Raw genomic sequence first — 1,129,840 nt, forward strand, 5'->3', positions numbered from 1 at the left:
GTGCACACAAGCAGAATTATAAAGATAGCCTGAGAAAAGGAAGCTACCTTCAATGCTGGAAGGCTTAAACCTCCACTGTTACAGTCCTCTAATGCAAGGGTGGGCAAAGTTTTTGGCCTGAGGGCCACATAGAGTTTCCAAAATTGTATGGAGGGCTGGTTAGGGGAGGCTGTGTGTGGCTCCCGCCTCCGAAGCTCCCATTGGCCGTGGTTCCCCCCTCCCCCCCCCACGGGGCCCCAGGGACGTGGTGCTGGCGGCACCATGGGGGGCAATCCTGCGGGATCCAAATCCCTGAGGGGCCGGGTCTGGCCCACGGACCATAGTTTGCCCATCCCTGGTTTAGCTCAAGGCAGAGTCTCTGCATTTCACAAGAGTTCAACTTAGTGACCAGGTATGGGTTTAGTCATACTAGCTGCCAGCAATCATGTGTGGCACAGTTAAATATATAAGTGAGAAGATCCTGCCTCTATTTGAAACCAGCTCTGTGGGGCATCCTTCTATTAACCTCTTTTTGATGTTGGAAAATTTAAAATACAAGTTTATTCCAAAAAAGTATAATGGACATGTTCACTGTCAGTACAGTATGAATGAGTAGCAACAAGCATGAAGCATCTTTGATAGCATGAACGTGATCTGAAACACTTCCTCCTTACTTTCCTAGCTCATGAATATGAAAATCTGTGTCTCGCTCCTCTAGATGCTTTGAAAGAGAACTCCACATGAGATTGACTGTATTTTATTTACATAAATTTTGACAAGCTGAGCTCAGGTGTTCCGCTGCCATTCTACTAAAGTCCCCAATAACACAGGTATAGCTGAATCTCAGCCTTTCCCTAATTGCCCATGCTTCCTTAAGTGGGGATCTGTGTAACATGTTATGGTTATATAGTTGTGAATAAACCAAAAAAAATGCAACCCTTCATTTTATAGAAACAGCTGCCTGTTATTGTTATTAAAAGGCCTCTGTTTCTCTGGAAGGCTGCCCTGCACTCAATGCCCTTTCCTTCTCACTACTTTAAATAATGCCTTGATTCACCCTGCAGCATGATATAAGTGGCCTTGAATCACCCGTGGTGAAGCTAGAAGGTCCAGCTCCTCAAAGGTATTTAGGTGCCGAACTCCCATTGAAATCAATTAGAGTTAGGTGCCTAAATAACTTTGAGGATCTAGGCCGAAGTCTCTGTGGTGTCTGTGTTTCCAAGCCCAGATTATCCTTCCTAGCAGAGAGGTCTCCTCTTTTTCCCCCTCCAACAGCCAGCATCCCCAAGGTGAATACAAAGCGGAAAAGGAGGATGCTGTCAGCTGCCTCTTTGTCAACACTGGGGAAGTGGTTGTGTTGGGGGCAGGGGTGGAGAGGTGCACATCTTTCTTTCCTTCCTTCCTTGTGCAGTTTCCTAGCAGAAAATGATAGAGCCTTGGCCTGAGTTCATTTCTCCAAGCCAGGGATTCCCCCTTTTAAGGCAGGTCTGGGAGCATGTTTTGTAGTGTGAAGATTCCATCGCATACTTCCCTTCCTTCCCAGATGTTCCAGTGGGGGAAAAGGCAACAGGTTTCTTACCTAGAAACCATGCTCATTCCTGCACATTCATAGGAGCATTGGTCCAGAGGCTCTGATTTGTTCTGATGAGGCAATCAAAAGCCTGGGACATTGCTGTGGCAACTGAAGATTGGAGAAGTCTGTCAATTACCTGCAAAACAAAGTACTCCTATGGCTCTGCTAGGAGCCCCCCTAAAACACCTCCCAATGCACACATGATCTCCCTCCCCTCCTTGAGGACTTTCCTAACAAAAAATGATAGTTTTGGGCTGAGTTCATTCCTCCAGGCCAGGGATTTCCCTTTGAAAGAGTCCTTGGCTGGGTGACTCCATTGGAATGCACTGCTGTGGAGACCACAAGGTCTCTGCATGGATGTGCTTGTGGATTTGTAGGGATGTGCATGGTCCCTGGCTTGGAGCTGTGGTCTGTTCCCCCTGATGGAATGTCTGGGGAGGAAGTTTACGATGGAATCCTCATAAATCTCCTCCCTCTTTGCCCCATCATGTGAGTGCCTCCCTCCCATGGTAAAAATCTGCCTCAGAACATTTAACCTGGTTTATATCCCCAGGAGGGACTTTGATAAGAATACCAGTTGCATCAAGGAGATGAGTTTGTATTCCTCCCCATCCCACTGAAAAATGCTGCATTGTTCTGATCTACTAGCTCAAAAAATAAAATTGGCCCACTGTCTTGTATACCTTAAGGCCCAGGAGCCAACAGTACCCCACATCCTCTCCAGGCACTGTGGGGATACCAGATCTCTCTGACTGAAATGTTTTTTTGCAGTTTATTCATGCAAAAAGAGAAGTAACATTAAAGCTCTGGTGAGAAAATCATTGTAATCATTTTAAGTGGCTCAGCTTGATTCTAACCCACTAAAGACTGCAAATACACTACAGCTTTTCTGCCTGGGAAGAAATGTGTTTGATCTTCCAAATGCTTGTGCTGAGCAGCCTGGGAGGCTGAAATAAGTTCCAGTAATATGATGCAAATGACTTTCCTGAGAGCCTTAGGGGAGAAATTCCAAAAAGCAACTGCTTCTCTTCTGAACTGAAGTCCGCTTTTCACTAACCTCAGCCTGCTCCTTCCTCTCCTCTGCTTCCCCTCACTGCTGTTATGCCTCAGACCATCGCCATATTTGGGGTCGGGAAGGAATTTTCCTCCAGGGCAGATTGGAAGAGGCCCTGAAGGTTTTTCGCCTTCCTCTGTAGCATGGGGCATGGGACACGGGTCACTTGCTGGAGGATTCTCTGCTCCTTGGAGTCTTTAAACCACGATTTGAGGACTTCAATAGCTCAGACATAGGTGAGGTTTTTCGGAGGAGTGGGTGGGTGAAATTGTGTGGCCTGTGTTGTGCAGGAGGTCAAACTAGATGATCATAATGGTCCCTTCTGACCTTAGTATCTATGAATTCCCTTTTCTGTAGGGAGGGGCGAATCCCTTCCTTCAGTATCTCAATCAGAAAGTCCCAGCTCCCCTGCAGTGACATCACATGCCATGGAAAAAAGAGGGAGAAACACACTGCATTCTGGAAGAGGGTTAGTGGGAAACAGAAATGAAAGTGCCTTCTCATGACTGGCTTTGTACACAGTAGGTTCAGGAGTGTGCAGTTGGAGATTGAGCAGCTGTCTCCTCACCCTGCCAGCATCTGGCACTGGTCACAGGCTGCAGTCATTTCTCATTTTTCCCTCCTCCTGCCAGATTCAATATGTATTCGAAAGTAAAACAGAGAGGGCTAGGACAGTGTGAGAAAAAGCTAGATAGATATATGCTATCATAGGGTTTTGACTTCTTTACGGAACCAGGGACAGAGGCTTGTCATCAGCAAAGTGTTGTGGAGTAAGTTGGCTTGTCCTAGTCTGGTCTTTCTCCCATTTCTCTCTGGTCAGAGTGTTAATCTGGGATCAGGAGCCCAAACAAGTTGAGAAAGAATTAACTGGAATCAGAGGCTGATCACAGCTCAAAATTATCCCTTAAAAGAAAGTCCCAAGAGAGAAGTCTCATCAGATTGTGCAAGTAGAACAGTGTTCTGTTGTTTACAACTGTCAACACCTTTCCAGATCCAGACATTCTGGTCTGTTCTGTGGGACTCCACCGCGGTGACCTTGGGCAAATTCGTTTGCCATCTTAAAACAGGGTGCATTAGTCTAAACAAGGCTGATTATAAACAACTGTGTTGCTCATTTATACTCTTTGTTTTTACCATCAGTCTCACTACAGCATGTTTATTGGTCAAAACAACCTCTTGTTACCACTGTCATAACATAAGACTTGCCATAGGCGATCAGATTGCTTGTCCATCTAGTCTGGTATCCTGTTTCCAACAATGACCCAAGACAGGTACCTCGGGAAGAATTATCAATTCTTAAAAATCTGGAACTAGACTCTCATGCCACACTATCATTGAGAACTCAGGTTCATGTTCCATCCAGGTCAATTTCCAATTGTTTGCGTTTCCCTTCCAGCCGCCTACACGCTCAGAGTCGGTTTGGCTTCACCCTTCTCTTCTCGGTACACCTGAAATGTAGTGTTTCCCAACCTGGCCCCCTTCACTTCAGGGTGGGCAAGGCTAGAGAAGAACATGGATGGAAATAAAATGAGAGCAGCAAGGGTGCTAAGGCCTAGGAGAAGGATGATATGGAGGATGGGGGACCCGCATTCACCAGTCCATCACAAGGGGAGAAGGAGGGCAAATGAATATAGGTTGGGAATCACTTGAGTTCAGCTGAGATAAAGCTGGACTGAGTCTCATCTCTGTCTAGACCCCTGAAGAGCTCTTCCTGGGTTTCCTTTGATCCCGTGGGACCAGCCCCTTGGAATCTGTCTCAACTGGGGCTCCAATCCTGTGCCTATTGAAGTCAATAGGAGTTTGTTCATTGATGCCAGTGAGAGCAGGATCAGGCTGCAAGTGAGCAGCTTGCTTCAGCTGACATAGCTGCACTTGATGTTTCTGCATGTTCTCCCTCACTCCCTGCTCTCTGTGCCCATCTTTCCCATTTCTACCTCTTCTTTTTAGTTCATGTCCAGCCCTGACCCAGTTAACATTTCTGTTCCCTCTAGAGTCCTGTCTGAGAGCAGGTCCTGGCCATGCCCACTCGTAGTGCACTGAGTTCCAGCGCGTTACCTCAGTGCCAAAGCAGCAACCATGAGCAAGTCCATCAGGCTTTAAAATGCTAGTCTTTAATGTTGTCTCTGCTGTGTTGCCTGTGTTCCAAGGGGTTTTTGATGTAAACGCTCCCCCCTACCCTCTCCCACACAAATACACACTGCTTTTAAACAGCCTGTGGAAGGATGAGGGCTGGATCTCGCCCAAAGTGTCATCCTGACTTCACACAGCATCATTGTTGTCAGTTAAACGGTACATGGAAGTCAGAACTGTGTGATCACAAAGCTTGTTAATGGTCCATAGTATTCAGGCTTTTATGTTCTTTGGGGGCTTCCAGCCACTAGAGGGCTAGATATAATCACAAACACCTGAGCTGCCCTGACTCCATTTTGCAGAAGGGCAAGTGCACTCATAGATTCATAGATACTGAGGTCAGAAGGGACCATTATGGTCATCTAGTCTGACTTCCTGCACAACGCAGACCACAGAATTTCACCTATTAGGCCTATTTACCACGAATATTTAATTACCAAAACCATGTTATCCCATCATACCATCTCCTCCATAAACTTATCGAGTTTAATCTTAAAGCCAGATAGATCTTTTGCCCCCACTGCTTCCCTTGGAAGGCTATTCCAAAACTTCACTCCTCTGATGGTTAGAAACCGTCGTCTAATTTCAAGTCTAAACTTCCTGGTGGCCAGCTTATATCCATTTGTTCTTGTGTCCACATTGGTACTGAGCTTAAATAATTCCTCTCCCTCTCCGGTATTTATCCCTCTGATATATTTATAGAAAGCAATCATATCTCCCAGCCTTGGTTGTCTGATGCCTGAAACATACAGTCCTTTATGGGCAGCAGGATTTTCAAAGGCCTCTCTGCTGTGGCTTTTCCTCTCATGACTAGAGACTGAACTCCATAAGAGCTCTGTGTTGACACTACAGGAATTAATGTAAGGCTGTCCTTTTCTCTGCAGATAGAGCTGTTTGAGTTTAAGGGAGAGGATCTCACAGAGGATGAAGATGGCGGAATAATCCGAAGAATCCGTACGAAGGGCGAAGGCTACTCCAAGCCCAACGAGGGAGCCTTTGTAGAGAGTAAATCTCTTTCAGGGGGCAAATGCAGGACTATTAAAGGAGGTTGCCTTGTGCGTGGGTAGCAGGAGCGATGGCTGGCCACTAGGTAGCAAAGGAGCCATTCCAAAACCACCTCTCATTCTGCTGCTGGACAGCTTTTATCCTTCTACCAGAAACCTGACTTGGGGACTCAGGAGGCTTTGTAGGGCTGCCCAGGTGCCCACCCTCCTTGACAAGAAGAGCCAGACATTTTTCAGGAAGATAGAGAGCATGGGGAAGGTTCTGACATTTGTTCAGTGTTGCACAAAGAAGAAAACCCAGATGTGCAAGTGAAAGGGTTTATTGGGTTTAGCACCAGATGTTACATTTGCTGCCCAGACAGTCTTTTTAAGGGGAAGAAGTTGCTTAGTACAAGGAAGCCTGGCATTCTCCTGGTTCCCTCTGCTAGCTTCTCTCTTGCTGCTCTAGATACCCTCTAACCTGCCTGTGGGATTTTTTTGTATCTCAGTACAGCTAGAAGGTCGACATGGAGATCGAGTGTTTGACGAGCGGGAGTTGCGGTTTGAGATTGGAGAAGGAGAAAATTATGACCTTCCTCCTGGCCTGGAACAAGCAATTCAGAGAATGGAGAAGTCAGAGGAATCTGTGGTGTATCTCAAACCCAGGTAAGCATCTGCTGAACTCCAGTAGTTTCACTAGACCAGTGGTTCTTAACCTGGGGTGCATGCACCCCCTGGGGGGTGCAAGATGCCCTTTCTGGGGGTGCGAGACATGCCAGATTTTCTTAGAAGGTAAATCATCGAAAACACAAATTAAGCACAGGCACATAAGTATAACTCCTTTGTTTCATCAAACCTATGTGTTTGATAACATTATACATTTTTTTAACGATTACTGTAATATACAAACAAAAAATATATCTAGGTTTAAAGAACTGACCTACTTCAACGATTTTTGATAAAGCGTGCAAGAACATATTTTGATTTTTATAAGGAGTGCGAGAACATATTTTGAGAACCAAAGGGATGCATGCAGGCTGAAGTAAAGGTTAAGAACCACTGCACTAGACTATGACTGTGGCCCCAGTACTTCTGTCTTTTGATTATTCTGGGCGTGTTTGTAGCTCAACGGAGTGGGTGTGTTTTTCTGATTAGTTTAGTTCTGCCCCCTCACCCCCCAAAATACCCTGGTCAAAATTTGGATGGCCCCAGAAACCTGATACCTGGGAAGTATCTAGCTAGCTGAAACTCCGGTTGAAGAAGCAGCCAAACTGGAATGTGGGTGGACATGGACTGCATTCCGCACTGTTGGGGTGGAAAAGTAGCATTGGCTAAAGAGTTCATGTAGGAACATAGGGGTTGCTGTACCAGAACAGAGCGATAGTCTAGCCATCTTCAGGGGCTAGGGAGAGGTGTAAAAACCACATGCTGCTCCTAACTATTCAGCACAAAACTGTGGTGGTCAGTGCCTTCCTGCCCCCCCCGAGAGTTATTATGCTCTGAAGCGCTTGGATTCACAGCCATTGTCATTTTCATCCCAGCCCTTGGGACTTCACATGCTGTTCCTATTTGTATAAATGTGCATGCCCTTTATTGACTCTTAATAAGCTGTTTACCTCAGTAATACTCAGCATACAGTGATGCATGTGAATGAGCTGGGGGTAGAGGATGGCCGTTCTTGAGATCAGCCTTTTGGCCAGTCTGATGTGAGAAAATAGCCAGCTCACAGATGCTCAGGTTAGGAGAGAGGCTGTTAGAAAATCCCTTTGCTGATAGAACAGCTATGAACATTTTGTGAGGCCTTTGGGGAGAAGAAAGAATCTCTCTGCTTTCTCCGAAACAAGACCAGTTTCTGTCCAAACCCTGCATCCACCATGGGAGCTGTTTCGAAGATACACATTCTTGTGTGAGCTGAGAATGGCTGGGCCTGGAATATGGAGAGCCAGCTACTGCAGCTTTTTTGATGGTCCTGCATGTAAGTAGTAGTTCCCCTTTCCAAGGAAATAAGACAGATTCTCTGTGGAAAGGGGGAGATGCAGGCTTCATAGCAGGATTGCAAGCAAGAGAAAAGTTTGTCCTCCGTTTCCTGCAAGCCCTGGCTTGTTTTAGGTTTTGAAATATTTTAATGAATCTAGTGCTAGTGAATGGTGCAGGTTAAACAGCAGTTGGGACCAGAGTCCTCTGTTTATTCTCAGAATGGATAGAGAACAGGCAGCAGCTAGACATGCTCATCCAATCCGACATGCTGGCACCTGAGCTTGAGGGACTACCTTCAGATGGGAGGAGATAGCTCAGTGTCCAAACTCATTAAATTCTTGGCCTCACAACAAGAGAGGCATCTTGTGCCAGTTACCAGTAGTTTTATGGTGTGGTCACATCCACTAGGAACTTAACTGAGACCAGCAAACTCATTTCATAGAGGCCATCTAACAGCCATGAGATGGTAACGACTTCGGGTGGCTGCTGACCCAAAATCGATACAAACTGGTAACCTATAGATGAAAGACTTTGCATTCCAATCCCACACAGTCACCCCGGCCGCACCCCTGCTGTTTTTAGGCAAAAACTGCTTGTGCCCTTGTGTATTTGGTAACACTGAGCAAAATGCGAATTTGGTGCATCTATATAGGCATGTTCTCTTGGCTTCTGCTTCCCTAACAGAGAACAGGTCTAGCTGGATTCTTTAGAAGCCACTTATTTCTCTTACAGCTACGGTTTTGGGAGTGCTGGGAAGGAGAAGTTTCAGATCCCTCCAAATGCAGATCTGCAATATGAAGTGAAACTGAAAAGCTTTGAAAAGGTAGGAACAAAGGGATGAAGTCCTGTTGGGATGGGGAAAGGGGTGTGTGTGGATACAGGCTCTGCCTGAGAGAGCAGGAGGAAGAGGTGAACTTTGATCAGCTGAGGATGGGAAAAATAATAAACCTATGGAAGGTGAAGTGGGAATAGGAATCCTTGGACGAAATCCCCTATATTCTCAGTGGACCCACATCTGCTTTGAGCAGCATCTCTCCTGCTGTAATCCAGTTCCCTCATGCTCAGTGGCAATACCTCCACCCATTCTTCCATGCCTTCCTTCCTCTCCTTACCCCATAAAAAGATGCAGCACATACTGATTGATTTCTGTAATGCTGCCTGCAGTGACTCAAGAGCCTGAGTACCAACCTCAGGGCAGACTGTTAGGAAGAAGGGCACAAACCCCAGACTGGTTGTGAGTTTATATTTAGATTTCCCTAACCAATTATCAAGTGTAAACTCCTCAGGCACTATAACAGCCCTAAGCATGGCGTCACAGACAGTCCCCTTGGGTACTCCAATCCATTTCACCACCCAGGTGAGCGTACTTTTGTGGTAGATCGTCCCTTATACCAAGAATCACAGCAATATTCAGGTCACTCCCAATCCCAAAAGACCAGTCACTTTACCCCATATCAGTTGTACCTTAGATCTCACACCAAAGACAATACCTGTAAGCAATTCTATAATAAACTATCTAAAGATTTATTAAGTAGGAAGAGGAAACAAGAGTTATTTACAAGGTTAAAGCAGGTAAAGAGATACACAAATGAGTTAAAATCTTAAGTTTTGAAAAGTAATAGAAGTTTCTATAATAAGCAAGCTCTACACGACCTTTAGAGCTAACCCAGGTTAAGCACTGGGGATCTCTCACTTACGCCTAGTAAACCTTGCCCCCCACAGTTCAAGCAGCATAGATTTCCTTCTGTTTGGGGTTTGATTCCTCTTATCCTTTGTGCTCTGAGGTGCAAGCTCAGCATCTTCACAGGGAGAGAGGGGTGAAGAGGCAAAATAACAAACATCCGTTGTCCTCTTTATCATCCCACAATAGTATGTCTGGTGTCAATGGACCTTTCCCATTGGGTAGGATGTAACCTCTTCTGTTGGAGATCAGCACTTTACACTAGTTAATGTCTTTCTCGTGTCTGGTGATTTACACAGTCACAGAGGCTCACAATACAAGTGTTCAAATATTATCTTACAGTACGAGATACAGATGTTTTAAGTGAGATTAACGTCTACAACAACTCACAAGCATTTAGTAAAGTGTAAACACTGAACACAATCTTACAATTCTCATACCTGTTTTAACAATACTAACACACAGTTGAGCCAGACTGATTCCAGCTCTGTATTTGTCAGTGTTGAGTTGAGACATGGATACCTTGGCATGAACTGGCACCTGGTCTGCCAGCATCACAGTTTCTTCCAGTATCTGATGGATGACTGAACTGTTTCTGTCTGGACAGGCTAAGGAATCTTGGGAGATGAATACAGAAGAGAAGCTGGAACAAAGCTCCATTGTGAAGGAGAGAGGCACCCAATATTTCAAGGTAAGTTAGAGTCCTCCCTGCGTGTGGTCAGCATTGCCCAGTCCCTGCTACAGGTCAGTATTGGTGCTGGAGAAGACCCTGTTGCAGGGCTGTCTCACACATTGATGGCATGTTGCATGCAATGTGCTGCTGAAGATAGGGGTACTTATCTTAGTTTTTTCTCGGATGCTGGAGGATGGGCCTTGGAGGTTTTTTTGTCCTGTTAGGGAGCTCTCCTTAGTGTCTATTCTGCACTTTCCCTGGGGACAAAGAGCTGGAGGTGGAGCCTTGCAAGGTATACCCACTTGGTATTTTTCTCTCTTATATGTCTGGGGCTAGTGACCCTGGGGCTTTTGCAGCTCTACAGGGAGTTCTCCTCTGTGCAGGAACAATGTGGCAAAGCTACAATGCTTGAATTTGCTGCTATGAGACAGTGCTGCACATGGGCAAGGTTCTGCCCACCGAGGGGGGCCTGAAGCAGCCATGTTACAGCTGGGGTCGCCAGGAGGAGTTTTAGCTGTCATGGCTGCTTTCTTCTTGGGGCCTTTCATGGCACACATGCCAGAGTGGTAGCTGCACTACGCTCAGAGAGTACAGCATGCTCCCTGCTCTCTGCATCTAACCAGTTGCGGCAGTGGGGGGACAGTGGTGTCCTGTCTTTCCCTGCTCTGTTTCAGACATCTGGCACTCATGGGGGACTGTGCTCCCCAGTGGGATTCTGGCCTGTTCCTGTGATTTGTGCACAACCACCCAGAAGCATATTAGTATGTGATTTTGTCTTCACGTACAGCACTTGTGTGGAGTTTGGCCACAGAAAATTTTCTCTGTTCACCTTAAGGTAGCTGTTCCTGGGTTGAAAAAGGGAGTAGGGAGTGTTGTGAAGAGGAGGGTGGAGCTGGACTAACTCCAACTTTATTGACTACAGGAAGGGAAGTACAAACAGGCAACATTACAATACAAGAAGATTGCATCCTGGCTGGAGCACGAAACAGGCTTCTCTGAAGAGGATGATGCAAAGGCCAAGAGCCTGAGGCTTGCTGCCCTCCTTAACCTGGCCATGTGCCATCTGAAGCTGAAGGAGTACTCACTGGCCTTGGAAAACTGCAGCAAGGTAACAAGGTTTTATACACCCTAGTGAGCAAAGTAGGCAGAGCATCTGGATCTTGCTGTAACTAGCTGGGCAACAGAAATCACTGTGGTGGGTTTGTGCCTCTCTTACCCTGCGTCCACCCCTGGGAAGGGCCAATATATCAAATTCCTCAATGGAAATTATTATTCTTTTCCATCTTCGTTCCCTGGGGGGGATTTTTTAATAGCTTCTTGTTTGAGAATCTCTAGGCACTTTAGAAAGGAAGGTAAGCTACACTTTACAAATAGGGAAACGGAGGTACAGAGAAGTTAGATGACTTACCCAAGGTCACACAGGAAGCCAGTGACCCAGCCAGGACTAGAACCCACATCTCCTGACTCCCTGTCAGATGCCCTAGTTGCTAAACCACACTGCCTCCCTTTGTCTTACCAAGCCCAGAATTCCTGGAGTGTTTACCCTGTAAAATAAGCAAGCTCATCCCTTAAGTGTCTCCTGCTGATTGTCTGGCTGTATTTCCTGAAACCAAACTACAGCCTGCTGCTCCCTTCCTATCCAGGCGCTTGAGTTGGACAGCAGCAACGAGAAAGGCCTTTTCCGGCGTGGCGAGGCCCATCTAGCTGTCAATGACTTTGAATTGGCCCGGGCAGATTTCCAGAAGGTGCTACAACTTTACCCTAGCAACAAAGCAGCCAAAGTGCAGCTACTAGCCTGTCAGCAAAAGATCCGGGAGCAGCATGAGAGAGAGAAGAAGATGTATGCCAACATGTTCCAGAGGCTTGCAGACAAGGGTGCCAAGGTAAGTGGTAGCACACCGCAAAACTCTGGGAGAACTGAATGGATACATGCGGGAAAAGAGGCAACAGGGATTGGGGCATTCTGCTTGCCATCTTCAGTGCTGCCAGTGGTACAAAGGGAGGACTCCCCAGCACCGCATCTGCAGAGAATGGAAGCAGCCCTCTGGTACCATGTTTGGCCACGTTGTCAGAGCCAAGCAGCACAGGGAGTTGTGTAGATTGGAAATGTTCTTTTACAAATCCTCGTCATTCAGAGCCAAAATAGAGTCGGAAGCATGTGCATGTTGTTGCTCCCTGCATGACCCGGGCCTTGTTTAGGAAGCACTGCAAGAAGCACCTCTTTGCCCAGGCCTCCCTAACTGCACTTGTTTTCCTAGCTGACTGATAAAACTTTAGGGAAGCAGGGTGCATGGTCTCTGCATGAGAGAGCCTGAGTCTCAGCTGAGCCCCTTAGGGAGCCCAGATATCCTGCTGATGAGCACCAAATTAATCTCTGTTATAGTGATAAGCTGCTGGAATGGGGAAGGGGTAAACGTTTCGTTCAGTTTTTTCATTGTCTCCCATGTAGCCTGAAGCTGATACCCTCCAGACCAGTGGCAGCTGTAAAGATGACACAACCATGAAAGAAGACAAACAGAACGGAGCCGAAGATAAATCACAAGTTGATGCAGAAGCATAAAAACAAACCCAATTCCATTAGTTTTGTAAACTGAAGAATTTCCAGTGAATTAGACCTTTATTTTTCTATCTGGTTGGATGGTGGCTTCAGGGGAGCAGAGGCTGGGGCCACGACACCGCAGTCATTTACAGCTTCATGTGTATGTCTATGTAGGAAACTCGGTGGTGGCCCAGATCTGGTGTAATCCTAGGGACTTTATTTATTCATTCTAGCCCTCTGTTGTTGTCGGGAGGTCTGTCAGGATTCCTTCTGCTCAGTTTCATTTCACTCTGCCATTGGTGTGTCTCTTGTTTTGTGGTCCCAGCTCATTCTAATCCCAGTCCTGCTTCCTAAACCCATTTGATTTTTTCTTTTAAAGCAATCTGCCTTTCCCGAGAGAGTCCTCACCTGAGAGACTTATGAACAAATCACTGCACCGAATTTTTCCGCCTCCACCTTGCTCCTTGCTGTTGCCTCTGTTAAAGCAGAGACCCCCTCCCATGAGTAAGTGTTGTAACCCTCCTTCTATGCCTGTTCTTTGCACATTGCTGAAGGTGAAGACTGTGAAGTCAAAGCTTGAGCAATAAAGCAGAAAAACTCCCAAAGGTCAAATTTGTGTTTTTAAGCAGGATGTGCACAGCTCTACGAAAGAACTTGATTCTCCCAGCGTCCCCAAACTATACCAAGCCTTCCCAGTCATGCAGCTGCATCTTAGCCATGGTAGTTTTAATGAATGCCTGTATTATACAGTGTTCACTACATTCACTATTATAAAAGATTTGCTCTCTCCAGCCACTAATTGCAAGGGGAAGAAATGCATTTCTCACTGTATCTAGAAATACTGGGAGTCCGGTTTGAAAGCAGTACCCTCAGCTTCTGCACATGGCATCTCTATTCATGGGAGCATTGTCAACAAACTCAGTTTCTGAAGCACCTAGCTGGGCCTGCATAAATACCCTTCACTGATGCATAGGTTTTAAAGGGACAGCAGCAGTGGTTAAAGTTAGACCATTAGAAATATGCAGGATTTTTAAATCTTAAGCATAAGCTGTTGAGAAGAAAGTAGCAAAATGACTCCTGTTAACTGCTCCACAGGGAAGCCCTTATGTGTAGTACCCCCCTCCCAACTGTGAAGTGTGCTTCCTGGCTGCAGGCATGGAATGTAGCACGGTTCTAAATTTATCTGCTGTTGGTTGTCCTGCTACCCTGAGTGAAACCAAGGGGAAGCACTTTCCTTTTGTAGCTACACAGTAGGGGGAGAGGAGTAGGCGGGTTCACTCTGAGGGCAGAGTTCTTGCAAAACCACAAATTGGATGTCTTAAGTGGAATGTCCACTTAGGCAGGACAGAATATTGGAGCAGACATCCTTCATTTAGATACAGGATGGGGATCTTTGCCTTGAGGGGAGAAGGTAGGTATAAATGCCCCTTTGTCCTTGCATTGGAGAAAGGGTGAGAGGGGGAGGAGTAGAATGAGGTGGAGAAAGGAACAGCCCAGGATGAATTTCAATGAGGAAAGGAAAAAAATCTCACACACTCAGTTAAACCAATATATACATTATGACTTTTATTGAAATGCATGTACAGTAGAATGTCAGAGTTACGAACACCTTTGGAATAGAGGATGTTTGTAACTGAAATGTTCATAACTGAACAAAATGTTGTTCCTTCAAAAGTTTACAACTGAACATTGATTTATTACAGCTTTGAAACTTTACTATGCAGAAGAAAAATGCTGCTTTAATCATCTTAATTTAAATGAAACAAGCACAGAAAGTTTCTGTACCTTGTCAAAATAAAATGTTAAACGTTTCCTTTATTTTTTTAGTCGTTTACATTTAACACAGTGCTGTACAGTATTTATTTATTTTGGTCTCTGCTGTTTGATTGCATACTTCCGGTTCCAAATGAGGTGTGGTGTTGACTGGTCAGTTCGTAATTCTGGTGTTCGTAACTCTAAGGTTCTACTGTAACTGCCTTTCCTCCTGAATTGGACCCACTTTACAGACGTCGGGCCTGATTCTGATCTCACTTATACCCTGTAACACCACTGATTTAAATGTAATTACTCCTGATTTACTCTAGTGTAAATCGGAGAAGAATCAGACTGTATGTGCACAAGACCCATTTCCTTTTGTACTGCAGTGCAGCCGCCTCTTGAGTGGAACGTTAGAAACACTATATGACAGTTTAGGACAAGCTATGAAGAACAGTCTCCCAACTGAAGTTATGAGGGGGAATTTCAAGGAAGTAGAATATAATGGGAGTTGGAATTTGGCTAAGAAACCAGAACAAACATCCCTGCTCTGATGGAAAAAATAATTGGGTCTTATAGTGTCTGTTCCGGTTAAGATGTATTCTGTTTTCCTGAGACAGCCACAAGATGTCAGGAAGAATAAAACCAGAAAATGAAGATACTGAAGAGGGATTTTTTTTTTATTATTTTTTGTTTTTAAGAACAGAGTTTGCATAGTCCATCAGAAGAGCACCCTCTTTGCTGCCTGGTGCCCATTGGAGATATATGACAGTCTTCTCCTCCCACTTACTATTCTGTAATTCCATTGACTTCAGTGACGCTAACTCCTCCTTGCTTGCAGCAGTGGGAGTAAGAGAACTGGGCCCACAGTGTCCCTACCCCTTGGAAGGTTTTGAATATTGACACATTTAATGGTTGAATGAGTGGTTTGAGGGAAGAATTGCTCTGTTGGCCTTGTGTGATGTGCCACAAGCATAAAGACAGCTCAGAAAAGAGAATTTCTGGTTGTATGTCATTCGCCTTCCTCACCAAAGACACCTATAGGTATCGTCAATTTAAAGGTGGGGAGACAGGTCAAGGCCATCCAGCCAGTCAATGGTCTTGGGCCTCAGGGTTTGTTTCCCCACCTGTAAAATATGAACACTGCCTGGATTAGACTCAGAGTTTCTGGACCTGCATGCACCTCCACAGAGCTGATTATGTAACAAATTCAGCATGAGAAGTTTTACACAGGATCCATAGCCCAAAACAGGAACAGAGTTCTACCATCTTTTATAATAGCACTTGTATATTGCTTTTCGTTTGTACCACTACACCTGCTCAGAGAAGTTGCTTCCACCACAGGACAATGCAGATGGAGATTTCAGTCATCTGCACTGTAGTGACTGCAGCACAGCTCATAAGCATCTTAATGGTAGACCTCAATGTGCTTTAAAAAGGAATGTAAGTATCCGTCCCATTTTATAGTTGGGGATGAGACTTGTGATTTGCCCCTGGTCATGCCGCAAATTAGAGAGCTGGGAATTTTAATTTCCTGCTTTCTAGTCCAGTGTTCCAACATATAATGCTTTCTGTGAGTAGCCTTATGGAGCACTACATGCCAGAAGCTGGAGTCACCAGGGTCTCATCTTTATATTGAACTGAAGCTGGGCGCCGACAAGTGTCAAAAATGGCATCACGGGGCTCCATGATTTGTGGGTCTCGGTGACTCCAGAGCCAATGTGCTCAGTTTACAAGTAACAAGAGACGTATTTTTAACTGCGAGCCTGTCAGATTCAGCCTGGGATCTGAGAGTTTGAGCTAGGCTCTTCCCTTCTCATCCCCCCTTCCCCTGCATTGTTGATGTCCTCAGCGAGTCCCTAAACCCTGGTATCACTAAGCCCTGCTCTTCAAAACTTACGAGTCGAGCCCCCACAAGCTGAGACTGGCTCTCAAATCATGAGATTTTTTAAACCTTAACAGCTAGTGGGGTCGCTGCACCCTGGCTTCTGCACCACCAATGGTGAGGCGTCAAGCTCCTCTCCACAGCCAGCACTGGTTTTCCAGGGAGAGCCGGGAGCTGCCCTGGATCTCCTGACTCCAGGCGCTGGGGCTTTACGCAGACCCCTGTGACAGCCAGGCTCAGGCTGTAGGCCCCACCCCTGCGCGCAAAGGGCAGGTGGGGCTGGAGAGGTGACCCCCACCCCTTGGCCTGGGGGCGGGGGGGAAGGGAGGACAGCTCGGCCCCCGCCCTCCCCTGGCTGCGGGACTCCAAGAGCCCGGCTCTGCTGCCCCCGCCCGACCACAGGCTGGAACCGAGTCTTTCAGGGACCGGCCCGTCACGTGATTACGCCTCGCTTTCTCCCCCACCCTCGGTGCGCTTTTTGAGCCCGTGGAGCCTCCGTAGCACCCCCATGGTCATAGAGAGCCGGAGCGTCGGCCCGCCCAAGAGAGAGAGAGAGACCATCTCTATGGTCGCCGGGGAGATGCGGTCGGTCAGTTATGTGCAGCGGGTGGCGCTCGAGTTCAGCGGGAGCCTCTTCCCCCACGCCATATGCCTGGGAGACGCCGATAACGATACGGTACCCAGAGGCGTCGGGGCTTGGAGTCTAAGGCGGAGAGGGTGATGTACAGGGCGCATGCGCGGGAGGGTCGGGCGAGCGCGCGAACAGCTGTGGGAATCGGTCGGAGGAGTGGGCGGGGTCTGGCTCGGTATTTGCATAAGGGGTTCTGCCCGCGGGGGCCGCGTGGTGCGCCCCCTGGTGCTGCCCTGCGCTGGGCACCCTCCCTGCGCTGCGCTGCTCGGTGCTGCCTTCCCTCTGCTGCCCTCCCCCGGCGCCCTCCTTGCGCTGCCTTCCCCTGGGTGCTTGGTGCTGGCTTCCCCCTGGCACCCTCTCTGCACTGCCCTCCCCCTGGCACCTGCTGACTGTGAGAGCTGACACCCTCTTGGCATGAGTGGGGCTGCACTGGTTTACACAGTTCACATTTGGACCATTATTTCCACACCTTTAAGGGTTAGAGACGAGTTCTGGAGTACGAGGTGGCAGCCTCAACACAAATCCTGTGCCGCCCCAGTTTGACCGGGGTCAGACCGCAGCAGTGCAAACCCTTGGTCTGGTCACAGGAACGCCGTTCAAACACTCCTGTTCCTCTCATCTAATATGGAGCAAACAAACCCTACTGCAGTGGGGTACTTTGGTCAGCTGCCACCATGAGGCTCCCTGAGTGAAATTTGTGACCACCAGCCTTGATTATTACAACTCCTATTCAGGAACAAAGCCACTGACCCTGAAAACACTCACTTCGTACAAAATGCAGGAGCTTATCCACTTAGCAACACAGGTCATCGTGAACATGTAATTTGTTTCCCTACTTAAACACAAACTATCTGTTCTAATCAAAACTATAGAAGGCAGTGGCTTCATTTGGCAACTAATGGTCACCGCCCTCTGTGACGGGTTGGATCACAGAAACCCCCTTGGGAGTGCCACCTGATGTGCCAAGACTACATCTGCTCCTGTTTTCCTGTCCTGTCAGCTTAGGACTTCAGTGCCCTGCCTGGTTTGAGCCAGACCCGCTAGCCTGCTGCAAACCCAGACCCAGGTCTGAACCAAATCCCCTAACAGCTGTAGGCTTAACTGAAAGCAATTTGAGAAGTGTTCTTGCCTTTAACACTCAGGTGCCCAACTCCCAATGGGGTCCAAACCCCAAATACATCTGTTTTACCCTGTATAAAGCTTATACAGGGTAAACTCATAAATTGTTTTCCCTCTATAACACTGATAGAGAGGTATGCACAGCTATTTGCCCCCCCTCCAGGTATTAATACATACTCTGGGTTAATTAATAAGTAAAAAGTGATTTTATTAAATACAGAAAGTAGGATTTAAGTGGTTCCAAGTAATAACAGACAGAACAAAGTGAATTACCAAGCAAAATAAAATAAAACACACAAGTATATGTCTAATCAAACTGAATACAGATAAAACCTCACCAGTTCCAGTAAGCTCTCTTTTACAGACTAGTCTCCTTCTAGTCTGGGTCCAGCAATCACTCACACCCCCTGTAGTTACTGTCCTTTGTTCCAGTTTCTTTCAGGTATCCTTGGGGGTGGAGAGGCTCTCTCTCTAGCCAGCTGAAGACAAAATGGAGGGGTCTCCCAGGGGTTTAAATAGACTTTATCTTGTGGGTAGAGACCCCCTCCTCTCTCCTATGCAAAATGGAGTTTTGGAGTCACCTGGGCAAGTCACATGTCCATGCGTGACTGAGTTCCTTACCAGCCAAGCCACATTCCTGGGAAAGCCCAGATGTGGATTGGCGTCTCCAAGTTCATTGTTGGCTTAAGGGCTTCTTGACTGGACACTTACTGAGAATAGTCTTTTCTCAGGAAGCTGACCAACTGCTTCACTAAAACCTACTCAGAATCAAACAAGTACACAGGCAAAATTCATAACTTCGAATACAAAAATGATACATGCATACAAATAGGATTAATAGATTCAGTAGATCATAACCTTTACAGAGATATGTTACATGGCATATGTAGCATAAAACTCATTCTAGTTATGTCATATATACATTCATAAGTATATTTTCATAAAACCTTATGGGGGGCACCGTCACACCCTTTCTAAGCAATAGTTATATTTTGCTCGTGGAAATTATACTGAGCAAATTCCTAGCATAATGCAATACACATAACTGGACGGGGCCAGGAGAGCTTGTAGGGAATGGCCAGCCCCAGGAGATATTTTTGAAATCCCTGCCACTTGGTGTATTCTAGTCCATTCCAAAGGCATAAGTATTATTTGTTTATATTACAGTAGTGCTGATAGGCCCCAACTGAGATCAGAGCTCCTTGGTGCTGAGTGTTGTACATGAGAAAGAGACAGTTCCTGTCTCAAAGAGCTTACACTCTAAACAGAGAGCGGGAGGGGAAACTGAGGCACAAAGCAACAAAGTGACTTGCACAAGGTCACACAGTACATCAGTTGTAGAATCCCGCTCTTCTGAGTCCCACTCCAATACACTGGACAAATGTTTTATAAAGCATTTTTAACAGCTCCAAGGATGTAATCTCTGATGGGGCTTGTCAGGGTTCCCTCCCCACTCTGAACTCTGGGGTACCGATGTGAGGACCAGCATGAAAGACCCCCTAAACTTATTTCTACCAGCTTAAGTTAAAACTCCCCCAAGGCACAAATCCCTTATTGTCCTTGGACGGTATTCGCTGCCACCACCAAGTGAGTTAGACAAAGATTCAAGGAAAAGAACCACCTGGAGTTCCTGTTCCCCAGAGTATTCCCCTGAAGCCCCTTCACCCCCTTTCCTGGGGAGGCTTGAGAATAATATCCTCACCAGTTGGTACAGGTGAGCACAGACCAAATCTCTGGGTTTTTAGGACTCTAAAACCAATCAGATTCTTTAAAAAAAAAACCAGACCTTTATTATAAAGAAAAAAAGTAAAAGAAGCACCTCTGTAAAATCAGGATGGAAGGTATTTTACAGGGTAATCAGATTCAAAACACAGAGGATTCCCCTCTAGGCAAAACTTTAAAGTTACGAAAAACAGGGATAAACTGCCCTCTAAGCATAGGGAAAATTCACAAGCTAAAACAAAAGATACTCTAACACATTTCCTTGCTATTACTTACTATTCCTGTAATTTAGATGTATCATTCAGTAGGAGCTGGATTACTTGCTTGGTCTCTCTCTTTGTCTCCCAAGAGAACACACACAGAGCACAAAAACAAAGCTCCCCCCTTCCCCTCCCCCCCAGATTTGAAAGTATCTTCTTTCCCCATTGGTCCTTCTGGTCAGGTGCCAACTAGGTTAATTGAACTGATTAACCCCTTACAGGTAAGGGGATTCTGCACCTCTGGCCAAGAGGGATTTTATATTACTGCATACATAAAGGTTGTTACCCTTCCCTTTATATTTATGACAGGGCTGATTTAACAATGTCCAGGGAGGGACAGGGAAATCTTCCCTGATAGTTGAATTTGAATAAGGGGCTCCAGGGAACCCCCTTAACCACTACACTATCCGTTGGAATAGAATGTTGTCTTTTATCTTATGTCTCTACTGCTGCTGCTCTTCCCTCCTTCTCCTGTTATCTCTGATCTCCCCTTTTCTCTCTTCTTTTCCATTTTCTGCTTCCTGTTTTGCAGCTTTACATCTGAATTCTGGTTTCTTTTTCCCTCCTGGGGATGATGAGGGTGGGTGTGAATTTCCCATCATTAACATTCTTCCCTTTTCTCCAGCTGAACGAGCTAGTGGTGGGGAACACCAACGGGAAACTCTGCGTGTACAAGAATGACGATAGCAAGCCCTGGGCCGTGCGCTCCTGCCAAGGAATGGTCTGTTGGGGCAGAGTTTGCCACTCCTCTGCGTTCTTTGGAGCCTGTGCTGTTTGTTTGCCTGGAATGCCATGTGGGAATGGAAAGCCTTCAGAGAAGAAGGCATCAGGGCTGGTCCTGAGGCCCTGCACAATTGCATCAGAGACCCTGCTCCCCGCCCCAATCCTGGGCTCTCACACTCTGGGCAAGCAGTACTGTCCAAAGTGCTGAACAGCCACTCAAGAGAAAGTTCTTGTTCCCTCCTCCATCCTCATCCTTTCCCCCGTGTGCAGAGGGTTTTGCCCCCAAGCTCTGCGTGGGAAGGCCAGGTTCTGCCATTGGGCCTGGCCTCACTCCTTTGCCTGAAGGAGTGAGGTTAGACAGGTCCTCAGCCAGAGGGATGCTGACTTTGAGGACGATCCTGAGGGCTGAAGGATCACTAGTGCAGGCTTAGCCCAAAGTATTGATGTATGTTTTCTTTGCTCCTTCTTGGTTTCTGAAGTCCCTCTCTTTTCTTGCAGCTCACCTGCGTTGGCGTTGGGGACGTGTGCAATAGAGGAAAGGTGAGGGCATTTGGCTCCCCCGCAGCAATACTCACACTGGAGGAGGGAGATTGACCTTTGACATGTGCAGTTGTTTGGGGTTGCAGCACGTTTTAAGTGGGGAGGAGAGTCCCCCAGGTTCTTTTGCCGTACAGCTCTTCCCGGGTTCTGAGAGAGCTAGCACTGCTACTGGTTTAAACATTGTCCCTCAATTAATGTCCTGTATGAGCCACAGACCGGCCTGATGAGTAAGCAAACCAACACCTTACTAGGGAAGTGACCTGCCAATGACTAGTGCATCTAACCTGTATGGGCATGTTTGACCCTGGAGTGTCCCACCCGATCCTCATGTGTACTACTTGACTGTGCTGGGCCCTGTGGTGCAGCTGTTGCCTGCCTGCCATTCACTTGTGTGCACTTAAACTGGCCCTTGCAAAGACTGAGATGCAGAGCAGCCCAAGCGCCATTGCAGACTCCAGTCCGTGTAATAAGACAGCTCTTGCTGGGCCATTATCTGGGAGAATTAAACCTGGACCTCTGGATCCCATCATCTAAACTCACGTTCTATGGCTTAAGTGCTATAGCAGCCTCATGAACCATTATACACTAGAGAGAGAGAGTGTCACACTATGTGAGTGTGATGAATAGGAAGGGACTGTGACAGTTGAAGACTTAGGCCTGGTCTGCACTAAAAAGTTAGGTCGACCCAGCTGTGTTGCTTACGGGTGTGAAAAATTCAACCCCCTGAGCGATGTTGTTAAGTTGACCTAAATCTTGGGGAGGTAGATTACCTACACCAATGGGAGAAGCCCTCCTGCCAGCTTAGGTAGCATACACTAGATGCTCTTGTTATACCAATAAAATAAAAACCAGCAAGATCTTATTGAAGGGAAAAAGACAAAATACCACATTTATTGTGAATACAGAAAGAATCATAGTAAGCAGTTAATCATAGCTATAACATTCCATTCAATCTCATATTTATTCACACATTCATTCATACAAACACACACACAGGTTCTGCAAAGTTGTTATCATAGTTACCAGCCTTAGAGTTGCTCATGCCAAGCCACTGGCCAGGTGGCCTGGACATGAGGAGGGAGCAGGGCCTTGTCAGTTGCTCATCTGATGCTCCTGGAAGTTGGTTTGCAGAATCAGACCCCAAAGTTCTCACTTTTTAGAGTCTGTTTTTATAGGAATTTCTTCCTATGCCAGTCTATGGGAATTGCTTCATCATGCTGTTGCTGAATCAATCAGCAGAGAGCACATTCCTGACGGCTCCGTGCTGCTAGATGTTATCTTGTTCTTTGGTTCTCCCATTCTTGAGGCTGTTGGGTGGATTCTAGTCTGCTGTCCGGGGATCCTTTGGTTATTTCCACTTGACGCCTTCTTCAGCCGATGGACACTGGATTCTTAGGCTGGCACCTCCCTGATCATTCGGTTATTATCCACACCAAGGATCCTTCCACATACATCCTCTCTCTCTATTTTAATCACAATTGTTAATACAACAAAAGGGCGGGGATGCTGGGTTGTTACAGAGTATTGCTTTGAGTCTCTCTCTGTGAATTGCTTCGAGAACAGACTCTGTCTTAGAATGTACTAACGCAATTAGCAACTTGCAAGTTTCACACAGAGAGGGAGCGAAACAGTACCAAAAACCAAGAGACCTCTTAATTAGTAATACCCTGGAATTTAAACTATGGGGAATCAAACTCATTTGTGATTTTAATACAGAACTTCTGTAATATGATCCACCACTCTAGCGGTGCCACTGCTCTAGCGTTTCAAGTGCAGGCAAGCCCTTGGTCTGGCAAAGGTGACCAAGACGGTTGGATGCTTTGGCTCTGCTGCACTGCTCTGTTCTTTCCAGACATCTCTCTGTGAGTGCGAGCTGGCTCTGGCGCAGTAGCCCTGCACTGACCACACCTAGCCAAACACTAACAATTGGCCCTGCAGACAGAGCTCGCAGTGTAGTCACAGTTCATCTTGATGGCCCTGCCCTTGCCCCCATGGGGGACTGTTGCAGGCAATCTCACCACCTCTTCTATTGATTCAAGGACTCCCCTCTCCTCTCAGAATCTGGTGGTTGCCGTGAGTGCCGAGGGCTGGTTTCATCTGTTTGACCTGACTCCTCCACCCTCAAAGCATCCAGATGCGTCTGGCCACCATGAACCCCCACTGGCAGATGAGCAGAAGCCGGTGTTCAAGCAGCACATTCCTGCCAACACCAAGGTCATGCTGATCAACGACATTGGTGAGTATGTGGGATAGAAGGGGGCAGAGCAGGAGCTCAAGCACATGGCGATGGTAAGAGTAGAACAGGTGCAAGGGGCTCAGCAGGGCAGTGCATGTACCAGGACATGAGGGAAGCAGGAACCCAACCCATCTTAGCCCTAGAAGAGAGGAGAGAAGATCTTGGGGCTTTTGGGGTGCTGCAGTTCATGAGCTGTTGGGGAGCTAGGAGGTCTGAGATTTTTCTAAGGTGCCCTTCACTGTGGTATCTGAGCCCGAAGGATCTTTGGGATCATGGTACAGCGGACGCTTGTGTGACTCTGTGCTAAGTGTGCCTGCAGGCAGTGGGACTGTGATGCCTTGATGGAAGCCATTGTTGTCTCCCTGTGTCCCCTGCAGATGGAGATGGGAAGTTCGAGCTGGTGGTGGGTTACACGGACCGTGTGGTGCGAGCCTTCCGCTGGGAGGACCTGTCTGAGAGCTCCGACCACATCACCGGCCAGCTGGTGCTGCTGAAGAAGTGGCTGCTGGAGGGGCAGGTAGGAAGCAGGGTGCCCTAGATGGAGGTATGTTGAGTATGGACTTCAGGAGCTAGGTCTCCCAAAGAGCAGAGCCCTCCAAAGGAAGAGGAGCCAAGCCCCAGTCTTCTGAACAAAAGATCAGCAATGGGTGCGTCAGGAGTGAATTTCCCCCCCAGGGTTTGTGCGGTGTGTGCAGGGCAGCTGACAAGTGCAGGTGATTGGGTGTCCAGTCAGCTGCTTTAACCTTGCTCTGCTCTCCCTGAATCTAAGGTTGCCAACCCTCCAGGATTGTCCTGGAGTCTTTAATTAAAGATTATGTCATGTGATGAAACCTCCAGGAATACAGCCAACCAAAACTGGCAACCCACTATAGTGTTTCCATTCTCTTTTGGGGAAAAAGGATTGTGTCTCCCAACATGGGACTGGACATGTCATCTCCTTTGTTGAACTCAGTTCAATGCCTGTCGACTTTCTGGCAGAAACCTGCTTTTCCAGAGAGCCTGTTGCCTTGGGGGTGATTGGGGACACACTCTCTCTCTCACACTCACGCAAACACACACACTCTCTCCCTCTCTCCCTCCCTTTGGGAAGTGTACAGTCCTTCCACTCACAATCCTGCTTACTGTTCCTGGGCTGGTGCAGGTGGACAGCCTCTCTGTGAACCCGGGCCCTGATGGTGCCCCCGAGATGATGGTGTCCCAGCCGGGCTGTGGGTACGCTATCCTGCTCTGCACCTGGAAGCCGGACCAGCAGCCCCTAGCAGAGGGAGGAGACAGCTCTGCAACCAGCAGGTGGGCGTTAGGATCCAATGGGACAGACAGAGGTGCAGTTTTACAGACCTGCCACAAGGAGGCATGGTTGCACCACATTCTGATTGATGATTACACTCCATCTGCCCCCTTTACTTTGCATCCTCCTTCACTGCCTGCCCTCCTACTCCTACCCCTGTTCTGGGAGCATCCACGTGCTGTAAGCCCATCTATCTTCACCCCCAAAACCCTGGTGCTTGAGTGCTCCCTGCTTTGCTCTGCTATGGACTGAACGCTCTGGCTCTGCTCCCTGCATCATGCGTTTGCGTGCCGGGCAAGGAGGTTCCACTGGGGTGTGGAGGAAATGGCTTGCAAGATCCAAAAGTAGTTGGGGAAGCTTGGGTGCTGAGTTGACGGAAGTGGATGGAAGCCAAGTGAATGCCAAGATAAGGGGAGGGAGGCTCATTGGGGGCCTGATCAGTGGGAGGGGGAGCCAGTAGGAAGCCCAGTCAGCCCTCTGAATCTACAGCCCCAAGGTGGGACTTTTCTCTTGTGGTTTTTATTGTTGTTGTCCATGCTCCCAGAGGTGTCAAAAGGAAGCTTTATAAATTGAATCCTGGGAGTTAAACAGAAAAGCCCCATTCGTTCATCCAGTCTGTCTCCTTGGGACCAGGGCAGGCTTGTTCCCTCCAGAACCTTCTTGTGTCCTACCTAGCCAATTTCCCAAGTGAATAAAAGGCCGCCTTATAATATAATCATTTCTCTGCTGTTCTGGGCCTCAGGCCTAGTCCCTGCCAGTGGCACACAATAGTCTAGTCTCCTGACGGCTGAAAGACTTTGGCCTCATTTCGATTGTTAGGTTTAGAGTGCAGATGCTGGGTGGTGTTGGTGACCCGGGATACACAAGAGGTCAGACGAGATGAACTGGTGGTCTCTTCTGGCCTTAAACTCTCTGACTCTATAGCGAGGGTGACTCTCAGGATCTTTCCTTTCCTTGTCTGAAAACTGGTATTCCCTTGGCTTTTCTGCTGTCTCTCAGCACCTTCTCAGGTGTCTAATTTTTTCCGCCAATATCATAGAATCATAGAAGATTAGGGTTGGAAGAGACCTCAGGAGGTCATCTAGTCCCACCCCCTGCTCAAAGCAGGACCAATCCCCAACTAAATCATCCCAGCCAGGGCTTTGTCAAGACGGGCCTTAAAAACTTCTAAGGATGGAGATTCCGCCACCTCCCGAGGTAACCCGTTCCAGTGCTTTCCTAATATCCAACCTAGACCTCCCCCACTGCAACTTGAGACCATTGCTCCTGGTTCTGTCATCTGCCACCACTGAGAACAGCCGAGCTCCATCCTCTTTGGAACCCCCCTTCAGGTAGTTGAAGGCTGCTATCAAATCCCCCCTCACTCTTTTCTTCTGCAGACTAAATAACCCTAGTTCCGTCAGCCTCTCCTCGTAAGTCATGTACCCCAGCCCCCTAATCATTTTCATTGCCTTCCGCTGAACTCTCTCCAGTTTGTCCAATATAACTGTGAGTGGTTCAGAAAGGCTCTTAGTTAATTCCTTCCCTCCCCATGATGCACGTATGCACTCAGATTTGTCACATAGGCCCTTCCCAGGTATTTATCAGCAAATAAATACAGTCAGGTAGTTGAAAACCCTGTGCTTTCTTAGTGACTGAAACATCCCCTCAATGGACTGATCTCCCCTGCCCATCTGCCCTGCTGGGACAGGAGGCAGTCTCCAGAAATCAGTGTGTGTAAAAATTCCTGCCCTGGGATTCAAGGTCAGTGACTAGGGAGCCGCTCCGGGATTCTCTCTGGCTGGAATCCCTAACCCTTTCCCCTCTTATCTCTCCCTTCTTTCTAGGGAGGCCCCAGTTCGGGATGTTATCCTTCACCAGACGTCTGGCAGGATTCATAACAAGAACGTTTCCACTCATCTAATTGGCAGCATTGGCCGAGGTAAGAGGCAGAGCCTGCAGCAGTGCACAGGGCTGAGACCATAGACTTCCAGCTATTGATTCTGTTGGATTCTGTTAGAGGATGGGGATGTCACATAACTAAATAAATAAATCCAGGAGCAAATCAGATTCCTGGAAGTGAATACCTAGCAGGTGGCCACAAAATTGGAGGGAAGCCTGGTCCACACTAGCCAGCTCCCAAATTACAGACTGGCCCCAGGACGTTACGATAGCTGAACAGTTTGCATTAGACCAGGGGTGGGCAAACTATGGCCGTGGGCTGGATCCGACCCGCCAGCTGTTTTAATCTGGTCCTTGAGCTCCCACTGGGGAGCGGGGTCTGGGGCTTGCTCTGCTTCGGCGCTCCAGATGGGGAGCAGGGTTGGAGGCCATTCCACGTGGCTCCTAGAAGCGGCGGCATGGCCCCGCTTTGGCTCCTACGCATAGGGGCAGCCAGGGGGCTCCACTCTGCATGCTGCCCCTGCCCCAAGTGCCACCCCCGCAGCTCCCATTAGCCAGGAACCACAGCCAATGGGAGCTACAGGGGTGGTGCCTGTGAACAGGGCAGTGTGCAGAGCCACCTGGCTGCATCTCCTCATAGGAGCCAGAGAAGGGACATGCCACTGCTTCCAGGAGCCGCCTGAGGTAAGTACCGCTTGGAGCCTGCACCCCTGAGCCCCTCCCCACGCCTGAACCCCCTGCCCCAGCCCTGATCCCCCTCTTGCCCTCTGAACCCCTCGATCCCAGCCCGGCACACCCGCCTACACCCCAAACTCCTAATTCACAGCCCCACCCTAGAGCCCACACCCCCAGCCAGAGCCCTCAGCCCCCCCTGCACCCCACTCCCCAGCCTGGAGCCCCCTCCTGCACCCTGAACTCCTCATTTCTTGTCCCACCCCAGAGCTCACATCCCCATCCAGAGCCCTCACCCCCTCCCGAACCGCAACCCCAATTTTGTGAGCATTTGTGGCCCGCCGTACAATTTCTATTCCCAGATGTGGCCCTTGGGGCAAAAAGTTTGCCCACCCCTGCATTAGACTCTTCTGTAGCCCCCATGCCCTGCCCTTTGCAGCTTCCTCCACTGGAGCCGCTCCCATCTCCCACCCAGTATAGCTTACTCCCATGCTAACATCGTCCTTGATCCCTGCTTTTGTGCAGCTGTCGCTCGTGCTCCCTGCTGCTCAGCCTGTGCCACCCTCGTGCCTTCACGTCAGCAGCTTCAATCCTGTCCACTGAGTCTGTTCATCTGCCACCCTCATTCTGCCGCACACATTCCCTCCTAGCAGCCCCTGTCCTACACCTCTGCCCAACTGTAGCCCACTTTTCCCTTACCCTGCGCAGCCCCAGTCCCATCCTGGGCAGTGTCCATGCTCCAGTCCTTGCGCAGTTGCACCTCCCATTTTGGTCTGTGTAGCCACCGTGTCCAACCTCTGGACAGCTGCAGGCTCCTCTTACCCCCTTCTGTGTAACCATCCCTCACACACAGCCACCGGCTCTCCTCTAGCTGCACGCACCTTCCTGCGTGCTCTGTGGGTTGGTCCTTGGCTCCCTCTCCTAGACTCCAGCCTAGCAGAGCTGCTGTAGACTCCCTCCTTCATGGGGGCCGTGCTCAAGGAGGCATGAATTGTCAGGGCAAGTCACATTCTCTTTTTCTCTACTGCTGCGCTTGCCCTGTGCGGGAGGGAGAGGGTTAACCCCAACCATGCTGTCTGAGGAAGGTGTGGGGTGCTTTGCGGAGCTGGAGCAGTGAGGGGTGCCTGCATCCTCAGCATCAAATCCTCCCTGATCTCAGCACGCAGGGCTCCCCTTCGGCCTGTCACGTTTTCAGCATCTCAAACACTGCTCCAAGTACTGGGAGCACCAGGACGTGAAATCAGTTATTTCACTGCATGCAAAGCCCCGGACCTTGTACTGATTGGTGGAGCCTGCTGGCAAAGGGAGACGTGCAGAACAAGGGGAGACAAGGATCCCTGGTGTCAGAGCAGTGCCAACTGCTAGGGGCTAAGGACCTACATTTTGTAAAGGGGCTTCAGGAAGTGGTTTCTGTCAGTACACATCTCGGCGTCCAGCCCTACCTGGCTTTCAGTATCACTTTACAAACCCTGATGTGACTGTACATGAGAATGTTGCTTATTTGACATGAGCTGTTACCCAAAAGAGAGTCTTGTCTCCCTGCTGGGGTGTGTGTAGTTAGCTAACACCCCCCTGCCCCCAGGCTGGCCAGCAAAGGTGCTGCAGTTCAGTGTCCCAGTCTCCCACAGTGAAGTTGTGTTCCTGCATAGTTACCTGGTGGCTGAGAGAAGGGGGAGCTACATATCAGCACTGGCTGGCTCTCGGGAAGCTACATATCAGCATGTAATCTGTGCAGTCCCCCAGTCAACTGGACCCTGCTTATCCTGTCACTGTCTTTTCAATGACAACTTGGTTTTTGGATATAAGTACTAGACACCCAGACAAAACAGCGTTGTGCCAGGCTGGGAGAACCACAAAGCAACGCTGTCTAGAAGCAGAGAGCTGGGTGCACCAAAGTTGCTCCTTGTGTCAGTAGCGGCTTCTCTGTAAAGTGGGTGTTAAACCTCAATCACTAGGCAATTGCGCACCCTTCTAGGGTGATTCTCCCCATGCGCACAGTAGGTGGCTTAGCAGTTACACCGGTTGGATCTGTAAGACAAGATGTGAGCTGCAGAAGGAAAGTGGCTGAGTCAAAATGGGCATCCTTAGCAAACTGCCCCGCACTTCCTCTCCAGCTGGGTGGCTGGGTAAAGATAGTGTAAGTGGCTGGTGTGATCCCAACAGCAGAGCTGGTCTCCAAGGGAACATCTACATAGCAAAAAAACCCCACGGGAGCGCGGCTTAGAGCCCAGGTCAGCTGACTCGGGCTAACGCTATGGCGTAAAAATAGATGGTTTCAGAGCCAGGCTCCATCCCGAGACCGAACATCTACACATCTATTTGTAGCCCCGTAGTGCAAACCCTGCAAGCCCGAGTCCGTTGATCCAGGCTCTGAGACTTGCTCCTGCAGATCTTTTTTCGCTGAGTAGATGTATCCCAAGGGACCCCACTCAGTTACAGTATTTAACAGTGCCAGTCTCCATGGTTAGATTCCCTGGAGAGACATATGCCCCTTTCATGCCACCCTCCTGGCATTGCCTTTTAAAAATAAAAGCATTGCCCAGCCTGCGGACGATGGGAATGGTGCTGTGTTTGCCTTTGTGTATCATGGCACTCAGTTACATGGGCACAGTATGTGAAAGTCACTGAGTAGCTGTGTCCAACCAGCCAATCAGCTGGTAAAGTGGGGCTCCCAAGCATCCAGCCAGTGCTTGTCAGGAGGGAGCAAGGCTGCTTTGCAGAGTGTTGCCCTACTGCAGACTTGGGGGGAACTTGGCAGTGGCGTGGGACTGAGAGCTTTTCCGGAGAGACAGCGTTCCTCTGCAGATTTGCTCAACGTTTGCCTTTGGGAGTGCTTTGTGCTCACTTTCCCATACAGCCAGCTGATCCTGTTCCACCTTGTGGCCTTCCCCACATGCCCCCAGCCGCAGCACCAGGCTGCATTCAAGGGCAAGGACAGGGGGGAGGGGACGTATATTTGCAAGGCCTCTCCTGCTCCCCAGCGGAGCTGCTGCCTGCACTTGTGCATTTCTGGAGAAACAAGGGAGTGTAAAAGAGGCGATTAAACCACAGGCACCCATGGACCTGTAGCTGCAGCTCACATTACATGGGGAATCCTAGGATCAGTGAGCAAAACCAGCCAGTCCCACTCCCACTTACATGTAAACTAGCTGTTTAAAATTCATTGCTTTGTAATAGCCAGGGATGCCCTACAAGGGAAGGAAAGAGATAAAGAAAATAGGATAGTAACAAGATGGTGAAAGTGTGGTAAATAACCATTATGCAAAGTTTGAAGGCTGGGCAGAAATGTCTCCTAACATCTCAGGCTAGATACCTTCAGGCCCTCCTGCAACACCAGTGCTATTCCACCTCCCAGTCTCTGTCCAAAGTCTGCCACATGTGTGGGTTGGCGATGGTATTGTGGAGCAACATTCAATAGTCCTTATTTACACAACGTCAGTGAGAGCAGAGTCAGACTCACTGTTGTTAGCTTGATGCAGGCCCTTTAACTAAGGGGCAATCTCCAGCTCAAGTTGTTAAGTCACAATTCTGGGGAGAAGTGGGGAGACAGTCAAGCGGGGCTCTTTGGGCGCTGACCACCCTCAGCCTCCCCTCTGTGGGCTTTGGGTAGCAACTCCAGCTGAAGGGGGTGGACCATGTTAAAGGTTCCTCTTGAAACTGCCGCTGTCACAGAGCCCTTGAGAGGGAGACAGGCCAGGAGGGAAGGTCTCCCTCCTTGGCGGGGGGGGGGGGTAGGGGGAGAAGAGATGCCAATCCAGGCTTCTCTGGGCCTTGTGATCAGTGGCTAGGAGTGGGCAGGACTGTGTGTAATAGCAGATCAAAATACTGGCCAAGCCCAGGGAGAGGAATCAGAAAGGGGGGATGCAAAAGGCCAGAAACTGCAACAAGGACCCTCAGCTTGGGAGGGTAGATTCACTGAACCCCTTCCTTTCCCCTTCACCCTCTGTGGTGTTTTCAGCTGGTCCTCCCCCTCCAAAGAGTCAGAGGAGATTGTACCACAGTGACCCATCCCTCCAGGAGAGCAGGGGAAGCAGATTCCTCTAGCTTGTCACACCCTGCCTGACCACAGCCCTGGTGCTCCATATAGAGGGGGAGAAGGCGATCGGGATGGTGGGCCGACGGTGAGAGATTAGGGAGGCTACAGCCAAATGTTGCTGCTGAGATCTGGGCTAGACAGCGGCATGAATGACATGTGCTTCTGTTCTGTGTCTGCAGGCTGCACTAAAGCGGATGCTGGCTCGGGCCTCTTTGCCCTCTGCACTCTGGACGGTAAGCCCCACTGCTGCCCTTGGATCAAGGGAAGAGGAAAGAAGGGATTGCCAGGGTGTAGCAGAGGCCAGGGCTGCCCGGGGGGTAAAGTAGGGCAATTTGCCCCGGGCCCTGAGCCCCGCAGACGGCGGGGGCAATTTCGGCGGCAATTTGGCGGCAGATCTTTCAGTCCCTCTCTTCCTCGTTGGGGGCACTTCAGCAGCAGCTCAATTGCTCTGCTTCAGTCTTCTGTGGCAATTCGGCAGCTGGTCCTCCTGCCCTCTTCTTTTTTGGGTTTTTCTTTTTTTATTTTCCTTCGCCGCTTGGGGCAGTAAAACTAGCTTTTTTTTGTGGAAGGGGCCCTGGAAATTGCTTTGCCCCAGCCCCCCTGAATCCTCTGGGCAGCACTGGCTGAGGCCTGTTACCACTCCAGAGCAGAAGCATGGGGGTAGTTCTAAGGGCACACCGGAGGCTCAGTGCTACTGGATTTGGGATGGGATGGAATCAGGCCTCTGAAGTACCCTTAGAGCAGTGATATTCAGACTGAGCCTCGGGAGCCGCAAGTGGCTCATGTGTCTCCTGTATGATTTAATTATTAACCAATCAGGATGCTTTTATGATGTTATTAACCAATTAAGTTATCAACTTGCGCAAAGTTATTGACTTATTTGCTGTGAGAATAATATACGCTAAATATTTCCCCGTCATACTGTTCAAATATGAAAAGTCCTATAGTAAGTGATACAATGAATTCACACTACTCTGGCTGTTTTGGGTAATATTGATCACTACTTTGGCTCGTGAACCACTGAGGTCTGAGTAGCACTGCCTTCGAGACATGCAGGAGGATTTGGCCGTCGAGGCTGTTGCGCTGGCATTATTCCTTGTCCTCATCTCAAATACATGCTTTCATGTGAGTATGTTATGGGGAGAGGGCTAAAGGTCCCCACCCCTCCCTGCACAGGCCTTTGCTCTTGTGCCCACAGGAGCTGAGAGAAGAGGCATCACCAGAGAGCCAAGCTCTGATTCAGCCAGGTGTGTGAGCACAAGGCCAACTCTAAGCACGTGAGCAGTCCCATTGAAGCTAGGCATGTGCTCCAGTTTCTTGCTGAATCAAGGCCTTGCTCCAGGGGTTTGTTCTCTACAGGGAAACGGAAATGTTTTTTCTCAATGAATTATTCCTAGCAGTCGTCTGCACTTCGCTAGTGGGCACCTTGCGTCCATGGGTTTCAAAGCACCTTATAAAGATTAATTGCTGAAGCCACGCAAAGCTGCCGAGGGAGGGAAGTATTAAATCCACTTCACAAATAGACAAACTGCGCTCTGGAGAGGGCAGGTGACTTGCCTAAAATCAAACAGCAGGTTCTTAGGAGAGGTGAGACTAAGAACCCAGATATCCCCTGACTCCCAATCCACTGCTCTAACACTCCCTGTGTGAGACGCCAACATTAACAGAATTTAATGGTCAGGATCACCAATGTTGTTAGATGTTCGGCTGCATGTGTGTGTTTTCCCTGTGTGCTGTCCCAGCCCTGCACAGACAGCTGGCGCAGCAGATCTCAAGCGAACTGCTCAATGACCACAAGATCCATTAAGGTACGAAGGCACCCAGCCAGGTTTATTGTCGACGAAGCAAAGTAATAGTACCTGGCAGACTCTATGAGGATACTAAAACACGTATGCCCATGACAATGGACGCAGCTCAGTCAGTGGCGGGACTTTCCACTGCCCCCTAGGCTGGCCAAAGACACTCCTTTTGAGACACCATTTTATATATCCGTATAAACAAGTTACATATTGCCCCTTTAACATAGTTAGTTGATACCCTCTGACGTAGCCAGTTACCAACCATCACCTTATACATTTCTATTTATTACACTGTTATCCTGACCTTATATTTAGGAGGGGTCAATGTGTTCCTGTTATTTTTGGGGAATGTTTTTGTACCATCATTGATATTGGGATGTTCTGGTACCACTTTTTTGGACTGCGTTTCATGAGCACTCTGTGCCTAGCACTGTTTAGGAATGTTTTTGCAATAGCCGCCCTGTTCTGGCCAGGTTATGTGAGCTTGCAAGCAGGCAGCGCCTGTCATTTGCTGACAGCCTGACTTCTGCTAACTTTGCTTTATATCAGCAAAGCTTGCCCGCTACTTTAGCTCAGGCCTCATACCAGGCCTCTCATACACGGGCTTATATTTTAGGCTCTCTTCTACTACATTGGCATACTTCCAAGTCCATTTGCGCACTAAGCTGAAATGCCATACAAATAATGCCATCTCTGAAAGCCTCTGGAAAAGAGCAGGGAGGCATGTTCCTGACACTCTTTGCAGTGGTTGGGTTGCTGCCAAAAGCAGCAAGGTAAATGAAGTCGTGGCAGAGGCAGTGGTGTGTAGTGGACTGAGCATGGGCCTGGGAGCCAGGTTTCCCTTGTCATGTCCCCTGTGATAAAGAAGAGACAGGATTCAGGTGTGATAAATAGAAAGGGAGGGGATTCTGTATTGAAGCTTTTGGATACAGACAGGATCCTGTGATTCTCGCTGGCTCTTTAGGCAGTTCACCAGTCTGGGAGCTAAAGTCACTGTGCAGGGTCTCCCTAAATCCTGGCCGAGCCCAGCAGTCATGGAAGAGACGTGCTGACTATGCTATGGTCCTGAGTTCTAATCCTGGCTTTACTACTGACTTGTGTGGCCTTGGGCAACTCCCTTAACCTCCCTCAGACTCAGTGTCCCCCTCTGTAAAGTGGGGCTAATGATACTTACTGACTCCACAGGGTGTTGTGAGAATTAATTAGTGTTTATTCCGTGCTTTGTCTCACAGACACACCTCCTCTGTGAGTCACAATCTCCTAGCAACATCCCTGTGCCAGCTACAGCAATTGCTGACATGGGAGAGAAATGTTAGGAAAGTATCAAGTGTGTTTTAGCTTCTCTTAATGTAATTTGGCAGCTGGGAACATAAAGGAGAGGCAGCTCCATGTGATCAGCCAGCTCTCTGCAGTCCCCAGCTAGAGCTCCCCAGATCCCCAGGGATCCATGGGTCACAGCTGGAGAACCTCTGGCATAAGCAGTGTCTGATTTGAGATGTTAGGGCTCATTGTGTGTCTGTATCTTATTCTGAGAAAGCATTTCAGTCCATTTCCCAGCTGTCTCAGAATTCAATCCAATTATCAGAGCTGCTGCCATTTTTCCTCTGAATCTCCAGCTACTGCTGACAAGCTAATGGGTCATCATCGTTTCCGGAGATGAGAGACAGCACTTTGTGTGTCAACCATAGCCTGCCCTACAGGGCTGCCTGTCCCTGGGAATTTGCAGATGGAAGCCTCTGGATGGGGCCCAGCACGTTGCTGGGGGACACTACGGTTCCCAGTGATATTCTCACAGGGTTAGGCTCTGCTGCATATCATAGGGATAGGGGATGTTGGCACGTCACCTTGCTTTGCTCTGAAGTCTGCTCAGCTATAAACAGAGTAAGCCTGTAATTCTTGAGGTGGCCTGGGCATATTCAAATGTCCTCCTCCCCAGGGTCAGAGCATGTTTGATTCAAATACTGAAAAGTACCCCTGGCAGCACAGCCCCCTCACTGCCCCCTCCCGCCCATTCCCTGCAGATCCAAGGCGCTAAATCCATGGTACGCCCACATCTTGAATACTGCGTACAGATGTGGTCTTCTCATCTCAAAAAAGATATATTGGCATTAGAAAAGGTTCAGAAAAGGGCAACTAAAATGATTAGGGGTTTGGAATGAGTCCCATATGAGGAGAGATTAAAGAGGCTAGGACTTTTCAGCTTGGAAAAGAGGAGACTAAGGGGGGATATGATAGCGGCATATAAAATCATGAGTGGTGTGGAGAAAGCGAATAAGGAAAAGTTATTTACTTGTTCCCATAATATAAGAACTAGGGGCCACCAAATGAAATTAGTGGGCAGCAGGTTTAAAACACATAAAAGGAAATTCTTCTTCACACAGTGCAAGTCAACCTGTGAAACTCCTTCCCTTTGGAAGTTTTGAGGCTAGAACTGTAACAGGGTTTAAAAGAGAACTGGATAAATTCATGGAGGTTAAGTCCATTAATGGCTATTAGCCAGGATGGGTAAAGAATGGTGTCCCTAGCCTCTGTTTGTCAGAGCGTGAAGATGGATGGCAGGAGAGAGATCACTTGATCATTACCTGTTAGGTTCACTCCATCTGTGGCACCTGGCATTGGCCACTGTCGGCAGACAGGATACTGGGCTGGATGGACCTTTGATCTGACCCAGTATGACCATTCTTATGTTCTTATGTGGTTAGATGTTGTCTAAGCGTCTCCTTCTCCCCTTCAGGAACATTGAAGCTCATGGAGGGGGCGGATAAGCTGCTGTGGTCTGTGCAGGTCGATCACCAGCTCTTTGCTCTGGAAAAACTGGATGTTACCGTGAGTGTAAATGTGAACAGAGCAAAGACCAGAGCTGAGAGAGGGTGACTGGGGGTGGAGACACTGAAAAGCCTCTTTGCCACCTCCCGCACAGAAGAGAGAGCAGGGCATCCTGGGATTGTCCCATGTTCACATAGAAAGCCCAAGAAAATGGAGCCTGTACCACATGCACTGTAGTCACTCAGCTAAGGAGCTGGGCTCTGACCCAGAGGGCCCAGTATTACACTGTATAGTCTTTCCTCTTCCTTCCTTGCTGCCTGTCCTGTTCTCTGAGTTGAATGATTTTGCTCCTTCTTGTTAGGCAGAATAAGGAATGGGATGGAGAATAATATTATAATGCCAGTGTATCAATCAGTGGTGTAGTCTGCTGTGGATATTGTGTGCAATACTTTTCACCCCATCTCCAGGAGGAGGGTGCAGAACTAGAGGGGGTTCAGAGAAAGGTGATGAGAGCAATCAAGGGCCTGGGGAAACTCTCCTGTGAAGACAGGTTTAAAAGATTGAGATTGTTACCTTGGCAGATAAGAGGGGACATGCTGAAAGTATGTAAAATAATGAATGGCCTAGAGAACGTAGATCTGTTGTGTCTGTCTCATAACACAACAGGGGGGACATTCTATTAAATTAAAATATGGGAAATTCCAAACTGAGAAAAGGAAGCACTTTTTTCACACCATGAGTAATTAGACGGTGGAACTCACTGGCACATGAAGTTGTTCAAGCCAAGAACTTAACAGAATTCCAAAAGCAATTGGACATTTATGTGGCTCTCAAGAGCATCCAGAGTTATAATTAATGATGCCACACATTTGGAAGGAATATTAAACCTTGTGCCTCAGGGCTTAAAGTGTTAGACACCAGAATAAGACCTGTATGGGGCAGGTTTCCTCCAGCATTCTTGCACCTTCTCCTGCAGCACCTGGTGCTAGCTATTGTTAGAGTCGGGACACTGGGCTAGATGGATCTTGGGTCTGATGCAGTATAGTAATTCCTATGTTCCTGTTCTTTGGAAACCCTCAAAAGCCTGACTCTTCCTCCACAGCAGGAGGTTCAGACTGAGATGCTTGTAGGCGAATAAGGCAGCTGGGAAGTGTTTGAAGCTCTTGTGGGGGAAGGAGGAGGAAGCAGTCACTAGTAGGGGGTCAGGATGCTTGTCAAGGATTGCGGTGGGGAGAATGAGGGGTTGAGAGCACACAGGACGGGGGAGGAAGTGACTGGTGCCATCTATAGTTTATATTGTAGGGTAGACTGAACCTAGAGAGGCCACTGGTGCCAGGAGAGCCCAGATGCCTTTTCCCTAAGAACAGATTATCGGTATCCCTTATCAGGAGGCTATCCAGCTGTGTGCTGGGATGCTGCATTAAACACAGGTTATATCAGAGGGGAGGAATGGATGCTGCTTGCTGTGGGTTGCTGGGATTCCTGTGTATCTCTCTAGATGGCTGACGCTTGTGCTAATCAAAGCTCTCCCCACTCCCCCTACCTGTCCGACTCCGGCAGGGCAACGGGCACGAGGAGGTGGTTGCCTGCGCCTGGGATGGCCAGACGTACATCATCGACCACAATCGGACTGTGGCCAGATTCCAAGTGGACGAGAATGTTAGCGCGTTCTGTGCCGGTGAGTGGCCTGCTGGCGCCTGCATCTGAGACGCGCAGGCCTGGCTGTGACCTGAGCTGCTGACTGCGCTCCATGAACTATGTCACTGCTGCGCTGGGAGAGGCAGAAGCCCCTTGATTCTGTATCCTGCCCTGCTGGGTGGGTGACTGTGTGGGGAGCCCAGCTGATCTCTTCTTCATATTGCTCCGGGGAAGAGGCCTGGTGAGAGGGAGGGATGCTAGGAGATCCATCCCTGAAGAAGCACAGGTTTCCTGCCGCCCTGTGCCACTTTTACCTCTTGCTGACCCCCCATGGGTGCTGTGCCCCTGCAGTCTACTGGTGAGGCCCTGTCCCATTAGGGTTTTTTCATTGGTTTTCTCTGTTCTCCCCCAAAAGGCACGTCTGCCCACAGCTGAATTGCTCAGGCACTTGCTGCACAGCCAGCCTCCTCCTGCCACCATGTGACTAAGGGTCCATCAGGGAAATTCTGCACACCAGAGTCCATGTCTCTCAGTGCAGTGCAGCTCACCACTGCACTAGCTGGTAGCCAGAGACTTTCTACCCCATCTTAGATCAGTAGCACAGTTGGGCACAGAGGAGAGAGTTAGGCTACTCCATTGTGTTTGCCTTACCCCATCCTGTGCCTTCTGATCTCCCATGGCCTCCCCCTTACTTGTCTGCCCAAGTTACCTCTTCATTTCCTCTGCTCTTCACTAACTGCTGGTGGCTCCCTCCCTGGCTTTTCCCAGGCCTCTATGCATGCAAAGGAGGCCACAACAGCCCCTGCCTGGTTTACGTCAGTTTCAACCAGAAGATCTACATCTACTGGGATGTGCAGCTGGAGAGAATGGAATCCACCAACCTGCTGAAGATACTAGAGACCAACCCAGAATACAGGGACCTTCTGCAGCAGCTGGGCGTGGGTGAGCATTGCACAGTCTACAGACGTGCAGCGAGAAGGGGGATGGGACGATGGGATAATGGGAGGATCTGTACGTGGTGGTAATAGCTGGGGCTCCTAGGTACCTTACTGGGGCTAAAACGCTTCTCACTGGTGGTAATACTGCTCTTTCTCTGCCTCACTCACAGAGGGAGATGATGTCTCAGCTGTCAAAGATCTGATTCACAAGACCCTGTACTTCCCAGAAAAGCAGCCACAGAACAGCCCTTGCCAACATCGGGGCCCTGCTGGAGCAGACTCCTCCAGTCACCCTACCAGTGCCCAAGACTTGTGTACGTAATAGCACCTCTTCTCACAGTAGTGACCCTTCTTTAGGTGTTGGCTACAGTCAGTCATTCATGTTGCACCAAGCTCAGTCTGTATCCGGGATCAATGAGATCCTTCCCTCCTTGTCAGTCTAGGCTTCCAGCAAGCTAGCAGCAGCAGACAAGCCACTGTGTTAGAATTAGCCTTCAGGTCAGGGCTGAGGTAAGGTGAGCGCTCGGATGCTGGTTTTATCATTGAGGGGTGGTGAGTTCGTTGCCCCTTTAGTTGAAGCAATGAGGGTCCAGTTCCTTCTGTTCTCTGGGGTGCCACCATTAGAATTAAACTCTCAGCAGCCATGTTCTCTGCTGGTCAAAGAGTTGTGCTTGTGAAGGGAAAACAGAGAGCAGCAAACTTGAGTCTAGTCTTGGTACGTTATTTGTGCAGTCCCTGTGGAGCTGATCCCCTGAGTTCCTAGCAGCTTATGAATGGGGGATTCGCTGGGGGTAGAGAGGGCTTTTTGATTGTTCTGGATTTTTTATCACATGTCCATATGCCTGAATCACTAAATAGACCTGCAGCATTACCCCTGCTTCAGTTCTGACACTCCCCTTGATCCTAGGCCTCCTCTCACAGCAGCAGCTTCCATTCACACGCACAGCTGATTTGTTTCCCATGGTACTAATAACAGGGAGGTGTGCGGCTGATGCCTGAGGAAAACTAGGCAGCTCCAGCAACAGTGCTGGCAAAAGGAACCCAAACTGCTAGGAATGCAATCAGGAGAAAGTTGAACCCTCATTCTGGTTGGTCACATAAAGACTGTGGGCCAAGCTCATCCCTGGGATGACTGTTTATACAGAGCAGTCAAGAACTGGACAATAAATCAAATCCATTCTTTGTTCTCTGAGGATGACCAGCCTTGCAACCAGCCACTGCGCCTTGCACATCTTTAGCAGCTGCAATAGTACTACTCAGCCTTCCACCACTGGCCCCCTGGGACAGCTAGAAAGAGCATCGTTTTGCTTTCCAGCCCTGCACATGTGTAATAGCTAGGAGGAGCAGGCTCTCCACTTTCTGCCACGGCAAAGCTTGGGGGCATGCCACTCCAGGTCCAGCACTGCACATGGGGAAAGGTGGCACTGCAACTTCTGCAGGCGCTGCTCTGCTCTCTCCAGCCCTTGTACATCTCTAACTGCTTTGCCTCCTTCCGTCCTGCGCCAGTCTCAACTCATTAAGACGAGACCAGCAGGCAAACCTGCTGCTCTGCATCCATTATCATCTCTCATCCATGCAATGTTTTATTTAACATGCATAATGGATGGAGCTTTCCTCCCACGCCCCACCACAGAGAGATTTGGATCTGACTCAGAGCAAATATAATTAATTCAATGATAGCCCTCAGGAAATGATAACATGTAAGGATCCCACAAGCTGTTGGGTTCCTGCTGTGCCATGTTCTGAAGAACACCCTTGAGTACCTCAGCAGGGAGACTGAATTCCCCACTCATTTCAGGAGAGTGGAAATGCCTACCTGCTGGGGTAGAAGCCTAGGGTTGGAACAGACAGACTTGGGTGGGGGTGCGGTGTGGAGCATCTGATTATTAGACAATAAACCTTAGCTCCTATGAGTACGTTCTGTCCATAGACCTCAAAGTGTTTTAGAAAGGAAGGTTCTCCTCATTTCTCAGATATGGAAATTGAGGCACATAGGGGTAAAGTCTCCTGCCCCGGGCCACACCAAGGAGTCGGTGACAGAACTGGGAACAGAAGTAAGTTTTCCTAATTCCCAAATCTTGTGCCTTCTCCACCAGACTCTGCTACATGGCTACAGAGAAAAAGGGTTTTCTCTCCCCCATGTAACCGGTACAGGGGACAGCATTATGGGTATAATTTTCAAAAGTGCTTAAGGCCCAGAAATCAGTGGGGGTTATGTCCCTGAATACCTTGTAAGGGTCTGGGCCTAAGTGACTTAAGAACTCAAGTCCCATTGATTTTTGAAAATATTGCAGTCTATAGACAGGGAAGGTTTGGGGTTTTGCGGCACAAACTGAAATCAGGGCTGTAGGGCTTAGAATCATCTGTTGGGAAGAATCAACTGGTCTATGGGAGGCATCTGGTAAGGGGCTGAAGCCTTGGGGATTGTTATCCAAGGGTATGTCTTCACTAGAACATGCCCTAGAACGCAATACTGAGCAGGACTTTGCAGGTGCTGTAAACAGGGACCGGCCATGTTTCACACCATGCCAGCTGGTGATGGCGTAGTGGGAACCACTCCTCAGGGCTGTGTTTTTAACTTTCTGTCAGTTTCTAGCGGATATGAGACCCCACAAGGTTATAAAACATGCCATAGTTTAGCACCCTCATGCTACCTCCAGGTTCCCAGCCTGTTATGGTCTCCAGCCCCAGCACAGTCAGGCCTTGCAGAAGACTCAATGATCATTATTTCCAGCACAGCCAAAACTCGGCACTCCCAGCATGGCTTCTGAGGCTGAGCATTGAACAGTAGTATAATTTCATCTCTGTAAAAGTGGTGGAGAAAGCTCCTGCCACAGATGTTGGTCTGATCTAGGGTTGCCAACTGTCTAATCACACAAACCCAAACACGCTTGCCCTGCCCCTTCCCCAAGGCTCCGCCCCTGCCCTGCCCTTTCGAGGCGCTATCCTGCTCACTCCATCCCCCCTCCCTCCATTGCTCACTCTCCCCCACTCTCACTCACTTTCGCCGGGCTGGGGTGGGGGGGAGGGGGTGTGGGCTCTGGGCTGGGGCCGAGGGGTTCAGCGTGTGGGAGGGGGCTCTGGGCTGAGCCTGGGGTAGGGGGTTGGAGTGCAGATGGGGGGTGCAGGGAAGCAGGCTCTGGGAGGGAGTTTGGGTGCAGGAGGGGGCTCTGGGCTGCGGTAGAGGGCTGGGGTGCAGGAGGGGGTGTGAGGTGCAGGCTCCACCCAGGAGGCGCTTACCTCTGGCAACTCCTGGTCGGTGGGGCTAAGGCAGGTTCCCTGCCTGCCCTGGCCCCGTGCCACTCGCAGGGCAGGCAGGGAGTCTGCTTTAGCCCTGCTGCGCCACTGGACTTTCAGCCCCTAAAATGTCCCGGTGTGGCTTCAATAGCCTCTGGGAGATAGGGCGTGATTCCGGGAGACTCCTGCTGAAACCGGGAGGATTGGCAACCCTAGTCTGATCCCAGGGAACGTTCACCCAAGTCCCTGGAGTTGAATAAAGTGGCAAAAATAGCTACATTCCCCACAAGCAGCCAGAGGAGCTCTGAAGGAGCCTATGCTGTTACAGAGGGGGAGGAAGGTTCTGCTGTATGTGTCAGATATTTTCTCCCTAGCTGTGCCTGTATGGTTTCAATTTGTTGTATTTTCAAACCAGTGAAAGTGGCATTGAGAGAGACTCCAATGGAGCTGGGCTCTGCTAAGCAGATTTTCTACATAGGCTTCCTCAGTGCATCTCTGCCAATGCACCTCTTTCCTGACTTGTGGCACCCCCTGCTATGTTACTCCAGAGTATGGAAGGCCAATCCTACAGGACTCTGATGATTTTGTGATGTGGGCACATAGCCACTTGTGACAGAAATGAGCCCCCTCCCTGCATTTGGCATGCAATTACACACAGAAATATACATACTTCCAGTTCCACACATGCTCTTTTGCAGGGGCATCCTTACCCATATGCAAACTATGCAGCTGTGTAGGGCACCAGGAAATTTGGGGCACCAAATTGTGCCAAATTTCCTCGTGCCCTATGCAGCTGCGTGCTGCTCCAGCAGCCAGCCCGATCCCCCAGCCGGCTGAGCTGGACAGGAAAGCTGCTCCCGCCCCGTGTCCACTCCACCCCTTCCCCATAGCCCCTGCCCTTGCCCCGCCTCTTCCTGCCCCTGCTCCACCCCACCCCCACTCCACCCCTTCCCCTGAGCTATGCCCCAGGGGACTGCAGCAGGGGTTGGGAGCACCTTGCACTCAACGGGCAGCGGGAAGTGGAGCAACCCGGACCCAACCCTCTCCACTGGCTCGTGCTGAGGGGTGGTTTTCCCCCTGCCCCCCAAGCCTGCTCCTGTCCCCCACAGATCTTGAGCACAGCCTGCCCCCCACCCCCACCCCCCACCAGAGGCCTGGGGCTAGCCCCGCCGCAGGGGGCTGCATAGGTCACCACAATGTCTAGGGATGGCCCTGCTCTTGTGCTCATGTAACGCTTCTTGTGTGGGTGCGTTCTCACACACGCACCCCCCCAACATAGAGCAGTCATGAAAAGACTGTTCTACACAGATATAGCCCTGTTTCTGCATGGCCACAGCTTGGTGCCGCTTATCAAGCTCTGGTCCCTGCATATCCCACTTTGGTGGGCAGGAGTTGCTAGCAGAAACATGTCCCAGCTCTGATTACATCTCATTCTCCTGATGGGGCCCCAGTCACCAAAGGGTTCCCACAGCTGGCTACCAGGAACACTCCATTTGCCAACGCCAGGGTCAGGCTGGCAGAGCTTCCAACTGCTCTGAGCCCAGGCTGTGGTAGGGCGGTCAGCGGGCTATTGTAAAGCATTCCCAGCCACCTGCCTGCAGAGCAGCTGTTTGCAGAGCCGGGTCAATAACAACAGAGAATGACTTGGTTCTGGCTGCCCGCTTGAAGCAGAAATCTTTATTATCAACAGAGGAGACAAGGGAGCACAAATGACTGCATTGATACCATGGATGCAGCATGTTCATACAAAACACAGCCACTGCCACACAGGTCAAACTGTTGCCAAGGAAGAGAGCCAAGTGTAGCTGCTGTGGGACAGGAAACTGAGTAAGGCAGGGAGAGGCTCATGCAGAGAGATGACCCTTTGATGGGGACCTGCTTCCAAGCAGACTGGGCAACATGTACCCAAATGAATGCCGTGATGGGCAAGTGCGAGCCATTCAGCATGACGCTCTGACCTGGGACCCCCCCTCTCCCCCTGATGAGCTTGGTCGAGAGGTCACATGGGTACAAGCACTTGAGCACCTGCTGCGGAGGACTGCATTGTCCAAAAGACAGGGAGGGCCTCATTTACAAACACAGTGCTGTAAAGCTGGTGGTCTACTTCTTAAGCAAAAAGAGTTTTCATCCAAAAATGGTCCCAATCTAAAATTTTCATGCAAAATTGTCCATTTCACAGTTTATCTATCTGTTTTCCATTTCTTTTGATGTTTTTATCATTTTTTCCCTTTTACCCTCTCTCATTGTCTTTTCAGTCATTTTCAAAAATCAATCCCCCCCCCAAAAAAAAGTGGGGGGAGAAAGAGATATGCAGGGGGAAGGAAAAACTTAAAAACTGAAGAACAAAAATATCAAAAAATTTTGGAGGGTGAAATTGTTTTTCCATTTTTTCAACCAACTCTAGATTGTTCCTGGCACTCAAAGCCTGTGGACGCTCCTGTTTACTCCCTTCTTTCCCCTGTTCCCATTACAGGCACAGGAGGATAGGCAAGGATAAGAACTCCTTGTACAAAACAGGAGCATTGTCTCCTGCTGAGAGAACCAGGGCAGTCTTATATTGCCTTTGTACCAAGAGACACCTTCTCCCTCTCTTCATGTCCCAACCCAGCAATTGATGGTGGCAGCCCCACATGAGTCTAACTGCCATAACTTCCACTAAAGTGGGGCTCTACGATGAAAAGTGACTGACCATGGCCCCTTCTTCCCAGGGTACATTCAAGTCATGGTTGCTGCTCGGACCCCTTTTTGGCCCCTGTTCGCCCTGCAGAGCGAACATAGCTGAGAGAGGGAGTGGGATTCTATTCCGGCCTTGCTAAGTTATGATCAGTGACATCTGTGCAAATCCACTGGTGGCACTCGGACTCCACTGTGTCACCGAGGGCAGAATCTTTATCACAGGTGATGACAGAGGAGAAAGAACGAGCCGAGCTTGACTTAGATCCCAGGGCAGTTTGCAGGGCTGACCCAGATCCCTGAAGGAATATAGGCTCCTAACTTACACTGAAATCAACAGAAGTTAGGATCTGGACCTTACCGACCCCAGTTCATGGTGCTCAGTTTACAAACAAAAAGATATTTTGTTCCTGAGAGATGATAAACATGGATGCCCATGACGCTGCTTTTAACAATTTTCAGAGCCCAAATGACCTTTAATACTTCTAGATGCTTCCCAGCTGAACACCATCGAGGCTGCAAGTCTGTACCAGCAACTGAGAGCCCACTAGCTCCTTGAGCAACGGGGGGTTAAACAGCACCCCCGTGGTACGTGTGTGCGTAACCAAATGTCTGGCATTTAGAGATGCTGTAGCCTTCTGAGTGCTGGCTGGGATCGGTGGCTGGCTTGATTTCCAATACTTTCAGAGCCCTGTGGGGCACAACCCAGGACCGTGATGAGCAGCGTTTAGGCTGGGTGCATGAAAGCACTTTCTAGGAACAGATTTTGGCTCCCGTTCAGAATGATACATTTCTGTGTATAAGAGTCGCATCTGCAGTGACACTGACTTGGCTCCGTTTAGCCCCCGTACTTCAGGGCATGATCTGATCACTAATGGAGGTCAGGAAAGACGCTCCCCCGGTGGTATAATAGTGCACAATTGTGTGCAGTAGGGGGATGTCGTGCCTTATTCTGAAGCATTATTTCGGAGCCCGTGTTGGAGGCAGGAGACCACACTAGATGGCCAATGCTCTGGTCAGGTAATCATAGAGTTTAAGGCCAGAAGAGACCACTAGATCACCTAGTCAATAAGTGGACCGTGGGCCAAATCCAGACTGCCAGGTGCTTTTGAACAGACCGCAAAATCTTTTTATTATTATTTATTGTTATTATTTTCTCTGGATCTTGACTATATTTTGACCAAGAAATTTGGACCTTGACAAAAAATAATTGACTGCCCCCCAAGTCTAGTCTGACTTGCTGTACCTCACAGACCACCAGCACCCACACACTAAACCCACCAACTGAAATGAGACCAAAATATTACAGCCCACAGGAGACTAGACTATAATGTGCCAGAGGCAGAGAAAAGAAGGGACCAAGTGCACCAGTGCCCAAGCCTCCTGCAATGGCAGGGAAATGAGTAAGTGAGATATACCCTGATAATCTTGGCAAGCAACCTGCACCCACACATTGCAGAGGAAGGCAAATCCCCCTGTCCCATAAGCTACCTGCCAATCTGACCTGGGGGGATTGGTTAGACCCTGAGCATGTGAGCAAGACCCAGCCAGCCAAGCCCCTGAGAGAGAGAATGCTCGGTGCCACTTCAGAGCCCCTGGCCCACCCTGCCAAGGGTCCCATCTCCAGCCGTGGCCATCCCTCATGTTTCAGAGGAAAGAGATAAAAAAACCTCCCAGAATACACTGGGGGGAAAAGATTGCTTCCTGACCCCTTTAGGTGATCGGCTGAAGCCCTGAAGCATGCGCTTTAGGAACACAGGACATAAACCAGAAGTGAGCTGTGGGGCTGCTTAGCTGTGCCCACCGCCCCAAAACAAGCACCCCCACCATACAATCGCACTCATAAATTCATCTTGCTCTCTCTTGAAACTAATGCATTTGTCCCCCCCACCCCCACACAACTCCAATTGGGAGGCTGTTCCAGAACCTCACCCCTCTGATGGGTAGAAACCTTCTTCTCATTTCCAGCCTGAATTTGTTCATGGCCAGTTTATAGCCATTTGTTCTTGTGCTAGCATTGTCCTTTAGCTTAGCGCTTCACCCTCCCTAGTAGTGACCCCCTTAATGTATTTATAGTTCATAGTAAAATCCTGCTTCAAATATTAATTCTTGATTGGTTTTCCTGTCCAGTGGAAGAGGCCTTTAGTCTTTGGTGCCTTTCAGGAAAACATGGATGACTAAGCACTGGCAATGGCTTGAAGAGAAAAAAACATTTGTGAATGCACGTGAGCCTTTTCCAGAGTTAAACTAGTATTAAGCCATCATCAGCGTTGCCAACCCTAAGCGCTCCAACATCATACGTCAGGCCCCGGAAAATCATGGGATTGGCTTGAAACGCATGAGATTTGACCAGGAATCTCTTTGGGCTTCTTTTTATTTGTCACCTGGTTTTTGAAACTTTAGTTTTTGAGTTACTGCACCATGAAACTGACTTTTTTTAAAAAAAAATCAAGCTGAGGTTCTCATGTAATCAAATGATTCCAGGAGCTGGGGCTTGAAGAAGAACACCAAACCTTATGGTGAAATGGTGAAAGTTGGCAACGCTGCCTCGTTTGATGCTGTCATGGGAGGGCGGAGTCCAGCAGGGGAGAAGGGCAGAGGTTCCATTTCTGATGCAAAGGAAAGGAGGCATTGAGAGCTCGGGTCACACCATGATTCAGTTCCCAATGAAGTGGGGGAGCAAAGGAAGGGGCAGAAGGGATCCCAACCCATTGTATTCAGGCCTGCAGCTCTCGCTGCTTGTATTGCTGCTGCCCTTTCTGAGTTGGGGCTGGGTCAGGGTTTGGCAATCTAGACTGTGCTGGGGGGAAATGCTGCAGTAGTTATCTACAGAAAGGTCCACAATGTTCAGGGAGAAGGTAAATGCCAGAGGGCACAGTACTGAGTGACCTAGAGGAAATACCAGACATTTACCTGACACAGTAGGGAGGAGAGTGGAAGAGCATGTCTGCTGCCATGATGCTGATTACAAATTGGGGATTAGAGTCCCCCACGCACTGATGTAGGAATCAAGCAGAAACACCCTCAACACAATTGGCATGGAGGCCGCATGCAAGCACGTGAACATGTATGATTACTAAGGGAGGAGGAGAGGAGAGGCCAGAAAGGCAAAGGCACAAAATCAGGGAATACTAGCAAAGGAAACAAGAAACCATCATTATAATATTTATGTGGGAAGCAAGAAGATGGCAGAAAAGGGCAGGTCTGCTGCTTACCGATGTGGGGGAGAACAAACAAGCCAAAGGCAGCAGTTGAAATGGTTCATTATGGAAAGGAAGGGATTACAGAACAGCAAGATAACCTAAATGTATTCACAGCCATAGGGCCTGGTGAAATTCACCCCACCGAGCAATCGGAATTAGCAGAAGTATCAGAACTGAAGAAATGTGAAGCCAGTGGAAGGGCAGAGAAGGAGCAAAGGATGCTTTGAAGGAGAGCAAAGGAGGGGGATTCCCAGGACTTACAGATGAGTAAATTTATCTGCAATACTTGGTATATTGCTCAAACAGCTAACAGAGCATCCAACTATTGAACACCTCCACAAAAATAAGTAATAAATAATAGGCAAAGTAAATTTGTCAAAGAAAAATCATGCCAATTTACCATGGGACCCAATCCTACTGCCATTAAAATCAGTGCAAAGCTTCCCATTGACTTCAGTCTGAGCTAGAGAGAGCTCTTAGGTTTTGTTAGTTTCATGAAATAAACTTAATGGATAAAGGAAATGCAGTGGACATAATAGCTATTGATTTCAACAGCTTATTTGATACATTTCCACAAGCCATCCTCTGAGTGAAACCTGAGAGTTGTGGACTAGATGAGTTGTTACAGAATGGGATTTAAAAATGAATAACACATTTAACAAATTGTATTCATTCAAGAGTCAATGTCAAATTTGAAGGAGGTTCCAATACCAGTCAGTATTGTCATTAAAGATTCAGATGCACAAACAATACAGATCCAGGAGGGACTGCAGAGGGATAGGATCATAATACAGGACAATCATGACACATATGAGACAAGGCCTTTAAATCATTGGTATTACTCAAGAAAGACATGTAAAGTGCTTCACATAGGAAGGAATCATCAGATGCACAATTGTAAAAACAATGAACTAGGCAGCCATGCCACAGAAAAAGAGAGAAGGATATAATGGGTGATGAACTGAATAAGAGTCAACAGTACAACACTGCCATTAAGAGGAGCACAAGCCATTCTGAGTCGCATTGACAGGAGTATTATATGTAAAATTAGCAGGGTAATTATTCCACTCTTCTTAGCACTGGTTAAGCCTCAGAGTCCTGCATCCAGTTTAGGGCAACCCTTTTACCAAAAAAAAGACAGATAAATAAATTGGAGTGCTCAAATGAGCACAGGAGAAACAATAAAATGTTTGACAAGTGAGACCCACAAAGAGACCCAATTAGGTCCAGGGAAAAGATGGCAGAGAGGGGACGTCAGAACCATCTACAAGTGGATGAAGGGATGTTATGAAGAGGGCTGGCATCAATTATTCTCATTAGTCGCTGAGGAGGCAAGATGTAACTGGGCACAAATTGTAGAACAGAAAATTTTAGTTAAAGATTAGAAACAAAAATTAACCAATACATCCATTTGGGAAAGGTGTGAGCTGCCCAGAATGGTGGCGGTGTGTCTGTCTCTTGAGACTACATAGTCATCTATCAGCGATGCTTTTAGGGTAATGAAATCAGGCCCACATGTATGGAGAAGAAATGACTAAGTGACCCACCAAAGGTCCTGTCCATCCCAGATGAGTTCGTAACTCTGTGACCTGAGCTGATACTGGGAATGGGTCAGGTTCTTTGCTTTCATGCAGGAGATGTAGAGTCAATGGGGTATGGAAGTCCAGTGGTTGAAGTTGATGGTGTCTCTGTGTCAAATCGCCAGGGTCCAGGCTGGAGGAGGAGAGTGGATGGCAGGTGTAGGCCTGGAGTTCATGTGGTATCTAAGTTGAATCCCTGGAGCTCAGAGTGAAGAAGCAGAGTTGATGGGTGTGTAAATCTGGTGACTGGAGCTCATGGCTGGTGGGGTGTCAGCCCAGTTACTACAGTTAACGGGGAGAAACTAGCACTTGAGCTCATACAATACGGAGTCTAGTAGCTAAGGCTGGCCTGGCCAGGCCTGGCGCCTATGTATGCTCAAACACTGCCAGAGTGTTTCAGCTCAGCATTTCCTAGAAGTCTTCCTGCTTTGAATGAAAACTCTCAAAATGCAGTGACTGCAATTTAAGCTGCTTCCAGTAAAATCCTTCCAATCTGCTCGGAGCCAGTGCAGGGTAATGAAATCCAGCTCTCCAGAGGACAGGGAGGATTGGCCACAGGGCCCTTCCCATTCAGCAGGGGATTGAGAGGCCCCTCCTGTCCAGGGAGATCTGTGGCCAAAAGGGAAGGGAAACTTTTAAAACAATCTTCAGAGGCTTTAGAAGAAGCCATCATCTCTCTGCAGGTGGAACCCCTGGAGACTGCTCGCAGTGACACTACCTATGTTATCAATACATGGCAGTGTAAAAAGAAGTCACTAAAAGGGCAGAAGCAGAAACCAGCGAGAGAACGGGGACACAGAGAGAAATGAGAACAAATATCCACTCAGCACATGGGGACAAGCAGGAGGGTCCATTGCAGGGAGGAAGAACTCTCCATACAAGAGGCCAGCTTGCATCAACAACAGCGGGACAGCACCTGGCTCCTGTTTACCTCCTCACTCCCCCATGGACGCCTCAGCGCAGGACTCAGCAAGGTCCAGGTGTGTCAGCCCCAGCTGCTGGTTTCCCTGGTAAGCCACAGAGTCTCCTCCCTGTGGATGTGGGGAGCCGGCCCATCACTGCCCATGCTCATCAGAGGCATGTAAGAAAGGCAGCTCTTCACTCAGGGCTTTCAGCCTCAGGACTCCTTCCTCCAAGTCAATGCAGCACTAATGGGGGCAGACAAGAGCAGGTTACCCATAGTACGTATCAGTCACAAGGTATCAGCAGGGTACGTGGGCTGCATGGCGTCTATTACCATGGAGAAGCTGGAGCGCATCTAGTAATCAGCACCCCCCTCTTCCCTCCCTCTCGCGAAGCCAGATTTTGGACAGCACCCTCCCATCAAATTCACAGCTGCTCTTCCTAAAGAAGCTCCCTACCCTCGGCCTTCTCTTCCTTCCATCCCCCTAACACATCTGCACCTCTTCTTCTGAATATACCTCCATTGTTCCTTCCCATCCCTCGCTGTCGCTCCCTCCCACTCCCCAGCAAGGCCCTGCTCAGGTGGTTGTCTCTCACCTTGTTCAGCACAGCCGCCTTATTCGCACATTGTATACATGGCCCTTCTTAGGGTGGCCAAGGGCATCATGCCCTCCTCTATCACCTTCCATTGGTTTTGAATCCAACTCCAACCTGGCTGCCTAACTTCCAAATCACCCTCCGCTCCCAGCCCCCTGCCTTCATTCCCTCTGCTCTGCCACTGGGTTCCTCTCCCATCCCTCCACATGGCCACCAGGGTACACTGACTGTTTTACCTCCACCTACCCACCCTGTGCACCTGGTTCTGTCTCTTCCCCTCCCTCCAGTTCATGGAGTCATTCAGCTCTCAGCCTAACACCAGCCCACTCATTGAGTGACACTCAGTGCCCTTCCCCATTGCTTTCCCTTCCCTCATTGCTCCCTGCTTCCTTCCTCCATTTTCCCACTTACCTTTCTACGCTCCCATTCCTGCCTCTTCCCAGCCCCATCTTTTCCCCCCAATGGAATGGTCACCCCCATTTACCTGCCTCCTCCATCTTTGCTGCCTCCTCCTTGCCAATTTACAAGGCCTTCGCAGGCCTTCTTAGCATGGTTATCATTTGGGTTTCTTTCTGCTTGCCCCCACCCTGGCCTCTCCTTCGGTAGTTCTCCCTGTTCTGCCTGCAGGACAGGGGCTCTTCCAGCCCCAGAAAGCATTCTTTCTCCTCTGGAGCATTTCTCTGATGTTTTCAGTAAGGGGGGCTGTGTATGTAGGTGTTTAATGGTTCCTTGCTGAAGAGAGCTCGCCAGCAAAGCGAGACAGGGGGCTTTCTCTTCAAGCTGTGCCAGGATCTAAATTGCAGGCTGTGTTTCTGGGTCATTTAGTGATCAGCACCCACCGGAAGGGAACGGCCGGCATAGATGCTCTTTGTTCCTGGGTTCTGGTCCCTACTCTGGGGGGAGACAAAACCCCTGAGAGAGATTTCCCAGCTGAGCCCCCCTCCACAGAACAATTCCAAGTCTATGCACTCCGTGCATGGACAGGCCCATCCTCCTGCATGATGGAGACTGGAGGGGCTCTTCAAGATCCAGCAAAGACACTCTGAGGAAGGGGTTACTTCTGAGAGATGAAATCTCTTCTCCCCATTTCCGCTAGCAGAGTGTTTCCCCTGCTCCCTGGAAAGACACATCAGGAGTGGGAGATACTGTAGGTCTCCCAATAGGGCTGCACAGGCCTCTAGCCACTGCCTCATCCAATAAGGTTTCCAAATGACTGGAAAGGGGTTCAATTCTCATGAGACTCATACCAGCTAAGAGCGTGCTGTAGTCAGAGATCAGGAGGCGGGTTTGGCCATCAGCATCGCATGCTTCCTGTAGCCCCAGCTTGGGGTCTCGTCGAGACGTCCCACCACACCTACATTACGTTCAGATGCAAGGAGAGGGAACCCATTCCTTACCTTGAGAGACAGCAGAGTCTGGAGGCCGAGACAGAACTCCACCATGTCATCATCTGGGGAAACAGAGAGGAAGTGGGTCAGGCTCAGGCACAGGTGTTTTCTGACTGTCTCCCTTATGCAGCACTTGAGTGACTGCCTTGTACCCATGGCTGGAACTTGCTATAAGTTATCGAAACTCTGGCACATATGGGGTCAGCATGCTAGGCACAGCAGAGTGTGGCCACTCCATCTTCCCAGATGCCTAAACGCTGTCCTTTCCACAGCTGCAGCCTGCAGGGGTTAAGTGCTACTCTAACTGCCTGTGCTCCTACAGACAACCAGCCATCAGAGAGGCCAGAGGAGCAGTCCGACTCTCCCACACGGAGAGGAGACAGAACCAAGGGTGAGGAGAACTAGAGAGGAGAAGGGGACGAGAATAAAGTGAGCTGGGGTCAGGAGAGGGAGAGAAACCAGAAAAGAGGGAAGAATGGGTGTGGCAGGGGTATAGTGAGGCGAGCAAGAGACAACAGAGGAGCATGAACAGGAAGGGGACTGGGAGTAAATCAGCGGGCTGAGGAGAAGAGAACAGAGAGAGGCAACGGGAGAAATCAGGGATGGATGAGAAGACAAATAAAATGGGGGAGAAGGGACGGAAAGAAGAATCAATCTGTTATTTTTGTTGTATGCAGAGGTTCACATACCTGGAAAAAATGCAGCCTCCCTTCCACCCCCTCCAATGCCTATTAAATGGGCTTCATTCCCTACAGCTCCTCCCAACAAGATCCTGCCTCTGGACACTGGCGGGGGCTCCCAGACTCCTCTACAATACATTTCTGCAGCCGGGGACAATGATACAGAGACATCCATGGTCCCTAGAAGGAATGGATCTCCAGGTTTCAGCTGGCCAGACTCATTCCATCCAGTTGGGGGCAGTAACACACATGCTTTCTTTTAGTCCCCCCTGCCCCCTGGGAATTGGACACGGAGCAGGACAAACTAATCAATCTGGGCACTTTTAGGAGACAAAGCGAAATGGCCCACGATGGGGCTGCGGCCTGACAGGACATCATCTCCACTGCCCTTCAGCCAGTGCCCCCATTTGCCAGAGCCTCCTTGTGGAGGGGGATACAGCAAGATCAAAGTCTCTGCATTGTACACGGGACTGTGCCTTGGCCCAGCCCCGTGGGTCATGTGACCTTCCCCCCAACCCCTGCTCCTAGATGATCCATTTAGGTGTGCTCAGCAAGGAAGGAAGGAAGGAAGAAGAGATCTGGAAAGGGGGAGGAAGCTCTGCTGTGCTCACCCACGACCAGCGCTGAGCACGCCACTCTCTCCTGGCCAAGCTGCACCTCCACACACTCCACCTGGCCAACGACACTAGGGACAGGAAGGGAGAGATCCCCATTGCCAGCATCGGACACTTCCTCCAGCCTGTGAGACACAAGGGATGTTACTGCCTGAAATGAGCATGAGGGGAAGAACAATGGGAGCTCCAACTAGTTACGGGCACTTCACAGTCTCTTTGGAACTGGCCTGCAAGAGAGGGGATCTCACTCGTATAATGGGGATGTCAGAAGCCAGATTCTCCAGGGGTAACCCACAGGCACTATGGGGCTGGGTTCCACTGAGCAGGTGCAAAGCATCAGCTGGTCATCTTGGGATATGCAGTATCCACAGCCAAATTGTTACCCCTCTGCCAATGCCCCTAAGTCCTGCCCCGCAGCCCCCTTGCTATTCCAGTCCTGGGCTCCCCACACTCTAAGCAGTTGGGTGTGAATGCAGGGGTTCCCGATGTGAATGGGATTTGGGGTATGAACTGCAAGTGGTAATTTCAGATTCAGAGTGAGCACAGGTTTTAATGCCCAATTCCTTGTTTTCTATGCCACTCCCCATCTCTTCTGCACCAGGCTCTTACCCCAGCCGTTTCAGACAGCTCATGGAAATGAGGTTTTGCTGGCAGCCAGTGTTAACAGCAGCTCTCAATACCTGACCTTGGCACTAGAAGAAACATAAAGGCAGGTTAATTAATACAGGCTTAAACTGACACAAACCTTACAAAAACCCCTGGCAATAGTGTGAAAATCCCTAAAAATTAGTGACAAAAGAACATCAGAAGGTTTGGGGTTCAGATAAGCATCCACAAGTTGGGGTGCTCCTGGGAACCCATGGAGGCCCCAGCAAGACTCTGTGAACCCCATTCCACCAGCATCTTCCTCTATTTGTCTTCTTATGAGAAGCCCAGTAACCTGCCACCCCCTTCCCTTCTGGCATCTTTAGGGAAGGATGGGTCTGCTTCCATCTCACTATAGCATCATCCCTTGTTTCACTCTCCCTTCTGCCTACCCACTGAGCCCCTGCCACATTGTCTTGCATTCTCTTGCCACAAACTGTACTCTTGTTTGCTATCCCCCTGGAGTGAATTCTCTCTCTTCCCTCCAGCTAAAGTTCCTGCGAGTACTGGGAGAGGGTCACGGGGAAGAGACAGACTACCCTACCCTGGAACCACTGCAGCATTCAGGAATTAGAAGGGGACAGACTCTTTCCCTGCTGTACCTCCTCTCCCTTTCGCACTCAGCCAGGGAGCACAGGGGAGCAATCACCATTTGCCTCCTGCTCACTCCTCCCCACAGCCCATGGTAGCATTGCTTTCTAACCTTGCGGCAGTAGCAGTTCTCAGTACTTGGGAGGGGATTGTAAAACCCAGGGTTGCCAGGAGCTGTGTGAATTGACACTGGAATCAATAGGAAACATGATCAGAGAAAAATGGGACAGAATTACAGAACATGGTGAAGGAAAAGTCATATTAGCTCCATCCAGTCCATCCATCTTGCCCCCAGCCAGTGCAGGCCTGTTTCAAGAGCCTACTCTCCAAGGCCTTGTCCAGGACTCATTTTAAATGAGCCAAGTGATGAAATTTCCCCCCTTTCCCTTAGGAAGACTCTTCTATAGACCAACACATCTTGCTGTCATGAAAATTTCCCATATATTTTGCCTGTGTGTTAATTTTCTTCATTTCACTGTGTGAGCTAGTGCTGTGGGCTAGCTGGAGGCAACAGCAATCCTCCCAGAGCTCCCCTTAGGGACAGCTCTGTACTACCTCCAGTGCAGGATTGCCTAGTCTAACCCTGAGTACGACACTGGTAGCGATCTACTGCTCTGTGCCAAGGGAGCTAATGGAGAGAAAAGGGTTAATGAAAGGGGGAGTTCATAATTTCTCGATTTCTAAAGATCAGAGGGGTAGCCGTGTTAGTCTGTATCCACAAAAACAACGAGGAGTCTGGTGGCCCCTTAAAGACTAACAGATTTATTATAAATCTTATAAGAAGTGGTTTTTTTACCCATGAAAGCTTATGCCCAAATAAATCTGTTAATCTTTAAGGTGCCTCCCGATTTCTAAACCAACTCTTTCCAAGCTTGTTATAGAGATTAATCCTCCCGGAGGGCTAACTCAAATATGAGATTTCATTTTGAAAACAAATGGCCGGTGAGTTGTGAGAGAGAGAGAGAGGAGAAAATAGGCTGTGAGGGAAAAATACAAGCAGCTAAAATGGGGTCATAAAATAAACAGCAGTCCGAGACTTAAAAGTATTAGTGATGAACTCGAAACAATGTGTGCACAGAGAAGACCAGAACTACTGAAACTGGAAACCTCCAGCCTATCTCAATGAGTAGCTCCCCTTCTAAACATCCAGGTATGTTTGAAGTAAATCAGTCCAGGGAGTTTCACAGTTACAAAGGCTTAAATCTGGCACATTCTCCACTATAATCCCCAGTTTCAATAATAAACACACGCAGTCCTTACAGAGCACTTTTCACCTTCAGAATGATTTACAAACATTAGCTAATTAATCATAACACTCAGCACTTCATAAATATGAACTATTTCTCACAATGCCCCGGGGAGGCAGACAATTTAAGTGACTGGACCCAGGTCATAGAGGGTGTCAGTGCCAAGATAGATTTCAGGGAATCCTGACTCCCAGCATGATGCTTACCCTACCAAACGGTGCATCCCTCCCGTTGTGCTAAGCAGTCATTTGGATGCTAGTCAGGAAAACACGGGTGTCCTGCGAGGGAATGGGGTTGGAAGGTGCTGAATGGAGAACATGAACCTCTATATTCCAAGCCCAGCAGCAACATGCCTGGAATGTAAAACAAGGCAGAGAAACCAGCCCCAGAAGAGGCCCAAAGCACTGAGTCTATCAACCAGTACACGCTAGCACAGAAGTATCCCTCCCATTCCAGCTCCGTGGCAAATGAACAGTCCTATCTCATGCTGCTGAGCAGCCGGGCCTGTTCTCTTCTTGTGATGAATTTTTGCATGAAAGGACTGAGAGACCCAGCCAAGCTGCTGCCTATTCAGAGCACAAACCTACTCAGCTGTACTCCATTCATGCTCACCTCCTGCCTCTTTGTACACAATGGACATGGGCACATGGAGTAGGATGTTAAAGCCTCACAGAATGAAGCTAAAAGCCCTCCTGAGGCTGACAGGGCTGCTTCCCTGGAAGCTACTGCTGCCAATTACTTCATACAGGTCCCAGACCTTCCAACCCTCTGAGGTTAAGCACCAGAATGTGCCCAGTAGAGGAGCCCACTCTCCAGTGTGCTCATTCCCTCTCCCATGGCCCCCCTCGGATCGTGGCAGCATCTGCCTATGGCAAAAACTAGTGCCCTAAACTTAAGGCAGCTGGAAAGAGAACAGGTGCCACAAGGACTCCTCATTGTTTTTACTGAAATGGAAAGAGCCAACCATCTGTCCCTGCTGTGAACGCTCACAGAACTGGACTGTACCCAGAAGGCCAAGTTCTGACCCAACCGCATCCAAATTTCTCTCTTTTTTCCTTTAGAATGCTGAAAAGCTGTCTCGGCCACAGAATGCTCACTGAATGGGGTGTTCATGAAACACTGACACACACACCCCAGGACCGGGGGGACGTTATGTTAGGGAAAGAAATGGGATAAAGCATGAAGTGAAAGGGTGTGTTCCAAAGGCATCTGCCTTCACATATATTATACCAAACTGTAGCACAGGGGAGGTGCTGAATCCTGCCTCCTGACTGGCTAGTAGGGTGCAGTGCTATCTTTATGATGTGTCATGTATACTACAATAGAGACCAATGACTGTGAAGATTGCAATGGGCTGGCAGCATTTGGCTGAAACATTCCATCCCATTAATAGGTGTTGATGCTGCTGGGAAAGGCTTAAATAGGTTCTGCTGACTAACTGAGGCAGGTAGCTCATTGCTCCATCCAGATAAAAGGGAAATGGGTGTGGCTCTCTAGGAACAGAGGATCTAGGGTGTGGGCTGAGCCATCCTGAAAGAGGAACCCTAGGAGCAGCCAAACCTCAGAAGGAGGCTTGAGCTGCACTTTGTGTAATGTTATGATTAATTGCTTTATTAATAAAACCAAACTCCAGGAAGGGGTGAGCTTTTGCCATTACACACGGGATGGACTTTGTTTTAGAGTGTGGTGGAAAGGCAGTTTCTTAGAAAGTTAACTATTCACTAATATCCACCAGATCAGTGATGTTTTGAAGGACTGGACTGTTTCCTAACTGTCTCATGAACTCATTATAAGCCAGAGGATAATTCCTGCCCTAGAGGAACCCCTAATGATAACACAGTCTGGGTGAAAGAGCAGATGAAGACTACGAGCAGACCCGGGTTTCAGGCCTTCCTCATAGTCATTCAGAACACCCGGTTGAAAAGAGACCCTGGCAGCTCCAATCAGCACTGTTGAGTGGGCCATTAAAAGTCCAGTTGATGCAGGCTGGAAGGCTCCCTACCTGGCTCCATGTAGCTCCCGGGAAGCAGCTGGCATGTCTCTACGGCTCCTAGGCTAACGGATGGCCATGGGGACTCCACAGGCTGCCCCACCCCGAGCGCAGGCTCCGCAGCTCCCATCGACTGGGAACTGCAGACAATGGGAGCTGCGAGGGCGGTGCCTGCCGGTGGAGGCAATGCACAAAGCCCCCTGGCCCCTCCACCCAGGAGCTGGAGGGACATGCCAACCATTTCCGGGAGCCACCTGAGATAAGTGCCGCCTGGAGCCCGCACTCCAATCCCCTGCCCCAGCCCTGAGCCCCCTCCCTCACCCACTCCCTCCCAGAGTCCGCACCCCCTCCTACACCCCAGCCCCCTGCCCCAGCCCGGAGCCCCCTCCTGGACCCCAAACTCCTCATCCAGCCCCACCCCAGAGCTCGCACCCCCAGCCGGAGCCCTCACCCCCTCCTGCAATCTGAACCCCTCAGCCCCAGCCCGGAGACCCCTCCTGCACCCCAAACCCCTCAGCCCCAGCTCCACCCCTCAGCCCCAGCTCCACCCCGCAGCTTGCACCCCCAGCCGGAGCCCTTACCCTTTCCCGCACCCACCCCCTTCCCCAAGCCTGGTAAAATGAGTGAGTGAGGGTGGAGGAGAGCGAGCGATGGAAGGAGGGGGGGATGGAGTGAGTGGGGGTGGGGCCTCAGCGCACTGGGCGAGGCAAGGGTGTTCGGTTTTCTGCAATTACAAAGTTGGCAACCCTATTCAGAATTACTATAAAACTTTAAATCTGCAGCTATCAGATGCCATTATTGTTTATTCAGTGTTTATTAACCAAATTTCCAGGAAAGAAAGGAGGGGAAGGACTTTTTAAGAATCAATCATTTACAAACAGCTATTTTTGCAGAAATCATGTCAGTTTCAAAGCCAGCCAGCTGCTTCCATCAACTGAGCTCTGTCTTGTGGCTGCAGCCCAAGCTCAGCACAGAGGAAAAACAGCCTCACACTGTGGGCTCCTTCAGTGTCTGTTTCCAAATGAACAATACACAAAAATAACGTCTTGCTTTTGGTGTGCAGATGTCAGTCACGTGACTGACTTTCCAAAATGCCTTGTAAAAACTGCAGCTGGCAAACCGTGTGATGAAAAAGGGGCACTTTGCTATTGAACTGTCTGAAGAACTCGCATAAATCAAATAAACAGACGCCACAATGACTCTGCAGCAGAAACTATGTTTATTGGACACTGTCTGTGATCTCGGGAACCAACCAAGGCCCTAAAAGCAATTCAACTGTGTAGTTGCCTGAGAGTGAAAATAATGGTAGACTGAGGATCCTCACATAATAATTACCATTGACTATCTGCAGTCAGCTTTATTTCCAAGTATATGCCAAGTACTGCAGCCAAGGGACATTATGAGGACACACGTCACCCCACATAATATTCTGTTTGCTTGCTTGGCTCTAATCTAGAAAGAGTAGCTCTGAGCTGAGGAATGAGTTTCACACAGATTCTGGCACATATAACAGGCTTTCCTGGGGATGTGCTCAGTCTCTCTTAAGAACAACATCACAGCTAGGGTGACCAGATGTCCCGATTTTATAGGGACAGTCCCAATTTTTGGGTCTTTTTCTCATATAGGCCCTATTACCCTCCACCCCCTGTCCCATTTTTTCACATTTCCTGTCTGGTCACCCTAATCACAGCTGGCAATAAATATTTCTCCCAGACCTAACTACTTACACAGAACCTGCAACCTTCCGGTGACTCCCTCAAAAGCTACAACAACTGTTTCCATGCACGTGTTTTTATCCCTGAAGTGAGTTAGAAAAGTTACAGGACCAAAGGAAATGTGTACATTTCCTCTAGAGGAGTTTCTGTCTTAAGGTGGAAACACCAGAAAGCTCTGTGAATAACACTTTGACTACCACTAAGCAGAACAAAACAGGCCTGACTACAACAGTCTTCAGCGCTTCAGAATCACTGATGTGAAGGGGTTACACATTCTCTGGGGTTTTCATGGAAATTCAGACTACCCCTCACAGGATGGGCTGGCCCTTAAAGGGCTCAGCCTCATCTTTGCCTTAGCAGATGCCTCCCCCCAGGTGTTGGGCTTTAAGGCAAATACAAGGGAGTTGAGAGGGAAAAGGAGACCTGCAAGGAAGCGGTGCCCATGCCCAGGATTAGGGATAGGGTTTTGGGAAAGCACTGTTGAGCCCAACAAGTGGCTGAAGAAACTGTGGAGCTGGGACAGACTCCATTTAAACCAAAGTGATGCTGGTGTAATAATCCAGAGCCCAAGAAAGGGTGTTATTTAACTTGCATGAGAGCCTGGGTGCAGCTCTTGGGAAGCCCAAAAAGGGAAACTGAGGCAATGGCAGGGTCTGACGCCAAGGTTGGTAAAAGACTCCATTACGTGTTGCTATGGCTGGATTTCCCTTCCCGACACATGTCCAGCATAAGACCAAAAAATTCCACTCTCATTCTCCATTTATGGAAATACATAGACTCTCTGATGTTAAAATAATCAAACCCCTTTATTCACCAAATTGAGGCCTTGACTACCTTGGGGCTTGAGCAAGCAGTTTAGTTACCCATATATAGTCCAACAACTCAAGCCATGACTTTACACCAGTGCAAGTCCCAGTTTGCTCTATTGCAGTTATGGCAGCATAGCTACTCCAGGGGCTAAAACTCAGCGTAGATAAGGCTGAGTATCTCTAACAGCAAGAGTCTGAAAACAAAACAGACAAATAATTAGTTATGTGGGCCTGAGATACTTGGGTTTAAACTTTCCAGAAGATGGTGTGTACATTTGTATACAACTGTGGTACCTGAGTGTGCTAACTGGAAGTGCAAAGACGTATATTTTACTGAAAGTCTTGTCTTTGAATACAAGTATACTAAGGGATTTAAAGCTAGCCCCTGAAACTTAAATGTAGCTTTAAAATGTATTTTCATAATCTAGTCACCTAAAATTTACCAAAAACTGGATCTATCCAATGTGTTATCCAATAACTTTAATCACACAGCATTTGACATACTTAAATGGTGGCTCAGACATACGTGGGCACCCTCTGGACTTGCTTCAGAGCTTGCAAGGGGATGCTGGGGGTGCTATCTTCACGATGACCTTCTTATATGGAACAATTTAAGAAGAAAGGCACTACAGAAGCTAAAGTAACACCACCTCCGTGGAGCTGTTTAATGTTTGTGGGTTCAACTGAATGAAGAAATCTTTTGAATCCTTACTAATTGCTCACATACAGTCAAAATGCAGCACTAGGTGAGCTCCCTGCTCCATGGGAGAAACCAAAATAAAGTAGATTCAAATTCAAGCAGGGAACACATAGCTGTTCTGATGAGCATAAGAAAGAAAGAAAGAAATCTGGCCACTGTCAGAGAGGAGATCCTGGACTGGATGGACTCTGGTCTGATCCAGTTTGGCAATCGCTATGAGACAGACACAGAAAAAGGGATGAGGAATAGCAGGACAGGAGGGAGAACAGAAAGGTAGCACCTCCACTGCTTGGGTCATTTGAAATGAGACTGGACAAAAAGCACGAGAGAACAGCCTGTACTTAACATTCTGGCACTGGTTCCCTGGGAGTGGAGCAGGTGGGATCCAGTGAGTATTTTCTCTCACTAATATAAGTGAGTGTATAAAAGTGGCACTGTGTACTTGCAGAGGTCCTTACCTTGCAGTGTACGAGCAGGGACACAGTCTCTCTCCTTCTGTCGTTCTCTTTCTTTTCTGCCCTGTCATCCTTGTCCTTCACCAGTGGGGATTGAACCCATGTGGTATATTCCCTGCTCTCCCCCCGCAGCTTGTTCAGATTCCCCTCCAGGAGGCGCCGTTGTACCACACTGTGGGGCTGCTGTCTCCACCACAAAGAAAAAGGACACTCTCAGCAAGGTATTGGGCTAGGAGCCAGAAAATCACCACTACTGCCAGCAGCTCTATTAGCCCAGGGAAGCAGTCTGCAAACGCTCTTTGGGCCTGGATGATCCACATACTCTCAGGGGCAACACAGAGCATGGGTGTCCGAAGTGTCCTGCTCAGTCTCCATCCCAGCCCCATTGCCTCTTCCATACAGTAGCATCTCCCTGTGGTTTGTCTACTTCAAGTGCATCTCAGACAGCAGCCCCTGCTTTAACATTAAATGCAGTTGACTGGTTGTCTCTGCCATGTCCTCCCCCTCGTGGCCTTGTCTCTGGAGAGCTCAGTGCAGTCACGACAGGAGAAGAGCCTCCTGACACACCATCTCCAAATACACATCCAGTCCCACAGTGAGTCAGTCTCACACGCCTCACACCCATTTACCTCCACACGTACCCTACCAGACATGCACATGCAGACACACAGAACCCAGCCCTATCACACTCTGTGAGGGGGCAGGTACCCACACAGGTAATGCAAGAGTTAACTGGAGATAGAGAGCACTTAGAGTACCTGGCTGCACCTGGAGGGTGGGCCAGGCCTAACTGAAGATGAAGCCCAGCTGGGGGAAGAACTGGGTGGTACTCATAAAGGAAGAAAGCCCGGAGGTAAAGGGGCCTGTAGGGTGAGAAGGGAAGAGCTGGTCAGCTTGTGCCTATGGTGTGGTGGAAGGGCTGGAAGAGAGGCAGCTATACAGTAAGCCTAGGGAGGGGACAGGGCTGTGGGAAAGGGTCTGAAGGAAGAGCAGTGTAGGAAGAAGTCCAGGGAGGAGTGTGAGGCAGCAGACCTTTGCTGCTTGCTATGGGGTCCCTGGACTGCAACCCAGAGGAGAGGGAGGGCCTGGGCTCCATCCACCACTGTTCCACTGGAAAAGGTGGTGTGGTAACACCGTGAGACAAGGGGGAGAAAGGCTGTTGAATTGGAGCTGGGAGGCACTGCTCTGCAGGTGAGTGGGAGGACAGGCCTGTAGAGGCCAGGAAGGGGTGAAGAGTCTGGCAGAGTATCCCTGGGTAGGGGTGAAGAGTGATATTTGAGTTCATTGGACTCTTTGCCCGCCCTGGGGGAGGGGTGAGATGAAGCATAACTTGGCTGGAAGGAAGACCACTGCAGGGCCAGAGGGGCTGTTGGCAGGGGTGCTAGAAAAGGAGAGCCTGCTAGGTCAGGCCCAAAACAGGTGTGCTAGGGGTAAGTCCGCTCTTCCAAACCCTCCCACAGAGTGACGACCCCCCCCGCCACGCATAGCCTGGTGCGGCAGCACAAAGGACACAGTAGGATACAATATGTGCCTCAGAGTGATGTGTGGGTGCAGGGCTGTAACTGGGGCAAGCGGGGCACAAAGTGTAGGGTGGAAAAGTGGGGATTGGAAGAAAAAAGGGGGGGGAAATGTAGCTGCTTGCTTCCCACTGATATGTAACTGTTGATTGGGGGGCACAATTTAGAGATTTTGGGGGGGTATGTGACTGCCCCACTGAGATCTTCAAACTGTGGGGTGTGCTCTGGGGGGGGAGCAGTAACACTGGGGGATGTGCAGCAATACCAGATGGGGTTTGGGGAGGGAGTGCCACCTGCATCCCCTCACTCATTTCAGTGGGCCACCCAGCCTGTCAGGGTTGGGGTGGGTGCAACCAAAAACATAGAGGGGGCCATGTGACACTGTTCCCCCTCCCTCCCTCACCCACCCACCATGTCTGCTCATCCTGGGTGCTAAAAATGCCTAGTTATAGCTCTGGGGGGGTGTCTTCCTCCACAGGCTTACTAGAAACAGAGTTTCTAGGGTATTTTAAGGCCTGCCTGGCAAAAGAGATGCTTCTCCCTCCCAGCAGTGGCAGGATGTCTCACCTCCTGCAAGGGGTAATGGCAGGAGGGCTGCTGGAAGGCCATATTCACTCCTTAAGGGGAGCAGCTGCAGCAAAATCAATGGCCAAGTACTTCTCCTTATCCCCCTTCTCCGCAGGATAGTAGCAACTTCTGCTCTTCCACTCTGCCTAGGCAGAGGAGGGGGTGGGGAAGAGCTACTTGTCAGACAACATTGAATACCTTGGTAGGAGGGGGTGACTGCTGCTTCCAAAGGGAGCTCACTTCACCATCAGGCAGCTACTGAAGTCCTCATCTAGTGTTTACTCGGTCCCTAAGTAAGGGCTGAGTAAAATCCAGTAATCAGGGCAGCTAATCTGTGGTCCTGCCTGCTTTCCATGTGGTGGGGACCATAACCCTTCCACCTGGGATCTGATGATTCTGACCTGATCAGGGAGATCTCAGTAATAGCTGCATAGGAAGAGAGGAGGACTACTGGATCTGGCCAGGCTGCCTCTCCCTAATGACTGGCTGCTTCCACCTTCCTCTGAAATATCCAGCTCTCTGATTGTGGATGTTTAGGCCTGAGGGTGTTTTTTACCACCATGCAGTGTGAATATCTGAGAGGGAAAAGGCCTACTGAGTCTATCTACCAACAAGTGCAAGATACACTGTAATATCCTTATAGAGAACATATCCCTCTGCATCCCATTAGTTGTCAATTTGATCTTGACCATAAGGCTACGTGAGCCTTTAGATTAAACCTTAAATGGAGCCCACTGTAGTTCTAATTTAGCAGCTTCCCCAGTGATGAAAGCAGGTCTCTCGCTCTATAGTCTCGACTCTGCCAACAATGCACTGCGTGGTCTGGGGCAAGACATTCAACCCCCCTCCGCCTCAGTTTCCCTATCCATAAAATGGGAAGGATAATAGCTTTGTAAAGTGCTTTGGGATTTTTAAAAAAAACACCATCTAAGGTTAAAGAATGAAAGTAATTACACCCTGCATCCCAGTCTACAAGCTAAAAGGGAGGTCTGCTATTTCATTTTATTCTCTAAATATTCCAGCTCGGTGTAATGAGGCTTTAGATTATAACCCAATACCAGTCAGGCTGCCAGCTAAGACTGGGGCCATGGGAAAAGGGCAAGGGACTCCATATTCCCATCCTCTCTTCCCCTTATACTCTCGCACAGTCTGGCATCCAACGGGCTTTTCTCTCCCTCTCAGGGAACTTTCCCACAGGAAGCGCAAGCCCTCTCCAGCTGCTACCTCTGTCACTCAGGCCAGGAGAGGGTCAAGCATTGATATGGGGAGCTAAGCTTTGGGACAGCAAGGGCATCTGTTCTGAGCGCAGAGAACATCTCTGTCTCTTGCATCACTAAGGAGAGCTGGGAATGAAGAGGAGACAGGACAAGAAATGCACCGTGAGAGAAAAGATGAACTGGACAGATGGTGAGTTGGGAGGTGAGGGGAGGAAGAAGGCCCAGCCAGGGATGGTGGGCAGTGTTCCCTGTGGAACCCGTCAGTGCTGCTCCTTAGCCAGCAGAAGTTGAAACTAGTTCAGTGAACCACAGCACACCCATTTTCCCTTGCACCTCCTGAACTGAGAGTCCCACCTTGGCAGGGCCCAAGCTCCCAGAATCCCAAGTGTGGGGACTAGCAGCACTGCCCTGCCAAGCAAATACACCTTTGCTAGCAATCAGAATTCCCAGCTATGATGTAAAACAATTACACGTGGCCGAGTTTCACAGTTTTATTGCTCGTCTTATTTTTCAGCTGTTGGAGTCATGTGATTACTTGAGAATCTCAGCTTTCTTTTCTCTGTTTTAAAATAAGTTTCTAGCCCTCATGTTTGCAGAGAGAAGCTGAAAAACATGAAGCAAGTGTACCGTAAAGGCAGAGATAAACATTCCAACCTTTATTATTTAAAGAAATCTCAGGATTTTTAAGCCAGACTTGATTTTTAAGTGCTTAGGATCGGTAATACTGAAACATACATAAGAATGTCCGTTCTGGGTCAGACCAATGGTCCATCTACCCAGTATCCTGTCCTCCAACAGTGGCTGATGCCAGATACTTCACATATAGAGAACAGAGCAGGGCAATTATTGAGGGATCCATCCCCTGTCGTCCAGCCCCAGCTTCCGACATCCAGAGTGTGGGGTTGCTTCCCTGACCATCTTGGCTAATAGCCATTGATGGACCTATCCTCCAGGAACTTATCTCGTTCTTTTTTGAACCCTGTTATACTTTTGGCTATCATTACAACCCCGGCAATGAGTTCCACAAGTTGACAATGCATTGTGTAAAGAAGTACTTTTTGTTTGTTTTTAAACCTGCTGCCTATTGATTTCATTGGGTGACCCCTGGTTCGTATGTTATGTGAAGGGGTAAATAACACTTCCTATAGGCACTGACTTTTATTTTTCCCCTGGGGTGCTCCACCTCCACTCTGCCCCGAGGCCCCATCCCCACTCTACCCCTTTCCCTGAGACCCACCCCCCTCTCGATCTGTCTCTTCCTGCCCCTGCTCTGCCTCCTCCCTGAGGCCCCACCCCTGCTCGACTTCTTCCTGCCCCCGCTCCACCTCTTCACACCACTGCTCCAGCCCCTTGCCCAAGGCCCCTGCTTACTGCTCTCCGCCCTCCCCCAGCTGCCGAACAGCTGTGGCTGGTGGGTGCTGAGCACCCACTATTTTCTTCCCGTGGGTGCTTGAGCCTAGGAGCACCCTTAGAATCTGCGCCTATGGCACGTATTCACTTTCTCCACCATCACTCACAACTTTATAGACCTCTAGCATATCCCCCCCCCCCCCCCAATCATTTTTTCCAAGTTGAACAGTCCCAGTCTCTTTAATCTCTCAGATGGAAACTGTTCCACACCCTTAATCGTTTTTGTTGCCTTTCTCTGTACTCTTTTCCAATTTTAATATACCCTTTTTGAGACGGGCTGACCAGAACTGCACACAGTATTCAAGAGGTGAGTGAACCATGAATTTATATAGAGGCAATATATTTCTGTCTTATCTGTCCCTTTCCTAATGGTTCCTAATATTCTGTTCGCTTTTGTAACTATTACACATTGGGTGGATGTTTTTCAGAGAACTATCCACAATGACTCCAAGATCTCTTTCTTGAGTGGTAACAGCTAATTTAGACCCCATCATTTTATATGTATAGTTGGGATGATGTTTTCCAATGTGCATTAGTTCACATTTATCAACACTGAATTTCATCTTCCATTTTCTTGCCCAATCACCCAGTTGTGTGAGATCCCTTTGTAATACTTTGCAGTCTACTTTGGACTTACCTGTCTTGAGTAGTTTTGTATCATCTGCAGACTCTGCCAGCTCAATGTTTACCCCTTTTCCAGATCATTTATGCATATATTGAGCAGCACTGGTCTCAGTATAGGTTCTTGGGGGACCCTATTAACTTCTCTCCACTGTGAAAACGGACCATTTACTCCAACTGTTTGTTTCCTATCTTTTGACCAGTTATGGATCTGTGAGTAGGACCTTCCCTCTTATTCCATGCTCTTATTCCTTATTTTCCTCAAGAGCCTTTGGTGAGGGACCTTGTCAAAGGCTTTCTGAAAAGCAAAGTACACTATATCCACTGGATCACCCTTGTCTACATATTTGTTGACCCCTTCAAAGAATTCTAATAGCTTGGTGATGCATGAGTTCCCTTTACAAAAGCTGTGTTGACTCTTCCCCAACATATCATGTTTCATCTATGTGTCTGATGATTCTGTTCTTTACTATAGTTTCAAACAATTTGCCTGGTACTGAAGTTAGGCTTTCCGGCCTGTAATTGTTGGGATCGCCTCTGGAGCCTTTTAAAAAAATCGCAGTCACATTTAGCAATCCTCCAGTTATCTGGTACAGAGGCTGATTTAAGTAATAGGTTACATACCACAGTTTGTAGTCATGCAATTTCATATCTGAGTTCCTTCAGAACTCATGGATGAATATCATCTAGTCCTGGTGACCTTTACTGCTTAATTTATCAATTTGTTCTAAAACCTCCTCTACTCGCACCTCAATCTGGGACAGTTCCTCAGATTTGTCACTTAAGAATGGCTCAAGTCTGGCTCAGTGAAGACTGATGCAAAGAATTCATTTAGCTTCCCTGCAATGGCCTTGTTTTCCTTGAGTGCTCCTTTAGTATCTCTTATCATCCAGTGGCCCCACTGATTGTTTGGCAGGCTTCCTGCTTCTGGTGTACTTAAAGTTTTTGCTGTTAGTTTTTGTGTCTCTTGCAAGTTGCTCTTAATTCTTTTTGGCCTGCCTAATTATTCTTGACTTGCCAGAGTTTTTCTATTTTCCTTAGTAGGATTTGACTTCCAATTTTTAAAGGATACCTTTTTGTCTCTAACCACCTCTTTTTGTTGTTTAGCCATGATGGTTTATATAGTTTGTCCCTATTATGGTGTGTTTAAAGCATTTCCATGCAGGTTGCAGGCATTTCACTCTTTTGACTGTTCCTTTTAACTTCTGTTTAACTAGCTTCCTCATTTAACTTTTTGAAGTTAAATGCTCCTGTGGTGGGCTTCTTTGGTATTTTGCCCCCTACAAGGATATTAAATTTAATTACATTATGGTTGCTATTACTGAGTGGTTCAGCTATAGTCACCTCTTGTTCACAGGATCTGTTCCCTGTTAGGACTAAATCAGTAATTGCCTCTTCCCTTGTTGTTCCAGGACTAGCTGCTCCAAGAAGCAGTCATTAGTGGCGTCTAGAAATTTTCTCTCTGCATCCCCCCCTGAGGTAACATGTACCCAGTCAATATGTGGATAGTTGAAATCCCCCATTATTACTGGGTTTTCTGTTTTTGTCACCTCTCTAATCTCCCTGAGCATTTCACAAGCACCATCACCATCCTGGTCAGGTGGTCAGTAGTATATTCCTACTGCTATACTCTTATTATTCAAGCATGGATTCTATGGTACTATTGGATTCATTTAGGATATACTGATCCCTGGTACTTGAGGTGTCTGTGGGGAGGAGTATTTTGGGGTGCTGGCAAAGTAACACCCCACTCTGAACTTCTGTGACATCAAGATCTCTCAAACTCTGCAGGGGAGAATCTGCCCCATGGCACTTATTCACCTCCCATGATCCAGGAGAGAGTCAGAAAGCAGATCAGGAATGAGACAGAGGTGCATGTGTAACCCACACACCTGCTGGGTGTGGTGTTCTGTCCCATCTAGTGGCACCAAGACCACTTATAAAGAGAGCCTTAGCTAAGGGCCATATGGCTTTTATCTCATGCAGTAGAGGCTCCTGCACTGAGCTCCAGAGGGCCCAGGTTCAATCCCGCCCGACGACGACCGGAGTCTGTCAGTGTTACACATGGGGCTATGGTGTTACACATGTGGATAGACCCCCAGGCTCAGAACCCAGGTCGCCTGACTCCATTCCCAGCTTGGCCATTGGCCGGCTGTGTGCCCTCGGGCAAGTCACAGCTCCGTGCCTCGGTTTCCTCATCTGTAAAATGGGGCTAATGATGCTGACCTCCTTTGTAAAGCGCTTTGAGATTAAAAAAGCTATATATGAACTAGGTATTATATTATCATTTCTCTGCCTGTGGTACCATGATCTACAGAGTTCACAGTGGGTGATGATTTGCAGCCAAAAATACATCTTCCCACAGGCACATGAAGTACCCAGGGCTGCTGTATGTTTCATGTCACTCCAGAAGATTTGCTTTTCCTCTCGCCCCAGTATAAATCAGGAGTGTCTCTACTGAAGTTAGTGCAGTCACACCAGTGTAAAACCAGAGTGAGTGGAGAATCAGGCCCTAGAGCTGGCTGACTAGTACAGGAAGAGATTCACAAATATTTTCACACAAACAGTGAGTTCACCACGGCAGTTACTGGTGGGGTCATAGTGTTCATTGTTCAAGTATTCATACAACTGCTTTTGTTTGTGAGAATGGTCACAAATCCTAAAAGTTTCATGATTTTATCACAAATCCCAACCTTCATGTCTGAAAGTTTGTCATAATTTACTCACTATTCACCTGTTTAAAAATTTCAGTCAGCCAATGGTGGATCAGATACAATAACATGTGACTTAAGTGACCAATCAGGGTCAGTTCATGAACAATTTTCAAGCAGAAAAAAGGCCTACATTTGTCTGGTGAACTCTCCATGAAAAGGAGTCAAACCACTCTACAATGCACAACCAGTCAGAATGGGTCCCATAGCTAGGCAGTGCTACAAGTTCCTAAACATGAAACTACATTAGGCCAGGGGTTCTCAAACTGGGGGTCAGGAGGTTATTACATGGGGGGGTCAAGAGCTGTCAGCCTCAGCCTCCGCCTCCACCCCCAACCCCATTTTGCCTCCAGCATTTTTAATGGTGTTAAATATATAAAAAAGTGGTTTTAATTTATAAGGGGGGTCGTACTCAGAGGCTTGCTATGTGAAAGGGGTCACCAGTACAAAAGTTTAAGAACCACTGCCTTAGGCTGTAGGTTCTTCAGAGCAGCGACTGTATCTTCCTATGTGTGTATTCGAGGCTGCATTGTGCTGCATGATGATCTCCCTCTGGATGCTACCACAATAAATCATGTCTTGGATATGGTCTGATGGATGGTGCAGGGGGAAGGTGAGACATGTTTCCCTATAGTTTCTACCCTCTGCTGACTCAGTAAGAAGCTGCCCTGAGTAGGCCAAGAGTGAACTCTCCCCATCCTCAGTTAGAGGCTGTAGAAATATAGGAACAATAAGGAAAAAGGTGGGGTAGGTGATAACTAGATATTGCTCCCTGAGCTTAGGCTGTCAGCTGATCCCCCTGTATCACATAGAGAGTTAGAGCTTGTACATTGCCCTGCGGGGTGAGTGTGACAGATATTGCAACCCCAGGCAGTCTCTTTGGGGACCATTGTATTAAATGTATGACTGTTTTCTGAATGATTGTGTTCTGCTCCATGGGAGGGGGTTGCCACAGCTCCTCCAGGAACTAAAAACAGTGGGGTGGGCTGATTACCCCAGGATTGTAAATGGCTCTAGAGAAGCACGACTCCATAGGGTGTCGTCATGTACTGGTTCAAAATGAGTTTTCCAGAGACTCAAAGAAAAGGTTTTTGATGTAAAAAGCTGAGCTTGAATGAACATAGGCCCTTCATTTTGCTTCAGCAAATGGACAGGACCCTCTGACCAAAGGGGCAACCAGCACTTGCAGAAGGATTGGAAGGGGATGTTGGGTCCCATAAGGAAGATGGGCTATTCCTGGCATGTTTGTTATAAGGGCATAGGAACTTTTATTTTCTTTGTTTTCTGTGATACTTTTGTCCTTAAAATGTAGTCTGCTGAGAGAACTGGGTGGTAACTCGTAATGGCTGGCACTGCACTGTTCATAGCCCTCTGGGAGAAAGCATAGCACAGGGGCTGGCCTGTAGGCAGACTGGTTTGCTGGGGATATCAATGTAAGGCAGGGGGCTGTGCAGCCTTAATACCCACAGACAGAAGGGAGTGGGACAAGGGTCCCTGTCAGAGACAGGTGATGGCTGGAGGCCGGAGACCTGACTGGGCACCATAGGCGCCAACTCTGTGGGCACTCCAGGGCTAGAGCGTCCATGGGGAAAAATTAGTGGGTGCTCTGTACCCACTGGCACCCAAGCTCCCCTCCCCCACACCCAGTCTCCTCCTCCACCTCCTCGCCTGAGTGCACTGTCCCCACTCCTCCACCTACCTCCCCAGCACGTGCTGCCACCAAACAGCTGTTTGGTGGTGCTTAGGACTTTCCAGGAGGGATGGGGGAGGAGCAGGGATGCGGCGTGGCATGGTCAGGGGAGGAGGTGGAGAAGAGGCAGGATAGGAGTGGGGACTTGGGGGAAGGGGGTGGAAATAGGGGTACGGACTTTGGGGAGGGGGTGGAATGGGGGCAGGGGTGGGGTCGAGCGCCCACTGGGAATGGTGGAAGTCGGTGCACATGCTAGGCACTCCTAGAGTGGACCATGGATAGGAAATACAGGTGCATGTAGGGGTATGTTTATGACAGATTGTGATATGGAGACACTCCCTCATAAGGGACTGTGTTGTGTGGGAATCTGGAGATGTGCCCTGGAGGGGGAGGGTGGGTCTTGGGAACCCAAGACTCTGCAGCAGTTCACTAGAGACACACTTTTTGGTGTGTTTTATTAAAGTTTTATTCTCTTCTCATTCTTTGGTTTATTATCTAATGAACCCCAAGATTGTTACAGCGCAATTCCCTGAAATACTGACCGAGATCTCTAGGTTTCAAGGAGAGTCAGTGATGGTCCCTCTAGCCTGCTCCCCTGGGGGCTGGGGCTGTCAGGAGATGCCCCTGTTGAAGGGTCACCGACTCTCAGCTGTAACTCCCTCCGTCCCAGCGACAGAGATGGTCCGTCCCCATCTTGCCTGTGCAGCCAGCTCTCCGTGAGCTACTTGCCAGGGTTGGGAGAGCACAAATCCGGGGGCTCAAAGAGCCAGGCCTGCTGATGCCCAGCAATGGAATTTCATGTGTTCGTAACCAAGTTGTAGGGCTGGGATGGCTTGCTTACATACATGGGTGATGACCGCGTTTTGTGAGCAGGGAGGGGTTTCCCATACCAGAGCCGGTAGCAGAGTGGACACCGAGGCTGATGTGGTCTGAATGTGTGCTCTAGGGAGAGCTGCGCAACGGACTCGGCCTGCGTGTGAAGCTGGTGAGGGATGGTCCCAAAGCAGAGACACAGTTGAGTCTGACATGGTGCTGATCCCCAGCCAGCATGTGGTGGGATGGTTGAGCCCAAGAGAATCAGAAATCAATATTAACCTGTGAGATTCATTTCCGTGCAGCCTGGAACGCCTAGGAACTGGATTCCCCCTAATGCCCCGGCTCCCAGGCAAGACAGCACTATCACTAGTAGCAGTGAGGCCTAAAAAGAGAGCAGGAAACTTAGAGGAAAATGCCCCGCAGCAGAGAGCGTTGACCCAGTGCCCCGTACTTGCCAGGCCAAGGGGCTGCCCCACCTCACTAGCAATCAGATCACCTCAGAGCCCTTGATTTCTTTGGGTCTGGTCAGTGACTCCAGGAGCCCTTATCAGTTTGGCAAAACAACCTGGAGCTTGCAGGGGAAAGGGGCTGGAAGCAAAGCCATGCGCTCCACCGGGAAACAGGATTTCAACCCAAATCCTGGATCAACTTGTGGTACACTATGAAGAACAGTGGGTAGTGGGGAAAACTGACAGAGTGCAATGGGAGGGGGAAGATGTACTTAATCAGGGGGGTATCCCAGAGGAAATTATACCCTGTCCTTGTTATACATACCCAGGGGAAATCATCCTGGTCTCCAACTTCTCCCCAAACTGCTGGGGCACATCCCCTCATCCCCTGGGGAAATGTGTCAAAGCAAATCCAAAACTGGGGAACTGCACAGAAAACTGAAAAGTTTCAACACAAGACCCCAAAGTTTCGGGATTGGTGAGTGGGTTTATTACAGAATATGAGAGGGACCACTTCCATATTAGATCATGCAGGAGTCAATGTAGTGGTTCACGTCAGTCCAGCATGTAAACAGACATGTAAAACATACACAGAATCCCCATACAAGTTGCATGTATTTTTGTACTGTGGACTGGGAGCTGGATCTGAGAGCTAGGGGGAATCCCCTACCTTCTACTTTCTCCTGGCTATGGAGGGAGTTAGACCTCATGAGGATGACTGGGGAGAAAGATGCAGAGAGTGGGGGACATCTCCTTTCCCTTCACCCACCTCAGCCCTATAATGACTCTGATGGGCTGTTTGTTGTGCCTGGACCTGTGATTCTTTTCCCAAATTAGGGGGATGCCCTGGTATCACTAGGAGGAGAGGAGCATCCCGTTCCAAACTGGGTCCCACTTGACTCACCAGATCCTTGGAGGTGCCCAACCTCTTTAAGCCATCCAGGGGCAGCAGGTCAGCAGAATCCTTGTGCACAAACTGGGTGGCCTGTTTCAGGCGCCTCTTCTGTTGCAGGATGGCTTTATCCTGCAGCTCCACCTCGCGCGGCCTTCTGTCCGGATCCTGAGCGTCTTTGCTCTGCTTTTCCTCCCCATCCTCTGGCCCCACTTCCTGGGCACAGGTCTCCCTCGTGCTCATGGTTAAGAGTCCAGCTGGGCAGGTCTGTCTTGGGATGGCAGAGCGCTCTCTGGGCTTGTCTGCCCTCCTATGACTCACTCGGGATCTCTGCTCTCCCTTGCTCCTTCTCTCATCTGTCTCAGTTATAACTGCCCCATCGCTGTAGTACCTACGCACCCTTCTCTCTCTCTGGCTTTCCCCCTGTGCCCAGCTCCTTTCCTCCCTCCCTTCTCCTGCCCTGACTGCAGCTCTGCCTCCTCCACCCGGTGGGTCCCTGCTGTAGCAGAAAAAGCCCCACGTCAGAAATCAATTTCCATAAATTGCAGCAGAGAGACGGTAAGATGCTTTGGCTGGAAAAATCCAGCAGCAGAAGGATGGCCCTGCTGCTGGGGGTTGGACTCACCTTCCTCCTGCTTTGTCTGTGTGCGTGCACACACGCTGTCCTGTTCTCCACTGATACGCCAGAGAGATTGTAAATCTTTCTGTGGCAGGCAGGCTGTGCTGCTCAGTGTCTCTGCCGGGGTTTTTGACGCATCTCAGTAAGTCTATTAATACTGGAGAGAACATACTTTGCTCTAGGAGATGATGCATTGCCTCTGTAAATGGGGGAGAGCTTTAACCTCCAGGGTTCTGGCAGGCATGCCCAGTCTCTCTCCTTTGGATGGAGAGTCACACGATTGGGACAGTTTTTAAACCTGGCGCTGGAGGATTTTACTGTGCGTTTCCAGTGAGACACAGAAGACTTGCTTTTTCACTCACACTGGCGTGACTGCATTGGGCTGGATTCTGATCTCACTGGAGTAACTCCACTGAAGTTAGTGCAGTTGTATACATGTAAAATCAGAGTGAGACCAGAAGCAGGCCCACTGATGTCAGTGCAGCTACTCCTGATTTACACCAGCATGAGATCTGAATATTTTTTTTTTAATTTCACCTGCTAAAATTGTTGCCGTTTGAGAGCCATGCTCCAGGCCCTGGTACAAGGGGCGGGGGACACTGCAAGTTTTACCCCTTCCTCTGTCCTTCCATCTCTGCTTTGAATTGTCAGCTGAAGTCTGGTCTCTTTTGATCCCACTGTATTGGCAAATGTAATGCGCCGAGAGTCACTGAGTGCATGATTCTAATTTCACATGCACAGGAGCAAATCGGGAAGTTGAAGTCGACAGCGTTACGTCAGTGTAAAACTGGTGTGAATGAGAGTAGAATTGGGCTCTAGACATTTAATTCTATATGGTCAAATGCTGAAGTCCTTATTCAGGCAAACTCCTATTGATTGCAATGGGGTGACTCTTCATTTACACTGCTATAGATATTCCTACCCAACTCTGAGGAGGCATTGGAGTGAGATGCCTACAGAGGATAAAAGCTCTACTGCTAACAGCTAAAGAAGATTCCCCTTTAGCTCAAGTGTCAGAGGCCTGTGGTTTTTGAGCTAAAGTTTATGGCTGCTTACCCAGAAGCCACAGCTCTACCTCTGCATATGCAGCTATGGACTTATGCCATGCTCAGCACCTGAGAGGCGCTGAGGAATTCTTAATCAATTCTTTTGTTTGTGAGTAAAATCCATGGGAAGCTGCCAGGTGGGAATTCATTTCACCAACACATCTAGCCAAGAAACAGGAGAGGGAAAACATTGGCGCCATCTCTCCCAGCAGCATGAGCCGGGATAGCTGAAGAGTGAAAGTCCCTTCACTGGAGTTCCCCTCTTCCAGAAGATGAAAGTGCGGGAGACAAAGTGAATAGGATTCTCCCTCCACCCCACTCTGAGATGTGGAGTTCAGGCAGCTGAACTTTGAGAGGCCAGAAGAAAAAAAGCTGAGAACTTCAGTGTTGGAGAGTCCCCCTGCATTGTGCCTTGCAGTGGGGACTGCCAACAAATATTGTGCCTGATAGTCATAGATATTGGCGATGAGAGACCCATTTAATCATTCTGCCCATCTCCCAGGGGCCAATGAAGCACTGTTCCCAATAGAACATGGTCTAGTGCTTTGCCCAGACTATTTTAAAAGTCTCAAGACATGAGGTTTCCACCACTTACTGCCTGTGGGAGACTCTTTTACAGCATCTCACTGCTTGGAAGGGTTTATCTAGCCTAACCTTCTTAACTCCGCCCCCAATTCTTTTACCACCTTAAAGAATTCCTCTCCATCTTTGGGGTTATTTTTTTTACCCAATTCAAATATCTGTAGACTATTAATTTGTCTTCTCTTAGGACCAGCACAGTCCAGGGGGAAGTTGGGTCAAAGGAAGCTTAAAAACATCTTTGCACTATTCTACCTCTGAGTTGCTACAGGGGTCAAAGCAACGCCCAACGTAATTTAGGCAGTCCAGGGGCCATCTTTACGTTATACCAGACCAGCCTCCCACAAGGCACAATGGTCATACCAACATGTGCTGTAGCCCCATTCCCAGCATACCCCCCATTCCCAGGTTCTCGTGTAGGGTGAAGGGTTGCTTGTGTTGGCCCAACAGTGTGACAGACATGGCCACCACAAGCAATATATTTGGGGACCATATTGTATTACGTGTATGAAGGGTTTATGTACCATTGTGGGCCAGGAATTGTATGCAACTCTGGTGTGTGGGGGGGTTTCTTTTAGCTCTGCCAGGAACTAAGAACAATGGGGGGTGATTAAGATGAATTGCTCAGGTTGTAAACCCCTCCCGAGAGGTACCATCTCCTGAAGAGGTGATATGTGCTGTTTCAAACTGGATTTTACAGAGACCAACATGCAAAGAAAGGACTTTTGGCGTAAAAAGGCTGTGTTTAAACTGACTCAGGGCCTTCTGTCTGACCAGCAAACAGACAGGACAGGGCACCAGAAGACTCATGGGTGACTTCTGGTGAGCTGTTAGCATGTCTATAGGAACATTTATTGGGTTTTTTTGTTTTCTCTGTGATGATTTTACCTTGAGAATAAAGTTGCTTGCTTAGAAAGAGCAGGATGGTAACTTGTAATTGCTGGCAATACACTGCTTGTAGCCCTCAGAGAGGAAGCAAAGCACAAGCAGACCGGCTTGTTGGGGGGTATCACTGCAAAGGCTGGGGACTCTGCAGCCTTAAAACCCCTGGTCAGAAGGGAGTGGGACCAGAATCCCTGACCAGAGACAGGTGATGGCTGGAGATCTGAGACCTGACTGGGAGCTCCTGGAGTGGACCATGAGGGGGACAATACAGGCCCAGTTACTCTGAAACTGTGACACGCAGTGTATGTGCCAAGGGCATTCTCCCCCAACCCGCTTGAGATGCTGTTAACAGCCCCTGTATACCACCAGGGCAGAGCTAAGGTAGGGAGAGAGAATCTTACTTAGACAAGCTACACCCATTTCCTTCTTTTAATCAACTCAGCCCTCTGCTCTTCTTCCCCACTCTCCTCCCCTTTGCTTTGAATTCCCTCCGATTTGTCAAATTGGATAATAAAATACCTTCCTCCCTACTGCTCTGCAAGTGATGAGCAGGCTACAGTATTTATATCCATGGTCATGTTTGGCATGTTTCCTTGAAACATCTTCCCAGAGGTACATAACAATATAACTTAGCTAGTAAACCAGTGGTTTTCAACCTTTTTTTCATTTGTGGCCCCCCCATGTTAAGTGCCTGCTCCAAAGCCTGGAGGCGATAGAGCTTTCCAACCCCCCATAAGAATTTTTTAATCATATTTTTTCCTCATCTCGTTCTCATCAATGACGGAACCATTTTAGCTGAAACTTTCCAAAAACATTCAGCCTGCAGCACGCACCCAGCATGAAAAACTTAAGTTTGAAAGGTGAAAGTTTGGCAAAATTATAAGCAACTGAACACAAGCCCTTATGGAATTGTCGGGCAACTTTGACTACGGGGGCACTATCAATTCCACCTAGAACAATACGGCACTTGTTCTGCATTCTGTGGTGAACTGATTGGGTCACCGGCCAGGGGGCTATGATCATTGTATTGCCAATCCTACCCGGGCAAAAATCATAAGTCAGGCTCCAAAAAAACAAAAAGCTTAAAATCATTTTATTTTAAATAATAAATTGGGGGTTGTTTTTCTTTGTCTTCTGGTTTCTGAGGCTCTAGGTCCTACTTGGTTCACATTTTTCAGCTTTTCTTTGCAACCATGAGGGTCAGAAATGGACTTTTTTAAAAACGAAAGCTGAAGATTCTCGTGTAATTGTTTGCCTGTGGGAGCTGGGACTTTAATAAACACACCAAATATTGTGAGACTTGTGATAAGATCGTAAAAGTTGGCAATAATGGATCAAAACCACGCCACAGTAGACACCCCTCCCAGCACAACAAAGACAGATAGACATCTTAAGTGCTGATCTCCCACAGAGCTGGGGGCAGTGGTAGTAGATTGTAACTGCTGGATGCTGCCAACTAGTGGCAGGGTGGTGCTTCTGGGAGCCAGCCATCTTCTGTCTGATCACTGGTCTGGGATGAGTTCTTAGAAAAGTGTAATGATCCTCATTTGCAGTGGTCTCACCAGTCACAAAACACTGGCCCTTAAGGCATTGGTGCCACCTCATTTGAAGATGTTATTTTGTTCACCTTTGTTGTTGAATGCTAAATATATAAAGTTTTGGAAAACTAACAAAGTTTTAAAGACAAAGTTACTGTCGGAAGGCATGAGGACTGGTAAAGGTTGCTCTGTAACTTTATCAGCAAGATGAGCCCAGGTGGAGGACAGACTGCCAAGCAATGACATTTACAGACTGTCAGGAAAGAGCTGCTGAGCCGGAGGGCACCCATGAGGCCTTTGAAGCAGGAGGAAGAGAAAAGCGACTAATAAGGGCACAAAGTGAGAACCGGGGCAAGGGAAGGGATGGGGGGGAGCTACAAAGGGTGCAGCCTTACATACACCAACATATCAAGCAGGAAAGAGAGCGAGGAGTTGGGATCAAGGAGGGCAGGCACTAAAGAAATACCTGCTCCACTGTGAGATTGTCCTAGACAGAATGTAAAAGTCCAAGTCAAAAGGCAGGTGGGAGGACTGAGGGCAAGAAACTGGCAGCACCACACCTGCTCCTAGCAGCCCAGTGTGAGTCTTGAATATATCCCACTCCAGGAGAGACCACTTCCTTGGCAGAGAGTCCAGAGAGTAATGGAGTGCCAGCTGGAGAACCTGCGAACAAGGCTATAAGAGAAGGAGTACTTGTGGCACCTTAGAGACTAACAAATTTATTTGAGCATAAGCTTTTGTGAGCAACAGCTCACTTCATCTAAGGTGCCACAAGTCCTCCTTTTCTTTTTGCAGATACTAACATGGCTGCTACTCTGAAAGGCTATAAGAGTGTGGCTAAGGGGAGAGATGGCGCGAGCACAGAGAGACAACAACCAATAGGAGGTGGAGAACGGAGAAAAGAAGAAAATGCTCAGGAGAGGAGTTAGAAAGGGGAACGTGGCTGAAGAGAAATGGAGAGAAGCATTGTCTGGTGTGTCATGTCTGCTTCCAGCCAACAGGTGACAATGCTAAGAAGATAGATTCCTGCTCCAGCAAAGCATTAGTATTAAAGTACCAGGCCTCAGGATGGGTACTGTCAAACTCTCCCAGCCACAAAGAATTCTCCCTCTAATTATTTTGTTCTGCATGTGGAATGATCATAGAATCATAGAACTGGAAAGGACTTTGAGAGGTCATCTAGTCCAGTCCCCTGCACTACATGATAGACTTACTGAGCATAAATTTAGTTTGCCCAGATAAAACCATGTTAAAATGGAGTTAAGGTTGAAAGTACATATCAGTAATTGAGGGTATAATACACTACAGGGATTTTGTAATTACCCCTAAACCAAGTGTTTTAGGGCTTGTCTATAAGGGGAAATTAACTGGAATATGCTATTCCAGAACAGCTGTTGCACTTTAAAATTCACACTTTACCTTAATCTGAAAGAATTTTCAAGTGCAGAAAAGCCCCAAAACCCAGGAAATTCAGAGTTAAAGAAATCTAAACATGTTAAGCTATGGAAAAGCACATTTAAGCCCCTAAAGAACCTTAACTCTCATCTGTAATGACCCCATTTAAGAGCCATGTTTATTCATTTAGATTTATACAAAAATTAAAATGGAGTCTTATGATTAAAGTATTTTAGTGTTTGTGGCCCTAGATTAGACTAAACTAATTTTTAAAAATATTAGATTTTTTTTTCTCCCTCATGATGGCACTACGTATTATTCTCTTCAGGTTCTTTTACCACATCCATCACTGTGGTAACCAATAGCCTGATGTTAAAGTGTGGCATATGTAGCAATGTACAATGTAAGGCTGCTTTGTATGTATTGCACCTTTACTTGCACAGTGTGTCTTTGTGTGAGACAATTCAGGACGGCAGCTGTTACGGAGAATGTCACTCTCTGACGTACACATGGAGACTTAATATTGGTTCTTTCTCTCTTTGTTTGCTTTTATGCCAGATAAGTCAGCAAGACTGAACATATATTTGCTCTTTGCAGAAGGTTGCATACAGAGCAGGTCAAAAATTCCAGGTATGATTCACAGCATTTCAAAAGATTTTTGTTTTTTAAAGTGTCCTTTTTTTTTTTTTACCAGCCCCCTTTCCCCACAAATGACCAAAAAACAAATTAGCTCTGAAAGAAAACTCTCCCCCGCCCCCAGTTTTGGCATCCCCCATCCCTTTTGCCTTTTTCCTTTTTGCAAGTGGAAAAAAGGAGACAAAAGGGACAGGAAAGAGCTTCAAAATAAATTTTCTCCCAGTTCTATTTGTGACCTTTTTAGAACATATATTATTACTATTTGTTTATTTAACGGGTTCACAAATCATAGCCTTGTAAATAGCAGAATCAAATCAATCATACAATAGTGAGCTTTTGTTTAAGGAGACTATAGAGGAACCTTTTTAACAGGATGTTACTGTATTACAGAGTGAGCATCATTACAACACCCCTGACATGTCATTTTTATTGATTTTTATTAAACAGAGTGACCTCTCTGATTACACATTTCACAAACCAGGCATGTCTATCAAATGTTAATATTTTAAAAAATGAACAGGTGTGCTAGTTTTTTTGCAGGTGAATGTACTCTGAGTACTGTGTAAAAGATAACCAAATATCTAAGTGTCATATGTGGACTTTATTTTTTTTTTTGTTAGGAAAGTTGTCTGCAAAGATTGATACACATTCATTATAATTTTTTGTTTCCTAATTGACCAGATGCCATCACTTCTATTAAAGTGAACTTTCTGTACAAAACAGATTCTCTAGCAAGTTGAGAGATATAATGCCTGACTTGAAAGTGTTGCCACCATAGAAGAGTGGGACAGTTAAAGTTAGCTTTGATCTCCAAATAAATTAGAAAAGTTTCTTTTCTGAATGGTTGGATCTTGCTATCTTTGAAGCTCCCCAGTTTGCGATTTGGGTTAAGATCTGGATTATTTGCAATGGGTATTGTTGGCTAGGGGGAAAAATGATCCTGTCTCTAGTTTTAACCCAGACACATAGAGTAGCCTTTGCTAAAGGATTGGTATCCATTTTTAAAATTAATTAATCCATGGTAGCCTAGCAATGTTTCCACTGTCACAACTTTCTTGTTCACCAAAGACCTAGTATTTGGCTGAGTTTACAGCAGCCCCAAATCACTGTTGCTTTGAGCTGACTGGTTTCGTAGTACCATAGAATATTTGGAACAGATAGTTTAATAGGTCTGCACAAAGTATCTGTACCCATTCTTGGTCTTTTCTTATTCCATATAAATTCTAAGAACATCCTCTGTATTCCTGCTAGGAAATATCTGGGGTGATTATATGAAGATTTTGAAACAAGACAGACAGTCCAGATCTTTTTTCATTTACTGAAGTAGTGATTTGACATTTAAGTCATAAAGCTCTTCTAGGCTGTTTGAGATTTGAGTTTCCAGGTGTCTTATAGAGTTTGTTGCTCATTTGTACCCATGTGTTTTCCTGAGGAATGACTTTACAGAATCTAGCTAATTTATAGCTAGCACTTCAGATTTGGCAGAATTTACTTTAACTGCAGCTGCTTTCCCAAAGTCCTGGATTTCTTTAGAAACTAATTTTAGGGCAATATTTGGTTTAGATAAAAATAATACTACATCAGATGCATATATAAAGCTATTTTCTGATGTGTTCCTTATCCTCTGTGCAAAAGGCTCCATGGCCCGTGCAAAAAGTAAAGGAGACAAGGGACATCCCTGCCTGGTCTCTCTGTGTAATTCAAACAGGAGCTGTAATCCCATTAACTCGCACAGCTGCTTTGGGGCTGGTGTAAAGAGCAGATATCCATTTAAGGAAAGTGCATTTGCACAGGACTTGAAACAGGCAGTTCCTATCAAAGGCTTTCTCTGCGTCAAGAGATAACAAGAGAAATGGATCTTTTTTAGATCTGGCATTCTGGATGGTTCCAAGTACTCTCTGAATGTTGTCTGACATTTGTCTATACTTAATGAATCCAGTCTGATCAGGATTTATATAATCTGAGAGCATGCACCACAATTGGCTAGCTAGTATTTTTGCTAAAATCCTTATGCCATGATTCAACAGTGCTATGCGTCTACAGGAGCTACATAAAGTAGGGTCTTTTCCAGCTTTAGGGAGAAGCACTACAGTGGCTTCTTTCATAGGTTGTAGAAGTTCCTCCCTTAACAGAATGTCACTGAAGGTACCTTTCAAGGCACCCACTAATACCTCCTTAAATACCTTGCAAAAAGGTAAGGTGGAAAGCCCTCAGGTCCTGGAGTTTTACCACTTTTCACACTTGCTGTTGCATCTACAATTTCTTCATCTGTTATTTCTTCCTCTAAAATTTCTTTATCAGTTTTGCTCATCTTTGGCAAGCTGTTACTTCCAGATAACGGTGAATAGCTTCAGAGCTTGGAGTATCTAACGTTTTTAGTCTATGTTTTTTATCATAATAACACTTGTTTTGTTAAGGTGTGTAACTATCTTTTGCTGATTGTTTTTAATTGGTGGAATAATATGTTGCTTTTAAATCTCTTTAAGCTTTCCAGCCAACAGCCTAGCAACTTTTATTTCCTTTTTCATAAAACATCTGTTTTGAATATCTAAGGGCTTTTTCAGTGGCATCTGTCTTCAACATACATGTGCTGGAAGAAAGGACACGGCCCCAGCAACTGGGCCACCTTTAGAAGAGGGAGCTTTTGCAAAACCGTCTGTGAGCTGGGGGAGGAAATTGGGACATTTTCCCTATCAGGAAAACTCAAGCAATACACTAGTATAAGATAACAGGAAATACCCTGATATGGGGTCCTTTGGAAGTGTGGGAGGTGATTTATTTATTATCATATATGTTTGTGCAGTCTGCTGGAATCCATACTAGTTGGTGTGTTCCAGCTGGCTAGGAATGTCTCAGAGCATTCTAAAGAGGTTTCATTGTTGCAATGAATGTTCTAGTATGCACCTAAGTTGAATTCAACTTGTCATAGCGCTGTGCAGGAGAGCAGTGGATAGAAGAATGCTGACAACTAAACTGGTTAGATTGGTGTTTTGACCTCATTCTTTGGGATTTTTGTTTAAATATTTAACTCTTAAGAAACTGAATTAGTTTCTGCAATTCTTCAGGACACACAATATACCCTGCTGTCAGCTGACAGGGACAGTTCTAACTATATTGTACTGCCATGAGGAGTAGAAAAAACAGAGCTACAGCTTTCCTAAGACAGATGTTTCCACAGGGATTTCAGCAAGTAAAGTAGATCCTCTTGGTTCTGTTTATGTTGGAGTCCCCGCTGCTGGGTGCTGGAGCCCTGACAGCTGCTTTCACCTTGGAGGGGTGATTGCTCTTTAGTATAATGAAGTCTTTCCCTTCCTTAAGGAGCAAACTCCTATTTTTGCTCCATCTGCCAAGATGCAGGAAGCAATTGTTATGAATTAACTTTACTTCCCTAACACAGTGAGTGCCAAGGCCCTTCCCATCAGTCCAGTATACTGTAGGAGGAATCCCACTTAGGGTGGGCAAGAGAAAGAAGTCGCTTGACTGGAGACCACTGGTCAGTTGCTCTCCCTTGGTGTGTGTTGTGCTTTTTTTTTTTTTTCCCCAGTCTTAGGGCTGGATTTTCAGAGGCGCTAAACACCTGCAGCTCTGACTGACTTCACTTGGACTTGTGGGTGCTCAGCTCCTTTGCAAATCAGGCCCTTAAAAAGATCTCCTTCCCCTAAAGATAAGTCACAGCATACAGGGCTACCTCGAATCTCTCCTAAATGGTGGTCTCAGAATTCTAACATGTAGCATCTCTGTGGAAAGTGCTCGGCCGTAAGAGCAGGGGAATGTTACACAACTGAATCATTCGGTGTGATGTGGTCTGAAGTATTTGCCTAGCCTGTGAGAGGAGGCGGAAGAGGGGAGTTACCACCAGTATGCCAGCTCTTCCTGAGGCAGGAAAATAAAATACTGACTCTGAAGATGGAAAGTTTGATTGATGCAAACCCTGCCCACATATAGAAAGCTGCGCAGCAGGTGGAATGAGCCTGCCTCGTGGTTGCATTCCACCCCTCAGGCAAATATGCCTCATGAATCCTCTGCCTAGGTACAACCTTCCCATATCAGGCAAACTCTCTGTCCCATTGGACCCCATGCTAACTTGTCCCTTTGCCCTGATACCCACCTCACACATATACCCTAAGCTCTCCTCCTGCTACAGAATCCCTTCCCTCAATGCCAGCCAGGCCTTGCACCCAGTTACTGACCCTTCCACTCCCCCATGCCAACCAAGCCACGCACCTTCCCCCTACCATTGACCGAAAGACCAAGCGCCACACACTGACCAAGCTTTCGTCCCAGTAACAGGCCACTCCCACTCATTGTGACCAAGCACTGCACACTACCTTGTTACAGTTCCCATCCACCACAAATCAAACTGAAAGATTCAACCCACCTGCTCAGCATTTTATACAAGAATCAAGGGCCTGATCTCTGATGTGGGCAACCTTGAGAAGGGGCAACAGGACTTCCTGGTTGCAGCTGGGGATACCTATAAGCTCAGCACCTACCTGGTTCACAGATTGAAAGAGAAGGAGATCTTCTTGGGCAGGTGCCAGAGACCCTAGGGCTATTGGAATGGAGGTCTGCTCAACAGTAAGCATCCAAAATCCAAGACGCAAAGGGAAATACGGGCAATCAACATGACTTCATACTACCTAAGTGCTGCAGGTGTGCCTCAGTGCTGGGGACTCCCAAGCGCCATGCTGTTTTAAATCCAAGCTGTTACATTAGTATTTTTGTGGCGGAGGTTCCTGGATGATGATCTTTGATATCAAGTAGCAGAGGTATCTTGCCGTTTTGGGGGTGCCTGATCGCTGGCAGATCCTGCCTGCATCACCAGTGCACACTCAGTATTTGGGGTGCTGGTTGCTGTCCTCTGACATAATGGCTTGTGCAATCCCACATAGTTGGGTCCCCTGCCGATAGTCCCCAACAGCCCCCTTGAGCCTTCGAGTTATCCCCTCTAATGTTGTGGGTTCTGTTTGCTGGGAGTGTTATGGTACACTGTTTGTCTCCCAGACACGGCCAACTCCTGGTATTTCTGCAGCAACTCTTCATAGACTGGACTGCTATTCCTCAAGGCAAGTCTCAGTGCTGTCTCTTGGTAATGGGGTTGGAGACTGGGGCAAGGCCAGTCCCAACAGTCTCTAGTTGCAGGTCTAACTGGCTGCAGCTGGACACAGAGAGATTGCAGGCCTCTTCCTGCAGTCAGGTGTCTGTATCTGTCCAAAAGGAAGGGAGGATCAATGTGTTAGTTTCCAAACAGAAAGGTACCTTGCTGTTTTATCCCTGACTTAGCTAGCTCCCAAAGGATTGGAGGGATGGTAGATTATTAGGGCCCCAACTGTAAATATTAATTCTCTCTGTAGAAAGGGGTAATATACTTAGTTACCATGCTGCGCTGGGTAAAGGTCTCCCTGTCTGCTGGAGAACATTCTTCAAGACTGATCCCAGTCACAGGGATGGAGCACCTGCTCCTAGAAGTACAGATCTACTAGCCATTAGCATGATCCCCTGATCAATACTAGGGAGGAGTGGTGTCCTGTCCTACAGCCAGGCTTGGCCTGAACCTCCTTGTCTGAAAGGAACAGGCATCTTCCAGGGGCTCCAGCAGGCACAGCAATATGTGCAGGCGTGCAAAGGGGGGAGAGAACAACAAGAGAATTAAGGATCTATAGTACTTAGAAAAGTTGGCTTTGAGTAATGTTTGCCAGTCACTTAAATACCACTGAGACCATGCAATTGTTACAGCTGCTTCACAGAAGTATAATGAGGAATAATGGTATGAAACTCAGGAACTAACGTTTAGGCCAAATATCGGGGAGGGAGAAACTTCTTCGTGGAGAGATGCATTATGGCGGCTGTAAAATAGTCTCCCAACGGAAGTAGTGGAAGCTTCATCCCTTGGGATTTCTAAGCTAGGCTAGACACAGCACTAGGAAATCTACTGTACTTGAAACAACTCTAGCTGCAGAGATGAGCTAATATGTTTCATCCTTAATTTCTATGATGTGAGTGCTCTCTAGTGGTCATTCTATGTACAGGTTTCAGAGTGGCAGCCGTGTTCGTCTGTATCCACAAAAAGAAAAGGAGGACTTGTAGCATCTTAGAGACTAACACATTTATTTGAGCATAAGCTTTCGTGGGCTACAGCCCACTTCATCGGATGCATAGAATGGAACGTATAGTAAGAAGATAGATATACATACAGAGAACATGAAAAGGTGGAAGTTGCCACATCAGCTTTAAGAGGCTAATTAATTAAGATGAGCTATTATCAGCAGGAGAAAAAAAACTTTTGTAGTACAGGAAATAGTTGTTGGAACTATTGTGTTCAGCATGAATCCTTAACAGGAAGTGGGGGGTGTCTGAGCCAGGCTTCCACAGCAGGAAGAAGTTGCTTGTTGGTGGGGTGGGGCTTCTCTCCTGGAGTTAGGATTTTCCAAACTCTCCCACCCCTTGCTTTGGGGTGGAGAACACTCCTTCAGCCTTTGGAGAGGTGGGAATATACCCAGGAGTCACTCCAACACCATTGTCAACAAACAAACAGTCCAAATGGCTCAGCAACATTGGTGCTATAGTCACAGATCGTGGCACCTTCTTTCCCATGGGCTTGGAGGGGATTCTTGCATGCAGTCAATTGTAATGGGCTGGGGGAGTGCTGAGGTAATATGTATAACTACTACACTCTCCTTTTTCCTGCACTGCAGCTTACTGCTCTGCAGAAGCACAAATCAGAAAAGTATAAAGAAAAAATATACACAGAGTTAAATCTCAGACCTATGAACATAAGAATGGCCCTACTGGGTCAGACCAAAGGTCCATCTAGCCCCGTATCCTGTCCTCTGACAGTGGCCAAAGTCAGGTGCCCCAGAGAGAATGAACAGAACAGGTAATCATCATCTGATCCATCCTCTGTCATTCATTCCCAGCTTCTGGCAAACAGAGGTTAGGGACACCATCCCTGCCCATCCTGGCTAATAGCCATTGATGGACCTATCCTCCATGAATTTATCTAGTTCTTTTTTGAACCCAGTTATGGTCTTGGCCTTCACAACATTATCTGGCGAGGACTTCCACAGGTTGACTGTGTGTTGTGTGAATACTTCCTTTTATTTATTTTAAACCTTCCTTTTTTTTGTTATGGTGTGCAAAGTCCCTGGATGTCGGTGTTAACAACATTTGCCAATCCACCTGAGAGAGAGTGCCATACAACTTCTTAGTGAACAACCATTTAATATGTACACAAATGTTTGCAAACAGTATTTTTGAATAATTTCTTAAACAAAACTATTAGAGGGTCAAGCTAGTGATGTTACTTATCCAGGCTTCCCCATATCAACTTTTATACTTTGGTACACACATGCAGATACAAGCTGTAGCTCACGAAAGCTCATGCTCAAATAAATTGGTTAGTCTCTAAGGTGCCACAAGTACTCCTTTTCTTTTCACAAAATGTAGGTGTCACCTAGATTCTCCAGAGCACAAGGAAAACGGCAGCCTCTCAGTACCCTGCCAAACACCTCAGAATCTCCTCAGCAAAAGTGTCAGAAGCTCCATGTAGCCAGCAGCAATTCCAGTCCCATAGCCAACAGTCTCCACAGTTTCTAGAGCTACAGTTTCTGTCCAAAGCTGCACAGGTATTAGGACACAGCCTCCACAGCAGACACATCTCTTGGTCCTGCATTGATCAGTCACTAAGTCCGGCAGGCTGTCTGCAACTCCCATATTTATAATCCTTTCCTCCTGAACTCTGATTGCTCTGCTCTCAGAGGATGAATGTGTGGTACCTGCAAGACTGCCTGCCCTTAATGGAAACTTTCAGTACAGCTTTAGAAATAGCTCCTAAGTACATTCAGTAACTACCACACTTCTCTTCTAAATATCTGTGTGGTCTTCTAAGGTGCCCTGCTCTCTGCAGTTGGTGGTTACACAAGCTCCTAGGGTATGACTACGCAGCCCACAGCACTGGGCCTTCCAGCCCAGGTCAACAGACTCAGGCTAGCAGGGCTTGCTCCAGCACTCCAAAACCAGCTGGGTAGACAGCTCTTTGAAGGTGTGGTTGGAACTCAGGCTCTAAAGCCTACTCCCCTCCCTAGGCTTCAGAGCCCAAGCTCCAGCCTGAGTCATAACTTCAAAGTGCTGTCTATTTTCAGAATGCCAGCGCAAGCCCCCACTACCTTGAGTCTGTCAGTGTAGGCGGGGAGACTTGCTGATGTGGGCTGTGTAGACGTGCCATGGTGGCCACACACCCGGGCTGCTTCCTGTACCTGCTGCACATGTCCTCTCCTGTAGCCCTCTCCCTGAAAGGCATCCTCATTCTCAAGTAGGAAGAGACCTTGTCAGCAGAGGTGTGGTCTTCTGCCAGGTCTTGGGCCAAATAATGTTGTGCTGGGGTGGGGATGGAGAGACCATCCCCTAGCCAGCCAGGGCTCCAAGGGCAGGGATGGTGTTTGCAGCTCAGCTGCTGACATGCGGAATGTTGGCTCCACATTGGGAATGGCGTTCCTTGCCAAGGATTAAAGCATGACACGAGTGAGTGCTCAGGGAACTCAAGCCCAGGGTGCTCGGCTCTGTAGGGACTAAGCTTTCTCCTCAGTGTTAAGGTTAAGCCTTTTGGAGAGAACTAGGCTGTCCTTGGCAGAGACAGATTAAGATTTATTGGGACCCTGGGCACAAAGAACATTTGCCCCCCACCCCACTCCTCACCATGGGGCACTGCCCCCTGCTCCTTTTCCCCCCACGACCCTAGTCATGCTGGAATCCTGAGCCAGACCAAGGTAAAAGCCGCCCAGGGAACCCGGACTGCTGTGGGGAGCCCTGGAGAGGACGTGGACCAGGGACTGCTTTTGGGCCCCCCACCCAGGGCTCCCCACAGCAGCCCAGGCTCCCTGGCTGGCTCTTACCGTGGCCTGGCTCCAGCTTCCAGCCTGCCAGGGGGTGGGTCCTGGGGGGGGGGGGGAGATGAGAAGCAGGGGGCAGGGCTATAGTTCTGGCAACAGTGGCCCCCCCACTTCTACACAGGTTCTGGTACACCTGCAGGAACCCCTAAATTGGCAGGGGGCCACTACGCATGGACTGCATGGGTCCATGCATTAATCCACCATTGGTCCTTGGAGAACTGAAGACAGCATCAGGTTGGGTAGCAGGGAGTACTGAGAATTGTAGTGCTAGGCAGGGGAAGGGGCTATTGGTCACTATTAACACAGGGTTGCATGTGGGAAAGCTACATGAATTCCCGGCCATAACAGGCTCCATGCTTCCTGTTCTCTGCCAGTGATACAGAAAAGTGTTGTCTCCTGAGGGATAGCCTACTTTGGTCTAATTCTGATTGTTGGGCTTGATGCGGGGATGGCTGGGTGGTGTTGGTGACCTGTGATACACAGAAGGTCCAACTAGATGACAGAATCATAGAAATGTAGGGCTGGAAAGGACCTTGAGAGGTCATCAAGCCCAACCCCCTGCGATGAGGCAGGACCAAGTAAACCTGGACCATCACTGACAGGTGTTTGTCTAACCTATTCTTAAAAACTGCAGTGAGGGGGCCTTAACTACCCTCATAGTTAGAAAGATTTTCCTAATATCTAACATAGCTGATAGTCCCTTCTGGTGTTAGAATCTATGACTCCATTATCCCTGAGGCACAGAGCACTGATGACTGTTGCCCAAGATCACACAAATGACTCGGAAACAAGCACTGTTCTAGCACTGTGCACAGTCCATTGGACCTCAGCTGCTCCTGTGGAGGGGAGACACCAGAAGTGTTATCACCACAACGTAACCCAGGAATTATAAAATCAGAGTCTATAAAATCTGCCCAGCTATCCAATGCCAGACAATGGGCAATGCTGGATGCTTCATATGCAGTTAGAAAAGGAGGACTTGTGGCACCTTATAGACTAACCAATTTATTTGAGCATAAGCTTTCGTGAGCTACAGCTCACTTCATCGGATGCATACTGTGGAAAGTGTAGAAGATCTTTTATACACACAAAGCATGAAAAAATACCTCCCCCCACCCCACTCTCCTGCTGCCAATAGCTTATCTAAAGTGATCGCTCTCCTTACAATGTGTATGATAATCAAGTTGGGCCATTTCCAGCACAAATCCAGGTTTTCTCACCCCCCCCCTCCCCGCCCACACACACACAAACCCACTCTCCTGCTGGTTTTGTGTGTGTGTGGGGGGGGGGGCGGGTGAGAAAACCTGGATTTGTGCTGGAAATGGCCCAACTTGATTTTTTCACCCCCCCCCGACACACACACAAAACCAGCAGGAGAGTGGGTTTGTGGGGGGGGGGGGTGAGAAAATCAAGTTGGGCCATTTCCAGCACAAATCCAGGTTTTCTCACCCCCCCCCCCCCACAAACCCACTCTCCTGCTGGTTTTGTGTGTGTGTCGGGGGGTGGGGGGGGTGAAAAAATCAAGTTGGGCCATTTCCAGCACAAATCCAGGTTTTCTCACCCCCCCCCCCACAAACCCACTCTCCTGCTGGTTTTGTGCGTGTGTCGGGGGGGGGGGGTGAAAAAATCAAGTTGGGCCATTTCCAGCACAAATCCAGGTTTTCTCACCCCCCCACACACAAAACCAGCAGGAGAGTGGGTTTGTGGGGGGGGGGGTGAGAAAACCTGGATTTGTGCTGGAAATGGCCCAACTTGATTATCATACACATTGTAAGGAGAGTGATCACTTTAGATAAGCTATTGGCAGCAGGAGAGTGGGGTGGGGGGAGGTATTTTTTCATGCTTTTTGTGTATAAAAGATCTTCTACACTTTCCACAGTATGCATCCGATGAAGTGAGCTGTAGCTCACGAAAGCTTATGCTCAAATAAATTGGTTAGTCTCTAAGGTGCCACAAGTACTCCTTTTCTTTTTGCGAATACAGACTAACACTGCTGTTACTCTGAAACCTGTCATATGCAGTTGGAAGCCCACCTACCACCAATCCCTTGTGAGCTAGTGGTTAGGATTCCATGCCCTGCGATGTGCTCCACAGCAACTGATGGGGCACGGCGAAGTCAGCACTCCTTACCGTTTGAAGTCCTGAGGAGGCAAAATATTTCCCTGGCTGTTTAGGGGAGGAGCTCGGCACTCGCTCATTGTCTTCAGTCGCTTGCATTCTTGGAGCTCTTTCTGTATTTGGGCCATAGCTCTTTCCTTATGTTTCTGGTTGAAAAACAGAGCTCCCTGTGTGATAAACTTGAGGTAAGTGTTCCTATCCATCTCTGAGGGAGGCGGGACAGGTGGCTGGGGCATGCAGTATGCCCTGGGAGCAGTAATCCATCGCCACACATTGCTGTCATAAGGTATGTCTGGCCTCAAAGGGAAGAGTGGTGGCAACCTCCCTACATCCAGCCAGGTGTGATATCCCCAGATGTGCCAGCGGCTAGTGTCTTCCCAGGGGCAGCGCAGTTTCTGACGAACTTTGATCTTGCTGTCTGTGCATGGTGGTCTTGCAACTGCCAGTTTATGATAAGCTCTTGGGGAAAACCCTGGCCATGCGGTATGCCTCTCTTTACACAAGAACTCACGCTCTGCCCAAGTGGTCATTTGCAAAGAGATCCCAGATGAGGCCTAGCTGGGAAAAAGCAGGGAGAAAACATCTGATAAAGCCAGCCCTCAGTAAAGATCTCTAGCATCCCAGTATTCTTGTCACAGCTTGCAGCTCCTGAATACAGTAGGCAAAGTCAGGAACAATTTGCAGTGTTCAGCTGTAAACTTTCCCCACCCAGCTCTGCCAATGCCTCAGTCCTGCCCTGCAGCCCCCTGCTATTCCAGTGCTGGGCTCCCCACAAGAGAGAAACAAAACATTTCCGACTGCTATAAACGGAGAGTAATGCAAGGCTTAAAATACTCTCCACCTCACCCACTGTCCCAGTAACTAGCAGGCTGTACCGCCAGAAACTTACAGAGTCTCCATGGGGACAATCTCACTAAACAGCACAATCCAGAGATACCTGTTTTCCTCCAAGGGAGGGGGGAGGAGAGTCAGTTCACATCTATCTAAGAGGGTATCTGACATTAGAGGGAGCATCCATACCTTCAGTTTACTTAATATGAAGGTATGTACCTTCTTGAGGGACCAAATGACCAGGATGCTGTCATTATACAGTTTTCTGCAGTTTGCACTCTCTTCCCTGTGCTGACTGGCTGTTTGTTCCATCCCTTCCCTCTCCTCTGTAACCCCTTCCACCCGCTTCCTCACTGTCTCTACCTCTCCATCCCCCTCTTGTCCTTTGTCTTGCCAGCTAGCTAATCCTCTCCTAACACTGAAAGGGCTGAAATAATAAAACAGATTTAAAAAATGGTGCCATCTCATCATTCACTCTGCTTTGCTCTATCCCTCTCCCCTGCCCTTTGTCTACCTTCTCTATTCAGGTTGTAGGCTTCTTGGGGGCAGGGGCTATTGTTCAGTTTGTACAGTGCCTGGCACAAGGGGGCACTGTTCTTAGTTAGCCCCAGGGCACTACCATAAGAAATGAGAAATGTTTAAAAGTCACCAGCATTGCTGTAAACAGCACAAATTACAGAAGATTCATTGCAATGGGGCATGCAAGCACAGGGCTCCCACGCCCACTCTGCAATGATGTGTCCTGCACAGCATCTTACCTAGCACTGCATGCTCTCTGCGGGTATTGTGCACTGCCACTCTGGGGAGAAAGGAAACCAATTCCCGCTCTAGGCATCTATTCAGTTCCTAGTTTGAAATGAACCCTTCAGGAAATATGATCTATCATGGACGAGGGATGATACACATAGGGTTCTAGAAAAATTGGGCTTAAGCCTCTGGAGTGCAAAAGAAAATGAGATCTTCTCTGTCTATGTGGAATTCAATACAGAATTAAGTCCCCGGCCATGGAAAGGCCATTCTCTCAGATCAATAGGTCTCTTCCATAAAGGAAGAACTTCAGGAACAAAAGTAATATTTGCTGACTGTAAAGAGACTGTCTTGCCATAAGCATCCTTCCAGACACTTGGAGAAGTCACTGTTTCTTTTCATGGAACATTTTCCCCAGACAAACTGGGCACAAAGATCTCATCTTCTTGGGCATCCCAAAGGGCTTTGAGGTGACTCTCTTCTCACAGACACAGCCCATTTCCCATTTAAGGAAGTCCGCAGAGCTCGAGCTCTGTGTGGCATTTGTGTATCTACTTGTTGTTATAGCAACTATAGTACAGTCATACTTACCCACCGATTTTCTATAAAGCTGATGGCAATAGAGCACAGTTCAGACTTTCCCCACAGATGTTTACCTTCTGGGATTTGCAGACAGATAATGATGCCTAGGTCATAATTTTGAGAGACATTCTAAAGTCCTCCTTCAGGCAAATTACCAGCCCAGCTCCAGAACTGCAGATGGTGGGGTTTCATTTAAACAAAAACAAAATGCTGCAAAGTCTGAAAGAATGACAAAGGCTAAAAAATATTCAAAAGAGAAAAACAATGAGTGGCTGCTCAACACCTCTGCAGGCCTCACTCCTGGTCTCTCTCTCTTCCTTCCATGCCTTGCTCCCCCCCTGCAGACCTAGGATTTAGCTTCATGCTCTCTTGTTTTCCCATCTACCTCTGGGCCTTTGATCTCCTCCTACCGGAGAGCTGCGTTGCACAGATCAATTTCCACAGCAGCCACTTGTGATGTCATGTACAGAGAACTATGACTTCAGCTGGGGCTGAAGCAGGAGCATTTGAACTAAGGAATCTTGAAAGGACATTTGTAGGTAAACTAAAAGGAAGAGAGCCCCGTTGGCCCACTGAATGTTTTTCAGTTTCAGAGTAACAATACCTAGCAGTTAAGTAGCACTTTCATCACCTCAAAGCACTCTAGAGAAAAGTTTATCTCCTCCTTAGAGATGAGGAAACTTGAGGTTCCCCCAGAAGTTATGGACTTGAAGCAGGAACTATTTGGTTAGATTCTCTGGACTATGAAATACAGGTAAAACTAGATAATCATAAGGGTCCCGTCTGGCTTTAAAATCTCTGAGGCACAGACAGGTGAAAATAAGTGGGAATAGAACTCAAGTCTGCTGCCTCTCAGCCACATGCTCAGTCCATTAGAACACAGCTCTCTGACAGGCTTCCTATATGCTTAGCTCTTTTAAGTCTCAAGTGGAGGAGGGATATCCAAAACTTGTGTAGAATTAGTTTTCTAAAGACAGGGGAGATATACTTAACTAGCAGGCTGGTGGACCCCAAACATCTTAGCAGGGAAAATGCCCTAACCATGTGAACTATTTACCTTCCACTAATCTTCCTAATGGAAATGATGGAAGCCACATGGTTGGAGACAAGATCAACTAGACTACAGAAAGCACAACTGAGGAAACAGTCCTGCATTGGCCCCAAGGACATGGACAACCTGGAACCTAATATCTTTCATATTTACTTTCTATAATTTTCCCTTGTGAAAGAAAAACCCTACAGTTCATAAATCATTAGTACACTAATTAAAATGGGTAGGACTGGGTCACACTCAGCACTCTATTCTCTGAAGCCATAGACAAAATTCTGAGAATGGTATCTGATGGAGCTGCAAGGGTTTTGTCTCCTTTCCAATAAAACAAAGGGATGAGGGGGAAATGGTGTTATGAAGGTGGAATCATGCTAGGGAAAGCTTAGACTGGACCCTAAAGTCCCACTGGCTAGCACCAGCCTTTGTGGTTGGAGGGCTACTACCAAGTATTGTTAGAAATTCCTGAGATTTGTGTCCCTCTAAATGCAAAGGCTGGTGCTAACCAGTGGGGCTTTATGGTCTAATCTAAGATTTCCCTAGTATGATTCCACCTTAATAAAAATACTAGTCTCCCATCCTCCCGTTGTTTTATTGGTAAGGCTACAGAGCCCTTGCAGCTCTATCTCCCAAAATTAGATTTCAGGAATAAAGGGGGAGGTGGGGGAAGGTTATCAAACGCTATATAAAACAGAAAAAAAAAATTGCAAGACGTTATCCGCCCCCCCCCCCGCTGTGTTAATCTCTGGAACTCAGTGACATAGGATGTCATTGAAGCCAACAGCTTAGCAGGATTCAGAAAAAAGATTAGACATTCATATGGATAACATCTAATTGTATAAGAGTGCTTCTCCTATGGGCATATTATTTTTTAATTGTCCAGTGTGGTGTTTCTTGCACTTTACTCTAAAGCATCTGCTACTAACCTCTCAGAGACAATACACTGAAGCAAGGCTCAGATCCAGTATTAACATTTTCTATTAAACATGCTTTGGTTAGAATTCCAAACAGTGGCTTGGTGCTAGCCAGGTGTCTCCTAGTCTTTTACTGGCGCTCCTACATGTGATACACTGGTGGATCGTCTCCCTGCTCCATGGGTGGACACAGTTGCCACCGTCTCCCTTCTTTCCTGGCTATTTGCTGCTTTCCTTTCATCCCTTGCTTGTTCCTTTTTTTCCACCTCACCCTTCTATTTTTGAAAAATTTATGTTTTTGCTCCCCCTGGCCCCTAAAGCTAAGCTGCATTTAAGATGGGGAGAAGCGGGAATGGTGACCGTATGAAATCATGATCCTGGAGTTCTCAAAGCTGAGGAAGAAAAAAGCTAAGAGCAGCAGCTTATTGTCTGGGTCTTCAGCTCTGGACAGCTACCAGAACAGATCCTAGGAATCTCCCACAATTGTGGGATTTCCCCAAACGTTGGCAGGATGGAACCCGACTCATCCTTCTTTCCCCTTCCGCTCACAGTTCTTTTCCACCCCATATACCTCCTGAATTAGTCTAGGGCTTGCTTTCAGAACTGAATCACAGTGCTAGAGCATGAATATTAGGCAATGGAAATTAACTCCTCATTGCATTGTCTACCTTGAGTGAATTGTTAAAATGCACTCGCACCAAGAAAGAAAGTTAGAATAGCGGTGCTGGCTCTGACTCTTGAAAGCAGCAACGGCAGCACGTGGCCCAGCGATCCCACCCCCAGTTTATACACAGTAAATGGAAACGGTTTGGTTGAGGTATGTCTGTGTCTTATTTTGTTTTTGAACAGAGGCCCTATCTAAAGTCCTTCCAGGGCACATTCCTTCTTATTACATAAACTCCGGAGGACTGACACCAGCTGCCCTATTACACACTGCAGTGGAAAATACACAAGTGAGTTTCAAGAGACCGCATATTTTTAAGTGAAGATTTTAACATCCATCTTACAATTCCTCTCCACCACTTCAATTGGAATAGACACACACTTGCGGAGGGGTGATCTTTCAACCTCTGCCCCTGCCAACACTCAGAGTGTCCTATGCCAATGTGTTTCTGAAGTGAAAAAAGACCAAAAATGGCATCTTAGGCATTCAACCTGGTTCAGGGAGAAGAGACAGGGACAATGCTTCAAATCAAGCCTTTTACCACCCATTTCTATGCCCATAAAAGTTCTAAAAGAATAAAGTGACATTTATAATTAAAAGCTAATTTAAGGAATGTACAATATTTACAGAGTCATGACAGGCAAGGCATCTCAGAAAAGTGGAGCAGAGTGAAAGGAAGGGAATTGTCCGAGGGAGTTGTTGAGGACAGAGCCAGGAAAGGCTTGGGACTTTCCTCCCTCCAGTAGGTGTACTTTGGAGGGGCCTATCCTCATCGCCTCCAACCCCTTGGATGGCAGGGTGATTCAGCACCCACCTGGAAACCTTCCCTGACACCTTTTCACAAGGGACTCTGTTTCTCCACTTACTCAGGCCTGAGGCAAGACCAGCCAATAAGCCCCAGCCTGTCCCAGACCAATATTTATTGCAGCTCATAAATGAGCTCATAGCAGCCAATGGGCCTGTCTGTTTTCCAGCCAAGCAGATCTCAGCACAGCCCAGTATTCCCAATGGGAATAAGTCAAAACCACATTATGGGCCCCTGCATATCCCATCTAAGCAAGTCTTAGTAGAGCCCAGTGTCCATTACAGCTTGGGAATAAGCCAAACACAGCCTATCTCAGTTCAGGAATAAACTGAGACCAGCTCATCTCTTGCCCCAGGATGTCATCCTCTAGGCCAGAAAAGCTGATATCCAGCAGGATTTTGCTCAGGCTGTTGTTCATGGTGTCCAGAACCAGGCCCTCCATGAGAGACTGGTTCTCAGGAAGTCCAGAGGCTGGCAATTCCGGGGATGATTGCTTGGTGGATTCAGGATTGGAAGCAGGAGAGCTTGTGAGGGGCCCGGAAACCATGTCATTGGACTCTGTTTGGAGAAGCTGTTGAGGGGAGTCAAACAAGGAGTTTTTAAGGGGAGTGCTGTTGAAGCCCAGCAAGTCCAAGTTCTCTTGGAGGGATGTGAATGGCACCTGAAGGGTTCTCACGGGGCTGAAATCCAGCTCACTGCTTTCCTTAGCAATGGGTGCAAGTCTCCAGGAGTCAGGGCCCCCCGTTGGTGGCGTAGCAGTTAGGACTTTGCTCGGGGTGGAGGAAACTGGCAGCTTGCAGAACATCTCCTTGACTGGTGTTTTAAAGGGGCCGCCACCCTCCTGGGAGCAGCTGAGCTCCAGAGACTGGGTTTCCTGCAGGAAAGGAAAGTCCAATGTCAACCTGAAGGAGTCAGAGCCACTGCTCTCTGGCAGAACCAGGACTGGCTCTTCTGAGCAAGGTAGCACTAGGTGCTGTTTCCTTCTGGACCTGCCCATCTTCCGCCTCTTTATAATCACTGTGTCAGATACGCCGCGGGGCGGGGACTTCAGCACAGGGAAGTGTTTCTCCCTCTTCACACATGGTACTGGGAGCAACAGGCCTGGCTCTTCATCAGACTGCATTGGTTCCTCCTTTATAGACAAGACTGGGGGGAATGAGGGCAGCCATTTGTCAGGACAGCAGTCCTCCTTCTCCTCCTTTATACACAGGGCTGCAGGGAAAGAGGCTGGTGCTTCACCAGGCTGGGAGTTGTTCTCCTTTACAGATTGGGTTGGGGCAAATGGGGACGGCCTTTCATCACAGTGACTCTTCTCCTTCACAGGCCCCGTGGGCAAGAATGAGGATGGCTCTTCAGTCGATGGCAACACCTACACGGGAAGCACAGAAGTGAGGAATGACACACTACAGTGAGTAAGCAGGGGTCTAGAGAAAAAAAAAAATCACAAGGCAGGAAATGCAGCAGGAAGAAGAGGGGCAGTAGAGCTTTGGGATCAGGCGGAGGGGGAAAGGAAGGCACATTGCTGAAGTCAGTAGCAATAATGTGATTAGATAGAGAGGAGCCAGCAAAGCGCACGGAGTGGATCTTGGCACAGCACCAACAGATGGTGTCCCTAGAGAGCAGTATTTCTGGGGAGGCGCTGTGAACCCAAGGAGTGTTGTGGTTGGGGGATGCAGGTAGTGAGGAGGGCTGGGCGCTTCTGAAAGAGGCAAAAACCACACTCTTCAAAATGTAAAGGGAGACCAGAATGGGTCAAGAGAACAATGCAGTTCCATTAGGAACTGAATGAAGGCTTGAAAAAAGGAGAGAATCCATGTTGCTCCTGTCTCTGGTTATTTGTAGCTGGACAATAGAGGAGTCATTCGTTCATACTCAGAGGAGAATGCCTGTGTGAAGTAAAAAGCAGCCTACCCATGACAAGACAACTAGAGGAGAACAGTCACCTTAGGAATGGGGGATGGAAGGCAGGTGCAGCCAAGCGCCAGCCAGCACCAGTCCCACCAATGCAAGCATGGACGTTTGACAGCAGTAGCGAGAGTGGGCAAAAAAACCCTGTGGAGAGCAGGGGAGACTGGCACCACAGAAGCCCAAGGCTAGCAGAATCACTAACCTTTGGAGCAATGCGTACACGCTTGCTGCTCCGGATAGACTCTGAGCCACTGAGGGAGGCTCCCTGGGCCATGGGCTGAGGCACCTTCAGGGAGGACTGCAGGATGAGAGGTTGGCTCACAGGAAACTGGATTGGAACCAGGTAGGAGCTGATGCGAGGAAGCAAAGGCTTCATCTTTCGGCCTGGAAGGGAAGAGACTAGATCAGCTAGCGTCTTGCTCTGGGGAGCCTCTTCATCTCCCCCCACCACAGGCCAGGCACTAGACAGTTATTTTCTGGGAATGAGGATGGTTCAAGCTCCCCATCTCTTGACTAACTAATTCCAGGGAGGGGCTCACCCCGCCCCTGCCTTTTCTGCATAGTTATGGGGATGCAAGTCCTGAGCCGAAACCCAGCAGAACCCAGGAGCTCCGAACAACCACCCCCAACTCAAGGTGTCTTGGGTTGGGATACTGCTCCCCACAGAGCTCAGCTCCTACTCCCTTTGAGCACCAGCCTCTGTATCAGGCCTCCCCCCCACCCCCAGACGTCTTCTCTCAGTGCAGTAGCCCTGCCCTCAGCTCCAAACCTGTCAGACAGGAGCGGCCGTGGCAAGCCTGCAAGCAGGCAATGCTGGACAGCAATTTCCATTTCTTTTCCTACAGGCTGGGAATGGCAGTTCGGGATCAAGCGCCCATCACCCTGGTTAGGGGACTGGCTGTCTTTCTGTCCAAGACAGATGCACACACTCACGTGCATTCTGCGGCTCAGTTTTGTTGCTGCTGTTGCCCCCTGTGTTCTTCTGGAGTTCTGGAATGTGTCGTTTTTGCTGCTATGGTCATTGGGGGATAAGAAAGAGGAGAAAAGAGAGTTAAAGAGAAGAACCCATCTCTGTTCGACTGCCTCACTTAGGAATGTGGATCCAGAGGCCTGTGCTGAGCTAGTGCTGAGAGAGCAACCATTACCACCCTGAGACCGTGTGCCACCTGCCATTGCATGCCCATGACATCCCTCTGCCAGCTGCCACACAAAAGCCTTGTGGAGGTTGAGCTGGCATGATGGAGCTTCTCCAGCTGTGGTCTCTGCTGCAGGAGAAATGACCTGATTTTGGTGTCCTCTCCGCCTGAGGAAAGGTGAACAATACAGCTTTACAGCATGTAGTGTCTTTCATACAAACCATAGCCCAAAATGCTCAAGTGGAACAGCAGAGCGAAAGAGGAATTGAAGAGGGATGCGGTTGGAAAGGAAATGGAGACAAGTCTGGCTAGCTGCTTGCACATCTGTTATCGCTATACTGCTGGAGGTGAAGGAGGCAGCACCAACTTCCATCTGGCCAAGAGTCACGGTGCTTCCAGGGAGAAGAAAGGAGTGCACAGAGATTTTGCCCTTCCTGAAGCCACAGCCCAGAAAGGAGAGGAGCTGCTGCCAGGGAGGGTTGTACCTGAAACTTCTGGCTGGGTTTGTTCTCTGGAGACACATTTCATGCCAATAAAATATTGCAAATATCCATCCATCATTATCGGGACTTCACCAGCTAGTGCATTTTCTGCAGCAGTTAGAAACTTGGCCCTCCATTATATCAGGCATGCTTCCTTCCCCAAAAAGGTGTGCAAGGAGCTATTGGACTGGCAGCTGCGGTGACTCATTCCCCCTCCCCAAGCATCCTGTCCTTTCCTGCAATCACTGGCAAAAGGAAAAGCAGCCCAAGCCCCGAGCCAGAGGGAAAGTCTTACTGATTCAGAGTACTCAGGCGATGTTGGTGACCCCGCATCCAGCGGCTGGTGGCAGCAAGGCATCAGGAGGGAGAAAAATAAGAGGAAGTTACCAACCAAAGGGGGAAAAAGTATGGGACATTAACCCTTGCACAAAGTTCCCAAGTAGGAACATCCAGCTGCCCACCCACCAAGGAGAAAATACAGGAAGCGTTCACCCTGCCTGCTCTGAAAATCATTGTAGCAAGAGAAGGTCTCCATTCCTTTCACAAAGGGACCCCTTCCACAGCCCCCAGGTGACACAAGGCAATTCTGCCTGCATGGCTGGTCAAACACAACTATGCAGTGCATTAAAGGCCCAACCCAACTCTCATTTAAGTCAATGGGAGTCTTTCCATTAGCTACTATGTGAGTTTGCATCAGTCCTTTGGAAAGCAGCTGGCTGAAAGCTTATTCTACCTCTTTCACTATTCACATTGCTACACTGCGCCTGGAGAGCCCTGTTGCATCAAAGGTGCTCCAGCCCATCCAGGCTACCTCCCATTTCAAAACAGGGAACTCGCTACTTGTAAAGTTAATAGTGACTTTGTTCTCTAGAAGTTGGACTGAGGCCACATGCCAAGAGGGCTTCACCTCCCTGTTGAAATCAGATGCAATCAGATGTCCTGGCATTCCGGAATTGGGAAGGCTACCTGTTTTCCTTCCCAGGAGCCACTCACCTTGAACACTTGGTCCAGCGTCAGATAGCGATTGGCATCAGGGTGGATCGTCCAGAAGGAGATTTTACCATTGGCAGACGTCTCCCGGACAAACATATCGTGAAGTGATAGATTGTGTCGAATGGAGTTCTAGGTGGAGAGGAAAGATCTTAATGTTTTTGGTAACCAAGCATAGGTAGGACCCTAAGACACTACAACCCAGGCAGGGGAATGCCCCCCTGGCAGACCACGGCCCTTCATGCTCACCTGGTACCCAGTTATATCCCCATCACTAAAGTCCCTTAGAGCCCCCGTCAAAGATATTCCAGCTTCCTGCCCAGTAACCAGCCAGCCCTCTCCCCTGCCTGAGAGGAGTTGAGAGAGGATGCTAGGGTATTTGAGATGGAAAACGGACCATCAGAAATTGAAGAGGGCCCTTAGTTTGAAACTATTTTCCATCCTGTTTCATGGGCTGCTTGTTCCTTTGGATGAAAAAGGAAAAAAAAAAAAAAAAAAGCAATTCTCCAAGCAAGCAGCCCCCTCGTGTGAGGGCTGGTCTATACTAACGCTGTAAATCAACTTAAGTTATGCTATGTAACTATGTTCGACCTATAGCAGTGTCTACTGCTGACTTCACCTCCCCAAGAGGTGGGAAGGTGAGTACAAATCTCAACGGGAGAGCACTCTGCCATCAACTTCACCAGACCTGCTAAATCAATACCGCTACATAGATTGCAGCAGTGCTGATTTAGCTGGAAGTATAGACAAGCCCTAAAACTCTGTTGCCCACACCTAGGGGTGGAGTCAGATGCATCCTCAACAGAACATGTTACCTTCCAGCCCGGCTTGGCCACATATTTGAAATAAGGGAAATGGTCCTCAATCCAGGTATAGATATCCTTCAGGGTCATGCGCTTCTTCTCAGTGCTGTTGATGGCAAACTGGATCATGGCCATGTAGGAGTAGGGGGGCCGTTCTGATACCGGGTCCTGCCACAAGGAGGAGGAGGTAGCAGTAGCAGCAATGGAGTCTTCTTCAGTCTGGAAGAAAAAAGGAGGAAACAGTGTGAAAGTTGCAGGGGCCCAGGAAAGTTCCAAGGAAGTTCCTCTTAGCCGGAGGACTCTGCTGCACAGATCAACTTGGCGGAGGCTCAGGTTACCCAGATTTTGTCATGTCTGCTCCCTTTGAGTGTTCTCACCCACATTCCTGTCTTCAGTTTCCAGAGGTTTACTCTATTATGTACCCCACCATCTCCCTCCCTTACCTTGATCCTCTCCTGCACAGGTGTCTGGTTCTCCTTCTCCATCTCTTGTTTCACAGTACAGGGGCCCAGCCCATCAGAGCTCATCTTCCCTAGCCATTGGATGTTAGTCAGACTGTTATCCAACCCGCTGCTGGTTGCCTCTCCACTGCCTGCAGGGAAACAAACGAAGAGCCCTGCTCATTCACCTGCTGCCATCCCAGATACCTAAAGAGAGGCCCAAGCCAGGTCTCCCAAAATGGGCCCAAGTTTCCCATCTCAAGCTAGAGGCACAAGATGGAGCTCTGAGGCTAAAGCATCTTGTGGATCTAGCCAGAGCTCCTGATTTAGCTGTGGATCAGCCCAATTGCTGGAAAGGCTCCAAACCTAAAAATCCCAAATTGGATCTGAGCCTCCATCTGCCCTGGCTCAGAGCGAGTGCTGAGCGCAGTGCTTAAAAAATGTCCCCAGATATTTACTAGCCAACAAACTAAATATCTTTGTCCCAGGCAGCAAAACCCTTTGCTCCTGTAGTTCTGACCCCCCTCACCTCCCATTCTGTCAGTGTACCAAAGTCTTGACCTGTAACACACCCTGCAAACTCTATGGGAAACACCATGCCCTAAGATCACTGATTTTGACTTGGATTCAGTATCTGAACCCCTGTCACCATATGTAGAAGGCTAATATACTAACCAGTTGGGCTGCTTAAAATTTCACATTTTTCACCACTGAACTCTTCCATGTTGAGCAAGGCACAGGCCTCCCACACCCACCCACCTCTCGTTGCACTTAAGAGGCCAACAAAAGGGAACAGCCTACGTACTGTTTCCTTCCTGTTCTTGTCCTCCCATGGAATTGGCTTGTGGAGGCCACAGTACTGCCCTTTCCAGAGTTTTGTCAGGGTTTTGTTCGATGTTCTTCTCTCCACCCTGACAATCTGCTGGTCTGGTCCCCTTTGTCGCTGTGCTCATCTCATCCTTTGATTGGAGCTTCTGCTGAGTTGCTGCTGAGCCTGTGGGGCGAGAGCTGCCCCCACTGCTGATAAGAATGAACTTGTTGGGCCCATTGCTGCCACATTCTTTCCCCTTGGCTGTCAGAGCCTCAATGATACTCTGGATGTCAGCATTGGGAGGGATGATCACCACCTGGGTGTTGGGCATGGTTGGGTGATTAATGATCTTTATTCCTGCTGGGAATTTCTGGGTGACACACTCCACTCTGTCCCTGGGTTTGTCCCCTCTGCTATGCTCCTGCTTGGGGGCTCCTTTACTCTCCCCATCCGGTTCATCTCTTGCTGGAGAGTTGGATGCATTGCCATCCGGGAGGGACAGTTTTCGTCTCTTGAGAATCAGGGGCCTGCGAGGGCTGGTCCTCATCATTGGTCTGTACAGTCGCTCTCCATTGAAGACTACAAGAACAGACCCTGCAAAACATAAGACAGAGCATGAAAGAGGAGCTGTGGGCCTGGAACATATAGGAAAGGAATCAATTGTCTCTCATGCCAGGTACGCAATCAGCTGGTGTATGAGGGGCTTTCCACTCCATAGAGTCGTAGTCCCAAGGGTGGAAGATTCCTCACCACCTGTCTTGTGACTAGGGGACAGTCCCTATGCCCATAAAATTGCATACTACATCCATGCCAGGGAAAAGAAGAACAGATCAGAACAGACTGTTGGAAAAACAGCCAGCATTTTCTTCCCGCCTTATTTATCGACACACACCGTCATGAAAACCCCACACAAATGACCAGCACCAAGTAAATAATTTGCATGATAACTGAGGCTCTCAAACCACACCCGTGAGGTTAGTGTTATCATACCTGTTTAATAGATGGTCAACTGCTTAAAACACCATAAATTAGGGGGGTTTTAACCCATGGAAGCTTGAAATAGATGTATTAGAAGCCAGGCACTTCCCTTAGCACTGTGCAGAACTAAATTAATCATCCTCAAATGGCACAATAAACTGCCTAATCTGGACTTTATGGATGGTAAATAATTTTAAAATTTAGAACTGGGGGGATAAATGGCCAGACCAGAAATAGTGATTTGGAGAAAAGATAATTGGTTGCCCTTATATGAACACCGGTTGCAGATATGGGAGTTGTGGTGAGTGGAGCTTAGCTCTTGCACAGGAAATCTTCTGTGGAACGACAATGCTTGCACTATGCATATTGCGTATGGTAGATTAAGCATTAACCAAAATGGAGAGGATTTCACATCAGTGGAGCCGATCCAGCCTGTTAGTGTCACAAAATTCTCAGAGAGGGTCATTTGTATTGTCATAAAAGGGCAAAACCAAAACAGACAGAAAAATAAACTAGTCCCCTTCCTACATGATAGAGGCCAGCGACACATCCAACCCCGGCCTCTTTCTAGCAGTTAGAGATGCTCAGAGAGGCTCGCCAACAGGTGTCCTCCACATGCTACAGAGGTTAGGACGACTGTCCTACCTGTCACTTAGAGACCCCTCTGTGAGGTTACGGCAATGCCCGCGGTGTCACGCAGAGAGTGCCAGGGTCAGAACCATCCCTCTCAGAGAGCGCAAGAGAGTGATGACAACCCCGCAGGTTGCCCAGAGAGCTCTGTGGAAGGAAGCAGCTTCCTAGAGCGCCCTGGACACCACTGACAAAGGCCTTGCAGCCTCCTGGCTGCCTGCGGGGCGGGAAGGAACAGGCCAGGGCCATGCCTACAATGGGAATTCTCACCCGTCCCTTCCCCCGCCCTGCCCTGCCCTAACCCCAAACCTAGCCCATCCCGTTCCCCAGTCCCTGCTCCCCCACCCGTGTTCCCCGGATGCCTGCATCCACCGGTCCCCGCTTCCTCTCCAGCCTCCAGCCCAGGTTTTACACCCTCTTCACCCTGTCTCCCCCCCGCACCACCTACCTTGCCACCACAAACCCCACTGATCCCCTTTTCCTTCCCTGACCCCAATAAATCCCCTCCCAGCCCCCACAGCGAAGCCCCTTCCTCCTGCCTGATCCCCGCCCCGCGGCCTGGCCCTTCGGCCCCTCCCAGCCCCACTCTCACCCCGGTGTCCGGGGGGGGGAGGGGGTCGCGCGCCCCGCTGCCTCCCCGCAGGGACCCGGCGCCGCCGGGCTCCGCTGCTGCGCTCGGCCCACGGAGGCCGTTCGTTTCGTTTCGCGGTTTGAATTTGGCGCCCGGCGGCCCGTTGGCGTCACGTGCGGGGACGGGGCCAATGGAGGTCGGGCCGGGGGGCAGAGCGTTCCATCCGGGGCCGCAACTGGCCAATGAGCGGCCGCGCCCGGGGGCGCCGACACACTGGTGACCCCGGCAGGAGCCGGGGCCGGACGGGACGCGAGGCGAGGCCGGTTCTCTCCCTCTCCGCGCGGCGCAGCGGCCTTCCTGAGGTGCCCGGGCGGGGCGGGCGCCGCTGGTCTCGGGGCTGAGCCCGGCCCACGTCCCCTCCTCTGCGCGGGGGGGCTCCAGCTCTGCCCCCCCCTTCCCCGCGGGCTGGGTCGTGCCTCTCGCCTGGCCCCCGCGCGCCTTTGCCCGCCTCACGCCGCCCCCTCTCCCGCTGGAGCGGCTCTGTGACCCCGGTGCCTGCGCTGCCCTCCCCCCCCCAGCCAGGCCGAGGACCCGTCCAACGAGCGATGGCGGCTGGGTAACCTCTGCCTGCGTGCCGCCCGCTGCTGAGCCTCTGGGCTGCGTGTCGGGTGTCGTCAGCTGCCCGCTGGGTTGGTGTGTGAGAAAAGCCCGCTCGGGCGGGGCGGGGCCGGGGTGGGCAAACTACTGGCCTCGGGGCCACGTCCGGCCCTGAAGCTCCCGCCGGGGAGCGGGGTCCGGGGCTTGTCCCACTCTGTGCGTGCCCTGGCTCCGGGTGGCTCCCGGAAGCAGCGGCGTGTCCCGCTTCTGGCTCCCAGGCGTAGGGGCAACCAAGGGGATCCGCACACTGCCCCTGCCCCAACCAGTGCCCCTGCAGCTCCCATTGGCCATGGTTCCCGGCCAATGGGAACTGCAGGGGTAACACCTGCGGACAGGGCAGCGCACAGAGCCACCTGGCTGCGCCTCCACCTAGGAGCCAGAGAAGGGACATGTTGCTGCTTCCATGAGCTGCTTGAGATAAGCTGTCTGGAGCCTCCAGCCCTGACCCACGCCCCAGCCCTGATCCCCCTCCTGCCCTCTGAATCCCTTGGTCCCAGCTCGGAGCACCCTCCTGCACCCACAATCCCTTATCCCCAGCCCCACCCCAGACCCCACTCCCCCAGCCAGAGCCCTCACCCCTCCCACACCCCAACCCCCAATTTTGTGAGCATTCATGGCCTGCCATACAATTTCCATACCCACACGTGGCCCTTGGGCCAAAAAGTTTGCCCACCCCTGACATGGGGGGAGAGAGAGCACTGGCTTGTGTGTGTATGTAGAACAGTGGTCTCCAAACTTTGCAGGGTTGCACTCCCGCCTCTTGCCCCGTCCACTCCTGAGCCGGTGGGGCTGTGGCTCGGCAGGAGTGCAGACAAGGGTAAGGGGGCCGGGGCTGCAACTGTGGGTGGCGGAGCAGAGCTATGGCTGGGAGCAGAGCTGGGGCTTGGGTTGGAGCGGAGCTGGGTGGCAATCCCTCCTCACCAGCTTGTGTGTATGTGTGTGTCTAGCTAGTACTGGGGGGTGGGGGGAGTATAAAGTAGCTGGCTATATAAGTATATACACACACCCCAGCAAGGGTCATCAAAGGCAATAAGAAGTGTATCTTTAAATACAGTAAGAGAAAGACAAAGGAAAGTGTAGGTTTTTTACTTAGGAGGGAAGGAGAACTAATAACTGAACGTTAAGAAAGTTGATGGGTGTATTGCTCAGTTTGCGTCAGTCTTCACCAGATACCCAATATAATTAATATTAAAGACAAGGGGGAAGGAATGCAAGCCAAAATAAGAAAAGAACAGGTTAAAGAATATTTAGATAAGCTAGATGTATTCAGGTTGGCAGGTTGTATTCATTTTATGGTATTTAAGGCATTAGCTGAACCAATCTCCGAATGGTTAGTAATTATCTTTGAGAATTCCTGGAGGCCAGGGAAAGTCCCAGAGGATTGGAAAAGGGCAAACATAATACCTATTTTTTTAAAAAAGAGGACTTGGGGAATTATAAACCCATAAGTCTAATTTCAATACCTGGAAAGATATTAGAACAAACTTATTAAGCAATCAATTTGTAAGCATGTGGTGGATAATAGGGTTATAAGGACTAGCTAGCATGGATTTGCCAAGAACCAATCATGCCAAACCAACTTCACTTTTTTCTTTGACAGGGTTACTGGTGTAGTGGATAGGGAGGAAGCTATAGATGTGATATATCTTCATTTTAGTTCCATGTGACATTCTGATAAGCAAACTAGGGAAATGTGGTCTAGATGAGATGATTATAAGATAGAGTGCATAAATGAGTGCAGCCTTGCAACCAAAGAATAGTTATCCATGGTTTGCTGTCAAGCTGGGAAGGTGTCTCTAGGGGGTCCCATGGGATTAGAACTGAGTCTAGTGCTATTGAATATTTTCATTAATGACTTGGCTAATGGAGTTGAGAGTAGGCTTGTAAAACTGCCAGATGACCCCATGCTGGGAGGGGTTGCTAGCACTCTGGAGGACATGATTAGAATTTAAAACAATCTTGACTAATTGTAGAATTGGTCTGAATTCTCCAAGATGAAATACAATTAAGACAAGTGTGAAATATTTCGCTTAGAAAGGAAAAATCAAATGTACCACTACAAAATGGGGAATAACTGGCTAGGTGGTATTACTGCTGAAAAGGAGCTGAAGGTTACAGTGGATCACAAATTGAATATGAGTCTACAATGTGATGCAGCTGTGGAAAAAGGCTAATATTCTGGGGACTCTCAACAAGAGTGTCATATGCAAGTCATGGGGAGGTAATTGTCCCACTTTGCTCAGCGTTGGTGAGGCCTCAGCTTGAGTAGTTTGTCCAGTTCTAGACACCACACTTTAGGAAAGTTGTGAACAAATTGGAGAGAGTCCAGAAGAGAGGAACAATAATGATAAAACATTTAGAAAACCTGACCTATGAGGAAAGATTTTAAAAGGAGGGGGGGAGGGGGGAGGAGGCATGTTTAGTTCTTGAAAAAAGAAGACTTGATGGGGGAACCTGATAAGTCTTCAAATATGTTAACGGTTCTATAAAGAGGATGGTGATTGATTGTTCTCTAGCCTGCACCCAAACTCCCTCCCAGAGTCCCTACCCCAGCCTGGTGAAAGTGAGTGAGGTGGGGGAGAGCAAGTGACAGGGGGAGGGGGATGGAGTGAGTGGGGCAGGGCCTTGGGGAAGGGGTGGGTTAGATTGCCCTTAAATTCAAAAAGTGATCTTGGGTGTAAAAAGTTTGGAGACCACTGAACTAGGGTTTACTTGGCCCTGCTTCATCATCTGGTTGGAGTTGATAACTTCTTGAGGTCCCTTCTAGCCCTACATTTCTTTGATTCTGTGACTCTCTGATATAGCTGGCTTCATGTATCACTTGCTGGTTCTAATTCATATATTTTTAAAGAAATGTATAACAATTCTTTAAAAATAGCTGACTTGGAACCATCATGTGAGGAATAGAATCATAGAATATCAGGGTTGGAAGGGACCTCAGGAGATCATCTAGTCCAACCCCCTGCTCACAGCAGGACCAATCCCCAACTAAATCATCCCAGCCAGGGCTTTGTCAAGCTTGACCTTGAAAACCTCGGAGAAAGGAGATTCCACCACTTCCCTAGGTAACGCATTCCAGTGCTTCACCACCCTCTTAGTGAAAAAGTTTTTCCTAATCCAACCTAAACCTCCCCCACTGCAACTTGAGACCATTACTCCTTGTTCTGTCATCTGCTACCACTGAGAACAGTCTAGAGCCATCCTCTTTGGAACCCCCTCTCAGGTAGTTGAAAGCAGCTATCAAATCCCCGCTCATTCTTCTCTTCCGCAGACTAAACAATCCCAGTTCCCTCAGCCTCTCCTCATAAGTCATGTGCTCCAGTCCCCTAATAATTTTTGTTGCCCTCCGCTGGACGCTTTCCAATTTTTTCACATCCTTCTTGTAGTGTGGGGCCCAAAACTGGACACAGTACTCCAGATGAGGCCTCACCAATGTCAAATAGAGGGGAATGATCACGTCCCTCGATCTGCTGGCAATGCCCCTACTTATACATCCCAAAATGCCATTGGCCTTCTTGGCAACAACGGCACACTGTTGACTCGTATCCAGCTTCTCATCCACTGTAACCCCTAGGTCCTTTTCTGCAGAACTGCTGCCGAGCCATTTGGTCCCTAGTCTGTAGCGGTGCATGGGATTCTTCCGTCCTAAGTGCAGAACTCTGCACTTGTCCTTGCTGAACCTCATCAGATTTCTTTTGGCCCAATCCTCTAATTTGTCTAGGGCCCTCTGTATCCTATCCCTACCCGCCAGTGTATCTACCTCTCCTCCCAGTTTAGTGTCATCTGCAAACTTGCTGAGGGTGCAATCCACACCATCCTCCAGATCATTTATGAAGATATTGAACAAAACCGGCCCCAGGACCGACCCTTAGGGCACTCTGCTTGATACCGGCTGCCAACTAGACGTGGAGCCATTGATCACTACCCGTTGAGCCCAACGATCTAGCCCACTTTCTATCCATCTTATAGTCCATTCGTCCAGCCCATACTTCTTTAACTTGCTGGCAAGAATACTGTGGGAGACTGTGTCAAAAGCTTTGCTAAAGTCAAGGAATAACACGTCCACTGCTTTCCCCTCATCCACAGAGCCAGTTATTTCGTCATAGAAGGCAATTAGAATATAGCCAGTTTATTTAAACACTCATTCTTATTACAGTTGCCTTCATTCTCCCTCCTATTAATTTTGAAAAGCTTACTTGCGTCTTGACTTAAACTAGATTGTAAACTCTTTAGGGGGCAAGGACTGTCTTCCTATGAGCTTGTACAGTATCCAGCACATGAAGCTCCAGTTCTGTCTGAGGTTTTCAGGAGCAACCCACATTACAAGTTATAATTAAAATATGGATGTGTTTGGTGTTCCAGTGAAAAATGTTGCCTTGAAAAGTCCACTTGCCACTGGGGGTCAGGATGATTTCCCTGACAACAGTGGGGGGCCTAAGACATGTTTCAACTACATTTAAACTTTAGTTTAAAGAAGTCTTTTACTTCTTATGGTTGCAAAGTAAATCAACTAAATGTGAACAAAGTGCAAATGTAACCAAATGCAGTGCCATCTTCTGGAGTTTGTAGATACAGCTACAGCACCTCTACTGTTGCTCAGACCTTTGCAATCAGTAAACTAACAAGATTCTGTTCAGTTTAATTCACTATACAGATCTCCTTGCAGCAGTGAATTTGGCAGGAATTGTGTCAGTTCCATGCTGCTGATGTTGTTTAGTGAAGCTCTTCCCAACAGCAAGGTGGCGCTGGATATATTCACAGTGCGGAGGATGCCCCAGTAAAACAAGTCTATGTGGAGAGGTGCGCACTACAGACTGTATCTTGTATAGCAGCCAGAAAGCTCTAATGATTGTGTCCTCAGTGGGAGTATGGCTTTGTGTGTGTGTATATACTATAAAACATGTATATTTCCAAATTGTATTACAATTTTTTTTCTGAGAATTTTGAGACTGATCAGAAGTGTGTTCCCTTTAAAAAAAAAAACAAAAATGTTGCCAGTTTGTATGATGGTTTCACATCCCCGTTTGCTTTCTGCAGATTTGGGTGCAGTTTGTCATCTCTTTCCTCTTCCCCTAACTGGCTCCACCAGGCATCATGAGGTTTCTTAGTGACTTTCTCACACCTTTTGATGCCTCCAAAGAAGAAATGCATCCGCCAGGCTCACAAGGCACAACTGCAGTTCCTTGAAACCCCAAGAGAGGGGCCTATGCATCACTATGGATCTCCACTGCCTTTGGCTGAGAACCCAAGACATGTTTCTACCAAACCTCTAGACCAGAATGCCTCCATCTCATGGGTAGGTGCAGGTTTCCTTCCCTTTAGTTTCTTACAGCAATTGTTCTCAGCATTCTTCTGCATATCTTAACAAAGAGCTGTTTGGACTGGATCTTGGGCATGCATAGCAAACACCCCCTTATTCATTTTTGTGTTCTCTAGCTGGTTATGGTGTTTGGGTTGCTTGAAATCCCAGTCTGGCAGTCACAAGCAGGCCAAGTTGAATTGCAGATTGGAGTGCTCGCATCTGAATGGGATATGGTGGCTGCCAGCTGATAAAACAGAGTTCCCTGTCTTGTAAACTAGCATGGTGGCATGAAAAGGTTGGGATCCATATATGAGGGAGATTCTTTTTGGTTTTTACGGTAACTGAAAACCTTGGAAATGGAAAGTAGAATACTTACTTTTTAGTTTTATTCTGTATTGGATTTGATACTTAAAATACAGCAACTATTTCAAATTCAACTATTTCAAATTCATAATCTCAACCCTCCAGCAACTAAATGTGACACCTTCCTGCTCAACTATGATACAAAATAGAGCCTGCATCTTAACTGTGGTTCTCATATTTAATATGCATTTTTTAATAATCTCAGTTTTGATAGCTTGCATTTCTGTGGTCGCATTTACACAAATAAACAGAGAATCTCCGGTCTCTGTGGGATTGAGTTAAATGTTGGGTTAAAATGGATGTTATACTTTGTAATGTATATGGTTGAAAGGCAGAGTACTTGATGTAAGGTGATGAGGCCTACTTCCAGAAATGCAGAGTGGTAAGGAGCAGGGGGTTGCTTCTTACATTAGCCAGCCACTTGGTGAGAAATGCAGTCTTCTCCAAAGGCCAGTGTATTGCTTGGAAACAAACTAGTACGTGCCTGGGGTCAGTGTGAATCTGTTTGAAGATCAAGCCTTGTGCGAAAGTGGGGAGAGGATGTGTTTGTTTTCAAAGGCTTTAGCAGTGTTACATAGACTACAAACAAGAGTGAACAACAAGAGACGCAGCTGATTAGAAAAATTATCTTATCAAGTTGAGACACCAATAACCCCCTCTCCAACATGATAAAGGGGCACTACCAAGATAATTGTATTTACTAATCATGTTCACTTTTCACTGCTCATGCATTTTGTTGATGTCTTGCATTTCACTCGATTGGACAACTCTGCTCAGCTTTACTGTTATGCTTCATTTAAGTCAATGCTCTTTTTCTGGGTTGTCAACACCACAATGAACTCTTTAAAAAAAAAAAAAACGAACAGGTTTTTGATAATAACAAAATTAAAATTTCCGTTTTTCTGTTAAATTTTGTTAACGTGATATTACTTGGTTTCAATCAAAAGAAAATGTTGAGCCTGAAGTAAGCTGGCAAATAGATTCCCTGTACTAGAAATTCAAGGCAGGGTGATAAAGCAGGCTTCAGGCAGATACTGTGGTAAGAGCATAGTGCAAATATCTAGATAGCATATTTTTGAAGCAGTAATCTATGTACCTTAATCCTGCCCTCCTTTCCATTTTCATGTGTGTTTAATCCTCTGCTTTTCCCCACACAGTTCTTCCAACATACCCAAATATTGTTGAGGGGGCAATTAGGTTTCTGGTCAATCAGTCCGAGGATACTTTTATCATGACATAACATTTTTTAAGCAAACGTGCAGTTGTTCAGTGGGAGCTGCCTGTCCTTGCAGAAGCCATCACCTCAGGCAGCTCTGCTAAATAACAACACTTAAGTCTCAAAGCTTTTTAACAAAGCAACCCCAAGGAGCAAGGATTCAAACTTGAATGAAACACTCCACCAGCCCCAGAGACCTGGAGTTATCTCTGTTAGATTTTAAATTTCTTTTCGTTGATTTTTTTTTTTAAAGCAGAGCATTTTAAACATGCTTCAGGCAGTCAGCTCTATGGGTTCTAAAACAGTGAGTAAAACGGTTGCTGAGAGGAGGTAGAATCTGTGTGTATCTGGAACAATGGAAAATTTCCAAATGTACAATGGACTTATTTGGATACGTCTGAGGAGTATTTACTTAATAAGTAGTGTCACAGTTACTGGGCTAATGGCACCCCTGGGCCCTCCTGGTCTCTTTTGAGTGCACTGCTCCTTAGTTCTCAGACCTTGAGACATCACCTCTCTTGGAACGGACTCACACAATTTTCTCACTCTTAGACTGGGCCCTGAGTAGCCATCCCCTGTGTATCAACTGTGATTTCCTCACCACGTCTGCCTTATATTCAGTACTTGCAGTTTCCTCCCTCTGGGACCAAACAGCCTTTTAAAATTATTTATTTTGAACAAAAGTATTTCAGAGAAAATAGATCTTAAAATAATAAACAGACTGTGTGGACATCCAGGTGTCTTTCACATGGGAATCTTGGTAAATTTAACTTCTTAAAGACTCCTAAGCGGAGTCTTTCTTTGTCAGCTTGTCTCCTTGGACAACCCTCTGGCAACCGACAACCTCTTCCCCCTCATAGGGCTTTTAACTGTTTGGTATCCTTGTGATCTCCAGGCTCCCAGCCTGACAAAACAAGGCTTGCAGCTTCGCTGGAGACAGGATAGGATCCTCAAAGTCAATAGCTTTCCCTGTTTCAAATGTATGCCAGGATGTTCTTATTTGGGGAGCCATTATGTTGGCTTCCTGTTCAGTCCCCACTGAATTTAAACAGTATAAATATATGATATAAAGTCTCTCAATAACTCGGTTACTTATCAGTATTCTTTGATTACACAGCAACTCCACAACAATCACAACTAGTACCCAGGTTTCTGGGCTCCCCTCAGTGCTAGGAGAAAGTGAGATATATTAGGAAACGGAAAGTTTCAATCAGAATCCTGTAATGAAAGGGAGCTAATAGGAAAGATTGTGGGACTCATTTTTGAGAATAAATAAATTCTATCTATCATAATACTTTATTAAACAGTGGAACTGGGATCTGCCATTTTTTTCTGTTTGACTTAGGAAATGTTCAGGATCTGAATGCATGACAGAGACTGGAGACTTAAAGTTGTTGTTTACCTTTTATAATATAATCTTAGAGTTCAGTAGCTTGCTGCGCACTAACATCCCATGTGGACACTGCTACAGTGCAGTGAAAGTCCTGGAGTGCCACAGATATAAATATGCAAATCGGATCACTTTATCAGTAAGACTTGTGTGTGTGTGTGTGACACTGACAGTCTTGCAACCTCAATCTGGGATCCAAGAATCTAGATGGTTCTCTACTACTTATGCATCATCATCTGTATTAGAGGTCCTGCAAATCAAATTCTGCCCTTAGAGAAACCAGTACAGCCTCCGTGGAACTCACTGAAATTTTGTAAACAATTTTGTTGATGCACAGGAAGGAACAGAATCACTCTTTGAACTGTGATTCTGCGGGGATAAGAGATTGACATAGCAGTTGATTTAGTTTATCACTGAAATAAGCAAACAAGACTTTGAATATATCTAGGGAAGGAGGTGCATTTATATATAGTCACTTTTCAGAGTAGATTTGTACTTTTAAGGCATATGTGAGCTTTCTGTTTTTCTCACTCATTTGGATAGTGTGATTTTCCTTTCCAGTCATTACACTGGACTTCCTGCCAAGAAAGTAATAAAATGGCAGCTCTCAAACCAAGAAAGACATGCAGCAGGGGTGGGGAGTAGGGTAGATAGTGGTTGCCTTGTGAAGGAAGTAGGGGGTATGATGAGTCACCCTCTCTGAAGGAAAAGAGTTTTTCATCATCTCTGTTTGGCCCCTCAGGTGTCTCCACAGTTTGAAAGCACTGTGTCAGCAGGCTCCAAGAGATGTCAGAAGCAGCACCATGTTGCCCGCAGCTTCCAGAGCTGGGATGATAGTCGTGGTTTCCTCAATGTGGGAGGTGTGTGTCGGAAACACACAGTCTGCAAATTTCCTCCTTTAATGTTTGAGGTTTCACAGGCACACTCCTATGCTGGAGCAATAGGGTACTCAGACTCTTGTGGTAACCCAGGGAATTGTGCAAAGACGTGCCATATCCAGCCAAAGAGGGGCACTGCAGCAAAGCCCAGTACCTCAGTGGGCAAGCCTAGGAGCTGTGGAAAAGGGGCCTCTCAGTTTCCTAACCAGGATGCTGAGCCAGATGTTTTCAGTCCACCAGATCTACGGACTCCAGAGCTGCCCTCTGTGAGAAGCTATGGATGCAATGGTACTTTACCACAGATGAACACCCTCTCTCCAAATCCACACAGTGGCCTTGATCTCTGTGCTGATACCACTGAGAGCCTTGAGCCAACATCTGTACTGGTCAAGGATACCCCAGAGCATGAGTATGGAGTGAAGGTAACATGGAGAAAACGGTCTCACCTGATGAGATACCTGAGGGAGAAGGGGATGCTGAGCCCAAGTGACATCCTAGTTAAGACTGTAACTGCTGATCCCAGTCAGTGCTGATCCCTTTGGAATAGGACGGGCTGCCTTTGACTTGAGGGGCACAATAACTGAAATCCCTTTTTGCTGGCTCCAAAAGCAACGGGCATTGCTAAACCTAGCTGGGAGATCAGTGCCAGGATAAAGAGAAGAACCAGGACTTATACTGTAGGCTAAGACTGCTTGGTGCTGCAGAGAGAGGCTCTCTCCCCGCCAGCCCGCCTGAAGATCAGTCTGCACTGGATCGTGATGGGTGGGGGCGTGGCTGAGAGGTTCCTAGTCTCCAAGAGACTTTCTATACCCAGCCCCGGACGTTTCCTTCCTCCCTGCTCCTCGTCTTGGGTTTCCAGACCCTCCCTACGCCCGCCTGGGCCCTGCTCTCTTGGTAGGGGTGGGATGCGCTTTTCGCACCCTGCTCCACCCGGGGTGAGTAAGCCCACGCTGGCGTCTCTGGGTCCAGCCCTGTTTGCCCCGCCCCGCGCGGCCATTGAGCTACCCCCACAGCTCCGCCTCGTCGGAGCCTCGGCTGCACAGCAGCCACCGGAGTGCCGGGCACGAGCCAAGAGGGGGTGGTCCTACCACCACCCTGCAATAGGCATGCGCGGATTTACCCCACCCCTTCCAGGCACCAGCCAATGAACGCTCCTGGTGTTGCGTCTTCGGCCAATGGCGCCGCGCCTCAGTGTCGGGTGCGGTTGCTAAGGGCAGCGGCGACGGCCGGGGCTAAGCGCGAGTGGCCAGGATCCCATAGCAACGGCGGGGGTGAGGATGGAGAGCGCGGGGGACCGGGCCGGGCCCCGCGGGGGCAGGTGAGACCCGGGGAGGGAGGTGCGCGGGCGGAGTGGCTCGGGGGGCGGGGTCACGGGGGTTTCGCGGGGCTGGTGTCTGGGCTCTTGCTCCCCGTTGGTATCGAGTGAAGCGCCCCGGGCTCATCCGTCGTGGATGCCGCTGACGGTCCCGGCCAGCAGCACCGGGACACCCCCCCGCTCACCCCGCCCCAGCAGACGCTACCATCGCATCCCCGTTAAATGTTTTCCTGCCCCTCCCCCCTCCTTTGTGTGGAAAACCTCCCCAGTCAAGCTCGGCAATGGCCTCTCCCGACGGGCAGGGCCACTGGCTGTACAGAGCGCGGTGCAGGGCAGCAAATAAACTCATTGCACTCGGGAATGGCTTGGCTTGGTTTAGTTCATTACGGTATTTTAATCTCGGGTGTTAATTGTAGCCCTAGGGTATAAAAGCAGTAGACTGATGGCTTGACGTTGGCGATGTCCCTGGCGATGATGTACAATTTTTCAATATCGCAGTGTGTGCAGCTCAGCCCCTCACGTACAAAGAGAGCACTTACAGGGGAGGGGTTAAAATAGACCAGATGTATTGAAAAATTCTCAACACTTTAAGGTCCCTGTCCCCCCCCCAATATCCCCTTCTTTTCCTGAAATTTGTCACAACAGGTCTAGATGATGTGGATAAATATCTCTGTCAGGCAGCCAGACTACGCTCATGTTCCAGTAGTTAGTTGCTGCAGTGGTGGAGAATTTTAAGAAAAGGCTTGTGTCTCTACATACAGGTTGTTCCATTTTAATTTTATCAGTTTAATTAAATTAGTACAAGGGGTGCAATATACTGCACTCCTGAGGGAATTCTATGCCAAAAAATAAAAATTCTGTGCACAATATTTTATTTGTGGATAATTTTTAATGTGGAGGCTCCTGCATGGCAGTGAGGACTGAGGAGCACAGGCTGCTGCCTGCACAGAGGTGGAAGATCACCCTGCAGCCCCCCCACGACCCAGGAACTCAGTGGTGAGGCTGCACCCAATCCTGACATAGCACAAGGGCCGGGACAGACCTGCCCCAGAAACAACCCAGGGCCTTCCCCTTCTGTGCCAGGTGTACCAGTTGTGGGCAGGCCACCTCAGCCCAGCATGAGCCAAGTGTAGAGGGGCTTGGTGTGGGGTGAGAAGGTTCTATGTGGACCAAACTGGGTGCGGGGGGGATCTGGATGGACAGGCTTGTTGTGGGGTTCTAGGTGCAGGGGCAATGGGACTCTGCAGGGGGGTCCAGGGTGGTTGGGGCTCAGCTGCGGGGGGGGGGAGTCTGGATGTAGAAGGATGGGACTCAGCTGGGGGGGGGCGTTACGTGCAAGGTCTGGGTGCTGGGGGAGTAGGGCTTGGTGGGGTGGGTGTTCAATGGGTCTGCTTAACGGGGGAGCTTCAGCTGCTGCTGAGGGGATGCTGCATGCCAGGCTCCTGATTCTCCCTCCAATCCCTTTCTGTTTCCCATCTCCTCCCCCTTCCTCTCACCACTGTCCCCTGACCCTATCCACCTCCCCTCACTCCCACATTCTCCTCCCCCTGCCCTATCCCACCCCCTTCCTTCCTCACTGCCTCTTCATCCCATCCTCTTCTCCCATTTCCTCTGCCCCCTTGCCCACGTTCCCTCCCCTTGTCCAGAAAACTGGATGGTTCCCAGCACACACAGAAGGGGAGCATGGCCAGCACTAGGATGCAGGAGGTGACATCAAGCTGTAGAGTCAGTGGAGCTGAGCGGCACCCTGCTTCACCCAGGCAGCTTTGGATAGCAGAAATGGGGGGCGGGGCACCCCGTATGCCCCCCCATCCCTCACCTCTGGGGGGCAATGCCCCCTGCCCCCCCCAAACTATGACCATAGGTGTCCCCTGCCTTTCCCCTCCCCCCAGTGCAGCTTCCCTTTTCTTCCCTGTCATTTTTTTGCTGGGAATTAAATCTGTGGGGAGAACATAAGAATGGCCTTACTGGGTCAGACCGATGGTCCATCTAGCCCAGTATCCTGTCCTCCGACAGTGGCCAGTGTCAGGTGCCCCTGAGGGGATGAACAGAATAGGTAATCATCACCTGTTGCTCATTCCCAGCTTCTGGCAAACAGAGGCTAGGGACACCATTCCTACCCACCCTGGCTAATAGCCATTGATGGACCGATCCTCCATGAATTTATCTAGTTCTTTTTGAACCCTGTTATGGTCTTGGCCTTCACAACATGCTCTGGCAAGGAGTTGACTGCGTTGTGTGAAGAAATACTTCCTTTTATTTGTTTTCAACCTGCTGCCTATTAATTTCATTTGGTGACCCCTAGTTCTTGTGTTATGAGAAGTAGTAAACAACACTTCCTTTTCTACTTTCTCTACACCAGCCATGATTTTATAGACTTCAATCATATCTCCCCTTAGCTGTCTCTTTTCCAAGATAAAAAGTCCCAGCCTTATTAATCTCTCCTAATACGGAAGCCTAATCCCTAATCATTTTTGGTGCCCTCTTCTGAACCTTTTCCAAATCCAATATATCTTTTTTTGAGATGGAGCGACCACATGTGCACAGAGTATTCAAGATGTGGGTGTACCATTGATTTATATAGAGGCAACATGATATTTTCTGTCCTATTATCTATCCCTTCCTTAATTATTCCCAGCATTGTGTTTGCTTTTTTGACTGCCGCAGCACATTGAGTGGATGTTTTCAGAGAACTATCCACAATGACTCCTAGATCTCTTTCTTGAGTGGTAACCGCTAATTTAGACCCCATCATTGTATATGTATAGTTGGGATTATGCTTTCCAATGTGCATTACTTTGCATTTATCAACATTAAATTTCATCTGCCATTTTGTTGCCCAGTCACCCAGTTTTGAAAGATCCTTTTGTAGCTCTTCGCAATCTGCCTGGGTCTTAACTATCTTTAGTAATTTTGTATCATCTGCAAATTTTGCCACCTCACTATTTACCCCTTTTTCCAGATCATTTATGAATATGTTGAATAGGACTGGTGCCAGAATAGACCCCTGGGGGACACCACTATATACCTCTCTCCCTTTTGAAAACTGACCATTTATGCCGACCCTTTGTTTCCTATCTTTTAACCAGTTATCAGTCCATGAGAGCACCTTCCCTCTTATCCTGTGGCAGCTTACTTTGCGTAAGAGCCTTTGGTGAGGGACCTTGTTAAAGGCTTTCTGAAAATCTAAATACATTATATCCACTGGATCCCCTTGGTGCACATGCTTGTTGACCCCCTCAAAGAATTCTAGCAGATTGGTAAGGCATGATTTCCCTTTACTAAAACCATGTTGACTCTTCCTCAACAAATTATGTTTGTTTGACAATATTGTTCTTTATTATAGTTTCAACCAGTTTGGCCAGTACTGAAGTCAGGTTTACAGGCCTGTAATTGCCGGGATCACCTTTGGAGACCTTTTTAAAAATTGGCGTCACATTAGCTATCCTCCAGTCATCTGGTACGGAAGCTGATTTAAATGATAGGTTACAGGCTACAGTTAGTAGTTCTGCATATTTGAAGTCCTTCAGAACTCTTGAGTGAATACCATCTGGTCCTGGTGACTTATTGCTGTTTAATTTATCAATTTGTTCCAAAACCTCCTCTAATGACGCCTCAATCTGGGACAGTTCCTCAGATCTGTCACCTAAAAAGAATGGCTCAGGTTTGGGAATCTCGCTCACATCCTCAGCCGTGATGTCTGATGCAAAGAATTCATTTAGTTTCTCCGCAATGGCCTTATCATCCTTGAGTTCTCCTTTTGCAGCTTGATCGTCCAGTGGCCCCACTGATTGTTTAGCAGGCTTCCTGCTTCTGATGTACTTAAAAAAAAAAAAATTTGCTATTACTTTTTGAGTCTTTGGCTAACTGTTCCTCAAATTCTCTTTTGGCCTTCCTAATTGTATTTTTACACTTCATTTTCCAGTGTTTATGCTCCTTTCTATTTTCCTCACTAGGATTTAACTTCCACTTTTTAAAGGATGCCTTTTTGCCTCTCACTGCTTCTTTTACTTTGTTGTTTAGCCACAGTGGCTCTTTTCTTTTCTTTTTTTTTTTTTCTTACTATGTTTTTTAATTTGGGGTATATATTTAAGTTGATCCACTATTATGGTGTCTTTAAAAAATTTCCACGTAACTTGTAGAGATTTCACTTTTGGGACTGTACCCTTTAATTTCTGTTTAACTAACCTCCTCATTTTTGTGTAGTTCCCCTTTCTGAAACTAAATGCTACAGTGTTGGGCCGCTGTGGTGTTTTTCCTGTCACAGAGATATTAAATTTAATTATATTATGGTCACTATTACCGAGTGGTCCAGCTATATTCACCTCTTGGACCAGATCCTGTGCTCCACTTAGGACTAAATCAAGAATTGCCTCTTCTCTGGTGGATTCCAGGACCAGCTGCTCCAAGAAGCAGTCATTTAAGGTGTCAAGGAACTTTCTCTGCATCCCGTCCTGAGGTGAGATGTACCCAGTCAATATGGGGATAAATGAAATCCCCCATTATTATTATTGAGTTTATTTTAATAGCTTCTCTATTTCCCTGAGCATTTCACAGTCACTCTCACCATCCTTGTCAGACATGAATCGTGACGCAGAATTCCCCCAGGAGTATTAATTAAATGTACTTACACTGGTATAGCTTACTGCCATATCGGATGGGGAATAAGCATAAAGATACTGGAACAAATTATTAAACAATTAACTTGTTTAAACCTAGGGGATAAAAAGGTGCTAAGTAATAGCCAACATGGATTTGTCAAGAACAAACCATGCCAAAGCAATTTAACTTCTTTCTTTGGGAGTACTGGCCTAGTGACTATGGGGAAGCAGCAGATGTGATATATCTGGATTTTAGTAAGGCTTTTGGCACAGACCAACATGACATTTTTCTAAGCAAATTAGGGAAATTTGGTCTAAACTAAATTACTATAGCCAATAATTAAAGAGTATTTATCAGTTATTTGTTGTTAAATTAAGGACATACAAAGTGTGATCTTGCATGGGTGTATCCTGGATCCAGTACTAGTCAATATTTTCATTAATGACTTGGATAATAGAGTGGAAAGTATGCTTATAAAATTTGTGGATGACACCAAGCTGGGAGAAGATGGCAAGTACTTTGAAGAACTGGATTAGAATTCAAAATGATCTTGATAAATTGGAAAATTGGTCTGAAATCAATAAAATGAAATTTAATAAAGACAAGTGCAAAGTACTGCATTTATGAATGAAAACTCAGATGCATACAAAATTGGGAATAATTGTCTAGGCAGCACTGCTGCAGGCAAGAAGGTTCTAGTGGATCACACTGAATATGAGTCAAGGGTGTGATGCTGTTGCGAAAAAGGCAGATATCATCCTGGATGTGTTAACAGGAATGTCGTATATGAGACACAGAAGTAATTGTTGTATTTCTACTCAGCACTAGTGAGGCCTTAGCTGGAGTTCAGCTTTAGGTATCACACTTTTAATAAACATGTGAACAAACTGGTGAGAGTCCAGAAGAGGACAACAAAAAGAAATTTTTTATTTTTTTTTAAATGACCTTGGAATAGTTGAAAAAACTGGGTAGAGTTAGTCTAGCAAAGAGAAGGCTGTGCGGGAACATAAGTAAATCTTCAAATATGTAAGAGTTTGTTAAAAACACAATGGTAATCAATTGTTCGCCATGTCCACTGAGGGTAGGACAAGAAGTAATTGCCTTAGTTTGCAGCAAAGGAGATATAAGTAGGATGTTAGGAAAAACTTTCTAACTATAAGGATAGTAAGCACTGGAGCAACTTACCTAGGGAGATTGTGTGGTCCTCGTCCTTGGAGGTTTTTAAGAAAAGATTAGACAAACCCTTGTCAGGAATAGTATAGGTCAGGGGTAGTCCATTATTTTTTGGCAAGGTCCAGATTTCTTGGTCAATGTAAAGTCAAGGTCCAGTCTCCATAGAAACATTTTTCACACTACAGTAACAATTATATTAAGTAAATTAAAAGATTCATGGTCCATTCAAAAGTGTCTAGTGATCTGGATTTGGCCCACAGTCCACCTACTGACTACCCCTGGTCTAGGTATACTTAATCCTGCCTCAGTGCTGGGAGATGGACTAGATAATCTCTTGAGGTTCCTTCCAGCTCTAAATTTCTATGATTTTCATGGTAAACATATATACCAGTATAACTACATACACACCGGTACTAGTGTAACTATATTGGTTAAAAAAAACCCAGACCCCTAATTGACAGTTATACTAGTACAAAAATTATGTGTAGACCAGGCCTTAGTATATGCAAAGCCTTATATTGGTGAGCTGTATGTGTATCCTCTAACTGTGTATGTGTGTAGGAGTGCAGTGTTTCAGCACTTCTGAAATACTTTAAGGAGGCAGTTGTAGGTAAGTAAAGTTGGCTAAGGACTGGTCCACACTACATAGTTAGGTCAGCTTAACTATATCGCTCCAAACTGTAAAGAATTTCATGCCCTATGTGATGTATTTAAGCCAGTGGTCCCCAAACTTTTTACGGTCACATTGTCCCTTACCCCTGTCCATGTCCCCCCTTCCTCTCTCTTCCCCCCCCCTCGGAGCCAAGGCTTGGGGTGGGGGGGAGATGCAGACAGGGGTAAGGGGGCAGAGGTTGGGGCCGGCAGCCAGGGCCCCAGGCCAGGGGCCAGCAGCTGGGGCCCTGGGTGGAAGGCCAGCAGCTGGCGCCACGAGCAGAGCAGGGTGGTGCTCCCTCCCTGCCCCCCGTGGGGCGCTCCCTCGCCCCAGCCATGCCCCTCTTCGCCCTTCCCCCCGAACGTTCCTCCGCACCTCCCTAGGGGTGTGCGCCCTGCAGTTTGGGGACCTCTGATGTAAGCCAACCTAAACTCTGGTGTAGACACTTCTAGCTGGATGAAAGAACCCCTTCTATCACTGTAGTAAGTGTCTTACACTACAGCAGCACAGCTGCTCCTAGTGTAGACATACTCTAAGACTGTGAAACTACAGTTTTGCAACCTTAGCCAACTTGGAGATTCATTTTACTTATTGGCACAAAAAGGCACAGCATGAACATCATCATGTCAAGCTTCCCACATATTACTTTCTGCTAAATGTGCTGGAGTTCTGACCTGGAGATACTATATCTATGAAATCAAAGTCTCCATGCCTCTGCAAATCTTTGGCATCACTCTTGAGACTACAAACAAGATGTAAATAAGATGTGTTTACTGTAATGTAGACACTTCTCCATTAGCAACTAGGTTGAGCCCACTAATTTCAGATTGACTATCCAGCTAACAATTCCTCCTCTGTGTGAGTGCAGGACCTAGCACACTGAGGGCCCTAATCTTTAATAAGATCTATGTCTGCTACTGTAAATGAAAGAAGTAAATAAAAGAATAAAAAATAATCGGTGTTATTAATAACTCCTAATTTTGATTTAATTAGAACCAGTGGCTAAAAATTAGAGTTCTAGATCTCCTTAAAGTGTGGTTTTGCTTCAAAATGTGACTCTTAACATCTTTATGGGTTTCCATATTTGTCCATTAGTAGTTCCATATTACTTTTTCTCAGTTTATAAATTGTTTTATTGTAATTCCCAGCCATGTAAACTCACCCTGAGATCTGAATCAAACTGAGTGTGTGTCTCTTGTTCCCCCTCTCCCTCAGATTGAACTTTATCAACAACAACCCTGTCCCAGCTGAGGTGCAGTATAAGTGTAGTAAAAGTGCAATTGAGGTACTTACCTAAGCATATCTCACCTCAGGGAAAATATTCTGCAAGTGGAATCTAGTTAACAATCTTGTTGCTAGTGTGTAAGCCAAGAAGGAATTCAGCTCCCCTCCAAAGGGGTGTGAACATTGCACAGTGGCCAAAGAAGTAAAAGGTAGTGAATATGTCACTGAAATAAATAGCTATGACCTGGGATGCATTCTAGATCCATTGAATAAAAAAAGCCCTTTTTGTAGTCCCTTTTTTCAAAGTCAGAACTGCACCTGAATAGTCCCTTCAGTTCCCCATAATTCTTTTCTAAATTTAGAATATTGACAGTGCACTTTAAAGTAGACACGTCACAACTTTCTCTGTCCCCCTAACTCATTAAAAAAAAATAATCTAAGCTTTCATTTTCACTATAATTGCAACTGAGACAAGGGACATGGTTACAACAGTTAAGATTTGTAGTCAACTTGCAAACTATGTTCCTGCAACCACGCCAAACCTTTGGGTTGCTCAAGGCTCTTGCATCTTTATTGGGATGTGATTGGGTCCTGTCCACACGACAAACTTTAACCGTGTTGTATCTGGGATAAGGTATTTGTAACTAGGTCGGCTGATGTGATTAAAGTTGTAGTCTTTGGATATTGAGAAAATTATTTGCCCTTCCTGAGAGAGGACAATTCCACTCTTTAAAACCTCAGTTCCTGAGTTGGGCCATACGTTAACAACTAAAAGTGCTAGACTTGTAGAAGCCTATGCATGCAACACATGTTAAACTTCCACACTCCTTGCTTGCAGTGTTCTTATTCAGGTAAGATAAAGAAATGGACAAGGATCTAAGTCTCATGTCCCGGAGATCCTAACAGACTTAGCAGTTTTACTTACTACTTGTTGAGCCACCTAGCCTGGGTTAGAATTTTAATTTTGTTCATCCCTTCTTGATAACTTTTTGATTCTTTCATTTAAGAAATTAGATTTTGTATGTGGCTGTAAAACTTCTGACCTGTCAACTCTGAGTATCCTCTTTGGTGAGGAACCTGTGTGCTCCTCATGAATGTGGACACCCACAATTGTGTTTAATGTGAAGGGGCATAAAGTAAGGGTAGTGTGGAGGGTGAGGTGTCTATGCAGTTCTTAGGTTTTGAGGGAGTGGATGAGTAAAGGAACTGGCATTCTGACGGGAAGGCTGCTTAAATTTAGGTTTTTGGAGAGAATGTAATACTTGCTTCAAGCATTGTGTGGAAAGCATCCTTGCTTGAGCTTGTAGCTTCTGCACTAAACAAACCACAATAATTTTTAAAATAAATAGATTTCAAAACAGCCATAAGAGTGGGACTATGAGTCATGTTTAGTCTGGGCTAGGTACTGTATAGTTCAGACAGTTTAACTGCTGACTTCATTGCTAGGAGAGAATGGTATTTGCTTTACTTTTCATTGGTTCCATGCTGTAATGGGGTACAGCGTCAACAAAAGTGACAGACTAGGTTTAATAATTCACGAAGGGGAGGTCATACTGGTCAGGATCCCAGGTTCCTGCATCCGATGAAGTGAGCTGTAGCTCACGAAAGCTTATGCTCAAATAAATTTGTTGGTCTCTAAGGTGCCACAGGTACTCCTTTTCTTTTTGCGAATACAGGCTAACACGGCTGCTGCTCTGAAACCTGAGAACTTACTGTTCACCTTCTCTCCCTGTCTTACTTTTAAATATATTTGTTTTGCCTGAGGCAGAGCAGCTCCAAAAACAAACCGAAGAAACAAAAAGGAATTTTTAATGGAAATTTGAGGGCTATCTCAGTGAAAGGACTTGAATAGTTGAGAGTGTAGCTGGTGCTCTCCTGCTGTTGAGTAGAGATTCCTTTATCTGGGTGAAGCCTGAGGAAGTCTAGAGATAAACCTAAATGAGCTTGCTATTGAAAGCAGAGCATAGATATTTCCTTCACAATCCCCCAGCAGCAGCAGTGGTGGTGGAGAGCTAAAGGATGCCCTACCCTGAGTTATGTTGTGATTTAATGCTTTTCCTATAAATTCCAGGATACCCGGCAGCTGGGATTTCTCTCAAGTTTTTGAAATTTTCCAGCATCTGCATTTAGACTATGAAAGTGCATTGGCCGGGAATCAAATCCAAGTCTCCCACATGGGAGGCAAGAATTTTACTACTGAACCACCAGTGCTCTCTCCAATGAATGTATCTGGCAGGAAATTCCTGTTTTTTGTGCCCAAATATGGATTTTTTTTAAAAAAAGTGCTTGCTGGGAATGTCTGTATCTCAGCATTATGCAGAGTTTGGTACCTGGAATGTCTGCCCCTTCTTCAAATATGAAGCCAGCTAGAATGTGAGAATAAGAAAATACTAGCTCTTTTGTCATTCCTTTACTCCTCTGCCCTTGCACTCCAGACAGGTTTGCTATTTGATAGCTGGCCTGTGTCCGTTTTGGGCTCTGTGGTATTCCTTTTAGGAGGACAGTGCGCCTTTCCTTGTATCTCTGCTTCATTGAAGAACTTAATAAAACTTATTAGAAGGAAAGGGTTCTTGTAGGTCACATAACAGAAGAATGAAGTCTCCCTCCAAGCATCAGTGCAGCAGCTTTATAGAGAATATTGCATATTCTTCTTTCCACTCCCTTCTGAACTGTATTTCAGACATGGGCTCCAGTAGTGGCTTTTCAAAAGCTGCTGTTCTATTTCCACTGGCTCCATTATCTTTGGTATCTAGTGGGTCAGTGTCAAGGGCACTTGGATTACTAATTGACACATCATCTAAACAGCTGTGAATTCATGACCGTTAAATCCTTTTATGCTTTTGTTGGCACTCATCATGTGTTACATGCACCAATTTCAGCATGTACTCTCGGACTAGCACCTTTTCTCAGACCTGTGCTCTGAACATACTCTCCATTTACCTGTTAGCCTTCAGAACCTAGACAGACTGTTTCCTATCAGAACTAGAAATGCATTCTTATGTACGATAGGGGGAAGTCTGTTTTAACCTCTTGCTGTATGATTTAGGGACTGTTGTAAAGTGAGATGGACCCTGCATTCTTCAGTGTTGTTTTAATGAGGTTAATTGTCTACCCTGGCAATTGAATGACAAAACTTTTGTCTTTCAGAGGAGTTAAACCCCTCACCCCTGAAAGACAAAGGTTTTGCCGTGGCAAGTGCCACTGTGAACAGCACGTTGTTGGCAGGAGCGCTTTCCTGCCGACAACGCGAACACCGCTCGTTTGGCATAGAAGATTTTTGTTAACAGGAGAGCCGACAAACCGCACCTACACTGCACGACTTTTAGCAGCATGTCGCTAAAAGCTGTGTCGTGTAGATATAGCTTTAGAAAGAGGTTTGATATAACCTCCAACTGCGCTAGACATAAGACTCCATGATACAGGAAGCATTAGATATGTATATAACAAAATGCTGTAGGCATTGTATGTGATGAAACACAGTTACACAAGATACGTGACTTCACTGGAGTTATACCAGGGATTTTCCATATCTTCCTTTTTTAAGCTTGGTCTGAAGGCTAGAGGCAGTGGCCGATTAACCCAGGGGTCCCGGCCAGTTTGGGGGCTCCCCAGGAACATGTAACTCTGGCCCTGCTCCTCCTATGCCTTGGGGCTCTGCCACCCTGCTCCTTCTCTCCCCCCTGAGACCTTGCCTCCTGGCCAAGTCAGAAGCCAGAGTCTGGCTGTGATAGGGCAACCATTACCCCCCCCACCCGCTTCCCTCCACAGGGACCTGGCCTGAGCCCCTCCTCCCCATGCAGAGTTGTCCCTCCCCCCATGCGGAGCTGGCCTGAGTCCCTCTTCCTCCCTCCTTTCCCCCCCGGAGAGCTGACCCAAGCCCCTCAGCCGAGCCCCTCTCCCCCACACCTCTGCGCAGAGCTGACCCAAGCTCCTCTCCTCCACCCCCACGTGCAGCTGACCCGAGGCTCTCCCTTTCCCCTTTCCATGAAGAGCTGGCCTTAGCCACTCACCCAAGCCCCCTTCCTCCCCTGCGGATGGCCGGAGCCCCAACACTCAACTCCCCCCCCCCCCCCATCCCTTTTTGGCAAAACTGGGAATTTGTCCCATTTGCTCTTTCTAACTAGTGATCAGTTGCCAAGAGAAAATGGGACAAATGTCCAGATTTGCCAAAAAAATCAGGACATGCAGGGTCAAAACGGGACGTATGGTCACCCTACGCAAGGGGTCCCCAAACTCTTTTGGTCATGCCCTGCCACTTACCTGGTCTGCACTGGGTGGGGGCCAGGAGCAGGGCTGCAGCTGGGAGCAGCGCTGGGGCTGTGTCTGGAGCCGCGGCCAGGAGCAGAGCCACGGCTGGGACTGGGGTGGAGCCAGAGCAGGGCTGTGTGGGAAACCTCTTCCTCCCTGCCCCAGGGGGGCTCACCTGGGTTCCCCCCCCCTCCGCCATGCCCCTCCGAAGGGGGTGGATTTATTATAGTGAAAGAAAAACCCATTTAATCACTGTAGTAAATGTGTATACTATAGTGGCATAGCTGCAGTGCAATAGTTCTTGTAGTGTAGACATGCCCATAGCATGGAATTCCTGCTGACCTAAGTTTTCGTTGTCCCTATTTTACCACACTGGCAAATCCCCTGATTGGATTATTGAAGTCTTGGGTTCTAGTCTTACAGCATCACCTCCACATCCAGACCCCCACACAACTGACTCCCAACTAACTGCACCCAGACCCCCCTGCTGAGACTCCCACACCCAGAACCGTCCACTGAACCCCAACCACCTTCACCCCTGCAGAGTCCCATTGCCCCTGCACCTGGAACACTTCCCCCCCGCCCCCACGAGCCTCTTTGCATCCAGATCCTCCCACACCTAGACCCCATATTGAGCTGCCTGCACCCAGATTGTCACACACAGAATCCTCTCACTCAACACATGGATCCCCCTAAAACTGAGCCCCTCCACACTTGGATCCTGCCTGGTTGAGCCTGCCTTCCCCACACCTGGTGTACCTGACACAGAGGGCAGGGCCCCAGGGTGTTTCTGGGGCAGGTCCAGGCCTTGTGCTGTGTCAGGGTTGGGTGCAGCCTCACCGCTGAGTCCGTGTCCTGGGGGTTGGGGGAGCTGCAGGATGATCTCCCACCTTCCTGCAGCCAGTGGCCTGTGCTCCCCACTGCCATACTGGAGCCCCTCAAATAAAACTTGCAGAATTTTAAAATATTGTGCACATAATTTTTAATTTTTTGGCGCAGAATGCCCTCAGGAGTAAACTCCTAGATCAGTTGCTGAAGTGAGCAGATTCCTCTTTTGGCTTCTGACACTTCTCCTGCATGGTGATGGATATGTTTTTACTAGGTGTGGGCATGTACTGCTAAATATGCTGTTTGACGGTAGGTGTCAAACTGCTCCCCCCAATACTAGTAACTCCTGGAGTTGAAGAGTTCCACTTGTATTGACAGCATTTTAGGTATTTTGCTACTGCAAGTGTTAAAGGCAGTGGACCTCTTTAATATCAACACAACCTATTTTCATCAGTGTTAGGGGGTGCTGGGCGCAGCCATGTTTGACACCTAATTGCCAGATATCACTCATTTTCAGCATGGATGCTTATCTGGAAGACACAGGCTAGTTTTGAACTGAACTGGGGCCCATTAAAATGACACACAATGAAGTCTGGAGGTTTGGTTACAAAATGGTTGTCCCTTTTCCCAACAACATAATTAAAGAAGACCCTGCCATGATTACTATTAGGGTTAAAGCTGTTTACAGCTGAGTCAGAGTCTGTTGACTTGCTTGCTTTTGTAATGTAGCTGCACTCTTACAGCTTGTCTTCATGTCTTCAAGCTGCAGCGGCTGTGGTGTTTTAGTGAAGATGCTACTATGCTGATGGGCGTACGTAATCCACCTCCCCGAGAGGCGGTAGCTATGTTGATGGGAGAGCGTCTCCCCCGTCTGCACTGGGGGTTAGGTCGTTACAACTACATGCCGGGGTGTGGATGTAGTTATACTGATATAAGTTTGTAGTGCAGACCTGGCCTTAGGGTATTTCTGCACTGCAATTAGACACCCATGGCTGGCCTGTGCAAGCTGATTTGGGCTCATGGGGCTTGTACTATGGGGCTGTTTAAGTGCGGTGTAGATTTTGGGGCTCTGACTGCAGCCTGAGCTCTAGGACCCTTCCATCTACACTGCACTTAAACAGTTCCTTAGCACCAGCCAGAGTCAGCTGGCAAGGGCCAGCCACAGGGTTTTAATTGTGGTGTAGGCATAGCCTTAGTGTACTGTACTTTATTGACTATAAAATGTTATTGTTTTATTTACTGTTTCTAATAGCTAAGGTTTTTATAAATGTGAGAAAATACCATTGTTTTGACTTCACAATTTTTTTTCATTCTGTTGAAAGAACATCTCAGAAAAGTACCCCCTAGGCAAATTACACTGTACAAATAGCATTGTAACAGCTTGATCCAAAGTCCATTGAAGTAAATGGAAAGGCTCCCATTGACTTCAGTGGGTTTAGGATGAGGCCCTAAGAGCATAATAACAGTGCTAAGCAATGAAACAGCCAAGTAAACAAATAAGAGAACTCACCTTGCCATTGCACCTGTGGTGTAACGGTGGACAAAATCGCAAAGAAAGAAATGCACAGATAAGGCTAATCCTTTATGTGCTAAAAGCACATATGGCATTGTTAACCATGCTTTCATAAATATAAACGGAAGGCTAACCACCTTTAAATCCCTCCTGGCCAGAGGAAAAAACCCTTTCACCTGTAAAGGGTTAAGAAGCTAAAGATAACCTCGCTGGCACCTGACCAAAATGACCAATGAGGAGACAAGATACTTTCAAAGCTGGAGGGGAGCTGTCTGTGTGTTGCTTTTGCCAGGACCAGAGCAGGAATGCAGGTCAGAACTCCTGTAAAGGGCTAATAGTCAATCTAGTTAGATATGCATTAGATTCTGTTTTGTTTAAAAAGAAAAGGAGTACTTGTGGCACCTTAGAGACTAACCAATTTATTTGAGCATGAGCTTTCGTGAGCTACAGCATCCGACTAACACGGCTGTTACTCTGAAACCTGTTTTGTTTAAATGGCTGATAAAATAAGTTGTGCTGAATGGAATGTATATTCCGTTTTTTGTATCTTTTTGTAACTTAAGGTTTTGCCTAGAGGGATCCTCTATGTTTTGAATCTGGTTACCCTGTAAGGTTTCAGAGTAGCAGCCGTGTTAGTCTGTATTCACAAAAAGAAAAGGAGTACTTGTGGCACCTTAGAAACTAACCAATTTATTTGAGCATAAGCTTTCGTGAGCTACAACTCACTTCATCGGATGCATAAAGTGGAAAGTACAGTGAGGAGATTTTATATACACACAGACCATGAAAAAATATACATTGTAAGGAGAGTGATCACTTAAGATGAGCTATTACCAGCAGGAGAGTGGGGTGGGAGGAGAGAAAACCTTTTGAAGTGATAATCAAGGTGGGCCATTTCCAGGAGTTAACAAGAATGTCTGAGGAACAGGTGGGGGGGGGGGAGAATAAACAAGGGGAAATAGCTTCACTTAGTATAATGACTCAACCACCCCCAGTCTCTATTCAAGCCTAAGTTAATTGTATCCAATTTGCAAATTAATTCCAATTCAGCAGTCACAAGGACAAAGTCACAAAGTTCAGCCACCAGGTTTGCTGTGACGTAATCGGGGATACTGTTCCTCACGGTTTGTAGTCCATCTTTGTGTGGAGTGTTGGTGTAGAGGGCTTCTACATCCATAGTGGCCAGGATGGTGTTTTCAGGAAGATCACCGATGGATTGTAGTTTCCTCAGGAAGTCAGTGGTGTCTCGAAGATAGCTGGGAGTGCTGGTAGCATAGGGCCTGAGGAGGGAGTCTACATAGCCAGACAGTCCTGCTGTCAGGGTGCGAATGCCTGAGATGATGTGGCGCCCAGGATTTCCAGGTTTATGGATCTTGGGTAGCAGACAGAATACCCCAGGTCGGGGTTCCAGGGGTGTGTCTGTGCGGATTTGTTCTTGTGCTGTTTCAGGGAGTTTCTTGAGCAAATGCTGTAGTTTCTTTTGGTAACCCTCAGTGGGATCGGAGGGTAATGACTTGTAGAAAGTGGTGTTGGAGAGCTGCCGAGCAGCCTCTTATTCATATTCCGACCTATTCATGATGACAACAGCACCTCCTTTGTCAGCCTTTTTGATTATGATGTCAGAGTTGTTTCTGAGGCTGTGGATGGCATTGTGTTCTGCACGGCTGAGGTTATGGGGCAAGTGATGCTGCTTTTCCACAATTTCAGCCTGTGCACGTTGGCGGAAGCACTCTATGTAGAAGTCCAGTCTGCTGTTTCATCCTTCAGGAGGAGTCCACCTAGAATCCTTCTTTCTGTAGTGTTGGTAGGAGGGTCACTGTGGATTAGTATGTTGTTCAGAGGTGTGTTGGAAATATTCCTTGAGTTGGAGACGTCGAAAATAGGATTCTAGGTCACCACAGAACTGTATCATGTTTGTGGGGGTGAAGGGGCAGAAGGAGAGGCCCCGAGATAGGACAGATTCTTCTGCTGGGTTAAGAGTATAGTTGGATAGATTAACAATATTGCTGGGTGGGTTAAGGGAACCATTGTTGTGGCCCCTTGTGGCATGTAGAAGTTTAGATAATTTAGTGTCCTTTTTCTTTTGTAGAGAAGCAAAGTGTGTTGTAAATGGCTTGTCTAGTTTTTGTAAAGTCCAGCCACGAGGAAGTTTGTGTCAAAGGCTGGTTTTTTATGAGAGTATCCAGTTTTGAGAGCTGATTCTTAATCTTTCCCTGTTTGCTGTAGAGGATGTTGATCAGGTGGTTCTGCAGTTTCTTTGAGCGCATGTGACACAAGCTGTCAGCATAGTCTGTGTGGTATGTAGATCAGAGGCTCGTTCACCTGCACATCTACCAATGTGATATATGCCGCCATGTGCCAGCAATGCCCCTCTGCCATGTACATTGGGCAAACTGGACAGTCTCTATGTAAAAGAATAAATGGACACAAATCAGATGTCAAGAATTATAACATTCATAAACCAGCCGGAGAACACTTCAGTCTCTCTGGTCACTCGATTTCTGACCTCAAAGTGACTATCCTTCAACAAAAAAACTTCGAAAACAGACTCCAACTAGAGACTGCTGAATTGGAATTAATTTGCAAATTGGATACAATTAACTTAGGCTTGAATAGAGACTGGGAGTGGTTGAGTCATTATACTAAGTGAAACTATTTCCCCTTGTTTATTCCTCCCCCTCCCCCCATCACTGTTCCTCAGACGTTCTTGTTAACTCCTGGAAATGGCCCACCTTGATTATCACTTCAAAAGGTTTTCTCTCCGCCCACCCCACTTTCCTGCTGGTAATAGCTCATCTTAAGTGATCACTCTCCTTACAAAGTATATTTTTTCATGGTCTGTGTGTATATAAAATCTCCTCACTGTACTTTCCACTTTATGCATCCGATGAAGTGAGCTGTAGCTCTCGAAAACTTATGCTCAAATAAATTGGTTAGTCTGTAAGGTGCCACAAGTACTCCTTTTCTTGTTACCCTGTAAGGTATTTACCATCCTGATTTTACAGAGGTGATTCTTTTACTTAAATTAAAATTCTTCTTTTAAGAACCTGATTGCTTTTTCATTGTTCTTAATATCCAAGGGTTTGGGTCTGTGTTCACCTATGCAAATTGGTGAGGATTTTTATCAAGCCTTCCTCAGGAAAGGGGGTGTAGGGTTTGGGAGGATTTTGTGGGGAAAGACATTTCCAAGCGGGCTCTTTCCTTGTTATATATTTGTTAGACTCTTGGTGGTGGCAGCAATAAAGTCCAGGGGCAAAAGGTAAAATAGTTTGTACTTTGGGGAAGTTTTAACCTAAGCTGATAAAAATAAGCTTAGGGGGTTTTTCATGCAGGTCCCCACATCTGTACCCTAGAGTTCAGAGTGGGGAAGGAACCTTGAAACATGCACATTTTTCATATTTTGTTTACTGTTATCCTATTACAGTATTGTATTCTGCCTCCTTAATCAGAGGTTTGATGGAGGTAGTAGTTGCTGGTGGCCATTTTGGTCTTTGTTTTAGAAAAGTTCAAGAGTTTAACTGAATAGATTTTTAAACTGATTTTGGTAAGCTACTGCACTCTGCATAGGTAAGGCGTAGCTTCTAGCCTTTGCGGCTCCTGAGAAACTAACTTAATGTGACAGCATGGTGTAGTATTCTTACTGAATCTGCAGATAGATGGGAAGAGAAGCAGCTATAAGAGCCTAATCATGACAACTCTGTCAGTGTTGTTACCTGTTTCATTAACGATCATCATAGCAGAAACATGCAGCCACTTTGAGATTTTGGGTGAAGCATAAGTAGAATATCACACCTTTTCCCCCAGTCTGATCCCTGATTTTAAGATTTTCTATGTTTGTTTTTCTCATGGGGGAAAAAAAACTTTAATATTTTAACTAGTTCTGTTAGGTGTGACCTGAGGTATGCCTGGAACACAACCAAACACTAAAACATTGCCAAGAACTGTTTTACAATAGCCTGGTACCTTTGGAATTGTGTTTTTAAAATTAAATCCAGTCAGAGTTTGTTCCCTGTCCCCCTAATATGTTAAGTAGCTAAGTCTCCAGTACAAAATGATGGCCTGAAATATTTCTGTTTTAAAATAAAGGAAAAAAAAAAGATTTATTGTAGCCAAAAATCTTTTGTAATTGTAATTTGTAACAGTTCTGATGGCTCAAATAACCAAACAAATTTTGCAAAATCTTTGTAAAAGGGTCTTCTACCAGCTCTAGATTCTGGACCTGCTCCCACAAGAGTTTATGGCAAAACCCCCATTGATTTAATTGGGGAAAGGTTCTGGTCTCTGTAAAATCCAAGCCCCAGGCTGAAATTTGTTCTTGATGTATAACTGCTTGAAAGCAAAGATCTTTAATTGAAATGCTGGTTCAACCTCAGTTTACAGTGTTTAAAAATAGGTGTGCAGTTCTATAATCTGGGTCCGTACAGAACTGATTATGTAGAATGCTTTGTGGCAATCCATCTAAATATGATCGTGCTGAGAATATCCGGTATCTGCCAATGAGAGAGTTGTTTTAGTTCTGGGAGAAGATCTGACACTTCTCACTCTTGTTGCGAGCGCTGCACATCTTCCCAAGAGTGAATTAGTAAAATTACATCAATCATATTGTAAACTAATAGGCTTTACAGTTTGAGATACCGCCTTGCTGAGATTAGTCATGGGTATTGTGAAGAAACATTTGTAAAACACTTTTATGATTAAAAGTATTGTTTATTTTTGTTAAAACTTTGTTCAAATATCTCTACAGATTCAATTGTCTTACGCTGGTATCAAATAAGTAGAGTAAGTCACAAATAAGATCATATTATTAAATATGTAACATCATGGAGAGTTGAGGTAATAGGACTGATGACCTATTCCTGTTAGTTAACTCAGCTCTTTATTTATTGGAGTTGCTTTTGTTTGTGCTTCTATGCTGACTAAAAGTAAACTCTAATAGACAACCCACATCCAGCTTATTACTCTTATTCTCTGATTCCCTTTGAATGCTGTGTTTATTGCTCAAGGAGGTGTAACTGCTGGTGCCACATTAATATGACCTCTGATTTGATGCCCTGGAAAGTGATAAGGAGTGCTGTGGTAACACTTGCTTTGAGATTCCTGAAGTGACAGTGCTTTTATGACAGGAATGTGCCATGGGATCCTAGGAACTTTAACTTCCCGTGCAGAGAAAAGTGGAACTATGTTAAGGTGCCCTGGGATTTCTGTAAAACAAATAGCGCTCACAGTGGAGACCAATAAAAGAGTTTACCAGTCAACAGCCCAGTTCACATTCCCATCAAAATTGAAGGATGTGCCAGGACAGACAAGAATTTACGTGACAGACTGATCCAGTTTGTTGAATTAATTAATACGTAACAGGACACAGTCAATTTTGAAATCTAGTCACTTTTCAACTCAAAATCTAGTTGGTTTTAAAATGCATTAAGTGACACCTCACCTGAATTCCCGTTTCTGATTATACAGAGGAAACAGTGAAAATATACATGAGTGCTATCAAGTGCACAAAATAAATAAGCTAAAAAAACTAAGGGAAACCATTATTATTATTTGACCTCTCATTTAATAAATTCATAGATTTTTTAAGGCCAGGGGAGGGGGGCATTATAATTATCTAGCTAGTCTGATCTTCTGCATAACACAGGCCATACAGCCTTACTCAGTAATTTCTGCAGCAAACCTATAACTTCTGTTTGAATTATACCAGACATTATAGAACTAGTGTTGCCATTTTGGCCCAAGTGGTTAGCCGGTATTTGGACTGTGTTTTTTCAGTTAAGAGAAATCCTAATTGCAATCCTGTTTATTTGCAAGGAATAAATGCAAAGTCCTGTTTTAGGGCCACTCTCACAACTGCTTCTCTCAGTTTCTGCTGGCTTTCTGCCTTACATAGCTATATTAAATCAATCCCCTAGTCCCTGTATTTGTAATCAGTCCCAGGGAAAACTCTGAGCCCACACAGTTTAGCTCTGCTTAGCTTGTCATGCAGCCCACTGCCTTGGGTGGTAGCCTCATACTGTTTCAGATATCACTACACAAAGGGATATTTAATTGTTCTTTCTGTTTAGTTTAGCAAACCCAGCAGCTTTAATCAGGTATGTAATTGTTTATAGATCAAAGACTTGCTTGATGGCAGCTATTAACACCTTTCAGCATAAAAATACTTGGTTTTGATTTAAAGACTTCAAGAGACAGAGAATCTACCACATCCTTAATTAAGGTATTCCAGTAGCCATTAATCCTCACAGTTAAATTTTTTTAACCTCATTGCTAGTCTGAATTTGTCTAGCTTCCGCTTCCAGCTATTGGATCTTGTTATGCCTTTGCTCTGTTAGATTAAAGAGCTATTCAAAATCTCTTGCCCACATAAATACTTGTAGAACAGGATTAAGCCAACTCTTTAATTTTCTCTTGAATAAACTAGAATGAGCTTCTTAAGTATCTTGCTATGAGGCATGCTTTCTAAATTATATATCATTCTTGTATTTCTTTTCTGAACCCTGTTCAGTTTTTCCACAATCCCTTTTGAAGTGGACATAATGTTTCAGTAATGATCTCACTAACTGCATATTCAGTGGTAATACCATCAACCTATTCCTGCTTGATATTCTGCTGCTTATATATCCAGGATTGCATTAGACTGTTAGCTACAGAATGCTATTGGGAATTCTTGTTTAATTGGATATTCTTTATAACTCCTAAATCCTTTTCAGTATTGCTACATTCCAGGATACAGTCCCCCATCTTCTAGGTGTAACCTGCATTCTTTGTCCCTTATGACGTGTTTTCATACAGCTAAATACAAATGTTGTTCATAAGAGCCCATCTTACTAAGCAATTTAGATAGGTTTGTATAACTAACCTGTCCCAATAATTATTTACCATTTCACCAATTTTTGTTCTCTGCTCATTTTACCAGCAATGATTTCATATTTTCTTCCAGATCATTGATAAATATATTGAATAATATTGGGCCAGAAAAAGATTCCTGCAGAACTCCACTAGGAACACCTCCATTGAATGTGATTACCCAGATACAATTAGTTTTTGTGATCTATCACTGAACCAGTTTTTAATGCATTTATTATGTTCTACATTGATTTGATATAGTACTAATTTATAAAAAAAATTATAGTCTTTATGTGCCATAGTGAAAATAGATCAAGATAGGAGAGAGACGCTCAAGAGATTTAGTTGCTCTCTTCACTAGTATCAACCGCATATGATGTGGCATCACATCATCTTATCAGCATATAAGATTAGTGTTGAAAGAGACCTCAGGAGGTCATCTAGTCCCACCCCCTGCTCAAAGCAGGACCAACCCCAACTAAATCATCCCAGCCAGGGCTTTGTCAAGATGGGCCTTAAAAACCTCTAAGGATGGAGATTCCGTCACCTCCCTAGGTAACCCATTCCAGTGCTTCACCACCCTCCTAGTGAAATAGTTTTTCCTAATATCCAATCTAGACCTCCCGCACTGCAACTTGAGACCATTGCTCCTTGTTCTGTCATCTGCCACCACTGAGAACAGCCTAGCTCCATCCTCTTCAGAACCCCCCTTCAGGTAGTTGAAGGCTGCTATCAAATCCCCCCTCACTCTTCTCTTCTGCAGACTAAATAAGCCCAGTTCCCTCAGCCTCTTCTCATAAATCATGTACTCCAGCCCCCTAATAATTTTCATTGCCCTCCACTGGACTTTGTCATTTGTCCACATCCTTTCTGTACTGGGGCCCCTGAAACTGGATGCAATACTCCAGATGTGCCTCACCAGTGCCGAATAATCACTTCCCTCAGTCTGCTGGCAGTGTTCTTACTAATACAGCCCAGTTTGCCGTTTGCCTTCTTGGCAACAAGAGCACACTGTTGACTCATATCCAGCTTCTCATCCACTGTAACCTCCAGGTCCTTTTCTGCAGAAGTGCCGCTTAACCAGTCAGTCTCCAGCATATAGCAGTGCGTTACTCTGCACTTGTCCTTGTTGAACCTCATCAGATTTCTTTTGGCCCAGTCCTCCAATTTGTCTAGGTCACTCTGGACCCTATCCCTACCTTCCAGTGTATCTACCTCTCCCCCCAGTTTAGTGTCATCCACGAACTTGCTGAGGGTGCAATCCATCTCATCATCCAGATTGTTAATGAAGATGTTGAACAAAACCTGTCCCAGGACTGACCCCTGGTGCACTCTGCTTGATACCAGCTGGCAACTAGACATCGAGCCGTTGATCACTATCCATTGAGCCAAACGATCTAGCCAGCTTTCTATCCACCTTATAGTCCATTCATCCAATCCATAATTCTTTAACTTGCTGGCAAGAATACTGTGGGAGACCGTATCAAAAGCTTTGCTAAAGTCAACGTATATCACGTCCACTGCTTTCCCAGTACCCAGAGACCAGTTATCTCATCATAGAAAGCAATCAGGTTGGACAGGCATGACTTTCCCTTAGTGAATCCATGTTGTCTATTCCTGATCACCTTCCTCTCCTCCAAGTGCTTAAAAATGGATTCCTTGAGAACCTGCTCCATGATTTTTCCAGGGACTGAGGTGAGGCTGATGGGTCTTTGTTCCCCAGATTCTCCTTCTTCCCTTTTTTAAAGATGGGCACTATATTTGCCTTTTTCCAATCGTCCGGGACTTTCCCCAGTTGCCACGAGTTTTCAGAGATAATGGCCAATGGCTTTGCAATCACATCAGCCAACTCCCTCAGCACCTTTTGGATGCATTAGATCTGGCCCCATGGACTTGTGCATGTCCAGCTTTTCTAAATCGTCATTAACCTGTTCTTTCACCACTGAGGGCTGCTCACCTCCTCCCCATGCTGTGTTGCCCAGTGCAGCAGTCTGCAAACTGACCTTGTCTGTGAAGACCGGGGCAAAAAAACCATTGAGTACGTCAGCTTTTTCCATATAATCCGTCACTAGGTTGCCTCTCCCATTCAGTAAGGGTCCCACACTTTCCCTGACCATCTTCTTGTTGCTAACATACCTGTAGAAACCCTTCTTGTTACCCTTCACATCCATTGCTAGCTGCAACTCCAGTTGGGTTTTGACCTTCCTGATTATACCCCTGCATGCTTGAGCAATGTTTTTATACTCCTCTCTAGTCACCTGTCCAAGTTTCCACTACTTGTAAGCTTCTTTTTTGTGTTTAAGATCACTGAAGATTTCTCTGTTAAGCAAAGCTCGTCGCCTGCCATATTTGCTGCTATTTCTGCACATCGGAATGGTTTGTTCCTACGCCCTCAATAAGGCTTCTTTAATATACAGCCAGCTCTCCTGGACTCCTTTCCTCCTCATATTAGCCTCCCAGGGGATCCTGCCCATCCATTCTCCGAGAGAGTCAAAGTCTGCTTTTCTGAAGTCCAGGGTCTGTATTCTGCTGCTCTCCTTTCTTCCTTTTGTCAGGATCCTGAACTTGACCATCTCATGATCACTGCTTCCCAGGTGGCCATCACTTCTGCGTCCCCTACCAATTCTTCCCTGTTTGTGAGCAGCAGGTCAAGAGAATCATGGCCCCTCTTTGGTTCCTCCAGCACTTGCACCAGGAAGTTGTCCCCAACACTCTCCAAAAACTTCCTGGATTGTCTCTGCACTACTGTATTGCTCTCCCAGCAGATGTCAGGGTGATTGAAGTCCCCCATGAGAACCAGGGCCTGTGATCTGGAAACTTCTGTTGGTTGTCCGAAGAAAGCCTCATCTACCTCATCCCCCTGGTCTGGTGGTCTATAGCAGACGCCCACCACGTCACCATCACGCCCATCACATCACCCTTGTTGATTTTGCCTCTAAACTTAACCCAAAGACTCTCGAGGCTTTTTTCCAGTTTCCTACTGGAGCTCTGAGCAATCATACTGCTCTCTTATATACAGTGCAAATCCTCCACCTTTTCTCTCCCGCCTGTCCTTCCTGAACAGTTTATACCCATCCATTACAGTGCTCCAGTCATGTGAGTTACCCCACCAAATCTTTGTTATTCCAATCACATCATAGTTCCTTGACTGTGCCAGACTTCCAATTCTTTCTGTTTGCTTCCCACGCTTCTTGTGTTCATGTACAGGCACCTAAGATAACTAGCCAATTGCCCTACTTTCTCAGTATGAATCAGGAGGCCTCCCCTGTTGCACCCGCCTCCTTGTGTTTCCTCCCGGTATCCCACTTCCCCACTTACCTCAGGGCTTAGGTCTCCATCCGCAGGTGAACCTAGTTTAAAGCCCTCCTCACTAGGTTAGCAAGCCTGCCTGCGAAGATGCTCTTCCCTCTCTTCATTAGGTGGACCCCATCTCTTCCTAGCAATCTTTCTTCCTGGAACAACATTCCATGGTCGAAGAATCCAAAGCCCTCTCTTGGACACTACCTGCGCAACCATGCATTTACTTCCACAAATCGATGGTTCCCTACCTCAGCCTTTTTCTTCAACAGGGAGGATGGACGAGAACACGACTTGTGCTTCAAACTCCTTTATCCTTCTTCCCGGAGCCACATAGTCTGCAGTGACTCGCTCAAGATCATTCTTGACAGTATCATTGGTGCCCATGTGGAGAAGTAGGAAGGGCTAGTGGTACGAGGTCTTGATCAGTCTCGGCAGACACTCCGTCACATCCTGAATTCTAGCTCCAGGCAAGCAACACACTTCTCGAGTTTCCTGGTCTGGATGGCAGATGGATGACTCCGTCCCCTTAGGAGGGAGACCCTGACCATCACCACCCGTCGTCTCCTCTTGGGAGAAGTGGTCGTGGAACCCCCATCCCTAGGACAGTGCATCCCATGCCTTCCGGTCGATGGGGTCTCCTTCTGATCCCTTCCCTCAGATGACTCTTCCAAACCATTCTTAGCCGTAATACCTATACAGAGAGCCTGAAAACGGTTTCTTACTTCTATCTGCTTTGGGGATACATGGGTTCTCCTCTTTCTTCTGGAGGTCACATGCTACCAATTTTCTTGGTCTCTAGTCCTTTAACCTTCTCTTCCAATATAGAGACCAGCTTGCACTTCATACAGATGAAGTCACTTCTATCCTGTGGGAGAAAGAGAAACATGGTACATACTGTGCAGGTCACAACAGCTGATTGTTCACTATCCATATTGTCTTCCTTCTAAGAGCCTCTTCAGATGTTGTATTTATTGCTCACAGAAACCTGAAAGGCAAAAAACTCTGTGGGAACTCCCCCCAGGCAAAATCCCTCTGTTTGTGTCTCGTCTGTTCGCAGCTCTCTCAGTTCACAACCATGGTGATGGAACATGGCTAAAGGGAGAGAAAGAGAACTGATTTTTTATCTTCTTGGGGTTTGTCTGCACGCAGTTTCTGTACAGGTTTGATTAAATCAGGTTTTTTGCACTGATTTTCTGTGCGTAAAACAGGCTTTATACTCTACCTGTCACTAAGGTGTCCAAGCACCTAAAGGGACAAGAGAAGAAATGTGTGGTGTTCCTGTCCTCAAGGAGCTCAGCAGCCAGACAAACAAAAGTGTGGGCAGATGAAGGTGATTAGGAGAATATTCCTAGTGCATCCCACCCCAATTCCAATAAATACATCCATAATACATGCATGCATAAATTCATTCATTTAGATGTGACCAGGATGAAAAATCTGTATTGGTATTGATTCAAAAACAGAAGGTCTGGGGGTCCTTTGTTAGAAAACTTCAAAATTCTTGTTGCCATTTACTGCATTTTATAAGATTTCAGAGTAACAGCTGTGTTAGTCTGTATTCGCAAAAAGAAAAGGAGTACTTGTGGCATCTTAGAGACTAACCAATTTATTTGAGCATAAGCTTTCGTGAGCTGCATCCGATGAAGTGAGCTGTAGCTCACGAAAGCTTATGCTCAGATAAATTGGTTAGTCTCTAAGGTGCCACAAGTCCTCCTTTTTTTTTTTTGCATTTTAAAAGAGTTTAAGATTATTCTGAAGCTAGATTTTATGCAGTCTCTCACTTATGTATTGGTCTTTCCCCCAAAGGGAAGGGGAAGCCAGCAGAGTAATTTAGACCTTTTTGCAGAGATGAGTAAAGAGCTGTGAACAGGCTCCCCCTTCAGCTCCTGGAAACCCTAGCGGATAGGCTCTCTATGAATTACGCAGCACACACAGTCCACCAGGGTACTGCCATCAGATGTTGTTATTGCTGTTTATGTTCCAGGTACATCGCAACACAGCAGCAGTTGTGTGGAGCCCCCTTCTTCCTCCCTGGCTCAGCCTTTTATACTGCTTGCTTTTTCTTGGAGCTATCCAGCTGGTGAGCTAATTACCTCATAAACTCATCTGGCTCCCTACAGTTGCAAATGATCCCTTCTTCCCTTCCAAACCCAAACTACCTAAGCCCTTCCTACTCTAACTACACGCAGTGCTCTGGGTGTTTTAAGTGACCAGGGTGCTGGCTTCAAAAGGGCACAATTATAGATCTAACCGCACCCTGTCACAGGCTTCTGCCTGGGACATGACTCCTATCAGGAATTGCTTTGCCTACCTCTTGGCCCCAGGAAGTACTGGATGATTTAAAAAGTCAGTTACCATTCTAACTATGAAGATGTTTCATGATTCTGCTTAGACCGAAATCACTGAGGTGTTAAACATGATCCCAAATATCCACTGTAAAATTACTCTGCATCAAGGAATGTCTATACCCCATTGTTTTGTGAAGATTATTTTATTCATAGAATCGTAGCAATTAAAGGTAGAAAATAAACATCATCATTCAGTCCATCTCTTTGGTTGAAGGTAAGTGCCCTAGAGAGTTGTGAATAAATTTTCAAATTCAAGATAAGTGTATTTGAAATGTCTTGTATCAGTATATAGTATAAAGCCCTTACTAGAACGTGTGTAAGTTTTGTGTAGCGGCTTTTGGGGCCAAATTACGTTTCCTATCTAAAAGATGGCATGTTATTACTAAATTTTGCAAATTTTATTCCTTCTGAGCAAAGCAAGAGGGTAATTCTTTATTTATTTTTCTGTTTATAAAACTGCATCACCCAACTCTCTCAGGGAGCTGTGTGCAGTATAAAAGTGCTTGTGTTGAACAGTATCCATGCACAACCATCTTCCCACCTTCGATGAACTTACCCTCAATCAGGCAAAACTCAAGGACTTTATGCTCTACACATAGACTTGGGGGACCAAAGTGAGAAGTGAATTCCAGTTGAAAATCCTCCACCAAGATCAGTCTCCAGGCCCCACAAGTTATTGGGCTTGCTGCTGGAAACCTTGGGTGAAATTCTATGGCATGTGTTATGCAGGACATTGGACTAATTGATCATAATTGTCTTCTGGCCTTTAAAATCTATAAATCTTAATGAAATCAAATATTCAGTGACAATCTTAACTGAGTAGCATAGCAAAATATATAAAGAATGTTTATTGTATGGAAGGTTGCGTTGATATTCCAGTTTGTATTGTATATTGTACAATTTGATAAATAGTATGTAATTCCATTAAATAGCCCCTACATTTAGAGACTATTTTATTGCATGGTCAACTACTCAGAAGTCAACAAATTTCAAAGTTCAAATTGAATGTGGAATGTTAACTCTGCCTTTTCTTGCATATGTATAACACAGGCTCTAATTACATAATCACATACTGTTTTCAAAATAATACACTATTTCCCTTTTTAAAAAAAAACAGCTGGGAACATGTGCATGTTGTAATACTTCTTTAATTTTAGAATACTACTTGGTTATGTATAACTGACCTCTTACCTAATGGATGCTGAATCTGGGAGTTATGTATGTTACAGGTAACTATGTATACCAAGAATAGTTATGAAAGAGGCAATTGATTTCATATTATACTTCATCCATTATCAACAAATTTATCATCCAAATTCTTATTGCAAAATTTCTGTTTCTGGTAATGATGTAAAAAGCAGGCTGGGCTCTGATTTCAGCTGGAGTTTTTGACATTGGCAGTTAAAAAGAAAAACTTCTTACTTATCATTGGAGCATGTTTGACCTGGAAGGCAGTGAGGAAGACAACATGGAATCCCACCATTTTGCTGTTTTTCTCATTTTTAATGTCCAACCACACTTTAATATGCCTTTTAGTAAACGTGCATTCTGCATTCTTCTCCATCCCTACTTGGTATCCATGGTTATTCTTGGTCTCCACTTCCATTCTACACCTTTGATTATTGCCCACCTTCTCCAGAGCCAGAGGCATCATTCAGCTCATAGGGCAGTTAGAGGGGGTTCCTTGAATTTAGTGAAACTGAAGAAAGGAGTCATTGGGGGCAGTTTCTTTGTAAGTGATTGGGACACACCAGTGACCACAGTACCGTGGAGAGATTTGGAGTGAATATAGCATGTGCTCTGTTGCAGAGGGTTAGGGAGAAAAAGGGGAGGGGAAGTTACTCTGAATACTGACACGTCACAAGTACCATGGGCTAAGCTAGGAATTGCTTTCTAGACCATACTCCTGTATTCAGGGCAGATTTGTTGTTTTCCTCATTTCCGATAGACGTTTAATTGCTCTTACTGCAGACAGGAGTGTTATGTGCAATAGGGTATGATGTGTGCAATGCAGTACTTGTGCACTGATACGTCAGCGGAGCATTTGAATATGTTGTTTCTATGGATTTGGTTGGAAGGATTCCCTTTTGAAGCTGGTTGAGTCAGGGGCTGAATTAGTGCACTGCTCGCATTCCTCACTGATATGTGGGAGTGCCTCCACATAGTCTTTTTCTGTTAGATTAGTATCAGCAGTTTATCCATTTGAGCTACTAAGAGAAAAAGTTAGTGTAGGAAAGGAACAAGGAAGTTCTGTTTTCCTGGCTGTTGGGTTGGACTTTCCAGACAACCAGGGAGTGGGAAGGAGTCAAGGGATGGGCTAAATAAAAAGTGAGACTTTTTTTATATTTACCATATAGATGCTCTGATACCCCCTGCCCTCTTCTACGATTCACGTGGATTCCTCTATTCTGTGATGGGAAAGGATTGCTGGGCTCCTTCACTGCAAGTCCTTTTCACAGAAGTGCTCTTAATCTGTTAAAGGTGACCTGAAAAGGAGACAAAATTGTTCCTGTACTCTATGATGCAAAAAGATGACTTGTGAAAGTTTTTCTTTTTGTTTCTTCCTTCCTTACCAGGGGTGGGGGGATGTTGGAATAACCACCCACCCACCTCCATCACACTTGGTTTTTTGCATGCCTTCTACATTAGGAAAATCAGATCCTGACTTTCTTCTTGTTATTGAAGGACTTGAATCATCATTGGAGGACCAGAATGGAGACATCACAATAGATTGATCCTGACTGTTATCACTTCCAACCCTTAATTAAGTAATGAGGAGTGTTGAATGTGAGGGCTAGTCTATTCTGCAGTAGTGGTGCTGTTCCAGTCTTCAAACATAGCTATAAAGTTTTCACTTGACATAGGTTTTGTTCGAAAGTAGACACGAACAACATAATTAAAAATGATTTTGATCCCCATTGAAAATTGGGGTAATTGCAGCTCAGAGAGGTCATTCCCTATTCTTCACTGGCAGCATTATCCAGCTAAAAATAAATGTTGGGATCTTATATGTCTAACATAAAAAACAAACAAAAATCTTTTGAGGTTTCATTTTTCCATCACAAAGAAGCAGTGAAGAGTGCAAACATAATGTTAGTTTGTGTCCACACTGCTATTTTTTAAATAAAAATAATTACTTAAGACAATGTCCAAAAAGAAAAGGGGTGGGTGTGGGTGTGTGAGTGAGAGAGAGAGAGAGAGAAATGGAAAAGTGACCTTTATCTAATACCATGGTTCTCAACTAGGGATACACATACCCCTGGGGGTAAGCAGAGGTCTTCCAGGGAGTACATTAACTCATCTAGATAGTTGCCTAGTTTTACAATAGGCTACATAAAAAGCACTAGTGAAGTCAGTACACACTAAAATTTCATACAGACAAAATAAGAAAGTAAGCAATATTTCAATAATAGTGTGCTGTGATGCTTTTGTATTTTTATTAGGGCTGTCAAGCAATTAAAAAAATTGTGATTAATCGCACAATTAAAAAAATCACGTGATTAATCGCACTGTTAAACAATAATAAAATACTATTTAAATATGTTTGGATGTTTTCTACATTTTCAAATATATTGATTTCAGTCAAAACATAGAATACAAAGTGTACAGTGCTCACTTTATATTTATTTTTTTATTACAAATATTTGTGCTGTAAAAAACAAAAGAAATAGTATTTTTCAGTTCACCTCATACAAGTACTGTAATGCAATCTCTTTATCATGAAAGTTGAACTAACAAATGTAGAATTATGTACAAAAGAAACCTGCATTCAAAAATAAAACAATGTAAAACTTTAGCTCTGACAAGTCCACTCAGTCCTATTTTACAGCTTCTAACCAGTGTGTGTTTTGTCCATGCCAAAGGTAACCTTTTCTATCACTAGTGTGTTCTGTATGTGAGCATGCCAAGTCTTCATCACCCACCGGATTTCCACATGGCAGCTACTGCATATCTTGCTGTATTCAGCAAATGTGTTACAAAAATATCAATTGTTTAAATTGTGTGCATCCTTCAACAGAGAGCCTAAATCTGTTACTATAACCATAGCAAGTATCCTTCAGGTCATTTGTCCCTCTCTATGCCTATAATGTCCCTGACTGGCTCTTTTATGCTACTTTTCTGGATAGTCATCACGATCTTCTCCATGCCCTCAATTTTGTACTCAAGATGCTACCTATTCCTGGCTCTGCAGCTACTGAGCTCAGGATTCACTTTCTATCTGAGGCTATTATCAGTCCAAAGTCATTGACCTAAGTGAGGATTTCTCAAATGTTTTATGGCTAAATTACAGAAATAGGAAGTGTGACAAAATAAAAAGCAGTTAAACACAGATAACCCTCAGACTAAGTTCATTAAAATATGATTAGATGACACTCTTCCAATTTGTCCACATCCTTTCTGTAGTGGGGGGCCCAAAACTGGATGCAATACTCCAGGTGTGGCCTCACCAGTGCCGAATAGAGCGGAATAATCACTTCCCTCAATCTGCTGGCAATGCTCCTACTAATGCAGCCCAATATGCCCGTAGCCTTCTTGGCAACACGGGCACACTGTTGACTCATATCCAGCTTCTCTTCCACTGTAATCCCCAGGTCCTTTTTTGCAGAACTGCTGCTTAGCCAGTCAGTCCCCAGCCTGTAGCAGTGCATGGGATTCTTCCATCTGCATTTGTCCTTGTTGAACCTCATCAGATTTCTTTTAGCCCAATCCTCCAATTTGTCTAGGTCACTCTGGACCCTACCCCTATCCTCCAGCTTATCTATCTCTCCCCCCCAAGTTTAGTGTCATCCGCAAACTTCCTGAGGGTGCAATCCATCCCATCATCCAGATCATTAATGAAGATGTTGAACAAAACGGGCCCCAGGACTGACCCCTGGGGCACTCTGCTTGATACTGGCTGCCAACTAGACACTGAGCCATTGATCACTACCAGAAATTTTTTGTGTGTTTCACTTAAGCTCAGAGCAGATTCTGGCACAATAGAAGAACTTTCAAATTCCTTCTTAGCAGGCAAGCTACTATTCTCAGCAGAAAAAGGCTAGGATTTCCCTCCCCTTTCACAGCCTTCCTCACTGGCTACAGACAAAGCAGGTGTATTAGACCCATACTTTCCCTAGGACCTGCCTATAACATTAACATGCTTAGACATGGCTACAATGTTATTGCCTATTAAAATATCAGTGAGTAGCAAATTCCTAACGCCAACCACAACCTCACCTAACGATAGAACATTTCAGTACTGAAATCATCAATTTTTATACATCAGGTCAAATTCATATCAAAACTGGGTAAATACAGTCTTTTGCGTATCATGATTAGTGATCCTGGGCAATCCACAAAGAGGAAAGAGCTGGATTGAGGAGCCAGCGAGTGCAGAACTCTGAGATGTAGATATTTGTGGGAGAACCAGGACCACAGTGAATTACTTTGAAGTGTTAAGCATTGAAGCAGCAAACTGGCTCATGACTCAGCCAATTTGCATCCGATGAAGTGAGCTGTAGCCCACGAAAGCTCATGCTCAAATAAATTGGTTAGTCTCTAAGGTGCCACAAGTCCTCCTTTTCTTTTTGCGGATACAGACTAACATGGCTGCTACTCTGAAACCTGTCAGTATTGAAAGTTGCTTCAGTATTGCTTCAAGAACGTGGTTAATACATAGCTTAGTCTTGTCTAAACTGCACTATAAAAGTGAGTTTTTAAACATCTCAAAGGGCTGTTGTAACTGGGTCTCACAGTATGGTAAAAAGTATATTGTGGGATGGCAGTTAGTTTATAAACTTGTTTGTTCTGGAACCGTGTCTTGCTCTGTAGAGCACCACATACACTTACAGTGCTATGTAAATGATTTTTCCTAGCAATAATAGGGTTTTTTTCTCTTTCCTTTTCACAGTATTTTTGAAGATGAAAGTGTGAAATTGCGACAGCTGAAACTAGAGAACCAGGTAAGTGGATCGGCAGTGCAGAGGCTGACAAGTGTCACTATAAGAGAATGGGCAAAACATCAGTCTCCAGGAATTTACAACCACATTTTACATTGAGTCTGAGTTTGCTGCTGCTTTATTCTGATAGAGAAGGAGAGGCAAATGTTTGCACTTCTTCCTTCCCCACATTGTGCTTCTTGGATGCACCTGATTCACTGCTGTGCTTTATATAGTCTTTACACCAGTGAAAAGTGGGTGTAAAACACCAGCATTTTACACCCACTTTGCACTGGTGTAAACAACTGCAAAAGGTGCAGAGCATCTCCCATTGCACGTGAGACCATGTGTGGAGTAAAACAAAGACAGGGTGATGCATGTGATATAAATGCTTGGAATGATGGATAGAGACAGATTAGAATTAATCGCTACCATTTGCCTTCAGGGATTTTCTGGTTATCATTAGTTTAGGGGTCAAGCTTGCCGTAGGTTTTGTTTTGATTTCCTTGATATTTTGTGTCTCCTGCAAGTGTTGTTTTATTCATTTAATTAGGATTCATTCATCACAAGACTGAGTGGATCAAAAGAGAGGAGGAGAATTAATCTCTGCAGGGAATTATCCAGTTTAAACATCAAAGCAGAAAGAAAAATACTCTCTAAACAGTAGAAAGAGCGACTGCCAGCAACTTCCTTTCTTTTTCTAAATACAACCCATTTTTGGCTTAGCATTTGATTTGGCAGAAGAGCAGGAATTGTATCTCTTTCCAAACAGCTGATTGATATGCAACTTGCTGAATGCCCAGACCACCATACCCTTTAGGGCACTTAGATAAACATATTCATACTTACTCTTCTGCCCTGTGAAATTTAAGATGAGTATAGGTTCATACAGAGGCGGATTAAGGTTTGGTGGGGCCCTCAGCCAGAGCACGTAGTGGGGCTGCTCCCCACCCCTTCCGCCTACAGCCCCACCCATGGCCACATTCCGTTCCACCCCTTCCCCCCGCGCCCCCACCCTTGTTCCACCCCATTCCACTCCCCCACCCATTTGCTTCTTTCTGCCCCCCACAAAGACTGGAGAAGCTCTGTCCTCCCCGTCACGGCCCTGGGTGGGCAAGGAGTGAGAGCTCCTCCAACCCTTAGGCCACGGCAGGGAGTGAGAGCGCCTCCAATCCCAGGCCGCAGCTGGGTCTGGGCGCTGGGACTTTGCCTGGCGCTTCTGCCAAGGAGCAGGGGCGGGGTGGGGGGACTTTCCTTACCCACATGGCGCTTCTGCTAGGGAGCTGGGTCAGAATGTGGGGGCTTTCCCCGCTCCACCCGGCATTGCTACAGGGGTCAGGGCATTGGGGCTTCCCCTGCCCCACCCAGCGCTGCTTCTGGGGCTCTGGGCTTCCGCCATCTGGTGGCGGATTTTTTCGGGGGCTCCCCCAATTGGCCAGGGCCCCTGGGCATGGGTCCCATAAGCCAAGTGGCTAATCCGCCACTGGGTTTATATATTTTTGAGGTCAGAAATCCATTTTGATAATCTAATCTCACTTCCTAACACAAGGCTTAGCGCATCACCCAATAATTCTTGTACAGAATGCAATAACTCATGGATGCACTAGAAGCATATATTATAAAAAGGCATCCAGTCTTGATTTAAAAACTCCTAAGGGATGAAGAATCTGCCACAATCTTTGGTGAGCTGTTCCAGTGGTTAACTGCCCTCACTTAGATATTTGTGCCTTATTTCTAGTCTGAATTTGTCTTGCTTCAGCTTCCAGCCATTGAAGTGTGTTCTACCCTTTGTCTCTAGTATCAGATATGTTGTTTCTGTGTAGGTATGCATGGCCTTATCTAAAGGTATGTCTAGACTGGCAGAGTTACAGCACCGGCAGTTACATTGTCACTCAGAGAGCACTGAAGGGAAACCAGTGTTGTATGTTCACACTGTCAGCTGCCTGCACAGTAGCATATTCACACGTGCAGCACTTGCATCGGTATTCAGAGCTGTGCGCTCTGAGCAGCTATCCCACAGAGCATCCCTTCCTCTTCTGCCGTTAAGAGTTGTGGGAAGGCGGAGGGGGTCACGGGGCATCCTGGGTTCTGTCCCAATGCTCTGTGATGCATTGGTTTGCATCCAGCAGTCCATGTGCTTCCATCCGCATTTGGCGCCATCTTTCAACAGTTTGTGTACTGCGTGCTCTGCCTCTTCGGTCTGCAGGAATGCATCTCGCACTGTTGACCAATATGCTGCTCGCTCTTACTAACATGTCACAAGTGGCAGTGGAGTTATTCCATAAACTACAAAGGCAAGAGGAGTTTGACATTGATCTCGCCACCTGTAGTAGCTCCGACACGAGATTGCTTGTGGCATTCATGGAGGTGCTGACCACAGTGGAATACCGCTTTTGGGCTTGGGAAACAAGCACTGAGTGGTGGGGTCAGATCGTCGTGCACGTCTGGGATGATGAGCAGTGGCTGCAGAACTTTTGGATGAGGAAAGCCACATTCATGGGACTGTGTGATGAGCTTGCCCCAGGTCTGCGGTGCAAGGATACGAGAATGAGAGCTGTCCTGCCGTCGGAGAAGCGCGTGGCGATTGCACTGTGGAAACTGGCTATTCCAGACTGCTACTGATCGGTCGCTAACCAGTTTGGAGTGGGAAAGTCGACCGTTGGACTTGTGTTGATGGAAGTGTGCAGGGCCATTAATCGCATCCTGATCCGAAATACCATGTCTATGGACAACATGCGTGACATTGTGGATGGGTTTGCACAAATGGGCTTCCCTAACTGCGGAGGGGCGATAGATGGCACGCCATTCCAATTCTGGCACCAGACCACCTAGCCATGGAGTACATTAATCGCAAGGGGTATTTCTCAATGGTTCTTCAGGCACTTGTGGATCACCGTGGATGTTTCACGGACATTAAAGCGGGCTGGTCCGGAAAGGTGCCTGATGCACGCATCTTTTGGAACACTGGCCTGTTCAGGAAGCTGCAAGCAGAGAGTTTCTACCCAGACCAGAAGATCACTGTAGGGGAAATGGAAATGCCCATTGTGATCCTGGGAGACCCCACCTACCCCTTAATGCCATGATTTATGAAGCCATGCACGGGGCACCTTGACAGCAGCAAGGAGCGGTTCAACAACATGCTGAGCAAGTGGAGAATGACTGTTGAGTGTGGTTTTGGCAGTGTAAAGACCCACTGGTGCTGCCTATATGGGAGGCTGGACCTGGCTGATGACAACATTCCTATGCTTATAGCCGCGTGGTGTATGCTCCATAATATTTGTGAAGGGAAGGGTGAAAGCTTCACTTAGGGCTGGACTGCTGAGGCTTAGTGCCTGGAGGCTGAATTTGAACAACCAGAGACCAGGGCTTTTAGAGGGGTGCAGCACGGGGCCATAAGGATCAGGGGTACCTTGAGGCAGCAATTTGAATCTGAAAGCCACTAATATTTGTTGCTGTGCTCGGGAGTGCAGTGTTTGTTATGCTAGGAGGTGATTGTGATTGGTGCAGACGATGCACTGTGAAGGTTTAAGAAAATTGCTTGTTGCTTTGCAGGGTTCTGTTTACTTTCAATTACTGGAATAACAATGGCTTTTAAACCAAAACAATTCTTTGATAAAAGACAACAAGCGGAGGAGAGAGACAAACAAAAAACACATCAGCACTGTGAGGGATGGGGGATGGGAGGGTCCTAGGACGAGGTGGGGTCTCGGGACGGTTAAAGATTTGTGTATATCCAGGTATCATATGCAGCTTTGTCCTTTGGAGTACAGTGCCAGCCTGCAGAGGGACGGGTGTTGAGTGCAGTGGGTACTGGGAGTCGGCAGGGCTGGCCTGTGATGGGGGAGGCGTGGAATGCTGCGGGTACAGACTGGAGCCAGGAGGTTTATAAGAGCGTGTTGGCGGGGTCTGGGGGGCGCATGGGAAAGAGTTTTGCGACAGCGGCTGCAGGGGAGGGCGGGCGCAGAGCTGCTTGGTTTGCTGCACTAGTAGCGCCTGGAGCATGTCTGCTTGGCGCTCCGTAACATTTAAGAGCCGCTCCATGGCTGCGTTCTGGTGTGCCACGTTGTCCTTTTGGTCCCTCTTCTCACTGTCCTTCAGTGCTTGTTTTTCGGCCGCACAGCACATCGTGATATCACGCAGAAAGTCCTCTTTAGTTTTTTGTGGCTGCTTTCTAATTCTGTGCAGCCGTTCAGCTGGTGATAACAAAGGGAGGCTGGGCTCCCAAGGTCATCTCTGTGAAACCAAAATGCAACATTTTACAGAAGCAGTATTGTTTGCAACACCCAGACCACTGATTCAGTGATTTAAAACACAGCCACTAGTCACATACCTGACAGGTTTCAGAGTAGCAGCTGTGTTAGTCTACTCCTTTTCTATTCACATACATGTCACTAATTGGCTGACTCCAGGCAAGCACACATGAGTCACAAGACCCCCAAAATGATGAGTAACCAGAGGGGAAATCGATGTTCCAGGACGATATCACCTAGGGAGGTGGTAGAATCTCCTTCCTTAGAGGTATTTAAGGTCAGGCTTGACAAAGCCCTGGCTGGGATGATTTAACTGGGAATTGGGCCTGCTTTGAGCAGGGGGTTGGACTAGATGACCTTCTGGGGTCCCTTCCAACCCTGATATTCTATGATTCTATGATAGTGCACGTGGCTCTTGGGGAGAGCCAGCACTGTAGGGGGGCCTTATAATCATTACTGTCCCCACATTTTCCACAGGCTGTGTTCATTATGGAAGATATCTCGCTGCTGAGGGTGAGTAGGGAATCGAGGGAGGGTCTTCTCCAAGACTGCGGCTTCCATCCTGGGCTTTATGCGGCTCGCCTGTGTGCAACAATGCCCCCCCTCCCCCACACACACAGAGTGGCACAGGAAAGTTACCCTTAACGGGGCAAGAAACAAAGCAGCTCTGCCAAAGAACCTGTGACAGCAGCTTGCCCAGTATCACCATGAGAGTTTTATGGAGATCTCTGAAACAGATTCCTGTGAAGTGAGGGAGTCAATCAACACCCTGTTCTTCCATTCAGACTAGGCATATGGCGGTACACGCATCATACAGACACAAGCCTGCTTTCTGCAACCCTGCTGCCCCCAACAACTTGCTTCAGCGATTCCCAAAAATCAAAGCCACTTACCAGGGGTCTCCTCTCCTGTTTGCACTTCGCCAAGCTCTGACTGCTGTGACTGGCTAGCCCTCTCTGAGGTAGAGAAGGGCTCCTGGCTGCATGCATCTCTGACCTCTGAGTCGTACTCTGCTTCTGGGTCCCCTTCCCCCTCCACATCCTCGTCTAAGATTTCCTCCTCCTGACTCTGCCCACTCTCAAATGGCACGTGAGCCACGGAAGTCTTTGCAGTGGAGGTGGGATCGCCACCGAGTATCATGTCCAGCTCTTTGTAGGACTGGCAGCTCGTGGGCGCAGCACCGACAAGGCAGTTTGCCTCCTGCGCCTTGTGGTAGGTGTTCCGCAGCTCCTTCGCTTTGACCCTGCACTGCAGTGTGTCCTGGTCATGGCCTCTTTCTGTCATGCATTGTGAAATCTGTCCATAGGTATCGTAATTCCTATGGCTGGAGCGCAGCTGGGACTGCACAGCCTCCTCTCCCCAAATGCTGATGAGGGCCAGCAGCTCGGCATTGCTCCAAGCCGGGATCGCCTGGTGCGTGGAGCAGGCATGGCCGCCTGGAGAGATGCGCTGAGACCACTGCACGCATCGCCGAGCAAACAGGAAGGGGACTTTCAAAATTCCCAAGGAATGTATGGCGTGGGGTTCATGGTTGGTCACCTAAGGGCCGGGCAGTAGAGTTCAAACTGATGACCAGAGAGGTGAGAAGAGGCATTGTGGGACACCTCCCGGAGGCCAGTCACAGCGCTGTATCGACCAGGGTGTCTACAGTGGCACCGCAGCGCTGTACCCCCGGCACAGAAAGCTCTACGCCTCTCGTCGGGGCGGGTTTTTTACAGCGCGGCAACTGCGCAGTTTCTGTGCACTAAATGGCTTGGCAGTGTGTGCACCGCGGGAGTTATAACACAGAAAGCTGCACTGCTGGGCAGAAACTTGCCAGGGTAGACAAGGCCTAAAGAAGTCCGTGGAAGAGTTTACGTCTTTGGTTGTACCACTCAGACCAAACAGGATTTCTCCCTCTATAGGTTCTACAAATAATGTATGATTAACCAACAACACCGGATAGAGTACTTACTTTGGATCTTTCTTCTAAAATAAAAGAGAGTACAAATTTAATAAATTTATTAGAGGTAATGTTGAAATAAGGAACGGTACAGAGTTCAAGCATGTCATTTGACTTTGTTAGGCAATGGGGCTAACCTAAGTAGATGAATGGGAGTAGTTCACACCTCTCTGAGGTTCTGTTTTAGGCTCTTTGCAGACACATTTAAAGAGAACTGTATTGGTTTGCATTCAGAAAGTTCTCTGCAAAATTATAGTGGCTAGAGACTTGCGACAAATTTTGAAACTTCAGTCTGTTAGAGCTGTGGGTGCCCAGCAGTGCTGGTAATTAGGCCTCTTATTTAGGTATGTACATGTAGATTCAAATTTTTACCTTCAAATGCTTCTGAAAATTTTAGTCTATTTTTTTTAATAAATGGAAGCTTAAATTCTGCAGAAAGAAAGAGGCAAGCAGCAGGTTGCAAGGGGCACTGTGACAGGCCACATGCTGGTCATACACCTCTATCCCGATATAACGCGACCCGATAGAACACGAATTCGGATATAATGCGGTAAAGCAGCGCTCTGCGGGGCGGGGCTGCGTGCTCCAGCGGATCAGTGCGTCGGCGTGTCTGGCTCTGACATACGGCTCTGAGCGGTGTGTTAAGGGTGCCGGGCCAGGGCCGAGGGGTTGGATAAGGGGCAGAGAGTCTCGGGGGTTGGTCAGGGGACAGGGAGCAGGGGGGGTTGGATGGTTCGGAGGTTCTGGGGGTGGGGCGGTCAGGGGACGGGGAATGGGGGCGTTGGATAGGGCATGGGAGTCCCGGGGGGCCTGTCAGGGGGTGTGGCTAGGGGGCGGGGCAGTCAGGGGACAGGGAGTTGGGGGGGAGGGGAGGGTTGGGTGGGTCGGGGATTTTGAGGGGTCAGTCAGGGGGTGGGAAGTGACTATTAATAATGGAAAAGCTCGTGGCCAAAGCAAGTTCGATATCTCACGGTTTCACCTATAACGCGGTAAGATTTTTTGGCTCCCTAGGACCGCGTTCTGTCGGGGTAGAGGTGTATATTGTGCACCACACACTAAACAGGCTTTTTTCATCTCTAATTTCTATAAATAGCTGGGATAAGCATTGCAAGATCTATTAAGCCACGTCGTTCATGGCTTAAACCGGCAACCAGATGATGCTCAGGAAGCAACTTTTTGCACAGCAGGGAGCTGCCTTTTATAGGCTTCCTGTGATGTGCCCAGCACACTTGTTGACACAATACCAACGATGACAATTATTAATAAATAAATGGTGTAGTATTGCACCCTCAACTGCTTTATTAGGGGTTTTATGTCTTCCCCTAAGGCACAGAAAACCAAACTGGATGGCCCATTGGTCTGCTATGTTATTCTAGATCTGATGGCGCTAACTCCCTGGGCAGCTTGCTGGAAATATGCTAGACTCAGTGTTGTTGTTTTGTTTCCTGTGTTCACGGTGTTCTGAATTTCCAGGACTCCTGTGTAGCCTGAAAGTAAAATGTCATGGAAAGTTTTTAATGTGTAATGTTCCCAAAGTGTCAAATGCATCATAATAACCAGTATCCTTTCATTATCTTATAGGGCACAAATGGAGCATAGTGCTCAAGTGTCTTTTCCCTGAAGTATATTAATCTCCATTATAATACAGGGGTGGAAGAAAGAGTTGGATATTAGCCAAAAGTAAACAAAATCCAATTCTATTATTTGGACATCACATCAGTGTAAGCAAATTTTTAAAAGAACACTTAGCAATGTTGATTATAAAGTTGTTATGCCATCTCATTCAAACAAAGTGAACTGCACTCTAGCAGCCTTAAATGGCTGGTTTTAGATTAAATCTAAATTTTTTTAATAAATGGAAGCTTAAATTCTGCAGAAAGAAAGAGGCAAGCAGCAGGTTGCAAGGGGCACTGTGACAGGCCACATGCTGGTCATACACCTCTACCCCGATATAACGCGACCCGATAGAACACGAATTCGGATATAATGCGGTAAAGCAGCGCATTAGAATTAGATTTTTATTGGTAAATACTGTTTTTACCATACACACTCAAACTGATGAAAAAATATTTCTATCTATAATCATCTACATTTACAGATAGGCAAAGGAAGAGAAATGCTGCTTGAGAACTTACTGCAGTCTCCACCTTAATGTGTATAAAATGTGGTGTTAAGCTAGCATTTAGTGCAGCTGGAGCAGAGGCACCATTTAGGTAGCTTTAATGTTCGAAATCTTAACATTTACTGTCATTAAATAATTATTGTCTGAGATCTCCTCCCCCATAATTCCACAACTGTGAAAATTTAAAGAGACACAAAATCTAAAACAATGCTTAAAAATAAATATTGATACTCTCTATCAAAATTATTAAACACAAAGAATTATGCTAAGCCTACTTAAATAATACATTTTCCATGCCTTAATCAAACACAGAAATAGAGAGAAACCCTTTTAAAACAAATGACTTTAGTATCCCATTTTTTCTACCTTCTGGTTAACCAAAAGTTTCTGTTAAATGAAGGTGTGCATGATGAAATACTGTCCCATGTATCCAAACCCTGTTTTCTTGAAGTTTTGGTGTGTCCCATAAACTCTTTGTTAAAACAGAATTGTACTGTACTCAGGCCGTGTCTACACTACGGGTGCTACAACAGCATGACTACGGTGCCATAATTATGCCACTGTAGCACCATCATATAGCCGCACACTGCAGCAATGGAAGGGGTTTTCCCATCACTGCAGTAACTCCACCTCCACAAGCGGTGGTAGCTGGGTCAGTGGAAGCTTTCTTCTGTCAACCTAACCATGTCTACACTGAGAGGTTTGGATTTTTCACAACTCTGAGCACTGTTCCTGTGTTGACCTAAATTTTAAGTATAGACTAGGCCTAAGATGGAAATAAACTTCTAGGCCAGCAAACACTAAAATGCTTTAAAAAACCTGGCCTAGTAGAAGAATCAGTCAGGTTGCTCTTAGAGAGTTAGTTTACTGGTATCAGATACTGACCCCCAGATTCAGTCTCCAACGCCTATAGTAACTGGGTATATTCTTACTGCATGTATAATGTCTCTCTTGCTTCCCTTCTCCTCTTCTGTCTGTCAGATAAGGGAAATGTCAATGACAGATTCTCTCTCATATTTATTTTGAGGATAATGTGTTGTTGACTCTTGCTGTCTTGCTCCCTGACATTTCCTTCCTTCATATTTCCTTCCCTCCTGCTCTTGGATGATTATGGAATATATTTTGGATTTTTTAGTCCTGTAACAATATGCTGGTATGTTCTGTGATCTGAGCCTGGTTATATATTTTGTACAACTGCAGAACCAGCAGACCTGAATTTCTGGTAAAGGGTCCGACTACCAATCAGAAGGGTAAATTTGACCTTCAATTTGTATTTTCAAAGTTTCTCTAATTCTTATGTATGTTGTTTCTTCTTCCAAACCAATATTTTAATACTTATAAAATATATTTTTAATGTTCAGGCTATCCTTTGTGTGTAATGTTACATAACAAACTAACTTGGACAGCACAGGTCTCAGAAGTAACCCAGTAACAAACCAGCCTAGAGAACATGACTCTCACAAATAATATTAGAATAACTGTAACCCATGTAGCCCATCTCTCAGGAATGCCAACTACGACAGCAAATCAGCTCATGTGCGGTAGCGCTCATGAAGAGTGCTAGGATAATGAACCAGCACATGCAATCTAGCCTTCGTATGTTATCATGCAATTAAAGAAACAGTGTGCACACTCCAGACCTTCTGAGGAAAGTTGCCGAAAGAGATAAAAAAGAGCAAAGGGCCAAGAACTGAGCTTTGCAATTGAGGATACACGCAGGGAAAGAGCCATCACTAGAAACAAAAAGAGAGAGGGTAGTTTCATAGGTTCGGAGGGGAATGATGATAGAAGGACACCTGCCTCCAGGTGTCCACTTTCTTTAAGGAGAATGTGGAGACTGAGAACTGGGGGCTATCATCAATGAGAACAACCTTCAGATTGCTGTTAGGGTTACTAATGAGCACACAGGGATGATCTGTCTTTAGTGCAAGTGACTTGTACACATGTAGAACATCCCATTTGGCTCAGTGATGAGCTACAGTGTACTAAAATCTGATTCTCCACTTTCCTTCACAGACCTTGTAACTCTCCGTACCAAGCGTAGTTCTCGTCACAGTTACACGCATGCGTCCAGCAGCATCTTACCCTAATTCTTTAAGTTAGAACTTGTTTCCTTTATCACTTGTTATGACATCACAAGTGACATGGTTATATATGTTGACTCTCAGGGCATGGCTACACTTGCAGGTGTAGAGCTCTGGGAGTTAAATCAGCCTTCGGAGACCGCAGCAGGGAAAACGCTGTCATGTGTTTACACTGTCAGCTGCAAGCGCACTGGTGTGGCCACATTAGCAGCACTTGCAACACCACAGAGAGCAGTGCAGTGTGATAGCTATCCCAGTGTGCAAGTGGCTGCAGCATGCTTTTCAAATGGTGGGGGTGGAGTGTGACAGGGAGTGTGTTGTGTGTATGTGGAGGGAGAGAGAGTGGGTTTTTGTGGGGGAGAGAGTGTGTCAGCATGCTGTCTTGTAAGTTCAGACAGCAGCGGACCCACCCACCCCCCTGCCTCTCTCTCTCTCACATGCTCACAGCAGCAGCATTCCACAGTGATGGTTGCTTTGTTCCGGAGCAGATAAGCAGCCGGCTGTCAGAAACTGAGCTTTGAAAGGGTATATCTGCATGCCTGCAGCCGAGTTCAAAACAATGACAAGAGTGGCCACTTGACTTCAGGGGATTATGGGACATTTCCGGAGACCAATCACAGCGTAGTAATGCAACACCTCATTCAGACTGATGCCTGGGCGTTTCAGCCGGGGTGCAGCAAGCTTTATGCTTTTCGTGGAGGTGGATTACCAGGAGTGCTCCAGCTGCAGAGTCCAGGTGCTCTACGTGCCTTGCCAGTGTGGACACCTTGGGAGTTAGGGCGCCCGGGACTGATTTAATGCGCTCTAACTTGCAAGTGAAGCCAAGCCCTAAGATTAGGATTCATAGTTCATTTGACTCTGGCTAAGTTTGTCATTCAGCTTTGTATCACAAGGAATGAGTTCACTCGGTATATCCAGATCTCTGTCATTCAGTTAACTCAACATGAATGATTGAAACACCCTTGACTTCCCCTGTAACTCCTACTCCTTCTTGTTCTATCCATGGCCCCCAGTGTCTGGGAGCTGTCAGTTGTGAGTTCTCCTCTGGGGATGCCTGCTCCTAACAGAAAGTCCATTTCCTGTGCAAGTCCTGACCTGTTTTGCTGAATCACAATAATATCACTGAGTGCAATAGTAATGTCAGTTGGAAGAGTGAGTTCAGGTCAAGGATTTGAGAAATAGGATGTGGCAGTGTGTAGTGGGGTGGCTGCCCCACTCCAGGAGAGCAGGGGTTAAAAGCAGCCCTTGGAGAGGGTTGTGGCTGGGACCCAATTAGAAAAGAGGATAAGAGCAGGCATAGCTGTGGCCACATCCAATCAGGCCAACCTAAGCTGGACCTGATACAAGGGCTAACGGAAGAGCTGGGTCAGTCTCACTCCATCCTTGGAGTGGGAAGGACCTAGCTGCCTGGGAACATGGGGTACCTGAAGCAGAACAGTGCCAGTGGGCAGAACCCCAAGGTAAAGGGCACTGGGGTCCGGGAGAGACACGAGGCCTGAGGCAGGAGAGACACCGGCCAGCAGGGGGTGCTCTGAGGCTGAGGAGCTAATTCCTGAGGCAACCAGTAGGAGGTGCTGTGGCGGTGAGTGCTCAACCTGTTACACAGTGTAATTGAAGACTCTTATCACATTGTAATGCATAGGCACAAGGGAGCAGGGAAAGAGGTGTGGTCTCAAGCTTAACTTTGGCATTTTGTGATTTTTTTGTGGTGGTGGTGGTGGTGTTTTGAAATTTTACTAAGACACAGTTGCAATAACATGTTAACATACTACATAACTTGTTCCGATGTAGCATCAGGTTAATATTCGAGAACCTGGCTAAAGATTCTGGCTTGCTGACTGAAGAGTTCTCCTCCTCTGAGTATGTCAAAAAGGATGACCACATTTCTAAACACCCATTCTTTTTTTGGCACTTCTCTTGTGTACATACTTGCTGTGATAGCTTTCCCATTACAAGGACAGTCCATATTTTGCTATACCTCAGTTCCATAGGAGGAGCAGTTACATTTTTCTGGTAATGTGCAATGCAAAACTTAGCTGCTAACAATAAAAAAGAAATTAATTTGTCATTCTGTTTAAAATGTAGATCCTTTAATAGGGTATTAAGTAAGCGGGTCAGGGGATATGTAGGAAGCTGGCATTTTGTCATAAGAGGAATTTCTTTAATAATTCCCTTTCCCGTAGAGCAGTGGTTCCCAAACTGGGGTTCTCAAAATGTTACAGGGGGTTCTTGGGGAATTCCCTAATGGTGGACAGAACTGTCCTTAGGAACCCTGGGCAGCGTGGGGCCAGTAGCCTCCAGTGAAGCCCCTGGACTTCCAAGAGCTAAGCAGATCAAAGCAAGGATATCTGTCACACATCTTTACTCTTCAGGACTCCTTATAAGAAATGGAAAGGGAGGTGGATATTTTTTGCTGTTTTTAAAATTAAATAGGCAGCTAGTTTTGTTTTTAAAATTATTCTGAAGAACAAGTTTTAAGCTTTGTTGTAACGTGTGTTGTTTGCCTGGACTGCTCAAGACCTGAATGCTTGTGTAGGAGGAACTCTTTGAGTTGGCTTCTTAAATATCTTCATGCTGGTTCACATCTGATGCTCCTTGATGAAACATAGGAACCTTGGCTTATAACAGGCTTATTCAAAGTGATACAAGCTACAAAATTGAGATCTTGGAAGAGTGTTGCTGTTTTCATAATGTAATAATACTGTAATGATTATTATTGATGTTTAATATGCATGGCATAAAAAACCATTTTATTTCCAAGATCACTGCTTTTATAATTTATACTCAGGTAAAGGAGAAAATCCCTGGAAATATTCATTTTTAGGAGGGGGTTCATGAGACTTGACATTTTAGTGAAAGGGGTTCACTGGTTGTTAAACTTTGGGAACCACTGCCATAGAGAGTCCCACCCATCCAGATCAATTTTTGTCCAAATCCCTCTCCCTTCTTTTTATCTTTTTCAGTCAAAATTGTACATTCTTAGAAACCTTTTGTTCCTACTTGCTCCTGGGTCAAGTCCTCAAATATGGTTAAAAGTCTAGATAGAGCAACCTTATGTTAAGATTTCACTATAAAATATTTGAATTGTTATCCATGCAGAAGTAATACTACACAAATGTACTTCTTGGCATTTAATATGAAATTAGCTTATCTGTACTATTACACATTTGACATACCAAATTTAGTAACTGAAGATGTTTTTCAAAAAGACAGAATGTTTAGTCATAGAATCAGAGATGCTGGAGCAGGAGTGGGCAAACTTTTTGAACCGAGGGCCACATCTGGATTGGGAAACTGTATGCAGGGCAAGGGGTTGGGGTGTGGGAGGGAGTGCGGGGTGTGAGGGGGTGCGGTGTGCAGGAGCGGGCTCAGGGCACAGGGTTGGTATGCACAGGAGTGCAGGGTGCGGCAGGGGGCTCAGGGCAGGGAGTTGCGGGGTGTGGCTGGGGGCTCAGGGCAGGGAGTTGGGGTGCGAGGTGCAGGCAGGGGGCTTAGGGTAGGGAGTTGGGGGACAGGGGTGCAGGAGAGGTTTGGGCTCTGGCCTGGCACTGCTTACCTAAAGCGGCTCCGGGGTGGCAGCAGCGCGCACTGGGGCCAGGGCAGGCTCCCTGCCTGCCTGCCCTGGCCCCACGCCACGCCACGCAACGCCACTCCGAGAAGCAGCCAGCACCACAACCCTGCGTGGCCTCTGGGGGAGGTGAGGGGCACAGGGCTCCATGAAGCTCCCATTGGCCGCGGTTCCCCATTTCCGGCCAATGGGAGCTGCGGGGGGTGGTACCTGGAGGCAAGGGCAATGCACCGAGCCCTCTGCCCCCCTTGGGGCTCAGCACCGAGCCCTCTGCACCCCTCTGCCGGCCGCTTCTGAGAGCGGCGCAGGGCCTACGGCACCACGGGGGGCAGTCCCGTGGGCCGGATCCAAAGCCCTGAGGGGCCGGATCCGGCCCGCAGGCCGTAGTTTGCCCACCCCTGTGCTGGAGGGTCCTGATGGGTCATCATTTCTATCCTATCCATCAGTTTTAAATAGGTAAGTTATGGACAGTGATTAATGAAACCACCAGACAAGTTTTGTATCGCTAATTCTAGTTTGTGAAATGCTTCATAGTGAATTTTGAGTAAACCTGCTAAATTTAACTCAGTGTGAATTAAAGAGTTGTGGCAGTTTATATTGGATACAAAGACAAAAGATTGCTGATGGCCAAGGATTAGGTCGCAGTCTAAGGTGGTGCCTTGACCCCTGGCTGCCAGCAATGGAATCTGAGAGTCCAAGTGAGTGCCTCAGTCCAGAGTCTTCAGAATGATTCCAGGATGCAGACTTCACCGAAGCTTGAAACCCTTATCAGAGCGCACCAGAGCTTTTCAGACTTCACAGTGGTTCCAATATAAAATACTTTGCCAATGGCCAGGGAGGGACCATGCATTGCCGCCTCCTCTCTAGTGTGTGTGGCTATTCATCCTTCCTTCGTATGCTTTGTTTCTCTTACAGAGAGCTCTTCTGGAGAAGAAGCAGAGGAAGAAACGTCTTGAGCCCTTGATGGTGCAGCCAAATCCAGAAGCAAAGCTGCGTAGATCAAAGCCCAAAGGGTGTGAGGAGCAGACTCCCTTAGTAGAGACCCACACCCCTTTTCACAGCGATGTTGTCCTGCATGGTGCGTAGTCCTCCTGATCAACAGACATTCTTACTAATGCTAATTTGTTTTTACCTTGGGGTGATCACATTTACATTCCCCAGGGGAATGGGTGGCCGAGAAACTAAAGGGATTGATTTTGTTGGGTACAAAAGAAGAGCAGCATTCATTTGTTCCTTGTCACTCATCTGGTGCTAAGCAACACTGCGCTGTAAAAAAACTATCAACCTGACCTGGACTCCAGTGTCAGATTAAATAATTAGGTTGGGAAAATCCATCCACCTCTGAATGATCTCTCCTTAGAGTTAGACCAAAGCCATCTGGCTCAACAGAATTAGGTGTGGAATTGTTTAGTTTCCTCACCTCCTGGGTACTTTAGTAGTGTTCCCAGAAATGTAGGGAGCTATACATCTGGAGCAGGAGAGATTCATTGGATTTTTCTGAAGCAGTAAGAGAAAAGGAGGACAGGGAATAAATGAATAGCAGCAACATGCACTATCATGACAGAGTTCTCAAAATTGTTGTGACAGGCTGATTGGGAAGGGGAAGGCAGTACAGGGGTTGATGAATATTGAATTTAGCTTTCTTAGTTTCTCCTGTCTTCACTGACGTTCCTTATACACGCTGGGTTTCAGCCACAGCCCAATTCCTTCTGAAACTCTGAAGGAGTAAACCCCCCTCTGCTGGTGGCAGGGATTTTTGCATTCTCTTTCATCTCAGTCCTGGAATTCCTCTCCACTATCCTGTTAACTCACTCTAATCTCAAATTACAAATCCAAGTGTCGGGTGAGAGGAGTTTTTCAGAGTCTTGTCCATGTGACATGCAAACAGGATCCATTAGATTTCTTGCCATATGGTAAGGAGGTAAATTTTGGGATCAGTGGGCCCTGCATATGGCAGGGAGGTGACAGCAACATAGCAGCAAAGTGTTGGTAGTAAGGAAAGCTATAGGCACTGAGAAAGCAAGGAGCCAATGGCAAGAGCTCAGTAGTCTCACAGCATGACAGTGAAATAGTGGCAAGAACCATTGGGAACAGTGACCTAGCAAGAGAGTGTGATGAGCTCACAGGCCAGGGAGCCCCACACATGATGGGGCATAGGAGGTGACAGGGAAAACCCCACAATCCTGGGAAAGTATCGGAAAAGTACCACGAGAGCCAGGATTCTGGCAAACTATCAGGGAGGTAGCAGGGTGTGTCTTGGGGTTTTGTGATACACATTAAAGGGATACCATGAGCTAAAAAGGATAAAAATGAACTTAGTGGTTGCTCCTAGAAATATATTGTCTCCTAGCAGCCCATCTCTTTAAATCTCTTTCCTGTTCTGTGGATCAGTGGCTGCAGATTGGGAGAGGAGTGAGAGGAGACTTCAGCTGTAGCATTTGCTGGACTGATAGCCTGCTTAGAATTAACTGGGAGAAAGCAGATTGTGAGAAACTTTCTGGTTGGAGAGCGTGCTTCTGAAATGAGACAGGAGAGAATAAAAACACCCCTGAATCAGGAAGCTAGATACTACAGAAGTCAGAGGGATGAAAATTGGAAAGCTTCCCTGACCTTGAAGCTGCTTGTATACTTTCAGACCAAGAATCTTTAAAATGGAGTGAAGATTGTAAATGTGTCAGTAACCCAAAGGTAAAACATCTGAGTAAACCACTGTAGTTTTAAAATACAAAAAACAGCAGAAAACCAAGAAATCCAAACCGAAGACTGCACTTAAAACAAATTCTAGATGGTTTGGAAATGCAGAGTTAAGGTACCCCAAACAACCTTCACTCTCCCATATCCCAGGCACATAGTGCACCCTCTGTGTAAAGTGTCTGTGACAAGAACTGCAGTATCACAGCTGCTTTATATGGTTAACCTTGTGTACGTTGGTTCCACCAGAAACCCACGTGGCAGCTACATATACTTTGGTATCTTGTCTACAGCTGTGAACACCCCCTAGTTTACTGTGACTTACGTAGCAGAGTATTCTTAGCCTTGGTCTACACTAGGAGTTGAGGTCGAATTTAGCAGCATTAAATCGATTTAACCCTGCACCCGTCCACACGACGAAGCCCTTTTTTTTTGACTTAAAGGGATCTTAAAATCAATTTCCTTACTCCACCCCCGACAAGGGGATTAGCACTGAAATCGGCCTTGCCGGGTCGAATTTGGGGTACTGTGGACACAATTCAACGGTATTGGCCTTCAGGAGCTATCCCAGAATGCTCCACTGTGACCACCCTGGACAGCACTCTCAACTCAGATGCACTGGCCACATAGACAGGAAAAGGCTCGCGAACTTTTGAATTTAATTTCCTGTTTGGCCAGCGTGGCAAACTGCAGGTGACCATGCAGAGCTCATCAGCAGAGGTGACCGTGATGGAGTTCCAGAATCGCAAAAGAGCTCCAGTATGGACCGAACGGGAGGTACGGGATCTGATCGCTGTATGGGGAGAGGAATCTGTGCTATCAGAACTACGTTCCAGTTTTCGAAATGCCAAAACATTTGTCAAAATCTCCCAGGGCATGAAGGACAAAGGGCATAATAGGGACCAGAAGCAGTGCCGTGTGAAACTTAAGGAGCTGAGGCAAGCCTACCAGAAAACCAGAGAGGCAAACGGCCGCTCCAGGTCAGAGCCCAAAACATGCCGCTTCTATGATGAGCTGCATGCCATTTTAGGGGGTTCAGCCACCACTACCCCAACCATGTTGTTTGACTCCTTCAATGGAGATGGAGGCAACACATAAGCAGGTTTTGGGGACAAGGAAGATGATGATGATGATGAGGTGGTAGATGGCTCACAGCAAGCAAGCGGAGAAACTGGTTTTCATGACAGCCAGGAACTGTTTCTCACCCTGGACCTGGAGCCAGTACCCCCCGAACCCACCCAAGGCTGCCTCCCGGACCCGCCAGGCGGAGAAGGGACCTCTGGTGAGTGTACCTTTTAAAATACTATACATGGTTTAAAAGCAAGCATGTTTAATGATTAATTTGCCCTGGCATTCACGGCTCTCCTGGATGTACTCCTAAAGCCTTTGCAAAAAGTTTCTGGGGAGAGGGAAGCCTTATTCCGTCCACCATGGTAGGACACTTTACCACTCCAGGCCAGTAGCATGTACTCGGAAATCATTGTAGAACAAAGCATTGCAGTTTATGTTTGCTGGCATTCAAACAACATCCGTTCTTTCTCTCTCTGTGTTATCCTCAGGAGAGTGAGATATCATTCATGGTCACCTGGTTGAAAGAGGGTGCTTTTCTTAAGGAGACATTCAGAGGTGCCCGTTCCTGCTGGGCTGTTTGCCTGTAGCTGAACAGAAATGTTCCCCGCTGTTAGCCACGGGGAGGTGGGAGGGATGAGGAGCTAGCCACACAGTGCGGGGAGGCAAAATGCGACCTTGGAACGAAAGCACATGTGCTATGTATGTAATGTTAACAGCAAGGTTTACCGTGAAAGAGTGTAGCCATTGTTCTAGAAAATGTGTCTTTTTAAATACCACTGTCCCTTTTTCTTTCCTCCATTAGCTGCATGTGTTTCAAGGATCACAGGATCTTCTCCTTCCCAGAGACTAGCGAAGATTAGAAGGTGAAAAAAACGCACTCGCGATGAAATGTTCTCTGAGCTCATGCTGTCCTCCCACACTGAGAGAGCACAGACGATTGCATGGAGGCAGACAATGTCAGAGTGCAGGAAAGCACAGAATGACCGGGAGGTGAGGTGGGGGGCTGAAGAGAGGGCTGAAGCTGAAAGCTGGCGGCAGCGTGATGAGAGGAGGCAGGATTCAATGCTGAGGCTTCTGGAGGATCAAACCAATATACTCCAGCATATGGTTGAGCTGCAGGAAAGGCAGCTGGAGCACAGAGCGCCGCTACAGCCCCTGTGTAACCAACCGCCCTCCTCCCAAGTTCCATAGCCTCCTCACCCAGACACCCAAGAACGCGGTGGGGAGGCCTCCGGCCACCTAGCCACTCCACCCCAGAGGATTGCCCAAGCAACAGAAGGCTGGCATTCAATAAGTTTTAAACTTTTAAAGTGCTGTGTGGTCTTGTCCTTCCCTCCTCTACCACCCCTCCTGGTGCTTCTCTCCTCCACCATCCCTCCTGGGCTACTGTGGTAGTTATCCCCCTATTTGTGTGATAAATTAATAAATGCAAATAAATAAATTCATGCATTTCATGAATGTGAAGCAACAATGATTTTATTGCCTCTGCAAGCAGTGATCGACACTTGATATCAGCAGATCTTTGATTGCGTTGGCTACTTGTATCACAGCAGCCCCCACAGTAGATTTGCCCACTCCAAATTGATTCCCAACTGACCGGTAGCTGTCTGGCGTTGCAAGCTTCCACAGGGCTATCGCCACTCGCTTTTCAGCTGTGATGGCTGCTCTCATCTTGGTATTCATGTGCCTCAGAGCAGGGGAAAGCAAGTCAAAGTTCCATGAAAGTGCCCTTACGCATGCAAAAGTTTTGCAGCCACTGGGAATTGTCCCAGACCCGCAACACTATGCGGTCCCACCAGTCTGTGCTTGTTTCCCAGGCCCAGAATCGGCGTTCCACAGCACGAACCTGCCCCATTAGCACCATGATGCCTGCATTGCCAGGGCCCATGCTTTGAGAGAAGCCTGTGTCAGTGTCCTCATCACACTCGTCACCGCGCTGACATCGCCTACTCGCCCGGTTTCGCTTTGCCAGGTTCTGATGCTGCATATACTGCTGGATAATGCGTGTGGTGTTTAATGTGCTCCTGATTGCCAAAGTGATCTGAGCGGGCTCCATGCTTGCTGTGGTATGGCGTCTGCACAGAAAAAAGGCGCGGAACGATTGTCTGCCATTGCTCTGACGGAGGGAGGGGCGACTGACAACATGGCTTACAGGGTTGGCTTACAGGGAATTAAAATCAACAAAGGGGGTGGCTTTGTGAGAAACAGAATGGCCCCCTCAAGGATAGAACTCAAAACTGGGCTTAGCAGGCCGTTGATTTCACAGGGGGAGGGAGGAGAAAATGAGTACAAAACAAATCTGGTCTATTTCTTGTTTTGATCCACTTCATCTATCTTTATATATCTTGCTGGCAGCAGACTGTGCAGTACGACCACTAGCCATCGTCATCTCCTGGGTGCTCGGCAGAAGACGGTGCAGTATGACGACTAGCCATCATCTTCTGCTGCCTGGAGGTTAAAAGACAGTGCACTGCCCGTAGGACTGAATCGCCATGAAATGAAACTTAAAAGGGGAATGACTTGGCTGAGTCACTCCCATGTTTGCCCAGGCACCCCTGACCTCATCGAGGTCTGTTAAAAGAGGACCCAGGACTACGTCGACACCGGCTACCAGTCATACTGCACTGTCTGCTGCCAAAAGGCAATAAACTGCTGCTGTGTAGCAATGCAGTACCGCGTCTGCCAGCACCCAGGAGACATACAGTGATGGTTAGCTGAGTGGGCTCCATGCTTGCCGTGATATGGCGTCTGCACAGGTAACTCAAGAAAAAAGGCGCAAAATGATTGTCTGCCCTTGCTTTCACGGAGGGAGGGAGGGAAGGGGGGCCTGACAATATGTACCCAGAACCACCCGTGACAATGTTTTAGCCCCATCAGGTACTGGGATTTCTACCCAGAATTCAAATGGGCAGCGGAGACTGCAGGAACTCTCTTCACTTAACGTCATCCCTGTTAATGTTATTATCATAGAATATCAGGGTTGGAAGGGACCTCAGGAGGTCATCTAGTCCAAACCCCTGCTCAAAGCAGGACCAATCCCCAATTATTGCCCTGATCCTTAAATGGCCCCCTCAAGGATTGAACTCACAACCCTGGGTTTAGCAGGCCAAAGCTCAAGCCACTGAGCTATCCCTCCCCTGTTGGATAGCTACCCACAGTGCAGTGCTCCGGAAGTCGATGGTTGCCTTGGTACTGTGGACACACTCCACCGACTACATGCACTTAGAGCATTTGTGTGGGGACACACACAATCAACTGTATAAAAACACTTTCTACAAAACCGACTGCTATAAATTTGACCTAATTTCATAGTGTAGACATACCCATAGACTAACATCAAGGTGATTAACAAAGAAGATGACTACTGTGGACAGTAAAGGCTTAAAATGGTTGCCCATAAAAAAAATAAAATCTAGGAGTTTCAATGTGCTTTACAAACATCAATTAATTTAAACTCATAACCCCTTGTGACAACAGAAGTATCATCATCCCCATTTAGGGATGGGGAAACTGAGGCTTGGAGAGGTTAATGTGACTTTCCCAAGGTAACACGGGAAGTCTGTCAGAGCCAGATTTAGAATGTAGGTCTCCTGACTCAGAATCCTGTAAAGTGCTTCTTTGGGAAGACGGCCTTTTTTCCTCCCCTTGTGGAAAATGTCTGGGCACTCAGCTGCATCAGTGTTCTAAAAGGGTGTTTGAGTGGGGAGAGGTGAAATTAGGTGCCTTCTTGTGATGCTTAACACAGTCAGCCAGTTACAAAAACTGTGAGATTTCTCCATTCTGTTTCACTTTTGCTTGCAGGCATTGATGGCCCAGCTGCCTTCCTGAAGCCAGAAGTTCAAGACTTAGGGACCAAACTCCAAATCCTCTCTGTAGGATCTTCCACAACAGAAGATGATGCAGATCAGGACAATGATGAAGAGACTCTCATAGATAGAGCTGCCAAGCCGGATCTGCAAGAAATCCTACAGAAACGAGGTGAGAGTTGGCTATATGCAGGGTTTGAACAGGGGTCTGTCAGGAATCATCTCACAATACAAGTGTGCATGTGAGCTTCCATACACAAAGGCAGCCAGCAATTTCTAGAACATACATTGACGGATGAGTAACTGTCATTCCCTTGTCTAAAATGCTAATAGTAACTGGCATACCTATCATGTTTTAAGAGATTACAGAAATTCCATATAATTTCTGGTCTTTCCAAAGGAAGTAATCACAAATTGCCTCTCTTGGTTTTGCCAGAGTCCAGGACATTTTTATTCCATGTACCTATCTGTTAATATTATAACAACACAATATAGTTCTTAAGTATTAGAAACCTCCACTGCCAGCCAACAATGCAGTAATTACTTAACTGCTCAGGAGACCTGCAGGAAAGGTGCTCTTCCTGATTCAGAGGATATCCCAAACAGCTGTTACAGAAAATATGCATAAAGGTTTATTGTCAAATACTGTGTCCCGTTGAGCAGTTTCTCATCAGAGCGTCCACTGTTGCCAATTGTATCACATCCCTGCCAGTACTGCAGGAAGTCTGTTAGTTGCATGCTGTCTAAACATTTTGCAGTGAAATAAAAATGAATACTGTGTTGTTTGATGCACAGTTTACATTACCTTGTGGTACCTGTCATCTAAAAGGTTCCCAAAGGATTTAACCTTTGAGTTATGTAGTAATTTGTAAGGATCGTGTCATCCACCACTCAGAAGCAACTGTTGTTTATCCATGAACAGCAACATTACACAAGAGTTAGGACAGGAAGTGCAAGAGAATAACTGATTGAAATTACACGGGAAATTTAGGAAGGCAGAATGTAAGTACACAGATTAGAATTTGGCCAGAACACCGGGGTTAACGCCTTTCCTCTTTCAAAATGTGCCTTGGGATGTTTATTGACAAGTAGTCAGGAACTTAGCTTTAGATCTCATCCAAAACGCAGCACCTCCAGCAATGCTTTGTATGTGCAATACCATACTGGGACATTAGTGTAATATTGAGTCATAGGGAAGAATGCAATTTACAGGATCAACAAAACTAGGTACTTCAGCACTTTCTGCACTTTCCCACTCCTAACCCTGCTTACCACAAGAAATCAGGTAGGATCACAAAATAAAGTGGTGTGACTCCAAGTATAAATCCCAGGAAGCTTACAGAAGTTCCCTCTCAGTTCTTATTTGAGTATATGCCCTTTGGGTGCTGTGCACTGTTGACCGGAGACAGTAAAGCAGCATTTGCAGGCCTGAGCCTGCACAGAATAACTCCTCATGCTCCCATATAAGGTCATGTAGGGAGGTGCGGACCCACTGCCACTCATTTATCTCTAAACCCATCTGTGGCTTGAGATGGAGCAAAACTTGGGTGATGTCCACACTACTGTGGTAAATTGACCTAAATTATGCAACTCCAGCTACATGAATAACGTAGCTGGAGTTGACGGAGCTTAGGTCGGCTTTCTGTGGTGTCTGCACAGCACTGGGTTGATGGGAGAGTGTCTCCCGTCGACTTACCTTACTCTTCTCATTCAGGGTGGAGTACCAGGGTCGACCTGAGAGTGATTTAGCGAGTCATTAGACCCGCTAAATTGACCCCCCCCCAGTGCATTGATTGCCGGAGTGTTGATCCGGTGGTAGTGTAGAGATAGCCTTAGTGTCTACTGTTCTACAGCTTCCCACCTTTCTCACTTTCTGTGAATTTTTCATTTAGTTATTTACTTAGTTTGTTGTTTATTTAATTTCAGAACAGTTGTGGTTTCAAAGGGAGGTCTCTTCCCTCCCCCCTCCAGGACTTCTAGTTTAGTACCTTGGCACCAGATTATGCCAAAGACACTGTGGTTTAAGCCCTGCCCATGCAACAGTAATTCTAGTTGTCTCTGGTGTCTCAGAGACTCACTTCCCATCAAAGGGCAAGGTCTGCTCAGGGTTTAAAGGCAGGTGTAGAAATGGAACACTCCTTAGCTTCTGAGGGGTCTGCTTCCCCACTTGCACATCAGCCTCAGCAGCTCAGGTGACTGCTGGAACCTTGGCAGCACCCCAGAGATAGTGATTTCTAAGAAAAGAAGACTCTTTCCCTTACCAGGGAAACGAAGAGTGGTAGGTCACCCCATAAATCTCAGTCCTGGGACACCTTGAGTCCCCTAAGGGGTTACCTTCCCCTCTTCTTATGTAGTACCGACACCTTGGTACCAGTTTCACTTGGCGTCTCAGACTGAAATCAGTACCAAAGCATTCGTACCTGTGACGGGTTGCACACTCACCACCATGGTGCCTCCTACTGGTTGCTCCGGGAATTAGTTCTGTCCAGCTGTGGAGCACCCTCTGCAGGTGGTGTCTCACCTGTTCTGCTCGGCAGTGCTGTCTGGGACCCGCATTGCTCCCTGGCTTGCGTCATCCTCTTCTGGACACAGCCCTCCAGCTGTGCCCCACTCGGTTCTCTCCCCTTCCGGGGGTATCCACAGTCCTCAGTCTGGAGCTGCAGTTGGCCATGAAGGCAGGTGCAAAGTCTAGCCTCTTGCCTCGGGCAAGCCACAGTCTGTATCAGGCCATGCTCCTCTATGGCCAGGTGTAGTGGAAGGGGGAAGGAGGAGGACCCAGGTCCGTCCACTACTCTGGGTCCTGGCCCGGGGACTCTCTGGCGGTAGCCATGTGCTGACCTCCTTCTCTCCCCTCCACTGCTCATGCTCCCTGGGCCACTTCCCTTTGGCTCTTGCACCTTCTCGGCCTTTTTTAGCAGGGGCCGCAGCCTGGAAGGTATCAGGCTGGAGCTTTCCCTCTGCTCCCCTGAGTCTGCCCAGCGCTGCTCTATCTAAGGTGCTAGCCCTGGGAGCCAGTACTCCTCCCTTGCTTGTCAGGGAGAGACTCCTGTCTCTTCTGCTTTGCAGCCTTCATATAGGGCCCAGCCTGGCCCTGATTGGCTGCTTCTAAGCCTTCTATGATTGGCTGCGTTCTGCGCATCCGCTCCAAGGGCTGCTATTAACCCTTTGTCTGCCAAAGTGGGGCAACTGCCCCACTACAGTACCACATAAGACGTTGTGTGCAGAAAAGTCTTCCATGCACAGAGTGGCTCCTACATCAGTACCATCCAGCACCTCTCAGCCCCTTGATGTACACAGGGCTTCTACCTGCACTCCGGTACCATCATGTCTTACAGCTCCAGTGTCAAAGAAGCTGTTCTGTCAACTTTGCCAGTACTGCATGCACCAATTCCTCCTTGGCACCGATCCACATCCCAGTTCCAGCACCATTGGCTATCATAGCTCTTGACCACGCTCGAGATTCTTTTCTCTGGAGGATCTTCTCATTTTGGATAAACCAGGGTCTCCCTTACTAAGGAGCTGTCATAAATATAAAGGGAAGGGTAACCACCTTTCTGCATACAGTGCTATAAAATCCTTCCTGGCCAGAGGCAAAACCCTTTCACCTGTAAAGGGTTAAGAAGCTAAGGTAATCTCGCTGGCACCTGACCCAAAATGACCAATGAGGGGACAAGATACTTTCAAATCTGGAGGGGGGCGGGAACAAAGGGTTTGGTCTGTCTGTGTGGTGTTTTTGCCGGGAACAGATCAGGAATGCAGCCTTCCAACTCCTGTTAAGTTAGTAAGTAATCTAGCTAGAAAATGTGTTAGGTTTTTTTGTTCAATGGCTGGTAAAATAATCTGTGCTGGAGGGAATGGATATTCCTGCTTTTGTGTCTTTTCGTAACTTAAGGTTTTGCCTAGAGGGATTCTCTATGTTTTGAATCTGATTACTCTGTAAGGTATTTACCATCCTGATTTTACAGAGGTGATTCTTTTACTTTTTCTTTAATTAAAATTCTTCTTTTAAGAACCTGATTGATTTTTCATTGTTAAGATCCAAGGGTTTGGGTCTGTGTTCACCTGTACCAATTGGTGAGGATTGTTATTAAGTTGGTGAGGATTGTTATTAAGCTTTCTCCAGGAAAGGGGGTGTAGGGCTTGGGGGGATTTGGGGGGAAGACGTCTCCAAGTGGTCTCCTTCCCTGTTCTTTGTTTAAGATGCATGGTGGTGGCAGCATACTGTTCAAGAACAAGGCAAAGTTTGTACCTTGGGGAAGTTTTTAACCTAAGCTGGTAAGAATAAGCTTAGGGGGTCTTTCATGCAGGTCCCCACATCTGTACGCTAGAGTTCAGAGTGGGGAAGGAATCTTAACAGGAGCTGTACTAGATCTCTCTCTTGGGTACTGCACTGACAGCTGCAGCTTGACTTCCAACACTTGGTACCATCACCAATGCCCGGGCCCTTTTATTCCAGAGGATATTTCTGACTCTGAGGTCTCTGTACAGGGCTCTACCTTGGAACTGTTACACTCTTCTTGAGTTCATTTACTGAAGGGGACCTTGTGGAGCCCACCGGGTACCCTAGACCTTTGGGATATGAACATCCTTGGAGACGCCTCACCTATCCCCCTCCTGCGTGGGCTTACTGGAACCCATGGGAGCACTTTGTGGAACAGTTTTAGAGGGTACCAGCTAGAAAGAAACCCCAACACCCACCAGTACCACATCATTCACAGGCACTGACAGACCATCCTTCGGTGCCGTATGCCCCCTCGGTACAAGAGGAGCAATAGCCACAGATGGAGGAAAGCTCACCCTTATCAGCCAAGTCCTCCTCCTCCTCCCCAGATGATGTTGTAATGCCACCATTGCCCTCTTCTGCTAATGACTTTAGAGCTTTCCAGGAGCTAATGAAACACGGGATGGAATCCCTCCAGATCCTGCTAGAAGAGGCCCAGGAGTCTCAACATTCCCCGATGGACATTTTAAATATCATTCCCGCAGGGAAAAATTGCCCTACCAATTAATGAGGCACTGTTATTGCCTTCATGTACTTTATTGCAAACACCTGCCACTATTCCACCCAAGCGGGGAAATAAAATATGTTGTATTACAGCTAAGGGAATGGAGTACTTCTCCCATCCCATCACTAATTCCCTGGTGGTGGATGTGGCTAATGAAGGAAACTATCAAGCTTGCTCCAGACCCTCTGCTTTGGACAAAGAGGCCAAACAAATAGACCTGCTGGGCAGAAAGAGCTATTCATCATCAGCTCTTCTATTTTGTGTTGCAAACTACCAGGCTTTGACAGTGAAATATTATTTAAGTTATTCCAAGTTCACAACACTTTATTGAATGCCTGCCACAAGACTAAAAAGACCAATTTCAGTCCTTTGTCTCTGAGGGTCAGTTAATCATGAAAGCGTCCTTGCAGGCTACTCTCGATGCCGCTGACACAGCTTCTAGATCCCTGGCTACTACTGTGTATATGCAAAGAGTATCTTGGCTCCAGCCTTCTGAACTCCTGAAAGAGGTGCAGAATACCACTGAAGACCTTACCTTTGAAGGGCTCAAGCTCTTCAGTGCAGACACACACTCCTCACTCCACACCCTTAAAGGTTCAAGGGCAGTGCTATGGTCACTGGGAATTTATATGCCTTCAACAAAAAGACACTTTAGCAGGTCTCAATTTGCACAGGGTTCAGACCATTCAAGTAGCACCCACACCAGGCTTTCTTAGAGCTTTGGAGCCTTTGAGGAGGAGATCCAAACCTCACAAAAGAGGATCACTCCCCTGCCCCCTCTGCTGTACAATTCTACCATTCCACCCACTTCCAGTGATTGAATATTCCACTTCCTGCCTGCCTGGAAGCACATTGCCTCAGACAAATGGATATTAGAGGTGGGTGACATGGAATATTGCAACACAACCACCACCCACCTCCCTTCCCTGTCTTTTTTCAGGGACCCCTCTCACGAGGAGCTCTTAAAGCAGGAGGTCCAATCTTTCCTGCTCTTGGGGGCAATCAAGCCAGTTTCCCATGAGTTTGTCAGAAGAGGGTTCTAGTCCAGCTATTTCATAGTCCCCAAAAGGTTCATTGCCCTCGACCTCCAGGAAACCTGTTTTCATGCAGGTATCCACTCCTCCCACAAGCGTTTCCTATGTTTTGTAATAGGCCCTGAATGTCTTTACAAAGGTCCATTCAGCTATAGCGGCCCATGTATGTCAGTGGGGTGTCACAATATTTCCACAGTTGGATGACTGGCTTCTCAGAGGTCACTCAGCAACCTCCAAGGCACTTAGAAGCCCTCAATGGGTCTAAGAACTAGGTCTCAGTTTTTGCCCATCCTATCATGGCTGGATTACTTAAAGGCTTACATAGCTTGTTTTCCCCTATGCAGAACCCCACTCCTCCATGGGACCTTAATTTTCTCGATGCCTTTAAACCAATGTCTACCTGTTCTCTCCTCTACCTCTCCCAGGCTATCACTTGGGATAGATGAATAGGAGAACTCAATGTGCTCATAGTAGACTCACCATTCACTGCCTTCTGTATAGAAATGGTCACACTACATTCCAATCCTTGTTTTCTTCCTAAGGTCTTTTCAGAATACCATATTAATCAGGAAATCTATTTACAAGAGTTCTATCCATACCTTCTATTCAAATGAAAATTCTGCGAGCAGCTTCTATTACACATGGGCATATTTAACTGAATGAAAGTATAAACTAAGCAGTATGGTATATCATGTTTTAATAAAAGCTAGACAGCTTTTTATTCATTTCACTAAAGTCACTAGTAATATGGATATCAAGACTCAGAAAGCAATATCCCACAAGAGGAACATAAGGATTAAATTCTTCATAACATAATGTTTGTGAGATGCTCAGTCTCACAAACTACAGCAAGCAGCCAACACACACTAAACATCAGAAGGGCTCTCACCTTCTACTTAGACAGAACCAAGACCTTTAGGACCTCTCCCATACTCTTTGTATCCTTTGTTGAAAGGGTGAAGAGACAGGCCATTTCCACACAAAGACTGTCAAAGTGGGTCTCGGGTTACATCTTGACATGCTATGATACTGTCTCAATCACAGAGGGAGAGCACGCTCCACTAGGGCTCAGTCCACATCTTTTACGCTCCTGAAAGATGTTCCCATAGCAAAAATCTACAGGACCTCAAATTGGTCCTCTGTCCAGACATTTGCCATGCATTACCCTATCTTACCTGCTTCCAGAGCTGACATGTTTGGTGACGCAGTCCTCCAATATGCCCTGGATTTTCCTCCTGCCTCCTCAGCACCAATCTCCACATTGTGTTACTGCTTGGGAGTCTCGTATGGTGGTACACCCATAGGGACATATCTCAAAGGAGAAGACTTTACTTACCTGTGCAGTAACTTGAGTTCTTTGAGATGTTTTGTCCCTATGGGTAATCCACCTCCTGTTCTCCTTACTCTCTGCTGCAAATTCTCTGGCTTCTCAATTGAGAAGGAACTGAGTGATGGTAGGTCCGTACCTTCCTGTATGCCCGAGTATGAGGAATTGCTCTGTGCAGGTGTGGGCCCATGGCCACTGCTTTACAGTCTCCGGTCAAGAGTGCACAGGCATCCTATGGTGGCCCATAGGGACAAAACATCTCAAACTCATGTTACTGTACAGTTACTGTATATATTACTGTAATCTCTATTCTTCACCCAGAATTCTCTTGGACACACCTCCATCATCTTCTATACATAGCTGTGGTGTGGTTGCTTGGATAAAGATGAAACATTAAGAACAGGGACCTGTAGTCTACTTAGGCTACACCTCCATATTAAAGATGAGGGTGTTTGTAGAATTGATTTGATGTGTTAGATTGCATTGATGCTGTAGGAATTGGAGAGAATTGGTGGTTGAAACAGTCTGTACTCAGTTATGAAGTATCTGTAAAATTGAAGAGTATAGTGAAGGATGGGTTAAATGTAAACTAGTAAGCATCACACTTACTGGGTTGGATAAACCACGTTAGGCTGGATTGCTTTTTCCTGTTCTTAAAATATCTGTTCTTGTCTGCATGGAAGTTAACTGAGATTCAGGGAGATACAACTGTAAGTGGAAAAAATAGATGTGAAACAATTGTAAAGGAAGCAGTGTGTTAGAGAGGAAGACAAAAGCCACTGAAGGCAAGTGGAATAGGGATAAAACCAAAATGAACAACTACACATAGATTTGCTTTTATGCTGGTGTGCAAATACACATGTACTGTATGCTCTGTTTAAAACTGTTTTGTCACCAGGCAAAAGTGGCTGGTGCTACAATGTTATCTGCTCAGTCATAATTTTCAAATGAAAATTGTGCGAGCAGCTTCTGTTACACATGGGCATATTTAACTGAATGAAAGTATAAACTAAGCAGTATGGTATATCATGTGTATGTATTAATAAAAGCCAGACAGCTTCTTATTCATTTCACTAAAGTGTCACTAGTGATATGATCTCAAGGCTCAGAAAGCAATGCCCCACACGAGGAAAACTCACACTAGGAATATAAGGATTAATTCATAATAACATAATGTTGGTGAGATACTCAGTCTCACAAACTACAGCAAGGAGCATAAGAGAAATATGTAAAAATAAATTCATATAACATAAGTACCTAAAATTAGGCTACTGAGTTCCTATTTTGGTACCTAAATAAATGGTCTGATTTTCAGAGATGTGGAAATATGGATTTAGGTGCCTAGCTTTCGGTCACCCTGTTTGAACATTTTATCTTTATTGCACAAAAGACAGTTAAAAGGCATCATTACTACCCTAATATTACTTTTCCATATAAACAGTCATTGCAGGTATGTTGTGGGTTAAAGTTAGGATAGGAGCAGGGAAGGTAACTGAGGGGTATGTGAATTGGTGATGCCCTGCATTTGTAACACCTTCCATTAGAGGTTACCTAGTCCTGAATTCTGACAGGGATCTCAGGCAGTTTGAATTTCGATGAGGACACAGAAGAGGAGGAAGAAGCTGGAAAGAGGTCAAGATCTCATTCACCATATTCTGAATCTGAGAGGCCTAGTTCCGCAACCAGCCAGAAATCTGCTACAGTAAGTGTCTTGAAAACACTGTTCTCAATGAGACTCAGACCCATGCTTTCTAGTGCCCATGTGTAAGGTGCTGACTTGTGTCCAGCCCACAAAGGACTCACTCCCACAACCAAGTCTCTTCCCAAGGGACTTTTCCTCTTTTGCCTCTCTGTCACTTCCGCTTCAGGACTTACTGCAGGATTCTTCCTTGCTCTTTTGGCTAAGCACTGTCTCCAGGACTTCTCCCTGGCGCCCTGTTTTTTCCCCCGGCAGCTTCTCTCAGCCTCCCCGATTAGGGGACTCTGGCAGCCTCTTCCAGGGAACTCCTTGATGCTTCTGCTCCCCTACTTCTCCTTCCTTACTGACAGCCTGGCTGTAGGGAACACGTGATTCCCCTCCTCAGCTGCACCTGATTAATGAATAGAGCTGGCTGGCCCCAAACTCTGACCATTAGAGCGGCTGACCACCTGTTACAGCACCTCAGTGTTAAAACATGCTAGTTCTAGCCCCTAGCCTGTAGCCAGTGTGCTCAGACCTGAAACCAGAGGGAAGCCAAGGTGTTGGCTTCCGTACCTTATATCCAGTCCTCCACTAGCTTCCACCGCCATCTGTGTCCCATTTTGATATTCTGCATCTTGACTGTTGTCACTGTTCCTCTAGTGCTCACTCCTGCTATGGGGAGAGTTATTTCCACTCTAGATACAGTCTGAGCAAGCATAGACACACTTATGGTTTTAGCCATACCATCATACTGTGGTTTTCCGCAGCCTGTCCCACTCCAGGATCAAGGCTGACCAGAAAGTGCTATTCCTCATACTGTCTTTTTTTACAATACATTTCAAGCTTAGCGATTAAATGCTATGCTAAAAGGGACATTTCTCCCTTTGACTATAACAGCTTTTCACCCTGCGTCCCCTCCCTAGCAAGCCATTCTACCCTCTGGTTACTGGGGACTCTAGCCCAGCTTTTCCTTCCTTAAAGGGGTATTCTTCTCCCAGGGTAGGAGAAACTTCTGTCCTGATTTCTTCTTCTCAATGGAACATTCCTTCCTTGAAACACAGAGATCTCTGATCCAGCATCCCTTCCCCAACAGAGCTTTTTCCTCTTCAAATGGGGGCCTTCTACCCAACAGGCCATTCTTCTCTTGGGTTACTAGGTCCTCTGACCTGATTTCATTTTGCTGATGGGATAGGTCTTCCCACAGGACACAGGTGCTTCCTGCACTGCATCCCCAGAGTCAGATGCACAGCTGGGAGAAGTGGAGAACTTGGAGGAGTTTGCATTACGCCCTGCTCCCCGTGGCATTACAGTGAAGTGTCGAATCACTAGAGATAAGAAAGGAATGGACCGAGGCCTCTTCCCCACCTACTATATGCACCTGGAAAGGGACGACAACAGAAAGGTATTGGGACTAGCACACAGTCTCTAGCCCTGGGCTTCTGAACTTCTAGTACAAAACCTTTGGGTGTGTGGTGGAGCAGTGCTTAAATGGGGAAGGAACCTGGAGCTGAAAGGAGAAAGCTTGTGAAAAGAAGGAGAGGTTCACGTCTGTATCTGGGCGCAGGGTATGAAGGCAGCAATTGGGAGGTGTGGAAGCAATAGTATAAAGAAGGTGCACTAAAGCTGGAGTAAAAGAAGAGCAGAGGGATGAGTATCTGGTTAAAAATTAGGAAGGAAAGGTGCTTAAAATCTGAGCCATTGGGTGGGCTAAAGAGAGCTGAGATTTGGGGCTGTTTGCTCATGGGCTGAAGAGAAAGGTCAGTGGTATGGAAGTGGCAAGAAGGAGTCTGCCAAAGCAGGTGGGAGCTAATGGGCAGGGGAATGGTGATAGGGACAGTGGGATGGAGGCCAAAAGTAGTGTTGTGCCTCTGGGCTCTTCCAGAGCTTCCTGTCATGACCAAAGTTTTGTGTTTCCAGACGTTCCTTCTTGCAGGGAGAAAACGGAAAAAGAGCAAAACATCCAATTATCTCATTTCAATTGACCCAACAGATTTATCCCGGGAAGGGGAAAGTTTCATTGGAAAACTGAGGTGAGAGCCGCAAATAAAAGCCATCAACAGGTGCACGTTTCTGTGTTCATGTACTGCAAGAGAGGTTGGAGTTCTTCTCTTGCTGAGTCAGAGCCAAGGGCAGCAATCTAGTCCCATGCCAGGCAGAGCGTGACCTCACCCTCTCTTGGTTCACCCCTGGCTGTCCCTTTGGTACCAGTATCTCTTTCAGAGCGATGACTGTGGCCACTTATGTGAGGAGTCCTGGCTTGATGTTTTTCCAGGTCAGGTTATGGGCTCAGTGTAACAGATACTTTCACTAGAGCTGTTTATTGAGCTGCTGATGGGAAACCCCAGATGGGAATGTCAGGAGAGGCTGACCCAGTCTAATTATGTCACATAGTCTCACATAGAACATCTCACTGACTCTCCGTTTCCTGATTCTAGGTCCAACCTTATGGGAACAAAATTTACTGTCTATGATCATGGAGTTAGCCCAGTCAAGGCACAAGGGCTAGTAGAAAAGGCCCATACCAGACAGGAGCTCGCAGCCATTTGTTATGTAAGTTCCTTTTATTTTTTCCCCCTACCCCAGCTTCTGAATCACTTAAACCCAGGTATTAGGGATGGGAGGCATCCTGCAGTTACAGCCACTTTGGCTGTCGTCTTGTCAGGACTTTCAAGCCAAGTATTTGGATTGGAGGCCTGCAGGGAAAACTCAGAGTGCTTCCGGATGTTAGTGATTCCGCAGCAAGTTTTCTTAATTCTGCATCAGTACTGTATCAGTGCAACAGGATAACTATAATGTGCATTGGACTGCTGGAGGACTTTCATATGAGTCATAAAAGCAAGGTCTTGATTGCTTGTGGTTCTTTGAGATCTCAGTGGCACATTAACAAGAGACTAGATGTGTGAACTCCAGTTCTGTCCAGTTTCTACTCTGATAATCCTAGTGCATCCTGGAGTTTCCATTGGATACAGTATTCTTCATTTCCCATCCTAAAATACTTTGTAGTGTTTCTGTGAGCTGTTAAAACAAGTATAATATATCCCTAAAAGGTGGCTGTCTGTTAATAGTGATGAAGTGATTTCTGTGTATGTACAATCAGCTATTCAAGTTTGTAACATGTTTGCTATATACATGTAAAATCATTATCCTGTTTCTCAGGTCTCTTCTCAGCAAGACCTGAGATGGAATAAGACAGGTTCCAGCTCCAAGGACCTACAGCAGAGGTCCCCAATCTGTGGAGCACGCCCCTCTAGGGGGGTGTGGATGAATGTTTGGGGGGCACGGCAGGGAGGGAGCACCACCCAGCTCTGCTCCTGGCCCCAGCTGTCAGACCTGCACTCAGGGTCCTGGCTGCTGGACCCGTCCCCTGAGCTCTGCTTCTAGCTGCGGCTGCTGGCCCAGGGATCCAGCTGTTGGTCTCCACCCACAGCTGAGGCTCCACTTCTGCCCTTGCCCCTAGCCTTGGCCCCCTACTCCTCTCCGCTCCCAACCCCCAGAGCTGTGGCCCCACTCCTCGCCCCAGCTCTGGGGGGAAGGAGTGGGCACGGTCAAGGGTAAGGGCGGGGTGAAAGGTAAAAAGTTTGGGGACCACTTACCTACAGTCTATATCAGTAAAACGTACTAGTATGTTAGGGGAAGCTATATAACTAATATTAATGTTATACCTGATTTTTATCATATATGTGTTAGGAACTCTAAGGAGCCATCTTGCTGGAATAAAATTGAAATAGCCTTTGAGATAGATTTTTGGTTGAAGGCATTAAACAGTTGGTGACTAGAGGACCAAGAAAGTCTGTTTCGTCTTCAAGTAATGGTCCCTATTGTATTCCACTGTGGGTTACACATGTGCACCATGCTCCCAGAGTCAGAGAATTTGAAAGCAGTGTCTGCTGGTCCGCGCATGTGCCTCAGTTCACCTCGTGCTCCCAACCTCAGGGCAGACCAACTGCCTCATCAGTTGCTTCTCATTGCTGCGTGGTCCAGGTCAGAAACTTCGTGTCTTCAGTTCTGATGTCGTTTCTGAAAAACAGTAGTGTTAGCTGTAAATAGTTTGTAGTTTTAGAAGTTTTAATAGATTTAGTAGTTTTGATCATTTTAATAGTTTTAGAATTAGATTAGGCTATAGGGGTCCCCTCCATTCTCCCCCATGCCCTATTTGGGTACCTGACTGTGCCCAGAACTCCAGGCTTAAAACTCTGCACCTCCTGCCCGCAATCCTTTTCCATCAGTGACGACCCCCAACACTGCCTCTACTGCTTGGGACAGGCGCTCATGTTGCAGATTGGTGCAGTATTTGTCAGTCCTTCCCCAGCTGCATCCGAGAAGGACAGGCTTTTCACCTCCGTAAGTACCTCATGGAAATGGCTATGAGGCTTCAATCAGATCCAGGCTGGGGAATCCCCCCTTTACATCATCCTGAATCAGCAAGAAGTATGCCTCCTGCTGCAAAGTCTGACTCCGGTGCCGGAGGATCCACCCCCACAAACCCCATGGTGGGGCCTAGTCAGGAGATCAGAAAGCACTCCTATAAACATTGCGCTAAGTCTTCCTCTAAGTCCATTCCAAAGATACTGGATATGCCTACAAGCAAACCCACTGACTCAGCCCAGGAGTATGTCATACGTCCCCAGTCCCATAGACATAATAAGAGAGGCATGAAACATAGGGCTTCACCATCTCCACACCACGCTTCATCAGTACCATCATTCCCAGCTCTTCATAAGACACCAAGACCTTCTGGCACTGGTGAATGGAGACCATACAATATTCATCACCAGCACCTGTGGCCCAAACAGAAAGGTCCCTATTAAACCAGGGAGGTCCTGATCCTTGGCCACACCACAGGACATTTTCACTCCCCCAGATCCTGAATCCCCTCCCGCATTGGGACTCTCCATTTCCAGAGAGTGTAGTTGCCTTTCAGAAATCTGCTGGCAGGATGGAGCTTATCACCTCCACCATACATAACGTGCATCTTCCTATCAGCACCAGTGTTACGGCCATTAGAACCTGAGTCTGCCCTTTCCTCCTCAAGAGACTCGGAACCATGACAGGAACCACACCCAGGAGACCCACAAAACCCTGGAACCAACCAATGCTTCACCTGGCTCAGAGTCATTGGTACCCCATGCCATGGGGACCCCTGCCACGAGCTGTTGACCCCACCTATTGGCCATATTGGGGACCCTGGCACCAGTGCCCACCATGGGAATGTATCTGACCCACTAGGGAGTCACCACCTGACTCCACCCAGAGAATTCCCAAATGGATTTTGGAATATACTCTACTCTGCTATAAGCTCTCGAACCTACCCCCAAAGCAGGGGGGATCAAAGCACTCCACGAGAGCCCAAGCCACGACTGTAGCATCTCTTCAGGACATACCAAGGAGGCCACATAGAGCTCCATCCACATGTTTGCAAGACATTGTTCCCTGGTATAAGACTTGGCTACTGATGCCTCATTGGGGATAGCTGTTCACCACTCATCCCTGCCATCCTCATCCTTACACCCTCCTCCTGCTTAAGTACTGCTTGTCTGTCCCCCGCAGTGGAATACGAAGGACCGTCACTCAAAGAAGAAGAGGAGGTTACTTACCTGTAAGTGGAGGTTCTTTGAGATGTGTGGTATCTCTGGGTATTCCACTACCCACTGTCCTTCCCCTTTGATTTGGATCTTGTCTGATTCATGGTGGAGAAGGAATTGAAGAGGCAGTCAGTCCTCCCAACCCTTTATCATCTTGGTCAGGAGCACAAGGTGAACCGGGGCACATGCACAGACCAATGGACACTACTTCCAATTCTCTGACTCCAGGTGCATGGTGCGCATGCATAACCCACAGTGGAATACATATAGGGACCACACATCTGGAAGAACCTCCAGTTACAGGTAAGTAACTTCCTCTTATCTTCACTGCCGTACAGGTGGAGTATGTGGAATTCCCTGCTGCACTTTGGAGTAGACTTGTTTGTTTCAGGATGAAAGCTAAGCCATACGCTGACTCCAAATCCCCCAGGGGTTTCTTTTATCTTGTCTACAAGGTCACAGTTTGGGAGAAACTATGAAGTATAGCCTTAAAAATAAAACAAAAGCTAAGCAGAATTAAATAGATTGTCCATTTAGACTATAAGGTCCCTGGAGAGTTGACAAAGTACAGAAGCAGTCAGAGTCATGCTGTCTATAATTGTGTTTATACCTTTGTTGCTAGCAGGGATTTACCACATTTCCCCTCAACAATATGAACCACATTTATTGTCCGAGAATGACACTAGCCAAATTGTATAATAAAACCGTACTTTAGGTTATATTTGGAAGATTATCTATAGTACTGTTTGGTTAATGTGGTTTTGGAGGAGAAAAAGAATTATATCACTAATAGTCAAGGAAACAATGTTGATTGCAACCGTGTTTAAATACAGATGTAGCTGGCATGTTTCTGATTCCAGGGTAGATAGGGTATTAAAGGTCAATCTCATTATCCTCTCTCCCGGATAAGACAGTGCTTTAGTTCCTGAAAAGAACTTAATTCCTTGTCTTTTAGGAAACCAATGTCCTAGGATTCAAGGGCCCCAGGAAGATGTCCGTGATCATTCCAGGGATGAACATGAAACACAAGCGGATTCCAATCAGACCACGAAATGTAAGTTTGGAACTGGGTCAGATTCCAGTAGTGCAAGGAAGAAAGTTTTAACCTCTTAGAGATCCAAATGCTAATTATTGGCAATCAGAGAAATTAGAGGAAAAAGACCTGTTGGGTTCCAGCTATCCCATCTTCTGGAAGTTAGGGTGGGATTCTTCACTACACTGTGCTTTTCCAGGCCACTTTGAAATTATTCCCATAATAGGATTCTACCATTGCCCTTGGGAGACTGATTGATCTGATAGGTCTCATGATTGGTAAACTTTTCTTGATATTCAGCTTAAAATGTCATTTTCTTAATTTCAGCTTATTTCTTGCTTGTAGCCCTTATGCAACCCTTTAAACTTTGCCTCTTTCCTTACTTGTCATTTAGCCATGTGGACCATATCTAGCTCTTTTCTTTTTTACTGTAGTGCATAGGAGCCCTAGTCATGACTGGACTCCATTGTGCTAGGTGCTTTACAAACACCAAAAAAAAGATGGTCCCTGGCCCAAAGACTTTACATTCTAAGTATAAATCAAGAGATAACAGGTGGATGCAGACAGAGAGAGAAGCATAAGAAAACAATGAGGTGATATTGGTCAGCAGGATGGGCAGTGGTCTCAGCACACCAGCAGCCTAGCCATTGTCCAGTTTTTCAGGAATCCTAGAAGAGTTTTAAGGAAGGATTCAAACAAGGATAATTAGATCGCTTTGCAGATCTCTACAGGGAGGTCCTCCCACGCATGAGGGTCAATGTGAAGAAAGCATGATGGTGCTGTTGGAAAATTTTAATAAGTGGGTGATGGAGGCTGACATCATGGGCCAATCAAAAATGGGGGTTAACATTTAGATAGCAAATGAGAGCTAAATAGAGTGGGTATAGGCTATAAAGGGCCCTGAAAGTGAGGACAAGTAAGAATCTTATGTTTGATATGATAGAGAAGTGGAGGGATACAAAGAGAGGAATGACCAAATGTTAGAGATGTTTTGCAGAAAGAATCTGCAGGACTTAGACATATCCAGGGGGCAAGAGGAGAGGATTTGACTCAGAGCTGGTGAACAGGAGGCTGGGATTGCAGGCATGGGGTTCAATTAAGTTGGAGAAGTAGTTATTTCTCTAGGAAGATGGCAGAACTAAAGGAGGAGAGAACAAACCTGTAGTGGAGGAAGCAAGCCTGGTCACAGGATTTCTGCCAGACACTCCACAGCGCAAGAGCCCAAGCAGGCGCAGAGGAAGTGGATGTTGGGGGTGAGCCAAGGCTGGGTGCTGGCAGAGCAGACCTTGCGATGAGAGAGAGTGAGGCATGGAGAGAAACAAGCATATCAGTGGAAGAGGGGGCATAAGTCCATTTATCTAACCCTCACTTTTTTTTCCCCCACTTTGCTAAACTCATTCCAATTTGTCAGTAGTCTTCTAGTAATTAAATGCCCTGAGCTGAATACAGTATTCCAGATGTGGTCTCACTAGAAATATATAGGACCAGATGTGCCAAAGCACAGCCCTTACTAGGGGGCGATATAAAGCCAAACAACCCAGTGTGGGCTACCGGAGTCATTGTGTCTCAGGACACTATGCCTGATTGAGCTCTTGGAAATCACAGTTGATTCATCATCCCTTAGGAGAATGCAATATGCATCCACTTGATAGTGCAGTTGGGGGGATTCAGTCTATTGTCCTGTCTCTTTCCCCTATCCATTTTATTGGCCTTAAAATCTGAGTCTAAGAGAGGCCCACAATGCTCAGGAGAGCATAGGGACTGCAATCAAGGGTGGCCCCTTTCCTGGGATACAGGGTTTAGGGGTGGCTCTCTGTGGTTTTGCTCAAATACCAGCCACAATTTAGCCCATATAGATTCATCATCATCTACCTGGTCTGTGACATGATGTCTCTGAATAAGCAGTGACTGCTCTTCTCTAAAAGATTGCCCCACTGCCATTTCTAAATGTAATTTGTTGATGCCCATTACCAAAGTCCTATGGGCATCCTTACAGAAACAAATAAAATCAGAGATCCAATTAAATAGTAAATCTATTTAAAAAACAAACAAACCCAAGAAGCAACAGACAGTTCACTACATCCTACTCAGAATTTTACCACAAATAAATCTATTACTCAAACCTCCCCAAACAACTGCTTACCAAGCATCTCCCTCCATGGAATAACTTCAGTTTGGATAGTTTTTATCAATTTTAATAGCTTTTATTTTTTAAGGTTGAAGTTCATTTTGTCACGTTATATTTCCTTGCCACTTTGTCCTCACTGCTGTTTTCAGCTCCTCCCAATTTCCTGTTCTTCTCAGATGTAGTGAACATGCTGTTTTACCCACCTTCACATTTCCATGTGTTTGTGTACCTATGCCTAAACCTGGTAGAATCATAGAATATCAGAGTTGGAAGGGACCTCAGGAGATCATCTTGTCCAACCCCCTGCTCAGAGCAGGACCAAGCCTCAATTTTTGCCCCAGATCCCTAAATGGCCCCCTCAAGGATTGAATTCTCAACCCTGGGTTTAGCAGGCCAATGCTCAAACCACTGAGCTATCCCTCCCCCCTCCCTATGGGGGGAAAGCACTTTAATCCATACATACTTGTAGCCCACTGCAGCCTTTGAATTTCCCACTACAACATCCCAACTTCTTGCATTAGGGAGTTAAAGATATCTGGGTTATTCCTCTTTGCTTTGAAGGTTACAAGGTGGGGAATTGGAGGTTTGTACTGGAGGAAAAGGCTCCCAGGGGTTAGAAATAGACTCCTGCCAGTACATTGAGAGTGGGTGCAGAAGATGCTCTCACTTTGTCTCCTGGTTAGGATTGAGATGCAGTGGGCCCAGCAGGAGAGAGAACCTCAGGACTGGGAAAGTATGGAAATATCTCCATGGTACCTGCAGGATCTATTTCAGCAGGGTTGAGTTCACTGTTCACTAGACCAGGGGGACTCATGGTTGTAGAGTAAACACAACTTGAGAGAAGCAGTGACTAAAAGCAGACCCTCCCAAGTATAATTTTTCTCTTGAGCAGGAACATGAAAGTTTGCTGTCAAAATGGCAAAATAAAAACCTGGAGAACCTGATTGAGCTGCACAACAAGGCTCCTGTCTGGAATGATGACACTCAGTCGTACGTCTTGAATTTCCATGGGAGAGTCACTCAGGCCTCGGTGAAGAACTTCCAGATTGTCCATGAGAATGACCGTAAGAGCTAAGGGTTGTGCTATGGTGGGGTGAGGTGGGGTATGTGGGGCTGCCACTCCAGTGAGGAAAAGAGCATTGTTCCATTAGGTGGGGAAATATGGGAACATTGCTCTTACACGAGGGATATGGGATGGGCAAGAACGGGATGGGGGATATAGTCCAGAGGATCTTGGGACTTTTGGAATGATATGGGACCTCCCCTTCACTCTAGAGGTGGAGGGGATGACAGGATAGCTGCATCAGAGGAGAGGCGAATGCAGGCCTTCTGCTGAAGATGGAAAGGAGAGTAATATGGGATTGCTGTCCCAGCCAAAGCATAGGTATGGGATTTCTCTGTAAAAGAAGTCAGCAGGACTATTGTAGAAAAGCAGATTCTGAGCCACTCTGGCAATAGTGAATAGAGAGACTGATATTCTTTCCAGTCAGGTGTATTTGGAACTGTTTCCCTCTTTCTCCTCTTACCTCTCTCTCTTTGAAGTAGTTGGTCTCTGACCCCCTCTTTCTGTCTCCCTAGCTGACTACATAGTGATGCAGTTTGGTCGTGTAGCAGAAGACGTGTTCACTCTGGACTATAATTACCCCCTGTGTGCCCTCCAGGCCTTTGCCATTGGACTCTCTAGCTTTGACAGCAAATTGGCATGTGAATGATGGAGACAGCGGACTTGGATGTGGAATCATGAGAAGTATCCTGGGGACAGAAGGGGAACAGGAGACGAGAGATCTGTGGCCTTAACAAGAAGCAAATAGTAGATTTGGGGGCTTTACAGTAGCTGATAGGGACCATGACCCTTTTGGAAGGGAGATATCTGCATGTGCACTGGGGGAAGGCAAGGATAACGTGTGATGTCTTTGTTATCAGTATTAATGCTGCATAGAGACTCTTGATGGGAGATGATGTGTGAGAGCTAATCCTGCTTCTTAGCAGCTAAGCATCACTGTGACTAGGAACTCCTGCAGTGGGGATCAGATTAATAGTGCTTTAGTGCCCAGGTGCCTTGGATCTCACAGCGCCCCTGTGCTCATGCAGCATATATTAAGATTAATTCAGAGAAGGAAGGACAGGTACAGTCTATGCCATCTCTTACCCCGCAGAGTAACACTCCTGTCTAAGGAAAAGTTCAGAGAAAGAAGAGAGGGTATAAGCCTGATGCCCCTGTGCAACTGTAAGCAATGTTCAGTGAACAAAGAGTAGGAACAAGCCCCATGCTTCTAAAGCCACCCTTTTACTCTGCAGGATAATTCTCGTTCAAGGCTGATGGATCCCAGTTCCTGTTAATTGTTCTGCTGCTCATTACCCTATGACTACCCGTTTACCAAATAAAAATCCCCCATCATTAGGGATGTGAGAAAAGCTCCTATGGTCACTTCTAAGTGAGCAATATTTATATTATGACCATCACTGTTTCTTTTATTCCTAACAGCTCTAAAAGTGAAATTGAATAGATCATTGGACCTGACAGAAACTGGCTGAGAAGGGCATGCCATTGACTATTCCTGAAATGCAGCATTCTGATTGCCTTAAATACTAGATTCTATAGGTCAGTCAATCAGAAACATTTTTTTCAAATTTCTTTTATGAATAAAGTTTCCTGCATTTTAGGAATAAACTGATGTCTGAAGCTTTTCTTTGTTTTGTTTAACTTTTTTCTCAGCAAATAAGAGACTCTCCTGCAGTAGTCTGAATGGCTGATTCCAATTGCATGTGGTATAATAACCATAGATATCTCAAATCATGACCAGTTCAGCCAGTTTTATATAATCATTTAATCTGAATATGAGAAGATTAACCAAAAAATAAGATTATAGGCATTTTCCAAGGCACAAGGAAAGAATATTGCAACAAGAGTGGCCGAAGTGCTGCTCATCGAGCTCCATAATGTGTCCTGCAGCAGCCCTCATCTTTAATTCTGGGTTGCAGTCAGTGGAGACCACAAGTCCCAGCATGCAATCCTCCTTGATCCACCAGCCTCAACTTGCATCAAATTGGAGCACGGCATATTGAGACCTATAGGTTACATGGGTTGCACATCTGCTGTATACTAAAAAAGAGGGCAACTACCATCCTGTCCATTTCATGTTCTTTCTGTACAGCTGTCAGGATCTTTTCTTTCACATTCATTATGTACAGTTAATTGCTCATGTGTCCCTCTGTTAAGCAAACTGTGGGTGTCCCCTTTTTTGCATGTACTGATCTTTTTTTTAAAGTTCATTGTCAGCCCACAAGTCCTATCTGGATGCTCTCAGCAACCGGGCTTTCATCATTATGAAAGTCTTTGCATTATATGTCACGTAAGTCTCTATACTGGTGATATTATCTTGCTGTTTAATTTTCCAAAACATCAAACTTTGTGTAGACATTTTCTGATGCCAGAAAAAACACTTCAATCATAATTACATGTAATCTCTGTATTTAATTGTAAATGGTGAATTGTTGCTGACAGGTCCAGTTCTAGAAAATGCTTATCTCACTAGTGCCCAAGCTACAGTGAGTGAGGTGCCATTGCATTCAAAGCAATCTCATCAGCATAGCACTCAGCAAAGAGAGTTTGCGCCAGGTACCTCTTTTGTGCCTTCATGCACTTCCCGCATGCATCTCCCACTTGTGCTCTCTTGTGCTCCCAACTGACTGCTCTGCATTCCCTGTATCTACCCAGAAAAGCCAAGAAACCAGTTCATAATGCCTCTGTCACAATTACTTTATAACTAGGACCAGATGTAGAAAATTAGTTTATGTTCGCCTGGGGTTATTTGTAGGCAGTGCATTAATTGCTAGTCCAGAAAAAGTTTCTTTGTGCTTAGCAAGCCGCCCTGCAACTGCCTGGTTCATCTCTCCAACTGGGCCAGTCAGCAAGGGCTCTCTCAAATTAATTCAAGGTGGTAAACCCATGGGTGAGCTTAATTGACTACGGCTAAGTCAGTGCCTGTGATTCTTTAGGTTTCCTCATCAAGTTGTACAGACAGATGACCGAATTTCTTGTCTTTTCTGAGGTGCTTTCTATACTGTGGGCATGTGACCCTTCACTTACCTTCTAGTATTGAAACTCTTTCGTCTGTCTCAGTTTTTGAGGTGGTTGTTTTTTGTTTTTTTTTAAAGGGACTGTACACAATGAGCTTGCTCACACTAGCATTAAAGTGTGTTAGCCACAACTGTGTTTAAACACAGGTTATTGCTAGCAGGTCTGAGCATGGTTTCTCTGATAACCTCCAGCAGGGAATTTTTCTAAAAAGGGTGATATTGTTGTGCTAGGAAACAGTCCTATCAGCTGTCTGTGGGGTCAAACTAAAAGCCTTATTTTCAGACAGAAATCCCAGTGCACGCTGCTCAGGGAAATGGTACGCTCTATCACATTTAAATCTGACTCTGGGTATCTTGGTGTCAACCCTAATGTGGACAGAAGCATGGGTCTGTTTCTTTTGCTGTTTGAAGAGGCAATAGCAATGCAGGAGGTGGGCATTTACCTCTTCTCAGCTGCTTTCAGACATTTTATATATTGGAGGCTTCAGTGCCCTGCCCCATTCTGTTTGGGTTCTTCACTCACTCTGTTGCTGCTCTGTGTGCCTAAGGTCCACCTACATGACTGAGAGGCTGGCTTTGTGTGCTGCCTGCTGCTTCCAAGCTTTTTTTTTGCTCTGCAGAAACATCCAGTGCTTTTTGGTCAAACATTGTTCTACATGAATTGTATTTATAACTTTTGTACTCTAATGAAAATAAAGTAATTTATAAAAAACAAAACCCTAAACTCTGAATTGTTCTTATCTTATACTATAGGATTTTTGCTGCATATGGTAGTTCCTGTCAGCTCTGATATCTCTCTCTCTCTCTCCTCCTTTGGCTACCTCTCTTTTTCTCCCTGTCTCCCTCCACTCCATCTCTCTTCTTTCTGTATCATTCTCTCCTCACTTGTCCCCCACACTTCTCCTCAATGCTGGTTTTACAAATATTTAGACGTGTGAGAATCACCTTGGAAACACAAGTACTACCAATTTCCCTTGTGCACCATTCCGCGCTGCTTGCTATTTGTTCACTCTCTTCCCCTTGATTCTCCTGCCCCACACACCCCTTCTCTCTCAAGTGTTATGGCTGCTGTTTCCAGCTTCAGACCTGGGCTCCTGAGGGGGTGCATTGGAAATATTTACCCAGCCCTGGTCGCTTGCTCCAAGCCCCTCCTGTTGTCCAAGTGTCACATGGTGCAATTCTGGAACAGGATTGAAATAGTGTGAGGTAAAGAGGGGCAGTACTGAGCTGAGGGTATTTTTACTGGGGTGATATGAAGAGAAGTAAGTGTCTGCCTCACAGAGGGGAAACGTCCTTGTTCCAGTGACTTAAAACTTGACATAGGGGAGATCTAACTTTGCAGGCCCCGGTTCTGAATGCAGGTTGAACAATCATGCCCATTTCTCTCCAGCTCCGCCAGAATGGATACACGGTGCAGGCACTTTCTGCTCTGTGTCTGTCTCACAGATCAGCAGCAGGCAGTTGCTATCTCTAAAGCACTGTGTTGACTGCTGTAATATCACGCTCTCACTCCCACATCAAACACAACACCCAGAAAACTCCAAGAACAGGCTGGGTACAGGAAGCAAATGTTACTGTGCAGTGTGAATCCTCATAGCAGGACTCAGAATGCAGCAGCTCCAAGGTGCTGTGAGGTCTCCAGCTGACACACATCAAAGGCAGGAGTATTAATTTCTTGCTCTTTTATGGCTCAATCCTGCTTGCATTGAAGTGTTGATATCAATAGGACTCAGACTCTATTATTTAAAAGTATAACATGATGACAAAGCACACCCACACAACATGCTCTTCTACTGACTGGTATTAATAACTCTGTGCACTTCACAGCTATTGTTATTGAAAAAGAGTAACAAAGGCGGCAAACAACTATTCCCCCACCCCACCCTTTTCACAGATGGAGAGCTGGGAGTTCGCAGGAGGTCACTGCAGTCAGAGCTGGGGATAGAGCCCTGTCTAAAACAGCATACCCAAGTCTCATCCACACTGCTTTTCTGAAGGAATGTGTCAAATCTATGGGTTTGAGTGCTGTCTGTAACCATTATATCCCACCCCTTCCAGAGCTAGAAATAGAACTGGGCATGGGTGTGGGCTACTGATGAAGTATTTGTTGTATCCCCCCCTAGTGGCTGGTTGACATGGAGGATAATAGCCTACTACAACTATCAATTACTTATTTAGCTCAAGTAATAGAGGTCAGCCTTACCATAAAGGTGAGAACAGGCTAAAAGTCAGAGGCTTCTCAGGAGTTCTTGTTCTTGTGTCTTCCACCATGTTCAGTCTACGGTCCCTGTCTCCCCGTTCTGTTCTCTTGTCCTGTTCTCCAGGGAGTTCTTGTTCCCCTGCTGGGACTCAGAAGTCATTTTCCTGTTTCAGTTTGGATAAATCTTTCCACACCTAGATAAGCTCTGTGATCCTTTTCACTAAAATGTGTCAAGGTAAAAACTATTCCGATTGTACATAGGTGTTTTAACATATAATTGGCAGTTGATATATATGAATGAATGTTGTTTCCACTAGATTTGAAGGTGGGATCTGATCTCATTTGCTTTGATAAAAGGAAAGTGATGGTTTAAAAAGAGAACCACTGAACTATGCTACAATAAAACAGGGAGCTTAAAATACAAAGGTGAACAAAGAATGATTTTCTTAACTTGAATTGAGAGCCGCATTTATAAAAGAGAACTTAGAACTACCCTTAGAGTGCAGTTTTTCTCTGAAAAGCAATTCCTAAAAATGGCATGATGGATTCTGATCTGGAATCTGATGAGGTTCAATAAGGATAAGTGCAGGGTCCTGCACTTAGGACGGAAGAACCCAATGCACAGCTACAGACTAGGGACCGAATGGCTAGGCAGCAGTTCTGCGGAAAAGGACCTAGGGGTGACAGTGGACGAGAAGCTGGATATGAGTCAGCAGTGTGCCCTTGTTGCCAAGAAGGCCAATGGCATTTTGGGATGTATAAGTAGGGGCATAGCGAGCAGATCGGGGGACGTGATCATTCCCCTCTATTCGACATTGGTGAGGCCTCATCTGGAGTACTGTGTCCAGTTTTGGGCCCCACACTTCAAGAAGAATGTGGATAAATTGGAGAGAGTCCAGCGAAGGGCAACAAAAATGATTAGGGGTCTGGAACACCTGAGTTATGAGGAGAGGCTGAGGGAGCTGGGATTGTTTAGCCTGCAGAAGAGAAGAATGAGGGGGGATTTGATAGCTGCTTTCAACTACCTGAAAGGGGGTTCCAAAGAGGATGGCTCTAGACTGTTCTCAATGGTAGCAGATGACAGAACGAGGAGTAATGGTCTCAAGTTGCAGTGGGGGAGGTTTAGATTGGATATTAGGAAAAACTTTTTCACTAAGAGGGTGGTGAAACACTGGAATGCGTTACCTAGGGAGGTGGTAGAATCTCCTTCCTTAGAGGTTTTTAAGGTCAGGCTTGACAAAGCCCTGGCTGGGATGATTTAACTGGGAATTGGTCCTGCTTCGAGCAGGGGGTTGGACTAGATGACCTTCTGGGGTCCCTTCCAACCCTGATATTCTATGATTCTATGATTCCATATTTGTCTGTCAATAGCTGTATATCAAACCTGTTCAGTTAACAGGAAAAAAGATTCCACTACTTCTGACCACCCCAATCAAACTCCATTTGCGTGCTCTGTCGAGTTCTTTCCTTGCACATCATCTCCACTACTAAAGATTCTACAGGCCAAATTCTACCCTTAGTGACACAGGTGAAAGCCCATTCATTTCAGTGGGTTTCTGCAACTGTAAGTGACTGGAATTTGGTGAACAATTCTGTTGTTGATTCACAGGAAGGAATAAAATTCAGCTCCCTTTCTGAGCTGTGTTGACTCTGCAGGGCGAACAGGAGAAAAAATGTACGTTAGCCACAAAGTCACCAGATCTGACCTTCAATACACATAGGGAGCAGATGTAATAAGTAATAACATGCCATTTTTACAAAGTAATTTTTCACAGTAGTACTGCACTTTAAACATCCGTTTTTAATCTTCACATGGTTTAGCAGAGACCCACAGTGGCTAAATGGGCTCATTACAGGTATACATTTAAAGGAAAACTGCAACACACACTTGAGTTTACTGTGTAGAATAACACCACACAGAATACATGGTTTATTTTAAATTACCAGTCATATCTTTATGTACATGGATATTACCTAACATTGTATGACTTAGAAAATGTGTGTGGCGTCTCTGCATTCGAAGAGAAAATAAAAATAAAAATTCTAATTGTATCTAATTACAAAGCAAAGTAATGTATATGTATATTGCACGTAGGGACATTTTCAAGCTCATCTCCACAACCACAAGGGCTAGGAGCTTACTTTGAAAGAAAGGAGGAAAGCTGAGATACTCACATAGTCATGTGCCCCCACAAGGTGGGACTTAATCACTGGAGTCCGCAATGCTGCTGAGAAATTTTAACTCTCTGTCTCAGGTCTTAGCTACACTAGTTGGTATTGTTATTCCGGTATAGCTACACTGGCAAACCCCTTTAGTGTAGCTGTAGTTATACTGGTATAAAATACTCTGGTTTGGGGAACCTGAGGGCTAAAATGCTTTAGTTTAAATGAAGTCATCAGGCTCAGCGTAGGGGCATTTGGGTTAAATGTACAGCCTGTGTTATGCAGGAGGTCAAACTAGAGGATCTAATGGTCCCTTCTGGCCTTAAACTCTACGAAATCTATACTCTATGAAACCAGCATAAGCGATACCAGTGTAAGCACAGTTATATTGTATAACTGTCTGCAGTAGGGCTTTTACTGGCATAGCTATATTGGTTTTTAAAAAAAAAAATCACCCCCCAAATGACATAGTAACACTTGTAAAATTTTTAAGTATAGGCCAGGATTCAATTTCCCCAGTTGTAAAATGGAGAAAAGTGCCATCTTGGCACATAAGAATATCTCCCACTGTTCTTAAGTTCAAAGGGTCAGTAAAGTTGTTCTGCCCTGCATTTGCCTTCCTCGTCAAACTAACCTACTTTGTAGGGTCTTCTGAGAGGGTTAGGTAGATGTTTGTCAAGTGCTTTGAATATGAAAATGTGCACAAGGGTGAAGTGTTTTTATGTAAAATGAAAGTGAAAGAATTGGCTGTGTTGCAGGGAATGGTGTGGGTGACTCAGCAGAGAGGGGCTCTTTCTTCTGAGTCAGTACTGACCCCAATGTCTCCCTGCATAGCACTACAGCAGGGGTGGCCAACCTGTGGCTCCGGAGACACATGCGGCTCTTCAGAAATTAGTAGGCGTCTCCTTGTACAGGCACTGACTCCGGGGCTGGAGCTACAGGTGCCAACTTTCCAATGGGCCGGGGGTGCTCACTGCTTAACCCCTGGCTTTGCCACACGCCCTGCCCCCACTCCACCCCTTTCCCCCCTCCCGCCCCCCAGCCTCCTGCATGCCAGGAAACAGCTGATCAGGAGGTGCGGGGAGGGAGGGGGAGGCTCTGATTGGCAGGGCTGCTGGTGGGTCGGAGTGGGGGCAGGGGGAGCAACTGATGGGGGTGCTGACGTATTACTGTGGCTCTTTGGCAATGTACATTGGTAAATTCTGGCTCCTTCTCAGGCTCAGGCTGGCCACCCCTGCATTGCAGGGTTCTGTGTTTCAGGGAGTGGGGTGGATAACTTGAGAAGAGGTGCTGTATTCCTTCTGACTCTGTGCTGACCCCAGTGTCCCAGCATGGGGTAGTGCAGTGGTTTTCAAAGTTTGGGTTGCGACCCAGTACTGGGTCACAAAATGCAAGGCACTGGGTCGCCTTGCTCAGCACTCAGGGAACTGGCCAATGGGAGTTGGGGGGGGGCGGTGCCTAAGGGTGACCATGGAGCCACTCGTGTGCCTCTGCCAAGGAGTCGGACCTGCTGGCTGCTTCTGGAGCGCAGCGGAGTCCGGCAGCGGAGTCCGCTGTGCCTGGACAGGTTGGAAGCCTGCCTCTGCACCCCAGCTGCGCTGCTGACCGGGAGCCGCCAGAGGTAAGCCTGCACCCCAACTCCCCCCCAAACCTGGAGCCCCTTCCTGCACCCCAACCCCCTCATCCCCAGCCCCACCACAGAGCCTGTACCCCCAGCCCAGAGCCCTGACCCCTTCCCACACCCCGACCCCCTGGCCCAGCCTAGAGCCCCCTCCCACACCTGGAATCCCTCATTCCCAGCCCCACTCCACAGCCCACAGCCCTCACCCTTGCACCCCAACCCTCTGCCCAGCCCTGATCCCCTCCCACACCCCAAACCCCTGATCCCCAGCTCCGTTGGGTCACTGGCATCAACAATTTTCTTCAACTGGGTCACCAGAAAAAAAGTTAGAAAACTACTTGGGTAGTGGATGCCGTGTTGCTTGGAAGTGCCATCTCTGGGGCCAGTAAAGTTTTTTTTAGCCTTTGTCCCCTGTTGCAGGACATTGGGCCCCTACTTATGCACCTCAGGGACAGAGAGTTTAGAAAGCATCGGAAAAACCAAATGCTTATGGAAAGGGAATGTTTTAGTGGCCTTTCTGTCTCCACTCCCCCATGGGAATGAGGCCTACTAAAAAAGAGTGCTCAGCAGGGGGATGTGGGAGCTGCTCCTGCCTGCACTGGAGGTGGTGCTTGAGGCGGGGAGGGAATGGATCATAACCCTCCTTCTCACACCCGTGAGGCTACTTGCAATGCGTGTTAATATTTATTACAAAATAATCACAGCCAGGTTTTAGCTCATGAAACTATTTACACCTCTTTCCTGTCACTGTTGTTCAGTGAGTGACACACCAGAACTCCCTGAGGCCAGGTTTTTAAATGTTCACTCCCTGGCCTTTGCGAGCCCTCCCCACGGAACAAGCCCGCTTCCAAAGTCCATCCCGAGGGGAGGCCAGGGGCTCCCAGCGCGGGTCACAAACCCGCCCAGCCCCATGTGCGGCTGGCTCTGCCAGCCCCGCCCTGCTCGCCTGCGGCCCACCACGGGCCAGCGAGGACAGTCGCCCCAGGGTCGCCAGTTTCGGTGGGACAGTTTCCTGGAGCTTTCCTCCCATGGCGGTAGGGTGACCAGACAGCGAGTGCGAAAAAAATCAGGGCGGGGGCTAATAGGAGCCCATGTATGAAAAAGCCCCGAAACACAGGAACTGTCCCTACAAAATCGGGACGCCTGCTCACCCTACATGACGGACTCCTTAATTACAGAATCACCTTGACTGCCTGGAGACTCCAGGACAATCCTGGAGGGTTGGCCACCCCCTCGCTGCCGTGATTTCTGCCGCCTCCGCTTTGCCCCTGCGGCTCTTCCATGCCCAGCCCTAGCTCCGGCCGCGGGAGCGAACTCCGGGCCCCTGCGGCTGCCGGGAGTTTCCTCTCGCCCCCGCCCGCCCCCAGTCTCCTCCTCCTCCCCCCCGGCCCTGGCCAGAGGCGAGCCCTGGTCAGTTTTGTTCCCAACTCCGCCCCGCCCGCCGGCCCCCTCCCCCGCCTGCGTGCATTTCATACCAGCCTCATTCCTCGCATTCCTGCCTTGCTCCTGCCACACGCCGCCCGGGGGGTGGGAGCGGCCCGGCCCCCTCCCGGAGCCTCCAGCGCCCCCCTCCGCTCGCCAGGTGGGTGCCCTCCCCTCGGCCCGCCGGCTCCGGCCGCTTCCCTCCCTCTCGCCCAGCCGCGGCTCCCCAGTCTCTGCCCTCCCCCCCCCGCCCCGATCCCAACTTCCCGCTGCTGCTCGGGGAGCTGGGAAGCGAGCCCAGCAAGCGCGGGGCGGAGCCGCTCCGAGGAGTTTGTGCCGGACGCGGCGCGCTCGCCAGGTCCGGTCCTGCGGCGGGCGGACAGCGGCTGCTCCTGCCCCTCCGCCCCCGGGCCCCGACTCCCACCGCCGAGAAGAGGGGGTGGGGAGCGAGCTCGAGCCACACCGCGGCAGTAACCCTCCTCCTTGCCTTTGGCAGCAAGTCCCGGAGCTGAAGGCGGAAAAGGGGAAGCGGATTTGAAGCCGGTTCCTCCGCATGTAGGGAACAAGCGCCGGTCTCGACTCTCCAGGTCAGGAAATGCGATTTCACACCCCCAGCGGCCAAGGGGGTGGGGGTGCGTGGGGGGAGAGGAGGGTGAAGGGGGCCTTGGGGAAGGGCGGAAGGAGAAAGGCACAAATGTACAAAGAAAGAGATCGGGAAACTGATGGAGGCTGCTGGCCGTCTCCCCCCTTTCGCTTCCCAAACTGGAGGAACTTGCTGCTCTGGAAGAAAATAGTTAGCAGTGCTTATGGAAAAGTCCCTTAGAATTCAATAGAGTGAGCACCTTTTAGTGAGCGGTTTTCATTGTGTTACTATTCTGTGCACCAGGAATGCAATTCTCTGGTTACATTTACCTTCTATAGGGTGGGCCACAAACCTACAGGAAAGTTATGAATTCCTGTGGGACTTTTCCATAAGGGTGAGAGAATGTTCTTTGGGCATCCATTATTCAAAAATGGAGCAGGATGAGCGGAGTTGGGGGGTTTACTCACCGTTTCTCATGTGTGGAAGGTTCTACTTAAAAACCCCTCCTGTGTTTCACCCCGGAGGTTAAGTACATTGCAGCCAGGAGTGAAGGGGTCCCTGTCTGTATTTAAAGTGGTGAAGTCCTGTGGGTGTTTTGGGGGTGAAAGGATTCTATAAATATAAGGTGGGATTGGGGTTTTTTTTACGGAAACTTGGCCTCGAGTGATTGTTAGTCTTTAAAAGCTGAAATCGGTGTCACTCCTCCGCAAATAAACCACACCAAATCCTTTTTAAACATAGCGTGGAAGGAGCCTGGTTTTGTTTCTGTTTCCTGCCGCTTGGAAAAGATCGGCTGCCACCAGACTTGATCTTGCTGTCTGTACGCAACATTGCAGGAACCATGTATCCACCTGTCTGTCTGTCCATCTGTCGGTGGAGATGTCAGAGGGTTCATTGTCTCTGCTCCTAGGGAGGGAAACAGACAGCAGGACAGGGCGTTGGGTAATGGGGAGGAGTGAGAAGCACAGAAGAAGGGGTAGAGAGGCTGAACAATAAGGACTGGGACCTGATTAGAAGGGCTGCTGCTCTGCTGTAAGCGTTCTATCTTGGTAGTTTTTCTCACGGTAGAGAAGAGACTGGACTCGGCTGTAAGGGGATTCTTTATTGAGGGTGCTGGACACAGACAGACTTTGTGGTTCTCACTGGCTCTCTAGCGCCTAGACTTACAAAGGCAGCCTGCTGCCTGTTGCTACATAATGTCACCTTACAGGGTTTCCCTAAATTCTGGCCTGGACTTTCCACTCACTCACTGGACTACAGGGTATATACTTGTCTAAGACCACTGGGCAAAAAGGGACTTTAAGTGGAAATTGCCAGCTGATCATATCAAATATATTTGCTTGGTTGTTTTTTCCCAGAGAAATTCAGAGTTCAACCAGAATACAATAAATTAGAAAGTGTGAGATTTCCTGTTGATATTAGATGATAGGAATCTCTTCCACACCTTCTCACTTTCTTGCATTTTGTATTTTGAAGTCTTTTTATTTTTAAAAAAAACTATTAAAATAATATATGAAAATAAAAACAACTAGTTTAGAACTTTAATGGAAACCAATATCACAGCAGCACTGACAGTTTCTGGAGGGTTTCCATCAGCCAGTGACTGTTCTTGTGTGTCACATTATGGAGAAGAGGATCAGAGACAGCAAAAGGTTTAGAACAAAGAATTGTAAGAATATGCTCTGGGATTTTCTGTCTAAGTCACTTGACTTCAGTGTGAAGAACGCTATACAGAGGACTGGGGTGGCTGTTGAACAGTAAAGTGTTCACAGTAACTTATGCGCAAGACACATTGTTCTGAGTGATTGTTACAGTCGTCTTCCCAGCTTTTGTCCCCTATTATGTGTAAGTTTTTACATCTAAAATTCAGGTGTGCCATTGATAAGGCCGTGTCTTTGAATTCTTGGTTCTGTAGCAACTGAGCTTAGTTAGCCCTGAGGGAGTTCAGAAAGTTAACTCTCTCTGACCAGACCATTAGGATATTTCAGAGGGAAGCAGCAATTCAGCCTTATCTGTTCATAGAAATTAAAGACCAATTACATCCTCCAACCCATCATCCATCTCTTGGGAGGTGGGATGCAATGCAGAATTGTTCCCTAAACCCCATTTGATCATGTTTTGTCCAATCTGGTTTTTAACATGCCACGTGATAGAACTTCCACCACTTCCCATGAGAGGCTTTTCCATACCCTAATATGTGTCACAGGCAGGAACGTTCTCCCAATATTCAGACTAATTTTCTTTTTCTTAACATTCCATTACTTCTGTTTATGCCTCATGTACCGCATTAGGTAATCCATTGTTTTCTCTCCATGGTGTTTACACCCTTTAAGTACTTGTGAACTGTTATCACGTCCCTCTCAGCCCTTTTGTAACCAACCTATACTTTTAACCTCTCCTCATAAATCATTTCTTCCAAGCTTCTGATCGTTTGTGCTACTCTTCTCTGAACTCTCTCCAATTTGTCATCACCCTTATGGTGACATGGGTTCCAGGATGAAATACACTATTTCAGACATAGTCATGCCAGGCAGGCCTAAAGAGAGGAAAAGCGTCTCTTTGAGTGAAGTGATGTCTGACAAAATGACATTGATAATTTACGCAGCCATACTGCCTTCCAAACTCATATCTGATTTGTTCTGTATGCCCATTTTAGGGTGTCTTTAACCAGTGCTGCTTGCAAGGTTCCCCCCCACATTGTATATCATGCCATTTCCCCCTAATTGTACTGGCTTTAATTTTTTCACCTAAAATCTTGTTCTACTTTTTTCTGTTCTTGTTTGTTTCTAAGCTCCGTCGGCCCCTTTAAATAATCTCTTCACTGGTGTTTGTAACTTTGATTTGGCATCATCTGCAAATTATGTTAATGTGACATTTATTCAGTCTTCCAAATCATTAATTAAGATGTTAAATAAAACTGGACTAACACCGATCCCTGCAACTCCTCAACAAACACCGCAGCCTCCTTGATGCATTGTTATTTATAATTCCCCTTTACAACCTTTATGCCAATTTCCCATTCACGTGAGTGTTGCTATACGAGTCAATCTGAATTAATTTTTCAGTTATGATTTCCCGGAAGAGAAGCAAATGATTTCCTAAATCTAAACTTATTACATCATCTACAACCTTTCTTTCATTTGCTAACTTTGCAATTCTGTCCCCACTCAAAAAGCAATCGAGTTTGTCAAGATTTACAGTGGACTTTATAATCTCATATTGCTTTGTTCATGGTTCACTGCTATCGATCTAAGCATCTATCAGTCTAGGCATCGATGTTGTGCTTATAACCATGGTAAATGAGCACCTAGTATGTTACCAGTTAGAGCCCTGATCCAGCAAAGAGGTTACAAAAGCCCAGGATTCTGCCTGCATGGAGCTACTTGCAGGATCTTGAACAAGATAAGTAGTTAATCTCCCCCTCCTTATTTTTGTTTCCACCCCTTGTAGTCTCCTCGTTCTGGAGAGTGTTCAATCACTCCCAATTGTTTTTGACACCAGACAAAGTAGGTATCTTCCTGCTAGAGAAGGGCAGTTTTTCTATCTAAAGGCACCACAGATGGAGGCATGGGTCCTGTTCTTGGGCTGTTTTGTAAGCTTTTAGTTCCACTGTTCATATCTAATTTTTGATACCAATACCACTAGCCTGGTGTTGTATTCCAGCCGCTGGGCTTCAGTGAACGCGGTGGAAGTGGTCATGTGGAGCTGGGCATGTGTCTTTGGTGTGTCTGCTGTGCTGTTGTCATAGAGAAAATAAATTAGCGTAGTCCTCACAATGTTTCCCTTCAAACAGTATGGTAACCATTAATGAGGGATGTCCAATCAAAGTCTAATCCCCAGTAGCCAATGGCTGCAGGGCAATAAGGAAGGGAGGAAAGATCAAGAGAGCACTGAGCACCTGTAGAGTGAGACGTGAGCGTTTGAGACAGCACAGCTATGGGATGGTGCAGAAATAGGGATGATGTAATGGTTTGTGTCAGCCCATCTGGGCTGAAAATATCCCGCCTGAGTTAGTCCCTGGATAGAAAACACAAATATTGTACCGAGTGCAGGGAATGTACCTGGGACTAGTGGGATTTAAAGGGACACCCTCAACTTGAAATCTAGTCTGTTTAAAAATTGGAGTTAAAGTAGTTTGAGGTCCCATGTCTGCCTCTGAATCCCTCTGCCAATGTTTGTCCATTTAGAATATCATTTTCCTAACTTTTAAAAAAACTTTTTCCCCCTCTCTCTCCCCTGTTGCTGTGTGAAGGACCCACACAGACAACAGGGGGAACTGACTATACAGAGGAAACAATGAAAATGGCCAGATCACATCCACCAAGTAAGATAACTGGAAAAATAAAGACAAATAATAGTTTGTCTCTAATATCTCTCAGTCACAGATGTTACATGTAGCCATAGGTAAAAGAAATTCAGACAAAAATGTAGATCAGACAGTGTCCCTTTAAGAACCTAGTTTTGCTTGGCAGGGGGCCCCTCTTGCCCTGCAGATTAACCCAGTAGAAGGTCTATAACCTGCTGACCTTCCCTGGGAAAGGGGGCTGGGAGATCAGAGAGACAAACTAGAGGGCCTGCAGGAGATACTTTCCCATAATATGTGAGGGAAATTTAACCTGTGTGGCCTTTTTCTTTCACTTGCAATTGGTGCTACAGTTTGACCTCTAAGAAAGAGGCACCTGGTTTGGGATTGTAGATAGAGGTCCTTGTGTCTGGTGATGTGTTCTTTTTTCTTTCTGTGAAAGGCCTAATAATCCAGCATCCTAGAAAATGGGGAGACTTTGTTACCACAGCCCAGCGGGCCCAATTCTGATCTCAGTTACACTGGTGTAAATAAGGAGTAGCTCCACTGAAGTTAGTGGAGTGACACTTGTATCAGACTGGGGTGAGCCCAGAATCAGGGCCAGAAGGTGCTGTATCTGCTTGTACGCACCCTGTTACAAATGAATTAATCTGATAATCTTTCATGAATACTGATTGTACTACAATCCAGTTGTTTATGAGTAACAAGCTGTAAACATTCAGCGGCCAGTAGTTTCAAAGTGCATACCCCAAAAATGGGGCACGGGGACATTGGCAAAGCACTACAAATTACTTATTGTTTTATTACAGTAACTTTGCTCTAGAGAGACCTAAGCTTTATATTAAGCATTTTAAATAGTGACTCTGCAAGCTTGTCTATGCTTGAATGAACCATTGTGTTTTAACAAACCCATGTAAACTAACACGGTTGATAATTCCAGTGTGGATGAGGACACAATTATTTCAGCTGACTCTGGTTAGCTCTCTCACTTCTTTTATGTTGGTATAGATCCTTCCACTTCAGTATCACCGATCCCAATTTCCTCTGGCCTAAATGAGAGCAGAATCAAGCCCTGAGTTCATGCATCCTCTTTTGAGTTCTGTGTTCTGTTCTCCCATCATCACGAATGGCATTTATTGGATCGTGCCAAAGGCCACACACGCAGTCTTATCTCATTGCATCCTGTTTGACTACGTAATCAGGGGCTGCACTGATGGAAATTCTCATCCCTTCTTGTTTTGATTTCTGTCACTGTGCTGGACACTGCATCCTCTCTCTGGTTCAGACCAGGCTGAACTACTGCAGTCATTTAAGACTCTTGTTTTGCTTTACTCAGGAAGTCAGGTGTCATGCGTGCAGCAGCTGCTGCAGGGAGATTCAATGTACCAAGCAAACTGAGTGCATGCTTGGGCTTGTATTAAGCACTCGGTGAGAACCCAGGCTTCCGTGTGATACGATCTCAGAGTAGCAGTGCTACAAAAGACCTTTCCTTTACAAAACAGACTTGTCCGGTAGGGAGACAGACACAGCAACTGCACTGTGCGGTCTGGAGGAGCAGTGACTCTATCAGTTTGTCTGACATACATAACAGCAATCTCAGTTCTCCTTCTCTCCCTGCCGATCCTTGTGCTGCTGCTCACCGTTCCCCACAACCCAGTAGGGTTCATACTTCACCTGTTACTTGCATTTGAAGCTTTTTGCAAATCCAGATATTCCCAAATATCATTCAGATGACTAGGCTTCTGAATCGCTCTCAAATTTCAGCATCAGCATAATTACCCTTCCCTATGTTGAAGCCTGTCTTGGGTCAAGATTTGTGCTAACATCCTTCCTATCAAGAACACAGGGATCAAGAACTCCCTCTGCAATTACACCTATTGAGTGCTGATAGTACAGTGCTGTACAGGACACAGATAGCTATCAAGACTGCCCCTGCTTCAAAGAGTTTATAATCCAAAGAAGTCAGACACAGCGTAGATTGGACGCACTGGGAATGACTAGGATGTAGAAATACATACTGTTGAATTCCTGTGGACATCAGGGAAGAATGTAGTCTTCAGGAGGAATTTGAATGAGGAGAGGATGGAGGCTGAATGGAGGGAGTTGCATGGAAGAAAGCCCAGATGTGAGAGAAATGGATCAATGGGGCATCAGGCCTCGTGTCATTGGGGGAGCAGAATGGTCAGGGAAGAGACTAGGTTAAGATGAAGGCCAGGGCAAATTTCTGTAAGGACTTGGAAACGAGGAAAAGTCTATAAACTCAGGTTCTGATCCAGCTCTCACTAAAGTTAATAGAAAAATTCCGAGGGTGAAATTGAAGTCAATGGCAACACCCCCATTGATTTCAGATAGTCCCTGCTCTGAAGAGCTTGACTCATACTGATGTTTGCTGCTCTTCTCTTTTTGCCCTGCAAACTTTAGCTAACCCTACATATTCTTGTATATCTGCCTTATTCTCCATTTCCAGTCATTTTTATTTTAATTTGTGGGCATCCCTTCCTGAAGACACGCTTATTTACTGCATGCATTCTTTTTTTCAGAGGAACTGAGCTATAATTAGAGTGTCCCTTAGGATTTCTGAGCATCCTTCCACTCTGGTGAGTTTCAATGCTATTTCCCATTGCACCTTACTAGCTAGATTTCTTAATTCGCCAACATATGCCTTCCTCAGATCAAAAGCTCTTGTACTGCTGCATTGTGTGAACACATCCCTTGCCGTGCTGATTTCAAGTAACTGGTTGTTACTGGTTCCTATTATTCTCAGACAGTGCCTCTCTCTGAGTAAGAAGCAGCTGTAGTGTGCCTTCCTCTCTGGCTGGAATCTTTACTCTGTGGGTTGTTAGTTGGCATCTATGCTATCTTAAGAAGTTTTTTGCAGATGTCTGGATGGTATTTGTTACCCAGTAGACACCTAGATACAATAGTTAAAATCCTGTACAAGAACAGTGTTTCATGACTCAGCATACCCTGAGAGGTTTCAGAGTAACAGCCGTGTTAGTCTGTATTCGCAAAAAGAAAAGGAGTACTTGTGGCACCTTAGAGACTAACCAATTTATTTGAGCATGAGCTTTCGTGAGCTACAGCTCACTTCATCGGATGCATACCGTGGAAACTGCAGCAGACTTTATATACACACAGAGAATATGAAACAATACCTCCTCCCACCCCACTGTCCTGCTGGTAATAGCTTATCTAAAGTGATCATCAGGTTGGGCCATTTCCCGCACAAATCCAGGTTTTCTCACCCTCCACCCCCCCACACAAATTCACTCTCTGGGTGGAGGGTGAGAAAACCTGGATTTGTGCTGGAAATGGCCCAACCTGATGATCACTTTAGATAAGCTATTACCAGCAGGACAGTGGGGTGGGAGGAGGTATTGTTTCATATTCTCTGTGTGTATATAAAGTCTGCTGCAGTTTCCACGGTATGCATCCGATGAAGTGAGCTGTAGCTCACGAAAGCTCATGCTCAAATAAATTGGTTAGTCTCTAAGGTGCCACAAGTACTCCTTTTCTTTTTGCATACCCTGAGAGTTAGCCCAAGGATTTTTCATTATTTGTATTACAGTGATGCCTAGGGGTCCAACCAAGATTAGGGTATCATTGTACTAGGCACTGTACAGACACATAGCAAGTGATAGTCCCTGCCATGAAGTGTTTACAGTCCAAATACATAAGACAGACAAAGGGTGAGATGGGAAACAGAGGCACAGAGACTTGCTGATGGCACACAGTACATCAGGGCCAGAACCATGACTAGAATCTTTGTCACCTGACTTCCAGCCCAGTGCCCTATCCACTAGAGCACACTGCCTCTCGTTCCCACGCTGGTGTCCAGGAGGTGTGTAGCAGGGGATCTGTGCCTAGCATATTGTGCCTGATACTGACTCACTAGCAGGGAGAGGACTTACACACAGCAGCTCTAAGAAAGCTGAACAACTGTAGACAGCTGGCTGCAATACTCCACAACCCCAGGAAAGTATGATTTTTGTGTTGAGTGGAGCAGCTGTCGCAAACACTGCAGAGGAAGCTGCTACCAACAGTAATAACTTGGAGGATAGATATTAGGAAGCAGATGTGTCAGCTTATGGAGTCTGTGTTAAGGATGCCTCCCTGTCAATGAGGCCTCTGCTGAAGAACCCTTGGCAGCTGTCTGTCCCTGCAGGAACTCTGAATCTCAATGAGATACCATGTGTGAGAGGGAAGGGAGCAAGCACTGAAATTACCAGTGCTGGGGAGAAAAATTGAACTGAAGCTGCTGGAGCTGTAAGGGTTTTGCTTGTGTTCGTTTTCCAGTGCCCACAGAGCTGGTATATTAAAACGAAGCAGTAGGGACAGGTCATGACACAGAGAAACACAGGCACCAAGAATGAAGGGGGAAAAATAGGAACTGAGTAGAAGGAAGTGTAGCAGCAGTGAATGTAGTGATGCTATGAAGTGCCAGCCAGTTTGATCTCTGCAAACGTGGGTGTGGCCCCCCCAAAAACAGAAGTAGCCACCTCCCTACAAAAAATAAGGAGGGGAAGGGCTTCAGAAACAAAGATCAACTTGTGATGGGGTGAGAGAATGAAAAAACAGGGAAAAGGATTAAAGATCACCAGCTCAAAATGAGGCACCCAAAAGGGACATTGAGAAGAGAATTCCAGACAACACCCACTTCTCTGAATCAGTGGACAGTGCCCAAAGGAACTTTGTCTGGATATGTGAGTTCAGAGTGAAAGGAAATAGGTGGAGGTGGATAGAAAACAGAATTTACATTGTGTGGGAAATTCTGACATTTCAAAATTTTGTTTTGTTCCAAATCGGCAAGTCCATGTTTCAAAATTTTTCTGCAAAAAGGAAAGTGTAAAAAATATTTGATTTGGAAACACTGAAATGTTTTGTTTTAGATAACATCTAAATATCTTGTTTCCATGTCAAATTGTTTCATTTTGATAATGTCAAAGCATGATATTATAAAATATTTTGTATATATTACATTTCTTATGAAATATAGTATATGTTAAATATATGTAACATTTCTAATATACTATATAAATAAAACAATAATGTAATATGAAAATCAAAATGTATTGAAATGATGAAGTTGAAATGGAACATTTTTACCTTATCTAAATGAAACATTTTGACACAATCCAAAGGAAACAAGAAAGTCAAAACAATTCATTTAGACTTTTTCCTGTCAAAACTTACAGTTAAATCAACACATTCCTGAAAAATGTTTTGATTGCAACAAAACCACGTTTTCTTGTTCTGTTGAAATTTTTTTGACTAGCTCTAGAGGTAGACTGGGCTATCACAGAGAAGACTCCTCCTCCCTCAGCCCTCTAATCCAGCTTTCTCCTCTTGGTTTGATAAATGGCTGTTTTGGCCAAGTGTAAAGGGCAAGATGGACAGTCCTGTAAACTGAAGTCTCAGGCAAAAGAGAGCAGGTACAATGCACAAAGCAGCAGTTCCAGCTTCCATATCACTATAGCTCAGCCCTGATCTGTACTGAGAGATGGTCAAATGTTCTGGCCAAACTCAGACCCACTTGTCTGAATTCTCCTTTCATGCTAGTATACATCAGGAGTAGCTTTGGTGAGTGCATCAGTCAAAGGAGAATCCGGCCCAATGGGTGAGAAAGCTGGAGTCAAATGCTCTTGGGCTTCTGATCTGCTTAGAGTGTGAAAAAGGTGGCAGAGAGAGGGAAAAAATCAGGAGGAAGAAGTAAGGTGAGAGAACTTCTAATGAGAAATAAATAAATGTGGTGTCTGTATACAGCACGTCTGTCTAGTTTGGAGAGCTCATCTATCCCTATGATAAACCACAGGTTCCCCTTTAGCTGCAGGGATGCTGGAACAATTTGTATAGTGGGGAGGCTGAGAGCCATTGAACCAAACTGTAAATCATATGTTGGAAACCACTTCAAGCCAGGGGGTGCAGCAGCACCCCTAGTTTCAGCATCTGTGTTTGGCTGGACAAACATTAAAAACAAAGGTTGAATGTGACTTGGGGATGGGCCAAGGGGTTCAAATGACAGTTTGCTAACAAACCCGAAAAAACCAAGAAATAATGGGTAGGCTTCACAGCACTTGGGCTCTGCAGACTTTGCCTGATCCTAATGCAGACGTGTGCCCCCCAGCACAGCGCTGTGGCTATGCCAGCGCAGTGCCCATAGTGTAGACCCATCCCTGCAGTGAGTACCGGCCTCGGCTGGGTTAGAATGAACAGTGGTGACCTAGAGGTGCAAGATGAGAAGCATTTGTTAAAAAATTGGGCAGCTTCAAGATTGCCAGTGTCTGAACATGGGTCTCCTCTCTCCCTACGTACGCCAGCGTATCCCCACTGATTTGGGCCAGTCTGAGAGAGACTCGGGACTGCTGCCTCTTTGCTCCCAAGGGCCCCTTCATGCTCCCCACACACCTCCAGAGCCTGTAAGGGCTTGCCGAAGCAAACAGTCAGTGCCCAGCAAGCGAGAGTGTAAATCTACCTTGTGCTAGGGTGCTGCCCACTGTCTGTGTTGACCCTGCAGCCACGTACTAAAAGTTCCCTCATGAGCTTTGAGCTACTCCCACATCAAAGTGGGGCAGATCACAGTGCACTGGGAACTTTTTTTGTGCGGTAGCAGCATCCACGTGGACAGCTGGTGCTTGACAGGCTGGGGTTCTCGGGACACATTTTTTGGTGGCCTCATTGCAGCCACTGACTCTTGCTGGTGGCTGCTCTCACGTTTTTACCTAAAATACTTAATTAACTTGAGAAAACCAAATAAATATGCACAGATACATGTCCAAGTCAATGTAATTTATTTATTGCTAGCTAGTAAGTCTCTTGGGAAAAGTGACATTAACAAACGTACAAGTATCACTTTTCACAGCAGACTTACTCAGCCCTGGCAAATCTGGGGACAAATTAAGCCCTGGCTGGAGAGTCGGGGGAGGCAGTGGGGGCCAGGGGAGATGGGGGTGGGAGGCTGGGGGAGGCAGCAGGAGGCTGGAGCTTGAAGCCCCATGGCCAGAGCTTGAAGCCCCATGCCAGAGGATGGGGCCCAGGGACAGAGCCCGAAGCCCTGTGGCTGGAGTCCGGGGCCTGCCGCTGCACAGCCAGACCCTGGAGCTGGAGCCCAAAGCCCCACAGTCAGAGCCTGCTGCCCTACCACCCCTGGGAAGGAGGGACACTCACCGGCTGCCAGCTCCTACAACAGTGGTTCTCAAACTATTGTACTGGCAACCCCTTTCACACAGCAAGCCTCTGAGTGCAACCCCCCCCCCCATATAAATTAAAACCACTTTTTAATATATTTAACACCATTATAAATGCTGGAGGCAAAGCGGGGTTTGGAGTGGAGCTCGCGCCCCCCATGTAATAACCTCCCGACCCCCAGTTTGAGAACCCCTGTCCTACAGCATTTGCAAAAAGAAAAGGAGTACTTGTGGCACCTTAGAGACTATCACAAAGTTCAGCCACCAGGTTAGCCGTGACATTATCGGGGATAGTGTTCTTGACGGCTTGTAGTCCATCTTTGTGTGGAGTGTTGGTGTAGAGGGCTTCTACATCCATAGTGGCCAGGATGGTGTTATCAGGAAGATCACCGATGGATTGTAGTTTCCTCAGGAAGTCAGTGGTGTCTCGAAGGTAGCTGGGAGTGCTGGTAGCGTAGGGACTGAGGAGGGAGTCTGGCACCCTGACAGCAGGATTGTCTGGCCATGTAAAGTACTCCTTTTCTTTTTGCAAATACAGACTAACATGGCTGTTACTCTGAAACCTGTCCTACAGCATTGTGTCCCAAGTGACTTCAGATCGGGGCAGGGCCCAACCCCTGCTGGTGGCCCCAGCAACCAAACACCAAGGTGGTGCATCCAGGAGAAAGGGGTGTGTGCTACTTTGCCCTCCCTCCCTCCCCCGCCCCTCCCCATCACAGCCCAGGAGCTGTGGCTGCAAGAAAAGCCCCTGGTGGCCGCATTTGAGAAATGCTGCGTGGGAGGTAGATTAATACCCCAGCTTGCCACACACCCAGGGCACGCCTTTACGGGCAGCGTAACAACGCTGCGTGCTTTAATTTGGCTTGTGTAGTCGCAGCGCAACGCTGAGAGAGAGCTCTCCCAGCGCTCTAAAAATACCACCTCCACGAGAGGAATAGCTTCCAGCGCTGGGGCACTGTCTACACCGGCACTTTACAGCGCTGAAACTTGCTGCACTCGGGGGTGTTTTTTCACACCCCTGAGCGAGAAAGTTGCAGCGCTGTAACATGCCAGTGTCGACAAGCCCTAACTGTTTGTTTAGAGAAGCCCTAAGAGACTTCATCTGAAGTCAGTGTATCCTGTGGCTGGAGAGCAGGGTCCCAGGAGTTGACTGACTCTCTGGCACCAGCCTGCATGTTTTCTCCACGGTCTCTTCCCCGCCCTGGCCTCAAGCCCTTTTGAGCCAGAATTCATGGGCTCCGCTTCCCATCACCCTGAGGTTTGTTGGCACAGATTTGTCCCACAGTTCAGTTAAGCGATCTGCCCGTGACCACAGGATTTGGAACAGGGGGACCTGGAGGCCATGGCACTCCCACTTTTTACTAGCCGTAAGGGCAAATGACAGGGGAGGGGGCAGAGAGGAATGAGCAGGAGTGGGGGCTCAGGGGAAGAGGCGGTGCAGGAGCGGACGCCTGTGGCCTCCCCCCACTTTCAGAGTGCTTCCTCCACTCCTGCCCATGACTCGTAGGGCTTCTCTACACAGCAAAATGTATGTGTTTCAATTGAATTCACTCCATTTCCTTGCTACAGCATGGCCAGCTCAAACAGTCTTAAAGGTGTTAAACTGAAAACAAGGCCTTAAGGGGAGGCTGTAACTGAGTTCACACCCCTTGAGTTCACACTAAAGGCCCTACCTTCTCTAGGCTGTAGCCATGGCTACATTAGGATAAAAGATGTGTTTTAACACGTTAGCTAACGCATGTTACAATCCAATCAGCATGAGGCAAGTTGTAGTTTTAAGGTGTTAATTGGCCAGGGTCAATCTTTAGGGCTGAACATGTGTTAAAACTACAGTTTACTTTGTGCCCCCTTGGATTTTAACATAAAAACTCACCTTTTACCCTAGTGTAGACAGGGTCATAGTCAGGGCCCCAGGGAGCAAAAGTGTTTTTAAGCATGAGAAAAGAGGTGCTAAGACATGTGGCTTTTTCCTTTTTCTATTCCTGAGCCTCCCCTGAGGAGACCTGACTCAAAGGTCTGTCTCTCATTCCACAGTAGCCGAATCTCTTGGATGTCTGCATAACCTTGTGCAGGGCACCTGTCAGTGGAGTCGGCTGTTGGTGATTGACATCTGGCACTGGGGCAACTATTAGGTACTCATTTTACGCTCTCTTAAAGGCATGGTGCCTGTTTCGGTTCAGTTCTCACTACAGTTTACGTGTCATATGGCTAAGGGCTGAATGTCAGTCACCCCGATGCCTTTATCTTCCTTTCCCATGTCTTCTGTGGGGAGCACACGGCAATGGGACCTAGCGTCCAGTTCCTTGGATTTCAGTGGGAAACAAAGCAGTCCCCCCTGAATGGAGTTCTAATTTAGGGTACATCTACACTGCCCACGTTGCAGTGCGGCTGCGGCAGCGCCGTGACGTGGGCAGTGTAGACACGCTTTATTGCTGGGGGAGAGCTCTCCCGGTGATTAAAAAAAAAAAACCCCACCCCAGACAAGCAGTGGTAGCTTTATCGCTGGAAGCGCGGCTCCCGGCGATAAAGCGCTGTCTATACTGGAACTTTTCAGTGCTAAAACTTTTGTCGTTCCGGGAGGTGCTTTTTCACACCCCTGAACGACTAATGTTTAGTGCTGAAAGCGGCAGTGTAAACATGGCCTTAGATTGAATCTGTGTCCTCCACTCTGCAGCATGGTATCTTACAGTCTCCAGGCAACCAGCTGATTAGTCACTTTGTGTATGTTATTCTTATTATTATTCTCGTTTATTTATTTATTAGAACATTATGCTTTTTTCCCCCCAAAGCTTTTGTGTGGGCTTTGGTGAATATTTAAGATGTAAAATGAGTGTGGATGTCGCAAAATCTTGTGAAAACCACTGTTGTCAGCTCTCGTGATTTTATCGTGAATCTTGCATTATTTGGTGTTTTTCTTAAAGCTCCAGTTCCTGGAATCATGTGAATTCATGAGAATCTCAGGTTTCTTTCTTTTTTTTTTTTTTTAAGTAAGATTCTACCCCTCATGGGGGTGGAGAAGAGCATGAAAACGTGAATTCAAAAGACTCCGAAACCAAAAAAGCAAATAAAAAGAGCCTGATGTTTATTACTTTTAAGCCAATCTCGTGATTTTTTTTTTTTTTTTTTAAAGCTAATCCCATGACTTTGGGGGCCTCACTCCTGATTTTTAATGCTTGGGGTTGGCAAAACTGGGAAACCTCCTCCTTCCCAGCACAGGTCTCACAAACAGAACAGCATCTCCAAGTCCGTTGGAGTGTGGTGATTGCTCGTTAGGAGCCCAACCCTACTCTGGGAACAGAAGGAGAGCAGTCTGCACTTTCTGTTTCATTTCTCTTGCCCCGCTAATCCCTTCAGTTCTGCTTTTCCTCTTCATATCTTCCCCCTCTCTGCCTCATATTTTCTTCCTTCCTTTTTACTCTTCTTCTTCCCAGTCTCCTTTTCCTTGGAGATCACATTCTTCTCATTCAGTCTGTATTTCTTCCTTTCTCTCTTTCTCCCTCTGTTACTGGTTAGCTTTTGTATTCTGGTGGCACCTACTTGCCCCAACTGTGACAAGGGCCGCATTGTTCTAGGCCCCTCTCTAGACAAGTCACAGCTCAGAGACAGCCTCTGCCCCAGAGTGTGTGCAGCCTGTGTCAGACAAGACACAGCTTACACGTCTGTTTATAGTTCTTGTCTGTGTTTGTCTCTCTCCCTGTTCTTTCGCCTTTCCTTCCTTCTTACTTCTGGTTATCTTTCTCTCTCCTTGCTTCCTCGGCTCAATCTTCGTGTCTCTATCCTTTTTCTGGTTTTTCCCTCCGTCCCTTTCCCCTCCTCCCACTCTGCTTCCAGCTGTAGACTCCTTACTCTATGTTTACTCCCTAGTCACTGCCACTCTGTCTCTCTGCTCTGGGCTATCCCTCTCCTCACCTTGTCTGAGCCCTCTCCTCTTCCCTGCCTATGTGGGCGGAGGCTTGACGTGTTTTCCCCACTGCTTGGCTCAGGGGAGTGGTAAAGTGGGATTTTTCAGCTCTTTTGTTCTCTTTCACTATGGCTTGAGAACCACCAGTCTGCCCTGGTGGCTCATAGAGTGAAACATTTGGAGAACTAAGCAGCAGGGGATCGAGGTACTACAAGTGGGTCTATAGGAGAGATTCATTCTATGGACCAGCCAGCAGGGCTCCACGGACCATAAATTGGAGTACCTCTGGCTAGCAATCTGTCTTCTCTGTTACAAGGATTTATAAAGTATCTATTACTAGTAGTAGTATTGTAGTGCCCTGAGCTGCACAAACACACAGTGAGAGACAAGTCCCTGCCCCAAAGCACCTTAAAATCTAAATAGACAAGACAGATAGGAAACTGAAGCACAGAGAGGTGAAGTGACTTGCCGAAGGTCACCCAGCAGATCAGTGGCAGAGCCAAGTACAGAACCTCAGGCTCGTGACTCACAGTCCAGTGACTTATCTACTAGCCCATGCTGCCTCACCTCCTCTCAGGCTGGGGCTGTTCCATTAGACTGCCTGTCTTTGAGGCATTGCTTTTAAAAATTGCAGCTGATCCCAGGGAAGCAGAAATGTCAATGTTAAAAATGACACCGATCGCCAACTGCAGGCCCGTGAAACTGTATCTAAGACAATTCTTTAGGCCAGAGTAATGACTAGATAATTCATCAGAGCTTTATTTTGTGTCGTGTTTTTCACACAGACTGAATCCCTCCATACTTTGGAAAGTTAAATAATACAGTTAGAGAGATAATGACAGCCAAGGGAGAGGAAAATTAAGAGGCAAAGGAGAGAAGACGTGTTTTCAGATAAGAATTGAAAAAAAATGGAGAGTTAATGAACCAAAGAGATAGAGGGAGGCAGTCCAGGCAGAAGTGCCTGCAGAGGAGAAGGCTCTCCCTTGCAGCAGTAATAAGATTGTGTGACGGGATAGCGACTGCTAAGACTGAGGAAATCTCCTCTGTGGTTCTGCATAGTTTATTGCATTGACTGTAAACTGTCTTGACAAACTGATCTTGTGAAAGCCAGGGGCCTGCACTCAGCCAAGGACCCAGCGTGGGATAGGCCCTGACCTGGTTTTTACTTTCCCATAGTCTTTATGCTAGGAGGCATCAGTAACTGAGACAGTGTGTTTGTCATTGAAGGTTTTGTGGCTGCTTCTCCAATTGGCGCCTTGGAGTTTCTAGCTGGCACCATTACCTCCAACGAGTGGAGTTCTCCCACCTCCCCTGAGGGGAGCAACGACTCAGGGGGCAGTGAGGCCTTGGACAAGCCCATCGACAATGATGCCGAGGGTGTGTGGAGTCCGGACATTGAGCAGAGCTTCCAGGAAGCGCTAGCCATCTACCCGCCATGCGGACGGCGGAAGATCATCCTGTCGGACGAAGGCAAGATGTACGGTAAGGAGAATGGAGGGAGCTTCCCACCACCAGAAGGAGTGAGATCTGTGCAAGCCCATCTGTTCTGCAATGTAGGATGGTCTGAATGAGATCTTGAGATGGCCAAGAACAATGCAGCAGCTCAGATTCGATACATTTTTTAAAAGCAACCAGAATTACAGAAAGAAGTGTGGGAGGGTCAAAATTGGGTTTAAAAGAGGCCTTTTCGGGGAAACCAGTTAAGGGGTAAGCCAGAACCGGGCATATTGCTGATACAGGTTTTGGATAAGTGTAATACAGTGGCTTAATGAATGTGAGCGTATGGCATCCCCCACAACCATCATTATGTTCCCCTGAACTTTAAGTGGGAGAGGCCTGTGATTTGGTGCTGAAGGTCCCAGGTTCAATCCCCACTGATGGCCAGGGTGTCTGTGTGCAGAGTTACTGACTTTGAGAGTTCCTGGGGGGTGCTCAGTCCCCCCTCAGGCCCTGCCTCTTTCTGTCTCATTCCGCCCCCAAGCGCACCCCACCCCTCGCTCCACCCCCAGCACCTCCTGCATGATGCTGAACAGCTGATCCTGATGGGTAGGAGGTGCTGGGGGAGAAGTGGGAGGCACTGGGGAGGGGGGGAGGAGCTAGCTGCGAGTGGATGCTGAGCACCCACCATTCTTTTTCTGTGGGTGCTCCAGCCCCAGAGCACCCACAGAGTCAGCACCTATGTTTGTGTGTATGTGTCCAGGGGTTGTTACACAGCCTCATTATATGGCCTTTGAATGGGAAATCTTTGAGCACAAGCTGCATATGAATTCTGCTCTCTGTGCTTCCTGGTGACAATATTTTGTCTACTTCCAGCCCTGGTATGAATATTTTTCGCCTTTGGGCTGTTCTCAGCTGGCTAGGACAGTGGCCCTTTTTTCTCTAAGGACAGAATGATAGAGACAGTAGCTTCCTACAGTCAGGAATAAAGAGAGGCATCCGCCTGCAGCAGAGGGGGGGAAAGTATCTGTCTGGGACTGTGGAAAAGCAGATAAGGGTATGTTCTATAGGTGGAGTGGCTCACCCAGGGTTGTTATACAGTAAAGGTGGTCACTATCTTGAGTTAACTGGCAATCAACTCATGCAAGAGGGGGAAAAAGGACAAAGCGCAGGAGTTAAGAGGAAAAATTCTAGTGCTTCTGTGGCAAGACCAAATGAGAGGCTGAGATGGCACAATCTGTGGTTAAAAGTCCCCAGAAAAACAATGTGTCATTCCGCTAGTAAGAGTCTCTTCTGAGGTCTCTTTTCCCCTTCCCAACCAGGTTTCTTTTCTGGATTGCACACCTCCACCGTGGTAGTTTGGTTCCCTGCTCCCAGGCTTCAAGCACAGCAGTTCACAGGTTGTTCTGATTAGCTTCTGATGGACCCATCCAGATAGATCAGGCCTTCAGTTTGGCATGGGTGAAGTTTTTCTAAGTCCTTCTCTACAAAGGAAGATTTTACCAGTTACACTTGTATAGTGTTATACCTATAGCAGTGGTGCTCAACCTGTGGTCAGGGGTCCACGGATATATCTGAGGGGTCCGCAAAAGACTTAGATGGAACAGAATTCAATTACACATGCAGACAATAGATTTCCAAAAGGGTCTGCAGCTCCCTTTACATTTTTGTAGGGGTCCACAAATAAAAAAGGGTTGAGAATCACTGACCTGTAGGGTATCTTTTCACTGCAGAGTTCACCCGGGCTCTACCCTGGGGGTTGCTCCGAACCTCCCTCCCATAAAACCCTCTGAACTGAGTCTAATGGTGCTCTAAACCCGGACAGCCGGGCACAGCTGGGGCTATAGGCTGGAGTTCGTAACCCGGCCACTTCACAATGAGGATGCAGGCTAACCCACTTGACTGCTGATAGTCCTCCAGTGCTCAGAAGGACAGACAAGTTCTCCCACAATTCACTGGGAAAGAATCACAGAGAATCACAAAGAAGTTGGGGAATGTGTGTGCCCCCAGAAGTCCTAACAACCATAGGCGCCAGGTTTCTAATCTGCCGGGGGGTGCTCCCTTTCCCTGGCTCTGACCAGGCCCCGCCCCACTCCACCCCTTCCCCCAAGGCCCTTCCCCTTCCCCGCCCAGTTCTGCCCCCTCCCCTGAGCACACTGCGTCCTTGCTCCTCCCCCCTCCCTCCCCAGCGCCTCCTGATGCCACGAAACAGCTGATCCATGGTAGGCAATGATCGGCGGGGTCTGCTGGCAGGCACGAGGGACTGGCGGGGAGCTGATGGGGTTTGCCGGTGCATGCTCTGCATCCACCGTTTTTTTTTTCCCCATGGGTGCTCCAACCCTGGAGCACCCATGGAGTCGGTGCCTATGCTAGTAACACACCTGGGCAAGTGCAGCACCAATGAGCACACAGTAATGTAGCTAAGACTTTGCAGTGTGGCTGACCTAGGTCCTCACACCCGGGTACTGAACATCTGGTTAGCTCTGCAGTGAAGACGTAGTCATCAATTATACTGGTATTATTGCGTCTATTATTAGTGGAATGAGATGTAATAAAGGTACAACTATAGTGGTTTAAAGTCACATCTTAATTTACAACTCAAAAGCTTTCCTGTGTAGGCAAGGCCTTAATTTAACATCCACCTTGCTCATCTTCCTTGGTTATAAAATGTAGATTATCAACACGCTTAATACCACCTGTCACAACTTCCATTAACGTAAAAAATTCCCAGTAAAAGCAGGTAGTTTTTGTTTGGTTGGGTTTGTTTCTTTTTAAGCATTCTGTGCAGTATTTGCAACCAAAACATGGCAGCAATGTGATAGGCTGGGCGTGAAACTCAGGAAGGGGAACTGACAGGATGTAGAATTGAGATTCAATTCAAGAGTAGAATTGACTAGGAACAAAACTAGAACAGAAGTGAAATTGACAAGAAACAGAAGGGATTTACCTAGGGGCCTGATCTAAAGCCCATTGAAGTCAATGGAAGTACTCCAATTAATTTCACTGGGCTTTAGAGCAGGCCCTAGATGAGCAAAGTGCAAAAAGTAAATAATGCACCCTCATGGTGAAAAGTGTAGACCAGACTTATGGGGCAAAGAAGTGTAATGAACTCACTACCCGTGCTGGGATGGTACAATGTCCCTGCTTGTCCTCAGTGCACCTGTTTCCAATGTGAACGGTTAGTTCAAGGCACCCCTGGCAGGCCCCCAGCCACTGATTTTATACCCTCCTTTGCTTACTAATTTCTGGGGTCCATGCCAAGGAAGAGGGGCCCAGTGTGTGATCTGTAGAAAGATCTGACCAGACAGAGATGTAAATATAGTCCTGAGATCATCTTCACAGTTTATAAGCCAGTTTGTGGAACAGGACAAACTCTGTGTGGAGCAGGCCCAGCCTGCAAGGGAAAGTTATGCAGCTGTCTCTGTTTGATGTGCACAGAATTCACTTATCCTGAGGCAGAGGTGCTAGAGAAAGTACATGCCCCTCTCCCCTGACTGAGAACTCTTCCTCCATCTCTAACCAGGAGGCAGCCAACACAAATGGACTGTTTCTGGTATAATAGCCCAGTTCACAAGGTGTCCTACCTTTAGAATGAAACTGCTTTCACCTTTGTGGATAACCCATAATCAGTTTGGAAGTGGTTATATTGGTTTAATTTGTGCCTGTAAACGTATTGATATAAACCAGGCACGGTGGACAACCTGTGGCTTGCACTAGTTTAATTGGTTTAAAATAGCTAAACCAGTACAAGTTTGTGCGTAGACCAGGCCTCAGACTTACCTCCATCACAAATCACCTCTGAGTTTGGCCCATTGTCCATGCTCCCCCTGGCTGAGGCTCCCTTGTGGGTAGCTGGAGTCCACTGAGGGGAAATGGCTCCTACGCCAACTGAAAATGAACCATACTCTTCTCTTCAGAGCGTGCCTTTGCCTCATGTACTGTTTTTGATGCTGGAGGTGTTCCACTGATCTTGTAGAAGTCTGGCTGGCTCCGGCAGGTGCCACCACACTCCTGAAGGAGAAGCCCAGCTTACTTCTCTGACAGCCTAGCAGTCTCCACTTACTTTGGACTCACTGCATGGAAAGCTCTGCTAGGATACCTCCCTGTTTGCTCACGGATATAGGACCCAGCCATTCCTTAAAGGAAATCAAAGGCCAGTCTCCCATTCACTTCTCTGAGCGCAGGATCAACCAGGATTTCTTATGTGATGAGGAAGGTAGCTTTTGATTGCAGCTAAGGTGCAGCAGGAATTGCGTTGTAGGGATGCTTGTGATTGCTGCTGTAATATCAGTGAGGTTTAGACAAGCAACAGCTTTGTTTTTCACCTTTTCAGACAATATTGGGCCATCATTAGGGGAATGATATAAATGACAGTGTACCTGCTTGGGAGCCAGGTCCGGTATTCTTTAACATTGTCCTTAATAATCTGGAAAGGGGGTTCACAGCACATCAGTGCCGCTTCCAGGTGACTGTGACAACAGAGGAATTGTACATGCCAGGGAGGAGAGAGAAATAACAAACAGGGAGACAGAGAGATTAGAAATGTAGCAAAAAGCCAGCCAATGAGATTCTGCTTGAAAGAATGCAGCTAAGCTACCTGAGAGAGTGCCAATCCAAAATACAGATATTCAATCAGAAGGAGACACAGAGAAAGCAGTGATGCAGAAAGAGACCTCCAGGGGAGAATGGCCAGCCCAGGCTTGAGTTTGCAGTGTGATGGGGCTCTAGGAAAAGGCTAGTGTGATTTTTTTTTGGGCTGAGTGGTGAAAGCTGGCACATCACAGACAGTCGCTCTCTCTGAGGTTCGGCTGTGAGTGCCCTGGGGGTGTTGTATTAATTTCTGGGGGACTATGTTACCACACAGGATTGGTGTGGTTTTCCCCAATCCAAAAAACTCAACTGGGAAAAAACTGAAAAACAAACACATCCGCATCGGTGTAATGAAATGAAACACAAAACACATCCTGGGCGATTCACTTCATAAGCACACGTGTGCCCCAAGCAGGAAAAGGCACATGCTGTCCAATGGGAAAGCTTCAGTCATGTTCCCAGTCTACTAACCAGCTAAACTTCTCACTCTCGTATCTGCCCTTGGTAGCTAACCTGTTGCAGTTTCAACTAACCCAGCTGGATTGTGCCAAAAAGACACACACAGTAAGTAGTTGATGCTGAGCTAACTGGCCAGGCATTCATGTTTTTAGAAAATTGACAAAACCCTGAAAGCTGCTGTGTCTTGCTGCTTTTGTTATGATGATCCAAAGAATTCTGGCACAGCCTCCTGCACATACATGGATTTGGGATCAGAATTTGGATCTCTAATTTTCAGTGCTAGCAGAGAAAGAAGAAACTTAGGGCTAGTCTACACTGGCAACGCTAGTGACTTGTGTGGTCACAACGCAGCGCTGGGAGAGAGCTCTCCCAGCACTCTAAAAAAAAAAAAAAAAAACCCACCTCCACAAGGGCCATAGCTCCCAGTGCTGGGGCACTGTGTACACTGGCGCTTTACAGCGCTGAAACTTGCAGCGTTCAGGAGGGTGTTTTTTCACAACCCTGAGCAAGAAAGTTGCAGCCCTCAGGTTGATGTTCCATCAACCACTTTTCTGTCTCTTCTTCCTGTTCTGGGTGGAACCTCTGACCTGTGCAGTTGAGAGCAGTAACAGCTAATGAAAAGGTTCCATTGCGTTGCTGAATCAATTTTCAATTTTGCCTTTGTGTGGTTCCAGTTCTTTGTTGTTAATTAGATCAGGCCAGATTTCTGCTGAGACTGCAGCAGTAATGTCATTAGCATGTAGTTTTTCAAGTTTCTCCCTCAGTTGCTTTGTAAGTTCATTGTCTCTCTGAAGAGTCCCTTGTTGTGTGAAAATGCATGTTATGTATTCATCAAAGTCCAATCCACCGAATATGTTCTTTTTTTGCATTGGTTTTGTTGTTTAAGCAAATGGCAAGACATCCATGTTGTACTTACTCTGCATTTTCAGCAACTTGGCACCCTACTCTGGGATTTTCTATTCAGACGTAGAATGAAGAGCATCATGTAGGGGTGGGGTGAGGTGTGGGGGGAGATTGTTACGGAGTTGTGGAGCCTCCCCCATGCAAACCCTGGCTGACCCCAAGCCTCTCCCGTTCAGTCAGGCACATCTGCCCCTGTCCCTGTGTGTCCCTGCAACCCCCATCCTCATGTGGCCCTGCACCCCCATTCCCATTCAGCCCCTGGCTCAATGCTGCCATCCCACCAGCTCCTGAGCCCATGCCCCAGTCTGTCCCCGCTGATCCAGCTTGCCATTTTGAACCCCAGTCTGTGGACCACCAACGGCCCCGTGTGCCCCACTCTGTCTGTCCTAACTTGGCTGCTGTGATGAACACAGCTGGCTGCTGGCTCTTCTAGTGCCACAGCGGTCTCTGGTGGGTGAAAGGCAGAACTGCAGCACTTAGTGGGCAGAATGTATTTTCGGGGGGGAATTCTGCACCGGACATGAATTCTGCGTGTGCACAGTGGCACAGAATTCCCCCAGGAGTAGCATATGCAGCTCTCTATCTTATGTGGGCTGCATCCACACAATATATATACACTACCTGTACATCTACAAAAAAGGTTTAATATTTGTTATATGACAGCAATATGATTCAAATCGATATAGTACCTTTAATTTCAACACTGGCAAATGTCTGCTAAGAGCATTTTAAATTAGCGAAATAAGTTAAAACATTAACTCTTAAAATTAATTAATTTACTGTACGGGTGGCATGCCATGGTGTATTGCCACCCACACTTGCACGCTGCTGCTGGTGGCACCCCTGGGCGGAGCACCCAGAGAGCCCAGCTGTGGACCCTGCCTGCAGAGAAGGGCAGCCCTGCCCGATGAGGGGTGGCCTCCCAGCCAGGACTGTCCCCCATTACCCAACCCACCCTGGGACTGTCCTCCCAACATCCAGACCCCCCCTCCCAAATATGGGCTGGCACATGTGCCTGCCCTACAGAGATAGGGTGTCCTGTCCAGGGCTGAATGGCCCCACCCAGTGACAGCCCCCTCCAGCATTCAGTCCCTCTCCCAGGGACTGCCCCCCATGCACCCATCCCTCCACCTAGGGACTGTCCCACAGAACCCTCCAGCAACAGCCCTCAGCCCCCCCAAGGAGTGTTCCCCAGCACTCAACCCCCCAATCCAGAGACTGCCACCAGTCCCCCTACATAGAGTCTGTCCCCCATGCGCCGGCTGCACTCCCTTCCCTGTGGCCCCAGCCCACTGCACCTTCCTCCCCGCGGTCCTAGTCCCCTGAACCCTCCTCCCCATACCCACTTGTCTCCTACCTTGGCTGCACATAGCTCAGCTGTCCATCTCGCCCTTCCTACCTACTGCTGCAGTCCTCATGCCAGGGAACCTGCTCCAGTTGGGGTCATTGGACCCACAAGCCTGTGGGGTGGAGGAATGCTGAGCACCCTGGCCTCCTGCTGATGCTACAGGGGGAGGCTGGGGTGGTGGTGGATGATGCCGGGCCTAATCCTGCACTACCTCATCTTTGCGTACCCCTTCCACCTCTCCCCCCTGCCCCCCCCGCCAGCTCTGCGTCCGGGGCAGGTGCCCTTCCCACCCCACCCTAGTTACGGCCCTGAGGATGTCACATGAGCTGCAGCTGTGTGCTGATTGGGCCGCAAGTGGCCCACGAGTTGAGAACCACTGATCCAGGGAAAAGTGCATATATAATTTCTTTAAATTGACCCACCTACCTTCCAGAAGTTTCTGGCTTCCAGCAAAACAAGCTTCCTTAATACTTCACTGCTCCATCAACTCTCCTCATTTCAACATTCTACTCACAAGCCATTGCCTTCTCTCCAATCCCTGTTCTCCTCCCACCCTATGTGTTTGGATTGTTCTATCATTTTCTTATTGTTTTACAAAGGCTAAAACAAAAACCTTGATGCTCTCCTTGCTTCCCTTTCAAATTTTTAGAACAGTGATAGCCTTCATTCACAATTGGAGTCTAAAGTTTCATTTAGTTTCTTTTTTTCCCTCCTCTCTTTTCACTGTTTGTTTATTTGGGAAGTTTTACCAGGTTTACAAATCCTTGCCATGTAAATATCAGAAACAAAACTAATAATTACAACAGTGAGCTTTTGTTTAAAGAGACATTATACAGGACTATAGACATCAGATCTGTATTTAAGAAGTTGTGACCATATTAAAGAGTGAGCATCATTACATCCATAACATGTCATTTCTAGTGATTTTATAAAATTGAGTGAAATCTCTGATTACACATTTAACAGACAGGGCATGTCTATCAAATGTTAATATTCAAAAAAATTGGACAGGTGTGTGGGGTTTTTTTTTTGTTTTTTTGGTGAATGTACTTTGAGTATTGAATAAAATATCTAAGTATCTCTTTGCCATCTGTCTATTTTGATGGGTATGTAACAACCTCCTGTAGAACTGAAGCCTAATATTTCTAGTGTCAACCTGCTCTCAAATATACATTACTTTCATCTAACAACTTCAGCATGACCAGAGAAGTTCAAAAACTGTGAAACAAAAGAAAAGAAAATGGATTAAATCCACGGAGTCAGGATTTTTTCTGGAGAAAAACCAAACCAACAAAAAGCTTAGTTTTTCACAAGCCTGTTATCAAAAAGATCTTGAAAAAGTGGAATGAGTTTTGAGAAGATGGACAAAGATACCAAACCTAACACTGATCAGGGGTCTGAAGGGACCGATTTAGGACAAAAGATAAAAGTAGCTAAATATATATACTGTGACTAAATGATGGCCGAGAGGTGTGGGGGGAGGGCATATACATTATTTTTTCATTGTTAATTGCAAACATTTGAGAAGTAGTTTGTAATACTTTTGACATACCTGTATTTCTGTGAAGCAGGTGGTGCAAAGTTATAGTAGGGTGTGAGAGGGGCGGATTGGTTTATTTGTGGCTCTTCTCTTCGAAATGCCTGATTTTCACAGGTTTAGTTGTTATTTTAAACTACAATATTCCAAGAAGATACTTGTTTGTTTCTTAATAAAGTTTTCTGTGGGGGAATTTCCTTTTTATTTGCTCTAATTTTGCCATTAATTTCACTTTGTGATATCAACTTCTCATGGCAGGGCAATGTAAAAACAAGGATCTAATCAGTTTTAACTATATTGAGCATCATCTGAAACACTGCAGTCATCTACAGAACTAAATGAGATTTAAAAACTGCTTTTGCAGGTGATTAGAAACTGAAGCTAAGATTCCAGCGCTACAAAATAAAAGTGCGTATTTATGATTCTTGTTCTCAGAAGGTAGCGTTTTCACAAGCATTCAGTGCTGGGTTAACTCTGCTCCCATTGAAGTCAACAGTCAAACTCCTATGGAGTGCAGTAGGAGCAAAGTTAGGCTGATGCTGAGCAATTCTGGGATTCCCACCCTGAATGTATGAGTTACGATAGATCAGCGTTCCTGGGTCTGTGCTCCCTAGTGTCTGTCTAGGAGAAATTTACACAGATACACACCAGCATTGGGCAGCTTTCCCCTCTGTTAGAGAGAGAAAGTAAGTCCATTGCCTCTGACCATTAGCTCCTTGTCCTGCCCATAGATAGAACTCACACCCTTGCTGCTCCTACTCTGTGGCGAATGTGCATAATGATGTATTATAACTCGTACATTACTGAAACAAACATTGCAGATACACAGGTTTCTTTTCTCTAAAGGTACTAATCTCCATTCTTAGAAACTACAAAACTCCAAGGCTAAATTCTCTAAATATTCTGTTTGCACTGGACATGCTGCAGCCTAGGGCTACAGGAACTGATCAGGACTTTTCCTACAATTGTTCCTCCTCGTACCGCGGACTTCTGTGGCTCTGGGCAGAGGAACTGTGAGCAGGGACATTGTCTCTCCTGTGATCTCAGTGCTAGAGCCCAGGCAATGAGGAGGAGGAAGACACCTGATTCAAATACAGAGGGGATAAGAACAAAACCTGGGGGATGGCAGCAGAGGAGATAAACAGGGACAAGGAGCCTGGGTGTGGAGGGGTGGAGACCAGTACTGGTTGGGCATGGATGTTGGGGGGGATTTGCAGTCAGTAGGGGTGTGGGTACAGATGGAATGAGGAGCTGGGGTGAGGGTTGATTAAAATGCGTGTTTTGGGTTTTTTAATTGATTTTTTTTATTTAAATCAGGTGGCTTTGATTTAAATTAAGTACTGGTTTATTTTTAAAAATAAAATTAAATTAAATTTGAATTTGACAATCTAGGTTAAGGCCTAAATTTATAATCTATTAAAATCATTTCAATTAAATACAAAAAATAATATTTGGCAGCACTTATTTGCTGCTAAGATTTAAAGAAAGTCAAGCCACAAAACTGATAAAGTCACTGGCTAAGTGCCTGGAGCAGTAGCTACTCTACATGTGCAAAGAGAACACTTTCTTCATTTCAGTTTATTTAGCTAGTTCAATTCAATGATTAGTTCATTCAAAATTAAGAAACTAATTGGGAGCAAAAAAAGCAGGAATGCTCATTTTCCTCTTTCCATCTATGCAGTGGGACAAGACACCAACAACAATCTATGAGTAAAAACATTGGCCTGCTAAACCCAGGGTTGTGAGTTCAATCCTTGAGGGGGCCATTTAGGGATCTGGGGCAAAAATTGGGGATTGGTCCTGCTTTGAGCAGGGGGTTGGACTAGATGATCTCCTGAGGTCCCTTCCAACCCTGATATTCTATGATTCTAACTAGGTGTGAGAGGCTGAGATCGACTAGTCTTAAAATCTCAAAGGATATAAACACCAGAAATAATCAGTTCAATTCACTAAGCAGTAGGGCTGTCAAACGATTAAAAAAGTTAATCGCGATTAATTGCATGATTAATTGCACTGTTAAACAATAATAGAATACCATTTATTTAAATATTTTTGGATGTTTCCTACATTTTCAAATATATTGATTTCAATTACAACACAGAATACAAAGTGTACAGTGCTCACTTTATATTTATTTTTGATTACAAATATTTGCTCTATAAAAACGAAAATAAACAGTGTTTTTCAATTCACCTAATATAAATACTGTAGTGCAATCTCTTTATCATGAAAGTTGAACTTACAAACATAGAATTATGTACAAAAGAAACCTGCATTCAAAAATAGAACCATGCCAATCAGTCCTACTTCTTGTTCAGCCAATTGCTCAGACAAACAAGTTTGTTGACATTTGCAGGATATAATGCTGCCCTCTTCTTGTTTACAGTGTCACCTGAAGTAAGAACAGGCATTTGCATGGCACTATTGTAGCCGGCATCACAAGATATTTACATGCCAGATGTGCTAAAGATTCATATGTCCCTTCATGATACATCCACCATTCTAGAGGACATGTGTCCATGCTGATGGCGGGTTCCGCTCAATAACAATCCAAAGCAGTGCGGGCCGACGCATGTTCATTTTCATCATCTGAGTCAGATGCCACCAGCAGAAGGTTGATTTTCTTTTTTTGGTTCAGGTTCTGTAGTTTTTGCATCGGAGTGTTGCTCTTTGAAGACTTCTGAAAGCATGCTCCACACCTCATCCGTCTCAGATTTTGGAAGGCACTTCAGATTCTTAAATCTTGGGTTGAGTGCTGTAGCTACCTTTAGAAATTTCACATTGGTATCTTCTTTGCATTTTGTCAAATTCACAGTGAAAGCGTTCTTAAAACGAACAACATGTGCTGGATCATCATCCGAGACTGCTATAACATGAAATATATGGCAGAATGTGGGTAAAACAGAGCAGGAGGCATACTTCCCCAAGGAGTTCAGTCACAAATTTAATTAATGCATTCTTTTTTTAACGAGCATCGTCAGCATGGAAGCATGTCCTCTGGAACGATGGCCAAAGCATGAAGGGGCATATGAATCTTTAGCACCTCTGGCACATAAATATCTTGCTACGCCAGCTACAACAGTGCCATGCGAATGCCTGTTCTCACTTTCAGGTGACGTTGTAATTAAGAAGTGGGCAGCATTATCTCCCATAAATGGAAACAAACTTGTTTCTCTTTGCAATTGTCTGAACAAGAAGTAGGACTGAGTGGACTTGTATGATCTAAAGTTTTACATTGTTTTGTTTTTGAGTGCAGTTATGTAACAAAAAAACCTACATTTGTAAGTTACACTTTCATGATAAAGAAATTGCACTCCAGTACCTGTATGTGGTGAACTGAAAAATTCTATTTCTTTTGGTTTTTACAGTGCAAATATTTGTAATAAAAATAATATAAAGTGAGCACTGTACACTTTGTATTCTGTGTTGTAATTGAAATGGATATATTTGAAAATGTAGAAAAACATCCAAAAATATTTAATACATTTCAATTGGTATTCTATTGTTTAACAGTGTGATTAATCGTGATTAATTGTTTTAAGCATGATTAATTTTTGAGTTAATCGCATGGGTTAACTGCAATTAATCAGTTTGTTTTAAATGTACAGCATATTTTGATAAACTTTTTTCTTATGTTTCCAGTTCATTTAATGTAGTTTTATTCTTTTTTAAATGCTTGTTTGTGTATTTAATTGAATTTTGAATTTCCATCCAAACAGATCTTGACAGAAATGGTATAAAAAATTAATCATCTAGTAAATAAGAAATGCATCATCTGCCATTTTCTAAAATAAAAGAAATGTAAAAATGAAGAATCTGAATAAATGTAAGTTGAGCTATCTAATTGCTTAAATTAATGTGTCTAGCTATAGTTAGATATACTTTATCCTTTTGCTTAGCAAAAAGAAGCACCACATTGTATAATTATGTAATCATTGCAAATAAACTTTTTAATGGTTACCAATAAGAATCAACATTTCTGTAGGAAAATAACTAAAAAGTGCAAATGTAAAACACTATTAACATGGATTAATTAAACTAAGGTTTCCTGTGTGCTGATTTAAATCATCATTAAAACAGGTGATTTAAACCACTTTGATTTAAATCAATCCACCCTGGATAAGGTGGGGAGTGGAGAACCAGAACTGGCTGGGCCAGGTAGATTTGGGACAAGAAAGCAGGGGCAGTGAGGGAGGAGATTTAGCACTGGGTTGAGTTGCCCAGGATGGAGACTGGGACTGGGATGAGGAACCTAAGGAGTGGAGACTGGCTCGGTGAGGAGCTGGGGGTGTGGCGGGAAGGAAGACTAGGATGAGGGGATGGGGAAGACAGGGGAGGCTGGAGGGGATGTGAGAGAAGAGGTCAGGCTTGGGGAAATGAGGCAGTAAGGTCTGTGACCACGAGAGAACATTCCCCTCTAGAACTGGAATAGAACCCAGGATTCCTGAGTCTCAACATTCCTCTGCTATCAGAAAATAGCTGTGAAGTCCAATGGCAAAGTATATGTCTCATCCTTCTCTAGTGCTGTTCCACCTAGAGAATGTCAGCCTTCTACTGATAGCAGTCACTCCGCTAAGGCAAGTGGCAGAGGTCTGCGTGATGGATCTGTGCTCAGGCAGCCTGAATTCTGGCATTTCCTAACTTTTGCGTGCTTGACGTTGCACTCTTAATCATGTTCTTCTAACGTATTTGTGTGTGTCTGAAAGAAAGTAAATATTGGCCAGAGGCTGAAACAAAAAAACAAACAAACAAAAAAAGTCCAAGTGAATATTTCTGATTACAAAGAGATGAGCAAATACTACTGTCTCTAGAGGAAAGCAGTATCAAAATGACTCAAGCAAAACCGAGTAATTAAAGCGATGTCTTACAAGCCAGGAGGTCCCTAGGGGAATCATGCAGTCCCTTTTCAGGACACACGTTGAGGATCTCAGAAGGTGAACCTAGATTCAGCATTCTTATCGGTCAAAGCCACAGTGGAAAGGTGACTTTAGCCAGGTGTTCTTTGGAAAATACAAAGTGGTGAGATAAGTAGGATCGTGTCATGTTGAACGATCAGGAGTCTGTCAGTGGGCAAAGAGCATATAGACATGATCCTCCGGAGCTAGGAGCTTTTGTAATTCCACACTGTGGTCAGGCTGTTCTGGGGAGGGGGAATGGCCTGTTGTATGAAAGAGGTCTTGATATTTATTTAATGTGTACTGAAGGATGCAGAACATTAACTTCACAAAACCTTAATGGCATATTTAAATAGCAACATAGCTGTATGTTGTAACACAACCACAGGGTAAGATAATATACCCTACCAACATTTCACCATCAACAGGGATATTTAAATTCTAATAAAGAAAGAAACCAATTAGTTAAAAAAGAGAGAATGTAATAAATTATTATATAAAAGAGAGAGAGAGAGAGTGTGTGTGTGTATAAATATATATATATATAAAAAAACAGAAAGAGTGACAAAATCCTCTCTCCAATACAGTACTGAGAATCTCAGTGTGGTAAAACTACAACCATTTAGTAGTTCTAAGCAGTTGCTTGTTCGCTGCTCTGTAACAAGCTCTGTATTGTCTCTGTGTGGTGAGGATCTATGGAACGAAACCAGGAAGGCTCCGTGCAATTTGTGCTCAGACAGATGGTCTCCCAAGGCTGTTGGTCACTGGCAGAACTGGCTAAACCTCTGGGGCCCTCCTGCACCTGCTGCTGAAGGGTGTGCAGCTAGCAGCTGTTCCTTTGTAACTGTCACCTTGAACTTCTGACCTGTTTTCTGGGTAGTCCTCCAAATCCTCCCTTGCTGATTGCACACACTTGTCCATGATATGTCCTGCCTCCAGAAGGGGTAGGGGACTCTGATCTGGAAACTGATGATGATCGGTTGAAACTACTCTACCTGGAATGACTTTCTTGAGCATTCATCTTTCATTCCCCTGCAGTTCAGATTATATCACAATCTCAATCAACATCCCTTCTCTTCTCAGGAGTCAGACTTGAGCCCTTAGATAGAAACACAGTGAAGGTGGCCTGCGCTTGATGAGAGCCTCCTACCAAATGGGAACGGTATCAGCTTGGTTAGTTATTAGTGTTCTTTACATAGCCCCATTGCTGTGCATGGCAATTTACAAAAAGAAAAATAAAGAACAAGCGAAGCATCGGCCCTGAAGACTGGCAATCTAAAATCACAGCCAGCTGCAGCACAGTTAACAGAGAAAGGGCCGGATTGTGTCTACAGTTTCACTCCACTGACTTATTGCTCCTCATATCTCAGGGGAGAGTTTCTCCAAAGAGTGTTGTGTAGACATGATCATTTGTTGTTCACAGAACAAGTGGCTTTTCAGAAGCAATGCGAAGGAAGTGGATTGAGGTGGGACTGTACTAGTCAGGAGACTGATCTGAACGTAAAGTGCGGCTTGAAAGAAGGGGCAGGAAGCAAGAAGTAGGAGAAAAAGGTTGTAGGAGAGAAGCTTGGCTGGAGAGCAGGAGGAAATGAGGAGAGAATAAGATCATACTGTCATTTATGTACAGTACTTAGCACAATGGAGCCCTAACCCTTGATTGGGGCCTCTAGGGCTACTGTAGTACAGATAATACATTATCATAGAATCATAGACTAGCAGGGTTGGAAGGGACCTCAGGAGGTCATCTAGTCCAACCCCCTGCTCAAAGCAGGACTGATCCCCAACTAAATCATCCCAGCCAGGGCTTTGTCAAGCCTGACCTTAAAAACTTCTAAGGAAGGAGATTCCACCACCTCCCTAGGTAATGCATTCCAGTTTTTCACCACCCTCCTAGTGAAAAAGTTTTTCCTAATATCCAACCGAAACCTTCCCCACTGCAACTTGAGACCATTACTCCTCATTCTGTCATCTGCTACCACTGAGAACAGTCTAGATCCATCCTCTTTGGAACCCCCTTTCAGGTAGTTGAAAGCAGCTATCAAATCCCCCCTCATTCTTCTCTTCTGCAGACTAAACAATCCCAGTTCCCTCAGCCTCTCCTCATAACTCATGTGTTCCAGTCCCCTAATCATTTTTGTTGCCCTCCACTGGATGTTTTCCAATTTTTCCCCCTCCTTCTTGTAGTGTGAGGCCCAAAACTGGACACAGTACTCCAGATGAGGCCTCACCAATGTCGAATAGAGGGGAATGATCACGTCCCCCGATCTTCTGTCAATGCCCCTACTTATACATCCCAAAATGCCATCGGCCTTCTTAGCAACAAGGGCACACTGTTGACTCATATCCAGTTTCTTGTCCACTGTAACCCCTAGGTCCTTTTCTGCAGAACTCCTGCCAAGCCATTTGGTCCCTAGTCTGTAGCGGTGCATGGGACTCTTCCATCCTAAGTGCAGGACTCTGCACTTGTCCTTGTTGAACCTCATCAGATTTCTTTTGGCCCAATCCTCTAATTTGTCTAGGTCCCTCTGTATCCTATCCCTACCCTCCAGCGTATCTACCTCTCCTCCCAGTTTAGTGTCATCTGCAAACTTGCTGAGGGTGCAATCCACACCATCGTCCAGATCATTAATGAAGATATTGAACAAAACCGGTCCCAGGACCGACCCTTGGGGCACTCCACTTGATACCGGCTGCCAACTAGACATGGAGCCATTGATCGCTACCCGTTGAGCCTGACAATCTAGCCAGCTTTCTATCCACCTTATCGTCCATTCATCCAGCCCATACTCCTTTAACTTACTGGCAAGAATACTGTGGGAGACTGTGTCAAAAGCTTTGCTAAAGTCAAGGAACAACATGTCCACTGCTTTCTCCTCATCCACAGAGCCAGTTATCTCATCATAGAAGGCAATTACATTAGTCAGGCATGACTTGCCCTTGGTGAATCCATGCTGACTGTTCCTGATCGCTTTCCTCTCCTCTAAATGCTTCAGAATTGATTCCTTGAAGACCTGCTCCATGATTTTTCCAGGAACTGAGGTGAGGCTGACTGGCCTGTAGTTCCCAGGATCCTCCTCCTTCCCTTTTTTAAAGATGGGCACTACATTTGCCTTTTCCCAGTTGTCCGGGACCTCCCCCAATCACTATGAGTTTTCAAAGATAATGGCCAATGGCTCTGCAATCACATCCGCCAACTTCTTTAGCACTCTGGGATGCAGTGCATCCGGCCCCATGGACTTGTGCTCGTCCAGCTTTTCTAAATAGTCCCGAACCACTTGTTTCTTCACAGAGGGCTGGTAACCTCCTCCCCATGCTGTGCTGCCCAGTGCAGCAGTCTGGGAGCTGACCTTGTTCGTGAAGACAGAGGCAAAAAAAGCATTGAGTACATTAGCTTTTTCCACATCCTCTGTCACCAGGTTGCCTCCCTCATTCAGTAAGGGGCCCACACTTTCCTTGACTTTCTTCTTGTTGCTAACATACCTGAAGAAACCCTTCTTGTTACTCTTAACATCTCTTGCTAGCTGCAATTCCAGGTGTGATTTGGCCTTCCTGATTTCAGTCCTGCATGCCCGAGCAATATTTTTATACTCTTCCCTGGTCATTTGTCCAATCTTCCACTTCTTGTAAGCTTCTTTTTTGTGTTTAAGATCAGCAAGGATTTCACTGTTAACCCAACCTGGTCACCTGCCATATTTACTATTCTTTCTACAAAGGTAGAAGGATAGGTAGAAGGATAGGTAAGGATAATGATCTTACATTACAGATGTAGCATCTCCCAGCTAGAAAGAACGCATACATAATCTGAGATCCTTCTAGCTGAGAGATACTAACTAAATCCACTAACAGTTCCCAACCGGTTTGTCCCAGTGTGACTTTAGGAGATCTCAGAACAATCTTTGCGCTGCCCTGCAGTTTCAGAATGCTCTGGCTACAGATTTCCATGTGAGTTTGTTTGAGTGCTTTGTTGGGTGGGTTTATCTTGCAGTACTATGGTCTGAGGTATAGGGACAGTATGCAGCAGATATGGGCATCCCACTCATTCGCTGAAGATGAGATTGCACTTGGTGGGAAGGGTGGTGTAGAGCCATATTGCCTGGAGCTCCCCAGTGAATGGAGGAATAAGTAGACTTCTATAGTCCTTTAAAGAGTGCATCATGGTCCTGTGTGTAGGGGGTAGAGCAATGGTCCTGCCCCCAGTCCATCTTCCCTGTAATACATACTGTACCGTGGAGGAATAATTAGGGAGTAGTAGATGCAGTCCAGTTCTGCCTAGCCTTTAGGTGAGCTGTGCAAGCAGAGGAAGATCCTAACTCACTCCCCTCCCACTGTGCATCTCTGTGAGGGCTAGTCAGAGTCTAAACCTTAGGATCAGCTCTAAGCCAGCATCATGCACTGCCTGGGGTTAGTGAGAAACTCCCGCTATTTGCAGGTTATTCCAACCCTGTCCATTAGGGGGTTTCTTGCACCTTCCTCTGAAGCATTTGGTGCTGGCCACCATCTGAGACCAGTGGTCTGATCTAGTATGGCACTTCCTGGATTACTAGCAATGTGTCTCAGGTTGATGTGGAAGAAGGAGGGGAATAAATATAGACCTTTCTAAGAGTAGCCCTTTTACAGAGGCAAGTGTGGCCCATTGTATAGATCATTAGACTGAGACTTGGGAGACCTGAGTTCTATCTCCCACCCTATCGCTGACTTGTCCTGTGACCTCAGGCAAGTCACTTTAACCACCCTTAGCCTCAGTTTCCCAAATGGGGATAAGTTATACTTATCCTCCTTTGTAAAGCAGTTTGAGATCTGCAGATTAAAAGTGCTGTGTAAGTGCTAAGTATTCTTTCTGAAGATATGTGTCAAAACCTCTCTCTAGTGAGATGGCCTTGGCCCAGTATAACTTGAATGTCCTGCCTCATGAATATCACCTACTCTTCTATGCCATTTCAGAGAAGTAAGGAGCACAGATCAGAGCCACAGACTTTGCACGAGCAAGAGATGAAAGCAAGTTGGTAGCGATAGTACTGAAGGTGCAGGTGACACTGATCTCCCATTTGCTGAGTTACATACCCTACAGCAAAACCAGTGGGTCAGAGAATTTTTAAAGAAGTACCTGAGCAGCTTGCTGTGTTGATTGTTGGCTTCAAAACATTATTGCTAGGATTGAATGAACATAGGGACTCAGATCTTCTCTTATCCCAGGAGTGGTGAGCCCTTCCTGAGGAGGGTTAGAGCTCATTAGAGCCATGCAAGGGAGCAACCCAGGAGTGAATGATCACAAAGATGGAATTCTGTTCTCAGAGCCGAATATAAAATTCCTGGTGGTCCAGTACATGTGTTTATGCCAAAGGGGCTTATCCCCAATTAGTTAGTGCTGTGCTGGTGGCATTCTTTGATGCCCTGCAGGGATCAGAGTGAGGTTTCTGGGACTGATTTGGCCAGGGGCCAAGTATTTACAGTAAGGCCCAATAAAATGCAATGTGTTTTTCTATGGTGTGTCTCATACACAATGATCCCAGGATGGTGATCATAATGGTGATTTAATTAATAAGCAAGGACAATGTGCTTGTCACTGTAGGTGGCACAAAATAAAAACAGTCTTTTCCTCTGCAGAGCTCAATTTAATAGCAGTATACCACGTAGTTTTCTTGACTTGCACATACAAGTAGTTTGTGTGTACAGTAGTGCAGTAAGTTGTATCCTAGGTGACTGGGATTTCCTTGAATTAAATCATTAAGACTTGAGATTGGTGTATAGAACCATCATATATATTGAATACCTTTGCACTTCATAGTTCTCCGCATAGTACTGACTAAATTCCTAGATGATGTCCCACTATGTATTGGGCTCAGTGTGAAACCATGTGTGGATTCCAACTTCTCTTTGATTGTTCCACGGCTTTGTTACGGGGGGGATCCCCCTGGGACACCATAAATGCCTGCATAGCATGGAGTAGGCCATGGAGGATATTGGGGAACTAAAGCCAAATTTCAGGGTTGACGATTGAGGCTGGGAAAAGTGGGATGCTAAAGCTGTGGTGTTTATTTCTTTTATCGGCGAGAGGAGGAGGAGACACGGGCCAGGGAGGAGAAATAGTTCCTGAGATGAGACTCGGGGAAAGCTGAGGAACCAGTTTGGCATAAAGAGACAAGGAAACTTTGCCACATCACGGTAAGGGCATCATGTGGGAAGGATCTAACAGCATAGAGAAGGGGTTGGTGAAGAGAAAGAGTGGAGCCCAAACTAAGAAGTAATGGCAATGGGAGGGGAGATAACGTGAGGGACCTTGGAGACTAGGAAGTAGATTTTGTGCTAGATGCTGAAATGAGCAGCAAAGACCTCTGAGGACAGGAGTGCTATGTTCCTGCTTTTGGGTGGGAGAAGGAGCCAAGGAGGTGCATTTTGAACAGTCAAGTTTGCATACAGGGCTGGGGGAAACCATGGAGGAAGGAACTACTCTAGCCAAGACAGTAGACTTAGGGATGAATAAGTGCTTTAGCAGAAGAGCTGCCACAGACACAATCTTGACAGAGACCGAAGTTGGAAGGGATGGGTAGATTTATGGAACTGGGCTGTGTAGAAAGCAAAGTGGCAATCTGGGGTTCGGTCAGAGTAATGAACCCTACTGTACAATGGCAGCTCTGAGCAACTATAAAGCTGTCCCCCACTTGTGGTTGGAAGAGAGACTACAGGGCTGTCTATGTATAGGTAGGTTTCAGAGTAGCAGCCGTGTTAGTCTGTATTCGCAAAAAGAACAGGAGGACTAGTGGCACCTTAGAGAGTAACCAATTTATTTGAGCATAAGTTTTCGTGAGCTACAGCTCACTTCATCGGATGCATCGATGAAGTGAGCTGTAGCTCACAAAAGCTTATGCTCAAATAAATTGGTTAGTCTCTAAGGTGCCACTAGTCCTCCTTTTCTTTTTATGTATATGTAGCCAAGTCATGTGGCGCCTGAGGGCCAAGGCATGTACAGTAAAAGAAACACCAAGCTGTACTGAGGTGAGGACATACAGTAGCTATGTAATTAAGTTTCACCTCCTCCTAAGGGAGTGTGTGGCTGTGAATTTAGCACTGAAGGGAGGAACAATACAGATTTTTGTGAAGTCTGAAAGAAGCTGGATGTGTGTGAATTTTGACCTCATTAATTTAGTGTTTAGAGACTCAGACTCTGCTGGAGAAAAGCCAATTAGGAGACCTGAGGGTGTGACTACTGCAATTAGACATCTGCGACTGGCCCATACCAGCTGATGAGGGGCTTGTACAGCTCAGGCTAAAGGGCTGTTTAATTGCGATGTAAACATTGAGGCTCAGGCTGCAGCCCAAGCTCTGGGACCCTCCCACCACGCAGGGTGCTAGAGCCCAGGCTCCCGCTGGAGCCCAAACGTCTACACTGCAGTTAAACAGTCCAGTAGCTGGAGCCCTGCGCACCCGAGTCAGCTGGCATGGGCCAGCCTCGGGTGTCTAATTGCAGTGTAGACGTGCCCTGAGCGTGGGGAAATGTTAGAGCTGAATCAAGGCAGAGGTATCTGTAACAGGGTTTTGGTAGGAGTGGGACATGTCTGTGGTGGAATTTTCACTGAGGCTGAGGGTGCTCTTAGTGAGGACATCAGTGCTGTGCGTGTTGAGCTGATGGAAGTTCTGTAAAAAGTAGGAGCTAGTGGGGTGAAATAGGCAGAAAGGCTGACTCAGGGAAGGGGTTAGAGAGCCATCTGTATAGGAAAGTGATATGCAAGGTTAAATTCGGAATGGGGGAAGGCCAGTGGGGAATAGCTAGAGGAGAAGAGAGATGAGGCCAAGGGCTAAAACTTTAGTGGAGAAGTTCCAACCAGACAAAGGGGAGTTATGGGGTGAAAACAGAAAAGCAAGGATGCACTGGATCTTGGTGGGTAATATCAAGCAGTCAGGAGGGCGGGAGCCAGGGCCAGAGGAGAGAGCAAGACCACTGACTATTCAGAAAGGGCAGTTTCAGTAGTCTGGAAGGAGAAGAAGCTGGACTGGAAGCAGTAAAGGAGACTGTGCTGGGAGATAAGAGGAGGAGAAGACTTTTCCCAGGACTTTGGTAGGAAATGGAAGGTGGGACAGTAGCCAATGAGCGGGAGAGAGCCTAAGGATGATGGCAGTGAACTTAGTATCAGGGAAGATATCAGCGAGTGGTTAATTGTTGCAGTGATCTTGCTGGGGAGGAAGGACTATGCGGTAGATAGACAAGGTGAGTTGGTCTAGGATTGGCATATGAGGCACTGTTTTTAAAAAGATGATGCCCAAGAAGGCATCTACTATAATGGGAAGGAAAGAGGAAAGGAATGAGTGGGATGAAAAAAGAGGAAGGCAGGGAAGCAGACCTGAGGCAGTAGCTTTGACAGTGATGATTTAGCTTCCCCATGTTCGAATTTTATCTAGGCCATGGCCTGACAGAACCTGGGACTAACTCAGTATTTAGTTTTGTTTCGCGCTTATAGCGCATTGAAAGGCGCAGGTGTTGTACTGCATGTCTGTAACTTCCTAGTGGCTTGATTTATTTGTGGCAGTCAGTTTCCAGTGTGTGCAATTCTTGGAGGAGATGTTTCTGTGTTTTGTAATCAACAGTTAAGTAAATAAATATGAAGTCCAGAAAACTGTGACATCCCATTAACCATTCATTAAAATTATACCACCAGATTGAAAAGATGGGGCAGATAATTTCCCTACGTCTGATTTACTTAACCCCTTTTGGGATACTGCTAGATCATCACTGTCAGAGATGGCTTACCCATGCTGCTCATCAAAGTAAGTCCCAATGCAAATATTCTTTTCTTGCCTTTGGAATGGACCAGATTGCACCAAGTAGCAGGTATTTTTACCATTTCACAGTAGTGACTATCTGCAGAGACCACTGTTCACTCCTACCCAGTACAGAATAGACTCTCTGGTCCCCCATTTTCTCCTTTCTGTGAGCACGTGCTCTCTGATACACAGGATTTATCCCGGGCTAGTGGAGAAAATTTCTATGAGAGTGCCTTGTACAAGCAATATTTTGTCACTGGAAGACAGCAAAGAATAGCTGAGAAATTGGATTGGGACATATTTCTCATGGCTTAGGGGCCTCCTTTGACTTCTTCTGCAATGATGACTTCTTCATCTGTGAAATGAGCACAGTTAGGAATGGGGAATTACAGATGCTTTGTGCTTCTCTTAGGAAAACCTTGGTGGAATTTACTGAATCCAAGTAGCTGCAATCTGGAGTGAGATGGGAGGAGAGACAGATCTAATGCTGCTACAGGGATAGAGGTCTAATACAAAAGCAGAAGGCAAACCTGCTTCAGATGCACAGGGCTGTAAAGAGAACAACAAGCAGAGCAAGAACCTGAGAGAGACTCTTTCTTGCACTCTCTGTTTTTTCATCCCATGCCTCCAAGGGGAAGGCTTCAGGGAGGATAAAGGGCTTTCTGGCAGTGGGCTGCAGTTGGTATGTTGGCTAGAGCTTCATGAAATCCAATGCGCAGTTCAGACAGAGGAGACACAACTGTTGGTAGGTTCCCGTGACTGTGGCAGGCCTCAACGGGAGTTATTCTAAGAACACAACATGCGATCAGATTACTGAGCTCTAAAAAATGAGCCATCTGACAGTGTGCGACAGCTCCCTGCCCATTCCAGCCAAGTGAAGACAGGGCATGAGGCTTTGAATATCCTGCAGCCAGGTTTGTAATGGAAACAAACCGCCCTTCCTAGACAGTGAACCCACAAACTTCTAGAAATCCCTCACATGCGCACCTCTGGCTTTTAACAGGGGAAACAACAAATCTTTAGAATTGGCTTCTCCTGGGGTTATGACCTTGTGTTCTTTTAATATGTTCCCATTAGGGATGTTCTCAGGTTTAGCACCCTCCATAATTCTGTCTGTCCCTAGGTTGCTAATATCTTTGCAGGGTTACCTGCATTTGCTGCTGGAGCCTTTAGCAAGTAATGCACCCTGCTGCCTTTCTGTCTCCTGGCTTCAGAAAGAGGAAGGTGCAATGGGGTAATGAGAGATGAGAAATGGAAAGCAAAGCATGGAAGCTGGAAAAGAGGGTGACTGTGATTGGATACAAAAGAGCTAAATCCTGCACCTGCGACTTGACTGACTGTAATGGAATTGCATAGGGTCTACATCAGTGCAGAGTTTGCCCTGGTTTGTCAGTGGTGGTCTCGGTGATATCTGTGAGGGGATTGGGCTCACTTTATGTAACCCACGGACTTGAATGGAGTCACACCATAGATACATTTGCCCCATAAAGTTTATTTTCATTAGTCTGTGATTGTCTGAAATTCTACTTGTAAAATTCTCACTGGGTCAGTTCTCCCTTCCTCTCTCTTTCACACCCCATTCCTCCTCCTCTGCAGCCCACCCCCTCTGTGGACATACACATTCCCTCACACTTCATTAGAGACAAACAGGTTCTGGGGAGCTCACTTTGTTCTGTCTAGCTTCCATTGTTCACCATTGTCAGATTGTCTTTCTCCAGCTCTGGGCCACGCCAGCATTCTGGAAGTAGCACCCCCTACCCTGGCATTGCTCGGTAAATGCCAGTCTGCGAGGCTACCGGCCTGAGTCAGCCAGATGGAGGCTTTGAAAAGCCATAAATATTGTTCTTGGCACTAGAGAAAGGTCGGTTATCAGGCTGATGTTGACCTCTCACTAGCAATTGGTCTCAGCTTCGCAGAAATGGCTATGCTGGTTGAAAAACAGCCAGGTGGTAGGTAGTCTGACAGCATCTGCTCCCATCTAACCCTCTCCTGGGCCTGTCACTGCACTAGCTGGCACTGTGAGAATCGGAGAAGTCAGCAGCACTATACTGGGCATCAAATAATTCCATCTTTGTGCGTAGCAGAGCAGGGAAAACTGGAAAATCCATGTGGCTAAGAGCCTGCTCCTGCTCCCAGTGAGAACAAGGGGAGCCTCTCTAACAATATGAGCAGGGAACGGATTGAGACTTAGGTGGACAGAGTGCTGGAGACAGCCATGTCTGTGCTTCGTTACATTTCATGAACATAACGTAAACCATCCTGTGGCTGCAGCTCCCTCTGTCAACATCAACTAAAAGTGACATGGAAGAGACACCAAAAAAGGTGTTTGTGCCCTTTGTTGTGGCTTTAGAATTTATAAAGTTTGGATTTTTAAAAAATTTTATTATTAAAAAAAAATTCTTCATGTTTTTACTTTAGAAATGTCAAGATTAAGTGTGGTCCTCCCATGGTTCTGCTGGAGGTCTCCTTGAAGGACTCAGGGACCTAGAGTGAGAGCTTTCTCAACCCTTCATGGAAGGGCCCGGGTATTGAATTTCTGAGAGAGATAGAGCTTTTCTCCAAATTGAAAAGGAGGACTTGTGGCACCTTAGAGACTAACCAATTTATTTGAGCATGAGCTTTCGTGAGCTACAGCTCACTTCATCGGATGCATACTGTGGAAACTGCAGCAGACTTTATATACACACTTGTTTTATGATCTCTCTGTGTGTATATAAAGTCTGCTGCAGTTTCCACGGTATGCATCCGATGAAGTGAGCTGTAGCTCACGAAAGCTCATGCTCAAATAAATTGGTTAGTCTCTAAGGTGCCACAAGTACTCCTTTTCTTTTTGTGAATACAGACTAACACGGCTGTTACTCTTTCTCCAAATTGTTTATCCACATGTTTGAGTTAAGCAGGTGTTTAAAAAAACCCAAACCAAATAACCCCTCTCTCCAGAGAGCTTTAAACCACCCAAATAAAATATCTCTTCCCCTCTCAATGATCATTGTTTTGATATTTGTGATGTTCTAATCCCACTTTTCCAAGCATTCATGCAGCCTTCCATGGAAAACAAGGCAGACAGGACCTGAATTTTTAAGGTTCAATAAAAAAAAGAGCAAGAAGAAAACCCCTCAGAACTTTATTGGTCACAACCAGCCATTAAAAGGACACAAACCTGGAACTTTTAGAGATCATTGTAAATTGCACACAGGCAATATGGGGAATAGAATTTTCAGTCCAGACTTCTTCTCTTTTAACACTGGCCTCTGCAACATGAACTAAATGAGAACATTCCTGACCTAGGGGTTAGCATTAGGGCTTATCGCCTCCCTGCAGGCCGCTATAGATAGAAACGTCCAGGCTACATCTTCTTGCTGAGATCATGTCTCTCTAAACTTTGGTTTGAATTATTTCCTTGTTCCAGGCCGAAATGAGCTGATTGCCCGCTATATTAAACTGAGAACAGGGAAAACGCGCACAAGGAAACAGGTAGGTGTGAAGTTGACTGTGTGACACTGGCTGCTCTGTTTGTGTCCCGAGGGATGGAGAGGGCTTGTGTGAACTAATGGCCTCTCTGCTGGCTGCAGTTAGTCTCTGCCTTTTGGAAAGAGATCATCACCGTCTGCTGGGTAATGAGAGCTGTGAGTTCAGTCAGTCTGAGTGTCTTCAGATGGGACTGTAGCATTACCACACAGGGACACAGGAAATTTCCTGCAGTGGCGCGTTCGGAGAGAGATTAATTGTTACGCTCTCGGGTTAGTGAGAAAGGTGAGGCCGGGGTAGTCAGTAGGCAGACCCCGGGCCAAATCTGGACCACCAGAAGCTTTTTAACAGTCTGTGGAATCTTTTTATTTGCTTATTATTATTATAGTTATTTTTGTATGATTTTCCTCTGGAGTTTGGGCCTCCAAGAAATGCCTTGACCAAGACATTTGGACCTTGACAAAAAATAATTGATTACCCCTGGTCTTGGTGTATGGTGCCTTCTCCCGCTCCTTGTCAGTTAATGGAAGTTGTTACCATCTGATGGGTTACATGTATGAATGAGTTCGCAGTCTCAGTCCCGTTCTCTGTAGACAAGAGTCCCATCACCGTAATTGGTCCTCTTTTGGGCCATCTCACTCGAAAGGCCAAAGAATGCGTAGCCCTAGGAACAGAACTCCTACAGATGGTCCTTCCAGGTCAGGGATTAAAACACAGGGGTTTGGGCTGTTCAGAATAATGTGCCATTGCTGGAGACACACATAGGACTTCAGGTCTCCAGACCTTTCGGTCGAGAACCTTTCAGGCACACACGAGTTCAGAGTTAGCATTAGCTTCTCTCTTAACCCCACTGCTTGATAAAGAAGCTGGGCAGAGTCTCAGCCCTCATTTCTCTCAGCTTTATGGTGATGGTCGTGTGCCTGTTATCGGTATTTACTGATTTTTCCCAGAACCATTCCCAGGTTTTTGAAAAAGCCAGTTTTGTGGTTTTATTGACTTTTCACCCAAAATTTGGCTGTTTTGGGACCCGGGGATTTTTTTGCAGGGGAAGAAGACAAGGCCATGCTGAAGGGCTGGGGTCAGCAGAAGGCTCTCCCTGGCAGAGGAGATCAGTATTCATAGCTTGCAGTCTGCCAGTCCTCTCCTGATCCCAGCCTTTAGCACAGCCCCAGTGCATAGAGCCCCATCAGCTGCCTCTGCTAGACAGAGCCCCCTGCTGACCCTGGCCCTTCAGTGCATTCCCATCAGCTTCCTCTGCACAGTGGGGCAGCGAGACAGGCAGGGAGCCAGGTCCCAGCAGCGAGACTGCCCTACTGCTGCTGGGAGTGGAAGGCTTCTGCAATTTCTACATGGTGAGTGTCCCTGCCCCCCATCCCCTCTGAGTACTGGGCACCCCTCCTGCCCTCCGCCTACTGCCCCTTGTTTATGGTTTTCACTGGTTTTTAAATAAAGCCCAATGATCCCAGGAAATAAAAATAAAAATGGCAAATGAAGGGCCTTCGGCATAGCCCAAGGTGGGAGGAGGGAAAGTCAGGTGAGTCAAAGGAATTTATAAAGGCTGGAGAGGAGGGATTTAGGTAAGAACTCACTTTGGGAAGTGTCCCGTCTACCTGGACGAGGCCATAATGTGGTACCATAAAGAGAGAGGTCTGTGACATGTAAGCAGCCTCCTTAAGCCCTTTAGGAGAAGGGCTGTGATTTCACAGGGCCCTTTGGGTCAGTGGAGACCTCTGATTTGACACCTATTCTTAGCCCCTGCAGCCTGATCAGATTGGGCTTGTTTGCGCTTGGAAGAAAGTCTTTCTTACTGCAACCTCTCTTTAAAAAATATAAAAGAAAAGAAGAAACTAAAAGGATCACTAATTCCCCATCGCACAGACGTCATGGGCTTCTGTTCAGTACTGCTGGCAACTCCCAAGATGTCCCCTTGAATGAGGATGGCAATTGTTTTTCAATGCAGGTGTCCAGTCACATCCAGGTGCTGGCGCGTCGGAAAGCCCGGGAGATCCAAGCCAAGCTAAAGGTATGCTGGGCATCCTTAACCATAACGCACACACACCAGCCAATCCCTCCTAATAGCCTTGTTGGGGGGAGATCAGCAGCTAAACTGTTGTAAGCCAGGGAGGAAGAGGCACTTCCCAGGAAGTGCTGAGCTAACACTTGCATTGTTATGGCTCTGTGGTGCTGGAAGCGATTTCTATTTAAAGAATGAAGAAACAATGACTTTCATTTCTGTGGGGCCGATTTACCTCTGGTGTATGCTGCCATAGTGCACATCACTGGGTTCACAGTGGCAGAACATATATGGGGGTGGGATAGAGGTTGTGGTGGTATAAAGTGGCCACAACCTCCCTTCCTTGTGCTGCCAGGGTTTGTAGTAGGGTTAGAACAAGCCGTGGGAATGTGGTGACTCACCGCTTCTCCTGGTGGCAATCCCGTGGAGCTGCCTGGACAAACTAAAGCTACCCTCTGCTGGCATAACCGTGAGGGGACTATGGTGATGGCAACCAGTACCTCCTCCGGGGATGCGCTTCTGCTGGGGAGGGACGTCCCTTGCAAATTGTGACTCCCTGTACCAGCTGAGGTGACTCTGAACCTGTGTCTAACACAGGTCTGGGGTGAAGAGTGTAATTTAGGACTAAGCTGTTTAGAAGCTGTAGGTGACTTCTGGGCTGTATTAACAGAACTGTTGTATGTCAGACCCAGGAGGTACTTGTCCCACTGTACTCGGCACTGGTGAGGCCTCAGCTGAAGTGCTGTGCCCAGTTCTGGCACCGCACTGTAGGAAAGATGTGGACAAACTAGAGAGAGTCCAGAGGAAAGCAATAAAAATTATAAAAGATTTAGAAAACATGACCAGTGAGTAGGCTTGGAAGGATTACATTTTTATCAGTAAATGGTGGTAAACATCCGTTTCACTGTATGCACGCAAATCGACAAAAACTATTTTGATCAGTAATAACTGAAAGGTACATCTAGGCAAAGGAAGAGAAATGCTGCTTGAGAAGGTATCAGAGTTTGATTTAAGGATATTTACCTTGTATATTTTGATGTGATGTTGACAATTTGTGTTTTAATGGTTATAAAGCTTGAACTTTTTCATTCTGAATGTCTACTGTAATTAAATAATTATTGCCTCGCCCCACTATAGAATTTCCCACAACTTTGAAAATTTAACTAAATAAAAATAAAAAACCCTTAAAACCCCATAATTTTTGCAACTGAGAAAATTTAAATACGTAAAAGTAAAAAATGCTTAAAAATAAACATTAATATTATCTATCAACATTATAAAAAAAATCAAATTCTACCAAGCTTGCCTAAAAGGAAAGGTTAAAAAAACCTGGGTATGTTTAGTCTTGAGAGGAAGACTGTGGGGGGGGACCCGATAACACTTTTCAAATATGTTAAGGGCTGTTATAAAGAGGATGGTGATCAATTTTTCTCCATGTCCACTGAAGGTAGGGCAAGTAGTAATGGGCTTAATCTGCAGCAAGGGAGAGTTGGGCTAGATATTAGGAAAAGGCTTGTTACCGTAAAGATATTAAACATTGGGAGAGGTTATTAAGGGAGGTTGTGGAATCCCCGTCATAGGAGGTTTTTAATTATAGGTTAGACAAACACTTGTCAGGGATGGTCTAGCTATCCTTGGTCCTGCCTCAGTGGAGGAGGCTGGAGTCGATGACTTCTCGAGGTCCCTTTCAGCCTTCCATTTCTATGACTCCTCAGTGTTCATCGTCAGGAGCTGACTCTCTGTAAATGAACCAGCTGGACTCAGTCCCGATCAGTGCTGAACTGCATGTGTCTGCGTTTTGATCCCCAGCTACCACACTTTCCACCCCTCCCTCAGTTTCTTTGTACAACTCTGTGATAGTTCCGTGATTAGCCAGTCCTGTTTCCAGCTGCTTTGAGAAGGGAAAGAAGTTACAAATTACAGCTGCCCAATTCAAAGCAGCTAGGTATGGCTGTCTGGGCTGGAAGCCTGTGGTGCCAGTAAGTGATCTATTCAGGTGGAGACTGGCTTGAGAGAGGAAGTGCGAGTAGGAAACAACTGCCCACCATGTGAAAAGATTTACTGCTGCTTGTATCTGTAACCTTGATTCTGTTCCTGGCGTGTCACAGCCCTGGGATTTGGCGTGATTGGAAATGAGCCAGCTGAGCCTGCTTCCACTTAATGCCTGGGGGCAAGGAGACTTCATTCTCAGGGAATGAAGGTGTCTTGGGGAGCTCCATTTCTAGCTTCCTTTTACATTGCTTTGGGCCATGCTGTGAGCTCTGCTCACATGCCTGCAGTGAACCATTTCCCAGCACCAGTCAGTTCCTTTCTGACCTGCAGAGGCAAGTCTGCCACGCTCTCGTTCAACTTACTTACTTCCTTCACTTCCCCCACTCATCTTTGTAGAGCTAGGAGATGCAATCAGAGAGGTTACTGCCCTTCTCCCAAGTTCCTGCTGGCAGCTGTGTGCTCTCCTGCTGCTGGTTCCCCTTCCATATCAAATACACATTTCATGTTTATACCCTGGAGAGCAGACCTGCCACGTTCTGATTTATTGGGCAATTAGTATAGTGCTATTTCCACAGCACACACAAGAGTGTATTCTGCAGCTGTCCACTGTGCCCGTAACAGGCTTTTGCACCATGTTCAAGATGAATTTAACAAAAATGGGATAAAGCTTGAGGAAAAATACTTCCCCAGGAGACAGCAATTTTCTATGTCCTAATTGGCTAAAATATCTGTCACCTGCACTAAGGCCAGACTGAAAAATGATCTGCAACGAAAAACTAACCTATTATTGTGTCCTTATTTCTTTCATTACAAAGTATAAGAAGGGCTTGGGGGGCTGGGGGAGGGGAGTGGAGGACATTTTTGTTCTTGCTTTAGCGATATGAGGAATATCAAGTCTGCTTTCCCCTATTTTTGCTGGAAGTCTAGAGAAATTGATTCCGAGCTTTCTCGTCCCTTAGCTGAAGGGGAAGGGATCAGTGTTGATTCGTTAACAAAGACAAGTTTGCTCCCAACTCTTTGTCAGGCATTTGAATTAACAAAATTCAAACGGGGAAAAAAGTTTTAAATTGAAACTCCCTTCTGCTCTCAGTTGCCCACATTTCACTTCTTAAATGATGGTGTGTTATTATTCCACAAGTTCGCTGTCTTTCCTTTATATCTTCCACATAAAGCGGAGTAGATTACAGTTGAATTTCAAATGTAAAAAGCAAACAGAAAAAAAAGCCTCAGCGGCAATTTGGAAAGTCTTTTTACATCATCAAGAAGCAAAAATGGATATAACCCTTTTCTTTAAAATTTAGCAGGTCATCTTTAAAATATTTTCCTAAAGCCTTATTTAAATAGGACTCTGCAGAAGCTTCCCCTGGCTTTTGAACATTTGTAGGCTTTCTCAGCAGTTAAAAATATTTCCCTTCCACATACTGAGTGATACCAACACAGAGATACCAGCTGGTTCTGCTGAGGCTCCATGGAAAACACTATAGCTGGAGACCATTCCCTCTGTAGAGGCTCATTTATTTTCAGTTTTTTTACTTCCTCTGATTTTTTTAATTATTAGCATTCAGGGAGTTTTGAGGGAAGAGGAGGTTGGGAAAAGGAATGGAGACCCTAGGGAGAGTATTTATTTTAGGTACTAAAGCCAGCTGCTCTGACTCTGAATACACACAAGGAGCAGAGCTGCTGAGGAAGGAGGTGCCACTTTTCTTCACTTGTAAGAGGTCACCTATTCCGGTTGCTTATGAAAATCATCATCCCACCGATGATGTCACAATTATGATGTCACAGACAGAAGAGAGTCTGAAAGGTAGAGACTGGCTCTGGCTGTAGAAGCGAACGGGGGTGAGGGCGGGGATCGTGGCCCTGCCTGCTGCCGATGCTCCCTAGCTGGGAAGAGGACTGCTTTTAGGAAGAGCCTTGAGGTCCCTGCTCCACATATTAAACCTCCTAGTGACTTCATAGTGTCGTTACCCACAAGCATAAATGCCCAACTAAGGCCTTGTTTGCGCTTGTGGTGGCATGTAGGGAATGTGCCGCGTGACAGGGTCAGGCCAGATGGCTACAGGAGAGCAATAGAAGGCAGATATATTAGCCCCAGGTTAAGTAGGTCCCTTTTCCCTGGGTAAGGTAACAGAGAAGGTTCCAGAACAATCAGGAACTTTCTGGAAACAATTAAGGCAGACAGGCTGATTAGAACACCTGCAGCCAATCAAGAAGCTGCTAAAATCAATTAAGGCAGGCTAATCTGGGCACCTGGGTTTTAAAAAGGAGCTCACTTCAGTTTGTGGTGTGCGTGTGAGGAGCTGGGAGGAAGAGGTGCAAGAAGCTGAGAATGAGAAGGCGTACTACTGGAAGACTGAGAAATACAAGCATTATCAGACATCAGGAGGAAGGTCCTGTGGTGAGAATAAAGAAAGTTTAGGGAGGAGGCCATGGGGAAGTAGCCCAGGGAGTTGTAGCTGTCACGCAGCTGTTACAGGAGCTACTGTAGACAACTGCAATCTACAAGGCCCTGGGCTGGAACCCGGAGTAGAGGGCGGGCCCAGGTTCCCCCCATCCCTCCAACTCCCTACTTGGTACTGGAGGAGTTGACCCGGACTGTGGGTTCCACCAGAGGGGAAGGTCTCTGGCCTGTTCCCCGATCCACTAGGTGGATAAGCAGAGACTGCGGGGTTTGTTCTTCTTCCTTTTCCCCTTGCTGGCCAGTGATGAGGCTAACTGAGTGAACGGCAGATTTGAGCCACGAAAGTAGCCAAACTGAGGGCTGCCGTGAACCCTCTGAGGCGAGCAAATCCGCCAATAAGCACAGGACCCACCAAGGCAGAGGAGGAACTTTGTCACAGTAGCTATATGCCACAGTGAAAAGCTCTGGCAGGGAAGAGGCAGTGTAGACCAGGGAGGCGCTGTTTGGGTGTGCAGGGTATATACCCTGGGGTTCATCCATGTGGGGCACTCTCCTCTGCTTGTCTAAACTGTGCCTCACCATCTATGCTGCTACTTATAGCCATGCTAGCTGGGCATACGGTGTCTGTACTCTACATACCACCACAAGTGTTGCCATCCCATAGAAGGAAGGCAGGGCTGTCCTGCTGAACATACCTGAGGGTGATTTTCTTGTTGCTTACAAGTTATTTCCCCCCTGAAAAAATGGATCGTAACAAAGCGACCGATCTTCACTTAGACCAGCCCAAGTGCCGGGTTGGAGGGGATTGTTTTGTGGTGAGGAGCTGTTTTTGTGTTACCCCTGAGTCAGAGTATAGATTTTTATTCATGGAAAAGTATCTGTCCCATTCCAGCTCCTTGCCAGTAATTCAGAAATGGCTGGCAGGATCTGACTCACACTTCTAGTAACAAAACCTCACAGCCGTAGAGCTGAGACTGAGTGTGAAAAGCTTCAGACCAAAAGGAGAAATGTTGGGAAAGTGCTGAGCAAGTGATTACTGGATTTTATAATGGAAGTTAAGTTGCAGTCTTAACTAGGGTGAGCTCTGTGCATTAGAAAGTCACTTGTGGTCCTGTTGAATGGCTTTACTGGCCTGATTTTTCAGAGGTGCTGAGCACCCATTTCCCTGATCGAAGTCCATGGGAGTTCTGGGTGCCCAGCACGACATATTGATTATTATAATCACCATGTCTTCTTTTCCCTTCCTCTCCCCCCTAGGATCAGGCAGCTAAAGATAAAGCCATGCAGAGTATGGCTACAATGTCATCTGCCCAGATCATCTCTGCAACCGCCTTCCACAGTAAAATGGTATTGCCTGGCCTCCCGCGACCAGCCTACCCTGCTGTGTCTGGGGTGAGTGAAGTGTCTCGATGGAAATGGGGCAGGAGAGTCAGCTAGAGATAAGAGTTAGGAACTGTGATAGACACACACCCCAGAAACAGACCACAGGGGACAAGTTCAAAGTGCACCTTATTAACATGAAGGGCAAAATTGCTATGTAACTGCAACATTTAGGGCCTGATTCACCTCTCAAGCTGGTGTAAATCAGGAGTAACTCCAGTGAAGTCAGTGGAGACACACTAAAACCGATGTAGACGAGAGGAGCATTTGTGATGTTAATCACCAGTGATGTTATAGGATGTCTGTGCTGTCTTTTTTGGCACATGGTTCTTTTGTATTGAGCAAATCCATTCTTGCCGTCTGTCCCCAGCCCCCTCTTGGGCACGTACAGTCACAAGTGCTTGTATACCATGGTGACAGGTGACCTCATATAGAAGCCTAAAGAGATGAGGCCTGATCCAAAGCCCACTGATGTCAATGGGGAAGACTTCCATTGACCACAGAGCCCTTTGAACCAAGCCATGGAACTTTAAGATTCTCTGTACCCTGCAGGATGAATCCCACTGAGATCCTGAGGGAAGGGATGCTCCTTCTGTCCAGGGCTCTGGGACTGTATAGTTCAGGGACTGTGCTAAGAGGGTGATGGAGGGTCAGATACATAATGCAGCCAGCATTAGATCAGTCACCTGAATGCCACGGCTGCTGCTTGCAGTAACAGGAAATCCCTCCATGTTGAGAAGTTCAGATTGCTCTTTTTTCCTTTTTCTTTTTGTAATGCAGCCATGTAAAGATCAGGAATTAACCTGATAAATAAAGAGGAGACACGATATCTGGACTCCGCACGCTGAACAAAATGCAAGGGTTACCTGTGTTCCTTCCTCACCCCTCCAGTTGCTGTCACCTCCCTGTCCTCACTTGGCCATTGTTACTGCACCACATGTCAGCACCCAGGCTGTCTCTTTGTCTCACTGTCTCTCCTTCCCCTCTTCTCCACCCTGTGACAGGTCAGGAGAGTCAGAGTTTGGGATGGGGTCAGTATCCAGGTTTTGAAGTTCGACTGGTGGATGCTGATGGATCCAGGTTTTTTGAGCCATGGAGCAAGAAAACTTGTAACAGGCATGGTTTTGCAAGGCTTCCCCCAGCCTGCTTTCTAGATGCACATAACCAATGCAGAATGCCTTTGTGCAGCACAAAAGAAAGCTTTTCCTGCTCCATCTCTGAAGAAAGGTCTGTTTCCTGGTGCTAGCCCGCCCTACGGTGCCTCCCAGCTCATCTCAGTGTAACATGCGGAGTTAATCGCATGCAGCCAAGTTTTCAAAAGTGACTGTGGACTTTGGGGTCCCTGAAGTTGGACACCCAAAAATGGAGCCACTCTTACCCAGTGTCTACCGCTGGAAAAATTGTCCTTAATTACTTATCACATCTGGCTTAACCCTTCCAAATCCCATCAGTGCCGCTGCAGGGGAATACAGGCTCACTTAGCCCTTCTCACAGTCTTGTTATGTGCCATCACTAGCCTCTGACAGGAGTAAGGTCTGGTTTTCTTTAGCCTCAGGATGGTGACTGTGTCTGTACTTTGGTTTTGCAGTTTTGGCAAGGAGCTTTGCCAGGCCAAGCTGGATCCTCTCACGAGTGAGTACTCCCACACCTAAGCATACACATGGCTGCTTCCCGTGCTGTGGTGGAAGTTCCCCTGAGCTGGGCAGTACCTTCAATTAGCTCGAGGTTAAGAAACCATAAGGCCATATGCTGCTGTTTCTCGGAAAGGCAGACACTCCCCAAGCTATCGATGGAAGCAGGCATGGATTTGAGGCAAAAGGCCTAGGGCTAAATTCAAAGATGAGTCTAAATGAGTTCAGAGGGAGTCTTAAACTGGTGAATCTTGCCCCTTCTTCTGACCCCTCCAAAATGTACATTACACTCATTCAAACTGCCTCTGGATTCACTTAAGCTCACTTAGGGTCTGATCCAATGCCTATCAAAGACAACAGAAAAGCTGGCTTCAAAGGGAACTGAGTGGGGGCCTTAACTCACCCTTTACACCCTCCTTTTATACTTCATCTTGGAATTTGCCCCACTGTGTCTATGGGTATCGGAGGGATTCACATTGGGCCTGATCTGGCCTACAGTGAGAATCCAGAAGAAAAGAGTGTAGCAAAAAAGGCAGTAACAGGAAGTTGTAAGAACAGTGTACATGAAAGTTGGCCACCTCTCCTCCTTCAACTCACACGTCTTGGCTTCTCAGCATGTAAGTCACACCCGTTTAGATGCCCTTGCACATCAGTAAGTGGGTATGAGTAGGTCCAAGGGACCCTAAAGCTATCTAGCACATATCAGCTTACATGTGGCCTCTGAATTAGACCTCTAGTTTGCAAGTGAACTGGGGAGGGATCCCTCAGGGATCTTGACTAAGGGCCAGATTTTCCAGAGCGTAGCACTCACCACCTCCCACTGAGAACAGGGGGCGCTGCCAGGTGCTGAACACTTCTGAAAATCTGGCCTAACTGGGAGTGGAACTCTGTTGATAATCCAGTCCCAATTGAGGGTGTTGAGCACTTCTGAAAAGCTGTCCCCACATGGCCCATCACCAGGAAAGGAGCTCGCAGAGCCCAACACAGAGAGGCTGAGTTGCCATTTACTGACATTTCCCACACTTAAGTCCATCTCTGGACAAAAGGCTGTATAAATACATGGGCATTAGGGTCTAGGTGGCCAGGCCATGTAGGGAATCAAGTCAGAAGCCCTGCAATCTCCATACAGCCAATCGTTGAGGTGAGCTTGAAGGATGCCCCTGAGTGGGTCTGTGCTATTGGATACGTAGGTAAGAATGCAGTGTGCTGTGTGGGTCCCTTTTTATACATGGGGTGCTCTATTGAAGTTATGCTCTTAGAGGCCCCTTTTGTATAGGGACTGTTAGGGTCCCCTTTCTGGGCCCTCCTTGCCTCTCGTGGAGTTACTTTCTCTCCCCCCCGGAAAGTCCTTCACCTAATTTACCCAGAGAACTGAACAAAATGCTTTGATTTTTCTTTAACTAACTCTCATGTATATTCCTACAGCGTGAAACCTTTTTCTCAACAAACCTATGCTGTTCAATCTCCACTCCCGTTACCAGGTAGGTAGGGAAACACAGTTTCTTGCACAGCACATACACATCATGTTGCCATGTAAGAAAATCATAGTTCTTTAGTCATAACTATAAAGGAGACTTACATGCTTCCTGCCACTAAAGGGGAAATAGCAAATTCGAATATTCCGCAAGGACCTGAGAAACCACAAGAATGAGAACAACCCACATCTAGTCCCAGACTTGTTCTGTCCAGCCACAGGTTTATCTGATATAGCCAACCAATGCATGTCCCATCCAGCTCCACTCACTCAATCTAACCTCACCATACCTGATCCTGTGTTTTTAATTTCTCTGGTTACCACAAAGAGCAATATTTACTTGCAGTCTGAATGACTCCATTTAAAATTAAGGGAAGCCACAAACATGGAAGAAGAACAGTAAAGTTTCTGAGAGAGCACAGTGTGTGTGTCTCCTCTTACACCAGGCTGCAGCAACTCCAAAACCAAAGTGGCTGCTGTCTCTGCACACAGGCAGAGTTATTAGAAACATAGGCTGAGATTCTGAAAGCTGCCTAGGGGGATTTAGATGCCAAGTTCCCACTAGTTGAAGCAGAGCAAGGCTAAATGGCATGCTCAAGATTACGTAATAGGTCAATGGCAGAGGCGGAATTAGAAGTCACGAGATCCCAGCACCATGCTCCAGCCAGAAGATCGCTCTGTTTTCACCACAATAAGGGGGTTGTATTTCCAATGTGACTCTCCTCAGATGCCTTGTTCTAGTAGAGCAGAAGGTGGTTTTTCCTTCCCAATCTCAACATTTCCTCATTCATGGTGACTGCTCTGAGATATCCAAGCAGATTGTCTTGCTATTCATTTAAGGCCCAGTCCAGCTCCCACTGAAGTCAGTGGGAATCTTTCTTTTGACTTCAGTGGCAGTTAGATTGATCCATTACTTAGCAGCATATCCTGGGTTACTTCCTCAGGGAAGAACAGTTGAGAAACTGATCGGGGAGGGACAGACTGTGACAAGTGTTTTATATGAGGGTTGAAGTCCAAAAAAGATTCTCACTAGGCTGTGACATTAGATCAGAGGTGGGCAAACTACGGCCCGCAGGTCACATCCGGCCCGCGGGACCCTCCTGCCCGGCCCCTGAGCTCCTGGCCCGGGAGGCTTGCCACCGGCCCCTCCCCCGCTGTCTCCCATCCTCCGCAGCCTCAGATCACTGTGCCGCTGGTGTGATGCTCTGGGCGGCCGGGCAGCGCAGCTGCAGAGCCGCGGCCTGACCCAGTGCTCTGGGAGGCGCAGCTGTAGTGTTGCCAGCCACCGGTGCTCCAGGCAGCGCGGTAAAGGGGCAGGGGGGTTGGATAGAGGGCAGGGGGGTTGGGGGTGGTGGTTAGGGGGCGGGGGTGTGGATAGGGGGCGGGGTGGTCAGAGGGCGGGAAACGGGGGTTGGATGGGGCAGGGGTCCGGGGGGGGGGACAGTCAGGAAGGAGGCATGTGGTTGGATGGGGTGGCGGGAGCAGTCAGGGGCAGGGGTTCAGGGTGCGGTCCAGGGACAGGGAGAAGGGGTGGTTGGATGGGGCAGGAGTCCTGGGGGCAAGTCAGGAATGAGAGGGGAGGTTGGATGAGGTGGCAGGGAGCAGTCAGGGGTGGGGGGTCTGGGGATTATCAAGGGGCCAGGGTGGTGGATGGGGCAGGAGTCCTGTGGAGGCCGTCAGGGGGCAGGGAACAGGGGGATTGGATGGGGCAGGAGTCCTGGGGGAGCCTTCAGGAGGCTAGAAGCGGGGCGGGTCGGATAGGAGGCTGGGGCCAGGCCATGCCTGGCTGTTTGGGGAGACACAACCTCCCCTAACCGGCTCTCCATACAATTTTGGAAACCCGATGTGGCCCAGGCCAAAAAGTTTGCCCACCCCTGCATTAGATGCTGAAAATGACAGTTGTTGCTGACTTGGCTCTTTTTCATCTCATTTTTTCATCCCCTTGCATTTAGGGTTTGAGTCTCCTGCTGGCCTCTCACCTTCCCCATCGGCTCCACCTTGGCAGGGGCGAAGGGTTGCCAGCTCCAAACTTTGGATGTTAGAATTCTCTGCATTCTTGGAACAACAACAAGACCAAGATACAGTAAGATATAAACCTCACTCCCACTTCCCATGTATTTTTTGCCACTGGATAGCTTTAATTTACACTAGGTGTGCTGTTCAGTATGTATCTAGCTATTTAACTATGTACTGAAGCGCCCGGTCCACTGAATTGCTCTGCATTGGCAGGGACAAATTTAGAAGCCAAGCTTGGGGAATTTAGGATCTGGTAAAAACAGATTCTCCTCCATTAAAATGTCCTAAGGCCCAAAAGACAGAATGACATGAAGCCAGTGTAGCCGCTTCTACACCATCGACTTCTGATCTCCCCTCCGAGTGTAGTGGGCATTCTGGGTATGTTCCAGGGTGGGAGGATGTGGCCAGAGCAAACTGCGCTCTGGTGATCATGAGATAGTGGTAGAATCCCTGCAGAGCCATTTCAGCAGGCAAGGGGCCAGACAGCACTTCCTGCAGTGTTTTCCTAAGAGGCCTCCTGCACATGTACCGTTCATGCCTGTTGTGAGGTAAATGATTTTTGGGTCCTAAGGCCCAAATGGGCTCCCTGGTTTGTCTCTGTCCAACAGCTCCCCTGAACTCTATGGTTAGATGGTCCCAGCCAGTACATTCTGTTCCCATCTTTTCTGCTGTGAAGAGCACTGGGTGATAACTCTGAACCGAGGCCCATCCTGTGTCACCCTAATGTCTCACACCTGTCTCCCTGCAGTATAACAAGCACCTGTTTGTTCACATTGGCCAGTCAAGCCCCAGCTACAGTGACCCCTACCTCGAGGCGGTGGACATCCGGCAGATCTATGACAAGTTCCCTGAGAAGAAAGGGGGCCTGAAGGAGCTCTTTGAAAAGGGGCCACCCAATGCCTTCTTCCTTGTCAAGTTCTGGGTAAGAGAAGGAAGCTCCCAGACTGCCCAGCTGCTCCTGCTCCTTTTGCTATTTTGTGGGAAGTACCAGATACTCAGTGTTGAGTGTGCAGCTAATTCACCCACTGCTCGCATCTGGGACTCCCCCTGAAGAGCAAAACGCCTTATTGTGACATTCTGGCTGGAGCAAGGCAAATATTTGGTGTTGCCTTCTGCAAAGTTGTAACTGACTAAACTCTTGGGAGTTTGTTTAGTTGCAGTTCAGACCAGTGGTTTAATGATTGATGTGTAAGGGAAATCCTTCTCCTCTGCAACCTTGAAGCTATCTGTTCCCTGAATCTAAATATTCAATAACTTCCCAGCGTGCACTCTATTTCCCCCTTCCTGCCCTATTTCGCTATTTCTGTGGGTTTGCATTATCTATGTACAAGTGATTTACACTAGGCACAAGGCCGACCACAAAATAGGAAACATGCACCAATGAAAGTGGATTATACAGCAAATGTGTTCTTGAAAACTGACCGAGAGGTTCTGGTAAATTGGCAGAAAACTTAAGGTTGAATCAGCCTGGCAAAATTCTACCCTCTCAGTTGCTTGGATTGAATTTTTGATGCGCAAGCTCAGGTTTTGCAAAAGCTGTAGCATTGTGCCATTGCATCTTGTGTGTGCTGCAGGGCACAGAGGAAATAATTTGGAGACGGATGTTATTGTAGGTATTATAAGATTACAAATAATAGCAGCTTGGGGCAGTGGCAGGGCTGGATGGCTGGGGGAATCTGTAATGAGTAATGAGATATGGAGCCTTTCACTTTAACATTACCACTTGCAACTCAATGCTGGATCATTTCTCATAGCGAGACTATGAGAAATGAGCTGATGGTCTTAGTCCCGTTCCTAGTGGACGCTTATCCTTCTCTCAGACTCATCATGTTAATTGTCACTAACTGACCACTTTATTGGCAGGCTCAGCAGAGACAGCAGGGAGTTCAGCAAGGAGGGTGAATGGCTTGTTTCTGAACACCTTTGTTGTGTTTCGAACTTTTTTTTTTTTTTTTACCCCAGATGGGTAAACAAGGAGTTGATGCCACTGAAGTCTGAATTAAGCCTTTATTTTGAAGGATTTCAGTGGCATGAAGGCCATCTGCACAGGGGGGAATCTCACCTAAGGTGACTACATGTTGTCTCTGTGCTGGGCATGGGTGAGGCATCTCCTGATTGCAGGGCATGGACTGACATGTCCTGGTGTCTGGGGCATTCCAAATCCTGGTCTTGAATGATTTGGCATGTTGCGGAATTTGGAATGCATCGGAGAGCGCGCAGTCAGTGATACCATATGGCATTTTGGTTTCCTGGTTCCTTTTTGATACCGTGGGGGCACTGTATTTTGTTGAATCACAGAGGGAGCTTTATATGTCTGGTGATGAGTTGTGGTGGTGGCCTTTCTGTGCACCTAAAAGCAGGCGCATTAATGGCCTTCAGGCATAAACGTTGTGCTGTGATCCTGTCTCTGCTTATCATAAGCTAAGCAAGATCGGGCAGGGTCAGTAATTGGATTGGAAACCTCCAAGGAATACTTACCATATATACTCGATCGTAAGCCAGTTCGTTTATAAGCTGACCCCCCCCCCAAGATGGATACGTAAAAATGGAAAATTTTTATGACTCATTCATAAGCCGACCCTATAATTCAGGGGTCAGCAAACTTTGGCTCCCGGGCCATCAGGATAAGCCGCTGGCGAGCCAAGATGGTTTGTTTACCTCGAGCGTCCGCAGGCATGGAGGTAAACCTAAGTAAACAAAGTGTCCCGGCGCACCAGCTGCTTACCCTGACAGGCTGGGACAGCAACTGGTGGGGAAATTTTTTTGGGGGGAGAGAAGTTGGGGGTCAGGGGAGTAACCCCTGTGACCACCCCCTACATGACCCCACCCCTAGCCTGGGACCCCCACACTCTCCCCATCCCATCTCTTCCCACCTTATCTGGGTAGGGCTAGGGGAGGATGTCTCTGGGCTGGCTGCAGCCTGCTCCGGCAGGCCAGACAGGGCGGCGTGGCCAGAATCAGAGAGCCTCTGGCCCCACCTCTTCCCTTCTGGCTCTGCTGGCTGTGCTACCTCTCCTTGACCCCAATGTGGTGGGGAGGGGCTGTGTCCCACCTCTTCCTCTCTATACCCATTCATAAGCCGACCCCCTTCTCTGGTGCTTCCTTTTTTTACTAAAAAAATTCAGCTTATGAACGAGTATATACAGTACTCTCTAGGATCTGCAAACAGCAGTATTTATGATTTACTGAATGTCAGTTTTGAACCAGTGTCTCAGCATGACACTATTGGGTACAGAGCTGCTGAAGAAGCTGTCTTGTGGATCAGATGTAAAATAGAGGTCTTGAGCACTTGTGAACATTTAAGAATCAGTGGCATTTTCACAAGAGTGTCAGTGTTAACCTTGTAAAATTTCAGCTTGGTGTGGGGTAATACATCTAAGGGAGTGTAATTTCTAAAGTGCACTAACATGTTATGCATTATTTCGTCCTTGTAGACCTTGCTGGTACACTTTAACATAGCACTGTTTGAAACAGTGCTGTGTTAAAGCACACTAAAGATTAGCACGCACCAGCGGGATCTACACAGACCAGTTAAAGCTTAGCACACTGGTGTGCTTTAGAAATCACACGTCTATAGAGCGCATTACCCCACGGTGTAGACAAGCCCTTTGATTATTACATTCTCCGTGGCTGAACATTAGAGCTAGTTGGGAAATTGATGGTGAGGGAAGAGGGTAGACTCTCTAGTGAAAAACTGAAAACAGAAATTTTCAGCCAACAACATTCATTTGGAAATTCTGCCGCAGTACCTCATGGCAGTTGTAGTTCGGGTGCCTCATACCCTCATTCTGCTCTATGTGCCAGGCTCTCTGGCCAGACTACATCTCCCCTGGTGCACTAGGGTCTTTTCTTTTGTTGAGCAACCACAGTACATCAGAGGAGATGTAGTTTGACTGGGAAACCCAGCCCATAGCAGAGAAAGGGGGCATGAGGGAGCAGAACTACAAGTTCTGTGAGGGCCTGTGGCGGCAGTTCCAAATAACTTTTTAGGGAGAGCGGGAAGGTGGCCAAAATTGTTCAGGTTTTGGCAGAAAACTGAAAACTTTTTGGTTTTGGAAGTTCTTTTTTTGACAAAAAGTCAAAATGTTCAGCAGAATCCAGACACCTCTTACAAAAAAAATCATTGAGTCAAAACCACTTTTTTTTTTTTTCTGAAAAACCAATTCAGTGGAAAATTTTCAACCAATTCTGCTATGTAGCCCTGCATTTTCAACTGCATGAACAATGCAACTTCATTTCTTGTCTTAGTTGCTGTGCACTGCAAAGAAACTACCTTATTCCTCCACAGAGGAGGCAGCTTTTCAGTGGTGGGTAAAGCAATACCTACATTATACAGTTGGTAAAGTCCTTTTGGATGAAAAGTATTCTATAAAAACAAGATACTGGCCAGAATTTTCAAACTTGCATGCCTAAAATTAGACACTTAAATCCATATTTAGATACATGTATGAGTGGATTGGTTTTCAGAGGTTCTGAGCTCCTGTTAGTTTCAATGGCAGTTGCTTATGGTCAGTGCCTCTCAAAATCAAGCTACTGATTTATTAAATTCTTATTTATTCATGTAATTCTATTGCTGTAGCACCCAGAAACCCCAGTGATAGACCAGTGTGCTAGGTACTGTCCAAACACAGAAGAAAACAACAGTTCCTGCCCCAAAGAGCTTGCAAGGATTCGATGCCTAACTTAAAACACCCAAGTTTGGGGATTTTGGCCATTACCAGCAATGGCTGGCTCTAGTGAGACAGATCTGTGCCCATATTCATTCATTAGTTTTTTAGTTTTCAGATGTCAAACATATAATTTGTTTAAAACTTGAGCGCTCCCAGCACACACACCCCTTTGATGAATTTGGCCTTTGGAGCCCGAGGGACAATGAACTGACCCTTGGCCTTGGATCGACAGCTTGTGAAGAGCTGCTCCGTGACATTTCTCCATGCTCTGAGCGCATTCCAGCACAGGACAATGAATATGAGACATTACCCTCCTAACACATGGGCAGCGGCAGCCCTGCTCTTTTCCAGCGTAACGTTATCTCTCGCACCTGTTACTTGGCTCTCCCCCTGAACATCCTGCTACAGGCATGTGTATTAATAGCATGGGGGGTGGGGGAGTTCTTATGTCTTCACACGCCATGGGAATGGAGCACTCGCAGTGTAAAACTTTCAGGGGATGGCGTATGAGTCCAGGGGCCACACAGGGAGGGAGATGGAATGCAGATGAGAGACCAGGGGTTCCAGGTGGGCAGTCGGAGTCCAGAGCTGTCCAAAGCACCTGTCTGCAGAGGTAAACCACCTGCTGCCACTCAAGGGTTAATTTAAAGTTCACAGAGCATTCTGATTCAGAACTAGGTGCATCTGAGGAATTGCCCAAAGGGCTGATAGGAGACTTTTCCTAAACGGATGATAAATAAGCATAATAATCTCTTCACCTCAGCAATAGGAAAGCCTAGAAACCAATCAAATTGTTTGGTTCTTTCTTTTCATGAAGTGAATGAAATACTCATAGAAGGGGCTGGAGGGGAGGACTGGAGACTGAAATAATCTGCTTTCCCACAGAACAAAGCAGCAGCACTGCACGCTTCCCCACGCACGGTGCCCAGCCCGCCAGTGTGCCTTAAATCTGGACCTGGCAGGTACTGCCTGGAGGGATGAGAGGGCAATTCAGTTTCTAAGTCCATTCTGTCCTTGGCCTCTCTAATTGCCATTGCAGACAGCAAACAAGGCAGCAATTAGTGATGAAGATTTTTATGATGTTTGCACCTTTCACTGAGGATGGGACTGAGAACCCCCGTTAATTTCACCTGGGCTAAGGAATCCTAGCAAGACTGCACTGACTTTTAATAGCTGTTCTATTCTAACAAGGGGCTTTGTAAAAATGCACTTCTTCCAGCCAATTTGCTTGCCATGTGCGTTCAGAAGCGTAGGAATTGTGTGTTGGCAGAGGGAGCTGTGTCGAAGAGCAGGGGCAGCTGTCCTCCAGTTGTCAAAGTGTCATGGAGTCTTGCAGTCTTGTTGAACTCTTCTCTGCTCCTGGATTCCCAGATCTCGCTAGTGGCTGGAAATGCGTTCTGTTATCTTTGGTTAGCCAAAATCCTCCCCCTTTCCTCTCAGATATGGATCTAGCCACCAAGACCCAAGTTCTACCTTCTCCAAGCCAGACTATTGTTTTGCATGGGACCTACCATGGCGACCATCTGGAAGCTGCAGCTGATGCAGGATTCCATAGGCCTGCCTTCTAAGAGGGAAATATGTAATGAGTAGGGCCCTGCCAAATTCATGGTCCATTTTGGTCAATTTCATGGTCATAGGATTTTTAAAATCGTCAAATAGTCAGAGCTGGGCGCTGAAGGCAGCAGCCGCGGAGCTTCCTGCAGCTGGGTGAGGTACCCGAGAGCAGCTGTGCTGGGGATAGGGTTGCCAACTTTCTAACTGCACAAAACCGAACACCCTTGCCCAGCCCCCCGCCCTTTCTCCAAGGCCCTGCCCCCTGCTAACTCCATCCCTCTCCTCTGTCACTCCCCCGCTCTCACTCAATTTCACCAGGCTGGGGCAGGGGGTTGGGGTACAGGAGGGGGTGAGGGCTCTGGCTGGGGGTGTGGGCTCTGAGGTGGAGCTGGTGATGAGGGGTTTGGGATGTGGGAAGGGGCTCCAAGATGGGGCAGGAGGTTGGGCTTCGGGACGGGGTTTGGGCTCTCGCTGGATGTATGAACTCTAAGGTGGGGCCAGAGATGAGGGGGTTGGGGTGCAGGAGGGGGCTCCAGGCTGGGGCCGAGGGGTTCAGAGTGAGGGAAGCGGGTGTTGGATGCAGGCTCTGGGAGCAGCAAGCACTTTAAATACAAGCATAGAGCCAACGCTCATAACTTCAGATATAAAAATGATACATGCGTATGAATAGGATTAATATATGCAGTAGAACATAACCTTTGCAAAGACATGTTACATGGCATATCTAGCATAAAACATATTCCAGTTACGTCATATTGACACTTATAAGCATAGTTCTATAAAGCATTATGGAGTGCAACGTCACAGCGCCTACCCCGTGGCCCCAGCCCCGGAGCTGCCACGGCAGGGAGAGGCACCTCTCCTCCCCAGCCCAGGTGTTGCTGTGGGGAGAGAAAGCTGGGTGGAGTCCTCTCTCCCCGCCGTAGCCCCAGAGCACCGTCCTGCACCCCAAACTCCTCATCCTGAGCCCCACCCCAGTGCCCGCACCCCCAGCCGGAGCCCTCACACATCTGCACCCCAACCCTCTGCCCCAGCCCTAAACCTCTCATCTCTGGCCCCACCCCAGAGCCCTCCCCCCTGCACGCAACCCTCTGCCCCAGCCCTGAGCCTCCTCCCACACTCCGAACCTCTCGGCCCCACCCCTGACACATCACCTTCATAGTGGTGCACATAACAAAATTCATTCCGCACGTGGGTGGGAAAAATTAGAGGGAACACTGGCCGGGAGGTTCAAAGGTGACTAACATAGATAGGTGCCCAACTCCTATTGATTTTCAATGGGAGTTGGGTGCTTAACTGCCAAACGCCTCTATGAAAAATCCCAGCTGTAATATGCAACGTGCTTGGGATTGAAAGGCGCTGAATAAACATAAAATATCACTGGATTATAGGTGGTTACTTCATTGGGACATGGCATATCAGGATGGTTCCCAGGAAACGGGTTTGGATGAGGCCTGGTCTGCATTTAAAATGTAGTTTGACATAGCTACGGAGCTCAGAGGTGTGAAAAACCCATAGCTATGCCAACCAAGTTCTGGTGCAGATGCAGCTAGGTCAGTGGAAGGATGCTTCTGTTGACCTAGCCACCATCCCTCAGAGAGGTGGTTTTCTACAGCAGTGGAAAAATGCTGTCGGCTGCATTTATACTACAGGGTTATGCTGGCATAGCTACAGCATTGGGGCTATGCTACTAATAGTGTAGACATGGGCTTAATGTTACTGAATGGTAATGCTCCCTGCTTTATTGGAACAGCATTAACATAAATTTACCTAGTGCCAAATAGTTTAATGTGGATTAACTAGGTGTTAAACAGGTGTTTAAGCCCTGACCTTTTCATAGGTGAGTTGCCAACTATGGAGGCACCTGCAGTGACTTCTTAGTTAAGGTTGTGTGGAGCTTTTTATTTAAAGTGGGACTGCAATCCTTCTGTTTCACCTCTCAGTGACTGACTTTGTTTCCCAAAAATTCTACCACAATTACTGGTCAAGAAATAATTCAGTTTCTCTGAGGTTTTCTGGATAAAATGCTTGCTAATTTTTCTAGAGAAAACATTGTAAAATCTGATTTTGAAACAACCCCACATCTTTTTTTGATCACCTATGCTACATAGCCACAAAGTCCAGAATGCACACAGTTAAGCCCGGATCCTTTACTCCTCTTGCTCAATGGGACTACTCAGGTGTGAAAATTACTCACATGTGTCAGTGTTTGCAGGATCAGGGCCAAGACAGCCTCATATGTTAAAGAAACAGCAGGTGAGCTAATACACTGATAAAACACCGTGCAGAATTGTATCAACTGCCACAGGAAAACCAAAGTATCCTGTTGAAAGCGTAGAACATAGGTACTGACAACGTTATTAAGACATTAGGGACAGATCCATAGCTGGTGTAAGTTGGAGTAGTTCCTTTGGCTTCAGTGAAGCTATGCTGATTTACATTAGCTGAAGATCTGCCCAATCCTTTAGAGAGAAGAGACTGTAGCTTATAAAACATTGGAGTCTCTCAAAATAAGACAGACCATTCTGACAATGAAATGAGTTACATAACATATAGAAGAATAAAGAAGCATTTAAAGATGCTATGTCTCTTTAAGGCTTTGGTAATAACTGTATGCAGTTATGTTGTATAATTTGAGGACTGGTCGGCGGCTGTAGCTAAAGGCTGTATTGCAAAGCACACTTAAATGGGGCAGAGCAATGGTTGCATATTCTTAACTCTGACATTTCTTGACTCTTGAGTGCCCAACTATGCAACCTTCCTGTTCTACTAATATAGATTTTTTTTCACTGAATTGATCTTTGTCCACCTGGGATTGTGGCTGGAGACTACAGCTGCTAGGCTAGAATTCAGACCTGTAGCCACTGTACTTACTTCATCAAAGCCTGCCATAAACCCATCTGTTATTTGGTCCTGAGTATGTGCTGTGACAGATGGATAATATCCTGAATAAACCTTATGGAATTAAGATAAACTTTATTGCAGGGGTGGCCAAACTTACTGATCCTCTGAGCTGCATATGATAATCTTCAGAAGTTTGAGAGCCGGACACGTCTGCCAGAGCTCGTGGCTTCAGCCCTGCGGGCCATGCCTGCTGGGGCTCGGGGCGTCAGTCCCGTTGCCCCAGCAGGCACCTCCTAAGAGGCTGAAGCCCTGAGACCCACCACCCCGCCACAGGGCAGAAGCCCTGAGCTCTACCTGCCCCAGTCTGGTAGGTGGAGAATGTGTGTGGCGAGGGGGGAGGGGAGCAGGCTCCATGAGCCACACTTTAACTGTAAAAGAGCCGCATGCAGCTCGCGAGCCATGGTTTGGTCACCCCTGCTTTACTGAGTTAAGGTAGACCTCACGGACGTAGGGTTAATACCTTTAGGGTCCATTGTATTAAAAATGCAGTGGTGTAGGTGTTGTTGTGAAATTATATGTATTTCCATGGGACGGATAAAGCAGGGGGTGATTAGGCAAATTCCCCCAGGTTGTGACATCTCCAGCGAAGCCATCTCCCTGGAAAGATGCGCATATGCTAGTTCAAACTGGATTCTCCAGGGATTGACAGACAAAGGAAGGGTTTGGGTAAATAGCCTGGTTTTAAACTGGCTCAGGGCCTTTTTCCTGATCCAGCAAATGGACAGGACCCCGGTCCATGGAGGGCCCCAATCCTTAGGGCAGTGGTTTGGTCCGCGGAGCTATGTCTGAGGGGTCCGCAAAAGACTTAGACTGAAAATTGACTGAACAGAATTCAACCATATGTACTGACAATAGATTTCCAAAGGGGTCTGTACCTCCATTTGACATTTTTTAGGGGGTCTGAGAACCACTGCTTATGGGTTGGGTTGGAAGGACCTGGCCTACTAAGGTCCCATAAGCTTGTTTTATGCTGAAGCTGTGATGAACTTGTAACCACAAAGAAACCCCTGGGGTGGGGCTTTGAAGGACTGCTCCTGCCATAATCTATGTTAGAGTTGGGGTTAACTCTGGTAAGCTTATTAGCATGTGTAGGGGTTCTTTTGTTCTTTCTGATATGTTTTCTTAATATGCTTTTTACCTTAAGAATAAAGTAAGCTTGTTTAAGAAGTGCTGACTGTGGTACCTTATAACCGTAGCAATTACACCTGTTAACCGTCTCTGAGGAGAAAGCGAGGAGGTGTCCTTGGGCAGCCTATCTGTGCTGGGAATCACACAGTGCAGGCAGGGAGCTGTGCAGCCTGGACATACTCTGGTCAGGAGGGAGAGAGACGGGAGTCTCCATCCAGAAAGGCGTCGGCCGGGGAGCTGGAAGCCTGTGCATGGGTGCCTTTGCTGGACCACTAAGGGGAAATACAGGGGCAGTTGCTCTGAACTTGCGACATGTGCTCTGGGAAAATGAGTGGTGATTGGATTTCAGTGGCTTGCTGGCTCAGCTTTCAATGGCATCATGTATCTACCTGAGCCCAACAGGTTTCCTGAAGGCGCCCATTTCCTCCAGGTACCCATTGCACGCAGCACGTTGCAGCCTGTGCAGATGCAGAGGGAGGCAGCAGGGATGGGACAATGGAGCTGACGTGCTAAGTGGGAAATGGAAATTGGACTTGGTGAAATAAATGGTAGGGTTGATTGCATTTCCTCCTTCTCCTTGCCCTCCATGTGCCTGCAGCAGCACGTTAACCGGCAGGGGAATTAGATTGGATTGAAATGCTGTACGTTTCTACATGGCTTCCTGCTAATGTTGTTAGTGTCACCACTGGCAAAGCGATGAATTCATCTGTGGCGTTGGCTCCAGCGTTTGGTGGGGATCAACACCTGCTGGTCACTTGTGTAGCGCAGAGTCCTTGTCGGCCCCGGCCAGCTTGTGCTCCCAGGCTTCCGATTCTGGAGCTAAAACTGTAACTTCCTGGAAATGATAATAAAGTGGTACCACTATCTCTTGCGGGGGGCCCCAGAGAAAGATTCACGTAACACCTCTCCTGGTCGAGGAGAGATGGGACCTGTGATGAACAGGACAAGGATTCTTTATTGTGCTTGCCGTACATGCAGACAGACCAGGTTCTTGGCTCTCTAACTCCTAGCCTGACTAACACAGCCAGTGCAGAGTCTCCCTATATCTGGGCTTGGCCACAGCAGTCATGGAAGAACCTGCTGACTTTGTTCCAATACTAAGGGTCTGTCAGCGCTGTGATCCCACCTTCGCTCTAGCTCTGTTTAAACATGGTGTAAGGAGGACGGTGATCAATTGTTCTCCATGTCCACCAGCACCAAGGGTAGGACAAGAAATAATCAGCTGAGTTTGCAGCAAAGGAGATTTAGGTTGGATGTTAGGAAAAACTTTCCAACTGTAAAAGTAGTTAAGCACTGGAGAGGCTGTGGGATCCCAATCCTTGGATAGCAAGAAGAGGTTAGGCATACACCTCTCAGGGACGGTCTAGGTATTTTAATCCTACCTCAGCATGGGGAGATGCACTAGCTGACCTCATGAGGTCCCTTCCTGCCCTATATTTCTGGGATTATTTGGATTTTCTTAACAGGATCTAGCAGGTTTCTCTGACCAATGTGGACATGAAGTTTTTTCTGAGAATCCCACTAGCTGCGCTGCACAGTGGGCTCTCCCAGTGTCTAGTGTAGAGCATGGTTCCATAACCAGGTTCTTGGATAAAAGTCTCTGCTGGCAGTCAGGAAAACCATGCTAGAACTGTGTTCCTAGTATGCTGGTTCTTGTCGCACTGTCAACAGGGCCATAGAGTCCACTGTCCCAGAAGCAGAAAGAGATTTTCTTCCCTATTTCCCTTAACCTTGCAGGGGGGTAGTACAGATTGAACCAGCCCATAGGAATCGAAGGAAAGGTAATATAGTAAATTAGCACCTGGTCACATCAGGCACTGAGGAATTTGGGGCTCTCTGTTCTCTTATTTCATGAAGTTGAATAAACTAAATGCCTTTTTCTGTTGCTTTGTTTTTTGCAAGGCACCTGTAAACTTTTCTTTTCCTTGTTCAGGATAGAATATCAGGCTAGTGTGACCCCTGGTGGTAGTGGTGTAGCACCACATCTTCAAACTTAGCCCTAACGATAGCTTGTGCACCTAACTTAAGCCCACAAATACCTATTTCAAGACCCTAAATAGGGATTTAAATGTCAAAATTAGAATTTAGATGCGTAACTTTAGGCACCCAAATTTGAAAAGGTGTCCCATGCCCAGATTTCCTCCACTTCTTGGGCACACATGTTGATCTGCTTTGGCAGCGTGATTTCCCCTCTCCCTGACCCCCAAAAACAAAAGCCCAAGGCCAGAGGAGAACTCTTTCCTTGAGTGGTGTGTGTGATGCCAGTGACCCAAAACTAATGAGCTACTTGGGAATTGCCTACTATCCTTGTCTTTTTTCCTGCAGGCTGATTTGAACACCAACATTGAAGATGAATCCAGATCTTTCTATGGTGTTTCCAGCCAATACGAAAGCCCAGAAAACATGATCATTACTTGCTCCACTAAGGTGTGCTCCTTCGGAAAGCAGGTGGTGGAGAAAGTGGAGGTAGGAAGAGAAGGCAGCAGAGCCCTGAGTGCAGAGTACTCTGGGGTGCAATTCAGCCCTTGCATGTCCTTACAAACCCCACCCGTGCCTCTGAGGGCAGAAAGTATCCCCTTGTCAGGGAGGTGGCTTGGAAAAGGATTGAAAATCAGGAAGCATCGGTCTAGTGCAGTGTGTCAGACATGCAGGGATGGGCCTGATCCTGCCTGTAGTGTTGCCCCCTCACACAATTTTATCACATGTCTTGCAATATTTGGTGTTTTTCTTAAAGTGCCAGCTCCTGGAGTCCAGTGATTGAGAGAGACTCAGCTTTCATTGTTTTAAACAATGAAGTTCCCAGCCCTCATAGTTGAGGAGAAAAGCTTGAAAATGTGACCTCTTGGGGCTTACAAACTAGAAGGCAAATAGAAAGATCCCCACATTTATTATTATTTTTATAGACTCATGATTTTTAAGCCAGTCTTTTGTGATTTTTATGGGGCTTGAGTCGGGATTTTTAAACACATGGCTCTTGCCTGCTCAGTGTGTTCAGCTGGCCTGCAGGATGATTCTCAACAAAGATAGAATATATAGACAAAGGAAGTTTCTAACCCATATGTTTACAAAGATAAACCTTTACTGACAGATAATGCCACCCACCCAGGGTGAGTGTCTAGGCCAATCCCTTCTGCTCCTCATATAACCGCAAGCTCTGACAGGAATAGGTGCTACACTTTTTTTAAAAGTGCAGCAAGAACGGCTGCTCTTCACCGTGTCTGCTGAAATCAAAAGCAAATCTCTGGCTAGGGGCCATCCCACTGCTCGGGGCTCAGCAGAGATTGGGAGCCTCATGGCAATCTCAAAAGAGGGGAGAAGAAGCAGCACCTCCTCCTCCTCTGAATTACTGTTGCGATGGGGGTGCCGGCACTTGGGGGAGGAGATAGGATTCTAATGGGAAAACAAGATGAAGGCATATGGGGAATGCAGAGGGTTGCTAAGAAGTGATAAACTCCCATGTCACTTCAGTTTGGGGGAAGTTTACATGTACATGTTAGGGGGGAGGGATAGCTCAGGGGGTTTGAGCATTGGCCTGCTAAACCCAGGGTTGTGAGTTCAATCCTTGAGGGGGCCATTTAGGGATCTGGGGCAAAAATTGGGGATTGGTCCTGCTGTGAGCAGGGGGTTGGACTAGATGACCTCCTGAGGTCCCTTCCAACCCTGATATTCTATGATTCTATACTGGAGCTAAAATGTGATAGTAATGAAAGAGTTCCACAAATGTTTAATCCCCATTTGCTAATCTGGGCAGCATGGTCTGGTAGGTAGAGAATTGGACTGGGACTCAGGGTGTATATTCCTAGATGTGCCGTTGCCTTCCTGTGTGATCTCAGACAAGTCACAACCTCTGGGTGCCTCAGTTTCTCCATCAGTGAAACAGGAATAATGCTACTGAGCTATCTCACAGAGGCATTGGGAAGCTTAAATCATTAATAGCAGCAGAGCACCCTGAGGTCCTTAGCTCGAAGGTGCTATAATAGTGCAAACTGTTATTACCACAGTAGATATTACCACAGTAGATATGTTCCTTTGCTTTTCTTTAAATAATCAAAGCAGGAGAAATTTGAGAGCTCAAGGAAAGTTACTTCAGAGTGGATGATTGTAAGGAATGATGAATGAACTAATGTTAGTAAAGCGATGTGAAAATGCATGCGGTTATTATTATTTTAACTATCAGTAACATTAATAAAAACAGTGGTGACCCTGTGTGCACCTTTTCTCTTTTACACTATAGACGGAGTATGCTCACTATGAAAATGGACACTATTCCTATCGCATCCACCGCTCCCCTCTATGTGAATACATGATTAATTTCATCCATAAACTCAAACATCTCCCAGAGAAATACATGATGAACAGCGTGCTGGAGAACTTTACTATTTTACAGGTGGGGGCACTGAATTGTTTTTATTGTTGCCTTGAAATATTTAAGCCATATCCAAGAGTCCCCAGCTGCGAGTCAAAGTTTTCCACATACAGCTCAATAGTTAATTTTATTTAGTGTCAGTTGCGTCTCAGCACCCCTTACAGAGCTACGCAGAGTGCAGTTATTCAGATAAATAGGATCAGGAACCCAGGGAGAAGAATGAGAGGCACGGGCAATGGAGAGAAAGGAGAGATGAAGAAGGTTTGAAAAGGGAGAGTAGATGACGCCAAAAAGTTGTGCCAGATGTGAAGGCAGAAGTTGCAATAAAGAAGACTCCAGTACCAACAATAGACAGAGGGTGAAATAATTGTCCCTGCTCTGGCCCCTTTACTCTGGGTTGATTTATCGCGGCTAGTCTAGACGTGATAAATCAACCCCCGAGCGCTCTCCCGTCAACTCCTGTACACCAGCTCGGCGAGAGGTGCAGCAGAGTCGATGGGGGAGCAGCAGCAGTCAACTCACCGTAGTGAAGACGCCGCGGTGAGTAGGTCTAAGTACGTCGACTTCAGCTACGTTATTCACGTAGCTGAAGTTGCGTAACTTAGATCGATTCCCCCCCACACAGTGTAGACCAGGGCTATGATTCTATGATCTGCCAGCGTGAGGATTTAGCTTCTGACCCTCCTGGCTCCTCACAGAGGACAGAACGGGGCAAAGGTCTGCTGTAGAACACAGCCACTAAGGGAGCTGTGCTGGGAACTCCAGTACCAACAATAGACAGAGGGTGAAATAATTGTCCCTGCTCTGGCCCCTTTACACCATTTAAGAGGGCCAGCGCATCATAAAAAAACCCTAAAAGCCCTGGTTGTGAAGATTACTCCAGTTCATGCACTGCTGAAGACAGCCATAAAGCTGCCTTCCCAGGACCCATCCCAAATCCTGGCATAAACAGCGGGACAGGAAGGGGCCTGTTGCTGCAGAGATTCCATGCAGCACTGCAGCCCATAAGGCAAGCCCTGGGTTGGGAGGTTGCCAGAGCTTAGGCTCCCAGAGCTGTCCAAATTACACTTGGGCCCTTTCCAGCCCCTGGCGCAGCCAAGAATTAGGAGGATGCAAGGGTGGTTTAAAGCCACTCTGGACTGTGAGCTCTGTGCTGTGCCTCTTTAAGGCACAGCATGGATTCTCACTCACTACATCTGTGAAGGATGCTCCTGTGGCTAATGCCCAAGATTGTGAATCTGGAGGCCTGGATTTTGTTCCTGGCTTTGCCCTGGAAATCCTGTGACCTTGGTCAAGTCACATCACCCCTCCGTAGCTTATTTTCCTTATCTGTAGGACAGGGTTAATGCCATTTCTCTACCTCACAGGGCCTTGTGAAGCTTTAGTCCTTCACAGTTGTATCGAGCTTTTAGATCCTTGGAGGAAAGGTGCTTGCTGAGTAAATGCCAAGTTTTGTTATAGATGAAAATGAGCAGAGAAGGGAGGTGGGGCAGTGGAGAGGGACGAGGTCTGTGCGCCATAGTTCATGCTGACGAGCACTTGTAAATGCTTTCCAGCGCACCTCCTTCCATCGCCTTCTCCAGTGTCCCTGTACATCTACAGATGCACTTGCCCTCCTTCCCATGGGGTTTTACAGTCTGAATAATCGTAGGTACTCCCCCACCTCCCACCACAGACAGCTATATCTCACGTAGGCCAGCAAAGCCTTTCACATCCTGCACTGGTAATCCTACAGCCTTGGCTCCTAGCGTACAGTCTGAGAATTTTCTACCCTCCCCACCTTCTTCCACTTGGGTGTGAGGGGTCTCTCGTGGTACAAGGTGTTTTAACCCTTTGGCTCCCGGGGCCAAATAGAGACAAGTCTCAATAAATTCTTCCAGCCCCCTCCTGTGGTTTTCACCAGCTTAGAGTCCCTCTAGACGTAGTCTCTTACGTACCATCATGTAATGCATGCTCTGCCTTATGCAACACTTCTGAATGTGGGTCTCTGAGGCTACGGGAGTCTAGCTGGCTGCTACCTCCCTGGAGCACTTGGATGCCCGCTTCCAGACTTGGGCCTGGCCAGTTCCCATCTCTGAATCCCGGACAGAGGGCAATGGTTAGTTCAGCCACAAAGGTAAGCATAAGGCATGAAAATAAAATAGAACACAACAAAATCAGCTAAAAAATTCACAAATTAACAAATGAGCTCCTTCCCTCCTGGAGCATTGTCTCCAAGGGTGGCCATGCTCCTCGTAAGGTACAGGCCCACAATTGGTCTGATAGCAGATCAGCCTGGAGTACTGTGACATCCTTGACAGATCAAGGAGTAACGGTCTCAAGTTACAGTGGGGAAGGTTTAGGTTGGATATTAGGAAAAACTTTTTCACTAGGAGGGTGGTGAAGCACTGGAATGGGTTACCTAGGGAGGTGGTGGAATCTCCTTCCTCAGAGGTTTTTAAGGTCAGGCTTGACAAAGCCCTGGCTGGGATGATTTAATTGGGGATTGGTCCTGCTTTGAGCAGGGGGTTGGACTAGATGACCTCCTGAGGTCCCTTCCAACCCTGATATTCTATGGGTATGTCTACACTGCCCGCTGGATCGGCGGGCAGCAATTGATCCAGCGGGGAGGTTGATTTATCGCGGCTAGTCTAGACGTGATAAATCGACCCCCGAGCGCTCTCCCGTCAACTCCTGTACACCAGCTCGGCGAGAGGCGCAGCAGAGTCGATGGGGGAGCAGCAGCAGTCAACTCACCGTAGTGAAGACGCCGCGGTGAGTAGGTCTAAGTACGTCGACTTCAGCTATGTTATTCACGTAGCTGAAGTTGCGTAACTTAGATCGATTCCCCCCCCCCCCCCTCCCAGTGTAGACCAGGGCTATGATTCTATGATCTGCCAGTGTGAGGATTTAGCTTCTGCCCCTCCTGGCTCCTCACGCAGGACAGAACGGGGCAAAGGTCTGCTGTAGAACACAGCCAGTAAGGGAGCTGTGCTGGGAACTGTGGGATGCATACAACAATCGCTGTCAGCGATCAGTCACGCAGGCTGCAGGAGAGTGATTTTGCAGCGTAGCGGAGATTATTGAGGGGCTGGGATGGGGGAGGGGTCGATGTAGTAAGAAAAGTAACAAGCAGGAGGCTGTACGAATGTGTAAATTCAAGTAGGCAACTCACAGGCACCTTTTGCTTACATCTTCTTGGTGTGTAAGTTAAACCCATTCCGCATTGCTTACCCCCATTCATCCACCAGTAAGTGAGCATTGGGAGGTATAAGGGAGTCGATCTTACATCCAGGGGTGGCAAGTTGTATGGGCCCATGGTGCCCAGGCTCCAACAATATTCAGGGCCCGGGGGCCCGGCTCCACCAATGTTTGGGGCCGGGTCTCTCCCCAGGATCTGCCTGCTGACCACCATCCCCACCCCCCGCACCCCTCTCGAGTGTCCCCCGGCCCCCACGTGCTGCCCCCACGTGCTGCCCCCACGCACCTCCCCTGGCTCCAAGAGCGTCCCTGACTCTCCCCTGCAGCTCCATGCTGCCTCCACTCTGCTGGCTTCTGGCATCAACTGCCGCCGCAGGGTCCTAGTGTCCGACATCCGCTAATGCCAGGGCAGGGTGCCCTGACCCTGCCCTTCTGCCTCGGACCCTTCCCTTTTCCATTGGGACCCTCTAGCAAACAGAGGGTCCCCCGCCCACAGTCACCGCTCCTGCCCTACGCTGGGCAAGGGGCAGCTCCATCCCCCACCCCCAGTGAGGCTACAGTGAGGGGCAGCAACAGGGGAGGAGGCGCACATGTGATGGAAGCTGCCCCCTCCCCCCCCGGCACCCACCAAAGGGGAGACAAGGGGGCTTCCTGGATCTGAGATGGGGCCCTAGGATCACATGCTGTGACAGTGGTACGGGGTGAGTGTGCTGCCAGAGGGGAGAGGGGGGCCCCTCCCCCAGAGCTACTGCTGCCGGCGGGGAGAGGGCTGAGGGGCGTCCTCCTCTCTGGCCCCAGCCCCGGGGCAGCCTGCCTGCACCCAAAACTCATCCCCAGCCCTGCCCCACCCCCGAGCCCACACCCCCAGCCGGAGCCCTCACCCCCTGCACCCCAACCTTCTGCCCCAGCCCTGAGCCCCCTCCTGCATCATGAACCCCTCATCCCCAGCCCCACCCCACAGCCATCACCCCTGCACCCCCTCCCACCCTCAAACTGCCTCCCAAAGCCTGCACCCCCTCCCTTCGCACCCCCTCCCATCTCCAAACTCCATCTCAGAGCCTGCACCCCTCACCCCCTCCTGCACACCCATCCCCTGCCCCAGCCTGGAGCCTGCACCCAGCACCCAAACTCTGTCCCAGAGCCTGCACTCCTCACCCCCTCTTGCACCCCCACCTGCTGCCTCAGCCCAGAGCCTGCACCCAGCACCCAAACTCCCTCCCAGAGCCTGCACCCTCCACGCTTCCTGCACACCAATCCCCAGCCCAAGGCCTGCACCCCAGACCTCCCCCCCCACACCCAAACTCCCTCCCAGAGCCTTAGGCAGGTGGGGGGGCGGAGTTGGGGGGGGGGGTTCTGGGCACCACCAAAATTTCTACAAACCTGCCACCTTGCTTACATCTCAACTGTGAATTAGGCTCCAAGTCTTGATGTCCCCTCCTACCGCACTCCTCAAGCTACTAAGAGCCCTCTTTCACTGGCATCAGCAGACCTTTCCCTTCAACACCCTCTCAGTGCTGGGGAATTCTCAGTGTAATTCACCCTTCGTCACCCCTGGGAACAGTGACATCTGCTGGCTCCAAGGACACACGGCTGCTCACTGCTCCCAGTCCCGACAAGACTTTCCCCCCCTTGCTTGGTGAGTGCTTATTATTCACTGGCCACATATTTCCATTCTTTATGGTCCTGAGGAGGCTTCTCCTCCTGTGCTTTCACTGCATCTCAGTCCTCACGTTGTGAGAAAGCGCCCCCTGTTGGTACCAAGCAGATGTTTCATTACTGGTGTTTGGAGACAGCCCCAGTTTGGGGTGTCATTGCTGAACTGTGTATCTTTCCTGTTGTTCATTCTGTGGATTATGTTTAACACTGGATACGTTCAAAGGTGTTAGAATATTTACAAGTTGAGACAGAAAAAATAGCACTTGCTTTCTTTTCTCATCTGTCTAGGTTGTGACGAACAGGGACACTCAAGAGACCTTGCTGTGCATAGCGTATGTTTTTGAGGTGTCAGCTAGTGAACATGGTGCCCAGCATCACATCTACCGGCTGGTGAAGGACTAGAGATTCTCTGCCCAGGAACTGCCTCCATGAATGTATATCTGAGGGAAACGCCCGTGCCTAACCCCAATACCAATCCAAAAAATAAACTGCAGACATGGTGTATTTTCAGAAAAAAATCTTCGAGCTAGTTTGTGATTGCAAGTGTAAAATAGTGCAGCGTCATGGGCTTGTGTAATTGGGGAAAAGGCTTGAAACAAAGACATTGAAAACACAACATCACACCACACCACCAATCTCTGTTAACTGCCCCTTTGGGTTCCATGTTATTTGGGGCAACCAAGCCGCCGAGCAGCTCAAGGATAATAGGATGCAGATGCACATCATACACACGCTCATGTGCACAGACATACAGTCACAGATGTACACCTGCATGCTTGCACACAGTCTCATGCACTGGGTCACAAGTACAAGTTGAGTCCGATGTATGCACATGCCTGGTCATGTACACATACACACAGTCATGTATGTATTCCCAGGTCCACGTGTGCACTCCAGGCCAGCACACTTGCCCAGAGACACATTTGCACAGTTAAATGGATGCAAGAATAGAGATGTGCACAATAGACGTGCCCAGGCAAAAGCATGCACACAGCAATGCATGTGTGCAAGCAGACACATACACACATAATCACATATGCAAGTGGACTCATTTGCACACGCACAGTCACACATTTCTTCTAATTAGGCTTGTCTGAGCACCAAGCTTGCTCAGGTCTTCTATACAGTACTAAGGGAAGTAAAGCTACCCTACCAAGCTGGGGTTGTGTGAATGACACTTTCTTCTTTCTGAGATGTTTTCTTTCCTTTGAAGTGCAGCTCTGCTCAGAAAAGTGAATGTGTAAAACCCCGTCTTTGTACTCAGTAGATCTGCTCCCCGTGTGCGTTCAGAGTCACATCTGCTGGCTGTTCGGACTGAGATAAGATCTTTCTTCTTTTCACTCCTGTTTGCCCTGCACAGCCAGTACAGCTCAAGGAGCAGGAGTCTGACCCTTCTCGTGCACCAGCAAAACTATGGTTACTAAGCCCCAATCAGTTACCCTTGTTTCATTCCAGGCAGTGGGGTTGCACACAGGTCACTGAGGGCACAATTTGTCCAGCCAGCTCCTTATTATTGGTGATGATGCTTGAGAAGAATTAAAACCCAGCTGGGCTTTCAGAGACCCAGCTGAGTTTGCGGAGCAGGCAGCTGGAGAAATCTCTTCTCCCCTTGTAAACTGCCATGTGCCCTGGCTTCAGTGAGCGATGATAAACATGGAGCCCCACGATACCATTGTGATGGAGTCCCTTGTCGGAGAAGAATCAGCGAGACAGGTCTAGCTGTGAGGTATTGGAAGAGACGTTTGCGCTGCTGTTGGGGAGTGGGGTATCAGATGTCCAGGCAAAGTGCCTCAGAACACATTTTACAGGTGCTATTAACATCAACTCTTTCTTGAAAAATAACAAAAGACCGTAGTATCTTACACATTTGTTTCATACACTTCCATCCATCAGACTCTTGGCATATGGAAAACTACTGTGTTCTAGCCAACAGGAGCACATGGGAAACCAAAGTGACCTGACCCAGGGTCTGCACGGCATCAGTGTTGCTTGGGCAGCAGCTGCTGAGCACTACAGAGGTAGGGCACTGCCCTAGCTATATCCGGAGCAGTGACACAAGGGCTTTCTGTGGCATTTCCAGCCTGTGTTTTAAGGGAGTCTGCACCACGTTCTGGAATATTGCAAAATCTAGCCTATTCCACCAGGCCCTGTGACATTCACAAAAGTTTCTTTCTAGATTGCCTTTCACTAATTGCCAGCTGACACTGCCTGAGGGTGAATGAGCTCAACTGAAGAACAACAGCCAATGGCACTGTGTGCGTAAATAGAAGCTTTCTCCTTCGTTTGACTCATTCAGCTGGTCTATGAACACCACACACCTGCATTTCTGAATGGATCAGGAGGCAGCTGATACTCAAGCACAAAGTCCTTAAGGCTGTGTCTGCACTAACATTGGCCTCAAAATCTCCCATTGGTGCAGCAGTAATGGGAGAACGTTCTCTGGTGTTTTAACCATCACGTCACCTAGGGACGTGATCGTTAAAACCTTAGAGCAGGTCCCCACTAAATTGTAAATTAAAATGTCCACAGCCAACTAGGAGGGTGGTGAAGCACTGGAATGGGTTACCTAGGGAGGTGGTAGAATCTCCATCCTTAGAGGTTTTTAAGGTCAGGCTTGACACAGCCCTGGCTGGGATGATTTAGTTGGTGTTGGTCCTGCTTTGAACAGGGGGTTGGACTGAATGACCTCCTGAGGTCCCTTCCAACCCTAATATTTTATTATTCTATTCTATGATTCTGTAATGTCCATACCATCACTCTCCCTGTTGTTGGCACCAGTGGGGCTGAATGTGTGCTAGGAACAGTAGAAAATCTTCTGGAAGATGCTGGCATCTACAAGTTCGTATTTGCACACAGGATTCTGAGGGGCAGGGATGTGAGAAGAAGTTCAGAAGAAAGGACAGTGGAGTTTGCTTTGAAAAAGAAACTGTTGAGCTGCTAAGCAAAGCCAGGGTTACTGACACTTTATCATCACTACAAATTTGTATTACAGTAGGTCTATGGGCCCCAGCTGAGACTGGAACCCCACTGTGGTAGGTGCTGTACAAATACCTAAGAGCTTACAGTCTGAGCAGACAAGACAGACAAAAAGTGGGAGGGGAAACAGCAGCACTAAGGGGTCACGCCTTAAAATTCAAAATGTACGATGGGCATAGAGGAGTTGTCATTAAACTCTTCTACTTACTGGGGTGGGCCTGTGCTATTGTGAAGCTCTCAGAGTGCTTTAAAAGCAGTAACCAGCTAAATCTAACCTAGTGAAGTAGGTAAATATTATAATCCCCATATTATAGGTAAAGAAACTGAGGCCTAGTCTACACAACCTTGTAGTTGTTTAAGTAAAGATGTGTTTTAAACTGATTTAATTACATTGGCACAAGTTTGGGTGTAGATGCTCTTATGTTTTAAAAAAACAGATTAAGCTAAGCTGCAATAAAAGCATCTGCACCCAAACTCAAACCAGTTTAACTAAATCAGGTTAAAAACACCACTTTAATTAAACTGCAGTAAGTTTGTGTTGCATGTCTTATCTACTTACTTAAGGGACTTTCCAACGATCCCACAGCAAGTCAGCAGCAAAGATGGGAAAACTTAAGGCAGACCTTAAGCATTTAGAAACATACAGTAACATCAGTGGAAGTTTAAAAGCACACAATTGTTGCAAACATGGCCAGCTGCCAGTATGAAAAACCTAGAATTGTTTTCCACCCTGTCCTTAGCCCTCAGAAAAATAGTAATTCAATAGTTTCTAAATAGCTACTACTTTCTTTATAACTTGCTTGATTACTACTACTAGTGACCTCTACTATGGTTTTGCGCTCACCTTTCCCAGCAAGCCCATGTGGGAGCTAGTTCTTTAAATCTGTGGGAGATAAGCAGCTGCAGCCCTAAAGTAGCCATTTTAGTAACTGAATTTTGTAGGCTGTTTTTTCCCCCCTCTTAGCTAACAGGTGTTTTTAGCTGCAATCTTGTTTTTCATTGATTTGCCTTTTCTCTCATTCTTGAGCAAGTAGCTTCAAGCCCTAGTAGGTTAACAATAATCATGGAGAGAAAGTCTCAAAGTATCCAAAGAACAAAGCAATGAGGAGAAATAAGCAGCAAGAATCAATTGCTCAAATCAAATAAATCAGTCAAAGCTGATCAGGTTTTTTTAACCAAATTACTCAAATAGTGGGCAAAAAGAATGCAGTAGCTCTAATGTACCTTGATTGTAGTAAAGTTTTGCTACCAGACCTCACAAAATGTGATGTGAAAGATCAATTCAAATTTGCTTGGATATTAGAAGTTATCTGAAAAACTTGCTGAAGACCCGTAATTAAGGGGCATGATAAATGGCAATATATTAACCATGGGAAGGGTGGGTACTGAGGAGATCAATGTTAGGTCTACTCTCATGTAACAGCATGATTAATGAGCTGGAAGAGGGAGCAAACAGCATGGTAATTAAATCTGCAGATGGTACTAAAGGAGGTATCCCCAACAGTGCAGATATAGGGACACCAATGCTTCTGAGCTATGAATAGTGACTTTAACCCCATTGAAGCACTAGACTGGAACCTGGAGAATAGATTGAAAGGTTAGATTTGAAATATGATTTTAAAATGTCCTTAAAAAACAAGGACAGATGGCAGCTGAACGGTACATTAGCAGTTTATCAGGACGGCACACAATGCGAAAGCCAGTGTATGGAGGAAGGAGGTATTTTCTATATGTTTAGGGGCGCACACACACACACAAAATGACTAAACTGCAGTTCCCTCCAGACCCCAATATGCAATATGGTAACAGTAGAGTAAGTTAATACACCTTGCAGTGTGACCAGCTCAATAGATGTGTTGTACTGCTGAGGATGAAGAACCCACCCTCTGCAAAAGACCTCAAACCAGACCTCAAAGCACAGGAGCATGTTACTGATCCCAGGGATTGTCATCTTATTTGGGCCCTCCTACTTAGGGCTGGATTGTGGCTAGTTCCTGCATGGCATGCAAGGGGAAAAGAACCCTTTCCCCCTTTTTGTGTCCCCTGTTGCAGGTGCTGCTCACAGTCCCAGTCCCTGAGCTCAGATAAGCACAAGGTTTATGCAGGGCTGGTGCTGCTAGCCACCTTGGCAGTGGGCAGAACTGGTTGGCTGTGGAGTGGAGCATATGTTGCACCCCTGGGCCTATGTAAGAACAAGCAAAAGACAGAACTAGAACACACAGCCTAGTTTTAAATTCCTAAAATTCCAGCATTCCATATGTGCAGTGTTCAGCTACAGCTCCATTATTGTCCATTAGGTGTCACCGCTACCTAGTCTAAATTTCAAAATACAAATTGAGGGGAGGGGAAGTAGTTTTCAGTGAATCTCAATTGTAGTAACACTTCAGTGGACAATAAGTGAATTGTCTGTGGAGAAGCCTACCTATTTTTAATCCTATGAGATCCTAAATCCTCACCCATAAACCACAGCAAGTAGCAAAACAACCATGCTCAGCTAATGGCAGATAAAGATTAAACCCTGAGAGATTATTTTTCCTGTTCAGTAAAGCATGGATTTATAAATATGAACTTCCAGCATTCCTGAAATATTTGCTCAACTTCCCCTGCCACTTCCTAAATCCTTCCTGCCAGCCTGCACTGAAAGCTTAAATTCAATTTATTTTAATGTCCTTGTTAACATTTTTTTAATTATGTTTTTTGTTGGAGGCAAAAGGAGGGGGTGGGGTCAGTCTGATAGCCCTGGAGACAGTTTGATATTTTCTGCATGCACAGAAAAAAAAAAACCCCACTGACAGCAGCCGTGCAAGATTCCCTCTCCACTAGGTACCTCAACGCCCTTCTGTTAGGTGCACCTACACTGGGTGACAGGCCCAGGTTTACAGTGGTGCCAGGCCCATGCTCAGAAGGGGCCTTGGCCTGCTCTGCTTGCACTGCGCCCCAAGACCCCGCCAGCCCGCTGGCTCCCCACTGCCCACCACTTGCTCCTCTTGGCCTGCCCATTGGCCGGCCGAGGGCTCCTCTCTGCCCCCTGGCCCCACCCCCCGGCTCCCTCAGTGCGCATCCAGCTCCAGGCAGTCTCTGCTTCCCACCACCTGTGGGGCCCTGCCTGTCTCCCTGGAGCTGAGCCGCCTGGGACTGGTGCAGAAGCCTGGCCAGTCTTGGCCAGTTTGGGGGTGGGGGGGGCAGTGTCTGGGGCTTGGCTGGGCCCCTCTAGGCAAGTGTGTCTTAGGGAGCCCAGCTGGGGCAGGTCCTGGCCTGACTGATTGTGCCACTCCCGAGGGTCTGGAGTGATTCCCCGCCCCGGGACCAGCCCTGGCTGCGCTGCCAGCTCAGCCTGACAGACATAGTCACCTCCCAGCAGGGCCCCGGTGAGTGTGGCTGGGGGGCAGGGCGTGGGAGAGTGGGCCTCTAGGGAGCCTGGGGGGTGCTGAGCTGTGAGGGGGGTGGGGAAGATGTGTGTGTTGGGGCACTAGGCAGTGGGGGTGGGCCACTGTGCGTCTGCAACTGCCCCATTGCCCCGGCTGGCCCCTTGATCTGGGGACTGACCTCCCTGCGCCATGCTCCATTGCCTCCATGGAGGCCCACAAATATGTTTGGAGCTGGCCCAAAAAAGGTTAATCCGGCCCTGCTGGGCGAGTGTGCTAGTGTAGCTAAACGGGTAAGAATCCCTACAAACCTTAAAAGTTCACATTGCAAAACACCAAACAACAGCATAAAATACAACCCGACTGGTGGTCATGGTGCAATAGGATGACATTAAAATCCAAGCGTGTGGAAGCATGCTGAGGAACTCTACTAGACATCAGGCTAGATTGTACGGTCCACATATGGAAGGTGCCATCCATGCAGACGGCCCTCTCCCACGGTGGGGTTTGTAAGCCATCTTTGTGGCACCATCCCCTTACCCTAGCCCATAGACCCCTAATGCCTTGGGGTCAATGATCTGGGTCCAGGAAGACATGCGTTACCCCTGCCCCCAAATCCAGTGGAAAAACCAACAGCAAGTTCATGCTGCCTGAGGCTGCAATAAATTTTCCATCTCACAGTTCTGGGGAAACTCACCCTTACGGATGGGCTCCAGGGGCGGTGCTCTAACAGAGCTGTGCTGTTGGGGAACCGGGAAGTGGCCTGGGGTGGGAGGGGCTTAGGCTGGACTAGAAGAACTGTGTCCTCTTGCAGATCTGGTGAGATCGATGCAGAACCACTTCGGGGGCTGGGCCCCCTTCTGGGGTGGAATGATCTCTGCCCCCATAGCCTCTTCTCGCAGGTATTAAGCCCAGCTTAATTAAGGCAGAGCAAGCTACAATTCCACTGAGTACAAAACAAAACCCTCTAAGAAATAATCACTGGGGCTTCAAAAAGAACTACACAACGGTAAAGGTATGGAGAGAAAACAAAGCGGCTTTGCTGGAAATGATTTATTATCCTTTACTTGAATTACAGTAGAGCCTAGAGGCCCCATGCTGCTAGGTGTTGTATTTACACATGGAAAGAGGCAGGCTCTCCCTGGAAGAACTTATTGCATAAATAGAGAAAGACAAAGGGCAGGAGAAAGATGATTATTATCCCATTTCACAGGTGTGACACTGCGGCATAGAGAGAATAAGTGATTTGCCCCCAGGTTACAAAAGGAAGCTACAGCAAAGCTGGGAATTGAACCTAGATCTCCTTCGTACCAGTCCAATGCCTTAATCATAGATCACCCTTCACTTGAAATTGAGTTGGGTAAAGACTAGCAAAGGAAGTAGAGAAGCAGATTATATTAATGCTATAGTTAATGGGCATGAGACACGTCAGAGGGGCTGTTACATATACATCAGGACAAAAAGAAACATGAGAGAATCACTATGCAAAAATCCACCTAGTGGATAATGAATACTTGTGGCACCTTAGAGACTAACCAATTTATTTGGTTAGTCTCTAAGGTGCCACAAGTACTCCTTTTCTTTTTGCGAATACAGACTAACACGGCTGTTACTCTGAAACTAGTGGATAATGGCTCCATTAGCAATAACCAGCAGGGAGTAATAAAGGAGAAATCATTCCAAACAATATTTGATCCCCCAAACGTATGGGCATAGCTTTTCCAGAGCGTAGACAATGGCGTAACATTCCTTTTCGCTGATTGACCAGTGGCTTTCCCTCTCAGACAGCTTCTTGCTGAGAAACACGACAGGATGGAACTCTAGATTCGGTCTTTCCTGCATTAAGACTGCTCCCACACCACGCTCAGATGCATCTGTGGTTTCTAGGAAAGGTTTGTCAAAGTCTGGGGCCCTTAGCACAGGGTCAGACATGAGTGTCGCTTTAAGCTGGTTAAAGGCCTTCTGACACTCTTCAGTCCACTGAACTGCATTTGGCTGTTTCTTTTTGGTTAGGTCTGTCAGTGGGGCAGCGATTTGGCTGTATTGCGGTACAAATCACCTGTAATATCCGGCCAAACCTAAGAAGGATTGGACCTGTTTCTTTGACTTTGGGACAGGCCACTTTTGGATAGCATCCACTTTTGCCTGTAGGGGTTTGATATTTCCTTGACCCACCTGGCGTCCAAGGTAAGTCACTCTGTTTAGGCCTATTTGACACTTCTTAGCCTTAACTGTTAGTCCTGCCTCCCTTATGTGCTCAAAGACTTTTTGTAGATGTTCTAGGTGTTCTGCCCAGGAATCCGAAAATATGGCCACAATGTCAAGGTAGGTGACTGCATATTCTCCCAATCCTGCTAGGAGACCATCTACAAGTTTTTGGAAGGTGGCGGGTGCATTCCGCAGCCCGAAAGGGAGCACATTAAAATCATACGGCCCGACATGTGTGATGAGGGCTGACCTTTCCTTGGCAGATTCATCTAGCAGTACCTGCCAGAACCCCTTGGTTAAGTCCAAGGTAGAGATGAACTGGGCCTGTCCCAGTTTCTCCAATAGTTCATCTGTGCATGGCATTGGATAATTGTCTGGGCGAGTTACAGCATTTAGCTTATGGTAGTCCAGGCAAAAACGCATCTCCCCATCTGGTTTGGGAACTAGAACCACTAGAGATGCCCATGCACTGCGGGAGGGGTGGATTACACCCATCTGTAGCATATCCTGGATCTCCCGTTCTATAGCAGTTTTAGCTTGAGGAGACACCCAGTAAGATTCGGCTCTGACTGGGTGAGCATTACCTGTGTCAATAGAGTGGTATATTCTGCTGAGGCCTTGCCTTCTCCATCTCCAGTGCATGCTTCCTCTGCCTCCACCCTGGCTTTTTCTGCCTCCACAGCTCTCTTGTGGGCAGCTTCCTCTGCCTCCACCCTGGCTTTTTCTGCTTCCATCTCCAAGCGCCTTAAGGCCATCTGTCTATCATGCTCTTTTAGTTTCTCTTCAGCTTTAAAATCTGCCAGCTCTAGTTTATTAGCTGCTTCGCTGGTAGTCATTTTCCTGCTTTCTTGTGCTTAACTCTAGCTAAACCCAAGAGTTAGGGGGGGGAAAAAAAACAACTTGTGAATTTCCCTGCAGGAGGTTAACTACCTTGCCTTTAGGTAGAGAAAACTCCAGCTCAAAAAAGAAAAATCCTTTTGTAAAAAAACTAACACCTCTGTCTCCAGGCAAATAGACAGAAAACCCTCTAGCTGCTCCCAGCTTAAAAAAAACACCTCTTCAGATCTGTGCTTTTGGTTCAAAATGATCTCTGGTTCAAAATTAAGCACAAGAAAGTAGGAAAATGAATACCAGTAAAGCAGCTAATAAACTAGAGCTGGCCAGATTCGAAGCTGAAGAGAAACAAAGAGCACAAACAAAAACCTTCCCCTTCCCCTTCCCCTTCCCCTTCCCCTGCCAAGATTTGAAAGTATCTTGTCACCTTATCGGTCCTTTGGGTCAGGTGCCAGCCAGGTTAGTTGAGCTTCTTAACCCTTTACAGGTAACAGGATTTTGCTTCTGGCCAGGAGGCGGCACCCCCCTCACAGATCCAGCGGAGATGTGCGGGAGGGCCAGGGCCTTCTACGCAGGCCTGTTTTCCCCAGATCCGACTGATCCTAACGCTTGCAGAGTGCTCTGGGACAAACTCCCGATGGTCAGCGCAGGCGACCGAGACCAGCTAGAGCTGCCTCTCACTCTGGCCAAGTTCTCGGAAGCCCTCCGCCGCATGCCCACCAATAAATCTCCGGGCATGGATGGGCTGACCGTGGAGTTCTACCGCATCTTCTGGGACATCCTCGGCCCAGACCTAGTGACCGTCTGTGCCAAGTATTTTCAGAGCAGGGTCCTCCCTCTTTTGTGCAGAGAAGGGGGACCTCCACGATTTACGAAATTGGCATCCCGTCTCGCTCCTCAGCACAGACTACAAGGTCGTAGCGAAAGCCATCTCGCTGCAGCTAGGGTCCGTGCTGGCGGACGTGATCCACCCAGACCAGACCTACACCGTCCCAGGCCGCACCATCTTCGACAACCTGTATCTGGTCCGGGACCTCTTGGAACTCGAGTGTAGGGATGGTCTGTCGTTCGCCCTCCTGTCCTGGATCAGGAGAAGGCATTCGACAGGGTGGATCACGGGTATCTCCTGAGCACTCTGCGAGCATTTGGCTTCAGACCCCGGTTTGTGGGTTTTCTCCAGGTGCTGTACGCCTCCGCAGAGTGTTTGGTCAGGCTCAACTGGACCCTGACCGAACCAGTCAGCTTCAGGCGAGAAGTACGGCAGGGGTGTCCCCTCTCGGGCCAGCTGTACGCTCTGGCGATCGAGCCCTTCCTCTGTCTCCTCTGCAGGAGGTTGACGGGGTTGGCGCTGCGGGAGCCGAAGCTGCAGCTGGTCCTGTCGGCGTATGCCGACGATGTGCTCCTCGTGGTCCAGGACCCGGGAGACTTGGCACGGGTGGAGGCTTGCCAGGCTGTTTATTCGGCAGCCTCCTCCGCCCGGGTCAACTGGGTCAAGAGCTCTGGCTTGGCGATAGAGGACTGGCAGCAGGCGAGCTCCCTCCCACCCGTGCTTCAGGCCATCCGGTGGAGCGCGGGTCCGCTGCTCTATCTGGGCATTTACCTTTCTGCCACGCATCCATCTCCGCCGGAGAACTAGCATGGTTTAGAGGGCAGGGTGGTAGAGCGGCTCCGGAGATGGACAGGACTATGCCGGTGTCTCTCCCTTCAAGGGCGGGCACTGGTGCTTAATCAACTAGTCCTGTCCATGCTCTGGTACCAGCTCAACACCCTGGTCCCGGCCCCGGATTTCCTGGCCAACCTCCGGACGTCGATTCTGGAGTTCTTCTGGTCAGGACTGCACTGGGTCTCTGCAGGGGTTCTCCATCTACCTCTGGAGGAGAGATGGCAGGGCCTGAAGTGTCTCCGCACTCAGGTCCATGTCTTCTGCCTCCAGGTCCTGCGGAGGCTCCTTTATGGTGCAGGTAGTCCGGCGTGGAGCATACTAGCGCACGCCTTCTGCACCACTTCCGAGGGCTCTGATATGACCCGCAGCTCCTTTACCTCCATCCGAGAGGTCTTCTGCGAGACCTCTCCGGGCTGCCGGTCTTCTACCAGGACCTCCTCCGGACCTGGAAACTGTTCACAGCGACCAGGTCCGTGGCGGCCTCCAGGGGGGAAGATCTCCTTGCGGAGCCCATGCTACACAACCCCCAGCTCCGTGTGCAGGTGGCGGAGTCCCCCTCGGTGTGCCAGAGGTTGATCCTGGTAGAAGTTACCAGAGTCGGAGACCTCCTGGACTACGACCGAGGAGACTGGCTGGATCCCCTGATGCTCGCTCAGTGCATGGGGCTCTCCAGATCTCGTACTCCCCTGTGCGTACTTCAGGAGCTGAGGGCTGCTTTGCCGCCCGCTGCTTGGGTTTACCTCGACAGGGTCCTAAGAGAGGGCATGCCCTGCCCACCCTCCACCCCTCCGGACCTTTTCATCGGGCCCCTGCCCCGTGGACCCAACAGACCCCACCCCACCCCTTCACCGTGAGCCGGCTAAGCGAGCTGCAGCTGGTCCGGTTCCAGACCGCGCCAAAGAAACGCTTGTGCTCCACACCCTTCACGTCCTCACCCTCGCGTCCCGCCCTGACACAAAGTGGCGGGACTTCCTGCCACCTCTAGAGGGTGCAGAGCCCCGGTGGGCCAGCCTATACTCCACCTTAGTCCCAAGGCCCGCCGGGGATATCAGTTGGCGGCTCCTTCATGGGGCCGTGAGCACGGGCATGTACTTGGCGCGGTTCACCCCAATCCTGGACACCTGCCCCTTTTGCGGCGTGAGGGAAACCCTACCTGGAGTGCGCCAGGCTGCAGCCCCTATTCCGGCTCCTCACGAATATTTTGTTAAGATTTTGGTTGCACTTTTCCCCTCACCTCCTTATCTATGCACTCCTTGTCCGTGGCCCCACTAAGTCACAGGACCTCCTGGTCAACCTCCTCCTGGCTCTGGGCTAAAGTGGCCATCTATAAAACCAGGGTGAGGAGGTTGGCCGATGGAGTCTCCTGTGACTGTGGGGCCTATTTCCGATCCTCTGTCCGTTCACGCCTCCGGGCAGAGTTCCTGTGGGCAGCGTCCACTGACTCCCTTGACGCCTTTGAGGAGCAGTGGGCGCTGTCCGGGGTTCTCTGCTCGGTGTCCCCGTCAGGTTCCCTTCGTTTGACCCTTTGACCGCACTCCTGTCCCTGTTGTTCATTAGTTGTCCCCCGTAATTATTTGGTTTTCCAGGTCCTGTGGACCCCCCCCTTAGGCTGGGGGGGGATCCTTTAGCAGTGGGCGGGCTTTACCTGCCCACTTCCTGGATCCCAATAAGGCCAGGAGGGATTTTATAGCACTGTATACAGAAAGGTGGTTACCCTTCCCTTTATATTTATGACAGGGCGTACCATGGATTTATATACCGGCATTATATTTACTGTCTTATTATCTGTCCCTTTCCTAACAGTTCCTAGCATGCCGTTAGCTTTTTTAACTGCTGCTGCACAGTGAATGGATGTTTTCAGAGAACTATCCACGACTCCAAGATCTCTTTCTTGAGTGGTAACAGCTAATATAAATCCCATAATTTTGTATGTATAGTTGGGATTATGTTTTCCAATGTGCATTACTTTGCATTTATCAGCATCAAACAAACCACTCCACTGTGCACACTTTCCCCCCTGAGGAAAGAATGAGAGAACAAACATGTGACAGACATTAGTCATGTTGTTTAATCACTAATGGGAAGTGCTTAGATTCTATGGTAATGAGCATGGTGAGGCCTGGCTTCACATGTCAGTCTTTATTACTGAAGATCTGGAAGATGAGGTGATAAAAAGCAAATTAATTGTGCAGGTGCTACTGATTTGGGAGTGGCAAAGGCCATGGGGGACAGAGAAATACACAGGGGAGCTACCTTGGTGAAACAGGGAATAATTACCTCCTCCTGCAGAAATACCAAGAGGGTGAGACTCTGGAGGGAGGGGAACTCAGAGATTTTCCTTGCACTTTGTGGTGCTGGGATTTGTTTGTTCCAGCCTGTGGAATGGGTAGTGGGTCCACCTATGGAATCATGCAGATCTCCTAGCATTACATGGGTTTCTGCCAGAGCTCTGGGGATGTCCCCCTGCCCCATTTCTCCACTCCAGTTTCCTGCCAAGGTTTCCCCTAGATGCCATGGTTGCAGTGGGGATCACAGAACAGCTAATGCAGCATCAGGCTATATGAAGTTTTTGCTGCTTTTCCACTAGCATCCAGGCTGGATGAATCTAACTCCATGGAGAGCTCTCTATTGGGCCTAAGGCATCCAAGAGAGGTAGTTGTCTCCCTGATACACAGAAGCAAGGAGATATAGTTAGAGGCTCCCCTCTGGCTTAGAATAAAAAAATATTACAGGGTCTGTCAGCAGGAATAGCAAGAGAGACTGGAAGTGACAGCAGCCAACAGGTTAGCAAGGAGTTTGCCATGTGATATGGCAGCGTAAATGCCAGTGCAGAGGAGGGCCATACCCATCAGGCCTGCTGATTTCATGTAGTAGGCAGGCAATTGCCATTCTAATTTAGCACTGGGGAGCTTGCATCCTTAATGCTGGGTTCAGTTCTGGGCTCCTCAGGACCAGGGAGCTAATGGGGGCTGGAGGGATATTTTTGTGAGGAGACATTACAAGACTGCCCAGTTGAGCTAAGCAGTAACTGGGGGTGGGGGTCGGGTTCCCTGTCTCCAATACCCGGAGTGTGTTAATACCCAGGAGCCAGAGGGGTTATTAAATCATAGGACTAAGGGACCTCGAGAGGTCATCTAGTCCTGTCCCCTGCACTCATGGCAGGACTAAGTATTATAGACTATCCCTGACAGGTGTTTGTCTAACCTGCTCTTAAAAATCTCCAATGATGGAGATTCCACAACGCCCCTAGGCAATTTATTCCAGTGCTTAACTACCCTGGCAGTTAGGAATTTTTTCTAAATTTTTTCTAAACCGCCCTTGCTGCAATTTAAGGCCATTTGCTTCTTGTCCTATCCTCAGAGGTTAAAGAGGACAATTTTTCTCCCTCCTCCTCCTAAAAACCTTTTATGTACTTGAAAACTGTTATGTCCCTTCTCAGTCTTCTCTTTTCCAGACTAAACAAACCCACTTTTTAAAATCTTTTCTAATAGGTCATGTTTTCTAGACCTTTCATAATTTTTGTTGCTCTTCACTGGACCTTCTCCAATTTGTCCACGTTTCCTGAAATGTGGCGCCCAGAATTGGACACAATCCTCCAGTTGAGGCCTAATCAGAGCGGAAGAATTACTTCTCGTGTCTTGCTTACAACACTCCTGCTAATACATCCCAGAATGATGTTTGCTTTTTTTGCAACAGTGTTACACTGTTGACTGAGATTTAGCTTGTGTTCCACTATGACCCCCAGATCCCTTTCTGCAGTACTCCTTCTTAGGCAGTCATGTGTGCAAGTGATTGTTCCTTCCTAAGTTCAGTACTTTGCATTTGTCCTTACTGAATGTCATCCTGTTTACTTCAGACCATTTTGAATTTCAGTCCTATCCTCCAAAGCACTTGCAACCCACCCAGCTTGGTGCTGTCCACAAACTTTGTAAATGCACTCTCTATACCATTATCTAAATAACTGATAAAGATATTGAACAGAAGTAGCCCAGAACTGATCCCTGTGGGACCCCACTTGTTATGCCCTTCCAGCGTGACTGAGAAGCATGGATAACTATTCACTGGGAATAGTTTTCCAACCAGTTCTGCACCCACCTTATAGTAGCTCCATCTAGGTTGTATTTCCCTACTTTGTTTATGAGAAGGTCATGCGAGACCATATCAAAAGCTTTATGAAAGTCAAGATATACCATGTCTACCACTTCCCCCCATCCACAGGGCTTGTGTTACCCTGTCAAAGAAAGCTATCAGGTTGGTTTGACGTAATTTGTTCTTGACAAATCCATGCTGACTGTTACTTAACACCTTAGTGTCTTCTAGATGTTTACAAATTGACTGCTTAATTATTTGCTCTATTATCTTTCCCAGTACAGAAGTTAAGCTGGATTGGTCTGTAATTTCTCTGGTTGTCCTTATTTACCTTTTTATAGCTTGGCACTATATTTGCCCTTTCCCAGTCTTCTGGAATCTCTCCTGTCTTCCATGACTTTTCAAAAATGATTGCTAATGGCTCAGGTATCTCTGCAGTCAGCTCCTTGAGTATTCTAGGATGTATTTTATCAGGCCCTGGTGACTTGAAGACATCTAACTTGTCTAAGTAATTTTTAACTTGTTCTTTCCCTATTTTAGCCTCTGATCCTACCTTATTTTCACTGACATTCACTAAATTGGGGTTGGACTTGATGACCTTCTGGGGTCCCTTCCAACCCTGATATTCTATGATACATTAGACATCCAATCACCACCAACCTTTTGGGTGAAAACTGAAACAAAGAAGTCATTAAGCGCCTCTGCCATTTCCACATTTTCTGTTATTGTTTTTCCCCCATCATTGAATAACAGGCCTACCCTGTCCTTTGTCTTCCTCTTGCTTCTAACATATTTGTAGAATGTTTTCTTGTTACCCTTTATGTCTCTAGCTAGTTTGATCTCGTTTTTGTGCCTTGGCCTTTCTAATTTCGTCCCTACATACTTGTTATTTGTTTATATTCATCCTTTGTAATTTGACCTAGTTTCCACTTTTGTAGGACTCTTCTTTTATTTTTAGATCAATGAAGATCTCCTGGTTAAGCCAGGGTGGTCTTTTGCCATACTTCCTGCCTTTCCTACACAGTGGGTTAGTTTGGTCTTGTGCCCTTAATGATGTCTCTTTGAAAAACTGCCAACTGTCTTCAGTTGTTTTTCCCCTTAGACTGCTTCCCATGGGATCTTACCTCAGCTCCCTGAGTTTGCTAAAGTCTGCCTTCTTGACATCCATTGTCTTTATTTTGCTGTTCTCCCGCCTACGATTCCTTAGAATCATGAACTCTACCATTTCATCACTTTCACCCAAGCTGCCTTCAAATTCTCAACCAGTTCCTCCTTATTTGTCAAATCAAATCTCTCCCACAGTAGGTTTCTCCACCTTCTGAAATAAAAAATGGTCTCCAATACATTCCAAGAACTTGGATAATTTGTGCCCTGCTGTGTTATTTTCCCAACAGATGACTGAGTAGTTGAAGTCCCCCATCACCAAGTCCGTGCTTTGGATGATTTTTTTAGGTTATTTAAAACAAAGCCTCATCCACCTCTTCTTCCTGGTTAGGAGGGCTGTAATATTACAGCACCCTTGTTTTTTACGCCTTTTATCCTTACCCAGAGACTTTCAAAAGTCTCTCCTATTTCTGTCTCAACCTCTGCCCCCACGTATACATTTTTAATATATAAGGCGACACCTCCTCCCTTTTTGTCCTGCCAGTCTTCCTGAGCAAGCTGTACCCTTCTATACCAAAAAGAAAAGGAAGACTTGTGGCACCTTAGAGACTAACCAATACAGACTAACAGGGCTGCTACTCTGAAACCTTCGATACCGATATTCCAATCATGCGCATTACCCCAGGAGGTCTCTGTGATGCAAGAAATAGAGCAGCCTGAGGGCTGCCCCTGTGCTATGGGTGTGAAGGAGGCTCCAGCTGGCGGGAAACCTTTCCCCAGTGAGTGAGCGCTGGGGGGAAGATGGCCAGCCCAAAGCCCTGCAGCAGAGGCAAGGGAAGGAAGCGGCTGAGGGGCCTTGGCAGGCTCCAGTCCCTTTCTGGCGGCTAAGGGGGCGGCGCCGAGCCTGGGACAGGCGACATGGGTCGGAGCCCGCTGCCCGGCTCCAGACTCAGGCCGGCCCCGGCGTCAGGCAGCAGCGAGCCCGGCCCCGCAGGGTTAAGCACACCCATGCCCGGGGCCGGCGCTCGCAGCTGCCTGCCCGTCCGCAGCCGCGGGGAACGCCCGGCCCGCCGAGACCCCCCCCCTCCGCCCGCCCCCGGGAGGGGCAGGGGTCACGCCGCTGGCCCCCCTTCTCCCCGCCCCCCGGGGCCAGAGCGCGGCGTCCCTCTTCGCGGGGCCGCAGCCGGCGCCTGCTCCCGAGCAGCAGCAGCAGCAGCAGCGCCCCCCAGCTCCTCCCCGCTCCGCAACCCCGGCCCCTCCCCCTGCTTCCGCTGGCAGCAGCCGGAGCCCAGAGCCGCGTCCCGCGGTGCGATCCCAGCTCCCCCAGGACCCGGCCCAGCTCCCCGCCGGGACCCGGTGAGTCCGGCGCCGGCGCTGCAGGGTCGGGAGCGGCTGGGAAAGTTGCACTTTCTGGCCTGAAAAGTTGGGAAGGGGAAAGCAAGGGGGAGACCCAGAGCGGGGGGGGGGCAAGGGGGAGGGGGGGGTTCAGTGGGCAAGTTGGGGTAGGGTTAAGCAAGGGGTGCGGGGCAGAGGACAGGGTGGTGCAAGGGGGATACAAGGGACGTGGATGGCAGGGAAGGTGCTGGGAGATCCCGGGAGCGCGGGGTGCAATAGGGGAGAGCCTAGGGGTGTTGTGCAGGGGGATAAGGGCTGCGTTGTGGGGCGAGGTGGGTAGTGGCTGATTGCCCCTCTGTACCATGTGGACAGAACAGCCTCTTATTTTTCCCATGCTGGTGTGTGTCTGATTCCCCCAGAGATGGAGAAGTTGGTGGCAAAAAGAGAAGAGACCAGCCCAACAATGGCTGTGTGTACTGGGGCCCCTGTGGGCCAGGGGCTGAAGTGCTTGGGCTGTTCTATAAACTCTCATGGTGATAATTTTATCCATTTTAAATTCCCCTTCCCCTGAAAATAATCCTGTTCGAAGGGAAACCCCTTACTACGTATGCACTCGGCCTCTGTGGAGGGGGTCTGCTCTCTCTCCCCACAATGCTCCGATATTACTGCTGCACAAGGAGAGATGAGGAACTTCTGTGATGCTCAAGCACAGATCTGATCTTGGGAGCAGAGCGCTGGGGGGGATGGGGAAAGCAGGGACAGGTTAGATTCAGGAGATGGCACACAGTGAGTTAGAATCAGGCGTTCCCCTATAATGCAGTAGCTCCTGTGGGAAATAATGTGCAGCTGGAAAGAGAACACTGCAGAAGAGGGCTGGCCTGACCATCATACTTACTGTTCTTGGCTTTCTTCTCGGTTTATTTAATGTTTGCTCCCATTTTCCCCTCACACTCAGAGGCAATGTTAAGAAACATTTCTTGCTGAATTTGGGGAAACTTGCTTTTAACTCAGCTCCTGCTGAGGCATGGGAGCTGTTGGAAGGCAGTTAGCTCCTAAGGGAGTCAGATGTATTGGGGATACAGTACAGAAGAGGAGTTGTGTATAGAAAATGGGGTATGGTGGGATAAGGATGGCACGTGGTGGGGGAGGAGGTGTATTTGTCGGCTAAAATTGCAATTGGGTTACTTAGCACCTTTATTAATGCTGTTGTGTATTGTCATAAGAAGGTATTTCTGTGAACTTATGATTAAAGCTCAGGACTGGGAGTCAGAACATCTGAATTCTTGCCCTAACTTTTCCCTGGACTTCCTGTGTTTGACTGTAGGTCAATCACTTATGGCTTGATTTGGAAAGATACTGAGTGCTCACAGCTGCCACTGACTTCAACAAAAAATCAGGCCCTTCTCTCTGCCTCTGCCTACACCTAATCCTTACCTTTACCATTACTGTTGGTAAACCCTTCTTTGATGGAAGGTTTTATGTAAATGCAAGCTGTTGTTGTTTTTGTATGTTTAGTTGCTATATTGAACCTTTTGAGGCCCTTCTCTGCAATTATACTGGGTAATTACTGCCAAAGAGGAGGATACAAACAAGCTCTTTAGATATGGATCACAAGGACAAATTTACAACTCTCAAGACTTTAATTTATTTTAAAAGTGATGCATGTCAACTTAAAAATCATGTTTTAAACAGATATTTCATTACCTGTGCTGCTAATAGCCCCACAGATTATTAAAAGAGAGAGAATTTTAAAAATGTAATGTACTTGTCATGGGTTTATGCTTCTTGTTTCCTTTTTGCATATTTCTTAGCTTGATAATGCAAAATAATTGCCATGTTAGCTTCTTCTTATAGATGCTTTCACTTTTGCAGTCTTAGTCCTGCAGTGAGTGTTTAGGTTGCAACAGTATAGGCAGAGTTTGTGGCGAGGGACTAGGATATTCACAGCAAATTCACCTTTTGCTGCAGATTGATGCTCCAGTAGCCAAGCTTCCTTTTAAACAAACTATTTCTAGCCCTTATGGTTGCAAAGACAACCTTGTAAACATCCCACAGTATTTTTGCCAGCAAGTTAAAGAAGTATGGGCTGGATGAATGGACTATAAAGATGGATAGAAAGCTGGCTAGATTGTCGGGCTCAACAGGTAGTAATCAATGGCTCCATGTCTAGTTGGCAGCCGGTATCAAGTGGAGTGCCCCAAGGGTCGGTCCTGGGACCGGTTTTGTTCAATATCTTCATAAATGATCTGGAGGATGGTGTGGATTGCACCCTCAGCAAGTTCGCAGATGACACTAAACTGGGAGGAGAGGCAGGTACGCTGGAGGGTAGGGACAGGATACAGAGGGCCCTAGACAAATTAGAGGATCGGGCCAAAAGAAATCTGATGAGGTTCAACAAGGACAAGTGCAGAGTCCTGCACTTAGGACGGAAGAATCCAATGCACCGCTACAGACTAGGGACCGAATGGCTCGGCAGCAGTTCTGCAGAAAAGGACCTAGGGGTTACAGTGGATGAGAAGCTGGATATGAGTCAACAGTGTGCCGTTGTTGCCAAGAAGGCCAATGGCATTTTGGGATGTATAAGTAGGGGCATTGCCAGCAGATCGAGGGACGTGATCGTTCCCCTCTATTCGACACTGGTGAGGCCTCATCTGGAGTACTGTGTACAGTTTTGGGCCCCACACTACAAGAAGGATGTGGAAAAATTGGAAAGAGTCCAGCAGAGGGCAACAAAAATGATTAGGGGACTGGAACACATGAGTTATGAGGAGAGGCTGAGGGAACTGGGATTGTTTAGTCTACGGAAGAGAAGAATGAGGGGGGATTTGATAGCTGCTTTCAACTACCTGAAAGGGGGTTCCAAAGAGGATGGCTCTAGACTGTTCTCAGTGGTAGCAGATGACAGAACAAGGAGTAATGGTCTCAAGTTGCAGTGGGGGAGGTTTCGGTTGGATATTAGGAAAAACTTTTTCACTAGGAGGGTGGTGAAACACTGGAATGTGTTACCTAGGGAGGCGGTGGAATCTCCTTCCTTAGAAGTTTTTAAGGTCAGGCTTGACAAAGCCCTGGCTGGGATGATTTAATTGGGGATTGGTCCTGCTTTGAGCAGGGAGTTGGACTAGATGACCTCCTGAGGTCCCTTCCAACCCTGATGTTCTATGATTCTATGAACAGAATGTAAGCAGCACAACAGCATTTGCCTGATTCAGACAACTTGAAACAATAGCTCAGAAGTGTGAAATGTCCCATTCATCTTAGTGAGGTGTTAACTCTGAAACCTACAGTCAACATCAACATATCAATATTAACTTAGTTCACTGTTGATTATTGTAGCAGAAATACCTAGCGAGTGTGTTTATCCCACAAGTTCCTACACTGTCCCCCTGAGTGCCAGAAGTAAAGTTCTCTCTGCCTAGTTTCCAAATCCTTCGGTCTCCCCATGACAGCTGTGATACAGTTATGCATTATCAATTTTAAAAAATAAATCGGCAGCACATTTGAAAAAAGGAAGTGTGGGAACAGCACAGCTCATAAGGAATTATTCTGGGGAAGTTCTATGGCCTGTGTTACATGGGAGGTCAGACTACATGATTGCATTGGTCCCTTTTGGCCTCGGAATCTGTTGTCAAAGTTTGACTCAGACTCTCAATTTATCAGACCACTCTGTTTTATTAGCAAAGCTGCTCTGCTAATATATTTAGAAGTGAGCCCCCCGAGTGGGGCTTGTGTCTCTTAATTTATACAGTTTTTTGGAGAACAAGTTACAGAGAAGTTACAGACAAAAGAAGAAAAAGATTTTAGTCACCACCCTTCGAAATTCCTGAGACCAGTCACGTATCTTCAATTACCTGCCACCCTTAACAATCTCCTTTAACAGCTTCCAGTTAACTTAACTAATTGCCCTTCACACCTTCCATTCTGATGCCTGCTTCTTAGACGTGCTGGCTCTATCTTAATTGCTTCTCCATTCAAAAGCTAACTGTCCCTACGTGTGCTCCCTCAGATACTTTGTAACATGTTTTGGCATGCCCTCTCATATACAATGTATCCAGCATGTCCCCTTATACAACGTTGTACTTATACAATGTTATACTTCCACACTGTGAATCTATGAAAACAGCACTGAAACTGCTGCACTGATTGTATGATTCAATTTCATATGTGATTCAGTAAAAACCTCCATTTAAAATGGACTGCAAGGGATTGCTTGTATAAAAACAATTGTAGAAACCTTTCTGTCTCACTTGGGTTTTACAAAATCTCGTATTTATGTAGTTTCACAGTTGGGCTAGTTTAAGTTAAGTTTCCCATTAATTTTCTGTATTGCAAGAATATCCTCAGATTTATTGTTCTGTGAAAAGAACAGAGGTACTTGTCAGATCAACCAAAACCAAGTGCGAGGTGAGTGATAGTGGTTTTGAGTGTTATAACTAAGACACAAGGGCTGGCACTTCAGTTTATTGATATGGTGCTAATGTTGTTAATAAGAGGGTTTCACAAAAATCCTCCACTTCACCTGTGATAAAACCTGAGTTAGCAGAGTGCAGATGCTGGCTGAGAGAGGTGAGAGATGAAGGAATCTATTCATTTGGTTTTGCATTTGCACAAACTGACGTTTTAGCCAGATCCAATGTAGGAAGCAGCAACACTGGGCAAGGAAACTTAGCTTAAGTGCCTTTTCTGGAGGTGTTTATACTGTGTTCCTCAACACTTCAGTACAGAGCATATAGACAGTACAATATGGTGTTTCGTTCTTGAAGTGGGTGGTGGTAGAGGTGAAGACCTTGGTGCTGGGGGGAATATATGCTGTATCTTTAATACGTGTCATTATGAGCAACCTAGTCCATTCCAAAGGTGAAAGTTTACCTCATCAGAACAATTTTTACGAGCCTTCAGAACAAGTAATCTCAGGAAGGACTGGTTTAGCAGCATCCAGAAGGATGACCCCATCAGAGAAGGGGAAATTGTCCCATCCTTTCTTCAGCACATCCTAGCTTTCTCCCTAGAACCCTCTGTAAGGAGTGTTCCAACTTTTGTTTCATAAGAGCTACAATAGGCAGTTGGAAGAAATACAGACTTGTTCCTTTGTTTGAAATGTTTCTCTTCAAACACTACGGAAAGAAAAAGTACAGGTATGTGTTCTTGGTGCAGGAAAAGGCAGTCAACTCCTCACTCTCATTTGCACTCCCCAGCAGACTGTGTGCTGAAACCTTCTGTCCAAGTCCCTCTCTGGCTGTCCCACTAGATTTTCCTGTTCTCTCAGAATAAATTTTTTGTGCTATTTTACAGTCAGTTCAGTGTTCCTTAGTGGAGGACCATCGTACCAGGAGAAACTTTAAAACTGCACTTGGTCATCTTGCTATACTTCCGAGACTCATTTTCTGCAGTGTGTGTGCAATAAGGCAGGGGACTCTGGTCTCTGTTGAGGAGAGGGTTAATTTTAGCTCATCATCTCCTTCTCCTGGTACAGGTGTTTATGGGACGGTCATAGAACAGGGGTAATCAATTATTTTTTGTCCAGGTCCGAATTTCTTGGTCAAGATATAGCTAAGGTCCAGACTTCAGAGAAAATAACAAAAAAAATAAGTAAATACAAAGATTTTGGGGGCCGTTCAAAAGCATCTGGTGGTCCAGATTTGGTCCACAGTCCACCTATTGACTACTCCTGTCAAAGAGTGTCTGTCTGGGTGCTACTTTGGAAGATTTGGCTCTGCATCTGGTAGGAATTGGTCTGAAAGCAACCTTAAGTTTATTGAATACTTGTGTGATCAGGGTTCCAGGTGAGTCACACTGTGGTTATTCAGTTAGGGCAAACTGCAAAGAATGGGACAGACAATCCCCAAAGCTGGTGGATATTTCAATACTTAGATTTACCAAGCCAGTGCAAAACAGCTTCTACTCTACCTTACTGGTTGCCCAGAAGCCAAAAGACAGTTTCCTTATAGTAACCCAGCCTTGGGCTTCCACCCAGACACCTAAGTCAAATATGATGATTACTGAAAATCTTATTCATCATATAAGAAAGTTCTACCAATCCTAAAAGATCAGACACATTACCTCCCAAGTTAATGAATATTCTAAGATTTTACCTAAATACACGCTTACAGCCAATTCTTATTAACTAAACTGAAATTTATTAAAAAAAGACAAGAGAAAGTGTATTGGCTAAAAGATCAGTATACATACAGACATAAGTACAGTTCTGAGCTCAGTTTCATAGTAGAGATGTTTCAGAGTAGCAGCCGTGTTAGTCTGTATTCACAAAAAGAAAAGGCGTACTTGTGGCACCTTAGAGACTAACTAATTTATTTGAGCATAACCTTTCGTGAGCTTTTCTTTATAGTAGAGATGGTGAGCTTTGTAGTTGCAAAGAGTTCTTTCAGAATTAGTGCATAGGTTATAGTCCAATGTTCATGTCCAGGGTGACCCAGGTGGGACTGGAGATCTCAGTCTTACGACTCAAGCTTCCCCTGTATAACGCATCAGGCTGATCTGAGATCAGCACCCAAGAGACTTTTGTACAGTTCCAAGTCTTTTCTTGACAGCACAGAGTCCTTAGGTGAACAACAGGCAATTGTCCTTTGAAGTAGAGCTATTTCCTAAACATCAGCGGTAATTAGCTACACAGATTAGCATAAGGCAATTGCCTGTTTTCCACCATTCACGGGTGATTTTCTATACATTTCAAAGAGAGATCAATACAGTGATAGCACTATATTTACAAAAAGAAAAGGAGTACTTGTGGCACCTTAGAGACTAACAAATTTGTTTGAGCAAAAGCTTTCATGAGCTACAGTAGATGATCTTGTCAACTGCTGGAAATGGCCCACCTTGATTATCACTACAAAAGGTTTTTTCTAGAAATGCATCCGATGAAGTGAGCTGTAGCTCACGAAAGCTTATGTTCAAATAAATGTGTTAGTCTCTAAGGTGCCACAAGTACTCCTTTTTTTTTTTTTTGCGGATACAGACTAACATGGCTGCTACTCTGAAACCTGTAACTATATTTACAGTTCATTTAAATTTTAAGATCTCCTTTTGATCTCTGAATTAGCAGAATACAGCATAGACAGGAACTGTTTCATTACATTGTTAACCTCTAACAATATATATGTAAACACACAAAACCACAAACGTTATCTACCGGTATGTCCCTAAAGGTTGTATTTGGGTCACTTATCCTGCAGAATGCTTAACCCTTTCTGGCCATGTGTCACAACTTGTTTTGGGGCTATGTTAAACAAATTTTGCTGATGTTCCAAACACTTGGGCCCATCAATAAAGAATCTTGAGGGATAGATCTTGCTGTCTTAGTGAGACTCTGGTCCCTGAAGTAAGATGCACATAGGCAGACACTTGAACCTGGGCAGAAATCCCCTATCTATAAACAAACTGAAACTGATTCCACTCTCTTTTTCTCTAAACTGAAAGAAATGCAGAAAGCAAACATTGGGCATAGATGGTGACAAGTGAACTGGATTTTTAAAATTCTGTTACATCTAAGGTGCTGTGTTCAATATCTGAAATATTTGTTTGACAACATGTAAACTTTTAGTTACATTGTGCTGAGGCGTAATACTTTTGCCTTAAGTCCCCTAAATGTGAATCTAAATTGAAGAAACTGTCTTTGCAACAGTAGCAATGGAAAGATCCCTCTTTGTTGGATGAAGTATGTGAAGGGTGTAAACAGGAGGCAGGGGAAATATTTAGCGAGATACATAGGTTTTATAACTAAGATCAAGAAGAAGATATTAAGAAAAGGGAAAGTTTAGCCTGAACATCAGAAAAAACTTCCTGACAGTGAGATGTAGTAGGCTGTCATCCGGTCTCCCAAGGGAAGGTTAGGAGCCCCATTGTTCAGGACTCTGAAAGCTAGATAGAGAAACACTAAAACATATACTAGAACTATCCTGCATTGGCCCCAAAGAGGTGGAATTGACTAAATCATCTTGTTCATCTCTAACGCCTATGATTCTTTAAAAGGAAAAAAAGGCATTAAGCTTAGTATTTCTGTTCATTTATGATATATCTTATGATAAAATTGCAGCAATAGTGTCAGTTAAAAGGACTGTCAAGTTGTTTTTAAGAAGCACAATAGGAATGTTTGATTGATATATTTTAAATTCCTTTGAAAGGAGTTTTTCCTTTGGATGTAAAGGGTATCACTGAAGCATTTGTAACTCAAACGTTACAGCACTGGATTCATGTCTGGTAATTCTGAAGGTGGAAGTGACTAATAGCTGGGGAGTCCGCTTTCATTGTCCGTGCTGAGAAAAATACAAAAAGGAATCTAAGAGCATTAAATATTGAAAAGTAAATTACATTTCTAAGGCCTGCCCACACAGTTTTTTGTACCAATTTAACTGTGTCCGTTGGGGTGTGTGTGTGTTTTATACTGATATTGTTAAAGCAGCAGTACCCTGGTGTGGGTGCAGATTTATCACTATAAAGGTCCTTATGCTGATCTAGTTTATTCCCCTGTTGAGCTATATTCAGCAGAAGCACCTTTATACAGGTATAACTGCATCCACCCTAGAGAGTTGTACTACTTTTAACAATATGTTTCTAATCTAAACCAATATATTTAAAGTGGTATACAAAGTGTGTGTAGACCATCCTTAAAATTCTCTGACTTCTAATAACCCAAGCACCTGGTCCTTTGAAATTTAATACTGAACATTGTCTCTTCCATGGGACTATTCATGGCAATGAACACTATTTGTAGTATTGTTTGCAAGATCACCCTGAATTGGTGTTAAACACAGGCAGAGAGGTTTTTTTGGGATGACTTTTTTTTAAACCTTTAAAAATGGAGAGCATAATGGAGAATGCCCTTTGAAACTCCTGTTTTGTTTATAACTCTCACCATTTTCATCAGAAAAGAAAAGGAGTACTTGTGGCACCTTAGAGACTAACCAATTTATTAGAGCATAAGCTTTCGTGAGCTACAGCTCACTTCATCAGATGCATATCGTGGAAACTGCAGCAGACTTTATATATACACAGAGAATATGAAACAATACCTCCTCCCACCCCACTGTCCTGCTGGTAATAGCTTATCTAAAGTGATCATCAGGTGGGCCATTTCCAGCACAAATCCAGGTTTTCTCACCCTCCACCCCCCCACACAAATTCACTCTCCTGCTGGTGATAGCCCATCCAAAGTGACAACTCTTTACACAATGTGCATGACAATCAAGTTGGGCTATTTCCTGCACAAATCCAGGTTTTCTCACATCCCCCCCACCCCCATACACACACAAACTCACTCTCCTGCTGGTAATAGCTCATCCAAACTGACCACTCTTCAAGTTTAAATCCAAGTTAAACCAGAACATCTGGGGGGGGGGGGGGAAACAAGAGGAAACAGGCTACCTTGCATAATGACTTAGCCACTCCCAGTCTCTATTTAAGCCTAAATTAATAGTATCCAATTTGCAAATGAATTCCAATTCAGCAGTTTCTCGCTGGAGTCTGGATTTGAAGTTTTTTTGTTTTAAGATAGCGACCTTCATGTCTGTGATTGTGTGACCAGAGAGATTGAAGTGTTCTCTGACTGGTTTATGAATGTTATAATTCTTGACATCTGATTTGTGTCCATTTATTCTTTTACGTAGAGACTGTCCAGTTTGACCAATGTACATGGCAGAGGGGCATTGCTGGCACATGATGGCATATATCACATTGGTGGATGTGCAGGTGAACGAGCCTCTGATAGTGTGGCTGATGTTATTAGGCCCTGTGATGGTGTCCCCTGAATAGATATGTGGGCACAATTGGCAACGGGCTTTGTTGCAAGGATAAGTTCCTGGGTTAGTGGTTTTTCATCAGAAGTTTTTCATACTTTAATTTGGAGCAAGGATGGCTGTGTTTAAAATGTAAAATGAGTCAAACAATTGTACGCTTTTCTTGGCATTCACTTATCTCAAAGCCAGCTTCATTCCGTTCTTCATACTGAAAATGTAACTCCGTGTGAGCGAGGAACAATTGTTTTGCCCTGTTTGAAGAAACTGGGATTTGATATGCTGTAACTGAAGTTATGAAGGCTTGGAAACTGTGTGCTAATAATATCTAGCATGTTCATTTCCTTATTGAGTCAAGGACAACATGCAGGGTATTATTTATATGTACTGTATTTGAGAGCACTTTGGAAAAATTCTGTCAGGCAGCTGGGATACTTCTCTTCATGAGTGAGGGGAACTTCACCAGCAAAGTATTCAGAATAAGCTTGCATTTAAAATAAAACCAAGTTTCTAGCCTGTAGGATAGTGTCAAAGTTTGACTCAGACTCACAATTTATCAGACCACTCTGTTTTATTAGCAAAGCTGCTCTGCTAATATATTTAGAAGTAAGCCCCCTGAGTGGGGCTTGTGTCTTTTAATTTATACAGTTTTTTGGAGAACAAGTTACAGGGAAGTTACAGACAAAAGAAGAAAAAGATTTTAGTCACCACCCTTCGAAATTCCTGAGACCAGTCACGTATCTTCAATTACCTGCCACCCTTAACAATCTCCTTTAACAGCTTCCAGTTAACTTAACTAATTGCCCTTCACACCTTCCATTCTGATGCCTGCTTCTTAGACGTGCTGGCTCTATCTTAATTGCTTCTCCATTCAAAAGCTAACTGTCCCTACGTGTGCTCCCTCAGATACTTTGTAACATGTTTTGGCATGCCCTCTCATATACAATGTATCCAGCATGTCCCCTTATACAATGTTATACTTCCACAATAGCAAAGACAACCTTCCAAATATGAATAGTTTAAACTGAGGCAGTATCTTATTGATAAGTCTGCCCGCATGCAGCTCCTATGCCTACAGTGCCTCCCCAAGCTTTGCCAAGCAGCCGTGGTCTGGAATTAAGAAAACCGGGGGACTGTTACCGGAAGGGACATAGACTCAGGCTTTAAGATCAGAAGGGACCATCGTGGTCATCTAGTCTGATCTTCTGCACATTTCAGGCCACAGAACCTTGCCCACTCACTCCTGCAATAGACCTCTAACCTCTGGCTGAGTCACTGAAGTCCTAAAATCATGGCTTAAAGCAGTGGTTCACAACCTATTTACCACTGAAGGCTTCATATGCAGGACTCTATGTGTTAAGTCGGCCACATCCACACAATATACATAGTACTTGTATGGCCCTGAGGAATGTCACATGGGCCGCAGCTGTGTGCTGATTGGGTCTGTCATAACCATACAGCTAAGGGTAGCCTTGAATTCCTCCTTACCTGTAAGGGGTTAAGAAGCTCAAATAGCCTGGTTGACACCATCTGAGATTTGGGGTGCATGTCATAACCATACAGCTAAGGGTAGTCTAGAATTCTTCCTTACGTGTAAGGGGTTAAGAAGTTCAAATAACCTGGTTGGCACCTGACCAAAAGGACCAATGGGGAAAGAATATACTTTCAAATCTTGGGTGGGGGGAAGGTTTTGTTTGGTGTGTTCTCTTGGGAAGCAGAGAAGCACCAGGTCAGAAAACTCCTTCTCCTATAAACCATTCTAAAAGTCTCTCATATTACAAAAATAGTAAGTAAAAGCCAGGCAAGGCGTGTTAGGTTAGATTGTTTTGCTTGTGAATTTTTCCTTTGCTGGAGGGAGGTTTATTCCTGTTTTTTGTAACTTTGAAACTAAGCCTAGAGGAAGTTCTGCTGTGTTTTTGAATCTTTTGTTACCCTGTAAAGTTATTTTCCATCCTGATTTTACAGAGGTGATTTTTACCTTTTTTTAAAATAAAATCCTTCTTTTAAGAACCTGACTGATTTCTCTATTGTCCTAAGACCCAGGGGTTTGGGTCTGTGATCGCTTTGTAACCAATTGGTTAGGATATTATTCTCAAGCCTCCCCAGGAAAGGGGGTGTAAGGGCTTGGGGGGATATTTGGGGGGAATAGGAACTCCAAATGGTCCTTTCCCTGATTCTTTGTTAAATCACTTGGTGGTGGCAGCATACCCTCCAAGGGCAAAGAATTTGTGCCTTGGGGAAGTTTTAACCTAAGCTGGTAGAAATAAGCTTAGGGTGTCTTTCATGCCGGTCCCCACATCTGTTCCCTAGAGTTCAGAGTGGGGAGGGAACCCTGACAGGGTCACAGGTTGAGAACCACTGGTTTAAAGACTTTCAAGTTACATAAAATCCACGCTCATTTAAACCTGCAAGTGACTGTGCTGCAGAGGAAGACGAAAATCCCCCAGGGTCTCTGCCAATCTGACCCGGATGAAAATTCCTTCCCGACCTCAAATATGGTGATCAGTTAGATCCTGAGCATGTGGACATGACCCACCAGCCAGACATCTGGGAAAGAATTCTCTGTAGTAACTCAGAGCCCTTCTCCTCTAGTGTCCTGTCTCCAGCTGTTGGGGATTTTTGCTGCTGGCAGTCGCCGATGGGCCACATGCCATCATAGGCAGTCCTGTCATATCATCCCCTCCGTAAACTTATCAAACTTATCAGGTCTTAAAGCCAGTTTGGATTTTTGTCCCCACTGCTCCTCTTGGAAGGCTGTTCCAGAACTTCACTCTTCTGATGGTTAGAAACCTTTAATTTTGAGCCTAAACTTGTTGATGGCCAGTGTATTCCATTTGTTCTTGTGTCAATACTGTCCTTAATTTAAATAATTTCTCTCTCTCTCTCCCTGGTATTTATCCCTCTGATGAATTTATAAAGAACAATCATATCTCCCTTCAGACTTCTTTTGGTTATGCTAAACAAGTTAAACTCTTTGAGTCTCCTCTCATAAGGTAGGTTTTCCATTTCTTAGATCATCCTAGTAGTCCTTCTCTGCACTTGTTCCAGTTTGAACTTGTCTTTCTCAAACATGGAAGACCAGAATTACACACATTATTCCAGATGAGGTCTCACCAGTACCCTTGTATAATGGCACTTCCCTGTCTCTACTGGAAATACCTTTCCTGATGCATCCTAGGACTGCATTAGTCTTTTTCACAGCCACATCACTTTGACTTCTCATAGTCATTTTGTGATCAACTAATACACCGCAGTCTTTTTCCTGCTGTCGCTTCCAACTGGTAAGTATCCAGCTTAGAGCAAAAATTCTTCTTGTTAATCCCGAAATGCATGACTTTGCACTATTAAATTTCATCTAATTTCTATTACGCCAGTTTACAAGATCATCCAGATCTTTTAGTATGATATTCCAGTCCTCCTCTGTATTGGGAGTATCTCCCAACTTTGTGTCATCTACAAATTTTATTAGCGCACACCCACTTTTTGCACCAAAGTCAGTAATAAAAATGTTAAATGAGATTGGTCCCAAGACTGGTCCCTGACAAACTCTACTAGTAACCTCCCTCCAGCCTGACAGTTCACCTTTCAGTATGACCCATTGTAGTCTCCCCTTTAATCAGTTCCTTATCCACCTTTCAGTTCTCATATGAATATCCATTTTCTCCAATTTAACTAATAATTTCTCATGTGGAACTGTATCAAATGCCTTACTGAAATCCATTGTCTAAATGATCAGTTATCTTCTCAAAGAAGGAGATCAGGTTGCTCTGGCACCTTTTGTAAAACCATGTTCTGTTTTATCCCAATTACTGTTCACCGCTATGCCAATAACTACTTTCTCCTTCAAAATTTGTCCCAAGCCCTTGCATACAACTGAGGTCAAACTAACAGGCTTTTAGTTTCCCAGATCACTTTTTTTCCCCTTTCTTAAAAATAAAGGACTTATATTAGCAATTCTCCAGTCATAGGGTACAACCCCCAAGTTTATAGATTCATTAAAAATTCTTGCTATTGGGCTTGCAATTTCCTATGCCAGTTTCATTAATATTCTAGGATGGAGATTATCTGGGCCTGCTGATTTAGTCTCACCAAGCTGTTTGAGTTTGACTTCCACCTCAGATGTGGTAATTTTTACCTCTGTATCCTCATTCCCATTAGCCACACTGCCACTACACCTAAGCTCTTCATTAGCCTCATTAAAAACTGAGGCAAAGTATTTGTGTAGGTGTTGGGCCATGCCTAGATGATCTTTAATCTTCACCCCATCCTCCATGTTTAGTGGTCCCCTTTCTTTCCTTGTCTTCTTTTTATTTACATGGTGAAAGAATCTTTGTAAAGGGAATTGAAACGAATAGTAAAAGTCCAATTCTGACTTTTGACAGTTGTCACTTTATCTCTACACTTTCTGACCTCTAAGAGGATGCTTTTCTTGCAGATCCATCCCATCTTTTAATCCTTATAGGCTTTCTGCTTTCTCTTAATCACATGTTTGAGATGCTTGTTCATCCAGGTTGGTCTGCAACCCTTCCCTACGAATTTTCCCCACTCTTGCTTGGGATGCAGTCTTCAGATAATTTCTGCAACTTTGACTTAAAGTAATTCCAAGTTTCCTCCACATTCAGATCCTTGAGTTCTTCAGTCCAGTACACTTCCCTAACTAATTCCCTTAATTTTTTAAAGTTAGCTCTTTTGAAGTCAAGCAGTGGAACTGTCAAGAATCATGTCAGTTTCATAGTAGTGGTGCTGCTATTGCTTGGAAAAGCTCTAAGTAGCAGTAGAAGTAGGCACTGGAGTTACTCATATGGAGCAAAGAGAACCGAAAAAAACAAGCTGGAGGAGGGATGGATTAATAGACACCCTCTTTGCCCCCCCCCCCCAGCGTCTTCTTTTCAACAGCTAGGAAGTTCTGGGGGATGGGGTGGAAAAGAGTCTGAGTTCCTTTTCTCTTCCAGCCGCTAGAGCAGTGTAGAATGTGGAACTTCAAATGTATAAGACACCTACTCACCAGCCCCAGTGGCTCATGGGAAAGATGGAGCCCTCACGCGGGCAGGGTAAAGGAACAGCACTCTGATAGAAATCCCAGCACCTTGCCCCCTAGCCAGCAGTTGACAATGACAGAGAGGCTGAGTTTCTCACCAGGGTGGTGTTCCCATTTTACAAAATCCCTTTCCTTAAGAAACTCTGCGGTGGGGAAGACACAGGACAGCAGTTCAGGTGAAGGAGGGTGTGAAGAGATTATGTGGGTAGGAAATCATGGTTAGAATGGGATTTTTGACGGCATGCTGGACATAAACTCGTTGTCTTAGAACAGTGCGTCTCAGTCTTTTCCATACCACATCATCCCTCCTCAGGGCCGCCTTCCCATTTAACAATATGGAAAGGGCAGGATGAAAACCCCTCACCTAGAATGCAGCAGTAAATATCTAACCCTACTTCAGTATGCTGGGTGGCACTTTACGCTACTTGTGCAGAGGGGTCAGATGTGTGACATGACATAAAGGGGTTACTGAAACTGAACGTTGCTATGCACGATTATTTGACAAATTAAAGTCTCTAAATGAAAGGGACACTATCAGTTGATTGATACTGAGCATTTAAAAGCAGATGCCCCTCCCTGTGACACTACTAGTATCTTTAATTATGAGAACAGAGAGAGAGAGAGAGAGTTTAGTGAAATTGTTACCTCGCTGTAAAGTGTAAGGAGTGAAAATAGAACAGTGTACTTTCACTTTCCGCTTCTGCAGTAGCACAATGCAGCAAGGTTTGAATTACAGACGTTGCTGGGGGAATGTTTAAAGATATGCATTCACATAAGAATGACCATACTGGGTCAGACCAAAGGTCCATCCAGCCCAGTATCCTGTCTACCGACCGTGGCCAATGCCAGGTGCCACAGAGGGAGTGAACCTAACAGGTAATCATCAAGTGATCTCTTTCCTGCCATCCATCTCTGCCCTCTGACAAACAGAGGCTAGGGACACCATTCCTTACACATCTTGGCTAATACCCATTAATGGACTTAACCTCCATGAATTTATCCAGTTCTCTTTTAAACCCTGTTATAGTCCTAGCCTTCACAACCTCCTCAGGCAAGGAGTTCCACAGGTTGACTGTGCGCTGCGTGAAGAAGAACTTCCTTTTATTTGTTTTAAATCTGCTGCCCATTAATTTCATTTGGTGGCCCCTAGTTCTTATATTATGGGAACAAGTAAATAATTTTTCCTTATTCACTTTCTCCACACCACTCATGATTTTATAGACCTCTATCCTATCCCCCTTAGTCTCCTCTTTTCCAAGATGAAAAGTCCTAGCTTCTTTTATCTCTCCTCATATGGGACCCGTTCCCTAATCATTTTAGTTGCGCTTTTCTGAACCTTTTCTAATGCCAGTATATCTTTTTTTGAGATGAGAAGACCACATCTGTACGCAGTATTCAAGATGTGGGCATACCATGGATTTATATAAGGGCAATAAGGTATTCTCCGTCTTATTCTCTATGCCTTTTTAAATGATTCCTAACATCCTGTTTGCTTTTTTGACTGCCACTGCACACTGCGTGGATGTCTTCAGAGAACTATCCATGATGAGTCCTAAGATCACTCTCCTGATTAGTTGTAGCTAAATTAGCCCCCATCATATTGTATGTCTAGTTGGGGTTATTTTTTCCAATGTGTATTACTTTACATTTATCCACATTACATTTCATTTGCCATTTTGTTGCCCAGTCACTTAGTTTCATGAGATCTTTTTGAAGTTCTTCACAGTCTGCTTTGGTCTTAACTATCTTGAGCAGTTTAGTATCATTTGCAACTATGCCACCTCACTGTTTACCCCTTTCTCCAGATCATTTATGAATAGGTTGAATAGGATTGGTCCTAGGACTGGCCCTTGGGGAACACCACTAGTTACCTCACTCCATTCTGAAAATTTACTGTTTATTCCTACCCTTTGTTCCCTGTCTTTTAACCAGTTCTCAATCCAGGAAAGGATCTTCCCTCTTATCCCATGACAACTTAATTTACATAAGAGCCTTTGGTGAGGGACGTTGTCAAAGGCTTTCTGGAAATCTAAGTACACTATGTCCACTGGATCCCCCTTGTCCACATGTTTGTTGACCCTTGCAAAGAACTCTAATAGATTAGTAAGACATGATCTCCCTTTACAGAAACCATGTTGACTTTTGTGCAACAATTTATGTTCTTATGTGTCTGACAATTTTATTCTTTACTATTGTTTCAACTAATTTGCCCGTTACTGACGTTAGACTTACCAGTCTGTAATTGCCAGGATTACCTCTAGAGCCCTTCTTAAATCTTGGCGTTACATTAGCTCTTTTCCAGTCATTGGGTACAGTAGCTGATTTAAAGGACAGGTTACAAACCATAGTTAATAGTTCCGCAATTTCACATTTGAGTTCTTTCAGAACTCTTGGGTGAATGCCATCTGGTCACGGTGACTTGTTATTGTTAAGTTTCTCAATTAATTCCAAAACCACCTCTAATGACACTTCAATCTGTGACAATCCCTCAGTTTTGTCACTTGCAAAAGACGGCTCAGGTCTGGGAATCTCCTTAACATTCTCAGCCGTGAAGACTGAAGCAAAGAATTCATTTAGTTTCTCTGTGATGACTTTATTGTCTTTAAGTGCTCCTTTTGTATCTCGATCGTCCAGGGGCCCCACTGGTTGTTTAGCAGGCTTCCTGCTTCTGATGTACTTAAAAAACATGTTATTACCTTTTGAGGTTTTGGCTAGCTGTTCTTCAGACTCCTTTTTGGCCTTTCGTATTACATTTTTACATTTAATTTGGTAGTGTTTATGTGCCTTTCTATTTACCTCACTAGGATTTGACTTCCACTTTTTAAAAGATGCCTTTTTATCTCTCACTGCTTCTTTTACATAGTTGTTAAGCCACAGTGGCTCTTTTTTAGTTCTTTTACTGTGTTTTTTAATTTGGGGTATATATTTCAGTTGAGCCTCTATTATAGTGTCTTTGAAAAGTGTCCATACAGGTTCCAGGGATTTCACGCTAGTCACTTTTAATTTGTGTTTAACTAACCTCCTCATTTTTGCATAGTTTCCCTTTCTGAAATTAAATGCCACAGTGCTGGGCTGTTGAGGTGTTCTTCCCACCACAGGAATGTTAAATGTTTATTATGGTCACTATTTCCAAGCGGTCCTGTTCAGGGCCGGATTAAGACCTTTAGAGGCCCTAAACACTGAAAAGATTATCGTCCCCCCCCATATGTAATTCAAAATAAAAACAATACTATACCGTAAAATAAAATTTTATTTTTCAAAATGACACAAAACTTACATGTATGCTGAAATTAAAATAGCTTCTTTCTAGATTTTCTGATTGCAAGATTATGGATAAGTTCATCAAAGCTGACTCGACGAAGCATGTCCGCTTCCATACACAATAGGGAAAGTGAATCAAGTCTGTCCTGACACATTGTTGTTCTCTGAGGGTTTTTTATTCTTTTCAGCTGAGAAAAAGAGCCTTCTGCGGTGCAGTTAGTAATCATCAGTGTTAGAAAAATACGTAGTGCGATCTCTACATTTGGAAATACACATTGTATTCCGTCTTTCAACATTGTGTCATGAAAATCAATGTGACTGAATTTCATTTTTCCTGTTTCATTAAACTTTGCGCGCATATAACAGTGGAACTGCCGAACTTCTCCACAAAGCCCTGGCTGGGATGATTTAGTTGGGGATCGGTCCTGCTTTGAGCAGGGGGTTGGACTAGATGACCTCCTGAGGATCCTTCCAACCCTGATATTCTATGATTCTATGAAGGATTCATGTTCAAGTCAACAGGGTATGAGTCAACTAGCTTTTGGGAACCTTGTGAATATTGTTCGTCAGTTGAGTCCATAAAGTTTAGAAAAGAAAATCTGTTTGATACTTCTTTGTACACTTCATCTCTCCTCTTCATATGAGCTTCAAGTGTATCAACTATAGCATAGTAAGTAGATACGCAAAATTTGTCTCTAGGATTCAGTGCTGTTTCTGTTGCACTGCTATCATTTGCTTGTTTTTTTCCTGATTTGCTTGCGGGACTGGGCTTCTTTGTAGTTAGTATCAGGCAAGATATCTTTTGATATGTCTTCAGATCTTTCAAAATCATTCCTCAAAGTGTGTAAGTGGTCTGCCAATGATTGACAGAGGTCTGCACATGTTTTCAAATCCAATTCTTTTTCTTAGAGAGCTTGACTTGTGTGGTAAAAGTGTTGTAAAATTTCATTCCACATGGTCTACATGAATACAAACTCTAATTCTTGTCTCTTGTTTGCAGTGTTTTCTGTCTCTCATATAGTTTCTCCCTTTTGTGATTGGTCTTCAGCTATGCTTTCTAATGCATCCACAGTCTTTGAGTAGGACTCCAGAATTGCACTTGTTGCCACTGCATGTGCCTCCCAGTCCCAGCGAGTATTAGAAAGATATTTCAACACACGATCATTGCTCAAATATGTCTTAAGAACTGCCCATCGGTGTGCTGAGGCAGAGAAAAATGTATAAAGTAACTGGACTGTTGAGAAAAAACTTACTGCCACCGGACAACAATCAACAGCACTGCGGCCAACAATATTGAGAGAGTGTTCAGCACATGGTATGAACATGGCATATTTGTTCTGTTCTAAAAGCTTCTTCTGCATTCCTTGATAACACCCTGACATGTTGGTAGCATTGTCATAAGACTGACTCTGCACTTTGAGAAATCTATTTTGCAAACTTGGCCCAGATCATGCAGTACTTGGTTTGCCATTTCTTCACCAGTGTGGAATGTTTTTCAAATTGAGGAATGTTATAAATCGTTCATCTGGTTTTCCATCTGTGGGAAACACATATCTTAGTACAATACTCAATTGATCAATATGGGAAAGATCAGGTGTAGAGTTGACAGATAAACTGAAGTACCCAGCAGTACTTATTTCATCCTCAATAGCTGAACGAACTTTGTCACCCATTAGACCAATGAGTTCATCACATATTGTCTTGGATAAGTATGATGGGTTACCTTTGCCAGCATTCCCACGTTTTGAGATATGGCCTGCTAAAAATGGGTCAAACTGAGCCACAGGCTCCAACAATCCCAAGAAATTTCCATTCTGCAATGATCCAAATGTGTCATTTGATCCCCGGAAAGGCAGACCACATTCAGCTAATGTTTGAATAACAGCTATAACACGCTGTAAGGCATGTTGTCAGTATTCACGCTCCCCTTTAATTTGTTCTTCCAATTTTTGTGTTGATTGAAAGCCCTGTCTTCGATTTAAATATGTCAACATTGAATCTCTGTGAGTAGTGCTATTTTCATGTTGTTCAATTAAAACAGTATTCCGCCAGTCACTAAATCCATCTGCAGCAAACCGGGATGTTGAAGGTTTATATTCAAAACGTTTGCAAACAAAGCAGTACACAGACCCTATTGATGGTGAATACAGTAGCCATTCTCAAGTGTATTTCTCACCATTCACTTTCATGCCAAAAAATATTTTTTGTGGACAGTATCTTGTTTGTTTGCCATTGGTCAAAGTCTGACGTGATTTCTCAAATGGCCCAGTATGGTGTTGACAGTCATTTGGTCCACGATCTATCCAGTAAGCTACATCATCGGTACTGAAATCAACCCACATACCAGGATCTTTTCTCCTATTATTTACAGCATGAGCAGGCTTAGTCTCTGACACATTCACACCTTTTAGAACAACATCTGTTTTACCACCAGGAGTAGGTTGATCAGTTACTGTCTCTGACATATCCACATGTTCTGGAATGGTGTTTGTTTCACCAATGGAAGAAAAGTCAGTCTCTGAAACACCTACAGGTTTTGGAACGATGTCTGTGCTACTGAGAGAAGATGTTGCTGCTGATGGATTTGCTTTGAAAAATGATGTCTGCTTTGGAAGATTTTGGAAAATTTCACTAGTTTTTTGTTTCTTTTCTTCCGCAAGTTTACGTTTCTGTGCTCCACTCGGTTACATTTCATCCTGTGCCTTATCTCAGTTGTCTGAACTTTAAAAAAAAACCCAACAAATTACACAACATACACTATTTTTAGGTGTGTGTGTGTGTGTGTGTGTGTATAGAGAGAGAGTATAAGGAAAAAAACGAATCAAGTACGTATAACTGAGAAGAATATATCAATAATAAAACATAAATTTATTGCAATACATGATAGGATCTCATTTCCTCGCATTATTTTGATCTACGTTAGTACGATGCCCCCCTGGTTTAGGTGGGGCTAAGTAATAAAAAGATAACAGAAAAACAGGGGAAGAGTGTGTAGTGGAGTGTAAGGAAGTCTAACAAAGTTCTAATTTTTCCCATGATGACTGCTTTTTTTGAAATATCAAATATCAAATTTTTAAAAAAAAATCTTTTTTTTTTTTTTTGATGCCCCCTACTTTGCTGGTGCCCTAAGCATGTGCTTAGTCTGCCTATTGGGTAATCCAGCCCTGGTCCTCTTGGACCAGATCCTGCGCTCCACTGAAGACTAAATCGAGAGTTGCCTCTCCCTTTGTGGGTTCCTGTACCAGCTGTTCCAAGAAGTAGTCATTTAAAGTATCAAGAAATTTTGTCTCTGCATTTCATCCTGAGGTGACATGTACCCAGTCAATATGGGGATAACTGAAATCCCCCACTATTACTGAGTTCTTTATTTTGATAGCCTCTCTAATCTCCCTTAGCATTTCATCATCATTATCACTGTCCTGGTCAGGTGGTTGAGAATAGATTCCTACTGTTATATTCTTAAAAAGAAAAGGAGTACTTGTGGCACATTAGAGACTAACAAATTTATTTGAGCATAAGCTTTTGTGAGCTACAGCTCTCTTCATTGGATCCGATGAAGTGAGCTGTAGTTCATGAAAGCTTATGCTCAAATAAATTTGTTAGTCTCTAAGGTGCCACTAGTACTCCTTTTCTTTTTGCGGATACGGACTAACATGGCTGCTACTCTGAAACGTGTTATATTCTTCTTAGGGCATGGAATTACTATCCATAGAGATTCTATGGAAGATGTGGATTCATTTAAGATTTTTATTTAATTTGATTCTACATTCACAGAGGACTTGTCTTTACTAGGAAATATGTTTAAACGTGGGTGGGAGGAGTTCTTAGTGAATTTGATGCTGACTCTGAGTGTCTGATCCTTGTAGATAAGATCAAGTGTCACAATGATCATTCTGTCATCTAACTTCGCTCTTCCCAACCCACTGCAAAATTTGAGTTGTATTTGAAATAGTTTAAAAATTCACCACTCTGTTTCTAAAAATTTAACGTTGAAACACGTCTCTCTGCTGTCAAATAAAAACCCCTTCTGTCTGAAAATCAACTAAAACTAGAACTGAAAGAGAATAGGGGAAACAGATCATTTTCCTCAATTTGCTTTGTGCTTTTTGAAAGCACTTTGTATATAATCAGTTTCGCCTGTTGTGTGTTTTTTTTCTCAACAAACTGGGAGAGAAATTCCTTAAAAAAAAAAAAAAAAGTGATTCTAAAACCAGAAAAAACTTGCAGTGAGACACAGAGGTGAATATAGTACTGACACTATTCATAATACACTTTGGAGTTGCCTGTTTTTTAAGATGAAACTGTCTCTTTAAAAGATAGCCCCCCCCCCAACTTTTTGTTGCTGAATGTTCACAAGAAAACCTCATCCTTCTCCTGTCAGTTCAACAGCAGAAACCTAACAATATTCCCAGTACTGGGTAAGATCCTGTCGACTTCCGTTATGTTTCGTACACTGGGAAAAAACGAATGATTTGTCAACTAGAAAATAAAATTGGTAGAGAGAACTCTTTTCCAGGTTTGCTCTGTACTGAAGAATAGAAATACAATAAAATAAAGGGATCGGGGAGGAGGGTTAATGGGGAAATCCAAAAGCACTTTGTTTCTATTTAATAAACAAACCTTTCTTGTGCGGTTTCCACGGAGAGCAGGGAAATATTCTGACACAAAGGAATAATCATTCTTAAACATCATCCTGTGCCTGATTTTTACTGGAGGAAGCACCTGAAATCCTCATTAATTGTGTAAAGTGAGCATCACGGAGTTGGTTTACCTCTGTTTGGGCCATGGCTCAGTCTCCCCTTCTCTAGCAGTGGTTTGGGTTTAATGACACTCTGGAATTTCCAGACCACCTCAGCATGGTTTAATAAGTCTCAAACAGCACCATCCTTCCTGGGGGCAGGTTTAATAATACCACAAAATCTCTCCCAACAGTCATATAAGAGACCCACCCATCCTGTTTCCCTTATGGCTCCTTCTAACCAGATTATTCTAATCCTGAAAGCTCTCAGCCTTCCCCATAAACTTGGTTCAGCTGCCACCCTCCCTAAAAAGGGTGGTGCCTCCTGCTGAGCTCCAACAGCCAGTTTCCTCTGTGGAGAGACCCACAAGTATCACCTACCTCATGCAGGTGGCTCTTAGACTGAGCAACAGGCCCTGCCTTGCTCTCATCTTAGTCCTGTTACCCTTCCCTCCCCCCACCAGACTACATCATCCCCCCCCCCCCCCAGTCCCTTTTTAAAGAGCTGAGGATCTGTGTTGGAAGAGCTGGACCATCCCTAAGCTTAAAGGGCCGGACCCCTTTTACAGTAAAGCTACTGTTTGCCAGTTTTGGTATTTTCTTCAGCACTTTCACATTCAACCACAAAAGGAAAACCAGACTAGCTAGTTCATTTATAATAAATACAATTGGTTTTAAAAACAATACTAAAAATACTAATTTGCACTTACATTTTTGATGCAAGGCTCTCAGAGTCCTTTTCCAACATCAGCACATAGCAAAAGATATTTTACTCCTATTGTCTGAGTATTTGAAGCCACTAATTAAGTGATGTGTCATCACCCTCATTTTAATGTTAGGAAACGGAGGCACAAAGGGGTTAAGTGACTTACCCAGCATCCCACAGAAGTTAGCTGGGGAAGTTGGCTGCCAGTTCCCTCTGCTTGAACTACTAGACCACATTCTCTTTTCTCTTTGAAGGCCTGTATGTTGAAAGGGATGCAGGATTTATTTATTTTTACTAATAAAATGCACTCATTCCGTGCTTCATGCCTAAAATACCGCAGCAATAGTCTGCTGCCCTTTAGTCAGGGTTTAAGTAGCTGCTTGATTGGCCCTGTTGGCGTTAGTCCAAGGCATCCATTTAAAACCAAACAAAAACAACTCCATTTGCTCTTGGGACATGATCTGAGTAGCGGGAAGAAGCATATGCCTTTTTGTACATGTCGAAGTATGGTGATGTGCCCTCTGGCTTTCAGGAGAAAGGTGTTATCAAGAATTGGGCCCCATGTAAGAGAAAAGATCCACACCTTCTAGGTTCTGCAAGTCCTCTACTGTTATGGATCATGGTTTACCACGTAATCCCGTGCTCCAGCTCTCTTTCCCTTCCCTAGCTCTTCAGCTCCATCTGCTGGTATGAATGACCTCCCTTCCTCCTCATTGTGCACATGACCAGAAGGTTCATGTTTTCTTGAAACCCATGGTTGTGTAGCAAGCAGTCACTCCGCTCAAGAGCAGGAATAACTTTCCAGCATGACTGTTGAGGTTTTGGGCAGGTCAGTTTTGCAACCTAGCCACTGATGGATGTTTTACTTAACAAAAACAACTACTTGTATTGCTGGGAATGAAGGGGATTCCACTAATGGTTTTTCTTTTTTCACCAACTGTTTGGGGCTGATATGTCTGTTCTCCAGGTCAGACAAGGAGAGCTGTGTATACCAGCCAATGGCTATTGCTCTGATATTTATTGGATGTTGGACTGCTGTCCATAGCACAACTCTGGAGTGGGCCTCTTGGCTGGGAGAGATTTCAGCACCCTCTTAAATGTGCTGAATAATGTCAGATCCTCTGGGATCAGTCAGAAACTAAAGCTAGAAAAGACGTATTGGATCATACTCCCATACACTATTGGATCATACACTGGAGTCAGTGTTGGATTGTTCTCTGCAGAGAGACATATTCTCTGCAGCAGATTCTCCAATCTCTTGTCTAGTTTTGAAAATTCCAAGAGATGAGGCTTCCACTACTCCCCTTGGGAGATTATTCCACAGCCTAATACATATCATTCTCAGGAAGCCTAAACTTTTCCCTTCTTAATTTCATCCAAGGGTCCTCCTAGCTGTACTGCTGTGAGTAAATCAAAGAGCCTGTGATTTAAACAAACAGCCCTGCTTTGGTAGTCGGTTGTCAGCTATCAGTTTAGCTGCACTTGCTGAACATGGGTTGGCTGTAAGCATAGTGTCAAACTGTTTGGCATCAGCTCAACTAACAGTGGTTAAGCACTGCTTGCTGAATTAATGCAGAACATGGTTTGTGCTTGTCTGCGCTTGCATCTAAGCCATGTTCAGCTCTGGTCTAGCTGAGCCAGTCACTGAAATGATGTAACCTTCTATGTTTCTAGGGAATTTCCTGACATCAGGAACACGAGCCTAGTTGTTGCATGGTATTTAGGCCAGACTGGAGCAGGGACTCTGTTCTGGGGAAGGGGGAGGGAGGACAACATTCAAGTCCTGTTGAAGAGAGCAGATATACAAAGGTGAATGGCAAGTAGGCTGTGGAGCCTGGAGGGCCACGGCATTTCTGTGAGCAACAGGCACAAAATGCTGGATTAAATCCCTAACATTGAATGTGAATAGATTTAGAGTTGAAGCCACTCAATTAGCTCCTGGATTGCTGTATTTATTGAAAAGATCACATTCAGGTTAGGAAACACAGTTCTCTAAATCAGATTTTCTTATCTCTTTTTTTTACAAATTACATCTTAGATTAGGAGTCTGAAAGCATTTAAAAAATCTAATTTACTTCTCATGGAACTGCTTGTTTACGCTTTATGCTCATCCCAATTTAGACCATAAAAATAGACTTTCAGGTTGTCATGCACTGGCATCGTGCTGCAAAGTGTGGATGCAAATATACAAGGGATATATTAATTTTTTAAAAAAACCTTCCTGTTGACTAATGGAAACATTTCTATTGGGTAGATTTTGTAAAGGCTGGTTGAACAAAGCCTATATTTTCTAGAGATCTTACCCACAGCTAGTCATTTTGATGAGGCTTTCAGTACAGATTGAGATGTCTTTTCTGTGGCCCCTCTTCACCCTGCAGGAGAGAATCCACTTCTGCCATTGCTGCTGTCTTCATAGCACTTCCCCAGCATCAGAATGGAACTGACATCTTATCTTGTCCATTTGTTGTGTGAGGGGTAATAGCAGAGGCTGCCACATGATTGGTGCTGCTAGAGGAAGTGGTAGAGGTACACATGAACTACTGCATGTTACTTTCCAGTAGGGCAGTGGTCTTCCTGTACTAGAAGCAGAAATGGGACCAGCAAGGTTAGTGTTTCTAGCATTTGAATACACCCACTGGAGAGTGTGCTGATGCAGGAGAATTCAATAAATAAAATAACAGGCCTGCTTAATTTCCATTCTGGGTGTTATAAAAGGTGCTCAGATACCTCTCTGATGGGCACAGTATAAGAACCTAGATTGGAAAGGAAGCACTGGATTTTTTTCCTGGTGCCTGTTGTATTAATTTAGATGGACTGTATGGGGTCAAAGGCATTATGACCCACATGACTCTGTCACTGTGCACCATTAAACAGTTTTAAACAATGTCTGGGGTTTGATATACAGACACGTCAACCTGCTTAGTACCATGGCGCAAACACCATTAATTTTTGTCAAGTGTCGGGGGGGGGTAGCCGTTTTAGTCTGTATCCACAAAAACAACAAGGAGTCCGGTGGCACCTTAAAGACTAACAGATTTATTTGGGCATCAACTTTCATGGGTAAAAAACCCACTTCTTCAGATCCTTACCATTAATTTTTGTAACCTTTTATTAAAGATACAGAAAAGAAGAAAACACAGTAAAAGCATTTGACATGTAAAGTATTAAATGAGGCTTTCATTTTAACAACCTCCCTTGTTCCCTTTCACTTTTGCTGGAGAGAGTCTTTAGAAGGAAAAAGCCCCTCTTGTTTGACATTCTCTTAAATGGTATCAAAGATAGTAATAACTTTTTTGAGGGGATGGGGAAGAGGAGAGAAGTAGTTAGCTGAGATGGGCTTAAGTTATTGTTGCAGTTGTTGTTAAAGTCTGATCCTGTTTCCTGAAACACAAAACAAGACAGACACACACAAAAGGGAAGAGGAAAGAATAGCACGGATAGAAAATGCAGCTTTTTGTGTCTGATGTTGACTTTCACTTGCATCCTTGCTGCTGAAGACACTCAGGCACAGCACAAGGTCTTATTAGCCACTCTGAGACCTGACCAGCATCTGGCTGTTTAGGTCATAGCTTTTATTTGCCATCTTTTGGTCACAGGCTTACAGCAGTATGGCAAAATATGCAGTCTTGGATGGCTAAGCCAGCCTCTTATTTGACAGAAGGAAAAAGGAGAGAGAAGAAACAAGCTGGGGAAGGCAAAGGACACATGGGTGAGAGGGAGACAAAGTCTCACATCCCAGGTGGTGGTTTGGCTTCAGCTGGAGATGGTGGCAATGTCATTTGACCTCCCTCTCTTGGGATCTGGTCAGGACATCTCTCAGGATCAGGATGACAAAGATCCGGAGTCTCAGGTGGTGGTAGGGTGGCAGCCATGATGGTGAAGTTTGCTCCAGTAGTTGTTTTTTTCTCCTCAGAGTCTCTTTAAGGACCTGAAAAGGGAGTGATGGGTGGAATAGCCCATCCCTTCGTTATTTTGTTTACCAATTAGACCTAATTTTAACACATGAATATTGGTTCATCAATTTCTGGTCATTTACTCCTCTTGTTTACCAGTAATAATTTTAATACAGTTCTTGAATTATATCAGTTGACCTTTTTGTTGGTACTAGTTCTGTTTTTCTGTCTTGCTTTTGCACTCTTTCCCACCAGTATTTGTTGTTATAGGTTATTGTGACATTTCATGAATTTTCACTTCTTACCGTTGAGCTGTCAATTAGGGTAAATTTGTAGGTCTAATTATTACAACATACATCTGTGTTAATATATATTATTTCCATTATGAGGTCATCCCACTTTTATGATTAGACTAACTTGCCAAATAAAGGGCTGCTTTTGTCCATTAATACTTTATTTCTCCTAATCTAATCTATGTTTTTTAGTAGCTTGCCCATCGCTATTGTATTGGAGTGCCTTACAAAACTAAATCTGTGCATGTTTCACATAAAGACCGGGCTTTTTTTGCTTCTCTCCCTCTGTTCAGACGCAGGTGGGATATGTGAGAATTCTTTATATCTTGACCTTTCCTCCACATCCTGATAGGAGAAGAGCGTGTGTGTATGTGGGAAAGCTGTGTCAAAGAGGTGAGTCCTGAAGATGATCAGGTTCGTGGTCACTGTAATTTCTTCCCTCTCCTCTCCCCTTTTGGATTTCCTTAGACGATTGCTTTTTGACCTATATCTGTGTGCCACTAGTAAGTGGGATTTTGGGGTGGGGTTTCAGGCACACAGAGCATTGACCTAACACTGCTCCCAATGATGTTAGCAGCAAACCTTCCATTGACATCAGTGGGAGCAGAGTCAGAGTAAGATGGAGCACTTTTGAAAGTCCTCACTCTTAATGTTTGATCCTCCACATCACAAGTCTTATCTCCTGCAAAAAATACCAAGGGATCCCATGGTAATTCTGGTGTCTCTTTTACTGTTGCTTTGAAGTAACTGTGTGTGTATGCAGTGAGATATTACACAGAATGATTTTAGTTTCATCCAGTATATACAAACGTTGGTCCACCTCTGTGTTCTTAATAATTAAACATTGTACAGTATCTGTCTCTGAAGGGGAGGGGAGGGGAGGGGAGAAGATCCTTTGAGGGGCAGTACGATAGTCACTACTGATACTGAATATATTCCACACCCTTATCTGGCCACAGCAACCCTCCTTAATTTAATCCACTGACATAAATGTATATTTATCAACAGGGTTTGAAAGCTGCATCAGATGCTGCTGTCTATGGCTGATATCCACCCATCCCTACCCTCACATCTTTGGTGCCCTACTCTGATTGGGAGTGGGGCTAAGATGCTGGCCTTTGTACTAAGATGCTGCCCTTGGACTTCCTAAGGGGATCTCCTAAGGATATTGGCCTTTGCTAATAAGTGTCTGGAAAACGAGAAACTCTTTCCTTGCTGTTCTGACAATGTAGAGAGATCCACTTCCTTTCTTCTTGGCTGCTGGGAAAAGGAAGGGAAAGCTTGTCTTTTATAGCTATCTGTTCTGCCAAAAGTTGTGAGTTGTGCAGGTCGCAGGATCTGGCAATGGGAGGAACAGGGTGTCAGCAGCCTGCTTACCCACTTGATTTGCTGTGTGGCGGTGCACTGGGTGTAAAATTTGTAAAGCAAACTCCAGACAAAAAGCAGCTGCACCAGCGTATTTTGGGATGAATGAGCTGTGAGTCACAGCAATCTGCAATAGCTGAGGTTGCTGGAGTTCAGGCTGGAGGAAGGATGTGAGGGTTGTAGCTCAAGGCTTGGGAGAGGATGGGATGTGGTTCGTTTGTCATAACAGTCAGCTCAATGGGACAAAAATTGTACTGTGATCTAAAAAAAGCAAACAAAATGTTAGGCTGTGTTAAGGAAGGGCTAGAAGTGAATCCTGAAAACATGCTCATGCTGGTGTGAAAATAAACTGCAGGCGCTCATCTTGAATATTATTTTCATATCTGCTCACCTCATCTCAATAAAGAGAGAGCAAAGATAGAAGGGGGTAAAAAGACTTGTCCGTGTGAGGAGAAGTGAGAAAGATTAGGAGGGAGATTTTCAAAGGCTCAGATGCCAGATAGGCATCTAAGTGCCATCTGAGCCTTTGAAAATCTCCCTGTTGGACTGTGTGTTTTTGAGAGGCAGAGAATAAGAAGAAAACGTAAGAGGCATATAAAGTAACGAACAGTATAGAGAAAATAAATTGTTCAGTCCTGTTTTCCCTCTGCCTTAGTGCAAGAACAAGGGGACACCCAATTCAACTAAATTAAAAGGCAAGACGTGTCACATGGATGAAAGGGAATTCTTTTTTACATGGTGCATAATTAACGGGTGGAACTCACTGTTGCAAGATATTGAGGAAAGAGTTTATCAGCGAATGTTAGACATACAGAGAAAATTCACAGTTACAGAAGATAGGTAGAGTAAATTATAAGGCATAGAAAGCCTCATGTTTCACGGTATAAACCAACCACTAATTGCCTGGAGTTAGGTGAGAAACTTCCCTGTGGGTTGCTGCATATTTGCATGTTATAGGTTTTTTTGTAGCCTTCCTCTGAAGCATCTTGCAGTGGGTGCTATCAGTGACAGGATAGTGGACTAGAAGGACCACTGGTCTGGTCTGGTGTTTCCTGTGGTCTCAATCAATGGAGAGTCTCCTTTTAGTTGATGGGAGGCGTATGTGAAAAGATGAATAGTTGGGGAAGCTAGAAATGGGCTATTGCTACACAAGGGTGTTCTCTCTTTCTCTCCATGTCTCAGTTGAAATGACTGTGTGTTGTGATCTCTTTAAAATTTGATACTACAAAAGTTAATATAAGATTAAGTATAATGTTTAACCCCAGAAATAGTAGAAAAGTGAGAATTCCTCTGGCAGCCTTAACTCTGCCCCCTTAGGGGAATATGCACTATGAGAATGTCTTAAGTTACATGATCGCATAACACTGGGCACTGGGATGTACTATTTGGCAAATGTTTATGTTACAAATCTGGATTAAATTGGTGGCAATGTAGAAATATGTCTTACACTAATTTAAGCTAAATGATCTCATATCACTAATAAATGGACATGGGTTTGATTCCCAGAATGCTGGTCTATGCACACAGGTGTCAAAAAGACCATAGATTTCAAACATTTCTCACATACGCTGTAATACACAATTCCTCCCCCCTGCCCTTCCTTTTATGATGCTGAAGTAAGTTTCACAGCAGGTTGAGAACTTGGTCTCTACTCTAACATTGGTGCAACAAATCACATCGCTTTTTTAGCATGCTGGCTGCTGTCAGAAGTGGGAGTTCAGAAACCTTATTGTAATTCACGGCTTTTATTTTCAAATTCATCTGGTTTTGCTGAGAAGGTGGGACTGTGCCATGCTGAGCAGAGGGACTTTCCTGGACTTTCTACCAAAAAATAACTATATGTTTAAAAGTAAAAAATGAATCTGGCTTCTAACATTTGCACATTAAATAAGTTAATAAGCTCAGATACTACAGCAAAGTACTACAGATACTACCATAAATAGTGAAATAGGCTCACCAGGCTGTTTGAAAATTAAATAGAATATAGTGTGAAACCTGTCTTAAGCAACTGCCCAAGGGAATGGTACAAATGGTAAATGATCGCTTAGTAAAGAGGGTCTTCAGTTATATGTTCAAATAGAAATGGTCCACCAGAGGCCTGATTTGTTAACCTTCAGTACGCACTGTGAGGCCCATCTTTTTGTTTCTGTGCAGTGGAAAAGAAGTGGGCTAAGGAATTTAAGGGGTAATTGAGGGGTTTCATTATTATATATGTCTGGTGAGCAGTCATTAGAATGGGCTGGGCAGCTTATGATAGCATAGAATGCTTTTAATTGTGTGCTGAAAGTCTTCAGGAAGGCCCGAGTAGAGGCCAGAGGAGAAGAATAGTCCTTTGCCATAATCGCAAGACTGGGATTTGGGCGATCTAGGTTCAATCCCCAGCTCTGCCACAGGGTCCCTGTATGATTTTGGAATTGTCATTTAATCTCTGTCGCTTAGTTTTCCACTTGAACAACTGAGATAATGGTACTTTTTTTCTCCCACCCTTAGTCTGTCCAGTCAGTTAAAACAAGGACTGTCCCTTCCAATGTGTTTGTACAACAGGGTGCTGATACTGGTCAGATAGAGCCTGAAGATAATTATATGAGGGCACCATTGTGATGGGTGCTCTACAAACGCCATGGAAGATAAAGTCCCAAAGAGTTTATAATTTAATCTGAAACAAGCTGCAGCAAATGAGGAAGGAAGTGGAAAGAAAAACTAACCATAATACAATCATGTGGCAACATAGATTAGCGACACGCACAACTTGATGGTCCCCAGTTACGTGAGAGTTTGTTCTAAACCTTAAAATGAACATCGTTTATTTCTGACTGTTGCACAACCCAGCTAACGTCTGATTATGTCTATTATATTTGATTATCCCTAACATGGGTGATTTCTTGACACAGTAACTTTAGTTCACATAGGTATTATTTGCCACATGAAGATGCGGCTTTTATTTTTCCATAGGGCTAAATTAATGTTGGTCGGGAATATTATGATTATGATTACAGAGGCACCCTGTAAAATTCTTCCATTAGGCCAATAGAAAAGGAAAATTCCAAAGTGAAACAATGTTGGGCGTGGTTATTTGTTAGGTCAAGGTAATTTCAGTTGCAGAGGTCCCTGTTTTAGAATGGAGTTGAAGGCCTTTAGCCAAAACTGTAAATGATCCTGTCCTTTAAGTTACTGGGATATAGCTAAAGTTTAAGGTACCATAAACTTAGACATTAGTAGGTGCAAGCATCCTGCAGGCAAAAGGATTAGTTAGTTACAGAGTGGGGAGAATGTTTTGTCCTGGAGATATCGTAGGGGTTAGCTATTGTCCCTTCTCAGGTTGTTGAAGCCTGGACTCTTTTTCATTATTTTATCTGAGAAGTTCTTTGGTGCCACAAAAAACCCACTTGTTTCTAATCTGAGTCTCGTGGGATGTAAGACTCCTCCCCAACTAGGATTTAGATTTATTTATTTTTTTAATCAGAAGAAACTGTTTTCCCTCCTAATCTATATAGTCAGTCTTAAATCAGGAAAAAATAAATCTGTTGCCTTTAAATGATAGGTCAGACCATCCCTCTCGCTGCTTTAGAAATCGTGTTCCTCTTCCTATTATCTTTCACATGACAAATGAGTCTCCTCTTCTGGTCTCCCTCTGCTTGCTGCTTCCTCATTGCTGTTCTCAAAGCTTGTTCAACAGATCTAGGTTCGTTGGCTATATTGCACTTCTGCAGTTCATGAGCTCAGCACTCTCCGAAGGTCCTTCCTTTCTGTAGAGTCTGCTTGGACACTAAGTATGCATTTGTTGTGCTCACTGTATTTTCAGCCACTTTCAAATGAATGTCTCCTGGTCCTTAGGAGGCAACTGGTTCAAGTACTTAGGCTAGATTTCAGAGAAGTGTAAATCAAAGCTGTCCAATTCTTTAAAGGATTGGTTCTGACTTATGTATTCGAAACCTTATTTTCCCACTTTATCTACCAGTATCTATATTCCTGACCCAATTGTTTCCATGTTAACATCTTGTCCAACTTAGATCTTTCTGTGCTCTAGTAAAGGCTGTATCAGGGAAGGTGCAGTTTTTTCAGGAACTGAGAGTAAGACTATCACATCAGGTGTTCAGGACTCAAACTCTCCTCCTTGGAGAAGTCATCAGTGGAGCACCTGGTGTGCTCACTGCACAGAATGATGCCAGGACATGTGGTCTGGGTTTTAACCAGACTGCAACTTGATTAGTCAAATTACATCCAAGGTTTGCATCGTGAGACAGCCCAGCACACTCACTCGCATCCCATTGATCCTTTGCCAATTCTTGGGGTCTCCCGTGGGGGGGGGGGGGAGCCAATCATCACACTAGGTGGGTCTCTGAGTGCTGCCGCTTGCCCACAATCATCCCTCCCCTTTTTGGGGGTTGAAGCAGAAGGAAACCTCAACTCCCAGTCAGCGTCACTGTCAAGTGCATTGTTGGGACAGTTCCCCTGGGGTAGTGCCCTGGCCTATGGTTCATATTTGCCCCCAGGGGATTAGATATGCTCCCCCTGTCTTGTAGGGAGCTGTTCTCAGGGTGACTGCTATGTTACCTTTTTGGATCTGGAACCTAAATCAGCGAGTTCCACCAGAATAGGGAAGAACTGCAGGAATGTAATGTCTTCAAACTCTAGTTCCCATCACTCCTGGAGCCAGTCATGGGAACAGCAAAGCCCCCTAAAATACAAGCCAAAACCTATCTTCCTTGTTGCAGCTGAGTGGACTTGCAGGTCAACCTCTAGCACATAAACATCCCTCCATATGGACACGCCATTATAGTGAGTGAGGAAACAGTACCAGGTCTTTCTTCATCCTTGTAGAGAACCTTATAAAGTGGAGCGGGGCCCGTACCCTATAAGTAGCAGTATAGGGGGTCCCTAGTATACATTTTTCCCGTTATCCATTGTTTCGGATATCTGTTGCTCATCAGTAGAGGAACGTGTTCTGATTCACGTTGATCCTGATCCACATATCTGTCGTTTGCACATATTGGAACCAACGTGAATTGGAACACGTTTCCCTAATGTACAGTACAGTACTGTACTTGCATCTGCTGGTCACGTTTAAGGCTTATTACCTACGGAGGACATTCTCCATGCTGATTAAGGAGATGGCGGGTGAAGGAAAGCCCAGTGTAAAGGAGTTTTGGAAGTCCTACAACATCTTGAATGGGGTGGAAAACATTGACGCATTGTGGGAAGAGGTCACTTTGCAATGTATGAACTGTGTTTGGTGCCATGCGCGGCCAGATGCTGTCCAAAGCTTTGTGGGTTTTGATGCCATTTCCGCTCTTGACCAAGAAAATTGTCAAGTTGGTGAAGGATGTCAGTTTCAAGGAGGTGGAGGAGGATGATGTACAGGAGTTTTTGGAGTCTCACACTGAGCAACTGACAAATGAGGAACTGATTGAGCTGGAACAACAAGGGATAGCCAAAGAAAGCAAGGACAATGATGACGATGACGTAGGGCAGGAAGCCAGGAGTCTGATGACAAAGAATCTCTCCTGTTTCTTTGGATTGCTAGATGAGATGATGGAAATCATACAGATCCTTTTCATGAACCATCTGCTAGAGTCTGCAGGGCTCTCAATGATGCAGTGGCTTGCTACAGGGAGATCTATTGTTCAAAGATTCATGCAGGAGAGTAGACATCGACAAAATCCTTTTTTAAGACTTCTGCAACCAAAAAGCCAGCCACGGAAACGCCAGCCCAAGAAAACCCAGCTGCCACCCTACTTAAGCTTAGTGTAATTGACACTGTTTTATACTGTTACTGTACTGTATTTACTGTATTAAAATGTTCTATGCGTTTGAATGGTGTTAGTAGGGTTCTACATTATTTTATTCAATGTTTTATGTGTCAAATGTGTACTGTATAGCCTGTCATTCTAAAAAAGGTACACTGTTTAGGTGAAAAGAGCATTGTCCTAGGCAAGTGTGGTGAAATTGTGAATGCATCCCCCCTTATTTCATTAGCCCACCCTTATTTCATTATTTCTTATGGGGAAAAATTCCCCAGTATATGTCGTTTCGGTATCCATCGCTCTTTTCAAGAATGCAATCCCAGTGTATTCAGGGAAGCTCCTGTAGTGAACCACACACAGAAGGCATGCCTGGGAGCTATGACTTTGGATGCAAAGTTCAGATGGCCCAAACAGAGATTGGAGATCCCCAGACAAACCTTTTTGGCTCTGCTGACAGTAACAACCATCTCTTTTAGAATTGTGAACTTGTCCAAAGGAAGGTGATTGAGGTCATGGCTTAGATACATCAACTTGGTTGCAGGTCCCTCATGTTTTTCATCAGCTAGGGGAACATCCAGTTCTCCCATTACCTCCTGATAAACCCGAAGCAGCCCATCACACTTGCCTGTCCTGGCCCTGCCTGCAGACAGACAATTGTCCAGGAACTATGTCCTCCTGACCACCCTGTCCAGCACTGTTACTGAATTTTTCAAAGGCCACACACTGAATAGCACAGCTTATGGGCATTGCTTTGTTCACATAAAACTGACTGTTGAAGGAAAAACCAAGGAAGTCACAGTCCAGAGGAGGCAGAAGGCTGACTTGATGTCCCTCTTTACAAGCAAGGCAGCAGGGTCATATGAGCATACTGTGTGCATCATTGTGTCAAGTGATGCATAACAAATGGTGTACAACTTGGGGTTGGTCGTGTTATGGACCAGGATGTAAGCGGTCTGGCCTAGTAGTCAAAGCAGGAGTCACATCTAGTGGGTGGAGCAGCCATCCAGGTTGGGGAACGAAGCCTAGGTTTGGCACCAGAGTCAACTGCCGCTTACCAGAGTCAGGGGTCAAGCTAGAGTCAGAACCAGGAATCAAAGCTGAGGGTTGGTGCTGAGGTCAGATACCAAATGCCAGCGCCCAGATTCAAGCCAGAGTGAGGGTCAGCAGTCAGAGGCCAGAGTTGGAACCAGGTGTGGTAACTGATGATGGGAGGTGAGACATAAGGGCAGGAACTGGACGAGAGGCAAGGATCAAGCACAGAGCAGGAGCTTGGTGGGAACAGGGGGGAGGCAGGAGCAAGGAGCGGAGCGGGAATCAGGAGCAGGGTTGGATACAAGAGGCAGGCACAAGCAGGGTCCAATGCATCCACAACAGGAAATCACCTTGTTGCTCAGACAAACTTCCTGTGCCTCCTTCTGGCTTAAAGAGCGTGGTTGGATCAATCGGTGGAGCTGAGTGATTTTCCAATCAGGGCTCCCGAGGTGGTGCCTTAGTTGAACCTATAGTCATACTAGCTTCTCGGTCCACCAGGGTTTTGGCAGACATAGGCTGCAGGCCAGGGTGCGGCAGCTGTCTGGGAACTCCCAGAATTAGGTTCAAGACCCAGGACATCATAAGTTGCATCATCTACCAATCCCCTGTTTGGATATGAGAGATGCTGAATGAGATGATACTCGCCAGGCACTTTCCTAGGCCACGGGGAAGATGCAGAGATTAGGCAATGGCATTTTCAGGATAAGGCCCAAACGAACCTTCTTTTGGGTCTGTGCCTGGCTTTGCTCTCCATGCCTTTAACTGATCTGAAGTTATTTGCTATTATGTGTATCCTCTCCCTTTCATACGGAATCCTGAAACCCTGAACTGAATCCTCCACGTTGGGGTAATCCCTTAAAAGGAGGGCTAAGACACCCAACTTAATTGGAGACATCTTTTTCAGCCATGTTGTCCCTGCCCTTGCTCTGTGTGGTTTTGGGCTGCTGATCATGCCCCAGGGGAAGGTGCGCTTAAAACGTGGACAGCCTGAAGACGTGACTATCTCCACAATGCCCACGTTTGTGACTAAACCCACGGCATGTACAAAAACATTTGCCTTCTCTTGTACTCCTGGCATGCAAACCTTGGCTGATCAGGCATTGGCACCTCAAGTCTACCCCTGTCCCCACTTTCACACCTTGACTTTACCAGTATGTGGCCGCTACCGGCGTTGGGGCCAGTTAACGGGTTCCCCTGAGCCATGCACTCCAGCCATCGTTCCTGATCGGTTTTATCCCAGCACTGGGTGGGGCTGCCCTCATTCTAAAGTACTCATCATACAAGAGCCAAGTGGTGCCTGAAGAAAATGTATTATATGCCCTAGGTATAATAGCCAAATACTTCAGCATGGGCCCGTACATTGCTGGGTATAGCTGTCCCATCACACCCATGTAGATGATGTTGGCCGCAAGCCATTTGTCCCAGTTCCTATCTATCTTGGGATGCTTTGTCCTATCTTTTTCTCTCCTCTCTGCCTTATGCCTTTCCTCCAATGTAGGTTACCTGAACTGCAGGGAAAATATGTCCATATACTCAGCTTGACATATCTTCTCACATGTTAACGGGAAAAGATGGGCCCCAAACTGATCAGCGGCAGCTGCATATGAGACTATGTTAAAACCCACATTAATAGACCCATTGGGTTGCTGCAATAAAGGCTGTGGGGCAGGGAGAGGGGGAGCTGTGGGGCTAGGGGCTGTGATGCTGGAATCTGTAAGGCCACTCTCTGAGGAGCTGGAAGGCTGGTAGCGTGGGGTAGGGAGCTTGGGTGTTGGGGGCCCCCCACCCCGAACATGCAGACAAGTGGCATGTTCTATAACCCTCCTGACCCTGAAGCCATCCGGAGCCTAACCTATTGCTCTCGCCAGAACTGCCTGCCTGAGGTCATGAGGTCACACTTGGGGGGCTGTGCTGAACCCCAGATATGCCCACTGAGGAGGCCGAACCATTGGGGCCTGCCCCTGCTTTCCCAGTGGGCCCTGACTGTGAACTGACCCTACTGCAGGGACCAAGATGTCCTATGCTGTGCCTGACCATTGTTTTCCAGGGCTCTGGTCTGAAATGGACCGCATCATCTCCATGAGTCTCCCTATCCCTGGCCACTTAGGACGCGGTTCCCCTTCTGGCCTCTTTCCTCTCTCCTTCCTGATCTTCCTGGTTCCTTCCTGCTCTGGGGTAGGCAACACATGGCCCTGCATGCAGCAAGTGGCTGCAATGGGTCTGTTAGTCCTACTGTGCCCCCGAGTCTCGGTCCCAGCCCTGCAGCCAGCCAGCCATATGTCCTGCATAATCAAGTAGATTATTGCCAGACTGTTGTTTATGATCCTTGTGCTCTGTTCCTCTGACTGCTGGAAACCAGCAAACTGGAAGTGGCTCTGAGCACATAGCTCTTATCCTGGCTTCGAGTCTCATGCCAAATCCTGTGAGACATCAAGCCTACCCCAGGTATCCTGTGGTGGGCTGGAAGTCTTGTGGGACCCAGCCCATCCTGTCCCTTGGTCCTCTCTCATCATGGGAGCCACCAAAACACACCCTTTGCTAGGCTTGGGGCCCTCTTAGCTTTCTTTCTGGAGCATTTTTCTGCTTGAATTTATTACTTCAGTATGCTCTGAACTGTTTATCTTTGACATAAAAGAAAAATCAGGTCTCATATCCATGTCTCCAGACTGGCAATGGGTAGAAATCTCAGGAGCTGCTCTTCTCTTTCCTGGTGGTTTCTCTCCTTCCTCTATCACCTTTCAAAGAACTCTGTCTCTCCAGTGGAAGCATTTGTGGAATCACAGAGGGTAGAGATGGAAAAAACCTGTTATACCACTGTCAAGGTTCCTTCCCCACTCTGAACTCTAGGGTACAGATGTGGGGACCTGCATGAAAGACCCCCTAACCTTTTTTCTTACCAACTTAGTTTAAAAACATCCCCAAGGTACAAACTTTGCCTTGTCCTTGAACAGTATGCTGCCACCACCAAGCGTCTTAAAGAACAGGGAAAGAGACCACTTGGAGACGTCTTCCCCCCAAGCCCTACACCCCCTTTCCTGGCTTGATAGTAATCCTCACCAATTGGTACAGGTGAACACAGACCCAAACCCTTGGATCTTTAGAACAATGAAAAATCAATCAGGTTCTTAAAAGAAGAATTTTAATTAAAGAAAAGGTAAAAGAATAACCTCTGTAAAATCAGGATGGTAAATACCTTACAGGGTAATCAGATTCAAAACATAGAGAATCCCTCTAGGCAAAACCTTAAGTTGCAAAAAGACACAAAAACAGGAATATCCATTCCCTCCAGCACAGATTATTTTACCAGCCATTAAACAAAAGAAAATCTAACGCATTTTCTAGCTAGATTACTTACTAACTTAATAGGAGTTGGAAGGCTGCATTTCTGATCTGTTCCTGGCAAAAGCATCACACAGACAGACAGAACCCTTTGTTCCCCTCATTGGTCATTTTGGGTCAGGTGCCAGCGAGGTTACCTTAGCTTTTTAACCCTTTAGAGGTGAAAGGGTTTTGTCTCTGCCCAGGAGGGATTTTATGGCACTGTATACAGAAAGGTGGTTACCCTTCCCTTTATATTTGTAACAACCACCCAGGCCTTCTTGCTTCCAGTGTTGGATTGTTCCCTATAGTACACTTTGTCCGGTTTAGTTTTTAAAATTTCCAGGCATTCAGGCTTCCTCTAGAGCTGAATACACTGAAGCTTTTCCTGGTACGCAGCGTAAATGTTCCTATTCTTCATTTTGTGCTATTACCCCTAGTTGTATCCCTATGGATCACACTAAATAATTCCTCTCCATTCTTTGTGTTCATGCCCTTGAAATATTGGTAGACCATTACCTCTCCCCATTCCTTTGATGTTTCTAGGTCAAGCTATACTATTTAGTTCTTTTTAATCTGTCCTCATTTGTAATTTCTTCACTACTTGCTAGATATTGCTGCAGTGTGGTTGGCAGGGGGATTAGATGACAGTAATACTGTAGAACTTTTCCTTCTCTAATTTCTATGGTTAATTGTTTTTTAAACATATTTCAAGACCTTTTAAAATCCTCTCAAGTAACTTACTCTAAGTAACTGTAGCAATTAAAATGTCGTCTGTCTGTCATCTGAGGAACCTTTAAGAAGGTTAAAGGTAAGAATTAGGAAATTAATGAACAGTTAGCTATCCTTTTGCGTGAAAGGTTTGATGACTTAAAAGATCATTTCTGACCATTGGGAGGGAAAGTGTTGAATAAGTGCAGTGTGGCAGTATAGAATCATAGAGACTAGAAGTAGAAAACCTATTATATTCCATTTAATTCACCCCCACTATCCTTTCCCAGAGGCCAGTAGAGGAGTGTGTCCAACAATCACTTGAACGGGAAGCTCCCACTTATTACTAATGGGTTATGCCAAGCAAATCTTGAATCCTTCTCTGATGTAATTACTGGTTGGGTTGATGGTCATTATGGCGGCTAATAGCATATCTGGATTTTAGTCAGGCATTTCGACAGAGTGCCAAACAGTAGACTTAAAATGAAATTGGGACAAACACCAACCTGATAAAACATGCCATTGTGTTGATCAGAAAGAGTTTGAACAGCAAACAGTGTAAGTAATATCAATTGGGGCATCACAAGGGGAAGTATTTGTTGGACTCAAAGTTGTTATTTTTACTCTATCTAGAGGAAGATGTAGAATCAACTTTGATTAAATTTACCAATGGTGCCAAAAGTGAGGGGAGCAGCAAACATACAGTGCAAAGTGACCTGGAGAGAATGAGTCATGGGTATATGAAATGCGGTGCGCTTCAGTACTGATGAATCTAGAGTGGAAATAGCACAGGTACAGATTGCCGGGTGGCAGTCACAGAAGCAATGATTTTGAGGAAGACCTAGGGATGCTACTGGATACCAAATGAAATAAAGAGCTCTCATAATGTGATGCTACTGAAAATAATTAACACATTGATACCAATTATTGAACAAAATACACACATCACAACATGCAGCCTTAACTTCCATTTTGTCCTGTTAGTTTCTATATTCATTGAAGCATATAATATTGTTTAAAAATTACAATTTTTCTGATGTATTTGGTTTTTAAAAATGTATGTTTTATAAATGTCAATTGCAGCCATTATTTTATTTCATAAATGTCTCCATGAATTCTTTTCAGTCAACATTGTGTTAATGTTTATGGATTTTAAAATTACAATTTAAAAACAATTCTATATGCTTCTTTTAAACCTGTACAGGTTTCTCCTCTTGTTATATATTGCTTAGACATATTACAGTCTATAAAAATTAGCAGGACAAAGTCAGAGTCAAGGCTGTATGTTGTCATGTTGTATTTTGTTCAATAATTGGCATTAATGAATTAATGTACATGATGTGGTATAAATTTAACAACACGTGAACTGTGTTTAAATCTAATATTAAACATATTTCCTGTGTGTTTTGTGGTTATGCGTTCTGTTTGTTTGCTGAAAGTTTAATGTTGCTTTCAAAGTGGGTTTTTTTTTTTTTTTGGCCTTTCCCTCTCTGCCTTGGTAGAGAGAGATCTCATGCATAACTAGGGAGGTGGTCATGCTGCTCCTGTGTGTTTCTCATGCAGCCACATCTGGAATACTGCATGCAAATCTGGTCTTCACAGGACAGTGAAAGGAGACCACAATGGTGGTCATAATATTGATGTTCCATGATGCTCAGTGGGAAAATGTGTCGGCAATCAAAACTTCATGGTAACTTTCCAGTAAATTAATGAATTTACATCTGCCAACTGAATTTAAAAGGAGAGGGAAATTTGTAGAGAAATAATGTACGTGACTCCGTGTATGTGTTTATAATACTGTTACTTCCAAAAGGGAAGATTCCTAGCTCCATGTATTACCTTTTGCAATCAGTGACATTTGTAACCGACGACCTCTTAAAATAAAAATAAAATAAAATCCTGGGGGCAACAATGACCTGCAAGATTTGTCACAAATCATAAGCAGTTGATGCTCCAGTTTTTATTTTCTTTTTAAAACAGTAGACCATGCATCTTCTACTTATTGGTACGATTCACCAATTATGAGGACTCCAGCAGGCAAAGGGTCAGTCCCAAAAGCATCCATTTATGCTATGTTTCCTGCTTTTATATTTTTGTATGAGTGTTTCCTTTGATAGCAACCCAGAACAATGCATAGACTAAACTCTTTAAGTTATTTTAACAATAGTTATTTGTACAGGGACAGTGGTTTAGAGTTCGTTAGTACCAGCCATTTACAGCCAGTGGATCTGAGGTCGAGTTTTGGGGAATCCAGCCAAAGTAAAACAAACTCTTGTTTGTTGGAGCAGCTAAAGTGACCCAACTTGAAATGTATCAAAGTAGGCTGATGAACCATTAGATGAATGAGAGGGTAGTAGCAGGATACACAGAAAGATAAATATGGATATGCAAATTCTTTATGGTTTTTTTTCTAATTTTTATGGGTTGCAATATTAAAAATAGCCATATGACTTTAAGATCTTTTTATTGCATATTTATTTTGGTCTTAGTCAGAAGCACTGAACTGGGACTCAGGAGACATGGGTTCTATTCCCATCTCTGTCACTGGCCTGCAGGGTGACTTTGTGCAAGTCACTTCCCCTCTCTGTGCCTTAGTTTCCCCATCTGTAAAACTGGGATAATGATACTGTCCTTTGGAAAATACCTTGAAATTTACTGATGAAAAGTGCTATATAAGAGGTAGATGATATTATTTATTTTGTTATGCATTCACTTATATGCAGATGTAGGCGTTGAATATTTTATACACTCCAATTTCAAAACAGCTTTGGTCTGGCATATAACTTATCTTACTACAGTTTTTCGCCTACAGCATCATTGACTTGCTAAAGATTCTAGCATGAGAACTTTTCTTTAAAATTTGACTTAAATACTTGGAATTATTAAAAATGTATAGTAAGTTCATGTGACTCTTACCTTTCAACTCTAATTATTTTCAATTACAGAAAAGGAGAGCTGTTCTCTGTGTCTCAGAATACAAGAAAAAGGGGACATTGAATGAAATTGACCGGTGGAAAATTGCAAACTGATAAAAGGATATGGGTTCTCACACAATGGGTAATTAGCTTTGGAACTCATTGTCACAGTGTTGTTGAGGCCAAGAATTAGCAAGATTCAGTGAGGGATTAAACATTTATGGATATCAAGAATACTGAGATTTAATGCTAAAAAGTTTGGAAGGAATATTAAACCTCATGTTTCAGGTTTTAAGCCAATGTCTTTCTTTTAGGGAGTAAGATGAGACCATTCTGAGCATCAGATTGTGCTCCATCTGCCTACTATGGGGTTCTTACATCTTCTGCGGCATCTAGTGCTGGCCACTGTCAGAGACACGATGTTGGAGTAGGTGGACCATGAATCTGATGTAGCATGGCAATGCCTATGTACATAAGAATGGATATACTGGGTCAAGCCAATGCTCCACCTAGACAAGTGTCCTGTCTTCTGACATTGGCCTGTGCCAGGTGCTTTAGAGGGAATGAACAGAATAGGGCAATTTTGAGTGATACATCTCCTGTCAACCAGTCCCAGGTTCTGGCAGTTGGAGATTTAGGGATATCCGTAGCATGGGCTTGTGTCCCTGTCTGTCTTCTTTAATAGCTGTTGGTGGACCTATCCTCTATCTTCATTTTCGAACCCAGTTATACTTTTGGCCTTCGCAACATCCCCTGACAACAAGTTCCACAGGTTGACTGTGAAGAAGTATTGAGTGTGAAGAAGTACTTTCTTATGTTTGTTTTAAATCATCGGCCTGTTTAATCAGTTGCCATCTAGTTCTTGTGTTATGATAAGGGGTAAATAACACTTCCCGATTAACTTTCTCCATATTATTCATGATTTTATATATCTCTATTATATTCTGCCCCCCTCCCCCAGCCTTACTCGTCTCTTTTCTAAGATCAGCAGTCCCAGTTTTTTAATCTCTCCTCACATGGAAGCTTTTCCATATCCCTGATCTTATTTGTTGCCCTTCCCTGTACTTTTCCCAATTCTGATTTATCTTTTTTGAGATGGGCAGCCAGAACAGAACACAGTGTTCAAGGTCTGGACGTTCCGTACATTTAGCGGGATTATGATATTTTCCTTTTCCGAATGGTTCCTAACATTCTGTTAGCTTTTCTGACTGCCGCTGCATATTTTTCAGAGAACTAGCTGTGGTGACTCCAAAATCTTTCTTGAGAGGTAACAGCTAATTTAGACCCCATGATTCTGTATATATAGTTGGTACTATTTTTTACAATGGGCATTGTTTTGCACTTACCAACACTGATTTTAATCTGCCATTTTGTTGCCCAGTCTCCCAGTTTAGTGAGATCTCTTTGTAATTCTTTGCAGTTAATTTTGGACTTAACTGTCTTGAGTAGTTTTGTATCATCTGCAAATTTTGCCACCTCACTGTTCACCCCCTTTTCCAGATCACTTATGAATATGCTGTACAGCACAGGTCCCAGTTTAAATCCTTTGAGGACCCTGATAAATCCATGGGGAACATCCAAGGGGACCCAGTCATGTGCATCAATCAGTCACTTCCCCTTTTGCAAACTGTATTTTATCTTTTATTTTAGTAAATATTTAGATGTGCCTTTAAGGCTCTGAGCTATTTACTCTGGGGTTTGTGCTATTGTCAATAATGGTGTGAACAGAAGTTGCCTTGATTTTAATTCGACAGATTTCACAGATAATTTCACATAACTATTGAACAAAAGTAGCTGTATAACATGTGCAACTGTTTTGTATGTGTAATTGAGAGTCATGGGCATGACTTGAAGCCAAGTCCTATCTCAGAGTTGCTGTGTTCCAAGCAACAGTTTGGACTGGTCCAACTGCGTTACTGCTACTCTTCAGTGTTTGATATTAGCAAATCTGCTCATGGTTGACATATTGTATTTAATCTGGGTTAGACTTTAAGTGTGGGTCCTAGTACTGAGCCCTGTGGTAGGCCACTTGATACTGTTCTCCACTTGGCAGTCTTACCAATAATGATATTCTCAAAGAGCAGGTACAGTGCAGGTAGTGGCATTGCAAATGTAATAGACTGAGGGGCCATCTACACCAAGGAAATGATCTAAAAGCTTGTTTCCATACTGATATAAACTTATTTCCATAATGGAAATACTTTTATACAGCTACTGGTGACAGACCCGCAGCTTTGCTGCTCTAATTTATGGTTTCATGGTGAATATGAGCTGAGGGTATGCAGTTGTATATATTGTGCTGAGAGAGTTGTGTTGATTTGATGATGGCGAATGAGAGGTCTGTGCTGCCATGAGGGGCTGCGTGTGTTTGGGATTATCATGTATGCTGGGTGTGCTGTTGTGTGTGGGTTATGTTGTGCTAGAAGAACTGTGTTGATTTGTGGGGATAGTGAATGAGGGGTATGTGCTGGTTATGTTGCTGTGTTTGGGTTCTGTTGTGCTGGGAGGGTTGTGTTGATTTATGGGAGTGGCAAATGAGGGGTGTATGATGTGATAAAGGGCTGTATATGTTTATTGTGTGTGCTAGTTGTGTTGAATTGTGTCTAGGACGGGTTCTCAAAATGTGGGATGTGTTTTAATGGGCTTGCCGGAGCTGGCGTTAGACTTGCTGGCACCCAAGGCTGATGCTGAAGCCTGAGCCCCACTGCCTGGGCTCCTGGGGTCATGTAGTAATTTTTGTTGTTAGAAAGGGGTCGCAGTGCAATGAAGTTTGAAATCTGCTGGTCTAGGGCAATTGTGCTTGGAGAGGTATGTTGATTGGTGTGGCTGGGAGTTGTGTACATGGATGTGGCATTTGGGCCACCTGCTGTGCGGTCTCTCCCATGAAGCCCATGAAATTCTTGCATGCAAATTAGCTGTGGAGTAAGGGTGATGATTGGCTGGGTTACCTCTAATATCACAATGGTCTCGGCTCTCGGCATGGCACAGATACATACTTTGGTGTAGCTGCACACCACGCAGGTGTAATTCATAGTGTCAAAATGACGGAGAGCTTAAAAATTGGATGGTAACAGAGTGCAAATCCCAGTGATGACTGAACCTGGTGATATTCTGAACAAAAAGTGTTCGGTCTTTTAGCTGTTTCCATTGTGTCACACTGACTGTACAGACATTTTAGGTTTCAGCGTGACGTTCCAGGAATGTTGTTATATAGATAATTGCATCCATACTGGGAGATAAGGAAGTCCCAATTTAAGCTGTAGCTCACGAAAGCTCATGCTCAAATAAATTGGTTAGTCTCTAAGGTGCCACAAGTCCTCCTTTTCTTTTTGCGAATACAGACTAACACGGCTGTTCCTCTGAAACCTGTTTCTAAACTGATGTAGTTAAATGAATACAAAAACTGTGTAGAACAGCTCTAAAAATTCCCCACCAGTGCTAACACCATTTCAGCTCCATTGTATTACCGGTGCTGGAAGCCATAGCGTAGATAGGTTGCTGGCTTCCGCCATCATTTCAAGCACTGTCTTGTAACATTGTATAGAGCAGATTTAAATGACATTGCTTAAAATGGTGTCAACACCTGGAGGGCAGTTTACTCCAGGGTTCACAGTGTTACTACCACAAATAGAGCTGAACCGATGTTAGCACAAAACTTCCCCTTACTGTGTGATCATGTCTTTTGCTATGGCTGGCCCAATGACTAGAATAGCTTGATACCTGCACATAGTTAAGGGTTTTCCTTCAGTTCAAGTGGGAGAGGCACCTACTTTGTGACACTGAAGTTCACAGGTTCGATTCCCTACAGATGCCTGTGGTGTCTGCAATCCAGTTTGTTGTATAAGCTTTTGTCTGCCCAGCCCCACCTATAAGATCCCGTTCTGCCCTGGAGAGAAACCATCTCTAGGGGCAAGAAGGTCATTCCCACTGAATCTTGGCTCCCCCCTCTGCTGAGGTTGCTCACCAGCTTTTTTGACATGACCAAACCAGCTGGTAGTGATAGCAATTTTCGACCCTCATCCTGCAGAGATTTAAGCTTTTGCTTAATTTTATACACTACGAGTAGTTCCATTGACCTCAGTGGGACGATGCACAGTGCGTAATGTAAAATATGTGTCTAAGTCTTTGCAGGATTGGAGCCCTAGTCAGTAGCAACCATGGCTGCATTTGAATTAGTGATTCAGAGGTGAAAGTTTATTCTCCGAATCAGCAAAGGGCAGGTCTACACTTAAAACGCTGCTGCCCTGCTGTAGCGCTTCAGTGAAGACGTTCCTGTGCTGAGGGGAGAGCTTCCCAAGAGGTGCTAACTTTGTCAGTTGGAGAAGCTCTACATTGACATAGCACTGTCTACATGGGGGGGTTAGGTCAGTATAACTGCGTGGATTTTTCACACCCCTGAACAACATAGTTATACTGATATGGGTCTGTAGTGTAGACCTGGCCTAACTCTCTGTCTTCCTGTCTGTCCTTTTGATGGCATATCCTGTTCTTCAGCTCTTGCAGTTTTTGCCTTCCTTTCTCCCTGTTTGTTGTCTTTATTGAGTGACCTTACGTTTTAGCACTCTCTTTGCTCAGTCATTGTGCACTGCTTGTGCGCAGCTTTCATTCTGTTTGTTGGTGAGGGATTTAAAGCTCTTCAAAGGCTTCCTTCAGAGCTTCCCTCATTGTGCATGCTAGTTGAAAGGAACCTTTAACACTGGTTAAAATTCATACCTAGGTAGGATGACAAATTTCAGACTTATGTTTATATATAACTGCTTAGGTCATTCAAAGTGAATTTTAAAAATCCAGTTTATTTTGCTAATATTTATGCATTTGTGTTAATGTTTGCTTTTCTTTCAGCTTCAGTTATGAAAATAGACAAGCGCTTTCATTTTTGTTTCTAGTCAGTCTCACTTCCCTGTTCTCATTCAGTAGCTTGATGCTGCAGGGTTTGAGGTGCAAAAGTATTCTTGTTTATTAGAAAATCCTATAACTGAAATAAAAAAAAAATTGAACCTTTTACTTTGTTCTTAAATTTTCTGAAGGTTTATTTTTACAAAACCTAAATTATGGGCCAAAGCTGACCAGACATCTTTTCTTGAATGTGCTCTTTGTTTTAACTTTGTGTTCAGTCCTCGTGGCATGCAATTCATGTATTAGTTAGCTCATTTAAAAAAACCCAAAAGTCTTTGTCTGCATAATAGGCTATATGTTTGTTTCACCACTAGATGGTGCTTAAAACACTTCAGTTTCTAGTGAAGTCATTTTTGGAATGGGACGGTTATTTTAATTACAGGACTACTGGTCCCCAATTCATTGCTTATAATACAACTTTCCTTTCCAGTAATTATTTTTTTCTCACTATGCTTATTTTTTACAATGCTTTTTAAAATAAAAATTTAGATTATAAAGTACCTTCACTTTCTACTGTTTAAAATCGCACTATTCTATATTTAAATTAGTCAGAAGTCAAGGAGTCAAGGAGTCAAGACTTACCTTTTTAGTGATTATTAAGATTTGCTTTATCTGTTTCCTGTAAACTTAAATTTGAAGTTTGAACCAATTTATTTAAGAAGCCAAAGTCAGTAAACTCCATGATCAAATGTAAGGTCAAGGTGCTGCATGGAAAACTTTAGTTTGGGAACAGGTTTGTTGGATTTTATAGCATGCTGCACATGGGATATATTTATTCTCTGGTATTCATTTTTTTGAGAGTCGTATATTTTATACAAATTATGACTTGTTTTAAAGTTGTAAATTTCAGTTTTTTGAAATTTTTTTTTTGAAGTTTTTTGAAAAGAAAAATGGCCTCAAGAGTTTTTATTGGGTTAAACTAGAAACACTATGTATTTTTGTTGAAGAAGGTGTGTGGTGGGGAAGTATGTAGGCAAACATGTTCCCTTTGCTGACTGCTTTAAAAATATATTGTCAGAGTTGGGATTTATCTACCGTTGTGACCGGAAGCAAGGAACCTGTAATCTTGACTGTTGTAATGGTTGCTGGTGTACCTTTCCTTTCTCTCACTCTCTTTTCTTGAATCGTCTAGGATTATTTGGAGTTCTGATAAGCAAAGATCTGCAGCTGAATAGTAACACACAGATTTATATTTGAGGAATAGTACATACTATTTGCAGAAGAGAAAATCTTGTAGGCCTTGAAAAGAGAAGCTTTTCATCCATTATCCACCTTGGCATAAGGGATCAACATGATGTTCCTTCACCTGGTGCAAAAAAACTTGTTGGCATCTTTATCAGTTACAGAACGTCTTAGGAGCATATCCAACTCTAGCAATTTTATCGTGAGTGTCATGATATGTAATGCTTTTCTTTAAAGCCTCAGATCTGGACAGCATACAATTGAGAGCATCTCAGCTTTTGTTTAAAAACAAGTTTCTAGCCCTCATGGATGCAAAGGAAAGCATGATATCATGACCCCTAAAGACATAGCATTTATTATTTTAAAAATGTGTAGCTTAAAAATCATATAACATTTTGTGGTCTGACTCATGATCTTTGAGTGCTTTGGAGTTGGCAAAACATTGTAGGCTGCAGCTCTCTGAGGTTTATAAATGGAACTGCCTCACTGGGGGGAGGCTGATTCTGAAGCAGCTCTGTGTCCTCTGCCCCTGCTTCCCATGTCCTGTTATGGCCTCTTGATAAATGATACATTTTGTCCTTTTCGCATCTGAGACCTGTAGGGCTTCTGCTTCTGAGCCCTCTTCCCCTTTACGCTGTTGGGGGGATATCTGACAACAGATCCTGCAGAATGCCCAAAAACGTTAATATTCCACAGTCATTTCCCAGAAGACAACTGAGGGAATTCCAGAGAGCAATACAAGCCTCAGTCCATGAATAATACACCACGGCTCTCAGTGAGATGTGACAAGAACTCAGCTTAGTAGGGAAAAAAATTTCCCCCATTAAAACTGGAAGATACTTCTGTCAGGCTGAGTATAAAATAGAAATAAAACTGTTCCCAAAGGAAGTACTGAAGCCAGCTGGGCTAGTTTCTCTCAGACATGGCATGCAGGGGAGGGAGGTGTTCTTTTCTTTCTGGATTTTTCCAGTTGGATCGGAGAGCTCAACTGTCAGGGTAAGCTCTGTCCTTGAGAAACCAGCTGAAAAGGACTTCATCTTCTGCAGAGCTTGGTGACCCTCCCCCCGCCCTCCCTCCCATGGGTTAGGCTTATTCAATCAGAGACACAGGAGAGAGGCCATATGACTCGCCCCATATCCAGGGCTGCAAATATGTCTTTCATCTCCCATCTCCATTACGCCTGCCTCTGGTCCCTCTGCTCCCCTTGCTGGCACGAGGCCAGTGTGGTGCCCCAGGGAGGAGGAGGATGTGGCAGCTGCAAATAAGGAGGTGGGGGGAACAGAAAGGAGGGAAATAGGGATCTGACAGAGAGGCTGAAAGGATTACCCCACTAACCCCCTCCTCCCCAGCACACACACACCTCCCTGGACTCTAATCCTTCTCAGGCTGTGCTAGGCTCTCCCATCTCCTCAAAAGCCCTCCAGTCTCCCCCCGTCCAGCTAATCCTTCTTTCAGAGCCTCCCCACAGCAGCACCCCCCAGCTGATTGGCCTTGTCTCCTCCACTTAATACTCTGTCCCTGTTAGCTCTTCCCCCAACCACTCCTGTCTGCCCTCCATCCCCTCCCCTTTTTTAGGTGTGTGGGGATTAGACTCCTGTCTCCCCCACACCTGCTCCTGTTGCTTGGAGGAGACCCCGAAGGGGAAATTGGTGATTAATTCTCTCTGTCTAAAAATGTCTCACATGGAGCTGCCCAGTGCTTGGCAGCTGTGCATGTCGCCTGGTCTGTTCCAGCAGAGCTCATACCCTAAAACCACCCACTGTGACTTTCGGAGGTTCTGATTCCCACAACTCCCATTGGGCGCCTGGTAATTGCAGGTGTTTCAGCACCTCAGAAAAATCAGGCCAACTGTAAACAGCTGCTTTGAAATGGGCACAGATATCAACAGAGAATCTCCCCCCCACACACTTTCCCCAGCCACCCCCACATTCACTTTCGCTCTCACGTATACACACACAAGCAAACCACAGTGCTACGAATAATTTTGGGCACAGAAATGTTCTAACCAAGCACTGCTGGTTCATAGACTCAATTTGAACGAGGGTTGACTTTGGAATACTTTTGTAAAAATGCCATGATAGTCCTTTATATTGGTCTCTTGATTACCAAAGGTTAATATCAACTGACAAGGAAAATGGTATTTTATGGTTTAGGTCTTTTTTTTCCTCTTTAAACTGCCAGCTCTGCAAATTCAAGTGAATTTGTGTACAAGCGAATTTGGGTCTTCAAATGACATCTGTACAACTGCGTTGTGTTTGAATTATGCCCTGAATAACACCTGTGCCATGTCCTTGTCATCAGTGGATATATACAGATGTAACTGATTTTGAATTTAGTAAATGCTTTCCTTGGTGATGCACAGGAAGGAGTAGATTGCTGCTCCCCTTATGTGCACTGCATTGATTCTGCAGGGCAAACAGGAATAAGAACCAGCAGGTCAGTAGATAGGACTCTGAATATATGTGGGGAGCAGGCCTGGAGGAAAGATGATGGTGTTGTTATGGTCACGTTTTAGAGCAGAACTGCATTTGAACATGCCTCTTTAACAGGCCAATGCATGTCTAATGGGGCTGTTGTAACGCATCATCTTTAAGAGGCTGATCTGCCCAATAGACACGTTTTTATTTAAAAAAAAACAAAAACTCCTCTAAGATAATGGAGATATTTTGCTTTAGTGTATTTTTCCTCTTGTTTGTCTTTCATGTTGTAACTTCTAAGATTTGAGGAATGGTGAAGCTTTATATCTGTTATAGTGATGTGCTTAATTTTTCACTCTGTTATGTAACATCTTGATAGCTCCTGTATAATGCTATCAGCAGAAGAGTTCACGCACGTGTGTAGACTTTCTTGCTCCAGGATCAGGGGGTAGTCGTGTTAGTCTGTATCCACAAAAACAACAAGGAGTCCGGTGGCACCTTAAAGACTAACAGATTTATTTGGGCATAAGCTTTCGTGGGCAAAAACCACATCTTCAGATGCATATATGTAGACTTTCTTGCTCCTGGACATCTTTCTCTGGTGGTAGTCTGTGGGTGTTTCTAGAGGGAAATAGTTTATCTGAAAAATATATCTTCTGGTTTATTTTGGTATTGTTGGCACAGAAAATAGATCAGATCTCATTACTATTCACCTCAAATTCCGTCCTTTTATTTTGATCTTATTTGAACTCAATTCATAACTAACATCTTTATCATGTGGAAGAAAGGCCAGGCCAGTCAAGAGAGATAAAGTAGTCTGTCTAGTGCATAGATCCTGCTGACTCCAGGGCTTGATCTGTGTGAGGGAAACTGGCTATCTTTTATTATCTGCTGTCTTTGGTGGGGCAGATGAGATATGCCACCATCCTGGTCTTGTTCCCTATTGTGTCCCCGCTGTGCTTGTTATGAGAGGAGCCACTGTCTTTTTCCTTATCCTCCACGGGAATCTATGTGTTTGTCTGCATAAATTGGAAAAGGTCGTGCCCCCTCTCCACCATAATATTATACCTCTTGCACATACAAGTGCATGAGTGGAATCTCTAGACTTCCACTCCTAATCCTACTTTCCTTGTAAGAACAGGAGTCAACCCGAGGCCTCCCAACGGAAGATCTCTGCAGCAGCTTGCTAGTGCTTGCCACCTCCTGTGTATCTTGCTATTTAAGATGGGTTAGACTATTATCAGTAATGGCACCACTGCTCTGGTTTGGCTGGTGAACAGAATATTTTAAATTCTGGTGTAAGTCAGTTAAGTCCACAAGGAACTAACATAATAGTCTCTTCCTCCCAAAGTGTGTCAAACTCCTGAGAACAAACATGGAAACAGTAAAAATAACAAAAGCCTCCTCTGTGTTTCTCAGCCTCTTTGAGCCCGTAGGGGAAAGCATCTGGTATAGCCTTTAGTTTCTTTTATGGACAATAAATCCTGCTCCATTGGCAAGTGGCATAATATTATGTTACATTTTTATAGTGTTTTTTCAGGAGGAGGGTGCACAATGGGTTTATTTGTTGTACAGTAACGTCATTCACTAAAAATGAAGAAAGAAATCTACAACGATCTTGTATTCAATCAGCTTGAGTTACGATTATATACAATTCTACAGCCAGGCTTGTCATTTTTAATATTTTTATATTGGATTGTGTACAATGATTGTAACCTATAGTAAGAAAGCTAACAAGAATAACTGCATTTGTAAGCGGATGTTTTTGGCTCAATTCATATAATACATATAGCATACACACATTTTCCCCTCTCCCCACAAACTTAGGGCTTGTTGACACTGGCAACAGCGCTGCAACTTTCTTGCTCAGGGGTGTGAAAAAACACCCCCCTGAGTGCTGACAGTTACAGCGCTGTAACATGCCAATATAGACAGTGCACCTGCGCTGGGAGCCATGCTCCTCGTGGAGGTGGTTTTTTTAGAGCGCTGGGAGAGCTCTCTCCCAGCGCTCTGCCATCACTACACAAGCCACGTTAAAGCGCTGCCAGGTTGCCAATGTATACTGGCCCTTAGTTAAGGTTGCTTAAGAGCATTTCCTATTAACACCATCACTAACAATCTAGAAAATCGCTAGTTAACACAACATTAGCATCTAAATCACCCACATTACCTATCTTTATGAGCACAGAGAACATCAACATTCCTGCCCTATACACTGCCACAGCACATTCCTTACCCCTTCTGAAACAAATCTAAAGCCACCCCCTTCTAATGCAAACCTATTCATAACCCTCCCATCCAATTATTCAGACTCAAACAACCAACCTAAAATCTGACCTTAGAGCAGTGGTTCTCAAAGCCGGTCCGCTGCTTGTGCAGGGAAAGCCCCTGCTGGGCCGGACCAGTTTGTTTACCTGCTGCGTCTGCAGCTTCGGCCGATGGTGGCTCCCACTCGCCGCGGTTCACCGCTCTAGGTCAATGGGGGCTGCGGGAAGGGTGGCCAGCACGTCCCTTGGCCCGTGCTGCTTCCTGCAGCCCTCATTGGCTTGGAGTGGTGAACCACGGCCAGTGGGAGCCGCGATCGGCTGAACCTGGGGATGCAGCAGGTAAACAAACCGGTCCAGCCCAGCAGGGGCTTTCCCTGCACAAGTGGTGGACCGGCTTTGAGAACCACTGCCTTAGAGTACTCTAATTTCAAGAAATATATTTAACCTTGAGGAATGTCTATTTTAAACCACACATAACCGAGAAGAGAGAGAGAGAAATATTGGGGAATGTTTTGAATAAGAAATAAACTCTTTTTCTACCAAAAAAAAAATAAAGTTGATGTTTGTTTATAGAGAATATGTTAAAAGATACGTAGTGTGGTAAACACTTTGTGTTGAAGATTGAAGAAGATGAAGATATTTCAGAGATGGAGATTGTATTTTGATAATGTGTGAGTATTGTAGGCTTTTAAAGGAAAAAAGCTATGGTTGGAGATTGTGCCTTTTGAATTTGAATAACTGGATATGTGGATTGTGTTTTGTGTTGGAAGGGAATATGTTGGGCTGGCATATAGGATAGGAATGTGGATATTGATTGTTGTGTGGTTGTGCAGATTGATAGTGAGAGAGTCATTTGGATGTTACTGTTTCCTTAGCTAGTGAGTGCCTTGATTCCTGGTGATTGTATTGGTGGGAAAGAAGCCTATAAAACAAGATTGGATGTCTTTCTAAAAGATATGCTCTAACTCTGGAAGAAGTTGTGGACTTAATTCAGGGATAACTCGGTGAAATTCTATGGCATGTGTTATGCAGGACTTCAGACTAGATGATCATAATGGATCTCTCTGGCCTTAAAATCTATTAATCTATCTGTACTAACTGCACAAAGCTTTTTTGTATGTTTGGGAATGTCCCTGTTTCTTAATTGGCAGTATCATTTTAACTATTGGAATTTATAAATATGTTTATAGGTGTGCATCCTAAGCTCTGGTTTCCTTTCCCATAAATTTAAATACAGCAATAATACCAAAGGACTGCCCATAAATCTGATCATCTCCAGTCTTCAGCCACTCCCCGTCTCAACCTAAGAAAAGAGAGAAAGTAGTGGCTTTGTTGCCTGCCCATAAGGCTAATGGATCTAGACTGTGGGAGGAGGTATTGTTTCATGATTTCTGTGTGTATATAAAGTCTGCTGCAGTTTCCACGGTAAACATCTGATGAAGTGAGCTGTAGCTCACGAAAGCTCATGCTCAAATAAATTGGTTAGTCTCTAAGGTGCCACAAGTACTCCTTTTCTTTTTACCAAGGGTGCAGTGAGTCAGTCAAGTCAAGAACCCTTCACAGAGAATGCTCTGCCCTCAATTCCCTCTCATTTGTCAGAGGCAGGGGATCTCCACTATGGTAAAATGTCATGGAGAGGGAGGCAGCCTCTCAGATCAGTCCTAGAACAATTTGGGACTTTGTAGATTAAAACCAGAACCTTGAGTTCCGTAGCTTAGTGGAAGCACAGGTCTAATGTGCACCTCCACCTAATAATTGAGCCCCTCATTATTCAATGCTAGCTTCAGTTTCTGAATGGGTTATAGCACCATGTAGAGTACATTACAGTAGTCTAATCTCAAGGTGACAAGAGTGTATATAATTGTGGCAAAGTCTGCACTGGAGAGCAGTTTGTGCACTCATTACCAGGTGCAGATGGAAAATAATACTCTTAGCCACAGCCAATAACCAACATATATGGTTGCCAACAGTCCTGTATTACAAAGGACATCCCTTGTTTAAATAGAAAATTGCCTGCCCTATACTAAATCAGTAAGGGTTACCTTTTATCCCATATTTCAACAGCAGGGGGCCAATACTCACAGAAGCATCTTTCTACTCTCCTTCCAACCTAGGCCCTTCAGTGCTGCACAGGAAAAGCACATGGGGCCATGCTCAAGGGCCAGGGTTGGGAGAGGAGTGGGAAGATGCACCCTTGAGTATTGGCCCCTGGCTGGACAGAGCCCCCTGCTGACTTCAGCCCTTGAGAGTGGCCCCGTCTGCTTTCCCAGTGCAGGCTCTGTCTGGCAGGGTATGAGGACAGGGCTGTGTGCCCTGGAGCTGTGCTGAAGGGCCAGGGTCAGGAAGGGGCTCTGTCTGGCAAGGGGATCAGTACTTCAGGGTGTAACCAACCCTGCTCGTAGAGTCTCTGCTACTAGGAGAGAGGCTGGGGTGTGTTGCTGTCTGGGGTCTGGGTGGGAGAGGGACTGGGGCTGTGATGGGTCACAGGGACAAGTTCACCCAGTACTGTGGGGCTAGGGTGTTCACACATATGGGCCAGGATGATCAATACCCATTTTTCTGGGCCCATCACCTACCCCATCCCCTGTCATGCTATGAGGCTGCGGCCTGGGATCAGGCTCTTGCACACCGTTTGGTGACTCGCCTCCTGCAGCCAGTGCTGGCCGGGACCCCACCGTGTGTCCCCAGTGGAGATGGCAGGAGCCCCCTCTCAGACACCCAAACAAAGGTGCCCCCTCCGCTGCCGGTTCTGGCTCCTCCCCCATGTGACCTGGGGCTGCCGGGCAGGGATGAGGAACCGAGTCAGCCAGGCCACAGTGTGGTGGCAGCAGTGGGAGGAGGTGGAGCAGCTCAGTGCAGCTCGGACCTGCTGCCTCTCTGCTCAGCTGTCGGCTGGCTCCCCACATTCGCCCATGCTGGTATGATGCTGGCGCTGCTCCCTGGCCTGCCACTTCAGATGAATCCCAACAGGCAGGGGACGGAGCTGGCTGCTGGGGAGCCGGTCTGTGGGACACAGCCGTCGACTGCCCCTGTGTGGGAGCTGCATACTGAGCCCTGCTGCTGGCAGGCAGAGAGGGTGGCAGACATTGGGTCGGGATCCTAGGGGGAATGGAAGGAACTTGCTCCCAGAGGTTCAAGTCAAGATTGGGGACATTTGAGGTCTGTCCCATATTTTTTAAATACAGTGTTGGCAACCCTACCAATACACATCCCTGACAAATTTCTATAGGTTCATTTCTGCGTAAGCTTTCTTCAGAGTTTGGGTTGAATGCCATTTATAGTATGCAATGGATGATCTGAAAATGATCTTGGAGCTAGTAGTTCATGAGAATATTGGTTAATGCTGTGGTGGGGATTTAAAACAGGGCGTAGTGCTGGTTTTGTGCCATACAAATTACAAGTAGCCTGGGACCTCACATTTCAGAAGCCTTAGAACAAATTTGCCAGATGTCTTTTTAAAGTGGATTAACATACTCTATTCTCCTGATAGAAACTTCTGGAATTAAGCAGTGCTGAGATTAGGTAATTTCTTTTGCAAGTGCCTGTTTGCGTGCACATGTGATTTTTGTGTGTTGTGAGTGTAAACATTGTGGCTGCTCTTTAGTCTGTTAGCAGATAGGCCATACTCAAAGCTGGTCATTTTCTTTCTGAATTTTAGTTAACCTTCACCAGTGCAACAGGTGCTATTTTGTGTTTCCTCATTACATAGAATTGACCATCTGCTTTAACAATAAAGATGTAAAACTATTCTGTATGATCCATGTTACTGGTCTTACTGAGTGCTCTCAGAAGAAAACACATTGCTGCATTTTCATTGCCAAGTTATCGTCATTACAATTTTTTTTTTAAATTGAGAGTAAGCTGAGTAAATGATTGATTTAGATATATGTAAATTATTACGAGTTCAAACTGTTCTCATGGTCTCAGTTGACTCTGCCTTGGTTAGGAAAATGTGCAGTTCTTCTCAAATTGAGATTTTTTTAAAAAAGCAGCAATATTAGCTAAATTGTGCAGGACTCTGTAATTTGTTTATATGCTCTTGCCCATGATAGTGTTTCTCATGGCTTCTGCTGCAGTTTTGTAATACTGCGCAGATTTGGGCTTTAAAAAAAGTCACATATGGCTGCTGGGCACTGTTACGCCTAGGGGCTTGTGACATGTGGAATCCCATCACATTAGGCACGTATGAGCTTATGTGCCTTTTGGACTCAGAGCGGCAGTGAGGAGATGGGAGAAGAGCCTTTTTGTTTGGATGATGATCAAGATTTGTACCACGTTTCAACACATCTTGTACATGATGGATTTCCTTTGGCATCACAGCCATTTAGGAAAATCTGTTTTTTTACAACAAAACATGTTTTTGCTTTGAACCAAGAAATTCAGTGTTGATAAGTACAAAGTAATGCACATTAGAAAAAATAATCCCAGCTGTACATACAGAATGATGAGGTCTAAATTAGCTGTTACCACTCAAGAAAGAGATCTTGGAATCATCATAGAATCATCAAAGTGTAGAACTGGAAGGGACCTCGAGAGGTCATCAAGTGCAGTCCCCTGCACTCAAGGCAGGACTACCTAATAGACTGTTCCTGACAAGTGTTTGTCTGACCTGTTCTTAATAACCTTCAATGACAAGAGATTCCGCAACCTCCCTAGGAAATTTGTTCCGGTGCTTAGCTACCCTGACAGGAAATTTTTTTCCTGATGTCCAACCTAAACCTCCCTTGCTGCAATCTAAGCCCATTGCTTCTTGTCCTATCTGCAGAGGTTAATGAGAACAATTTTTCTCCTTCCTCCTTGTAACAATCTTTTATGTACTTGAAAACTGTTATCATGTCCCCCTCAGTCGTCTCTTCTCCAGACTAAACAAACCCGTTTTTGTTTTTTCAATCTTATCCTAATAGGTCATGTTTTCTAGACCTTTAATAATTTTTGTTGCTCCTCTTTGGACTTTCTCCAATTTGTCCACATCATTCCTGAAATATGGCACCCAGAACTTGACACATTACTCCAGTTGAGGCTTTATCAGTGTGGAGTAGAGTTTGACAGCCATAATTAGAATTGAAGAAGTTACAGAGGAGGGCAACAAAAATTATTAGGGGTATGTAACAGCTTCCACGTAAGGAGAGACTAAAAAGACTGGGACTGTTGATCTTAGAAAAGAGACGGCTAAAGGGGGATAGAGGTCTATAAAGTTGTGAATGGTATAGAGAAAGTTAATAGGGAAGTGTTATTTATTTCTTTGCATAACACAAGAACAAGGGATCAACTGATTTTAAATTATTAGGCAGCAGGTTTAAAACAAACCTGAGGCAATACTTCGCACAACACACAGTCAACCTATGGAACTCATTGCCAGGTGATGTTCTGAAGGCCAAAAGTATAACTGGGTTAAAAAAAAGAATTAGGTAAGTTCGCGGGGGATAGATCCATCAATGGCTATTAGCCAAGATGGCCAGAGATGCAAGCCTGTGTTCCAGGTGTCCCTAAACCTCCAATTACCAGAAGCTGGGACTTGATGGCAGGGGATGGATCACTCAAAATTGCCCTGTTCTGTTCATTCCCTCGGAAGCATTGGCCACTGTCGGAAGACAGAATACTGGGCTAGATGGACCATTGGTCTGATCCAGTGTGGCCGTTTTTATAAAGTGTGTGTGTGAGAAACAAAGTGAAATCACCATCTGTTCCTGAGTTTCTACATGGCAGAACTAGCCTGGGCCTTGGTCAGAATTACTCTGGGCCTTGGTCTCAGCTCTGTTAAGATCCTGCAGTTAGCTACTGCAGCTAATTTGAACTCTGCAAGACAGAAAAGTTAACCATTCACTCTCATGTGAAGTGGTATTACTGAAAGACAATTAAGCTTTCCAAACCTCTGTAAAAGAAATGTCCACCATGGCAACTTAATTCTGGTTAGCACTCTGACATTTCCTACATCCCCATCAATTCATTCTCATTTTATTTCCCCCCATCAATCTATCAAGTCCCTTTTCTAATTGCCATAACCCCAGCAAGGAGGATCTGAATGGGAAAACTTGTTAGCGGAACATCAGTGTAGCATAATGCGCAAAGACAGGGTCATGATGATATTTATTCCTCCTGTGTTTATCCCAAAGATAAATACAGAATTACATTGGAAATGAGTACTTTCTACCTTTGATCCTAATCTGGTTTGCAAGAAAGGGTTGTTATGACATAAATTGGATGTCAGGAGGGCAATAATAGCTTGTCAAAGGAAGACAAGGCAATTCTGAACATCTTCAGCCTTTTCCACCCCGATATAGTGCAAAAAGGGTGGGGTGGGGAAAGAAGCTGCTAAGTAAATAATACATCCTTGCATCTTAGCATGCTACAAGGTGAGGTGCCTAAGCCTTCTTTTACGGAGCAAGGAAAGTGGCCACTGTGGATGAAGAGAACCTGAGTATCTGTTGAGAAAATTTGGAAAGTCAGTATCTCTTGGTTTTATTCAGCACTACTAGCTAGATTTTCTCTGTTTCCTCAGATACTTCCCGAGGAAGGAGAATTTTGCAGTTTGTAAGTCTAAATAATAATTAATAATAAAACCTAAGTCTTTAACTGGGCATTTAGCTTGCTCAGTCCATATGAAAAATCCTAGCAAATGTCTTTTCTGTACAGTATTTAAGTCAACCCATAGGATTCTGTAGCCAGGATATCCTCTCTGTTAAACTCTTGAGGTTTTTAGAGTCATTTCTATAGAACCGCATTACATCTCTATTAGTTAGTCTCTATTGAATTCTATAGGAGTTTTCCTATAGTTATCTCAGTCCTCCTAGGTATTTAGTGAGAATGAGCTTTAGCCTGAGGGGAAGATTTGTCTTGCCTATTTGTCTTTTCCTACATAAAGACTTTTCACCAATACAATCCACGTGATTGACCATTTAGGATGGATTTTAAAGTGATCACGTAGTTCACATGGTAGGTTTTTATATTAAGTGCTCATTAGTGTTTTGGAATATATATATCTGGTGGGCAGCATGAAGCGGTGATTACTCTATGGGGCTGCCCTGACAGCTTTTTTACAGCCATCCCTGGTACTGTGAGTAAAGACACAAACATTTGTGTGAGGCTTGATGAGGGGAGGACAGAAATTAACAGGTGAGCTATTGTCCCTTTAAACAGCAGGGGCTTTCTTGTTCTGTTGCAGGGTCTGAGTGACTGAAGGCAGGGAGAATAGAGCCCCAAAAGGTTTTCAAAGTACAAGGAACAGGCAGTTTTCTGGATTTCTTTTATATTTAACGTTTTTTCTTTTTAAACTAGGCTGTCTTTAAAATCTCAATTATTTATTAGGTTTTGAATTTGGATAATTGCCTCTACTTCCCATTCCCCACGGTATCCTACAGGATCTAATTTACTGTAATAATTCATGAGGAAAAGACCTCTTTGACTATGGTAATCTGATAGCTACTGTCTTACTTGTCTTCTGATCCTGACTATGCAATATTAATGGCAATTATAGCTAATAATCTAAAACAAGCAGTAGCCAAGGGTAGCCCATAACGAACCAGGTGGGTTGGAAGATGGGACAGTTAGCACAGATGATACTTGCAGGTTCCTGCATATCCCTGGGGAAAGCAGACTCTGGGATGGCTTTTAGTCTTGTTAGCTAGCAACTTGAAAAGATCTCTGATACACTTGAAAAACATATTTCCTGTTCCCAGATCTGCTAATTGCCACGTATCCTGCACTATGCTGTCTGTTTTGCTAGTGGCTTTGTTTGTGGGTGTTTTTAAACTGACTGGACACCACCAATGTATCCAAATTGTTTTATAATGTTTGGTTAAAATGTCCCTTGATGCTTAAATGCTGAGGATATGACTGTACCATTTACCAGAGGTGAGGGAAAGCACCAAGGTCATCAACCATTTTGGGTGAGGGTTTCCTGTCTAGTAAAGGGAAACCTAACTGAACAGGAAGGTGGAGCTAGTAATGCCCTTGCTTAGGTTCTGTACATGTAGGCATTAAACTATAGCCATGGATCAGATTGGGAAAAAAATTTTTTTTTAAAATTAAAAAATAAAAATAATCCAAACTGTGCCTACAGATATCACAGAAAAGAGATGCTTCTCAGAGTGTATTGTTTGGATTGTCTTCACAGTACGATCACATTTTTGCCAAACATAAGTATTCAAGAATTAGGAGATTTTAAAAATAATACACTTTTTGGTACTTTTTCCTCGACCTCTTGGTTTTGACCTGTAGGGTTCATATTTCCAAGCTTTTCTCTGCAACCAGAAGGGCTAGAAACTTTTAAAAATGAAAGCGGAGATTTTTGGAGAATAATTTGATTCTTACAGTTGGGGCTTTAAGAAAACCCTTGAATATCACAATATGGGCCATAAAATCATGGGAGTTGGCAATACTATAAAATTCCTCTTATTTCTTACAAAATTGCAATCAAAACAGTATGAGTCAGTACTTCATGATGCACTCTGCCCGCTTAATTACCAGAGATTCAGCTCTTTGGTGTTGATTCAGCCTATGGCTGCTAGCGTAGTGTCAGCTGTAGGCTTGTCAGGACAGTGCAAATAAAGAAAATAATACTAAAACATGAGCAGGATGGGCATTTGCAGAGTGTGTTGCTGATGTAAGAGGTTGAGGGATTCTAATTTCAAGTTTTATAAGGGGACTTGAGAGGAATACATGTCAAAAGTAGAACCTCTCTGAACATCTTAAATGTGGAAGATGAGATTTGTGTGATAACAGAACTTGATATTTTGTGTTCTGTGTGAAACAACAAATCGTATACCCAGGAAAATATATAATTCAGTAGGGATGTCAATTTATAAGTAACTTTAATGTAACAGTATAAACAAAGGAAATTAATCCATTTCAGAAGATGGTGGTAGGCAAAGAAGCAATAGCTTTACAGTTTAGGAAAAGTAGCTGTTAAATAATGTGGAAACAAAACCAAGGAGATAAAAATGCATAGCCTAAGAGTTGAATGAAATAAAGAGTGATCTGATAAATACATCACGAACAAAAGGAAACCCAGACACAGGGTAGAACCAGTATTCGATAAGGAAGGAATTGAAATGCTGATTCTGAGGTGGCCATGACACTGTTTATAACTGCTTTATACTGAACTGTAATGAGAAAAGAAAACAGGGTTGGAGTGCGTTTTTAGAGGGATTGGAGATATGGGTAATTTATGGAGTGGGGGCAGAATGAATAAAAGAAATAATAAGGCTTGTACTGAAATGGAATTGTCTCAGGCAGTCAAAGCATCAGGATTCTGTTGAGTTACTGATTCATAACAGTACAGCTTTTTCCTCCCTCATGCAAATCCCTGCCCTCTGGCTGAAAGGCCCCAATTTACATAATCGCTGTGTGGCTGGTTCTGAGCCATATAGGGAACGTGCACATATCTGTGCTCTGATTGGCTCCTCTAATCCTCTGGTTCTGATTGGCTTAGAATTTTCAAGCTGTTTGTCAGCAACAAAGGTGCTGCTTCAGCTTCTTACTCCCTACAGCTGAAGCAGAAAACTGCCAACATTGACTTGAAAGGAGGGGAAGCAATGAAACTATGACAGTCAAACAGTTGAGAACGAAAGAGGTTTTTAAAGTAATGTTGATTCATTTTCACTGCTGCCTCTCTTCCCTTTCTCTCCTCTGTCTGCTGGCTCGCAGAACTCTTAATCCCAGCCTCTCAAGGGACAAGAGCTTTGCTGGCATATAGGTCCATAGATCTCAAAGCACTTTACAAAGATGACAGGTTTCAGAGTAACAGCCGTGTTAGTCTGTATTCGCAAAAAGAAAAGGAGTACTTGTGGCACCTTAGAGACTAACCAATTTATTTGAGCATGAGCTTTCGTGAGCTACAGCTCACTTCATCGGATGCATACCGTGGAAACTGCAGCAGACTTTATATACACACAGAGAATATGAAACAATACCTCCTCCCACCCCACTGTCCTGCTGGTAATAGCTTATCTAAAGTGATCATCAAGTTGGGCCATTTCCAGCACAAATCCAGGTTCTCTCACCCCCTCACCCCCCTCCAAAAAACACACACACAAACTCACTATCCTGCTGTCCAAAAAACACACACACAAACTCACTATCCTGCTGGTAATAGTATTACCAGCAGGATAGTGAGTTTGTGTGTGTGTTTTTTGGAGGGGGGTGAGGGGGTGAGAGAACCTGGATTTGTGCAGGAAATGGCCCAACTTGATGATCACTTTAGATAAGCTATTACCAGCAGGACAGTGGGGTGGGAGGAGGTATTGTTTCATATTCTCTGTGTGTATATAAAGTCTGCTGCAGTTTCCACGGTATGCATCCGATGAAGTGAGCTGTAGCTCACGAAAGCTCATGCTCAAATAAATTGGTTAGTCTCTAAGGTGCCACAAGTACTCCTTTTCTTTTTACAAAGATGGATATTTATAGTCACCTCTAACTTGAAAGAGAGAGGCACAGTGACCTGCCTCTGCCTCCTTGGTGTAGCCAGGAAGAGAACCTTTGTTTCCCAATTTCATGCTCTAACCATTAGATCACGTACCTTTCATCAAGGGGATATCGAGATACAAACCTATTCATTGCTTGACCTCCTTGCTTTTATATAACCTAATGTTCTTCTTAATAAAATATTCACAAGACACAGACTATAAACAGCTTCTGCAAAGTGCTACAGAACCCTGCTAATGCACGTGTGCTAAACAGTGACCCTTCTATTCCGTATGGAAAAGTGCGGCAGTGAGCAGCTTAGATGTAAGTATTTTTTTGCAAAACGGTACATTGCACATACTAGTATGCTGCGGAGTATTGTCAAATATTTCGTAACTCAGGGTCACACAGATCTAAATGGAGCATTGCATGCTGGGACCTGTAGTATATGTGAACTGTATCTCCATATTAAGACTGTAGAATAACGCTCTGTCTTGTTACAAGTGGAGGGTCACTGATAAAGATGGAGCATTGATACTGGCCCTTGTATCTCTGGGTTCTTCTCCTCTGTATGAAAGATGAGGGCTGCTGCAATCTGATACATTTTAAGCAAAGTAGTTCCACCCCTCCAGAGCCTGGCAGGTTGCCAGTGAACCACCTCAGTTGGGTAAAGTTTCAGAATACACTTGTCATCACGAATTGCAAGTTTCTGATGCATCTTTAAAATGAAGTGTCGTTACAGCTGTGTGTTTTTAGCCCATGGACATCAAGTGTTACAGGAGTGCGCCAGAAGAGCTTGCTGATTGCCTTAAGAAAATTGGTTAGCCCAGTCTCTATCTTGAGTATTTCTAAGGCACCTATTGCTGTAATATCTTAATGTTGATATTGTCAGAAAGCTAACGGTGTGGGGGAGATGACAGAGTGTAATCTTCAAAGGCAATTTTAACAGAAGCTTAGTGTTTTGGGAGGAGAGAGATGTTCTCTGATACGGAATGCGTAGGTTACATAAGGCAGCATGATCCAGTGAATGGGACTGTATTAAGACTCAGGAAACCCAATTACTTTTCCTGGCTCTGTCACTGCTATGTAACCTTGGACATGTCACGTCACCACCTCATGCCTCAGTTTCCCCAGGTATGAATTGGGACGATAATTGCTAGCCGCCTTTGAGATCTGTGGCTGAAACTGATTAGATAGCCACTACACAGTAGTATTTTGTATTTAAAATTTTATATAACAATCAGGTTAGCAGATTTAGAGTTAAGAGGATGTTCAGTGAAGAAGGACAAAATAAAAAATCTGTCACTTCTGACAGCACTGACTAAATGCTAGCAGAAATCCTTTGACAGATGTTAGCATCTTCCTGTTCCCACTAATAAGCTGCTGGCATAGTTGTGTTAACTACCCCTCATTAGCCCCAAATTCTCAGACTCCTGTAACAGGGCCTTGCTCCAGCCTGTTCATGAACCTTCTTTCTGTACTCCATTCTCTGCTCCCCGGGCAATCTAGCACTGGCCTCCTCTTAGGCCCTTAGCATAATCTCACTACTGCCAGCGTAAGAGCCTTCTCTTCTGCACTCCTGCTACCCGGAATGGCTTCTCTGCCTCATTGAATGTCCATCTCATTTCACATCTCAGCTGAAAGCTGCCTTTCCTCCGTCGTCTGTGCCTCTTGTTGTCTCTCCCATTATCTAACTCTGTGAAGTGTTTTGGGATGCAGTTTGTATAAGATACTAAACAAAAGGAAATTATACTGTGTGAGCTAGTGGCCTGGTTGGGGCCTTATTTTGTGATCTTTAGACTGGAAAAATTTCACACTGTGCACCTTCATGACTCATTAAACTCATTCTTTCTCTGGGCGAGAACGGCTCTCTTCCCCACCAACCCATTATTTAGGACAGGAACGTATAATTGTCCAAACAAAAGGGATGTTATGTCTGTTCAGTTAGCATAAAAATATGTATTTATGGCAGGATGGCATCATTTGGAAACGTATTTAATTTAAAAAAGGGTGATGGTAGAAAATATGCACTGTACTCCCCAAACTCCCAGACCAAACAAGAAACAGGGCATCATCACTGGAGTGGTTTATATACATTGTTCCTCAAGGAGCTATCATGCTTTGCATAAACATGCATAAGGGAACTCTTAACAGTAAATAAAGGTAAAACCACTTAAATGCATATTTTTAAAAATTGCTATTATGGGTGACATCCAGAACACATTGGGTATGTTTACACCGCAGTAAAGCGCCCGTGGTTGGCCCATGTCAGCTGGCTCGGGCTGGTGGGGTTTGGGCTACGGGGCTATAAAAGTGCAGTGTAGATGTTTGGGCTTGCGCTGGAGCCCAGGCTCTGGGACACTCCCGCCTTTTAGGACACACATTTCATAGTCCTTTGTTCCAGAACTCTCCTGCAGTTTAATCTCCCTGCACTCTTACACACCTGGTAGCAGTCCACTTTCTCCCGTTGTTCCAAACAAGGGTGTCTGATCTGAATTTGACATTGAGTGACAGCTCATAATCCTTGCAACCTGTGAGATGTGTTTAAAAAAAAACAACAAAAAATATTATATTACCCTTGAGCTTGCTCAAATGGATTTCCCTTAGTGCCTATGCAGTAATGCCAACCTCAAGTGCTCAAAAACTGTGAGTCAGTCCCCCCTACCCCAAATTGTGAGCTTTTGGGTTCTTTTTATTTGCCCTCTGGCTTTTGAACCTTTTGGGTTCTCACATCCAAGCTTTTCTTCACAATTGTGAGGGCTAGAAACTTTTATTTAAATGAAAGTTGTGACTCTCACAGCTCCAGGACTTGGGGCTTTAAGAAAAATACCCAGTATTACAAGACTTGGGATAAAATCACAAGAGTTACCAGCATGGTCCATGCCTTAACCTTGCTCTGGTCCCTGGAATATTTTGTCCAAGCATCAATGTTACTGATCCTCATGGAATTTGAGGGTGAAGTGAATATTTGATTTGGCTCCTAGTTGTGATCTAAAAGAAACTGAGTAAGCAGACGCTGGCCATCAGCTACTAATCACCTCTGTACAGGATGGAGTGATTTTAAATGCTGCTGAAGAGTGTAGGTATGTGGTTGGTGGGTTTTTTCCTTTAGTTTTTATTTGAATTTTGTTCATTGTTTTTGGGGAGCTGCAAAATCTTCTGGTGCAGATGTCTCTGACTGATGTCATTGATTTATATTTGTGTTTATTAGCCTTCTCTGCGTTTAACTGTCTGTAGTGAGGTTTTCTATGGTGCACATCTCCATAATGTTGAAGATTGTACATGGAGGATTTGTGATCTAATGGATGATGAGTTGTCTGGGTGGATGAGAAAAAATTTAGGCTGTTCTATTTTTACCTTTTATTCTTTTTGTCTGTAAGTTAAAATTTAAATTGGAGGAAAAAGGGGAGTTGGGGTTGTGGGGAGAAGAGGTGTATGAGAACTTCCAAGATATCCCTCCTCTTGGGCTGTTCCTTAGGTCCAGCTGTTAGGATGGCTCCAGCGTTTCATTCTTCTTTTTTTTTCCCCCCTGCAACAGCTGTTGCAATTTCATCAACTCTCCAAATACCACATTTCCCATTAGCATCAGAGACCTCTCTGTTTTAAGGAGAATTTCATTTGTGTGTATTTCATGTGTGTTATTGCTAGGTGACCTCCAGCAAAAAAAAGAGTGCTTACATCTCTGAATTCCAGAGGGCTGGATTTCTTGGCATGAGACAGAAATGCGGATGGTGAGATTTGCAGACTTGCTGGCAGCAAGTGGTTAAGTTTTTATTGTCTCATGCTGTCCTTTTCAAATGTCACTGCACTGTCACTGGCCTTATCAGTGTCTGATTTAACACTACATGCCAGCTTATTTATTTCTTTTGGCAGTTTTAGTACCATGTCACTCATTGACTGTCACTGTTGTGCCAGTTATTAGGTGTCTGATTCCAAAAGTGTTTCCAAATAAGTTATCTCTGCCTATTCAGTGTTTTTCAACTTTAATTTAGATTTTTCTTAAATGATTGATTTATGTTTGTGTGGGTGTGTTTAAAAACCTAGTTTAGTGCAAGCTTCAGAAGCATGGAATTCTGCCCATGTCCTCAGTCTTGCACTGTAGCCCCCCTGCTATTCCAGTCCTGGACTCCCCTCTTGGCTGTGACAGTGGGTTGTACTCCAGACCTGCAGGATCCCCTGCTATTCCAAGATGGAACTCTTATACAGCTATTCTTCAAGCCTGCCCTCCTTTTGCAGTTTTGAGTAATTTCTGAGCAAAGATTGCCAGTCATGCCAGATTCTGTATGAGTGTGGGTGCTACTTTAACATATGCAATCCATATAGAATCATGGAAGAGACCTTGAGAGAGTCTTTAGTCTATCCTGCACAATGGACAGGATTGAGTTGGTTATCCTTAAACCGTCTCTGGTAGAAGAGTGTCTAATTCCCACCTTGAATATCTCCAGTAAGGGTTATTCCACAGTCTCCTAGACTTTTAAGGCCAGAAAGGACCATCATCGTCATCTAGTCTATCCCTTCATCCACTTCTAGAATATACAGAGCAAAGGTCAGCTCTACCTCATATAACTGAGCAGCATCAACTCAAAAAGATCTCTTATCAGGCCTCTCCTCCTGCATCATGTGCACCAGAGATGGACTGCTGGGACTGGCTAGACCCCTCCAGAGCAGAGAAGAGTTTCTGACTTGCTGAGCCACCAGACGACCCTGCCACGTACTTCCCATTGTCTTCCAACTCAGCCTTCTCATCCATGACTTTGTCCTCAGGGTTGACTCCACTGTCTGCCGTCTCCAGTCCCACCAAAGTATCTGTGGGGCTCTTGGTAGTGGAGGTGGGGTCACCGCTAAGGATGATGTCCAGCTCCTTATAGAAGCCGCAGGTCTTTGGTGCAGCACCAGAGTGACGGTTTGTTTCCTTTGCCTTCTGGACCTTCAAATGGGGAGGGAAGGATGCCTGTGTACCTGGGTTCAGGGCAGTGATTTTCAAACTGCTGACCAGAGAGGTCAGGATGGACATTGTGGGACACCTCCTGGAGGCCATTTACCATGACATAACCAAGCACAGTGTCTACCCAGATACTTTGTCGATCTAACTTTGCTGCAAAAAGCTCTATGCGTCTCGTGGTTTTATTTTGTCAGCAAAGCAGGAGAATTTTATTGGCGAAAGGAGCATTGCAGTGTGTACATTTCCACTGTTCTGTTGACGAAATGTGACTGTGTGTAGTGTCCTCTCATAAGGGAGGGTCTCCAGTCCTCTGATCATATTGGTAGCCCTTCTCTGGACCTGTTTCAATTTGAATTAATCTTCCTTAAAAATGGGAGACTAGAATTGTACACAGTATTCCAGATGAGATCTCCCCGGTCACTTGTATAAGGGTAATAACACTTCCCTATCTCTACTAGAAAAACCTTGCCTGATGCATCCTGGGATTGCATTAGCCTTCTAAATGGCTGTGGTGCTCTCAGTAATCCTGTGATCAGCCAGTACACCCAGGTCTTTCTCTTCCTCTGTCACTTTCAACTGATATGTACCCAGTTTATAGTAAAAAATCTTGTTGTTAGTCCCTAAGTGTATGACTTTGCAGTATTAAATTTCATCCTATTTCTGTTACTACGCTTTTCAAGGTCATTCACATCTTCTAGTATGATATTTTGGTCCTCCTCTGTATTGGCAGTACCTCCTACTTTGTGTCATCTGCAGATTTTATCAGCGCACTCCCACTTTTTGTGCCAAGATCAATACTGAAAGTGTTAAATAAGACTGTCCCTAAAACTGATCCCTGAGGAACTCCACTAGTAGCCTCTCTCTTTCCTTATTGTTCACCTTTTAGTATGACCCATGTACTCTCCCCCTTAACCAGTTCCTTACCCACCTTTCAATTATTCTGTTAATCCTCATCTTCTCCAATTTAACTAATAATTTTCCTTGTCAAACTGTATCAAATGCCCTACTAAAATCCAGGTAGATTAGCTCTACTGAATTTCCTTTGTCTAGAAAATCAGTTATCTTCTCAAAAAAAGAGATCAGATTGTTCCGGACCAATCTACCTTTTCTAAAACCATGTTGTATTTTATCCCAATTATCATTTACCTCTTTGTCCGTAGCTACTTTCTCTTTCGGAATTTCTTCCAAGACCTTGCATACAATTGAGGTCAAACTAACAGGCCTGTAGTTTCCTGGATCCCTTTTTTCCCTGCTTTCTTAAAAATAGGAACTATATTAGCAATTCTCCAGTGATAGGGTACAACCACTGAGTTTATGAATTCATTAAAAATTCTTGCTATTGGTTTTGCAATTTCCTGTGCCAGTTCCTATAATATCTTTGGATGAAGGTTATCCAGGCCCCCTGATTTCGTCCCATTAAGCTGAATTTGATTTCCACCTCTGAAGTGGCAATTCACATTTCCATATTCTTGTTACCACCAGCCACTCCCACTAAGCTCCTCATTACCCATATTAAAAATGGAGGCAAAGTATTTATTTAGGTGTTGGGCCATGCCTAGATTATCTTTACTAGGATACTGAAGGAGGTCAGGTGCTGTTGGAGACAGCACATTACCAACTTCTCAGTCACTTTGCCTAGAAAAGGAACTATAGAGAGAATGGTAGCTGACCGTGTCACTTACACTGAGCGCTATTTTCTTGAAGGTGAGCTAGGCCCTTAGCAAGTCTCCTTCCATTCTAGGATGCTGGGGATTCCCCCATTATAAGACCTCTATGTGTTTCCCCTTAATGGTAATACCTGGGGTGGGTGCCCTCCATTATAGGGCATAGAGGCGGTACCCCCCTCTATAAGGGCCCTAAGTTGACCATTTCGATTATAGTGGCCTGGGGGTCCCCCCATCATAAAACCCTAGGGGGTGGGGAGTCCACCCATATAAGGCTCTGGGTGATCCCTGTGTTATAAGGGATCTAGATGGTACCCCCCATTATGGACCCCAAGCAGTGGTGGTGGTGGTGGTGGGGGCTTGAAATAAAAGGCCCTATTGACTCTTCCAGCATGACTGGGAGGCAGCGTTCTGTGAAGGAATGGTGATTGATCTCTTTCTCTAATGGACCTTGTTGTTTCTTATTGGCTTTCAGTAGACATGAGGGGCAGGGGTCTGATTCAGAAGTGAGTGGCAGGTATTTCTTCAGTGCTGGCTGCATGATTTGCCCACATTTGGTTAAAGATGATACTGATTTATTTCCCAGCATTGGATTCTGGGGGTCTGAAGCTGTAGCTGGTATGATTGATCATTCCCACAAAGTAAGCTGAAAACTTCTTGCATCTGTGAAGACAGTCTTGAAACAAGTGGCACCTAAACTAACTCATCACTGCAACTGACATCTAATTTAGTGCTGTCGAGAGAGGAATAATTACCTGGCTTGCTTTGCACATTGGTACTTCTGTTGCTACAGTTCAGTATGACAAATGCCCTTTTTTTGGAAGTCTCATTGTTGATTCCTGTTGACTGACTGTTTTAGTCCTGTCAAACCAATATTCTTCAATAACTATTAATCCCAAATCCTACTGTTCAGTTGTCTTTTTTTTTTCTTTTTCAGTTTCAGCCCATTTTTCTCCAGTTTGTCTTATAGTTACTTTATATTTAAGCCTTTCTCTGGCTGAACTCTGTGGCAGCTTCTGGGTGGTGTGCTGCGTCTGGCAGCATTGATATTACAGTGGAACATCAGCACTACAGAGTGACATACCTGATGTACTGGGAAGTAACGGAAGAGCTTTTCTGTGCCTGCACGTAGCTAGTATGCTAAGCAGCAGGGAAAGGGTTAACCCTGTCCTCCCAAGGACTGGCAGTCCCTCCCAACTTTGTATCAACCCCTGATCTTTCTTATATATTCCCCATTCCATTCTCTCAGATGACAATTACATCATTGACTATTCACGGGACTGGAAATGGATCCCCTGTTGTACCTCCTTAGATACTTCCTCTTAGTTGACACTGAACCATTAATAGCTTCTCTGTTTTTTTAATTGTATACCCATTTTATAGTAGTTCTGTTGCATACACATTTCTCTAGTTACCCCATGAGAACACTCTGCAGAACCATATCAAATGCCATACAAAAGGCAAGCTATACTGTGTCATTACTGCATTTGAACCCAGATCTCCAGAAATAGGTCTAGAGAATTAACCCAAAATGTCACTTTAGGCCATTTTTATTTAATTTTTAATCTTTATTGTTCTGTTTAATGGTGTGCATGTATTTAAACTTCTGTCAACATTTTTATTGATGAATTGCACACATGAATTGCGGCACCGTTCACACAAAAAGGTAAGGAAACACAGATTTTGTTCATGTCATTTCTTTGTAAATAGGTCCCTGCAGGGTAATAAAAGGATTTAGTATCTCTGGCTTTATTTCAGCTAGCTTTTCAGTATTTCATTGGCTGTAGTCATAGACCTCACATATGCAGTATAAGCGCTCTCTTGTTTCTAATGCCTGTGGAAGTAGGGTACCTTTAAGGAGGGTTCTCTATTATGTTACATGTTTCTAGCTGCTGGTTCAAATTTCTAAAGCAGGATTTTTCTGATTACATGCTAAAGTTTGGATTTCTACTCCCCCCATCCCCCTTCACCAAATCTACTGACTATAATGCACAGACCGGTATTCTAGTGGATTTGTTAATGGTCCCAGCTACATTCTTTCCATTCTTTTCTCACAGGAAAATATCTGTAAATAACTCTCCGTCTAAAATTTCTTACTCTGCTAGGTTTTCTGTCACCCTCATGAACATTAGTGCCCCCTTTTATTTTCAGCATTAGAAAACCTCCAAGAATAATCAACCCCTAGAATGTGATGATGGATTCGTCTCATTTGGATCGACAAGAGGAGTGTGTGTTAAATGTGCCTTTCCCCCTACCCCTTTTTTAAAGCGGTGCCTTGTCACTTAATCACAGTGTGTGTTATAATTAAAATGGTTTCCCCCACTAATCTTTTATATTAAACTAAGTTTGATCACTGGATCCCTAGTTTTTTCTGGCTTTCCTTTCTGTTTAATGTTTGAGTCCTATAATGTTTGGTTTTAATGAATTCAAGCACATGTAGTGTGGTTTGAAATCTTATGTTTTTCAGGGTGAAATCCCTGACTTTGTTGAAGTCAGTGGCAAAAATCCCATTCACTTCAGTGGAGCCAGCATTTCACCTTTAATTTTTACAGTGCTATATCTCTCTTCTTCTTTTTTTTTAAAGAGCTGTCCACTTGAGTTTGAGTATGAAATATTTGCAGTGCTAGTAGTAAACATTAAAGCCAGAGGTGTGATCAGAAGCAGTTCTCCCTCCCCCCCGCGCCAGTTTTCTGTGATAAAAATTCATATTATTCAGTACAGTTTTCTCTCATATTCCTAGATAGCTGGAATGTGGTTCAGATAGCTGGAATGTGGAATTATATCAACTGATCTGCAAATGAAGCCAACATTTTTGAACATTTGTGCCTAAAGTTTGGCACCTGAATCCATATTTACGCATCTTTTGGGAGACGATTTCAGTGACAGTTGTGAATACTTCGCACCTTTAGAAATCAAGCTTAAATATGGACTTTTGTGCCTAGCTTTAAGCAAACAAGTTAATTTTGGCCTTTAATAACCATAGTTGTGTCAATAACAATTTCTGACCTTTACCGTTCTTTGTATAAGATGTTTTGGTTTTTAACACTTTTTTAAGGTGAAATATTGATAATGTCTGCATGTGATTACCAGTTGCACAATTAATATTGTATATTGTGCTAGTTAGTTTTCTAAAAATACTTTAACTGAGCTTTCATAAATGTGTGAAAAAATTTACAATATAAATAATCCCAGTGTCTGTTGGAGAGTAATCCAATTTGTATCCATAATGTCTATTCTTTAAACTGCTTAATAACTTGTAGGACAAAGTTCTCAAAGTACGTTATTGAAGGTAATATGCTTCCCACTCCAAATCAGAGCTTGTATGTGTATACGAATCCCGTGATGGGACAGACCAAGAGAACTCTAGAACACTTGTTGTAAAAGTGGCAGCCATCTGCCACTATCTTCATTAAAAAGAAAAGGAATACTTGTGGCACCTTAGAGACTAACCAATTTATTTGAGCATAAGCTTTCGTGAGCTACAGCTCACTTCATCGGTTTCCACAGTATGCATCCGATGAAGTGAGCTGTAGCTCACGAAAGCTTATGCTCAAATAAATTGGTTAGTCTCTAAGGTGCCACAAGTACTCTTTTTCTTTTCGCAAATACAGACTAACACGGCTGTTACTCTGAAACCTATCTTCATTAAAATACCTTTGAAGTTTTACTTCTTCCACAAGGCCAGCACATGCTAATTTGTGTCAGTAAAACTCACATGCTTAAAGCTTGACTCCTCAGGAAGTCTATGCAAGTTTTTTCCATTGAAATCAAGGGGGGCCAGGATTTAGTTCCCAAACTCCTAGCTAGCACCATCCTCTAAGATTCCAAGTGTTGTCTATTGAGTTAGACGGCAAGCTTGTCAATGCAGAAACTGTCTTGTACAGAGTGCTGTACCGCCCACCCCGGATCAGTTGGCACCTGTTAGAAAAATATGTGCTGATTGAGGTCTGGTTCGCTTGAGGGCTAGAAACTTTTATTTTTAAATTAAAGCTGAGATTGTATCACATAGATTCCAGGAGCCGAGGCTTTAAGACAAAGCCAGACATTGTGAGGCTCATGGTAAAATTGCAAGAGTTGGCAGCACTAGTTACCTTTGTGCAGATCCTCATTTTCTGGTTGGTAGCCCGTTTGGGCTAGCAGGATCTTATTTTTGATTGTAATGTTTTGTATTGATTTTATTCACACAGTGCCAGCCAACTGGGGTGTTATAAATGTGCTAAATAAATCTCCAACCATTTAGTCTGCAGTACAGGCTAGGATCAAGAATCGGTAGTTTTCTAAGTCACATTATCATGCAGAATATCCAGCACTGTGTGATTTATGCCCAACATGCTGTAACTTAGAATAAATTGAAGACTTTTATTTTGAACTGCCACATCCCATATATTAAAATGATTATAGGGTGCTGACTAGGCAGCACAATTTAATAAAATGAACGAGTGAATATTAGTTGAGCCTTTTGTTCAGGGTACAGCTATGTTATTTAAAAAAAACTGCACAAGAAGATGAGGTGCTGTCAAGTGATGGATCACAACAGAGGATTTGGGAGCAGTTGTCAGTAGTGCTCTCAGCGGTTTCTCCTTCTTCTAATAATGTATCCCTACGTGATGAAATAACCAAAAGGAAAATCGAGATTGCATAAAATTCCTGTTGCTTCTGCCTTTTTGTACTTTCCAATCTGAGACACTGAACACTTATCCAGCCTGAAATGATAGACAACACAATTGACTATTGTTTGTTATGCTTAGTGTTAGTATTTTTTTTGGTGGGGAATAAAACATTTATTTATAGCATAGTAGCGCCTAAACGCACCAACAAAGATCATTGGCCCCCAGTACTAGGCACTGTACACACATAGTAAGGGTGTGTCTTCACTGTAGATGATCACAGGGGATCAGCACTTGGGTGTGAGTGGCCACACTGCAGAGCCAGACTCTAGTACGTCCACTGAACTGTGTCCACACTGGTGCGCCACTCACTTGTGTTTGTTGTTAGGACCCCTGGGGCACATCCCAGGGTTCTTTGTGGGGCAGTAGACTGAGCCGCTCTGATTATTTCCCAGTGAATTGTAGGAGAACTTGTCTGTCCTTTTGGGTACACGGAGCGGGGGAATTGTGGGAAGGTACTGGAGGACTGTTGGCCCTTGAGTGGTTTAGCCTGAGTCCTCACTGTAAAATGGGCGGTTATCAGCCCGCCTGTAAGCAGCAATCGGACTTTAGCCTATAGATCCAGGATGGGCCAGCTAGCCTGGGTGTAAAGCACCACCAAACTCGGGTCAGAGGCTTTTCTGTGTGCATGAGAGCCAGATGAAGGGCAGTGCACCCAAGTAAGAGCCCGAGTTAACTTTGCAGTGAAGACAAGTCATCCAAGAGAGTCCTTGTCCCAAAATGCTTACAGACTAAATAGACAAGGCAGACAAAAGGTGGAGCAAAGGAGGTATCATTATCCCTGTTTTACAGGCGAGGAAACAAGGCACAGAGGGATTAAGTGACTTGCATCAGGTCACAGTAAATGAGGAGTACACCCTGGATCTCATGAGTTCTAGTCCAGTTCAGTAGCCACAAGAACTTTCTCTCAAATCACTCCTGCAGAACAGGAATTTTTTTTAATGGAGCTCAGAGGGTGCCCAAATGTTGCTCAGTCAAGATCCACATTGGTGATCGATCAGAAGCCTTGTGTCTGTACATCATACACATAAGGTGGAGTGAGGTGCAGCTGGGGGAATTCCCTGGCAACTCCAGTGAAGATCAAACACTACATTCAAGGCCTGTTGGTTCCCTGGGCAGCACCTCCATATTAAAGGTCAGGGTAGCCCTGAGTGCAAGTAGTGTGCCAAGCAAAAAGCATGAGAGGAAATTGCCCCCTTCCACACTGTCCCACTCACCTACCAATATGAGCGTTGGAGTGGACTTTCTTTGTACCTTTCCTTTAAAGCATTAAAGAAGGGCAAAAGGCTCTGAGCACCATTTTTGGGTTTACCAGACCTCTAACAGTAATGCTTTTCAGATTGGTATTACATTGACCAGAGGAATACCTAGTTGTAGAAGATAACTGTGGCATTTGATAGGGTTTGGTAGCAAACTTTCCAGTTAAAGTTGCAAGCAGTTTATCATAACCCCTGCCTAACGTTCTCTCATACTAATCCCCAGATTTTTTCTCATTTACTGCATTCAGTAAACTCTGACCTTTTGTTTAGGAAAAATAAATGTTTATCTTTTTCAGTTGTGAGATAAACAGATGTGCTGCTGCCCTGTTACCCCAGCCTTGCAAACTATTTCCAGTCAACAGTAGCTGTGGTGAAAGGTAGGACTCCATCCCTCTCCAACCCCATTCATTTCAATGAGCTGTGTAAGCTTGAAAGCTTTATTGGAACTATGTTGAATTCTTCATAGACAATTTTGTTCTCTTTTTCTTGAAAACAAGCAAGCAATAGAATTTACAAGCTATGTCAATGCTATGTTAAAGGGGACCTGCAAAGGGGAGGAAAATCATGTTTGTGTACATTTTTTCCTGGTTTATAATGTATAAAGAAGTCTTGAAAGCCTTTAGATTTTTTTTCTCCCTGATTTTTTACGTTAGAAATTCAGTTCTTTTCTACCTTGCAAGAATCTTTTGATCAGTAGAGAACGGGTAGCGTACCAAAGAAGTTGAAATTTAGTTAAATTAGAAAGAGGGTTTTTTTTTAATTCAGGCTGTTTAAAAAGCTGTACACTCTGTTTTTAATACCTATGTAATGCAAACACTTTAAAACATTGGGAGAAAATAAATTTTTGTTAAATTAAAGGGAGTCATGCAAGAAAGGCTTCCAGCAAAACAGGGAATATCAGACTTTTTCTTCCTGCTATTTTGAAAGTATTAAGAAAGTAAAACATTAAAAAATCAAAACCCAGAAGACCAAGCTTGTCTTATTTACATCATAAAGAAGCAAAAACAGGCATAACACACTTTTAAAAAAAATTGCAGATAACCTGTAAGATTGTGTACTTTAACTTGCACAATTCCTGATTCATATTGTGTTGCTCTAGAACCTTAACTTCTCTACTTTCTATCTTTAAAATGAAAAACAAAACCAAAAAACCCTGTTCAGTCTTACTGCTGCATTGTCGGTTTTTTTTTTTTGTTTTTTTTTTGCATTTAATAGATTAACAGGAACCTGCTGTAGTGTCTGAAGTAGCAGAAAGAATTAATTTCTGGAACCCCAAATATACAGATGCTAAAACACACTCCTTAGCCATTATTTTAGACCTACCTAGCTACCATTTTCCCACCAGCGACTTCAAACTAGAATGATGAGGACACATGTGGCAGCAGCCTCTGCATTCCTGTGTTCCAACAGAATCCCATAAAGTGAGGTATCCATCTGTAATTCAAAACGTTAAGAGGGATCCAGCTGAAGCAGTGGAAGGTCCCACTTCTGGCATTTGTGCAGCAGCTGCCTGGGCATTATGCCATACATCAGAGGCATTTTACAGTCCCTCTCCGTCCAGCCCAAAGCCTTGACTCCCTTCCCCCTTGCTATATCAGATGCTTCAATAGAATGACCAAGCTGAGCCGTGTGAACTTTCCAGAGTGGGGATAGTGGTGTCGTTTTGGAAACGTCCCAGCTTTATTTTTCTGAGTTCAGGGCCCCCAGGATGCCGGTGACCCTTTTTCTTCTCTCTGTCCATCCAAAACCCTTGGTCACTGACTAGACATTAGACTTAAATGTTAATTTAAAAAACCTTTTCTAGCTCATCTTACTCAACCTCCTTTTACTTGGAGCTGTATTATCCGTAATCAGATTATATTCAGTCCCCTTCCAAATGAAAACCATAGAAAGATTCGTAGTCCTGATCTGTCTACATTACCAATAACTCCTCAAAGTAGTGGTGAGATCCAGGCCTTGGAGTCAGTGCCTCCTTATCAAAGCTTTTTTCCACCAACAAATATCTTCTCTGAACTTGGGCTTAATTTAAATAACTTTTCACTTGGAGATGTTTTAAATGGTGGTTTGGATGGTTTTATTAGCTGCTCCCTTAATTTTCTGAGAAGTTATAACCAGAAGCTTATGTACCATCGGTCTGTCTTTTCAGAAAAACTTAAAGAAAAATAAAAATCTTGTTAGCAGAACCCTTAAGAACTTCTGTACCAGAGAGTAGCTGTTAGTGAGCATATCTGATGAGGATCTTGCCATCAGGGAAAGATTGTCTCTTATTTTCTAATAAAATCATCATATTGCCTTACTTGCGTGAATACTGTAAGGAAGACCAGGAGGATTTAGGATTTGATGTATAATGCTACTTTTTATATTAATGCACATTGATATGACGCCACTGCTGAGAATTTTTTTTTGGTTATGTTCAAAGTGTGCTTCAGATATCGCCGCTATTTATCTGAGTTACTATACACTGAAGTGAAAAACTACTGTGGTAAAATGGACATGACAGTAATGGTGTTCAAGAATATCATAAATCTAAAGGATGGAAGAAACTTTCCGGGGCACCTAGTCCAGACCCCGGCATGAAATGGGATTTCATTTACAAAAGCTGTCTAACAGCCTCTGAAACTTTTCAGGTGATAGAGCATCATGGATGATTCCAATGCCTAAACTCCCAGTAGCCATGCTGCCTTAGATCTCTCCCCAGATGGATAATTTTTCTGTCTTAACTTTGAGGGGGAAAATCTAAGAGGGCTAGACAGTTCATGTGATCAATAATGGGCAATAATAGAGTTCCCGTATCTAAGTCACTTGTTTGCATCCAGCCTAGGCTGGTAGTGTCTGAAAGATAGGGCCCTCTGATGGGTTTTTGGTGGTCTGAGAGAAATGGGTTTCAGTCCAGACCATAGTGGACGGGGACTGCAATTCAAAAAACCACTCACTTGCTGCTTTTACACCCTTACTGGCGGTTTCGCAGAGATGGCCTGAGTGGGCCATGGAGACTGAGCTCTCTCTGTCTAATGTTCCCTCTAATTTGTTTCCTCTGTGCACAACAAATGACTGCCATGGCTCCAGGTTAAAATCGAAGGGCTGGTCTGCACGCAGTTTTTGTACCACTGTAACTATGTTGGTGTTATAGTTAAACTAATGTTATAGTTAGTGTTACAACCCCTAGTGTGGATACAGATATATTGGTATTATGGGAAGACGCTGTACCACTCTGTTACACCAAAAAACGATATGAAAAATAACATTCTTACGGTTGCCAAGGCAAGCACTCAAAAGTTGGGAAATGCTAGAATTAAGGCTGCTTGTGCAACCTTTATTCAGCCTCCTTGTACAGATGCAGTAAAATACATTCTTTAATTAAGTGACCACATACTATTGTTTCCCCAGGACCACCTCATTCAGTGCACAGGATGGACAGTGCTCACTTAGTGTGCAGCTGACTATGAATTTGTTTTTGCCCCACTGCTCAATGGATTGCCACAAGCCTTATTTACTGCACACTATCCAACCCCTGCTCTGAATACAGTATTAGTTTCCTAACAGGCTTTTCTGTGGGGCTCATTAATATTTATGAAGCACTCAGACACTAATAGTAAAGAATTTATTTTGATAGCACCCGAGGAGATGAGTATGTATTGTCCCCATTTTAGAGATGGGAAGCTAAGGCACAGGAAAATTAAGGACAAAAGTATCTACTAATATAGGGTGCCTAATCTGGGATGCCCAGGACCTGATTTTTCAGAGTTCTGCACATTAGGTAGCACTTTATATGCTCAAAGCACAGATCCCATTGACTTCAGTTGCAGCTGTGGGTGCTCAGCACTTTTGCAAATCAGACCTCATGATCTCAGGTCAGGCACGCAGAAAATGAGGAATACACAATTAGTGACCACATGTGAAAAGTTTGGTTGAAGCAACTTGCGGAACATCACAGAGGAACTCTGTGGCAGAGACAGGATAGAATCCAGTTCTTCTGGGCAGCATTCAGCTGCTTTTACTATGAGATCATCCTTTCTGTTTCTGCAATCCCCTGCCTCATTCACTGAACATCTTCCAACTTCTGCAACAGATGAGGCAGGTGTTCGATAAACCAGAGTTTTTCAAACTGTGGGTCACGACCCAGTATTGGATCACGGCATGTAAGGCACTTGGTCACCTTGCTCTGGTCAGCACTGCCGACTGGGCCGTTAAAAGTCCCTTTGGCAGTGCTGCCCAGATAAGGCAGGCTAGTATCTACCTTTTCCGACACTGCACTATGCCCCGGAAGTGGCCATCAGCGGGTCCGGCTTCTAGGCAGGGGGGCCAGGGGGCTCTGCTCGTTGCCCCAGCCCCGAGCACTGGCTTTGCACTCCCATTGGCCAATTTCCGGCCAATGGGAGCTGCAGGATAGGGGAAGTGCCTGTGGGTGAGAGTCGCGTGAAGCTGTTTGCACGCCTCCGCTTAGAAGCCAGACCTGTTGCTGGCTGCTTCCAGGGCACAGCGCGGTCCACGGTGCCAGGACAGGCGGGAAGCCTGTCTCTGCACTTCGGCTGCGCTGCTGACCAGGAGCCGCCGAAAGTAAGTCCACGCCCCAACCCTGTGCCCCAATCCCCTGCCCCAGCCCTGAGCCTTCCCCCCCCCAACCTGGAACCCCTTACTGTGCCCCAATCCCCTGCCCCAGCCCTGAGTCTTCCCCCCCCCCAACCTGGAACCCCTTACTGCACCCCAAACCCCTCATCCCCAGTCCCACGCCAGAGCCTGCACCCCCAGCCCAGAACCCTGACTCCCCTCCCACACCCCAATCCCCCGCCCCAGCCCAGAGCCCCCTCCCACACCCTGAACCTCTCATTCCTGGCCTCACCCCTGCACCCCAACCCTCTGCCCAGCCCTGAGCCCCTCCCACATCCCAAACCCCTCATCCCCAGCTCCGTTGGGTCGCAGGCATCAACAATTTTCTTCAACGGGGTGCCCAGAAAAAAAGTTTGAAGACCACTGCAAAAGTCAACAGCCTCCTTCACTACACAAACCTATTTCATCCCCATCCTGTACACTGAACAAAGCAGAGATCCTGTGGAAAAAATAGTGTATGAACATGTAATTAAAGAATGTATCTTAATGCATACACATAAGGGGCCCCCATTAAGGTTGCACAGGCAGCCTTAACTTTGGTATTTCCAAAATGTTGAGTACTTGGTTTTGCAACGTTTATTTTCTTTTAGTATACTTTCTTTTTGGGTGTAATTTTCTAGGATTTTTAAAAAACAAACTGAAAAAAAAATCACTCCTCTGGCATCATATTGACACCCACATGGTTCATCAGCATGGGAGCATTTAGATTCACCGCACAGATCTCTGCCTCTTGAGCTAACAGAGTAACTGATAGCAGTAGTGCGTTGTCATCTTCTGTGAGAATCTGTGTGGACCAGCACTAGAGGGGGATGAGATACACTCTTTGGCAGGGGATTTCACAGATATTTGCTGACAGCAGAGGAAAGTTGAGACTTAGACATCTTGGGTTCCATTCCAGGCCCTGTGGGAGTGTGCACTTGTGGTTACACTCTTCTGTCCATTCCCCCTGAGCTTGTCATCTTCTGCCCCATTCCCTCCAACCTGTCTCTGTCTCAGTCCTGTCTCTTCCCCACCCCGGGCTCCTTTTTCCAAACCCACTTGTCTTACCTAGCCAGTCCCAGTCTCTGCTCTTTAGGCTTGTCATCGTCCAGCAAGTACTAGTGTCCACTCCCCATCCTAGCCCCTTTCACTTTCTCTTTCCCTCTCTGCATACCCCGCCACCCCCACTTTCACTGTGTGTGTGTGAGAGAGAGAGGGTCCTTGAAGTCCTTCTCTGCTCCCCCATCTATCACCTCTGCAGTGGCGTTAACAAGAGCAGCTGGGACAAGGGCTGTGTTTGCAATCTGATGAATTTTAAGTCTGCAATAGCATCTGACAGACTAACACTACAAACCTAGGTCAACTTACAGTTACTGCGATGGTGCATGTCCGCACTACCCTCCTTGGGTCGGTAGTGTGTGTCCTCACCAGGAGCTTTCCACCAAACTAAGAGGGGCTTTGTGGGGAGCTGAGAGTCCAGTCTGGTTGACCCACAGCTCCCGGGCTCCCGGCAGGCTGCCCCCTCCTCCCCGCTCCCTGCTCCCTCAGAGGGAGTAGGGGAAGCCTCCCAGGGCTTTTCCCCTACCTGTTTCCCGCTGAGAGTGGGGGGAAGACACCTGGGGCTTCTTGCCCCACCATTCCCTGCTGGAAGAGGAGGAAATCACCTGGGGCTTCTCCCCCCACCATTCCCTGCTGGAAGAGGAGGAAATCACCTGGGGCTTCTCCCTAACCGTTCCCCCTGGGCATAGGGGGAAGCTGCCCGCCTGGGGCTTCTCTTCTACCCGTTCCCTGTCAGGAGTGGGGGGAAGCTGCCCGCCCGGGATTTCTCGCCCCCCTGTTCTGAGCTGGGTAAGCCGCCCAGGCTTCTCCCCGCTGGGGAGTGGGGTCCAGCTGCACTGGCTTCTGGCCTCTCTCACCCCGCCTGTTCCCTGCTGGGAGCTGGGTAGCCTTGTCGATTTCACGGCTCACCAAGTTGTGAAATTGACAAGGCTGCCCAGCTCCCAGCAGGGAGCAGGTGGGGGGGGGCACTCAGCTCACAGCTGGGAGCAGGGTCTGAAGCTACGCCTGCTTCTCACCCCGGCTCCCAGCTGGGAGCAAGGTTCAAAGCCGCCTGGTCTTTGGCTCCCAGCTGGAAGTGGGGGAAAGCCCCCCAGGCTTCTCACCCCGGCTCCCAGTCAGGAGCAGGGTCCAGCTGCCCAGCACTCCAGTTTATGGGGGGGGGGGGGAGCTGGGTTCTAGACAGCCAATGTAAGGGGGACAGTGTCTATACAGACACTGCGTCACCCTAACTACACTGACATAAGCCGTATGCCTCTTGTGAAGGTGGAGTGATTATGTTGGTGTAGTAGGGCACTTACATTGATGGGAGGAAGGCTGTAGTGTAGACACTCACATAATTAGATCGACATAAGCTGCCTTATGTCGACCTAACTGTTTAGTGTAGACCGGCCCTTAGTTGTCACAGTCCGTCTGTGAGGTAGGTAAGTGCTGTTATCAAAGTTTTACAGATGGAGAAACTAATGCATTGCAAATGAGGTCAACATTTTCAAATATGGCTGTACTCCATAAAGATAATTAAAAACAAGCTAGGGAGTGCTTCAGTGAAACACCTACCAAAAGAAACCTTAACAGGAGGGAGATGCCCAGTGAAGGGTTTCTCCTTACTACCCATGTGTTGTGTTAACCACTGATGTACTCCACTCCCCCAAAAATAAGTCTCATGCACCTCTTCCATGTAAAAAAACAACATGTTACACACACTCCCATTATAAAACAAAACAGCACTTGGCTTCAACTCCTACTACAGCAAAAGGCTGGGATTTGCCCAAAGATTTTTTTTTCCCATATGTTCCTTCATCCTCTTTAAATATAAAATGCATCAGTAAAGTGTTAGGATTAGTTTGTTAACTTGCCCCCAAACCCTCTGTCTGGCCCTGTACATAGTAGTGTGATCATGCATTGAAAAGTCAGTTGCATTTAGGGTAACACAAAAAATTGTTTCATAGGCCTTCTTGGCTCAGAGCTCCAACTACCCAAAAACACTGTGGAAAGTACAGATATAGGAATCTGTAGCCCTGTTATGCAGCCACCTCTGGGAAGGCATTAATTTTACAAAGCCATGCTGTCATTTTAATTAATATTGATGTTGCACTAACCAACTGACAGTTTCCTGGGATTCCCTTATTAAGGATGGTACTAAGATTGCTTTTCTACAGCAAACACCTCTCCAGTTTCCTCTGCTGGCTTCTCGTGAACATTTGGCTGAATGTTATCTGTGCTGCTGGCTGAAAAGTAGTTTTTTGGTTTTATTTTTTAAAATCTAGGTGTTCTTTCACCAGGCCCTTTATCATTTTGAGGTGGGTCACCCAAATCAACAACTAATGTTCCATTCTGCTCTTTATCTTCTTCCCAGAGGCTGTGATATAGCTACTGTGTATTTTTGCCAGAATAATTTCTTGATCCCTCTTATTCAACAGTTGCCTTGATTTTCTTCCTAAATGCATTGAACAAACCTATAATTGTGACATATTTGCCTAATTCTGTGTACTTCTGTGTTCTGCTGTTCACCTAGACCCATTCACCAGTGCCTCTGCTGTAAAGAACCCATGTCTGCCGAAAGACAAAAATCCCTATGTAAATCACACACTATGGAAGCTCAGATTAGCACCCCACAGGCCTCTAACTCTTGAACTATAGAGGAACTCTGTCAGTCAGCAATAACAACAGATCCCTTATCCTCTCTGTGGGTTTAGGCAGTAACAGAACAATGTCGTTCGCTCATATACATATAAATACAGAGACCCAACATTACAACATATAATGGTAGAGGATTTAGAATTTAGGTTGCAATTTAACCTGGATTTCCCTGGCTCGTCTGTGATTTGACTCTAATTTAACAGTGCATTAATTTAGTATTTCATGGGTTTTTTTGTAGTAACATTTTGGGGAAGATTTTCAAAAGGACCCATCTCCTATTTAGTCTTTTAAATGAAATGGCCAGATATTCCAAAATTCTTAGTACCCAGCAGCTCCTTTTGAGAACATGGAGTCATTTGAGCACAGGGGAGGTAAGTTCTGATCACTGCATTTAGGTGCCTAAAGGGAGCAGTTGGGTACTGAGCTCTTTTGAAAATCTGACCCTTTAAGGGAGACCTTTCTCAAATGCAGATTGGGGGTGTCTGCCATGGCTTTTCTGATCCTTCTCTATAACGTGAATGGTTCTTTGATGATTTATATATGCTGAGCCTTCCTGTCTAAGGCTACAAACCACTTTCCAGCCTCCCTTATAAAACTGCTGTGTCTGTCTGACCATCTCCTTTCTTCTTTTAGACCTAAGTGCTCTCTTGTTCTCACTCTGGATTCCCTTTGGTATCTAAGGATGGAGTGTCCTGTGCTCTCTAATATGCTTGGGCTTATGCTTTCTATTTGAGCCAAATTCCCTGCCATGTGATAGTTGCATTCTGCATTCTTACATTGGTAACAGATGCTTTCTGCATAACCCGCATCTCTTCCCCTCCCCCCCCCACTCCTTCAGAGTCTAAAGCCTCCAGTAAAAGACAGTCTTACTTGCCATAGATGGAGTAGCGGAAGGATCATCAAATGTTGGAAGCTCTGGAGAGTGACTGTGGAGATGGTAAGAGTTTGCTAAGTTCTTGGAAGATAGAGGATCAGAGGATCTGTTGGTTGTGAAATGTAACTTCAACAAATTCTTGGTTTTTAGTTAAGCGAAAAGAGAAGTTTTTTTGTTGTTGTTGGTAAAATGGAGAAAGAGGGAAAAAAATACACAAAGGCCTTTCAATGAGACATAAAAATTTGACAGGTTTCAGAGTAACAGCCGTGTTAGTCTGTATTCGCAAAAAGAAAAGGAGTACTTGTGGCACCTTAGAGACTAACCAATTTATTTGAGCATAAGCTTTCGTGAGCTACAGCTCACTACATCCGATGAAGTGAGCTGTAGCTCACGAAAGCTTATGCTCAAATAAATTGGTTAGTCTCTAAGGTGCCACAAGTACTCCTTTTCTTTTTATAAAAATTTGAGTCGATACATGCTTGTCCATCTCTTCTTAGTTCTCTTTTGTGATCTTGCTAGGAAATAATTTAATATGTGCTTCTTTAGGCGTAACCAGAATTTCTGATATTCACTCAGGTTAGTGAGGATTCCCTTAGCTCCTCTTTCCCGCCCTTGTACTTGCTTCTCAGGAATACAAGGACATATTCTGTAGAATGGCAAAGCAGCACAACCAGAGTTTTGCTCAAAACTAATCATGTATTCAGCTGTGTGTTTGTGTCTGTCTTCAGTAGTTGATCATTAGACTTTTTCCAGAAAAAAAGAATTTTTGGATTTTTACACAGTAATTTACAATTATTTTGAGTCCCAGAATCCTAGAGGACGAGGATCAGTAAGGAAGGATGGTCCTGTGCTAAGGCACTGGACTGAGACCTAAGAGATATGGATTCATTTCCTGCCTCTGTCATAGGCAAGTCACTGCATCTCTCTGGACATCTGTTTCTCATCTCTAAAATGGAGATACCAGTAAAACTTTTCTTCTCCTGGCCTTTGTCTATCTTGTCTAGTTAGACTGTAAACTCAACACAGGGAAACATCTGTATGCGTACATAGACAGGAAGCAAAGTCCAGTGGTTTGGGTTGAGTGTTAGCCTGGGACTCCAAAGGCCTGGGTTCAACTGCCTGCTCCACCACAGAATTCCTGTGTGACCTTGGATGAGTCTCTGAGGGTTTATCTATGCCTGAAATTTGTTATGGGTTAAATGGAGTTGTTTTACATTAAAGGGCCTTGCTTTATATCATGCATAACTTTTTTTTGTTATGAATCGTTGGGCATTTTAACGCTTGTTATTAAACCCATTTTGGAAGTGGGTTCATGGAGAGATGAGATGAGTTTACTTGCAACACCTTAGTAGCTGAGGATGAAGCCCCATCCTGAAACAACTGTTGCACATCCGCCAAGCCCAGTATTGCATGCTGCTTTGTCAGCTACCTGGGTCATCCTGGGTGCTCTATACTGTCCCAGGGTTATCCTGACTGGACGTTACCTCCCTTTTTAAATGCTGCTATGCAGTCAGGTGCTGTCCTTTGCAACTCTAGCTTGTGGGAAGTTCATAAACCTGTGTGATATTGCTGATCAGCCATGCCTTGTACTTCAGCATGGTCTCATTTTGAGGTTCCTGACTTCATTGCTCTGTGGAGAGAGGAGTGTACCCCATCTGAATTCTAGTCACTGCTGTGCACAAACATACAAGCAGCTATTTGAACAAATGAATGAGAGGAAGTTCCACCAGGACTCAAACCAGTACCAGATGAAGGGAAAGGAGCTCCAGCTGGGTTGCAAAAGTGTGAAGGACAATAATAGGACCTCTTGGAGAGCTCACAGGGTTTGCAACTACTGTGAAGCTCTCGACCATGTATTTTGGAGCGATCCTGCCACTAAACCATTCTATTTTGTGGACTCCACCAACTAAACCCCCAGGATGCAAACCAGGAGACGACTGATTCCAAAATCCAGGATCTTGTTGACTTGGTGAACCAATAGGCAAATGCAGTCCTGGGGCCCCCTGAATCATAGGTGGAGGAACCACATGGATCACACTGGAGATCCAAACGGTGGAGGGGACCACTTCTGGTAAGTACTGTGCTATATAATACAGCTGTATTGGGGGATTAAAACAACTTTCTTCTGGGTACTGTCAGGGTGCTACTATGTTGGTCTCTCCGCTACCTGGGCTTTTATCCTCTCCACACGTGTTGCTCAAATGGCAGCCACTCCAGAGAGTGTACAAACTCTCCATCCACCCCGCCCCCTCCCCCCCAGATATGCAAACACACAACCACTGCTTAAGCTTGCTGTGTCATCCCCCACCCCCCGTACCGTGGTGTGTGTTTGTTCTCTCTCCCACCTGGGCATCACCTCTATTGACTCCCCTCACCCCAGCCAGGATGGTGGCACTGGGTTGGTTAACAAGGAGATGGTTTGAAGGAAAGGCACTTTTGTTGTAGTGGCAGAGGATAACGTTCAACAAAGTAAGGACCGCCTATGGAAGTGCACATGGAATTACTAGCCTCAGTCTGCTGGCCTCCTCACCCACCTACTCCCATCCCAACGTCAGTCTGCAGAGGTACATGCTGTCTCTGCTGCACCCTTTACATAGTCCCTGCCACCCCAACACCCACAGCCCACTTGGCATTTATTACTCCCCCAAGTTACCACAACAACCACCAGGGGCCTGCCTCCTCCCACCACAGGCCCAGGGATCCTACAAAAACGGGGAAGATTGTGGAAATGTCTTACCGTCTCCAAGCTTACCGAAGATAGAGAAGAGCCTCTGGGAATGGAATTCCAAAACTGTGGTAAAAGCAACATTTTCTCACAGTTGGCAAGGATACTAAAATTTGGACAACAATTTGTTGTTTTTTTTTCTCTCTTCATAGCAGCTGACGCCTTGTGGCGACCAAGGACAAGTAGTGCTAACATTGAGTGAATGTCTGTTCAGTCAATGTAGGAGGACAAGGATCTCAAGCAATGACGTGTTCAAAGAACTCTCTTTCACATCCCAAGAGATGGATGAAAAGATGGATGAACAGCGGGAAGGGTTCCTGAAGCATGGCAAAGGAGAGAGAGAACAGGACAGGGAAAGGGGTAGGTCTTCACAGATGCAGCTTCTGGAGATGATGGAGAGGTAAACAACCCTCCTGGAGAACATGGTGACTCTGGTCAGGGACTGTGCCAAGCCTATGCATCTGTGGCAGATACAGTGTGTTCCAGAGCACGGAGGTAACAATGCCCAGAAACAGGGCCTTTTCTAGGCATTCCATGCTACAGGACAAAAAATTGTGGATAATGGGTGATCCTCTTAGCTCCCTCACCCACATGGGAGATGCCCTTCTGTCAACATCCCATGCCCCAAGATGCAGAGAACATTTTTGAGCTCCCTACATACAGTAATTTGTGACTTTTAAAGCACAAACTTTTCTGCACAGTTCACTTTGTTTTAATGTTTTTAATTAGCTTTATCGTTGCACATTGTTATGCATATACAATAATGTTTTTACTGTTTCCTATGTTTAAATTGGTGCATTCACTGTTATTTATTAAAAATTAATTGAAAATGGCTTTGCATTAATGGTTCTGTATTTTAATTCTTTAAAATGCCCTTGCTGTCATAAAACCCACATATGCGCTAAAATATAATCCGCACATACTCTGTACTAAAATCTCCACATGAAACATGATAAAAGCTTTGCAACATTGCACATACACATTAATACACGTGCAGTAGTCCTGAATAAAATCTTATGCAAAAGTTTATATGTTGTTCACAAGTGGCCCCGCTCCTGAGAGAATGAGCACAATGCATCCCTGACTCTGTATCCGTAAGTAGTTGTAGCATTACAGAGAGCCCTCTCTCTAGCTATTCAAAGTGTTCAGCAGGTCTGCCAGCCTCCTCCTCCGATCCATCCACAAGGCTCTCTCCTCTGCTCTGACGAAGGTTGTGCAAAACACAGCAAGCAGCTATCATAAGAGTCAGGTATTTCTCATCAGCTTCCAGCCTCAAAATTAGGCTCCTCCATCCACCTTTCATTCTTTCAAATTCTTTTCTTTTCATTCTTTCCACTGTCGTTCGGCAGTATATTCAGACAGGGTATAGCCAAATGGGTCCTTTCCCTATCCCAGTGTCCAGTAAAAAGCTGCATAGCAGAGAGTAAAGTGCGTGTCCCAGAGTGACTGGAGGAATGGCAACTCCATCAATATCCGTAGAAAACATGGGAGCAAATATTTCATTCCTCAGTGGAGAAAACAGTCCAGAGTTTCTAAAGATTGTGGTGTCACGGACATTTCCAGACAACTTCACATTAATATTGATAAATCTTCCATGGTGATGGACCAGGCCTTGCAGCACCGTGGAGAAATACCCTTTTCTGTCGATGAAGTCTGAGGCTTTGGGGCGGGAGCAGAGAATAGGCACGTGGCCGCAATACAATTTTTGGTAATCCGAATCATGCAAATCCATCAGGAACCTCCTATGCATTGCCCAGCCCTGCTGGTTAATCTACCAACAGCACACGGATTGACTACTGACCAGTAGCAGTTGGGGGTGGCAAGCTTCTGGATAGCCACAGCTGTGCTCTTCTTAGTGCTTCAGGGAGCTCTCAAGTGGGCATTCTGTTGCTGCAGCTCTAGAGCGAGTTCTGCAAAGATTCCTAGGAAAGCAGCTGTTGACCTACTGAAGTTCTGCCGTCTGTGCCGGTCATCCCAGGTCTGCAGCACTATCCTATTCCACCAGTCAGTGCTAGTTGGCTAAGCCCCAAAGTGGCACTCCATATATTGAAGCTACTCCAGGAGAAGATACAGCAGAAGTGTCGGTGTCAGCCTCCTCCAGCTCTGGTTCCCGTATTACGCAGGCTCTGAAGTTATTGCATTGAATTTAGACCTGCTTGCAGTAACCTGTTTATATTCAGCTCCGTAAGAGTGGCAGCACTCGCAGGCATTTCCTCCGTGTTGCCTGAGAGTGCTTTGAGAATGGCTCTGTCTCGCAAAAGCCATATAGATGATGGGGAGAAACAAGAGGAATCATGGGCATTATGTAGTTTGACCTAATGCTCCATAATTCCTTTGCCGTCCAATAGGTATTCTGCAGTGTGAAAAATCCCAGAATGCATACAGCATAGTGCGGAGCTATGCACCATGGGACGTCTGACCAGAATTCTTAGTGCCTATTTCAGGGTGTCACTGTGGCCTCAAAGATATGAGGAGACAATAGCATAATTGTACACACTGCTCGTGCAACCGTTGTGGGTCACTTAATGGGGATACACAAAACTCACAACAAGTTTCAATGCAGACATGCATTTTTAGTTGCTTTGTCCCTCAACATCTGTTCTATAAAATAGGGATAATAGCACTTATATACCTCACAGGGGAATACTGAGGGGAAGTACATTTAAGATTGTGAAGTGATCAGATACTACAGTAGTGGGGGGCCAGATAGGTGCCTAAAATATGTTGATATGCTCAGAATCTAGCACAATGAGGCACTTGTCTCAGTTGTGATCCTATGTGTTCCTGTAATACAAATAATAATGACCCCTAATCTTTCCCCTCCATCCCACCCAGGGGCTACTGTAGAATTACTTATTAAAATATACATTTTAGAGCTTTATCCATTGTAGCTTTAAATGTCTCAAGGAATGCAGATATCCTCCACTCCTATTTCACAATCGACTAGATCTCACTGTTTCTGGGTATTGAGTTTACTTTTCCCTCATGAGTTTCCTCCCATTTCTTAGCTGTGTACCCCCTAGCCAGTTGACTCTAGACATTTATATTGTGCCCACTGCCATGGTTTCTAAGCAGCTACAACCCTCCAGAACAGCCTTTCCTTGTCTGGGTTTACTTTTTTGTTGAAAAATCCCCACAATCTTTATGATGTAAATGTTCTTTCTTTGCAAGAATCTGTTATCTGTTTTCTCCCTGTCTGTTAGAATAATTGAAAATCAAACCAGCATTTTTGAAGGCCGAAAATGACATATTTGGTTTGACTTGGTCTCCAAGACACGAGGCAAGTTTTTTTTATTGTGAAACTCTACATTTTGGTAACTCTGAGTAGGATGAGTAATAAACAAATGTGGGACTTAACTGAAGAATAAATATTGCTGCAGGACATCTCATGAGAAGCAAATCACTGGGAAAAATATCTCTGGGGCTTTTAATTTCTTTATGCCTAGTGTTCCTGCTGGCAGCAGGCAGTAAAATACTGTAAATCCATCACTGTATGTACACTTATACTATACCCTGAATGTGGTGAGAATGTACAAGTGTGTGGGGACACATTCTAAATTTTAAATTAATCCAGAGCAAATAGCACTGGACCAGGGTTATTTTCTTTAACTTCTGAAATGTTTGTGGCAGACTTTGCTGACTTGTGCGTTGAATTTTTTCTCCCCTCCTAGAATAAATTGTGTAGGGAGAGTACCTGCTTATATTTTCTCAGCTGCAGTTTTGGCTTCCAGTTTAAGGGAAAAGATTCTGGGCTCTGAATGGGATGTTTAAGGTCAAAATCATTTAAAAAGAAATTGGTACCTGTGTGTAAATGAGTGGTGTCCCCACCCCACTCCTCACCAGCACACACAAAGGATATTGTTCAAATCCTTTTCTTGGTTTTCCTTGATTATAAATTACAATAAGCAAACCCTAAGACAGAACTCTAGTTGCAAATATGAGTCCCTAAACTTCCTCCTGTGCAGTGTAATTTGGGTTTTTCCAGAAGAGTCTCCTGTCCCTCCCTCCAGCTCCTTTTTGCCTCAGAAGTCTTGCTGTTGATAACACCTGCAGCCCTTTCTACATTAGGGCTTCTAATGTCGCTAGTACCAGTGTTATCACCAATGAGAATTTTTTGCAAACTTTCTCTAGCGTAGCAAAGGCTAGAGAGGTTCTGGATGTTATTCTTGAGTGGATCTAATGAGACTCCCGTAATCATGCTGCTGCCATAGTGAGCTGGCAGAATAGCTCTGCATCTCTATAAAGGGTTATGTAGCCTGACATCCAGTTACACAGCTACTAAACACTTACAAGCATTAAAACATATTTTAAAAAATCAAAATCACTGTTCACCAATTTTGTGCTGCCCATTTATACTTTGCACTCCACTGCTGTGAAATGCTTGGACAGTGGAACAAATCAGCAGGGTTTTTTTTTTTTTCATTCTAACACATTAAACATGGTGCTGTTGTGTTTGGGTTTCCAACAGTGAGGGCTGTAAACAAGTAGCTTCCTCCCGGTTACCCCCTTGTGGCCGTAGGGCAGCCCGGCAAGTGGCCCCTTGCCTTAGTTTCTCTCTTGGGTCCCCAAGAACTCCATATGAGTTTATCTTCTAGTCCAGTGTGTCTCAACCCTTTTGATATCAGGGACCGGCTTGCTGCCTTCCTAAACTGTGTCAGGGAGATCTCAGGGACCAGCAAGGAGGCTGTCACGGACTGGCGCTGGTCCACGGACTGATCGTTGAGCAACACTGCTCTAGCCCATCAATGTAATTTATCAAACATAGTGCAAATAGTCCATAACCAAACATCCCAAAACATAGTCCATATCATCCCCAATGCATGTGGTCTTTAAAACCTGGCTTTGTTCTCACCATACCCGTGTCTTCTGCCACACCTTCATCTCTCAGCCAGGACAGCTGCCCCAGCCTTTCTGTCTGGGATGCAGCCCCGCTCTTCCCAGCGGGAACTCCCCACGTCTCTCTGCTGGGAGCATCCTTGCCAGGAAGCCTCCCTCTCTCCCCCAGGTCCTCTCACTGTTCCTCGGGGTCCAGCTATCCAGCAAGGAGACATCAGCGGGTAAGCCTCTCTGCGGCTCCCTCTTCCTTCAGCTCCTTCTGGCCCTTGGCTTCGGCTCTCTGGTGTAGGGCCAGCAGGCATCTTCCTCTGCTGCTCCTCTTGCCTTCAGCCCTCTCCCAGGATCCACCTTCTGGATCTGGTAGCTATCCTCTCATGCCATTCTTCTGACTGACGTTTTATAGACCCCCCAGGATCTGCCCTGCCCAGCTCTCTTAAATCACCCACCTGGGAGCCCCTAGTTTGGAACAGGAGCACTGAGCCCAGTTTCATTTATTGGGGCAGCTACCCTGTTACACGGCGCATGTGTAAATGTCATTGTTTTTATTCCATTTTCATGAAATCATTTACATTCATTTGGGGCTTTCATGCCTTTTCAAACAAAGCCGAAGCATTGGGCCTTCATTTTCCCTTTTAAGAAATACAAAGCAAGGAAAACAACAGGTACAGAAGCATGTGAAGGCTAAGAAACGTGCACCGAACTTGTATGCATAAAAGCTATTAATTGTATACCCAAATGAACATAGGTCCATTTCCAATATTTTATATTCTAACTAGGAGAGATTTATGTAATGTTTGCTGATAGCTACTGTAATGAGTCCTTTAGCCCTTTTCATCTTCAAAGCAAGTGAGAAATATTTATTAAGGATGGGGAAACCAAGACACCACTAGATTATGCCTTTTGCTGTTCTTACAGGGCTAGCTTTTACCTGTCTTCCCTTCCTGGTCTCTCTGAGTACATCTCCTCAGGTGTCAGGCCTCATGCCTTTACCTATCCTGCAGTGGAAATTCACAGTTACCCCATTCTGAGTCCGGGACCTGGGCTGCAGTACTCTGTGTATTAACTGTCCTTACATAGCAGGTTGTCACCCAGGGAGTCTGTGACCAGTGATGGAGAGAGTGACCAGGCAGACTTCTTAAAGCAAACGCTGGTTTATTTATCACAGTAGGAACAAAGCATAAGAGAAGATGGATTTTAAAACAACACTTCACGCAGCTCTATCTTACCTGAAGGCTTATAATCCCCTGATGGTAACCTAGGCAGTCTTAACTTCTTCAGACACCCCTGCAGGGCGCTGTGTTTCAGGGTGGTTCCCCCTGAACAAATCTTTCCCCTCTTTTGAGAGAGTCCACTTTTAAACTATTATATTCCCTTTGATCTCTGTGTGTGCAGGTCTTCCCCTGTCCTTGCATTGTTTCTTAACAGCACTCAAGTGTTCACAGAGAAGTGGCTTATCTTGAGCTAATTTGTTTCTTTCCTGCTTGTTTTTCCTTATTAAACTAAACCAATATGTTCATCCAGCAAACATTCCAATAATCAGGTCAACATACAGTATTCATAAATTATTACAGACCTGCTCCAATTCCGTCACAACATTCTGTTAGATTGCTGCTAATAGAACATTTAAATTGGGGCCTAAAGAACATGTAGGAAAATTCAATAACAGTGAATTGTCTATTGTACGATTCTTCACATGCATTCCCTATCCCCCTTGGAGTCCCTACCCAGCCTGCATTCTCTGTCACCGCTGCCGTCCCTGGCCCCTCTGCTCGGCACCAGCTGTGCATGACACAACTGGAACTTCCTCAGACATTCTTTCCCCATTCTCCACGCAGCCTGCTCTTTGTCTTTCATTTTATTAACTCCTGCCAACTTTAATCCTTTGCTTTCAACTTACTCTGCCTGTGGTTCCACTGCCTTATTCATTGCAGATAGTTTAACTATTAATTGCCACATTGATTACTTGGCATCATTGCTGTACTGCTGCTTGCCATTCGCTGCCTTATTGATTTCTCACCTGACCATGCTTCGTGCTCTCTACCTTTGCTGTGTCTCTTTTCTCTCCCTCCCTCTACCACCACTACATCGTCTTTCCTCTCTTCCCTCCTCTGCTGCCTTCTCTGCTCCCCCTACACCTGCTGCTCTCCCCCTACAAATCCTCCCCACGCCTTAGTCTTCTCTCTCTCCTCACGGCTTGCAACATGTACCCCAGACCTGACCACATCATCTTTCCCCCCACCCTATTCCATGAAGCACGGCTTGTCTTCTGAGCTGCCTCCCTCCCATTGCTATAGTAATACACATAATAAATAGAAATGTCTAGAGGTCTCAGTCAGATTGGGGCCTCACTGTGCTAGGCACTGTACAAACATGTAGGAAATGTCTTCCCTCTTCCTGCTCTCCCCCTTTCTCTCCCCTTGCCTGGCTTACTGAAAAGTCTCCCCCAGTGACCTAGCCTCTGTCTCTGCCCTCTCCCGTCACAGCCTTTCCTTCTCTCTTCCTGAGATGTGGCAGCAGTGTTTGTTTGCTTCTCACTCCCTTGCTCTTTTCACTTTAGCCTGTGTCTCCCTGTCACTCTTTTTCTCTAGGCATTTATTGCCATCTGTCTCTTCCTTCCCCTGTTCTGTGGTATTATCCTCTCTTTATCTCCCTGCTCCCCACAATCTTCCATCTCCACTTTCAAGAGTTGGTTGCATGCTTTCCTCTTGCTCCTGTCCAGCACTCACCTTTTGAGTCTTCACTTATGTTCGTAAGCCCTTTATCTCTTCGCCCTTTATCTCTTCTGCCTCTCTCTAACATCCTCATTCACACTACAGGTGTGGATCCACTCGCTTCCCTTGGTCTTCATTAGACTTTGCTGCTCCTCACTCATAGGGAGGAAGTGACTAAAAATTTACATGTGATATGAAAGCTTGGAAACAGTGACCACGAGCTCCTTGAGTTCAGCCGTGTAAGGCAGATACATAGAACATACCAGTGCAAAGGAGTTAGATTTCAGGGATGTTAGAAATCTAGTATGTAAGGTGCAGTTGGGTGTAAGTCTTAAAATCCACCAGCATGGAGAAAGCTGAAAAATTCTAGAATACATTGATTTAAGAGGCTGTAGACAGCACTTACTCTGGAAAAGAAAAATGCAACAAATAAGAAGCAGTCCTTCTGGTTACATGAGGGGCTGCTCAAAGATCTGAAATAATACAACCCAACCCCCACTCCCCCCCACCCCCCCCACCCCGGCCAATCATCCTGTAGTGGAAGTGGAGAAGGAGGCAGACAATCAAGCGGGACTAGTTAAGTAAGGAATGCAGGAAAAAGGTCAGGGCTCTAAGAGAGAAATGAATGTATAGTAGCCCAGGGGGGTTAAGTAGGCTTTTACAAACCTATCAGATGAAAAACTAGTGTGAGGGTGAAAGAAGGTCCATTAATACCCGAGGACATTAAACAGAGTGAGAAGCAGTGGAGTTACTAAACACTCTTTCTTCTTGTAGTTTTAAAAAAATAAAAAAGTGTGACCGATTAGTGAGGAAACCAGACTGTTGTTGTTACTGTTAATAACAGACAGGTAAGGGAGTACATGGAAAAAGTGGGCGTGGTAGCTAAGCTGCCCCAGATGCCACATACCCCAAAAGGTACTCTGGAATTTAGCTAACGTTTTTACTGTACCACTGTTGCTGGAAAAAACCGTGGACAATGGGAGAGGAATTGAAAGGCTGAATGATAGCAAATACGGTGCTGACCTTTAAAGGGAGAGCAGAGTGAGCCTAGCAATTACTGTGCTGAAAGTATAACTATTAGTAAAATAATGGGCCAAATAATAAAAATGTAGGGGGGAGGAAGAGGGAACTGTAAGGAAGCTGTAGGGCAACAGACCCATAAGCAATAGCAATGTGCGTTCATCAAAAATAAATCTCACCAGAAAACGTTATTGCTCTTTTGATAGAATTACAAAATTAAGGGATGTAAGCAATGGAGAGGAAAGTAGATGCATATTTGGAGTCTAACCTGAACATTAATTGAAATTGGCTTGGGTCGGAATAGTATCAGGTGGATTGAAAACGGGATAAAAGACAGTAAACAAACGTTAATGACGAGCAGCAATGTATCAGAGTGTTGGATGGAACCAGGGGGCTCAATAGTTGGACTGGTCTTATTTAACATCTTCATTAATGATCTGAAAGAGGGAGTAAACAACACACTCATGACATTTGAAGATAAATTGGGAGTTGTGAACCTCAGGGAGAGAAGAGTAATAATACAAAGGGACCTAGCAGGATTAGAAACTGGGGAAAGAAATACAATTAGAATCAGCAGGAAAACTAATACATCTGGGACAAAGTAATCCAAAGTGCATTTACTAAATGGGAGAGAGAAATGTGGGAATCTGCTGAAAGAGGCCTATCAAATCTAACTGCTGTGGTGCTGAAAATGGCATTAGGTGCTGAAGAACTGCCTCTGTATGGCTACTCCCAACCTTGTTAACCCCATTGGAGTTTGAACCAATGTTAGCCACAGTGGGACTTGTTTACAGAAATTCTCTAGCATAGACAATGCTTTGTCATGCTTTCTAAAAGTTTTGTCTTACCCACCTCAGCAGCTAAACTATTTAACAGCATTTCAGAGGCAGTGGCAGGACGCCAGTATTGAACCCAGGCCCGCTAGATCCATAGATAGCAACTCTACTTGCTACACTGCAGTGGTGCACTAAACCAGTACCCCATACTGGCCTATGGCAGCTGTGTCCTAGGCCCCTGATTGGTTGGACAGGCAGCATTCTCATTGGGTACCTCGACTACCGCAATAATAAGAGGAAGTTGTGTGAGCAACAGGCCATGCCCACTTGTTGCTGCCTGATTTGACCCTGCCTTGGTGCCTTGCCTGACCTTGCTTACCTATGTCATCAACCCGCCTGCTTGGATTGGATCTCCTGGCTACTGACCCCCTCCTCCCCACGAGAACTCCAGCCATTGCCCTGGAATGGCTCTAATACCGAATGACCTCTTGGCTGCCAGACCACTCACATGTCACTTCACTGCGGCACTGGACTGCCCCGAGCCCACTTTAGTCACTGGGCATTACAGGCAGCTAGCAGGACCTGTTGTTGACAGTGACTGTCAGCAAGGGTCAATCTTGAAGTATACCTGTAAGGTTTGGTCTACACTAGGGGTTCTCAACTTGAGGGTCATGAAGAGGTCCTTGGGGTTGTGAACACTCTCTTTCCCATATTGATAAATGGGAGGAGTGGTCTCAGGATGGTCCCGGTGCAGAGAAGGTGGCACAGTATGGAAAAGAGTGGGAAACCCTGATTTCCTCTAGGGAACTGAACCATTGCTGAAAATGGGTTTCTGTAATGGCATCATTGGCCCCAGTATTGAAAATAGCAGAGTAGATTGATACAAAGTTGTTGTACTACAGATTGGAAAACATGTTCTCCCTTCCACTTCTGAAAGCACGACTGAAAGGTAGTGGACCCTCCACAAACTGTACTAATGCTTGGGTCTTCACTAGCAAGTACCATCTAAAATTTCCCTTTGTTGTTACTGGCTCAACTCCACAGGTAAGTGCAATGGTGGGTGCCCTGGTGCAGACAAGGCACCGGCATTCTAAACACCATGAGGAAAATCTTGGCCCCACTGAAGTCAATGGGAGTTCTGTAGACCTGCTCTGAGCAGGATTAGACAACATGGAACATAAACTATATGATTATTTGAATTGTGGCATTGCCTAGGAGCCCCAGTTAAGCACCAGGATCCCATTGTGCTAGGGACTGTACAAACACAAAACAAAAAGACAGCCCCTGCTCCAAAGAGCTTACAATCTGAGTAAACATAGGTGTCTGCCTGGAGCTTTGTCTACACTGGCACTCCCAAAGTCGCACCCCCCAACGGAGCCAAACAGTTAGTAGCTAGAGTCGGAAATTTGTGGCCCAAAAGCGCAAAGTAAGTGTCCCAAGGTTGTGCTTGGTAAGGAAAACGGTTTTGTCTGGTATGTGCTAATGCTTAAACCAGGGGTCTCAAACTCAGTTTACCTTAGGGCCAGGGCCAGTCCTCAAATCCTCCAAGTGGGCCAATAATGTCACTGAAGATGGTGTTCAGAAAAGAAAACGTTTATATTGTATTTTTTATTTTGAATTTCTTAGAAATAATAAAATTGTCATACAACTTTATACAATTCTTCACCTGCCAGAGAGTTTTTAGTAATGCGTCAGTTCCGTCAGTTTGTTGATGTTTGGCCTCAGTGACTGAGCAGTTGAAAACTTCAGGATTGCAGCAAGGTGGGCATCAGATAGTTGTGTTCGGTATTTTGACTTGTTTATATTCATTGTGGAAAACGTGACTCTTTCTCCATGGCTGACTCTGCCTGGCAACTAATGATGCTACCTCAATGGCTGACTCTGCTCGGTGACTAGTGATGGTATCTCTGTTCCTCTCCCCCAGCCATTGGGAGTTGCGGGGGGGTGGGGAGGAGAGGGTGGCGCCTGCAGCAGACATTGCTGGCAGCGTGTCTGCGTGTGTGTCTCCTCCATGGGCAGCAGTGGGGAGGTTCTCGGGCTGCAGATGGCCCACGGGCCGGGACTTTGAGACCCCTGGTGTAAACTGTTTTCAGTACTAGATTCATAGGGTAAATAAGACTCTGATGGTGTTTCAGCTGTTTAGTTTTGTTTTCCAATTTCATGTTTCTTTGTATGTTGTTTGGAAGTATGTTTAAAATAAAAAGAGCCTGCTCCATGTGTTGTTTGCAGCTATGTGCAGTAGCAATTTCAGGGGAAGTGCAGGCCAGTGCAGGCCATCTTCACCTGCCCACACCTCCCGTAGCGTCCTATTTGCACTAAGGCTATGGGTACACAGGAGAGTTTTCAGTGGTGCAGCTGCGCCAGGGTACCACTGCTAGTGCAGATGCTCTAAGCCGATGGGAGAGAGGTCTCCCATCAACTTAATTACTCCAGCCCCCGCGAGTGGCAGGAGCTATGTCGGCAAGAAGCTCTCCCGCCAACGTAGCGCTGTCCACACTGGCACTTAAGTTGGCATAATTATGTCGCTCAGTGGGGTGGCCTGTTCACACCCCTGAGCAACATAGCTTACTTATGTCAACTTAAGCCACTTTGGCTCCCAACTTAGTGCAATTCTCTCCAAAGCCATTTAACGCAGCTCTCTGCCTAGGCTGCAAAGAGCTTGCTCTGAATTCCTTTCCTGCTTCACCTCCCAGACCCTGCGGAGCTCCCATCTTGGCATGCAAATCAGGGTGCTCCACATGGAAGCCCATGGGATGCAAATCAGGGTGCTCCACATGGAAGCCCATTCCAATCACAGGAATATTTTCCTACCATGCCAGAAAAGTAACTAAAAATATTTGTTCTTGCTGTGTGTGAAAACAAAAATAACAAAAATTCAGGCTAACAAACTGGGTTCTAGTCCCTCAGCCCTTCAAATAAGTTTAAAAAGACCTGGCTTCTTTATAGTCGTAACCCCGCAAATTTCCCTCCGGATTGGGACAGTTGCTTTCATCTGGACTTCTAGAGCTGTGGTAGCTGGAGGCATTTTTTGTTCGTGCATGCTGTCAGTAATTAAGCCATCACAACCTCACTTTTTATTAGGGTTACATGCTGTTTGCTCCTGGAGTTGCACATGCAGGCTGCTGTGCATAACACTTTCAAAACTGGATGCACCTAATATGCAGGAGAACAACTGAAATTGTGTTCTGCACAGCTCAAAAGAAACAAAAACAAGGCATGGGATTTGGGGAGGTGGAATGGCTGGAGGGAAGTGCAAATGTCACTGCACCCGTGTAACATTGTCAGAGGGAATTGCAAAGGTAGGTTCTGTTCCGTCTGGGCAACTTTTAGAGGAATGGAAATCTCGGTGTTGAATTAGATTTCAATAAAGTGTATAAATCACAGCAGGGCATCCTCTAATCACTCATACAAATTGCTGAAGTGTATTTACGGAGCTGGATTAAGAGGGAGGACATGGCACAAATGGACATACAGAAAAATAGAAGCTATTCCTCTTTAAGCTCTGAAGAGGAATAACATTCTAGAGAAATCTGTAACCCCTTAGGGTTCTCAGCTTGGTTAAAAATCCTGAAAAACCAAATACCTCTAAATGGCTGTAAATGTCTCTTTCTTTTTAAGATCTTAAAGAGGAACCAGACCTATTTTTCTGCATGTCTGTTTATCCTTGATCCTTGTAGCCTTTTTAGCAACAGGTTTAGCTACATAGAGATGCCATGTAAAGGAGAATTTAAAATCCTGATCCCACTTGAAGTACAAGAGCTGCTTATTATTATTTGTTATTGGAAGCGTAGGGAAATTTTGCCATGGATTTTTTTCATTGGCACTAACACTTAGTCTCATATGTTGTTTTCCCTTTGGGTAACAGCAAGCAATGGATGATTTTAATAAAACATGCTGCCTTGCTATCAGGAGAAGCTCCAGAATGAACTTGCCTGGCTCCCAGTCTTAGCCTTTAAATGATAAACCATGTCAGGGCATGAGAATCCATTTAATTCCTTAAGAATGAGAGCAACAGGAGGTGCTCTGAATGTGTATCAGCAGGATTCTTGTGCGTGGACGTTAAAATAAACCGTATTGTGTAGTTCTGTGAGATCCAGTGGAAGGCAGATAAGTTGAAAAGATTTTAATTGTAACATTCTCAGGGAAAGTTTCTAGCATTTCAGGCATCTGGGTGACTTGTTTGATACAGGTATGTTTCTGTTTGTTTCATACAATGTTCATTGCAAAGTAATTCGGTGCAGTAAACGCAGACAACAGAGCACTACAGAAGAGATGTTTCCATATGCTAATAACTTCTCTGAAAGGAGTGCATGACAAAGAGGTTAGAGGCAGTGTGAAGAATAATCTTTTACAATCCCAAGGAAAATAGTGCACAATGTATGGCTGCAGCAGAACTAAACATGTGGACAAGCTCGTGCAAGTGACCATTCATAACTCTTACAGTCTTTAACAATAAGGCAATTATTTGGGGATGTTCACAGCCGTGTTGTGTTCATAGTGCTTGGACAAAGTGAATTGCCCTGGATTTTCCTTTGAAAGTCTAGCCCTGAACGTAGTCTTTTTATGAAAGGCTTTACTGATTAGACCAATATACATTATTCATATTCCTGAACTGAGATTCTTTCTAGCACTTAAAGGGACGCTGTCTACTTTAATCACACTTCTGTCCAAAAAGTTTTGCCCCCTCTTGCTACACTGACACTGAAGATAACTGGAACGGAAAGGATTTTTCTCTGTTTTTTTCAGTTTGTTTACTTTGTGCATTTGACAGCACTCTGACTAGTCAGTTTCTCTGATTTTCTGCTGTCTGTGAGGGTCTTTTACAGGGCAAGAGGGAAGAGAAAAATATTTAAAGGAACAGAATAAGATGATGGTAAAACTACAAAAATTGGCAGGGGGACTCAAAATATGTGTCGTACCTGAATCTACTTTTATCTTATTTTTTTTGTTTTAAATCGTGATCTTTCGTATTGATGGTGTCCCTTTGAGAATAGAGAGGCCAGAGTTTGATTCTGCTTCATAAACTGCAGTTCCTCAGCAGTTTCCCCAAACCACCTCCTTATCTGCAACAGCAAAAAGGAATTCCAGTATCTCTGTATTTAAGGATCAGGATTTCCTCTCCTATATAAATAACTTTAATTTGGGATCTTAAAGAAATTTACTATTGAGGAGATTAATCCAGCCCTTCATCTGTGCAGCTGGTAAATCTCCAGGGCCAGATGGATTTCCTGCAGAAGTTAATAAAGCCTTTAAATAATTACTAATGCCTGTTTTTGCAAATATGTTAGATTTCTCCCTTTCTTGATAAAGTCCTGCATTCTGCCTAATTCACTCCTCCACCGAAGTCACCTTGCAGTAGAACAGGAAAGATCTATGAGATCGAGGGTTGTTTGTTTTTGCATTTGTTGTGCCTGTTCCTTTTATTAAATGTGGATTTTAAAACCCTGGCCAAGACATTAGTTAACAGATTAGAAAGGATAATTACCAAATTAATTCACACAGATCAGACAGGCTTTATGCTTTGTAGATACTCAGTTGATAGGATGAGGAAGTTGCTAATTTGCCAATTCTAGCTACTAATAAGAAATGCATTTTTTTTCTTTCTGCTCTGAAAATGCTCTTGCTTAGTTTACATATCACTGTATTGTATATCTTAAATTTGACAATGTTTCAATGCTTGCAGCTGTCATTATACAGCAGGCAAGTCAGCCATCTCCATTATCCATCTAAAGCTCTGTATCGATGGAACCTGATCTCTGCCTTTTAAGCTTTAAAATGGGGGTGGGTTGGGGCGGGTTATCAGACATTTAGTCCCTCCCACCCCCAGTTTTAGGGACTGTTGCTATTAAATTTTTGATTGCTGTTGTTGGTCTGAAAATACAGAGGACATTTCAGGTGATAGTCAGAACATCTGGTCCCAGTCCTCATCTCATTGTACTTAAATTAAATTAAAACATAAGGCTTTTATGAACTTTAAATACAAAATTAAAAGTACACTCAACATATTGAGGCCCATGAAATTTATATTCAGTGTACTATGCAGCATCCCTGGAAGATGTCTTACCTGGTTTTCCCCGAAAATATTAATGTTATATATATTAATATAAAACGTTTTTCCAAAATGTTGTTGTTTTTAGTAGTAGCCAATTCTGTTGCACTCACCACTGCTTTGAGAAATGTGCATAACTAACATTTATGTAGCTTTTTCATCCTGAAGGGTCCCAAAATGCTTTACAGATCTAACAAGTTGATTTACAAATTGTGTGCAGAGATCACTTCTCCTGCCAATTAAATCTGTGGAAACACATGGCAGCTATCCAACACTGCTTCACAGTGGTACCCAATAGCTTAGAGCAAGAAGTGTGTAAAGTTACAAGGTTTTTCCTGCCTCTTGTGAGAGTGTGAGATACAGCATAGGAGCATTTTTGTGATCCTTAGATTTCTTGTTATTTGAATGATTTAGAAAAGCTAATTAAATTTTAAATACAAGATAGACTTATAAAGCAGTGAACTGGGATAATCTTGAGGCAGACATTTGAAAGCTAAAATGCACATGAACAACTCATTAATGAGCATCCTGTTCTCTCTCTCCCCCCCCCATAGCTAGGGTATTGATGTAGTCTAAAAGATCCAATTAGAGCCCATTGATGTTTGTGAGAGCCTATATAAACACAGCACACATATTAGCTAAGGGCAAAAATTAGGCATGTGTACAGTGTGACTTGGAAGTTTGGATATTGAGCAGTAATAGGTATTGTCCGAGAGGCACTGACCTGGAAAACTGGCAGCACAAAGTATTTTGAAAAGATGAAGACGCTTTCTCAGCTCTGTTTGCACCACAGTTAACAAGTAAGCTCAGATTCAAATTATAGAACAGGTATCAAATGCCGTTCTCTTCTGAAAAGCGACTGTTCAAAAAAGGGAAAATGGCACCTTCAAACTCAACTGATCTGGTCTCTTTGAGTATTCAGAGAGCCATAGCTGCTGACTTGACTGATTTAAAATAAGCTTTATTACTGTATATTCCTGTTAACTGTACAGAGCCCCAACAGTGTGGCTCTGGGGGAGAGAGAGCTGGATTCTGTTCCGGCTCATCAAAATCAATTGTATTATGAACTAAGGTTCAATTGCAGTATCTCTGCTTATTGCATGGGGCAGAAAAAATTCAGGTCGAGTTTGAAAAAGCACCTTGTAAACAGTGCTGATTTGATCTGGAAATGAGTGACATACAGTGAACATGGGATGCCAAAATGCAATGTTTACAGTTTACACTTTTCAGATTGGAATTACCCTTTAATATTGCACATTTGAGTACAACATATTTTTAAAAAAAGAAAAATGACCGGAAGACACCTTCTTATCTTGATTTTAAGGGAGGATGAGTGGGCTAAGTTTTCTTTCAGTTTGCAGCGGAAGGGAATGGCCACATTAGTAATAAAGTTTTGTATCCTATCTTCCATACCAGTGTTCTAGAAATAATAAATAATGTACTCAAGAGTTCTGTAATAAAGTCAGAGAAGTAGAGGGGAAAAGAAATTGAGAGGTAGCTAGTGGGGAGGAGGAAATGTTGGGTTTCAGATAGGGTTGCAAAAAGAGATGATGAATTCATAATGCAGAGTGATATAGAAAGGCTGTTCCAGATGGTACGAGAAGATTCTTGTGTCGTTCTTGGCTGGATTGTTTGACAGGACAGGAAGGAGGCCAGTACCAGCGGATGGATGGGGCATGAAGGCCTATGAAGTAGGTTGGATAAAATCCATGGAGCAGTTTTGAACAAAGCTCTTTCCTTTCGCTTCAGAGGCAGTGATATCAGTGCTTAACGGTGGGTCTGCTTGATAGTAACTGAGACTGGGGATAAAAACTTACCTGGCAGTTCATATACCCTTCCTGAAAAGCTACTGGTTACCTGTCTTACTTTTAAAACTCTGAAAGACCTTTTTAGTGAAGGTGAGCTGGGCATAGATGTCAGCAGTGCTATTGGAAATAGCTGTTATCCACAGTTGCTTTTTGGTGGCACCATAATCTGGCTCTTTAGGGGCAGTATTTTACCAAATCCCCAGCATTTGCTTTCATGGGATTGTTGCTTTTTACATTTTGCTTCCAAAGCCTTTAATTTAGTTTGCCTTTTAAAAATCCACCCCGACAAAAGGCATGCAACTTTGTAAGCATTTATTAACATGTTTGATAGATTCCTCTCTATCTAAGATGAATGTGTAGTACATAGGATGAAGCAACATGTCAGTTGCTTCTGAAACAAAATGCCAGCGTCCCAATTAATTTGCAAATGGAAAATATCTTCCTTTGATGAATGTACAAAGTGCTGCTGCTAAAGGCCAATCGATATTTCATACCATAACTGCTGCATACTTGTTACATGCCTAAATGGATCAGAGAAGGTTGAATGACATAGCTTATTCCAAAATATCTATTTTTTTTCTTTTAAGCACTGCTATGAAGAATTTTAGGGAGGTTCTCAATCACTGGGCACTGACCAAACGTAATTTGGTCCTCTTGCCCCCTAGCCTCTCTGATGGTGCCATTGGCATTTTCAAAATTGAAGTGAATGTGGGCTGGGCTCTTGGAAGGCAGTCAAATGCCTGCTTCCATTCTTTACACCCTATGTTAGGCTCTGAATGCCTGGTATTGCAGCTAGCGCCTGGCATTCTCGCCAAGTGTAAATGAGTCCTCCTCAATGCAGATAAGGTCATAAAACTGTAGATTAGATATTGTAGTAATACTTCTCCATTTGAAATGGCTCATTAATTAATACACGATAAAAGTTAGATGGCTTATAGCGTGGACTAGGTGGTTCAGCTGCTACATAATTTCTATAGATTGATAGACTGCACCTTATAGAATTTTGACCTGATTTTTCCCCCTTTCCTTCTTTGTCATTTTTAAACTCTCACACCATAGTAATAAGAGTTGACAGGGTGATCATGAAGCTCCTGACTAGCAGCACTGTTATATAAACCTGCTGGATTACACTAAGAGGTTTACCTTGGTTTCATTTTTACACCATTCCTCATACCAAATAGATGAGAACCATTTAGTCTGCAGTCTTGTGAGGTGAGTAAAATGGATACAGTATCTGCCTCCTCTGGGATTCAAATTTGACTTTTCTTTGCCAAAAAGGGGAAAAAAAAAAAAAAGATTTAATAGCAAGGCTGTTGCTGTACTGTCACATCCTCTGGTTAATGTCTAAGCTGACAATATCCCATGGTAATGCCGCAGAACAAGCAGGAAGATGCAAATGCCCCAATGAGATCCATTCAATAAATCTAAATAAATAAATAAAATTAAAATAAATACAGATGAGCTGGAGACAGGAAGGAAATCTGAGAGCTTGCCTCAGAGAAATGTTGCAAAACTAGGCTAAAGCTGTGGAATAGGGTTCAGTCAATCTAGCAGGATGAATGTTGGTCCCAGTGCAATGGCTTGTTTGAAGTCATTCTACATAGGGGTGCTTCAAATGTACTATTATGAGTGAAGCCTCCTTTTATGGTTCTCATCTTTTATTGTCCCCAGTCTTTACCCTGTACTTAATTTGAGTTATTCCAAAATATTCTTTGTGGCTGCAGGAACTTCTCCCTTGAAAGGAAAAGGGGAAAAAACAGTATAGCAACATAACCCATTATCACAATTGGTAGTCTCAAGAGGAAAGCCAAGGATTAACTGGGCCATGGAGACTGAATTAGCCTCATGTCTATAAAGGTTTCTGCTCCACAGCCCTGCCACAGCCATGCCTGCTACATGGACTTAGCCTATTTTGCTGAGGGCTCCTGTCTTCATGGTTGTGGTCCTGCACCTTTCACAAACGCTAAATTCACTGGATAGGTTTGGAATCTGCTGTGTACTTTGGACAACTGTGGCATGCTCCTTAAACTGAGCATATAGCCTGGAGTGAGTTTTGGCTCAAAATCGTGTCCTCACAAACCACATTTTATAAACAGTCTCTTGATTTCCATTAGTTATGCCCATCTATCTCGGATGCCATTCTCCACTCAAAAGCCAGTCAGCCTCCTCTTAAGCTGGAGGCTCTGGGCAGTGGTGGGTTAATGAGAAAGGGAGCCTCTGCTAATGCTGAAAGCGTGCTCTCCATTGCAGACGTCTCTGTTGTCTCTGTGCCAGCCCTGACGTATTGGTATTAAATGCCTCCGTTCATGGGATCACACCTGCTTACGCTTAAGTGCCAAAAAATGAATATTTGAGCAGTGAAGGAATGGAGGTTATGAAAGGAATGTGCCGGGAATTGTGTCTTTATCACAGTGCAGCTAAGCAGCTTCGAGAGAGGTGTGTTGCCTTGTAAAATTGGTTACTTGCTTGTGAAGTTATTTGTTATCGTCTTGGATCTTTCCTCCTGTGAAGACCTATTTGGTGGATTTTTTTTTTAAAAAAATTGTAATTTATATTGTAACAGTACTTAGAGGCCAACCAGGTTGGAACCCCATTGTGCTAGGCACTGTACAGACCTATAGAAAATTACAGACCCTGCCCCAAGGAGCTAACACTCTGTTTTTTCCCCAGAGAACTTGTAGGACTGGCAGAACATAGGTAGGAGAGTTCCCTTGTTAACAAACTCATATTGTGCAGGTCAGGAGAAAAGAATAATCTCATACCAATCTTGCCAACTCTCTCAGTTATGGCATGAGTTTCCTGATACTTGATTTGTTTTTTAAAGCCCCAGCTCTTGGAGTCATGGGGCTACACGAGAATTTCAGCTTACATTGAAGGAAAGAAAAAAAAAAGTTAATCCCTCAAGGTTGTGGAGAAAAGTTTGAAAACATGACACCTAAAGGCTCAAAAACCAGAAGGTGAATAAAAAGAGCCAAAATATATTATTTTTTAAAATCTCAAGATTTTTAAGCCAATCTCTTGATTTTTGAGGACCTGACTTGTGATGTTGGAACACTTGGGGTTGGCAATGCTGTGGTCCACCCACCGTTATCTGTATATTCCATCTTCTGCACTGTGCACAGCTTCACCTCCTCTAATCTCTGTTTGTATGTACAGTTATAAATCATTTCTCTGCATGTACCTCTTGGTGTTGTGGAAAGGAGACAATAACTGGTGCTACATATGTATTTGCATCACTCTGCCTGCCGAGGTTTGGTTTAGCTGATGTCAGCTAGTTTACAGCAAAGCCTTGTCTTGACAACAGGGCCGCTTGCCATTTTACAATGAACACCTTTACAAGTTCACAATTAAAAGTACTGTAGCAAGTAAAAAATGCTACACATAGGGTGTAGAACTGAGACTACCAGGGTATTCCCTTGTAGGCCCCAAATTTAAGTAGCTTGTCTTTTTAAAAAAAAAAACAAACAACCTAATATTTATTGAAAGAGTACAAACTGTGAAAAGGTATTTATCAAATCTAATTAACTTCACTTGTACTAATGTAGGGTGTAGTTAGAAACATAGCTGATTAAATTAAAGTATGATTTTTAAACCTATGTCCTTTTAAAAAGGGTCTAATCTTCAATATATCAGAAAAGATTACTTTACTAATTTCAGAAGAACATACAGCAGAGATAGAAGGGGGCCTGAGATGGGTGACTGAAATGATTAGAGACATGGAGATACTTCCATATTAGGAAAGACTGAAAAGATTAGAATTGTTTAGATTAATGGAGAGATTAATAAAAGGGGATGTAATAGAGGCTTACAAAATAATGAATAATACACATTGAAAGCAGATAAAAGGAAGCACTTTTTTACATAATGCATAGTAAACCTATGGAACTCACTGCCAGAAGATAGTGAGGCCAAGATCTTGGTAGAATTTGAAAAGGATTAGCTATTTATGTGGATATGAAAACATATTCCCAGTTATGCAAGATGAGAGAAAAACAATTAGAAGGGATACAAATTCTCTTGCTTCAGGGCATAGATTAACTATTCTTCTGAAGCATCTGGTACTTTCCACTGTCAAACAGCATACCAGACTAGATGGACTAATGGTCTGATCTGTGATGGCAGCTACATCTTCCTATAGATATTACTTTCTTAAAAGCTGCTGGTGAGATAATTGATCTGGTTGCTTTAGGAATGTCATTCTAACTTTTCAATGCAATTGTTTTCTCATGCTCCCTATTGTTTCTTGTTGATTGTAACTCTTTGAGGGAGGGGCCATCTTTTTGTTCTGTGTTGTACAGTGTTTAGCACAATGCCCCTCCTCCCCCCGGCCCCACAAAACAAATAATAACGAATGAAAAGAATAGACTTTCCAGTCTATAGTTCCTGGAGGGAAATGTTGTGATGGTGAATTACATTCTAAAATCTATCTTTGAAGGGTCATTTTGGGTCTAATTTGGTTCAAAATGAGGTTTTGTTTAATTTTTTAAAAACAATTTTATACCAATAGAAATCTGTCTATGAACTGAAAATATGCAGGGTTTTTTTTTTTTTTACAAATAAAGTTCCCTGTAGTTTGCAAGGCAAACAGTGTAGCTTTCTGCTAGTGTGTGAGACTTTCAGTGTAATTGACTAGACAAGACTATAATCAAAACTGCAGCTGAGTAGTAGTCTGTTTTCATCATCCAAGTTGAGAGAACTGCGAAATGTAAACAAACAGCATAATAAGGTAAAAATAAATTGAATTTTAAAAATATGGAGTTTATTTATAATCTCAAGGCATTGCTTATGACTGAGATAAGGAAATTTGCTGATTCAATATGTAATTTTTTAAAAATTTTTTTGCACAGAGAGTAATGTAGCATTTAAGCCTGTGAAGATGATCTGAAAAATATAATGATTGGCTTAACATGAAGCACAGGGTGGTTAGTGGAAGTTTTCTCTCCTATGCTAAAGTCTGGATTGGACAGTCATAAAATGCTGGCCAGATTAGTTCAAAACAGTGTTTGATGTTTTGCCAGAAAGAGCAAGAGATTTTCAAGCATGCATATCTCTGTCCTCTGTGGAGCATTTAGAAATCTTGGATTTGCTTGGTCAGTAAATTTTCACTGATGCATAGTAATAAACCACAGTATTCATCACATTTCACTTGATTTGTGCCTACTAGAATTATCTTTCACTCGCTGCCTCAGCCTGAACACACTGATAAGTGTTTATTTGCTAATATTTTATCTGAGTATCATGGAGTGCAGCTCTGGCTGTTAGAATGTATCGGGCCATTTATTAGGTGGTGGATTATTACAACTGGTACTGAATTGAGGAAACTGGCATGCAGCTCTGCAAAATATCCTCTATTTTTAGGTTCAGACCCCTAGTCTGATCTTTGACATTCATACCCCATATATGCTCTGCATTAGCATGTCATTTCATCAGCAGCATCTGATCGCAGCAGAATAGCATCTCATGACGTTGATTGCAGATATTTCATTATCTGACTTTGAGACATGGCGACACCTCGTCTCTTATGCTGTATGTGGAGTCTGGAGTGTGAAATCAAATCCAGAACCCTAGCGTATGCTATTGGCAGCCAGTCTTCTCGAACAGAACACTGCTGACCAAATGCCATTGGATGTTTGGCACAGTGGACTATTTTCTTGTTCATGTATGGATGTTGGTGTACGTAGTGGGGACTCCATTTTAAGAGGTAAAATTGTATGTTTTGTCAATGTGAATTGTATAAATATAGTTTGTTATACAGACAAATTAGACTCCTGTACCATGAGTGGAAGGGATGAATTATGTCTGTGAGTCTGAGACACTGCAATGTTTATTTCTGGGTCTTTGTGTTATGGAAACAAATCAATTAATTCTCTCTCCAATAATCATAATAGCCATAATTTTTTAAAATGCAGTTTTCAAGTGAAGACAGCACTGATTGGAGGTGTTGGAGGCAGATAGTTATGGCACAGATCCTGGCAATGGAGTCTTCAAACTTGGAAAAAACACCTCCAGGATGAGACAGGGATTCCATGTCCATGGCTAATCAAATGCGTACAGCTTTTACTGAGACTGTCCATGAGAGGGTCAATTGTAATGGTGGCTTTTGGGATATGGACACTTGTCCATTGGGGACTGGCATGAAACCCATTGACTGTGACCCACCGAGTTTCACAGAAGCCACCAAACAGCTAGCATGACTTGGGCCAGATAATATCCAACGGAGTAGAGGTGAAGTCTCTCTTGCTGTACCCGAGCCATGTGGTCCCCATGTTGAGAAATATATTGTGGAAAACTCCAAAAGGAATTCTCTTGTTAAACAGTGGGGGAAAATTTTCTAGCAGTGGTTTTATTATGCCACATGCAGTTCTTATAACTCAGTCTGATTGTTTGTCTGTAAAATCTTTAGTTATGTTTAATATAGTTAGCAGTGTAATTTAATCTAGATGAGCTCCTGGGAGCAAGGACCTTTGCTTGTAAAGTGTCCCACACAGACTCTAGCTCTTGGTGAGTTCCAAGTAAACACTCACACACTTTGTGAAGTAAGAGGACTCTTTACAAAGGCTGGGAGGAAAGAAAGAATACAGTTATGCTAGGCACAATTGCTTTGAGGTTAGTTACAAAAGGAAAATAGAGAATTCCAAATTATGTCCCAAGGAGTCATTCGAAAAGAAAGAACAAAGCCACTCCCTCAGGGTTCCTTTGGTTTAGTATTCGAATTGCCTCTAAGCTTACTCTTGTCTGGGAGGGACATAGTCTCATAGTTCTCCCATGTCAGATCTTGCTCTTCCTCTGGTATTCTGGGCACTGCCCACTGTTCATATTGGGGACCTCTTTGTGTTGTTACCTTGTTATGCTGCTGGTCCACATCCTCTGCTGGGCTTCAGTAAGTGACAGCCTATGTGATCCTCAGAGTGAGTCTTTTCCCACCCTTAGCTCCTTGCTTGCCCTCAGCTCCTGCTGTTCCCCCAGCATTTGTGCTGCTGATTACACAACCTGCTCCTCAGTGGCTCCCCTGGGCTTTTACTCTTAGCTGTCTGGTTTATGCTACTCGGTTAGCTAGTTTACTAAACTGCCTTACATCAACCTAGCTGTGGAAGTGTCTTCACTTAAATTTGGTGCCTGCCTCTCTACACCGATTTAGTTACACCACCTCCCTGAGCACTGTAGACAAGTGGTGGGCAACCTGCGGCCCGTCAGAGTAATCTGCTGGCGGGCCGCAAGACAGTATGTTTACGTTGACCATCCGCAGGCACGGCCACGCACAGCTCCCAGTGGCTGCGGTCCGCTGTTTCCAGCCAATGGGAGCTGCGGGAAGTGGCGCAGGCCGCAGGGACGTGCTGGCCGCTGCTTCCCGCAGCTCCTATTGGCCGGGAACTGCAAACCGTGGCCACTGGGAGCTGTGGGCAGATGTGCCTGCGGATGGTCAAGGGTGGCAATTTTGCAACAGAAAAGCTTCAAAAACAGACTCCAACGAGAAACTGCTGAGCTTGAATTAATACGCAAACTAGATACCATTAACTTGGGTTTGAATAGAGACAGGGAGTGACTGGGTCATTACACATATTGAATCTGTTTCCCTATGTTAAGTATCCTCACACCTTCTTGTTAACTGTCTAAATGGGCCATCTTGATTATCTCTGCAAAAGTTTTTTCTCCTGCTGATAATAGCGCATCTTAATTAATTAGCCTCTTACTGTCTGTATGGCAACTTCCACCTTCTCTATATGTATATATCTATCTTCTTACTATATGTTCCATTCTATGCATCCGATGAAGTGGGCTGTAGCCCACGAAAGCTTATGCTCTAGTAAATGTGTAGTCTCTAAGGTGCCACAAGTACTCCTGTTCTTTTTACATTAAAGATTGTGAGATGCTCAGGTGCTACAGTGATTAGGTTCTTTTTTTTTTTTCCTTTTGGTTTTTGAGCCTTTTGGGGGTCGTTGTCTGCAATCATGAGGGCTGGAAACTTCCTTCCTTTAGTTCTGATTCTTGTACAATCACATGACTTCAGGAACTGGGGCTTTGAGAAGAACACCAAATAACTTTCAGAGGAACAGCCGTGTTAGTCTGTATTCGCAAAAAGAAAAGGAGTACTTGTGGCACCTTAGAGACTAACCAATTTATTTGAGCATGAGCTTTCGTGAGCTACAGCTCACTTCATCAGATGTTGATGAATAACCAAATAACTTGAAGCTTGCAATAAAATTGCAGGAGCTGGCAATTACTGGGTGTGCATCAGCCTGGAATTGTGGACTACTGCATTAGAAAGAGCTATATCGGAGCAATCTAAGTAAGTGACAGAACAAATTTCAGTTGCTCTTTAACTTACCAACACTGAGCCCCCACTCCTCCACCTCCTCTAGATTTCCTTCAGATATGCAGCACTCTTTGCTATGTATCCATACACAGACTAGTGTCCTAAATGCTCATCTTTGTGATAGGCTGGGCCTTCATTTTGAGAGCCGTGGACTGGAGTCTTAAATCTGTTTGTTCCTTTACTGTCTTCGTGCTAGACACTTGAATGTGAGTATGAAATGGATGTTTCGGTAGAAAATTTCATGATTCAGTACAATTTGTATCAGATTAATGAAACACGTAAGAGGATTCTGAATGTTTTCCATGCTGTAATTATTCAAAAGAAGGGCATCTGAGATGGTGTAGGAGAGGAGAGTGCATTTTACTGTGAGGTCACACTAACATGCAGAGGCAGCCTTAGGTGCTGCTAAATGGCCTTACTGCAGTATTTGCCAGTCAAGTCTCATTTACATGCACAATGAAGGCAAATGGCCAGTGAACACACAGTATGTTTTTAAGAAGCCACCTGATGTAACAGAGGGATGATTTTGTCAGGATAAGCAAACAGTTTGGTATAATTTATTAATCGAGCCATGCAAATGCCGAGTTGGTGTTCCAGCAGGAATAAACCAGATGTAATCTCCAGCGCTGCTGCCTGGCCTCCGATTCAAGTGGCAAAAAGACTCAAATGAACTGGAGCTTGTAAATTAATTGAGTGCTGCTAGGGCCTGATTCTGTGAGATACTGTTAGCCTTCTCCTCAGTGGGAGGAGAGACCATTCAGAAGCTCAGAGTGTTGGTGCCTTAGGCCAAAATTTTCAAATGTGGTTGCTTAAAGTTAGGCATTTACTTAAGTGGCCTAGCTTTCAGAGGTGCTGAGCTTTAGCAGTTCTCATTGGTTTCACTCAGAAATTTTGGGTGCTTAGCTCCCCTGAAAACTAAGTCAGTTATTTAGGTGCTTAAATATAGAATCAGGTGGCTAACGATTGGGGCGCAAGTGTGAGACTATTGGCTTTAGTAATAAACAGAAGAATAAAATGCTTTTGGGTTTGCTGCAAATCACAAATGCGTAAACATCTCACCATGCTTGCTGCTTTTTTATACCTGCCACAAATTATTCCCAGCCATCAGAGCCTTCCGATGAGATGTCAAAGGTGTTCTATAAAGATGTGAACAAAACATGAACTAAATATATTTCTCTGTGTTGATTGCCCTAAATAACAAGAGGTATAAAGTAAACAATCAACTTAATGTTTACTTAAATCCAGTTTCCCCTTGTTTCTTTCCAAGTTGTGTTGGACAGTTCCATTCTTCTGACCATCCCAACCCCTGTCCTTCTGTGATGTCACCACAGGCCCTTCAGTCGTGGGGGAAAATGGGAGCTAGCCTAAAGTGGGATCAGAAAAAAGTTTTTAAAATATATATCTTTATAGCATGGCTTAATTCCATATGGTATACAATAATATTATCAAAACCTCCACTTATCTGTCTAGGCCAGCTGCACAGTCCAGCAAGGCTGAGTGCTACTAGGTTAGCTGTGACAGCACAGAACTGTGCATTGTGACACATGCAGCAAAGCAAAACTCACCAGTCTCCATTTCAAGGGGGACTCCAGGATTTATATTAAACAAAAAACACCTCCTATATTGTTTATTATTAAGGCTGCAAGTCTGTCATGGAAGTAGAAGATTCCATGACTTTCCGTGACCTCCGTGATTTCTGCAGTGTCTGGTGGTGGCTCAGGGGCTGCCCGACCTGGTGTGGGAGGGGAAGGGGATTGGGAGGTGCCAGGGGGCGCTTACCTCAGGATGGGGGGGCTCCCTGGCTCCAACTGGCATTGCCCTGCAGTTCCTCCTAGGTGGAGGAGCCAGGGGGCTCCACGCTCTGCCTGCAGGCCCCACCCCCACAGCTCCCATTGTCTGTGGTTCCCGGCCAATGGGAGCTGTGCAGCTGGTGCTTGTGGCGGGATTAGCATGTGAAGCCCCCTGGCCCCTCTGCCGCCTAGGAGCTGCAAGGACACGCGGAGCTGGGTAGGGAGCCTCTGTTAGCCCTGCAAACCTCCACCCCACAGCACCAATGGGAGTCCCGGGCCACCTCCCCCAGCACCCGTGCCACTCCCAGACCCACCGCCCCGCCGAGCATCCACGGCACCCCGCCCACATTTTAGTTAGGGGTATATAGTAAAACTAATGGATGGGTCATGGGCCGTGAATTTTTGTTTACTGTCCATGACCTGTCCATGATTTTAGTAAAAATAGCTGTGACTAAAACGTAGCCTTATTTGTAATTGGTATGGTGCTGAATACCTCATCTAACTCTTAGCATTTATAATATAATATAATATAGAGAACTTCTCATGAGTAGATCTCAAAGTTTTACAAAGGAGGTCAGTATCATTATTCCCCATTGTACAGATGGGAAAACGGAGGCACAGAGTAGTGAAAAAAATTGCCCAAAGTCAACCAGTGGGCCTGTGTGAGAGCTGGGAGTAGATCCCAGATCTCCTGACTACCAGTCTAGTGCCATATCCATTAGATCACACTTCAGTACACAAAATTATATTTGCTTAGCCTGTGATCAGATCTGCAAGGATGACCCTTTGCATTGATGCCAATCATTACTGACTTCAGTGGGGTTCTGTGCAGGTCCAGGGCTTTGCAAAGAGAGTTGCAAGATTGGGGAATTAATATGCGTTTATGGTGACAAGGTCAAATTTAAGTTACTTTTAAATAATATACTTTGAAGTCTCGTAATATTTGGTGTTTTTCTTAAAGCCCCAGATCATGGAGTCATGGGATCATGAGAGAATCTGAGCTTTCATTAAAAAAAAAAGGTAAATTTCTAGTCATTGTTGAGAAAACCTTTAAAACATGAACCATGAAAAACTTAAAAATCAGAAGACAAATTAAAAAAACCCATCCAAATATAGTATTTTTAAAAAGCTTATGATTTTTAACCCAATTTCATGATTTTTGTATACTTGGGACTGGCAATACTCCTGCATGAATGTATGACGTTTAAAGGTAGGGTAAATGATACAAGGATGGAAACAATTCCACATGAGGAAAGTACTGGAGGTCGCAAGGGGAAAGCCTTCCTGTACCCTTGTTAAAACATATACTGATTTATATTTTCCATCGTGTTGTGTAGTGTAGGAGCAAGGCACAAGGCCACTCAGAGCAGGCAGCAGGGGACAGGTAAATATAATGTTATTACTTGACTGAGACATTAATAAGAGTACCTTGCAGGAGATACAACATTACAAAGACAGTCAGGCAAGCAATAATTGTTCATTCTATTGTAAGTTCAACGGAACAGAATGTTTAAGCAGAACCTGTGATGCAAATCAGCCATTGCTATCTTCTAACAAGCGATGAGTTTCGGTGAAATGAAATGGAAATGTTCATGCAAATCCCTTTTAATAAGAAAACAAGTCTTTCATAATACTTTGTCAACTCAGCTATGGCCTGATATTGAAAAGTTGTAAAAACAAGCTTTTAAAAAACTTAAGCCCAATAAAAATGTTTCCATACTTAAAAAATTAAAAAATCCAATGAACGGAGTCAATTTAAAACAAATAAACAACCCATTCAGTGTTTGAACCTCAGGTGGGTAAATAAATAATTATCACCACTTTCAGATGGAGAAACTGAGGCAGAGAGCTTTAGGTTACCAAAGGTGTGAGTTTTCACATATATAATTTGCAATTATATAATGTAAAATTTGTGCTAAAGATACAATCATTAAGGCTACGATTTTGTCATGGAAATTTTTAGTAAAAGTCACGGACAGGTCACGGCTTTTTGAATTTTTGTTAATTGCCTGTGACCTGTCCTGGACTTTTACTAAAAATTTCCATGACAAAATAGGGAGGGAGGAGGGTGCAAGCACCGTGCCCTACTGTGGCTCGGAGCTGGGAGGGACCCCCACCTGTGGTGGCTGGGGAGCTGTGGGGGATTCCTCCCCGCTGCCCCAGCGGCTGGGGAGCTGCAGGGGGATTCCCCCCAGCCACCCGTTGTGGCAGGAGGTACCCTGCAACTCCCGGCCACCACAGGAGGTGGGAATAGCCTGCAGCTCCCTGCAGCTGTGGGCTGAAGTCACGGAGATCTGCGGAAGTTACGGACTCCGCGACCTCTGTAACCAAATCGTAACCTTAATTATCAGTTGTGCTTCTTTAGTACACCTCAGTGTAAATGTTATTGCTGTTTAATACAATTAAGTATTTGTCAGTTAGGAGCATGCCTACATTTATATGTCAGCTTACGGGAAAAAATGTTCAGCTTAACTTGGGAGTTTAGAAATATATTAACTTTCAGATCTGAGTGACACCAGGGGAAATTCTGTACAATAAACTCTCACTAAAATGGAGAAAAAACAGTTTTAAAGATCTTAAAGCAACTATCTGTAATTCAGCATGAAAACATTAGAACAACATTTTGAAGACACCATGGCCAACATTTTCTAAAATAGTTGGGCTTCTAAAATCATATGTAGATACCCTACCAATTTTCAAAATTGCTGATCATCCAGCAGCTCCCAAGTTTCTCAGACAGGTGCGTACATTTGAATTTAGGAGCTTACCTTTAGGCTCCTATTTTTGAAAATCTTGGTCCCTGAGCATAGCTCATGAGAGAGGCAAATACAGTTCCCATCATCGTGACAAAAAATAAAATAAATATTAGGATATTCACTCTTTAATACAATTTTGTTAAGGTATTTGTCTGTGAAACCATTTCTCACCTAGTGCTTAAACACACTGGGATGTTATCTTGCAAACACATACACACCTTAATAACTTCACTCATGTGAGTTGTGATGGGACTACTTAAGTGAATAAAGTTATTCATGTGCTTGATTACTGGATTGGAGCCTGTCAGTATTGGAGCTGTGCTCAGAGAAGAGAGACAAATCAGTGTTATGTATAGTGCATATTTCATGGCAAGGTAATTAAAATACTTTACAGAAAGCAGAACTTGTAGAACTTGTCTGTCACTGCAGATACATCATATCTTTATAAAATCATAGAAATGTAGGGCCGGAAGGGACCTTGAGAAGTCATCTAGTCCAGCCCTCTGCTCTAAGGCAGGACCAAGTAAACTTAGACCATCCTTGACAGATGTTTGTCTAACGTATTCTTAAAACCCTCCAAGAATGGGGATTCCACAGCTTTCCTTGAAAGCCTATTCCAGTGCTTAATTATCCTTATAATTAGAAAGTTTTTCCTACTATGCAACCTAAATCTCCCTTACTGCAGATTAAGCCAATTACTTCTTGTCCTACATTCAGTGGACATGGAGAACAATTGATTACTGTCCTCTTTATAACAGCCCTTAATATATTTGAACAGTGTTATCAGGTCCCCCATCCGTCGTCTTTTCACAAGACTAAACATGCCCAGTTTTTTTTTAACTTTTCCTTATAGGTCAAATTTGCTAAATCTTTTACCATTTGTGTTGCTCTCTCCAATTTGTCCACATCTTTTCTAAGTGTGGTGCCCAGAAATGGACATAGTACTCCAGCTGAGGCTCACCAGTGCCGAGTAGAGTGGACAAGTACGTCCCGTGTCTTACATATGATGCTTATGTTAATACATCCCAGAATATTAGCTTTTTTTGCAGCTGTATCACATTGTTGACTTGTATTCAATTCGTGATCCACTATAACCCCCAGATCCTTTTCAGCAGTACTACTGCCTAACCAGTTGTTGCTCATTTTGTAGTTGTGCATTTGATGATGATCTGATCATAAATTTAGTATTAGTATATAAGGATGACAACATATTACAAGGTGCTGCTGGGCATATAGATCTAAGCTTGAAGAAAAAATGGATTATTATTTTCTAGGGTTGTCAAGCGATTTAAAATTTTTTTATCATGATTAATCGTGCAATTAAAACAATTAATCACACTGTTAAACAATAATTGAATACCATTTATTTAAATATTTTTGGATGTTTTCTATATTTTCAAATATATTGATTTCAATTACAACACACAATAGAAAGTGTACAATGCTCACTTTATATTTATTTTTGATTACAAGTACTTGCACTGTGAAAAAACAAACAAAAGAAATAGTATTTCTCAATTCACCTAATACAAGTACTGTGGTGCAATCTCTTTATCATAAAAGTTGAACTTACAAATGTAGAATTATGTACAAAAAATAACTGCATTCAAAAATAAAACAATGTAAAGCTTTATAGCCTGCAAGTCTACTCAGTCTTACTTCTTGTTCAGCCAATTGCTCAGACAAACAAGTTTGTTTACATTTGCAGGAGATAATGCTGCCCGCTTCTTGTTTACAATGTCACTTGAAAATGAGAACAGGCATTCTCATGGCACTGTTCTAGCTGGCACCGCAAGATATTTATGTGCCAGATGTGCTAAAGATTCATATGTCCCTTCATGCTTCAACCACCGTTCCGGGGGACATGCGTCCATGTTGATGACGGGTTCTGCTCGATAACAATCCCAAAGCAGTGCGGACCAACGCATGTTCATTTTCATTACTTGAGTCAGATGCCACCAGCAGAAAGCTGATTTTCTTTTTTGGTGGTTTGGGTTCTGTAGTTTTCTTATCGGAGTGTTCCTCTTTTAAGAGTTTTGAAAGCATGCTCCACACCTCATCCTTCTCAGATTTTGGAAGGCACTTCAGATGCTTAAACCTTGGGTCAAGCGCTGTAGCTATCTTTAGAAATTTCACATTGGTATCTTCTTTCATTGCAAATCTGACAAAATGCCAGGTGTTCTTAAAACAAACCAACATGCTGGGTCATCATCTGAGACTGCTATAATATGAAATACATGGCAGAATGTGGGTAAAACAGAGCAGGAGACATACTGTTCTCCCCCAAGGAGTTCAATCACACATTTAATTTACGCATTATTTTTTTAACGAGCGTCATCAGCATGGAGGCATGTCCTCTGCAATGGTGGCTGAAACATGAAGGAGCATACGAATGTTTAGCATATCTGGCACATAAATACCTTGCAATGCCAGCTACAAAAGTGCCAAGCAAACACCTGTTTTCACTTTCAGGTGACATTGTAAATAGGAAGAGGGCAGCATTATCTCCTGTAAATGTAAACCAACTTGTTTGTCTTAGCGATTGGCTGAAGAAGAAGTAGGACTGAGTGGACTTGCAGGCTCTGACGTTTTACATTGTTTTGTTTTTGAGTGCAGTTACGTAACAAAAAAAATCTATATTTGTAAGTTGCATTTTCATCACATTTTCATCACTACAGTACTTGTATGAGGTGAATTAAAAAATACTTTATTTTGTTTCTTTTACAGTGCAAATATTTGTAATCAAGAATAATATACACTTTGATTTCAGTTACAACACAGAATACAATATATATGAAAATGTAGAAAAACATCCAAAATATTTAATAAATTTCAATTGATATTCTATTGTTTAACAGTGTGATTAAAATTACGATTTAATCGCGATTAATTTTTTTGAGTTAATCGCATGAGTTAACTGTGATTAATAGACAGCCCTATTATTTTCTTAATATATGCGGGTACATAATTAAAGGCTGTGTTGTAGTGTGTATACATGAGAGGTCAGAGCTAAGGTTGTGCACGATTTTTGCATTTCCTGGCTTGAGTGCTTCATTATGCAAACTTAATGATCTGTTAATGATGGGTTTTTTTGCATGGATTTTGTATCTTTTGTGTGGACAGTTCCTTTACACAATGATTTGTGCTCTTCTTATGCCAGTTTATGAACATGCATAGCTAATATGAAACCAGTTTTAAAACAACAAGCAAACCCAGAAAACCCCACATACTCCAGGTGAATCTGCTTAGTGTAGGTTTTACAGATAACATGGGAAAGCTAACACTGTATCTGTGTTATAGGAAGTCTTGGTATCATTATCCCACTTGTGTTGTAGAGTCATGCCATGAGGCATTGCACTGCCTAGAATTGTTGCTGTCTAGAAAGGAATAGAGCATTCAGGTCAGAGTTTCTAGTTCACAGACATTATTTATAATGAAAGAAGTCTGAGAGAATACTGTATGCTCAATGGTTCTCAACCAGGGGTACGTGTATCCCTGGAGGCATGCAGAGGTCTTCCAGGGAGTATATCAACTCATCTAGTTATTTGCCTAATTTTACAAAAGGTTACATAAAAAGCAGCAGTGAAGTTAGTACAAACTAAAATTTAACACAGTGTCTTGTTTATACTGCTGTATATACTATACACTGAAATGTAAGTACAATATTTATATTCCAATTGGTTTATTTTATAATAAGGTGGTAAAAATGAGAAAGTAAGCAATTTTTCAGTAATAGTGTGCTGTGACACTTTTATATTTTTGTCTGATTTTGTAAGCAAGTAGTTTTTAAGCGAGGTGAAACTTGGGGTTATGCAAGACAAGTCAGACTCCAGAAAGGGGTACAGAAGTCCGGAAAGGTTGAGAGCCTCTGTGCAAGAGTAATCTCTGTCATACCAGTTAAATAGTGGGTTAATAGCTGCAGGCTCAGATACTGTAACATTCAGGAGATTTAGGATTGATTGATTACCCTGTAAAAAGACAGCAGCTCTGTGTTTCATGTTATGGTTAATTATATCACAGTTGATGACGTCATACTATGTGCGTGTATAACTGAGAAATGTGCCTATTAGACGAACACTAAGTGCTAGCCGGTTCCAGTTGCTTGTCCATGCCATTCATTTAAGCTGCAAAAAATGTAAAAGTATATAGTCACTCTTAATTTCATTGGGGGTTTGTTAGCTTCTGTATATCTAATCCTTACTTTTACAGACTTTTATTACATTAAAGGAGTATCATTACCTCATGATTCTTGCCCATAAACAGCACTTGACATTTAAAGAGATTTTCTGTTGTGCACTTGTATAGTCAAAGAGTAATACTAATCCTATTAAAGGTATTATGTCATGGAGGCATGCCTTGGGGGAAGGCTTGTTCTAATTGGCTAGATGTAAAGTAGAGGGGAGGGGCTATCAAGAGAGTGGATGTATTACTTGATAGTTAGGTCAGGGATTTCTGTGGGAAATGCCCAGTGGTTGCAGTTGCTGATGATTTCACATCAACAGCAGTGCAACACTGAGAGTGAGCTCCAATAGCTGATTACTGAATGAGATACTGCAAACGGGTAAAAAAAAAAAAAAACAGCAGCATGTGAGAAACAGTCAGAGTGAGGCAGAGAAGAGAGCTGAGAGAGCAAGAAAAGTGCTCAGGCTGGAGAAAGTCTTCCAGATGTACTGGACAACCCTTTTGGAAATGGATATAAGGACCATCTGCTGTCTATAGATCAGAGGACTGGGGACTAAGAGTGGGAAGAAAGAGTTTATGGCTGTTTTAAATAAAAAGCTAAGTTATTCATAACCAGTTCGTCAAGACGTCATGAGATTGTTCCTGCATGGGATGCTGGTGCATAAATCAAAGCTGCAGATACCTATTGTACAGCTTACTTGGGTATAAAAAAGAAAGAGGAAAAAAAGCAGCAATGCAGGGAATATTGCAATAAATTCTACAATGGTTATGTGATTTGTTTATTAAGATAAAGAAAAATCATCCTTGTATGACTGTGGAGTTCACAAGGTACTGCGTTTAATGCTGAGAGATGCTAGTCATTAAATCTGACAACTGTGAAAAGAGAGATCATGGAGAAGTCAAGTAGTGAGGATTCTTCAATTCACCGTAGTCCATCTTTGGATAGCAAGGACTCGGACTTTGCTAAACCTTCTACCTCAGGCAGGCAGTTTGGTCGAGGTTTTACTGCTGGAGCTTTTTACGGCACTGCTGGATCACGCACACAGAGCCACACCAGGGCTGGAACAGGGACTGGCATTGGAACTGGGACTGGCATAAAAAGTGACAAATACAATGCACCCAAAGGCAGCAAATATGTGGTGTTTTACCTGGATCTATCCTTTGTTTTCCTTTTAGAATTTAAGAAGTGCAACATGGCAAGAGGCTGCCTGTGTTGTTTGAAATACATGATGTTCCTTTTCAATTTAATGTTTTGGGTGAGTACTGCCTTTTTTCATTTGCCTTCATTTGTTAGAGTTCTCTGTACTACTGCATTATGTGCATAGTGCATCTTTTCAGCACTATCGTAAGCTTTTTTTTCTTCCCCTCTCTTGTACCTGCATGGAATATTTACAGTGCTAAATCTGTGCCCTATGGGAAAATGTACATGTTTCCTACAAATTTTACCTTCCTATTACTGTACTTTGATTACAGATCATTAAAACTGGAGTCTTTTAATTCATGTCTTTTGACCAGGATAAATTAAAGAAGGGCAGGACCTATTTACCATTTAAAATGATCCAAATCAATTGAGTGAAATTTTTTATATTCTTTTATAATGCCTTGTACTGCTTTAAATTGCAGGTTAATAAACCCGCATTACGTTTTTGTTGTCCCCATCAATCTTCCCTACTTTTCTAATGTAATTGACAAACTGCTTTTCAGAGTGAATGAAGTTTAGTCTCTTTTTTTTCCACCTTTTAAAAATATACTTATAATCTAGTCCTTAAGATGTCAGCACAAATGTAAAATGACTGGAATGACAAATGACTCCTGATTCAGTTTCAGTCACAATTGTCCAAATTGGTGTGTTAAGTTGGAGACTAGCTCTTGCTTTTGAGGGATCAAAATTGATTTTCCTCTATCAGCCAGGGAGCATGAGGAGTTGTTACAATGCTTCAGCAAGCAGATTCAAAGTATAACGACTATTTTGAGCAAACTAATGTCACGTACACTTGGAAAACAAGAGTGGGAAGTCAGCTAGCTACTAGGCATCCCCGTTTGAACAATATTAGGGGGGGAAATGCAAGCAAATTGAAATGTCAAGTAGGTTTCAATAGAGCACAGTACAAAATTGTTTTATCAGAATTAAAGGTCAACAGTTTTCTGATGATTAGGAAAAGCAATTATAATATTAATGTCTTTCGATTCAAGGTTATAATTCAGAAATAAAAAAACGCATCTCAGAGGTAAATGAAAATGTAGTTTTGTTGGTTTATTTTTAAGGCAGAAGGATATTAAAAGTCCAATTTGGATAGATATTTCTGCTGTGGAGAAGTCAACATTGAAGTTAAGAGCCATGTCTCTGACTTAGCCACCGGCTTTTCTGTTTAGCTGACCCACTTACTGAAATAACTTTTAGCAGCCGAAGGGAATGGGAGACCTCATAGGGCACTGGACGACTCATGCACCAGTGAGCTTCAGTAGTAATGTACTGAAACATTTCCATCATGGAAGGTGTGGGAATCTGTCAGAGAATCTTCTGAGCAGGTTTAACAGAAGGTTGGGGCTGAAAGGGGTCACTCAAGAATATCACTCGTGATTTTTCACTACATGAATCCTGCCTCACTTCTTTCTGGAATCCCTGTTAAGAAATAAACTTGTTACCAGACTGGGCCATTCATGCCAGTGCTGCATTACTCTGACTCCTTAGAAATATTTTCCTGTGCTAAATATTGCCATTAGTTTTTAGTAAATGGGACACTAGATGGGGAGGGTTTTGAGTTACTACAGAGAGTTCTTTCCCAGGTGCCTGGCTGGTGGGTCTTGCCCACATGCTCTGGATCTAACTGATCACCATATTTGGAGTTGGGAAAGAATTTTCCCCCAGGTCAGATTGGCAGAGACCCTGATGGGTTTTTGCCTTCCTCTGCAATCTGTGACATGGGTCACTTGCAGGTTTAAACTAGTGTAAATCATGGAGACTCTGTAACGTGAAGTCTTTAAATCATGATTTGAGGACTTCAGTAACTCAGCCAGAGGTTAGGGGTCTGTTACAGGACTGGGTGAATGAGGTTCTGTGGCCTGCAATGTGCAGGAGGTCACACTAGATGATCATGATGGTCCCTTCTGACCTTAAAGTCTATGAGTACATTACTCCTGGTCTTATTGCTCTTGTTCTGTGTGATCAGTCCTTAGGTATCCCTCCAAACTTCATGCAGTATAATGGTATTAAATCTCTATTTCATCTCCTTCCCAAGTAACATTTTTCTAGGTTGTCCATAGTTAGGTCTTAAATCTCTGTTGTTGTATCTTTTTAGTTGCTATCCTTGCTATTTTTTCCCCAACTTTCCAGTGACCCTTCTTGTGTGGTGAACTTCATGAACTCACTCCATCCTGTTGCAGACCTTCTCTCTCTGCTCAACTTTCTGATTCCTTTTCTCATCCACCACTGGACTCTTTTCTGTCTCTCCATATAGTGTCATTATTGCTGGGGCCAAGACTTGGTCTGCAGTTCCTACTACCTGGGACAGCCTTCCTGTATTACTGTACCTCATCGACTCTCCCTCTCACCTGAACTCTTGCCTGAAAATCTTTCTTTTCTTCCTTGGTTTATACCATTTTTTCTTTTTCTTTTCTTATTAATCTTTGTCTCTGTATTCATCATGGTAACTCTGTTCTGAGATGCTCTTTGTCTGAGCCTGACTACACAGAATGTAAACATTGGTGTAGAATGATGAATCTGTGGGATTTTAGAGAAGTGCTGAATATAAACTAGCAGGTTTTCAAAGTTGTTTGCAACAGGAGTTGGCTCCATTTGCATTGTAGAAACTGTTCAAAAGTTCCCCCCTTTTACAGAAACATCTGTTGTGTTAAACTGAAGCTCTGAGACTCTTGCGTGTCCATATACTATTTTCAGTGGGCTGCAGTACCACTGAATGCTGCTGTTGAGTGCTGATTATTTTTAACCAGAACATTTCATCCTTTTGTGTTTTGCTGCACTCAGATGAAAGTTGTGTATATCTTCTAAAATTCTGGGTCAATTAGATAAAGTATCTGCCCAATTTTGATGCTGCACATTGGTCTTGATCTGACCTACCATGTTATGTTTCTTGGGTGCCATCCCAGCTTTGCCAATGTTCCTTAACACTGATCTTCAGCAACCACTGCTATTCCAGTCCTGCCACACAGCTCTGCCAATGCCCTTCAGTCCCGCCCGGCAGCCCGCTTGCTGTTTCAAGCTTCTCCTACCAGATCTATCAATGCACCTCCGTCCTGCCCTACAACACACCCTGCTACTACAGTTCAAAACTCTTGTCCCCCCCATCTATGCCAGTACATTTACTTTTGGAACTATAACAGCCCCTGCTGCTGCAGTTATATGTCCCCACACAGCTCTGCCAATATACCTCAGTCTAAACCCATGAAGTTCTGAGCTTCTCATGAGCAGTGGGTGCCAACTTGTTCAAGACTGTTGTGGTGGCTTTGTGAAGTGGAGTGTTTTCCTCAAAGGGCTCATTTTAGACCACGAAACCAGTCTGATCCTGTAACTTAACCTAAAATGTGAATCCAAGTCTCCAGAAATGGAAGGTGAACGCCTTAAATCAATATCTTCTCTTCTAGCAAATGGAAGAGACAATATTTCATGAGTTTATTTGGATAAGTCTAAATTGAAACTGACAAATTATGTTTCAGGAAGCCTGCAATCATGTGGCAGTCTCCCCGCTGTCTGTTGAATTATCCTATTAATGAGTACTACAACATATAAATTTGTATGGCCTGCTGTTGTGGTTCTGCTGTGCAGAAAACCTGTTTGATTTTACTGTGTACTAAATGTTATCAACAAAATGCAGTAGAAAGGGGTTATTTAGAAGTCAGTGATACTTCATCCCTGTGTGTTTCGCAAGTGATATCTTTTGGAGGCTCTCATCCTACACACCATCTTCAAATGCTGGGTCCTTCTAGCTAGGGAGCGCTGGGTATTGTTCTGTTTTAAGTCCCATGAGTCCTGCTCTTAAACAGTCACCCAGAAAATGAGGACAGTGGTTCCTCTTTCGCCATTCACAGCCTGGCAATGAGGTGCCAAGCCTGAGACCTAGTTAATCTGAGATCACCCATCTGGCAGCCAGGTGTGCTGCCCCTAAACCACTGGCCTGGCTCAAAGGGTATCCATCTGAAGATGCTACAGATGCAATGGTTAGAATACAGTTTGCATTATCACATACCTAAATGCACCATCTCTGTGTTGGCCTTGGTGAACAGGTGGTACATTGTTTCTGCAGATGATCATTTCAGTTGCCACATCAAGAATTGTGTTAAATGTATAGCATCTTAGTCATCTCTACCCTTGACAAGAAAATGCACTTCTTAATTTAGTACCAGGTGGACTAACTAGCCTATAATGTGGGATGCATCCTGCTCTATATGGGCATATCAGTAACTTGAAACCGAAGGTATTTTTCACTGTATTGCTAAGAACTTCAGGTATTTTCCGTAGCCCTATGTGGTTCTTAGCATTTGTTCTCGGCCATCTGGCTTTGCTTTCTTTTGGAGATTAGAAAAGTCTGAGCTGAGGGTTAAGGAAGCTTATAGTATTTAATTGTGTGGCTAGGATGGTGATTTATACTGAATTCATCTTAAGTGCATAATATGTTTGACTAAAGGTCTGTGTACGTACGTATATTAGTTGATTCAATTTGCCTTCCAGAGCATTTATGTGCAAATGAATCAAGTTCGCAAAGTGGCCAATACAGGCTCATAGAAGAAATCAAATATTGATTTTTGTTTATACAGTTAGCAGCTTAATTAAGAAGAAAGAAAACTGCTAAATATAAAGATCGGATATGGGTTAACACAAAATATTTCACTTCAGTGCATTACCCAGAAAGAGAGTGTTAATACAACTGTTTATAGAACATACTGCAAAGTCTTTAGTAAGTTATTATGAATAGAACAGTAGACTTTCAAAAATTTTGACTTTTTTGACTTGAATTCAAAAATTTCACTCTTCTTATTTAAGCAAGGGAAATTTTGAAATGATAAGAATATTTGATCAGAGTTACAGTAGACAACTTTGCATATGCGGTTTGGTGCCTGGATAAATGTTAGGTTGCCCTATTAATTTAAGTAAGGGCAATTAGTCCCAAATGGTCCATATATTTTGGAATGTTCATAGTATAAATTTTGATAGATTTTAGCATAGCTTATTTGTTTAAATTTGCTAATGTGATGCATTTGTACTCTATGAACTTTTGGTGAGATAGAAAATCATACTGAGATTGAATGTCATTATGGGTGAGAAAACTAAGAATAGACAGTAAGGTACTTAATGTGATTCTTTTGTTAAATTAAGCCTGCCTGTATATTTCTTTGACAAAAAACATAAAGCCCTCTGTTAGGAAATTAAACAGTATTTATAGATATGTTGTCACTTAAAGTTATGATTAATTACGTTAATCTTATTCAAAAGTAGATGAAATTAGTGAAGGTCAAAGTCAGATTAAGTTATAGACACTTTTGCAAATTCAAATGTTGGATATTCAGTTTTCAAGAAGACTTTTTGGGCATTTTGTTAAAATGTAAGGCAGCAACAAAAAACAAGCTGAAAAAGTTAACTTGGAAATGGCAGTGCAGACGATTTCAAATCTAGCAAACAAGAATAACTATTTGATTCTGTTTATAAATACATTTTAATAAAATAAGGGACAAAGGCTATCCTTGAAAAGATTTTCTATTCCAGTAAGTAATTTTATCTAACAGGAAAGCAAGTGGTTCATAATTTCCCTTATTGACAAAAATGACTCTGGATATTTAGTGGTGGAGCAAACTTAACAGAGTATCTAAAGCCAGTAAAGCATACATCAAGGTATATCTACTCTATAGTCTGGATTCTGGGATCAGATGCAGAGAGAGAGAGAGAGAGAAACATGTCCATTCGTTTGGTGGGTGAGACTGCTATCACAGGTATTGGTACTGTAATGCAGCTAAGACTCCTAGAGCTGTTTATATAGGGTAATCCATACTTAGAGGCATTTTTTCGGACTGGAATATATACTGTAACAACACACTGTTTAGTTTGAATTACAAAGCTTTAATGCTTATCTGAACCTGTTGGACAAATATAAATCTTGTGAGCAGGCTTTGTCCCTCTGCCTATCTGTAAGTTAATCTTCTGGGTTAAATGACACATGTGGGGTCTCTGAAATAAGAACAGAATTGCAAACTATAGACAACGTGTACACATTCAGATTCACCTTATTTTTCTGACCTGGTCCTGACTGCATGATTTTGTAATCATGTTTCTCTGTGTAGCACGTAACCCTTTTCTGACACAGAGAATAAAGATAAGGAGAGATGTTAAAGGACATAGGGAACTTTGTCTCGTGACAAGATATCAATATTTTCTTCTATAATTTTCTGGCAGGAGTGAATCCAGAGCCACTTGAGAACATCTTAGCTGGCAAGTGACAGAATGCATATACAGTACAAAAATCGTACTGGCACAAGGCACCAGTGTGGTGGCATTTAAAATACCACCCAGGTAAAATGAGGCCACCTGAAAGTTCAGATTCCTTATTTGTTCTTAGAGTGCTACATACTGAACTGTGAAAGAAAAAGATTTTAATTTTGCTAAAATGCTGTTTCTGTTTTCATTCTTGTCTATATGAAAAAGTCTATTTTTAATGGGGATTTCAAAGGGTAAATAATTTCCCAGCATGCTAATTCAGATTCATTTCTAAATGTGCACTTGTGTGTGCTAGGGTTGCTAACTTTCTAACCGCAGAAAACCAAACATCCTTGCCCTGCCCCTTCCCTGAGGCCCTTCCCCCACTCACTCCATCCGCTTCCCTCTGTCGCTCGCACTCCCACACCTTCACTCACTTATTTTCACCAGGCTGGGGTAAGGGGTTGGGGTGCAGGATGGGGGGACAGCTCCGGCTTGGGGTGTGGGCTTTGGGTTGAGGCCGAGGATGAGGAGTTTGGGGTGCAGGAGGGGGCTCCAGGCTGGAGCCAAGGGGTTCAGAGTGTGGGAGGGGGCTCCGGGCTGAGGCTGAGGGGTACGGAGTGTTGGAGGGGTTACAGGCTCTGGGCTGGGTGTGCAGGCTCTGGGGTAGGGCCAGGGATGAGGAGTTTGGGGTGCAGGAAGGGGCTCTGGGCTGGGACACAGGTTTGGGGTGCGGGAGGTGGTGTGGGCTCTGGGAGGAAGTTTGGGTGCAGGAAGGGGCTCAGTGTTGGGATGCGGGAGGGGGTTAGGGATGTGGCTGGGGGTGCAGGTTCTGGGGTGGGGCCAGGGATAAAGGGTTTGGGGTGCAGGAGGGGAGGCTCCAGGCTGGAGGGTGGAGCTGACTGTTTCAGAGTGTGGGAGGGGACTCCAGGCTGAGGCAGGGGGTTGGGGTATGGGAAGGGGCTTGGGGTGCAGGCTCCAGGGTGGGGCCAGAAATGAGGGGTTCAGGAAGTGGGAGTGGGCTCTGGGCTGGAGCAGGGGATTAGGGTGTGGATGTGAGGCCTCTGTCTGGGGGTGTGGGCTCTGGGGTGGGGCTGGGAATGAGGGACTTGAGGTGCAGGAGGGGGCTCGGCTGGGGCAGGTGGTGGGGCGCAGGAGGGGGTTTGGGATGCAGGCTTCTGGCATGGCGCTTACCTCAGGCAGCTCCCAGAAGAGGGGACATGTTCCTCGGCTCCTAGGCTAAGGCATGGCCAGGCGTCTCTGCGTGATTTCTCCACCTGCAGGCACCACCCCCGCAGCTCCCATTGGCTGCGATTTCCCGCCAAGAGGAGATGCAGTGCCAGTGCTTGGGACGGGGGCAGTGCGTGGAGCCCCCCGGCCGTCCTTCCACCTAGTAGCCGAGGGACATGTTGCTGCACGGAGATGGGCAGGGAGACTGCCAGCCCCGCACCAAGCAGACTTTTAACAGCCCGGTCAGCAGTGCTGACCAGCGCCACCAGGGTCCCTTTTCAACTGGGTTGAAAACCAGACACTTGGCAACCCTAGTATGTGCAAGGCCCAATTTGGGCTTGTGATCAGAACAGTGCATACATACATAGGAGTGCAATTACATGCATGTTTTTGTGCATGGATCTTTTAGCCTCTGGTTTTAAAATTTGGTACACAAAAGTTCTGATTTCCCTATGTGTCCCACTGGTTGAATATGCCATGAATAAAGCACTGTCCTTTTTACAACTTCCGTACTAGGCTAAGGATGGTGAAACGGCTTAAAACTATTTAACATTGTTTGCATCCATCCAGCATTTTATAACCATTTTAAACAGTGTTGAAGAACAATGGTACCCTGGGAGGGTGCATACTTTCAGATGTGCTTCTGTTGAATCTGGTTTAGCTTAAACTGGTTTAGTTACAGAGCAGATGGGGCTTGCTCCAGAACTGTTTGGTTGGTTCCCCTAGGTGGCAGGGATTCAGGAACATTTTTAAAGGCATGATTTACGTTTGATATAGGAAACCTTCTGTTGTGCATTCTGTATAGCATTCCTTTCACATACTGCTGTTCGCTAACATTTATGTGCTAATCTTGTCCTCTTCGGAGGAGGTGATGAGAATAATTTTGAAGGTTTGTCTTTGGAAATATTGTTGCTGTTGCTGTCCGGCCGCTCAGGAGCCATTTATTGTTTGTTAGATTGGATAAATGGTGTATTGATTTATGATTCAAAAGTGGATTTCTCTGATACATTTGTTATAACATGGCTTGCTGGGCACGGTTGTTTGGTCATCTTTATGCGAGGCTAGCTGAACACATTGAATGTGAGAAGCACAATAACAATTTAGAAATTAAAAACAAACGAACGGTAGCTATGTTCCTGATTATAAATATGAACTTGGTGTAGTGACTTGGGCCACATGGCATCGAGTGGCCTAGCAATTCGTAAATGAGCTTGCCAAACCCATTTCAAGTGGGCTCCTAGATAAGCTATCCTTGTCACACTCTGCCTTCACCCACAGCAGCATGGTCACCTCTTCTCTCTCCTGAACAGTCAGTCACCCATTCTACTTCCCTCTTATTATGACCCGGCTTCTTGAAGTGACTCATTTTATGGCCATGGTTAAAAGCTTTGACTGATTTACCGCTACACCCCTGTAATACTTCTCTTCCAGCATTTCTCTGGTCCTGTCTTTATTTCAGTGCATGCTGCAGTATCTTCTGCATCTCCTAGATATCCGGGTGAGAGGGACTTGCAGCACCTTCATTACCTGGAGAAATTGGCAGCAGCAGGGGCTCCACAGATGAGCCTGGTCTCTCCCCACCATCCACCATAAATCACTAGATATTTAAGGGATGTGTTTGTTCTAGTGCAGCTGCGATAGCCAGCCAGTTGTTTGATGGACTTCCTATGTGAATTCATGCTGCTTCCCACCTCGCCTGTTCTAAAAGCCATGTAAGGGAAGACTGGAGATGATGACACAACTAAGAGGAGCATTGAGAGAAAAAAACAGAGAGCCCAGTAGAGTGCTGGGGGACAAGTGGTTATTATAGAGGGAAAGAGAGACCACAGCTTCTTTCTTCACCCTGCCTATAAACCCTCTTAGTGCAACTCTTCATCTCTTTTATTCCAGAATCCTCAAGTGCTGTGAGGATATAATTTGTGCTGGTAAAGGTCTCAGACAAGACAGATGGATTCGAAATTCAGGTTGAGCCACTTAAACCAGATCAAGTTCAGCAAATATGACAGCTGTGAAAGGGTAAATCAGCTAGCAAAAAATCCAGTGGATATTGATGTCCTGCTCCCACAATCATTGGTTAGCCAATGAATTGTTCAGAAGACGTAACTATGCTGGCTTGTGATAAGATATCCTGTTGTGCCTGGAGGGTTTCTTGATGCCTACAGGGGAGACTGTTTTGATCATGTGGGGTGAGGGCAGTGTGGTCCAGTGGCTTGGTCAATGGCCTGGGAAACTTTGGCTCTATTCCTGGTTCTACCACTGACTCCCTGAGTGACCTTGGGAAAGTCTCTTCACCCTCTGTGACTCAGTTCCATCTGTAAAATGGGGATCATGATAGTTATCTACCTTTGCAAAAGAAATCTGTGGATGCAAGTGCTGCATTTAATAAATTCATTTAGTCTAATATTCCTTACTTGCCTCTGGATTAATAGATAAAACATAAAACTTGGGTAGGTTGCTTGGTTTGGGTTTTGTTAGGGCAATACAGATTGCTCCAAAGGTGCAGTTCAGCTCAGCCAATTGTAATAGGACGAACATGTAACTACAACTGGGACCCTGACTATCTCCATGTGAGAAGGAAGTTAGATTTGTTTGCATGAAAAGGGGGAAGCCATTGCCTCTGAACATAAGACCAACTAAGACTTCTGTACAGAAAGACCACGGGAGATAGCCCAACTTGTGGTAAGTACAGTTCAGTTAATTGGGGTTCTGCTGTTTGTGCAAATTAAAATATGCCCTATGCGATACTGAGCTACCATTGAATGACACATTAATTTTATGTAACTGTACCTGGTAATTTCTCTTCACTCATCCTGTGCCCTTGTCTCAGTAACTTAACCTTCCAGCATCTCAGTCATTTTACGTCTAACATGGAATCAAAGGAGGAATCCTGCTGGTAATCACATGCTGTGCCTGGACTATTCTGAAGATACAGATGACCTCACTGTTACCACCACTACCTAGTCAAAAAATAAAGAATCCTGACATGGCTGGAGGTGTGATATTAAGTGGTGAATATACACTGAACCTTTTGGGGAGTTCATGTAAGACTTAATCATTTTAATGTCATCTCACAGAAATGACTGCAGGCGTTGAACTCAAAGCAATTTCACAGCCTTCCGAAACAAATTAGCTTTAAATCAATTCAGATAGTCATCTCCATTCAGTACAGTCCCTTGCTGCTTAAGAGTAAATTAAATTGCTGTATGTATCAGATAGAGATAATTGAACCTCCAAATGTTTGGAGGTTCAACTTGGATAATTCCTCTGCCTTTCTCCCTCTTCCCTTGCCCTGGGTCAAAGTTCGAACTGCCATCCCAACCTCTTTGGTCTAATTAGTACATGGGTTAAAACGAGCAAAATTGGTTTTCCATAAGGAATCTGCATGGCTAATCATTTACTGTGGTTGTCCCTGATTAAAACCACAGGTAATTCAACCCATGATCTCACTAGTTTAGCATCTTAGTTGCATCATTTGGCCCTACATGTGCCAGTGTAACCAGGGGTGAATTGTAAGTGTTCGCAGCTACAACTATCATGCACGGAGCATCATTCTTAAGTGTTTGGGAAGAGCCTAACTAACACGTATTGGATGCTAGCTCAGATAACTAATAAATATTATCAATTGGAAACTGGCCTTTCTATTCTTTTGTCATTTACAGATTTATCAATTTGTTAGCTCTGGTGACTTTTGAGCTATTTCACTGAAAACTCTGTAATTGTTCCGTTGGCAAATAAACAAAAAACAAGTATAAGAAGAATCGTGCTTTCTTTCTTTCTTGCTTTCTCTCTCTCTCTTTCTCCCCCAACCAGGGCAGGTTGTTGAAAATATTTCTTTTAGATGGTGGGTAAAATTTTGCCTGTGTGCATGCATATGTTCATGTTGATGTACCGTGGTACATAATATGACTACTGCTGCCTCATCCTCCACTTCATCCTTTCCAAAGCATTGCATTTTATTACTGATCTAAAATCCAAATCCTCCAGAGTTCCATAAAACTACATTACGGGGGAGCATAATGGGCCTGATCCAAAGCCCATTGAAGTCAATGGCAAGACTCTCATTGGCAATGTCTAATGTGTATGTAGGTGTGCATATCATTCGACCTACCTAGTATATGTTGTAAATATATGCAACGTGTATGAGTGAGCATTACATAAAATTCACGTGGTCTACAAAGTTAGAGAGCTGAAATTTACACATTAATATTTAGACTAACATAAATAGTATTTTGCTGTGATCGTCTCATGTGAATACTGTGGGTCAGATTTATTCATTGTAATTTGTATGTATCTCTTGTGCCCTGAGCACACATTTTGACTGGGATCTTTTCTTCTTATTTAATTCTTCTGGCACTAGATCTCTTAGCACATTTTTGGAGGATTTTTTTAAAAAGGTATGTTCCCATGTTTTATAAAGTTTGTTACTGCCAGCGATACTTCTTAATCAGATGTCCTTTTTATTTTTTTTAGTTCTTGGTCTAGTTATTAAACACTCTTGATTTTCAATATTGGTGCTGTGCAGGTGTTACTTACATTTCGGTAGCAGCTGTGTTACTGTTGGCCAGATTGACTTCTTTACAAGACTGATTTCTTCTTCAGGGTAGCCTTGGACAGCTTCCAACCAATTATGGTCTTAAGCCAGGTAAGAGAGCTGCTTGTCATTGGATTGTCATTCAAAAATTAATTTTTTGATGAACAGCTGTTTCAATCTAAATCACAGTTTGAGAATCTTAGCATCTTAGGGTATTTCTACATTGCAGAGTAAGCCCAGGGGAGGAACTCAGGCTCAAGTCTAACCCTCCTTCCATCTACACACAAATTGCATTAACCCAGGGCTCAGACCCAGGGTCCCAGGACCCCCCGATGTGGAGGGTCTAAGCCTGAGTCAAGCTGGGACCCAGGGTTCAAGCCCTATTGCTTTGCAGAGTAGAGGCAGCCTCACTGGACTCATGGTGTAGGAGTCCACCAAAAGTATTCCACAGTCCCATGGGACAACTTTCTTTGTCCTGTGAACAATCAAGTTTTCCCACGCTGCTCCCTGAACAAAGGGCTAGAGCAGGCATATTTTGGGATGGCGCTAGGATGTCTGGGATAGGGGTGGTTAGATTTGGGCCCACATAATGCAGTGTAGATGCTGGAACCCCAGGTTGGGACCCATGGTTCAACAATTCCTAACCTGGGGTTACAAATGAGTGTAGATGCTCAAGCCCTAGGTTAACAAAGCAAGGACAAAACTCAAGTTCCACGGCCCTTAGGATATGTCTACACTGCAATGTAAGCCCAGGGTTAGTGGAACTTGAGTCTGCAAACTCTCTGATTGGGAGCCTAGGGCACCTTTGGAAGAACTTCTCTTGCTTGCGCTTTCACTCCTATTTCAGGAAATGGAAAGAGCTTCCGTGAGGGGCTAGTGGACATTTTTTGGCAGTGTTTACTGACCCACCGAAGGCACTTGTTGGAGCTAATGATGGAAGAGGATAACACAAACATGGAAGAATTGCACAGGCTGATGCCTCTTGTGATTCTAGGTCTAGCTGCACTTCTGGAGCAGGGCCACAAGCACCGACTGGTGGGACCACATTGTTATGTAGACCGGGGATGACCAGCAGTGAGTATAGAACTTTCGCATGAAGAAAGCTACATTTCTGGAGCTTTGTGAGCAGCTTGCCCCCAAACTCCAGTATCAGGATACATTAATGAAGGCAGCCATACTGGCCCAGAAGCGGGTGGCTATAACCATCGGAAAGCTGGCTACTCCTGTATCTGAAAGGTCTTGTTGCCAACCAGTTTGGTGTTGGAAAGTTGACTGTGGATAAAGTGGTGGTGGAAGTTTCTGAGGCAATCAGGAGCATGCTTTACCCCAAGATATTCCTGCTGGCTTTGAGAGAATGGGGTTTCCAAACTGTGCCAGGGCCGTCAATGAGACTGTCATGCTCAGAGTTTGTCCTCCTCAAGGAGCATAGGCGTACATAAACCGCAAAGGGTGCTACTTCATAGTTATGCAGGCCCTTGTGAACCAGAAGCTGATTTATGAATGTCAATGTTGGCTGCACTGGAAAAGTTTGTGATTCTGCTGCTTGGGAGTCTACCTTCATGGATAGACTAGGAGATTATTCCTACCAAAGGTGGTTGTCATGAATGGAGTTGTAGTTCCCACTGTTATTCTGTGGGGATCCCATGTATCCGCTTTTGCCTTGGCTTATGAAACCAGATCCTGACCTCAGAGGCCCCAGCAAAAGAAGGTTTAATTACATTCTCAGCAAGTTTAAAGTGGTGGTTTAATGTGTGTTTGGCAGACTGAAATCTTGCTGGCACTGTCTACAGACCAGTTTGGATACATATGAATGCCCATGCTGGGACAGACCATGGTCCGTTTAGCTCAGTACCCTATTTTCCAGCATTTCAGAGTAGCAGCCGTGTTAGTCTGTATTCGCAAAAAGAAAAGGAGTACTTGTGGCACCTTAGAGACTAACCAATTTATTTGAGCATAAGCTTTCGTGAGCTACAGCTCACTTCATTCGTGAGCTGTAGCTCACGAAAGCTTATGCTCAAATAAATTGGTTAGTCTCTAAGGTGCCACAAGTACTCCTTTTCTTTTTTTTGCTTTCCAGCAGTGGTCAGTGCCAGATGCTTCAGAAGGAATGAACAGAACAGGACAGTTACTGAGTGATCCATCCCATTGTCCAGTCCCCACCCCTAGCAGTGGAGTTTAGGGACACCCAGAACATCTTGGCTAATGGCCATTGATGGGCCTATCTTCCATGAACTTATCTAATGCTTTTTTTAATCCAGTCATACTTTTGGCCTTCATAACATCCTTGGCGATGAGTTCCACAGGTTGACTGTGCGTTGTGTGAAGAAATTCTTCCTTTTGTTTTAAACCTGCCTGTTAATTTCATTGAGTGATCCCTAGTTCTTGTATTATGTAAAGAGCTAAATAACACTTCCTTATTCACTTTCTCCACACCATTCATAATTCTATACATCTCTATCATATCCCCCCCTTTGTCTTTTCATTTCTAAGCTGAACAGTCCCAGTCTTTTTAATTTCTCCTCATGAGGAAGCTGTTTCATACCTGCAGTCATTTTTTTTTCCCGCTCCTCTGCACTTTTTGCAGTTCTAATGTATCTTTTTTTAGATGGGATAACCAGAACTGCATGCAGTGTGATGTTACTCTCCATGTTCTTTATGGAAGTATGCTTATAATATGGATATGACATAACTGAGATATACTTTATGCAAGATGGGTCTTGTAAGGTATCATTGGAAAAGTTTTATTTACTGAATGTGATTATCCAATTTGTATGCATGTATCATTTCTGTATCTAACATTAAGCATATGGACTGTGTAACAATTAGAACTGGGTGTGTATTGGGACAACACCCACCAGACGACAGGCCATCAGAAAGAAACAATAAGACCATGAAGATACTAATCTCTCTCCCTCCTGGGAGGCATCTGGGGAGTAACTGTGACACTACTAGGTCAGGTTTCAGAGTAGCAACCGTGTTAGTCTGTATTCGCAAAAAGAAAAGGAGTACTAGTGGCACCTTAGAGACTAACCAATTTATTTGAGCATAAGCTTTTGTGAGCTACAGATCACGCATCCGATGAAGTGAGCTGTAGCTCACGAAAGCTTATGCTCAAATAAATTGGTTAGTCTCTAAGGTGCCACTAGTACTCCTTTTCTTCTTACTACTAGGTCAGGTGGTCTTGTCACCTGATACTAAACATTATCTGGGAGTTCTTGTAACTTTCCACTGAAAGGGAAGGGGGGATCAAGTTTAGGAAACAAAGGACTCCCGCCATATGTAAATCTTATTTAAGGGTGGGAAGGAAGGCAAACGGGACTTCTCCTCTCCATGGCCTATCTGCCCAAGAAGAAAGACTGCAAAAGACATCTGAAGGGAAGGCAAGGAGGGAGTCCAGACTGAGACGGGTCCAGTCTGAAAAGAAATATAACTGGAACTCTGAACCACAGAAATTTGCAACCTGCCTAAAATAACATTTAGTGTAAGAAATTACATTTTGTAACTTGCTTCTTAAGTATATTGAGCTTAGCTTGTGTGTTTTGTTTTATTTGCTTAGTAATCCGCTTTGTTCTGTCTTTTATCTCTTATATTCACTTAAAATTCACCTTTTGTAGTTAATAAATTATTTCTTGTTTCTAATATAACCCAATTTGTGCAATTCATAATTGGGGAGAATAAGAGGCTGTGCATACCTTCCTCCACATTGAAGGAGGAAGCGGATTTCATAATATACCTTTGAGTCTGCACTCCAAGGGATGTGGACACCTGAGTGCTGAGGTACATCCCTTAAGCTGAGTCTTCCCAGAACTGATCTCAGTGTCTGTTTCATTCTGCCGTTGGGTGTGGCCAAGCCTGTGTGGAGGAGGCTTAATAGCCTGGCTCAGGAAGACAGGTTTAAAGGGTGCCCAGGCTGGCATAACAGGTGGGCTCAGTGGTATCTCAGCACACCAGGTGGCATCCTAAGGGGGGCAACCAGTCACACATTTTTTTTAGGTGGGACAACCAGAACTGTATGCAATATTTGATGTGATGATAAAATCACCATCGATTTTATATAGTGGCGTTATAATATTTTCCGTTTTATCTGTCCATCCCTTTCGTAATGGTTCCTAACATTCTGTTAGATTCCAGTGTCATCAATGCCATCTGCATTACTGTGGCTTGCTGTGGTATTCACAAGCTTTGTGAAGCTAGAGGTGAGCCATTTTCCTATGAATGAATCTATGACAGTGATGGACTGCTGAACCGGTACACTCAGCCAGAAAGTGCACTGACCACAGCTGAGCCAGGATGCACCTGGGCAACAGAAATCAGGGATGCTCTGTGCTCCTGCATTATGAGCTTGCATGGGCCATGGAAGAGGGAGAATAGTACCTGTTTATGAATGTGCTTGTACAATGCTTACAATACCTTGGCTACTGTTACACCATGCAATGAAATGTGTGTGGGGGGGGATTGATTGTTGTGCATTCTACTTATGAATCACACCGTTTATGAACTAGCAGGGGGTATGACAGCCACAAGTGCTGTGGATTGACAGTATGGATTGATTTAGATAACTGTATTGAGAAATAGCATTGGCATGCAACTTCCCAGTTGTCCCTCATCATGTGTTTCCCTTTATTGTGTGAAACTTACATTAGATGATGTGATGCAGTGATGGCAATAAACTTTCTTAATAAAACAAAAATCTTTATTTTTTTAACATTTATTAGAGGAGTACAATATTGACCCATTGCCTAGCAGTCCAGCTTCCATTAGCAAATCAAAAGACCGGCAACACCAAAACCTTTAACAAAACAAAAACTAAGAGCATGAACAGTGCAAACAGTGAAACCATTTCCAAGACAGAAACCCCCTACGGTTGCGTGTCCTCTGCCTCCCCATTATCCTTTCGCTTCCTTCCAAATATACTGTGCACTTGGTGCTGGGGCAGTGAGGTGGAGGGGTTCAGCATGGAGGATTGCATGGGCCCGATTGCATGGGCCAACCAGCCATGGAGTTGTCCAGATGTTCCTGGTCTGCAGCACATGGTACCATGGTACGGGTGCAGAAGGAGCCTGCACTCTTGCAGCCATTAGAGAAAGCAGCCACTCAAAATGGCATATTTCTGGACTATTTCATATCCCCCTGCCTGTATTGGGACAAATGATTGTGTCACCCATGGAGTACATGTACTACATTTAACTAAAATTGACCACATTTGTAAATGGACTCCATTTCGACTCTCCTGCCAGTTCACTATTTTCAGGTAGCTTGTTACATCCTTGGATTGGTGTGGCCTGGCGTACTTACAGGGAAGGCAATAACAAAGCATGTGGTAGCAGAAGTGTGTGCTTTTCTAATACAACTTGACTTTTAGATGCTTTGTTTCACTGTTTGTCCTTCCCGTGGTGGTGGTGGTGGGGGGGATGGACACCGAGGTGCAGGTGTGCAATCCACCATTAGCAGGTACACACTGGTATCTGAGGCTTGTAATAACTTTTGCATTGCTTCATGAAATAGAATTCCCTCCCATTACTGTATTAATAAACACAAAAATAGAGCCAGGAGCTTACCATGCGCTAGGGCGATTTCTGCCTCTTCCATTTCTGCTCCCGGTTCTGTGGCAGGCCGCTCCTCTGTGGGGGCATCTAAAAGCTCCTCCAAATACTACCCTAGGATGCGCTGCAGCTGCTTCTGTGGCAAAGCCTCCTCAGGGACAGGTTTCAGCACCAGAGTCACATCAGTGGCCCCCTCTAGGGGTGCTGGCGTCTATCTGTTCCCATGCTTAAGTCTGGGGTCAGTAAGTCACCATCCTGGCTGACTAGGTCATTGTGCCGCACTGTTGGGTCTGTGCTCAGTGCAGTATTCAGCACCCTGTCAAACTCCTCGTAAGATGTGCACAATGACTGCAGGTTCTCAGAGGTGCGGTTCTGGTCCCTGGCTTTCTGGTAGTTGGTCTCGAGCTGTTTAGTCTGCTCCCTGCAGTGGTCTCTGCTGTTTGTGCTGCCAGTGTTTTTGCTGTTTGCCGGTAGGCGTAGTCATTCCTGGTACTCATGCCAAAATTCAACGTTTTACTGGCCTCGCACTAGTGATATACCAGTGTCTGGCTGTGGTCCTGCGACCAAGAAGCAGCACATTTGGCAATGGGCTTCTTGTGCTTCGTTGGTGGCCATTACAGATTCACTGTAGTTTGCAGTTCAGCAGACAGAACAAAATGGAAGGGTTAAACACGGAGGAGCTGTACTTGAACAAAGGGGGTTGCCTCTATTTCCTGAGTGTCAATTGGTGACTCGTGGGCTAGAAAGAACAAAGAACACCTGCCCAGAGGATTGTGGGATAGCATTGGTGGACTCTCAGGGCCTGAGTCCGAGGAGGCTTAGGTCCTGGGTCGCAGCATGACTTGGGATTGAACCCACCCCCTAGTGGGGTCCTGGGGCCCAGGCAAGTCCGGCCAATTTGTGTGTTTAGCGGAAGTGGGGGTTGCACTTGAGCCTGAGCCTGTGCAGTGTGGACACGTCCTATTTGCTCTCCCTATTTCGTCTTCCTTTTCATCCCAGGCCCCCCGAGTACATCCCTTCTGCCATATCCACAAGAAATAAACCAAAAGCACCTTTTAAAATGTTTGTGAAAACATACTCCAGGTTATTCCTTCCCTGGGGATTCCCTGCATGCCTTCTCGTCTCTGTTTGTGTCTGTCTAAAATATTTATATATGGCCTCCATTGCTGTAGTATCGGAACGCCTCGCAATCTTTAATTCATTTACCCTCACAACACCGCTCTGCGTGAGGGCCGTGCTATCATCGCCATTTCACTGAAGGGGAACTGAGGCACAGAGAGACTAAGTGACTTGCCCAGGAGTATACAGGAAGTCTGTGATGGAGCAGAGTCTTGAATCCAGGTCTCCCAAGTCCTAAGCTAGTGACTTAACCACTGAACCATCCTCCTTCATCTGTTAGGGCCAATGCAGGCAACTCTCCCACTGAGGTCAACTGGGCTCTGTGCAGGCAGAGGGGCCACAGGCATAGAGCTCCTTGCAGGTTTAGGGTCTTAGATCGTAAGCTTCTTAGGGCAGGGACTGTTTCCATTTCGTGTATTGTAGGTGGTTAAAGAATAATAAAAAAAAGTGAGTGTAATATTTTTTATGATTGGCACTAGTTATGTTAATTAGTGCATTGACTGTAGCAGGTCTCTGGTAGCACCTCTAGTAGTAAGGGTGCATCAGGATTTACAGTATAATCCCTTGTAATAAATGTGGCGCATGAGTATTGGTAAGAAAACGGAACTTCTTTTTCTGGGGCCGTCATCTGACTGACTTGGGTCAAGGTTACCAAGACTGATATTTCATCTCATGATGTGGTAGGGTTGCCAACTCTGACTGAAGCTATTCTGGGAGATTTTTCCCCCCAACATGTTGTAATGTCATTTTCTGAAAATATCCTATTAAAATCTCCTGGATTGCTTTAGATAGTCACTGGGAGATGGATGCCAGTTCCAAGAGACTCCAGACCAATCCTGGAGGCTTGGCAACCCTATGATGTGGGGATAATGCCATTCCCTCCAGTGGCTAATCTTACGTCTTCCCGTTTAAAAAAAAAAAAGCATCATACCAGCCCAAAACGACTACTGACTAATAGAGCCAGTTAACAGAAACCTATAAATAAAACCCTTCGGGGTGGGGGTCAGGGTAGATGACCTGAACCCTTTGACAGATGAGGATTATTTTGCTTCTTATCAGATATCTCAGTAACTACTATCTCTACACCTCAGTGGCTCTCAGATCACATGGCTTTCTTATTCTCAGAACTGTTTCTGCCTTTTCAGATGCTTAGGGCAGTAGATGTGCCACCTAGAGCCCGTATTTGCTCTTTGTGTGTTTCATTGTTGGTGACTGAGCACTGTGTTACTTCTGTCAATGCAGAAGCACAAGCCTCAGATAGCCAGTGTTGTCTTTGGTTTTGTTTTTTAGATGTTTTCTGATCCTCACATAGCACTGACCTGCAGAGGTGGTTAGGGCGTATGATCTTGGTGCAATTGAGCTATCTGTTACTTTGACAGGTTGGTGGCTACTTTCTCTCTGGGATCTAACATTTTCTCCACTAAAAATGAAAGGTAACTGGCTGGCATTCGTCTTACGGTATTTCTCCTGTTCTGTTTTTGTGGTATGCAGTCCTTTTGTAACTTCATCAGGATTAATTGTTGTTGGCTCAGGTAGCTTATTAGATATTGTTACTGAAGTTTTTGTCCTTCTGCCCACCTGTCTGGACTGGTGATCTTAATAAAGTATTGTGGGGTTTATAAACTTCTCAAACCTAATACCTTTGGATTTTCAAAGTCTCCTCTCCCCTCCCCCCCCCCCCCCAGGCGTGGAGAGGAGAAAATCAGAGAAATTAAAATCCGAAAATTAGGTTACTGCAAAATGAAGATTATAAATATAAGTATTCAACAATAAGTTAATTGTAATTTTAAGATTCTTAGAGTAATGATTCCTCGGTCATGCTGCGCGTTCTATTTTCTGCTTCTGTGTTGCTTTTAAAATAGCTAGTCACGCACATTGAGCTGTACACCATACAGCATATGGTACAATGTGATGAGTACATTTTTACTGTGAGAACTAGAACGTTTTCATTCCCAGACTTTTGTGTTCTTAAATTCATGACCTTAATGTTGCAGTAATATAATTTTTGTACTTAATTTTATTATTCCTGTAACTGTTGGGATTACTTTTTCCTTATACTACAAAACCTTTCCTGAAATGCACTTATTTCAGCTAAAACACTTAAGCTCCTTTGATCCATGCTGTACTTTTTGTAGCCCGTCATGCAATTTTGTTGGTACGAGTCATATTTAGGTTTAAACTCCCTCTAGTCTGAAAGTGCAGTTGGCTCAAATGCTGACAAGAACAAAAACATTGATCTTATTATTTGTCTTTCCAAGCAGCTGAAGCATATAGATTGTGTTTTCTAGTATAATATATTGATTTATATATTTATATAGATTGCTGTAGGTGTCCTACTGTTTCATGGTATTTATCCGAACTGCCAACTGCACATTTGTGTCCATAGCGCTTGCATTTCTGGCCGTATCATGGTTCATACAATTCAGAAGGTGCTTATTTTCCATTTTGTGTTTAGTCCCATGACCAGTGCTCTCTGATTTCAGAATCTGTAGTAATTTTACTGTGTTGCGTGTGTTTTTTAAAACCTCATTAAATAACATGTTGTATTTTATTTTTTTTAACAAATGCTCTTTAACAGATTTATTATGAGTTACACAACGGAGAAAAATAACCCTGTCTCGTGTAACTCCCTGAAAATTGGTATGAAAATGAAAATTAGGTTGAATTTAAAAAAAAATCATTTTATTTAATTAAATAAAGTGTAGGCTCCATGGTGACTCCATGTTTCCCAGTGATGCAGCTGTCTTGACATGTGTCCTAGTTTCAGTCCCTTTACAGGAGTTAGCTGAATATGTTTTGCTCCAAGTGCTAAATTAAAGCCAAACTACGGTTTCTTTCAGGAAACTTCTCTCTCCTTTTTCTCCATAGAAAATAAAGTAGAACAACCACTTTTCCAAAGCATACATCGTTCTGTAAGGTATGAGAATGCACATTTGTCACTAAGAAGCTTTCTCTGCTGTATGTGAGCAGTAGTAAATGGTAGACACAGGCCTCTGGGGACAAGTTTAAATGGCTGAACTGTTCCCTATTTCAGCAGTCCTGGGGATTTTTCCTCGCCAGTCGGATGCTATATCATGAGGCTGACCCGATCCTTAGTGACAGCTTGTCGGGCTGATTAATGCAGACTCCAGAGAATAGCTCTTTGCTGTCTGATTGATTCATTTTGCCAATCTAATTCACATTCCTGTGGTGTGAATAATAAACGAGTGATTTAATGAGTTCCCCCCAAACCCATTCTAAATCGCACATCCTGATTGGAGCAAGGCATGCTTTCAGAAAGCTTAAATATGTGGAGTGTACTGCATGTTGAAAACCCACTAAATTATATATTTCTACCATAAATCCAAATTAGAAACTTCAGCATGAATTTCCTTGTTTGTTCTACAAATAGAAGTATCTCCAGAGAACTGATTTGCGGATGATACTAAACTGGGAGGAGTGGTAGATACGCTGGATGGGAGGGATAGGATACAGAAGGACCTAGACAAATTGGAGGATTGGGCCAAAAGAAATCTGATGAGGTTCAATAAGGATAAGTGCAGGGTCCTGCACTTAGGATGGAAGAATCCAATGCACAGCTACAGACTAGGGACCGAATGGTTAGGCAGCAGTTCTGCGGAAAAGAACCTAGGGGTGACAGTGGACGAGAAGCTGGATATGAGACAGCAGTGTGCCCTTGTTGCCAAGAAGGCCAATGGCATTTTGGGATGTATAAGTAGGGGCATAGTGAGCAGATCGAGGGACGTGATCGTTCCCCTCTATTCGACATTGGTGAGGCCTCATCTGGAGTACTGTGTCCAGTTTTGGGCCCCACACTTCAAGAAGGATGTGGATAAATTGGAGAGAGTCCAGCGAAGGGCAACAAAAATGATTAGGGGTCTAGAACACATGACTTATGAGGAGAGGCTGAGGGAGCTGGGATTGTTTAGCCTGCAGAAGAGAAGAATGAGGGGGGATTTGATAGCTGCTTTCAACTACCTGAAAGGGGGTTCCAAAGAGGATGGCTCTAGACTGTTCTCAATGGTAGCAGATGACAGAACGAGGAGTAATGGTCTCAAGTTGCAGTGGGGGAGGTTTAGATTGGATATTCGGAAAAACTTTTTCACTAAGAGGGTGGTGAAACACTGGAATGCGTTACCTAGGGAGGTGGTAGAATCTCCTTCCTTAGAGGTTTTTAAGGTCAGGCTTGACAAAGCCCTGGCTGGGATGATTTAACTGGGAATTGGTCCTGCTTCGAGCAGGGGGTTGGACTAGATGACCTTCTGGGGTCCCTTCCAACCCTGATATTCTATGATTCTATGATGGTATTTTAATTATTTCTTGTTCCTAATCTTGTCTGTTCTCAACCATTAGTATGTGTCCCTCTACTAGGACATTACAGGTTCTCAAGAGCCCCGTTCTCAGCGTTAAAGGTGACCTGCAAAGAAAGAAAAAAGGGGCTTGTGGAAGGGGATTTTTGTTTCTTTATCATGTAAAGAGAAGCCATGAAAAGGTCACCCGTGTCTTCTACATTCCCCTTTTTATTTATTTCTTTATTTTGCTGCATGTCCTTTACATTAGCAATTTAAATCTCATCTGTCCTGTCTTTCCTGGGAGACATTCTGGGTGACTAGTGAACTGGTATTATTGCAAAGTCACACGTGTTGAGGAATTGCAACCAGAACAGCTGAAAGGAGAAGAGACCTTCTGTTCTCATCTCTGTTTTCTTGTTCCTTTTTCTTAACTCCTGTGTAACTCTAATGCCTGGACAAACAGTTGGGTGGAATGTTTTCTTTGTTGAAGTTTCAAACGTCTTCACCCCTTCCATTAAAGTCTTAGCCCCCATTCTCGTAGTGTGGATCTCCAAGGAGCCCTCCAGTAATAGGGGCAAGAAGGCCTGGTATTTGTAAAGTAAACACAAATATAAGGAGGGAAATAACTATCTTAACCCTAACCCCCTACATTTACACAAATCCTGAACTTTAGACATAATGAAAAAAAGGGGGGTGGGGGTGGGCACAGACCAATTTTTTTTCCCTTCAAGTCACTTTTAACCATGATCCTTTGTCTGTGTCCACGTGGACTGCTGCTTCCCATGTATCATTTGTCCGTGTGCATAATCTCCTGTTGCTCTAACTCCTGAGTCCTGTTGCAAGCGTGCCCTGCTGTGTCTTAAAGCATGCACAACTGACAGGGAGGCAGTGGTCTTAGACCGATCATCTGGTATCGTAGGCTGAGAAGAATGGCAACTGCTTGCTTATTTATTTTCTTTCCCAGTCCCCATTTAACAAAGCTCAGAAGGTGGATTTGCACACCTGTGAGGCATTCCTTTTGTAAATCTATTACTACATCGCCTGAAAATACACAGCTCCCCAGATTTGACTTCACATTTTTGAGTGGATAATAGGTAGGCGGCCACATTCATTAGGTTTTCTCAGTTGTTCAAAGAGGCTCAGCACCTTTAAAACATCCTTCTTTGTGTCTTCAATTTAAATGCCAGCTAAAAGGGTTTAGAAGGTATAATTATGATCATGTTAAAATGCCAACATCTAGAATACTTTTTTGCCATTTTTCATCATTCACAGGTTTACTACTTCTCTTTGGCTTTCTGCTCCACAGTGTCTCCTACGTTTGTCTGACCTTTTGAGGCTGCTGCCTTGGTGTGACATTCACTTTAGCAATGGCTCTTCTTGCTGCAGTATCAGCACAGATTCATTGTTGGTCACTCATGCAACATATTCATTGGCTACTCATCTCAAGGTTATTGTTGTTACTGGGCCCAGCAAAGAAAGTGCTTAACCTGGACAGCTTGAAGGGGAAAAACAGGTGTTCAGCAATAAGCTGTATGGTAGTTCAGGATTATATAGAATTGGGATCTGTTTTTAGCCTGGGATGCGCAAAGCAACACTGAAATGGAAGGCAGTATACAGGGCTTGCAAAATTTCATTGAAAGGAGAATCACATGAACATAGGATTCACCACACTGCATCAGATCTTTAATCCCCACCTAGTTTGGTATCCTTCCTCTGGAAGTCACAGAAACAGCTGCTCCAGAAAATAGACCTCGTTGCCCATAATGAAACCAGCCAGTGGTGTGATGCTGATGTTGAATGTGTCTGTTATATAGAAGCTACAACCCGTTCAGCACATTTATAAAGTAACAAAGGGAGAAAGGGGTGGCAAGATCTCATGAGTGACCGACAACCTCTGCAAACTCCCAGCTCATTTCTGGATCAAATTCTGTGGTGGGACACTGGCTAGAACAACATCTTACCAGAGGCAATGAGTCCTACAGAGCTTGTTATCCAACAGAACCAGAAGTTGACCATGTTCAGCTCTAATTGCAAAGCTCACTTCTGTGAGGCTCAGTAAAGGTACTGTCCCTCATGGAGATCCAAAACAGGGGGAAGGAAAGAGAAGAAAAAACCCAACAAAACCCAGTGCTACACCTGTCTGGAACATAGAGAGTTGTGCCCTCTTTGGCCATGAATATGCTAACTTTCATTATTTTTTGGCACTTAGATACAGTAGCGGTTAGGCCCTATAGAAATACCCAAAATAAATAGTGTCCGGGGGGGGGGGGCGGGGGCGGGCAGGCGGATTCCTTCGTGACACCTATAATTATTCTCTAAACATGAGATTTAATTGTTCTTTCATGATAGAGAGTCACAAATGTTATTGGTCATAATATTATGTAGTTCCCCTAATAATGCAACGACAGTATTTAATTTAATGGATTTCCTGCAGCCATGAATTCCACAGCGTGTGTGAATAAGTATTTTTCCTTTCATGCGTTTTAAATAATGTACCTGCCATTAATTTGAAATGATGCCTTGAGATCTTATTCTGAGAAAGTCTTATAAGGAGGGGAATGGTCATTCTTTGCTCTCTGCTTTTTTATAATCATATATTGTGAGCTTAAGTCAACTGTTTCTTTACATCAGTTTTTTAACAGGGTTGATTGTCTTCAGTAGAGTTGCTACCAGTTTAAACTGATATAAGTGACTGGAGAATCAGGCCCTGTTCTCTACCTCGCCTCTTTCAAAAATCAGCAGATCAGCCACCAGTTGTAAAAGCTGGAGAAATCTGATCAAAGAAAGTCCTAAACTAGGTCATCAAAAATTATAGGTAGGATTTTTAGAAGCACTCACCCTTGGCCAAACTCAGCTCCTATTGAAGTTGATGTCCCTAACCTCTGTTTGCCAGAAGCTAGGAATGGGTGACCTGGGATGCATCACTTGATGATTACCTGTCCTGTTCATTCCCTCTGAAGAACCTGGCATTGGCTGCTGTTGGAGGACAGGATACTGTGCTAGATGGACTTTTGATCTCATCCAGTATGGCTGTTCTTTATTCTCTTCAAAGGGAGCAGAAATAGCTAAGCATTTTTGGAAGTCCTACCTCAACAATTTGCCTAGTTAAAATTTTTTGGAACATACAGACATATTGCATTTTGTTAAAACAACTCATAAAAGTTTGAGGAAAAAATGTTTGAAAGCCTAATTAGATTTTACACTCCAAAGTATCTAAGTATGTTTTTCTGCTTGCAGGGCTGGATATAAGCGACCAGTGGCAAGGATGTTTAAATTTACAGACTCTCTTTTGGCACACTAAATTCTTTGTGTTAGGGTTTAATTTGAAAAAAATTTTTAGATGACTAGGCCTGGCTCTCTTTATATAGGAGGCTTGTAATTTAAAGTGTCTTCTCTTTTGAACAATAACATTCAGCTATTTTTAGTTGCCACTAATGATATATTGAACACCACTGGGCTCTGTTAGGTCTTGTTTTAAGGTCTTAATTAGGAAAGGTCTTTTACATTCAGTTTTCAGAGCTTGATCATTCAAGTATAATAATAATAAGGATGGCAAATAGTTTCAGATGATAAATGACATTAAATTTATTTTTTGAGCATTCCTTGTTCAAGGTTACTGAGTTGGAAAGAGCAGTTTAAATTAAACCATTTTTCTGTCTCCAGAATGGCAAGGTTTAGTAAAAGAGATTTCCATTCATTCAACGAGGTGCTTCTGTGATCTAGTGGTTAAAGCATCCCCTACTGAATGGGTCTCAGTCCAGATCCTACTGGACTGGTGATTACAGCACACAAACTGTTGCCACAGCTGATAGGTACTAAATAGCACCCTTGGTGGTAATACCAGCAGAGAGGCCAAAGCTTGAATAGATGTGCCTCTGAACTAACTTCTAGTGTTCCCCCCAGAACAGGTTTGAGGCACATCAATGGGGCATAATGGGAGAATTTTGCATTGTTGTTGCATGTGCTTCCTTGTGCTGTGGATAAAAAGGGTTTGTAGTTTCCAGGGCAGGCAATCTCCTACCTTTCACGACCAAAACTTTGGGGGTTGGGAGGCAAAATAGTTCTGGGAGCTGGGAGGATCTGATATGAGTTATTACAGAGGTTCTCAAACTAGGGGGCATGTAACGTGTACGGGTAGGAGGGGTGTGAGCACAGGCGCTGACTTTTCAAAGTGTCGGGGGGTGCTTGACCCCCGGCTCTGCCCAGGGCTGCCCCCACTCCACCCCTTTCCCTAAGGCTGCCCCCCAATGCCACCTCTTCCCGCTCCTGCTCCACCCCTGCCCTGCCTCTTCCCGCCAAGTTCTACCCCCTCCCCCAAGCGCACGGCATCTTCACTCCTCCCAGCCTCCTGCATGCCGCAAAACAGCTTATTGTGGTGGGCAGGAGGCACAGGAAGGGAGGAGGCGGTGCTGATCTACAGGGCCCACTTGTGGGCGGGAGGCGCTGGGAGGGGTGGGGGGAGCTGAGAGGGGAGCTGCTGGTGGGTGCTCAGCACCCACCATTTTTTCCCCATGGGTTTTCCAGCCCCGGAGCACCCATGGAGTTGGTGTCTATGTGCGTGAGAAGCTTTAGGGAAAAAAAAACGTACTGCATACATTTTACCCACAGCAATGAATAACTAGCATAGCTGATTCTCCAGACCCGTGTTTCTTAACCTGTGGTCCTTGGTCTCTTGCAGCCCAGTTAGCACAGTGCTGTGACCCATGTGCATCAGCAGGGCCATGCAGGTAAATAGGTTGAGAATCACTGCTCCAGACATATCAGGTCTTCAGATGGTGCTGTGCATTTGACTCTAGGTGACACTGTGCATTTTGACGGATTTCTGTTAAGCTTGCCTAGCATTATACAGAGGTGTTGCCATCTGTACGTTAATTCGTTTGCTGGGACGCGGTGTGCACATTTAATTATAAGCATGGACCACAATCGCAGTTTTGCTTTTGCTTTTATTACCATGGATTGTTGGCTCATTGGTGCAACAGAGAAAAAGCAACTCAAGTGAAAAACAAAGAAGCCGAAACTGAGACAAGTGAAGCACCGCCACTGCACGTCGGTATATGTACTTGTGTGGCAGGAGAGGCAGGGTGCGTAAGCCACTACAGACACGAAGAAGGGGGCATGAGCAAATACGTTTGGGAACCACTGAGTTATTGTAACACTTCGAGGTTGTGTACATCTTGTTCTCCAGCCAGTAATACCCTACCCCAAGAACATGGGGAATAAAGTAGGTAAAACCACACAGGAGACCTAATTCTTTGCCCAAATTAATCCTTCTGGTAATAAAAACAAAAAAACAGAAAAGACTTCTCTTGATGGATTGAGGAAAAGGAATGATAGCAACCCTTTTCATCCTCAGATCTCAAAGGAGGGTGGTCATCATTATACACATTTTACAGGTACACAATTGAGGCACAGAGAGGTTGAGGGGTAGGCTCAAGCTCATATAAATGGGAGAACTGGGATTAGAACCCAGGGCTTCTCATTCCTAGTTAAGCACCCTATCCAATACCATGATGGTTGTATTGCCTTTTCTCCCCTTTATCTTTTGCTCTAGTCATAATCACCCATGGCACAATGGGGGCTGGGAGATGTTGACAAAGTGAAGTTGTTGTTCATACTGTTTATGGTAAACAAGAATCCATGAACTTTATGAAACAGGTCCATGTAGCAATTTGCTAAGAGTCTGTGGAATAACCTTTATGTAAAATGGGAGTGACTCCATCCTTTCTCATCTTTACTATGGAGGCACAACCCAGTAATTTAAGACTTGAGGGTGGCAATTTTGCAGCAGAAAAGCTTCAAGAACAGACTCCAATGAGAAACTGCTGAGCTTGAATTAATATGCAAACTAGATACCATTAACTTGGGTTTGAATAGAGACAGGGAGTGGCTGGGTCATTACACATATTGACTCTATTTCCCTATGCTAAGTATCCTCACATCTTCTGTTAACTGTCTAAATGGGCCATCTTGATTATCACTGCAAAAGTTTTTTCTACTGCTGATAATAGCTCATCTTAATTAATTAGCCTCTTACCCTTTGTATGGCAGCTTCCACCTTCTCTGTATGTATATATCTATCTTCTTACTATATGTTCCATTCTGTGCATCTGATGAAGTGGGCTGTAGCCCACGAAAGCTTATGCTCTAATAAATGTGTAGTCTCTAAGGTGCCACAAGTACTCCTGTTCTTTTTGCGAATACAGATTAACACGGCTGCTACTCTGAAACCAGTGATTTAAAGTGCCATCCTGATCAGAGTAGTTTCATACCTATGTATTATGTTTTGTGACTTTTGTGATAAATTTAAACCTTTCTATGGTTTTGACAGTGCTTCTGGAGCACAGGAATTCTTTGATTATAGAAATCCAGCTGGGGGCAGCTTCTGCTTTCCCCTGTCAGCCAGCAAGCTTCCTCTTCTGGCTAGCTAGCATATACACTGCCCAAGTTCCTTTCTACCAGATGTCTGACAGCCTAATCTTCCTGCTTCCCCTTCTCTGCGAGTTGCTGCTTGTTCTTACCTCTGTGTTCTTGCTCCTGCAGCTCCTCTCCTAAATCATCCTACTTCCGATTGCTGCTACTGTCCCCACCATCTTCTCTCTCTTCACTACACCCGTCCCTTCCACAGTGGCTCCCCATTTGTACTCTTTCTCCTGAAGTTTTGTGAACTCTGTGAGCTGTACTTTGGCTATCCAAAGGGTAGTGCAAAGAATTATTCTCTCCAGGATGATGATGCTCCCAGTTAGAACAAGCTGGTTGCATGGGCAAGGCCAAAGGAACATGTAGAATGATTTGGTAATGCTGTAGCTTTGGGTTTCTTGCAAATGGGAATGATTGGGCCATTACTCTGCCTGTAAAATGTGCTGTAAATGGAAAAGACTTCCCTCTTCCAGTAGTATGGGTGCAGTGAGCTTCTAGAAGAGCAGAAGGAAGAAATGGTGGGTGTTTGGTAGCTTATCGATGTATCTCTTCTTTTCTTGGACTGCAATATCTAATAAGAGTACCATTGTGCCTGTGTCTTCTATAAAATGTGGTTCTGCTGTGAAATGTGACTGTGTAAAAGGAACACTATCTTATTCAACCAATCTTCTCCCTGAGTGCATTCAGCCATATCTATTGACTTCAGTGACTAAAATAAGTTCTACTTTTCACTCCTGTTCACCCTGCAGAGCCGTACGGCTCAAATAGAGTCAGCTGGATTCTTGTACATCATCCACTGAATCCGCTATCAATTCCAGTCTGTGATAGCCTGTACAGATCCAGTGAAGGCAATGGGATTGCACAGGTGTCACTGGCAGCAGAATTTGGTTGGCAAAACCTTTATTACTAGCGAGACTATGAGAGAAGAAAAGAGCCCATCTTGGCAATCAGATCCAAGGCTGATGTTGAGGGTTGACACAACCCCCCCCCAATCTTCTATAATTGTAAACTTAGCAAATTGAATGCGACAAATATTGACAGATAATATAACAAGGAACCCTCGGTGCCTTTTCCCATCACTCTTTAGGGGAGGACCAAGCCTAGTCAAAAGCATTGGGGTATATAAGAGGTTAAATTTCTAGATGGCTAGGATGGAAAATACAGTTTTTTGGAGAGAGATTCTATATCATCAGTGCCACATCAAACAAACTTATATTGGTAATTGTAATTGTCTATTTAGGAATTAGACCAGATAGTAGAAGGGAAGTAGTTATACACTGACCTAGGTATTGTGTCAGAGTCTCCAAGTCTAGAATGGTTTGGGGCAGTAATCTTCAGGAGATGAAATCTCAAGAATGGAACTTTCATAGCAGCAGAACAGGATTTTAATCAGTATGAGATTTATTCAGTTTTGCTTTGCATTCTGGCTTATTAGCCTATAGGGAATATTAAAAGGAAATTAAAAAGAATATCAAAGATAAAATGCAATATTTTCCCCATGCAAACACCACTCTCTAAAGCAGCTTTGCTGTCACTGATGTGTGCCACCACTTCTCCGGTTTAAAATAGACAGTACAGTCCATATTGTTTGAAAACTGGAAAAGAGGTGTCTTTTGTCTTTATGTCTCAGTACAAGTTTGAGAATTCATAATTATCCTGCTCCTTTTTGTTTATTTAGCTCTGGATAGAACAACCTAGTTCCTGCCAATAGTCTGTTTTTAATTTTTTTTATAACTTCTTTGTTTCACTAAGTCATGTTGATGCTAAGCCCAGTGGAAGTGGAACTAGAACCAAATTCAGTATTGAAAGGTGAATGGAAAGATAAACACAAAACTGAGTTAAGTTCTTATATGTGCTGATGTCCATAAACTAGAGAGTTCAACAGAGATGGAAGCTTTAACCTTCTCTTTTCTAAATTACTTTATCCATTCATGAAACTCAGCTGCTTTTCTGGGGACAGTAGTGACAACCCACATTGCAGCACGGTGAGGTCTCGATTATAATTATGGTTTGTATGCAGTACCATTTAGAAGCTCCAATCAATGATTGTGGTAGGGGCTGTGTATGCACATAGCAAGAGACAGTCCCTGCACCAAAGAGCTTTGAATTTAAATAGACAAGACAGACAAAGGGTGGGAGGAAGGGACTATTTAATACCTACCCTTTACAGACGGGGAACTGGAGCACAGAGCAATTGAGTGACTTGCCCAAAATCTGAGTCTATGATAGAGCTGGGAGTTGATCCCAGATTTACAGAGGCCCAATCCAGTGCTTCATCCACAAAACCATTTTCCCTCTCTTCCAGGCGTCTAGATGCTACCACAGGAGTGGTGGTGATGGTGATCATTCTGGGATGTTACAGATACCTGGAGAACCAGCAGTTTTCTGGAGACTTCTGGTGTCTGTAATGCCTCTATTCTGAGGCATTATTATTGAACATAGAACTGTCTGTGGATTTTGCTGGAGCTAAATTAATTTAGAAAGAGGTGATTTATGTCTGTGCTGCCCCATGGCCTTTGTGCGTGTGTGTGGGAGGTATTATGAACGTAAATCTGTCCTGCTTTCAATTTTGAGTCTTGCTAATCTCCAACTGGTCTGATTATATGATTGTCCTGTTCCAAAAATGATGGTTGAGCAGCTGATCATAAATTCAGGGAGAGCTGATGAAACGAGAGAGACGGTGAAAGTTGAATCACATGAAATGCGCTGTGTGAATCCTCCCTAAAGGCTGAACTTCATATATTGATTACTCGTGTCTGACTGAAAATCCCCACAGCTGCCCTAAGCACAGGGAAGCTCTGCTTGTCTGTTTTTGGCTCCTGTGGACCTGCAGTCTCAGAGCTGATTTGAGTGAGTTACAAATCCTGGCGCTTGTGAAGAAAGGTGCGAGTGTTTAGGCCTGCCTCATTGCACTGGTTTAGAGGTTATTGTGTCTTCTCTTCTCTTTCCTCGGTTGTTATTTACTGCATTGCAGTGAATCACTAAGAAACTAAGCAGGTGTCCACTGAGAGTAAAGAATGAGCAAGAGGAAGTCTCCATTTGATTGCCTTTACTGATACTCAAAAAGAAAAGGAGGACTTGTGGCACCTTAGAGACGAACAAATTCATTTGAGCATAAGCTTTCGTGAGCATAAAAGCTCACGAAAGCTTATGCTCAAATGAATTTGTTCGTCTCTAAGGTGCCACAAGTCCTCCTTTTCTTTTTGCGGATACAGACTAACACAGCTGCTACTCTGAAACCTCTTTCCTGATACTGGCTCTCCTAGCCAACCACAGCTACTACTCATGACTGGCATTTGGTTGAAAACACATGTATCCTTCCAGCTTCATTAAATTAAACAAAACAAATCAAAAGTTTAAGGTTCTTAAGCTGGGCGTAAAGACTTTATCCTGCTCTATGGAAGTCGGCCGGAGTTTTGCTCTTGACTTCAATGGGTGGAAGGATTGGCCCATAAAGAGTACTCTTCCATGGTGGAAAGTGACATATGGCAGTGGTTCTCAACCAGAGGCCCGGGGCCCTCTGGGGGGCCACGAGCAGGTTTCAGGGAGTCCGCCAAGCATGGCTGGCATTAGACTCTCTAGGGCCCAGGGCAGAAAGCCGAAGTCCTGCCACGTGGGACCACAGGCCCGCGTTCTGCCACCTGGGGCTGAAGCCGAAGCCTGAGCAACTTAGCTTCGTGTTGCCCCCTATGGTGTGGGGCCCCAGGCAATTGCCCTCTTTGATACCCCCTAACACCAGCCCTGGCTTTTATATGCAGAAAACAGTTGTTGTGGCGCAGCTGGGCCATGGAATTTTTATAGCATGGTGAGGGGAGCCCCAGAAAGAAAAAGGTTGAGAACCCCTGACATATGGTATTTTGTTTCTAAAGTTTATTGATGTTTGTGCAATGAACTTTAAAAATAACTTAATCGTAATATAATCTTGTACAAATGTATGTGGGCCACAAAAGACAAGTGTGATGCTGGGTTGTGTTAGATCACATGATGAAAGAGAGAAAGAAATGAAAGCTGTTCTTGGCTAAGAAGAAATCCAACAAAGTAAATAACCAGAGGTTTAACTTAATCTTCAGGAGGTTGATTGTTTGCATTTTCTAAAGCAAAACAAAAAGAATCTGATTCCAAACCATTTTACAAGGGCTGCAGGAAACTAAACCAGAAGCAGGCAGGTTCAGCAATATAGAGATGTGATAGCTAGAAAATGATCATGCTAGGAAATGGTTAGTCATTAAAAAGTCAAGTTCTCCCTAGCGTAGCATGGCTGTGGGGCAAGACCCACCTTTATTGCTGCCTGTTGTACCTGTCTACTGAAGCATTCCATTTAGAGGGTTGGTACTTCAAATTGCCTAGTGCCATGCTGTAAAGGAACTGTTGTGCTGTTTGCCAACAAAGTGGTTGATCAGCTCACAAAGCTAACCCGATCCCTCTTCCTAAACCATAATGTTCCCTTGTGGGTTTATGACCCCCAGTCCTGAAGACACGAGTGATGGTGAGTGAAGCTCACCCATTTATAGACCTGTTTAACTGGATCATTTAAATGGCTGATTACCTTCTAACATGGTTGTTTTCTGTTAAAATCTTGTCTTTGTCTGAGATCTTTTTTTTTAAACTTAGCTATTTTATTCATGCAGAATCTTTTTGATCAGATTAATAATACCAGAGCAATTTCAAAATATCACAAGGCATTTGACAGATAAGAACATGTATTTGCCAAATCTAATCAGATCACTGGTCCATCAAGTCCCTTATTCTGCCTCTGGCAATAGCCAATATCTGATGTGTCTGAAGAAGATGAAAAAACCCATAATGCACCTGAACAATTGTGCAGTTACGTTCCTGGGGGAAAATGTTTCTTCTTGACCCCTGAGGTGATCATGTGCACTGAAGTGTGATATTCGATTACCCCCCATCTTAGTAAGCCAAGTTGCAGTTTTCTGTGTTTTAATTGACCACCAAAAAATCAGCTTTTGACTTCTTTGCTTTTCATAATCATTCTAGACTATCTCAGATTTCTGAAACTAATATTAAATGTTTGTGACAGGGGACCAGTCTGGTTTTGTGATTAAGAAGAATCAGGATATCCTTAAATTATGAAAGCACTGTGGTGAAATTAGGTCATAGTATCCTTTAATGCAGAGTAGTCAGTTATTTTTTGTCAAGATCCAGATTTCTTGGTCATGATATAGTAAAGACTCCTGAGAAAATAATACAAATATAACAGCAATATTGATAATAAGTAAATAAAAAGGTTTCATGGTTTGTTCAAAGATGCCTGGCAGTTTGGCTTTGGCCTGCAGTCTGCCTATTGACTACTCCTGGTTTAATTTCTCCCCATAGCTGACTGGAAGACCTCTAGAAAAAACCTCGAGGGTACAGAATGTAGTTTTGGTAATTGAATAGGAGATGCTCTGTTTTCTGAGCTCATACTGCTCCCCTTACCCAATGTGGTTAAGGGGATACTGTGCTGCAGGGAGTGATTTAAGTGATCCAGCAGAAGTATTATGCCCTGAGTCAGTGAAGAATTGATGCCCTGTTATGGTGTCTGGGGGTCTTCTAACAAATGTGGGTTCTGTTTCTTTTTGATGAGAGGCAAAACAGAGTTCCTGAGCACTTTTCACAAGAGTGGCAGTGCTAACCCTGGTGTCCTGGCCAATTCCAGCTTGGGTAGTTACATCCTGCCTCCAAAAATTCTTTCCACAGTTTCCGTGAGTACAGTCTTCCTCAATTTATATTCCAGACAGTTGCTTAGCATCATCATGTGCAATTAAACGGTAGCCTCGTTGTACTGCAGTGTTGGGGAACTGATGATTATTACAGTCGTGCATAGAGACCAACAGAGAATGGGGCCTCATTGTGGATAGTCCCTGCCCTAAAGAGCTTACAATCTAAATAGACAAGAGGGCTGAAGGGGTGTAGTAGGCAAGTGGAGTGAACAGTGCCATGACGTTATTGTTTAAACGGGGGGTGGGATTTTGTTGGGAGGGGATTAGCTCAACGAAAATACAAAGGAAGGGAGAGGTAATGTAGAAGGGAGGTGATTAGAAGTGGAGGGGGGCAGGGCAGAGGAGAGGGGAGGGCAGGTAGAGTGAGGCTGAGGTGAAGAGACTCTGAAGGTGAGAGCTGGAGCAAACAGCCAATCAGTGCAGGGGAGAGACTGTCCAATGAAAACTGTAGGAAACACTGTGATGACATCAGAATCCGTTGTCCCTGCTGTAGAACCTGCTAGGTTTCTTCTGTGTCTTCTCCTGACACCTTCACTTTCAGGGTTGTGTCCTCCCTGGAATTTTCTTTCCTCCCCAAACCTGCATGGGTTTTGGTATTTTGGGTGGTGTTGGGGAGGTTGGAAGGGATTTTGTATGTGTCCTAGTGTCCCTGGGGGCCATGTCTCTCCTTGAGTTCTGGTCCTGGGATGGACTGGGGGGAAGGGGTGATCCCAGTTCGGCCCCATTTGTCCCTCTCCCCACAATGCTGCATGTTGCTCATAAAGCACTTCGGAGGTTCTTTGGGATGTAAAGTGCCATATAAATGTAAAGGGCTGCTACTCTGTCTCTGGTATCAGAGTGTCTGTGGCTACTTACATAGTCATGCTCCTGCTCAGGCCCTACTCTCTGAAGCCAAGGAAAAGGCTCTAGAGCAGCCACTCATCTCGGAAAAGACTCCTCTCTGGGTTCTGTACTCTGCTTTCCAGATTGCCTGCCTTCAACATGCCTGTGCTTCAGCCTGCAATGGGGACTAGCAGATGTCTGTATTTTATAGGGACAGTCCCAATATTTGGAGCTTTCTCTTATATAGATGCCTATTACCCCCCACCCTCTGTCCTGATTTTTCACACTTGCTATCTGGTCACTCTAGCCTACAATGAACTCACCCCTTTTTTCCATGAGATTGAGAAACATTTACCATAAACATGTCCACTATTTCAGACAGTAACCAAAAGTGCAGCCACAGTTTATAATTAATTTATGTAAAAATCAGCCACATGGGGTTTCTGGGGGAAAAATGATTTCCATCCAAGAAAACTCTTTTCAGAACCTATTGGCTGAGTGTGTTTTTGCAGCAGTAGAAAACTAATGAAAGGCAAAGCAGTTTGGAGATTCCATTCACACAAGCCACAAGTCAACTGCATGTAGTTCTAGCCAGTCTGTGGATGAACAGTGAAGGATGCAAGGCAGATCTCTTCCTATTTACCAGGCATGGCCCTCCTACCTGTGAGGGTGAGTGGCATTTAAAATACCGCGATCAAAAGAAGCGACTAAATCATTGCTTGTTGCAGTGCTTGTGCTGAACTGGGAAAACGTTTTCTGCTTTCCTTCACTAGAGGAGAGTGCGCTATAGTGAGCCTGCACTGTTTTTACTGGTGAAAAGTACCTTCTGACAAAGTGCACTTGCCTCCCTTGATTTTTGTAGTGGTGAGCAGCAGTAGGCTGTATGCTCTCTCTACTGAGTTCCCCTTATTGCTGCTGCTGCTGGGGTTTGCAGTTGCTCTCAATGTCTTTTCCTCCCCCTTTGTGGTCCTTTCTTATGCTTCCTTAGTAGCTCTGTTCTGAAATAATGGAATATGACCACCCAGAGAACAACTTTTCCCTCTTCTCCATGTGTTTTACTTGCTGCAAAAATTCAGACTGAAAATTTGATCTGGACATATTCTCTTGTAGTATATCTTGTCTTTGACGGACGGAAGGAGTGAGAGAGATTGGGAGGGGAGGGGATGCATGGAATGGAAAAGAGGAAGCAAAGAAAATGGATTTGAGACACTCTCTTCTCCCTAGAACAACCTTTCTTACACTGTTTCAGCTTCTGGTCTCTAACCAAGCACTGCAGAGGCTCCCAACTGTAAGTTATGAAAAAATTGTATTAAACCTCTCAAATGGTATGTACAGTTTGAGCTGTTGGTTTTGTTAGTGTTCATCTGATCCATTTTGCTACTGTATGTTCCAGATGCAAATAAAATTCCTTTTTTATTTAAGTGTTTTGTAGCCTGTTTTTGTTGTGCAATGTTTGTTTAGCCTCTTATGAGTACATGCAGTGAAGGTCCTAGTACTGACGATCTTACAGACCAATGTGATTGATGGGAAGATATTACAAGCAAATTATAATGAGGTTTCAGCAGAGACATTAGCACTGGGACGATTCCAGTGTTGCTAACTCATCATTTTATTCAGTGTCATATTGTTTGGCATTTCCTCTAAAGTCCCAGATCCTGGAGTCGTATGATTATGTGAGAGTCTCAGTTTTCATTTAAAAAATAAACATTTCTAGCCCTCATGGTTGCAGAGAAAAGCTTGAAAACATGAACCCTAAAAACACAGAAACCAGAAGGCAAGTAACACCTTACCCATTACTAATTTTTTAGCTTTTAAAATCTCAGGATTTTAAAATCTCATGATTTTGGGGCCAGATTATTAATTTTTTTTAATTAGTAGTACAAGTTAGCAAAAGAAATGAGTTTTAAGGAGGAGAGGGAGGGTGCTTAGCAGGCAGGAAGTTGTTCCAGATGAAAGGGGTGGCATTCAGTTGAGAGTGGGAGGAGACAAAGGACCTGATCCTTCAAGACGTTGAGATGCAGAACCGCAGAGGTATGGATTTCAGTGGGAGTTCGGCACCAGAATACCTTTGAGGATCTGGGCCTGAGTGCTTTTGACTTCCATTACCTTCAGTGGGATTGAGGTGACTCAGCAACTTGCAGTATGAGGCCCAAAGGGAGCCATTGGTGGAGAGGATTAGGAAGGGCATGTGGAAACAGCAGGGTTAGTAGGAAGAAATGAGATAGGGGTTGAAGGGAACAGTGAAACTGTTCAGAGCCCTGATGTGAGGGTCAGTAGCATGTACCTGATGTGCCAAAACAGTCAGTGAAGCAAAATATTCCAGAACACTGGTGTCAAGTGAGTGACGCTATCAGGGAAACATTGAGTCAGATCCTAAATGCTTCTCCCAAAATATACTTCATAATGCTTATTATGGCTGCAGTGAATAAAATTCAAATACCAGTGTGTTCATGCAAAGCTCTTCAGGTCAAGGGAAATGCCTTCTTTTGAGTTTGTTCAGCACCTTGCACATGGTGGGCGCTGCTTAAAACATTACGTATAGCAGTTTCAAAGCAGAATTAGCTTTTCCTCCCTAAAAATTACTTTGAATTTGAATGTGGGCTGTTTGCTTCTTTTACATCAAAAACTGATGATTAGTTTAGAAAGCTGTTTCACAAAATCATCAAATGCTGAATCAGAGTTTTGTGTACGGCTGGAGATTACCAAATCTTAACAGTTGTCTGTCAATTGCATTTCAGCAACATCTTGAAATGAAATCTCTAAACAGAGATGAAATTTTGAATGCACTTGTGCATATTTTTATGGGATTTTATGCCTGGATGTTTCAATGTCCCATAAACTGGTTTAACAGCTATCTTTGATTGTGTGCACCTTTGGAGATAGCTGAATAACAGACCAACAAAGGTTTTTATTTTATGAAATAAGATGCGCTTATTGCACTCCTTGGAAGAGTTTGTATTGGTGGTGTTAGACTAGGAAACGTTCTAAATTTTGGAGTTTCTTAAGTCTATACTATAGTGCAGTGATCAATGGTACATAAATTTCTTAAGTAAATAATTAGGGTGAAGAGAGAGGAGGAGAAGAAAAGAAATTAACTTTCTCTGTTAGTTCTGAGAACGGAATCCTGCAGAAATTCTCCTTATATTCCTTTCTGTGTGACAGCATCGGTATGTGACCAGAGAGGGGGGTTTTCTGTGAGACGTGCCCTTTGTTATATGAGCAGTTGTGATAACCCCTCTTGCATTTGATGTATGCAAGAGAGAAAATCAAAACCATTTTTGAGTTGGAATTTGGATCTGTGGGTCAGGGTTCTTCAGCCAACATTTCATAAGCCTAATGTAATGTGTCCTGACATTTGAACTACTTTAGAAGAGGAATGGATGAACTGGTTCAGTTAAAATAAGAACTGATCTGAATTGTTCCTCTGACTGAACCAGGTGCTACATTAAAGCTGAAAATGTTTGGTTAAGGAGGGGCTGCCTGGGAAAGAGAAGATGGAGCTTGTTTCCTGCATCCCCCTGCTCCCCTCCCCCAGCTGTGACCATGGCAATTTCCTCCCTTTTTGCAATCTAAGAGAAATGCAGCACTAGAGATAAATACCTGTTTGACAGCCCTGGTATATAAAGTAATTTATCTATAGAATGGCTACAACATGGGTAGTGGCAATGTAAGCTTCGCACCCCCCTAGTTCCTCTCCATGTGCCTTGACCTCTTCTAGGGAGGGGTAATTGTCTCCATCTGCGTTCATCCCTTGATCTCCCTCTCTCTGATGAGATTGCCAATTTTCTTGTGGGCAGCTATCCACTAGAACAGGGCTGAGAAGCACCTCCTTTCCCATAGAACACTAAACAGTCATCAGGCAGTAACAGCTTTTTGGGCTTGATAGAGCCAGTGTCCATCTCTGTGACCTAGATAGAGGGGAAAGGTTGAATATTCCATTGACCCCCTTCCCATCCCTATCCCCCTGCCCAGAGTCATCTGGTCCCTCCTTTTCCAGCATTTTTAGTTTTAAACATTAGAAGACTGGGTAGTGATATAATTTTATGGTTGAATGTACTAAATTGTAGCTAAACCACAGAACGTTTTACTAAGTGACTTTTTTTCCCCTTAAGAAGCTCATCTAACCTTCCATGAAACATGTCACCTCTGATTACGATGGACTTGCTGACATCCTTAGAATACATTATTCTTTTAAAGGAAGATTAAAGGTTATTTATGAGCAAGTTCATGGATATGTAAGAACTCAACCATTCCAACTAAAGTACTGTAGAGCACATTAACAGTGTCCTATAATAGCCACATGGCTCAAGTTAAAGATGTGTAAGCATTTTCGTTTGTAATGCATTGGCTCCTCCTGAGTTCGTAACTTTGCAGCAACCATTTCAGAGTGAGACTTGTCAAATAAAATTTCCTATCAGGAACCAATTATTTTTAGAAAATCACCAGAGGGCTAGAGCTATAAAAATGCTTACAAAATAAAAATTGTTTGGATACTTTTTTTTTGTGTGTGTGTTAATAATAAGACCAGAAAAAACTGCTGTAATTAAGGTTGCATAATAGTTTCCATTTGAAGACCCATTTTCAGCTCATAACTCTTTGAAAGATTTACTATTATTATTTTATTATGGTATGACCCAGAGGCCCCAGTCAGGGCCTCATTATATTAGACATTGTACAAATGAGTAAAACAAAGACAGTCTCTGCCCCAGAAATCTAGCAATCTAATTAGTATACAACAAGACATAACAGTTGCATAAACACAAATGATGGGGTGGGAGACAAGTAATAGTACAGATGGGTACTGCGATGGGTTCCCCCATGGGGTGCCACCTGGAACTGAGGTACCACCAGCCTGGGTTCCCTCTCACACTGTACTGCTGTGACAAGCTGCAAAACCCTTTGGGCTTCACTTTTACCACATACATAGAGGTAGGGACACACCCAGCTGACCAGCTCATGCATAGGGTTGCTACAGCTAAGGCAACTCCTAGCTCCTCAGGCACACACTCCCTCTGGAGTATAAACCCCAAATTATACCATCTTGCACTGCACAGGAAACTGTACAAAGTAAGCTCATATGCAACAGCCTTTGCCCCTGAGTTATTATTCACTCCAACTCACTGGTTTAGATAAAGCAAAAACAAGTATATTAACTACAAATGATAGATTTTAAGTGATTATAAGTGATAGCAAACAGATCAAAGCAGATCACCTGGCAAATAAACCAAAAATGCAAACTAAGCTTAATATATTAGATAGATTGGATATGAATTTGCAGATTCTCACCCTAAGAGATGATACAAGCAGGCTGCAGATTCTTAAGGGGCAAGCTGCACTTGCTTTGCAGCTTGGAATCCCCAGGTGTTTCATTCACAGGCTAAAAATCCCTTTAGCTTGGGTCCAGCTCTTCACTCAGTTCAGTCTTTGTTCCTCAGGTATTTCGAGGAATCTTCTTGTGTGGGGAGTGAAGAATATCAGATGATGTCACTCCCTGCTTTATATAGCTTTTGCATATGGCGGGAACCCTTTGTTCCCAAAGCTTGGTTCCCAGGCCAGTCTGTGGAGAATTACTGACATCCCAAGATGGAGTCTAGATACATGTGGTATCATCACAAGTCCTTGTAGAGTCATAGCAGCCATTAGTTGGAAGACTGTCTGTAGCGCTCACAGGAAGGCTCCCCATGTGGGAGATAAGCTTCTCCTAAGGCCTATTGTTTTTTCATAGTGGCCCGTTGCCCTGAATTGGCCCTTCCCTACCCACTATCTAGACTGAAAGCATCTTGTCTAGTGGGCATTACCCAGGTGTAACTACATTTGAAGAACAGATACACAGTCAATATTTATAACTTCAAATACAAAAATGATACATACATACAAATAGGATAATCATATTCAGCAAATCATAACTTTGCCAATGACACCTTACATGACTTATCTTGCATAAAATACATCATAATTAGGTCATAATCATATAATATCACTATGAAGAATATTGGGTGCAGTGTCATAGGTACGTTGGCATGAATTAGTAATCTTGGTAGTTAAAGTAGTCACAGGTGACCACCAGCTTAACTGGTGCCTGTGGACTGTGATTTGTCAGCATCATCTTAGAGGTAGCTTTTTAAAGGAGGGATTTAAGAGGATCAAGCTGGTGGCTTTACAGATTTTGGTGAGGAGTTGATGCCATGCGCTGGGACCAGCACAGGAGAAAGGATAAAGGAGCTTGTGAGAAAAGCAGACAAGTGGGCTATGAAGCCTGGGATCATTAGTGATTAATTATAATCATCAAGATTAGTTCAAAGCTTAGCCAAGGGGTTGTTTGAGGGAGGGAGCTAGGATTGGTTTTATTTAGTGGGGCTGAGTCACTGGAGGGACACAGCCCAAAGACAATTACAGGTACATAGAGAGAGCGGTCACCTCAAAATGTCATTCAAAACCATGGATTCTAGATGTTTGTCAGAAATGTGCTGTTGGATAGCAACTTTGGAATCTTCTTTCAGAAGTAATTCTTCCCGGAGAGAGACTATCCCTGGTCCAGTACAGAGTGATGGAAGCTAGTTTGTTGCTCTTATCTACAGTATTGTTTCATCTGTCTGTGTCTGAAATAAATCAATTGCTTTTATGTTTGCAGTGAAGGATTAAATTAATAGGAACATTAAGTGCCTTGCTGTCATTCTCTGATAAGATGCTGCTGCATTCTCGTTCTGATATTAAAATGACAAAGGTGGAGGATGTTTTCTCTACATCAGGAGTAGGAATCTCAGCCCCTTCAGTATTTCACCTGCTGTCAGTCAGTCAAGGACACTCCCCAACCCCATGGGGCACTAGCTTCCCTCTTCTGTTCCCATACTGCAACTCAAACTCCCCTTTTGAGAGCCAAGGAACAGCAGCTCAGTGAATTCTCCCCCATGCACAGGTATCCTGACTAAGTCACACATCTGTGACTGGGCACCATACCCTCAGAACACAAGCATAAGGATTTACCCCCGTATCTCCTCTCTGTGAGTCTCTTATAGCTATGTGCCTTACAGTCTGAAACAACTTTTAACTCCCTTTGAGTCTGCGGAGCCAAGGCAGACATGGAGGGCAACCTGGATTCCATTCACGAATTGCCGGCTGAGTTCCCAGTGTGGAATCTTTAGTGCTGATGATGCAAGAGACCTGGAGAATTCAGCTCAACTCTCAGGTCCCAGTAGATGTTTATGGCGTTGGCAGATAGAAAAACCATCACCTGACTTTAGCACACTTGTGCTGGTATCAGAGAGAGAATAACAGAACCCCATTTTAATAGTCACTTTTCTGACTTCCCCATCTAAATTTTCATAGGGGTGTATGTTACCATAAATGCTACAGTGACTATTCCTTTCTATCAAAACACCTGCTTGATTAATCTGTAGAGTGAACATAACTCTAAATGTTAACTGTAGTATATTACTTTAGTCCCAGAGTGCATCAAAGACTTAATCTTTGCTGTCATACAGTGCTTGATTATATTATACTGAGAGATTCATCTAATCAAGTCTGCCATCAAATAATGATCAGGGGCTCATTCTACATCCTGCTCTCTTCTTCTGTTGCATTTTCATGACGGTGGTTATAGGTTTTAATAGCATTTCCACTTTAAACCCTGATTTCCAAAGGCTTATAATTTTCAACTAACACTTGTGTTCTGTACATTTTAATCTTGCTGAGAGAAATCTCCCAGTATTCTGTGTATTGACATACAGTGAGGGACAAGGGAAATGGTTTAATTAAAGTTATCATCCAGGCTCAGGTATTCTTTTTCAATTCTGAATGAATGACTTGGAAGTACAGTACTGTGTGTGAAAGTCCATAGGTTTAATATACATGAATCTAAAGACCGATCTCCATGCCTGTTCTTCATTAACTCGCCTTTAGCATTTGGCTAAACCATTGACTTTAACAGTTTGATTTATATCGTTGCTGTTTTGCTTTCAAATTGGAGGCGTTATTGTGCTAAGTCTGCTTTTAAAATCAATGCAGAGTAATTGCAGTATGCTCGTAGTTTAAAGACATTAACAAGAGAATCGTGTCGTAGTAATGTTTGGAATAAACACAAGCAATTACAGCTAAATTCAGTATTTTTTACCAGTCTAATTTAAACTCATTTTTATGGTGTAGGTTCCTAGACTCTTAAACTTGCTTTTCATAGCTTTTGCCCTACTAGGTATTAACCTATCAGGCCAGGCTGTCTAGTACAACCCTTTGCAACAATGTCATATTTAAAGCAAATTTTTAGTTTATTTACTATCACTCCTAGTCTCTATTGGACTATGTTTTTCAGATATCTGTCTCCCAATGTGTGTCATGCTATTTCCTTTCACGTATGACTTGATTCATATAGAGTGTTATCTGGTTGCATGATCCCCTTTTTTCAGTTACTTTGCAGTTTGGTCCTGCCTTTCGTATATTAGCCACCTAGTCTGATTTTAGTGTGGAGAGATGTAATCGACTGTATTTGGTATACCTCCATAACCATATTCCTAAAGCTCTTCCAACCAATCAATCATATAAGCTCCTAAGGAGACAGTTTCTCAGTCTAGTGGAGAGCATCCAATCCATACGGCCCCCTCTCAATATAGCAAGAGGATCACTGCTGTGTTAAATAAAGAAAATAAATGCATTTGATTCATTTTAGTGACTGTTAGCAGTGATTGGGTTAATGCTGACATTAATAGGGCACCATCAACTTAAATCACACTTCTTGCCCAAACATTTTACTTACTCTTATTATCAGTGATACCTAAGGTGACTAAAAATGGAAGAGATTAAGGGGAAACATTTTTCTGTATTTTTTTTGCTGCATTACTTTGAACATTTGACAACATTTTTGTGTATAGTCAGTTCTACTGTTTTTCCTAATGTTTTTATGTGTCTTTCACAGAGAGCAAGAACATATCAACAAATAGAAAGTGTTACTGTAAACCCACAGAAACTGGCAGAGGGACTCAGTAGCAGGCGTTGTGCTACTTGAAACTGCCTTTAACTCACTTTTAAAAAAACTGGCTAGATTTAAACTTGACCATGCCTCTTTAAGCATTTGTGTTGCTGTATTGTTGCTTTTGTTGTATTTAACATATGAAAGAATAGGAGAGGGGAAGACACCATTGGACTCTCACTCATAATTTCCTGCCAGATATCAATTAAAGGTGTAAAAATATGCATAAAAGATGTACGAAAAATACTGAAACTTGATTGTAGTTCAAACAAAAGGCTGTGTTTTCTTAGCTGGTGCCACATGATGGTGTGACGTTCTGTGATGCATGACATACAAGGAATGACAGCTGTCATATAGAATTTAATTTTAGATTTGGCCCCATTCCAAAATCAAATTGCACAGCTATGCTCTCTGTATACTGCTAAGCTGTGGTTTTCAGTAAGTACATTTGTTGCTATATTTTTCAAATTTGAAGTTATTTTTAAACTCCAAAATTTAACCAGCCAGTGTACTTTTATAGACATAGATCAACTAGTGTAATCTCACGCTGGAATTTTGCAGTACGCAATATCAAATTATTTTGTTAAAAAGTAAAGGAAATGAATGCTGACCCAGTTCTGTGTAGATGGAGGAAAAGTTAGGAAGCTATAAAAGTTTCTCTTTGTAAAAGGGATTAGTTTAGAGTTAAATCTAGATGTCAGCGTTTTATTTTTTTTACTACTGGACTCATCTCTTCCCTTCAGCCTACTACAAACTGGGGGGAAAAGCCCTTTCTGTTGCCTGCTGATGTTGATTGATGCTGGAAGCTACTATGAGTTGACTCTTATCTGTGACTTCTTAAAATCAGGAATAAAAATAACATTCAGGGCTTTGACTTCATCCGAGAGAAGAATTCCAATATCACTCTTGCACCATCTGTATATCAACTAGTTTTCCTGCAGAACTGTTCTTCAGCTCCAAGATCTTCACTTGGAGAGAAGAATAGCTCTGAAGATTACGTGATGTAATATGCAGTTCATAAGGACATCAGTAACAATACTGTATGCTTCTCTAGAGTCTTTCATCCAAGGATCTCAGCACACTTAATAGAAGAATACTTGGCATTTAGAGTGTGTAGCTCCTTTGATCTGAGGATCACAAGTGCTTCACTCAGGGAAAACTGAGGCATGGAGAGAAGAAGTGACTTGCTCAAGGTTTCACATCAATTCACTGGCCCTTGGGAATGGACATCAGAGTCAGAAATAGATGTTACAAATCAGTGGCAGACTCAGGAATAAAAGCCAGAGCTGAGGATAGAAGTCTTGACTTCTAGTCCTCTGCTCTAAGCCTCACAGCATCTTGGTGAAGTTGGTATGTATTTATCCACATTTTACAAGTGGGAGAGCTCTGAGGCTCAGAGAGGGAAAATGACTTTCCCAAGATCACACAGTAAGTGTGATCCCAGTTCTATTGACTCCTAGGTGTATACTTTAGCTATGAGCCTAGGTTCCTACTCTCATTAGTCAACATAGATATTTGCTGGTTTTAATTGACCATTTGGTCTCTCTTTTAGCACATGTTAATATGGGTGGGTAAGATTCTGGAGGTAAACAGGTGGGAGAATTTGCAGACCATTGGTGTATCACCTATGTTGAGGAAGAAGCTGTATAGTTTGAGTGGCTTCCAGCTGAACATCAGTTCTGGCTGATGGGCTTGCAGGGTTAGTGGAGAGTGTTTTAAACTATAGAAATAGCTGGAGTCGGTGACCGCCCATAGGAGGAGTATGGAGTATCCTGAAATTAAAGTGCACCAAAGAATTGTTTATTTAGAGAAAGAAAGCAACAAACTAGCTTGTGATCCTACAGAGTCAGACAATTTGATGTGTGAGAGAGGAGGTATAGAAGGGATATGAGGAAATAGGGGGCTCCCTTAGCTGCTTCAGCTCTAGTGGTGCCCAAACTTAGTGAGCTCACCAGTATTAAACCCCACACCCCTTTGCTGTTTGTGACCATTGTCCACAACTGGGAGTTAGAGGGACTTGATGGCTGCAAGCTGCACTGGACCCTTGAGGTGCACTTTGCACAGCTCTGCTGCACACAGATGCCAGGAGCAGGGTAGTAGACAGGAATTAATGATAGTGGTGGAAAATTCTCAACGGTACTGTTATTTGAGATGGGGACAGAGGGGCAGTTTGCACAACTAGGATGGTAGGCATCGTATGGAAATGAGTGAGTGGGGAGATGCAGGATACGCACATAGAGACAAATGACCTTGACTGGGCTTGTGATGAGGCTATTGTAAATGAAATGCTCTGCACAGAAAACGGTGAGAGGAAGGTAACAGAGAATCCTTTATGGATGGTGTGTGTTCTAGATGCCTAATGAAAGGGAAGCTGAGGGCTAATTGTTGCTAGGGGAAATGGGGACAGATGGTTGAAACAAATGACTTGGGGACTCTTGAGTACTTAAACAACCCGGAGATCTATTGGGAAAAATATGCAGTGAAGCAAATGCCCTCAATAAGTTTTTCACATTTTCATGGAAGATAATTTCCTGTCACAAATGGTAGCGGAATCTGACAGTCCTGCAACCATACTACCTTGGGCTAAGCTGGCATCAGATCTCTGAAGCAACGCAGAGTTGAGCCTGGTCGAATGGGAGAGCTTGAAAGAAAACCCAGGCTGCTGCAAGAAGTGGTGTTGGGGATTAAGTAGGAGTCACTCCGTGCTCTGATTCAGAAGAAAATAATTGCTCTGTGGCATGGTAAGATACAGGCCTGGTCTATGCTTAAAAATCACACCCCTAACTGACAAAGTTATGATGACAAAAGCCCTACTTATATCAGAGAAAAAGTCCTTTTGCTGATATTGCTTATTTGGGGAAACTGGTATTAGCTATACCAGCTATTAATAGATTCATAGATTCCAAGGCTGGAAGGGACCTGTGATCATTTAGTCTGACTTCCTGTATAACACAGGCCATAGAACTTCCCCAAAATAAAAGCACTCTTGTGTGCCTCTGCTAGGAGGATTTTCCAGTGTAATTATACCAGTATAGCCAAACCGGCAAGCCCTTTGTAGTAGAGACAAGGCTGCAGTGTTATCTGATAGAATAGATTGAGCATGGGACTAGGGGATGGATTCACAAAGTCACTAGGCACCTAACCTCCAGATTTAGATGCTTAAATCAAATTTTAGGCACCATTGCAGTTCACAAAACTCCTGCTCAGCTGATGCTTAACCCTCTAGGTGTCTGAACTCACTCAGCATCTAAGTTTTTGCACTAAAAGTTCCCTACATGCCTCTGTTTCTGCCTTTGGACATGCATATTGCTGCCTCCCTGTCTAAGCCCTAGAGTGATTCACAAACTGGGCTATAGAATAGTTGGATGTTGTACTCCTGCACTCTCTCTAGGGGATAGACCGGAGAATATCACCATCACCAGGAAAAGGCAGGTCTACTGAGAAGAATGGACAGGCCTGTAACCACAGCTGATCCAGAGAACAGAAGGGTGTGCTGTCTACCAGGTGCTAAGATACGGGATGTGGACCTGAGGTAGAAGAGGATCCTAAAGGGAGCAGGAAAGAATCCATTGATTGCCCTTCATGTGGGAATAAATTATACCAATAGATTCTCGCTGGAACGTATCAAGGGAGACGATGCCAGGCTGGGAAAGACGCTTAAGGAAATTGAGGCTCAGGTGATCTTCAGTGGGATTCTCCTGTTCCTAGAGAAGGGCAACAAAGGTGTGACAAGATTATGATGCTCAATAGATGGCTCAGGTAGTGGTGCTACAAGGAGGACTTTGGGGTGTATGGCCACTGGGAGGCGTTCATGGACAGAGGACTGTTCTCTCGGGATGGACTTCATCTGAGTAGGGAAGGAAATAGACTTCTGGGATGGAGGCTGGCACAACTGATTAAGAGAGCTTTAAACTAGGAATTTGGGGGAGATAATTGGGAGATGTCCAGGTAATCTCCATGCCAGATTTTAACATTGAGAGGGAAGAAAATGATGTAAGAAAGGATACAGCCGTGGGTAGGAGAATGGACATAAGGAGGAAGGGCAGTGGGGATACCAGTCTAATAGGTCATACTGGCGGTAGAATGTACGTGCCTAATCGGGTGAAGAAAGTGAGTGAGGCCAAAAAGCAAAAATTAAGATGTTTGTACACCAATGCGAGGAGCCGAGGTAACAAAATGGAGGAAGTAGAGCTACTGGTGCAGGAAGTGAAACCAGATATTATAGGGATAACAGAAACATGGTGGAATAGTCGTCATGACTGGACTACAGGTACTGACGGGTATGTGCTGTTTAGGAAAGACAGAAATAAAGGCAAAGGTGGTGGAGTAGCATTGTATATCAATGATGAGGTAGATTGTAAAGAAATAAGAAGCGATGGAATGGATAAGACAGAGTCCGTCTGAGCAAAAATCACATTGGGGAAGAAAGCTACTAGAGCCTCCCCTGGATAGTGCTTGGGGTGTGTTATAGGCCGCTAGGATCTAATTTGGATATAGATAGAGACCTCTTTAATGTTTTTAATGAAGTAAATACTAATGGGAATTGTGTGATCATGGGAGACTTTAACTACCCAGATATAGACTGGAGGACAAGTGCTAGTAATAATAATAGGGCTCAGATTTTCCTAGGTGCGACAGCTGATGGATTCTTTCATCAAGTAGTTGCTGAACCAACAAGATTTTAGATTTGGTTTTGGTGAGTAGTGAGGACCTCATAGAAGAAATGGTTGTAGGGGACAACGTTGGCTCGAGTGATCATGAGTTAATTCAGTTCAAACTGAATGGAAGGATAAACAAAAATAAATCTGAGACTAAGGTTTTTGATTTCAAAAGGGCTAACTTTAAAAAATTAAGGAAATTGGTTAGGGAAGTGGATTGGACTGAAGCATTTATGGATCTAAAGGCGGAGGAGGTCTGGGATTACTTTAAGTCAAAGCTGCAGAAGCTATCGGAAGCCTGCATCCCAAGAAAGGGGAAAAAATTCATAGGCAGGAATTGTAGACCAAGCTGGATGAGCAAGCATCTCAGAGAGGTGATTGCAAGTCAGATTAATACCTATTGCCAGAATATCAAGGAGTTTACTGCACAGAACCTGGGCAAACTCTTCATGGTGCAGGTTCTTCAAGAGTACAATAACTAAAGAGAAAAATCTGGTATTTGATATAATCTCCAACAAAAGGAGATGGCATGACTCTCAGTTTATACTTCTGACAACACTTTTAAAAACATTGTTTGTGTATTGGAAAAATATCTTGTGAAACCCAGACACACAGGTTTGCCAAGAATTCTCTTCTAAAGAAAAATAAAAAGCAAATTTTAACAAAAAAAAATACAAGGAGTGGAAGATGGGAGGTATCAGCAAGGAAAGCTACTTTATTGAGGTCAGAACATGTAGAAATAAAGTGAGAAAGTCTAAAAGTCATGTAGAGTTGAACCTTGCAAAGGGAATTAAAACCAATAGTAAACGGTTCTATAGCCATATAAATAAAAAGAAAAAAAGGAAAGAAGAGGTGGTACCGCTAAACACTGAGGATGGAGTGGAGGTTAAAGATAATCTAGGCATGGCCCAACATCTAAACAAATACTTTGCCTCAGTCTTTAATGAGGCTAACGTGGAGTTTAGGGATAATGGTAGCATGACAAATGGGAATGAGGATATGGAGGTAGATATTACTTATCTGAGGTAGAAGCCAAACTCGACTAAATTGGGGGGCCCAGATAATCTTCATCTGAGAATATTAAAGGAACTGGCACAAGAAATTGCAGGCCCATTAGCAAGAATTTTTAATGAATCTGTAAACTCAGGGTTGCACCATATGACTGGAGAATTGCTATTTTTAAGAAAGGGGAAAAAAAGTGATCGGGGTAACTATAGGCCTGTTTGTTTGACATCTGCAGTATGCAAGGTCTTGGAAAAATTTTTGAAGGAGAAAGTAGTTAAGGACATTGAGGTCAATGGTAAATGGGACAAAATACAACATGGCTTTACAAAAGGTAGACCAACCTGATCTCCTTCTTTGAGAAGGTAACAGATTTTTTAGACAAAGGAAACACAGTGGATCGAATTTACCTCGATTTTAGTAAGGCATTTGATATGGTGCCACATGGGGAATTATTAGTTAAATTGGAAAAGATGGGATCAATATGAAAATTGAAAGGTGGATAAGGAACTGGTTAAACGGGAGACTACAGCGGGTCATCCTGAAAGGTGAACTATCAGGCTGGAGGGAGGTTACCAGCGGAGTTCCTCAGGGATCGGTTTTGAGACCAATCTTATTTAATCTTTTTATTACTGACCTCGGCACAAAAAGTGGGAGTGTGCTAATAAAGTTTGTGGATGACACAAAGCTAGGAGGTATTGCCAATTTAAAGAAGAACCGGGATATCATGCAGGAAGATCTGGATGACCTTATAAACTGGAGTAATAGCAATAGGATGAAATTTAATAGTGAGAAGTGTAAGAGATTTACATTTAGGGATTAATAACAAGAATTTTAGTTATAAATTGGGGACCACAGGATGACTATGAGCCACCAATGTGATATGGCCGTGAAAAAAGCTAACGCGGTCTTGGGATGCATCAAGCGAGATATTTCCAGTAAAGATAAGGAGGTGTTAGTACCGTTATACAAGGCACTTATGAGACCTCACCTGGAATACTGTGTGAAGTTCTTGTCTCCCATGTTTAAGAAGGATGAATTCAAACTGGAACAGGTACAGAGAAGGGCTACTAGGATGATCCGAGGAATGGAAAACTGTCTTATGAAAGGAGACTCAAGGAGCTTGGCTTGTTTAGCCTAACCAAAAGAAGGCTGAGGGGAGATATGATTGCTCTCTATAAATATATCAGAGAAATCGATATCAGGGAGGGAGAGGAATTATTTAAGCTCAGTACCAGTGTGGACACAAGAACAAATGCATATAAACTGGCCATCAGGAAGTTTCGACTTGAAATTAGACGAAGGTTTCTAACCATCAGAGGAGTGAAGTTCTGGAACAGCCTTCCAAGGGAAGCAGTGGGGGCAAAAGACCTATCTGGCTTCAAGATTAAGCTCGATAAGTTTGTGGAGGAGATGGTATGATGGGATAACGTGATTTTGGCAATTAATTGATCTTTCACTATTACTGGTAAATAGACCCAGTGGCCTGTGATGGGATGTTAGATGGGGTGGGATCTGAGTTACTACAGAGTAGTAGTCACTTGCTGAAGGATTCTCTGCGCCTTGAAGTCTTTAAACCGTGATTTGAGGACTGCAGTAGCTCAGACATAGGTGAGAGGTTTATTGCAGGAGTGGGTGGCTGAGTTTCTGTGGCCTGCGTTGTGCAGGAGGTCAGACTAGATGATCATAATGGTCCCTTCTCACCTTAAAATCTATGAGTCTATTGAGTCTATTGAAGTTATTCCACTGTAATTAAATAATTAAATGTTAATTGGGCCAGAGAGAAAGAGAGAGATTGACTCTATAGCCCTGTAATTAGAGCACTCATCTGAGAGATGTGAGACCCCTGGTAGATTCCTTCTCAGCAGGCAGAGTGGAGACTTGAACTAGGGGTTTCATGCATCCCAGGTAAGTGCTTGAGCCACTGGGCTAAAGGTTGTAAGTAGGGCCCTATCTAATTCGTGGCCATGAAAAACACATTTTGGACCGTGAAACCTGGTCTCCCCTGTAAAAGTATATAAAAATATATACTATGGGGTAAAAGTATACAAAAATACACAGCGTTTCTCAAACTGGGTGTCCTGACCCAAAAGGGGGTTGCAAGCCTATTGTTGGGAGGTCATGCACTTACTCCTACACTGCCTTCAGAGCTAGGAGTCCGGCGAGCGGTGGCTGTTGGCCAGGCGCCCATCTCTGAAGGCAGCACCGCTGCCAGCAGCTGTGGAGAAGTGAGGGTAGCAATACCATATCATGCCCTTACTTCTGCCCGGCTGCTGGCTGCGGTGCTGGCTTCAGAGCTGGGCAGTGGAAGAGCGACGGCTGTTGCGAATCACAGTGTTGTTCTTGTGATTTTCTAGGCCCCTAAAAGTTAGGCCTTGTGATGCTTAGCATCCCCATGGCTAGGTACCTTTGTGAAGCTTGGTCATGGTCTAATCCTGTCTCTGCCACTAACCATGTGAGTGTCATCTCTATATAATGGGGATGAGAATACTTTACCTCATGGGTGTGTTAGGAGGGCTCATCGGTTATTTTACATAATGCTTTGAAAAATGTAAACTCTATGGGAGGGCTAAATATTTATTATGTTGGGGGGCTTCTGCTGCGCTAGATGTCCCCTTTTGTTTAAGGTGCAAACTGGAAGTCCTGACCACTCATTGTCATCAAAGATCCTATAGCACTTTTCTGGGAGTAGAACTGTTAACCCTGCTGATCTGGCCAGGGAGAGAGCTTTAGCTATGAATTAAATCTTCTTGTCCTTTTTTGGGGGTGGGGGCCTAAGCACTAAAACACTGTTTCAGACATGTTAACCTGCATCTTAACAAGCATGAAAAGGGCTTTTCGATCCTATTAAGCTAATTTGATTGAGATAACACAATTGAAAAACACTGTTTTTTACCAATCAAGATGGTGCCTTTCTTCCCATAGAAAGCTTAAAGGTGATAGAGCTTTTGTTCGTGTTCTGATCTGTTCTCCTTCACAGCTGCATTACACACACATTTGCTGCTGTCACTGATTTCCTGCCAGAAGTCCAATCTGTACCAGACTGAGTTTAAGGGTCTTTTCGGGTCTGTTGGCATAATCTGTGAAAGGATGTTTCTTATGCACTGTGCTCAGCTTTTGTGTGTGTGGGTTTTTTTTTTAATACAAAAGGAATTGTAAAAAAACACTCTAACCTTAATGGGGCAGAATTCAGGCCTGGCTTACGCAGGTGCAGCTGGACTGACTTTAGTGCTGTTTGCACCTGCTTGCATCAGGTTGGAACTCGATCCAATGTAAGGGGTGATGGAATGCAGCCATATTTACAGGTGTTTGAGTGTCAGATTACCAGAAGTATGTCAACTCTGCTGCGCTCTTAGCTATGGCATGGGCAGCTAAAGCTCCTTGCAGCAGGATAGTGAAGAACTAAAAATAAATGCTCTTGTTCTCTTGTGGTCAATCTACGTTTTAAATTTAATAGAAAGAACAGGTAGAGGTTAACTATACAGGGCAGGAGTAATGCTACTGAACTGTTTGAGACAGGGTGTTCCTAATCTGGTCAGCACTTTTTCTTTAGAGACAAAACTAAGATGAAATGGTAGAAAAGGCAGTTTGATTTAAGAAATGCACTCCCAACTTGGATTTTAAATAGATGAACATGGATAAACGAGCCAGGAGAGGGGTTCTGAAGAGCTCTTCCAGCAGGTGGGGTAAGGACGTAGATTCACCACATTATCCTAAACTGTTGCAGAGACGGCTGCATTTCAGTGATGAGTAATACGCAATTTTTAGTGCACTTTAGAATAAACAAATACATATGAAGGGACTTGTTGCCAGATGCATGAGATTTCTTACTATCTTCTGCAGAACAAAGACTGCATGAAAGGAGGGGTGGCCTTGTAGGTGAAGGAGTTGATTTGGGACTCAGGCAATCTGGGTTTAAATTCTGATTCTTCCACAGATTTCCAATGTGATTTTATGCAAATCACTCAGTCTCTCTCTGCCTCCATTTCTTACCTGTAATATGGGGATAATCAGACTTATTTCACAGGGCTAAATTGTGAGAACAAATTCATTCCTGTTTGTGAATGCTTGAATAGTATAGCGATGGGAGCCATGTAAGTACCTAGATAAATAATTAGATGCAAATGAAACCACCCACAGGTCTAGTTAACAGCATGCTCAAAACATTAGTCAGCAGGCATCTCATTGTAGCATCTCCTTTGCAAAGTCTCAGTATGCACAGGTGTCGGTGCCAAGCAAGATGTAAGATACCAGATCATTCTGTGTGTATCTTTTGATGCTATGCTAAGGATCAAGTGTCTTATAATTAGTTATATCAGGGATTCATCCAGCAAAGAAGGAAATTATGTGTTTGGGGCTGGACAGCAGGAGCGATTCTCATTTAGAGATTATTAACACGGTCTGAAGTTCTACATTGAACCTTTTCTTTTCCGTGTTTTTTTGGTCTCTTCCATCATCATTTTGGCATTGTTGCTACCACCTCCAGTGGTTTTTGGAGGTGATTGTATAAAGTGACTCTGATTAGGAAATATTTAGAGCTGTATAACCGAGGGGACGTATTACTCGATTTCTAACTACTTACAATATGAATAGGATCAGACTGGCCCAAACTTGGTTGATATTAAGAGACACCTCTGAATGTAATTTAACAATGAGCAAAAGGAAGCCTGTCAGGAGAACACCTCGAAAGCTTTGGAAAATGTAGGAAGCCTTTGCATCACTTTAATGTTCTGTGAAGCAGAGCTGGTGAGCTGAATTTTTTTGCTAATAGCCACAAAGAAGTTTGTTAGAAGACCCAGCACTTTTAAATTTTAGAATAATTGTGTTTCTCGATGCATTCTTATCACAAAAAATACAGTGGTATATGCAAATGCAAGTTCAAAAACAGCATTGATAATGGACATACTGGGATACCACAGATTACAAATTAAATGTTATCAAAAATGGCTGGTGTCTGATGTTAGGGCCCTTAATACATATTTTGTTTCCTAAATAAGTTGCCTGATTTTCAGAGGTGCTGAGAGCCCAGAGTTCCCGTTGACTTCAGTGGAAGCTGTTGGGTGCTGACAACTTGTGGATTTAGGAGCCTAACGTCAAGCATCTTTTTGAAAATCTTGGCCCCTCCTCCCAATAAATAAATGAATAGACCTACACACAAATCTGTGAGTTCCTCAACATGTTAAAACAGTTCAAAAGGGCTAAAACGGAAATTAGTTCAGTTTATTTAGTTCATTTATATCAGGGTCATCTTCTGCTCAGTGAATTGATACCCAGGTGGATATGTAACTGATGTACAAATCATTCATCGAGTTCATCATCTTTACTGTGGCTAACATGTCCCTCACTTTAATACTTCTAGTCAAGAAAGATCATGTCATTTGGTTGCACTGGCCAATCAAGTTGCACACTAAAGATGGTGTAATAAATGACAGCATATGGGGCTTTTAAAAAAGTTAATTCTTCCTATATTTTCCATCTCATATTTTTACATGGCACTCAGTATTTTGTGCTTGTGACTTCTCAAACTCAGTGCTAGGGGAGTACTTACCATTTTTCAAGGAGAAACATTAACACATTTCAGCACAAACAAATAGGTGAGCTATGATTTCTGGCATTATCAGCTGTATTCGTGCTCTTTGAATGAAGTGAAATGTGATTCTTGCGGAGTCTTGCAAGAGGAGTTTCCATTTTTTCTTGGTTTCATAAATTAGTGGTAATATTTATAAACGTTTTCACTTGCTTAAGACTCCTATGTATTTCTGCTCTTCTCTATATCAGTAAGGAGTCTGCCAATTAATACAGAGAATTCAAATGAATCACATTTGGTTCTAAAATTACAGCCCTTGTTAAGATTGAATATTATCGTAAATACTACATCAAAACATTTGAGGCGGCTATTAAGCACTTTTGGAGGAGAAAAATGTCTATTTCAAAAAAGCTGGTATTTCTTAAGAAATGAAAGCTTGGTGCAGAGTGATGTCAGTTATATGCCTGAGATTTTTACATGCAGCCTTAATTATACAAGCCCTTATCAGTTCTATATAGAAGACAGTCAGTCAGTGGGTAGAGTAATATAGCAAGTCCTCTGACAGATATCACTGTATTAAATTGCATGCAGTGATGGCATTCTGCCAGCCAAATGAGACTGTTAAAATGAAAGAGTAGGATTATTTTAAAATGTTAAATCCATCCTTCTAAACCCATTACTGCTTCATCTCCCCAGGTTTGTAGTTTGATAGCATGGCTTTTCATAGAATATCAGGGTTGGAAGGGACCTCAGGAGTCATCTAGTCCAACCCCCTGCTCAAAGCAGGACCAATCCCCAACTAAATCATCCCAGCCCAGGCTTTGTCAAGCCGGGCCTTAAAACCTTTTGAAGGTACAGAAGGCGGGCTTTGGATCCCAGAACAGCAGTGGCAATATTGCTCTAATGTTTTAGAACATGGCATTCTCTTGATATCTTGTGCATGCTTGTTAATGAGATTGTTGCACTGTCAGCCTTTGAGATGACGTTAAAGAGCCACTGGTGCCTCATAGGAAAACTTTGGAAGACATCCTATTTATGGACAGTTCTGTTGATTTGCTGTGTTTTCTGTGCCAATATACTACATACTCTCTTTTCAGTACTTGGAGTCTTTGCATGAAAAGGCATCTCTTCCTTAGGAATTCCATCTGCTTCTGCCCATTAGACAGAAAACATAATTGTTTCTTTGTTTGTGACATCACAATTAGTTGTGGTATCTTAAAGAGAATTATGACTTCAGATGGAGAATTAAGGGATGGCAGCAGCCATCATTAGTTAAGTTTGCAACTTGGTTTCCATTATGAAACTGATTTTGCACCCTTTCCTAAATCAACAAAAAATAATGTATGGGCCTCAAAAGTAACATGTGAAGTCTTTGGCTGGAATTGAAATTTTCTATCAAGTTTGAATCAAATTGGATGAGGAGTTCTTGATTCATGACACCTTAAAAAATAGGTGAAGAATAATTAAGACTCTCTTCCAACCCTAATCATCTATAATTCTATGATTCCTGGGTTGAGTTATATTTTTGATGTTGCCACAGACTTTCTGTGTGGCCTTGCATGCATCATTTCATTTCTCTCTCGCTCTCTCTCATTTCCCTATCTGTAAAATCAGGAAAATAGTACTTTTTTTTCCTCTGTCCTTCTTATCTATCTAAATTGTAAATCTTTGGGGGCAGCGATTGTTTCTTGCCAAGCACAGTGGACTCCCAGTCTTGACTGAGACCTCTGTGGGCTACTGTGTAATACAATTAAAAAAATAAGTCATTCAGCAAAGTCCAGGAAAATCTCTGTGTGGTTTCATAGCAAACTAAAATGAAAAAATTAACAAACGGGAGAGAGAGAGAGAAAATAATTTACTGGTTCATATCTGGTGAAGATCAATTGCCAAGGAACAAAGATTAGTTTTCAGAGTTTAATTTTAAAAGTTATTAACATCTTTAAATAAATAGGTTCTTTAAAATATCAGACTGGGAAATTGGCCGTAATGCTGATTTTGGTTGTTAGTTGTGTCTCTGGCTAATTGACAGTACAATGTTGATCTGAGGATTTTTATCCTTCAGTTACTCAACCTTAATGTTACTGTAACAAAGTTTTTAGACACAGAATAGGCAGTAGAAGATGGTAATCTTCTATTTTTCATATAGTTGGCCGTAGTCATTTAAAAATTAAAAAACAAATTAAAATGAGTACGGGGTAAGGAATGCCTGGAGAAATGATCTGTAGACAGAGTTGTTTCAAAATAGACCATGTTTGGCGGAGAAAGGAGTGATTCATCTGTGAATAAGCAAAGTGATCTGTGTTTTTACGTGTGACTTTATTCAAAAAGAAATAACATTAGAAGAAAATAATTGAAAGAGGAAACTCAGTGGCAACTCCTGTTTTACTCATGAGTTCAGTAATGCCATTGGGTGCCCAAACTTGTTTTGAAGATGCTTGCCTCCCCAGTGCACTGATGACTGGCTGACCCATTAACCCTCCACCCACCATGTGTCTCCCCTCTTGCTATGTGCAGATACAGTTGGCACCATCTCTGCTTTTATCTCAGCACAGTTTCTCTCTCCTCTACATTTTCATCTTAGTTTTTCCTGTCCCCACTTTTCCCTTCCTGAGCTCCGAGCCATCCCTGGCCTGGTCCCATAGCCACCTCAGGAGGCCATGTTGGGAAATACTAAACTTAATGTAAGAGTGATACCTACTTTAGAGGGGAGCTGAGGATCAAAAAATTCTTTGACAGTAGATCATATTTACGTGTAGCTTCTGAATTCAAGCAGGTGTTGAACCCAATAATATAGAAAATACAGACCCACATTTTACAATCTTATTACACTGACTCTCTCTACAATGCACAGTATCTCAGAGATTTTTCCCTTATTATCCATTATTTATTTAAAAAGCCAACTCAAAGCCTGTGTTCCCCTTTAAAAATAGAAACAAAACATTGGGTGTTGGAGACAATCATTGTTTTGGAGTCCATTATCGCCTGTCTGTTTAGCCACAGAGCCCCGCTTCTGCTAAAGTCCCAAGTCCTGGTAGGTGTGCCCCACAGGGCTGAAGTCCCGAGACCCCCTCCCCACTGGGTGGAAGCCCCTACCTCACCACCCAGCTGTAAGGTAGAGGTCCTGAGCGCACTTCCCCCCCCACCGGTCTGGTAGGTGGGGGGTGTGGTGGGCTCCACGAGCCACACTTTAACTGTAAAAGAGCCCCACACGGTTCACAAGCCACAATTTGGCCACCCCTGATCTAGCTCATCATCTTGACTCCCAAAATATCATTAAGGGTTACCCTCTTCTAGCCCTTTCTTACCAGAAACATACCCTGCTCCCCATGGACCTGATATACTGTATGTATGTCTTCTGTTGACTTCAGCAGTTAAGGGCCACAATCCTTCCAGCCCCGGTGTAGAGGAATCCTACTTGATCTAGCACACTGCTTCCCTCCCTGTTTGAAAGGACATTGTATTACTGTATCGTAACATGCTTTAAAACTGTGTTTTATCCACTGTCTATTTATAAAGTGCCTTTCACCCACTGACATTTCTTCTGAATGTTTGGAAGCTCTCAAAGCCGTTTCCTTTCGAATCTCTCTCTCAGTGGAACACGTCGCTTAGATGCTTTTTGCTTGAGCTTCTGTCAAGTGATGAGCTGACTCATGTATTTCTGCAAGGTTCTTAAGGAGAGATTTTCAAAGGCCCAAATGAGAGTGAGACCCCCATAACTCTCATTGAGTTTCAGTGGGAGCTGGGTGCTTTACTCCCCTTTCTACCTTTGAAAATATTCCAATGTTGGACATGGTATAAATGCCTAGAAAGCTACATTGGATACAGTGGACAGTGAACTCTATTGGTTAGAACAGGAGACTGAGATTTGGGACTTGTGGGTTCTGTTCGTAGTGTTTCCGTATGGACCTTCTGTATGACATTGGGGCAAGTCATTTAAAGTCTTGACTCAGTTTCCCAATCTTTACCGTAGGTATAGTAGTACCTACTTCGCAGGGATGTTGAGACTTACTTGTTTGTTAAGCACTTTGAAATCCTCTGATTAAAGGTACTATATAACTGCCAAATTGATGATGATAAAATGACTGCTGTTTGTACACTGCCTAGTGTGTGTGTATGAAAGCAAAATGTAAAAGGCTTAACTTTTAAATGGTTAAGAACTGATAAAGCAGAGCCAGGAAATTAGATTCAGAGTCACTTGTGGTTTAGAGAGGCTATGTGCCCATGTCCTAAGCTGTGCTCATTCCTGTATTTTTCATTACTGCAATATGTGTTACCTTTATTTTTTTAAAGTTATATATGGTAATGCTGATGGATAGTTGGTTTTTTCAAAGGCAGAGGGGAGAAGGAGGGCTATTAGGTTAAGGCAGATGAAATTGTACGTTATTAATTACTGGGCCTTAAAAATCTTGGAAGTGTTCCTTACAGTTCATGGTGATTTTAAATTAGGAACCATCTCAAATTGCTTATTGGCGTCAATGTGTTTCTTTCGTTTCAGGATCTGACATGTCTCCAAGATTCTCTCTTGGTCTCTGTTTTTCAGAGCTCTAAACGCCAAGCCTGAATAATTGTTTCTTGAAGCTCATACGCACAAAACTGAGTCATTTTAATTGCTTTCTGCTGCAAAAATATTCTTCCTAAAATATAGTGACCGGAATAGCACACAAATATTCCAAGTGTGGTTCTACTAATGCCTTTTAGAGTGCCTCAATAAGTTCTGTTAATTTTTGCTCAGCATAGACACTTCAAGACCTTATTTAACTGTTTCTGCTACTGGCAAAAACTCTTTGATATTTCAGTTTATTACCATGGTCACGATTAGCCTGTTTATGGGCAACATATGTCTGTGTGCCTTAACATACTTGCTTAAATTTTTTGCCCTTCATGCTTGTATTTATATATCTGCTATGAGTCTCTAGTTTTTTTTCTTTAGAAAGATACTGTATACGGCTGTAGGAACTTGTTTTTTTAATGAGGTAAGTCTTTCATAGGAAAAATCACTTCGATGAAGTAATGGAAAAAATATTATCAGTTGTAAAATCACGGACACGCCGTTATTAATTAAACACAAACTAGTAGAGAAGAAAAAATTGATGTTTTCATAGCAATGCTATGAGTTTGGACAAGAACGTGTGTGGCATAGCTTATACTTATTTCAACCCATTTTATTTAGCATGTAATTTTCACTGCATGTTATGTCTGCAGTCATCTATTTGGAATGGCAATATTAACTGACACATTTTGTGGCATATATTATATTTAATTTATATATTTGATATGTTGGCTTGCTCTCTTGTTCTGAAGCATCACTGGGGATATGGGAAAGGAGTCATGGTCTGCTTGTTAAATTTGGTGTGTGACCTTGTGAAAAACGCTTAATTCTTGGTGTCTGTTTCCTCATCAGTAAAACAGAAAGTGATATCTCAAAGGAGTGTCAGGAGTCGTAGGCCCTGATTCAGCAAAGCTTGTAAGTTTTCATTGACGTCAGTGGGACTTAAACATGTACTTAAAGTTAAGCATGTGATTTACGTGATTTACTGTACTTGGCAGTCTTATTTGTTGGGGGTTATATCAAAGCTCTGAGGCACACTCATTGAAAGGAGCTATGTGGAGCTGCCTTACCTCAGGAAAACAGTAGGAGGCAGTATTCCTCCTGGACCTCATTGTGCAGTAGCATCACACCGGCTACTATACCCCTTTGTGGGGGTGCAGTTTACTTCTCCCATTCCGCAGCCCCACTCCAAGGTCTGGGGTAGAGGTGAGATGGAACACCGACTACAATTCTGCCTGGTCCTGATGTGGGCAACTCAAGAAGAGAATGGCTCCTTGAACCCTCTCTTGCCCCACAAATGCACACTTGCATAAGTGACCAGAAAGAATCTGGCCCTCAGTGTTTGTACAGCACTTGGAGATCCTTGGGTGGCAGCAGCAACAGAAGTACAAAGTGACAGTACTATTTAGTGCAGGGGTCAGCAACCTATGGCACATGTGCCAGAGATGGCACGCGTGCCGATTTTTAGTGGCACGCTGCTGCCTGCCGGGTCCCAGCCGCCGGCCCTGCTCAGCCCGCTGCCAAACCCAGGCTGGCAGCAGGCTGAGCGGGGCCAGGAGCTGGGACCCCGGCAGGCAGCAGCGTGCCATTAAAAATCCTGCCCGCCCCGGCTTGCTCTTCTCCACCTGCTCCCCACCCCCCGGCGGGGTCAGGGTGAAGAAGCTTGGTCCTGCCAGCTGCTGCTGCAGGGCAGGCAAGTTCCCCTCTCCCCCTCCTCTTCCCCCAGCATGTTCGGTTCGTGTCCCTCCTCCTCTCCCTCCCTGCCGCCGATCAGCTGATGGCCCTTGTGTGGGAGGGGGAGAAGGGGAGCCGCAGAGCGCTCGCTGCTCCGGGGAGGAGGCAGAGAAGAGATGGGAAGGGAGGTGGAATCATAGAATCATAGAATAGAATCATAGAATATCAGGGTTGGAAGGGACCCCTGAAGGTCATCTAGTCCAACCCCCTGCTCGAAGCAGGACCAATTCCCAGTTAAATCATCCCAGCCAGGGCTTTGTCAAGCCTGACCTTAAAAACCTCTAAGGAAGGAGATTCTACCACCTCCCTAGGTAACGCATTCCAGTGTTTCACCACCCTCTTAGTGAAAAAGTTTTTCCGAATATCCAATCTAAACCTCCCCCACTGCAACTTGAGACCATTACTCCTCGTTCTGTCATCTGCTACCATTGAGAACAGTCTAGAGCCATCCTCTTTGGAACCCCCTTTCAGGTAGTTGAAAGCAGCTATCAAATCCCCCCTCATTCTTCTCTTCTGCAGGCTAAACAATCCCAGCTCCCTCAGCCTCTCCTCATAAGTCATGTGTTCTAGACCCCTAATCATTTTTGTTGCCCTTCGCTGGACTCTCTCCAATTTATCCACAACCTTCTTGTAGTGTGGGGCCCAAAACTGGACACACTACTCCAGATGAGGCCTCACCAATGTCGAATAGAGGGGAATGATCACGTCCCCCGATCTGCTGTCAATGCCCCTACTTATACATCCCAAAATGCCATTGGCCTTCTTGGCAACAAGGGCACACTGCTGACTCATATCCAGCTTCTCGTCCACTGTCACCCCTAGGTCCTTTTCCGCAGAACTGCTGCCTAGCCATTCGGTTCCTAGTCTGTAGCTGTGCATTGGATTCTTCCATCCTAAGTGCAGGACCCTGCACTTATCCTTATTGAACCTCATCAGATTTCTTTTGGCCCAATCCTCCAATTTGTCTAGGTCCTTCTGTATCCTATCCCTCCCCTCCAGCGTATCTACCACTCCTCCCAGTTTAGTATCATCCGCAAATTTGCTGAGAGTGCAATCCACACCATCCTCCAGATCATTTATGAAGATATTGAACAAAACCGGCCCCAGGACCGACCCTTGGGGCACTCCACTTGATACCGGCTGCCAACTAGACATGGAGCCATTGATCACTACCCGTTGAGCCCGACAATCTAGCCAGCTTTCTACCCACCTTATAGTGCATTCATCCAGCCCATACTTCCTTAACTTGCTGACAAGAATACTGTGGGAGACCGTGTCAAAAGCTTTGCTAAAGTCAAGAAACAATACATCCACTGCTTTCCCTTCATCCACAGAACCAGTAATCTCATCATAAAAGGCGATTAGATTAGTCAGGCATGACCTTCCCTTGGTGAATCCATGCTGGCTGTTCCTGATCACCTTCCTCTCATGCAAGTGCTTCAGGATTGATTCTTTGAGGACCTGCTCCAAGATTTTTCCAGGGACTGAGGTGAGGCTGACTGGCCTGTAGTTCCCAGGATCCTCCTTCTTCCCTTTTTTAAAGATTGGCACTACATTAGCCTTTTTCCAGTCATCCGGGACTTCCCCGGTTCGCCACAAGTTTTCAAAGATAATGTCCAATGGCTCTGCAATCACAGCCGCCAATTCCTTCAGCACTCTCGGATGCAACTCGTCCGGCCCCATGGACTTGTGCACATCCAGCTTTTCTAAATAGTCCCTAACCACCTCTATCTCCACAGAGGGCTGGCCATCTCTTCCCCATTTTGTGATGCCCAGCGCAGCAGTCTGGGAGCTGACCTTGTTAGTGAGGGCATAATCAGTTAGTAATCAGGGCATATCCCCTCCAGCCCCCTGCCGTGAGCCGCTCTGGGCAGGGGGCTGGGAGCACCCCCACGACCCTAGCCCACACCCCCAGCCCTCTACCCTGACCACTACACCCCCCCACACACCCCAGCCTCCTGTCTTGACCCCTGCACCCCCCCATGACCCCAGCCCTGACTCCAACACCCCCCACACATACCCAGCCCCCCAACACCCCATGCTCTGACTCCTGCACCCCCTTCACATGCCCCGAGCCTCTGCCCTGACTCCTGCACCCTCCTCACACACCCCCTGCCCTGACTCCTGCACCCCCCACACATACCCAGCCCCCCCATGCCCTGACTCTTACACACTCCACATTCCCACCCCCCAGCCTGAGCACCAAACAGGAGCTCCCCCCACATTCCCACCTGCACCCCTCGCACCAAATGGGAGCTGCCCAGGTAAGCACTCCACACCCAAACCTCCTGCCCCAACCCTGAGCCCCCTCCCTCATTCTAGCTCCTGGCCAGACCCTACACCCCAACCTCCAACCTATTCCTTCACCCCCAGCCCTGTGCTTAGTGCATTCCCACCCTCAGCTCAGTGCAGAGAGAGAGAGAGGAAGAGAATGGGCTAGAACCAGGAAGAAGGTAGGTACCCACTCTATGTGGGCAGGGCCAGGATCCGAGACCGGCAGTGGGCTGAGCGGGGCCCTGTCTGTCAGGAGCCGGCGGACGGAACCCCAGACCGGCAGCAGGCTGAGTGGCAGCGGGCTGAGACGCTCAGCCCACTGCCGGTCTGGGGTCCCGGCTGCTGGCTCCGCTCAGCCCACTGCCGGCCCCTTGCCAGCCAGGGTCCCGGCCACAGGCCCTGCTCAGCCTGCTGCCGGCCTAGGTGAACGGAACCCCAGGCTGGCAGCGGGCTGAGCGGGCCGGTGGCGTAAGATCAGCATTTTAATTTAATTTTAAATGAAGATTCTTAAACATTTGGAAAACCGTGTTTAGTTTACATACAACAATAGTTTAGTTATATAATATATAGACATAGAGAGAGACCTTCTAATAAACGTTAAAATGTATTACTGGCACGTGAAATCTTAAATTAAAGTGAATAAATGAAGACTTGGCACACTGCTTCTGAAAGGTTGCCGACCCCTGATTTAGCGCCTGTGAAACCTTTGTTATACCAATAAAATAAAAACCAGCAGGATCTTATTAAAGGGAAAAAGGCAAAATACCACATTTATTGTGAATACAGAAAGAATCATAGTAAGCAGTTAGTTATAGCTATAACATTCCATTCAATCTCATATTTATTCACACATTCATTCATACAAACACACACACACACACACACATACACACCCACACACACAGGTTCTGCAAGGTTGTTATCATAGTTACCAGCCTTAGAGTTGCTCATGCCAAGCCACTGGCCAGGTGGCCTGGACATGAGGAGGGAGCAGGGCCTTGTCAGATGCTCATCTGATGCTCCTGGAAGTTGGTTTGCAGAATCAGACCCCAAAGTTCTCACTTTTTAGAGTCTATTTTTATAGGAATTTCTTCCTATGCCAGTCTATGGGAATTGCTTCATCATGCTGTTGCTGAATCAATCAGCAGATAGGACATTCCTGACGGCTCCAAGATGTTATCTTGTTCTTTGGTTCTCCCATTCTTGAGGCTGTTGGGTGGATTCCAGTCTGCCCTCCGGGTGGGGTCCTCTGGTTATTTCCACTTGACGCCTTCTTCAGCCGATGGACACTGGATTCTTAGGCTGGCACCTCCCTGATCATTCAGTTATTATCCACACCAAGCATCCATCCACATACATCCTCTCTCTCTATTTTAATCACAATTGTTAATACAACAAAAGGGCGGGGAGTCTCTGGGTGCTGTTTCTGTTGTTAGAGTATTGCTTTGAGTCTCTTTCTGTGTGAATTGCTTTGAGAACAGACTCTGTCTTAGAATGTACTAACACAATTAGCAGCTTGCAAGTTTCATACATAGAGGGAGAGAAACAGTACCAAAAACCAAGAGACCTCTTAATTAGTAATACCCTGGAATTTAAACTCTGGGGAATCAAACTCATTTGTGATTTTAATACAGAACTTCTTTAATATGATCCAACACCTTTAAATAAAGGTCGGGTAGTAATGATCAAAATGCTCTTTGCGTTAGAAAGACAATTCAAGTGGTTTAGTTAAAATACCTTCTTTTGTTTCACTGCTGTAGGTAGTTTAGTGGTGGTGTTTGCTTTGTTATTTGCCTGAACTGCTGGCCATGTGGTGAGTGACAGATTGTATTGTCTTCCCTTCAGAAAATCTTCCCATTAATTTCAGCTTTTCAGATATTTTTTTTTAAAAAAGAACAATTGCTGCAAAAGCAATATACATTTCAAGATGAAGCTAAATAGACTCTAAACTGTACATAGAAGCTGTAAAATAAGAAATATTTGTTTAATATCACCCTTGTTCAGTTTAGAATCAAAATGCCAGTGCCTAGCACCATATGTCAAGTGTATTTCACTCTTTACCTGCTGTCTCACCATAAAGTAGGAACGGGTGACCTGGTCCTAATAGTGACACCCAACTACAAAGCATGATTTAGGTCCAGTGCAGTCTGTTCTGCCATGGTGCAGGGAATGGAGATGAACTAATCTCCCCTGTGAAATCCCTTTCAAACCAAAGGATTCTTGGATTCAACCTTTGTAAAAGTAATCTGCATTCAGAGCAAGGCAGACGTGTAATTACTCATCTGTTTTTAAAAGGGGGAGTAAATATTCACTTAAAATCCAATTACTAATTTTTGTCGAGGTAATGACACCCAGAGTTAATATGCAGTATGTCCTTGGCTATTACAAAAATCTCAGTCTACCCAAGGGGACAGTAGTTCTACACTTCACATATAGTTCTTTTGGTATCTGTTTGCTACAGTATGTGAGAATATGCATGGATCCTACAAATAGGGCCAATTCTTGCAAACCTTTCCTCACCCAAGAATTTTTGACCCTCTTAAGTACTCCCATTGAAGCCAGTCAGGCTGTTAGCATGAGTGAGGATTTGTAGGGTTGGGGTGCTCAGTTTTAGTCTTTGGAGTATGCACATATTTTTTGCTTTTGAGAAATTCTCTTTCAAATGTCACTGAATGGCATTTTTGAATTATTTGGGAATTTGGAGGCTTCTGTGCCGAATGCATATTTTCTAACTACTCTATTGGTCTCACTCTTGAATAGTTTCATCATGGTAAAGTTCATACTCACATACATTACATGTGACTGGCCAGTGCCAGAGGCTGGCTATTGAACTTGATGGCCCGATGGTCTAATATGTTATGACAAATCCTATGTACAGTATATTTCAAAATGAAGGTTACACTGTATGTCAGCCAGACACCTGATTCAAAAGCGATTATATTCTCCATGAACAGTTGCCCAATAAACTTGCACAGACAATTTAAACTGAAATTAGATTAATTCAATATTTAGAAAAGAGTAAAGAGAAGTCAAGAATCAGTGGAATACAGCAATGAATTCTTCATCGCCTGTATGTTTATTTCACAATACAGAATACTTATATTGGATATTATTATATGGGATGTGATTTGTTATGTGGTATGTTTATTATTTAATTTCATGGGGTCTGTGCTTTTGTTAGGTGTCATGTTCATTTTGTTTGTCAAAAGTAAAGAAGTAAAAACCTTGGAAGTCCCAAAATGAGTGCACAAATTGAATTTGTATTGGAAATAAACATTTTAGTCTGATTTATTTAAGATGTATGGATATGATCTAAATAAAAAGTTACATTTATTAAAAAAAAAAATTGAACTAGTAGGTCTTTGCCACTCTTGCTTAGTATTTCTGAGCACAGTATACTTAATTCTGATTGATCTTTCTCCTAAAATCATAACTGGATGGTAACATGCCCAGCAGAAAGCAAGAATCCCTATAGGCTTTGTACAGCCAAATCAATATTTTTGAGATGGTAGCTGAAAGCGCTGTAGAAAGTGGTTCTTGAATTAGTGTAGGGTTTTATTTTGTTCTGATTTATTTTTCCTCTACATCTTTTTGATTCTGAGAGTTAGAAGAAGTGGGGATAGAATGGTTCTCCTTAGTTTTCCCCAATTGCTTGGCATGAAAGTGGATTCCATCCAGCTGCTGTTAGTTCAAACAGCCAGCTGTTGCAGTTGTGTTGAAGAGTATAACTACTTCCATCTGCAACTAATTCCACCATTCTGAATTTTGCAAACCTTTTTAATTGTGTTTATGAACTATAAACGTGTTCATTGCAAATTGGAATTCCAAAGCTGAAAAAAGAAGTTGTCCATAAAAATAGCTAATTCCATTGAACCTCGTGTTCCTTTTTATATCTTTCGCTCCATTCTCATATTGGGCTTTTTGTTTGGTTGGGTTTTTTAACAACTTTTGGCATCTGAGACTGCTGATGGTAAAGACCGCAGTATATCGAATTGATTTATATACCAGTTTAGTTTTGATATTTGTGACAGGCATTGCATAACTGATGCACAACAATTTTCAGTAGTTTTTTAGGGACTTTAATTCATTTCTCCCATGGGTTATGGAAATTTTGGTTCAGCAGTTTTTGTAATCGACAGTATTTTTAATGCAGTACATATAGAGAATATTTCAGGTTATCACAAGGTAGACTGTCTTTTTATCTTGTTTTAATTTATCACCCTCCTCAAAAAAAGTTAATAGAGAGATACTAAAGTAAAAAATATTCTGTCCCTTCAAGAGTGGCTTCTACTGGGTATTTGCATATTCAATTAAAATATTGAGTTTCCTACATAGTAATACAGTGGACCATGGTGAAACATATTTAAATTAGATTTTACACTGAGAAAATCAAATAGAAACTATATTTCCGTTTAAATTATTTGTATGATTGGAATTATATTATGAGCTCTCTGTGGCACAGAACTGGAGTAAAACAAAAGTAAACAAAAGTAAACTTTCTCAAAAGTCCAATTTTCAAAAGAGATTTAGGTGCTTTTGGGGGTCTAAGCCCCATTGATTTTCTTTGAAACTTATGAGCCTAAGCACCTAAGTCACTTTAAAAAGTGGGACATAGGTATCTAAGTAACTTAGGAGCTTTAAAAAATGTTATCCCTATTCTTTTCAGTTGTACTGGTAAGTATAGCACACTTGTGGGTGCTGTAAAAGTAATTAACATCATACACTATAACCCAAATTTGACTGTAAATTATTAATATAAAAGGTATCCTTAGTTTCGATGACCAATTGCATTTAAGATGATGATGGAGAAATAAATACTGCTTTTCTGGTTATTCTTAAATAGCCTTTATATATTTTTTTAAAATGGCAGGCCTATTTGGTTATTCTTTTAAAATGATGATTTGCAGACTTTATAGAGATGAACTGTTTCATAATTTAAAACTACAAACCTCTTGAAGGTATGGTAACCCAGAGAACTTTCCAAACTCTGCAAAGATGGATAGAAGGTTCTGACCAATGGAAAGACAAAGCATAGCGACCAAGATTAAAAGAGAAAATAAATGATAAATAATGAAATAGTTCAGTTGGGTGTGACTGACTTAGCTGTTTTTACAAATGTCGGTTTTGGAATGACTTCATTAATTTAGGATCATAGCAAAGTTGTGGGAGTGGGTGGGTGAGGTTTTGTGGCCTGCAACATGCATGAGGTCAGACTAAATGATCACGATGGTCCCTTCTGACCTTAAAGTCTATGAGTAAAGTATAGAAATTTTAAGACAAAACCAGACCAATAATATCCACCCTAGTATTCGATGGATAAAACGAGAGAAAACAATTCTTGTCATTCAGTGCATTGCTAGAATCCCACTTGAGGGTGGGCATTTATATGGGAGTGATTCCTTTATGGCCCCCTCTGCTCTACAGGTACCACTGGTGTGACACCTTCGTCTAACTCCATTACAGCAAACATGGCCAAGACGTGTCCACGCAGCTGTGTTTTTCACAACATAACCATCTGTCAGTTGTACCAAATTGGTTCAGTACTTCTTGAAAGGAGCTCTAGGTCTGTAATGAGGTGCTTCTACCGCTGCTTTAGATACTCTTTCTAATGCCTCTCGTAAGGATAACATCCCTTTGCAGCCAGTGCAGAATAATCCATTTCCTGATATTATCTGGAGTCTTGTCATTTTAGGTGTTTATCCCATTGCCCAGACTTTAATGATCACCTATTTGCATAGAAAAGAGGGCTATGACTTTGGTGTAGTAGAATACATATGTAAAATTTCACTACATGAAGTATAGGGTTGTGTGAATCTGTACATGTTTATACATGAGAATGTGTATAAACATAGCTCATATTACACACAAAAAACTCTGCACATGGCTATAATTGAAAACTGCAGTTATGCCTGTCTGCATTTTCCTGCTGGCAAGCCAGTAGGCTGTAATAGCAAATCCCTGCTGCAATGACTCTGCACTTCTTGGTGATATCTTGAGTGTGTAATGTAATGGTTGGATATGCGCCTAAACATCGGAGAACAGAATCAACAGGCCAGCGTTTATTAGGAAGCCCCTGGGTCCCTGTCCCTTGTAGCATGTCCTTGTGATTCACATCACAGGAGGATGGTGGGGACCAGGGTATTTTATATTTACTTGTCTCTTTCACTACTCACCATGAATGAACTGTGATGCATATTTTATAATCAAATTTAACACTACAATTGGCATTTCTGAAGCCCCAGTTCTCTCAGGCAGCTGTTACACTTTAAAAAAAAAAAAGTCTTACTCTTTGACATTGACAGTGTGGGAGACACTAAAGCCATTGTCCATCCAGCTGTGAGAATAGTTTAACAAAGTCATTAATGTTGACAGCTCCAGTGCTTGGGGGCCCGCTAGCGAGGGCTCTCAAGACAAGTGTGATGCAGGCTGTGTTAGATCAGTGGTACCATGACCCTAGTGGGAAACGGCAGGTGAAGAAGTGCTTCTCTGAGTGTTCTGCTGCACTCCCTACCAGACCCCAACTGACTGTTGAATGGGGATTGTGAGAGGCCTGCTTCCAGATCAACAGATGAGGCAGAAAGAGAATTGAGGCTTCTGGATCAGCTGGTAGCCCTTTTGCATGACAGTGCAGCTCAAAGGCCAGTAAAATGCCAACACTCACTTTAAGGCCATCAGGAATGAGCTGTGGGATGTGAAAGAGAATTCTGTGGTGAAGGTGAAAGGAAGAGCTTGTATGGGATGTTTGTAGGGAGCCTGAAAGCTGTTTATGTTCCTATTCGGTTAGCAGTGGCTGCCATGTTGAGATGAGGGAGCTGTTAGTTAAGGGAGAGGAGAATGGTTCTCTACAGAGTCCTCTTCCAGCACCTCTGCCACGGTCTCTCCCCCATAGACAGGGTGCATGGTATGGGGAGATGAAGAGTTGCATGCTGGCTGTCAAAAAGAAGTATGGGGTAAAGACTTGGTGCTAGGTGGAGGGAGTAACATCAAAACCAACCTAGGGCAGAGGTGCTCCGAGGGAGTCTTTGCAGGATCAAAAAGATCCCAGTGCTGCTGGTGCTTTTGTAGCCCTCTTTTCACACTGTGGGCTGGGGCCTTGGCTGCTTGGCTAGTGTTTACCAAGTGTACCATCCATTCAAACCACCATTGCCAGTAATGCAATTGCAAGGGAAAATAAATGTCTTACCTGCTTCCTCCCTCTGCATTGTGGCAGCACACAGTCAGTCACCCTAAACCCACCCCTGCTTGTTAGTTGTGGTTTAGAATGTCTCCAGCAATAGTTGTTCACAGCCTCCTCTGGTAGCTTGTTCCTTTGTTGAAATGTTCTTAATGTTTCCTTACTTAGTTAAAAAAAAAATTCCTAATATCATTTAACTTAGAGAGACCAGGCGGGTGAGGTGATGTCTTTTATTGGACCAACTTCTGTCAGTGAGAGAGACAACCTTTCGAGCTACAGAGAGCTCTTCTTCAGATCTGGGCCTGGTCTGAGCTGTGTGTGGCTCGAAAGCTTCTCTCTCTCATCAACAGAAGTTGGTCCAATAACAGGTATTACCTCATGCAGAACCTTGTCTCTCTAATATCCTGGGACCAATGTGGCTACAACTACTGTATATAAAATGTAACTTAACATTTTCCCTGCTGCAGCTTTAAACCCATCAGATTTCTTGTTTTGTTGACATTGACTAACAGGAAAATTGGATCTCTGTCCACTTTCTAGCATTCCTGTATGAATTTTAGGCACAACTTTTCTCCAGGCTGAACAGGCATAATTCTCTTACCCTTTCCTTCAGTGTCTTAATTTCTAGTTGTGTTGCTTGTATTAATGCAACCCTATATGGCATTTGTCTTCTTCATGGTAAGGAGGTACTGTTGACTCTGTTTAAAAATCTATAGATTTTGTAGGAAGAAGACAAAAATATACATAAATATAAACACAGTTTCTTATTACAAGAGCATCTGGTAAATTCCATTACTAAAGACAGAGTTAGTATGCAAAATATCCAAATTAAAAGAAAAACAAAAGTAACTAGATAGGAAGGAGAATATGAGGAAAAGTGAGGTGTAGAATCATACAATGAGCAGGATTATGTTTAGTTGTCCTTTTGTATTTGTTTTCTTACTTTAAAAGCAATGAGCAATGAAATGTTGGCCCATTTTTTTCAAACCTGGGTGCCTAATAAAGAAATTAATGAAAAGTTGTCTGTTTTTCAAATGTCCCAAGCCCCTGCGGCTCCCATTGATTTTAAACTTCTGAGAAAGACGACACTTTAGATGCCTAAATACGGATTTAGGAACCTCACTTGAGGCCCCCAGGTTTGCATATGTTGGCCATAAATTTTAATGTCATTGTCACCTGATAGCTTTTAGTCATTGTTTTAAAAAAGTTGAAGATATATATCCTCAAATGCTAAAAACTTATGATTTCTAAGATAGACTATCCCTCCTAAGCAACTGTACATCATTCACTGAGATCGCTTTACCAGACTGCCATTTTCGGAGGATTATTATCTTGGCATACAAATTCAATATTTATCATCCAGTAGAACCCACCAGATCTTTCCATGCCTAGCCAGTTAACCACCTTTCTCTATTTGTGCATTAGAAAGGAATAATCAATGTCAATTGCTTCCCCATTTGTCTTTATTGAATTTCAAGTTTAATTCATTTCAGTACACTCCTCCAATTTGTAAATTTTATTACTAGCTTAAATGTTATGTGTAAGCTACTTGGCAGTATCCCCCTTCTAAAGCTATATTTTTATGAACTATCTGTAATTTTTTCCCCAAATGATGTGTGTGGGGGGGAGAGGGGGAGGGACAATAAAACCCTGTCATTTTTGGAAAGAACAGTATTTCTACTCTGAGATTTATTTCAGTGGATGCACACTGTTCTCTGAGAGAGCTCTGTCTTATCCTTTCTCTCTCTCTCTCTCATATATTCTGGTTTAGCAGTTAGAAAGAAACTTGAATTTTGAAAAGTTAGTAACTCAGACATGTAGACTCTTCAGTCAGCAGTGTGCACTGTGTTGGCACACAACAGTATTTTTGGATCATGACATTTTAAAATATGCATTCCAACAGAGCACTATTCCTAAGTCTGATCAGCTTAGCCTTTTCATAGTTTCGGTGGGTATAATTTATGTATATTTCACTTCAATTATTAATGAAGCTACTTCTAGCCTTTCAATATGAGAGGCAGGGCTCAAGACACAGTGAGGAATGCTTGTTCAGCATGCATTTGCCTGTGGTGTGGAACAGGTTTCATTTTGATGGAATTTTACCTCTGGCCTTATACAGGGCGCACTGAGGGAGAGAGAGAGTCAAAGCATCCAGCGTCCATTGCTCCGGTTTATGTCACCCACTTAATTTAGAACAGAATTCTGCCAACCTGCATAGAGCCTTGTGTGAAAATAGAGGTGATACTCCGCACTCACTCAGCTTGGCGGCTGCTTTGAGATATTGGCTTCAGCAGGCTGGCGATCACATGACCCTGACATAGAAATGTCCAGTTTCTCAGAAAAGATCCCTGCTTATTTCAGTAGCAGCAGCAGAGAGTTCGATTATGGTGTCAGCAAGTGACACTGAGAAGCTTTACTGCATGAAAAGATCAAGGAGCAAACTAGAATACACTTTAATAGGGATCAACAGTGCTGGAAATAGTTGCTCCTTATTTTATTTTTCTTAACTGTAGATCTTACTTAAAAGAACTGGTAGTGATGGCACTCCTACTTTAGAAACAAAGATAATTGTTAGGGGGCTTATTCCTTCACCCACTTACTTCCCTGGTCCTTCTCGCATGAACAGAGAGCAACAATACCCGAAGTCCAAAGGTGCAAACAATTCAATGTTTATTGGGGTGAACTTCCAGCAAGCATGATTCCAGTTTCCTTCCTTAGTATCCTCCTTCCCAGCTCTGACACCACAGAGCCTTACACCTGTGTCCCTGTTCCCATTCCTGCCCTTAGCCAAACATGATTCCAATTTCCCCAGCCCCATTCCCTGTTCCCATTTCCCCTTTTAGCAAAACATGATTCCAATTTCCTTACCCCCATTCCCTGTTCCCATTTCCCTTACCCCCATGCCCACCCCCACCCCCCTACTTCCTGATTGACTGCAGACTATATAGTAAAACTTGAGTTCTGCTTTGCTATACCTTAACCAATCATGTTCCTGAAATTTAACTAACCAATCCTAACATATTGTAACATGATTATGTAACCAGTTATATCCCACCACCTTAATTAGTTTACACCCAGCAAAATTAATTATACAGCAGACAGGAACAATCACAGAACCAGAGAGATTATACAGATAAACTATAGCAAAGTGGGAACTATAATGACAAAACAATACAGAAGTGAGGATTTCACATCCCAGCTATTGATAAGTGAGTTCTTGCCAGACAGGATGTTATCAAACTAAGTTTTCTTTTACATTTTCTTGGCACTTCCCTTTCTCTGGCGGTGATAGGCCCTATCAGGACAGGATTGTATTCCTAACAGCCGAATAGCACCTTATTTCAGTGTGACTAGTTTGGAATGTGAGGATGTGACCGTTCGCTTCCCAGCTTATGGCTGCCTCTGCTGCTTAGCCAAAGGCCTGAGCCTAAGCACAGGGCCACAAACTGTCATAGTAAGAGAAGGCCCTTACACCGGCAGACAGTGATTTTGATTCTTTCTTTTGTACTTCTATAACTAGCCAAGTGATAAGAATACACCTAAATTCTTAGAATATAGGCCTTTACAGACAGGCCTGAATATCTATATCCTAACACTTTACATTTAACTAATTTAGCACAGTGTCCTACGTAGGCCATTAGGTAGATCTGAAGGCCAAATTCTAATTGCTGATGAGTGATTGGGAGCATATGCCATTGGGAGATGAATGATCCATGCGCCATTGTGAAAGGGCACATCTACAGTGTATCTTTGTGCGGCACTCCACTTTCCATTTCAGGCATATCCTTACCAGCGGGGAAAAGGGTTTATAAAATGATTTACGTTCTGCGGAGGAGAGCTATAATGTTACTTTATATATTCTTCTGACATTTCAGTGACACTGTACAGGTTTTCTTCATGTTCTTTTAACCATTATCAGCGAAGAGTATTTAGGGGCATGGAAAAACTCTCATATGAAGACAGACTGAAAAGATTGGGATTGTGCACCTTGGAAAGGAGATGAATAAGGGGGAACATGAAAAAAGAATGCAGAATAAGGAAGGGTTTAGAGAAGATGGATCAGGAGCTTCATTTCTCCCTGTCTTGCGGTATGAGAGGGTATGCAGTTAAATTGAAAGGTGGGAAGTTTTCAATATACTTTTTCCACACAATGCATAATTTGACCGTGGAACTCATTGCCATGTTATGTGGTTGAGTACAAGACTTTGGTAAGATTCATAGAGGGACTGGACATTTATATGGAAAACAACAATATCTAGAATTATAATTTTTAATGCTTAAAAATATTGGAAGGGAGATAAAACCTCAAGCGTCAGAGTTTAAACCAACCTTGAGGGGGTTAGTTCTAATTTTAATCAGGGCAGATTATGATACCGTGCTACTGTGGGGTTCTTGCATCTTCCTCAGAAGCACCTAGGGCCAGCCTCTGTCAGAGACAGGACACGGGACTAAATGGAATTTAGGTCTGATCCAGTGCTGCACTTCCTATGTTCCTGTTCTCACAACAGAAATGCACCTGAGAAAAAGGTAGCATGTTAAGGTCTCAGTTGTATCATCAAGCCACAGCCCTGGGTAAGGTGTGATGCTGAGCCACATTGCTGCAGGAGAAAATCCAAGAGGGACTGATTGCCTCTCAAGAAGCACAATCAGTTTGCCCGTGCATCCCCAGGGATTAGGTGAAGTACACATGGTGCTCGCCCTATAGCCCCGAACCTTCCCTTCCCCTTTTGTAATGTCTTGACTCAGGACTGGAACACCTGGTTGAAAAGGGACCCTCCCCAGCGCCGTGAAAATGAAGCAATTGAGTGAGGGTGAGGGAGCGCGAGTGATGGAGGGAGGGGAGATGGAGTGAGCAGGTTGGGGCCTCGGAGAAAGGGCGGGGTAAGGGTGTTTGGTTTTGTGCAATTAGAAAGTTGGCAACCCAAGTGTTGAGCCCCTGGGGGTGCTAGGAGTGTGCGCTGCTCCAAGCCCTGGGATTGTGATCATGCCTGGCCCTTGTACTCAAGGCACTGGGGGGAAGGGAAGGAAGGTCCTTTTGTCCCCCATGTGCCTAAGCCAGGATCAGGCACAATCTGGGTTTAACCCATGTCCTTAACCCATCTCACAAGTAGCTATTCTGCAGTTAGAGCGACATATGCATAGTTAACACAGCAATAGTTTAATGACTTTGCTGTCATGCTGCAACATTGCTATTCCTGTAACTTCTGGGGGGTGAAGGTTGGAACAGAGTCCTCCCACGAATCATGAAGTGGTGCTTTCCCAGTGTGACATACGCACCCCAGCATGTTACAGACTAGTCCTGTGCAAATATTCTGATATAATGTACATTAAACTGTATCTGCATTTCCAAAAGGGTTTTGAGAGAGAGCATTAGGGGATGTCATTTGAATTCCTTTGTGAGAGAATGTGGCCCAGGAGAGTTTCCTTAGTTAACTGTAATGAAACTGCAATAGCTAGGAGGGTCTGTCTGTCTGTCTGTCTGTCTCTCTCTCTCTTTCTCTCTGTTAGCTTTTTCTCTATCTTCCCTCAGTTGTTTTTCATTTTTAATATTGTTACTTAAAAGTTTCAGTTCTTTTAACAATAAGCATCAGATAATTACAGTCAACCAAGTTTATTAACCCATGAATGTTAGTCAAAGATCAATCAGCACAAATGCAGAAAAATAAAAATTAAACACTTTACCACTCCATCAGTCTGGGGATACAACCAGCATCATGAACTGTTCCAGAAATATAATACACTGCTGAGGTGTGTATATTCCTTTAGGCTCTTACCATGGGCACAAAACTCCTCAAAATTAGGTTGCATCATTCTTACCCTAACATTTTCATTCCCTTGCTAGCCAAGGTTGTTGGAAATTTGTACCTAGTTTCTAGCAACAGTTATATCAATTGCTTATTATTTTCACAAACCTCTGCAAAATGCTCCTTTATCTTTGTGTGCCCCGAGAACAAAGTTTATACACAGTTCTTAGTACATTTCAGTACAGAGGATGCTGGGGAAATTGTTCACTTTAGCATAAATATGGATGGTCTTAAAATACATAATGTTGGTTAAATCATTTTGGTAACAGTATATTGCATTCTTCTTTTCCTACTTCTACTCATTCTTTTCTGCCCTGTTTATCCTTGATTGTCTTCTGCCTTTATTTTTGGCCTTATTTGGATGTTTGTGTCCACTCCCTCCGTGACTTGAGAATTGGTTGGTAGGAAGGGTGCAACTTATTGGAAAATGGATACAATTTTCAAATCCCATTTTCAAGAGTATCTTAGGCCTTGGAAGCCTAAATCCGATTGACTTTCAGTGAGGCTTAAGACTCTAAGAGCCTAAATCACTTTTGAAATGGGACTTAGGGTCCTAAATCACTTAGATGTTTTTGAAAATGTTATCCAATGAAAATATAGAGAAAAGTATCTCTTAAATCTCAGTGCTGGGACTAATCCTATTAGGTGTAGTCACAAGTGATTGAGAAATAGAACTAACAGCATACTGTAAAAATATGCAGAGGATACATAGTTAAGAAGGATGCTAAACAGATTATATGATATACTCGGATTACAAGAAGATTTAGGTACATTAGAGGACTGGGCAATTGACCATTTTATAAAAGTAAGAATGCACTTCAGGTAATCCCAAATAACTACACTTGTCAATTATCTCACTGGCGCCTTTAGTCTGATAATTTCTCAAAGGTCTATAGGGATCAGGTAGAGTCCCACACCATGTGTTTTATTATTGAGTATATGTAAGGTATAGTGAGAGCAGCAGTGACTGCTAAAGTTAAATGCGACTTACAAAGGAAAAACAATATTTTTGTCCCTTTTTGCTGCTTATAATATAAAAAGAGAACCTAAAAGGCACCCCTCTTTTCCTCCCCCCTTCCCAAATAAAACCTTGCGTGTTTTTTACTTTCACAAAATCAGTATGAACTCTGGTGTTCCCTGATGTTGCTAGAGATCCCGTGGTGACCCAGAGAACGTTCTTAGACCTTCATTGAATGAGGGAGGGGTGCTGAACTTTAAGCAAAGGTGACTTTCCTTCTGACTGTTTATAAGGCATTTCATTTAAACAGGCATTAGCACAAACATTGCATATTGACAGACTCTTCCCTTCTGAATTGCTGAAGGTTTTGCTTTCTTGATAATTTGTAATGTCGGTGCTACTAATTCTCCAGTCGTCCATAGAATCTGCCAGGAAAAAGAGGATAAGTCAGATCTCAATTTTTAATACATTGGTTGGTGGTGTGGTTGGTTTTCATTTATTGTTTGTTTGATAGTGGGGGGGTTTTAACAGAAACATTACAATTTACTGTGTCTGTTGCAAAAATCTGTTTTCCCCCTCCCTTTTATATTTCAATTTTCTGGTTACAATATATTGTTTCCATTGTAACTCTCTGAAACTTCTACACTTTAGGTGAAAATGTGTCATGCTTTATCTTTTCCTAATGGTAACCTTGAAGGAAAAGTCTGCACATATACAGTTCAGCCATCTTTGAGCATGGAGAGTGAATAAAATACTTTCCCCATTATAAAACACATTCTCATACCCATTATAGAACAAGCCTGATGGTTGAAATAATGAGTTGAATGTTGTCTTGAGAATAGCTTTCTGGTAGTTGTGGTACTTGGTTTTGCTCAAGACCTAATTTCTTTTTAACTGACTGAGTTACGCTTGCTTAAAAATCATATACTAAGCATGCTTTGTTTAAGTGTGCACCTAAGAATCAATAGGTGAGACAGCAGTGTTAAGTGCGCCCAGGCATGCCTAAGATTTATTAGAGTTTAAACAGGTTCACTCCTACGGTCATCAGTGTGAGCCAGTTTAAACTATGATGGTTCTCCACTGTAACACTGACAGACCCCAGTCATCAGCGGGTGGGATCGAACCTGGTACCTCAGTGCATGAGCCTCTACTGCATGAGTTAAAAGCCACATGACCCTTAGCTAAGGGTGTAGCAGCAGACTCATTAATCTCTAAGTGGTCTTGGTGTAACTAGAGGGGGTTTGTGGGTTACACTGGCACCTCCCAGCTTGCCTACTACAGCAGCACTCCAGCAGACCTCCCAAATTGCGCAGAAGGAATACTATAGTGTACTATAGGAGCTACTCAGGTGTTGAGGAGAGAGCCTTGGTCCCAGGGAATAAAGGAGTCGAGAACATCAATATATTCTAAGGTTGTTGTTTTTTCTCACGGTAACATAAAGCGCAAAACAGTAATAAACAGATGTGGCAGCTTGTTTGCCCTTCTACTATTTAAAGACTTAAAGAATAAAAGTATCCACTTACTACTTAGTTGTAGATTTTTCTTTAATCTGATCTCATTATGCAGACATATATTGTCCATTACCCATTCATGTCTTGGCCAGATGGTGTCTCCAGAGCATTCCCTTGAAGAGGGCCATCTGGCCGAGATTGTGGTAGTATATGTCTACGTAATGAGATAAGATTAAGGAAACATAAATACTGCGACAAAGGTTTTGTTATTCTTTGAGATCTGAAATACAGAATTAAGGGAACAACTGAATGGCTTGTGGGATTGTGAGACAAAGCGTCTCGCACTTTACAGTGGGTCAGTTTCTAATTCAGCCGAGATAGTTATTCTAAAAGATGTTGCCAGCTGACGTCTTTCTGTCCTATGTATAATGATTTGGTGGGGACAGAATCCAATGCCCAGGGAAAAGTAACAGTTTGGCTGCATTGCTTTTCATTGTATAGCACAGCTAAGCAGGGTCAAGACTGGTCAGTATGTGGATGGGAGACCTTAAAGGAAAACTCAGGCACTGCAGGAAGTAATGATGATGATTCAGTAAGTAGCTAGTTTTCCTTTTAGTACTGAGTCAATGTGGCAGTATGTTGTTGAGCTGCTAGAGGGACTCTTTTTATGATGAGCTTTAAAACCAAAGCTCTGACCGTGTCTGATGATTAAACAGCCAGGACACTCATTACCCTGGAACAAATTCCTGTTTGGCCTGATTTTCAGAGGGGCTTAATACCTGCAGCTCCCATTGACCTTAATTGAAGTTCTGAGTGCTCAATACTTCTGAAAATTAAACCATCTTATCTAAATACCTGCCGCCCACACTTTCAGTTGGATATGGAAGTCATTGTTTCCCCTACGAAACTGTTGTGTTGTACTGCTAGGCACTGTTTAACAACTGTTGTGTTTCACCTCAGAGGCAGCTGCAATTTAGAGGCAAGTGCAGTTATTTCTATTTTTATGACTAATAAAGTACTTTGATCCTTCAGGATGAAAGACTGTAAGCCCTTCAGAGTAAGGGTGATGTCTGCCTCTTAGTATTGTCTAGCACCACAAGGCCTTGGTTCTGATTGGGGCCTGACCAGAAGCCAATATTAAGTAAGATATGTGAAGGCTGTATTCTGTGCACTACTGACCAACAGATAAGCTGCTTTAGACTTAACTATAAAACGTAGCTGAACACTTTAGAAATCTACTGACAATTATTTCACACTTGCCCCCAAAGGAAACAGCCAGTTAGCTACTAGCTTACTAATGTTACTCTCTTATTTCTACTCCCTGTTAACCTACTGAACTGCTACCCACTGATAATTGCCACTGTAGTCTCTCATTTTGACTTTGCTCTTGCCATTTTTTAAAGTAGAATGATGAGTAGGCTTTCAAAGTGGGGAAAGAACCTGGGCTGACTCTCACAGTGCTGGGCAGGAGAACATGTATGCACCAAACACACCACTGAGGGAGGTGTACGGACAGGAAAGGGGAAGGGACAAGGGTCCCAATCCTTCTCCTCCTTTTCCTCAGCATCCTCCATTCTAGGCGCTGGGATGGGCTGGCTTGAGAACACCAGCAGAAGAGGAGAATTGACTGAGAAGTTTCATTGGGCAGGAATGATGTCCGTAGCCTCTGTTTGCCAGAAGCTGGGAATGGGCAACAGAGGATGGATCACTTGATGATTACCTGTTCTGTTCATTACCTCTGGCTACCTTGCATTGGCCACTGTCAGAAGACAGGATACTGGACCAGATGGACCTTTGGTCTGACCCAGTATGACCATTCTTATGTGGGAAGGGCAGAGTGGTGACATCCCTAAGGTGCATATGTGCTCTGTTGTCCTGCTGTTAATTTCGCCAGCCAGGATGTCCATTGGCTCGTTCAGGTGCCCATATTCTCTGGGGTTTACAGAAACAGTGGCAAAACACTGTTTCTTGTAAAAGCAACAAGGATGCTGGAACAGGCCCTGAAAACTGGGACATACCTGGTTTCAGAGACGTATGGTCGCCCTGCATTTGCAAGCACCTTGTGGTGGAATTATAGAGAGTAAACAAGTGTGGATTACAGGCTGTGATTCCATCTCAGGGTGTTGGTAATATAGTAAACCCTGAGAGTGAAGCTTGAGATACAAGCACTCAGACGTTGTTCCTTCTCTTTTTTTATTACATACATGAATCACCCAATAATAAGCAACTGAAGAATTTTAATGGAGAAGAAAGTTAATTTAATTCAGCAAAACGTGATCAATAATATTTATAATGTGAATGAGAAGCAGTTATTACTCTTTCTGTGTATCTCTTAATTGACCGAGCCTCAGCATAGATATTGCATTGTTGCTGAAAATGCAGTTGGGGCCAGAAGCAATCCTGGAAATTTTGCAGATGGCTCAGTAGAATGTGTTCATTCCCCTTACTAGTTGGTGGAAAAAGAGAGCTCTCTTCTCAAGTCTGGTAAGGCCTTTTGGCCTCACTCCACCAGTGCAAATCAGCTATAAAACTGGCAGATCTGGCCACGTGGGAATACAGCCCACGTAGGGGTAATCCCCAGGTGTTGTACAGCCAGCACGTAGAGCAGGATCAGAGAATCCTAGCAGTTCTGGGTGCTGGAACAACACTTTCAGGCTAAACCATTCTCCTAGCCAGCCCTGGAATTGAGGAGCTACAAAGATGGCATAAAATCCCCTTTGCCTGCCCCCTGGAGTCTTGTGCCAGTCCAAGCTCAGCTGGACTTGACGTTCATTGCCAGAAAGTCCAAAATGGTGATTTGAGTAGCCATTCTGATTTCATTTTCTCTGTATGCTGCTGAAGAAAAGTGGAATGGGAGGTGTGAAAGACAGAGCTCATGAAAATATCTGGGGAAGAAAATGGGGAGGCCTGCGGTAGTAGTTCGAGAAAGGGATGGTGACAGAGGATCAAAACTCCTGAGTTGCATTCCCATCTTAGCACTGAACAGCTGTGTAACCTAAAGCAAGTCATTTATAGAGCCAAATTTTGCCCTCAGAGACTCTCATACCCCTCAGTAAAATCAATGAAAGCTGTATAAGAATATCTGATGGTAGATTTGGTCTATAAACTCTCTTTACATGTATAAAGAGCAAGTACTGACTGCTGTTGGTTTCCAGGAATACCTTTATTGCTGCAATAGTGGGGAAAACATTTTCTTTTTCTTTTCCCCGCCTCCTGTAATGGACTTATTGGCTATCTTGGCAGCAGCTGAAACCTTTCAACCTAAAACGTTGTCTGGCCAGGTGAATAATTGCATTGGCTATGACATGCTTTCCTGCCTTGCGTTCGGTTAGATCAGTCCCCTTGGGTGGAGTTTCCCTTTTCCCTTCATCTTAATACAATATTTAAAATTTTCAGTTGTGGGGCCCTGGCTCACTGGGATTGGGAAATTGTTCCACGCACAGGGGGCAACATGTTGTTGCTCATCTGCTTACCCTTAACTCAAAATGGCCCTGCCACAGAGCTCTGCTCTTTTATTGTTTTGGTTTGTTTTAATTTGATTTCTTTTATTATTTATTTATTATTTAGTCAGCCTGTGTAAATTATTTACAAGTTATTACAGTGCATTTGTTCCTATGGGCTGGCAGGGCGATAACAGCACTTTGCCTGTCTGTGACAAAGAGAAAGGGAGAATGCACTGTCTTGTTTGTAAGAGTTTGGCCCTGGCCTCTTTCATTGTCCTTGTTACCTACTGCACAGGTTTCTGCATGACCTAGAGCACCCTTTGATTCTACTCTAAGGAAGTCCCAGAAGAAGCAAAGCCGGGTCAGTTCAAAGATGTATTCTTCTGTTTTCCATTACACTTTCAAAAAACCAACAGCTGGTGCCCTCTTCTATCAAGTCTCTTGGCTCTGGGGATGAGATTAGTTTTTTCTACATTCTTGTTACATAGCCATATGGCATTGACTATACGGTCATTTTCTGTTATGTTTTACTGGGAGATATACTTATCTGACAACATATTTAACACTGCAGAGGTAGTATCTGGCAAAGTTTCGTACTCTAAAAATGCTTGAAATTGCTTCAGTGTGCCAGTAAACACCCATGTTATTTCAAAACTGCATTACATGGGTGAGTGATCCCACATCTTTTGGCACTGACAGTGTATTTGAAGAGCCTATTTTTAGCTGCTTTCATTTTTTCTGAGTTTGTAGTTGTTGCACTAAAAAGGTATTGTATAGCTTTGATTTTGGTCTACATCATTATCATGCTAAATGGTGATTAGATTATGATTCTGTTCCTGATCTTTTTGTCAAAATGATGCAAGGGGCAAGTCACTTTGGTCAGGTCACCAACTTTTAAAATTTGAAAGAAAACAGCCAAAATTTTACAACGGTGGTGCCTAAAATTAGGCTCCAAAATCCGTATTTTAAGTTCTCCTACATAAAAGAAAAGGGCTGATTTTTTCAAAGGTGGCAAGCACCAGCTACTCCCATTGAATTATTGTTCTTATTTTTAAAATATATTTTCTGTTTCAATAATTAAAAATTACTTGTCAGTTTATATTACATATTGTATTAACTGGAATGTCATATAAAACACATAAAGTAAGATGCAGTTCAATACATATGACTGTCACACTTGATTATTTTTTTAAGTCTCAGTCAGATCTATAGAAGAAAAACTAGTTTTCATTTATATAACATACAGTGTGCAAGGCTCTTAAGTTTTAAGGTTATGAACATTTAAATTAGAAAGATCCAGAGTTTGGGATGGTCCTGAGTTCAAACTTCAGAGGAATCCCTGAAAATAATATTTAGCCAAGGAGCTAGGTGATCATTTTCAGCATTTTTGCCCATTTCTTTAGGAGTTGGTGTGATAACCAGAGAACCTTAAATCTAATCATTTGATCATATTCACTTGCAGCGCTGGTTGCGTAATGCAAACATTTATGCATGTCAGTAACTTTACTCATGTGAATTGTCCCATTAATTTAAGGTTTCAGAGTTACAGCCATGTTAGTCTGTATTCGCAAAAAGAAAAGGAGTACTTGTGGCACCTTAGAGAGTAACCAATTTATTTGAGCATAAGCTTTCGTGAGCTACAGCTCACTTCATCGGATGCATACTGTGGAAAGTGTAGAAGATCTTTTATACACACAAAGCGTGAAAAAATACCTCCCCCCACCCCACTCTCCTGCTGGCAATAGCTTATCTAAAGTGATCACTCTCCTTACAATGTGTATGATAATCAAGGTGGGCCATTTCCAGCACAAATCCAGGGTTTAACAAGAACGTCTGGGGGGTGAGTTAGGAGAAACCAAGGGGAAATAGGTTACCTTGCATAATGACTTAGCCACTCCCAGTCTCTATTCAAGCCTAAGTTAATTGTATCCAATTTGCAAATGAATTCCAATTCAACAGTTTCTCGCTGGAGTCTGGATTTGAAGTTTTTTTGTTGAAGAATTGCAACTTTCATGTCTGTAATCGCGTGACCAGAGAGATTGAAGTGTTCTTTGACTGGTTTATGAATGTTAAACCCTGGATTTGTGCTGGAAATGGCCCACCTTGATTATCATACACATTGTAAGGAGAGTGATCACTTTGGATAAACTATTGCCAGCAGGAGAGTGGGGTGGGGGGAAGTATTTTTTCATGCTTTGTGTGTATAAAAGATCTTCTACACTTTCCACAGTATGCATCCGATGAAGTAGCTCACGAAAGCTTATGCTCAAATAAATTGGTTACTCTCTAAGGTGCCACAAGTACTCCTTTTTGCCCATTAATTTAAATAACTCTCCAACACGAGTATCGTTACACATGGGGCTAACTGCATGCAGCTTTAGACCCTGAGAATAAAACCTCCTGGATGAAATCGTATTCTCACTTAAATGTAAGTTTTGCCATTAACTTCACTGGGGCCAGGGTTTCATCCTTTATGTTTAGGAACTCAGTTTATGGTCAGACTCTCCTTTGCCTTTAACCCTTCTTTTGCCTTTTTCTAAAGATTTCCATGGAGAGGAACATTTATGAGTTTCTACCCAATTTTTTTTTTTGGAATTCTCTCTTATCCATAGTTAGTGTCAAAGGCTCAACAGCTAATTAAATGGTGTTGATGAGACCAAGGGTCAGCTTCCCTTCCAGTCCTCATTCTTTGAGAGGATATAAAGATAGATATGGACAGCAACTGCTGTAGGATTTCTGTCATTTGTATAACTTATTCTTCTGATCAAGAAATGTGCCAGATGCATAGGTAGCTGGTCTTTGCAACCAAATGCATCTCTGTAGTGATGAGATCATAAAGGGTGACTCAGAAATATATTTAGGATAATGGATTTAAACATAGTACCTTCCTAAAATGTTCTGATACAAGCCTCCCTCTGTGCAAAACCCATCTGATCTCTTTGGATTAGTTGAGCCAAACCTTAATTTAATCTGAAAGATAATACCTTTTGGAAAGTGATTTACAATCTGTATTTATTGAAGACACCGGTCTGTTCCTAACAAGAGCATTACTGAAGGCTTTTAACCTTTTTCAGAATCAGTGAAATTACTGCATTATAGTTAGATAGGAGCCATTGACACTTTTATCAAAGGAATACTTAGGCTTCCTCTAATACTGGGGCTGCTTCTTCCAAAGAGTGTTAGAAAATCAACTTATTTTCTGCTCCGGAGACTCCTTCTGATTTAATGAGCAAATAGCCTCTGTAAATTTCTGCTGCAGTGATGGAATCCCCATTTACTGCTTGTCACTGAGGAAGAATTCAGTTGTCCAGAAATTAATCCTGAGCTGCCTTCTCATAAATGTACTTGGACAGATCCAATCCTTGTAAAAAACAAAACAATAAAATGTTACTATCCACCTCCTAGCATATTTCATTTTCCTAGATAGCTCTTGTAATATTTATCTATTTCTAGGTTCCATGCTCCTTTGAAGTTTTACATGATATTAACTGTTCTAACTGAAGTTTGATTTTGATAGATTATTTTTAGTTCCTTTTTTTTCCCCAGTAATCACAAGGCAAATAGTAGAAACTACATTAGGTGGGTCAGTTAAAACTGAATTAGAGAAAGCACTGGAAAATATCCTCTATAAAAATACTTCACTGGTTGAGGAGAAGGGAAGGTGGAGTGATCAAAGTATACTTTTCTGACTCGGATTCTGAGAGGCTGTAGCAGAAGGCATCTGATTTAAAGTGGACATGAAGAGCACAAGTTATTACTGCACCAAAATGGGGATTTGTTTTGATCAAATTATGCTATTTGATTTTTTCAGCAATAGACCATCAGTTGTACCACACTTGTTCAGACAGCACATGGTAAGATATCTCTGTTTCTTTCCCAGGTTTTGGAAAAAAATCAATGATTTAATCATCTTCAATGTACTGTTTGTTCCCCCCGAGTACAGGCTGCTACACATGTACATATTCACAACTCTGCCATGCAGCTAGATTAATTCGTGGTCTCATAGACCTCTTACCAAAGGCTTATGAGGCCGAGAATGAATCTAGCTGGTTGGTATAGTGATTAATAAAATCCTTTGTACTTTATGATTATACCTTTTCACCCCAGGGTCTGAGTGGTTAACAAACATCAGGCACTTCACTCCCTGTGAAGTAGGCAAGTAATAGTATATCCAGGTAACTGAGAGGGTGACTTGACTAGCCCTGTGTCACATAGTGAGTCAGTAGATGAATTAGGCATCAAGTCCAGGAATCTAAAATCCCATAGCTCTTCTTTCTTAAGATGATGCTTACCTCCAGATTTGTGCTACATTCCCTAGCAGCAGTAATATATAAATTAGATTCTTAATTTTAGGTAAAGTGAAATGGGCTAAGAAGCTGACAGCAGAACTGTAAGCTCTTTGGGACAGAGCCAGCCCTTTTGGTATGCAAGTGTCTATCACAGCAGGCACCAATCTTGATTGAGGCCTTTGTGTTGTGAATAGTTAATAATAATAAGGTTTATTTGGTCATACATAAGACACGATGCTCTGTGTCTGAAAAGGACGGTTTATTCAATGAAAAGACTAAGAAGAAATACAGAAAATAGAAGAAAAAGGGTAATCTCGTTGAATGCAATTTCAGTGAAAACCAGCAGGTTGTGCTAATTCCTAGCTGAGGCAGGACAACCCTGTTGTTCTCCCTTAAGTATGAACAGAGAGATGAATTCTGCAAAATGAAGCATGTGGTTTTTACTCTGTATTCAGAGGATTTGTCTGTGTATAATTAAAGGAACATCTTACAATATTCCTTAAGAATCCTTTGAACAAACTCAGAGCCCTGTTTTGTAAAGTATTTCTTCTCTCCAGAGGATTTAAACAAGGAGAACTGCATTCTTACAGTGTACAGGCAGCAGTACTTAAATTTATGTGGGTTTATGTGGGTGCCCTGTTTCTATGTAGCAAGTGTAGCTCTACCGTGGCATCTTCACTTCTTAAACAATTTAAGTTAGTGTTCAGAGGAAAGCTGTGAGGACTGATGTTGTCTTGTTTCTCCTCCAGACTGCTAGAATCAGGATTCCTTAAGGCTTGTTGCTAAACTTCACGAGGGAAAACAATGCATTACTGGACTGAAGACTAAATGGATTCTTCCTGGGCATAGTTTTAGTAATAAATAGGAGTTTTCAAGGCAGAAAAGATTCCGTGCTTCCTCTACTCCAGTTTCCCAAGGAGAAAATGGGTCAGTCGTAGAATCATAGAATATCAGGGTTGGAAGGGACCTCAGGAGGTCATCTAGTCCAACCCCCTGCTCAAAGCAGGACCGATCCCCAATTAAATCATCCCAGCCAGGGCTTTGTCAAGCCTGACCTTAAAAACTTCTAAGGAAGGAGATTCCACCACTTCCCTAGGTAACACATTCCAGTGTTTCACCACCCTCCTAGTGAAAAAGTTTTTCCTAATATCCAACCGAAACCTCCCCCACTGCAACTTGAGACCATTACTCCTTGTTCTGTCATCTGCTGCCACTGAGAACAGTCTAGAGCCATCCTCTTTGGAACCCCCTTTCAGGTAGTTGAAAGCAGCTATCAAATCCCCCCTCATTCTTCTCTTCTGTAGACTAAACATTCCCAGTTCCCTCAGCCTCTCCTCATAACTCATGTGTTCCAGTCCCCTAATCATTTTTGTTGCCCTCCGCTGGACTCTTTCTAATTTTTTCACATCCTTCTTGTAGTGTGGGGCCCAAAACTGGACACAGTACTCCAGATGAGGCCTCACCAGTGTCGAATAGAGGGGAACGATCACGTCCCTCGATCTGCTGGCAATGCCCTTACTTATACATCCCAAAATGCCATTGGCCGCCTTGGCAACAAGGGCACACTGTTGACTCATATCCAGCTTCTCGTCCACTGTAACCCCTAGGTCCTTTTCTGCAGGACTGCTGCCGAGCCATTCGGTCCCTAGTCTGTAGCGGTGCATTGGATTCTCCCGTCCTAAGTGCAGGACTCTGCACTTGTCCTTGTTGAACCTCATCAGATTTCTTTTGGCCCCATCCTCCAATTTGTCTAGGTCCCTCTGTATCCTATCCCTACCCTCCAGCGTATCTACCTCTCCTCCCAGTTTAGTGTCATCTGCAAATTTGCTGAGGGTGCAATCCACACCATCCTCCAGATCATTTATGAAGATATTGAAGAAAACCGGCCCGAGGACCGACCCTTGGGGCACTCCACTCGATACCGGCTGCCAACTAGACATAGAGCCATTGATCACTACCCTTTGAGCCCGACAATCTAGCCAGCTTTCTATCCACCTTTATAGTCCATTCATCCAGCCCATACTTCTTTAACTTGCTGGCAAGAATACTGTGGGAGACAGTGTCAAAAGCTTTGCTAAAGTCAAGGAATAACACGTCCACTGCTTTTCCTTCATCCACAGAACCAGTTATCTCATCATAGAAGGCAATTAGATTAGTCAGGCATGACTTGCGCTTGGTGAATCCATGCTGAGTGTTCCTGATCACTTTCCTCTCCTCTAAGTGCTTCAGAATTGCTTTCTTGAGGACGTGCTCCAGGACCTGCTTTCATCTTGCAAGTCAAATAAACTGCAAGACACAGATATGAGCAATAATAACATATTTAGCAGTTACATAGTGCGTTTCACCTGTAGGTCTCAAAGCCCTTTACAAAGGTGGATGAAGATTATTATGCCTGTTTAACAGACAAGGAATTTGAAGCATAGAGAGGTGAACTGGATGGTCAGAAAATAGGCAGAAATAAAGCCTGTGTCCACTGACTCCTGGTCCAATGCTTTTCCCATTGGATCATGCTGTCTTCAATAGTTAAACAATGGAAGCAGCTGATGACAAAATCTTACATCTTTTTGGTGGTCTGGCAGCATAACCCATTGTAACACAGATAGCCAAGGCTGTGCTGGGCTATCCAGAAGAGTCTATGCTAGTTTAGAAAAGCTATGATTAGGCATTAAAGGGGTCTCTTAATTCAGCATGTGTTACATTAGGGAATATCCAGTCTCCTAACTACTGTTTTTCATTTCTGAAAGACTCCTTCCCGGAAATTAGTAGTTTAACAGCTTCCATCTGACTTGACCCATTAGTCATGCTTATGACATTACAGTAGGGAAATTTCAGGCCCAGAATTGAGGGGGTATTGTGGCAGTCTCCATAAAGCATACACTTAAGTTCCTTTAGAGCTCTCATTTACCCCATCCAGCATTGTGATTCATGCATATGACAAGATTTACAACATGAGAAGAAATCTCTATACAGGATCGATACAAAACCAAGCCAACAGTTGCCAAACTAGATTTACATTCTTTCAGCTATCACTTGCTTCATATAAGCAGCCTTTCTGCCTCCATCCCCAAGGAAGGTGGTGGGTGGTCATTCCTTGTGGAGGGATTTTGCATTTTTGAAGGAATAGCAAATGTCTCACCACTCCCAACAGCCTGGATGCACTGCGTCCTGGCTATTGTGCTCTGCTCTGATCCAGTTTTCCATTTGATATTAATTCCTGTTGCAGCTTTAATTTTAATCATTATAATGAAGAAGTTAAGCCTGTTACACACAATGGTACTTGAACTATCCTGCAAAACATGAGGAACAGCCAGTGTGTCAGTTCGAACACAGTGTCATGTTACCGCAGAGTATTTGAATGTAATTCTAAATACAAGTATCAGAGGGTTAGCCGTGTTTGTCTGGATCTGTAAAAGTGGCAGAGTCCTGTGGCACCTTAGAGACTAACAGACGTATTGGAGCATAAGCTTTCGTGGGTGAATACCCACTTCGTCGGATGCATGTAGTGGAAATTTCCAGAGGCAGGTATAAATATGCAAGCAAGAATCAGGCTAGGGATAATGGAGGTCCCTAGCCTGATTCTTGCTTGCATATTTATACCTGCCTCTGGAAATTTCCACTACATGCATCCGACGAAGTGGGTATTCACCCACGAAAGCTTATGCTCCAATACGTCTGTTAGTCTCTAAGATGCCACAGGACTCTTTGCCAATTCTAAATACAAAAATCTTCATGAATTGCGCAGGATAAAGTTACAGAATGAGATGAAACAGGATGGTCCCATTGCAACAGTCTCTGCTTTTGCAACCCCAGTGATGAACATTAAAACAAGTGCAATCTGTAGTTCTGGCAATAGATAATATTGACTATACTCCATTGGTTAGTGTAGAAACTGCTGGGACAATGCATAGGAATTTTCTCCACACCAGGATGTCCAAATAAGATCATTATGGGCCTGATCCAAAGCCAAATGAAGTCTACAAGAGTCTTTCCATTGACTTCAGTGGGATCAAGTCGATGTAACGTTGTCCCAACTCTATTGTTTAAGGGGTTGTTTTGTTTTACTAAGCTTATCTGAGAATTAAATGGGGTTGTAGAATTATTACAGCAACTAACAGTGAGTGACATGTAATTGTTAATGCTGGAACTCACCAGGATAGGTAGTCTTCTGGAAAAGAATCAAAGCATGGTTGTGTGATGGGGGGACCCCACACATCGAACAAGGCCACCCCTGTTGGCCCAGTGCGGGGTTGGTACATCCTGTCACACAGTCCTCTGTGTGGTATCAGGTAATTACCACAAGGAGGGCTTGGGACCCCTGGCAGGGCCAAGCAAACAAACAGTCCATGGTCACTGAGCCTCCTGGCTGGGGCAGAGCAAACAAGCAGTAGCCACACTTAGTGGCAAATGTGGGTGGGGAGTAGGGAACCCAGGCCAAACATACTCCACCAGGTTCCGACCCAGTGCCCTGTGAAGCCAGGAAATTCCCCATTAAGGGTTTAAGCATCGGCTTCTACCACATTCCCTGGTTCACTTTCTACCACAAAGTGCATGTCGGGCATTTCCTTGGCTGGCAGCAGGCTGGCATCCCCATCAGTCTCTGTGGTCAGCAGGTCGTTGGCAGCGAAGTCTGGGTCAGCGGTTCCAACAGCTTGGAGAGTCACAGGTGCCTCAGCAGGAGCCTGCAGCACATGTCCCTCCTCCTCCTCTGAGCTGGGCTACCTGCTTTTATGTGTCCCTTCAACCTGGAGCATGTGCAGCAGGGGCGAGGGGGTGTGGCCTCCTGGGCCCCCAGTGATTGATCTGACCCTGTTGGCCCACTGCAGGGTTGGTACACCTTGTTACAAGGCATAAATCCCACCTTGGCTGCACAGCACTGTTCACAAGCCCACAAATGTAGAGAGTCCTGCAGGAGCTTCTACAGCCTGAGAGGAAGCATCATCTGAGCTGCCTTTCACCCTGTATCTACTTGTCTGGCTGAGGACTAGCTGGGTAGATCCAACAAATCCCTGCTGATCCTTTAAGGAGCTGGGTAGAACATTAGGAATTGGGCAGTGGAGTTGGGGGGGAGGGCGCGACGAAGGGTAGAACTGTGCGGGACAGGAATAGTGAGTTGAAGTGTATGGATTAATGTGGCCATTTTGGAAAGGGGAACATATCAGTGTTCTGTCAAGGATTTCATCTTGCAAACCCTTTACTCCTGTGGGTAGTTCCATTCATCTCATGTGAGTAAAGTTAGCCATCTGTGTAAGTGACTGCAGAATCGGGCCACAAATTAGTAAGCATTAAAGGTATACTTTCTCAGTGTTTGCATTTCCTGACTTGTGTGCTTAACGACGTAAGACTTATTTAGCCACCCGTGTATCTCTTGGTACTGAACATATACATTTTCAAATGTATATGTAGATTTACAGTACTTCAGCTGACTGATTAAAACAACATTTTTACTAGAAATTGTCCAAAGCAAAGACATTTCAGCCTGCAGCTAATTTTATGCAACTTATTGGTTATAGTCTGGATCCAACTATGTCAGTAGGCCCAAAGGACTATTTCGTGGTGGTGGTCTCAAAAAGCCGGGAAGAATGTTGAGCATGGTCTTGATTCGAACGCTGATGAGGTAGATAGAACATGATGCCTCCTGATTGCTAAACTCTCTGCAAGGAGCTACTATATAAGGGCGAATCAGCTGAAAGCTTGGCTGGACTCAAGCTGACCTTTTCGGTAGGCATGGGGCAGATACATTACGTACTGTATGATCAGTTTAACAGGCCTGCATGAACTACTTAATGAAAGGGATATTGCAACGGCTCAATTATGGTGCTCAGTTGGCAAGAAAGTTAGAATTAATAATGTCATTGCAGTAAAAGTCAGCTGTTCTCTAGTCACACTCCCTGCCAACCGTTACGAGATGCAGATCCAGAAATATTTCCCCCATCTGCCAATAGTTTCAAATCATCTTGGCAAGTTTCATATTTCTATTTTAAACTCTGTTAAGGGAAATTGCTCCTTCGCTCTCTGGGCTGAGAACTCTGAGACTGAGAGCCATGAAGAATGTTCCCTGACTAGCCTACCTGCATTTGGTGAAGTGGGCCTAGTGCAACAAAAATTCGTAAAGGCCATCACAAAGCGTTAATTTAGTTTCTGAGACATGGTGAACACCTGTTACAAACCCTGACTTAATGGGTATTGTCTGGATGGTCAGCACCTTTCAGGATCAAGCCATTTGTGTCTTGATTCCAGCAAAACATTCCAGAACATATTTTAAAGTAGAATTGTCATTTTAAATTCATAAATTATAGAACTACTGTTTTATTTCTTCCACTAACACTGTTTAAGTGAAGCAGATTAGTATAATGTTAAATACTTCCTGGCTACTTTGTTTAACAAATGTTGAAGTTATGTTTATTTTCACAGCTTGCTGTTCTTTTGATCTGACATGAACAGAACACTCTCTTCTCAAACTACCACCACCAGCCAGTGGATTCTGCAGAGTGTTCTATTTGTGAATAGGTGTATAAAGGGATTTTCAATTAGATTCTAAAACACCTGCTCCCCCCTCCTGTCCCGTTCCACAGCTAAGCTTCATCATAGCTTTTATGCTGGGACCAGCTATTTAAAAGCAGCAGCATATATGATACCAACCGAGAGGCCTTAGATAGTAAATTATAAGTGTAATATTAGTAATTTATATCCAAGTACACTCAGTTTTTACATTTGTAGAATTCCTGTATTATCACATTTTAATTTTGTCCTCGCTGTAATATGTAAGCTATAAAGCCTCACATGAGTTGTCCTCCCTACACACAGGAGTAAGAGTTTGGAGAATAAGGCCCTATGTGCTCAAAATTAGACATTATTTGTTGAGAGTGAAGCAACACTAAATTATTTTATATCAGCCTTATCATTTGTGTATGGCCACAGATCAACTGTTTTGAGGGAGAGGCATCAAGAGTGAAACTTAGGTTTGGGCCAGAGAAAGGAAGATCTTCCCCTGTTACTCAAGTGAATGAACTGAAGTACTGGAAAGTTTCCTAGTGGCTCCCAACCATCAGTTGTTTACTTTTGAGTGGACAGACAGAGACAAGTAGAGGCAGCTTCATCACAAGCAGATCCAAAATGAAATTAGCATGAACGAGTTGGAAGATCCTAATGATCTGTCAGTGTTGATTTAACTTTGCAGTTGGGCTGTGGGGCTTGGGAGGGCAGGGATACTGATTCATCTCCATAATCAAGTGTATTTTGACTTTGATACTTTGGCAAAGGCTTTTTATGGAAATATCCTTCCTTGTTCTTTGTAGGTGAATGAATCTGCATGTGATATTCATCTGACACTGCTATTCTGACTGTGGCATGAAGCGAGATTGTTCCATTCCTATCTAGTTTGAATCTGACTAGCAGCTGGCATGGGGTTCCCTGTCCTTCCAGCACAAATAAGGCTACAGCAGGGGATTTAAAAAATATATACATTTCATTATAAAGAGGGAGAAGGATTGGGAAGACTGAAAGACAAAATGAGGGAAAGAGGAACACAGAGGGGATAGAAAGTCAGAGTGGCATAACTGAGCAAAGAGAAGAGAGAAGTCTGACAAGGGGGAGAGATGGAAGCTAAGCATAGTAGTTGACCAGAATAGAGAAGAGAAGCTTGTGGAAGGGGAAACAAGCCATTAAAGAAAGCCAGTATTAGAAAGTGAATTTTCCTGGAGGACAGATGAATAAACTTGGAGGAAACAAGCTAGATGCTTTGCATTTATTTGTAAGTAATAAACATGGGAAAATTAGGCAGTGGCAAAGAGATACAGAAAAGATAACCAAGAGGGAAAATGAGTGGAGAAGCCAAAAAGAATTAAGACAAGGGAAACATAAATTACATGGATTTTAAACGAGCATATCATGTAAAATTTGCTAAAAACCTGGCCCAGTTTGGTGACAGCTTACAAATGATGGCACCCCTCTTTCCTCCATAGACCTCCTGTGTAGTCTAACTACTAGAGATTTGGCCTACTGTCCCTCCCACCCTACACTAAGTAGGGGCAGCAGCAGACTGCTGGAGACAGGAGGAGAGGTGGTTCTGGCTTCTCTTGCACCTTCTAAACAGCAAGGGCATCTCACTTTCTGAGGGCTTGAGGAAGCAATTCGGGGTGGGGGCAGAGAAAAAGGGAACCTCTCCTCCTATCACCTTCAACAGCAGAAGCAGGTCTGCCCAATTCCTTGCCCTGTAATGCTGAACCGTCATTCGTTCTTCCCACACAAATACAGATATCACCTCATACACTTCACTAGTGTTCAGATGTCTATAGTACATACATGTTAACATTGTGAAGGTCAGCATTTAGTTTTGGCATTACAGTGCGAGTTCAGGATATTTGGTATGTGTTTTGTTTGACTTTTACTATGTTGGAGGTGTTTGGGAGTTAACTGGTGGAGGGTTAGAGTTAGTCACCATGAACTGGCAATGTGATGTGTGAGTGCTAGGACATGTTTAAGGATCTTTTAACTGGATATTGCCTGGTTTTTAAGGGCTTGTAGGGATGGACTTCACACTTGGCTTAACTGGCTGTTAATAAAGCTTCTCCCTCCCCCCACCCTCCCTTAAAGGAGGCAGTGGAGGGAATAGAATTATATTGAATCATGGATTGACACAGGCTCCATTTTGTGGTGCTAGTACAGAGGTGGGCAAACTACGGCCTGCGGGCCACATCTGGCCCATGGGACCGTCCTGCCCGGCCCCTGAGCTCCGGGCCCAGGAGGCTAGCCCCCGGCCCCTCCCCTGCACCCACGCCCCTGCGCAGTGCAGTGCTGTGGGCAGTGTGGATGCAGAGCCCGGCCTGACCTGGTGCTCTGTGCTGTGCGGTGCGGCTGCCTGTTCTGGTTCAGCCACGCTGCCAGCCACCGGTGCTCCAGGCAGCCTGGTAAGGAGGCAGGGAGCAAGGGGGGTTGGATAGAGGGCAGGGGAGTTCAGGGGGTGGTCAGGAGTATGGATTGGGTCGGGGCGGTCAGAGGGTGGGGAACGGGGGCTGAATGGGGCAGGGATCCTGGGGGGGCAGTCAGGAAGGAGAGGGGGGTTGAATGGGGGTGGGGGGGCAGTTAGGGGCAACTGGTCCGGGGGCAGTCAGGGAGAAGGGGTGGTTGGATGAGGCAGGGGTCCCGGGGGGATAGTCAGGAAGGAGAGGGGGGGTTGGATGAGGCAGTGGGGGGCAGTTAGGGGCGGGAGGTCCAGGAGCGGTCAGGGGACCCAGAGCAGAGGGGGCTGGATGGGGCAGGGGTCCCTGGGGGGCTATCAGGGAATGGGGCGGTTGGATGGGGCAGGAGTCCTGGGGGGGCCATCAGGGGGAGAGAAGCTGGGGCGGGGCGGGGGCCGTGACATGCCTGGCTATTTGGGGAGGCACAGCCTCCCCTAACCTGTCCTCCATACAATTTCAGAAACCCGATGCAGCCCTCAGGCCAAAAAGTTTGCCCGCCCCTGTGCTAGATTTAAGTCGGGTAATGTACCTGTGTGGCCACAAACAGACAGATGAGCCTGGGACTTCTTTAATGTGAGGAGGTGGGGGGTGGGAGATGTTTGGTCTGGGTGGAGGCTAGAGTGGCTGAGGAGAGGCTCTGAACATCTACTTCTGCGACAGTCAGTGAGGCTTACATGGCATATTTTACCTGTCACAGCTTATTTAAGAACAAATCATGTCAAACCAACCTCAAAGATACGAACACCAGAGTTATGAACTGACCGGTCAACCGGACACCATGTGAAACCGGAAGTAACCAAACAGGCAGCAGAGAGAGAGGGGAAAAAGAGAAGCAGCAGCAAATACTGTACTGTGCCTGTATTGCATCTTAAAGGTAGACACATCTGGGCTGCCTGTCCCCCCTTCCCCAGCCAAGGCAGCCGGAGCCAGCAGAGTAACAGCCCTGGGGTCTGCACTGCTTTCACCCCTCCCCCCACTGGGAGGGGGATGCACTGTTTACACACACACACAAACATCCCCCTGCCCCCGGCTTGGAGTGTCAGCTGCTGGATCTGGAGTCTGAATTGTGCTTTCTTCAGAGTTATGGACAACCTCAATTCCTGAGGTGTCCGTAACTCTGAGGTTCTACTGTACTATCCTTCTTTGACAGGGTAACAAGCCTTGTGAAAGGGGGTGGGGGAGTGGGAGCATCAGATGTGATAAATCTTCTTTAGTAAGGCTTTTGATACCATCTCACATGATCTTGTCATAAGCAATCTAGGGAAATACAGCCTAAGTGAACCTGCTATAATGTGGATGCACAAGTTGGTGGAGAACTGTACTCAGAGAGTAGTTATCAATGGTTCACAGTCAAGCTGGAAGGGTATATGGAGTGGAATCCCACAGGGATCTGTCCTGGGTCCAGTTCTCTTCGATATCTTCATAAATGATTTGGATAATGGCATAGAGAGTACACTTATAAAGTTAGTGGACAATACCAAACTGGGAGGGGTTGTAAGCGCTTTCAAGCACAGTATTAGAATTCAAAATGATCTTGACAAACTGGAGAAATGGTCTGAAATAGATAGGATTAAATTCAATAAGGACAAATGCAAAGTACTACACTTACAAAGGAATAATCAATTGCACGCACACAAATTTGGACATAACCGCCTAGAAAGGAGTACTGTAGAAAAGGATCTGGGGGTTACAGTGGATCACAAACAAAATATGGGTCAGTAATGTAACACGGTTGCACAAAAAGCAGTCATTCTAGGATGTATCAGCAGGAGTGTTGTGAGCAAGACAAGAGAAGTAGTTCTTCCACTCTACTCTGCGCTAAGATCTCAGCTGAAGTACTGTGTCTAGTTCTGGGTATCACACTTTGGGAAGGATGTGGACAAATTGGAGAAAGGCCAAAGAAGAGCAACACAAATGACTAAAGGTCTAAAATACATGCCCTGTGAAGGAAGATTGAAAAAATTGGATTTGTTTTCTCTGGAGAAGAGAAGATGAGGGAGAATATAAAAGTCATCAAGTACGTTGATGGTTCTAAAGAGCAGAGTGATAAATTGTTCTCCTTATCCACTGAGGACAGACAAGAAGCAATGGGCTTAAATTGCAGCAAGGGAGATATAGGTTGCACATTAGGAAAAACTTCCTAAGCAGATTACCTAGGGAGGTTGTAGACTCTTCATCAGTAGAGGATTTAAGAACAGGTTAGACAAACACCTGTCAGGGATGGTCTAGATAATACGTAATCTTGCCACAGTGCAGGACACTGGCCTAGGTGACCTGCTGAAGTCCCTTTCAATCTTACACTTCTGTGATTTTAGCTGTCGTGTTCTAAATTAATGTATGCTAGGATTTGAAGCACACGTACTGCAACTGTGATTTTATTTGTACCTTCCAGATACATTTGTCCCCATGCGTGCATGTGTGGGGGGAGAGTCGCTCCTGAGATGCTGTGTGGGAAGGAGTCGCTTGATATGATTTTATCATGACAAGCAGTTTTGTGTAAAAAGGTTACACTGTACAGATTAAATCCAGCAATTGAAGCTTTTGTTTGAAATCCATTAAAATCAATCAAGGAAATTAAAGCATAATGTCTGCATAAGGTATCCTGCTACTACATGGGATTGGTTAGGATGAGTGATAGGTCCTTCTGGTACTTATGAGGTTGATGTGTCTTAGAGTGGTGGGTAGCATCACTGAGGGTAATGACACTGTCAGGTTTTCACAATCTAAACTCCTCTTTTAGTGGGTGTATGACTGTGCTGCCATTCTAAAAGATTTTGAGGATGGATCTGGATTTTGTTTAGGCTCTCAGGGATGGATGCTGGCTGCTCTTATGCTTCCTCTGCCTTCTCTGAGGTTGTCTGATTATTAACTCTTCAAGGCAGAGATTGTCTTTGTCTTTTATGTCTTGTACAGGGCCAGGCACATTGTCTGGGCTTAGTAATATCAGCATTTTATACCGTAAACAAGCAGCCTAAACACAACCACCAATGTCCACCATTGCACTGCCACAAACGTGCACAAACTGCCCTCAGCAGTCAGAATAGAGATGTGTTGTCTTCATAGCAGTAAACAGTGCATACCTCAGGTGAAAGGTTGGCAAAATTGCCATATTTGGAGACAACGTACAGCTGTGCATCACTACTAACTTGAAAATAGAAGGTGGTTGTTCTTATTAAGAAAACACAGTAAAAGAAAAATAGTTCAGGGTGTCAGGATGAGAGTTACAGAGCAAGATTAGCCAGAATTGATCAAGTGTTTTTCCAAAGAGAAACTAAGACCATTTAAGAACTGCCACTCTGAAACCTGCTCAATCCTTGGCACTTTTGAAAATTGGGAAGGTGTCTAAATATAGATTTAGGGTTCTAGCCTAAGGTTCCTATTTTTGAAAGTCTTGGCCACATATTGTGGGGGAAATAAGTCAGTATAAAAAGATTTAGGTTATAATGATTTTTTTTTAATTCCCAGGTTTTTCCAAGGCAATGTCATAAAGCACATATGCTATGGCAATATTTCTAACAGTAGTAGTAATCATTAGTATTTATATAGCACTCTGCCATGTCTGATATTCTCCCCAAACAGCACACTGCAGTGATATAATTTCCAGTGTGCTCCTACTCCTGGGCAGCATGCACTCATGCTTTTAGCATTTATAATTCATGAGAGGTTCAGCCTGGCTGAGCTTTAAATATGGTGGGTCTGATGTTCCTCTCACTTTCACAAGTGTCAATCAGCTGTAGCTCCACTGAAGTCAACAGTGTTAGATTCCATCCCCGCCTTGACATGCTACCGGCTGTGGAGGTTGTGTGTGTGTGTAAAATGAGCTATGTCAGCTTTATAGCAACGAGAAATCTCCCTGTGTCAGGAGGAGCCCAAGGGAGGCAGTGCTGAACAATATAATAATCTGTGACAAAATGGACCAAAATATAGAAACACAAGACAGGATTGAAAAGAAAATACCACAGCAAAATGAGAGGGTAGGGACCACTGGGTGTGACATATTATCAGTGTGGTATAGCTCCTTAAGTCTGGATTCCCCTTTTTGTGATGCTGCTTGAAAGGTAGATAATTATATCTGAAGTGGGAGAGAGAGAGAAAAGGACAGGAGAGATGAATGTGAGGAATAGTAGGAGATCATTCAGACCGTGGATATGGTATTAGGACAGGACAGGGGAAAGACAAGAGCACCTGGTGATGATTTTCCTCCCCGTTTAAGGAAAATCTCCAAAAGTGTCTGTCAATTTTGGGTGCCATACTTTTTGGCCACTGGATTTGAACCACCTGGCACTGGTTTTCAGAGGTGTGCAGCCCCCACAACTTCAGCCCTCTGTACAACTGGATGGTGGGTGAAAATCAGGACTTCAGTGTCTCAAATTGAACACCTAACATTTAGAAGCCATTTCTGAAAATGTAGGCCTCAATTAGCAGGAGCAACCAAATTAATAAACGTTGCCATGTTGGGTTCAATCTGAAGCAGTCTTTCCCTGTTCCTTAAGAACACTCTTGTGTTCTTATCTAAAGATTTATCTAGGCAAAATTTCTTAGCTAATGTATTCATTATCTCTGAAGAAACACTGAGTTCTCTGGGTCTGTACAGGATTATTTATCACCACCATGTTGCTGTTAGTATAGATTGTGTGATGAGATTTGTGATGCGATTAGTACAGTATCTTCATGGTGAAACATGTCTTTAATGTGAAGATCACTGTAAGCAATAATAATGACATGCTGTAAGTCAGAGAAGGAGCTAATCAGTATGGTATTTGAGGGCTGGTGTAACGAACTCTTCCTGTTTTATGTGCATAGTCTGGGGCAGTGAGATCTGAGAGAGAAATGCATACTTGTTAGAGCAGATGCCTGGGGGTCCTGAGTATTGGGGTAACTTCCTAGCTCTGCCACTGATTTCTTGAGGGAAATTGGACAACTCATTTAACCACTTGATGCCTCAGTTTACCTTCAGTGGTTACCATTAAAAGTGATCATTTGTCTACAGTTGTTTCTCATTCTAAATGTAGGGAAACACTCATATCTCAGTTACCTCTGTATAATAACTGTTAGCAAATGCTTTCTCTTTAACAGCAACTACTGTATCTGGAAATATATATGCTATAGATCACAAGGGGCGATGAGCTAGAATGATGTAGAGCAGTGCCATATAAATACAGAAATCCCAAGCACTGCACACAAAAGGGTGAATATGTGGGCTTCCAGAGACAGATGGACTATTCTTATCTCATTCTAACTTTACACAGAGGCAGCTCCATTTTGTTCAATGGAGTTACCCCTGATTTACTCTGGTACTGTACATATTTCACCTCTCTCTTTGTGAATGAAAGTATCTCAGGGAGGTAGGGAAGTATTACTACCCCACCTGACAGATGAGGAACTGGAATTTTAGAACCAGTACAAGGATTGGGACTCCCATAGGAACTATAGCCGTTGTTTGTTTTTTTTTTGGGGGGGGGGGTAGGGAACATCACTATTGTACTGTGTACACATCATTCAGATTGATGGGAAATCCTAAAGGATTGCCAGGGAATCCAAATGCTAGAAGTACTTGTAGGTTTTGTACAGACTCATATCATAAAAGCATACTATTAACAGCTGCAAAGTATTATCTAAAGATAGGGCTTGATCCTCTTCTCCATTACACCAGTTTAACTCCAGTGTGACTCCTTTTACTTCAGTGGAATCAAGCTGGCACAAAACTGGCATAGCAAAATGGAGAAATGGCCTCGCAGTCTCTCCATTGTAATGGTAGTAACTAAATTTCCTTTATAAGTTATTCTGACCACTGCCTCCCAACACACTGTTCCAGACCATTCCAATCCAAGTGATGTTTGTCTCTTGTTTTGTGGTCTCTTGCCACCAGATTATTTTTTTGTTTTTTGGTCAAAGTAGAGATTAACTAGATAGAAAGTTTATGGGAGTTTTGGATAGTAGAGAGGTTTCACATTTTAATTTTTGCAAGGTTATTTTTTAATGTGGGACATTGTATCTCAAAATCAGCTTGAGCCAGAAAATCTAAGTGCATGTGATTCTTCATTAGCCCTTTGAAGTACTTTCTTTCTCTGTTTCTAGGAAGGCTACATGTTTAATTTTGGAGGCATTTGAGATTGCTTTTGAAACTCATGCTTGTCTGTGAACTCCGTAAGGGACCATTTTCAAAGCCCATGTCTTTGTACACTTTTGTAATCAGCAAGCATTGTTCAAATAGTTGCGTCACTCCAAGAGAGAGAATACAGAGAGCGGCCAAGCAATTTGTACAGAAGCTACATGGTCTAGTGGACTGAGCAAAGGGCTGAGTGCCAGACATATCTGAATTTTAATTCTAGCTCCACCTCTACAAAACTGTGTGGCCTTTAATAACGTAGCTTTGCTATTTTATACTGTGCCTTCCATCCACAGACAAAAAAAACTTGACGAATATAAATTGTCGCTGTCCTTTCATGTGTGGTAAGCAGAGTACTATTAAGAAAGCATTAAGGCTAAGGGATTTGCCCAGATTTGCACAGAGCTGGGATTAGATTTTGGGTCTCCTGACTCCCAGTCCCAGGCCAAATCTTCCAGATTACAGTGCCTCCTTTAGAAATCACCAAAGCTGTCTGTGCCACTATTGGAAATTTAAAGAAGTTTTTGCTTGGAAACAACTACAAAGTGTGTACATTTTCATTCCTCTTTATCATCAGTATAATTTTTTACAACAAAAAGTGGAGTAAACTCCATCTGATTCTCATTATGTAGGTAAGAAAATGTGTAGTCGCATTTTTGTATGCCATTGACAAGTACGTTTCTGTTCCATTCACTAAATACAGCACACAGGCTTTCCCTCAGCTAGATCATTTTTAACATGAACTTTTTTTCCATGCATTTCTCTTCCTTGTGAAAATTTCTTTTTATAGCTTGACAGATAAGGCAGCTGACTTGGGTACAGATTGAAGTGGGTTCATATGATGTTGGAATTTTGCTCACAGATTTAAAATGCTTTATTTGACATTCTCTCATTAAATTCTTATCACTTAATTATTTCTCCAAACAAAATGGAAATAGAGTTAAACAAGACACAGAGAAATATTGTAAACCCTTCCTCTGGAGTTCTTAAATTCATGATGGAAAGGAAGAGTGGTGCAATATAATGCCACCTGTGACCATAACTGGCTTATTTGCTGTGAATGGCTATGTCTTCTCTAGCTCTTTTTTAGATACAGTGAAATGCATAAGCATGGCCATACTGGGTCAGACCAATGGTCCATCTAGCCCAGTATCCTGTATTCCGACAGTGGCCAATGCCAGGTGCTTCAAAGGGAATGAACAGAACAGGTAATCAAGTGATCCATCCCCTATAATCCACTGCCAGCTTCTGGCAACAGAGCGTAGCGACACTCGGCGCATGTTTGGCCTGCTAAACCCAGGGTTGTGAGTTCAATCCTTGAGGGGGCCATTTAGGGATTTGGGGCAAAAATTGGGGATTGGTCCTGCTTTGAGCAGGGGGTTGGACTAGATGACCTCCTGAGGTCCCTTCCAATCCTGATATTCTATGATTCTATGACCTATTCTCTGTGAATGTGGCTAGTCCATTTTTGAACCCTGTTGTAGTTTTGGCCTTCACAACATTCCCTGACAATAAGTTCCACGTGTTGATTGTGTATTGTCTGAAGAAGTACTTCCTTGTGTTTGTTTTAAACCTGCTGCCTATTAATTTCATTGGATGACCCCCTAGTTCTTGTGTTATATGAAGGAGTAAACAACATTTCCTTATTCACTTTCTCCACACCAGTCAAGATTTTATAGACCTTATGCAATAAAAATGTGCAATAAAGAGCTCATTCTCCTCCGTGACAGAGCATCCTGTCAAAATTGATAACTTTAAAGTATCCTCATCTACTTTCCAGTATAATTTTTTTTTGACTAGTGAACAACTGAGGTGTTAGGTTGTTTTCTTGAGAGGTTGCTTAAAGGTGTCATGAAGAGAGATGGAAATATTGATTTGTGGCCTTTTTCCCAACTGTTAATTTAAGATGCACAAAGAGTCAGAGATGTGGATTAGGGGCTTTCTCAGCTCTTAGTTGAAGGAGTCGAGTATTGAATCTTTAACAGAAGTCTGGTCTTCCATCTGTTTATTAGGTTTTTGAGTTGGATGTGAGTTAAAAAATAATGTAAGTTTTAAACGGTCAAAATAAAAATCACTTTACCTCTTATTTAATCAAATATCATTTCTTTGGTATCTGTTGTCTTAAACCTGCTAGTCTTCCAGCGGTCCATAGTTTTCCAAGGAAAACAGTAAACAAGACCTGCACTTTTAAGGGTGTAAAAACAATCATGAACCTTGCCCCATCATACATCACAAAATAGCAAAAAGTGGGAGGAAATTGTTTTTCTTTCGCAGGTGACCTTTAAAACTGATTTCATTGTATAATATCTTTGTTTATGGCTAAACCTGTTGGGTTCTGTTTTGGCTACCTACATGGTGTGGTTATGAAAATCCCTTAACAATTGTGGGGTTTTGTCTTTTGTGTATCACAATTTAAGCTTCTGTGAGCTCTGCAAGGATAGCTGAAAAACCTGGAAGGCCAATAATAGCGCACGTTACAGTGGAGAGTTACACACATTGTATTCTCTCTTGGAGTCTTTAATTTTGTTCTTTGGTATTGTATTGTTTTATTTAAGCTAACATAAGCCATTCAGGATCAAAGTATAGGTTTGCTTTTTGGTCTAGAAAGCCTCACACATGGGAAATGTTATTTTGATCTGATAGTGATATGGAACATTTTAGCCCTAGACCATCTTGCTATCTTTGCATTTTGCCCAGACTTGTATTCAAGCAGTACAGATTTTTCTTTCTTTTAGAATACACATACTGCTTTTCTCTCACTGTGTCTTTATGTAGTAGGTAATCTAGAGACTAGACAGTGAGTTTCTCCTATTATGACACTTGCTGCCTTTAGTAATAGAAGGCATTTAACCAGTCACTGAGCCTTGGTTACATTAGGAAGTGCCAGTTATGTAGGACTTGGCATTTGGCAACTCTCAAGTGGTTGGCATTTTGAAACTGTTTCATTTTGACTGGCAGAGCAAAGAGATGGGATTGGGGACTCTTCTGTTTAATGTGCTGTCCTAAAACTTGTCTGTCTTATGCTGGCATGTTTTAATAATCCTTGTTTTCATTAGCTTCATCTATTGATGAAAAGACATTTTTGGTTAAAATCAGATTAAGAAACTGCTTTTAGCTAAAATTACAAAGTATACCAAAATCAATCCAAGTGCAGAAGAGATATGAGGGGAGGGGATATTTCCCTTGATTTAGTTAATAATTAATTATTTCACTTTACTGGCTAGATGAGAACATTCAGAAAGCAAGAACAGATTGTTACCAACATAGGCTGTGGGAAATTCTTATAGCATTCAGCCACCACCTTTTGCATTATCGTTGGATTTTTCAGCTTTACATTAGAGGGACACCATCCATTTGAAGTCTAGTCAATTTAAAAACGGTATAGCTATTTCTCCTTGAGGAATGAATGTAAAATGCTTGCAAAAGTGTGAATGAACAGAGAATTTGGATATGGTAGCATAGAACACGCACTAAGCACTTGCACAGGGGTAAATGACTACACGGGGCAAAGCAGTTGAATCAGTTCCCCTTGTTTTTCACATATGGTGCCTGTAAATGATCAGGTTGGTGTACCTTAAAATTTGCACCAAAGGGAGTCTTCACAGGTTGCCTTATAAACTTATGATAGACATTTTCTCAAGCCAAGGGTGGAGGAGTTTTACAGTCTGTACCAGGAAAAACAAAATAAAACAAATTATATTTTGATTTCCTGACAGGAAACATGTAATAATCACAGCAGAATTGATGTTGGCATTTAGGTCTTGCTTTCTCAGTTCAGGACTGAAGGGATGGGTTAGAACCATGATCTGGAAAGACACAGGGGAAGGATAAGCAGGCTTCTCTCTGGCGTGTCCTTTGTTATCTTTGCCAGTATTTTCTGAAGCACTGGCAGAGCCACAGGGTTGAGAATGCTTAGGGAACCTGTGGAAACATTTCAGAGATCTGTGATTCTGAGTGTTGCAGAAGGATCGAGATCTGGAATTCCCCGCTGGTGGCACAGTTTGAGGAAGAAACTTCTGGGTTAGGGAAGCTTCTTCCCGACAGGCCTTTGTTCAGGGGAAGGCATCACCTTTCATGTTTTCCTGGGAATGTTTATGTCAGTTTGTCTTGATATCTGATTCATTTGTGTCCAGGAAGTCTAGAAAAGAGTTGGACTCTATTAGGAGGAGGTTTCCTCTCCTTAACACTAGACCCAGCCTTGTATCTCAAGGTAGCCACACAAATAGTTTCCAACTGAATTATTTTTATCCCATAAGAGCTTCAGAATATCCATGTAATAGAGTGAGCCAGGAGGCTGTCCTGCCAGCGGCGCCAGCAGAATTGCTGTTCACCTCTGGGGGGTGGAGGCAGCATGCAACACCGCGTAATGTCTGTTAGTGATGGATTGTCTTTTAACGAAGGATCAGTTTTGGCGTTAGAGGTAAAGCATCTATTGTGTATCCCAGGCAGACTAAATTGAGAGAGGGGGCTCAGAAAGATTTTTCTACACTGACTCAATTCCTACTAGCCTGTGAGAAGAAAGCTGTGCTCCTGAAAAGTCACACACATGCACTACCCACCACAGGCTATATTCACTTGCACCTCCCCCCAATAACCTCCTCTTTGCTATCCCCATCTAGAAAAATCTCGTGGCTTACTCTGCCCCTCCCCTGCCTTACTCTCTTCCAGTTTCCTACTCCCCCTCCCTCCATTCCTCTTGAGGCTCTGCTCCTCACTTGTCTGCTGTCTGTTCATGCCTCCAAAATTCCCACTCCCCAGAGCAAGTGGGTTTTCCCTGACCTGTGGCTATAAATATACATGCATCTTGCGTGCATGTAAGTAATAACTGCTGGAGTTGTAATCATTGCTGAGATTGTGATACTAAATTTCTCAGAGTTCTTCTGCCTCCATCTCTTCTAATACCGAAAAGTTTTCAGATCCCATGATAACATCTCCTCTCTTCTCTCTTATCCAGCAATAGCAACTTCTTGTTTAGCTGATAACCTTTCTGGCATCAAGAATGTTTTTTCACAGTATATGCAAAACAAAATAACATTTGAAGAACAAACACGACAGTGATTGAAACCTCCCCCTCATTTTATGATGTGCTATTCTTGGCTTCAGCTCTTTCTATTTCAGTTTAAGTTGACATTGGAATTGGGAGAAGCCCCATGACACAGTTCTCTTCTACAAGCATTTTCCTAAATCCTTTAAGATCATCCCTTGCTGATCGTTCCCTATGCAGTCCTTTGAATACAAGCATTAAGTAGTACTTTCATAGAGCCCAAAACTGTGAGGTGCAAGACAATGGGAGTAAGAAGGGTGCTCAACACCCAGCAGGATCAGTTCTATATTAAATACTCTACTGCATAGTTGGTCTATTGTGTGTTTGTCTGATTTTTGTGGGTATGTTCTACCTTGATTCAGCTAGTCTGCTGAATATTCAGATCATGACCAGTCAGAAAATTCTGATCTAGAATCAGAATGTTTGCTTTATTTAAACTATATCTATAAAACTCTAAATATTCCTGACATGCATACATGAATACAGTATTTCGTGTTTATGGACACGTCTTTCTGGATCCCAAATAGACCTTGCATATCCAGGAAAACTGCTTCTGATGAAAGCCATACTTTTGTCTAAAGATTAGGAAAACAGCTTGATGTGTACAGTATTTCAATGTACAGACTACATCTGCTTAAGAAAATAACATATTCTGATACACAGAGTTATTTGAAATAATACCAGCAATGAACTGCAAACTCTGAGGACCTGCTTCTGTACAAGTCAGTAGAAATTTTGCAACTGACTTATTGGGAGTAGGGCTCAAAGATAACTTGCATCAAAACCATCCATATTTTGTTAAGCATTCTTGTGTCAATTTGATGCAACCGATTTTTTGTGGTGGCCGGGGGGAGGAACGGGAGGCTAGCCTGACTTAAATGTCCATCCACCCATGGACAATTCTGCCGAATTTTCTTTCTTATTTTATATTTGGGGCAACATAACTCCATTTTTCTCAGCTTCCAACTGAAGATTATTGGACAGGAATGGAGGGACAAGATTTGATGTGCTCAGAGGAGTTCAGCCCTACTGTCCTCTGTATCTCGTCTTATTCCTATAGCACCAATCATTGTAGTGAATAGGTGCTGTCCTGGACTCTTCCATTCTTCTGGCGCATGTGTAATAACGGCTGTCCTCATTGGTTGCCCCTTTGAAGGAATGTGGTCTCTGCACTGCAGCATTTCCAGTGGAGTGGAGACAGAGGGTTTCATCTGTCTTAGCAAAAAGAAAAGGAGTACTTGTGGCACCTTAGAGACAAACCAATTTATCTGAGCATAAGCTTTCGTCAGCTACAGCTCACTTCATCCGATGAAGTGAGCTGTAGCTCACGAAAGCTTATGCTCAGATAAATTGGTTAGTCTCTAAGGTGCCACAAGTACTCCTTTTCTTTTTGCGAATACAGACTAACACGGCTGTTACTCTGAAATCTGCCTTAGGTTGTTCAACTATTCACAGGCAGCAAGAGGTAGAGGGTCCACTTTCAATGGGGGGAGGATTTAATAACCTCCTTACCTAAGAGCCTTTGCCAGAGAATCTATGAAAAATGGGAAGCACTCCAGCTCTTCAGGAGATGAACTTTCCCAAGCAGTAAGTCTAGAACACTACAAAGTACCACAGAGCGTCAGTAGAGTTTTGGATGTCACAACAGGAAAACCTGGGTCGGGGTTAGCCAGTGAATTGTAATGCTATCGTTTCTCTGCAGGATTTAATATGGGAGTTGTGTACCGTTACTGATTTTTGCTTTAAACATTGATCATAGCCCCAAAACATTTTGCCTTATTTTACAAAAAGTTGTACTTCAATATGTAATACAGCTGATAGGGCTGAGGACAAACTACGTGGGTTCTTTTCCTGACTTTGTACGTCATGCCTCTGTTCATCTTTTAATATTTTAATATTGAAACTTTTAGTTGTATCTAATGCTACCTACTTTGTGTGTATGGAATAACAGGAAGGTGTAGATAATACAAAGTCTTTTCTGGTCTCTGGACCAGATTCTGATTTCACTTAGAGTAAAACTAGAAGTCAGTGGAGTCACACTATGTGAAACCGGTGGAAGTCAGAGGAGAATCAGGCCCTTTCTTTTGTTCAATTCACATGTGGAATATCAAAGTGCCTACATTGTTTGGATAGCCCTCTGAGGCTAGATAACAGAGAAGCCTGATACAAATAGCTGACATAAACAGTCTCTCTACATAACTTGTTGTCAGTTTCTTACACATACAGTGGTTGGTTTATAAGCAGCCTTTGCAGAGGGATTTTTCTCACTCTAAAGCCCTGAATCTTGACTCAGAGATGCCTCCAAATGGCTGAGGGCAAAGAGGGAAGTCAGTGGTTTGTAGAATTTAGTTTAAGCCACTGCTAATTTCTTTTGAGTCTATGGAAAGTGCTGATTGCTTGGGATACTCAACTGCATTCTTGGGAATGCACCACAGTATACCTTCAATAGAGTATCTTAAACCATGGGAGACTGGTAATGTCTTTTCTGCCATAAAGTTTCTTTCTCAAGTTTGTAGACTGGTCTGGGATTAGAAATGTAGGCTGGTGTCTCATCTGACACACATATATAATTTTAAAAAATACAGAAGCATTAAGCAGCTGTGATGAATAGAAACAAAAAGGATAAAGAGGCATCAGGAGGATTGGCTTGGGAAGAAAGAGACAAATTAATAACACATGACTAATGGAGGTGCCTAGATTTGGTGAAGGTATAACTGTGAAGGCTGAATTGTTTAGCACATATGACAATGGACAATAAACTTACCTCAGTTAATATAGTAGAATGTGCACATCAGTAAGGAAGAGGAAACATACTTTATAAGCAGTAATGATTCAGACACAAGCACCAATGTTGAATGGAATACATAAATATACAACTTGGAAAAAGCAACAAAAGATGTTGTGTGCCCAGATGTATTTGCACGGTGGCACTACGTGGTTCTAGTTTCAAAGGCCTTTAATAATAAACACTGTCATAATGCAACTGTTGTAAAATTCAAATTCTGGAGAACTGAATGTGATTTTTGTGTGTGTTAATGACAGGACATAAGATTTCCCATCTTGTCTGATAAATTGCTAAACTCTCCTAGGGCACTGAACCTTTGGTAGGGTGACCAGATGTCCCGATTTTATAGGGACAGTCCCGATATTTGGGGCTTTTTCTTATATAGGCTTCTATTACCCCCCACCCCCATCCTGATTTTTCACACTTGATGTCTGGTCACCCTAACCTTTGGGAGTTTGCATTTGATACAGATGTGCTGTTTGCCCTTAAATTGCATTTCTGCTTTGAAAAGTGACACTAAAAATGTCTGTCTCTTAATTTCTATATAAAATGTGCTTAGTTTACAACTGACAGTATTTCCCCCTAACTTCCAAACCCTCAGGTTCACCCTGGGCTCTTTCCTTCTCACACATCATTACCTATAATTAAAGACTCTCAAGTTAGTGACACCTGTACAAACCTACTGCCTTCAGTGGGCTTGGCTTGCACAGGTGTAAATGTTTGGCACTGCAGTTGCAATGCAGTAAAAAAAAATTCTGTTAATGATTCAAAGAACTGAAGGAATAGAATCCAACTCTCTCTGTCTTAAAATCAGTAGAAGGGACCACAAGGGTCATCTAGTCTAACCCCTTGCCAAGTTGCAGGATTTGTTGTGTCTAAACCATCGAGGACAGATGGCTATCCAGCCTCCTTTTGACAATCCCCAATGAAGACGCTTCCACAACCTCCCTAAGCAGTCTGTTCTATTGTCTTACTGTTCTTACAGTTAGGAAGTTTTTCCTGAGATTTAATCTAAATCTGCTGTGCTGTAGTTTGAACCCACTGCCTCTTGTCCTGCGCTCTGTGGCAAAAGAGAACAGCTTTTCTCTCTCTTTTTTGTGGCAGCCTTTCAAGTATTTGGAGACAGCTATCGCATCCCTCTTTAATCTCCTCTTTCCCAAACTAAACATACCCGGTTCCTTCAACCTTTGTTCGAATGGTTTGCATTCCATCCCTTTGATCATCTTCATTGCTTGCCACTAGATCCTTTTCAGTTTCTTCACATCCTGTTTTTACATTGGTCACCATAATTGGACACAGTCCTCCAGCTGAGGCCTAACCAGCGCCATGTAGAGTGGTACTGTCACTCCAATGACTTGCATGCTATGCCTCTGCTAATGCAACCTAAAATTGCAACATTGGACCCAGAACAGATCCCTGTGGAACCCCACTTGAAACCTCCCTCCAATCCAACATCATTCCATTAATAGTTACTTTTTGTTTGTGTTTTTTTAACCAATTATGTATCCACTCAATGGTAGTTCTGTCGAGCCTGCATTTCTTCATCTTACTTATCAGAATGTCATGTGGGACTGTGTCAAAAGTCTTGCTGAAGTCCAAGTATAATATGTCTACTGCATTCCCCCTATCCACGAAATCAGTTACCCTGTCAAAGAAAGAAAAGGAGTACTTGTGGCACCTTAGAGACTAACCAATTTATTAGAGCATAAGCTTTCGTGAGCTACAGCTCACTTCATCAGATGCATCACGAAAGCTTATGCTCTAATAAATTGGTTAGTCTCTAAGGTGCCACAAGTACTCCTTTTCTTTTTGCGAATACAGACTAACACGGCTGTTACTCTGAAACCTGTCAAAGAAGGAAATCAAGCTGGTTTGGCATGATTTGTTCTTGGTAAATCCATGCTGGCTGCTTGTGATTATCCCTTCATCCTCCAGGCATTTGCAAATTGAATGTTTTATACATTGCTCTAGTAGCTTCCCAGATATCAAAGTCAGATGACTGGTCTATAGTTTCCTTCTTTAGTTCTCTGTTGGTTGGTTCTGCAGGGCTAACAGGAGTAAACAGCAGTTAACTCTTGCTTTAGCTACCAAAGTCAGCAGATCTGATTCTGAATACATCCAGGAAGCAGATCCATTCTGAAAGAAGGTGCCATTTCTACACAGTCACTTTTCAAAGTAGATCCACATTTCAAGTGAAATCAATTGCAGGGTAATATTTAGGACAATAATTAGGAAAATCTCTAAGCTGATGGCTTTAAAGTAACTTTCTAAAAAATGTACAGCCAGAGAGAGCTTTGCAGTTTACATTCTTGAGTAGAGTTTAAAATTTGTGTATGGAGATAGCTCATATACAAGAATTAAATACAAAACCGAACTTAATCCCCAAGCTTTACGTTCCAGACTTGTCCTTAGACTTGTATGTCTTAAGGAAATAGGGCTTACTGCTGAGACCTGTTTTGTTAGCTTGAGGTCTTGGATATTCATTCATTAGGATGCACTGCTTAGAGATTCTGATGACATCCTATTTCCTGGCAGTGAGAAAAATGGTTTTGATAGGAAGGATGTGCTGTAAAGCTTAATTACTCTATTTAAACACCTAAATAGAACTGTTGTTGTCAGTAGTATTATCAAATTGAGCATAATTGCACATTCTAATAAATGCACCAAGATAATATTTCTGTGAGAACCTTGACTTTTGAATTTCCTGACTTCTGTATGTGTACAATTCCGAACCTTAATTAATGTTGTCTTTTCAATCAATTCCTCTGTATGGGGAGGAGAGAATCCATAATGGCTTCTTCTCTGGATCATGCATTTGTTCCCTGTGTAATTTAGAAATCTCTTTGGTCTATGTTTCGCTGTATTTAGTCATTCAACAGATGTTTGAGAGTCCTGTAAGACCTTCTGGTTTCAATCACCTCTGTATTTTTCCCACTTGAATCTAATTTTCTTATTTCCTCGCTGTGCTACTAATCTCTCTAGGCCCCTTTGAATTATATCTGAGTTCTCACTTGTGTTTTTAAATACTTCCAATTTGTCATATATGAATTTCATTAACATGATGTTTACAGTCTGTTCTAGATCGTTAATGACAATATGAAATAAGACCAGTCCTAACGCTAATCGATATTTTACCCTATGAGACCCCTCAACAAAAATTGATCCATTGCCATTTATCATCCTTTGTTTAGTCATTAAGCAGTTTTCATCTTACCTGAATGCTCTTATGGAATTGTTCAATTGTCAATGCAGATTTTGTGAGACACAGTATCAGATGTTTTACTAAATCCAAATACAATATATTACATCCACTGAGTTTTCCTTCTTCACTTTAAGTCCCAGTCCTGCAAAGTATTCTCCATTACAGGACTTCACTTATCTCAGAGCTTTTCTTGTATTCTGCTTTTTTATAAGAGCTCTATACAGATTATATCTACGTATATCAGTGGTGGGCAACCTGTCTGTTTACATTTGCACAGCTGCCTGCAGTTCCCAGCCAATGGGAGCTATGGGAAGCTGTGGCAGGAGTCATTATAATTCCTATCCATTAAAGTAAACTTCCATATAGCTTCCAATCAGATGAGTTTATGAAGTTGTCAGGTGAGACCAGTATTGTACTTTTAATTCAGACACGTAGTACTCACAGCAGTCATAGCATTCATTACCAAAGTTAAGTCAGGAAATATTTTTTTGTCAGGCATCCAAGTCCATTCTGTAGGAGCACTGGCATACTCAGGACAGAGAACTCATGTCTTCTGCATTGGGGTCTGTTGAAGGCAGCCCCATGGCTATCAATACATAAATTCATTCCATTTTACTTATTGTCATTCAGCTTTAGCCATTGCCATTTTTCGGCAAAAGTATTCTCCATGTTTCAGGGCCCCGAGAAGATAGAGGATATATGATTGACCTCATTTTGCCTCTCTGTATTTAAATGACGATTCTGCTTTCTACCCTGGAGGCACACTATGAAAATTCCCATTGTAACGGATATGTGGACCTTACCATGAGAAAGAATAGGAAAATGTTATATGTGATAACCTGAAAATTTCTTTTTGATGCGTAATAAGGTCCACAGATCCAGCTCACCATGGAGACAAATGATCATCCAGAACAGAAATGGAAACTGACATCTAAAGCTTCTGGTGTATTTCATTAGGGGAGATTATCCCTATCGTCTGCAGAGGCAGAAACTGTTGTGCTTTTTTTTAAAAAAAAAAAAGTATCGTTAACACAATGTATAATGTAGGAAAGTAGAATGGAATTATGCTGGTTGAGAAGCTGACAGAACTAAAGGGAACCTCAAGAGGGGGGACATTCCCTTGCTGCCAAATGCAGTAGGAAGAGAGCCAGAGATATAAGCCCGTGTATCAGAGGCCTGAGCTAAAGTAGTGGGCAAGCTTTGCTGATATACAGCAAAGTTAGCAGAAGTCAGGCTGTGAGCAAATGACAGGCTCTGCCTGTTTGCAAGCTCACAGAACCTGGCTGGAACAGGGCGGCTATTGCAGAAACACACATTCCTAAAAAGTGCTAGACACAGAGTGCTCATGCAAACGCAGTCCAGAAGAGTGGTACCAGAATACCCCGATATCAAGGATGGTACAAAAACATTTCCCAAGGAGAACAGGAACACACTGATCCCTCCTAAAAGATAAGGTCAGGATGACAGTGTAATGAATAAATGTGTTTTAATCGAACCAACATATACAAGGAAATGCGTAATAACTAACCATGTCAGGGGACAGTAACTGTGTCAGAGGGGCAGTACGTAATTCGTTTGTATCAGGGTATAAAGAGGTATCTCTGAGAGAGTGTCTTGGTCCAGCTGAGGCGGGAATAGAAAGTTCCACCATTCACTGAGCTGCGTCCACTGTTATGGGCATACATGTCTTAGTAACCTCTTTAGAGTCTGACAGGTGTTACTACCGTGCTGTGTCAACAATAAACCTGGCCTGGCGCCTTCATACCTTAATGGATCTTGTGGTCATTGGGCGGTTTGCTCGAGGTCTGCTGTGCCAGCTATCTGCGCCGAGCTGGGGCAACACACAGGGAGAACACACACACGTAGCCAAGCATCTAACCACACCAGTGACAGGCAGGTCTGGTTCTGCCTCCAAGCTGCTGTGAACTTTATTACTTAAAGAAAGGAAATTTTCAGGTAAACATAAATAAATTCCCACAACCTGCATCCTTAATTACCACCTGTAGCTCACCTTCTTTATTTCCTATATTTCTTGCCTCTGTATGTGGACACTTAGGATACCGGTACATTAATTCTTATGCTTTTTTTGCACAATAGCCTCTATTATGCTCTCAACAAAGCAGTGATTATGTAAAGACCCCTTCTTCTGGTGGTGGACTTTCCAGTTGGGAAAACCAGTACTTTCACAATAAAGGTAGTATTGAACTAATATTACACACATCATCCCTGTTAAAACAGAACATAGAACAATACTTTTTTATTAAAGGCATCCAGTACTGCCTTGAATTAATTTTCATGTGAGTTTCATTCCCTCCAGAGCACACTGAAGTCAATGGGACTCTTCCCATTGACATAAATGAGTTTTGGATCAGGCCCCAAACTGATGTAGAGAAAATATCCATCTTATTTTGTAGGAGACCAGTTAAGAAGTCTCTGGATGGTGGAAAAGAGCAATATTTGGCATTACCTCTCTAGCCTTACTATCCATGATCCTATCTCCACAAAAAAATTGCAAGCTAGTTAAGTGATCAAAATGGGAAAAGATGAGAGAAAAGAGGATAGATAAAAAGACGGACCATGGTAACTGTACTGGGACAATAGCACAAGGGGTCACAATGTTGGTGGGTTACCCAGGCACCAATCCACTCAGAAGCGTGGAGAGGCTCCACAAAAAAAAAGATGGGAAATTCACTGTATTATCTTTTGACAGAGGAGTGGTCTATAAGTATACCACATTTGTTGAGTGACAAGGTGGGTGAGGTAATATCTACTACTGGACTAACTTCTTTTCCACAGAGCTGTTCTTCAGGTCTAGGAAAGGTAATCAGACTGCCACAGCTAAACACAAGGTAGAACAGATTGCTAAGCAATTTGGAGTTATCCCATGTTGCAAGAAATCATTCAAAATAGTGGGCAGTTATCTACACTACAGAGTTTTGTCGACACAAGTTACGCTGACGTAGAGCCACCACTAATTAAACTGCTGTTGCATATCCACACTGCTCCTTGTGTCGGTGGAGCACATCCACACTAGTAGCTCTTGCATTGACAGAGAGCAGGACACACACCCGTACTCCACGCAGGAGTGTGTTTACTGCCAGGAGCCAGCATGCTCAGCTGGACAGTACTTATGTGAGCTTTCCACACTGAGCAGTTTCAAAACTTCCTGGGGCTTTGAAAGGGGCGGAGTGCATGTTTTTGTAGCTGTATGCAGGGCAGTGGAGTTCAAAACAATGAGCGGTCATAGTGGGCATTGTGTGATATCTCCTGGAGGCCAGTTACGGCGACATAACATGCAGTGTCTACACTGACACTTCATCAATCTAACTTTGACACAAAAAGCTCTATGCCTCTCGTCAAGGTGGTTTTATTTTGTTGGCAAAGCAGGAGAGTTTTGTTGGCGGTGGGAACGTTGTAGTGTGTACACCTCCACTGTTTTCAACAAAAGCTGCCTTGTGCCAACAAAACTGTAGTGTAGACAAAGCCTCAGACTTTTTGAGCTAAGAGAAAGTTCCCCTTGTGCTAATGTTCTGGCTTGTTTAAAGACCTTCTAACAAGCCCAGCCAATTGAGAAACCAGGAGTTTGGTATGCCATCTGCTTCAGTGGAGTGGAGGGTCATCAAATCCAAAAGGTCTCTCCTTATCACTGAAGGTCTCCTGAGTAGATTACCTGCATTGACCTCCATTTCTGCTTTTCTGTCTGTCAGTTCATTCTTGATTTTGCCTCATCTCCCTTCACCTGGGTCCTTCCCAGGTGGACTATAAGTGGGGAGTTCCTGTCATTTTTCAGAATATCATCTGTATTACCCGTAAATCTGTTCCAGAAAATGGAGTGTTCTCTGTATCTGAACCAGGACATGTTCTTCAATGTGAAATTACAAATCAAGATCACTTGTCTCTCTTCTTTGTCTCTAGTGGCTTTCTCTCGGTATTTGCTTGCTGTACTTGGATGTTCTTACATCTGTCCTAAGCCTTCGCTTAGTCCCTGTATTTCTTCAGTGGTAAACTATCTGATGTCAAGAGTAAATTTCTTTCTGTCTTTCTTTCTTTCTTGTTGCAACATTTTTCCATGTTCACTGTTTCTGCATATCTGTTCATTATGTGGTTTCAGCCTTTTCCTCCAGGCATTGCCTACCTTTGTTAGATTCAGATACCCTAATATGTCTCGGTGACTTCAGATGCTTCTGGAATCTCACTGGCTCAAGTTCAGGAAAAGAAATCAGCTGTATTTTGTGCATATATGTCCTCTTTTGTTCTTCATGTAGCAAATTAAATATGAAGTAGCTTCTGCTTCAGGCAACCTTGGTTCCTTTGGTTGTCACTCATTGTTCCAGCTGTTGTTTCTTCTAATGACAGCTTATTCTGCTAGTAAAATTTACCAGGTCTTACCTTCCTACTTTCCCTTCCTCATCATTTGTTTGCTGCTCAGTAGCTTTGCCTGACCCTGGGTGGGTTATCTTGCTCCAGGAAGTATGAAACATCATTATCTTTATTTTAGCCTGCAAAACAACAAATGCCATTAGTGGTAATGTAATTATCCAGCCACTTTTGTAAATTATAGCCACAGTATTTTACTTTGATAATCTTCTGTGGCAAAGAGTTCCTCAAATTACCTATATGCTGCATGAAGCAAAATATACTGTGCATTAATTGTCAAGTGTCCACTTATTTTCATTGTGGGATAAGGTGAAAATAGAGGGGCCGATCAATTTTCACTCTGACCTTCATAGTTCTGAATACTTCATTCATATCCTCTTTAATAATGCCTTCTAGGCTAGATAATCCTGTATACAATCTCCCTTCATATAGTATGTCAGTTTTGGAATACCTCTGACCATCTGTGTTGTCCTTCTCTTGGCTTTTCAATCTTTACCATATCTTGTTTAAAATAAGATGACTAAATATGGACACAGTGCTCCATTGTTGAATATCATACTTATATTATTTTCTATATTTTCTTTCCCTTGTTTAATGCAACCAAATAACCTGTTTGCTGCTTTGAATGATGCTTCCACTTAGAAGGCCTCTTCTTTGAGTTCACACATAAGGGTTCTTGTGTTTTCTAAGACACCACAAGATCAGAGCCCATTTTCTTACATATGACTCTAGTAAGACTTCCTGTAGAATACTGTATTTCTTTCAGGTCACCACAATATCAGATGTATGTTGACTTTTTGGAGAGAGAACATGATTTTGGTAATTAATTGATCTTTAAATATTCATGGTAAATAGGCCTAATGGCCTGTGATGGGGTGTTAGATGGGGTGGGATCTGAGTTACCCAGGAAAGAATTTTCTGTAGTATCTGGCTGGTGAATCTTGCCCTTATGCTCAGGGTTTAGCTGATTGCCATATTTGGGGTCGGGAAGGAATTTTCCTCCAGGGCAGATTGGAAGAGGCTCTGGAGGTTTTTCGCCTTCCTCTGTAGCATGGGGCACGGGTCACTTGCTTGAGGATTCTCTGCTCCTTGAAGTCTTTAAACCATGATTTGAGGACTTCAATAGCTCAGACATAGGTGAGGTTTTTTGCAGGAGTGGGTGGGTGAGATTCTGTGGCCTGTGTTGTGCAGGAGGTCAGACTAGATGATCATAATGGTCCCTTCTGACCTTAGTATCTATGAATCTATGAATTCATGAGAAAGATAGCAAAATGATTCTGAGTCTGGAGAGTGACTTCTGAGGAAAGATCTTTCAAGAAGCCCTAAATATGTTTAGTGTAGCTTGAGCACATGATAACTAAAGTATAAGTTTATGAATGTGTAAAATAATACTTTTATAAAGGTATTTGTAGAATATAAACCCCAAGGAGAGAGAGAAGTTTTTTAGGGTGATGTAAGGAGTTATAATTTGGAATAATAAGAGGGAATTCAGCAGAAGTGCTTTTTAGATTAATATCGGGGGTGGGGGGAAATCCAGTGAGATTTCTTAGACGATAGAATAATATCCCTGGGCAAAATGGTGGAAGCACCATCACTTGAGTAACTTAAGGCTGAGCAAAAGTATAGGAGAATATGGTGAACAATCCTACAGCCACAGAGGGATGGCGAAGATGACTCAGTACGTATTTTCTATTTCTAAAAGTGTATGGCTGGAAGGGACCTCGAGAGGTCAACTAGTTCAGTCCCCTGCACTCAAGGCAGAACTAACTAATAACTAGACCATTCCTGACAGGTGTTTGTCTAACCTGTTCTGAAAAACCTCCAGTGATGGAGATTCAACAACCTCCCTAGGCAATTTGTTCCTGTGCTTAACCACCCTGACAGTTGGGAAGTTTTTCCTGATGTCCAACCTGAATTTCCCTTGCTGTAATTTAAACCCATTTGCTTCTTGTCCTACCCTCAGAGGTTCAGGAGAACAATTTTTCACACTCCTCCTTATAACAACATTTTATGTACTTGAAAACAGTTATCATGTCCCCCCTCAGGCTTCTCTTCTCCATATCAAACAAATTATTATTTTTTTAAATCTTTCCTCATAGGTAAGGCTGCGATTTAGTCACAGAGGTCACAGAAGTCATGGAATCTGTGACTTCCAAAGACCTCCATGACTTCAGCCAGCACTGGCTGGGAGCTGCAGGGTCCCCTGCCACCTGCGGAGGCATGGAGCTCTGGGGTACCCCCGCTACTCTGGGTGGCAGGAGTCCCCGCAGCTCCCAGCCACAGCAGGTGGCAAGGGGCACCCCCACCACTTCTCTATGCTGTGGGTGGCATGGGGGACCCCGGCAGCTTCCTGCGTCCCCGGGTGGCAGGGGGGACTCTCGGAGCTCCCTGCTACTCCTGGCTATCGCAGGCATCACAGGGCACCCCTGCCGCTCCCCTCCGCTGTGAGCATCGGGGGGACTCTTGAAGCTGGCCGCCGTGGGTGGCAGGGGGAACAGCCGCCGCTTCCGGCCAGTGTGGACAGCAGGAGGGACCCTCAGAGCTCCCGGGCAGCAGGGGGGTACCCCCGCTGCTCCCAGTCACCCCTGCGTGGCAGGGGAGAACCCCAGAGCTGCTGGCGGCTGCTGGTGACAGGAGGAACCCCACAGCTCTGGGCTGTCAGGAGAGGTGCGGGGAGCCACGCAACTCAGGGCCACCAGCGGAGGGGGCCCCTGGAGCTCCCAGCCACCCGCAGCAGCCCAGGCTCCCCATTTTGTCAGGGATATTTTTAGTAAAAGTCAAGAACAGGTCATGGGCTTTCATATATTTTTCATTATTGCCCATGACCGGTCCATGACTTTTACTAAAAATATCCCTGACACAATGTTAGCCTTACTCATAGGTCATATTTTCCAGACCTTTAATCGTTTTTGTTGCTCTTCCCTGGGATTTCTCCAGTTTGACCTTATCTTTCCTGAAATGTGGCATCCAGAACTGGACACAGTACTCCAGTTGAGGCCTTATCAGCGCAGAGTAGAGCAAAGAATTACCAGTTATGCACCCACCTTATAGTAGCTCCATCTAGATTGTATTTCCCTAGTTTGTTTATGAGAAGGTCATGTGAGATAGTATCAGAAGGCTTACTAAAGTCAAGATGTACCACATCTGCTGTTTCCCCCCATCCAAAGTCTTGTTACCCTGTCAAAGAAAGCCATTAGGTTGGTTTGATGTGATTTGTTCTTGACAAATCCATGCTGACTATTACTTAAAACCTTATTATCTTCTAGGTGAATATTTGCGCCATTATCTTTCTGTGTACTGAAGTTAGACTGTCTGGTCTGTAATGCCCCGGTTGGTCCTTTTTCCCCTTTTTATAGATTGGCACTGTATTTGCTCTCTTCCATGTCCTCTTGAATCTTTTCCGTCTTCCATGAGTTTTCGAAGATAATCGCTAAAGGCTCAGATATCTCCTCACTCAGCTCCTCCTTCTGTAATTCTGTTGTGGAAAAGGAAAGAGGACAAGATCCTCAACAATAAATAGAAATAAACGCATAATCTTTCCTCTTTTCCATTTTCTCTCTCTCTCTCTGTGTAATTAAAAGGTTAAAGTTTTGAAGGAAGCTGTCTTATTCTCAAAATATGTAGTTTCAGGCTGGATTCTGCTCTCACTTACACTGGTTTAAATCTGAAGTCAGTTGGGTTTTTAGAGATTTACACCAGTGCATGGAGAGTAGAATTTGGCCCAGGGTCTAAGGCTAGAACATAAATCTTCAGCATGAAGAATATGAATTTTCAGCAGGATAATTAAGGATAGGAAAATTGAAAAGGTAGCACAAAATCTGAGCCGTTCTGTAGAGAGAAAAATAAGGTGTAGTTTGCTTAAAAGTAAACCTAGGCACTTGTAATCAGTACAGAATGCCACCTTGTGGAAGTTGTGGTATGTGTCATTTCTTTCATCCTAAAATGTCTGGCCTTTCTTTTTACTTTCTCCCCTTTTAGTCAAGCCAGATACTTATATTAAAGTGTAGGTTTGCACTGGGTTTGAAATATTACTCCTGTCATCTGATGTTCTTGTGTATTTTACAACTTCATTTTTTGGGTATTGAGTGTATAACAACATACTGAAGCACAATACATGAAGGAAAATAAAAAGTCTATGAAATAACAAGCTAAAGGACATTATCCTTTACATACTGGCTAGTCAACCTGTGAAATCAACCACAGCTGGTCATCAGGACAACTACGTGGTTGATTTAGAAATGCTGGCTAATTTTAACATGCTACTAACATTTACAGCTGTAAAGCTACAAAGAGAGGAACTCATAATCAGATCACAAACTTTGGTGTGTAACATGATCACTGGCATGATCAGGAAGGAATTATCCACACTTATGAATTGCACAACTGGCCAGTTGGCTTTTCTTTCTCTGAGGCATCAGGTATTGGCCATTGCTGGAGGAGGGGATACCAGGCTTAGATGGAGCAGTTGTTTAGGCTAATATCACAACTCTTGTATTTCCCACTATGAAGGAATCCTCTCCCGGATGCTTCCATAATCTTTCCATTCAGCATTTGAGTCAAATTTCATTTCCATAGTGTATTCTGTTGCCCTGTCTTGGAATGGGATCGATATTTCACTAGTTTCTGGGGTCTTTGTTTCAAACACTAAATTTCAAATATCATATGTTTCTTTTTGGCCATAGTAATGTGCCGAATGGGAGCACAGATAGCTCATACTAGGGTTGTGGGTGACCCTTTCTTGTTCCTGTAAGCAGGTGACTTACAGAAGTTCAGCATTCATTACTGTGAATGACTGTCTCTCGTGGAAGTGAATGCACGGTCCTCCCGATTGGAAGATCGTATCTCTCTGTCCACCGCTCTGCGCCTCAGCCTTGGTTCTCTTGCTCCTCTCAGAGCTATCTCCATTTTTGTACCCATCCTGTGGAATGCTTTTGGAGACAGTCTTGTGACTTTGCGGACAGCCTGCACTTTAAGTTAGTTCTCTCTCTTCTCAGCTCTGTTGTCTTCCTTTCTAAACTATGATTTTATCTTGCCATATTGATTTGCTTGTCTCCAAACCCCATCTCCACAAATGTACGGTTTATCTTTGAATCTTTCCTGGAACACTCTTTCTAGCTGCAGGGCTGAATTAACTCTTCTGTGGGCCCCAGGCTATTAGATTTTGTGGGGCCCCTGTACACAACAAAATGATTACAATTATGGCATTGAGGCTATTAACGCTAGCCTTTTAATTAACATAAAGCCACTCTGGGGTTACATTTCAGTCTTAAAACATGTAGAATATAGTTAAGTTTATTCAAAGTAGCCTACTTCTTACGTTAGAACAGCTGTTATAATAGCTGTTTCTTTCTGGGAGGGAGTTTGATAGCAGGAGGGGGCTCCAGACTGGGGCAGAGAGTTTGGGTGCAGGAGAGCATGAGGGGCGCGGGCTCTGGGAGGGAGTTTGGTGCAAGGGGGATTCTGACCTGGGGCAGGGGTTTAGGGTGCAGGAGGGGGTGTGAGGTGCAGGCTCCAGCTGTGAGGCTTTTACCATAGGCAGCTCCTGGCTGGCGGCACAGCAGGGCTCAGGCAGGCTCCATGTGCCTCCCTTCCCCGCCCGGGACCGCAGAGACGTGCCAGCAGCTGGCCACTTCCGGGAGAGGCGTGGGGCCATGGCATGCAGGCAGCCTGCCTGAGCCCTGCTGTGCCGGGGCCCCCCTTAGCCCAGGGCCCTGGACTGCAGCCCCTAAAGCCCCTGCGTTAATCTGGCCCTGCCTAGCTGTCCCCCTCTTCTGAACTCACCTCTGCCCAAGATCTTAGTCAGTTTTTTCAAAAATAAAAATGATGCTGGCAGGAGTGTCATTCCTCCTTCCCTCTGCGCTCCATCGTTCTCTTCTTCTACTCTCGTGTCTGATTCTGAGGTCTTCCTTTATCATCTACTGTTTACCTAGTCCCTCATCTCATGCCCTCCTGCTAGCTATCCTCCCTCAGTATGTCTGATGCCCCGTCATTTCCCCTTTCTTTCCACTTGCTCCTTTCCATTCATCTACAAGGACACTTTATATCCCAGATTTGAAACAAACCTTTCCTCACCCCATGTGACTCTTCAGCTACTATCCTGTATTATCTCCCTCCTCTCCTTCATCTTACGGTCTGTGAGTGTGCTTTCACTTCCATTGCCTAGATTTCCTCTCCTCTGACTCCTTCCTATGTGCTTGTGGTTTCCATGACTCTGTGCTCTCCTTGTTCTCTTCCTGCCACTGCTGCCATCTCCTCTGAAGGCTGCTTATTCTCCCTTCTACTCCAATCTGTTAGCTTCCGTTAAGGTTTTGTCCTAGATCCCATTCTCCTCTCTTCTCCAGTCCACCGAGGCAGTCGTATCCGTTTCCATGGATTTAGCGATCTTCTCTGTGCTAAAGACTCCTAAATTTACGGCCAGTCTCTGAAGTATATTTAAATGTTTAATGACGATGACTATTTCTGAGCCTAGTGCTGAATATGGCCATGTAGACACTGGCAGTCGGAGAGCCCTGCAGTGGTGACCGCAAACAAATGTTGCACTTGCTTTTCATGTTGATTTCAACCCCTGAAGAAAAGCTTCAGTGTTTACTATTTAAGAATTAAATATTTGGTCCTTTTCTGTAATATATAATTGACAGTCCTTTCCATTGGGTCCCATGTTGCTATTGTTTTAAACTAATATTAAACTAATATTGGTTTCAGCAACATGGGCCCCCCAAAGCTTGGAAATGCCAATTGTAATTAAAAACTTAAATGCCTTTTGCATGGTGAGAGCTGCTCTTCACCCTGTGAACTTTCAAACTCCCGTCCTGAACAAGTGGTTGCAGTTCTCATCTAACAATCGGAGCAGCTGCGCCATGGAACAGATTCCTGAGAGAGGTGGTTGAGGCACCATAACTGCACAGATTCAAGGACAAAATAGAGGAGACCTTTACTGGAAGGGAGTTAGTGATTTTTATCGGTCCTACCTCAGTACTGGAGAGGGAAATTTGTGCCTCACTTTACCCCCTTCTCTCTCATACTCTAAGCTTGCATTTCCCAGGCTGCCGTGCCGGGAAAGGGGAGTGATAAAGCATTTTCAAAACTATTTTTTAGGAAACAGTTATCATGAAGGTTTATACAATGAGTCCACATCACAACAGAATGCAAAAGCCAGCAGCACACTTGACAAAGTCAGCGCATGCCTAGTGTAAGGAGTTTAAAATGTTTTCAGATCTCTGAAAGGGACACTCATTTAAATAAGCTACATTTTTCTGATATAGCACCCTTTAAAACAGTATGTCCTCAAATATTTTTAATTTGAAGTGATTTTTTTCCCCTGCTCCCCTGCTGATGTTTAAAAGGGCCCTAAAGGGGTGGGGGACAGCAGCAACACCACCAAACTAGCTTGGGCCCATCCTTCCTCCCATTCCCTTCCTTTCTGTGCACACAACGGTCAACTGACTCTTCATCACTGGTTTGTTTAATATTTGCTGCTGGTGTTACTGACAGGCCCCGTGTATGCAGAGTTGGGAGAAGAGTATGTGTTAGAATACGCTCCATCCCCCACAGCAGTGTATGAGAGGGATGATATTGTTGCTCGTGCAACTGATCATCAGCAAAACATAGGTGAATGGAACCTGACTACATATGAAGTGTTGTCAAACACAAACAGAAAACAAAATGGGAAAAATAGGGGAAAATACCAATAAATATAGTAATAATAAATTAAATAATCTATTTTTCTCTCATCTCTTTAAGTTATAGCCATCTTAAGGATACACTAATAGGTTTAAAAAATCAGTTGGCTAGATGGGATTCAATATTTAATCTAATTTACTTTGTCTAGTGTGTTTAGTGTGTTTACATTAATCACTAAGATATTTGAGCACCAGCAATTTTGTGGGTTCAGATTGCAAATGTAGCTTTAGCTTGAATTAAGTGATTTTCCTCATGAACTTGTGTTTAAATGTGAAACATGTGCAAAATAGATAAAAGGGGAGAGCATGCTGAGATCTGAGGACCTTTCTAAATAGTCCCCTGCAGACCCTCAGCATGTCTTGAATCAGTTGTTCCAGCTAAGCAAAAGGTTCTCTCTCTCTGGCTTGTGTTCTGCTCCTCCCTATGAACGGCATTTTCTCTGATCAGAAGAGGTCAAAACAGGGCTTCTCTGAAACCCTGAACATTTATTATTTCAGGAGTTATTTTCCTGCAGTCAGGAAGGTGGCAGATGCACAAAGAGCAACTTCTAGCTGAGCCTAGGCTTCTCATCCAGCAAAAGCACTTACACACATGCTTAACTTTGAGCAGATGTCTAATGCCATTGAAATCAATGGGACTGTTCACATGTCAGCATGTTCTTTTCCATTGTGCTGGATCAGGGCCGGAATGCTCAGTACCTTGCAGGACTGAGCCCGAGCTTAGTATAGCTACTAACTGCTCAGCTGGAGAGTCCCAGTCTGAGTGCCAGCTGTTGCCTAGTGCAGGATGCACATGGGCAACGAGGCCGGACACCGGATGAGGCAGAACTTGGCTAATTGCTGAGAAGTGCTGTGGCGATTTGCTGAAGCTGACAGACAAACAGCAGCAAGTGCTAGTGCGTCACTGCAATGAATGCTTTGTGGCTTTCTCCTTCCTACAATTGTCATGGTTTGATGACTGCATAGTGCTTCTAGTTTAGGGTTCTCTTCAATCCTGCGCCCATTGAAGTCAATGGGAATTTCACCTTTAATGTCAGTCAGAGCTAGCTGCATGAAGTACTGCAGAAAGCTGCCTACAAATACTTCCCAGCTTTCAATCACAGTGTTACCACTTTGTTTGGGCATCCCACATGTTCACAGGTAGACATTTGGCACCAGGATGCAGGGGCAGCCATTTTGAATCTGTACTAAAATAACTTGGTTTATTATAGCCACAGTAAAACGAGTTGACACTATCAGCTTCCTGAACATTTGGAGTTGGCTGCTGTCTCCCGACACACACAGTGCAGGTGGAGAGAAACATTTCCTGAACCTGCAAAATTGTTAAGAATGAAAACCAAAGGCTTATTAATTTTGTATTTATTTATTAATAACCTTGTATTTTCCTTGGCAATAGCCAGAGTCCTTCACTGCAACAGATTACTAGGATTTTGCATAGGTCATCCACTTAGGAATCTGATCTTTGCCTCATAAAACACAATGGGGCAGCAATGAGGTCACACGGGCCAAATCCTAGATCCAGCCTGAATAGTATGACCAAGCCCTGGGGCAGAAGGGTAGGGAAGAAATCCTTCCCTCAGGGCACAGAGTGATGATAATTGCAATTGCCTCTGAGACCTTCCCTCCCCAGTCCATGTGGTGTGGATGCATGGACTTGTGTGCTGCCATGCAGAAGCCCCCATGGAATGGGGCTCCATACCTGAGCAGAGGGTATATGCATCCTTCTATCATTCCCTCAAATTCTGTTCTTCCCCTTGTGCATCAAAACTACACCTTCTTCCACTGTCTGGAGCCCCACTGCAGGGGCAATAGTGGGATTTGCTCATTAATTCTTAAAAAGAGAGAGAGAGAACCCTGCCATATCTTTGCTTTGAATGGTAACCTAAGGTAAGACAGTTCTGCAGGTAAGAAATTGAATTTCACATTCTTTTAGCACCAAGCAATGAAGTGTTACGGCTGATCACTTAACTAGTTTAAACCCCACAAACTACTTTTCTGTTTGGAAACTGAAATATGCCCCTTTTTTAATGTTGGCTTTTACCTTTCTCTCTTTGCAGTTATGCGGCTGTGGACTGTTGGGCGTGGGAATATGGCTATCAGTGTCACAAGGAAACTTTGCCACATTTTCTCCCAGCTTTCCATCATTTTCAGCTGCCAATCTTGTCATTGCCATTGGTACAATCATCATGGTGACTGGCTTTTTGGGTTGTCTGGGTGCTATCAAGGAAAACAAGTGCCTCCTTCTAAGTGTAAGTAACCTGTACTGGAAATAAGGTATCAGTTTTTAAGTTGGTTATAAACCGTTGGAACAATTCACCAAGAGTTTTGGTGCATTCTCCATCACTGGCAGTTTTTAAATTCTAAAATATATGCTCTAGATCAAACAGAAATGTTTCTGAGGAAAGTCTATGGCCTGTGTTATACCGAAGGTCAGGCTAGATGATCACAGTGGTCCCTTCTGGCCCTGGAATCTATGACTCTGTGACTCTATGAATGACTCTGTGACTCTATGACCATGGATACAGACCCCTACTTCACTGCTTACTTTAAAAGTGACCTGTATGGGAAAGAACGTATTAGGGAATAATGTTTCTATTGACTTTCAAAACCAATGTATGTAATTCTGTAGCAGGTATTCTCAATTAAACTCGATAGGGTAACTTAAAAATCCTCCTCCTCTGGAATTGTGTAGTGAGAGTTATATAGTGGAATGATACCACTGCTTGGTTTTATTCAAATATGTCACTATATTTGTTTATTTTTATAAACATTTCCCCCTGTCTAGGTACTACCATAAATTAAACATGAAATACAAACCAGGAACAATCCTCACTGTACAGTTAAGCACAAAACAGCTGCCAGGCAAGCAATTCATCCAGAAATTTCAACATTAGAAGAATTGTCCTGAAAGCATTAATGATAACTACTCCAATAATCCACCATCAGTCTTTACTCTGCCCCTTATCAAAGGCCCAGGAAAATCACTGTGCCCCAAAAGTTAACATAAGAATGGCTCTACTGGATCAGATCAGAGGTTCATCTAGCCCAGTATTCTGTCTTCCGATGGTGGCCAGTGCCAGGTGCCCCAGAGGGAATGCACAGAACAGGTAATCATCAAATGATCCATCCCCTGTCACTCATTCCCAGCTTCTGGCAAATAGAGGCTAGGGACACCATTCCTGCCCATCCTGGCTAATAGCAATTGGTGGACCGATCCTCCATGAATTTATCTAGTTCTTTTTTGAATCCTGTTATGGTTAATACTTCTGATCTCCACTGGGCCATGCAGGTTAATAATTCTGGACTCTTGGTGGGCCTAAAATTGCGAGTGAATTCTAGACTCTGCCAGCAGCCCCTTCCTGTTTAAAATCATAGAACTCCAGCTTAGTCACCTCTGCTGGTTGGAAGTGCAGCGTCTTCATGTGAGGAGAAAGCCAGGTTCCTAAGTCCGGGGGTTACTAAGTCCGGGGGGCAGTGATGTTATCATATAAACGTGGATTTTTTTATAAAAAAATGATGAATGTCACTTCAGGTTATTAAAGTTGCGGGAAATGTGCAGATATAATTTGCTCTTCTCTATTTATGCTGTTTCTTTATTTTTTGTGTTTCATTCAGCTTGGCCAGTGAAAACAGACTAGTTAATTTTACTCTCTAAGTCTCAAACAGTTAGCTGCAATGCTGCTGGTTGTGTTTCCAATGGTGTTGAGAAATGTTTCCTTTTTAAACAAATCCTCTCTATTGAAATTTAAAAAAAAATCATGAAAATATTTCTCTTCATATTAGAATTCATTTGTAAAACGCAAAATCTAAATGTATTGCTAAAAAGTATTTGCCATTGTCTCTTTATATTTTGAAATTGCCTCAGAAGGTAATAACAAAGGGGTTAAGGGCTTGTCTACACTGCTCTGCATGAATAGCCATGTGCACCAAAGAGCTACGGTATAACTACTCTGTGTAGATGCTGCGGGCACAAACTAAAATGTTCCTACTTCACATTAGTGCAGTCTTGTTTGAAGAAGACTGTGTTAATGCAAACTAGGAACCTCTTAGTTCACACCCACAGCATCTGTACAGGGGTGCTGTCACACCCCTGTAGTCCGAACTGCCCTTAAAACCCTGGATGTGTCTGGTCTGCTGGTGCATTTGAGACCTCTGTTGGTCATTAAAAGCAGTAACAAATACTGGAGCTCACACTTTGGGAGGCAACCAGAGTGGGTAAGTGTGTTCCCATGACTGAGCATGTTTAGATGCACCATAGGGTATGTCTGCACTTCCATTGGAGGTGTGACTGCAGCCCATAGTAGACATACCTGAGCTAGCTTTGATCTAGCTAGCTCCAATAAGAATATCAGTGACGCCGGAGCAGCATAGGCTAGCTGCTGGGGAACATACCAAGGGCTCGTGCTGCAGTGGCTTTGCTGCTATTATTATTCAAGTAGCTAAATTAAAGCTAACTCAGGTGTGTCTACACATGCTGCAATCACACTGATTGCAGTGTAGACATACCGTAGTGATTTGCTGCAAACTAATACTAAGATTTGAAAAGTGCTTTGAGATCCTTATTTGAAAGGTGCTATAAAAGTGCAAAGTAATAACATAATTTTTGCACAAAAAATAGTCAAATGCAGTTAAAGCTTATCTGCTGGGAATTTGTTCCTTCACCAGGGGAAATTTTATCTTTGTGGCAGCAGGTTTTGTGTCTGGGTTCAATTTGCTGAACATACTGAGGAATATGCTGGAATTGTCTGCTTTCTCTGTCTATGCTCCAGTGAACTGCACAGTCAAGAGATGAAACTAGAGTGACATAAACATTGCTTAAAGACAGGTTTACACTTAAGGCTTGTCTATACTTTTGGCTAAATCGGCACTGCCGCGATCAATGCAGCAGTGACAATTTATTGGGTCTGGTGAAGACAAGCTAAGTCGATGGCAGAGCGTTCTCCCATCGACATCTGTACTCCGCCTCCCGGAGAGGCAGAAGGTAAATCAGTGGGAGAGCACCTCCCATCAACACAGTGTGGTGTAGACAGTAGACCTAAGTTACGTCGACTTCATTACGTAACTTTCGTAACTGAAATAGCATAATTTAGGTCAATTTACAGCTTTAGTGTAGATCAGCCCTTACACTTGGAAGTGGGAGAACAGCAGCTAGGCTAGAACCCCAGTCTAGTGAAAACTTAGGCTGGGAAAAAGAAAATACAATAGTGCAGAAGTTATGGAGAATAATAATAACAACATTAATATACTTTTGTAATTTGAAATCTAATCTGTAAATTTTGCTGCAGGTTGGTAAGAGGTAGGGGAGTAAAGGGGGATATGTTCCTGGGATTTGAATTGCAAACTATCCCAGACTATAAAATATATGTATATATGTATATATATGTACTGAATATCATTTGCCTACTAAGTAATGTTTAAAATGCTCATGAAGTTCTGTGAAATGATGAGTTTTGTGGGTACCAAATGGATAACAGATGGATGGCTAGATTATGGAAGGGATAATTTATCAGTGGAAAAATGATGTGAAATATATGCTGCATAAAAAAGTTCTGTGTAGGGAAAATAGCTGAGAGCAGTCCTCTCAACCATCGTGATTTTCACATGAAATATTTGGGATTCTCATGCGTTTCCTGTAACACCTCCTGTCTCTATTGCACTGGAGAAATTATGTTTTAAAGCTGGTTTGTCAAGGCCACTGGCCCTTGTCTAGCGTGCTTGAACTTGTTCTTTATTCAGGAAGTGTGTATACATGTTTTGTTTCTCTTTGTTCTAGTTTTTCATCATTTTGCTGATAATTCTCCTGGCAGAGCTGATATTACTCATTTTGTTCTTTGTTTATATGGACAAGGTAAGCAAATATACCCCGTAGATTAGTTTATCAGTTCTGGCAGCTAAGCTGGTTTTTGTTTACTTTTGCTAAACAAAGATACTTAGATTCTTCTTACTCTTCTCAATGGAAATTGTTTTAACCTTGTGATCTTCATTTTTATGTGTGCCCCTCCGCATGTTGGCTGAGAGTAATGAGTGGTTAAGGTGGAAGGATTCTCTGTGTGGGTTGACGCAGAACGGTTGAGTTTTGCAGTTTCCAACTGAAACCAAAAGCTGGGACCTCCATTTTTCCCCTCCCTCATAGGCCTGCAGTCTCCACAGTTGACTGCAGGTGAGAGATCTGTCAAAATGTGCACCCCAGGGTGGCAAAGGCAGTGTATGTTTACAAGTCTACATGTGGGATACTGCCCTTTAACCAGTGCTGCTTGTGTTTTGTTTTTTGATGGGAAATAGGTCAATGAGAATGCAAAGAAGGATTTGAAAGAAGGTCTTAAGCTTTACAATACAGAAAATAACGTGGGGCTGAAGAACGCATGGAATATCATTCAGGCAGAGGTAACCCATTTTCTTTATTTATTCTCTGTCTCATCCCATTACTGGCAAGTACGTGGCTTGAGTCACAGTCAAATATTTGTGTATCACTTTACATTCATAAAGTGCCTTGGCCATTCTTTGGGATGAAAGGTGCTGTGCAAAAGTAAGATGCTCCTCATGAGATCCATTGGGACTAGCTGTGTGACAGAAATACTGCTAGAGGTTATGATCTGTATCGAAAGATAAGGGAAGAAAAGGAGTTGATGTGTTAGGGTTACAATCACAACCCTGAAAGGCCACCTGGGATCTGAAAGTAGCAAAGACTCTGGGTTTAAGTGAAAGTGGTTGCAGATGAGGTTTTGGTTGGCAGAGTGTTTTCTAGTGGTTAGAGCAGGGATTTTAGAGTTCAGGACTTCTGGCTTCCATTCCCAGGTACACCATTGGCTTAGTGGTCACAGGTTCCAGTGTCTTGGTTTGTGTGTCTCCAAATGGATATAATAAAACTTATTTTCCACACAGGGCTATTTGTGAGATGCATTAAATGTTTGCGGATACTTTTTGTGATCTCCAGGTGAGAGGTGGTATTGAAGGGCAAAATATGAGGTGTATATGTGAAGAAACCAACAGCGGGTTTAGAGAAGTTACACTTCTTAAAAAGTTTGTTGGTGAAGACTGTTTATGATCCTTTTTCTACTTTGCCTGTAGATGCATTGCTGTGGGGTTACTGATTATACTGATTGGTTCTCTGTCCTGGGGGAAGACATCGTCCCAGACCGATGCTGTATGGAAAATTCCCAAGATTGTGGAAAGAATTCTACTGATTTAGTGTGGAAAACGGTAATGCTTGCTCAGTTTAACTTGTTTGGTTTTTTTAAGTGCACACATGAAATAGGCAAGACTTAGAGTTTTTTTTCTCTTTCAGGGTTGTTACGAGAAAGTTAAAATGTGGTTTGAGGATAATAAGCACGTTCTCGGGACAGTTGGGATGTGTATCCTCATAATGCAGGTATTGATGATACTATACTCTTACATATAGCCCCAACTTACTACTATTATAGTTATCTTTATCATGCCAAAAGGTGTTGCTTGGCTACTTATACCAAGTAGCCAGGGTCCCTGTTTGAATTTGAGAGCTTAGAACAGAGGATGGGGAACGGGGGGCAGTTGGATAGGTGTGGAAGTCCCGGGGGCCCTGTCAGGGGGTGGGGGTGTGGATAGGGGTCAGGGCAGTCAGGGGATAGGGAGTGGGGGGGTTGGATAGGGGGTGGGGTCCCGGAGGGGCAGTTAGGGGCGGGGGGTCCTGGGAGAGGGTGGTCAGGGGACAAAGAGCATGGGGGGGTTGATGGGTCGGGGGTTTTGAGGGGGGCAGTCAGGGGGTGGGAAGTGGGAGGGGGAAGATAGGGGGCGGGGGCCAGGCTGTTTGGGGAGGCACAGCCTTCCCTACCTGGCCCTCCATACAGTTTTGGAACCTTGATGTGGCCCTCGGGCCAAAAAGTTTGCCCACCCCTGACTTAGAATCTGGAACTTAGCTTACAGTTTTGCTGGACCCTGGAGTTTCAGTGGATTTATCCTTCCTGTTAGATGAAATCAGGAACTATTCCCTAATTCTTCATTTTGTTGAATCAAATGATATATTTGATTTTGGGGAATAGTGAGAACTGGCATTTTTCATCCTTTCATGTACTCTGCCATTAAGGGCATGAATAGCTATAATTGTTCTTCTGGCAGAACTCATGCTTTCAGATGCAAAATAATTATTATAGCACCACTGTTAGTGCTGTTAAAATGACACTGCATGATTAACTCTGATTTCCAACCCTCCTAATTTTGACCCAGTTGGCACTCAGACACCATAAAAAGACCTAGATGGCGGGATAGCTGGATACTACCCATATTTGGTCTTAAACTGGGACAAAATATTTTTCCTACGTTTTGAGGACAAAATTGGTCCAGCTGCTTCTAAGTGACCTAATTTTGTTAGCAATTCAGGTTTCTTTTTCAAGCTTTAAGCCAAACGGGGCTGTTTATCTGCCTCTAAATGAGGACAGGTTACTTTGTCTCTGTTTTGAAAATGATGATGTCCAGTGACAATCTAGTTATGTGCACGTTGACATTCAAGGCTCACTTATAAGTGGCAGTGAAGAACACTGAATTCAAAATGGTGGCCATCCATAGAGATTCACTCATATCTGCCAGTTGTGAAATTAGCATACTTTAAAAATGTTTATTTTACTTAAACACATAGGGGAAAAGTCCTGTAGAATTTAATTAGAGAATTAATCTGCTTTTTATAGCCATAAAACCATGTTATAGAACATAAAACGAAATTATGGTGATTGAATTCTACAGGTTAGTTTTTAAAAGACCTACAAAAAAGAGCTAACTCTCCATTAACTTCAGTAGGTTTTTAGGGTAACTTCTGTGCTTTGGAAAAAAAGCAACAACCTGCCTGCTCTGCCCTATTGTCTAGTAACTGAAGAATGAGAGATGTGCTTTTAAAAGGACAGCAGTTTTGTGCCTTCATGGCACCTTGTGTGACAAAGAAGATTCTGGAAACGATTTCAGTTTCTTTCATGACTCTTACAATGGTTAGGTGTTGTCAGAGCTATCGAAGACTTTGAGCACCTTGCTAGAGATCCAAGGAGTGTCGCAATATTTTGTGACTTAAGGTGGGAAATACTTAGAGTAACCTCAGATATCAAGGAACAAAGCCTCACAACCCCATCAGATAGGCCAGCTTTCCTAGTCTTCGCAAATAAGAACAGGTAGAGAACAACTCTCCTGATGAGTTGGAGTATTCAACTGAAAGTTCAGTGTTTTGTTGCATTATCACTACTGCAGTGGTTGACACTTAAATCAAACCAGCTATTACCCTGATTTTAACCACAGCATGCTCTCTGAGATGGCATAATTTTTCCCTTACACTTTATAGCATATAACTTTAGGCCAAATTTGATCATAAGCTACCCTGTGTGCAAACCCATTGTACGCTGTGCAGAACTTGGCCCTTTGGTAACTCTGTAATCTGTTGCAATTATGGATTTTTTATGACAACCCCTGTACTTGTCAGTCATATGGATCAAGAATAATTCAGAAGTGACCAAACAGGCTCCAATAAAAAAAATGAGCCAGGCCTGATGGTTTTTTTTTGCATCTTCAAAAAGAGAATAGGCCTAATACTGTTTCTCTCTCACTGTTCAGTTGTGTTTGTTGTATGTTGGAGCTCTGATGATTTTCTTGCTGTTCTTTTGATTTTCTGATGCTAACCTGCAATGTGGCACACCTATAGGACAAGATGTTCAAAAGTGACTAGTGATTTATGGAAACCCAGCTTGAGGCACCTTAAAGGGGGATATATTTTCAGCAAATTCTGATCACCTGCCCTCTGAATGCCAGGCCCCTTTAAAGGTCTGATGTTGGGCACCCAAAATCACTAATCACTGCTGAAAATCTTGGCTGGAGGAATTTTATTAGTGTTGGGTGTCAAAAAAATTCAGGCACCCTCAGATAAAATACCATCAATGTAGTTTTGAAGGTGTTACTATAGTTAGCCCATAATATTTGCTTTCTTTCAGATACTTGGCATGGCCTTCTCCATGACACTCTTCCACCAGATTCATAGGACTGGTAAAAAATATGATGCCTAAATCTTCAAAATGTTAACTGCATCTACACTTCTGTCTTGCCATTAAAAAAAGGCAAAACAACGGAAAAGAAAAATCAAGCTTTGCTCTGCTGAGGGCATTCATCCCAACGATCAATCTACGTCATCATTACTTGACTGATTACTAGCACAACTTGCTACTTGACTTACTTTTTTGGTTCTGTTTTGCATTTGCCATTTATTTGCCAAAGAAGAAAAGGAAAAATAATAAAAGCAAATCAGTTTTCTACGCTAATTCATAGATCTGCTATTAAACTTTTCCCTAACTTTATTTAAGAAAATGCTTTGCTCTACTAATTGGTGTTAGACATGCAAGGATAACATGACAGATGTGTGTTTAACTTCTAGAGAGACTTCTTTGAAGTCTTCTGATAAGTCTCAAACTGCTCATGTCTGACATACTGGAAGACTTGGGAAAGCCACTCAGACTGAGAACCCTAGGAATCAGAGCTGCTCACTTGCAGCTTTTTGTACCTTATGGTGTATACTTTTTTATTATGGAGATACCTTAGAATTTAGTCGCCTGATTTGTAACTTCTTACTGTTTTGTTTTGCATCTGTCACATTTTAATCCAGGAACCACTGTGCTATCTTTGAAGGACACAATTTTATCATTAGTTTAAAAGGTGGAAATAAAGACACGACTGTTCTAAAGTCCCTAGGGAGGCTACATTTAACTGCATCTTCTGAGCTACCGTGGGTTTGTACCCTTACCATATTGATGACAGGCCTTTCAATGAGGTGGCTCATTTCTTTAGGGCCAGATTGGGTTGCCCTTACTCTCACTAGGCTAAATGGTGAACCCCTTACTCTCAATGGGCTAGATTGTGATGCCTTTATCCACAATGAGTAGCACCTTATGCCTCAGGTAGGCCCATTAAATGGGACTACTTTTAGCATGATACTATTCAGTGTGAGTAAGTGTATCACCAGTGCCAGGAAGGGGCTCACTCTCTGGCCCATTGAGTAGTAGTTTACTCTATAAGTAGTCCCATTGATTTCAGTGGGATGGCTTATTGCACATGGTGCTGTACAACATAAGGGGAGCACAGTCAGCTCATTGTCAGCTTTCCTGACAGGAGTTTACTTGACAATGGTTGCAGTTTTGGCAGGCTGGCGAGGTAGCTTTGGAACAACCACAGAGGTATAAAGCTGGTTAAAGGCAAGTGGGGGAATGGTGTGCCGTATGTCCCAGGAGAGCGGGAAAGGCGTGATTTACGTTTTCACTCTGAAATCAGTTTCCAAATAGGTGCTCAGAACCTGTTTGTATCTTTGCACATACAGTGTTGACTTTTGTCTTCTGTTTTCCAAGTCAGACGTACTACATGATAGTTCAGAACTCATTACAACACACATTTCTACCGACATTCCTGCTAGAAAACTTGAACATATTCCTCTCTAGTTTGAATGCTGCTTCTTTCATAGTGGCCCCTGCTTGACATTTTTTGTTATATTTTTTTGGCAGAGGTCTTTCTTACATTTTGCTGCTTCACAAAGGAAAGTATGAATGAAAATGAAACTTCAGTCATTTTGTGGACACTCTGGTGTTATTTGAGTCAGAAGTTTACTATAAAACTTAGTGGTAATTTTAAAATATATTTCAAAGCTAGTTTATTACCCGCTGGGCCCAGATAGCTGTCGAAGTGGACAGATGTTTATCATCTGCTATCAAAGTAGTGCAGTGATGCTTACAAATTTGAGGTCCTTAGTCTCATTTACCCAAAGCACCTTTACACCTCTCCGGCCGTGTAAAGGGGCCTTGAAGTGAGTGTAAATGTACTTTATGCCAACGTTAAGGACCCTTTACAGAGAGTGATGTAAAGGGGTGTTAATGTAAGTGAGAATCAGGCCCTGAGAATCTAGTCCACCATTTTCAAACTTGGATGCCTACCAAAAGGCATCTAAATTGATATTTAGGCAGGTCACTTATTTAGCTAACTTTCAGAGTGGTTGAGCACCTACCTACGGTTTGCATAGAAGTCAGTGGCACTGCAGGGGCTCAGCCTCTTTGAAAATCAGGCCACATATTTACATGCCTAGAATATAGAATTAGGCTCCTAACTTTAGACACTCAAGGTTGAAAAAGTTGGGTCTAACGCACATATTATTGGTGCAGGATAATACAATCCGTTCTTCCTAAATAGCTGTTTGGTTGCATATACCCTTTAGTTATTCTTCCACTGGCCATATTGGTGACTGATGCGACATTCATATTTCCTTTTAAAGACTTGAGGAACGAGGAGGGGGAAAATAAAGACAAAAACTGGTTGACTTTAATTGTAACGAAAATTGGGACCATGTGTGTCTGAGCTCCATTTGAGACATTCTGTGTCAAGAATGGGAGCTCTGGCACTGAGCATATTTGCTGCTATGTGTAAGATAGTCTCCAAAGTTTCCAAAAAAATGACAAGTTTTGAATTTTTGCATTTTAAAAAATGTATATCTTTAATCCACCGTTCTACTTCTTTATCTTTTATGGTAGGGTTATTTTGCTTTCTCTTCTAAAATACCAATGTTTTCTCTCTCAGACATAAATACAGAAGGGTGGAAAAATAAGCAAGACCAGGATGCTAGATCCTTCTAAAGTCGCACAGTGGTACCTGCTGAAATCTTAAATTTTAATCTGTGATTGGTTTTTGTAAAAAAAAAAAAAAAAAAAAAGAAAGGAAAAAAAAAAGAAATCAAAATGCATTTATACAAGTAACCATGAAGGCAGAATACATAGTGGAAAACTAAAGCTATTTTGCCTTCCCTTAAAACTTATTTTTTGTAGACTGCTCAGTTATGTTTTATGACCTGATAGCAAGATAGGTATTGAAAATTCTTTTTTCATGAATTCTTTTAGCATTTTAAGTACAGTATTAACAGAAATAATTACACAAACAGTATTGTCAAGTCTCGCTTTAGCTGACTATGGGAAGGGAATTAAGCAAATTAAGTAAACAATTAGCATTATAGTACAGTAGCTGAATATCAAACCATATAACAGGAAAACCTGTGTTTTGAAAACAAAGAAAAAGCAATACTGTTCTTAAGGTGACAAAAGCCAGCCATAAAAAATATCTTTAGATTGTATTTGTTGGTATATATCAGAGAAGATGCTAATTGTCCTTTAACTGTTCAGTGAAAGGGATAGCAATCTTGTTTAAAAATGCACTTTTTTGCTTGCATTGGTGGATGGCTGTCTGTGCATTTTTCCAAAACATTGCTTTGATTATTTAACTACACATTTTTAGCATGTTTTTAAATAAAAACTGATACTGAGTAAAAGTATTTTAAGTGTATACAAATGTTGATTTGTATTTATATATGCACATATATATATATATATCATTGAAGCTCAGTTCAACTGTATCAAAGTTTTGTTTCTTTTTAAAGTGTCATTTTAGAATTTTGCATACATGATATTTTGTTGTGCTTTTTGCACCCAAGTTTTTATAAATAAGCTTAAACTGTAGAGGAGCTTAATCTGATTGATACATTTTTGGATTTCAGAGAGGCAGGTAAGACTTATAGCAGTAGAGAGTGTCCATATTTAATTTGGTAGCAGTGTCAGAACTGTCAAGAGGGAAAAGGGCTTTTTCTTTACGACAGGTAACTGCTTACACTTCCAAGCATGTGGCTTTCAAATCCTGGGTGCATAATGTCCAGAAACCAGGGCTGTTTTCCTCAGTCTGGCCATTTATGTTTACCTGTATTCCTAATTAAAAAAACAAGGCCAGAGTGCATTTTATTTCCACAATTAGTTACAGTGGCTACTTCAGAAAACCGGGGAAATAGGGAGCTCACAAGACTGAGGGTAGGTGGCTAAGGTTCAGAGATTCAGCTACAGGTCTGATTTTGCAGGGTGCTAAGTTGTGAGATGCTACGCGTTCTTAGTTTCATTGACTTCAAGGGTAGTTGACGGTGCCCGGTACCTCAGACTCCAAGTGTCAGAAGAATGAAACAAAATACTTCCAAAAGTTAAGTCAGACAGTTTTCTGGCATGGCATTGCCAAATCTTTAACTTTTGACTGTAGCAGAGTAAGTGCCCTGAAATTACATGTTTAAAGCAACTGCTACAGGAGCTCTCAAAGCAGCTGTTAGGAGCAAATTTAAAGAAAGTGACCAGAGAGCCCTGCCATTGATGAGATTTCTGATCGCTTCATGTTTCACTTGACAAGAAATGGTTCCAAATTGTGTACATTAAGGCACTCGGGAGAGGTTAAAAATAAGTGACCCGCCAAAGGGTATGTTTGGGGGAGAAAGGGAATTTGGGCTTGGACTCCCTTTTGCTTTTATAAAGAAGGGCCAAATACTTTTTGATGTTCTTTTTCTGGACATGGGGGATGTTCCCCTGTTTTGCCCCCTGCTTTTTACTTTGCAAGTATCAGGAAATTAAATTCCATATTTTTCTGGAGGTCTTGTTGGGGGTCTTGGGTAATCTTTCTCCAGAATTTTACTTAGTGATTGGAGTTACATACAAAAGAATGTTTTAAGAAGGCTCACTAAATATCCCTTCCCCTCTCAACTGCTCAGCCTTTACTCCTTTGGCTCTTGTGATGTCCTTCAGTTACTGGAGAGTCTTCCAGCTGAGACCAGACCTGAATTTCTAATGGTTTTTATGTTTCATTCAAAACCTTTCAGTCCTCCTTTATATCTCATAAAAAATCAAGAAAGGGGACAAGATCGTTGGTTCGTTTGTTTTTGCAGTGGTCACCCTAAAGCAGGGACGCACTGGCCGCTGCTACCTGCAGCTCTGATTGGCCAGGAATGGCGAACCGCGGCCACCGGGAGCTGCGGGGGGGGGGCTGTGCCTGCGGATGGTCAACGTAAACAAAATGTCTCGCGGCCCACCAGGGGATTACCCTGATGGGCCATGTGCCAAAGGTTGCCAACCCCTGCCCTAAAGTATCCATGTGCAGGGATGCCCATTTGGCCCAATATACATCGTCTGTGAGGACAGTCTCCTGGAAACAGTAAGAATTCATTGTTAAAAGGTTGGCTTAACATACAAACCAGAGGTGCTTAAAGGCGTTTAGTCCACTCTGCTGTAGTTGACATCACTGTAAGAGAATTAAAAAATAACTCACTCCCCAATAATTTCTTATGTAGTCAAGGAAATGTATTTCGGTGCCATACTCTCAGGAGCCTGTGTGCACTTTTGTTTGCTAGTGTACATGCACAATTGGCCAGGTTTACTTCTCTATGTCCGCACGCACTGAATTCTGATCTTTGCTTTATTGCTGATCTCTGCTTGTACCCGTAGCGACTTAACCAGTTCCACTTTTAGAAATGCCAGTTTTTTAAGGCTTGTGGGGTTACTAACGGTATGTCTACACAGCAACTAGACACCTGCTCCTGGCCCGGGCCAGCCAACTCGGGATTGCCTGGCTCGGGCTACAGGGCTCTTTCAGTGCAATGTAGCTCAGGCTGGAGCCCAAGCTCTGGGACCCTCCCACCTCGCAGGGTCCTAGAGCGCAGATTCCAGTCCGAGCCCCCCAGAAGTGTACACTGTAATGAAGCAGCCCCGCTGCCCAAGAACCACAAACCTGAGTCACCTGGCACAGGCCAGCTATGGGTTTTTCACTGTAGTGTAAACACCCTCAGGGGACTGTAGTGCTAGGAGGCTGTGCAGAGTTTCTGGTACAGTGGAAGCAGGAACAGGTTGAGACTATTGTCTGGAACAAGTACCCCAGCACAAGATTCCCACTTGATTTGCTTCCCCAATGCCAGTTGTTTTGACTGTCAAACTGGGAAGGAAGGGTTGTCCTGGAATGAATTCTGTCAGAATAAGAGTTTGAACCTTCACGGAGTTAGAGAGAAATGGGGACACTGGGAGGGACAGAGGCAGGGAATTGGCTGCCGGGAGGGTGTTTTCCAGGGCTAGGGCAAAACTGTGGGAGGCTTAGGGAAATATTTGTAATAGGGTCTTGGCTAAGGAGGGAGAGGGGAGGATCAGTACTTCACAGTTAGGGCCTGCCCATAAACCACGGAACTCATTTGGGGTGGATGAGTCCTTAATTTTGAGTGTTTGTCTCAGCGTTACAAAGTGTTGCAAGGGTAGGTGGGTCTTGGAAATCACTGAAAAATTAGTTGCCTAAGTGATGGACAGCTCCCTAGTTGTGGCTGTGGTAAAGGGGAGAGAGGAGGGGGCTGAGGAACTGATGATGATACACCAAATAGAAATGCAGGTGCCTTTAGCACCTAAAACCAAATATCAGTTTGATAACATTTGGTGACATTGCCCAACGCTGATAGCTGTGATACTGGCGGTGGAAATAAAGTGCACTCTTTGTCCATTGGTAGGCTGAATAGTCGGTATTAACATCAAGTCACAATTATACACAAGTGAACTTCCATTGCCTTTGGGGTTTTATCTTGTGCATGTTGCATTGAGTGACTCGAGTTCCGACATTGTATCTGTAGGAGAATAATATACCAAAAAGCGCATTTGAAAGTCACAAGTGGAGTGTAATGTAACTCATCCACCCAGTATTTTTGATACCACACCTTTAGACAAACTAAGCATATCATTTGTATTGCATCCAAGATGCAGTGGTTTATTGGAATAAAGATAGCAAGGAGAAAAAGGACATTTTCCCAACAAATATATTTCTGGCAATGTGGTCTGTGTGTAAAAGGGAATTGGGGGGAAGCAGAATGCAATAAGGCACAATTAGTGTCCTGAAATAATTTCCTTTTAAACTTAATTTGTTGGCTTCGTCACTTAGCTCTTGTTTAAAACATGGAGATATTTTTATACCAGAAATACACTTGCAGACCCAGAACATTTGTATGCGTGGTAGCTGTTAGAACCTAATGTGCCATTCCATCCAGGTTACGTTCACACCGGTGTTCCTTCTATGCAATACCTACTTTAGCCTTTGTACAAATTATTTTGTATTAGTATTACATATGAAAATAAAGGACATAAGAAAAGGGATGTATGTTTGACCTTTATTCCCCTCACCTGCCCCCCCCCCCCACCAAAAAAAATTAGCAGCTCCAGTTGTTAAAAGTAAGCCAAGAGACATGTCTGTATTTTAACAGATGGGGTCACTGAGATTCCCTGATGTATCAATGCTCTATTTCCTACAAACGCTCTGTTATAACAAATGAACAGAGAAGAGGAGCGGTGAAGAGAGAAGGTGACAGTATTACTCCACAGGGAGTGATCTGAACAAGAGTACAAATAATGCTGGGTTTAAAAGGGTAATTGAAAATAAAAGAGAGTTCCTAGGATTGTGTGCCAGCAGTACCTACATTCTGTGGTGTTACTTGTAAAGCCGTGGTAATGTGGTTGGGGCTACACAAGGTGCAGAAGGAAGGTAGTCCCTGCCTCAGAAAGCTTTACTGTCTAATAGAAACTGAGAATTGAGGACACACTGCAAGTCAGAAGGTTTTTCCCTGCGTGGTTTGGCTCTCCTCTTTTTGGGCATTACTGAAGAAGTGAGTCTTTGAGGGGGGACTTCAGTGAGAGGCGGGTGGTCACTTGGCTTATTGAGATGCCATGGGTATTCCTCACATAGGCCTGGAGATGGGCACTGAAGCAGGAGATGAATAGGGCATCAAAGCCAGCATCATTGGCAGAGGGGCTGAGAACGTATGGTTCTTTGGAAAATGTGTGGCGTTTGGCTGTATAGGTTTGGGGCAGTTGAGGCAATGTTGATACTGGGCAGTGGAGCTGAGATACACAAGAAGCCATTATGGCACCTTAGAGACTAACAAATTTATTTGGGCATACATTTGTTAGTCTCTAAGGTGCCACAAGGACTCCTCCTTATTTTTGCTGATACAGACTAACACGGCTACTGCTCTGAAACCTGACAAGCAGCCGTTGTGAGCAGCTAATATACGAGTGTGAGGGATTTCCTGAGAATGTTGCAGTGGTGCGCAGGGATTGATTCCTACAAGTGAAGACTCTCCCTTGAAGATATAACCCTTGTAAGAGTGAAAGACGGTCAATTTATGAATTTGCCAAGGTGCCACTTAGATTTTATAGCTCCAGGCATTGGTTGCCCTGGGGATTCTGCAGCTTCTTGTGTTAGGTTCAGTCAACTCTCCCGAGCATATGGTGACTCTGGTTTCAGGGCTTGTAGGAGGGGGCAACCCTCTTATTCCCACTGTACACATGCCAAGTGAGTGCTTAGGTTTTAGCTTTCCGTTTCTTTGCTCCTTTCACTGGTATCCACTAGATGGCGTTGGTGTAAAACAAACGTCTTCAATCCATTTCTTATCGGAGGCTTTTTAAGTTGGATTCATTTCAAGGATTGTGTTTCATGATTAGCCCCGATTATCAGTTAGGATCCCCTCTTTTAAGCAATTTCTCTTACTTAGCCCAGATTTATACTCTGGTTTATATCTTTTAACATTTCTCCTTCCTTATACCACACAATTTCCATTACTTCTAGAGCGCAACAATTATTTGTGATAAAAACAAACAAACAAAAAATCCTTATACCCTTCTAAATTTGATGGACATATTCCATACGCTCTTTGATTGTACACATGCATTTTGCCTTATTTAGGACTTACAATAGGACAAGAGAGACAAGGTGGGGGAGGTAATATCTTTTATTGCAAGGGTTCTCAATCTTTTTCTCTCTGAGGCCGCCCTCGACATGCTATAGAAACTCCAGGGCCCAGCAGGGGTGGGGGGTTTGGGGCATGGCCCTCAAGCATAGGCGTAGTTTGACTTCTATTTTCAGGGGGGCAGGGGCCAGTGGGGCTTGAACCACATATGCATGGTAGGGACCAGGGAGGGAGTGCCACCTCCACCCCTTGACTCACCTCAGCAGGCCACCCAGCCTGTCTGGGTTGGGGGGGGCAACCAAAAATGATAACTCAAAGGTCAGGGACTTAGCTCAAAAAGCTTGAAAACAGCTCATAGAGTGCAGGGAGGGGGTAGCTGGGGCTGTGAGCACACAGGGGGTGGCTGTGGGTGCAGGGAGGGGGTGGCTAGGAGCTGTGTGTGGGCAGGGGGTAGCTCAGGGTCCAGGGAGGGCGTAGCTAGTGGCTGTATGCAGGGAGGGGGTAGCTCAGGGTGCAGGGTGGGTGTAGCTAGGGGCTGTGTGCAGACAGGGTAGCTCAGGGTCCAGGGAGGGCGTAGCTAGTGGCTGTATGCAGGGAGGGGGTAGCTCAGGGTGCAGGGTGGGTGTAGTTAGGGGCTGTGTGCATGGAGGGGGTAGCTCAGGGTGCAGGGAGGGGGTAGCTGGGGCTGTGTGTGGGCAGAGGGTAGCTCAGGGTGCAGGGAGGACATAGCTAGGGGCTGTGTGCAGGGAGGGTGTAGCCTCAGGGTGTAGGAAGAGGGGTATTAGGGGCTGTGTGCTGGGAAGGCACCCCTGTGGTCCCTGTTCCTGGAGTGGTCTGCCAGCCATGGAGCTCTCCCCACCTGGGGGGCTCTTATTGGCTGCCTCTGTGGGAGCAAAGGGGACTGGGAGCTGAGGAGCAGCTTCAACCCAGGGCACCAGCAGGAGATGAGGGAACGCAAGGCACCAGCCAGAGCAGCAGCTGCCCTGCACTGCTTGGCTCTGGCTTCCCACCTCCGACCTGGGTGGGGAGGGGGTGGGGAGGAAAGTGCGGAGCTGACTCCCGGGACTGCCGTGCTCTTGTGCTGCAGTTTGGGTTGGGGGCAATGCCCTCCATGACCCCAATTCTGCCGACGGGCTCAGGGCTTCTGCCCCACAGGGAACACCAGGGCTTGGGGCTCCAGGACTCAGCCCTGTGGGGGGTGCTAGGGCTCGGGCTCTGGGTTTCAGCTGCAGCGCTCCGCGGCCCCCTTGAAAGGGCTCGGGGGGCCGGGAGCCCCGGTGGAGAACCACTGTTTTATTGGACTCACTTCTGTTGGTGAGAGAGACAAGCTTTCGAGCCCACAGATCACACAGAGGTCTACAGGAGACCTGAAGAAGAGTGCTGGTTGACTTGAAAGCTTGTCTCTCTCACCAGCAGAAGTTGGGCCAATAATAGCTATTACCTCACCCACCCTGTCTCTCTAATATCCCAGGGCTGACACGGCTACAACTACACTGCACACAGCAGTAGGACAAGAGGCATTTTTCACATGCAGAAGGACGTAGATTTGACTCACAAGACAAATAAATGTACAGAGTCTAATTGTAGGTGAAAGAGATTGTTTTCCTTATAAATCAAACATACAGTGAATAATGTATAGTTTATACTTTGGGGTGAAACACTGCACAGGAAAGCAGGGTGTGACCCTTGCTTGGTAACTTGGAGCTCTTTTTAGCTAGGTTGGAGGGGAAAAAGAGGTTTTATGCATATGTAAATTTGGAGAGATTCTTGCCTAGGTGATTAACAATACTCTCATTAGCCATTTTAGTTTCTATTCTTGAGGAGAGGAATTCCCGACCTTGGCTGATCTGTGAGTCCTTAGACAAAGTGTCTCACCTGATGTGAACCATTTTCTTATTTCAGAGTAGCAGCCGTGTTAGTCTGTATTCGCAAAAAGAAAAGGAGGACTTGTGGCACCTTAGAGACTAATAAATTTATTTGAGCATGAGCTTTCGTGAGCTACAGCTCACTTCATCAGATGCATTCAGTGACTGAATGCATCTGATGAAGTGAGCTGTAGCTCACGAAAGCTCATGCTCAAATAAATTTGTTAGTCTCTAAGGTGCCACAAGTACTTCTTTTCTTATTGTCTTTTCTTAGATGGATAATATTTTGGGATAAAGGTGGATAGTTTTTTCTAATTTTATTGAGAACCAACAGGAATCCATAATTATTAATCATTCAAGGCATATCTGTTCTTTATATCCCTTAAACCAGGATAGAGAATGGATACTGACGGAATAATGGTAACAGGGTAAACGGTCATTAACCTGAATGAGGGCTACATTTGCATCCAATTTACAAGCTGGTTAATGGAGCAGTGTGACACAGAGGTCCATTTGTACCATATGGCAGAGGGTTCACTGTTCTGTAACAGTACCTCCTAACAGGCCTGACAAACTCACTCACACATCCCTGGTGTAGTATTTATCCATAAATGATGTCATGTGAGGTCTCTAATCATTGTGAGATGTCTGCATGGATGATATTTAAGGAGATGTGTCTATGTACTGAAAATATGTTTTAAAATCTGTGTCCAAGGCAGAGTTGACAAACGAGTTTTGACAAAGGATGTCAGCCTGGTAGATTAAGCATTGTATCCCAACACAATGGAAGCCCCATTTACATAGGGAGTCAACAGGAAAGGAGCACAGAGGCAAAAGCAAGCCATGGGGGTTAGCCTGACCATGCACAAAGACTGTGAACTCCGGGGATTTAAGAAGAAGGCAAGGAGACATCACTTTATCCTGCACCCGAGGAAGTAAATGGACAATGAGTTTACATTCATGAAAACAGGATCTCAGTTAGGCTTGGTTGAAATGCTGCAAAAGACATTTGAGGTGAGGTAACCTTCTGTAGATAAACTGTCAGCCTGCTAAATGAAGTTTAATCTCTAGAAAGCATGTTATGATTTTATTTTATATATAACTTTGCGGTTTCCACTATCCTTAAATCTTAATCTTTGATAAGAAATGTATGGTTGTCCTGGAGGAAGCTGGTGCTTTTGTGATGAGTGTTTTGATGATGGTTTCTATGAATATCAGGACTCATAGAAATCATCATCAAAACCATTCACCACACAAGGGGTCAGCTTCCTCTAGGACACAACCTACTTCCTCCAGAAACTTTGCAACACTAACAACCTTCCTCAGAGCACCATCCTTATCATGATGGATGTTGTCACCTGCCTCTACACCAACATCCCTCACAATGATGGCACTGCTTGCGTACTTCAAATATCCACCCCAAACACATCACCAAACTCATCCATTTCATCCTCACCCATAACAATTTCACATTCAACAACAAACACGTTGTCCAAACCATAGGAACAGCCATAGGTACTTGGATGCCTCCCCAATATGCCAACCTCTTCACGAGCGACCTTGAGGAAGAATTTCTGGCCAAGTGCACCATAAAACCAGTGGTATGCCTGAGATACATTGATGATGATTTCATCCTCTGGATGGACGACCTAAACTCGCTCATAGAATATCACCACAACTTCAACCACCATCACCCATCCATCAAATTCTCTGTAGAACATTCCAACACCATCAACTTCCTGGACACCATAATCAGCTTCAATAATGGAACCCTACAAACAGCTACGTACAAGAAACCCATGGATCTCCACGCTTACCTTCACAGATCCAGCAACCGCCCCAAACACACCAAGAAATCTGTTGCCTACAGCCAGGCACTCAGATGCCACAGCATATGCTCCAAGGAGAAAGTCCAGGATATACACTTTAAAACTTCAGCTTCACCTTTACTAAATAAGGACACTGCACCAGAAAAGTAGATTGCATCATGGAATGGGTCACCCAAATACCTCGAGAGAATCTACTTCAATACAGGAAAAAAAATACCCTCTAACTATACATCCTAGTTGTCACCAACCACGTCACTCTGGAACCCATACAGGGTATCATTAAACAATGACAACACATACTTGATGGGGACCACATCCTGAAAGAAATCTTTCCTGAACCCCCTCTTCTGGCCTTCAAACCCCCCCCCCCCCAAACTCATCATCAAAAGCAAGCTCACCACAGACCAGGACACACCAACTGAATGTAGCACCAGACCCTGCCATAACAACAGATGCAAAACCTATAGACATACCGCCACTGCTGTGATGATCAATGCCCCCCGCATCAGCAACATACCTTTCAAGATCCATGAGTCCTATACATGCCTATCACAACATGTGGTGTACCTCATCCAGTCCAGTAAATGCCCCAGTAACAAGTATGTGGGTGAAACGAGATAATCACTACGCTCTTGAATAAACTCAACCAGAAAAATCATAAAAGACAGAAATACCATATCACCGATGGTGAATGCTTTTCACAAAGTGATCACTCTATATCTGACCTCAAAGTCCTCATCCTCAAAGGAAACCTGCAGAACACTTTCAATAGATGAGCCTGGGAGCTTAAATTCATAACTTTTCTAGACACTAAAAATCATGGACTGGGTAGACACACTGGATTTATGGCTTATTACAACAATCTGTAACCCACTATCCCCCTCTTTTTTGTCCTAGGACTACAGAGGTATAATCGGCCACTTCACCTTGAATGGGCTCTTAGAAAGAATATGTGTTAACTGCTTATGCTAAACCATCTGTTCCACCTTATATTTAGCTGTGACACACAGAGTAACATTCCCAGACCTGAAGAAGAGCTCTGTGAAAGCTTGTCTGTCTCACCACCCACCTTGTCTCTCTAATAATAATAATAATAATAAAAAGCAAAACACAAACATCTACAGCCCCTTTCCCTGACATCATCTTAAAAGGCAAGATGAACATCCAAAGGGTAGACAAATGTGGATTTGTTGCCCAATTTATAAAGCATGTTAGTGATGTCAACAAATCTGACAAAATACCCAGTGTTCTGAGAGTGCCAAACAATAGGATCTGGAAAGGCATATCGGCAACTTGCCAGGAACTTGAGGCTGTGACTTCTCTTTGGTGGATGCAAAGAAGCTACTTTTTCCCCCCACTTGTAGTTAAACCCTACCGTTGCTCAACTTTCTTCTTGTCCGCAAGAGTATGTCTCTGGGCTTGGCCGATTGACTGAACTTTGGGGCCTGCTGAGGAAGAAGATGGTTTTGTATGCCTGTTCTAGAGCTATATTCTCTTGTTGTAATATTATGGACATTTATAATCACATTTGGTTCAATCAGGTTAGTGGCATGATTTCAAGACAATTGTTTTGTTCATTCGTCTTTGGTGGGTTTTTTCATTGTTCCAGAAACGTCTGGTTTTGATGGTTAACCAAAGGGCTTTGAAAACAAATATGCTTTACTCTGTGCCCTACAACGCACCATGTTTCAGTTAACCAGTTGCCGCCTTTAAAAAAACAAAACTATAGTATTTTTTCCTTCTTTTCCACCCTGGCACGTAGGCCTGTATCTCACTGCTACATTCATGTGTGAGGATCACAAGGGAAATCATTGACACTTCCCGCTCATACTGTTTTCTGTAACATTGACCTCGCTGTGTGATGGGCTTCCAAATTTGCCACTGTTCCCAGTTTTAGAACCTAATTGATGTGTTCACCCCATAATATAATTAGTCCAGGATATGGGACTCTATAGTGGGTTTTACTCTGAAAAGTGACTCTGTAAAGATGTCACTGGTTTGTCACTGTGTATTTGTGCACAGTTTACTAGAAAAGAAAAAAAGATGTTTATCTAGCTGCCAGCCCTGCAATGTTCAACAGGAATCTGAGACTCAAGTTGGGCACACATCACCTGCACTACAGCATCGGCATCTGGAACTTACTTAATAATTCTGTTGATGATGTGTGAGCTGGAACAGGTTCTGGTAATGATCTCATGGCTCTGCAGCTCTTATAAAGTAATTGTGTTAAGTCAGGAAGCAAACACAACTGTCAATACTGGAGGCTGCTGCCAAGGAGGTGGTGTGTGAGAAGGTGCCATTTTTACATATCCCATTTCCTAGAAGGATCATACTTTAAGCATGTGACCTTGGAACAAGAGGTGAGATTCTAGGCTGTGTCTCTAGAAGTGCAGCACAGAACTCACAGCCAAGGTGTGCGGGTGGTGCTAAGGTGGCTTTAAGCCATCTCTCCATGCTTCTGATTTTGGGCTGCCCCAGGGGCTGTCCCCCATGTAACTTACACAACAGCCTTCTTGGGTTATGGGCTGCAGCACTGCTCAGAATCACCACAGCGCTGTGTGTTGTATCCCTACCTCTGGCATGTCCTTCAGCATGCTCCCTATGTTAAGGATTGTGAGGGGGTCTTTGGAAGGCAGACCTTAAGGCAGTGTCTGTGCCCAGGGAATCCTTCCCCAGCTGCAGCTGGGGGTTTTAGGACCCCTTCATGCTGCTCCATTCCTTTTCCTCAGCGTAAAGGGTCTGAAGCAATGTTGAAGAGCTCAACCTAGGTGTCTTACTCCTCCAGTTGTCAGTCACAAAAATTGACTGTGTGTTGTTTACTGAATGTCCATACATTATTCCCCTGATCGGGTGTAACACAGACGAACATAGTTGCAGTGAAAATCTTGCACAATGCTGATTTGGAGCATCATCGAAGGAAACAGTAGCTTGCTCATAATGGATCTCAAAATGGGCGACTATCATGGAGATCCTCTCTATGTCCCATTGTCCTGTCCACCGGCACCTGCAGTTCCAGGTCCAGAAAGATAGAAGACACAGGTAAACATAAACATGATTCTACTTAGCTATCTATTCCCCCCTCATCACAGCACTTGCATCTTCACTGTACCCCTCCAAGAGAAGGTTCCTTCTTGGACTGTCAAATGGACCACATTTTCATAATGCAGCGAAAACAATCAGGAATTTTTGTTTAAATTCCACCTGTCATCTTCTCCAATACCAAACACTATATACAGTATTCCGTAAGGTGAACAGGAGTAGACACATGCTAGGTGCTTTGTGTGAAATCAATTAAAAATGCATTTAAGTGTTCCATAAAAGCAATAGCTATGTTAAAAAATCAACAACCCTGTACAGTACTGTGTAGTTTAGAATATACTTTATTTATATAGATAGATATACTTTTGCTAATAAAAATCATCTGGAGATAGCTGCATGATTAAAAATGTATGATACAATGGGTGCTAGAATGATGTTACATTAATATTACAAAGAAAATCTACAGGAATGCAACATTAAGGGCTCTAAATCTAGGAAATTCAGCTGCTAAAGTTTCATATACAATTTTAATTTTATTTGTGCGTACGTGTTTTGATACTCTCCTTATGGGTCACATACTCTTTCTCAGTTAAAAGAATAGAAAACATTGCCATTTTTCCTGTACAGATGTGTATAATAATACAAATATAATAATTTTGATGATTTACTTAGGAACCTGGGTATTTTAGATCATTTATTGTGACAAAACATGACACTTAATAAAATCTGCTTTGTCCCGGTATATGTAGCACACATATTTAAAAAGAGATCATTTCCTTTGGCCACAGGTGCATTGAGGGAGAGTCCTTCATTACCTGTATGGAGTTAAGTTAACATACTGTAATAGCTCTGGAACAGGATCATATGTTGATAAAATTAACAAATTTATATTTCCAATGAGACACCATCTCAAACTGTCATAAAAATTGTTACTTCCACAGTGTGTTAGCTGGGCTTTCTATAAAACATTGTAAAACTTCCCTTATGATCCTTTGGCTATTTGCTGTGGGTCAAATTTGTTCTTGAAGAGAAGAGATTTGAAAGATAAAACAATATTTCCAACAGAAATCCAACAGAACTCCTGTGGTCATTATCCAAGTGGACATCCTTAGCACAGCTCCTCAGCAGGCAAACCACTGGGGAGAGTCCAAGGAGAAACACCAGGAAGGCTGCAAGACATCAAGGGTTGAGAGCATTCAGCATCCACCAATCAACAGTTTGTTGGGGTGTGCTTATACCGGACTCTGAAAGGTACAATGCCAAGTGTTCATCGAGGTTGGAGCATTCAGTAATATTTTTAGGATGAAGGGCTGCTATTGGGATGGTCAGAATGAATCTGGTTAAGGTCCCCCCTACCAGTGAGCAGTCTTACACAACCACTTAGTCCATCATCTGGGCCACTTGTGCCTAAGGGGAAGAGAAGGCTTTGCTAACATCAGTTTACCCTGACACCCTAGTAACAGGATAGCAAAATATCCTGTAGTATTTGGGTTAACAGTTGGTAACCTTTCTCCCCATCTTCTTGCCATTCATGGTCATGTGCTGGTATATGAAATGTAACTTCAGAGGCCCCAGCTAAGAAATGGGGCAACACATGAATAAGGATATTGTGGCTACCCGAACTGTAAGACTCACATAACACTGCCCATGAGGATTGGGTTGGTCTTTATGGCATTATGATGTGTGCACTCAGAAATATCTGGGTACCCCTCAGAGCACTGGTCCAGCCCATCTGATGTCCTGACTCCAGCTGTGGACAACCCAGAATACGTCTTCTGACCAGCTGTGCATCAGGGGAAAACATATTTTCCTATCCCCTGCATGTGACTTGCTGAAGTCATGAAGCATGAGATTTGATTACAGTGATTGTTGTTTCCGTGGAGAGGTGAAAGTGTTCTGAGCATGCTGAGGGCAATGCAGGCAGACCTGTTCCCCCCATGGCCCATGAAGGAAGTGAATGAACCGGGGGATTCACAGATGCTAAGGCCAGAAGGGAGCTTAGGTGCTATTCGTAATACAAATAACGCAATGTTTGTTTACAGCATAGGCCAGATCCTTGACTGGTGTAAACCAGAGCAGCTCCATTGACTTCAGATGAGCTATGCTGATTTACGTGTTCTGAGCTGTGCTGAGGAGCTGGCAGTGCCCCTATAATGATTGTAAAAAGAAAAGGAGGACTTGTGGCACCTTAGAGACTAACCAATTTATTTGAGCATAAGCTTTCGTGAGCTACAGCTCACTTCATTGGATGTATATCGTGGAAACTGCAGCAGACTTTATATATACACAGAGAATATGAAACAATACAGTGGAAATGGCCCACCTGATGATCACTTTAGATAAGCTATTACCAACAGGACAGTGGGGTGGGAGGAGGTATTGTTTCATATTCTCTGTGTATATATAAAGTCTGCTGCAGTTTCCACGATATATATCTGATGAAGTGAGCTGTAGCTCACGAAAGCTTATGCTCAAATAAATTGGTTAGTCTCTAAGGTGCCACAAGTACTCCTTTTCTTTTTGCGAATACAGACTAACACGGCTGTTACTCTGAAACCTATAATGATTGTATCATCCCAACCACAGGGAGTTAGGCAGAAACTTCCCCTATGGGCAGGGTTATCATGACTGGCCACTCTGAGATTTCACGCACTCACTGTGGTGCTCTGTCGCCCTCTAGTGGTGAGTGAGTCACAAAATGTTGATGAGGCTGCTGGAGGCTAGGCTAACAGAGAAGGATCTTTTAGCTCAGGCACCAGAGGCGACTGCTTTCAGGTCCGAAGTTCACTCCTCACTGCTGGTGACTCACCCAGGGCTGTGAAAGCTGCAGGGTGGTGTCTCTTTAAGGGCGCAGCAAACTTAATAACTGTTCATTGAGAGGGCTGGACACGACTGGGCAGATGGTTTTGGAGGCAATCTGGGACTAGGAGGGTGTTGGGGGTCATTCTGAAAAGGGAACATGGTGGTGGAAGCCAGGGTGTGACCTGCATGTGCGTCTGCTGGCTGCGGGTGCCACGGCTGTGAGCCACAGTGGCATAGCATTTAAGGCACACAGAGTTGCAGGGCAACATAGTGACACAGCCCCTTAATGGCCTGAGCTGAGCCCCAACGCATCATAGTGCCTGGACATTGCTCTGAAGCATCTGAGCACTGTCTGAGACAGGAAACTGCACTAGATCGACTGCTGGGCTGGTCTGGTCGGGTAATTCCTATGTAAAAGACTATAAAGTAAGTTTGTCTAACTTTTATTATTAAGCCTCTATCTTTCCTCTGAAAGATGCTCTACAAGTGCTATCACCTGTTACACTGCAATTGTAGGCAGGTGTCCATACCAGGGGTTCTGCCATTATATCTTCCAGTGCCTGCATACCCCACCACCATGCTGCCACCGGTATCTGTGTGGCCTGTTGCTATAACCATACAACGGGGTCTATGCTGCAAAGGCAGTTTGATATGGATGAAGCCCCAGTGCTGCCAGCTGCACTGTGGAGGCAGACCGCGTGTACCCCCAGAGTGCCACACCCCCCCACACACGGATCAGGATGTTCTGCGTTCCCATCTGCGTCTGATCCACCGGGGATGTGACTCTGCTACAGCTCTGCCTGGCGAGCCTGGCTCTTGAGCGCAAGCTATAGACACTTACACTTTTAGCTGTCCAGGGCCGCGTCTCAATCCTTGGTTTTGGCCAAGAGAGAGGTCATCACATGACCAGGATCAGGGCCTGGATGGTAGGTGTTTCCATTTGCTTGCTAACACTTTATCCTCTCTAAACAGCAGCAGCTTTGCCGGCAGGTAATGATGAGTGGCTGTTGCTACGTGCTAACTGGCAAAATAGTAATGATCCCGTATTACTTTTTAAAGAAACAGATGAATTTTTACACCTGGCTACAGATCAACCCCAGCAGCAGGTCATGTGTTTGTCTGAGTGCCCCCGCCGACGCACCTCAGCGCAAGGTAAGCTTCAAAAGGGAGAGAGAGCAAGCCGAGACGTTTTTGTCCGTATAAATCCAGGTTGTGTTTTTGTCTCTGGGGATAGAGGGGTTAGTGACTCACTCTGCTCCACTTTTCCAGCCACAGTTAATTGTTTGGTTTGGCTGCCTTGGAGGCTCGGCATTTTCATAACTTAAAATTGAAACCTGGGGGAAAAACTTGTTTTAAAAAAACACCTACCCCCCCCCCCCCACTGCTCAACTATCTGCTGTAGCAGCAGTGGTGAGCTGGAGCCGGTTCGCACCAGTTCGCTGGAACCGGTTGTTAAATTTAGAAGCCCCTTTAGAACCGGTTGTCCCTCGTGGAACAACCAGTTCTAAAAGGGCTTCTAAATTTAACCAGCCAAAAGTGGCGCCTTAGGTAGAATGAGCTGTTCGCGCGGGAAGCTGGGGGGGGGGGGGCTGAGAAACAAGTGGCGGGTTCGCGCTCAGACCCAGGGAGGCGGAGGTGAGCTGGAGAGGGGGGGCGCGAGGAGGGCCGCCCGCGCTGCAGTAGGTAACCTGGGGGGCACGCATGGGAACTGCTCCCCACCCCAGCTTGCTGCTGCCGCCTGCTTCTCAGCCCTCCCAGGCTTCCTGCGCGAACAGCTGATTCGCGGGAAGCGGGGGGGGGGAACGCGCGGAGAAGCAGAGCGGGGCAGTGGGTTCAGGGGAGGAGGCGGAGGTGAGGTGAGCTGGGGCCAGGGATGGGGTGGGGAGCTGCCGGTGGATGCTCTGCACCCACCAAATTTTCCCCGTGGGTGCTCCAGCCCTGGAGCACCCACGGAGTCAGTGCCTAAGGTGCCACTTTTGATGTGATCAGTGGGGGAGTGGCCGCTCCCCCTGATCCCCACCTAGCTATGCTCCCCCGCCCCTAGGAGCCAGAGGGACCTGCCGGATGCTTCCTGGGAGCCGCCCCAGGTAAGCACCGCCGGGACTCCCCACCTCGCCCCCCAGCAGGTCCCTCTGGCTCTTAGGGGCGGGGTGGGGTGGGAACCCACTACGGTGGCCCACGAGACCCTCCTGCCCGGTTCTGGGGGTAGTCAGGGGACAGGAGAGGGGGTGGATGGGGCAGGGGTCCGGGGGGAGGGGGGCTGTCAAGGAACGTGGGGCATTGGACGGGGCAGGAGTCTTGGGAGGCGGGGATGGGCAACGACCCCCTCGTGGGGTGAGGAGGGAAGAGGTTGTTAAGTTTTTGGCAGCTCATCACTGTGTAGCAGCCTTACTGAAAGTCACAGGCGAAATGCCATCCAACATGGTCTCACAGTGACTCAAAATTTCTGCAGTGCGGCCTCAGGGATGTCAGTTATTTTTGGTGCTATCAGACTATATTTGCTAATTATTTATATAGTGCATGTGGTGGTTTGGTAAATAAAAAAAATATGGTCCTCGCCCTGAAAAGCTGAGCATGGAAATGAAATCAAGCACATAGGAAAGCTACCAGAGCACAGTGGTCAGAAGTTGGGACATGGGGCTTGGAAAATAGACACTATGAACTTTTGGGGGTTATTTCCCCACAAACAGCAGGTTATGTGCATCTTCTGTGCTGTAGGCTTCTGACAGTCATAGTTGGAATAATTTCTCACTCTGAACTATGGGTGTGTAGGATTAAGATCTCCTGGGGTGCTGGGCCAGAGCAAGTGGTGGGAGGGCCCGCCCCACCTCTTCTGCCTGTGGTCCTGCCTCCCCCTCCACTGCAGCCCCATAATCTGTTTGCTCCTTTCTGCCGCCCCCCACCGCGGCCCCAAGACCGGAGAAGCTCTGTTCCTCCCCATGGCCCAGGGGCCGCAGCTGGGAGTGAGAGCTCCTCCAACCCTGAGGCTGCAACAGGGAGCGAGAGCGCCTCCTGTCCCGAGGCCGCAACTGAAGCCTGGGTGCTGGGGCTTCCCACGCCGCTCTGCGCTTCTGCTGGGGACCAGTGTCTGAGCACTCGGGCTTCCCTACCCTGCCTGGGGCTTCTGCTGGAACCGGGATTGGGGCACTGGGGCTTCCCCTGCTTGCCCCACGGCTTCTGCAAGAGCTCTGGGCTTCCGCTGCCCCATGACTTATTACTGTTGGGGCAGCCATTTTTCTGGGGCCTCCCAGTTGGCTGGGCCCCAGGGCACAGGCCCTGTGAGCCCATTGTATAATCCACCACTGTGTGTAACCAGCAGGGGAACAGCTATAAACAACCCTAAGACTGATAGGATGGATAGATGATCTTTTACCTTTTGCCTCTGGGATGGGAGAAAAACAGAGGGAAGAGAGAGAGAAAAAAAGGAAAAAGACACCCCACCTCCCCACCAAAAAACCCTAAAAAAAAAACCAGAAAATTTTTGTTTTCAGTTTCAAAAACTGTTCCGTTTTCCATTTTTTTGTCAAAAAATTGGCAAAGTTTGTGCACATTTTTGAAAACCCACATTATTACCAATTTTTTTTTGAGAATCATACTTACGTTTTAACCAACTCTAGGGAAGACTGATTTTTTTTAATTTTAAGAGATGATGTTGAAAATGCTGAGACAAAGATATTTTTTTCTCCCCTTCTTTCTTATTCTGTCAACTTCCCTATAGTTACTCTTGATTTACACCATTGTAATTGAGACCTAGGTCTGGCCTGATGGGTTTAAAATGTCAAAGCTAAACAACATTCTGCGGCTGTAAACCTGGGCTCTGTCACTTGAACAATGTGTGGGGAGGGGAAAGCCAGTACCAACCATCTTTGTCTCAGTCCCTCCTTAAACCTTTCCTTTGCTGTGATACCTATCAAAACACTTGACAACAGTTGAGGTTGCTGGTGAGCAAAAACCACTGCCTGTCATGGTGACCAATCTTGTCTCATTGTTTCCTTGTACTCCCACATTGATCTGTAGTCACCTATTTGTCTTACATTTAGATTATTAGCTCTTTGGGGCACGGGCTGCTTTTTGGTCTGTGTTTGTACAAAGGGATGCTGCTCCGGAGCTAGGACTTCGAGGCATTATGGTAGTAATAATAACAACAATAATGGTGAATTTCATGCTTTGTGGAGGTCTGTTGACAGCAGCTAACATCTGGCTAGCGAATCCACAAAGAGAAAATAAATCTCTTCAGATTTGACAGAGAACGGGAGAACTAGAGACAATAACTGTCCTCCGAAGGGAGGTAACAGAGAGTAATGTAAAACAGGAGGTTAACAGTGCTTAGATACTACAACCGCAGCTTTAGAAATAGAGTGCATGAAAGAAACTGAACTTAACATGGTGTCTAATTTGTAAGAACTTGCCAGTGGATAATTTAAAGGGTGATGAAAGTAACTGATTCCTAGATTTAAACACCCTGAAAGCAACGTGTATGAAGATTAAGGCTGCCATGATCCTAAAGAATGCAAAGCTATATCATGCCATCAATTCTTAAGCAGAATGCCCTATTGATTTCAATAGGGAGCATGTTTTAAAAATCAGTGGCATGATACTGCCTACAATCAATCTTGAGTCCCAGCAGAAACTGTGGGAAATCACAGGCTGCAAATTTCTCTTGACCAGCAGATGACTCCACACACTGCACTGCTAAGAAAATGGCCTTGGTTTTGATAGTGGAAAGACACAGAACAGATGTTACCATTTTAGATCATTTAGAAGAAAGGAAAGGAAAAATGGGGACTTGCTATGTTTACAAAGTGTTTTGCTGAGGACTCATGGAATATTGTGTAATGCTGGGGTTAGGAACAAATAGAACCACTGCAACAGCTGGCATCAGAAATTCCAAGATTTAAAGGAGAGCAACAAAACCTTGTTCAACATTCATTGCCTTGGTTGCATTGCACCATTATGTGCTGCTGATCAGGGTGCCGGAACAATTTTTATAGTGGGGGAGCTGAAAGCCACTTAACTAAACTGTATACTCTATATACAATGGAAACCACTTCAAGCCAGGGGGTGGGGCTACACTCCCCACCCCCAGTTCCAGCACCTATGTTGCTGATGTATATTTGGCTTGACCATAAACTGTAGAGCAGCTATGCAGTGATTTTCACCACCATTTTTAAAATAGCTATAAGAAGATATGACTTTCTGAATTCAAAGCATTTGTAGAAGCCAACCCTCTGGTGGTTAAGTTTGCAAGACTGTGTGTGACAGGGTAGTAAACCAATACAATGCATTTCTCAGCTAGAGCCACACGCATCGGAAGAAGCTGTTGATTTGTCTGATAACTGTTGAAAGAAACAATTGTAGAATCCTTCTGGCACACACACACACAAAGTCATTTCAGTTTCTGAAAGCCACTCATCCTCCTTTAATACATTTCAAAGTGGTTCTCCGGTGCACCGTTGCAATCTGCCTGTATTGCAAACTGGAATGGGAATGCTAGAGAAATCTCTGGTGGCTCCTGTTATATTTCTCTGTACACAAGAGCAAAAGATACCATGAATCTAAATAACTTTCATTTAGATTAAAGGAACAGCAAATCAAAAAAGAACAAACCAAGAAAAACTCCCCTTGAGAGAGACAGAGCATCCGCAACGTGTTTGTCTCTCTCAGATCGTTAGCAGTCTGAACAGAACTGAACACAAAATGGTTGCCAGCAACAGCATAACCCTTAGAGATTGCAGTATCACCAAGTACAGTACAAGCTTTCAGAAATCATGCATCAGGCCCCCAAATCATGAGATTGGCTTAAAATCATGATTTTTTTTTTTTTTAAATAAAGGTTGGGTTGTTTTCCTTTGCCTTCTGGTTTCTGAGCCTTTAGGGTGTACTTATTGCATATTTCCAAGCTTTTCTCTGCACCCCGGAGTGCTGAGAATAAAAAAATAAAGCTGAAATTCTCACGAAATCTCATCCCAGCAGTCTGGGCTTTTATAAAACCCCTAAACATCATGGCTATTAGTCAAGATGATCCGGGGTGCAACGCCATGCTCTGGGTGTCCCTAAGACTTTGACTGCCAGAAGCTGGGACTGGATGACGGGATGAATCACTTGATATTTACCCTGTTCCGTTCATTCTCTCTGAAGCATCTGGCACCAGCCACTGGTGGAACACCGGATACTGGGCTAGATGGATCATTGGTTTGATCCAGTTTGGCCATTCTTATGTTCTTGTGAGAATCATGATAAAAGCATGGAACTTGACTTCTTCGAGACATTTTGTCCCTCTGGGTGCTCCGCCGTAGGATGTGCACACGCCTATGGGATCTTGATGAGAGATTTGAATCAGCAACCTCATGTCCCAGAGTGAGGGTATATAGGGAGAAGTGGATTTAGCCACTCCAGCTTCTTCTCAAATACAGAGCCAAAAGACTCCACAGCAGAGGGGAAGAAGGCCGGGAGGTGGAGCACCTATAGGGACTAAACACCTCGAAAACCTCACGTTACTGAAAGGTAAATAACCTCTCCTCCTTCTTTGAATATAGGTCCCTATGGGTGGTCCACTACAGAAGCCTATCAATCAATAACTCAGTGTGGAGGTAGGTGCTGTGGAGGGAGATCGACGAATGTTTGGGGGACGGCATTGCGAAAGATCATGTCTGCAGGTAGGATAGCATAATGGAAGCAGGTAGGATAGCATAATGCTTGGAAAAAGTCTGAGGACCAGGTTGCAACCCTGCACATTTCTGCCATCAGAACGTCCTTAAGAAGGGCTATAAAAGTGGATGGAACCATGATGGAGTTGGCTGTCACCCTGGGGATGGGGGGAGCACTCCAGCTGCCCCGTAGTAAACTATAATGCAACATGAAACCCACTTCAATAGTCTCGGTGTGGAAATCCACTTTCCATTCATTATTTCAGAGGAGACAAGCAGCCTGGGGGAAATCCTAAAGGTTCTTGTCTTGTCCAGATAGAAGGCAAACGCCCTCAGAACACCTAAGGTGTGGAGGCTGGCTGCTTCTCTCGAGGAGTGAGGTTTGGGGAAAACACTGGAAAACGGATATCTTGATTGATATGAAAATCTGATGACATCTTTGGTAGAAACTAAGAATGGGGGTGCAGCATGATTTTTTCATGGTAGAAGGTACTATATGGCAAGTAAGCCATGGGCACCCCAAGGTCTCTCACCCTTCTGGTTGAGGTGCTGGTTTCCTGGAATGAAGTCTTAAGGGAGAGAGAAAGGAACAAACAGGTGATCCTAAGCTTGAACAGGGGGTTCCTTAAGGTGTTGAGGACCAAACTGAGGACCCAAGGAGGTGTGGGGTTTTGGATATGAGGAAACAAATTAGATAAACCCTTATGGAATCTGACTGTGGTATGATGGGTGAAGACTAAAAGGCCCTCAATAGATGAATGGAAGGTTGTAATGACTGCCAGGTGCTCTTTAACAGAGCTCACTGTTAGTCCCCGTGTTTTCAATTCCAACAGGTAATGGAGGATTCTCAAGAGAGGAGCTCCAGAAGCGTGCACAGAGTAACAGGAACATCAGGAAAGGCAGCGTTTCCACTTTTGCAAGTAAGTTTTTTCGTATGGTAGGCTTCCTACTATTTAGAAGTACAAACAGAATCTCAGCCGAGCAGTCAAATTATAAATTCAAGAAACATCGAGGAGCCAGAACTTGAGATTCAGAGATATGATGACTGGGGAGGTTCATGGTGCCTGAGTTTTGTGTCAGAAGGTCCAAGCTAAGTGGGAGGCATCAAGGCAATGTTACAGAAAGGTGAAGAAGATCTGAGTACCAGATTTGTCTGGGCCAAGAAGGTGCTATTAAGATGAAACTGTTCCTGCTCAAAGAAGAAAAGGAGTACTTCTGGCACCTTAGAGACTAACCAATTTATTAGAGCATAAGCTTTCGTGAGCTACAGCTCACTTCCTCAGATGCATATCGTGGAAACTGCAGCAGGCTTTATATATACACAGAGAATATGAAACAATACCTCCTCCCACCCCACTGTCCTGCTGGTAATAGCTTATCTAAAGTGATCATCAGGTGGGCCATTTCCAGCACAAATCCAGGTTTTCTCACCCTCCACCCCCCCACACCCCCCCTTCCCCGTAATGTTTTGGAGATGAGCAGGGTTGGAAGATAGGCACAGAGGAGAGCACAGGAGCAGGGAACTTGGGTAGGTGCCTCCTAAAGAACTGCAGCCTCATCTCCCCCGGGAACAGAAGATTTGGCATTTTGTATTGTTTGGGCTTGCAAACAGATTTACTATGGTGAGGCTCCATGCTTTGCAGATGCTGTGAAAGATCAGGTTGTTGACCTCCCAGTCATGGTCCTAATAGAAGTTTCTGCCACGGTGTTCTGGAGGCCTGGCATGTAAACCATGAAGATCTCTGTGTGGTGGGCAATGTACCAGTTCCTGTTGTTTTAGGGACTCTGTGCATAAAGACTAGGATCTTGCTCTCCCTTTTCGATTTATACAGCACATCACTGCCCTGTGACCTATCATTACTCTGACATGATGGTCCTGAATGTCATGGAGAAAGTGCTGGCACCCGTAACGAACTGCTCTTAGTTCTGAGATGTTGATATGAAGCAACGTTTCCTGTTGGGATCACTTGCACTGTGCAGTTGAACTTCGTAGGTGAGGCCCCTAGCCTAGAGGAGAGGAATCTGTTGTGATGATGCGTGTTGGCGGTGGGTCTGAGAATGGGACTCCCACACAGACCGTCAGGGGGTCTCTCCACCAGCTGCGAGAGTCTAGTACCCATAGGAGTATGGAAACTCATTTGGCAAGGCTGTGTCTGTTCGGCACGTACATGGTTTTGAGACAGACTTGAAGACATCAGAGATGTAATCTCATGTGTGGTGTAACAAATGTCAAGGCCAACATGTGACCTAGGAGCTGGAGGCCGGTTCTTACTGTTGTCTGAAGACTCTGCTGTGAAAGAATGTAGGTGTTCAGATTCCTGAGGTTTAAAATTGACTTCCAGCCTCCATTTCTTTTGGGAAACAGGAAATATTTGAAATAAAACTCTCTTCCCAAAAATTCTAGGGGAAACCAGTTCTATTGCCTCCTGATGCAGGAGGGATTGAACCTCTTGCTTTAAAAATCCTCATGAGAGGGGTCCCTGAAGAGGCAGGGAGGTTGAAGTATTTGTGTTCAGAGTCTGGGGCATCTTCTGGGTACACCACAAGCAGCGTAAAATGTTCTAGGGAAGGCCCTTGTACTGAAATCTCAGAGTCTGAGGTGTCATCCCTGGAGTCCAAAGGCAGGGCTCTCGGTATTGGTGCCAGGATCAGTTCTGGGGAGCCAAGAAGGTGCCAGAGGAAGCAGAGGATGGGTGAATACTGGGAGCCTGGCTCCTGCTGTCAGATGGAAGGAGTTGGTAAGTGGGGGACATAACAGTACCAATGGGGAGCTTCTCATGGTGCCCCTTTAGAGGGGAGACTCCGATTCCTCTCAGATGAGCAGATCCTCCTGCGAGAAGAACCTGGAGGGTGCCAGAGGCCTAAAGTAATAGGCAGTCGGGATCAGGGGTGGTACCGGAGCTTTAGCTGCGGATGGGAAGCAAGTTGGAGTTCACAACGCTGCTGAAGTGGCAGCAGAAATGGTATCTCTGTGCTCCAAGTGAATGCAACCCAAGGATGATGGTACCAGAGAGATCAGAGGCTTGAAAGGATTCCATGTTATTCTGAGAGGGTGTCTGTACCAATGCCTTAGACCTTCTTGAGTCTTTAGATTCAAATGAGCCTTGATGCCTGGATGGTGCCTCTCAGCACTGTTTGCTGGCAGGTTGATCTTGGGATGTCTGCTTAGGCAGCATTGATGCCTTGGTCCCGATGTCCGTTGGAGCCTCGGAGGAGTTTCAAGGACTTTCTTTTAAACCCAGTGCACTTGGACGGGATGTGAGAGTGTCCAAGCCACCTGAGACAGTCGAATGCCTGTCACTCCAGGGGAAAAATCTACTGCAGGTCTGCCAAGGAATCAGTCCTGGAGAATGGGAAAGGTAAAAGTGAGGAACCCCCCTTGAGCAGAAACTTGTGCAAAATTAGAAGACGACGACGACAATCAAATACTGAAGGAGAATACAGTAAATAAAACAACATGAAAAAAGCTTATAAGAGGCAGTCTGTTTCAAGGTGCAGGTGGTTGACATGGATTCGGAATGGAGGGTCTGCTCCTTTACATTCCCTGGTTCTGGAGCACGAGGTTGTGCAGTGCACCGGCATGGACCACAGATGCTGCTGATTCAAATCTCCCGTCAGAAGCACAGGGATGCGCACAAATCCCACGGTGGAGCACCCATAGGGACATATACTCGAAGAAGTGCATAACATTAAAACGTGAATAAGTTACAGAGCTGTTGTACAGTACATCAGAAGCCTTACAGTCCAGGTAGTAGCTCACATATTGGAAGAAGAGCTTTGACCATAATAAGAATCAGTGTTTCAATGCATCTGATGACATTTACTGTGGCTTTAGCTTGAGGTGGTAGAAGATTCAGTAACGCAAAAAAAAAACAACCCCAAAAAACCCCCCAACCTACCCCTTCTTGAGAATGTAAATTGTCTGTTATGTTAATGCGGTTGGTGCCATTACAAAGAGAGTGCCAATAATCCTTCAGCATATAGCAAGCAAACGTGCAGTGCTCCCAGCTCATTAAGCTAGCAAGGCATCTCTCTCTCGGCTAGCCCTGCATTCGCAGTCAGGTGACTCTGAGGCAGAGTTTATGTAATAGCCAAGGCTAGCACTAGATGGTTTGGGGTGCCCTGCTGCTGCCTGGCAGAGTTGAGGTCATGCCCTTAAAGGGGTAGAACACATAAAGCTGTCTCGACTGGTTAGGAGTGGGCAGCTCGGCCAGATATGCTGTTCCACCCCAAACCACACAGTGTTCAGCCATGGGAGCTGCTGGTGTAGGGCGAGGATGCCCTGAAACAGATAGATTCCCTGAAGCTGTCCTTGATTGTGGGGCATGTCTGGGCTGGAGCCACTTTGGTGCAGTAGCTTTCAGAAGCAGATCTGACCCATCACTGATAGAAGTGTGCACTATATCTTTGGGAGGGGTGACACAGCTTTCACACCACAACAACAGGTGGCTCTGGTAGGCACTACAGAGGGCAGTCATTAATTACCACAATCTGGCCCTCTGGTTTGTTTGTGCTAAATCATTTTTCAGCATGTGTCTCGGTAAAGTCCGTTAGTATCCATTCACATGCTGCATACCTGGTCTCCAGTTGCCTTACCTAGCTCTCTTTGCTTGTCCACAACTGCTTCCTTCCTTAATATTGTAACTTCAAAGGTATCCCATGAAGAAGGTGAGACCTTTTACAATATTAATCCACATCTTTCCCATACTTTGAGCTCATCTATCCATAGATTATAAAGCCAGAAGGTACCACTGTGATCATCTAGTCTGACCTTCTTCGCAATCCAGGCCATAGTTGTTCTCTGAATTAATTCCTGTTTGAACTAGAGCATGTCTTTTAGAAACCCATCCAATTTGATTTAAAAATTGCCAGCGACGGAGAATCCATTGCAGCCCTTGGTAAATTGTGCCAATGATTAAAAATGCACACTGTATTTTTAATCTGAATTGGTTTAATTTCAATTTCCAGCCACTGGATCTTGTTATACTTTTGTCTGCTAGATTGAAGAGCCCATTATCACATTTTTGTTCTGTATGTAGGTGCTTATAAACGGTGTTCAAATCACTCCTTTAACCTCTTTGATAAGCTAAATAGGTTGAGCTCCTTGAGTCCATCACTATAAGGCATGTTTCCAATTCTTTAATCATTCTTGTGGATCTTCTCTGAACCCTCTTCAATTTATCAACATTTTTCTTGAACTGTGGACACCAGAACTAGACACAGCATTCCAGCAGTGGTTACACCAGTGCCACATACAGGAGTTACATAACCTCCCTACCGCTACTGGATATTTCCTTGTTTATACATCCAAGATCATATTTGCTCTTTTGGCCACAATGTCAGTTATCCACCATGACCCCTCCCCCAAGTCTTTTTCAGAGTCACTGCTTCCCAAGATTGATTTCCCATTGTGTTGTTCCAAGGTGTATGACTTTACATTTGGCCACATTAAAATGCATATGGTTTGATTGCGCCCACCACTTTTGCCTGTACCCCAAGTGTATTTATGACAGTGTGAATACCCTGCCTCTCTACTGGGAGGCTCACACCTGGCCACATGAACTGTCAGGTGTATTGTCCCCACCAGCTCTCTGAAGCTGGATCTCTCCTTGCTTGCAGGAAATGGGTGAAGGGTCTCCCCCACACTGCATAGTCCCTCTCCTGGGGACACTGTGAATGTCCTGCTGCTGGAGGTTCCTGGCTCAGTGCTGTTTTGGGGGTGGGTGGAAAGGGCTAGAGCAGGGTACCACTGACCCCTAGGAAGGAGGAGGAGGGGGATTGTTTTGCTAGACAGAGGGACAGGGCCATGATGGTGGCTCTGGTCTCTGTACTCAACAATATCTTCAGGGCTGAGAGGCCTCTCTTCCTATGAACACCGCAGTGATCCAAACACCTTTCCATGGAGAGGATGGTTTGTAGCTGAACCATGCTGTGATGGGGTATTAAAATCTCACATTGGGCCCAAAGGGTTAAAAGGCTATACCCCCGCCCCCTCCAGACCTGCCAGGAATGCTCCAGCGGGAGGACTGGGTCAAAAGAAGCTCAGAAGCCAGGCAAAGGGTGGTGGATAGGCTGCAGAAGAGAGGAAGCCAGATGAACGGTTGAGCCTGCGAGGGGACCACAGAGCAGGTAAGACCCACAGGCAGAGCCTTCTCCTACCACCACCCCCTTTGAGAACCATCAGGTCCTTCAGGGCTCTGATCCTTTGGACTCATTTGGTTGTAAGGTGGTTGATTGTTTGGACTATAGGGGATACACCCTGAAGTGCAGGGATCTATAGGTAGGAAGTAACCCAGGGAAGCAACTTGGACTCCCAGGGCAGACCGTGCTACTGATGCCCACAGGGCCCTGGGCTGTGACTTGGTGGAGTGAGTGGCTCTCGGTCCCCCTACCACACCGCCTCAAGGGCCTAGACCCAGATGTGGGTGGAAAGCTGAAGATCCCCAGTTTAAGGTCAGGAACAGGTACTTCTATCACCTGATCAGAGAGGCCTGGGGCCAGAAGTTGGGTCCTCTAACCACAGGCCACCCGACCCTCTGAGCTCCCTATCACAGATGCAGTTTCTCTGCCCACCCGTCCTGGGGGATTATTACATCCAGGCCTTTAGAGCTCAGGAGCTGGCTTCCACTGCTGGTCACATGAAGACCATCCAGCAGCACATTTGTTCTGCAAAGGGGGCAGAGCTGTGCTCTGTGGTATCATCGGAGGCTGTTACTCTGATTGTCACGTGCTGCCTCTACCACCCATTCCATAAAGAATTTAAACTGATGTGTTAACTGTAAAGAAGATAGGACTCTGGAGAAAATCAGTTTCTCTGTGAAAAGGCTCTGATAGTCCTTACGTGGCTGAAGATTATAAATGCCTCCAGGTGCTCAGGCAAAGTTTTAGCACTTTCACCCCTCCCCATAAGGCGAGGAAAGTTTCCATGGCCAAAGGGATAAGACTGCATGTAATATGACAACTGGAGTGCACGTTTACTCCAAGAAAACTCATACACTTTGGAATGCATGGATAATTTTTGTACTTTAGTCTGGCTTAGTGCCTTTAAGCAAATGCCAGCCATGCAAATAAAAGTACAGTTGATGGACAAACCCTGTACTCCACTCCAGAAACGCGTAATAGCATGTAACAATTTTTTGAACTGACTGCAGTTTCTATGCGAACCAGACTGTCCTGTAGCAGAAATACGTTGAGCACAACTGAGGTAAGGAAGGGAAACATTTTTTAAAAATTGACCTTTTCTTGAAATCATAGAAATCTGTGCTTACGGTGAAAGATGTAAATAGGCTCTAGTGCCCCCTGGCACACCCTACACACGGGTGTGTAAGGAAGGCATTCACAGTGGGCTTATCTTGGAACCTTAGTGGGTAATACTAGAAGCACAAGCTCTGGCCTGATGAGGAGCACGTGATTGCATATAATATCATTACGAGTTGCCTGGGAGATGCCAGGAGGTGTTTGAGCAAAAATGAGACACAGTGGACACTGAAGCTGCGCAGCACTGCTTAGCTGCTACAGAGCACTTTTCATCCCTCGATTTCAAAGCATTATGTAAAGGTGGGTAAATGTCATTAGCCCCATTTTATAGAAGGAAAAACTGACACGCAGCCGAGGTAAGGTCCCAGTCTTCTAATCCTGGGTGCCTCCGGTTCTGGGTGTCCAACTTCAGACACCGAGGATGAACCCCGGCCTTACTGAAGTCAACAGGAATTTTGCTTCAGTGGGCTCAGGATTTCATCCTGAGAGCCTGGTTCTTCAAAGTTGCAGAGCAACAAACAATTCCAACGGTTGCTCAGAGCAGCCAGTGTTGGGCACTTCTGAAAATTAGAGTCTGAGAAGGAGTGAGTTGAAAACTCATGAATTTCAAATATGGGGGAGGGGGGGGAGGGAATACATGTTTCATGAACATCTGCTCGAAAATGTCCCTACTTATTTTAACCATATCTAGTAAAAAAAAAAACCCCTCACACCCATGTAAATCAAGAGTAAGTCCACTGATTACAGTGGTGCTCCCATTAGACTTTAGCAGTGTAAGTGAGAAGAGACCCAGGTTCCATATGTCAGAAAGTTGCACAGATGTAAAACTGGTGTAAGTGTGAGACTCTAGTCCAACAGGCACCTAAAGAACTTTATGTTCACCTGCTCTAGTGCCTAAGTGGAAGGTAGGTGCAGAAATGACTTTCAAAAGTGGGAATGGTGTGATAAGCATCTGCAGGACCTCTATGAAACTAGCATTAGCTGCACCCAAATTCTGAGCATTGTGGGTGGGTCCAAGGGACAAAGTGAGACTTTCAGTATGGATGGGGGCGCGTGGCAGAGCAGCGCTTGGCTAGACCTGGGCACCCTGAATTTTGGCATGATCAGGAGATGCCTAATGCATAAGGGCACAACTGGAGGTGAGCCCAGCATGCAGCACAGGAACAAAAGAGGAGCAGCTGGGACAGGAAGACCTCCAGGCACCCAGAGAGAGACTGGAGGGGGTGGGAGGAGGAAGCTTAATGATAGGCAATGTGCGTCAGGCACCCAGTGGGTTGGGGAGACAGAGAAGGGACACAGGCAGGGTTTGGATGGAGGAAGGAAGGAGAGTTGTTTTAGGGCCAAAGGGAGATTGGGGAGTTTTACAGCCCTGAGGCAGCTGTGAGAGAGGCGCATGCTCTTCACCTTCTACCAGTGCATAGCAGTTATGGTTGTGTTTCCTGGGGCTCACCAAGCTGGAGGCCAGGCATAGAAGCACAGACTCCACTAGCATGGCATCCAAACCCTCTGTGGTGAGCTCAAGGACAACCTGGAGACCAGAAGCCAGTGGAACCCATAAACTATCCATGGCTGAGAATGACACCATGGTCCTGGGCATCACGGCAACTGGTCTCTTTGCAGTTAACAATTGACCAGACTATGGCCATCAGCCAGTTTGTGCTCTCTAATAGTAACAAGCTGCTCCAATCACCATCATAAGCTGATGCTCACTTTCCTGTCTCATATGAATGTTTTTGTTTCACGTCACAGCTAAACCCCATTTATCTCCTTTATTCTTCTTGTGTTGTTGGAGGAGACAGTTTCCACTCCTGCTAACACACTGAGCTGCCAGTCACCATGCAGCCACTAATATTTCCTTATCCCAAAGCCATTAGCCATGTCTTGATAAATTACCCAGTGTATTTTGGATAAGCCTTGTTTTTTAAATAGACGCAGCTGGTAAAAAAATACTATGGACTTAACTGGGCAGAAAATTGGGGTGTTGAGAGAAATGATTTGCAGCTGTAGTACCAAAAAGATGAAATGACAAAAGTTTCGGCAGTAAGGCTCTTAAGCTGCAGTCCATTAGGATTGGAACTTTCTTGAAAAATCACTATGAACACAATGTAGGCCCCTTTGGTAAGACAAAGATTATCTGGGGAAAATCTGATCACTGAACCCAACGAGGGAGAGCTTAAATTCTGCTTTGATTGACAGCTCTGCCTTCCCCTCACTGCCAGGCTATTCCTGCCTTAAACTCAAAGTCAGTGCAAAGGGACCCTGGCTGATTTTATTCTACTAGGTTTCAGCATTGCAAGTGGTTCCCACTGAAGAGCCGGGCATCCCAGATGAATAAATGAAAGGGGCAGCACAAAAGAAAAGGGGACTTGAAGGACATCCCTCAGGGAAGGGAACAGGCAGGACTAGAATTGGTTAGTTAAGACCAACCAATTGTCCCCATGTAACCATGACCAATATTTTTCAAATTTAGGTGCCCCAAATCACAAACCTAAATTCCATATACAGTGTCACCTAAGTAAGAAGCCTATTTTTAAAGGTTTTTGGAACATCTGGAAATCAAGTCACTTTTAATAGATATTTAAAAATATATTTACGAGCCTAATGTTAGGAGGAACCTACATGTGAATATTTTGACCTACATGTTTTGAATGAAAGACTGGAAATGCAAAAATATATATTAAAAACACAAACAAACAAAGAAGCATAAAAATCAAAGTGTGTAGTGATTTCTTTTGCCCACACATCTGTCAAAGTGATATGTCTCCATGGACCTGTCTTAGCGTCTCCATCCCCATGTCAAATAGCAGATTGCTTCTAAGGCAAGGAAACAAAATGAGACTGCACTGGAACAGATGTGCCATAAATCTATTTAGGGCTGGTAGTGTCCCCACAAAATGAGAAAGTGCTTAGGCAGAGAAATGAGGAATAACATTTGTTACTACATCAGACACCTTGCCTGCAACTAGTATAGGAGCACACTTTTGCTTTACTTACAGTACAATCAGCACAGAAAAATATCTATTTGTTGTTAATATTGAGCTGCTTTTTATTGATAGTTTTCAAAATACTGTACTCTGGTGAGTAATTAGCATTATCCCCATTTCCCAGAGAGGGGACACTGAGGCACAGAGCTGTGACATACTCAACACTGCACAGTGAATTGGTGGCAAACCTGAGATTTTCCCATCTGCCAGTCCAATGCCCAATCCACCAGACCATGCTCTCAACCCTTAAAGTCCTTTCAAATTTAACGGCGATGAAACCATTAGAACTCTTTAGAAACTGCTGTACTAACCTACTGATTTTAATAGAGTGAAGAGCCATACTATAGCAGGGCTATAATGTCTATTCAATACAATTCCATAGGGTTTTTGATAAGGGAAATTTTTACCATCCAGGGACTAAAAAAACAATTTCTATTTCACTGAAATGAAATAAAATGTACTTATGGGACTTAGTTCTGATTTAAATTCTATGCCTTTATTTACTGAAAGATTATAGTACCACAGAGAACAGCATAACAATCAGTCAAATATGGCAAGAAATAGGCACAGTAAGATACACTGGGGTTTTTTGACAAGGCAAAAGTTGGCGTAACAGCTGTTATACTGGAGTTCTGGCCTCTGCTATTAACGTAATGCAGCATTTTTACATTACTCTAACTGATGGACTGTTTACATTACAATTTCAAACAAGGTGATAATGTGTATTTTATAAAAGTATAATACGGCAAAAGTGCTTTTCCTCCACTGAATTTTATGTCTGACTGGAGGGCCTATTTGTGTCCACTGCTTTAGACGGTATACAAGTTTGAGGCTTAGTTCTTTATATTGTTTAATATCCTCTCCAGCTGTACTTTTGATTGTGCAGCCCCTTTTTGAGAGCTAGCGAGACTTTATCTAACACGAAATGAAAGCCACTGTGCAAAGTGACACTTTCCACTTTGAATTTTTTTTAAAGCAGTCAGTTAATATCCTGATGAATTCTACACCACCTTTACGCAAAAGCTACTTTTATTAACAGAAAAGCTACTTGCTGTCTGTAAGGAGGTGATGATCACAATTTGGCCTGGACAGAATACACTCACATTTTATAAAGTACAAATTTAGGCCTCAATCCTACAATTGACAGTCTGCCCACATGATGTCAGTTCCCAGATGTGAGTCTTACCTCCTTCCTGGAATGTAACTTTAAGGGTAACAAATATCAGTGAAAAACAAACTTCAATCTATGCTGCTTTCATCCCCAAATTGGCTGTTCATGGGGTTTGCCCTGCAGATCTCGTCTGTCCCAGCCACTCGTTCCTTCTCTGTCAGGGAGAGGCTCCAACTCATCTTATACTTCTTGAATGGAGCTAACTGGACCTCTTGTAACCTCAGAATGACTCAGTAAAAACACCTTGTCAGATATATGTACGGTCCAAGCATCTGACTCAAGATAATGCAGCAGAAAAGCCCTGGAATCTGTCACCCTGTTATACCTCCTTTCATTAGCCCTTCATTTGCAGCTGTCACATTATTTAGCATGGATAACATGGACAGTAGCCTACGACATAGAGGAAGGCTGCTTGAGTATCTGTTTGCACTGCCATAAAAGAAAACGAACAGGTTCTACTTACCACTGCAACAAACATACGCTTCTCAGCCTAGCCCTTCCTATCATTTCTCATTCAGTATCAAGATGTTGACTCCCACTGCCATTCAGCCCAGGATACCAGCCTCAATTGCCCACTTGTTAAATTTTCGAACAAGCACCTTTGTGTGTTCTCCCATGCTGCTCCTCATGTTTGGAGGCGCTCCCCATAAACATCCACAGAGCTACCTCCTCCTCCTCCTTCAAAACCCTCCTTAAACCTCTCCTTTGCTGGGATGACTATAAGAAACTTTACAACAGTTTAGGCTGCAGGTATGCTGAGATCACTTCCTCTCATGCTGACCAGCACTGTCTCACTGTGTCCTTGTACTCCCCCATTGGTCTGTCTTTACCTGTTATCTCTTGTCTAATACTGACATTGTAAGCTCTTTGGGGCAGAGATAGGAGTTTTTTGGTTCTGCATTTGTATTGTGCCTAGCATAATGGGGTTCTGGTCCATGATTAGAGTGTCTAGACCTCATGGTAATACAAATAATACAAAAATAGTAAGTTCAGGTAAAGTAATGGGTTGTATCAATAGAGTTTTATCTCAAGCAGGTTAAAAATAAAAGTAATAGGGATTATTCAGCTGGTTGTTGATGGAGGTGCACACACAGGATCACCAAATATGTCATAAATGACCCTTTACCTCAAATGCATGCATTGCCTCCCGCCTTTCCCTAACCTACGCTGTTTGGCAGTCCTAGCCTCAAACAGAAGTTTACTGGTGGTAATCTGTAAAACAAGGAGGTGGTAACTAGCAAACAATTGCTGGTAAAAACCTGGCAGCTGAGTTAAAGAGACAGCCTCTGATTTAAAAGATGCCAAACATAACTTGGGCTATGCCTACACTACGTCATTTACAGGGGCGCAGCTGCACCAATGCCGCTGTAGCGCTTCTGGTGAAGACGCTCTAAGCCGATAGGAGAGAGCTCTCCCATCAGCTCAATAACTCGTGCCTCATCGAGAGGTGGTAGCTATGTCGACGGGAGAAGCTCTCCTGTCGACATAGCGCTGTCTACACCAGCACTTAAGTCGGTGTGACTTATGTTGCTCAGGGGTTGTGGCTTATTCACACCCCTGAGCGATGTAAGTTATACTGAAGTAATTTGTAGTGTAGACATAGCCTCAGTGAAGTAGCAGGTCCATAGAATATAGCTAGCTGGAATGACTGTGTTACAGAGGCATATAAGGCTATGAGAATCTGAAAATCATTAATATTACACACAAAACAACATATATAAAGTTGTCCTTAAATAAAGTATCTTTTCTTACAGTTTATCTTAAAACAAGTCTCAGAGGTATCGCTGGCAATAGAAAAATGACTATTCTTACACATATTTAAGTAATAGTAATCAAGTGTCAAGTAACACACCCAAGTGTAATTTGTGAAACTGCATCTACTTTGGGTTCACTTGTATTTTGCAAAACTGTCGAATCTCTCATAAAATTACAAGTGTATTTTTTAAATCATATATAAAGAAGTGGGTGTTTTCTTCTATTTTGCAACTGCGTAATCAAGAACTAACTATGTGGCAGCAGAATAATTTTTTACTGAAAGAATTTCACTGTCCTGAAAGAGAGAATCGGAAAGAAAATTGATTATACCTCTAGTCATCTGTTCCATCTAGGCACCCATTCCAGCTATCTAATCATGTACCCATCCTGTGCTCATCAAAGTGGTTTCTGAGCAATTTGGCAATCACAGCAAAGTGACAGCAATTCAGCTTTGTTTTTAACGCTATTTCTTTTTATTTATTCTTCGTAACTATAAGGTTCGTTAGCAAAATAACCCTTATACCTAAGTGGAGTTAATATAATGCATCTTATTCTGATGACAGACAACAGTTGAATGATGTAGTGTAGTATTTCAGAATCTTTGGAAAAAGAGATTTTTCTCCTCTGAATCAGGCTCTCTAAGCTGTGCACAAAATCTCCTCTTCTATCAGTTAGGTTTGTGCTGGTAGTCTGCAATAAAGCAGTAAAGCTAAAAGTTGTAATGGAGGCACTTCGGATAAATATGGAACAGCAACAAGAGGCAATGCAAAAGCGGATACGCTCCCACTGTTGCCTCCTACTCAAAATCTTCCCAGAGGCCCTACATTATAATTGAACATACTTCTAAATCAGGGGTTCTCAAATTTCATTGCACCACGACCCCCTTCTGATAACAACAATTACTATAGGACCCCAGGTAGGGGGGGCTGAAGCCTGAGCCCAAGCCCCATCACCCCGGGCGGGAGGCCAAAGCCCAAGGGCTTCAGCCCCAGGCAGGGGGCCTCTATCCCAGGGGTCTCAAACTCAAATGACCACGAGGACCACATGAGGACTAGTACATTGGCCCGAGGGCCGCATCACTGACACCCCCACCCCCGCTGCCCCTGCCCCAACTCCACCCCTTCCATGAGGCCCCGCCCCTGCCCCGCCTCTTCCCACCCCTTCCCTACCCCCATTCCAACCCTTTCCCTGAAGTCCCCACCCCAACTCTGCCCCCTCTCTGCCCCCAGGGGGTGCAGGAGGGGTGCGGGGTATGGTGGGGGCTCAGGGCAGGGAGTTGAGGTGCAGGGTGCAGCAGGGGGCTCAGGGCAGGGGGTTGGGGTGCAGGAGGGAGTGCGGGGTATGGTAGAGGGTTGGGGTGCGGGCAGGGGGTTGGGGTGCAGGCAGGGGGCTCAGGGCAGGGACTTGGGGTTACCTAGAGCGGCTCCGGGATGGCAGCTCCCTGCCTGCCAGCTCCGCTCAGCAGCCAGAACCATGTCCCTGCGGCCCAGGGGAGGGAGGGGGGTGGGTGGGGGCACAGGGCTCCGTGCGCTGCTTTTGTTGCTCCTCCAGGTACCTCCCCCGAAGCTCCCATTGGCTGCGGTTCCCCGTTCTTGGCCAATGGGAGCTGCGTGGGGCGGTGCCTGGAAGCCAGGGCAACACACGGAGCCCTCTGCCCCTCCCCCCTGGGCCGCAGGGACGTTGTGCCGGCCACTTCAAGGAGCGGCGGGGGGCAAGCCCGCCGGTTGGATTCGGCCCGCAGGCTGTAGTTTGCTCACCCCTGGCCTGGAGGTGGGCCGGGGGGCGGGGGGGGAGCACAGGCTGCAGGAAATGTGGCCCGCGTGTTTGAGACCTCTGCTCTAACCTGAGCCCCTCCACCCAGGGCTGAAGCCCTCAAGCTTCAGCCCTGGGAGCTGGGGCTCGGGCTTTGGCCCCAAGCCCCAGAAAGTCTACGCCATCCCTGGCGCCCCCACTTTGGGGTCCCGACCCACAGTCTGAGAACCATTATTCTAAATCAAATCTAGCTGAAATGCAGCCAGTCTACTCATCTAGTACCCTCTGCTGGGCTATTCCTGGTGCAGCTCCGGCAGCAGGGCCAGTCTATTAACCCCTGTCTGACACAAAAGGTGCTGTGACTGCAATGCAGCTTCAGTTGGACCTGGAGGGAGGGGGAGACAGACACAGACTGGAAAAAAAAACAAAACTAAAAAGCAAAAAGTTGACATTGTTATGAAATATCAAAAAATCCCTCCATTTCCAAAAATAAAGCTAGTTGCTCAAGTTACATTATCCTACAGTCATGAAGATATTTCTGTTAAACTAAGAATATCTGGGATAACTATGTAGAGGATAACCTGTTACTGCATGATGCAGATTGTGGAGCTACAAAAGAATGTCTTTATGCAGTATAGTTTGTAAAAGTAGTAACGCTTTAAAATAAAAAATCGTGTCCAAAAAACAATAGAAAATATTTTTTTCTCTTCTCAGTTAAGAATTATTTCAAGGTAGATTGCAAAGTGTTCCAGGCAGTGACCTTGCTAAAATTCATCTCAATTTAAGGCATATCAACATGAACAGAGAAGGCGGCTATAAATATGGCCCCTTAAGCATGCACAGGTAATACTGATACATGTTGAAATGTTGCTTCTCTAGATTGTGCATTAAGGCAAAGAGAGCGGAGACTTTTAGTCTTCAGTAGGAGTTCATTTTAATTCTTCTGTGTAGACAGCAGGTAAAAATCATCCCACAGCTCTGTGTTTAAAACAAAACAAAAATAAATTATTGCACCACGTCAGTAGTGGATGGGAAATACTAATGCATTTTAGAAGATCTAATCCAATTTCATTGAACCAAAAGAAAATTTTTAAAAGGCCTTTTTATTTGCATAGTAATCAAATTTCCATTCAGTCAGATATGGATTTTGTTTTTCCATTAATACCTTATTGACAAACAGAACTCTAAAATGTCAGCAACAACGATTCCTTATACAGAACAAAACGAGCTCTTATGATGCTTGATTTCTATGTCCGCCACAGGGGTGGACTTTAGGCCGAAGCTCACTGCACATCCAGGGGCCCTTCTTCCTGCTGCCAGACAATTGATGGCTCTGGTAAGGTACTGCTTGTTGACCTGCACCCCTGCGAGGTGCCAAGCACGTCCTGGGAGGCTCTGAAAGCTACCACTCCCACTTAAGTCAATGCATCTCATCCTGCTGCCACTGTGAAGTCAGTGTGAATGTCCACATTGATTTTAGTGTGGGCAGCATTAGGGCTAACAGCTCAGCATCTCAGACCAGATTCATTGACCACCTGCTGTCCCAGCACTCTTAGACCCCTGTTCCCTGCTCAGCTTCTTCCCATTCATCTGCACTCAGGACTGACACACACTGTGCTGGAAACCAGCTCTTCCCCCTATACTTTGCTCTCTGCACTCTGCATTGGATCAGCCTTTGCCGTTGCTTGGCAGCTGGGGGATATTGTTGGTGTACGGAGGTCAGGAGTCTAGTCACAGGTAAGATGAGGCTGGATGGTATCCTGCCTGTCCTACTTTGCCCAAAACACAGGTGCTGTCCTGCCCCCAACACATCTGCATGTCAGCTATTTCCTTTCAAAGTGGGACAAGAGAAGCACCAACCACCTAATCCTCGTTCCTCAACGTATGATTTCCGTTGGTGTTGGGAGCGTGGCGGAGGCTTATGGGATCAGGCCCTGTCAAGGAGAGCCAGGTCAACAGATTTCTCAAAGACAGCACCTGTGTCCTGACTGGAGTCCTTGGCATTCATCTCCTCCGCTGTTTTTTTTCTTACCTTTGTCTTGTTTGTTACAGTAGGTTAATTTCTGGCAGCTATTTTTCCATGCTCCAGAATGTTAACATCACCATTCTATTTATAGTTCCTGTGCTGACACTTGGTAATGAAAATATATTTTCACGACTTGTATGCGGTTCTCTGGCTTTCTCCTTTTCACCCCCCTTGACCCTATTGCTTATTTCTTGGATGAACGAGACTTTTCATGCTGCCAGGCAAAATTAGATGAGGAGTATTTCCAAGTTGAAAATGATTTAACCACCCCCCAAACCAGTCTCATTTAAATTTATGAGACCAATCTGATTGTTCCTTGAGCACTGACCATATTATCAGAACTCTGGATATCTCCAGAGATGTAGATTAATAAAGAACTGCAGAGATTAGGCAAAAAAAAATCCCGTTTCAAATCCAGATCTTGCCTGTGCTTAGACAGAACATATAGAGAAGCCTAACCATAGCGAGGTTAGGCAGCTGGAACGTCATTCAGAGGAAAGTAGACACAGAATCTTGGTCTTGGGGCTTAGCAAACAGGCAAAGGTGCAAATGATATTTTACGCTTTAGTGCATTTCTGAGCTGTAAATCAGCCCAATGCAGAGGACCCAGGCCAGGCCACACCCACCACTTAAACCCAAGTGGCCAAATCCTGATCCTGCTGACATTGATGACAAATTTTCATTGACTTTGAGAATGGGATTTGGTGCTAAAGCACAAATCTGGGTCCCCGCACCTTTTCTCTGTAGCTAGGCCAGGCCTAGGACAGATGTGGGGGAGACGGGTGAGGAGTATTCTTCCCCAGACTATGGGGCAGTTGAGGAGATGCTCCACAAAAGTGACTTCGGTCTGATGGTCATGGTAGCCACCGTTGGGCCTTATGCAGTCCTCTGTGGGGCAAAGGACCAGAGGACCTAAACTGGATGGGACTCTCTGGCAGCCCATGCAGCGATGAGCACTGTGCTGAGCATGAAGTCTGCTCCTCTGGCATGGCTCACCCTCCCAGTCCCCCCCTTCGCAACAGGACTCCATTACTCCCACTGCGTGTGGCCCAGATCTCTACCCTATCATGCAGCACTTCAGTGATGTGGGGGCCCTGAAGTGGCTGCCTCTGCTCTGGGGAAAATTTCATCTTGAATGCTAGAGAATCTCAGCGAGTTTGCTCATTTGCTAAAGCAGGGCATTCACCCTTTGAATGTGCATGCAGTGCATGTGGATCTGCTGTCATGTCCATTTTCTGCCTCAGCTGCTGTTACTAATAAGGCTTTGATGCACTGGGTCACATCTTGATGTAATTGCAGTCAGACTTTCTTGGCAGGTCATTTAAACAGAACATCGCCATGAAGCTGAAGCAGGTGCTTGTTTTCCAGGTCCATGACAAGGGGCGGGGGGGGAGGAGGGAGCTGTCAACTGAGCAAGGGAGGGAGCTGCAAAACCTCTACAACCAACTCACAGACAAGACAGCTTATTACTAGTTTGACAGTGCACAGTAAACACATAGGGCCTGATTCTCATTTATACCAAAGCCACTTTATACAGCTCTAGGAGTGGAAAGGGGCCTTAGAGTGAGTGTAAATGTCATTTACTCCCCCTTTAAGGTCTCTCTGCACTGTAGAGCAGCCTTTGTGTATATGAAAATCCGGCCCACAAACCCTGAAAGCGCTGCTGGACTGCACGCAGAGGCTCGGCTCTAAACAGAAATAACAAAAAGACCTTTTTGTTGCAGGAGAGAGTTCAGACTGAGGTCCAGGCCTGGCAATCAGAGATGGCTCCACGCACCACTGAGTTGAAAAAAAGCACACAACTGATTACTGCTGGTGCCCTGGCTTCGTTATTATTTGTATGGCAGTGGCATCTACGTGCTCCAGTGAAGGAGCAGCGGCCCATTGGGCTAGGCCCAGTACACACACATATAAGAGCTCACAATCTACGTCTATGATGAGAAACGACAGGTGGATACAGCAAAGAGATGGGGAACACAAGTTAACAGTCAGATGGCCACAATCTGATCCAAAGACCGTTGAAGTCAATGGAAAGACTCCAATTTACTTCAGTGGGCTTAGGATCCGTCCCCTCATGCACAGAAATCATATTGGCATCTTTGGGTGGGGAATGACCCTTTTTTAGTTTTGCTTCCTCTCAAGGTCACTTCTAGGCCTATGATTCTGTGATGCGTGTTACCATCATGTATTACACATGCCCTGTGCCAAAGGCATCTGTGATACCTGCTAGGGATCCGACCACCTTGTCTGCTGCCTGACTCATTTTAAAACAACACCTTTATTGGCTCATTTTAAGTTCTGTAATTATCTGTGTGCAGGTCAGATTCCATGATGCTTTGGGGACTAGCCAGGGTCTGACTCTCATGCTGCCTGACTTTAATGGGTTATTACACTTTAATGAGCTCCTCCATGCTGCTCTGTGGGCTGCTGAGCAAACAGGAACCGGGTGAGGGTGTACTGCTTTCGAGATCAGCAATTTTTGCAGCTCAAAAAGGCAAAACCCGAAATTGTTCTCAAAAGCTCGTCTGCTTGAAATTCGAAGTCCAGCTACCTCATGTGCCATCAACAATAGTCAAAAGCACATTTGACATGTGGCACTTTTTATACTTGCCAGCAAAGAGGAAAGTTAATGCCAGAGGTGGTTGAGCAATTATTATGTCACGTTTTCTTATACTAGGTAATGGTGCCCAATACGCTCCATAAGATGCTACAGCCATCAGATGCATTTTTGGGGAGGAAGTACCGTCTAACTGTTAGAGCAAGGATGATGAAGGGGAAGTCAAGCTAGAGGGAGAGAAGGCAGGCTGGTAGGAAGTTCTGAAGTGGTGGCGGTGGCAATAACAGCAGTGGTTGTGCAGTGGGAGTGGGACTGTGCAAACCACAACATCAGTTCAGGTTTGTTAACCACTTGTGAACCTTGGCTAATGTTCATGAACATGTTAGAACTGAACATAAGAACAGCCATACTGGATCAGACCAATGGTTCATCTAGCCCAGTATCCTGTCTTCTGACAGTGGCCAATGCCAGGTGCCCCAGAGGGAATGAACAGAACAGGTAATCATCAGGTGATCCATCTCCTGTTGCCCATTCCCAGCTTCTGGAAAACAGAGGCTAGGGACACCATCCCTGCCCATCCTGGCTCATAGCCATTGATGGACCTATCCTCCAGGAACTTTAGTTCTTTTTTGAACCCTGTTATCGTCTTGGCCTTCACAACATCCTCTGGCAAGGAGTTCCACAGGTTGACTGTGCGTTATGTGAAGAAATATTTCCTTTTGTTTGTTTTAAACCTGCTGCCTATTAAGCCTGGATTCCACCTGCTTTTGAAGGGGGTCACTGGGAGTCTTTCCATTAACTTCAATATCCTATGTGAGCGTTTTGCTCTGTCCTATGGAGAATGCATTGTGCCGATAAAAGTTTGTGTCATTTGGAACAGGATAACTTTGATTCCTCTGGGCTTCCACTGGCTGAACTCCTTCTCCAGTCATATAAAATTCATCTTTAATATGTAGTCTTACCCTTTGCAGGTGGATTTAAGGTTCCCAATTCAGAAGACTCCCATCCCCACACAAGAGTTTCAGTACAAATTCTTCTTTAAATACCTCACTTTTTTCCTTTCCTCCTCTGAGTTTTATGTATGATTCCTAACCACATTTCTAGTATCCCTGCCCAACTGATCAAGATCAATCAGTAGGATACAACACTTAAAATTATCTGAAAAATATCAAGACATTATATTTATATTACTACTGACATTTCCAACTGGACCATGTCACTAAGGATGATTACAGGCCTTATTATTATTATTTACTCCCACTTTAAGGCGCCTTTACCCAGGCCAGAGGGGTGTGAAGGGGCCTTAGTGTTAATAAGAATCAAGCCTTATGGCAATTGCATGTAAAAGAAAAATTAAACTCATAGTAAAAGTTAGACAATTCCAGAAAATCTATTCCAGTTCTAATGACATCAAAAACATCATCAAATTAGTTCTGCTGGTAATTGAAGAGATTTTATCTTTGTTTAGGGCTTGATCCTGCAATGAGGAATCCTTACTTAAAAGAGTACAGTGGCCTTAAACGTTTATAGGAACATAAAGTTGTATCCAGACCCCACTGAAGTTAATGTGTGCTTTGATGCTGACTTCAATGGGATCAGGATTTCTCCCATATGAACTGACATACAAAATAAGCCCAATATTCTGTTGCTGACAGTAATTCCAAGGAAGATACAAGAAACTGTGAAATGGACAATTAAGGAATAACCAGCCCATAGGGAAAATTTCTAAGCGTGAAGGTTTATATCCCTTGTAATTTATTTTATCCTGTCTAATGTGACTGTGGTTCTTCTCATTATCTGTATAAACATCCAATCCTTTTTTTGGAATCCTGCTAAGCTCTTGGCGTTTGCAATTAGGTAACGTTACGGCCGGAATCCCGATAGCAAAAGGAATACTTGGAGAATTCTACTAACATTGCTGTACTGTTAGTTAGCTACAAAAGCCATTCAAAAGTAAAAGGGAGCCACTGTAGACCCATTGACTTCAGTGGAATTGCTCCTGTAAGGGTTGGTCTTGGAAGGGTAGGTTTGCAACATTAGGCCCTATGTTATGTTTTACAAACATTTAATAATCCTTAGTGCTTATTTGCTCTTACACAACTCCACAAAGGCAGGCAAATCACATGCAAAGCCATTGCAAGCTCGCCTTTCAGTTATAGGTTGTGCAGTGCAGAAAGAGCCAATGCCTTTTACCAAGCATCCAAGAAAACCAAAAAGAATCATGCAAGATGGTCACAAGCCACAAGAGCATTCCCAGGCATGCATTTAAAAGAATAGCACACGCACCATACCATAGTAGGGGTAAAGAAGGCTAACCAGTCACATTACAGAATAAGCATCTTCTTCCTCTTCCATATAGAGAATATAGATAAAACAGGTGGTCAGGCCTGCACCAAGCAGCTAGTACACCATAAACAAAAACAGTCAGGAAAACAAGTTAGATTGGATTGGGCAGATTAGCTCAGTACAATAATGTCAAAGGATTGAACTAGCTGCCCCCTATGCATTCCAAATTAGCACATGACACAATCTCTAATTTCCTCGCGACAAGGATTGGAGCTGACCACAGGAAAGTAGCAATTTGGGCTTTTCCTACACATAGCTGCGTGTTTGGAAACAGAGAGATCGTCAAAAGTTTTCACCCTTTGATGATAAAATAAGGAAATTAAAATAGCAAGCAGCTGTTTCGATAGTTTAAATCATTCAGTCTTCAAAATGAATACAAATTCATTTACAGTTCAGCAGAATCACACAAAGGTTCCCATCCAGCAAAGCACTTGAACGCGTACTTAACTTTAAGCACACGAATCATTGAATTGACTTCAATGGGACTGCTTGAGCAGCAAGCTGCTACTCAATGTGAGTAATTTGCACAAGTCAGTTATTCACAACAGTGCAGTCGTTAGCACAAATGAACAAGACTCTACTGTAACTGGGTTTTTGAAACTGTACAATATTACTTTCTTAAATCCTATTGCTTTCTCTGTAGATAAACTACTCCTCAGAGAGAACCGTGGGAACCTAAACTACCTGGGAGTTTTCTCTCACCTGACTATCCAAGATACAACCTTTGGCTTCTTTCTGCCATTTGAAAAATAAAAATTAAACATTGATTACCTTTTATTTAACATCAGGAAAATAACTGCCTACTTGAGCGGAAGCTAGATAATGTTGAGATTCATGAAATCAAGTACTATCTTTCTTGCAAGTTGTCTGGATAGACCCCATTTCTCCACCCCTCATCTGGCCTATTTAGTGCCACTCATGGCTGCAATGCCTGCTATAGGTGAGGTAGGTACATAGGCCTCATTTGAAGCCCATCATAGTTGATGGAAGGACTCCCATTATGGACTATACTGAGGGACCATAGTGAATGCGCCATTAAAGCAGCAACTGGCCTTGGAAAAGAGAGCTATGGTTGATTCATAAAAAACTCCATGCAAGTGCATTCACATTCAGCTTTGGCATCAAATGGGCATACAGCTTGTTTCTACCACACAAAACAACTCTTCAAGATTAATAGACTAGCGTGAATTTAGGCAGCTGGAAAGCAAAGCATGAGAAAACATCATCTGCTGCAAAACAAGTGTTTTGTGGGGACAAAGTGTAACCTTATAAAATGAATATTAAAACTTCATGAGAATTAAAACAGCATGGAATGCACCATCCTCCTAAATGATTGTTAGACATACAGAATAAAAGAAACATGCATATCGGTGATAGGAGGAGGCAGTTCCTCTTACAATTTACACCACTGATTTTGGATGTGAGCTTGAACTTTGAGAGGTCAACAACAGAAAGGCAGAAGCAGAGTGACGCTGTATTATACAAGGCATTAAGTCTTTATTTAGACTTTGGTGGGGGTGAAACTAAGGGATAAATGTCCTGTGGAGCTTGACTGTGCTTTGTGTGCTTCCTTGTCTGTTGTTCATTCCTATCAGTTTGAGCACTTGTTTGTTGATTGGATTAGAAAAGCCATGGGTGGGCAGAGTGCACCGTAGCAGATATCAAGCTGTGAAAGACCTTATCCGTGATGCGTGACAAATCAGAAGAGCTCCTGAAAACTCCCAGGTTTGCTGACCATTGCCATTTCTGGATGATAAGCCACTGGAGGGCAAGAGTGAGGTGGCTGAACTGAATTAGAATAAGCGCTAGATTATGACTTTCCTGTATAATTAGAGGTGTGCAAAATATTTGAAACCAGAAATGAGAAACATTAGCAATTTACAGGGTTTTTGTTTTTTTTTCAAAAAAAGAACTTGCTAGAAGTAGAGTGAGACTTATTTAATGGAGAAAAAGACTGTTTTTACCGTTCACAATGAAGCAGTGGGAAATGGTGGCCAACCCTAACAACCAGTGTGTATATGGAGAACTTAAGCTATGCATCTCACCCCAGTATGTAAGTAGAGCATATGTTCAGTGCAGCGTATAACTGAGCACACGGGACACATTCAGTAATACTTTGCCTGCACATTTTCAACACTGAAAAGTGAGCTTGGTTGCAAATCGGATCAGAAGGTCTATAACTTTGCCACCACCTGAATTTATTATTTTGTTTTAGTCACACCCCTCACTGTGCATGAGTCGGGCCTAAGACATGAGAACATTATTGCATCCTGGTAAGGAACAGGCCAGATTTGCTGCTGTTGCTGCTGCAGATGCTCTTCTGTATGTGCAATTGTGAATATACTTCTGCATCTAAACGCTGACTGCTCTTTTACTCCGCCTGCTCCTGAGGTAAGCTCACCTCTTCTGATCTAGTCCCTGCTTGGCATAAACTCCACTGTAAACACTTCATGGCCCTCTTGCTTAATGAAAAGTTGGTAAAAAAAAAAAAATGATGGCACTTGATTTATTGCTGTTCTCAATGGACACACAACACAACTTGCTAAGGCTCAACATGGCTATGCAAGCAAGTAAGGCGGGGTGCATTTGTGTGGACTACCCATAGCACTAATTGAAGCAAGAGCGGGGAATCAAACTTCACAGAATGGCTACCTCTCCCCTGCACAGGTGGGTAAGAGGGGCTGGGGAGAATACAGAGCTTTGGCTCTAATGCTAATGTGCTTGCCTGTGTAGCCTGCCAACATACCAAGTATAGGCCTGATGCAATTTCTTTCTTCCTGGAAACAGAGGGGAGTCTGGGAGAGAGATTGTGACTCTTTCAGTCACACTTTTCCCCAGGTTGCTTGTGGGGCAGCAGAACAATATGCTGCAGGTCATGACATGATAATCTAGCTCTAAATCTCAACAGGCATGTGGCCCAGGGGTCAAACCACTGGCTACTTATGGATGAGCATCGCTGGGTCAGCTTTGACCGAAGAAACTTGGGGGCAGGGAGATGGGAGAGTCAGCAGTAGTCGCGTCATATATTTCACCCTGTCTTTCCTGCCCTCTTTCCTCACTTACAATGTACAAAAGAAAAAAATCAGACAGCTAATATTCCATGGCTGCTGAAATTTCTGAGTGTGCAAACCAGACGCTCAATATTTTGCAGAGAAATGAATTTTCAGTGACACGAAACTTCCTGAAATGAAAATGGTGAAATTTTTAAACTAAAGCACCCCACCCCCACCTCTACTTTGGCACAGTTCTAGTTATCACCTAGGAAAGTAGAAGAAAATGAAGTTTGCCTTAGTATAAGGAAGTAAGCTTTGCCTTAGTATAAGGAAGTAAGTGTGCCCTTGTTGCCAAGAAGGCCAATGGCATTTTGGGATGTATAAGTAGGGGCATAGCGAGCAGATCAAGGGATGTGATTGTTCCCCTCTATTCGACATTGGTGAGGCCTCCTCTGGAGTACTGTGTCCAGTTTTGGGCCCCACACTACAAGAAGGATGTGGATAAATTGGAGAGAGTCCAGCGAAGGGCAACAAAAATGATTGGGGTCTGGAACACATGACTTATGAGGAGAGGCTGAGGGAACTGGGATTGTTTAGTCTGCAGAAGTGAAGAATGAGGGGGGATTTGATAGCTGTTTTCAACTACTTGAGAGGTGGTTCCAGAGAGGATGGTTCTAGACTATTCTCAGTGGTAGAAGAGGACAGGACAAGGAGTAATGGTCTCAAGTTGCAGTGGGGGAGGTTTCGGTTGGATATTAGGAAAAACTTTTTCACTAGGAGGGTGGTGAAACACTGGAATGCGTTACCTAGGGAGGTGGTAGAATCTCCTTCCTTAGAAGTTTTTAAGGTCAGGCTTGACAAAGCCCTGGCTGGGATGATTTAATTGGGGATTGGTCCTGCTTTGAGCAGGGGGTTGGACTAGATGACCTCCTGAGGTCCCTTCTAACCCTGATATTCTATGATTCTAAGCAGGTGAATGGCACTGATTTTTTTGCCTCCAGTGCATAACAGGAAGGGAAGCGCTCCTTAAAGCTGAAAATGAGTGGATGAGTTACATAGCGATAAAGAGGAAAAAACGAACACACAGATGGTCATACCGGAACACAGGAGCATTAGTAGAGTGCTGTATTGACAGGAAACAATACCCAAAAGTGCAGCAAAAACATGTTCAGTCCAGCTAATACCTGATGAGCCCAAAGAGACCATAAAGAAGGTACGTATACAAGCTAAAGGTCTCAAAAGCGCCTAAGTCAAAGTTCCATTTTTAAAAGTGACCTAGGGTATGTGTCTATTGCAATTAAACACCTGTGGCTGGCAAATGCCAGCTGACTTCAGCTCGGGGGGCTCAGGCTAAGGGGCTGTTTAATTGTGGGGTAGACATTTGGGCTTGGGCTGGAGACCAAGCTCTAGGACCCTGCAGGGTTAACCAGACACTTTGCCTGTGAGCCCGAGTCAGCTGGCACAGGCCAGCTGCGGGTTTTTAATTGCAGCACAGTCATACCCTTAGGGACTTGAGTCTAAGTCCCATTAAGTTTCAATGAGAATTAGCCTCCTAAGTACCTACGGTCAAGATTTTCAGGAGTAACTATTGATTTTGGGTGCTGCCCACCCATCATCTAATCTAACCCCTTTAAGGTTTGAGCACCCAAATACTGAAGCTTGCAAAATCACTAGTCACTTCTGATCGTGTTGGTCTATGCCCAGAGGTAGATATTTGTAGGATTCGGCTGTAAAATGGTACCTTCTTGCGCCTCCTTTGTCTATGGTTCACACTGGCTTCTATACTGACAGACATTTTTAGTACCTTGAGTCCTGCAGAGCCTACTCTCCCTCAGCAGCATGATTAGCAGCTGAATTCTGATTGCAAGGATCTTTATTACCGGAGATGGCTTCACAGCCAGAACCACAAAGCTTGATTTTCAGATCAGGGAAACAAATCATGTACATTTTAAATTGAGCAAATACTCTCCAAATCGTAAATATGTGAGCCCTGAGAGACTAATGATAGTAGTTAATAATGACATGTATGGACCGGGCGCAACATGTGCGATAACATGCTTAAGAACACACGGGCGTACGAGACTCAGCTAAAAGGGAATATTACCACTACTACTTTTCACTTGCACATATGAAAGGCACAGTGTATCCCAAAGTAATTAATTGTGCTTCGAAGGCTGAGCCAAAGTCCACTGAAGTAATGACTCTAATGGACCCTAAGACCCCAGTGGGAGCGATTATCCCCATTTTACTGAGCTAAACAGAGGCACAGAGATGTTACGTGACTTGCCCAAAGTCACACAAACACAATCGTGGCAGAGGCAGGAACAGAATCCTGGAGTTCCACTTCCTGCTTCTTTGCTCTAGCTGCCTATTAGCATGATGCTGTATCTCAGGCAGACAAAAAATACTTGTGCAGAATGGACAGGACAGCAGACAGTGGAGAGGCATAAATAAGAAAAGGAAACAAAGACGGAGTGAAAGGTTCATAGAATCATAGAATATCAGGGTTGGAAGGGACCCCAGAAGGTCATCTAGTCCAACCCCCTGCTCAAAGCAGGACCGATCCCCAGTTAAATCATCCCAGCCAGGGCTTTGTCAAGCCTGACCTTAAAAACTTCTAAGGAAGGAGATTCCACCACCTCCCTAGGTAACGCATTCCAGTGTTTCACCACCCTCCTAGTGAAAAAGTTTTTCCTAATATCCAACCGAAACCTCCCCCACTGCAACTTGAGACCATTACTCCTTGTTCTGTCATCAGCTACCACTGAGAACAGTCTAGATCTATCCTCTTTGGAACCCCCTCTCAGGTAGTTGAAAGCAGCTATCAAATCCCCCCTCATTCTTCTCTTCTGCAGACTAAACAATCTCAGTTCCCTCAGCCTCTCCTCGTAACTCATGTGTTCCAGTCCCCTAATAATTTTTGTTGCCCTCTGCTGGACTCTTTCTGATTTTTCCACATCCTTCTTGTAGTGTGAGGCCCAGAACTGGACACAGTACTCCAGATGAAGCCTCACCAGTGTCGAATAGAGGGGAACGATCACATCCCTCAATCTGCTGGCAGTGCCCCTACTTATATATCCCAAAATGCCATTGGCCTTCTTCAACAAGGGCACGCTGTTGACTCATATCCAGCTTCTCGTCCACTGTAACCCCTAGGTCCTTTTCTGCAGAACTGCTGCCGAGCCATTCGGTCCCTAGTCTGTAGCGGTGCATGGGATTCTTCCGTCCTAAGTGCAGGACTCTGCACTTGTCCTTGTTGAATCTCGTCAGATTTCTTTTGGCCCAATCCTCCAATTTGTCTAGGTCCTTCTGTATCCTATCCCTACCCTCCAGTGTATCTACCTCTCCTCCCAGTTTAGTGTCATCTGCAAACTTTCTGAGGGCGCAATCTACACCATCCTCCAGATCATTTATGAAGATATTGAACAAAACCGGCCCCAGGACCGACCCTTGGGGCACTCCACTTGATACCGGCTGCCAACTAGACATGGAGCCATTGATCACTACCCGTTGAGCCCGACAATCTAGCCAGCTTTCTATCCACCTTATAGTCCAAGGTTAAGTGGAATGATCAGTATTTTACATTATGTGACTGGAAATCCCTCCAAGCTGCACACCCGATGAATTAAAAAGACTGAAGGCACTTTCTATGTGCTGGGCAGCTTGTGGTTAGACTGAGAGTGTGCAGAAGACTCTTACATCCCTGTGTTTTAGTGTCTCCTCCCATTTGTCCCAGTGGCCTGTCTACCATCACCAAGAAGACACTGATGAAGCTCTGTGTGCAGTGCTGAAGTTCAGAGCAAGCTCCTGGGGGAATTTCACTGCCTAACTGTGGCTGAAACCTAACTGTTTCAAAAGAAGAAAAACTAAAATTCGTTAATGGAGCAAGAAAAAGATTAAGAACCACAATCTCCATCATGCTGCTCTCTTCCACCTGCACGTGGGAGAAGGATGCCTCAGATCACACATTCAGCTGCTCCAACCAGGTTCAAGCTAGGGAAAGTAAGGAGACTTGTGGGTAAGACCCTGGAGTGGGACTCAGGAAAAAGGCTGTCTGGAAAACAACAATTCTGTTTCATGAATGGTTTTGAGGTTTTGAAATTTGGTTTCTTTCTGCAGCAGAATGAGACTGTTTGAAATTTGTCATGGAAAAAAAAAAGGGTGAGACACTCTTCAGCCCAGAATAGCAGGGTGGGCAGGGACCTAACTTAGGATGTAGAGAACTCAGGTTGAAGCCCCTGTTCCAAATCAGGCAGAGCAGGGAATAAAACCTGGGTCTCCCACATCCCAGGTGAAGGCCATGAGTTCAGGTCCCTGCTCTGCCTGACTTGAACCTGGGCCTCCCCACATCCCAAGTGAGTGCCCTACCTATAGGTCAGAGGTTCCAAAACTTTTCTTATTGTGTACCCCCTTCCAGATCTACCAGCTGCATGCATACTCCTACTCTTCTCGTCACGATACTTTGGGTGTTCTTCTTAACACTACCTGCTTTTAGTCATCCATCCATATTTCACTGTTACATACAGATATAGTTACAGTGCGACGTATAAAACTGAACACAGTTCAGAAAACTCCCCCCCCTCCCCCCCGCTTGCTAAGTTCTGAGCTCAGTTAGACTGAACACTTGCTGGGCAACTGAACCCATTCTGCATGGAGACTGGAGGTGAGGGCTCTCTATGTCAGCATCTCTGTGTATCTGTGTTCTCACTGGTACATCTTGAAGTAAATTAACTACCATTTTTTAAATAATAAATTCCCACAGAGTTTTAAAGCTTCATCTGAGTAACCTATTATGAAAATGCAATAAATAAAATAATCAATAAAATCCACCATTACACAATTGCGCCTGCGTACCCCCAGAGATGTCACATGTACTACAGTGTGGGAACCCCTGTTACGCTCTTCAGGAGTCTCTTTCCATCTCTCTCCTCCTCCATTCTCTCCGTCTTTCTCCCTCCTTCTGCAGTCTGGAATTGAGACAGTTCCCAATGAAGTTTTCATCAAAACTTGTTTCCATGAAACATTTTTGTTTAGACAAATTGGCATTTTTTTTTGACAGAAAAAAGTTTTGCTGGACATTTTTCAACCAGCTCTACTCAAAAGAACAGGACTCCGGTCCAGTCAAACTTGCAGCTGGGTGACCTTGGGCAAGTCATGTAACCTGTCCATGCTTCAGTTCCCCTTCTGTAAAAGGAGGCGCGTGATGCTTCCCTTCCTCACAGAGGTGCTGTGGGGATAAATCCATTGTCTGTGACGGGCTCCAAAACTGAACTGATGGGGCCATATAAACAAGTACATCGTAAGGAGAACTAGATCAAACACACAGCCTCAGAGGGGCATAAGCAGCATTTTATTTAATAATGATTGATTCTTATTAGAAGGCCTCTGTAGTTAACGCACTGGAGTGTAAGGAGGTGCTGTGAGACATGGCTCATGGAAATGGAATTGAAATAAGATCACATAATTTACGTTCCTCTTAATCATCACCCCTAATGGCCTACACCTGATAATGCTTCCTTGGCACAATACCATAGGCCCTGTCTGACTGAGTTAACGTGTTTGGCAGCTGTAGGACTATGCAGAGTATAGCACAGCATGTCACAGGCCCGCAGGCAGAGTCAGGGTTTATGTTATTTTATTTTAATCTGGGGTTAAAAGAAACCTGGGGAAATAATAAAGTAGCAATTTCAGCTTAAAGCCTTCATTTTCATTTTAAGAAGTAAGCCTGGCAGTTAGCTACCACAATCCCATTGAAAGTCCTTTAGAAATCCCCAGGGAGTTAGGCACCCAACTCTCACTGAATTTCAGTGGGATTTGGGCACCTCACTCATTTTGGTTCCTTTGAAAATCGCAGCCTCTGTATTCTGGGGTTTATGTGTAAACTGCTCAATACAAATAATCCAGTAAATGCGTAGCTCCAAGGCCCATTGCATCATCAAAGCACGTTTCTTCATGCAGGGCCACTACCATCCGTGATAACATTTATGTTCCAACCAGGGATGAGAGTGCTCCAGCTGCCCCTCCCTGTGAGCTCACATAGCAGGAGCTCACATAGCGCCAATGCTGGCTGTTTATTGCAAGCTAGCTGAGAGCCAGCCTTGAAATTTAAGCATCTGGCCTCCTGGTTAGCAGTGATGCACCACCACTGACCAACAGCGTGGCCAGCTTTCCAAAATGACAATATGGCACGTGTGTCATGGTGAGCACACGGAAAGTATGAGTGGGGTCGTGGCGTTAGGCACAAGAAGGGCTTGGCAGCCAGGGAGTAAGGGAAAGGGGAAAAAAATGCGCCCATTCCTCCTTCACCTTACCCTGTGTATTTGATTCTGGGGGTGGGATTTTAAAAAGCGCTCAGCTTTGGTGTAACTCTTGCTCAATGGTAATCGATGACTTCAGTGGGAGCAGAGTTAGGCCAACACTGAGTGCTTTAGAAAATCCCATACTAAGTGTATCGGGGGGGACTTACTTGAGAGCTTGTATAGAGTAGCTGACTGGGAGGCGTCATGGCAGGTGGGAATGGGAAGTCACCAACGCGTGACAGAGTTGGGGTGGAGGCTTCAAGCCACATATGTGGAGAAGCCAGTCTATCATCACTTTCACCAGATCCCCTGGCTGGAGAGAGGGTGGCGGAATGGGGCTCCTGGTGCAGTATAAACATGTTGGCATTTTCTGAACATTAATAATGAATCCTCACCGTTGTGTGTTAATGATCTCAGTGCTGTACAAGACACACAAATAAAGACAGGCTTGGCCCTACAGAGCATAGAGTCTAAGAGACCTGCCCAAGGTTACAAAGAAGGTGAGCATCAGGGCCAGGTTAGAGCTCCTGACTCACAGGTCTTTAACCAGTCCACCAGGCAATGCTTAACACGTAGTTTGCAAAACTCAGGAGCAGAAAAGCTGGCATTTCTTGTGGTCTCTTGTGGCAAACAGGCTGATTGTTGGGATGCTCCACACTGCAAAACTGGGCTACAAGATGCTGGGCTTCAGGGACCATTTGTGATTCAGGGAGAAATTTCTGCTGAGGTGATTTGCCACGTGATTCTGGATCCCCGGCAAGTGATCGGCCACAAGGGCAATGTTTTTTGCCAGTGCAAAACTGCCAGAACTTGATTGCCTCCTGACACAGCACATTGAAATGTGCTCCCCACATTTGTTCACATAATACATCATATTGTCAGTAAGGATATGCACCTCCGAGTCCCTGATGTGATCTCAAAGGGCCTGACCGGCATTGTAGATGACATGAAGTTCCAGGACCACTGATATGCAGAGAAGCTTCCAGTTCCAACCACAGGCCTTGAGTCCACTTCCCAACCTATTAAGGAGGCACTGGTGACAATCAATCCAGGTTGGTAGGGACTGCAGAAAGGGAACACCCTGGCACACATTGTCCTGAACTATCTATCTACATAAAAGAGTCCAGGATCAGCAGAGGAAGTCAGATGATACTGTCCAAGGGATGATGATGCAGATGATAGATTCTGGCTGTGGCATCCGCCATGGCCAGAGCTAACGGCAATGAGGTTTTGGCCACTGTACAGTCTTCTGCACTAAATGCCTAGAGAGTTCTGGCAACAGGTCCACGAACTTAGACGTGGATGCCCAATTGACAGTCATATTTAGAGAGCAATACCAGCTGGTTTGCGATGCACATTTGCAGGAAAGAGAAGGTATAAATCTTCCTCTCCATTAAATCCATCCTCTTAGATTCTTTGTTCTTAGGGGTGGACTAATACCTTCCCTGCTGTGCCCTGTCATTTGCTGCAGTCACCACCAGAGAGTTAGGGGCAGGGTGGGAGAAGTAACCCTCAAAACCCTGTATGGGAATGAAGTGCCACTTCTCCAAATGTTTCACTGTGGGAGGCAATGCAGCCGGAGAATTCCACAGGGCCTTTGCAGGTCCCAAAAGAGCCTCATTTATTGGGAGGGCTATTCTCCCAGGAGCTCATGATTGGAGAATATCCAGTATCTTATGTGTATTCTCCTGCAGGGATTGTGCCTTTGGATACCCAAAGTAGTGACCCTATACCTCAGGAGGGCCGGGTATGCCTTGAAGTCCTCAGGCACAGAGGGATAAGACAATTCCTGCATGGTAGAGTCAACTAGGGAGGAGGAGGAGGAGGTTTTCTGAGCAAGCTATGGGTCCTATTCAGGACTTAAATACTCATTGAGTATTTCCTAGAGCTCCCCATACTCCCCCTCCCATTTGGGGCTCTCGTTTCAGCTGCGGGTAGAGGGTCTCAGGGCTTCAGCCTTGCGGAGCCCTGTGGACCCCCTGCATCTGGCTCATGGCCCTCCAGAGGGCTGAGGACCTCTGGTTGAAAACCAACAGCAACAGGCTGGAGTCAAGGGAAAATATTTAACGGAGTGTTGCCCTGAACAGCTCTGGCTGAATTTAAGCCATGGTCCTATTCTTGCACTACACTACAGGATCTGGTCTGAATACCCTTGGAGGTCCAGGAGGAATGGGCTCAGGGGTTGCTTGCAGCTGAGATGGTTTGGGAGAGGAAGTCACTGTCAGATCTGGTGATCTCGCTCTGGAGCGGATCAAGAAGCGAGACTGCAGGGACTGAGGAGCATCCTAAGCGGGCCACTGGGCATATGGATAAGGCATTGGTAGCCAGCTGGCACTGGGCCAGGAGTTCCTGTCCTGAATGCAGGACAGATGCCATTCTCAATACCGATGGTACTGGGCCTCGTGCAAGCCTCGACTCCCCAGTCTGAGGCCTGGGTGGTGCGAGCTGCAGGGCACAACAGAGGATGAGGTGGTAGAAGTCATGGCACCAGTGAACTCTTGAACCAGTGGAGAGTCTGGGACTGAGAGGCAAAGCGGGTCTGATGCCTCCTGATATGCTGCCAGCATGGAAACAGTTGGCATCGGTGTTAACGTCATCAGTACCAGACTCAACGGATGCCCCAGGGCCGGAACCGGAGTCGATGGTACGGGTTCTTGCTGCTCTCAGTGCAGTACTGGGGGGTGGGTGGGGACAGACCTGTTCCTTCCCACGTGCCAAAGGGACAACGGTACTGGTCAGCACTCCTCTTAGAAGATGAGAAATCTCCCCCAGCCTCGGAATGGTCCCGATTCATTTTATGGGACTTCTTAATTCCTGTACCAGAGGAAGGAGAATGACTCCTGAGCATGGGTGACTGCCGATCAGACGTGGACTTCTTGGACTGTTCCAGCAGGTCTGCTTCAGCCACAAGTCTCTTGCCACCTGAGCCCTCTTGGTGAGCGACTTGCATATGGAGCACTGCTTTTTAATGCGTTCTTCACTGAGACACAACAAGCACCTTGTGTGGGGATCGCTGTTTGGGATGCCCCCCCCCCCACACCAGACAATGCCTGACCCCTGGTGAAAGCATCGCACCGGGCAGCCAACTACTATTGCTATTACTAACACAACACTTAAACTACGGTACTACTAACTACTGTCTCAGACCGAAAGCATGAGGAGGAAACCGCCACACGGAGCTCTGACTCGAGCCGTGGGCAGGGAGAGGGAATGGGGAGGATTGCAGTGGCCCCACCCTTATAGAGCCGGAGGAGGGGTTAGGGTTGCAGGGCATGAGCATTGCCCCTCGGGTATTGCTAGGCAAAGTACTCTGGCTCTATTGTGCTGGGTGTGCGCACACCTAAGTAGAGTACACGGCGGCATCTACTCAGTGAATAATAAATACGAATATTTTGGAAAACCCCGGCAAACAAACTTGCCTGATGGCCTTACAGCTGGCTCTCTGCCCCAGTAAAGTTCTGTGGTAGCTATGCCATCAGAACAACAGAATTGCGCTGGAGTGGAACCGGGACAGCAGTATGGAGTATGGACCTAAAAAAAGCAAGCCAAGTGAGCTTCTCGGTAATGTACTGAATGCCACCTTCATCCCAGCTATTGGGAATATTCAGCACACTTTGGAAATTTAACTTGAGATTCTGAAAGTGACCTAAGGGATTTGGATGTCCAATTCCCATTAAAATGAATGGGAAGTAGGTTTCCTAATCCTCTCATCTGAGATTTTCAAAGCTGCCTTTCTGTAATAAGGCATTTCACATTTGCTGGTGATCTTCAAAGATTTCAGCAATGGCTATAAAGAAAACCCTGTTAGGCGTAGGTTTAAAAGGGAACAGTTATTTCCACCGTGGTCTGCATCTCCTTACTGAGACCTTTGTCATTTATTACATGATATAGCCTAGGTTACTCCCAACTTTTTGAGACCAGAGACTCCATGCAAGGAATGAGGATTGGTTTGAATGGGTTATCCCAAGGCAAAATGAGTGTGGATTGAACTGCTTGGCTGTTGTGCTTGAAACCAGGCACAAAATCTCTCTCTCTCTCTCTCTCTCTCCTTTCATTCTATTCTCTCTGTCTCTCTCTCCCACACAGACCCCCAAACAGAAGTGTTTTTGAATGCTGTTTGTGGAAGCCACACCTTGCATGTTATCCCTCCATTGCAGAAAGGCAGCAAAGTCTATGGGCTGTGTACAGGACTGTGCTTCCGGCACTTTTGTGTTTTAATGCCAGCTCTTCACTTGCCTCACTGTATAGTCTTGCAAAAAGTCACATATGACCAGTGACTGGGCTTCCATGGCTGTGCAGGGAGGGGCAGACAGAGCCTCCTGCATGCCCTGTACAAAGGCCAGTCAAAACAGAAGTCCCGGCACTTGAAGGAGAGCAGAGACTGTTCCTTGTGAGCATGCCTGGAGAGTGCACATCACTAATGTAGGATGTGTGGACTTGTGGGGATGCTTCACATACAGACTGCAAACTTCTCCTATACACCAGGAAGCAGGGGTTAAATTGTGCCTCCCTGAGCTTTCCCCTGGAGCAGTGTGCCTCTGCACTGCTCAAGGCTGAACCCTAACAGCTCCTGACCTTGGAGTGACTGTACCTGAAAGGCACAATTTAGCCCTTGACCTCTCTGGGCCTGATTTTCAAAAGTGCTGCGTACCCACAACTCCAAAGGAAGTCAGTGGGAGCCATTGGTGTTCAGTATCTATGAAATCCAGGCCTTATGTATCTGTTCCCCTGTCTTTAAAATGGGGATAGGACTTACTTGCCTATAGATTTGTGTTAGGCTCCAAGAGCTATGTTTGGCCAGAGCTTTGAAGATGTAAAGTGCTAAATATTACAATAATTAAGTTTAATGGTGTCCCAAGAAAAGATAACGCCTGTTCCGAACTACAGGATACCATACCTCATTTTGCCTGTCTGTGTTACACTTCGTTTTTCCTAATTTTAAAATAAAAAAAGAAAACAATAGGGAAGTGAAAATGTACGTCCAACCAAAAAACTGTGAGGCATGAGAAACTGACGTAAGGTCATTGTGGCTGGCCAGGAGCTTGAAAATTCTGAGTATGGGGCCACCCAGAGCAGAGGGATTATAGTAGCTAATCAAGAGATTTTCATGTTCACACTATGGGAGAGACATCTCCATAGTATAATATGCGTCAGCCAATCAGAGTGAAGGAATCTGCATACTGTAAAATGATGGAAATATAATTGTAAATGATTATGCAAAAACAGACACATATACCAATGAGAGTAAAGGAAACTGCATAACTGAGAAAAACAACAGCTGTGCGTCCATAAATGTGAAAAAACCCTGAACTCTGATGGACTGAGTCAATCCCATGTCAGTACTGTTTTCCATAATACATTTTTATGAAGAGAGAGTAATATGAGAGCGCTATGTAAATAAATGATAAAAAAGAGATACAAAGGAACGGTAAGTCTCAGTCTGAGAGTAACCACAACTGTAGTATAAAAAGTAATGGCATGTAGATAGAAAGGAACAAGTTTCACTTACTGAGAAAGAAAAGCTCTCTGAAAAAGCAATTTGACAGTGGAACAGCTGCCATGAGAGGGCATTGAGGCTCCATCAGTGGAAATATTGAAAAACTGAACTCACTCTAGGCAACAGTGATACTAAAAAAGGGAGAGCTACATAAAATAGACTATATTGGTGAGTAAAATCAAATGTCATAAGGGAAGCCAGTTATGTTGTTGAAAGGAGGTAGTGCCCTGCAGTGCCTAGATGGTGCAACAACTAGCAGCGGGAAGAGACAGTCTGCCTCTGTCTGTCTGTCTAAAGGCTTGTCTACATATAGAGTTATTCAGGAAGAGCGTAGACAAGTCCTAAGAAAGACTCTGTTGTCCAGCCTCTAGCATATAGATAAGGACTAGATGATGACCTGAGGTCCCTTCCAAGCCTGATATTCTATGATTCTATGATTGTCAGATATAGAGAGATCTGACATTAAGGGGCAGCAAAACCCATCTGTCAGTCTTCTACGTTGTCTTACAGCTATTTATTATTATGAGATTTTTCTGCTTTGGGACCTGAAAACCTGTGGAACGGGACTCATGTGGATTCAGTGTAGTAGAAAAATTCCCAGCCCTTGTGTTGAAAGCCCTGTTGCGAAGCCGACATGCAAGAAGAAAGAATTAAAGTTGTTTTGAGAATCCAGCCTCCTGACTTTAATACAACTAAATCCTCACCTTCTGTGGTGCAGTAACACAATATTGTCTACAGTGACATTCCCTAAAAGGAAAATGGGGATTTGCATGAAACCACTTCATAATAAGCTGAGTGTCACTGTATCATCCCACCTGCTGCCTCTCAACTCTCGCAAGCCAGAGGAGCAGCTCCACCATCTTTTCTCCACAGCCCCGACCCTTCAGAAGCACCAGCGGCTCTGTCCTCCCCTTCACTCCTGTGCTTTACCCTTCCTTCAGTGACTAGAGGAAGGTGGAAAGTGTCCTGCCAACGTCCCTAAATGCTGTGAAAGCCACAAGGTTGACTTTTACAAGATGTCCCTCCTTAACAACTCCACTTGCACATCTTGAAAATGTTCATTCTCTTAGATGGAAGCAGCAGCTGGCTAGATCGCCTCTCTCCACTGATTACAACTGTGATTACATCCATCCTTCCCAATTGTGAGAAGCAAATGGCCAGTGGACTGTGCGAAGGATTAGTTGGGGTAGATAACTTCTGATAAAGCACTCATAACCTACCTGATAAGTGCTGAACTTAACAATGTAACCCACTTACATGGCAAGCGGAGGAAAACTTCACTCTGGGCCAAAATAATCGTGCAGTTTTTAGTTAGGGAAAATGCCCATAAAAGTCAAGTTTCAGAGTAACAGCCGTGTTAGTCTGTATTCGCAAAAAGAAAAGGAGTACTTGTGGCACCTTAGAGACTAACCAATTTATTAGAGCATAAGCTTTCGTGAGTCAAGTCCTACTCATTATTCCCTTTGCACTTTTAGCAATGGAAGGATTTTAGATCCCAGTATCCTGGCCAAATTCCAGCATGGGTAATTGCGTTCTGCCTACTGAAAATTCCCAATAGTTGCTTTTTCTTGGTAATATAATCTTTGTTTCTTACCTTAAAGCTTAGTTTATTTTGTTGGGAATGCTCGCTCCTGGTTGCAGAATTCCACCCCAGAGGAATCTGCAATTTGGTGGTGGGTGAAGCAATGGCTACCTGCATATACAGATGGTTGCAATCCTGTAAAGTGCTTTGAAGCTTGTGACTCTTATAATAATAACAGTAATATTCAGACATGGATCAGCTTAGGGGAAAACATGCCCTTCTTTTGATTTTAGGGAGGAGGGGAAAATCTCAACTAGCCAATATTATTAGTAAGCAACCTATTTATGCTAGGCAATGCTACCTGAGTCTCTGGAACCCACTTGCTTCCTCAGCTTGTACTTGTAAAAATACCCTCAGATAACCTGGTGCACAGTTCTGCCTATTTTTTGGGCAAGTCTCCAGAATTGACATATTTTGCATTATTAATTCATAAACTAAGAATTGAAATACTGAGCACTTTCATCCAACTGTCTCAAAGTGCTTTATAAACACCAGTTGAGTCAAGCCCAGTGAGGGTAGTATTTACTTTACAGATTTGTAAACCAAGGGACTGAGAGGCTAAGAGACTTGCCCAAGCCCATACAGTAAGATAGTGGCACAGCACATGCTAGAATCCACGATTAAGATATCCAGAAATAGTTAGCTAGAGTTGGGCTCCTAAATCCTTTTCTCAGTGCCTAAATATCTTGCCTGATTATCAAAGGGGTTGAGCACCCAGCAGCTCCCACAAAATTCATGGAGGAGCTGCTGGGTGTTCAGCACCTTTGAAAAATCAGGCATGATATCTAGGTAGCGAAAAATGGATGCTAGGAGCCTAACTGGGGGCATTTCTTAAAGTCTTGCCCAGGAGTCTTGCCTCAAGGTTTCCTTCTTTAACCACTGGACAACATTCCCTCTTTTCATACATCTCTTCTGTGTTTACTGCATCATGAGTCAGAAAGAACTCCTTTAAAGGAGCAATGACAAATCAATTCAATTTAGATGTAGGGGAAGATTATAAAGTAGCAATAGACTCCAATACAAGAAAAGCCATTTCACACAGTTTGTTACCAAACTTACGGTTTCAGATCTATTTTTACAAGCAGAGAGTGGGATGACTTGAGAGAGCAAGTTAAAAATATCACATGGGGGAAAGAAGATCACATGGAGTGAGGAGATAAAGTGAAAATAAAACGCTGCTGCTTTCTTTCTTTCTTTCTTTCTTTCTTTCTTTCTTTCTTTTCTTTCTTTTTAGCATCTGTGTGAAGTGTTTGTCTTTCACTGAGTTACATGTTTACATAATTATATTGACATCTCCTGTCCTCCAAAATTGAATTTCAGGTTTAAATCTGTGAACCATTCCCTCTATCACACAGCAAATCAGTGTCTGAAAAGTGTCTGTGAAGCACTTAGAAAATACAAGATGTGCAACTTTCTGATAATTTGTATTATAATACACCTTGCTCTATAAGGTCTCATGCCCTAGCATGACCGGATTTGACCTCAGAAAAAAACAACTAAATAGAAGAGTGAATTCAATAAACCACATGAATGGAACATTACATTATAGATTTCAAACTCACAGGAGTCAGGCAATTGAGATTTAAGGTTCCTATGGCAACCCAAACTCCCCTCTGTGCATGTGCCGTACGCACTATGCTTGTCTTTTCTTACAAGACTGACCGATACGGGGCAATGGGACATACTACTGGGCAAACGTGTTAATAATGGAAAACCGGTAACTGTTGTTCTTTGAGATGTGTTGCTCAGGGCCATTCCATTCTAAGTGTGCATGCACCCACGTGCGTGGCCATCAGAGATTTTTGCCTTGGCGGTACCCGTAGGGCCGGCTGTGGCGCCCTCTGGAGTGCTGCACTGATTCTGTGCTATGTCAGCCCTATGCCCTCTCAGTTCCTTCTTGCCGACAACTCCGACAGAGGGGCAGGTAATGGGAATGGACATGAACAACACATTTCGAAGAACAGCAGTTATGAAAGGTAGGTAACAGTTTTTTTCTTCTTCGAGTGCTTGTTCATGTCACTTCCATTCTAGGTGACTCACAAGCAGAATCAATGGAGGTGGGCTGAGAGTTCACAGTCTTGCCGCACTGCTCTGCTGAAGTCAGCATTGTCTCAAGCCTGCTGGGTCAGCACGTAGTATGACATGAACGTGTCGACGGACAACCAGGTTGCAGCCCGACAGATCTCTTGGATCGGCGCCTGCGCCAGGAAGGCAGCTGATGATGCCTGCACTCTAGTTGAATGAGCCATCATGATCGCTGGTGAGGGCACCCTTGCCAGCTCGTATCAGTAGCGGATGCAGGCCGTGATCCAAGATGAGATTCTCTGGGCTGACACTGGGTAACTTTTCATCCTGTCATCTACAGCAACGAACAACTGTGCTGACTGACAGAAAGGCTTTGTTCTATCAATGTAGAAGGCCAGCACCCATCTGACGTCCAAGGTATGCGGGTATGTGCCTCTGTGCCAGGCACACTAGGTGTGGGGCAGGCAGAATCCAAGTGTGGAGGGGCTCAGTTTGGGGGGATCCAGGTGTGAGGTGAGAGGATTCTGTGTGGGACAATCTGGGTGCAGGCAGCTCAGTGGGGGAATCTAGGTGTGGTGGGATCTGGATGCACAGAGGCTCGTTGAGGGTGTGGTTCCAGGTACAGGGGCAATGGGACGCTGTAGGGGCTTCCAGGTGAAGGTAGTTGGGGCTCAGTAGAGGGTGTGGGGGGTCTCAGCTGGGGAGTCTGGGGGAGTGGGCCTTGGTGGAGTGGAGGGTCTGAGTGCAGCTAGTTGGGGGTCAGTAGTGTGGGTGTCTGGATGTGGGGCTCATCAGGGTGGAGGTTTGAGTGCAGGGAGGCTCCAGATGCAGGGGTTGAGGTTCAGTAGGGTGGGGTTTGGGTATGGAGGGCTAGGGGGGTTCTGGGTCTAGGGGGTGAGGCTTGGCAGGGGTGTTGGAGTATGAGAGGTCTGGATGCACGGGGGTTGGGAGGATGGGGGAGCAGCTCCTGTACAGTGACCCCTCCCCCCACAGCTGAGGAGTGATGTGGGGCAAGAAGCAGGGGAGGATGCTGAGCTTCCTGTAGCTGGGGTGGGGTCTGACACAGCCACAGCCACTCCTTGCATGGGAAGAGGAAGTCGCATCCTCTCCTGCTTCCAGCCCAGCCGACTAGCAGCTGATCCTGGCTCAGGGTAGGAGCCACTGGCTGAGGTGTCTCTAGTCCCATTGTGATTTACCTCTCCACCGGCTGCTCCAGATGCCTGAAACAATATACCTGCGCTGCTAGGGAGTGTTGTGTGACTGCTCTTGCAGCTTCCTTTTGCTTCCCTGTCAGAAAGTCATTTTTCTGCGGGGAAGCAAAGAAATCTGTGGGGGACATAGCATCATACCATCCCCTCCATAACCTTGTCAAGCTCAGTCTTGAAACAAGTTAGGTATTTTTCCCCCCACTACTCTCCTTGCAAGGCTGTTCCAGAACTTCACTCCTCTGATGGTTAAAAGCCTTCATCTAACTTCAAGCCTAAACTAATTGATGACCAGTTTATATCCATTTGTTCTTGTGCCCACACTGGCCTGTAACTTTAAATAACTTCTCTCCCTCCCTGATGTTTATCCCTCTGATGTATTTGTAGAAAGCAATCCTATCTCCCTCCTTTGTTTCATTAGGCTAAACAAGCCAAGCTCTTTAATTCTCTTCTCATAAGGCAGATTTTCCATTCCTCTGATCATCCTAGTAGCCCTTCTCTGCACCTGTTCAATTTATTAAACATGGGAGACAAGAATGCTCACAGTATTCCAGATTTCCAGCTAGGGTCTGCCTCAAAGCCTACTGAAGTCATTAAGAGTCTTTCTATTCACTTCAGTGGGCTTTGTATCAGGCGAAAACTGAGGTTAGCGAAGAGTTACAGAATACAGTCCAGTGACGCAGCGTGTGATTGTGTACTGAAAGGTCCTATTTCATCACATCTATGCCAGGGGTAGAGTTAAACTTGCCATAACAAGACGAACTCTGAATTTATTGGTTTATAAAGATTTAAATTATCAGGTTTAACACTGAATTAATGTGTGTGTGTTGAGTTGGTGTTAAGGGAATATTACTGCTTTGCAATTGTTTTTCATAATCTTCTTTTCTCCGACCCTACCAAGCAACAGCAATGACTGACAGCAGGATGACCCCATCTACACCACAAAGAAAGCAGGAGGCAAAAGAACTGAATCAGAGCTAATATGGAAGTGTCAGCCTCCCCACTTCAGCGTGAGATATTCAAAGCTGTATTACAATGGCAAGGTAGTGCACTCCCCAAGGTGAAGGAGTATGTTTGGATGTAGAAAGGTACTAGAGAAAACCACAGCAGACAGAAATACTGGTAAGCAGTTTTCCTTTGTCATCAGTCATTCCCTTCCTATTCTGCCTAGCAACATCAATGAATGACATATGTATTAAGCAGAGACTCATGGGGAGTGTGTTTGTGAGGTGAGAGCGTTGTGTGTTAAAAAGCTGCTTGAATCACTTTCTGACCTACAGTAGCAGTCAGGTCCAATGGGTTGCGCCAAACAGAAGGTGTGGAGGTGACCAAGTGGGAACAACAGGAAGAAAATATGGCCCAAAGATGGAACATAAGAAAACTCAAATGTTAGCTGGCATTGAGGAAGCCTAAGGGGTTGTAGTTGCCCGTGCCTGAAATTAATGAACATTCTCTTTTCCCCTATAGGTAGCTGACCTCTCTTTCCCCTGTAGGTAAACCAGACAAAGTGAGTGGAGATAGCTCTCCACCCAGAAGAGGCTCGAACAGGTGCTCACTTGTCTGTTCAGAGCTCTGCTCTCTAGTCTGGTAAGAAAACGATGGTTCTGAAGCAGAGGTCCCCAAGCTGGCTGGGCGAGGCGAATTGCTTGGAGTTCCAGGAGGCTGACGCTGAGATTGTGTTCCCAAGAGGAGTGGAAACCCTGAATGGGAAGATGACCATCCCAAGATACTAGCAATAATCAGGACACACAGATTGGGTTGCAGGGAGGAAAAAGCTGCAACAGCTGTTGCAACATGGGGTGAATGGCACCACTATGCAAGAGGCGCTCAATACCAAGAGAAGGAATATTTGGCAGAAGAGAGGGAATTTTCTGGAGAGGATAGAGAGGTGTTGAAAGAGGACCCTGACTGGGACAGAGGAAGAAAAATGAGACATAGCAAGTGATCCCTGAGTCTCCTAGCAGGGACGAATATGGGATTTCTACCATATGATTATACCAGATACTGTAGTCCTTGTCCACTCACCACAAGCATTTTAGCAGGGAGGCCTGAGGAAGAGAAGGCAGGTCCCAGCCTAGGATGAGAAGAGTCAGATGCAGAGAGGGAAATGAGGTGCAGGCCTGAGGAAAAGGGGCCACAGATTTCCAAATGCGGCCTAGATAAAGCCCTGTAAATCCTGTCTAAGAAGACTGGTCCCCAGAAGGGATGAAAGAGGAAGGCAGACCCATTTCCCCTGAGAAAGTTACAGCAATGGAGAAGGCAGAAGTTTTCCCTTTGTGTGCAGAGGGGAATGATGCAAGCCATACTGACTGAGGCAGCACCAGCGGAAACACCACCAGAGGGAAAGGAGCTGCTTAAAGCATTCTGGAGAAGGGGCTGAGGCTGAGAAAGCCAGAGGACGTCTACAGAAAGAGATGTGCCCATTATAGCAGGGCTTCCCTGACTCACTGGGAGCCAGGAAGCATCAAGGAACTGCAGCATCATCTTCTTTCTTGCCACTATTTGGGGTCAGTGACTTCTATAACCTTCTTCCAAAACTCATGATCATATGACAGGCTGCCATATAGATTGGTCTCTCTGAGGTCCACTGATATCCGGTCTGTGTACCGAGTCTTCGGTCTTCCTCTTGGTCATCTTCTGTCCACAGTCATCGCAAGTGCCATCCGACTGATGTAGCTCTCTGGTCTCCACTGGATATTGGCCATACCCACATAGCCTAGACTCACTCGACTTGTCTTCAGTTGGAGCAACCTGCATTAGGCCCCTTAGAACCTCATTTTGTTTCCTATCATGGAGAGTCCAACCATTTGACCATCTCAGCATCTTCATTTCTGTGGTGGAGAGCAGCCTGATTTCCTTTATTGTGGTTGGCATGTTTGTTCTGTACATTAAGATGGGTCAAATGACAATTTTATGCACTCTACCTTTTACCTGTATTGGCATCTTTTTATCAGAGAACTGGGTTCAGCTTCCACATTTGCTCCACACAGCTTTAATACGATGCTGGGCATCACTCAGAAGGGCACTGATCTAAGGTATTTAAATTTTTTCACTCTTCTAAGTTCTCTGACTGTGATAACCTTTTATGGTAAGTCCTCCTCCCTCAGTTATCCTAGCCTCATCTTACTCATGTTCACTCTTGGCCCAACCCACTCAAAACTATTTTGCCACTGCTCCAAGTTGGCTGGCAGGGTTTCACAGTCTTCCACTGATGACTTACTGCTAAGTGCGAACAGCATGTTCTGAGGCAACTCCCTTTGTGTATTCTCACGTATCACATCCATGACAACTGTAAGCAAAAAGGGGCTGAACACTGACCCCTGATGCAGGCCAGTGTGCACTGGAAATTCTCTCTTGTAGCTCCATTTAGTTTGGGCTACGGTAGTCATTCTGTCATATGTACCCCGGATAGGACAGACATATCCTTCTGGCGCTCCTCTCTCATAAATTGCACTAAACTAGTTCTGTTGGTACATGCCCATTCAGCTTTTTCAGGTCCACAAAAACCACGCAGTTGCCACCTCTTTTTTCTCTGAACTTCTCTATGAGGATTCATAGCGCAAATATGGCATCAAATGTGCTCCTTCCTGGCATGAATCCATACTGACCGTTCCAAATGTCAACCATTCTGTGCAGATGCTTTTCAATAAACTTCTCCCACACTTTCAGACATAAGCCATCAGCTTAACTGGGTAATAATTAGCACACAGTGAACTAGCTCCTTTATGTTTAAAAATAGGCACCACAAAGCTTTACGCCATTCACATGGCATTTTTTTCTTAAGACTATAACTGGACTTATAAGACATGTAATGCCTTCCCTTCCCAATGACTTCAGAGCACCCACTGGTACTTCATCGGGCCCAAGTGCTTTTCTCCTTTTTCATTTTCCTAAGTGCCTCTGGAACCCTTGTCTTGTGTATGTAATCTGTCATGCTCTGGTTTGGTTTACATGTTCTTAATTCCTCCCTTGGATTCTTCTGATTCATCACTCTTTCAAAATAATCACACCGAACTTTGCTGATTGAGTCAACATTCATTTGCAATATACCACATTCATTTGTAATATAAGCAAACACATTCACATCCTTTGTCATTTTCTCTCTTGCCTTGGCAACTCTATCGATGGTATTCTCTCCTTCATGTCCTCCCCTACTTGATTATAGAGGAGGCCATATTTTTAGCTGTTGCAACACTTCCTTTGGACTCCTTTTTTGCCTCTGTATGTGCCATCTTATCACAGCTCAAACCAATAGCCTGCCATTTTTGGAAAATTATCTTTTTTCCCCTTCAACGGATTCTTGAACTTGAGGATTCCACCACCAAGTTTCCCTTCTTATCCTTTTTGGCACTGGTTTCATCGCTCCTCAGACTTCATGTACTGTTTCCAGAAAAGAGGACTTGAGTTTGGACCAACTGTCCTCCACACCTCCCTATGTGTCGTCAAGAAATCTACACATTATTCCTGGTTTGAAGTGTTTTTAATTCCTGTCTTTACATTTCCTCAACCTAGTCCTTTCTGGTGCCCAGAGGTTCCGGAGCTTCCAAGGTCTCTGCATTCTGAAGGCAGAAAGGCAAGGTCTGTGCTGTCTCCCAATGCACTCATAGGGTGTTACCTTACAATAGATTATTCATGATCGGTCTTTTCTTATTAAAGGGAAATAGATTTCAGTCTTGTTTCCTCTAATTTTTCCCACGCATGTGTGGAATGAATTTTGTTATGCGAGCCAACATGGAGGTGATGTGTCACACATCACCTCCATATCGTTGCACATAACAAAATTCAAGTGCTGGGGGTAGGGCTGGGGGTTTTGGAGTGTGGGAGGCGGGATCAGGATTGGGATGTGGTGGGGGGTGCGGACTCTGGGGTGGGACTGGGGATGAGAGGTTTGGGGTGCAGGCTTCCCAGGGGCTAAGGCAGGGAGAGAGGACTCCCCACAGCAGCACCTGGTCTGGGTGGGGGAAGAGGCGCCTTTCCCCTGGCTGCGGCAGGTCCGTGTTGGGGCTGGCAGGGAGAGGTGCCTCTCCCTGGCGTGGCAGGTTTGGGGCTAGGGGAGAGGAATCTCTCCCCGCTGCAGCCCTGAGCCCCTGCGCGGAGCTTAATAAGCGGTCGCACAGCTTAGAGGGAACTTAGAGGTCTTGTGTCCTTTATTGGCATAAGTTATGATATGGATTTCCCTCTTCTGAAAGTGTGTGTTTATGATCACTAAGCCAAGTGCCAGACAAGTCTGTAGGGCCATTTCTCCGCCCACCCCCCCACCACTCCCCATGAGTTTCTGGTTCCAATGTCATGGTCTCCGTGGACTATTTCATATCCAGCCTTTGCAGTTATTTTAGATCTGTTCTGATAATTATCTTCTCATTGGATGGTATATTTCCAATAAGGCACAACAACTCACCAAAAAACCTCCTCTTTCAAACCTCTCATACCTGTGATGCATAGTCACTCACTATATGGATCTTACCTCTTCCCAGCACATTTTAACACATCATTTGGCCCAAACTTCGGGTAACCTCTATCACATGACTCTGCAAGGTTTCATCCAGAATAACTCCAACACTGTTTGGGGGAAGGGGGAGCGGTGTTGGAATTCCCTGAGTAGTAGATTTTGTAATCCTCCTCCAGCACCTTGGCATTTCAACCTTTCCATTTGGTCTCTTGTACACATTTACTCTTCTTCTCTTTAGGATCTCAGACAGCTCCTCCTTCTTCCAGTCAGTGTGTATGTCTGCCTCCACATCTGAGCTTACTCCAATTACTCACTTGCTTCTTTACCTTCAGCGGCCCTTGCCCAGTTACAACAGTCAGGCAAGCGTGTTATACATTGTTTGCGGGGAACGCCCTATCCCTCTGGGATAGTTGTGACGTGGCCACCAGTTCACAGGAGTATTATCTGTTGGATGGGCTTTACAGGTCAGCTGTTCAAATTGGATTTTCCCCTCTCCTGAGTGAGCTGCCTGCCAAAGCTGACAAGCCCCAGCAAGACTTATTTTTAGACATTCTTTCTTTGGCTTGACATCCGCATCATAGGGCCTAAGTGGTCTTTTATAGTGGTATCTGCACCACCAACTACTTCATCCCACCTTACTGAGAGATGCTAACAGTTGGTCTGCAACTGCTTTATTGAATATTCGCAGCTGTCCAGCATATCTGCAGGAAGTTCCCCTATCCACCACCCAGGGATGTGCCTTATTGGAGTTGGTCACTTCTACACAAAGAGCTGCAAGTCTAATATAAATGCCTCAGACAGTGAGGGGCTGGAGGTATTTGAATAGGAGACCCAGCTGTCTGAGTGTAAGGGAGACAGGTCTCAATCTCAGAAACAGAACCCACTCTCCAAGCTAAAAAAGGTTTGATGTCTGGTTCCATCTGAGAAACAGAGGTGGATGGAGGAGATATGCGATTAGATCCCTGGGTGATCCCTGCAGCGCTGGATTCTTCACCCCCAGATGCAGGTTCTTCCCCTGCCTTTTAATTCTCTTCTCACCAAGTCCTTCATTTTTCCTCTTCTGAGAGCTGACATTTCCAGGAGGCAGAGGTAAAGAGGAAGGCCCAGACCCTTTAAGGCATTTAGGCACCTAACTCCCATTGATTAGGAGGTAGGTGCCTAAATACCTTTGAGGATCTGGGCCAAAATGGGCAAGCTGAGGTTTATGTACCAGCACTGACTAAAGTTGGCATGCCTCCTTTTTTCCTGGTTGGTGGAGCTATAACTGCACCACTGCTGTTGGTCATTGCTGTTGCCAGTAAGAAAGCAATATATATATATATTTGACCTAGCAATGCGGTGGATGCATTTGTCTGCACCCACACATCATTGCTAGCACGGTATGTTATAAAACAATGGCCTGGGGAATATCGTCATGTCTCCTGCGATTGCCTGGATCTGATGACTATAACAGCTTATTAATTTTCCCCGGCACAGTTCTCCATGGGTGGTGGGTCTAAAAGGCCAGGCGATGCTAAGCCGCCGCCTTTGGAGGGTGCCCCGGTCGTGACCCCATTCGTGCTCCGCCCCGAGGTCCTGCTCCCACTTGTCCTCTTCCTCCCCAAGGCCCCTTCTACCCTCTGCCTCTTCCCATCCCTGCTCTGCCTGCATGGGGCCCTCGGGGGAGGGGGTGAAGAGGCATGTGCGAGTGGTGAGTGGCCGGAGGGTGGGGGCAAGCAGGGTCAGGGTTGGAGCGTGGGCAGGGCTTTGGGCAAGGAGGCTGAGTGGGGATGAGCCTTGGGGCAGGGCTATGGTCTGGGCGTGCCCAGCCTCCCCAAATGGAGGATTCGCATGCCACCCAGGCAGTTCTCCTTGAGACACATGAGGTTTTAGTGCTGAAGATTCCTGGTTTGATCTGAGCTGAAGACCACAGTATTCCTACGTAATATACGCTACCAAGGTTCATTATGGGTGGGATTTTCAAAAGCACACACCACGGGCCTGCTGCTGCTCCAGTGAAAATCAATGGGGGTTTCAATGCTGATTTTAGGGCTAGGACAGCACTGAGTGCTTTGAAGAATCCCGCCCCAGCTATACATATGTCCAGAGCTAATATGTTCTTTTTTTCAAACTGATGCTCTTAACTTTCTCACACTAGAGGTTTTTATTCCCCCCAGTTTTTAAACCTATCTAAATTTCACTTGACCTACAGGAAAAGGAAGACAGAACTTTCAAGAATAAAGGATGTGACGGTATCTTTCAAGAGGTTTTGCTTTAAACAAAAAACTCTATTCATTAAAAAAGAAGCTGCTAGTCAGTGTCTGGGACAGGAGTAGACCGCCTTCAAATAGGCCTGGAGTGTATTCTGCTCATGCTGGTGACCCCGAATATCTGTGTTGCCTTCACAGCATGTCTAGTTAGTGTTGCAGCTTGCTCTTAGGTGAAGGGGCTAAAAGGAACATTGCTGGAGATGTATGTGCACTCGAATGAAGAAAATTCATCTCCAGGTTTTGCAGACTAAAGTTACTGGTACAGAAGTTACAAAATTTGCAGTCTTAAGGAAGGATCATGGAAATGTTGGGCTGAAAGGGCCTCGAAAGGTCACCTAGTCCATTTGCGCATGCAGATGCAGGGCTAAGTATACCTAGGCCATCCCCGACAGGTGTTTTTCTAGACTATTGTAAAAAACCTCCAATGCCAGAGATTCCACAACCTCCTTAGGTAACCTGTTCTAGTGCTTAACTATCCTGATAGTTAAAAAGATTTTCCTAATATGAAATCTAAATCTCCTTTGCTGCAAACTAAATTGATTACTTCCTGTCCTACCCTCAGTGAACATGGACAAAAAATGGTCCATAACTGTTGTCCTTCGAGATGTGTTGCTCATTTCCTTTCCACGTTAGGTATGTGCGTGCTGCACATTTTTCCCTTGTGCCAGTATACAGGGCACTACAGCCCCTACACCCTCTGTTCCTTCTTGCTGGCTAACTTCAACAGGTGGGTCATGGAATGGACATGAGCAACATATCTTGAAGAACAACAGTTACGGAAATGTTAGTAACCGTTTTTTCTTATTCAAGTGCTTGCTTATGTCCATTCCACATAAGGGGACTCAGAAACAGTACATCAGGAGGTGGGCTCAGAGTTCATGGACATGCAGATTGCAACAGTGCTCTCCCAAACCTGGTGTCATCTCGAGCCGGTTGGGTGACAGCATAGTGGGAGAAGAAGGTATGCACTGATGACCAAGTTGTGGCTCTGCAGATGTCTTGGATCAGGACCTGGGTCAGAAACAGTGCTGAAGAGGCCTGAGCTCTCGTGGACTGAGGAGTCAAGACAGCAGGAGGTGGAACATTCACCTGTTCATAGCATCCTGGGTTATCCAGGATAAGGTTATCTGGGCTGAAACCGGTAGGCCTTTCATCCTCTCTGCTACTGCCACAGAGTTGCCTGGATGCTGTTTGGCTTGACCAATGCCCTTGAAACATTTAGTAAATGACATGTTCAAGGATATCCTGGACCAATACACGATTATCTACCACAATTACATGCTGGAATTTTCTGAGAATCCAGAGCAGCACTACCATCATGTTGGGTGTGTCCTGGGGAGGCTACGGAAGCATGGGTTGTATGCCAAACTGAAAAAGTACACCTTTGAACAGGCCACCATTGAATTGTTGGGGACATCATCTCCCCAGAGGGAATCCAGATGGATCCACAGAAGGTGGAAGCCATCCATAACTGGACAACACCCTGGACTCTCTGGGAACTTCAGTGGCTCCTGGGCTTTGTGAATTTTTACAGGAGCTTCATTGCCAACATCTCCTGATGAATAACTCCTCTGACCTCCCTCCTCTGCAAAGCCATGTAATTCACTTGGTCACCTGAAGCCCAGCTCGCTTTTGACTAGCTAAAGGTTACCTTCATTTTAAGGAACTGTTCGCCATAAAAAAAGACCTTTGCAGAATGGTGTCACCACTTGGATAGGGCTCGGCCCTCAGTACGGGTCTTCACCAACCATAAGAACCTCAAGTACCTCCGCAAAGCCTGAGTGTTGAACCATAGGCAGCTAAGGTGTGTCTTGTTTTTTTCTTGGTTTGAGTTCACAATTACCTACCACGCAGGAAAGCAAAATGGGAAAGCCAATGCTCTATCACGGAATCGAAAATATTACTGGGGAAGTGAAGAACTGACTTCTGAACACCCCTACCTCTTCAAGCCTGGTAACTTTGCCAGAGCCACGATCCTGCGAGACCTGCTTTCTCTCATCTGGTCCTCCCCGAAGAAAGACCCGCTGGCCCAAGGGGCACTGCTCCTGCCATTGGGAGCTAAGAGGTACCATTCCATGACAGATGGGGGGTAATGTACTTCAACAAACACATATATGTGCTCCATGGTGCCCCTGACTGGAGGTGCTACAGCAGTGCCATGATGCTCCATTGGTGGGTCACCTTGGCCACTGGAAGATCTCTCACATGGTTGCCCATTTTTTCTGGCAGCCCCACATGCTGGTCAAGGCCCAAGAATATGTAGATTCCTGCAAGTGCTGTGCATGTACCAAGACACTCTGAACCCGACCTAAGCCAGACTCTGTATAGGTCCTTCCCACCTGTATAGGATATGTTAGACACATCTAATTTTCCTGGAGAGAAAACGTTTGGGTTTTTTTTTTTTTTTTGCTGGACTCTAAAAATCTATTGTCATTTTACTGTAATTTCTTTTTTCTGGAAACCACTCGCGTCAATATTCAGTGTGAAATACTTTCATTCTTGGTTCCAAATGAAGAGAATCATGCTGATTTATGGTGCAATTCCTTGTCACTTATGGAATCTGGAGGATTTCCAGGACAAGCTGTAATAACCTGGATTCTTCCTTTCTCTTTTTCATTCATTACAGTGCCCATATTGGAAAGGGACTGTGCAGTTGTTTGGCTGGCATTAGGAATACATCCTCCCATCTCTGCCAATAAGGAGTAATCAGAAATACTTCCCTTAACACGGCTGCTAAAATGACTAGAGATGGGGCAGGACCACACACCATTTCCTGGGGTGTATTGCGGTACCTATTAGTAACCACTGAAGGAGGGAAACAAACAAGCCTATTTCCCATTGTGACAAAGTCATAATGAGTGGACAAGAGATGTCCACACCCAAAATCATTTCTACATCACACATGCTGGGATCAGCTCCATAAATTCTGGGAAGACTCCTGCATATTTAACACCACAGGATCAGTAATATCTTGTGTTGAACAAAGAACTGAAGGAAAAAAATTTTCCCCAGGTGTCCCTGCTTAGTAGCCACAGGCCTCTATATAGCAACATATACTAAATTAGCTGTTCCAGGGGGTCACATGGAATTTCTGATATTTCCCCTGACCCCTAAAAAATCTCAGATCTAAGGTAGACCTAAAACTTCCTGTCTTTTTTTTTTCTCTGCTGAGTCTCCAGCTTGTGAAACATAAAAGGGAAGCTATAGTAGACCACCTTTGAGCAGAAAAATACATGTAGTTCTGCTATAAGAACCTGAGAGAAATGGAGTCTAACACCAATGTTTCAGAAGGGAGAAAACATTTTCAAAGGGAGCAGCATTGTCCAGTGGTTAAAACACAAGACAGAGAGACAGAAAAACCATGCCTTATAGTGATTGATGCAAGGAGCTCGATCTAGTTCGCTTAAGAGTATTAAGGGGTGACCTGATCACAGTCTACAATTACCTACATAGAAAACACATATTTGATAATGGGCTTCTCAATTTAACAGACAGAGGTATAATATGACCCAGTAGCTTGAAGTTGAACCTAGACACATTCAGACTGAAAGTAAGGCGTAGATTTTTAACAGGGAGGGTCATTAACCACTGGAACAATTTATAGAGGGTTTTGGTAGATCTTCATCACTGGAAATTTGAAAATCTAGATTGGATTGATTTTATTTTTAATGATATGCTCCAGTTCAAAAGGAATTCTTCTAGGGAAGTTCTATGGCCTATGTTTTACAGGAGGTCAGACTAGAGGATCACAATGGTCCCTTTCTGGCCTTGAAATATATGCATCCATGAAAAAGCAGAAGTCTGGGTTCTTTTGTCTGTGAGTCAGTGATTTACTGTGTAACCCTGGGGCAAGTTGTGAGGAAAAAGGTAAATTAAGAGGATAAAAGAATATTGCGGCCTCGTTTCCACTATAGCTGATCCCTGACAGCTTTCTTATTTTTTAAGATAATACAGCTACTTGACACTTGAATAGTGTAAACTGCTGCTATCCCTGGACGCCTGAAACGATCTGTTATTCTCTCTTTGTTTCACTTAATTGTTCCGTTCACAGAGGGGGCTGGGGGAGCTTGTTTTCCAAACAAACTTTCCCCTCCAGAGACAGGAAACATGTTGACCAAGGAATCTCCCATCCACAAAAATGATATTTTGTTCAAGACTGCCATCCATCCATCCAAATACATAAAGACTGAAGGAACTGTCTGTCATAATGACCTGATCTCTGCTAGTCACCCATACATGCTGTTTTCATAGAGAAATCTCTGCTACTATATCTGCTCACTCTTTAAAAAAAACCCAAAACCTGAAAGTGGTTTAAGCTGGCCTCAAAAGCCACTCAGTCAGAAAAATTCTGTTCTAAGGTCACTGCCTGATTTATTATTTAATAAAACAAAAACCAAGAAAAACCAGGCAAATGCTGTTAGAAGAAACTATGGGCCAGATCAGCATCAGAAGAAGCCTATGCTGCATCAGCCAGAAGTCCCAAATTTGAAACCCTTGTATCTCCTATTTATGCCAAGCACAGCTGTAGATATCTGCTATTAGACGAAGATCACACTGTTTAAAAAAGTGAGCTTTACATGTAAATCCAGATGATCTTGTATGTAAGTGAAACCACAGCACTGGTTCCAAGGAACAAATGACAGAAAAGCACAGTCAGGCCTTGTATACACTAGACTTATTTTCCTCAAATTTCCTGCCGTGGCTGCCGCCAGCAGTTCAGCTTTGCCAGTGGTAACGCGAAGTGCAGACAATATGCTGGTGCTGCTGGGGTTCCAATCAACTGTGTCAAAGACCTGCTTTGACCATGGAAGATGGCACATTGGTTAAACCACTGGCTGGTCTACACTAGTGCTTCCCCAGGGGCCACCGCTAGTTCAGCTATAGAGATGGTAGGGAATTTTAGTTAAGAAGGTACCCCTTAGGCTGGAGGGTCTAGTGAGTTGGAAAAATAACCCAGCATTTGATGTGCTCGTGGGACTTACCTGAAGGCAAGCTACTCCTATGCCAACAGCTCCCATTATCAAAAGGTGATCTGCCAGGAACTGTTCCAGTTTTGTAATGCATCCTCCCTGCAAACAAAATCATTGTGTTTACTGAGGGATAATTCAACAATGTTGACAAGATTTAATCCCCATTTCCTCCCTCTCACACACAGCTTTTATAGTTGTCACAGACAGGAAATAAAAGCTCTTTAGTGTGTATAGAGTTACAGCCTATAGCCTTAAAATCAAGAGGAATGATGATGGGGGGAAAATTCTACATTGACAGTAAAGCCAGGGAGGGTCAGTTCTGTTTGTTGTGAGGTTTTTAACTCTGCAAATGATCAACAGCACGCCCAAACTTGAATCCCTTTTGTAAGTCTTGGTCTTGGGATTTGCAGATTACTAGCTGCCTAGTGGTCACAGCACCCTGGTGACTCAACGTGTGCTTTATAGGGAGTTTATTATTTTGTATGGCACTATGTGTGTTTTGTGCTGTTAAAGAATAATCACATGCTAGGCTCTAAGCAAAGCATCTGTGTGTATTACAGGTTTGACACTTACCAGGCAGAGGTGGATTTACAGTAAAACACAGGGTGCCCTGGCACAGGGCCCCCCAATGACAGGGGGCCCCAGGTCCGGGCAGCTGCAGGGGCAGAAGCCTGGTCCTGCTGGCTCCTGGGGCTCCTGCTGCAGGCTCCACACCCACCGGCAGCCAAGCTCCCCGCTCCCCAGCCTCTTCCCCGCCTCCTCCCCCGAGCGTGCCACATTCCCGCCCCCCCCGTCCCTCCCAGCGCTTTCCCCACTGCCAAACAGCTGTTTGCCGGCACTCAGGTCACTCCAGGAGGAGCAGGGCCGCAGCATGCTTGCGGGAGAAGGTGGGGAAGAGGCGGGGGTTGGGGGCGGGGCAGGGCAGAGCAAAGGCAGGGCCCTCGCATTCCCCTTAAACATACACTGCCCCCCAACCCCCTGCTGTGAGCCGCTCCGAACAGGAGGCTGGGGTGGGGCAGGGAGCTGGGAGCACCCCCACAACCCCAGCCCACACCCCCAGCCCCCTGCCCTGACTCCTGCACCCCCTTCACACACCCCCAGCCATCCCTGACTCCTGCACCTCCGACACATACCCAGCCCCCCCACACCCTCTCACGTTCCCTCCTGCACCCCTTGCACCAAACTGGAGCTGCCCCAGGTAAGCGCTCCACACCCCAAACCCCTGGCCCAGTCCTGAGCCCCCTCCCGCACCCTAACTCCTGGCCAGACCCTGCACGCCAACCCCCAGCCTGCTCCTGCACCCTAACTCCCTCCCAGACGCTGCACCCCCAGCCCTGAGCCTCCTACCACAGCCTAACTCCTGGCCAGACCCTGCACTCCAACCCTCAGCCTGCTCCTGCACCCTAACTCCCTCCCAGACGCTGCACCCCCAGCCCTGAGCCTCTTCCTGCAACCTAACTCCTAGCCAGACCCTGCACTCCAACCCTCAGCCTGCTCCTGCACCCTAACTCCCTCCCAGACCCGGCACCCCCAACCCTGAGCCTCCTCCCGCACCCTAAGTCCTGGCCAGTCCCCACACCCCAACTTTTTTACCTTTTTTTTTTTTTAATATAAAGAACTTATCTTTCTTATCCAAAGAACTTTACAATAGTTAGCCAACAGTACAAACAATATTTGGAAAGATCATAATTAAGATCAGCAATTTTCAAGTGGTCTGTGGAAAAATAAGTTAGACTACAAAAACAATCAAGGTACCTCACTTTATTTTCATTTACTTCCTATTATTTATAGGAAGAGGGTGAAGAAAAAAAGAATGAAAAACGGGGGCAGGGAGGAGATAAGAGAGAATGTCCTTTTTCTTGGCTGGGTCCCAAGGAGGGGCCCCAAAAATGAAGCTGAACACAAAGCCCAACTAACTCTAAATCCACCACTGTTACCAGGGGCATCCTGAGGGAGTTAAATGGCTCACGTCTTTGTGGGTGTCTAGGAGAGGGTGTGCTTAAGCTATGGGAGAGTCTGAAGGGTCATTACTGAGTCCAGCAGGGCGGCAGCTGGACAGCGGTTTCCAGCTTTCAGGAAGGGGTCCTAGACAGAAGGTCTTCACCCTGAAAATGTGCCTAGGGATCTCAAGAGTGGGGCAGTGGCTGGGCTCTGTTCAGGCTCCAGATTTAAAACGCTTGGGGACCCAGCAGTTGAGGTCCCTACAGCAGTCTCAGGGTGGGGGGCTCAACTGAGATTTTTGACAGATTGAGACAGATACTAGAAAAAGGGTAGGTAGTCCATGGAAGCACAGGTATCTGTTTGAGGTGACAACAGCCTGGACCGAATGTGTGGAAAACCCCTCCCATGAGCTTCACCAGAGAACTAAGCACTGACAAGAATCTCTGGGGAGGCATAATGCTACAGAAAGAAGGATGCAAAACCCCAGTGAAGCCATTTTTTCCTTGTTTACAGGTCATAGGCTTTTTGCTGCCTTTCCACCAGGGATGGGCAAAATATTGTCAAATACTCTATCAGCAACGTGTCACAAATCTGCTCACTTTTCCCTACAACATCTCTGCATGATTACTGAATACAAATATTGCAGGCATAATATGCATGTCATGAACTTGTTCCAAATACTGTAACTAGGGCAAACATATTTTCTTTCCACACTGGATGTCATTTTCACTATTTAAAATGGTCAGAATGGACAGCTTCTTGCTATATCTAAGATGCTAGCAGTTGCCAGATAGAGCCACCAACTGGCTGGAACGCTCCCTGCTCTGGAGATTACGCACTTTCTTGTTAGTGAAGTTCCAGTAAGCTTATTTGGAACATCTACTGCAAGCAAAGATGTGGAATTCTATGCTCGTAACAACAGAACAAAGGCTGAAAGCTGAATGTTCCTGAGCAACTGTGCGATAATAAAAACTGGAATGGCAGAGCTCATTTACAGCATATATGCTGGAGAGAAAAAGAGAAAAATGACTGCGTAAAAATGGCACTTTCCGAATTAACTGATCTCCTCTCTGTGTATATTTAGAATAATTTTTCACTCAAGGCAGCAGATGTTAGGAATTTACTGCAGTTTTATTTGCATTAGTTATGCACAGCCAGCACAGCTTGGAGAGAAGGAGCTGGAGTCTATTGTTTCCCAGCAACTCAATTCCAATCAGTGACACCCATGTAACCCCGCTGAAGCTAATGGATTTGCACTGGTGTCGCTGAGGGCATGCTTTGACCTGCAGAACCTTTATTTATTATTTGTATTGAGATAGCACCTACGTGACCCAGGCATGGCCCAGGACTCCACTGTGCTAGGCATTGTACAAAGTCCCTGCCCTGAGGTGCTTATAATCTTCGTCTTCGCATAATAGACTTGATGCGTCTCTCACTTTCAATAGTGTAAATCAGGAGTAACTCCACTGAACTCAGTGGAGTTGTAAGAGGAGCAGGAGAGTCAAGCATAGCACACAGGCAGTGGCATGGAAGCATTCCACACTTCTGCCTACCAGTGTGCCTCAGTCCCCTCACCATCCAGTCCCCCTGGCTTTCTGTTTTACCTGTGGTTATTTAATTCAACAGCATTGTGTAAATCACAATGATGTCGATGCTGTTACAAGGTTAGAGTAATCTCTAATACTTTTGGAATGTTCGTGTTACACAGAAACTCTCTTTTTTAGACTGCATGAAATTAAACTAGTAACTAGTCACAAATCACAGAATATTTGGGGTTCAAGTGGATTTTTAATAGGTCCTCTGTCTACCCCCCCTGCACTGTGGCAGGGTTGATTTTATTTTCCCTACCACATTCTTATTAGAAAAATCTCAATGGCACACATGCAAAGAACAGAGAATAATCTGTACACTTCAAAGTACAGTTTCACTCTGAAAAGTGACTCTAATAATGGCATTGGGGGCAGGAGGGAGGTTTCAATATTATTGCCGGTCAGACTCCTGCTTAGTCATGCTTTGTCTGCAAGTAAAAAGCTGTCATCCTTTCAAACTCCACCTGGGCTCTGAGAGGCAAGCTGGACACTTTCATTCACACTAACAGCAACTGTAACAGAGTCAATCCAACCCTTTTCACTAGCATTATATTCACTGTAAAGGTGACCTGCAAAGGAAAAGAAGGTTGGTCTGTTGCCTTTTTGGCTTCGTTATAATGCAGAGAGAAGGCCTGAAAGGCTTTAGATGTGTTTGTTGTTTAAATGAGTAATGAAGGTCTTGTCTATCAAATTTATCCTAGAAGATGCTGCAAATGCCTGAAGACCAAGTAGAATTAAGGCATTAAGGAAATCTAAGCGCTTCAGCAGAGAAGTAATTTTTTACTCAAGCTGTTTTATATTCTGTGTTTTGTTCACTTTAAATTCATTTAACTCATATGCCTGAAAAATGGTTGAGAGAAAAGTTCTCTTTGGTAAAGATTTAATATACCCACAATATACCCACCCTATTGATTAAAGGCTGAGATAGCTCCCAACCTACCAAGCCAATTCTCTGATTCCTTGAAGAAGCCCTCCAGCAAGAAACAGGGAAGAGCAGATTTGATGTTCCTGATATTTCTGAGACAAAATATTAGCAGAAATATTCCCTTTCTATTTATATGTTTTTGTAAAAACTCATGCGTCCTTCTTTATACATCACAGTGAACTGAAACACAGGCACATGTAATGTGAATGACTGACAACTGCTGTGATACCAAATCTAGAACTGACTCCATCTCTATGATTGGGTGGGACAGTCTTAAAGCAGCTTCTGGACAGAGGGTGGTATAAACTAATAAGAACTGAATTTTGATTGGCCAACTCCCCCCCCCACCCAGAGAAGCACATCCATTATGGTAACTTTTTAAAGTGCTTATCTGTCAGTGTCAACCAGTAAGCCTTCTAAGGACTTCCATTTTTTCTCCTCCAATATTTGGAAATGGGTTTTCAGCCGTTAGTTCTGGAAGCAATAAACTGAATGTGTATTAAAAGGAATGTTTATAAAGTGACACAGTACTTTGTAGAATGCACAGTATTGTATTTTTCTGTTGCCACTTGTAATGCAAAACCAATATAAAATATTTATACACAAGAAGACAAAATATATGATCAGTGCAATACACTGAAGCAGAAAAAATCTTAGGAAGAATGATGCCTTCAGAGTTTTAAAGGGCTTCTGAGCAAAGAATCAAGTTTTAAAATTAGTTTCTGCTGTTGGATGTAACACACACTGTGCCAGAGAAACCAGCCGTTTGAAACAGAGAGTGCTTCTGGTGTTAAAAGAGAGAAACCCTACCCCAGGAGGTAGTTATGTAATTTTCGTTGCTTCCGTCAATGCAAAGTACAGCAGGGACTTTAAAAAAAACAAACCCCAAAGCAGCCTAGACTTTAATACTTTCAAGTCCCTTTATTGCCTCTCTCATGTTTATCATTAAACAACTGCAAATATTGGCACTGAATTTAAGATCAGTTGAATTTCAAGCCTGCAAGCAAAGACTGAAGTATGAATATCTCTGAAGCATCTGGCCAACATTCATAAAAAGACTTCTAAGGAGATACTTTAAAAAGATCTGTAGCTAGGTTTCTTTAATATCACTTCAAGAAGCCTGAGTCTGATCCACAAGGAGGTTTCTTAGTACTTGGTAGTCAGTGCTGTTTAGCTGGGGAGGGTGTGTGGACTAGTGGGCAGAGCGCAGGACTAGGAGTGAGACCTTTTTCCCAGAATTTTCAAACCCATGTGCCTAAAGTTAGACTCTTAAATGCGTGCTTAGAATCCTAAATATAAAGTGGCCTTATTTTTACAATTGCTGATTAAGGTAATGGGAGATGTAAGTGCTAAGCATCCCTGAAAATCAGGACATTTTTATTTGGGAGCCTAAATATGGATTTTGGAATCCAACATTATGCACTATCCCTGCCTCCTCAACTGACACACTGAGTGGCACTGGGGAAGCCACTGATCCTGACCATGCCATCTATTCTCCATCTCTAAACAGTGTTGAATCATGCCTGGAAAAATCTTCCAGCTAGTGTAAGAAGCTTTCTCTGGGAAGTAGGGAGGAGGTAGGCCATCAATTGCTGCTGGATTTGGGCTTTTATTAAGAAAATAGGTTTCTAACCCTTACAGTTTTGACGGTAACCTATAACCTAATGCAGTGTGGTCTTCATTGGTTCATAGACAGATAGTGGTGAGCAACAGGAGAGACACTGGGGCTGAGTGAAAGGAACATGATGGGTCAGGTTCACAGCAGCTGTTCGAGACTCCTGTGGGCAGAACTAACAAAAAGCATGACCATTTCACGCTGCTGCTTGGCTAAGCTACAGGCAGCAACAGAGGCAGGGACTGGAGTTACACCTGAGGCAAGTTGAAAGGGGGAAAAAAAGATTATATGCTGAGAGCAGGGAGGGGAGAGCAGTATAGACCCAACTCAGCAGTGAGGAGGTTCTGAGGACAGGACAACAGAAGAAGAGGCACAGAGAACTGCATCTCTCTCCTTGCAGATAGGAGCTCCAAATTTAGCAGACATCTACTAGGTAGAGGCTGATGGAGCCCTGTAGAAGATTCCACAACCTGCTAGCAGGAATCCAAGCACCTTCCCCTTATCTAGCAACTGCAGGGATGAGCGTCTCACCAGGAGGTCATCCCTGGACTTTGTTAGTGGCGTCTCTCCCATACCCAGCTTTCGGAACAAAGGAACCACACGTTGGTAGGGAGATACATAAACTCAAGAGACTCACTGAGATAGGAACAGGAAGCTTTGGGCAAAAGAGAGAAGAGATGGGCAGGCTTTTGTAGAGGGGGTGGGATAGGAAGACCTTATCTACACTGCTGACCAGCAAAGGTCAAGAGACAAAGCTTCGGTAAAGAAAGCTCCATGTCTTTGAAGAGAGGACACACAGCTGCAGGCAAAGGATCCTGGGCATCCCAAGGACTTTGACCAAGCCCAAAGAACTCTCCAAAGTGGCAAGGAACTGAGACAGGGAATTGTGTACAGGAGCACATATTATTTTGTCTAGATATGTGTATTCCCCATGTTGTTAAGTAAAGAGCCATGGTGTTTTAGAATCCTGTGCAAAGTCTGTCTGTGCACCCCTGAAGAAGTAAACTGTACAACCAGAGCACCCCCATGTCTGGAGCTCTGGAAGAGGTCTATTTAAGCTACAAGAGAGTTTGAGGGGGTCAACACTGGTCTCAAGGGTTAGGCAGGTGGACCACAGGGTCTCAGCTCTCAGAAGGGGGTGCTAGGCAGAGGATCTGCACCCTACGAGTATGCCTAGAGATTCCAAGTCTTGGACAATGCCTGGAGTCTGTTCAGACTATGAAGGCTTAAAGCAGATGGGTTCCAGTGAGGGGCATCACCTCACAGCAGGACGGTGAGTGTCCAAGAGGGAAGCTCAACTAGATATATGACACTTTTAAAAGAAAATATTAAAATATCAAAATCAAGATTGCAAAGATAGGAAATAAAATTCTCAACAATCCATAGGTCAGGACTAAGACTGTGATAAATGCATATTGTCAGTGTTAAGAATAATGTGTTTATTACGTGGGCAATGTAAGATTTATGAGGCCCTTAGCTATGCTTTTAGGTGCTCTGGTTTTGTAAGTGGTGTGGCAGGTATGTACTACACATTGTTGACAGTCAGCAACATTAGCTCATTTAAAACCCATTCTTATTGTTTTAGAATAATAATTTATTTAGAGATGCTCCAAGATTCCATTAATTGCTGTTTGCAATTCAATTTGAGATCTTCAAATGGAAGTTGTGGTAAGCTTTAAGGGCTGAGCTTCCCAAGATGGAGCGTGGGTGAGGTGCTGTGAAGCTCTTGTGTTATGCACAGCCAGATGGAACCGGTCACAGAATAAAGCAGATCTTTTGCAAATACCTGAAGCACTGAACATAACAGGGTACCAGAAGTATATAAGGACTAAGAAATACCCCGTGTAGAAGAATGGAGCACTTAAAAGCCCCATCAGAGTGAAACTCCTTCAAAATGTGGGAAACAACTGGAAAAGGTTTACACAATGCTTCCCTCTGAATCTGCAAAGCAATGGATGCTAGCAAAAGAGAAAACAGTCAGAAAGTAGCTATTGTCAGAAATGAGGGTGTCTCTCAAGCACTTTGTGTTTAATGGTTTTCAGTTAACACAGACAGAGGAGGTTAATTATGAAATTGTATCACAGAAATGTGTGGAGTACTGCACTCCACTGAAAAATGAATCACATGAGAGAGAGGTTTTTATGCAGTGTTGTAGCTTTGTTGGTCCCAGGATATAAGAGAGACAAGGTGGGTGAGATAATATCTTTTATTGGACCAACTTCTGTTGGTGAGAGAGACACATATTCCAGAAGAAGAGCTCTGTGTAAGCTTAAAAGCTTGACTGTCTCATCAACAGAAACTAGTCCAATAAAAGATATTACCTCACTCACCTTGTCTCTCAAGAGATGTTTTTAAACAGTAGTGTAGAACAAAGGTAAAACCATAGAAGACTTTGTAACCGATCTAAGGCTGAAGAGCCAATCTTCCAATTTCTTGAGGGGTGGAGGGTGGAGTCTGAGCCCCTGATTAAAAAAAATAAAAACCAACAGATCGCGATTGGGATCCAGAACAAAACAAAAAAAAAAAAAACTCAGAGAGACACTATTGGGAAATCCAGAATTAACCCTTGACAAAACAATTAGAATTGACCAAGCAACAGAAGTCACCCAAACTGGAATGAAGAGCGTGGATGTAGAGCGTGGACGTAGAGCTTTGACACTACAGACATGATAGAGAATCCAAAATACCGCAAGAAAAGTGACCTGAGGCAGAAAGGCACATGGCGCACAAGTCAGAATCAAGCAAAAATAGCACATGGAGCTGCACATTCTGTGACATTTACCACAAGTCAGGACAATGCCTGACATATAGGAAAAGATGCAAGAAACGTAACGCATTACATCACTTTGCAAGAACCAGCAGTGTGTGCACCCATTAGTTCATGTGAATTCGTCATTAGAGTGATGGATAACACTGCAGCAGCCGAAGACTGGACTGCCAGCCTGCAAGCAAACGGGATGTATATTAATCTTAAGTTGGACACTGGTGCACAAGCCAAAGCATTTCCAGAAACAGTGATATTAACACTATACAAAAGCTACTGGTATTGGAGAGTCAATGGATAAAACTCAGGGATTATAGTGGTGAGTTTATCCCCACTAAAGGCATGTGAACTAGATGTATGGGTAAATAAATTCAGAAAGTTACAATTTGTAATAATACCAGGGAAAAGAGCGCCTGTTACTGAGTTAAAAGCATGTCAAATGCTTGGTCTCTTCAAGAGGAAGGACTCAGAGATAGAGAAACAAAACAACTGAGGAAGAGTTTGAGGAGGTCTTCCAGAGGACAGAGAAGCTTTCAGCAGAGTACAGAATAAACCTGAAAAAGCCCAACTATCCAACAATTCACATCCCTAGGAAAGTTTCCCTTGCCTCAGGGCAGAGGTTAAAATAGGAGCTGGATTGGTTCGTTGCTCTGGGAATCATAGAACAAGTAGAGGAACCAACAGGGGTATGCTCATTGGTCACTGAAGAAAAAACAACAAACCTTCACTTATGTACAAACCCAAAAGCATTAAATAATTACATGAAAAGGGAATTTTCCTCTCTACCTACAAGGGGAGAATTTTTGGAGGAGACGGCTGGTGCCAAATATTTTTCATTGCTTGACATATTCTGGCAAGTGACCTTAGAAAAACAGCACATTTGTGCACTACCAGCACCTGGTTGGGGAGACATTGTTTCTACAGACTGCTATTTGGGTTGTGTTCAGCATCCAAAGTGTTTCACTGGAAAATATAGCACGGTTTTGATGGTCTAGAGGTTTACATAGATAATATTTTGATCTGGGGAGAAACAGCAGAAGAACATGACTAGAGGCCCTCAGCAGTTTTGGAAAGAACCAGAGCGGCTGGCCTAAAGCTAAACGAACAAAAAAACAGTTACCTACCTTTTGTAACTGTTGTTCTTTTGAGATGTGTTGCTCACGTCCATTCCATTGTAGGTGTCTGTGCCCCCATGTGCGCAGTCATCGGAGACTTTTGCCTTAGGGAGTGCCGCAGTCATGGCGTGGTATGTCTGATGCCGCCGTCCCGGCGTCCTCTCAGTTCCTTCTTGCCGACAACTCCAACAAAGGGGCAGGAGGGCAGGTAATGGAATGGAAATGAGCAACACATCTCGGAGAACAACAGTTATGAAAGGTAGGCAACCATTTTTTCTTCTTCCAGTGCTTGCTCATGTCACTTCCATTCTAGGTGACTCACAAGCAGAATCCTCTGAGGTGGGCTCGGAGTACACAGCTTTGCAGATTGGAGCACTGCTCTGCCGAAACCAGCATCATCTCAAGCCTGCTGGGTCCGCGCATAATGTGACGCGAACGTGTGGACAGACGACCAGGTCACAGTCCGACAAATTTCTTGGATCAGCACTTGAGTGCGGAAGGCTGCCAAGGAAGGTTGCACCCTAGTTGAGTAAGCCGTCATGACTGCTGGCGGGGGCACTTTTGCCAGCTCGTAGCAGTAGTGGATGCAGGCTGTGATCCAGGACGGGAGTCTCTGGGCTGACACCGTGCAACCTTTCATCCTATCAGCAACAGCCATGAACAACTGTGTTGACTTATAGAACAGCTTTGTTCTATCAATGTAGAAGGCCAGTGCCTGCCTGACATCCAGGGTATGCAGCCTGCGCTCCTTATCCATTGCATGAGGTTTCAGACATAGGACTGGTAAGTAAATATCTTGGCCCATGTGGAATTGGGAAACGACCTTGGGCAGAAAGGCCGGGTGAGGATTCAGTTGGACCTTGTCCTTATAGAAGACCGTATAAGGGGGCTCTGACCCGAGCATCTTGATCTCAGACACCCGACGGGCCAAAGTTATAGTGACCAAGAAGGCACCCTTCCAGGAGCAAAGCAAAAGGGAGCAGGATGCCAAGCCTCAAAGGGAGGACCCATAAGCTTTGACAGCATGAGATTGAGGTCCCAAGGTGTGACCGGGTCCCTGACATGCGGGTAAAGGTGCTTCAGCCCTTTCAGGAACCGTGCCGTCATGGGATGGGCGCAGACCGACCTGCCTTGAAATAGAGGGTGGAACGTGGAAATGGCTGCCAGGTGAACTTTGACCAAAAACAACAGCAAGTCCTGGAGCTTGAGGTGGAGCAGATAGTCCAGGACGTCCTGCAGCGAGGCCTCCTCTGTATAAATGAGCTGATCCGAGGCCCAACATGTGAAGCATTTCCACTTCGCCACATAGGTAGCCCTGTGGAGAGTTTTCTCATGCGCAGCAGAACTCACTGGGCACCAGGAGCACTACTGCTTCTCCCCGCTCAGCCACGCAGCAGCCAGGCTGTCAAGTGCAGTGCCGTGAGGTTTGGGTGCAGCAGGATGCCGTGGTTCTGGGACAGCAGACCCGGTCGAAGAGGCAGCTGCAGTGGGGTGGCTGCGGACAGGCTCAGCAGCATGCCAAACCAGGGTTGCCAAGGCCACTCTGAGGCAACGAGGATGATCATCACATTGTCTTGCTTCACCTTGAGCAGGACCCTGTAGATTAACGGCACCAGCAGAACGGTGTACATCAACGCTCCCAACCACGGAATCAAGAAGGCGCCTGCTCAGTTGAGAGCAGAACATGTGGCACTTCCTGTTCTTCCAAGACGTGAACAGGTCCGCCTAGGGAGTCCCCCACTGGCGGAAGATTAGAGTGGCCACTTCTGGACCACTCGTGGCGAGACGAGAAGGACCTGCTGAGGCGATCTGCCAGGACGTTCCTAGTTCCAGGCAGAAGGGCCGCTACCAGGAAGATGATGTGCTGTACAAAGAAGTCCCAGAAGCTGAGAGCATCCTGACAAAGGGCCGAGGACCCGGCACCGCCCTGCCTGTTGATGTAATACATTGCGGCCGTATTGTCCGTCAGGACCTGCACCACCTTGTCCTTCAGATGGGGTAAGAAAGCCTGGCAAGCCAGGTGAACCTCTCTGAGTTCCCTGACTTGATGTGCAGGGCTAGGTCATGTTGCAGCCAAGGCCTTTGGGTGTTGAGCTCACCCAGGTGGGCCCTCCACCCTATATCCAATGCTTCCGAGACCAGGGTGAGCGAAGGGGACGGGGTCACAAAGGGAACCTCTCGCAGCATCAGTTCGAGGTCCTGCCTCCAGTCCGAAGACTGTAGGACATGGCTCGGCACCGTGACCACTCGGTCCAGGGGGTGCCTGCTGGGAATGTAAACTGAGGCCAGCCATGTTGCAGGGGCCTCATATGGAGTGGGGCATGGCTGATCATAGCTGTACATGCAGCCATCTGGCCCAGTCACAGGCATGTATGGGCCGTGGTGGGCCCTTATGTGGGAGATTAAGTCTGCCCTGGCCTGAAACCGTGCTTCTGGAAGGAAAGCCTTAGCTTGCATAGAGTTGAGAACTATCCCTATAAACTCTATGTGTTGCACTGGTGTTAACGTGGACTTCTCCACGTTTATCAACAGGCACAGGCTGAGAAAGGTGGAGCAAACCAGACTGAAGTTTCTTTGCACCCACTCCGGAGACCTGACTTTCATGAGCCAGTCGTCGAGATACGGGAACAGGTGGACCCCACACCGCCTAAGATAAGCTGCTACTGGCACCATGCACTTGGTGAACACCCTTGGGGCTGACGATAGGCCAAAAGGGAGCACCGTGAACTGGAAATGCCGTCCTACCACTATAAAACGGAGGAAATGCCTGTGTCCTGGGAATATGGAAACATGGAAATATGCGTCCTTCAGGTCGAGAGCAGCGTACCAGTCTCCCAGATCCAGGGAAGGGATGATGGAAGCCAGGGAAACCATGCAGAGCCTCATCTTCTTGAGAGACTTGTTGAGGCGACACAGGTTCAGAATGGGTCTGACCCCCAGGGTGTTTAGAGGGCCCAGGCTGTGCAGGTGAATGGTCAGAATAGGGGTGATGCTGGCTGAAGCTACTGTCCCTTCTTACAGAACCTTGGCGGGGCTGCCAAGGTCTTGGCGGTGAGGGCGGCCAGAAGGGCTTCCAAGCAGGCTGCGGCGTATGTATGCCCAGCGAACGAAAGGTGGTGTGGTGTCTGTCTGCTCAGAGAAGAGACCAACCCTGAGGTCTTGGACTGAAGTCTGCAGCTCCTGCGAGAGGCCTGCCATTTGTAGCCACGAGCTACACCTCATCACCACCGCCTACGCGACTACCCGAGCCGTGGAGTCAGCCGCATCTCAGGCCATTTGCAGGGAGCACCTGGCTGCCGCTGTGCCGACCTCAACCAGGGTGCCAAACTCCTGGGCCTTTTGGGAGGGACTCCTGGAACTTGCGGAGGGTATCCCACAAATTAAAGTTGTACCTTCCCAGGAGAGCACTGGTTTGCCACCTGGAACTGTAGGCTGGCAGTTGAATACATCTTTCTCCCAAAGAGATCCAGGCTTTTGGCCTCTTTATTCTTGGGAGTGGAGGAGGTATAGAGCTGTTTTGTCCTTTTCATTGGCTGCGGAGATGACCAACGAGGCTAGGGGTGGGTGTTTAAAAGCTTGAACCCTTTAGCCGGGACAAAGTATTTTTTCCTCCACCCTTTTGGAAGTGTGAGGGATGGACGAAGGGGTTTGCCAAAGGGCCTTGGCAATCTTTAAAACCCCTTTGTGGACTGGCAAGGCGAGGCGGGCCAGGGTGGAAGCGGAGAGAACATTGAACAATGAGTCTGTCTGCTCGGCCACCTCCTCTACCTCTTAGCCCAGATTGTCCGCCACTCTCCGGAGCAGAGTCTAATGCTTCTTAAAGTCATCAGGAGGGCTAGCCCTCGAAGTCCTGCCACTGCCTCGTCTGGAGATGAAGAGGATGCTAGGGTTACTGGATGGGGATCCATGGCATCTTCCCCCCAAGGGGAGGGAGGTTTCGGGGTGGGTACTGCTTCCTCCACCCCAGCCTTCAAGCGATCGGCATGCACCAAGCCCAGTGCCATTGGGATCACCAGTGCCGCCCACGCTGCTGGCACCGTGTGGGACGCTGGTGCCATCTGTTGTTTCACCAAGGCAGCTGCTGATGATCGCTGGGAAGGGGGCATAGCCATCGCTGGCAATCCCCACAAGCTCCAATAAGGCCACTGGGCTGGCCACTGTCCCTGGTGCCACGTCTGCCATGTTGGGACTGATGCAACGTTGGGACCCCAGTCATGCCGGTGGGATCTAGGTGAGGGGCTAAACCAAGCCTCTAAGCCAGAGAAATCCCCTTCTGGCGACCATGGAGGAGCCATTGACACCTGGGTGCGTCTGCTGACAGTTGTTGTCGAGGACCGGGGACCGGAGTGAGACAATCGGTGATGGTACCGATGCGAACAGTAGCGACGTGTAGGAGACTGGGGCCTGGATGGGATCGTTCTCACGTGGCAGGCGATAGGGAACGGTGATACAATGTAGGAAGATGAGCGGTGGTACTACGGAGACCGAAGCCGGTCTCTAGGCGAACCTCGTCGAGGTAGCAGTGACCATGATTACAGCAGCTCCGGGGATTTGAGCCGCAGGGGAGAGAAGCTGTTTCGCCTCATAGGATCGACTGCACTCTGCAACTCCCCCCGAGACCGCAGCAGCTGGCTTGCCATCCTGGGGAGTCTTTGCCGCTTCCTGTTGCCCCAGCTGCGTAGCCAATACCAGTGGAGGTTTCTGCTCCCTTCAAGCCAGGGAGGCCTGGGAAGGCGCCGGTGCCGATGTGGGCTTGGGTCCCAAACTGCTTGAGTCAGTGATGGAATTTTCAAGGGGCTCAGAGTTTCCGCCGGAAAGGAGTGCCCTCATGGCTCCAGGAAGGCCAGGCGGCCGAACCAGGTCCCTTGCCCGAAGGCCCTTGGGCCTTTTTGCCTCGTACCGGTGAGCCGTACTTCCGGGCCTCCTTCTTAGGCACCAGGAAATTCGAATGGTGCCGGGCGGAGTCTGTTGCCGGGGGTGCACTACACACCAATGCCGAGGTACTCGCTGACTCCTGGCGGGAGGGCTCGGATGCCAGGCAAAGGGCTGACTCCATTAGAAGAGCTTGGAGTTTAATATCCTGTTTCTTTCTGAGCTTGTGGCCGAAAGTTCTTAGAAATACGACACTTCTCCTTGATGTGCGATTCACCCGAGCACTTGAGACAGCCACGGTGGGGATCACTAACAGGCATAGGCCTGCTATAGTCCGTGCAAGGTTTGAACCCAGGGGACTGGGGCATCATCCGCCTGGGGCAAAGTCCCACTAGGGGACAGGGGTGGGCAAACTACGGCCCTTGGGCCACATCTGGCCCATCAGAGCATTTAATCCGACCCTCAGCTCCCGCTGAGGAGCGGGATTGGGGGCTTGACTTGCTCCACGAGGCTCCCAGGAAGCAGCCGGCATGACCCCCCCTCCAGCTCCTACGTAGTACCCGGTTCCCTGCCAATGGGAGCTGCAGGGGCGGTACCTCCGGACTGGGCGGTGCACAGAGCTGCCTGGCCGCACCTCGCAGCTGGAGGGTGGACATGCTTCTGGGAGCTGCCTGTGGTAAGCGCTGCCTGGAGCCTACACCCCGAGCCCACCCCACCCCGTGCCCCAACCCTCTGCCCCCAGCCCTGATCCCTCTCCCCCCTCTGAACCCCTCAGTTTCAGCCTGGAGCCCCCTCCTGCACCCCAAACCCCTCACCCCAGAGCCCTCACACCTCCACATCACAACCCGAAGCCCCCTCCTGCACCCTGAACTCCTCATTTCTGGCCCCACCCCAGAGCCTGTACCACGAGCCGGAGCCCTCACCCCCTGCTGCACTCCTACCCCCAATTTTGTGAGCATTCATGGCACGCCATACAATTTCCATACCCCGACGTGGCCCTCAGGCCAAAAAGTTTGCCCACCCCTGCACGAGGAACTCTAACTATCAACAAACTACAAAGAAACAATTAAAACTATTTCATAGAATCATAGAATATCAGGGTTGGACAGGACCTCAGGAGATCATCTAGTCCAACCCCCTGCTGAAAGCAGGACCAATCCTCAACTAAACATCCCAGCAGGGCTTTGTCAAGCCTGACCTTAAAAACCTCTAAGGAAGGAGATTCCACCACCTCCCTAGGTAACCCATTCCAGTGCTTAACCATCCTCCTAGTGAAAATGTTTTTCCTAATATCCAACCTAAATCTCCCCCACTGCAATTTGAGACCATTACTCCTTGTTCTGTCATCTGCTGCCACTGAGAACAATCTAGATCCATCCTCTGCGGAACCCGCTTTCCGGTAGTTGAAAGCAGCTATCAAATGCCCCCTCATTCTTCTCTTCTGCGGACTAAATAATCCCAGTCCCCTCAGCCTCTCCTCATAAGTCATGTGTTCCAGTCCCCTAATCATTTTTGTTGCTCTTTGCTGGACTCTTTCCAATTTGTCCACATCCTTCTTGTAGTGTGGGGCCCAAAACTGGACACAGTACTCCAGATGAGGCCTCACCAATGTCGAATAGAGGGGAACGATCACGTCCCTCGATCTGCTGGCAATGCTCCTACCTATACAGCCTAAAATGCTGTTAGCCTTCTTGGCAACAAGGGCATACTGTTGACTCATATCCAGCTTCTCGCCCACTGTAACCCTTAGGTCCTTTTCTGCAGAACTGCTGCCTAGCCAGTGGTCCCTAGTCTGTAGCAGTGCATGGAATTCTTCCATCCTAAGTGCAGGACTCTGCACTTGTTCTTGTTGAACCTCATCAGATTTCTTTTGGCCCAATCCTCTAATTTGTCTAGGTCCCTCTGTATCCTATCCCTACCCTCCAGCGTATCTACCTCTCCTCCCAGTTTAGTGTCATCTGCAAACTTGCTGAGGGTGCAATCCACACCATCCTCCAGATCATTTATGAAGATATTGAACAAAACCGGCCCCAGGACTGACCCTTGGGGCACCCCACTTGATACCGGCTGCCAACTAGACATGGAGCCATTAATCACTACCCTTTGATCCCAATGGTCTAGCCAGCTTTCTACCCACCTTATAGTCCATTCATCCAGCCCACACTTCTTTAACTTGCTGGCAAGAATACTGTGGGAGACGGTATCAAAAGCTTTGCTAAAGTCAAGGAATAACACGTCCACTGCTTTCCCCTCATCCACAGAGCCAGTTATCTCGTCATAGAAGGCAATTACATTAGTCAGGCATGACTTGCCCTTGGTGAATCTATGCTGACTCTTCCTGATCACTTTCCTCTCCTCTAAGTGCTTCAGAATTGATTCCTTGAGGACCTGCTCCATGATTTTTCCAGGGACTGAGGTGAGGCTGACTGGCCTGTACTTCCCAGGATCCTCCTTCTTCCCTTTTTTAAAGATGGGCACTACATTAGCCTTCTTCCAGTCATCCGGGACCTCCCCCAATTGTCATGAGTTTTCAAAGATAATGGCCAATAGCTCTGCAATCGCATCCACCTTTAGCACCCTTGTATGCAGTGCATCTGGCCCCATGGACTTGTGCTTGTCCAGTTTTTCTAAATAGTCCCGAACCACTTCTTTCTCCATAGAGAGCTGGTCCCCTCCTCCCCATGCTGTGCTGCCCAGTGCAGTAGTCTGGGAGCTGACCTTGTTTGTGAAGACAGAGGCAAAAAAAGCATTGAGTACATTAGCTTTTTCCACATCCTCTGTCACTAGGTTGCCTCTCCCATTCAGTAAGGGGCCCACACTTTCCTTGACCTTCTTGTTGCTAACATACCTGAAGAAACCCTTCTTGTTACTCTTAACATCCCTTGCTAGCTGCAACTCCAAGTGTGATTTGGCCTTCGTGATTTCACTCCTGCATGCTTGAGCAATATTTTTATACTCCTCCCTGGTCATTTGTCCAATCTTCCACTTCTTGTAAGCTTCTTTTTTGTGTTTAAGATCAGCAAGGACTTCACTGTTAAGCCAAGCTGGTCGCCTGCCATATTTACTATTCTTTCTACACATCAGGACGGTCTGTTCCTGCAACCTCAATAAGGATTCTTTGAAATACAGCCAGCTCTCCTGGACTCCTTTTCCCCTCATGTTATTCTCCCAGGGGATCCTGCCCATCAGTTCCCTGAGGGAGTCAAAGTCTGCTTTTCTGAAGTCCAGCGTCCGTATTCTTTATTTATATTTACAAAACCCTAAGGCTGAAGAACTCTTAACGAGGTGAGACCAACCGCTAAGCACTTGTGAAGCAAGGGAGAGAGATGCTCCGACTAACCACCATGGATGGTAAGAAAGAACTGAGGGCGCGACACTCCAGGGGGCTCCATGGCCATCCCTACGGATATCACTAAGGTAAAAGTCTCTGACTACCGTGCATGTGGGCACACGCACACCTGCAATGGAATCAACATGAGCAAGCACTCGAAGAAGAAATATAAATTCCATGTAACATAAATAACATACTTGGGAGAGAAGTTAACACAGCAAGGTGTACAGGCAGAGGCCATCATCACCTACATGCCTGCCCCAGCAGAAAAGGAAGGGCTACAAAGATTCCTTGGACTGGTGAACTGTGTAGAGAAATATATGCCTAATCTAGTTGTGCAAGACAGCAACCTAGGAGAGGAACTGTCCAAAGGACATGGGATTCAACTCTTAATGAAGAATTTGAGAAACTGAAGGCATTAATTAAAGAGGCCCCAGTCCTGAGTAAGAGTAAGCGCAAAAGTGAGCTGTCCACAGACACCTCCAAGGGGGGTATTGTTATGGTTGTCTTACAACAGTATGATCAAAACTGAAGACAAGTGGCATAAGCATCACAGGCGTTACCAAAAACAGAGTGTCAAGATGCCCAAATAGAGGAGGCGGCTTAGGCCTTAGTCCATAGCTGTAAAAAGTTTCATGGCTTTATTTATGGGAAACTAATGTTAGCTGAAACTGACCATAAACCACTTATAGCCTTTACCAAGAGGGGCCTGGCAAACACTTCCCCAGAGAATAGAGATTTTTTTTCAGCTATAAAGGTAGTATTTGCAAATTGAATGGGAGAGATTTGCTGGTTGCAGACACTCCCTACAGCTTTCAGAGTAGCAGCCGTGTTAGTCTATATCTGCAAAAAGAAAAGGAGTACTTGTGGCACCTTAGAGACTAACAAATTTATTTGAGCATAAGCTCAGCTGTAGCTCACAAAAAGCTTATGCTCAAATAAATTTGTTAGTCTCTAAGATGCCACAAGTACTCCCTACAGCATTTGACAAAAGTTCAGTGGAGCTAAGTAGGCACAGACTTGTTTACGTTGGCTGCAGAAAAGCTATGTACTTGTCCTAGACTATTATTCTCAGTTCCCTGAGATGGCTTTACTAGAAAATACTACAGCTAAATAGGTGATTAGATTTGACATGCACATTTATGCTAGACATGGTACACCTGATAAAGGGCCACAGTATAGTGGGCATGAGTTTAAGCTGTGAAGTACAGATTTAGACATGTAACGATTAGTCCCCATTAACCCCCATCTAATGAGTTGGTGAAAAATGGTGTCACAATAATGAAGTGCTTTACTGAAAAATGATGAAGAGTCAGACTTTGTTAAGCACTGTTAAATTACAGAATGACACCAAGCGTCCAACTAAAACAAGAATGCCTGCACTGTTAGAAACTGATGTCTGAGTCACTGGGGACTTGCAGATATATAAAAGAGACCAATAAGGCAAAACAACAACAACAAAAAACCAATATGATTTGGGGTACCCGGAGCTGACACTTCATGAAAATGATGCTGTGAATATCTATGACGGAAACAAGAGTCCCACACAACAGTGGTGTCTTGAGAGGTAGCCCCATGGTTGTATGAGGTCATCACCCCATTCGAACACATCCTACGGAGGAATAAGTGATGCCTTCTTCAAATCCCAGAAGGGAGGGAGATAAGAGGCACAGAGCCTGACATTTGAATCAAGAGGGTCTCAGACAGGCAACAACCCCAGCAGGTTGAGACCACAGAGTCCCAGGACTTGGAACAACCTGCCACCTTCTGACAGCAGTAGTGCTGATGTTATAGGGGAGCTGTGTAGGTTCAAGTGACTGTGCCGAGCACCTCAAAATCTAACTGAGCATGTTTAGCAGTTTAGCTCTTAGGTTGGTTAAAAGTATTTGTGTGTTGTGTTAATGTTGCTTTTTAAGTGTTCTAGTTATTAAGTTTTGGTTTGGAAGGGGAAAATGTACCATTGAGGACTGTGCCTTTAAGGGCTGGGTTCAACACAGTCTGGGCTGGGCACTGGGAAGGTCTTATGGTTACACACAGGCCATCGGAACCAGACATAAAATACAGCAGAACTCTTGCAGGCACCTTAAGGACTGAGCCCTTGAGGAATTCCACCATGATTTCAACAATTTCCATCCCACCACCAACCTCAGCCTGGTCCAGTCCACACAAGAGATCCACTTCCTGGACACTACAGTGCTAATAAACAATAGTCACATAGACACCACCCTATACCGGAAACCTACTGACCGCTATTCCTACCTGCATGCCTCCAGCTTTCACCCTGACCACACCACACGATCCATCATCTATAGCCAAGCTCTGCGATACAACCGCATTTGCTCCAACCCCTCAGACAGAGACAAACACCTACAAGATCTCTGTCAAGCTTTCTTACAACTACAATACCCACCTGCGGAAGTGAAGAAACAGATTGATAGAGCCAGAAGAGTTCCCAGAAGTCACCTACTACAGGACAGGCCTAACAAAGAAAATAACAGAACACCACTAGCCGTCACCTTCAGCCCCCAACTAAAACCCCTCCAACGCATTATTAAGGATCTACAACCTATCCTAAAGGATGACCCAACACTCTCACAAATCTTGGGAGACAGGCCAGTCCTTGCCTACAGACAGCCCCGCAACCTGAAGCAAATACTCACCAACAACCACATACCACACAACAGAACCACTAACCCAGGAACTTATCCTTGCAACAAAGCCCGTTGCCAATTGTGCCCACATATCTATTCAGGGGACACCATCACAGGGCCTAATAACATCAGCCACACTATCAGAGGCTCGTTCACCTGCACATCCACCAATGTGATATATGCCATCATGTGCCAGCAATGCCCCTCTGCCATGTACATTGGTCAAACTGGACAGTCTCTACGTAAAAGAATAAATGGACACAAATCAGATGTCAAGAATTATAACATTCATAAACCAGTCGGAGAACACTTCAATCTCTCTGGTCACGCAATCACAGACATGAAGGTTGCTATCTTAAAACAAAAAAACTTCAAATCCAGACTCCAGCGAGAAACTGCTGAATTGGAATTCATTTGCAAATTGGATACTATTAATTTAGGCTTAAATAGAGACTGGGAGTGGCTAAGTCATTATGCAAGGTAGCCTATTTCCTCTTGTTTTTTCCTACCCCCCCCCCAGATGTTCTGGTTTAACTTGGATTTAAACTTGGAGAGTGGTCAGTTTGGATGAGCTATTACCAGCAGGAGAGTGAGTTTGTGTGTGTATGGGGGTGGGGGGGATGTGAGAAAACCTGGATTTGTGCTGGAAATGGCCCACCTTAATTATGCACATTGTAGGGAGAATGGTCACTTTGGATGAGCTATTACCAGCAGGATAGTGAGTTTGTGTGTGTGGTTTTTGGGAGGGGGGTGAGGGGGTGAGAGAACCTGGATTTGTGCAGGAAATGGCCCAACTTTATTATCATGCACATTGTGTAAAGAGTTGTCACTTTGGATGGGCTATCACCAGCAGGAGAGTGAATTTGTGTGGGGGGGTGGAGGGTGAGAAAACCTGGATTTGTGCTGGAAATGGCCCACCTGATGATCACTTTAGATAAGCTATTACCAGCAGGACAGTGGGGTGGGAGGAGGTATTTTTTCATATTCTCTGTGTATAAATAAAGTCTGCTGCAGTTTCCACGGCATGCATCCGATGAAGTGAGCTGTAGCTCACGAAAGCTCATGCTCAAATAAATTGGTTAGTCTCTAAGGTGCCACAAGTACTCCTTTTCTTCTTAAGGACTGAGTGATCACAGACCACTACACGTCATCATAAAAGTGCAATTATTACTGATACTTCCGTCCGTTTCCATCCCTTCATTTTTCTGCAAGATAAGTTTATTTATTCTTTGTTCAACAAACAGTAGGAAAAAACCCAGACTGACAAAATGACATTTTACCTCCACCTTGTAAATGTTAGATGGATGATCCCTCTTCCCACATTTGAAGGTGACTGTTTTACAGCAGCTATCTGGTACCACTCGGCCACTGGACTCTACGGACAGGATATAGATACTGTGCTGCCAATCATCAGAGCTATTGCTGCCACAGCACTTGAACTGCAATGGAAAGGAAATGCCAACATTCAGTGGATGGCATGACATTATCCTCATGAGAAGACAACTAAGTAACGTTGAGCCACTTATCAATTAAAACGTACATCCCTTATCAGTTTGTAGATACGCCAAGGGGATGGATGTGTTAGCCACTCAGTATCGTCTCTGGCCATGTCAGTGATCACTCTCTGGGGGCACACACTCAATCGTGGGGCCCGATTCTGATCTCACACTGGTTTTACAATAGTTAAACTCCACTGGCTCCAGCAGTTACTCCTTATTGATACCAGTGTAAATGAAATCAGAATCAGGCCCAGCGACCGTAACTGTTGCAAAACCAATTCAGTCAAATTTACAGACGTAATCACTGATTTGGAGTCGCCTCTGTTTTTGCATCTCCACTTTGAGAACAGTAGGGGTAGCTATCTGAAGACTCAGACTTTCAGATAAGCTTCTTTCAGAGGTTTGCCTGAACTTCTGTGGTCTGGGAATTAGAACCAAGCTCAGGCCATCTCATGAGATTTCCAGCTCAGCCCATCTCATGAGATTTCCAGCAACTAGTAATATTAAATGGAACATGAGCTGGGACAAACAGCTAGGCAGCAGCAATGTGAGCAACAGAAGGTTTCCTTACGTCTTGCTGCAGGCGATCGACGGAATGTGTGATGTGTGTTTTCCCAGGAAGAGCATAATTCTCAGTCAGGGTCCGGGTCAGGTGCTGTTTCAGCACCTGGCTTAGCTGTACACCAATGAGAAAAGTCATAATGAATACATTCTAGAAGGAAATGTGCATATTTGCTTTAGGTTTTAGATCCCTCCAAGGCATGATTCAGATCTTTCTTATTTCAGTGTAAATCAGGAATAAGTCCCCAGTGTCAGTAAAACTGGTGTGAAGCTGGAATCAGGCGATATATATATATATCCTAAATTGGTGAAAACTTCTTTTAAAATGTGCTTAAAGTGACATACGCCCTAAACAAACAGGACATTCAAAGGCCCAGATGGCCCAAGATTCTAAGTGTCCATAAATAGAAAACAAAACAAAAAAAAACAAGAAAGGTCAGACACCAAACCTTCTGTTCCCTGAACTATTGTTCTGTATCTTATCTTGTGTTTGCTTGTTTCGTTAGGTTGCATAAGCTCTTCAGAGAAGAGATCACATATTAATCTAGATTTGCAAAATGCAGTGTTAAATTACAGAGCTATGTAAAATGATAATAATATAATAAACAGGAAATGAAAAATATAATTGATATTAAGACCAGATCATTAACTGCAATCTAAATTATTAAAATAAATTAAAGGTATGGGGGATGAGCAACATTATGAGGCTGGTAATAACTTCATAGAGTATTAATCAGATTGATGGAACTCTGGGTTCATACTACAGGCCTTTGAAAGTCAGTGTGAGCTGGCTCCTTATCTACGATTAGACTACTGGGATTTAAAATGTGAATAAAATAAAGTGTTCCAGAAAAGACAATGAGCCTGATTCTGATCTCAGGAACGCTGATTTAAAATAAGAGGTAACTCCTTTGAAGTCAGTGAAGTTACACTGGTGTGAAATCAGAATCAGGCCCGAGATTTCCAGGAGAGAAAAAATACACAGAGCGCATGGAGAGATTCTGCAGGATGGAACAGCAAAAGAACCCAAAATAATCTTTCAAAGCAGAAAAAGAATAGTTTCACTGTTGTATAACATGTGCAACACTGGCCAAAATATAATACTCCCTTCATGGTTTATGTGGGAGTATTGCTGGTGAGCGAATGGTGTTTTTTGGAAAGGCATCCACAATTAAAGTCAGCAAGTAAAACATTGTCTAATTCTACAAAATTAAACCCAATTCCCATTCATACAAATTCACTTTTTTTTTTAACTGATCAAATATACCAGCTAGTGGGAGGGAGAACAGCAGATTAGGGCTTGGGAACTGGTCCCACACAATATGTGCCCCAGTCTAATGTTGCCTCTGTTCTAAACCAGGGTAAGGCTGTTGGCTTCAGAGATATTCCAGGATAAATGAGATTAGAATCTTTACCTTTCTGAGGGCTTGTCTACATTTACAGCACTGCAGCGCTTAGTGAAGATGCCACCTGTGCCGAACAAGAGAAAGCTTCTCCTGTCACCATAGCACTGTCTACATTGGGGGCTGGGTCATTGTGGATTTGTAGTAGTGATGAGACCATGGAAAGGCCTCCCATGTTTTGCCACTACCAGTTTTTGGGGATGTAGGTTTCTCAACTGCCTGCTAGGTGCCATGCAGTTCAGAGAGCTGGAGAAACTATCCCAATGGGAGAGGGACAGAGGAGCTTGAACCCAGCCTTTGAGCTAGGTTTGTTTTGTTTTAAATGCAGGTCCCCAGGGCTAGCAGTGGAAATGGGGAGCTCAACTAGATTGCTGAAACTGTGCTACGGGGCATCCCTCTCCAGTTGGAACAGGGCTTCTAGGGGAGGAGGGAGCTTTCCTTTGTGTTGGAAGAGATGAGAGGTTTTCTACCCAGCAGTAACATTCTGTATGTGTTGGTGGGACTCAGACTGTCATAGGCAGGACACTGGACTAGATGAACCAATGTTCCGAACCGGCTTATTTTCCAATTTATGCTATGAATGTGTCGGAACAACAAGTTACAAACTTACCCAGTCTCAAGCACATTCCTTTGCACTGTTATTGTCTGCAGCGTTCTCAAGGGGTTCCCCCTTTTGTAAGACGAGGGCTGAAACCCAGCAGAAATGCCCAGAGGAGTCAGGCAGCAGCAACATCGAAAGGGCCGCCACACACCCCTTTTTGCTGAGCTCTGCCTCAGCGCCTCATCTGTAAAATGGGAAGAACAGAGCTTCTCTACCTCTTGGGGTGCTGAGAGCTGCTTAGATACTATAGTAATGGGGGCCACTTAAGTAGCTAACACAGGGTCACATGGCGGGAAGACAAAATGGCAGATCAAAGTGTACACTGTACAAGTTGGCTTGCCTCAGAACTTGGGGAGAGGAAGAACCAGGGGTTCTATCTGCTGCTCTTCTCCCATATCCTATGGGGGAGGCAGAGCTAAATTAGATGGGACTGGGATTTGTGTTCCTCAGCCCAGCAATGTTTTCCTGTGGTTTAGAGCCTTATTATGTGGCCTTGCTTTGTGCAACAGTATTTGGCCCTATGGATTTAAGAAAATACTTTGGATAACTTTTACAAAACACTAATATTTTCAATGAATTTCTATTGAGCTCTTATAAGAAGGGACTTTCTTAACCCAGCCTTGCCGACAGATATTTATTGCTGTAACGTCAAAAATATAGATAAAACAAACCTTCCAGCTTACCCTTTGATAGTAAACATAGGCAAGAACTCCAGCAACCAGCTCAATAAGGAAGATCAAAAGGAGCATGGAGAAATACTGCAAGGGGAAAACAAAAAATAACCCCAGTTGTATCTGATTAGAAAAACTGGACAACATAGCTTCCCAAAGGAAGTGAAAACATGTTCCTACAAAGTCAGGAACTCTGACACTCTTATGTTTGAGAGATGGTAATCTCCTGAAGGTCTGAAGTAACTTTTCCACAAAGAAGCAAGTAGAGTAAGACGGTTCAAGGGCTAGGGGGGTAGCCTAGGACTTGGGAGATTTGGGTTCAATTCCTTATTCAGCCACCGTCTTCACATGTGACCTTGGTCTCCCAGTGCCTCATCTGTAAAATGGGGAGAATAGTGCTTCTCTACCTCTTGAGGTGCTCAGAGCTGTTACATACTATAGTAATGGGGGCCACTTAAGTAGCTAACACAGATTGACAGAAACGTGCTGAGCAGGAAATGAAGGAGTTTGGAACCAAAGAGAAGACTACCAAAGGAAGAGCAAGTGGGGATAAAAGGAAAAGATGGGAAGGCCATGGCCAATGGGAAGAACAAGGAGGAGGATGCTAATGAGTTCCTTTATCAGAGACACTGGCTTTAACAAACATTTGTCTCCCTTGTTAAGAAATCATGGCCGGTTTGCAGCAATTCATATTACTAGGAAGATCCTCTAGGAAGGTACCTAGCTGAGCATGCTTGTCTAGTGCATCTAAGGGTAACACCATAGTTTAGAACCTGCTTCAGCAAAGCACATAAACATGGGCTTACAACCATACTTACTTAGCAAAGCAATTATGCACATACCTAGTAGCCAATGTGCTCAAGTGCTTTGCTGAACTGGGGCCTTAAACATTAACGGCTTTTCACACTAAGCATGGCCCAAAGCAGATTTTATAAGTTCATAAGCCTATTTTGCAGCCATTTAAAAACAAAACCATAACAACAAAAGCAACCTAGCAAAGCAAATGTACACTGAGTAATCTGCACTTGGAAAACTTCAAGTTCAAGGCTTTGGCTGGTTTCACGCTCGCTCTCTCCTACACCCTATTCATGGGCGGCGGGGGGAGAGAAGGTTTTCTTAACAGTGGGAAAACTGCACTGTGTGCCTCATCCCTTTCACAAATTAAAAGCAGTGATTTCTAGAAATATTCATGTCAGCATAGGCCAATCACATGAAATTTCACCCCAAAGATGACAAAAATCGCTAAAAATTATGAGCATCTACAAATTGGGATTAGAATGTAAACTGTTTTACAACCTTAATTAATGTATAATGATCAACATCTGTGCCCACTGTAAAGAACCCAATCCTGGTCATTTATTGAAGTTTAATTTCTCAGTTTATTCCATTGCCTCTTTTTGACCTGTAAATAATAATTCTGAGAGAGGCATTTTCCCATTACCCAGTACAGAATATAGTAATTAGAGGGTCTCAGAACCTGGGCTCCAGCCTGAGCAGGAACACCTACCCTGTTATTTTTAGCTCTGGAGTGAGAGCCCTGCAAGGACGAGTCCTGTAAGTGTCAACGATGCTACTCATAGGCATAAAATTAAGCATGCCTATAAGTGTTTGCAGGATCAGGACCCAATGTCTCGGCTTTGAGAATCAAGCTGGGTTCTCTCCTTGCACATCAACTGCAATGGGGATTCTGCAGGCCGAAGTATGTGCTCAGAGACACATGCATAAACATCATTGTCTTCAGTAAGTTTGCAAAAGTGCAACTAATTGGCCCTGTAACTGGAACCTAAAACAGTTCTGTTGATGCTCAAGAAGGAATACAATCCAGCTCCCTCTCTGTGAGCTTTTCTGGTTTTGCAGGGCTAACATGCTGACCACCTGCTTGGCTCATCAGCAGGCTCTGAACCTGGGATCTTCAGCATGAGGCTCAATAGCTTGAGCAAAAGGAGAAACTCCTCTAGCTGGCCGCCATAATAGAGTCTTATCCTCTTATGAGGACCAGCCCCTAGGGCTGGGGTAGTCAGCAAACGAACTGCAATCTGGACTGCCAGGTGCTTCTGAACAGACCCCAAAATCTTTTTATTTACTTATTATCATTATTGGGTTTTTTTAACTTTCTCTGGAGTCTGGACCTTTACTATACCTTGACCAAGAAATTTGGACCTTGACAAAAAATAAATTGACTACCTCTGCCCTAGGGGGGACAAAAACAACCATTGTACAAGTCAGGGTTACACTGACAAGAGTAAAAAGAAAAAAGAAATAATTTGGCACTAAGATTATGGCTCTGAATATACGTAGGCAGCAGATTTACAAAGGGTCGTTTTCAAGGTAGAACCAGAGTACAAAGAATTAATTGCTTTTATACCTTTGAATATTTGTTCTTCAAATTTATCTCCTTCTATACAAGTGCATGTGCTGTTCTATTACCGGCCGCAAGGCTAGATACCCACTTTTGAAAGGATGGTAGTTAGGGCCAAATGAACGTTTGTACCTTACCCTCTACCATACTGGGGTCTTCCCCTCCATCCCGGGGTATGCAGTCTAGCCATGACACTAATATAGTATCCTTAGGAGTAGTATTATTCACTTTAGGTTGTTGCTAACAAGGTGACCTCCTGTGTTTTTCTTGCATATCTCCCATTCAAGTATTGGCCAAACACAACTCTGCTTAACATACAAGGAGGAAAAAGAGCTCAACCAGAAACGTGACCACTGCAGACTAAGGCAAACCTGACTGTATGACTGCCATCAGTGGCAGACTTGGAAACAGGGGAAACTTGTGTAAATTGACTTCAGTGGAGCTATGCTGAGTTACACCATCAAAGCATCTGGCCCTCCAACTGCAATTAAAGACTTACACCAGAGTAAGAGGGAAATCAGGGCCTAACTCCATTGACTTCAGTGGAGAGAATTCTGATTTACTCTAGTGTAAAACAGAGGAGAATGGGGACTTTGTTTTCAAAACATCACCCTGTTCATTTCTATTGAGAACTACTGCTCACCTTCTTCACTTGCAGAGGGCTGAGATGAGCAAAACTGGATACACTTTGCTCTTAATGATACTATATGAAAGGAACCCCCTGCAGTTTTTTTCACAGCTATTGAAATAACTCTCAGAGTCAGAGCCATGTCAATATCAGCATTTTACCATGACTGCATTCTTTTTCTTAGTACATAGAATCCCAGTCAGAGAACACAGTCAGCTTGATTCTCTTCACCTGTACGCTGGTGTAAACTGGGAGTAACTCTGTTGAAGTCAATAGAGTAATATCAGGGGAAAATCAGAATCAGGCAATCTAAATGCTCACAAGGACCCATTATTAACGGAATGATACAGTACACAAAGCACCACTGAAATGGTCTTTTTGTATAGCATCTATAGGAGGTCCATATCCATGGTATGACATTATGCATATTAAAAATTCTGGCTCAATGTAAATATTGTACATGCACTTAAATTGACTGTATTAGTGCTTTCTAGAACATAAAAGGACCAGTACTACATTATAAACCCATAGAGAGAAAATTTTCATTTTACTGTAATACTCCTGTATGTTTATGCCGCACCTGTCAACCCAGAGAAATCCCAGAGTGCTTTACCAACTACCTACCACTGAAACACACGTGCTTCTGGGGAGAAACACAGCAGCTGTTTTAACAGAACAAAGCACAGAACACACAGAGTCTGAGGGATGCCAAGCGAAGTGTATCATATCCAGTTAAAACTGCAGGGACATCAAGAAGGCAGAATGTAATTAACAGAACTGAAACGAATCCAAGGTGAGAAAGGTTAACAAATAATCCTACTTACGTTAAGGTTACCATTCAGGACGTTGGTGTTATGACTCATTAAGCTCTCTGGAGCTGGGACCATCTCATTGTTATATGTCTGTATCATACCTAGCACAATGGGGCCCTGGCCTCTAGCTACTACTATAATTAAAATAAAATAAAATAAATAATAATAAATAAATATGTTGGCTAGAGAAATGCCAAGGAAGCCTGGAACCTTTCAATTGCTTTCTTTTGGAATTGGACAGCAACAAGGAAGCCAGGGATTCTGTAAGTTTTGGGGTGTCACTCCTGACCGCATCTGCGGAAGTAAGGATGAAAGGGCAGAATCCAACCTCCCCAACCCTATAGAAGTATAAGAAAGAAACTCCTCAAGTTAAAACTCATGGAGTTTCCTCTCCCCTCTGTGGGTTATTCCAGCACACAATGGACCCCTATAGTAACAAAAGTTAAAATAGTGAAACTAAATATAACCATGGCATTAAAGAGCTGTTCCTCTTTAGAAAGCACATGGAAAAAGTGCTGGGATGCTTTGTTTTAATACAGCTATTTTACCCTTCAGAATACAAAGCAACTTGCCAAAATCTGAGAAAATGTTAAAAATTATTCCTTTCCATTAATCTTTTTTTTTTTTTTTTGAGCTCTGGAGGTGGATCATTATGCTGGTAATTTTACAGTTGATGCATTTGTTACATGGGAATCTAAGAACAGTGATTAGAATGCTTGCCTCATTAACTTGTCACTTCTCCTGCTAATCTCCTCCACACCTGCGTGTCTTACATATTGAAAAATAGTAAGGTTCTGAGAGTATTGTGAGAAATTAACATCCAATAACATCTAGGTCAAATGATGAGAATTCAATTTTCAGGCTAGATTTTTTTGGAAAACCACAAGCTTACCAAAACCCATCTAGTTTCTGTGTTTCAGTCCGAAATTCATTTCTGACACCACCTGGGACACCAAATGCATATTGAAAAGTAGTACTTGTGGCACCTTAGAGACTAACAAATTTATTTGAGCAAAAGCTTTCGTGAGCTACAGCTCACTTCATTGGATGTATGCAGTGGAAAATACAGTGGGGAGATTTTATATGAACAAAGAACATGAAACAATGGGTGTTACCATACACACTGCAACGAGAATGATCAGGTGAGGTGAGCTATTATCAGCAGGAGAGAAAAAAACCCTTTTGTAGTGATAATCAAGGTGGGCCATTTCCAGCAGTTGACAAGAACGTGTGAGGAATAGTGGGGGGTGGGGGGGAGGGAATAAACATGGGGAAATAGTTTTACTTTATGTAATGGCACATCCACTCCCAGTCTTTATTCAAGCCTAATGTAATGGTCTCCAGTTTGCAAATTAATTCCAATTCAGCAGTCTCTCATTGGAGTCTGTTTTTGAAGTTTTTTTGCTGAAGAATTGCAACTTTTAGGTCTGTAATCGAGTGACCAGAGAGACTGAAGTGTTCTCCGACTGGTTTTTGAATGTTATAATTCCTGACGTCTGATTTGTGTCCATTTATTCTTTTACGTAGAGACTGTCCAGTTTGGCCAAGGTACATGGCAGAGGGGCATTGCTGGCACATGATGGCGTATATAACATTGGTAGATGTGCAGGTGAATGAGCCTCTGATAGTGTGGCTGATGTGTTTAGGCCCTATGATGGTGTCCCCTGAATAGATATGTAGACACAGTTGGCAACGGGCTTTGTTGCAAGGATAGGTTCCTGAGTTAGTGTTTTTGTTGTGTGGTGTGTGGTTGCTGGTGAGTACTTGGAATTATAACATTCAAAAACCAGTCGGAGAACACTTCAGTCTCTCTGGTCACTTGATTACAAACCCAAAAGTTGCAATTCTTCAACAAAAAAAACTTCAAAAACAGACTCCAACAAGAGACTGCTGAATTAGAATTAATTTGCAAACTGAACACCATTACATTAGGCTTGAATAAAGACTGGGAGTGGATGTGTCATTACACAAAGTAAAACTATTTCCCCATGTTTATTTTCACCTCCTCCTTCCCCCCCCCAGCCCCATTCCTCACACTTTCTTGTCAACTGCTGGAAATGGCCCACCTTGATTATCACTATCAAAAGGGTTTTTTTTTTTTTTTTCTCTCTCTCTCTCCTGCTGGTAATAGCTCACCTTACCTGATCACTCTAGTTGCAGTGTGTATGGTAACACCCATTGTTTCATGTTCTCTATGCATATAAATCTCCCCACTGTATTTTCCACTGAATGGATCCGATGAAGTGAGCTGTAGCTCACGAAAGCTTATGCTCAAATAAATTTGTTAGTCTCTAAGGTGCCACAAGTCCTCCTTTTCTTTTTCGGATACAGACTAACATGGCTGCCACTCTGAAACCTGTCAAATGCATATTGCTTTTTTTTTTTTTTTTTTTTTTTAAGGGGAATGTTAACAAAAGGATGGCTTCATTTTGTCAGCACCAATTCATGTGTCACTGAAACAGCATTACAAATACAACTCCAGGGTTCTCCTAAAAGAATATAATTGCTATGGTTGCTATTGAAGAGAAAAATTATACCTTCTTTTAATGGCAGTCTAAATTACTACATGCCATCACCTCACAGGGATTTTTTAAAAATCAAGTTATCTATTAATACTTAGTCAAGTCATCAGAAATCTTTCTAGAAATGTAAAGAGTAAAAGAAATATCAGACAAAAGTGTCTTTTAAACGCCTCTTTCTTTCCTAGTAAATAAATGTGCCGAGGAAGCTAGTGGCATGCTCAGAATAAATACACTTGCCTCATGAGAAACGCTGTTTGTTTGGTGGTAAAAATAAAGCCAGTCTATTTTTTTTCCAGCAGCTCTTGAAGATTCTTTCCCCATCAACACAGAGTTCTGATTCATTAGTTAAATGAGGATGGCAATTATGGCTCAAACCCCAAGCCCAGCATCCCGTCTGATTAGTTTGGCTAGACTCTGGGTAGATATGCAGGGAGCTGGGGAAAGAAGATTCTGCTACAGAGCTGCTCACTAGACCTACTTCACCACTACAGAGGCCAACCTGGAGGCCTGCTGAAGCCCTCTCTTGCCTGAGAGTGAAGAAAAGGTGATAGTTGTGGGAAAGGATCATTACAGCAGCCCCTCTCACAAGCCTTGCACCTGACTCATGCCCGTGCATGCTGCCACAAAGGGGCCTCACGCAGAGTGGGGTCGTGAATAGCACAGGTTCCATTGCAAAAGGACACTCTGTCTATGGAGGAAGGGACTGGATTGAATCCAACTGATAAAGTATAAGAAAAGCCAGTGCTGAACCAAGGCCTGATCTGCACACAGCCTTGTATCAACCTAGTTGCACATATACCTACACTTAAACGGGTCTCCCACTGACATAAGTGACCTGTTACAGAGACACAGTAACACCACTTCCCCAAGTGGTGTCGAGCCATGATCAACGTACTGAGATCAATGCAGCATGAGTGTAGACACTACGTTACCGACGTTGACCCTTACAGTCCTCCAGCAGCTGTCCCACAATGCCTGATGCTGACTGTTCTGGTCACAATTGTGAAATCTACTGCCCAGGGGGTCACGGAGACCAGAAAGCCTCCCTCTCCTTTAAAGCCCTGTGAAATGTCTTTTCCTGACTGTCCATCTTGGCAAGCACACCTAGCAGCTCTTCACTGTTGCAAAGAACTGCCCATTTGTACTACATGCTCCAGACTACCTCTGGCTTGTGACAGGAGATGTTGAATCTCCCGGGCCTGGGGGGAGAAGAGGCTGTGCAGGCACAGTTACGGACCAGCCACAGAAATGTGGACAACTACGAGCAGATTGCACGGGGGATTCAGGAGAAGGGGGCACGACAGGGACCAAGAGCAGCGCGGCATGAAAGTGAAGGAACTGCGGTAGGCCACCCTGGCCTTCCGATATGCCTGACAGTCAATCCAGAGCCAAGCCATGGATCTGTCATTTTTACAAGGAGCTGTGCTGTGAGCCGGGATCCATTTGAGACTCTATCGCGGTCCAGTCAGTCCCAGCAGTTGAGCATGGGTGAGCTCGATGCAAACGAAGGATCCTTGGGTAAGCGTGTGAATTTATTTCCTATTACAGTGATGGCACCCCCAACTTAACAAGCCACAGCTATTGACTTTGCATTAATTTACTCGTACTAGAGGCGGCAGTGGTACAACAAAGAGAGGTAGCACTGTTTGCTTTTCATTCCCCTGTCGAGTCAGCCAAGGGGGCGCCATGCAGAGCAGTTTGTTCATGTACACAGGGATGTTTCTTAAATCCTCCTGAGAGATCTGGATGACACTTTTATGGAGGCACTGTGCAATCCTCTCCCAAAAGCTTCCAGAGATGGCAACCTTATTTCTTTCTCTGCAGGAGGACACTTTCCCACACGAGTCAGTTATAACTTCAGCGGGCACCATTGCAGTACAGAGACTAGCAGCATATGGGCCTGGGCTGCTTCAGGACGCCAGCTGCAGCTATGTTCTCTCTGCTTTTGTTACCCTCACAAATGAGGTATCAGCTAAAATAACCACCACTTGTGGAAAACGGTGCCAGTATTCAGGGCCATTGCCTAAAACACTCATAGCTTCATGCAACTGAGCAATTCCCTCTTCATTTCCGTCATCCCTGGTGGGCCAGGCTCAGCATGGTTGGTGCTGTGAGTGGCACTGTGCACAAAACTCCAAAGCAGAAGTGTCAATAAGCAGGTCTTGTGCAAAACTTTAGGGTAGCAAGGGAGGGAGTTCTGAACCTTAACATTTGATTTCTGTTGCAACTATACTGACAATGGTACCTCTGTGCGTTTTATCTGCAGCTGCAGCAGCCTTGAGGGTTCCCCCTACACACCCATGGAATGCCAGAGCCAGATAAGGCGGAGAAAGAAGAGGACTTGGGAATGACATGTTCAATGAGATCCCGCAAGCCAGTGCTGCATCAGACTGTGAACAGAGTCAGAGGGCCTGGAGTGTGAACACTGAGCACAGCCTGGAGAAGGAAAGAGCAGACTGGAGCAAGGCCCAGGACTCCCAGCAGGGAAAGGAGACGGAGCTGCACAAGGACATAATGGGGCTTCTCCGGCAGCAAACACAGATGCTGCAGACTCTTGTGGACCTACAGGTTCAACAATCATGGGCTCATCTCTTTTTGCAATCCATGCAGCACCTCCCTACACCATTCCATGTCGAACCGGGGATCACAGACGTACCCCTACCACTTCCCACCAGGGGACATTAAGGACAACTACAGCTTCACATACATGACATGTGAAAACTAAGGTTGCTGTATGTGTAACTAAACTGGATATGAGTGTTCTTTCCCCGGTCAAATTGTATTCCATTAATATATTAAGTTTTTAATGTATTTGCTTTTAAATTGCACATAATTTTTTTTTACATTTATTTTATTACTGAATAATTTGGAACATAATTCACCTTGATTAGTTCACACGTGCTGTAGAGTGTCCAGCAGTTCTGAAAGCACCTGTTTACTTATTACTGTACAGTGTGACACAACTCACAGGATCAGTGACAAACAGTTTAATCATCACAAATGTACAGGCGCTGCACAATTCCTAACAGGTCCCAAAACAGCAGGGTCAGACAGAACACGGTACACTACAATGCATTACTATGGCTGATGGTAAAAATGCTCTTTCAAAGCCTCCCTGAGCAGCTTAGCTCTACATTGAGCTAGGGCAGAGGTGTGTAAACTGCAGCCCGCGGGCCACATCTGGCCCGCAGGACCATCCTGCCTGGCCCCTGAGCTCCCAGCCAGGGAGGCTAGCCCCCGGCCCCTCCCCTGCTGTTCCCTGCCCCCCACAGCCTCAGCTCGCCATGCTGCCAGCGCTCTGGCCCACCGCTCCTGCTGGGCAGTGCAGCAGTGCGGCTGGCTCTGGCATGGTAAGGGGGCGGGGAGCGGCGGTTCCTGGGGGGCAGTCGGGGACAGGGGGAGGTTGGATGGGTCGGGAGTTCTGGGGGAGGGGGGAGGTCAGGGAACAGGGGGATAGATAGGTGTGGGAGTCCCAGGGGTGGCCTGTCAGGGGGTGGGAGTGTGGATAGGGGTCGGGGCAGTTGGATAGGTATGGGAGTCCCAGGGGGCAGGTAGAAGGGGGAGTTAGATAGGGGGTGGGGTCCTGGTGGGGTGGTTGGGGACAAGGAGTGGGAGGGTTGGATGGGTCGGGAGTTCTGAGGGGGGCAGGAAGTGGGAGAGGGAGGATGGGGGTGGGGGCCGGGCTGTTTGGGGAGGCACAGCCTTCCCTACCTGGCCCTCCATATAGTTTTGCAACCCTGATGTGGCCCCCGGGCCAAAAAGTTTGCCCACCCCTGAGCTAGGGTGACCAGATGTCCCGTTTTTAAAGGCCCGTTTTTTGGGACTTTTTCTTATATAGGCGCCTATTACCCTCCACCCCCTGTCCTGTTTTTTCACAGTTGCTATCTGGTCACCCTACGTTGAGCTCTTCTCGTAGCCCTTGTGTCTGATTGTTCAAACTAAGCAAACAGCCACCCCACTCTGCCCTAGCGGCAGCTTCTTCCCTTTGGTTCACAAATATTATGCAGGACATAAGAGGCAGTTAGAACCACTGGGATATTTTTTTTCACTGCGATCCAGTTTGGTGAGTAAGCAACGCCATTATCCTTTCAATCTACCAAACACACTTTCAATTGTCATTCTGCACCTGCTGAGCCACAGTTGAATTCTTCCATGGCACTGCCCAGCTGGCCGACATACAGCTTCATGAGGCAGAGGAGCAAGAAATAGGCTGTGTTCCCCATGATTACTACTGGCTTTTATGCATTGCCACTGATAAACCACCATTTGGGAAAGAAATGCCCTGTTTATAGCTTTCTGAATGGTCCTTTGTTCTTAAAGACGTAAGCATCATTCATGTTCCCTGGCCAGCCCACGCTGATGTCAGTGAAGTGTTACCAGTGATCCAGCAATGCTTGCACAGTGATAGAAAAGTAGTCCTTTCCATTGATGTACTCTGTGGCAAGATGGTCTGGTATCAAAATAGGTATGTGTGCTGTCTATTGCTCCATCACAGTTCAGGAACCCTACTGCCGAAAATCCATCCACTATGTCCTGCACCTTGTGCAGAGTCAGTCTTGCTTAGCAGAAGAGGATTAATGGCCCTGCACACTTGCATGACAACAGCCCCCACAATGAATTTTCCACTGACTCAGCAATCCAGCACTGCAAGTTTCCACAAATGTGATCGCCGCTCGCTTCTCCACGATCAGTGCAGCTCTCACTCTGGTGTCCCTTGCGCTGGGGCGAGCTCGGCACACAGATCCAGGAATGTAGCCTTGTGCATCTGAAAGTTCTGCAGCCCCTGCTTGTCATCCCAAACCTGCGTTATGATGTGAACCCACCAGTCAGTGCTCATTTCTTGGGCCCATAAGCAGCACTGCATGATTTGCAGCTGCTTTATGAATGCCACCGCATGTCCCACAGTGATCTGTCCTCCGTGAAACCATCATGTTCCACGCTAATTCGGTTCTTCTTATGGCAATGCAGATACTAGAATATTCTGCATTCGGTGCTTGCAAAGCTCAAGACAATTGTGCAGAGCTGTGCAGGCCCCATGCTTCTGTCAGAGATGGCAGACAGTGATGAGGGCCACGCAAGTTAGTGAGTTTTTTTTTTTTAAAGTGCAAAAATTATGGGCTATAGATGACATTATGGGATGGAGACAGCTGCACACTGGGAAGTTAATTCCTTGCTCCCAGTCCCCCATTTGCGACTCATTTCTGCCCCATCAGGCATTGCCAAAACTTCCCAAAAGACAGTGCACTGGATGGTGGTGGGTGGCCCACTGCGCTGTCCATCAACACAAGCACTCCTGAGGATGCACAAGTGACATATTAATTGCATGGCCAAATTATGGGGGCCAAAGTCTGTAGTGCAGACATGGCCTCAGACTACTCACAAACACACGGAAGAGTTAAGAACAGCAGGTCAAATGCTGTTCAATTTACTTCAACTGAAGCTAATGAGGTTCCTCACATGAGTAAAGTGAGAAGCAATGTAGAAGAGGATTGTGGCATACAATTAAAGCCTGGGTTAAAAAACAGTCCAAGGCACTGATCCCGCAAGCAGTTCCACCAAGGCTGACCACACTGGGATCAGGACGCTTGCTCTAGGGTTGCCACTGGTCCCAGTTTTCCCAGGATCAGCCCTTTTTTTAAAAAGGTAGCTGTCCTGGGAAATCTGTAAGTCTTCCTAGGACACAAAGTCCCATTTTTGTTGGTCTTGCCCCATCTTGTTCCCCCAACCTCTAGTGACTGCAAAGTGTGCATGGAGAAGAATGGGGCAGTCAGGACCTGCGCAGACGGATCTCTAGCTCTCGAGGGTCTGGGAGCTGAGACATTGGGGTGATTCAGGAACAGTGGGTGGGACAGAGGGAGCACGGCACCAGCAGCACCCAATCACCACCACACAGATACCAGCGGTGGGTGTCACTGCCAGGTGGGAGTGGGATAGATCTGGCTGGCACCAGGTTTTGCTTGGAGAAGTTGGTCACTGGGGCAGCCCCATGAGCAGGAACCCACAGGGGCTGCTCCCCTCTACTGAGAGTGGGGTGGGTGGATGTCTCAATATTCAAGAGGTGGCAAGCTCCGCAGAATGGGTGATGAGGAGGCTCAGGTGGGAGCAGGGAGAGGAGGTGATGGTGAAGGGACTCACTTAAGGAAGCACCCAGAGGTGCTTGGGGTTGAGCAACAATGATCCCCTCCCAGCTGCCACTGCCCACTACAACATCAGGTTAGCTCCCCAACCTCCGTTCCCTTATGTGTCCAAGTGCAGCACACACCACCATGCCCGGGTCAGGTCTGAGGGCATGGCTGCGCTTGCTGTCCTCCGTGGGGAAAAAGGCGGAGCTCGTTCCAGTGACAGGCCAGGAATGCCCACACTGGGAATGGAAGGAAGCTTTCCTGAAGGGCAGGCCAAGGCTACAGCCCAACTTTCCAGCCAGGCTGTAACCTCAAGCACTGAAGCATGGAAGAGTAAACGGAGAACTGAAGGGCTGGTTCACTTTTTGACTTCCTTTAAAAAACACACAATGCCTCCTAACTCCCCCCCCCCCCCCCCCCCAAAAAAAACATGTTTGTTTTGTTTGTTGAATGTTTGTTAGTTAAGTTAGTTCTGATTCTCTGTTCCTTCCCTGGGGACTACATCTTCTCATGGTGGGAAGGCTTGTGTCTCCCAATGACCCTGGGAACTGTTGTTGTTGGAATTTTGTCTCCTGGTAGGGCCTCCCACGCTGGACATGTCAAAGGGTAGGGACCAGACGAAAAGCTATCCGCTAGTCCTCCAAGTTGGGGGTTGAGCACTAGTCCAACAGCCTATCCTTGTGAAAACATTAAGTTATAGAACATAACAAGGATTCAGATGTTTTTCTGTTATTTCGTTGCTGCTCCACATTGTGTGTGTGGGAGTTAAATTAGTCTCTCTCTTCCTCACACAATTCCTCCCGAATTACCTCCTCCCCAGTTCTAGCAAATTAAACACATCACAGACAGCAGCAATATTAGTGATGTCAGCATGCGCACACTGAGTAAACCAAATGTGATGCAAAATCACTTGCTATTCCACATTATTTGGAATAAAAGTTAAAGAGGCGAGGTGTGGTTCTTTAGACAACTCCTCCCAACTCCCTCCCCCAACATCAACTTTGTTCTGTGACTGCAGTACCACACACAGAAAAGTAAAAAAACCTAAGATTATTATCAGGGGCTGTTAGCAAGGCGACTACTTGCTGCCCTTTCCACCTTATTTGGAAGAATGTAAGTTAAAGGTCAGGAGAGAAGGTATATTCCTTCCGAAGCTACCTCTGCCTCCCACAGCACACCAACAATATATGTTCTGTGAACAGTCAGCACCACCCATAATAGTAAACAAAGCCATTAAAGTGTAAAATCACTTGCTCTTTATGCAGTATTTGGAATTCAACAAAGCTAAACGTGTGTGTGTGTGTGAGAGGTGTGTTTCCTCACACAACGCCTTCCAAATCCTTCCCCACGCCTAAGGGGACCTAATACATGAACATCCCCTCAACAGTGTCCTCCTCCTTCCCCTTTCCAGCCATGTCCTCAGGGTCTTCCCGTAGGCTGCAAGCTGGTGCCCTGTGTTACACTAAGGTTGTGTTCTAGGGGAAGACAGTGTCTATTTGTTTGGATGAATGAAAGCCTCTCCACATTCCCTGTGGAGTGAGATGTGTGCCTGTTGGAGACAAAAGCATCCACTGCACTAAAGAGGTGCTCCAAATAGATGCTTGATGGTGGGCAGGAGAGGTTGGTGACAACCACCCAATGCATGTTGGCCACACATCCTTCATCAGCTGCCAATAACAAAGAGTGTCTGAGTTAGTGGGTACCAGCATCACATCTTGAAAATATCCCTCCACCTTCCTCTCAGCAGCAGAGCATTCCTCCTCCTCAGGATTGGACCAGGCAATGTGGACCCCTCCAAAGTTCTCCAGTCTGTGCCAAAGGGAGGAGGATTTTTTGCTCTCTGCCTCAGCAACACCCATGGTGGTACTCTCCTCCTGCTGCAGCATCTGCTATGGTGTTAGGTCTTGGTGGTGAAGGTATCTTCAATGACTACAGGCAACAGCTTCAAGCCACAATGTCTGTCAGTGTCTTTTTCACCTGGATTGTTCTTGCCTCACTGTACCCTGCCTCATTTTTCCCAAGAAGGAAATGATGGTGCTTTTGAATCAGGTCTAGATATGTTGCCACCCAGTACTGCTCCTGCTCCTTGATGCCTTGGAGATGGCAATTTTCCAGACAGCATGACTCCCACCAGGGATTCCCCAGTGAAGTCACTGTTACTGGAAGTGGGTCTGTATGCATCTCAGTTCTCTCTCCAGCAGGCACTGCAAGAGAATTACTTGGCTGACCCCGGCATCGTCCTCACTGACTGGCTGTGTGACTTCACAGTCCTGTAGGAGATTAACTTCTTCATAACCAGCCAATGGGCAGGTACAATTTGGAGGCTGGTGTGGAGCCATGGAGATAGAATGCTGCTACGGAGTCCCTGCACATAAAGACATGCCAGTGTGTGAAAGGTGGAGTTCACCTGGTCACCACCGCCTGCATCACCTGGTGGTGAGGCAGTTTGTATGAGTCCTGCAGTTGTCTAAGTGTGCAGCACATTGCACTGGACCGGCTGAAGACGCTGCAGAGCTTCCTGGCCATTGTCAGTAGTGTCTGCACCAGCGCATCATGATCTAGAAATTTCTTGCTTACTGCCTCAGTCTGTCAAGGCAAGGGACATGCTGGAAACCACTATCCTGCTTTATTTTGTGATTTTGCTCCAACATCCACTGGCAAAACCCAGCAGAGATGGTGTGGAGCCCAGGCCCCCCCTCTGTGAGAGCACACATTTTGTCCAAGATGTCACTAGAGGTGTGCTCTTTTTCACTCCCACACATGGAGAGTGATGTGACGTTGAATGAGGGTGTACATGTTGCCAATGCTGTTGCTAACCCAGTGGTTCTGTAACAGACAGAGACCACGTGTCAGTGGTCAGGTACACATTCCCGCCTTCACACTACCCAGCCCACGCTGTACTGCGCTTCTCACACCAGCACACAGATCTGGTGCTGCCTTTTTAGCAAAATAGGAGAAGCTGCCTAGGGATCTGCCACCTGGCGCAGCTGCAGCCTCAAAGCATCTGAACCCTTCACCTTCCACCGGGGAGAAAGGAAGCATGTCCACGGCCAGCATCCTCACACGTTCTGTAGCCAGTTTCACTGCCATAAGGGCCTTGCAATGATATTTTTGCCTGCTTCTGAAAAGACTCCACTGTGGTCCGTGGAGTGATCCTGCCTGATTTAGCAGATGAGATCATGGAAAGTGTTGGTGGTGTCAGCCTCTCTGACTCAGTAGACCCAGTGCTTGTTTGCTTTCCTCCTGAGCTAACCTTTTGTGGCACGTTTGTGTTCCATTAGTTTTAGCAGGCCCAGTGTCACCAGTCTTTTGGTGTCATGGACCAGATTGACTCTATGTCGGTACAGGTGGCCAATGGCAGAGGCACTGTCCCCATCATCAGGCTGGGAATGGTTCCAAACCCAGAAACTTGCCTGTTTGCCTTTGGCAGGAAGGGACTGGGGTCTTATAGCTGGTGATGGTTGCTGCTGAGTTAAATGCCGTGTGGAAGCATTGCCTTCTTCCCCCTAAACAATGTCCAGCCGAGGTGGAGGTGGTGACCTGCTCCCCACCTATGGGCTGTGACTAACAGTCACAACCTTTCCAGAACTGATTGAGCTGATGGCCTCTGGACTGATTGAGCCTGCTGCTGCTATGCTGGCTCCAGAAAAAGAAACCTCGTGTAGTGCCAGACTAACCTCTTTTTCCTTCTCACCATTAGCATCACCATCACCTGCACCTGGAGAGGTCCATTTTGCCCCAGGATCCTCTTCAGAGGAGCCTCATGCCTCTGGGACAGTCAGATCCACTGGTTCCCCTGCCTTCGCTTCCTGGAGTTCACACTGCAGCGCCAACCCAACAGCTTCTCCACTGAGCAAGACTCCAGAAGCAAAGGTCTTCCTTCCTCCTCCCCCTTCTGAAGCACTGCACAAAAGAATCCTGCTTGTGCGAAGCCTCAAGCTACGGTCTCCTGGATCAACTAACGCAGCTCTCGGACTGTGGCCGTACGAGCAATGAGGAGACATTGCCGCTTGAACCGGCAGCGCTGTCAGAGCCCGATCTTTTTCTTTGAGAAGACTGAAATAACTGCTGCTTTACGGTCCCTGTTTTCCTCTTGCAAAAAAGTGTGTGTGTGGGGGGGGGAAGGCAGGCTTCATGGAAGTGAGGTGAAATCAAGGAACAGTTGCTGCTACCCACAGCAGTAGAATCATCAGCCAGCGCAGGTATAGGGTCAGAAAACGAACACCTTACTGTCCCACTGCTGGGAGAATCTTCTCCAAAAGCTACGGCTTCCTATATTTCTTTCCCCAAAGATGCAGTCTATTCGGCTGTGGAGCTCCAAACAAACTTCAGGAAGCTACACTGAACCGACTGGGGATAAATGTGCTCTCATTCTATGAAAACATACCCACGGCAACACGTGACAGACGACGCAGAATTGGCATTTCCAACATCAGCTCGAAACGAAATGGGAAACTCGGAACAAAAAGCTAAAGTCAAAATGAAACAGAAACTCAAAACAGAATGATAAAGCTGGAACGAAACAAACGAAAAATTCAGAATGAAATTCTAAAGTTGGAACAAAACAAAATGGTAACATCAAAACAAAATAAGACAGTTTACAAATTTCTCCAATTGCTCTGAAAATCTCTTGTTGAAAGTTTTGTTGAGGCCAATTCAAGTTTGCAAAAATATTCCTTTGATGAATTGGTATCTTCTGATGTAAAAGCGTTCATCAGAAAATTCTCAACCAGCTCTCCACAGTACCTATGTGGAGCCTCACAGAAGTCAATGGGACTCTGCATCAAGGCAGGAATCCGAGGGCATGGAGCAGTTTCTAAGATAAGGGCCTAAAACATGACGATGTGTATGAAAGAAAACTAGTAAAAGAAAATGGAACTCTATCCTATATTTAATAATAATGGCCACAGGTCAGGTTTTTCCTGGCCATCAATAACAAGCTGGAGGAGTTGAGACTAGAGGCAGGGCAGGTCTTGCTATCTTTTTCCTGTGGATTATGGCACGTAAAACAGGAGTTGCTGGTTGTTAAACAAACTACTATTACCCTGTTCATTAAAAAATAAATAAAAAGAAGACCGTTCCTCTCCAAAACTCTCCAACTGTAAATTCCTGCTGCAAGAATGATGAAATGCCAGATCTTAAAATAAATAAAGCCAAGAAGTCACGGTTTCTTTTGGCAGACCAGAGATGAAGTAATGGGAAGGTCTAAAGAGACAAAGATCAGTTAAATGTGACCCCAGATGTAAATTCTGTTTAAATAAATAAATAAATAATTTAGCTGTAATAAACTCGAGGAAAACTGCATCAATGTTTCCATGACATTAAACAACAAAAAAGGAAACAGTTTAAAAAGAAAATAGACATCTCCCTCCAGCATTTGCAATGCAATTATCGCAACATAATGCAAGTGAATAACAACCTGAAAACGTAAAGGTCAGGACTGTTTTTGGTGAACAGGTAGAGAGAAAGAGAGAAATGATCAAATAAAGAGAATCTCATCAGTGAAAACTAAATTACTTTTTAAAAAGTAGTTCCGTTTTAACTTCCAAAGGCGATGGCAGTAAAATAGAGAGGGAAACTTTTAAAAAAATATATAATACTTAACTAAAAAGAAAAAGTCACACTTGCAGCATAATAATCCTCTGCATTTACACAACACCTTTCATTGGAAAAAAAATAAAATTAAAAAAAATCACAAAGCACACGTCACCCTCATTCTGATGCCCTATCTTGCTGTGTGCTGTACAGACACCTAATGAGAGACAGTCCTTGCCCTAAAGCATTTACAATATAAATAGACAGGACAGACAAAGGGTGGGAGAGGAAACAGAGCCACAGAGAAACGAGGTGACCTGCCCAACGTGATACATGGCCAGGAACAGAACTCAAGCCTCCCGACTCCTAAAGCAATGTTCTATGCACTACATGTGCTACCTCTCAGATTAACTGATTCAGCCCCATGGCATTCCTGAGATATAGAATAAGTATTTATTATACACATTTTACAGAGGAGGCACCTGAAACAGATGTTAGAATATGCGTTCAAGGTCACACCGTGTGGCAGTGGCAGAACTGGGAACAGAATCCAGATGTTTTGGGTTTCAGTCATCTGTTGCAGTTACGAGATACACTGCTCTCAAGTAAAAGAATTTACTGGGAATATTCTTCAGCGTAACATCTGTGCTGGCAAAGCGAGGAGCTAAGTGGGGAGCAGCGCCTTTCCACAGGACCCATCAGAAAGGTCTGAACCCAATGCACAGCATGGAAAATTCACTACCTTCGTTAGAGACCACCAGCATTGCACACACACAAAAAGGGAACTTGCTACAGTGGTGGAGACGAAAATTCAACCAATAACTATTACCAATAAGTTTCAAAATGTCACATCACTCATTTCCCAACACAAACTTCCTGCTACCCCATTCTTTTCTGTAGCCAACAGAAAAACCCCATCAAACCTTTCTCTTCAACAAAAAATGAAAAGTCATTTCCTTTTTCTTCTGTAGTGAAACAATGCTTAAGAAAACTCTGAACTCTGTTCCACCTAGCTAATTTGCAGGCCTCTATAGACACAAGCTTGTTCTTGGTCCAGAATTTTGCCACTCCTTTGGCTGACATCAAAACAGAGCTGGAGAATGGGAATCCAGATGTTTGGCTTCACAGATTTCTGTAATTCAGCACTTAACCCACAAGGTCAGAACTCTTCATGAGCTGGAAGCTACATTTCTGAGGTAGCAAGATAAATAAATTAATCCAGGTTATAGAATCTCTCCTGTTTCTTAAAATCCTATGGTTAAAGACTCCGGGCCTGAGTCTCATTTACAGTAAGACTCTGGCAGTGTAAAGGAGTGTTAAAATGGCAATAACCTATCTTTACACTGTGACATACCACCTCCTTTGCCTGTTGTGCTCAGTGTTCCCCCCCTCTGGTGGTGGTGGGGACCTGGAGTAAATCAGTCCCACTCTGGAGAGCTTTTATTCCTCGCTTGGGTTTATTTTTCAGTATTAACAAGATGGGCCTCAAGATGGGCCTCAGGAATACTCTTCAGCAAAACCAAAGAAACAAATTCATAACACACAAAAAAAGGAATATCTTTCTCTGTCCCCTTTCTGGGGTGTTGTCTTGTTATGCATGCCCCGAGGTGCCTGTACTTCCCCAAACAGGCAGTTATCTTAGTTGCTTCCCCTATAAGGGGGAGAGCAGCCTTCCACCTCTCAGAAACCTTTTCTCCCTGCTGCCTCTAGTCCTACTACAGCTTGTCTCTCCTCTTCCTCTCTTACCAGAGAGGTGGTTTTAAAGGTCACGGGCAGCCCTTAACTGGACTGAGGTGTCCCTCATTGACTGAGGTAACCCCTTTCCAGCTCATGGGGAAAGGGCCTTTATCATTCTAGGGCTGACGTACCTGCCTCCCACCACTCTCTTAGAGCTGTCAGGCCAGACTTTGTTACAACACCCACTTTAATGTTTTTGTTCCCAGCCCAGCCACTGAACTAATAGTGATGAACAAGTCATGTAATCTCAGGTTCCTCATAGATTTATAGATACTAAGGTCAGAAGGGACCATTATGATCACCTAGTCTGACCTCCTGCACAATGCAGGCCACAGAATTTCACCCACCACTCCTGCAAAAAACGTCACACCTATATCTGTGTGATTGAAGTCCTCAAATCATAGTTTAAAGACTTCAAGGAGCAGAGAATCCTCCAGCAAGTGACCCGTGACCCATGCTACAGAGGAAGGCGAAAAACCTCCAGGGCCTCTTCCAATCTGCCCTGGAGTAAAATTCCTTCCCGACCCCAAACATGGCAATCAGCTAAACCCTGAGCATATGGGCAAGATTCATCAGCCAGATACTACAGAAAATTCTTTCCTGGGTAACTCGGATCCCACCCCACCTAATATCCCAGCACAGGCCATTGGGCCTATTTACATGAATATTTAATTACCAAAACCATGTTATCCCATCATACCATCTCCTCCATAAACTTATCGAGTTTAATCTTAAAGCCAGATAGATCTTTTGCCCTCATCTGTAACTTAGGTACAATAAGGCCAGAACAGTGTAATGGGCCCTTAGTACAAATGAGGATCACACAGTGTGGGTCTGATTCTCATGTCGGGTCATCTTACTATACTGGTAAAAGTGCCACTTTGCCAGTACAGCTGCGTCACACTACAGCGCTCTAGTACAGGGCTATTCTTATACCAGCAAATATGCTCCTAGTGCAGACACGGTCTTATGGACACATGAAAAGGATGAAAGGGCTTGTAGAGCTAAGCAGAGATGTGCAAGGATCTCAGGGCAGGAATTGAGGCAATTTCAGGATTCGGCCTATTGCAAAATTGGGACTCATCTAAATCACCTTTGATTCACCTTTCTGTCCCTCACGGCAGCATAATAAAGAACAAGAAGAGAGTCTGGTGTCTTAGACAGGTTCCTAGGGCTACATACAGACCGTATTCCAAAATGTTACACATTTTAGGATCATTTGAGACTTTACTTGAATTCCTAATCACTGAAGAATTCAGGCTTTGCCCTAATGAGAGTCAGTCAACCCTCACAAAAATATTTCTGGGGGACATTTTGTAACAGAATGTGTCACTGGTTTCTTTAGCACTTGCCCAGATCTACTGTCAGCATGGGTAGTTTAAGCCCTGGTCTACACTAGGACTTTAGGTCGAATTTAGCAGCATTAAATCGATGTAAACCTGCACCCGTCCACATGATGAAGCCCTTTATTTCGACTTAAAGGGCTCTTAAAATCGATTTCCTTACTCCACCCCTGACAAGTGGATTAGCGCTTAAATCGGCCTTGCCGGCTCGAATTTGGGGTACTGTGGACACAATTCGACGGTATTGGCCTCCGGGAGCTATCCCAGAGTGCTCCATTTTGACTGCTCTGGACAGCACTCTCAACTCAGATGCACTGGCCAGGTAGACAGGAAAAGAACCGCGAACTTTTGAATCTCATTTCCTGTTTGGCCAGCGTGGCAAGCTGCAGGTGACCATGCAGAGCTCATCAGCAGAGGTGACCATGATGGAGTCCCAGAATCGCAAAAGAGCTCCAGCATGGACTGAACGGGAGGTACGGGATCTGATCGCTGTATGGGGAGAGGAATCCGTGCTATCAGAACTCCGTTCCAGTTTTCGAAATGCCAAAACCTTTGTCAAAATCTCCCAGGGCATGAAGGACAGAGGCCATAACAGGGACCCGAAGCAGTGCCGCGTGAAACTGAAGGAGCTGAGGCAAGCCTACCAGAAAACCAGAGAGGCGAACGGCCGCTCCGGGTCAGAGCCCCAAACATGCCGCTTCTATGATGAGCTGCATGCCATTTTAGGGGGTTCAGCCACCACTACCCCAGCCATGTTGTTTGACTCCTTCAATGGAGATGGAGGCAATACGGAAGCAGGTTTTGGGGACGAAGAAAGAGAAGGAGAAGGAGAAGATGATGATGAGGTTGTAGATAGCTCACAGCAAGCAAGCGGAGAAACCGGTTTTCCTGACAGCCAGGAACTGTTTCTCACCATGGACCTGGAGCCAGTACCCCCCGAACCCACCCAAGGCTGTCTCCTGGACCCAGCAGGCGGAGAAGGGACCTCCGGTGAGTGTACCTTTTAAAATACTATACATGGTTTAAAAGCAAGCATGTGAAAGGATTACTTTGCCCTGGCATTCGCGGCTCTCCTGGATATACTCCCAAAGCCTTTGCAAAAGGTTTCTGGGGAGGGCAGCCTTATTGCGTCCTTCATGGTAGGACACTTTACCACTCCAGGCCAGTAACAGGTACTCGGGAATCATTGTACAACAAAGCATTGCAGTGTATGTTTGCTGGCGTTCAAACAACATCCGTTCTTTATCTCTCTGTGTTATCCTCAGGAGAGTGAGATATAATTCATGGTCACCTGGTTGAAATAGAGTGCTTTTCTTCAGGGGACACTCAGAGGAGCCCATTCCTGCTGGGCTGTTTGCCTGTGGCTAAACAGAAATGTTCCCCGCTGTTAGCCACAAGAAGGGGGGAGGGTTGAGGGGGTAGCCACGCGGTGGGGGGAGGCAAAATGCGACCTTGTAACGAAAGCACATGTGCTATGTATGTAATGTTAACAGCAAGGTTTACCCTGAAAGAGTGTAGCCACTGTTTTATAAAATGTGTCTTTTAAAATAACGTTGTCCCTTTTTTTCTCTCCACCAGCTGCATGTGTTTCAATGATCACAGGATCTTCTCCTTCCCAGAGGCTAGTGAAGCTTAGAAAGAAAAAAAAATGCACTCGAGATGAAATGTTCTCTGAGCTCCTGCTGTCCTCCCACACTGACAGAGCACAGACGAATGCGTGGAGGCAAATAATGTCAGAGTGCAGGAAAGCACAAAATGACCGGGAGGAGAGGTGGTGGGCTGAAGAGAGTAAGTGGCGGGCTGAAGACAGGGCTGAAGCTCAAATGTGGCGGCAGCGTGATGAGAGGAGGCAGGATTCAATGCTGAGGCTGCTGGAGGACCAAACCAGTATGCTCCAGTGTATGGTTGAGCTGCACCAAAGGCAGCTGGAGCACAGACTGCCACTGCAGCCCCTGTGTAACCAACTGCCCTCCTCCCCAAGTTCCACAGCCTCCACACCCAGACGCCCAAGAACGCGGTGGGGGGGGCCACCGGCCAACCAGCCACTCCGCCACAGAGGATTGCCCAAAAAAAAGAAGGCTGGCATTCAATAAATTTTAAAGTTGTAAACTTTTAAAGTGCTGTGTGGCATTTTCCTTCCCTCCTCCACCACCCCTCCTGGGCTACCTTGGTAGTCATCCCCCTATTTGTGTGATGAATAAATAAAGAATGCATGAATGTGAAGCAACAATGACTTTATTGCCTCTGCAAGCAGTGATCGAAGGGAGGAGGGGAGGGGATTAGCTTACAAGGAAGTAGAGTGAACCAAGGGGCGGGGGGTTTCATCAAGGAGAAACAAACAGAACTTTCACACCGTAGCCTGGCCAGTCATGAAACTGGTTTTCAAAGCTTCTCTGATGCGTACCGCGCCCTCCTGTGCTCTTCTAACCGCCCTGGTGTCTGGCTGCGCGTAACCAGCAGCCAGGCGATTTGCCTCAACCTCCCACCCCGCCATAAACGTCTCCCCCTTACTCTCACAGATATTGTGGAGCACACAGCAAGCAGTAATAACAGTGGGAATATTGGTTTCGCTGAGGTCTAAGCGAGTCAGTAAACTGCACCAGCGCGCCTTTAAACGTCCAAATGCACATTCTACCACCATTCTGCACTTGCTCAGCCTGTAGTTGAACAGCTCCTGATTACTGTCCAGGCTGCCTGTGTACGGCTTCATGAGCCATGGCATTAAGGGGCAGGCTGGGTCCCCAAGGATACATATAGGCATTTCAACATCCCCAACAGTTATTTTCTGGTCTGGGAATAAAGTCCCTTCCTGCAGCTTTTGAAACAGACCAGAGTTCCTGAAGATGCGAGCGTCATGTACCTTTCCCGGCCATCCCACGTTGATGTTGGTGAAACGTCCCTTGTGATCCACCAGAGCTTGCAGCACTATCGAAAAGTACCCCTTGCGGTTTATGTACTCGGCGGCTTGGTGCTCCAGTGCCAAGATAGGGATATGGGTTCCGTCTATGGCCGCACCACAGTTAGAGAATCCCATTGCAGCAAAGCCATCCACTATGACCTGCACATTTCCAAGGTCACTACCCTTGATATCAGCAGATCTTTGATTGCGTGGGCTACTTGCATCACAGCAGCCCCAACAGTAGATTTGCCCACTCCAAATTGATTCCCAACTGACCGGTAGCTGTCTGGCGTTGCAAGCTTCCACAGGGCTATCGCCACTCGCTTCTCGACTGTGAGGGCTGCTCTCATCTTGGTATTCATGCGCTTCAGGGCAGGGGAAAGCAAGTCACAAAGTTCCATGAAAGTGCCCTTACGCATGCGAAAGTTTCGCAGCCACTGGGAATCGTCCCAGACCTGCAACACTATGCGGTCCCACCAGTCTGTGCTTGTTTCCCGAGCCCAGAATCGGCGTTCCACAGCATGAACCTGCCCCATTAGGACCATGATGCATGCATTGGCAGGGCCCATGCTTTCAGAGAAATCTGTGTCCATGTCCTGATCACTCACGTGACCGCGCTGATGTCGCCTCCTCGTCCGGTATCGCTTTGCCAGGTTCCGGTGCTGCATATACTGCTGGATAATGCGTGTGGTGTTTAATGTGCTCCTAATTGCCAAAGTGAGCTGAGCGGCCTCCATGCATGCCTTGGTATGGCGTCCGCACAGAAAAAAGGCGCGGAACAATTGTCTGCTGTTGCTCTGCCGGAGGGAAGGGCGACTGATGACACGACTTACAGGGTTGGCTTCAGGGAGCTAAAATCAACAAAGGGGGTGGCTTTACATCAAGGAGTATTTCAGGCAGGACTTCACGGAGGGTTCCAATAAGAAATGGTGCACCTAAATTATTGTTCTTATTGGAACAAGGAGCTTAGCCTGGCCTCTGATTGATACATGGCTAGATTTACCTCGCTGCACCTTCTCTGTGAGTGACTGCAGTGTGACCTAGAGGAATGAGTCCCCTAGACAGGGGGGGGCGGGAAGCAAATGAATACAAAACAAATCTGGTCTATTTCTTGTTTTGATCCACTCCATCTATCTTTTACATCTTTGGCTGGCAGCAGACGGTGCAGAAGGACTGCATGCCATCCACATCTCATGGCTGCTCGGCAGAAGATGGTACAGTACGACTGCTAGCCATCCTCATCTCTTGCCTGCCCGGCAGAAGATGGTACAGTACGACTGCTAGCAATCCGTATTGCCTGCCTGCTCACCATAGATTCAATAGGACTGACTGCAGGACTAAAGAGAATGACCTGGTCAAGTCACTCCAAATTTAGTCCCTGCGCCCATGTCTGCCCAGGCGCTCCCAGCCGACGTGGCCAGGAGCACCTCGGACATGACGATGACGGCTACCAGTCGTATTGTACCATCTGCTGCCAGAAGGCAATGGGTTGCTGCTACTGTGTAGCAATGCCGTACCGCGTCTGCCAGCACCCAGGAGACATACGGTGACGGTTACCTGAGCGGGCTCCATGCTTGCCGTGGTATGGCATCTGCACAGGTAACTCAGGAAAAAAGGTGCGAAACGATTGTCTGCCCTTGCTTTCACGGAGGGAGGGAACGGGGGCCTGGCGATATGTACCCAGAACCACCCGCGACAATGTTTTAGCCCCATCAGGCATTGGGATCTCAACCCAGAATTCCAATGGGGAGCGGAGACTGCGGGAACTGTGGGATAGCCACCCACAGTGCAACGCTCCGGAAGTCGACTCTAGCCTCGGTACTGTGGAAGCACTCCGCCGAGTTAATGCACTTAATGCACTTAGAGCATTTTCTGTGGGGACACACACACTTGAATATATAAAAACGATTTCTAAAAAACCAACTTCTATAAATTCGACCTTATTCCGTAGTGTAGACATACCCTAAGAACAGCACTCCGGCAATTCTGCCTAATCTCACCAGTCTAGTTTGCCTAGTCTTAAGTGTCTTGGCAAGCATGTGGAAGCATTTAAGGAGACACTTCTACTGGGAAAATACCCCCAAATAAATACTTTCATGAGAGTCGAACTGACTTTTGCAAGGGCACATCCCAAGATCCCTTGGGAACAATTTCAATGTTACAGAGACACCTGGGAATTTGATCAAAGGACACAATCTTTGGGTCCATAAATGATCCTCGTAATAAGGGAACCTTACTGAACTAGAGATTGCTTTCTAATCCAGAAGGCAAATCCTGAATCCAGAAGTTAATGGAAGTTTGGCTGTATAAGAATCTTTTGCAACACATGAGCCATTTAAAGGGCTTATAAGAGAAACTACACCCAGTCTCTTTTGGAACACAAATAGGGCCTGATTCTATTCTCACAATAGTTCTAAATCCAAGCAACTTTTATATCAGTATAAGTGAGAAGGACAATCAAACCCATCGATTGTAGAAAATAGCATATGCTGGAAAATTATATTAGGTACACACCAATACCCGGGCTAGCCCATATATTAAAAAAAAATTCCCACATTTCTTGCTATTTTCATCACAAATATGACTTTTTCTAAAAACTTTTAAAAAATCACAGCCCTGATTATCTTACATTTTATCTAGATACGAGAGCAATTAATCAAGGTCTAATAATAAGAACTTTAATTTTGCTTAACAGAATGAGATCCGGAAAGCTGACATCCAAGGAAGTGATACTCTACTAAAAATATAACCCTATCTCATCACACTCTTACAAACAAGAGAGTCATCATGCTTCAATTCTGTCAGTTTGCATTATCAATTTTTCCTTACGTGCTCTCAGTAGAAAGTTCTTCCTTTAATAATTTACATTTCATTCTCTCTTTCTACTTGTATATTTCATAAGTTGATAGTGGTGTCAGCACTGGCTGAGATATATCATTATTGTCTAATCATTTTTAAATGCACATCATTATTTTTCAAAACCTATATTCATTGTCAAATATTTTATTTTTGGAATATAGCCCATAAAACTCTTGTAGATGAGAAGATGGTCGGATAAAATTATTTCCCAGAGAATGGTCTCTTAAGTACAGCTTTCTCTGTATTTCCCTCTGAATTAAAGTGAAGTTGGACTCAAAGTTCTTATCTTTCATCATGTTTACTTCCTCTACTGGATTCCTGTTTTTGCTGGACTTATTTTAACACATTGTGGGATGTATTTTCGATAGTCTCTTACAATTCCCTCAAGTTTTGATACTGAGGAAAGGAAGAGTTTAAGAATAATTAAGATAGTACTTCAGAGTCAAAAATCTAATATGATTGTAATGGTTGCTTAAACAAAATCTACCATGCAAATTTACAATCACTCTGGGCCAGGTGTTCAAAGGAGATCAGTAACCACAAGTGGGGCCAGATTTTCAAAGGCCTCAGCTCTCAGTGAGGCACAAAAATAAATGGCACATTTTCAGAAGAGCTCAGCCTGTTGCATACTGAGCATGTTTTCAAATGTGACCCTTATTTAGATGCCTCAAAGGGAGCTCAGCTCTTTGGAAAGTATGGCCCTAAGCCTGTCAGCTCACTAGCTATACAACGGTCAAGCTTGCCTAGTACTTCACTAGGAGATCTAACAGGAAAATTCAGGATGCTGCAAGAAGTACTGTTTGCTATTTAAAAAGAGGGACTCTTCATTTTGAGTCAATACAGGCACAACACCCCAGCACAGTATTAGGGGACATTATGCATCCTTGGTCATTAAACATTTCAGGGCACATTTGCTGAGAGCAAGAGTGTCAGCCAGCGCATCCTAGACAAATTCCAATTTGGGTTACTACATTCTGCGTGCCTACATTACCCCTGCAGAATTCTAAATTAACCATACTAACTTGGACAGAGAGGACAAATAAATAATACCAACGGGTGTAGAGTGATTAGAAATGTGAAAAGTTTCTCAGGTGATCTTGAGGCTAAAGCACAGGACTTGGGAGTCAAGAGGTCATGGTTCTATTCCACAGATGCATTGTGTGAGCCTTGGTAAATTAATCCCTTCTGTCTGTGCCTAAGTTTCCTTATCTCTGAAATAAGTAGAATGCTTCAGGAAGGTGGTGGAATCTCCATCCTTAGAGGTTTTTAAGGCCTGGCTTGACAAAGCCCTGGCTGGGATGATTTAGTTGGGGATTGGTCCTGCTTTGAGCAGGGGGGTGGACTACATGACCTCCTGAGATCTCTTCCAATGCTAATCATCTATGATAACAAAATGAGATTCGTCTTGGAAAAATGCAAGGTAAAGCATATGGGGGGAAATAATCTGAAACTGGGACACCAAGAATGATAAGGAGGGACCTGGGGTGGGGGCAGTCGATGCAAATTGAAATATGCAAAAAAAGGCCAATGCAATGTTGACCAGCATACACAGAAGCATTATGCTATAGAGATGAGAGTTATGGGAAGACAATAGCAGGAACAATGTGTTCCCTGCTGGGCACCTGAATATTAGAAAGGTATTGAGAAATTTGAAAGAACAGCCATAAAAAATGATCAGAGGGCTGGAGGGACTGATCCATGAAGAAAGATTAAGGCCTGATCCTGCACTTTCCACCACACAGCCAGGCCCATGATGTGTCCTGCTGTGGTGTGTCTAAGTCACTGTAGGTCACCAAGGGAGCAGGAGTTTGCCCCCACATGACTTTTAATGCAGATTTCAAGGCCTAAAAGAGCTGAATATGTTCACTACAGCTTGGCTAAGGGAAGAAAATTAGGATCTACAATTATATTAAGGATCTAAATGCTGGATTGTAACCCTCCAATCCAGACCAAGCAAAGGGCACTACATAGTTGGGCTTTCCCAGGAGCAGGAAAAGAACCAGATGGTGACTCAGTCACAATATGGGGTGAAATCATAGCCCAAATGAAATCAATGGCAAAACTTCTATTGACTACAGTGAGGACAGTATTTCACTCCTGGTTCGTGGTCCCCCCGGCTCCAGTGGTGAAATAAGCTACACAAAAGGTACAGAGTTAATTCCCTTTCTGCAGTGGCTCTGATTCACTGGCTTGTGCCCTGGAGGCAGAACACTGATTTGCCTTCTCCCCACCGCTGCCTGTCCACTCCCTGCTCTCCCGCACAGGAAGTGGAGTAGCCAGCAGCTGCTCTAACCCTTCCCCTGCCAGGTTCCAGTACCATGGATAGCCCACAGAGCAGTAAAAGGGGACGTCTTACAGCCCATTTTTCTCCCCCATGGGCACACCGGAAGGCTCACGATTGTGCCCTAAACAGGGAGAAGAATTATTTAGTGCAGTAGAGCTGTGTATAACACTGAGCAATAGGATGAGATGAAGAAAGGAAATGTTTAAATTGAGTATCAGAAAGAAGTTCCCAACTGAAATTCAAGGCAACAGGGGAAACACCAGCATTTGGGCTTTCCAAAGTACACTGGCAAAAACATTAGAAAATGCATAGGAAACACATTGCCCTGGATCCAGGCAAAGGGCAAGGTGACCCACTATGTCTTTTCTATCTCTAACCCCTAGGACTGAACGAGAAGGACACTCTGCAGAAGCCTAGCAATGACAGAAATTCCTTTCTCTGCAACAGACCCTTCCCCAGTTACTCAATCAAAGGCCCAGTTATGGAACACTAATCCATGCCAAAGCTGTATCAACACAATTCAGAACTAATACATTTAACTTGAAGCATATGCTTCAATCTCTGTGACTTGATGTGCTTAAGAATCCTTCCTGAACAGGGCTTTTTTGAACTGGAGCTTATAAACGTCCTGCGCTAGTGCATATGTATCAGACATTGGGCCTGATTCTCCTCTGATCCACACTAGTGTAAATCCAGAGAAACTCCATTACAGTCATTGGAATAACACTGGAATAAAACCAGTGTGAGCAGAGCATCAGAGCCCCTGACTAGATATATATGTGAAATAGATTAGTTCCACTGTCCATCACGAAAGCAGCGCAGAATGTAAGCGAGCAGCATAGACAGTGGAAAGTAAATTATATTTCTTAAAACTGTTTCACTATTCTAAAATATTATTCATAAACAGCAGGAAGGATGTTTGTTAAACTATGATTAAGTGTCCGGTTAACTACACCTGATCTTCATTTGGGTTTGGGGAGGTGAGTGCTTTAAAATTTTGCTTAATTCAGAAGACATCAGTTTCAAAGGTTTCCAAAGAAAAAGCCCAGAGACAGAGGAAAGAGAGTGTGTAATGTACCACTAGTCTTGCCCTTTTGATGTAGGAGGTAAATTTTCTCTTCCAAGTTGCAACTGATGATCCAGATGATGCAGTCCTAAAGCTTCATATTTGCTTTAGTGAAGCACATTGTATGGCCAATGCATGTTAAGTGACTTGGTAACGTAGCTATCTATTCTCTTCATGGAAAAAATACCAGAATCACTGTGACTGGGTTAAATCAAAGAAATGCTGACAGGTCACTTTCCACAATAATAAGATAACATCATATTCCAAGAAGCAGTGGAAAAATGCTCCCCTAGTGAGCCCACACATGCTGCAACATGGCCAAATTTTATGTTTAATTACTGAAGTTTATACACAGTTTGTCTGGAATTAACTATTTCCATGGTTGTACATATGGACCCTGATTCTCTGGTCCCTGTGTCTTATGCTGCCTCTCATCAAAACTAAACTGGGAGGAGTGGTAGATACGCTGGAGGGGAGGGATAGGATACAGAAAGACCTAGACAAATTGGAGGATTGGGCCAAAAGAAATCTGATGAGGTTCAATAAGGATAAGTGCAGGGTCCTGCACTTAGGACGGAAGAACCAATGCACAGCTACAGACTAGGGACCGAATGGCTAGGCAGCAGTTCTGTGGAAAAGGACCTAGGGGTGACAGTGGACGAGAAGCTGGATATGAGTCAGCAGTGTGCCCTTGTTGCCAAGAAGGCCAATGGCATTTTGGGATGTATAAGTAGGGGCATAGCGAGCAGATCGAGGGACGTGATCGTTCCCCTCTATTCGACATTGGTGAGGCCTCATCTGGAGTACTGTGTCCAGTTTTGGGCCCCACACTTCAAGAAGGATGTGGATAAATTGGAGAGAGTCCAGCAAAGGGCAACAAAAATTATTAGGGGACTGGAACACATGAGTTATGAGGAGAGGCTGAGGGAGCTGGGATTGTTTAGCCTGCAGAAGAGAAGAATGAGGGGGGATTTGATAGCTGCTTTCAACTACCTGAAAGGGGGTTCCAAAGAGGATGGCTCTAGACTGTTCTCAATGGTAGCAGATGACAGAACGAGGAGTAATGGTCTCAAGTTGCAGTGGGGGAGGTTTAGATTGGATATTAGGAAAAACTTTTTCACTAAGAGGGTGGTGAAACACTGGAATGCATTACCTAGGGAGGTGGTAGAATCTCCTTCCTTAGAGGTTTTTAAGGTCAGGCTTGACAAAGCCCTGGCTGGGATAATTTAACTGGGAATTGGTCCTGCTTTGAGCAGGGGGTTGGACTAGATGACCTTCTGGGGTCCCTTCCAACCCTGATATTCTATGATTCTATGATCAGGAAGCTACCCCCCCTGACCCCCAGGGAGGGACAACTGCAGAGTAGTGAGCTCGCTACAGATGCTGAGTCCAGAGCAGTAGGCTTCCCTCCACCAAACAGAGTGACAAAGGGGCAAGGGTTCAAGGGGTAGGAGCAAATGCCTATGGCTTCCAAATAGTCGGTGTGGCCCTGTACAAAGTGAGATATTAGTCAGTTATGGGAGTCAGGAAGCTTGTCTGATATTGGAGATAAAAGAGTCTCCACTTGTTTTAAAATGATTAATGTATTTTTGCTTTTTTTGGACCAATATTATTTGTACACTGCAGGGAATCTATCCATCTAATCTGTTTATTAAGTGCCCAATCATGGTAGCATCTAGGCTAGGGAATACAGACTGACTGATGTTACCATTAGAGATATTAGATCTCTGTGCTTCCAGTTATTAATGGTTTTTAATTCAGGGTGGGTTTTTTTTCTATTCCCATAACTGTGTAAAGACGTTTACGTGAGAGAACTAATGATGAATTTAAGACTTGTTTACTTACACACAGTAGACTGTTATCCTGTCTCCCCTCAGCCCCTTCCCCGCCCCTCCTTTCCACTTAGTGTTTGTTTAGCCAAGGTAGACATATTTATAAGCACTCTTTTATAATCTTATTTTTATAATTATAAATAATTATAAAATTATTATTATTTTAGAAAATTAATTCCTCCAGCCCTGTAATAATTGTTGCTGTTTTTGTCAAAATGCTTTTTGGATGACAACATCTGCCTTGCAGTGAGGCCAGAAAACAATACTCCAGGTATATTTTTACCAGAACCATAGCCTCCCTGCTATGGCATGTGACGCTTCTGTTTACATAAGCCCACATGGCGGTGGCCCTTTCTGCTGCCATCCTGCACTGCAAATTTGTCTGCTTTGTCACTTCTTAGCCTCTTTCACCATTACTGAGAATTGATACAGCTTCCCAAGTGTCTCCCAAAGTGTCTGGCTTTCAGATCATTTTCCCCCTCAAATTGCATTTCTCTGTTCCTATTCCTAACTTCTCACGGTCCCTTTGTATTATTTTTCTGTCTCCATGGCATTTGCAGCAACTCATAATTTATATTAACCTGTGAATTTAACAGAGGTTCTGTTCACCCTCTTTTCAGAGATCAGAGCTCAAGAAAGGAAAGAGCTTGGATTCTGGGGTTCTGAGCCACTCCTAGCTATACTATATTTTGGAGTTCTTGTTTTAGTGCCTAATTGTGACGGGGTGTCTATTCCCTTTAAATGAAGCAGGTCCAACTTACCTGTGCTAGAACTGGTGCTCTCAGTCCGGCCAATTAAGTGGGCAAGCAGTACCTGGGGCTATAAAGAGCCAGGCCCTCAAGTAAGGAAGGGGAAGCAGGAGGTTCCCTGGGAGAGGTCTCCAGAGTCCCCGGGGGAGGGGAGGAGGCAAAGCAGTGGAAATCTGCAGCAGAAAAGGGGCCTCCTGGGAGAAAGTCCAGGTAGCTGGTGCTCAGTTAAAAGAGCATAGAAGAATCCTGCAGTTGGCCCTGAATCAGGAAGGACTGAGAGAGGCAAAGGGGAAAATCTCCTGGGAGCCGTAGCCCAGGGTGGGCTGAAGAACGGTTTTGTGTTTTGCTTATGTTTAGGAAATAAAATTGTATAGACGCTCCCCGGGTTACGCAAACCCGATTTACACAAATCCGCACTTACAGAAAAAGTTCCGTAAGCTAGAAATAGGGGTTTTGTTTTTGCGTAATGGTCGGAGATACGTTTCTGACTTACGCAAAATTCGAATTACGCAAGATGTTCTGGAACGGAACGCTTGTGTAAGTCGAGGAACGTCTGTACCTGGAAAGAGAACCTGGGTGTGGCAGTGGGGACCTTTCTGGGTTGGGGACAACCCAGTACCTTACACCCCTGTATTTTCTTCCCATATTGGGAGGCAAGGCCAGTTCTAGGGCAAGCAGGCTGGTTACTCTGGGCACTGTACTTCTTGGGAAGGGGGGTTTGGGGGGAGATACTTTGCACTCTGGTTGGTCGGCTTTTTTTTCGTTCAGACACTGGGAGTGGAGTTGAGGGTGCTGAAAATTGTTTCCATGCTCGCCGGCAAAGACTAGAGCTGCTTCTGTTGGCAAGGTGTTCCCTAACCCACTGGTTCTGGTACGTTTACCCCTGGGGGTACGCAGAGGTCTTCCAGGGGTTACATCAAATTCTCTAGGTATTTGCCTAGTTTTACAAGAGGCTACATAAAAAGCACTAGTGAAGTCAGTACAAACTAAAATTTCATACAGACAATGACTTGTTTATACTGCTCTATATACTATACACTGCTATGTAAGTACAATATTTATATTCCAATCGATTTATAATTGTGGCAAAAATGAGAAAGTGAGCAATTTTTCGGTAATGTGGTGTGACGCTTTTGTATTTTTATGTCTGATTTTGTAAGCAAGTAGTTTTTAAATGAAGTGAAACTTGGGGGTTCGCAAGACAAATCAGACTCCTGAAAGGGGTACAGTAGTTTGGCAAGGTTGAGAACCACTCCCCTAACCTATCTTACAGGCTGTTTTGATAAATGAATAGGGCTAAGAAAACTGAGGAAAAGTCTGCCACCACCTGGAGAGCCTAGGCCTTTTGCTCAAGGAAAATGGTTTCCTCTGTCAGCCCTGGGTTCTACTGTTAGGGATATATTTGCAGCCCCAACTGTGATTTGGCTGGATAACGAGGTGTGAGCACAGCTTCCATCTCTGACTATGGTTTTACAAGAGTCACATGATGTATTTGTGGCTGCTGTTTCCAAGTTACTGAACCTCATGATTTATGAGTCTGACTTTCCTTATGACCTCATAGGAGGTCATTTTACCAACAGACTTCACTCTGAGCTATGAAATGAAAAGAATACTTACTCCCCAGGCTTTAAACACTTGCAATGCAGCTAGCTTGGTATCTGCTTGTGTGCTTTTGTTGAGCACCAAGTAATTTCTCCTGTACAGAATGCCCAGGTGTGTCTAACCTCTCTCACAGTTTAAGCACATACTATAAAAATCTACTCTCCCACCCTTACCATGACAATGGAAAGAAAATCATTTTGCTTATATGTCAAAAAACATTACTCATCCCAGGTGCGTGGGTGAATAGGAATTTTTAAGGCTGTATTAAAGTATGCTTCTGCTCTGAAAATTGTTATATAAAAATAGCACTTTAGTGCTCAACATCTGCTTCCCGAGTATGTTGAGAGTAACACTTATTCACTTTAGAGACCCTAATAAATTTTCAGTCCGGATAGCCCTTCAGAGACAACACAGCTCAGAGAGATGGAGTTGGATTTTATTCTGGCCTCACAAACAGATTTGGAAACCAAATTCCAATTCTAGTGCCAAATTCTGCCCTCATTTACACCCGCAAAATCCTATTAAAGATAATGGGGGTGACATAGGTATAACTGAAGACAGAATTTGAAGATAACTAAGATTGTAAAGTGACTCCAGCATCTGGTCTGCAGAATCTTTTATTAATAGTGATGATGCATGAGTCAGAAAGAACCCAGGCTTGACTTTCAGGGCTCAGGCTTGGGTTTCGGTTCTGGCTGCTTTGCACTGTACCCAGAAAGCTGCCCTAAAGAGGGCAATGGAGATTTCCTCCTGTCATCTTGGCATAGAAGGCTTATCTGGGATGGGAAGGAATAGGGACAGGTGTGCCCATGTCGGGACAGGCAGGGTAAGCACACAGCAAGCTGCCAGATCCTCAGTCCCTGCAGTCTCTGGAGCAGGCAGCATAATTTACAGCAGCCCTGGAGCTGCTCTAAGTCAAGGTTTCTCAACCCATGGGTCAGGAGCCAAAATCAGATTGCGAGAATGTTTCAAAGAGGTGCGTGGCAGCTCCTGTCCTATGACTGGGCTCACCTCCCTACTCTAGGCACTGGAACCTGTGGGGTCCCAGTGCCACTTAGGTTTGGCCCAGCTCTCGTGATGACAGGAGCCCAGATAAGCCAAATTTGAGTGAGTGGCTCTGCCACCCCATGAGCCAGATTACCACTCCACTCACGCAAATTTGGTCCACTCAGGGAGGCGGAGCCAAACCTGAGCAGCACTGCAACCCTGGAGGTTGCAACACCTGAAGTGGAGAGCCAAGCCTAGCCAGCCCCCCAGCACAGCAGCTGCAGGAGCTGCCACTGTGGGGTGAATGCTGAGCAGGACCCCTGGGGATCAGGGCCCAAGCAGAACCACCTCAGGGCATCCACCCCCGAACTATTTACTGGTTCACAACAGGCCATAAACATTTATAAATGGGCCCTGATCCCCAAAAGGTTGCGAACCACTGGTCTAAATTACATGAGGGCCATTTTGGTCCCCAGCTGCCCCTCTTTGCCAGTGTAAACTCAACATAGTGGAGGACTGAGCCCTCAAATTTCAAGCAGAGAATGCTGGGTCTTGGAAAAAAGTATTTGTGTTTTTAATCTGAGCAAATCTGATGAGGAATTCGTGAGACACAAAATGCTCAGAACTGCACAAAGCCATTTCCCACAACACAGCCACCCTTTTGGGGCCTGCCCAGAGACGGCTATACAATTAGTTTGTGTGTACAGCTAGCTGATGGGCATTGATGAAATAGCTTTCCGCATCCAGCGATGAAACACAGTCTTCCTTGTGAGAGTGCAACTCATTAAAGCCATTGTCAAGTGTGCAAAAATCAAACAGATTACCCCATAACAGAAGCACATCATGCCAAACAAAGAGCAATTTCCTTACCCATTTCAAACAAACTAATCAAATTAGACAATTTGACACATAGGCTTTCCGATGACATTTTCACACTCCTGGGGGATTAATTCATCTTTAAAGCCCCAAAACTACTGTGCACATCCATTACTGGAAAAAACATGTCACTTACTCCTAATTTGATTAGCACGACCAATAAGCTAATTTCACATTGCTTCCAAATGGTTAGAGATGCACAAACTATTTTATCATACAAAAATAAGTGATGGAACAATCTTTGGGACTGAGAGATAGTATAGCCGCTAGCTTTGGTAGTCACTGATCATGGGTTTGTTTTAAACATTGAGTATGTCATATAATTAATAAACTACACACAAAGCATTAACTGGAGGAAATGGGGAACCAGTTTAAGCCACAACAGACACTAAGGGAGTGATTTTTAAAGGCACCTAAAGATGCAGAGATGTGTCTAATGGGATTTTTAAAAGGAGCCAAGCATGTAACCCCCCATTGAAATCAATAGGGTCTTAGGCACTTTTGAAAATCCCACTAAGCACTTCCATGCATCTAAAATGAACATAAGAACAGCCACACTGGGTCAGACCAATGATCTAATCTAGCCCAGTATCCTATCTTCTGACAGTGGCCAATGCCAGATGCTTCAAGGGGAATGAACTGACCAGGGTAATTACCAAGTGATCCATCCCCTGTCATCCAGTCCCAGTATCTGGCAGTCAGAGGCTTAGGGACATCCAGAGCATGGGGTTGCATCCCTGACCATCTTGGCTAATAGCCATTGATGGACCTATTCTCCACGAACTTATCTAATGCTTTTTTGAAACCAGTTATACTTTTGGCCTTTACTAAAACCCCTGGCAGTGAGTTCCACAGGTTGACTGTGCACTGTGTGAATAAGTACCTTCTTTTGTTTGTTTTAAAGCTGCCGCCTATCAATTTCATTGGGTGACCTCAGGTTCTTGTGTTATGAGAAGGAGTAAATAACACTTCCTTGTTCACTTTCTCCACGCCAGTCATGATTTTATAGACCTCTATCATATTCCCTCTTAGTCATCTCTTTCCCAGTCTTTTTAATCTCTCCTCATACGGAAGCTGTTCCATACCCCCAATAATTTCTGTTGCCCTTTTCTGAACCGTTTACAATTCCAGTATATCTTTTTTGAGATGGGGCAACCACATCTGCACACAGTATTCAAGCTGTGGGTGTACCATGGATTTATATAGAGGCAATATGATATTTCCTGTCTTATTATCCATCTCTTTCTTAATGATTCCCAACATTCTGTTTACTCATATGGAAGCTGTTCCATACCCTTAATCATTTTTGTTGCTCATCTCTGTACCTTTTCCATTTCTAATATCTTTTTTGGGATGGGGTAACAGGAACTGCATGTGGTATTCAAGGTGTGGGTGTACATAGATTTATATAGCGGCATTATGATATTTACTTCCTTATTATCTATCCCTTTCCTAATGGTTCCTAACACTGTTAGCTTTTTTGACCACTGCTGCACATTGAGTGGATGTTTTCAGAGAACTATCCACAATGACTCCAAGATCTCTTTTTTGAGCGGTAACAGCTAATTTAGACCATATCATTTTGTATATCTAGTTGGGATTATGTTTTCCAATGTGCATTACTTCACATTGATCAACATTGAATTTCATCTGCCATTTTGTTGCCCAGTCACCCAGTTTTGTGAGATCCCTTTGTAACTCTTCGCAGTTTGCTTTGGACTTAATTATCTTGAGTAATTTTGTACCATCTGCAATCTTTGCCACCTCAGTGTTTACCCCTTTTTCCAGATCATTTATGAATAATTCTGAACAACACTGGTGTCAATATAGATCCCTGGAGAAAACCACTGTTTACCACTCTCCATTCTGAAAACAAACTTACCCTTTGTTTTCTGTCTTTTAACCAGTTAGTGATATGAGAGGACTTTCCCTCTTATCCCATAATAACTTACTTTGTTTTAAAATACCTTTTGGTGAGGGACCTTGTCAAAGGCTTTCTGAAAATCCAAGTACACTATATCCATTGGATCACCCTTGTCCACGTTTGTTGACCCCCTCAAAAAATTCTAATAGATTGGTGAAGCACGATTTCCCTTGCCTAAATATCTTTAAAATCTGGCCACTATTACCCACAGAGAAGGGTGTTCAAAATCCTAAAGACATTTCATGTTAAAACCTCCAGCCAAAGAACCAGAATGTGCAGAAACAAGCTTGTGGAGTTTTGTTTTGTAGGATAGACACCCTCTGCTACCTTACATAGGCAGCAAGCACTCCATGACTCATCCTGTCCATCTCTACAAGCACACTGCCACAAATAAATGAATAAAAAACAAAACAGTGAAGACTCAAAAAGAAACCAATCTAAGGGAAACCTTTCCGAAACTTCAACATGAATTGGTGAAAGAAACGTTATTAAGACACTGCCAAGCAATGAGATTTAAACTCCTAATAGTGGGATATAACTAGATTAAAAATTCATAATATTTGTTACTGGACTGTTTTAAGATAGAAGAAGCCACTTAAGGAGCTAAATAACTAATTTACGTATCTTCTTCAATTTCATGGGATTTTGTTAAGATTACTTACTTTGCTCAAATTGTTTAGATTATTTCTGACTAGACAGGTTTCACTTGCCCTTAAACAAATTATTTTGCCCATCCCTAAACACTTAAGTATCTAATAAATAAGGCTAAGATTTTGTCAGATATTTTTAGAAAAATATCTGTGACAAAACGGAGAGCTGCCCCCACACCACCCGCAGCGGCTGGGCAGCTGTGAGGGCCCTGGCTCAGAGCTCCAGGGGCCTCCATCTCCCGCAGCGGATGGGAGCTGTGGGGTCCCCCGCAGCTCAGGGCAGCTGAGAGCTCGGGGCCCCACTGTGGGTGGCAGGGGTACCCTGCAGCTCCCAGTCACTGCAGCCTGAAGTCACTGAGGTCTCTGGAAGTCACGGATTCCGTGACTCCTGTGACCTCCGTGACAAAATTGTAGCCTTACTAATAAGATATTAAAAATGAACTCACAATAATTCTGGAAAACAACATACTTTTGGTTTTATCTTACCAAGAAAAAAAATGTCCCCGAGAGGTGTTCCACTCTCAAATGTGTAATCTCTGTAAAAGGTCTCCACATAAAGGCATACAAAAGAAACTGTAATATAAGGAAACAGTTTATCATTTGAATTTGGTTGTGTGTTGTTTTGTCTAATATTTTATTTTCCTTTCTTTAATAAAATAGCCATGGTTAATAATTGTGCTCCTTTTGCTCTGTCTTAACTACGGTGTTCCCTGTAACTAAATCGTGAGAGCCACACCTCTGAGTTGGCAGTAAGAGGAACAAATAGTAGAGCTGCCTGCCATTTCTTATGTCTCTGAACATTTTAAAAACAAAATTACTTGGCGACCAACAATTTAAAACTAGCTTTTTCCACCTCACAGATTTCATCTCAGATATTACAATGCTCTGCTAATTTCCAAAAAGGGTGGACTCCCATTCGTGTCTGCATTTTGTCCTAGTAACATCTGACCCTCATACAAAACTGAGTACTTACACCTCTTCACAACAGGATTGTTGGTGCACTAGAGGCACTGCATATGCTTCCATTTGTCCTCCAAATGAATTGCAAGTGCAAATATGAAGGTACTAATTAGGACTGGTAAAAATTTTCAGTGGGAAAATTGTGTTTTTGACAAAATGAGTTTTGAAAGTTGCTACTTGCCTTAAAAAAAAAAAAAGAACCTTAAATGGAAACATTTTTGCCAGCCCTTAATTAGTACCTTCATGTTTGCACCTGCAATTCATTTGTAGGCAAACAGGCTAGTACTTCACACGAGCCCTAAACTCAGTAACAACAGTTAGATGATGTTGGTGTAGCCATCCTCTTGTTTGACCCGCCAGAAGATTTGAGTCAGTGTTGCATAGCTTAAAGGTGCAATATATCTATTGGAAAAAGCTATTTTTTTGACAATCATTATGTGATGTTTGTTCGCTAGAGAAAATCCAGTGGAGGCAATTTGCTTTTATGTTCATTATGACTTTCATTTTAATAGTTATTCAGTGTAGTCCTGCAACAGGCTGAAATATAATTTGGCTCATTTAAGGCGAGTACTCATCTCTCTCTCTGTTATAACAAATGCATAGGGATAATGAATGGCTCCATATGGCAGCCTTCTTGTACAATGCATTACTCATATTAGTTATAGATTTTATCTTGGCTCAGAGCACGGCTGTGCAGCCAAGGTTTGTTCATCAGTTCATTTGCCTTCATAATATGCAGAGTGTCAGTAGTATGTCAATGCTCAAATTTGAAACAAGAGTGAAGGAAAAGAAAATGAAATAAAAGATGATGACTTTTCTATGGCAGGATTTTTTGTGTTTTTTTAGGGCTGGGGAAATAGAACCAGCAATCAATTACTATTTAACTAAATAACTGTTACATACTGTGAAATACCTCTGCTCTTGTTTTTACATTTGAGAGAGTCACGTACACATACATTTTTGGTTTTGCAACTGATATAGTTCCTGATTGTTCCAGGGGTTTCAATACCTGTAAATAACACTTTAAATATCTTTCTGGGGTGGAGAGAAATCTCAGTTTAGTCACTAGTAAAATAGGGCACAGGATTAGGAGTCAAAAAACTTGGGATCTATTCCCAGCTCTGACACTGACTTGCTGTGAAATCTTAGGAAAGTCAGTTCACTGTTCTGTGCCTCAGTTGCTCCACCTTAAAAATGGGGATAATATACTCTGCTCCCCCCACCCCACACACCCTTTGTGATGCACTTGGAGTTCTATGAATGCAAATTGCTAAATAAAGTACTAATGAATAAACTTTTATAAATAAAATAGTCTGCTGAAAATCCAGTTTGAGTGCAATTAGGTAAAAAGCATAATCTAAATCTTCCCTTAAGCACTTTCACCATTTTAGCAGACAAAATGTTTCAGATTTAGATTCAACTGTGTATCCGTAAGCAGTGACTGTACAAATTCTTGGGCCGCTGCTGCTATACAATCCTTCTTATTAAGATAACCATATGTAATCAAGCATGACTAATAGCCTTACAGTTAAAATAGTCACAGTATGACATATTTGGCTTGCACCATGCTTATTTTCAAGCTGTTATAGTGGGGCCCCCTGTATCTAACTGAAGCCATTTCATGGGCGTAAGCACAGGTCATGATCCTGAGAGTTTCTGAGCACTTTCAAACCCCAGTTCTTGTCAACTGCTGGAAATGGCCCACCTTGATTATCACTTCAAAGGTCCCCCTGCCCCCACTCTCCTGCTGGTAATAGCTCACCTTACCTGATCACTCTCCTTACAGTGTGTATGGTAACACCCATTGTTTCATGTTCTCTGTGTATATAAATCTCCCCACTGTATTTTCCACTGAATGCATCTGATGAAGTGAGCTGTAGCTCACAAAAGCTTATGCTCAAATAAACTTGTTAGTCTCTAAGGTGCCACAAGTCCTTTTCTTTTTACTGAAATCAGAGAATCTAAACTAGAAGTCCTTAATCAGAACTTAATCACTCAAAGCTAGAGCTGGTCAACCTTTTTCAAACAAGAGTTAACAGCCACAGAAAGTATAGCTTATCGCTGTAGAGAGCAGTTATATGAATCTGAAAAAAATTGAACCCCATTTCTAGATACATCTGGATGAAAAAAGTGGAAAGATAGCTCAAATAATGTGATACCCTCCATTCCCTCTAACGCCTCCCCTGTCCCCGCTCCTAGTTCCCTTCTTTCCTCTTCTACTTATTCATGTGTCTTCTTCTATTTTATTACTGTTACCACCACTTCACACATTGTATCTGTATAGTGTTGTCTGGTTTTGTGTTGTCTGGTCTTGTAGATTTGGTAAGCCGTAAAACTGCATAATTGCATGGATATTCTGTGAAATGTGCAGTATTTGGAAACATTTACAAGCTGTAAGTTATTAACCTTTTCGTACTTTTTCACTATCTGTTTTATAAGAAAAATCAATAAAACAATTCATCAGAGAAAAATGGCTTTTTCTCAAAAATGATTTCCTCCAAATTTACATAGTTGACATTTTCCCATGAACCATTTCTCTCCTCTTTCCCCACCAATTTTCCCCCTACAAATTCGTTCAAACACCACTATGAAGATTATTGGCATTTTTCATTGTAGCAAAACTTTTTTTTTTAGTATACAAAAATATCAATACTCATTTCAATATTATTTCTGATAATGTTTTCAATAACATTTTGGAGGAAAATGTCTTAAAAAGTCATGACAAAAATTGCGGGTGGGGTGGGGGAGGGAATGAAAAATTGGTCAAGTACAAACAACTTTGAAATTTCAAATTTTTTCACAAAAATAGCCTTTGGTGTTTCATGGAGTTTTATTTGAATAGGCATTTATGGATTTGGCCCTAAATAAATAAATAATGCAATAAAATTCAGAACAAAGTGTTAAAAAGCCCATGTGAATGGGAGACACTGGCACATTATAAGAGAGCCATTAACATCTTGTGGATAACTGAAGTTCATTCTGTTTATATGAGATCAAAGCAAAATTGTTCCTAATTTGCTGCACAGGTGAACCCACATTTTCAAGACGTCCCATGAGACATAAAATAAGAAGTTGAATAATTAGAGTTATGGATGAATTAGATCAGTTCCTGTTCATTTCTGACTCCGGAATTATATCCCAATTTTGGGGAGCTAGAATTAATATAACCACATTTTACTTGTATTTCCCTCCCATTTGTGATTATTTATATCTTGTAGAAGGGGCACCATGGTCTCCAGAGTATCCCCTTGCAGTGGAGTGTGGCTCTAGTAGGGGCTAATCAACCCTGGGTCTCCTGGGTTGAAAGTTTCTTCTCCAACAGTCTCTGGCTGGGGTAGGTAGGGGAACCCAGAACCAAGCCTTCACTCGGTTCTAGCTCAGGCCCTTGTTTGGAACACCCAGAACCAATCCTTCTCAGTCCCTTGCGGTTTTCTGAGCTACTTCCTACCTCTTATCTTCCCCAGCCTCCTGCCCTGTTTCTCCCTCTTTACAGAGTCAGGGTATGTCTACACTTAAGGACTACAGTGGCCCAGCTGCAGTAACACCGTCTATCCTGGGGTTAGGTCGGCCTAACTACATGTCTCCGGGCTGTAGATTTTTCACACCCACCAGAGAGACCAGTATGCTGATGTAAGTTCCCGTGTAGACCAGTTCTGAGTTTGCCTGGAACAGTCTCACCCATCTGTGGCAGAGTCCTCTCTCTACAATCCCTTGTCTCTCCATCAACCACCTGTCTCCTCAGAAGCTTTTCCTCTAACTGACGTCCTTACCTTTTTATCATTGCCAGGTGCTTCCTTGCCTAATTAACAGCCTCCCAGTTACTCAGTGAGTTAACTACTCCCAGGTGAACCTGAGCTGCCTCATTCTCCCTTCTGGAGTCCTGTCAGAGGTAGCTGGGCCCTGCCCAGATTCCTTCAGTGGGCCGCTACCCTCTGACATAGCTAATGAAAAGTCCCATATTCATTTCTTAACATTTTATTTGCTTCTGCTACTTGTTGCCTCCCTGAAGTCACAACACTCTTTGTTATAACACAAGTGGTTACTCTGGAAATAAGAAATTTGTCCCCCAAGCCTGTAAATGTCTCCTCTGGAGATAATGGATCCGATTCTCATTTACACTAAGGCCCCTTTACACTGTTTTAGCAGTGAAAAGGGGTTGTGAAGCAAATGTAAGCATAAAGGGGCCTTAGTGGAAATGAGAAGGAGATCCAACATGTCTGGCAGCCCTGGGATGTGGGAGTGAGAAGAGGGAAACTGAAAAGGAAGGATGGTGGGGGGAAGAGAAAGACTTCACTACAATCCCAAGAAACTTCAGAAAATGGCAGAATGCTTAGGGAAAAGCCCTCTCAGCCACTATAGAGGCAGCACTTTTGATGGTCTTCCAGCAGACAGGGCCTTAAGAGAGGAGAGAGCTCTGTGCTGGATTAATCTCTGAATGTACATATGCAATATCTTGACTTTAGTCAGGCTTTTGACAGTGTTTCGCATAACCATTTCATAAACAAACTAGGGAATACAACCTAGATTGAGCTACTATAAGGTGGATGCATAAAAATCCTCCCCGGAGAGCAGTTATCAGTGGTTCACAGTCAAACTGGAAGGGCATATCAAGTGGGGACCTGCAGGGATCAGTTCTGGGTCTGGTTCAGTTCAATATCTCATCAATGATTTAAATAATGGCATAGAGAGTACATTTACAAAATCTGTGGATTATACCAAGGTGGGAGGGGTTGCAAGTGCTTTGGAGGATACGATTAAAATTCAAAATGATCAGGACTAATTGGAGAAATGGTCTGAAGTAAATAGGATGAAATTCAATAACAACACATATAAAGTACTCCACTTAGAAAGGAACAATCAGCTGCACACATACAAAATGGGAAGTGACTGCCTAGGAAGGAGTATTGCAGAAAGGGATCTGGGGGTTACAGTGGATCACAAGCTAAATATGAGTCAACAGTGTAACCCTGTTGAAAAAAAAAAAGTGAACATCATTCTGGGATTTATTGGCAGGAATGTTGTAAGCAAGACACAAGAAGTAATTCCGCTCTACTCTGCACTGATAAGGCCTCAGCAGGAGCATTGTGTCCGGTTCTGGGCACCACATTTCAGGAAAGATGTGAACAAATTGGAGAAACTCCAGAGAAGAGCAACAAAATGATTAAAGGTCTAGAAAACATGACCTATGAGAAAAGATTGACAAAACTGTGTTTGTTTAGTCTGGAGAAGAGAATATCAAGGAGGGAGGAACACGATAACAAGTTTCAAGTACATACAAGGTTGTTACAAGGAGGAGGGAGAAAAACTATTCTTGTCAGCCTCTGAGGATAGGACAAGAAGCAAATGGGCTTAAATTGCAGCAAGGAACATTTAGGCTGGACATTAAGAAAAACTTCCTGTCAGGGTAGTTAAGTACTGGAACAAATTGCCTAGGGAGGTTGTGGAATCTGTGTCATTGGAGGTTTTTAAGAACAGGTTAGACAAACACCTGTCAGGAATGGTCTAGTTATTACTTAGTCCTGCCATAAGTGCAGGGGACTGCACTAAATGGCCTCTCAAGGTCCTTTCCAGTCCTACACTTCTATGATACTACTTCGCAAACTGAATGGAGACTGCTGGACAAACTGCTACCAAAGAATTTTTCTTCTAGGTTGACATTCACCGTTGTGCTTACAGCAAGCCCAAGGCCTATGAACCACTCAAGTCTGACTTGGTGTTTAATCACTTATACAAACTGCTAATTTCCTTTTATACTCCTCCACCAGGAACATCAGCTCTTAAGCGATGGTTTATCTCTAAAAACGGACACTGTGACAATACCATTGCAGGATGCCACGTTTCTGGTCTTTCAGTGACTCCAGGCAAATGTGCTCAGTTTGCAAGTAAAAAGTAGTTTTTCTAACTACCAGCCCTGCAAACTCAGCCTGGGGTCTGACAATCAAGCTGGGATTTTTGTTTCTTGCACACCATCAGTAATAAAGATTCTGGTGGCCCAATTATGACTTCAATCAGGGGTGGCAGAACTGGGGGATGAGGGGGCAGCAAGCACTAGCCCGCCATCAATGGAAATATCATGGGGACTGATCTATGTTTCCTGACCCCCGTGAGTTGTTTTGCTACACATTCTGGGAAACAGTGCTCCCTGTAAATTGCATATGTGTGAGGCAATCTTCCATACACTGCACATGCTCAGGCTGCTCAGGCAGGGTAGGGCTTTGCAGCTTCTTGGAGTGGAGACAAGACCAGGATCCCGAGGGGCTGGATTGGCCACTGCAGTGTCTGGGATCAGGCCAGGTAGAAATTGTGGTGATGTGACTGGGCCGGGAGCAGCTAGCTACCCCTGGCAAGAGGGACATGAAACACCGGGAACTCCCTTCCCAGCCTGGAGCTGGCCGATCTCCCTCTGTCAAGTCTCAGGAGCTTCCCTTGCTTAGCATGCAGAGCGCCAACACTTCCTTCCCCTCTCTGCCCCAATTCTCCCCACTGCCTATGATTAGTACAGTGCTTTGTTTGTTTAGGTTTCATTATGCACCTCCGTCCCCCACTCAAAGAGAGCTCCCGCTGCCTCTGACATCAGTGCACATGTGCAACTCATTGTCTTCAGACCATGCCCTCAGTGAAACCTGTGCAGTTCCTCTAATGCCAGTGGGTTTGCCCAGCTGTAACTGAATGGACATTTAATTGGCATTTAGTAAATAATTCTGTCAATAATGAACAAGCCAGAATAGATTCCCACTTCCTCCCTCTGAACTACATTGACTCTGCAGGGTGAACCGAAGTAAAAAGCAAAACAAACATTTTTGTTATGGAAGTTTTGGATAGAAATAGGGAGCAAAACAGATGAAAAAAGAGTTGCAATTTTTCTGTGGTCATTTAACACGGAGTTTGGATGTGGCAGTCAGCACTTTGCACTTTTGTGTCCATTTTCACCAGTAACTTTAGAGCTTTTCTGAAACCAACCTGGATTGGATAAAACTGCTAAAAGTTGCTTTAGATGGTTTTATTTTATGGGTATCCAGTAATAGTTTCTCAGTTGCATCACAAATACAAAAGAAAACGCTTGGCATAGTGGGAAGCCGCCCTCAAAAGATGTTGCTTTTTTGGTAAAGGATACACTTCCTCATGCCATATTCCACCTCCAGGCCAAGTAAAGGCACTAACAGAATGTTGTACCTGTCCTTCTTTCTTCAACAGAGGGATTATTAGATCCTTATTAGTAAGAGTCTGCTTCCATTAAAGATAAAATCCAGTTACTTACTGCGGAAAGACAGCTCCTTTGTTCCCTGATGATTGCACAGAATCCCAGAAAACCTGTAATCATCACAAGACCTCCTGCAAAGATCAGGATGCATGCAGACACGGCAAATGTACTAGATGCCAGGATATTCAGATAGTCGCTTTTTTCAACTAGGGTCCATATGCCAACAGCCATCACTGCAGCACCACCCACCTGTGGCACACAAGGAGAAGGAAATGTACATGGTGAAGCCACACTTTGAAATATTTTAAGCTGGCATTTAGAACTTGTATCTTGCTTAATCTCTTTTTCAGCTAACTGGGCAGCTCTAATAAATAATTAGGAGTCATCAGGCGGTGCTGTTACACATCTTCCAAGTTCTTAATGTGCAAGCACGTTTTGACACTTAGGAAGACATGTGTTGCTGTTACTTTTCAGATGTACAATGTTTTGTGCAGAGGCAATTTTGGGAGAGAGGGAGCTGTATGAGTAACAGGAGAGTTCGCCCTCTGCCCTGGGTTGCAATCAGAGATAATTCTTGAGGCATCCGATGAAGTGAGCTGTAGCTCACGGAAGCTTATGCTCAAATAAATTTGTTAGTCTCTAAGGTGCCACAAGTACTTCTTTTCTTCTTGAGGCAGAGTTGATCCCTGGGAATTGGCCACTGGTGTTATGCTAAAATTCCTGGAAGAGAGGATTGGTTGGCACACTGTTTGACTATATCATTTCAGGGAAGGTGTACGTGTGTAAATAAAGTAAGTTAAGTGTAATATATAACCAGATTCCACGCCACTGATTTCTTCACCACCACAAAGCTGACCTGCAAGGTCCTGGATTTCTGCTACTGACTAGCACAAGGGTGACACTTTCAGAATGGGACACTGATGTCAAAAAATGGCAACAACATCAAAAACACCACGACCAGATTAGAAGCCAGTCCATTATTTCAATTCCTGCGTTGTTGGTAACAGCAACACAGGAACGGACATAATGGCCCAGCACCTAATGTTATATTTATTATTAGAGCTGGTCAAATAATTAAAAAGATTAATTAACAGACTTATTCTAATAATCTAATCTTGTTTTTAAATCCTGAATCCATATTGTGGTATCACAGCATGTATCTACAGTTATATAGATAGCTATGTATAGTATATATACATATGTATATATAGTATATATATAGTATATAGGTATAGTTATGTATAGATAGTATAGGTATAGTTATGAATAAACAAACTGTCTTCACTATACTGCTGTTCTTTGGGTCATATAATAATATTCAAAGGACAACCAGCTCAGTATAAGAGTCGTTAACTGACCCATCCTCACTTTGCTATAGAACCTCATTTTCCCCCCAGTACAATACCCCCTAGCCCAAATATGTGCTTCCTCGCCAAGTTCAAGAAACTGGTTAGTCCCACTGATTTTTACTTACTAATCCACTAAAAGTTAAGAAGTTTGTTTTCCAAGCCACTTAAAACTATACAGTGCAGGTTTGACAACTGAGTGATTAAAATAATTAGAAGAGCGTTTACCACGAAATAGTACTTAGGGTGTCATGAGAAAGAAAACCTAACAACTGGGGAAACTATTCCATGAAACCCTGCACTGCAGAACAGACTGAAGTTCCACAAGACAAGCGTGTCTTACACACGCAGCTCTAGGAAGCACAGTGCTGACTAAAACTCATAACCAACAACACAGTATATTTTGTTTTAATAATGCCAACGATCCACTCTCCCCACTGCAAATGTATTGTCTTTGCTAGTGTATCTTAGCATTTTGCTGTCTGACAATGCATCTATTCAATCCCAGACAGAGAACAAGGTGCTAAAACAAATATCCTCGTTACCCTCAACCCTCCACAGTTCCAATCAACTCTACCTGCTCCTCTTCCCCTCTCCATCCCCCGCTCCCCCATTCTCCCAGCAGCAGAAATCCAGGTCCCACACCCTCCTCAGTTTCCTTCTTCTCAAGTCTGGTGACATTTGCTCTATTCCTGCCTCTCCCCACCCTCTCCTCCTCCTACACCCATCCTTGCCACCACCTCCAGTCGTTTCATGGGACCATTCCTAACCTCACAACTATTCCCCCCTTCTCTTGCTGTCTCTGGAACTCACACTCAATACCCAAAAAGATCAAAACAATCCATGACCTCCTCATCTCTCACTCCCTCCAGCTTCCAGCTCTCACAGAAACCTGGATCCCTTCGGCTGACACTGCCTTTGCAGCTGCACTCTTTTATGGAGTCCTCTGCCATGATGGGGTGTTGGGCTTATCTTCTGTTCCTCCTCTTTCCAACAGCACTGCATCTCACTCTTCTCTCCTCTCCCCACTCCATGACCATCTCTACCATCTGCCGAGCTCCTCCTCATTCGCCTTCCTCTCTGATTTTGACTCCTGGCTCCCTGTCTTCATCTCCTCACAGTCTCCCACACTCATCCTTGATGACTTCAGCTTCCATGTGGATGACCCCTCTGACCACTTAGCAACAAGTTTCCTCACCCCCACCTCTTCATTCAACCAGCAGAGCTGCTTCAACTCTCCCACTCACCAAAAGAGATGTTCACTTGACATGGTCTTCACCAAGCACTGCTCTCTCTAATCTCTCTGTTGCTGAGTTCTCCCTCCCTGATTATCACTGGGGCTCTTTCAGCATCACCCACGAGCACTGCCCTGTCACATGGCCTTTCCATGACTTCCAGTCTCTTCTGAGCCCTCTCTTCCCTGCCCTCTCTTCCATTGATATGGTTGTTAACTCTCTCTGTGCTTCAATCTTCTACACACTTGACTCTTTTGCCCTCTCTCCCATCGCAAGATCTGCCCTGCCAGCCTCCAGCCCCATTGGGCTCATCCCCAGTAGCTACTTCCTGTGCTCCTGGTCATATGCTGTGGGGAGTGTCTGGCAGAAATCCTGTGACCAGGCCGACTTCCTCCAGTACAAATTCATTCTCTTCTCCTTTAGTTCTGACATCATTCTTGCAAAACAACTGTACTTCTCCAGTTTAACTGAATCCCATGCCCACAATCCCAGCTGCCTTTTCATCACCCTTGACTCAAACCTTCCCCTCCTCCTGCCTCCAATTCTCTCTCTGCATAGGATTTTGGTGATTTCTTCCAAGAGAAAATTGACCAAATATGATGTGACCTTTCTCCTCTCCTCAGTTTGCCTTCCCTTACCCCTGGCCCTTCTACAACTCTCTCCTTCTACTGTCACAGATGCAGAAGTGTCTTGTCTGCTGTCCTCCTTTAACCTTTCCATTTGCCCCAGTGACCGCCATCCCAATCTCCCTCATACCTACTCTCATCCGCCCAGGACTCTTTTCCTTAACCTCTCTTGCTTCTTTGGCTCTTTCCCCTCACAATACAAACATGCTTTAGTCTCTTCTATCTTACAAAGCACCACCCTTTGCCCCATTTGCTTCTCCACCTACTGCTACACCTCCCTTTCCTCTCTTAGTTCATTGAATGTGCTGTTATATTCACTATCTGGAGTTCCTCTCCTCCAATTCCATTCTAGACTCTCTCCAAACCAGCTTTCACCTCTTCCACTCCACTGAAACTGCCTTTCCCAAAGTCTCTAATGACCTCTTCCTAGCTAAGCTCAAAAGCAGTACCCCATTCTCATCCTCCTTGACTTCTCAGCTGCCTTCAACACCACTGACCATATTCTTCTAAAAAAAAAAATATGTCATCCTTCCTTGGCATCCGTTATTCTGTTTGTTTCCTGGTTCTTCTCCTACCTCTGTAATCCTCCTCATTCCTTCTTCATCTTTCTGTGGTTGTTCCACAAGGCTTTGTCTTGGTCCCCTTCTCCCTCTACATCTTATCTCTGTATAATCTCATCCACAAACGCAAATTCAGCTGCAATCTCTGTGCTGATGACTCACAGATTTCTAGACCTGTCTTCTTCTGTCCAAACTAACATCTCAGCCTGTCTCTCTGACAGCTTCTCGTTAGCTCAAGCTCAACGTGGGTAAAACAGCTCAGTCTTCCTCTCCAAGCCCTCTTCACACCTCTTTTCTCAACCACTACAGACACCATCCTGCCTGTCACTCAGGCCCACAACCTGGGCGTTATTTTCAACTCGGATCTCTCTCTAGGTCTGCATCCAAGTTATGTCTAAATCTTGCAGATTTTTTCTATAAAACATCTCTAAAATATGGCCTTTTCTGGCCATCCACACAGCTAGAACTTTTGTCCAAGCCCTCATCATCTAATATCTCAATTACGGCAACATCCTTTTATCTGGCCTCAACAAATGCAATTTTGTCCCACTCACATCCATTCAGGATGCTGCTGCAAAGATGATATCCCTAGCCCATGTCACCCCTTCCTTTGCATCCCATCATATCATACTTATCTTCATTTTAAGGGCCCTTCATGATCTATCCCCATCCTACCTATCATCTCTCATTCATTACCAAAATGTCGGCTCTGCTTCCGATAGACCCAGGATGCCAGTCTTGTAAAATTCTCAAACCTGTATGTTAGTGTTTTCTCCCATGCTGCCCCACACACTTGGGAGGAGCTCCTTGTAAACCTCTGCAAAGCAATATCATTATTCACCTTCAAATCCATCCTCAAAATTCTCCATGCTGGCAACAAAAAAAACTGATAACGGTTAGGCTGCCAGTGTGCTGAGACCACTGTTTGTCATGCTGAGCAATACTGTCTCCTTCTTTCCTTGTGCTCCCCCGTCTGCCTGTATCCATCTCCACCCTTGCTGCAATTTAAGTCCATTGCTTCTTGTCCTATCCTCAGAGGTTAAGAAGAACAATTTTTCTTCCTCCTCCTTGTAACAACCTTTTATGTACTTGAAAACTGTTATCACGTCCCCTCTCAGTCTTCTCTTCCCCATACTAAACAAACCTAATTTTTTCAATCTTCCCTCATAGGTCATGTTTTCTAGACCTTTAATCATTTTTGTTGCTCTTCTCTGGATTTTCTCCAATTTGTCCGTATCTTTCCTGAAATGTGGCGCCCAGAACTGGACACAATACTCCAGTGGAGGCCTAATCAGCCTGCAGTAGAGCAGAAGAATTACTTCTCGTATCTTGCTTATAATACTCCTAATAATACATCCCAGAATGATGTTCGCTTTTTTTGCAACAGCGTTACACTGTTGACTCATATTTAGCTTGTGATCCGCTATGAACCCCAGATCCCTTCCCACAGTACTCCTTCCTAGGCAGTCATTTCCCATTTTGATATGCATAGTTAAGGTTTTCCATGCAACCTTAAGTCTGTCCTCGTTCAGCAGTGCCCCAATATTCCCTGTTAACACACACTGCTTTACTCTGCCAATCCCACAATTTCTGAAATGTACAAACTCTTCACCTCCTTTTACAAGCTGTTCACGCACAGAATCCTATCTAACACTATTAAAGAACAAAAGGGGGGAAAAAGTTGGTCAGTTAGGTACTATTTTGGGAGAGGACTTATATCTCCAGAATCCCTGCTCAAATGACCCCAAATTTGGATCACTAATCCTACTCTGTATTTCCACAAGGCATAGAAATTTTAAAAAAAATTTATACAAATATGTGGATTTTAGAGCACCTAGAAGCATCTTGTTATAAACAACGAGGATGGATGGAGGGAAAGGGCTGCTCTACACATCTGTCTTTAGCATAGGAGACTCTGAAAGGTCCGAAGCAGCCTATTCATCTCAATGTGATGTTCTCAGCTGAGTGAGAACACCCCATGAAGACAAATACAACCTGAAACAATTGCATCTCAGAGGGTGTTCTCATTCCCCTCATGAGTGCTTTAGAGCCTGTGATATGCATTAAGTACCTCCATCCTCAGCTCCCCACCCAAAGGGACAGGACTTCCCCAGATCCTGGATCACATGTGGGGCAAGGAAGAGGCTTCAAACCCTCCCAAAAGGGCATGGACAGAACCCAGTTCACATGAATGGGGTAGGGAGGTGTTCCAACCCTTGCAGATGGGCACATGGCCCCCAAATCCTGGCCCATACAAGGGGAGCAGGAGAGGAATTTAGACACCTTCATTGGGGCAAGACCCCCTATATCCCAGCTCATGAGGGGGGTCCCAGAGAGGCAAGAACCCCCCAGATTTAGACACACAGGAGGGGACATTAAGCAAAACTCTCTTAACTGTCAGAGTGGTTAAGCACTGGAATAAATTGCCGAGGGAGGTGGTGGAATCTCCATCATTGGGGATTTTTAAGAACAGGTTGGACAAACACCGGTCGGGGTGGTCTAGATAATACTTAGTCCTGCCTTGAGTACGGGGTTCTGGACTAGATGACCTCTCAAGGTCCCTTCCAGTTCTATGATATCTCTTGTCTACTGTATGACACTTAGATTATAAACTCTTGGGGGCAGGGACTTGTTTTTTGTTCTATGTTTGCACAGTGCCTAGCAAAATAGTAGCCCTAATCAAGGACCAGGACCCTAGGTGCCACGATAAGCACAAACAACAAATTTAAAACTGTGCAACAATGACGATGTTACCAAATTCTACTCTGGACCATAGGTTCTGGAACTAGGGGTGCTGCCGCACCCTCTGGCTTGAAGTTGCAAGAATAACCCAAATACATGGTTTCAGCCTTCAGCATCCCTACTATAAAAATTGTTCTGGCTCCCCTGCTCTGGACAGTTACATTCTGCTTCTCTAAACTCCCTCTGTAGTTCCAACTGGACACAGTAATTGGGCCTGATTCTCCTCTCACACCAATTTTACACTAGTTTAATTCCATGTACTTAAATGGATATGTGCAGATGATAATGACCATGTGAGGTTTCCACAGAGGAGAAGAAACAAATCCCACCCGTTGATGCAAGGAGAGGGGAGGGATCTGTGGGAAGAAAATAATCCAGCAAGTTCCTCCTCTTCAGCCCCTCCTGTGACTGAGCTCACAATCATTAACAAGCATTTGTAGAAGCCTAGAGCAAAGCTGTCATGAAAATGAACTAGTCCAGGAACAAAATCAACTTGCCTATCCTTTGCCAGGGTGAGTGGAGTGATGTTAATGAGAAAAATCAGATATTTTACTCACGACCCACTCCCAGAAATAATTATGCCTCATCAAAAACAAAACACCAGAATGACTCGCTCCGATCAAGTAGAATTGTGCAAGATTGATCAATGTAGCACCACAGTTTTGCATGCTCCTTTACAGAGATTAATAAAAGACACATTCCCTTCCACAAAGGCCTTGCAATGTAATTAAGATAATAGACAAAGAAAGAGGCTAGGGAAAGGAGGGATGAGGGATAAAACAAGAAATAGCGAGAACCATATCATAGTTAGAGAAAATTGTGTAAATTCTCATCTTTTAAGGAGGGGAGAAGTAGATAGCCCAGGAATGGATGTCTAGAGTGGAATGCAAGACCAAGGGAGTGAGTTCTGAGCAGCAGTTTGCAAGAAGATGGGGCACAGGAAGCTATTGTATAGCTACCTCGTGACTATTGTTTACTTTTGTTTTTGTCACTCGGGGTTGGTTGAACTCGGGAGCAGCGCTTTGCCAGAAGTAGAAGCTATTGGTTTTCCTGCCTCCTGAGGAGGACCTTTTAATTATTATTTGTACTACTTGAGGCACCAAGCAGAAATTAGGGCCCATTCTGCTTGGCACTGTACACACCTGTAACAAAAAGTTGGTCCCTGCCCCAAAGATCTTACAATCCAACTATAAAATGAGACAATGAGTAGACAAGAATCAAAGGGAGAAGCACAAGGTAACAGTGAGACAGATGTGAACAGCAAGATAAGCTGCAATCACCTCCCTCAACTGCCTAGCCATTCTCAAGTGTTTTGTAGGCAACACGGCTTCGGTGGGTTTTAAGGAGAGATTTAAAGGAGGATAATGCAATTGTCTACAGCGGTAGCACATGAGATTGGGTAGGTTATACTCAGGTGTTGCATTATTCAGGGTTGTTTAAAGGGAAACTTTAATATGAAACAGTATTATTACAGTAGAAACAGATGAATTTGTAGTAAAAACCAGAAGATATTAACATTCAAAAGAAAAAAAAGATTAGCTTAAGCACCTGTGGTATTGTAGCCTTTATTATTAATTATTTTAGTTACTGTTTATTTGTAGTGCTGTAGCACCTAGGAGCCCCAGTCATGGATCAGCCTCCCTTTGTGCCCGGTGCTGTACGAACACAGAACAAAAAGACAGCCCCCCTGACCCAAAGAGTTTCCAGTTTAACAGGTGGCTACATCATCCTGGTGGCTGCCATCTTTTAGGAGGGAGAGCAAACTGCGCTGTGTCTTATACTCCCTTCTTTGCACTGGCCTGGACACCTCTCTCTCCTCCACCCAACTTTAGCAGCCAGTTACATATCACAGCTGATGCCTCCCCTTACTAGAATCCCAGGTAACTTCCCCCTGGGGGCCTGATCCTCCCACGGATTTCCATGGAAGTTGCTTGTATCCTGTGGAGGCAAAGGAAGACCTTTCGACTCTGTTAAGTAATCTCTCCCCTTGGAACCCTGCGCGCACTTCGAGCAATGACTAGTATTCAAAATATTAACCTTTCTAACTGCTGTACTAACTATAACTCAGCTCAATTTCCTGAGAGAGCATTATGCAAACTCCAGTAGCTTTAGCTCAAACTGACCTCTCACACCAAGCATTCAGAGCAGATTTCCCTCAAGCACTGGAAATTTTATGTTGTTTTCTCTGTAAACAGCATATTTGAAAACATTTGCCATGCTTCGCCCATACAAGAATTTTCATGGTCTCAAGCCTTGTGTCTCCCTGGATCTCTTTAATGCCGCTCTCAGTAATAGAACCCCAGATTTGCTGATGCTGCTCTTTCAGTGGGTTTCACTTTTCTGTTTGAAGTCTTAAGGACTTTTAGCTATATGCGTTCATGTTATAGATCTCTCCACGGTGCCTCCTGGGGGGATGCTCTGTCAAACCTACTGAAGGTCGAAACTTAAAACTTCGCCTATTTATGGCTGATAAAAGCTTCCATAATGATCCACAGTTTCTAAAATGCACTGGTGTGAAAGGGCACTAGAAGTCAAATCATCAGCACCCAGCATGAGTAGCTGGACTGGGCAGATGGGGTGAGGAGGGAGTCTCCCCACCAGGATGTGGCATGGCTCCATAGAGACTGCTTTAGCCGAAGAGCTGAAATACTCTTCTGCAGCCTCAATGTGCTACCCCCACAATGTACTTTGCAGAAGCGAGGATCTGGGGATCCACAATGCGCTGAATCTTCTGGCCCCACACTTTTCCCATCCCTACATGCCGTTGTGTGATGCTGAGTCTCCAAAGAATAGGGCTTCACCATTTGCACCCCTGGGCAGCCTCCCAAAACTTATCCTCGCCCTTTGCACAATAGATCTGCTCCTGGCACCCTATTCATCTGCTGAAGAAGGAGGTAATTTAGTCTGTAGGCAGCAAGTTTAAAAACTGCATTGTGATCCACTGTAGTTACTCCACAAAGGCGGGGATGGTCCTGAACTATAGTATTGGGCCAGATCCTCAGCTGGTATAAACCTCACTGAAATCAATGTAATTGTTCACAGCGTTGAAGTTATGCACTTGCTTAAGTAACAGGCTATGTTAGGGCCATAGTCCCTTGAGTATAAAGATGTACATTCTACAAAATAGCTCAAGTCATTTAACACGATATCAACTGCAACTCCATTTAATCTTTACGAATGCAGGCCAAAAGGGTGTGCTTTTTCATTGACAGACTAACTTTTTTACATAAACAGTCAATCTGAAGAGAAAATAATTTGCAAGGCTTAATAGGAAAATGCAAGATACTTTCATGACACTCTGAGATGGAACCCAGTGTGAATAGAAAAGAGCTACTGATTATGTTAACACCACAAAATCCCAGCACTATGCCAAAGCACTTTCAGGTAGATTAAAACTAATTAAGTAAAGACCCCTGAAATGCACCAAAAATTTGAAAAACATCTGCAGCTAGTTTTGAAATCATTGAACTTGCTACCAAACTATTACTCAAGTACTTGTAACCCAACATATGAATTGATACCCTGTATATTTTCTAAAATGTGTTACTTAGATGATAACTTGAGGGTGTGTCCAGATAATGAAGTAATAATGGGAACCTGAGATAATCTAAATCTGAGACTGAAGCCCAAGGTATTTATAAATTTCAACTCCAACAAATCCTGTGGGCCAGGTTGTCAGGGTTCCCTCCCCACTCTGAACTCTGGGGTACAGATGTGGGGAGCCAAATGAAAGACCCCCTAAGCTTAATTCTACCAGCTGAGGTTAAAAACTGCCCCAAGGCACAAATTCTTCCTTGTCCTTGGACGGTATTGCTGCCACCACCAAATGAGTTAGACAAAGATTCAGGAAAAGGACCACTTGGAGTTCCTGTTTCCCAAAAATATCCCCCGCCCCAAACCCCTTCACCCCCTTTCCTGGGGAGGCTTGAGAATAATATACCAACCAAACAGGTAAACAAGGTGAGCACAGACCAGACCCTTGGGTTTTTAGGACACTAAAAACCAATTAGGTTTTTAAAAACAGAACTTTATTATAAAGAAAAGTAAAAGAAGCACCTCTGTAAAATCAGGATGGAAGGTAATTTTACAGGGTAATAAGATTTAAAACATAGAGGATTCCCCTCCAGGCAAAACTTTGAAGTTATAAAAAATGGAATAAACCTCCCTCTTAACATAGGGAAAATTCACAAGCTAAAATAAAAGATAATCTAACACTTATTTCCTTGCTTTACTTACAATTTTTGTAATCTTGGATGCTTATTTAGGAGATCGTTTTTCCTGCCCTGGTCCCTCTCTGTCCCGGAGAGAACAACAAAAGACCACACAAACAAAACCTCCCCCCACAGATTGAAAAGGATCTTCTTCCCTTATTGGTCCTTTTGGTCAGGAGCCAACCAGGTTATTTGAGCTTCTTAACCCCTTACAGGTAAAGGAGGGATTTTATACTACCCTTAGCTGTATGTTTATGACACAGGTAATCTATGAGAGTCACACATACAGCATTGTACATGTCCAGGTAGAATGGCTAAAGCTATTTAAATTAATCCTCAAATTTGGAAATGTCCTTCAGATGTGACCAGAAGGACTATCACAGTAAGGAAAAAGGAGACATCCTAATCCCAAACTACGGTAATGGCTTCTGTGTTGGGAGTAAAGCTGGTTGAGTTATTTGCTGGAAACAAATTTGTTCAGAGAATTTAGCACTTTTTTGCCTGTTCGTAAATTGGTCATGAAAAGATGATGATCTTTACAAAATGTATTCTTTATTCAAAATGGTATGACAAAAGCATTCATGAACGAATTTCAGCTCATGGATTATGTGAGCTTCGTACTGACTATTTGCTAGATTATTTGGATTTCATTAGCAAAATTGTGTGATTGGCCACCTAAAATCACATGATATTGATTCCATCCCCTTCTGGATAGCCTAATATAAATAAATACTCCTGGGGGCATTCTGCGTCAAAAAATTAAATTATGCACACAATATTTTAAAATTCTGCAAATTTTGTCAATAAATAAATGTGGCTCCAGCATGGCCGTGGGGAGCACAGGACCCTGGCTGCACTGAGGTAGGAGATCACCCTAAAGCCCCCACCTCTCCTGGTACAGGGACTCAGCAGTGAGGCTGTACCCGACCTTGACATAGTGCAAGGGCCGGGCCTGCCCCAGAAATACTCCAGTGTCCTGCCCCTCTGCGCCAGGTGAGGCTGCGCAGGCTCAGCCCAGCAGGATCCAAGTTTGGAGGGACTTAGTGGGGAGGTGAAGGGGGGAACCAGGTGTGGGGTGAGAGGGTTCTGTGTGGGCAGTCTGGGTGTGGGCAGCTCAGTGGGAGACCTGGGCGCACAGGGGCTCGCTGAGGGGTTCCAGGTGCAGGGGCAATGGGACTCTGCAGGGGATCCAGGTGAAAGTGGTTGAGGCTCAGCGGGGGGGGTCTGGGTGCTGGGGGAGTGGGGCTTGGTAGGGTGGGGGTCTGGGTGTGGTCTAGCTGCCACTTGGGGACAGGGAGGGGGCACAGTGCCACACCAAGCAGGTGTGGGTTACATATGCATACCTTCAGAAGCTCCACAACCCCTCCACGCTTTCACACTCATCACCTCTTTTAACGTTTACTTTAAGTTAAGTGTAAAAGAGTTCTCTACATCCTGAGCCAGATCCAATGCTCACTGAAGTCATCAATGGGAGTCTTTCCATTGACTTCAATAAGCAACAGATCAGACCCCAGGTCTACGTTTTTGTTAAATGAAATGGAAACACAAGTGTGTACTGAGCTGTTAGACCAGTGGTTCCCAAACTTGTTCCGCCGCTCATGCAGGGAAAGCCCCTGGCAGGCTGGGCCGGTTTGTTTACCTGCCGCGTCCGCAGGTTCAGCCGATCGCGGCTCCCACTGGCCACGGTTCGCCGCTCCAGGCCAATGGGAGTTGCTGGAAGTGGCGGCCAATACATCCCTCGGCCCGCACCACTTCCAGTGGCTCCCATTGGCCTGGAGTAGCGAACCACGGCTAATTGGAGCCACGATCGGCCGAACCTGCAGATGCGGCAAGTAAACAAACCGGCCCAGCCTGCCAGGGGTTTCCCTGCACGAGCAGCTGAACAAGTTTGAGAACCACTGTGTTAGATATTACTTCCAATAGCGTTCCCCAGGCAGGTCTCGATTTTTCAAGGCTCCTTTCAGAGGTCTTTGTGAAGTCTCAGTACAAAACTGAGATGATCTGGATGACCAGATGGATTGCAGCCTCAGCAAGTTTGCGGATGACACTAAGCGGTGGGGAGAGGTAGATACACTGGAGGGTAGAGATAGGGCCCAGAGTGACCTAGACAAATTGGGGGATTGGGCTAAAAGAAATCTGGTGAGGTTTAAAGACAAGTGCAGAGTCCTGCACTTCGGATGGAAGAATCCCATGCACTGCTATAGGCTGGGGATTGACTGACTAAGTGGCAGTTCTGCAGAAAAGGACCTGGGGATTACAGTGGACAAGAAGCTGGATATGAGTCAACAGTGTGCTCTTGTTGCCAAGAAGGTTAACGGCATATTGGGCTGCATTAGTAGGAGCATTGCCAGCAGATTGAGGGAAGTGATTATTCCGCTCTATTCGACACTGGTGAGGCCACATCTGGAGTACTGGGTCCAGTTTGGGGCCCCCCACTACAGAAAGGATGTGGACAAATTGGAGAGAGTCCAGCGGAGGGCAACGACAACTATTAGGGGGCTGGGGCACATGACTTATGGGGAGAGGCTGAGGGAACTGGGCTTGTTTAGTCTGCAGAAGAGTGAGGGGAGATTTGATAGCAGCCTTCAATTACCTGAAGGGGGGTTCCAAAGAGGATGGAGCTCGGCTGTTCTCAGTGATGGCAGATGACAGAACAAGGAGCAATGGTCTCAAGTTGAAATGGGGGAGATCTACATTGGATATTAGGAAAAACTATTTCACTAGGAGGGTGGTGAAACACTGGAATGGGTTACATAGGGAGGTGGTGGAATCTCCATCCTTAGAGGTTTTTAAGACCTGGCTTGACAAAGCCCTGGCTGGAATGATTTAGTTGGGGTTGCTCCTGCTTTGAGCAGGGGGTTGGACTAGATGATTTCCTGAGGTCTCTTCCAACCTTAATCTTCTATGATTCTATGAAAACTGCTGCTAATCTAGCATAACAGCCAACTCTTACTCATAATAAATTTAAGAAGGCCTAGACCTTCAGGTATTGCAGGGGAATTGGTATTTCAGCAGATGTTTCAATGGTGGATACTGCCAAAAGGATGAATGTTTTAGACCACATGGACCATGCAGTTCACCAGATGATTTATTAATAAATATTTTCACGCATTCTTTGTGATCAGGAAAAGGTTCTTCTCTCAATCCACTTTTTCCATCATGTGCATCTATTCCTGAAAAAGCGATTACAGCTGCCCCACAGGATAGAGTCTTCTTGTAACTGGGAGAGTAATTGAAGTTTAGTTGGTAAATAAATGAAAATTTCCTGGAAGCAATGACCAGAGGGAATGATGCCTGAGAATATATAATAAGTAGATTCTGAACAAAATGATAATGGAAGAGATATAGCAGCTCCTGCTCAGTGCGAACTAAGACTGGAGTATTAACAGTTACATTTTGGTGCCAAAGTGCTGCCTGTCTGAGAAGGAATGAATAAGGCACTTACTAACAAAAATGGGGAGGATGGGCAGCAAGGAGAAAGATTTGCCTCTTCTCAGCCTTTAAGAAAGCTTTTGACTCAGTCTGGTACGTAGGGCTATACTTTAAACATAGACAAAACGGAATTGGAAGGGGAAGACAACACACATGACATGATTAAACCTATGTCCCTAGCCATCAGCCCTGCAGGACAAAAATCAAATAAGCAACAAGAAAGAGGAATACGACACTGGAGGCATGATTGCAGCAGGCATAGACATACCTGAGCTACCTTTAATCTAGTAGCTCGGATACCAATTGCAGTGAAGCCACAGCAGCACGGACTACAGTGTGGGATAGTCGCCCACGGAAGTACCTTTGGTCCTAGGCAGACTTGTACAGCCTGCACTGAAGCCCACGATGCTGCAGCTTTGCTAGCTAGATTAAAGCTAGCTTGGCGATGTCTCCACGTGCTGCAATCACACCTCCAACTGCAGTGTAGATATACCCACAGATGAAGCCTCAATCACAGCCTGTGAAATTTATACATCAATGACCCTTCCCGGAAACAGTTCCCAAATGCAGAACTAACATGAGACAATCTCAAAGTACAATGCTTGCGAAGTGCACATTACCCGGCAGTACCACGGCTCATCTATTTGACGGAGACATACGGCAGCACTTACGTCTTAAAATCAAGTAAAAAGCAATATAATCTTATGAAACAAGCTTCATAACAATCAGAAGTCAAACCAAATATTCCATTGCACACACAGGACTAGACCATGTTGAATGTAAACTATACAGGTATCAGCCTCACTATAAAACATTAGGAAGCTTCAGAAGGTCAACAAGATCACTCGGAGAAAGAGCACTGCATGCTTCCTACACCATAAACATCCCTCGAGATGCTCATTACTCCCCTATTACGTTCCTGCAATAACTATTCAACAGTACAATCAAACTCACTCTGCTATACATGAGGGGAAACTCTGGACCTAGCAATAATTGCAGACTACATGGGACGTTGTCAGAATCACAAAAGAAATGCTGCATCTGCAATTCTGTATACACATACACAGGAATTTCCCACCCGCAGCTATAGGGCAGACCTAGGACAATTCTCCTTACTTATCGCCATACAAAGAAAAGATGCTCCGTTTACGGTGCCATCTCCACCAAAGCAGTATCCCTAAGCAAGGGCTTGAAATATTTAAGACACTTGCTAGCTAGATGACAAAACCTACTAGCTAGAAGCAAGTATGGAAGACATGGAGGGGTGGGCACTGACAAGAGCCAGCGGCAGTGCCCTGGGGCAAGAAGCCTTCTATGATTCCCAACCTGAAGGAGAAGGGAGGCTGAGTTAACTGGGGTGACAGGGTGGGAGATGCCAGAAGCTGGGATGGCCATTTTTGTGATGGTCACATGGATAGGAAATTCTGAGATCAGTATCCAATCAATCAGAGCACAGGATTGAGAGGACGGCAAGAATGTAAGATTACAATAGTTACTTAAAGATGGTCCCTGTTAACTGAGTACTAAACGTATCCCAGGCTAATAAAGTTCTTATTATCTTAGTTAATAAATACTTCTGCCTCAAAGTTTATTTAGCCCCGGACAAGATTATTACCTTGCAAAGAAGAAGCACGCTCAAGTTGTTATTAAAATATTATATAGATCATGATGCATGTATACAAACAACACACACATATATATACACACACATAAACCCAGATCCAGGCACCTGTCAGGACAGAAATATAAAGAACCCAGAAGATTGTCAGTATCAAGATAAGAAAATATAAATTTTGAAAGAAACCTGGAACACAATAGCTCTGCAAGGGAAGTAGTACTGATGAATTACTTCGGTTAGGATTTGTATTTTTAGTGATTAGGCATCCATTATCATCCCACATCTGAATGCCTGCAGAAAAATCTCACTATTAAAGACCACACAGCCAGGGCCGCCCAGAGGATTCAGGGGGCCTGGGGTCTTCGGTGGCAGGGGTCCTTCCGCTCCGGGTCTTTGGGGCACTTCGCCAAAGACATGGAGCGGAAGGACCCCCCCGCCGCCAAATTGCCGCTGAAGACTCTCGTGGGGGCCCCTGTGGGGCCCAGGGCAAATTACCCCACTTGCCCCCCCCCCAGCAGCCCTGCGCACAGCCTATCAACAAAGCTAATCCCTCTCCTCTCCTCCCAATGACATCATCATATTTGATTCAACAGGGCTTGACTTTTATAAAAGACTTTCTGGAATATTAACTACAGATTTCGAGTGCATTGCCTACAGCTAATTTCTATGTGTGGTATGCAACTGAAGTGAAAGAGAGCAGTTATGCATTAATTCATGTAAATGAGTTAGCAAGACAATTTTAGCAATACCAAAGGTGTCAAAGCCCAGAGATATAACCTAGATTTGAAAGATTTGCAAAAAATGAGAATTAAACTCATTCCACATTTTGTCCTGATTGTTTTACTATAACCATCGGGGTAAATTGGCCAGTGATCCAAGTTGCACACCGCGTGTGTATTAGTCAGAAAAAGAGTAAGTGGGGCCAAAGTGGTCTAAACTGCACCAATCTGGAAATCATTTGGCTGTGCAAAATGAATGTAACTCCATCAAGTCACTCCAAATTTGGAAACACATATGCATGAATGTGCACATCGGGGGAAAGAAGAGAATTATAGTGGAAAGTATGGCCAGTCAAGAAGGATGTACTGGGGGTATGTCAAGGGGAAAGACCTACTGTGGTTGCTCAGAGGTGTGTAAGCAGTTGAACAGTGGCTCATTGGAGGGATCAAGATACAACAAACCCCCTGCCTCTAATAATCCTTGCAATATGAAGTCCACAGAGCCTCCCTTCTGACAGTGTTGTACAAAAATGCTATCGGTCCAAAGAGCTTTCAACATTGGCAAAGCCTGGATGGGGTAAAAATTAGGGTTAGACAGGCAAGCTAGCTTCCAAATAGATTTATTTATTATTATTCTAAAATATGCTCAAGGAGGTTTTCCCGATTGTAACAAGTAAGAGTACAACTTGTCCAATAAAGTGATTAACAGCTAGGTCAGTGGCTCCCAGTGGGAACAGTGGACTGCTAATAATATGTGGAACATTTGGTGGTGACCTTAGAACTGGCAGGTCACATGGCACTGCCTCCTCCTCCTTCCTTCCAGGTGCTTGTGCAAGCATCCAGGTTCTTCACTGCAACTTTTATTTTTAAAGGGTAAACAATGCTTCACACTGAAGTTAAAAATCAGGCCAGATTCTGATTCCAGTTACTCTAGTGTAAATTGAGAGTAACCCCATGGACTTCAGTGAACTAAATCTGATGTAACAGAAATCAGAAACTGGCTCATCGTTGGGTTTTTTTTTATAAGTATTTCTGCTGCCAGTGCCACAGAGATGTTGCCCAGTTGGAAATGGGAGAAGTCCATGTGATTGCACATGGAAGTGGATGTCCAGCAGGCAATCTCTGTTAAGACGTGGTCCAAACTCTATTAATATGTGCTTCAAAAGATGTGGTCCAATAAAAATAAAACTAAAAATCCCTGAGCTATGTGGATGGAACTAAAGATCTCCACTCTTTCCCATCCCCTAATACAGCAGTTCCCAAACTTTTGAGGGTCGCACCCCCTCTAACCCCGAGCTGTGGCTGGAAGTGTGGCTGCCACTGGGGGTGCGTCTGCCCCGGGCAGTGAGGCCCGGGCGCAGGTCTGCAGCCAGAGGCCGAGGATGAGGGTGGGGAGTGGAGCTACGCCAAGGCTGGTGACAGGGCCAGGCGTGGTGTCGGGAGCCAGGGATGCGGCTGGGGGCAGGACCAGAGCAGAGCTGGGGGAGGGACTGAGTGGTGCTCCCTCTCCACCCCCATAAGGGCTAGCCTGGGCTTGCCATGCCCCCCTGACATTCCTCCATGCCTCCCTAGAGGGGCGCACCCTACACTTTGTGGAACTCTGCCCTAAGAAACGAGAACACACTCAGAATGCTGAAAAAGTCATTGATCTCAAACGTTCAGCCACATAATTGATTTACTTTAGCATTATTCATATCGATGGAGTGTTGTTTAAGTGATGGATAAACTAGAATATTACTGCCAATTATTCTTACCACACAAAGTCCCATTAAAATCAAAGTACATACTCTATGCATTTCAAAGAGAATTCGTAAATAGAATACATAGTAAAACTACTGTACTACACTAGCTGCTTACTCAATAATATTTTTATCTCATAAGAAGCAGCAGCAGCCGCCGCCATATTAGCCTTACTTTATAGTACATTTTAACTTAGCACATCAGAACACAAAGGGGGAGCAATCATTAGCATGATGAAATACTTTAAAAGGCACATCGTGACCTTCACATGGAGCAGCAAGGACGTACAATGAATTCCTTCCTCAAGAGGAAACCTGATGGAAAATGCAGCTCTAACAACAGAACAGAAATTTCCCACAGTCTCATATTGATTAAAAAGTGAAGATCAGAAGGGCTGTGTTTTAAACCATAAGTGCCTAGAATCCTAGACTATCAGGGTTGGAAGGGACCTCAGGAGGTGATCTAGTCCAATCCCCTGCTCAAAGCAGGACCAATCCCCAATTTTTGCCCCAAATGGCCCCCTAAGGATTGAACTCACAACCCTGGGTTGAGCAGGCCAATGCTCAAACCACTGATCTATCCCTCCCCTCCGCCTAAATTGCACCTACGAAATTTGTGCACCCAGGCACACCCAGACGATTCTGCACATATAACATACATTTGCACGTACAGAATTCTTACCTATATGCATACATGTTTTACTGTTTTGCATACACCTTTACTAGTTTGCATGTGAGTGAAGGAATAATTTGGTGATGGAATTGACTTGGAGGCGCTGGAGTTGAATTTTAAAATTCTGCATTTAAGACCATTTTGCATATGGACCTCACAATCTTTGTATTGTTCTCCAGATGTTTAAGGCAAACATTTCAAAGCAGTATCGAAATTTGTAAATTCAAAGCTGTTGTGCTCCTCCGTTATTAATAACGTTAATAAAACACTTATTCCCGGAAGCCAGTCAGGCATTTGCAAATTAAAATAATAGTGTGTCTAACTATCCAGTTTGTGCAGCAAACGGCCTTTCTAGATGCTGATGCAAGTGTTGAGGTTGTTTTGAAAACGTATCCCTTTAGAACATAGGAGATTTAAACAGATACAGTGTAAAAAAAAAAAAATCAAGATTAATCCCCGCTAGTGTTCATCATGTGTACTCTTTTATTTATCTGTTACCATAAAGAAGTTTAACTACTGCATTATCATCAATCTCAAGTGTTCAAAAACCATAAGTCAGGACCCACAAAAATCATGATACTGGCTTACAAATCATGAGATTTCAAAACTAACTAAATAAACTGGGGTTCTTTTTGTATCTCTCTGTTTTCTGAGCCTGTAGGGTGCACTAGGTTCATGTTTTCAACCTATTCTTCACAACAAGGGCGAGGGAAACTTTCTTGGGGGGGGGGTGGGGATTAACTCTGCTTCTCTTGCAATCTCTTGATTCCAGCAGCTGGGGCTTTAAGAAAGAACACCAAAAGTTGCATGACTTGTGATAAAAATAGCCCCTTAATTGGTGCACAAACACTCAAAAGGGAAGACAGGCCTTTTATAAATAAAGATCTTATCCTGGCACAGGGAGGTAGAATAGCTTCAGAAGCATCTTGGTGCATAAGTGGACTGTTCACATTGCCTCCCCTTCTGTGGAGTGCAGCATATTTCAGCTTCACTGGCCAGTACAATGGGGATTGAACTGTAGCTCCACATACCCTCTGTCCCTCCCTGCCCATCCCCACATCCTGTGGGGAGGCCTGAGGGAAGGGGTGAGGGAGCACACTGACCTGAGCACACAGACTGCAATTCTGGCCAGCCTTTTCATGGGTCACAGAACGCTGGGGTGGAGAAAAAGGCTCCTTATTGCCCCCGCTCATTGTGCACCTAATGTAAGGGACTAGGTGAAGCCATTCGAAAGTGAGCAGGTTACAAATATTAGAACCGGACAAAATTATTCTATTTTTAAAATATCATTAAATATACAGCAAATATTACTTAGCCATCTCTAACATTAGTTGTCCAAGAGCAGACACTAGCCATGCAGCAGCGCCTCACAAAAAGCTCCATTATACATTTCTGTTACCCAACACACCCAGGTACTTCGTTTTTACTTGACCCAGGAACTCTGGAAACACAAAGGGTCTAATATAAGCATACGCATTTTAGCAGGAAAACACAAAGAAAAGCCGTGTTACGAATGAGAGGAACACCAGATTGAACAGAGACACTGATTTATATGGTCAAAAATGTTGTACTGCCAAAAAATTAAGCAACTGTCTCAATAAAACACTGCACTAGTTCCAGGGTGTACAGTGCAATCTAATCATAAGGGCATATTAGATAAAGGCTGGCCACGAGAGGTCTCTGCGTCAGGAAGAAGAAACGGCAAGCAGAATATATAGATCTAAAGTAAATCACGCTGAATGGAAACACTCGTCTTCCATAAGTGCCAAACAGGTGGCAAAGCAGAAACGAGGGCAGTGACGGATTACTCAGGGCTAGAAAAGAAATAACCAATTAATTTTTCCTTGCAGTTGATTACATTGAAGTGAGTTTTAGCTAATGGATTTAAAAGTTCAGGGAGGAATTCACACATGCCTCAGTGCCATATTTATAATGCGCTCTACAGCCTGAGTAAGGTTTTTCTAAATGTTTTTTCCCACTGCATGGCTGTGAGATTCTGCCCTTCAAGGTATCCTCAATAGTTCATCTCTTGCTTGGTATCACACTAAGTTCCTATTCAAAGGTCATTTCCCTAAGTAAATAGGTTCTCAAGGCAATGCAGTACTACAAACTTTATCTCCTAGTATGTGACAATAAGATCTTATAGTCCATGCTTACTACAAACACTTACTACCAGGCTCAAGACCTGATCCAAAGCCTACTGAAGTCAATGAGAGAGTTTCCATTGATGTCAATGGACTTTGGATCAGGTCCACTTCTGAAATCCCACTAGCTGCCTATCTGCATCTTTATGCACTTAAATACCTTTGAAAATCAGGCATGTCATGCTTACTATAAAACATGTCATTTTTAACCTGGTCTTTTAAGCACTGAAATATGCTGCAGCAATCAAAATATTCTGTGTTATTAAATTTGAAGAATTTTCTTAACAGAAAGAATTAAAAGCACAGATTTTTACCCTGCTTCTTGTTAGACATTCTTACCTCAGCAGGTTAATTAACTGTCAAAACATCAGCAGAAAGGCTTTTGCAATCCTTTTCCCAGGAAAATCTGCATTTGCACTGGATATGGAGTCCATGCTAACACCTGAATTTCATCCCACTGCATTTTGCAACAAAACTTGATCTGCCCCAGGCTTTTACCAGATTTCATAATTAAGTAGAAAGGACAATAACTATAAATGCCAGCTACAGTGTCGGTATTACAGCAGCATCCACTCTGCAAAAACAATCTGCTGTTCTCTGATCCATTCTGACATGCTGTGGTTTGTTTCAAAATCATAACTGGTACTGTAGTAAACAAACATGAGCTTGTAAAAACTACCAACATTGTGTTTTGATTCACTGAGAAATTTTCCATCCTGTACACCAAGGATGACCAACACCGAAACTGGGCTGGAGGCAAGCTTTGTCACAAGGATCGAAAATTGCCTGAAGGATCAATTAATTCATACCGTGGAATGGAAAGCAAGAATGACCCTGGTCCAAAGGATATGGAAGTAGACTGGGACTCAGGAGAGCTGGGTTTTATTCTGGGCTCTGCCAGGGAACTGCTCTGTGACCTTGCGCAAATCACTTCACCTCTGTTTCCTCACCCATCCTTGTCTTGTCCATTTTAATTGTAAGCTTTTCCAGGAAGACACTGTACAGTGTCTGGTGCAATGGGTCCTTGATCTCATGTGGAGTCTCTACGTGCAACTGTAATACAAATAACAGCAACAAGCATATACAGCAAAAAGTGTAAGGTGCTCAGACACAAACATGATGAGCATGTTATCAAGAAGATATCTGCCCAGACAGAGATGAGGTACTCAGTGATCAACAGCAATGCATCATATCACAGTCAAATGTCTCTAATGGCATGCTCCAGAGATTGTAATTGGGCCCTGTTTTATTTAATATTTATTCATGATTGGGAGGGGAAAGTTGATAATCAGCACATAAATGAAATCCACAAAGGATAGGGGTCTTAAAAATAAATGAGAACAGAACAATACATACTAGCTGAAAAAAAGCTGGACATTAGGGGAGGAAAATAAGCTTCAAACTTGAAAAATGAAAGCTGGGGAAAACTCATCTGAAAAAAAGAGCTATTTAGCTGGTTTTATTTGCTTCCATTTTAATGAGGATTGGTCTTATGTTTTTAATTTTACCATAATTATTCCCTTAATATGTTGTTCAGCTCCCTTGACAGGGTTTGGAAGGAAATTAACAGGAGGAAGAAACTCAGAAAGTAATAATACCAAATGATATCTAAGGGGGACAGTGGACAGCAAATTAGATGCAAACTTAAAATATGATGTGGCAGCTAAAGGGGAAACCAGTGTGGTTTTGGGCTACATGTTCCAAAGCATCATTTCATAGACCTAGGTTTTGCTACTCCTCTATAGTCCTGATCCTGGCAAAGTACTTTCGCGCATGTCTGACTTTAAGCACCAGAGTAGCCCCAACTTAACTCAAAGTTAAGCACACACTTAAATACTTTGCTGGATCAGGCCTATATGGTCTTGTGTGATTATACCTAGAATACTGAGCTTCACTCTCTTTTCACACTAGTTTTAAACTGGTGTAAGTGAGATCAGAATCAAGTCCAGCGTGTACAGCCCAGGCACACTGAATGATGCCCATGCACTCACATTCTGCTGTGGGAGATAGAGAAACCTAGCAGTCAGAACCAATTGTGATCCTGAGCAGATTTGTCACAAAGCGGATAAAGCTTTTAGCTGGGGCTGCTGTGCCATCTGCTGCCGTTCTCATCCCAATTCCTGTTTCAAAGGAGGGCAAAAATCAAACAGACATGTTAATACCAGGTTCGAAAGCAGACTCTCTACACTAGCCTGAGGTCTTTGAGCTTGTTCTGGAGTTCTGACACCAGGATAAACAGACAAGCAAATGACTCACTATAGTTGTTAACACTCATTGTAGTAGTCAGACCCAGGTTGTTTGGGTATTGAGAGATCTGAAAAATGCTGGAAGACAGAATGTATCTCATTAAATTATTCAAATGACTTACTAGGTAATAAGATGGCTGGGAAACCTTTATAACCACAAAATTTTCAGTCAAGAAAAAAGTGGAGAACATTATATTTATCATTCTGGAAAAGTCCATTGATCTAGCTAGTCCAATATCCTGCCTAGGACAATGACCAAACTAAAGAGGCTTTTTCATATAAAAATGTATGCTTTTTTTTTTTTTGGTCTTACTCACCTATTTGCCAGAATTATATCTGGTGGCAGAGAGTTCCACAGCTTATAAATTACACAAAAAGTATTTCCTTGTATCCCATGTCAGTTTTGCCTTTACATTCTGGAATAGGGTGAGTGGCAGAATTGGGCAATCTATTCATAGCAAACAATTTATTTGAGGCCTGATCCAAATATCACTGAAGTTAATTGAACAGCTCTGTTTAACTTCAATGGACACTGAATAGCTCATGGTGAATTTAACCTCATATTCTTCCCATGCCAGCTAACTGTAGCATGACTTTTAGGAATATCCACCATTTGGAGGTGTTTATCATTTCTACAAGCTATTCATGAAAGAGCTTTTTTTTAAGCCCTATAAGAGCATTTCCATTTCTAGATAAAAAGCACCCATGAGTATTTATTTTCACTATTGTTCACAATGGTTTTGTTTTTGCAAATGTTCTTGCACTAAATATTCGTCAACAAAAAGAGTCATCCGCAAATGGAATCAGCTGGTTTCACTGGTGAGAATTCTGTTTTGCTACATTTCCCTAGCTCTAGTAAACAGGAATCGGAGTGGTCTTTTTATATATATTAAATTACAGGAACTACTGTAACTAGCTAATCTACTTTTATTCCTCCCACATAGACCTAGGACTTGTCTACATGGTGGGGTAATGCACAGTACAGGGGTGTGATTTCTAAAGCACACTAACATGTTGCACATTAGATGGTCCATGTAGACTCTGTTGGTGAGCACTAAAGGTTCCCTACTGTGCTTTAATGTAGTACAAACAGCAGTATATTAAACCACATTAGGGAACCTTTAGTGTGTACCCGAAGGGTCTAAACCAGGGGTTCTCAAACTGGAGGTTGGGGCCCTTCAGGGGCTGGCGAGGATATTACATGGGGGGTCATGAGCTGTCAGCTTCCACCGCAAAGCCCACTTTGCCTCCAGCATTTATAATAGTGTTAAATATATATATGAAAGTCTTTTTAATTTATATGGGGGGGAAGGTGTCACACTCAGAGGCTTGCTATGTGAAAGGGGACACCAGTACAAAAGTTTGAGAACCACTTGTTTAAACAGACCAATTAACATGCAACTCATTAGTGAGCCTTAGAAATCACATCTCCGTGGTGTGCATTACCCCACTGTGTAGACCAGTCCCTAGTGTTTTAATCACTTGTTGTATAGCAGAGCCCTTTACACTTCTACTCATTTTATTGCATGTCTCTGGAACTCTTTTATATCTGTTATGTCTTGTATGAGATTAACAGAGCATTGAAGGTTGGGACATACATTCCAGCTACTTATATTGTGACAATGTTTTCTATGTTACTCACAATAATAGTCTTAAAATGGTCTAATATACGGTTTCTTAATGCCCCTGTGCATCAAGAATATGTTTTCATTGAGCAGTCTGGTATTACATTTATTTCCCCCTCCTTCCCCCCCCAAGAGCTTACTGCTAATTTATATTCCATCATTATACAAGTATATGAAGTTGTTTCCTCATAAGTGGTAAGAGCTAGGTGAAACGACATGAAGGGTTGGGTTAACATCCCGTTGAGACTGATAACTGAAGGGTGAGTTCACACCTAAAAACTGTACACAAAAGCCTCCACCTAAGACAAAACCGAATGTGTGAGCCCTCCCAGAAGCTTTTGGCTGAGATTGTGTATGTGTGTGTGTGTGTGGGGGGGGTGAATGTGTACACAGATCAGACAAAAGACAACAACAGTGAAATGTGAAAAGGAAGGAAGCAGAGCAGTAGCCTGTGAACATTGTGTGACCCTGAAAAAAGCTAGAGAGAACTTTTGGGTTTTTTGGGTAAAGAGGCTTGGGGATACAAGCTGCTCCATTTGCTCTTGGTTCCTTCTGCATTCAGAGAAGAACTTTGTACATTCATTGTAAATAGACAAGATTTTGCACAAAATAAAATACCAGATTCCATCAATTTCTACTTCCAACTACTTCTACATCCCCAAGGCCCAAATTTTGACTAGCCCCTCAGATGAAAAAAGGAGCAACATAAGAAATATTATAAAGTACAGGCCTACATTTAATTTAATCTGCCATTGCGTTACCTAATTACCTAGTTTTGTATGAATTTGAATGATTTTTTTCCAGAAAACTTTGCTACCTCATGATTCATCTCTGTTTCAGATCATAAATACAATGAAAAATTACAGATCCTAGTATTTATCCCTACATTTATATTCTTATCTTTTACCCACATTTTAAAAAACCCATGACAGGTTTTTAATTTTTACCTGGCGGTTACCAATTTTCTGAAGGATTCTATCAAAAGCCTCCAGAAAGTCTAAATAAATCACTTGTTTATTATTTTTAGTGCATTTAAAACACTTCTCATCTAGACATTAGTTTGTTAATTCCAATAAGGCAGAGAAGAACAATTTAGTAAAAGCTGGGATGGTTTGATCCTACCAACTTTTACTCATCAACATGCTTTATAATTAGTAATCTTCTCAACTATATTTCCAGACACTGATTTGTAATGGCCTATATTGTTCACTGGTCTATCATGGCCCAAGTGCGGCTAGGGTACTACACTGGCACTCAGGGTCTCAGGAATGGACTTGAGTTCTGTTTTTGCTCTGCCACTTGCTTGCTGGTTGCCCTCAATACTTACCTCCTTTGTGAAGCATTTTGAGATCTAGAAAATGAAGAGCGCTATATTAAAACTATGCATTATAATTACTGTCACCTCTTTTGAAGCTTGTTTCCTGAGATACTGAACCCTCTCAACTCCAGCCTGCTTCAGTGGGAGTTGAGGCAGCTCAGCACCTCATAGGATTAAGCCCTGAAAGATAGGTATAAAGTGGACCACATTCCTGGCATCTTGTATAGTAGCTGTTTAAATAGGACATATTTTTGTTAGCAGCTGAGATGCTTCATTTTTTATTTCCTTAAGAATGTTCAGATGAATAGAATCCAGTCTTGATGATTGAATGCAATTTAATTTCCTGAGTTGTTCCATCACTTCTTTCAACTTGTAAAGAATAACCCTAGGGGAGGTACTTCCCCATCATGCTGTGTTCTGAAGACCAATGCAAAGAAATCATTTAGCTTCTCTGTAATTTATTCTCTGATTTTTCCCCTGGCAGTCTAGTGTATCCACAGCCTCTCCTGCATGCTTCTGATTCCTGATGTACTTTAAAATGCATCCAATGAAGTGAGCTGTAGCTCACGAAAGCTTATGCTCAAATAAATTGGTTAGTCTCTAAGGTGCCACTAGTACTCCTTTTCTTTTTGTGAATACAGACTAACACGGCTGCTATTCTGAAACCTTTAAAATGTCTAAATATTGTCTTTATATCTTTTGCTACTTCATCTGGTCCAAAGTTCCCTTTGCTCTCAGTGTTACATCTTACCTGTCAGAGTTTGCCTTCTGTTTTACCTTAGCATGGGCTGAATTTTACATTTTTAAAACATTACTCTAGGGTGCCAAGTACACTTTTATACCTTGCTATTTATCCGTACTTTCCCCCCCGACAGACAAAACAATGTTGCACCATTTTTTTGTTCTGTGCTATGCATAACTTCTGTGACGCTAATGAGGTATTCTTAATTAGCTACCATGCTAGATTTATGGGGTTTAATTTTCTAGCTTTTTCCTTTCAGATTATTGATAACATCCTGAATTCTTTAAAAATCTCCTTTCCCTTCTGTCTACTAATGTCACTGGCTCTGGCATTGTAACAGCCTACAGTCAGTCAATCAGAAAATTTAATGGCAAGATTATTCTACATTATTCTCCACATTGGCTCCTCCTCCTCTTGCTTGAATCATTTGGGGCACTGCCCCAACTCAGAAAAAAAAATAATAAAATAAATCAAAATAAAATACATTTACTTCCTCCAAATGAATCCTCCATTCACAGCTGTTAACTGAAGGGACTTTCTTGTCCAATTGAAGGAGCCATGCAAAGCAGCTGTGTAGTGCCAATGTGTATATTTTAGTAGGAGGCTGCAGGAGCACTTCAGAGAACAAGCCTAGGTGCACAGCATAACGCTAAGGGTATATCTACACACAGGCTATCCTCCCCAAGTTAGCTTGAATCCAGCTAGTGCAGATAACAGCACTCATGAAGACAGTGCAATGTGGGCTAGCAGGTCAAGCACGTACCCAGGGTTTGTGCCAGATTTGTATTAGGAACTTTCAAAAGTTCCCTTAAGTAATGAGAATGCGCAGAGCTAAAGGCAAGTGTTTCACCTAAAATTTTGACCTAGAGCAATTACTTCTCACCCTTCTCAGACAATCTGAGCTAGCACAATGTATCAAACGCAACTAAGAGACGCATAAAAGAGCATAAAACAACACCACCACACACTTATATACCACTTTACATCCAATAGCTGCAAAGCGCTTTACGAAGGTGGGCATTGTACCCCCCATGTTGGTGATGAGGAAACTAAGGCCCAGAAAGGTTAAGACAAAACATTTTCATAAGCATCCACTGATTCTGGTTGTCTCCATTTTTGGCTGTTCAGTTTGAAATACCTAGGGCCGGATTTTCAGAAGCCCTTAGCTCCCACAATTCCAAATGAAGTCAACAGCAGTTGTAGGGTACTCGGCCCTTCCAAAAAAAAATCAGACCCTAGGTGTTTCTAGTTGAACACCCAAAAATGGAGGTACCCAAAAGTAGGAGCCACTTTTGACAATGTTGGTCTAAATGATTTGCCCAACTTTGCACACAGTCAGTGGCAGAACTGAAAATAGAACCCAGATCTCTCAGGACCCATCTCCAACTTGAACCACTCGACACAGATCCTTCAGGGAGCCATTCTGGGGCAAGCAGAAGTGTGTCCACACCAATGCCTTGAAACCATTCACATTGACAATATATCACTATTTGAGCCCTGTCTAAAACAAAACATGAATTTCTAATCCCACATGAGACTTTTAAAACCAGCTGGAAACATGATCTCACTCTTCAGAACAGCAAAGCTAAGATGCAAAGATGTTGGCAAGTGTGGAGAGATTTTGAGGCTCATGTAATGCAGACTCCTGTGGTGAATGAATGTAGGATGGCCCACACTTTTACAATAGGGCACTGTATCTACCTTACAAATCCCACAGCTATATTCCCTCCTTGCATCCTTATTCCTTCCTCAGGAAGGAGTCACTAATCTAGTCAAATGAACTTTTACTTTAGAAGGCAAATATTTATGGGCAGGGTCTGTTTTCTGATGTGGTTCTGTGTTTGTACAGTGCCGAGCACAATGGGGGTCCTGATCCATGATTGGTCCCCTATGTGCTACCGCAATACAAATAATAACAATGTGCAAAGAGTTTAAATGCAGTTATAGTCTAGATGTCCTAAATGACAAACCGTTTCCCCCCTTTCTGAAAGATGGGGGTTTTCTCCAGGTTTCATCAATTAGAAATTGGACTTTGAAAGCAAAGGCCTCTTAAATGAGCCTGTGGTACCATGTCCACTGACTTTAATCAAGTCTCCCGCCTCTCTTTTTGTATTTATTCAGTCATCCCATATGCTGAAATCTGAACCGACTGAATGCAGCATTGTTAAAATTCCAACAAGGTTCGGGATTAATGCCTTTTTTTTTTTTTTTAAATAATTGGATACCAAATTCCTGCTCTGAAAATCCAGTGGGTGCCAAAAAAAGTTTGAGTAATGAGGCAGATACACCATTTTGTGGAAAATCAACAGAAAATTTATTTTAGCAGTGCTTTAAAAGCAAATTCTATTTAAAAATGTTAGCACCTAGCCCATCTGTGCCAACAATTTCATAGTTTGCAATTAAAAAACAAAACAAAACACTGTAGAGATATACATTTGAGTAAAACTATATTAACAGCACAATTGCATTAATGTAGTGGATCAAACCTGGCATTTTTATTCAGTGTTTACTCAGGAAAAGCTCAGTTGATTAAAAATAGAAACTGAGACAAGGCCCCTGAGAGTATGAAGCTACAACTTTGCCATTATTGAAAAGCAGTTTGGTCTAGTGGATAGATCTGGGTTCTACTCAAGCTCTATTACTTACCTACTGTGTGTGACCTCTCACTCTTTGTCTTCTCTATTGAAATTGCAAGCTATATTGGCTAGGGATTGTTTCTTACTATGTATCTATACCATTTAGCATAATGAGGTCCTGATCTTGGTTGGCGCCTATAGATAGCTCACTAATACAAATTCTTAATACTTGTGATGTTAATCATAAGGCCAACTTGCCAAATTCATCCCTGGTGTAAAAACAAGAATTTGACCCATGGTCTCTAAACAATAGTATTATAAATATATAAAACTTATCATTCAGTATGAAGGAGAGATAAAGTACATTATGTGCTTGAACTTCTGCACATAAGTTACAGGTTTTTTAAAAAATAGCCTGTGTGTGTTTTCTGGCAGCAGCCTGGATCTGTGATGTGAGTAGAGATGGCTCCGCACAGGCAAAACAGTTCTCTGTAACAGAGATGGTTGTTGTGGGGAAGACACTCTGAAGAATATGGTGCTTCTTCTTATCTCCTCCATGGTATGTTTCCTAGTATTCTACCTGCATATACCTTCCTAGCTTTAACATTGCCTCAGCATGAAAGATGATCACTGTTCATCTGCTCCAACTATGTGGAATCCCAGACCTGGAAAGAATGGCTGTCTCCTCTCCCCAGTCTTCCTGCAAAAGGGGGAGATCTGTGCATGTAAGGTATCCCCCACATGCAGATAAAGTGAGCATGATCAGACCTTTAAGACCCAGTGGGGTAAGACTTTACTTATTGTGGTGAACACTTATTCACTCAAGCAGTCTCTCTGACTTCAGTGGGTTTACTCAACTCAGTAAGTTCTCATCAAGGGGAGTAAGGGTCGCACAACTAGTTACAGTGATTAAACTGACAAAATGTAATAAATAGTGATAGTACCTAAATCTTATGTAGCACTTTGCATCAGTGGATCTGAAAGCACTTTACCAAAGAGGTCCATATTAGGGCTGTCAAGCGATTAAAAAAATTAATCGCGATTCATCGCGCTGTTAAACAATAATAGAATACCATTTATTTAAATAGTTGGGGATATTTTATACATTTTCCAATATATTGATTTCAATTACAACACAGAATACAAACTGTACAGTGCTCACTTTATATTTATTTTTGATTACAAATATTTGCACTGTAAAAAACAAAAGAAATAGTATTTTTCAATTCACCTCATACAAGTACTATACTGTAATCTCTATCATGAAAGTTGAACTTACAAATGTAGAATTATGTACAAAAAAACTGCATTCAAAAATAAAACAATGTAAAACTTTAGAGCCTACAAGTCCACTCAGTCCTATTTCTTCTTCAGCCAATCGCTCAGACAAAGAAGTTTGTTTACATTTGCAGGAAATAATGCTGCCTGCTTCTTGTTTACAATGTCACCTGAAAGTGAGAACAGGCATTCTCATGGCACTGTCATAGTCGGTGTTGCAAGATATCTATGTGCCAGATGCACTGAAGACTCATATGTCCCTTCATGCTTCAACCACGGTTCCAGAGGACATGAGTCTATGCTGATAACGGGTTCTGCTCGATAGCCATCCAAAGCAGTGCAGAGCGATGCATGTTCATTTTCATCATCTGAGTCAGATGCCACCAGCAGAAAGGTTGATTTTCTTTTTTGGTAGTTCGGGTTCTGTAGTTTCCACATAAAAGTGTTGCTCTTTTAAGACTTCTGAAAGGATGCTCCATACCTTGTCCCTCTCAGATTTTGGAAAGCACTTCAGACTTATATCTTGGGTCGAATGCTGTAGCTATCTTTAGAAATTTCACATTGGTAACTTCTTTGTGTTCTGTCAGATCTGCAGTGAAAGTGTTCTTAAAATGAACATGTGCTGGGTCATCATCCGAGACTACAAGAACATTAAATATATGGCAGAATGCAGGTAAAACACAGAGCAGGGGACATACAATTCTCCCCCAAGGAGTTCGGTCACAAATGTAATTAATGCATTATTTTTTTAACGAGCGTCATCAGCATGGAAGCATGTCCTCTGGAATGGTGGCCGAAGCATGAAGGGGCATAGGAATGTTTAGCATATCTGGAACGTAAATACCTTGCAATGCCGGCTACAAAAGTGCCATGCAAACACCTGTTCTCACTTTCAGGTGACAGTGTAAATAAGAAGTGGGCAGCATTATCTCCCGTAAATGTGAACAACCTTGTTTCTCTTAGCGATTGGCTGAAGAAGTAGGACTCAGTGGACTTGTAGGCTCTAAAGTTTTACATTGTTTTGTTTTTGAGTGCAGTTATGTAACAAAAAAAAAAATCTACATTTGTAAGTTGCACTTACACAATAAAGAGATTGCGTTATGGTACTTGTATGAGGTGAATTGAAAAATACTATTTCTTTTATCATTTTTACAGTGCAAATATTTGTAATAAAATAATATAAAGTGAGCACTGTCAACTTTGTATACTATGTTATATTGATTTCAATTACATTTTAAAATGTAGAAAAACATCTAATAAATATTTAATAAATTTCCATTAGTATTCTATTGCTTAACAGTGCAATTAGTTTTTTTAATCGCAATTAATATTCTTGAGTTAATCACGTGAGTTAACTGCGCTTAATGGACAGTCCTAGTCAGTATCATTATCTCTATTTTATAGATTGGGACACTGAGGTGAATGGAGAGGTGAAGAGACTTGCCCTAGGTCACCCAGCAGGCAAATTTCAAAGAGAAAATTTTCAAAAAGAGAAAAATAAAACATACAGCAAAACTGACAGATTCTTCAGACACAGCTCTCAAAACATTTTCAGCCAATTCAGAACGCTCCATACCAATAAAGTCTGAAGAGAAGAAAAAAAAAAAAGTAACAGGAGAAGAATGCTGTCCATGCTGGCTAAAAAGCAGTGCTTAGTTAATATACATGAAATGGTACAGCAAAGCCTACTATACTATTGAAATCCAGAGGCATAGAAGCTATTGTAGAATTGTTTTCTAGCCCATCTAGACTTTCATTACTAGGTATTTCTATTTCAGCAGGTGAGACATTTAAATGGTTACTCATCATTGCAGTAAAAAAATGAGAAGTTTCTTTCCATCTGTACCTGATGTTTGCATGCACTCTAAGTTATGCAGAAAGAAGCCTTGATGTAAACAACCTGATGCAAGCTCAGATTTTTAACACCAGTAGCTGGTTTTTTGTGATTCTATGGAGCACCATCAGGAGAAATGTTCAAAAGTGGCCTTTCATTAGAGGTGCCCTCATTTTGGCGTGCCCAACTTGAAGGGCCTTACCCTCTCCCAATCAACTAGCGACATAAAAGTTGTTCTCTAAGTACAATATAAAACTTAATTAAAATGAGAAGTCTGAAAGGATCTAGAAGGCATCAGGAAAAAGATTAGTAATCTGCAATGACGGCTCAAAAGTCTTCTCCAATGTTGTTTCCAGAAACAAGAGGAACTTAACATGAACATCCAAACTATTTAAGTCTTGTACAAAACTATCCTTCTAATACTAAAAGCTTACATACGATTTTCAAAAACCTCTTCTTTCATTTGATGTAGTGGATTGTCCTTTACTAGCACACCCATGGGTGTTCAAACTATCCGATATAATTTGCAGTTCATTAGTTTTCGCACACAGCTTTTTAACATCTTTTTCCAAAGAAATTGATATAAGAACCACTAAGTTCAATTTGGAGTCAAGTAGCTCAAAAGAAGATTCTAAAGCTTGAACAGCCGTTAAGATTAAATATAATGATGTACTAAGGGATAGAGTGAACAGAAGCAATATGTGAGCAGCATGAAAAGCCTCCAAGTAAGCTGTGGCTAAAAGTGATTCTGAAAATAGTGAGGAAGCAAGGGAAGCCCTTCATTTAACCCCATAACTTTCAGGTCCTGTGGAATCAGGAACTTTCTCAACCACCTGTTAGAAGGCATTTTTATGGAGATGAACGGAGCACAAAGAAATCAAATGATCTCTTTTAAACACAGCCCAGTAGAATTAGGAATAGTTTTTAGAAAATCTAAAGTTATCGATTATGCAAAGTGGGCCTTGGTGCTGTTTAATAAAAGGCAAACTACATAAATGTGGCAAATCCACCCTACGCAAAACAACACATCAAAAATATAAATACAGCTAAAAGAGCAATTCATCAATTGCAACCATAAATAAAAAGTGTAACGTCTCCTGTGACTAGGGCTTTAAAAAAAAAAAAACACCCCAAAACCACACACTCCTGTTCAGCCACTGTCATTATGGGTAAGTGAAGAAATAAAAGTCCAAGTAGCAACAGTAGCTCCCTACCCGCATAAGGAGATTTTAAGGGTATATCTGCCCTGCAATTGTGGGGTGTGACTGCAGCTCAGGTAGATATACATGAGCTAGCTTTAATTTAGCCAGCTTGGGTCCCAAAGCAATGAAGCTAGAGCAGCATGTGCTTCAGCACAGGCTAGCCCTGTGAGCAACTATCCCGGGTTCCAAGTGGACTTGTACAGCCTGCATTGAAGCCTGCACTTCCACAGTTTCACTGCTTCAGGACCTGAGCGAGCTAGATGAAAGCTAGCTAAGGTATGTCCACTCCTGCAAGTTACCGTACCCCTGATTGCAGAGGAGGCATACTCAGTCTTCGTTCACGCAGTGCACACACAGGACTGTGAATGGATGAGGGGTTTATTTGCTTAGGGCCAGACTGTGAACTTTTTGCTCACGGTGGTGAGTAATTATTTACCCGAGGAGTCAGTGCTCACTAATATGAGCAAGGGGTTCACAATCTAAACCCCAGGGTATATCTACACCACAATTAAACATTGCGGCTGGCCTGAGTCAGCTGACTCGAGCTCGCGCTTCGGGGTTGTTAACTGTGGTGTAGATATTCGGGCTCAGGCTGGAACCCAGGCCTTGGGACCCCGCAACGGGGAGGCCCTCAGAGTCAGGGCTCCAGCCCAAGTGTCTACACAGCAATTAAACAGCCCAGTAGCCCTAGCCCCGCAAGCCTGAGTCAACTGACATAGGCTAGCTGCAGGTGTTTAACAGCACTGTAGACATACCCTAAGCAGCTATGCCACTAAAATGCTGAGTGCCTGAGGGAAAGTCATTTAGGATTAGTGGGATTTTCTTAAGTGCCTAAGCATATTAGGTGCCTAACTCCCATTGATATCAATTCAAAACATTTAAATATACGCTTAAGTCCATATCTATTCAGCAAAGTACTTTAAGCATTTGTTTAAGTCCCACTGAAGTCAATGATTACGCACATGCCTAAAGTTAAGAATGCTTTGCTGAATAGAGATGACCTGCTGAATCAGGAGCAAAGAAAAGGTGTCTTCATAACAAGTTTATTTTGTAGAATTACATAGAAGTCACACTTACCCAGAAGAAGAAATTAAACACAAACAAGAGATACTTCAGATAAACAGTCATCCAGTCATCTTGCTCGGTTTTGTTGAAATGAGACATTGTTGGAGTCTCTAGAAACAAAAACATATATTATATATTTTTATTTATATACACACACACACACACACACCTTAAATTTTCAAACAGATTATTCCTCCCCTAAAAACCCTGAGACACACCCTTTTCTTCTAGAACAGAATTTAAAGTGAGGTCTTACTCTGAAAAGTGACTTTAAAATGACATTATGAGGCCCCAAATTTCAATGATTTCTGTATCAAATATGCTCAATTTGCAAATAAAAAAAGGAATTTTTTCTAACTCCCAGCCCTGCAAACACACGTTGAGCTCTTAGCATCAAGCTGGGTTCTTTTCTTTTTGCTAAGTTCATCACCCGTAATAAAGATTCTGCATGCAAATCTTTAGTGACCCACATTGTTCTCAGCCTCATATGTAAAACCCCCATTGCCTTCAGTGGGTTAAAACAACTGTAACTACAGTATAATTCTAGTTATCCAGCTTTCCTTTATCCAAAAATCCTAGTTATCCAAATCTACAACGTGGTCCCCCATGTAGCCCTATGTTAGTTAATAGGGCTTCTGGTTATCCGAACACCCAGTTATGCAGAACGTTTGGATGTCTCCAAGGCAATTCAGATAACAGGAGTTTACTATATTTGGAATTCAGTCATCAGTTTTGTTGATTATACACAGGAAGGACTAGAATCCAACTCCCTCTCTCTAAGCGTGTTGGCTCTGCAGAGTTAATTAGGTGTAAAATGCAATAAAACATATAATTAAAGTCAGAAGACTGAAATTAAGGAACAATTTGTGAAAAATCAATCATGTTAAATATATCTGTTGGTCTAGATAGATGGGAAGTATTAATGTTCCCAATAAAAACTTTGCTAACCAGAAGTTAAGGATTAAATTAAATGATGGATTCTTTCAATCACAAGAAATACCCTGAAGAGAACATGCAAATGTCAAGTTAAGATTCATCTTTATAAACTACACTGAATATTCCAAAGTATGGAAATGCTTGAATTAAAATTATCCAAGTAACCCATTGCACCACATTAGGAACACAAATTCTGAGACAACCTTATCTATTCCTTATACAGCTTCATCTATCTCAGGAATATCTCCAGCCTAAAAAAGCTTTGGGAGAATGTGAACGACAGGGAAATTTTAAAAGCTTGGTATGTCTGAAACTTTGTATGATTTGGTCCAAGCTTTCTAGAAACATTCTTTCCCAGGGTAAGATGTGCGATTGGAACTCTGAGGTGGATTGGTTTCATTCTGATGAGGTCAAGAGGTGATAAAATTAGGTTTTACAAGAGGAAGGTAACTGACCAGAACAATAAGAGGAATTTTCAGTCCTCCAGAACGTCTGCATTTTCAGAAAGTTTTACACAATGTATTAAATGTGTATACCAACAAAATATGGGTTAGCTCAGTGGTTCTCAACCAGGGGGATGTGTACCCCGGGGGCACACTGAGGTTTTCTAGGGGGTACATCAACTCATCTACTTATTTGCCTAGTTTTACAACAGGCTATATAAAAAGCACTAGTTAAGTCAGTACAAACTAAAATTTTGTACCCACAATGACTTGTTTATACTGCTCTGTATACTACACACTGAAATGTAAGCACAATATTTATATTCCAATCGATTTATTTTACAATTATATGGTAAAAAATAAGAAAGTGAGCAATTTTTCAGTAATAGTGTGCTGTGATTCTTTTGTATTTTTATGTCTGATTTTGTAAGCAAGTAGTTTTTAAGTGAAGTGAAAGTTGGGGGTACGCAAGACAAATCAGACTCCTGAAAGAGGTACAGTGGTCTGGAAAAGTTGAGAGCCACCGGGTTAGGTAATATATTATTAAAATGGCTTGGGGACTGATTAGTAGGTAGAAAACAGAATGGGCATTAAAGATACGTATTCTCTGTGACATTTGGTGAGGCAGAGCATCACGGGGTTCTGTATTGGAACAGGGTATTGCCAACTGACCAACAGGAACTGGCCTTGTATTTTTATTAGTAATTCAAAGATACGATATGCAACTGCTATCAAAATACAGAAAATAGTGAAGACTTAGAGGGATGGATTAGGCAAACAAACAGACGCCGAGGTGGAATATGAAATTTAATGTAAAATGATGCCCTTAGGTAGAAATAATGCCCAAAGTAAATACAGTTTTATATGACATCAAATGAATTAATGTGGCAGAGGAAAAGGCGCTGGGTGTACTGGTCGACTCAAACATTACATTTTTGGTTGACTGTGTATTTAGTAGCAAAGAAGGCAACAAAGAGTAGTAGATTATATAAATCCAAGGATATTCTGCTATCATTGATAGCATGTCATTTTACATAGCACTGATTAGATTGTATTTGAAATGCAGTGTCCATTTCTGACCATCAAAGCAGAAGACAGTAAGCATAGGGCAAATAAATTGATAAGTTGAAAGGATGGATTTACCGATGAGACGAGATTGTTTAAAAAAAACATTGGGGATACTTTGTTTTCAGAGAGGACGGGATTGAAGTAGTTATACTCTCAAAAGAGTATAAAATTGAACCTGATGATCTGAGGACACTGAGGAGACCAGAATTAGAGGAAACACAGGTTTAACTGAAGAGGCATTATAGGGAAGCAGAAATTAAAATTGTATTATTTTCATGAGAACAGCAGGAATGAACATCCTACTTAGGTAGTGGAGTCAAATGGTACTAATGTATTTAAGCAAAAATTAGATGACTATATGGAATTTGATAAGTTCTATTTTGAAAGTGATTATGTAAAAATTGCACCTTCCTACTCAACAGATCTGCTCTGTGTGCATTCAGAGTCAGATCTATTTACACAGAACATAAAAATAAGCTTTTACTACTTTTTATTCCGGTTATCCCTGCAGAACCCACACAGTTCAGAAAGGGAGCTGGATTCCATTCCTTCTTGTGCATCATCACCAAAGTCGTTTAGTAAGTTTCAATCAGTTACACCTGTGCTACAGGTTGGACCTTAGGCTACTACAGCAGTGGCCAACCTATGGCTCCGGAGCCACATGAGGCTCTTCAGAAGTTAATATGCGTCTCCTTGTATAGGCACCTACTCTGGGGTTACAGGCGCCAACTTTCCAATGTGCCAGGGGGTGCTCACTGCTCAACCCTTGGCTCTGTCACAGGTCCTGCCCCCTTTCCTTCCCCTCCCCTGAGCCTGCCGTGCCCTCGCTCCTCCCTCTCCCCCGGAGCCTCCTGTATGCCACGAAACAGCTGATCGGGAGGAAGAGGAGGAAGGAGAAGGTGCTGATTGGCAGGGCTGCTGGTGGGTGGGAGACGCTGGGGGGCTGCTGACATATTACTGTGGCTCTTTGGCAATGTACATTGGTAAATTCTGGCTCCTTCTCAGGTTGAGGTTGGCCACCCCTGGGCTATTGGGTAAAATTATATGGCCTGTGGTATGCAAGAGGTCAGAAAAGATTATCATAATGGTTCCTTCTGGCCCTAAAATGCATCGGTGAATCCTGGCACCATTGAAGTCAATGATTTTTGCCACTGACTTCAATGGGGCCAGGATTTCATGCTATGAATCTAGGAAACTCCTTTAAGACATCATACATAGGTGTCACAAGAGGGAAATGACCGAAGACAATGGAGTTGCATAGGTGTAACCAACAGCAGAATTTGGCCTCCAGTACTTTTATTTACTGGTGACAGTTGGGAAATAACCTAAACTTTGTCTAAGCACTTAGGCTGAGTGGGCAGGGCTGATAATTAAAATCCTCCCACAACCACAACCCACCAGTTTATAGATGGGAAAACTGGATTCAGAAAATTGTGATGGTCACAGTCACACACCATCAGAACCAGGATTAGAACTCAAACTGATTTAATTTGCTTCTATTTGTGTCCAAAAATAGCTTCCAATAGCTGAAATTTGAAACCACATTAGAGTATGAGGCTATTCAGATGACTACTTAGATTGTAAGTTATTTGGGGCAGGGACTTTCTGTTTTGCTTTGTGTTTGTACAGCACCTAGTACAATAGGGTCCTGGTCCATGACTGAGGCTCCTAGGCACTAACACAATACAAATAAATTCCCAAATGACAGTACCCTTTATAGTTTCTTCCCTTACTATACATTCTTCACAGAAGCAGAGATTATAAAATGTAACCCTCACCAGTTTTCCCTAACACACAGGAATATGAAAACTGATCCTATATTTATTAACACAATCCCTTCCCTTTTCATCATTCAGTGCTTGAATATTCCAATTGATCTGTGGCAACTGAAAATTAAAATCCTTGGTTATTACTGAAGTTGCTAATGACACATCCTCCAGCATCTCTGAAAATGCTTCATTACCCTTATCTGGAGGTAAATATTTTCTATAAAGACACTTCAATGCCTTAGGTACTTCAATCTAAACTGATTGAACACTTCTGTCATTTTAAAATCTTCGCTATCTGCCGCTTGACGTTTATCACTTCACTGCAAAGTTTCCCGAACCTCAGCAACAGTTGGCTTGGATTCGATTTGCATCATATAAAATAAAACAAAACAAACCACCCCTTCCTATCCAGTCCAAATGCTTCAGAAAGTCAAAGCTTGCTGAATTCTGAGACATCAGACACCAACTGTACCATCCACAAGAAAAGAGAAAAGATTCTATTAAAAGTGATACTTTTCTTATGGGAAATTGTCAATTACAATGTATGCTTTTTCGTAGTTTCTGCTTTGAAACGGCGGTACAGTAGGCCAATGCACACTAGGAAATTTTAGTGCATGAAGCAAGGTCCACACGGACATGTGCATTGCATGCTAGTGCACTGTAGATTTACATTCCAGCTTGCCACACACTAACTGCACGTCTAGATAAGCCCTTAGCTCAAAAGAAAGTCCAATCACACTGAATATTTGTGTAAAAAGCTGCCCTCTCCCAATTGGAAAGCCACATATAGGATGAAATTCACCCCTCTGTAAAGAGCTCCACATAAGACATATGCACCACTTAAGTCCTCAAAAAAACGTCTTACACGATGGTGCATGGGCCTCTGCTTGGCCTTCTGCTCCCAGTGAACAGGGTGCATGTTAGGCTTTCAAATGCCACTTAGACGCCACTTAAGCCTACAGAGCATCTTGTCAGGACCCATAATGTGGGGGGTGTTACTTAGTGGTCAGAGCCTAGAATAGAGAGTCAGGGTTAGAAGCCACACCAGGGATCACAGCTGGAGTCACAGTTAGAAATCATGCCCAGGGTAAAGCTAGGGGTCAGTAAATGGAGTCAGGGCCAGGAAGCAGAAACCAGGAACAAGGGGTTTTAACAGGAATAAGGAGCAGGAACCAGGGGACGAGGCAGAAACTTGGTCTCCGGGGTCTGGCCAGCACCAAGCCTAGCAAATAGTTACTCAGACAAAAGGTGTGGCAGGAACAAGAAGCTTTACACTAGGAGGTATCCAATTAGCTGTCTACTGCTAGTCAGCTGATCCCGCTGTGCCAGTGAGTGCATCCTCTGTTTGCGGGGCGTCAGCTGCAGTTTCTTTGTCTAGCCTTGCAGGGCAGTGGCAGGGCGCAGAGGGTAAGGCTCTCACTGGGCCAGCTTTGGGGACTTGCGACACAGGACACTGCTACCAAATCAGGCCCAGTCTTGAAAGTGAGGTTGACTACACTCTCTGGTGGTGGGAGCATCCCAAAGTGGTGGCCAAAGCAGTCTCTAGGTTGCAAGGTTTTGTCACAACGCTCTTTTCCCAAGCACAGAAAAAGTACTCGGACCTTCCCAAACGCATTATGATAGGGAAGGGGATGGTGGGCATGGAAAATGCTTCTCTTGACAAAAATGAGTGCATTTTCATGCTGTGTAAAGCTCAGTCTGTGAATTTCTCTTGCTTTCTGGGTCATCTCCGGTTTAAACGAAGCATCTCCTACTCAGTATTAAATATTTAGTACTGTCATCTCCATTTTCTAAATCCTCAGCCAAAAAAAAAGCATTACCATGGAACATGTTTATAGTGGTTTTGGACTTTCACTTCCATTCACTGCATTTCAGCTCCACTTATAGGCACCGACTGAGCAGTCCACACCTATTCAACAATGACCTTTAGCACATGTTTAATTTTGGGCAGGTTGGAATCCCATTGACTACAATGGGATTTAAGCATAATGTTTAAAATTAAGGTGGAGATGACAGCGTAGTCTCAAAAAGATTACAGATTACTCTGCATGGACTCGTGTATGGCATCATGGAATAAAACAGATGGGGGTTTGCTTTTATAGTCAGAGTCAATGAACACTAGCTGGCCAGTTTCACGCAGGCCAAAGTAAGTCTTGAGGAGAAACTTAAACGTGGAGAGGGTAGAAGCCTAAGGATCAATTTAGGAAAAGTGTTCCTTATGCAGAGGGTGGCATGGAAGAAGCATGAAAACATTTGTGGGAGAAGCCGACAGGGTAACAAGGCTAGAAGCATTGAGGGGTCAAGGGATGCAGTGATAAAACACAAGGTCAGCTAAGTGGGAGAACTGAGCTTTGGAAGGCTCTGAAAGACAGCACAAGAAGCTTGAACTGGATGTTATGGAGAAGGGGGAGCCAGTGGAAGGATTCAAAGGGGAAGGCAGATCTTAGGAGTAGAGTTTTGAATAGACAGAAGACAAGCGATATGGGTGTCAAGGAGCCAGACAGGAGGAGGTTGAAGTAGTCAAATCAGTAGATGATGAGGGATCAAAACAGACAGACAGAAAAGTTGCTATCTTGGAGATGGCGTGGGGGAAGAAGTGGTAGGACTTGCATACAGCCTGGATGTTAAAAGGTGAGAGTGAGGGAGGATCAAAGGTTACAGGCTTAGGTAACAGGGAAAGAGGTGGCATTTCATCCAGCAACAGAGAATGTCCATGTAACTTCTTCTGCAGAGGCTAGTGACTGGAGGAGAGTAGGAATTGCATAAATCAGACAAAATTGCCACTATATCAGGCATTGAACAGGAAAGACTAAATTTTACCTTCATTTCACGCATGGAATTCCCACTAATATCAAAAGGATACAGTCCTGATCTGGGTTACAGCAAGTTTACACCATATAATTCTATTTTCCATTGAGCCACTGTTGATACATACCTGTGTGAGATCAGGACCCAGGTCAAAGACAATAAAGAAGTTGTTCCTGAAGATGTTGCTCCTGAGGGCTCAGAAAAGCTGCAAAGAGATATAGATGTGACAGGTTTGGTCACAGAGACCCCCTTGAGGTCCCCCCCTTGAGACTGTCACCTGACGTGCTGAAATTACCTCTGAACCTGTTTTCCCTGCCAGCTTGGGACTCCAGAACCCTGTCTTGTTGAGCCAGACATGTCCCCCTGCTGCAGCACAGACCCAGGGTCTGGGCCACACCCTCAAAGCTGCAGACTAAACTGAAAACAGCTCAGCAGGTTTACCTGTCTCCAGCACCCAGACACCCAGGTCCCAATGGGATCCAAACCCCAACTAAATCCGGTTTACTCTGTATAAAACTTGTACAGGGTAAACTCATAAATTGTCTGTCCTCTATAACACTGATAGAGAGATATACACAGCTATTTGCGCCCCCAGGTATTAATCACTTACTCTGGGTTAATTAATAAACAAAAGTGATTTTATTAAGTATAAAAAGTAGGATTTAAGTGGTTTCAAGTAATAACAGACAGAACAAAGTAAGTCACCAAGCAAAATACAGCAAAAACACGCACGTCTAAGCCTAATACATTAAGAAACTGATTACAGGTAACATCTCACCCTCAGACATGTTCCAATAAACTTCTACCCTTAGAACCAATAAACTTCTACCCTTAGAACCAACTTCCCACCCCTCGTATACCCACGAGAGCATGGCTGACAACAGTCTAGGAGATTCGAGGAAAATGTAGTTCTCAGAAAGTCTGGAAGGTTCCATAAGATTCTACAAAGCTTCAGAGCATTCTAGGAGTGAAAAATGAATCCACATATGGAATACCTGAAACATTTCATTTCAAACATTCTATTTTCCCTTTTGTTGCTAACAACAAAAACAGCACCCCAAGCCTGGCATCCCGGCAAGCCTGGCATCCCAAGCAGCCGCCTCGGTTGCCTGCCCCTAAATCAGACCCTGCAGAAGTGGTGCTACATTCAGACCTTTGCACCAAAAAGGAGATGACCTTGGTCTGCTCTTTTTACAAAGTAGCAGAAGGAGCAGATGTGTATAATCCATATTTATTGAAGAATAGTCTGAACTGTTGATGCCAACTTACAGCAGCGTGTAAACAGCCCTGAAGAAGTAACTTCTGGTGAAGCTCTTAAGAGGGTAGTTGTTTAGAAAGCAACCAGAGTCCCTATTAACAGTCTGGTCAGTCGGCTCGCTCTACATCTGCTCAGACTTCTGGATACATCTAGTTCAGGTGTTAAGGCTCTGAGTGTGCCTGAATATAATTATTAACGTAGTCACTCCCATATTAAGATCACCTCATTAGCATAGTCACTCAGATTTGTTCCCTGTTCTTACAGATCTCAGTTAATGTCTCCTGGCCGGAAAAAAAATCTTCACGAGGACATTTAGAGAAGTAAAATAAAGCTCTCATGAAAGTGCAGACCCACCGAGAATATGACACTGTCTCATTCTCGTACTTCATGCACCGATGGGTTCACACTATCTGGAATGATCCTAGTCTGGGCTGAATAAGGGAAAAGGCAAGTTCACCTATAGCATGGAATACCGATAGACAGTATCTGTGGGATGTTGGGAAATGTTATGGTAATGGAGGAAGGTGTTCAAGGGTTTGAAAAGAAAGATAGCAGCATATTTTGGGGCCATTTTGTGACACTGCAAAGCAATTTTTTACTGAGCCAAATTCTGCTGTCACTTAAATGAGGGTAGAATTTAGCATGCTCTGACTCTTCCTCTCATTTTCAAGGTCTCAGTGAGAGAGACCAAACACCCTGTTTTCTTGATGCATGCAGTTTTGCAAGTCGGTTAAACAAGATGTGGGCCTGGATCCAACAGAGCACTTCAGCAAGTGGGCTTAAAGTTAAATAAATGCTTAAGTGCTTTGCTCAATTCTTGGGGCACATTGGGCAAAGAGGTGGTTCTTGCAACTGTTTCTGAAAGAGGCCAGGCTCATGCTTAATGGCATTTCCAGTAGCACAGACTGGCTACCAAGAAAGCTCATCTAATGACTTAAGTAAGGGATTCTAATGACTTAAGTAAGGGATCCTACAATGGAAGAATAACTTTCAAATCAGTTTTATGCCCTTTTACTCTTAGTTTTTGGGACATAAACCCACAACGGCCTAATTATTTAAACAGGTTTTACAGAGCCTCATTGAGATGTTTTATTATAAGGGTAGCCTTGCCTCAAAATGATGGGCCTGATTCTCCTCTCACTTCAATTAGAATCAGGATCAAATCCATTGAAGTCAATGGAGTTACACCGGTGTAAAACTGGCATGAGGAAAATCTGGCCAATGCAGTTCTGCTGCCAGTGAATCTTGATGACAAAAGCTTTTTCCATATGTAAGGTCTTAGAACATAACATGAGAATGGCCATATCGGGTTAGACCAAAGGTCCATCTAGCCCAGAATCTTGTCTTCCGACAGTGGACAGTGCCAGGTGCCCCAGAGGGAATGAACAGAACACGTAATCAGCAAGTGATTTATCCCCTGTCGCCCATTCTCAACTTCTGGCAAACAGAGGCTAGGGATAATACTTTAACTATGTGAATGAAATGTACCTCAAATCTTTTGAAATTCCGTTCTCCATTATTTTTGTTTTCCTTCATGACCCATTCTAAGAGAAGTGTCAGGAATTTGGGTCTTGGGTCAAATATAGATGAAAGCTCGTAACTATTCATTTTGGGACATACAGTGTCATGCATTTGCACTTGGTAGTTTAAGATCACAGAGCTTTAAACCATATTAACAATGAGATTTAAATAGTCTCATAGACTTTAAGGCCAGAAGGGACCATCATGATCATCCAGTCTGACCTCCTGCACATTGCAGGCCACAGAACCTCACCCACCCACTCCTGTAATAGAACCTTAACTTCTGGCTGAGTTACTGAAGTCCTCAAATCATGATTTAAAGACTTCAAGCTACAGAGACTCCACCATTTACACTAGTTTAACCTGCAAGTGACCCATGCCACAGGCTGCAGAGGAAGGCGAAAACTCCCCAGGTCTCTGCCAATCTGACCCAGAGGAAAATTTCTTCCCAACCCCAAATATGCTGATATTTAGATCCTCAGCATGTGGACAAGGCCCACCACCTCCCTGTCTAGTGTTCCAGTCACTTCTTTCAATTTTTTTGCTATTGTTCACCTACTGACATGTAACACTAATCAGCCTTCATCAGATCCTTTGCTGACCCTAAACTAGATTTAAAAAAAACAACAGCTCTTTACGAGCAATACAGCACTTACATTTTAATTAAGCACATGTAAATGAAAATCTAGAAGATAAAAATAAATCAAGTCTCCTTATCTGTAGATTTCTATATGCAGACTATCCAAAGGATCAAGGGATAATTAAAGGGTCGGTCCTTTTTGAGTCTCTGGGAGAAATAAATCTCTTCATTCCCTGCTCTGGGAAATAACACAAATTTAGCAAGCTCTATTTTAAGCGTACATCTTAGAGACACCAGGCAAACCAATCCTATTGGCATGGATTTTCACTGGTGTAAGTGATTAAACTTTAACCTGGAATTTAGTAAACCATTTATTTGATATATGAAAAATCACAGAATCCAGCTCGCTCTCCCTGAGTTGGGCTGGCTCTGGAAGGTGAACAGGTGTGAAAAGGTGTAAAAAATGTACTTTAGTCACTAAAGTGAGGAGATGTGCCTCTGAACACACATGGGGAGCAGCAGGTCTGTTTGGTAACAAGATGCTATTTTTACATAGTCACTTGTCAGAACAGAATCATGCTTTAAAAATCTAGAAAAACTCAAGTATTACAAAATTATGAAATCAATTAGAGATATTAACTCACATCCAATACCATGCCTAGGTCATAAGAAAATTGTCCTCAGAGCAATGAGTTTATTAACTGACAGAAAACTCTGTGCCATGATTTGTAATTTCAAACGTATTACACATTGTAGAACGTTTGGAATGATGTGAAGATTTCGGTATTTTCGATCAGCAGTTCTTCAATGGTTGAATCACAGGTTTTAAAGGGTAAAGAGACAGTGCAAAATATCCCCATCTGTGAATTAAGAGTTGCATGCATTCCTGACTGTATGAGAGGATGGGCAGTTATAAGAATCTGAAATAAAACAGGCAGCCTACTACAAAAGCCACTCGATTTACCTTTCCGAAGGAAGCTCAGTTAGAAAATTTACCTTTCAATCATGTTTAGCAAAGCAAGAATGGGATTCTATTATACCAAGATTTAAGGCCCAAACCCAGGCAGTGATAATTAGCCAAAAGGTTAATCCCTGGATGAGGTCATTCAAAGATAGGGTAGTTGGACTACTGGCTTTTATCAGAAGTTGAAACTGTATACCGACTAGACAGTGCATGGGAGATTAAACAAGTATAATCAAACGAGTCAAAGAAGTTACATAGGCAGCTGAGATACTGCAGTATAGAGAGGTCAGTTTGCTGAGATAATACAGATTTCCTTTTAAATAAAAAACCCCTCAAAGATTTGGGATTAGATTTTGCTTCTTATCACAAATATATCTCGTGATTCTCTGTCCATTGATCACTACTGATTCTGTGTGACTACCCTGATGTTATTGTCAAATTTAAAAGTGAACAAAGAATTCTTTTTTTAATATTTTGCAGTATAAAATTTTTATTTTTTATTTTTAAAAAGAGATTTTGAAACAACATATAGAACTGCATTGGGGCAAATAATGAATACTCATGAGGCAGGAATACAAACGGGTCAAAACACATAGGTATATGCATTGGGCCAAACAGTTAATATATGCAGAATTGTGTTGTTTTTATTAGTGCACAGAGTGGCATTAATTTCACATTTAACATAAATCAGAGTGGGGAAAAAAGTGTTCCCTCTTTCAGATCACCAGAAAACAAATCAATAGTTATTTATACGGCTTTCTGCCAGCTGATCCCTTAAACCAACAAATACTCAAGGTAGGACATTATAGTACTACATATAGAGAGCACCATATTCTGTTTGAGGAAGCTGCATGCTTTACAGTTGCTGTAAAACTTGCAATTTTGGTTTTTTAATTACCTTATAGACTGTTAGGTTTTATAAATCCCCAAAAGCAAACATCCCAGTTAAGACTTTACGTACCTCTAACCATTAAGAATCATAAATGCAACAAATATGAAGTGCTTCATGTCAAGAAGAAATAAAAACAAAATGTTTACACCCTTTATAATAGAAACTGGTTGCTGGATTATTACAGAGAACAGTCTGGGTTGGTATAACACTAATAGTAAATATCAAAACACTCTAACCTGTTTTGTCTTTCATGTGTGGCTCTCTAAGCTTTTCAAAAACCTTGACTAATTACGCTTTGAAGAACACTTGTGAAGTATTGTAATTCATTTTACAGATGGGCAAACTGAGGCACAAAGTAGTTAAGTGGCTTGACCAAAATCAAACACTGATTTAGTGGCAGAGGGAGAAAAAGAACCTGAGAGTCCTAAATCCCACACCTCTGCTAACCAGCAGACTATACTCCTTCCCCCACGGGGCAAAATAGGTGGCATGGCAAAAGGGAGAAAGTCAAATCCAATTTTTATTAAGAGACTCCACTGCAAACTCTTTAAAAAGAGCTTGTCTTTTTAATGGAGTTTCTTTAGTCAGTATCTCTCCACTGATTGAAAAGAAAAGCTATCTTTCCCTAATCACATTGTAATTTTTCATGTAGCAAACACATATTCCTGTAGAGCAGTAACCAACCAAAGCTTTCCCTTTGTTTATACCCTTCTGCTTGCTGTTAGGGTAAGTGGAGCCTGGCTGAGTACATTTCATTATCCAAAGCCTTGTTCTGATTGACTGATGGTGCATGGCTGTAACATTACCAGGAAAACTCTAACACCCAATGGTGTATAATGGGGACGTCATCACAAAAAATACAAATCGCCATCCCTAGGTCCATTATTTTATATCATTTGAAAGGAAATAGGATGGAGACCTTTCTTGTATGTTTCTCATAATATCATTTTAACCCATTTTCCAGCATTTTCTGTTTTATTAAACTACTATGCCCCTGACATTCAAGAAATTGAACCAGGAACCTTAATGCAGGGACAATAACTCTATTTATACAGTGCCGAGCACAAATGGGCCCTGACGTTGCTAAGGCCTCTAGATGCTATTGCAATATATATTCCTGGGGGTATTCTGCTACAAAAAAATAAAAATTATGCACCCAAACATTTAAAATTCTGCAAATTTTATTTGTCAAAATAACACTACATAATAATGGCAGTTTCATTTATTTTGATAATTTATTTGAAAATACCTTTCAGCAAGTATGTCTGTAACAATACAGACACACACTAAAATTCCCCCAGGAATAGAGAGTTAAAGAAACCACCATGACAACCCAGTTCCTGTTTCCTCTGCCCCCCCCCATCTTCTCCCCCCACCCTAATTCCAGCCAGGGGGGCCAGACACCCACAACCCCTCCCTGCGAGAGCCGAGCTGCAGGTACCCCCTCGGCCCAGATACCTGCGGCCCCTCCCGCCCCAGAGCCCAGCTGCGGGGCTCCCGCTTGCCCAGATACCCGCATCCCCACCCCGCCAGAACTCAGCTATGCCCTGCCCCCCCCCCCCCCCAGCCCAGACCCTCTCCTCCCTGAGCCCAGGGATCCAGAGAGAGAAACAGCCTGATGCTCGGTCCCACGCTTGCACAGAGTTTCCTGTGCGCTGCTCTCTCCTTCCCTCAGGGCATGCGGGGAACTGCAGCTGACAGGAACCCTCTAGCTCCCTCCCCTTCTCCCGGGAGGTGTCTTCTGTGTGTGAGCTGGGCTCTGCCAGATTCAGTGGCCCCTAGTAGCAGCCAGGAACACTGCAGCCCATTTCTGTGGGGGAAAGGAAATTCTGCATGCACATTAATTTCTGCAAAATTCTGCATTGTGCAGTGGCGCAGAATTCCCCTGGGAGTAAATATAGCTGTTATATAAGAACAACAATGGGGCTTAAAACAAGTTGAAAAGGGCCAGAAAAGGCAGCTGCAGAGATAAGTTGCAAATATGCTTGAAAAAGGATCCCACAAAAATGTCCCCTTATTAGCCTGTGCTGTATTGGGGCAGAGATGTGGGCCTGAGGAATCGATTTCTTTTCCCATTTAAACACAAAGGGTGATAGCCTGACTCCACTGATGTCAGTGAAGCCCGAGTTTCACCCAAACACTGTCTCAAAAGCAGAACTGAGAAGTGAGGCAACACCACCTGGAAAACAACCCAAAACAACCGCCTATTCAGGGCACTTTGCTGGAAATGGCTACCACCACCAAACAGCACCATCGCATACGTGAAGAACAAGAGCACATGTTGCAAGGGAAATCCAGGCAACATGGTCCAGTGGGACATCTTTTTTTAAAAACACCAACTACCTGACATTCGATGCATTCATAGGCAAAACACTGGCTCTTCAGAATCAGTGTGAAGCCCCCTTTGGCAGGGAAAATCTAGTCATGTCCAGAAATGGGGTGATTCCACTGGAAGTGGGGAGATCACCCAATCTTCCCTTCCTTCTGATGGTGGAGTATTAGAAAGAGGCTCTTGCAAGTCTTCCCTCCCTACCTCCTCACCCCAGAGCTCTCTCCAGCACATCATGAGAGGGCTGGACTTCTAGGAATAGAGGTAGAAAAGGGAAAAAAGCACTTTAAAACTACCACTCATCTTTCACACAAGCCTTTCCTTGCTGCCTCCCCCTTCTCATCCGCCCCCTAAATTTGCCCTTTTCAATCAAGAAACTCAATTCAGAGCCTTAATACAGCTCCTAGTTCAGCTTCCCACATAAGACTACACTTAAGAGCCCAACAGATTGTCTAGTGGGGGGCCTGGGCTGGAAAGCACCAGTTTGTCTTTTGAAGTAAAGTGCTAGCAAGCAGGACTTCAAACAGAAATGGCTCTTCCCCACGCATCTCGGCTGCAGCACTGAGGGGAATTGACAGGAGAGCTCTATAGGGTCTCCTTACTGGAAGATGAACTGCAGGTTACATCTAGTCTCATTCCAAGTTTAGTTTCTTGTTTGAAAAGGGCAGGTTTAGGTGGATGAGTGTGGGGAGAAAGGAACAGACAGGAATGGAGGGAGAGGACTTGGTTTGCGTGTCCCAGTTTTTCGTTGCCTTTTCCCTCCTTCTCCAACTTTATTCCACAAGCCCAGCTGCCCTTTCTAGCCATGATGGTGCAAGACAAACAGGCAAGGCTGGAGTCAAAGGGTGGGACGGTGCAGGGCTCTTTATGGGGAGACGTTTCTATCAACCCCTTAAGGAACCTCATGTAATTTATGGGCTGAGGTTCACAAGTGCGGCAAACCCCAAATCCATGCCTGCCTTGAATGGGTTCAGTGCAAATGTTTTGCACAGCTCTACCATGAACTGATCAACTAAATCTGGGTGCCAGTTATGGATTCCCACAAACAAAGCACAGATGTATTTCTATAGCAAGATCCATTTTATTTCAGATTAAAGAAAACAACAATGATAAAAGAAAGAAAGAACAAATATGAAATCAACTGGAGAGAGACAGAGACTTACTCTGTAACACTGTATATCTGAAATTAAATACAAAATGGCAGCTGCTTTATAGCAGACTTTGCAGTAGGCACTGACAAGGACAGGGTAGAAAGGAGACACTCCTCTATGTTTAAAGGAGCAGTAAACAGAAAACAGAATGACACCACTTTTCATTTGCATAACTCCATAAATCAAAGTATCCAGCTGGAACACCAATGATGACAAAATTAAAATTTTACTTGCAGGCCCACTGAGCTCTCTATTGGGCATACAATAGTTTATTACTAAATGCCACCTGTCAAAAATTTTACACACAATTGCCCCTTTTCCACAGGCCAGATGAATACATCTTTTTGAAAATGTAACCCTAAAATGAAGAGCCTGTGGGTTACAGAAAAGATTTTTTTTAAAAGCACATTGGAGACATGGGTTTTGTACTGTACCTTCAACTTCCTTCCTATCGCTCCAGAAGTTTCTGTACAATAGCTGAGATATATGCATCTTAAGTTTGAACACACTGTCAGATCATACCTTGTTCCAGAAGGGTGAAATTCACCCCAAAACTGCATTGGCTTGTAAGGCCCCAATTCAGGAAACAAAATACTTGAGCACATGCTTAACTTTAAGCAAGTGACTTGCCCCAATGAATTCAATGGGCCTATTCACATGCTTAAAATGAAGCATGGGTTTAAGTAATTTGCTGAGTCAGAAAGGAGGAGCTAAAGTAAGATGGAGGGGTCCATGCAGCCTTTTTGGGAGGTATTTCATCTTAAATTGGCACAGAGGGACAGCTAATATTTAAAATGGTTTTGATAAATCACTCATTTTCACTGCAGACAGCCCGGACACACAGCTCTAATTTTAACCCATGGAGCCTCAGAAACAGCATTTACTGTTCTTAACAAAACAAGATTCATTTACAGCAAGTCATACCAGCCAATATCTTTTTTACACTCAGTTATTTTATTTTAAATCATTCTGATTTCACTGCAAATGGGCTGGGGAAGGAATTTCCTGAGGCAACAGAAGCTCACTGGAAGCAGGCAAGCACAGCTGGCTGAACCTGCCACCCATTGCTTGCACACCACCCTTAGGAGTGGTATACAGGGTCCCTCTGTGCTTATCCCTCATCCCTTTTTGTTATTCCTGTGCTCCTGCAACACTGCTGATGCAAATTCTCCCAATATTGAGAAACATCTGATAATTGCATTGCAACGTATAGTGGAAAACTAAGAATCATGTTATCAGGATTTTATTAGTGTTCTGCCACTGACATCCAATTGATTGCTTTGGCCAGGAACACACAAGTATCAAGTTGACATCAAATACACCTGTAGTCTGTCCTAGAGCTATAGATTTGAGAATACCAGAAACATTTAACTGCCATCAACAAGCTTAATTTATAGGATATCAGAGTGGGGGAAAATAGTTAGCAGAGGAAACCAACCTTCTTTTATGGTAAAATTACTTTATTTTCTTAATTCAAAGAGGCACCATCAATTTGAAAGTCACATTTCAGCCTGAACATTGTCTACCTTCTATAATTCCAAGCAACACATAAAATGGCTCTAACTGAAAAGGTAGCAAAAATCAGCATTTTAACATGCCTCCCCCCATTTGTTCACTTGACAGCACTCCATGCATTGTCAAAATCACTGTTCTCTTGAATGGCCAGTTATTTAGAATCTAATCCTGCAACTTTCTCTACACACATGCAGAGACTAACCTGAACAGATACATTAGCAGGATCAGGACCCGAGTCGGTTTCTCCCTTGCATCCACAAGGAAACAGAAAAACTTTTATAAAGGACATTTCTTTTAATTGAACAACAACTGGTTATTTAACAGAAGCTTAAAATTAGTTATTTAAAAGAACACAGATTTTTTTTAAAAAAATTCTATTTATAAGAACATGTTGGCAGTGTCCCTTTAAAAAATAAATTTCCGATGAAGCACTCACTGATGTTAAAGGGAAGTACTTGCTCCTCTCTCAATGTACCCCTACCTAAATCTAGTCTAAATTTATATTTTTATACTGTATCATCATGGTACCCTATAAGCATGTGCGTGGGGAAAGAAGGGGGGAAACAAAACATTCTCTCCTCTTTCTCTCCCAGCCCCCCTCCAAACACTACAGGCATAGTACCAATAGAATTGCTGTGGATTCACATCAGGATAAATGAGAGCCTACCCCTTAAAAGGGTATGGGCCTAATGCTCATGCCAGGTGTGTGACTCCTCTGAAGTTAGTAGAGTCACATCAGTGCAAATGAGAAGACTTAATACTTTTATCTGGACATGCGGAAAGCTGAGCGTGTAAAACCCTGCAGACGGAGAGGAGAAGCTAGCTTCTCGCATAGCCTTTAACTTCTAACAGAGCCTTGTGGTCCGTAATATTTAAAATGTTTCTACTAAGACATCAACGAATGTCAGTTTTTAATGGTCTTTTGAAGTCAGCCACTAGCAAATGGTGCTGAGGTACTGCCAGAATATCGACACCCTTTGGCTTTTCAAAGCCAGTCAGATTTAAGGATTCCTTCTAGACTTTTATCCTAGGAAATATATATCTAAAGCATCAGGAGGTTACTAGCACTGTATGGAAACAGGAGCTGTATCCCCAAAGGAACATTAGACAGATAGAAAGTGAGATCACCAGTTAGCTGTATACATGAGAACTGCCAACTAACATCTCACTTACTGTTGGCACAATATTCAAAGTATGAAGAAAAATACAAGAGGATGAAGTGTTATAAGGCTGAAGCGCATTCTGAGGGGAGTAGAGATGAAAGGTGGAGAACGCTTATAATGCTCCAAGACAAGCCAGGGTAGCTGGGTTTGGGAGCAGATCACAGGGGGAAGCTGGAAAACCAAGGGAACCTTTTTACTTCCTGAAAGGCAGGCTGGAGCTGGGGAGCAGAGGGGGCGGTGAAGAGGGGGGAAAGCTGGGAAGAGGCTGTATTTGCAGCACTGGTCTGAAGGAGCAGAACACAGGGGATACGGGAGAGCAAGGGGGACTCCTGTAATGCTGCAGAGCAGAGAAAATATGGGAGAGCAGGGAGCTCACTCAAGGCTGCAGAGTTCTGCTTTAAGTTGGGGTTGGGGTGCTGGGGCGGGCAGGCAGAGGGGACAGCAAGGATACTCAGTCTAGCCCAGGGAAGCGGGGAGAGTGGAGCAGAGCGGGGGGGGGGGGGGGCGTCGCTGAAGCAGGAGGGGACACCGCACAGCCGGTCTCAGCAGCCCTTGCCGTGAGCTGCTCATCACACTTGCCTTCCTTCAGGTTTATTCACCCCTTTCAATCTTTCCTTTCCGCCCTCCCCCACGATGAACTGGTAAGAAACTTCAGTCGCTGCTGGGTAAGATGGCCGCACAGCACCCTCTACTTTCCTCCTGCCACCTTTGGGTTAACCCGGCTGCTGCCCCCCCCCCCGCTACATGCCCCCCAACTTACCCCGGCGCGGACCTCCTGCAACCCCAACAACTACAGCACCGGGAGCGCTGGCCACACTCAGCGGGCGCAGGGCGCGGGCACCCCCCGGGCAGGGATGCGATGGTTCCGGGAGCCCCCTTCCCCTCCTCTCCGAGGCCACGTGTATGCAGCCTGGGCAGGAGCGTCTTAAAGAGGCAAAGCACCTTAGAGCTGGGACGCTCCTCTAATATTTCAGCACGGGCCCGATTCTCCATCACCCCCCACACACACACACCCCGCGCGCCTTGTCTGCTCAGTCACCCGACTGCACAAGGGCGAACCAGGCCCAGCGCCTCCGGGCTAAAAGATGCACTCTCAGATCTACCCGGGGTAGGGGGACCAGGCAGCAAGTGTGAAAAATCCGAACCCCCCCCCCCCCGGGGGATAGGTGCCCATATAAGGCAAAATCCCAAATACTGGGACTGTCCCTATAAAATCGAGACAGCTGGTCGCCCTCATGTGGGGTCAGATGAAGGAAGCAGAACAATGTTCAGGAGAGGAGGAAAGCCGTGAGATCTGGGACAAAGCCCTCATTCTCTTCTAACTAACCCCAGGGTAATTCTTCCAGTTCCTCCTGATTTACAGTAGTGTAAGCGAGAGAGGAATCAGGCCTAAGTGCCTCCAATTCCTGTTGGGAAAAGGGCTTGTGAAGATCCCGAAGATCCCATGTGGCATATTCTCAGTATACCAGCGAATGAGGGAAATATGGTACATCGGGTTTCATGGGCTTACTACTAAATACAATAAACCCTGTGTTTGGGACTTAAATACCCCACTCGCAATGTGCCAAATGTGTAGTTTAAGGTGTTGTGGGAGCCCTTTATTCCACCACCAAATGGAGGTGAAGGCTGGGATGATTTTCTGCTTCTGATAAAGGCATTCACCCTCTGTCTGGATACTGCTTGGTCTCCCCTGCTAGAGATAATTTATCCCTGGGTTTCATAGAAATACCACTAAACAGCAGAATGTTGGGTTTTTCAGTGGACTATATGGAACCAGAGAACAGGTGCTTTGCAAACATTTCCTGGGGAAGAAGATCCCTAACACTCCCCCACACACGCTCACTTCAAGATGGACACTGCATATCTACTTACTCAGTACATATTGCAGGAACAAAGTATAGTTTTCCCTCAACAAAACACACTTAACATAAGATTGTTTGTCCAGTTATTCTGCTTGCCTTCTTAATGCCCATTATGAGAGAATCTTTTTATTTAGAGCAGGGGTGGGCAAACTATGGCCCGGGGGCCGCATCCAGCCCTCAGAAGTTTTAATCTGGCCCTCAAGCTCCCGCTGGGGAGCAGGGTCAGGAGTTGGCCCTGCTCCATGCGTGCTGTGTCTCCACACGGCTCCCAGAAGCAAGGGCATGTCCCCGCTCTAGCTCCTACAAGTAGGGGCAGCCAGGGGGCTCCACATGCTACCCGCAGCCAAGTGTGGCTCCCGCAGCTCCCATTGGCCAGGAACCATGGCCAGTGAGAGCTGTGGGGGTGGCACCTGTGGACAGGGCAAAGCGCAGAGCTGTCTGGCCACGCCTCTGCATAGGAGCCAGAGAGGGAACATGCTGCTGCTTCCAGGAGCTGCTTGAGGTAAGCACTGCCCGGAACCTGCACTCTTGAGCCAGCCCCCTGCACCCCCAGTGCCTCATCCCCAGCCCCACCCCCGAGCCCGCACCCCCAGCCAGAGCTCTCACCGCCTCCCACACCCCAACCCCCAATTTCATGAGCATTCATGGCTCGCCATACAATTTCCATACCCAGATGTGGCCCTTGGGCCAAAAAGTTTGCCCACCCCTGGTTTAGAGGGTGAATGCCTTTGTTTTAAATAGGAAAACACATGAATACGATGCCCATTTCTTCTCCCCCCACAACACATGCTCCTGGTGGACATGGAGTTCATCACAGGCTAATAGGAACATAGAATTCCCATACTTGATTCACCTCGCCCAGTATCAGATGCTTCAGAGGAAGATGCAAGAAACAATTATGGAATAACTTGCCCACAGGGGAAATTTCTGCCTCACCTACATCAGCTAGTGCATGGATTTGGCCTTGATGCATAATTTCTCTCAATTTTTTTAACCCTATCAAATGTGAATGTTCTAATAATCAATGGAGGATGGAGAATTTTTCCACAATTGAACAATCAAACTGCTTATAAATTAGATGCATCCGATTAAGTGAGCTGTAGCTCACGAAAGCTTATGCTCAAATAAATTTGTTAGTCTCTAAGGAGCCACAGGTACTCCTTTTCTTTTTGCAAATACAGACTAACATGGCTGCTACTCTGAAACCATAAATTAGATGGTTTGCTTTTGTTTTTTAAAAAGGTGTTTTTCATAGTTATCAACTTCCAACATGTTTCTGCAAGATACTAGCTAGTAAATGGAAACTAGAAGACACTTTAGATTAAGTTTACAGGATTCATTTAGCCAAACAGTAGGGCACAGGGCTGAATTTCTGAACTTTACAGTCAAATTTAGAATTATTATTAAATGTTGAACTAGGAATATTAGGTTGGCAGGTTGGGCTAGGATAACCTTCCTAAGGTTTCCTGGGGGCTCTGATGAGGCTTAAGAAATTTGTCAGGGTCCTGGTGAGACTTACTAGCTTTGTCAGACTTGATACTACATGCATGAGTGAGTACAGTACTACTACTCATCATGAGTGAGGGTGGCAGAATCCTAGCCTCAGGGGATGACAAAATGAGAAAGAACAAAAGTCAAGTCTCCATAGGAGATCACAGAGAGCATGTGTGCGGGGGGGAGGAGGGGCAGGGGGGGACTGAGTGCACTGAGCTCTGGGAACAAAATGGTTCTGAACTCTGCAGGGGTTCCCTTGTTCTGTGTCATTTTTATTATTTATTTGTACTACTGTAGCACTGCCCTGTGCCTGCATTCTGTGCAGGCATGTCTATTTGTGGGAACATAAAGGAAGCTTTAAGCTACCTTTTGCCATCCATAGTCTAGGGCTTTTCATGACCCCGCCCTCCCCACCCAATATAAAGTAGAGCAGCCTGATGACTGCTCAAAATTATGCTCTACTTCTTATGCCTCCTATGGGCTGGGGGAAGTAGAGAAGAGCCAGAGTGCAGATTGCTCCAGCCACTCTCCCTCCCTCCACTTCAAACATCTCTTCCTGGCCTTTGCTTGCCCCCAATGCACCCCTCTACATCAGGAGGAGGGCAGGTGTAGGGCCACTCAAGCAGCTCTAAACGGGTTGGGGAGCTCCCTTACATAGGGGCTATTCCTTAGGGGTAATTTACAACCTCTTTATGCCACTGGAGCAGCATAAAGGGGCTGCAGCACAAGACAGAATCAGGCCCAGGGAGAGTTGCTTAGAAATATAAGGTGCAATACACAGAAAATAAAAGACATCACAGTTGCATGCCATGCCCTCTCCTGCATCCCAGCCTGAGTCAGCTGAGGAGAGAACGCTCTGCTCTCAGAGAGGTTGCCTGCTCCATCCCCTCCCTGCAGGGCTGCCCAAGGTGGGGAGCAGGACAGGAATGACACTTGCATTTGCAGGCAGCCTCCTCACTCCTGGCTCAAGAAAGTGCATGGACAAAACTTCTGTAAGGGCACCCACAAGAGCTGAATGGGCTTTGAAGCCTGAGCAGGAGAAGGTAGCTCTGCTGTTTCACCCAGGTTCCCTGAGGGAGAGGAAATACAGCCTCCTTTTGCCTGCCACTTCAATCACCATAAGTGACCCACCAGGCTATTACACTTGCAGGGTAGCAGCAGCTGCGGTGGTTCTAAGCTGTGCCGAGTGGGCAGCAGGGAAGGAGCAAGCCCTAAACAGTGTCTCATCCGCTGCGCTGCACACACCCTGAGAGGTCACTGCAGGGGCAGCAGAACTAGGAGAAGAAATTCTCCAGCAAAAGAGACCCCTCTCCTCACAGTCTAGGGTGTGAGAGCAAAGGCAGCAAATGGGGAAGGGAGGCTGGGAATAACCAAATGTAGGAATGTATGGAAGTTAGAGTCAGCACTTGGAGAGCCTGTTATCAAACCTGTTGCTTGTAGCCTTCAAGCCAGTGATTTACGTGGGGTGAGTGTTGGAGTGAAATCCCTCCTCTAAGCTATCTGTTCCTCGGCACCATATATTTATTGACTTTCCAATGCAAAAGAATGGCCTTTACCCTTGTCTGCGTATATCTCTGCAGCCCGGTTTTCCTCCCTCTATCATTCCCCCTCCAATTTAATATAATACATCATCACAATTTACCTCAGATTCTGGCATCAAGACCTTACGGTGGCTCTCCCTACCTCCTTTTCCCAGGGGAGAAGAGTAAGTCATTCTCTCCAGTCCCTGAACTAGCCCTACACCACTCTAGACCTGCCAAGTCTCACTTCCTTTGGAAGAGGGAGGCTCCCTCCTTTGCCATGCATTTTAAAGGATTTGGGCCACACTCTGATTTGGGCCACATGCATCCGATGAAGTGCGCTGTAGCTCACGAAAGCTTATGCTCAAATAAAAGTACTCCTGTTCTTTTTGAGAACACAGACTAACATGGCTGCTACTCTGACTCCTGCCCACAGGTGCAGGTGATGTAATTTGCGGCCCAGGGAGGAATCACTCTGGGGATTCTACCCAGAGAGGGCAAGATTTCAGATCCAACTGGGGCTCCTGTGGAGTTCCATCAGCAAAAGCTGCTGATGAGGTGTCACATTCTGGCATGTAATCCAAGCCAGTGAGGGGTTGTGTTGTTGCCTGCTGTATAATCCTGGGAGCCTTAAATGCTATGCTGCTGTAGCTCACAGCCTGAACACAAACAGGCAGCAGACAAGTATGTACAGAGTGTCTGCGTGTTCAGCACTCTGATTCCAGGACCCTGCTTTTTCCACCCCAACCACACTCTGGTGTCTACCAGCCTTGGTTACTACTAGTCAAGTGACTCCAACATATTCCCAGTCCCATATTTTCCCCAAACCACATGCTCTGCAATGTCTAGCCCTTTCCTGGACCATTCAGAAGAATATGAAGGTTTTTTGCACCTTTAAAGAATCAGTACGCAGCATCTTGCCCCATTAACTGGAGTTAACAATCACTTCAATTCAAATACAGCCCTGGGTTGGTTCTCTCATCAGTCACTGTTTGTCCAACATCACTGGCTGTCTCGGAGTCAGGACCTTCCACAGAAGTACAGAGTGCTGGTTCCCCTTGTCTTCCTATGTGAAAGATGACCTGAGGGTCCTTGCCCCTCTTTTATAGTCCAGTGAACCTTTAAAATGGGTTCTTCTGAAGCTAACACCTCAAAATAAAGTTCATTCAGACTATGAGAAAGGAGACCTGCAGTCTCATGGTAAAGGAAGTTCCATGCTGGTTTCATCCCCTGATGGCGTTTGCTAAAATGCTCTTTTCCTGCCCTCTGCAATGCAAATGAATGACTTGACATGTCATTGCTAATTGATTCTGATGATGCCTGACTGGAGGTGTCAGCTTGTCTTTTGTCTGAGAGAAACCTGATTATCCACTCTTCAGACTGGTCTGGTAAACACATTTTAGTTCCACATTTCCTTCCTATTTGTGTGGTCCCTGGGGTGTTTATTGTGTGTACATCACACAAGAATATTAATAATCATTGTGTTATTAGTTTTCCAATGACACCTTACATGACATATCAGATACAGTTTATGACAATAATAAATTGGGGTACACTGAACTAGTCAAGCCAGATGAAACTCACTACCAGAGAGTCCCTTTCCCTCTTGCATTGTGATGCAGTTAGGGTTACATGAGGGACACCGAATCAGCACATCTCCTGGCTGTCTGGGTCTTATTGTTCCCATGGCCAGCCCAGTTCTCTTACTGGCAGGGCTGGCTGGGTCCGGGTCCCCCAGCAGATCAAGGACTGCTGCTGGGATCTGCAACCCTGTCCCTTTCATGCTTAAGAGGAGGGTTTAAAGCTTTGTTACAACCATGCAGCTTCCTTATAGCTGTGAATACTGTGAGGAGAATGTGGCACACATTTACCCTAGCTTTACACCACTGACCTCAAAAGGAGTTACTCCAATTTTATACCAAGGTGAAAGAATCATCAGAGCCTACATATCTAAGCCCCATATTGAAAAGAGAAACACAGCAAAGACTAAGAGAGAAGTGAAGGAAGCTAGCTTCCAGGCAGAGTTTCTTTACCATGCATAAAGCTTGCTATAGCATTAGTTTGAAGATTTCACATTTGTGATGACAATATTTTGTACTAAGCAGTAACTAGACAACACCAGGCTTGTGTCTGATGGAGGTAAATGTGGATCTGAAGCAAGTGAAATACCTGGTGATGAAAAAAAAATCTGTGTGATGACTACATTACTTCCATATGGCTGAGCTTTTGAAAGGTTTAGGGGGGAAAAAAAAATCTTAGTGAGGTGAAAAAGAAGATTGTCCTCATCTTTTGTATTTTTGTCCTTTTGCAGTCTGGGAAGTTAAGGTGCATTTTAACAGGCCTTTCTTTTGAAGTGAAGATTCTTAAAAGTGGGATTCTGCAATCACTCCTAATCATTTTAAAACACAGAGAGCCGGATTATACAGGTGAACTAGAGGGTGGAAGGTGCAAGGATCCATGCTGGGACTAGGTACAAAGGTAACCCCTATGCTCTCCTGAGTGCAGGGATTGCTCCCTGCTAGCACCCCAGGGGATAAAGGGACGCAGTTTACCTTTCCCACAGCCATGGAGTGATAATAGAAAGTAGGAGAAGGGAGAAAAGGAAGGAGAGAGAAGAAAAAAGGTTAAGAAGGGAAACAATAAAAGAAAATTCTCCAGGCTGCCTTGGGGGAAGAAGGAAATAAGCTGTGGTGATTGTTGTGGCTAAGTACCTAAAAGAAACTGATGCACATGCTAGAAGTGCCATTAGAAAGGGGAGTGTGAGAGACAGACAGGGCCCCACCCTTACACCCTCACTGGGTTGCATTCTGTCTGGCCACAGATGGAGGCACATACTGTGCCTTCCTAAGGGACAGTGCAGTGGGAAGCTCTGGCAGGCAGTAAGCTACTCCTCGAGGCACAGGACCTCCTAGACTCCCCCCTTGGGTACTGCAGCGCCACATTGCTCCCAGTGTGGGCCTGGGCCTAATATAGGCACAATCTGGCTCTAAGTACAAAGCTCCCTTATTATCACTGTGGATGCGGTCTCTGGGATCATCTACATTTTAAAAATAATCAAGTGTGGGAATAAATTCTGTGTTCCCTCTCAAAACCATGCTCTGCCCTGGCATTGACGTCAGCCTGTCAACTCAACTTGACTGCCCACCTGAACCATAGAAGGGGAAGGAACAATTTATTCAGCCGGAGAAAAGGATGCCATCCGCCTCACTGCCAGATCCTCCTGCCAGAGCCATCTGTTCAAGAGACATCACAAGTTGTTCTATTCTGCTCCAGTTTTACAAATTAAAGTGACAGGAATATACTTTTTTTTTGCAGAGCAGGGTATTTTATTGGTGCTTCTGTTGTACTAGATGTCAAGCATTTTAACTTTAGTAAAAAGCTAATTTTGTAAAAGAGAGATTCCCAGGGTTTCAGGAATCTGATTAGAATTCTACTCTGTCACTGGAAAAATGAAACAAGGGTTTCAATACTTCCCTCATTGCTAAAGAGCTGAGCCAAAGCCCATAACTTTCAGTTATTACTCTTAGCTAAATTCTGCTTGCCTTTTTCACATGAGCAGTCTCATGGAAGTCTCCTCTTACGTACACTGGTGTAAGTACATGGATTTCAGTGGAGTGGTTCTTGAATTAGACCAATGTCAGTGAGAAGTGGTTCAGTCCCAGTTTGACTGTAAATGGACAGGATTTGGGCCAGTATATGGGTCAAGATCTTTTAGGCTTGGTTAAGTCCTCTTTGCATCACTCCAGCAGTATAAAGGGGACTTAACGCTGCCTTAATCAAGCAGCTGAGGATTTTCTCAGTGTGGGATTGTCCCAGCATGCTAACTGGACTGATATCAAGGAGAGGGACTTTGTGGTGTCCGACTCCCCACTTTTATCCTTCTGGGCTGATTTGGAGGCAAAGGCCTTTGTAGGGGTCAGCACTCTTGATTACTCAGTTTATGTAAAGTCTGTTTGCAAGTCATGGGCTTCTATGAGCTCACTGGCTCAGCACCTCTAGTTTGCAGGTCTGAAATGAGAGCACAGGTCTTTGGGAGGTTACAGCAAATGGAGGAAGGGAAGGGAGACAAATTAGTTATTGTTTTAAGAAAGGGGAAGGAGGAGAGGTGCACAAGGGAAGCACAGCTTATCCTAAGAGAAAACTAGGACAAAATACTCTTTAAGGAATGTCTCTAAGTATCTCTTTGTATCTTTGACGTTGTGGATGCAAGTATTGAAATGAATTCTGCACAAACTAATCACCTGGGAAAGGGAAATAAATGTGTATAGCATTTCACATAATGGGCCAATGTGTAGTCTCAGTTATACACGAGATGATTTTCATGGGTGCTGTAGTAGTATATCTAATGAATAATTTTTTTTAAAAATAATACTGCGTACTTCTATGGTACTTTTCATCTAACGTCCTCAGAGCTTTACAAGGTTGGGAATCAGTATCCCCATTGTACAGGTCAGGCAGCAGAGGCACACAGTGATTTGCCCAAAGGCACAGCAAGCCTGCAGAACAGCCAGGATTAGAACGTAGATGTTGTTTTCCACTCCACTAAACTGCAGTGCTTCCTCTAGGTGGAGGATATTCAAAAAAACCCCAAACCAATCAGAACTGCCATTCAAAGAGAATTTTATTTGCAGTTGTAAAAAGGAACAGTTACCTCATCTAAAAAGAAAAAACCCAACATAAAGCAGCAGAAAGAAAACAACCCAAGGAGTTATACATGTATAATATATCACCACATTTAATGACCGCTACAACAAAGCGAGGTACAACTGCACAATCTCCTTCACCTTACTGAAGAGCTGCAGGATGCTTTACAATCAAATATTTAACACATGTCAGTGCTTACTTTTTAAGCAGTCTAAAGCAACAGCAAATAAAAGTCCAAACAGTGAGAATTCTGCAATCATTGGGCACGATACAAAAGTTCCTAATTCCCAAGGACTTAGGCTCAAAAGAGATTAAGTTACCTGCTCCAGTTGACCTCAGTGAATGTGCAGGAACATATGGTGACAAAAGAGCTATCAGGCACATTAGGCTATGACTACTGAATGCCTTAAAACTAAGTGGTAAAACCTTAAAATCAAAACAGACTTTTACTGGATCATTGTAAAGATTGTAAAATAGAAGTGATGTGTCCAGGCAGGTAATGTTGGCACTAAGTATAGCACTAGATCACTACAGATGGAGTAAATACCCCTAAACTTCATACCACTGTTAAGCACTAACACTCACTGCAGGACAAATGAAACTTTTCTACCTTTCTTGAACAGTTTGCTTCCATGCATGCATTCCTTCCATTTCCCTTTTAGTTGACTGGTGAGGTACCTGTTTAACACTCATCTATTTGGACAGTTAGCCGAACCTTAAAACACCGATTTGCAACCATTAGTACATGTGCTAACACTGATGCAGCTTTTGTGACTTAAAATTCCATCTACCCTGCAGGATGAATTCCACTGAATAAGACACTCCCCTCATATAGGTCAGGTGGAATTTCAAAGTTCCATGTGTCCAATCCTGCACCCATTGAAGAGAATGGTGATACTACCACAGTCTTCAACAAGTGAAGGATTGAAGCCCAGGACTGTAAATCAGACCTTTTAAATTGATACTCCAGACTTTCCCTCCCTTCTGTGGGGCCAGATCCAGCCAGAGCACCTCTTACAAGTTGTGGGCTCGTAACTTCCCCTGAATTCAATGGGAATTGAGCACACTCAACATCTTGTAGGTTCAGGTCTCTGTGACGAGCCCTAATGTGCTGCTGATGGCCATCTCAATCATTGGTGAAGACTGAACTGCTCTCACAATCAGACCACAGGGGTTGGAACAGCCCAAGTAACATTACAGGCAAGTGCAGGTACAGATTGAAATAGATTGTACATATTGTTGGGTTGGTAACAGCTGTTGAATCATTTTTCCTGAGTCATTATTTCTGAAGATTTTAGGCAATTATATTAGCAAAAAGCTGCCAGTAGCTCAGTTCTGGCAAGGACTGTCCCAGGTTTTGGAAACCCATGCCAGATGTTGTGTCCTAACCAGTCTTGCTAACTTTGCCTCTGCAGCTTGAGGCTTTGCTGTTATTGTTGTTGCAATAGTGTCGTCCTGCCACGAGAGGCTGCTGTGCTGAGCACTCCCTCTGCCTACCTCAGCTGCTTTTCCATGCTGAACTTCCTGCTGTACAGACTAGCTGCCTTCAAATCCCCATCCCTTGAGCTGCATGCACGAGGTTGAGTGGCACAGGATAGGGCCATATTTCATCACCTCCTAGGATCTGGGGAAATCAGTGAATTTAATGGGGAGCAAGCCTTTTTGCGGAGATGCAGAGAATCAGTGGGGGACAGCATTACTGGGAGAAGGGGCAGGGAATCAAGACGACAGCTACAGGCAGTATGGAACAGAGGTTGTCAGGGATGGATGCGGGGAGGAGGTGGGCCCGTTGGAAACATCCTTTGGTTCAGATAAGCATTCAGATTTCTTATCCAACCCCTAAGCCTTTTTCCACTGGTGTTCAGGTATTCTTATAAGATCACTTAGTGGTTCCATATGGGTGGGGTCAGCTTTGATCCCCCCCTCCGCCAATAATTAAGATTTATATTTAAAAAAAAAATAACCTAAAGTTTGCTAGGATGCACATATAAGCTCCCTGGTCACTGGGAACCTAAGGGCTCCCAGAATGTCAGCCTATTAAGTGAATAGTCCCTAGAACACTCTTCCCCTCTCCCAAATCTTGGCAACTGCACAAATAGCTTTGCAGTGATCTGCAGGACTGCTTTGTATTATAAGCAGACAGTGAAAATATCAGATGACAGCAAAGATCCCCTACACACCAGATTTGGAGCCTAGATCTGTTTCCACCAAACCTCCTCTTGCCCCTCTCCAATTTTCTCCCCAACTATCGAGATAGTCTCCTGCAAACCCTGCTGCTCTTGCTAGTCTGTATCTCTGATAGACAAATAGTCCCCATTATTTTTCTTCAGGTGTTTTGAGCAACCCTCACAAGCGTAATAAGAAAATGGAGAGGAGAAAAAGAAAGAGGACTGAACAACTTCTGGAATTGGTAATGAGATACAGGACCTTTTAGGTTGCTGGTTAGAATTCATTTTCACTTGCAAGCAACCAAACATTGGTGGCGGTTTAGTGGACCATGTAAAATAAGTTGCTGTTCATTTTGGAAAGAGCGTTGACATGACAGTCACCATCACAAGGACACCCTTGTCTTTGGTCTCTCTTCAGAGCAGCCAGAGGAGGAATGGGCCTGGAGGTGGCCTCTCAAGGTCAAGGTGGAGGCAAGCATGCACTCATGCCCGCGTTCAAGCGGTTCTGTGAATTAATGGATGGTTCTAGCTTGTAGGACTGTAGATATGGCATCTTTTACAGCACTAAGAGAAATGAGAGTGCGCCATTCAACAGGCTTCACTTTATGAAAAGGAAAGAATAAGTACATGTGGAGATTCCTATAGTAGAAACAAACCCATCTAAACATAAGACTGCCTGCTGCAATGGATATTTTACACAGTATACATCACTAAGTGGATCTTGTGCTGCTATGAGACTCACTAGATAAAGTAAAGGCTGCTATGGGATTAGCACTGGGTTTTGTCCCCTTACAGGGTTTTATTGAATAACAATATTCAGAAAGCAAAGTGCTGAGGAGCCCAATCAAAAACTCGCTGAAGTTAATGGGAGCCTGCTGACGTGAGTGGGCTTTGGATCAGGCCCTGGAAGAGAGCAGATCATGGGGCTCCATGAAACAAAATGAGATTTAATGCTAATAAATGAGGACTGATAAGTCTCCTCTGGTATAGGGGAGTACATTTGGCTCCTCCCTGGGCCACTGAAGGCCACTGTTCCCAAGGATGGGGTGGAGGGGGTGGGAATCTATTTGTCTGAGCGCCTCACAAGTATCCTGTGTCTTAAGTGTCTCTCCCCCACCTGTTGTGAAACAGTGAGATACCTGGTCACACTGATGTGCTGTGAGACAGAGTTCCACAGTTGGGAGGCAGCTGCCAAGAAAGCTCTTTCCCCCATACTCATGAGCATAAGCAGAAACGTAGTTTCCATAGACACTCATGGTCCTTTGGCCAATCAAGTGGCGAGCCCTGAATGGTGAACCCAAACCTTGGCTTTCATTCTGTATTTCATGTGGAGTCAACGTATAAAGTGAAGCACTGGGCTGTTATGCCCGTGGAGGTTGAATAGGAAGCTTCAGCATTCTCAACTAAATGGAGCTTTTCCAGGATTGGGCAATTGACTTTCATTCATAGGTATAATGAACTGCAATAATCCAGGGGAGGGAAGCTTTTGTCTCTGCTGCAAACTCCATAGTAGCTCCACATATAGAAGCTTTCAGGGATGTGTCTCATGGCCATGCCGCTCCCTCAGTCAGCGCCATCCATTCTGGGGTTGCCTTGGCCAATCCCAGGAGAAGGGGAGGTTACAGGTACCTTGCTCTACTGCAGCCCCACCTTCCACTAGACTTTCTGCCACTGAGGTTTGCACAAGTGGCTCTGGTCATAAAATCATGTACCTATATAGCACATATCACTGGAGTCTCCAAGAGCCACTTAACAGCCCTCTGAGGTTAGGAGGTACACAGATGGGGAATCGAGACACAGAGGTGTCAGTGGCTTCCCTGAGGTCACACAAGAAGCTTCTCACTGAGCCAGGGGGTGAATGCAAGTCACCCTAGTCTCAGGCCAGTCTCTCATTCACTAGATCATCCTTTCTACCTCGGGAAGGGAAATAAACAGCACAAATACAAGTTGGGGAAGGGCTATCATGAAATCATTGAGTCTGGAAAAGAGCTAGAGGTAAACAGATCTTTGAATGTGAGCTTGCAGGTGTGACAATATTGAGGAAAATAAGCAAATGCTATTTTTGGATTCACAGACCCAGAGGGTAGTAGTACAAGGAAGCAATGGTCTGATGTTGGGGGAAGGAAAAGCTTAGGCTAGACAGCAGGAAAAAGTTCCTAACAATAGTGGCTAGACAGCAGAACCAACACCAAGGGAAGAGGCTGAAGGATTTCACAGAGGTGAGAATCCATTAGATAAGACATTAGTGGGAATGACAAAGTGAACAGTCTTGCAAAATGCAGGGCTTCTCAGTGACTGATGAAAGAAGCAGGCTTTTGGGGCCCTACTGTCTACGATCACTTCACCACAAGGAACAGCAGAGCTTAATGGTGGTTATAATTAAGCTCAAGGAAAAGGGCTGGGTCAAGGAGAAAGCTGGACACTAGAGAAACAGCATAAGACGGGGAAGTGCAGTAAAAGGGGGAAAGAGCTGTGATGAGAGACAGAGACTTACATGAAAGAAACAAAAACCCGCAAAGGAGCTGCGGCACACAGGAAGCCTGCGAAGGAGGGCTCCAATTTATAGAGCTTCTAAAATAGGAGCAGGGCCTACGATGGGGGTGAAATCCCATGATCAGGAAATCAGACTCATCTATGAGCCTCTATAAAGGACCAGGGCATTCACTCAGAGGCCTGGGAAATTCCTTTGCAGGGTCAGAGGCTCCCTAGTCACTCCTTGTCAGCTGTGGCAGCGTTACTTCTTCATGAGGGTTTGCCAGGCAATGCTCCTGTGGCCAGCACCTTTTTCTCATATTTGCCCTCTCCCAGCCTGCCACAGGTTTCTGAAGCTATATAGCTCCAAATGTGTGGACTTTACACAGAGGGGTGTCTGTGGGGTGGAAGGGAGGGATGGTACTGTGTTGGTTCAAACCCCTCTCCCTCCGATAGAGAAATATTTACTGAATACCAGTTCTGTATTTGAAAAGAAGCAGGATGATATATTTCTGTCTTACAGCAATCCTGAAATACTTTCTATTCCTTCAGTAACTAGAGAGAATGTTAAACAGCAGATCCAGATAGCTTGCACTCAAGAGTAGGGGCATATGAATGTTAAGCATATCTGGCACATAAATACCTTGCAAATGCCAGCTACAACAGGGCCATACGAATGCCTATTCTCACTTTCATGTGAGATTGTAAATAAGAAGTGGGCAGCATTATCTCCCGTAAGTATAAACAAACTTGTTTGTCCTAGTGATTGGCTGAATAAGAAATAAGACTGAGTGGACTTGTAGGCTCTAAAGTTTTAGATTTTATTTTTGAGTGCAGTTATGTAAAAAAACACTCTACATTTGTTAGGGAAGATTTGAATTACAGACAGACATCGGCCACAAGCCATCCTGGTTCAACAAAGAATTTAAATACATACTTAACTTGAAAGGTGTGCTAAAATCCCATTGTAGTTAAGTATATGCTAAATCAGGGGCAGGCAAACTTTTTGGCTTGCGGCGGGCCTGGTACCACACCACCCCTTTGTAGCGGAGGTGGGATTGGGTGTCGGAACCTCACCACTTCCAAGTTCACTCGCCTGTCTCTCTCTGGTCAGCCGGTTGCAGGCCTAATGGCTTCCTTCCCCACAATCACCCCTTGGTCAGGGTAGTGCAGCCTAGCAGCTAGAGTCTAGGTTACTTACCCCAAGTGTCAGGGCAGTGTGGCCCAATAGCCAGGGGCCATATAAATCACTCCCCATGCTGGAGCAGTGCAGCCTAATGGCCAGAGTTCATACAATCCCCCTCACAAGCAGTGTAGTGCAGCCTAGCAGCCAGAGTACATAGGATTCCCACAGTGTGTGTGTGCAGGGGAGGGTGGTAGGGGGACCTGGGCCCACCCTCTCCACCAGGTCCCAACCCAGGTGGTGGCAAGCTCCCTTTGCCACCAGCTTGGCAGGGATCTGCCCGCAACACACAGAGCATCTATGCAGCTCTAACATCATTTGCCCATGGGTCACTTCCTACCATAAACACCAGGTTCTCCACTTCAGGGGGTCCTCCAGTCTCTTCCCCTCCTGTGACATCCTCTATCTGGACATCCTTGCTTGGCTGGCCTCCAGATCCAGGCATGCAGGGTGTCCCTCCTCAGGAGCTAGCAGGATGCCTCCAGTGGTCAGCCCAGACTGAGCCGCTCTGCAGGCTTTTATACCTGTTTTCCAGTTGGAGCATGCCCAGCAGAGCTTCCAGGGCGGGGCTTCCTCTGCTAGGAAGGAAGGGTTAACCCCTGTGGTACCAGTGCGGGGCCGCTCTGCCTCATCGCGGGGCCGCATCAGGTTTCAGAAATTGTATGGAGGGCCAGTTAGGGGAGGCTGTGCCTCCCCAAACAGCCAGGCGTGGCCCGGCCCCTGCCCCCTATCCGACCCACCTTGCTTCTCACCCCCCATGGCCCCCCCAGGACTCCTGCCCCATCCAAACCCCTGTTCCCTGATGGCCCCTCCAGGACCCCTCCCCCATCCATCCCCCCTGCTCTCTGTCCCCTTAGCGCCCCCGGATCCCCCACCCCTAACTGCCCCCTGCCGTCCCATTCAACCCCCCCCTCCTTCTTGACTGCCCCCCTGGGATCCCTGCCTCATCCAACCACCGCTTCTCCCTCACCGCCCCCGAACCCCTGCTCCCATTCAACCCCCCTGTTCCCTGCCCTCTGACCGCCCCGACCTCTATCCACACCCCGGGCCCCTGACCACCCCCCGAACTCCCCTGCCTTTATTCAAGTCCCCTCCCCCACTCCCTGCCCCCTTACCGCGCTGCCTGGAGAACCGGTGGCTGGCGGCGCTCAGCTGCGCCGCCCAGCTGGAGCCAGCCATGCACCGCACAGCACAGAGCACCGGGTCAGGCCCGGCTCTGCAACTGCGCTGCCCCAGGAACTCACAGCCCTGTCCGCCCAGAGCATTGCGCCGGCAACGCAGTGAGCTGAGGCTGCGGGGCAGAGGGAACAGCAGGGGAGGGGCCGGGGGCAAGCCTCCCGGGCCAGGAGCTCAGGGGCCGGGCAGAACAGTTCCGTGGGCCGGATGTGGCCTGGGGGCTGTAGTTTGCCCACCTCTGTGCTAAATGCTTTGCTGCATTAGGGCCTTCATTTAGAAGTCTGTAGCTCTAACTGAAAGTATTATTTCTTTGTTTAGAGTCAATCTATTATAGTTTCAGAACACAATATTATTTCATGCTATTGTAAGTACATTAGTTTCACAACCTTTCGCTTATAGTACCATCACCTTTTAACACATTACTATGATTCATGAGTTCTTTCTTCCTGTGATGCTCAGAGGTGTGAAAAATCCACAGCCTTGAGTGATGCAGTTAAACTGACCTAACCCTTGGTGTAGACAACTCTCCCATCGACCTAGCTACCACCTCTTGGGGTGGTGAATTACTTACACTGATGGGAGAAGCCCTTCTATCAGCATAAGTAGTGTCTTCGCCAAAGCGCTACAGCAGTGCAGCTGCATCACTGCAGCATTTTAAATGTCGACAAGCCCTTACACACTGTGCTCTCTGTCTTCTGGAGACTTTGCTTTTGTTCTTTTTTGCTTAGATATGTTCCTTGATCTAAAATAAAATTATTAGTTTATCATTTATTGTTTGTATTATGATAGCATCTAGGGCAACGGTGGGCAAACTATGGCCCGCAGACCACATCCAGCCCACCAGCTGATTTAATTTGGCCCTCAAGCTCCTGCTGGGGAGTGGGGTTTGGGGCTTGCCCCATTCCCACGCTCCAGCTGGGGATTGCTCTCCATGCATGTGCTGCAGCTCCACGCGGCTCCTGGAACCAGCGGCATATCCCCCTTCCGGCTCCTAAGCATAGGGCAGCCAGGGTCAGCCATACACTGCCCCCGCCCCAAGCACCGATCCCGCAGCTCCCATTGGCCGCAGTTCCCGGCCAATAGGAGCTGTGGGGACAGCACCTACGGATAGGGCAGCATGCAGAGCCACCTGGTCTTGCGTCCGCAAAGGAGCCAGAGAGGGGGAATGCCACTGCTTCTGGGAGCTGCTTGAGGTAAGCGCCTGGAGCCTGCACCCCTGACCTCCTCCCATGCTCCAGTCCCCTGCCTCAGCCTGGAGTCCCCTCCCGGACTCTGAACCCCTCGGTCTCAGCCTGGAGCACCCTCCTATTCCCCATACCCCTCATCTCCAGCCCCACCCCAGAGCCCGCACCTCCAGCCGGAGCCTTTCCCCACCCCACTCCTCTGCCCCAGCCTGGAGCCCCCTCCCACACCTTGAACGCCTCATTTCTGGCCTCACCCCAGAGCCCGCACCCCTGGCCAGAGCCCTCACCCCTCCTACACCCCACCCCCAATTTCGTGAGCATTCATGGCCCGCCATGCAATTTCCATACCCAAATGTGGCCCTCGGGCTAAAAAGTTTGCCCACCCCTGATCTAGGGCCTCAGTCACAGAACATGGCTTCATTTTGTAGCTGTTGTACAAGCACATAACAGAAAATCAGTCCCTATCCCAAGGCACTTACCAGCTAGGGATGCCTTTAGAAAGGTCATTCAGACTCATATGCTATTGCTGTTTGTGTATAGAAAAATGTAACAGAAGCATCCTCTGAAAATAGCATTATCCCATTTCAAAAGGATTTTCAGTAGCTTCCTTTCAGAATAGAAGGGATTTCTGAAAAACAGGGAGTTTAAATTATCCAGTGTTCTGGCACATTATCTCTGGCTCTGATCTAAGGTTCGGGGGAAAAGGGGAAGGGGGTGGAAATCTGTAAGGACATTTTTCCTTTTATAAACTGAAAGAAACCACTTGTCAAAGCTCTTTCACAAGTTGAAAGTGGTAGGATCTCACTTTGAAAAATCTCCTATTGTGTGCTAGGGGGCTTTGGACCAATATATAAAATACATGTGGACTACATTGCTTTGCTCTTTTTTTAAAATTCCCTGTCTTTGCAGAGAAATGTACTCTGCTGAAAGAATCCGACTGTTCCCCAAACTTATATTAAAAATACAAAAGCATCAGGTTTTGTCTTCTAAATGCCTTTGTGGCACCTCCACATCCTCTTTGGACAGAAGGAATCAGAGTCCCTCTTGATGATGCAGGGAGATATAATTTACATCATCCTAATGCTGCATGGCCACCAGTGTCAAATAACATTGCAGCCACCTCCTGTGGCATTTCCGCTTTAGACTAGAGTGGTTCTGTCGGAGCCCCAAATGACAGAGGCTGCACAAGAGATGCCCTGAATCAAAATATCCCCTGACTGCCCTGGCCACACATAATTCCTGGCCAGCACTACCCATTTGTAGGACTGAGCTGGCTTCTGGCAAGCCCACTTGTAGGCAAGAGGTTGTGGCTACTTTGCTCCACTGCAGCCTTGCACTCAGAAGAACTTTCTGCCACTGTGGGGCCTCCTTCCAGGATCTTACCCTGCTCCTGCTGGTGTAGACTGGGCTGAATTTAGCTGAAGAAGTCATTTTGTGAAAACATGGATTCCCCTATGAAGCATATGAACCTACTCCCATTGAAGAGAACATCTCTGATTTCAACGGGAATAAGATTAGGGCTATAGTGAGGTGACAGACACCTTCAAAATGTGTGTAATAAATAATATTAGTGATTGATAATTAGTATGTTGCTGTTACATACACTCACTGGGCTTCCATCTCCTCTCCATGCCAGCTGTGTTCCCACACGACTCTCTAACACATCTCTCTGGTCACTCAGGAATTGAATGTGCCAATAAAATTCTCAACTTTTATGAGACCTGAAGTTTAACGATGCCAAATTTAAGTTAGGTTAGAAGTACTGAGGGAAAAACTAAGTGAGTGGGTGGGGAAAATGGAGGGAGCAAGATATGATGGGTGCAAAGCCCTTTGATGCTCTGGTGAAGGATTTCCAAAGGAGTCTAAGTGAAACAAACCCTGGCCACATATGTACAGACACTACTGAGATGAGGATATAGAACCTAGGTCCTCCAGTGCCAAAACACAGGCCTCTATCACTTGAGGCAAAGCAGGAACAGTGACTAAACAGTGGGCTGATCTACTAGCTGCAGCCAGCCATAAAAGGGAGACAAGCTCAGACCATTTAGCTAATGGTTATATAAGCTCTTCTGCTTGGGGAAACGCATTCTGGGCACCTGAGGTCTCACAAGGGTTTAAGTTCCATCAGGTGTGCAACTTTATAAGAAGCCCTGGCACCTCATGTATCATTAGGGATTGACCCCAAGGCCTTCAGCACAAACAACATAGGTGGCCTCTTCCATTTGAGCTATGGAGGAACTCCTTTGGTACTGTGTAAATAGCAAGTTGGAGCAAGCCACTTAAAGAGATAGCATCATTGCCACCACCACATATAGTCAAAAGATTCCAAGTTATTCATGTTTGGAAAATTGAAGATGATGTTTGAGATGGTTCATGTAATATGAGATCCCCTATCCCTGATCTTTAGCTGGTTTCTCTCTGAACATCAGGTGAATGTATTAGGAAAGATCTTAACCACCCAGTTTCTTCCAAAGTCACAAGGGTGTGGAATGTTTTGACAATTGACATTCTCATGTGTTCCCCTGCACTCTTCACAAAATCATCGTGGTCCCTGTGACAGCAGGTTACCTCTCCTCAGTATGGAGATGCGGCTGCTGCTTCAGTTTCTTCCCTTGATGATGGCCTTCTTGGTCTGGAATAGTGATTTAGGGCCCCAAAAGTCCTCCCTTCTCCAGGCTCCAAAAAACCACCATCAGCTCTTCTCCAGGCTCACTACTTCTTCATCCCTCCCTGGCGTTGGTAGTCTCCCCCCTTGATCCTCCCCAAACTCATCAATAGTCCTTTCCTCAATGGGGTCTACCCTCTGTTTACACAGGGATTGAAGACAAACTTCCTCCCCCTAAGAAGAAGGCTCAGCTTGGGTCTAGTACTAATACAGGGCCTCTAGCCCACATAGTACTGCATTGCCCTAGCCCTTTTCCTTCTCTTGCTTCACAACTTTTTGGAGCCCTTCTATGTCCTGCCTTCTTACAGATCTTTTCTTCAGCCCATGGTGGGCTGAGTGCTTTCCCAGTTCTTTTGGTGGTGGTGAGCCCCACAACAGGTCTGGCCTTTCCCCTGGCATGCAGCTGTTCTCCTTCAGATCTCCATCCACTTTGAAGGAAGGCTGCTTTTTATATCTCTCAACAGGCCTGGCTCTCAGTCGCCTTCTCTCTCAGCTGTGTGATCAGGGAGAATACCAGGCCCAGGTAAGAGCTGGGACTTGCACTCCTTAAAGGTCCAACTCATCCTGTGACAATCCAGAGCAGGGCAGATAACATAATGATGTGTTCTTAAGTGAGAGTCTGAAATATATCCTTTCAGCTTTTGCAATGGTCCTGTGGCCATTCTCTCTGCAACAACATAGAGAAGGTGTTTGGAGGTGTGGCATGGCTAATAGCTCCACAGTTATGTGGATCCATTGACCAAAACCCCCATATATATAAAGCATGGGATGGAGAAAAGTGGAACAGCAGCCAACAACCTGAGGAGAGAGAATTCCATTCCCTCCAGACACTTCTGAATATCCCCTGTTTAAGTCCAAGACATTCAGGCTTCATGCAAAGATCTTCAATTTAGTGCTTTTAGAAAATAATTGCCTCTGGTGTATTTCTAAATGCAGCTGTCTCTGCAGCTGTGTAATCTTCTTTTCATTTTCCCAGTTAATATTTTTAAATGTATGATTTATATTTCATATAACATATGACTATCAACAAAACAACTACATAAAAACCTCACCTAATAGTCCCTAAAAAGCACAATGCAACGCAGTGCCTAGGTTTTTTTGAGAAAGTATTCACTTTTAGGAAAATATTAACACACGAATGAAAGAATCTGATAGCTATATTAGGGAGCAGAGGACTTCCATAGAAAACACAGGAAATATTCAATTACAGGCCATTTGAAAGAAGCACCATCAAAAAGAATTATTCAGGCAGATATTAACTTTATCTTTCATAGTTATTTCAATTAGTAGTGCCAAGCACATTAGCTGCACTCAGTGAAGTTTTGATGATATATTTCCAGCCTATAATGTAGACAAGTTTGTCTTTCATGAGGAGTATCAGAATCTATTCCATACAGCAGCTGCTTTACTTCTCTTATAGTAACTTGTATTATTTTTTTCAATGCCAAGTTGAATATAGGATCTTTTTTAAAAGAGATCTCCCCAAGGTATGAATCAGGAGTAGCTCCACTGAAGTCAATGATGTTACACTGATGTAAAGGAGAGAAGTATCAGGTTCCATAGGCCAGTTCTGCTCTCAGCTACACCAGGGTACTGCAAATCTAGAGTAATGCCACCAACTCCATTGGAGTTCATAGAATCATAGAATATCAGGGCTGGAAGGGACCTCAGGAGATCATCTTGTCCAACCCCCTGCTTGAAGCAGGACCAATCCCCAATTTTTGCTCCAGATCCCTAAATGGCCCCCTCAAGGATTGAACTCATAACCCAGGGTTTAGCAGGCCAATGCTCAAACCACTGAGCTATCCCTCCCCCCGCCTCTAAAATCTGTACTCCAGATTTACAGCCGTGTGAACAAAAGCAAAATTTGGTCCAAAGTCTTTCATAATTATGTTTTTTTTTCTAGTTACAATCATTTTAAATTTAATGTTCATAAAATGTTTTTTTAAAAACACTTAAAGATGCCATGAATTTCACCTCAGATCTCTTAAGGCAATGGCTTGTCAGCTTAGTTTTCTGAACTACAGATTGTGGTTGCTTGGTTGGTATGTAGAGCAACTGCAGCAGTTGTTCCGCCCCTCCCCATCCCCCCACATTTTTTAATGTAGTAATTTCTTTTTCTAGTAATGCTTAACTCAAATTACAGCTTGATTGAGTGAGGCACACCAAGGTCAATTGGCTTTGCTGAGGTCACCTAATGACTGAGTGGCTAATTCGAGCGATGGAGCCAGAATCCTGCTGGTCCCTAACACTTTGCTGCAATCACTAGACTACGTTACCTCCCTCATATTCAGGACAAATGTATTAGCTGAAAAACAAAACCAGCAACATTTTATTTCAAGTTAACAGCATCTTAGGTCACTTGGTGGCAAGTTCATGAGGTAAAGGGCTTGGGAGTAAATAACCACTGCTAGCTAAATTCTTACAGTGAATAGCACTGATGTAGACCTTCACTTCCAAGGATGTCAAACCACTTCCTTAAGGGGAAAATCCTATCCCTGTCTCTACAGTTGTGGAGAGTTCCCTGGCAGTGCAGTCTGTGTGGTTCTAGTGTGTGGGAGATTCAGGGGCAGCTTTGGTGTGGTGTAGTGCTTAATGCCAGATTGGCTCCTTGCAAGCCAGCGCACAGGAATCAGTTGGGTTTGAGGCAGTCCAGGTGTGGAACTGTAGAATCTGCTACCACACAAATCCTCTTAGCTTTTCTGCAATTCCTACAGGAGGTGCAGGAGAATCCCTCCTCTCCCCTTCCTTTCACACATTGGCCAAGAAACTAGCCCAACAACAGAGCACCGAGACATAGATTTGCTCCAAACTGAATCACTCTTCTGAAGTATTTTTGCACACACACTACAGATGGGTAAACTGAGGCACAGAGAAGGGCAGAATACTTAGACAGATTGTGTCTAGCATTGTATGGCTGTGCAGAGGAGGTGAGCACAAGGAGCCTTCTTTGCCTTTGACTTGCAAAGAGGAGGGAGTTTTGCACTGACAGCAGTGCTAAAAGTCTTGTAGGAGTGGAATGAGTATGGGACCAGCAGTATTGCCACTGCCAGGAGTTCAGAAATCATGAGATTGACTTAAATATCAGGAATTTAAAAAAAAATTGGGTTCTTTTTCTGATTCTTTAGTCACATTTTCAATATTTTCTCCACAACCGTAGGGGCCAGAAATTTAATTAAAAAAAAAATAAAGCAGCTAAGGTTCTTATGTAATCACTTGATTCCAGGAGCTGGAACTTTAAGCAAAATACCAAATATTGTGAAACTCATGATAAAATCATGGAAGTTGGCAACACTGAGCCAGTGGAGCTGACCTAGCAGGAATAACTAGGATGGGAGGGACAGCAGAGACCAAAAGGTCATGGTCCTGTTTGAACAGTGGGGTTCTGACTGCTATGTGTGTGTACATGCGCTCGCGTGTGTGTGAACAAATTGCTGCTTACAGCAGACTCGTTGCTGCATTATGGATTGTTTAAATAAAAATACTGTCGTTGTTAAATACCAGTTCTCTTTGCTTTATTAAGAACACAACCATGGTATATGACCCTCTCTGTCTTGGGCACAATGACTCAAGGAGATGATGCCTCTCCCCCACAAACCCCTTTTCTCCCCATCCATACAGGCAGTGTCTCTCACTGGTGGTCCAAGTGTGGCCATAGACATGGCCCATGGGACGATTCCATCTGGCCCCGGTATGCGTCTGCCCCCTCAGCAGACCTGCTCTACAAAATGGCGTCCTCTGTGCAGCGTGACCTCGCACACACCACACATGTGAGGTCAGGCCACATGGAGAACACCACTTTGTGGAGCACGTATTTCTGTATGTGACGTGTGGAGGTGCCCCAAAACTACCAGCCAGCCCACAGCACTGAAACCAATGGACCACTCTTTGTGGTTAGCGATGTTTTCCCCAAATAATTTGTAAAGCCATGAGACAATTTCCCTTTCCAAGCATCAGGCTGTGAGCATGCATGCAAATGAACCTTGTTAATTCAGTTTCCTTGGCTGGATAGTGCAGGTAACATTTATTATGAACTGACATTGTCAAAGTTCAGTAGATCTCTATTAATAGAACAAAGATGTAATGCCACAAGTGATTTGCTGAATGGGAGGACTAATACAGACAGACCGGCTTCTTCTGAATCAGTCGGCAAATCTCATTTTTCTGTGAATTAAGAAACTTTAGCTTCACCAGTAATTGCATTACTGCACTGTAAGGCCAACAGTGGGAAATGCTGGGGAGTGCCACATGCATGGAAGTTTCAAAAGCCGTGCTTGAAGGTGAAAAACAAGGTTATTTTATCTACACTGAATCTGCTGTAATGTCCCAGAATGATACCCATTCAATACAAATGCACTCTGTGACGGCTGCCATCATCAGGACTAACAGAGAGATTCTCCCCACAGCGGGGAGCGAAATGCATTTCCTTAAGGCTAGGGTTTATTTGAGGGCATCTGGGAGCCAGGGCAAAGCCTGATCAATTGAAACCCTGGCTGCAAGATCATGGATTCATTGGGTGACTAAGGGTATGACTACACTGCAAGTAGACACCAGTGGCTCATGTGGCTCAGACTAAGGGCCTGTTTAATTGCAGTGTAGAGTTTGGGTTCGGACTACACACTGAGCTCTGGGCCCGCAGGATCCACTTCGCAGGGTCCTTGAGCCTGGGCTACAGGATCATTTGAGGCGAGACGGTTCCAGAGGTTGGCCTACAGCCTAAGCTCGGATGTCTACACAGCAGTTAAACAGCTCCTTAGTCTGAGCCCCGCAAGCCCAAGTCAGCTGACACAGGCCAGCTGCAGCTTTTCAGTTGCAGTGTAGACATACCCTAAGTATTAGAGCAGACAGTGTTTTTACCATCATATGAGCGCTGGTTTAAAGCAGATGTAATCCTTCCCACTCCCAAGCTCTGTCTAGACAAGCGCTTAGCACCACTGTACCACTGATGAAGCTGCCCCCATGACATAATATGGGTATAAATTTTTCCAGGGCTGGGAATGCCTTCGAGTGGCGAGCAGTGCTATTCCGAGTGCTTTGTGACCCTGGAGTATGTTCTCTGGCAGTATGCAGTGGAGAGTTCAGTAGCTGCAGGTCCTGATGCTGTGGTAGCACTGTGTCAGCCAAGGAGCCAGGATTACTTTACAACCCTTGCTTTTCTGGGAACCCCCCTGCACACAGCCCATTTACTGGGGCTGCATGCAGAGGCCAGGATTTGTCCTTTCAGGCGTGGTTCTGCTCTCAGAGCTGCACTTATAGATGCTAGAACTAGGGGTGCTGCTGCATCTCTTGGCTTGAAGTGGTTTCCATTATATACTGGGTTTACAGTTTGGTTCAATGGCTCTCAGCACCCCTGGCTGCACTTACATGTCTTGCAAATAAATCAAATAAACACATTTTTAAAAATAACAGAATAATGTATGCCTTAGAGATGCTGCCAAAAGCTCATGCATTAAAATGCAGATATACTGGTTTTCTGCCTTCCTCCTGGGAACATATAGCCCCAGATCTACAACTGTGATGGCAGGTCTCCCCCACCCCCCAAAAGGTCTCAGTTTAGCCAAAAGTAAAAAGGCTTCAGCTGATTATACAAGTTATATCTGAAACAAGCAAAATTCTTAAGCCTAATTTTCTTGAATACCTTTGCTTGAATACCTAGTGCTCCTGAGCTTCCTCAGATACAATGAGTCAGATTTTTAGAGGTGCTGGACCCCCACAGCTACAATATAAAAGTGAATTTTATGTTGGTGAAAGGTGCTGCATTGACCGCACTAAAGAATGACGTTCTCTGTTAAGTCACAGGACAAGAACAGCATGAGCAGCCGCAGTCAAAGTTTGCTCTAACCCCCCTCCCCCCATCCCCTCTTTAAAGAAGTAGCTGTAGATGGTGCACTGGATTGGAAGTAGAGACCACTGGATTGGAAAACAATAAATGCAGTTTCCATGTAGCTTTTTCAGGAGAACTCAGCAGAGAGAAAGCTGCTTTCTCTAAATGTAAGAGAGGACCTCATGCCCTCCACTTGGTACACACCACAGCAAGGACTCTGCAATGTGGTGGTCTAGAAGCTTGAACCCCGCTGAAATCAGGGCAGGGATGGCTACCAGCCACAGACCCCAACCCAGGTTCATGAAGCATTTTCAGCACATTAGGGTTTATGCTATTCACAGAGTCCCCTCTTTCTTCCTGTCCCAAGCAGTCCCTAATCAGCAAGTCACTTCACCTTCTGTTTCTCAGTTTAGATAGGTATAAAATTTCCTTTCTTGGCTATACAAGATGTTTGGACTGGTGATCTGTTTCTGGTAGAGAAATAACAAGGAAGTGCTGCAATGAGAGAGACATGCTAACCACGTGCTCCCACATAACCATGTAAGTGGAGAGATTTTGAGGGAAGACTTTTTCACTATTTTTCCAAAGTTAGTGTTCCTGATTTTACACGGTGTGTGGACTACAGGTCAGAAAACAGTTTTGTCTTCAACATGCCCCTGAAGGGTCTTGTTAATTGATGTTTGGCAAAGCTCACTGTATATATTGTGTAATCTTGAGTAAACAGCTATAAATGAATAAAGCGCTATCAAATAGATATTCCAGTTCAATATGCGCCCACTGCAGACAAGCAGCTCCCAGTGACTTCAAGGCATATAGTTTGGGTGTAACTTGAAAACTTGCATGCAGTGGCTGCAGCATCACACCTACAGTATCCAGTGCTATTGAAGAGTCTTACTGTAAAGAAACAGTACATTGGACTGTATTATGTCCTCTACCTCCTGTCATAAATATAAAGGGAAGGGTAAACCCCTTTAAAATCCCTCCTGGCCAGAGGAAAAATCCTCTCACCTGTAAAGGGTTAAGAAGCTAGGATAACCTTGCTGGCACCTGACCACAATGACCAATGAGGAGACAAGATACTTTCAAAGGCTGGGGGAAGGGAAAAACAAAGAGTCTGTCTGTGTGATGCTTTTGCTGGGGACAGAACAGGAATGGAGTCTTAGAACTTAGTAAGTAATCTAGCTAGATATGCATTAGATTATGATTTCTTAAAATGGCTGAGAAATTAAGCTGTGCTGAATAGAATGGATATTCCTGTCTGTGTGTCTTTTTGTAACTTAAGGTTTTGCCTAGAGGGATTCTCTATGTTTTGAATCTAATTACCCTGTAAGGTATTTACCATCCTGATTTTACAGAGGTGATTCTTTTTTTTACTTCTATTAAAATCCTTCTTTTCAGAAACTGAATGCTTTTTTCATTGTTCTTAAGATCCAAAGGTTTGGGTCTGTGGTCACCTATGCAAATTGGTGAGGATTTTTACCAAACCTTCCTCAGGAAGTGGGGTGCAAGGGTTGGGAGGATTTTGGGGGGAAAGACGTTTCCAAACAATGCTTTCCTAATAAAAATAAACCCAAATAAACATTTGGTGGTGGCAGTGGAAGTCCAAGGGTAAAATAGTTTGTACCTTGGGGAAGTTTTAACCTAAGCTGGTAAAAGTAAGCTTAGGAGGTTTTCATGCAGGTCCCCACATCTGTACCCTAGAGTTCAGAATGGGGAAGGAACCTTGACACCTCTATTCTCTGCTCTTGTTTTATTTTCTAACCTTCCTCCTGATTAACAAACCAGTTGCCCTATCATCTCCCTGCAGGATAATGAGTAGTGGGAATCACTTCGATCCAGCAGAGAAAGAACTGGGCTCCTGGACTACAGACTTTTCAACTAGGTCTTGTAGCTCTCGATTATTCATTCAGTGGAAGTCTTGGTTAGCAGAAGCTGCCCAGGAGGTGACCTGGTCCTTTTCTGATCTTGCCCCATTCCAGGGAGTCTAACAAAAGTTGAAAGTTCAGCGCTGTAGGTGGATTTTCTGTAGCCAGGGACTCACAGCCATGGTTTTGCTGTCAAAATGAATTAGGCCCAAAGACTAAAGCTAAAAGTCCTGCTATTTTCATGAGCTAACAACTGAACTGCCTGGAAGTGTTGCTGCAGAAATAGTAAATGTGAGTATTACTCAAAGGCTACAGTGACTGCATTTGTTAGTCCTGTCAACACCTGTGAGACCTGCTGTCTGGGTGAGTGGCAAAGAGGAGAAGGAAGAATGAGATGGAGAGTGAAGAAAGCAGCTGACTGACAACAAGAGATGGAGTTCTTACTTATTCTTACTTTTTGTTTTTCCTTTGCTTCCTCTTTCTCTTTTACAAAAGAATTGTAACATTGGTAAGTGGTTTGAATGAAAGAAGAGGTTGCACTCTAAATGGTGTTTTCAATCTTCTGTACCAAATTTTAAAAAGAGAGCGTTCTTAATATCAGACTAAACTACAGCCATTGTACTATACAATCCGTGTTAGTTATTTGGTTCAAGCCGGGCCTATTATGAATGAAGCCTGCACTGCTTTAGACAGCTAGGAGGCGGCACATTGAGATGACAACAGCCCCAAGATCTGAGTTATTAATCTAGGCTTATCCAAGCGTTAATCTTTTTCAGCAGAGGAATGATAAGCCATGAAAATTAGTGAAACCAAAACCCATCAGCACAAAGATTCACAGTGAAACCTGGAATGACAGGCAGGAGGCTTACTAACCACACATTCCTGCACTGTGTATGAAACTAGCATCCTTTTTATTTTGCAATAGGATTTCAGGGCCTGATCCAAAGAAGGGAACTGATTAAAATTTCAGAATAACTCTAGAGAAAGTTAAGGGCTGTAAAAGCTTTAATCAGAGTCACGAATCATGAGTGCCTACAACAGCTAGAGTGTTGATATTTTCCAGCTAATGCATGATTTGCTAATGGAAAGCTTTTGTACAAAGGCTTCAACACAATAATACTCATGCAGTATCAAAGCCATAGAAACCTGAACCATCTGGCACAAATCCAACCAGATAACACTACCTTACTTATCTAGGCTATTCCCTTCTTTATTTAGATATACTTTAGCTGAACTGGAATTAAAAAACTTATAGATTGCTGGCTACCTCGTGTATTGTATTGTTTGCATTGGAAGTTGTAGCCTAAGTGCAAGGACATGATTGCAGTGAGAGGTTTTGTAACTGAAATCCAATGTCCAATGCATCAAACAGCTCTGGGGGAACACCAAATATTTCCTAACAGCCTTTTCAGTTTTTCCATTATTTTTTTCTGCGCATAAGATAAAACTATTAACTTGGTATCTGATTTTTGTGAACTACATGTGAACTGGAGACCTGTACCCAAAAGAAAAGAATACTGTTTTCACAGTCAGCTAACTGAATACGCCAAGTACCAAGGATTACTCATTTCAAATGTTAATTTGTAAATCTTGATGGGAAATGAATCACAGATTTCAATAAAAGCCCATGTCAGAATAATTCTTACAAAATGAAGAAGTTGATTTTAACAAACAGCAAAGACAGTCATTTGTTGCTTGGCATTATAATAGAGAGGAAGAAAAATGGATTGGGTAAAAATAGAGATCTGACACTTTGTAAGTGTCAAAGATAGGAATATAATGACTATTAGTAATGATTATTCACCCATCCCACCAAGGAAGTGGGGGGTGGGGGGAAATATTACATCCATCAATCAGGAATAAAAGGATCCATTAAAGAAAAAATGTGGCTAAAGTATTAAAAAGGGGATGTCTAAATTTAGGCTCTTAAGTCCTTATTTAGGCATCTCAAGGAATGGTCTGATTTTCTATCCCACCGCTCCTGTTGACTTAAATGGGAGCAGCAGAGTGCTCAGTGCTTTAGAAAGTCAGCCTAAAAATGGACTTTATGCTCCTACTTTTGAAAATCTTGGCCATAGTTTAATGACTATGGGGAACCAGGATTATTTAACCTCTCCCCTCTCTGATGTCTTGTGCAAATCTAAATCTCTCACATTACATTACAATATAGAAATAAACACACAAACAAAAACTCTCCAAAACAAAGGGAAAGCAGATGCTAGCACTCTGATTTTTAAAACGATGAATCAAAAGTTGGGAACAATTTACTTCTGCCACAAGACAATTCAGAGGGGCCATTAAATTACCTCTTATGGTTTTGTAAATGATGGTTGCAGCTGTTGCTGGCTACTTCTCCAGTACATTGCTGAGATATCTGGAACCCAAAACGAGTGTTTCTTACGCGGGCTGCAAAAGAACTGACAGAGCAAGACTGATCTGGGCTAGGTTCTAACTGGCAAACCAGAGAGGATAAACTTACAGTTGGTTAATAATCCTCCTGTCATTAAAGCTCTTGTAATTTAAAATATTTGTTCAACACCAACGCAGACAAAAATCAAATAATTCAAGGGACTACATTTTAGGGGCAACTTCTGAAAATTTGGCTTTAATAGTAGATTTCTGTTTTATGTTACTTACGTTAATCTGGAACAACTTCATTAACTTCAGGGGAGCAGCTCCAGGTTTAACTTAGTGTAACTGGGAGCAGAATTTAGTCTTAAAGTCCTATCTAATGCTAAAAAGAGCTAACACATTTAGTGTTAACACTAAACCCTTTCCCTGAATTCCTACACTGTGCTCAGGTATAACAACATATATATGCCTGCCAGCGAGAGGCACATTGCACAGCACCATAATAACAGGTTTCACACTAGCAGTCGTGTTAGTCTCTATCCGAAAAAGTGCGGAGATTTTATATACACAGAGAAAGTGAAACAATGGGTGTTACCATACACACTGTAACAAGAGTGATCAGGTATAGGTGAGCTATTACCAGCAGGAGAGTGGAGGGGTGGGGGAACCTTTTGTAGTGATAATCAAGGTGGGCCATTTCCAGCAGTTGACAAGAATGTGTGAGGAACTGTAGGAGGAGGGGGGAATAAACATGGGGAAATAGTTTTACTTTGTGTAATGACATCCCCCCCCCCCAGTCTTTATTCAAGCCTAAGTTAATTGTATCCAGTTTGCAAATTAATTCCAATTCAGCAGTCTCTCGTTGGAGTCTGTTTTTGAAGTTTGAAGCAAATACTCACCAGCAACCACACACCACACAACAAAACCGCTAACCCAGGAACCTATCCTTGCAACAAAGCCCGTTGCCAACTGTGTTCACATATCTATTCGGGGACACCATCATAGGGCCTAATCACATCAGCCACACTATCAGAGGCTCGTTCACCTGCACATCTACCAATGTGATATATGCCATCATGTGCCAGCAATGCCCCTCTGCCATGTACCTTGGCCAAACTGGACAGTCTCTACGTAAAAGAATAAATGGACAGAAATCAGACGTCAAGAATTATAACATTCTAAAACCAGTCGGAGAACACTTCAATCTCTTTGGTCACTCAATCACAGACCTAAAAGTGGCAATTCTTCAACAAAAAAACTTCAAAACCAGACTCCAACGAGAGACTGCTGAATTGGAATTAATTTGCAAACTGGATACAATTAACTTAGGCTTGAATAAAGACTGGGACTGGATGTGCCATTACACAAAGTAAAACTATTTCCCCATGTTTATTCCCTCCCCCCCACACTGTTCCTCACACATTCTTATCAACTGCTGGAAATGGCCCACCTGGATTATCACTACAAAAGATTCCCCGACCCTTCCACTCTCCTGCTGATATAGCTCACTTTACCTGATCACTCTTGCTACAGCGTGTATGGTAACACCCATTGTTTCATGTTCTCTGTGTATATAAAATCTCCCCACTGTATTTTCCACTACATGCATCCGATGAAGTTAGCTGTAGCTCACGAAAGCTTATGCTCAGATAAATTTGTTAGTCTCTAAGGTGCCACAAGTACTCCTTTTATTTTTGCGAACACCATAATAGAGGCTCAAATTAAATATATCCCCCAAAGTATAAAAAACACAGTAAGAGAACCAAAAAAGTGCCACCATGCCTAAACAACAGAGTAAAAAAAATGAATAGAGGCAGAAAGGCATCATTTAAAAATTGGAAGTTAAATCCTACTGAGGAAAATGGAATGGACCATAAACTCTGGCAAGTCAAGTGTAAAAGTATAATTATGTCAAAAAAGAATTTGAAGAGCAACTAGCAAAAGACTTAAAAACTAATAGCAAAAAATTTTTTAAATACATCATAAGCAGGAAACCTGCCAAACAATCAGTGGGGCCACTAGATGATCAAGGTGCTAAAGGAGCACTCAAGGAAGATAAGGCCATTGCTGAGCAGCTAAATGAATTCTTTGCATCAGTCTTCATTGCAGAGGATGTGAGGGAGATTCCCACACTTGAGCCATTCTTTTTAGGTGACAAATCTGAGGAACTGTCCCAGATTGAGGTGTCAATAGAGGAGATTTTAGAACAAACTGATAAATTAAACAGTAATAAGTCACCAGAACCAGATGGCATTCACCCAAAAGTTCTGAAGGAACTCAAATATGAAATTGCAGAACTACTAACTGTGGTATGTAACCTATTTCTTAAATCAGCCTTGGTAACAAATGGCTTGAGGATAGCTAATGTGACACCAATTTTTTCAAAAAGGTTCCAGAGGTGATCCTGGCTATTCCAGGCTGGTAAACCTAATTTCAGTACCAGGAAAATTGGTTGAAACTATAGTAAAGAACAGAATTATCAGACATATAGATGAACACGATTTATTGGGGAAGAATCAGCACAGCTTTTGTAAAGAGAAATCACGCATCACCAATCTATTAGAATTCTTTGATGGGGTCAACAAACATATGGACAAGGATGATCCAGTAGATATAGTGTACTTGGACTTTCAGAAGGCCTTTGACAATGTCCCTCACCAAAGGCTCTTAAGGAAAGTAAGGAGTCATGGGATAAGAGGGTAGGTCCTCTCATGGATCAGTGACCGGTTAAAGACAGGAAACAAAGGGTTGGAATAAATGGTCAGTTTTTAGAATGGAGAGAGGTTAATAGTGGTGTCCCCAAGGATCTGTACTGAGGCCAGTCAGCCTCACCTCAGTCCCTGGAAAAATCATGGAGCAGATCCTCAGGGAATCAATTCTGAAGCACTTAGAGGAGAGGAAAGTGATCAGGAACAGTCAACATGGATTCACCAAGGGCAAGTCATGCCTGACTATCTAATTGCCTTCTATGACGAGATAACTGGCTCTGTGGATGAGGGGAAAGCGGTGGACATGTTGTTCCTTGACTTTAGCAAAGCTTATGACAGGGTCTCCCACAGTATTCTTGCCAGCAAATTAAAGAAGTATGGGCTGGATGAATGGACTATAAGGTGGATAGAAAGTTGGCTACATTGTCGGGCTCAACGGGTAGTGATCAATGGCTCCATGTCTAGTTGGCAGCCGGTATCAAGTGGAGTGCCCCAAGGGTCGGTCCTCGGGCCGGTTTTGTTCAATATCTTCATAAATGATCGGGAGGATGGTGTGGATTGCACCCTCAGCAAGTTTGCAGATGACACTAAACTGGGAGGAGAGGTAGATACACTGGAGGGTAGGGATAGGATACAGAGGGACCTAGACAACTTGGAGGATTGGGCCAAAAGAAATCTGATGAGGTTCAACAAGGACAAGTGCAGAGTCCTGCACTTAGGATGGAAGAATCCCATGCACTGTTACAGACTAGGGACCAAATGGCTCGGCAGCAGTTCTGCAGAAAAGGACCTAGGGGTTACAGTGGACGAGAAGCTGGATATGAGTCAACAATGTGCCCTTGTTGCCAAGAAGGCCAATGGCATTTTGGGATGAATACGTAGGGGCATTGCCAACAGATCGAAGGACGTGATCATTCCCCTCTATTCGACATTGGTGAGGCCTCATCTGGAGTACGGTATCCAGTTTTGGGCCCCACACTACAAGAAGGATGTGGAAAAATTGGAAAGAGTCCAGCAGAGGGCAACAAAAATGATTAGGGGACTGGATCACATGACTTATGAGGAGAGGGTGAGGGAACTGGAATTGTTTAGTCTCCGGAAGAAAAGAATGAGGGGGGATTTGATAGCTGCTTTCAACTACCTGAAAGGGGGTTCCAAAGAGGATGGATCTAGACTGTTCTCAGTGGTAGCGGATGACAGAACAAGGAGTAATGGTCTCAAGTTGCAGTGGGGGAGGTTTAGGTTGGATATTAGGAAAAACTTTTTCACTAGGAGGGTGGAGAAACACTGGAATGCGTTACCTAGGGAGGTGGTGGAATCTCCTTCCTTAGATATTTTTAAGGTCAGGCTTGACAAAGCCCTGGCTGGGATGATTTAGTTGGGGATTGGTCCTGCTTTGAGCAGGGGGTTGGACTAGATGACCTCCTGAGGTCCCTTCCAACCCTGATATTCTATGATTCTATGATCTAGAAAAAGGGTAAACAGTGATATGGCAAAATTTGCAGACGATACAAAATTACTCAAGACAGTTAAGTCCAAAGCAGACTGAGAAGAGTTACAAAGGACTCTCACCAAACTGGGTGACTGGGCTCCCCTGGTGTAAATTAGGGTAGCCCGAGGGCTGCTGTAACTCAGGCCAGCTGTCAAAGATCCCTTGGGCCAATACAGCAACTGGGAAGCACCAGGCCACAAGGAAACCATGGTAATTGTCTCCTTTTCACAGACATATCCCTTACACTAGTTGCCAGGAGGGTGGATAGCATAGGAAACTATACACCAGTCCTACACCACTCAAGGATGCCTTTATGTTGGGATGATATTCCTGTGACTGATTACACTGCCCTTAAGCCCAACATATGCTAGCAGCACAACACAAAGCAGCAGCACCAGGGTGCAGCATCGGATCCGGTCTAATCCTGAACTCATCATTTGGTCAAAACTCCTACTGAATTCAGTGTGTGTTTTCTCATAGTAAGGTATTAAAGCTGATCAGAAAATAGTTTATTTCTTCTCTGTGAAAATTTCAACTCTGGTACCCCCCCCCCCAAAAAAAACAGAGAAGTCCTTTTTCAACCAAAAGTTGGGGCTTTGGTTTTCTTCTTCCCTACCCTGTAAAAAGCACAACGTCAATGAGCATGCTGGTGTGGCTTTGTGCTGCTGTTTGAGTGTGAAATCTTCTTTCTACCCACTCTAACTGCTGGTAAACAAAGCTCTCAGACTTTTCCCTTGTCTTCTCTCTTCCTCTGCAGGTCAGAATTGTGCTCCCTGTAATGGTGTCCTGCAAAATCTATGGAAATGGAGTTAATGCCAGGCAGCATGGAGCATAGGCCCATGTTTCTAAAAATTTATGGGAACCTTTTCAAAGATGCCTAAACGACTTTGAAGCCCAAGTCCCATTTTCAAAAGTTACTGAAGCATTTAGGGTACATTTACACTGCAATATAAACCTGCAACACCAAGTCTCAGAACCTAAGTCAATTGACTTGGTCTCACAAAGCTTGAGATGCAGGGCTAAAAATAGCAGTGTAGACTTCAGGTTCAGGCTGGAGCCTGGGCTCTGAAACCCACCCTCTTCACGGGATTTCAGAGTCCAGGCTCCAGCCCGAGCCCAAATATCTATGCTGCAATTTTTAGCCCTGCAGCCTGAGTCCTGAGAACCAGAGTGAGCTGACCCAGGTCAGATGTGGCTGTGACACAGGTCTTTTATTGCAGTACAGAAATACCCTGAAAAGTCTCACTCACACTCAATTTCAGTGAGACAGAGGCCTGGTCTACACCTAAAACTTAGGTTGACCTAGCTATGTCACTTAGAGGTGTGAAAAATTCACGCCCCTGAAAGATGTAGTTAAGCCAACCTAAACCCCAGTGTAGACAGTGCTTCGTCAGTGGAAGAATTCTTCTGTCAAGCTAGCTACTGCCTCTTGGAGAGGTATGTCACTCTGTCTGAAGTAGCTCATGACCATGAGTGCCTACCTTGGGGCAGAATGTCAAAAGCATGGTAGACACCCCAAACTGGTGGTGTTTTCTATAATTAGATTTCCCCAACCCAGTACCAAATGTGAACTCCCAAATTACTACAGTAGTCTTATAATGGCATCACAGTCACTCCCCTAAGACACTCCAGTCTATCTTGCCACTCAGGCAATCTGCACTATGTGATAAATGGTCACTAACATTAAAAAAATATTCAGGTTACACCCAGTGCCAAGAGACCAGCCACTCACCCAGGTCAATTTGCATCCTAGATCTCACACCACCCCCCACGAGGTCCCCGCTGCCCGCCGCATCCCTCCTCTCCTCCACCCCTCTCCATAGGTGCTGACTTTTGTTTTTGCAGGTGGGTGTTCTGAAGAGGTGTGTGTGTTGGGGCAGGGGGCTATTTTCAGCATATCTATACACTCCTTTCATATTCTAGTTACTGAATGTGTTTATCCGTGGTATCTTTACTATTTTAATAATGATTAAATTGTTATGAACTACATAATTACATTATCATGAATTACAGCATATTAAAATCATTGCAATCACCTACAAGCTGCTTCACTAATGTCCCAGTTTAAAGACATTATGTCTCACTGTAGCTTTCTGGATGAAACTGTCAGCAATCTTATTTACATCTAGTTCCCTGGTATTATCTGATGCACGTTAAGCACAGCTACCTTATTCAGCTGCATCTGTCCCATTGATGACTGGAGATAATTTTTAAGTCTTCTGAAGCTGGAGTATGAGTTCAGGATGGTACAGGCACAGTGAGAAGGATTCATATAAATTTGCAGTACTCTAGAAACACAGTGCTTCCAGAGTACTGCAAATGACTCCACGATCTTTCTTGATGGTTAACAGCTAATTTAGGCACCATGATTTTGTATGTATGGTTGGGATTATGCTTTCCGATGTGCATTACTTTGCATTTAACATTGAACTTCATCTGCCATTTTGATGCCAAGTCACCCAGTTTTGTGAGATCCCTTTGTAACATTTTGCAGTCAGCTTTGGATTTTACAATTTTGAATAGTTTTGTATCATCTGCAGATTTTGCCACCTCACTGTTTACCCCTTTTGCAGATAATTTATGAATAGGTTAAACAGCACTGGTCCCAGAACAAGCCCCTGGGGGACACCACTATTTACTTCTCTCCATTCTGAAAATGGACCATTTATTCCTACCCTTTGTTTCCTATCTTTTAACTGGAGTACAAGTGGCACCTTAGAGTCTAACCAATTTATTTGAGCATAAGCTTTCGTGAGCTACAGCTCACTTCATCGGATGCATTCGGTAGAAAATACAGTGAGGAGATTTATATACATACAGAACATGAAAAAATGGGTGTTATCATACACGCTGAAAGGAGAGTGATCACTTAAGATGAGCTATTACCAGAAGGAGAGCGGGGGGGAGAGGGGAGAGAAAACCTTTTGTAGTGATAATCAAGGTGGGCCATTTCCAGCAGTTAACAGAAACCTCCGAGGAGCAGTGGGGGGTGGGGGAAATAAACATGGGGAAATAGTTTTACTTTGTGTAATGACACATCCACTTCCAGTCTCTATTCAGCAGTCTCTCGTTGGAGTCTGTTTTTGAAGTCTTTTTGTTCTAATATTGCGATCTTTAGATCTGAAATTGAGTGACCAGAGACTGCTGAATTGGAATTAATTTGCAAACTGGATACAATTAACTTAGGCTTGAACAGAGACTGGGAGTGGATGTGTCATTACACAAAGTAAAGCTATTTCCCCATGTTTATTTCCCCCATCCCCCACTGCTCCTCGGACATTCCAGTTAACCGCTGGAAATGGCCCACCTTGATTATCACTACAAAAGGTTTTCTTCCCCCCCCTCCCTCCTGCTGGTAAAAGCTCATCTTAAGTGATCACTCTGGTTACAGTGTGTATGGTAACACCCATTGTTTCATGTTCTCTCTGTATATAAATCTCCCCACTGTATTTTCCACTGAATGCATCCAATGCAGTGAGCTGTAGCTCACGAAAGCTTATGCTCAAATAAATTGGTTAGTCTCCAAGGTGCCACTAGTACTCCTTTTCTTTTCATGGATACAGACTAACACGGCTGCCACTCTGAAACCTATCTTTTAACTGGAGTACCTGGCAATGCTTTCAGGGTCATCTAACAATCTTTTTTTAATTTAATGAGAAGTCTTTTGTTATCTTAATCACCCTGTCCCAAAGGCAGAAGCTGGGAGCAGCACAGAACTCATCACATTCCACGCTCAGGCTCTGGCTCCTGGGTGCTGAGCAGCCACTATTTTTTTTCCCATGGGTGCTTGAGCCCCAGAGCACCCACGGAGTTGGCGCCTATGTCACAGACCCAACAGTTCTGCTGAACTACAGGTGGAAGCCCAGCCGGCATGGTCAGCTGGGAAGATGCTATGTGAACTCTCTATGCTGAGCAAACAGGAAGCAGAATTTCAAAAATTCCCAGGGCTTTAAATGGGCATAGGCACATGCCTGTGTACCTGGCTGCAGGGCAGCAGAGTTGAAACTGCTGACCAGAGCGGTCATGATGGGCATTGTGGGACACCTCCTGGAGGCTAATTAGGGTGATATAAGCAAGCTCAGTGTCTACACTGGCATTATGTTGCTCTAACTTTGTTGCAAAAAGCTCTAAGCCGCTCCTCGAGGTGGTTTATTATGTCAGCATAGCAGGAGAGTTAGATCAGCAGGAGGAGCATTGTAGTGTGTACACCTCCACTGTTTTGTTGATGAAATCTGACTTTTGTTGACAAAATTAGGTAGTGTAGACAAAGTCTTTGATCCTTGATCTCTCACAATAGCTCATTTGCATTTAATGGACAGGATTTAACATCTTCTTAGAGACTGTCATTTGCACTACACGAGGCTTTCTTCCTGTTTGATGAGTTACATAGTCACAGAGGTGTACAATGCAAATGCTTGCTATCACTTTATAACATGGGGCATAGTTGAGAGATAACAATACATGCAGTTTTCAGAGTAGCAGCCGTGTTAGTCTGTATTCGCAAAAAGAAAAGGAGTACTAGTGGCACCTTAGAGACTAACCAATTTATTTGAGCATAATACATGCAGTATCCTCCAAGCATTTTATAAAACACGAACCACATTCTTATCAACTTAACATCTAATATCTATTTTGATAATGCTAACATATAGGTAAGCAAGACTGGTTTCCAGCTATGCATTTGTATGCGTTCAGCTGGCGTGATCTGGCATCTGGTCTGCCAGCATCACAAGGTGGATTTATTAGAGCAATGGAAGAATCCTTCCATTGCTGCAGTAAGAGTCAATGCAAAGTGACTCTTGAAAATGGGACTTCTTGAAAGTTTTACCCTTAATTTTGTTTGGAGCAAAACTGTGGGGAACTCCACAATGGGGCAGAAATAAAATGTCATAAGCAACCATTGATCCACTGGATCATGGTATATGCATAAGAGGTCTAATCAGGTGACCCTATGGGGAAAGCAGGAAGCTGTTTTTGATAGCTAGGGGCTGTGCCTTGAACAGAGTTGCCTATTGTGATAGCACCAGCCTAGCAAAAATCAGCATTACAAAGGCCTGGTCTCTTGTTCTAATATGATTGTCTTACTGAGTCAAGCCCTCATCAAGACAGCAGAAAAGCTGCGCGTTTATCTTCCTTCCTGTAAAGGAAAAGTGTAAGAGTGTGAGTGTGTGTGTGTAAAGGGTTTGTCTACACAAGTGGTTATTCCGGAACAGCTGTTGAGTGTTAAACTCACACCCTACCTGAATCTGAATTAACTTTCAAACGTAGACAAGCCCAATATCTTCCCTCCCTATTTGTGTTTTCCTGTTGTCAGTCTTCCTCATTTCATATTTTTCTGTGTTCTGATTGTAATCAGGACACCCTGTTTGTGACAGGACCCATGAGCTCATTTGAAGTGCTCAAACTAATACCTCCCTGGTTTAAATTCAGAAGTGCATTTTCTGGGAAGAATCTTGATCTATGGAATTCACGTGTCTCCTGAGTTCATAGAACCCGAACCTTTTAACCTTCAGGTCATGTTGCAAGACCTATCTGTTCTCAGAAACTTATTCTGTGGTGAAAAGCAGTATAAGTTGGTAGAAAGAGCTCTAGTGGGATCTGGAACGGTTTTTATGACTTTTTTTAGCAACATCCTTAGTTTGATTTGTTGTTTTAATTTTGTAAGATTTGTTCATGCATCTAGAGAATAGGCTGGTAACTTTAAAAAAATGCACAGAAATACATAATTTATAACATGTACTATTGCCTGCTCTTAATTGTTTCTTCTGAGCCACTTCACTGTATAAATCTCAGTTTAGATATGTTTGTTAAGTGTGTCATTTACTCACAACGATGGAATATTTCTAAAGATGCCTATTATTTACCCTCCATAGAGCATGGTTTTCATTTGAGCAAGGCATTGCTGTTTGCATTGCTGAAGGCCATTCACCAAAAGTACAAGGAATTCATGATGGGAAGACTTGATCAACATTTTCTAGCTATATGAATTGCAAGTTATTTTTGTCCCGGAGCAGAAAGAAAACAACACTGAAAGGAATGTAATTCACATTTGCTTATTGAACGTGACAATAGACCAGAAGAAAACAATACAGACAAAAGCACACATTTCTTCCCCAGATCTGTTGACCAGTGAAAAGCACCCACCTGCTGAGAAGGCAATTGGTGCAATTTTCTCTAGTTCATGGTTACCTCAGAGTATTATTTGAAAATATCTTCACTGAAAAGAAGTTGCCTTGCCATAGGTCTATTTCTTTGATTTTGCCATTTATGTCACAGTTAGCCCTATTTTTAGCCTCATGCCTAACTTCTACATTGAATATTTGAGAACTCAAGTTACTGACACTTTTCAGGGTCCGTACAATTTTATTTGTCTTTTGACATATACATGTAAATCTGATTACCATAATGTATTAGCACAGGTATGCGGGAGACTAGGCTTCCACGCTGTTTTATCCCTTTGGCCCAGCAAGGTTCAAACACTACTGAAAACTCTCACTGTCACCCCTGCAGTTTGTTTGAATATAACTTGGGAGCAAAAACTGATGTATTCTACACCTGAGTACTGGTTTTACCCTATTTTTACAATGTTCTTTTTGGCTGAATAGGTCACGGAAATTCCTGCAGTTCATTTCAATGACCTCTCATACTGACTGTTTCACTGCATGGATAGAAGCAGCTTCTGAACAACGGATCTGTATTTTCAAAGCACATGGGCCAAACTTGGGTGCTGAAGGTATGTTATCTAGGCCCATGTTTTTTTAAATGGGTGCTTAAAGTTAAGCTCCTGAGTTTGTGTTTAGGCACCTAAATAAGTGTCCTGATTTTCAAAAGTGTTGAGCACCTAGCACCTCCTAGTGAGTTCACTTCAGCAACTCAGAAAACAGGGCCAATTATTTATATGGACATAGATGCCTAATTTTAGGCATGCAAGTTTGCAAAATTTGGTCATTATGTTGAGATAGAGTTGTGTGAAATCCAATAATGTTTGGTTTGTGAGCAATGATGAGAGACTTATTTTCTTATGTTTTTAAATTTGATTTAGCACTTCAATATTTCCATTTCTATCAATGAAATCCTCTTTTTGCAGTGAAAATACTGAAGTTCTATTTTGTGGGTGAAACTGAAAATTATCCTACAGGCAGGAATTCACTTTCTTTTTTTTTTTTTTTTTTGGCAGGAAAAATGGCATAATTTTCCCAGTGAAAAATAAGCTGTTCACAGCAGTTTGACACTAGCAACTGCACAAAAAAAATTGCATTTAACCTCAGGGTTATTTTCAACTTCTCTTTTCACTGAATAGTTGCCTGCTGCTCAGTCTTTTTAGTTTTTCCTACTACAATATCTTGAAAATCTGTCTCTCTTTTGCCATTGTCTCTGCCCCTTTTCTGTCCAATGAAGAGTCATACTTTGCGCAGACTTCTGCAACCTCTTCCTCTTTGGAATTCCTTCTTCTGACTCCTGCAAGTTGTTGTTTTTGCAGAATCCTAAACCTGACGAATTTTGGGGATATAATGGTAACTCTGTATTCTTCTCCAAGAGTGCCATGCAATAGTAAAGCAAACAGTATGGAGCAATCTCATTGTCCTGGTAGCCAAAAGTGGACTGGCAGAATCATAGCTGAGGATGGTGGTCTACGGCTCTAGGACAGTGGCCATGCAAGTGTGTAGTCTGAATAAGGTCTGATATCTCATGAATTACCAATGCCAATGTTGTACTGTATTAGGGTGGAATTCACAAGGGGATTTAGGTGCCTTGTGACCTAGTGGAATTCACAACCCTGGGTTGGACACTCAGGCTCCCTATGTAATACATGGGAAGAGTTAGGCGCCTAGGAATGGGATTCACAAAAGCCAGCACTCTGAGGGTATATCAGTTGGACACCCACAGCTGGCCAGTATCAGCTGACTCACACTCATGTGGCTCAGGTTAAGGGGCTGTTTAATTGTGGTGTAGATGTTTAGTAAATACTAATGGAAACTGCGTGATCATGGGAGACTTTAACTTCCCAGATATAGACTGGAGGAAAAGTGCTAGTAATAATAATAGGGCTCAGATTTTCCTAGATGCGATAGCTGATGTGAATCCTTCATCAAGTAGTTGCTGAACCGACTAGAGGGGGATACCATTTTAGATTTGGTTTTGGTGAGTAGTGAGGACCTCATAGAAGAAATGGTTGTAAGGGACAACCTTGGTTCAAGTGATCATGAGCTAATTCAGTTCAAACTCGGACTCCCAGGGTCCTAGAGCCTGGGCTGCAGCCCAAGCAAGTACGCCACAGTTCAACAGTCCCTTAGATCGAGCCCTGAGCGCCCGAGTCAGCTGGCGTGGGCTATTTGTGGGGTTTTAATTGAAGTGTAGACATAGATTAATAGATTCATAGATATTAAGGTCAGAAGGGACCATTAGGATCATCTAATCTGACTTCCTGGACAACACAGGCCACAGAATCTCACCCACCCACTCCTGCGATAAACCTCTCACCTATGTCTGAGCTCTTGAAGTCCTCAAATCTTGGTTTAAAGACTTCAAGGTGCAGAGAATCCTCCAGCAAGTGACCCGTGCCCCATGCTACAGGGGAAGGCGAAAACCCCCCAGGGCCTCTTCCAATCTGCCCTGGAGGAAAATTCCTTCCGGACCCCAATATGGCGATCAGCTGAACCCTGAGCATATGGGCAAGATTCACCAGCCAGATACCCAGGAAAGAATTCTCTGTAGTAACTCAGATCCCACCCCATCTAACATCCCATCGGGCCTATTTACCACGAATATTTAAAGATCAATTAATTGCCAAAATCATGTTATCCTATCATACCATCTCCTCTATAAACTTATCCAGTTTAATCTTGAAGCCAGATAGGTCTTTTGCCCCCACTGCTTCCCTTGGAAGGCTATTCCAGAACTTCACTCCTCTGATGGTTAGAAACTTTCGTCTAATTTCAAGTATAAACTTCCCGATGGCCAGTTAATATGCATTTGTTCTTGTGTCCACATTGGTACTGAGCTTAAATAATTCCTCTCCCTCTCTGATATTTATCCCTTTGATATATTTATAGAGAGCAATCATATCTCCCCTCAACCTTCTTTTGGTTAGGCTAAACAATCCAAGCTCCTTGAGTCTCCCTTCATAAGACAGGTTTTCCATTCCTTGGATCATCCTAGTAGCCCTTCTCTGTACCTGTTCCAGTTTGAATTCATCCGTCTTAAACATGAGAGACCAGCACTGCGCACAGTATTCCAAGTGAGGTCTTACCAGTGCCTTGTATAATGGTACTAAAACCTCCTTATCCCTACTGGAAATACCTCGCCTGATGCATCCCAAGACCGCATTAGCTTTTTTCATGGCCATATCACATTGGCGGCTCATAGTCATCCTGTGGTCAACCAATACTCCAAGGTCCTTCTCCTCCTCCGTTATTTCTAATTGATACGTCCTCAGCTTATAACTTATAAAATTCTTGTTATTAATCCCTAAATGCATGACCTTCTCACTATTAAATTTCATCCTTTTACTATTATTCCAGTTTACAAGGTCATCCAGATCCTCCTGTATGATATCCTGGTCCTTCTCTAAATTGGCAATACCTCCCAGCTTTGTATCATTCGCAAACTTTATTAGCACACTCCCACTTTTTGTGCCGAGGTCAGTAATAAAAAAATTAAATAGGATTGGTCCCAAAACTGATCCCTGAGGAACTCCACTGGTAACCTCCCTCCAGCGTGACAGTTCACCTTTCAGTATAACCTGCTTTAGTCTCCCTTTTAACCAATTCCTTATTCACCTTTCAATTTTCATATTGATCCCCATCTTTTCCAATTTAACTAATAATTCCCCATGTGGCACTGTATCAAACACCTTACTAAAGATGTTTACTTACTCACCTTACTAAAGATGTTACTAATTTACTCTAGGTAAATTACACCCACTGCATTTCCTTTGTCTAAAAAATCTGTTACTTCCTCAGAGAAGGAGATCAGGTTGGTTTGGCATGATCTACCTTTTGTAAAACCATGTTGTATTTTGTCCCATTTACCATTGACCTCAATGTCCTTAACTACTTTCTCCTTCAAAATGTTTTCCAAGACCTTGCATACTACAGATGTCAAACTAACAGGCCTGTAGTTACCCGGATCACCATTTTTTCCTTTCTTAAAAATAGGAACTATGTTAGCAATTCTCCAGGCATACGGTACAACCCCTGAGTTTACAGATTCATTAAAAATTCTTGCTAATGGGCTTGCAATTTCATGTGCCAATTCCTTTAATATTCTTGGATGAAGATTATCTGGGCCCCCCGATTTAGTTCCATTAAGCTGTTCGAGTTTTGTTTCTACCTCAGATACGATAATATCTACATCCATATCCTCATTCCCATTTCTCATGCTACCATTATCCCTAAGATCTTCATTAGCCTTATTAAAGACTGAGCCAAAGTATCTGTTTAGCTATTGGGCCATGCCTAGATTATCCTTAACCTCCACTCCATCCTAAGTGTTTAGCGGTCCCACTTCTTCTTTCTTTCTTTTCTTCTTATTTATATGGCTTTAGAACCTTTCACTATTGGTTTTAATTCCCTTTGCAAGGTCCAACTCTACTTGACTTTTAGCCTCTCACTTTATCCCTACATGTTCTGACCTCAATAAGGTAGCTTTCCTTGCTGATCCCTCCCATCTTCCACTTCCTGTATGCTTTCTGCTTTTTCTTAATCACCTCTCTAAGATGCTTGCTCATCCAGCTTGGTCTACAACTCCTGCCTATGAATTTTTCCCCTTTCTTGGGATGCAGGCTTCCGATAGCTTCTGCAGCTTTGACTTAAAGTAATCCCAGGCTTCCTCTGCCTTTAGATCCATAAATGCTTCAGTCCAATCCACTTCCTTAACTAATATCCTTAATTTTTGAAAGTCAGCCCTTTTGAAATCAAAAACCCTAGTTGCAGATTTATTTTTGTTTATCCTTCCGTTCAGTTTGAACTGAATTAGCTCATAGAATCATAGAATATCAGGGTTGGAAGGGACCTCAGGAGGTCATCTAGTCCAACCCCCTGCTCAAAGCAGGACCAATCCCCAATTAAATCATCCCAGCCAGGGCTTTGTCAAGCCTGACCTTAAAAACTTCTAAGGAAGGAGATTCTACCACCTCCCTAGGTAACGCATTCCAGTGTTTCACCACCCTCCTAGTGAAAAAGTTTTTTCCTAATATCCAACCTAAACCTCCCCCACTGCAACTTGAGACCATTACTCCTTGTCCTGTCATCTTCTACCACTGAGAATAGTCTAGAACCATCCTCTCTGGAACCACCTCTCAGGTAGTTGAAAGCAGCTATCAAATCCCCCCTCATTCTTCTCTTCTGCAGACTAAACATGATCACTTGAACCAAGGTTGTCCCCTACAACCATTTCTTCTATGAGGTCCTCACTACTCACCAAATCTAAAATGGCATCCCCTCTAGTCAGTTCAGCAACTACTTGATGAAGGAACCCATCAGCTATCGCATCTAGGAAAATCTGAGCCCTATTATTATTACTAGCACTTTTCCTCCAGTCTATATCTGGGAAATTAAAGTCTCCCATGATCACGTAGTTTCCAATAGTATTTACTTCATTAAAAACATTAAAGAGGGCTCTATCCATATCCAGATTAGATCCTGGCGATCTATAGCACACCCCAAGCACTATCACAGGGGAGGCTTTAGTAGTTTTCTTCCCCAATGTGATTTTTGCCCTGATGGACTCTGTCTTATCCATTCCATCGCTTCTTATTTCTTTACATCTATCTCATCATTGATATACAATGCTATTCCACCATCTTTGCCTTTATTTCTGTCTTTCCTAAACAGCACATACCCTTCAATAGCTGTAGTCCAGTCATGACTACTATTCCACCATGTTTCTGTTATCCCCATAATATCTGGTTTCACTTCCTGCACCAGTAGTCTAGTTCCTCCATTTTGTTACCTAGGCTCCTCACATTGATGTACAAACATCTTCATTTTTGCTGTTTGGCCTCGCTCACATTCTTTACCCGATTAGGCACAGACATTCTACCGCCAGTATGACCTATTAGACTGGTATCCACACTGCCCTTCCTCCTTAAGTCCATTCTCCTACCCACGGCTGTATCCTTTCTTACTTTGTTTTCTTCCCTCTCAATGCTAAAATCTGGAGATTACCTGGATACCTCCCAACCATCTCCCCCAAATTCCTAGTTTAAAGCTCTCTCAATCAGCTGTGCCAGCCTCCATCCTAGAAGTCTATTTCCTTCCCTACTCAGATGAAGTCCATCCCGAGAGAACTGTCCTCTGTCCATGAATGCCTCCCAGTGGCCATACATCCCAAAGCCCTCCTTATAGCACCATTGCCTGAGCCATCTGTTGATAGTCATAATCTTGTCACGCCTTTGTTGCCCTTCTCTAGGAACAGGCAGAATCCCACTGAAGATCACCTACTGAGCCCCTTCTTCATTTTCCAACTCTGCAAACCTATTCTTGAGCTCCATTTCTCCTTCACTAGCCCGTCTTTTCCTCTGCCTGGTTCTCTTAGTCACATGCTTCCACTATCCACTTTCCTCACTCAGCAGTCTCCCCTCAGAATTCTTCAGTCCCGCTTCCATCTGCAAGTCTGAGCTTTTCCCTTCAGCTGCCTCATGTCTTTGCTCCATCATCCGCTCAACCCCCCTTCTGAACTCAACCAGACTTTCCACCTGAATCTCCAGTCCTCGGATCTTTTCCTCCATCAGCTCTATCAGGCGGCATTTCATGCAGACAAAACTCTTACCAGGTGCCCCCTCCAGGGTCATGTACATACCGCAGCTTCCACATCCAGTCATCTTCATTGTGTCTTCCACGACATGGGTCACTCCCACCTCTGTATCGGTCATAGCCTTCCCACCTAAATCCTGTTAATCTGGGAAACACAAACCACACCAAAACACCACCCCCCACAGCAAAAACAAACCCCAACGAGCACCACAAGACAAACGCCCCTTTCACACTCCCCTGTTTACAGCTCTGTTTGCTGGCTCCTGTGCCGCTGCAGCCGTCTGTGCCACTGCCTGACTGGCTGGCTGGCTGCCTTTACAGGACCCCTTCTCCTCCAACAGAACTCCCACTGAAACTCCCCTGTTTACAGCTCTGTTTGCTGGCTCCATACCTGAGGGAGCTGCCTCAGCTAGCCAATAGGAAATGCCGAGGAGAGGGGTATGGCTTAAACCCTGCCCCCTCACATGGACTTAGGCACGTTTCTCCACTTGGGATTCATGGGTGTGAACTCTCTTATAACTTTAAGTCCCAGTGGTTAGCACACTCACCCAGGAGATGGAAGACCTGGGTTCAATTCTCCAGTCTGCCTGATGTAGAACAGAAATCTTCCTGCTTGGGTCACACACCTCCCAGGAGAGCGTCCTAGCCACTGGGTTATAGGGTACCCTATAAATACTTAAATATTTATGGAATCAGGGGGATGGGGACCTGGGTCTCTCCACTCCCAGGTGGATGCGCTAACCAGCAGGCTATAGAGTCACTTGCTCTGTCTCTAGTCTAATGACACAGACACACAGCTTCAACAGGAGAGATCAAGAGAGACCTGCCCCAGAGTACCTCAGAGCCCATTGGTTAGGGCATGAAATATACTGCCATAGGTGAAAAGGTGACCATATAATTCCCCTCAGGCCTCAGCCGGTAAAGCAATCAAGAATGGCCCAATCTGGGGTAAGCCATGCCAATTACCTCAGGTGGAATGCTCCTTAATAGAGCAAGAAACATGAGTCAAAAAAATTACACTGAGAAATCAGATTCTTGGTTCCAAAGTATTACTTCTGAGCTTAGAGAGCCCACAGTAACTCACATGATCTGACTAACAGGCTCAAAGTAGCAAGATTTTGCCTGAATAGTAGACACAGAATATTTGGAGCAGCTATTTATTGTCTTATGTGGAAGATTTCTAGCTCAACTAGACATTTGTAAGTGCTTCCATTATCCTCCTGCTTCAGTGTCGCAAGCTGGTTTCAGCATGCACTCCAGCGAGGAACAGATGGCTCCAGGGACTGTCAGTGGAGAAGGGAGCATTTAGCTTTCCCATCACAGACTCGGATTTAGCCCAGGTTAGTAGTAACAAAGTTATTGCCATCCAACAGCTAGTTGGTAGGTTATGTGAAATGAGTTGGTCTCAGTCCTGTTCCTACTGGAGAGAATTCATATCCATTTAATACCCTTATTGAAAGTCTCAGCAAAAAAGACAAATGACAGAATATGGGCACTGGGATTGAATTATTGTCTCACTCCTAGGAGCAGTTCTCCCAGGTCAGGACTGAGGCATATCTGTGTGAGTACCAATGAAATGTGGAAACTAATCGCACTAATGTATTTTCCTTTATCCAGGGTATTTGCAGTACCCCTATACTTAGAAAGAAATATAGCATATGACCAACAAACAAATCAAGGATTTCAACCTCCACTATTTGCTTCTTTTGGGATCATTAAATTTCCTTGGAAAAAACCCCAAATTATTATCCAATTAATTCCCCAAATGGGAGGGCAAGCATAACCTTTGATATAAGACTTCTTGAGAGCTCACTAGATTTCAAAACTGAAAACAGGTTTGAAGGGTAACAAATAAATACGAGTATTTCTGTTTTTGACTATTTAAGGTGTCTACGGAGAACTGAACCATCACACTGAGGAATTATGGAACAGTGACAACTGGGACTTAATAACTGTGGAGGCTTTTTGTAGAGAGTGTGATTTTTATACAGTGACATATGCAAGAGATACCTTACCGATTTTGTGAGTAAATGGCTCGATATTAACATAAACCAAAAGTGACAACAGGGAACAAACCTTGCCTGGTTCCTGTTGCCAAAGGATGCACCTATCCAATGCCATTGACACAGGCAAATGTCAGAATGTAAAGGAGCTGAAGTAGGGAGGAGTGAGTAATACACAGTGAATAATTTACAAATTTAGCTTCTTTTTCTGCTCACATGATGTCCACAAGCAGATTGCTGTTTCCTTGGATTTATTCAAGGCCATATTTGTGCATAGAGTGTGCCCTCTGTAGGCAGATCACACACTCCCATTTTAAGTGTGTGAGGGGGATGGTCAGTTAACTCCTAGCACTAACCATCTCTTGCTTGGGACACAAGGTCACTCAGGGTGGGGGTGCAGTGTGTGTCTCAGAATCTATGAGAGGAGAGCATATGGATGAGACTGGAGACGCACACCTCCCTCCCCCTTGCCAGCCACATGGAGTTTCTTGGGGAAAAATCAGGTAGCATGGGGATATTATCTGTTCTGCAGCCCCTTCCACGTTTTAAGAGTCCAAAGAGCAACTCCAGCCAGGGAGAATGTCAGGGTGCCAGTTGCTGCTCTCTGAATTTCTGCCTAGCCACGGACAATAGGCTAGAGCAGCCTTGGATCTGCTCTAAATTGTGTCAGTTGGCTTTGGTTCCCAAGGGGGCATATGCTTCCTGGGGACTTCCCCACACAGCTGTTATCTCAATTAGCTGGTTGTGGGCAGTCCCCTTGCCTTTTACACTACCTGAACACTACCAAGTAAGCAGAATAGGTCAGAGAATCTGGCCCATAAAGCAGCATTACGGTTGAGCTCATATTTGGCCGGATTTTTACATCAGAGATATAGCACATCAACAATACTTTTCATGTGATTGTGGTCAGACTATTAGAATAACTTTCAACTATTATTTTCTTGAATACTATGCACGCTCTCTAAAATACTATATAAAGTTTGTCTAGTGACTGAGAATCTGAGCACAGAATTTATACTGGTGAGCAAAGCCATATATTTCTAACCAGGCAAGTACAACACAACTGAATTTTTCATAAGGGGATATAAAGGCAAAGTTTTTTTTTTCAAAAACGGGAACCAAAAGTTAAGCTCCAAAATTCATGTTTAGGCAACTGCCAGAGCTTTAAAACTGCTGGGCACTGAGCAGTTCCCACTGATTCTTATTTCTGAAAATCTTGGCCAAAAATATTAGCATGCTTCCAGATGCTAAATAGGTAGCTCAGTTAAGTAGTGAGAATGCAAATACTAATGCTGGTAAGAACCTTATCAGCCCCTGGCACTACAGGCCATAGAAGTCCTTGGCTGCTCTCACAATTTGCTCCCCTTTCTTTCAGTCAAGGGCATATTTTTCTCACTGATGATAATTCACCTTAAGAACTCTTAAGGAGATGCTTAGCTGATCTGTCTTCCATCATCCTAACCACATGCCCTGCCCCCTGAAGAACTTAGGTTGTGAAATCATGAATGGGACAGGAGAGAAAGTTGATGATTGCTAGGGTATGGCATCTGTTACAAAGCCATGTATAAACAAATACTCAGCATATTATTTGTGTGTCTACTGCAAGTTAAAACACCTCTAGTAACCTATATTGTCTCACTGTTTCTTTCTACTCTCCCATCAGTCTGTCTTTTTGTCTCTTGGATTATATTTAGATTGTGAGCTCTTTGGGGCAGGGACCATCTCTTTGTTCTGTGTTTGTCCAGCGCCCAGCACAATGGGGTCCGTGACCAGGGTCCTAGGTGCTTCCACAACGCAAATAATAATAATGACTTATTTTTAAAAAGTTATTTCTATTAATCATTCATTAATGATTACACACACATCTGTAAATGGTATTGATCGGATTTTTCTCCAAGACTTTTTCTACTCAGTTCCCAAGAAATTAGCTTGAATCTGGAATTGTCAATGAGGTTTTTTTTATTATAGGCATACAGCAACACTCACTGAGGAGATCAAGCTCAAATGCAGTGGGGTGGGTATAAGTGTTTGCCACAACTCCAAAAAGCACATAATAATAAATCAGATTATATATATCTAGACTAACGCCTGCACATTACATAAACAAATCCTGAACTATTCACAGGTTGCAAAAATATTCTAGTAAACAAAGCTGCAGCTGAAAACTTTACACACATTACTCTTCTTACTATTCCTTTATCTACTAACGACATGTTATTTACAAGGCCATTTGTGAATTTATGCTTTGTCCATTGTTAACTTCTGTTTCCATACCTCTATTTTTTTTCATTGTTCATGCAAGGCCTCCAGATACTTTTTATTTACAGGAATACTCAAAAAAGGATATCAATGTTAAAGTTCTGTATGATTGCTAATAAACCAGTGGATGCATTCCTCCAGTTTGGGGAGGCTATTTAAGCTGAAACCACTAAAACCCTCCTCAGCAATTCATCACTTGGCACTGACCTCCCTGTGTTGATCCCCAGCCAGGGTATTAGGCAGGCAAGGATTTCGCTTTACTGATGGGAAGCTGAGAGGACAGAATATTTGCTGATGTGATATAAATGGACTTTTGAGTATTATACTTGCCATTGTTCATGGTGATAAGATAATATTGAAACAGATGAGGGCAATGGCAGATCTTGGCATCAGAAAAGATCCCCAAGCTGGGGACTTGTATACATGTTTGTGTTTGCCTTAAAAAAAAAAAAAGGTGAAAAATGAATGGTGCATTGTGTGCTTAAGCAGCAAAAGATGTTACAGCTGGGCAGGGAAAAAACCTTGTTTGCAGTATCATTCACTGTTGTACTGCATGAGAATGGTTTCAGTGAACTCAAGGGTGTATCTGGTCAGCTGGCAGAGCCACCACCCTCCACATCCACTCCAGAGGTGTCCCTTTTCTTTTTTACACCCCATGTAAACACTGCTACACTGAGTACATTTTGAGATCTAGCAGCGTATTAATAAAAGATGGGGTGAAGAATACAAATCCTGTCAGCTGCCAGGACAAATGTTGCTCTCAGGAAATTAAAATGGCATTGGGTAGCAAGCAGGGGCCAGATCCTGGTCCCTGTTATAGGCCCCTTCTTGCTGTTCTGGTGGCATATGGGAGCTGTAAAGCTGTCCAAATAGGGCAATTGAGGATTCCTCCCAGTGTGAGGGAATCCTTGGGTGTCAACGTTAGCACAGCATTTGGCTCCCTGGCACAGAGGACATGTTAGGGTGTGCACAGGAGAGGGGCGTGGCTGGAGCACTAGTGCACTCTGACAATCCCCAGATGGTGTAATGGCCCCTTTAAGACGGTTACCTCCCTGCATAAGTTAGAGCAATGCCAGAGCTATTCTAATTCACCCTACGTGCTGTGGGAGCACAAAGATGGAAAACAGCTATCTTTGCCCCTCCCACCCTCCTTTAGCTCCTCTGCTGGACGGCGCTCAGCCAGACTGGGGATCGGGGACAGGGTGTGTGCCTGCCTATATCCTGGTACGAGCTCCACCCCTGTCCATGAAGAGACATACCAATGTCTGGTATATTGTGGTTTCAGAGTAGCAGTCATGTTAGTCTGTATTTGCAAAAAGAAAAGGAGGACTTGTGGCACCTTAGAGACTAACCAATTTATCTGAGCATAAGCTTTCGTGAGCTACAGCTCACTTCATCGGACGCATGCAGTAGAAAATACTGTAGCTCACGGAAGCTTATGCTCAAATAAATGGGTTAGTCTCTGAGGTGCCACAAGTCCTCCTTTTCTTTTTGGTATATCGTGGTGTCTTCTGATTTCTGCTGAGTTCACTAACTGCCAAGTCCTAACGTATGCCAATAAACGAGTCACTTTTGAAATAAAGATGGATCTGAAACAAAGCCCAGGAACTGAAGACCCTGAACGCTGGAGAAATTAAGTTCCAAAAAGCTGTAGGTTGGCACGCCTAAGCTTATTGATCTCCTTACAGAACGCTGGCCCACCCAGCTGAGGCAGCCAAATAATGGTGTGTGCTAGTGAAATCTGTTGGAATTGTGGTTATTGCCCCCTTTAAACTCAGTTATTCATATTGCAGAGAATCCTAAACACTTCTCAGACTCTGGTCACTGACCCCTATATTTTCAAAAAATGCGGTGGAGATTTACAGTAGGTGGAAGTGTTTGTTGGGGTAAGTACTTATTTGGGGAGTATTTACATAGCAGTACTTCCACTTATGTGGCGGCACTGTGGGTGAGGTATTTAAATATGCAAGGAGGAAAAAGGTCAGCGTGAGCTAAAGTATGTGGCCGAAACACGTGCAGCTCTGATTCCTTGGGCTAATGGCTCCTCAGTGCTGCTAGGTTTTCCCCAAGTGGTGAATTTCATTTGGAATGCCCAAATCCACAACACATACAGTGACAGGTTTCAGAGGAGCAGCCGTGTTAGTCTGTATCCACAAAAAGAACAGGAGGACTTGTGGCACCTGAGAGACTAACACTTATTTGAGCATAAGCTTTCGTGAGCTACAGCTCACTTCATCGGACGCATGCAGTAGAAAATACTGTAGCTCACGGAAGCTTATGCTCAAATAAATGGGTTAGTCTCTCAGGTGCCACAAGTCCTCCTTTTCTTTTAACACATACAGTGATTACCTTTAAAAACTTGCCAGGTGAGTATAAATACTTTCATAAGTAGATAACATCACTGCAGTATTTCCTATAGTAAGTATATTTATCTAGTTATATAAAATAACTGGTAGGTATTTAAGTGTGAATGCCTTGCAAGTGCTTGACAAGGCAATGCTGAATAGCTAAAGAAAATCGGAAGGCTATAAATAAACAATCAGACAAAGCTTGGAGGTCGCTATTGTAGTTTGGTGACACACGCATAGGTGCTTATTGTTAAGGTTGCCTGACACTTTCAGTTATATAACCTTGTTTTCAGACGCTTATAATTTTGTCAAACTTCAACCGTTCTTGTTCACTGAATGAGGCAGGGGTCCAGGGTGGGGGTGGGGGTGGAGTATGTGATCATGTAATAAAAGACTGCATCATTATGCATCTGAGGACAGAATTAAGGTTCTACAGGCAACCTAAGTTCAGGTATTTCCTAACTTTTGAGTGCTTGACTTTTACATTGAAAGAGAGGGGTTTTTAAAATATATTAAGTGATAAGTGAATTAAACTCTCAATTTAAGAATTAAGCCCTCTGGATGAGGTAGTGGTTTCAACAGGCTCATCTATTAAATGCATCCATGACATACCAACATTGTTATACAGTGCTTGTTGCCACTGTGCATTAGATATAGCTCATGGGTACTAATGGGTGAAGGTGATGTTGAGTTATATAAGGCAGCAATGAACTGTATTCTACAGTCGCTGCACTTAAATCCCTAGTGAGGCAGCAGTGAGAAACATTCATTCAGTCATCAAGTGTATGTGGAATGATCCTGATGCCTGAAAGGAAAAGAGAGGCATCCATTTATCAGCAGCAAATGGCCCAGCTGGGCACTGCTTCAAATGCAGAAATGGCTGCTGTGAAGCGTATATTTCAGTAGAATCTGCTTAATAGGAATTCCCTAGTGAACAACTTTCAGTTCTGATTAAACAGAGTTCTTTGTTCATGGAGGATGTACTTCCAAAAATAATACTGCTTTCTTGAGGCATTGCAATGAGCCCATCACTTTACCTGATAAGCCCAAAGAAATGGGAGGAGGCCTGAGTCAATGGTTTTCGGCCTAGCCACTGCTGGTTGCAGAATCTGCGGTGACATACTCTGCTTGGTGGCCATAACCAAAGAAGGAGCAAGATATGGTCACGATCAGTCAGTGTTGCATGAAAATAAGACAAATTCATTTAATTCTTTGACTTTATTCACTTTCTGCTTATGTCCTAGCTAAGGAGGGACTGAAAGCTGCGGTTTTAGAGATCACAGTGTATATCCGCATATGACAGACAAAGACCTAAGTGACACTCAAAAATGTTTCAGTTAAGCAGCACACATTGCCAGTGATCTTCATTTAGATTTAGAACAGTTCCCTGGTAGAGATCCAAATTAAGTGAAATTCCCAATTCCCATGTTTTGATCATGTGAAGTGCACATTAGGACCAGATCTATCAGATAGCTCAACTGAAATCAATGGACTTTGCCAATTTACACCACTTGAATATCTGGCCCAAAGGGATTTATCTACTAGGAAACTACAAGGCCCAGATCCTGATAGGTGTTTAGATGATTAACTCATTGAAGCCAATGGGAGTTAGGTGCCTAAATACCTTTGAGGATCTGAACTTAACATTCTATGTAATCTATAGCTGCATTATGCACTGTTTCCAAGCAGAAGAATATATAGAAACAGGCACCTCTATTTTCCCTGACTGCAAAATTTATTGCTGAATCCACCCCTGGCTGCAGACGTGTGCTTCCAAATCTCGGTTTTAATTTTAGAAAGAATTATATTTTTCATTCTTAAAGTTGTCTTTTAAATGGTAATATTTTTGCCTGCTCCGAGGAACCAGTGGCTCTTTCAAGGTCTCACCTCTCGTGCACCATCAGTAGGGCCCTACCAAATTCACAGTTCATTTTGGTCAATTTCACAGTCACAGGATTTTAAAAATAGTAAATTTCATGATTTCAGCTATTTAAATCTGAAATGTCAGTGTTGTAATTGTAGGGGTTGTGACCCAAAAAGGAATTGAGGGGAGTCAAAAGGTTATTGTAGGGGTGGGTTGCGGTACTGCTACCCTTACTTCTGCACTGCTGCTGGCGACGGCGCTGCCTTCAGAGCTGGGCAGCTGGAGAGCAGCGGCTGCTGGCTGGGAGCCCAGCTCTGCAGGCAGAGCCACTGTCAGCAGTACAGAAGTAAGGATGGCATGGTATGGTATGGTATGGTATGGTATGCATCCGATGAAGTGAGCTGTAGCTCACGAAAGTTTATGCTCAAATAAATTGGTTAGTCTCTAAGGTGCCACTAGTACTTCTTTTCTTTTTATGGTATGGTATTACCACCCTTCTTCCGTGCTGCTGTCCGCAGAGCTGGGCCCTCAGGCAGCAGCTGCCACTCTCCAGCTACCCAGCTCCGGTATTGCCACCCTTACTTCTATGCTACTCCTGGAGGGATGCTGCCTTCAGAGCTGGGCACCTGGCCAACAGTCACCACTCTCCAGCTGCCGAGCTCTGAAGGTAGTGCAGCAGAAAGGATGGCAATACTGCGATTCCCCCCTAAAATAACCTTGTGACCCCCCCTGCAACTCCCTTTTCGGCTGGCCCCCCAATTTGAGAAATGCTGGTCTCCCCCATGAAATCTGTATAGTATAGAGTAAAAACACCTAAAAGTCTAGATTTCACCGGAAAAGACCAGATTTCAGAGTTAGTGATGTGTTTTTCTTGGCCGTGAATTTGGTAGTGCCCTAACCATCAGGGATGGAAAGTAAAGACTAGATTCACAAAGAGGCCAAGCCACTTAAGTCCAACATTTAGGTGCCATTGGCAGTCAGAAAACCCCTGCTCAGCTGCTGCCTAACCCTGTAAGTGCCTAAGGCCTTGTCTGCACTACACAGTTTTGTCAGCAAAAGGCAGCTTTTGACAACAAAACAGCAGAGGTGTACACAATACAATGCTACTTTTTGCAGCAAAACTTCCCTCTTTTGCTGACAAAATAAAACCACTGGATGAGAGGCATAGAGCTTTTTGCGGCAAAGTTAAAGCAACAAAGCATCAGTGTAGGCGAGGGGTGGGCAAACTTTTGACCCGAGGGCCACATCTGGGAATAGAAATTGTAGGGCGGGCCCTGAATGCTCACAAAATTGGGGTTGGGGTGCAGGCTCTGGCTGGGAGTGCGGGCTCTGGGTGGTGCTGGGGATGAGGAGTTTGGGGTATAGGAGGGTGCTGTGGGCTTGGACCGAGGGGTTTGGAGGGTGGGAGGGAGATCAGGGCTGGGGCAGAGGGTTGAGGTGTGGGAAGGGGTGCAGGCTCCGGCTTGGGGTGTGATTTCTGGGGTGGGGCTGGGATCAAGGGGTTTGGAGGGCGGGAGGGGGATCAGGGCTGGAGCAGGGAGTTGGGGCAGGGGGAGAGGCTCAGGGGTGCAGACTTCGGGTGGCGCTTACCTCAAGCGGCTCCCGGAAGCAATGGCATGTCCCTTCTCCATTGGAGCGCTGGAGGGGGCCATTGGAATGGGGCCATTGGAGCGAGTAGGAGCCAGAGGGGGGCCATGCTGCTGCTTCCGGGAGCCATGTGCAGCGGGCCCCCCGACCTTACTCCCCAGTGCGAGCTCAAAGGCCCGATTAAAATGGCTGGCAGGCCAGATCCAGCCCATGGGGCGTAGTTTGCCCAACCCTGGTGTAGACGCTGTTGTTCATTATGTCGACGTAACTGGCCTCCTCCAGTATCCCACAATGCCTGCCGTGACCGGTCTGCCCCCTGTTTTGAACTCTGCTGCCTTGTAGGCATGCGTCCCTTCTCCTTTCAAAGCTCCAGGAAGCTTTGACATTCCTCAGCATTGAGAGCTCACATGCTGAGCATGCCCTCAGGAAAACAGTAACATGCTCTCCTGCCTGGAGCATAGGGGAGGGGTGGAACATTGGTCTGTGGAGGATGTGGGAGAACGCGGAAGGAATCAGAACCTTTACTGGGGATTCCTGCTCTCCCTGGCACTGGGAACACGGGGCAGGCAGAAGGGAGGAGATGGGGAAGAGAGTGCTGTGCTGTGTAGAGCTGAGCCAGGGAGGGAGGTGGGGGCTGATGTGTGTGTCGGGGTGTCCTCCTCCCACTGCCTCCGGATTGGTTGGTTCTGGTTGCTGTCTGAATTTAAAAACACAGCATGCTGACACACTCACTCCCCCCCCTCCCCAACACACACACACTGTCTCTGTCTCCTCTCACACACACTCCTGGGCACACACTCTCCCCTCTTCCCCTGACACACTTCAGTTGAAAAGCAGCTGGCAACTGAGGAGGATGCCCGTGGAACGATGGGATTGAGAAACCTGCATCATGTGATCCCTACACTCAAGCACCTCTCAGGATTGGACCGCAAAGCTGGCGGAACAGATGAGAAATGATGTTGTTATTTTAAAAGGTTAATTGGGGTTACAGAGCTTTTTTCACTGCTCTGTCTTCCACATCAACTTCTTCCACACCTTGCACGCCTTCTGTTCTTCCTGTTCATGTAGTCACAGTGTTCTCAATTAAAGTGATGCTTACAGAGATCATTGCAAGTTTTTTGGTGCACTTTTAGTGATGAGAGCACAGGATCAGCGGTACAGGAGCCAGCCAAATGAGCTGAAAACAGGGGAGTTTGGGGGAAGGTGAGAGGGGCATATGATTTTTTTTCTTGACAGGAGTTTCAGTGGGAAGGCTACAGAGGCACCAGTGGTAGCATGGAAAAGACAATGAAGATGATTGAATCTGGAAGCTGTGGATACATACGTTATTCTGGAGAGGGTACTTGAACTTATGAGGACTGTTCTCATGGGATGGACTCCATCTGAGTAGGGAGGGAAAGACTTCTGCGATGGAGATTGGCACAATTGATTAAAAGAGATTTAAACTAGGAACTTGTGGGTGACGGCTGGCAGATGCTCATGTAATCTCCACACCAATTCTAACATTGTGCAGGAGGAAAATCAAGTAAATGAGAATAGCAATGGAGAAAGGAGCAACAGAGGGTAGGAGAATGGACAAGAGGAAACATAATGCCAATACCAATGGCAGTAACAGTCAGGTAGGCAATACTGTCAGTAAAGTGACTGTATTTAATCTGGTGAGGAATCTGGGTAATGCCAAGCAGAAACAACTAAGATGTCTTTACATCAGTGCAAGGAGCCAGGGTAACAAAACAGAGAAACTAGACCTACTTGTGTAAGAAGTGAAACCTGATATTATAGGGATAATGGAAACATGGTGGAATAGTAGTCATGACTCAAATACAGGTATTGATGGGTAAGTACTGTTCAGAAAAGACAGAAATAAAGCTAGAATGTTGTGGAGTAGCTTTGTTTATTAATGACAAGGTAGACTGTAAAGAAATTAGAAGCCATGGAATGGATTCAACAATCTATTTGGGTCAAAATCAGTTTGCGGAAGAAAGGTAAAAGATGCTCCACTGTGATAGCGTATGGGGTCTGCTACAGACCGCCAGGATACGGTATGGATAGAGACCTCTAATATTTTAATGAAATAAATGCTCCTGGACTTGCGTGATTATAGGAGACTAACTTCCCAGATATAGATTGCAGGTCTAATGTTACTAATAATGGTAGGGCCCAGGTGTTCCTGGATGTGAACAGATTTCCTTACCAAATAGTCACTGAACCAACAAGAGGTGATGCCATGTTAAATTTAGTATTGGTAAGTAGCAAGGACCTCACAGAAGAACTGGTTGTAGAAGACAACCTTAGTTAATTTCAAAAGGGCAAAAATTCCCTTAAACATATTAAGAGAATTGGGGGAGTAGACGGGACTGAAGAGCTCCAGGACCTGAATGTGGAGGAGGCTTGGAAGTACTTTAAGTCAAAGTTGCAGAAACTATCTGAAGCCTGTATCCCAAGCAAGGGGAAAAAATTGTAGGGAAGGTTGCAGACCAAATTGGATGAACAAGCATCTCAAACAGGTTATTAAGAGAAAGCAAAAAGCCTACAAGGCATGAAAGAAGGGATGGCTCAACAAGCAAAGATACCTCTTGTATGTCAGAAAGTGCAGGGGGAAAAGTGAGAACTGCCAAAAGCCAAGCAGACCTTGAAAAGAAAATTAAAACCAATAGTAAAAGGCTCTGTTGCCTTATAAATAAAAAGAAAACAAGGAAAGAAAATTAAAGATAATCTAGTTATGGCCCAAGACCTGAAATGAATACTTTGCCTCTGTTTTTAATAAGGGTTATGAGGAATTTGAGGGCAGTGGCAGTGTGGCTAATGGGAACAAGGATATGGAAGCAGAAATTACCACGTATGAGATGAAAGCCAAACTCAAATAGCACAATGAGACCAAACTGGGGGCATGGATAATCTCCATCCAAGAATATTAAAGGAACTGGCACATAAAGCCCAATAGCAAGGATTTTTAATGTATCTGTACACTTGTGGGTTGTATCCTATGACTGAAGGAGGGCAATTATATTACCTATATTTAAGAAAGGAAAAAATGTGATCTAGGAAACTACAGGCCTGTTAATTTGTCCTCAATTGTATGCAAGGTATTGAAACAAATTTCGAAAGAGAGTAATTAAAGGGAGAGGAAAATGGTAATTAAGATAAAATACAACATGGATTTACAAAAGGAGATCCTGCCAGACCAATCTGATCTCTTTCTCTGAGATAACTTGATTTTCTAGACAAAGGAAATGCAGTAGACTAATTTACCTGGATTTCAGTAAAGCACTTGTTACAGTTCCATATGGTAAATTATTAGTTAAATTGGAGAAAATGGGGATTAATACAAGAATCAAAAGGTGGTTAAGGAACTGGTTAAAGGGGAGACCTCATGCTGAAAGATGAGCTACCAGTGGAATTCCTCAAGGATCAGTCTTGGGACCAATCTTATTTAACGTTTTCATTAATGACCTTGGCACAAAAAGTGGGATTGTACTAATAAAATCTGCACATGACACGAAGTTGGGATAGATTGCCAATATGGAGGAGGATCAGAATATCATAGAAAAAGATTTGGATGACCTTGAAAACTGGAGAAATAGAAATGGGATGAAATGTAATAGTGCATGACCTTGCACTTTGCACTAACAAGAAGAATTTTTGCTATAAGCTGTGGACTTAGTTGGAAATGGCAGAGGAAGAGAAAGACCTGGGTATGTTGGGTGATCACATCATGACTACGAGCCACCAATGTGATGCAGCTGTGAAAAATGCTAACTCAATCTTCGGATGCATCAGGTGAGGTATTTCCTGTAGAGATAGATAAGTGTTATTACCATTGTACAAGTCACTGATGAGATCACATCTGGAATACTCTGTGCAATTCTTGTCTCCTATGTTTCAGATAGATTCAAACTGGAACAAATGCAGAGAAGGGCTTTTAGGATAGTCAGAAGAGTAAAGACCTTGCCTTATGAAAGGAGACTTAAGAAGCTTGGCTTGTTTAGCCTAACAAAAGAAAGGCTGAGGGGAGATATGACTGCTCACCATAAATACATCAGAAGGATAAACACCAGGGAGGGAGAGGAGTTGTTTAAATTAAGGACAGTATTGGCACAAGAACAAATGGATATAAAAAAAGTTTAGCCCTGAAATTAGATGGTTTCTAACCATCAAAGGAATGAAGTTGTGCAACAGCCTTCCAAGGAAGTAGTGGGGCAAAAAAATCTAAATTGTTTCAAGACTGAGCTTGATACATTTATGGAGGGGATGGTATAATGAAACTGCCTACAATGGCATATGGCTCATCCATGACTACTGGTAGCAAATATCTCCAATAGCTGGAGGTGGGACACTGGATGGAAAGGGCTTAGAGTTACTATAGAGTTTACCAAGTGTCTGGCTGGTGGATCTTGCCCATATGCTCAGGATCTAACTGATCACCATACTGGGGTTGGGAAGGAATTTTTCCCTAGGTCAGATTGGCAGAGACCCTGACAGGTTTTGTCCTTCCTCTGCAGGAGTCAGTTATTGGTACGAACCAGAGTAAATGATGAAGTCTCTGTAACTTGAAGTCTTTAAAATAAGATATGAGGACTTCAGTAACTCAACCAGAGGTTATGGTTTGTTACAAGAGTGGGTGAGGTTCTTCAGCCTGCAGTGTGCAGGAAATCAGACTAGATGATTACGTTGGTCCCTTTCTGCCTTAAAGTGTATGAGAGTCATCAACAGTACTGTGCAATTCCCTTGCCCTCAATTTTCAGTAATGAATCATTTTGATTCAGTAACTTGAAGAAATTCACTCTTGTTTCCATTGATCTACTGGAAATTTTTCCATCTTACTAAGAGAGAACCTGCTGGTAATCCATGATTATGAAAGCTGGTCTTGTGGTTAAGATCCCATCCAGTGCCATAGTAATTGAATCTAGATCTCCTGGTTCCGTCACAGAGTTCTTGTGTGACAGTGGGTAAAAGTACTTTTTTAAAAAGTAAAAGTAATTATCCTCCTTCCCATTGTCAAAAGAAAATCTGTTACTGCCTTAATTTATGATGCTTGGGAGCTTCATCAGTTGCTTTCTAGAAGGTAAATGTCCCAAAACACACCTAGCTTCTTTACAGGTTTTTGCATAGAGCTAATTTATGGCAGAAGCGTTTCACTGTTGTATTCCTCCTGGAAGGTTTTTGTGATGTCAGGCAACAGATTACTTAACATGGATAGTAAGAAATTATGCATCACTGTTGGTGAAACTGCACTTCTGATCCAGAGAGCAAAACGGGCACATGAAGTATATATCCCCATTATCCCTCATAACATTTATTCACCCCATGATAATGACTAAGAATGTACATGTGACATGGTAGTGCTTTTGGGAGCTGCTATTATTTCTTTATAAGTTATTGCAAGTGTTTCTAAACCAGCCACCACTGTAGTATCAGACCAATCTTAAACATAGATTTATACAGGGGAGTTCCCCCAGTGGGAGTATGGCTGTCCTCCCTCAGAGCCTCTTGTTAGAAGGGTCAGACTCCAAGCAGAGTCAGGGAGACCGAGAATCCACTTCAAAGATTCCTGTATCTTACAGTGTAGTCAGAAGGAGGTAAGGTTCAGGCTGATTCCGGTCTCTTGCAGAGGATGTTTCACCTCAACAAGCCCTATGTTGAAAAAGTTTTAGACCAACTCCATATAGTAACTCCAGCTTGCCTGAACTCAACTGCCATTCCAGGGTGTGGAGCCAGAAACCATCATCAAGATGGTTAGAACCAAGCAAATGTAGGCTTTTGTAGGTGAATACCAGGAGCTTGAATTGGACTTTGCACTGGATAGGCAGCCTGTGAAGACCGTGAAGCCCCAGAGGGGTATGTTGTCAGAGGTTTGTCTCGCTAGCAGGTGGGCCTCTGCATACTGTACACAATTTAACTTCTAGGGGGCCTTCATGGTTACACCTAGGTGTTGTGTATTATGACAACATAGATTGGAGTTGGCAAAGGTGTGAATCGCTGTGTCTAGTTCATCAACCAGCAGAAAAGGGCTCCTGGCCATCTGTATATGGTAAAAGGCGTTTTTGGCCATGGTTGCTCTGTGGGAATCCAGAAGAAGAGAGGAGTGCCCCACCTTGACAACTGGGGGGCATATGACCTCAGCTGGAGAGGAGAGGTGAGTTCCAGACTCTGGAGAGGTGGTTCCAGACTTTCCCTCCTCAGAGTGTTGCTTTATACCAATCTGCATCACTTCTCTTTTGCTTGGATTGAATTGAGCCAACCCCCACTCTCTCCCTACTTCTTTCAGGCATGGGAACATAAGAATGTCTGCAGCTGACAAGAAAGAATGGGAGTGGTGGATGTCTTTGGCATGAAGATCACAGCATCTTACAATCTCCTTTGGTAGACAAATGTAAGTTCAATGAAAGAAGTGACAGGACTGAATCCTCTAGCAGTGCTCATTTAGGGCCCTTGGTGGAGATGGGCAGCCACCCATTACCACTCTAGAATTCTGAAAGGGGAAAGAACGGAGATTGCTTAACAAAAGACCAGCTTCCTCTGCCAGGTTGCACAGATGAGCTAGCAGAGTCTTCTGAGTAGAGGTGTCAAAGGCCACAACAAATCTAAGAGCAATAGCATTAGAGACTGATCTCTGTTCATAGCCAAGAGGAGATCATCATGGGTGCCATCAGCGCTGACTCCATACTCTAACTTGGCCTAAACTTGGGTTTAAGATATTGAAGAATATTAGGCACTGATGGAATCAAGCATGCTATGCATGACCTAGCTTTTGCAGAGCTCTGGATTGCTTTTGGTTTTGGGAACAACTTTAAGTCATTTGTAGCCCGTTAATTACTTGTAATACTAGGCAAAGCTCTCTCAGCTTTTCATGCTTTTATAGAATGCGACAAAATCTTGACACTTACTGGAAGAAAAAGAAAAAAACCCTGTGTGGGAAGAATAAAATATCAACCCTGAAGTCACAGAAACACTCCTTGACTTGTCATCACCAATTGCTGGAGTCACCTGTACTTGTCAGAAGGAAACTATGCATAAAAGGGAAGAGCCATCGGAGACACTGAAGTTGAAACAGTGTATTAGATAATTCTGCAAAAGCAAGAAATTAGGTGACCAAGTGTAGGTTGAGGTTTTCAAAACAATTTAAGGGGTTTTTCCATTCAAATTATTCCTCTAGACAGTTTTAAAAATCTCAACCATGCAACTAAGAAAGATGGGAAGAGAACAAACATCTATGAGGTCTTTCATCTTACTTGTCAGCAATAGATATTCTACCGTTGAAGAGGAGGCAGATATAGGCTGAGAATGGGAGTGTAGCTGGTTTCACTTAGGGCCAGGAAGTTGCGGCTCAGCAGTCTCCTAGAGACTTCGGATGGCCCTACTGGGCAATCTCAGGGCCTAGCAACTGAGTTACAGTCTGCTGTCCCCCAGCGCTCCCCGCGTTCCCCATGTCAGCTGGAGGAGAGGAAAGCAGGACCCGGGCCCTCACTCTCCACCAGGTCTCAGCCCAGTGGGGGAAGGGGTGAGAAGAGTCTCAGTCCCCTCTAGATGGTATCTCAGACCAGCCTCCCCTGTTCTCCCCTCAGTTTGGGGCATGGTCCCACACTCAGCTTCCTTCTCAGTGAAGGGTTGCTCCCACAGTCTCAGTGATTCAGACAGTCAGTTGGGGCTTCTCAGCAAACTTTTTAGTATCCAGTTATTCCTCCTTGTCAGGGAGAAGGTGGAGAAAAAAGGGGGTCAAGGCTTGGCCTCCCGGTCAGGTCTTACCCACAGCCCAGACCCTTGCCCTGTAGATCCCTCTGTCCCAGAAGCTGCTGCCTTCCTGCAGACAGTCTCTCCCTCGCTCTCTCCCTGCTTTCCTGTCAGAGTCCCCTTTTAAGCAGACCCTCCATTTGGAGTAAGCTCTGCAGCTGTTGAGAGGCACAGACTTCTTGGCTCAGTACTGCTCCATCACTCCCTTAGCCTTAGGGCATGGCTACACTTGCAGCTGTACAGTGCTTTGAGTTAAACCAGCCTTTGCAGAGTGCAGTAGGGAAAGCGCTGCAATCTGTCCACACTGATAGCTACATGAGCACTGGCATGGCCATATTAGCAACTCTTCCAATGGCCACAGAGAGCAGTGCATTGTGGTAGCTATCCCAGAATGCAAGTGGCTGCAACGTGCTTTTCAAATGGGGGTGGGGTGGAGTGTGACAGGGAGTGTGTTGTGTGTATGTGTGGCGAGAGAGAGAGTGGGGTTTTGGGGGGGCTGAGAGCATGTCAGCATGCTGTCTTGTAATTTCAGACAGCAGCAGACCCCCCTCCCCACCTCTCTCTCTCTCACACACAGCATTCCACACTAATGGTTGCTTTGTCTCTGAGCAGATAAGCAGCCGGCTGTCAGAAACTGAGCTTTCAAAGGGTATATCCACATTCCTGCAGCAATTCCATAACAATGAGAAGAGTGGCCCCTTGACTTAAGGGGATTATGGGACGTTTCTGGAGGTTGATCAGAGAGCAGTAATGCAACACCTCGTTCACACTGACGCCTAGGCATTTCAGCCAAGACGCAACAAGTGTTAATCTTCTTGCCGAGGTGGTGTATCAGGAGCACTTTAGCTGTGGAGTCAGAACACTCTACGTGCCTTGCCAGTGTGGATGGATAGTAAGCTAGGGTGCCTGTGGCTGCTTTAATGCACTCTAACTCGCAAGTGTAGCCAAGCCCTTAGTGTTGGATCTGAAAACCCCAACACAGGGAGGAAGACGGAAAGTAATCCAAACCAGTGACCAAGGTGACACAAAGGAAGGAGCCACTAGACAGAAAGAAGAGACACAGGGAGTCATCTATGGCCCAGATAAAGAAAACAGGATGGTGTTAGATGGGTTATATTGGGGTTTATCCATACTCATGGATGGGTTATATTGGGGTTTATCCCTCCAGCCAAACCTGTTAGAATCCTTTCCTTCTTAGGGGACCAGAAAAGTCTAGCAACAATATAGTCCTCCTCCTCATCTGTTGAAGCAGAGATGCCCAACCCCAGGCTGCAGCCACCAATACACCCTGTTGACACAAGGGTGTAAATCCATAGGCTTTTCTCCTCCCCAGGCTCACTCAATAGTCCTTTTGCTATCACCAGACAATACAATGCCTTACCCTAATGATGCATGGCTGAAGTGGGAGGAAACTTCTTTCTTTCCCTTCTTCACTGGATGCCTCTGGCCTGGGAATTGGCCCCAGCACCAGGCCTCCAGCACTATATTGCTGCAAGTTTTTTCCTGGGCTCCATGTTTCTCTTCTCTAGGTCTCACCTCCAACCCTCCTCTCCTAATGATCCGAGAGAAGTTGTATTTATAATTTGACTATCACATGATACTCTGTCATATGATCTGGAATGACACCTTCCCTTCATCTCTCCTGGAAAATTACACGTCCCAGAATTCCTCTCCCTTAAAGAACTGAGCCCCAGTAAAAGGCAGGACTGTACAATGGGGTCCTGGTTCATGACTGGGGCTTCTAGATACAACAAAAATAATCAACAAACAGACTATAGTTCCCTGGAAAAAAACAAGCCCTGAAGTACTCATATTTACACTAGAAATGCCAGAGTGGCACAGCCGCGCTACTGTAGTGTAGTCACTTACGACAGTGATGGAAGGGGTTCTTCTGATGCTGTAGTAAATCCACTTCTCTGAGAGGAGGTAGCTTGGTTGACAACAGAAATCTTCTGTTGACCTAGTGCTGTCTACGCTGGAGCTTAAATTGGCTTAATATGCCTCAGGGGTATTAAGTTTTAGGTGTGGACCAGGCCTAAGAGCAGTCAATATGGGCTCAAACTTCTGAAGTTTAAAAATAAAAGCTGCACCGGAAGTTAAAAGGGGGAGGCAACCAAAATGGAACGTTAAAAGCAGGGAAAAGGGCAGGGAGGTAAAGTAACTTAATGCTATAGCTAAAGTGGTTAATGGGAATGTGAAGAGTTTTTATGAATATGTCAGGGAAGATAGAAGTACAAGGGAGGAGTAGATTCTTCAGTAAAATAATGACTCAGAAATTACTGAGACACTGAACGCTTTTAAAATCCAGCTACAGAACCAAAAAAAGATAGAAAAGAAGTTTGAGGTCTGAATGAATAAGGAAGGAGGATCTTGAAATTTTATCTCCTGAAAAAGATGAAATAAGGGAGCACTAGGAAAATTCAAATGTACACTGATCAGCTGGCCTGGATGATATGCATCCCGGAGAATAAAGGGAATTGGATAATGATAATGTCCTGATGATAACCATTTTTGAAAAATCAGAGAATGAGGAGGTGTCCAAAGTCGTATACATAGTTCCAATTTTCAGACAGAAAGAACAGATTATGGCAATTTAGTCCCCTAATTTTAGCTTCTATTTCTGCTAAAATAATAGAAGAGAGGGGAAAAAAATCACTGGATTACATTTCAATGCAAGCTAGGAGACTAAATCTCTTTGTGGATCTGGGCCTAAATGCTGAGAGGATAATGGAAACATAAACAATCAACGGGCCACTCAGTAATTTATGGGAAGATTCATGTTTAGGGGCCTGATTGTTAACCTATTGAAATCAATGAGACTCTTTCCACATCATAGATTCATAGTTATTAAGGTCAGAAGGGACCATTATGATCATCTAGTCTGACCTCCTGCACAACACAGGCCACAGAATCTCACCCACCCACTCCTGTGATAAATCTCTCACCTATGTCTGAGCTATTAGTCCTCAAATCATGGTTTAAAGACGTCAAGGTCCAGAGAACCCTCCAGCAAGTGTCCCATGCCCCATGCTAAAGAGGAAGGCAAAAACCCCCCAGGGCCTCTTCCAATCTGCCCTGGACGAAAATTCCTTCCCGACCCCAAATATGGCGATCAGCTGAACCCTGAGCATATGGGCAAGATTCACCAGCCAGATACCCAGGAAAGAATTGTCTGTAGTAACTCAGATCCCACCCCATCTAACATCCCATCACAGGCCATTGAGCCTATTTACCATGAATATTTAAAGATCAATTAATTGCCAAAATCATGTTATCCCATCACACCATCTCCTCCATAAACTTATCGAGCTTAATCTTGAAGCCAGATCGATCTGTTGCCCTATCAACTTCAATGGGCTTTGGAACAGGCCCTATAAGCCTGATTTTCAACCGCACCCTACTACTTTCCCTACTGGCAAACTGATCCTCCTGAGATTTCACATGCAGGTCTGTCCTTACCCATACCCAGAGCACGCAGCTGCATAGGGCATCAGGAAATTTGGGGCATCACATTTCCTGGTGCCCTGCGCAGCTGCGTGCTGCTCCAGCCCCTGCTCCGGCTCTTGCCCAGAGCCCTTGCCCCTGCCCCGCCCCCACTCCCCTGAGGAATGCAGCAGGGCCGCGCTTCCACTCACCAGCAGTGGGAAGTGCAGCAACCCGGTCCGTGCCACCGGTGAGTGCTGGGGGTTGGTTCCCTCCTGCCCCCTAAGCCAGCCCCCACCCCTGCGGAGGCCTGGGGCCAGCCCCCTGCTCCTCCCCCCGCAGAGGCCTGGGACCCACACGCACCCGCCCCCCCATGGGGGGGCTGCGTAGGGCCCCAGAACAGCTGGCCGGGGGGAGCTGCTCACATGGGGAACCACATGTTGGTGGCCCTCATAAAATCTGTAAGAGCAGGACTTTCTTCCTGCAGACCTTATCCCCAGTTATAGACCCAATTATAGACCCCAGTTTAAACTTTTAGCATTCATTATAAACAAGGAAATTCGTACACAAAAAACAATGTTGAAAAGGTGATAAAGTTGAAGTAGTGTTTCAGTCCAGTCCAGCTAGCCCTTTTCCCAACCTAAATTAGTTTCTTTACCAAAACAAAAATAAAAATCTATAATTTTCAAAATATGTATAATGTCTGGAAATGAATCTTTAAGTGATCTTTCCAGTTCCCCACTGCCACATAATTCAGCATTCATTATTACCCTGCATGACATTCATTGCTCACTCAGACTGATCCTCGAGCCCTAAAATTAGCAAAATATACAAATATCAAAGTAAGGTATTACTAGTAGATTATAAAATCATATTAAAATTTTCATGGCACCTATTTCCAATATACAATGCCGCTAATATGAACTAAAACATTACTCACTATAAAACAAAATTAAAATGTTAATTGCTGTACAACACAGCTAGGACACAGTTATAACTAAACACAAACTAGCAAGGTCAAAGAGGCAATGAGAATGTTTGATGGGTAGTGTAAATCAGATGGGGAAGATAGCAAGCGATGAAAGTTTATGTGGCAATAGGGAAATGGCTGGTTCCCTTAACAGTTTGTTGCCATATTTTTCAATGTATTTTTAATGACCTTTAAATGAAATGAGGACAAAATGGAAATAAGTATTGGGAGGTAATAAGGATTATAGTCAGAATGGCAAACGCACAAAATGAGGGTCTATTTGGTCGCCCAAGCTGTGAAAAATTTGATACCCTGAGCAAACCTCAGAGAACATGTAACATACCTTAGAGTACCAAAGAAATTAACAAAAGAAGTGTCTGTACTATTGACATTTTTGAGAACACAATGAGGACAGATGAGGTACCAGGGGACTGGAAAGGCAGCCAAATATAATACCTATTAAATGGCAAAAATCTTTGTTAGTTCAGAGTTAAGGTTGCCTAGTAATGTCGAGTTCAGCAAAATACAAACTTCTGAAAACAAGGAAATTCAGAGTTAAGGTAAACCACCATACAACCATAACTCTGTCCCACTGGGAATTATCTGCATGCACTCCAGCTGCGGTCACTGTGTTAGGTGTAGCTGTACTGAATGGTGTAGGAATAAGTTAGAGCAGCTTGGAGGAGCTCTGACTGTGATACAAGGAGATCTGGGTCTGAATCTCCCTCAGTGTGTGTGTTCTCAGAGGAAAGAGGTGTTTATATACCTTGAGGGTCAAGCCTGAATCATTTGTGTAGGTTGTGTCAGTAGCAGATGGGTATGGTTAATAGTAAGTTAGGATATGAGAGCAGTCTGTGGATTTAATGATGAACAGGGGAAAGTACAGGTTTAGGTGACATCCTGTGTGCAAGTGAAGGGGTTGTAAAGGGTTCTGAAGTGGATGTTAAATTTTACAACCGTGATATTCTGTTAGGGGAACACTGTTAGGATCAGTGTTTGAGAGTAGGGCTAGCAGGCAGCACCTGCCCATTACAGTGAAAAGGCAGCATGCACCTATGTGTATTATTAGAGTTGTGGAGTATCACTCGAAGAGGGCAGAGTTATTTTCTGGTTTTTCAGAAGTTTGAGTTTTGCTGCACTCAACATTCCGGAAGGCTGTGAGCTATCACTGGGCAACCTGAACTCTGTTTTAACCAAGATTTTTGCCATTTAATCTCCTAGTTTTTTAAACAGTAAGAGAATTGTTTGTTGGTAGGAATCAGTGGTCATTTAGGCAGCTGTAGTTCTCACCTTGGTTTGCCGTTGATGTGTTTTTGTGGTAGGTAATAATCAAAAGACCTAGCTTTTATATAGTGCTTTTCAGCAGTAGAGCTCAAAGAATTTTACATCATTTTCATTTTACAGATGGGAAACTGAGGTACAAAGCAATGATGTGACTGCCCAAAGTCACCCAGCAAGCCAATGGCTGAGCTAGGAATAATCCCAGTCCAGTGGTCTTTCCACATGGTTGCTATGGGATTCCTGCGTGCTCCTCCCCCTTCCTGTACATTTTGTTACAGTGGAATGGGGATAATGATCATGCTTTGAAATGTTTGCAATGTGTAGTTGCTACCAGGGCCAGTGAGAGAAATCTCATCCATGGCCTATGGCCCAAATCCTTGCCAGTTTTAGTACGTGGTTGTTATAGTAACCCTAAGTGTGTAAGAAAATACTGATCTCTCTCTCCCCTTCTCCACCTCTACCCCACCATTTCCTGCAACATGTAGTTCCTTCACCAACATTTCCAGATCCCCTGCCCCTTCCCATGCCATTAAGACATTAGGTACACCACGGAAGCCATTAATATGTAAGAAGTTGCTCCTTGCTGCTCCTCCCTGTGCTGCTGGATACACATATCATAGCAGCAGATCACTGGAGGGCCATATGCCACCTCGGTCATTTCACCCAAGCTGCACACTGAGTTAGACCCCTCACTCCTACTACCTACTCCCAGCTGGGTCTCCTGCCCCTGCTTCATCCAGGCTCCCCGAGACATGCCCCAGGCCAACCCCATCCACCCCTCACCCCAAACTAGGCCTCTCCCCACACACATGCTGGCCAGCCCCCTCAACCTACACAAGGTTGACCTGTACTTTAACTATTCATTTCCTGGATTTCAGATGTTTACATTTATGTTAACTTCAGTCCTCCCATCCCAGATCTCAGCTCACAGGAATGGGCAAGGAGAGAGGCTTGAACTTCCAAAGAGAAGCACGACTCCCTCCTCCCCCATATCCCAGAACACACAGCAATCAGGGAGAGAAGCTCAGACCCCTGCAGAGGGGTAGGGCCCCCCAGATCCCAGAACACACACAGAAGGAGAGAATTCAGGGTTGACGGGATCTCCCTAAACCACCAACTTCTTGTGCTACCTCACTTATTCTTTAACCCATCCTGTCTTCTCCCCTTCATCCCCTCTCCTTACACGAGTTCCCCAATACCTCTTCTCTCCCCTATCATCCATTCTCATGTATCCCCTTCCCCATAATACCCACATCCCTTGCTGCAGACCCAAAACCCAGTTCCGCTATTGGCACCTACACTTGCACTCCCATCACCCTCCCCTCCCACTGAGCATTCACGAGTAATGTATTTTCTTTTCAAAAACAGTGTCAGAGCCTTCTGAATAATCTGCTGTACTCAGATTACATCTCTTAAAAACAACAACAACAAAAACCACCCACCACCACCCACTTTGACACAGGCAGATCTTTCTCCAAACGTTTACTGTTCATTCTCAGATTCTGCCCAGCCTGGATTTCAAACTTCAAAGTTGTAGGCCCAGAGAGTTCTTAAGTGGTCCATTTATCTGAATGAGACGTTTTCAACTGAAAGAGAACACCCTCCCCCCCCGCATGGAGATGAAACAGATCCCGCTGAGATGCATGCATTGCTCCATTCATGTCAGTGGGTGTTCCCTTCCCAGTGTTGGAGATTTTCTGATGTGTTTCAAGCATACCCGTTCTCAGCTCCTCACCCCAGTCTCAGCAGTATGTTCTTGGTGTATGCTCTGAACATACCAGTTCTAATTTCCCCCTCCCCACCCAGAGAGGTAAGGCTTTTTTCAGATCCTGCTGGACTCAGATGCCCTGAGTAAGGTAAGACCCCCCAATCTGTCTCACATGAAGGGGGTAGGGATGGGTGCCAGACTGACCACAGGAGCCCTCAGGTCCTGCCACACATATGTGGGGCAGGGAGTGGGGCTCAGACACCTCCAGGGGAACAATGACACACCCCCCCCCAGATCCCATGAAGGGGTTAGGGAGTAGGGCTCAGACATCCCCAGAAAGGCCAAACCCTTAAAGAACCTGGCTTACACAAGGAGGCAAGGAAGGGGAATCACACCCCTATAGATGGGCAGAGCCGCCCCCCCCCCCATCCTGGCACATTCACAGGGGCAGGAAGCAGGGCTCAGACACCACCAGTGGGGACAGGGACCTGCAGATTACATGGGGGATAGGGAGAGGGGCTTAGATCCCCACAGATCCTGGCACACACAGAGAAGGAGAGAATGTGGGACTGACAGCTGCCCCTGCCCCTATTCTCCCCCAGTTCCCCTGCCATGCATCTCCCTGTCCCCTTCCCAGTGTTCCACCCCCTCACCTGACTCTCTCAGCCCCTCTTAACCCACCATACCCATTCCCATTTACCCCTTCCCTTGATGCAGCCCCAAACTCCTCTCACCCCTAATCCCCCCCACTCTAAATGCCCCTTCCCCACCAGTAAGCATTTGTGTGTATAACTTTTTTTTACAAAAATACTTTGATTATCTTCCCCCCCAAATTAAAAACAAACAAACCCTCTTAACAGAGACAGATTTTAGCAATATACCTCCCAACCTTTTCCAGACTTCTTCTGCCCGAGGCCTTAAACCACCTGGTGTTGAATTTTTGCGGCTAACAATCCTGTTAACACCTCTATCTGTGCATGCTGATTGTGATCTATTAGGATTGAGAATAAACACATGAAGCTTGAAAGGAGCCTAACTGGAGAAGCAAAATCTTTTTCAAATACTGTTTTAATTTGATTTCTCCCAAAGGGCTGGTGGGTGCCCTTGCATGTTGAACACCTGGGTGTGATGCTTTGAGCCCTGGTTTGATCTCTATCTATTAAGGAAAAAAGTCACCAGGATCTGTCAACTTTAAGAAAAGCTGTTTTTTCTCTGGGCACTGTATCTCAGGAACCCCTTAGTCAACTGTGCCCAAAATTGACTCATTAACAAACTCCAATGACCACATGAGGAACACCAAATTTCAAGGCAATCTGATTAACCGTTTGGATTTTAGAGCACTAAGAAGAGTCAAGATTTAAACAGAAAGCTGATCTTAACCTTATCTATAGCTGAGCTGTAATTTTTAGGCAGAGGAAATCAAGGGTACCCTGACAATTACTGACCAGTAATATTAACTTCAGTATCTGGTAAATTATCAGAATCACTTATAAAACAAATTTCTGAATATTCCAGAGGAAAATAAATGGATAAATATTAGTCAGCACAGGTTTATCAAAATTAGATCATGTCAAATGCACTTAGAGGGCAAAATTTTCAGCTTGTATAAATCAGCGTAGCTCCATTGACTTTCTGATTTACAAAGACCTGTGTCTTTCTTTGATACGATCAGTAAAGCTGGTCAGGAATTTTTTGATTAAATTGAAAAATGCTGATTTGTAAAACTGAAACTTTTCATGGGAAAAGGTCAGTATTGACGAATTTTCTGTTTTGAAAAATTTGGAATTTTTGGGGGGAAATTGTCAAAATTTTTGAAATGAAAAGATCTGTTTTTGGGTTTGAAATGACTTTTTGTTGAGGAATTGAAGTTCATTTATAGTAAAATAAATAAACAAATAATAAACAGTCAAAAACAAAAAAGAGAGAGAAGGTGGGTGAGGTAATATCTTTTATTGGACCAGCTTCTGTTGGGGAGAGAAACAAGCTTTCGAGCCACACAGTGCTCTTCAGAAAGAAAAGGAGTACTTGTGGCACCTTAGAGACTAACCAATTTATTTGAGCATGAGCTTTCGTGAGCTACAGCTCACTTCATCGGTGCTCTTCAGGTCTGGGAAACTTGAAGACGAGCTCTGTGTAAACTTGAAAACTTGTCTCTCTCCCCAACAGAAATTGGACCAATAAAAGATATTACCTTACCCCACCGATCTCTTATCCTGGGACCACCCTGGTTAAAACAACGCAACATACAATCAATAAGTATCACTTCAAAACAGAAACTGCAGAAGCTCCCTAAAAGTGTGGGGGGGGCATAGGCCTGAATTGTGGCCCACCCCCCATGACATCCCTTCCCCCCAAGGTCCTGCCCTCATACCACCCCTTCTCCCCCGAGGTCCCACCCCCTACTCGCTCCTCTCTGTTCCCTTCCCCACGTCGCTTGCCCTTATGGAGGGTCAAAAGTGATGGGGCCATGGTGCCCCTGCTTCAAAATTATCAAAAGGAAATGTCTTGGTTGATCTGATCTGATTTTTTTTTTTTTTCAGATTTTTGGTTCATGAAAATGTTGAGATTTTGATTTTTTTGTCCTGATTCAGGATAAGAAAAAATTGCCAAATATTGAAAATTCTCACAGAACGGGAAAACTGTTTCTAGCCCAACTCCAATAAAAAGCTAAATAGATAAAGAAAATATAATTGATTCTATTTCTCAGCTTTAATCCATTTGTTGTCTCTTGTTTTATATGTAGATTAGGGCAGAGATTGTCTTTTTGTTATGTGTTTGTACAGCACCTAGCACAGTGGGGCCCTAGCCTAAGACTGAGGTGGCAATATGTAGCGGGGGCATGTGGGGTCAAGTGCCCCCCCCTAGATTTCAGCGACTGCTGAGCTGCCCTTGCAGGGCTTGCTGTATTCTGCCTGCCACTGGGGAAAGGCAGCTCTGTCTGTCTCCTGCTGCACCTCCCCCCGGCACTTCCAGTTCACTCAGCCCCTGCCTCAGGCAGCTGGGCCCGGGCAGGGAGCTGAGGGGGCGGGACGGAGCTGCTTCTCACGCCAGCTGACACCGCTCAGGGTGGTTGTCTGCGAAAAGAGCCCAGCTGGGGAAGTGGCGATGGCCCACTCCTTGCCCGGCTGCCGGGAACAGGGGCTGAGTGAGCCAGAAACGTGCCGGGGGGTGGGAGGAGGGGCTCCAGCTCACTTGGCTCATGTCCCTGGCAGATGGGCCCAGGTGGGGAGCAGAGGGGCTACCTTTGCAGCTGAGCTCTCTCAGAGACAAGTGTCGTGCTGGTGTGAGAAGTGGCTCTGCCCCGCCTGGGCCCAGCTGCCGAGCAGAGGGGGCCAGGCGAGCTGGAAGTGCCAGGATGGGGGACAGGAGAAGGACAGAGTCCCCCCGCCGCAGGTATCTCTGATGGGGTGGGGAGAGCGGCTGGATGCAGGGCAGGGGTTTGCTGGGGAAGGTGCCGAGAGCAGGGTCCCTCTGCTTAGCCGGAGGTAGGGCCATTGCCTGTACCCCTCCCTCTGCTGAGGTGTCTGCATGGGAGCGCTGGGGAGACACTGGTAGAGAAGAAGCTGGGGCCACGTGCCCTCTCATAGCCCAGTTCTTCACCTCCACACACGAAGAGGAGAAGCGAAAGGGGAGTGCCAAGGCCCAATGCTTCCTTCTGCTGTCAGGGAAAAAGTAGGAGAAGGATTGGCCTTTCCCAGCCTGGTCCTTTTTTCTTCTGTTTCTCCCACAAATATGAGAAGTATTGAGGATGGGGAACTTTCCTGGTCAAATCCTTCTCATACTTGTTGAAAAAAAGGAATGGGGAGGAGGGAGACTACTCTTCTGTTGAACCCTTTCAAACCTCCAGCCTTCCCTTTACTTCCATTCTCCTGCTGCCACCCTATGCTTCCTTCTCCTGCCCCTTTTCTACAGCTCCCTACATTCTCCCTCTTTCCTTCCTGCCTTCTCTTCCACTCTTCTCCTGCCCCACCTGTCTCCTGTTCTTCCTTCCAGTCTCCTTTCCTCGCTGTGTGAGACCCTTCCGTCCTTTCTCCAGCCTTCTGTTGTTGAACTTGATGTTAGTCCCTGGAGCACTGTCATGGTCCTATTGGAAGCGCTCCCACACTGGTTGTGGCTATGCCAGCTCCATTTGAACCCTCGCAGCAGCAGACCTGCTTTGAATTCTTCCAGATTAGTAATTTTACAGGAAAAGCTGCTATCAGTGGTTTGAAATAATTTGTGGTAGTGACAACACTCCATACCTACTTCTGTAACTCTGGATGTCAATTATCCTAGCTGTTTTTACACCAGTTGTAGATTAACACTGCAGCCAGGTATTCTAGCCGTGTCATTCATGGATACAGATGTGTGTGTATACTTGGGCTAAAAGTGGCTGCCACTGAGGTACAGAGCCCACTGGGAGTCATATTTTCAGTTCAAAGGAGCATTACTTTCCCCCAGGAACTAAAACCACCAGTCAATCTGTCTTTTGTTTTTTAAAGTATTGTAATATATGGGCTACAGCTTCCTTGGCTTACCTCATGGGGTCATGTGAATAAACAATAATACATAATTCTTGTACAGTCTTTTTATCAGTAGGTCTCAAAGTACTTTACAAAGGAAGTCACTATCATTATCCACATTTTACTGATGGGGAAACTGAGGCACCGAGAGGTATGTGACTTACCACATGTCACTCAGCAGGCCAATGGCAAAGCCAAGAATAGAACCCAAGTTTCCTGAGTCCCAATTCAGTGCTCTACCCACACTGTGACACTCAGCCAATACCAGAGCTCCAGCAATCACAGCACCTACCACCTTGGAGAAATGAAAGTAAAAAAATTCTTGTATCCGCCCCGCCCCCCTTTTTATGCTTTATGGACTTCACGTGCATTATTTATTTAAAATCAAAATGTTTTGGCCATCTCCTGGAAGTGTTATAAATAAATTAATGTACTTTTATTGTTTATGTCTTGCTTAATGTCTGAAACAAAGCACACGTACCAGGAATATGCCCCAAGTTCAGCACTTAAAGTCAATTTTTCTCTCTGATGTCAAGGGGAGTTGCATGTACAAATCTGAGGGCAGAATTTAATTCTAGACATTAGGCAGTGTGTCTTTGCTACCAAAGTGCTGCAGCATCAAAATGTGAGACATTTCCCTGCCTCTTAGTTGGAGTTCAGAGCCCCCGCCCCCCATATGAATAATTCACTCCTGCAAGGGATGACTTTTTCCCTTGACTAATACATGTACTTCTGAAGAACAAATCATTTGCCTTTGGTATAAAGTAGATGGCCCCAAGTAGCATGGGGTTTCAAAACATTTTCCTAGACCCCCTCTCTTTAAGGTCACATAGTACTATGAGGAGGGAATGGCGTGTTGGAAGCTCTTGTGAGGGGTCAGGCCTTCACAGGAGCTCAGCACTCAACAACTCTCATTTCAGTATCTTAAGTGACAAGATTTTCATTGGAGCTGCTGGGTGTTGAGCCCTTTTGAAAATCTCTCTCTTCATTTAACTGCCTAAACGGGAGCTGAGCTCTTTTGAAATTCTTGGCATACCTATCCGAATGGAAGCTACTGGATACAGAGCACTTTTAAAAACCTGCCTCTTATTTATCTGCCTAAATACAGATAAATACATATGGTGGGTACGTCTACGCTGGCAGAGTTACAGCGCCGGCAGTTGCAGCACCGCTCAGAGAGCGCTGAAGGGAAACTGCTGTTGTGTATTCACACTGTCAGCTGCCTGTGCAATAGCGTGTTCACACTTCGGGCACTTGCAGCGGTATTCAGAGCGGTGCGCTCTGAGCAGCTATCCCACAGAGCATCTCTTCCTCTTCCGCCGCTAAGAGTTGTGGGAAGGCGGAGGGGGTCACGGGGCACCGTGGGTCCTGTCCCAATGCCCTGTGATGCATTGCTTCACATCCCAGCAATCCCTGTGCTTCCGTCCGCATTTGGCGCCATCTTTCAATGGTTTGTGCACTGCGTGCTCTGCCTCTTCGGGCTGCAGGAATGGATCCCGCACTGTTTACCAGTATGCTGCTCGCTCTGACTAACGCAACACGAAATTGCTTGTGGCATTCACGGAGGTGCTGACCACAGTAGAACGCTGCTTTCAGGCTCAGGAAAGAAGCACTGAGTGGTGGGATCACATCATGATGCATGTCTGGGATGATGAGCAGTGGCTGCAGAACTTTTGGATGAGGAAAGCCACATTCATGGGACTGTGTGACAAGCTTGCCCCAGCCCTGCGGCGCAAGGACACGAAAATGAGAGCTGCCCTGCCATTGAAGAAGCGCCTGGTGATTTAACTGTGGAAGCTGGCTACTCCAGACTGCTATGGATCGGTCAGCTCTTTGTAGAACTGGCAGCTTGTGGGCTCAGCACCGATGTGGCAGTTTGCCTCCCGAGCCTCGTGGTAGGTGTTCTGCAGCTCCTTCGCTTTGACCCTGCACTGCAGTGTGTCCTGGTCATGGCCTCTTTCTGTCATGCATTGTGAAATCTGTCCATAGGTATCATGATTCCTATGGCTGGAGCACAGCTGGGACTGCACAGCCTCCTCTCCCCAAATGCTGATGAGGTCCAGCAGCTCGGCATTGCTCCAAGCGGGGAATTGCCTGGTGCGTGGAGCAGGCATGGCCACCTGGAGAGATGCACTGAGACTACTGCACGCGTCACCGAGCAAACAGGAAGGGGACTTTCAAAATTCCCAAGGAATTTAAGGTGTGGGGTTCATGGTTGGTCACCTGAGGGCAGGGCAGTAGAGTTCAAACTGATGACCAGAGAGGCGAGACCAGGCATTGTGGGACACCTCCCGGAGGCCAGTCACAGCGCTGTAATCAACCAGGGTGTCTACAGTGGCACCGCAGTGCTGTACCCCCGGCGCAGAAAGCCGCGCGTCTCTCGTCGGGGCGGGTTTTTACAGCGTGCAATTGCACAGTTTCTGTGCACTAAATGGCTTGGCAGTGTGTGCACCGCGGGAGTTACAGTGCAGAAAGCTGCATTGCTGGGCAGAAACTTGCCAGGGTAGACAAGGCTGGTGTGGTCTGTCTAAAGGAGTTAGTAGCATAATTTTTGGCTGGGTATATTACTCATAAATAGGGAAACCACCATTGAGCTATGCAGATCATCCCAAACTCATGCTGATAAAAACTTCACACCACCTGGTATTCTGTATGTGACAGAGCATTTGGCAACTGTTTTAGATTTAAACTTTTATTAGGTTATTTTGATTACTCTGAGTTCAACTGTACAAAGCTCTGGGAACGCCAGAAACACCTTTAAAATGATCTAAAAACTTTTTAAAGCAAAAATTGTCTCCATTTTAAGAGCCGACATCAGAGGAGCTTCAAGTTCTCTATGTGTGTCCCACTGGAAAAAGAGAATGCCCCATTTCTAGCTCTGCCAGGCTGCTTCAACCTCTTATTGGTACCATACTGAATCTTGCAGTGTGATTTGGGGCAGGGTTTAAATTCCACATTTGGGAGGAGAAGGAAACATTTTTCTGAAAGGATCATTTAAAAAAAATGGCAGCTGCTTGAAACTACTAAGAGGTTTGGCATGTTAGGATAATATGGGGTGGGTTAGTGGGCAGCCAAAGGTATAAGACAAATGGATGATTTATCAAATGGCTCTGCAATTTTTCACAGGGGTATCACCTCCAGTTATCTGGTATGAGTCTAATACATTACTCTGTAATTTAACTCATAGCATCATGGCCACCTATGTGGTATATGTTTATGTGTCACATCTCCTTGCAATTGATCACATGGCTAGAATCTCCAGTTCCTTGGTATGTATGTATACATTTATCACGTCCCTGAAATTTATCACATGGCTTCCATCTCCGCTTAAGGGGGGAGTAGCTGCATCTCTGTGTGAGTGAGCATATAAAAAATGTCCCCACCTTTCCCCTCTACTTGTTTCCGCTGTCCTGCCGGTTTAGCCCCATTCCTGTGGGGAGAAGGCAGCGCAACCACTCTGGCTGTCGGCTCCATAAGTCACTAACACCTCCCCCAGGAATATCCCTGCCTCCTGTGCACCATGGGCTCCTGTTGCTCGCATAGCATCTGATATGTTGCCAGCATTGCAGAGGTCAGCTAAGGATAAACTCTTCTTGCACTCTTTTGTTACAGGAGATTATAAAAGAGGCTGCGCAAAAAAATATCTGCCAAAATGAGAGAAGGATAAAGAGCAGGGGAGTGGGGGTGGGTGGGGGGGATATGCATGTGTGTACTAAAAAAGGCACTCAAAGAAATGTTTAAGCCTCTTTGGACGTATGTTGGCCTGACGGGTAGACATGAGTTAGGACAACGAATGGTAGTGAAGTTGGTCAGGTACTTAAATCCAACGTGAAATAAACCCCTCTAGCTTTATTTTCTCACCCCGCTCCCCCAACGAGATCAACCCGATCACAGCGGGTTGGAGATCAACACTGGACTAAAGTGAAGACCCAGGAATGCATTGTGTAACATACACCCCCTCCCGCCCCTAGAGCCACCAAAACGAGCCAGGCAAATCTAGCTCCGCTGTAAGACCACATGAATCTAAAAGGTGGTGGGAGAGGAAGAACCAGAGAAACGTGCGGGAAGGGGGGCACTTAGCGACAGTTCCCAGGGAGGAGGATGGACATAGGGAAGGGCTTGACAAACAAAAACGCTTGTTCTGGCTTTGCGGAGTAGCTGTGCTCAGACAAGGGCGATCTTTCTGCACCTGGAGTCTGTTTGGGAGGCAGGCTCAGGCTAGATGTAAGTCAGGAAACAGCAGCCGGGAGGAAGAGGCACACGCACAAAACCAGAGCGAAACAGGCTTCCTCCAAAGCCAAAGAGAAAAGAAGCCGGAGCAGAAGGAGTTAATGGGCTGACCCATAAAATCCTTCTCAAGGGCAGCGAGGCTTTGGAAAGAAAAGTAGGGCTGATCCGAAGGGGTGGGGGCGAAGGAAGGAAGAAAGTTGTGAGTGTGTGTGTGTGTGGGGGGAACTGATATAATTGTGCCTCCCAAGAAAGGTACAGGAGATCAACTCGCAGAGTAGGACAGGAGCCCAGCCCAAGAACAGGAAGGGGATGCTGCTTCCTTTTGAAGATAGCCACGGAAAGAAGCTAGCAAATGCTTTACCAGCGTGAGCAGTGTGGGCTCCTTCCTTAAAAGCAAGTTTTCTGGAGTGGAGACTTAGAGAGAGAGAGAGAGGAGCCCAAAGAAGAAAGGAAGGGGCTATGGTTTCCTGGCCCCGCTGCTTTGTCTCTGGCTCCCTCTGCCTCTGGAAGATTAGCCACAGGACACAAAGATGCCCCGCTGGTCACTGCACGCCCAAGTTCAGTTTAGTTGGTGCTTCTTGCCTTTTTAGCCCGATCGCTTTCTCCGAGGGAGCAGGACGCGCAGCCCGGCAGCCTTTAGTGTAAGCTGAAGAGGGGGTTGCCTCCTAACTCATCTCAAGAGCTTGGTGGAGGCGGAAAAGAGGGGGAAAGGGAAGAAGAGCTTGGAAGTGTCAAAGGAAAATTGGTGCCAGTGGAGGCAGCAGAAAGGACAAAGCAAATTAATTTGTTGCCTTTTTGTGCGTGTGCCAGGTTTTGGAGATCTTAAAAAAAAAAAAAAAAAAAGCACACAGCCCCAAGCCCCAACCCCTTGGCTGGCTCTTATGGGAATGAAACACTCCTCCCGCTGCCTGCTCCTAAGGAGGAAAATGGCGGAGAATGCTACTGAGAACACCGAGGTAAGGAAGCGAGGCACAGGGACCTGTCCCCCGGACCCCCATCCCCGGACACCCCCCCCCCCGCGAGCAGCAGCAGGTGCAAAACTTTCCCCGCGCCTTCTGCTTGCTCCTGCCACGGTGGCGGCTGCGTTTTTGCATGGCCCCTGCCCTGGCTGGGTTCCTCGCGAGCAGTGCGTCCAGCCCTACATGGCAAGAACTTTCCGCCTCAATTTGCCCTGCCCTCCGGCGGCAGGCTTTGATCCGAAGCAGCTCCGAGTGCTTTGCGGCTCGGGCAAAGGAAGCGCTGGGCTCTTGGGCCGTTCCTGGACGGAGCAAACGCTCCTCAGGCAAGCGCTGGGCAGCCGGGTGTGCAGGGGGCTGGGGAGGGGAGGAGGGTTTTGGTTTTGGGGGGACAGGGGGGGAGGAGGAGGCAGAGCTCCGCAGCATCCCGGGCAGCTCTTCGCAGACCTGCCAGGGAGTTAGGGAGCCGGGTGTCTGCAGCACCTGGGAGAGCTCCGAGCGCGGCTGCCAAGGGGAAGGAAGCAGAGCCCCCGGCTCCGCGTGCAAGCTGGCGGGTTGGCCGGGGCGGTGGAGAAGGCTCTCGCCTGGCTTGGTGAGCCGCCCCTAGGAGCTCTCCAGGGTGCTGCAGAGAGAGAGAATATTTTCGCGTTAGCTCCGTGTCCTTCAGCAGCCTCCCCCAGCCTTGCCCTGCTTTCCTCTGGAGACGCGTCCGAGCGGTAACGGGGTCAGTAGCACCTGATACTCACTGAGCTCGCCGTGACCTGGCGGAGGCTTTCCAGGGGCTGTGGCTCGTCTCTTGCTCCCGGGGGAAAAGAGGCAGAATCAAATCCTCCGGCTGCCTGCCTGTGGGAGAGCGAGCGAGCGCCAACCGCTCGGCTTCTATGAATAGGCTATGCCCAGTGCTCTTGCTGAATATTTAACGTATGGTTCCCCGATATGCAGCGCCGTGAAATGTGTATCCATCATGGTATTGCATGCTAACCAACTCACACTCCTATTCCGCTTCAGCCTCTCTCTCTCTCTCACACACACAGCTGACCTCCATTCTCTTAATATCCCTGCAGAGGTAAGGCACGAGCCCGAGCTTCTGTCTGTTTCCCCTCTTTTACCGCTATTTAAAAGGGATTAGCCCCAAACCCCCTCCGTCTCCCTTGCAGTGAATCCTAACAGCGTCTGCGTGGTAGGGACACTAATCTCTGCAAACGGGTGTGTGGGGTAAAGGTCCAGGGACGTGCTTCACTCGCCCTGCTATGAGAAGAGCGGAGTTGTCTTAAACGAATATAATTCCAGCAATAAATCAAAGGAGCATGCCTGCTCCTGCGTTACAACCCCCTCGAGTACCGCGGTAGAAGAGGCTGCTATAAATAGCAAGGAGTCAGGCAGCACATCTGTAAACTGTCCTAGTACGGATGGCACGTACTGTACCAGAGGTCCCAGAGTCCTGCCCAGTACTGGAGGCAGAGGAGATAAGCCCAGCTGCTTACTTTTAGAACCCTTCATTGTCCTTAAATGGGGGCGGGGGTGCGGGGAGGGACATATGAGCTGAACGCATTAACTTTCTCTCTTCCATCTAAACTTGATATCGATGCATTGTGGGGGGGGGGGGGTGTCTATCCCCTCTCCTGCTGTCTTGTGCAACGCTGCACCCACTGCATTATGCATCTGCAGGGATGGCTTTCTTAAAAAAAAAATGCACTCGGAAAGGAAGTGTATCTTGGTTACGGGCTAGGTTTTTTGCTCGTTATAATCTATGCAAATGCAAGATTTGTGAAACGAGAGCAAAATTATAGACTGGACTAGTGCAGATAGACATTTTCTATTGTATATGTCTATGCATGAAGCCAGCAAGGATGCATTGATAACATCTGGTAAAATATTGTCTCGTTTATTAGCTTAATTTTCAGCTGTTAACGTTTCTTAATTTTTAAAAAGGAGAGAGAAAACGAGAGCCCCACATAATTAGAAATGCAACAGATTAAATATTGGTGTATTTTTGAAACTAGTTAACTATCAAACATCCTTATTCAGTAAAACCATAAGATGCCGAGTTGGGGCTCAAACCTGCATTCCCTGAGCCTCCCTCCCCAAGCTCATCCAGAAGCCAGGGGCTGTTTTGGAAGCAGAAAGAATGTAAGATAGGGCCCTTGGTTTGTGTTCTTATCATAATGAAGTTATGTAGTATCCTCAATTGGTGTCAACTGACTCCACCTGAAGTCAATGGAGTGACACTGATTTACATCAGCTGGTGATCTGGCCCATACTCTTAATTTTCTAAAGCACTAAGGTACTAGGGTGACAGGCAGTATATAAAAAAAGTGAGACACTCAGACAGATGAGCAGTTAAAACAGTTAACAAATAGCCAAAACATCACTGCCAAATTATTCTAAAATCACCTGGGTCTTACTCATATTGATCTGAAGCTCTTAATAAGACAATTCTATACATTTAGCATTACCATTTTGTGATAAAGGACAGTGGATTACAGAAATTCACCACACATATAACAGCATTATCTAAGATCATCCTGGCTACAAATACTGTATGTCAAGCACTTTTCTTATACCGTACTGAGTTTAAAAAAAATAAAATAAAAGAAATATAGACCCAGTCCCAGAAACTCCTGCTCATGCGAGAAACCCCAGTGAAATAAATGGGACTACTTGTGAGTAAAGGAGGACTATTCATGCCAGTAGGGGATTTACAGGGTTAGGCCCATATTTTATCAATTTCTAGACATTTACAGTGTTAACACTCTTTTATATGCACTTTGGGCTAGACCCGCAAAGGGATGTCGGTGCCAAAATGCCACTTTAGGCATCTAACACAAAAATTTAGATCAACTCCCCTGCTCAGCTGCTGACTAACCCTGTAGACACTGACATTCTTTAGATGCCAACGTTGCCCTGGCAAAGTCAACATGGTGCCTAAATTTCTGTGTGTGGGCATGCACAAATCTGTCTAAATCCTGTTGCTGCTTGGCTTCTCAGCACCTAAGCCCTAGTGGGATCCTCAAAATCCCCCACCTATCTTGTCTGTGGGGCCTGATCTAGAAGGGATTTTTAGAGGCCACTTACGAGCACACCTACTGCATTGCCCCCGGCACAAAACAATACTGGAGGAGCAGGTGGTGCCCCCCACTAGTAGAATTTGTTCCACTTTGTATAAAGAATGCGATATTCATTGGGTCAGGATGAGAGACTGAGGATGACTCTATACCCCAGTGGTTAGGGCACCCACCGGGGAGACCCAGGTTCCAGCTCCAATAAATGTTTATTTTATATTCAGTGAAACAACTTCAACACGAGAAATTGAGAGAGCCCTACATCAGAATATGCCATAGCCCAGGTAGTAGGGAAATCACCTGGAGGTAGGAGGGCTGGGGCCAAGTACCAGCTCTGACCACTGGACTACAGGGTATAAGGTCATCACCTCCTCCTGAGTTTTTTCTTTTTTTTTGAGAAAGAACTGAGCTGGCTTGGGTACTTAACGGCTTCACAGCTGTGAAGCCCAGGTGGAGATCGGCATCTTCCTCCAGTCCAAATGTAGGCACCTAACTCTATTTGAGGGCCAAGGCTTGGCCACACCCTTCTCCTCAACATTTCACTTCTGGCTAGCTTAGGTGGCCCCCTGCTCAGCGTGCTGGCTTCTCTGAATCACACGCAATCACCGACATGAAGGTCACTATCTTACAACAAAAAAACTTCAAATCCAGACTCCAGCGAGAAACTGCTGAATTGGAATTCATTTGCAAATTGGATACTATTAATTTAGGCTTAAATAGAGACTGGGAGTGGCTAAGTCATTATGCAAGGTAGCCTATTTCCCCTTGCTTTTTCCTACCCCCGCCCCCCCCAGATGTTCTGGTTAAACTTGGATTTACACTTGGAGAGTGGTCAGTTTGGATGAGCTATTGCCAGCAGGAGAGTGAGTTTATGTGTGTGTGTGTGTTCCCGGGGGGAGGGGGTGAGAAAGCCTGGATCTGTGCTGGAAATGACCCACCTTGATTACCATGCACATTGTAGGGAGAGTGGTCACTTTGGATGAGCTATTACCAGCAGGAGAGTGAGTTGGTGTGTGTATGGGGATGGGGTGGGGGGGGTGAGAAAACCTGGATTTATGCTGGAAATGGCCCACCTTGATTATCATGCACATTGTGAAGAGAGTGGTCACTTTGGATGGGCTATTACCAGCAGGAGAGTGAGTTTGTGTGTGGGGGGGCGGAGGGTGAGAAAACCTGGATTTGTGCTGGAAATGGCCCAACTTGATGATCACTTTAGATAAGCTATTACCAGCAGGACAGTGGGGTGGGAGGGGGTATTGTTTCATGGTCTCTGTGTGTATATAATGTCTACTGCAGTTTCCACGGTATGCATCCGATGAAGTGAGCTGTAGCTCACGAAAGCTCATGCTCAGATAAATTGGTTAGTCTCTAAGATGCCACAAGTACTCCTTTTCTTTTTGCAAAGACAGACTAACACGGCTGTTACTCTGAAACCATTCTTAGGAGTCTAATTCTCCCCATGCAGTATGTGGGGAGCCACAGTGCCTAACCTCGGGCTGAGGCTTCCGCTGGGTACCAGGGCAGCTGAAGTTACTCATTGCAATGCTGAGTGTAAGTCCCCTTTGTGGATATAGTCCTATGGGCCTGATTCAATGTCCAGTGAAGTGAAGGAGAGCCCCACCATTGACTTCAATGGGCATTGTATCAAGCCCTGTATTTATGTATGAGAAGGCCATTAGAGCTCTATTTGCCAACATTTCTACAAAGAAATTCATTAGCAGGGCCTTTTATATTTCTTTATTTATACAGCACCCTGGGTGCACATGGTGCTTTACAGAAAAATAAAAGACGGGGGGCTGAAACCAAAAGCCCTCTGTGCATAGTATTCACAGTGAAGTCAATGGAAGCTCATCTCATGGCTGGCTTGTAAGATTTGGCTCAGGTCTCTTCCTGACGAGTGTACAGTCCAAAAGCCAATACTGCAGAGCTTTATTCTCAGGAACCATCCCACTGACTTCAGTGTAGGGCTATTCATGGGAATAGGGCTTTGGGATCAGTGCCTCAATTATGGGACTGATCTTATAAATCCTTATTCACATGACCAGTCCCATTTACATCAGTGGGGCTGCTTATGTGAGTAATGGGTTCAGAAATGGGCCCTATAGCAATAATGGAAGACAGAAAGATAGAAAATAAAGGGAAAGGAGAAATTGCTTTTGGAAGAGCATTTATGCAAAGTGTCCCAAAAATCCCTATTGTTGCACTTGCATAGATTGCTCGGTCTATTCTTTTAATGTGAATGGGCATGGAGGAAGGAGATGTCAGTTCTAGAGCTGAGTTTAGCAATGGAAAACAAGTCTAAAGACATGAGATTTCAGGAGGAGACGGTGTGTGCTTGATACATAGTCTTATAGAGTGTAAGGCCAGAAGGGACCACCACATTATCTAATCTGACCTGCTATACATCACAGGCTCCCAGTACCACCCAGCACCTGCACACTAAACTGAACAACTGAAACAAGACCAAAGTATTACAATTGTCAGGAAACTTGACAATTGTGTGCCACAGGCAGAGACTAGGAGAGACTGAGATGCACCAGGGCCTGAGGCTTCTGGAATGTCAGGGAAATAATTAAGTGAGATGTACAGAGATAATCCTGGCAAATGACCCACACCTATGTGCTGCAGAGGAAGACTAAAAAACCCCAGCGTCACTGCCTATTTGACTTGGGGGAACATTCCTTCCCGACCCACATATGGCAATCAGTTAGACCCTGAGTATATGAGCAAGAGCCAGCCAGCCAAGTACCCGAGAGAGAGAATACTCAAAGTCACCTCAGAGTCCCTGGCCCACTCTGTCTATCTCCATTTGTGACCAACTTTGATACTTCAGAGGAAAGAAATTAAAAAAAAAATAATCTCCCAGCATACATTGGCAGGAACAAAATTCCTTCCTGACCCTTGTCAGTGGCTGTTCAAGGTGCAGGGAGTAGTGTGAAAAAAAGGCATGAAGGCATGAGTGATACAAGGACTTTATAACCTGACTGCTATAGTGATAGGGGTTATATACATAGCTGAAGTCTAAGTCCCCTGTAATAAACCATCCAATGATTATACGCATCCACATGTACCATTTACATCTCTGACTGATGTCATAGTCCATAGGCTGTGGATTTGGGGGCAGGAGTACATGGGCCAGGGCCCAACCACTTCTTGGCTGGATCAGACGTGTGTGGTGTTGCAACCCTGTGTGCCAGATTGCAACACCACTCACTCAAATTTGGATGGGGTGGGTGTAGGGGTTTATGGGCTGAGGAGAGGAGGGTCAGGTTGCTGGTGGTGATGAGGTGTCTGAGAGGGGAAGAGGAGGGTCAGGCAGGGGGAGAAATCTATGCCCCCCACTTTACTGCATTTTGCAGTCCCTGTAATAGCCCTATTTTTATTACGATAGAACCTAGATGCTCCAGCTGAAACCGGGCTCCTATTGTGCTAATTGCTGTACAAGCACATAGCATGGCAGCCTGTGCCCTGAAGACCTCAACATCTAAAGAGATTAAATAAAGGATGGGAGAAAGGAAGTACTAATATCCCCATTTTACGGATGGGGAACAGATAGATTAAGTGATCTGCTAAAGGTCACACAGGATGTGTGTGGAAGAGCCAAGAAATGAATCTCTTGAGTCCCAGTCTAGTGCCTCAACTCATAGACTTTAACATCAGAAGGGACCATCGTGATTATCTAGTCTGAGCTCCTGCACATTGCAGGCCACAGAACCTCACCCACCCACTCCTGTAATAGACCCCTAACCTCTGGCTGAGTTACTGAAGGCATCAAATCATAGTTTAAAGACTTCAAGTTACAGAGAATCCACCATTTACATCAACCTCCCTCTATACTTACAGAAAGTCCTGGTTCTCTTCCATGGGTACAGAGGGCCACAGACACAATGAAAATCATGTGATTCTGCTGTACCCTCTGGTATGCAGGATGCCAGTAGTCCTTAAATATGGATGTGAACTCTGAATACTGCAGAGCCCAGATCTGTGAAAGCTCCTTCTCTGCCACGGTGGATGAAGACATTAAGGTGGTCTGTGTTAATGAGAAGCTCAGTGGATCTGCAACCACACAAATCCACCAGCCACCCCACTATGGATGGATGAGTGGGAAAACTGTGATGGCTACTTGCAGCCCTGAGTCTCCACAATTACTTTGTGGCTCATGAGTACGATTTCATTTCCCAGGCACTCCTGTGGCATGGGATTTGCTTTTCAATGAGTAATTAAAGTAAAACTCAACACAAACTAAAAACCTATTAGGAAGATTTTTGCTATTGCAAGAGGCAGCATGGCCTAGTGGCTAGATCATTGGTTTGGGACTGAAAAGACGCAGATTCTATTCCTGGCTCTGCGGCTGGCCAGCTGGTTGACCTTGGACAAATCATTGTCTCAGTTTCCTCATCTGTAAAATGGGATAATGATATTGACATCCATTGTAAAGTGCTCTGAGACCTACTGATGAAAAACACTAGATAAGCATAATGTTATTTGTTTCAGTACATGACTTCAGAACTCCATGCATGAAAGAATACCGCCGAATGAAAGTTGCTTACACCAAGAGAGATGGGACAGGAGGGTAGTGGAAGTGATGATGGACTCTGACTCATTCTGAGGCACAGTGCCAGCCGGGTTGTAGCATGTCACCACTGAGAAAACAGCTTGTGACATGTCTTTCAACTGTATTGAGCGGTCACGTGTCCCAGAATCTTGTAACACTGGAGAGCAGACAGTTGCAATGCCAGCTGTGATGATAAACAGCGTATCTGAGTTGTATGGACCAGATCCTTAGCCCATGCTCCAGTCAGAGCTGTCCGGGAAACAGTGTTCCCATCCTGTGGGAGTTTGAGATTTTGAATATTTTTCTCATCCCAAATCAGGACTAAAAGTCAAAATTGTGAAAATGTTTGTGAATCGATACACCAAAAACCATTTCAGCTTGGGTCAAGTGTTTCGATAATTTTGAAACTTAGGTTAAAACAGGTATTGACTTGGGAGAGTCGTGGAAATTGACCCTGCCCTGCAACTACTTTTGATTTCAACAAATCAGCATTTTCTGATAAAAAACCCATATTTTTTTCCAGAGACATCCCAGCTAGCTCTACTCCAGCTGCTTTGTGCTGCTGAGACAGTGAAAAGCAGCCAGAAAATTATCCTAAAGGGGCACCTGAGAATTCCCACTGACACAGGGGAATGTTCAAGTAGTGTAGAGCTTGATTAGGGAGCAAAGCAGAGCGCATCCCATTCCATCTTATCCTCAGCTGGTGCCTTGCCTCTGCAGCCAGTATAACTTAGACTACCCCTTCAGATGCTCTAATTTATAGTGGGGGCTGTTTTGGTTTTTAGCCAGTCCAGGATTGGGGGAATGGAACTCTGGCTGAGAACCACGTTCCCCGCCCCACTCCAGTTGTGCAGGACATACATTTGGCTCAGGTGAGGATTATGCCCAGTGTAATTAAATGCTCTCTATCCCTACTCAGAATTAATACAACGTTCAGGGTTGTGAAATCAAACACTAAAAAGTCAGGACATTCCCAGAATTAGGGCATCTCCTACATTGTTATCCTGACTCATTATAATGAAGGTATTTTGGGGTGTGCATTAATAATATAAAATAAGATCCAGGAATGTTTATATTTAATAAGAATCATAGAACTTAGAGATAGACAAGACCTACTGGATCCTCTGGTCTGTGTTCCTTGCCAGTATAGGGTCATTCACTATAGCACATTTGTTGATGTCCGGTCTAATTACTCATATTGTCAAGGCCTGGCTTGACAAAGCCCTGGCTGAGATGATTTAGTTGGGGATTGGTACTGCTTTGAGCAGGGGGTTGGACTAGATGACTTCCTGAGGTCCCTTCCAACCCTGATATTCTATGATTCTATATGCTGTTTTGTAGTGTAGAATGTGCTGTTTGTCCTGGGGTCATTAAGGGACGGATTGTGCTTGCTTTGAGGCTGTTGTTGTTCTACACTAACCCAAGAGAGCTCCAGGAGTGTGCATGGAGGAGTGCATGGAGAGTGTGTACTCTTCACAGGAACATGGGAATTGCCGTCCTGGATCTGAGCTTTGGTCCACCTAGTTCAGTGTCCTGTCTCTGACAGTGACTGGCACTAGATGGTTCAGTAGGCAGATGGGGGATAACTTGTCCCCTTTAGGATGGACCAATCTGCTGCCGCTTGGGTGGCTGCGTCAGAGTGGAGAATGGAATTAGTACTTTTGCCTCCCTTCCACCCAGCCCTCCTTGCCCTGCTTGTGGTGATTTGTGCTAGGAGGGTAGCAGACTTTTGTTCCCAAAGGTACCAGGAGGGGACAAGGGACAAGGCACATTCTAGTCATGACATTACACTAACCTCTTTTACTTGTAAACTAGTTTTAGATCACCGATAAAAATAGTAGTGGCCGGTGAATGGCAAAGTCAGTTGCTTTGGGCTCCGATTTCAGAGCATTCTGCTGGTTAGTACGCTGCCCACCAGCTTCAGCAGCACGCTTGACTTTGATCTAGTCTTGGTTCCCCTGAGCTGTGCCAGCACTTGCTTCTGCCTGGCTGTTTATGCATGGAGAAGCTGCGTAGCGTTCTTTGTGCGCTGCTCCTGAGCATGGTGCCAGAAGTGTTTAATCTAAAGCCTATGGGCAGAGAAGCTGGCTGTTATTCAGAAGACTCATAGGCTGTTTCTGGGAGTTGGAAGCCTAAGTGAATGAGCCAGATAGGAGCTAAATACCTGCAACTCCTATTGACTTCACTGGCCATGCTGGGATGCTCAGCAACAGCACCTGGTTTACAGTCAAGCCTGTATTTTGGGGACTGAAGGGAAGTGCCAGATGGATTTTAAGTTCTGTGATAACTTGGGGTTTCCTAACCCATTTTTCTTTCCTCTGTGGGAATATTCCCTAAATACAATAACATAAAAACACGTCCATATTAAGGAGCAAGGGAACTACTCTTAGAGCCAGATGTGACTCCTCAGCCACTAGCATGTACTGGCATGCTACAGCGGTGCCCTCACAGAGGTACAATGCCACCTGCAGTTCAGCAGTTGCCCACTCTTAGAAAGCATGCAGTGGGCAATCCTCTACCCCTTCTCATGGCCAGCTAATGTCACTTGTGAGTACTGTCTTTATGGAGATTTTGTGTGTCCTGAGCACTGAGAATATGACTGTGTTCTGCTGCTACACAGAGGCACAAATGAGTGGAAAGTCCCTTGAGCCTTTTCCCCACCCTTGAGCATCTGCAAAAGCTGGACACAATTTAGCTCCTATAATGTAATAGGAAATTATATGGGCTTTATGATGGAGAGTGTATTGAACCTTGTGGTCCTGGAGATGCCTTTCGCCTCAATCTAATAAAATAAAGACATAATTTTAAAAGGCAGCGAAAATGTTGTCCCTTTTGTCTGCAAACACAAAAATTGAGTCTTGCTTTGAAAAATTGGAATGGAAGATGGATTATTTTGGTTTCATTGGATTAACAATTTGGAGAGCTAGACATCAGAATTGGAAAGGAGGAGGATTCAGACAATCACTGCCAAGACTGCTTTTTTGAAAACTCTGTTAAGTGCAGTGATGGAAAATAATTTCTCCTTGTATTCTGAGAGTGAAACGTTACGGCATCATAAATAAATCTGATTGTCTTGGCTTTCCAGTCAGAAGTGAAGATTCCAGTAACAAAACATATGCAAGGAAATTATGGAGAGAAAAAATTCTTAGCTGAAATCTTAGACCTGGGCACAATAAATAGAGAAGTAAGCGTTAAGGTTAAGGTGTTGGCCTCGGAATTGGGAACCCACATTTAGCTTCCTGCTTGCCACAGACTTCCTGTGTGACCATGGGCAAGTAAATGAGGGTACGTATACACTTCAAGCTGGGGATGTGATTCCCAACTCAAGGAGACATGCTAGGACAATGAGAGCTAGTGCGCTAAATATAAAGGATAGCCGTGGCAGCACAAGGGGCTAGCCGATCTGAGTATGTACCCATTTGAGATGCTAGGCATGTACTCAGGCTGGTTAGCCTCTCTATTTTTAGCGTAATAGCTTGATCAGAGCTAGCTAGTGTGGGTATGCCTCCCTGAGCTGGGGATCACACCCCCATCTCAAAGTGTAGATCTACCTTGAGTCTCTCTGTGCCTCAGTTCCCCATCGGTGCATGTAGATAATACCCCAGCTCTACCCTAACAGGAGCATTATAAAGATGGTGAGGCTGTCAGATACTATATACAGATTAAAGATACTATATACATTAAAGATGGTGAGGCTATCAGACACTATTTACGGATGGGGGCTGTATATAGATCATGTAAGATCTGAGGTATGGGATACACCTACTGTACTTGACTCTGACCTAACTTACAGTGGTATATCAGGAGTAACTCCACTGAAGCCAATGATGTTACACTGGTGTAAATGGAGATCGGAATCAAGCCCATGATGTAGTATCTTGCCTTTTTTCTCCCTCATTCAAGCTCTTTATTAAGTCTCTGGGGGAGTATGCGGAGACAGGACTAGAGTACATTTTCTCTATTGAAACAGAATTTCTGTCTAGCTGCATACAGCAGCTGATGTAAATCAGCATAGTCCATTGAAGTCCATGGAGCTCTGCCAGCTGATACAAGCTGAGTATCTGGCATGTTGTTTTTTCTCCTGCATGCTTTGATGATTTTTCTTATAGTGTTTATGGAAGATGAATATTTTAATAAATAGGGTTTATAAAAAAAATGAATAGTAAACACAGAAATCTATGTTAAACTGATGTTTTGGGTGAAACACTTCTTGTTCATCTATTTACACAGCAAAGATCAGGCCACATCCGAGAAGCCACTTCTTTTCCCTCCCCCCGACAATCAGATTTAGCTTCTTGCCTAATTGTACAGCTCAGCCAACTGATGCAAAAGGAGACATCACATTTGACCTTCAGTCACATCGGGGTCTAGTCTCTTCTCTAGGGTCCCAATGCTGTGAAATATTAAGTGCCACCAACTTTGATTGACTTCACAGGCAGCATTTCTGAGGGTTGAGCCCCGTGGGTATGTCCACACTGCAAGTGTAAGTGTGATTGTAGTACAAGTAGGCATACTTGTGCTAGATTTAATCCAGCTAGCACAGGTAACAATATAGTGAAGATGTGGTGTCATAGGCTAGCAACCTAAGTCCCTGGCAGCATTTTACATGAGCAATCAGTCTGTGCCACCATGCCATCAGTACTATGATTATCCATGCTAGCTAGATGAAAGCTTGCATCGGTATGCCTTCCCAAACACTGTAGGTATGCCTACTGTAATCACCCCTTCACTTGCAGTGTAGACACCCTGTGAACTTAACTTCCTGCCTGTGTTATTCAGAGTAACATGTATTTGGAGAGGATAGTTCCACGAGGGAGTGATTCATCTGGGATTTGAACTCATTGCCCGACAATATGTTAATTCCTTGCTATAGCCATTAGATAATTCTGCCTTCGTGGACTGAAAACTTGTTTCTACAGAGCGGGAGTGTAAGCCTACCGTGTCTCAGGCTCAGGGCACCCCCGCTGGTGGTGTTGGGGAATTGGTATATCTGCTGGATGAAGTTGTTGGGCGGCCTGCCTGGTGGCTGCGCAAATGACAGTTCAAACCTCCTGGGTGAGGGTTCAACACATCAACAGGCAGCCTACAGCTCCGGTCTCTTGATCAACCTCCTGGATGAGGATTCAACAATCAAGCCAGCTATGGCTCTGCCCTTGTAGGTGGGGGCTGAGCCATTCGACAGTCTCTCTCTTAGGCCTCCTAGCTGGAGTAAACAATTAGCATCTATGGCTCTGGACTCCGGGTTGAGAGCTGTGCAATTCAACAGGCTAAAGTTCAGACCTCCCAGGCAAGAGCAGATTAAGCAATGCCGTCTGGGACTCAGGACTCCTGAATGGACTGAGCGATGAAACAGTCTATAGCTCCAGCCTCCTGGCCAAGCAAACAACAATAGTCAGTGGCTCAGGCCTTCTAGGATGAGGGCTGAGCAGGCCACAATCAATGGTTGGAGCGCTTGGTTGTGGGCTGAGCAAATAAACAGTATCTCTGTCCTTCTGGCCTAAAGGACAGTGAGCATCCAGCCCTGAGGGGTAAGGGGAACTGGGCCCACGCTGCTCCACTGAGTCCCAGTCCAGGGAACTTGACATGATGGGTGGTCCCAACACAGGGTCAGCAGGGTAACGTGGGGTCACTGCATCGCCTCCTGGCAGCACAACAGGACCAAAGTCTTGTTACCCTGGGCTACTTCCTACTGGCTCTTGGTGGGGATGCTCCATCGTCACTGGGGCTTGGTTCCCAGTCTCACAGCCCTTCTTTCACTCCCTCTGCAGTATTGTCCACCTCTCAGGGCAGTGGTTTGCCTTTTCTGCCCGCTGCTGGTTGTGCACTCTGCTGGTGGCTCAGCTCCCTCGGAGGGACATTTGCCTCCTTCCCTGGTCCAGCCTCAACTGAGCTGCAGGATGTAGTTTTTATATTTCCTGTCCCACCCCTATACTTCCTGTGAAGGGGGCAGTGTAGGGTGGAGTTAGCTGCGCCCAACAGGGTGACTTAATCTCCTCTGTACCAGAGTGAGGCCACTCTTCCTCACTACAGACAAGGTTGTGTGAGAGTAGCACCAAGCCACTGGTGTGGCTGGCGAGCAGACGGGAAGAAGAAGCACATTTCACTGGGCACAGAATATCGTGCATGCTTCATCCTTTTCATTTCTACCATTTTCAGCACTTAGTAATTCTGGCAGGTTTCAGAGTAGCAGCTGTGTTAGTCTGTATTCGCAAAAAGAAAAGGAGGACTTGTGGCACCTTAGAGACTAACAAATTTATTTGAGCATAAGCTTTCGTGAGCTACAGCTCACTTCATCAGATGCCATGAAAGCTTATGCTCAAATAAATTTGTTAGTCTCTAAGGTGCCACAAGTACTCCTTTTCTTTTTAGTAATTCTGGGTTTATCTTGATGTTGCTGAAGTTAAGCACGTTGAAGGTGAAGTTTCCCTTAAGTGAAAAACCATTGTATCTTGAAACAAAATTCATTTAGTCAAACAAAATTTGTTCTGTAAGTCTACAGTAGGGGAGGGGCCACCTTACAAAGTCTTTAGTGGGGTTGGGAATTGAAATGGAAGGAGTGAAGTAGAAAACATGAGAATGGGGAGATGTGTTCATAGCAACTTGCTGCTAAGGCTATTCATTGTCATCAATTCGCACCTGCAGCAGCAACAGCAGCAAAGGAAATATTCTCCCCTTCAATTTCCTGACAGAAATGTCCGGAATCAGAGAGCCAAAGGCCTGGGTGATGGATTAGACTTCTAGGGGATTGGGTCAATACTCCCTTTATACTGCTTGTAAATAAACAACTAGATCTTTACAACAGCTCCTAGAGACTCATGGAAAACACAATCTTTCTGTTTGCAAACCAGAGTGAAAATGACTTCTGCTAGCCTTTAATCACACACTGCAGGATTGCCCAATCATGGAACTAGAAAGCACACCATCCATATGACTAGTCATGTGATCCATCCCAACCAACCTGAGATGAGATAAGAACATCACATTCAGAAAAGCACAAAACATTTTGTTTCAGTTAGTTCAGGCGAATTTTGTTTAGCATTCCCTTGAAATCTCCATTAAACTAACCTTTAGCCAGTTCCAGCACCATTTTGCCAATATTTAACCAAATCTAAGCTTGATAAGTTTCATTTGAATCAATATTGTGTGTTGACCATGGAGCTTTGTTACTCATGATCCAGTAAGGCAAAGTAAGCTGTGGAGTGGAGGTGGTGCAGGCTGATAGGCTGGCAAGAACACAGTAGATGTCATGAAGCAGTCAACAACACCTTTGAATATTCTCTTCTGTCAGCGTCTGGCCCTCAGAGCGTCTCCTGTTCTCAATTTCTCCTAATTGCATTCAGGTAGCCACTTCTCCTCATTGGCAACAGTCATATGAGAAAATCCTTAAAATGGCTTCTAGGGACACTATTTGCATGTGCTGGATTAAGCATCTGTCTCCTAACCAGGGTTTATTTCTGTTCTCCTGTCTTTTCCAGCCGTGCTCATTTCAGTTTCAGTTCAGGATTGATCTTAGCTCACCTTGCTGAACACTGTATATATTTTTCTCTCACCCCATGGAAGCTTTTCCGTCCTGTCATTTAGCAAAATCTGAGTCCTGAGCTCTGGCTCTGCATTTCAGCAGCTGGCAGGATTAACTCGTTGTCCAAAGCAAGGATATGGAAAATTAAGGCTGTTATTCCATTCAATTTATTTCTTGATTAAATGTTGCAGCCTGTATGGAATATTAAACCACACAGTGTTCTCATTAATACTCGACTTAAGAACAGCTGAGTGAGTTAAGGACAGATCTCAGCTGGAGAAGAGCAAAACAATCACAGGGAAAAATGGACTGTTTTTTAGCGGCACCTGTTGGGAAAACTACTGATCCTCTGCACTCATAGACATGGGTTCAAATATAGTGTAGTAAGACTCTCCAAAAGGCAAGATTATGGTGCATCATGGGAGATGTAGTCTGACCAAAGAGCCATGTGTATAGAGGAAAATGGGAGCATGAGACACATGAACTACAACTCTCATGCAGCGCTGCAGCAGCATTTTCAAACAGATTTTTAAAAAGTTTTGGCTGAATTTTTCCAATTTTAGGTCAACATTTTTCAGTATTTGAATTTCTGGTGAAGTATTGAAATGTTCTGCAGAAAAGTATCCCAATTTTTTGATCAGCTTTGTTCTCTGTAGCATAGAGAGTATGTATCACATGGCCTCCAACATTAGGGGTCTCTCAGTAGTCCAACTGAGCCCTGCATTTGCACTAAGATGGATTGCAATGTGAGCGCCTTATATATGGCCTGATCTGTCTTTCTTACATGTATCTATCTTCCTTATCTACCCTCCTGCATGTTATTCTTCCTTCAAGCATTAGGGGCAGAGCAAGTGTGACACTAGTGCAGTGTTTTTGCGAGCATTGGTTTAGAAAAGGTTAGCCTGTGTAATAGAAGTCGGATAACTCTCAAAATTATTTCTTGCATTTCTACTTTTTCATAGCTTACATTCCATTTTTTCTGGTTTTTAAAGACCCCTTCCCCCGTTTTTTTTTTTTTTTTTTTTTTTGGAGTGCCTGAATGTAATAGGAGGTTAAAATAGTTAGAAATAGTTAAAGAATGGTTTTAGGCTATAAGAGTGCTGTCAATTGTTTCTGTGAGGGTGGAATTGTATTCTTTGGGGATTCTTTTCTTTTACAAGAGACATACATTTAGAGAGCCTCTAGGCAATTATTTCATTGGAAAAATATCTCTGTACATCCTTCATGTTATCTCTCTACCTGTCAGCTCTCTATTCCTTTCCTCAGCACTAGGCCAATAACGGTCCTAAGTGCTCATAAAATATTTTTTGAAGTTGCTGCCACTTATAGTGGCAGAAAAATATAACCAGTTTAATATTTGTTGTTTGGAAGATCTGTTTCCAGATAATGTAACTGAGTAATAAATGGAGACAGTCTGATCACACACTGTTTGTACCCTGGTGTAAATCCATCAATTTCAATGGAATTATTTGTGATTTACAGTGGTCCAAGTGAGTTCAAAATCACCCTGTTAAATTAAACGTGCTATCCCTATGAGTCTACTTAAGGATGCAAATGTCATATTAAATTGGTATTTGTCAAATTATGGGTTTTTCAGCAGGCTCTAAAGGTTATGGTACACGATTTCATGGGTGTATAAAAGTTTTAGTGATATGGTCTCTTGCATCCCTTTCACATTTAACAATCAAACCTGTGGAAAGACATTTCAGAACTATCAAGAGCTGGCTTATGTATTAATGTGAAGCTACAGATTGTGTTGTACTCTTGTTTATGTTAGCATTGTTAGAAACAACTGATTAGGGTATACAATAAAGTTTGTATCATAGGTAACATTTTTCATGGGCCTAATCCAAACCCTACTGGAGTCAATGGAAAGACTTCCATTGACTTCAATGAGCTTTGGATTGTGCCGCACAATATTTAGTATTGGAGATGTGTGAGGGCCCCATTCTTTAATCTCTGTTCTCACTGGGTAGTATTTAGGGGCACTATTCATGTGTCCCACTTAACTCAGTGGGACTATTCATGTGCGTAAGACCTAATCAGCATGATCAGTTAATTAGAATTAGGCCCCAGTTCAGCAAGATATTAAGCATGAGTCTAATTTTACGCACCAGTAGTTCCATTGGCATATATGGAACTTCACATGGGCTTCCATGTAGATTCATGGCTGATCCCCTTGCTGAATCAGGGCCAAAAGCATTAAAAAGCTAGATTCACACAGGGATTTAGACATTGCGATGCTCAGCGTTGCAACGCCTAACTTTTAGACCTCTAGAAAACCACTGGGATTCACAGAACCTGAGTTAGGTGCTCAAGCTTCCTATACCCCTAAGACTGGGATTCACAAAAGTCAGCATGCCAAATGGCTCCTCAACTAAGCTAGCCAATGGGAGATGTGAAGGAGAGGGGTGTGTCCTAAATCCTGCCCTCTCAGGGAGTTCAGCACCTAAGTCCAGGCTAAAGGGAAGCATCTACCTCTGCTCAGGATTCTCAGCAGTGAACACTCTTCAGGCATTTCTTCATCTTGCAAGCAGTAGCTGTAGTCACCACCTCAAAACTACTCAGTGGGTAGGGTACTCACCTGGGGTATGGGAGACCACTGGTTCAAGTCTTCCCTGTCCCAGCCTAATGCAAAGAGGTTTGAACAGGGAATCTGCCACCACTGAGGTGATTGGCCTAGCCAATGGGCTATAGGGTGGTGTGATGTAGGTCTCCCTCAGTCTCTCCTGTTGAAGCTGTTCCACTTTGGAGAAATAAATATATAAATATTAACTGGGCCAGAAAGAGAGTAAGAATAACTCTATAGCCTTGTGGTTAGGGCAGTCATGTGTGAGGTGGGAGACCCAGGAGCCAGTCCCCCTGCTCCCATGACTCTAATGATTTATACACAGTGGAACAGCTTCAACTGGAGAGACTGAGGGAACCCCTTGTCAGAGTATCCCATAGCCCAGAGGCTAGGGAATGCACCTGAAAGGTGGCAGATCCTTGTTCAAATCCTTTCTCCCCCTCAGGTGGAGGTGAGGGGGGACTTGAACTGGGGGTCTTCCACATCCCCAGCCTAACCACTGGTTTGAAAGTTATGAGGGAAGTCCTCCCCCATTCCCTAGATGTTCTGGGTGGAGGTAGGCATGCTGCACACATGCCTAGAGGATCAGGCCCCTGCAAGTGAGAAAGGCAGAGGGATGCCTATCTTCCCCTGGTTTCTGCATTAGGTGTCTGGACAACGAAAGTGAGGTAGCAGCGTGTATGCCCAGAGGTGCCTAAGGAATGTCTAGTGCAAAAAGATAGGCGCTGCTGAGTGAATTTAGGTGCCTACAGGGTTAGGCAGCAGCTGAGTGGGGGTTTTGTAAATACCAATGGCATCTAAATCTGGGATTTAGGAACCTAAAGTGGCAGTTAGGCACCTAAGTCCCTTGTGAATCTACCTGTCTGAGCCTGATCCAAACCCTATTGAAATCAGCTGCAGTCTTTTCATTGAGTTCTTTGGGCTTTGGAACAGGCATTAAAGTGAAATTAATAGGAGTTATGTATACAGGTTGAGAATGGAATATACTCCTTAGGCCTGAAGGTGTGGGTTCCTGAGCTCAGTCTCTTTCAATGAGATTTCTACTTAACATAAAAACAACAATGTATCTTTAACTCTTAATGTCTGGCATGTCACTTCTCTTTGCATATAAAGTTTTTTGGATGTGGTGAAACAAAACAAGATTGTTTAACGACTAGCTATAAGTCTACTTAATGAAGTTAAATCCACCTAGGGTTTCGTGAGCATAGGGTTGGAGAAGACATATCCCCTATTTATAATCAGATGAGGATTAGGCAGCTACAGAATTTAATGCATTATTACCCTAACAATCAGAAAACAGACTATTTATCTGGCAGTAAAAAGCTTTTCATAAACTGTATATTATCACTACAAAAAAACTTTGCTAACTTAAAATTGAGGTTACTAATGTGTATTTTTCTCATAAATGATTACTAGAGAGCAAGGAAATAATATATTAAGACAACTGTCACACCCAACACAGTTCTAGTCTTTAACCTATAGCGCACTGCCAGCATGATATTCAATCACACCAACACACTAACGTCTTCTTTAACACATGCAATTTCAGTTCAATAGTGCTATCACCTTCACCGAACTGAAATTTAAACTGCACAACCTTAACTCTGACCTTGGGGACAGTTAAGCACCTAATGGGATTTTCAGAGCCAGCTAGGCAGGTAGGTGCCTAATTGCCACTGATTTCAGTAGGAATTAGGTGCCTAACCTGTTAAATGCTTTTGAAAATCCCACTATGTGCCTATCTGCACTGTTAGACACCTAAATACCTTTGAAGATCTGGCCTCAAGTGACTTAGAAGCCTAAGTCTCATTGAGGTGTTTTTGAAAATTTTACCCTTCATTATTTATTTTAAAAATTATGTGAAAAAGTCAGTTGTTCCTTGAAGAGTTATTGTGCCTAACGTGGACACTAAATTAAATAATTAAAATATAAAACAGAAGGATTTTAACTGGAAATCTCAATGCTTTACATGGAAATCTCAATGCAACTTTAAACTATCAGTTCTTCCCTACTATATGATCAACGCCTACTGGGTCCTTCATTCTTGGAGGCCAGAATTATATCCTTACATAAATCCATGGTCAGTTTGATTTTACAAGGACAGATAAATATGCAACAGCTATCTACTTATGGTGATCATTTTCAAATGGGTTTAGCATAGCGATATAATTTTTAATTGCTATTGGGCACACTCAGCAGCTTTTGTATAAAGATGAGACTAGCTCTCTCTGTGCTTTTGTTTATTGAGTCATTAGCAATATATTGTCTTGTAATGTGTTTCATGGTAACGCGCATGAATATTCATCATGTTCTGTAAAGCATGTAGTCCATGTTCTGTGCTGAACAGATGATATTTAGGGCCTCTCTGCTGGGACTGACACTGCCAATTACCAGAGGGGTTTTGGTGATGCAAAAACCTGAATGCTCGCAATAGGCCAGAGGCCACCAGGGGCCTGAGTTTCAGAAGCACAGAGCACCTGCCTCGCGAATTAAAGTCAATAGGTCAGAATCATAGCATTTTACACTCACTTTGCACAGGTGTAAACGACTACACAAGGTGCAGGGCAATGCGGAATCAGGCTCCACGTTTTTAAAGGTACACTAAGCAAAAAGCAGACTCGGAACATCTCCCTTAAATTTAAAGAGATACATACACAGTCAAAAGGAGCTATGCATATATAGGAGGAGCAGAATACCAATGCAGAGTATGACCATGTTGATCTGAGAGGGGGATTATTGTATGTGAATCCCATATTTTTATCTATTTCTTTTTCCTTGCTATCACACATCTTGAGAAAGGCCAGAGTGTAGCCAAGACACTGATTTTACCTCCAAATGTATTTGGGTAAGTAAATCAAATACCAGTTTTTAAATGACGCTCAGAATGTAAAATGTTGAACTATAAGTTCTCTGTCTGATATAGAAGAGATCCAATCACTTTAGGAATATCTGCCACACATGAACATAGCCCCCATGGCTCCCCAAGGTTTCAATCCTGTGGAGTTCTGCATGCCCTCAAGTCTCAACGAGCCAATTTTGCTCTGAGTGACACCAGTATACATCTGGGGCAACTCAGATGGCAAATGGAATTATTCTGGATTTACACCAGTGTAACAGAGCAGAATTTGGCCCACTGACTTGAGCAGGACTTGATTATGTTGAGCCCCTCAAAGGACTGAAAAAAATACAAAGGGCCAACTATTTCTGACAGTTTCACTGATGTAAATCTGGAATAATTGACTCAAAAGAGTTAATTTCTTGAGCTGTCTGCTAGTGGTCACATGCACAGATTTATGGCTCTTGGTATTTGACTCAGTTTGGCTTCTGGACCCTGCTGGATTTGCCTGCACTATTAATTCAGATGCCAAGTTAAGAATAAACTATGACATAACAGCATCTTTACTGAGAAAATCCTTGATGGAGTCAAATTGACATGGTTCTAACCTTTCTAATGTAGTAGGATTTTTCTTATTGTTAATTTCCTTTACTGAACACTTGCATATGAAAACTCTGGTAAGTTAGGCGAATCGTGCCAAGAAAACTTTTTTATGAACTGGCAATTTATGATACAGCTGCTTCTTTCATGGCATGAGCCTTCTTTGGATCATTTCGAATGCCATGCTGTGAAGAGAAAAATGTCCAAAGAAACCCTATGTATATATTCCTTGTGGGATTCGCATTCAGCTGGGTTGAAAGTCAGATTGTTGGCAGCAAAATGATCAGATACATTCCTTTTGTGCTTCATAATTGTTCTGCTGTAAACCAGTGTCACCCCTAAAATGACAAAGTCCAATCCAAGTCTGATTAGATGCTGACTGTCCTTTTCTCAAACACTTCAATGGCTAGAAAAAAATCAATTTTTAAAGCCTCTGGCAATGGCTGAGCTCTTTAAGCACTGAAATAAATGTTGAACATTTTGACTTGGGATCCTGTTCAAGCTGACAATAGTTTATCCAAGTCTAATTTGGAAAAAATGTAAGATCCATTTAATAGTTTTCTGATGCCTTCTATTGTCTGCAGAACATGGCAGTCCCTTTTTATGGCTGTACTAAATAACCTCATGTCTATGTTTGTAAACAAACCGTTCCAGGACCTTTGTGTTTTGGAACTGGTCCTCTGGGAGATCACAATGGTATGGTACCTGCTATCTCTTCAGTAACTTATAGAATCATAGAATCATAGAATATCAGAGTTGGAAGGGACCTCTGGAGGTCATCTAGTCCAACCCCCTGCCCAGAGCAGGACCAATCCCCAACTAAATCATCCCAGCCAGGGCTTTGTCAAGCCTGACCTTAAAAATTTCTGAGGAAGGGGATTCCACCACCTCCCTAGGTAACGCATTCCAGTGTTTCACCACCCTCCTAGTGAAAAAGTTTTTCCTAATATCCAACCTAAATCTCCCCCACTGCAACTTGAGACCATTACTCCTTGTCCTGTCATCTGCTATCACTGAGAATAGTCTAGATCCATCCTCTTTGGAACCCCCTTTCAGGTAGTTGAAAGCAGCTATCAAATCCCCCCTCATTCTTCTCTTCCGCAGACTAAACAATTCCAGTTCCCTCAGCCTCTCCTCATAAGTCACATGTTCCAGTCCCCTAATCATTTTTGTTGCCCTCCGCTGGACGTTTTCCAATTTTTCCACATCCTTCTTGTAGTGTGGGGCCCAAAACTGGACACAGTACTCCAGATGAGGCCTCACCAACGTCGACTAGAGGGTCAGGCTTTTTAAGGTCAGGCTTGACAAAGCCCTGGCTGGGATGATTTAGTTGGGGATTGGTCTTGCTTTGAGCAGGGGGTTGGACTAGATGACCTCCTGAGATCCTTTCCAACCCTGATATTCTATGATTCTATGATTTGAGCATAAGCTTTCGTGAGCTACAGCTCACTTCATAGGATGCATGCATGTAGCTCACGAAAACTTATGCTCAAATAAATTTGTTAGTCTCTAAGGTGCCACAAGTACTCCTGTTCTTTTTGCGGATACAGACTAACATGGCTGCTACTCTGAAATCCTTACAAGGAGGTATTCAGTCTCAGATCGCTTCTGTGGTTGCTGCATTAATGTTACCAGACCACAGCATTTGGCATCCATGGTAGTTTTGCAAAACTTATTCCCTGACTCAAACCCCTGTGGAAAATCTGTTTGATAGTAAAGGCAGGCTGGAGTGACATTAACCCATCGGCAGTTCCTTCCAGTCTGGAGAACCCTCTCTCCGCTACTTTTAAGGTTTCTACTGAATGCTCTGACAGTATGGCTTGCGTTTCAATCTATTTGTGCTGTTGCCAGGCTTGAGTGACTAACTCTGCATTTTCATATTTTCCAGTGTGCCTTATGAGTGTCATTCTTTTAAGGCCTTTTCCGCAGTGTGACACCTCTCCACAGCCATAGTTTCAGCCTAATGAAGATTTTTCTCTGGGACTCTAAAGGGGAAGCGGGCTGATTTATTCTTCTCTTAGGAGCCCAGATCTGGTTCCCCTTTCCTCCAGCATTTGTTATAGGCAACTCTGGTAGTGCTGCCTATAATTAAAGTTGTCTGATATTTCCCATTATAAGACCCTGTTTTCAGTTGCTTTTAATACTATAATAATAATGATGTGTTCAGTGCAGGTGTTGGATACAGGGCATTAAATAAGGTCTGGGACCACACAAAGAATGTGGAGGATAAAAAGAAATATTGAATAGCTACCCACTCACTGAATGAGGCAGAGGTGGTGTGGAAATAATTGTATGTGATCATGTAACTAAAGAATGTATCATAATGCATATGCACAAGGGAGCCAAATTAAGGTTGCATGAGCATTTCCTAACCTTTGAGCACTTGAGTTTGCCACCTTAATGTTCTTTTAACACAGTTTTGTTGGATGCAATAAGATTCCAGATTTAGGAGTGTTTCTTCTACTCTTTGTTTCAGAATCTTGTTCCTGAGAGAGAGCTCCTCTTCTCACTTCTTCCCAGTTAATTCTAAATATACAATCAGTTCAGAAAGTGCTAACTAATGTTTCCCCTCCTCTGCTCCCCTCAGCTGCCAATCATTCTCAGAACAGGAGAAATGTTTGTAGAGACAAGATCCCAGGAGGACCCATCATTTTCCAAAAAAAACAACCCTCAGTCACAGTAACATCTTTATTTCCCCCCCCCCGCCTCCCCAGTTTTCTGTGTTAATTTACTGTAGCTTTGAACACTATGCAGAGATCTGGGAACAAGTTAGGTAGTATATTAGTGGGAATGAGACATGAATAGCATTGGGGTGACACAAACGATCCCCTTGGGAACCTGCTATTTATGATTCTGTGATATAAAATTTGGCAGATTAAAACTCAGTGATACAGCCAGCAGCAGGTTAAAGGGAGAACTTATTATTCAATTTTTTTCTATATTTTCTATCAAACACAATTTCATAGATGAGCTAATGGCTCACGCGACTGGTTAGTACATTTTCCAGCCCAGCCCATGTCAGTAGAGATTGCTGTTTGGTAGCCCCCATGCAACGAGTTGATGATCTTAGTTGAGTTCTTGATGGACATATTGAAAACCATCACCACCACTGGACATTTCTTGGCACTTATGCTGGCAATATTTAGAAGCAGCCAAAGGCTGAATGGGCAAGAGAGATGGAAGTCCCCTCTCTCTTTGCACACTGGTGGGGCAGTGTGTTGAGAAAGTTGACACTGCTGCTAACCATGCTGCATTCAATCTATGATTAAAGAGGAGGACTGCCAACATCCATCATAAAAAACAAAACAAAATCTCATGAGATTTCAAAAATAATGTATGTTGGCTTCTTTCTGTTGGCCATCTAATACTGGAGACTTTTTATTAGTCATGTTTTCAAGCTTTTCTCCTCGACTATGAAGGCTTAAAAACTTACTTAAAAATATAAAAGCTGAGATTTTCAGGTAAAGCCTCAGCACCTGGAATCAGGTAAGAGAAAAATCCCCAAATCATGAGATTCACAATAAAATCACGAGAGTTGGAAACACTGAAATAGAGAATTTCAGTCTTCAAGCCAGCCATCTACCTACACAGGCATCAACGCTAAATTTATTTGATTAAAAGCCCAGTTACACAGATTTTTCTGCCACAAATGCCTTTTCTGTTCACTTGCTTACATTAACTTTTTTTCTTCTAGGTTTGTATTTCTTTTTTAGGCCGACATCTTTTCTAGGTTCTGTTTGGACTTTGTAGCAATTCTGGGGCACTATTTTGGTTGGCCTTTGTATGACCGCACAAGGGAGGGGAAGGGTACAAGGAGCTACACTGAGCTACCCACAGTACAGTCCTCCAAAGGGTACATCTAACAGGGTAACAGTCCCATGGCACGGCCACGGCTGTTCTGGATCAGCTGACTGGGGTGCAGGTTGCAGGGCTAAAAGATGCTGTGTAGATGTTTGGGCTCAGTCTGGGTCCCACAGCTGGGGCTCCAGCCTGAGCACAAATGCCTACACAGCAATTTCACCACCCTGGAGCCCAAGCCCTGCAAGCCTGAGTCAGCTGACTTAGGCTAGCCGCGGGTTTTTTATCCCTGTGTAGACATAGCCAAAGTTGCTGTCCGTGCAGTCTTGAGAGCAATGTTCCCTCTAATTTTTGACAGGCTGTGTGTGCAAAAAATTTCTTCTGTGCAAATTGTTGAGCTTTTGTGCAAATTTTTGTGCGGGCGGTGTTTCACCGTGTGCGTGGGGTTTAGGATCCCTGTGAGCGTGCATACGCGCACAGCTTAGAGGGATCAGTGCTTGAGAGTGGGCTATGCAGGACCCATGCCACTACAAACAAGTGTGAGGAATCAGGACTATGGACCCACATATCCCACAATGACAGAGATGACTCGGGGTGTAATTGAAGGTATGCAGGACCCTGAAAGGCTGTAGCAGCAGACTTACTCCCCCTGCTTGGGAGCTGCAGGAGGCATTGTTCCTTCCCTGGGGCCACTGCCTCCCTTTGTTTCATCTGGGTTGCTTGCTGCAGCTCCTTCGCCACCTCCTACACAGTGGTGTGGCTGAAAGCTACAAGACAGCCTCCTGAGCCCATTCATCAGCGTAATCATTTTAACTATCTTTCTGCTGCAGCAACTGATTCAAATGATCATCCCCCTCTTGTAGTATATGCTTGATGCTTTAATTTCTTATTAGAAGCAGGACTCGGGTGAACCAGTTCTGATAAAACAAGAACCAGCCACCTTAAATCTTCAGCTGTCCCACAAACCATCTGTGGTCTCTCTCACGCTGATGATCAAAGGTGCATCAAGAGGTAGCTTCTCAGCTGCAGTTAACTTCATGTGCCTAAGTGCATGATCTCAGAATAGCACATATTTCATGACTTACCTTGGTTTATGGCATAGTAATTGCTTCTTCAGCGGCTGTTTGGTTATTCCCCATTTAACTTCAGCGGAAAGATGCAATAAAACACACTGCTGTCCCATCAGGACAGTCACAGATTGCTGTTTTCACCGTGGACATAGAGTTCTACATTGCCTCCATAAATCAGGCCAGGAGTTCCCATTCAGCCCCAGCCAAGTGTACACTCTGTCAGCATGCAGTAACATATGTTGCCTAATGAGTCAGCATCAAGGAAAATGCTTTCTGAGGCAAAACAGCCAGTCCTGTCTAGAAGAAGAAGAACAGCAAGAAAGTGAAGGCAACGAAGCTCACGGTGGAGACAGTACAGTGGTAAATAGCAACAGATGACCCTCAACAGGACTAGAGGTTCATGCTGTAATATTTGCAATTATTTATCTGAGGATCTTAAAACATCTGGGACCAAACTGCTTTTTGGGCACTGGCCCAAGCAGGGAGTGGTATGGAGCTGCATTGCCCCATGAGGAACTCAGGGAGGGATTGTCCCTCAAGGAGGGATAATTTCTTCTCACACCTCCCAGTATCCAGGGGACTACACAGGCTGCACTGTCCTCCTGGTATGGCCAGCCACTGTCCTGCCCCTTTTGAGCCACAGAAGTCCCTCTCCTTCCCTCAGCTTAAGGGACTGTAACTGTAACCTACCCTCAAATGGGCACAAGATGGGGGAGCTCCTTACACATGATCCCTCCTCCTCACTCTCCCCAGAGGGGTCTGTTTTGCAAACTTTAATGAATTAAATTTGGTAGCACCCCATGATGCAGGTATTGTTCTAGCCAGTACAGATGGACAAGTTGAAGCACAGAGAGTTTACAGGGCTTGTAGACCCACATTGATAGATGAACATAAGAACTGCCATATTGGGTCAGACCAATGGTCCATCTAGCTCAGTATCCTGTCTTCCAACAGTGCCCAATGCCAGACGCTTCAGAGCAGGAGTGGGCAAACTATGGCCCGCAGGCCACATCTGGCCTGCCAGCCAATTTAATCCAGCCCTCGAGCTCCCACTGGGGAGCGAGGTCTGGTGCTTGACCTGCTCCTGCGCTCCAGCCAGGAAGTGAGTTTGGGGGCAGCTCTGCGCGTGTGTACTGCAGCTCCGCACAGCTCCTGGAAGCAGCAGCATGTCCCTGCTCCGGCTCCTACATGTAGGGGCAGCCAGGGGGCTTTGCACACTGTCCCTTCCCCAAGTGCCACCCCCACAGCTCCCATTGGCCAGGAACTGTGGCCAATGGCAGCTGCAAGGGTAGCACCTGTGGACAGGGTAGCATGCAGAGCCATCTGGCCATGCCTCTGTGTAGGAGCCAGAGAGGGGACATGCTGCTGCTTCCGGGAGCTGCTTGAGGTAAGCGCCTCCTGGAGCCTGCACCCCTGAACCCCTCCCATGCCCCAACCCCATTCCCCAGCCCTGATCCTCCTCCGCCCCTGAACCCCTCGGCCCCAGCCTGGAGCTCCCTCCTACACCCCAAACCTCTTATCCCCAGCCCAACTCCAGAGCCCACACCTCCAGTCAGAGACCTCACTCCCGCCCCCGCACCCCAAACTTCTGCCCCAGCCCGGAGCCCCCTCCTGCACCCTGAACTCATTTCTGGCCCCACACTGGAGCCCACACGCTCAGCTAGAGCTCTCACCCCCTCCTGTACCCCAACCATTCATGGCCTGCCATACAATTTCCATACCTAGATGTGGCCCTTGGGCCAAAATGTTTGCCCTCCCCTGCTTCAGAGGGAATGAACAGAACAGGGAAATTATCGAATGATCCATCCCGTCATACAGTCCCCGCTTCTGGCAGTCAGAGGCTTAGGGACACCCAGTGCCTGGGTTTCTTCCTTGACCATCTTGGCCTATCCTCCATGAACTTCTCACTCTTTTTTGAACCCAGTTATAGTTTTGATCTTCATAACATCCCCTGGCAATGAGTTCCACAGGTACTTTGGGTGAAGAAGTACTTCCTTTTGTTTGTCTTAAATAGCCTGTCTATTAATTTCATCATGTGACCCCTCGTTCTTCTGTTATGTGAAGGGGTAAATAACACCTCCTTATTCACTTTCTCCACACTATTCATGATTTTATAGACCTCTATCGTATCTCCTCTTAGTTGTCTCTTTACCAAACTGAAAAATCCCAGTCTTTTTAATCTCTCCTCATATGGAAGCTGTTCCAGCCCACTAATCATTTTAGTCACCCTTCTCTGTAGATGACCTCTTGAGGTCTCTTCCAACCCTAATCTTCTATGATTCTATACCTTTTCCAATTCTAATATATCTTTTCTGGGATGGCGTGACCAGAACTGCATGCAGTATTCAAGGTGTGGGTGTACCATGGATTTATATAATGGCATTATGATATTTTCAGTTTTATTATCTCTCTTTCCTAATGGTTCCTAACATTCTGTTATCTTTTTTGACTGATGCTGCACATTGAGTGGATGTTTTCAAAGAACTAGCCACAGTAACTCCAAGATCTCTTTCTGGAGTGGTAACAGCTAATTTAGACCCCTTCATTTTGTATGTATAGTTGGGATTATGTTTTCAAAGATGCATAACTTTACATTTATCAATACTGAATGTCATCTGCTATTTTCTTGCCCATACACACAGTTTTGTGAGATCCCTTTGTAATTTTTTGCAATCTGCTTTGGGCTTAACTATCTTGAGTAATTTTGTATCATCTGCAAACTTTGCCACCTCATTGTTTACCCCTTTTCCAGATCAGTTATGAATAAACTGAACAGCACCGTCTGGGTGACTTCCTCAAGGACACACAGTGAGCCAAAATTAAAACACAGGAGTCCTGACTCTTGCTCTAACCACTAGACTACATGCAGTCTCTGCATGAATAAGTAACATGTTTTGACTTGGAGAGCCACAGTCCTATAGGGACAGGGCAGGTGTCTTCAGTCTCAGTGCCTTTGCTCTGAATATGGGAGCTGATTATTTTTTCTTCAGACTAAATTGACAAGTGTGGGGCTAGTAGTCAGTGTCTGTGATCTGAAATTTCTGAAGCTTCAGTGAACTGTATAAATCAGTATGCTGAGTTCCTCCTAGGCCACAGCTCAAGAACTGTCAATCCTCCACTCTCCTCTCCTTCCCATTCTCATCTGGCCTGAATAGGTTGAAAAATCAGAGTGGGGAAATCCATGCTTTCCTATGTCTCTTCGAGTGTGGGTAATCTACATCAGAATCTAAATTTGAAACAAAATGAAAGCATTTCTGGGAAGTATGATAGGAAATTGAGATAGTGGAGAGTTTCCCGCCCAGTCGTAAAGCTAGATACAGGCCTACAGGGAATAAATACGTCCTAGCTCCTACAGCTATCATTCTGAGATGTCTGAATCTCAATGGCATGGGAAGAGTGTGGCTGGGGTATCAGATGCAAAATGACTTTCAGGGGTCAATGCATAAAAGCCTTGCTAAGTGCCTGGCAGATTGTATCCACAAATCACATTAAAAATGAAGCAGATTGTCAGGCTCCCCTTTCACAAATAGACCGATCACAGATGGGGGCAAATGTACAAGACATGGAGAGCTCAGTACTCTCAGAGGCATCACAACAGCTCAGCCGACGAAGCAACCTCCTCTGGAAAAACTTACATCCCATAGCTCAACCTAGCCAGAAATCCCTAGGGCACTCGTTGCCATTTCCTCCAGGGAGCAGTGTAGGAACAAACTGAAAATATTTTCTTTGTAGTTTTCAAATGCAAGGAAGAATTGTTTTATTTGTCTGAGTAGCTCTTGCTTGCAGGTAAAGTGTTTAACTGCTTGTGGGCAGACAGTTACAGCCTGGCTGGCCCGCCTTAGTATAAACTCATTGAGTTCTCCTTAGATGGAGACTTCTGTACATCTGGTTTGGGAAACTCGCTGTTCTATGGATCTGTACACAGTGATCATTAGTTAGGGTCGCCCCAATGTGATTTTCATAACAGAATTCCGTTGTTCTTAGTAGTGCTGGATTTACTCAGTACTAAGAGACAATGTGCTCTGCTGTAGGGCTCTTACTCTGGACCTTAAGGAAACAAAATGTGTCTGTGACAATCTGGGAATCTTTCTGTACAGCTTATCAATTCTGGCTGATATTATGGAGTTACTATGAAATGTTTGTTAGGGGCTTTCCCTTCACCCCTTCTGCTGGTTCTTGTCATGCAGACAGAAAGCAGAAGACTGGAAGTCCAAAGTGCAGCCAATGTGATGTTTATTGGGGATAGTTTCAAGCAAGCATATCCAAAACTCTGACACCACAGAGCCTTTTTCCAAGTGTTCCCATTCCCACCTCCTTTTTAGCAGGCCCAAATATACCTGTAGTGCACATCCCCGGTCCCACCCCTTACAATTTATGGTCATGTTCCGTTTTGGGGGGTTGTGAGTCTGGGGGCTTCATACCACCTCTTTTGTATCCCATGGGAGGGGTAAGGAGTGAGGTTGTGGTACGAACAGGGATAGGCATTTCGTTAGCCTTTTAGTGTTTCTTATACCTTCCCCCCATCCCATCTTGCCCCTCCCGACTGGTTGCTTGACCTTGCCTTGAGATAGGAGTCGAGGTAGTCTTCAAATGTGCGCTCGTATATTATACTCCCACCATACCCAGTAACACTTTAGCAGGTCAGTGCTGGGAGCAGAGTCACAGAAGCAGCCTGTAGAGCAGACCTGTCCTGGGAGCAGAGCTGCAGCAACCAGAGGCAGAGGGGCCAAAGAAGCAGCCCAGGGAGCTGGAGGCAGAGCAGCAGAGACAGAGTGGTGGAGCTGGGGCTGGAGCGGTCCGGAGCTGGGTGCAGTGAGCAGCTGGGGAGAGCGAGGGGGACCCTGGGCAGCGGGCCCAGCACAGGGAGACGCCTCAGCCAAGGGGCTCTGCAGGCCAGGCTTGGATCGTAACCCCGACAGGGAGGGGGCGACACTGGGAAGAAGGGTCCTACCACTTAGAGCCTGAGAGCGTGTGGCCACCACCAGAGCAAATGTCCAAACCACAGCATCCCTGCAGCACAGCCAAGGCCTGAGAAGAAGGCCTGGGACTTACAAGGAACAGCCTGTGAACTGCCCTGACATTCCAGAGACACTGTTTGTGATGTTCCCTGCCACAGAGCTGGGTGATGTGTTTCCTTTAACCTTCCCATTTTCCCTTATTCTTTTTAAAATTAATTGTTGATTAAATAACTTGCATTTGCTTTAAATTGTATGTAATGGTCAGTGTGTCAGAGAAGTGCCCAGGAGTGAATGTGAGTCTGACTTCTCCTCTCTCTCCAAGGAGTTCTCCTTCAGGTCAGGATTGAGGTACTCTGGTGGGGTGGGATGGTACTGCTTGTGCTATACCAGTTCAATGGATAAACTGAGGACTTTATCCTCCGGGGCTGTCAGGCTGACATCTTTCATAAGCAGCAAAATTCATTTGAAAATGGAAAAAAATAGAAAGGTGATTGACAAGAATAAAAGTATTAAGAGAAATGGAATGACATTGTTGCCTGTATTGGATTAAGCAATGAATAATATGAAGGAAGAGCTCCTCAGCTCTGGAATTCATTTCCCACTACATACCACCATTGCCTGGTCTGCCACAGCCTAGATGATACAGGCTCCCACTCTGCAAAGCACTTATGTTAAGCACATGCTTAAATCCCACTGAAGTCAAGGAATGTGTAAGCAGGTTTAACACGAAAACACATGCTCAAATGCTTTGCTGAATCAGGCCTTAGTGATTTTTCTTTTGTATTTTTAAATTTGTAAGAACAGCTAGTGTTTGCCATAGACCCGTAAGGTATAAATCGTAATGAAGTGGGATGAACTAGTTAAAAATAAATATGAGTATAGTATGTGTATTTACCCATCTTTCACTGTCTCAACTCTGCTATATTCTTTTATCTTCTGCATGTGATGCCTTCTCTTTAAGAGTTTGATCTATCTGCTATTAAAGTGAATGGAAAGACTTCCACTGACTTTGTTTCGCACTGGATCAGACCCTTACTGCTTATGTAAGAAAACGATGTGTACTGCCAGACTACTCTGCTTATCTTTTACTAATAATTAGTAAGTAGTTACTTTAAATATTAGAACCTGATTTTCATTTACACTAAGGCCACTTTACATCACTCTGGTAGTGCAAAGGGGCCTTAAAGTAAATGTAAATATGCTTTATTGCCAATTTAAGGCACCTTAATCCTGTCAGGTAAAGTGGCCTTAGCATAAATAAGAGGCAAGCCCTTAGTGTTTCCCTTCCCACCCTTTCTCTGTCTCATCTATTTCGAGGGTAAGCTTTTCAGAACAGGGTTTATCTCTTACTATATGTTTGTACAGTACCTAGCACAGTGGGGCCTTGATCTTAGCTGGCACCTCAGGACATCATCATCATCAACGATAACAGTAATGAATAAGAAAGTTATTAAACAGGATCTAAATTAATATTTCAATTCCTGTTATATTTCCCTGAGTTTGTTTTTCATGTATAGCCTCATAACCTTTTATGTAGCACAGTTCAGCATTGTTCCTCACAGTGTTCAACTGTGGTGTTAGCAGAGATGCTGATGACCTCTGCTGCCACTTCTGCAGCCATCTGTGCTGGGTGAGGTGAGGCGCTGGAAGGAAATTTCACAAGTGAAAGTCTCCCTTCACCTGAAGGGGAATAAAAAGTGTCAGTCCCATTAATATCTGTACTTGCTAGACTCCATAGAACAGCAACTTGTCATCTCTGGCTTGTTGTGTATTACAAGGTGAAAACAAATGCTAATACAACTAGAAAGCTTTTTATCTTTGTGTTATGATTCTGGGATGACCTCATCCTTAATTCTAATTTCCTTCAGAAAGAGCTGAATTCTCTACCAAAGTGGCTTCCCAAGCCCTACACACAATGGTGACCTGTTAGCTTAAATGAGAGTCATGTGCCTGAAGCCCTGAGCACTGAATTTTCTGGTTTCAGAGTAGCAGCCGTGTTAGTCTGTATCCGCAAAAAGAACAGGAGTACTTGTGGCACCTTAGAGACTAACACATTTATTAGAGCATAAGCTTTCGTGGGCTACAGCCCACTTCATCGAATGCATAGAATGGAACATATAGTAAGAAGATACAGAGAAGGTGGAAGTTGCCATATGTATATATATATCTCTCTTCTTACTATATGTTTCATTCTATGCATCCGATGAAGTGAGCTGTAGCCCATGAAAGCTTATGCTCTAATAAATTTGTTAGTCTCTAAGGTGCCACAAGTACTCCTGTTCTTTTTGAATTATCTGGGTTATTCATGCAGCTATAGCCCAAAATGACAAAAGACTTCAGCAGTCTCTAGTTCAGAGGGCTCCCAAACTTTGCAGGTAATTGTATAACTTACTGCGACAAGACCTTGTTGGTAAGAGTAATTTCCTGCTAACTACCTGTGTATATAAGCTTAACCCTTGGTGGAGTCTGGGCTGCTCTGTCAATTGTGAAATGGGTTTGGGGCAGCCCAAGCTCCCTTTATACATTAGAGAACACTCCATTGAATGGCAAGGGGACAGCAGCAGGGCACCAAGAGTTGGCACACAGGTCCAATAGTAAGCCAGCCTACATGCCTGCCCAGAGGAGTGGAGGGTGTACTTTTTACTTTCCTCTGCAGGCTACCTGCATTGTGGTGGGCAGAGCAGCCAATGAGAGGCTGTCCTGGGCACATGGATGGGAAGTGGTCAGGCAGAAGCAGAAGGGTCAGAGGATTGGCTCCTCCCTCCAACTTGCTGAACTGGCGCAGAAGTACAAGGCATCAGGAAGACAGCTGGAGATACTTACTTCCTCCTGGAGGAAGGGGAAGCAGGGACTGGATCATGACTCTGAATCACAATTTGGTCCCTGCTCTGCTCCTGCAGAAGTACAATTACACATCCCTTCCTACCCAAGGTGACTGCTAGGTGCCAATCCAGCCCCAAGGGAAAGGGGGCAAGTGAGGGCATCAGTCACAAAGCACATGAAGTGTCAGGATTAATAGCCATACCAGTGGCTGCAATAAACTGGTCTAAAGGCCTTAGGGCCAAATCCAGCTCCCTCCGTATTCGCCATTAAGGTGTCTGAGCGCTGTGAAAGCATTGCTGTGCTGCTGCCCTGAAGCAAAAAGGTCCATACCGCAGAATTGAGTTCTTCAGGGCTTCCCCCCAATCCCGCATGCTGTGGGGCTCAAAGGGGCAGGCTGGAGTGGGGCTGGGGGCTGGTGGATCAACTTCTAACAAGTGCCCCCAGCAAAGCAGGAGTAAAGCAATGGAAATGGATTCCTGCAGCAGCTACTGAAAACTAGCTTTGCTGAGACCATCCTGGTTTAACCAGCAGATCTCCAATGATCTAAAAATCAAAAAAGAGTCCTACAAAAAGTGGAAACTAGGTCAAATTACAAAGGATGAATATAAACAAATAACAGAAGTATGTAGGGGCAAAATTAGAAAGGCCAAGGCACAAAATGAGATCAAACTAGCCAGAGACATAAAGGGTAACAAGAAAACATTCTACAGATACATTAGAAGCAAGAGGAAGACCAAGGACAGGGTAGGCCCATTGCTCAATGGGGGGGTGGGTGCGGGGGAAAGAATAATAACAGAAAATGTGGAATTGGCAGAGGTGCTTAATGACTTCTTTGTTTCTGTTTTCACCAAGAAGGATGGTGGTGATTGGACGTCTAATTTATTGAATGCCAGTGAAAATGAGGTAGGATCAGAAGAGGCTAAAATAGGAAAAGAACAAGTTAAAAATTACTTAGATAAGTTAGATGTCTTCAGTTCACCAGGGCCTGATCAAATGCACCCTAGAATACTCAAGGAGCTGACTTAGAAGATATCTGAGCCATTAGTGATTATCTTTGAGAAGTCATGGAAGATGGGAGAGATTCCAGAAGACTGGAAAAGGGCAAATATAGTGCCCATCTATAAAAAGGGAAATAAGGACAACCCAGGAAATTACAGACCAGTCAGCTTAACTTCTGTACCCGGAAAGATAATGGAGCAAATAATTAAGCAATTAATTTGCAAACATCTAGAAGATAATAAGGTGATAAGTAACAGCATGGATTTGTAAAAAACAAATAATGTCAAATCAACCTGATAGCTTCCTTTGACAGGGTAACAAGCCTTGTGGATAGGGGGGAAGCAGAAGACATGGTATATCTTGACTTTAGTAAAGCTTTGATACTGACTTGATCCTTCTCATAAATAAACTAGGGAAATGCAACCTAGATGGAGCTACTATAAGGTAGGTGCAAAACTGGTCGGAAAACCATTCCCAGAGAGTAGTTATCAGTGGTTCACAGTCAAACTTGAAATGTATATCAAGTGGGGTCCTCCATGGATCACTTCTGGGTCCAGTTCTGTTCAATATCTTCATCAATGATTTAGATAATGGCATACAGAGTACACGTATAAAGTTTGTTGGTGATACCAAGCTGGGAGGGCTTGCAAGCGCTTTGGAGGATAGGATTAAAATTCAAAATGATCTGGACAAACCAGAGAAATGGTCTGACGTAAATAGGATGAAATTCAATAAGGACAAATGCAAAGTACTCCATTTAGGAAGGAACAATCAGTTGCACACATACAAAATGGGAAATGACTGCCTAGGAAGGAGTACTGCAGAAAGGGATCTGGTGGTCATAGTGGACCATAGGCTAAATATGAGTCAACAGTGTAATGCTGTTGCAAAAAAAGCGAACATCATTCTGGGATGTGTTAGCAGGAGTGTTGTAAGCAAGACATGAGAAGTAATTCTTCTGCTCTACTCCACTTTGATTAGGCCTCAACTGGAGTATTGTGTCCAGTTCTGGGAGCCACATTTCAGGAAAGATGTGGACAAATCAGAGAAAGTCCAGAGAAGAGCAACAAAATTGATTAAAGGTCTAGAAAACATGATTTATGAGGGAAGATTGAAAAAAATTGGGTTTGTTTAGTCTGGAAAAGAGAAGACTGAGAGGGGACATAGCTGTTCTCAAGTATGTAGAAGGTTGTTACAATTTTTCTCCCTCCTCCTTGTTTTTCTTAACCTCTGAGGATAGGACGAGAAGCAACGAGCTTAAACTGCAGCAAGGGATGTTTACATTTGACATTAGGAAAAACTTCCTAACTGTCAGGGTGGCTAAGCACTGGAATAAATTGCCTAAGGAGGTTGTGGAATCTCCATCACTGGAGATTTTTAAGAGCAGGTTAGACATACACCTGTCAGAAATGGTCTAGATAATTAGTCTTGCCCTGAGTGCCGGGGACTGGAGTAGATGACCTCTTGAGGTCCCTTCCAGTTCTATGATTCTATGCTCCATGGGCTGAGGGAGGGAAGATTAATTCCCACGGTTCAAAACACCACCCTTGTCTGAGAGTATTATACCTCCACAAGCCCTGTGCCATGCCTGGCTACATGAGCTTGGAGCAGTGGGGTGGGTTTGGTCCCTGTACAGTATGAGATAACATGGTGTAATTGCTGGGTGGTATACGAGCACTTGCCCTTGAAAGATTAGCAGGCATCAGGCCAGATGGGACATTAAAAAGTCAATATCAGTGCAAGTAATATACATTTAACACTAACAATGGTCTGTACCAGATTTAGAGGTGACTCTGCAGCGAATGCCTGGGAAAGCAAGTGATATGGTTTATTTTTAGACTCCCTGAGACCGTGACCAACATTTGAAAAATCAGCTGGAACACCTGATGCATTTTAATAAAGCAGAGACATTCCTCCCCTTATGCTGGTCTCTGAAACGCAAATGTGAACTAAAACGATGTTAAACTTGGAAATGCTCTTTATTTTCCAGAGGCTGTAGTCTAGATTCACGAGGAAAACTGGGCTATTGTCCTTCCTTCTTTCTCATGTTCTAAGGATAGGCAAAAATATATAAATAAAATACCCCAACCTAACTCTAACCTCTCCTCTCAAACCAAGATGAACTCTAATACCCTGTCAGAGGTCCAGGCCATTTGCCCCGTAACATTTTTGCCTTGATTACTTCTGTACTACCTGATCTGGATGAAATGCCACGACACTGGCCATTCTGGGATTTCTGGCCTTGTCAAAACCCCTTAGCACCAGATGTTTTTTTTGGGGGGGGAGTTTATTCATGTAAAATGCACACAGCATGGCTTGCCTGGTGGTTCACTGTAGCCCCTTCACATTTTGGGGAAGGGAACAAAGGAGAACGGAAGTTGTTCCCTGGATGATTGCTCAATTTATCTAGGCACTTATATGACCCTCATCACTGTAATCTCTCAGTTTCTCACAAATTAATTAAAAAGAATGGGAATCACACCAAATTCTTGCCTGCCTTTGTCTGAAGGAGAAACTCGAAAGATGGGAGGTTTCTGTTTTGTGTGTGTGGTTGTTTTTGCAACAGGGTTGCTGTTAGAGCAGCCTTAAGAAGGGGACAGCACCACTAGGATGGAAGAGGGGTCTAGGACATGTTGTACATCACCATAACCCTGTCTGAGACCAGGAGGGGTAACCTGTCGCAGCCTCTGCCACCTTGCAGAAAATGTGTGTGGGGGGGTGGCGGTAACTGTGCAATTAATGTTAATAGCTTCTTAGGATAAATATGGAGAGTGCTCCCTGGGCCTCTCTTTTTAACAAAAGCAGACGGTAGTTCACTTCAGTTGCCATACATAGGGTTGCCAGGTTCCGTTTTTTTACCGGAACACCCGGTCGAAAAGAAACCTAGTGGCTCCAGTCAGCATTGCTGACCGGGCTGTTAAAAGTCTGGTTGACAGTGCTGCTGGTGCAGCAGGGCTGGCAGGTTGCCAGAAGCGGCCGGCACCTCCTGCTCCTAGGTGGAGGGACGGCCACGGGGGGCTCCACGTGCTGCCTCTGCTCTGAGCCCCAGCTCCGCAGCTCCCATTGGCCACGGTTCCCAGCCAATGGGAGCTGTGGGAGTGGTGCCTGTTCACGAGGGCAGCGCACAAAGCCACCTGGCCACCCCTGAGTCTAGGGGCCGCAGGGACATACTGGCTGCTTCTGGGAGTGCCTGAGGTAAGCACCGCTCAAAGCCTGCACCCCATACCTCCTCCCGTACCCCAACCCCCTGTCCTGAGCCCCCTTCTGCACCCAAACTCCCTCTTGGAGACTGCACGCCTCCTCCTGCATCCCAACCTCTTGCCCCATCCCAGAGCCCCCTCCCACATCCTGAACTCCTAATTTCAGACCCCACTCAGGATCCCGCACCCCCAGCCCAGAGCCCATACCCCCTTCCACACCCCAACCCTCTACTCCAGCCCGGAGCCCCCTCCCCCACTCTGAACCCCTCGGCCCCAGCCTGGAGTCACCTCCTGTACCCCAAACCCCTCATCCCCAGACCCACCGCAGAGCCTGCACCCCCAGCTGGAGCCCGCATCCCCTCCCACACCCCAACCCCCTGCCCCAGCCTGGTGAAAATCAGTGAGTGAACGAGGGTGGGGGGAATGGAGTGAGCGGAGGGTGGGGCCTCGGGGCAGGGCAAGGTTGTTTGGTTTTCTGCGATTAAAAAGTTGGCATTCCTAACCATTCACCTCTAGCCCCAATGCATTTCTCCAGGAGAAAAAAAAACACAACATGGATTCATAGGTGCCAACTTCTACTGGCGCCGGTGGGTGCTCGACCCCCCCTCTGCCCCGCCCCGACTCCACCCCTGCCCTGCCACCTCCCCATTTCAACCCCTTCCCCAAAGACCCTGCCCCAACTCCACCCCCTCCCTGCCCCTATTCCAACTCTTTCCCCAAATCCCCACCCTGGCCCCACCTCTTCCCCTGAGTGCGCCATGTTCCTGCTCCTCCCCCCTCCCTCCTGGAGCTTGTTATGCTGCAAAACAGCTGTTTTGTGGCGGCAAGCGCTGGGAGGTAGGTGGAGAAGCGGGGACGCGGCGTGCTCAAGGGAGGAGGTGGAGGCAGGGTGAGGGGGAGCCTGTGGGTGCAGAGCACCCACTAATTTTTCCCCAGGGGTGCTCCAGCCCCGGAGCACCCACGGAGTCGGCACCTATTCATGGGTTCTCTTTTGTGCTTTTGTACAGCGAAAATGCCAGTCCTGCTTTAGGGTGAGTTTTCCAGTACTGGAAACCATGTGCTCATTGCAAGGCTGTCAAGCAACCAGGCAGCTAGCTCCCATCTACAAAATATCCCCAGCTCTGGTGCCCACTTTTAAGCAAGCCAAGTTTATTTACAGCTCTCTGGTTTGTTACCATGACTGTGCCTGTACAGAACCTGTTTACCACCTCCCACCCTCCCACTGACTCTTTTATAGGCAGGAGGCTACATGCTACTCAGAGGGATGGGTGGTGTTCCCAAATCAGGAAAACCCAGGTACGCTGATTGACACATATCTACAGCATCCATTCCTGAGCAAACTGGACAATTGAAACAAAGCATCATAGTATCCAGCACTACACAAATGTAACTGGACTCCTTCACAACTTTTATAACATGCATTTATTTCATTCTTCTTCTCTCTGTATTCAGACTCCTGCATCATGTGATCATCAGAAAGTAACAAATCCATATGCTGCATAGTGTGTGTGTGTGTGTGTGTATGTACAGAGAGAGAGAGTGTGGTTGTCAAAGATTAATTTCAGGATTACTGACTCCTACAACTCAGGCCTCTGTACTTGAGTTTAAGAATAAATTGTTAGCTGCCAGTCCACTAGAGGGCAACATAATCAGAGAGCCTGCTTCTGCTGAACAGAACAATGGCAAAACACCATATGAACTCAATGGGAGCAGGACTGGGACCTTAACTAGCCCATTACATACTCCACACAGTCAGGCAAAGCTCATCCCCAATGAGGTTCACAGGGCTTCAAATCCAACAGATTGGCATCAGTTTCTAATTAATGTACTTTCTGAGCACAATGTCTGTCTTGTGCTGCAGGGAGGATAGAAGTCAAAGCTAGAACTGGATGAATAAAAGAATTTTTTTTTTGACTATTGGGTTGAATTCAACCTACCTGTGATGGTTGGTGCTTGTTGGAAGCATCGCATAGTGGTTAGGGGGTGAGTCCCTTCTTAGTAAGGAGGAGGGCTGATCGGGGATCCCAGGCCCTCCCACTCCACCAGCCTATAGGCCAGAGCAGGTTACTGAAGGTCTGGCACTCAGGAGCACCTTAAGGCTGCCATCCCTGGGCCACTTCCTACCACCCACGCTATTGTCGAAGTTTTGCAGACTGTAGCATAAAGGTAATAGAAAAAGTCTGTTCAGTCTGTCTGGGCCCAGCAGGTAGGCCCCTCTTTTCCAAGATAAGCTTCTGGGCACCACATTTCATGAAAGATGTGGACAAGTTAGAGAAAGTCCAGAGGAGAACAACAAAAATGATTAGAAGTCTATTGGTGATGGACTTTGCTACTTCACCACTGGAAGAGCCTCCAGCAAAGAAGAGCGTTTGTGTTGGGTGTGCTCCTACAGTCTCAGGTATACTGCAAACCACATAATTAACAGAGGAATTTTACAAATGACTGCTTGTTGGATGCCACATTTAGAAACTTTTTCCCTTGGCGACACAGGGGTGCACCAATCACCTGATATTTCTTGCATCCAACCTTAGATCCTGTCAGTTGTGGTCCTTCTGCAGTTTTCATAGTTACTGTTGTCATATCTGTCAAAGACTTGGATTATAGAATTAGCTTTGTCAAATCCTTTTAGTACCTGCCTCAAGTGCTTAGCAGCCAAGTTACTGAATGTGTAGAATTTATCTCCAGTTATCATTTGTATAACAGTCATGGCATCTCTGACGCACACTGTGATTTCTTTGTTGCATGGCCTTAGCTCATGGATTCTTTCAGTTTGAGCTTCTTGCTGATGCCTTAATTCAGCTTTGTCCCTTCTTCTCATTGTTCCATCAGCATGGAAGAAGGGCATAGGCACTGTCCTATTGGGTGACTAAGAATAGTTGCCATTGAAACATAATCTCTGCATTTTGCTAAGGACCAGGCACTGCAGAAAACAATTTCTGGACTTAAAGCTTCTGATTGTCTCTCCCTTGTCAGACTTAAATTTGGTCTTCTTGGCCATGTCAGCAAATGTTCTGATGCCAGATTTCTTGATTGGACTGAAGAAGCTACATGTCCTATCAGTATCAAGTGCCTGTTTCACAAATCTCTCCATTCGTTCTTCACTATTTTCAGTAGTGACTCTTGTACATATGATGTTTCATACAGTCCAATAGATATGTTGATAAGCATCTCACGATGTGATTCAGGATCAAATGGCTTTGTCGTATTGTTGATGACATGGCTGGTAAGAGCTGTAACATGCTCTTCAACTCTCTAGAATGCAGAGGCAAGGACTTGTTTGTGAACTGTCTTCACTACTTCTTTTAGGCCACATCTTTCTCTCATAGCTTTTGCAAAGTCATAATAGTGTTATCTCTAACACTAAATATGGACCCGTGCATAAGTGTGACTGAATTAAAAAGCTAGTTTCTAGAATATTTCAAAGGCTAGGACTGCATGGTTACACAATTACAAATTAAGACCTTCTACCAGGCAGACTAGATGCTACATTGCATGTACGAAAACTCACAGATGGAGAAGCGTCACATTAGGAGCATCTACCCACGATGCAGTGCAAACTATGGACACGCAATCTACTGCTACTAGTGCACAAACTTCAGTGTGAAACTGACGTGGTCAGCAAATTTCAATTAAAATGATAGAAAACTAGTATGATCCCTTGTGAGATATTTGACAATTAACAATATGCAATATGAAACAGCTCATGTTAGTGTCTTACAAAATGTTAAAATTGGCCATTTTTGCCATGTGCTAAATAGCGCCATCATTTCTGGGAGAAAAAAATACTTGCCCACACAAAACCAATACACATTTTTTAATACATTGTTGTTTGGTAGCTTAGACCACATTAAGGTGGTGAAATTAACTTATACCTACAGTTCTTACTGTTTACTCATGTTGCAGTGTTTCTGGAACTGTGCAAAAACATGACACTCTCATTTTGGGTACCATTGTTTCACATTGCTGAGAAGCTTACAGCACCACTTGACAGCTCCACATCACATACCTCTTTTAAACGTACATAAAATAAGCTTTCAAATGGTATTTGATGTGGGTATGTGTAGGGTGGATACCAACAATATGGTCCCTTTTGGGGAATTGCTGCATACCTATAATGTTACATCATCTCATTTGCTGTCACCTCCTACTGGTTATTTCATACATAGCCTTAGAATCACTCACTGTTCGCTTCTAAGATGTGCATCCGAATGCTTTCATAATAATAATGAAAGTTTAATTTCCAGGGAGAGGCTCTTTATATCCTCTCCATCCCTTGTGCAAATGTTTAGGGGCTGGACAGTGGACATAATCTGACCTGTGGTCTCCACAATGCTCAGGTTTCCTGATCACTCTTCTTCTGCAGGTATTGATCATAAGACTTGAGGAAGAATCAATCCTTGTTTGTTTCTGATGATCGGGACAGTTTTGCAAAGCAGTTTGTACGCTAATCATGTCTCTAGTTCCTGTGTAGTAAAGGTGGAATGTGCATGTCTTGACAGTGTAGGACCTACAAATCTTGCACAATAGTAGGCACTGCCCATACCTTCTCAAAGTCTAATTTTAATCCCCCCTTAAATCCCAGTATGTCAGCCATGCTCTTATCAAATTGAAATTTATATGCATCTTTTTCTTTGGCTTGTCTGGGATCTTGCCACATAGGGTGGAACTGGTGTGTCCAGCTGTCCTCCCAGATTCAGCTGTGCTGGGCCTGGGCCATACTTGGTGGCATTTATATTCTATAACTGAGGAAAGCTAAAAATTGATCCTCTTGTTTCAGACCCTGCTTCACAGTTTGCATAGCTCTCTCAGGCTTACCATTAGCTTGGAGATAATGTGAAATGGTTACAATGTAGTCAAAGTTACAGTTGTTCATAAAGGACATGACTGCTTTTTGACAAATTGCGGATCTTTGTCCATAACAAATTCATCTGATGTTGTGCAAACACACTCTCCAGGCAGTTTGGCATTCAAGCTAGAGAAGTCAGGTAAATGTGTGACTTAAGAGTCCGGCAAAGTAGTAAGCTACATCCAAGCACCTGTAATTCACAGCTGTGTACCCCAACTATTCTACTGGGTCGGTCTGACTCCTGAGAAATTGTTAGCATTGCCTTTGTCAAGGTTCCTTCCCAACTCTGAACTCTAGGGTACAGATGTGGGGACCTGCATGAAAAACCCCCTAAGCTTATTTTTACCAGCTTAGGTTAAAACTTCCCCAAGGTACAAACTATTTTACCTTTTGCCCCTAGACTTTATTGCTGCCACCACCAAGCATCTAATAAATATATAACAGAGAAATAGCCCGCTTGGAAACATCTTTCCTCACAAAATCCTCCCAAGCCTTACACCCCCTTTCCTGGGGAAGGCTTGATAAAAATCGTCACCAATTTGCATAGGTGAACACAGACCCAAACCCTTGGATCTTAAGAACAATGAAAAAGCAATCAGGTTCTTAAAAAAAGAATTTTAATTGAAGAAAAAGTAAAAGAATCACCTCTGTAAAATCAGGATGGTAAATACCTTACAGGGTAATCAGATTCAAAACATGGAGAATCCCTCTAGGCAAAACCGTAAGTTACAAAAAGACACAAAAACAGGAATATACATTCCATTCAGCACAACTTATTTTATCAGCCATTAAAACAAAACAGAATCTAATGCATATCTAACTAGATTGCTTATTAGCCCTTTACAGGAGTTCTGACCTGCATTCCTGCTCTGGTCCTGGCAAAAGCAACACACAGACAGAGAGAACCCTTTGTTTCCTCCCCCACCCCAGCTTTGAAAGTATCTTGTCTCCCTGTTGGTCATTTTGGTCAGGTGCCAGCGAGGTTATCTTTAGCTTCTTAACCCTTTACAGGTGAAAGGTTTTTTCCTCTGGCCAGGAGGGATTTAAAGGTGTTTATATTTATAACAGCCTTATATTGGGTAGATCTGCATTTTTCACAAAACTTACATAAACTTATTGGGCCAGAACTCCAACTGGTGTAAACTGGAAGAATTAATGGATTTATAGCTGAGGGTTAGGCCCTTAAGTCCTAGTTTTGAGAACACAAAAACCAAGGCTACAAATTAAACACAATAAGAAGAATCCAACAGAGAGAAGACAAGAAACACTTGGGTCAAGATTTTCAAGGCCCTGTTTTTTGAAAAAACAAACAAACTTTGCCTAATAGGTGGTACATTTAAATAATCATATCCAAGGAATGTTGTCTGTCTGTCTAGATTAGATTCCATATCTATAACCTATCTAGATTTTCATACCACACATTACTGTAGTACCTGAGTACTTAAAATACTGAAATAAATCCCTGACACAAAAATTCCGTGTGTATAGACAATGGCTGAGGTACTCTGCTCAGGCCAAGGAGCACTCAACAAAACTCAGGAGGGGTTTGCACTCCCCGAAACCTGGGACCAGTCTGGTCCTCACGGTACATAAATCAGAGAAGCTAAAGGTTGCCATAACTTGTGCCATCTGCTAATGAGGTCCCAAGAGGCCATCATGGGAGCCCCCAGCTTTGCCATCCACCCCTAGTCACGACCCCTTTCCCCACTGCAGGGAGAGCTTCATTGCAGGATCTGCTATGGTGACTGTGTGCTAAGCCAAGTGATAATCCCCACCATGCTGGGGAGATCCTTCTGGGGCTGCTTTGTTCCAGTGGTCCTGACACAGGAGAGAATCTGGCTCATTGAAATTCAGAACCCACAGAAATATTTGACACAGAATTTTGAATGGTCTGAATTTTTACAAATCAAACTCTAACTCCATTCGCAGTTTGATTTTCTCTTAATGATGGTGTAGGATTTTTTGAATATAAAATATCTCTAGCCTGCTTATTACCCAGGGAAATATATTACTTGTATTCATAAATAACACAGAGCTTGACAGGGAAGAAAATTGCAGTTTGAGCATCGGTTTTATAAGTCTTCTGTTCAAGATTTGAATCTTAGTATCCAAGACCCTATCTCCATGGTAATGTCAAAGAAGAGCAGGACTTGCGTAACCTTGAAAATTAATTTTCTTTTTCTTGACACACCTCAATTTTCTTCAGTCTCGTAAAAATGGAAAGTAATTAAAAGAGTTTTGCATGTTTCCCATCCCCCAACTCCTTCTTGCCTCGCTGCAGAGTCAGATGGTGATGCATGAAAAAGCTGAGATTTTCAAAGCTGCCTCAGGTATTTGAATGCCCAAGTCTCATTCAAATTAATGAATGAAAATTAATGTGAATTGGACATCCACATGCTACAGGTGGCTTTGAAAATCTCAGCCAAAGTCCTTTGTATACTCAGTAAGGCCCCACTCATGCAACAAGATCTAACATGGAGCCATAGGCCCATGAGGAATCCTGATGGCCTCAAAGGGACTCTGTGCAGGCATAAGGCTCTATGCTACTGGAGACCACTGAAGGACAAGGACATGTTAGTTTCATAGAGTTTAAGGCCAGAGGGGACCATAGACAGAATTATAGAATCATAGGACTGGAAGGGACCTCAAGAGGTCATCTAGTCCAGTCCCCTGCACTCATGGCAGGACTAAGTATTATCTGGACCATCCCTGACAGGTGTTTGTCTAACCTGCTCTTAAAAATCTCCAATTACGAAGATTCCACCACTTCCCTGGGCAATTTATTCCAGTGCTTAACCACCCTGACAGGAAGTTTTTCCTAATGGCCAGGCTAAACCTCCCTTGCTGCAATTTAAGCCCATTGCTTCTTGTCCTCGGTTAATGAGAACAGTTTTTCTCCTCCTTCTTGTAACAACCTTTTATGTACTTGAAAACTCTTATCATGTCTTCTCTTCTCTAGACTAAACAAACCCTATTTTTTCAATCTTCCCTCATAGGTAACGTTTTCTAGATCTTTAATAATTTTTGTTGCTCTTCTCTGGACTTTCTCCAATTTGTCCACCTCTTTCCTGAAATGTGGCACCCGGAACTGGACACAGTACTCCAGCTGAGGCCTAATCAGTGCAGTGTAGAGCGGAAGAATTACTTCTCATGTCTTGTTTACAACACCTTGCTAATACATCCCAGAATGATGGGGTTTTTTTTGTAACAGCGTTACACTGTTGACTCATATTTATCTTGTGATCCACTATGACCTCCCAGATTCCTTTCTGCAGTACTCCTTCCTAGGCAGTAATTTCCCATTTTGTATGTGTGCAACTGATTGTTCCTTCCTAAGTGGAGTACTTGCATTTGTCATTATTGAATTTCATCCTATTTACTTCAGATCATATCTCCAGTTTGTCCAGATCATTTTGAATTTTAATCCTATCCCAAAAAGCACTTGCAACCCCTTGCAGCTTGGTATTGTCCGCAAACTTTATAAGTGTACTCTCTATGCCATTATCTAAATCACTGATGAAAATATTGAACAGAACTTGACCCGGAACTGATCCCTGCAGGACCTGACTTGATATACGTTTCAAGTTTGACTGTGAACCACTGATAACTACTCTCTGGGAATGTGTTTCCAACTGGTTATGCTACCTTATAGTAGCTCTATCTAGGTTGTATTTCCCTAGTTTGTTTATGAGAAGGTCATGTAGATCATCTAGTCTGACCTCCTGCATATTACAGGCCATTAAGTTTCACCCAGTTTCCCCTGTGAAAGGGTTGACTCACTGCTAGCACCTCCTTATGGGCAGGCATGGCAGAGCAGCTCTCTTCTCATTGTGTACTACCTGTCAACCAATGCTCTGGGCCTGCAGATATCTGCCTCTTCCTGTGACTTGGCCCTCCAACCAGGTCACTTTACAGTCTTGCCCCTTCTGGGGTAGTCAACTAACAAGAACAAGGAGACTTAACATAAATAAACTGAGTTCACAGGTAAAAGTGGGGAATGTTTCCCTTTCAAGGTGTGTCAGTATCCGGCCATCCCTTTCCTCAGGAAGGGCCCATGAAGGAAAGCATACTTTTGGGTGGGGAGCTCCTGCCTTTGGTCAGCCCTCTCTTCAGGAGCTGAGCACTGAGGGCCTGCTCTCCTTACTGGTCTGTCATCAACTAGCAGGGACTCTTCCTCTGAAGCTCCTCTCTCCAAGACTAACATTTCTCAGAGGTACAAAGGAGCAGAGCCACCTAAGCCCACATTACCTCATTAACCCCATATTGTCCCATGTAGGGTTTGTTTATCCCAGCACACCTCTATAGTGATCCCAAAGATTTTAGTTAGACTAAAGCATTTCAATCCTCAGGAAATTAAACTGTTGTGTGCCACAGACAGAGAGAACAGGGGAGACCAAGGTGACACCAATGCTCAAGGCCTTTGCAATTGTAAGGAATTGATTAGGTGAGATATACCCAGATGATCCTACCAGGACATCCACACCCAGTGCTGCAGAGGGAAGGCAAAATAAACCCCAAAGGTCACTGCCAATCTGACTGGGGGGAAATTCCTTGCCAACCCCAAATCTGGAGATCGGTATGACCTTGAGCATGTGTATTAGGTTCAATATATCTCACCTAGTGTTTTCTTTAGTAATGTGCCAAAGAAGTGACAGGACCAACTTGTGTCACCCTTTCCTTTAAACTTACACCCCAAACACTGGAAAGCCTGGTTGTAGGTCATCTTCAAGTGTCTCCAGACAGCAGTGTCCTCTGCAGGTGGGCAGAATTGCTGGGCACATTGATGGATGTCTCACAGGGTAGCTTTTTATCATATTGTTTTGGATGTCGATAGGTCTCTGAATTAATCAGTGTTCTGGAGCAGTATGCGACTGGTTTCAGTAGACTATTAAGATCTTGCAGTATTACCCCCTTAATTCATAATCAGTGGCATCCATATCTAGAATGTTTGGGCTTACTGGCAACATAGGAAGTTAGTATTGGGGCTTCAGATAGGAGCTGGTAGACTCTGTAGAATGCCTGCTCTGGTGCTTACTCTAATTCAGGTGCTTGCCCTTCTCAGGAGTTATTCAAAGGATGTATTGTTTCTGACAGGTTAGGTATACATCTGCCAAGCTAGTTAATCAAGCCTAGGCTTCTTTTCAGTTCTGGAATAGATTCAGGAAGCTGCCTTTTCTCAATGATTTTACTCTGGAGCTTGGCTTTCATCTGGAGCATTTATAACATGTCCAAAGAAGTCTAGCTGTTTCTGGTTCAGCAAGCACTTCTCTTCGCTGAGGTTCAGACTTGCAGACTTTATTGTTTCCCAGACAATAGACATTCTTTCAACATATTCCTCTTCCTTGTTTTCCGGTGTTCTGGCAGCATTCACTGGCTTTCGTATGGTGTTCATTGTCATTGTACCTGAGTGCCTCACATACATCAATGAATTTGTTTTCACAACATCCTCTGAGGTAGGGAATTATTACTATCTCCATTTGACAGATGGGTAATTGAGGCACAGAGAAATTAGCTGACTTGAGTAAGATCACACTTGATGTCTATGGCAGACCTGGGAACAGAACACATGTCTCCTGAGTTCTAGTAACAAGACTATTTTTCTTCTCCAACCCATAGCTATGTACTACAATATCATCTACAGAACTGATTACAGTGCTTATCCCAGGTGCTTCATTATTTATATCATTTTCCTTTGGACGGTCTCAGGTGTACTAGTAATACAAAGTTGCAAATTTTCAGAAATAATGCAGTCTCTATAGCATGATAACAGTTATTAACCTGGCACTGTCTGGATGTACAGGCCTTTGCCAAAAACCAGCTGCAGCATCTAAAGGAAAAATGTAGTGAGTGCTCTGTGAGAGATTGCAGAGAATGGCAGTGCTCTGCCATTTCCTTTGTAAAGAGAGGAACCAGTTGGTGTAACACCAGCTCCCTCCAACTGGGAACGTTGAGGTTCCCTCCTTTCTGTGTCTACATTATGGAAAACGTTTGTGGTTAGTAAACCTTGATCTCTTATCCTAATATAGACAAACCCTAAATGATCTGCCCCAGCTCACATGGAAAGTTGGAGATAAACTTAGGAATTGAATCTAGATCCCCTGAGAGCTATACCAAGTGCATTAACCAAAAGACCATATTGGCTCCTTATAGATAAGCATCTCTAGTTGACAGCAAATGAGACATGAATTTACACTACGACCATAAAAAAGGCCAGTGTCCCTTTAGATTTCACATACAAAAGGCATGGCATCATTGAACAAAAGGGGGATAGATTCTCTCTCCTGTACCATGTATGGCTCTTGTGCAACTGTCCATAGAATATTGCATTGAGCATCTCACTACCTCAAAGACAGTGACAAAGTGCAAAGAATAGCTACAAAATGACCTTGGTGCTAGAGAACTTGATTTAGGAAGCAAACAGGGTAGAGGGATTACAGTCTGCAAACATTTGATAGATGCAACACCAAGGAGGGAAAGGAATTGTTTAGGGTATTACATGGTGGTATAACTAGGAGTAATGGGATGAAATTACGAGGAGAAAAATGTGGATAACTATTATGAAAAAGTCTTAATCAAATGAGATGTGGAATAGAGAAGTGGCAGAAGCCCCATTGCTTGGGACTATTAAAACAAACCAATAATAGGGAACAATCCTGCAGTGGCTGGGAGATGGACTGTGTGAACTAGGTCTTTTCCATCTCCAGTTTCTATGATGAAAGTATTTTTGGATCCTTCAGGATGAAAGGCATTGCAGGAATGTAAGTTATTACTATTCATTTTACACAGATGGACCAAAGAAACCATCAAAAGAAGACATGTTTAAAATTAACATGAGCAAGGAAAGAAAGGTTAAAGTCATTTTTTTTTATCAAAGTAAGTTAAACTAGGCTAATTGGTGCTATTCGGGGACAGTACAAGTGATTGATTTCTTGCAACACTAAACTGCAAAAGATAATTCAAACCTCAGAAAAAATCTCTAGTGGAGGTTGCACCAAATGAAGTCATGGCTGGGGAATTAGTGAATTTAAAACCTGAGAACAAGTAGGATAAGGATGGAATATTTTAGGTGGAGGAATTTCCCTGGCTTTCTGTACAAATAAATTAACGGTGATGATCCATAAATGGTAGGGCAACTTTCACATTCCTCTGAGATTTTGATGCCTCTTCTAATTTTTCTCACTGTTCAGAATTTTGCTTCATGCTAGAATTAAAGATGGAGATATATTTAAGAACCCACATCCTCCATGACTTTTTCCAGATATAATGTTAATGCAACATTCTGTGTTCTGGTATTGTATTAATACATCCTTTCTACTCATTGAAGCTATCAAATCTGATCCTGTGAGGTGATGTGCGCCCTCAGGTCTCTATTGAAATTTGTGCTGAAAGGGGTGCAATTACACAGAAAATTGTGGGGGAGTGGAGATACATGAATCCTATATCCATGCTGAGCACACTATCAGCATCAGAGTAAAAGTTAGGGGTAACATATCCTGCTCAGCCCCGTGACAGCTGTTTCTTTGAACATTGAGGGACTTTCACATGACATGAGAACTCTCCATTCTTTGCAGGAGGTGTTCAGTATCTTGTAGAATGGTCCTTTGACTGCAAGCTCTTCCACACAGGGACCCTTTTTGTTTACTATAATTCACATATTATGAGGTAGGATGGTAAAGATTATTGCCACAGTCTTACAGAGGAAAAAGCTAAAAGAGAAGACCCAAGTCTCCATTGACTTGCACTTTGTATAGTCATTGACATAAGTACAAAGTTGGTGAATATAAGAATGCACAGAAGTTCTCCACTCACAGCAGTGCTAGCATTTTACACCCGCTTTTCACCCTCTTTGCATTGTTGTAAATGACTACACAAGGTTCAGGGCAATGGAGAATCAGGCAAGGAACTTTTCCAAGGTTCACACAGCAAGTAAATTAAAGAGGATTAAAAAGCAGCCGTTCCTGGCTCCCATCCCTAAATTCCATTCATTAGACCATGCCACCCCTGCGTTGTAGCTAACTAACTGTAATAGTAATAATATCCCTGGTAAGACAGAGACAACAATGACCATGCAGAGGAATGTTCTGTGACTAATGACTGTTGCAATAATATTTCACGTCTTTCTAGGTCTGTAGTGGCCCTTCCCAGCCTCCTCAGCCTATCGTCATTCCGAAGCCTGTTCAATCGGTCATTCATGTACCTTTGCAACCAAGCTGCCCAGGCCGAGGCAAGATGGCAAAACTCCTGAATCCAGAAGAAATGACATCCAGGGATTACTATTTTGATTCCTATGCCCACTTTGGAATCCACGAGGTAAGGCTTTGTTTTCTTGGTAAAAATATGGAAGGACAACATGTTTTCAGTGATTTCATGGTTGATTTCCCCCCACCCCCCACTGGATGCACCAATTTGCCAAGGACCTGATTCTGCAATCTTTACTCATGGCAATGGTTCCTCTAATTAAATGCTAATGATGAACTCAAAGCCTGTGTATCATTTAGATCCTCAACAGAGGCCGTCAGTGGTGCATGGAACTTGTGCGGTCTCTCTGCACAGTGGGGAATTTCACCTTTAAGTAAGTGGTACTTAGCATGACTGTAAGGGTTGCAGAATGGGTCCACCCCCATGGAAAGGACATACCAATTTAGTAAGATAGTTCTTTCTTTGCTATTTAAAAACAGATTCTGCATACAATACACAGTGGGCCATATTCTCCCTTCAGACATGCATGCAAAGCTCCTATTGATTTCAGTGGGAGATGCAAGCATTTATCTAAGGGCAAATTTGGTAAGGACTCCAGAGCAATCTGTCATTCAGAAGACACATCATGGAATCTTTAATGCTCATGCAGTAATTACAGTGACATCCTCGAAGTCTGTGGCATCCTTTCAGCTGTGACTAACTAGGATTTGTTTCCTTTATTTTGGTTTGTGTTTTGTTGGGATTTTTCATAGTGGGGGAGTTTTTTCCACGACTTGTGTATTTTGATTGGCTATTGGGTCTTGATGCTATTTGGAATTTTCCTGTTCTTAGATACATCTTTTTCTGTGCCATTTTCAGAGGGTTTTAGGCATTTTGCAGGGGATGCTGCAGCTTTTAATAGTGATTTGAATGAGGTCAGGATGGAAGCTTGACAAATAGATTTTGGAAGGGCACTCAACACACAAGGGGCAGTATGGAAGAGAGAGCTGTGGGAGAAGGAGACCAAAAGGGTATTGAAGAAGGCATAACATGCTGTGAGAACAATGTAATTGTACCTAAGGGTTATATTAGAAAAGCAGAAATTTTAATACTAGTGGTGATGCACAAGGCAGAAAGAGCCCAACTTGTCGCTCAGATCCCAGGGTGAGTTTCAGGAGTAGTAGTAAGAAAAATATTGTTATGTTTGTAAATAAATTGAGCAAGTTTGGTATAGGGTCGCTGAGACAGCAGCCCCTCCCTGCCTAACAAGCCCCCTCCCCTTTGAAATCCATAGGAAGGGAGGGAGAAGGTTGCTACCACTTCAGTGCAACTGCCCCGCTCCTTCTGACAGTTATTGGGTAGTTTAATAGCATTCTTTGCATGCAAAAATGTGGAGGACATGATCTCGGCCTTGGCTTGCAAGGACCTTGGAGCAAAGGATGAAACATCCTCTGTGTCTATAAAGAGTTACAGGAACATTTTTCAAATCTGGGTACCTAAAGCTAAGCTGCTAAATCCATACTTAGGCTGAGATTTTCAAAGCCACCAAACGGATTTAGACATTGTATTCCCATTCCAATTAATGACAGTTGGGCTTGCAAATCCCCTAGGCAGCTTTGAAAATCTCATCCCTTTGGTCAAACTTTGCATTCATAAACTATATTTTGTCTTTGAAAATCAGGCCCTAAAAGCACATGCTCAGGAAACATTAAATGGTACCATAATGTGTCAGATCAGTAGTGAGAAACAAACAACATGGGGATTGGACCAGGCTTAATACCATCACAGCAGCTCCTACTTCATGATAAGTGGAATCAGACTCTCTCCCTACCCTTTTCAGTATTTTATATCAAGCCATATTCCATGAGAAAACATCCTCTTACACGTCAACAGTTATGGATATAACCAGTCCCTTTGAAAGTAACCCACCCAGACGGACAAGCAACCAATGTATAGTAATCTTGTGCACTAGTGCTGCTTCCATCTGCTAGGCATTGGGGCTTTCATATACCTTGGCATTCAACATGCATTCATCCTACTGTCTAAAATTATTCAGTGAGGACCACAGGAGTAATCAAAGTTATTGCCTTTTAGACATAATAGATAACATTTTCATAAGCACCTGAGTGGCTTCTTAGTGTTTCAGCCACTTTTTAAAATGGAATTTAGGTGCCTAAATCACTTAAGTGTTTTTGAAAATATTTCCCCAATTTGTTTGATTTTTCTCACACTAGTGCAAATGAGGATTAACTCCACTGATGTGAATAGAGTTACATCTATGTAAAATTGGTGCAAGAAAGAAATTGGCCCCTATCAGTGGCAACTTCAGGAGAAGAAACTGAATGCCTGAAGGGATTGATCAAGAGTTAACCTCTAGATCCTGCACAGATACCCACTAGAAACTGGACTAAGATCCTTCTAGTAGTGAGGCTGTGAGATGCAGGGAATAGGAGAGTAAAATGTGAGTCAGGAGACTTGGTGCTATTCCTAGGTCTGAAACTATTAGCTGTAAAACTTTGGGCAAGTCTGTTGAGCTGACATGTTCACAAGTGTCTACTCAATTTGAGTGCCTCCGTTTTTGGGTACCAAAGTAAAGACACCTAGGAATCTAAAGATGGGCTCCCATAATTATTGGACAACAGAAAATTTAGTCCTCAATCTCTCTGTGCTCCAGTCCTGATCCCCCAACTTGTAAAAGAGGAATAATAACTACCCCACCTATTGGGGAAACTCACTGTTTATGTATTATTAGTTCACCAATTCATATCCAGGCGAGTAGTGACAGTCGTTACCTTCTACAGTCTGTCTGGTGACGTATGTGAAACCTATTGGAGTTGGTCTAAGTCCAGTTCCTTGTGGAGGTGTCTGTATTATATAGACTGCCACAACCACTGCAATGTTCATTCTTTGTGGCAGTCTCAACAGAAAGCCCAAGGGGGAGGAGAGGGAGGGGGTTTGCACCGTTTTTGCCTATGCCCGCAGCAGTACTGTGGATTGACTATAATTTCTGGTCGCCATTTTTAACAGTTAAATAATATTTGAGGGAAATAAGAGGAGACGAATAAGACGATGCTGAGTCTTACTATTTCACTTCTTCATGGTTTGCATTTTAAAGTTGTCTTGATTTGTAATGAATCCTAGTTGTGTCCCCAAACAACCTTAAAAAACTCTTCAGCCGGTGAATATGTTAAATTTTAATGACACAATGACTCCTACACCATGAGTAAACATGTGATGCCTTCTTTCAACACAGGAAATGTTAAAGGATGAGGTGCGCACATTAACATATAGAAACTCCATGTATCACAATAAACATGTTTTTAAGGATAAGATTGTATTGGATGTTGGAAGTGGCACAGGAATCCTCTCAATGTTTGCTGCCAAGGCAGGAGCCAAGAAGGTGTATGGGGTAAGAAGAATTTTTCCTAACAACTTTATTTTGGAGAAGGACAGAGGGGGAGACGTAGGTTTTCTTTTATTTTTTTCATGTGTTTCCATGTCTTGTTTTGACCTACAGCCTTACATTGTGGGCCAGATCCTCAACTGGCATAAATGGGTGCCGCTCCATTGATTCAGTGGAGCTGTGTCCATTTGCACCAGCTAAGGATCTGGCCAAAGACATCCTTTCAAAAGAGCGAAGGGATCCCTCTTTTAGCTGTTTCGTCTTTCCTTGTGATTGTTGTGTGTGTGACCTGCACTGATCCTAGTAAAAAAAAAAAAAAAAGTGCAGTCTCTTTTTCCTGCAAACATTAAAGGCATTTGCTCCTCTTGGAAAAGTTGATAGGGAGTGTGCTGCTTTTTCTGATTTTTCTTATGTTCTCGGGACCTTCAAAGCACCAGAAACAAATTCCTCCAATCTAGCCTTCCTGTGCATAAAAACCAGAGGAGCTGAAACAGAAAGCATTGGTAGCCTTTTCGTATCCATTACTCCACTCCTCAGAAAAGGCAGGGAATGATTACTTTAAAAGTACTTTATGGACGGAACACTAAAGTGCAGTTCTACTCTGAGAAGTGATTATGTAAAAGTTGCATCTTCTTACTCAGTAGGTCTGCTCCCTTTGTGTATTCAGAGTTATTACTGGTGACTTGAAAGTGGTTGATATAAGTTTTTATTGCTTTTCACTCCTGTTTGCCCTGCAGAGCCAAAACAGCTCGTAGGGAGCGAGCTGGATTTTATTCCTTCTTTTAGTCCTCCATCTAAGTTCCATTCAGTTACAGCTGTGCACTGAAGACAAAAGGGTTGCCCAGCTAGATGTAATTGATGGCCTAAGTGAAGGATCTTTACTATTACTGATGAATAAGGCTCCGTGTTTGTCATGAAGGTCACGGATGCCATGGCTGTCTATGACCTCTGTGACTTCTGCCGCGGCCTGTGCACCTGTCCAGGGAGCCGCCTCAGCCACTCAGGCAGCCCCTGGGCCAATCACACTGGCTGCTGCTGGGGCAGTCTCGGGCCCCCCTAACCTCCAGCAGCAGGAGCCTGGGTGTGTGTGGGGGGGCTCAGGGCTGGGGGTCGGGGTGTGGGGTGGTGCTTACCTGGGGGGGGCGCTCCCCAGAAGGGCGACAGGAACTCCCCCCCCTCAGCTCCGAGCTCCATGTGCTGCCTCCGCCCCCGCAGCTCCCATTGGCCGCGGTTCTCAGCCAATGGGAGCTGCAGAACTGGGGACTGTGGAGGAGCGGAGGCACCACATGGAGGTAGGAGCTGGAAGTCACTGCTTCCCAGGAGCTGGTAGGGAACCTGCCCCAGCCCTGCCAACCTCCCCCCCATAGCACCCACAGCGCCCCCCCCACCAGCACCTACGGCACCCCCCCCGACCATGCCTCCCCCCCGGCTACCCCCCAAGTATCCACTGTGCCCCCAGGCCCACCCCCTCCCAGCACCCATGGAGCCCCCTGGGATCCCCCCCGAGCCACCCCATCCCAAGTATTAGTCAGGGGTATATAGTGAAAGTCATGGACAGATCACGGGCCGTGACCTGTCCATGACATTTACTAAAAATACCTGTGACTAAAACGTAGCCTTACTGATGAAGCATGAAATGCAAAGAACTGGGCTTGACTCTTACGCCCAAATTTTCAAAAGTGTCCCTTGATTTTGGATGCCACAATTTCTGGGTGCCTAATCTGAGGCACCAGGTGTGTCAGGTTGGGCAGTGCAAAATGGATACAGCCAAATCCGAAGCCACTATTGGAAATGTTCGCTTTAGAGCCTAGACAGAATATGCAGGGCGGGCAGTTAGAAAGCACATATTTTTTCCTGTAAACTGAGCACTTTTGACTTGAAGCTTCAGTGACAATAAAAATGGAGCACCATGCAATGCTGTTTTTATGGCCACTTTTCAGAATAGAACTGAAATCTATGCTGCTTATGTGATGGTGAAGAGCCTCAAACACCCTGGGCCTCAGTGCATGTTAAAAAGCCAACATTTCTAAAGAGTTATCACACAGGGCTACCTGAGCTGTCCCAGTTTTTTTGTAGATGTAAAATAGGAAATAATTGTGGTGCCTCAGATAGCCCATGTGGGAATTATAGGTTAATGCTGACTTTTTAATGTCAACCACGGTACACCCCTAACCTACCAGCCAGAGAGTCACTAACAACACTCTCTTATTTCTAATTGTTCTCTCATCCTCTTCCCCTTTCATCCAAGTCCCAGTTCACTTGTCTAGTTCTCCTCTTGTCTCCCAGTTCAAGGTCTTGAATGTATTCCTTTCTCACTGCCTTCTTCCTCAGTCACCTTCTAGTAGCATCCATGAGTTTCAAACAAGTGAAGGAGGCTCAGTGTGACCAGGGAAGCAGATCTGAGTGATTTGGTATAAGAACATAGAGAAGGGAGCAGGAGTGTGGCCTGTCCCTAGTTGGGGTGGGATAGTGCTGAGCTACTGAAATTCTTGCTTAGCCCTTGAAACCTGAGACCAGCTTCAGTATTGTAGGTGTGCAAAAAGTGAACCATCTTCTGCAGCAAATCTGTCTGCATTCTATGGTGTTTTTAGCCAAACCAGGGAGCAAAGGCAATTATGAATTGACCCATTAGGACATGAAGACATATGCCTGACATTAGTTTAATTGGGTATTAAATTAGGAGATAAACACACGATACAGAAAACATTATAGAGCAACAGCAAGTTACCATAATGAATGCTTCTAGCTCTTTAGCACAAGGGTATATGCTACCTCTCTTCTTGGACAAATGAGCCAGATATCAGTTTCCTGGGAGCAACGGAGCAGTTAGAATTGTTGGTTTTCTTGCCAGGGTGTTTGAAAGCAAGTGTGTACAGTTCAGGAACCATTGATATCTATTTCTTGTCAAGTGGGGGCAGGAAGGATCACACAGACTCCATTGTAACATCAAGCAAAGCACATAGTCTCCTCTGTTTTAGGCTAGCAAGAGAGGAACTCTTTAAAAAGGAAGTGGTAAGGACACAGTGAGGGGCTAAAACCTGGCTATGCATATCGACCGTCAGTGTATCAGGGGAATCCATAGTAAAAAGAAGAAAGGCTTAGGGAATCAAATTCACATTTGAGAAGCAAATCAAAGGCAGAGCTGGGAAGAGACAGATGGAGTTAGAATTAAGGTTGGTTGGAGAAACTTAAATGGGACCATATTCCATTGGAAGTTGAAATTATGTCTAATCAAAATACTTAGAAAATTGGGTTGATTTGTCTGGAATTTTGTTTTGGAAGAAAACTGGTGAAAAAAGTTCCAACAATGTCAAAGTGCTCTGTTTAGATATTTCTGGAATGAAACGTTTCAATTTTTTGTTTTGAATTACTTTTTGTTTAGACTTTTTTATTTTGTCTTATATATTACAATATGATACCATTTTTTAAAAGTTGAAATTGAATCAAAATGTTTTAATTGACCCAAAACAATTTTTTTTCCAGAATTTTACTGTGTGAAGAATTTTGAATCTTTTGATTTTTATTCCTAGCTGAAATGAAGCTTAAATTTAAAAAATCTCAAAATTCTTCATGAAAAGGAACTTCTGTCCTCAGCACAGCTCTGGTTAGAAAGGCTGGGAGCAACCTCTAAACATATAGATGTCTCTGTAACCAATTCAAGAGGTATCATGAATAAACACAAGGAACTAGAAGTCTAACTAAAACATAAGACATAGAGAAATGTAAGTAAGGGTGGTGAAATTGAGGCCCTTTCCTTGCTAAGATTACTGTGGCAGGGCTGGACTGTGCAAACTACCCACAGGAAGGGAAGGCATGCCTCAATGAAGCTAGAAAAGACATTACACCTCAAGGAGGCAGAATTCTTCCCTAGGCTCTCTGAGGTGTGCCTGTTACAGCCCTTCATTATTCCCTTCTACATGCCTGTCCTGCTGCAGGACGAAGGGCAAAAGATGGAGGTAAGGCTATGACTCTACCAGCTCTTCCTTTTGGAGTGATTTATGCGCACAGGGGTGCTGGCAGGGAGCAGTCTTCATTTTCTCAAGTGCACAAAGTGCAATTGTGATTGGCCCTTACATGGGTACACAAAAAGGGGAGGCTCCATGCAATCCCTCCATCCTACCCCATGCAATTTCTTAAGGGCCAACCATAATTCAGCCTTTAGTGGTTAAAAGAAATTCACTGGACATAGTATCTCTAGTGGCGCATTTTAGACATATGAGGCCATATGACATTCCCATAGGGAAATTAGAGCAATGAGGATTACACAGAGCATTACTGATGCTTCAATGTCAAATTTGGAGGATATATTGCATGTGGCTTCCCAAGGGGTTTGTTCAAGGTACAGCACCACTCAATGTTTCAATTTACAGCTTGGAGGATAAAGAGAAGATTGTGCTAATCACACTAGCAGGTGGCACAAAGTTTGGACAGAATCCCGAATAGTTTGATGGGTATAGTGGTTGCACTTGAAAACTTTCCACTTGTGCCTCAGTATTTACTCCAAATATTGAGGTAACATTGCCAAGTTAGCTACGGGAATTGGAAAATGTTTAGGTGCCACCACTATATAATATAACAATAATCATCATAAGTGTGCTGGTGACATGGATTGAAAAATCCATCAAGGCAATTCAATAAAGGCAAACGTAAAGTGGTTCATGGAGGAAGACATAATTAATTGCACACATTTTAAATGGAGGGACATTGGCTAGGCAGCCATCCTGCAGTTAAAGCAACTCCAGTGGGATATAAATTGAATTCTTGTCAAGAATCTGATGCTACTACAAAAAAGGCATATGTTTATCTTGGGTTGTAGTAATAAGAATGGCATAAATCCAGCAAGGTTATTATTGTGCACTGCCCAGCAATGCTTAGGGATTAATCGGTTTACTGCAGTTCTGAGTGCCATATTTTAAAAAAGAGACACAAATTAGGAGACTTCAGAGGGAAAAACATACAGTTTTCTACAGATATTAAAGCACTTTTACAAACATGGGTAACTGTCATGATCCCCATTTTCCAGGCGAAGGAACTGAGGCATGGAGAGGTTAAATGACACGTGTAGGGTCAGGCAGAGTTAATGGCCAAGCTGGGGACAGGAGCCATGACTCTTAACCCCTCATTTCATGCCCATTAAAAGACTTAAAGTAAGACTTATGTAGAAAACTGGAGAGAACTGAGCATGTGCAGTCTGTTGAAAATATGATAGAGGTGAAAGTTATTTATCTATAAATATGAGAAAGGAGAATTTAAAAGAAGACAAGGATCAGTAATTCCCATTAGTTCAGTGAGGAAAAAATAAGGACATCTTCAACTTGAAATCTAGTCTGTTTAAAAAAAAAATTAAAACTCATTTCAAGTACAATACCTACCCTTGAGTCCCTCTGTACATTTTTGTGCTTTTATAGATGGAAGTTCCTATTTCAGAAAATGTTTCTTTTTCCTTTTTATGGGTGAAACACCCACATAAATGAAGGCAAAACTGACTCAATGACTCATGATACAGAGGAAGCCGTGAAACCAACCATAATCAAAAAGTGCTCTCAAATAGACAGACTAAACGAATTGGTCTCTTTCAGTTACAGTTGTCTTAGGTGCTAATTCTAACAGCAGGTATACTTTTTCTACCACAAATGTGAATTTTAAGTTGGCAGTGTCTCTTGAAGTTGCAGCATGTGAAAATTAAGTAAAATATCTGGAAAATTATTATAACTCTCAGAATAGCTCAGTCAGTAGATAAAGCTGCCTAGAGAGATGGTAATGGATAATTAATTTAATACTGCCATAATAATGCCGGAGGATGGATTAGGTGACCTAGTTCAAGGTTCTTTCCAACCCAAAGGAATCTATTATTCCAAATATAGCATTTTGGTTAATTAGTTTACTCTCTCATTTTTATACTGTACTATTTCTTAGCTGATTATCTGCAAGTAATAAGGGCCATTAAAATTTATTTAAATAATCAATTCAATTAGATAATCAACAGTTTCAGATAAATGTGGGGGGCTGGAAGTGTCAGCAGAGTTTTGAACTCTGCAGGAGAAAGGCTTCAGCCTTTCACTTGCAGAACTTATCCGCTCTACAGGAGCAAGCTGAAGACTGTATAAACTCTGCAGGAAAAAGTCTCTCTCTTGTAGCACTTACAAATTTTGCAAGCTAAAGTGTTTAGGACTTCAAAAAAAGTGATGATCTGTGTTACAACTTGGCCCAGTCCCCCTCTTGATGGTCACCAGTCTGTTGTAAGTGGATCCAGCCCCTTTGTCCCATGTGCTTCAAAGCCCCCTGAGCCTGGGTACTCTAGTGGCTATTTTTAGCTCTGGGTCTGTAGGGCACATTCTCATGCACAGACCTCTTGTCTTAGTCCTTCCTTGGAACATGGGACTCCTCAGTCCAGCCTCCCTGATCCCTGAAACCAGTGCCACAGATCTCCCACGCCCTCCAGTTGCTTACACATGGTCCCCCAGAGTTCCACCTACCTGTGGGCAATCTGGCTTTTAGTTTCACTCCTATGGGGACACTGGGACAGGAAAACAAGGAACACCCCATGCAGAGAGACCATTGTTCCATGGGATTGGTCGGCAGTTGAGAGACAATTAAATTTGATGGTCCTAAATCAATGGTGCTCAAACTATGGGACATGGGAATGTGCGAGCTATGTGCTTTTTTGTGTGTGTGGTTTTGTTTGAGTTTTTGAAGAGCTCTGGCTGTCAGCCCCAGATGCCTGGGGGCCGTGCAGAAGGGCCATGCACACCGGGGAGGCGGGGATAAATGGGACAGACAGAGCCCCGCCTCCCAGGCTCTCCTCCCCACCCGCTCACACTCAATTGCTCACCAGGAGATGGTGGGGCTCCAGCTGTCAGCCCCAGGATAGCAGCAGCAGCACAAAAGTAAGGGTGGCAATGGGGCACTGAGTCTACTGTGAAAAGTGATCTTGACAAATAGCACTTTTCACATTGCCTGCCCCACTTCTCCACAGCTGCTGGCACAGTGCTGCCTTCAGAGCTGGGTGGTGGTATAGGTACTTGTGGGGGAGGGGGAGGCCGTAAACAACTACAGAGACAAAGAAGGGGGGCCCAATCAAAATTCTGTTTGAGAACCACTGTCCTAGATAGTGCCGTGATTGCTTCTCAGTTATAGCTATTCAACTAGCGAACAAGCAACTTTCCTGGGCAGGGTGGCTGTCTAGAATTCATCACAGGAATCTTGCCTTCGGCAAGGTTAGGCATGAATTCAGCCCCTAGTATAAAATGGATGTCCTAATCCAAAAATGAAGGTTACAGTACAAAGCAGAGTTCAGGATTTGTCCCAGACACATCACAGAGTTGACGGAGGGTGTAGGTGGGTCATGATATTTTCATAAATACAGAAGGACATTTATTGCCAGAATATCAACATGTGAATATTTGTTGACAGAATTTGAGAATTGTAGTACATTTTCCAGGTTAGGATAGAGAGCAGCTACTAAATAAGGCACTCCACCTACTCACATCTGCCAGACTTTTTTTTTTTTTTTTAAATACCTGCTCTACTTGGCCTCCTAGATCTGATTCAGCATCATTCCAATATGGAAGGAAGACAGTGTGATTTGTAAAAACCAATTCCTACTTCCAACTTCTTTGTGCTGATCAGGTAGCACAAGGGGACAGCTGGGCATTCCCTTTGCATAGGTGAATGCTGGGATAGTTTAAAGCCAGCCTCCTACAGCATAGGGGCATATTGGTGAGCTGCAGGGGATGTGACCAAAGTGTGCTGTGCTCCACTGATCCTAGATAAGTGGAACCACCTCTGTGGTTGTAGTAACTCGTGCCAAGGGCCTAACTGGCTCCTGGCTGCCAGGATTGGGAAATGGGATTGAGAGATGATGGAAAACCACTATGGAGAATAGAAAAAAAGATGGAAAGCCACTTATGCCCCACATCTCTTCAAGTGTGTCCAGAATAGATCAGGTGCTATCGAAGATGTAGTCTGTACATTTTTAAGCCAGGAAGGAATAACTGAAGGACTAGTTTAGACCTCCTTTACATTACAGAAGTAACTCTGCTGAAGTCAATGACTCTGAGTCTCCAGTTTTATGCTGAAATACACAGATGTTAATGAGAGGATAATCGGGCCCAGTAGAGTCACATGGATGTAAAACTCATGTGAGAGCAGAATCTGTCTGTGAGTCTCCAACAGAGATATGGGAAGCAGCACAGCATTTGATATAGGACACAAAAGAGCGCTAGAAGAAGGTCCTGGAGGCATACGAATTCTGAAGGTTGTTTTAAAAGTACATAAAATATATCACTAATTTCATATATGTGAATTTTGGAATTCCCTTTCAAAGGAACATATTGTTGTCAAAGTAGGTAAGTCATGGAACTGATGAATAATTGCTTTTCCAAACAGACAAGTACTGAAATGGTTTGGATGTAGACACAACTTGAACAGTTTGGAAGCATATTTTTTCAACTGCGTTTGGAAATTTTGCAACACGCTATTCATCCTCTTGAGTTCTTTAATGATTGGCTTTTTTGGGGTGGTGGTGCTGGTGGAGGAAAGTAACAGATTTTCCAACAGATTCTGAAGTAATTGGGATAAATTCAGGTATTATTATGTGTGCTATGCAGTCTATTACATATGACCTCTTTCTTTCATATTTTCACATGGGTTTAGAGAAAGTTTCACATATAATACACACACTTCACAGTTTTCATGCTAAGATATCACCCTCTCCATGGTGGGACTGCCGATAAAGCTTTGATTTATCTGCTGTCTATGGTTGCATGTTTTGTACAGATTCTGCTGTGTTCAATAGATTTTATTTCTGTTCAGTATGTCTGAAGTCTTTAACACAAAGCTCTCCTTTGTCCTGTTCTTCTTTAGATTGAATGCTCCAGTATATCTGACTACTCAGAAAAAATTATCAAGGCGAACCACTTGGACAACAGTAAGACATCTAAGAATAGTTTCTGTGAAAAATGGTGGCAGACTGGGGCCTGCACACTCTGATTGATTTCTGTTGTGTAGTTTACATGTAATTGATGGTTTGGTACATACAGCTGATGATTGATGTATTTCGATATAAATAGAAAACAAAAGATACCTATTTACAGCTCTAGGCACCTGGACAATTACTGAGAATCACTATCCATGCTGGTATAATCACCCAGGAGCACATGAGTGCTTATATGCAATGAAAGTAAATGAACCTAACTAGCTGGTAATTCAACGTAGCAAAATAGACCCAGATGCTACCTTCAGTGATTCACTCAATCCACAGCAAATAGATGACCTTTACAGAGGCTTTTTCAAACTGGGGTTGGGGACAAGTTCAAGAATCAAGGGGCCTCTCATGGAAGGTATGTCTTCATTACAGAGTGAGCCATGACTAGGCTAGCCCTGGTAGAAGGTTCCCTAGTGCAGACCCCTACCGTGTGCCAGACCCATGTAGCTGAATCCACATTGGTGCTGTACTAAGTGCTCCTGTGCTGGGGTAGACTTTTGGCAGGATATTCTGTGGCTCTCAGCCCCGTACTAAGCTGTGCTGTTGCCAACAGACAGCACTCTGGGGGGACGATTTCTCACATGGCATGTCTATTCAAATCTGGGGAAGCACAGCAGAACTGTAACAGGCAACTTGGGGTTTAAATGCCGAGCTAGTGTAGGTGACTTCCAGTGCAGAAGAAGTGAGGAGGTCGAGAGCAAGAAAACATGGCCGAGGTGGAATTGTGGGAATGCAATGGAGGAGTTGATTAGCCTGTGTCCTCACTGCAAAGTAGATGGGTTGCCAGCCTGGGCTGAGGAGAAACACAAGCTCAAGCCCATGCTGGGCTCAAGCCCAGCAGCATATGCTAACCTCAGTTTAAAGCACTCTCAAGCATGAGTAAGAGGTTCTGTGTGGACGACAGGGGGTTAGGGTAAACACCCATGTTAGATCCCAGGCTAACTCTCCAGTGAAGACTTACCCTGTTGGCAGTACACTATCTTCTCTGCCAACCGGTCTTCTCTCCAGTAAAACTTTCATTGACTTGAACTATAGTTTTGCCAGAGAAAGATTTGCAAGGCTATTTTTTAAATGTTAAAAGCAGCTGCAGTGGTCTCTGCCATGTAGTCGGCAATACCGTCCATGACTTCTTAATCTATACTGACATTTAGGGAGCTGTGAGTGGTGAAACTAAACTGGTCAGTCTGGGAGCTATAGAACTAGAGAGAAGAACCACAAGGTCTGTCTGTGTCCAGTAGCTGAATCCAGTTTCTTCTCAAGCATGAAGGCTCAAGGTGCAAAAATTTGGATACAGATTTCAACGTGTTCATGGGTGTTTGGATCTGGGGGGTGTGGGGAAGGTTGTTCAACTTATCAGAGGGGTCACCAAATGAAATTAATAGGCAGCAGGTTTAAAACAAACAAAAGGAAGTATTTTTTCACACAATGCGCAGTCAACCTGTGGACCTCCTTGCCAGAGGATGTTGTGAAGGCCAAGATTATAACAGGGTTCAAAAAAGAATTAGGTAAATTCATGGAGGATAGGTTCATGGAGGATGGGCAGGGATGGTGTCCCTAGCCTCTGTTTGTCAGAAGCTGGGAATGGGCAAGAGGGGATGGATCACTTGAGGATTACCTGTTCTGTTCATTCCCTCTGGGGCACCTAGCATTGGCTACTGTTGGAAGACAGGATATTGGACTAGATGGACCTTTGGTCTGACCCAGTATGGCCGTTCTTATGTTCTTATATAAAGATGGGGGCTATTTGAAAAATTCTAATCTAGAACTTGGTTCCAATTTCAAACACACTTGATGCTTGGGAGGTGTTCAGCTCTGAGGTCTGGGATATTGATTCAGAGCTACTTCTAGTGTTATGTACAGAAATCTGATAATGAAACAGGACTGCTACAAGCCTTCTCTATGGGGTTCAACGACTGAGCAAATTACCTTTTTTTCAGATAGATCCATCCCTAACCTCTCTGAATCTGTGATCCTCCATAATGAACAATTTTGGCCTAATCGTGCTGTCACTAACATAGGTGGAAATCATAGGAGTAACACCACTGACATCAATTAGTTCACACCAGTGTAAAACCCAAAATAAAACCCTCTTTGTTTACCAAGACACACCATTCTCTAGAGAGTCCAAAGGCCATAGTCTGCTCTCGGTTACACCAGTGTAAATCTGGAGTCACTCCAATGAAATTAATGGAATATCTCCACATTACACTGGTATAAATGAGAGCAAGCCCTGACTCCAAGGATCCCTTTTCCTCTCCTAAAACTCATAGAAGCTTTAAATTTAAAAAAATCCTTTAAAGTTAATTTAGACTAGAACCAGTGAAAGAAGCTGAACGGACAGCTGTTTACCAAAAACTAGGTACAACACAGCTAGCGGCAGTGTAAACTTCCCCCACACTATGCCTTTTAAAGTGTTTTACATTAGCGAAGGTTTGCGGCCCAGGTTGTGTGTGTGTGTATTCATACATGTATATATAAAAAAATTCCGTTTCTAGGTCTGTCATTCTGGCAGCTGTCAACAGTGCTAAAATTCACCCCAAAGGAATCATCAGGACTGTTCTGACATGTGATAGAAGTAGGGTACCTGAGTGTTGTAGCAATCATATTATGGAAGGATGAAATTCACCTCTGTGCTTCATTTAAATTTTAAAATAGAGTTTAAGTGGGACATTAAGCTTGTGTTGGCTTCATTGTTACCCAGAATGATGCATCCACATAAAAAAATTCAGGCAAACTCAGGTTTCAGAACCTAGTTTTCCAATGCCAAGTTTTCCAAATCATCTAACACAGCTTTAATATCACATAGTTCAACTTAATGCTGGTCAAACAGTAATCTCCCACCCACCATGATTTCTGATTATTTTTGTGAATAAAAACATTGAGTTCTGTTTGCTAAGATTAATGGGTTTCTATTATTTGGTATGCAGAAGTATTTGTACTAGTGCTAGGTGTTCAGGAAAGTTTCTGTGAATCCTAAAGGTTTTACACATTTTAGCACAGATAATGATTTGTCTAAAAATTAATATTGGAAAGTGCATTCATATCTAATCACTACAATTTTTATTCTCCTGTGTCAAACATTTCAATTGTCCAGTCAGGGAACAGACCCAGTGCCATCTCACTTCAGTAACTATCCCAAAACACAAAGGGTGTATTGTAGCAAAGGGAACAGTTTGCAAACAACCCATAGTTTGAAAAATTATTTGTCCAAACTATTTGGAAGAAAACTTAGAAATAATTAATATTTCTGGAGAAAGTCAGGACTCATTTGTGAATAATTTGCTAATTACAAAGCGAGCTAATTATTTGTAACAAATAATGCAACCAGATCTAGATCACCTCTAGCATTACTGTAAATAAAATATATGCTCTCATTTACACCAATATTATCATGGTGCAATTCCATTGACTTTAATAAGTTACTCCTGGTTTTCATCTGTGAAAGTCAGAGGAGAATCAGAGCCTACTTGTGTCCTTCCACAGAAGTAAAATGAAGCACTTACATTACTTTATGCATACCTGCTATTATGATAACAAAATAAACAGATCAAGGCTGGATTTTGCTGTAAAGTTAGGTTTATTCAAACCAAATGGATTACTTAATCCACGTGGTGCTGCGAATTCAATTAGCTTCGGTGATTCACCTCACCCCCTCTACTTCCATTCTTGGTTAAAAAAGAAAGTGAGAGAGTATTTAGAGAGGAGTACACCTTTGAATTAGAAGCGGCAGTGGGAAAGAATGCGTAGGTTGTTCCAATCTGGTTTGTATAACTCAGTGTACTTGGAGGCAGGTATATTAAATTGAAAGCTTAGGTGGGATGTAACTTAAATGAAGGCAAATAGAATATACACCTAATATGTATTTCTGCATAATCAAAACCCTTTTGAAACATTTTTAACATGAGTCAAGGGTTGTTTGATCCTTTTTCAAACAAGAGTTTCCTAATTATTTCATAAGATTTAGAGTGCTTATGGAAAAAATGACAGAGAACTTGCTACCAAAGTAAATGAGTATAAATTGCCAATGGTGGGCCATATTCAGAGCTGATGTGAGTGCTGTTCCCAAGGAAGTCTGTGGGCCAAATGCAGTGGCCCATACAGATGAAAGTGGAGGGACCATGCATACATGATGTCAGAATCATTCAGTGACTATATAACTGTGCCCTTAACTAGGTATGATCCACGTACATTCCTTATGTTAAAACTCAAATAACTGAACCGTAAATGCCTTGTAGCAGCAAAACATGATCCTTGCACTTTTGCTGCCTTGGGGTATGACTTACATGTGCAAGTTGCATGTTGTAAAGGTAGGTAAGAAAGTACTCTGCAAGTGGTAAAGCAGTGTCACTTGCATTCATTTTGCATTCATTTTGCACTACAACTCTAAAGGGGTAGAGTAAGTGTGTGTGAGTCTGTGTGTGTTGAGGAGGGGTTGTAACGGGAAGAGAATGTAAGATAAAGGAGGGGCTCTGCTTTATTTTAAATGCTCCTGTTAATTGCTTTCCTTGCTACAACCCACTCTTCTTCCCCGCTCAGTGTAAGCGGAAGAATCAAGCTCTGTTTATAAATGTTGGCCCTCATTTTGAACTCATTGGTTTTCCACTAATGTAAATTAATGGATCTCACTGATACTACTCTTTATTCACATTGGTGTGGAGACACAGAGTCTGGGTCTTTGTTCAGATGGACCTACCTCATCCCCGGACTGGAATTTCTTCCCCCCTTCACAGAATTTTACTGCAGGAGGGGATGATCTGCTATATTATTATTCTTTGTTGATCCACGTGATGTGATTTCGCCCCCCCTTCAGTGACTTGCCGGCAATTTAACAAGCTTCACTGTGTGTTCTCCCTGCAGTCTGCAAGTTAGGTCTTCAGCCACTCCAAACTTAATAACCTTCTCAGCTCCTTGAAACTAATGGGCTGCTGACAAAACACCTGACAGGAATGTTTTTCAAAACAGCCACTGTAGATAGCTGAGGAAAGGCAGCCAAGTCCAAAACTGCTAGCAAATTCTGAGTGAGGTGCCAATGTGTTGTGAAAGAGTCTGTCAAGAAGCAGATGATTTTGGAAAGCAGGGCAGGTGTTTGTGCAGACTTTTATGTTTGTGTTCCGCGGAGATAAAATTACCTCTCTCTGCTGAGTGAGCTGTCCAGGATTTTTAAAGAAAATGGATCTGATTCTCCTCAGTGTGAAGATGGAATAATACTTTGAAAGTTACTGCAGTCCCAACAATGCACATGTGGAGTAGATCCACTGAAGTACCTACATACCTTAGCAGGTCCAAGATTTCATTTTGCCTGCTCATTTTTCTGGGATAGAAAACTTTGTCTAACAACGGAACTGCAACCCCAATCAAGCCTTTCTAACCTGACCACAAATGGGCCAGTCAAATGTTGACGTTGTTTTCTTTCTTCCAGGTTTGAAATGGAGCAATTTTTTAAAAATTGTCATGGATTTTGTTAATCCATCGTTTATAGAAAACAAAACGAATGAGACATTTTTTCATTGACTGAAAAATAGATTCTGAGTAAACAAAATACTCTAACGATCATGTCAACAATGTTTGATGATTTTTCAATTATTTCGATTAAAATGACATGAAAAATATTGCAAAAAGCAAGAATCATAAAAAGTCAACAGGATGCGTGGGCTGGTTTTTTTTTAGAAAGCTCATCTGGAGATGAAAAAAACTTGTTCTTGCACATTTTTGACCAATTCTAACAAAGTCCCATTCAAGTGGCCCTGCTTTACCATTTACAGTATATTTTCTTACCTACCTGCTACCTCACTAAAAGAGGGAGTACCCTCTTTTCCTTTTTCATATCTTCTTTTTTCATCCACGTTGGTCTGTATTTCTCTTTGGTGGGGGAAAGAGAGTTAACAAAGCTCAGCATTTTTAAGTAAGCTGAGAACTTTTCGCTGTAACATCCTTAACCTTTCCGTCACTGAAGACAAGGCTTAAGAAACAAAGAGGTTTTGTAACTTGCAGTGTTTCCCGTGGACATAAATAAACAAAGCAGGGAGGCTCCCACCTTGTGTAGTTAGAGAAGTTAAACCTGCAATTGTTAAAAATAACATTATGGCACAACACTTGCTGGAGATGTAAATAGGACATTAAATAATCATACAATAAAGACCTGCTGATCCTTTGCTTTCCCACTGTCATGAGACCCAACCCTTTCCTAGCTGCCTGACCTCTTGCAACTCCCTGAAACTCACCTAAGCCCTCACTCACTGCCAGTTGCCTCCTCCTCTCTCTCTGGACATCTGCTCTCTAGCACCTTCCTCTGTTCTGTGGTCTGGCTTGCCCTTCCGTCTAGACTTTCCTGACCAGCTACCCTGCTTGATCTGCCTCCCAGTTGCTGATTTCTAACCCATGCTTCGAACAACCTGTTTTAAAAACTGAAGCATTAATTGGAATAATAAGGTATCAAAATCTTAGGAAAAAGCCCTTTGTGCTGACACCTGGAGTTGGGAATTAAGAACACAAATAAGCCAAAAATTACATCGAAGTTCAAGAAAACAGAATTCTTTGTCCTGGGGCTTTCCATTTTTTCAATGGACTCAACAACTCACTCTTCAGCCTGTGGAGAGCCCAGCCATGATGAAGAAGATGGCATGTATTAATAAATCTTCTTCCTTGATACTTCACACCCCTTCTCAACTTACCAGGAAAGCAAGAGCTAATAATGTCTACCAGTCATGGATATAAGGATAGACAGAGAGGAACAATGCATGCTACAAAAAGAATTGAAGCTACAAAATGTACTTATCTCAGGGATGGCTGCACAGATTGAATATGTAATTGAAAGCATTATTATTCCAGAAACACGGCTTGAATGACAGAAAAATCAGATATGTTGTCTCAGTACGAGAGTCATTAGGATGTCAGGATTAATTCCCATCTCATTTGTGGAACCTTTTTTCCCCTGTAAATTGTTCAACTTAACCCCCTGCCTATACTATCTATGGTTGTCCATCATAGCGTAGACAAGGCCAGAATGAAAAGGAGTTGTTAGTCTGTGTTTAAAAATAAAATTACACTTCAATGACTGAAATCTAGATGGATTTTTATCATTTCTTTTGTTGGCATCAGAAATCACAAATAGGTTCTTCCTGGAAGCTGCCAGATATAAGAAATAATTTGTGTAAAAAACCCCCCAGAAGATCCTTTTCTTCCCTGAACTAGTTTCTACAGGCATAAAGAACAGAAATGAGAGATGCAACAGAAAAGATGTCGTTAAAGAAGCAGAATCAGCTCAATTAATTCCAGCTGAACTTTAAGTAATCTTCAATACAAGAGTCTTTTCCCCTATGTTTTCTTGAACTTTAAATCTGAAAAACATCTGTTAGGGAAGGTAAAAGAAGGAAATGGAGGTCAGGATAGAGAAAGTGGGTCCAAAATAGAGGGATAATAACCAATTCTGGAAAAGTATACACCATTCATAAAGAAATCAGGTTAGATGTGATCTGAAGAATTTCCAGTTCCTAAAATTGCTGTGAAAACTGCAGTCATTATTTTGTACGTAAGGCTGAATATTGTCCTTGCTCTCTATCCTTTGCCCTATGCACAACGATGCATCAGCACATAGAAAGAAATATGTTTGTGAAAATAGCTCAAAATTACATGAGCCCAGGATAAAATGGACTACATTTCATTTGAAATTACAAAAATTTCTCAATGAAAATACTTTAATTGAAATTTAAACATTCTCCTGCAACATTATAAACCCAAATGCAAGAGGTTGTTCTTGTTTATGAGGACCAGGAAGTGAAACTAACAAGTCAAAATTTCACTGTTCAAGGTAAGGTGACAAGCAAAGAAATTAAAAACAACATAAAAAGCAAAAAGTAAATTAGAATTGTCTCATAGAAATATTTTCCAGTTTAACCCTTAGGATCCTGGGGCTGAGAGGTGAGGAAACATCTTATTAAATGGCTTGAATTTCCTAACATTTTTATACTAGCTGAGTTGCCCCATAATCCCTAGCACATAGCTGCATGGAATCCAAGACAGTTCTCTAGTTATTGTAGTAAGATGTTTGAGGTGTCTGTCTATAATCTCAAGTTTAGTGGAACAATTGCTATACCAGGAGTCGGATTGTTTGCCCATTTCTGCTGCTTTGTGGAGATGGAGGTTTGAATCATTTCTTGCCTACTAGCTTGAAGACCTTGATGAATTTGGGAGTGGCAGTGAGGGACATATTAGCATTTTCAAAGATGGAAGATGGGGGTGGAAGACATCTTGTGCTTCCAGAAACCCTTATGACAGAGCTGGGTATGGTCTGTAAAAAGGCAGCTAGGGACAGACTGAGGTTGGGGCAAGGGAATGTGCTTGTGAGAGAGAGGGCAGGGTAGTGGGGATGGGTCTAGAACTGTTTAAACTGCAACATGCCCAATATAGATCTCATTGACATGCACCAATGTAAATCAGGAGTAACTCCATTGAAGTCAACGAAGATAAACACATGGCAAAACCATGTGAGATCAGACAGCTCCTAGCTCCATGAATGTTGATGGACTTGGGCTGATGAGTTGCCAAATAGTACTAGAAATCAAACACAGCCTGAGGTTGGGTGTATTCAGGGGTTTGGGTGAATTCTTTACATCCCACTACTGAAGAGGTAGACATATGCCAACTTCCAAAGGGCTGGTAATCGAAGATATTGTAACAGGTAAGGAATGTTTTTTGAAATAAATGTTGTTTATCTTGACAGCGTCCCTTTACATTGCTACTAAGGGTATATCTACACCGCACCCCGTACGTGTGGCTACACGCCATAGTGAAAATCAGGCTGTATCCACACTACGGTGTGTAGCTCCCTGTGCAGGGAAAGGCTTCAGCAGCTCCTTGTGGTGGGGGAAAGCAGGCTCCAGCAGCAGGGAGGCAGCTGGACACTACAAGGCTAAAAACAGGGAAAGGCACTGCTTGGGCATGTAGAAAGCCCCATGTAGGATGCATACATTAAGGGTCTGGCATGTCTTTACTCTACTTGCCTAAGCAGCACCTTACACCATCTGCACTGGTAATTATACCCATGCTAGCGGGGGAGTGGGGAAGGACACAGGACATAGTGTATGCACTCTACATGCTGACGAAAGGAGTGTGCACTGCAGACATACCCTAATGATTCTCTGTTTATTGTATACTGCATGGGCCTGACCCACTTCTCCCGTATACTGGTTTATTTCTTATTCGTGTAACTTCATGAACTTGAGTGGAGTCACTCCTGATCTACACTGCAGAGAGAGGCGAATCAGGTCCATATATTTAAATCAAAATGAAAAGCAAGGGTAGAATGACATTCACCAGTGAGGTACTTTTAATCAGGCTTTTATTATGTGAAACATATTTCTTTTGGATTCTTTTTTCAGTAATCACAATATTTAAAGGTAAAGTGGAAGAAGTTGAACTGCCTGAGGATAAAGTAGACATCATCATCAGTGAATGGATGGGTTACTGTCTTTTCTATGAGTCAATGCTAAACACAGTCATCTTTGCACGAGACAAGTGGCTGGTAGGTGCTCTGCATGTCATACTCCTTGCTGGAGGTCTGATCATTTATTTTCCAATTGCAAGCTCTCCTCTCCTACTACCACCAGCATCAAAAAGACACAGTTACGTTCAAGTGCCCTTTCTTAGGCTTTATTAGAAAGATTAGCATGGGGAGCTCAGTAAACGGGGAAACCTTTAATTTTAAAGGTAAGCTTTGCTTTTGAGTGACAGCTAGTACAATTCCAATCAACTCTATTTATCTAACAACATTGCTGCAGGGTGCAAGAATCTCTGAGATATTAAAAGCCGATGTGAAAATCTGAAGGAGAACAATAAAGGCATGCGGGGGGTGCTTGTCTGGTTTTTGTATGTGCAGTTCAAAATGTGATGTCTTTGTCAGGTGAATAGATTACGAGATCCATTTCCCCACAATTCATCAACAGAAACCTGGAGGGCTTATGTTTCCAGACCGGGCTGCTTTGTACGTGATAGCAATTGAAGACAGACAGTACAAGGACTTCAAAATTCACTGTAAGTACAAGTCTAATACATTCCTCCTGTGCGATCAACTCCATGAAAATATTTTTATTTCCCCATTCACATTGTTATAGAGTAGCCTTTTGGACTGTTTAAAATAGATACATTGGACATGATTCTCCTCTCACTTTATCTTAATTTTACACCAGTGTGACTTCACTGGAGTTACTCCTGATTTACACTAGTGTGAGGTTAGATAAGACAAAACCCTCAGGTGGCTTTCTTACACTTGGTGTGTTATTTGCAAACTGCATGAAATAATGAGAAAATGCACTGCCATTTTAAGAATGACTGTTCGTTTTAATAGGCTGGATCTTCAGGTGTGTAAATCAACATAGCTCTGTTGACTTCAGTGGAGTTAGGCTGATTTACACCAGTTGAGCATATGGCCAAAAGTTAAAGCTATTGCTTGCTAGGGGTTTTATCAGCCTCCGTGGCTGTGAAAATACATACTGCCCCTGCTGATATTAGCATTTTGCATAAGCACATCTTTATTGTAGCCTGATTCTGGTCTCCCTTAAACTGACATAGATCAAGAGAAACTGCACTGAAGTCAATGGAATGACACCAGTGTAAACCAGGTGTGAGATCAGAATCAGGCCAATTGAACTAAATTGAATTGCTCTTGAATTAGACTTGTGTCAGTGAGATGAGAAACAAACTCCTTCTGTTTATATAACAACACTCCCTGATTTCACTGTCACATTCTATCAAGCCCATAGCTCTCACTCCTTGAATTTCAATCTATTTTTTGCAGTAGGAAGATGGTGGTGGTGGGGTGCCATTCTTTGTCCTGTATTTGTTTTACATCATCCAGTGTTTATTTGCACCCGAGGAGAGCAGCAATCCTGCCACACTGCTGCAAGCTCCCCTCTGGCAAAGTCTTGTTATAAGAGAAGCTGCTGAGAAAGTTAACGGAGTGTGGGCACTAGGTCACAAATACAATATCCAGATGAACACAAAGAAAAATTCATTAGTATCGAACACTGTATTAAGAGGCAGGGGAAAAACATGAATAGCAACGTTGTAGGTTGAATGTCTGATTGTTCCCCCACCTCCAAAAAAACCCCAATTACCTGTAATCTTCCCTAAATATGAATTTTCTGGATTTTAGAGTTTGGGATTTTTTTAAAAACTGCATCACTCCATTGTGCTATCTAGAGCAATTACCATAAAAATCTACACATTTGACTGCCTAGAAGTATGCAGTGTTGTGGTAGCCTAGAGGCAACACTCAGGTGAAATTTAAAATTTTTATTAAAGCTCATGTTAAAAAATTATATAATACACAGGTTAAGAAAAGAGTGTCTGTACATCTGAGTATAGCGCTTAGATTATCCATAAATACAAAGTTTGTTTTTAAAAGTCAAAAGATACATACAGTGCATAATCAGCAATAACCCAAATTAAGGTGGCCCTTAATTTCACTCAGCTGCCCTTGTTGCCAAGAAGGCTAACGGCATTTTGGGCTGAATAAGTAGGGGCATTGCCAGCAGATCGAGTGACATGATCATTCCCCTCTATTTGACATTGGTGAGGCCTCATCTGGAGTACTGTGTCCAGTTTTGGGCCCCACACTACGAGAAGGATGTGGAAAAATTGGAAAGAGTCCAGCGGAGGGCAGCAAAAATGATTAGGGAGCTGGAGCACGTGACTTATGACGAGAGGCTGAGGGAACTGGGATTGTTTAGTCTGCGGAAGAGAAGAATGAGGGGGGATTTGATAACTGCTTTCAACTACCTGAAGGGGGGTTCCTAAGAGGATGGATCTAGACTGTTCTCAGTGGTACCAGATGACAGAACAAGGAGTAATGGTCTCAAGTTGCAGTTGGGGAGGTTTAGGTTGAATATTAGGAAAAACTTTTTCACTAGGAGGGTTGTGAAGCACTGGAATGCGTTACCTAGGGAGGTGGTTGAATCTCCTTCCTTAGAGGTTTTCAAGGTCAGGCTTGACAAAGCCCTGGCTGGGATGATTTAGTTGGGGATTGGTCCTGCTTTGAGCAGGCGGTTGGACTAGATGATCTCCTGAGGTTCCTTCCAACCCTGATATTCTATGATTCTAAGGTGAATAGATTTAACAGTACAGTTTAGATATTAGCATCCAACTATCTGGGTACATCACTCATGAAAAGTTATACAGAGTGTTTGTTATGGAAAGCAAATATATTTCCCTATTCTCAGCATAGTGAGTACAGCTATAACGTTAACAGTTTGCAAGGGAACTTGAAATCTTTACAAGTGGCCACCACTGTAACTATGAAAGCTTATTGGTACAGCTGGTCAAAAATATATATTTCACATTTTTGAAAAATGAATTTTATTTGTCCAAAATGTATTTATGAAAAAAGTTTCTAAACATAATTGTTCATTTCATTTTGACGGGGAAAACCATAATTTTACTTGAAAAAAGAGGGTAGCAAATTAAAAAAGCAAGAGTGAGTTGCCCCCCCACCAAAACAAAAGTTTTCAATAAGGTTTTAAAAAACTGCATGAACATTTACTAAAAAATTTTCATAGAAATTTTTATTTTGGCTGCAAAGACCTTTTCTGGCAAAAAGAAGTTTCACTGGAAAATTTCCAACCAGCTCTACTCATTAGGGCCATGTGGTATATAGGAGCTTGGAAGAGAACCAGTGGGCTCAATCACCAGTCAGATGCACACACACAATTCCTCCTTATCGGCTTCATCCCAGTCTAACAACTTGACAAATCCCCCCTCCCGCCCTCCCCAAAAAGTGTCTTGATTTTTCTGACTTAAGTGCAGTCTTGGGTAGGCCTTGTTCTTCCATCAAAGGATACAAGTAACTCCCACTGAGCTCAATGGGAGTCATTAGCACCACAGATAGGATTCAGGATTGGGCCCATTACAAGGGTCATCTATAGCAGTGGCTCTCAATCTTTCCAGACTACTGTACCCCTTGCAGGAGTCTGATTTGTTTTGCATACCCCAAGTTTCACCTCACTTAAAAACTACTTGCTTACAAAATCAGACATAAAAATTCAAAAGTGTCACAGCACACTGTTACTGAAAAATTGCTTCCTTTCTCATTTTTACCACATAATTATAAAATAAATTAATTGGAATATAAACATTGTACTCACATTTCAGTGTATAGCATATAGAGCAGTATGAACAAGTCATTGTCTGTATGAAATTTTAGTTTGCACTGACTTTGCTAGTGCTTTTTATGTAGCCTGTTGTACAATTAGGCAAATAGCTAGATGAGCTCATGTACCCCCCAGAAGACCTCTGTGTACCCACAGGGGTATGCATACCTAGGGTTGCCAACTTTCTAATTCCAGAAAACCAAACCCCCTTGCCCCGCCCCCAGCCCTGCCCCTTCCCGAGGCCCTGTCCCCAGTTCACTCCATCCCCCCTCCTACTGTCACTTGGTCACCTTAACTGTCGGATACTTCCCATGCTTGCGGGCCCCTCGCCCAGGGGGCTGCAATGCTGCTGTGCCCGGCATGAAGGTTGAGCCCCAGAGCAAAGGGGCCGGAGGGTGGTCGCCTGGCACTGAGAAGGCTCTGCTCTGCCTGGGCCCCGGGCTGCTGGCTAAGTTTTACTGTCTAGTTTTATTGCCTTTTTATTTTCTCTTTCTGATTATGATATTGCCCGGGAGGACTCCCCTCTTCCAGGGGCTGCCTAAATCACTCAGCTGGGAAGGGAGGAGGGTGGGCTGGTGGGGAAAAGATGCTGGGGTGGTGGTGGAGGAGAGAGGATGGGAAGGGAAAGAGACCAAGGACAAGAGTAGGGTGGGGGTGAGAGTGAACAGTGAAGGAGAAAGGAAGGGGTATGGCAGGGCAAGGGGGGTGAATGGGGATGCAGGGGAGACATAAGGTTACAGGTACATGAGGCTGTGGGGGTCATAGGGGTGTATAGGGACATAATAGGAATGCAGCAGAGTATGGAGGTGAATGAGGTGCAGGGCTGTAGGGGGTGAGGGACATAGTGGGCAGCTCTGGGAGGTGGAGAGATGGGTGGGAGAGCACTGTAAGGGGTACAGGGATGGGATGGGTAGGGGTGGAGGGCAGGGCGGGATGGGATGGAGGAGAGATGCAGGGAGGGGGGTGCGGGGTGGGACAGAGAGAGATGCAGTGATGGGGGGATGGGGGTGTGGCGGGTTGGGACAGGGAGGGATGCAGTGAGGGGGATGGGGGTGCAGGGCTTGGTGGGGAGGAGTTGCCCAGAGTCTGGGGCTGCTAGGGCCAGTGGTGGACTCAGGAGGACTGTCCCAGGCTGGGGGGGTGGGGGGCGGTGCTGCCGGGGCGGAGGCAGTGCTGGACCGGGCCTCTCCCCAATTCCCTGAGATGGCTGGGCCAGGCACTGGGTTTGTCTCATTCTCCTCCCCTCCCCTCCAGCAGCCCCATTCCCAGCACTCGGAGACAGGGATACATACCTCGAATTCCTAAGTGCTGGCGATGGGGTGACCGATCATGGTTCTCTACAGGGCACGCGCCGCAGCTCGAGCCCAGCCACAGGAGAAGCGTGAGGAGAAGTGGGCCGGTAGCAGTGGGAGAGGCACACGCCATGACCCCTCAAAGCCACCTGCTGAGCGTTCATGAGTTGCGCAAGTTTGGCCCCTGCCCTGACCCTGCTAATGGGAGCTGCGCCTGCAGGCAGGGCAGTAAGCAGACCCCCCCCAGCCGCCCCTAAGCATAGGAGCCGGACATGCCGGCTGCTTCCTGGGAGCCACGTCACGCGGAGGCTAGCAGGGAGCCTGCCAGCCGCGCCACGCAATGCTGCCAACTGGACAGTCAAGAGCCCAGTCAGTGGTGCTGACTGAAACCACCAGGATCCCTTGTCGACTGGGTGTTCCGGTCAAAAACCGGACACCTGGTCACCGTACGCATACCCCTGGTTGAGAACTACTGATCCATAACATCCAAAGTAAATTGTCATCTCCTCTTTGTCCAAAGCCAGGAATATTTTCAGATTTTTTTTTTTTTGGTTGCAGAAGCAGACAAAATCCCATAAAATCATAGTTACAAAATGCTGTATGAAGGACACTTCATGTAAAATAACAAAACCTGCTTCCTGTCACCCAAAAAAGCACTCTCCCACTTTTTTACCCCCTCTTTCTATCCTGTTTTCTACTTTCCCTTCTATATCTCGATGTCTTTTCTTCAGGCATATTCAGTGTCCTTGTTTCCCCCTGATGTATTGGTCTGTACGTTTTTTCATCCCTTTTAAATGTGTCTGGTTCTCTTGCCCTCCCACACCCCTGCAAGCCTATTTTCCTTCAAAACACTTTTCTTTTCTGATATCACCTTTCTTCCTTATTTATACTACCAGTTTTTTGCTATGTCTTCTTTACTCCTTTCCGTCCCAATCTCTTCTCCCACCTCACTATTCTCTCCCCTCTAACTCCTCCCTAGTATCTCACTTTACTTTTATTTCTCCCCATTACTTTGTTCTTCTTGGGATGGGAACCAGAGTTTCTCACATGCGAAATGCAATGATGGGTGTTTCAGAAGGTGTTCAGAAATCACGCCCCCACCCCAAATCATGAAATTGGTTTAAGAATAATTATTTTTTGGGGGAAAGGGAGTATTTGCTTTCTGATCTGTGATCCTTTAGGATTCATATTTTCCAGCTTTTTTTATGGAACCATGAGGGCTATAAACTTGGCACTTAAAATGAAAGCTGAGATTCTCCTATAGTAACGTGACTCAAGGAGCTGGGGCTTTCAGAAAACACACCAATACTGGGTGAGTAAGGATAGAAATAACAACAAGAGGGTGGAAAAAGAAAAAAGATTTGCAGGGTCACCCCCACCTCCCAAAATGTGGGCAAGTTGACAGCCCCATCAAAGGAAACCATTACCAAAGAATCTTTGCCAAATATGTTGCAATTTAGAATCATACTTACAGACCTTTTACTATTGCTGCCAATTCTGTCCCTGCTGGGAATTCCAAGAACTCAACTGCTGTGCTCTGAGAGGAGAAGCTTTTGCAAATCTGCTCCCTATCATGGTCTGCCAATTTATCTCGCTTGTTCTCATACATAATAATATTTTTAAATGCTCAAAGTACTTTTCCGGCCATTCATCTACCCAGTACATACTGCAGCCCACATGACTTTTGTAACTTTTAGTTTAGACTTTTAATGGGGCATTGCGGTTTAATGGAATTTGACTCATCTGGTTCAGGAGGGTGTAATGTGAGTTTGGTTTAAAAAAACAAATCCAAAAATGTAACAGTTCTTTGTATTTTTTCACAAAGAAATGTCAACCATAAGAGCAGAGCCAGTGTACTTTCCCCCTAGGGGATCATTTGTTCAAAGAAGGAAACTCAGCAAGATAAAAGGCACTTACTGGTACAGTCATCAGAACAGTTCAAATACCCAGTGAGCTCAACTCAGCTTTCAAGCTTTTTAGAAGGCAATCTGTCATGATGTACTTGCATTAAGGTCTTGATCCTCCAAACACTTAAAGATATGCATAACTTCACTCTCATGACTAGTTCACTGACAGGATAGGATCATGTTTTTGCAGGATCAGGGCCTACGAGATTAAATGTTATCTAGAAGTCAGAGCAAGGGACAAGGATCCAGGAATGGATTATTGAGTTCTATTCACAACAATTTGGCTGACTTGCTGTGTGATTTTGGGCAACCCATTTAAATGCCTCAGTCTTTAAAAGTGCCACTGATCTTGGTTTCAGAGGGGTAGCCATGTTAGTCTGTACCAGTAAAAATATATAGCACATGAAAAGATGTGGTAAGACAACTTGGTAAGGCAACTCCCATCTTTTCATGTGCTGTATATTTATACCAGCTTACTGTATTTTTCACTCCATGCATCTGATGAAGTGGGCTATATCCCACAAAAGCTTATGCCCAAATAAATTTGTTAGTCTCTAAGGTGCCACAAGGACTCTTGGGTGTCTTAATTATTGGGGAACCCAAAACAAGAGGCCACATTTGAAATTGTTTGCCTTGATCTTCCTGTGCCTTATCTGCAAAATGGAGATAATGCCACTTACCTATTTAACAGGGGTGCTGTGAAAGTTAACTAATCGGTTGTGAAATGCTTTGAGATTCTGGAACAGAAGCAGCTATGCAAAGTGAAAAAGATTTATTTATTTGTTTTGTATTACTTCTCACCTTTGACACATCCATTTGCATTGACAGGGTGGGAGAACGTGTATGGCTTCGACATGACCTGTATTAGAGATGTTGCCATGAAGGAGCCCTTGGTCGACATAGTAGATCCAAAGCAAGTGGTGACCAATGCGTGTTTAATAAAGGTTTGGTAATTCCAAATGTACTTAAATGTGAACGCTTAACACGTACTGTGGCATTCTTTGGAGATGCATTATTTTTTCTTTAACACTATCTTTTGGGGCTGCTAACAAGCTGCAGATACCATCAGTATGGAATGTGATAAAACTAAGAGGGAAAATAATCTTAGTTTTCATAATATTCAGTATAAGCATGTTGCTCATGTCGGGTGTCATCAGCTCAGCTAAACATGAATACTAATACCTTGATCACATATGGTACTACCCAAATTGGGAGATGTCACCTGAGAGTGGGATTTTGTGCTCATCTGGCTGCTGCTATAAATGGATCTCCAAACATACCTTCAAACTCGCACAAATTAAATATAAATCTTTTTTTTGGGGGGGGGGAGGGGTAATTAGTGCAAGTACTGGATAAATGGAGACATTGTATATATTTAGATATGCATTTTAATTGTTCTTCCTCCCTGTGAACAGATATTGCAAATTTGAGATGAAAAGCCACTGGGGAGAGGTGTTAAATGGATTCAAGTTACAGTGAAAAGATTAAGGCACCAGATGATATTAAGTCTGCTGGAATAACTCCAGTTTTACCCCAGTGTATGAGATCTGCATTTGGCCTTAAATTGTCAACATGATTTCTGTAGCCAAGTTCTCACTCTTTTTCATACTGGAACCTCCCAGCACTCTTCTCCCGTCTAGCTTGGATATAGCTGTGACCCAGCTCCTATTTAGCAATATGTGAAGGGCAGGGTGGTCACAACCTACTGACGACTGTTCACAACCCCAGGTTGAGAATCCATGATAGTTCATAGATTCTAAGGCCTTTTCTATGCTACCAGTTTACAGCGCTGCAACTTTCTCGCTCAGGGGTGTGAAAAAAATAACCCCCTGAGCGCTGCAAGTTTCAGCACTGTGAAGTGGCAGTGTAGACCGTGCACCAGCACTGTGTGCCTGGCGCAGGTAGCTATTCCCCTCATGGAGGTGGGTTTTTTTTATAATGCTGGGAGAGCTTTAACATTACTAGTGAAGAGATGTCCTTAGGCTAGAAGGGACCTCTGTGATCATCTGGTTGGAACTTCTGTATAACACATGGCATAGAAGTTCTCAAATTCCCATTTTTTAGGGCTGATCCTTGTAGTCCTTATTCCCATGAATAGTCCCAGGGAGTTCAATAGGGCTACTTGCATGAATAAATTCTACTTGCATGAGCAACGGTTTGCATGAACCAATTCTACTTTCCCTATTGTTATCTGTATCTCTGGCTGGCTAGAGGCAACGTACTGGGTATTTCTATAAACAAAGAGCAAACAGATTACTTAAATCTGAATAATATTTCAGATTATGAAAACAGGAAGGAACAAAAGTAAAAGCTGTATGCAGGAGCACAGCGTGTGCATTGCTGTATCTGCACTCAGCTGAACATGAGATGGCTGGCCGCCTTTGTAGAAAGCACAGGCCGTAGATATTTAAAATCATAGCACACAGGAAACAAAGTTAGCTAAATAGGCTAATGCACACACGATAGTTAAGATGGAATATAACTCTAAAATGAACTTTAAATGAACTAAACAAACGATGGATATATAGTGCAAGAACATATGGTTGAATAGCTTGATTTCCTTGGTACCATGTGACAGTTGGCCCAAATCTAAAACCTTTAGCAAAAACTCATTGAAGTCAACAGGGTATAGAAAGACAGACTGAGTTGCTGGTCTTAAATTTGCTCCTATTCAAGTTTGTGCTATGCAAGCTAGTACTGGAGAGGGGGAGTAAGAAGTAGCAACAAACCCACTGTCCTAAGGCTTTTCACTCCAATGTTAGCTAGAATTTTCTACACTCCAGTTAATGCCTCTCCAGTTAGCTGCCCAGAGTGTTTGGATTAGCAGCACAGAGTAGGTGAGTCCCCAGTGTATTACTAACTCAGTTTCAGCAGCTCTCAGGCTTCAACCCACATCCCCAGACAGGCCCGCTAGCTGGAGTTTAAAGCACCACTTAGTTTGAGCTAGAGATCTGTGTGTGTGCACAGGAGTAGAGCTATGGGCAACACTTAAGTTATACATTGAGTCAACACTGCAGTGAAGACAAGCCCTTAGAAAGAAAACGAACACCCCTTCTGTGAACTTTTCTGGAGTGGTCTTAAATTTAACTGCTTATTTTCAAAACATAAGGTGCAATAAATTCTGCATTCACCTAACGTTACAAATGTTTCTTCCTTATATAACACCTTCCTCTGAGAGAGTCCACCCACTTGCATCTGTCATGAGGACCATGCCTTCTGAGCAGCAGGCATCATGCATTCAGCAGGGTTTAGCAGATTTTAGAATCAATGAATAGTGCCCCCACCTGGGGAAACAGTGTCAATAACCTGAGGGCAAGCTTTAGTCCCCCAAGGAAATTTTACAGCATAACTAGGGCCCTGTCAAATTCAGGGCCATGAAAAACACATCACGGACCATGAAATCTGGTCTTCCCCCCTCCCCCCCGAAATCTGGTCTTTTGTGTGCTTTTACCCTGTACTATACAGATTTCACGGGGGGAGACCAGCGTTTCTCAAATTGTGGGTCCTGACCCCAAAGAGAGTTGGGGGGGGTCACAAGGTTATTTTAATTGGGTCACGGTATTGCCACCCTTACTTCTGCGCTGCTGCCTTCAGAGCTGGGTGGCTGGAGAGCGGCAGCGGCTGACGAGGGCCCAACTCTGCAGGCAGCAGTAAGGGTGGCAATACCATACTCTGCCATCCTTACTTCTGCTGGTGGTGGCTCTGCCTCCAGAGCGGGGCTCCCAGCCAACAGTCACTGCTCTCCAGCTGCCGACCTCTGAAGACAGCGCCGTCGCCAGCCGCAGCGCAGAAATAAGGGTAGCAGTACCGCAACCTCCCCTACAATAACCTTGCTACTCTCCCCTCCCCCCATTCCTTTTTGGGTCAGGAAACCTACAATTACAACACTGTGAAATGTCAGATTTAAATAGCTGAAATTATGACATTTATGATTTAAAAAATCCTATGACTGTGAAATTCACCAAAATGGACCGTGAATTTGGTAGGGCTCTAAGCATAACATGCTTAGTAGGAGCCATGCTAGACTATCTAAGGGCCTGATTTTTCCACCCTTACGTTGAAGAGTGCCTTATTCTATAATAGCGCCATTGGAATCAATGGAACTAATAGCTAAGTCAGGTACTACTCAATGTGAGTAAAGGTCTCAGACTCTTGTCCTAAAGTAGTTGTTGAACTTACAATCTGCTCAGTGAGAACACAGGAGGTGTCAAGGTGGGCTTTATATATGGGTATATTTAGCGAACTATTTCCTGTGTGATGTCTGATTAGTTGGGGATTGGTCCTGCTTTCAGCAGGGGGTTGGACAAGATGACATCCTGAGGACTCTTCCAACCCTAATATTCTATGATTCTATGAGATTTTAAATCTAAAAAAACCCTTAAGAAACTGTAGTAAAAGGAAAAGAAGTACTTGTGGCACCTTAGAGACTAACCAATTTATTAGAGCATAAGCTTTCGTGAGCTACAGCTCACTTCCTCAGATGCATATCGTGGAAACTGCAGCAGACTTTATATATACACAGAGAATATGAAACAATACCTCCTCCCACCCCACTGTCCTGCTGGTAATAGCTTATCTAAAGTGATCATCAGGTGGGCCATTTCCAGCACAAATCCAGGTTTTCTCACCCTCCACCCCCCCACACACAAAGGCTGGCTGAACAAATATGAGCGCAAGCAGACTGAGAAGGTGGCTCTCCATATGCTGACTCCATAAAAAAGTTTTGGGAACCCACAGCAGTTTTGAGGCTTATCTCCCATCTACTCATAAAGATAAGGTAGGTTGTCATGACCCCCAGGACCTGTTCACAACCTCTTGAGGGTCATGACATCTGGTTGAGAACCCATAGTCCACATAAACAGCCTTTTCAGCAGGTCTTCCTCATGCAAGGGCTAATGCCTAAAACACACACTGGGGTACCGAACCATGAGAGTACGCAGTGGGAACAAAAAACCTGGCTTGTGTTTTCAAGTGTCTCATGATCTGTGGTGTGTCCATTTTTGGGTTGTCCAAAAGGGGGACCTGATTTTCAGAGGGCAGGGGCACAATACTTTCTGCATGGAGCCACATATCCCCAGAGAGGGCTCTGGGAAGCAATGAGCCTGAAGGAAGCACAATGCCTCTAAGTGCCTAGGGAGTTTGGCCACGTGCCAGATGTGCTTCTGCCCATATCCCCACGCTGCAAGAGTGATTTTGCCCCAAGGAGTCTGTGGGAGGGACTGAACCATTCCCCTTCAACACCAGGAGACAACTCGAGAAGGGTCCCAACACAAGTTCCTTTCTCCCCACTCCTCTTAAAAATAAAAACAAGACCCACAGCACCTACTTTGGCTGTCTTCCACTTCTCTTGCTGTGGTACCACCTTTGCCTGGCTTCCATCCTGTAATCATCTTCAGACAGCATGCTGCGCCTCCACTCCCTACTTTCTTCTCCTTCCCCTCTAGACCCCTCTTTGTGAAATCTTTTCTGACTCCTCTCCTTCCTCCAAACTCCTCAAGTCTCCTTCCTCTTCCTCCACACCACCTCTCTCTTCCTCTCCCAGATTCCAGTTTCTCCTCTCCATGAATCCCCCATTCAATCTCACCTCACTTTCCACCCTCTTCCCCAAACACTTCATTCTCTCTTCTCCAAACTGCCTCCTGCCCTGTTCTCTTTCCCTCTTCCAAAATCCTGCCATCTTCCTTTCCTCTAATTCCCCTCATAGCTGCACTCCTCCTGTCTGTACTACCAAAGGGGGTGTGTCTGGCAGGGGGAGGTAGAAGTGAAAGGAGAAACTGCTATCAGCCAGTGCTGCACCCTCTTGTCCTGGCCAGGCTTCTTCTCTCCTGCAGAGCTGGTAAGGGAGGACCCCAGGTAGGAAAGGAGCCACAGCTGCAGGCTCTTGCGTGCCCAGCAGAATGACACTGGCACTGGAATGACCCCTGCTGGCATGAGACTACAATTGCAGCCACTTCCTGTTATTGAGCCTATTTGGAAGGCCAGCATGGAGGCAGGGTTGACAGAGCACCACAGGTGAAAGTAAGCTGGTATGGTCTGGTATGGTGTACTGGCAAGAGTCAGTATGCTGTGCCACACCAGACTGGCTTCCCCAGGCTGGCGATTTAAAGGACTCTGGCAGCGGGGCTCGCACGGCACTTTAAAGGGCCTGGCGCTCCTGCTGCTGTGGGGAGACCGGGCCCTTTAAAGCCCCGTCCGAGCCCCACTGCCAGAGCCCCAGCGGCGGGGCTCCTGCAGTGATTCAAAGGGCCCGGGGCTCCCCGCAGCAGCTGGAGCCCTGGGCCCTTTAAAGCGCTGCTGGAGCCCGGCGGCAGGGCTCCATCGACAATTTAAAGGGCCTGGAGCTGCTCTGCGGTAGTGGCAGCTGGAGTCCCGGACACTTTAAATCACCCCTGAGCTCCCAGCCGCCTCTGCAGCTGGTAATTCTGGGGGTGATTTAAAGGCCCTGCCTCTTCCGGTGGAGGCCATGCCCCTGCTCAGGACTCCAGTACCGGTAAGTCCTTTAAGTTACTTTCACCCCTGCAGAGCACTGAGGTAGCTGTACAAAGCACCCTCAGACTCTCCTTCTTTCCTGCTCTGCAACCTCCTCTCCACAGCCAGCCAAAAGCTCAGGGGCTGAGGGGAGGGGGAGGCATTGCTGTCCCCTGCTCTCCAAGCTGAAAGTTTGGGAGGGTGATTCCTGCTCCTTCCCCTCTATTTACTCTCACACCCATCACGCACTCTTGAGGTGACTAGTGCCACTTGTGGCAGAAACCAAATCTTCCACACTCCTGCATACAAGAACTGAGTGGGACACATAGCAGAGGAGGTTCCTTATGCCCCTATTCCCCTCTGTGCTTCTCCACAGGCCCCCAGCCACAATCTGATCCGAGATAGATAGCTGCTGTGTTTATCACTCTTACTGTTTCTCAGTTTAACACTTTATTACAATTAAGGGCTCTTGGACCAGCCTTGTGCTCAATTATGCCCCATTTTTGAATAATTTGGAGAGAAATGTGGAGGAGCATGACTTTTCCATCTAATTTTATGCAAAATTAGCATTCAGCCACCTGGGATTTTGACTGAGAAGCAGGACACACATCTAGTATAGGAATTTGTGGCAGCTGAAATGGAGGTTAAGAACAGGGATTGAGTCAGTACAAAATTGTACAAATTAATCAATACCAGTTTTTTTTTTTAATCTCCTACTCTGCCTGGCAAATTAAAGTATGGTTCTGCTCTGAAAAAATGACTGTAAAATTGGCACCCCCTTACCAGTATTTTTGTTCCCTGTAGATTTCCAGAGACATTTTTACTAACTTTGCTGACAAAATAATTTTTTTTATTGATTTTGATTCTGCTTTACCCTGCAGAGCCAATGCAGCTTAGAGAGGGGGAGCTGGATTCTAGTCTTTCTTCAACAACAACAACAACAACAAAAAATTTATGCTAAGTTCCAGTCAGTTACATCTGCAAATCCACTGAAGACAATGGAACTGCAGCTGTCACTGAAGGCTCAATTTGGCTTGCAGAGTCTTTGGCTAAGATTTTGAAAAGTGATTGGTTGTTTTGGGTGCCTAAGTTTTTGGGTCCCCCCTGGAGACCCTTTTTAGGGTCTGATTTACACAGAGCAGATGCTCAGCACTCTCTGCAAATCAGACCCTTTAAAGTTGTCTCAAGTCAGACACTCAAAAACTGATGCATCCAAAATTGCTACTTCTTTTTGGGTGAAAGCCATCAGTACCCTGTGATAATAAGGGAGAAGGACATCGCAGGTGGGTTTGCAGGGATGGCAGTTAAAAAATATTTTTACTTGCAGATTAATCATATTTGGAAAGGCATTATTAAGAGACAATAAACGCAGAACCTCTGCAATGCCTTTTATGCAGAATAACTTTTTAGAGAAGTACTGCACTTTAAAGCAGTCAGGCAGTTTTCATTTATACCACTTATAAACATGTGACAGATAATTCAGTGCCTCCACATAGCAGATACTCAATGACCTTGGAAGCAGAATACATTCTTCATATGGTTGAACTGTTCCTGAACAATATCTCCAATATATTAAGCCAAAACTAGAGCTCTGTTGTTAAAGATGCAGGCCCTCTTACCCTATGTTTTCATCCTCTTGGAAAAACCTATGAATTGTGTGGTCAATGCAAAGAAATCCATTTCTGAATAATAGCTGAGTCTGTCTCTGTTTGTCTTACTATGCCTCTCCTATATTATTGAGCATTCTTGACAAAATATAGAATTGTATTCTGTATAAATGTGCAAGATTCTGATCTCCATTATACTGATATAAATCCAGAGTGATTCCGCTTCAGTCAATCCAGTTACTCCAGGTTTACACTGATGTAATGGAGAAGAGAATCTAGCCCATATGTTTCCTTTTCAGACTTCAGTAGCGTAGAACAAACTTTGTCTCAGAATGCATGAATTGTTTCTGTCTTTTTCTTTATTTTAATGTTGAAATTGATTTTCCTTCTTTTGATATGAAGTGGTGTATTGGACTCATTACCAAATAGTTGTACCTGGTCACCAACAAAAGAGGAAGTGAAGGCAGATGTACTTACAGAGATATAATTAAATGCACCATTTGAAATGTAGGCTATCCCATACCATCAGATATAACCAATGGTATACCAAGCCTTGTATCCTGCCTCTCACAGTGTCCAGTATTTAATGCCTCTGAGGAAAACAATGAACATGCATAATACAGCATCCCAAACAACTGTGCAATGCTGTACATGCGTGGGGAGAATTCATCCCGATTCCTGAGGCAATCAGCTTATGCCCTGAAGCGTGAGATCTGATTTGAGCATCAACATAAGCACACTGTCTTGGAGACTGCATCTTTGTTGTTGAATGCCACATTCAAGCCATATTAATACTTAGATAATTTTCTTCTGTGGTCTAAAAAAATCCTGTGCCTAATATTTTGGAATCCATTCTTTGATACAAGGTCAGAAAGCATGATCGGGGGAAGTGGGACCATGTCACCTACTTTGGAGGTTCTGTTTATTTAGCTCTACACAGCTAATGCATATTCCCTTCTGTGAAGAGGATCCAAAAGTGAAAAAAGATGCCCTTACGAATCAAAATTCACAGAAGAGGCCTTAGACATCATCAAATTTAACCATGTTGCCAAGTAGAAATTAGAGGTAGCAAAGTCTATGAACTCATCTTACTCACAACCCTGCCAATGCTGGGTTGTTCATTACAATGTGTCCAGACATGGCCGAAGCAAATAAATTTAAAAATTCAAATGAATATTCATGGCATATTTTCTGCATTATTCACTCAGCTATATATCTGTGTGCAGTTCTTACAAGTGATGAAAACTCCTTCCATCTCCTCTCAGGCCTGACCCAGGTAAACAGATGTGTTATGGCTTAATTTTCTTGCTGTCTCTGCTGCCAGCTTTCATGGCCCTGCCTCCTTTTTTTAAGTCCAAAGTCTGATTTCTGTCCAACCCCTAAGGCTTATGCCCACTCCTACAGTAATATTAACTGTCCTCTGCTGGTTATTAAGGATCCAATTCTGCCACCCTTCCTCATGCTGAGTAATAATTACACGAGAGAGTAAGGGTCTCGCAATTGGGCCCTGAAGGCTCCCTCTTCTACTTTTTCTCCATATTTCAAAGCATATTTTCTTACCTTGTTTCTCTCTAACTACTGCAACCCCCCAGGGCAAATTCCCTTTCACTGGTTGGCCTCTCCATTGTTCTCTACTGAGCTAGTGAGTTATTTGGCTGGCTGCCTGGTTGTAAGATCCCCCTTCTGGGTCATTTGCTGATTTCGTGGATGCTATTCTTCTCAAACATGCCATTGATTTCTTACAGAGCAATGGGCCGCTTGTAGCCTACATTGCTGAGCAATAAATAAAATGTTTAAATACATCACTCAACATGTTAAACAGATCCTCTCACCTAGTCTAGTCAAGACAACTCAAGACATACAGACTTCTGTTACGTAAATGGCTTACTCTTTTTCCTCAATGCAGGAAGTGGATATTTATACAGTGAAGACTGAAGAACTGGCTTTTACATCTGCATTCTGCCTCCAAATTCAGCGCAACGATTACATTCATGCCTTGGTCACCTATTTTAATATTGAATTTACAAAGTGCCACAAGAAAATGGGATTTTCAACAGGTACACTATCTCCTTATTGCCACAGCTCCATTGTGTGATAATTCTGAAGGCGAGAATGTGAATCCTTTATTCACATTGATGAACAGCCCTATTCTTGTGAACAACTGCTCGCCAAAGTGAGTAAGGAGTTCACGGTCTTGCCCTAGCCAGTATAACTTGTTTTTTAAAAAGAAAATCAAATAATTGACTTCCTGTATTTAAAGGGACAGGATACCAAAATATCATTGGGCCAGATTGTCATTTGCACTGAGACACCATTATGCAGCTGTGGCAGGCCTTAAAGTGGATGTAACTTAGATCTTGTCAGAAAATGCCCACCCCACCAGAAAATTTTGACTTTTTGGTGAAAAATCAAAAAGTAAAATATTATGTTGAAAAGCTGAATTCGATTCTGAAATGCCAATGTGGTGTCTCATGGGAGTTGTAGTTTGAGTGCCTCATGCACCCAGTCTCCTCTATAGTGTGAATTGTCAGGTCTCACTACATCTCCCATGGTGCACCAGGATTTCACCTCTTGGTGACAGAAGGCGTGGCATCATTGCATAATGAAATCTGGCTGCATAGCCTGAACCATAGTGGAGAATAGCCACATGAAGCTACTGAACTACGACTTCCATGAGGCACCTCAGTGGCATACCCAAATAAAAATATTTTAGTTTTCAACTGAACACTTTTTTTGCTTTTTCGTTATTAATTTTTTTTGAATTACAATAAAAAAAATCAGACACTTGTGAAAAATTGTTTCATCAAAAACCCAATTTTCTGTCAAAAAATAGTTTTGACATACATTTTTCAACATCCCTAATGTAAATGTAACTTATAACCAGAGCAGAGCAAAGGAGCCTTAGTGCAAATTTAAATGTGGCCCAATGAGAATGGAGTGTGTGTGTGTGTGTGTGTGTGTGTGTATGTGTGTGTGAAAAATTTGCATTAACTAGAGACACTGGTCCAGCTCCTCAATTGGTGTACATTGGCAGAGAACCACAGACATCAGTAGAACTACACTGATTAGCCTCATTTAGGTATTTGGCACATTATTATTATACATTTTTTTTAAAATGGGTGAATAGGCTGATATTTGCCTGACAGATTTGAGCGTCAATGACTACATGCCTCCATCTATTCAGACACACCACTCTCCTCAGCTCAGGGAGCACAGACGGTCAAATGATGTCAATCTTCTCTAAGGAACATTACGGATGATTGGAAGTCCCTGCACTCTTTCCCCAGAGTGCATCTGTGCCGGGTCAGACTTTATTTGGCCCTAAGAAGTTTCCATTTAGAAATTTTACCAGAGACAAATCAAACAGAGAAGAGATTAATTAAGATCCTTTGGCATGGATCTGGATCCAAACTCATGCATGCAGCAGCATTCAACTAGTCTAATGAGTGTGGGAAGCTGTCAGAGGAAGAGTTACTACATAACTTATGACTTGTCTACACACTAGAGCTGGTTGTGAATTTTCTGATGAAACATTTTTCATCACAAAAGGCTGATTTGTAGAAAGTTGGTTTTGACAAATGGTTTTGAGAAATCTCCCACTTCAAAAACCCTTTGAAAATAAATAAATAAACATTTCAAAATTGTTGAAATGTTACATTTTGTAAACAAAAAGGTTTGCCAGCCATTTTAGTCTGACCCTCGAGCTCCCACTGGGGAGCAGGGTCTGGGGCTTGTCCCGCTCCAGTGCTCCATCTGGGAAGCAGGGTCGGGGACCATTCCACGCGGCTCCCGGAAGCAGTGGCACGGTCCTGCTTGAGGTAAGAGCCACCCGGAGCCTGCACCCCTGCCCCAACCTCTCCCCATGCCCCAACCTCCTGCCCCAGTCCTGATCCCCTTCCCTCCCTCCGAACCCCTTGATCTCAGCCTGGAGCACCCTCCTGCATCCCAAACCCCTCATCCCCAGCCCCACCCCAGAGCCCGCACCCCCAGCTAGAGCCCTCACACACACACCCCGCACCCCATTCCACCGCTCCAGCCCAGAGCTCCTTCCTGCACCCTAAACTCCTCATTTCTGGCCCCACCCCAGAGCCCACACCCCGAACCAGAGCCCTCAGCCCCTCCTGCACCCCAACCCCAATTTTGTGAGCACTCATGGCCCGCCATACAATCTCTATTCCCAGATGTGGCCCTCGGGCCAAAAAGTTTGCCCACCCCAGTATAGATACTAGTATAAAGGTGCATATAGTGACATATTCCCATAAGAGAAGGGGAATAAGCTCTCCTGATATAAGCCACATTTTTACTGGTATAATTAGAACCACACTCAGGGTAGTGTTGGTACAACCATTTTAGCTAAATAAAAGAAAAATTGCACCCCTAAGCAAAATTGTTGTACTGGTACAAAATCTGTGAGCAGACCAGGTCTCGGCATCTTTCTCATCATCTCATGAGTTTGATTATGTTAATGTGATCTCAGTGAATGCATGATAATAATACTGGAAGAAACTCAATTTGGCTTGTCACAGACTGTTGCATTTTTACTATGAAGAGCACACTGAACACATATCACTGTCTCCAGCAAACAGCAATTTAAATTGACTCTTCTTAGCAGAAAGAGAGAAGCTGGCTGCTATGAACCAACTGATAGACATGCAAAAAGACTCCTGAATTCTTAAGTGTCTCTCATCTCTGTCTGGTGTTATTGACCCAGGCTCACCAAGAAACGCGAAGACTCATTTACCAGAGAAAAAATTTCTCTCTCTCTCTTTTTGTTTTCTTTTTATAAATAGCCCCCGTGGCATTTTCTGGTATTTTCAGCTTTCAGTGGAATGGCTTGGGGGGGGGGTGTCTTAAATACAGTATCACATACAAGTCTGAAAAACATTTTTATTGTTTTAAAAATACATGTGAAAAATATTGCTGTGGTTTATATGACTCATTTACTTTGAAAGATCATCTTTCACACTTCCACAGACCCATTGGCCCTTCTCCTCTCATACCGAGGTAAATAAGGAGTGATTGGATTGAAATCAACAGAATTATACTAGGTAAAACCAGTGTGACAGCAGAATCAGACCTCTTGATTACAATGCATAAAACACATTTACAAGCACAGTATTTCAGAGAGGCAGCATCTGTAGATAATCTGTGTAAGAAAAGTAAGGAGCAGGAAAAGGGCATTTAGCTCCATATGCCAGCCTTTTGTTATTGTAGATTTTCACATTACATTCCTGTTCATCCATGCTCTTTGCTCCCATCCTTTGGTTGGTAATTTATTCTCTGGATCTGATTCTCCTCTCACACCAGTGTAGCTCCATTGACTTCAGTTACTCCTGATTTACATTGTAGTATGTGAAAAGAGAGAGAGATCTGTGGGTCCCATGAGAGCTAATAGGAAGAAGCAGGACATTGTATTTTAATTCCATGGAAGTGGGAGATTAAAATAGATGTAATGATGGAGGAAGTGAGAATGTTTTTCGCATTAGATTTCATTGTTTTATTAGCCATGAGGCTAATGAGCTGGGAGGAAAGGTGGGTCTTAAAATGGTACCAACAGACTCATGGGATCGGTTATTTTAGTGCCTAGGGGCCACAACTTGAGACCAGGGCCCCAGTGTGCTAGGTGTTATATAGACATCTCAATGGCCTGGCCTGCAGTTGAGCCTATGAGGGTGTGAATAGGAATGCGCACCAAAGTGCATCGCTGTAACTCCCATGTGGACGCTACCTGTGTGAACTAAAAGGTTCCTTGTTTGCATTAACATAGTCCTCTTGAAAGAGGACTACAGTAATGCAAAATAGGAACTGTTTGGTTGGAACTTCAGTGTCCAGCAGGGGGAGTTATAGTGCAACACACCCCTGTAGTCTGAATGGTGGGGCAGTGTAGACATAGCCTCACTGGGGTCTGTAGGTACTATTGTGATTGGGAGTAAAAGACAGTCTCTGCTGCAAAATTGGACAGTGTAAATAGACAAGAGAAACAGAGTGAGAGAAAGGAAATATTAATTAAGACTCTGTTAAGTGACTTGCCCAAGAACCCAGATAGCTGTCCTAGTAAGGAATGTGTTCACGGAAATCATCAAGTAGTGTGGTACAAGGATATCAGAGTTATGAATGCAAACTTGGGAAATCAAAAAATCTAGGGTAAAATGTTCAAAAGTGCCCAAGTGACTTAGGAGCCTGAGTCCCATTTTCAAAACTGACTTAGGAGTCTAAATGTTTTGAAATTCAGTGAGACTTAGGCTCTGAAGGTCCAGATTTGTGAAATCAATGGGAGTTAGGTGCCTAAGTACATTTGAGGGTCTGGGCTTAAGCAATTTTGAAAATTTTACCTTTTACAGAGAGTAAAATGCAATAGCAGGAAATATTCAAATCCATCAGTATGGAAGAAGCCTAAGAGAAGGTCTGCTCCCAATCTCTAGGAAGTTAATAAGATCTGTTGAATTTAATGGACTTTGGATCAGGGCCTAGAGGTGCAGCAGACTCCCTGAACTAGAAGAATGCAAGAAATAAAAAGGAGCCAGTGCAGGTTCACAAGGGGCTTCTCAAAAGATCTGAAAATAACATTTCAAAAACATACAGGAAATGCAAAAGGGGAAAGGAAGACAAACACATTCTGTTGAAGTTTTCAGGGGGAAGATATGGACAGTGGAATGAGTAAGGGCCAGGTCCATCAATCCCTCAAAGCCAATGGAGTTCAAAGGGGGCAGGTTTGCAAGGTCCGGCCTCTAGTGCTAGCCAAAGGAGCAAAGGGGAATAAGAAGTGTAGAAAGAAGATCATCAATAAATTGATGGGTAGAAAGAAGATCCATCAATACATTAGAAGGATGTGTGTGTGAAATTAATAAATCAAAATGGTTGAGATATTGAATCATCTTAAAGGACACCCTGTAACAAATAAGCTTTGGATCACATATCGGCATATAGTCATTCAGTGTAAACTGCTTTGGGAACAGGAGAGAATTCTAAATCTCTGAGAATATTCACAAAAAGAAAAGGAGGACTTGTGGCACCTTAGAGACGAACAAATTATTTGAGCATAAGCTTTTGTGAGCTACAGCTCACTTCATCGGATGCGTGCAGGGGAAAATACCGTGGGGAGATTTTATATACACAGAGAACATGAAACAATGGGTGTTACCATACAGGCTGTAACAAGAGTGATCAGGTAAGGTGAGCTATTATCAGTGGGGGTGGGGGGCAAGGAGAGGGGAACCACCCTTTTGTAGTGATAATCAAGGTGGGCCATTTCCAGCAGTTGACAAAAATGTGTGAGGAACGGGGTGGGGAGGGGAATAAACATGGGGAAATAGTTTTACTTTGTGTAATGACCCATCCACTCCCAGTCTTTAATCAAGCCTAAGTTAATTGTGTCCAGTTTGCAAATTAATTCCAATTCAGCAGTCTCTCGTTGAAATCTGTTTTTGAAGTTTTTTTGTTGAAGAATTGCAACTTTTATGTCTGTAATGGACTACAAGCCATCAGGAACGGTATCCCCGATAATGTCACGGCAAACCTGCAGCACTGCAGCTGCACCGATGTAGTGTGGTAGTGAAGACAAGCCCTTAGCCTTTGTGTGCCTTAGTTATCCCACCTTGAAAATTGCATAATGATACTTATCTTTCTTGTAAGTGCTCTGAGAGCTTTAAGTAAAAGGCACTATAAATGAGGTCTGATTCACTTCCGACTAGCACCAATGTAAATCCAATGTAAATTCGGAGTAAGTCCTCCCAACTTAGTGAAATTACACTACAGTAAGTGGGAGCCATACAGGTGTCATAGTATCTGAGTTGAAATCTGCCAGGAAAGGGGATTTTTTCAAAGTCTAATGTTCTGTTCATAGAACAGACTCAAATGCCGAATTCATATAAATGCCAACATCTGTTTTGTAGCCCCTGATGCTCCATATACCCACTGGAAGCAAACGGTCTTCTACTTAGAGGACTACCTAACTGTGAGAAGAGGCGAAGAAATCTATGGAACTATATCCATGAAACCAAATGCAAAAAATGTGGTAGGTCGCCTTCCTTGGTTCCGATTTGTGGCTGTAATGCTAGATGGACCATACAGAAGAGTAAACAGAGTGAGCCTGTTAAAGGGTCTGAACTCATGACCAGTCGCAGGTAGTCGGTTCATAACCTCACTGAATTTGGATGCAGATAACTATGTTTGTACAATGCTAATGTTGTACTGCTAAAATTGCAAAAAAAAATCAGCATGGAGGAAAAAAAGGAAAGTTCCAAATGCAGTGTCAAGTCAGCTGTACAGTGTATTCTGTATGGTTTATGGCTCTCACTTTGTGACATAAGCGGGAAGGCCATGTTTCTGCTGCCATTGAAATCAGTGATAAAGTTCCCATTGCTTTCAACGGTGGGTGATCAGGCATAATTATTTCAGTTATGCATGTTGGGCCATATTTTCACAAGAACTGAACATCGGACTGCTCCCAGTTGGGCCCCTAGGTAAGGGGTTGCACATTCTCATATGCACTCAGCTTGCATATAGACGACTAACTTAAATTATCCAATTCTCAAATAATCTCAGCAGCCAGCAGGTCCCATTTTTCTCAGTGGCAGCTGCTGACTGCTGAGTGCTTTCGTAATTTCCCACCTCAGCTGGGTGCTAAACTGGGAGCGGAGCGTGGTTTGAAAATCTGGCCCCAATTGTGGATGCTGAACTCTTTTGAAAATGTGACCCTTATAGCCTAATCCAAAACAGAGTGAAGGGACTGGAAAAACTCCCATTGACTTCAGTGGGTGTTGGGCTAGTCCATGATAGGGCGGGCCAAAAATATTCCATTAAAACTATTTTTTGATGGAAAATTGGAATTTCATTTGGAAGTGGATTAAGCTAAATTGGAAAAAAAAAACCCACTCCTTTTCCAGAATAAGTGTCCCCACATAGCGGTTTATAACTGTTCTAGAATAGTTATTCCAGAACAGCTATTTTGGTAAATTTCCAACAAGCCTGTAAAGAAACCTCTGAGAAGAATGTACAAAGCTTCCACTGCTGTAGGTTACCCAATGAATGCTGTTGGGCCATTTATTCTCATACTTCATTGGTAAAAAGAACACTATGTGCATGTCTTTCTGAGTCTGCATTCTTTCTTAGGTTGAGTAAAGATAATCAAATTTGCACACAAAACTACTTATAGTCTTACTTACATGTTACGCCTAAATCTTCATTACAGCGTGACCTGGATTTCACAGTAGACTTGGATTTTAAAGGACAGCTGTGCGAAACGTCTGTATCTAATGACTACAAAATGCGCTAGCAAAAGAATCTCTTGAGAGACAGAGAGAAGAATTGCACCAAATCTTGATCCACTGCACTTCAAGCTAGAAACAGTTGTTTGCAGGTCTATTACATTAGACCCTAGAAAGTGTACTCTGGTGGAAAGTTGGTAACCTGATCCTTCCTATTGGTGCCACATGGAGATGGGATCCTGCTATGAATGTACAGTATACAGAACCATAACTTTTGTCAATTATATAGGCAAAATAAGCAAACAGTCTTCAGTACTCTGGTTAATTTTAGGATGGCAGAAGATGCATAATCAAATTGTACTACTTACTGTGAATTTCTGGTTCTTCCAAGCTTTGCATGCTACAGGCAATTAGGACAATTACTTTAAAATAGAAGACCACTGAGACACATTGTCATGATAGCATTACTGAGATCAGAGTCAGTATAAATATATTATAAATATAAAACTATGTTGTACATCAGAAGGATTCTATTGCTTCATAATAGGAATTTGTTTTTGTGATTAGTTTTTTCTTCCCATTAAGCAACAATAGAAAGTTAGTTGTACTAGCTCTGATATTAATCTAGCTAGGCAGATGCTCCAGCTGTCATTCACTGCCCTCCACTGTAGCTTCAGGGAATATTACATATTGATTGTTAGTGTGAGCTAGAAGGTAACAGAAAATCAGTTGGAAAACATACATCTCTAACTTTCAGTGTTGATTTCTGTCCCGTTCACAGATGGACATCCTTCAGTTATTTAAAAAAACAAGTTTAACTTTTCATCATTTGGGAACATTTTGTGATGAATTCTTATAGCTGGATCTTGCATGAGACCCTCTTAAATTTGGCATACAGTATTTGAATGTGATGAGTGCGAAGCCTTTCAAAATGGTAGATTAGTCATGCTTTGTTGGCCATGTCACATCTCCGTTTACCTCTCAGTAACCATCTTAATACAAAATCATTTTAGTTCTGAATAAACAGCGGGTTGGTGTTGGTGTTGGACAGGTCACTTTAAAGTGCAAATATTAGTCTCAAAAGTGCAGTGATCACCTTTGCTGAAATGGGGTAATGTTTATTTAAAAAAATCTGTGGCTTCTGGTATTATGAAGATGTCTGTAGCTTATTTTTCCCCTTCCACTTATTATTTTACTTTAAATATATTCAGCTTATAGTTAATATTTTAACTGTTTATATTCCTTGAGATGTATGTATCCATTTTTTTTACTATGTATAAATATTGGGCATCTACTCACATGTAATTTATTAAATTGTTGCATCATCATCTTCATCTGTACGTCTTCCAGCCACCAAAGGTATTAGGCACAAAAAGATGTTCTTGTGATGTACTGGATAAAATTGACTAGCTTTCTGTCTGAGATAATTTCTTTATCAGCTGCAAATGAAACAGGCTAGAAGTTGTGAAAAGCTAACAGTGCTGAAGGTGTAAACTTGTTCGTAAGCTTTTCTTAGGTTCCTGTTCTGTCAATGTAACGACTGTCTGCTTTTAACCTTTTAGACATGTTTCTATTGTTTTTCACTTCATCTGAGAGATGTACAGTACTTCCATTTTCTTATGGTCTAAAGATTATGGTCTTGGGATCATGGTACATGGTATCTGTGTAGAATGAAATTAAACTGTAATTTGGCAGTAAAACAAATTGTTCACTCTGCAGTTAATTATGATTCCTTTAAAGCAATTTTTACTGTTTTCTTTGAGCCAGATGCTGATGTTTTTACTCACCCTGAATAGTACTGTAACAGGGTGGTCTGCCCCTTTTAGGACCAAGGGTTTTGGGAAGCAGCCTGCCTGATTCTGCAGAGGAGTCCATATCATCCGACTCAGCTGGGCAGCATCAGGTGATTAGGTCTGATGAATCCTAGCTAGGAGATATAGATGTGGGTCTTAGCTCCATGAGGGAGCTTGGGACCAGGAGAGAGCTGGGAGAACATCTCCTGTAACTGTAGCAGGACTGTGAGGGCCTGAGAGGCCCTGTGAACACCTGTAGCCTGGGTGGAGGCCTCGACTACTAAACTGCCAGAGATTAGGGGGTTGGCAACAGCACTGTCACTTTATGTTTCACTCCATATTTCCTTTTTTTGTGTTGGAGAATAAACAGAGCCCTGAGATCAGGGCTATGAACTGATATAGGTATGGCCAATTATTTTCCCCAGGTTGGTTATTGAGTCCACCAGCATACAGAACCTTACTCCTCAAAGAGTCCTGTCTAAGTGGGTCTATTCTTGGAGTCAAGTACTTCTGAAGGTGAGGAAAGAGAAAAGGATTTCCCTACACCCCCCCCGCCCGAATTTCCTCTCCCCACCCTCCCGCAATTTTGTGAACTAGTTACATGCAGTGTTGCCAATTTAGTGATTGTGTGGAAATTTGAATTGAAATTGAAACATTTATCATACACTTTATATGCTTTTAAAGTGTGTATTAAATACATATATCTGAAAAAGTATAATAGATTTGAAAGGTATGAACATAGACTAGCTTCCTTATACAGCTGTTGTTTTTATGACCATGTCAGTGCATTCATTTTGGTGATGTTGGCCAACCTAATAATTTCAAATTATGATTTGTAAGCAAAGTCTAAATGAGCTCTCCCTGACAGCTAGTGATGAGCTTGGGCCTGGGGGAAAAGGCTTCAGGACCAAATTGTATTTACATTCACACCTAAACTACCTAGGTATCCAGCAAACAGAGTGATAGATTTTGGCTGGGGTTGGGTTACAAATCACTTGAATGTGGGGGGTAAAGAAATGTTGTTATTCTTATTGTCTGAGTAAAGGGCAGTAGAACTGTACTCAGCCTGTGCTGATTGATGGCATCAAGAGAGAGGGTGGGGACGGGTGTTTTGCTTGATGGTCTGCCTGAGTCACAAGTACTATTAGACCTGCCCCTCTCCACTGTTTAAAGACAGAGCTGATTAGGCTCCATAGATAGTCTTTTGTTGCGTTAAGTGATCACCTACAGCTGAAATCACTGATAATCAGGTCTACGTGCTTAGACCTGCTGTGGGACAGTGTTTCTGTGGAAGAGACGGCCCAGTCTGCACTCGCACCGAGGTTTCCCCACTGAGAGCTCAGCTGAAATCGTTGAGAGCTGGGTGGAACCTTAAGAGACCAACTCGCAGAGGTCACAGTGGCAGGTGGCAGCAGAAGGTGATGGCGCAGGGCCATTGGCAACAGAGCGATGGAGTGAATGGTGGCACAATGAACAAGAGTGGCCAGAGTGAACAGTGACCAGCTGGAGGAACCAGCAAGGTGCCTTCTTGCCCCCCATCTGGGAGGTGAACTCATGTGAAAGCACCTCTGAACTCTGAGCCTCCACTGACCAAGGACAACACCGGTGAGTGTTAAAGAGGCTATTAAGAATGCTGGAGACACAACACAGTTCATGCGAACAAACATGGCTGTGGCATCATACTTTCAATTTAGGCAAGAGATACCACACACTACAAACTGGAGGCCAATGTTAAGTGCATTTTCACTTGTTCATCCTGAAGTTGAATACTTGTTCCGAACAAGACCAGCAAATGTTCACTGTCTTTCTGCAAGAAACTCAACTGACTGGCTAGACGCATGTGCTGCAACAGTGAAAGACTCAACAGTTGAAAAAGTGAAGAACCCTCTCACCACATTAAAAGAATCTGCATACATGGCTAATGAATGCACCAATGCAAATGGTCATCAAGTATTAAGTCATTGTGTACATTATCTTGATGTCAGCGGTAGGCCAGTAGATGCATTTCTCCATGTTCAAGTTATAGAAGACAGATTGGCTGCATCTGTGACAACCCACATCTTAGAAGAGTTAAATGCTTGTCAATTGGACCCCAAACAGATGTCTGCTTGTATATTTGATGGATCTGCAAACTTCTCTGGAAGACATGGTTAAGCACAAGCTTTGGTCAGAGAAAAGTGTAACCCTAGTCTCTCCTATACACACTGCAGAGGCCATCTACTCCAACTGGCACTAGTATGAGCTGCAGACTCTTCAAAAGACATTTAAAAAAGCTAGAAATTTAATGTCTTCATTATATTCTTTTTTCAGCAAGAGTCCAAAAAGACTGAATATCTTGGAAAATATAGAAAATACACTGGGATTGAAGTTCAAATTAGTCCAACCTGGGAAAACCCTCTGGCTTTCTCATGAGCAATCCTTGGCTGTTGTCTTAAAATTACTCCAGCCATTATTACTGGCTTTGGAAAGCATCTACCAAGATGGGATGGGTCTAAGTAGTGGGGCTGGTGGATTATTTTTGCTACTACATTCAGAGAAGACTATTGCCATTCTCTCTGTTGTAAGTCTACTGTTGAAACCACTTGGGTCATTAAACAATGCCATCCAGGCATCTGCTACAACAGTAGTAGATCTTTGTCCAGCAAAGCTTGTCCAGAAGCTACATTTGGATCAATCAGAGAGCTATCCATTGAAAAAGTACTGGAAGAAGCAAGTTGACTAATGAAGGCATTTATATTGAATCCTTAAGTGAAGGGGACAAGAAGTGTTTAAGACAACTGAAAAAGTACACAGACTTGATTCTTAAAAATCTATAACAGAGACTTCTAGATTCTACTCAACCTCTACGTAGCTTTTACAGATCCCTGTCTTATAAAACACTGACAGTTGAGTGGAGTGAGGCACTGCCAGCAATGGGGCTGCCATGTTCTCAGGACAGAATAGAGAATTTGAACACAGAGTGGAATATCATATGACTAATGAATGAAGATTTGACTTCAACTTCTTTTCTATCATCACTAATGGCTCGACCCGATCTTTATGCTATGTTTTCTGGGCTGAAAGAAGTAGGAATTCATCTCTTGCTACTCCCAGTCACAACAGCTACAGCTGAGCGTTCTTTTTCATCATTGAATAGAATTTTGTGTTTTGAAAGAAGTCGCCTTCTGCCTGATCATGTGAATGAACTAATGAGCATATCAATGGAAGGAATGGAAGTACTGGGCACACGAGAAGCCACCAAAGATGAATGCATTGCATTCAAGAAGTTCATTAACAGAGTTATGCAAAATTATAACAAGAAACCAAGAAGGATGTAGATGTAGTGCTTCATAGAAAGCTTGAGTAGCCAACTTTAATTTGTGTGATAATTTTAAAATTAATAAAATGGTCATGAAACATTTTTCAGTTTTTACTGTGGTGCCATACAGCCCACCTTCATCCTCACGGTCTCACCCCTCATCGGCCCTGACACCCCGTGGTCCCCTGTAAATTTGAAACCCTCCCCCCCGCAATTTCAATTCCTGGGGAAAACACTGGAAAGAGATCAGAATCTGTCCCTGTTTCCCCAATGTACATTGGGATGCACCTACTATTTCACGAGTAACCACTGTACTGACTACAATTGACCAGGAAAATATTTGCTCAGATTGTTTACTTTGTGCATTTGGCCAGCACTTTGGCCCAGATCCTCAAAGGAGTTTAGAGGCCTAACTCCCTTTGATTTCAATGAGAGTTAAGCACCTACATACTTTTGAGGATTTTGGCTTTTGTGTATAGTCATTTGCGCCTGCTGTTTGTGGTGGGTCTTTCAGACAGCAACAGAAGAAAGCAAAACCTTTTTTTTAAATAGGAAAACCACAAAAATTGACAGGAGAATTCACAAGCAGACATTGCACCTGAAACTATTTTATTATTCATTTAAAAAAAAAATGACTAGGATTCAAGTTGTTGGTGTTCCTAATAACATTTTAATCCACTGATAAAAAAAATTTCTGCATTCATTGAATATGTGACATTGTCATTTGGCAGAACATATTGGAACAGAAATAGCTGGGAAGACTTAATCATAGCCACGCCATTAACCAGTGCTTGAAATGGAATTTAAAAAGTGATGTATGCTCCCCTTTCAGCCCACCTTCTTCAGCTAGCAGCAGTGAAATGTATGTCGCTATTCAAATGCTGCTATGACATGAAGGCTTGCTACTGCTCCCACTTAAGTCAAAGGGAAAACTCCCATTCACTCCAACATCTCAGGGTTAGGCCTTTAATGATTTTCTTATCCAGTAATGGCAAATGTCCAGGGTGATGATCAGGATCCCACTAAATTGATCTGGGATACCGGTGTGCTCTTTTCCCCAAAAAGACATTTTAAGAGTACCATGCATTTATGGCCCTATTCTTCAGAATGCTGAGAACCTCCCATGAAGTGCTGAGCATTCTCAACTCACAAAGAATACAAAGAAAGTTGAGAGCACCTAGTACTTTTCAAGTAGTGCTCATCACCTTGCAAGACAGGGTCTTGCATATGGCATCTTCCTTAAAAGGTCTTATTGTGCTCTACAAACAGCAATTAATTGGCCTGTCCTATGAGGTCAGTATTATTGTTATTCCAATTATATTCAAAATTTCTAATATAAACAGAAAAATATGACTAACAGAAGTTGGAAGGACGACTGCCAGAAGAGGAAGCAGATATGGAAGAATGTGACCACAAGAACAAAGCAGAGGAAGAGACCAGCAAGTAGTGGTAAAATTGAATTGAGTTATAGATTTATTGTACTGGGGAATGAGAAGGAGAAACAGGCAGAGGATGGGGTGGCAAGGAAGAAAAGAAGAGAAGCCAGTCCCTGCAGGAGAGAGGAAGAAATGATGGAGATAACCAGGGACCAGAGCCTAAGGAAAATAAGGATGGGACTGCAAAAAAGAACATAAAACAGATTTATATCAACATTAGGAAGAGACAGGTCTAGGTGATATCACACAGAATATCAGAGTTGGAAGGGACCTCAGGAGGTCATCTAGTCCAACCCCCTGCTCAAAGCAGGACCAATCCCCAATTTTTGACCCAGATCCCTAAATGGCCCCCTCAAGGATTGAACTCACAACCCTGGGTTTAGCAGGCCAATGCTCAAACCACTGAGCTATCCCATGGGGGCTCCAGACTCAAAAGAATCAACAGGCCTGTCACCAGACCAGATCCAGAAAACAGCAGAGTCTGCTATCTTGTAGGAGCAAGGACACAAGATGTGGATGTGAGGCTGAAGAGGATCCTGATGGGAATGGGCAAAAATCCCCCGATTCTGCTGTATGTTGGGATGAATGACAGTCCTGCTGGATTCCCATTGGAATGGATCAAGGATGACTACACTCAGCTAGGTGAGATGCTTAAAGTGGAAGCTCACATGATTTTCAGCAGAATACTCCCAGTTCCTAGAGAAGCTGGGCAAAGGCATAACAAGATAATGAAAATTAATAGCTGGTTCAAGGATTGGTGCTATGAGGAAGGATTTGGGATGAATGACCAGTGGGAGACATTTAAGGAAAGAACACTCTTCTTGACTGATCTACTCTACTTGATTATCTGGGGTATTAGCCTTCTGGGATAAAGGTTGGCACAACTGATAAGAAGGTCTTTAAACTAGCAGATGAGCAGAGAAGGTTGGGAGAGACATGTGAAGTCTCCACACCTGGCTTCAATACACAGGTTCAGGAAATTCAGCTAAAGGAAGATATAGTAAGGGATAATGGAATACCCCAAGCTAGAAAACTGGTTGAGGTCTGAAGGAAACAACTGAAATGCTTGTACACGAATGCAAGGAATCTGGGTAATAAAATGGAAGAATTGGAACTACTGGTGCAAAACCAGATATTATAAGGATTATAGAAACGTGGTGGAATAGCACTCATGACTGGAATACAGGTATTGAGGAGCATGTGCTCTTTAAGCGAAATAGAAATAAAAGTAAAGGTGATGGTGTAGTGTTGTACATCAATGAAGCAATAAACTGTAAAGAAATAAGAAGTGATAGTATGCACAAAATAGAATCTGTTTGGGTCAAAATCACTTTGGGGAAGGATTGTAAAAGAGGTTCTGTTGGGATTGTATTAAGGGTCTGCTATAGAACTCCAGGTTGGACTTGGATGTGCTAGAGATCTCCTTAATATTAATAGAGAGATAAATACTTTTGGGAATTGGGTCATAATGGGAGACTAACTTCCTAGACATAAATTGGAGAATAAAAGCTTCCGATAATGATAGGGCCCACTTATTCCTGGATGTGATAGATGACAGTTTTCTTTGTCAAATCATTGAACCAACAAGAGGTGATGCAGTTTTAGTCTTGGGTTTAGTTAGTGGTGAGGACATCATAGAAGAGGTGGTCAGAGGAAATAACCTTGGATCGAGTGATCATGAGTTGATTCAGTTTAAATGAAATGGAAGGATAATCAAAACCAGGTGATCAACTGTTTATTTCAAAATGGCAGACTTTGGGAAAATAAGGGAATTTGTTAAAGTTGTCAGCGGTACTGACAAGCTCAAGACAATGTGGAGGAGGCTTGGAGTTTCTTCAGATCAGCTATGCAAAATCTGTCTGACATTTGCATCCCAAGAAAGAGAAAAAAACTTGTAGGAAAAGACTCCAGACCCAGCTGGATGAATGATCACGTCAAAAAGGTAATTAAGAGTAATCAGAGAGCCTATAGGAAACGGAAAAAGGGGTTGGTCCGCAAAGAAAGCTTCATCATGGCGGTTAGAAAATGTAGGGAATTCAAATAAATAATTAGAGGGTTTTTTAGTTATATAAATAAAAAAAGCATAAAGAAGGATGAGGTTGGACCACTATTCAGGGTGGATGGGAAGCATTGTAAGATGAATAAGGAACTGGCTAAAGGGGAGAAGGCAATGGGTTGTGCTGAAAGGTGGATTATCGGACTAAAGAGAAGTTACTAGCAGAGTCCCTCAAGGATCGGTCTTGGGATCAATCTTATTCAATGTTTTGATTAATTACCTTGCCACAAAAAGTAGGAGTGTGCTAATGAAATTTGCTGATACAAAGATGGGAGACATCATCAGTACAGAGGAGGATTCGGAACATTAAACAGGAACATGTGGATGCCCTTGATGACTAGAGTAACAGAAATAGATGAAATTCAATAGTGCAAAGTGCAAGGTCATGCACTTGGGCCTAATAATGAGAATTTCTGCTACAAGCTGGGGGCTTATCAGCTGGAAGTGACAGAGGAGGAGAGAGACCTGGGTGAGTGGATCCATCACAGCATGACTATGAACCACCAGTGTGATGTGGCTGTGAAAAAGGCAAATGCAATCCTAGGATTTTTTTTAAGCAAGGCATTTCCAGTAGAGCTAGAGAAGTATTAATGCCATTGTACAAAGCCCTGTAAAATCTCACCTGTAGTACTGTGTACAGTTCTAATCACCCATGTTCAAGAAAGATGAATTAAAACTAGAACAGGTGCAGAGAAGAGCTGTGACGATGATTAGAGGAATGGAGGGGCTATCTTATGAGAGCAGACTGGAAGAGCTTGTCTTAGTATCCCTAAAAAAATGGTAGAGCAGGAATATGATTGCTCTCTATAAATACATTGGGGTAAATACCAGGGACGGTGAAGAACTATTTAAACTAAAGGACAATCTTGGCACAAGAACAAATGGATATAAACAGGCCATGAACAAATTCAGGCTAGAAATTAGAAGAAGGTTTCTTCCCATCACTGGGATGAAGTTCTGGAACAACCTTCCAATAGGAGTTGTGGTGGCTGTGATGGGTTGGACCACAGAAACCTCCTTGGGAAATGCCACCTGGTGTGCCGAGACTACTTCTGAGCCCGTTTTTCCTGGCAGCTTGGGACTTCAGAACCCTGCCTGGTTGTGCCAGACATGCTAGCCTGCTACAAACACAGACCCAGGTCTGAACAACGTCCCCCCAGTAGCTGCTGCTGGCTTAACTGAAAACAGCTTAAGAAGTGTTCTTGTCTCCAGCACTCAGATGCCCAGCTCCCATGGGGTCCAAATCCCAAATAAATCCATTTTACCCTGTATAAAGCTTATACATAAAGCTCATAAATTGTTCGACCTCTATAACACTGAGAGAGAGATGCACAGCTGTTTGACCCCTCCAAGGTATTAATACATACTCTGGGTTAATTAATAAGTAAAAAGTGATTTTATTAAATACAAAAAGCAGGATTTAAGTGGTTCCAAGTAATAACAGACAGAACAAAGTGAATTACCAAGCAAAATAAAACAAAACACGCAAGTCTAAATGTAATACAGTAAGAAAATGATTTCAGATGAAATCTCATCCTCAGAGATGTTCCAATAAGCTTCTTTTACAGACTAGGTTCCTTCTAATCTGGATCCAGCAATCACTCACACCCCTGTGGTAACTGTCCTTTGTTCCAGTTTCTTTCAGGTAGCCTCTCCACCCCCAAAGGATATCTCTTGAGCCAGCTGAAGACAGCTGAAGCTGAAGTCTCCCAGGGGCTTAAATAGACTTTCTCTTGTGGGTAGAGACCGTCTCCTCTCTCCTATCCAGAATCCAGCTCCAAGATGGAGTTTTGGAGTCACATGGGCAAGTCACATGTCCATGCATGACTCAGTTCCTTTCCTGCCAGGCCACATTCCCAGGAAAGCTCAGATGTGGACTAGCATCTCCAAGTTCGTTGTTAGCTTAAGTGTTTCTTGATTGGGCACTTACTGAGAATAGTCTTTTCTCAGGAAGCTGACCAACTGCTTCATTGACGCTACTTAAAATTAAACGAGTACATAGCCAATATTCATAACTTCAAATACAAAAATGATACATGCAGACAAATATGATCTACTGGATATATTCATCCTAACCTTTGCAGAGATGTTACATGGCATATCTAGCTTAAAACATATTCCAGTTATGTCATATTTACTTTCATAAGCATATTTCCATAAAGCATTATGGGGGTGCAACATCACAGTGGCAAACAACTTAAGAGACAGCTGGACAAATTTATGAGTGCAATTGTATGATGGGATTGCTTGTGATGGTGTGGGGCAGGACTAAGCAGCCCTGGGGCTCAATTCTGGTTTATATCATACTTTCCTAAAGCTCAGCCTTCAAGGTTTCAGACAGCCACTGGCTGGTGTCAGAAAGGGATTTTTCTACCCAGTGCATTCTGGGAGGTTTTTTTCTTATTTCATTCCTCTGAAGCATCAAGGATGGCCATGGCTGGTGATGGGACTCTGTCAGGTTGAGTCAGGGGCTCTGAAGTGGCACCAAGCATTCTCTCTCTCAGGGGCTAGGCTGGCTTGTTCTTGTTCACATGCTCAGGTTCTCACTAATCCCCCTCATGGGGTTGTGAAAGTATTTTCCCCCAGGTCAGACTGGCAGTGACCCTAGGGTTTTTTCGACTTCCTCTGCAGCTTGTGGGTGCAGGTTACTTGCCAGGATTATCTGGGTATATCTCACTTAATCATTTCCCTGCCATTGCAGGGGCCTCAGGAGTCCCTCCGACTCTCTTCCTGGGGCACATAATAATCTAGTCTCCTGTGGGTTTCATTTACTTGAGCCTCATTTTGGTTGTTGGGTTTAGTGTGTGAGTCCTGGGTGGTGGTGTTGGCCTGTGATATTGAAGAGGTCAAACTAGATGATCTGGAGGCTCCTTCTGGCAGCTCAACTCATTCTGAAATTGAGGCCAGGACTAATGCCTCCATGATCATTACAATTAGATATAATGATCATTAATAACATATTAATTACAACACAATTTCTTCAAATGTAGCCTACATGCAAGAGTGAGATTCTTTGTCATGCCCCAAAGAGGCACAGCACAAAGCTTGCAGCCAGGGTGGGAGGAAGGTGTCATAGTGGCTTCAAACCATCGTTGCACCATCCCAATCCTGGGCAGCTTGGGGGTTGGAGAGGCCCCTGTTGTAATTTAGGCAGCACTGGAGATCCTTCTACATTATGGCAGCTGCTGCGGGTTTCCTATCTAGAGCCTTTTTATACCACTCTGGCCTTTTAAGATGGTGCAAAGGGGCTCCAGTGAGGATTGGGATCATACCCAAGATTTCAATGAGCTCTCACTAGAGGGGAAGTTTCAACAGCCTGCATTATGTAATTATTGTTTTGTTATATTGTAATTATGGTTGTGACTGAGTCCCTGTGATAGACCACACCGATAATGCCAATCTCAGGGCAGACTGCAAGAAATAGGGCAGGCAATCCCCGAGCCGGTGGTTTACTCTATAATTAGATTAACCAAACCAGCAACAAAATAGCTTCTGCAGCACCACACTGGTTAATCAGAAGCCAAACACAGTCCCCATTAGACATTCCAGCCCTTGGCTCCCATCCAGGTTATTGAAAACCCATTTCACTGTATGTGGAGCTTCTTTCTAATCCCAAATGATCAGACATATATCCCCAGGTCAGTATGAATCTCAGATCTTACCAGAATATCATACTGTCAGCCAATCTTTAGTAACTAAGTAAAGATTTATTAAGAAAAGAAGAGAGTTATAAATGGTTAATAGATCACATACATAAAAATAATTGCAAAGTCCTTATATCGGATTTGTAGCAGTGATGGAATAGACTGTTGGCTTCTAAAGTCTCTCTAGTAACTTCCAAAAGACTGGAAGGTCCTCAGTCCAAGATGCTCCTTTTAGTTGTAAATCCACAGTCCAGAGAATCAGAGCAGGAAAGAGGCAACATGGAGATGTTTTAGGTGTCCTTTTATATCTTCTGCCATGTGCATGGACATTATTGTCCTAAACAAAGCCCACAGCCCCAGTGAATGGAAAGTTACTGGCCCAAGATGGAGTCCAGGGTCACACAAGCATATCACATGTCTTTACATGGTTTGCTGAATCACAGGAGGTAGCCATTGGCTCCTCGCTTTCTGAGGCATCCATAGGAAGACCTACTGGGTGGGATGAGTTTCTTCAATGGCCCATTGTGAGAGTGGAGTGTCCCTGATAGGCCATCCATACATAACTGGGGGATATGGATCAGTGTTCATGTTGTCCTCCCTGTCAGTACCCAGCCCGGGCCAGGGAAAGTAATGATCCAACCAGCAGACCAAATTCAATGATGAATTCTGGTCACGTGCCACCTGAGGCATGTTGCACATATGCTAAGAAGAACATACAGCTGTTTAACCTTAATGTAAATTCTATTGTGTGTGTGTGTGTGTGGGGAGGGGGGTGTTACCTAGGAATACCACACAGGTTTAAGATACAAATACATAGCCAATTTTAATAACTTCAGACACAAAGATGATATAGGCATAGAAACAGGATACGCATGCTTAGCAAATCATAAATTTACCATTGGCAACTTACATGACATACTTTGTACAAGATTTGTTGCAATTGTATAGCAGTGGTAACTACAATCATACGAATGGTCATCTTTAGTTATACAGCTTCACAATGGTATTGTTATGTAAAGATTGCTCAGTACAAAAAAGATCTTACAGAGAGTACTATATTTCTCATTTCAAAATTAATTTTAACAATCCAATTTACAACTCTAGATTTACTTGTAAATGCTCAAAATATTAATTCTTCACTCAGAGAGTGTGCGAAGATTGGTGAGGACATTATATTCTCCGTACATCACAAAGAAATCAAAAATCCCTATTTTAACTACAAAGCTCAATTCCACCTTAACAAAAGAGTCACGACCGGCACTTCCACAATAGCATCATTTTTTAAAGGGTGATTGTGCTAGAGCTGACATTTTCACTCAGTGCAAGTACCTTTAATGGTGTCACCGTTATTGAAGATTATCAGAGTACGGATTACACTTTCTTACTGAAAATGTCATGCTTGTAGTTTCACTGGTACTACAGGGTCTGACTCTAATCTTCCTTACACTGCTGTCAGATAAAGTCAGTAGGGCCTGATTCTCATTTACACTAAGGCACCTTTTACAATGGAAATCAGCTTTAATGTAAATGAGAACAAGGCCTAATGCAGTTATATGGGTGTAAACCCCAACGTGCCTGAGAGAGAATCAGTCCTTGTCACATAATCAATAAACTCAATTATTGTCTATACTTACATTGGAATTTTTTTTTCATGATCAGAAATCAGGATAAACATATATTTCAATGGAGATTATCTAGCAACCAAAACAACTCAATATTATGCTTACTATCAAAATACTCTACACCTTTTAAAAAACCTACATGTTGGAAATTAACCTTTAAAAGTTTCTGGCAGTTCTCCCCTGCTGTATTATCTTTCATCATTCACTATCCTCCCACCTGCTTTATTCCACCAATCTGATCTTAATTTTGCTACCTTGCTTTCTTCTGTAATGGAAATGTTCTGCTGGATGTAAACTGTTGATTTTATATATCTGTAACTCTTCTGCCAGGTGTTGTTGGCAGCAATAAAAGTTTGGATCAACATCTAGTGGTTCCTCTTAAGAGTACAAAGAAAATAATGTCTCAAGTCCCACCCAGAAAACTGCTAAAGCTAAATACATCCCCCCAGCATTCTTAATAGTCAAAACTTCTCCACTTGCAATCACTGAGTCTTCTATTAGGGGTACAAATTAATTCAGGAAAACACAGCACCAATGACTCAGAAATATGCAAATAATAACTAAGTCATTCACCCCACAATATCTTGGGCAGTAGTCCTTTGCTTCAGTTTCCCCACCTTTCGGTGTGAAAATCCAACGGACAAATAGCCCTTTAATACGCTACTACACCCTTCCTTTCATCGTACTCTGCTCACAGGTTGTTGTCAGATGTGAGCAAAGTCCCAGAGTCCAGAGTGCATTCAGGTGGGTTCACCTCCAGTCCCCAGGGAGGAGGATGAGTGTGCTTGGCTCTTGTGAAGAGATGCTTTGCTGCCATTTTCTCATTGCACCACCGCCACCTCTCATGCCACCTGGACGAACTCAAATATGAAATTGCAGAACTACTAACTGAGGTATGTAACCTTTCATTTAAATCTGCTTCTGTACCAAATGACTGGGAGGATAGCTAATGGGACACCAATTTTTTAAACAAGGTGCCAGAGGCGAGCCTGGCAAATACAGGCCAAAAAGCCTAACTTCGGTATCCAGCAAATCGGTTGAAACTATAGTGAAGAACAGAATGGTCAGAAACATAGATGGACATGATTTATTGGGGAAGAGTGAACACGGTTTTTGTAAAGTGAAAACATGCCTCACCAATTTACTAGAATTCTTTGCAACACACATATGGAAAAGGGTGATCCAGTGGATATAGTGTACATGGACTTTCAGAATGTCTTTGTTAAGGTCACTCACCAAAGGCCCTTAAGCAAAGTAAGCAGTCATGGGATAAGAGGGAAGGTCCTGTCATGGATCAGTAACTGGTTAAAAGATAGGAAACAAAAGGTAGGAACAAAAGGTCAGTTTACAGAATGGAGAGCAGTAAATAGGGATCTGTACTGGGACCAGTGCTGTTCAACATATTCATAAATGATCTGGAAAAAAGGGGTAAACAGGGCGTTGGCAAAGTTTGCAGACAATACAAAATTACTCAGGATAGTTAAGTCCAAAGCTGATTATGAAAAGTTACAAAGGGATCTCACAAAACTGAGTGACTGGACAAGAAAATGGCAGATGAAATTCAATGTTGATAAATGCAAAGTAAAGCACATTTAAAAACATCATCTCAACTATTCATACAAAATGATGGGATCTAAATTAGCTGCTACCACTCAAGAAAAGGAGCTTAGAGTCATTGTGAATAGCTCTTTGAAAACATTCACCCAAAGTGCAGTGGCAGTCAAAAATGGTAACAGCATGGTAGGAATCGTTAGGAAAGGGCTAGCTAATAAGATGGAAAATATCATAATACCACTTTATAAATCCATGATACACCCACATCTTGGATATTGTGTGCAGTTCTGGTCGCCCCATCTCAAAAAAGATATATTAGAATTGGAAAAGGTGCAGAAAAGGGCAACAAAGATGATTAAGGATATGGAACAGGTTCCATAAAAGGAGAGATTAAAAATACTGGGATTTTTCAGCTTGGAAAAGAGACGACTGAGGCGGGGCGGATAACATAGAGGTCTAGAAAATCATTAATGGTGTGGAGAAGGTGAATAAGAAGGAGTTATTTACTCCTTCACATAACACAAGAACCAATGAAATTAATAGGCAACAGTTTTAAAACAAACAAAGGAAGTACTTCTTCACACAATGCACAGTCAACCTGTGGAACCCCTTGCCAGGGAATGTTGTGAAGGCCAAAAATATAACAGGGTTCAATAACGAACTAGATAAGTTCCTGGAAGATAGGTCCATCAATGGCTAATAGCCAGGAATGGCAGGGATGCAACCCCATGTTCTAGGTGTCCCTAGCCTCTGATTGCGAGAAGCTGGGAGTGGATGACAGGGAATGGATCATGAAATAATTCCCCTGTTCTGTTCATTCTCTCTAAAGCACATGGCATTGGCCACTGTCAGAAGACAGGATACTGGGCTAGATGGACCATTGGTCTGATCCAGTATGGCCTTTTTTATGTTCACTTCTTGCTGCTGCTACCACTACTTTTTGGCATCTCTCATCTCTTACTCTTCCTGTCCTCTCTGGTCACACAATGCATGAGAACCTACCTCAGCTTTTAGAAATCACAGCTGTAAGATTGCTAGTTAGGAGTTGCCTCTCACCACTACCTCTTTGGGCGGTGTTTCATCATAGTGATTACAGCTCTAGGGATTTCCCTGGGTTGGAGGGAACCTCTTTGCTTCCTTTTCTATGCTATATTTCACCACAACACTATCTACACACCAGGTCTAAAGTTCTATTCTCTGGAACAGCTATTAGTGATTTCAGCTGTAATGAAATCGGGCTAAGAAAGGAACTCTCAGATAAGTCTATTGAACTCTATGTTTAAATTTTGTTGAGAGGGTTTAAGTAACATGTATAACCCTTAACTAAAATCCACATCAACAAGCAGAAGCACCTGTCTGTGCTTCCTTTCAATTGGATTTTGGCTCATTACCCAGTTCTTTGAAATTGAGGTATACATTATGGAGACCCCTCAATCAGGGCACATTACATACAGTTCTACTTCCCTTTGGGCACACAAAAGGGATAACAACATTTCATTACTCATATATCCAAGATTGACGTTAATTTTACTCAAAATGGCCAAAAATGATTACCTGGGCACAGTGGATGTTGCCTTTGCAAATGAGGTTGGTTTATGAGGTCTTTTCCTTCTGCTCTTCAATAGATGGCAGCAGAGAGCTCACTAAGACCATTGGTTTACATACTTTATATCAAACGTTTAGTAAGGATTATACAAATAATATAACCCCAGGGTTCAATAATTAAGGCAAAGTTCTATGGACTCTTATAGTACATTGTGCTGGTGGAGTAGAAGAAAGTTGTTATGAGTAATCAATCTGTTTGGGGTATGAAATGTGTTGTTCATAAGTTGCTGTAGGTTTTGTACAAGTGTATGTAGTTTACTAATTTGTATATTTAACTATATCATACAATAACTAACATACCTGTATATAAGCGTTGGGTATTTTCTTTTAATATGTAAGGTGAAATCCATCTTAGTGTTATACTATATTAGATCCTTTGAACAAGAGGTATGATTTTATGTTTTTTTCCCCTTCTGCATTTATTGTTTCAAATTTAGTGGACAAAGTTAATAATGGGTGGAATGGTGTAAGCTGGATGAGATAATGTGGTAATAGGAACAGGATGAATCCCTTAAATGATTTCCAGACTTTTGAATATTTGAGTTTTTTAAAAGATACATAATTTTTGTTCTCTAATATTTTTTCTTAGTTATCTGGTTTCCATTCAAACATACTTTCAAACTTAACTCTATTTTAACAAAGTTTGTGTTTATGAATTTTTCCATTTCTTCCTTTTTTTTTTTTTTAAACCAAAGGTGAGCATTTTAAGTTAGGTTGCCATATAAGAACAACTTAATTTGCTACGTTCCTTCTGTGCTGTTACAGACCTAAAGATGCCATAAAAGGGCAACTAGGGGGTTCCCCAGGACATAGGCATTTCTGCATAAGGTGAGGAAAGAGCATCGCAGGGGTGCAAGGTGGCAAGGCTGAAGTGCACTGCCCTCTAGCAGTCTTGAGCAAGTTCTTCTCCTGGCCAGCCCTGGTCCTGTGGGAGAACAAAGATGGCATAGGAGGCCACAGAAGCAGAGCTGCATTCCTCCAGAAGTCAGCAGATCTATAGGGAGTGTGTGGTGATGGGAGGTATGTGTGGATCAAATAAGGAGGTACTGGTGGTGAAGGGAAATGAAGGAGGAGAAAGGAAGTTTTTAACTACATGAATATTTTAAGCACTTTGACCCACAGTCCTTGAAGGTAAAATGTAGGCACCTATCCCATTGATAGGGCCCTACCAAATTCACAGTTGATTTTGATCAATTTCACAGTCAGAGGGTTTTAAAATTGGTCACTTTTGTGTTTTTAGATGTTTAAATCTGAAATTTCACAGTGTTGTAATCCTGGGGGGTCCCTTTTCTGGCAGCAGGGACTTGCAGCTAGGGCACTTCCAGCAGCAGTGGGAGATTGGACTCATGTCCACAAGCCTCCTCTAGCTTCAGGAACCTTCAGGGCGGTCGCCCAGCACTGGAGCTTCCTGCTGCAGGGGGAGGAACTTGAAGGTGAGTCTGATCTCCCCTCTCCTGCCCCTCGAGAGTTGCCATGCAAAGGAAGGACAAGTCCTGTCCCTCCCCAGCTGGGCGGGGACTTGCGGATATGAGCCCCTGGCTAGGGCACTCCCAGCAGCAAGGGGGAGATCAGGTTTCATGGGGAAGGGCTTATTTCACGATCCATGACACATTTTTAATGGTCCTGAAATTGGTAGGGCCCTACCCATTGATTTGAATGGGAATTAAGAACCAGATCCTCTAAGCTATTATGATTCCTAACTTCCATCAAAATCAATGGAAGCTAGGATCTAAATACCTTTAGGATCTGGGCCTCTCCCTTTCCCTGTCCCAACTTTTCTCTTCTAAGGTCCACTGCACACAACACTGCCCCGATATTAACCGCATATCTCCTTGGGCCCCTCTTCCATGTCCTTTCTCTTTCTCTGATTTTTACCTAATTTTCCAAAAAGACTGCACACTGTAATGAGAAGTGGCATGAAAAATGTGAAGATAGAGTTCTTTGGGGGAAGTTTGGAGGTGTAGTGGATGTGTATGAAAATAGGGCTTATTATGTAGAGACAGCTACAAATGTAATTATGAGATGACTATGTCTGCTCCCCAGTGAAATCTTTTAATTCTCAGAAAACAACCCATTTGGGACACAGCTCCATGATTCTGTCTGGAATTGCCAGTCTGTCATCTTTCTGGAGCACAAAATTACTTAAAATCAAAGCTTTTTTCAGTTGTTCTGTGGAAAGCAACCGTTACACCCTCTTCTGTCCTGGCAATTCAGTGCTGTACTTTCATCTCTGACCCAGGTTCCTCTTTCACTTATATCTGTGAGAATCAGGAGTCACTCCAGTGTAAAACTGATATGAGCTCAGAAGCAGACCCTTTGGATTACCCTCTCCACTGTACTTTAATCGCCAGCTATACTTGACTCATCATTTTGTTGTAGAAATATGAAATGTCAGTCCAGAAAAAACACATGTAATTCATTAGATTAGCCATAATTTATCAGGCTGATCAGTGAGCAGAAATATTTTAACATCAAACAGTAGCACATTTTTCATGTTTATTGGTATGATAAATCGGTGATTAACTAATGAGGCCTGATTAAAGCAAACCGCTATTTACTTCCATATTCAACTGATTATCCCATAATTGCCGTTATCACACCACCACCACAGCATCTCAACGAGAGGAAACAAATCACTCTTTTTTTTTTTAAATGGAAGGGTTGTGTAGTGAGAAGCAACGTTTGCATTGTGGGAAGCTGAAGTAGTGCGGTGTGACATGTGGCACCTCTAGGCCAACAATGTGCACTTGCAACATGCCTCTAGGTTTTAAGGAGCAAAATGAGGTCTCTTATTTAGTACATGGGAGAGGCAGAAAGCGCGACTGGTGTCCTCCACAAATCAGGATGAGAAGATCACTAACATGACAGAAAAGTTTCTAAGAATATGCAGCATATGTTTGAGAGAGAAAAGGTGGGAGTGGTAATATCTTTTACTGGACATCTGTTGGTGAGAGAGAAAAGCTTTCAAGTTTACACAGTATCTTCAGCGTATCTTTTGACTGTAGGGTGACCAGACAGCAAGTGTGAAAAATCGGGACAGGAGTGGGAGTAATAGGAGCCTATATAAGACAAAGCCCCAAATATCGGGACTGTCTCTATAAAATCGGGACACCTGGTCACCCTGTTTGACAGGCATATGTGTTTGGCTGCCCACTGACAGTAAGTCCAGCTGAGCCAATAAGATGTAATGAATCATCTGTCTGACATTTTCCGTGAGCTGTGTTGGTTAACTGTGACTGGTCAGATATGTCCAGATACTTCTGTTTTTTGATTGGATGAGTGCTCAGGGATTTCCAACATAAATGCTCACATGTGTGAATGTAAAATTCATTTTCTTTTTCTTTGAGTCTAATACTATAAATCATATTTTCCAATCCTTTAATTATTCTTGTAGCTCTTCTCTGAACCTGCTCCAACTCAACATCCTTCTTGAATTGTGGACACAAGGCCTGGGCACAATGTTCGGTAGCAGTTGCACTTGTGCCAAATACAGAGGTAAAATAAGGGTTTCAGAGTAACAGCCGTGTTAGTCTGTATTCGCAAAAAGAAAAGGAGTACTTGTGGCACCTAAGCTCATGCTCAAATAAATTGGTTAGTCTCTAAGGTGCCACAAGTACTCCTTTTCTTTTAGAGGTAAAATAACCTCTCTACTTGTACTTAAGATTCCCCTGTTTATGCATCCAAGATTGCATTAGCCTTTTTGGTCACAGTGTCACCCTGGGAGCTCATATTCAGCTCATTATCCACCAGGGCCTCCAACTCTTTTTCAGAATAACCACTTCCCAGGATCAAGTTCCCCATCCTGTAAGCATGGCCCTTTGATTCTAGATGTATGATATTCAGCCATATTAAAGGTTTCAGAGTAGCAGCCGTGTTAGTCTGTATTCGCAAAAAGAACAGGAGGACTTGTGGCACCTTAGAGACTAACACATTTATTAGAGCATAAGCTTTTGTGAGCTACAGCTCACTTCATCGGATGCATAGAATGGAACATATAGTAACATTATATATATACACACACATACACATACATACAGATAAGTTGGAAGTTGTCATACAAACTGTGAGAGGCTAATTAGTTAAGATGAGCTATTATCAGCAGGAGAAAAAACTTTTGTAGAGATAATCAAGATGGCCCATTTAGACAGTTGACAAGAAGGTGTGAGGATACTTAACATAGGGCAATAGATTCAATATGTGTAATGAGCCAGCCACTCCCTGTCTCTATTCAAACCCAAGTTAATGGTAACTATTTAATTCAAGCTCAGCAGTTTCTCCTTGGAGTCTGTTTCTGAAGCTTTTCTATTGCAAAATTGCCACCCTTAAATCTTTTACTGAGTGGCCACAGAGGTTGAATGTTCTCCTACAGAGATGAACACCTACAAGATCTCTATATGTTCCATTCTATACATCCAATGAAGTGAGCTGTAGCTCACGAAAGCTTATTCTCTAATAAATTTGTTAGTCTCTAAGGTGCCACAAGCCACATTAAAGCGGCTATTCTTTGCTTACAGCAGTTTACCAACTGATCCAGATTGCTGTGTGTCAGTGTCCTAGCCTCTTTATTATTTACCATTCCTCCATCTGCAAACTTTGTGTCAGCTGCAAACTTTATCAGTGATGATTTTATGTTGTCTTCCAAGTCACTAATAAAAATGTTAAATAGTGAAGGGCCCTGTGGGACCTCTCCCTAGAAAAACACCCATTTGATGATGATTCTCCATTTACAATTATATTCTGAGATTTGTCAATTAGCCAGTTTTTAAATCCTGGCTATATTAATTTTGTATTGTTCTTAATCGATATCGTGCAGTACCCAGTCAAGTGCCTTACAGAAATCTACATATATTATGTCAACACTGTTACCTTTCTCAACAAAACTTTATAAAAAAAGAATAGGGACTATCTTTATTGTGTGTGCAGGACAGCACTGAGCATGTTGTTGGTGCTGAACAAATAATAATACTAAATCGTGCCTTTGACATTTCATTTCCCACAGTATCGGTGCCAGTAATACTCAATCTCCTGAATGCTCATGGAGAGCACACCCCAAAAGGGGCACAATCATGGCAGAAGTGAAGACATTTAAAAATTGGAGTGAATATTTGTGGAATATTTTTTGCATTATTCACCCAGCTCTAGCAAATCATCAGAGACTACTTGCTTTTACCGGAGGCCACGGTTGCAGGACTGGTATGAAATTTGAAACCTAAAGGGCAATATCCCCAAACTAAATTTGTTTTAGCCATAGATTTCAAAGTGCCTTACAAAGGAGGGTAAGTACCACTTAGGGTGACCAGATGTCCTGATTTTATAGGGACAGTCCCAATTTTTGGGTCTTTTTCTTATATGGGCTCCTATTACCCTCCCACCCCCGTCCTGATTTTTCACATTTGTTGTCTGGTCACCCTAGTACCACTATCTCCATTTGACACAGGAGGAAACTGAGACACGAAGAGTTCAAGTGATTTGCCCAGTGTCACATGCACTTAATCAGTGGCAGAGCTGGGAATAAAATCCAGAACTCAAATCCTAACCCCACTGAAGTCAATGGCAAAATTCCCACTAACTTCAGTGGGGCCAGGAATTCACACTAGGTCTCTTCTTAGTTTGGTACTCTCTGCATCAGGTTATCCCCCGGTTATGTACTGAGCTACTGTCACTGTGTAGCATGTGCCTGTCTGGGTACTTGACCCAAAGCTCCAATGATCCAAAACCACCAGCCCTGCCACTGGAGCTTAACAAAAGTAGGGGTTCATCATAAAATTGATGCCTTTCACCATTATGCCAAATGGCTCAAATGTGAGGTTATAAATAGTAAGTCTTAATAGGTGAGCTGTGAGGCCAGCTCATTTCCACCCCAGCATCCTCTCTTTCTGGGAACAGAGAACGGGCTTAATACAAGTCAATGTCTTTATTCAGATTAGACTGAAGGAAGCCCTGTCACAGAAGATCTATTTTAGTGATTTCTGCCATGTATCAAAGAGATGAGCACTAGCATTATTGCAGTTCCCAAATGCGTGTGCATGTGATACTGGGCTGCTATGGCAATCGCTGATGGTTGATAGTTTTGAGTCAAAAGGCCTGCCTCTCTTCTGTCGTGCACCTTGTATAGTACAGTCTTTTAGATCTGGACAAAGGGAGTGGAAAACACTAGTAAATCAGAATGGTAGCATTTCACATTCACTTGGCACAGCTCTGCACAATACACAAGGCATTGGAGTCAAGCCTTTTGACTGAGCTATTCCTGGTGATCCCCTGCAGCTGTTTTGGCCATTAGCAACTGGTGTAACTTGGAGCGCCATTCAAGCTGTCACACCCTGCACCAGCCATTCCAGGGTCAGGGAGAGCAAAGATGAGTTTTATGCCACCTTTGTACACTTTCCCTTGACCCTTGCTGGATGTTCTTCCGCCATCACCCAGGATATTTTAAAAGTGATGGTTTTCCCTTTTTGATTAACCATTACTGTTGTTTGAAGGAAAACAAAGCAAGGACTAGGAGTGAGAGGATTAACAAAGAGAACTAGGACAATTCCAGTCAAATAAGAATAGAAACTCAAGCTATGAAAAAATACTGAGAAAAATACCAAAACCAAAGCAAAGAGGAGAGAGAAACAAGAAATAGTAAACAGGGGCAAGGTGATACAACATTTGCATGACAGAGAAAAATGTCACAGAGACCCAGTTCCATGCAATGGCATTTATCTGTAATATTTGTTTCTGCTCTAAATCTTCTTTAAATCTCCTAGGAAAGTCAGTTGCTTCTAAATGTAGGACTCTTATGGGATTTTAAGGCCTTGCTCCTGATGGCACTGCCTGTAGAAATGGAGTCTAGCCCAGTACAGAACTCAGGTGGTCTAGTGAGGTAATACAGTATGGCCCACTGGATAGAGTACAGACCTAAAAGTTAGGACAACTGGGTTTAATTCACAGTTCGTCTACAGACAAGGTCATATACAGCACTAGGGACAAGTAATAGTCTGTCATAGTAAGTACAGAGATAGAAGTCAGTCAGAAGAGCAGATCCCCTTCTGGGGTAAAACACTCCACTTGTTTAGGAGGATTGAAGCCATCTCTGGTTTAAATGACTGGTGGACTTTAGGCTCTGTCTACACACAAAGTTGCACCACACGAATTAAATGCATGTTTTTAAGCCTTGAGTGGCATTCTGTTATTTTCTTTGTTGGGCCTGTCCTGTAGTAGGTAACTTCTCGGTACTCTTCTGGCTCTGTCAGTCTGAAAGCCACTAGCCATCACCTTCAGCCCCCAACTAAAACCTCTCCAATGCATCATCAAGGATCCACAACCTATCCTGAAGGATGACCCATCACTCTCACAGATCTTGGGAGACAGGCCAGTCCTTGCTTACAGACAGCCCCCCAACCTGAAGCAAATACTCACCAGCAACCACACACCACACAACAAAAACACTAACTCAGGAACCTATCCTTGCCACAAAGCCCTTTGCCAACTGTGTCCACATATCTATTCAGGGGACACCATCATAGGGCCTAATCACATCAGCCACACTATCAGAGGCTCGTTCACCTGCACATCTACCAATGTGATATATGCCATCATGTGCCAGCAATGCCCCTCTGCCATGTACATTGGCCAAACTGGACAGTCTCTGTGTAAAAGAATAAATGGAAGCAAATCTGGCGTCAAGAATTATAACATTCAAAAACCAGTCGGAGAACACTTCAATCTCTCTGTCACTTGATTACAGACCCAGAAGTGGCAATTCTTCAACAAAAAACCTTCAAAAACAGACTCCAACGAGAGACTGCTGAATTGGAATTAATTTGCAAACTGGATACAATTAACTTAGGCTTGAATAGAGACTGGGAGTGGATGGGTCATTACACAAAGTAAAACTATTTCCCCATGTTTATCCTCCCACCCCTCCCCAGTTCCTCACACATTTTTGTCAAATGCTGGAAATGGCCCACCTTGATTCCACCGCCCCCTCCCCTCCCCCACCGCTCTCCTGCTGGTAATACCTGATCACTCTGGTTACAGTGTGTATGGTAGCACCCATTTTTTCATGTTCTCTGTGCATATAAAATCTCCCCACTGTATTTTCCACTGCATGCATCCGATGAAGTGAGCTGTAGCTCACGAAAGCTTATGCTCAAATAAATTGGTTAGTCTCTAAGGTGCCACAAGTCCTCCTTTTCTTTTTGCGGATACAGACTAACACGGCTGCTACTCTGAAAAGAGGGATTTAGGCACCTAACTGCCACTTTAGGCTCTTAAGTCCAACATTTAGGCACCACTGACATTCGCAAAACCACTGCTCACCTAACCTTGAAGGTGCCGACATTGCCACTGGTAAAGACCCCTAAGCCCCCCTCCCCGCTCCCCCTGCTCTGCACAGCAAGCCAAAAGGTCCCAGGAGTAGCTGGCCAGGGCTCCAAGGCAGAGGGCAGGAGCAATTCAGCAGCAGAGCAGTGAGAGGAGGGGCACCTGAACACACACCGCCTTTACCATAGGGATAATTACTCCAGCCAGGACAGGTTAGGCATTTTGGAACTCACTACTCAAAGAATTAAATTTAAGCATAAGAGAAATAAAATTATGAAATGCATAGACCAGGCAAACAGCACTGTGACAGAATAAAATTGCAGAGAATATATGTGCATAGGAGGAAGTACCAAGTAGTAACAACAACAACAGAAGTATGTGTTGGGAGGTGAGCGTGAAAGGTTTGAGGTTTCCAGTGAGTGCCTTAAAGAGACAGTACACAGTCTCTCATAGACTTCCCCAGCAGCCAGCACACACACAATCTGTGTGTCAGAGAGAGTGAGACACACACACACACAGATTGTGTGTGTGTGCTGGCTGCTGGGGAAGTCTATGAGAGACTGTGTACTGTCTCTTTAAGGCACTCACTGGAAACCTCAAACCACAGCAGCTGCCAGCAGCTCTCCTGCTCCTGAGCCCTGTCTCCCCTCCCCCACTTTGCAGAGTTGGGGTACAGGGGCAGGGGATACCTGGACATCAGAGCCCCCGGCCCCTGCACAGCAAGCAGGAAGGTCCCAGGAGCAGCTGGCCAGGGGCTCCAAGGCAGAGGGCAGGAGCAATGATGCAGCAGCAGAGCAGCGGAGGGAGGGGCACCTGAGCACACACCGCCATGCGCAGCTCTGCTAATGAAGCGCACGGCACTTGATTCACTCCTGGGTGGCCGCACAACCGCACAGCTTTGAGGAAACACGATGCAAGACCCAGCTTCAAATCCTTCCTCTACCTGATTTGGAGCTGCGATTTGAACCCGCATCTCCCCCCTCTCAGGTGAGTGTCATTGGGCTATTGGCTATTCTGGGGAAAGGGAGGGCTCTCTCCTGTTTATATAAATATTTATTGGGCCGGAGAGCATGAGGCTGACTCTATAGCCTCTATAGAACGCTCACCCAGGAGGGATGCGATGCAAGGTCCAGTCCCTGCTTCAGTAAAATTGGAGTTAGACACCAAAGTTCCTTTGAGGGAGGGGATTAGGCTCTACTCCTCTCCTCAGTATTTCCTATTGGCTAGGCTAGGTGTCTTCCCACTCAGCTTCTAGCTTCTGTGAATCCCTCTTTTAGGTGCCTAAAGCTACGTCTGCTCTTGAAGCTGGGGGCATGCTTCCCAGCGTGGGTAGACGTGCTCGCACTAGCTCTCATCTGAGCTAGCGATGATCACTTTAGATAAGCTATTACCAGCAGGAGAGTGGGGTGGGAGGGGGTATTGTTTCATGGTCTCTGTGTGTATATAAAGTCTGCTGCAGTTTCCACGGTATGCATCCGATGAAGTGAGCTGTAGCTCATGAAAGCTCATGCTCAAATAAATTGGTTAGTCTCTAAGGTGCCACAAGTCCTCCTTTTCTTTTAGCGTAGCAGGGTTAGCACGGGCCGTGGCAAGCAATGGCGCTGGCTAGGTGCCCAGAATTCACAGCACTACATAGTAGCTACACTACTGCTTTTATGCCTACTAGTTCTAAGGAGCGCCAACCCAAGTATGTCTCCTCGAGCTGGGAATCACATCCCTAGCTCATAGTGTAAACATAGCTGAATCCTCCCCACACAGTCTATGGGGAGTCTGGGCACCTAACTCAGGGCTGTGAATTCCACTAGGCAGCAGGGTGCCTAGAAGTTAGGTATTGCAACACCTACATTCCTCTTTTGAATCTAGCCCTACAGGTCTAAATAGGAGGCTGAATTTTTGGTCTTTTTTATTATTATTAAACCAGATGAATAGAGAATTGTGAGAAAATTCAATGTAAGATGCTAAATATATGATAGAAAAATATTGACTGTGGAAATAACATGGGGGGTATATCAAGTAGGGTTTATTAAGACACTTGACTGCTAGTTATTAGAGATCCATTCCCCTAAAAGATAAACATCTTTCTAAGAAAATAATTTCAAAACCCGCAGACAAGACAATGGAGTAAGGCTCTGGAGAATTGTCACATTGTGAAGGAAGCACTAACCATCCATCACACATGATGAGATTTACTTTAACTTGGTAGAGATAGTATTTCATATTGATCATTTCTGATTAGGGCCTCTCTTTTCCCCAAATTGTGTCTGGTAAAGGAGTTCCCCAGAGTATTTATAATAAATGGACTACTAGCAACAGAGAGCAAGTTCAAGGAAGGATTGATGAGAGACCACTGCCTGAAGAAGAAAACAAAAGAGGCTGTGATGACATTTTGGGATGCAATTCAGACCACCCCTGGGCTGCAATTTTGGGGTGCCTCACTATGTTTTGTTGCTGTAGCTCCCACTATGGTTGCTCACAAACAGCCTTCCAGCATCCAGGTTACACCTTGAGCATCTGTGTGTAGCTGCAGCCTGCCAGCCACACTTCAGTCACTCTCCGGTTTCCACCAGCCTTAGTTATCAGTTGCAGGGAGACTCCAACACGCTCCCAATCTCAGACCTTCCCTAAAAATGTGTTGTTCTATACTACACTGTCCAGCCCTCTCCTGGACAGTTCAGATGACAAAGGTCCATTGTCCCTGTCAGGGAACAATATACAACAACTTGCCACCTTAACTGGAGTAACCCACACAGTTTGCAACATTGGATTAGTTTTGATTAAAGAATTAGGGTGACCAGATGGCCCTATTTTATCGGGACAGTCCCAATTGTAGGGGACTTGCCCCGTGTCCCGACCTTACATTGGTCAGAATGCCCTTTGTCCCAATATCGAGACCATCCGGACCACAGCCATGGTGCTGCCACTTGCTGCTTCCTGGGGCCTCTCCCAGCACCTGCCCACCAGCAGGAGCGCCTTGTGCTGCAGGGGTGGGGCTTGCAGGCACTGGGAGTGGGCAGAGAGCCCTCTGCCCCCCCCCACCCGACCCACGACCCTAGGAGCCAGAGGGACCTGCCTGCTGGATGCTTCCCGGGACGGGAGCCACCCCAGGTGAGCCCTGCTGGGACTCCCCACCTAGCCCCCTGGCAGATCCCTCTGGCTCTTAGTGTGGGGAGGGCTCTGCGTGTTGCCAGCGCCTGCAAGCCCCACTCCGCGGCTCCAGCAGTTCCCTTTGGTGTTTTTCCCGTTCAATGGGAGCCACGGAGCTTGCGCTGGTGGCAGGTGCAGCATGTGGAGAGTCTGGAGACTCCCCTCGCCACTCTCCCCCTAGGAGCCAGAGACCTCCCAGTAGGGCTGGTGAGTGTGGCCAGGGAAGGGGGCAGGGTGTGATGGTGAGTGTCTGGAAGGTCTGTGGGGGGTGCTGGGTTGTGAGAGCATGGAGGGCGCTGGGCAGTGGGGGAGGTTTGTGTTTTGGGGTGCTAGACAGTGGGGGCCTGTTGGGGAGTGCTGGGAAGTGGGGGAGATCAGTGTGTGTCAGGGCACTGGGCAGTGGGGGTCTGTGTGGGGCATTGTGTAGTTGTGGCGGTGGGGCTGTGGGGAAGGGCACTGGGAGGGAGAATGGGAGGAGAAATCTGTGTGTATTGGGAAACTAGTGAGTGGGGGGTTCTGTGTGGGGTGCTGGGCAGCTGTGGTGGGGCTGTGGGCAGAGGGGCGCTGGGTGGGGTGTGTGTGTGCACAGCACTGTGCGTTTGTGGTGGAAGGGTTGTAGGAGGGCTCTGGGCATAGTGGATCCAGGGGGCGCTGGGCAGGAAGGGGCATGCTGGTAGCACAGGGCCAGGCGGACCAGTGTGCCTCTGGTTCTGGTCGGGGCTGTGCACCTGTGTCTGTCTCTCTCTTCCCCCTCCCCCCGCACCAGCTCGCCCAATGTGTCCTGATATTTCACTCTTGCGTTCTGGTCACCTTATAAAGAATAAAACAAAATCCTATCTGCTTTTGTTAAATAAACTTAAGTGAGTACAAGTAATGAGGCATTAAAGTCAGAAATGGTTACAAGAACAATAAAGATAAAATGTTTCCTAAATGAACAAAATGTAACAAACTAGACTTGGCTCAAAGTGAAAGCTCCACAGGTTTTCAGTAGCATTGCTGATCAAGTTTCACGTCAGGATCTGCTTCCAAAGTCCAACAGCCGTTTCTTTTGTCTTCATAGGTGAAAAGAGACAGCAAGAGAACATGATGTGGTTTTGCCCCTCACTTTTATAGTTCAGTCACTCTTTCAGTTGCATTTTCCTGAGTGGGACCCTTAGATGAAGTTCTCTCCAGCTGAGGCATGTAGTCTGGTGGGGGAGAGGTTTACTATGTTGTTTGCTAAGATGCAGATCTGTTTGTTCCTGGTCCTGCTTCCTTGCCAAAGAATGGCCACTTGTTAGGTGATGGCAGGCCCGCTGACAGTGGGGGGCAAAAGGGGCAATTGCCCAGGGCCCTGGATGATTTAAAAGTGTCTGGGGGCCCCTGGCCACCACCGCTGCCACGGTAGCAGCAGCGGCGGCTGGGAGCCTCAGGCCCTTTTAAATCACCCGGACGGGCCGCAGGGCTCCTCGGCGCATGCAGGGTGGTACCAGCAGTGATGAAGGCATCCGGGCGGGCATGTGGAAGCCCTGGCCATGCCGGAAGAGCACACCCAGCAGTTCACCTGGCAATTCGCTGGGCACCAGCCAATGCAGGCGCAGCACCTCCCAAATGTTAGGCGAAACTCGTCCGCAGGGGCTGGGCCAGCAGCAGTGTGGGGCCTGGCTTCAGCTTGCCCTGCACACATCAAACCTCAGCCATCCCTTTCTAGGGGGCTCATTGACTGTTCTCCCTGGGGCCCAGGATTGCTGTCGGTGGGCCTGGGTGATGGCCCATCAGCTTTCATGACACATGGCTGGGGCATCAGCTTGTCCTTTGTCTTTGTGAAACAGGTTTATCTACTCCCCAGACTTGTCTGGTAAGCTGAAATCATGCCTGAAGTGCATTTATGTTCATAACTTTATATATAATGTTGCTATATACATTTCACCATGCTATTATTGACCAGCAAGTTTCAAAGGATACCTTACAAGGCATATTTTGTACAAAGCTTATTACAGTAATATGACCCTTTCCCCTAAGCCCCCACCCTTGTGCTGCCACTTCCCCCTTCCTCTTCCCGCTCACTGCTCTCCGCCCCTTCCCCCTTCACTCGCCCTTACGGCCAGTAAAAAGTGATGGGGTCATGTTCCCATAGCCCCTGCCCCTGTGTTCTGGCACCCCCGCCCCTGGGTCAGACCCAGGAGAGTGAGATGGCCCAAGTTCCCCTGCTCCCAGCCCCTGAGTGAGGTTGCTGCTGCAGAATCTAACCACTGGGTAGGACTACTGCCTGGTCACGATGCCCCTTAAATTTAACCTGGAGAAATTACCTCTTGGAATGAAAAAACGATTGAAATCCATTCAATCCTAACATGACCAGCTGGGGAGTCAGTTTTTTTACCCCTTTCAAATTAACAGAGTTTATTATGTTTTAGCTTTAACTAGGCTGAAGTACTAGCTTTTAAAGTTTTCAAAACTGCAAGTACTCATGCCTGTAAGTTTTGTCATTTTAAAGATCAAAAGGGCATCTTTCCATTTTGTCTAAGATGAGTTTAGGAAGGTGCTGCTAATCAGCTGTATTTGCATATATCTACTTTATAAAGCAGGTTCCCGCTTGTGCTGACGATGAAGTGGAACTCTTCATTAATGCTTTCTGATGGAGTAATATTCTTCTGACCTAGGATTGGGCATATAAAAACATCACTTCCATAATTATTGTCACTGCAATTAAAGTGCTCTTGATAACGTATATTGTAAATGAAGAGGATCAATCAATACCAAGTGCTTTCACACAGATTGAAATGATGCACTCCATTTCTCATTTACACTGTCAATCACACTGTCTCTTGTCAGCTAACCACAATGGGAAGTGATACAAGTTGAGCTGGATCTCTCTTACTGAGCATTTGTGTAAATCAGGAATAGCTCCACTGATGCAATGGAGTTACACCAGTGGAAGTGAGATCAGAATCAGACTCACTCAATGTAACAAATACTTCCTCAGTGGAGTGTCTCAATCACGAGGTTTCAGCATCATTCAGACCCAGGGAACACAAACTGATATTCATTCCTGGAGGATCTCCATTAAAATCAATAGTTACACCAGGGATGAATCTGGCACAATGACTAGTAGTAAATGTCTGATGGAAGAAAGAAAATAAATAGTACTTAACAAAATCCAGTAACAGAAGTGTTCTGAAGTGTTGCAGAGGTCTGGAGTCAAGGACTCTGAATCAGCAATTCATTCTCATCACATGATACTGTTATTACCCCCAACAAGTTGGCCTCCTGAATAGAAGTAGATGCAGAGGCCCCACTACACCTGTGCTCTGCTCCCCCTACTGCTTCCTGCCCCAGTTCCAGAATATTGTCTTAGCCTTTAAAGCATTAGAGGACTAGCACCAGGCTACCTCGGAGACCACCCCCATCTGTGGAGCCTCTGAGACAAGTCTGCTCTTCATGGAACCAGAAATTAGGGGGCCGGATTCTGGAGCTACACAAGGGAAAAGCCAGTGTTGGTGAGATCAGAGTCAGGACCTAAAACCACCCTTCCGAGTCTAACAGAAACTGGATAAAAGACATTAAGGTCTGGTTACAGAAAGCGGGATGTGGGTGGCCATGCCCAGAGGTTGGAACAAGAGTCAGCTGCCAGGAATAGGTGTCTAGGGTCACAGATGCCAGAGGCAAGGGCAGAAATCAGAGCCAAGGGTCTGAGTCAGGTTACCTCTAGTGGGGCAAGGCAGGCGCTGGACTGGGAACAAGCGGGCACAGGAGCCGTCACAGCCATGGGCAAATTCTTTGAGCAGCCACAAAACTGGGCTCAAGAACTGGCCTGCTGACACTTCTCCCCAGTCAGGCAGGCTACTACAGGCCAGCTGCGCTTGTTTGGTTGCCCAGAGACTGGCTCTGCAGCTGGCTGATTTCCGACAGCAGAGTGCTGGGCTATGGAACTCTGAACCAGAGGAGAACAGGATGGGCATGAGTCTGAGGTGCTGCTGCACTGGAGATTTATCCCCAGTGTAGCTGAAGGGCAAAGCCTCTCCTTGACCTGCTGACGCTTACCCCAGTTTCAAGCTGGAGTAAGGAGCAGCTTTCCTTTCCAGGGCTGGGCACGGATGGCTGTCATTAGGGCAAATCCCCAGTGGGAACAACCTTCAGAACCCAGTGCAACGGTAATGTGTCCCTTCCCCACAATAGCTGACCTCCAGAAAATGGTTCTATGTATAAAGACATAACCCTGGGAAGCCAAGGAAATAGCCTGCCCTCATTTGGAATCTTGTGCTGCTCTTCTTCATTGTATTTCAGTTGTTAAACACTGCAGTGGGGATTCGCAACCTGGGTGTCATGACCCACCAGAGTGGGAAAGGCTTGCATGGACCATATTGCCCATCCCACAATGCTAAATAGGAATTAGATCCCATCTTGATGGAAGGAGACATTCTGGGCCTAAGCTATTTGAGAGAGTATCAAAGTGGGTTTGCCGTATGGAGAGAGGGGTTGCTCTAAGGAAAAGTTTGCAAACTCCTGTTCTCCAGTGACTGGCATCGAGATGAATATTTTTGAGAGACAGGCGTTCCAACAGCAAATTGAATTACTTTAAAGGTTTTATTCAAAAAATAAAATAAAATAGCTACATATACAACTAGTGTTTAGCCTTTTGGTCTTTTATAAAAGCACAGTCTCTTATTTTTAATTAAATTGGTTTCAAATCTATTTATTATTCAAGTTTTTTTTTAAGAAAAAATGTCTGAAAGTTAGAAAATGGATTGAAAATATAATGTTTAAATCATCTTCCTTTTTTATAGCAAACAGTCTTCAGTTTTGTTCTGTTCTATGGATAAAATAAACCGAGACAGGTTCTGTTTCTTCTGTGCAAGCTTATCCACATTTACATCAATTCCTGAAAGCATAGAAGTACCGCTCTGTGTGCAATGCAGAAGAATACCATCAGGAATGATTCAGATTCTTGCTGGAAGTTGCTCATTTCATTCATATTCCGCCAGGGTGTCCAAAAGGGAAAAATGAATTCAGTGTGTTGTTCTAGGCCAAGATTTTAAGATGGGTCCCTAAAGTTAGGCACGTACACAGGCCCGCTGATGGAGGGGTGTGGCCCCAAAAGAGGTAATTACCCAGGGGCCCAGGCAATTTTAAAGAGCCTGGGGGGCCCCCAGAGGCTGCCACCACTGCTGGCAGCGCAGCAGGGCTAAGGCAGGCTTCCCACCCGCCCTCATTCTGTGCCACTCCTGGAAGCAGCCGGCATGTCCCTGCGGCCCCTGGGGAGCGGGTCTCTGCACGCTGCTGCTCCCGCCCTGAGCGCCGACTCTGTAGCTCCCACTGGCTGGGAACTGCAGCCAATGGGAGCTGCAGGGATGGTGCCTGTGGGAAGCGGCGCATGGAGACCCTCTGGGCCCCCCGCCAAGGAGCTGTTGCCAGAGGGGTGTGCTGGTTGCTTTCGGGAGCCGCCTGAGGTAAGCGCTGATCCCTGCCCCACTCCTGCACCCCAGCCTCTTGCCCCAGCTTAGAGCTCGCACCTAAACTCCCTCCCAGAGCCTGCACCCCGCACCCACTCCTGCACCCAAAGCTCCTGCCCCAACCTAGAGCCTGCACCCTGCACCCAAACTACCTCCCAGAGACTGCACCCTGCACCACCTCCCACACCTGAACCCCTTGCCCGAACCCAGAGCCCACACCCCACACCCACACTCCCTCCCAGAGCCCAACCCCTCACTCCCTCCCACACCCAAACTCCCTCCCAGAGCCTGCATCCCACACCCCCTCCCGCACAACAACCCCCTGCCCCAGCCTGGTGAAAGTGAGTGAGGGTGGGGGAGAGCGTGCGACAGAGAGAGGGGGAATGGAGTGATCAGGGAGCGGGGCCTCAGAGAAGGGGTGGGATGGGGCGTGATCTCCGAGAAGGGGCAGGGCAAGGGTCTTTGGCTTTGTGCAATTAGACAGTTGGCAGCCCTACCGGGCAGGCATGTGGAAGCCCTGGCCATGCCGGAAGAGCGCGCCCAGCAGTGCAGCTGGCAGCTCGCTGAGCACCAGCCAATGCAGGCGCAGCACCTCCCAAATGTCAGGCTTGTGCGTGCGGGGGGGGGCCCATTGACTGTTCTGCCCTGGGCCCCGGAATTGCTGTCGGCGGGCCTGCACCTACAGAAAGGGTGCGATTTTTCAAGTGTTGTGACCCCAGCAGCTCTAATTAAAGTCAAAGGGAGCTGCTGGCTGCTCAGCACTGCTGAAAATCAGGGCATTTATTTAGGTGCATAGTGAGGATTTTTGTAAAAGCACCTAAGGAATTTAGGAGCATAAATCCCCCTGAATTTCAGTGAGGTCTGTGCTCCTAAGTCCCTTGGATGCTTTTTGAAAATTTCTCCAAACACATTGGTTTAACTTTAGGCAGACAGCTTCAAAAATTTCGGCCCTGGACTATCTTATGCTAAACCTTCTGTGATGGAGCCTTGTGAGAGGGAGGAGTTGTGTCAGCCATAAGTCTGATACAACAGCCATCTGCCAGTGACATCTAAGAGTCTGGCTTGCTGTATAGGCCATTTGTAAAACCCACACTGGCACTGGTGAAAACCTATTTGTATGAATAGTCCCACAGGAATCACTGAGTCATGTAAAGGCACCCCAGCATGAGTTATGGGCCCACAATGAGGCTCCATGTGCAAACAGCATCACGAGTAATAAACATACTAGAGATGTGTAGTGTGGATAAGTTAATGTTACGCTGAGAATCCTGAGTATTTCTTTCCTTCACTCTTGTATATTGACACTCAAAACCTTAACACAGAGTTTTATATTTAGTTGTTTGTGCTTAAAATTTAAATAATAATAATTTATAAAAAACCCAAACCAGATACAACTAGAGAAGATCAACATGGAACCAAGATTTGAGGCTACAAGATTAGGGTTCCAGTCCTGCAAACGCTAACCTTATATGAGCGATCCCACTGAAGCCAACTGGACTACTCAAAAGGTAAGGGCTATTCAAGTAAGAGTGTCTATGATTAGGCCCTCTGAGAATTAGCTTCCTATTCTAAGTAGATTCCTTATTCTTATTGGTATTGCAGTAGCATCCAGGATCGTGGCTCATGGTATTGCAGTAGCGTCTAGGATCGTGGCCCCACGGTAGTCATGGATCAGGGCCCCATGGTACTAAGTGATACAGAAACACATAACAAAAAGATGGCCCCTGCCTTGAAGCCTTTACAATCTAAGTAATCCTAAGGCCTTCATCTTTGCAAAGAGTGAGAAGTAAGTGTGCAGTAGGTTCTTAAAGGTTTTCTGTTGCTACATTCACAAAGTAGGATAAGACATAGTTTGAAGGTAAGGCAGATGTGATGATGCACTGTAGTGTGACAGAAGATGTGTGATTGTTGTCTAAATGTACCCTAGTCTTCTACAGTCTGGTACAACAAGACTTTTTCTTTGTGTCTTGCAGGAGCTGAACAGTCTTTTCTTTCACTTTATCTTCTTGTTCCTTTAAAATCCTAGGAAAGATGCAAAAAGAAAGTATGCTCAGGAAAAGGCAATAATAGCTACAAGAAAAAAACCCCACAGCATCAGTTGGACATGGCTAATTTGCACTGATGACTGGGAGGTGAATTGAAAGCAACAGAGTTTTGTGAGTTAATGAGGAAGTGAGCACACCGCATAAAACAAAAATCAAGGCTGCTATATTGCAAAATCTATTTTGTTCGTTTACTTGGAAAGCTGCAGTTAGCGCTGATCGTTTGCAACTTGTGAATATTTTTGTGAATCAAAGCAGCGAGTCCATTGCTGTTATTTGGAGGGTTTGTATTATTCATTGTTTGCAGCCACTGGTCAAAAAGTTCAACAAATCCCCAAAGTTTCACAAACTTCAGCAGGAATGATGATTTGCCTGAAGGTTCCTGCCCGGAAGTACAGTCTCCAATATCTGCCATTCATTATTAGTTTCCCTCCTGTTCAAAGTGTATTGGGGAAGCTTTACAAAAATGCCCATAGGATTTAGGAGCACAAGTCCCCTTTAATTTCAGTGGGATTTGTGCTCCTGAATCCCTGAGGTACTTTTGAAAATATCCTCCTCAGTCTTTCAATCAGGTGGTAGAACTGAACTGGCATGGGGGAGGGGGGGAAGCACACCCTGCACCCGGTTAAAGAGCATAGCGATGTCTATGGCCGTGTGCATTTCCTCAGCATTCCCACTGTCTGCCTTTGGGAGCCATCACTGTGTGTTGTGCTGCCACACACATTCCTCCTCTCGGAAGCCCTTATTTTGCAACTGACTCTGCATAGACGGACCCTATTCCTTATGCAGAGCCCCACTGACTTCAGTGGAGCTCCAGAGGTCTGTTCACTTGGAGCTTCTTGCAGGATCAGCACTGTTGACTATCACTGAAAAGGCACAAGATAGCATTCAGACAGCAGAAGGTTGGTTCCTATCAGAGACAATTAGTTTAGCAAATAGAATCCATTCAGTCATCTGTGATAGGGATCCATTATGTTCACTTACAAATCTTCTTGCACTGAATTTTCTTCTTCTTGTGTCCTTTGCAGACTTCATTTCACCTAGTTTGATTTTTCCCATACAATAGTCCATGTTTTAAAAAAGCAAAAGATGTTTTCCTTACCTAGCTAGGCGAAGCACTGACTCACGGGTATTATGACCGGAACAGGCACTGCATTCGTAGAAAATTAAATTGTAATCCTAGATCAGACAGAAAGACCATTTCAGTCAATTTTGCATAATGTGCCAGTCTAGCTTTACAAGGCACCGTGGAAACATTGGGATATACAAGGAAAAAAGGAATACAAATTGGTCATTTGAGTCTCTCCGATTATGGGAAAAATTGGGAACCTATGTTCTGGGATAAACCTTAGACAATAAATAAAGATGTCACCAGAACAACAACACAACCAACATCCATTTCTTGTCAGTCCATGGAGTCCTTTGCAGTTTACACAGTGGTTTTCTTTGAGCCCTTAGCAGTGTGTTTTTTCAGTGTTTAATTTTCTACATTTTGATGAATGTCATGATTTTAATTTATTATACTGCACCTAGCGAGGCCTGATAAGAAAGGAAGATTGATTAGTAATATTGGTTTAAATTTGTATTTTATTGATAGCTGAAAAGCATGTCTCTTATTGGTGAAATTTCCAGCTTAATAGTCACACAAATACAAATTTGACATCAAATATAAGCTCAGGGCAACACCCTTTGTTCTTCTATATAAGAATGCAGTTAGACCTGTAAAAGGAAATCTAGCCAGCATGTGGATGATGCACATGAGCCTGATTGTGAGTGGCACTGGCCCTCCCTTGCTCTCCTATGGCACATCAGCATCTTGTCTGAGGAGAAATCACCCATGGGATACTGGCATGAATCAGAACAGATTTCTCAGCAAATGCCATGTGGCAGAGTAAATCCTGAATGTGAGATAATGACATAACATATAACATAAGCGATCTCTTTCCTGCCATCCATCTCCACCCTCTGACAAACAGAGGCTAGGGACACCATTCCTTACTCATCCTGGCTAATAGCCATTATTGGATTTAACCTCCATGAATTTATCTAGTTCTCTTTTAAACCCTGTTATAGTCCTAGCCTTCACAACCTTCTCAGGCAAGGGGTTCCACAGGTTGACTGTGTGCTGTGTGAAGAAGAACTTCCTTTTATCTGTTTTAAACCTGCTGCCCATTAACTTCATTTGGTTGCCCCTAGTTCTTATATTATGGGAACAAGCAAATAACTTTTCCTTATTCATTTTCTCCACACCACTCATGATTTTATATACCTCTATCATATCCGCCCTTAATCTCCTCTTTTCCAAGCTGAAAAGTCCTAGCCTCTTTAATCAGTCCTCATATGGGACCTGTTCCAAACCCTTAATCATTTCAGTTGCCCTTCTCTGAAACTTTTCTAATGCCAGTATATCTTTTTTGAGATGAGGAGACTACATCTGTATGCAGTATTCAGGAAGTGGGCATACCATGAATTTATATAAGGGCAATAAGATATTCTCCATCTTATTCTCTATCCTTTTTAAAATGATTCCTAACATCCTGTTTGCTTTTTTGACTGCCACTGTACACTGCGTGAACATCTTCAGAGAACTATCCATGATGACTCCAAGATCTCTTTCCTGATTAGTTGTAGCTAAATTAGCCCCCATCATATTGTATGTCTAGTTGGGGTTATTTTTTCCAATGTGCATTACTTTACATTTATCCACATTACATTTCATTTGCCATTTTGTTGCCCAATCATTTAGTTTTGTGAGATCTTTTTGAAGTTCTTCACAGTCTGCTTTGATCTTAACTATCTTGAGCAGTTTAGTATCGTCTGCAAACTTTGCCACCTTACTGTTTACCCCTTTCTCCAGATCCTTTATGAATAAGTTGAATAGGATTGTTCCTAGGACTGGCCCTTGGGGAACACCACTAGTTACCCCTCTCCATTCTGAAAATTTACCATTTATTCCTACCTTTTATTCCCTGTCTTTTAACCAGTTCTCAATCCATGAAAGGATCTTCCTTCTTATCCCATGACAACTTAATTTACATAAGAGCCTTTGGTGAGGGACCTTGTCAAAGGCTTTCTGGAAATCTGAGTACACTATGTCTACTGGATCCCCCTTGTCCACATGTTTGTTGACCCCCTCAAAGAACTCTAATAGATTAGTAAGACGTGATCTCCCGTTACAGAAACCATGTTGACTTTTGCCCAACAATTTATGTTCTTGTATGTGTCTGATAATTTTATTCTTTACTATTGTTTCAACTAATTTGCCTGGTACTGACGTTAGACTTACCAGTCTGTAATTGCTGGGATCACCTCTGGAGCCCTTTTTAAATATTGGCGTTACATTAGCTATCTTCCAGTCATTGGGTACAGAAGCTGATTTAAAGGACAGGTTACATAGTTCCACAATTTCACATTTGAGTTCTTTCAGAATTCTTGGGTGAATGCCATCTGGTCCCCATGACTTGTTACTCTTAAGTTTATCAATTAATTCCAAAACCTCCTCTAATGACACTTTAATCTGTGACAGTTCCTCAGATTTGTCACCTACAAAGGACGGCTCAGGTTTGGGAATCTCCCTAACATCCGCAGCCGTGAAGACTGAAGCAAAGAATTCATTTAGTTTCTCCGCAATGACTTTATCGTCTTTAAGTGCTCCTGTTTTATCTCAATCGTCCAGGGGCCGCACTGGTTGTTTAGCAGGCTTCCTGCTTCTGAGTTACACCTAACTGATGCTAATCATTCATCTTCATCACTTTGACAAACAGATCCTTCTCTTGATGATGCAGTCAGTCTTGCAGCAGAAGGAGCCATGCCTTTGAACTTTGAAGGGAAAATTCACTGACAGCATGTACAGTGGAAACCCTCCATAGCAGAAGGTAAGTTATGTCTAATTAAACATCTGAGACGCATCCTACACTATCAAGGGAATTGGCTAATGAACGCATCATGCCACTGACAATTATTTTTGAAAAATCATGGACAAAGAAGGAGGCACCTAAAGAATGGGGGGAAAAAAATCAACAAACAAGGACAGAAAAGGAGTGATCTTGGTGGTTACTGTCCTGTAAGTCTAGTTGTGGAATAGCCTCCTGAACTAATGAAGGCAAGCAAAGCTTTGTTTGTCTGAACTGTTTACTGATTAGGAGATCATGCTACAGTGAAACTCACTGAATGGAGATTTCTTTGTAAATCTACTAGAAAAGGCAAATGGACTTGTGTTTTCTCTATTTTGCTGATAGTAGCAGTGACAGATATGGCAATTTCCTGCAATGTGTGCAGGAGACCCTATTGAATTGAGTTCACATATCTTTGGGGTCCATTGTATTAAAGGAAAGGTTTATGTATTCTTGTGGGCTGGGGTGGTCAAAGGACTATATTGAACAATGTGTCAGACAAGAATGGATTTATGAGACAATACGTGTGAAATGGATTTCCTGGGAAATATCTAGGGGAAGGTTAATGCAAATCCCCACCCCCTTTGCCTCCGGTTATGCCAAAAAAAACCAACAACAACAACAAAAAAACAAAACAAAAAAACAAGAACAAAAACAATCCCTGCCTTTTGAAGCAACATCCTGAGGAAAAGATCTTTGCCTGCTGATTACCTGTTCCTGGAGGCTGAAGATCAAAGGCCTAAGCTGTATAAAGGAAAGACTACCTGATTCATGGGTGAGCTTGTTTTGAGCCAAGGCTGTTATGAACTTGTAACCACAGAAAAAACGTTCACTGGGGTTTGAAGGACTGACTCCTGCCAGAGCCTTGTTGGAGTTGGGTGATCTCTGGTAAGCTTATTAATGTTCAGGTAGGTTCTTCTATTATTTTTAATATGTTTTTTGTCATCAAGATAGGTGATGGCTGGGAGCTGGAAGCCTGACTAGAAAAGGTTCAGAGAAGGGCAACAGACATGATTAATGTTATTGCTTCCATATGAGAAGAGATGAAAAACATTAGGGCTATTCATCTTAAAAAGGAATGATCAAGGGTGGATATAATAGAGGTCAATAAAATCATGAATGGTGTGGAAAACAGTTAATAGAGAAGTGTTATTTACCCTTTCCCACAATACTAAAACCCAGGGCCGCCTCATGAAATTAATAGGCAGCAACTTTAATGCAAACAAAAGGAATTACTTTTTCCACACAACAGACAGTCAACCTGTGGCACTCATTGCCACAGGATGTTGTGATGGCCAAAAGTATAACTGGGTTCAAAAAAGGATTAGAAAAGTTAATGGAGGTTAGGTCTATCCATGGCTATTAGCCAAGATGGTCAGGGATGTATCCAGTGATGAGCTGCCAAAATCTTAACAATGGGTTCCCTCCTCACCCCATGAGGGGGTCGTTGCCCACCCCTGCCCCCCGGGAGTCCTGCCCCATCCAACCCCCCCGCGTTCCTTGACGCCTGCCCCCCAGGAACCCTGCCCCATCTACCCCCCTCCCCTGTCCCCTGACTGACCCCAGAACCAGGCAGGAGGGTCTCGTGGGCCACCATAGTGGGTGCCCACCCCACCCCTAAGAGCCAGAGGCACCTGCCGGGGAGCGAGGTGGGGAGTCCCAGGGGTGCTTACCTAGGGCAGCTCCCGAGAAGCATCCGGCAGGTCTCTCTGGCTCCTAGGGGTGGGGGAGTGTAGCTGGGGGGGAGCAGAGGGAGCGGCTGCTCCCTCACTGATCACATCAGAAGTGGCGCCTTAGGCACTGACTCCCTGGGTGATCCGGGGCTGGAGCAACCCACGGGGAAAATTGGTGGGTGCAGAGCACCCACCAGCAGCTCTCCGCCCCGTGCCCAGCCCCAGCTCACCTCACCTCCACTCCGCCTCCTCCCCTGAACGTGCCGCACTGCTCTGCTTCTCCGCGCCCTCCCCCCACCCCCGCTTCCCGCGAATCAGCTGTTCGGCAGGAAGCCGGGGAGGGCTGAGAAGCAGGCCCAGGGAGGTGGAGGTGAGCTGGGGCGGGGAGCGGTTCCCCTGCACGTTCCCTCCCCCCCGCCCCGGGTTACCTGCTGTGGCATGGGCGTTCCTCCTCGCGCCCCCCCCCCCCAAGCTCACCTCCACTCTGCCTCCCTGGGCCTGAGCGGGAAGCTGCCACTTGCTTCTCAGCCCGCCCCGGCTTCCCGCATGAACAGCTGATTCACGGGAAGCCTGGGGGTGGGGGGAGGGCGGAGAAGCAGAGCAGGGTGGTGCGTTCAGGGGAGGAGGCGGAGGTGGAGCAGAGGTGAGCTGGGGCCAGGCGCGGGGCGGGGAGCTGCCGGTGGGTGCTCTGCACCCACCAAATATTCCCCTTGGGTGCTCCAGCCCTGGAGCACCCGTGGAGTGGTGCCTAAGGCACCACTTTTGGCTGGTTAAATTTAGAAGCCCTTTTAGAACCAGTTGTCCCTCACGGAACAACCGGTTCTAAGAGGGCTTCTAAATTTAACAACAGGTTCTAGTGAACTGGTGCGAACCGGCTCCAGCTCACCACTGGATGTATCCCCATGCTTGGGGTGACCCAAAACCTCTAACTCTGCTTCCGTCAGAGACGGGATACTGGGCTAGAAGCATCACTGGTCTGACACAGTATGACTGTTCTTATGTTCTTAATGTTTTCACTTTACGAATAAAAGTGCTTGCCTAGAAGGAGCTGTGTGGTGACTTGTAACTGGCGACAGTTACAACTCTTCATAGCCTCTGAAGAGAAAGCAAAGTGCAGACAGTGGCCTTTTTAGGCAGTCTGGCTTGCTGGGCATATCACAATGTAGGCAGGGAACTATGCAGTCTGGAAAAACCCCATCCACGAGTGAGTGAGACTTATCTCTGGCCAAGAGAGGGGATGACTGGAAGCCTGAGCGTGGGAGCCCCTGGAGGAGGAATACAGGAGCAGTTGCCCTGATCTGTGACAGTAACTCTACTGCCTTCTTAGAGAGAGCATTTTGGACACTATCAGATTTATGTTAAACATGAGTACTTTTCTTTGAGGCGATCGCTCCCATTCTGCAATGTCAAGGCTGCATACCAGACAGCGTTGATTAATGTTGAGGTGCTTGTTCTTTCATGTTGCTGATTATGGAGCAGCTATCTCAAGGTCTAGCTGCCCCTCCTCCCCAATCATTCCCACCAGGGCCTTCCCTATCCTCGTTGGAAGTGCCTAGCTCACTTTATCCATTCCCTGAGGTATTGCACTGCATCCTACAATCCTTTCATGTGATGAGGATTTGATAGGACTTTCTTTGGTGTGCCAACATTGCAATGTTAGGCATCCTTAGGCATGCTAGAGGGGTTGCAGGAAGGCTGCCCTACAGCAGGAATCCCCAGGAAGACTTCTGGCTGATTTCTACACCACATTATCTAGCTAGTAAGGCTCCAGGCTGCTAATTACCAAAGTTTCATGAAGCAATGAGAGCTGCACTATGTGACCTACGGTACTTTAAATGTGATCCATCAACGTTCCTGAAAACCTACTGACAATGAGCCAGATCCTCTGTTGGTATAAATAGGCTTAGCTCCTTTGATGTTAATGAAGCCGTGCAGATTTACACCAGATGAGGATCTCACCCAATGTAGTCTGAGTGCTGTACAAGTAATTCATGTAAGTAAGCAACTCAAGTGGATTTGTTAATGGAGATGTCATATGTGGTTTCCTAGGAATTACATTGCCATTTAACAGTAATTAATATCCATTAAAATAAATTATTATAAGCTCAACAAGCAAATTGCTATAATTTAATTAAATCTCTGCAGCTTTTCGGATGGCAAATTGTTACTGATCACTCCTTACTTTTGCTCCATGAAGCAATGTATTCTAATGAGTATTCATTCATTTGAATGTTACCATTTTTCATTTGACATTGTTCTACGTTACTCTTGTAAAACATTTTATTTCCTTACATGCCACGTTACAGCTAATGACCTGGTGGGCTGCAAGTTCTGCATCTCAGCGTGATTCATCTTCGCTTTACTAGTTGCCCATTTTTAAAAAGAGCTAAATGACAAATAGCCACCCACTCTCTCCATTTACCTTTCATGTGTCACTTGCTTTTTGCATAAGGCTACAGTAATAATACCTTGGAGTTTTTCCTAGAAAGTAACCTGCAGGGCCTGAAATTATGCCTGCATTTTGGATTCTTACACAAAAATCAAACAGATTTGCTAAATACAGAAACTTTTAGGTACTGAGTAAGGGGCTGATAATATGGGAATTGAAGTCAATGGGAATTTTGTAACTCACTACAATGGGAGTAAGATCAGGCCCTAAATAAGAAAGCACCCTTCTTCATCTTATAAACACAAAATAAAAGCCATATAATAACACAAGACCTATATATGGCAATGTATTATTATCAGTCTGTGTATAGGTCAAAAGTAGTATATAGCCCTAACTCTTTAAATTATATTCACAGGGCCAAATATTGCTCTGTTATATTGGTGCAGATACAGAATAATTCCATTGACTTCATTGCATTTTGGACAAACTAGTAAATCCATTAGGAATAAGTAATGAATAATGGGAAAATGTATTTACAGACATATTCGTGGAATCAGATATCTGATTTGATTCAGTCATATTTCTGCCCCTTTTAGTTCATTTTCTCATGAAGATTTGGACAACTGATTTCCATGTAGATAATTTTTTGGAGGTGTTGTTATTCATATGAATTCATGTTCACTACACATGCAAAAATGGAATTCAAGAATATTTGAATAATGATATCTGTGTGTAAGCAAGTGCTCTTGTTATTTGCTAGTCCATTTAGGGTGACCAGATAGGAAGTGTGAAAAATCGGGACAGGGGATGGGGGCAATAGGTGCCTCCATAAGAAAAAGCCCTGAATATCGGGACTGTCCCTATAAAATTGGGACATCTGGTCATCCTAAATCCACTGGTTCTCAAACTATGGCACATGGATCATGGGTGGTTTGAAGAGCACTTGTGGGTACTCCACAGAGTGCTGCTTCTTCTTGTTGTTTCCAGCTACTAAATCACAGTAAAAGAAGCTAAAAATACATAATTTTCTATCATGACTTTCCAGGGAAGTAACTGCTGTCTAAGTGTCACAGGGATGTTATGGATTGTAAATGGAGGACGGTGTCCACAAGACAATCTACTAAGAAATTGTCTACACTATGGTGGGAGGGAAAAAGAATACCTGAGGAGATATCCCATCATTCACTATTCATCATTCATTATTCTCCTGTTTAAAAGTTCATCATCCAGTCATGGATCAGAAATTCCACCATGTGATTTAGGTGACTAACCACATAGTAATAATTATCAGTAGTTACAATTCACAGGAAAACCACAGGCTGTAAGTTGTTCTGATAAATAATTTGACAAACAATTACAAATAATAAAAAATGCAGGACATTTTTCATTTTGCAGGTAGTTCATTAAGGGACAAAATTAATCAAATAATTGCTCACTAGAAATGGTTCACCAGGATCTACTAATAAGTATTAAGGTTTTTTTTCCCCTTCTAAAAGCAATTGCCCTCTTAAAAATAATAACTTATATTTCTGAGTTTCTAGATATAATCTAACACCCACTAAACACGTTCATCTTTTAGTTTTATTATGGATTCCCTTCTCCATACTGTACCTTGGCTAGATGTTCTCCTAGTCCATAAGGGACTTCTCGTTCTTTTTCATTGTCGGTTTTATTACCCAGCAAAAGCACAGGTATATTCTCTCCAGTTGCCTCCTGCAGAGCAAAGAACACTACATCATAGTGCACACAATATGTCAACATCATTCAAATATTTTAAAAAATTATTACCGATGAAGCAAAGCCGAGACACACCAGGTGCCAACATGAAAATACTGAAGACGAATCAGGCAAGTAAAATGTTATTTTATGAAGAACTATCTCAGGCATCAGAACTGGACAAAAGGAATAAAGGAGACATTCTGTGCTAAAAAAGCATTACCATCCTTCACATCCCTTGAATAACAGAACAGCTCAGAAATCATTCAGACTTAAACACATTTAAAAAAAAAAGAAAAGAAAAAAAAAAAAAGAAATTTTGTGCTACATAAAACCACAGGTATCTGACCCTACTTTTCCAATTAGATAGGCATGAACACAACTGCATTTGGATGCAATCATATCAATCAAAGTACATAATGTAAATGGAGATAATATATTTGATCAAATGTAATTCTGAAAAGTGGTAAGATACATTACCAAGTAAAACACTATCTGAATGAGTATATTACCAAAAGTACACCAGGGATTAACTATGCACATTGCCTGAGTTAAAGACAATGGATTTGGCTGTATGTCTTGAACTCAGCGCTAGTTAACATCCCCCAAAATTAGTCACTCAAGATGAATCAAATATGTAAAATATTAGAATTGAAAAGAAGACCATATTTCCTTATCAAAACTAAAATTCTCTTCTAAAGCTATTTTTTAATGTGCTGAATTGTTATAAATGTTGAATTGTTCAGAAAATATGTTAAATAAGGGCCTGATCTTCCAAATACTTAATACTGGGTTTACTTCAATGGGGCTACTCACAGTTGTCAGGGCTACTGACAGTGGTAAGTATTTGAACAATTGGGGCCTAACAAGGCTGGATTAACGCAGGGCTTTAGGGGCTGCAGCCCAGAGCCTCATGCTAAGGGGGGCCCTGCAAAAATAAATCCATAATTATATACAATTCAGTGGTTACCATCCCATTGATCACGATTGACTGGTCGATCCTGGAGCCTTTGCCAGTCGATCGCGATCTCTAGGCCGCTAAAAGTCCAGCGGTGCAGCAGGGATCAGGCAGGCTGCCTGCATGCTGTGGCCCCACGCCGCTCCCCGAAGTGGCCGGCTGCTGGCACATCTCTGCAGCCCCTCGTGGGGGGTGAGAAGGCTCCACATTCTGCCCCCGCCCCCAGCACCATCCACGCAGCTCCCATTGGCCAGGAACCAGGCAATGGCAGCTGCGGGGGCGGTGCTTGTGGGCACGGGCAGCGCACGGAGACACACTGTCCCCCTCCCTCCAGGAGCATGCAGAGACGTGCCAGCAGCCAGCCACTTTTGGGAGCGGCGTGTGGCTATCGCAGGCAGGCAGCCTGCCTGAGCCCTGCTGCACCACTAGCCGGGAGCCGCCTGTGGTAAGCGCATCGCAGCCAGAGCCTGCACCTTGTACCCTATGCTCCACCCATGCCCCAGGTCAGAATCCCCTCCTGCACCCCAAACTCCCTCCCAGAGCCCACACCCCTCACCCTCTCCTGCACCCCAACACTCTGCCCCAGCCTGGAGCCCCCTCCTGCACCCAAAATCTCTCCCAGAAAGAAACTAATATAACAGCTGTTCTAAGGTAAGAAGTAGGCTATTTTGAATTAACTTAACTCTATTCTACATGTTTTAAGACTGAAATGTAACCACAGAGTGGTTTTATGTTAATTAAAAGGCAAGTTTAGTATAGCGTTAATAGCCTCGATGCCATAATTGTGATCATTTTGTTTGAAATCAAGAAAAAGACTTGTATACAGGGGCTCCACAAAATCTAATAGCCCCGGGCCCACAGGAGAGTTAATCTGGCCCTGGGGCCTAACTCCAAAGTACAGAGGGCACCTAGTAGCCAGTACAGATAACAGTGTTTCATATGACAGGTTTCAGAGTAACAGCCGTGTTAGTCTGTATTCGCAAAAAGAAAAGGAGGACTTGTGGCACCTTAGAGACTAACCAATTTATTAGAGCATAAGCTTTCGTGAGCTACAGCTCACTTCTTCAGATGCATATCGTGGAAACTGCAGCAGGCTTTATATATACACAGAGAATATGAAACAATACCTATTCCCACCCCACTGTCCTGCTGGTAATAGCTTATCTAAAGTGATTTCCAGCACAAATCCAGGTTTTCTCACCCTCCACCCCCCCACACAAATTCACTCTCCTGCTGGTGATAGCCCATCCAAAGTGATAACTCTTTACACAATGTGCATGACAATTAAGCTGGGCTATTTCCTGCATAAATCCAGGTTCTCACATCCCCCCCACCCCCATACACACACAAACTCACTCTCCTGCTGGTAATAGCTCATCCAAACTGACCACTCTTCAAGTTAAAATCCAAGTTAAACCAGAACATCTGGGGGGGGGGGGGGGGTAGGAAAAAACAAGAGGAATGAAGAATTATGCTGTGCTTATTGCCATAAGATTTGAATAGACAATAGCATTTTTAAGTCACAAAAAGCTCTCTGGGGCAGGGACTATGACTGGGTGTGGGCAGGGGGAGAAAAACAAGATATTCCACAGAATTTTTTCCAGGAAGCTGAATCCTATAAAATAAACCAGTTTTACAGCACTTACTATGGATACCATTGATTTACATGAGCAACCTATTTAAAATCTCCTAACTTAAAGATGTAGCAGTTGCAAAACTGTCTCTTATGAATTACATCACTGCACTGATGCATCTTTCAACTCCAATGACAACCAAGGAACCCTCAGTTGAATGACCGTTAATAAAATGTGTCCTGATATGGGAAGCAGAGGCGTGCATGCTGGGAATTCTTTTCCTCAGATTAAGCCAGGTACCAGGAAAGATGGACATACATCCAATCAATGGTGGCCACTGAAGAGATTTACTCCTTGAAATTTTAGAATGACTATTTTTTCCCTATAAAATGAAAGAAGGGCTTCTGCAAAGAGCTGGCTTGGCAACTCTGTGAACTGAAGTCCTATATATAACAGAGTAATTGCTACAGCACAAGAAGTGGTAGGACCTTACTTCCTCCTTTTTGACCTGCCCATAACCCCCACCTGGAGGGAACACCTCAAGAAGTTAGAGCATGTGGCCAGAGTAGTTTAGATTGAAAGCTATGTCCTCTTACCTCAATGCTCACCAACCATTGTTTGACAGCTGTGAATGTGTCTTTTGCTGTTATATCATACATCACAATGACACCATCAGCTTTTCTGAAAAACTGCTTGGAAATACTGCGGTACCTGCAAACAAGAATCTGTTTATAGCCCTTTGCCTTAGAGCAGTAGCAGTGTGACAATATGATTAAAGTATAGTAGTCAGTACGCCAACCCTTGAGTCCTGCAGCATTGAAGATATATACACAGGGATCTAGATAGAATATTTGTATTCTTATAAGCTCAGTTTGAGCCACAGATATATGGGCATGTGGAGCCAAATATCCTCTTATATCAGGGCCCAGTTCTGCAACCCTTACTCACATGTGTAATCCCTACTCACTCAAGTAGTCCTATTGAAGTCAACGGGATTATACACATGAGCTGTAAGACCAATACATCTATAGCTCTTTTCATTGATAGATCTTGCAGTAATTTACAAAGGTGGTTAAGCTTATTACACTCATTTACAAATGTGCAGTAACCGGAGGCAGAGAAAGGTTTAAGTGGCAAGTCAATGGCAGAGATGGAAAAAGAACTCACCATGTTGCCATACTAAGGTTTATTCACATGAGTAAGAGCTGGAGGACCAAAGCTTCATTTACTTAGCTAACATATGAATTTACAGTCAGGGGACACATTTATGCTCTCTGACAAGCAGAGTGGATTTTCTTCCTACTTATATTACACATGAAACCTCCATTGTTATCACTGACAATCCCACTTACTAGATGAGTGCAAAATTTGCAATAGAGTACAGTGTAGATCTGAAGGTAAAATTGAGCTGTACTGTGAAATATGGTGAGGGAGCAAGTTCAGTGCTTTCTGGATTTATCAGTCTCCTTTTTCTCTACCCCTAAATATTTCATTCTTTTTCTCATTCAGTGGCAATCCCATGTATGGAACTCACACTGTCAATGACTAAAAGGTAAAGTAAACAAAAATGTGCAGTAAGCGTTTGGAAAAATCCTGCTGCCGACCCTTTCCCTTGTCTTCCTGGTCTTGTACTACCGGCGGTAGCATGTACGCTCTGACCCATGCCTCACGCCCTCCTAACCTCACCTGGTGTGTCATTTCAGGAATTCCTCACTCCTGTGTGTGAAAAATTATTCAGGCTTCAATTGAAAAAAAAAACCAAACTTTTCAATTTTCAGCACCTGAAAATTGCAATTGTTTTTTTCCAACCAAAATCAATGGTTTCTGTTTTTTTGGTCTTTCAATGAAAACATGAAACAGTTAAATGGAAAAAGGTATTTTGTATGTGAATATCTCCATTTTTTGTTAAAAAGTAATTTTCTGTTGAAAAAACCTTTCTGACAGAACATTTTCAACCTGCTCCACTCCTTAATAGTAGCTTATGGGACTATTTCTTTAAGAGGCTCTACAACAGGCTGGCAGTGTTTGCCTGACACACCCCACCCTGTTAGCCGATATTGATCCTGCTGGGAAAGGATCAAAGGCCTGCTCTCACTTTCATTGAACTAAATGAGAACTCGCCATTTCTCCCCACTTCTGGGGAGCAGGATTGAGCCCAAGGCTGCTATTTTCTAAATGCACGGAGTAGGAGAGTAGAAAGTTAAGACATTTTCTCACCGTTCCTGCCCAGCAGTGTCCCAGAGTTGCAGGGCTACCTGGCTGTTATCCACTGTCACTGTTTTCACGCTGTAATCTATACCTATAAACATAGCACATGTTGTCTCAGGTTCATTCTGGTAGTCTAATCAGGTTCATGGTAGTTTAAGGTAACAGTGTTATGTTCAAACAAGCCACAAATATTTCTAACCTGTGTTCATTGGTTCAGAAGGCACACAATAAATTCTGGCCCTTAACAACAGGCTGATAATAAGAACAGGTAGAAGCTTTTATTTGCCATAGTTTTAAAGTAGTAACATAAACATATTAAATGTAAATGTGTTAACAAATAAATTTAATTCACAAAATGGCAGGATGAGTCAAATTTTCAAAAGAGCCCAAGTGATTTAGGATCATAAGTCCCATTGATAGTCAAGGTGACTTAGGCTGCTAAGCCATATAGGCACTTTTGAAAAATGTTGCCTTGTATGCTTAAATAAGTCCTCTCTAGCTTTGGTTTATACACTTCTTGGATATTTATAATGATACTTGCTCTAGCCATTAGGTTACACTGCCTCCTTCTGCAACACTCTACTGAAACATTCTTCTAAGATTTGCTCCTGCTTGACTGAGGTCAGTGGGAGTGTTGTCATTGACTTTAATGGATGTAGCATCTGGTCCTATTGCCTTCCGTGAGTAATCAGAACATTCAGAGGGATTGTGGAGGATGTTTCCACCACCAGAATCTAGTTTAATGGAAGTGGGTTTGAGTTGCATCTGGGTTTGTCAAGGTTTTGAATGACCAGCTGTTCTGCACAGTCTGCTCTGTCAGTCTTATCAGCAGTTCTTATTTTTATAATGTTACTTTTGGCTTATCTGTATGTGCAGGCCAGCCAAATAACCCACATCCTGGTGTGACTCACACAGATAGTGAGTTATTGTTGCACATTAGAGGTTATGTTTAAAAACTTGCCATCTAAGCTGCAGCCCCCAACATTGGCGCCTTCCTTCTGGAAGCCCCAGGAAATTATACATATAGTCTGAAGGTCTGACTCGTAAGTGCAACAGTTGCAAGCACAAGCTATGTTGGCACCAGTTAAGCACACAGCTTTGTAAATGTATCACTAACATTTTTCTCTTTTGCTCCATACAAAGCTTTTTTTCCTGGAAAAATAGGCAATTATGATTTCAGTAATGGTCACGAGGGCATTTGACGTTTGCCAAATCTTATTTATCCTTTGGGATGCAGTGTGATCTAGTGTCTCAGTTACTAGATGAGAAGCAAGGAGACCTGAGGAAAAATCCTGGCTCCACTGAAATCAATGAGAGTTTTGCCAATGACTTCAATGAGCCAAGGATTCCACCACTGGGTTCTAATTTCAATTCTGCCACTAATATGCTCTGTGACCTCAGGTAACACATCACTTCTCTGTCCCTTTGCTTCTCCTCTTTGGGACAAGGACTTTCTCTCACTATGCATTTGTACAGCACCTAGCACAACAGGGCCACAGTCTTGGTTGGAGCCTCTAGATATTACTGTAATAATCATCATAATGTTTCTTAAACTTACCTACAGTAGCAGATGTGTCTGGGGAAAAATGGTCTTCGCAGAATCGCTTTAAAAATGAAGTCTTTCCCACACTTGAATTGCCCACAAAAACAATCTTGAATAAGCGATCAGGGGCAGAGTATATTCTCTCCTCCTTCAAACAAGCACAAAAGTTAGTTGGCAATTTTAACTCTAACTCTGTTGCCTTTTCTGATTTGCAAAGACTTAAAGATGACCTGCAAAGGGGAAAAATATTGAATCTGTACCCTTCCTTCTTGGTGACTTATGAACTAACCTTAAGAGTTTTTTGTCTGGTTGGTTGGCATTTTTTTTAAGAGTTTTGTTTGTTTTTTACCTTAATGATATTAGGAATGTCCAGTCTGGCCTCTTTTGGCTTTAGTGGAAGACTCTGTAGAGTTCTTAGCTGTGAACTGTGAGCCTTTTTGTCACGTAACAGAAAGGGTGAAGTATTGAATTTTTATCAAAGTTGTATTTTTTCCCCAAGAATTTCTAGCATCTTTGAGCTCAATTTTTTGTGTCACTGTAATTTTCTTTTTAGTCCAAAACAGAAAAAATACAGCTCTCACGCTGATTTTACAACTCCATGGATTTAGCAGTTGTATCTGATTCCCAGCCAAATTTTGGGATGCAAGCCCCATGGGAGCTGAAACAAAAAGGTTTGCATTTACCCCTGCAAGTCCAAACCAACAAGCTCTGCACAGCTCTGTTCAGATCCGCCCCACACTAAACTTTATGCATATCATAGACCGTGTGTTTTTACCTAGAGAACACAAGCAAATTTATAAACTGTCTTATGCTTTATATTGCCTGATTGTGCTCTCAGTTGCTACTGGTGTAGATCCAGGAGCTTCCTGATTTACACCAGTGTAAAATTGGTATAAGTGAGAGGAGAACCAGGCCCAGTTAATTAAGCTGTTAATGTTTGGCAGGGTGAAGGTGATAACCTCTTAGCTTCTCAAGTATGAGGGAATTTTCCATGTTTGGTAGATTAAATTGAGTGAGGATGCTGGAGAAGACTATTTCTGCTCTATTTTAGGTACATCATTATTCTAAAATCCCTTCCCTTGTATTTTCAGCTGCAGTGGTTTAGGTAAAAATGGAGTATCACCAGTGAGTTTGCAGTGGGGGCCAGAGCCATCCTGCTGCTGTAGGACGGAGAGGCTGAAGGGGGAAGGCAAGGTGGGGAGCTTGATACTAATTCTGTAGAAAAAGCAGCAGGGTGATTCCCCCTATAATGCAAAGTGAGCACTCCAACATATGCACAAGGGTGCTGGGGGCTGTCCCAGATTTTCCAGCAGGCAGCCTGCCTGGTGTTCCCTTCAATACAAGGTTGAAATCCAGCCCACCCACTATTCTGTACTGCTGTGAAGAAAATACTGAATTATCCTGGGGAAAAATAGTTGTATTTGTACTAGAGAAAAAAAGCCCTCCACTCTGTCCCTTAACTGTAAGAAATCCATTCACCAGGGTCAACATTTGGAGCAAATAGCTATCTCGTTATCTATCTTCATGTATTAGAATAACAGCCATTGTTATAACTGTACTGAGATCTCTTATCGCATCGCTCCCTTATCCTTTTAAATTAAAAACTCAAACTGCGTTGCACCTTTAGGCTTTCAGCAATAAGCACGCTTCTCTCTATATAAGCCACTTTCTCAAATCTGCTGAAAATCACCTATCCTCTTTCCAACAGCAATCATCATGGTGTGTGTGTAATCTGGGTGCTGGGAAATAACATTAACACACACATACACACAGACAGTCGTCCACTCCAGCTTGGACTGAAAGGCCCTAAACTGCAACTCTCTTAGCTCATAACAATAGCTCAGTTAGCAGTTAGCCAGCAGAAATTAATCTCGTCCTCAGTGGCCACACACAAATCGGCAGGTTAACAGCCTGAGGGCACCATTGGGTCTCGGCTCAACCCACAGATTGCCCAGTCAGCCATTTGCCTATGAGATGCGTCCGGCCCACTCATGAGGGAAACCTACCTTTGTAATCAAACGTATGGCTCCAATGCCACTTCTAAACCGAGCATAAAGATGAGCCTCTTCATCCCCTGCTGAATACTTATGACAGGACTAAGCCATCCAACAGCTATTGCTAGTGATTCCAGCCATTCAAGCTGCAAAGGAGATGTAGCAGCTAACACCTCAATCTGTCTCAAGCTGTTTTTTGTGAAACTCTTGGCTACAGATGACTCCCTGCTGGATGCACCCAAAGTCTAACTTGATGCCCTGAAAGGACTGATCAATCTGTCCTATGGGCAAAATGTCTTTCCCCATCCCAACGTGGGAATCAGCCACTGCTTGGAAACCTATGATCTGCAGAAACAAATTACAAACTCTCCTCAGATTATTAAATCTTGAACTGGAAAGGTACTTTGCCATATGCTATTGGAATATCAATTTCTCTTAGTTTATAATATCGTCTCAGATTTTTATCTCGATGTCATGTGCTGTTACTGACCTTCCTACACACAGCACACAACCAACGTAACATGTCGGTTTTTGGCAGATTTAATAGAAACGGGTGGGGCGGAAGGCACACACTCAGTGGACCTGATTCCATCTTGTTGGAGCAGAACTGTACCTAACTGTGCCTGCCTGGCTTGCAGATTCTTAGATGATTCACCAGAGGGAGTGCAGACAACGGGCTTTGGATTGGGAGCATAGTTTTCATCTCTAACAGGGTCCCCACAAAAGGTTGCCTCAGCACATCCTTGGGCACCCTAGCTACAACATCCCAGCCAGTGCCACCCGCTTTGAAGATGGAGGTTGCTGGCACATTGCACTGCTTCAGTGCCCTCTCTGGGAAACTTTCCATCTGTGCCCGGGACATGAGAACCCGGGAACAAAAAAGACTCATTCATTTCTAGAAGAGAACTGATTTACACAAGTTCTATCCCCCCACACCTTTCTGATAAGGGGCTCTCAGAGTTGATTTAGAATGTCAGGTGATTAGAGAAGCTTACTACCAGCAACCCGGAGCTCCTTGAACTCGGTGCAGAAAGGGCTGGGACCACAGAATGTATAGACATAAGGGTGTTAGACTTCAGGAGAGCAAACTCTAGGGAATTAAAAACATCTAGGTCTCTATGTTCCCCTCCCCAAGGCAGAGTGGAGAACAGAAGGGTTTCACTGTTGAGAACAGGGCGTGGGTGGCCTTATGGGAGGGCTATATGACTACATGGTATAATTCTGCCCCCATAACATAGCCACCTCTAGACCTTGCATGGCATTTACACTGTAGATCCACTGTATAGCATAATATGGGATGAGATTGACTGGAGAACGAGGGGGACCACCACTCTTCAAGACACATCCCCCAGGGGACTCCTTGCAACTTACGATGCAGTGGCAGGAGTAATTCCTCCTCTGCAGCTTTAATAGACTCCAGAGGGAGTCTCCATGCACAGACAGCAGCCTGTAGGGGCCCTCACTGATGGAGCAACAATGCCCCCAGCCCTGCTGCCAGTGCTGGTGGGAAAAGCCAGAAGGGAATGGGAGGCAGAGTCCTAGCAGTGGATAGCATGAGATCAGAGTGGCTGGCCGCTGCAGTTTAAATGACTTGACTGTGCTATCTCTTAGGCTATGGAGAGGTCTCCCCAGGGAAGAATGGTAAGTTCCATTGCTTGGGAAATTTAAAGCTAAACTAGAAAAACAAACTGAAATAGACTTCAGGGCCAGATTCTGGCTGCTTTGAAAGGGTGCACAAAGGGACAGGGGAAGCACTAAGAACATTTAACCCTCCCCCCTCACCTTGTGCCTCACAGGTTGGCACTGGTCACACTCGCAACCTCTAGGCTCCACTCAATACAGGGACTTCTCACTGCTAGCGCCCCACCTAGGGTGGTAATCACCTCAAAGGGAGCAGGAAGAAGAAGCGTCCTGGGCCCCCACCCTCCAAACTTGTCAGTGGGCTTGTTTGACCATACAGGGAAACACGTGTTCCAGCCTTTTATGAGATATAGCAGAGGGCATGCTCCCTGCCCTCAACCAGGCTTCCCAGGGAGCCTGCTGGGTAAGGAGGCTCTGCATGACCTCCAGTACTGGGGTTGTAGGGCTATAATGGGACAGTTCTTTACTGGAAGTGAGCTGGGTTAGATGACCCAGTTGGACTTTTCCCTCTCGGTGACATACTTTGGGGAGGCCTAGACTCTGGGAACCAAGGTTATACAAAATGTGCTGGGCAGTGTATAAAAAGCACCCATGGAGCCAAATTCATCCCTTGGGTGCACATGAATAGCTGTCATTGATATCAGTGGATGTCAATGTACCCATGTGAGGACAAAATTTTGGCACAGATATTGATTATCATTATTAATTTGTATTACAGTAGATCCTAGAACCCCCAGCTGAGGTTGGGGTCCCATTGGACTAGGCGCTGTACAAACACACAGCATGAGGCAGTGCCTACCCCAAAGATCTTACACTCTAAATAGACAGGACCAACAAAGCCGTGGGAGGGAAAACAGAATCACAAAGAGGGAAAGTGACTTGCCCTAGAACAGTGGTTCTCAACCTGCAGCCCATGGGCCACTTACAGCCCAATCAGCACACAGCTGCAGCCCATCCTCAGAGCTATACAGGTAGTTGGATGCAGCCCACATAACACACTGTGGGCCACAATGGTAAATTGGTTGGGAATCACTGCCCTAGAATTACCCACTAGGTCAGCCACACAGCTGGGAATAGAACCCTGATCCCCTGAGTCCTACCCATGTGGCTGAGCCGCTACACTATGGTACTTCTTGAGTAAAATTTTACTGCCTTTCTCTTCTAAAATAAAAAGGACTTGAGAGAAATCCTGAGCAATCTCAATAGTTTAAGATCCTGGCATCAATTTGTTTAAGAAACCAGCTAATAGATTTTCCAATTGTCATTTAATGTCACTAATAAGCTAATGCTCTGATTTAAGTCTTTAATATACAACAGCATGATAATAATACACTTTCTGACAGCTAACTAGTGCTAGGACATCTTACTATTAATTAAGTAGCTAGTGAGTTCAGTAGCTTTCTTCTGAGAAAGGTTCACTTGATCATAAGTGAAGAAAAGATCCAGCTGTCCAGAGTAAGGAATACCCAGTAATTGAGGATACTTCTATTCTGAGAACAGTACAAAGTATGCTGTGGCTATATCACATTAATGATCTAAGTAGTTTTGATCAGCTTTCCTTTTTTTAAATGGAAAGGCATTTCTCTATCTAGAAAAAAGAAAAGGAGGACTTGTGGCACCTTAGAGACTAACCAATTTACCTGAGCATAAGCTTTTGTGAGCTACCGCTCACTTCATCGGATGTGTAGCTCACGAAAGCTTATGCTCAAATAAATTGGTTAGTCTCTAAGGTGCCACAAGTCCTCCTTTTCTTTTTGCGAATACAGACTAACACGGCTGCTACTCTGAAACCTGTCTCTATCTAGAGTATATTTTGTAACAAAAGTGTGCCAATTATAACAGTTATGTAATCATGGCGTCATTTTATGATCATTTTAAAGATGTGCATAGTACCCGTTTCTTTTAGAAGAACAAACTATGTAATTAAGACTGAGCATACCTATTTCTCCATACCTTAATCTTTTTAAATATATATTTCAGGAATCAGACAATGGATCACACTTAATAGCTATACTAAAATTAGCCTGAAAGCTACAAGGGAGTAAGAATGTGAGTAAGGTTTTTGACTGCAGAGTTACCCTTTCCTGGATATTATTTTATAAAGTCTGGGCTGTGCACACAATTCAGTTTTCTGATGTAAACATTAATGAGAGAGCAGAGCTAGAAGAAATTTTCTGAATTTTGATTTTACAGTGAAAACAATTGTTCACATTTTGTCCCAAAAAGGAGGGTAACTTTTTCTCATAAAGTTTTGCAACCCCCCCCCCCAAAAACAAAAAACTTCATCCCATTTTCCCATCAGCTATAAAAACTTGTTTCAAATTTTGACCCCCAAAAAGGACAAATTTTCCAGGTACATGGTCACAAAAAGCTTTCCTTTTTAAAATCCAGCTCTACCCTTTATTGGATCCTCTAGTCCCATTTCCCGGTATCATCATTAGGTCTGATTTCAATGTTCCTAAACAGTCCCTTATATTTGGCTGTCTCATCTCCACTTTGAACATATCCAGTGAGATTTTTCCATAATCACCTTCAGTACCTTGATTTGATGCTGACCTGATTTTGATCTTATAAAGATTGTAAGAAATGGCCTCATGCGATTATACAAAATGTATAATTTAATTCACACAATTGTTCAGTTCCTCACTATCCTAATTCTTGGGTATATTTTCAGCTGACGCCTGGCTTCCCTGTTTTGCACCTTCAAAACTAATTTTAGGCACAAATCTGCATTTAGGTACCTTATGCAATCAAGTAGCCAGAGGCCGAAGTAATCAGATTTGCATGAACAAATCAATTAAAGGTGGCAAAATGTGCATCCAAATTGTATAGGTGGGGAACTTGTGTCTACAAAAAGGGAAGCCAAATGATTTTGGCTTGTGAAAGTAATTTATTACATGATACCCTCCACCTCCATTTAAGGTAAGTTGTCCCCTTACATTTGATTGTGTTTCTTTCCCTACTGGCTGCTCTCTGAGAGACAAGGGTGTGTGGTCCAACGATGTCACAATTTGCTTCTCATCCATTTCCTTTTCTGGGGAGACATTGTCATTTTCTTCTGTCCACTTGCTGTACTGCTTCTCAGCTGGCCTCTCAAGAAATTGGGGTAGGGGATCTTCTTCAATGGAGATTATTCTCTGCAGTTGTTTTGTTTGAGTCATGCCCCCACTAGTACCATGGTCAGACTCTGAAGAAAGATACCCATTCAAACCAATAGAATTCCTTCTCCTTGTTAAGCTATTGAAAGCATCATCTTCTTCGGAGGATTGGCTAGATAAAGATCAGATATAAGTAGGTTACAAAAAAACATTAGGCCTAATTCTTATCTCATTTACATTGATGTAATTCCATCCAGTGGAGTTACTCCTGACTTAATGTAACAGGATGCAGAATCAGGTCCATTACACTATCTATTATGTAGATCAGCGTTAGACTGTACAATCAATTGACTATTGAAAAGTAAGTTAAACATTATATGTGTGTGTATAAAATCAGCATAATACATATGTAACCCATACAGAAGGCAATATAACAAATATTAATATTTTGGCTGAAAATTCAGAGGTGAACAACTGGATTTAGGTTCATCCTAAAATGGTGAGAGTAGAGTGAACAAAACTTTCCATCTGTGACCTAATTCTGGCTAGAGCAGTACGGGCCAGATCCTCAACTGGTATAAATCAGCATTGAACTCTATGGAGCTATGCCCGTTTATACTAGCTGCATGTCCATATTCTTTCAGACTCTTGCTGTGGTCCCTATCCCCAAGGTGACATTCTACTGCTCTTCTCAGGTTCTTTCTGACATGGAGGCCTTAATCCTGTTCCCATTTATTTCATACTTACGATCACATAATTTAGATTTAAATTCTCCATGTTTTTATGTCTTCTATCTATCCCATGTTCTTATGCATCCCAGCTAGTCGGCTACTATCTGCAGTAAGGGGTGCTGTGGAAGTGCACTCCTCCAGCAAAAGTTCCTGAAGATATCATGCCCTATTAATGCTGATTCAAGTAATACCAGTACTGGACTGGCTTCTGCTGTTCCCACAAGCTCCCCATGCCAAAGCAGCATGGTCTGTGTATTAGCCGTTGCTGAAGATCTGACCCTAGATTTCTAATTTTTTAAAAGATCACTGTAACTGGGCTGTCTAAGCGGCCTATCAGGGAACAACTCCACTACTGCAGGTCCCTGATGATTGTGCCATGGTGCCTTAACCGCCCCCCCCGGGCCAAAACTAAGGCGCACTGGAGTCGGACCACTTCCAGTGTGTTAAACAAAACAAAAAGGAAAACAGTGAACTAAAAATCAGGTGCATCTGAAGATTTGTTGGCAGGATGCTACTCTTCTGCTCCAGGCTTGTCTTTGCACATCCCTAGTCCCTTCTTGTCCATCTTCCTGGGCCCAGTCATCCCATCTACCAAATGCTTTATCCACTTAGCAAGTTGCCCTATGCTCTTGGCTATAGCCAGACTTGCCTTGTTGAGCACAGTAGCAGAGCTCTGTTCTCCTTCCTGGTCAACCCTCAACTGGGCTAGATGTCCTCCTTTTAACTCCCCTCTCCACACCTGACATAGGCCCCACGCTGGCAACAAGCGGCTTAATGAGGCAGATAGACTACGCACTGGCAACAAAGGGGTTAAGGAGACCCTGTGATCCAGCTGAACCCGCCCTCCTATGCCCGTGGCCAATCTGCCCCCATCACAGATACTCAGATGACATACTAATTGGCACCTCAGAGATCCATGCAACATCAATACTACACTTACAATTCCAAGTTGCCGTGGTTTCAAGAACAATCGTGGTGAAATGAGCATTCTACATCTTTTGTGCACTTTCCCGATAACTATCAAACATATGCCAAATAGCAAAATGAAGTCCTTACCTCTTAAGTGATGCCTTTCCCTCTACATATTTGCCAATGATAGATCCTGATCTTTGTTTCCAGTTGGCTTTTGAAGCATTTGTTGTACTCTTCTGCAGAAATTATATTATTTATCTTACTAGTGTACTCTTGCTATTCATTACAGTTAATAAAACAGTCTATTTGTTGCTAGTGTTTAGAGAATACAGTGATGGAAGCGACAGAAAGTATTTGATGGATTAGCAGAGAAGCAAATGTTTCAAAATCCTGAGTGATAAATAAAAAGAACATGGAAAATCCAGATTCTACAACAATTAATCTTCCTTACAGAACCAAAAAGAAAAGGAGTACTTGTGGCACCTTAGAGACTAACCAATTTATTTGAGCATGAGCTTTCGTGAGCTACAGCTCACTTCATCAGATGTTTACCGTGGAAACTGCAGCAGACTTTATATACACACAGAAATCATGAAACAATACCTCCTCCCACCCCACTGTCCTGCTGGTAATAGCTTATCTAAAGTGATCAACAGGTGGGCCATTTCCAGCACAAATCCAGGTTTTCTCACCCTCCACCCCCCCACACAAATTCACTCTCCTGCTGGTGCTAGCCCATCCAAAGTGACAACTCTTTACATAATCAAGTCGGGCTATTTCCTGCATAGATCAAGGTTTTCTCACATCCCCCCCACCCCCATACACACACAAACTCACTCTCCTGCTGGTAATAGCTCATCTAAACTGACCATTCTCCAGGTTTAAATCCAAGTTAAACCAGAACATCTGGAGGGGGGGGGTAGGAAAAAGCAAGAGGAAACAGGCTACCTTGCATAATGACTTAGCCACTCCCAGTCTCTATTTAAGCCTAAATTAATAGTATCCAATTTGCAAATGAATTCCAATTCAGCAGTTTCTCGCTGGAGTCTGGATTTGAAGTTCATCATCTGGACCCATGGAAAAGAAGCCCTTGAGGAATTCCACCATGATTTCAACAATTTCCATCCCACCACCAACCTCAGCCTGGTCCAGTCCACACAAGAGATCCACTTCCTGGACACTACAGTGCTAATAAACAATGGCCACATAAACACCACCCTATACCGTAAACCTACTGACCGCTATTCCTACCTGCATGCCTCCAGCTTTCACCCTGACCACACCACACGATCCATCGTCTACAGCCAAGCTCTGCGATACAACCGCATTTGCTCCAACCCCTCAGACAGAGACAAACACCTACAAGATCTCTGTCAAGCTTTCTTACAACTACAATACCCACCTGCAGAAGTAAAGAAACAGATTGATAGAGCCAGAAGAGTTCCCAGAAGTTACCTACTACAGGACAGGCCTAACAAAGAAAATAACAGAACGCCACTAGCCGTCACCTTCAGCCCCCAACTAAAACCCCTCCAACGCATTATTAAGGATCTACAACCTATCCTAAAGGATGACCCAACACTCTCACAAGTCTTGGGAGACAGGCCAGTCCTTGCCTACAGACAGCCCCGCAACCTGAAGCAAATACTCACCAACAACCACATACCACACAACAGAACCACTAACCCAGGAACTTATCCTTGCAACAAAGCCCGTTGCCAATTGTGCCCACATATCTATTCAGGGGACACCATCACAGGGCCTAATAACATCAGCCACACTATCAGAGGCTCGTTCACCTGCACATCCACCAATGTGATCTATGCCATCATGTGCCAGCAATGCCCCTCTGCCATGTACATTGGTCAAACTGGACAGTCTCTACGTAAAAGAATAAATGGACACAAATCAGATGTCAAGAATTATAACATTCATAAACCAGTCGGAGAACACTTCAATCTCTCTGGTCACGCAATCACAGACATGAAGGTCGCTATCTTAAAACAAAAAAACTTCAAATCCAGACTCCAGCGAGAAACTGCTGAATTGGAATTCATTTGCAAATTGGATACTATTAATTTAGGCTTAAATAGAGACTGGGAGTGGCTAAGTCATTATGCAAGGTAGCCTGTTTCCTCTTGCTTTTTCCTACCCCCCCCCTCCAGATGTTCTGGTTTAACTTGGATTTAAACCTGGAGAATGGTCAGTTTAGATGAGCTATTACCAGCAGGAGAGTGAGTTTGTGTGTGTATGGGGGTGGGGGGGATGTGAGAAAACCTTGATCTATGCAGGAAATAGCCCGACTTGATTATGTAAAGAGTTGTCACTTTGGATGGGCTAGCACCAGCAGGAGAGTGAATTTGTGTGGGGGGGTGGAGGGTGAGAAAACCTGGATTTGTGCTGGAAATGGCCCACCTGTTGATCACTTTAGATAAGCTATTACCAGCAGGACAGTGGGGTGGGAGGAGGTATTGTTTCATGATTTCTGTGTGTATATAAAGTCTGCTGCAGTTTCCACGGTAAACATCTGATGAAGTGAGCTGTAGCTCACGAAAGCTCATGCTCAAATAAATTGGTTAGTCTCTAAGGTGCCACAAGTACTCCTTTTCTTTTTGCGAATACAGACTAACACGGCTGTTCCTCTGAAACCTTACAGAACCAGTGGACCAGATCATAAACCAGTGTAAATCAGCTGAGTTCCATTGAAATCAATGAAACCAACAGAGCTATGCTGATTTATACCAACTGACAATCTGACCCAGTATCACTCCTTCTTATAGAGAAGGGAAACACAGACCACCTCTGCAAATGATTAGACACCATAATTCTGAATTGTCTTTAGTCGAGAAAAGGAAGCCATGGTATCTTTCAGGTCCTGGGGACCTAGTCTCCTAATGCAGGATACAAAGTCAATGGGATTGATTTGTATCCATTAGCAGGAGGATAGGACTCTTAGAATGCAATTCTCTTTGTTCAATACTCAGATACTGCACTGATGTATAGATGTTTAAAGAGATTACTGTTGATTGGATAGATAAACACTTGCATTTTAATTGTTCCATTTGAAGATTATCTTATTCCCTCTTGATTGCCTCCTTAGCTTCTTATAAACTAGGTTCATTAGTATTCATTCCCTTTTCCTAAAATAGCTTGAGTTTTAGTAACCTAAATACTTGGCTTCCAGGGCCTTTTAGTTTTATTTAATAAATACTTTTTGTTGCCATAAACCTTGCTTTTAACTGGGAAGGTGGCGAGTGCAGGAGGGGAGAGAAATGACACAAGAATCTCTTCCCCCTACGTAGGGGCTGCAAGTTATATGGGCCCGTGGTGCCTGTGCTACAGGAATATTCAGGGCCTGGGTGCCCGGCTCCACCAATGTTCGGGGCTGGGTCTCTCCCCCAGCATGACCTGCCGCCCCCACACGCCTCTCCCGGAGCATCCCCCGGCCCTGCCTGCTGCCCCCGGACAATTTAAAAGGGCCCGGGGAGCCACCGGCAGCACAGCAGAGCTAAAGTAGGCTTCCTGTCCGGCCCCACTCCATGCCACTCCTGGAAGCGGCTGGCACATCCTGGTGGCCCCAGGAGGTGGGGGTGGTCTCTGTGTGCTGCCCCCACCCCGAGTGCTGACTCCACAGCTCCCATTGGTCAGAGACTCCCGGAGACTCCAGCCCCTCTACCTAGGAGCCACTACCAGAGGGGTGTGGCAGTCACTTTGGGGAGCCACCTGAGGTAAACGCCGCACCCCTCACCCTCTCCTGCACCCCAACCATGCCCTGCCCCAGCCCCAAGTCTGCACCCAAACTCCCTCCCAGAGCCCGACCCCTGTCCCACACCCAAACTTCCTCCCAGAGCCTGCACCCTGCAGCCCCTCCCACACCCAAACTCCTGCCCAGAGCCCACCCCCTCCTACACCCCAACCCCCTGCCCCAGCCCAGAGCCCACACCCAAACTCCCTTCCAGACCCCAACATCCCTCCCACATCCAAACTCCCTCCCAGAGCCTGCACCCCCTCCAGCACCCAAACTCCCTCCCAGAGCCTGCTCCCCACACCTCCTCCTACACCCCCACCCCCTGCCCCAGCCAAGAGCCTGCATCCAAACTCCCTCCTAGAGCCTGCACCCTGCACCTCAATTCCCTCCCAGAGTCTTAGGCAGGTGTGTGTGTGTGGTGGTGGTGGGGAATTGGACCCATTCTGGGCACCACCAAAAATTAAAGAAACCTGTCGCCCCTGCCCCTACAACATTCTGGTCCCCATTTTTTAGACCATTCTGATCTCTGTTTGATAACTACAGAGTTATAAAATGGTATTTGTGTACCTGTAAAAACATGTCTCGTTCATCTCTGAGATGTTTGTTCCTTTCTCTGTAAGGAAAGGAAACAAGTAAAAGAACCAGCAAACTATGGTAGAAATTTAGTATCAAATCCAGATCTTTGGGTCTTCACTTCAATATGTCTTTAATATATTTTTACGTTGGTATTTCTCCAAAGAATCATAGCAACAATAAGTCAACTAGTCCAGTCTCCTGCACTCAGGCAGGATTAAGATTATCTAGACCAGGGGTCGGCAACCTTTTAGAAATGGTGTGCTGAGTGAGCGGCTCAGCCCGCTGCCGCTCAGCCTGCTGCCGGTCTGGGGTCCCGGCCCTGTCCACATAGAGTAGGTGCCTACCGTCTCCCTGGTTCTAGCCCATTCTCTTCCTCTCTCTCTGCACTGAGCTGAGGGTGGGAGTGTGTTGAACACAGGGCTGGGGGTGAAGGAGCAGGCTGGGGGTTGGGGTGCAGGGTCTGGCCAGGAGCTAGAATGAGGGAGAGGGGCTCAGGGTTGGGGCAGAAGGTTTGGGTGTGGAGTGCTTACTTGGGCAGCTCCCATTTGGTGCGAGGGGTGCAGGTGGGAATGTGTGGGGGGGCGTGCAGGAGCTCCCGTTTGGTGCTCAGGGTGGGAATGTGGGGGGTGCAAGAGTCAGGGCATGGGGTAGGGGGGGCTGGGTATGTGTGGGAGGGGAGGAGGGGCAGGAACCCAGCAGGGGGGGTGAGGGGGAAGCTTGCCTGCCTTGCAAGGAGAGAGCGGTGGGCAGGGGACAGAGAAGAGCGGGCCAGGCAGGATTTTTAATGGCACGCTGCTGTCTGTCGGGATCCCTGGCAGACAGCAGCGTGCCATTAAAAATTGGCTCACGTGCCATAGGTTGCCGACCCCTGATCTAGACCATCCCCGTTTGTCTAACCTGTTCTTAAAAACCTCTAATGCTGGAGATTCCACAACCCCCACTCTCCTGAATTCCTTTTTCCCTTAGACTTGCTTCCCACTCGATCTTACCTACCAATTCTCTGTGTCTGATAAAATCTGCCTTCTTGAAGTGCATTGTCTTTATTCTGCTGCTTTCCATCTATATTATGACAGGGCCAGATCCTCAGCTGGTGTAATTCTTCAGTGGGGACTACCCTAATTTAGACCATCGGGCTCTCAATCTATAAATGTCAAAGCAAAAGCTTCTAACACATGGAAACAAACCATGAACAATACTTCATTTACTCTGAATCAAGGGATTTCAAACTTTTCCATAGTTAAGATCACCTCTTAATAGAGAGATTGTTTGGTGCACACCCTCCCAACCACAGCTGCGTAGACCTGTCACGACCATGTAACATCCCAGTTACAACTACTGTGATTGCTGATGTCGAAGAGCAGCTTTAAGAAAATACCAAATGTGTTTAGCTTCTCTTAATGTGATTTAGCTGCTGGAAATAATGGAGAAGAGGTGCTCCATGTGACAAGCCAGCTCTCTGCAGATCTGAGCCACACCCACTCTGGATGGTACTCTGTCACTTTCTCATAGCGGCTGGGTCACATGAAGCAATTAATGGGTCTACTATTGCATGGGCTCACAGAAAGACCCAGGTCAGCTAGCCAAAGCTCTAGCAGACTCATCAACCTCTCTCTGTGACCCAACCACCAATGGAGGGGGACAGAATGCTGTACATTGTGTGGCAAATTGCCGGTACGATTATGATGGGTCCCGCGCTTTCTCTTCTTGGGGGGAAGGGGGGGATTCAGGGCGCAGTTTCCTGCCCCTGAACTAGGGTATCTATTGTCCCACTAGTAACCCAGAGAAGGGCAGTGGAGACAGAGGGACCCAGGCCCACCCTCTACTCTGGGTCCCAGCCCAGGGGCCCTAGGGATAGTGGTAAACCACTTGAACTCGTGCTTCCTTTCCCTGGGCTACTTCCCTCTCTTGCTCTTCAGCTTGTGGGGCTTCCTGCCCTCTCTCTGCACAAGCCGGATGTCTCTTTATCTAGGGTCTTTGTCTTCTAGCCAGCCACAGCACATCTCCAAACTCTCCTCTACTTCAATGCCTTCAAACTGCTCTCTGCTCCAACTCCAAACCACTCTGCTCCAACTCCTTTCCCTGGCTGATTGAAGCAGGGGGGGGTTATCAGGTGACAAGCTTCAGGTGCTCTAATTGGCTTCAGGGGCCTTTAATTAATCTATAGCAACGTTTCTTCCCTCTACAGGGAATAAGGCTTCTCCTCATCCTGGGGCTTACATATCTCTCCTAGATCACTCTCCCGCTGCCTTCTGGCCATGCTGTATCACAATTGGCAAATGCACTGCAAACCAACAGCGGGTCTCAGGCTACAATTTGGGAGACTCTGATGTAATTGTATATAAGTCCATCTGAAATATTTTTAAATGCACACTGGGTGAAAGACTACTGCTCAAATGCACATATAATTAGCTCATATACATTGAATAATCTAGTAAAAAAAATGAGGCAATAATATTTGTTAGATACTATTTCACATTACAAAGGACATTAAACAATGCCCAGAACTAGCTTCAAATGCTGTCCGTTATACTAACAGAAAACTGTTAGGCAGAAAATCAGCCATATATATATATATATATATATAAACTAACAGTCTCTATTCTGAATGAACTACGCTTGACGCAGCAATGAAAGTCAAAAGGAGCTTTACACCGCCTTTGAATCTCCTGTATCCAAGGCCTGGCCCAATACATAAATCAGAGCAGCCTCATAGCTGTTTTGACTTGCACTTGGCTGAAACAGCCTCCTAGATATTATTCCACAGCACAGAATAGCCACAGTGCAGCATGTCCTGATAAAACCCCTGTCTTTCCCCAACAGGCCCCCTATGGTGGGGGGCAGAGAGCTCTGACGGGACAGATGATGTAAGGATATTCCACTCTCTCTAGGCCCCTGAGGAATTTCCATATGCTGGGGTTAGTCCCAAAATGGCATTTCTGGTAGGGTTAGGGTCATAGTTTACGAGCTTTAAAATAAACACATAGTTTTATAATGATAATGCAAGAAATCTTGCAAATGATTGTGTGTGTTACCTTAAGAAATCCAGCTGCTTAAGGAGTCCTGACTTCTCTCGCTGTAAAGTTTCTGTCACCCTGTATACCTCCCTACAACAGAGGGAAACAAAGAAATCTATCTGTCATGGACATTTTAACATAGTAACAGGTTTCAGAGTAACAGCCGTGTTAGTCTGTATTCGCAAAAAGAAAAGGAGTACTTGTGGCACCTTAGAGACTAACCAATTTATTTGAGCATGAGCTTTCGTGAGCTACAGCTCACTTCATCGGATGCATACACAGTAAATTGGTTAGTCTCTAAGGTGCCACAAGTACTCCTTTTCTTTTAACATAGTAGTTATAGGCTGCTTCCTACAACCCTTAGAGAATGCCACTTGAGGCTCCATTTTGCAGTCCTCACTCTGGCTAAACCATCAATGATGTCAACGGAGCTCAGCCACAGTAAGGACTGCATAATCAAGTTATTATAACTTTTGGGGGGAGGAGGGGGAAGGGGTTAGGTTGGATTCTACCAGTAGTAACTAACAACCAAGGAGTTAGAAGATTTGCCTTTTTAGGATTCTCATCCAGTCAATTTACTACACTGTGATGCTGGAGCTGGTGTCTTTCAGATAAAACTTAAAATTAAGGACCTAGTCACTTGTGATCATTAAAAATCCCATGAAACTTTTCACAAGGCTAGATGAGTTAACGTTCCTTTGCTGGCCAAGTTTCAGAACGGGTAATGACATTTGGCTAACCCAGTTTTCCCTTATTGGATATATTATTCCTCTCCCCTTTTCCTGACCTAAACTGTTGTGCAGCATTAAACACAGGGAGTCAGATCCTCGGATGATGTAAATGAGTATAATCCCACTGATTTCAATGGGGCTGCATGGATTTACACCAGTTGAGGATTTGGTCCATGTTGTTTCCTGCATTTTAATGGTGTGTGAAGTGCTACCTTTGTGTGGTCTGAAGAGTGGATCAGCTTTTAACAGCTCAGTTGTGCCTTATAGTCTCTGGCCTGCCCTGGGGGCAGTTCTGAGCCACACCATTGCAGGGAGAGCTGGACATAATCCACCGCTAATTTCATAAAGTACTTTGGAATAAAAACTGCTTTACAAATGTAAAATTATCATCATCATTCAGCAGTTTGACCACAAGAATGGAGAGCAGCTGAGATATCACCAGACCCATTTCCTACTGGTTTCCTCACTTCCTTTGGAATCAGCCTGCAACTGATTGCAACACTGCCTTTTCTTTGTAGCTCATAAGTGAGGCCCCCTCAAAGAGGAAATGGTCTTGGGGGGGAAGGGGAGAAATACTGCCACTGTTCATTTCAAAACTGTAAATGAAACATACAAACGTAAAAATGAGGCAGCATTCAAAACTCTGAGCTAGATCCTCAGCTGATGAAAATCAGCTGAGGATCTGGCCCTTGTGTTTGAAATGGGCTCAGCTCTGGGTGGCTATAGTCAAAGGAATACTCCTCATATTTTCAAGATAGATTAAATTAGCAATAGCTATGTAGAGTTTGGTCCAATGGCATTCTGAAGAGAAGAAACAGTATTTAGTCCAAGATGATGCCCCACCCTGAGAGGTGCTGAGTTCCCACAGTTCCCTGCACCGAGTTACATTATCTGCAGCTGAAATGATTGGATTTCTGGGAGAAATAGTCATGAAACTTTTGCTAATTCTGAATCCAATTCAGGTTTCTCTGATTGTTTTTCATGAATATTAGTGGGAGGTAAGACTCATTAGGAATAAATGCTCATGGAAAGAAAATTTGAGGCCTGTAGCAGGCCTTCATTTAGGGCCAGATTTTCAAGTGCTCAGACCCTGCAGTTGGGACCGAACTTTCAAAAAAGTATTCAGCACCCAGCTGCTCCTACTGTGACATTTAGGGTGTTTTTAGGTACCCAGATGGAGCTAAACTCTTGAAAATCTGGCCCTAGTGGTAAAAATCTGAACCCTTCTGAAAATTCCAGCATTAAGGTATAATAACTCCACTGCAGAGGGACAACACAAGACTTGTGTTTCACTTCAGTCCAATTTCCATCCGCTAAATATTAGATCTGGCTGGAAAATATCTTTTCCCTGCAGAAAATTTTTGAGTTTTATGCAAAAAATTGAAATCCAAAATATTTCAGCTGAAAACAGAAATTCTGAAATGCTGCCACAATATCTCCTGAGAACTGTAGTTTGAATGCCTCATGCTTTCATTTGCCTCTATAGGCTGAGCTCGTTGGTTGGACTAAATTTTGCATGTTGCACCGTGGTCTCCTCTCTTGATTAGGGAAGGTGGTGCATCATGGCAGTCCCATAGTCATGATGAATCATGGGAAATGTAGTATGACCAAAAATCCAACCGATAGAGGAGAATGGGAACCTGAGGCAGCCAAACTACAATTCCCATGGGGAACCCAGAGGCATTTCTCAATCAAATTTCAGCAGAAATGTTTTGGTTTTCAGCTAAAAAAAATACTTTTTGGCTTGCAGCTGTTCTGGTTTGTTTTAATGAAAAATTGAAATTCTCTTCAGAAAGCAGACACTTTTCATGAAAATTCTGCTTAATTGAAAAAGCCATTTTTCTGTTGAAAAATAGGTTCAGTGGAAATTTTTTCACTGGCTCTACTAAATATTCCTTTAAATGGACTTAAGTGTTGCACAGGCCTTGTTCTGCTCCTCTGGAGTCAAGAAAATCAAGAAACAAATGACAGTTTTGCCCACCTTTTCTTGTGCAGCTGGCACAGCTCAGGATCTGGTCCACTATGTTGTGGTGTGCAATACTATTAATGTTGTCTATTTTAGTACATAGCACTAAGAATTTGCTTCTTTAAAGCAAAATAATAATATTTAAACAAACATGGTACAAAAAGTGGGAATGATTCTCTACCACCTTGAACCTTCTGTAGTCACTATATGTAGCTTGTGAAAAGAGCGAGTTCAAAACAGGTGTAAAACTTGTCCACTTTTGTGAGTTTAAAGTTGTGTTTTGGTAGTGCTTTTACAATTCTCAATCACTGTTGGATGTCTGGCACTCAAAGCATACTCATAAAAGCTAAACTGAATTGGACTGGGCATCTCATACATATGATCAACTTGAGAATATCCAAGGCCATATTGTATGGTTAGCGAAAGTCAAGCTCTTTCTTATGATGGCTAATACAAACGATATCAAAACACACTGAAGTCAAACTTAACAGCATGTCAGGTTGACCCCCAGCAACAGCCCACAACAGCGCAAGGTGGCAGCAGATTTGTCATGTTGCCATTAACCACTTTGAAGCAAGGTACATTAACACCTTATGTGAAAAATGTAAACAGGGTAAAGCAGGGACACAACCGCCTGCAATGATTCTTGCATTGGTCTGACCTTGCATATTACTCCATCAGCATCACATGCATTTTGAACAGATGTTAAAGTCCCTCCAGAAGATGCTGTGCATGTGGAGAATCAAGCTTGCTGTCACTTCAGGCAAGCATAGTGGTGCCACAGGCAGCTGTCACTTACATTTCTTTTTCTTCATGTAGTCTTGAAGCCTCCTCCTGGAGCATCTGTAATTGTTGCTGGGCGACTATTAACTCCTGAGACGTTCGCTCCAGTTCCTGTAGCAGCTCTTGGTTTGTTAGCTTCAGCTTGGTGTTCTCCACTTTGGTCTCCTGTTTGTCGTCGTGGAGTTCCTTACACTGACCCTCCAGCTAGGGGTGGTGGGAGGGGGAAGAAAAGGAAAAGAGAAAATACCTCTAACTCACGGAGCTATCTTAGCTTGGTGTTAAGAAGACTTAAAATTTAAAACTGAAATGAACCCATTTAAAATTATACTCATTCTCCAAAGTGGAGGCAAGAAAAGAATGCACAGAATTTGATAAGAAGGTAACAGTAGCCCTTAGTGTGTATGAAAGAGTAGCACATGGTTCAACCTGCTACTGCCTGGATGAAACAGCAATGGTAAAGTAGGTTCAGAGAGCCAGGGTAGCAACTTTGTTTGGACCATGGTTTTTTGAATGCAGCATGTAGTTATTTTATGTTAGGAGATGGGACCTGTTACTTAATACATATAATATCGATTTAGCAATCTTGAGGGCTAGATTATCATCTGTGCTCAGTAAGCTCTGGCTGCAGCTGATGGGGGTTGGGGAGGGTTTAAAGAGGGTGGTTGTGGGACTAGTTCTATGCTGACCTGGGCCCTGCCTTAGTTTTTAGAACCACCTCAGAGGTGCTCTAAACCTGTTACTGCTTTTCTTCACCCCCTACAGTGGGGCTTGAGGGGTTAGAATTACAGCTGACTACACCAGCTCTTCACCACTGGGGACTCCCGCACATCAGGAGAATTCCCATCTGGGTAGATCTGGTCAGTTTATGGCCCTTTGTGCTGGTCCAGTGGTGCAAAAGGGCCCTAGTGTGGGAGAGCATCTAACTGTGGTAGCAGGGGAGGAGAAAGATGTGGGGGAAAAGGGCCTATGAACTAAAATCATAGACAGCAAATGCCATCCAGAAATCCATAAAAGCTCTTCTTGTGTTTTGTGTTTTTAGCAAACAAGTTTTTTAAAGGATGTCAAGTACGTTGCGAGCTTTAAAGTAACACTAGATTCATCTTTAAGACAGACACACGGAGAATGAAAGGATTGGGACACAAATTCTGTATGTCTCTGAATTTTTGTGCTCTTGGAAGGCAGAGACCAACAGCTCCTGGGACAGAGTGGGCTGCTTTACCTAGAGAGCTCTGCCAATTAGAGCTAAATGAATAATTGATTTTTCAGATCAGTGGCTAAACCAAAAAAGTCCAGAAAAATGGTTTTCTATAGAATGAAACAATTTGACTTTCTGGATTCCCCCGCGGCTGAAATCGTTTGCTGAATTTGACTCAAATTTAAGAATAGTTTTAGTCGACCTAAAACTGTATTTTTCAGCAAGTAGACTATTTGTCCAGAAAATTTTGCCCAGTTCCTCTACCAACTTGTACCTCAGCCTTGAACACTTCTATTGTTCCAATCATGGGTCCCTGCTGAGTGTAAACAACTAGGCCAGAGTTTCTTCAGATGGCTCACAAACAATTCACCAGGAGTATCTATTACCGGACCACTGAAAGTTGAGCTACATTATTTAGTTTTGATCACATAAGTTACAAGGCATTGTTTTCTTTCCCTGCATGAATAAGGGAAACTTTTATAACTAAGAGAAGGCTTGAAGCTTTTGATACACTGGTACAGTAAATATTGACATATTTTATAAATGCTTGTATGCATATGTTAAAAGTCTAAATACTAATATGGGTGAACTTGAGTGCCTGGTGTTAAATGAGGATATTGATATAATAGGCATTACAGAAATTTGGTGGAATGCTGATAATCAGTGGGACATGGTAATACCAGGGTACTATATATATAAGAATGACAGAGTAAGTTGCACTGGTCGGGGAGTGGCACTATATGTGAAAGAAAGAATCGAGTCAAATATAGTAAAAATCTTAAATGAACCAAACTGTACCGTAGACTCTCTATGGATAGAAGACTTTTAAAGTCTTAGATGAAAAGAGTATAGCTGTAGGAATAAACTACTGACCACCTGACCAGGATGGTGACTGTGAAATGCTCAGGGAGATTAGAGTGGCTACTAAAACAGAAAACCCAGTAATAATGGGGGATTTCAACTACCCACATATTGACTGGGTACATGTTACCTCAGGATAGTATGCAGAGATAAATTTCTAGATGCTATTAATGACTGCTTCTTGGAGCAACTAACTTGGAACCCCAAAGGGGAGAGGCAAGTCTTGATTTAGTCCTAAGTGGTGCAAAGGATCTAGTCCAAAAGGTGAATATTGCTGAACTTCTTAGTAATAGTAGCTATAATATCATTAAATTTAACATTCTTGTTGGGGAGCAATGTCAGAAAAACCCATCACAGGAGCATCTAACTTCAAAAAGGGGAACTACACAAAGTGATGAAACTAGTTAAATGGAAGTTAAAAGGAATAGTCACAAGAGTGAAATGCCGGCAGCCTGCATGGAAACTGTTTTTAAACATCGTAATACAGGTTCAAACTAAATATATGAACTGCCCCCTGGACCCGCAAAAAAGTAAGAAGACCAAAATTCTACTGAGGAAAATAGAAAGGAGCATAAACTCTGGCAAAGTCAAGTGTAAAAGTATAATTAGGCAGGCCAAAAAAGAATTTCAAGAGCCACTAGAAAAAGACACAAAAACTAAAGAGCAAAAATTTTTGAGGTACATCAGAAGCAGGAAACAATCAGCAGGGCCACTGGACAACTGAAGTGTTAAAGAAGCACTGAAGGAAGACAAGCCTATGGCAGAAAAAAAGCTAAATGAATTCTTTGGATCGGTCTTCACCACAGAGTAAGTGAAGGAGATTCTCACACCATTTTTTTAGGTGAAAATTGGAGGAACTGTCCCAGATTGAGGTGTTAATAGAAGACGTTTTGGAATAAACTGACAAATTAAACAGTACTAAATCACTAGGACCAGATGGTATTCAACCAAGAGTTCTGAAGGAACTCAAATATGAAACTGCAGAACTACTAATTGTAGTCTGTAACGTATCACTTAAATTAGCCTGCGCACCAGATGACTGGAGGATAGCTTATATAGCGTCGATTTTTTACAAAAGGCTCCAGATGCTACCCTGGCAACTACAGGCCGGTAAGACTAACTTCAGTACCAGTTGAATCTACAGTAAAGAACAGAATGACCAGACACAGAGATGAACATGATATGTTGGGGAAGAGCCAGCACAGCTTCTGTAAGGGAAAATATGCCCCACCAATCTGTTAGAATTGTCAGAGGGGTCAACAAGTAGGTGGACAAAAGTGATCCGTTTGATGCAGTGTACTTAGACTTTCAGAAAGCCTTTGACAAGGTCCCGCACCAAAGGCTCTTAAGCAAAGTAAGCAGTCATAGGATAAGAGGGAAGGTCCTCTCATGGATCAGTAACTGGTTAAAAGATAGGAAACAAAAGGTAGGAATAAATGACAGTTTCACAATGGAAAGAGATAAATAGTGGGGTACCCCAAGGATCTTTACTGGGACTAGTGCTGTTCAACATATTCATAAAGGATCTAGAAAGGGGGGTAAATAGTGAGGTGGCAAAGTTTGCACACAATACTAAATTATTCAAAATAGCTAAGTCTAAAGCTGACTATGAAGAGTTACAAGGGCATTTCACTAAACTGACTGGGCAACAAAATGGCAGATGATATTCAATATTAATAAGTGCAAAATAATGCACATTGGAAAAAATAATCCCAAATATACATATCAACCAATGAGTTCTAAATTAGCCATTACCACTCAAGAAAGAGATCTTGGAGTCATTGTGGATGGCTCTCTGAAAACATCTGCTCGTTCTGCAGTGCCAGTGAGAAATAGCTAATAGAATGTTAGGAACCATGAGTAAAGAGTTATATAATAAAACTGAAAATATCATAATGCCATTACATAAATCCAAGGTAAGCCCATACTTTGAATACTGCTTGCAGTTCTTGTCACCCCACCTCAAAAAGGGTGTATTAAAATTGGAAAAGGCAACAAAAATGATTAGGGGTATGGAACGGCTTCCATATGAGGCTTCCATATGAGGAGAGATTAAAAAGACTTGGACTATTGAGTTTAGAAAAGAGATGACTAAGGGGGTTATGACAGAGGTTTATAAAATAATGAATCGTGTGGAGAAAGTGAATAGAGAAGTGTTATTTACCCCTTCATATAACACAAGAACCAAGGGTCACCCAATGAATCATAGAAATAAAGGTCATCTAGTCCAACCCCTGCATTGAGGCAGGACTAAGTATTATCTAGACCAGGGGTGGGCAAACTATGGCCCGTGGGCTGGATCCAGCCCATCAGGGCTTTGGATTCGGCCCACGGAATTGCCACCCCTGTGGCACCACGGGCAACGCGCCACTCCCAAAAGTGGCTGGCACCATGTCCCTGCACCCTGGGGGAGGGGTGGGCTGAGGGCTTTGTGCGCTGCCCTCGCCTGCAGGCGCCTGCAGGCACCTCCCCGGCAGCTCCCGTTGGTGGGGAACGGGGAACTGGAGCCAATGGGAGCTTTGGGGGAGGTATCCACAGGCGAGGGCAGCGTGCAGAGCCCTCTGCTCCCCCTCCCCCAGGGGCCGCCGGGATGTGGTGCTGGCCATTTCTGGGAGCAGCGCGGGGCCAGGGCAGGCAGGCAGGGAGCGCACCGCTGCCACCCCAGACCTGCTCCAGGTAAGTGGTGCCGGGCCAGAGCCTTCACCCTGAACACCTCCTGCACCCTACACCCAAACTCCCTGCCCTGAGCCCCCTGCTGCACCCTGCACCCCTCCTGCACCCAACCCCCTGCCCTGATCCCCCTGCTGCACCCCACACTCCTCCTGCACCCCAACCCTCTGTCCTGAGCCCCCTGCTGCACCTTGCACCCCTCCTTCACCCCAACCCCCTGCCCTGAGCTCCCTCCTGCACTCCTCCCTGTACGTATGCCCTGAGCCCCCTCATACACCCCGCACCCCCTCCTGCACCCAACCCCCTTCCCTGAGCCCTCTCATACACCCCGTACCCCCTCCCACACTCCACACTCCCTCCTGCACCCCAACCTCCTGCCCCAGCCCTACATTCATGGCCCTGCATGCAATTTCCTTACCCAGATGTGGCCCTCGGGCCAGAAAGTTTGCCCGCCCCTGATCTAGACCATCCCTGACAGGTGTTTGTCTAACCTCTTATTAAAAACCTTCAGTCATGGAGATTCCACATCCTCCCTAGGTAATCTGTTCAAGAGTTTAAGTACCCTGACAGTTAGAAAGTGTTTCCTAATATCTAGCTTAAATCTTCCTTCCTACAGTTTAAGCCCATTACTTCTTGTCCTGCCCTCAATCATTAAGGAGAACAATTTATCACTCTCCTCTTTATAACAAACTTTTACATACTTGAAGACAGTTATTATGTCCGACCTCAGTCTTCTCTGTTCCAAACTAAACAGACCCATTTTTAAAAAATCTTTCCTGGCAGGTCATGTGTTCTAGACCTTTAATCACTTTTGTTGCTCTCCTCTGTACTTTCTCCAGTTTGTCCCTCTTTTCCAAAGTGTGGTGCCCAGAAGTAGACACAGTACTCCAGTTAGCGCCTTCTCAGTGCTGAGTAGAGCAAAAGAATTACTTGTGTCTTGCTTACAACACTCCCAATGATACATCCCAGAACAATGTTCACTTTTTTGCAACACTATTACATTGATGACCCATATTTAGTTTGTGATCCACTATAACTCCCAGATCCCTTTCTGCAGTACTCCTTCCTAGGCAGTCATTTCCCATTTTGTATTTATGCAATTGATTATTTCTTCCTAAGTGTAGTAGTTTGCATTTGTCTTAGTGAATTTCATCCTATTTAATTCACACACTGCCTCCAGTTTGTCAAGATCATTTGGAATTCTAATTCTGTCTTCCATTGTGCTTGTAACCCCTCCCAGCTTAGTATAGTCTGAAAATGTTGTAAGAGCACTCTCTGTGCCCTCTAAATCATTTATGGTGATATTAATAAGACTCAGGACAGATCCCTACAGGAACCCACTTGATATGCTCTTTGAGGCAATTGTGAACCATTGATAACTACTCTCTGAGTACTTGTTTCCAGCCAGTTGTGAACCCACCTTATAGTAGGTTCATCTAGGCTATATTTCTCAAATTTGTTTATGGGAAGGTTTTGACAGTATCAAAAGTTTTACTTAAGTAGAGATATCAATGAATAGTCATCAGATTTAAAACAAACAGCAGCAAGTACATCTTCACACAACACATAGTCAATTGTGAAACTTATTGCCAGGGGATGTTGTGAAGGCAAAACATATAGCAGAGTTCACAAAAGAATTAGATAAGTCCCTGGAGGATAGGTCCATCAATGGCTATTAGCCAAGAGGGTCATGGATGCAACCACATGCTCTGAGTACCCCTAATCCTCTTGTACTGTTTGATTCATTCCCTCTGAAGCATCTGGCACTGGCAACTGTTGGAAGACAATACTGGGCTAGATGGACCATTCTGTTCTGACTCAGTATAGCCAGCCTTATGTTCTCTCAGGAAGAGGAGCCATTTTGGCAGAGTTAGCAGAATACCATGACAAGGGAATTTTAGAAATGCTCATACCCTTTCTTTCCTGGCACAGGTCCATTTCCACCTAGAAAAATTAGGCTTGTGTAAAAGGTATTGTGTGGGTGAAGAGCTAAATTTAATTGCCCCCCTTCATATTCACACCAAGTAATTGCACATGTGGTCCTATTTGTGGATGGTACAGTCAGATCCTTGCCTCAATTAATTTCTTTTGTACCAGAGCTCTGGTGGGAAGTTAAAGGAACACCATTCCCTTTCTGTGGTGCACGGTGCCCTGTCCTGTTCAAAATGGATCAAAAGCCTGGATTTTCAGGAGTACTAAGCACTTACAACTCCCACTGAAGTCAATGGCAACTCAGTTACTGTGTAAAATCAGGAACAAATACATTTCATTTGCTGGTCTATCTTTTTCTGTTAGGGATACATAACAGTGGTATCTCTGCACTGTCATCTTTGCGGTCAGTAATAAAGTAATTGCATTTGCCTCTGAGCATGCAGTCCTGGTTGCGGAGTGTCTAGTCAGATGCTTGTCGGATTGTATTATTGGCTCTCTGCCAGGTGCTCAGGTATTACAAGGGTGGGGACCAGGCAGGTATATAAATAGAATAGTTAGGGTTTTGGCATATGGTTTTGGGAAGCCTGGCCCACAGCAGTGTCCTGTCCCACGTAAAATGTACCATTTCCCGTGCACATGCACAAGAGTGCAAGTTTCAGATTTGCTTTCCACGAGATTCTTGCAAGTAAAGCAAGACTGTGTGACTGTTCACATCCCTGCACAGAGGACAAGCACCACTTCAGTCAGGGGTGGCTTTACCAAGGGAACGTGTATTCAATTGCACCCACAGAAATGAGGAAACCCAGGGGCCAAACCCGAGTGGCGCTGTGACCCCCTGTGCCAGGTCACAATGCCTGGAGTGGGGAGCCGGGCCCTGCCCTGCAAGACAGGAGCCACTGGTGTGGAGTGAAAGTGGAGTAGGCAGCAGGTGGGGAGAATGCTCACTCTCTAGCCCCTCTTCCTCCCCACCTCAGCATTCCTGCCACACTGGGCCAGGATTAGCAATGCAGTGCCAGGGCAAACAGTGCTGCTGAGAGTGATCGGCGCTTTGCTTGACTGCAGTAGAGTGCACCCTCTGAACTGGGAGGTTGCATCTGTCCCTGCCCGAAATCCCATTTAAGTAATGAAAGTGGGACTGGGGTGAATTTCACCCAAAGAGCAAACAGGAGCGGGACACGAGCACAGCCCAAGCAAACTCACTGTCACATTCGCGTGAATACTCACGGACAATGCTTTGCCGTATTCACCCAGCTCTGCTTGTGAACAGAATCACAATCGGAATTGGCTCTAGTCTCAGCAGAGGAAAGGCTACACGCAGTGGTTCTCAATCTATTTACCATTATGGGCTGCATATGCAGCTCTCTATGTGTTATGTGGGCTGCATCCACACAATATATATACTACCTGTATGACCCTGAGGATCTTACATGAGCTGCAGCTGTGTGCTGATTGGGCCCCAAGTTGCCCACGGACTGTGAGTTGAGAACCTTTGGGCTGTGGCATTAATCACTGTGCCTCCCACCAAACAACACAACACAATAGATGGATGTGTATTAACTTGATGTGTAGATTTGCTTTTGATAAAGAATGGATTACAGGCAAAAATGTAGTCAGGGAAAATCAAGATTGCGAAAAGTGAGATTCCAACAGCAATGATAACTCAGATTGCTAACATTAATTTGTCTGCATTAAGCATCTTGCATACTTTTTTACATTTTATAATATAACAATGGTGATATAACAATTAGGAAGCAGCAACAGGCAGGACAGGTAGCTCAAAACTTTCTTTTATAAGTTTTCAGTTGCTTATAACTTTGCCAAACTTAAATATGGAACAAAGATCAGTTAAGATTACTATCGGAACTTTAACTTTTGCATTTCCTAAAATTTTGTGATTTTTAATTATACCATCATAACGCTGGACTAAAGTAAGGGCTTGGTTTTGTTTGGGGTTGGGTTTGTTTGTTTGGGTGTTTTTAATGTAAATTCATGTTTGAAGCAAATAAAGAGGGGGAGAACATTTTTCCTGTAGTTAACAGTTTGAGCATTTGAATGTTCAAAATTGAGCTTTAACATTCACAGCCCATTGAGATGAATGTAATAGAGCTTACTGTTTATCAGTGATATTGATTGCGCTGTATTTTTGGCATGAGAAAAGACAGAGGGCCTGGAATACTCTAAGCCGGGGTGCTGTAACTGGCCGGGCCAGAAGGCCATGGCCCTCCCACTTTTTACTGGCCACAAGGGTCAGTGATGAAGGGGAGGGGGCGGAGAGGGGTGAGCAGGGTGGGGCCTTGTGGGGAAGAGGTGGTGCAGGAGGAGGGTCTCGGGGGAAGGGGCGTTGTGAAGGCGGTGTCTCAGGAGAATGGGCGGCACGAGTGTGGGGCCTCAGGGCGAAGGGGCAGCGTGAGGACGGGGGCTGGGGGAAGGAGTGGGGTGGGGATGGGGTATATGGGGAAGAGGCAGTGCGGGGGCAGTGTCTTGAGGGGAAGGAGTGGCATGGGGGAAGGGGCCCCGGTTTGGGGTCCGGTAGCCCCCCCCCACTTTTAGGAAGCTTCCGCTGCTCCTGACTCTAAGTATATAAGAGCTACCATACTGGGTCTGACCATGGTCCACTTTACCCAGTATCCTGTCTCTAACAGTGGACTGTACTGGAACTTCAGGGAAAGCATACAGAACTGGCCAATTATGGAGGCAAACACCTGTCAGGGATGGTCTAGGTTTACTTGTTCCTGCCTCAGTGCAAGGGGCTGGTCCGTATGAGCTCTTGAGGTCCCTTTCAGCCCTATGTATTTATGATTGTGTGTTTTAATGAGACAATTTTTTTCATGCAAATTGTCTCCATACCAAAAACTTGAGAATAGCAAAAGCTTCAAGCAGAGCTCAAGTACAGAGAATCTCAGTGCCAAAAGGTGAATATGTGAGGAAGTTATGACCATCTGAAAACAAAAGTTTGCAATGGTAATTGGTTTGGAAACTTAATTATGGCAGGTTCTATGGAGCACCCATTATAATACTGTAGTAACACAGGTACTAATCTTGGACATGATTACTAGTGGGCATGGCACAACTGTGAGTATAGAGTGATTCAGTTCAAATTTTGCATGGTAGTAAATGGATCAATTGGACATGATCAGACTGAGAAGTGAGTATGTCACAGAAATGTGTAGCTTTATGCTAACACAGCAAAACAAATTATTTACATGACCCCAGGGGTATCTGCTAAGTGTTCGCTAGACATTGGACTAGAAACTTCTAATTTGGCAAGTTTTCCCTTTGGTGGAAAGACTTTTTGGGTCAGAGCCTCAGCTGTTGTAAATCAGAGTAGGTCCAATGAAGTCAGGGCTCACTGGAGCTGAGAATCTGGTCCACCATAAATCCTGCTGTTACCCCAGCTAAGACTTAACTGGAAGGTATCCTCAAGGCAAAATGAGACCTAGCTTCATCAAATGTTGGAACCCTGCCCCACAAACAGTTCTCCTGTAATTGCCTCCCAAACACACACAGTGGCTGACATTTCCTTCCTCCTGAACTCAGAATCCTCTTCATTTCCTTCTCCCTCCCTAACCACAACCCCCTCTTCTTCCTTATCCAGCCCCAACTTACCCTCCTGTATACCTAACCAGATCCACACATGCCTTCCCCTTCCTGGCCTAGACCTCCACCTGACCATCCATCCAACCTCCTCACAGGGCAGAAATTCAGCTACCCTTTATCCCAAGCACAGATCCTAGCTACCTTCTTCTCCTAGTGCAAGACTTCTGGTGGGCCATGGTACAGTACCATGCTGCCGCCCATATGAACACACATTAGCCAGGCAGGCCCAGCGGTCTCTGTGCTGAGCCCTGTTGCCTACTTTTTGAAATGCCAGCCTGCTATGGATTTGGGGATATTACAGATAACACCCCTGTAATATGAAGGATGGGAGCATGCTGACAATTCAAGAAGGTGGCAGCTGGCAGAAGGGACTGAGCCAAAGAATCTATTGGCTTCCAGTGGCTCACTGTCCCTGAAGCATGATCTTGGACCTACATTTGCAAGGAGATAGGCCCCTCTGTATTTGCAGAGCCGCACTCTGTTGGCCTCTGGGTTCCTTGTCAGCACAAGTTTGGATCAGCATTTAATCCACCCTTGTCCATAGATAGCAGCTCTGCCAGGTGATCCCTAAGGGAACTTCCATCTGGCTGAGTCAGTAGGAGCAGCCCTGAGCATTTCTTGGCTGGCAGTTTCTCTTCACGTATTTTACAATCCCTCATACTACAGGAAAAAAAAAATGTAAGAACAACTTTGCCTAATTAATGCAGTTTGGAAAAAGGAATTTGTATTATTCTCAAGAGCTTCCTTCATAATCCAGCAAGGATGTTGTAATTAAATAAAGTTACCATCACTCATTTAAAGAATAAATGTAATTGGCAAAAAAGTGCATTTCAATTTAAGAGGAAGAGAGAAGGAATTGACTAAGGCACAAATTAGACACTGAGGGCTTGACTCGACATACACCGATGCTGGTGTAAATCGGGAGTAACTCCACAAAATCATGGAGGTTATCCCATTATAAAAACAGGTGTAAGGAAGAAGGGGAGTTGGGCCCCAAATGTTGGACATGAGGAAAGAGATAAATGTGAACATTAAACTCTGCACTGAATTATGCTGTTGGGTGGAAAAATCAGAGTGGACTACCCCGCTGGAGAGTAGTCACAGATTATAATTTAGGCTGGCAAAAGGCACCACTCAGCTGTTAAAATGACAAAAGTTTCAAGTGCAGTTTATTATCTGACTCAATATACCTTTCAGTGACAATCAAAATAAAAGAAGAAAATCCGGTCTATCCAGGGCTGGCTTCTTTTCAACAGCATGCCCATAAAAATAAAAGGGGCGTTTGGATTTTATAGTAGTGAATAAATCCTATCCTTCCACAGCCTGGTTCTTGGACAGGTATGTGTGTGTATACAACTGTCATTTCAGGTTCCCCAGTTAGTTGTTGGGGTCAAAATCATGACATCCTTACTCAGACAAAACTTCCACTGAAGTCACTGTAAATTTTGTCTCAATAAGCAAGGATTAAAATCCAAGTATAAAGTTTTCAAGTTTGCCCTGGCTCTTACATCAAACAGTTTAGAAAACAAATATATAGAAGAAGACACAGCTAAAGGCTTTCGAAGAACAACCTTTGTGTAACTCATTGATAACAGATGTCTAAATCTACTTGGAAAGCAACAGATAGCGAAGATTAAAATAAAACCATTATAAAATGATGAGTAATAATATCTTATATATATATAGTCAGTTGCGTACTGAAAGAACCCGAAATGCTTTATAAGCCTACACAGAGAGAGAGAGAGAGAGAAAGACAGAGAAACAGTTAATTTAATCCACTGCTAAAATACAATTACCTCTTGGGTGGAATGTGGCAGATATTTACCATGCAGCACTGCACAACAGGCTGCAACAGGCAATGGAGAAAAATGCTACAATTTGGAGCAATAGGGTATGTTTACATTGTAAAGAAAAACCTGTGGTGCAAGTCTCAAAGCCCAGCTCAATTGACTCGGGTCCAACAGGCTGCGGGGCTAAAAATAGCAGTGTAGACATTCCAGGTCAGGAACTGAGCCTAGTTTTGGATCCTGGGCTCCATCCTGAGTTGGAATATCTACACTCCTGTTTATAATGCTGCAGCTCAAGCCCCATGAGAGTTAATTGACCCAGGCTCTGAGACTCGGTGTCTCAGTTGGCAGATTGGTGACATATGAAATAAAATGATTGTCTTAGTTCAATTCCCTAGGGGGTCGGTCTCCACATCACACATAAAAATGTGCTATCACAACTAGCAAACTAAAAACCCAGTTATCTCTCTGGTACCAGGTGCAACTCCCATTGACTTCAGTGGGAGTTGGATCAACTCCTTAGAGGAGAATCCAAACATCACAAAACCAGTGGAGACTGAACTTCTCTTGCTCCTCACTAGAATGGACCTTCAGCTCAGCACTGCCAGCGAGAGATGGTTATATTTACTCTGCAATTAAATAGAGAAGATTTATCTCCAGAGCTGTCAGTCTCAGGCCTTTCATCAGCAGTGAATTCACTTTTTAAATTGTATTAAATCCGCCCCCATGGATATATTTTGCAGGGATTTATGGCAATTTTACAGAATGAAAGTACCGTGCTTCCCCAGACTGTGGAACAAAATACAGCAGGCACCTGATATGGAAACATGACAGGCTGATGAGAACTGTGAGCATCATTGCATTCTCACGTACATGCCTGTAAATCGGGGCTCTCCAGTGGAGATACACTGCCATAAAACTGACATGTGACTGAAAAGAATCAGGTCCAGTGGGTTTAGAAGAGACTATTTAAAGTTTATGGCACTGATTCTCCAGTACAAAACAGAAGCAATCTGGAGTGGAGGTGTGCACTGATAGCTTTAAGATATCATAGCAGTCTCCAGATCCCATGCCATCCAGGCACTAGGGTAGTCCCTGGCATTAATTAAAGTGGCAGGAATCCAGTTTGACCAATGTACAGTCTCTACGTAAAAGAATAAATGGACACAAATCAGATGTCAAGAATTATAACATTCATAAACCAGTCGGAGAACACTTCAGTCTCTCTGGTCACTCGATTTCTGACCTAAAAGTGGCAATTCTTCAACAAAAAGACTTCAAAAACAGACTCCAATGAGAGACTGCTGAATTGGAATTAATTTGCAAATTGGATACAATTAACTTAGGCTTGAATAGAGACTGGGAGTGGTTGAGTCATTACACAAAGTAAAACTATTTCCCCTTGTTTATTCCACCATATCCCCCCCCCTTCCTCAGACGTTCTTGTTAACTGCTGGAAATGGCCCACCTTGATTATCACTACAAAAGGTTTTCTCCCCCCCCCCTTGCAGGTAATAGCTCATCTTAAATGATCACTCTCCTTACAGTGTGCATGATAAACACCCATTTTTTCATGTTCTGTGTGTATATAAATCTCCTCACTGTATTTTCCACTGAATGCATCTGATGAAGTGAGCTGTAGCTCATGAAAGCTTATGCTCAAATAAATTGGTTAGTCTCTAAGGTGCCACAAGTATTCCTTTTCTTTTTATGAATTTATAAAGGACTTCAGTGTGGAACTGCAGCTTTCATGGTGACCAATCACTTCAAATGGCTTTTATTTTAAAAATATTATCTGAGTTGAAATATTGCTAAATATGTGAAAGAAAGAAGAGAAACTATGAAGGAAAATCGCAGGGGCAAATCAGAGTTATCTACAGTTCTTTCTCTGTATAATGCTGTTAAGTACCCTTTTCTGTTTTTGAACCAGTTGTTCCAACTCTTGTTCTTTTGAAACGAGTTTATGTTCCAGCGCTTGACTGCGGGACTGAAACCTCTCTGTGTCCTGCAAAATCAAAAGACATGAACATTAAGCAAAAAGGCAGGGTCTTCATCATCAGGGCAGTGTGGTCCAGAGGACAGGGCATAGGACTAGAAGTCAGATCTGGAAATAAGGGGTAGATTTTTGACAGTGAGTGTTACTAACCAATGGAACAGGTTACCTAAGGATGTGGTGAATTCTCCATCACTTAGGAGGCCAGATCTTCAGCTGGGGTAAATTGGCATAGCTCCACTGACCTCAATGACTGAAGTTAGTGCATCTATGCTGAGTTACACCAGCCCAGTTTCTCACCCACATAAGAGGTAAAATTTTCAAAAGTGCCTAAGGGACTTATGTTAAGCCCCATTTTCAAAAGTGATTTAGGCACATCTGAACCTATGTCTGTGAGACTTAGGAATCTATCTCACTTTTGAAAATGGTTCTGAAATTGCTAAATTGCTTCCATGTGTTTGAAAATTTTACCCTGGATGTCTTTCTAAAGGATTTCCTGTAGTTCAGCCACAAGTTACTGGGCTCAATACAGGTATTACTGGGTGAAATTCTATAGCCTTTCTTATGCAGGTTATCATAAATGGTGCCTTCTAGCTTTAAAATCTACCACTTGCAATTGTGTGAATCAGGAGCAACTCCGCAGAAGTTAACAGAAGTGGTATAAAATTGATATAAGTGAGAAGAGAGTTAGGCCCTGGGTATTTACAGACCTCCCAGTTACTGCAGTGGCCCCACAAGCAGGTGGTTACCCAAATATTCTAGAACAGCATTTGAATAAATGAGAACTACGCCTTCTCTCATTTGGAATTACTCCTTGGCACAGATTCTCAGATGGTGTAAACAGTGGCGGATTTGGGGTTTGTGGGGCCCTGGGCCAAAGCAATTGGGGGCCTCTCCCTACCCCTTCCACCTGCAATCCTCTCCACCACCCCTTCAGTAGTGCTAGGGAGGGGTGCAGGGGGAATGGGGCAGCCTACAGGCTGAAAGGGTGGGGAGGGGCCCCCACTTGCTTTGGCCCAGGGCCCAACCAACACATATCTGCCGCTGCCTGCTGCCCCCAGCGCTCCTGCGGGGAGCGGGGTTGGGGTGCGGGGACTTCCCCTGTTCCCGGTGAGGAGCGCTGGGTGGGTGGGGGAAGTGGGGCAAGCCCCCGTGCCCTGACCCTGCTCCTTGGCAACAGCACCGGGTGGGATGGTGGAGTAGGTCTGGGCATGGGGGTGCCCATTTTTGGGGGGGCCTCCCAATTGGCCAGGGCCCCTGGGCACAAGCCCCATTGGCCCAGTGGCTAATCCACCACTGAGTGTAAATTATCACAGCTCCATCGATCTAGCCTTGACAATTCACACCGGCTGAGAATCTACTCCTTTAGTTCTTCAGGCAAATGGATCTAAAGATCAAACCTCCCTCAAAGGGGTGGGTGCAGAAACACTGAAATGTTCCCCCACTACTCCTCTCACTCCTAACAATATATTTAATGAGGCAATTTAGTGTACTTTAACTGGCTTCTTATTCAGAAAAATATATATCCAAATGAATAAGACATAATAACCATTCCTCTAACACAGTCCTTAATCGGCAGGGTACCAAATATCTTAAATAGCAACAGCTTGTACTTATTTGCCTTCTTAACAATTTCTTTTTATGTATTTTTCAAATGCTATGCTTTTCCAGAAACAGGCAATCATTTTCTTTTTCATATGGCATCTGTACGTCTCTGCATTCTCTGGAGGCTTTGTGAACTTTTGCTTTAGGGAAAGAGTTTTAAACTCCAAACACCAACAAATAAATTAGTCACTCCGAGAAATAATACTTCTTGAGTGTCTGACAACCATTAGTGTGGCTGCTGACTAACTTTTAAAGAGCTAAATTGAGGTTTACCTGGCAACCTACAAAGGGCTGTGATAGGGATTAATAATGGAATTGATTATGCTACCTTAATGATAAAGTTAATTACCAGTTACTGCTATAGTTTCTTATAGGTAAGAATATTTATGTCTTATTTTTGGATTTACAGTATAATTTAAATAGTGCACTCTTTTTATTAGAGCATACAAACCAATCTCTTCCATATCAACCTTCATTATGAAAGATAATGCATTTTACAACTTTCAAGTGCTCTTCAACTCTATACAAGGAGATCATTTGACCCAGCATTGAAATTCACCCAGCTCTGCAATGGAACACATCTGCTGTGTGAGGGTCTAATCCAATGCCCAATGAAGTCAATGGAAAGATTCCCACTGTCTTTAGTGGAACGTAACTGTAAAATACACACTACACAACAGTTTAGGACAGGAAGTAAAGAAAAACGTATCCAGTTGAAACTACAGGGCAACTCTTTAGACAACGTGTGACATACATGGTGTTGCTCTGTATTTCTGAATACTGTGTTTGCCAGATTATTGGACTGTTTATTGTATTGGTTTAATCCAATAGGGATCTGTATGGAAAAAACAAGCAGGACGTGAAACAATGGCTCAAGATAAAATACTAGGGAGTTAGGAGACAATGCTGGATAGGAAAAGCCTGGATACCAGAACATCAGAAGGACTACGGCAATTTAAAAAGAGACTCTCTCTGCAAGGGTGGGAGTGGGGTGTTGTTTAATAGTTGTTGAGGAGCTCTTCATGGAGGAACCAGGCTGTGACAGCAGCACCCACTGGGGTGTCTGAAGAAACTAGGCCTGCATAGGTTATCATCAGGGATGGTCAGCCTCTAGGTACAATAGATGTACGTGTAGACTTTTTGTTGTTTTAAAATCCTTTTTCTCTTATGCTTTGTTCCTATTGGGGTAAATACTTTGGTTTGAGACATCTGTCTGGTCACTCTATTCACCTCTGGCCACAGATTCCCAAACAGAAGGTTGGCAGGTACTGAACCCAGCTGGACTTGCTGGGTGAGCACAGTAGATACACAGGGCACTGTAGGGCCCAGTCTAAGAGTGCGAGAATGGTGGAATTCCACCCCAGGATAGGTAAAGTCATAAGACCTGTCACCTGAAGAGGTTCACTCAGAAAGACCAGGAAGGGGACAGGGGTACTCTGTAAGAAGGAATTTGGCCAGAACACTGAGACTAGTGCTGCTGTGAAAAGTTCCAGGGGATCTTTTATAATCACAAGGGGTCAGGACCTTGATTTTAAAACCCATGTAAAAGATGGCACCTCCACCAGCAAAGTGGGCTATTGGTTCCATAGTTATTCCGAAGGAATAATACCACCTCCTGAATATCACCAACACCACTTAGTACAGTTTGTGGGTACACCTTGGTCTCCCATCCAAGTAGTCACCCAGCCTGAGCCTGCAATCTGATGAGATCACTGGATGAGGTAGTAAGTGAAATTATGCTTTATCTTATATTTCTCCATAGACTGTCATTTTGGGGGCTTTCTTTTGCTTTCACACTGGCTGAAATCAATGGAGTTACACTGGTGTAAAAACTAGTGTGAGAGCAGAATTAGGCCTTCCATATCTATAATAAAGAGACACAGTCACCTTCAAAAGAAACTGCTCTTTCTCATTTTTGATTTGCTGCTCCATTTCCTCATAGAGATGTTGAATTTCTTCATCATAAGCAGCAATTTTCCTAATAAGAGATAAAAGCACACTGAGTGGGTCTTTGTAGCATTATTTCAAGTAAAAAGCTCACAATTTACCAGCTTAGCATCGCATTTCTGTTTTAGCACAAGACTCAAGGGAATGATCCCAAGAGCAGAAAAAAGTATTTACATACAGCAGGATCACAGATAAAAACCAAATTGTTTCCCATGGGGGAGAGCAGTAACTGCACTAAAGCTAATAAGGCTGTTTATTTGATGTTTTAAAATTGCCAGCACAATATATGATGGCTGTTTATCAGGCACTCTTAATGACTGTGGAACCTAAAGCCTAAGGAAGGGAGAGCCTAGACATGACACTAATAACAACAATGAAAATACTGGAAACAAAGTTTCTCAATTAGAGCTGATCAAATAGGAATGAAAGTGATTTGTGAGTATTTTCAAGTTGCAGCTTTGCGCTACTGTTATTTATAAGACTGCATTATTCATGAGCATTCCTATGACTGATGATTTATTTCTGAAACCATTAATGCATCCCAAAAGTTTCAGCACAAAGAATGACTTGTCTGAAAATTCATATGCTACTGTGTCTTTATGTGTCTTTCTCTAGTTTGACACTTGTTACACACTTGTTTAAAGTTTTAGTCACCCAGTCAGGGAGCAGATTAAGAGCATTTTGCACAAGTGCACACGATTACACAGAGAACAAGGGATTGAATAATCAAGCCCACTTTTTTTTGGAAACAAAACTCCTTAGGGCTGATTCTCCACTGTCTTGCACTTTGCATGGTCATTTACATCTATGCAAAATGAGCTCAAGCTGTGTGTGAAATGCAGGACCCCCCCCCCCCCATGGAGGCTGCTAATCCCCATCCTCCCTCATGATGCAAGTAGATAGTGAAGGAAAATAAAGGGACATTTTATGCTTCCTTACTCCCCTTCATAGGTGCACAGTCAGATTTACATTTTGGCCCAAAATATCTAAGACACTCTATTCTAAGAAACAATAATCCATAGAGCAAATTCAGAGCTTCCTTGAGTGGGTGGAATTCCATGAAACCATATAAGACTTGATAATCATTTAACAAGATAGCACATGAATGCCAAGATCACATCTGTAAACCTCATATTTGCCCAATAATATGTCACACTGAGCAGGGTTAGGCTGGTTATATAATGAAAGACCCTATTGCTATGTATGTAAAGAACACAGTACTCAATGTTGCCATGAGAACCATAAATGAATTTTCTTGCTTGTGCGGGTTAAAAGGAACAACCTGAATGTTGAATTCATACACTATTGTTTCTGGCACTGGATTTTCTCTAACTTGTGTTTGCAAGGGCAGAACAGGGCTATAATCTGAACATGACATTTGAGAGACATTTTAATATCATGTTTGTTTGTTGTCTGCTTTAGCATACTACCAGGGGGATGACATCTGCAGGCTAAACACACCCGAAGTTTTAATGATTGGTTTAGTCTCCATTCTTAAAGCTGGTCAAATAAAATAATAATAATAATAGTAATAATTAATAATAATAAAATTTATCATTGTTGTTTAAAGTATAACATAATCATGAATAATTTATCCCACAAGTAGTGGGAAAAATTCATCAGATAAATTATTTGCTAGATATTTGTCAACCATTTGCAGAGGTGGTAGAATAATGGAAAGAAATTATAACCAAGTGATTTATTTAGTAAAAAAAAAAGCCAACATATATTATCAAACAAACAACAAAAACCCCTATGCATCCGATGAAGGGAGCTGTAGCTCACGAAAGCTTATGCTCAAATAAATTGGTTAGTCTGTAAGGTGCCACAAGTCCTCCTTTTCTTTTTGCGGATACAGACTAACATGGCTGCTACTCTGAAACCTATTCACACTGAATAATTTGACCATCTTTAACTGTTATATAATTCCAACACTATGCTGTAGTGCTAATTTCTCTTTACAATAATCCTGTGGATAAATTTTTTTTTTTTTTTTTTTGTTATAACACATTAACCAAACTAGACTATAACTCTGGTTAGGATAGCTAAGGTGACATTGTGACACTCTGTACCTCAGGGGAACACCCTACACCCCCATGTTCATCTTTATAAAATGATTGTTCCGATAGCGAGGTTAATGCATACATGGGATGGTTTCATTTCTGCCTATTATTTTAGATGCAGTATTTGAATTTTGTCCATCATTATTCACACAGACACTTGGTCAGAACAGCCGTTACTTCAAATGAAAATTGGTAAGTGTGTTGGGTACTCTATGGGCTGATCCTACAAGGTACCAAATGTCCTCAACCTTCTTTGAAGTCAGGTTCTGCTACTGACTTGCTTTTGTAACCTTGGGAAAAATCACTTCACCTCTCTGGGTGGCATTCATAAGATGACTATGTCCAACATATAGGAACCATTGGCATTCACAGAATCCCCACTCATGTGCCATCTAACCCGGTAGGTGCCTACATTTCCAAATGTAAAGTCCCCCAAGGTGCTTAAATTTCAGCAGTCGGGCACGTGCACAGTCCTAAGTAGAGAGGTGTGTCTACATCCTAACACCACCTCCCCAGATATGGGCTATAGGGTGTTCTGGGGAAGGTCTGTCTTAATGTCTCTTGATGAAGTGGTGTCGCTGTGTCTAAATAATTAGATATTCCTTGGGCCAGAGTGACGCTCTAGCTCAGTGAGTAGGGCACTCTCATGGGAAGCAAGAGAACCAAGAGTGGAGATCTCAGCTTCACATCAGGCAAATGGGGGAACTGAACCTGGGTCTCCCACACTGAACCCTAACCACTGGGTTAAAGGTTATAATTGGGGGAAGGAGGGACTACCTTTTCTTCTGCCTCCTCCTCAGTTTTTCCTTGAACAACTGCTGACTTGACCTAGACACTTAACTCCTCGAGAGGGTTCACAGCTGTGAATCCCAAGTGGAGGGAGGTGCCTCCCTTTGGCCTGAAGTTAGTTGCAGGGAAGCTGGAACAATTCGTATAGTGGGGGTGCTGAGAGCCATTGAACTAAACTATAAACCCTGTATATGATGGAAACTACTTCAAGCCGGGGGTGCTGTAGCACTCCCAGCATTCCAAGTTCCAGCACCTAGGATTAGATGCCTAACTCCTTTTGTGGGGGTGAGATCTAGGCCACTTCCCTGTATTCAGCATTTCTGTTGGCTAGCATAGGCATTAGGCAGCTCAGCATGCTAGCTTTTCTGAACCTCTCTTTTAGTTGCCTATTGCTCTAGGCATCTAACTCGGGGTTGTGAATTCCACTAAGCAGCAGAGCACCTAAATCTCCTCTGTGAATCCTACCCTGAATGCTCATGTTTCTCCTCTCACCCTTTGTCTGTCCGTCTTGTCTGTCTAGACTGTAAGCTCTTTGGAACAGAGAATGGTCCAAACACTATGTGTTTGCATGCATTCACAAGCGCAACTGGGGGAGGAGGGGCAGTCTCAGCTGAGGTGCTATTGCCCAATCTAGGTGCTACTGTAATACAAATAAATAATATAAAATGTTGATATTTGTGTTAAAGCACAGTACCAACTTTGTGCGCAACACTATGGAGGCTGTGAAAGCCTGGACTCCAGTCAAGTTTATAAGCCCTGAAGGAACTCCTGAAGAGATTACAAAAGGCACCAAAAATGTCACAGAGATTATGAACTCTTCAAGGACCTGTGTGGCATTTAATAACACAAATATGTTATGTCTTTTCAAACCAGCAAGATATAAGTACATCAATAGCTAAAAGGATAAAACCCCTCAAAACATCACTGTATTGTCCGAAACATCACAGTATGATTTAAAAATAATTACCACTAAGTATTTGGAAGCCAGAAATTCTAAATTAAGATAACATTTAAGAAAAAAACATTGGAAAGTAAGTGAGTTAACAAACACTGGGAATATAGAACATCAAATACTGTGTCAATGCCAAAAGCATAAGTTTTGGATTTGGCCGGCTTTTTTCATGTGTTTGGCTATTACTACAGGTTGCTATCCCATGTGTGTGGCTACCAGCCCAGCTATCTCTTTGAATCGAGACGACATACAGATAATATTTGGTTTAATATATTCTTGGGGGGTAAATCCTTTCTAGTATTGTACGAATCCAAAAAAAAAAAAAAAAAGGGAAGAAAGAAAAATTACATAAAGAGCAGGAGGTCAGACTAAATGATTATAATGGTCTCCTTTGATCTTAAAAAATCTATGAAATGCACATCACACATTCATTAGGGAGATACCCCAATGAAAAAAAACATTTTGGGTTACAATGCTACCAATCTGATTTATTTTCCTTATGGTAATTCAGTTTTATGTAGGTTTACATGTATTATTTTGGCTGTTGTTTTACTGAGCTAAAACTCTGGAGCAGCCAGGAAAAGCAAGACATCTGTTTTCAGACTGTGATGGTATTTAGTTTGGAAAGACTAACAGGACTTGCTCTGTGTGTGCTCATCTGAAAATTCAGTCCAAAACAGTTTACTTTCTCTTCAGAAACCTTTCATGGAGTTGTCTGATTAAGTGATAACACTAATAGAATGTGAGTTTGTGCTCCAGTAATGATCTAGAAGTGATGACAGAAAAATATTGAGGCAAACCATTATCATTTATCTAAAACTAACAGCTAGCAAGTACAGAAAGGTTCAATTTAGATGAAACTATAGACATTTAGCAGAGAAAAATCTCTCATTCTGGTTATATTATGGCTAGTGTAACCTACAGCAAGAAAATTTTGGCATGATTGGTTGAAAAACAGACAAGATAAATCTGTATGTTTCTATGTTTCATTTCTTCAGAGAATAACAATACTAAAATCTGGAACTATGTCAATATTAGCCAATCAGATCACATATGCAAATCTCTTCTTCTTAATTTGCTCCTCAGAGACCAATAAGAGTGTTTTTCCCCAGGACCACAAACTTTGTTTACTCTTTAAAGGGTTAGAGGTGTTTTTGTTTGTTTGTTTGTTGTTGTTTTTTTTAAACATGCTCTGTATAAGAAATCCGTGATTAGATCTGATCTACTTTTGGGCCAATAAATATTAACATGCATCTCAACACAAGCCATATGGATGAATGCAGTTCTCAGTGAAATCAATGAGGTTGCACAGGTGCACAAGTAGAATTTGTGCCAATATGGGCTTATTACACTAAATGAACATAAAAATCACCTACAAAAAACTACATTAAAAAAGATAAATTGGAAAAGTGAGGGAATGTTAACGTTAACATTGCCTGTGAATCCTTAACTCTGCCCCTGGGTACATATACAGTATGATAAAGTCTTTAACTACACGCCCACACATTATTTTTTCTTCAGGATCCCTGCCCGATTCCGTGTATAGATGGGATGGTGCTTAGCAAATGAGGCAGGTGTTCAAAAGTTAAATTTATCCTTATTATCCAGAGTGTAGCCTCATGCCTTATACTCTGCATACCATCCAGCACCAGCACTGAATGAGGCAGGTCTCCCAGATTAAAAAAGCATATAATTGTGTAATTAAAGAGACTGTATCATAATGTATTCACACCTGTAGCGGGGGAAAGGATCTGTTAGAGTAAAGGTTTTATGGGGTAGTTGGACATTTCCTGAATTTTGAGTGCTTCATTTTGCAACCTTAAGGTTATTTTAATATAGTTTTTTTTATGGAATTTCCTGGGAGTTGATTTTTAAGAGAAAATAAAACAAAGAATTTCCATCATATGCAGCTATTTGCTAGATAGCAGCAGAATGATCTTTTCTGTCCTATACAATATATGCATTTTTAGATATCACATGAAATGAAGCAGGGCTCCTTTGGAGCTCTGTATCCTTCTTACACACCATCACAGATGATAATCTGCAGCAGGGACTTGACCAGAATTGTTCTAAGGAGGGGGCCCACAGCTCTCCCTCCCCTGCCTCCATCAAGCTCCACACTCTCACGCTGCACCCAGACCCGGACACTCTCCCACTGCTACCACCCCCAGCCCCACACTCTTCCCCCCACACAGCCCTGCACTCAGCTTCAGACTCGCTCCTTCTACCTAGCTCTGAGGTCTTCCCACCCCACACCCAGCCCCAGGCTCTTTCCCAGAGAGGTGGTCAGGCTGAAAAGCATCATCCCCACCATGGGTCAGGCAGTTCTAGGAGTCCCAGACCCCATCCTTCCTCCTGTGTCTCCACTTCCCCTGGAAACACCAAAAGCTGGATCCAATCCTCTCCCTCTCCTGCAGACTAGGGGGTTCCTGGTGCCCCTGCTCTGCTTCTCCAGGAGTGTCTGGCACCATGGCTGCTGGAAGGACTGCAAAGATGGGGGTTCAAGCAGGTGCATGGGGTCATAGTGCCACTCAGATTTGGACCTTACCAAATTTGGACCTGTTGCCCCTCCATCCTGAGGGCGTGTGTGTGACTGGGCCAAATTTCAGTGTATTGCATTGTGACCCAGCACATGGGGTTGCAACACCATGCAAATTTGACATGGCCTCCCCTCCATCCTGATGCTGGGTTGGCTGAGCCAAATTTGAGTAAGTAGCATTGTGACCTGGTGTGTGAAGTTGCAGTGCCTTTCAAATTTGGTGTGGCCTCCCCTCTCTCATGATAGAGGGGCATCTGGGCCAAATTTCCAGCTCCCATCAGTGGCCAAGGGCAGGGAGTGGGCCTGGATCCCCTGCCTGCACACCTTGTGGTGCCCTTGATCCAGATACACCTTTATATAAAAAATGATATTCCACTCAACTTACTTACATGTTCACAATTCCAAAACACTGTTAAAAGATTACCTACTCAATGAAAATTTCCATTCAGGTTACATACCATGCAGGCATAGTGTCAATGGAATGTACATGGCAGTTCATTGACACCAGAGTGCATGCTTGCAATATGCTCTTTAAGCCATTATCTCTTGATCAAAGGGCAACTGATTTTCACCAGAATACACAAAGACACTCCTGGAAGTGGGGAATATGTGCCTGTCAAATTTCAGGTTCACACCATGGGATGGGGTGTTTAACCTCCGCCCTCCCCTGAAAAGGTTTAATGCAGAGTGAGAAGAGGGGCTAATTAGCCCAACAAGTCACAGCTCAGGGGAATCTAGGGAAACTACGGAGGTGGTGGAATCTCCTTCCTTAGATATTTTTTAAGGTCAGGCTTGACAAAGCCCTGGCTGGGATGATTTAGTTGGGGATTGGTCCTGCTTTGAGCAGGAGGTTGGACTAGATGATCTCCTGAGGTCACTTCCAACCCTGATATTCTATGATTCTATGAATCAGGTGGCCGGCAATCCCCTGATTGAGTGAGGGAGCCCAGCTGAGGAAGAAGGAGCTGGGCTGGGACTGTAAAGACAGGAAATTGGAAGCAGAAGGGGGCTGCTGGGAAAGGATGCAGTTACTCTTTGGAAGACGGAAGGAGTGTTTGGAGGCTATAAGGACAGGTAGCCCATAGTTACTCCCTGGGAGAGAGGAGTAAGGAGGTTGGGAAACCCAGAGAAAATGAAGTGGCAGATGGTAGGTGAGGGTTCAGGGAAAGCCAGTAAGGTCCAGGGGGGAACCTTGACTGGCTAGAGGGTCCCTGAGCCAGAACCTGAAGTGGATGGTGGGCCTCGGTTCCCCGTCCAGCCACTGAGGGAGTGGCACCCTGGAGCAGTGAAGGAGAAGACTGCCTGAGACTGCTGGTATGGAGAGACACTTTGAAAGACTTTGGTATCCTGGAAGGGGGAAGCACATACAATGACCTGGCTGGAGGGCTAAGTCATGAAGAGGCAGCAGCAGTATGTGGAGCGAGAGAGGAGCCTCTGACCCAGAAAAAGAGGCAGAGAGATGGTGTGCAACTGTGGGAAGAGGCATTCACCTGGCTAGCTATTCCCCAGTGTGACTAGGAGAAGGTGCCATCCTAGCGGTGAGTGGAACATCCCGTCACACACCACATTCCACTAAGGCACTAGAGCTGCCATTTTAAAAAAAAGTGTCTCTTATTTCACACTCTTTGTTCTCAAAAATGACTACATCATTTCTGCTCAAACTTTCCAGGAAAACACACTCCTAGGCTGGGAATAAATTTGTTAAATTTCAGCCTGAAAGGTAAAAGCTTGCCAAAGTTATAAGCATCTGAAAATTACAATTTATAATGAAACCGTATGTGGAACTTTAACTATAAGCATCACTGTGTGCTCCACTTGTTTTATGTATTACTCTTCCAGAATTTTAACTGAGTAGAAAGGTTGGTCTGTGTTTTCATCATACTGGGCCAGATTCACTGGAACTTCGTGATTGCTTTGTGCTGCTCCATCATCATAAAGCAGCTGTAAATCCAATTTAACCAGCAAGCTAAACTGGGTTTACAGCTGTTTTGCATGGTGTGCTGCAAAGCAGCCAGAGTGTACCGGTAAATCTGATGCATTATGCTTTTGTAATCATACTTTTTTATGGTGGCTGTCTGGGAATGGTCACCATAATTGTAGCTGTAGTTTGTTAAAACCAGAATGAAATAATAGACATTTGTGAAAGAATTTCAGACAAGACAATTAGTGAATAGGAAAGGAAGACTTAAATCCAGCCAATTAGTTCTGCTGCAAATAATTTGACCAGCTCTAGTGATGACTGGCTAATGTTTGCTTTAAAATACCTCTGATCAGTAGATAATCTTTAATTCCCCAGCAAGCTGACTGGTTGATGAAACCCCTGTTGGATTTTGATGGCAAGTAGCATGTAATACATCTGAAGCACTACAGAAAGAACACAACAAACAGATGTACAAACTTTTTCAGGGCACACTCCAATTCATTCTTTTCATTATCAGCTTCTTGGAGCTGGGAGAAAACTCTGACCAGGAACTCTTCAAAACTGGAAAGTAAACGAGGTTCATCTTTTCTCAGTTGTGACCAAAGTTGTCTTACGTTTCTCTCGCTGAGGGATGAAAAGAAAAGAGAATAAAGCGTTTGTTAGGAGATGTTTGCAGCAGCCTAGTAATACAAAGAAAATTTCAGCAGCTCATTCTTAGTTATTAGGTCTTCTCTAAATATATGCGTCATTCAGAGCATTACTGAAATCCCTAGACTGTGATATAAAATCTCTTAGACTGTTCCACAAGGAGGGGTCAGAGCTTCCTTTTATAATGGATACCACAGAAACTATATCTAATTAGTGGTTGCAAAAGATTTATTGTTAGGCTAGAGAAGAGATACATGTTTTATTACTTCTGATGCAGGCCCTGATCCAGCTCTGATTGCAGTCAGCGGAGAGACTCCCACTGCTTCCAGTGGGAGCTGGACAGAGGGCAAACTCACTTAAAGCCTTTTTCATTGAAAGTCAATGAGACGTAAGCTCCGAAGTGCCAACTTGGGCTCCTAAGTCACTTACACACTTGAAAATTTTATCCATGGTCTTCCACTTCACCAATTATGTTTGATCAGCTTAGTTCCAGGGTGGGACTGTTTCAAAATTGAAGCATTTCATTTTCAGAAATCTCCCATTTCAAAACCAAAACATGTTTTATTTAAAAACATTTGCCAAAAATGAAACATTGGATCATTGCAAAACACAACAGGATAAAAGGCACTTTCAGATTTGCCAAAATTCCTGTGAATTTCATATTCCATTATTCTGACCTGCTCTATTTTGCATGCACATTAAAGGCTCCATCCTGGACAGTGCAGGGGTGGAGTGTTGCTTGTATAAATTCAAGGTAAAAAGTGGTGAGTATGACAGGAAAAGCAGGGGAATCTGATCCTGCAGGAATGAAAGCCCTGCTGCACAGCTGCCAACCTACTCCTGCCTATTACAGGGAGTAGGATTTAGAGAGGATAGCTAAGAACCTCTGTAGTATGAAGAGGATCACTTAAGGCCACATCCTGTGAGACTTGCCCATTCTCCACCCACACCCTCTCTTTTCTCCTGTGCTCAACCATACATGTGCACTTGCATAGCCTCCATTCCCGCTTGAACTAGAATATAAGCTTGTTTACCACTTCTGTACACCATGAAAGGACCTGTAGGATCAAGGCCCTAGAGGAGCAGAGACAACCACATTGTAAATTAATATTCTGAACTCTACCTTAGAATCAAGTATCTAGGGACTGAGTGAAAGCCCACTGAACTCAACAGAAAGACTCCCATTACCGACTTTAGTGGACTTTGGCCTACACACCACACTGCTCAGTGATCTCAACTAGGGAGGCTCTTGCATGTCCAGCATATTTTTGCAGTCAGTTTTCTGCACGTCATTCCATTAGCTTATAAATATATCTTGTAGACGACCTTGTCTCAATTATATACAGCATAGAACTGGGCAGTATGAAACACAAAACATTTCACAATTATTCTAACTCTTAAAAATGAAAGTAAGGCACAGCCTATCTGTGTAAACTTGGATAGGAAACTTGTCTTTCAGTGAATAAACAAATCAAAGCTATGGTCTCTTTTCTTGCCCTCCGCACAATTTCTTTACATCTTGTTTCCCTCACAAATGGGAGCTTTCAGAGAATCACTAAACTCACAGTTTGTGTTTGAAATGCCCCACAGGAACATGTAAGACCTGATGGCTATTTTAACAATCAGCATGTTCCTGAATTAGCCTTACTGAACAGTATGTATCTAATGTTTACTGGATAATGCCTGGTAAGCTTCAGTGGAGGAAAGACAAACAGACTAATTCAAAATCATTTGGAGAGATCAGAATGAAAATGATGTTAGAGGTAAAAAGAAAAAATATCACAGCATTCAGCATTCTGACAACTTCATATTTTAGAGCAGTAATTTTATTTAATTGACAAATGTCACACAAACAGACTGAAAGCCCCTGGGGGGCAGTCATCATCTTTTTGTCCTGTTTTTGTACAGCACCTTGCACAATAGGGTCCTGGTCTATCACTGGAGCTCGTAGATGCTACCGCAATGTAAATGATTAATGATTATTATTAATAATCATTAATAACTACACCGGTCTGAAAGAGAACTCACGATTTTTGTTATTCTTAATTGATATAAAGGCAATTTAAGTGGTCTTTGCCAAAGGATTGCTCTCCAAGGATTCTTTATTTGCAAATTATGCCATTTTTGAATACACAGATAGTATATCAATATTATGTACTTTCAGAACATGTGCCGCATCAGTGCTTCATTTGTGTTGCTCCCACATGGCACAAAGGCATGTGACTATGAGAGTTTAACTGTGTTATCCTCATGAGGCACAACTGCGTGGCTCTCAGGGGTTTTTTCTGACCTGCTCTATTTTGCATGCAGGGTTTTTTTAATTCCATCACTTGCAGCAGCCAAGGAATGATATGAGATCGCTACATCGCAAGGGGCCCTAATTCTGGATCTCTCTGTGCAGTTAGTCAAATGCATCTCCACTGAAGTCAAGGTTGACACACCAGTGCACAGTGGGTGTAAATGAGAAGAGAATCAGGCCCAGGGTTTTCTAACAAATGAAGAGCTAAATCATAAAAGATAATGAATTGTACATTGTCGATACTGCGGCTGGTATGACTTACTCTTCTAAGATCTTGTTAGTTCCAAGCCGGTCCATCAGATCTGAGAACTGCCGGTCCTCGTCATCCTCCTCATCAGCTTTAGCACAGTTCTCTTCCCACTTAGACTGATAGACATTTTCATTGTCAGACTCATGCATTTCATTCACAGAGGCCATCTGCCCAAACAAAAACTGACCTAAAATTTAAAGATGTACACATCATTTTAAAAATCCGTTTATAGAGTAACTAGAAGTCATTAAAAGAAACAGTGACATTTGTTAGCAGGCTCTCCCAGGCTGTCTCTACACTCAGAGCTGGGGGTGTGATTTCCAGCTCATGTAGACGTACTCATGCTAGTGGTCATTGAATTAGAGCACTAACCATAGTAGTGGAGCCGGGGCAGCATGGGTAGTGGCACGGTGCTGCATGGGCTAGCAGCACCAAGTATGTACCCACTGGGTTCGGGCAGGTTTGTTCTCTGTATGGCTAGCCCATGCCACCTCTTATCACTGCTACATTACTATTTTTAATGCCAGCTCAATGAGAGCTAGCCAGGGCTTAATTTGTGCCAGGACTGGCCAGAGCTGAGCCCCAGCACCTCTTTCATGACAAATCGAACACTGGAGCTAGTACAACTATGCCTACATGAGCTGGCCGTCACACCCTCAGCTCCAACTGCAGACAGTCCCCACGACTGAACTTCACAACAAACAGAGTTTGGGTAGGAAGGAAAACGCTAGTTTTCTCGTTTTGAAGAGGGAATGTGGCCTATCAACTTGTTAAGGAAAAGTTAGCACGTGTGACTCCATTTTGGTTTGGGGCCCACCTTTGTTTAAATGCCAGCACGTCGTACACCAGGAGGAGTGATCCTTAGATACTGAATCCCTGTGAAAATCCTCCTCTTTGTCTCCAGCCTGCCTTGACTCCCAGTGTCTGGTTTTTGTCAGTCTCTAACTCCCTGTCTCTTGGCCTTGATGTGAGGCCTCCCATTCTGATAATAAAAGTTACTGATGCATGGCTTTAGGACCACGCTGTGTAATTAACATACTGGTATAGCACGAGGAATGCACCAAGCAGGGATAGGTGGTAGATAAGACAAGGGTTTGTTTATTGGCTAAGGTTTCCGATGCACAAGGGCAACATGCTTTGCTAAAAAGTATATAACCTTTGTATAATCTGTATTCAGGGTCCCCCCTTGGCTAGCAGAGGGGCACCACGCTTGAGCGTAATAAACTGAAAAGGAGTACTTGTGGCACCTTAGAGACTAACCAATTTATCTGAGCATGAGCTTTCGTGAGCTCACGAAAGCTCATGCTCAAATAAATTGGTTAGTCTCTAAGGTGCCACAAGTCCTCCTTTTCTTTTTGCGAATACAGACTAACACGGCTGTTACTCTGAAACCTGTAATAAACTGAGTGTCTTTTGGGAACTCTGCAGTTGTGGACTTTGTTTCTGTGCCTCAGCCTAGATTTGAACTGTGTGTGTCCTATCAGGTGTAATTCGTAGCATTGGTGTGCGTGTCCTATCAGGTGTAATTCGTAGCATTGGTGTGCGTGTCCTATCAGGTGTAATTCGTAGCATTTGTGCGCGTGTCCTATCAGGTGTAATTCGTAGCATTTGTGCGCGTGTCCTACAAGGTATAATTCGCAGCAGTTGAATGCGTGTCCTACCAGGTGTAATTCGTAACACAACTAGAGCAAGAGATCTGGAGTCAGGGCTTCTGGGTTTTACTCCTGGGTTTGCCCTTAACTCACCATTTAACCCTGGATAAGCCACACAGGCCAAAAATTTCAAATTTACATGCCTAGATTGATACCAGTCAGCTTTGTGTTCTTGGGGAACCAGGGTCTAGTATCCAGCCTGTCTGACTCATGAAAGACACCCCCTCTCCCCCAGCCTCTGTTTAAACCAAAATCCATCAGAGAAAAAAACTTGCAGAGAGCAGTGAAGGGCATTGGGAGGCACACCTAGACCCGTCCTGACAAGGGAGACAAGATTAAGACATCTCCATTAGCATACAGAATGAAGAACAGAGACAACTCCCCTAGCCTCATCTGCATGAAAGATGGGACAGGGATTAGCATAAAGAATGAGGAACAGAGAACCGCACTAAATTCTGGACCAGAAAAGCAGGCACGCACTGCATCATGGGAATCCCTGCTCCAGATGCTAATAAACCTATGCTTGCACACACCCAGCTCAGCAATTATCAGACCAATTCTAGTTATAAATCCTTGATTGATATCCAAAATACTGAAGCAGCCTAGTTGCCTGGTGAGCTCCCTGGAAGAAAACTCCACCCAGAGCCAAGAGTGATCAGCTCCTATTGTCTAGCCTAAAGAAAACCCTTGAGTCATCAGTTTACCAATAAACAAATCTAGTGTTCTCTCTTGAACCATTGTATTTTCTCTACAAAAATCCCTACTCACCCTCCAGTCCGTGTTCTGATGCTTAAATCCAAACTGCATCAGTTCCACTGGGACTCCATCTCCTGACTGATTGTGCTGGGGGCTCTGCCTGTCTCCTGCCCTCAGGACCCTGAGCTACCACCATCACCTGGGAACCCCGACCAGTTCAAGCTCCATGGAATGGGTGAGAACCCCCTCTTTCTCTCTCTCTTTATTTTGCTTTCTACCTCAGGTATTAATCTTTAATAATGTATGTTATCTTGGTTTAGCCCTCCTTGTGTAGTCATCACTATTATTCAATAAATAACTTTTATGGTTAAGCTGGTTGCTTCTCTCTCTCTCTCTCTCTGAACTCTACTCGTTTGTGTTTTTAGCTTCCCCCATTTACTCTGCAGCAGCGCTTCTTTTACCTAAGCTAAAGATCCCTGTAGTGCCCAAAAATCCTGTGGGGTTTGCTCATCAAGTGGGCTACTCCCAGTACAAGTGTAACGTGAAAGTGGGATAGGGACATGTTAAACCTGTGGTACATGGGGGCAGGAGGCAGCTGAAAGTGATGCTCAGCCCAGGCTATTGAGACCAGGGGCGCATAAGGGTGACAGCTTGAAAGTGCTGCTTAACCCAGCCCATTGAGTACAGGGACACATGAGGGGATCAGCTGGAGGGTGCTGATTGATCCGGTCCGCTCAGACTGGTTCTGTTAGTGCGTGTGTGTGTGTGTGTTCATCTCATTCTAGGGCTGGAGGAACCCAGCCCTGGGGAACCTAGGTCCTGCAGGGTAGCTCCATTGGGAAGGGGACTTGCAGAAGGGAAAAGTAGAGCTCCATATGAACTTACAAGTGACATAAGCAGTACATTGATAGAATTACAGAGCCCCACTCCCCCAGAAGAGCGTACCCCAAAGTAACAGGCACATCTGGTAACAAGATTCAGGCACTCAAACTCATAAATAAGTGTTTTGATTTCCAGAGGCACTGAGCATCCTCAGTTCCCTTTGACTTCAAAGTGGGTTTGTCTGAGTAAGGACTGAATAAAAATGGAAGGATCCGGCATAATAAAATAAATACATAATAGGTATTAATAATAATTTTACCTGATATTTTAATATTTTGCTTTTTCAGCATGTTATCAGATCTTGGCCTACAATGGATCCCCAGCTGAGCCCCTAATGTACTTCTCAATCAAACTTAGATCTTCCTTGAGCTGCTTTTTCCCCATTCAACTTTACATATTTGCAAAAATCTGTTGACTTAAGGAAGCTCCTTCTACCTACTCAGGACTTTTCCGTATCTGTCTTGAGTTACATACATTTCTAAAATCTCATGCCTATTGCTGATGCAGAAACACATCATAATTGTAGCATCATGATGGCCAAACGATTATTAAAATATTCACAGTGGATCAGATTGTTAGCTGTAAGTTGATGCTGGTTTATGCCAGCTAAGAATCTGGCCCAGTGCATGTGTTTAGAAACAGCAGACCACATTCTGGCCTTGGATTCAGGACCATTGGAGTAAATGGGAGCCATGTACATCTGAGAAGAAAATTTGACCATGAAACTGTCTGCAAAATACATAGTGTCTACAGGTGCATCCGATGAAGTGAGCTGTAGCTCACGAAAGCTTATGCTCAAATAAATTGGTTAGTCTCTATAGTATCTACAGTATTTTCATCACAGAACTGGATAGCTTCCCTTGTCTCTCCCTCCAGTCAATCCAAACCACTGCCCTGAAGATCTTTCTCCTCTCTGACTGCTCTACCAATAGCTCCTCACTCTTCAAATCTCTTTCAGCAGCTTCCTCTTCCATTTGACATCAAGTTAAAGCTTCTCATCTTCATCTTCACAGTCCTTCAGAACTCTGCCCCTTCAGTCTCTCTCACTCCAACTGGCCCTCTGACTCCCTGCACTCTTCCCAAACCTCCCTCCTTCCAGCCCTTTTTTGTGTATTTCTCCCACTCTTGGCTTCCTGTCTTTTTCCATGCCAGTCCTGAATGTTTGGAACCCTATCCTCCTTCTCACAAATCAGTCAGCCTCCCTCTTGTCTTCAATGGTATTTTTCCATTGATTTTGGTGGGAGCCTGAGCAAGCCTCTGGCCTGTCCTGTAAACACACTTCTTCCCCAAAGTATTTCAGCACTCATCTCCTAAAAATAGAATTGGTTGAAAAATGGGGAAGTTTTCAGCTGAAAATTCTGATTTTTTCCCCCCCTGGAAATACAAAAACCAAAATATTTTGATTCAGAAATGTTGCTGTTCTATCTCATGGGACTTTGTAATACATCATTACAAAGTCATGCCCCCATTATCGGCTACAGGCCAGGCTCCCTGTGCTATGATGATATCAGGATACACCTTCTTGGAGGGTGAGGCAGTGGTTCCAAGGGAGTTTTTGGCCATGGTGCAACATTAAAGATGCAGTCCAGCCAGGGAGCCCAAGCCACGGAGGAGAATGGGAACATGAGGCATCCAAACTACAGCTCCCTTGAAGCACTGTGGCAATCTTCCCTAATCAAAATATTTTGGGTTTGGGCCATTCATTTTTGGGGGGGGGGAGGGCGGCTGAAAAATCAAAATTTTCCATGGAAAGCTGACCCTTCTTGTGAAAAATGTTGTTTAGTAGAAAACCTAATTTTCCCTTGAAAAACAGTTTAGATGGAAAAATTTTGACCAGACCTACTGACAAGGCATCCCCTAGAACTCCTTTCTGGTGCCATGAAACCTCTCTGAAGCAACTAATCAAGTGCCTGACAAAAATTAATTGCATAATGGAGGAGGTCTTCTAATAACGGTGGAACAGAACTGTGCTCAGGTATGTCAGAGGGGCCTTTTGTGCAGGGTTGACTGCATGCATCAGAACTACACTGCAGGTTCCTTAGGGAACCATGTCTCCTTACATGTCTGTGAAGTACTGAACATGGATGGAGGTATACACAGATTTGCATTTCAAAACTCACTTAATCCTGTTGTGAACTCCTCTGGCGTAAGTGAACCGTTGCCATCTGCATCCAGAGTATCAAAAACTTTCTCCAGCTCCTCCAGGCTAAGAGGTAGCTCACCATGAAGTCTCTGAAATGACAAACCATGCCTCCATTACACTATTTATTATAAAAGTGGTTAGTGGAAGAGAAGAATCTGAAGAGCAAGACAAGAACAACAGTAATTTAGAATGAGAGAACTCTTAAGTTTCCTACAAAACGGAAATTCCTCTCACCCCCCCCCAAAAAAAATCCATTTTGAAAAGTTTGAAATGAAACATTTCAGATTTTTCTAAATAAAACATTTTGGTGTTGACAATTCTATTAATCTTTATGTTACTATTTTATTTTTTAATTTAATTTACCTCTCTATTTTATTATTTTAAATATTATTTTTATTTTATTATTGAAATGTATTTAAATATATATTTTATATTTGTACATTATTTGCTAGGGTAATTTAATTTTTATTATAATAAACATAAAACTATTTTATATTATATTTTCTTTTTCATGGTGTCTCCTCTTTTATTTGGAAACTGAGCAAATCTGATATGGAATCAGTGAGACAAAAATGGATCAGAACAATATGAAAGTTATTTAAAAATCAGAGTGACATAATGGGATATAAATTAATCTGCAGTATATGTTACTGCAAGAGTCTGATATCACAGACGTAGAGTTGTGTTCAGGGATGAATAGATTATGGGATTCAAAAAAGTAGTAGTTAAAGAACTAGCAAGAGCAAGGCTCCCCTCATCTGAATGGGCGTGGTGGTTACCTCGCTTTAAAGGATAAACAGGGCAAGACCTGCTCTGTATATGTGGGTGGGATATTGAGAAGATTCCCATTGACTTCAGTGGAGCAACATGTGGGCTGAGGACAAGCCAGTGCCTTAAAAGACCCACTGCCATATCCAGAGTCTCTTTCCAGGCAGTTTTATTTCCCAGACATAGGTTTAAAAACCACAACCAATGAAAACAATTCCTCAGCACACCCTGGGCTACAGCTCCCAGAGGATTTTCCCTTTGCCTCTCTCAGTCTTTCCTGCTTCAGGGCCAACTGAAAGATTCTCCTATGTTCTTTTAACTGAGCACCAGCTCTCTGCGCTTTCTCCCTGGAGACCTTTTCCCCCAGATCTATGTGCTGCCCCTCCCTCCTAACTGGCCAAGCTGGGAGCACTGATTCTACCACAGGGGAACTGGACCTGCCTCATTTAAAGGGGACAGCCACTCCGTGACAAGCAGGCTCTGAGTATCTGAGCTAACACTAATGGAGAAACTGTAACTTCACAATTTGCTGGACTCTGTATTTTTTTAATTCTCAACTTTTAACCTCAGGTAGAATATAAAGTCAAAGGGAGAGACTTGATCCCACCTCAATTTTACACCAGTGAAACTGCATTGATTTCAGTGACATTACTCTAGATTTACATAATGGTTTAGTGAGAGGAGAATCAGGCCCGGTGTTTTCAAAAAGGATGTTTTTGTAATTTCATCTTTAATCCGCTTAGCTGGAAACAAAAATAAGCAAAATGCAATGCCATTTCAAGTGGTTTCATGTCACTGAGTCCTAGTGCCCTTTATATCTATTTTTAAATGAATTGGAGATTTACTCATATATAAAGCTCATCATGCATGCTAAACAGCTCCTGAAAGAGCTGTTTCATGTTGTGAAATCAAAGACAAAATTACGTTCTTCTCTTTGCAACTCAAAGAAGTTCTCTAACACCCTTCTCAGAAGCTCACAGCAAATAGAGTTACATTTCCTCTGTAAGTGTAGAACTCAGACCTGAATGGGAATAAATATCTGTTACCCTCTCTGTAGCAACAGACATTAAAGTTTGAAAATATGTGAGGGTTCTCTTGTATTAAAAATTAAATCCTACTTTCTTTTTACCATTTTAATCCATATACATAAATAAAACAAAATGGTGATCCAGGAAGATGCCTAATGGTCCAAATGTTCAAACATTTACTACCAGGAATAACACACTTACTACTGTGATTTCAATTACTTCAGTGGGACTACACAGTGTAGTAAGCACTACAACCAACAGTAAATGTTTATTCTAACATTTTTTTTAAACAAGTAACTTGAAAAAATCCATAAATACACACAACAGAAAACCTGCAACTGGCAATAACCTGAGCATTGATTTGTTTTTTCAGAATGGGTAATTCTCAATGTGTTGGGCACTTTTGACTATTACACTAAGCAGCTTTGTATGTGAAGGTATTAAATCCTCCAAAAATTGTATTTAAGACATTTCCACTGTCACTACTTTGCTACTGCTCCTAAATTCTATTTAATCCATTAGCACTGAAGTAAAAAATTAATGAATACACCCAAGGAGTGCTCTGCATGTAAAACATGACTAGCTCAGAGTGGGTTGTTGTTGTTTTCCACAACATACATGATAGAATATCCCTCTGCACATTTTCACAGCATGGTCCTGATCCTGTTCTCCATAGCATCAATGGCATTTTGCCATTGAATTCAATGGGATCAGAATTAGGCCCCTTACATTTTAAAATTATTTCCACAAAACATTGATTTAATAAGCACAATGTGAACATATCAAAATAACATAGAGTACACTTTTGTTTGCATAAGTGTATTTAGAAATATGTTCCGACTGAGTTTTTGTACCATTTTACTGGTTGGGGAAAGAGGATGAATGGCTTGGAATGGCATTTGTTGACAAAATATGTAAAGAAAATAGATGAACTAAACACATTTCTGATTCTGCTGTAAATCAGGAGTAACCCCCAATGAAGTCAGTGGAGTTACTCCAGTTAAAGTGAAAAGGAAAATCAATTGATTTGCGTTTTATAAATTGTACATTTGCTTTGAGCTTCCATTTTACGTGTTGGTTTGTATATGGTAAAACTATTGTACTGCATCATTTCACCAATTTTGCTTTACCTGCATGTCACGCCGAGCGATGAAGCCTTTGCCCTCCACATCACAGATCTGAAAGAACTCGTGTGCTTTCCCCAACATGGCTAGTTGTTGCCCAAGGTCCTGTTCTGTCCTGCTCCACTCTGTATCTCCTAGTGGCCCAGGACTGGCACAGTCCCCTTTTATTCTGTCCGTTGTCACAGGTCTGGTCACAGAAGTATTCTGGGACGCTGCCATCCCATTTACTCCCAGACTTTGGTCCAAAACCTGTATGCTGAAGGTAAGAAAGAGCACATCAGAGCCTCTCAATGATGCTTTCCATCATCTCTTAGCAACGACCTCTTTAATTAGCCACTGAAGCCTAGGAGAAGAAAAAAGCTTTTTGAAAATGCCTACCATGATCTATTCCATTAATAGACCACACTAGAGCACACGGAAAATGGTGAACGAGGAAGGGAAAAAGATCTACGACTGAAAGGAATCTCAATACAAAATCAGCCCGTCTAATGAGCAATATAGACAACTAATTCATGTGAACAACAAGAAAATACAAAGTATGGGCAAATTAAAAAAAAGGAAAAGAACAATTTATAGTCACTACAAGTACTCACTTGGCATTCTTTCTGCTTAATTATCGACTGCCAAGACTCATAGTTTGTGTGCAGTCCCTTAAGCTTTTGGAATATGGCATATTCTTATGCAAAATAACGAAGACTGATGGAAATCGATGAGTCAGTTTTTTTAAAGGAAATAAATGGAGCTGAGAGAGAACAAGAAAATGGACATATGGAATTTTGAAATGTCTATTTAGGCTGCCCCTTACAGCATGTGTTTTCGAATATTCACTGGAACCATAAGAACAATTATACAGTCAATTTTCTTGGCATGTTTTGAGTTGATATTTTGAATAGTACCCAAGCCCTTTTCCCAGCAGCGTTTGGGAAAGTATATCTTATGCTACCCATAAGAAAATATTCTTAATCAAAAGTCTGGAGATATATGGTTTTTATCTTAATTTATTCTGAGTGGTCTGATATAAACAACATTGGATTTTCTTTTTCTTTTTCTATCTACACCAATTTAAATTATGCTACACAGAGCATCAGCGCAAAGAGAAGAGGATTTGCAAAAGACAAGATTTTTTAAAAAACTTTATGCCTATGGGCTCAGACACAGTTTGAGTTCCTTCATGTGAAGTTTCTTTCCATATTTTGGTCTCTTAAAGAGAATAGGTCTGATCACACACTGGTATAAATCAGGAGAAACTTCATTGAATTCAATGCAATTACTCCAATGTAAAACTAGCGTGAATGAGAGGGGCATCAGTTCCCTTCTTCTATTCCAGTGAAGTATAACAGTGGGCTGTACTTGGGATTGAAAGTGAAATCCAAGAAAAACTGCAGCTTCTCCATTCCACAGTGCCTGACTCCTAAGGCTATGTCTACACGGGCAATTGAGCGACAAAACTTTTGTCTTTCAGCTGTGTTAAATTCCCCTCCGCCCCGAAAGACAAAAGTTTTGCTAACGGCAAGCGCCAGTGCGAATAGCGCTTTGTTGGCAGCAAACGCCGCTCGTTGGGAGTGGAAGTTTTTTTGTCGGCAGGAGAGCCGACAAACAGCGGCTGCACAGTACGACTTTTAGCGGCACTGCTGTAGCAACACAGCCATGTCACGACAAGCTGTGTAGTGTAGATATAGCCTTAGTGGAACAGGTCAAAGAGAGCATGTAACATATATGCTTGTCAGCCTGCACTGGCTACCCGTTTAGTTCCAGTTCTGGAATATTTGTCCTGATCACTAAGGGCCAGATTTACCAAGGTATTTAGGCACCTAAAAATTGCAGATAGGTGCCTAATGGGATTTTCAAACGTGTCTAAGCAGATTGAGTGCCTAACTCATACTGGTTTCAATCTGGCCTAGGACTTAAGTGCCTAACCTATTCAGGTGCGTTTTAAAATATTTAGGCACTTGAGTACCCTTGAAAAATCTAGTTTCTAAGGCCCTTAATGGCCTATGCTGGCACAATCTTGGAAACAACTTCTCTGTTACCTGCTGGGGCAGCTTCAAACCCCCTAGGACATTAGAGCTGACAGAACCCTGCCTCAAACTCTCAGCAGCCAAAATCAATGTTTTCTACACACAAGGCTCCAGGCTATGACCCACCCTACCAAGAGAGACAGAATGAGCCTGAGTTATACCACATTCAGGACACTCCCCAAAACTAAACTTTTTCCTGAGACAGTCCCCAAGGGACAGAGTGGAAGAAGACCCAGCGAGGTTCTTCTGCAAGACAGTAACTGGTGGCTAAAACAGGGTCTGAGAGGAAGAGTTTGGTCTCACTTTGGAGAGAACTTGTTCAGTGTTCAAGCATAAAAAGAGACAAAGCTGAGACAGTGTAACATCCAGACTGTGTCTTCTCTCCACAGGGACGGTCCTCTCCCATCAAGCACTTCCTGAGAGCAGAGCTGTCTAATTTTCTAGATGTAATCACATGATAATGTCCCCTATTGGGAAACTATTTGTCATAACAGAGCTCACTTTGAGTTCAAAGAATGTAACAAAGCCTAGATATTACAGCAATAGGAGCTTTACAAATGCAGAGGTCAATTCCTGAGAATGCATATAGCCCAGGGGTGGGCAAACTTTTTGGCCTGAAATCCCCATCTGGGTGGAGAAATTGCATGCAGGGCTATGAATGTAGGGCTGGGACGGGGAGTTGGGGTGCGGGAGGGAGTGCGGGGTGTGGGAGGGGTGCGGTGTGCAAGAAGGGGCTCAGGGCAAGGGGTTGGGGTGCAGGAGGGGTGTGGTGTGCAGGAAGGGGCTCAGGACAAGGGGTTGGGGTGCAGGAGGGGTACAGTGTGCAGGAAGGGGCTCAGGGCAAGGGGTTAGGGTGCAGGAGGAGTGTAGGGTGTGGCAGGAGGCTCAAGACAGGGGGCTGGGGTGTGGGGTGCAGGCTCCAGGCCACTGCTGCTTACCTCGAGCGGCTCTGGGGTGGCAGCAGCATGCAGTGGGGCTAAGGCAGGCTCCCTGCCTGCCCTGGCCCTGCGCTGCTCCCAGAAGCGGCCAGCATGTCCGACAGTGGCTCCTGGGTGTGGGGTGGAGCAGGCGCCTCTGCCATGTGCTGCCCTTGCCTGTGGGTACCACCCCGAAGCTCCCATTGACCATGGTTCCCTGTTCCTGGCCAATGGGAGCTGTTGGGGGGCGATGCCTGCAGCCGAGGGCAGCGCATGGAGCCCTCTGCCCCTGCCTTTCCCCAGAGGCCGCAGGGACGTGGTGCCAGCCACTTTTGGGAGCGGCGCGGGGCAAGGGCAGACAGGGAATCTGCCTTAGCCCTGCTGCACCATGGGACTGGCAATCCTGTGGGCCAGACTGAAAGCTTGATGGACCAGATCCAGCCCATGGGCCATAGTTTGCCCTCCCCTGACATAGCCTGTAAAAATGAGGTGGTATTCCTTTCAATAGTTTGTGAGCCCTCTCGCGGTGCTAACTGTCTTCTATGTTTCAGAAGTACATTAGAACCTCAGAGTTAAAAAACCAGAGTTACGAACTGACCAGACAACTACTCACCTTGTTTGGAACTGGAAGTACGCAATCAGGCAGCAGAAAAAAGCAAATACAGTACTGTGTTAAACATAAACTACTAAAAAAAATAAAGGGAAAGTTTAAAAAAAAGATTTGACAAGGTAAGGAAACTTTCAGTGCTTGTTTCATTTTTAAAAGCAGCATTTTCCTTCTGAATACTAAAGTTTCAAAGCTGTATTAAATCAATGTTCAGTTGTAAACTTTTGAAAGAACAACCATAACACTTTGTTCAGAGTTACAAACATTTCAGTGTTCCGAGCAACCTCCATCCCTGAGGTGTTCTTAACTCTGAGGTTCTACTGTAACCAGAACCCTGCCAAAGCAGCACTGTGTGTGAGTTACTCAGTCACACCTATTGTATTTGGTTAGTAAACGTGTTTATTTGGACTCCATTGTACCCGTGTGTTGTTTCTTTAAGAAGCAGAAGACACGACAACACAACACATAAAGGTAAAAGCTGCAGAAGACAAGGATCTTGCACCAGTAAGGCCTTTGGTCTTTTTGTTCTATGTTCATCCAGTGCCTAGCACAATGGGGCCCTAGCCCATGACTGGGCATTACGGTAACACTGGTACTACACTAATACCGGCACTACGTTGCCATTTTTGGCATTATGGTAATACAAATAATAAATAATAATAATACCGAGAGGCAAGATTACACAAAGGGCCACTGATAAATGAGCAGAGGGAGTGGGGAGTAGAGAAAACCAAGGCTCATAGGGTATATTGTAGAAGTCCAGGGAGGGGTTTTTTTTAACTTGATCCTGAAATGGACTGGTAGAGTTGTTGGAAGAGTGATGCGGTTCTGTTTCCTTCTGTGAGAAGGAAGGCAGCGGAGTTTTGCACACGCTGAAGTCTGAAGACCTAGGATTTGGAGAAGTGATAGTGAAGGGAGCTGCAATCGCCAAGAAATGAAAATGTAATAGTATATCATGTATAGACTCTGGCCCTGATTGGCCTCTCACACTGATTTTACACTGCTGAAACTCCATGGGCTTTAATGGAGCTATTCTGGATTTATGCCAGTGTAAGAGAGATCAAATTTAGGTCTGCTGGGTTCAAATTCTCCTCTCGGTAACCTTGATGTAGATCGGATGTAACGCCACAAAAGTAAGTAGAGCTACACTTGTGTAAAACTGGTCTAAATGAGATCCCAGTCAGGTCCATGGGATATAGATCTAAACAAACTGTCCTTGACTATGAACTGTAATGATTTCTCAGAGCCACAATTGCAGAAATAGTCCAAGCTGAGCACCACAGCAAAAAGCTTCAATTCCTGTGGTTTTTATAATGTTCTTTAGACTCATTCTAAAAGGAGAATACTTTAATAAAGCTTAATCGTCAATGGTATGTGAAGCAATAGAAATATGGGCACAGGTAAAGCACTGATGCAATAAAAAGATGCCATTCATTGTTTAATAATAATATTTACTTTTTGGCACAGGAGAACTGATGATTTAAAAACACTCCACCTTACTTTCAAAATATGCCTGCACCATAAAACAAAATGATTTGCATCACTGGAGCCCCACCTTCCACAACTATCATGTACACTAGCTATGTAGCAAGCGAAAGTCACGTGGCTTCTCCAAGCCAGCCAGCAGAAAATGAAATTAGAGGCTGCATTAAATCCCGTGATATATAGAGCTGCCTTCACATCTGGTCCTGTTCATCTGAATTCCTATAGTTTGCTGATACCTTGCAAACACCGATACAAGCCAAGATGAAAAATTGTAGTTTGCTGCATGCTATTGGATGGATAATTTAATTAGTCCAAGGTCACTTCTAAATAATAAAAATGGGTCCATCCAAGCATCCATCCGTTAAAGAAAACTAATTGGCTACTTACAAATTCAGGTTGTCTCCCTCCCTGACTTCAATAGTTCAGCACAGACCTGACTTTCCACTCCAACCCTGCAGCAAATGTGGAGCTACATATAAACGGGTACAACATCAACTGGTGTAAATATCATCAGCTGGCTTAGCTCCATTGAATACACCGACTGAGGTTTCTCACAAGCTGCTGAATCCTGAGACATTTAGGGACTAGTTTTCAAAAGTGCTGAACACCCAGAGCTGAAATCCATAGTGTTTAAGGCCAGAAGGGATCATTTAGTCTGACCTCATGCATAATGCAGGCCCAAGAATTTCACAGTATTCCTAAATCTAAGCATTCAAAAATCACGAGGCTGCCTCAGAAATCATGGGATTTTTAAAAATAATAAATGCAGAGTTCTTTTTACTTATTGGCCTTCTGGTTTCTGAGTCTTTATGGTTCACACGGGTCACACTTTAAAGTTTTTTCTCTGAAACTAGGATGCCTAAACCCCACTTTTTTTTTTAAATGAAAGCTGAGTTTCTCATGTAATCTCTTCATTACAGCAGGTAGTGCTCAAAAAAACCCTTCCCGATGTCGCAAGACGTGTAATAAAATTGTAAGAGCTGGCAACGCTGCTTTCATTCACACAAGCTGATAACTCCTGTTTTAGTTTGAGTGTATCTTTTAGAACAATATCCAATCTTAATTTAGTTTTCACTGATCTCACTGCAATTCATGGGAGTTGTGGGTGCACAGTATCTCTGAACAAATAAGGCCAGGAACTCTAAAGCCGTGATGCTCAGACCTCCGCAGTTCAGAAGCCAAATCATTACCCAAAAATAGCCACACTAGTATGAATCCTTTGTTTCATTTACTACAGTACTATATATTCATATTTAAACAGTAAGACAGGAGAAATATTTAGTGTGTATATATATATACTATTCTCACAGCAAAATGATTGACCAAGAATTATTATTTTATCAGTTACAATTGGCTAATAACAGAGTAAAAACATCCAAATTGGTTAATAACTTAGATTGGTTAATAATTAAATCACACAGTGTTTTAATGCCATGTGCTGCAGAGAACCTCAGGAGACACATTAAAGAGCCACTTGTGTGAGCCTCAGTCTGTATCACTGATCTAAAGGATTCACTTAGAATATAAACAACCTGAATAGCAAAAAAACAGATTTTTTTCTTTATTTCCCTCTCTCAATACTATGCCTCTATTACAGAGATTAAGCAACATATCCCCCTTATATCGTAACATATAAAGTGTTGAATATGCCAGATCAGCAGACTGGGAGACCAATATCTTCTGTTTACGCACGGGATATGTATGGCATGGAGAGCATCAGTGCTAGTTTCTGATACTGCTCACCAATATGCTTCGTCCCTGGCATGGAGGGTAACCATCTCTAGGGCTGTCAAGGTTCCTTCCCCACCCTGAACTCTAGGGTACAGATGTGGGGACCCGCATGAAAGACCCCCTAAGCTTATTTCTACCAGCTTAGGTTAAAACTTCCCCAAGGCACAAAGTCTTTGCCCTTGGATTAGGTAAAACGCTGCCATCACCAAGTGTTTTAGACAAAGAACAGGGAAAGGACCACTTGGAGTTCCTATTTCCCCAAAATATTCCCCCCAAGCCCTTACACCCCCTTTCCTTTAAAATAAACAAGATGAGCACAAACCCCTTGGATTTTTAAGACCCAAAAAACCCAGTCAGATTCTTAAAAATCAGAACTTTATTAGAAGAACAAAAAAAAGATAAGAGAACAACTCTGTAAAATCAGACTGGAAAATAATCTTACAGGCAGTCAGAGTCAAAGCATAGAGATTCCCTCTAGGCAAAACCTTAAGTTACAAAAAGACACAAAAACAGGAATACACATTCCCTCCAGCACAGCGAATTTACAAGCCAAAACAAAGAAAACCGAATGCATTTTCTAGCTAGATTACTTATTAACTTTACAGGAGTTGAAGGGCTTGTATCCTTGATCTGTTCCAAGAGACAAAGGTATCACACAGACAGACAAAAACCTTTCCCCCCCCCCTCCAGATTTGAAAGTATCTTGTCCCCTCATTAGTCATTTTGGGTCAGGTGCCAGCGAGATTACCTTAGCTTCTTAACCCTTTACAGGTGAAAGGGTTTTGCCTCTGGCCAGGAGGGATTTTATAGCACTGTATACAGAAAGGTGGTTACCCTTCCCTTTATATTTATGACAAGGGCTATGTGTGCATTGAAATCACAGGATGTGATTGAAGCTTAAGTATATGTATCCGAGATAGCCAGGGTGCTGTAGCACAGAAGTTGTGGCAATGCATACTTCAGCGCCCATGAGTAAATACCCAGGACTCTGGGTGGTTTGTACAGAAGTATAGGAATGAAAGGGTAGTTCAGTCTCCATGACCCTTTAATGCGTGGCTTTTCCATTGAGAGAGCTAACAAGCGTGCTAGCCGTGGTGGTAGTTTATGGGTTGTGATTATATGCCCACGGAGAGCAAAACCAAGAACCACCCAACTCATTTCAAACATGCCACCAAAGAGCCATCAGATGGAAATGACTGTCAGCCACTACTTGCAACTAGGTTTGTTTTTATAAATGCTGGTGCACTAACCGTGGTGACATTATCAGGTAAAGCATTATTCCTTTCATTAACATCTTTTCAAAACAGAAAATGTTCTTTCAAAGACATAAAGCCAGTGATCACAAGGAACACCATGCAAATAGGGCCAGAAGATCAAGACAACAGCAGAGCAGACTTCCAAGCAAAGTGAAGCCAATATCCAGCTGTCTTAATTTAATTTCAGACTGTGTTTATGTTTCACTGTGCCAAACTGTGAAGGCGAATGTGAATCCTCAGAATGTGGTGTCACATTAGTGAAAGATATAACATTCAGTTTATCCCTTGACTGGAATAGACTGGATCACATTGATCAGTACGGTATGTTACTGAAACTTTGCTTTAGTAATAGATTATCTCTGATTTAAACAGTTATTAGCAAAGATTTAGATAAAGTAGAAGACTTCAAAAAAAACTTTTAAATTATTTCCATACTGATTTCAGAATGATTTGACATACTGGGTGATCTTCAGCTGATGAAAATTGGCATAGCTCCATGGACTAGACCTGGATGAATGAAATGCCAATTATTTTTCAAGAAAAATTGTGAACACTTGTTTTTTTCCCAAAGGTTTCCACAGATTTTTTGAAGTTTTTAACAAAATCCAGGAACCAACAAATTTTAGGTGTTTGAAAATTAAAAAATGATGTTTCAGTTTTTTTAAATTCAAAATGGTTTTAGTTTTTATTTTTTCATTGAAAAAACTGAAAAAAATTCCACCTAAAGAAAGTTTTCATGAAAATTAATTTTTCATTTTGGTCAAAATCCATTTTAATAATAAAAATTTTCAATGAAATGTATCTGCCTGCCCTATCATAGACTTCAGTGGAGCTAAGCCAATTTACTACATCTGTGGCGCTGATCCATGGACATTAATTGTGTCAGTCTGTGACCTGTTACAAGCATTTCTCAGGTTATTTGGTACTTCAACTGTAAGTACTGAGATATTTCACTCTTCGGTTTCCTTATGTTTGGAGTAGCTGCAATAAAGAGCCTGATTCTCCATACTTTTGCTCTTGGAAGTGATCTTTCTCATGCAAGTCACCCCACTGAAGTAAGTGGAACAGATTATACTAGAAAGGACTACATGAGTGAGGATTAGACCTCTAAGGGTATGTCTACAATGAAATGTAAGCCCAGGGTTAGTAGAACTTGAGGTATCAGACCCTGGGTTTGTTAACCTAGGGCTTGAACGTCTACACTTACGTATAAGCCCAGGTTAAGAATTTTTGAAACCTGTGTCCCAGCCTGGGGCTCCAGTATCTGTACTGCATTATACCAATCCAGGTCCAAACCCCCCATAACCCAGACTTCCTAGCACCTTCCCAAAATGTGACTGCTCTAGCCCTTTGTTTGTGGTGCACTGTGGGAAAACTTGACTGTCCACCAAACTTGACTGTCCAGAGGACAAAGAAAGTCCACCCATGGGGCTGTGGAATACTTCTGGCAGACTCCCAGAGCGTAAGTGTGGTAGGGCTATGTCTATACTGCAAAGCAATAGGGCTTGTAACCTTGGGTCCCTAGCTTGACTCAGGCTCGGCCCCTCTAACCCTGTGAAGACCCTGGGACCCTGGGTCCAAGCCCTGGGTTAGAGCAACTCATGTCTAGACAGAAGAGGGGTTAGGATAGAGCCTGAGTTTTAACCCTGGGTTTACACTGCAGTGTATACATACCCTAGGATACGTTTACAATGCTGCTGGGAGTGCACTTCCCAGCACAGAAAGACAGACAGACACTGCTGGCTTTGCTCAAGCTACTGTGCTAAAAATAGCACTGTAGCTGGGGGTAGCACACGTTGTAGCAGAGGTACTGGGCTGAGTACGTACCTGTGGTCTGGATGGGTTTGTACTCAGGTGGCCAGTCTGAGCCGCCACCCTTGCTACCCACCTGCTACACGGCTACTTTTAAGGACTAGCTTAAATACAGCTAGTGTGTGTGTGTGTGTGTGCTTAAGATGGGAAGCGTGCGCCCAGCTGAGTGTAGATTAGGATTGCCAACCCTCCAGGATCGTCCTGGAGTCTCCAGAAATTAAAGATTAATTAAAGATTATGTCATGTGATGAAACCTCGAGGAATGGGGCCAACCGAAATTGGCAAACCTAGGGTAGATTATATCCTCCATTTGTTACAGTTGTTTTCTTTTTATACAATACACCATGTATCTTTACTGTCATCTTCATGCAGGAATATGAGGTATAAAAAAACCCTCAACACAGTTTGTTCTGTGTGGCTTGGCTATTCCAAACAAAGCATGGGAAATGTATACACACAGATCCACTTATCTGTATTTGATTAGCAGGTTGTGTGTGCTTCTGGTTCCTGGTCATACCTGCAGAAACATATCCTGGTATCACAAGGAACTAGTAATGTATCACTATGGATTTTGAATGGGCAGTTAATTCGTCACTGTTTGCAAGTGGAAATATAATTCTAAATTCCCTCTCCATGAGATAACTGGTCAAAGGCCATAAACTAGTTCTGGAGGAGGGTCCACAAAATGCCCTTTGCTATTCCCCTCTATGCTCCACAGGTTCCATAGCAGGCTGACCTGTGAATGAAGAGAATGGGACAAGGCCCAGTTCACCTCACTGCTACTTCTGGGGACCAGAATTGAATACATCTTCCTGCCCTGGGAAAGGAGGAGGGGGATTATTTACATGCTCTAGGGAAGAGGCACATTTGCTCTGGCCTGCACATGTGTTAAAGTGTATTGGTTTATATGCCTGGAGCTTATCCATTCTCACCCTGGATTAGATAAGAGTTGCTATCATGACTAGCTGCATAGGGGAATGCTTGCTGACCCTTCTGCAGTGTCTACAATGGGGTAAGATCCACGACAGCAGTGCAGCCCCACACCAGATTTACCCAGTGTGGTGGCTTGATGGAATAACCTGGGCCTATGTAATGAAATAAAATACATGCCCACTCTTTAATGATGACTGCATATTTACTCCCCGTGCCTGGAAAGACTCTGAACAAGCCACTGATGTGCAGGAAAAACATAACGTTAATTTCAGTCTAACCACAGTGTGGGCTCTCTCGCTAAATGATGTCAGTGTTTGCAAAACTGAAAGACAGTAGAAAATGAGTTAAGAAACCAATATATAAGTTTTTTTTTAAAAAAAGTACTGGTAGGGGAAAGACTGAAATATAAGGATAATATATAGATATTGCTCTGCTGAATGTCCCTTTTTAAATGCAATTCCATAAAGTAGTTTGATTCTTCTATAACATTAGTTTTATACCTGTGTAATTTCATTGACTTCACTGCAGTTACTCCTTATTTGCATGAGCATAAGCAACAGTAGAATCAGGACCAATATTAATGCATTTTACAACAGTACTTTTTGCCATTCTCTGTTTCCTTTGAATACATGGGGCAGAATCCTTTCCCTCACCCCCATCAAAGTCCTACTGACTTCAGTGGGGCCAGGATTTCAGTCTGATATAGTCATGGCCGTGACAAGGTGGAAAATACCTTAAGTCTTTTGGTTCATCTCCCTCCACTTAGTGCAGGATTATTGACGGTCATAATTTTGCAAAAATAAAAGTTACTTCCTTCTCCGTGACTATGAGACACGCTTATCAGGCATGTCAGCATATGGTGTTATTCATAGAACTGACAAGTAAATATCACTCCACCTTTCGGTCAGACAGATCAAGACAACCGCTTAAATTAACTCTTAGCAGAGCTTTTGCCATATTCTCTTTTACATTCTATTAGGTCTATTATCATAATTAAGATCTAACTTATTTTTACCAGAGCTTTGTCAAAAAAAAAAAAAAGAGAGAGAATAAAGTGAATGTAGTCCTAAAGATGGTACCAGACTGACAGCCCGGGAGACTAACTGCTTCTGTTTGTCAAAGGAACAAGTGTAACATGTGCAACAGCAGGATTAACATGTCCTCTTTCCTAATATGATTGATCCCTGAGCTGAAGAGATGTCCTCTTGGACTGAAAAGGGAGTTTAGTCACAACAGACCATTAAAGCCTTATATCCAGATTTTCACAAGAGCTCAGCACCCATTTAGGTACCAAGCTGAATTGGCCAGCTGTTTAAACGTGCTCAGCTCCTACTGAGAACAATGAATCTGTTGCCATGCACTTTTGAAAAGCTGGTGACTGAAGTTCAGTGGCTTAATGGGGGCCGACCAATTCTGAAAACCTGGACCCTTGTCTCTGAAGAAGCTGATAGCAGGGTTACTATCATGGGTTGGTGGCTTTCTTGGGTGATGTTGACTCCTGACCACTAGGAAATGGACTGGGACTGCTAGCTGTAAGTAGTTAAGAAACACTCAATTACTCAATCTAAACCCTTATTCATATTGCAGCTGCCACTGAATATTGTGCTGCCCGGTGTAGGTGGCTACTAGCAAGCATGTATTTTGATCAATGGGCAATCACAGATCTTGTTGTCGAGCATGCTATCCACCTTTCATTCAGGCTAAATGGAAGACGCAATTAAGCTCCTTTATGGAATAAAACAGCTGAAGTAATAGAAGCCACCCAAGGCACTGGGACATTTGGGAAGGCCCAAGCAAGAACTAGCTCAGGGAGAATAAGAGAGGTTTCCCTGATTGCAAATGCAGGGGCTGGGGCATTGATTGGTGTGTCTGGGTGTGTCAGAAACAGGAAGTGACCAGAAAGCCAGGAGAAAGAAAGAGAAGTACTGGTGACTGTAGCCCTGGAAGCCAAAAGAAAGAGCTTCTTTTGGGGCACAAAACTGGCTGGAATGCAGCCGAGGACTTTGAAACAAAGAAACCACCTCCTGTTTGTTTCTACTGTTTAGGGGAAACAGGACTTTTCTGTACATCTTTGTAAGTAAGCAGGATTGCACCCAAGAAAGACTTGACTCGTTATCAATTTCCCCTCAATATGGAAACAACCCAGCAAGGCCCCCTAAACTGCCCAAGGGGCAACAACATCTATCAGATGGTAACAATATTAATTCACTACCAATCTGGACCATATTCAAATGAATAACCTTGTGGTGAAAGTCTGCATATCCTAGTACCAGTTCCTAAAATACCCAGTCCTCATCACTCAATATCTTTTAAGTTTATCTAACATATAGTTTGCATTTTCTTGTCTGATACAGAAGTCTGTAATACATTTATAGCAGCTCAGCACTTCTTGGCACGCGAGTTCATTAAACATGGTTACAGTTTTATTCTGGAAAATGATCAATAGAGGTATTCCCAAGTGTCAGAGTTCAGCAATGCGTGCATCTTCACATCTTTTCCTGAGGAAGTGCTAATGATCAAGATGTTTCTAAAAAAAAATCAAAAAATTTTGCTTACTGTATATAATTCTTCACTTCATTTTCAGGCCTCTGTCTCTGATCTTGTTTATCAACATTGCCTTGTTTGGGTGTTTAAATATCATGAAAGAATTTTTGGTCACAATTTTCCATTAAAATGACATTGGAGACGGGCAGAAGATGAAAAATTATTCACACCTGGAAAAAAACCTTATAATGAGAATAGAAAACATTAATTTAGCTGACTAGTTACTGGAATGGGGAAGTTGCATCACACGTGTCCATGTGCCATCAGATACACATGAGAGGGCAAATCATTTACTTCTTTATAAAACTGAGTGAAAATGAAGAAAGATTCTAAATAATAGCCCAAGAGGATTTCAGATAGTGGGCCATGAATAAGTATCTGGGATTGCAGGTGTGGGATTCAGTTAGGGTGGAGAAGTGAAGTTGCTTGACCAGGAGGATGGCAAAAATGAAGGAAGAAAGAATGATTTACAGTGGAGAAACTCTGTGAAGATATGGGATTTTCTCCAGAGGTGCCCAACACCACATGAAGTGAAGTTAGGGTAGGTGGGACAGACTTTATGGTGGGACACAGGGCTGAAGAATATTCTGACAGTGGAAAGAGTGGACTGGAGTGAACTGACAACCAGGTCTATGGAGTAGACAGCAGGACAAAGAGCGGTGGGAGTGACAGATAAGTCGTGGACATTGATCTGAGATTGTAGGAGCACTGGGTGGAGGGCCAGAGGGCAGTTGGGTGATGGTGAAGGAGAGGTACCGGTGGCCAAAAAGAGAACTCAGCTGAGAGATCAGAGAGGAAACAGTGTTTAATAAAGAAGAGGACAAGTGAGAGGCCATTTTAGCAAGTGGGAGAATTGATCTGGGGCTGAATTTCAAACAAGGCAGTGATAGGGAGGTGATGGGAGACTGAAAGATTAGGCAAGATAGCAATGTGGCATCTGAGACCACACTGAAAATGGAGGGTGGTTCTGAATAGAGCAACAGGGGCAGACAGGTGTCAAAACCAAAAAGGAAGGTGGATGCAGGGGAATCAGAAAAGTGGTGGTTAATGGCTACTTGATGCGGAAGAGAGGAATAGAGTTGGATGGAGAAGTAATGAGGGAAGAGAGTAATGGAGAGAGAGTAATTGGAATCAGCATGAGCAGGAGACGATAGCTTACAAAAACCTGGGGCATGCCTGTCATGGAAGTAAAGTAGTGTTTTCAAAATGTCATCCAGGGGGATTGTTCTGGGTGATGTACAATCTGGCCAGGACTGGCTGAGGTTGCCTGGAAACATAGTCAAATATTAATCACTGTGATGAGTTTTCTAACTTCTTTGTGGATAAAATTAATCAGATTTGTCCTGGAATGGCTGTTTCCAAGGGGGCAGATCTGTGTCTAGAGATAGCCTTGTCATCTCTAGCTGAGTTTCAACCGGTTTTTCCTCACACTGGACCTATGTACTGAGGGACCTTCCAGTTGCTACCATGAGTGGGACTCATGCCCTTCATAGCTGTTAAATCAAGCAGTATGGCACTGGGTCTGTTGTTGGATGAAACCACTAGCAGCTCCTGAGGGCAGGGCAGGGTGTGAGCTTCCCTAGTGACTTATAGACCCTTCTTCTTAAGGTGGTGCGAGGCCCTTCAAGAAGAATTCCGCATTCATTCATCCTGCCATCTTTTTTTTGCCACACCTACATGCCAATCTTGATGAGGTCCTTCTCCATTAACATGATGTAAAAAGGTCCCTAGGGCTTTGCAAGGAATTGACTGAAGCCTTTAAGAAGTACACCCATATCTTGTCCCCTTTTCACACCAACACACTAGGTTGTGTTGTCTCCAACAGAACCTTGTCTGACCGCATGCTCCACTGCAACCACCTGGCACGCATGCAAATTGGAGGGCACATTAAGTTCTTGAGATTCTGGAGCCAGCCTCTGATATATTTCAGTTCATGAAGCAGCCACATGGCGTTCTCTGCTTCTCTTTACAAGGCGTTATAAGATGAATTCTTCCTGAAAACAGGACCTAAGAGTTTAGCTTATTATCGGTGTTATGAAATTGGATGTCCCTGGTTATGTCTGTTATTCAGGTTTAACTAGGCTGCTTTTACAATCAAAACAAAATTTTAAAAAAGGTCAGATGTCCCCAACCACTGTGCAGTGCCAGGGAAAAAGCTACACTGGGACCACATGGAGGGGAAGACTGGCTAAGCAGCATGTTCTTCACTCCTCTATGTAGCTACCAGTCCTCCACTCAGCAAAATGTAAGAGAAAATGTCAGTGGGGCCAGAGTGGGAGGGCGAAGAGCCGGAGAAAACCCTCAGCAAGTTGCTCGCTCACCTTGCAAACTGAAAATAAGCCACAAGAAAAGTCTGCAGATAGTGCTGCATTGTGCATTAAGTCCTGCTCTTTCCTATGATTCTCCACCCCAGAGCCACAAAAGGAGAGGACTCTGCCCAAGACCAGTATACTTCTTTCACTGGTGACTAAAGTCAGTAGTGAACCCAGACATGAAAGACTAGTGAATGACCATTATTCCATCACCAACGAATATCACTACCTATTCAGTTACCAGCAATTTGCATATATTATTACCAAGATTGTAAGGTCTTTCAGGCAGGGCTGCTTTGTATGATGCCTTGCTCTTAAAATGTTGACGTAAGGGTGATTTTTTTTATTTGCTTAGTTTTTTGCTTTGATCCTAAGCTGTTTTTGGAAGGTAGACATTTAATTTACACCCTTTAACTAGCCTGCAGTTAAAAAATAGCAAGGCAAGTCCCCAATAACCCAAACCTCCCATTATCTGAGGTTTTGGACATCTCCTGAGACCTTTGAATAGCTGGAGTTTACCTGTATTGTAGAACATAATAATTTAATCTACTTCAAATGGGACAAGCCCCATTATTAAAGCGAAAGTAATGCACGGTCTACTGATATAGATGATAACATTGTTAACCACAAAAAAAATTATGTTAAACTCATCAAAAAGATGAAAGTATGTCTTTAGATGAAAGACCCACTGAAGATTAAAAATACTGACAAGGACAGTTACAGAGGGGTCAGATCACTGACTGGACTGAGAAATTATATAAACTTCATTTTAAGCAGCCAAATTCCTATTGATGTTGCAGTGAGAAACATGTCATATTTTGATGGTAAATGGGGTCTTCCTGTATCTTGACTCTACAATCAGAAAAACATTCAAAATTACTATCTGCTCCGTTCAAAAGACTGAGGCAACCAGAAGGGAAGCTGACTTTAGGACAGTGCCATACCAGTGATACAGGAGTGCAACTCTGGCCCCAAAATGTTAAGGGGACTAGACAAATACCTTTTTGCAAGCATCAGTGTTAGCACTGCTGTTGGGTACATTGGGTACTCTGCCGGTCAGCCACTATACTGACCACAGTAAACAGCCTGTAATCTAAGTTAATGTCTCATCCATGAGTAGAAGGTGCACAGAGAAAAACAGCTACACAATCCTAAAACTAAATCAGCAAAGAAAGGCACAGAATAGTGATTTCACTAGGACCATATTTATCTGGATCTTAGCATGACAGAAACATTTGGCTCATAAATAAAACCCATTAAATAACAATATTAGTTACAGTGCTGTTGGTACAGACACTTGTAAAACACCCTTTATCCAGAAAGCGCCAAAAAGCATTTTGCAGACCATTATAATGCTATTTTGCTCTTACATGGCGTTTTCCATCCAAGTATCTCACATAACTTTTCAACAGTATTAGTATCACTGTTTTACAGCCAGGAAAGGTGGAGCACAGACAGGTTAATTGAGTCGCCCACATGCATCCGATGAAGTGAGCTGTAGCTCACGAAAGCTTATGCTCAAATAAATTGGTTAGTCTCTAAGGTGCCACAAGTCCTCCTGTTCTTTTTGCACATTTTTATGGTGAATCAGCGGCAAAGCCAAGAACAGAATGAAGTCTGCCAGTCCTCCTCTAAACACTAGATAGTATTGCCTCATAATATGAAAGTCAGACAGCACTGTCTGGTGATTAGAGTCCTGACTAGGAAACATATGTGTATGCACATACACACATAGAGAGAGATATGTACACACACACACACACACACACACACAGTGAAATCGATGGACACACACACACACAGAGTGGTTAAGTAGATTGAAACAGCGTGCTGAACTCTCATCACAACAGCCAAGGAACAGGGAGTTTGGGAGAAACATTTTCCCCTCCTGTCAGGGGTGAACAGGAAACTTTTCCTCTACTTCTAGCACCCTCCCTTCCCCCCCCAACACGCAGACTAGACACACACAATTTAAACCCTGAGCAGGTGTTTTATACGTGTGTGCACGCACACAAACGCAGACACAGTTCTCTGATATAGTAGTCTCCTGGATGACACACAGCCCCTGTTTAACACTCTCTCATCCTTAGCCCCTAGCAGAATCTTTTGATGCCAGGCCAGCCAGCTGCCAGGCCCCCTTGCAGTGGTGCCATCCTTCACAGGGCAGTGCCTAAACAACACTGCTGTCTAAAAAGACAGTCCCCACAGAATTCAGTCACCACCGGAAGCATGCTGGCTGCTGCATTGCAACACACTGAGAAGAGAGGAAGAGGAGCTACTTATTGAGACACTGCACCCTTCCTTGAACACTTGTTTAAGTTGTTACCTGGTATTTATTTCTGCAAACAACTTTGTTCCAGGGGATGTTTCCTCTGCAGTCCCCCTGGCTACTTTCACCCAGCAGCTGGTCCGCTGTTACTTCTCCTCGGCCTGTGTCCACAGATGCCCATGCAAAGAGGCCGTGCAGGTCCCAAATGGCCTTTCCCACCCAGCTGTAGCTGAAGAGAGAGGAAGAGAGCAGACAGCTCAACACATCTCAGACTTTGCTGAGGCATCTGTGGCATAATCAGGTGGAAAGGAGAACACAGTGAAGTCAGGGGGCGGGACTGGAGCACGTCTAACCCGTTCTACCTCTTCTTCCTCACGGCACCCACACCCAGACCTCCCTTCAGCGTGTGTGGTTTTGCAGCAGGGTTGGTTTCATTTTATGCACTGCTCTTCAGCGCTCCAGCATGAGACAGCTCTGTCAAGCCACAACAACTTGAAGGAGGGAGCAAAATCCCCCATCCTAAGGGGGAGCCACCAAAAGAAACCCTCAAGCCAATATTCATTGCCTTCCCTCTCAAACCCTTCCCTGAGGGGATTCCCTTCAGGTATTTTTAGGTCTTGGGGGGTGGGGAGGGCAGTGTTTTATTAGACTATTATATTACCCTTGTAGTTATTTTATTGTCCAGCCCTCAGGCCCTATGGCAGGGTGAGGTGGGGTTTGGACAATTAAAATCAGTATTTAGTTATTCAGGTTTAATCCAACACTGGCAATATCCCCAGTGCTGTCTGCAGGTGCTGTCTGCAGTGGCTTCTTTTGAGCAAGGCGCGAGAGTACCCGCACTTCTGAAGGGAGCACAGCCATTTCTGAGGGTCTCAGCCAAGCAAGAAGAAAACAATGCAGACTGGAAAGGGTAAAGCTAAGGTTAATGGAAGCTGGGCTGTGTGAACCAGCGGGGCGGGGAGGGAGGGGGTTTCAAACAATTCCTGGGAAGCTGGACCCAGGCCTGTCAGAGGCCCATAAAGAGCCTCTCCTGTCTTTTTTCCCCCACTCTCTCACTCTTTGCTTCTATGGTGGGACTCTAGCCTTCTCTGTTTAGTGCCCCAAATGGTATATTTTGGGGTCTGGTGTGTAGGGGGCCCTATTCAGAGCCCCAGACGACGTACTCTGGGCTGTTTAGTGCCCCAAATGTTGTATTCGGTGCCCTGTTTAGGGTCTCAAATGGACGATTCAGGGCCCCATTTAGTTCTCCAAAAGGTGTATGCAGGGGCCCCTTTAATGTCCCTATTTAGTGGCCTGCTTAGTGCTGAAGGGTGTATTCAGGGCCCTGCTTACTGCTTTATAGATATCATTGTAACCCTTCTGCCAGGTGGGGCCGGCAGCAACCAGGGCCGGGTTCAATAGCTAGGGTTCAATTCAGCAATACAACAAAGAACCAGCTCAAGCCCCCACCCAGTAACCTGGGAACATTACACACCACCCTGGGGTGCCTCTGAGAGGCAAGACTTCCCCACTCACAAGCACAGAGGCTGAGTGAGAAAAGAACCTTTTAATGAATGGAGGGAAGTCACCCGACATTAATTAGGGAAAATGCCACAAGCAGGATTCATAATCATAAAACTGTGAGCAGGACACCCACCCCAGCGTGCGAGGGGCAGTGCCTTCCACCTCATCTTCTTGAGTTCTACAACCAAAGGTTCCTTTTCTGTGCCCCTCTCTGCTCCCTCACCACACCCCACTCACAGTAATTGTCCTTGGTCAGTGAGGACCCAGGGTTCAGAGGTGCATCTGTGTGAGCTCACCTCCCACTTGGGCAAGAAGGCACCTTGCTTGCGTTTGCTCTGCCTGGCCGCCCTGCCCGCCACTGCTCCTCGTCACCTGGCCGCCCCGCCAGCCGCAGTTCCTCTCTGCTGGCCGCCCTGTCAGCTGTGGTTCCTCACCGCCTCGCCAGCCACTTGTTGCATCACCAGCTGCTCGTTCTGCTCACGGCCTTGCTAGCCACTCATTTGCCGGCTGACTGTCAGTCACCTTCTGCTCCCACCAGCCTCTCTGCTGCGACCTCTGCACATCAGTCTCTATGTCTACACTGGCAGATTTACAGCATCGGCAGTTACAGCACTGCTCAGAGAGCGCTGAAGGGAAACCTCTATTGTGTGTTCACACTGTCAGATGCCTGCGCAATAGCGTATTCACACTTGTGACACTTGCAATGGTATTCAGAACAGTGCACTCTGGGCAGCTATCCCACAGAGCATCTCTTCCTCTTCTGCCACTAAGAGTTGTGGGAAGGTGGAGGGGGTCACGGGTCATCGTGGGTCCTGTCCCAATGCCCCACGATGCATTGCTTCTCATCCCAGCAATCCCTGTGCTTCCATCTGCATTTGGCACCATTTACAACGGTTTGTGTACTGCACGCTCTGCCTCTTCAGTCTGCAGAAATGTATGCCAAACTGTTGAGCAGTATGCTGCTCGCTCTGACTAACACAACACGAGTGGTAGTGGAGTTATTCCTTAAACTACAAAGGTAAGAGGAGCGTGACATTGATCTCACCACACGTAGTAGCTATGACACGAAAATGCTTGTGGCACTCACAGAGGTGCTGACTAAAGTGGAACGCCACTTTTGGGCTTGAGAAACAAGCACTGAGTGGTGGGCTCACATCATGATGGATGTTCGGGATAACAAGCAGTGACTGCAGAACTTTTGGATGAGGAAAGCCACATTCATGGGACTGTATGATGAGCTCGCGCCAGCCCTGTGGCACAAGGACACGAGAATGAGAGCTGCCCTGCCGTTGGAGAAGCGCGAGCTGATTGCACTGTGGAACGTGGCTATTCCAGACTGCTATCATCGGTCGCTAACCAGTTTGGAGTGGGAAAGACAACAGTTGGCCTCATGTTGATGGAAATGTGCAGGGCCATTAGTCACATCCTGCTCTGAAAGACCGTGACTCTGGGCAAAGTGCGTGACATTGTGGATGGCTTTGCACAAATGGGCTTCCCTAACTGCAGAGGGGTGATAGATGGCACACATATTCCAATTCTGGCTCCAGACCACCTAGCTACAGAGTACATTAATCGCAAGAGGTATTTCTCAATGGTTCTCCAGGCACTTGTGGATCACTGTAGGTGTTTCACAGACATTAACACAGGCTGGTCCGGAAAGGTGCATGACACACGCATGTTTCAGAACACTGGCCTCTTCAGGAAGCTGCAGGCAGGCACTTTCTTCCCCGACCAGAAGATCACTGTAGGGGAAGTCAAAATGCCCATTGTGATCCTCGGAGACCCCGCCTACCCCTTAATGTCGTGGCTTATGAAGCCATATATGGGGCGACTTGACAGCAGCAAGGAGCAGTTCAACAACAGGTTGAGCAAGTGCAGAATGACTGTTGAGTGTGCTTTTGGCCATTTAAAGGCCCGCTGGCGCTGCCTCTACGGCAAGCTGGACCTGGCCGATGACAATATTCCTATGCTTATAGCTGTGTGCAGTACGCTCCATAATATTTGTGAAGGGAAGGGTGAAAGCTTCACTCAGGGCTGGACTGCAGAGGCTCGGCACCTGGAGGCTGAGTTTGAATAGCCAGAGACCAGGGCTATTAGAGGGGCACATAAGGATCAGGGATGCCTTGAGGCAGCAATTTGAAGCTGAAAGCCACTAATATTTGTTGTTATGCTCGGGAGTGCAGTGCTTCTAATACTAGGAGGTGATTGTGATTGGTGCAGATGATGCAATGTCAAGGTTTAACATAATTGTCTGTTGCTTTGCAGGGCTCTGTTTGCTTTCAATTAATAGAATAAAGATTGCTTTCAAACCAATACAATTATTTTATTAAAAAACAACAACCAGAGGAAAGAGTCAAACAAAAAAAAATATCAGCAGCTCCAACTGCTGTGACTGGCTAGCCCCCTCTGGGGTAGAAAAGAGCTGCTGGTTGCATGCATCTCTGATCGCTGAGTCATCCTCTGCCTCGGGTCCGTCCCCCCTTCAGACCCTCATTTAAGATTTCCTCCTCCTAGCTCAGTCCACTCTCGACTGGCACACGAGCCACCAAAGTATCCACAGTAGTCTTCGCAGTGGAGGTGGGGTCGCCACTGAGTATCACGTTCAGCTCTTTGTAGAACCGGCAGCTTGTGGGTGCAACACTTGTGGTAGGCATTCCACAGCTCCTTCACTTTGACCCCTCACTGCAATGTGTCCCAGTCATGGCCCCTTTCTGTCATGCATCATGAAATCTGTCTGTAGGTATCATAATTCCTATGGCTGGAGCGCAGCTAGGACTGGACAGCTTCCTCTCCCCAAATGCTGATGAGGTCCAGCAGCTCGGCATTGCTCCAAGTGGGAGATCACCTGGTGTGTGGAGCAGGCATGGCCATCTGGAAAGATACACTGAGACCACTGCACACATCACCAAGCAAACAGGAAGGGGACTTTCAAAATTCCAAAGGAACTTACAGGTGGGGCTGCCAGTTGGTCACCTGGGGGCAGGGCAGTAGAGTTCAAACTGATGACCAGAGAGGTGAGAATAGGCATTGTGGGACACCTCCCGGAGGCCAATCACAGTGCTGTAATCGACCAGGGTGTCTACAGTGGCACCACAGCGCTGTACCCCCAGCGCAGAAAGCTCTACGCCTCTCGTCGGGGTGTTATTTTTACAGCACGGCAACTGCGCAGTTTCTGCGCATTATGTGGCTTGGCAGTGTGTGCACCTCAGGAGTTATAATACAGAAAGCTGCTTTACTGTGCAGAAACTTGCCAGTGTAGACAGGGCATTAGTAATTTTCAGTTCTCTGCAGGCTGGGCAGAAACACTGCCCCATCCTAAGTGATTTCAGCTCTCATTTGAGCATTTTAACATAACAAAGAGGCCCTTAATGAAGCCTATGGAGCTCTTTCTTTGAACAGTGGGGAAGAACAGGTTAAACCAGGACCCTTAGAGAGAGTCCACTCGTCCTGGCTGGAACACCTGTCCCCTCCCTTACTTTCACAGGGGGCTCTGGCATTCAAGCCCCTGGCTTAATGAGGTCCTTTCAGCTGAGGGTGACCCCCTCATTTGGGACAGGTTAAGCACAGTCCTGCTGCTGCTTCCGTTTTCATACAATAATGACAACATTGGTAACAGCATTTCACTACCCCTACATTCAGTACTTCAGTGATTTGAAACCCAACACTATCCAAAGCTGATTATTTTGAGCAACACTGCTCTATCTGCTATATATCTAAGCAGAGTAGGTGTATTCATGTCAATACAGTTTGCTTCTGAAGTCTCCCACCTCCCAGCTAGCTGTCAGGGAAGAATTCATTCAGACCCTGCTTACATCATTGATATCCAAACCAAACAGGAGAGGGTCTCTTTGGAGCTGGGAGAGCAGTGACCACGGGGATGGTTTTCTGAGTCCCTGGGACCCATGCCAGGGCTGCCGCCTCTGCCCTTCTGTCCCTGCTGTTCCCTGCCCTGCCCCGCCCCATTGCTCCCTGCTTGCTCAGCTCTGAGCCTGTCCCTACAAGGTGCTGGGTCGCCAGTGAAGGAGGAACCATGCTCCCTGTGGCTTCTCCTGGCCGCTCCCTAGCTTCTAGGCTGTGCTCCTGCTCCCCCGCAGCTGCTACATCTGCCACTCCCTGGGCTGCTGCTGCATCTCTCAGTCCTGGGCTCTGCTCCACTCCTCCATGGACACAGGCACCACCCACTCCCTGTACACTGATGGGCAGGTCTATGAATAGACAGTGCTTGCCCATGGGGGAATAGAGTGGACTCTGGGAAGCTGTATGAGGAAGCAGCAGGAGCCCTGGGAGCTGTTTGAAGCAGTAGTTCTATAAGAAGTTCTGTGCAGATCCTTCTTGAGCTTCAAAAAGAATGGGGGGGGAGGGTCTGTGACACATCCCCCCACATACACTTTGACCACTGGCTATAGCTCTGAATTTCACAGAGATATTATGACCTTTCATCTGATTTCTCTCAGTTTCATAGAGATATTAGTTAGCGCTTTCACCCACTACAGCAATCATTCCAAATCTAGCAATTCATGCATGAAGAACTTGGTGGGTGAATTCTTATGGTCAACCATGATTTCTGTCATGACAACCTTCAAGCACAAGAGTGATGCTCAAAAGCACACACTGCAGCAGACCCATGAAAAAAGATCAGAAAAGTGCAAGTGGTCTACAAAGTTTCCTGAAACATGCGAAATTCGACAGTGTTCCTGTTGCACAATCCATGGACGATTCTGCTATTCATGCTTCTTAGCCTTCCTTAGCTGGAAAGGACATTGATTTGGGTTTATCAAGCTTGTTGGGTGCCAGAGTATGATTCTGATACAGAGCTCGGCTTGGTGTTGAATTGCTGTGTGCTGGAATCTCTGAATCTAGGACAGAAGATTGCCTGTTGTTTGCTAGTGCAATTTTTATAGACATGGATGCTGAAAGCAGTTCAGTTATTAAAAGCGTGGGGAAGAATTTTGACTTTGACAAGACAGATCCAGCTACTAGGCCACAAGAGCCAGATTGTGTTGACTGTTTGTGGATGGAATATGGTACAATTGTTAATTTAAAACAAGATGTTTCACTTAATGAATGCAAAGGAAAGCAAGTATTAAATCATGGTTCTTCATCCAAACTCCTAATGGGGGATTATACCAGTGAATTTAGTTGATGTACAGTTTGATTCTTGCTTCCTTATTCTGTTTCATTTCTTTTCTTTTTCAGTGAAATGCCTCATCTTCCTTTGCAAAGCGTAAAACTGAAATTCACGAAGGTTTTGTACTTTAGCACATGAATATACCAATACGAACATTCAAAGGAACACATGGAGGCAATCACTTGCTGGATGGAACTTGCAGAATGATTGAAAAAGAGTTGCATGATGAATAAAGGTATGCAGACCTGCTATCAGATGCAGAAGGATGTGTGGCATAATATTTTGTGTCATCTAGGCTATTTTGCTGTACTTAGATGACAGGTTTGAGAGGTTCAGACAAGAAATTAGATAGCCCTTGTGTCACAGGGTGGCACAGATTTCCTTCCCCTAGGCCCTGCGCTCAGTGCTTGGGTTGGCCAAAGAAAGGGTCTGAGACACCCCTTGCAGGTGCTTCACCTGTGTTCTTTTATTTACAGGGGCAGTACAGTCCCAATTCCCACAACACCTGTCCCCCCTCCGATCCCTCACTGGGTCCTCTGGCCTTTGAGGCTTGTATCAGACAGCAGAGACAGAGCTTCAACTTTCCTATCTTCCTGCCTGGCTTGCCCCCTTCCTGAGCTCTTCCCTGGCTTTATATGCCTGCCCAGTCATCAACCCAACTGGTTCCACTAGGCTCAGCAGATCACACTGAGCCTGTCCTCATTAGGGCCTGCAGCTGGGCTCCCTGCTAAGGGTCCTGGCCCATACACCTGGCCACCCTACAGGGAAGCAGGGGGAAGCCAGCTCATTAGCAGGGCACCCAAAGGTTTCATACCTCTGCCCCGTGACACCTTGTAATAATAAATGTTAGGGCTCACTTGACTTGCTTGCAAGGTATGATGGTGTTCCATGATATCATGTGGAAACTATTAAGGCCTGTACCACAAAGCTATTTATCAAACCAAATTTAAAATGAATTTATCAGTAAGATCATAATAAAAGTACAGCAGACTATTTTTGTAAAAGTATGAAAGCTAAATACTTCTCTATTATGTTTGATTGCACTCCAGACCTCTATCAAGTGGGACAAATGTCTCAGGTGTTAAGGTAGGTTGAGGTTTTGAAAGACAGTGTAACCATACCTGCAGTGACTCCAGAGCCTGCGTACCAATCTCAGGCCAGACTGTTAGGAAGCAGGGCACAAACTCCACATTGCTTGTAAGTTCTATACTTAGATTTCACCAACCAAGTATCAAGTGTAAACTCCTCAGGCACTATAATAGCTTAACAATGGAGTCACAGACTGTCCCCTTGGGTACTCCTATCTTGCCACCCAGGTGAGTGTAGCTTTGTGATAGATAGTCCCTTACACAAAGAACCACAGCAATATTCAGGTTACTCACAGTCCCCAAAATCAGTCACTTACCCCAGGTCAATTGCACCTTAGATCTCACACCAAAGACAGCATTTGTAGCCAGTCTGATAATAAAATACATGAAGATTCATTAAATAGGAAAAGGAAACAGAGTTATTTACAAGATAAACATAGATACACAAATGAGTTACAATTTAATTTTCAAAAGGTAATAGAAGCCTCTACATTCAGCAAGTTCTATATGTCCTTTAGGGCTAACTCAGGCTAAGCAGCTGGGGAATCTCTTGCTTATATCTAGAAATCTTCCCTTCCAGAGTCCAAGCTGCATAGAGACCCTTAGTTCTTTTTCTTTCGGGTTTTTGTCCCCCTGCTGCCAGGTGCTCTGAGCTGCAAGCTCAGCTGATGGGAGGAATCCATTTGCCTGGCTCATCTTCATGAGATGAGGCAGGGAGAGCAGAATAACAGATGTATTGTGTCCTCTTTAATGACCCACAGTGGTTCATCTGGTGTTGATGGACCTTTTATTCAGGCAGGACATAACAACATCTGTTGCAGATCAGCACTTAACAATAATTAATGTCTCTCTCCTGTCTAGTGATTTACATAGTCACAGAGGCTCACAATATAGCTGCTCAAATATTACCTTACACTATGGAATACAGGCATAACCTTAATCCCTAGTAGCACTTAATCCCTAGTAGTAGCATAGTAATCCCTAGTTCCTTTTTTGGGAGAGAGGGGGTGTTATCCCCCTGCTGCCAGGTGCTCTGAGCTGCAAGCTCAGCTGACCAAAGGAATCTGCTTGCCTGGCTCATCTGCTCTCCCCGTCTCTCCCATGAAGAAAAACAAATATCTTTTGTCCCTTTTAATGTCCCACAATAGTCCATCTAGTGTCAGAGAACCTTTCCTGTTGGGCATGACATAACACCTTCTGTTACAGATCAGCATTTCACGCTAATTAAGGCCTCTTTCCTGTCTGGTGCTTTACACAGTCACAGCGGCTCACAAGACAACTGCTCAAATATTACCTTACACTATAGGACACAGACGTTACAAGTGAGATTAATTTATGCAGTAACTCACAAGCATTCATCAAGGTCTAAACACATCTTTATCATTCTAACAGCTGTTTTAACAATACTAACACAGTTGAGCCAGACTGATTCCAGCTCTGTATTTGTCAGTGTTCCGTTGCGACGTGGGGCCTTCAACATGAGCTGGCATCTGGGCTGCCAGCATCACAGATGGCACAAAGGTTGTTGAGTGCTTTGTAGAGGAGTTCATTGATATCCACAGCAAACCAGGGCAGGGAATTATGGAGGCTATTTTAGAGAAGCTGAAAAAGGACAGGTTAGATGCAGCTGTTTGCAGGGGACAGAGCTATGACAACAGATGGCCAATAACATGGCCACAGCATACAAAGGTACTCAAAATCGAATTCAGCAGGTGAATTAATATGCATCTATCATCTCATGTGCTGCCCACTCACTAAATCTTGTTGGAGAAGCTGCTGCAATGGTAGTTCCATAAGTTGTTCTATTTTTTTGAATTGTTCAGAGATTATATACCCTATTTACCACTTCCACTAGTTGGTGGGATGCGTTGAAGCAAATCAGCATTACTTTAAAATACCAAAGCACGACAAGATGATCAGCCATGGTAGAGACAATCTGTCCACCACAAAATCAGGTTGAGCATGTTTTTGATGCTTTAAGTGAGATTTAAGGCATCACACAAGCTTCTGCCATTGCCTAATTTGAAAGATGATAGCTTGGCAAACAAACATTTCAGAGTTTTTCTTTTCTCCCCTTGTTTTGCTGAGATGTGGTTTACTATCTTCTCAAAAATTAACGTGAGCAAAAAATTCCAGAGTCTGCATCTTGACATTCAAACAGCTTATGGTTAACTTGATGGTCTTCTAAACGCGTTATTGGAATGAGTCCTGTGGGTTTGTTACGTGGAAGGAAGCTGCTGCTTCACAGGCTGAAACATTTGGAATATCCATGCAGTTCAAAGAGAAATGATCTTGGAGGAGGAAAGAAATGCCAGGCAAACTTGCAAGGGACAAAAGGACATCAGATCCTGAATGCACTGTCTTAGACACAGTGTTAATGCACTTGGATGTTAGGATATGTAAATACAATGGAGTCAAAGGAAGGTTTGTGATGAGTGGGTGTTATGACCCACAGGTCTTGAACCCAGCTCCACAGAAGCAGCCGTGCTTCAACACTCTCTGCTTGGCAGCCTGCTAACAACCGATGACCCAGGAAGCCCACCGTAGTTTGAGGCTGGCCCCTGACATCCTATTGGTGGAGTCCCAGAGCAGTCAACTGGGGCCACTGGCCCTTCTTAAGCCAGCAAAAAGAACAGGGCGCTATCTGAACAACTGGGGTCCATCCTACTCTGGACTGTGAGACTTGTGCTTCCTGCTCCTGCAGTTACTAGAAAGCCAGTGACAAGAATTTCCATGTCCTTACAGTATTCACAGAGAGGAGGACACAAAGGAACCAGAAACAGTATCCTACCACCCCTCCCATATGAGATCTGTTTGTAGCTAGCTGTCAGGGTCAAGGCACAGCAAACCCCAAGGGAGACACAGAGGGGAGTCACTGAAAAAAGCAATTTTCCCACCTTTCATATATAGTTTAAGGCTGGGATTTTCAAAGGAAACTATGGGAGTCAGACATCCAATCCCACTGAAATTCAGTGGGAGAGGAGCATTTAACTCCCTTCGCCTCCTTTGAATATCCCAGCCTAAAAGACTGAATAAAGAGTTTAATGTTTAAAAAATGGTTCTGCTCTGAAAAGTGAATCCTTAATGGGCATCAAGAGGCTCAGTATTTATTCTCTCAGCAACTCCTGATCGTGTGCTCCTGTTGGGGACACTGGGGCATGGCCACTAGGTAACTCGAGGGGATGGAAGACCACGAGTGTCGATGAAGCCCCCTCGCACTAGGCCCAGGTGTCCTTGCCCCCCCCCCCGCCTGGAGGCACTCGCAGCAGCTCTGCGTACTAGGCCCAAGTGTTCTTGGCCCCCCCCGCCTGGAGGCACACACAGCAGTTATGCTGAGGATCTGCAACAATATGTTGCAGAGTCAGACTGCCTGAAACTAAGCAAGGCCAAACAGGGGAGATATGGAAAAACAATGCTGAATAAAGCAGCTTTATGTATAGTTTAACAAATGATACAGAGAATCAGGGAACTAGCTGGGAACTGGATTGGCTGGCTATATGGATACTTGGGGCAGCTTGCTATTGGATAAGTATGCTAAAAAAAGAATGTATAAAAGCCTGTGTAACTTCCTGCTCTGTGTGCAGGATTTGAGATTTTATTCTCCCTGTACCTTTTTGCAGCTGCAAATAAACTTTTCTGCTTCTCCACCCCGTTGTGATTATTGGGTGTAGCACACCGGGTAACGAACCACTCAAGCTGTTGTTCAGCCTCTCGGCACTGGGTGCCGGCAACACTCCTGAGCTATGCTCATTTTTCAAGGAAAACTAACTACCAAGCCTTTATACCCTTTGAGATCTGAGAGTCAAGTTGGCGATGCCTGAGCCAGGAAGAACTTGACATTAAAGATTCTGCAGTCACAACTCTGTTAATGACACAAAAGCCAGAAAGAGCCCAACTCCCTTTTCCCTACTGCACTGGCTAACAGGAATGAGTTGCAATAAAAATTTCTCTTAATCGGTGAAGTCAGAGGCTATGAATCTAACTGCAAAAAGGAGGAAGGGGTCTGTTGAATGAGAAGGGGCCATTTTTACATAAGCATGTAAGCCCCTCACATTTTCATATTAAATACAAAGGGTGGGATTTTCAAAAGTGCTCTGTATTGGCCTAACTCTGCTCCCACAGAAGTCAAGGGTAAAAACTCCATTGTCTTCTCTGAGGTTTTTTGAAAATCTCACCCTGAAAAGCTGAACCTGCTACCTAAACACTGGAGCTTGCTTCTGACTGTCGCACTAATATTAATGCAAGTTGGAAGCTGGCTGACTGTCTCTTCTGCTGGGTAATGACAATGCCAGAGCCAAAAACAGTAGCAGGTTTTAAGAGAGAGTGGCCTGCAGCACTCCACTCAAGAATGCCAAGTGCAATAAAAAAAATTCCTTCAATAAAGACTCACCACATTCACAGTTTATTCATTGTGACAGCTGCTTATCTTAATCTTGAGAACCATCATAGTGCCGGGCTGCAAGAGTGCAGCTTCTTCTCTAAGTGCTAGGTTGTTAAGTAACCCCTCTGCTTTTGCTTCCCATGCTGATGCACCTCTTTTAATTGCCTATGAAAGCACACACGCTGGGGGAATTGGACAGCAAGGCCAAGTCTTGGATTACCATGATAATTCCTTTCACACCATTATAAACATTGATAGCTTATCACTCTGAAGCCTGCTCTGGACAAATAGAACTTTGTTTTATTTCTTTAATTACAAGCTAGGGAGGAGCACAATACAAAACCTTGGGTCTTAGCATCCTCATTGGACTTTGGGACAGGTTTATTGATTTGCAATCCAGACCTAAATACAAGTGACCCCCCTCTCTTTATTAAGCACCTGATCCAAAGCTCCTTGAATGCAATAGGTGTCTTTGCATTTACTCCAGTGGGTTTGGATCATGCCGTAGTCCATGGCTGGGCAAACTTTTTGGCCCAAGGGCCACATTGGAGTGCAAAACTGTGCCTCCCCAAACAGCCTGGCCCCTGCCCCATCCACCCCCTCCCACTTCCTGCCCCCTGACTTCCCCCCTCAGAACTCCCGACCCATCCAACCCCCCCTGCTCCTTGACCCCTGACCGCCTCCTCTCGGGACCCCCTGCCCCTAACTGCCCCCTGGGGACCCCTGTTCCCCATCCCCTGACCGCCCCCTCCCAGGACCCCCCGCCCCTAACCGCTCCCCTGGGACCCCACCCCCTACCCAACCCCCCCTGCTCCCTGTCCCCTGACCACCCCCCGGGACCTCCTGCCCCTTATCTAGCCTCCTCTGCTTCCCGCCACCTTACCATGCCGCTCAGAGCGGCAGGACTGGGTTATTGGAAAGTGTGGGAGGTGGGCGGACGCAAGCTGTGCTCCCTGCACGGTGGAGTGGCTGTGGGGGAGAAGGGACAGCAGCGGAGGGGCTGGGGGCTAGCTTCCCCAGCCGGGAGCTCAAGGGCCGGGCAGGACGGTCCCGCATGCTGGATGTGGCCCAGGCTCTGCCTAGTCCCTCCCCAACCTGAAACAGAGGGAAGAGCTATAAAGAAAATATAATAAGGGACTCCTGCAAAACTTCCTCAACATAGCCTGCAATGTACTCAGTGATGCATAAGGTTATAGAGAGCTGGGGGTGTGACTGAGAAAATGGTTTTGTTTGCATAAAAATAACCACGTAGGGAGGCAACACAACTGGGAAAACAAATGTTTCCTGCAATTGTTTATGAAAACTATGCTGAAAACTATGTTCGTCTCAATGCCCTAGGAGTGTGCCTGGAACTGGAGACAGGCGGGATGAAGACTTTGTAAGGAATCTTTTTGCAGGTGATTCTCATCCATTGCAATATTTGAGGGGAGAGAAACAAAATGCCATTTTCATTCAATGCAGTGGTTCATTCCAAAGGCAAAAGATTGGCTCCTGAGAAGTATTTGTAGGAACCCACGTGAAAAGTAATCTGGTGGGTGTGATGTATTCAGACAGGAGGCAAACTCCTCCGTCACAGGCAGATAAATTATCCTGAAGCCTTCCCCTCAATTCGATAGCAACATTTTAACAGAGCACAAGAGCACCCACTAGTACAGTGGCTCTTAACTTTTCCAGACTACTGTACCCCTTGCAGGAGTCTGATTTGTTTTGTGTACCCACAAGTTTCACCTCACTTAAAAACTACTTGTTTACAAAATCAGACATAAAAATACAAACGTGTCACAGCACACTGTTACTGAAAAATTGCTCCCTTTCTCATTTTTACCACATAATGATAAAATAAATCAATTGGAATATAAATATTGCTTTTACATTTCAATGTATAGTACATAGAACAGTGTAAACAAGTCATTGTCTGTATGAAATTTTAGTTTGTGCAGACTTTGCTAGTGCTTTTTATGTCACCTGTTGTAAAATGAGGCAAATATCTAGATGACTTGATGTAACCCCTGGAAGACTTCCACGAACCCCCAGGGGTACGTGTACCCCTGGTTGAGAACCAGTTCTCTAGAACATCACAGCTCTAAAGGTTGTGTTTGCAATCCTGATTGCAATAGTGTGGCTTGGCCTCACCTCATTTCCTCCATCTCTACCTAGAACAAATTATGCCCCAAAATGTGGTTTTAATATTTTAATTTTAATTATGACCTTATTAAGGAAGCATAAGAGCCTATCAATTTTGAGTTGGCTATTAATAGAGATCTATCTTAATAGTTAACACAGGGAAGTCAGAGAAGTATTTTTAGCATTAGGCTTCTTATTACTGTTTCAGTTAATCACCTCTTTGTCATTCATTATGCCCTTACTTACAACAATGAATGACTTTCACAGCAAATAACAAAATATCTGATAATAGAAACTTAGCACTTTTCATCTTTGAGATATCAGTATGCCAGTAGCATTATTCTCATTTTACAGGTGAGGAGACCAAAGCACAGGGAGACATGACTTGACCCAGGGCACCCAGCAAAGTCATGGAAGAGCTAGGAATTAAACCCAGGTCACTTAAGTCCTAGTCTAGTGACCATTAACATAACTACCCTACTGATTTTTGCCATTGCTCTCTCCCTCACTCTCCTTTAACAGTTCAGAATTGTTCAATAGTTTCCAGAAGGAGTAATAACCTACAATGTACATGTATGGGGCAAAGGCAGTTGCCAAGGCTTACCTGCATTCACTAAGGGTAATTCCATATCTAAGAGCCACCAGCTATGAACTGTTTCAGTATAATGCCTAAAGAAAACATTTACATTTATTTTAAAAGCAAAGGAAAAATTATCAGTTGAACCATATTGTTCCAAGTGCATTAGCAAACAAGGAAAGTTGCAAACAAGGAAAGTTGCCACCTGGTGCAGTAGTTAGATTTTGTAAAGCCAAAGTTTAAATGTTAATAGAGGGTTGTTTTTTTTTTGCAGATTTGTCTATGATTTTTGGCTTTGTTTTGCTTGGATTTAGATATTCCCTTGCATCTATTACAATCCTGTCATTGGATTGTTGGGCTAGGGGATTTTTAAAAGATCCTGAGAGAGCGAGATGTTCAGATCCTAGTGAAATTCTATGGGAATCGTGTGCTACCTCCCTGAAAATGTTGTCCTTGGAAGGGGTTTTTTACATGGGGAAAAGCCCACAGTAGTTTATGTACACTAACTGCTCATGTAGACACACTGACCGTGCAAACAGGTACGTCCACATAGCAAAAAAGAAACCAAGCAGCTGCAAGTCTCAGGGCCTGGGTCAACTGACTTGGGTTTGTGCTAGGTGGCTAATAATAGCAGCGTTAGAGCTTCCTGCTTGGGCTGGAGCTCAGGCTGGGAGACCCACCCTCCTCACCAGGTTTCAGAGCAGCAGTGCTTAACACTGCTATTTTTGGCCCGATAGCGCATGCCCCCGTGAGCCCAAGTCAGTTGACCCAGGCTCTGAAACTTGCTGCCACTCTTTTTTTTTTTTCGAAGTGTAGACATACCTTAAGAGTGCCTTTGTGTGCAACAGCTTAGTGTGCACCGGCAGTGCATTAAGCTACGCCACCAGAGGACACACTTAGGGCTTGGCTACACTTACATTTTATAGCGCTCTAACTTGCTGCCTCAGGGGTGTGAAAAATCACCCCCCTGAGCACAGCAAGTCAGAGCGCTTTAAAGCGCTAGTGTAGACAGGCTCCTGGAGCTCGGAGCTAATCCCCTCGTGGAGGTGGAGTACTAGGAGTGCTGGGAGAGCTCTCTCCCAGCGCTTGCACGTGGCCACACTCACACTTCAAAGTTTCCAGTGTTTGTGGGCAGTAAGAGCGTCCATGGGGGGAGCTGGTGCAGAGAAGCTAGTGCACTATAAATTCACACCCTCGCTTATGGCACACTAACATAGCTGTTTAGACAAGCCTGAAGCAGTAGGGGAAGGTTATATGTAGCCAAAGAACCAGGCTTCTGGAAGACTAAGGGTTGAGGCCCAGTCAGAAGGGACTCTTTACATGTACATAACAGGGAGGCCTCGGGAAGGTCTGGATATCTGACAGTACAGCTAGAAGTAAGCTGGAGAACACACAGCGCACAGGTGCAAAGGGCGGGACAGAAAGGTACTGAGAATACCTCCTTATCCTCAGTGGAATTCCAGAGGACAAGGACGCTCAGTCCTATGGGTTAATAGTCAAAGATATTTGTGACACTTTGGGGAGGAGGGGTCTGTCACCACCTGCCCTGTAACCTTGGGTGCTTCGATGCTGCGCAGCTTTGGATCAGAGCCCTGACACCAGCAGCCTGCTCACAGCACAATGGCCTCACCCTGGCTTCCACCAGCCCAGTCACTCCTTGTACAGAGACCCCAACAACTCTTCTGGTCCCAAGTCTCCCCAAAACTATCTCCCCTGCTGCGTCCAGTCCCTCCTACTGGACACACACAGCAGTAACATCATGTCTGCTGTCTCCAAAGAGCCGGAACACACCACAGCTTGTTAACTAAACTGGGGCTATACACTCAACCTTCATAAAGAGCACTCAAATAGTTTGTAGTAAAACTAGGAATAAGAACATTGATTCCAGTGGTTTCACACAAGAGTGAAAGAAATATGAAAGGGTACAAACAAAACAAACACTTTCTAGTGTCTAAAACTTAATTCTAGCAAGATGTAGCTTTGCCTAATACAATTTTTTACACCAAGTTGTCAGCATTCTCTGACTACGTTAGCAGGAGAACCATCTTTCATAAAGACAAAGCACTGGCTTCTTTGTTCTCCCAGGTGATAGATAACCCAAATGGCTTTTTGCTTGTTTCCCCAAAGTTCATTGTTTCTGTCTCAAGGACCAGGAAGGCTTCTGGGGGTGCAGATTCTGTTCCCCATCACAACTGTTAAGTGGTCTGGCCTGCCTGTTAGCTTGATGGCTCCTTGTTTACCTTATATAAAAATATACTTGCATACTGGTCAGACAAGTAAATACACATTCCTTGTCTAAGAAAAAACCTGTTTCACCTCTTTTGTCTGACATTGTTTGGGATCTGTAAACAGAGAGTAGCCATAATTTCACATAACAGTATTGTTACATACATTTCACAGTGGCAGTAATGACCAGTGTGGTGTTTAGTTTTCATATGATATGACACCTTTTAAATGACTATCCTGACAACAGTGTGTTGGGGCAATAAGTATGTCAGGCCTGATGTGAGTTACAAAATGGTGTGCCCTCTGCCAGTTGTTACAGAGGGACTTGCAGGGTCAGTGTTATTAGTAACATTGAAAGAATTCAATATATGGCATTCTAGAATGACAGTGTCCCCTTATGCTTTCCAAAATGTAATATGAACAATCGGTTTCGGGATCAATTTTCATTCATCATCCCCGTCCAAAGTCAAAACCCTCCCATAATTCATTTCTATTTGTTGGGTAGGTAACAGACATTATCAGGACTGGCAAATACTTACACTGGCCAAGATTTTCCAAAAGTGACTAGTGCTGAGTGCCCACCTTCTGAAAATCAGGCCACTTTAGGATTGCTCAGGTTGGACACACCAAAGTTGAGGCACCCAAAATCACTAGCTACTTTTTAAAATCTTGGCCAACATCTTCCACTTGATTTTGATTAAACTCAGTGCACGCAGTACAAGAAGAACAGGTCAAGTTCCTGAATGTGTCATAATGTTTATATATAAACAGAGTAGAGAACACCCTATTGTTGCTCACGTTCAGGTGAATAATATTCCTATCATATCCATTTGCAGTTTTGCTTTAGATTACTCAGAAGTTAAACAAGCTAGGGCTGGTTTTCAGAAATAGCGAGTGCTATCAGTTCCTGTCAACTAACTAGAGCTGGGAGTGCTCAGAACTTCTGAAAATGGAGTCAGATGTTTCAATGCTACTGAAAATGGTAGGAGCACTAGGATTTAGAAAGATCTGTAGGATATGATCATGAGTGGTGCACCAGAACTTAAAGGGCCAAATCTGGAGGTGATATATGAGGACGAGCGTAAGTTACTGAAGTAGCCTAAGCAAGCACAACACACTTGGTCCTTTCAGTCCCTGCAATGTGTATATTAAATCAAATTTGATTCCCTCTAGCCTCACTTGAGAATTTGGCCCATAGTTTTCAGCGTTTTGTACAAACAAGATATTCTCCAGTGAGATCATGCCACCTAGTGTTTAAGTACATTTCATCAATTACATAGAACAACTGCAGTTTTCTTAACATCTTAATAGATACTGGCAAAAATGGAAGGAAAAGGGGGCAGGCACCCTGCAGTAAAGTGGTTACACTCTGGGGACCAAACACCTTTAACCACATTTGAGAAGTTGATAGAGGAGCAAGCTGGAACAAGTGGTTTAATTTCTAAGATATGTACAATTTTGATTGAAAAAGCTGTTGATGAGAAAACAACCCAGATGAAAAGATGGGAGAGGGATTTGGACAAAGAAGTTGATCTGACTGAGTGGGTCTATACATGGGGAAAGAGATATACAGCTTCAATTTGTATAGCTCATGAAGAAAACTTTTATAAGTTGCTGTACAGATGGCATTTGACTCGTTAAAAGCTATCGTATTTTTGCTACAAGGGAGTCCCTCTGTTGGAGGGGTTGCAGGGAGAGGGGAACATACTTGCACATGTGGTGGTTGTGTCCAAGCATTAGACTGTTTGGAAGAAAATTATTAAAGAGATTAATCTTACCACCTTCCTAGAGATCCCCTCACCAGCTTACTTAATGCTCCAGTAAAGGATCTACATTTTAAAAAGGACTGTCAAGCGATTAAAAAAATTAATCGCGATTAATTGCACTGTTAAACAATAATAGAATACCATTTGTTTAAGTATTTTGGTTGTTTTCTATATTTTCCAATATATTGATTTCAATTACAACATAGAATACAAAGTGTACAGTGCTCACTTTATTTTTATTACAAATGTATTTGTAAACAAAATAAATAGTATTTTTCAATTCACCTCATACCAGTACTGTAGTGCAATCTCTTTATCATGAAAGTTGAACTTACTAGTGTAGAATTATGTACAAAAAATAACTGCATTCAAAAATAAAACAATGTAAAACTTTACAGCCTACAAGTCCACTCAGTCCTACTTCTTGTTCAGACAATCGCTAAGACAAACAAATTTGTTTACATTTGCAGGAGATAACGCTCCCGCTTCTGGTTTACAATGTCACCTGAAAGTGAGAACAGGTGTTCGCATGGCCCTGTTGTAGCCAGCGTTGCAAGATATTTACATGCCAGCTGCACTAAAGAGTCATATGTCCCTTTATGCTTCAACCACCATCCCAGAGGACATGCGTCCGTGCTGATGATGGGTTCTGCTGGATAACAATCCAAAGCAGTGCGGACCAATGCATGTTCATTTTCATTATCTGAGTCAGATGTCACCAGCAGAAGACTGATTTTCTATTTTGGCGGTTCGGGTTCTGTAATTTCCACATCGCCCTTTTAAGACTTCTGAAAGCATGCTCCACACCTCATTCCTCTAAGATTTTGGAAGGCACTTCAGATTCTTAAACCTTGGGTTGCGTGCTGTTGCTATCTTTAGAAATCTCACATTGGTACCTTCTTTGCATTTTGTCAAATCTGCAGTGAAAGTGTTCTTAAAATGAACATCTGCTGGGTCATCATCCGAAGCTGCTATAACATGAAATATATGGCAGAATGCGGGTAAAACAGAGAAGGGGACATACAATTCTCCCCCATGGAGTTCAGTCACAAATTTAATTAACCCATTTTTTTAGCATCATCAGCATGGATGCATGTCCTCCAGTATGGTGGCCAAAGCATGAAGGGCCATACAAATGATTAGCATATCTAGCATGTCAATACCTTGCAATGCCGGCCATAAAAGTGCCATGCAAATGCCTTTTTTCACTTTCTGGTGACACTGTAAATAAGAAGTGGGCAGCATTATCTCCTGTAAATGTAAAGAAACTTATTTGTTTTAGCGATTGGCTGAACAAGAAGTAGGACTGAGTGGACTTATAGGCTCTAAAGTTTTACATTGTTTTGGGTTTTGAGTGGTTATGTAACAAAAAATATGAATTTGTGAGTTGCGCTTTCACAACAAAGAGATTGCACTACAGTACTTGTATGTAGGGAATTGAAAAATACTATTTTTTTATCATTTTATAGAGCAAATATTTGTAATAAAAATAATATACATTTTGATTTCAATTACAACACAGAATACAATATATATGAAAATGTAGAAAAGCATCCAAAATATTTAATAAATTTCAATTGGTATTCTATTGTTTAACAGTACAATGAAAACTGTGATTAATCGTGATTAATTTTTTTGAGTTAATCGCAAATTAACTGCAATTAATTGACAGCCCTAATTTTAAACAAGACAAATTAAAATTTTTTTTTATTGTTAGCAGCTGCACTTTATATAGCCTATTGGAAAAAATGTGACTTCTATGGAATTATGTAAAATATATAGTAATTGTGACTTCTATGGAATTATAGTAAAATATGGACTATCCTTGAAATGGAAAACCTTTCACACCAAGTGTATACACAAGAGAAGTGCCAAAAAGATAGTCATTTAGAAATTTGATCACTTTTTTTAGCATACTTAGGAGGACTCCTTAGCCAGCAAGGCAGAATCTTTAGCCAGGTTCTTTGAATATTAACTTGATCCTGAATAAGTAATGTACAATGCAGTATGTTCATATTTTATTGTAACTTTGCCTTGATAAGGGTTTAAAAAAACAAACAAACCTGTGATTTGGGAGATTTTGGGGTATCTATGTTTAACTAGGCTGCACTGAAACTATTAAATAATACCAGAAACACTCTTAAAATCAATCAGTCTTTAATGTACAAAAAATAAATAATCATGAAAAAGATTCAATACACTGATCTGGATTAGAAAGTGTTTTTTTTAAAAAGAACCTTGTACTGTAATTAGTTAAAACTGGCACAAGATTGTGCAGTTAATTAGGACTACTGCATAAACTGGCACTTCTTTTCAGAATCATAAAGAACATGGATTAACATACAGTGTAAGTTTGTGCAAATCAACAGCTTAAAAATCAAGACCTTTAAAGTGTGCTTTATCTTGAGTCCCCTCCTGAAACTATGGGCTTTTGTCTCCCACCATCTAATGCTCAGTGCCCCAAAGCTGTTCAACACGCATTTACGCTTCTGGGTGCTCGAAAACACTGCTTGCTCCCACGTGAGTTTTTCAAAGCAAAATGACATTAACCATCTGATCTACTGTGGTTTATTTATTCCCCCTCTTAATGCTAAAAAAAGCCGAATGTTCCCTTTGTATGTCGCCTAGTTTGTTACTCATTTCTCCCATGCTTCTCTGATGCCCATCTCTTCGGGCCCAATCAGACTCCCTCTGAAGTTAATGAAAAGACTCCCACTGGGAGCTGGAAAAGTTTATGTACATTTTCTTATTCACATCTCACCGTGCAACTATACCCCTTCAGAGTTTTCAAACTAAACTGGATTAGCATTTGGATAGAATGGATTCTAGGAAAACCTAGCTACAGGAGGCAGTATCAGTCATTCACGAAGTGGTGCTCTTCCCTCAAAGCCTATACTCAGGGCCATCCTTACTCATATGCAAAGTATGCAGCTGTGTAGGGCACCAGGTGCCTTGCGCAGCTGCGTGCTGCTCCAGCCCCTGCTCTTCCCTAGGGCCTGCGCCCTGTTCCTTCCCCACCTCTTCCTGCCCCCCCACTCCCCTGAGCTCTGCAGCAGGGCTGGACCTGCACTCATCGATGGCGGGAAGTGCTAGGCGGTGGTTCCCCCTGGTGAATGCTGGGGGGTGGTTCCCTCCTGCCCCCCAAGCCAGCCCTGCCCCCTGTGGAGGCCTGGGTCTCGCTCCCCCGGCAGAGACCTGCTCGGGCTGCGTAGGGCCCCAGAATTGCTAGGGACGGCCCTGCCTGTACTGAACCCCAACTTCATTTTAGCACACTATGTACTGCTGTCCTTTCGATAAGACATAAACCTGAGGTCTTGCCAATATATTGTAATTAAGGATCTTGGAAAACTTTTTGTAAGAAAAAAGGTGTCTCGGACAAAATTCAATTCACGGAATTACGTATCGCCTGTCTATATTCCCCCTGAAGTTTGTACTGAAAACAATATTTTTGCCTACATCCAGTCAGTCTGCTGTAAAATACTGCTATGCAGAGTTATATAGGTGCTGTATTCTAGTCCAGAAACGGTAGCATTGCAGAGATAGTCAAAGGTTCTCTCTCTTTAGTACAGGGGTCCTCAAACTGGGGGTTGGGACCCCTCAGGGGTCACGACATTATTAGATAGGGGGGTCACGAGCTGTCAGCCTCCACCCTAAACCCTGCTTTGCCTCCAGCATTTATAATGATGTTAAATATGTAAAAAAGTGTTTTTAATTTATGGGGGGCAGGGGTCACACACAGACGCTTGCTGTGTGAAAGGGGTCACCAGTACAATAGTTTGAGAATCACTGCTCCAGTACTCGCCTACCTCAGAGGACCTTTAGTAAGGTTGTCAGGCAATGTCTGTAAAGTAGTTTGAGGCCTTTATAATGAGAAGTATGATAAGGTATTTCAGGGAGATTTTCTCTACAATGCAGCGTATTTGTTAAAGGGCTTACAGGTCAGAGGGAAACAGACAATCTTACAAACTTGTTGGATAGAGACTTTTTTGAAACAGACTGAGGAAGTTCATTATAGTGGGGTCTGTTATTAATTATGTTTATCACATGAGTGCCTACTAGCCCATTGCACTGTACAACCACAGAAGCTAAATGGTTAAACTCCAAACAATATTTCCTCCAGTGTCATTCACAGGTAAGCAGAACTGGCCCCTCTGAAAGCAGAAACATCTGGAACAATATCATCATGATTGCTCTGACTTCCTGAACATAAAGCAGAACTTCTCAGCAGTGTTGATTGGTCAATTGTGACAAGGTGATAAAAGGGGTATTGGAATTTTGTCATAGGTATGTTGCCCAGCACAGAATTCACACCCTAGGGTAAGTGGGGATAAGATGGCGTTCAGACACTGTGTGTCGCGCTAAGTTATGAAAAGTTAGCTATAGTTATGCTAAGTTATGGCAGCCTAACCCTAGCTGCCTAGGGACACCGGTGCTGCCCAGAAGCTACACAACACACCTCTTACATTAGGGCTTGTAAGGAGGTCTAGCACGGTCTTCCTCAGTTCCTGCCCTGGGAGAAAACTCTCCTGATCAGATCAAAGGCTTTTAGAGTCTCTTTACACTACTCTGAGCCCTTTACATGACACAGAGGGGTCACATCAGGCTTCCTGGCTCGCAGTGCAGTGCTCCATCTTCAGCAGAGCTTACTGGGTAGGAGCTGAGCATTCAGGAAGCCTGCACAGAAGGTGGGTTTGGAGACACTTTTTTTCCTTTACACGCCCCACCACTATCTTTAGTTTACTTTCACATCCACCATTCAAAGCTTTGTTTCTTCAGTTTTTCTTCTCCACTGCATCTTCCCCTCAGTCCTTTCCCCACATTTGTTGCTTTGGGTCACGTTTCTTTCACTAAACTTTCTTCTATGTCAAAACTCAATCTGGAGCCACTACTTAAAGAAAAAAAAAAGTAATTATGTTGACATGCAGACAGCACTTTAGATCTTCTAAGGGCTAAGTATTAATACAACACTGATAATTTTTGTTTTGCATTTATAAAAATGTAAGGTAGCCACATTACATGACGAAGCTTTTTAAAAGTCACTCTTGCTGGTTAATAACTATTGATCAAAGAGCTTATAAACTAACAGACAAGAGACACAAAAGGTGGAGGGAAACAGACACAGAAGTGAAGTGATGTGTCCAAGGTTCCACATCACATCAGTGGGAGGTACTGGAACAAAGACCTGTCTCCCAGTTCAAATCCAGTTCTCTATACAGAGCCACACGTCATCCTCTATTTATTCTGGCTTGTTTGACTTGTTTAAAATCTGTAATCTTTTTAAAATGAAAAATTTAATACAAAATTAGTCCAAAAGAGTTGTTCATCTGGTGAGAGTATTGCTGATAGAGATACAAGGCGCTCCTCACCATCACCTCCTGCATTTAAGACGTGTATTAGCCAGCAAGACCATCTGGCATTTTGAATCTCATTGTTCAACTAACATTTGCTGAACCATCTGACCACTGCTGCAGCCTATACTTAAAAATGCAGGCCTTTTTACTTCGTCTTTTAGATGAAGAGTAGACAAGTCCTATACATATCACATGAAGTGAGTGGAATTTACTCTCTGCTGGAACCTAAGAAAACTCAGGATGCCAAGAACTTAATTCTTATTTTGCTGCTCAAAGAGCAGCCCTGGAATCCCTCCCTGACTTCCAGTGTGGTGCCTCTGGAAGGGATGAACAGATGTATCTTTACTATGTCCCAATGGAGAAGATGAAAAGCAAAACACCTCCTGCAGGGCTGCAGCTACCCTTCTTGGTGTACTACAGCACTTCTGCACCCTTTCTACCTGTATAGGGGAAGTAGATGGCACAGATGTCTCAACAGCTGTACGCGGTACTGTGATTTCAGTGACTGAAGGCCTAGCTCGTACTACTGACATATGAGCTGGCCAGGGGACTCTGGTGCCAGGCTCACTTGCGTCTCTGTTCTGAAGCTCCTCAAAGAAGGAGACCTATGTCTCATCTGGTATCCTCCCTACCCCTTCCTGAAGAAGTACACCCTGGGGGTTTCAGCCATCTCAGCCCTGGAGCTTGGGGTGGAATCGCAGCTCACTGGAGCACAAACGGAGGAGGAGTGGCCGGAGGACTGAGTCTTATCCCCTTATCTGAGGAGGCTTTCATAGAGAACTCCAGAAAAAAAAAAAAAAATCTCTTTAGGCAGGCATCCCTAGTCTTCTGAGTCCACTTAGAAAAAGAAGAGAAGATGGATCATTAGTCAGAGATATGTCTTTTGCCTAAACAGAAATGGCACTTTGAATGCACATCCTTGAGTGGCACAGACTTATCACAGGGGGAGCAGGTCTTAAATCCTGGACCTTTAGTGTTGCCAATAACAACTCAAGGCCCAGAGAACCAGCGGGAGGAGAGGAGAACACATAAGGCTTAAAAAAGGCAAAAAAAAAATTTTATAAGCCAGAGGGCAAACTAAGAGTTAACTACCTAACAACTGTATTAACTAATCACTAGTAACAGAGTCTCAGAGAAGTTGGTGGATACTGCAGGGTTCCCTCTCACTGCCATGGGTGGTAAAAAGGGACTGAGGGAGACTTGGGTTCGCTTCACCCTTTGTGCCCTCAGGTGGCGTGACACGAGGCCATCTAGGATGCAGTTGCAGCCCCAATGGACACCACTCCCTAAAAGAATCCAATCTTGGCCACATGCATATTAAGAGAGGTACGCAGATGGCCAATTACATGAAGACCTCCATCAGGTACTGGCAACAATTTTATTCCTTGTGAATAAACTCCATTCATGGAGCCTGATTAAGACCACTTCAGCCCACCTCCTGGCATGTGGTTTACTGATACCTGTTAAAAAGGGACTGCAAGACTGCTTTCCCCAAAATGGAATCTGTCCTGGATTTAAAATATCTAGTTCCAATAAGCACTCAGTAAATGACTCACCCAGACACATTCTGGAAAGCTGTAGAAGCTGCCACAGCACCTACAAAATGAGCTTTAAGGCTACTATTTACCAGAATGCCTGCTTGCAAGCAACAAGTCTGAAAACAAAAGACAATTTGTACAGTCCACCTCTGGAATGAGATAGGTCCAAGGGAGGATTTTTCTCCCATACACAATATTGGTGCCTTTAGAAGGACTGAGATCTATCTAGGTAATGGAACAAACAGCACTTTCCCGCAAAATGGCTGCTACAGGAGGGTCTGATGTCTGGAGAAGAAAGCCAGCAGCAAGATGGAATGGACCATGATAAAGTCAGATATTTGGGGCAAGAATATCCAAAAAGGCCATAAAATCTCTGGCTGAGTCCTTCAAACCATCACTTATAAGAGCTTCTCTGCCTTGCTCTGCAACTGAGATATTCAACAGCTTGTATGATCTCTCCTGATAAATCAAAAATTGAGTATCTAGTTATAATACAAGATATTGGAAAGGAAAATGGTGGAGAATCATCAAATGGTGGTGTCCCCGCTAGAGAGAGACTGAATACCGTCGTTTGTTTTTCTCTCTAGACCAACTGACACTGTAATCTCCTTTCTTTATCCATCTGGGTTCCATCACAGGTTCCTTTCTCCATAGTAGCTGAGTGCCTCCCAAGAACCACCATGATCTTTCTCTCCCTTTAGTCCCCCTCTTTATTTTGCCAGAAAGGGGTAAGCTGAGTAGGTGTGTTTTTTTTTTTTAATGTCATTACTACTAAATTTGAAAGAGTGGGAGTATTGCCATGAGCAAGGTTGGTGTTTTGCAAAAGCTTGAGAAAAGAGGTGGTGGGTTTACATCATAGCTCTGAATGTTATGAGCAGAGTTGCCATTTTTATTTCATCTGGCAGCAAGCCCCACCATCCTCGATAGAGGTTAGATGCAAGGAGTTATCCATTGTCATTGATCTTTTCCTTATCTCTTATAAGTGAGGGGAAGAACCCAAAAGAGACAGAAGCTGAGAAGGAAGCCTGACAAATGGAAAGGGTGAACATTTTCCCAACACCAAACACCCACTCAGGCAGGCATGTGACAACCAGGAAAGGTGACATGCTGAACCAGTTGCCTCAATGCCATAATGTTGGTTGTTAAGGAAAGAGTCTAGGTACAAGAGTGCCTTGCCAGAGGAGATACAGTATAAATTTCTAGATGTCACCTCTGAACACTGATGGCTGGAACTGGACATGGTAAGTCTGGATCTGAAGGACACTATGAAAAACCACAAGATTGAAATAACTATAGCCACTGAGAAATTCTATCAAATGACAAATACACTGACTTCCTTATTGTAATTTATCTGATTTAGAACTAAGAACTACCATTCAACTTTTCTAAAGCTTGAGATGTTGCATAGTAGCTGTCTACATGGTGTAAACAGCCTCAGTATCAAGATTTATCAATAAAGATGAAGAAGAGTGTACCAGGAAAGCTGATAGAGTGGGCACTGGATGAAAAGCTGAAACCACCTTCAATGGCACTCTGGACTGGTGAGATTAAGGTTTTTCCACTCAATTCCCTTGAGTCTAAATAGAAAATAAGGCACAGAGTGGACAAGCTATACAGGCATAAGTACACACAAGCAGGACAAACATAAATCATATTGATCTTCTGAAGATATTATATGTATGCCAATCAAACACCTTTTAAAAACCAGATGTGTTGGTTACTTTTAGTCACAACAGTCTGGTTAAGACTTGAGGAAAATCATGACTGGATTTTGGAAATTAGCGAGTGAACAAACAAAAGGGTACAACTTTTTTTATTTTGACTTCTTATAATTTCATAATGTCCAAGTACATGTATTGTAGAATATTTTATAAAAATAAAGAGGACTTAGGCTGCGGACACCCTACTGCATTTGCTAGTAAATCTCTGATGAGAAGTGGGGAGGGATTACTACAAGATAGGGGTGAGCCCTTTGCTTGTGTACACACACTCACACTGGCATGGCTTAGCCATTCCTCCACTGCTGCTACCCATGCTGCCACAGCTACACTGCTGTTTATACTCATGCCAGCTCAAATATGTGTACATAAGCAGGGGACACACACCCCTAGCTCAACATGTGTATTCCAAGGCTTGTGATTGGTGAAGGTTTACTGTTCTATAGCATCAGTCATTAGTTATTATTGCAACAACACCCAGAGATGCCATTCAGGAGGCCCATTGTACTAGGCACTGTACAAGCACAAAGGAAGACACAGTCCCTGCCCTGAACAGCTGAAGAAGATAAGTGGAGGAAAAGTTTCCAAGAAATTTCAAAGAACACAAATAACCAGCATATGGCGTGACTGCAAGAGTCCATGAACAGACACAGATAAAGGACTTAGGGAGGAGGGGATGCATGTCTATTAGATGGGTCGTAGTGCCAGGCTGTGCATATGCAGAAGTATGCTCCCTCCCATGCCAGAAAGCTAATGCAACTTTGAGTATATCTAAGGTCTGTGTGACAGGGCAAGAATCCAATAGCAGGGATCCAAAGAGGCAGTCTCATGAGGGAGGGCCAATGTGTTTTCACTCATTTAACACCTTAGTCCCCCTTCTTCAGGAGTTTTGGTCTCTCTGATCTTTCTTCTGGTCCCTCTTCTCCTCCCCAGTGAGATTCTACCTGGCAAAAACAGTCCATACTCTGCATCTACGCAAATGGAAAGAAAACTTGGTTTACATAAAATCAGCACATGCCAGTATTACTAAAACCATTCATGAAACATAGGGAAAAATTAAGGGATGGAATTTTTAGAGGCCCTCCATTTTGGTTTAATTCTTGTTTCCATTGAATTCAATAGAGTATTACCATCAACTTCAATGGAAGTAGAGTCATGTCAACACTGAGTGCATCTTAAAATTCCAGACAAGGTAGAGATTACTACAAGATACGGGGAGGGGGAACAAAACACACCTTTTACTATTAAACAACAACTATATAGATCACATAAGGGATCCTAGCACAGGACTCTAGGGCTAAATACCTACCTAATTACTGACCACAACTGTTGTCAGGTATATTATTCTGTCACAACCAGACTTCAACTTATAGGTTGTGCAGCATTATTGCAAGGTTGCTTGAAGCAGTATGAGATACCTAGATTTAGTCCTAGCAGCTGGTTCAGCTTGATTCCAGACCTTTGCCTTCCCTAGACGGATTGTTCTGTAGATTTAAACTCCAATCTACAAGTAATACATACTGCAATATACCAATAACTATTAAGCCCCCTGCATTTTGTAAAATGATAAATAAAATCTTTATAAAAGATTATTCACCTATACACATACTGTATCATATGCATAAATATATATTTTACACATGGATAAATACATAAGTATTATTTTTTAAAATGTATAGCAGTAAGAATTCTTTGAAGACATTAAATGTCCAATTTAATTAAGGCTCAACTAAGCCATATTAAAATTGGTTATAAACCCTAAATGTGAAAAGCATCAACGTTTATTTACAGGACCAACAGATGGACAACCAACCTTAAGCCAAAAGGATTTTACAGATGTAAGCCAGATTTTCCTTCACATCTCCATCTCTGTTCACCACCATGTATTTAAAAGATTTGTAAGTTATATTTCCTTCGCAAAGACATACTGACCGTCCATCACAACCAACCTAATATTCAGTTTGGCTCCTTGCAAAACTTAGCAGAACTCTATTAAATATTCAGGGTAGATTTGGTTGGTATCAAAGACAACAAAGATCTTTGGATTCCAAGTACTATCCACGCAGCTGTCGAATAAGTTCACAAAGCTCCCATCTTTTGAAGGAGGCCTCATGTATTTGGAATCTCCAATGATATAGTCTCCAGTTAAAACACGAGCAAGAAACATAACTTTATATGTTCTGAACACATGATGTTGCAGATTGACACCATGGATTTGAAAAGTGTCTCCATGCTTCATATCGTCTTTGCAGAAACGACTGGAGTACAATGCATCTCTTGCAAAATAGGTCCCTTAAAAAACAAACAGCAAAAATTATAGCTGATGACAACAGTCTCATTATGAAATCTAAAGGGCCTGATTCTGATCCCTTCTTACATCAAAATGGTGTAAGATCTGAATCAGGCCCTATCTCTCAGTTTTATTCATAATCAATCCAACAAAATTTATAAGAATTACATAGTGCTGTGCTTTTCAAGCTTTTTCAGTGTGAACCACATTTTAGTAGGGATATTGCCCCACAAACCACTTACCCTTCTGCCACTGGACCATCATTTTCCCCCACCCCACTGCATAACATCCAACTATGGCAACTATAGGAATTGCTTACTTAATATATTTTAAGTGTCTTTTTATCACATTTAGCAGGAAGAAAACCAGATTAAACAATTCTCCACAGACCACCAGTATGGTAAATGCATTTGTGGGACACATAATTGTATGTTTAGAGAGTGAAAAGCGAACGAAGCGTATTACTCACAAATTACATGGAGTGGTATTAAAGAAGTCATTATTGCTTACCTTTTCCATACACTGCAGCATGCATACCATTTATTCTCCAGTCAAAGTTATGAATGCATATTGCTTCTACAAATTCATTGCTGGTACCATGAAATAACATGTGTTCATTAATGGTAGGGACACCTCTTCTCTTCTTTAGTTGAGCTTTTTTCCTACAAAAAAAGCCATAGCATTACAAAAGCGTCTAATCAAACTGGAATTGCACAGAAACAGAGGGGAAATGATACTGCAACAGCTGAATTTGAGAGAAATGACCAAATTTGATTCTGCTCCTTAAACACATCTCAAAGTTCTACTATCGAAGGTGGCGTTAAAAGGAAGCAGTCAGCTTTTTTTTAAAAAAAAAGCAAAAAAAACAAACCACCCCCACATAAAACACACTTCTTTCTAAAGTCTTGGACATATTCTTGTAAGGAAAGCCTAACATTTACTATAAATGAATAATTCAAGAAAAAAAAATCAATTGTTTCCACTTCATTCATTTGAGAGTACTTTCAGCAGAATCAGGTTTCCCTACTTGTTTTTCACACAGTAACAGGAAGGAAAAGCTTTAAAAAAAACCCCAAAACATTAGGAAAATAAGGTTGTAAAACTACAAAAATTGCCAGTGTGACTCAAAAGGAATACATAGCATCTAGAGCTGTCAATCACAGTTAATTCATGCGATTAATGCAAAACAAATTAGCTAGATTTAAAAAAAGTCACGATTAATTGTAGTTTTAATTGCACTGTTAAACAATAGAATACTCATTTAAATTTATTATAAATATTTTTGATATGTTTCTACATTTTCAAATATATTGATTTCAATTACAAGAGAAAACAAAGTGTGCAGTGCTCACTCTCTATTATTTTTTATTACAAATATTTGCACTGTAAAAAAACAAACAAAAGAAACACTGTTTTTCAATTTACCTCATACAAGTCCACTCAGTCCTAGGTCTTGTTCAGCCACTCGCTAAGACAAACAAGTTTGTTTACATTTAAAGGTGACATACTTGCTGCTTCTTATTTACAATGTCACTGAAAGTGAGAACATGCACTGTTGCAGCCGGCATATGTGTCAGATACGTAAACATACGTATGCCCCTTCATGCTTCGACTTGTAAGCTCTAAAGTTTTACATTGCTTTGTTTTTGAGTGAAGTTATGTCAAAATAAATAAATAAAATCTACATTTGTAAGTTGCACTTTCATGATAAAGAGATTGCCCTACAGAACTTGTATGAGGTGAATTGAAAAATACTGTTTCTTTGGGTTTATTTTTTTAAAGTGTAAATATCTGTAATAATAATAATAATAATAATATAAAGTGAGCACTGTACACTTGGTATTCTCTGTTGTAATTGAAATCAATATATTTGAAAATGTAGAAAAACATCCAAAAATATTTATAATAAATTTCAACTGGCATTCTATTATTGTTTAACCGTGCGATTTCAAACTGTGACTAATTGCAACTATTTCTTTCAATCGTTTGACAGCTCTAGTAGCACCCAAAACTTCTTTTGACTTTTTTTTAATTGACTAGATTTCACACTGACAATGTCCCATTGAAAGAAAAAGGCAAAGATCAAGATTACTTGGATCAGTGTGTTGCTTTCTGAATGTTGAGGACTATATGTAGCCTATTTTTTTAAGTTGCATTTTAATACTCAGTAACAAGCTACTTTACTTTAAAAATTAAACAGTTACACAGGTCTAGAGGCAAGTTACAATTTATGAAAGTTTATATTAAAACATTAAAATACTGTATCTAAAATACAATTTTGAAAACTATATTAAAATGTATACCTTGGATTTGACCATGTAAAAAGATGATTTTTCAAGTAATTTTTCATATACAATACAAATGAATGAGAATGGAAGAGGGAGACTAGTAGCACTTATTGTACTTAAACACCCAAACTAATTTAGGCCAATAATTCTAAACTATTAGATCACTCCATAAAATAATTTGTTTCTTAGGCCTGATCTACACTACAGATGGAGCCTCCCAGAGCCTGAGATGAAATGTGAAACAACATACACCTTCTCTGTATAAATATATATCTATATATCTTCTTACTATATGTTCCCTTCCTTGCATCTGATGAAGTGGGCTGTAGCCCACGAAAGTTTATGCTCTAATAAATTTGTTAGTCTCTAAGGTGCCACAAGTACTCCTGGTTTTTTTTAGCAGCAGCAGTGAAACTGACAATATCAATTTCACTACTGGTAGGCTCCCTTCTGTGAAACTGATTGCTGCCCTGGACTCACATCTCACTGTCACCCCCAGGGCAGGGGGAAAGGGGAGAAGGGATTCCAGCTGTGAGCCCCGGGCGGCTGTCAGTGCCCCTCTTCAGTCAATGCAAACGCTCCTGCTGAGGATGTGTGCCACCGGCAGAAGGAGGGTAGGGCGGACACCAAGAGCAATTTAATTGCTGTAGGTCAATTAACTTAAGTCAACCTAATTTTGTAGTGTAGAGAAGCCCTTAGACTGATTCTTCATGTCAAAAGGAGTTCTGTGCAGAAGAACTAACGGCTAGATCCTTCATGGTATAGATCAGGCATTAAATGAGCAAAAAGAGGAAAAAGGTGGACAGCCATTTCAAAAACTTAGGGGAAGAAGAAACTACTATAGTGATGTGGTATTTAGCAGGACAGTAGCTTAGCAATTAACTGAACTTCTTTTTGGGATTTAATGTATAGATGGCAAAGCATTCAAGACCAAAATGCAGGTTGTCAGACGGGCTTTTAAAAATAAAGCACTTGTTGTTTCAAGTGCTTTGTATCGGAGTATTCAAACAATGCTTTTAAGAAGTTTGAGAGTCATTAATTCATAATAAGAATTACTGCCACTCAGACATACAAAACCCAAAGTAATTCACTTAGGTAGGAAGTTTTCAGTACATAGGATAGCTTCAAAAAAGGATTTTGGGGTTGTTTTTTTTAGCATGCAGGCTACAGGCCAAACCATGCCACCAGAGCCACAGTGCCTGTTTTAAAAATACGACTGACAGGTGGCCAAGCAAACACCGTCACTTAAGGGACAGATGTCCCCTCCACTAATTCTCCCAATCTATCTGCATTACCCACGGTCTTCTCTGGATTGAGTTTCAGTTTGCTTAACTTTCATTTAAGACCCACTCTCAGTGGACACTGGAAAAGCCAGTCAATCATACGAATTGGGTCTCATAAAACAGATACAGAACTGAGATTCATCAGCGTGGTGATGACACTATCCCAACCCACTGTATCACCGCAATGGATTTATAAGTACAGTTAGCCGACGAATGACAGAACAGAACCTTGCAGCATATGACCTGAAAGACATATTTTATTAGTTTATTTCAAATTGCACAAAATTTTAAAATGATCAATCACTCTACCCACTCTCAGGAAAGGGCAGAATGGAGCTACTGCAATCTACACAGTAAATAGTCTATGCTCTAAAAAGGTTTTGGATAGTAGTGCTCAACAAGTTTTTAATCAATAGTCTCCACAAATATAAAGTTAATAGCCAACAACAAAACAGGAGTTGTGATGAAGAGGATAATATTATGCAGGCCAAAATATATAACTACCCAATTATATCCTCTCAAGAACATGAGGTTCAGATTAAACTCATCTCCTCAGTGAAACAATATACCTTGAAAAAGGAAAAAGAAAATAAGTTGTAATTCTTGTTCTCAAATGACACCGTATGTGCAGCAAGACCAGGGAGGTGATGCCATCGAGTCCCACAGCCAGTTTTTTGGTTGAATTAACCCATCCAAGAGCATGTGCTTAGTGGGCTTCTAATGACTCAAAAGATACCCATGTCCTCAAGTCACGTTTCCCACCAGCAATCACAAACTAATACATTTTTTAAAAATAGAAGTGCAGTCCGTACCCTTATATTTATAATAAGAGCAGGTTCTTATTGTAGAGCCAGTCCCCTTAGGTAGATAGGAGACCAATCGTTTGCATTCCTATTAAAAAAGGAACATTTAAGAAGTGGCAGCAACCTTAATTCCACAACAATACCTTCTACTTGCTCAACCTCTATGGAATGTGAGCCTTCATAACCTCAAACTCAAACACTAGAAAGAACATCACTCATTCTCCAAGATAAATCTTCCCACACAAGATGGCCACTGCGCATTGGGATGCCACAAGGAATTTGAAATGCCAGAGTTTCTTCTCTTTCCATTACAGACATCACTGGGTAATCGCAGTGATGAATAAGGCTAACATTATGTCACTGAGGTTGCGGAAGACACAGAATCCATGACTTCCAGTTAACCTCCGTGACATTGGGGACCCCGCAGCAGGCCAGCCTCCGCAGATGGTGGGGGACCCTCCTGCAGCTGCGGGAAACCTGCAATTGACTGGCTGCTGTCGCCACCACTGGCTACCCCTGACTGGGGGGGCCCCCCCGAGCAGCTCCCAGATGCAGCCATGGCAGCAGAGGACCCCAGAGCTGCTCAGCAGCTGCAGGGTTGCGCTCCCCCGCCCCCAGCTCCCCTGCCACTCGGGCAGCGGGGAACCCCTCCTAGCCACTGGGCAATGGAATCCCTGCAGCTCCCAGCTGCTGCAGGGAGGTGGTGGGTAACAGGGTGCTGGACCCTCCTCCCTCCCCATTTTGTCAGGGATGATTTTAGTAAAAGTCAGGGACAGATCATGGTTTCCATGACCTTTTGTTTATTGCCCATGACTTTTACTAAAAATATCCATGACAAAATCATGGCCTTAGTGATGAGGTTCGCCTGCTCCAAATGACTGTGTCAGACACACATTATTTCACCCCAGAAAGCAGCTGAGCCTTTGAGACAAATCTTTAGGTTTTCCCCAAATGGAAAAATAAGGGCAAACAGTTTCTGGACTGAGATGATTCCCCTCTGTCTTTCTACTCCACTGAACACAAAATTTTAATACTGTATATTACTTTGCAACTAACACATAGTAATATTGCAATACTGTAAAAATCATTCTGCACGCAACAACAGATTCCCATTCCTGAGTTCATGTTTCCAAAAACAGGGTAGTGGGAACTCCATATCTTTGGAGTTTTTAAAGCACACACTTTATTGTGCAGTGGTCCCTGCTGCCCATCAATTCCCCTTTTCAGCAAAAGGTAGAAAATCGAAGAGAAAACAAATCTGCATTGCGAACTCTGAAGTCAGTGGGGATCTAGTATCATTTCCTGATATTCTTATTCACAGAAGTATGCCTCAAATTGAAAAGCTTCAGGGATACCTCTATAGAAATCCACTTTAACGCAATACATTGTTACAACAGCAACACTTAGATATACAAGTTTCAAAGTAGCAAGATTGGTACAAAAGCACCAATCAAAGCAAATAAAATTTTTAATTGTATCTGTATTTATATACTTAAATACATTCCATACCAATACATTAAGAGAAGGCTAAAGTTGCAAAAATTAATCACTCAAAAGCCAGGAAACGAGAAAATTAAGACTCAATATGCAATCTTAAGACACCTCTCTCTGCAAATATTCACTAGAAGCGTGCAATTACATGATCACAAGGTATTTTTTAAATACAATATACCATACAATTTCATCTACAGCATAGCACCTTTTAAGCCCATGTAGCACCTTAATATTTTTTCATTGTTTACTTATTGATTTTATTGTCAAAATGGTCCAATATATCTTCATGTTGACTTTTTATAAGTTCCTTTTCTAGAAAAGTATATTTTGACATTTCCAAGGGCAACCGTGTGATACATGATGTTTGTGAAGTGCAAATATTAAATAAAAGACTGATCAGAGAAGACGTGGGAACAAAACTCAAGAACTCCTAACTCACCCTGCCCCATACAATATCTAGCGGGAAAGAAAGCAGGAACGTTCAAGCCAGCAATGGCTTCTGCAATACTGACAGACTAAACTTGGATTTGCTGCACCGAGCTGGATCCAACAGAGAGACTTCACCCTACACTAAAATTCATAAAGAGAAAATGGTAAGGTGAGAAACTTGACAAGTCGGGAGTACTTGTTTTGAGTCACTAGACACGCAACGAATACAACCCTATGAAGGCTCATTTTACAAGGAGTCTGTTGTGACACGTTCACTCCATCATAACAAAATCTTGGGGTCCACCACATATACTTTCTGAGAACAATGACTGTAGTCACCTCTACCAGCGAGCTCACATAGAGAGGATTAGAAGAGAACCTAATGTCATCCTTCATGACAAGGTAGCTGTGCTTGTGCTCTTCCTTTCCATATGTTGATGAGGGAGCTTGCAGATGTTGCCACACATTCTTTAGCAGTTGGATGACTATTTACTGTTCAAAGATTTGATATATTAAAAATGATCATGAAACTGTGGTAAGGTTTGGTACCTTATTGTCCATGAAGAAAAATTATCTTTCTAGCAACATGGGCTAGGGACATTCAGCTATTCAACTCCTTTAATAACCAAAGAGGAATTCACATCAAACCATTCATACAACCATTCAAAATTAGAAACATTTTTCAATGTAACTTTCTCCAAGAGACTAACAACTGCAGATAAACTGTTTCCCTGTTTCAGACAAATTCAACTTTTGATAAAGCCTTTCAAAATCTTTTTTTTTTTTTAAAATAATTGAAAAATGGCTGCAAAGTTAAATTCAGATTTGGACGTGAACTTCTTCGAAGGCATTTGAACCCATCTTTAGAAAAAACAGATGTAGTCTTAACATTCCTAGAATATAACAGTAAATGACAAAGGCTGTGAATGCCAATCTACAATTTGTGCGGTTATGCTTTTCCCTCTACATCAAAGACAGTGTATTTTTCACAACTGTTAAATCAGGAAATTAACACACTGCTTAATCAATTTAAAGTGCAGTTCTAATCTGAAAAGGGATTTTGTAAAAATGGTACCTTCTTACCCCACAAATCTGCTTCATGTGCATGTTGAGTCATACCTGCTGACTTTAGTGACCAAAATAAAAATTAGATCTGAAACAGATTGCTTTGCATGCCTTTTTTAAAAAAAGATTTTTTCTTTAGTTTAAAATTTGAACCTTAGAAATTGCATATCAAATGTCAGCCCAAATGAAAATTTTATTGCAACAGTGCTTTTCAATTTTCTCATTGCTTTTCAAGTTTTAAGCAGTTTGTGATCTTTAACTTATGGTTGTTACAGAAGTATCATTAAATTCCAAATCCATAAAAATATCAGGATCTTTAATAGGAATGCTGATATATGACTATAAACACACGAGCAGGACCAATTAGGAAAAAGGAAAAAGAGAGCAGATGAAGAAAGGGTGCAGACACAATAAGTATTCCAACAGTTTTATAATTAGATGCATTTTAACTATTTCTGCTGCATGACTTTAAAAGAGATTTATTCTATTAGCTGATCTAGTACAATGTTTGTTTTAGAAATAATCTCACCTGCAAAAAAACTCCCACAAGTCTAGATTTTGAATTCTCTGAATTCTTTTAATTCGGTTGCTATCCATTGTTTTCCCAAACAGACTAGAAACTTCATTATATTCATTTGTTTGTTTTTGCAAAGGAATAAGCTGGAAAAAGAGAGGTTAGTATAGTTTCACTGAAGTCCATTGTTCTTTCATCATATGTATGTTCCATGTCATAATAGCTCTTACCTGATACGGTTCCTCTGTATTTACATTCTCCCAGTGTGAAGGCATTGGGATAGCCTCATTTTCACAGATATAACTTCAAACACAAAAATACAAGTTAAAACAATCACACCCAAGAGTTGAAGCTTTTCTCTTTCCCCAATAGGATTCCTACGCTGTACAGAATTTTTTACTAATCTATAATTTGACACAGCGCTTGGGTCCTGAACGGGGATTCAAACTGTGGATAGTTATTTTTAATGAGCAAGGAGAGATTTCCTCCTCCTTCGCTTTCCCGCTCCAATCTGTGTCCCCAGATTTAATTTGAGGGGGGATAAAAAATAATGAAGAAATTTTAAAATGTTTCTAGTTCATCTTACTAGAGCAATGATGAATTAAACCAATGATGAATCACCTTTAGTTCTTACCTGAAGGCACTGATAGAAAAGGGAGCTCGCTTTATTGGACGCTGTTTTCCAGTAGTCAGATTGGTTTGTTTCATCACTGTATATAAAATGAAAATTAAGTGAGTACCAGAAACAATCAATCTACAGAAATGTAAAGCGTTTGGATATAGCACATCACCCAGAAAATGATGTTTTTAGAGTTGCCGAATAGGAATTATTGTCTCAAGCATTGAGAGAAGCATTCCAAAATATTATTTTCCAACATTACTAATATTAGAATGCACAAAACATTAGCAGAGCTCCCACATACCATGGGAATTCGTACTAAATAAGTACTTAAGACAGACAGTGCATATTCACTAGTGATGAAATCCTGGCACATTTAAGCCAATGGCAAAACTCACATTGATTTTAATAAGGCCAGGATTACACTCTAGACTTCTGCATCTAAATGCTAATTTTAATGCAGTGCAGAAGCTAACATCTTTGTACCACATTTAAATATAAAAGTGATACTATATTAACGGTATGGTGAAAATTATGTTATGCTTAACAGCTGCCTTTAGCATTTTTAAGCAAAGATTCAAGATTTAAATATAGTTTACAAAATCTGTTTTTAAAAGTAAACTAAAGAAGCTATTACAAAAAGAATTTAACAAAATACAAAATTCTGCATGAATGTACATGTTTTCATACAGTCCACCACTGTATTACCCTACAACTGTAGGCTAAGATATACAAAGACTGTTATCCACAAAACAGAACACCCACATTACCTGAGCATGACAGGTCTTTGGTCAGTTTAATATGAAAATACAGATGAAACTATACGTACAATATTTGAAATATCCAGAATGAGAAGCTATTACATCGCAACTTTCTACATAAGTAAAATGTATTTAAAAATGAACTACACAGTAACTACACTGGAAACCATTAGTAACCTGTGATAAAGAGTCCATAGAATATGAATATACAAGATCTTTACATAAAGTCATTTTCTAGAAAATGATATCTGATGCTCTGATGAACATATCAGAGTTGGCTTGTTGACAATATAATTCAGCTGGCAGATACTTCACTTTATCAACATTACTTATATAGTTTGTGTGAAGACAGAAAATCGTTTTCTGCAACACTTGCCGCTTGAATATTTAGAAGAAAACAAACTTTTAATGTTTCCATTTCTCCGAGTTTACAGTACAGCACGACTTATATTTCAAGTGAGAGGAGACAGGGCAAACACCAGCGTTACTGAATAGGGTATGCTACTTAGAGTAACAAAGCTAGAAGCCTGAACCACATGACTGTCTCCATAAAATGTCAAATGTACGTTCATATAAAAGAAGGCCTTCCCAATTGTGCTTTTTTGCACTACAATACAAGAGCTAGTTAAGGCCAAGAGCACGTAAAAAGTACTGGTCAACTCTTGTCATGAGAAACCTACAAATATATAAATACTTTATTGTTAGAGAAAGACATACCTGAAAAGTCTAACTTGTAGTTAAATTTTGCAGTAGTAAAAGAAACAGAGCCTTCTGGATTCATTTTGAAGCTCCTTTCAATGTCTTCACTGCTAACTGAACACTGAGTGTTTGAATCAGTCTTCAAAACAAACCAGAAAGGACATTTTAAAAGTTTAAATACAGTACATTTGACAGTGTGGAAGTTATCATAGATAACATAATCCCATGTTTAGATACCTGAAACATATGCCATTTGCCACATTCAGCCAAGTAAAACCAGCCCCATTGGGTATCAGTTGTATCCATCTCCTCCTCAGGAATCTCCATCTTTGGAGAAAATTCTTCTGATGCTCTTTGAAGCATTTCCTGAAATAATCACAAAAAATATCTTCTGTGAAAATCCATTATTTATAAAAGTCTTATTTCAGAAACACTAGTTTGTCTCGATTTTTAAAAAATTAATATACAACTCTTATTTGGAAAAAAAGCTAAAAAGCTACGATATGGGGCAAGAAAGGCAGGCACAACACCCTGGAGATCAGGCTCCCTAAGAGACTTCCTCACTCTTCCATCGGTCTAGTTTAATAAATAGTACCCCATAAACTGGCTTAAACCCTTCCCATTCAGGCCTTTCTCAAATGCCTGGAAAAAAACATACAGGCCTTCAGAAAGCCCTCAAGGTCAACAGACTCAGGCTGTGTCCAACCAAGGAGAGACAGTGAGTGATTTCCGGAGTTGAAGGCCCTACCAGCAACCCCATTCCAATTATACCTGGGTATTGCTAGCTCAAGTACCTCCACAGATCTCACCTGCTGTACTACCAGACAAGGAGAGGGAAAGTTTCTTCAGAAATTAGGACCCAAACCATTTAGAGCCTTTTGATTAAAGCCAAACTCTTAAATTTCACTGGGTAACAGACAGAATCCAATTCAAACCATACAGCACAGGTGTAATATATTCCCTTTAAGAAACACGGTTGAAGAAGCAACTGGATGAATAAATACCCAGGATTAAAAATAAATACATAAATAAAATCTCATTTTAAGACTTAAATCTATATTTTGATTTAAGTGAAACACAGATTTTTTTAAAAAAATAAACCTATTTAAATCTGCAATTATGACAACCTATGTTAAGGCATAAAGTTTAAACTTACTAAAATCGACTATAATAATTTAAATTAAATTAAAATATATTAAGTAGTACATTAGCTGCCAAGTTTCAAAGAATGTCATACTACTGAACTAGCAGAACTCACTGGCTAAGCACCTGGAACCAGCGTTTGTTGAAATGCTAAATCAGCTTTTAACAGCAGTAGCCTCCTCCGCAGGTACAGAGAAAATATTTTCTTACTTTCAGTTTATTCAACTAATTCACTTCAGTGACTAGTTCATTCACAGTTAAGGAGCCAATGGTAGTTGACAAATTAGGAAAGCTTTGCTCTTTTCTCCCACTTTGTGAATAAAAGTTAAGTGTGAGAGGATGAGATCTACTACTTACAAAACCCTAAAGGACATGGTGACCAGAAACAACCAACTACAGATAATCCTGCCTTTGTTTAGTTTTAGATGCAAAACATGCTTTGATAAAACTTTTTTTCCCCTTATCTATACAGCACATTAAGGTAGTTTTATTTAACTCATAAATAATTTTACCAGCAGGAGAGTGAGTTTGTGTGTGTATGGGGGTGGGGGGGATGTGAGAAAACCTGGATTTGTGCTGGAAATGGCCCACCTTAATTATGCACATTGTAGGGAGAATGGTCACTTTGGATGAGCTATTACCAGCAGGATAGTGAGTTTGTGTGTGTGGTTTTTGGGAGGGGGATGAGGGGGTGAGAGAACCTGGATTTGTGCAGGAAATGGCCCAACTTTATTATCATGCACATTGTGTAAAGAGTTGTCACTTTGGATGGGCTATCACCAGCAGGAGAGTGAATTTGTGTGGGGGGGTGGAGGGTGAGAAAACCTGGATTTGTGCTGGAAATGGCCCACCTGATGATCACTTTAGATAAGCTATTACCAGCTGGACAATGGGGTGGGAGGAGGTATTTTTTCATATTCTCTGTATATATATAAAGTCTGCTGCAGTTTCCACGGCATGCATCTGATGAAGTGAGCTGTAGCTCACGAAAGCTCATGCTCAAATAAATTGGTTAGTCTCTAAGGTGCCACAAGTACTCCTTTTCTTTTTGCGAATACAGACTAACACGGCTGTTACTCTGAAACCTTTAAAATGCTGGTTTTTGTGCATTTTAATTGACTCAATTTCCATTCAAACAGAGCTTGACGCAAATTAAAAGTAAATTAACTAGTAAATAAGAAATGCATCATTCACCATTTTCTAACATAATATAAATATAAAAATTAATCTGAATAAATGTAAATTAAGCTATATAACTTGCTTAAGTAAATGTGTATAGATACAGTGTATCCTTCTAGTTAGCAAAAAACAGTACCACATTTAGTGTAAAGGCTGTATCTAGTGGCAGTAGTTACCAACCAGTGCGAATCAACCTTTCTTCAGGAAGATAACTAAAAAGTATAAATACAAATCAAGATTAAAATTGAGGTTTCCGCCTTGTTGATTTAAATCAATCCACACCAACAAGCAAGGTGAAGATTTTGAATAGTCTCCAAAATTTAGTCCCACCAAGAGGCTGGATAAAGTAATCTAATCTTGAGGCACAGATAGCAGCAGCAGAGTCCAAAGAAAAGGTCACAACCTTCTAGCCAAGCACACAGAAAGAAGTACTGCTTCTGGTCACTGCTGCTGCTTGGGCACCGAAAAGCATATGGGGTTCTATCAACGCCCTCAGACTGTGAACACATTATGACAAACAGTGAAAAACATTCCCACTTGAGGGACATGTAATCATCTGATTATTGTTCCAGCTGTTTTTATCAGCATTTCATAGATTCATAGATATTTAGGTCAGAAGGGACCATTATGATCATCTAGTCTGACCTCCTGCACAATGCAGGCCACAGAATTTCACCCACCACTCCTGCAAAAAACCTCACACCTATATCTGTACTACTGAAGTCCTCAAATCTTAGTTTAAAGACTTCCAGGAGCAGAGAATCCTCCTGCAAGTGACCCGTGCCCCATGCTACAGAAGAAGGCAAAACACCTCCAGGGCCTCTTCCAATCTGCCCAATCAAATTTGGGTGGCTAGCCGCTCCCACCGTAACAGCTACACTTCAATTTTGACATGCTAGCATGATCTGAGCTGGAAATTACACCCCCAGTTCAGTGCAAACACACCCTGAGTCCAGGAGCACCAGTCGGGTGGTAACCTTTAAACATATAGAGCATTAAAATCTATCAGAGTCTCATTTACTTGCACCTCTCGTGGGCAGACACAGAGAGATGGTGCCTCCCAGACATCCTGCAAAAGGTTGCCTACTTTTTAAGCACAGGGGTCAACTGACTCATCCAGTAGCACATTCCAAAGTCCAGGTCCCCCTGCTCAAGTTAAATGACGAACATCACTGAAACTGAACAGTGAACATCCACCACCTACCTATGCGAGCACTTCTGCTGCTCCCTCCCTGCTGGATCATAGCTCTCCCACTGTTAACCTTCCCTTCCTACTGCAAGGCAGATTTTACCCACTGGTTTTACCATATATTCCCAGCTATCTCTTCCCCAGCATCCAGCTCCTAACCCTGAAACAGGTTCAAACTTCTCGGTGATGCAGAGGGCTAGCCGACTGACATCCCGAAAGCTGCCTGCTCATTTCCCTCCTCAGTACCTTCCCACTCAGCCAACCTGGAGCCTGCTTAAGCAAGCTCTTCAAGGCTGGCAGGAGGGACACTCAGCTAAATTAATACTCCCTACCTGCTCTGTCCTCTGCTTCGGAGGACAGATCCTACCCCTGGCACCGATGGTCCAGACACTCCATTCCTAGGAGCTGAGCTGTTTTCCAAAGCTTCTTAATAAGCGACCGAGCAGAGAGAGAGAGTCTCCTAAGAGGAAGGAGCAAGAGGGAGAGTCACCCCGGCTCCGATTCCCCATGTCAGCCCATACTTGGGCTGAAGTCCAGAACACCACTAGTGCGGTCAGTTCAGCGAAAGGGAATGTTTTGCCAGGAGATTGGCTTAACATACGGACAAATAGGTGTTGCTGTGGTGATGCTCAGCAAATGAACATGCGTTTTGGGGAGAGGGGAAACAGCACAGAGATCCTACCAAATACTGTATCTTAGAAGCAAATGATCCTGAAAAATTTAATAAAAAAATAAAAACCCAGATCAAGAAACACTGGGATTGCCAGAAGGGACCAGACCTGTTGTCCACCTACTCCAGTATCCTGTCACGTTTGTCTACACAGGAAAGTGAATCCAAATTAACTTTAAAAGTGGATTAGTGAAACTGAATTAAATCCCTGTGTGGATGCCCCTCTGAATTAAAGTAGCCTTAATTCAGTTAAGGCCACTTGAATTCTGAATGAGAGTCCACACAGGGATCTAATGCCTTGTCTGAAGCTAAGGTTGAATTCCAGCTTTCATTTTAACAACCTCATTCAGTTGAACCTAATCTGTTAAACTATTTTTAAAAATATATATATGGGGGGGGGAGGGAGAGACCTGAAGGAGGGAGGATGAAGCAAACACAACACAAGCTATTTTTTTTATTAATTGGGGGGAGGGGGAGAAAGAGGATTAAGGAAGAAGGAGGGGGAGAACAGAACACATTTTCTCCATACAGATCAATCAGAAATGTTGTGCTTCGAAAACTCTAAAATGGATGAGGCTAGACATGTCAAATTTGGACTGGTTTGTACCACAGATGTCATTAGATAAGTTGAAAGAAAACTAATTCAGTACTCTTGAATTTAGGTATATTTACAGTTAGCATTTTTGTACATATTTGAACTTTTCTGTTATATTTGTAAACCCATTCAGAAGACACCTTAGTCAGTTAGATATGCCAGTAAAATTTGTAAGTTTCCAAACAACAGTACTTACAACATCTGTTAGGGAATCTGGGGACAAGAACATACAGACCTAATTTCTTTCACTGCAACAGAATCAGCGCTTTATCTCCACTATAACAGAAGTGTCATTCTAATCATTAAATGTAGTTACAGAGAGAGGTCAGTAAGAGACTTTAAAAGTGTTGATAGCAGAAAAAAAGAACAAACAGTCACACGTATTGACAACTTAATTTGATGATGTAGAATAAGATTGAAAGAATCTGTTTTACCATTAATCCAAACATTGTACTCAAGCACCAACCACTGGCAGAGCATTCATCCTACTTTGCAGAAATCATTGACGAGAGGACTTGCGAAGGCTGAAAATCTGGAACTGAACCACACAACATTAACTGTCACACCCTCCCCTAACAGAATCCTTCACACACAATGACATGCTTGGAAGCCCTTACAAACATTTAACCCACTGCATGCAAACATGACATATACCCCTCCTTGGCTTGCGAAAGCAAGTGAAAAGTAACTGTAAAATGTATAATGCATGCATCCTTCAGAGAAGGGAACATGCCATCCTCCCGGAAAAATGCAATAGCCCATCTATCGTTTGAAAAGTACATACTCAATTCAGAGGACATTCCTAATGTCCTGTTTCTGTGCAAAAATATTTAAATACTAGTGACAACCGAACTCCAAAATCACATGACCATGGTTAAGATCGTGGATGCCTCACAATCAACTCTGAGGTCACAGCACAGTGGTGGTTTAAAAAACCCCAAACTTTTGCATTGCAATGGATGAAGGCTACAACTCAAAGACTCCACAGCTTTCAACACAGTTGACCATAAAGTGCTCCTAACCTGCGTATATACCCTGAAGTAGGCAGCAATGGTTCCAACCTGTCCTTGAGGACCCTCACTTAGAGAACCCTTTGATGAATCCACTTTTCCCCCTCTCCTCTTCAATACATATGTGAAGCCTCTGGACAGGTGGATGGACATGGGTTCAGCTACAAACAGTACACCAATGAATTCCAGTTGTGTATCTCATTTTCTAAGATATAACCAGGATGTCACAATGCTTGCAAGATGAAGTATAGCCTACTTAGATTAAATCAGAGCAAAATCAAGAAATACTGGTTGAAAGGGAAATATCCTGAGGAACTCGCTATCATCCTGTTTCACAGAGTAAGTCTACATTACAATATAAGCTTGTGCTTGAGCCTGGGCTCAAGGCTAACCCCCCTCCTTGTCTACACTATAGTTGTGTTAATCCAGGGCTCAGACCCATGGTCCCAGGACCCTGCAGGGCTGGAGGCTTCAACCTCAAATCAAGGCAGGACCCAGGGTACAAGTTTGAATCAAGCTGGGAGCCAGGGTCCAAGACCTACTGCTTTGCAGTACAGATGCAGCCCTGCTCAACTCAGGTCCCGGGAGTCATCCAAAAGTATTCCACTATTCCATGGGACAACTTCCTTCGTCCTCTCTATCCCAACAATCTCCAATCCACTCTATTGAAAATGAAAGCCACACCCCCATTTCAAACTGCAGCAGTTCAGGTCAGCGTTAATCCATTCTGTACTGATCACTGATCTGCAAGCACACTATCAGAGAGCCTCCTTAGTTTACAATGGAGAGTGAACTGATCAAGACTTTTGCAAAGCGAGCTGCTTCTTGGTAATATACAGGGCAGGCAGTAATGTATTCCCACAGTGCACCTCAGTCCTACGGCTAGAGTAGCCACATTTTAGTTGTGTGGCACTAGGGATTGTGAGATATGGTTACTTTGACTCAGGTCTGTGCACTGCAGTATGGATGCCAGAGCACCTAGGTTCTAACATGGGTCAGAAAATTCTTAACCTAGGGTTAAATTACAATGTAGACACTCAAGCCGAAGGTTCCCTAACACAGGTAAGATGACTCGAGTCCCACTAATCCTGCAATGTAGGATATATTGCAATGCAGACATATCCACAGAGGGCATCTCCACAGCCCCCTCATTTGTCAACATGTTATGAAGTCTCAGGGTCCTGTAGGATTCAGCACGGATGCTAAATCATCAAGTAACATTGGTGGTAAAGGCAAGTCTTCTCTTTCAGTTCGCTCCTTAGTCTCTGATAAAGATTTGGTCACAATGATAGGTATTTATTACTTACAGTCTGCATTACTGTAATGCACTTTATCTGGGAGCTAACATGAAAAGAATGCCTTCCCCAAGTTCTTTATAATGTAGCTGCCCACCTCCTCACTGGGATGGACAACTGTACGTACATCACCACTGTCCTCCCAGCACATTTCCAGCGTCGGTTCAAGGCCTTGACACTGGTCTTAAAGGCCATTAGTGGACTAGGAACCAGCTACAATTGTGATCACATCGCCATCCATGCCCCACCAAGACAGCTGCACGCCTCTGGGACAATGCAGCTCACAAGACGAATTGCAGAAATATAGCACTCATCTGAGAGTCATAGAAAGAGCTCCAAGAGGAAATCAGACTAACCGAGCTTAACCACCTAGATCTGCCTCTTTGCGAAAGCTTTCCTTCCAAAATCAGTTAAATTACCAAATCAATAATCCAGCTGTTGTCTCCGGTCATCATGGGATAGGGACTGTCTTTTGTTCTTTGTTTGCATAACACCAAGCACAATAGGGTCCATGTCTGGGGCTCCTGGCAGCTATCACAATACAAATACATAATAATAACAGCAACACTCTGACCTTTCCTTTGGGAATGGGTTACATGGGAAGGATCCTTTTTTGAAGGAAGAATGAGAGAGTGTAGTATGAGGGAGGGTTTCTCAAAAGATCTATAAAAGCAATTTTGAATTGAGGTGGGTTTTTTTGGTCAGTGCACTGGGGATGCATAAGGCATGTGAGCTAAAGTGAGAAGATATAAAAAAAACCCTAGGAAAAGACTAATAAACAAATAAAACAAGCAAAAGACTCAAAAACTAACAGGAAAAAAATGTTTAAGTACACCAGAAGTAGGAAGTCTGCCAAACAATCGGGGGGACGCTGGAAGAAAGAGATGCTAATGGGACACTCAAGGATAAAGCCATCACAAAGACACAATGAATTCTTTGTATTGGTCAAAAAGAAAAGGAGTACTTGTGGCACCTTAGAGACTAACCAATTTATTTGAGCATGAGCTTTCGTGAGCTACAGTCTCTAAGGTGCCACAAGTACTCCTTTTCTTTTTGCGAATACAGACTAACACGGCTGTTACTCTGAAACCTTTGTATTGGTCGTCACTGCAGAGGATGTGAAGGAGATCCCCACACCTGAGCCATTCTTTTTGGGTAACAAATCCAAGGAACTGTCCCAGAATGAGGTGTCAATAGGGGAAGTTTTGGAGCAAATAAATTAAACAATAAGAAGTCACCAGGACTAGATGGTATTCACCCAAGAGTTCCGAAGGACCTCAAATATGAAATAGCAGGACTGTGGTATGCAATCTATCACTGACATCAGCTTCTGTACCAGATGACTGGAGAATAGCTATGTGACACCAATTTTTAAAAAGGCTCCAGAGGCGATCCTGGAAATTACAGGCTGGTAAGCCCGACTTCAGTACCGGGCAAACTGGTTGAAACTATAGCAAAGAACAAAATGATCAGACACACAGATGAACGCAATTTGTTACAGAAGAGTCAACATGGCTTTTGTAAAGAGAAATCATGCCTCGCCAATCTAATTAGAATTCTTTAAGGGGTGATTCAGTGGATATAGTGTACTTGGACTTTTAGAAAGCCTTTGACAAACTCCCTCACCAAAGGCTCTTCAACAAGCAGTCATGGGATAAGAGGGAAGGTCCTCTCAAGGATCAGTAACTGGTTAAAAGACAGGAAACAAAGGGTAGGAATTAATGGTCAGTTTTCAGAATGGAGAGGGGTAAATAGTGGCATCCTCTGGGGACATGTAGTGGGACCAGTGCTGTTCAACATATTCATAATTGACCTGGGAAAGGGGGTAAACAGTGAGGTGGCAAAATTTGCAGACGATACTAAGTTACTCAGGCTAATTAAGTCCAAAGCAGACTTCAAAGAGTTACAAAGGGATCTTACAAAACTGGGTGACTGGGCAAAAATAATATTGCTGATTGAATTCAATGTTGATAAATTCAAAGTAATGGACATTGGAAAATATAATCCCAACCATACATACAACATGATGTGATCTAAATTAGCTATTACCACTGAAGAAAGAGATCTTGGAGTCACTGTGGATAGGATATCCAAAAATATCCTCTCAATTCCTAGCAGCGGTCAAAAAAGCGAACAGAATATTGGGAATCATTAGGAAAGGGATAGATAACACAGGAAATATCATAATGCCACTATATAACTCCATGGTATGTCCACACCTTGATTACTGCCTGCAGTTTTTGTCACCCCATCTCAAAAAAGCTATATTAGAACTGGAAAAGGTACAGAGAAGGACATCAAAAATGATTAAAGGTATGGAACATCTTCCATGCGTGGCGAGATTAAGAAGACTGGGACTGTTCAGTTTGAACTAAGGGGAGGGATATGATACATCTATAAAATCATGAGTGGTGTGGAGAAAGTAAATAAGGAAGCATTATTTACCCTTCACAGAACACAAGAAGGAGGGGTCGCCCAACGAAATTAACAGACTGCAGATTTAAAACAAACAAAAGGAAGTATTTCTTCAGGCAAGGCACAACCTGTGGAACTCATTGTCAGGGGATGCTGTGAAGGCCAAATACATAACAAGGTTCAGAAAAGAACAGGGAGGGGAGGACAAGGGATGGATCACGCCACAATTGCCCTGCGATGCACTGGCCACTGCTGGAAGGCAGGACGCTGGACGAGACGGACCCCTGGGCTGACCCACTACGGCCCCTCTCATGTTCCCCCCTTGCAGCTCCCCCGGCTTGCTGGGAGCGTCACTTCCCGCCCGCGGCTGGCCCGGCAGCGCTGACTTGGGGGGCCGGGGGGGGTATAAACCCTGCATAAATTAGAACCCCTCCCCCTCAGGCGGAAAACCAGACACCTCCCCCACAAACAGCCCCCGCCCCGCGGCCAGACACGGGTCCGCCCCGCACTGCCGGGATACGGGGCGGCCACACTGCGGCCGCGGGGCGGAAGCCGAAGCGGTTCAGGGGCCGGGGCGTTTCTCGGCGGGGGGCGGCTCCGGAGGAGGCGGCGGGCCGGGGAGGGGAGGGGGGGGGCTCTATACGAAGCGGGGGGGGAGGGGCGGGCGGGAAGCGTCGCACTCACCGCATCGGCTGCCCCCCACATGCTGCCGGCCTCGGGCCGGGGCCGGGCCCCGCGCTGCCCGACGTCACTGCCCCAAGCTGGGCGCTTCCTTCCGCAAACGTCAACAGCAGCGGGGGCGGGGCTACAGCCACAGATGATAGGGGACGGAGAGGGGCGGGGTCACAGTAGGGAGGGGCGGGGTCATATGCAAATCAGAGCGGGGTGGGCGGCGCTTTGTGGGAAAGGCCACCCCCCTCTCCCACCTGCCTACCAAAGAACCTGACTGACCCCTGCGCTGCTCCCCCATCCCAATCACCCAGGGGCCTGTCGCCCCTGCCCCTCGACCCCCCATCCCTCTCACCCAGGGGCACGTTGCCCACGTCCCCCCCATCCTGCTCACCCAGGGGCCCGTCGCCCAAGCCCCCCCTGATCCCTCTCACCGAGGGGCCCATCGCCCCCCACCTCATGACCCCCCCGTCCCTCTTACCCAGGGACTCGTTGCCCCCGCCCCTTGACCCCCTCATCCCTCTCACCCAGGGGCACATTGCCCCGGCCCCATTACCCCCATCCCTCTCACCCTGGGGCCTGTCGCCCCTGCCCCTCAACCTCCCCATCCCTCTCACCCTGGCGCCCCTGCCCCACAACCCCCTCATCCCTCTCACCCGGGGCCTGGTGCCTGAAGGGGTTCCTATGTGTGTCTCATCTGACAAATTTCTGGTGCTAGTGGAGCCCTTAGATTGCTTTGCTTGAGATGTGCCAATGGGCAGTTGCTTGGGATTGTCTCAGCACACAAGTATGGGAAAACATTTATCTGCAGGATGGAGTTGCCTCATAAAAGAAGGCTTTTCGTCTTTACCTACTGCCTCATGGATCAAGAGTGTTCACGTGGGTAAATGGTGAAAAGTGACTCTGACAATGGGCACTTACTTGACAGATCTCCTCCCTGTGTGTGTTCGGAGTCATATCTGCTGAATTGGTTGACTAAGGCTATGCCTACACTAGACAGCTTACAACGGCACAGCTGTACAGATGCAGCTGCACCACTGTAAGATCTCTCATGCAGCTGCTCTATCTCCCGTCAACATAATTAAACCACCCCCTACTAGAGGTGGTAGCTATGTTGGTGAGAGAAGCTCTCCTTCCGACACAGTGCTGTGCACACTACCACTTATGCCGGCATACCTTATGTCACTCAGGTGTGTGGTTTTTAACACCCCTGAATGACATAAATTTTGCCAACATAAGTGGTAGTATAGACATGGCCAGATAAAATCTTGCTACTTCTTACTCTTGTTTCCCCTGTAGAGCCACCGCAGCTTGGAAAGAAGGAGCTGGATTCCATTCTGCCTCATGCATTGACAACTGCCTTGTTAACAAGTGTTAACTGCAGAACCTTTATTGCTGGGGATGCTTGAGCCAGGAAGAAAAACCCATCGTGACTCACATTTCCCATATGAGTTTGGAAGGACAGCAGCTTGACAATCCATCTCTGTGCTTATAAATTCAGCAGCTTTGACCTAGAGTCACTGAGACATAATGAATGTGGAACAGTGTTATACCATTTTTTAGAATCACTTTTCAAAGCAGCACTTATCCTTTAATATTCTATGTAGTAGATCTTAATCTGTGTGTTTCAACAAAGCTCAAAGTGATCTAACTGATGCAACTGTTGTTTTCTTCAAGACTCAAAACTTTTGTTATTTACTACATGAAGGATGTTACTCAAGTTTTCCTGAACATAATTGTCTTTGGTAGTAGATACAATACATATAGTAGCAGGGCAAATAAGGCACAAAATATTAACACAAAGTGCCTCTAAGGCCTGGGCTGCCAGCTTCCCGCAGGGAGCCTGGCTACTGCCTGGAGGCTCCCGGCTCCCCATTCCTCACCGATAGAAGCAGGGCAGTGTGGACCTGAATCACCACAGTAATTACTGCCCTAATAAAGTACAAGTCAGGACTGAAGTGTCTTTGTCATGAATAATAATGCTAAGCACTTTACACATTCAATGGACTTAAACATTAAATAATTAATTCCCACAACACAAGTGACATTCTTGCATGGATCACAGTATTGAAATTGTAGAATGACTTTGCCTAACAGTTTGGCATTCCTACATCCTCTCACTGGAAAATACTGAATGCATCCGATGAAGTGAGCTGTAGCTCACGAAAGCTTATGCTCAAATAAATTTGTTAGTCTCTAAGGTGCCACAAGTCCTCCTTTTCTTTTTGCGGATACAGACTAACACGGCTGCTACTCTGAAACCTGGAAAATACTGTAAATCTTCAGTGTCTCTATGTCTGCCACCTGTACCAGTCTGGGGGATTTCACTCTGATATTTCTGCAAGGAAAATATGGAAACAGTACTACAACCTTCCTTGTCTGTTTCTGTGCCAGTCTCAACTATTCAAGTGGCTTCATTAGGTCCATTTTTGCCAAAGATTCTATTTTCTTCTGACCCCATATAAAAAATACTTGACACACAGGACTATTGTTAAGAGATTGGTCTTTATTTCCTGGCATTAGCGTTAGTGTTACAAATGCTTATCACCTCTATTGCATGACAGAGGTCACTATCCACTGATTCATGTGGCAAATGATACACTCATGCTTTTCTAGACAGAGTTCAGTTTTATTCTCTGAAGAATCACAGTAAAATGACAACACAAGAAGAATGCATGATAAGAATGCTCTTTCCTCTTGTGCTTTGTTGTGAGAGCTTCTCATATGCATTGTTCCAGAGGAGCAATAACTAGCCTCAGCTTTTCTTCCTGATAAGGGCAGATGGCATCTAGCACTGGTTACTCCTGGGGGTATTCTGCGCCACTGTATGTGCGCAGAATTCATGTTCTCTGAAGATTTCTTTGCTTCCCCATAGAAAAATGATTTTCTGATGGGAAAGCAAAGGGAAGCAACAAAAGCGGTCACACGTCCCTCCCCAGCAGTGCAGGGGCATCGTTTCGGGTGCCCAGAACAACTGTCAGAGAGGTAAATCACTCTGGGGTGGAGGGGGCTTGAATGCACTGGCCGGTGGCTCCTAGCCTGTGCCAGGCTCAGCTACTAGTCTCAACTGGGCTGCTGCGGGTGGGGGAGGGGTGGGAAGTATGAGAGAGAAGGGTGGGACTTCAGAATATGCTAAAATAACCCTGGAGCAGCCTGATGAACCACCCGGACCCCCACCCTGCTGAGCCCCAACCAGCTGCCCCTGGACTGTCACCCCACCAAGCCCCACTCCCCCAGCACCCAGACCCCCCAGCTGAGCCCACCACACTCAGACTCCCTGCTGAGCCCTGACCACATTCACCTGCACCCCCCTGCAGAGTCCATTGCCCCTGCACCCAGAACCCCTCAATGAGCCCCTGTGCCTACAGATCCCCACCCACACCCAGACCTCCCTTTAAGCTGCCCACACCCAGATTGCCCCACAGAGAACCCTCTCACCCCACACATGGATCACACCACATTGAGCCCCCTCACAGTTGGATCTTGCTGGGCTGAGCCTGCCTGCCACATCTGTTTTTTCTGGGGGTGCTTCTGGGGCAGGCCCGGCCCTTGTACTGTGTCAGGTCGGGTGCAACCTCACCGCTGAATCCCTGTCCTGGGGGGGAAGAGGGCTGCAGGGTGATCTCCCACCTCCATGCAGCCAGTGACCTGTGCTCCCCACTGCCACACTGGAGCCTCCACATTTATTTATGGACAAAATTAGCAGAATTTTGCCATTTTAAAATATTGTGTGTAGAGTTTTTAATTTTTTGGCACAGAATTACCTCAGGAGTAATCTCTTGTGAACATAAAAAAAGCTGGGTTTTTTGCCCCACTACATGCTTTATTCAGTCATGCAATGCACAAAAGGAAACCACAACACTCCCCTCCCCAAAGAGAAGCAACACCCAGCGGCTGCCCACAGGAGATGAACTGCAGCCCTCCCTCCCGCACCGAGCAGCACAAGGGGAGGATACCAGGCCGGGGCTCACAGCTCCCTGCTGGCCCTGGGGAGTTAGGGTGTGGGAGGAGGATCCGACCTGGGGCAGGGGTTTGGGGTGCAGGTCGGGGTGCAAGGTCTGGGAGGGAGTTAGGGTTCGGGGTGCAGGCTCTAGCCTGTTGGTGCTTACCTCAGGCAGCTCCCGGTTGGTGGCACAGTGGAGTAAAGCAGGATCCCTGCCTGCCCTGACTCCGCACGACTCCCAGAAGTGGCCAGCATGCCTGGCTCCTAGGCACAGGGGTGGTCAGGTGGCTCTGCGTCTGCAGGTGCCGCACACACAGCTGCACCCACGGCAGTGCTGGGGGAAGGAGCAGCACCTGGCACTTCCCTGATTGCCCTTGCACCTAGGGGCTGGATATGCCGGCTGCTTCTGGGAGCTGAGTGGAGCCAGGGCAGGTTGGGAGACTGCCTTAGCCCCGCTGTGCCGCCAACCGGACTTTTAATGGCCTGGTCAGCAGTACTGACTGGAGCCACCAGGGTCCCTTTTTGACCACATGTTCTGGATGAAAACCGGATGCCTGTCAATCCTAAACTCCAGGGCCTGGCTCCCTGTGCCCAGGGATGGATGGACTCAGCTGTGGCCAGCCAAGCGGGTAGCAGGCAGAAGGGCAGGGGCGCCCACATGGTGCCCAGGCATTTGCTGCCATGAACAGAGCAGCGATGAAGCAGCTGGCTGTGAGTAAGTCAGGCACTTTGGCAAATACCTGCCCTGAAGAGGTCACCTGAGGCTGCCCATGATGGAAATGGGAGATTTCACAGCCCTAAGCATTGTGAAATTAATCGAGAAGCACATTTCTCTCCTCTGGCATGTTTCCGCCCGCTGGCATGGCTGGGTAAGCTGCGGCCTCCAGTGCCCACAGCCCTCCTTCCCCAGAGGCAGCTGAGCCAGCCTGTGCCTTTCCCCAGCCACCTGGGCCTTGCCTTTGGGGAGGAGGTAGAGGCAGCCCTGGGAGGGGGTTGAGGTTTAGTGGGTTAGAGCATGGGAGGCTGGGAGCCAGGACTCCTGGGTTCTATCCCCAGCTCTAGGACAGGAGTGGGATCAGGCGGATTAGAGCATGGAGGGCTGGGTTTCAGGACTCTTGGGTTCTCTTCCTGCCAGTATCTCTTGTGCACAGAACAGAGGCCACCTCTTTGGCTCATCACATGTTTTATTCAGCCAGTGAACGAAAGGAAACTGCAATCTCCCCCCACCCCCCACTCCCCCCAAAAAGAGAGAGAAGCAGCAGCCAGTTGCCCCCAGGGGGAGGCTCACTGCCGCCCATATGAGCAGGAGAAGGGGAGGACGCTGGGCCATGGTTCAGGGCTCCCTGATGACTCTACCGGCCTTAGGAGCTGGGTAGCACTTGGCCTGGGTTAGCATTTCCACCACACCCTGGGCATACTTCTTTACTCCCACTCTCAGGGTGCTGGCTCCAGGGGAGCTGCACCCAGCCGCAGCTTTCGTCACAGTGATGTCACCTGAATGGCGGGGAGAGAGGTGTGATTGGGCGCTCCCACATCCTCCCCCAACCCCCATGATGTTTGTCACACACTCCCCTCCCAGCAGGACTGCACGCAGCTCTGGGAGGTTAAAGCAGTCTAGTGGTTAAAGCAGAAGGACTGGGCCCCCGGTTCCTGGGTTTTATTGATGCCCCAGAATGGAGGGGCATGGGGTTTAGTGAATAGAGTGAGGGGTGCTGAGAGCCAGTAATTCTGGGTTCTATTCCTTGCTCTGGGAGGGAAGTGGGGTCCAGTGGTTAGGGGCCAATATTCCTGGGTTCTGCTCCTGGCTCAGGGAGGGTCTAGTGGGTCAGAGGAGGGTGGGGCTGGGAGCCAGGAGGCTGGGTATCTACCTGCTTGAGGCTCTGTGCTCCCCTCCCAGATCTGGTGGAATTACCCATTGTTAATGTCCCCGTGATCTCAACACAATGATCCTCGGCGCCAGTGCAGGGTAAGGGCTCCATGTCCTCACAGCGATCTGCCCCCACAACGTAGCATGATGGGCACTGCCAGCCGTTGGGAATGAGGCTCACGGTTGGCACTGAGAACAGTCAGACACACACAGTCACCCAGCGTGGGGAGTCACCACACGCTGGACTCGATCCCAGCGCTGGGAGTGGGGTCTAGTGGTTAGAGTGGGAGGGCTGGGAGCCAGGACTCCTGGGTTCTACCACTGGCTCTGGGAGGGGAATGGGGTCTAATCGTTAGAGTGGGGGCAGGGACTGGGAGCCAGGATTCCTGAGTTCTCTCCATGCAGGTGTGGCTGGAGTAGGGGGTCTAGGTTTGCAGCAGACACACACCTGGGATTGCCCCGGCGTTGCAGCCATCAGTGTCACAGTAGGCGATGTTCACCCGCATGGTGATATTGTGTTGGAATACTCTAGTCACAGACACTCATGTCGCAAACAGACTTGTCTATGGCTTTGAAGAAGAAGATACAAATAACCAGCTAGCAAGATGCCTTTCCCCATACGTTGAGTTGAATGGAACTGGTCAGAGTTGGGACAAAGGCACATGGAATTTCTCCAAGATCTACCTGCCCACATGCTCAGTGAGATGGCATTGGCGGTAAGAACTACCACAGCACCACCTCTTCATTCTTGATGGTATTTGTCCTATTGCCACTGCCTGGGGAGGCGTGAGGAGCTGGGTTTTGCACTGAGAAGAGATTTTTCGAACCACGAGGGAGCGCTCTGCTATGCGAGGTGTGTGAATCAAAAGAGGAATCGTACTCCAGCCTTGTACAGCCCTGCACCCCCTCAGAAGGGACCTGCCTCGTAATCGCAGCTGCATTCAACCTGGGTGAGTGAAACAAGATTCCTACCACATGTAGATGCCATTTTCCTCCCGGAGCCAGGGTATGAACCCAGGAGTCCTGGCTCCCCATCCCCTCTCTTCCCATTCTAACCTCTGGACCTCCCTCCCAGAGCTGGGATAGAACTAAGGAACATTGGCTCCCAGACCCCCTTCTCTGACCCACTAGATCCCACTTCTCTCCTGGAGCTGGGACTGCTTAGTAAACCTTTTCTCCCCCACCCCCTGACTTAGGGTTCGGGGCTGCTTAGTTTAGACCAGTGGGTTTCAATCTGTGCTCCGCAGACCCCTAAGGGTCCACAAACTCTGTCTAAGATTTTCAAAGTAGTCCACGCCTCCCTTCAGAATTGTTTATGGGTCCATCACCCATCCCCAGGTCCAGGTGCTCTTCACCAGCTCTGGCACAGCCCCTGGGAGGACCCCTTCAGTGTGTCAATCCCCTTCAGGTCACACTCTCTCCCTGGGGCAAGCCCCTTGGCTTCTCTGCCTCCTGGGACTGAACTTCGGAGCCTTCAGCACCCCTAGGTCTCACCATGAGCCCCTCAGCTGGTCCCCCTGGTTGGACACCAGAGGGAGACGTACACCCAAAGGAATCTAGGCACGCCCCACTTACTCAGGAGGGACTCTCAGCTGGCCAGGCCCCTCCCCAGTTCTTTGTTTTTCTTCCTGGGCAACCAGGGTCACTTGGCCTCCTTCTCAGGTCTTTGTCCTCTGGCTGGCCAAAACTGGCTGGTTTCCTGCACTGGGCCAGGGTCGGCAGCTGCGAGGTACCAAATCGCCAGGCAGTTGTCTGGGCCCAGGCCCCACTTGGCTCTCTGGATTGTTGTGCAAAGAAAACACCTTTTCCCCTCCCCCAGTTAATCATCCAGCACATAGGGGAAACTGAGGCTCACAGAATGTTCATGCAAAATATTCTGAACGAATCCCATTTCCTCACAGGGTCAGCAAATGAAAAAAGGTTGAAAACCACTGGTTTAGCCCGAGATGGGGGATGGGATGAGCTGGGGGAATTGCAGTGGGTGGTCGGGGGGACTGGATCAGACAGAAGAGAGGAATCTATCGGGGTGGAAGATGAGATTAGATTGAGGAGCAGTTGGAGCAGCTGAGGTGTACTGAGGAGCTAAGAGCTGATTCTGTATTTCCCTTCCACTGAGACAAACTCCTTTTCCTACATGGCTAAGTCGTGCCTGGCATCTGAGAGCTGAGAGCTCAGCAACATCACGCTGACCTACCTGCACAATATCACCGTGCTCGTGAACATCACCTCTTGTTACACAAACAGCTGCAACCCTGGGGCCATCCGAGGTGAGTGTCTGCTCCACTTTTTCCTACCCCTCCACTTTTAATCCTGCTTCGAAATATTCCCCTGGAGGGGAGTGGGGTCTAGTGGTTGGAGGGGAGGGGGTGGAGCCAGGACTCCTGGGTTCTGTCCCTGGCTCTGCAGGAGTGGGGGGCGGGTCTAGTGAATTAGAGTGGGTTAGCAGTCCGAAACTTGGGACTCCTTAGCTGTCTTCTTGGTTCTGAATCTCACATGTCCTTTTTGTGCCTCAGTTTCCCTATTTATTACAAGGGGATAATATTACTTTTCTACCATCTAGGGCCAGGGCAGGGGTGGGGAGACAAGTATCTGTGGTTTAAATGTTTCCAGATGAAACCTCTGAAAACACCAAAGTGAACCAATTAATTCTTTTGTTCTTTCCTTAGTTCTTTCAAAAAAAATGTCTTAACGTAATGAACTTAAATTCTCCCAAAGTCTGAACAGGAAAGAGTTAACGATCATGGGCTCACTGCACCCAGCCTGGATATCGTCGCATGCCGGCTGGAGGTGTTTGTTTGCACACACTAGTTATACCCCGGATCGCCCACTCTGCAGCTCAACAATCACTGTAGCCACAGACACAGGCAGCAAACAGACTTGTCTATGGCTTTGAAGAAGATACAAACAACCAGCTAGCAAGATGCCTTTCCCCATACGTTGAGTTGAATAGAATTGGACAGAACAGCTGCAAAAGCACATAGAATTTCTCCAAGATCTACCTGCCCACACATTCAGTGAGATGACATTGGTGGTAAGAATTTCCACATCGCCGCCACTTGGTTCCTGGTGGTATTTATCCCATGGGCACTACCTGGGGATGGGTGAGGAGCCAGGGTTTGCATTGAGAAGGGATTTTTCCAGCTTCCAGGGAGCACTCTGTTATGAGAGGTGTGTGAGTCCAAAAAGGAATTGTGCTCTGGACCCCTGCAGCCCTGCGCCCACTCAGGAGGGACCTGAATCATCGTGATGGCAGGGTTCAACCTGGGTGAGTGAAATAAGATCCCTATTAAGTGTAGATGCAATTGCCCTCCCGAAAGCAGAGACAGAACCCTGGAGTCCTGGTTCCCAGCCCCCCCTACTCCAGCCACTGGACCTCACTCCCCCCCTGGAGCTGGGTCTAATCAATCTGGGAAGATAATGTAATAGATGGGGGATGGAATGAGCAAGGGGAATTACAGTGGGTGGCTGGGGGGACTGGATAGGATAGAAGAGAGGATTCTATCAGTGGGGGGGAGATGAGATTAGATGCGGGCGACGTGGATGGATACAAAGGGGGTGAATGGAGCAGTTGTGGGGAGCACTGGGGAGCTAAGAGGTAATTCTCTGTTTCCCTCCCACAGAGACAAACTCCTCCATCTACATGGCTAAGTTGAGCCTGGCACCCGAGACCTGTGAGCCCAGCCCTGTCATGCTGACCTTCTGGCGCAATATCACCGTGTGGGTGAACGTCGCCTGTTGTGACATGGATGGCTGTGATGCCGGGGGCCATCCCAGGTGTGTGTCTGCTGCAAACCTAGACTCCCGGCTGTGGCCACAGCTGCATGGAGAAAACCCAGGAGTCCTGGCTCCCAGCCCCCTGCTCTAACCGGTAGACTCCACCTCCCGTCCTCTCCCAGAGCTGCGAAGAGAAGACGGGAGGCCTGGCTCCCAAACTCTTGCTCTAACCACTAGACTCCTCCTCCCCGTCCCTCCCTTCTTCTCCCAGAGCTGTAGAGAGAACACAGGAGTTCTGGCTCCCAGCCCCCTGCTCTATCCGCTACACCCAGCTGTGTAGGCAGGCAGGAACGCACTGGAGAGTAGAAATGTCCCTCTTGGCTGATTTTGCAGCTTTCTAGGCTGTGAAATCTCCCATCTCCGGGCCCTCCAGGATGTCATGGGACAACCCCAGCTGACTCCCCTGGGGCAGGTATTTGCCAACCTGCCTGCTGTACCTAGAGCCAGCTCCTTCATCACTGCTCTGTTCATGGCAGCAAACACCCAGGCGCCATGTGGGTGCCCCTGCCCCTCTGCCTGCTGTCCAGTCTCCTGGCCACAGGTGAGTTCTGTCCGTTTCCGGGCACAGGGATCCGGGCACTGGAGTGGGTGGGAATTCACTCAGGGAACGTGACACTTTCGATGACACCTGATTCTCAGATCAGGATGGAATTTGTGGCTAAAGCCAGTAAGAGGAAAACCCACGGCCATGTCCCCCGGCTGACTCGAGGATAACAGGGATTTGACCCTGTGACTCCCACATCCCACACAAAGTCCCTGTTGTTACTGGCTGTGGGTCATGGTGGGGTGATGGGGTCGGTGTCTGAGTTCCTCTGTCCTTCTTCCTGCTCCAACTTTGACAGGGTTTGGGGTCATCCTGATGCGAATCAGGAAAAGTTTGGAAATCACGGAAATGTTTAGGACTTTTGGGTTCTATCCCCAGCTTTGGGAAGGGAGTGGGTCTAATGGGTTAGGGCAGGGGGGCTACACTCCTGAGTTCTATCCTCAGCTCTGGAAAGGGAGTGTGGTCTGGCAGTTAGAAAAGCAGGGCTAGGAACCAGGCCCTCTGGGTTCTCTTTCCAGCTCTGGGAAGAGGGTGGAGTTGTGACATCACCCAGGGTACAATCTGGATTATGGAACCCATGTGCCCCCTTTAACTATCCTGCCTAGGCTGTCTCCTATACTGCTATGCCAGGGAACCCCAACCAGGCTCTGTTCACTCAGTCATCAGCATGCAGAGGCATACTCAGTGAAGTTACATGAAGGCTCTCACAGCCCCTCATGAGCTGTGTACGCAGGGTCTGCTGAATTCTTCCCTGACAGCTAGTTGGGAGGGGGAGAGACTCAAGAGCAAACTGTATTTACATGAATGCACCTACTCTGTTTAGATATCCAGCAGATAGAGCAGTGTGCTGCTCAAAGTGATCAACTTTGGCTAGTGTTGGGTTACAAATCACAAAAGTACTGAATGCAGAGGTAGTGAAATGCTGTTACCAATGTTGGCAATATTGTGAATAAAGGGGAGCAGAACTGTACTTAACCTGTCCCAAATGAGGGGGTCAGCCTCAGCTGAAAGGACCTCGTTAAGCCAGTGGCTCAAATGCCAGAGCCCTGTGAAGGATGGGAGAACAGGTGTTCCAGCCAGGAGATGTGGATCTGCCCTCACCCACCCCACCCTGACCTGGTTTAACGTGTCTTTCTCTCTCCCTCCCCTTCTTCCTCCCCTCCCCCGCACTGTTCAAAGTAAGAGCTAAATAGGCTTCATTAGGACTGGCTTTGTTATTTTAGAATGCCCAATCAGAGCTGAAATCAGTTGTGGTAGGACTGTGTTTCTTGCCCTACCTACTAAAAGCTGAAAATCACTGAGTGATTAAATCACATGAGATGGGGCAGTGTTTCTGCCTAGCCTGCAAAGAGCTGAAAATTACTATGTCTATACTACGAAATTAGGTCAATTTTATAGAAGTCGATTTTTAGAAATGGATTTTATACAGTCGATTGTGTATGTCCCCACTAAGTGCATTAAGTCAGTGGAGTGCATCCTCACTACCATGGCTAGCATCGACTCACGGAGCAGTGCACTATGGGAAGCTATTCCACAGTTCCCACAGTCTCCACTGCCCATTGGAATTCTGGGTTAAGCTCCCAATGCCTGATGGGGCAAAAACATTGTCGTGGGTGATTTTGGGTACATGTCATCAGTCTCTCCTCCCTCCGTGAAAGCAACGGCAGACAATTGTTTAGTGCCTTTTGACCTGGGTTACCCATGCAGACGCCATAGCACGACAAGCATGGAGCCTGCTCAGCTCACTTCTGCTGTTGCGAGCATTGTAAACACCTCACGCATTATACTGTAGTATGTGCAGAACCTGACTAAGAGACAGCAGCATGAGGACGATTGTGAGGAGGACATGGACAGAGACATTCCTGAAAGCATGGGATGTGGCAATTGGGACATCATGGCAGCCGTGGGGCTGGTTGATACAGTGGAACACCGATTCTGGGCCTGGCAAACAAGCACAGACTGGTGGGACTACATAGTTTTGCAGGTATGGGATGATTCCCAGTGGCTGCGAAACTTTCTCATGCATAAGGCCACTTTCCTGGAACTCTGTGAGTTGCCTTCCCCCGCCCTGAAGCGCAGGAATACCAAGATGAGAGCTGCCCTCACAGTTGAGAAGCGAGCGGCGATAGCCCTGTGGAAGCTTGCAATGCCTGACCGCTACCGGTCAGTTGGGAATCAATTTGGAGTGGGCAAATCTACTGTGGGGACTGCTGTGATCCAAGTAGCCAGTGCAATCACTGACATTCTGCTATCAAGGGTAGTGACTCTGGGAAATGTGCAGGTCATAGTGGATGGCTTTGCTGCAATGGGTTTCCCTAACTGTGGTGGGGTGATAGATGAAACACATATCCCTATCTTGGCACCGGACCACCTTGCCAACCAGTACATCAACCGCAAGGGGTACTTCTCAATGGGACGTTTCACTGACATCAACGTGGGATGGCCGGGAAAGGTGCATGACACTCGCATCTTTAGGAACTCCGGGCTATTTGAGCAGCTGCAAGACTCACTTCCCAGACCAGAAAATTACTGTTACATAAAAGAATAAATGGACACAAATCAGATGTCAAGAATTATAACATTCAAAAACCAGTCAGAGAACACTTCAGTCTCTCTGGTCACTCGATTACAGACCTAAAAGTGGCAATTTTTCAACAAAAAAACTTCAAAAACAGACTCCAACGAGAGACTGATGAATTAGAATTAATTTGAAAACTTGATACAATTGATTTAGGCTTGAATAGACTGGGAGTGGATGTGTCATTACACAAAGTAAAACTATTTCCCCATGTTTATTCCTCCTCCCCCGCCCCGCTGCTCCTCAGACGTTCTTGTCAACTGCTGGAAATGGCCCACCTTGATTATCACTATAAAAGTCCTCCCCCCCAACCCCCGCTCTCCTGCTGGTAATAGCTCACCTTATCTGATCACTGTCGTTACAGTGTGTATGGTAACACCCATTGTTTCATGTTCTCTATGTATATAAATCTCCCCACTGTATTTTCCACTGAATGCATCCGATGAAGTGAGCTGTAGCTCACAAAAGCTTATGCTCATATAAATTTGTTAGTCTCTAAGGTGCCACAAGTCCTCCTTTTCTTTTTGTGAAATGCCAGTAGTTATCCTTGGAGACCCAGCCTACCCCTTGCTCCCATGGCTCATGAAGCCATACACAGGCAGACTGGATAGTAGTAAGGAGCAGTTCAACTATAGGCTGAGCAAGTGCACAATGGTGGTAGAATGTGCCTTTGGACGTTTAAAAGCTTGCTGGCGCTGTTTGCTGACTAGGTTAGACCTCAGCGCAACCAATATTTCCATTGTTATTACTGCTTGTTGTGTGCTCCATAATATCTGTGAGAGTAAGGGGGAGACATTTATGGTGTGGTGGGAGGTTGAGGCAAATCGCCTGGCAGCCAATTTTGAACAGCCAGACACCAGGGCGATTAGAAGAGCACAGGTAGGCATGCTGCCCATCAGAGAGGCTTTGAAAACCAGTTTCATGATTGGCCAGGCTACAGTGTGACAGTTGTGTGTTTCTCCTTGATGCAAACCCGCCCGCTTTGTTGATTTTAATTCTTTGTAAGCCAACCACCCTCCCCTCTTCGATCACAGCTGGCAAAGAAAATAAAGTCACTATTGTTTTGAAACCATTCATTCTTTCTTTATTAATTTAAAAAGGGAGATAACTGATAAGATAGCCCGGGTGGGGTGGGGCAGAGGGAAGGACAATGGCACATTGCTTATTGTAGCCACACTACAAATCAAAACTATTTGAATGACAGCCTTCTGTTGCTTGGGCCATCCTCTGGAGTGAGTGTCTGGGTGAGGAGTATATGGAACTTGAAGAGGAGGACAGGCAGTTGTACAGTGGATGCAACAGCGGTCTGTGCTCTTGTTGGCTTTCCTGCAGCTCCACCAGACGCCTGTTTGCTCCCCCATTAGCCTCAGCACTGCATCCTGCCTCTTCTCATTGAGTTCACTTAATGCTTTCCTGGACTCTGCCACTGAATGCCTTCATGCATTAAGCTGTGCCCTATCAGTGCGGGAGGACTGCATGAGCTCAGAAAACATGTCATCGTGAGTGCGTTTTTTTCACCTAATCTGCAATAACCTGAAGGATGGAGATGGTAGGGGGAGCATAGAAACATTTGCACCTGTGGGGGGATAAAAAGGGAGAGTAAAATTTAATATGATACATTTCTGAGAACAAAAGGGAGACTCTTTCACAGTGAATCAAGCAATTCACAGCAGACAGCACATGTGCTTTAGGTAAAAAGTCGCATTTTGCCTTTTATATTGAGCGCCTGCCAGTATGGTGACACATCACACACAGCTGGGCAACAGAATTTGGTTTCCAGGCAGCCATGGTAAGCCAAAGGGTAGGTGGGTTTGGCTTCTTACGCCTTCATAACATGTGGGAATGTTTTCAAATTGCAGCACCCTCCTTTCCCATAGCAAGCAATGCTGGTTGGTTTGCCATTTAAAAGGAGGGGCTGTGGTTTTCGGGTGGAAGTGCAGCACACATCTCCCGCCACCCCTCCACGTGGCTATTTGGGATGATCCCTTCACCCTTCCTCCAGCCGCGTGGCTATTCTCCGGGATGATCCCTTTTAGCCAAGCACAAACAGCCCAGCATGAACAGGGTCCTTTTATTGTTGCCTTACAAAAATTCCCCTATTTCAACCAGGTGACCATGAATGATATCACTCTCCTGAGGCTGACACAGAAAGATATAGACCGAATGTTACTTGAATGCGACCAAAACCCAGGGCCATTCACTGCCGTGCTTTGTGCTGCAATGATTCCAGACTACTTGGCATGTAACGTGCCCTACCATGGAGGATGAAATAAGGCAGCCCACCCCAGAAACCTTCTGCAAAGACTTTCAGAGTACCTCCAGGAGAGCTTCATGGAGATGTCCCTGGAGGATTCCTGCTCCATCCCCAGACACATTAACAGACTTTTCCAGTAGCTGTACTGGCCGCGAATGCATCCCAAGTCTTCAGGGCAAATCAAACATTAAACACAATTGCTTTTAAACCCTGTACTGTAGTTACAAATGTGCACTCACCAGAGGTGCCTTCTCTGCCTTCAGGGTCGGGGATCCTGCCTTGGGAGGGTATTGGCTCCAGGGTGATTAAAAGGCCCTGGCTGCCGGGGAGAACGGATTCACCGCTTCCCTGCTGCACATTCTCCTCCTCCTCCTCCTCCTCCTGTTCCTCATCCAGAAAATCCTAACTTCTATCCATTTGTGTCTGTGACTAGAGCAAATTTTCAGTTGCAGAGCTGGCTATCCGGGGTATAACTTGTGTGTGCAAACAGCTACCACACCTCTGTATAGCCAGACAAACAGAATTATGCTTTTGTAGAGAGGGGTTTCTGCCTGGCTTTTGGAGACTGCCTCCCAGAATAACAGCTCAGCCACGATCAAGTTCCTGGCCCACTTTTCATCTGTGGTCGTATCAATTCTCTTCTTCAGAATTTGATTTATGATCGTTAACCCTTTCCATTGATGGCTTTATGCCTCCCTCATACATGCTAAGAAATCCGGGCTAACTGAAGAGATCCCATGGTTTTGGGAGAGTTTGAATTCATGAAGTGAACATAATTTTTTTAATTGAAGAAAGAAAGAAAACTAATTGGTCCACTTTGGTTTTATTCAGAGCTTTCATCTGGAAACATCACTTCAACCTCAAAACTCCTTCTCCCTGCCTTTGCCATCACTCTAGGTGGTAGGAATGTAATATTATCCCAATCTTATAAATAGGGAAACTGAAGCACAAAGAGGTGATATCAGAGTCAGAACCAAGCATGCAACCAAGGAGTCCTTACTGCTGATTCCCAGCCCATTCTAATTCAGTAGACGACCCTCCCCTCCCAGACCTAGGGATAGAACCCAGGAGTCCTGGCTCCCAGACATAATATCATGTGAGTCAGTGCAATGGTGCAACAGTGCCCCTTCTGGGCCAAGCGGGGCATGGCCCCAGCTCACCCAGCTCAGCTGTGCCCTCACTCTACTCCTGGTGCCCAGGAATCTGCAAAACTCTCTCTGATCTCAGGTCTGTCAAGGGGTCGGGAGAGGAACCCAGGCCCGGCCATTTCACTGGGTTCTGGCTTCGGTCCCTGCGGCTAGACAAGCAGGATCAGGATGTGCTGACTCTGACAGTGCCCTGAGCTCTTTCCCGCCTGTCCCGGGCCACTGCAGCCTTTCAGCCTTTGAGTCCGTTTGTCCCGGCTGGGGTGCTGTCATGGGGCGGCTCGCTAGCAGCTTGCTTGCAGGAGCTCCCTTCTCCAGTTTGCTCTCAGCCCTGGCAGGCACCTGCATCTCTGCTTCCCAGCCCTTTTCTCCTGCCAACTGGGGTGAGGCTGCCAGCCAGCTGGGTCCATATTAACTCTTTGCTTGCTGGGCCAGCATGATGTACATACGCTCTAAGAGAGACCCCCCCGCCCCTCAGAGCTGGGGAATGAACCCAGGAGTCCTGGCAGAAATCTCAGTGCTGGGGGGCAGGGGAACATTTCCAAGCAGGATTACAAGTGGAGGGGGGTGGGAGATGGATTTCCTGGCTGCTGAAAATTTTCTGTGTTTTCCAGACTTTTCCAGCTCCTTGTTGGGATGACCCTAAGCCACGTCAAAATTGGAGGAGGAACTAGGAGAAGAAGGATAGATGGACTCAGACTCTTACCCCATCACCCCAGTATGACTCACAGCCCAGTGGCCAG

General features: G+C 44.4%; 13 protein-coding genes and 3 long non-coding RNA genes across 72 annotated transcripts in view; 9 read left to right on the forward strand and 7 right to left on the reverse strand.

The window, feature by feature from the left end:
* FKBP4 (FKBP prolyl isomerase 4) overlaps positions 1-13,194 on the forward strand; it is a 25,096-nt gene extending 11,902 nt beyond the window's left edge. For 2 of the 3 annotated variants that reach the window (XM_073313970.1, XM_073313980.1), the window contains 7 exons: positions 5,621-5,741; positions 6,229-6,385; positions 8,429-8,519; positions 9,985-10,068; positions 10,973-11,158; positions 11,694-11,933; positions 12,500-13,194. In XM_073313970.1, the coding sequence (XP_073170071.1) occupies positions 5,621-5,741; positions 6,229-6,385; positions 8,429-8,519; positions 9,985-10,068; positions 10,973-11,158; positions 11,694-11,933; positions 12,500-12,610 (990 nt within the window). In that variant the 3' untranslated portion in view covers positions 12,611-13,194. Of the gene's footprint in view, positions 1-5,620; positions 5,742-6,228; positions 6,386-8,428; positions 8,520-9,984; positions 10,069-10,972; positions 11,159-11,670; positions 11,934-12,499 lie in introns of those variants that run through there. The other variant, XM_073313989.1, reaches the window with a different exon arrangement.
* Positions 13,195-16,677: 3,483 nt separating this feature from the next.
* ITFG2 (integrin alpha FG-GAP repeat containing 2) lies at positions 16,678-100,396 on the forward strand. Of its 5 annotated transcripts, none has more exons than XM_073314001.1 (14): positions 16,678-16,905; positions 20,587-20,682; positions 21,183-21,224; positions 23,283-23,460; positions 23,838-23,977; positions 24,602-24,750; positions 26,575-26,669; positions 31,517-31,570; positions 35,871-35,962; positions 37,463-37,580; positions 38,309-38,482; positions 38,649-38,792; positions 98,014-98,098; positions 99,444-100,395. In XM_073314001.1, exons 1-14 carry the CDS (start codon positions 16,738-16,740, stop codon positions 99,628-99,630), a joined length of 1,722 nt encoding a protein of 573 aa, XP_073170102.1. In that variant the 5' UTR covers positions 16,678-16,737; the 3' UTR covers positions 99,631-100,395. The 5 variants fall into 5 exon arrangements, with proteins under 5 accessions (XP_073170102.1, XP_073170112.1, XP_073170120.1 ...); XM_073314011.1 differs by having other exon boundaries at positions 16,678-16,818; XM_073314037.1 differs by having other exon boundaries at positions 16,731-16,818; positions 23,264-23,460; positions 99,444-100,396.
* Positions 43,364-74,171, reverse strand: NRIP2 (nuclear receptor interacting protein 2). Of its 3 annotated transcripts, XM_073314223.1 has the most exons (6): positions 73,408-74,167; positions 61,509-61,688; positions 53,963-54,045; positions 53,351-53,478; positions 52,069-52,121; positions 43,364-50,319 (listed from the first exon to the last, which is right to left on the reverse strand). In XM_073314223.1, exons 1-6 carry the CDS (start codon positions 73,636-73,638, stop codon positions 50,227-50,229), a joined length of 768 nt encoding a protein of 255 aa, XP_073170324.1. In that variant the 5' UTR covers positions 73,639-74,167; the 3' UTR covers positions 43,364-50,226. The 3 variants fall into 3 exon arrangements, with proteins under 3 accessions (XP_073170324.1, XP_073170316.1, XP_073170334.1); XM_073314215.1 differs by lacking the exon at positions 43,364-50,319 and having other exon boundaries at positions 50,332-52,121; positions 73,408-74,169; XM_073314233.1 differs by lacking the exons at positions 43,364-50,319; positions 61,509-61,688 and having other exon boundaries at positions 50,332-52,121; positions 73,408-74,171.
* Positions 85,042-91,629, reverse strand: TEX52 (testis expressed 52). The gene is made up of 2 exons (XM_073333128.1): positions 91,112-91,629; positions 85,042-85,300 (listed from the first exon to the last, which is right to left on the reverse strand). Exons 1-2 carry the CDS (start codon positions 91,627-91,629, stop codon positions 85,042-85,044), a joined length of 777 nt encoding a protein of 258 aa, XP_073189229.1.
* Positions 96,462-105,570, reverse strand: FOXM1 (forkhead box M1). Of its 2 annotated transcripts, XM_073314088.1 has the most exons (7): positions 105,461-105,570; positions 103,255-103,854; positions 102,453-102,601; positions 102,022-102,228; positions 101,210-101,338; positions 99,532-100,556; positions 98,973-98,982 (listed from the first exon to the last, which is right to left on the reverse strand). In XM_073314088.1, the coding sequence occupies exons 2-6, from the start codon at positions 103,808-103,810 to the stop codon at positions 100,353-100,355; spliced, it is 1,245 nt and encodes a 414-aa protein (XP_073170189.1). In that variant the 5' UTR covers positions 103,811-103,854; positions 105,461-105,570; the 3' UTR covers positions 98,973-98,982; positions 99,532-100,352. The 2 variants fall into 2 exon arrangements, with proteins under 2 accessions (XP_073170198.1, XP_073170189.1); XM_073314097.1 differs by lacking the exons at positions 99,532-100,556; positions 101,210-101,338; positions 102,022-102,228; ... (1 more) ...; positions 103,255-103,854; positions 105,461-105,570 and adding exons at positions 96,462-98,059; positions 99,368-99,468 and having other exon boundaries at positions 98,801-98,982.
* On the forward strand, positions 100,402-115,965 carry RHNO1 (RAD9-HUS1-RAD1 interacting nuclear orphan 1). Of its 4 annotated transcripts, none has more exons than XM_073314201.1 (3): positions 100,402-101,384; positions 111,134-111,392; positions 115,110-115,965. In XM_073314201.1, the coding sequence occupies exons 2-3, from the start codon at positions 111,225-111,227 to the stop codon at positions 115,776-115,778; spliced, it is 837 nt and encodes a 278-aa protein (XP_073170302.1). In that variant the 5' UTR covers positions 100,402-101,384; positions 111,134-111,224; the 3' UTR covers positions 115,779-115,965. The 4 variants fall into 4 exon arrangements, with proteins under 4 accessions (XP_073170302.1, XP_073170283.1, XP_073170292.1 ...); XM_073314182.1 differs by lacking the exon at positions 100,402-101,384 and adding an exon at positions 105,678-106,132; XM_073314191.1 differs by lacking the exon at positions 100,402-101,384 and adding an exon at positions 105,678-106,128.
* Positions 115,966-116,115: 150 nt separating this feature from the next.
* TULP3 (TUB like protein 3) lies at positions 116,116-193,301 on the forward strand. 4 transcript variants are annotated; one of them, XM_073314058.1, is made up of 11 exons: positions 116,429-116,563; positions 149,185-149,236; positions 164,094-164,256; positions 170,742-170,918; positions 179,685-179,815; positions 180,999-181,196; positions 181,712-181,824; positions 182,230-182,344; positions 186,332-186,430; positions 189,430-189,601; positions 190,116-193,301. In XM_073314058.1, the coding sequence occupies exons 1-11, from the start codon at positions 116,523-116,525 to the stop codon at positions 190,247-190,249; spliced, it is 1,395 nt and encodes a 464-aa protein (XP_073170159.1). In that variant the 5' UTR covers positions 116,429-116,522; the 3' UTR covers positions 190,250-193,301. The 4 variants fall into 4 exon arrangements, with proteins under 4 accessions (XP_073170152.1, XP_073170159.1, XP_073170167.1 ...); XM_073314066.1 differs by having other exon boundaries at positions 116,431-116,516; XM_073314051.1 differs by lacking the exon at positions 149,185-149,236 and having other exon boundaries at positions 116,116-116,563.
* LOC140899209 (uncharacterized) lies at positions 181,010-200,207 on the reverse strand. 3 transcript variants are annotated; one of them, XR_012155245.1, is made up of 4 exons: positions 200,077-200,207; positions 194,821-196,467; positions 193,739-193,797; positions 181,010-183,811 (listed from the first exon to the last, which is right to left on the reverse strand). It is a non-coding gene; the product is annotated as an uncharacterized lncRNA (long non-coding RNA). The 3 variants fall into 3 exon arrangements; XR_012155243.1 differs by lacking the exon at positions 200,077-200,207 and adding an exon at positions 199,786-199,954; XR_012155244.1 differs by lacking the exons at positions 193,739-193,797; positions 200,077-200,207 and adding an exon at positions 199,786-199,954.
* LOC140899205 (uncharacterized) lies at positions 200,093-217,310 on the forward strand. Its single transcript, XR_012155242.1, has 3 exons — positions 200,093-200,183; positions 200,520-200,610; positions 217,222-217,310. It is a non-coding gene; the product is annotated as an uncharacterized lncRNA (long non-coding RNA).
* A 75-nt stretch (positions 217,311-217,385) lies between these two features.
* Positions 217,386-276,277, forward strand: TEAD4 (TEA domain transcription factor 4). Of its 6 annotated transcripts, none has more exons than XM_073314138.1 (14): positions 217,386-217,476; positions 229,988-230,094; positions 237,218-237,325; positions 239,815-239,923; positions 243,330-243,394; positions 245,349-245,411; positions 251,053-251,187; positions 252,764-252,807; positions 254,232-254,287; positions 256,233-256,363; positions 257,045-257,218; positions 268,878-268,979; positions 270,787-270,939; positions 276,043-276,277. In XM_073314138.1, exons 4-14 carry the CDS (start codon positions 239,824-239,826, stop codon positions 276,154-276,156), a joined length of 1,137 nt encoding a protein of 378 aa, XP_073170239.1. In that variant the 5' UTR covers positions 217,386-217,476; positions 229,988-230,094; positions 237,218-237,325; positions 239,815-239,823; the 3' UTR covers positions 276,157-276,277. The 6 variants fall into 6 exon arrangements, with proteins under 6 accessions (XP_073170239.1, XP_073170210.1, XP_073170220.1 ...); XM_073314109.1 differs by having other exon boundaries at positions 268,878-269,018; positions 276,043-276,276; XM_073314119.1 differs by having other exon boundaries at positions 237,221-237,325; positions 268,878-269,018; positions 276,043-276,276.
* Positions 276,278-292,975: 16,698 nt separating this feature from the next.
* TSPAN9 (tetraspanin 9) lies at positions 292,976-559,924 on the forward strand. 9 transcript variants are annotated; one of them, XM_073314301.1, is made up of 10 exons: positions 293,263-293,349; positions 370,077-370,157; positions 409,928-409,986; positions 417,081-417,160; positions 545,034-545,225; positions 548,750-548,824; positions 549,259-549,360; positions 550,045-550,176; positions 550,262-550,345; positions 552,915-559,924. In XM_073314301.1, exons 3-10 carry the CDS (start codon positions 409,953-409,955, stop codon positions 552,984-552,986), a joined length of 771 nt encoding a protein of 256 aa, XP_073170402.1. In that variant the 5' UTR covers positions 293,263-293,349; positions 370,077-370,157; positions 409,928-409,952; the 3' UTR covers positions 552,987-559,924. The 9 variants fall into 9 exon arrangements, with proteins under 9 accessions (XP_073170393.1, XP_073170373.1, XP_073170432.1 ...); XM_073314310.1 differs by lacking the exon at positions 293,263-293,349 and adding an exon at positions 321,309-321,393; XM_073314320.1 differs by lacking the exon at positions 293,263-293,349 and adding an exon at positions 347,166-347,186.
* TSPAN11 (tetraspanin 11) lies at positions 538,695-758,515 on the reverse strand. 17 transcript variants are annotated; one of them, XM_073314366.1, is made up of 10 exons: positions 758,390-758,515; positions 746,384-746,461; positions 739,245-739,342; positions 704,359-704,550; positions 657,367-657,441; positions 654,690-654,794; positions 653,900-654,058; positions 631,829-631,915; positions 615,931-616,029; positions 568,627-569,065 (listed from the first exon to the last, which is right to left on the reverse strand). In XM_073314366.1, the coding sequence occupies exons 3-10, from the start codon at positions 739,329-739,331 to the stop codon at positions 569,009-569,011; spliced, it is 861 nt and encodes a 286-aa protein (XP_073170467.1). In that variant the 5' UTR covers positions 739,332-739,342; positions 746,384-746,461; positions 758,390-758,515; the 3' UTR covers positions 568,627-569,008. The 17 variants fall into 17 exon arrangements, with proteins under 17 accessions (XP_073170603.1, XP_073170467.1, XP_073170477.1 ...); XM_073314414.1 differs by lacking the exon at positions 615,931-616,029 and adding an exon at positions 599,493-599,601 and having other exon boundaries at positions 568,980-569,419; XM_073314430.1 differs by lacking the exons at positions 568,627-569,065; positions 615,931-616,029 and adding exons at positions 592,112-593,596; positions 599,493-599,601.
* An 80,333-nt stretch (positions 758,516-838,848) lies between these two features.
* On the forward strand, positions 838,849-938,583 carry PRMT8 (protein arginine methyltransferase 8). Of its 3 annotated transcripts, none has more exons than XM_073314535.1 (10): positions 838,849-839,855; positions 890,815-891,000; positions 894,122-894,277; positions 903,137-903,200; positions 912,635-912,777; positions 913,199-913,286; positions 928,882-928,949; positions 929,580-929,730; positions 935,566-935,687; positions 936,864-938,583. In XM_073314535.1, the coding sequence occupies exons 1-10, from the start codon at positions 839,781-839,783 to the stop codon at positions 936,945-936,947; spliced, it is 1,137 nt and encodes a 378-aa protein (XP_073170636.1). In that variant the 5' UTR covers positions 838,849-839,780; the 3' UTR covers positions 936,948-938,583. The 3 variants fall into 3 exon arrangements, with proteins under 3 accessions (XP_073170636.1, XP_073170626.1, XP_073170644.1); XM_073314525.1 differs by lacking the exon at positions 928,882-928,949 and adding an exon at positions 920,427-920,542 and having other exon boundaries at positions 838,854-839,855; XM_073314543.1 differs by lacking the exons at positions 894,122-894,277; positions 928,882-928,949 and adding an exon at positions 920,427-920,542 and having other exon boundaries at positions 838,855-839,855.
* A 24,408-nt stretch (positions 938,584-962,991) lies between these two features.
* LOC140899297 (uncharacterized) lies at positions 962,992-973,301 on the forward strand. The gene is made up of 3 exons (XR_012155267.1): positions 962,992-963,181; positions 972,156-972,275; positions 972,741-973,301. It is a non-coding gene; the product is annotated as an uncharacterized lncRNA (long non-coding RNA).
* On the reverse strand, positions 971,649-1,065,053 carry CRACR2A (calcium release activated channel regulator 2A). Its single transcript, XM_073314558.1, has 19 exons — positions 1,064,982-1,065,053; positions 1,063,240-1,063,411; positions 1,045,305-1,045,554; positions 1,042,356-1,042,467; positions 1,037,018-1,037,192; positions 1,034,286-1,034,432; positions 1,025,485-1,025,575; positions 1,021,909-1,022,004; positions 1,007,974-1,008,161; positions 1,004,496-1,004,567; positions 1,001,455-1,001,500; positions 997,284-997,375; positions 995,338-995,668; positions 988,779-988,911; positions 987,230-987,311; positions 985,609-985,723; positions 982,376-982,477; positions 973,912-973,988; positions 971,649-972,789 (listed from the first exon to the last, which is right to left on the reverse strand). Exons 3-19 carry the CDS (start codon positions 1,045,515-1,045,517, stop codon positions 972,699-972,701), a joined length of 2,163 nt encoding a protein of 720 aa, XP_073170659.1. The 5' UTR covers positions 1,045,518-1,045,554; positions 1,063,240-1,063,411; positions 1,064,982-1,065,053; the 3' UTR covers positions 971,649-972,698.
* A 19,062-nt stretch (positions 1,065,054-1,084,115) lies between these two features.
* PARP11 (poly(ADP-ribose) polymerase family member 11) lies at positions 1,084,116-1,113,109 on the reverse strand. 9 transcript variants are annotated; one of them, XM_073314587.1, is made up of 12 exons: positions 1,113,008-1,113,109; positions 1,112,354-1,112,400; positions 1,110,328-1,110,439; positions 1,103,065-1,103,193; positions 1,102,846-1,102,966; positions 1,101,383-1,101,458; positions 1,100,979-1,101,051; positions 1,100,764-1,100,894; positions 1,093,383-1,093,534; positions 1,092,396-1,092,874; positions 1,091,448-1,091,553; positions 1,084,116-1,086,860 (listed from the first exon to the last, which is right to left on the reverse strand). In XM_073314587.1, the coding sequence occupies exons 1-10, from the start codon at positions 1,113,026-1,113,028 to the stop codon at positions 1,092,561-1,092,563; spliced, it is 1,176 nt and encodes a 391-aa protein (XP_073170688.1). In that variant the 5' UTR covers positions 1,113,029-1,113,109; the 3' UTR covers positions 1,084,116-1,086,860; positions 1,091,448-1,091,553; positions 1,092,396-1,092,560. The 9 variants fall into 9 exon arrangements, with proteins under 9 accessions (XP_073170688.1, XP_073170696.1, XP_073170677.1 ...); XM_073314595.1 differs by having other exon boundaries at positions 1,084,116-1,086,863; XM_073314576.1 differs by having other exon boundaries at positions 1,084,116-1,091,553.
* Positions 1,113,110-1,129,840: the final 16,731 nt, after the last annotated feature.

Source organism: Lepidochelys kempii, chromosome 1 (genome assembly GCF_965140265.1).
Source record: "Lepidochelys kempii isolate rLepKem1 chromosome 1, rLepKem1.hap2, whole genome shotgun sequence".
Classification (NCBI taxonomy): Eukaryota; Metazoa; Chordata; order Testudines; family Cheloniidae; genus Lepidochelys; species Lepidochelys kempii.

Coding starts and splice junctions, on each gene's coding strand:
- TULP3 (XM_073314051.1), top strand. CDS start 116,390: ATGAACGCTCCTGGTGTTGCGTCTTCGGCCAATGGCGCCGCGCCTCAG. Junction 164,257..170,741: donor CAGCGATGTTGTCCTGCATG/GTGCGTAGTCCT, acceptor TTTTGCTTGCAG/GCATTGATGGCCCAGCTGCC. Junction 170,919..179,684: donor AGAAATCCTACAGAAACGAG/GTGAGAGTTGGC, acceptor GAATTCTGACAG/GGATCTCAGGCAGTTTGAAT.
- PRMT8 (XM_073314525.1), top strand. CDS start 839,781: ATGGGAATGAAACACTCCTCCCGCTGCCTGCTCCTAAGGAGGAAAATG. Junction 912,778..913,198: donor TTGCACGAGACAAGTGGCTG/GTAGGTGCTCTG, acceptor ATTCATCAACAG/AAACCTGGAGGGCTTATGTT. Junction 913,287..920,426: donor CAAGGACTTCAAAATTCACT/GTAAGTACAAGT, acceptor TTGCATTGACAG/GGTGGGAGAACGTGTATGGC.
- PARP11 (XM_073314587.1), bottom strand. CDS start 1,113,028: ATGTGGGGGGCAGCCGATGCG. Junction 1,102,967..1,103,064: donor GCAAATGGCATATGTTTCAG/GTATCTAAACAT, acceptor TTTGTTTTGAAG/ACTGATTCAAACACTCAGTG. Junction 1,092,875..1,093,382: donor TGCTGCAGTGTATGGAAAAG/GTAAGCAATAAT, acceptor TTGTTTTTTAAG/GGACCTATTTTGCAAGAGAT.
- ITFG2 (XM_073314001.1), top strand. CDS start 16,738: ATGGTCATAGAGAGCCGGAGCGTCGGCCCGCCCAAGAGAGAGAGAGAG. Junction 35,963..37,462: donor TGGAAAAACTGGATGTTACC/GTGAGTGTAAAT, acceptor CGACTCCGGCAG/GGCAACGGGCACGAGGAGGT. Junction 38,793..98,013: donor TACCAGTGCCCAAGACTTGT/GTACGTAATAGC, acceptor TCTCCTTCACAG/GCCCCGTGGGCAAGAATGAG.
- FOXM1 (XM_073314088.1), bottom strand. CDS start 103,810: ATGATGAGGACCAGCCCTCGCAGGCCCCTGATTCTCAAGAGACGAAAA. Junction 102,229..102,452: donor CTGTGCAGGAGAGGATCAAG/GTAAGGGAGGGA, acceptor TTTTTCTTCCAG/ACTGAAGAAGACTCCATTGC. Junction 101,339..102,021: donor TGGCCAAGCCGGGCTGGAAG/GTAACATGTTCT, acceptor CTCTCCACCTAG/AACTCCATTCGACACAATCT.
- TEAD4 (XM_073314109.1), top strand. CDS start 239,824: ATGGGGCAGATAATTTCCCTACGTCTGATTTACTTAACCCCTTTTGGG. Junction 239,924..243,329: donor TACCCATGCTGCTCATCAAA/GTAAGTCCCAAT, acceptor TCCTTGTTCCAG/GCCGAAATGAGCTGATTGCC. Junction 257,219..268,877: donor TCTTCCTTGTCAAGTTCTGG/GTAAGAGAAGGA, acceptor TTTTTCCTGCAG/GCTGATTTGAACACCAACAT.
- CRACR2A (XM_073314558.1), bottom strand. CDS start 1,045,517: ATGGCAGCGTCCCAGAATACTTCTGTGACCAGACCTGTGACAACGGAC. Junction 1,042,468..1,045,304: donor TCGCTCGGCGTGACATGCAG/GTAAAGCAAAAT, acceptor TTGTCATTTCAG/AGACTTCATGGTGAGCTACC. Junction 1,022,005..1,025,484: donor AAGAGCAGTTTCTTTTGAAG/GTGACTGTGTCT, acceptor TTGATTTTGCAG/GACACAGAGAGGTTTCAGTC.
- NRIP2 (XM_073314215.1), bottom strand. CDS start 73,638: ATGAGCACGAGGGAGACCTGTGCCCAGGAAGTGGGGCCAGAGGATGGG. Junction 54,046..61,508: donor CCCTGCTCGTACACTGCAAG/GTAAGGACCTCT, acceptor TGTTTCTTCTAG/TGCCAAGGTCAGGTATTGAG. Junction 53,479..53,962: donor AGCTGTCTGAAACGGCTGGG/GTAAGAGCCTGG, acceptor TGTGTCTCACAG/GCTGGAGGAAGTGTCCGATG.
- TEX52 (XM_073333128.1), bottom strand. CDS start 91,629: ATGACCACTTGGGCAGAGCGTGAGTTCTTGTGTAAAGAGAGGCATACC. Junction 85,301..91,111: donor CCTCCTCAGGACTTCAAACG/GTAAGGAGTGCT, acceptor CCTTTTGGACAG/ATACAGACACCTGACTGCAG.
- TSPAN11 (XM_073314376.1), bottom strand. CDS start 739,331: ATGTCTCATTTCAACAAAACCGAGCAAGATGACTGGATGACTGTTTAT. Junction 631,916..653,899: donor CTAACATTTACAAGGTGGAG/GTAAAATGTCAT, acceptor TTTTGTTTGCAG/GGAGGATGCATTACAAAACT. Junction 569,066..615,930: donor AAAATAAACTAAGCTTTAAG/GTAAGAAACAAA, acceptor AACTCCATACAG/GTAATGAAGGACTCTCCCTC.
- RHNO1 (XM_073314201.1), top strand. CDS start 111,225: ATGCCTCCAAAGAAGAAATGCATCCGCCAGGCTCACAAGGCACAACTG. Junction 111,393..115,109: donor AGAATGCCTCCATCTCATGG/GTAGGTGCAGGT, acceptor TTGGCCCCTCAG/GTGTCTCCACAGTTTGAAAG.
- TSPAN9 (XM_073314283.1), top strand. CDS start 416,795: ATGGAGAAGTCAAGTAGTGAGGATTCTTCAATTCACCGTAGTCCATCT. Junction 545,226..548,749: donor ACAAGTGCCTCCTTCTAAGT/GTAAGTAACCTG, acceptor TCTTTGTTCTAG/TTTTTCATCATTTTGCTGAT. Junction 550,346..552,914: donor TGTGTATCCTCATAATGCAG/GTATTGATGATA, acceptor GCTTTCTTTCAG/ATACTTGGCATGGCCTTCTC.